Source organism: Homo sapiens, chromosome 22 (genome assembly GCF_000001405.40).
Source record: "Homo sapiens chromosome 22, GRCh38.p14 Primary Assembly".
Classification (NCBI taxonomy): Eukaryota; Metazoa; Chordata; class Mammalia; order Primates; family Hominidae; genus Homo; species Homo sapiens.
This window is the reverse complement of record NC_000022.11, coordinates 19,679,745-20,706,053: the sequence shown is the minus strand read 5'-3', so window position 1 is coordinate 20,706,053 and position 1,026,309 is coordinate 19,679,745. Positions and strand designations below refer to the sequence as shown.

The 1,026,309-nt window shown below is 53.9% G+C and overlaps 22 protein-coding genes, 16 long non-coding RNA genes, 7 other non-coding genes and 18 pseudogenes across 209 annotated transcripts, besides 214 other annotated features; 26 read left to right on the top strand and 37 right to left on the bottom strand.

The window, feature by feature from the left end:
* TMEM191A (transmembrane protein 191A (pseudogene)) lies at positions 1,451–4,940 on the bottom strand (annotated as a pseudogene). Its single transcript, NR_026815.1, has 8 exons — positions 3,748–4,940; positions 3,345–3,468; positions 2,932–3,048; positions 2,530–2,586; positions 2,362–2,421; positions 2,014–2,086; positions 1,826–1,866; positions 1,451–1,743 (listed from the first exon to the last, which is right to left on the bottom strand). The product of NR_026815.1 is annotated as a transmembrane protein 191A (pseudogene) (transcript).
* Positions 2,255–2,827: an enhancer, noted in NCBI's record as "H3K27ac-H3K4me1 hESC enhancer chr22:21057515-21058087 (GRCh37/hg19 assembly coordinates)". NCBI's record gives its function as "activates a minimal SCP1, AML or CMV promoter by ChIP-STARR-seq in primed H9 embryonic stem cells {active_cell/tissue: H9 hESC(primed)}" and the evidence as "EXISTENCE:reporter gene assay evidence [ECO:0000049][PMID:30033119]".
* Positions 2,386–2,535: a silencer, noted in NCBI's record as "silent region_13498". NCBI's record gives its function as "represses an Ori minimal core promoter by ATAC-STARR-seq in GM12878 lymphoblastoid cells {active_cell/tissue: GM12878}" and the evidence as "EXISTENCE:reporter gene assay evidence [ECO:0000049][PMID:35858748]".
* Positions 2,926–3,035: an enhancer, noted in NCBI's record as "active region_18683". NCBI's record gives its function as "activates an Ori minimal core promoter by ATAC-STARR-seq in GM12878 lymphoblastoid cells {active_cell/tissue: GM12878}" and the evidence as "EXISTENCE:reporter gene assay evidence [ECO:0000049][PMID:35858748]".
* Positions 3,266–3,335: a silencer, noted in NCBI's record as "silent region_13497". NCBI's record gives its function as "represses an Ori minimal core promoter by ATAC-STARR-seq in GM12878 lymphoblastoid cells {active_cell/tissue: GM12878}" and the evidence as "EXISTENCE:reporter gene assay evidence [ECO:0000049][PMID:35858748]".
* Positions 7,095–10,616, top strand: BCRP5 (BCR pseudogene 5; annotated as a pseudogene).
* Positions 8,706–9,322: an enhancer, noted in NCBI's record as "H3K4me1 hESC enhancer chr22:21051020-21051636 (GRCh37/hg19 assembly coordinates)". NCBI's record gives its function as "activates a minimal SCP1, AML or CMV promoter by ChIP-STARR-seq in primed H9 embryonic stem cells {active_cell/tissue: H9 hESC(primed)}" and the evidence as "EXISTENCE:reporter gene assay evidence [ECO:0000049][PMID:30033119]".
* Positions 9,125–10,518, bottom strand: LOC107985584 (uncharacterized). Its single transcript, XR_007068010.1, has 2 exons — positions 10,306–10,518; positions 9,125–9,249 (listed from the first exon to the last, which is right to left on the bottom strand). It is a non-coding gene; the product is annotated as an uncharacterized LOC107985584 (long non-coding RNA).
* On the bottom strand, positions 14,333–16,499 carry POM121L4P (POM121 transmembrane nucleoporin like 4, pseudogene; annotated as a pseudogene). Its single transcript, NR_024592.1, has one exon. The product of NR_024592.1 is annotated as a POM121 transmembrane nucleoporin like 4, pseudogene (transcript).
* Positions 18,892–19,112: a silencer, noted in NCBI's record as "fragment chr22:21041230-21041450 (GRCh37/hg19 assembly coordinates)". NCBI's record gives its function as "represses an EF-1alpha promoter that drives an FKBP-Casp9 reporter gene in an ReSE screen in K562 erythroleukemia cells {active_cell/tissue: K562}" and the evidence as "EXISTENCE:reporter gene assay evidence [ECO:0000049][PMID:32094911]".
* ABHD17AP4 (ABHD17A pseudogene 4) lies at positions 34,715–38,457 on the top strand (annotated as a pseudogene).
* Positions 50,660–51,288: an enhancer, noted in NCBI's record as "H3K27ac-H3K4me1 hESC enhancer chr22:21009053-21009681 (GRCh37/hg19 assembly coordinates)". NCBI's record gives its function as "activates a minimal SCP1, AML or CMV promoter by ChIP-STARR-seq in primed H9 embryonic stem cells {active_cell/tissue: H9 hESC(primed)}" and the evidence as "EXISTENCE:reporter gene assay evidence [ECO:0000049][PMID:30033119]".
* Positions 51,289–51,919: an enhancer, noted in NCBI's record as "H3K27ac-H3K4me1 hESC enhancer chr22:21008422-21009052 (GRCh37/hg19 assembly coordinates)". NCBI's record gives its function as "activates a minimal SCP1, AML or CMV promoter by ChIP-STARR-seq in primed H9 embryonic stem cells {active_cell/tissue: H9 hESC(primed)}" and the evidence as "EXISTENCE:reporter gene assay evidence [ECO:0000049][PMID:30033119]".
* On the bottom strand, positions 51,327–53,410 carry SLC9A3P2 (solute carrier family 9 member 3 pseudogene 2; annotated as a pseudogene).
* Positions 55,571–66,982, top strand: LOC100421121 (small G protein signaling modulator 1 pseudogene; annotated as a pseudogene).
* Positions 55,601–55,801: a silencer, noted in NCBI's record as "peak4458 fragment used in MPRA reporter construct". NCBI's record gives its function as "represses an SCP1 promoter by STARR-seq MPRAs in K562 erythroleukemia cells {active_cell/tissue: K562}" and the evidence as "EXISTENCE:reporter gene assay evidence [ECO:0000049][PMID:32103011]".
* Positions 56,592–57,098: an enhancer, noted in NCBI's record as "H3K27ac hESC enhancer chr22:21003243-21003749 (GRCh37/hg19 assembly coordinates)". NCBI's record gives its function as "activates a minimal SCP1, AML or CMV promoter by ChIP-STARR-seq in naive H9 embryonic stem cells {active_cell/tissue: H9 hESC(naive)}" and the evidence as "EXISTENCE:reporter gene assay evidence [ECO:0000049][PMID:30033119]".
* Positions 61,426–61,982: an enhancer, noted in NCBI's record as "NANOG hESC enhancer chr22:20998359-20998915 (GRCh37/hg19 assembly coordinates)". NCBI's record gives its function as "activates a minimal SCP1, AML or CMV promoter by ChIP-STARR-seq in naive H9 embryonic stem cells {active_cell/tissue: H9 hESC(naive)}" and the evidence as "EXISTENCE:reporter gene assay evidence [ECO:0000049][PMID:30033119]".
* Positions 71,413–72,155: an enhancer, noted in NCBI's record as "H3K27ac-H3K4me1 hESC enhancer chr22:20988186-20988928 (GRCh37/hg19 assembly coordinates)". NCBI's record gives its function as "activates a minimal SCP1, AML or CMV promoter by ChIP-STARR-seq in primed H9 embryonic stem cells {active_cell/tissue: H9 hESC(primed)}" and the evidence as "EXISTENCE:reporter gene assay evidence [ECO:0000049][PMID:30033119]".
* IGLL4P (immunoglobulin lambda like polypeptide 4, pseudogene) lies at positions 73,228–73,464 on the bottom strand (annotated as a pseudogene).
* Positions 73,343–73,868: an enhancer, noted in NCBI's record as "H3K27ac-H3K4me1 hESC enhancer chr22:20986473-20986998 (GRCh37/hg19 assembly coordinates)". NCBI's record gives its function as "activates a minimal SCP1, AML or CMV promoter by ChIP-STARR-seq in primed H9 embryonic stem cells {active_cell/tissue: H9 hESC(primed)}" and the evidence as "EXISTENCE:reporter gene assay evidence [ECO:0000049][PMID:30033119]".
* Positions 79,869–101,159, top strand: SMPD4P1 (sphingomyelin phosphodiesterase 4 pseudogene 1; annotated as a pseudogene).
* Positions 95,053–95,651: an enhancer, noted in NCBI's record as "H3K4me1 hESC enhancer chr22:20964690-20965288 (GRCh37/hg19 assembly coordinates)". NCBI's record gives its function as "activates a minimal SCP1, AML or CMV promoter by ChIP-STARR-seq in naive H9 embryonic stem cells {active_cell/tissue: H9 hESC(naive)}" and the evidence as "EXISTENCE:reporter gene assay evidence [ECO:0000049][PMID:30033119]".
* Positions 105,377–105,567: a silencer, noted in NCBI's record as "fragment chr22:20954774-20954964 (GRCh37/hg19 assembly coordinates)". NCBI's record gives its function as "represses an EF-1alpha promoter that drives an FKBP-Casp9 reporter gene in an ReSE screen in HepG2 liver carcinoma cells {active_cell/tissue: HepG2}" and the evidence as "EXISTENCE:reporter gene assay evidence [ECO:0000049][PMID:32094911]".
* On the top strand, positions 105,600–115,576 carry CCDC74BP1 (coiled-coil domain containing 74B pseudogene 1; annotated as a pseudogene).
* A 1,583-nt stretch (positions 115,577–117,159) lies between these two features.
* Positions 117,160–118,466, top strand: LOC124905084 (uncharacterized). Its single transcript, XR_007068013.1, has 3 exons — positions 117,160–117,247; positions 118,093–118,225; positions 118,308–118,466. It is a non-coding gene; the product is annotated as an uncharacterized LOC124905084 (long non-coding RNA).
* On the bottom strand, positions 118,435–198,444 carry MED15 (mediator complex subunit 15). Of its 18 annotated transcripts, XM_047441395.1 has the most exons (19): positions 198,308–198,444; positions 187,059–187,176; positions 168,850–168,937; positions 154,567–154,618; positions 152,880–152,909; positions 150,906–151,118; positions 141,366–141,604; positions 139,237–139,587; positions 137,423–137,533; positions 130,822–130,941; positions 123,307–123,443; positions 123,087–123,214; positions 122,807–122,941; positions 122,661–122,724; positions 121,629–121,695; positions 121,039–121,199; positions 120,787–120,953; positions 120,228–120,326; positions 118,435–119,486 (listed from the first exon to the last, which is right to left on the bottom strand). In XM_047441395.1, the coding sequence occupies exons 3-19, from the start codon at positions 168,925–168,927 to the stop codon at positions 119,350–119,352; spliced, it is 2,289 nt and encodes a 762-aa protein (XP_047297351.1). In that variant the 5' UTR covers positions 168,928–168,937; positions 187,059–187,176; positions 198,308–198,444; the 3' UTR covers positions 118,435–119,349. The 18 variants fall into 18 exon arrangements, with proteins under 18 accessions (XP_047297351.1, XP_047297354.1, XP_047297357.1 ...); XM_047441398.1 differs by lacking the exon at positions 130,822–130,941; XM_047441401.1 differs by lacking the exon at positions 150,906–151,118.
* Positions 133,444–133,613: an enhancer, noted in NCBI's record as "experimental_62844 CRE fragment used in MPRA reporter constructs". NCBI's record gives its function as "activates a minimal promoter by MPRAs in K562 erythroleukemia cells, with activity observed for both the introgressed and non-introgressed 22:20926813 variant alleles {active_cell/tissue: K562}" and the evidence as "EXISTENCE:reporter gene assay evidence [ECO:0000049][PMID:34662402]".
* Positions 134,497–134,666: an enhancer, noted in NCBI's record as "experimental_62834 CRE fragment used in MPRA reporter constructs". NCBI's record gives its function as "activates a minimal promoter by MPRAs in K562 erythroleukemia cells, with activity observed for both the introgressed and non-introgressed 22:20925760 variant alleles {active_cell/tissue: K562}" and the evidence as "EXISTENCE:reporter gene assay evidence [ECO:0000049][PMID:34662402]".
* Positions 141,427–141,476: an enhancer, noted in NCBI's record as "active region_18682". NCBI's record gives its function as "activates an Ori minimal core promoter by ATAC-STARR-seq in GM12878 lymphoblastoid cells {active_cell/tissue: GM12878}" and the evidence as "EXISTENCE:reporter gene assay evidence [ECO:0000049][PMID:35858748]".
* Positions 144,640–144,809: an enhancer, noted in NCBI's record as "experimental_62823 CRE fragment used in MPRA reporter constructs". NCBI's record gives its function as "activates a minimal promoter by MPRAs in K562 erythroleukemia cells, with activity observed for both the introgressed and non-introgressed 22:20915617 variant alleles {active_cell/tissue: K562}" and the evidence as "EXISTENCE:reporter gene assay evidence [ECO:0000049][PMID:34662402]".
* Positions 151,742–151,911: an enhancer, noted in NCBI's record as "experimental_62813 CRE fragment used in MPRA reporter constructs". NCBI's record gives its function as "activates a minimal promoter by MPRAs in K562 erythroleukemia cells, with activity observed for both the introgressed and non-introgressed 22:20908515 variant alleles {active_cell/tissue: K562}" and the evidence as "EXISTENCE:reporter gene assay evidence [ECO:0000049][PMID:34662402]".
* Positions 154,659–154,748: an enhancer, noted in NCBI's record as "active region_18681". NCBI's record gives its function as "activates an Ori minimal core promoter by ATAC-STARR-seq in GM12878 lymphoblastoid cells {active_cell/tissue: GM12878}" and the evidence as "EXISTENCE:reporter gene assay evidence [ECO:0000049][PMID:35858748]".
* Positions 155,831–156,821: an enhancer, noted in NCBI's record as "H3K4me1 hESC enhancer chr22:20903520-20904510 (GRCh37/hg19 assembly coordinates)". NCBI's record gives its function as "activates a minimal SCP1, AML or CMV promoter by ChIP-STARR-seq in naive H9 embryonic stem cells {active_cell/tissue: H9 hESC(naive)}" and the evidence as "EXISTENCE:reporter gene assay evidence [ECO:0000049][PMID:30033119]".
* Positions 158,561–158,730: an enhancer, noted in NCBI's record as "experimental_62800 CRE fragment used in MPRA reporter constructs". NCBI's record gives its function as "activates a minimal promoter by MPRAs in K562 erythroleukemia cells, with activity observed for both the introgressed and non-introgressed 22:20901696 variant alleles {active_cell/tissue: K562}" and the evidence as "EXISTENCE:reporter gene assay evidence [ECO:0000049][PMID:34662402]".
* Positions 168,329–168,498: an enhancer, noted in NCBI's record as "experimental_62783 CRE fragment used in MPRA reporter constructs". NCBI's record gives its function as "activates a minimal promoter by MPRAs in K562 erythroleukemia cells, with activity observed for the introgressed 22:20891928 variant allele {active_cell/tissue: K562}" and the evidence as "EXISTENCE:reporter gene assay evidence [ECO:0000049][PMID:34662402]".
* Positions 174,907–175,894: an enhancer, noted in NCBI's record as "H3K27ac-H3K4me1 hESC enhancer chr22:20884447-20885434 (GRCh37/hg19 assembly coordinates)". NCBI's record gives its function as "activates a minimal SCP1, AML or CMV promoter by ChIP-STARR-seq in primed H9 embryonic stem cells {active_cell/tissue: H9 hESC(primed)}" and the evidence as "EXISTENCE:reporter gene assay evidence [ECO:0000049][PMID:30033119]".
* Positions 179,146–179,315: an enhancer, noted in NCBI's record as "experimental_62777 CRE fragment used in MPRA reporter constructs". NCBI's record gives its function as "activates a minimal promoter by MPRAs in K562 erythroleukemia cells, with activity observed for both the introgressed and non-introgressed 22:20881111 variant alleles {active_cell/tissue: K562}" and the evidence as "EXISTENCE:reporter gene assay evidence [ECO:0000049][PMID:34662402]".
* Positions 188,286–188,335: an enhancer, noted in NCBI's record as "active region_18680". NCBI's record gives its function as "activates an Ori minimal core promoter by ATAC-STARR-seq in GM12878 lymphoblastoid cells {active_cell/tissue: GM12878}" and the evidence as "EXISTENCE:reporter gene assay evidence [ECO:0000049][PMID:35858748]".
* Positions 198,352–198,461: an enhancer, noted in NCBI's record as "active region_18679". NCBI's record gives its function as "activates an Ori minimal core promoter by ATAC-STARR-seq in GM12878 lymphoblastoid cells {active_cell/tissue: GM12878}" and the evidence as "EXISTENCE:reporter gene assay evidence [ECO:0000049][PMID:35858748]".
* Positions 200,341–200,840: an enhancer, noted in NCBI's record as "H3K4me1 hESC enhancer chr22:20859501-20860000 (GRCh37/hg19 assembly coordinates)". NCBI's record gives its function as "activates a minimal SCP1, AML or CMV promoter by ChIP-STARR-seq in naive H9 embryonic stem cells {active_cell/tissue: H9 hESC(naive)}" and the evidence as "EXISTENCE:reporter gene assay evidence [ECO:0000049][PMID:30033119]".
* Positions 204,798–210,141, bottom strand: LOC101928824 (uncharacterized). 4 transcript variants are annotated; one of them, XR_007068011.1, is made up of 4 exons: positions 209,367–210,141; positions 207,263–207,387; positions 206,688–206,813; positions 204,798–205,313 (listed from the first exon to the last, which is right to left on the bottom strand). It is a non-coding gene; the product is annotated as an uncharacterized LOC101928824 (long non-coding RNA). The 4 variants fall into 4 exon arrangements; XR_001755618.2 differs by having other exon boundaries at positions 210,018–210,141; XR_007068012.1 differs by lacking the exon at positions 206,688–206,813 and having other exon boundaries at positions 205,219–205,313.
* Positions 209,093–209,745: an enhancer, noted in NCBI's record as "H3K27ac-H3K4me1 hESC enhancer chr22:20850596-20851248 (GRCh37/hg19 assembly coordinates)". NCBI's record gives its function as "activates a minimal SCP1, AML or CMV promoter by ChIP-STARR-seq in naive H9 embryonic stem cells {active_cell/tissue: H9 hESC(naive)}" and the evidence as "EXISTENCE:reporter gene assay evidence [ECO:0000049][PMID:30033119]".
* Positions 209,940–210,599: a silencer, noted in NCBI's record as "silent region_13496". NCBI's record gives its function as "represses an Ori minimal core promoter by ATAC-STARR-seq in GM12878 lymphoblastoid cells {active_cell/tissue: GM12878}" and the evidence as "EXISTENCE:reporter gene assay evidence [ECO:0000049][PMID:35858748]".
* On the top strand, positions 210,259–264,535 carry KLHL22 (kelch like family member 22). Of its 11 annotated transcripts, XM_017029020.3 has the most exons (8): positions 212,913–214,920; positions 216,202–216,286; positions 216,810–217,069; positions 234,539–234,704; positions 240,478–241,196; positions 248,054–248,246; positions 259,378–259,611; positions 263,616–264,535. In XM_017029020.3, exons 2-8 carry the CDS (start codon positions 216,224–216,226, stop codon positions 263,979–263,981), a joined length of 2,001 nt encoding a protein of 666 aa, XP_016884509.1. In that variant the 5' UTR covers positions 212,913–214,920; positions 216,202–216,223; the 3' UTR covers positions 263,982–264,535. The 11 variants fall into 11 exon arrangements, 9 of the variants coding, with proteins under 9 accessions (XP_016884510.1, NP_116164.2, XP_016884514.1 ...); XR_001755341.3 differs by lacking the exons at positions 212,913–214,920; positions 216,202–216,286; positions 263,616–264,535 and adding exons at positions 210,259–210,294; positions 249,587–249,834 and having other exon boundaries at positions 259,378–259,463; XM_017029021.3 differs by lacking the exons at positions 212,913–214,920; positions 216,202–216,286 and adding an exon at positions 210,259–210,294 and having other exon boundaries at positions 216,842–217,069.
* KRT18P5 (keratin 18 pseudogene 5) lies at positions 221,899–223,298 on the top strand (annotated as a pseudogene).
* RN7SL812P (RNA, 7SL, cytoplasmic 812, pseudogene) lies at positions 223,841–224,119 on the top strand (annotated as a pseudogene).
* On the top strand, positions 230,743–230,860 carry RNY1P9 (RNY1 pseudogene 9; annotated as a pseudogene).
* Positions 230,770–245,079, bottom strand: LOC124905085 (uncharacterized). The gene is made up of 3 exons (XR_007068014.1): positions 244,948–245,079; positions 232,603–232,918; positions 230,770–230,846 (listed from the first exon to the last, which is right to left on the bottom strand). It is a non-coding gene; the product is annotated as an uncharacterized LOC124905085 (long non-coding RNA).
* Positions 241,639–241,828: an enhancer, noted in NCBI's record as "active region_18678". NCBI's record gives its function as "activates an Ori minimal core promoter by ATAC-STARR-seq in GM12878 lymphoblastoid cells {active_cell/tissue: GM12878}" and the evidence as "EXISTENCE:reporter gene assay evidence [ECO:0000049][PMID:35858748]".
* Positions 246,126–246,324: a silencer, noted in NCBI's record as "fragment chr22:20814017-20814215 (GRCh37/hg19 assembly coordinates)". NCBI's record gives its function as "represses an EF-1alpha promoter that drives an FKBP-Casp9 reporter gene in an ReSE screen in phorbol 12-myristate 13-acetate-treated (for megakaryocytic differentiation) K562 erythroleukemia cells {active_cell/tissue: K562(+PMA)}" and the evidence as "EXISTENCE:reporter gene assay evidence [ECO:0000049][PMID:32094911]".
* Positions 249,289–249,790: an enhancer, noted in NCBI's record as "H3K27ac hESC enhancer chr22:20810551-20811052 (GRCh37/hg19 assembly coordinates)". NCBI's record gives its function as "activates a minimal SCP1, AML or CMV promoter by ChIP-STARR-seq in naive H9 embryonic stem cells {active_cell/tissue: H9 hESC(naive)}" and the evidence as "EXISTENCE:reporter gene assay evidence [ECO:0000049][PMID:30033119]".
* Positions 250,539–250,708: an enhancer, noted in NCBI's record as "experimental_62743 CRE fragment used in MPRA reporter constructs". NCBI's record gives its function as "activates a minimal promoter by MPRAs in K562 erythroleukemia cells, with activity observed for both the introgressed and non-introgressed 22:20809718 variant alleles {active_cell/tissue: K562}" and the evidence as "EXISTENCE:reporter gene assay evidence [ECO:0000049][PMID:34662402]".
* KLHL12P1 (KLHL12 pseudogene 1) lies at positions 252,814–256,125 on the bottom strand (annotated as a pseudogene).
* Positions 254,571–254,740: an enhancer, noted in NCBI's record as "experimental_62734 CRE fragment used in MPRA reporter constructs". NCBI's record gives its function as "activates a minimal promoter by MPRAs in K562 erythroleukemia cells, with activity observed for both the introgressed and non-introgressed 22:20805686 variant alleles {active_cell/tissue: K562}" and the evidence as "EXISTENCE:reporter gene assay evidence [ECO:0000049][PMID:34662402]".
* Positions 254,888–255,057: an enhancer, noted in NCBI's record as "experimental_62725 CRE fragment used in MPRA reporter constructs". NCBI's record gives its function as "activates a minimal promoter by MPRAs in K562 erythroleukemia cells, with activity observed for the non-introgressed 22:20805369 variant allele {active_cell/tissue: K562}" and the evidence as "EXISTENCE:reporter gene assay evidence [ECO:0000049][PMID:34662402]".
* LOC107985588 (uncharacterized) lies at positions 262,851–268,058 on the bottom strand. The gene is made up of 2 exons (XR_001755623.2): positions 267,543–268,058; positions 262,851–263,230 (listed from the first exon to the last, which is right to left on the bottom strand). It is a non-coding gene; the product is annotated as an uncharacterized LOC107985588 (long non-coding RNA).
* Positions 263,357–263,856: an enhancer, noted in NCBI's record as "H3K4me1 hESC enhancer chr22:20796485-20796984 (GRCh37/hg19 assembly coordinates)". NCBI's record gives its function as "activates a minimal SCP1, AML or CMV promoter by ChIP-STARR-seq in naive H9 embryonic stem cells {active_cell/tissue: H9 hESC(naive)}" and the evidence as "EXISTENCE:reporter gene assay evidence [ECO:0000049][PMID:30033119]".
* Positions 263,857–264,358: an enhancer, noted in NCBI's record as "H3K4me1 hESC enhancer chr22:20795983-20796484 (GRCh37/hg19 assembly coordinates)". NCBI's record gives its function as "activates a minimal SCP1, AML or CMV promoter by ChIP-STARR-seq in naive and primed H9 embryonic stem cells {active_cell/tissue: H9 hESC(naive and primed)}" and the evidence as "EXISTENCE:reporter gene assay evidence [ECO:0000049][PMID:30033119]".
* Positions 268,229–281,470, top strand: SCARF2 (scavenger receptor class F member 2). 4 transcript variants are annotated; one of them, NM_182895.5, is made up of 11 exons: positions 268,229–268,472; positions 274,066–274,124; positions 274,208–274,309; positions 274,517–275,036; positions 275,146–275,364; positions 275,497–275,625; positions 276,221–276,324; positions 276,401–276,518; positions 276,714–276,829; positions 278,504–278,656; positions 279,772–281,470. In NM_182895.5, the coding sequence occupies exons 1-11, from the start codon at positions 268,300–268,302 to the stop codon at positions 280,677–280,679; spliced, it is 2,601 nt and encodes an 866-aa protein (NP_878315.2). In that variant the 5' UTR covers positions 268,229–268,299; the 3' UTR covers positions 280,680–281,470. The 4 variants fall into 4 exon arrangements, with proteins under 4 accessions (NP_878315.2, NP_699165.3, XP_016884554.1 ...); NM_153334.7 differs by having other exon boundaries at positions 276,699–276,829; XM_017029065.3 differs by having other exon boundaries at positions 276,699–276,829; positions 278,436–278,656.
* Positions 275,015–275,854: an enhancer, noted in NCBI's record as "H3K27ac-H3K4me1 hESC enhancer chr22:20784487-20785326 (GRCh37/hg19 assembly coordinates)". NCBI's record gives its function as "activates a minimal SCP1, AML or CMV promoter by ChIP-STARR-seq in primed H9 embryonic stem cells {active_cell/tissue: H9 hESC(primed)}" and the evidence as "EXISTENCE:reporter gene assay evidence [ECO:0000049][PMID:30033119]".
* Positions 276,911–277,077: a silencer, noted in NCBI's record as "fragment chr22:20783264-20783430 (GRCh37/hg19 assembly coordinates)". NCBI's record gives its function as "represses an EF-1alpha promoter that drives an FKBP-Casp9 reporter gene in an ReSE screen in phorbol 12-myristate 13-acetate-treated (for megakaryocytic differentiation) K562 erythroleukemia cells {active_cell/tissue: K562(+PMA)}" and the evidence as "EXISTENCE:reporter gene assay evidence [ECO:0000049][PMID:32094911]".
* Positions 281,337–285,283: an enhancer, noted in NCBI's record as "VISTA enhancer hs1620". NCBI's record gives its function as "enhancer in: hindbrain (rhombencephalon)[6/10] | dorsal root ganglion[7/10] | limb[8/10] | branchial arch[8/10]" and the evidence as "EXISTENCE:transgenic organism evidence [ECO:0001131][PMID:17130149]".
* Positions 282,641–283,152: an enhancer, noted in NCBI's record as "H3K27ac-H3K4me1 hESC enhancer chr22:20777192-20777703 (GRCh37/hg19 assembly coordinates)". NCBI's record gives its function as "activates a minimal SCP1, AML or CMV promoter by ChIP-STARR-seq in naive H9 embryonic stem cells {active_cell/tissue: H9 hESC(naive)}" and the evidence as "EXISTENCE:reporter gene assay evidence [ECO:0000049][PMID:30033119]".
* On the top strand, positions 289,155–289,256 carry RNU6-225P (RNA, U6 small nuclear 225, pseudogene; annotated as a pseudogene).
* Positions 293,157–293,326: an enhancer, noted in NCBI's record as "experimental_62670 CRE fragment used in MPRA reporter constructs". NCBI's record gives its function as "activates a minimal promoter by MPRAs in K562 erythroleukemia cells, with activity observed for both the introgressed and non-introgressed 22:20767103 variant alleles {active_cell/tissue: K562}" and the evidence as "EXISTENCE:reporter gene assay evidence [ECO:0000049][PMID:34662402]".
* Positions 295,432–295,654: a silencer, noted in NCBI's record as "fragment chr22:20764690-20764912 (GRCh37/hg19 assembly coordinates)". NCBI's record gives its function as "represses an EF-1alpha promoter that drives an FKBP-Casp9 reporter gene in an ReSE screen in K562 erythroleukemia cells {active_cell/tissue: K562}" and the evidence as "EXISTENCE:reporter gene assay evidence [ECO:0000049][PMID:32094911]".
* Positions 297,599–311,903, bottom strand: ZNF74 (zinc finger protein 74). 5 transcript variants are annotated; one of them, NR_046282.2, is made up of 6 exons: positions 311,392–311,903; positions 310,636–310,721; positions 306,364–306,459; positions 305,296–305,422; positions 304,682–304,777; positions 297,599–300,677 (listed from the first exon to the last, which is right to left on the bottom strand). NR_046282.2 is itself a non-coding variant. In NM_001256524.2 (6 exons), exons 2-6 carry the CDS (start codon positions 311,423–311,425, stop codon positions 299,086–299,088), a joined length of 1,935 nt encoding a protein of 644 aa, NP_001243453.1. In that variant the 5' UTR covers positions 311,426–311,491; positions 311,720–311,903; the 3' UTR covers positions 297,599–299,085. The 5 variants fall into 5 exon arrangements, 4 of the variants coding, with proteins under 4 accessions (NP_001243453.1, NP_003417.2, NP_001243454.1 ...); NM_001256524.2 differs by lacking the exon at positions 306,364–306,459 and having other exon boundaries at positions 311,392–311,491; positions 311,720–311,903; NM_003426.4 differs by lacking the exon at positions 306,364–306,459.
* Positions 300,588–300,757: an enhancer, noted in NCBI's record as "experimental_62657 CRE fragment used in MPRA reporter constructs". NCBI's record gives its function as "activates a minimal promoter by MPRAs in K562 erythroleukemia cells, with activity observed for the introgressed 22:20759672 or rs3747076 variant allele {active_cell/tissue: K562}" and the evidence as "EXISTENCE:reporter gene assay evidence [ECO:0000049][PMID:34662402]".
* Position 300,672: a transcriptional cis regulatory region, noted in NCBI's record as "Neanderthal adaptively introgressed variant 22:20759672 (GRCh37/hg19 assembly coordinates) or rs3747076 in the experimental_62657 CRE". NCBI's record gives its function as "modulates activity of the experimental_62657 enhancer by MPRAs in K562 erythroleukemia cells {active_cell/tissue: K562}" and the evidence as "EXISTENCE:reporter gene assay evidence [ECO:0000049][PMID:34662402]".
* Positions 300,855–301,024: an enhancer, noted in NCBI's record as "experimental_62654 CRE fragment used in MPRA reporter constructs". NCBI's record gives its function as "activates a minimal promoter by MPRAs in K562 erythroleukemia cells, with activity observed for both the introgressed and non-introgressed 22:20759405 or rs77462388 variant alleles {active_cell/tissue: K562}" and the evidence as "EXISTENCE:reporter gene assay evidence [ECO:0000049][PMID:34662402]".
* Position 300,939: a transcriptional cis regulatory region, noted in NCBI's record as "Neanderthal adaptively introgressed variant 22:20759405 (GRCh37/hg19 assembly coordinates) or rs77462388 in the experimental_62654 CRE". NCBI's record gives its function as "modulates activity of the experimental_62654 enhancer by MPRAs in K562 erythroleukemia cells {active_cell/tissue: K562}" and the evidence as "EXISTENCE:reporter gene assay evidence [ECO:0000049][PMID:34662402]".
* Positions 311,723–311,862: an enhancer, noted in NCBI's record as "active region_18677". NCBI's record gives its function as "activates an Ori minimal core promoter by ATAC-STARR-seq in GM12878 lymphoblastoid cells {active_cell/tissue: GM12878}" and the evidence as "EXISTENCE:reporter gene assay evidence [ECO:0000049][PMID:35858748]".
* Positions 311,723–312,793: a biological region, named in NCBI's record as "H3K27ac-H3K4me1 hESC enhancer GRCh37_chr22:20747551-20748540".
* Positions 311,804–312,793: an enhancer, noted in NCBI's record as "H3K27ac-H3K4me1 hESC enhancer chr22:20747551-20748540 (GRCh37/hg19 assembly coordinates)". NCBI's record gives its function as "activates a minimal SCP1, AML or CMV promoter by ChIP-STARR-seq in naive H9 embryonic stem cells {active_cell/tissue: H9 hESC(naive)}" and the evidence as "EXISTENCE:reporter gene assay evidence [ECO:0000049][PMID:30033119]".
* Positions 312,333–312,402: an enhancer, noted in NCBI's record as "active region_18676". NCBI's record gives its function as "activates an Ori minimal core promoter by ATAC-STARR-seq in GM12878 lymphoblastoid cells {active_cell/tissue: GM12878}" and the evidence as "EXISTENCE:reporter gene assay evidence [ECO:0000049][PMID:35858748]".
* On the top strand, positions 328,794–342,438 carry USP41P (ubiquitin specific peptidase 41, pseudogene; annotated as a pseudogene).
* Positions 332,585–332,754: an enhancer, noted in NCBI's record as "experimental_62637 CRE fragment used in MPRA reporter constructs". NCBI's record gives its function as "activates a minimal promoter by MPRAs in K562 erythroleukemia cells, with activity observed for the non-introgressed 22:20727675 or rs60469696 variant allele {active_cell/tissue: K562}" and the evidence as "EXISTENCE:reporter gene assay evidence [ECO:0000049][PMID:34662402]".
* Position 332,669: a transcriptional cis regulatory region, noted in NCBI's record as "Neanderthal adaptively introgressed variant 22:20727675 (GRCh37/hg19 assembly coordinates) or rs60469696 in the experimental_62637 CRE". NCBI's record gives its function as "modulates activity of the experimental_62637 enhancer by MPRAs in K562 erythroleukemia cells {active_cell/tissue: K562}" and the evidence as "EXISTENCE:reporter gene assay evidence [ECO:0000049][PMID:34662402]".
* Positions 344,306–344,805: an enhancer, noted in NCBI's record as "H3K27ac-H3K4me1 hESC enhancer chr22:20715539-20716038 (GRCh37/hg19 assembly coordinates)". NCBI's record gives its function as "activates a minimal SCP1, AML or CMV promoter by ChIP-STARR-seq in naive and primed H9 embryonic stem cells {active_cell/tissue: H9 hESC(naive and primed)}" and the evidence as "EXISTENCE:reporter gene assay evidence [ECO:0000049][PMID:30033119]".
* LOC124905153 (uncharacterized) lies at positions 344,723–352,660 on the bottom strand. Its single transcript, XM_047441699.1, has 4 exons — positions 352,624–352,660; positions 350,611–351,714; positions 347,071–350,485; positions 344,723–346,773 (listed from the first exon to the last, which is right to left on the bottom strand). The coding sequence occupies exons 1-4, from the start codon at positions 352,658–352,660 to the stop codon at positions 344,826–344,828; spliced, it is 6,504 nt and encodes a 2,167-aa protein (XP_047297655.1). The 3' UTR covers positions 344,723–344,825.
* Positions 344,806–345,307: an enhancer, noted in NCBI's record as "H3K27ac-H3K4me1 hESC enhancer chr22:20715037-20715538 (GRCh37/hg19 assembly coordinates)". NCBI's record gives its function as "activates a minimal SCP1, AML or CMV promoter by ChIP-STARR-seq in naive H9 embryonic stem cells {active_cell/tissue: H9 hESC(naive)}" and the evidence as "EXISTENCE:reporter gene assay evidence [ECO:0000049][PMID:30033119]".
* Positions 351,695–351,916: a silencer, noted in NCBI's record as "fragment chr22:20708428-20708649 (GRCh37/hg19 assembly coordinates)". NCBI's record gives its function as "represses an EF-1alpha promoter that drives an FKBP-Casp9 reporter gene in an ReSE screen in K562 erythroleukemia cells {active_cell/tissue: K562}" and the evidence as "EXISTENCE:reporter gene assay evidence [ECO:0000049][PMID:32094911]".
* An 897-nt stretch (positions 352,661–353,557) lies between the features above and the next one.
* FAM230G (family with sequence similarity 230 member G) lies at positions 353,558–368,024 on the bottom strand. 2 transcript variants are annotated; one of them, NR_165637.1, is made up of 7 exons: positions 367,884–368,024; positions 364,999–365,057; positions 364,398–364,530; positions 361,474–361,560; positions 356,503–356,568; positions 354,438–354,499; positions 353,558–353,972 (listed from the first exon to the last, which is right to left on the bottom strand). It is a non-coding gene; the product is annotated as a family with sequence similarity 230 member G (long non-coding RNA). The 2 variants fall into 2 exon arrangements; NR_136572.2 differs by lacking the exon at positions 367,884–368,024 and adding an exon at positions 367,038–367,141 and having other exon boundaries at positions 364,506–364,530.
* Positions 354,469–354,669: a silencer, noted in NCBI's record as "peak4456 fragment used in MPRA reporter construct". NCBI's record gives its function as "represses an SCP1 promoter by STARR-seq MPRAs in K562 erythroleukemia cells {active_cell/tissue: K562}" and the evidence as "EXISTENCE:reporter gene assay evidence [ECO:0000049][PMID:32103011]".
* Positions 384,921–385,708: an enhancer, noted in NCBI's record as "H3K27ac-H3K4me1 hESC enhancer chr22:20307869-20308656 (GRCh37/hg19 assembly coordinates)". NCBI's record gives its function as "activates a minimal SCP1, AML or CMV promoter by ChIP-STARR-seq in naive H9 embryonic stem cells {active_cell/tissue: H9 hESC(naive)}" and the evidence as "EXISTENCE:reporter gene assay evidence [ECO:0000049][PMID:30033119]".
* Positions 385,588–385,637: a silencer, noted in NCBI's record as "silent region_13495". NCBI's record gives its function as "represses an Ori minimal core promoter by ATAC-STARR-seq in GM12878 lymphoblastoid cells {active_cell/tissue: GM12878}" and the evidence as "EXISTENCE:reporter gene assay evidence [ECO:0000049][PMID:35858748]".
* Positions 385,828–385,957: a silencer, noted in NCBI's record as "silent region_13494". NCBI's record gives its function as "represses an Ori minimal core promoter by ATAC-STARR-seq in GM12878 lymphoblastoid cells {active_cell/tissue: GM12878}" and the evidence as "EXISTENCE:reporter gene assay evidence [ECO:0000049][PMID:35858748]".
* Positions 385,994–391,816, top strand: DGCR6L (DiGeorge syndrome critical region gene 6 like). The gene is made up of 5 exons (NM_033257.4): positions 385,994–386,175; positions 386,255–386,415; positions 389,835–389,935; positions 390,578–390,718; positions 391,230–391,816. The coding sequence occupies exons 1-5, from the start codon at positions 386,066–386,068 to the stop codon at positions 391,377–391,379; spliced, it is 663 nt and encodes a 220-aa protein (NP_150282.2). The 5' UTR covers positions 385,994–386,065; the 3' UTR covers positions 391,380–391,816.
* Positions 386,088–386,317: a silencer, noted in NCBI's record as "silent region_13493". NCBI's record gives its function as "represses an Ori minimal core promoter by ATAC-STARR-seq in GM12878 lymphoblastoid cells {active_cell/tissue: GM12878}" and the evidence as "EXISTENCE:reporter gene assay evidence [ECO:0000049][PMID:35858748]".
* Positions 386,354–386,648: a silencer, noted in NCBI's record as "tiled region #9836; HepG2 Repressive DNase matched - State 1:Tss". NCBI's record gives its function as "represses a minimal TATA promoter and a strong SV40 promoter by Sharpr-MPRA in HepG2 cells {active_cell/tissue: HepG2}" and the evidence as "EXISTENCE:reporter gene assay evidence [ECO:0000049][PMID:27701403]".
* Positions 391,527–392,080: an enhancer, noted in NCBI's record as "H3K4me1 hESC enhancer chr22:20301497-20302050 (GRCh37/hg19 assembly coordinates)". NCBI's record gives its function as "activates a minimal SCP1, AML or CMV promoter by ChIP-STARR-seq in naive H9 embryonic stem cells {active_cell/tissue: H9 hESC(naive)}" and the evidence as "EXISTENCE:reporter gene assay evidence [ECO:0000049][PMID:30033119]".
* Positions 392,081–392,636: an enhancer, noted in NCBI's record as "H3K4me1 hESC enhancer chr22:20300941-20301496 (GRCh37/hg19 assembly coordinates)". NCBI's record gives its function as "activates a minimal SCP1, AML or CMV promoter by ChIP-STARR-seq in naive H9 embryonic stem cells {active_cell/tissue: H9 hESC(naive)}" and the evidence as "EXISTENCE:reporter gene assay evidence [ECO:0000049][PMID:30033119]".
* PRODHLP (proline dehydrogenase like, pseudogene) lies at positions 392,471–406,300 on the bottom strand (annotated as a pseudogene).
* Positions 406,063–406,372: a silencer, noted in NCBI's record as "silent region_13492". NCBI's record gives its function as "represses an Ori minimal core promoter by ATAC-STARR-seq in GM12878 lymphoblastoid cells {active_cell/tissue: GM12878}" and the evidence as "EXISTENCE:reporter gene assay evidence [ECO:0000049][PMID:35858748]".
* Positions 406,443–406,582: a silencer, noted in NCBI's record as "silent region_13491". NCBI's record gives its function as "represses an Ori minimal core promoter by ATAC-STARR-seq in GM12878 lymphoblastoid cells {active_cell/tissue: GM12878}" and the evidence as "EXISTENCE:reporter gene assay evidence [ECO:0000049][PMID:35858748]".
* Positions 406,603–406,782: a silencer, noted in NCBI's record as "silent region_13490". NCBI's record gives its function as "represses an Ori minimal core promoter by ATAC-STARR-seq in GM12878 lymphoblastoid cells {active_cell/tissue: GM12878}" and the evidence as "EXISTENCE:reporter gene assay evidence [ECO:0000049][PMID:35858748]".
* Positions 406,823–407,092: a silencer, noted in NCBI's record as "silent region_13489". NCBI's record gives its function as "represses an Ori minimal core promoter by ATAC-STARR-seq in GM12878 lymphoblastoid cells {active_cell/tissue: GM12878}" and the evidence as "EXISTENCE:reporter gene assay evidence [ECO:0000049][PMID:35858748]".
* Positions 407,546–408,047: an enhancer, noted in NCBI's record as "H3K27ac-H3K4me1 hESC enhancer chr22:20285530-20286031 (GRCh37/hg19 assembly coordinates)". NCBI's record gives its function as "activates a minimal SCP1, AML or CMV promoter by ChIP-STARR-seq in naive H9 embryonic stem cells {active_cell/tissue: H9 hESC(naive)}" and the evidence as "EXISTENCE:reporter gene assay evidence [ECO:0000049][PMID:30033119]".
* Positions 413,029–413,530: an enhancer, noted in NCBI's record as "H3K4me1 hESC enhancer chr22:20280047-20280548 (GRCh37/hg19 assembly coordinates)". NCBI's record gives its function as "activates a minimal SCP1, AML or CMV promoter by ChIP-STARR-seq in naive H9 embryonic stem cells {active_cell/tissue: H9 hESC(naive)}" and the evidence as "EXISTENCE:reporter gene assay evidence [ECO:0000049][PMID:30033119]".
* Positions 420,164–420,233: a silencer, noted in NCBI's record as "silent region_13488". NCBI's record gives its function as "represses an Ori minimal core promoter by ATAC-STARR-seq in GM12878 lymphoblastoid cells {active_cell/tissue: GM12878}" and the evidence as "EXISTENCE:reporter gene assay evidence [ECO:0000049][PMID:35858748]".
* Positions 421,642–422,381: an enhancer, noted in NCBI's record as "H3K4me1 hESC enhancer chr22:20271196-20271935 (GRCh37/hg19 assembly coordinates)". NCBI's record gives its function as "activates a minimal SCP1, AML or CMV promoter by ChIP-STARR-seq in naive H9 embryonic stem cells {active_cell/tissue: H9 hESC(naive)}" and the evidence as "EXISTENCE:reporter gene assay evidence [ECO:0000049][PMID:30033119]".
* Positions 422,382–423,122: an enhancer, noted in NCBI's record as "H3K4me1 hESC enhancer chr22:20270455-20271195 (GRCh37/hg19 assembly coordinates)". NCBI's record gives its function as "activates a minimal SCP1, AML or CMV promoter by ChIP-STARR-seq in primed H9 embryonic stem cells {active_cell/tissue: H9 hESC(primed)}" and the evidence as "EXISTENCE:reporter gene assay evidence [ECO:0000049][PMID:30033119]".
* Positions 423,123–423,862: an enhancer, noted in NCBI's record as "H3K4me1 hESC enhancer chr22:20269715-20270454 (GRCh37/hg19 assembly coordinates)". NCBI's record gives its function as "activates a minimal SCP1, AML or CMV promoter by ChIP-STARR-seq in primed H9 embryonic stem cells {active_cell/tissue: H9 hESC(primed)}" and the evidence as "EXISTENCE:reporter gene assay evidence [ECO:0000049][PMID:30033119]".
* Positions 430,890–431,390: an enhancer, noted in NCBI's record as "H3K4me1 hESC enhancer chr22:20262187-20262687 (GRCh37/hg19 assembly coordinates)". NCBI's record gives its function as "activates a minimal SCP1, AML or CMV promoter by ChIP-STARR-seq in primed H9 embryonic stem cells {active_cell/tissue: H9 hESC(primed)}" and the evidence as "EXISTENCE:reporter gene assay evidence [ECO:0000049][PMID:30033119]".
* Positions 437,473–437,532: a silencer, noted in NCBI's record as "silent region_13487". NCBI's record gives its function as "represses an Ori minimal core promoter by ATAC-STARR-seq in GM12878 lymphoblastoid cells {active_cell/tissue: GM12878}" and the evidence as "EXISTENCE:reporter gene assay evidence [ECO:0000049][PMID:35858748]".
* Positions 437,583–437,742: a silencer, noted in NCBI's record as "silent region_13486". NCBI's record gives its function as "represses an Ori minimal core promoter by ATAC-STARR-seq in GM12878 lymphoblastoid cells {active_cell/tissue: GM12878}" and the evidence as "EXISTENCE:reporter gene assay evidence [ECO:0000049][PMID:35858748]".
* Positions 437,736–464,639, top strand: RTN4R (reticulon 4 receptor). The gene is made up of 2 exons (NM_023004.6): positions 437,736–437,983; positions 462,944–464,639. The coding sequence occupies exons 1-2, from the start codon at positions 437,962–437,964 to the stop codon at positions 464,341–464,343; spliced, it is 1,422 nt and encodes a 473-aa protein (NP_075380.1). The 5' UTR covers positions 437,736–437,961; the 3' UTR covers positions 464,344–464,639.
* Positions 437,833–437,992: a silencer, noted in NCBI's record as "silent region_13485". NCBI's record gives its function as "represses an Ori minimal core promoter by ATAC-STARR-seq in GM12878 lymphoblastoid cells {active_cell/tissue: GM12878}" and the evidence as "EXISTENCE:reporter gene assay evidence [ECO:0000049][PMID:35858748]".
* Positions 438,204–438,892: an enhancer, noted in NCBI's record as "H3K27ac-H3K4me1 hESC enhancer chr22:20254685-20255373 (GRCh37/hg19 assembly coordinates)". NCBI's record gives its function as "activates a minimal SCP1, AML or CMV promoter by ChIP-STARR-seq in primed H9 embryonic stem cells {active_cell/tissue: H9 hESC(primed)}" and the evidence as "EXISTENCE:reporter gene assay evidence [ECO:0000049][PMID:30033119]".
* Positions 449,307–449,851: an enhancer, noted in NCBI's record as "H3K4me1 hESC enhancer chr22:20243726-20244270 (GRCh37/hg19 assembly coordinates)". NCBI's record gives its function as "activates a minimal SCP1, AML or CMV promoter by ChIP-STARR-seq in primed H9 embryonic stem cells {active_cell/tissue: H9 hESC(primed)}" and the evidence as "EXISTENCE:reporter gene assay evidence [ECO:0000049][PMID:30033119]".
* MIR1286 (microRNA 1286) lies at positions 456,843–456,920 on the top strand. Its single transcript, NR_031618.1, has one exon. It is a non-coding gene; the product is annotated as a microRNA 1286 (primary transcript).
* Positions 457,283–457,884: an enhancer, noted in NCBI's record as "H3K4me1 hESC enhancer chr22:20235693-20236294 (GRCh37/hg19 assembly coordinates)". NCBI's record gives its function as "activates a minimal SCP1, AML or CMV promoter by ChIP-STARR-seq in naive and primed H9 embryonic stem cells {active_cell/tissue: H9 hESC(naive and primed)}" and the evidence as "EXISTENCE:reporter gene assay evidence [ECO:0000049][PMID:30033119]".
* Positions 458,596–458,705: an enhancer, noted in NCBI's record as "active region_18675". NCBI's record gives its function as "activates an Ori minimal core promoter by ATAC-STARR-seq in GM12878 lymphoblastoid cells {active_cell/tissue: GM12878}" and the evidence as "EXISTENCE:reporter gene assay evidence [ECO:0000049][PMID:35858748]".
* Positions 458,596–459,202: a biological region, named in NCBI's record as "H3K27ac-H3K4me1 hESC enhancer GRCh37_chr22:20234375-20234965".
* Positions 458,612–459,202: an enhancer, noted in NCBI's record as "H3K27ac-H3K4me1 hESC enhancer chr22:20234375-20234965 (GRCh37/hg19 assembly coordinates)". NCBI's record gives its function as "activates a minimal SCP1, AML or CMV promoter by ChIP-STARR-seq in naive H9 embryonic stem cells {active_cell/tissue: H9 hESC(naive)}" and the evidence as "EXISTENCE:reporter gene assay evidence [ECO:0000049][PMID:30033119]".
* Positions 458,716–458,765: an enhancer, noted in NCBI's record as "active region_18674". NCBI's record gives its function as "activates an Ori minimal core promoter by ATAC-STARR-seq in GM12878 lymphoblastoid cells {active_cell/tissue: GM12878}" and the evidence as "EXISTENCE:reporter gene assay evidence [ECO:0000049][PMID:35858748]".
* Positions 462,290–462,339: an enhancer, noted in NCBI's record as "active region_18673". NCBI's record gives its function as "activates an Ori minimal core promoter by ATAC-STARR-seq in GM12878 lymphoblastoid cells {active_cell/tissue: GM12878}" and the evidence as "EXISTENCE:reporter gene assay evidence [ECO:0000049][PMID:35858748]".
* Positions 462,755–463,347: an enhancer, noted in NCBI's record as "H3K4me1 hESC enhancer chr22:20230230-20230822 (GRCh37/hg19 assembly coordinates)". NCBI's record gives its function as "activates a minimal SCP1, AML or CMV promoter by ChIP-STARR-seq in naive H9 embryonic stem cells {active_cell/tissue: H9 hESC(naive)}" and the evidence as "EXISTENCE:reporter gene assay evidence [ECO:0000049][PMID:30033119]".
* Positions 466,943–467,002: a silencer, noted in NCBI's record as "silent region_13484". NCBI's record gives its function as "represses an Ori minimal core promoter by ATAC-STARR-seq in GM12878 lymphoblastoid cells {active_cell/tissue: GM12878}" and the evidence as "EXISTENCE:reporter gene assay evidence [ECO:0000049][PMID:35858748]".
* Positions 467,214–467,508: a silencer, noted in NCBI's record as "tiled region #11316; HepG2 Repressive DNase matched - State 12:CtcfO, and K562 Repressive DNase unmatched - State 25:Art". NCBI's record gives its function as "represses a minimal TATA promoter and a strong SV40 promoter by Sharpr-MPRA in HepG2 and K562 cells {active_cell/tissue: HepG2 | K562}" and the evidence as "EXISTENCE:reporter gene assay evidence [ECO:0000049][PMID:27701403]".
* Positions 467,492–468,084: an enhancer, noted in NCBI's record as "H3K4me1 hESC enhancer chr22:20225493-20226085 (GRCh37/hg19 assembly coordinates)". NCBI's record gives its function as "activates a minimal SCP1, AML or CMV promoter by ChIP-STARR-seq in primed H9 embryonic stem cells {active_cell/tissue: H9 hESC(primed)}" and the evidence as "EXISTENCE:reporter gene assay evidence [ECO:0000049][PMID:30033119]".
* Positions 467,693–467,842: a silencer, noted in NCBI's record as "silent region_13483". NCBI's record gives its function as "represses an Ori minimal core promoter by ATAC-STARR-seq in GM12878 lymphoblastoid cells {active_cell/tissue: GM12878}" and the evidence as "EXISTENCE:reporter gene assay evidence [ECO:0000049][PMID:35858748]".
* On the bottom strand, positions 470,075–479,109 carry LOC105372863 (uncharacterized). Of its 2 annotated transcripts, XR_001755430.2 has the most exons (3): positions 479,015–479,109; positions 477,469–477,639; positions 470,075–474,162 (listed from the first exon to the last, which is right to left on the bottom strand). It is a non-coding gene; the product is annotated as an uncharacterized LOC105372863 (long non-coding RNA). The 2 variants fall into 2 exon arrangements; XR_007068009.1 differs by having other exon boundaries at positions 470,075–477,639.
* Positions 474,272–475,065: an enhancer, noted in NCBI's record as "H3K4me1 hESC enhancer chr22:20218512-20219305 (GRCh37/hg19 assembly coordinates)". NCBI's record gives its function as "activates a minimal SCP1, AML or CMV promoter by ChIP-STARR-seq in naive H9 embryonic stem cells {active_cell/tissue: H9 hESC(naive)}" and the evidence as "EXISTENCE:reporter gene assay evidence [ECO:0000049][PMID:30033119]".
* Positions 474,272–475,096: a biological region, named in NCBI's record as "H3K4me1 hESC enhancer GRCh37_chr22:20218512-20219305".
* Positions 474,941–475,096: a silencer, noted in NCBI's record as "fragment chr22:20218481-20218636 (GRCh37/hg19 assembly coordinates)". NCBI's record gives its function as "represses an EF-1alpha promoter that drives an FKBP-Casp9 reporter gene in an ReSE screen in HepG2 liver carcinoma cells {active_cell/tissue: HepG2}" and the evidence as "EXISTENCE:reporter gene assay evidence [ECO:0000049][PMID:32094911]".
* Positions 482,403–483,070: an enhancer, noted in NCBI's record as "H3K4me1 hESC enhancer chr22:20210507-20211174 (GRCh37/hg19 assembly coordinates)". NCBI's record gives its function as "activates a minimal SCP1, AML or CMV promoter by ChIP-STARR-seq in naive H9 embryonic stem cells {active_cell/tissue: H9 hESC(naive)}" and the evidence as "EXISTENCE:reporter gene assay evidence [ECO:0000049][PMID:30033119]".
* LOC124905083 (uncharacterized) lies at positions 484,556–489,216 on the bottom strand. Its single transcript, XR_007068008.1, has 2 exons — positions 486,489–489,216; positions 484,556–485,874 (listed from the first exon to the last, which is right to left on the bottom strand). It is a non-coding gene; the product is annotated as an uncharacterized LOC124905083 (long non-coding RNA).
* Positions 489,217–493,891: 4,675 nt separating this feature from the next.
* LOC105372862 (uncharacterized) lies at positions 493,892–500,036 on the top strand. Its single transcript, XR_938009.3, has 3 exons — positions 493,892–496,909; positions 497,991–498,081; positions 499,809–500,036. It is a non-coding gene; the product is annotated as an uncharacterized LOC105372862 (long non-coding RNA).
* On the bottom strand, positions 497,517–499,722 carry LINC00896 (long intergenic non-protein coding RNA 896). The gene has a single exon (NR_026919.1). It is a non-coding gene; the product is annotated as a long intergenic non-protein coding RNA 896 (long non-coding RNA).
* Positions 497,627–498,157: an enhancer, noted in NCBI's record as "H3K4me1 hESC enhancer chr22:20195420-20195950 (GRCh37/hg19 assembly coordinates)". NCBI's record gives its function as "activates a minimal SCP1, AML or CMV promoter by ChIP-STARR-seq in naive H9 embryonic stem cells {active_cell/tissue: H9 hESC(naive)}" and the evidence as "EXISTENCE:reporter gene assay evidence [ECO:0000049][PMID:30033119]".
* Positions 499,366–499,605: an enhancer, noted in NCBI's record as "active region_18672". NCBI's record gives its function as "activates an Ori minimal core promoter by ATAC-STARR-seq in GM12878 lymphoblastoid cells {active_cell/tissue: GM12878}" and the evidence as "EXISTENCE:reporter gene assay evidence [ECO:0000049][PMID:35858748]".
* A 1,099-nt stretch (positions 500,037–501,135) lies between the features above and the next one.
* On the top strand, positions 501,136–507,325 carry LINC02891 (long intergenic non-protein coding RNA 2891). Its single transcript, NR_038460.2, has 4 exons — positions 501,136–501,401; positions 501,555–501,721; positions 504,728–505,999; positions 506,803–507,325. It is a non-coding gene; the product is annotated as a long intergenic non-protein coding RNA 2891 (long non-coding RNA).
* Positions 502,161–502,756: an enhancer, noted in NCBI's record as "H3K27ac-H3K4me1 hESC enhancer chr22:20190821-20191416 (GRCh37/hg19 assembly coordinates)". NCBI's record gives its function as "activates a minimal SCP1, AML or CMV promoter by ChIP-STARR-seq in primed H9 embryonic stem cells {active_cell/tissue: H9 hESC(primed)}" and the evidence as "EXISTENCE:reporter gene assay evidence [ECO:0000049][PMID:30033119]".
* Positions 517,374–518,077: a transcriptional cis regulatory region, noted in NCBI's record as "candidate enhancer chr22.431 targeted for multiplex CRISPR interference". NCBI's record gives its function as "positively regulates CLTCL1 gene expression with high confidence in K562 cells {active_cell/tissue: K562}" and the evidence as "EXISTENCE:mutant phenotype evidence [ECO:0000015][PMID:30612741]".
* Positions 518,871–519,408: an enhancer, noted in NCBI's record as "H3K4me1 hESC enhancer chr22:20174169-20174706 (GRCh37/hg19 assembly coordinates)". NCBI's record gives its function as "activates a minimal SCP1, AML or CMV promoter by ChIP-STARR-seq in naive H9 embryonic stem cells {active_cell/tissue: H9 hESC(naive)}" and the evidence as "EXISTENCE:reporter gene assay evidence [ECO:0000049][PMID:30033119]".
* Positions 526,677–526,841: a silencer, noted in NCBI's record as "fragment chr22:20166736-20166900 (GRCh37/hg19 assembly coordinates)". NCBI's record gives its function as "represses an EF-1alpha promoter that drives an FKBP-Casp9 reporter gene in an ReSE screen in HepG2 liver carcinoma cells {active_cell/tissue: HepG2}" and the evidence as "EXISTENCE:reporter gene assay evidence [ECO:0000049][PMID:32094911]".
* Positions 528,270–529,263: an enhancer, noted in NCBI's record as "H3K27ac-H3K4me1 hESC enhancer chr22:20164314-20165307 (GRCh37/hg19 assembly coordinates)". NCBI's record gives its function as "activates a minimal SCP1, AML or CMV promoter by ChIP-STARR-seq in naive H9 embryonic stem cells {active_cell/tissue: H9 hESC(naive)}" and the evidence as "EXISTENCE:reporter gene assay evidence [ECO:0000049][PMID:30033119]".
* Positions 548,777–549,014: an enhancer blocking element, noted in NCBI's record as "candidate insulator 22-3; strong CTCF association in K562 cells". NCBI's record gives its function as "blocks activity of the beta-globin HS2 enhancer when located between the enhancer and the Agamma-globin gene promoter in a lentiviral reporter assay in K562 erythroleukemia cells {active_cell/tissue: K562}" and the evidence as "EXISTENCE:reporter gene assay evidence [ECO:0000049][PMID:24098520]".
* Positions 548,777–549,014: an insulator, noted in NCBI's record as "candidate insulator 22-3; strong CTCF association in K562 cells". NCBI's record gives its function as "protects against retroviral vector genotoxicity in a mouse in vivo tumor formation model" and the evidence as "EXISTENCE:in vivo assay evidence [ECO:0000178][PMID:24098520]".
* Positions 550,374–550,668: a silencer, noted in NCBI's record as "tiled region #11686; HepG2 Repressive DNase matched - State 20:ReprD, and K562 Repressive non-DNase unmatched - State 25:Art". NCBI's record gives its function as "represses a minimal TATA promoter and a strong SV40 promoter by Sharpr-MPRA in HepG2 and K562 cells {active_cell/tissue: HepG2 | K562}" and the evidence as "EXISTENCE:reporter gene assay evidence [ECO:0000049][PMID:27701403]".
* On the top strand, positions 554,999–557,638 carry CCDC188 (coiled-coil domain containing 188). Of its 8 annotated transcripts, NM_001365892.2 has the most exons (9): positions 554,999–555,586; positions 555,804–555,911; positions 555,995–556,099; positions 556,274–556,330; positions 556,414–556,473; positions 556,578–556,642; positions 556,810–556,867; positions 557,130–557,179; positions 557,254–557,638. In NM_001365892.2, exons 1-9 carry the CDS (start codon positions 555,068–555,070, stop codon positions 557,438–557,440), a joined length of 1,209 nt encoding a protein of 402 aa, NP_001352821.1. In that variant the 5' UTR covers positions 554,999–555,067; the 3' UTR covers positions 557,441–557,638. The 8 variants fall into 8 exon arrangements, with proteins under 8 accessions (NP_001352821.1, XP_005261295.1, XP_047297314.1 ...); XM_005261238.4 differs by lacking the exon at positions 557,130–557,179; XM_047441358.1 differs by having other exon boundaries at positions 555,995–556,330.
* On the bottom strand, positions 558,047–574,250 carry ZDHHC8 (zDHHC palmitoyltransferase 8). 3 transcript variants are annotated; one of them, XM_006724239.3, is made up of 12 exons: positions 574,003–574,250; positions 566,739–566,860; positions 566,419–566,576; positions 566,162–566,334; positions 565,837–565,939; positions 565,346–565,437; positions 565,042–565,183; positions 564,717–564,837; positions 564,524–564,633; positions 562,298–563,298; positions 558,812–559,033; positions 558,047–558,410 (listed from the first exon to the last, which is right to left on the bottom strand). In XM_006724239.3, exons 1-11 carry the CDS (start codon positions 574,104–574,106, stop codon positions 558,823–558,825), a joined length of 2,337 nt encoding a protein of 778 aa, XP_006724302.1. In that variant the 5' UTR covers positions 574,107–574,250; the 3' UTR covers positions 558,047–558,410; positions 558,812–558,822. The 3 variants fall into 3 exon arrangements, with proteins under 3 accessions (XP_006724302.1, NP_037505.1, NP_001171953.1); NM_013373.4 differs by having other exon boundaries at positions 558,047–560,825; NM_001185024.2 differs by having other exon boundaries at positions 558,047–559,033.
* Positions 558,818–558,887: a silencer, noted in NCBI's record as "silent region_13482". NCBI's record gives its function as "represses an Ori minimal core promoter by ATAC-STARR-seq in GM12878 lymphoblastoid cells {active_cell/tissue: GM12878}" and the evidence as "EXISTENCE:reporter gene assay evidence [ECO:0000049][PMID:35858748]".
* Positions 558,928–559,047: a silencer, noted in NCBI's record as "silent region_13481". NCBI's record gives its function as "represses an Ori minimal core promoter by ATAC-STARR-seq in GM12878 lymphoblastoid cells {active_cell/tissue: GM12878}" and the evidence as "EXISTENCE:reporter gene assay evidence [ECO:0000049][PMID:35858748]".
* Positions 567,871–568,470: an enhancer, noted in NCBI's record as "H3K4me1 hESC enhancer chr22:20125107-20125706 (GRCh37/hg19 assembly coordinates)". NCBI's record gives its function as "activates a minimal SCP1, AML or CMV promoter by ChIP-STARR-seq in primed H9 embryonic stem cells {active_cell/tissue: H9 hESC(primed)}" and the evidence as "EXISTENCE:reporter gene assay evidence [ECO:0000049][PMID:30033119]".
* Positions 573,377–574,030: an enhancer, noted in NCBI's record as "H3K27ac-H3K4me1 hESC enhancer chr22:20119547-20120200 (GRCh37/hg19 assembly coordinates)". NCBI's record gives its function as "activates a minimal SCP1, AML or CMV promoter by ChIP-STARR-seq in naive H9 embryonic stem cells {active_cell/tissue: H9 hESC(naive)}" and the evidence as "EXISTENCE:reporter gene assay evidence [ECO:0000049][PMID:30033119]".
* Positions 573,738–573,787: a silencer, noted in NCBI's record as "silent region_13480". NCBI's record gives its function as "represses an Ori minimal core promoter by ATAC-STARR-seq in GM12878 lymphoblastoid cells {active_cell/tissue: GM12878}" and the evidence as "EXISTENCE:reporter gene assay evidence [ECO:0000049][PMID:35858748]".
* Positions 573,818–573,897: a silencer, noted in NCBI's record as "silent region_13479". NCBI's record gives its function as "represses an Ori minimal core promoter by ATAC-STARR-seq in GM12878 lymphoblastoid cells {active_cell/tissue: GM12878}" and the evidence as "EXISTENCE:reporter gene assay evidence [ECO:0000049][PMID:35858748]".
* Positions 574,378–574,447: a silencer, noted in NCBI's record as "silent region_13478". NCBI's record gives its function as "represses an Ori minimal core promoter by ATAC-STARR-seq in GM12878 lymphoblastoid cells {active_cell/tissue: GM12878}" and the evidence as "EXISTENCE:reporter gene assay evidence [ECO:0000049][PMID:35858748]".
* Positions 574,648–575,037: a silencer, noted in NCBI's record as "silent region_13477". NCBI's record gives its function as "represses an Ori minimal core promoter by ATAC-STARR-seq in GM12878 lymphoblastoid cells {active_cell/tissue: GM12878}" and the evidence as "EXISTENCE:reporter gene assay evidence [ECO:0000049][PMID:35858748]".
* Positions 577,098–577,147: an enhancer, noted in NCBI's record as "active region_18671". NCBI's record gives its function as "activates an Ori minimal core promoter by ATAC-STARR-seq in GM12878 lymphoblastoid cells {active_cell/tissue: GM12878}" and the evidence as "EXISTENCE:reporter gene assay evidence [ECO:0000049][PMID:35858748]".
* Positions 578,699–589,950, bottom strand: RANBP1 (RAN binding protein 1). Of its 9 annotated transcripts, none has more exons than NM_001278639.2 (6): positions 589,624–589,950; positions 586,905–587,041; positions 583,633–583,790; positions 580,618–580,746; positions 579,686–579,751; positions 578,699–579,102 (listed from the first exon to the last, which is right to left on the bottom strand). In NM_001278639.2, exons 1-6 carry the CDS (start codon positions 589,867–589,869, stop codon positions 579,002–579,004), a joined length of 837 nt encoding a protein of 278 aa, NP_001265568.1. In that variant the 5' UTR covers positions 589,870–589,950; the 3' UTR covers positions 578,699–579,001. The 9 variants fall into 9 exon arrangements, with proteins under 9 accessions (NP_001265568.1, NP_002873.1, NP_001265569.1 ...); NM_002882.4 differs by lacking the exon at positions 589,624–589,950 and adding an exon at positions 588,390–588,549; NM_001278640.2 differs by lacking the exon at positions 589,624–589,950 and adding an exon at positions 588,390–588,549 and having other exon boundaries at positions 578,699–579,099.
* SNORA77B (small nucleolar RNA, H/ACA box 77B) lies at positions 579,528–579,652 on the bottom strand. The gene has a single exon (NR_145765.1). It is a non-coding gene; the product is annotated as a small nucleolar RNA, H/ACA box 77B (small nucleolar RNA).
* Positions 587,948–588,007: a silencer, noted in NCBI's record as "silent region_13476". NCBI's record gives its function as "represses an Ori minimal core promoter by ATAC-STARR-seq in GM12878 lymphoblastoid cells {active_cell/tissue: GM12878}" and the evidence as "EXISTENCE:reporter gene assay evidence [ECO:0000049][PMID:35858748]".
* Positions 588,128–588,687: a silencer, noted in NCBI's record as "silent region_13475". NCBI's record gives its function as "represses an Ori minimal core promoter by ATAC-STARR-seq in GM12878 lymphoblastoid cells {active_cell/tissue: GM12878}" and the evidence as "EXISTENCE:reporter gene assay evidence [ECO:0000049][PMID:35858748]".
* Positions 588,828–594,179, top strand: TRMT2A (tRNA methyltransferase 2A). Of its 6 annotated transcripts, none has more exons than NM_182984.5 (13): positions 588,828–588,957; positions 589,082–589,171; positions 589,442–590,016; positions 590,274–590,382; positions 590,607–590,788; positions 590,975–591,089; positions 591,178–591,293; positions 591,369–591,480; positions 592,246–592,368; positions 592,547–592,622; positions 592,820–592,936; positions 593,047–593,143; positions 593,260–594,179. In NM_182984.5, the coding sequence occupies exons 2-13, from the start codon at positions 589,148–589,150 to the stop codon at positions 593,489–593,491; spliced, it is 1,878 nt and encodes a 625-aa protein (NP_892029.2). In that variant the 5' UTR covers positions 588,828–588,957; positions 589,082–589,147; the 3' UTR covers positions 593,492–594,179. The 6 variants fall into 6 exon arrangements, with proteins under 6 accessions (NP_892029.2, XP_011528441.1, NP_073564.3 ...); XM_011530139.4 differs by having other exon boundaries at positions 592,493–592,622; NM_022727.6 differs by having other exon boundaries at positions 588,828–589,171.
* Positions 588,928–589,007: a silencer, noted in NCBI's record as "silent region_13474". NCBI's record gives its function as "represses an Ori minimal core promoter by ATAC-STARR-seq in GM12878 lymphoblastoid cells {active_cell/tissue: GM12878}" and the evidence as "EXISTENCE:reporter gene assay evidence [ECO:0000049][PMID:35858748]".
* MIR6816 (microRNA 6816) lies at positions 591,303–591,368 on the top strand. The gene has a single exon (NR_106874.1). It is a non-coding gene; the product is annotated as a microRNA 6816 (primary transcript).
* Positions 593,577–594,076: an enhancer, noted in NCBI's record as "H3K4me1 hESC enhancer chr22:20099501-20100000 (GRCh37/hg19 assembly coordinates)". NCBI's record gives its function as "activates a minimal SCP1, AML or CMV promoter by ChIP-STARR-seq in naive H9 embryonic stem cells {active_cell/tissue: H9 hESC(naive)}" and the evidence as "EXISTENCE:reporter gene assay evidence [ECO:0000049][PMID:30033119]".
* Positions 594,182–625,813, bottom strand: DGCR8 (DGCR8 microprocessor complex subunit). 5 transcript variants are annotated; one of them, NM_022720.7, is made up of 14 exons: positions 625,671–625,813; positions 619,371–620,367; positions 618,733–618,892; positions 616,243–616,385; positions 615,796–616,078; positions 614,422–614,619; positions 614,084–614,185; positions 613,147–613,245; positions 611,259–611,341; positions 599,777–599,877; positions 599,356–599,462; positions 598,656–598,783; positions 597,051–597,164; positions 594,182–596,029 (listed from the first exon to the last, which is right to left on the bottom strand). In NM_022720.7, the coding sequence occupies exons 2-14, from the start codon at positions 620,088–620,090 to the stop codon at positions 595,946–595,948; spliced, it is 2,322 nt and encodes a 773-aa protein (NP_073557.3). In that variant the 5' UTR covers positions 620,091–620,367; positions 625,671–625,813; the 3' UTR covers positions 594,182–595,945. The 5 variants fall into 5 exon arrangements, with proteins under 5 accessions (NP_073557.3, XP_047297375.1, XP_047297374.1 ...); XM_047441419.1 differs by having other exon boundaries at positions 625,732–625,813; XM_047441418.1 differs by lacking the exon at positions 625,671–625,813 and adding an exon at positions 620,782–624,379.
* Positions 619,912–619,996, bottom strand: MIR1306 (microRNA 1306). The gene has a single exon (NR_031706.1). It is a non-coding gene; the product is annotated as a microRNA 1306 (primary transcript).
* Positions 620,221–620,308, bottom strand: MIR3618 (microRNA 3618). Its single transcript, NR_037412.1, has one exon. It is a non-coding gene; the product is annotated as a microRNA 3618 (primary transcript).
* Positions 622,272–622,890: an enhancer, noted in NCBI's record as "NANOG-H3K4me1 hESC enhancer chr22:20070687-20071305 (GRCh37/hg19 assembly coordinates)". NCBI's record gives its function as "activates a minimal SCP1, AML or CMV promoter by ChIP-STARR-seq in naive H9 embryonic stem cells {active_cell/tissue: H9 hESC(naive)}" and the evidence as "EXISTENCE:reporter gene assay evidence [ECO:0000049][PMID:30033119]".
* Positions 624,995–625,054: an enhancer, noted in NCBI's record as "active region_18670". NCBI's record gives its function as "activates an Ori minimal core promoter by ATAC-STARR-seq in GM12878 lymphoblastoid cells {active_cell/tissue: GM12878}" and the evidence as "EXISTENCE:reporter gene assay evidence [ECO:0000049][PMID:35858748]".
* Positions 625,315–625,934: a silencer, noted in NCBI's record as "silent region_13473". NCBI's record gives its function as "represses an Ori minimal core promoter by ATAC-STARR-seq in GM12878 lymphoblastoid cells {active_cell/tissue: GM12878}" and the evidence as "EXISTENCE:reporter gene assay evidence [ECO:0000049][PMID:35858748]".
* On the bottom strand, positions 638,890–689,031 carry TANGO2 (transport and golgi organization 2 homolog). Of its 59 annotated transcripts, none has more exons than XM_017028580.2 (10): positions 688,862–689,031; positions 686,755–686,873; positions 669,200–669,294; positions 662,611–662,699; positions 653,470–653,589; positions 652,503–652,617; positions 650,041–650,111; positions 644,371–644,524; positions 642,456–642,716; positions 638,890–641,512 (listed from the first exon to the last, which is right to left on the bottom strand). In XM_017028580.2, the coding sequence occupies exons 3-10, from the start codon at positions 669,253–669,255 to the stop codon at positions 641,392–641,394; spliced, it is 987 nt and encodes a 328-aa protein (XP_016884069.1). In that variant the 5' UTR covers positions 669,256–669,294; positions 686,755–686,873; positions 688,862–689,031; the 3' UTR covers positions 638,890–641,391. The 59 variants fall into 59 exon arrangements, 54 of the variants coding, with proteins under 54 accessions (XP_016884069.1, NP_001270035.1, XP_016884068.1 ...); NM_001283106.3 differs by having other exon boundaries at positions 642,612–642,716; NR_136211.2 differs by lacking the exons at positions 686,755–686,873; positions 688,862–689,031 and adding an exon at positions 684,808–684,944 and having other exon boundaries at positions 642,612–642,716; positions 644,348–644,524.
* Positions 639,446–639,946: an enhancer, noted in NCBI's record as "H3K4me1 hESC enhancer chr22:20053631-20054131 (GRCh37/hg19 assembly coordinates)". NCBI's record gives its function as "activates a minimal SCP1, AML or CMV promoter by ChIP-STARR-seq in naive H9 embryonic stem cells {active_cell/tissue: H9 hESC(naive)}" and the evidence as "EXISTENCE:reporter gene assay evidence [ECO:0000049][PMID:30033119]".
* Positions 647,996–648,496: an enhancer, noted in NCBI's record as "H3K4me1 hESC enhancer chr22:20045081-20045581 (GRCh37/hg19 assembly coordinates)". NCBI's record gives its function as "activates a minimal SCP1, AML or CMV promoter by ChIP-STARR-seq in naive H9 embryonic stem cells {active_cell/tissue: H9 hESC(naive)}" and the evidence as "EXISTENCE:reporter gene assay evidence [ECO:0000049][PMID:30033119]".
* Positions 667,347–667,508: a silencer, noted in NCBI's record as "fragment chr22:20026069-20026230 (GRCh37/hg19 assembly coordinates)". NCBI's record gives its function as "represses an EF-1alpha promoter that drives an FKBP-Casp9 reporter gene in an ReSE screen in K562 erythroleukemia cells {active_cell/tissue: K562}" and the evidence as "EXISTENCE:reporter gene assay evidence [ECO:0000049][PMID:32094911]".
* Positions 671,798–671,867: an enhancer, noted in NCBI's record as "active region_18669". NCBI's record gives its function as "activates an Ori minimal core promoter by ATAC-STARR-seq in GM12878 lymphoblastoid cells {active_cell/tissue: GM12878}" and the evidence as "EXISTENCE:reporter gene assay evidence [ECO:0000049][PMID:35858748]".
* MIR185 (microRNA 185) lies at positions 672,834–672,915 on the bottom strand. Its single transcript, NR_029706.1, has one exon. It is a non-coding gene; the product is annotated as a microRNA 185 (primary transcript).
* Positions 673,551–673,770: an enhancer, noted in NCBI's record as "active region_18668". NCBI's record gives its function as "activates an Ori minimal core promoter by ATAC-STARR-seq in GM12878 lymphoblastoid cells {active_cell/tissue: GM12878}" and the evidence as "EXISTENCE:reporter gene assay evidence [ECO:0000049][PMID:35858748]".
* Positions 674,205–674,901: an enhancer, noted in NCBI's record as "H3K4me1 hESC enhancer chr22:20018676-20019372 (GRCh37/hg19 assembly coordinates)". NCBI's record gives its function as "activates a minimal SCP1, AML or CMV promoter by ChIP-STARR-seq in primed H9 embryonic stem cells {active_cell/tissue: H9 hESC(primed)}" and the evidence as "EXISTENCE:reporter gene assay evidence [ECO:0000049][PMID:30033119]".
* Positions 682,684–682,823: an enhancer, noted in NCBI's record as "active region_18667". NCBI's record gives its function as "activates an Ori minimal core promoter by ATAC-STARR-seq in GM12878 lymphoblastoid cells {active_cell/tissue: GM12878}" and the evidence as "EXISTENCE:reporter gene assay evidence [ECO:0000049][PMID:35858748]".
* Positions 684,142–684,191: an enhancer, noted in NCBI's record as "active region_18666". NCBI's record gives its function as "activates an Ori minimal core promoter by ATAC-STARR-seq in GM12878 lymphoblastoid cells {active_cell/tissue: GM12878}" and the evidence as "EXISTENCE:reporter gene assay evidence [ECO:0000049][PMID:35858748]".
* Positions 684,792–685,181: a silencer, noted in NCBI's record as "silent region_13472". NCBI's record gives its function as "represses an Ori minimal core promoter by ATAC-STARR-seq in GM12878 lymphoblastoid cells {active_cell/tissue: GM12878}" and the evidence as "EXISTENCE:reporter gene assay evidence [ECO:0000049][PMID:35858748]".
* Positions 688,940–689,339: a silencer, noted in NCBI's record as "silent region_13471". NCBI's record gives its function as "represses an Ori minimal core promoter by ATAC-STARR-seq in GM12878 lymphoblastoid cells {active_cell/tissue: GM12878}" and the evidence as "EXISTENCE:reporter gene assay evidence [ECO:0000049][PMID:35858748]".
* ARVCF (ARVCF delta catenin family member) lies at positions 689,231–740,920 on the top strand. 20 transcript variants are annotated; one of them, NM_001670.3, is made up of 20 exons: positions 689,231–689,465; positions 695,546–695,599; positions 715,242–715,469; positions 723,963–724,121; positions 724,317–724,843; positions 725,812–726,311; positions 726,974–727,157; positions 727,979–728,096; positions 728,468–728,639; positions 729,331–729,348; positions 730,297–730,368; positions 731,815–731,942; positions 732,261–732,411; positions 732,737–732,935; positions 733,018–733,129; positions 733,227–733,317; positions 733,643–733,696; positions 734,083–734,168; positions 734,719–734,838; positions 735,311–736,158. In NM_001670.3, the coding sequence occupies exons 3-19, from the start codon at positions 715,260–715,262 to the stop codon at positions 734,824–734,826; spliced, it is 2,889 nt and encodes a 962-aa protein (NP_001661.1). In that variant the 5' UTR covers positions 689,231–689,465; positions 695,546–695,599; positions 715,242–715,259; the 3' UTR covers positions 734,827–734,838; positions 735,311–736,158. The 20 variants fall into 20 exon arrangements, 19 of the variants coding, with proteins under 19 accessions (NP_001661.1, XP_011528482.1, XP_006724306.1 ...); XM_011530180.2 differs by having other exon boundaries at positions 734,949–736,158; XM_006724243.4 differs by lacking the exons at positions 734,719–734,838; positions 735,311–736,158 and adding an exon at positions 738,845–740,920.
* Positions 694,552–695,376: an enhancer, noted in NCBI's record as "H3K27ac-H3K4me1 hESC enhancer chr22:19998201-19999025 (GRCh37/hg19 assembly coordinates)". NCBI's record gives its function as "activates a minimal SCP1, AML or CMV promoter by ChIP-STARR-seq in naive and primed H9 embryonic stem cells {active_cell/tissue: H9 hESC(naive and primed)}" and the evidence as "EXISTENCE:reporter gene assay evidence [ECO:0000049][PMID:30033119]".
* On the bottom strand, positions 704,462–707,643 carry LOC124905082 (uncharacterized). The gene is made up of 3 exons (XR_007068007.1): positions 707,585–707,643; positions 706,057–706,135; positions 704,462–704,613 (listed from the first exon to the last, which is right to left on the bottom strand). It is a non-coding gene; the product is annotated as an uncharacterized LOC124905082 (long non-coding RNA).
* Positions 718,714–719,153: a silencer, noted in NCBI's record as "silent region_13470". NCBI's record gives its function as "represses an Ori minimal core promoter by ATAC-STARR-seq in GM12878 lymphoblastoid cells {active_cell/tissue: GM12878}" and the evidence as "EXISTENCE:reporter gene assay evidence [ECO:0000049][PMID:35858748]".
* Positions 719,512–720,447: an enhancer, noted in NCBI's record as "H3K4me1 hESC enhancer chr22:19973130-19974065 (GRCh37/hg19 assembly coordinates)". NCBI's record gives its function as "activates a minimal SCP1, AML or CMV promoter by ChIP-STARR-seq in primed H9 embryonic stem cells {active_cell/tissue: H9 hESC(primed)}" and the evidence as "EXISTENCE:reporter gene assay evidence [ECO:0000049][PMID:30033119]".
* Positions 721,385–722,321: an enhancer, noted in NCBI's record as "H3K4me1 hESC enhancer chr22:19971256-19972192 (GRCh37/hg19 assembly coordinates)". NCBI's record gives its function as "activates a minimal SCP1, AML or CMV promoter by ChIP-STARR-seq in naive H9 embryonic stem cells {active_cell/tissue: H9 hESC(naive)}" and the evidence as "EXISTENCE:reporter gene assay evidence [ECO:0000049][PMID:30033119]".
* Positions 722,322–723,259: an enhancer, noted in NCBI's record as "H3K4me1 hESC enhancer chr22:19970318-19971255 (GRCh37/hg19 assembly coordinates)". NCBI's record gives its function as "activates a minimal SCP1, AML or CMV promoter by ChIP-STARR-seq in naive H9 embryonic stem cells {active_cell/tissue: H9 hESC(naive)}" and the evidence as "EXISTENCE:reporter gene assay evidence [ECO:0000049][PMID:30033119]".
* COMT (catechol-O-methyltransferase) lies at positions 736,079–764,282 on the bottom strand. Of its 5 annotated transcripts, none has more exons than NM_001362828.2 (6): positions 764,157–764,282; positions 744,765–744,855; positions 743,239–743,821; positions 742,295–742,488; positions 741,755–741,886; positions 736,079–737,518 (listed from the first exon to the last, which is right to left on the bottom strand). In NM_001362828.2, the coding sequence occupies exons 3-6, from the start codon at positions 743,525–743,527 to the stop codon at positions 737,318–737,320; spliced, it is 816 nt and encodes a 271-aa protein (NP_001349757.1). In that variant the 5' UTR covers positions 743,528–743,821; positions 744,765–744,855; positions 764,157–764,282; the 3' UTR covers positions 736,079–737,317. The 5 variants fall into 5 exon arrangements, with proteins under 5 accessions (NP_001349757.1, NP_000745.1, NP_001128633.1 ...); NM_000754.4 differs by having other exon boundaries at positions 743,239–743,527; NM_001135161.2 differs by lacking the exon at positions 764,157–764,282 and adding an exon at positions 755,002–755,152 and having other exon boundaries at positions 743,239–743,527.
* Positions 741,813–742,528: an enhancer, noted in NCBI's record as "H3K27ac-H3K4me1 hESC enhancer chr22:19951049-19951764 (GRCh37/hg19 assembly coordinates)". NCBI's record gives its function as "activates a minimal SCP1, AML or CMV promoter by ChIP-STARR-seq in naive H9 embryonic stem cells {active_cell/tissue: H9 hESC(naive)}" and the evidence as "EXISTENCE:reporter gene assay evidence [ECO:0000049][PMID:30033119]".
* Positions 742,220–742,301, bottom strand: MIR4761 (microRNA 4761). Its single transcript, NR_039918.1, has one exon. It is a non-coding gene; the product is annotated as a microRNA 4761 (primary transcript).
* Positions 742,529–743,244: an enhancer, noted in NCBI's record as "H3K27ac-H3K4me1 hESC enhancer chr22:19950333-19951048 (GRCh37/hg19 assembly coordinates)". NCBI's record gives its function as "activates a minimal SCP1, AML or CMV promoter by ChIP-STARR-seq in naive and primed H9 embryonic stem cells {active_cell/tissue: H9 hESC(naive and primed)}" and the evidence as "EXISTENCE:reporter gene assay evidence [ECO:0000049][PMID:30033119]".
* Positions 743,245–743,960: an enhancer, noted in NCBI's record as "H3K27ac-H3K4me1 hESC enhancer chr22:19949617-19950332 (GRCh37/hg19 assembly coordinates)". NCBI's record gives its function as "activates a minimal SCP1, AML or CMV promoter by ChIP-STARR-seq in naive and primed H9 embryonic stem cells {active_cell/tissue: H9 hESC(naive and primed)}" and the evidence as "EXISTENCE:reporter gene assay evidence [ECO:0000049][PMID:30033119]".
* Positions 750,159–750,326: a silencer, noted in NCBI's record as "fragment chr22:19943251-19943418 (GRCh37/hg19 assembly coordinates)". NCBI's record gives its function as "represses an EF-1alpha promoter that drives an FKBP-Casp9 reporter gene in an ReSE screen in HepG2 liver carcinoma cells {active_cell/tissue: HepG2}" and the evidence as "EXISTENCE:reporter gene assay evidence [ECO:0000049][PMID:32094911]".
* Positions 750,629–751,280: an enhancer, noted in NCBI's record as "H3K27ac-H3K4me1 hESC enhancer chr22:19942297-19942948 (GRCh37/hg19 assembly coordinates)". NCBI's record gives its function as "activates a minimal SCP1, AML or CMV promoter by ChIP-STARR-seq in naive H9 embryonic stem cells {active_cell/tissue: H9 hESC(naive)}" and the evidence as "EXISTENCE:reporter gene assay evidence [ECO:0000049][PMID:30033119]".
* Positions 751,545–752,166: an enhancer, noted in NCBI's record as "H3K4me1 hESC enhancer chr22:19941411-19942032 (GRCh37/hg19 assembly coordinates)". NCBI's record gives its function as "activates a minimal SCP1, AML or CMV promoter by ChIP-STARR-seq in naive H9 embryonic stem cells {active_cell/tissue: H9 hESC(naive)}" and the evidence as "EXISTENCE:reporter gene assay evidence [ECO:0000049][PMID:30033119]".
* Positions 752,167–752,790: an enhancer, noted in NCBI's record as "H3K4me1 hESC enhancer chr22:19940787-19941410 (GRCh37/hg19 assembly coordinates)". NCBI's record gives its function as "activates a minimal SCP1, AML or CMV promoter by ChIP-STARR-seq in naive H9 embryonic stem cells {active_cell/tissue: H9 hESC(naive)}" and the evidence as "EXISTENCE:reporter gene assay evidence [ECO:0000049][PMID:30033119]".
* Positions 754,114–754,408: an enhancer, noted in NCBI's record as "tiled region #2516; HepG2 Activating DNase matched - State 5:Enh". NCBI's record gives its function as "activates a minimal TATA promoter and a strong SV40 promoter by Sharpr-MPRA in HepG2 cells {active_cell/tissue: HepG2}" and the evidence as "EXISTENCE:reporter gene assay evidence [ECO:0000049][PMID:27701403]".
* Positions 758,014–758,308: an enhancer, noted in NCBI's record as "tiled region #10527; K562 Activating DNase unmatched - State 25:Art, and HepG2 Activating DNase matched - State 5:Enh". NCBI's record gives its function as "activates a minimal TATA promoter and a strong SV40 promoter by Sharpr-MPRA in K562 cells, with weak activation in HepG2 cells {active_cell/tissue: HepG2 | K562}" and the evidence as "EXISTENCE:reporter gene assay evidence [ECO:0000049][PMID:27701403]".
* Positions 761,098–761,666: an enhancer, noted in NCBI's record as "H3K27ac-H3K4me1 hESC enhancer chr22:19931911-19932479 (GRCh37/hg19 assembly coordinates)". NCBI's record gives its function as "activates a minimal SCP1, AML or CMV promoter by ChIP-STARR-seq in naive H9 embryonic stem cells {active_cell/tissue: H9 hESC(naive)}" and the evidence as "EXISTENCE:reporter gene assay evidence [ECO:0000049][PMID:30033119]".
* Positions 761,667–762,236: an enhancer, noted in NCBI's record as "H3K27ac-H3K4me1 hESC enhancer chr22:19931341-19931910 (GRCh37/hg19 assembly coordinates)". NCBI's record gives its function as "activates a minimal SCP1, AML or CMV promoter by ChIP-STARR-seq in naive H9 embryonic stem cells {active_cell/tissue: H9 hESC(naive)}" and the evidence as "EXISTENCE:reporter gene assay evidence [ECO:0000049][PMID:30033119]".
* Positions 762,815–762,934: an enhancer, noted in NCBI's record as "active region_18665". NCBI's record gives its function as "activates an Ori minimal core promoter by ATAC-STARR-seq in GM12878 lymphoblastoid cells {active_cell/tissue: GM12878}" and the evidence as "EXISTENCE:reporter gene assay evidence [ECO:0000049][PMID:35858748]".
* Positions 763,595–763,764: an enhancer, noted in NCBI's record as "active region_18664". NCBI's record gives its function as "activates an Ori minimal core promoter by ATAC-STARR-seq in GM12878 lymphoblastoid cells {active_cell/tissue: GM12878}" and the evidence as "EXISTENCE:reporter gene assay evidence [ECO:0000049][PMID:35858748]".
* Positions 764,035–764,084: a silencer, noted in NCBI's record as "silent region_13469". NCBI's record gives its function as "represses an Ori minimal core promoter by ATAC-STARR-seq in GM12878 lymphoblastoid cells {active_cell/tissue: GM12878}" and the evidence as "EXISTENCE:reporter gene assay evidence [ECO:0000049][PMID:35858748]".
* Positions 764,095–764,224: a silencer, noted in NCBI's record as "silent region_13468". NCBI's record gives its function as "represses an Ori minimal core promoter by ATAC-STARR-seq in GM12878 lymphoblastoid cells {active_cell/tissue: GM12878}" and the evidence as "EXISTENCE:reporter gene assay evidence [ECO:0000049][PMID:35858748]".
* On the top strand, positions 764,236–830,532 carry TXNRD2 (thioredoxin reductase 2). 7 transcript variants are annotated; one of them, NM_006440.5, is made up of 18 exons: positions 764,236–764,353; positions 774,956–775,024; positions 786,455–786,511; positions 787,050–787,194; positions 787,837–787,911; positions 790,211–790,289; positions 790,778–790,840; positions 794,607–794,677; positions 806,986–807,005; positions 807,924–808,015; positions 810,473–810,647; positions 822,593–822,729; positions 825,337–825,432; positions 825,783–825,875; positions 827,617–827,688; positions 827,867–827,964; positions 828,820–829,014; positions 830,247–830,532. In NM_006440.5, the coding sequence occupies exons 1-17, from the start codon at positions 764,251–764,253 to the stop codon at positions 828,947–828,949; spliced, it is 1,575 nt and encodes a 524-aa protein (NP_006431.2). In that variant the 5' UTR covers positions 764,236–764,250; the 3' UTR covers positions 828,950–829,014; positions 830,247–830,532. The 7 variants fall into 7 exon arrangements, 6 of the variants coding, with proteins under 6 accessions (NP_006431.2, NP_001339229.1, NP_001269441.1 ...); NM_001352302.2 differs by lacking the exon at positions 764,236–764,353 and adding an exon at positions 767,875–768,071; NM_001352301.2 differs by lacking the exon at positions 764,236–764,353 and adding an exon at positions 773,501–773,697.
* Positions 764,295–764,464: a silencer, noted in NCBI's record as "silent region_13467". NCBI's record gives its function as "represses an Ori minimal core promoter by ATAC-STARR-seq in GM12878 lymphoblastoid cells {active_cell/tissue: GM12878}" and the evidence as "EXISTENCE:reporter gene assay evidence [ECO:0000049][PMID:35858748]".
* Positions 764,518–765,087: an enhancer, noted in NCBI's record as "H3K27ac-H3K4me1 hESC enhancer chr22:19928490-19929059 (GRCh37/hg19 assembly coordinates)". NCBI's record gives its function as "activates a minimal SCP1, AML or CMV promoter by ChIP-STARR-seq in primed H9 embryonic stem cells {active_cell/tissue: H9 hESC(primed)}" and the evidence as "EXISTENCE:reporter gene assay evidence [ECO:0000049][PMID:30033119]".
* Positions 765,088–765,658: an enhancer, noted in NCBI's record as "H3K4me1 hESC enhancer chr22:19927919-19928489 (GRCh37/hg19 assembly coordinates)". NCBI's record gives its function as "activates a minimal SCP1, AML or CMV promoter by ChIP-STARR-seq in primed H9 embryonic stem cells {active_cell/tissue: H9 hESC(primed)}" and the evidence as "EXISTENCE:reporter gene assay evidence [ECO:0000049][PMID:30033119]".
* On the bottom strand, positions 768,065–772,387 carry LOC124905081 (endogenous retrovirus group K member 24 Gag polyprotein-like). The gene is made up of 2 exons (XM_047441689.1): positions 772,324–772,387; positions 768,065–770,215 (listed from the first exon to the last, which is right to left on the bottom strand). Exon 2 carries the CDS (start codon positions 769,191–769,193, stop codon positions 768,228–768,230), a length of 966 nt encoding a protein of 321 aa, XP_047297645.1. The 5' UTR covers positions 769,194–770,215; positions 772,324–772,387; the 3' UTR covers positions 768,065–768,227.
* Positions 788,629–789,239: an enhancer, noted in NCBI's record as "H3K27ac-H3K4me1 hESC enhancer chr22:19904338-19904948 (GRCh37/hg19 assembly coordinates)". NCBI's record gives its function as "activates a minimal SCP1, AML or CMV promoter by ChIP-STARR-seq in primed H9 embryonic stem cells {active_cell/tissue: H9 hESC(primed)}" and the evidence as "EXISTENCE:reporter gene assay evidence [ECO:0000049][PMID:30033119]".
* Positions 797,989–799,188: an enhancer, noted in NCBI's record as "BRD4-independent group 4 enhancer chr22:19894389-19895588 (GRCh37/hg19 assembly coordinates)". NCBI's record gives its function as "activates an origin of replication core promoter dependent on BRD2, P300/CBP, MED14 and CDK7 cofactors, and independent of BRD4, by STARR-seq in HCT116 cells {active_cell/tissue: HCT116}" and the evidence as "EXISTENCE:reporter gene assay evidence [ECO:0000049][PMID:35650434]".
* Positions 802,739–803,675: an enhancer, noted in NCBI's record as "H3K4me1 hESC enhancer chr22:19889902-19890838 (GRCh37/hg19 assembly coordinates)". NCBI's record gives its function as "activates a minimal SCP1, AML or CMV promoter by ChIP-STARR-seq in naive H9 embryonic stem cells {active_cell/tissue: H9 hESC(naive)}" and the evidence as "EXISTENCE:reporter gene assay evidence [ECO:0000049][PMID:30033119]".
* Positions 809,209–809,847: an enhancer, noted in NCBI's record as "H3K27ac-H3K4me1 hESC enhancer chr22:19883730-19884368 (GRCh37/hg19 assembly coordinates)". NCBI's record gives its function as "activates a minimal SCP1, AML or CMV promoter by ChIP-STARR-seq in primed H9 embryonic stem cells {active_cell/tissue: H9 hESC(primed)}" and the evidence as "EXISTENCE:reporter gene assay evidence [ECO:0000049][PMID:30033119]".
* Positions 812,959–813,163: a silencer, noted in NCBI's record as "fragment chr22:19880414-19880618 (GRCh37/hg19 assembly coordinates)". NCBI's record gives its function as "represses an EF-1alpha promoter that drives an FKBP-Casp9 reporter gene in an ReSE screen in HepG2 liver carcinoma cells {active_cell/tissue: HepG2}" and the evidence as "EXISTENCE:reporter gene assay evidence [ECO:0000049][PMID:32094911]".
* Positions 813,330–813,739: a silencer, noted in NCBI's record as "fragment chr22:19879838-19880247 (GRCh37/hg19 assembly coordinates)". NCBI's record gives its function as "represses an EF-1alpha promoter that drives an FKBP-Casp9 reporter gene in an ReSE screen in HepG2 liver carcinoma cells {active_cell/tissue: HepG2}" and the evidence as "EXISTENCE:reporter gene assay evidence [ECO:0000049][PMID:32094911]".
* Positions 813,330–813,972: a biological region, named in NCBI's record as "H3K27ac-H3K4me1 hESC enhancer GRCh37_chr22:19879605-19880113".
* Positions 813,464–813,972: an enhancer, noted in NCBI's record as "H3K27ac-H3K4me1 hESC enhancer chr22:19879605-19880113 (GRCh37/hg19 assembly coordinates)". NCBI's record gives its function as "activates a minimal SCP1, AML or CMV promoter by ChIP-STARR-seq in naive H9 embryonic stem cells {active_cell/tissue: H9 hESC(naive)}" and the evidence as "EXISTENCE:reporter gene assay evidence [ECO:0000049][PMID:30033119]".
* Positions 813,973–814,480: an enhancer, noted in NCBI's record as "OCT4-NANOG-H3K27ac-H3K4me1 hESC enhancer chr22:19879097-19879604 (GRCh37/hg19 assembly coordinates)". NCBI's record gives its function as "activates a minimal SCP1, AML or CMV promoter by ChIP-STARR-seq in naive H9 embryonic stem cells {active_cell/tissue: H9 hESC(naive)}" and the evidence as "EXISTENCE:reporter gene assay evidence [ECO:0000049][PMID:30033119]".
* Positions 814,481–814,989: an enhancer, noted in NCBI's record as "OCT4-NANOG-H3K27ac-H3K4me1 hESC enhancer chr22:19878588-19879096 (GRCh37/hg19 assembly coordinates)". NCBI's record gives its function as "activates a minimal SCP1, AML or CMV promoter by ChIP-STARR-seq in naive H9 embryonic stem cells {active_cell/tissue: H9 hESC(naive)}" and the evidence as "EXISTENCE:reporter gene assay evidence [ECO:0000049][PMID:30033119]".
* Positions 814,990–815,498: an enhancer, noted in NCBI's record as "H3K27ac-H3K4me1 hESC enhancer chr22:19878079-19878587 (GRCh37/hg19 assembly coordinates)". NCBI's record gives its function as "activates a minimal SCP1, AML or CMV promoter by ChIP-STARR-seq in naive H9 embryonic stem cells {active_cell/tissue: H9 hESC(naive)}" and the evidence as "EXISTENCE:reporter gene assay evidence [ECO:0000049][PMID:30033119]".
* RPL8P5 (ribosomal protein L8 pseudogene 5) lies at positions 818,084–818,765 on the bottom strand (annotated as a pseudogene).
* Positions 823,855–824,656: an enhancer, noted in NCBI's record as "OCT4-NANOG-H3K27ac-H3K4me1 hESC enhancer chr22:19868921-19869722 (GRCh37/hg19 assembly coordinates)". NCBI's record gives its function as "activates a minimal SCP1, AML or CMV promoter by ChIP-STARR-seq in naive and primed H9 embryonic stem cells {active_cell/tissue: H9 hESC(naive and primed)}" and the evidence as "EXISTENCE:reporter gene assay evidence [ECO:0000049][PMID:30033119]".
* Positions 824,657–825,458: an enhancer, noted in NCBI's record as "OCT4-NANOG-H3K27ac-H3K4me1 hESC enhancer chr22:19868119-19868920 (GRCh37/hg19 assembly coordinates)". NCBI's record gives its function as "activates a minimal SCP1, AML or CMV promoter by ChIP-STARR-seq in naive and primed H9 embryonic stem cells {active_cell/tissue: H9 hESC(naive and primed)}" and the evidence as "EXISTENCE:reporter gene assay evidence [ECO:0000049][PMID:30033119]".
* Positions 825,459–826,260: an enhancer, noted in NCBI's record as "H3K27ac-H3K4me1 hESC enhancer chr22:19867317-19868118 (GRCh37/hg19 assembly coordinates)". NCBI's record gives its function as "activates a minimal SCP1, AML or CMV promoter by ChIP-STARR-seq in naive H9 embryonic stem cells {active_cell/tissue: H9 hESC(naive)}" and the evidence as "EXISTENCE:reporter gene assay evidence [ECO:0000049][PMID:30033119]".
* Positions 826,261–827,062: an enhancer, noted in NCBI's record as "H3K27ac-H3K4me1 hESC enhancer chr22:19866515-19867316 (GRCh37/hg19 assembly coordinates)". NCBI's record gives its function as "activates a minimal SCP1, AML or CMV promoter by ChIP-STARR-seq in naive H9 embryonic stem cells {active_cell/tissue: H9 hESC(naive)}" and the evidence as "EXISTENCE:reporter gene assay evidence [ECO:0000049][PMID:30033119]".
* Positions 827,865–828,666: an enhancer, noted in NCBI's record as "H3K4me1 hESC enhancer chr22:19864911-19865712 (GRCh37/hg19 assembly coordinates)". NCBI's record gives its function as "activates a minimal SCP1, AML or CMV promoter by ChIP-STARR-seq in naive H9 embryonic stem cells {active_cell/tissue: H9 hESC(naive)}" and the evidence as "EXISTENCE:reporter gene assay evidence [ECO:0000049][PMID:30033119]".
* Positions 836,441–837,383: an enhancer, noted in NCBI's record as "H3K4me1 hESC enhancer chr22:19856194-19857136 (GRCh37/hg19 assembly coordinates)". NCBI's record gives its function as "activates a minimal SCP1, AML or CMV promoter by ChIP-STARR-seq in naive H9 embryonic stem cells {active_cell/tissue: H9 hESC(naive)}" and the evidence as "EXISTENCE:reporter gene assay evidence [ECO:0000049][PMID:30033119]".
* On the bottom strand, positions 838,635–851,082 carry LOC124905080 (uncharacterized). 2 transcript variants are annotated; one of them, XR_007068005.1, is made up of 2 exons: positions 850,342–851,082; positions 838,635–839,247 (listed from the first exon to the last, which is right to left on the bottom strand). It is a non-coding gene; the product is annotated as an uncharacterized LOC124905080 (long non-coding RNA). The 2 variants fall into 2 exon arrangements; XR_007068006.1 differs by lacking the exon at positions 850,342–851,082 and adding an exon at positions 845,741–845,842.
* Positions 850,170–850,649: an enhancer, noted in NCBI's record as "active region_18663". NCBI's record gives its function as "activates an Ori minimal core promoter by ATAC-STARR-seq in GM12878 lymphoblastoid cells {active_cell/tissue: GM12878}" and the evidence as "EXISTENCE:reporter gene assay evidence [ECO:0000049][PMID:35858748]".
* Positions 851,083–851,179: 97 nt separating the features above from the next.
* Positions 851,180–859,908, top strand: RTL10 (retrotransposon Gag like 10). Its single transcript, NM_024627.6, has 3 exons — positions 851,180–851,394; positions 851,515–851,611; positions 853,568–859,908. Exon 3 carries the CDS (start codon positions 853,793–853,795, stop codon positions 854,885–854,887), a length of 1,095 nt encoding a protein of 364 aa, NP_078903.3. The 5' UTR covers positions 851,180–851,394; positions 851,515–851,611; positions 853,568–853,792; the 3' UTR covers positions 854,888–859,908.
* Positions 851,180–922,831, top strand: GNB1L (G protein subunit beta 1 like). The gene is made up of 8 exons (NM_053004.3): positions 851,180–851,234; positions 851,515–851,611; positions 884,679–884,826; positions 885,331–885,456; positions 893,607–893,769; positions 899,297–899,395; positions 903,838–904,053; positions 917,094–922,831. The coding sequence occupies exons 3-8, from the start codon at positions 884,699–884,701 to the stop codon at positions 917,343–917,345; spliced, it is 984 nt and encodes a 327-aa protein (NP_443730.1). The 5' UTR covers positions 851,180–851,234; positions 851,515–851,611; positions 884,679–884,698; the 3' UTR covers positions 917,346–922,831.
* Positions 852,072–852,690: an enhancer, noted in NCBI's record as "H3K4me1 hESC enhancer chr22:19840887-19841505 (GRCh37/hg19 assembly coordinates)". NCBI's record gives its function as "activates a minimal SCP1, AML or CMV promoter by ChIP-STARR-seq in primed H9 embryonic stem cells {active_cell/tissue: H9 hESC(primed)}" and the evidence as "EXISTENCE:reporter gene assay evidence [ECO:0000049][PMID:30033119]".
* Positions 860,506–861,018: an enhancer, noted in NCBI's record as "H3K27ac-H3K4me1 hESC enhancer chr22:19832559-19833071 (GRCh37/hg19 assembly coordinates)". NCBI's record gives its function as "activates a minimal SCP1, AML or CMV promoter by ChIP-STARR-seq in primed H9 embryonic stem cells {active_cell/tissue: H9 hESC(primed)}" and the evidence as "EXISTENCE:reporter gene assay evidence [ECO:0000049][PMID:30033119]".
* Positions 861,019–861,531: an enhancer, noted in NCBI's record as "H3K27ac-H3K4me1 hESC enhancer chr22:19832046-19832558 (GRCh37/hg19 assembly coordinates)". NCBI's record gives its function as "activates a minimal SCP1, AML or CMV promoter by ChIP-STARR-seq in primed H9 embryonic stem cells {active_cell/tissue: H9 hESC(primed)}" and the evidence as "EXISTENCE:reporter gene assay evidence [ECO:0000049][PMID:30033119]".
* Positions 861,532–862,045: an enhancer, noted in NCBI's record as "H3K27ac-H3K4me1 hESC enhancer chr22:19831532-19832045 (GRCh37/hg19 assembly coordinates)". NCBI's record gives its function as "activates a minimal SCP1, AML or CMV promoter by ChIP-STARR-seq in naive H9 embryonic stem cells {active_cell/tissue: H9 hESC(naive)}" and the evidence as "EXISTENCE:reporter gene assay evidence [ECO:0000049][PMID:30033119]".
* Positions 882,118–882,632: an enhancer, noted in NCBI's record as "H3K27ac-H3K4me1 hESC enhancer chr22:19810945-19811459 (GRCh37/hg19 assembly coordinates)". NCBI's record gives its function as "activates a minimal SCP1, AML or CMV promoter by ChIP-STARR-seq in naive H9 embryonic stem cells {active_cell/tissue: H9 hESC(naive)}" and the evidence as "EXISTENCE:reporter gene assay evidence [ECO:0000049][PMID:30033119]".
* Positions 894,314–894,489: a silencer, noted in NCBI's record as "fragment chr22:19799088-19799263 (GRCh37/hg19 assembly coordinates)". NCBI's record gives its function as "represses an EF-1alpha promoter that drives an FKBP-Casp9 reporter gene in an ReSE screen in HepG2 liver carcinoma cells {active_cell/tissue: HepG2}" and the evidence as "EXISTENCE:reporter gene assay evidence [ECO:0000049][PMID:32094911]".
* Positions 899,323–899,567: a silencer, noted in NCBI's record as "fragment chr22:19794010-19794254 (GRCh37/hg19 assembly coordinates)". NCBI's record gives its function as "represses an EF-1alpha promoter that drives an FKBP-Casp9 reporter gene in an ReSE screen in phorbol 12-myristate 13-acetate-treated (for megakaryocytic differentiation) K562 erythroleukemia cells {active_cell/tissue: K562(+PMA)}" and the evidence as "EXISTENCE:reporter gene assay evidence [ECO:0000049][PMID:32094911]".
* Positions 906,262–906,843: an enhancer, noted in NCBI's record as "H3K4me1 hESC enhancer chr22:19786734-19787315 (GRCh37/hg19 assembly coordinates)". NCBI's record gives its function as "activates a minimal SCP1, AML or CMV promoter by ChIP-STARR-seq in naive H9 embryonic stem cells {active_cell/tissue: H9 hESC(naive)}" and the evidence as "EXISTENCE:reporter gene assay evidence [ECO:0000049][PMID:30033119]".
* Positions 908,110–908,815: an enhancer, noted in NCBI's record as "H3K4me1 hESC enhancer chr22:19784762-19785467 (GRCh37/hg19 assembly coordinates)". NCBI's record gives its function as "activates a minimal SCP1, AML or CMV promoter by ChIP-STARR-seq in primed H9 embryonic stem cells {active_cell/tissue: H9 hESC(primed)}" and the evidence as "EXISTENCE:reporter gene assay evidence [ECO:0000049][PMID:30033119]".
* Positions 912,900–913,779, bottom strand: RPL7AP70 (ribosomal protein L7a pseudogene 70; annotated as a pseudogene).
* Positions 921,540–922,040: an enhancer, noted in NCBI's record as "H3K4me1 hESC enhancer chr22:19771537-19772037 (GRCh37/hg19 assembly coordinates)". NCBI's record gives its function as "activates a minimal SCP1, AML or CMV promoter by ChIP-STARR-seq in naive H9 embryonic stem cells {active_cell/tissue: H9 hESC(naive)}" and the evidence as "EXISTENCE:reporter gene assay evidence [ECO:0000049][PMID:30033119]".
* Positions 922,041–922,541: an enhancer, noted in NCBI's record as "H3K4me1 hESC enhancer chr22:19771036-19771536 (GRCh37/hg19 assembly coordinates)". NCBI's record gives its function as "activates a minimal SCP1, AML or CMV promoter by ChIP-STARR-seq in naive H9 embryonic stem cells {active_cell/tissue: H9 hESC(naive)}" and the evidence as "EXISTENCE:reporter gene assay evidence [ECO:0000049][PMID:30033119]".
* TBX1 (T-box transcription factor 1) lies at positions 922,461–949,351 on the bottom strand. 7 transcript variants are annotated; one of them, NM_005992.1, is made up of 10 exons: positions 949,309–949,351; positions 946,377–946,496; positions 944,774–945,149; positions 942,712–942,813; positions 941,728–941,899; positions 940,941–941,096; positions 940,229–940,296; positions 940,052–940,152; positions 923,022–923,141; positions 922,461–922,740 (listed from the first exon to the last, which is right to left on the bottom strand). In NM_005992.1, the coding sequence occupies exons 2-9, from the start codon at positions 946,408–946,410 to the stop codon at positions 923,032–923,034; spliced, it is 1,119 nt and encodes a 372-aa protein (NP_005983.1). In that variant the 5' UTR covers positions 946,411–946,496; positions 949,309–949,351; the 3' UTR covers positions 922,461–922,740; positions 923,022–923,031. The 7 variants fall into 7 exon arrangements, with proteins under 7 accessions (NP_005983.1, NP_542377.1, XP_006724375.1 ...); NM_080646.2 differs by lacking the exons at positions 922,461–922,740; positions 923,022–923,141 and adding an exon at positions 926,508–926,834; XM_006724312.3 differs by lacking the exons at positions 922,461–922,740; positions 923,022–923,141; positions 949,309–949,351 and adding exons at positions 938,720–939,665; positions 947,066–947,286.
* Positions 929,014–929,515: a silencer, noted in NCBI's record as "fragment chr22:19764062-19764563 (GRCh37/hg19 assembly coordinates)". NCBI's record gives its function as "represses an EF-1alpha promoter that drives an FKBP-Casp9 reporter gene in an ReSE screen in phorbol 12-myristate 13-acetate-treated (for megakaryocytic differentiation) K562 erythroleukemia cells {active_cell/tissue: K562(+PMA)}" and the evidence as "EXISTENCE:reporter gene assay evidence [ECO:0000049][PMID:32094911]".
* Positions 934,987–935,158: a silencer, noted in NCBI's record as "fragment chr22:19758419-19758590 (GRCh37/hg19 assembly coordinates)". NCBI's record gives its function as "represses an EF-1alpha promoter that drives an FKBP-Casp9 reporter gene in an ReSE screen in phorbol 12-myristate 13-acetate-treated (for megakaryocytic differentiation) K562 erythroleukemia cells {active_cell/tissue: K562(+PMA)}" and the evidence as "EXISTENCE:reporter gene assay evidence [ECO:0000049][PMID:32094911]".
* Positions 942,420–943,362: an enhancer, noted in NCBI's record as "H3K27ac-H3K4me1 hESC enhancer chr22:19750215-19751157 (GRCh37/hg19 assembly coordinates)". NCBI's record gives its function as "activates a minimal SCP1, AML or CMV promoter by ChIP-STARR-seq in naive H9 embryonic stem cells {active_cell/tissue: H9 hESC(naive)}" and the evidence as "EXISTENCE:reporter gene assay evidence [ECO:0000049][PMID:30033119]".
* Positions 943,522–944,221: an enhancer, noted in NCBI's record as "VISTA enhancer hs515". NCBI's record gives its function as "enhancer in: limb[5/8]" and the evidence as "EXISTENCE:transgenic organism evidence [ECO:0001131][PMID:17130149]".
* Positions 947,289–947,798: an enhancer, noted in NCBI's record as "H3K27ac-H3K4me1 hESC enhancer chr22:19745779-19746288 (GRCh37/hg19 assembly coordinates)". NCBI's record gives its function as "activates a minimal SCP1, AML or CMV promoter by ChIP-STARR-seq in primed H9 embryonic stem cells {active_cell/tissue: H9 hESC(primed)}" and the evidence as "EXISTENCE:reporter gene assay evidence [ECO:0000049][PMID:30033119]".
* Positions 948,078–948,956: an enhancer, noted in NCBI's record as "H3K4me1 hESC enhancer chr22:19744621-19745499 (GRCh37/hg19 assembly coordinates)". NCBI's record gives its function as "activates a minimal SCP1, AML or CMV promoter by ChIP-STARR-seq in naive H9 embryonic stem cells {active_cell/tissue: H9 hESC(naive)}" and the evidence as "EXISTENCE:reporter gene assay evidence [ECO:0000049][PMID:30033119]".
* Positions 948,413–948,492: an enhancer, noted in NCBI's record as "active region_18662". NCBI's record gives its function as "activates an Ori minimal core promoter by ATAC-STARR-seq in GM12878 lymphoblastoid cells {active_cell/tissue: GM12878}" and the evidence as "EXISTENCE:reporter gene assay evidence [ECO:0000049][PMID:35858748]".
* Positions 948,793–948,852: an enhancer, noted in NCBI's record as "active region_18661". NCBI's record gives its function as "activates an Ori minimal core promoter by ATAC-STARR-seq in GM12878 lymphoblastoid cells {active_cell/tissue: GM12878}" and the evidence as "EXISTENCE:reporter gene assay evidence [ECO:0000049][PMID:35858748]".
* Positions 958,453–958,953: an enhancer, noted in NCBI's record as "H3K4me1 hESC enhancer chr22:19734624-19735124 (GRCh37/hg19 assembly coordinates)". NCBI's record gives its function as "activates a minimal SCP1, AML or CMV promoter by ChIP-STARR-seq in naive H9 embryonic stem cells {active_cell/tissue: H9 hESC(naive)}" and the evidence as "EXISTENCE:reporter gene assay evidence [ECO:0000049][PMID:30033119]".
* Positions 962,407–962,980: an enhancer, noted in NCBI's record as "H3K4me1 hESC enhancer chr22:19730597-19731170 (GRCh37/hg19 assembly coordinates)". NCBI's record gives its function as "activates a minimal SCP1, AML or CMV promoter by ChIP-STARR-seq in primed H9 embryonic stem cells {active_cell/tissue: H9 hESC(primed)}" and the evidence as "EXISTENCE:reporter gene assay evidence [ECO:0000049][PMID:30033119]".
* Positions 962,981–963,556: an enhancer, noted in NCBI's record as "H3K4me1 hESC enhancer chr22:19730021-19730596 (GRCh37/hg19 assembly coordinates)". NCBI's record gives its function as "activates a minimal SCP1, AML or CMV promoter by ChIP-STARR-seq in primed H9 embryonic stem cells {active_cell/tissue: H9 hESC(primed)}" and the evidence as "EXISTENCE:reporter gene assay evidence [ECO:0000049][PMID:30033119]".
* LOC105372861 (uncharacterized) lies at positions 967,283–978,333 on the bottom strand. Of its 2 annotated transcripts, none has more exons than XR_938005.3 (3): positions 977,354–978,333; positions 973,378–973,611; positions 967,283–971,367 (listed from the first exon to the last, which is right to left on the bottom strand). It is a non-coding gene; the product is annotated as an uncharacterized LOC105372861 (long non-coding RNA). The 2 variants fall into 2 exon arrangements; XR_007068004.1 differs by lacking the exon at positions 977,354–978,333 and adding an exon at positions 975,181–976,725.
* Positions 975,134–975,428: an enhancer, noted in NCBI's record as "tiled region #13949; K562 Activating DNase unmatched - State 25:Art". NCBI's record gives its function as "activates a minimal TATA promoter and a strong SV40 promoter by Sharpr-MPRA in K562 cells {active_cell/tissue: K562}" and the evidence as "EXISTENCE:reporter gene assay evidence [ECO:0000049][PMID:27701403]".
* Positions 979,463–980,038: an enhancer, noted in NCBI's record as "H3K27ac-H3K4me1 hESC enhancer chr22:19713539-19714114 (GRCh37/hg19 assembly coordinates)". NCBI's record gives its function as "activates a minimal SCP1, AML or CMV promoter by ChIP-STARR-seq in primed H9 embryonic stem cells {active_cell/tissue: H9 hESC(primed)}" and the evidence as "EXISTENCE:reporter gene assay evidence [ECO:0000049][PMID:30033119]".
* Positions 981,280–988,834, bottom strand: SEPT5-GP1BB (SEPT5-GP1BB readthrough). Of its 2 annotated transcripts, none has more exons than NR_037611.1 (12): positions 987,236–988,834; positions 986,356–986,452; positions 986,162–986,248; positions 985,816–985,939; positions 985,600–985,734; positions 985,388–985,505; positions 985,185–985,286; positions 984,318–984,414; positions 984,097–984,232; positions 983,715–983,817; positions 982,475–983,626; positions 981,280–982,200 (listed from the first exon to the last, which is right to left on the bottom strand). It is a non-coding gene; the product is annotated as an SEPT5-GP1BB readthrough (long non-coding RNA). The 2 variants fall into 2 exon arrangements; NR_037612.1 differs by having other exon boundaries at positions 987,483–987,585.
* On the bottom strand, positions 981,283–982,515 carry GP1BB (glycoprotein Ib platelet subunit beta). Its single transcript, NM_000407.5, has 2 exons — positions 982,475–982,515; positions 981,283–982,200 (listed from the first exon to the last, which is right to left on the bottom strand). Exons 1-2 carry the CDS (start codon positions 982,482–982,484, stop codon positions 981,590–981,592), a joined length of 621 nt encoding a protein of 206 aa, NP_000398.1. The 5' UTR covers positions 982,485–982,515; the 3' UTR covers positions 981,283–981,589.
* Positions 981,634–982,411: an enhancer, noted in NCBI's record as "H3K27ac-H3K4me1 hESC enhancer chr22:19711166-19711943 (GRCh37/hg19 assembly coordinates)". NCBI's record gives its function as "activates a minimal SCP1, AML or CMV promoter by ChIP-STARR-seq in primed H9 embryonic stem cells {active_cell/tissue: H9 hESC(primed)}" and the evidence as "EXISTENCE:reporter gene assay evidence [ECO:0000049][PMID:30033119]".
* Positions 982,412–983,190: an enhancer, noted in NCBI's record as "H3K27ac-H3K4me1 hESC enhancer chr22:19710387-19711165 (GRCh37/hg19 assembly coordinates)". NCBI's record gives its function as "activates a minimal SCP1, AML or CMV promoter by ChIP-STARR-seq in primed H9 embryonic stem cells {active_cell/tissue: H9 hESC(primed)}" and the evidence as "EXISTENCE:reporter gene assay evidence [ECO:0000049][PMID:30033119]".
* SEPTIN5 (septin 5) lies at positions 982,735–991,551 on the bottom strand. 2 transcript variants are annotated; one of them, NM_002688.6, is made up of 12 exons: positions 991,423–991,551; positions 991,263–991,273; positions 986,356–986,452; positions 986,162–986,248; positions 985,816–985,939; positions 985,600–985,734; positions 985,388–985,505; positions 985,185–985,286; positions 984,318–984,414; positions 984,097–984,232; positions 983,715–983,817; positions 982,735–983,626 (listed from the first exon to the last, which is right to left on the bottom strand). In NM_002688.6, the coding sequence occupies exons 1-12, from the start codon at positions 991,463–991,465 to the stop codon at positions 983,570–983,572; spliced, it is 1,110 nt and encodes a 369-aa protein (NP_002679.2). In that variant the 5' UTR covers positions 991,466–991,551; the 3' UTR covers positions 982,735–983,569. The 2 variants fall into 2 exon arrangements, with proteins under 2 accessions (NP_002679.2, NP_001009939.1); NM_001009939.3 differs by lacking the exons at positions 991,263–991,273; positions 991,423–991,551 and adding an exon at positions 987,236–987,611 and having other exon boundaries at positions 984,097–984,221.
* Positions 986,268–986,768: an enhancer, noted in NCBI's record as "H3K4me1 hESC enhancer chr22:19706809-19707309 (GRCh37/hg19 assembly coordinates)". NCBI's record gives its function as "activates a minimal SCP1, AML or CMV promoter by ChIP-STARR-seq in primed H9 embryonic stem cells {active_cell/tissue: H9 hESC(primed)}" and the evidence as "EXISTENCE:reporter gene assay evidence [ECO:0000049][PMID:30033119]".
* Positions 986,769–987,269: an enhancer, noted in NCBI's record as "H3K4me1 hESC enhancer chr22:19706308-19706808 (GRCh37/hg19 assembly coordinates)". NCBI's record gives its function as "activates a minimal SCP1, AML or CMV promoter by ChIP-STARR-seq in naive H9 embryonic stem cells {active_cell/tissue: H9 hESC(naive)}" and the evidence as "EXISTENCE:reporter gene assay evidence [ECO:0000049][PMID:30033119]".
* Positions 986,861–987,040: a silencer, noted in NCBI's record as "silent region_13466". NCBI's record gives its function as "represses an Ori minimal core promoter by ATAC-STARR-seq in GM12878 lymphoblastoid cells {active_cell/tissue: GM12878}" and the evidence as "EXISTENCE:reporter gene assay evidence [ECO:0000049][PMID:35858748]".
* Positions 987,445–987,615: a silencer, noted in NCBI's record as "fragment chr22:19705962-19706132 (GRCh37/hg19 assembly coordinates)". NCBI's record gives its function as "represses an EF-1alpha promoter that drives an FKBP-Casp9 reporter gene in an ReSE screen in K562 erythroleukemia cells {active_cell/tissue: K562}" and the evidence as "EXISTENCE:reporter gene assay evidence [ECO:0000049][PMID:32094911]".
* Positions 987,592–987,771: a silencer, noted in NCBI's record as "silent region_13465". NCBI's record gives its function as "represses an Ori minimal core promoter by ATAC-STARR-seq in GM12878 lymphoblastoid cells {active_cell/tissue: GM12878}" and the evidence as "EXISTENCE:reporter gene assay evidence [ECO:0000049][PMID:35858748]".
* Positions 987,592–988,257: a biological region, named in NCBI's record as "H3K27ac-H3K4me1 hESC enhancer GRCh37_chr22:19705320-19705960".
* Positions 987,617–988,257: an enhancer, noted in NCBI's record as "H3K27ac-H3K4me1 hESC enhancer chr22:19705320-19705960 (GRCh37/hg19 assembly coordinates)". NCBI's record gives its function as "activates a minimal SCP1, AML or CMV promoter by ChIP-STARR-seq in naive H9 embryonic stem cells {active_cell/tissue: H9 hESC(naive)}" and the evidence as "EXISTENCE:reporter gene assay evidence [ECO:0000049][PMID:30033119]".
* Positions 987,782–988,201: a silencer, noted in NCBI's record as "silent region_13464". NCBI's record gives its function as "represses an Ori minimal core promoter by ATAC-STARR-seq in GM12878 lymphoblastoid cells {active_cell/tissue: GM12878}" and the evidence as "EXISTENCE:reporter gene assay evidence [ECO:0000049][PMID:35858748]".
* Positions 988,258–988,899: an enhancer, noted in NCBI's record as "H3K27ac-H3K4me1 hESC enhancer chr22:19704678-19705319 (GRCh37/hg19 assembly coordinates)". NCBI's record gives its function as "activates a minimal SCP1, AML or CMV promoter by ChIP-STARR-seq in naive H9 embryonic stem cells {active_cell/tissue: H9 hESC(naive)}" and the evidence as "EXISTENCE:reporter gene assay evidence [ECO:0000049][PMID:30033119]".
* LOC124905079 (uncharacterized) lies at positions 991,259–997,064 on the top strand. Its single transcript, XR_007068003.1, has 2 exons — positions 991,259–991,357; positions 996,220–997,064. It is a non-coding gene; the product is annotated as an uncharacterized LOC124905079 (long non-coding RNA).
* Positions 996,902–997,409: an enhancer, noted in NCBI's record as "H3K4me1 hESC enhancer chr22:19696168-19696675 (GRCh37/hg19 assembly coordinates)". NCBI's record gives its function as "activates a minimal SCP1, AML or CMV promoter by ChIP-STARR-seq in naive H9 embryonic stem cells {active_cell/tissue: H9 hESC(naive)}" and the evidence as "EXISTENCE:reporter gene assay evidence [ECO:0000049][PMID:30033119]".
* Positions 999,515–1,000,251: an enhancer, noted in NCBI's record as "OCT4-NANOG-H3K27ac-H3K4me1 hESC enhancer chr22:19693326-19694062 (GRCh37/hg19 assembly coordinates)". NCBI's record gives its function as "activates a minimal SCP1, AML or CMV promoter by ChIP-STARR-seq in primed H9 embryonic stem cells {active_cell/tissue: H9 hESC(primed)}" and the evidence as "EXISTENCE:reporter gene assay evidence [ECO:0000049][PMID:30033119]".
* Positions 1,000,252–1,000,989: an enhancer, noted in NCBI's record as "OCT4-NANOG-H3K27ac-H3K4me1 hESC enhancer chr22:19692588-19693325 (GRCh37/hg19 assembly coordinates)". NCBI's record gives its function as "activates a minimal SCP1, AML or CMV promoter by ChIP-STARR-seq in naive and primed H9 embryonic stem cells {active_cell/tissue: H9 hESC(naive and primed)}" and the evidence as "EXISTENCE:reporter gene assay evidence [ECO:0000049][PMID:30033119]".
* Positions 1,013,526–1,014,085: an enhancer, noted in NCBI's record as "H3K27ac-H3K4me1 hESC enhancer chr22:19679492-19680051 (GRCh37/hg19 assembly coordinates)". NCBI's record gives its function as "activates a minimal SCP1, AML or CMV promoter by ChIP-STARR-seq in primed H9 embryonic stem cells {active_cell/tissue: H9 hESC(primed)}" and the evidence as "EXISTENCE:reporter gene assay evidence [ECO:0000049][PMID:30033119]".
* Positions 1,017,068–1,017,916: an enhancer, noted in NCBI's record as "H3K4me1 hESC enhancer chr22:19675661-19676509 (GRCh37/hg19 assembly coordinates)". NCBI's record gives its function as "activates a minimal SCP1, AML or CMV promoter by ChIP-STARR-seq in primed H9 embryonic stem cells {active_cell/tissue: H9 hESC(primed)}" and the evidence as "EXISTENCE:reporter gene assay evidence [ECO:0000049][PMID:30033119]".

Below are 1,026,309 nucleotides of genomic sequence, written 5' to 3'. Positions count from 1 at the left end.
CCCAGTTATGTGCTGATTATAACCAAAGCACTTTACATATGAAGACAGATCTAAGATGAAAATAACAGATGGAAAAAAGACGGGCCATCCATAATCAAAATGTGTATGGGTGTTTATGAAGGGGCATTTCACAATAAGCAATTGACGGCGCTACCAACAAGAAAGTAAACACAGGAGCCCTGAACAAGCCTGTCACTCACCTTGACCTGCTGGGTATTTAGAACACACTCTGTCGGCCTGACACGGTGGCTCATACCTGTAATCCCAGCACTTTGGGAGGCCAAGCCAGGCGGATCACAATGTCAAGAGATCAAGACCATCCTGGCCAACACAGTGAAACCCTGTCTCTGCTAAAAATACAAAAATTAGCTGGGCATGGTGGCATGCATCTGTAGTCCCAGCTACTCGGGAGGCTGAGGCAGGACAATCACTTGAACCCAGGAGGTGGAGGTTGGAGTGAGCCGAGATTGCACACCACTATACTCCAGCCTGGCGACAGAGCGAGACTCCGTCTCAAAAAAAAAATCACTCTGTCAACAGCAACAATACACTTTCTTCTCAATGTTCATTACAAGCTTTGTGCTGGGCCACAAAACAAGTCTCAGTAAATGAGATAGAATTAAAATCACGCAGAGTGTATTCTCTGTCCGCAGTGGAAATTAGGACTCGGTAAGATATCTGGAGAAAATGTTGGCCAGGCACGGTGGCTCATGCCTGTAATCCCAGCACTTTGGGGAGGCCAAGGTGGGCGGATCACGAGGTCAGGAGATCGAGACCATCCTGGCTAACACAGTGAAACTCTGTCTCTACTAAAAATACAAAAAATTAAACGGGCATGATGGCAGGCGCCTGAAGTCCCAGCTACTTGGGAGGCTGAGGCAGGAGAATCGCTGGAACCCGGGAGGCAGAGCTTGCAGTGAGCCGAGATCATGCCACTGCACTCCAGCCTGGGCGCAGAGCAAGACTCCATCTCAAAAGAAAAGAAAAAAAAAAAAAGTAGCACATGTGATCAGAGGGAAAAGACCTAAGATGCTTTAAGGCGGTTTAGGGGAAGATGACAGCAATGAGCTGAGCTCAAGTAGTAAGAATACCAGAATACAGAGTGTGACTTCCCAAATAATCAAACAGAAGGAAAGGGGAGCATTGAAAAATCAGGATCAACATGTTACAAATGGTAGAAATAAATTCAAATATAGTAGAAATAATTTCAAATCACAATACTTGAAAAAAGCAGCTTGTCAAATTGGCAAAGAAAAAAGTGTCAAATGCTATGTACAAGTTTCTGGCAATATGGCAAATTATGTATCCTGAAAAACTAAAAATGCTGTTTACAATACTGGGGAGTGGATCTAAATCCATGAGCTGTAAGAAAGGAAGGAATCTTTGGAGGCTGAAAAGCCAGTCAAGCTCCTACATGACATGGGAGACAGACGACGAACCCACGAGCTTCATCCCTTGAGGAGTTTATTAGGCGACCTTGGTCTACACTCTCAGGAGAGGAGTGCACCAGAAATAAAGCCGGTGCCCTGGAGTCCACCTGGAGCCAGGCGCGGGGCGCTGCACTTAGGTTGGCAGCAGCCCGTTAGCGCGCAGCTCCAGCAGCGGGGACAGCGTGTAGCGCAGGCGGCGCAGCGTCGTCTCCGAGGTGAGGCTCCAGAGCCACGCGGAGACGGCGCCGGGGTCCAACAGCACCGTCCAGAGCAGCGACAGCCCCAGGAAGAGGAGCGGCAGCGTCAGCAGCGCCTGCAGGGCGAAAGGCGGGCAGGTGGGCGGCGGCTCGGGCGGGCACGTGGGGGACCGCGGCCGCGCCCACCGCCCTGCTCACCTGATGGCCAGCGCGCGAGGACCGCCGAACAGCCGCGTCTCCTGCGGGGAGAGAGGGCCGCATCCAGCTACCTCCGCGCCCGCGGCGCCGGCCCGGTTTCCAGGAGGAGGGGGAGGCGGTACCGCGGGGGGGATGGGGAGGGGTGTCCCGCTCCAGCCCACCCCGCCCGGACCCGCGCAGGCGCTCACTCGGTCCGCCCTGGCCATCTCCTCCATGAGCGACTCGGTGCTGTACTGCACTCTGCGAAGCTGCCCGTCACACCTGCGGGGACAGGCATGCAGGTGGGAGCCCAGCCCGGCCCGGCCCCACAGTGCCCCGCCGCGCCCGCAAGCCCAACTCCCTTACAGTTCCCGGCCACTCTGCCAGGCGTCCAGCTCCTCCGCAGCCTCCATCACCTTCACCTGCACCTCCTGGAGCGGGTGAGAGTGCGGACTGAGGCCTCGGGGAGGCGTCCTGGCGGTGGGTTGGGAGACTTACCGCCCCAGGTCTGGGGGAGGAGAGGCGGGAGGCACCTTGGCGTCTGAGTGGGGCCGCACCTGCAGGACTACGGTCTGCTCCTGGAATATGGCCCAGGCCTCCGCTGTCTGCAGCGCGTCCTGGGTGTGGACACCCGGGTTAGACTCGGCGGGGGCGGGGCGACAGGCCCTTCCCCATCCACACTCGAAAGCCTACCCTCCTCCAACAGAACCCGCTTCTGCCCTCACCTGCTGCAGCTTCTCCTCCTGCAAGGCGCATTTGGTCTCCGCCAGCTCCAGTTCATTCTTGAGAAGGACCCAGGGAATGTCAGGAGGTCCGCAGGCCGGCAACCCGCTGCGCCTCCGGGCCCCGCCCCCGGCCCTCAGTGCCCGCCCCCAGGCGATCATGACCCCGCCCACGTCCTCAGGACCAGTCGTAAGCAACGCCCCAGCTGGTCATGGCCCCGCCCCCTCCGCGCTCCGCCCGTATCTAGCCCTCAGGGCCCCGCCCCCAGGCGATTATGCCCCGCCCACATCCCCGCCCCGCCCACGCCTTCAGGGCCTGCCTTAAGCCACACCCCCAGGTGGTCACGGCCCCGCTCACGCTGCTGCTCCGCCCCTACTAAAGACCTCAGGGTCCCGCTCAAGCACCTGCAGCGTCACCAATTGGGCTGCGAGTTGCTGCTCCGTGCTCTTCTGGCTCTGCAGTTCCCCTCCGTAGTAGAAGAGCTAGGGGCGGGGCTCGTAAGGACGGGGTTTACCGGGCTTCTGGAGGAACGAGTGTCAGGGGAGACAGGGACGGGGAGGCAATGAGAGCGAGGGCAAGGGCAGGACTTCCGAGAGGAACCAAGAGACAGGCCCTCCCATCTCCTGCACGTACCTGACTCGACAGCTCCTCCCACTGCCCTGCAGCTGCCTGCTGTGCTGCTCCTGCGGACAGGGTCCTGGGGCGGTGCCGGCCTCACCGCCGGTCCTACCTCACCCCACCCCCGGATCCTGCCCCCTTCCGCCCGCCCTGCCCCACCCCACCCTGGGTCCAGCCCCATTCCAGGACTCTTCCTCACCAAGTCCTCCTTGTGGCGCTCCGCCTCCTCCAGTCTTCTGCGCACCCGCTGCGCGCGCTCCCGCGCCGCCTCGCGCACCTCCCCTTGCAGAAGCAGCGCTTCCTGGCTTCGCCTCCGCAGCAGCCTGCAGAGGGAAACTGAGGTTGGCGCTACAAGGCGGACTGGGTCGCTCAGGATCCCGCAGTCGCCAGGAAGGACCAGCCGCAGGCTCATGATTGAGGACTGGGAAGTCCTGGCCGAGTCCCCCACCTGGGTCCGCTGGGTGGATCACCCGTTCCCAAGGGCCTAGAGCAGAGATGCGGGCCCGGGCGGATCAGCCTGGTACTCTGCGAAGCACCTCGCGGCGCTGCCTGCGGGACCGACCCTCGCGCGCCCGCCAGGTAGAGGGGCGTTCCCCGCGCACCTCCGCTCCCGCTCGCTCAGGTCCTGCAGGCGCTGGTTGAGGCAGGCTCTCGCTCTCGGCCTCGAGCCCGCGCATCAGCTTCTCTAGCTCCTGCTTCCGCTGGCGACCATCTCGGTTATCCTTCTGCAACTGCAGCAGCAGCTCCTGCGTCGCGGCCATGGCTGTGGAGACCGAGCCTAAATGCCGCCCGCCTCGGGGACCCAGCCTGCGGCTGGCAGGCGTCACAATGGGCGGCAGGGAGCGCCTAGCGGGCTGGATCACAATGGGCGGCAGGGGAAGCCCGAGGGTAGCCCGACACATGCCCCTTCTCACGCCGGCCGGAGGCGGGTCAGGCCGGATCACACTTAGTCCATCACTGATGAAAATTGTGTCAAAGAGCCGTAATTAGATCAATGAAAGGTTAATGAAATACTAATACCAAATGCAGGCAAGTTGAAGATTGGTTCCCCCACAGTGCAGATGGCACTTGCAAACTGATCGATCTCTTGTGGAAAAGAACCCATAAATATGTTCGTAACTTTTGACCCAATTATCCCTCTCCTGGGAAATTTATCCCAGGAAGGAGAAAAAATTTAAACCCACTACACACTAAATGGTTCGCTGAAGTGGTTACAGTAGCCACAAAAAAAGGAAACAATTTTAATGATTAAAATGTGCTTGGGTATTATGTGGTATGCCTAGAGCTATTATGATGTCTAGTGAAAAAGAATTTGATTTAGCATTTATGCTAAAGTAACTAAGATAAAATACATGAGCAAGATCCGTAAAGGAAACAGGAAGAAGATAAGCTCTTTCATTGCTTGGTGAGACTGTAGGTAAACTCGTCCTTTTAAGTATTATTATTTTAGAGGCAGGTCCTGCTGTCACCAGGCTGGAGTACAGTGGAACAATCGAAGCTAGCTGCAGCTTCAATCTCCCAGGCTCAAGTGATCCTTCCGCCTTAGCCTCCCAACTTGTCCTTTTAAAATCTGCCTTTATTTGTCCAGTTACAATTATGAACTTGGATGCAAAAATCCAAAATAAATTACTAACAAAATCTAAAGGGAAACAGAAATCCATGGAAACCAAACAGAGTTTATTCCAGGGATTGTTCAACATCAGAAAATCAGTGTTGTTCATCATATGGACAAACAGGGAAGAACTCCACGATCTCAGTGGCGCACTTCAATAGATGCAGAAAACGTGAAGATGAGGGTCACCATCTATTAATAATTTTTTTTTTTTTTCTGAGACAGAGTCTCACTCTGTTGCCCAGGCTGGAGTGCAGTGGCACAATCTTGGCTCACTGCAACCTCCGCCTACTGGGTTCAAGCAATTCTCTGCCCCAGCCTCCGGAGTAGCTGGCATTACAGGCACTCGCCACCACACCCAGCTAATTTTTTTGTATTTTTAGTAGAGACAGGGTTTCACCATCTTGGCCAAGCTGGTTTTGAACTCCTGACCTCGTGATCCACCCACCTCGGCCTCCCAAAGTGCTGGAATTACAGGCCTGAGCCACCTCACCTGACCATCTATTGATAATTCTAAAAGCTCTTTCTTACAAAAGGGAGAGATAAAAGCACTCTCTAGTCTGATAAAGGCCACGGTAAATATTATAGTAAGGAGGAAGTATTAATAGTATATGCTTTTTTTTCTTTTTCTTTTTTTAGAGTCAGGGTCCTGCTGTCACCCTGGCTGGAGTGCAGTGGTACGATCAAAGCCAACTGCAGCAGCCGCAAACTTCAGGGCTCAAGCGATCCTCCCGCCTCTCACCCTATAAGAAGTAGTAGACGGCCGGGCGCGCTTTTAGTCTGGGCGCGGTAGCTCACGCCTGTAATCCAGCACTTTGGGAGGCCGAGGTGGGTGGATCACGAGGTGAGGAGTTCAAGACCAGCTTGGCCAAGATGGTAAAATCCTGTCTCTACTAAAAATACCAAAAAAAAGTTAGCCGGGTATGGTGGTGCTTGCCTGTAGTCCCACCTACTTGGGAGGCTGAGGCAGGGGGAATCGCATGATCTTGGCTCACCACAACCTCCACCTCCCGGGTTCAAGTGATTCTCCTGTCTCAGCCTCATGAGCAGCTGGGATTACAAGCATGCGCCACCACGCCCAGCTAATTTTGTACTTTTAGTAGAGACGGGGTTTCTCCATGTTGGTCAGGCTGGTCTTGAACTCCCAACCTGAGGTGATCCACCTGCTTTGGCCTCCCAAAGTGCTGGGATTACAGGCGTGAGCCCCTGCGCCTGGCCCTACACCCGACTGATTTTTGTAGTTTTAGTAGAGACAGGGTTTCACCATGTTGTCCAGGCTGGTCTCAAATTCCTGGCCTCAAGTGATCTGCCTGCCCCGGCTTCCCAAAGTGCTGGGATTACAGGAGTGAGCCACCGTGCCCGGACTAAAAGGTACATTTTTAAAAAAGAGGTGACTTAAGATTTCATAGAAACCAACTTTTTGTAAAACTATGATAAGCCAAATACTTGGACCAGCCCTCACACTGAGAAGTACCAAAAATGCTGACAAAATAAAAGGATGTTTTCTTAAAGGCATCCAGGGGCTGACAAGACAGTGAGGAGCCGCCAGGCACCATCTGGGGAAACCAGAAACCAGAGAGGCGAGCCAAGCCGCTCTTGCCCTGAAAACATCTGCCCCCATCCAGCCACCCCGGGCTTCCGATGAGAACTCTAAGGCTGGTCCCCACCCCACAGAGCACCCCACAGAATTTGGGACTTATGGCCCAAATTCACACCAGTGAGAAGATTCCAAAACCTCACAGTTGATGGATTTAGTTTAAATTGGCTTTAGGCTGACAGCGCCCTGAGGTACCTGGCAGAAGGAAGCGTAAACCTAGTTTGGAGGAAGCATCTTTACCCTAGGTCTGAAAAATTCCCACAAAGTCATTTTTCCAGGACAATGAGTAATGCAGTCAAAAGTAACCACACATTCACGGAAACAATGCCCCATGAGCAAGGACAGAAAAGGCCAGCAGCAGGACCAGATCCAGAGACTCAACATCTCAAAGACCTGAGGCAGACCATGAGGCTCCTCCACTTACCTGTACTCACGGAGGGAACCGATGAGCTTGAAAGTATATGTGACGAACAGCAAACGAGAAAAAAAAATGACCTTGCAGAAAAACAGGTGTAGACATTCTAGAAATAAACAGCATTCAGCCCAATGGGTTTAACAGGAATAGGAGAATAAAAAGAGAATACCTACACTGAAGATACGTCAGAATAAATTATGCTGAATAAAGAAGAGTGAGAGGCCGGGCGCATTGGCTCATAGCCAGGGTCGAGGTCACTCTCTCCCTGAGGACTCTAGCACGGCACAGCCCCTCTGCCTCTCTCCTGGTGGTGGCGTTGAAACAGCACCTTCTGCTTTGGTCCTCTACAGGGTGGCAGAGAAGGAGGCAGTCAATAAGATGTCCCTGCACAACCTTGCCACTGTCTTTGGCCCCATGCTGCTCCGGCCCTCCGAGAAGGAGAGCAAGCTCCCTGCCAACCCCGGCCAGCCCATCACCATGACTGACAGCTGGTCCTTGGAGGTCATGTCCCAGGTGTGGGAAGACAGGCTCCAGCCCATGCAACCCCAGCCTGACAGAGGTGGCCTCTGCCTGCCCCACCCCCAGTCCTGCCCATCTTCCAACTTGCATTGTATGTGGTGGTGGCTGAGATTCAGAGACAGGGACTTGCCTAGGTTTGCATGGATGGGAGTGATAGGGGGAGCCTAGGCCACCTCCTGCTCCTGCTGGTGCACCTTGCTGGGGGCTTAAAACCACCCCAAGTGTTCAGGTGTGGTGGCTCATGCCTGTAATCCCAGCACTTTGGGAGGCCGAGGCAGGACAACTGAACCCAGGTGTTTGAGACCAGTCTGGGAAATGTAGCAAACCCCATCTCTAGAAAAAATACAAAGAAAAATTAGGCAGGCATTGTGGCACACATCTGTAATCCTAGGTATCTGGGAGGCTGACACAGGAGGATTGCTTGAGCCCAGGAGTTAGAGGCTGCAGTGATCCATGATGGAGCCACTGTACTCCAGCCTGGGGGACAGAGCAAGGCCCTGTGCATCTCTAAAATAAATAACCACCCCCCACCCAACAAGTCATGCCTTGTCAGGACCCCACCCCACCCCCGTCTCACTGTAAGGGGTTCATGACACCAGCAGGGGTTTCTAGCACCTGAGGTGGACTTGGGGACTTGGGCCCCAAAGACCTCCCCACCAGCAGCTGTGAGCCCCCCTCTGAGCCACTCTCCTCTTCCCCACTCCGCGAGGGCAGGTCGAGGTGCTGCTGTACTTCTTGCGGCTGGAGGCCGTCCCTGCCCCGGACAGCAAGGGACAGAGCATCCTGTTCTCCACCGATGTCTAAAGGTCCCAGTCCATCTCCTGGAGGCGGACAGATGGCCTGGAAACCTCTGGCTAATCAGGCTATCTGTAGAGTGGGAATCAAGATTTTCTGAGGCATCCTTGGGCCACCCCCAGGTGTCAGGCCATCTGCCAAGAGACAGCGGCCCAAAGCAGAAGGACAGGTGGCCTGGGCAGATCCCGCCCAGGTCTGAAAGCCCCAGGCTGGCCTCAGACTGTGGGTTTTCCATGCAGCCACCTGAGGGCGCCCCAAGCCAGTGCATCTCAGAGGCCAGGCCTGGCCCTGGGAGACAGAGTGAAACCAGTGGTTTTTATGAACTTAACTTAGAGTTTAAAAGATTTCTACTCGATCACTTGTCAAGATGCGCCCTCTCTGGGGAGAAGGGAACGTGACCGGATTCCCTCACTGTTGTATCTTGAATAAACGCTGCTGCTTCATCCTGTGGGGGCCGTGGCCCTGTCCCTGTGTGGGTGGGGCCTCTTCCATTTCCCTGACTTAGAAACCACAGTCCACTTAGAACAGGGTTTGAGAGGCTTAGTCAGCACTGGGTAGCGTTTTGACTCCATTCTCGGCTTGCTTCTTTTTCTTTCCAGGATTTTTGTGCAGAAATGGTTCTTTTGTTGCCGTGTTAGTCCTCCTTGGAAAGCAGCTCAGAAGGCCTGTGAAATGTCGGGGGACAGGACCTCCAGGGAGGGAATCCCAGGCTACGCACCTTAGGGTTCGTTCTCCAGGGAGAGCGACCTCGTCCCCCGATCCTGACCGCCCTTCCGGCCCACGCTCTCCTGTTTGGCTTCCACAGGCCTGGACTTCTCTGGCTTCTCTGCCCACACACTCCCTGCCCCCAGTGTCCCTGCCCCTGCCCCAGCACAGGTGACTTCATTTCTGTCCTCTCAGCTCAGTGGACTCGCTCAACTTTTGTATAAGTCTCCACTTGGTGGTAGCAGCTTGCTGATGACTTGTTTTAAAACTTTCATCCTAAATAACCTTTTGATACTTGAATATTTGTAAGTTTTATACATAGTTTCTAATTTTTTCCCCAACAGATCCAGATACCTAATAAGATGCTGGAATGTAATCCCTGGACAATCCGTGTCCTGGCAGCATTTGGTCTTCCTCTAAGCGCCTGGCTCCGCTGTTCTCAGGAGTGGGTTCTGAAGTCTCTGGAGAACAGGATACGTGGAGGGTTAGGAAGGGGCCAGGCCTAGAGACGGGAGACTCCCTCCCGGAGCAGGTGGAGGCACAGGACCATTCGCTACCCCATCTGCCGGCACCTGCGGGGGAGCCCAGGCATTGTTTGTAAACCCTCCTGACTACCTGACTCAAAGAAAACAGAAGCATGGAGGCCGCCAAGTATTTTCAAGAAATAATCCCATGAACGTGGCATCACTTTTTTAGAAAGAGGGGCTTGGGGCAGGCAGAGGAGAGAAGGGAGAGCAAACTGAGAGCCAAGTTTCCAGACGGTCCTGCAGGAGGAGAGGATGCAGCTGCGCAGAGGGAAGCAGGATCACATTTAAGGAAGTGTGTGGGGTCCCTGGATGACACCAGCACCCAGTACGGCTCTGTCTGGCAACCGCTCCCAAGGTGGCAGGAGTGGGTGTCCCCTGTGTGTCAGTGGGCAGCTCCTGCTGAGCCCGCAGCTTACTGGGGAGCCTGACAGCAGGGATATGTACCTGACACTCCTCTCTGCTTGTGGACCTGATGAGGCAGGGAGCAGAAAACAGAGCCACTTGAAGGCTTTCTGTCTGCGTCTTTGTGCAGTGTGGATTTAGTTGTGCTTTTTTCTTGCTGGGAGAGCACAGCCACCATTTACAAGCAGTGTCACCCTCATGGGTGGTGAGGACAGAACAGGAGCCTCTGCTCTCTGTACCTATCTGGGCCCAGTGGGCTCCCCTGTCCTGGCTTCCATCTCTGTCTCAGTGACCATTCAGCCCTGCGCAGGAACACATGTTGCTTAGAAAAGCCAAATCCAGCCCTTGTCTCTGCCTCCTCTGGTCTCATGATGTGCATCTGTTACCTTGAAACTGGAAACCAGTCTATCAATGTCTGTGCCAGTTTTTTATTCCCTCCCCAACCTCCTTCCCCATACGACTTTTTATTTATGTAGGATGTGTGCTGTCTAATGATGGGATGACCACACTTTTCCATGTTCTAAAAGTGCTTCTCTCCCGCAGGGTCCCAGGGCTGGTGGTTGCTTTGGGTCTACAGCTACGTCTTACCCGCCTCCTGCCTCAACAGCCTGTGTGGTGGCAAAGCCGGTGTGGGGCTGGGGAACGCAGCGTTCTCCAGGAGGGGGACCCGGCTCTCCTTCTGCAGTGCAGGCGAAGGCCTAGATGCCAGTGTGACCTCCCACAAGGCGTGGCTTCCAGACTCCCCGGCCGGAAGTGATGCTTTTTTGCCGCGGGCCCTGGGTTTGAAGCAGCCTGGCTTTCTCTTGGTAAGTGGCTGGTGTCTCAGCAGCTGCAATCTGAGCTCAGCCACCTACACACCACCGTGGCCAACACTTTCATTAAAAAGTTTCCTGAGACGACTTGCGTGCATGTTGACTTCATGATCAGCGCCGCTGGGAAGAACCCCTGAGCTTGTGGGGTGGGGCTGGAAGCAGCAGGTGCAGTGATGGGGCTGGGTGCCCAGGAGGCCTCAGTGCTCAATCAGGCCAAGGTGGCCAAGCCCAGGCTGCAGGGAAGGCCGGCCTGGGGGGTGCGGGTGAGCACAGGCAGGCACCAGCTGGGCAGTGTTAGGATGCTGGAGCAGCATCCGTAACTCCACTGAGTGGGGTAGTCTGGTTGGGGCAGGGACCGCTGTTGCTTTGGCAGAGAGAGATGATCCCCACTGGGGAGAGGCTGTTCTGACTCTGCAGGTGGGACAGGGACAGATGGCCACCAGGGTGACCCGGCTGGTCTTCCTTTGCTATGCTAAGCCCTGGGACATGGAGGATTCCTGCCACACAGCCTGGGCCCGGGTTCTTACCTGTGGCCACCGCTCTGGCACGAGCCCCTCAGTCTTGGGTGGTTTCTGCCTGGTCCGGGATTTGGTGTTGCTGCTGACTCCAGCCTTTCCACCACCTCTGCATGGGCCGTGGGTGTTGTCAGCTGCCTCCTGCCTTGGCTTCAGTAGCTCACCCAGCTTACAGGGGAGCTGCCCTGGGCTGGAGATGGGCACGCACCCTGGGTCCTACTTGAATGAATGCAGCTTGAGGAGACCCGGCCATATACACTGGGCCACAGGTTACCCTCGGCAATGCCCACATCAGCCGTCAGCCTGAGCCTCCCCAGGAGAGCAAGGCTCACACGACAAAGGCTGCCCGTGGCCAATGAGGTGGCTGAGCCCAGCCAGGACCTTTCTCGGACTCCCGGGATGTGGCTCTGCTCGTGAGCTGCCTGGTCAGCTCTCTCGGGGTGAGAGGGGCTTGTCACACGGGCCTCTGCCTGCAGTGTGACCCTTCTCAGCTTCTCTCAGCAGCCCTGCCTGCGGAGTGTCACCGCCACCATGATCATTTCCCTGACACAGCGAGGGTGGGGGGACGTCCTGGGTAGAGACAGGGCCCGTGGCAGCAGCAGGCTCAGGGGCGCCCTGCACTGGTGGGCTGGGGACCTGGTGGAGACCACGCCAAGGGCTGGACAAGGGGACGAGCCTCCACCCTGGCCTCTCCGCAGGCCTCAGCAGCCCCTCCCACAGGCAGAAGGGTTGACACTGGGTTCTGCCCTCACTGCAAGAGCTGCAAGTGCCACGTGCTGTTCTGCCCAATCTGGTGTCTGCAGGTGAGGGAAGGGCTGCCGCTGGCCCGTTTCTGAGTGTTCAGCACCTAAGGGTGACAGCACTGTCTGTCCCTACCCTCCAGGTCCTGTTTGAAGATCAAACCCATGCTCACAGGCCAATTTTTTTTTTCTTTTAGAGACAGGGTCTCACTTTGTCACCCAAGCTGGAGTGCAGTGGTGCGATTATAGCTCAATGCAGCCTCCAATTCCTGGACTCAAGGGACCCTCCTGCCTCAGCCTGCCAAGTAGCTTGGACTATAGCTGTGTGTTTTCTTATTATTTTGTAGACATGGGGTCTGGCTATGTTGTCCAGGCTATTCTCAAAATTCCCGGCCTCAAGCAATCCTCCTGCCTCGGCCTCTCAAAGGTTGGGATTACAAGTGTGAGGCAAGGCACCCAGCTCAGCCACAGAGCCCTGTTGCATCTCTCTTACTAGGAGCAAGAGCTGACTGCCCCCTCATCCCCATTCCAGAGTGTTGGGGCTGTGTTCAGCCGAGGCCGGGCCACTGGCATGGCCCAGGGAGCGGGATCCTTCACTGCTGCCCCAAATCTGAGATCATTCCACCTTGACAAGACTTCCTCATCCAATCCCTTTACTTGACAGCTGGGGAAACCAATGCGCACAGAGCACCCCCAGCTCACTCGGGGTCTCAGAGCTGATCCATGAGCAGAGGCTGAGATCCTGGGATCTTGTCCCCCAGCCTCCCTGCAAGCTTACTCCCTTTCTGCTGGAAGAGATGGGGCCGGACCTCGACCAGCAGCCCTGGCCTGGACATGACTGTGCTCATGCAGGTATTGAGGCCGAGATGCCCCGGCATCATATGTTTTTCTTTTCTTTTCTTTTCTTTTTTTGAGATGGTGTCTCACTCTGTCACCCAAGCTGGAGTGCAGTGGCATGATATTGGCTCACTGCAACCTCTGCCTCCCGGTTAAAGTGATTCTCCTGCCTCAGCCTTCCAAGTAGCTGGGCCTACAGGCTTGTACCACCATGCCTGACTAATTTTTGTGTTTTTACTAGAGACGGGGTTTCCCCATGTTGGCCAGGCTCGTGTCAAACTCCTGACCTCAGGTGATCCACCTGCCTTGGCCTCCCAAAGTGCTAGGATTACAGGCATGAGCCATGGCATCACTTAAATGTAGTGAGAGGCCGGGCTCGGTGGCTCATGCCTGTAATCCCAGTACTTTGAGAGGACGAAGCTGTCAGATCACCTAAGGTCAGGAGTTCGAGACCAGCCTGGCCAATATGGTGAAACTGTGTCTCTACAAAAAAATAGAAAAAAAAAATCCCTGCGTGGTGGTGAGTACCTGTAGTCCCAGTTACTCAGGAGTCTGAGGCATGAGAATCGCTTAAACCTTGGAGGCAGAGGCTGCAGTGAGCTGAGATGGCGCCACTGCACTCCAGCCTGGGTGACAGAGCAAGACTTTGTCTCTAAATAATTAAATAAATAAATATGGCCGAACATGGTGCCTTAGGCCTGTAATCCCAACACTTTGGGAGGCTGAGGCAGGTGGTTCATGAGGTCAGGAGCCTGAGACCAGCCTGGCCAAGACGGTGAAACACTGTCTCTACTAAAAATACAAAAATTAGCCAGCTGTGGTGGCAGGCACCTGTAATCCCAGCTACTTGGGACACTGAGGCAGGAGAATCGCTTGAAACTGGAAGTCAGAGGTTGCAGTGAGCCGAGATTGCACCACTGCACCCTAGCCTGGGCGATGGAGCAAGACTCCATCTCAAATAAATAAATTAATAAATACAGAGCAAGATTCCATCTTAAATAAATAAATAAACTTACACCTGTAATCCTAGCACTTCGGGAGGCTAAGACAGGTCAATCACCTGAGGTCAGGAGTTCGAGACCAGCCTGACCAATATGGCTAAACTCCATCTCTACTAAAAATACAAAAATTAGCCGGGCCTTTTGACGTGTGCCTGTAGTCTCAGCTACTTGGGAGGCTGAGACAGGAGAATTGCTTGAACCCAGGAGGTGGAGGTTGCAGTGAGCCGAGATCTCGGCTGCACTTCAGCCTGGGTGACAGAGTAAGACTGTCTCAAAAGGAATAAATAAAATACAAAATAAAAAAAATGTAGTAAGATTGCAGAGTCGTGCCGCGGAAGCGTGCTGGTCCTATCCATGTAGTGAAGGCTGATTTCATACAGAAATGTCACAAGAACTTTTTTTTTCTTTTTCTTTTTCTTTTTTTGAGACGGAGTCTCGCTCTGTCACCCAGGCTGGAGTGCAGTCGCGCGATCTCAGCTCACTGCAAGCTCTGCCTCCCGGGTTTATGCCGTTCTCCTGCCTCAGCCTCCCGAGTAGCTGGGACTACAGACCTGTGCAGCAGATGCTGGGGGATCCACTAGGCCCAGACAGTCTTAGGACTTGTGTCTCTCCTGCTGTGCATCCATACTGGGTGCTTTAGAAATGGCAGGCAGACCAGAAGCCCCTGTAGCAAGTGAGGACAAAGTGTGGGAAGGCCGTGAGGGTCTGCAGTCCGAGATGGCCTTGTCCTCAACCTGCAGTGCACTGTTGATGCGCTGGAATGCCGCCTCCTTCTCCCGGTCCAGGTCTTCAGCAGTGACCCAGTACCCCAGCTCTAAGGGAGGTGGCAGCATCAAAGGCTCCCCTCGCCTGCGTGGCAGCAGGGGAAACTTGTGTCTACGGGGCCTAGAGGACTGGGATCTGGGGGAGCCACCCCTGGGGCCGAGTGTCTGCCCTGGTGCTGTATCTGCCGTCTTTTCACACTGGGTGTGACCCGAAGAGACAGCCTCAGGTCCGTCCTCACTCACTGTGTTTGAGGAACTGAGGGTCAGCTGGCAGTGGGATGAGGCTGGCGCCTCTTCCGCTTTCGTCCCGGGAGGTCTCCCGTAGAGCTGCAGGAGCTCGAGATGGCATTTCGTTTGGGGCACGAGCTGGTCCGGGAGGTCTGGGATCTCTGGTTCTGACCTCTGGGCACCTGCTGCAGCTGTGGCTGAGGCCCAGAAATGTGAAGGGCCTCCATCCACTCCAATAGTGACCCCAATGTGCGGTTCAATGTGGAGGGGGGAGGGGCTGCTGCGGCAGCTGCAGGAGCAGAAGTGCCAGGCCTTGTTCTTCTCATGCCCGCATCCATGCTTGCAGCTGGGAAGGGGGCAGGAATCAGCGAGGTGACCTGGGCTGAGTCCTGGGAGTGGGAAGAGGTGGCAGGAAGGGGATCTGAGGAGGAGAACAGGGGGCCTGGTGGTCTGTGCTTCTCCCCAGACATGGGAGCTGTAGAGGGGACCTCTGTAGCAGATGCTAGGGGGGCCACTAGGCCCAGGCAGTCTTGGGACTTGTGTCTCTCCTGCTGTGCATCCATACTGGGTGCTTTAGAAACGGCAGGCAGACCAGAAGCCCCTGTTGCAAGTGAGGACAAAGTGTGGGAAGGCCGTGAGGGTCTGCAGTCTGAGATGGCCTTGTCCTCAACCTGCAGTGCACTCTTGATGCACTGGAATGCCGCCTCCTTCTCCCAGTCCAGGTCTTCAGCAGTGACCCGGTACCCCAGCTCTACGGGAGGTGGCAGCATCAAAGGCTCCCCTCGCCTGTGTGGCAGCAGGGGAAACTTGCGTGTACTGGGCCTAGAGGCCTCGGATCTGGAGGAGTCATTCCTGAGGGCGAGTGTCTGCCCTGGTGCTTTCTCTGCCACCTTTTCACACTGGGTGTGACCCGAAGAGACAGCCTGAGGCCTGTCCTCACTCACTGTCTTTGAGGAACTGAGGGTCAGCTGGCAGTGGGATGAGGCTGGCCCCCTCCTCCGCTTTAGCCCCGGCAAGCCTCCCGTGGAGCTGTAGGAGCTGGAGATGGCATTTCGGTTGGTGCACGAGCTCGTCCAGGAGGTCTGGGATGACTGGTCATATCTGATTTCTGACCTCTGGGCATGGAGGTCTGTCTGCAGAGGCCCGGGCCCGGGCACAAAGGGAGAGAGGCCTCCATTGTCCCGCAGGGGCCGAAATGCAGACGGTGCATCCCCGGTGACCTCGGGGACCCTTCTCTGATCACCAGGATTCTCTTGGACTCTAGGGTCCTTGTCCTGCTCAGGCATCCCTGCCCCGCTCTCCTTGAGGGCCCTCAACACTATCTTCCCTGGACACAAGTCTGGGGACAGCCGGCTGTTGTGGACCCCAAAGGGGTGACTCCCAGCTCCTGGGCCCCACAGAGAGTCCATGTTCTCAGTGCAGTGGCTGAGCTGGAGGACGCCCTGGAACTCGGAGCACACAGCACTGGCTTGCTGTGGTACCTGTGCAATCAAATTGAAGGCAGGATCCCAGAAAGGAAGGCAGGGCTTGCAGGATCACGGAAAACCTTCTTAGAGTTGTCTTGACACCACGGATGTCAAGTGTCCGGGTGCTTGTAGGATGGCCTGCCACTCAGTCCACGGGCAGGAGCAACGGGGAGATCCCACAGGCAAAGTGAACTGGGGGATGGGCTGAACGGGCTCCAGGCAACTGAGCCCTACTGGCAGGTCCTCGGCCTGGGCCCGAACAGGAAGGAGGGGCACAGAGTGCCCAGGTAACCGCTCCTGGGAGCAGTGGGGAACCGTCGGTTGCTTGAACTCTCGAGAGCTGGGCTCTGAGCGTCCTCGTCCAGCCGCCAACTCGGCCAACGGCTAAGCCAGCAGTTTCTTCTGTTGCCGGGCAACGCGCCTTTTAAACCTGAGGGAGCGGGCGCGTGAGCACATCACGGCGCCCGTGACAGAGCGAGCTTAACGGATTAATAAGCGCAGCCAGGTACCCGCGCGAGGCACTTGCTGGCAATGGCGGGAGGCGGACGTGGGGGGTCATGCAATAGGTACTGGAAGGAGAGAGGCGGGCACAAAGGTCGCGGGAGGAACAGGTGCCCACAATGGCGGCAGATCTGCCCGTGGATCACTGAAGATTCCTGCTCTCCTGCTGAGGTGGAGATTGCAGTGAGCTGAGATCGCACCATTGCACTCCAGCCTGGGCAACAAGTGCAAAACTCAGTCTTCAAATAAAAAAAAGAAAAAGAAAAACAAAAGGCCGGGCGTGGCGGCTTATGCCTATAATCCTAGCACTTTGGGAGGTCGGGGCGGACGGATCACGAGATCAGGAGTTGGAGACCAGCCTGGCCAACATAGTGAAACCCCCTTTCTAGTAAAAATACAAATTTAGTCAGACATGGTGGCACGCGCCTGTAGTCCCAGCTACTCCGGCGGCTGAGACTGGAGAATCACTTGAACCCGGGGGCTGGGAAGGGATTGCGATGCGCCGAGATCGCGCCACTGCACTCCAACCTGGGCAACAGAGTCAGAGTCTTTTTTTTTTTTCTTTTTTTTTTTTTGAGACGGAGTCTCCCTCTGTCGCCCAGGCTGGATTCCAGTGGCCTGATCTCTGGGCTCACCGCAAGCTCCGCCTACCGGGTTCACGCCATTCTCCTGCCTCAGCCTCGGGAGTAGCTCGGACTACAGGCGCCCGCCACCACACCCGGCTGCTTTTTTGTATTTTTAGTAGAGACGGGGTTTCACCGTGTTAGCCAGGATGGCCTCGACCTCCTGACCTCGTGATCCGCCCGCCTCGGCCTCCCAAAGTGCTGGGATTAAAGGCGTGAGCCACCGCGCCCGGCCGAGACTCTGTCTTAAAAAAAAAAAGGCCGGGGCTGTGGCACTTTGGGAGGCGGAGGCGGGTGGATCACGAGGTCAGGAGTTGGAGACCAGCCTGGCCAACATAGCGAAACCCCGTCTCTACTAAAACTACAAAAAATTAGCCGGGCGTGGTGGCGGGCGCCTGTAGTCCCAGCTACTCTGGAGGCTGAGGCAGGAGAATGGCGTGAACTCGGGAGGCGGAGCTTGCAGTCACCCGAGATCTCACCACTGCACTCCAGCCTGGGTGACAGTGCGAACCTCCGTCTCAAAAAAAAAAAAAAAAAAAGAGAGAGAGAGACACAGAGAAAAATGTTTATTGACTTAATGCACTTTTATGCCTGTGTTCTTCAATTTGCTTAGGAAAGACCTACACTTGAGAGCTGGGACTGTGGCCGATTGTGGACATGAAATATATGGTTTCTTGCAAAAACTAGACACTGAATAATTACGATTTAGTTGAGCTAGAAATCCATTTGGTTTCTTCCATATTTTTCCAAAATTTTCATCCTTTTTTTTTTAATTTTGAGACGGAGTTTCGCTGTTGTCTCCCAGGCTGGAGTGCAATGGCGCGATCTCAGCACCTGCTGGCAATGGCGGGAGGCTAGGGGACGCTGGCTTGATAGGTACTGGAAGGAGAGGCGCGCGCACAAAAGACTTGGGAAGACCTGGCGCGCACAATGGCTGCAGATCCGCCAGTGGATCACTGAAGATTCCTGCTCTCCTGCTGAGGCGGGGATTGCAGTGAACTGAGATCGCACCATTGCACTCTAGCCTGGGCAACAAGAGGGAAACTCCATCTCACACACACACACACCAAAAAAAAAAAAAAAAAAAAAAAAACACACAAAGAAAAGAAAAAGTAGTGGCCAGGCGTGGCGGCTCACACATCCCAGCACTTTGGGAGATTGGGGCGGGCGGATCACGAGATCAGGAGTTGGAGACCAGCCTGGCCAACATAGTGAAACCCTGTCTCTACTAAAATACAAAAATTAACCAGACATGGTGGCACGCGGCTGTAGTCCCAGCTACTGGTGTGGCTGAGGCAGGAGAATCACTTGAACCCGGGAGGCGGAGGTTGCGGTGTGCCGAGATCGCGCCACTGCACTCCAGCCTGGGCTACAAAGCGAGACTTCCTGTCAAAAATAAATAATTAATTTTTAAAAATTATGTAGAAGATAAAAACTTTATGTTCTTTTTAATGTTTGCTGTCCATAAAATCATCTGGGCCTGGTGCTTTTCTTTGGTTTTGTTTTTTTGTGAGATTTTTGAGGGGATGGGATACAGATTTTTTTTTTTTTTTGAGACGGAGTCTTGCTCTGTTGCCCAGGCTGGAGTGCAGTGGCACCACCTCGGCTCACTGCCACCTCCGCCTCCCGGGTTCACGCCGTTCTCCTGCCTCAGCCTCTGGAGTAGCTGGGACTACAGGCACCCGCCACCAGGGCCGGCTAATTTTTTGTATTTTTAGTAGAGATGGGGTTTCACCGTGTTAGCCAGGATGGTCTCGATCTCCTGACCTTGTGATCCGCCCACCTCGGCCTCCCAGAGTGCTGGGATTACAGGCGTGAGCCACCGCACCCGGCCGGGATACAGATTTTAAAATAAACATTCAATTCCTTTAATGGTTCTAGATCTAGACAAACTTTTCTGCTTCTCCCTACTTTGTTTTTATGAAGTTATATTTTTCTTTTGAGACAGAATTTCTCTGTTGCAGTCACGCGATCTCGGCTCACTGCAACCTCCGCCTCCCAGGTTCAAGTGATTCTCCCGCCTCAGCCTCCCAAGTAGCTGGGGTTACAAGCATGTTCTACCACACCCAGCTAATTTTTGTATTTTTAGTAGAGTTGGGGTTTTACTATGCTTGCCAGGCTGGTCTCGAACTCCTGAGGTCAGGTGATCTGCCAACCTCGGCCTCCCAAAGTGCTGGGATTACAAGCATTAGCCACCCCACCTGGCCTGAAGTTATATTTTTCTATAAAACTGCCTGTTTTGATATTTTAAAAAAATCACTGGCATAACTTGGTTTATGTAATGTCCTTATGAGTTTTGTCTTAATATTATTTATTTATTTTATATATTTATTTAGAGATTGAGTCTTGCTCTATTGCCCAGGCTGGAGTGCAGTGGCCTGATCTTGGCTCACTGCGACCTCCGCCTCTCAGGTTCAAGCAATTCTCGTGCCTCAGCCTCCTGAGTAGCTGGGATTATAGGCACCCACCACCACACCCAGCTAATTTTTGTGTGTGTTTGTGGTTGTTGTTGTTGTTTCTTTTTGTGAGACAAAGTTTCGCTGTTGTTGCCCAGGCTGGAGTACAATGGCGCAATCTCAGCTCAGCACAACCTCCACCTCCCGGGTTCAAGCAATTCTCCTGCCTCAGCCTCCTGAGTGGCTGGGATGACAGGCATGCGCCACTACACCAGGCTAATTTTATATTTTTAGTAGAGATGGGGTTTCTCCATGTTGGTCACGCTGTTCTTGAACTCCTGACCTCAGGTGATCCGCCCGCCTCAGCCTCCCAAAGTGCTGGGATTACAAGGGTGAGCCACCGCACCTGGCCATTTTCATATTTTTAGTAGAGACGGAGTTTCACCATGTTGGCAAGGCTGGTCTCAAACTCCTGACCTCAAGTGATCTGCCAGTCTCGGCCTCCCAAAGTGCCAGGATTACAGGCGAGAGCCACCGCACCCGGCCTAGCCACCACGCCCGGCCCATTTATTTCTAAGTAGAAAATACATTTGTATATTTCAAAATTCAGAAGGCATCATCTCAACCCTGTCCCTATTCCTGCAGTTTCTCAGATACAACCAAATAGATTCAATTTCTTGGTATCTTTCTAGAGATAGTTTATGAATATAAACAAATATCCAAATAAATAAATATGTTCTTTTGCTTTTTTTATACAAATATTACTTTATTGTACCTATTGATCTGTTCCTTTCTCTTTCTTTCTTTTTATTATTTTATTTTATTTTTTGAGACAAGGTCTTGCTCTGTGGCCTAAGCTGGAGTATAGTTGTGCAATCTGGGCTCACTGCAGCCTTGACCTCCGAGGCTCAAGCGATCCTCCCACCTCAGCCTCCCGAATAGCTGGGACTATAGGGCCATGCCACCAAGCCCGGCTAAACTTTTTGTATGTGTTGTAAAGGCAGAGTTTCACCGTGTTGTCCAGCCTGGTCTCAAACTCTTGGGCTCCCGCGATCTGCCCAGGTAGGCCTCCCAAAGTGCTGGGATTACAGGCATGAGCCACCATGCCCAGCCTCCAGCTCTTATAGTGGACCTGATATTATAATGCCCACTTCCTATGATGAAAAGGAACTGAATGAGTGTGGAATCTCTAGGACCACGCTGGCATATAATGGGCCCTTGGGGTTTAGTTTAGTAGCAAATTAAAAGGTGCCCATTCCTCAAAACCTTCTATAGACGTTTTTCACGAAACTGCCATGGATAAATATCTGCAAATCAAAGCAAAACTTTAGGGACAAACTACATCAGTCTTTGCCTGTGAATTTTGCATCTATGATGCAAATGACATCCCTCTAAGGTGTTACCCTTCTGCAGTGCACTACCTGTGCAACTGTCCTCAGCAAAGATAGAGTAATCTGCAGTAACTGAGTGGTGGCTGCCCCCTTTACAGAGGCATAAGTTCTCAACTTGCCACAGTCTGCACCATTCTGCTTTGTTACCACTTGTGTCTGCACTGAGTCCCCACGTCAGCCGTGTGCTAAGTCCTATGGAGCTGGCCTTCACGGTGCTCACACACCTGTACCCTCCTCTGTGCCCCACGGACCCTGCACTCATCTGGGCCTTCATGTGCTCTCACTCATTCCTGTCACACAAACCCCTACTAAGTACTGCACATTGAACTGGGCATGGTATCCAAGATGCCCAAGCAAGTCCCTGCCCTCCCCATGTTCATGTTCTGGTGACCTCAGGAAACTATTAAAATATAAGGAGGGGTGTACACTCTACTTTTGAGAATGCAAACGGGCACAGCCTTTTTGGAAGGCAATTTATCATCATGCACTGAGAGCCTCAAAACTGCCTGTGCCCTTTGATACAATCATTTGACTAATGTGCTCTAGAGAAATAACCAGAGATGCATAAAAGATTGATGCCTAAAGATGCTCATGGGGCTGGATGCAGTGGCTCACACCTGTAATCCCAGCCCTTTTGGAGGCCTAGGTGGCTGGATCCCTTGAGGTCAGGAGTTTGAGACCAGCCTGACGAACATGGTGAAACCCCAGCTGTACTAAAAATACAAAATTAGCCAGGCATGATGGCGCACACCTGTAATCCCCGCTACTCAGGAGGCTGAGGCAGGAGAATTACTTGAATCCTGGAGGTGGAGGCTGCAGTTCTCACCATTGCACTCTAGCCTGGGCAACAAGAGCAAAACTCTGTCTCAAAAAAAAAAAAAGATGCCCATGGAAATGCTGTTTATCATAATGAAAATTGGAAGTGTCCCCAATAACAGGGGATTGGCCAACTAAAATTTGGATATGTTAAATGTTAAAAGCAAATGTTAAAAGCCACATGCTCAAAGAACACTTAACCATTCATGAAAATACACATGATTAATGTTCAGTGAGAAAATTGGGAAGAAAAAAATCACATGGCAGCTGGGTGCAGTGGCACGTGCCTGTAGCCCCAGCCATTCAGAGGCTGAGGTAGGAGGATTGCTTGAGCTCAGGAGTTGGAGACCAGCTGGGGCAATACAATAAGACCCTGTCTTTAAAAATCAATCAATCAATCACATGGCTTGTCTGACAGTTCCTCAAAAGCTTAATCATAGAATTACCATATAACCCATTAATTCCATTCCTAGGTATATACTTGAAAGAAATGAAGACATATGTCCCCACAAGAACTCCAGACTGCTGGTTCCATGGGATCTCACCTGGGGCACCTGCCTGGGTTCTTCATTGGCTGAGAGAGGATAAGTGGAGGTCTGGGCATGATGCTCCCTATCCACTGAGGTTTCGATCTGCAGGCGCAGCACCTGCAAGGCTGCCCTCTGCCCCTCCCCTGACTGTCTGCAGGTGGACTGTGGTGCTGGAAGCTTCACTTGAGTGGCTGTGAGAGAGATTAGGATCCCTTTTCATTCAATTTTGCCACTTTTTTTTTGAGTCAGGGTCTCACTCTGTCACCCAGTTGCAGTGCAGTGGTGTGATCGTAGCTCACTGCAGTCTCAAATTCCTTGGCTCAAGTGGTTCTCCTGTCTAAGCTCCCCAAGCAGCTGGAAGTACAGGTACAGGTCACCATACCTGGCTAAAGTTTTTAGAGATGGGGGCTTGCTATGTTGCCCAGGCTGGTTGCAAACTTCTGACCTCAAGTGATCCTGTGCCATGGTCTCTCATGTCTTGGGTCAATTTTGATTTTTTTTTTTTTTTTTTTTTTTGAGACAGAGTCTCACTGTCGCCCAGGCTGGAGTGCAGTGGTGCTATCTTGGCTCTCTGCAACTTCCGGCTCCCAGATTCAGGCAATTCTTCTACCTCAGCCTCCTGAGTAGCCAGGATTACAGGTGTGTGCCACCACGCCCGGCTGATTTTTTTTTTTTTTTTGATATTTTTTTTTAGTAGAGATAGGGTTTCACCAGGTTGGCCAGGCTGGTCTCGAACTCCTGACCTCAGGTGATCCACCCACCTCGGCCTTCCAAGTGCTGGGATTACAGGCATGATCCATTGCGCCTGGTGAATTTTGATTTTTTAATGTAGAAAAAGTGCCAGGTGAGATGGCTCACACCTATAATCTTAGCATGTTGGGAGGCTGAGGTGGGAGGATCCCTTGAAGCCTACAGTTCAAGACCATCCTGGGCAACACAGCAAGATCCCCATCTCTACAAAAAGCTTTTTAAAAAATTAGCCAGGCATGTGGCACATACCCGTAGTTTCGGGTACTCAGAAGACTGAAGCAGGAGGATCACCTGATCCCAGGAGTTTGTGGCTTCAGTGAGCTATGATTGTGCCACTGCACTCCAACCTGGGGAACAGGGCCAGATTCTATCTCAAAAAAAAAGGGAAGGAAACAAAAAAATTGAGTTACAAATCAGTGCTGATTCTAACCCTGATTTTTTTCAACCCAGACTTGAGTGAAAGCCTTTCCAGAAATGTGTCTGTGTAGTTTCAATTCTTCAGGTTTGGGACAACCGATGTCAAACGTCCTTACCATTTCCTTCTAATGGCCTGTTCTTGCCTTAACCATGTGCCTGCTGCTCTGAGAATTCCTGTCAGCACTGGATCTGTCATTCTAAAAGAAATAGAATGTCATATGGCATTATCCTGCCCAAATATACACTTACTTGTCACAATGTATGGTCATTATCAGAAGCCCCTAGTCTCGTGGGAATGCCATGGGCTTTGGAATCAGTTCAGGGTTGGGACCAAATCCTGTGTCTATCAGTGTGAGATCCTGGACAAGATTCTGAGTCAAAGAATCATAAACGATCAATCAATAACTAGCCTGGGATGGGCATGATGGTTCACGCCTATAATCCCAGGACCTCGGGAGGCCAAGGCAGGTGGATCACCTGAGGTCAGGAGTTCAAGACCACCCTGGCCAACATGGCAAAACCTGTCTTTACTAATAATACAAAAATTTGGCCGGAGTTGGTGGCTCATGCCTGTAATCCCAGAACTTCGGGAGGCCGAGGCAGGCAGATCACCTGAGGTCAGGAGTTCGAGATCAGTCTGGCCAACATGGTGAAACCCTGTCTCTACTAAAAATACAAAAATTAGCCGGGCATAGTGGTATGCACTTGTAATCCCAGCTACTCAGGGGGCTGAGGCAGGAGAATCACCTCCAGGAGAACCCAGAGGCAGAGGTTGCAGTGAGCCGAGATCGTGCCATTGCACTCCAGCCTGAGCAACAAGAGTGAAACTCTGTGTTGTAAAAGATAGAAGAAAAATTAGCTGGATGTGGTGGTGCTCACCTGTAACCTCAGCTACTCGGGAGGCTGAGGCAGGAGAATTGCTTGAACCAGAAAGCGGAGGTTTCAGTGAGCCGAGACCATGCCAATGCATTCCAGCCTGGGTGACAGAGCGAGACTCTACCTCAAAAAAACCCAAAAAACAAAAAAACAAAGAAAAACAATTAGCCTGAATTGAATATTCTACCTTCTATTCCTTAACTGTTGTTATCTGTTATCACTAGTATAATCTGACTAGCCCAGATTTTATTCTGAGCTTTGAGGGAAATAGTTTTGAAGACTTATAGTTCAAGGAAAATCTTTCCCTGGGCTCAGACTTGTGTTTTTGTGAAATGGGGCTAACGTCTACCCCGCAAGGCCATCATGAACATAAGCTGAGATGACAGACCTAAGGGAAAGGCCTTGCACAGAGAAGGACTCCATCAGTGCCAGTTCTGTTCTTCACAACCCCTTGGTTTTTTGTTTTTAATTGAGGAACAACATCTATGCTGAAAAATGCACAAAGATTAAGCATAGAGCTTGGAGAATTTTCACAAACAGCATAGGTGTCTATGTAACCAGCCCCCAGATCTGGAAATACAGCATAGCCGGGCATGGTGGTGGGCACCTGTAGTCCCTGCTATTCTGGAGGCTTAAGCAAGAGGATAGATAGCTTGAGTCCAGGAGCTCAGGGATGAAGAGAGCTACGATTGAGCCACTGCACTCCAGCCTGGTGACACAGTACGATCCCATTTCTAAATAAATAAATACAGCAGGCCTCTAAACATCCCCCATTGTCCCCTTCTCTCCTGGATCTTACTAGTTTGCGGGTATGAGACTGTCATCCACAGGGGAGAAGCCGCCCGAAGGAGCTTCTCTGAGACCTTGCGTGTGTGAGTGAAAAATGGTGAAGTTCTCAGATAGTAACAAAGTTCATCCTTGTAATGGGTGTCTCCTTAGGATATCCAGGTGAACGCAGAGTTTGATGGCCTTGCTAGCTCAGTGAAGGGAATTCTTCCAGAACTCTGCATAAAGACTGGCGCTTGCAGAGTGGAGTATAAAAAGGAGTTGCTGCCAGTCTTCAGATCAGCCCTGCCAGCGTCTGTCCCTAAGTGACCTTGGAGTGTGGCTTCCTCATCTCCAATCAGCTGCTTCGACCTCCAGGTTGAGGAGCTCTTTGATTCACGAGGCCTTGTTACCACTTGTGTCTGCACTGAGTCCTCACGTCAGCCGTGTGCTAAGTCCACACGGTGCTCACACACCTGTACCCTCCTCTGTGCCCCACGGACCCTGCACTCATCTGGGCCTTCATGTGCTCTCACTCATTCCTGTCACACAAACCCCTACTAAGTACTGCACATTCAACTGGGCATGGTATCCAAGATGCCCAAGCAAGTCCCTGCCCTCCCCATGTTCATGTTCTGATGACCTCAGGAAACTATTAAAATATAAGGAGGGGTGCACACTCTACTTTTGAGAATGCAAACGGGCACAGCCTTTTTGGAAAGCAATATATCATCATGCACTGAGAGCCTCAAAACTGCCTGTGCCCTTTGATACAATCATTTGACTAATGTGCTCTAGAGAAATAACCAGAGATGCATAAAAGATTGATGCCTAAAGATGCTCATGGGGCCGGACGCAGTGGCTCACACCTGTAATCCCAGCCCTTTTGGAGGCCTAGGTGGCTGGATCCCTTGAGGTCAGGAGTTTGAGACCAGCCTGACGAACATGGTGAAACCCCAGCTGTACTAAAAATACAAAATTAGCCAGGCATGATGGCGCACACCTGTAATCCCCGCTACTCAAGAGGCTGAGGCAGGAGAATTACTTGAATCCTGGAGGTGGAGGCTGCAGTTCTCACCATTGCACTCTAGCCTGGGCAACAAGAGCAAAACTCTGTCTCAAAAAAAAAAAAAAAAAGATGCCCATGGAAATGCTGTTTATCATAATGAAAATTGGAAGTGTCCCCAATAACAGGGGATTGGCCAACTAAAATTTGGATATGTTAAATGTTAAAAGCAAATGTTAAAAGCCACATGCTCAAAGAACACTTAACCATTCATGAAAATACACATGATTAATGTTCAGTGAGAAAATTGGGAAGAAAAAAATCACATGGCAGCTGGGTGCAGTGGCACGTGCCTGTAGCCCCAGCCATTCAGAGGCTGAGGTAGGAGGATTGCTTGAGCTCAGGAGTTGGAGACCAGCTGGGGCAATACAATAAGACCCTGTCTTTAAAAATCAATCAATCAATCACATGGCTTGTCTGACAGTTCCTCAAAAGCTTAATCATAGAATTACCATATAACCCATTAATTCCATTCCTAGGTATATACTTGAAAGAAATGAAGACATATGTCCCCACAAGAACTCGTGCACGAATATCCATAGCAACATTATTTATAATATTCTAAGAGTGAAAATGCCCACCAGTGGATAAATGCAACGTGGTATATCCATACAGTGGAATATTATTTGGCAATAAAAAGGAATTTGAGGTGATACCAATGTTCTAAAATGTATTGTGGTGATGGCTACGTAACTGTGCATATTCTAAAGGCAATTGAATTACAGATGCTTTACATGAATGAACTGCATGGTATGTGAATGGCATCTCAATAAAACTGTTTTGAAAAGAAGGAAAAGGACGGACACATGCTGAAAACGGGTGAAACTAGAAAACATGGCGCTAAGTGAAAGAAGCCAGCCACAAGATCACGTGTCGCATGACTGCATTTACGTGAAACATCCGGAGTACCCAAATCTATACAGACAGAAAGTAGATTATACATTGCCTAGGTGCAGAGAAATGGAAGGATTGGAGGTTGACGGCTAAAGGATGTGGATTTCTTTGGGGGGTGATAAAAATGTTCTAAAATTGATTGTGGTGATGTGCGACTCTATGAATACGCTAAAAACCGCTCGGTTGTACATTTTAAATGGGCGATTTATGCGGTATGTGAATTACATCTCAAGAAAGCTGCTGCAAAAAATATCATACGGGTTGAGCCTAGTGGTATTAAAAAAGTATAAATATGGCCAGGCGCGGTGGCTCACGCCCATAATCCCAGCACTTTGGGAGGCCGAGGCGGGCGGATCACGAGGTCAGGAGATCGAGACCATCCTGGCTAACACGATGAAACCCCGTCTCTACCAAAAATACAAAAAAAAATTAGCCAGGTGTGGTGGCGGGTGCCTGTAGTCCCAGCTAGGTGGGAGGCTGAGGCAGGAGAATGGCGTGAACCTGGGAGGCGGATCTTGCAGTGAGCCAAGATTGCGCCACTGCACTCCAGCCTGGGCGACACAGCGAGACTCCATCTCAAAAAATAAATAAATAAATAAAATAATTGTTTGGGTACACTGTTGCTGTTACGAAGCCTACGATTTGACTGTCTTGCCTTCATTGATGATCTTTTTCTCCCCATGGTTGCTTTTAAAATCTTGTGTTTGGTATCTTGTCATTTACTACTACCTTGAGTCTAGGCCTGGATTTTATTTAAATATATGTTTGGTATATATTGTGTTTCCTGAATTTACGAATTCATGTTTTACCAACAAATTTGGAACATTGTGTTATCTCTTCAAGTATTGCCTCCTTCATTCTCTAGATTCTCTCCCTCTAGTACTTCCAGTCTTTAAAATTCTTCCCTCCAAATCTCAACTTTCTAATGTTTTCTAGCTCCTTGTTTCTCCTACTGTTGTTTGTATAAAATTATAACGAAAAGTGTTTATAAGAAATTGTAAACAAATGTAAAACTAAATAAACATTGTTATGCAACATTTAAAAAATTGTTTGAACTGAAGGATAATAGTGACAAAGCCTATTAAAACCTCTGGGATACAGCAAAATTAAGAGGAAGGTTCATAGCATTAAATGCCTACATCAAAGAGCATGAATAGACAATCTAAAGTCATACCTCACAGAACTGGAGAAACAAGAACCAACCAAACCCAAACCCAGAAGAAAAAAGAAATAATAAAGATCAGAATTAAATAAAATTGAAACAAAAATACAAAAGATATATGAAACAAAAAACTGATTCTTTTAAGAGATAAACAAAATCAATAGACCATTAGTGAGATTAACTAAGAAAAAAAGGGAGAAGATCCAAATAAGCTCAATTAGAAATGAAATGGGAAATATTACAACCAATACCACAGAAATATGAAATATATTCAAGGCTACTATGAACACCCTTATGTGCACAGACTAGAAAATTTAGAGAGAGTGATAAATTCCTGGAAATATACAACCCTCCTAGATTAAAACACAAATAAATAGAAACTGCACTGGGTATAGTGGCTCACACCTGTAATCCCAGCACTTTAGGAGACTGAGGTGGGCAGATCACTTGAGGCCAGGAGTTTGAGACCAGCCTGGCCAACAGAGTTAAAACCCTGTCTCTACTGAAAATAAAAAAAATTAGCTGGGTGTGGTGGTGCACACCTGTAATCCCATCTACTCAGGAGGCTGAGGCAAGAGAATCACTTGAGCCTGGGAGGCAGAGGTTGCAGTGAGCTCAGATTGTGCCACTGCACTCCAGCCTGGGCGACAGAGCGAGATCCTACGTGGAAAAAAAAAAGAGAAAGAAACTGAACAGACAAGTAACAAGCAGTGAGACTGAAACAATAGTAAAAAAAATTGCCAACAATAAAAATGTCCAGGACCAAATGGATTAACAGCTGAATTCTATCAGGCATTCGAAGAATTGGTACCAATCTTACTGAAATGATTTCAAAAGATAAAGAAAGAGGAAATCCTCCTTAAATCATTCTATGAGGCCAGTAACACCCTAATACCAAAACCAGGAAAGAACATAACAAAAAAAGAAAACTATAGACCAATAGTTCAGACTCTGTAGGTCTATAGTTCAGCCCCTGATGAACATAGATGCAAAAATCTTCAACAAAATACTAGCTGAGTCCAACATTATATCAAAAAGATAATACACCATGATCACGTGGGTTTCATATCAGGGATGAAGGGATGGTTTAACATATGCAAGTCAATAAATGTAATTAATCACATATAAATAATTAAAAATTTAAAAATATGATTTCAATTGATGCAAAAAAACCCATTTCACAAAATCCAGCATCCATTTATGATTAAAACCATCAGAAAAAGCATAGAAGGGACATACCTCAAGGTAATAAAAGCCATCTATGAAAAATCCATAGTCAACATTATACTAAACAGAGAAAAATCTACAGCATTTCGCCTAAGAACTGGAACAAGAAAAGGATATCCACTTTCACCTCTTCTATTCAACATTGTACTGGAAATTTTAGCCAGAGCAATCAGACAAGAGAAACAAAGGGCATTCAAATAGGTAAAGAGGAAGTCAAACTGCTGCTGTTCACTGATGATATGATTGTATACCTAGAAAACCCTAAGGACTCATCCAAAAAGTTCTTAGATCTAATACATGAATTCAGCCAAGTTTCAGGATACAAAATCAATGTACACAAATCAGAGGTAGCACTGTTATACACCTCCAATGACCAAGCTGAGAATCAAATCAAGAACTCAACCTCTTTTACAACAACTGCAAAAAATAAAATACTTAGGAATGTATACCTAACCAAGGAGATGAAAGATCTCTAAAAGGAAAACTAAGGGACACTGCTGAAAGAGATTATACACAACACAAACAAGTGCAAACACCTCCCATGCTCATCGATGAGTAGAATCAATATTGTGAAAATGACCATACTGACTAAAGCAACCTACAAATTTAATGCAATTCTCATCAAAATACCATCATTACTCTTCACAGAACTAGAAAAAACAACCCTAAAATTCATATGGAACCAAAAAAAAGCCCTCAAAGCCAAAGTAAAACTAAGCAAAAAAAAAAAAAAAAAAAATCTAGAGGCATTACATTACCCAACTTCAAACTATACTACAAGGCTAGAGTTACCAAAACAGCATGGTACTGGTATAAAAATAGGCACATAGACAAATGGAACAGAATAGAGAACCAGAAATAAAACCAAATACTTACAGTCAACTGACCTTTGACAGAGCAAATACAAAGTGGGGAAAGGACATTCTATTCAACAAATGGTGCTAGGATAATTTGCAAACCACATGTAGAAGAAAAAAGCTGGATCCTCATCTCTCACTTTTTACAAAAATCAACTCAAGATGGATGAAAGACTTAAATCTAAGCCCTGAAACCATAAAACTTCTAGAATATAACATTAGAAAAGCTCTTCTAGACATTGGCTTAGGCAAAGACTTCATGAATAAGAACTCAAAAGCAAATGGAACAAAAACAAAGATAAGTAGCTAGGACCAAATTAAGCTAGAAAGCCTCTTCACAGAAAAAGAAATAATCAGCAGAGTAAACAGACAACCCACAGATTAGGAGAAAATATTTTGCATACTATTCATCTGACAAAGGACTAATATCCAGAATCTACATGGAACTCAAACAAATCAGCAAGAATAAACAAATCCCATCAAAAAGTGGGCAAAGGGTATGACTAGGCAATTCTGAAAAGAAGATACACAAATGGCCAAGAAACAAATGAAAACATGCTCAACATTACTAATTATCAGGGAAATGCATATCAAAACCACAATGAGATGCCACCTTACTCCTGCAAGAATAGCCACAATTAAGAAAATAAAAAAACAACAGATGTTGGCATGAATATGGTGTAAAGGGAACATTTTTACACTGCTGGTGGGAATGTAAACTAGTACAACCACTATGGAAAACAGTATGGAGATTCCTTAAAGATCTATAAATAGATTTCATCCACAATCCCACCACTGGGTATATACCCAGAGAAAAAGAAGTCATTATATGAAAAAGACATTTGCACACTATATAATAATTTATACTTAAAATTGTTTAAATTTAATATTAACAAAAATAAATGTAATATGCCACACAAGTAGGTATTCAATAAAACTAAATACAATTACGTTTAACTTTTGAAACTATGTTATACTATGAAAAAAATCCTATTAACTTTTGAATATTTAGCCAAGGAAACCAAGTATATCTCTTCTTTAAAAAGTCTGATTCCAATTTTAACAAACAGGTGTTTTTGACAACCAGTTTATTTCCTTACTGAAATTTTCAAGGCACAGAAAGAACAAAAGAAGAAACATCCATTACACTGCCCAAAACAACAGTACCTGAAGGATTTAGAGGCAAAAATGAAGCCTGAGAATAGCAGGACATAGACATATTTCGTAACATAGACTCATAGCAGAATAATCGTTATGTTGGTTCACTAGGGAAGAAAACACTAAACAGCTCTTGCAAATACACTCAATATACAATAAGATAGCTTGTGATTTTAACGAGTTAGCAATGCAGAACAATGAAGCAAAAGCAAACAAAAAAACTAAAAATAACTAAATAAAACAAACACTAAATAAAAACAAAAATAAATCCATTTTCTAGAAAAATTTTTAAAGACTTTGCTTGATTTACCAAAGAATTCAGTATTGACTTATTCTGTCTCCATTTTATTTTATAATGGAACCCATCTAATTTTATGCTAAATGTATGCCGTAAGGACACCTTGCTACTCTGGAAAGAATAAGAGGAGAGTGGACAGAAGGCCATACTCTATTGAAAAAGAGTATCTCCAGCCTGGTAACAGAGACTCCATCTCAAAAAAAAAAAAAAAAAGAGTGTGTTTTCATATATGATTTTGTGACTCTACATTTTTAAGTAAGGATGAAGAACTTGGTAATTAAATGATTCCTCAGTTGCTCATCACTGTCATCAGACACCTTGAGTATACTGTGGGGACAGCATCTGGAAGAGGAGGAGACCTGAGTAATAATTTGGATGGAGCCGATTTCCACAATCCTACTTTCCCATTATCTGCAGTTCAGAATTTAACTAAGTATCTGTATTGTTAATCTGGGTGAACGACCTCAGTAGACACCAGACAGCTGGATGCCTGCACTTCTTTAGATTTCATATTAATGGTTCATATACTCTCCCCATCCCTGTCACTTTTATACTTCCCTGAAACTGGATTACATATGAGATAGAAACAAGGAATCCAGGTATTATATTGACTCTTTCTCAGGAGCCACTGCATTGGTGTTCATGATGCATTACTGAATGTACCAGCTGCCTCCCTCTTCTTGTGAAGGCCCTTCTTTATTCCCTCAGATGTGCTCATCACGAGATAGCTTCAAGCATATCATCTGCTTGCCTTGCCAGTTATAGCAACCATAAAAATAAATTTGCAGCATCATATATAGCTTGAATATTCTCAAAAGATGTTCCTAATAGCTCTTAAAATAAAATGTTTTCCACAGAGTAGCTATACATAACGTGCTCTCAGCTTATGTAAACTTATGTTTTTATTGGTCTTAAAGCAAAACTTCTCCTAAAATTGAGAAAAGAACTAAAGTCTTTTGTCATTAGATGAAGAAAGATACAGCATCTAATACTGTGAACTTCTCTATTTTAAGATGTTTTCAGACATCAAGACTGGATGATAAAATTATTTAACAATTTGGAATATAAATTAAGAAATAAAAAACCTTTATACTATACTATATTACTAACATTTTTGTTTGATCGTGGCTGCCTTATAACTTTTTGGTAGTTCATTGAAAATAATGGCTACTCGTGAGAAAACTGAAATAGCCTAGGACATAGAAGACAGAGACAGAAAAAAAAGGTAAATTAACTATTTGTGCCACGTGGTAAAGAAAGTTTACAGTATGTAGTCATTAAATGTACTTGCTTATAATTACATAATATAACCAATGATGAACAATTTTAAATGCAATTTAGAATTCAGAATATTTTATATTTAATATATGTTTCTCAAAGAAATATAAGATCTACTGAATGGGGAGATACTTTATATGTGTAATTACTTACAAATGGGAGAAAACTTTTACAATAGTTTGTACTCTTTAGCTATAAGCTGTAATTTAAGAGATTCAGTAAGAGTAGCTTTTTGTAACTTAAATATTCTATATTTTCCTTGCACACATTTTTGCCTTTAATCATGTATTTTATTCAACCTGCTAAGATGGTAGAGAATATACATACGTAAGATTACATTAATAATTACTAAAATAATGGTCTATGACAAATTTAAAGTGCAGTAGGAAAAAAGTTTAATAAAAACAACAGAGATATACAGAATGTGGCTTTCCACAGTTTGTCTCCCATATTATTCCTATCATTTACTCTGTTTCTAAGGTTAAGTAACATTAAGATGAGGCGTAAGTGTTGTAATATGCCTTTAATTATTAAATATAAATGTATCACATGGCAATTATATTCAACATACTCTTATTCCAAGCTATGTACAATTTTAATAATTTTATACAGGTAGCTTTGAAAATGAGCGAATTTGAATATAACCAATAATCACAGAAATATTTATAGTGCAAATATTCTCAGCAAGATTTGAATTGTTGGTAAATTCAAAACAAATAGAAATACAAAGAAAAATTTTGTATAATACTTTTCATCTAGTTTATGTTACAGTGTTTTAAATTCAGCTTAGTCACATATCATGATACAATGCTTTTGGTTTTGTTTTTTTGAAACAGAGTCTCACTCGCTCCGTTGCCCAGGCTGGAGTGCAGTGGCGTGATCTCGGCTCAGCTCACTGCATCCCCTGCCTCTCGTGTTCACATGATTCTTGTATCTCAGTCTCCTGAGTAGCTGGGATTATAGTAGTGTGCCACCATGGCTAGCTATTTTTATTTTTTTTGTAGTTTTAGTAAAGACAGGGTTTTGCCGTGTTGGCCAGGCTGGTCTGGAACTTGGCCTCAAGTGATCCACCCACCTCAACTTCCCAAAGTGCCAAGATTATGGGCATGAGCCATGGCACCTGGCCCTGATATGTTTGGAAATAGTGGGTGAATGCTGCATTTGAGATACTAGAGACCTGTTTGGAGCATTAAGCGAATGCATCTTATTAAGAATGTATTCTTTACCATTCTATGCAATGGCTTACATATCTGTGTATTTTCTTGGCTTGTCTACATGATATACAAATATTTGGATACATACAGAAATATAGGTCACTCATGTAAAAGCTTTTCAATCTGGCACATAAATTCAGGTTATTTGAAAACGGAATGGTAAAGTGTTACTGAAGAACTTTTACTATGGTTCATGTTTGGTAATATTTGCTAATATTCTAAAAACAAAACAAAAACCAAAAAATACCTTGATTTCATAATGTAAACATCTGATGTCTAAATTAATCAATAAAATAATTTTTGTGTTTTAACTAATTATATTTTATTTTGGTGCCGCGTAATTTCATGATAGATTAAATACTGAGACTCATTAGAGGTAAACTAGTGAATTATCATCCCGTTAAGAAAAATTTTGCTTCCGTTCGTGGGGGAGCTGCGGCGGTGGCGGTGCAGGAGGCCGGGCCGGGGCGCGGAGGGACCGACGGATGCACGGGCGGGCGGTCGGGAGCCATGGAGCGCGGCCCTGGGGCCCGGGGGCGCGGGCCGGGGTGGCCTTCCCACGGCACGACATGGAGACCTGTGGTTGCGAGGCTCCCTGGGGCGGCTTGGACCGCGATGGGGCTGGGCCCTGGCCTCCTAATGGGGCTGCCGTCTGGGGCTCTCACCCCTGCCCGCGACTCGGAGCACCCCCACCCCTCCCCTGCCCGGCCAGGCCGGGCGGCGTTGTTGGCGGGGGCCCCGGTGGAGGCCCGGCCCGGGAGGCGCCTGCCATGAACGGGCTGTCGCTGAGTGAGCTCTGCTGCCTTTTCTGCTACCCGCCCTGCCCCGGCCGCATCGCTGCCAAGCTCGCCTTCCTGCCGCCGGAGGCCACCTACTCCCTGGTGCCTGAGCCCGGGCCTGGTGGGGCCGGGGCCTGGTGGGGCCGGGGCCGCCCCCTTGGGGACCCTGCGGGCCTCCTCGGGCGCTGGAAGCTGCACCTGACGGAGCTCGCCGACTTCCAGTACAGCCAGCGCGAGCTGGACACCATCGAGGTCTTCCCCACTAAGAGCGCCCACGGCAACCGCGTCTCCTGCATGTATGTTCGCTGCGTGCCTGGTGCCAGGTACACGGTCTTCTTCTCGCACGGCAACGCGGTGGACCTGGGCCAGATGAGCAGCTTCTATACTGGGCTGAACTCCCGCCTCCACTGCAACATCATCTACGACTACTCCGGCTACGGTGCCAGCGCGGGCAGGCCTTCCGAGTGGAACCTCTATGCCGACATCGACGCCGCCTGGCAGGCCCTGCGCACCAGGTGAGGGCGACCCTGGGGGCAGCTCAGCCTGGGCACACCCAAGAGGGGACCAAGCCGGGGGCCGGGGGGCGGGCTTCCCTGGGAGGAAGTTGGGCGGCCCTGCAGGAGGGGAGCCACAGTGGATGCACAGGGCCAGAGAGCCGGACAGGCGAGCTTGGGTGTGCAGGTGCCGCCTCCACATGGCTGAGGTGTGGCCAGGCGGTCCTCCCACACCCTGGCCTGTGGAGCCAGGCTCCCTGGGAACCCCTGGCCTGAGGACGGGAAGGGGCTGAGCTTATCACAGGGGCGTGGATGCCACCCGGCAGTCGGGAGTGGGTGGTGGTCTGGGGGTCTGTGCACGTGTGGCTGGGAGCCCATCTGCGGAGGCAGCACTTGGGGCCAAGTGAGGCGAGGCTGCTGCATCCAGGTCCCGAGGCCTGGCCCATGAGGCCCTGTGGCTGCGGAGCTTGGCCATCCTGGGGCAGGGCCTGCAGGGTAAGGTGCAGACCCCCAGCACACACCCGAGGTCTGGGCCAGCCTCGATTCCAGATCCAGCCCTCCTAGTCATCCAGGTCCCCAGCCCTGCGCTTGCCTGGGCCCTTCACCGGTGTTTGAGCACCGCCCGGGCCAGTGCTGCTTTGGACGAGGAGACCCGGGTGGGCCTCTGGTGGCCTTTCCTGCTCGCCATCCACTGGGGCTGTCTCGTCCTGGCCCTCCCCAGCCCACTGGTCTGACCTGCTCCCGCAGGGGACCAGGCACAACTCTGAGAAGTCAGAGGCCCTGGGGAGGTGGGGTCCTCGTTGCCTTGGTGATATTGCAGGCGGTCCCTGCTGTGGGCCTGGGAGCTGGTCCCCTGGCACCACCCTGGCTCCGGGGGCCTCCCAGCAGTGTGGGGCGCTGACACCAATCACCACTTCATGCGACTTCCTCGGCCCCTCCTGTCTCTACTGCCTGGGCCTCTGGCAGAGTCACACCCGCCATGGCCAGCTCTGAGCTCTGTCTGCTCGGCCATCTGTCCTGCTGCCACTTTGTCCTGCAGGAACCTAGGCCCAGAGCTGTGAGGGGGAGGCCAGAGCATGCCCAGGGCCTCCACTGGGGATGTGTCCCGTTCCTTTGAGTGGTGACATCCAGGTGGCAGCTGGGGGCTCCTGACTGTAGCAGGTGGTAGGGCTGGGCTGGCTCAGCACACTACTGACCATGGCTGCCAGGGAGCAGGCCGGGGAGGCCGAGGCAGAGCTGGGGCCACAGGCACCAGCCAGGCAGCATCCTTTGGGGCATGGGTGAGTGGCGAGCTGTGGAGTGCTGCCAGGAGGCTGGGATTCCAGGCCAGGGACGGGGACAGCCCGCTGGTGGAGTCCGAATGCCAGGCAGAGGGGATGCACACCTGCCCATGCTCCTGCCTTGCAAGAGGGCGTCTGCCTGGGATCAGAGCCTGGAGCGTGTGGGAGGAGAGTTGTGGGGTCCCGGCATGGGCAGGGTGGCAGGTGGGTCCCGCGTGGTTGGGATTGGGCACGAGGAGGCCTTGTAACTGTTGCTGGATCAGCTGGGTCAGGGGCCGCACACCAGTGACCTGGGGGTGGGGGTGCCCCTGGGTGGGAGCTGGTGGTGCTGAGGTGGCCGAGGACTTGTCCACTCCCAAGGGAAGGTGCTGGTGGGAGGGGGTGCCACCTCCGCAGCCACCACCCTCGATGCTGACCTGGGTTGCACTGGCATCTCATTGGGCGTGGGGACTCCGAGACTCCAAAATCGGGTGGAGACATTTGGGGACACAGCTGCCTGAATTCCTCATGGCCAAGGGGGTGGGCAAAGGCTGCAGGGAGGAAGAGTGTCTGCTGTCCTGGCCAGTGCACCAGGAACGGCTTTCTAACCCGGGCAGGGAGGCGTGAAGCATTCAGAATGTAGGGGGCACACAGTTCCCAGTGTGCACCTAGGGGTGACCAGGAGGAGGAGAGGTGCCAGGGCCTCCCCTACCCCTGCCCCAGGGGCACTCTGTAGGCGGGATCCCTGCAGATCCTTGCTAGGAAACGCCAGTGAACGGCAGCGCCAGGGAATAGGGCGGGGCCGCTGGCTTCGCCCACCGCCGCGGTGTTGGGGGCTGGGGGTGGCCCTCGGGACTGGTGTGGAGCCTGGGTCTGACCCACTGACTTAGCTGAGTGGGGAGACTGGAGGGTCGCATCCGGAGCTGGGCCCGGGGACGCCCGCTGGTGGGAAGGGTGCGCCCGCGTCGGAGGCCGCGGCTGACCCTGCTCCGGCGCCGCCAGGTACGGCATCAGCCCGGACAGCATCATCCTGTACGGGCAGAGCATCGGCACGGTGCCCACCGTGGACCTGGCCTCGCGCTACGAGTGTGCCGCGGTGGTGCTGCACTCGCCGCTCACCTCGGGCATGCGCGTCGCCTTCCCCGACACCAAGACCTACTGCTTCGACGCCTTCCCTAACATCGAGAAGGTGTCCAAGATCACGTCGCCCGTGCTCATCATCCACGGCATGGAGGACGAGGTGATCGACTTCTCACACGGGCTGGCGCTCTACGAGCGCTGCCCCAAGGCGGTGGAGCCGCTGTGGGTGGAGGGCGCCGGGCACAACGACATCGAGCTCTACAGCCAGTACCTGGAGCGCCTGCGTCGCTTCATCTCCCAGGAGCTGCCCAGCCAGCGCGCCTAGCGGCGGGCCCCAACCGGCCGGACCTCAGCAATAAGGCGGCCCCCGGACCTCACCCCGCGCCGGCCCCCCAGGGGCTGCATGTGGACCCCCGGGCGGCCTAGGGGACCCTGCCCCGACCCAGGGGCTGTGGACGATGTACACAGTCAACAGAGCTACGCACTCCTTTCCTTTTGGAAGCAAAAAGAAAATATGTGAAAACAGAAATTAAAGATTTAAAATTTAAAAAAAAAAAAGAAAAAAAAATTTTGTTTCCGGGAAGTAACATCTTAATTTAAATGGAGGAATTTACCAAATCAAGTACAAGGATTTTATTTCTGCTACTAAATGGAAGATATATGTAAAATATAGACTCCATCACTCTATTCTTTACTATCATGAGAATTAATATAGACAGCATATTTTAGACAGAGCATACAAAGCCTTATGTTCACTGAATTACAAGTAAAATATATGTACGTATCTATAAATAATTATATATCTAATTTAGATAGTAAATGACAGAATTTACTTATTTACCTGTGCATGATGGAATTTGATTCTAGCAATTATTCCGGGTACGATAACTGGTTGAAAATGGGATATGAAGTAAACTGGTATGCTTAAAAGTAACTACATCAAGTGAATTCATTATAATGTCTCCAAGCAAGGCAAGACCACCCTCATGAGATAAGAAATGAGAGGCTACTTATTTTGACTAAGTTGACTCAATGACTTGGGGAACCAAGGACTATATGTACATGGATACTTGTTTTGTACCCCCCCAAAAAAATGTGTTTCCACTGCAGTATTTGGGAACCCATTATTTCTTGATTCATGCTCTTATTTTCATATAAGAGAAGCGTTGATACCCCAAAATCAACTTAAATTTTAATTAACCAAATATAAAATTTTTAAAGACAAAAAAAATTTCATAATAAGAGTTAAGCCAACAGAAAGGGAATATGAAACAACAGAGAAAATCAATAAACCAAAATTAAATGTTTGAAAAGATAACAAAATTGGCAAATGTTTACTTAGGTCAATCAAGAAAAAGAGAGAAGAGACTCAAATTACTAAAATCAGCAATAAAAGAAAACCCATCACTGCCAGTATTACAAAATAAAAATACAAGACAATGCAGTGAAAATCTTATGTTAAAAAAATCAGATAGCCTAGATAGAATGGATGAATTCCTAGAAAGACACAAACTAAAATAGATGAAAGGACTAAGGAGAAATAGAAAATCGAAATAGATCTACAGAAGGTAAAAAGATTGGATTGTAATTTTAAAAACTTACAATAAAAATCTCAAGTAGCTTCCCAGGCAAAATCTATCAAACACACTGAGAAATTAATATCAATTGTTCACCAACTCTTGCAGAAAATAAAAGGGGAGAGAACACTTCCCAATTCATTTTATAAAGCCAGGATTACTGACACCAAAACTGTATCACAAAACAATATAGAACAGTATCTTTCATTTTGTGTGTGTGTGACAGAGTCTCACTCTGTCATCCAGGCTGGAGTGTAGTGGTGCAATCTCAACCCACTGCGACCTCTACCTTCCAGGTTCAAGCGATTCTCCTGCCTCAGCCTCCCAAGTAGCTGGGATTACAGGCGTGCACCACCATGCATGGCTAATTTTTGTATTTTTAGTAGAGACAGGGTTTCACCATGTTGGCCAGGCTGGTCTCGAACTCCTGACCTCAGGTGATCTACCCACCTAGGCCTCCCAAAGTGCTGGGATTATACAGGCGTGAGCCGCCACGCCCAGCACATTGTTTTATAAAATCAAAAGTCTTCAACAAAATATTGCCAAACTGAATCCAGAAACATATAAAATAGATTATGCACTATACGCAGATGTGATTTACCCCAGGAATGCACCATTGATTTAATATTTGAAAATCATTGCATGCAAACACCATATTAACAGAATAAAAGACAAAAATATATAAGCATCTCAGACAGAAAGCATTTGAGAAAATATCACACATTCTAATAATAAAAACACTCCAGGCTGGGAGCGGTGGCTCACAACTGTAATCCCAGCACTTTGGGAGGCTGAGGCGGGCGCAATCACGAGGTCAAGAGACTGAGACCATCCTAGCCAACATGGTGAAACCCCGTCTCTACTAAAAATACAAAAACTCAGCCAGACATGGTGGCAGGCGCCTGTAATCCCAGCTACTTGGGAGGCTGAGGCAGGAGAATCGCTTGAACCTGGGAGGCGGAGGTTGCAGTGAGCCAAGACCTCGCCATTGTACCACTCCAGCCTGGGCAAAAAGAGTGAAACTCTGTCTCCAAAAAAAAAAAAAAACAACAAAAAAAAAACAAAACACTCCAAATTTACGAACAATAAGGTAACTTCCTGAAACTAGTGGTAGTTACCTATGAAACTTACAGCTATCATTATACTCAGCAATGAGAGGGTGAATGACTAATCAGTTACAAGAATGTCCACTCTTGCAAATTCTATTCAACATTATATTGTAGATTGTAGCGAGGTGTAGTAAAGAACGGAAAATTTAAAACATCCTTATTGAAAAGAAAATAATTTTTTTATATTTACACATGGCACGATCTCATATATAATTCTAAGAAATTCAGTAAAATACTATTAGAAATAAATTTGACGTAGTTTCAAGATATAAATGCAATACTAAAAATTTAATTTTATTTCTATATACTATCAATAAACTGCTTTAAAATGGTATTAAGGAAACAAACCCATGTATAATACCAACAAAACAAGTAATAAATTTAGAAATTAACAAGAGCAGTGCAAAATTCATACTTTGAAACCTGCAAAATATTGTTGAAATAAGTTGAAGAACAATTAAATAAATGAGAAGTGGTGGAGCGAGATGGCAGAATAGAACTCTACAAGATTGTCTCCCTGCAGGAACATCAAATTGAACCACCAACAATCTAAGCAAGAGAATACCTTCACAAGAGCCAAAGAAATCAGGTGACAGATCACAGAACCTGGTTTTAGCTTAAAAACAAGAAAAGACACATTAAACAGGGTGGAAAAGACAGTCTTGCAGTGCCTATACCATCCCTCCCTCAACCCCAGGCAGTGCAGAGAGACAATGTGTCCACTTCCAGGAGGGAGAAGAGAGTGTGCATTAAACTTTGCCTTGGAGCCCAGTACCAGCTCTGCTACAGTAAAACACAGCACTGGGCAGAACCCCATGGTCCTTGATTCCAGGCCGGTGCCCACAGACAGAGCATTTAGACATGACCTGGGCTAGAAGGGAATCCACTGCCCGGTGGGACAAACCTGAGTCCTGACTTCCTTCACCACCAGCTGTTTAAAGTGGCCTCAGGCTCTGAATAAATTTCAGTGGCAGGCAGGCCATAGCCACTGTGGTCCTTGGGTGAGCCCCAGCAACCAATGATGTGCTGGTCTGGGAGGCTGTGGGTTTCATATATGACATCCGCTACAGTGGCCACAGGGCTGCCTGTGTTACCCTAATCCCAACTCCAGGCAGTGCAGTGCCGGGAGAACTCCTTTCCTATGCAGGAAAGAGGAGAACCCAGTCCAGGCTCCACCACGGTGGACACAGCATCAGGCAGAACACAGTGGCCCTGATCCCAGGCAGGAGCTCCCAGACACCTCTAGACCTGCCTGGAGGTAGAAGAGAACCTGCTGCCCTGGCGGGATGGACCTAAACCCTGGCCAGCTTCACCACCAGCAGAGTAGCTCGGCCTCAAGACCTACATAAGTCAGCAGCAGTCAGGCAGTAGTGGCCACAGGACTCAGACAAGCCCCAGTGCTGCTCTGGTCCTAGAGGCTGTGGGCTTCGGGTATGTGGTGCCAGCTGCAGTGGCCATGGGAGTGCCCAAGCCACCCTTCTCCCAGATCCACAAAGCTTAGTACCCAGACTCCTTCCAATGGGAAGAAGAGGGAAGTGAATGAAGCACTTTGCCTGGGAACCCAGGGAACCCCTCCCTTATCTTCTCCAAGTCCATCAGGGCCCTCTGGGACCTCAGTCCTGCAAGAGTCACAGTGAACCTGAGCTTAGGGCACCCTGGTGCTGAAACAGCTTCAGTGACCCCAGCCTTAGGGAACTCAATAGTCAGTACCCTTGGAATTTCTGGAAGACCATCTAGAGGAGGACAGGTACAAACAAGACCAGACTACAAAGACTGGAATAAATACTGACTTATTCAATTCCCAGGCATGAACATAGGCCCAAATGCATTAAGAACATTCAGGGAAGTATGACCTCACCAAACAATAAACAAGTCACCAGTGACTAACCTAGGAGAGATAAAGATGTTAAACTATTCAGAGAGGGAGGTAAAAAATAGCTGTTTTGAGGAAAATCAATGCAATTTTAAAAATATAAGTAATTCGGAAATGTATCAAAGAAATTTAACAAAGAGATTGAAATAATTTTAAAAGACCACAAAAACCTCAAAGCTGAAAAATATAATGGATGCACTGAAAAATGCATGAGAGGGCCTCAACAGCAGAACTGATCCAACAGAGAAAGAATCAGTGAGCTCACACAGGCCATTTGAAATACACAATAGGAGAAAAAAGAAAAGAAAAAAAAGAATGAAGGCAGCTTAGGAAATCTATGGGATAGTATCAGAAGAGCAAATTTAAGAGTCATTGGTCTTCAAGAGAAAGCAGAGAAAGAGTAGAAAGCTTATTCAAAAAGATGGTAACAGAAAGCTTTCCAATTCAAGAGAAATATATAAATATCCAGGTACATGAAGACCAAAGATCATCAAGCAGATTCAAGCCAAATAAGACTACGCCAAAGTGGCCAGGTGCGGTGGCTCAGGCCTGTAATCCCAAGTACTTTGGGAGGCCGAGGCAGGTGAATCACTTGAGGTCAGGAGTTCGAGACCACCCTGGCCAACATGGTGCAACCCCATCTCTACTAAAAATACAAAAATTAGCCAAGTATGGTCGTGGGTGCCTATAATCCTAGCTACTTGGGAGGCTGAGCAAGAGGATTGCTTGAACCCAGGAGGCAGAGGTTGCAGTGAGCCAAGACTGTGCCACTGTACTCCAGCCTGGGCAACAAGAGCGAGACTCCATCTCAAGGAAAAAAAAAAAAAAACTATGCCAAGGCATATAATAATCCAACTCCAAATGTCAAGGACAAAGAGGATACTATAAACAGCAAGAGAAGTGAATCAAACAACATATTGAGGACCTTTGATATGTCAGGAAGCAGAGTTCTCAGCAAAAATTAAACAGGCTGAGGGCCTCCCTCCTATGGGAGAAGTGGGATGACATATTCAAAGTGCTTAAGAAAAACAATACCAATGAAAAAAACCACACCCAAAGAATAGATCCTTCAAAAATGAAGAAGAGATAAATACTTTTCCCAGACAAAAGCTGAGGAAATGCATCACTACCAAACCTGGTTTACAAGAAATGCTAAAGGGAGTTGTTCAGTCTGAAAGAAAATGATGCTAACATGTAACAAGAAACCATCTGAAGGTATAAATCTCATTACTAAAAGTACACAGATAAATTTAGAATACTATAGTTGTGATGTATAAGCAACCTATATCTTTCATGTGAAGGCTAAAATACAAAATTGTTAAAATAATAATATAACCCAACAATTTTTAAAGGGATAGGCAATATAGAAACATACTGAGCCTGTAATCCCAGCACTTTGGGAGGCCAAGGCGGGCGGATCACAAGGTCAGGAGATCGAGACCATCCTGGCTAACATGGTGAAACCCCATCTCTACTAAAAATACAAAAAATTAGCCAGGCGCGTTGGCTGGCGCCTGTAGTCCCAGCTACTCGGGAGGCTGAGAATGGTGTGAACCTGGGAGGCGGAGCGTGCGGTGAGCCAAGATAGCGCCACTGCACTCCGGCCTGGGCCAAAGAGCGAGACTCCGTCTCAAAAAAAAAAAAAAAAAAAAAAAAAAATACTGAAAGACATCTAAATACAAAATGTGTGTGTGTTGCGGGGGATAGAGTTACAGGGTAAATGTTTTTAGTTTTTTTTGTTTCTCTCTTTTTTGTTCTTTGCAATCAAGGTTAAGTTTTCTTCAGTTTAAAATAACTCGTTATAATTATGTTGTTTAGCCTCATGCTGACCAGAAAACAAAAATCAGTAATAGACACCCTAAAAATAAAAAAGCAAGAAATTAAAACACACTACCAGAGAAAATGACCTCACTACAAATAAAGACAGGAAGGAAGGGAAAGAGGAAGGAAAAGAAAGGAAGAAAGGAGAGAGAGAGGAGAGAAGAGAAAGGAAAGGAGAAAACAAAAAAAGAGAGTAGCAAAACAACTAGAAAACAAGTAAAAAATGGCAACAGTATGTTTTTACCTGTTAGTAATAATCTTGAATATAAATGAATTAAATTCTCCAATTAAGACAAAGTGGCTGAGTGGATTTAAAGACAAGACCCAACTATATACTGACTAAGACACTCACTTCACCTATAAAGACATACATAGACTGAAAATGAAAGGATGATAAAAGATATCCCATACAAATGGAAACAAAAAAGCAGGAGTAGCTACACTTATATCTGATAAAATAGACTTTAAGTCAAAAAAAGAAAAACTAGAAAGATAATTATATAAGGGTAAAGAAGTCAACACAGCAGTATAAAAGTAGAAAGATCTCAAATACCCAACCTGACAATACACCAAGTAATGAGAAAAACAAGAAAAATCAAATTAGTAGAAATAAAATAATAAAGATTAGAAAAAAATTAAAAATTGAAACTAAAAAAAATACAAAAAGTCAAACGGAACCAAAAGCTGGGGTTTTTTTGTTTTTGGAAAAAAGTCAAAATTGACAAGCTTTAACTAGACTAAGAAAAACTGAAAATGATAGACGAAAAAGGAGACATTACAGTTGATCACACAGAAATACAAAGTATTCTAAGAGATTACTAAAAACACTTATATACAAATTGAAAAATGTAGGAGAAATGAATAAATTTCTGGACATATAACAAATTCCCAAGATAGAATGATAAAGAAATAAAAAACCTGAAGAGACGAATAATGAGTAATGCAATTAAAGCAGTAATAAAAAGTCTCCTGTCAATTGAAGAAAAACACACGAATCATGGTTTTATTGCTGAATTCTGCCAAACATTTTTAAAACAACGAATACCGATTTTACTCAAAATATTCCCCAAAATATGAAGAGGAATACTTTCAAACTTGTTCTATAAGGCGAGCATTACCCTGGTACAAAAACTAGACCAGGACACAACACAAAAAGAAAACCACAGACAAATATCCCTGATGAACACAGATGCAAAAAAATCCTCAACAAAATACTTGAAAATTGCATTTGACAATACAATAAAAAGATAATCTGCCATGATCAAGCAAGATTCATCTGAGGAAAATGAGGATGATTCAATAAACAAATAAATGTGATACATCATATTCAGCAAATCAACAACAAAAACCATGTAATCGTTTCAGTAGATGCTGAAAAAAATAAAATTCAACATTCTTTCATGATAAAAACTCAACAAAATGAATACAAAAGAAACATTACTTAGCACAATAAAGGCCATATATGACAAACCCACTGCTAACATCATAATCAATGGGGAAAATTTAAAAGCTCTTCCTCTAAAATCTGGAACAAACGTGGCTACTTTTACCACTTTTGTTCATTATAGTACTGGAAGTCCTCACTACAGCAATTAGGCAAGAGAATGCAATTAGACAAATGAATAAAAGGCATCCAAACTGGAAAAAAAGGAGTCAAATTTTCTCTGTCTTCAGGTAACATGATCATATAATAGAGAACCCTAAAGATTCCACTAAAAATTTTACTAGAAATAATAAATTTAGTATAATTGCAAGACACAATATCAATATACAAAAATGAGTAGCGCACCAATGAGCCAATAGTGAAACACCTAAGAAAAATCAGGAAAGCTATTTCATTAACAGTACTCACCAAAAAAAGATACCTAGGGATAAACTTAACCAAAAAGGCAAAAGATCCCACAATGAAAACTATAAAACACATTGATGAAAGATATTAAAGCAAATGCAAGTAAATAGAAAGCTATCCTATGTCCATGCACTAGAAAGAATATTGTTAAAATATCTGTGTCACCCAATATATGACTTACAGAGTCAGTGCAATCCATGTTAAATTACAAAAGATGTTCTTCATAGAAATACAAAAAAAAACCAGCCTAAAATTCACATGGAAATGCAAAATATCTTCAGATAAACAAAAGAATGTTGAATAAAAAGAAAAAAGCTGGAGGCATCACACTGATTTCAAAATATACTACAAATCTATAGTAACCAAAACAGCATGGTACTGGCAAGAAAAGGGGGGGGGGCGGGGAGAGACAGAGAGACAGACATAGACAAATGACAGACAGACACACATAGACAAATGAAACAGAATAGAGAACTGAGAAATAAATTCACACATTTACAGTCAACTCAATTTTAACAAAGGCACCAAGAACACACATTCAGGAAGGACAATCTCTTCAATAAACTGTGCTAGGAAAACCCAACACCCACAGGTAGAAGAATAAATCTAGACTGTTATCTTACCATGTAAGAAAATCAACTCAAAATAAAGATTTAAATATAGGATCTGAAACTATGAAACTACTAGAGAAAAAAACATAGGAAAAATACTTTAGGAAATTGGTTAGGACAAGGAATTTTCAAATAGACATCAAAAGCACAAGCAGAAAAAGCAAAAATAGACAAATGGAATTACATTAAACTTCAAAACTTCTGCAAAGCAGAGGATGCAATCCATAGAATGAAGAAATAATCCAGAGAATGGAAGTATTTGCAAACTATGCATCAGGCGAGGGGTTAATACACAAAATATATAAAGAAGACAAGAACTACTCAAAAACAAAAATGCAAATAATCTGATTTAAAAATCAGAAAAAGATCTACCCAAAAGCTTTCTCCCCCATCATTATTTCCCTGCCTTCTTTTCCTGACCGCCTTCGGACCCCTCCCTCTCGCCATCCTTTTTCTTCCTCCATCTACCCCAAAACTTCTTCCCCATCATTTTTTCCCCACCGTCTTTTCACAACACCTTCTCTACTCTCCCACTCACCACTCTTTTCCCCATCTACCCAAAAACTTCCCCACAGTTTTTACCCACCCTCTTTTTCCCCCTTCCGCTCTCATTAGCCTTTTGCTCCTCCATCATCCCAAAAACATTTCCCTCCATCTTTTCCCAAAGCCTTTTTCCTACTCCTGCTACTCACCACCCTCTTTGCCCCCTCCATCTACCCAAAAACTGTTTCCCCATCGTCTTTTTTCCCCTCCTTGCTACGCTCTTTTCCATCTATCCAAAAACGTTTCCCCACTGTCTTTTCATAAAGCCTTCTCCCCACTTCGGCTCGCCACCCTCTTCCCCCCTCCATCTACCCCCCAAATTTTTCCCCACTGTCTTTTCACAAAGCCCTTCCTCCTTCCCGCTCGCCCTCTTCTTTCCCCTAGCCTGCTTGCCACCCTCTTTTTGCCCTCCATCTACCCCAAAACTATTTTCCCCATCATCTTTTTCCCAATCCTCTTCCCTACCTCCCTCTCGCCACCCTCTCTTCTCCTCCCACTTGCCACTTTTTCCCCTCCATCTGCCCAAAAGCTTTTTACCCACGTTTTTTGTTTCTGCACCATCTTTCTTTTCTGTCTTCCTTCTTTTCGCAGAACCTTCTCTCCCTCCCTCTCACCACCCCTTTTCCTTCTCCCGCTTGTCACCCTCTTTTCCCCCTCCATCTACCCAAAAACATTTTCCTCCATGGTCTTTTTGGAAAACCTTGTCTCCCTCGCTCACCACTCTTGCCCCCTCCTACTCACCACCCTCTTTTCCCCCTCCATCTACCCAAAAACCTTTTTCTTGTCTTTCCCCCCTCACCATCTTTTCACAAAGCCTTCTCCCCGCTCCTGCTCAACAACCTCTTTTCCCCACTCCCGCCCCTCTCCCACACGCCACCCTCTTTTCACCCTCCATCTGCCCCCCAAAACTATTTTTCCGTCGTTTTCCCAACCCTCCTTCCCCCCTCCTGCTTGTCACCCTCTTTTCCCCCTCCATCTACCCAAAAACTTTTCCCCCACTCTTTTCCCCACCATCTTTTATGGCTCCTGCTTGCCACCCTCTTTTCCCCTTCTATCTACCCAAAAACTTTTCTCCCCACTCTCTTTTCGCAAAACTTCCTCTCCCTCTTGCTCGCCCCCGTGTTTTCCCCCCTTTACTACTCTCTCTGTACTCCTTCCACCTGCCACTCTCTTTTCTCCCTCCATTTACCCAAAAACTATTTTCTCCTTCTTAATGCTCAGGCGGGGCTGCAGTCTTCATTACAGCCACCAATCGCAGAGAGGCCAGCCGAGGTGCCAAGAGCTCCAGCCTCCAGCTTGGGACAGGGGTCTTCCCCTTCTCTTCCTCCTTTAAGCCGGGCACTGAGCAGCTCCTGCACTGTGGGCCACCCTCCTACTACTCCGGTGGCTCTTCAGTCTCCGTGGCAGCAACCACCAACCACAGCAGTGAGGTGAGCCGTGGTGCCTTAGGCCAGAGTGAGGGAGGTGTCTTTCCTTTCGCCTCTTCCTCCTCTAAGCCGGGCAAGAGCCGCTGAGGAGGCAAACACTAAAGAATCTGCAATGGCCTGACGTCCCCTCAGCATACTTTATATAGGGAAGTTACACCACTGGGTCCTGAACTACATGTTCTGATTGGATGGGAGAAAAACCTCTAGGCCTACTCTGATTGGACTTTATTATCATGTTCTGATTGGATGAGAGCAATTCTTAAGGCAACCAATCAGAACATGACAATAAAGTCCAATCAGAGTAGGCCTAGACGTTTTCTCTCATCCAATCAGAATATGTAGTCCAGGCACTCAGTTGCAAAACCTCCCTATATAAAGCCGGCTGAGGGGGCAAGGAATCAGGCCATTACCGGGCTCTCCTGTGTCTGCATACCCTGATGTTCGGTGCCCAGCTTAGAGAAGGAGAAGGGTAAGACGCCTGCTGGATGCGGTAGGCTTGAGCGTGTGGCAACGTGTTTCGCTTAGCTGAGGTTGGTGGTGGCCATGGAGACTGCAGCGGGGAGAGCGGTAGGAGGGCAGCCCACAGTGGGAGTATGGCCAGAGTGGTAGAAAAGGAAGCAGGGTAGGTGTGGTATCTGGGTCTGCACTGCTCTCCACGGGGGCACGTTGGGCATGCTATCCCAGGTTGCATTGCCTGGGCGGGTTCCGTACAGTATGCATGGTGCCTCCATTTATCCATCTTTACAAGGGGAACAGTACTAAGGTTTTCTTTTTCTTCTCAGTTGACTGAATTATTTCCCTAGTCTGTCTTCTTGCCACTCTTGATGCTCATATGAGAGGACCTAAGGTAATTCCTGACAACCTGGGACTCCTTAGGAAAAACAGAAGGTGCCATAGACTCCATTTTAGGAGAAACGTCTGTTTTCCTTATGGAACTTCAAGAAGTGTAAGCAGACAGGTCCCTCTCAAAATCTAAGGCTCTACTCTGTTTTGCCTTGCTTTATCTGACCTTTTTGATTTGGGTGGGCATCAGAAATTAGTAGGGGAGAGAGATCTAAAAAAAGTTGTGGAAACTGGGCATGGTGGCTCATGCCTGTAATTCCAGCACTTTGGGAGGCCGAGGCAGGCGGATCACCTGAGGTCAGGAGTTCGAGACCAGCCTGTCCAACATGGAGAAACCCCGTCTCTACTAAAAATAGAAAATTAGCCAGGTGTTGTGGCACATGCCTGTAATCCCAGCTACTTGGGAGGCTGCGGCAGGAGAATTGCTTGAACCCGGGAGGCAGAGGTTGTGGTGAGCACAGATCACACCATTGCACTCCAGCCTGGGCAACAAGAGCAAAACCCCATCTCCAAAAAAAAAAAAAAAAAAAAGAAGAAAAGAAAAAGTTGTGGATATGAAGATATATTTATGTAAGATAGGTTATGAAGGAAAGAAATTTTATGTGAGAGAGCATCTTGTATGGCAAATTCTTGTCCTAAAGTAGAATGACTAGGAAAGAGCAAAATATAGGACAAGTCAGAAAGTCATAAGATGGGAAAGAAAAACTTACAACTGCTAGATCTTCTCCTGTCTAGAAGTGTTGTGTGTGTGATGCTTATATGAAGGTACTCTAATTAATTGGATTAAGAGAAAATGAAACCTCTTAAATATGTTGTCAGAAGAATAGACACTCTCATGCCTTTTATTTCACATGACTTCAGTAATCTTTGGGAAATACAGTTTTAAAATTATTGGTAAAAAAGTCTTTAAAATTTAGACATTTGTTCTAAATTAAGTCAGAGGTTAAATTGGCTAAGTGCTTTAATGTCATAAACTGCTTCTTTGACTTTGGAAAATTATCTAGTTTACCTGGTTTGGAGCCATTCATTAGATTTCTAGGTGAGGCCTGGGAACAGGTGGAGTGAGCCATGTCTCCTAGCTATGCTGGAAAGAGACTTTATCTGCAGTTCTGTCTTGTATCCTAGACTCTGCACCTGGTAGGTAATTAAAACTGCTTACACTGAAAAGAAACAGTACGTGGTTTTGATTTTTAAAAGGCATGGGAATATGGTTTTTTTTTAATTGTTTTGTCTAATTTAGAAAATTTAAATGACCTCAAGGTCACCTCAGGCCTCATCCCTCTATCCCCCCTTGCGATACCAGATCCAGAAGAGGCATTTGCATGGCAGCCACCCAGAGCTTCCACCTCCAAAGCTGGCAAGGGCAGGATGGTAACTGGGAGGGAAAGGGGGCAGGTGCTGGTTCAAGGAGTCTAAATCGCAAGTGCTGAGCAAACAGAAGACATTCCTGCAACTTTACCTGCAGCGCACGAGGTGACCCAGCAGTTCAACAAACTGCTAAGGACCTGAAAATAGCACTTGAGCCTGGGCCACTTGCTGGGCCTGCAGCCACTCCAGGGTCAGGCCCTGAGTCCTGGCACTCTGGATGCACCCCACCGTGCTGGGGAGAGATGCTGGGCTGGGAGGGGCCTGGAGCCTTGCCTGGGGTATCACTTTTGCAAATTCATTTTGTTCAGCAGTGTAGGATGGCCGCTCAGGCCCAGGCCCTGGCCTGGGTTGGCATTAGTGCAGCTGTGCTGGAGCGGGTACAGAGCTTTGGGAGTTCTCTGTTTCTGGGCACGCTTTGGCTTGTACAGCTTGGCCGCCTTCTTGTTCTGGGTGATCCTGAGCTTGGTCTACTTGAAGGATTCCAGGTGCTTCCTCATAGACCTGTGGAAGATATCTCGGTCCTGCTTCTTGTCCTCAGCTGGTGTGGCTGTAGCGATGCATATACTCCTTCCCCAGCTTGCACAGGTATTGCTGCAGCATGTGGTGCATGACCGTGTCCTCCCCGTACCGAATGCTCTGCCATGCTGCTCCAGGGACTGAATGTCTAGACAGACGGTGCTGATGTTCTCCCTCAGGTGGTAGGAGACAGAGGCCACCATGGTGGACGATCGTGGTGTGAAGTCCACGTTTACCACGTTATCAGTACTTGGGGAGCCGATGAAGGCCAGGGATCTCAGGCACTCTCCTTTGGTCACTTAGCTGATGGCATCCTTCAGGTTCAGTGCATGGAAGACATTGAGGATCCCTTCTGGAGACTTCTGGGCCAGCCTTCTCATGAGGACTCCACTGAGGAAATTCCTGTCAAAGTGGGACCACATGTCTTTGAGATCATTGTGCCTGATATGCCTCGATATGTCCTTGATGGCCAAGAGGATGTGGTCGAGAGGGTGGCATTGCAGCTTCTCATGGAACTTAGGCTCCCAGTGCTCACTCCTCTTCACCTTCAGCCACTGCACCAGGGACTAGATGGTCAGACCCCAGAAGATGACCTTGAAGATGTTGACGGTGGTGCTGACAAACAGGTTCTTCTCCTTGACCTTGTTTCCATTCAGAAGTATGACCAGGATGAAAGCCATGGCCCCATGCAGGCCTCCACAGGACATGACCACCTGGCCTATGATTTCCAGCCACACCATCCAATAGCAGTCCAGGAGCCAGGAGTGGATGACACTGATGGCCTCAGTACCTGAAGATGAAGGCCAGTGCAGGCGGATGAATGCCTTGTTCCACGTCCAGATGAGCAGGTTCATGGCTAAGGTGCCCAGGGACATGAAGATGGGATTGGTGCCACTGGTCAGCATCTTCATGGTGTAGCACATGGTGGGGGCCAACTGCTCTGAGATGTTGGCCTTCATGTACTTATGGCAGCAGATGCCACAGAAGATGATGGCCAGGATGGCCTACAGCAACAGCTTCTCAGACATCAGAATGGACAGGTAGGAGATGACCAACATGAAACCAGGCTCGATGATGTGCACATGCTTGGTGAGGTGGGTCACCAGTGACAACAGAAAGGCAAAGACCATTCCCACCAGCATGCCCCCCAGGCTCACCACAAGGAAGGAGACTACACCTTCCACAGAGTTCATGCTGGTCACGTTGTCACCACCCAGTGTCACAAAAGATTGAAACACATTGTACAGAACCATGATGACAGAGTCATTCAGTAGCAACTCCCTGAAGATGATGATGAACAGGACCTCATTGCCATGAACCTCCTCAAACACAACCAGGACAGCTGCTGGGTCCACAGTGGTGATCAGGCTGCCGAACAGGAGGAAGTCCAGCAGCCCTATCTGCAGGTAGCCCATGAGCCTACTAAGAGAGACGTCATAGAGGGACAGGATGGTGGTGGATGCATTCCACATGGTGCTGATGACCTTGTACAGCAGGATGGTGCCCAGGTTGCCGAAGAAGAGCCAGTTGGGGATGAAGTAGCTGGCATCTAGCATGATGAGGGACATCATCATGAAGGATGTTATGTGTTTGGCCACCCAGATGATGCTGCCCAGCACCAGGCCCAGGATGATGAGCAGGGTGCTCTCAGGGACTATGCTGGTGACCTTGTGGGACAGGTAGAACCAGTCTTGGCCAGGCTGGCTGCAAGGATGCAGAGCACAATCATGTACAGGTCTTGGACATTGGCCCATTCAAAGGCGACCACCTGGGGACCCTGGTTCACATCTACACACTACTGTGCTCTTCCTTGACGCCCCCTCACCCATAGCAGCCACCCCAGCACCAGCACCAGTGCCATCAGCAGCCCCCGGCAGCAACATCAGCGCTGTGTCTCAGTGCCAGCCTGGGACACGCATGTTGTGGGGAGTCCTAGCTGTGCTCGACTGATGCACCCTGCTGAGGCTGCTGAACTCACAACCCACCAAGGAGCCCAGTGGGCTTTGGGGCTGTTGCTGATGGCAGTCCCCTTGTTTGGTTTTTTAATCACACATCACTTTTGTAAGTACACACAGATAAAATATCATTGAAGTAAGATATTCTTAAAACTTTTTTTTTAGTTCAAAGTTCATCTTCTGTATCACTTTTGACTTAAAATCATCAGTGCCCTCATTTTTCCACATTGTTTTCTGTTCTATCAAGAGAAAGGGACAGCAAACTACCACCCATGAACCAAATGTGGTCCTCCACTTGTTTTTGCAAATAAAGTTTTGTTGGGGCTGGGCGCGGAGGCTCATGCCTGTAATCCCAGCACTTTGGGAGGCTGAGGCCGGCAGATCACGAGGTCAGGAGATCAAGACCAGCCTAGCTAACACAGTGAAACCCCGTCTCTACCAAAAATATTTTAAAAATTAACCTGGTGCGGTGGTGGGCACCTGTAGTCTCAGCTACTTGGGAGGCTGAGGCAGGAGAATGGCATGAACCTAGGAGGCGGAGGTTGCAGTGAGCCGAGATCGCACCACTGCACTCTAGCCTGGGTGACAAAGCGAGACTCCGTCTCAAAAAAAAAAAAAAAAAAAAGTTTTGTTGGAGCATAGTTACAACCCTATGACTGCTTTCAGGCCCTGATGGCAGAGTTGAGTGGTTGCAGCTGAGCCTGTGTAGCTTACAAACCAAAAATATTCCCTATCACCCTTTGCATGAAACATTTGGTGGCCCCTAATCGAGAAGCACAGGAAGTGAGGCATTTCTTGCAAGTGTGTCCACTCATCCCGGGGATGTTTTGTTTTGTTTTTGAGATGGGATCTCATTGGTGCTCAGGCTGGAATGCAATGGCACAATCGTAGCTTTCTGCAGCCTGGAACTCCCAGGCTCAAACGATCCTCCCACCGCAGCCTCCTGAGTAGCTGGGACTACAGACACATACAACCATGTCCAGGTAATTTTTAAGTTTTTTCTTTTTTTTCTTTTTTTTTTTTTTTTTTGTAGAGATGGGGGTCTCACCATGTTGTCCAGGCTGGTCTCCAACTCCTGGGCTTCAGTAATCCTGAAGGCCTCCCAAAGCTGTGGAATTACAGTTGTGAGCCACTGTGCCCAGCCTGGGATGGTTTTTAAGTCCCATTTTAAGTTTTTAAGTATTTGGTTGGTGCTTTGCAAGAAAATCTGGACTTGTGGGCCTGTCTGCAGGGATGAATATGTGTCTGCCTCGCCAGCATCGCACAGGCATTCTGCTGCTCTGTTCCCAGGCTTCCTGTGTGCACAATAGCTTTTCAATTCAAAGCTGAATCACAGTTGAATCTTTTTGAAGACATTTAAAATAGCACCTACACTCCACATTTGAAGTAACAACCATGCCCAAAACTTAATTAAAGTGACAATGCTATGAACTGCTGTGACTGAGTCTGTATGGGACCAGGCGGGACAGCCATGTCACAGTTGTAATTAGAAGACCTACCCAAATTTCAGGTGCATGAAAATATGAACAATTAAGATGTGTGTCTTTACATTGATAAAATATCGCAGTGATTCTCCCTTGGGTTATAAGCACGTGGGGTTAAATCAGGACAGTGCGTGGGAAGGCTGAGCCACGGTGGGGACACACTTGGTGCTCAGTAAATGTTGTTGAGGTGAATTTGGTGGAGGGATGGTGACATTGCTCCCCTGACAAACCCGCCTGAGATAAAGCCGGAGAGAAGTCTTGTAGGCAAATCCCGTGGAGAAAAGATCCAGCTGCTGGGAGGCTGGTGTGGGAATTGTGGGGAGAAGGTTTCTGGATATTGTCTGTGGGATGGGCCCTAGAGCTCAGCTATCATCTTTTTGTCTTTTAAGCCTGGCCAAGATAAATGCCTTCTGTTTGAAAAGGATGATTTTCAGAGGGACAAAACCTCCTTCCTGGTTCTAAAGGAACCTTGGGCCAGGGCCCCTTGAGCTCAGGAGGAAGGCATGAGTGTGAAGGGGATGGGGATGGGGGTGGGTGGTTTTCACAGCTGGGTGATGTAGAACGCATCGTGGAAGGGTGGCTGCAAGTGACTTTGCTTAGTATGGCCACCTGCAAGGAGGCTTAGGGTCTTCCAAGTGGCCAGGGTCTTGAGAGGATTCGCCAGCCTCTTGGTTCCAGTTATGTATGTGTTCTTGAGTCAAATGGGCCAGGGCCTATATCCACGGTGACTCCAGCATCATGGCCAGGCCTGAGTCCTCCTGTCTCTGCAGAGGGACAACATGGAGGCTGTGCCAGGGATTTCTGTCCCTGCATCAGACAGCCACTGTCGTGACCTTGGAGTGAACAGTAAGCCAGCTGATAAAGGGGTCTGTGGGGGACCTGGACTATAAAAAGAGGTAGGGCACTGGGTCTGCTGTGCATCTCCTGGGTCCCTTCATTCCCCTTGGCACAGGGAAGTTCCCCTCCTGAGGGGGAGGCTTGTACCCTGCCCCTGCTTCTTCCTGCTACTCTGCCTGGTTGTTATGGCCACTTGGCTCAGCCTCCCTACAGCTGTGGCCTCACGGGAAACTCAAAGGCTCGGGAGGATCCAGAAACCAAGACGTGGAATTTGGCAATATCCTGGTCAAAACCAGCCAGAGGGAGAAATCTTTACAAAGATCTCCTAAGACTGCAAATGGCAAAATGTTTCCCAGTCTCCAACCTCCCCTTTCCCAGCACTCAAGGGAAGACATAAGATGTTAGTATCTGATCCAGGGCCGCATCTCCTCTGAAATCCTGTGATTTATAAGATCCAGTGGCCGGGCACGGTGGCTCACGCCTGTAATCCCAGCACTTTGGGAGGCCAAGGTGGGCGGATCACGAGGTCAGGAGATTGAGACCATCCTGGCTAACACGGTAAAACCCCGTCTCTACTAAAAATACAAAAAAATTAGCCGGGCGTGGTGGCGGGCGCCTGTAGTCCCAGCTACTCAGGAGGCTGAGGCAGGAGAATGGCGAGAACCCAGGAGGCGGAGCTCGCAGTGAGCCGAGATGGCGCCACTGCACTCCAGCCTGGGCGACAAAGCGAGACTCCGCCTCAAAAAAAAAAAAATCCAGCAAAGGCTTTGGAACAGGGGATTCCCTGCTGCAATGCCTGCATTCCAGCACAATTAGGAAAGACTTCAGGAAGAACAAAGGAAGCTGTGGTGCAAAGGTGTGGCCGACCCCAGTATTTCAGCTTGAGGAGTCTTGGCTGCTGGTGGGGACAGGAAGCAATGGTGTTGGCTGCTCCAAGTCCACATGTAATCTATATATATATATTTTTACATTTTCTTGCTTTTTTCAGGAAACCTTTTATGATGAAAAAGTTTTAACCTAAAGATAGACAGAACTCGGGTACCTTCACCAGGCCCTAATGGCCTGAATCAGCCTATCCCTTCTCCCCTGTAATATTATTCTGAAGCAACGTGCAGACATTATATGATTTCATCTGTAAATATTTTAATGTGTATCTCTAAAAAAAAAAAAACTCTTTTCAAGAAACATAACCAGAACATTGTCATTGTGTTCTGTGTAATGTGAAGCCTCAGTGTGGTTAACATCAGGTCTTGGAGTGATGAAAAATGTTCCTTTGCAGGGTTTACCCTCTGTCCTCAGTGCTGGTCAGTGGGTGGGACAGTTGGTCCCAGGCTGAGCTCAATAATTCAGCTCCAGTCAGACTCTGCTGTTTCTCACAATCTCTCTCTCTCTCTTTTGAGACAGGGTCTTGCTCTGTCACCTAGACTTGGAGTGCAGTGGTACGATCCCTGCTCACTGCAACCTCTGCCTCACAGGCTCAAGTGACTCTCCCACCTCAGCCTCCCGAGTAGCTGGGACCACAGGTGCACACCACCACACCCAGCTAATTTTTGTATGTTTTGTAGAGACAGGGTTTCACCATGTTGCCTAGGCTGGTCTGTCCTCTCTCTCTCTCTCTCTCTCTCTCTCTGTCTCTCATTTTATTTTTAGTTATTTTTAATTTTTATTTTTTATAGAGATGAGGTCTTGCTTTGTTGTCCAGGCTGGTCTTGAACTCCTGGCTTCAAGTGTTCCTCCCACCTTGACCTCCTAGACTCTAGAGTTTCTAATCAAGAGACATTCATGGAAGAACAGGGTAGGCCTCCTGGGGATGCTCTGGGACTGGAGCCTTGCCTCAGCCTCTTTATCTTAAACTTTGGTCTGAAGCCTTCTCTGACCTTCTGGTTGAGTTCAGATTACATAAGCCCCAAATCCCTTTGTAGGGATGCTCAGTAAACAAAGCCAACACCAGCTCCCACCAGCTGTCAGCAAGGAGGAGCTCTGTGGCCATAGTCTGTAGTCACACAATTCTGTGCCTAGCTGTATAGCTACCATCTTGCCTTTGAGAACTCAGTGCCTTGAAGGCAAGGGTCCTGTCTTGCTCAGATCTTATCCCCAATACCTGCCACAGCTTGTAGACCTAATAGGTGCTCAGATCAGCTTTGTGAAATGAAGCAGAGAATTCAGGGGACCTGGGTTCATTCACCAGATATTTACTGAGCACCTAGCCTGTGCCAGCCACTGTGCTAGATACAAGGAAGACAGCAGTTGTAGGAAAGGAGAGGAAACTGCTTACCTTCTCAGAGCTTACATTCTGCTGGAAGACAACAAATGGACAAGGAGATGGGTGAATATATGCTATGGGACCAAGCCTTTGCTCCACCCTCCCCTTGCTAGATGACCATGGAGGCCGTGCCAGGGATGTCCCTGCATCAGACAGCCAATGTCTTGACCTTGAAGTGAACAGTAAGCCAGCTGATGAAGGGGAGAGGGTGAAGGAAGAAGGTTGGGCAGGAGGAGTCTGAGACACAACACACAGCTCTAGGAACATTTGGCCAGATCAGTTGGGAGTCTCTGGTGGACTGTTGACTATTAGAGGACTCTCTTGCCTGCAGGAACAGGTGGCACTAGTACCTAGCATGCTCGCTTCTGGCTGGGAGCAGCCTATGGGTAGTGTGGCCTCGGTGCCCAGGCTGGAGTGCAGTGGTGAGATCATGGCTCACTGCAGCCTTGACCTCCTGGGCTCAATCGATCCTCCCACCTCAGCATCCTGGGTACTTGGGACCACAGCATGTGTAACCATGCCCAGCTAATTTTTTGATTTCTTGTAGAAGGTCTTGTTGTGTTACTCAGGCTAAACTCAAACTCCTGGGCTCAAGCAATCCCCCTGCCTTGGCGTCCCAAAGTTCTGGGATTACAGATGTGAGCTACCGGGCCTTGACCACTTGATTGTATTTCTGTTGGATAGTGCTGGTCTAACATTGGTTTTCTCAGCCTCAGCACTGTTGACATTTGAGGCCAAATCATTCCTTGTGTTGAGGGCTGTCTGGTGTATTATAGAGTGTTTAGAAGCCTCCCTGACCTCCACCTACTAGACACCAGTAGCACCTAGTTAATCCACAAGGCATGGCAAACCAAAGTCTCTCCAGACATCGACAGAATCACCCCACTTGAGGACAGAGCAGATGTTGTGTAGCCACAAGAGCCTATGGGAACACAGCTGAGGGAGGAAGAGTAAGATCAGAGTCGCATCCCTGAGCCAGGCTCAGTGGCTCACGCTGTAATCCCAGTGCTTTGTGAGGTCAAAGCAGGAGGATCACTTCAGCCCAAGAGTTTGAGACCAGCTTGGGCAACACAGTGAAACCCTGTCTTTACAAAAAAATACAGAAAAAATAGCTGGGTGTGGTGATGCACACTTGTAGTCCCAGCTACTCAGGAGACTGGGGAGGGAGGATTGCTTGATCCTGGGAGGTCAAGGCTGCAGTGAGCCATGATTGCACCACTGCATTCCAGCCTGGACAACGGAGCAAGACTCAGTCTCAGAAGAAGAGTCAAATCCCCTGGGCTGGGATCTTGGCTCCACCACTTGTTAGTTGGGTGGCCTTGGGCGTGTTGTTTAAACTCTCCATGTCTCAGCTTCCTAATCTGGAAAAGGGTATAATGATGGTACCTGCACTCAGTACAAAGCGACAGCTATTGTCACTAATATGTTTGAGACCCACTTGGTGGAGCAGCTTTAGCCTCAGAACCATGGATAGTGCAAGTACCCTTTTCTTTCATTAGCAGCGGCTCCACTGGGTCTCTTGCCCATGGGTGCCCTGCCTCATCTGTTGAGTCAGGCTCCCTTTCATCGTACCCCATGAGGCCTGCCTCTTCTACAGAAGCACCCAGCAGGTGCCCCTTCCTTCCTGTAGCATCCTTTGAGCATGACTAAGTGACAACATGGTGAGGCTTGGCCTGCTCTGGGATAGGGCCTGTTTTCTTGGCTGTTGTCTCTCTCTGTTCTCTTCCTCTCTCTTCAGTTGTCATCAGTTCTGCCTATCTGTTGGAGCCCCCAGATTTTGGTGGTGGCTTTCATTGGGTCAGGTGGGCTCAATAGCCTGGGTCAGACTATAATTGGGGCTGCTGTTTTCTGCTGTCACCTCCAGGGTCTTTCCCTATCCCTGTGCTGGCCTGGGGATGAGCTGCTTGCTCTGGGATGAGGTTTCTGTGACCCACATAGGCTTGACCAGGGCTCTTGTTCTACTCACCACAGTCCCCCAGGATCTGATGGATGTCTCCATGAGTAACCTCTCATTCCTATGTCAGCCCAGCTCCTGGAAATCGTCCTTCTCATTCTGTTGACAGAGTGGTTCGGCTGAGATTTGTGGATGCCAGTATCTTTCCCTACATTGAATTGAGTGAACATAGACTATGGAGTCAACCAGATCTAGGTTAAATCCTGGCCTTGTGAAATTCTAGCTGTTGAAACTTATGTGTATTAGTCAGGCTATACAAGGTTATATGGTGCAGTAACAAACAGTCCTAAAACTCAGCTTTTTACAACAAATTTTATTTATCATGCATGCTGTGTGTCTCTCATAGGTCAAATGGTGAGGCTCTGTTTTTTCCACACCAAAGGGTCCAGCTGTTGGAGCAGCCATCATTTGAATGTTGCCAGTCACAGTGACAGGGAAAGGTAGCATTGGAGGGGCTTGAACCCACAATAAAAGGGCCCCACCCAAAATTAGCATGTCATACCCACCCACAGCTCATTGGCCCCATCCACAAGGAGCCAGGAAGTGCAGCCCTACCATGAGCCTAGAAGGCAGAATAATCTCAAATATTATTTAATGTCAACCACATTCATCTCAGTTTGCTCCTCCACACAGTGGAGATTCTGGTGCTTACTTTATATGGCTATGGTAAATGCCAGCTCAGATAATGGTTTAAAGTGGCCAGAATATGCCACCTGCACACAGTACTGTTCAGTAAATAACAGTTACCATTTTATCATGTAAACTTAAATCTCAGGCGCATCTCTCTCTTTGCCCATAGAGCTTTTGTCTCTTTGGAACTATTCAGCCAGTTCATGAGACTGGTTTTGTTTCCTCCTGGCCTTGCCTGGTAGAATGGAACCCTATTGTCCTTGCTGGTCTTCTGTACCAGTGTGTGGTCCAGTCTTCAGCCATAGGAGTGTACGGTGTGAGGGCTGGCATTACATTGTTGAAGTCATCATCTAAGCTCCTGGCTCCTCAGACTGTGGCCTGTGAACCAGCATCAGCACCGGGCAGATGGTCAGTCTCTTATACCAAACCTTCTGAATCAGAATTTGTGTTTAACGTAGTCCCAAGACCATGTGTGTACTTTTAAGATTGAGAAGTGCTAATGTTACCGGATATTCTCTTATTGTGCATCAGAATCCCCTGGGCTAGGTAGCAAAACATGCCAGCTCCTAGACTACTTCATAGAAGTTCTGATTAAGTCTGTGCAGGGCCCAGGAATACACATGTTGGAGCAACTGCAAGTAACTGTTAGGCTGATGGTCCATGGACCAGTGAGAAATGCTGCTGTAACCTACAAAATTAGCTGGGTGTGGTGGCGCATGCCTGTAATACCAGCTACTCGGGAGGCTGAGGCAGGAGAATCGCTTGAACCTGGGAGGCGGAGGTTGTGGTGAGCCAAGGTCACGCCATTGCACTTCAGCCTGGGCAACAACAGCAAAACTCCATCTCAAAAAGAAAAAAAAGAAAGAAAAGAAAAAAGAAAAAAAATGCTGCCATAACTTACTGCCCTCTCTCCTGTTACAGCGTCTGCTTACACACCTGGCATAATGGGGAACTCAGTACCTTGCAGAAAACCAAGCCCACAGTGGGACAGCTGTTTATGTGACCCTATTCTCATGTAACCTGAGCAACTGTAAGCCTCACCAACCTGAGGGCACAAAGTGGGACACTTCAGTATTCAATGCCTCCATGTGCCTGTAAAAGGAAAGTAAATCTCAGGGCCCCAAACCACTAAGCTAAAGGGAAAAGTCAAGCTGGGAACAGCTTAAGGCAAACCTGCCTCCCATTCTATTGAAAGTCTCCCCTCTGCTCACTGAGATAAATGCATATCTGATTGCCCCCTTTGGAGACGCTCATCAGAAACTCAAAAGAATGCAACTGTTTGTCTCTTATCTACCTATGACCTGGAAGCCTCCTCCCCACTTCAAGTTGTCTTGCCTTTCTGAACAGTACCAATGCTCATCTTACATACATTGATCGGTGATTGGTGTCTCATATCTCCCTAAAATGTATAAAACCAAACTGCTCTGACCACCGTGGGCACATGTCGTCAGAGCCTCCTGAGGCGGTACCGTGGGCGCACATCCTCAACCTTGGCAAAATAAACTTTCTAAATTAACTGAGACCTGTCTCTCATATTTGGAGTTCACATGTCTAACTAGAGGACTTCGGCTATGTTTCCCCCACCCCAGTCTCCCTGGATTTTTCTGGATGTCCTTTGGGATGTGCTGAGAATAAATATGCCGATATTCTTCCATTCTGTTCATTGCAAGAGCGTACAACACTCCCTTCAGCAGTCCTGGATTTATCCAGCAATGCTGGTACCTTACTCCTCTTGCCTCTTTCAGCCAAAAAAGTTGCCACAAATTCCCATGCAGGGAGAATCCTTGAGGCATCACCTACTTAGCAAACAGCCAGATACTGAATCCCAGTTTGGCTCTTGGTTCAGCTGGGTCACTTTAGAAATCAGAACTCTTTCGGCCGGGTGCAGTGGCTCATGCCTGTAATCCCAGCACTTTGGGAGGCCGAGGCAGGCAGATCATAAGGTCAGAGATCGAGACCATCCTGGCTAACACGGTGAAACCCCGTCTCTACTAAAAATACAAAACATTAGCCAGGCGTGGTGGCGGGCACCTGTAGTCCCAGCTACTCGGGAGGCTGAGGCAGGAGAATGGCGTGAACCTGGGAGGTGGAGCTTGCAGTGAGCCGAGATCGCGCCACTGCCCTTCAGCCTGGGCGACAGAGCGAGGCTCTGTGTAAAAAAAAAAAAAAAAAGAAATCAGAACTCTTTCTGCAAGTGATAGAAACCCACTTCAGACTGGTTCAGGTAAAAAAAATTGTTGGCATAACAGAAGCTTAGAGTCATAGTGGCTTCAGGCTCAGATGCTCGAGACGGGAATCTCTGTTTCTTCAGCTCTTGGCTCTGCTTCCCTCTGTGATGGTTCCATCCACAGGCAGGCCCTTTTTATGTTGTGGCAAAGATAGCTCCTAGGAGCTACTGTCCTGTATCCCACTGGTTTAGAAACTGAAGCAGAAAAAGACTTTTTCCTGGTAGTTACAATGAAAGTCCCAAGCCTAATTCTCATTGGCTCAGGTTGGGTCATATGACAATCTCCGCTTCCATTACTATGACTCCAGCTTTGGTCCTATAAATGGGTAGAGTCATCCCTTTAGAAACCGGAGACAGAAAGTTGTGGACGGAGTGATTTCTCAAGGGCAAACTGGGTCACTGGTAGTGGAAGAGGTGATGTTGTAAAGGTGGAGGTAATAGCACCCTCCCTGCACTCCTCATGACTGGCTGATTTCAGTTACCCTCTAGAGATAACAAGTTGTGCTCCTCTCCAAAAAACCTGGGCTGTGTTTGAATCTATTCTAAGCATCTCCCTCCTTCTCTGCCTGCAGGGCTCCCCAGAAACTTCTCTTGTGACAATATGAAGTACCAGATCCTCTGCAGAGCCTTCTATGGATGTACATAGGTCTTTGTTGCCGTGTAGTCTCCGAGGGGCAGTTATCAGTGCCTACTCTATGTCAGCGATACCAGGAGATACTGGCTTTGGAGCTTGAACCTCTCCTCCTCTATTACCTGAATGCCTGGTTTCAGTGAATTTACATGAACCGTTCTGAGCCTCAGTTTCATCATCTACAGATTGGGGATAAATTTTATGCCTGAGTCCTAAGAGAGGGCAGTGAACAATGGGGACCCCTGGGGACAGAGGTTTCATTAAATCACCATTGTACCCCCAGGTGCCACAGTGGAGGGTTTGTTTTCAGGATTAAGTGAGGAGCATGTAGAAAGCCCCTGGCAGCTAGTCTTGCATACTGTAGGTGCTCAGTAAATGTCAGTTTCCTTCTGTCATGGGCAGAAGCAGAAGAGTAAAGTGACGTTATGCCTCCCCCAAAACTTAAAAATTAAATTCCTAGTATCTGTATTCTGATTGTTCCCACTTAACAGATGAGGAAACTAAGGCACAGAGAGACAAAGTGACTTGCCCAAGGTCACACAGCTACCAAGCAGCAGAGCTGGGACTCAGACTCTGGCCTGACTCCAAGGCTTTGTTTTTTCTTCTCCGTATATTTATTCTTAGCAGGTTTTATTTCCGTAGCCTCACAGCCTTGATGGGAGAGAGAAAATGTGTGTGTGTTTTCCATCCCTGAATATACACATTTTATCTCTCCTCTTGAGGCTGTGAGGCTAGGGAAATAAAACCTGCAGCTATACACACACCTGCATGGGCCTGTGAAACCACAGTGCAGCTCACCTGAGTGCTGCAGAGGCGGGGAGAGCGTGACTCTACTAGGACAAAGGTTTTGCCTGTTCCGTTACAATCCACGTTTTTGCCTAATGCAGGGGCTGGCGTGGAGCAGGCATTGGGCAAGTATTTTTGGACCCAAATGAAATATCTTCCTGCAGGAAGGGTTGGGGGTTGATACGGGTCTGGAATAATGTCATCAGATGATGTGGCTCATGGCTGATGGTGGTTGAGAGCCCAGGTTTTGGAGCCAGGTGATCTGGTTTCAGATTCCAGTTATGTAACTTGTGCAAGTGACATAACCAGTCTGGGCCTCAACTTACCCCATCCATAAGATGGAAATAACAGTAGCGCCTGCTTTCTTGGGTTGTGGCGAGACTGAGTTATGCAAACTCTGCTAACAGCTCCCTGGCACATAGTGTGTACTGTGTAAGTATTAGCTATTAGATCATCGTGGTCATCATCATCATCATCATTGCTATGATTGACCCTCCTGTTAGAATTTAGTCCCCAGGCTGCAAAATGTCCAGGGTTCTCACTGGGAATTGAGGATGAAATGGCTGGGGAACGCCAGAAGGAAAGGGCACAGCCAGAGCAAACAGCACGGGCTGGCGTTTGCTGAGGCACTTTGCCTAACACCCTCCAGGTGACAGGGTGTGACAGATAAGGGGTGGCACATTGGTAGGTGTGCTTTTGAGGCAGGACCATCATTGAAAGCAAGCTGCCCCCTCAGTATCTCTCTCCCTGGTTCCTGACTTACTGGGGCCTTTTTAATCCAGCTGCAATTTTGTTTTATTTTTATCTGATTTTGTTTTATTTATTTATTTATTTATTTTGAGACAGAGTTTCATTCTGTCAATCAGGCTGGAGTGCAGTGGCGCGATCTCGGCTCACTGCAACCTCTGCCTCCCAGGCTCAAGCAATTCTCCTGCCTCAGCCTCCCAAGTAGCTGGGATTACAGGGGTGTGCCACCATGCCCGGCTAATTTTTGTGTTTTTGGTAGAGACGGGGTTTCACCATGTTGGCCAGGATGGCTGACCTCAGGCAATCCACCGGCCTCGGCCTCCCAAAGTGCTGGGATTACAGGCGTGAGCCACCACGCCCAGCCGATTTTATTTTTTAGAGACAAGATCTTGGCTCACTGCAGCCTTGACCTCCTAGGCTTAAGCAATCCTCCCACCTTAGCCTCCCAAGTAGCTGAGACTGCAGGCACACGCCACCACACCCAGCTAAGTTTGCTTATTTTTTGTAGAGTCTGGGTTTCACTGTGTTGCCCAGGCTAGTCCAGAACTCCTGGGTTCAAGCAATCCACCCACCTCAGCCTCTTAAAGCACTGGGATTACAGGCGTGAGCCACTGTGCCCGGCCGGCCCTCTTTTTAAAAAAATTTGTAATAGATATACTGTAGTTGTACATATTTTGGGGGTGCATGTAGTATTTTGATAGATCCACTGCGTATTGATCTATCACGTTTGAGGTGATTGGAACATCCATCACCTCAAACATTTATGTTTTCTTCATGTTGGGAACTTTACAGTTCTTCTAGCTATTTTGAGATATACAATAAATTACTGTTAATTATATTTTTCCTACTATAATATACAAGAACTTAATTCCATCTAACTGGATTTTTGTACCATTAACCAACTTCTCTTCATTCCCCTCCTACTCTTCCCTTCCCAGCCACTGGTAACCACCAGTCTACTCTCCGCATTCATGAGAAATACTTTTTTAGCTTCCATGTATGACTGAGAACATGTGATATTTGTCTTTCTGTGCCTCACTTTTTTTACTTAACATAATGATTTTCAGTTCCATTCATGTTACTGCACGTGACAGGATTTCATCCTTTTTCATGGCTGAGTAATATTCCATTGCATACATATACCACATTTCCTTTAACTGTCAATTCATTGATGGACACTTAGGTTGATTCTGTACTATTCCTCCACACATAGGTTGATTTTGTACTATCGTTAATGGTGCTGCAGTAAACATGGGCATGCAGATAACTGTTTGATGTACTGATTTCCTTTCTTTTGGATGAATACCTGTATTCAGCTGATATTTGAAAGAAAGTTGTCCACATCTCACAGTGTCTTTCTCTGTGTATGGATTGGAGGCAGACAAAGGCACAGCAAGGCCACAGAGTCATTGGCCACCTTCTTTCCTGTCCCTTCTCTGCCTCCAGCCTATCAATTAAATGTTTTGGCTTCCAGCAGAGGAGGATGGCATCACCCTGACTGTGGCTGAGCAAGGTGATAAGACTTCCCTAGGGTTGTAGAGCTATTAAGCCATTCAGCCAGCAAGTGACATCAAGCCTTGCCTTCCTTGTGAAGAAAAGGAGGGGTTAAAAAGTAGCTGAGCATGATGGCACATGCCTGTAGTCCCAGCTACTCAGGAGGCTGAGATGGGAGGATTGCTCGAGCACGGGAGGCTTAGGCTGAAGTGAGCCATGATCACGCCACTGCACTCCAGCCTGGGTGACAGCGAGACCGTCTCAGAAAAATAAAAAAATAAAGATGGGAGTGTGGGACAGCACTTTGGGGACTCCATAAGACAGGGCAAAGGGTATCAGGTGGTAGATGATGATGCTTTTCTTTCCTCTCCTGACAGGGCTTACCTACTGCAGACACCTGTCCACTGAGAGGACCCACTTGTCATCCCTGGTCAATTACATGATCATGTCTCTGGACTTGCCCTGTGATGCTGGACAGGAGCTGACAGCCGGGATCTGGGAGCAATACCTTCAGGATAGCACAGCAAGGTTTAGCTGGGCTTGATCTGCAGTGGTGTAGAGGCTGCAAAGGAGGGGCGATTTTGTTATGTGAGAAATAAGCCCACCTACTTGTGGGGACTCAAGATGACTTGTTTGGATTCTGCATATGCAAATTGAAGATCTCCTCCTCTTCTTGAGAGTTCCAAGACCCACAACTCACTTTTGCCCGTGAGTGTGGAGATTGAAGGGGATGGAAAACATGCTCACCTGGGATGAATAAAGAGAAAGTCAGTGAGTAAGTATTTATTATGAAGCATTAGTTTGTATCACTCCTGCACAAGGTGCTGAGACATGGCCCCAGCCAGAAGGAATTTACAGTCCAGTCAAAACTGCCTAGAAGTGTGACAGCAGCTGAGTTGGAGGGAGGCAGCTGAACCAAGAAAACCTTATCAGCACTATTTGAAACTTTTATCTCATCTGGCTTGGCGCCTGAGGTTCTCCCATTAGGTAAGTCACCTGGAATGCTTTCTAATATTTTCTTATAAGAATACAAATGTTCCTGGAAGGAAAATGTTTATGCTTGAAAAGAGTCTCATAATCAAATAGTTTGGGGAAGTTTAAGTTAAACAGGTATCCTGAAGGATATCTTAGAACCTTGGCTATTCTGGTATTCTTGTCACTCTCAGGAAATTGAAGGCGTGTGGGAGAGCATATGGAACATTCCTTCAAATGCATTTGGTCATAGAAGCCTTTACTGGAAAATACCTCCCATGGCTAGTAAAAAGCAAAAATGACTGAGAAGCACTGGTTTATCTCTGCCAAGAACAAAATCTAGGAGGAGGTACCTGTTTCCTCCACACTGGGTAAATCTAGTGGCCCAATCTGCTGTGCACCTTCCCACCCAGGTGCGTTCTGGGGAGGGTTGAGCTGGTTGAGTGTATCAAGAGTTGATTCCTTTGGATGGCTGAGTGCTATTCCATAAGATGGATGTAGCACAGTTTAACTGTTCACCTGCTGATGGATGGCTGAGTTATTTCTAGATTTTTGGCTATTGCTATTAAAGCTGTAATGAACATTCACGTACGGTTGTTTGTATGAGCACAGGTTGTCATTTCTCTGGGATAGATGAGTCAGAATGTAATTGCTAGGTCATACGGTAGTTCCATGTTCAGTCGTATAAGAAACTGCCAAACATCAACAGTAGCATGTGCCTTTAGTCCCAGCTACTCTGGAGGCTGAGGCGAGAGGATCACTTTAGCCCAGGAATTTGAGTCCAGCCTGGGCAATATAGGGAGACCCTGTCTCTAAAGAGAAAAAAGAGACTGCCACACTTTTGCAGTGGCTGTGGTATTTTATATGCCCACCAGCAATATATGAGTGATTCACACTTATATCTTCAGCAGAGTTTTGTCTTGTCACTATTTTTTATTTTAGCCACTCTGATGTGTGTAAATTATATTTCATTGTGGTTTTAATTTGCATTTCCCAAATGGCTAGTGAAGTTGAAGATCTTTTCATGGGCTTATTTGTCCATTGTGTATCATCTCTGGTGAAATGTCTGCTCGTGTCTTTTGCCCATCTTCTAATTGGATTGTTTGATTTTTTGTGTGGAGTTTGCAAGTTCCTTATATACTCAAGATAACAGTGCTTTGTTCATATATGTTGTTTGAAAATATTTTCTCCTAGTCTGTAACTTGTCATCTTTTTAACAAGGTGTTTTGCAGAACAAATTTTTAAATTTTGATGAAACTTAGCTTAGCAATTTTTCCTTTTGTAGACTATGTTTTTGGTGTCAAGTCTAAGAAAATTTTGCCTAGTCCTAGCTCCTGAAGATCTTCTCCTACATTTTATCCTACAGGGAGGCACCTGCAGCTGGGCTGGCTTTCCAGCTATTTTAAGCCTCAGGGAATCTTGGTTTCTCCAGGCCAGCTGTGCTGGGGATGAGGTGCCTGAGCTCATGGGGAGACCAACATGGGCAGGGGGCTGACCCGAGGCTAACTGGGGCTGGAACAGCCTGAGATGACAACAACCAAGGACAGAGACAAAATAGAATATCCATTTTCCATCTGAATGTCTCTCCAGCCACCCAGAAAGTCAATTTCCATTATTATGAACCTAGCTTCACAGAGGGGAAACTGAGGCTGAACCCGAGCCTCCAGCTCCAGCCACAGGCCTGGCCCAGTCAGGGCTCCTCAGCCCCTGGCCGCCTCCAGTCTTGGGACATCGCTCCTCCTGAGACCCCAGACAGGTGCTCTCTACTCCCCACTCTCTGCCTTATTTCTCCCCAGCACAAACCCCATCTCCTACACCACATCGCTCCCTTGTCTATTGGGTTGATTTACATCTCCCCCAAATACGAGTTCTCCGAGCCTGGCTGTGCCTACCTTGCCCCTTGCTGTGTTCCATGAGCAGGAGGTGCTCCCTTGTCTGACCAGGGTCCCCTGAGAAGTGGGCCCATCTGGCTGGTCTGGGGTCTCACCTTCTTCAACCACTCTGCCCAGGAGCCCCGGGACCCAGCACCCCTTCCTTTCAGAGCTGCTCCGTGCCCCCGGGCCCTCACAGCCTTCCTGTCTCCTGTGGGTGCCCTGGCCAGGCCTGGCTGGTGGGTCATCCTAACCATGGGCTACTCTGTCCTCAGAGTGGACATGGGGCATCTGATGGCCCCAGCTCTGTGACACAGGCCACAGAAGTCACCCAGTCCCTCACTGGCTCTTGTACTTGCCTCATCGAAACATTCTCCCTGAAGCCCGTGGTCTCCCCAGACTCATTTCTCATTGGTCCCCACATGTGCTGTGCTATCGCTGATCGGAAAATGGGGTCAGGGTCACCCCCGGCCTCTCATGAGCTGGAGTGAGCTTATCCCCAGGGGCTTTAAGCAGGGCCCACGTGAGACCACGAACCCCATGGTGACTGCCCAGGTGTGGCCCTTGGTAAGGCTGTCCTTGTTGATGTGTCAGGAAGGAGAGTCGAGGGAGAGCCCCCTCTGAGAGGTGTGACTGTCATTGTGCTGCGTCACTAACCGGTGGGCATTGCAAGTGGACAGTGACTTGTTTCCTCTACCTCCCGGGAAGTTCCCACATTCTAGTTGGCTGAAGCTTGGTTTTGGACCTTCGTGTTGGGGGGAGTGGGTGCTTGCTGGGATCCAGTGGCCTCTTTTTGGAGCATCTGGGTCTGGTTTGCTTGTTACCAGTGAGTGTCGGTGTCCTCAGGAGAATACTGGCCGGGGACCAGCCCCCTCTTCCCACCACTGGGCTCAGTGAGTATGAGGGGTCAAGGGCCCCTCCACAGGCCTGGCTGGGGATGCTCTCTTGGTGCTTTTGCAGGCCCCATGGGGGGCCAGGTCAGATAGGAGAGTCATCCGCTTAGCTCAGTAGGAGCTCCTAGCCCTCACCCAGAGCCCCAAGCAGCCACCTCCCCTCCCATTTCCTCCCCTCCCCCAAGGCCCCTCCATACCCACCGGGGCTATTTGGGGCTCTGGTTTTGGCTGTAGAGGAAGCCACAGATGCCCCTCCCCCATCTGATTTAGAGCAAATGCCTCAGCCCTGGTCACAGCGAGGCAGGACCAGGGCCGGGACAATCCCTCCTCCCTGGACTCCAGTGCTCTTCTCTGTACCTTTAGGGGCTCTCCCAGTGTGGACCTACCCTGCCCTGGTGCTGTGGGGCCATCACTCCTGAGGATATGACCAGGGTCTGAGCTGGGCAGGGCAGCAGGTGCAGGGCAGTGCAGGCACAGGGCCAGCTGGGCCACTCTCAGGCTGGCCGGAGCCTGGGTGGCCCTGGTTGGTGCCTCCCTCCTGGTCAGCATCCCCTCTATAAGGTGGGCAATGGCAGCTCTAGAGCTCAGGGTCGCTATGAGGCAACCGTGGTGCATTCCTCATGGTCGGCCTGCCCTATGTGAGGTGGACCATGGCTGCCCTGGGCCTCAGGGTCACTGTGAGGGTTGATGAGGGACTGTGATGTTCCCACTGTGGCCCAGGGATGACAGCTGGGGCTCCGTCAGATGGTTCTTTCAGTTAAATCTTCTGCTAAGTAGGGGGAGATGCCCCTGCTGCCCCAGGCGCTCCCTGGGCCAAGCTCCAACCTTGGGGACTTGAGGACAGGGGGGTGCAGTGGTGTCTCCCTGTTGTCCTCCAGCTCATGAGCTTCTCCAGGGCAGGTGGTCCTGGTCTTGCACCAGCACCTGGCCCACAGCTGTGCTCACTGAGGGTTTGCTGAATGAGTGTGTGAGTGAATGAATGAAGGACTGAGGAGCTGTGGAAAGAGGCTGGGGGTGGGTCAGGCAGCAGCTCACCATGTTGACCCGGGCAGGTCACTTCCCTTCCCGTGGAGCCTCAGTTCTCTCTTCGGTGAAATGGGCACACGAGCACCTGCCCCTGCTCTGCTTTGTGGACTCCGAGGACCCTCCTGCTTCTGCCTGTCTCCTACACCGGCTCGATGTAGACTGAGGAGTGTAGGTCCCCAACCCCACAGAGCCACAAGGGGATTGGTGTGTTCAGTACTGTCTCCTGGCCCTGCCTAGCACAGCCTCAAGAGGGAAGGGTGACCTTGGGTCAGGGGCCTGGGCACCCACTGTCTGTGCTGCCCTGAACACCTGCAGGACCTGGGCAGGCTCAGCCTCCTCAGTCTGGCCTCAGGGAAGGGGGTTAGCCCTGGGTAGACCCAGGGTCAGACTGGGCATCTACCATCTGTGCATCCTTCAGCAGGTGTGGAACCCAGCCAGGCCAAACCCTGTCTCTACCAGAGCAGGGACCATGCAGGAAAGACTAGGTGGGGCTGGGCCTTGCTCTCTCTCCTGGCACCTTCCTCTCGGAGAATGGCTGGAGCCCCAGACCCAGGGAGCCTCACAGAGAAAGTCCCGAGGCAGGACCTGGTTTTCCACCTGAGGCCCAGGATCCAATGGAGAGGTGTTTCCCAAAAAGAATGCCCCCCAAAGGCAGCCAGTGACTTTCTGTGCCACACACTTGAGAACATCTCCGTGTTCTGGGGCTGCCAGGCAGTCACCTGTGCAGGTGTCGGAGCCCAAATCCAATCAATACTAAGGGATTGGGTAAAACACATCCCCACTGCCTGGAGTGGTGGTTCACACCTGTAATCCCAGCACTTTGGGAGGCCAAGGTGGGCAGATCACGAGGTCAAGAGATCAAGACCATCCTGGCTAACACGGTGAAACCCCACCTCTACTAAAAAAAAATACAAAAAATTAGCCGGACATGGTGGTGGGCGCCTGTGGTCCCAGCTACTCGGGAGGCTGAGGCAGGAGAATGGCGTGAACCTGGGAGGCGGAGCTTGCAGTGAGCCGAGATTGCACCAGTGCACTCCAGCCTGGGCGACAGAGTGAGACTCCGTCTCAAAACAAAACGAAACAAAACAAACAGACAAAAAACACATCCCCACTGTTAGTTCTGAGGAGATGCCTGGCCTCAGCATTGAAAACACCAACTTCCCTCAAGCAAAGGCTTTGTTAAATCTCATAGAAATGATGGAGCTCCTGTTACCCTTCTTGCTCTGGTTCCTGGGGAGCTTAGAGCCTATCTTTGGCAAGTGTCCTGAGCCTCCTGCAAGCCTTTTGTGTGTGTTTCCTTCTTGCCTTCCTCCGATTTTTCTTACACCTGTGAACCTGCTGGCAGGTGAAGAATCGAGGTGGGCCCCAAATTTAACAGCTCATGAATTTGAAGGTGCTGGAGTATTCTGGACAGTCCAGCTCTCAGGGGTGGGGAGTTGGGCAGAGAGGGAGGAGGGGATTCCAGGGGCCAGGGCCACGGGCAGAGGAACTCCAGGCCCAGAGTGTTACTTCCAGGCTGAGGAAAAAGAGGTCGTAGGTGGGAAGAGTGTCTTTACTAGGGCAAGGACAGAGGGCATATCTGAAGGCCCAGCCAGGGACAGCTCCATCCAGAAAGGAGGCAGGGAGTGGCGGGGGGTTGGGGGAGGGAGTGCTGCAGCGGGGAATTGGAGGAGGGAGAGGGCAGAGGGACTGGTCTTCAGTGATCAGATTGCTCCTTGCCTGGCCTGTTTCTCCAGCAGATGCCCCTGGGAGCCTGGGAGCCTCTCCCACAAGCTATTTTCCCACTGAGTGTCAGGATTCCCCCATCCCCCACTGAGAACCTGGGGGAAGTGTCAAATTATATGAAAGGTAAGAAATGAAGACAGGGAGCAGAATTTCTGATTAACAATGAGGATATTTACTGAGGGTTTATTGGGTGCAAGGAGAAGGGCTGGATGCCTTGGGGTGGGAGGGGAGACCCCTGCCCTGGGATCCTGCAGCTCCTGGCTGCTGTGGGTGGGGTGAGGGGCCTAAGAACATAGCTGCTGGGGGACCTCCACTGGTCAGACGTCAGGTTCAGGTAGCTGCTAACCGTGTACTTGTGTTTCTCTGTTTGGAGGGTGTGGCAGTCTTCATGCCCAGGGTGATGGTGGTGCCCTCTGCCTTCCAGGCCACCATCACGGCATCAGGGTAGAAGTCACTAATGAGAGGCATCTTGTTGGCTTGGAGTTCCTCAGAGTGTCCAAAGGGGCGGCCTTGGGCAGACCTGTGTGGACAGAGGAGGGGGCAAGAGAGGCAGAGGGAGTACTGGGGTGTTGTAGAGCCCCCTCTCTGTCTAAAGTCTCTGTGAGGTTCACGGCATGGCTGTCCAGTCCACCCGGGGCTGCCTCTTCCCTCCTCATTCCCCTCCTTTTCACTCAAGACCTCTGCAGAGCAGCCAGCCCGCACCTTCCTAGGAGCTCTTCCCAAGTCACCTTTTCTAGGAGCCCTGGCCCAGCCCTCCTCTGCAGCCTCTGTTTCCCTGTGTGTACCCAGGGCAGGCTGTGCTCCCTCCTCTCTGGTCTCTGGAGTCTGAGTTTGGAATTTGCACGTCCCCGCCCAGCCCACAGGACTATCCTGGCAGAGTGTGGAAAGGCCCAAGCCTGGTGGGGCCTGGAGCTTCCTGTCCCCTGGGGCACCAGGCTTTGCCCCAGCCCATCCCATTCAGCTTTCCTGATGAAGGGTGGGCTGCACCCAGACAAGCCCCGGGGCTCCTCCACCGCTCTTCACCTCCCTTGTCCCCACCACCCCAACCATAGGACCCTTCACCTCCACTGTGGTGTTGGGGCTGCTCCCCTGGACCACGGGACACAGCAGCCCCCCATGCCTGCCTCCACGGACTCTGACAACTCTAGACTTCAGCTGGCTGCCGTAGAGTCCTCTGCACCCCCCATTCGCTCCCCTCTTGTCACCTCCTGAGTCTAACGTGCCCTTTGAGGAAGGTGGGAGACTGACCCATGGACAGTGAGACGCCAGGCCCCAGGGGTGAAGGGGCTCCAGGGACAAATATGTCTCTGCCCTAAGGGATCTGCTCCTCTCTGATGACTATTCTGGGAGGGCTGGGCTCTGGCCATCTTGCCCCATCTGACCCATCTTCTTTTTTTGTCCCTGTGTCCTCATGACCCAGCAGAGGCCAGAGAGCTGCAGCCTAGACCCAGAGCCCTCTCTGCACCTGCATTGATGTCACCTCATGGTGACCCCTTTGTCCCCAGGCCCCCGTGTGGCCTTCCCAGGCTGGATGGGCATCCAGCCATCAGCCTAGACCCTGGGGTCCGGGGGGTGTCTCTGATGCTACTGCAGTGTGCCAGTCAGAACTGGCCTCTGCCCCGCACCTCGGGTGCCTGCCCTGAAAGAGGTGAAGGAACTCTGACCTTGCCTAAACCCAGCCCAGGCCCCGGGACCAGGCTGCGTCTGGCTGTTGGAACCTGGGGCCCTTCTGCTGGTTACCTCAAGACTAACCCACCTCCCCCAGGACCCATAGAGAAAGGTAGGGGTCAGTGATTAAGGCTGGGAGGGCAGAGGAGAAGCCACCCCAGGGAGAGAAAACATATTTTCCAGAGACAACAGAGGGTGGAACTGGCTGGGGAAGGTTGTAAGAGCCACTTACCTAGAGTAATGAGCTGGTTCCCACTGCTGTTTACCCAGTGACTGAGGCTTGGGTCCAAATTCCTGGGGCCAGTACAGGGGCCAGGCTGAAGCGGAAACCTTCTGGGCATGATGGGCACAGGGCTGCAGTGGGCGTTGTTGGGACCTAGGCACAGTGCGTGGGGGTGCCAGACCCCGAGAGGTGTCCCTGTGCCTGTCCCCTGTTTGAGGCAGGTGCCACCCACAGTCTTGGAGTCACCCCAAGTGTGTGTCCCCCCTCTCTGAAGCTGTTGGTGCTGGTGGCAATGCTGGGCCCAGTAGGTCCCAGCAACTCCCTGAGTAATGTGTCCCCTAAGGCAGCTGTGCTGTGTGGCAGAGGAGTCCTGAGCTGGCTCGGATCAGCCCAACCTCACCTGGCCTCATTTTAAGGGCCTCTGAGTCCTCCCACAAATTTCCCAGTCAAGCCAGGCTGGCTTCCTCTCTGGATCAGGACACTGGGTCATTCTCGACTCAAGTGGAGAGTCCTCTGCTTTTATATCTATCCGTGGAGACACAGCTCAGTCCCACTTTTTTCATGAAGCTTTTCTGATTTCTCAGATTATTAGTTTCATCTGTCCATCTATCCAGTTGTCCATCTGTCTGTTCATCTATTCATCTGTCTGTCCACCTGTTTATTCATGTCTGTCCGTCTGTTCATCTGTTCGTCTGTCTATTCATCTGTCTGTCCATCCATCTATCACCCACTGGAGGATTCCACTCCATCTCACTCTCCTGTACTCCTCCTCTGGCCCTCATGCAGGATTTTTCTTTTTTAATGTTTCTGGTACCAGCAGTATTAACAGCTCCATTCTTAAAGAAGCAATACCTTGGCCGGGCGTGGTGGCTCACACCTGTAATCCCAGCACTTTGGGAGGCTGAGGCGGGTGGATCACAAGGTCAGGAGATCGAGACCATCCTGGCTAACACGGTGAAGCCCCGTCTCTACTAAAAATACAAAAAATTAGCCGGGCATGGTGGTGGGCACCTGTAGTCCCAGCTACTTGGGAGGCTGAGGCAGGAGAATGTCGTGAACCTGGGAGGCAGAGCTTGCAGTGAGCCGAGATCACACCACTGCACTCCAGCCTGGGCGACAGCGAGAGTCTGTCTCAAAAAAAAAAAAAAAAGCAATTTATTTTTTACCAACACTGATGTGGGTGGATGCTGTTGTTTGCAATTAAAAACCAAGGCCGCTACAGATATGGGCACAATATTGTGTGAAGCTGGAGACCCTCATGGAAGCGAAAACCTGGGATTGGCTAGCCAAGGCCAATTGTTTCCAAAGCCCTCTTAAGAGGATGTGATTACTATCAAAGGGTGAGATGCTGGCAGCAAAGATTATATTCACCTGAATGAAACCAGGTGTGGTGTACGCCTGTAGTCTCAGCTACTTTGGAGACAGAGGCAGTTGACTCCTCAACTTCAGGAATTGAGGCTGCAGTGACCTGTGTTCATCCCACTTCACTCCGTCTTGGGTGACAGGGTAAGACTATCTTTAAAATATGTATTTTTAATTTTTAAAAGGATCATATTCACTTAAATGTGAACAAAGTGTCCATTGAGGGCACAGCTTTAGGGGATCAAGTGGCCACTTCTGTAGAACAGTGTGATGGGTACGAGGGCTTAGGAACTAGAGGCAGGTCGGCTGCTTCTAACTGCACTGCTGGAGCTCAAATCTAGAATTCACACCTCAAACAGGGTCAATGTCTCTACTGTTCAATCCATGGGACATTCTTAGCCTGGCCCCCAGAACAAGGCTTGTGTCTACCTGCCATGACCTGCTCATAGGAGGGTGAGGTTTCTGGTTCCCAGGGCTGTTGGCTGTCTCAGTACCATGGACGTGTGTCCTCACAGCAACGGGCCAAGGCAGAACAGCTCCCCGAGAGTCAGGATGGTTCTCTTAGTTCCCTGCTTCTCACACCTGGGCCCTACCCTTAGACAGAGGAGGTGACACTGAGAAAGACAAAACTTTTGAAAGTGGGAAGTTTCAAATGCGGAAAGAATTGTGATGTTCCCTGAAAGAAGTAGTAACTCCAGCACTGGAGATAAGATAGTGGCATCAGAAATTCAGAGGGGCATGGCTTACATGCGAAGAGTGAAGCTGTGTGGGCCTGAGACCAAGAAAAGAGGTACTGGACTCCGATTAGCTGGGCCCAGATGGCCAGACAGGTGTGGAGACAGATGGAGGTGTGTGACCAGGACCCTCCTCAGAACACCACTCTCGCTTGGCCAAATGCCCTGTTCTTCTGGGTGGCTATGCTTAGGGCTAGCGTCACTGAGGTCACTGTGCTGCAATTAGGCATCTTCACTAGGGATTCAGTCACAGATGTAAATCAATCACAGTCGCGTTTGTGGAAGAAGACTCCAAACTAGACCAACCGAATCTCTAGGGGCTGCCCCAAGTGTGCCTGGGGTGTCCTGGTGCCAGTGCACAGCTCTGGGTAAGAACCACTGGATTAGATATGTAAGCCCCATGGGTAAGAAGAGGACCTTGCCTGAAAGGTGGATCCCAAGTATTGGTCACCTGGGAAGACTGTGGAATCCTAGAGAGGACAGGGGACAGAGAGAGAGAATTCTAGAAGTCCTCATGCTCATAATCATGAAGACGCCAAGATGACCAGGATGAGGTGAGTTGTCCTTTAAGAAGAGTCTAGATTTTCTTTGTCCTTTACATTTTTTTCTCCTTCCTTCCTCCCTCCCTCCCTCTCTCTTTCTTTCTCTCTTTCTCTTTCTCTTTCTTTCTTTTCTTTCTTTCTTTCTTTCTTTCTTTCTGTCTGTCTGTCTGTCTCTCTCTCTCTCTCTCTTTCTTCTTTTTCTTTTTTTTCTTTCCTTCTTTCTTTCTTTCGACAGAGTCACTCTATCACCCAGGCTGGAGTGCAGTATCATGATCTTGGCCCACTGCAACTTCCGCCTCCCGGCTTCAAGTGATTCTCCTGCCTGAGTCTCCCAAGTAGTTGAGATTACAGGTACAGCACACTCCACCATGCCCGGATAATTTTTGGTGTTTTCTTTTTTTTTTTAGCAGAGATGGGGTTTCACCATGTTAGCCAGGCTGGTCTCAAACTACTGACCTCAAGTGATCCACCTGCTTCAGCCTCCCAAAGTGCTGGGATTACAGGTGTGAGCCACTGCACCCGGCCTGCCCTTTACATTTTTGCTATAATTTTAGAATCAGCTTGTCAATTTTTACCAAACCTACTGGAATTTTGGATGCTAAATTGGCTCACAATGAAGTTAAAAACCAAATAAGAATGAATCCATTGCCAAATCCAAGATCTTGAAAATGTAATTCCATGTTTTTTGTTTAGAGTTTAACAGTTTTAGTGTTTATACTTAGGGCTTTGACCTATTGTGACTTAATTTTTGTATATGGTGTGATGTAGGGGTCCAGCTTCATCCTTTTGCATGTGGATATCCAGTTCTCCCAGCACCATTCTTCAAAGAAATGAGTGTTTTCCCCACTGAATGGTCTTGTACCTAAGTTTTTACTCAGCTCGGTGAAAACGTGCTCTCACTGATGAGGCTGATAAGGTTTTGTCTTGAATTGGGACCTGGGAATAGTGCTGGTAATTTGGAGATGACATGAACATTTATTTGGGGCTACCCCAGTGCTCTCTGCTGGTTGAGCAACTGCGCCATCCAGCCAGTTGGAAGGTTTGTAATGAGGGAGCTGAATGAGACAGAGACGAGAAGAAAGGGCGAAAGTGGAAGAACTGCATCAAGAATTCAGGAGTGAAGAGGGAGCAATTCTCCTGAACATTCCATGAAATAATCTAAATAAAACCACCTAGTACCAAGCCTGCCCTGTAGGAGATGCTTGGTGATGTTCTGGTTGTCTTTGAGTCAAGATGGAGTCCATCTGGGTCGGAAAGATAAAATGACAATCTTGCTGAAGTTTTTCTCCATCCGAGGTGGAAGTGAGATTTCCCACTCATGCTCTCCAGCGCTTGGACTTGCTTTTGGGACCAGCTCTGATGAACCTGTGTACACTGAGTTGCAAGTGATGGACAATAGCTCAGACCAACAGTCCACAGGTGAGTTGCAAGTAACCCCAAGGTGTTAATGGCTGTTCCTTGGCAGAAAGAGTTCAATGTGTTTATGAAGCATCACATACCACATTCCCCTCCTGGGGACTGACAGTGTGTGTGGTGTATAGAGCAAGTCCTGGCATACAGCAAGTGCTGTACAAGCATTACCAAGGATTCAGTACCACAGACTTGGCTCTGAAGCTGGCCACTGTGGGCTGCATGCGAATGGTGTTTCTGTAAAATGTGGGAATTGCTGGCCGGGCGTGGTGGCTCACGCCTGTAATCCCAGTACTTTGGGAGGCTGAGGCAAGTAGATCACTTGAGCCCTGGAGCTGAAGACCAGCCTGGGCAACATGATGTAACCACATCTCTACAACAAATATAAAAATTAGCAGGGCCTGGTGGTGTGTGCCTGTAGTCCCAGCTATTTGGGAGGCTGAAGCAGGAGGATCGCTTGAGCTTAGGAGTCTGAGGTTGCAGTGAGCTATGATCATACCACTGCACTCCAGCCTGAGTGGGAAAGCAAGACCCTGTCTCTACAAATAAATAAAGAAGACATGAGAATCGATAATGTAATGCATGTTGAGTTACACAAATGTTCTCCTGGGCATTGTGAAACTATGTAATATTTTGTTAGGGCCAGGTGCAGTGGTTTACACCTGTAATCCCAGCACTTAAGAGGCCAAGGCAGGAGGGCCAGTGGAGGCCAGGAATTTGAAACTAGCCTGGGCAACATAGCGAGACCCTGTCTCTACAAAAAAGAAAATAAGAAGAAAATTAGCCAGGCATGGTGGTGTGTGCCTGTAGTTCCAGCTACTCAGGAGGCTCAGGGGGAAGGATTGCTTGAACCCAGGAGTTTGAGGTTGCAGTGAGCTATGATCGTGCTATTGCATTCTCTCCTGGGCAACAGAATGAGACCCTGTCTCTAGAAAAATAAAAAGATTCTGCTGTGCTGCAGATGTTGAGATTTTGTCTCTGTTTTTCCACAGTGGTTTGCTAAGAAGGCCATTTTCAACTCTCCACTGGAGGCTTTTATGGCGTTCCCTCACCTGCAGCGGCCCAGCTTTCTACTGGTAAATATCAGCTGTCTGGATGAGTGTCAGTGTGGCCACAGCTCTGTAGCTGTGGGACTTGAATGTTCTTCCCATTGACTTGAAGAATTCTCTAGTGGTTGTCTTTTAGGAGCGTGTGATGGAAGCAATGCCAGACTCCTTAAGCTTGACTGTGCCCCCTTATTACTACAGGGCCTTGGGGTTACTCAACCGCTGGGCTCTGGGCTCTGGGTTTTCCCATACAAGACAAATTCATTCAAGTTCTATTTTCTCTACTTCCCAAGGGGGTATGAGGAGGAGGAGGGGGAGGAGCAAATGAGAATGATGTACATCAGAGTGTTCATGATCTGTAAGTTCTTAAACAGACATGAAACATTCTGATAATCATAATTGTCATTAGTGAAAAATGGAGACACTCTTATGTTCTGAGGGGGTGCTAGGTTAGCACTTTAACTATTAAACATGGTGCTGAGAACTGGGTGTAATGGTCCGTATCTGTAGTTCTAACTACTAAGGACACCGAGGAAGGAGGATTACTTGAGCCCAGGAGTTTTAAGACCAGCCTGAGCAACACAGTAAGACTCAAAAAAAAAAAAAAGAAAAAATGATACTGAGAAGCGAGAAGTTAGGTATGAGCAAGTATTGGTGATGAAAGTTCCTAATTTTAGTTCTTAGGAGGTATTTTTGTAAATATGTATGTGGAAGGACGTTCCTCCCCAGGGCACCCCACTAGAGCCACCAGGTCTGCCACATGGCCAGACAACTCAGGTCTCCATCTCTTGTCTCAAATCCTGTGAAATCCACCCTCATTTGGAGGTAGACAAGGCATTTGGAGGTAGACAGATTCTAGCAGTTTCTCCTGATGTGAGTCCATTTGCACAGACGCTATTTTTATCCTTGTAGTCAGGATGCTTTCCGTATATCCCACGACTGTGGGTAGATTTTATTAGTCCTTGTCCTGAGTCTTTTCTGGCCTCTCCATTGCCTTTATGTTTAGTGTTTACTTGGTGCAAGCCATCTATAATTTTTACCTGCCTTGTGTGTGTGTGTGTGTGTTTTGTTGTTGTTGTTTTGCTTTGTTTTATTTTTTTTTTTTTTGAGACGGAGTTTCTCTCTGTCGCCCAGGCTGGAGTGCAGTGGTGCGATCTCAGTTCACTGCAACCTCTGCCTCTCAGGTTCAAGCGATTCTCCTGCCTCAGCCTCCAGAGTAGCTGGAATTACAGGCATGCACCACCAAGCCCGGCTAATTTTTTTGTGTTTTTTTAATAGAGACAAGGTTTCACCATTTTGGCCAGGCTAGTCTTGAACTCCTGACCTTGTGATTTGCCCACTTTGGCCTCCCAAAGTGCTGGGATTACAGGCGTGAGCCACCACGCCCGGCCCTGCCCTGTGTTTTAAGGTCATTGGTTTAGTAGGTTCACTGTCTGCTGAATAAAAGACAGCTCAGTTAAGAGAGGATGCTGTAGCCCTGATTTTGTTGGGCATTCTTACTGATGATCACAACTGTGTAATCATGATGGTCCATCAGGTGGGAAATTTCCATTTGATGCGTACGAACTCAGTAGTACTCTGTGGTCTGTGAGAGGTGCCCTTACACAATCGAGATCCTCTTCTGGCTCTGGGGCTGACCCTGGGGCCAACCCCTACTTATGGATTGGTGGAAGTCAGTCCTGTTCTGATGATGAGCAGCACGCTGAGTTGGTACTGGGAAGCAAGCCTGAGAGTTCCTGGTCCAGAGTGCATAGAACCACAGCCTCTCCTAGTAGCATCCTTTGGGCCACTGACACACATGAGGGGCTGGGGAATCACGCCAGTGGTTATGTGTCTGACTCATAACCTATCACTTGGATTTCTGTTTGACTCAAGCCAGAGTATCACTAAAAGCTGCAGTGAATGTCCTCATGATTTTTTCACTTTGTTCTACCTTCTAGGCTACCCTGAAAGCTGACTCTGTAAATAAGCCCTTTGCACAGTGATGCCAAGACTTGGTTAAAGTCATTGAGGATTTTCCAGCAGAGGTATAGCTCTGCTGACATCTCTCTTTGGAGCATGTCTTACACATTCCTTTAAAAACTTTATTATAATTCCTAATTCCCCCCACCACCCCCACTCCAAGCACTGCCTGGCACAGAGTCCTGGCCCATTATCATGACCGTCATGTTTATGGACACATTTAAATATGTGAACTTGCAGATCAGGAGTTCTTAACCACAGGTGCTCTGTCCCTCAGGGGACACTTGGCAATATCAGAGACATTTTTGATTATCACAACTGGGGGTGATGGGGAGTGTGTGCTACTGGCATCTAGTAAGTAGGGGCCAGGGATGCTGGAAACATCCTGCAAAGCACAGGACAGCTCCCTGCAACAAAGAAGAATCCAGCCCAAAATGTCAATAGCATCAACGTTGAGGAACCCTGATGTAAATGCTAAAAATATGTATTTAAATCACACCTGGAATTGTCAAGCCCAGGAAGCTGGCCTAGACAAGGAGTTAATACCAAATGACAACAGGTCAGTTAGATTTTAAGGGCTTCACTCTGGGAAGGGTGTTGCTTTCCTTTCTAATAGAGCATCCTTCGCATCCATCAGAAGTTTCTGACATTAAAAAAAAAATCTTTTGGTGTGGTGGCTCATGCCTGTAATCTCAACACTTTGGGAGGCTGAGGTGGGAGGATCACTTAAGGCCAGGAGTTTGAGACCAGTCTGGGCAACATACTGGGACCCTATCTCTACAAGAAATCTAAAAATTAGCTGAGCGTGGTGGTGTGTGCCCACAGTCCCAGCTACTCAGGAGGCTAAGGCAGGAGGATTGCTTGAGGCCAGGAGGCCAAGGCTGCAGTGAGCTGTGCATTGCGCCAGTGTACTCCAGACAGGGCAACAGAATGAGACCCTGTCTCAAAAGAATAGGTATTTTGTTTATTTTATTTTATTTTTCATTTTTTCATTTTTTTGTTTTTTTTTTCCCTTAATTTAGGCTTTTATCACACACAAAAAATGTATTTTGATCAGAGGCTGACTTACTTAACTGGCCCACGTCTAAAGCAGCACTGCTTGGTAAGCCACGTACCCCAGTGAAAGAACCCAAAGCTGCTCTTCTCATTGGCATCACCGCACCAGGGTTCCTTTGAGCGCAGGGCTGATCCCATGGGTCTCAGCCAGGGAGTGGCCTCCTCAGAGGGAGCTGGGCAGCAGGTGGTGCAGGCCTGGAGCTGGGGCAGGAGTGGGTGCTGGTCCTGCCTGCAGCCTCACCGCACACTGTTTCAGGAGCTGCACGCCATCTCCCCATGGCTGGTAGCATTTTCGGCAGCCTGGATGGTGTCCTTGTGGGCTGGAACCTGCGCTGCTTACAGAGGCGCGTGAATCCTGTGAAGTACAGCATGGTGATGGAATTTCTCGACCCTGGGAAGGTAGGTTTGACACCCGAGAGAGGCAGGGTGCTTCCTCATGGTGATTCCACTTTTAAGTCACTCTCAATTTCTTAAGGTTAAGATACAATCAAAGCAAGATAATTTGCAGTTCATATACCCTGTTTTTGTTTGTTCAATTTCATGTTCAGCGGCCCAATGATGAAGTTGGTTTATAAGCTTCAAGCTGAAGACTTAAGTTTGACTTTCCCATCTCCTACCTGCCCATAAGTAAACCACAGTGGTGAGAGTGGTGCTCGGGCAGTGGACCTTGCACAGCCCAGTGGTGACGGGCAGTCTCCTCCGGTCCTCTGAGGGCAAATTAAGGAGTGATTTGCTCCGGGGGTATGAGAGGCAAAGGAGATGGGTATTGCATGGCTGCTACCCTTGCCATCTGCAGCTTTTTTTTTTTTTTAGGCAAAGTCTCACTCTGTTGCCAGGCTGGAGTGCAGTGGCACGATCTCGGCTCACCACAACCTCCGCCTCCTGGGTTCAAGCAATTCTTCAGCCTCAGCCTCCCAAGTAACTGGGACTACAGATGCATGCCACCATGCCCGGCTAATTTTTGTATTTTTTTTTTAGTAGAGATGGGGTTTCACTATATTGGCCAAGTTGGTCTGGAACTCCTGACCTTGTGATCTGCCCACCTCGGCCTCCCAAAGTGCTGGGATTACAGGCGTGAGCCACCATACCTGGCCTGTCTGCAGCTTTTTATGAGATGGTGGAAGTTCTGAGCAAAGACTCTTGTTGAGGCACTGCTCAGGAGCAGGGCACTGTCCCCACAGGTGAGTTCTGTGTGCGGGTCTCTTCCCCAGCAGCTTTCCCAAAGGGCTGCTGTGCATGTGGGGCACTGCGTACCGGGCACTACACGCCAGTGCCTGCCCACAAGCCTTGCTGCCTCTCTCTGCAGGGTCTCGTGAAGGCATCCATCCAGGAGTGCGTCCTTGACAGTCCTCTGTAACACAAGATCCAGTTCCGCCCAACTAAGGGCCTTGGCCTGAACCTGGCCTTGAGTATCCTTTGGTGGCCTTGAGGTAGGAAGGTTGTGGGTGGCTCAGCTCTCAACACTGGGGGTTTCCCAGCAACCCTGTGTATTTGCCCTTGACGCTGCCATCAGATCCGTTCGAGTATTACATATGCTTCTTTGCCTTGAGCCTCAACACACTAAAGGTAGGGAAGGGATGCCTCTTGCTGGGAGGGGTGGGGGCATGGCCCGGGGCTTCCCTGCACTTGCCAGTGCTCTGGGGCCAGGCAGTGCCCAGACCCCATGCTAAGAACTAGCTTGGTTTTCCAGCCACTCCCTGTGTCTCTCCATGTCCATATTTCAGACTGTACCTATTTCCTCCTGGTGGACAGGTACCTGTCATGGTTCCTGCCCACCAAAGGCAGCCTGCCACCACCCTCACTGTCCTCCAGCCCAGGATGGGCCAGTCCCTCACCTGCTCCCAGGTAAGGCTACCCTGATTGTGAAGACCTGGCCCTTCCATAAGGGAGTGGCCTGGTCAGTTGAATCACCCACCAGGACAATGGTGCCACCCTTTGTCCAGGGTTCCCAAATTTGTCTTATGCCTCATTCCCCACCTCCAGCTTTCTTAGCACAGACTGGAGGGTGGGGGTGAGGAGGGTGATCTGTCCTTTAGTTTTCGATGTCTGTGGCCATCACTGAAGCTATCAGGTCTCTGGAGGCCTCCACGGCCTGCATGGGAATGGGCTGTGTTCTGCATGAAGCAGCCCTCCCCACATGCAGTGTCTGAGGTGGTGAGCATGGCAGAAGGCTTGTTCTATGGGGGAAAAAAAAATGGAAATCTCTCTGGGCCCCAGGACCAGGTCTTGAAGGGGAGGCCCTGGGCCAAAGAGCCTGTGTGTCAGTCCAAACAAGCTGAGCCTGTTGGTGACTGCACAGGTGGGAAGTGTGAACCAGGGGCTCTTGTGCCTAGCTGTGCTGGGGTCTCAGTGGGCCCTAACCCAGGGCCTCTTGGCTGACTTCCCAGGAGACCCTCTGGGGACCTCCCAGGAGACCCTCTGCACAGGCAGCAGCTGCCTGTGCTCCTCTGACCCTCCTTAATCTTGCTGCCCCATCGCCTTCCCTGGGAGGCTGCGTGCAGGCCCCTTCCTGCAGATGCTGGCCCACCCCAGATCTGCTGGCATGTGCAAGCCAGGACAGGCCTCTACCTACAATTCACATGTGTGGACAGATGCCCCAGAGGGTGGAGGGGAGAAAGGGAGCAGCAAGGAGGAGAGGCTGCCTGGGTGGCGGCAGTGGTCAGTGACCCTGAAATGTTGCTGATGCTGTGGAGGACTTGGAGGTGAGGTGGATTCACACCCTCTCAGATGTACAATTCAGTTGCCAAGTGGTTTTTATGCCCAGCTTTTGAGTTTTTTTGTAATTTAATTTTTTCTTTTAGAAATTATATATATATAATGTGTGTATATATACACATTTATGTTATATATATGTGTGTGTATAATATATATATGTGTATATATACACACACATATATATATTGGAAACAGAGTCTTGCTCAATTGCCCAGGCTGGAGGGCAGTATTGTGATCACAGCTCACTGCAACCTCCACCTCCCAGGTTCAAGTGATGTTCCTGTCTCAGTCTCCTGAGTAGCTGGGATTACAGGTGTGCAACACCACATCCAGCTTGTATTTTTTGTAAGATGGGTCTCGCTATGTTGCCCAGGCTGGTCTAGAACTCCTGGGCTCAAATGATCCTCCTGCCTCAGCCTCCCAAGGTGCAGGGATTGCAGGCATGAGCCACCACATTCAGTCATTATGTCTTTTTAAAGACAGGGTCTTACTCTGTCACACAGGCTGGAGTGCAGCGGCACAGTCGTCACTCACTGCAGCCTTAAATTCCTGGGCTCAAGTCATCCTCTCACCTCAGTGACTACAGGCACGCATCACCACAGCCAGATAATTTTAAAACATTTTTTTTTTGTAGAGATATGACAGGGGAGGCTTGCTGTGTTGCCCTGGTGGGTCTTGAACTCCTAGCTTCCACAATCCTTTATTGGCCCCAGGAGCAGGTCTTGAGAGGGGGAGGCCCTGGGCCAAAGAGCCTGTTGTGCCAGACCAAACAGGCTGAGCCTGATGCCATACTGCACGGATTGGGAGGGTGAACCTGCCTCAGCTTCCCAAGTAGCTGGGATTACAGGCGCAGGCCACCACACCTAGCTAACTTTTTATTTTGAAATAACTTCAGACTTACAGAAAAGTTTCCACGCATAATAAAAAGAACTTGCAGACTGGGCATGGTGGCTTACTCCTGTAATCCCAACACTTAGGGAGGCCAAGGCAGAAAGATCACTTGAGGCCAGGAATTTGAGACCAGTGTGGGCAACATAGGGAGACCTCATTTCTACAAAAAATAAAATCAGCTGAGTATGGTGACGTGCAACTGTGGACCAAGCTACTCAGGAGACTGAGGTGGGAGGATCTCTTGTGCACTCTTCAAGGCTATAGTTAGCTATGATTGCGCCACTGCACTCTAGCCTGGGGTGACACAAGAAGACCCTGTTTCAGAAAAAAAAAAAAAGTTCATAGACCCTTCATCCAGATTTCCAAATTAACACTTTGCTGCATCTGCTTTATCCCCTTTCTATGATATGTTTTTTCTCCCCTAAGCCAATAAGAATAAACTACAGGTAGGACACCCCTTGGCCTCTTAATATGTCAGTGTATTTCCTAAAAGTGAATGCATTATCTTATATAGTCACAGTGCGTGTGCTCCTCTGACCCTCCTTAATCTTGCTGCCCCATTGCCTTCCCCAGGAGGCTGCATACAGGCCCGTTTCTGCAGATGCTGGCCCACCCCAGATCTGCTGGCATGTGCAAGCCAGCACATGCCACCACACCAGGAAGTTAGTATTGCCACCAGGCTACACCTAGTCATCAGACCTCGGGGTTCACCACCAGCTACCCCACTCATGCCCGTTACCTGGCTGGGTTTCAGCACAGGCTCACCCACTGCATGCAGTGATGTTTCTAGTCCCCTTCAGTCCGGAATGGTTCTGCAGCCTGTCTGTCTTTCCTGACCTTGACCCCTCCAAAGCATGTGGCCACCCCTTGGGCTGTCTTGTATTTGCTGGTGATTAGGCATAGCTTGGGCTTTGTTGGCAGGAGCACTGCAGCGGGGACACCTGGTCCTTGCCAGGTGTCTCATCAGGAGGCCTGCAGTGCCCCTTTGCCCCATCACTGGTGATGCTAGCTTTATCACTGGGTGGAAAGGGTGTCGGCCAGGTTTGTCCACTGTAAAATAAGTACTTCGTGCCCAGATTAAATAGTAATGAGGCTGAGTGCAGTGGTTCACGCCTGGAATCCCAGCACTTAGGGAGGCCAAGGTGGGTGGATCACCTGAGCTCAGGAGTTTGAGACCAGCCTGGGCAACATAGCAAAATCCTATCTCTACCAAAAATTTTAAAATTAGCCTGGCGTGGTGGCATGCGCCTGTAATCCCAGCTACTTAGAGGCTGAGGTGGGGGGATCACTCAAGCCCAGGAGGCAGAGGTTGCATTGAGCCAAGATCATGCTGTTGCACTCCAGCCTGGGCTACAGAGTGAGAGCCCATCTCAAAAAAAAAAAAATTAGTAATGAGTGCCTGGACAACATAGCAAGACCTTGTTTGTACTAAAAAGAAAAATATTGGCCAGGCACAATGGCTCATGCCTGTAATCCCAGCACTTTGGGAGGCCAAGGCAGGCATATCACGATGTCAGGAGATCGAGACCATCCTGGTCAACACGGTGAAACCCCATCTCTACTAAAAATACAAAAATTAGCTGGGTGTGGTGGTGCACGCCTGTAATCCCAGCACTTTAGGAGGCAGAGGCGGGCAGATCATGAGGTCAGGAGTTCAAGACCAGGCTGAGAAACATGGTGACACCCCGTCTCTACTAAAAATACAAAAAATTAGCCAGGCGTGGTGGTGCATGCCTGTAGTCCCAGCTACTAACGAGGCTGAGGCAGGAGAATCGCTTGAACTTGGGAGGCAGAGATTGCAGTAAGCCGAGATGGAGCCACTGCACTCCAGCCTGGTAACAGAGTGAGAGTCTGTCTCAAAAAAAAAACAAAAACAAAAAACAAAGAAAGAAAAACATTAGCCAGGCATGCAGGCATGGTGGTGTGCACTGTGGTCCCAGCTACTTGGGAGGCCCGGGTCTAGGAGGTTGAGGTTGCAGTGAGCTGTGATCACAGCACTGCACTCCAGCCCAGGCAACAGAATGAGACCCTGTCTCAAAAAAAAGAAAAATTGGTAATGATGATTTACCGGGAAGATGTATAGAGACTATGTATTATCACTAGTATTAACATCAACTGTTGATTCTTTTCTCTTTTTTTTTAAGTGAAAGCAAGTTTATTAAGAAAGTAAAGGAATAGAAGAAGGGCTACTCCATACACAGAGAAGTCGATTCTTTCCTTTTTTCAAATTGATTTTATTTTACTTTAAGACAGGATCTTGTTCTCTCACCCCAGGCTGAAGTACAGTGGCATGATCTAGGCTCACGGCAGCCTCAATCTCTTAGGCTCAAGTGATCCTCCTGCCTCAGCCTCCCAAGTATCTGGGACTACAGGCATGCATCACCACATCTGAATGCTTTTTTTTTTTTTTAATAGAGATGGGTTTTGCCCATGTTGCCCAAGCTGGACATCTTATTTTTTTTAGAAACAGAGTCTCGCTCTGTCACCCCAGGCTGGAGTGCAGTTGGTGCCATCATAGGTCACTGCAGCCTCAACTCCTAGGCCCAAGGAGGGAGCCATTTTCCCTTCTCAGCCTTCTAAGTAGTTAGGACTACAGGCACACCCCACCGTGCCCAGCTATTTCATGTTTTAATGTTTTTGTAGAGACGGGGTCTCACTGTGTTGCCCAGGCTGGTCTCAAGTGCCTGGCCTCAAGAGATCCTCCTGCCTTGGTTTCCCAAAGTGCTGAGATTTCAGGCGTCTCACGCAGGTCCCATGCCTGGCCTCACTTGATTCTTGACCAAATAAGCTATTAATAGGGCAGTTGCCAAGTGGTGGTTCCCTAACTTCATTCTTCCTGTATTGGGTCAGTGGTCGCTCTGCGGGAAGGAAGACTTTTCTCTTTGCTATTTGTTTATTCAGGTGTATCAGTGTGGATTTGGGGCAGGGGTGAGGTTTGTGCATTGTGCAATTGAACAAGTTGTAATACGTCCCTGCTGTCATTGATTTTGATGTCCAGATCGCCCCTGGCCTGGCCAGCAGGAGCTCCTACCTTGGGCCTGTTTCCGTGTCTCCCTCAGGACACCAGCCATGCCCTTTGCTTCCTGTAGCCTCCAGCACACTAGCCCCCTGAAGCGACACTTCTCTCATCAGATGTCTGTGAATGCAGACCCCGCCTCCCAGGAGATCTGGAGGTCAGAAACTCTGCTCCGGGTGAGAGCTGAGCTGGTCTCAACGTCTGTTTCAAAAGAAACTGGTCAGCCATCTTCCACTATATGGGTCAGAGTCCCAGAGGCGGCCGCTTAGCCCAGGGCTGATTCTAAATTGTTGGCATTTTCCTGGTATGACATTTAGAAAACATGAATATAAGTCTGCCCACCCACCTAACTTACTTGTCATTCATGGTGTTTTTCATCCCAGGATCCCCTGTCCATCGGAGTCGTTTCATTTGCCCATTGTGATATAATTGTTGCGGTCTCTTGGTGTCCGTCTCTCGTGTTGCTGGAGATGCTTCCTATGATTACCATCATGTGGATATTAAGCGTTGCCCCAGTAGCACTTTTGTGACACGGAATGGTGAGGGGTTTGTGCAGCCTCCACAGGCCTTCTGTTGATTCAGGGGATCCAAATAGTAGGTGACAGAGTCCCTTGTCTGTCCTGGGGGGCTCCAGCCTCTCACGATGGTGTGGACTGGCTCACTCCCTGAGTGCTATCCACCAGGTCCTGGCTGTGTCTTCTGAGCATAACTTGGAGAGATTTGGCAGGTGCTGCTCCTGACACTGGATCCTAGGACTGACTTGGTAGCCACAGCCTCGCCGTTGACACCTGGGAAGTAGATAAGATAGGATTCTGTCTCCGACCTTGTACATAACTCCTAATATGTGGGGTGCCGTGCTTTTTGAAGCCTCCACACCATTTCACAACAACCTCGGGTGCTAGAATGATAGGGACCATTGTCCCTGGGAGGGGCATGGTCCCCAGAGGGGACCATGATACCCAGATGGCTCTTGGCTGTGTGGACCATGGGATGTGCTGGCTGTGAAGAGGGCAGGAGACCATGACACAAGCTTACAACAGGACAGAACTGGAAGGTTCTGCTGTTTCCTGGACCAAAGCATTAATGCTTTTCGTTTTTTTAATTAAGAAAAAAACTGTAATTGTAAAATATACATAACATAAAATTTACTGTCTTAACCATTTCCAAGTGTACAGCCAGTAGTATTAAATACATTCACGTTGTTGTTATCTGTAGCACACAGTACTTCTTTGTGTGTGACTGGCATGCTTCAGTTAGCATAATGGATTCAAGATTAATCCGTGTTACAGCATGTGTCAGAATTTGCTTCCTTTCCAATCTCCAGAATCTTGCAAAACTGAAACTGAACCGACCAGGCATGAGAGCTCACTCCTGTAATCCTAGCACTTTGGGAGACCAAGGTGGGAAAGATTGCTTGAGGCCAGGAGTTTGAGACCAGCCTCGCCAACATAGTGACACCCCGTCTCTCTCTCTCTTTTTTTTTTTTTTTTTTTTTTTTTTTTGAGACAGAGTCTCACTCTGTCGCTTAGGCTGGAGTGCAGTGGTGCGATCTCAGCTCACTGCAATCCCTGCCTCCCGGGTTCAAGTGATTCTCCTGCCTCAGCCTCTTGAGTAGCTGGGATTACAGGCACCTGCCACGGTGCCTAGCTAATTTTTATATTTTTAGTAAAGACGGGGTTTCACCATCTTGGCCAGGCTGGTCTTGAATTTCTGACTTCATGATGCACCCGCCTCGGCCTCCCAAAGTGCTGGGATTACAGGCATGAGCCACCATGCCTGGCTCCCCATCTCTTTTAATAAAAAAAAAGAAACTGAACAATTAATTCCCCACGCAGCCCCTAGCAACCACTATTCTGCTTTCTGTTTCTATATGTTTGACTCCTAGATCTCATATCTAAAGCATTTTTCTGTAGCACACAGTACTTCTTTGTGTGTGACTGGCATGCTTCACTTAGCATAATGGATTCGAGATTAATCCATGTTACAGCATGTGTCAGAATTTGCTTCCTTTTTAAGGCTGCATAGTGTTCCCTTGTGCGGATGTACCATGTTGTGTTTATCTATTCATCTCTCAGTGAACACTGGAGTTGCTTCTATTTTTATTTTATTATTTATTTATTTATTTATTTTGAGACAGGGTCTCGCTCTGTTTCCCAGGCTGGAGTGCAGTGGCATGATCTTGGCTCACTACAGCTCAAATTCCTGGGCTCAGGCGATCCTCCCACCTCAGACTCCCAGTAGCTGGGACTATGGCTGTGCCCCACCACACCCAGCAAATTTTTGTGCTTTTTGTGGAGACAACTTTTTGCTATGTTGCCCAGGCTGGTCTTGAACTCCCGGCCTCAAGCCATCCACCTGCCTCGGCCTCCCAAAGCACTGGGATGACAGGCCTGAGCCATCATGCCCGCTGGTTCTTTTCACTCTATCAGTAGTATCTTTTGATGCTGTATTTTTTTGCTTGTTGCTTGTGATTTGGGCATCATATCTAATAAATCATTGCCAAATCCAGTGTTATGAAGCTTTCTCCCATGTTTTCTTCTGTAAGTTTATGGTCTTAGTTCTTATCCTCAGGCCGCTTACCCACTTTGAGTTAGTTTTTGTCGATGGTGTGAGGGCAGGGCCCAGCTTCACTGTTCTGCATGAGGGTGTTCTGTGTTCCCAGCTCTGCTTATGGGAGACACTGTCCTTTCCCCACTGAATGGTCTTGGCAGTTATCGAGAATGATTTGACTACGTAATGCTCTTTTGCAGGTTTTTGTCGAAATGTGGCTTCAACACTATTCTCTGGAGATGTACCAAAAAATGCAGTTCCCCTCATGCCAAGGTAGGTTTCCATAGTTTTTCTTCCCACCTCCTGCTTCTGACCATGCTCAGCCTGCTGCTTCTTATCCTGCATTTGAGTGAGTTTTCACAGACCGGATGGTGGGAAGCAGAAATCCACCACCCACCCTTCATTCAGAAGCTGAATAAGAAGTGGGCATAGTTCTCTAGTTCCCGATGAGGAGCAGGTGGCATTGCACCCTGATATGTGGACACTGAGGCCTGGAGGTCTGGCCTCTCCAGGGCCTTTCCTGTGCAGCTTCCGGAGCCCCCTCCCTGGCAACAGGAACAGATGAGGTTGTGGCACTTTTGCTGTGGGGGTGGGGGAGCTGCAATGCCTCTGGGAGCCGCGTTCTCGTCTGTCTCCTCCACCATCAGCAGTGCCTTTGTGCTTTCCCATGAAGTGATGGCCCAGGGCAGACCCATGCCCACCATAGTGGCACCATAGTTAGCCTCCTTTGTCTGCCCCCCACTCCCCCACCTCCTCCAGAGCATGAGCAAGCCGCCATACTCATGGTGTGTGGGGCCTGGCGCCCTCCTACAAGCAGCCTGGCCTGCTTCCTCCCCCTCCGCCTCGCCTCTCCCCACTCTCTCTCTAGGCAGCATGCCCTGGGCACACATCCTGTAGTCCGGTGCCCGTGGCGTCTATGCATGGGAGACTTTGCCTTTATTGCTGACAAAGTTCCAGAAGGCTTCATCCAGAATGAAGGATCTGTGGGTGATGGAGTTAAACTTCAGAAGAGCCTCCTGTCACTTTTCCTCCGGTTCTGGAGAAGAGCTGTGGGTCTGTTTCTGCCACAGCCTCTGCAGCCAGTTCTGTGGCCCCATGCTTTGCCATGTGAAGGCTCTCTCAGAGCATAGGTTCCCCCAAATCCTCACCCTCAGCATCACCTGGAAGGAGCACAAGGAAAAGTTGGGGACCCCATCTTGGGCCTCCTGAGTCACAAAGAGCCTGCAGTGCCCTTCCCGCTTCCAGAGCAGACTTACTGCATATGCCTGGCTGGTGCCTGGGGGGCTGGTTGGTTCCTAGGGCCCCGCTTCTCCCTGGCGCCCTAGAACACTTGCTCAGCGCTCTTGCATGTGGCTTGACCTGGCAGGGGCAGGGGCCGCTGCACTGTGTCACCTTCCTATCTGCTGGTTCTGCCTACTGAGTGAGTGGAAACACACCTACTTTCAAGGGCAAGCCAGAAAGGCTCTTCTGGGCTGTCACCTGTGAGGATTCTGTGTCCTCATGGGTCAGGGGAACTGGCAAGGCGTCGTCCCTGCAGAGGGCAGGAGGTGCCTTTCCCCTCTTCTCAATGTTCGCTTCCTCTTGGCCAGACCTTGGGTTGCGTGAGTCCTGCTCAGAATGACTTGCAGTGGTGGGACGAAGTGCCCAGAGATGCTCCACTTTTTGCCTCTTCCAGTTGAGGCAAAAAACAAAACGTGAGAAAACTGGGTGGGTGGGGGTCAGAGAAAGGCAGCTGTGGAGGTCGGGGCCCCCAAGGCCCCTGGCCCTTTGCCGCTTGCCCAGGCCTATGCTGCTCCTGCCATACAGAAATCCCTGCCTGTCTCTGCTAGCTCTTATTTTCAGATGCAGGAAGTGAGGCTCCCAGGGTTGCCCTCCACACCCTGGTTGAATCCGAGGTGCATGCTTGCTCCCTGGTGGCCCCGTGGGCCATAAAGATGGCCAATGGCCCCACAAGCCACCGTGTTCCTTAGGCAAGGGCAGAGACGCACTGGAGAACTGTGTGTCTGTTTCCTGCCTGAGCCCTAGGTCTGGCACAGAGGAAGGCTGTGAAGGGCAACATCTCTCTGCCCTGCTCCTTCCCGCCCTGCTCTGCGTGTTGTGACATCTAGCAGGTGTGTTCTGATGTCTCCTGTGTGGAGCCCAGTGGTCGTGCTACTTGGGCAGGAGGCATGGCGCTCACGGGGCAGGATATGCACCAGGCCAGCTCTGGCTATGCTGGGCCGAAGGGGTGCTTCGGAGGCTGCAGCGCTGCAGGGTGGTAGATTGGAGGGTCCTGGCTGGGGGCCAGCTTAGCCTCAGTTTCCTGTTGCCTCTGGGTGTGTGTGGCTGTGGCCAGGTCCTCGGGGGCTCCTGCCCTTGGGAGCCCTCCATATCTGGAGGGTGGGAGTTCCTGATGCGGTAGGAGAGGTTGCCTCCTGGAGTCAGAGCTGATGCACACACCACCTCGGCTGACCTCCAGGCTGGGGGAGTGCGGAGGGCAGGGCCTGGGGGCCTGAGCCTGTGCTACCCTTGGGGACCTGTCCTCATCCTCAGCTCTCAGAGAGATCCACTCATGGAGGGGACATTGATTGGGTTTTAGACATAGGAATTGATCATGTCATATACAAATTTGATAAATTTCTCAAAACAACCCAGGGAAATCCAGTCAATTACATATGTGTCTTCTCTAGGCAGAGTCCTCCTCCTAGAACATGCTTTGCCAGTTTATTTTCTGGGCCTCAGGATCTTGAGGCCTTGGTGGCTGACAGCATGTCCCAGAGAGAAGGCCCTGGGTACTTGAAGGGCTGTGGTGTGCACATGGCACACACGGTGTGGCCTCAGAGTCACTGGGGAGAGCGGGTCCCATCTGGAAGGGCAGTGAGTTGGGCCCTTCCAATGAGCTGGAGAGGCCTTTAGGCCCCAGCGACATTGAGAGGCCACCCAGGTGACCTGGAGGGTCTATCCGCCCCCAGCCTCCAAGGCTGAGGAGAGTGCTGTCACAGCTCTGGCCTGGCTGCCGAGGAGGGTGCTGCGCTGGTCACAGCTGCTGGGACTGCAGTTGTTTGGATGGTCACTGACCATGCTTTTGTTGTTTTTTTCTCCTCACTTCTGGGCTCGTTCTCATTGCTTTCTTTCTCCACTTCCCCCTCCCATGTCCGGTACCATGTCTCTCCTTCACCACCCTGTCCTCTCATGCTTTTCTCTTCTGCCTCTTCCGGCTTCTCTCTGTTCACTCTCTCAGCTGGAGGTGCTGCACTACCGACTCTGTGTCTCCAGTGCCCACCACAGCCCCCGGCAGCCCAACCTCCAGGCCCTCCACACCTACCAAGTACTGGCTGTGCTCGTTCATTCCCTTCCCCTGCCCGGAGTGCGTGTCTGCGCCTGGCAAAGCAAGGGGCTGGCTGGGCCCAGCTGCAGGTGACTCAGAGGCTAGTTTCAGGCAGAGTGAAGCCCCTGTGTTGAGGGAGGCAGAGATCAGCCTCCAGCCTGGCCTGGCCCCTGGCTTTGCAGACTAGCCTGGCTTGTGGGAGTGGGGTGTGGCTGTGTGTCAGAATGAGGCATGTGGCCTGGGCTGGCCAGACTCCCCACCAGTGGTGGAGGTGTCACAAGTTCTCTGGTGTTGGAGGCTCTGTGCTCGGCCCTGGTTTGAAGAGCTGGAGTCGTGAGGCCTCTGCAGTGGCCCGGTTCACCCCCACTCTGCAGGGCCCAGTGCTAAGGAAGGAGCTGAAGACACAGAGGCCTGGGACTTACGGTAATGTGGGTGCTGCCCTGTTCAGAACTGTCATCCAGCTTGGAGGTTCCATGACCCAGACTGTGTGTGAGGCAAGGGGGTTGGGGAGGACCTGGGGCTTGGCCCTATAGCTCACAGAGGCTGTCAGTCCTTCACCTAGGGAGCCCTGGCCACTCGTAGACACCTGTGGAGGTGGATGAGAATAGGTAGTGACCTCATAGAGGTTGTGGTCTGCCTAGGCACAAATGACAAGCGTATGGATGGATTTGAGGTCAGTGAAGCAGAGTTCAGGCCCATGGGGGATTTCGGGGACGACAGAGTTAGTGAGTCTGTGAGAGCCCGGGGAGACGAGCTGTGCCCACAGCCAGGGGTCTGTCCCGTTCACCCTGCGAAGGAGCACACGTGATTGAATGGGAATTTGAGCGCAAGATGAAAAAAACATGTGGGCCCCAAGTGCCGGTGGGTTGGGATGGCAACCACTGCATGTGATGGCGTCCCTGTTCCGCAGGAGCCACTGGAGAAGAGGGACATGAGGGCTTGGGCCAGGGCAGTGTCCAGGAAGCATCTAGCAACCCCCATGGCAGGACAGGTGACCAGGGAGACCCTGGAGGAGTGAGCTGAGGTGCTGTGAGGCTGGGCCCAGTGGGAAATGCGGGGCTTTGGGTACACATCTTTGAGAAGCAAGCAGGTGTGACTGTGGCCAGGGACTACACATGGGAATGTGGCCCAGGAGGGGTACAGAGCTGAGGGAAAAGTTTGGCTCAGCAAATCTGTGGGAAAATAGCCTGAGAGGCTTTCATGTGACTGCTGGGGGCAGGGGCAGACACTGGCCCCTCCAGACCCTCTGGAAGGACCAGGTGATGTTGGGTAAGTGAACCTGCAGGGGAAGGCAGGTTCCCAGTTCCTATGTGGATGCTGTCCCCTCCCGTGAGCTGCAGGGAGGATGTCATGGCTCAGGATCCCAGGCCAGGATCAGAGGGAGGGCCAGGGGTGAGACTGGAGGAGAAGGACCCTGGTCTAACTTCCCACCCCACTAGTACCATTCTAGTCGGGCCGTATAGGTACTGGTTTTCTCCTTCCTTCCAAAGCAATGCAAATTCATTGCCTAAATACTTAAAGATAGAGATAGAAGAAAATAGCCAGGTACGGTGGCTCAAACTTGGAATCCCAGAACTTTGGGAGGCCAAGGAAGGCAGATTGCTTGAGCTCAGGAGTTTGAGACCAGCCTGGGAAACATGATGAGACCCCTGCCTCTACAAAAAAATAGAAAAATTATCTGGGTATGTTGGTATGTGCCTCTGGTCTCCGCTACTCGGGAGGCTTTGGTGGGAGGATCCCTTGAGCCCAGGAGGCAGAGGTTACAGTGAACCGACATTGTGCTGCTGCACTCCAGCCTGGGTGACAGAGTGAGACCCTGTCTCAAAAAAAAAAAAAAAAAGAAAAAGAAGAAGAAGAAAATACCTCCATTCCCAGCCTCAGCCACTGATCTGTGGGGTGTGTCTCCTGGACCTGTGGGGACATTTTCCTGACGGGCAGACTTGAGTGGGCAGTGATGTGAGCAGTGGTCCATGTGGGTTCTGCAGCATCCCAGGATATACCCAGAGGCCGGGCCCTGCACCAGTCTCAGCATCACAGATGTGTTGAGGCCCAAAGGGCTGGGGGTAAGCATGGAGAGGCGAGCATGTCCACTCGGACTCAGGGGCCCACCCTCAGTGCCCCCTTCTCCTGCCCTCATCCACTCTTGATGCTCCCCCCTGCCCTCTCAATGCTGAGCAACCAGAGAAAGCCCACAGCCAGCAAAAAGGCTTTCCTCTTGGGTGTAGGTCTCCAGGATCCTGCTTGTACATTGTAAATCAAAAGCTTGGCCTGTTAGCTTGACTGTGCTCTTGTCTTGGGGTTTTCCTGACCACAGGTCTGTGGGCAACAGAGGAATTGATGCCCAGCGCTTCTCCCAGGGTGAGCCCTCATCCAGCTGTGTCCAGAATGAGGAGCAGATGGAAGGAATTGGGGAGAAAAGTGAAGGTTCTTATTTTTTGAACAGGGTCTTACTCTGTCACCCAGGCTGGAGTGCAGTGGCACGATCCTAGCTCACTGCACCAAGAACACCTGGGCTCAAGCGATCTTCCCACCCTAGCCTCCTGAGTCACTAGGACTACAGGTGCACACCACCATGCCCAGCTAACTTTTTAAAATTTTTGTAGAGACAGGGCCTCCCTATGTTGCCCAAGCGAATCTCGAATTCCTGGCCTTAGCCATCTTCCCTGGGAGACCCTGGATCCAGAGCTTGGGGGTGACATCGGCCTCCTCCTGCCATGAGGATCAAGATAGGCAGCAATGGCCAAGGGCACAGTCTGGCGGGCCATAGCCCTGTGCCACCCACCGCGGGTGTGCAGCGGTGCAGAAGCAGATGCGTCTGTCTCAGCGAGTTCTCCCCAGGTAGGCTGTGTGGGCGCTGGGCCAAGCACTTCCCTACCACGAGCTGGTCGCAGTTCAGACCAAGCAGTGCAAGGCACACCCGCTGGGTGTGAGGCACAGTGGTGGCCCCACTCTTTGCCTGGCTCGTGCCTCCTGTGTGGAGGCAGATCAGCTGTCCCAGGGCGGGCTGTGGTCAGACCTGGAGGCCACGTGCTGCAGCCCTTCCCAGGCCCTGACTCCTCTTCCTCCACCTAGGAGTCGTTCATGCCCACCAAGGGGCACATGCTGGTGGTGCGCCTGCCACTGAAGCACCTGCACGCCTTTGCCGACAGCCTGAAGCCAGAGCAGGTCTCACCTTTCGTCCACTCCCACACCACCAGCCCGCTGGGGGAGTTCAAACAGTGGGTGGCCCTTGCGGCTTCCAGCCGCTGCTGTCTCCTCCTCGTTCCCCTCCTCCGGTGTTGCCCACGGCGACCTCTCCCCGGGGCATGGGGGGCAGGGTGAGGGGAATCCCTTCCTGCTCACAGAGCACGTGAGGCCTCTGGAGGGCTACGCAAGTGCCTTCTCAGCTAGCCTGGTGGGGCTGCCGGCTGATCTCTGGCTCCCAGAGCCTCTCTCTCCAGACTGGCCAAAAAGGCCCCATCACGGTGCCGTCTCTTGCTCCTCCCCACCCGTCAGGAGAAGGGTTGGGGCGGGTCCTGACTCCCAGGCCCATCGGGGCTGGCAGAGTGGGCTGTTTTGTGTGGGGCTGAGGTGAGGTGTGTGCAGGAGATGCAATGGCTTGGCCGCCTGCATGCTGTGTCCTCGGGATGCTCCCTAACCTCGGTTTCTTCCTCTGAAGAATGGGGCTGAAACCAGCTCTTACCACTCAGAAGTGCCTAGTGCTCTCTCCCAGCAGAGCCAACCCTCACTAATGGGAACCCCGGGCTCATCTGTGAGCAGGGCCACCTTACTGTGCAAGCGGCTGGTGACCCTCCCCTCCTCTGCAGGCCGCTGTCCCGAGGTTAGTCCAGCAGAAACTCTACCTCTTCCTGCGGCATTGCTTTGGCCACTGGCCCTTGGACGCATTGTTCAGAGCTAGGAGTGTCGGCCCCATCACATGTGTGCCTGTGTCTTCTGTGTGCCCCAATGAGGGAGGTCCCCTGGGGTGGATGAAGGAGAACAAGTGTTGTCACAGAGACCTTGGAGAGGAGGGGGCCTTGGAGGGCCACGTTGTTCTTTCTGTTTCAGTTTCCAAAGGCAACCCTCAGGCACAGCAAAGCCCTGCCCCATCCCACCTGTCTGGTGCCAGACAGGTTTCTACTCTTACGCAACCAGGTAGCACTGGGTCCCGTGGGCCGGGAAGAGCCCGCCCATGACCCTGGCTTCTGAAGAGCAGTGAGAGAACCAAATCTCACAGGGCTGTGCGCGTCTCTCCTGCGCCCTCTGGGGGACGTGGGAAGAGCCAACTTAGCTGCCACCTGGGTACCTGGGTTCCAGGCCATCAGAGGATTTGGCCCCAGCCACTGGGCCTTCAGCACACACCTCCCCCACAGGTCCTGGAGGTGTGGCTGAGCTACCTGCAGCCATGGTGGTATGCAGCTGACAAGCAGGCTGCCAGCAGCAACTCCCAGCCCCAGTGTGTCTGAGAAATGGTGAGCCCTGGCCCCCTCTCCTCACATGCCACTGGCTCCCCTGGGCAAATGTTGCTCCAGTGGGTGGAGGCCAAGACAGCGGCCTGTGCTGGGGTCAGCCTGGCCCTGGCCCTCTCCCAGCTGCTGCTGAGTGGAGCACAGACCAGCCCTTCCTAGGCTCAACTTCGCCAGGCCCTAGAATGGGTTTCTCATGGAAGCAGTGGGTGACCTGTCCCCTCTCCCTTCTGGCCCAGACAAATTTTCATGGTGACCCCCAAACTGTTCCTTAACCCTTCCTTACCAGCACAGAGCAGACCAGTGGCCACCTTCCCCTCATCTCCTGCTTGATCCTCACAGCAGACCCCCCCAGGCTTCCATGGCACCTGGCGTGGCCACTGACCTCTCCTTTCCTTGCCCGAGGCCTTCCCCTTTGGACCCTCTGGGGGATCCTCCCTCAGCCCCCTCAGGCTCTGGGCTGGCCTCTGCCATGGTGGCTTCAGTCCTCTTGGAAAGGGGCCTCAGGCCTGCTAAGGATGCAGCAACCTCAGAGGGCCTGGGTCTCACCTGCCTGTGTCCTGCCCTCCCTGCCTGCCAACAGTCTCCTGAGCTGTCATCCATAACACTGCACAGTTAAGGCTGAGACCGGCTGGACCCTGCCTGCCCTGCAGCCACCAGGCACCAGGCACTGGGTGGAAGACCGCAGGTATACCCACAGAGGGGGTCTGCACAGACCAAGCTGCGGGCCCATGGCACCACAGTTTCTCCCTGGCAACTCGTGGCAGCATCCTTGGGAGGCGGTCTTGGTCTCTGGCATGCGTTTGTCTTGGCTGGGTTGGACATTGGCTTCTGTCACTCCTCCTGGTGTTTGCCCTCCTGCAGACACTGTCGGGGGCTCTGTGAGCCACCAGCTCCCTCATTTGCCCTCCCCATGTCGGCCACCTGCTACATGGGAGACACTGCTGGGCAGGACCTCAGGAGGACACCCCTGGGTCATGGCTCCCCAGATACCTCGGAGGCATCCTGAAAACCTGTGGGCAGCAACCAGGTTCTCTGTGCCCCCGGAAGTGGGCGCTAGGTTCGTCTCCTGCCTTCCAGTTCGAGCAGCTGTTCCCGGAGCCGGAGCTCGTCATCCCCCTACCGCCAGCACCGACTCTTCACAGCCTGCACATTCGCCAGCAGCATCCTGTCATAGTGGCCACCAGTGGTCACTGATGCCTCCTTCAATGTGAAGAGTCACATCTATGGCCTGGAGGGCCAGGACTGCAAGTACACCCGATGTTCGGGCCCGAGGCTTACACCCTGGTGAGTGGGTTGGCGGTGCCCCTTCACAGGACCCCTGGAGCCACAAGGCTGAGCAGAGGCAGGGAAGTGCTGTGTTCTGGCGGGAGGGAGGGAGGTTGGGCGGAGAGTTGACGCACATCTCCTTTCCCCGTTTCAGTAAAGTCTGATTTGTTTCTGATAACGAAGGCAGTGTTGGGAAATTTCACATTTAGAAGATCATTCTTTAGTCTTTAAAAGTCCTCCAGCAGAAGCTGCTCCTCCCGTCACTCAGTGATCTGGCTGTGCACCCATCTTAGGGCCCCCAGCCAGCCTGCCTGGGTGGCAGTACAGGCGTATCCTGCCGGTGACCTGCCCTCGCCTCCCTTGCAGGTCCTGCACCTTACTCAGCTCATCACGCAGGCCAAGCACACGGCCAGGTCCATCTCGGACCAGTGTGTGGAGACTCCAGCTGGCCACTCCTTCCTGTTGTGGCTGGGCTTTGGCCCCACAGACACCAACGGCTCCTATTCAGCCATGACCTGGGCGAGATGGGGCAGGACAGCGTCCAGAAGATGGACGAGTGCCTGGAGGAGGCCCTGGCGTACCTGCGCCAGATATTCCGAGTATGAGCAATGGGGCCTGTTCCACGGCCGTTAGGGTCCCCTTCCCCGAAGGATCCACTCCCCCTTTGCCCATGGTCAGCATGCATCCGTCCCAGGCCCCATGCAGATGAACCCGGTGTTGTGGGAGGCAGGCCCACACCCCGAGTGTCATGTCCGGGTGCTCTCGTTGCCACTGTTAGAGGCTGGTGGGGTGAAGACTGGTGTTCCTTTGCCTTGACACTGAGGGCAGAGGAGCTTCTCTCTCTCTGGTAGCTCAGTGAAGTGCAGCTCACGCAGAGTCTCTCACACTTGCCTTGGACACCATCCAGGATGAGAATGGAAAGAAGCAGCTCCGGACTGCATCGCGGGTGAGGACAGACTCATCCCCACGCCCCTGGGCCAGTACCAGGTGAGAGGCCCAAGTCCCAGAGGTGCATGGGTTGGGCCCTGACGTGTCCCCAGCTCCCTCCTCCCCTGTGAGCAGAGATGGCTTGGCTCTTCTGAGTTGTGTGCAGGGGCCATGTTTCCTTTTCTCTTCTTTCTTTTTTTTGAAACAAGGTTTCCCTCTCTTGCCCAGGCTGGAGTGCAGTGGCATGATCTTGGCTCACTGAAACTTCCACCTCCTGGGTTCAAGCGATTCTCCCACCTCAGCCTCCTGAATAGCTGGGATTACAGGCACATGCCACCATGCCTGGCTAACTTTTTTTTTTTTTTGAGACGGAGTCTTGCTCTGTAGCCCAGGCTGGAGTGCAGTGGCGCAATCTCGGCTCACTGCAAGCTCCACCTCCTGGGTTCACGCTATTCTCCTGCCTCAGCCTCCTGAGTAGCTGGAACTACAGGTGCCCGCCACCAAGCCCAGCTAATTTTTTTTTGTATTTTTTTTAGTAGAGACGGGGTTTCGCAGTGTTAGCCAGGATGGTCCTGATCTCCCGACCTCGTGATCCACCTGCCTCAGCCTCCCAGAGTGCTGGGATTACAGGTGTGAGCCACTGCACCTGGCCAATTTTTGTATTTTTAATAGAGACGGGGTTTCATCATATCGATCAGGCTGGTCTCTAACTCCCGACCTTGTGATCCGCCCGCCTCGGCCTCCCGGAGTGCTGGGATTACAGGCATGAGCCACTGCACCTGGCCAGGGCCATGTTTTCTGGCCCAACCCTATAGCCTGGGTTTCTAGATCATCAACAGGCTGCAAAGGTTTGAAATTGAGTACCAGGGGGACCCGGAGCTGCAGCCCCTCTGGAGTTATGAGATTACCAGCTTGGTCTGAGCATCCTTCCGGCTGTCATCTGCCATCAAACACAGAGTGAGTGGGCAGGAGGGCTGGCCTGGCCTCTTCAGAGAGGGTTCTGGGTGCTCCTGCCTGGGGTGCAGTCTCAGGGTGGCCTGTGGGGGTGGGGTGCAGCTGTCCTGAGGCCTGTGGTGCCACCACCCCATGCCCCCGTGCCACTGCCTGCGCTTCAGTTTGCAGACCAGATGGCGGCTCTGTGTTCCTGAGATGACTTCCTTGCCAGCTTCTGTTGCTACCACCTCACAGAGCCCACGCTGGCCAGCGGCCACAGGCTCAACCTGCACTTCCTAGGCAGCTACCTGACACTGCCCTGGCTACTGCTGGCTTTCTTCATGGCCTCTCTGTTCTGCATCAGGCCCCTCACCTGTGCACTGCTGTTCACCCTGGGCTACGCCCTCTACTCCTTGGCCATGATGTTGCTGACCAGGTGGGGAAGCTGCACCAGCCCTGATGGCATTGGAGGTGGGAGGCCACTCCAGGTGGGAACATGGTTATCTTTGGGCTCCTGGTGGGGGCAGGGGGGTTCCTGCAGTCGTGGATGCATCTAGGGGAAATGGGACTAAAAAGGGAAGAAGGTAGCTTCAATAAAATCTAGTGCTTAAAGACACAGCAACTGTTCGATGATATTGAAGTATTCAAAATATATGACAACTACAGATTCACTGACAGAAACCACCACGGGGTATCTCACACCTTCATTCACCCCACAGATGACACACCAGGGAGAACAGCGTCTCGGTGGTGATTTTTTTTTTTTTTTTTTTGAGACAGAGTCTTGCTCTGTAGCCCAGGCTGCAGTGCGGCGGTGCGATCATGGCTCACTGCAACCTCCGCCTCCCAGGTTCAAGTGATTCTCCTGCCTCAGCCTCCCGAATAGCTGGGATTACAGGCATGCGCCACCATGCCCAGCTAATTTTTGTATTTTTAGTAGAGATGGGGTTTCACCATGTTAGTCAGGCTGGTTTCAAATTCCTGACCTCATGTTAGCCACCCACCTCAGCCTCCCAAAGTGCTGGGCTTACAGGTGTGAGCCAGCGCGCCCGGCCAGTGCTTTGTATTTTTATGTAAACTCAGAATACAGGTATTTTAGGGCCTGTGACCAAAAACCAAACCAAGCTTGTAACTCCACCAGGGATCTGAATAAACCTGCCCTTGCTTTTGAGTTTTCCGCCGCCTAGGCTCAGTATCCAGGCGGTTCACCCATACAGGGTCCCTGACCACGTGGGGGCTGTGGAAACAACTGCTGGGCACCCTGTTGGCCCCTCACCCCAGTGTCCACGGGCCTGGCCCTCTGGTTTCCTTTGCTTTCCTTGCCCAGGGGCACAGTAGACTCGGCAGCAGCAAAACCAAGGCGCATATTAACACTGAAGTGCCTGAGACAGAAAGGGGCTGGGCCGGAGCCATGTGAATTTTGCCTTCTACTCAATATCAACGTTGAGTAGATTGGCCTGTAATCCCAGAAGTTTGAGAAACCAAGGCAGGGAGGATCACTTGAGTCCAGGAGTTTAAGCCCAGCCTGGGCAACACAGCAAGACCCCATCCCTACAAAAGATTCAAAAAGTTGGCTGGGCGCGTGGCCCACGCCTGTAATCCCAGCACTTTGGGAGGTCAAGACAGGCAGATCACCTGAGGTCAGGAGTTCAAGATCAGCCTGGCCAACATGGTGAAACTTTGTCTCTACTAAAGACATAAAAATTAGCTAGGTGTGGTGCCACCTACCTGTAATCCCAGCTACTCGGGAGAGGCAGGAGAATCACTTGAACCTGGGAGCTGGAGGTTGCAGTAAGCCAAGATTGTGCCACTGCACTCCAGCCTGGGTGACAGAGTGAGACTCCGTCTCAAAAAAAAAAAAAAAAAAGATTCAAAAAGCTAGGTGTGGTGGCTCACACATGTGGTCTCAGCTACTTGACAGGCTGAGGTGGGAGGATCACCCGGGCTCAGAAGGTCAAGGCTGCAGTGAATGATCACGTCACCGCACTCCAGCCTGGGCGACAGAGCGAGACTCTGTCTCCAAAAAAAAACAAGCTGACGACCTGAAACATATGCCACCATGTCTGTGGCTTCCAGAAGCTCTGAGGATCTCGGGAGTGGCTGGGGACTGTGCACTCAGCCCCAGGGCAGCGTCTGGCCAGGAATGGAGGCAGACACAACCTACTGAGTAGAGAACTAAGAACAGCAAAGCCAAGTGAGGAGGCAGGGTCTTGGTGGTTGGGGCCTGGACACTGGAGAGAAAAGGGGACTACTGGCACGAGAGCAGAAGCAAAATGCAGTTGGGGGTTCCCAGCCAGGAGGCACTGGGGGGGACTTCCAGGGAAGGTCTGGGGTTGGAGCAACCCAGGAACCAGTTCTGGGGCACAAGGAGGAGGAAGCTCTGGGGACTTCTAGGAGGGAGGCTGGTGGCCGGGGTCCTGAGGAGGCCAGGCTAGAGGCAGGAGTTCTTGCACATTCTCGTCTCTCCACCCCGGACGCCTCCAGAGTGGTTTACTCTAACCGCCACCACCTCCTCAACTCCTAGGATGCCCTCAACTTTTTGCCACTGGACCACACTTCCCTGCTGTGAACAGGCCAAATCTAGATGCTTCTCAGACCTCATGGCCTGGAGCCTCTGGCAGCACAGCTTCAGGCTCTCCAGACACCACCCCTGCTCCCTGCACCTCCACATCCCCCTCCTTGCACCAGGCAACGCTATTCCCCTGGAACCCATTTGTGGCCCACTCTCTTCCATGACCAACACATCCTATCTCTAGGATGTACCAGCACCCACATGATCCCAGGTGACTCAGATTCTGATCGCCTCATGCAGGCGACCCACAAGCAGAGGCCCTGTGTAATCAGGAGAACTCTATACCTTTCCTCTTGGACATCAAAGAGCAAGTTAGATCCCCTAAATGGCCAATAACTCTGACATTTCCAACATAGAGAGGACTCTTTGTATTTTTTTGAGACGAGGTCTTGCCATGTTGCCCAGGCTGGAGTGCAATGCACCATCATGGCTCGCTGCAACCTCCAAATCCTGGGCTCAAGCAATCCTCCCACATCAGCATCCCACCCAAGTAGCCAGGACTACAGGCACGCACCACCACACCCTGCTAATTTTTAAATTTTTTTGTAGAGATAGGGGTCTCACTACATTGCCAGGCTGGTCTTGAACTCCTGGGCTCAAGTGATTTGCCCGAAGCGCTGGGTTTATAGGTGTGAGCCACCACACTGGAGAGAGGACTCTTATGTAGCCTTCACTTTAAAAATTAAGCTAGCTTCCCTTGACTCTCAAAACCAGAATTCTTAGCAGAATTTTCCCAAGTGAGAAGGGGCCGAAATATATAAAATTATTTCCCAATCAAGAATTTCTACTTTTGGCCAGGCACAGTGGCTCACGCCTGTAATCCCAGCACTTTGGGAAGCCGAGGCAGGTGGATCGCCTGAGCTCAGGAGTTTGAGACCAGCCTGAGCAACATGGTGAAACCCCATCTCTACTAAAAATATAAAAAATTAGCCAGGCCATCATGGAGGCTCACACCTGTGGTCCCAGCTACTCAGAAGGCTGAGGTGGGAGGATCGCTTGAGCTTGGGAGAAAAAAAAAAAAAAAAGAATTCCTACTTTCTCCCAACGAGTATTCCAGCTATGAAAATCACCATTGACTTTAATATCCATGTGAATCTTTGTACGCCCTTAAGAGATCAGAAGAATGCAAAGAAGTGAGAAGAGGAGGAGGAGCAAATGCTTTCCAGCCACAGCAGGAGGCTGGCACTTTGGAGGGTGGAGGCCTTTTGACACCCAGCTCAGCCCAGGGGAGCACAGGGTCAAGCCGAGGGTCAGTCACCAGGCAACTTCTCTCTCCACTGTTGGGTCTTCCTGGCTTCAGCGCCTCTGCAGCCTCCTCCCTCCAGCTGCCTCCAGCTGTGCTGACCTCTGGGAGAGCAGCCAGGGAGCACCTGGCTGCATGTGCTGTCTCGGACTTCCCAAGGAGTGCTCAGAGCACTTTTTTCTCAAGATGCTCAGGGGAAAAGCTACTCGGGCCTTCTAGAGAACCAGACTTTGTCCTCTTAAGATTCAAAATGGTAAACCGGGCGCGGTAGCTCATGCCTGTAATCCCAGCACTTTGGGAGGCCGAGGCGGGTGGATCATCTGAGGTCGGGAGTTCGTGATCAGCTTGACCAACATGGGGAAACCCCATCTCTACTAAAAATACAAAATTAGCCAGGCATGGTGGCGCATGCCTGTAATCCCAGCTACTCAGGAAGGCTGAGGCAGGAGAATCGCTTGAACCCAGGAGGCGGACGGAGGTTGCGGTGAGCCGAGATCGCACCACTGTACTCCCGCCTGGGCAACAAGAGCAAAACACAGTCTCAAAAAAAAAAAAAGAAAAAAAAAAGATTCACAATGGAGACCGGGCCTGGCGGTTCACGCCTATCCTAGCATTTTGGGTGGGAGACCAAGATGGGAGGACTGCTTGAACCCAGGAGTTCAAGACCAGCCTTGGCAACATAGCAAGATCCTGTCTCTGTTAAACAAAACAAAACAAAACAAAAAACAGCCTAGGCAACATGGGGAGACCCTGTCTCTACAAACAATAAAAAATAAAACATTAGCGGCCGGGTGCGGTGGCTCACATCTGTAATCCCAGCACTTTGGGAGGCTGAGGCAGGTGGATCATGAGGTCAGGAGATCAAGACTATCCTGGGTAGCATGGTGAAAACCTGTATCTATTAAAAATACAAAAAATTAGCTGGGCGTAGTGGTGCATGCCTGTAATCTGAGCTACTCAGGAGGCTGAGGCAGCAGAATTGCTTGAACCCAGGAGGCGGAGGTTGCGGTGAGCCGAGATGGTGCCACTGCACTCCAGCCTGGGCAACAAGAGTGAAACTCAGTCTCAAAAAAAAAAAAAAAAGATTCACAGTGGAGACCGGGCCTGGTGGTTCATGCCTGTAATCCTAGCACTTTGGAAAACCAAGATGGGAGGACTGCTTGAGCCCAGGAGTTCAAGACCAGCCTGGGCAACATAGCAAGACCCTGTCTCTGTTTAAAAAAAAAAACAAAACAGCCTAGGCAACATAGGGAGACCCCCTCTCTACAAACAATAAAAAATAAAAAATTAGCGGCTGGGCACAGTGGCTCACGCCTGTAATCCCAGCACTTTGGGAGGCCAAGGCGGGCGGATCATGAGGTCAGATCGAGACCATCCTGGCTAACACAGTGAAATCCCGTCTCTACTAAAAATACAAAAAATTAGCTGGGCGTGGTGGTGGGCGCCTGTGGTCCCAGCTGCTCTGGAGGCTGAGGCAGGAGAATGGCGTGAACCCAGGAGGCGGAGCTTGCAGCGAGGCGAGATCATGCCACTGCACTACAGCCTGGGCCACAGAGCGAGACTCCGTCTCAAAAAAAAAAAAAAAAAAAAAAAAAGCCAGGGCTGGGCATGGTGTCTCATGCCTGTAATCCTAGCACTTTGTGAGGTCAAGGTGGGTGGGTCACTTGACATCAGGGGTTCGAGACCAGCCTGGCCAACATGGTGAAAGCCCATCTCTACTAAAAATACAAAAATTAGCCAGGCATGTTGGTGCATGCCTCTAATCCCAGCCACTCGGGAGGCTGAGGCAGGAGAATCACTTGAACCTGGGAGGCAGAGGTTACAGTGAGCCGAGATCATGCCACTGCTCTCCAGTCTGGGTGACAGAGTGAGACTCCTTCTAAAAAATAAATTAAAAATGAAAGTGATAAATTGGCAGCTGGCATCAGGGAGAGGCCAGTTCCTGATGGGTCACACCTGTTTCATTAAAGTGTTAATTGAATGCAGGCACCAGGGAGAAGCAATTTCCCCGGCCATGTGCATTAAGAGACAATGGCAGAGTATGACCTTCTGGGACGGAAGAAATCTTCAGATGGGCATGCGTACAGTTTCCTAAACACACTGCGTGTGCTCATCTCCCAAGGGTAAGGAGGACACTGTGCATGTAGGCAGCCCACCCTAGGGGAAGAATCTTGGGAAAGGGGTCAGTCTATAAAGTCCTAGAATCAAGGTTAAACACCGCACTTGACCTTTATGTGCCTGTTTAGGTCTCTTCCAAGAATACTTTCTTTCCTGTTGTAAAGCTTTTTTAAATAAACTTTCACTCCTCCTCCAAAACTTGCCTCGGTCTCTTTTTCTGCCTTATGCCCCTCAGTTGAATTCTTTTTTTTTTTGAGACGGAGTCTTGCTCTGTCGCCCAGGCTGGAGTGCAGTGGCGCGATCTCGGCTCACTGCAAGCTCCGCCTCCTGGGTTCCTGCCATTCTCCTGCCTCAGTCTCTCATGTAGCTGGGACAACAGGCACCCACCACCATGCCCGGCTAATTTTTGTATTTTTAGTAAAGACGAGGTTTCACCGTGTTAGCCAGGATGGTCTCGATCTCCTGACCTCGTGGTCTGCCCGCCTTGGCCTCCCAAAGTGCTGGGATTACAGGCGTGAGCCACCATGCCCGGCCAGTTGAATTCTTTTTTCTGAGGAGGCAAGAATTGAGGTTGCTGCAGACCCATACGGATTCGCTGCCACTAACTCAGACACCTTCCACTGCTAACACTGACTTTGTTATTGTGTTTATTTGGAGGTTAAGTATGGTTTAAGGAGATGTGTGTAGGTACCAGGTTGACAAGGGGTGGACTTGTGATGGTTAATTCTATATGTCAACTTGTCTGGGCCACTGGATGCACACATATCTGGTTACACATTATTTCTGGGCATGTGTGTGAGGGTGTTTTCAGAAGTAATTAGCATTTAAATTGGTGGTGCAAGCAGCCATGCCTATACTTCTGGGGTAGCTTCCCTATAGCTTGCAGGAGCCACAGCAGGCAATAAGAGCCCCATCCTCCAAATACTGGGGATCTGTGTTCCGATTGATGATGGCTGCTTCAGATTGTGGAAGTGCAGACGAAGAGGCAGGCAGCCACTCTTGCCATCTCCACTACCATGTTTGCAACATCCCTCCTCAACACTCACCCCCTCCCTAGAGACATACCTTCCAGAGGTTTTTATGGATCAGCACCTTTTCCTGCCTGCATTTTTCTTTTTCCCTTCTTGGAAGCCACTTATGTAGGACTAGGACATTCAAAAGCAACCATAAACCAGGCACAGTGGCTCACGCCTGTAATCTCAACACTTTGGGAGGCTAAGGCAGGAGGATTTCTTGAGCCCAGGAGTTTGAGACCAGCCTGGGCAACACAGCGAGACAAAAAATTTAAAAATTAGCCAGGCATGGTGGTGTGTGTCTGTAATCCCAGTTACCAGGGAGGCTGAAGCAGAAGGATGGCTTGAGCCCAGGAGTTGCAGGCTGCAAGTGGGCTATAATTGTGCCACTTCACTCCAGCCTGGGTGACTTTCTTTCCACTCAGGATATCCTCCTTCCCATCCCTTATAACATTGCTGCCATTCATTCCAGCTATCCATAAGCTATAATTACTGAATACATGTTGATATAATTATTTTGAATAACCTGCCATCTGTTCAACTAAAAATAAGAACAATACAAGATTCTGGCCAGGTGCAGTGGCTCATGCCTGTAATTCCAGCACTTTGGGAGGCCGAGGCAGGCAGATCGCCTGAGGTTAGGAGTTCAAGACCAGCCTGACCAACGTGGAGTAACCCCCGACTCTAATAAAAATACAAAATTAGCTGGACGTGGTGGCACATGCCTGTAATCCCAGCTACTCAGGAGGCTGAGGCAGGAGAATCGCCTGAACCCAGTAGGCGGATGTTGTGGTGAGCCAAGATCGTGCCATTGCACTCCAGCCTGGGCAACAAGAGTGAAACTCCGTTCCCCACCCCCACCAAAAAAAAGATTCTATTTTATCTTCATTTATTTCTTATCTAATGCACTTCCTTTTTTTTTTTTTTAGATCCAAATTTCCTATACCATTTTACCCCATTTTTGAGACAGGGTCTCTCTCTGTTACCCAGGCCAGAGTGCAGTAGTACAATCACAGCTCACTGCAGCCTTGGCCTCCTGAGTAGCAGGGACTGCAGATGTGCACCACCATGCTGGCAATTTTTTTAATTTTTTGTAGAGACAGGGTCTGGCTATATTGCCCAGGCTGGTCTCCAACTCCTGGGCTCAAACGATCCTTCTACTTTGGCCTCTCAAAGTGCTGGGATTACAGGCATGAGCCATGCACCTGACCTTTCTTTCTTTCTTTTTTGAGACAGAGTCTCCTTCTGTCACCCAGGCTGGAGTGCAGTGGCATGATCTCGGCTCACTACATCCTCCACCTCCCAGGTTCAAGCAATTCTCCTGCCTCATCCTTCTGTGTAGTTGGGATTACAGGCATGCGCCACCACACCCAGCTAATTTTTGTATTTTGAGTAGAGACGGGGTTTCTCCATGTTGGCCAGGCTGGTCTCCAACTCCTAACCTCAGGTGATCCACCCAACTTGGCCTCCCAAAGTGCTGGGATTATAGGCATGAGCCACTGCTGCCAGCCCTGATCTTTCATTCTGTTGTGTTTTTGACTTCTTATATTTTCTTTTTGTTTTTTGAGACGGAGTCTTACTGCCCAGGCTGGAGTGCAGTGGCATAATCTCAGCTTACTGCAACCTCCACCTCCCAGGTTCAAGCAATTCTCCTGCCTCAGCCTCCTGAGTAGCTGGGATTACAGGTGCATGACACCACATCCAGCTAATTTTTTTATTTTTAGTAGAGATGGGTTATCACCATGTTGCCCAGGCTGGTCTTGAACTGCTGACCTCAAGTGATCCACCCACCTCAGCCTCCCAAAGTGTTGGGATTACAGTCATGAGTCACTACCTGGCTGACTTCTCACATATTCTCCTTCTTTCTTTCTTTTTCTTTATTTTCTCTTTCTCTTTCTTTCTTTCTTTTCTTTCTTTCTTTCTTTCCTTTCTTTCCTCTCCTTGTTTCCTTTCTTTTCTTTTCTTTTTTTTGGTGGTGTCTCACTCTGTCACCCAGATTTGAGGGCAGTGGCACAATCTCAGCTCACTGCAACCTCCACCTCCTGGGTCCAAGCAGTCCTCCCACCTCAGCCTCCTGAATAGCTGGAATTACAGGTTCATGCCACCACACCTGGCTAATTTTTGTATTTTTTAGTAGAGATGGGGTTTTGCCATCTGGTCTCGAACTGGGCTGGTCTTCGAACTCCTGACTTCAAGTGATCCGCTGCCTCAGCCTCCCAAAGTGCTGGGATTACAGGCATAAGCCACTGTGCCCGGCCTTCACATATTCTTTAGATTCTTTCTCAGAGTGTCTATCCCTGTTTCCATTTTCTGTCTGTAATCTCATGTTGTCCACTTTTCCATTAGAGCCCTTAGCATATTAATCATAGTTGTATTCCATTTCTTGGTCTGATAATTCCGACATCTCTGCCATATTTGAGTCTGGCTCTGATGCTTGCTGTCTCTTCAAACTGCATTTTTTGGTTTTTATTATGCCTTGAAATTTTTTGTGGGGAGCTGGACATGCTGTACGGGGTACGTGATAAATGGGCTTTCTGTGTGAAGTTTTTGTTTGTTTGTTTTTGTTTTTTGAGACAGAGTCTCACTTTGTCACCCAGGCTGGAGTGCGGTGCCGCAATCTCCGCTCACTGCAAGCTCTACCTCCTGGCTTCAAGCAATTCTCTGCCTCACCCTCCCAAGTAGCTGGGATTACAGGTGCCTGCCACCACGCCCGCTAATTTTTGTATTTTTAGTAGATGGGGTTTCACCATCTTGGCCAGGGTGGTCTTGAACTCCTGACCTCGTGATCCACCCGCCTCGGCCTCCCAAAGTGCTGGGATTACAGGGGTGAGCCACAGCGCCCGGCCTGTGTGAGGTTTTATTTTGCTCTGGTTAGGGGTTGGGCCATGTGTGCTGTTTGTTCTAACTGTAAGTGTCAGAGGCATAAACTTCCTCTGGTGTCTTAGTTTTTGTCTCCCTGTTGTCTTTAGGGTTTCCTAGACATTTCTCAAATAAGTTCTGAGATGGGCTGTTCTTTCACTTGTATCCCCTGTTATTATACAGGAGCCCTATTGATGTGGCAGGAAGATGTGGGGAAGAGGAGCTAGAACAGGCTGGGATTGGGTATGTTCCCTTCCTCCCTTGGGTTGGGTATGTTGGCATCTGGTAAAATCACAGTTGGCCTGGCTCTGGCGAACATTTTTTTTTTTTTTTTTTTTTAGGGCAGGCCTTGTAAAGAAAGACATATTTCTTTTTTTTTTTTTCTTTTAGGCAGCATCTCACTGTGTCACCTAGCCTGGAGTTCAGTGGTGCCATCATAGCTCACTGCGGCCTTGACCTCCGGGATTCCAGCAGTCCTCCTGCCTCAGCCTCCCAAGTAGCTGGGACTACAGGAGCACAGCACCAAGCCCGGCTAATTTTTTTTCTTTTACTTTTTATAGAGACAGGGTCTCACTATGTTGCCCAGGCTGTAGAGAATGCCTGAATGCGTTTTATTATTTTATTTTTTCTTTTTTGAGACAGAGTCTCCCTCTGTCACCCAGGCTGGAGTGCAGTGGCGCGATCTCTGCTCACTGCAACCTCCGCCTCCCGGGTTCAAGCCATTCTCCGGCCTCAGCCTCCCAAGTAGCTTGGACTACAGGCACGTGCCACCACGTTCAGCTAATTTTTGTATTTTTAGTAGAGAAGGGGTTTCACCATGTTAGCCAGGCTGGTCTCAAACTCCTGACCTCAAGTAATCCGCCCACCTGGGCCTCCCAAAGTGCTGGGATTATAGGCATGAGCCACCGTGCCCAGCCCTGGGTGCCTTTTAAATCAGACTGTACTCACCCAGGAAGAGCCAGCCACAGGCCCTGCCCCAGCTGCCCACCCTGCTCCTCAGCCACGCCCCTTTCCATTGTGACGGGCAGCATGGCCACTGAGCCAGGGTGCAGTGGCAGCGGCTGTGTAGTTGGGGGTGGCGACATGAGCCGTGCGAGCTAGCCTCCCAGCTGGTCCCCGGGATCTCAGGTTACGTCGCACCCCCCGCAGTGCCGCCGGTCTGTGGGTGTCCAGATCGACCAGCAGAGGCAGATCCTGGACTTGGACCTGGGCCTGCAGTTCCTACAGCAGCAGTCCTTGGAGTTGCTGGCCAAGCTCCACTAGAAGATCGAGCATCTGAAGTGGGAGAACAAGGGTGAGCCCAGCCACAGGGCCCTAGGCCTGCCCTGCCTCCCCAAGCGCCTGAACACGGCGGCGGCCCGCAGAGCAGAAACGCAGCACATGAACTCCAGCACCTGCCTGGGCTCAGGGAGGACACAGGGCAGCAAGCCCACGCTAGGTCCTGCCATGCTGAGCTCTTCCCCTGCCCCAGGACGGAGACCCGCCTAGGCCCGGGGCGGTGCCCTCCTTGTCTGCCTGTCCCGCCGGGGGCAGCATCATTTCAAACGCTGACCCTGCCAGCCCTCCCCTCTCCAGGCAGGGTCAGGTACACATCTGTTAAAAACTTCGTAGAAGGAAAACATGCCCAGTGCCGGTGCACAACTGAGTGAATTTTCTCCAACTAAACATGCCGGATCAGGAGCAGGCATGCCCCCGGCTTCGCCTGTGCCCACACTGTCCTCGGGCTGGGCCTTCCTAACTGCACCCTTAGCAGCTCCTCACCCCCACTGCCCACCAGAGCAGAAAGAGGGCCCGCCAGGATGTGGCTCCGCTCCTCCCTCCCTGCTTCAGCAGAGGCTCCAGCGAGGGCACCAGTGCCTGCAGCCTCATCTCCCTCCCCGCTCCCTGGTGCTGCCTTACCTAGGTGCTAAGTATTCCATCACCAGGCATCTGTTATGTCAGGATCCCCCTTCCCCATGTCTTCTTGAGCCTCTCCCCAGTCCCTGATGCCCACAGGATCATGACACTGACCATGCTCATCCATGGCCAGGGGCTCCCAGAGTTCACCCCTGTACCCCTGGGGCCCAGGTCCTGCCTGGCACCATGGGCGTCTTGTAGTCAGATGGGAGGATGAGGCTGATGTGCTGGGTGGGCTCTGCCTAGGGAACAGGCAGGGTCATTCCTGCCCTCACATGCCCACAGCAAAGGTGTGGTGGAAAGCGGGACCTGTGGGGCAGGGCCCAGTCAGCCAGTGGCGAGCCAGGACTCTCGGGGTTCAGCAGGGGGTAGTGGACAGCCCAAGCTGCTTCTCTTAGAATGGCTGTGGCTTCACAAGTGATGAGAAGAGCATGCGCTTGATTTCAGATCCCCATTACAAGCTCATAATGAATGAGTCACAGGAGAAAGGTGAGACTTGGGCCCTTTCGTGCCTGATGGGAAGCTCCTGCCACCCCGGGGAGCCCCTCCAGACTGTCCTTGCCCACCTGGCTGCACTGGCCTCTGTATGCCAACCCAGTGAGGACAGGTTCTGAGGGACCTGGACAGATGCTGCTGCCCCTAGCCATGGCTGGACGATGTTATACAGCCAAGCACAGCACGTGCTGCTCTCAGGAAGCCCAAGGGCTGTGGTCAGTGCAGTGGTGATGGTGGGCACAGGGTGCTTCCCAGACCTTCCCTCCTCCAAGCAGAGCTCCTGAAATGGGAGGGGACTCTGGGACAGCCCCTACCCTGCTGGGTCTTTGCCTCAGATTGCTGCTGTGGCTGGGCCTAGGATCTCCAGCCTTGTGGCTCTGATTCCTGATACGCTGGGAGAAGGGCTCCGGGCACACCCCATCCAGGGATTCCTTCCTGCCATCTCAGCAACAACTGTGGGGATGGGGGTGGGGGGAGTAACCAGAGTCCTGCTTCCCTGCCACTTGTCCAAGGCACTTCCCCATCCCAATGGTGGCCCCCACCCAGCCCAGGATTCTGGTTGAGTTCTTGAGCTCACTCTATTACCTTTGGGGCCGGGGCTGACATCAGGAGGACATCTGACTGGTGAATGGGACCAGCCTGGGAACATCCCAGCTGGGGCATTGTCCAGGGCTCTCCCTTCTAGGGAGACACAGAGAATGGGATTGAGTGAAGGCCCTTCCCTAGCTGCGGTGGCAACTCCAGTGAGCTGTTCTGGGCAAAGTGTGGCCCTGCAGTGCTGGGGACCCTGACAGGACACGGGAAGAGGCCATGCTCTCCCTCCGGACCTGCTGCTCCATGGGTCCCAAGCCCTCCCGCTTTCTGGATGGCCCCTCAGGAAACAACCTTTCCGGGGCCTCTGCTCCCTTGGGCGCGCGGTGGGTCTGGGGCTGCCTCAGTGGAGTGTGGGTAGAGCAGGGAGGACACAGGCCTGCAGGCAGACGGAGGGCTTCTCCCTCAGGCAGGTGTGCGGGTGGCAACTTCCAGCCTGTCAACTCCACCTCGAATTAAATGGTGTCAGGTGAGCAGGCTGGTGTCCTCCATGTGCTCACAGGGGCAAGTGCCCCACAGGGACCCCAGCCTGGGTGGTCACTAGAGGTGCTGACCAGGGAGCTGAAAGTCCTCTGCTGGGCCAACCTCAAGGATTTGGGGGTGAACGGGCAGCTGAAGGGAGCCCTGTAAGCTGAAACCACCAGGAGGGGCCTAGGGTGGGGTGGGCAGGACTGGGGGCCAGTCACAGGGGCTGTCAACGCAGGGCAGCAAGGCCTCATGGCAGGCACCCCAAGCCAGCACAGCAAGCGGTCAGAAGGGGCCTCCTTGGGTGGCCTTCTAGGGGGAAGGACGTACACTGGCTGCCTGGCAGAGGCCCTGCTTGGCCCACGTCCCCCTCCACAAGCAGACAGGATACAGGAGGGATGGCACTGCCCACGGAGCCCTGGGCTCATGGCATCTTCTGCAGAGTGAGCGGGGAGTGGCTCGAGACCAGGCATCTTCCTTGGCCCCAACCCTGGCCCCTATTGTTCCTGTGATGAGCCCAGGCGTGCCATGGGCGTTGTCCTTGCAGAGGAAACCCATGCAGGCTTAGTCCCAGGCCTCGCATGCAGTTTTATTTTACCCAAAACAGAGCCAGCTTCCACTATATTGACTGTTCTAGAATGTTCACAGGCACCACCCATGGGCTTCATCCTCAGAACCTCATTTATTCCTCCTAGAACCCTCCAAGGCAGGCTTCCCTTTACAGAGGAGGCAACTGAGGCAGGGGCTTCTTGGGCACACACAGCTGATCCTGAAAGACTTGGGCAGCGGCTGTTGGTGCCTGCAGTGACTGGCCCTGTCGGGTCTGACCTGCAGCCAACTCTCAAGGAAAGGACAGGCCCCAGCCGGTTCCTTCAAGAAACAAGACTCTAAAGCACTGGGGTACTCTAAGGTACCCCAGAAGGCAGACCTTGAGGAGGAGCCACTGCTTCACAACAGCAAGCTGGACAAAGTTCCTGGGGTGCAAGGGCAGTCCAAGTAAGGTTTGCCTGCACCCTAAGGGCCCCAGGACCACATTTACTAGGCTCCCACACTGCAGTCAGCAAACTGCTGTGTCCCTTGCTCTAGGATCCTGTCTCCAGGGCTCATGAAAGCAGACAATGGCCACGCTCTGTCCACACTCTGTCCATTGGGTGGGCGCTGTCTTCCTCCCCTCCCCTGGAGTCCTGCAGATTACCTGTGCTGACCTGAGCCCACAAGAGGGGGCAGCAACAGCCCCTAAACCACTTTCTCAGAGAAAAGAAAACAAAGTAATCTTTTTACCAAGAAAAGTGAGTTGTGTTCCTGGGCCTGATTAGAATGGAGCTGGTCAGTGCCTGCTGCCCCTGGCCACAGCCTGCCTTTGGAGGGGACTAGGAGAGCAGGACCAGGCTCTGGTACTCCCCGAGTTGCCGGGCTGCCCTGAGACATTGCAGAGTGCACATTTTGAGCGGTGCAACCAGCAGGACAGGCTCCTGCATCTCTGCACGTCCCCTGAGACCAGCCCTGAAGCAAGAAGCCCCACTGGGTATAGGGTCCTGACTAAGGGCAGCCTGGCAGCTAGCTGGTCACCCACTGAAGCACATCTGACCCTCAGGGCACCTTCAGAGGGGAGGAAGGGACAGACCCCAGTCCGAGACCCCCATCTGGCACCCAGAGCACTCTGGTCAGTGGGAGAAGGGAGCCAGGCCCTGTTCCCCACACTGGCCTGGGCACTGCCTGGGGGAAGTATGCTGCCTGGATGCTCAGACCCACCTGGGCAGGTCATTTCTGGCTACTGTAATGACTTTCAGAGACAGGGAAGCAGAGGCCTCTAACGCCAGGGCTTTCTGTTGGGTGGGCAGCCAGCACAGGGACAGGCAGATGATGGCACTCCCCGATGATCCTGTCCCCACACCTGCGAAAGCCCACCACACTTCAGCAGTGTAAGTGGTCATCCACCAGCTGTGGAATACCAACCTTCTGCAGGCCCAAGAGGTGAGGCCCTGGGTGGTGGGGATGGCCCTGGGCAGCCTGGTGCCACCGCAGGCCCCACCACACCCCTGCCCCTGCCTTTCAGCTGCAGCACCTCAAGTCCCTCCTGGAAGGGAGGCAGAGGCCCCAGGCAGCCCCAAGGCTGACAGCATCCTGACAGGACAGCGAGCCCAGATTCATGGAGAAGGGGACACAGTGATGAACAACTGACAAACACAGGAATAATAAATTTATTATAATCACAGATGGTGGGGTAGTGCACATAAAAAGGGGGGACCTCTTCTCACCAGAGGGTGCTGGCCGGTGCCCAGAGTGGCAGGCAACATAGGGAGGCGCTCCCTGCATGGCCCGGCCCGCTGCCAGGCCCGCTGTCTCTGGGTGCTCAGTGTGTGGTGCTCTGAGGACACGGGTCCTGAGGGCCTTGCTCTTCATCCTTCACAGTGGGGACACGGCCCTCATGCCAGCGGCACAGGGGTGCCGGCAGCAGGATCCCTGACGCCCCTGCTCCCTGGGTGCCCCACGGTGCTCAGCAGGAATGCCGTGAGGGCTGAGGCCCAGCTGGTGGCGGGGAGCCAGCAGCACCTATGGGCCAGCCCTCCCTCCAAAAGGCAGCCTGTGCCCTGGACTTGCAGGCTTCCTCGGGGGGTGCTCCACCTGCCCAAAGCAGCATAGCCTGAACCCAAAACTGTGACCAGAGAATCCCATGTGTGTTTTAAGGGTTTCCTATGTCCTCTGTGTTCTATAGGAACGAGTAGGGGTGCGTCTAGCACACACGAGACGCTCTAACAACACCCTGAGTGCACCCTCACGCTGCTGAGATGGACCTGGACCGTGGACAGGCCACGGTGAGAGCAGCCTGAGGATCGCATCTGGCTCCTGGGAGGAAGTCACATGGAGGGCCTTCTCTAAGAAGTCGGCCAACGCCCCCCAAGCAACCCGCTCCACTGCGCCTATCCCAGTTCTGTACAGGTGTGGGATTTCGTTTGGCAGGTCCCCAAGGCAGAAGATAAAAGCAGGAAAGCTAACCTAACCCCAGGCTCTCTAAGGAAGCCAACACCTAGAAGTGTCTGACAGGAGGCGTGTGTCCTTGGCCCCGATGAGGCTGCGGGCCATCCCTGCAGTCTTGGCTAGGCGGCTGAGAGGCAGGCCTGGTGGACGCTCTGGGCCCAGGTGTTGAGCAAGGCGGTGACCGAGTGCTTGTCCGGGAGCTGCAGCAGCCTGGAGGTCATGCAGCGGTGCACCGACTGGAGGAAGGGGTTGGCGTCTGCAACAGAGCAGTGGGCGTGAACCTAAGGCGGCCGGCGCTGCGCTCGCTCCTGGCACACCCGGCAGTGCTCTGGGAAGGGGTAGCCCCAGGCGCGGGCCGAAGCACCAGGAGGTGATGTGTCCTGCACGCTGCCCGGCCTTTGGGCTCTCCTCCCAGAGCCTCATCGTCAGTGAGAACCAAATCTGAACAGGATCTAGGGCTCTGCCTCTAACAACCTTGGGGACCCAGCCTGGCTCTACTGTGTGCCAGCTCTGCTGTGTGCCAGCTCTGCTGTGTGCCAGCTCTGGGCTCAGAGACTGCCCCCTGCCACCGTGGTTCTCTCTGGAGCCACAGCACCCAGATTGGGCCCTGTGTGCCCAAGCTACCAGTGGAACCTGGCAGCCCTGCCAAGGTAGTGGCCTCTGGGAAGCTAGTGGCCTCTGGGAAGAGCGGGGACTGTCCCTGAGCCATGGGCTTACTCACCCCTCACCCACTGAACACAACCACCCTGGACAGCTGACGTGACACAAGTTGAAGGGGCGAAGGGACACAGTGGGAGCAGAGACCCTTTTCTCTCAGGCGACCACTGGAAAACCCGCTGCTGTCTGTGCAGGAGGAGCCAGAAGAGGGGAGGGAGGGGCCTGAGCTGGGGAGGGGCAGGAGCACACAGAGGCTGTCCCTGCTGCAGTGGAAGCCTGGTTTTCCACAATGACCCCTGCTTGCCCTGGGTCCCCAGACAGCTCCTCTGGGTCTACCTACCGTACTGCCACTGCCGGTCTATCCACAGCGGGCTTTGGGCAGGATAGTCAGCGGGCACACTGAGCTCCAGTGGTGGCACACTTGGGAGGTCCTTGTCATCTGCAACACAGAAGGCTCTATCTGTGACCTGGACAAGCCCCGGCCTGCCCTGCCTCACAGCCCTGCTCTGGAACAGGACTCCACACCCAGGGAGGTTCTGGTGAAGCTTGTGGCAAAGCCTGGAGGAGGTCTCTCTGACTCTCAGATTTCCAAACGTGAAGCCTGGAGTGCTCTGCATTGATGGGTGCCCAGAGGTCCTGCCTACCACCTCCCTAGGGCCCAGGCAAGCAAAGCCACATCTGTGTTGGGGAGGTGAGAGTGTGCGGGCTCTGGCAGTGGGGACTGAGGCATGGCCAGGCTGTCTGGAGCCCGGTGTGTGTGAGGATAGAGCAGACAGCCTGGCGGGGCGTGAACACAGGGTGGGTTCTGGGCGCTGTGCCATCTGGCTTGGATGGCAGAGTCCTGGGGCTGCGGTCAGGGCCTGCTTTCCCACACCAGTCCCGGCCCTCTGGACACTCACCCAGCTTGCAGATCAGGTGGACAGTGCCATTGTTGCTGCAGTGAGAAGGGTCCAGGTTTACCAGGAACTTGGGGTCCAGCCTGGCCACCTCACCCTGGAGCACACTGGGGATGCTCTGCCGCTCATCATCCTCAAGCCTGCGCTTCCGGGTGCACACCACTGGGGCCCTGGGGAGGCGGCATGGTGACCACACCTGGCACACGCGGCCCAGGGCTGGCCGCCCTCCGCAAAGCCCAGCCCAGCTGGACATACGTGATGGGTGGGCCGTGAATGGCGGTCATGGCTGGAACGAATGTGCGGTACAGGGAATGGTTGAAGACAGGTGAGCGGATGTTGGCCAGGACGGCATCCAGGAGCGGCTGGCATAGGTACTGCTGTTTGGTCGGTGGCACCGGGGGCGGTGGGGGAGTGGGCTGGAGACAGGATGGGCACGGTCAGCAGCCCGGGACCCGAGGGTTCCCCATTTAGGGGGCCTTCACACCCCAGGCCCATGGTCACTCACAGTCAGATTCCCGAGGCCTCTCTCACAGCCTCCACCCTTGTGCAGACAATGTTGGCTGATCCTGGGAATAATCCCCCACCCCCACAGCCTATCCTCCCTACAGTCCCTGCCTCCTCTGAAATGGGTGAAGGAGGCACCCACGGGGGCCGTAGACAGAGGGTGACTTCTCCCATGTTCCCACCCAGCACAGCAGACCTGGCCAGGAAGCCTCGTGGGCAGGGTCCAAGGTCAGGCCCGGCCCCCGCCCAGATGCCCTGACCTTGAAGGCCCTCTCAGCAGCACTCCCAGGAGCTCTTAGGAGAGCCCTGGTTCCCCTAGGGGTGTCTGGCATCCCACTCACCACCGCCATGTCATTCTTGAGTTTCTCCAGGGCGATCTCACACTTTTGCAAGGTCTTCAGGGGACACCTGCAGAGAGAGAGGACTTGGGCTGAAAGAGTGGAAGACATGGCAGTTCTCAGGCTCAGGATCCCAACTACTGCCACTGGGCCTCAGCCATCAGAAACCTCTGCAGGAGCTCCTACCAGTTGACCAGCTGTTCCCAGACCCAGAGTTGAAGGCAGGCAGCCCTCAACCCCAGGAGCTGCTTGTCCCTGGTTGGCAGAGTGAGGTGATGGGTCAAGAGAAGGGACAGTGGCCAGGCCCCTGATCAGGCTGTGAATGCCTCATTGTCATGTAGGCCAGTCCCTGCCCCACTCATCCCTATAACCCTAACAAAGGATCAACCCATGAAGACCTGGAGGACCACCCAATAGTGACTGGCATTCTATCCAGACAAGCAGAACAGAGAGACCCTTCTAGACAGGGGTTGGGGGATAGCCTGAGTTGAGGTGAAAGGGAGGTATATGCCAATGCCCATGCAGTTTGGAGGTACTGCCCGAGCTCTGATCCTCACAGCAGCCTGTGGCCAGCAGCCCTGCCTTCCACCTGCTTCTCACCAGCGCCACCTTGTTTCATTTTCATGACAACACACGTGGGCTACAAATGGGGTAACTGAGATGCAGTCGCCTGCCCATGGTCACCAGCAAGTCAGGGGCAGAACTCCAGGTCAGGCTCAGGCCCATCTGGGCCAGCTGATGGTCAGGCCACTGCAAGCTGGGCCCCTGGCTGCTGACTGGATGAGGTCTGGCTGTGATGGCCCAGCATGAGGGCCACAGCAGCAGCCAGGAATAGGGCAAAGGCTGGGCATGGGCCAAGATGAAGCCTGGGCTTGAAGCCCCAGCACACACCAGAGTGGAGCCTTGGAGGCCTCTGGCCAGGGTCCAAAGAGCTGCCTGGTGCCTTTGTTAAACCCACATCATCACCAAGTGCCCATCCATGGCTGGGCTATCTGTGCCCTTGTGGACCCTCCGTGGGCTGTGGGCAAAGCTCACCGCTTCGAGGGGTCTGTCAGAATGTCCAGAAGGCTCTTCATCTTACTCAGGTCCTTTTTTCTGTCTGGGACAGAAGAGGGTACACACTAAGACACAAGCCTGGTGGTGTCCCCAGGGTGCAGGCCCCTGCCCTGGCTGCAGCCTACCTTCGTTCTTGTCGATCTTGTTGATCATGCGGCGCAGGGGCTCGATGTACTTCGACAGCTGCTTCAGCTTGTCCAGGTACTGCTGCTCCTCAGCCTGGCTGGAGCCAGCTGGGCTCATGACAGAGCTGGGGTTCACTGCAGGACACAGGCGGGTGAGGCCACAGCCCTCGACCCTCGGGTGGGGAACTTGAGCTCTGAGGGCCCCAGAGCTCGCACACCCAGTATGAGCTGAGGCCTCATAAAGGTGAGGAGTGACCTTAGCACCTCAGGCCCAACTTACCAGGTGTGTTTAAAGGTCCAGGTGAGGGGACACTGAAGTTCTGTGGGGTCCGCGCCGTCACTGGGCTCTGGGAGGGCTGCGGTGAGGGGCTGGGCAGGAAGCTACTGGGAGATGGGGCAGGGCCAGAGCTGCAGCCAAGTGAGAGAAACATGTGAGCCGGGGTCCAGGCAGGGCCAGCCTCGAGGGCCAGGTGGGGAGGGGCACCCCAGGCCAGGCCTACCTGACGTTGGAGTTGGGCTGTGAGCTGGGCTGGCCGGGCTGCGGGGACGGCTGGGGGGGAGGGGGCATCGACTGCGGGGTCTGCACCTGCTGGCCCGGTGACGGCGAGGACAGCATGGGGAGGCTGCTCTGGCTGACCTGGAAGTGGAGGGGCTCAGCCGGCGCGCTGCCACACGCCCGCCCGCCTGCCTCCACACCACCTGCCCACCGCACGCATAGGCCCATCCTCCCGCACAGCCTCACCACACACCTGTGTCTTCATCCAAATGCCACCTGGACATACACACAGGCACACTCCCCCAGCCTGGCACACAGCATGAGGTGACCAAGGGGCTGGCGGGGGGGGCCCAGGCAGGGCAGCCCTTGCTCCTTGGCCAGGGACCCACAGGGGCACAGGCTTTGAGGGCTGTGTCGTGGGAGTGTGAGGAAAAGGGCAGTCTGGGAGGCAATGCCCTTGGCTGGCACTAGCCTGGCCTTCCCTGACACGCCTGCCTGTCCTGTGACATGCTCCTCTGTGGGTCGGTGAGGACCCTGCTCTGCTGACCAGTGGGACCGTCTTCCCACATGCTTCCACAAGCCCCCGCAGCCCCCAGGCTGACTGCACCAAGGACAAGCCTGGTGGCTACAGCCATCTGTTGTGGTTAACACATGCTGCTGCAGGGCTGGTCCCAGGCTGTCCCACCTGGACCTGCTTAATTGGAGTGAGGTGGCCCAGGGAGCCACACACACACCCATGGTGGCACTTGCATCGGCCCACACCAGCGCCCCTGGGAGAGGCGAGCTACTCAGTGTCAGACACCTGGGCCCAGAGCCTGGTTCTGCCATGCAGGTGTGCACCTGAGTCCTCTGAGGCCCTGTGTGTATGCAAAGCAAGGCTGTTGCTCTGCTCCCCAGGCCTTGCTGGCCACGACACAAATAAGATCAATCACCCCAGTGTCTGCACCAGGGACACCACTGTCTTCATCCGTAAACTCTAGGGATGAAACCACACCACCCAGGCATCAGGGATAAGCATATGTAAAACACCCACACCTTCCTGGGGTGGAGCACAGATGGCTGCTTTGATGGGGAGAACAGCTGCCTGCCAGCCCTGGGCGTCTGGCCTCCCCTAGAGGGACTCTCAGCAAAGAGGGATGCCTTGTCACACTGGGGGAACCCTGAAGGCCCTGCTACATTTCCCACACCCTAGTCAACCCCCTGCATGCCAAGCATCCCCTCACAGTCTGCCTAGGAGCCAGGCCCCTGGACCATCCATTTCTGTAGACCAACTCAGTGCTTCTCCTGGGGCACTCTGGCCATGAACGCCTGTCTCGGGCCACGGCTCACACCACCCCCCAAGCACTTCCACCACAGTGCTGTGAGTACTGGGATAGGACAGCTGCTTTCTAAGCTCCTTAAATTGGGGACCAGGCCCAGAGCCCACAAACAGAATGCTGCCCTCCTCACCACCCCACCAGGCAGCAGAGGGCAGGGTGGCACTGCCCTTTCAGCACCACGTGGACCAAGCTCCTGGAGCGAAATGCTCTTTCTGTCCTGCCTGTTCCATGGGCTGTGCCTGACAGTGCTGCAAGGGATGCTGGGTGCAGGCCGTTCCTGAACCACGTGTGCTGGGAGACCAGGGGGTGGGGGGCTAAGGCACAGAGCGTGACCACAACAGGGTACTTCCAGCACAGCTGGGTCAGAGGTCCCTATCCAAAGCCACTGGCCCAGTGGGACATCAACCGATGGAATGGACTGTTCCCACTGCTTTGTGGTCAAGACACCTCTGCCTGGGAGAGGAGGGACAGAGTGCAGGAGCCCCAGCCTCGGCCTGCCGGGCCTCATCACTCTACCTAATGGAGCAAAATGGCTCGCGGTGATTCTCGCAAAGGTTAGCAAGGTCAGAAACGGGGACTGATGTGACTTCATTTGCTAAATGCTGAGTTGAACAAGTACAGAGATTTCTCCCACCAAAGTCCTGTGCATTCACGGTGCTGGGGTGCACAGAGCCCTAGCTGAAGAGGAGTAAGGGCATGTCCCAGACACCGGAACACATGTTCTAGACTTATCCAGGTGTCAACAAAATCCCAAGGCCAGAAAATTCCATACAGAGAACCACAGACGGCACCGAGGAGTGGGAAGCAAAGACTCTGGGCCCCATGCTCAGCCCAACTCTGCCTTTTCTGACCCATGCTTGACTTGCTGCTACTCTCTACCTGCACCCCAGAAAGCTGTCTCACAAGCTCACCTCTCTTCCTGCTTGAAGGTCAGGGCCCCTCCCCTTGCCTCTACCTGACTGCCTCTTCCAGAGAGGCGCCTGTGCCTGAGCAGCTGTCCCTTCTAGAAGATGGTCAGCTCTTTTCTGTGGCCTAAAGCTCAGCGCTTCTCTGAGGAGCAAGGCAGCTGCAGGCTGGGCAGAGGCTGCCAAGCAGAGAAGGCCACCACACAGCCCTCATTGCCACTCAAGAGTTCTCATCTGCTCTCGAACCTCAGGAAGCCCGGCACCCACTTTGGCCCTGAAGCGGCAATCTCACCAGCCACGCCCGTGGGGCCTCCAAGCACCCACCCAGAACTTAGGTCTATCTCAGTTCTTCAGCTGCCCCAGGTCAGGGCAGCTGGTGGCCAGCAGAGCCTACAGGATGGGAGACAGGGAGATTTCTAGTGGGAAGAAAAACAAACGAGGGGCACCCTTTCATTTCCAAGAGCACAAGAGCAGAAAGCCAGGCCCTGTGCCCAGGTGTCAGTGGTGGACAGTCCAAGTCCAGCACCTGGGATGAGAAGCAGCCCCCCAAAGACTCATCTGAAGACACAACTGGCATTAGGGAGGCAGCCAGAGAGGTCGGGCGCCGGTGTGTCACAGCTAGCAAAGGCCCCAGGACAAGAATGTCACACATCCTAGGGAAGGAGTTTCTGAGTGCACACCACCTGTCACCTGTGTGTCACAGGTTGGGAACAGGGAGCTCAGAGGGAAGTGACTTGCTCAAGGTCATCCTAGTGATGAAGGGAGCTCAGGCACGCTAAACATCAACACCCCAGCAACACCACCACCCCAGCAACAATGGCCTGAACTGCATTTCTGGGAAAGGGACCCACACAGCAGCCTGGAGCTGAAGGCAGGTGGACACCGAGTGGGCCAGAGAGGAGGTGGGAGGGCAAAAAGGCTGGTCCAGGGAGCTCCATCTCACAGAGGAACCCTCAGGCAAGGCTGGCGGCACTGCGCGATCCCCACCCCCGCCCCCACATACTGGGAACCGTTCCTTGCTCCTGGCTCCGGCACTCAGTGTGTCCCCTGGAGGCACTCCCCAGGGTGCAGTGGAACACGGGTCTCACCCTGGCAGCTGGCAGCCAGCAGAGCCCAGAGGATGGGAGGCAGGGAGATTTCTAGTGGGAAGAAAAACAAATGAAGGGCACCCATTCATTTCCAAGAGCACGAGAGCAGGAAGCCAGGCCCTGTGCCCAGGTGTCAGTGGTGGGCAGTCCAAGTCCAGCACCTGGGATGAGAAGCAGCCCCTGCAAAGACTCATCCAAAGACAGGCTCTAGGCTCTGGGGAGGCAGCCAGAGAGGCGAGAAAGAAACCTCCCAGTCCTTGGTCTCATGTCAGGTCTGGGATTGGAGCAGGGAACAGGGAGGCAACAGTGCCTCTCTAGTCAAAGGACAAGCCCCTAGTGAGAAAGACACTGCCTGCTTACATCTGCCAAGGGAGGATTGTGGCATGGGCCATGCCACCCCCTGGGCCCCCGTGCTGAGCACTGTGTCCAGAATGCACCCAGCACAGAATCCTGCTTGACCTGGTAGCCTGAGTCCGTGAGGCATGCCCACCGTAACAGGAAGATGCAGCCATGAGCCGTCAAGACAGAGGGAGGGAGCCTGGGCCCTGCCCTCTGGAGAAGAGCCCATGGGGCACGTACATTCCCTCTTTCAGCTCCACCTGTTTTCTTGGACCTAATTTGTTGCCACAAGGAAAGAGCAAGAGCAAATGGGCAGTGTAGTCTCCAGACTGTGTCCTGCTGACTGCTGAGGGCAAGTGGCTGGAGGGACAGTGGCCACAGAGTGGCCATCTGGACACACTGGAGACAGCAGGTTCTGGCCCCTGAGAGCTCAGATGGGACACAGTGGGGCAATTCCTGGTGAGATCAACAGATACGTTCCTGAGATAAGCTCTCTTTTTCTCGGAAGGGACTGGATTGAAAGATACTGACACAAAAGCAGAGGCACACCTCTGGAGCCACCTGGTGTGGTCAGGTGAATGCCCTTGGTACACGGGGCCCAGCATGCCTCACGTCCCCAAGGCTGGCCCACAGCCAGGTGTGGGAGACTGTACCAAGAGCCTGGTACTGCAGCCGGACGTAGAGGGCTGAGCTGGGGAGGGCCCTCTGCGGGGAAGGCCAGGACCAGAGAGGGCTGCAGAGCAGCTGCCTGGGCAGTAGGGAGGCTTCCACTCCAGGGTGTCCCTCTATTCGCTTTTCTCCCTCCCTCAACTCCTTCCAGTTTCCTTTCTTGCAGCTAACAAGCATGAACAAACCTGCTTTAAAAACACAGTACAAGGCTGGGCGCAGTGGTTCACACCTGTAATCTCAACAGTTTTGGAGACCGAGGCGGGCGGATCACCTAAGGTTAGGAGTTCAAGACCAGCCTGGCCAACATGGTGAAACCCCATCTCTACTAAAAATACAAAAATTAGCCAGATGTGGTGGCAGGCGCCTGTAGTCCCAGCTACTCGAGAGGCTGAGGCAGGAGAATCGCTTGAAGCTGGGAGGTGGAGGTTGCAGTGAGCCAGGAGTGCGCCATTGCACTCCTGCCTGGGGGACAAGTGCGAGACTCTGTCTCAAAAAAAGAAAAACAAACAGTAACAATGACAACAAAATAACAGAACAAAACCAGAACCTTGCCCCAGTTCTGTGCCTTCCTTCCTCTTTCCATAAATCCTGTGGCTTTTGTCTACTGCCGGGACGAGGAATACTTTCTAAATGCTGCCGCGTTTGTCCTCAGTGAACAACCCCAAAGGTTCAGGGGTGTGCCTCTCACTGCCAGTGCGAATGGGCGGGGCCTGGTGATTAAATCTGTGTGCAGTTAGCCAGCATCTTCCCATGAGAGCGCTCTCACCCCACACAGTGCAATGAGGACAAACCAGAATTCTCCATGGCATTTATTCCAAGGCAATAACTTTTTCAGCTTCATCATATATTTCTCTATCCTTCCTCTGCTCCACCTTACCTCCTTGCCTTTGGGGGTTGGAAGCTTCTAGAGAGAGAGAGACCTATTAGCTGGCATAACTCAGGGCAGACTTAATCTAAGGGCCAGGGAAGGCTGGGGAGGGAAAGACTGAGTGGGTTTGGGAACTGGTGGGAAGGAGGGAGGGAGGGAGGGAGGGGCTGCCTGTGAGAAGTCTAGGTGGAAACACCAGCAGCTGGGTGTGGGGAGTGGCCAGCCCACAACAGAGTATGGGCAAGCCAAAGCCCAGGACAGAGCCTGGTCTTGTGGGGGCATGGAGGGAGCCCACCCAGGAGTGCCCAGTAAACAAGAAGGAGAAGCCAGGTCATCAGCCCAGCAGGAAGGGGAGTGAGGAGTTTCCAGAAGAATCCTGCTGAGAGGCCAAGGCATAAGGGTTTCACTTGAGCCCTCGATCCTGACTTGGTGGCTCCCTGGGGGCACTCTTAGTCTGTAAAAGGGGCTAAATGCTCAAACTATGACCTGCTACAACAAGAAACAGTGAGGCTCTGTACACAAAGAGCTTAGCTCAAGGCCTGGCACATATCGCACACTGAAAACATTGGGGACTTTTTGTGTTTATAAAAATCAGTCCTACATGCTGCTACTAAAGTCATTCCTCCACATACAGCAACCCAACCTGATTCTGTGAACCCAGTGGATACTGTGCCAGAGGCTATGGGAAAGGAGGAGAAGCAGTTTTAGCAGACAAGAGTGCAGAACCCAAAGGGGTCTAGTCAAGGAGACACCAGCAGCATGTGAGCAGGTCGTGGAACTCACAGCCTCCAGGCCATGGGGAACTGCACCCTGGCTTCTGCCCACACTGGCCTCCTTTCCACCACAGCCACACAACCTAATTCCTGACCCCCAACTTCCGCTCCTCTGGAGAGCTCTTTCACCAAAGCCTTTCTACCAGCAGATTCCAGGCACTTCCTCCCGCTGTAATTCAACAACTACTAAAAAGGAAGTCCCTGCCAAAGAAACTAAGTTCCAGTCAGTAACTATGTGAATGGCACATCTGGGGTAACCCAGGGGGTTAGTATGCAGGGAAGGCAAAAGCTAAACATGCCCCAGTGGGGGCCCAGGCCACTTTCTTGGCAGTGTGTGGTGTGTGGCACCAGGCTTGGGGCCACATGGACCAAGGGCCATCCTGGCTCAGCCTCCACTTCTTCCTGTGTAGAACAGAGCTGCAGAGACGCCACTGCACAAGCCAGGGTGGTGGCAGTGCCTGCACCTGGGCGTTCAGGGATGGACAGGGACCACTGTCTGCTAGGATTATAGAGGCATTTCCCCTAAAACAGAAACTGAATTGTAAAGTTCTTTTGGCAAATTTGATGTTTTCACGACAAACCCACTAAAATGGAAAGCCTGTATGATGAGAGAACTTCAGCATAATTTTATTCTCAGAATCTTAGCATAGTGCCTGGCACACAGAATGCATGTGGTAACTATTTGTTAAAAAAATGACTATGCCATGGAGTAATTCCAAATTTCATACAATAAAAGAAGCCGGGAATTCCTGTCTCTGAAAAGCATAATGTACACAGAAGTCTACCTCTACCTAGAAAGGGGATCTGTGTTACAAATTACACACTCTACACATCAAACTCTACAACAGCATGGCCCAATACCACTTTGGCCACATTGGCCACGTTCTGGAGTCTGTGCTGTCCACTGCAGCAGCCACTAGCTTCCCTGTGGGCAAATGAGGGCTTAAAATTTATTTGGTGCGACTGAAGAACTGCATTTTTTCATTTTATTTAATTTTAGTTGACTTTTAGGTTTTTTTTTTGTTTTTAAAATATATATACATTTATATATATATTTTCCATTAAAAAATGTATATAATTAATTGGAGATAGTATGTCGCTATGTGAACCAGGCTGGTCTCAAACTCCTGGCCTCAAGTGATCCTCCCATCTCGGCCTCCTGAGGTGTTGAGATTATAGCCATAAGCCCCTGTGCCCGGCCTAATTTTAGTCAATTTAAATGTAAACAGCCACACATGCTTAGTGGCTACACTATTAGATAGCACAGCTCTAGAAAGCAAAACTTTTGCTTAGCTGCTGTTTTATTTTTACCATGAAAATGCGTACAGTATAACTATTTTAAGCTGAAAAGACCCAGATATTTATTCATATCCTCTCAACAAGCACAAGCTGGGCTTGGCTTCATTTAAAAAAAAAAAAAAAGGGACTGTGGGTTTGGCACTCTGAAAGCCACCATAAAAGAAGTCACCGGCGATGATAATGACAGGTGCGCTTTACAAAGGCGCTCAGAGGACGCCCCGAGCTCCCAGCCGTGCCCTGGGCGCTGCCCCGTAAATACCTGTGCCATGGGCTGTCTGCCCAAAGGGATGGAGCTTGACGGGATGGCGGACACAGCGGTGGTAGGCGGGAACCGGGCTCTTATGTGCATCCCACCTTGGGCCAAGGCTTCCGTGATCATCTTTGAGGACAGAGGGACAACAGACAAGGTGATCGCAACAAAGAAACTCAGTGCCTGGGCAGGTGGAGAGGGCACGTGTAGCCTCTGCAAGAAGGAGCACCAGGGCAAGGAAAGCTTGGGCAGCTCGGGGCAGCCTGGGAGGGGAGGCCACCCACATGTTCAAGCCCACAGCACCTCCAGGTCTGTCTGGGCATTGGGAATCTAGAAGATTTGCCAAGAATGCTGCTTCCAGACCTTTCTGTTCTACTGGTTGCTCTCCTGCACTGGTGTCCTCAACACACTTCTGAACACACCTCGCTAACAGATCAGAATCCTATAGCCCACAGAACCATCAGAGCCAGACCTTGAGGGCCTGAGCTGGTGTTTCTGGAGACCAGGCTCCTGGGGACAGATGTCAAGAGTACATTCCACCAAAGCCTGTGATGAGAACACTCAACTCCCACTGAACCATGAGCTCAGTTAAGCCTGCTCACAGCATCCCTCCTTCTCAGTGGCACACCTCTTACAGCCCGAACCCAAATCATCCTCCTCTCCTCCTCCAGGCCTGAGGCTGATGGTCCTGGTATCTATCAAGGAACTGGTTTTCTTTCGTAATAAAAATGGGCAAAGGTGAGCAAGAGAAGCCTGGGGGGACTGCTTGGCAGGCCTCCGCCCTGACGAGGAAGTTCATCTCCACAGGGATGCGAGTCAGGAACTCCAGCATGAGCCAGGACCATTCCCCTCATCAATGGACACTTCTTGAACTACAAAGGCAGCAGGACAGCTGAGCACTGTTGTGGGCCCGGGCCCGACCACTCTTGCTCTGGGTTCTGAGTTGGGGGTAGAGCCCGAGTCTCGTCCCTGGAGAGCAGGGCCTACAGGCACTTAGGACGGTAACAAACTAGAACAAAACACGCCAGGCTCAGAAAGAAAGGAGGACTGATCCACAGAAAAACAACACATCTCATGGTGGGAGGCTGTGCTCTGGGTCCCAAGCTCCAGGAGGTGCTGCCAGCCTTCGGTGCAGGCAGCGACAGGTGCCAGTAACAGAGCTCCAGCAGGAGAGTGGCTGCAGGGAGACCCGTGGCCTCACACACACGGCCCACATTCACAATCCTGGGCACGCACAGGAGGTGCCAGAAGCCGGGGTGACACGGCATGGCAGACGCCGACCAGAAGCTCACTCGTTCCTCCTGCAGCCAGAGCAACAGATGAACCGACCGGGGGGAGACACGAAGGAGCGACCCCAGTGGGTGAGAGTCGATTTACCACCACCTGCGGCACTTCGGAGGAGCCCGTCTGAGAGTGCAGCAGGGCTCAACGGCACTCGTTCCACAAGGGAGAAAAGCCTGGAAGTAAGTCAGATGGTATGAGAGAAGCAAACTTTTTTCCAGGAAGAGAAAAACAAACAAAAAAACGCAAGGAATGCAAAGCTTAAGTCTAATGTACTGCTGACTGATGTTCTTATAACTGAGAACTGATAAGGAAAGCCCAATTTCTTTCAACCCAAACGCACCAGTTATGTTTACTGGATCAGATGAGCCAGGCAGCTATCAACATTTCACTACTTCCCAACACACATCTACCCAGAGAGGAATCCAAAAAACCTCTCCCCCACCCCCAGGTCTGACTCTCCCTACTGCAGTCACTGTGCAGAAGGGTCCAGCAAAAAGAGAGAGGGTCCTCCAGGGTGGCCAAGGCTTCAGTACAGTAGCTGTGAATCAGCAATGCCACATACATGTCCACAATGGGAGTCTGTCTTGGATAATTCTTTGTGACTTGTAAATTAGAGTTTGGTTTTCACATACTAAAAGAATAGAACGTTAAATGACAAAGGTATAGGGACTGTTTGAAAATGAGATGCATGGCCAGGCACAGTGGCTTACGCCTGTAATTCCAGCACTTTGGGAGGCCAAAGCGGGCACATCTCTTAAGGCGAGGAGTTCAAGACCAGCCTGGCCAACATGACAAAACCCCGTCTCTACTAAAAATACAAAATTAGCCAGGCATGGTGGCACATGCCTGTAATCCCAGGTACTTGGGAGGCTGAGGCAGGAGAATCCCTTGAACCCAGGAGGTGGAGACTGCAGTGAGCTGAGACTGTACCATTGCACTCCAGCCTGGGTGACAGAGCAAGAGACTCTGTCTTTAAAAAAAAAAAAAAAAAGAAAATGAGATGCATTCTGTCCTGTTTCTTGCTTTTTTAAAGAGACAAGAGTTTTGCTCTGTCTCCCAGGCTAGAGTGTAATGCTGTCATCACAGCTCACTGCAGCCTCAAACCCCTGGGCTTGCACGATCCTCCCAACTCGGCCTCCCGAGTAGCAGGGACTGCAGACACGCACCACTCCGCCCAGCTAACTTTTTATTTTTATTTTTTTGTAGAGACAGGGTCTCGCTGTGTTGCCCAGGATAGTTTTGAACTCCTGGTCTCAAGTGATCCTCTCACCTTGGCTTCCCAAAACGTTGGGATTACAGGCATGAGCCACTGTGCCTGCATGTCTTGGTTTTATAGGGGAGAAAAAGAAGTCTGCTGTGTCCTGCTAAATCCCCTTGTGGGTGACATTGCCCTTCTCAGCTACATAAATAACACTGGAAAGAGAACCAGGTGTGCACAGCACAAGGCTGAGCAATTTTTCTAGAATACTCAGTCCCAGGCTACCCTTTACCACATCCAACACCACAGTACTGCAAGGGCCTGACAGGGCGCCTCTCTTCGGCTCTAAGATGGGCTTGAGAGACAGGGCATGGAGGGCTGCCTGCATGGGGGCCCCCAATCCCAGAATTTCATTCATGAACTCAAGAGGCCTGTTTCCGCAGCACGCGGCAGCTCATACATACAAAGCTGCAACACGTGGTCACCACGTCCTGATGTCCACTGTGTGAACAACACAAGGGGAGCTCCAATCTGCATCTCTGACCTCCTGGTTAGAGGGTGGCTGATCAGATCTGAAGGCCCTCAAAGTGAACCATTCACTCACCTCCATCAGCTCCAGGAACAATCTAAGACATCAAGATATGTGTCACTGGTAATAGCAAAAAATCGGAAATTATTACAAGGTCCAAGAACAAGATGGTAACTGAGGATGGCAAGAGACATTCACAGAGGGGTATGACAAGAGTTCCTTCGTGCCGACCAGGGCTTTCTAATTAAAGGAGAACATTTCATCCCCTATTGATGTGGAAGATGCTGCACAAAAAACCCCAGGATAGCATGACCTTGACTATGGGAAACAACCAGAAAGGACACCAGACCTTCTCTCTCATGGAATGGTTCTCTTACTTCTGTTCCTCTCCACTTTCTGGGTTCTACAGTTACCACACATACTTTTAAAGTTTTTAGATCAGAGTACCGTAGCCTCAGCTGGTCACTGTGCCAATTCAAGTTTCAAAAGAAGATCATGAATCCAGATGGCCCCTCAGAGGGCTTGCTGTGCCCAACCCTCCCCATCCCCCAGCAGGGGGCGCTGCTATTGGTGGAACAAGGCAGTGAGGGTGCCCAATTAGCCCCCAAGAAACTGCACTGCTTGCAACAAGGCAAGACCAAGCTCTGAGAGAAAACCAGCAGAATGCGGGTTACAGAATTTCAAGGTGCCACATCTGGACTGAGAAGCACCTCATAGATACGCCCTACCCACTGCTGGACTTTGAGAAACTACAAGGCTCCTCTGCCACTAGCACTTGGGAATCCCCTGCATGGCAGCACATGGTGCCACAGGGCAGGTGGGCAATGATCCTTAAAACATCAAACTCACTCAGCAACGAACCACAGTGGTAACCACTCTCCATCCTCCTTCCTGTGCCAGTCGGGCGGGGACCTCCACCTGAAACAAGGGGTGGAGAAACCGACAGGAAGACCAGTGGCCCAAGGACAGGCTCAGCATGGGCCATGAGCACACACAGCTGGCATCCTGCTTCTGGACGGTGATGGGATGCCAGTGAGACTGCAGAGTGGACACTTCCTTGAGCTAGAAGCCTAACGAACATACCAGCTGGGCCTGCACCAGCTGAAAACACTGGCTGCTCCATGGCTATTCACTTTCCAAATACCAAGAAATGGAAAGAAAAGGAAAGTTCGGCTGGGCACAGTGGCTCACGCCTGTAATCCCAACACTTAGGGAGGCTGAGGCAGGTGGATCACTTGAAGTCAGGAGCTTAAGACCAGCCTGGCCCATCTCTACTAAAAATACAAGAGGAAAAAAAAATTAGCTGGATATAGTGGCGCATGCCTGTAGTCCCAGCTACTTGGGAGCAAAGGCAGGACAATCACTTGAACCTGGGAGACAGAGGTTGCAGTGAGCCAAGATTGCACCACTGCACTCCAGCCACTCTAGCCTAGGTGAGAGAGCAAGACTCTGTCAAAAAAAAAAAAAAAAAAAAAAAAAAAAAAGAAAGAAAGAAAGAAAGAAAAGAAAAGAGAAAAAAGAGAAGAGAAGAGAAGTTCTAGGCTGGGTGCGATGGCTCATGCCTATAATCCCAGCACTTTGGGAGGCTGAGGCGGGTGAATCACTTGAGGTCAGGAGTTCGAACCAGCCTGGCCAACATGGTGAAACCCTATCTCTACTAAAAATACAAAAATTAGCCAGGTGTGGTGGTGTGCAACTGTAGTCCCAGCTACTTGGGAGGCTGAGGCACAAGAATCGCCTGAACCCAGGAGGCAGAAGTTGCAGTGAGCCGAGATCGCAAAACTGCAATCCAGCCTGGATGACAGAGTCAGACTCTGTCTCAAAAAAAAAAAAAAAAGACAGAAAGAAATAAAGAAAAGAGCAGTTCTCACTTTCCTGCTGGGCTTGACCTGCGGTACAGAAGTTTCCAGCCGGGCGCATTGGCTCATGCCTGTAATCTCAGCACTTTGGGAGGCCAAGGCCGGCAGATCACGAGGTCAAGAGATGGAGACCATCCTGGCCAACATGATGAAACCATGTCTCTACTAAAAATACAAAAATTAGCCAGGTGTGATGGCACGCGCCTGTAGTTCCAGCTACTCGGGAACCTGAGGCAGGAGAATCACTTGAACCCAGGAGGCAGAGGTTGCAGTGAGCCAAGATCGTGCCACTGTACTCCAGCCTGGCAACAGAGCAAGACTCCATCTCAAAAAATAAAAAAAGTTTCCAGGAAGTGAGGTCCTGAACAGAGGATCGATGGTCCAAAGAGGCAAAGGTAGCAGCTTCCACTGGGTGGGCAGTCACTATGTGCCACCACTAAGCTGACTCTGAACACACCACGTCCTTCCTCTGCATGAGACCAGGACAAGGGAGCCCCCCCACGAGGCCTGAGGACATGCCGAGACACACAGGGAGGTGGCAGAGACCTCCAACCTCATCACACGAAGTGGTCAGCCTCCCCCAGCTGTAAGTAAATGTGAGTTCTGTGGTGTGTTTCATACAGGGCTCCATCTAAGTAAGAATGTGACATGGGGACCCTGGCCCCAAGTCATTTGGTGCCCTGCCAAGGTAGGATGCTAACCTCAGCTGCAGCCAAATACCTCAGATTCCCTCCTCAGGCAGCTTCCCAGGGACTTAAAAGAGGTAGCAGGCACCATGAAGGACATTACTGAGCACCCCCCAAGCGTGAGATGAAGCCTGCCACGAGGCACTGTGCACCCAGGCGCTGCGCCCAGCAGGCCTGCAGAAAACCACAAGGCCAGGTACCCTTAAGACGACAGCAAAGTGCAGGCGCACTGCCAGCTGTGGGCTGGGACCCAGCCACAGTCTTACCACATCAACTAGCACATTCTGACTCTTTCTAAAGCCAACGCCCCTTCCGAGTCAGGACCAACAGTGTTTCCACCATCATGTGAAAAGAGGAAAAACTGAAGCCCCAGACTGTACGTCTCCCCACAAGAAGGAGAGGAGGGGTTATAGGAAAAGGTACAGAAACCCTGGGCCTCCAATCCCAGGACACTAGGAGGCCAGACAAGGCCATCTGCATTCCACTAACACGTGACACACAGAGACACACACACATTCCACACATGTGACACACCAGCAAGCTCAGCAATGTGGGAGTGGCACGCTTCTCACCACACAGCGCCGGAGTCCCTGAGTGCAGGCGAGCACCAGGATGCCTTCTCCCACGCTCCTGCTGCATGTGGCTCCCATCTGCTTCCGAGTGTCTAGAAAGCTGCCCTCCACCCTGGTCAGCTCTGTACTCAGACTCTCAAATGGAAGATGAGAGGTGAGGAGAAAACTGCAGCCTTCTACTCTCTGATACATGTTCCCAGAGTCACTCAGAGTGGCAAGGAAGAGGGATAATGAAGGATGCCCGAGCAAAGCTGGAAACGACACGCACTATGCGGCTGGTGGGTCCTAGACATGACCAAGCACAGCTGCCCACCCCAAGGACTCCAGGGGTGTCTTGCAGAGTGCAAGGGGGAGAGAAGCCCCTGCTTTACCAACTTAGCCCCCAGCCCCTAATCCAACCAGAACCCTCACTGTAGCACTACATGCGCAGGTGAACATGCACCTGCTGATGACTATGGAGCCCTCCACCCCCAGGCCCTCACCTGGACTCCGGGAGCCACCATCTGGGCAGCCTGAGCTGTCTGTACTGCTGTCTGCTGCTGCTGCACCTGGGGCTGCACTGGGGGCTGCTGCACCACCATCGGAGCTCGGACCTTGAGGGAGAAAGAGAGAATGTGATTTGGAACCACCTGGGTCAGAGAGCAGAGCCTAGTCTTCCTGTGGAAGCTTAGGAAATGGAGCCTTTCTTGAGGTGAGGAATGGGACTTTCATGACCTCATGTGCTGTGATGTCACCTTACTGGCCATCTAGGATCCCATTAGCTCAAATCCAATTCTGGCAAGTGGCAATGTGGCCCTCCCACTGGGATGTCTCCACACATCCCTCAGCACCAGCTATCACAAGCACTGACGACTTCCAATGCAGAGCTTACAGCCTAGCCTGCTCATCCTCTGGGCCAAGCATGCTGATGGTCCACAAGAGCTTCACTCAGCCTGATTCCTTGAAGGAAAGCTGGGTTAGCCGGCCAGCAGAGGGCAGGGCGTAGTAGCTCCTGTCTGTATTCTCAGCATTCTGGGAGGCCAAGGCCAGTGGATCGCTTAAGCCCAGGAGATCAAGACTAGCCTGGGCAACACGGCCAAACCCCATATCTACAAAATATACAAAAATTTGGCTAGGTGTGGGGATGCACACCTGCAGCCCCAGCTACTTGGGAGGCTGAGGTGGGAGAATCGCTTGAGCAGGGAGGTCTGATCACATCAGTGCACTCCAGCCTGGAAAACAGAGACCCTGTCTTCAAAAGAAAAAAGTGGGGGTGGGGGGCAAACTTGGGCAAAAGGGGCAACTGTGGAGCCACTGCATGGAGGGGCCTCCAGAAGGACGAGACAGGCCCGCGCCACCATGCAGGGGGCTCTTCCTTAGACATCTCCAAGTCACCAGGGCAAACCCTGCCAGGGCACATTCCAACATGCAGCGGGCTCTTCCTTAGACATCTCCAAGCCACTAGGGCAAACCCTGCCAGGGCACATTCCACCATGCAGCACACAAGGGTTTCAGTCTGCACAGTCCCCGGGGTCAGGCAGTGTGTCGACTCCCAGGTGACAGATGAGTGAGCATATCTGCTCCTCACAACTCTCCTAGACTTCCAGTCTGCCTATGAGGCCTCTTGTTCACCCCCACACTTGCCTCAGGCCCCATTCCACTCATGAATCACAAACAGAAAAGGCCACAAAAACCAAGGGAGCCAAAGAGTTGTCCAAATGGCCCCTTGATGCAGCTACCTTCATCCTGGTGATCATACTCTGTCCTCTGTGCCTGTCACTGAGTAGACTGGCTTTGTGCAGAGATACAAAATGAAACTAGGAATAACAGTATTTTATATTAATACTCCTCTCAAAAATATAGTAATGAACTTTGTTCTCCTGAGACTTGGCAGAGTGTAAAGGAAAAAAAAAGATATTTGCTTAGAACATTAACTCTGAGTAGTTGGCAAACCACCAGACACTGACGGAGCTGGCACATCCTTTCATGTGGTGCTCATCAGTCGAAGTGCTCACACCCTGAAAGGGCCCACAGAACTGCTGCAATCAGCCACACTGCTTGGAATGCGACTTGGTGCCCCAGTAGCAGCAGCAGTACCCTGTGCGGGGTGCAGAAGCAGCTCTCAGAACACAAAATGCAAAACACATGCTTCCCTGCTGAGCCATGCTAGAGTCGGCAGGGCTGGCAAGGGGTGGGGGCTGCCTGAAGTCTCAGCACTTGAAGAATAGGATATGCTATCTCTAGCCAAAGAGCCTAGAAACTACTGCTGACAGAGCCACGGGCTGCATGTGCTCCACTGTGGGCCACAGGTACTCACAAATTTCAGTGGTGGTTGGGTATACAACATTTGTCCAGGGAGAGCTTGCGCCTGTGACACCAAAGGCTGGGTCTGCGACTGTGGCGGGAGTTGTGATGGTTGGTTCTGAGCAACTGGAGGCTGCTGGGGCTGTGGTGGCGGCTGGTGGTGCTGTGTGTGATGCATCTGCTGCAGCTGCTGGGGCAGAGCCTGGGAGGGCGGAGGCTGTGGCTGCTGCATCGGTGGCTGCTGAATTGGTGGCTGGGCCTGCAAAGCCTGCTGCTGCTGCTGCTGCTGCTGCTGCTGCTGCTGTTGCTGTTGTTGGAGCTGCAGCTGTGCTATTCGCTGCAGCTGCTGTTGCTGCTGCTGTATCTAGAGACAGAACAAGCAGCACTCGGTTATCACTCATCTGCCTCTGTGGCACCAGCTCCTCCCTGTGACAGTCTGGGCCTCAGGAAGCCCAGGTGGCCATCTGCAGAGCCATCAAGAAAGCCTTCCTGGCTGGGTGCAGTGGCTCACGCCTGTAATCCCAGCACTTTGGGAGGCCGAGGCGGGCAGATCACCTGAGGTCAGGAGTTCGAGACCAGCCTGGACAACCTGGCGAAACCCCGTCTCTACTAATAATACAAAAATTAGCCAGGCATGGTGGCTCACACCTGTAATCCCAGCTACTTGGGAGGCTGAGGCAGGAGAATCACTTAAACTGGTGGGGCAGAGGTTGCAGTGAGCCGAGATCACACCACTGCACTCCAGCCTGGGCAACAGAGTAAGAGGCAAAAAAAAGTCTCAAAAAAAAAAAAAAAAAAAAGGCCTTCCTGGGCTGACAGGCTGACCTCTCACTCACACGGGGAGGGGCACATCTCCCACAGAAAGGCTCTGGGCCCCCCGAGGCCAACACCAGCTGCCTTCCTGACACCGGGGAGGCACCAAGTGTGTGCCTGGGCTCTGGTCTACCATTCCACTAGGATGGTTCAAAGGGCATACCTAGAAACTTCAGCAAAAGATGACAAGGAATAGGTACAGCTCCATGGAAGCTAGGATAAAAGCTGGGGCAACTGCAGATTTCTGAAGCCTCTGCAACGATGCTTGCTTTGCCCCTATAGGTCAGTGGCATGAGCCTCACGGTGACGGTCAAGGTCTGCTTGTCAGCAGGAGAAGGAAAAGTGTGGCTGCAGATGCACTGTCAGCTCTGGGAGAGGGGTGCCAAGATCCAGAGAAGCCCAGCTAGCTGAGGCCTGAAGGGGTGGGAGGGTGGTGGGGCCCTTTGGGGCTTTCCTCTCCCAACCAAGACCTGCTGTGAGGGCAGATGTTTAACACGTCTAGACTCTCTATGGAAACCATGGGAAGCTGAACAACTTCTGAGAAGCAGTGCTGCTAACATGACATCACCATCACCTCATGCAACACCAGCTGGAGGTCGACTAACACTGAGCCCAGAACCCAAGACACAGAGGTAAACAGGAGGCACATGTGTCCTCAGCCAAAATGGCCCACAATGGCTCAAGTAGTCCCAAGCCTCAGAGTGTTCGTCTCACTTCTTGCTTCAGCTCACTCTTGTTTGAATCCCTCGCAGCCCCTGAACTACACAGGAGGCCCACCGCCAGATGCCCAAGCCCAAATGGAAGGGCTCGATCACAGAACCTTCCTAGTGAGTCAGGGCCTGTTTCTCCTGCCTGTCCCAGACTTTTGTTTTCCTTTTTTATTTTTATTTTTTTTGAGACGGAGTCTCACTGCTGCCCAGGCTGGAGCGCAGCGGCGCGATCTCGGCTCACTGCAACCTCCGCCTCCCAGGTTCTAGCGATTCTCCTGCCTCAGCCTCTCAAATAGCTGGGATTATAGGTGTACGCCACCATGTCCAGCTAATTTTTTGTATTTTTAGTAGAGATGGGGTTTCACCATGCTGGCCAGGCTGGTCTTGAACTCCTGATGATCCGCCTGCCTTGGCCTCCCAAAGTGCTGGGATTACAGGCATGAGCCACTGGGCCCGGCCTTGTCCCAGACTTTTTGAGAAGCCCATGGAAAAGGGCAGGCACACGTGTCAAGAGAACCCTCGGCTGGCTCCGGGCACTGCACCCAGCATTGTGGCTGATGCCAGCCCAGGGCTCACGCTGCAGGAGGGAGGCCAAGAGCAGGAACAGGGGACCTGGTACCTGTTGCTGATTTTGATGATGCAATTTAATTAGATGCTGCTGCTGCTGCTGCTGCTGCTGGAGCTGCTGCTGCTGCTGCACTACTGCTTGGAACTGCTGCTGCATGGCACTCTGCTGAGCCTGGAACTGCTGCTGTTGCTGCTGCTGCTGCTGCTGCTGTAGCGCCGCCTGCTGCTGCTGCTGGAACTGCTGCTGTTGCTGCTGCTGCTGCAGCGCCACCTGCTGGAGCTGCAGCTGGGCTGAGAAAAGACCAGAGTCGCCAGTCAGTCCACAGGGCAGATTCCCAGAAACGCTGCAGGGCTGCACAGCAAGGGACAAAACAGCCAGCAAAAGCCCCACTGCCACGGCTGCCGCTGGAATCTGAACGTTCCATTTACCACAGACAGAAAGATAGAATACGAAGTAGCATTTGTGTTGATTTTGGGATTTCCTATCATGAGTTACTCTATAATAACCAAAGACAAAAGAAAAGGGACAACTAAGTCTTTTGGATAAATAAGAAGCCTAGACTCTGGCAATCAGTAATCTCCTCTCTGTCTCTATGGATTGGCCACTTCCGGACTCTTTGTACGAATGGCATCGAACATGTGCTCTTTTGTGACTAGCTTCTTTAGCATAATATTTACGAGTTCGCCCATGTCGTGGCATGTTATCAGTTTTTCTGTGTTATTTTTATCGCCAAATAATATTCTACTACACCGATTTCCTGTGATGAACATTTGCGCTGCTTCTACTTTGTGGCTATTATGAAAACTGCTTATATGAACAGTCAATTACAAGATTTTCTGAGGTGAGGTTTCTTTTGGGGTGAACATAAAAATGTTCTAAAATTGTGCTGATGGCTGCACAACTCTGTGGATTACACTAAAACCTACCGAGTGGAGCACTTCAGATGGGTGAATTGTATGCTAATGAGAATTATGTCTCAATAAAGCTGTATTAAAGAAATATAGAGAGATCCTTTGTATACTTTGCCCAGTTTCCTCCAATGGTAACATTCTACAAACTTACAAGGTATCACAACCACGATGTGTGCTCACTTGTGTGGGTGTGTGTACTAAGTTCTGGACAATTTAACCACCTGGGTGGGTTCAGTCACCACCAGTCAATACACTACACAGTCCCCACACCACAAGGATCCCTCGTGTTGCCACCTCTCTCAGCAACCCTGACCCGCAAACTCTGGCAACCACTGCAGCATCCTCCATTTCTAAAATTTTGTCATTTCAAAATTATACATAATATTTCAAAAATGGAACCATACAGTATGAACCTTTTTGGGATCGGCTTTTTACATTCAGCATACAGGTTGTAGTTCTAGCAACAGTACTGCCAGGGTATTCCATGGTACAAGCACCTCACAGTGTGTTTAACCGTCTACATGAAGGACATTTGGGTAACTGTAGATTTGGGCTACCACAAATAAAGCTGCTGTTAAAATTCGTGCATGGGTTTTTATGCGAGGTTTTCATTTCTCTAGGAAAAATACCCAAGAGTGTAACTGCTGAGTTGCATATTTCATTTTGAAAGAAGGTAAAACCACTTTACATTCTCACCAGCAATATATGAGTGATTCAGTTTCTCTGTCACCAACACTTGAGGCTGTCACTATTCATTTTAGCAATTCTGATGGGTGTAAGATTTTTTTTTTTTGAGGTGGGGTCTCACTCTGTTGCCCAGTCTGGACTGAAGTGGTACCATCGTGGCTCACTGCACCCTTGACCTCCTGGGCTTAAGTGACCCTCCTGCCTCAGCCTCCCGAGTAGCTGGAACTACAGGTGCATGCCACCACACCCAACTAATTTGTAAAATTTTTATAGAGACAGTCTCACTTTGTTGCCCAGGCTGATCTCAAACTCCTGGGTTCAAGTGATCCTCCTGCCTCGACCTCACAAAGTGTTGAGATTATAGGCGTGGGTCACTGTGCCTGGCCAAGTGTAAAAAATTTTTAATTTATTTTGTGACAGATTTCTAACTTTATTTGACATTCATAAAACATGTATGACCGGCGGGTCGCGGTGGTTCTCACCTCTAATCCCAGCACTTCGGGAGGCTCAGGCAGGAGGATCACTTGAGGTCGAGTTTGAGACCAGCTTGGCCAACATGGCAAAAACCCATCTCTACTAAAAATACAAAAATTAGCGGGCATGGTGGCACGTGCCTGTAATCCCAGCTACTCAGGAGGCTGAGGCAGGAGAATTGCTTGAACCCGGGAGGCAGAGGTTGCAGTGAGCCGAGATCGCGCCACTGCACTCCAGCCTGGGTGACAGAGTGAGACTCTGTCTCAAAACAACAACAACAAAAAGTATGACAATACTTTTAAATTTTCTGAAATTGTTGAAGCTTGCTTTATGATTTATTTTTATAAACATATTGTTCCATCATATGCTTAAATTAAGTTGTTCATTACATTGTTCAAATTTTCTGTAAATGAATTTTTTGGTCTGTTTATCAATAACAAAGAGATGTAATTGAAGTAATTGCCCAATACATCTTTCTTCATCCTTTTTTTTGTTTGTTTCTTTTTTGAGACGGGATTTTGCTCTGTCACCCAGGCTGGAATGCAGTGTCTCCATCGTGGCTCATTGCAGACTCAGCGTTCCAGGCTCAAGCAAGCGATCCTCTCACCTCAGCCTCACAAGTAGATGGGACTACAGGTGTGTACCACCACACTCAGCTAATTTTATTGACTGATTGATTGAGATTGGGTCTCACTGCAGCCCAGGCTGGAATGCAATAGTGCAATCATGGCTCACTGCAGCCTTGACCTCCTGGGCTCAAGTGATCCTCTTACCTCAGCATCTCAAGTGTACCTACAGGTAATTTTTAAATTTTATGTAGAGATGGGGGTCTCCTATTTTGCCGAGGTTGGTCTTGAACTCCTGGGCTCAAGTGATCCTCCCACCTCAGCTTCTCCAAGTGCTGGGATTACAGACGTGAGCCACTGCACTTGGCCTTTCTTCATCTTTTATTTTTAAATCCTTCCGCATGTTTTATTGTAGGTGTGTGTTTCTTCTAACAATAAAACAACTGTGCTGTTTCATTTCCATTTGTTCTCACATTTCCTATCTTTCAGCAGAAAAGTTTAGTCCACTCACATTTATTATGATTACTTATATTTTTAAACTTATTTTCTATTAATATTTGTCTTTCCTTTCCTTTTTTTTTTTGAGATGGAATCTCACTCTGTCGCCAGACTGGAGTGCAGTGGCGTGATCTCGGTTCACTGCAACCTCCGCCTCCCGGGTTCTAGCGATTCTCCTGCCTCAGCCTCCCAAGTAGCTGGGATTACAGGCATGCGCCACCATGCCCAGCTAACTTTTTGTATTTTTAGGAGAGACGGCGTTTCACCATGTTGGCCAGGATCGCCTCAATCTCCTGACCTCGTGATCTGCCTGACTGAGCCTCCCAAAGTGCTGCGATTACAGGCCTGAGCCACCGCGCCCGGCCTTTGTCTTTCCTTTTCTAAGCTTCTTTGTCTTTTTTGATTGCATTTTTGTTGGATGATTGGATTGAACTTTGTATTATCTGGATTTCTGCCTTATCCTATTTTTTCTATTGATCTTAAATTTTATGAATTATTTCCATTGTTTTAGCAATAATTTTTCAATTTTATCATGCATATTTAACTTAAAGTATAAACCTCATCAATATTTTAGCATTTCCCAAATTTACTACTTTTTAAAGTAGGTTTTATATGTACCCGACAGAACCGATATTCACGCTCTATCTCCCTGCTGACTTGCATTTATTTCATATTTTGTTGATCTATTTTAACTCTTCACAGCAGACATTCTATTAAGAGGCTGGATGGATTTGAGGCTAGGGATACAGCCTCCAAGCTAGGCTGCCTGGACTCAAAACCTCAACTCTGTCACTGCTCATTGCCTTAGTTTTCCCTGTTAGAAAATGCAATAATAGTACCTACTCCACACACTGGACTAAGAATTAAATAATCTATTATGTAAGTAAAACACTCAAAATAGTCCCTGGGGTTGGGTGCTGTGGCTCATGCCCGTAATCTCACACTTTGGATAGCCAAGGCAGAGCAGATCGCCTGAGCCCAGCAATTCAAGACCAGCCTGGGCAACATAAGGAGACCCTAGCTCTATAAATAATAATAATAGGCCAGGCGCGGAGGCTCATGCCTGTAATCCCAGCACTTTGGGAGGCCAAGGAGGGCAGATCACAAGGTCTGGAGATCGAGAACATCCTGGCCAACATGGTGAAACCCCGTCTCTACTAAAGATACAAAAATTAGCTGGGCGTAGTGGCGCGCGCCTGTAGTCCCAGCTACTTGGGAGGCTGAGGCAGGAGAATCGCTTGAACCTGGGAGGTCGAGGTTGCAGTGGGCCGACATTGCACCACTGCACTCCAGCCTGTTGACAGAGCGAGATTCCATCTTAATAATAATAATAATAATAATAGAAAAGAAATGAAATAGTGCTTGGAATGTGGCAAGTCTGTATGGAGGTTAGCCTGACTGTTTTATTTTACAGAGGTAAATTTTTATTTACACCAGCGATTTTCAACCTTTTCACTACTGACACTTGACCCAGATGATTCTATGTTGTTGGGGGGACTGACCTGTATTTGTAAGATGGTTAGCAGCACCTCTGGTCTCCACCCATTACGCACCAGCAGCACCCCCACAGTAGTGACATCCCAAAATGTCTCCAGACATTGTCAAATATCCCCTGTGGTGGAATGTCACCCTGGGTGAGAATCACTGCTTTAGATTTATACACATTTACTATCACCTATGCTCAACGTTTCTTTTCCCATTTTACCTTGTATCACCTGAGAGGGAAGAGGAAAGGATAAACAAAAGAATATATCTAAGAGTGCAAAAGGCTTATTGGAAAAAGGATAAAAAAAGATATATCCTTTAGAAAATCTTTTAGTGATGGTCTCTAAGGCTAGGTTTATCTAAAAATGGCTTGCTTTCCACATCCTTGAGTCTTGCTGGCATACAAATGTGACTGGCAGCTCTATTCTCAATGCTTTAACAATATTCTATTACCTTTCTGACTCTACTGCTGAGTGTACTCATTGCTCCTTTGCAGGAACTGCCTATTTCTAAGACATTCCTCTGGCCTTTGGTGCTCTGCAGTCTCACAGCAGATGAGATGGCTAACTTGGTTGGGGCCAGATGGGCTTTTCTCAGTAGTTATCCCCTCACATATTGTTTTCTTCCATTCTCTCCATTTGATCCTTCCGGGGCTTTGCTTGGATGCCAATTAGAATTTCTGATCTTATCCTCATTTCTTACCCTTGCTTTCACATTTTCCATGTGCTCTTCTCTGTGCTACATTCTAGATAATTTCTTCAAATGTAGCTTCTATTACACAAATTCTTTCTTCAGCTGTATCTAATGCGCTGTTCATTCATCCACTTTCTTCGTTCAATAATTATATTGCTCATTTCTACAGCTTTCATTTGGTTCCGTTTCAAATCTGCTTCATTGCTCCTGATGATGCTTTTTCATTTGAATTTCTGCTCTTTCTTTTCCTTTTTGTTTTCTATTTTTTCAGAGATGGTGTCTCGTTCTATCCCCCAGGCTGGAGTGCAGTGGTGCAATGATAGTTCACCATAGCCTCAAACTCCTGGCCTCAAGCAATCCCCCTGCCTTAGCCTCCCGAGTAGCCAGGAGTGTAGTCGTGAGCCACTGTGCCCGGCTCTCCACTTTATTTCTTTATATACCCCATGGCCCATAACTAACAGTTCCTGTGTGTGTGGTCACTGGGCATGCCTACATGTGTCTATTTTTTCTGTTCACCTTCATGGTGTCTCTCCTTCCCTTCAAGGCTGGTGATCTTTGTATGCTGATTGCTTGACCTTAATGTGCAACTGTCACAGGTCTTACACTGGGGACATGTTCCTCCAATCCGCACCTGCTCCAATCTGCACCTGCTTCTGGGGGGTATGGGGGGTGACACAGGACCCAGCACAAATCCTGGCTGACTACAGGAATCCCAAGCTTTCTTCCCCCACCTTGCAGCAGCTGAGGCTCAGGAGGACAAAGCCTCCCCAACTGCTGCAGGCCAGCATTCCAAAGTGCATCCTAACCAGAACCTAGTTATCCAGGAGGAGAACATGTCCTCAGCACCCCAGTCCATCACACAACTGGCAGTAGAAATTATTTTTAAAGTCGGCTTTACATGCACGTCATATAAAACTCATGAGAAACAAAAATGCGCAGAGTGAAAAGCTTTGCTTCCAACTCTGTACTGCAGCCCCAGCCATAGGAACAACCAGCAGTTTCAGCCTTTTCCGACTAACCTGGGTCACCTGAAAACTATCACAATGTCCCCTGGCCTACCCTTTGAGAGTCCCTGGCAAAACCTCTGACCCAGGCTCTGTCCTCTTGGTGGCACTAGATGAAGATCTGAAAGGGCCTTAATCATGCAGTAGTCTTTGGGAAAGGTGTCAGGAAGGGGTATCAAATGCCCATCAGACAACACTACTAGTTTCAGGGAGACCAGGGAGGCAAGTGGTGAAGGGCAGGGAGAGTTGGCCTCTGACAAAGGTGGTAACAAGATCCTGAAGTAGAGAATCCACTGTAACTTTTTCTTTTTTCTTTTGAGACAGAGTCTCGCTCTGTTGCCCAGGCTGGAGTGCAGTGGCACGATCTCGCCCCCTGCAAGCTCCGCCTCCCAGGTTCATGCCATTCTCCTGCCTTAGTCTCCCGAGTAGCTGGGACTACAGGCACCCACCACTACGCCCGGCTAATTTTTTGTATTTTTAGTAGAGACGGGGTCTCACCGTGTTAGCCAGGATGGTCTCGATCTCCTGACCTCGTGATCCGCCCGCCTCAGCCTCCCAAAGTGCTGGGATTACAGGCGTGAGCCACCGTGCCCAGCCCCCACTGTAACTTTCAACTAGTGCCACACAGAAGACCAGTCCCCTTGGAAGCTAAAAACAGGATGTGGGGGCCAAGGCCAGACTGGGGAGGGCGTGGGCAGGATATCAAGCTTCACCACTGAACTTCTGACAAAGAACTGGTTTAAGACAAAGTCTCTGAAGTGGGATGACAAGGCAACTCATGTGAGCATTCTAAACTCATACATTTAAAAACAATTTATTATCAAGTATAAGCTCATGATTAAAAAAAAAATGCACCAAGTACACAAGAGTAGAACGTGACAAGGAACTTGAGCCGGCACTTCTGTGGGTCCTCCCTAAACCCAGCTGGTGTACTTATCTGATGTGCTAAAAATAGTGAGGTAATGAGAGCTTGGGACGAAGAACCAGGCAGATTGTTCTAGGATGAGGAAACCAGCACGTGCTGAGAGTTAGACAACAGGAAGTAAGAGGAGAATTAAGGTATGAGAAGGGAAGGTGGCTTGGGATGGAGGAAGATTCCAGAGCAGGAGTGGGTAGAAATGAGGATGCCTATGGCCCCAAAGAAGAGGAAACCTGACACAGGATAGGGTAGGAGTGTGAGGATGGGGTCAGGCAGCAGCTTCGATCCCAGCTCTTGGCCTGGGGTGTGACTCCAGTTCTCCTTAGCAGCTGCTACACTGACAAAGCAGAGGGGGCGATGCTGCCCTCTTCATAGGGTTATCATGAGGGATGTGTGACAAAAATATATTGAAGCACTGAAGCCTGTACACAGATATCCACAGCAGCTTTGTTTGCATAATAGTAAGCAAAAGCAGGAAACAACCCAAATGTCCTTCATGGGTGAATGAATAAGCAAACTGTGGAAAATCCGTTCCATGGAACACTACTTAGTGATGAAAAGGAATGAATTACTGATAAAACCTGGCTGGGTCTCAAGGGTATCAGATTGAATTTAAAAAGCCAATCTCAAAAAGTCACATATGGTATGATTCCATTTATACAACATTCACAAAGGGACAGAACTACAGAGACACACAACAGATCAGCAATTGTCACTGCTTAAGGCTGGAGGGAGGGCGCGATCTCTGAGAGGTAACACAAGAGAGTTGGTTGGTGGTAATGGAACGGCTCCGCATGCCAATTGTGGTGATGGCTACTTGATTTGACACGTGGTAAAATCTCACAGACCTACACATACCCATATATGTAGCCCAAGAATGAGTGTAAAAAAACTGATGAAGTCGGCTGGGCGTGATGGCTCACGTCTGTAATCCCAGCACTTTGGGAGGCTCAGGAGAGAAGATCACTTGAGGTCAGGAGTTTGAGACCAGCCTGGCCAACATGGTGAAACCCCATCTCCACTAAAAATATAAAATTAGCTGGGCATGGTGGCAGGCGCCTGTAGTCCCAGGTAGTCGGAGGCTGAGGCAAGAGAACTGCTTGAACTCGGAAGGCAGAAGTTGCAGTGAGCTGAGATCACACCACTGCACTCCAGCCTGGGCAACAAGAGTGAAACTCTGTCTCAAAAAAAAAAAAAAAACTGATGAAGTCCAAGCTAAGTCTCTAACTGAGGTGATTACACTGCCTCAACATTAATTTCTTGGTTTTGACAATGTTCTATGTAAGATACTATTATTGGGGAGAGCTGGGTAAAGGGCATGTGGGAACTCTCTATGCTATTCCACAACTTCCTGTGACTCCTATTTTAAAAATAAAAAGTTACATGAAAGGGGAAAAAAACACTAAAGCACTTTGCAGTGGGCACAGCACACTCTAAGAAATGTTGATGGGACTCAAGGATACATCAAGATAGGTCCTAAGGGCAGGCGCGTTGGCTCACGCCTGTAATCCCAACACTTTGGGAGGCCGAGGTGAGCAGATCGCTTGAGCCCAGGAGTTCAAGATAAGCCTGGGCAACATGGTGAAGTCCCATCTCTACAAAAAATACAAAATATTAGCCGGGCGCGGTGCTGTGAGCCTATAGTCCCAGCTACTTTGGAGGCTGTGGTGTGAGGATCACCTGAGCCCAGGATGTCCAGGCTGCAGTGAGCCGTGATTGTGCCACTGCACTCCAATGTGGCCCACAGAGCGAGACCCCGTCTCAAAAGACAGGTCCTGGAAAGAAGAGGGAGGTTCTTTGCCTCCCCTTTAGAGCAGCTTTGGTTCACCTATAACACCTGATCACAGCCCAGTTTCCCACCACAGCAGCCGTGTGGAGAGGACACAGAGTCTCCTTCACAGAAAGGAAGCCAGAAGATAATATGGCTGCAAGCCACACCCATGGTGACCAAGGGGCAAGGGCAGCACTAGAAGAGATGGTGCCCAGAGCTCGGGCAGACAGTGGAGTTGTGGTTGCTGGCACTCAGCCCTGCCTTGTAGCTGAGAACCCTCTGAAACACACTGTATCTATTTCAGCCACAAAACACAAACCTTTGGATGGAGTCTCAGGCCATCCCCACCCTCCTGCCCAGGGCTAGGAGGAGGAGGAGGGCCCAGCATCACTTAACCCTTCTGGGAGCTCAACGAAAATTGGAAGCCTTTTCTCTCCACATACAACAAAGATTTAAAAAACAAAAAAACCAGAGCGATTTGGAGCTTCTCCATGCTTTTCTTGATACCATCATAAGCACAGGAATAAAATGTGTTGTCGTTTGCAAGGAAAGCGGCAAATCCTCCAAGAAGTGTGGTACTCACTCTGTGGAGTTGCCGTAGACACGACAGCCATGCTGTGAGGGGCCATCCCCGAGGTCCCAGGAGGCGGCTGCCCTGAGAGAGACATTGGCTGTCCCATGGCACCAAGGCTACCCATCCCGCCCAGAGACTGTCCCGGGCCCCGAGGAGGCATGCCAATTCCAGCGGCTCCCGCAGCAGGTCCGCCAGTCAGGCTCTGGAGTGCATTCATAGGATCTGTGGGAACACAAGGGCAGAGCTTCTCAGGAAAGGGCCTACCAGACTGACCATGGCTCAAAGGGCGTAAGGCTCACAGAGCACAGATCTCGCCTACCTACAGGCTCAATCCCCTCACAGCCCCAAGCAGTAAGAGACTAGGCTCCTGGAGACTCCCAAATATGAATGGCTAGGACGCCAGGTGTGTTGGTCACTGCATGACCCATACCTCTAGCCTGGCCTGGACCAGAGTCCTAATGTTAAGGGACAAATGACCTCTCTGATGCCTGCAGATACACTAAAGATGGGCTGAGGCCTTGAGGGCAGGTGGCAACCCCTGCCTCTCCTGGCTGTCCAGCCCTCCTGCTGGGTGAGCGTACAAAGCACGATGGGCCCTTCTGAGCAAGCGGTAACACAGTGGCCAGGGGACGCTCTCCCAGGGAGGGCACAAGTCCACAGGCACACACAGCTCCACTCGTGCTGTTGCAGAGTCCAACTCAGCCTGGGCCCCTGTGTGCAGGGCCACCATGCCAGAACAGCTTAGGGGTGCAGAGGAGGGCTCCACAGAGCACTGAGGAGAAATGTCCCAAGCCCACCAGGTCAGCAGCTCAGTGAGCAATGCCACAACCAAGGACAAGGATGCCATTGTCACAACAGTGTGGACTTCACAGCAAACAGCTACCCACAGACAGGTATGTCCTGGCAGGACCGCCATGCCACACAACTGGGTGGTACCCAGGACCCCATGCTCCAATGCCAAGGGGCCCAGATGTTCTGGCCACATGCCCTTGCTGCCGCTCAGCCCCAGTTGGCCAAGAATCCCTGTCCTGGCTGAGAGGTGAGACCCACATGGGCAGAGACAGCTGGCATGTACAGCTCTACTGTCTAGGGCAGGGCAGACAGTGGCGTGCAGCCTGTGAGGTCAGTGCACTCCCTTCCCAATGGCAGAATGCAGTTGGCCAGCCTGGATCTGTTAAACCCCTTCCCTTGCAGCTTAGTCAGCAGAGACCAAGGCTGAATTGACAGAATTCCCCTCATGTGATAAACGCTGAAATTTAAAAATATGGATTTCTAAACTTTTTTTTTGAGATGGAGTCTCACTCAGTCATCCAGGTTGGAGTGCAGTGGCACGATCTCAACTCACTGCAACCTCAGCCTCCCAGGTTCAAGCGATTCTCATGCCTCAGCCTCCTGAGTAGTTGGGACTACAACGCATGCCACCACACCCGGCTATTTTTGTATTTTTAGTAGAGATGGGGTTTTACCATGTTGGCCAGGCTGGTCTTGAACTCCTGACCTCAACTGATCTGCCTGCCTCAGCCTCCCACAGTGTTGGGATTACAGGCATGAGCCACAGCACCCAGCCAGATTTCTAAATTTACAAAGAAACTTTGTAACTTAAAAAAGTGAATTCACAGCATTTTCTCAGAAATGCTACTACATATTATTACACTGAAAACAGCATAATAATTCTCTACCAGAGAGCTCAACACTTTTGGATAATGTCTTAATAGCTTTGTGAGTGTTTATCTTTTTGCTGGGCAAAGGCAGCATTTGTGTGAAACGGGATGGGGAGGATCATGCGACTTCACAGTCTGCAGGAAGACGAAGGCTGGAGAGGTCAGGGCACAGCTGGTCAGCCTCCTCCCTCCAGAGTTCTCTCCGCAAGCATTCTCCTCTAGTGACAGGTTAACCCAGGCACATGAGGCATGCACTATGTCATTCTTGCCACCTCAAATCCAAAGTTGGGAGAAACTTTAACTCAAAAGGGAAAACTCTTACCACTGACGGAAGCTTGAGATTTCTTGTTATCTATATGAAAACACAAACAAAAAAACGAAAGTAAACATAGTTTTATATAACCACATATTTCCATGGGTAGGTCAGTTCTGTAGGCATTTGCCCAAGCCTTAATCCCCACGGAGCTCCTAGTACTCCCCACTACTGGGGGAAGTGTTTCTACTCTTGGCAGCGCTGACCCCACAAGAGACCTGGGGGCAGAGGGTGCAGAGTAGCTCCAGGGTCAACCTGGGGCCTTAGGGAGCTGCCCCCAAGGCTGAAGCACTCTGGGGTTGGGGACCCTGGGCCTACTCTGGCTTTCCTTTTTCCCAGGTCCAGAGTCTCAGCTCAGCCCTGAGCAAACAAATAATAGAACACTACAGGAACCCACGGCGGGGCTGGAGTGGTGCCAAGACTTGACACTGCCTCCCTTTGCAGCCCACTCTGGTGAGGCAGTGTCTCTGTTACCTAGATGAGGAAACTGAGGCTGTCCACGGCCAGCTGGAAGCCAGTCCAGCTGACCCCAGTGCCCAGCGGAGAACTTCTGTAGCAGTCATGGGGCCCTGAGCCTCCTGCTCGGCTGCTTCCCATGACCTCATGAGCCCCACAGGACTGTGTGCACCAGCCAGGCCACTGTCCCTGAAAGCAGAACATGCGGAGTCTGCCAGCGCATCTGGGCCAGATCATCTGGGCTGCTCCTTCTCCTCTTACACATCCCAGTGACTTTCCAACACCACAGAGAGTGAGATCAGTGAAGTTCACTTTGCTGGCCATTCTGGTGAAAAGTTAGTGTGGAAAGAAGCAAAACCTACCAGGCTCTGGAGTGCTCAATGTCTCCCTTTGACCCAGCAACACACTGAAGGTACAGCTGCCTGTCCCTAACCCACAGGGGAATAGAAATAGGACTCGCCAGGCACATGCTCCAACGACAGGCCTGTGTCAAGAGAAGCCTGCCTCTGGTGGTTATGCAGCGGCAGTGGGCAGGAGCCATTGTTGGCTGAAAACACAGAGCAGCTGCTGGCCCCAGTTTCCTTCGCAGGCTGTGGCCATCCAGGAACACTTGGTGTCCACATACTTCCACGTAACACACACAAGCACGAAGACCCTGGCCCTAGGATGCAATGACAACTCATTTCTGTAGAGCTGGGGCCACTGCCTGGCTGACAGAACCACACTGGGCCCTCTGAATCAGAGGAGGCACAACGTGAGGTTAACACGGGGGCCCTCAGCACAGCAGGGAGCCAGGGTGCAGACTCAGGAGGTCCTCCTCAGAAGCTTCTAGTCTGGAGGGAAAATATGCCTAAGTGTCTCTGGCCTCCATGGGTCAATAAAATCAACTTTTAGGGAAGAGAGTTTCTGTTCCAGGGTAAACAGAACTTCCCAGAAGTAAAAACAACAGCCCTATGAAAAGGGAGATTAAGTGAGCAAGTGAAGCAGCAACCCGTTTAGACCACTTTGAGGACAGCATTTCCATGATGCTAGAATCAGCATTTTTGAGGCCAAGGCTCTGGGAGGATGGAGGGATCTGGAGTCAAATGCAAGGCAGTGAAGAACTTCCCAGAAGCAAGTGAGGTGACACAGACCTTCTGACTCAGGCACCACGGCCTGCCCAGAAAGCTCTGCCGAGGCAGCGTCAGGGCTGGCCTCTCACAGAGATCTCAACAACCCAGAAATGCAAAATCTTACTTACGAATGTCTCGAAAATGGATAATGAGCCTGGCCACGAGAGAAAGGTATTCGTCCTAAAAGTAAAAACAGGAAGCAGTTTAATACCAGATGAAGAAGCGCAGTCATCGGACTCCCCCTTCCCGCCCCCTCGCCTGCTGGCACCGAGCTGAAGCCCATCCTGCAAGGCAGATTCAGACGCTTGCTCGGCCTCCTCTGGAATCCGCCTCTCGGAAGAGAGCCGTCAGTGCTCAGCTAGGCTGGCCAATAACAGGCACAAAGAAACAAGAAGGGGACAGAGAGCCTCCAACGGCCACTCCTCTCCCCTGATGGAAAGGCACTCAGCTGAGAGAGCTGGGAGCCATCTTGAGTGCCCTCTCTTCATCACAAAGGGGACAGGCAGGTTGGGGGTGATGAGGCGCTGGCCTGAGGGCACAAGGCCTGTCAGAGGCAGCCGTGGGTGGGCCGCTGTGTCTTTGCACTATCTGTAAAGAAGGGCTTTCATTTCTCAGCCCAGCCTGTTGCTGCCTTTTCACTGATGACGCAGTATCTGCTGAAAATCTGGGCGGCCCTCCCCTGGCTGCGCTTTCCGGGAGAATCTGTGTTCATCTCCATTTACGCACAGGCAAGGCAGAGGGTGAAGCCCACTCTCAGGTGAGGTGAAGGCCACTGGCTGCCAAGGCCCGCTATATGCAAGCTGCTGTGTTTCTGAGATTGTCTGGCAGGGGCTGCCTCCCACCCATTGTCCTCTTTGGCCCCAAGGACACTCACTCCCAAGTGTTTCAGGGAAATCACTACTGTGAGTTGGTCTTGTGGTCAATACACGGATGTCTGAGGTAAAGTCTTATTTCAGAGAAGCATCCTTGTCTTCTGCTGAAGTGCCCATCCTTCTGGCAGGGCAGCCTGGAAGGGGCAAAGCCCCGGCTCCGTGCCCTGCTCACCCAACCTTCCTCCTGAGTCACTGTGACACTCAGAGTCCATCCACTACACTCATAAGATGGCAGGGCAGAGGGAAGGATGATGAAAAGTGGTCTCAGATGAGTGTAAAAATACAAAGACACTTTTGAAATCTTTATCATCCCACATCTATCTCCAAACTCTACCCCACTTCTTTTTTTCAGCTCGGGGAATTAGCACAGGACAACATGAAGAAGAAAGGCCCAGGGGAGAGGAAAAGCTGGGATAAGCAGCGAGGCCTGGCCAGAACAAGGGGACACCAAGGCAGTTCTGTCAACACGCCCAGCTTCCGGCTATCCCCATCAATTACTGATAGGAAAGCTGATGTGCGTGTGAAGGGGGCCCACAGGCAGCCTGTCCCTGAAGGACAGTGGTATGAGAATGGGGGCAATGGAGGTGTGGGAACCTGAGGACACTCAGGAACAGAAGCAAGGTGGCCATGTATGAGGGGAGAAGGGCCTGGGGGCCAGCCAGGTCAACACCTCACAGCTCCTAAGGCCCTGGACCATTTTTTAGGTCTGCGATACTTTAAATGAATTTGTTTTCTCCACATCCATAAAAGGTAAAACAAGGGGAAGTAGGTTTCAAAAGCAACAAGATACTTTTACTTAGACATAAGACACTCAAACAAGGCTCAGGACCATGTCACCAAAGCCCTTCTGCATAACACCAGGGCTGAGCAAGACCCACTGCCAGCCCAGCACCTGGAATGCAGTGGGCAGGCATCATCATCCTGCAGTGCCCAGCACCACTCCTGACCCACAGTAGGCGCAGCCACTGCCATCTGCTCCAGCTCTGCTACCAGACCAGCGTGAGGAGGCTTAGTGGGGAGCGGGGAGGGAGGGGACGCCTGATGTGAGAAACAAGCACAGGAAGCTGTCATGCTGCCAGCCAAGGAGCTTTCTTGTGGGCGATGATACTTCCTACATTCCCCCAAAGGCAGGTTTATCTAGGAACATCTAGGGGCTGAACGCAATGGGTCAACCACAACAACTCCTTTCCAGGGGAGAAAGCCCTGGATCTGAAACTGCGCCTCTGATCCCCCTGGCTGGGCTCTTTCACTCCTGACTCCTCACCATCCACCCCCACCCCCATCCAGATGGACAGATTATTATGCCCCTTTCTGCTCCAAAGCACACCAACTCCCCTAGAACTGCTGCAGAAAAAAGGGCTAAAGAGTCAGGAAACTCCCTATCTTCACTTGGTCTGCTCCAGCTCCCCTGCTGGCTATCAAAATATAAGTGTCCAGCTGTACCTGAGGCTGAGTATTACAAACCATAAACAATGAACATCATGACAGTAACAGCTAGCACTTGGCACTTTACAGTGCCAGACACAGGAGTCATCAATTCACATGCATTATCGCCTTGATTTCTCCCAACCACCCAGAGGCAGGTACTACTAACACATCCAGTTTACAGATAAGAAAACAGAAACCTTAAAAAACTCCATAGAGGCCAATCGTGGAGGCTCACATCTATTATTCCAACATTTTGGGAAGCCAAGGCAGGAGGGTCCCTTGAGGCCAGGAGTTTAAGACCAGCCTGGGCAACATAGTAAGACACCATCTCTACAAAACAAACAAACAAACAAACATTACCCTGGTGTGGTAGCACACGCCAGTGGCCTCAAAGTGGGAGGCTGAGGCTTGAGCCTGGGAGATCAATGCTGCAATGAGCTGTGACCACTCCACTGCACTCCAGCTTGGGCGACAGAGTGAGACCCCACCTCAAAAAGTTAAAAGCTTCATAGAATTTCCACACTTGCTTGACATGTGGAAATCTTGCACAAGTGCCTCACAACATATTGTGGAGTGAACACAAGGAAGGAGAAAGGATAGAAACACGTGCTCCGTGCCACATACACTGCATGACATACACCTTTTATATAAGACCTGTGGAACGTAAACACACATATTTGCTTAAATCTGCCATGAGAAACACTGGAAAGATACACCAAAATTGAAAATCGACAACCCAGCAAGTATCAGGAACTGGGCTGGAAATGTGCCCTCTCTAAATCCACAGTGTTATGGGTTTTCACTTCAGAAGCACATAAATCTTTTACTATTGAGAAGATAAAGCCAAATCAAGTCGGGCACCTTGGCTCACACCTGTAATCCCAGCACTTTGGGAGGCCAAGACAGGAGGATCACCTGAGGACAGGAATTCAAGACCAGCCTGGCCAACATGGTGAAACTCCATCTCTACTAAAAATACAAAAAAAATTAGCCAGGCCTGGTGGCGCATGCCGGTAATCCCAGCTACTTGGGAGGCTGAGGCAGGAGAATTGCTTGAACCCAGGAGGCAGAGGTTGCAGTGAGCCGCGATCACGCCACTGCACTCCAGCCTGGGCAACAAGAGTGAAAACTCTGTCTCAAAACAAAAAACAAAAAACAAAAAAAACAAATCAAAGCTAGGCACAGTGGCACAGTCTTGTAATCCCAGCTACTTGGAAGGATAAAGTAGGAGTATTGCTTACACCCAGGAGTTCAGCCTGGGCAACTCAGGGGCAACTCAGTGAATTTTATTTCTCTAAAAAATATATATATTTTTTGAGATGGGGTCTCACTCTGTCGCCCTGGCTGGAGTGCAGTGACGCGATCATCGCTCACTGCAGTTTCAACTTCCTGGGCTCAAGTGAGCCTCCCCACCTCAGCCTCCTGAGCAGCTGGGACTACATGCATGCAGTACCATGTCCAGCTAATTTATTTATTTATTTATTTTTATTTTTTAGATGGAGTCTCACTCTGTGGCCCAAGCTGGAGTGCAGTGGTGCAATCTCAGTTCACTGCAAGCTCCGCCTCCCGGGTGGTGCAAGCTATTCTCCTGCCTCAGCCTCCCAAGTAGCTGGCACTACAGGCGCCTGCCACCACGTCTGGCTAATTTTTTGTATTTTTTAGTGGAGACGGGGTTTCACTGTGTTAGCCAGGATGGTCTCGATCTCCTGACCTTCTGATCCGCCCACCTCAGCCTCCCAAAGTGCTGACATTACAAGCGTGAGCCACCACGCCTGGCCAATTTTTTGTATTTTTTGGAGAGACACGGTTTTGCCATGTTGGCCGGCTTGTCTTTTGCTCAGTCCCCAACCTCCAAAAGTGTTGGGATTACAGGTGTGAGTCACTGTAGCCAGCCTAAAATATTTTTCTAAAATGAAAAGTATAGCAAATCTAAAGAAAAAGGTCCAATTCCTAAACATTCCAAATAAACTAAAACAAATGAGCTGAATATTAAGTTGGTGGCAGAATCATATAGAGAAAAGAAATCTTTTGAGAGGCTTTTTAAAAAAATGAAACAAAAAGCAAAATGTTCTCAATAAAAGGGATACATTTTAAGGACAATTAGAACTTCAAGGTAATCTTAAATGTTTAGTCTACCTTTTGTTATCAGTGGTAATATAAACTGTTTATTCTGAAATGATTTTAAAGTAAAGCAACCAAGTATGCTAATAATATTAGAAACCAAGATATTCATAGTAACAGAAAAGACACATGTTTAAAATGAAAGAAGTAAAAACCCTATATATAAGTTTAAATTTGAATTAGAAATATTAGTGTAAAATTATGGGTTTTTGTTGTTGCTGTTATTTCAAAAACATGTTTTTTCTTAGTTCTGTTCACTGAAAGGCCCAAAGCAATGAACAGACCAGCGCCCACGTAGCATGCTCCAAATGCCACTTTACCGGCAGAAGTCCCCAGGGTTCACTCCCTAGAGGAGCAGCCAATCTGGGTCTAAATGCCAGCAGACTAAGAAAAACTAAAGAGGTTGTGTGAGGGCCCCAAGAGACACAGGAGCTCCTGCTAGATGAGGATGGGACCATCTAAGCATCAAAATGAATGACAGCAATGGACCAGAACACCCCAGATACACAGCCCTGAGCTCAAAATGTCACTCAAAGAGAACCCATCTGTGGCCCTTGGGGGGACTCCTTAGACTGGAAAGATCAGAAAAACAGCATTCCTGGAGGTCCTGAACACACAGGGTTTCAAACAATCATCTAGCCCTGGCTGACGAAAGAAAACCTTTCTTGACAAAAAAAAAAAAACAAAAAAAACTCCATGTAACGAATGTGGGAGAAAAGCCAGAATTAGTCTACAAGCCCTAATTAAATGATGAAACCATCGGAAAGATAATAGGAGCTTTACAAGGGTCAGGCTGTTGTTGCTCTCCAAACCTCCAAATTGTGGTCTTATGGGAATATCAAGATGCCCAGAAATACAAATTAAGGCAATACTTCGGATATATTTTTGCTAAAAGACCACGGCACCCTCTCTGCTCTCCGATTTAGCACCCAGTTCATAAGAAGGAGGGGGCAGGCAGGATGAATCAGCAGCTTGGGAGACATCAGAGCCCATGGGGAGGGCTGCAGGACAGCTGGGCTGCTCCTTCACCAGGCTGGGAGGGGCCAGAGGGGAGAAAAGACCCTCGTTTGGATCCTGATTCAAAGAAGCCAACTATTAGGAAAAAAGCGTTGAAACTTGAAAGAGGCCTTCCCATTGATGACAATAGTGACTCCATGTGATTGTCAGGTGGGGCCCTAGCACAGGCCAGTGTGGAGATGCTCAGCAGAGATACAACCCTGAGGGTGGGGATGTGCCCTCGACACTTCAGGAGGGACACAGAGACAGCCAAGGGAAAAGTCACCAAACCACAGCAACTGCTGACTCCAGATTAGAGGAATATGACGCCTCTGTGCTTTCATGTCTCAGAGTTTTCCTAATAGATTTTGAAATACCATCAAATTCCAGAAAGAGTGGTTCCATGATAGTATCCATAGCCCCATGGGACCTTGGCCCCAGCCCACAGGACACACCATCAGAAACCAAGTAGGGACAAGGCAGCCCCAGCAGTGCCCCCCACCCAAGGAAACCACACGGCCCTGACCTGGCCACCAAGGGAAAACAGACCTGTTATTCATCATTTTCACTCGTTCCATTAAAAATATATGTAATAGGCTGGCTGAGATACAATTCACCCATTTAAAACATGCCATTCAATGGTTTTTGGTACTACATTCAGAGTTCTGCAGCATTACCAAAATCAATTTTAAAGCATTTTGTTTCTTTTTTTTTTTTTTTTTTTTGAGGTGGAGTCTCGCTCTGTCACACAGGCTGAAGTGGCACCATCTCAGCTCACTGCAACCTCCACTTCCTGGGTTCAAGTGATTCTCCTGCCTCACCCTCCCAAGTAGCTGGGACTACAGGTATGCGCTGTCACCCCCTACTGATTTTTGTATTTTTAGTAGAGGCAGGATTTCACCATGTTGGCCAGGCTGGTCTCAAACTCTTGGCCTCAAGTGATCCACTGGCCTTGGCCTCCAAAGTGTTGGGATTACAGGCATGGGCCACCGTGCCTGGCCTAATTTTAGAACATCATCTTCACTCCAAATGAAAACTCCATTTCCCTACAGCACCCTTGGCAATCAATAATCAACTTTCTGTCTGTGGCAGGCTAAATAACAGTCCTTAAATCAGGTCCTATTCCCTGGAACCTGTAAATGTTACCTTATTTGAGAAAAAGGTCTTTGCAGATATGATGAAGTTAAACATCTTGAGATGGAGGGCTATCCTGGGTTATGCGGGTGGACCCCAAGTGCAATTGCATGTATCCTCCTAAGAGGGAGGCAGAAGGAAAGTTCACACACACAGAGAAGGCGACGTGAAGATGGAATACAGAGAATGTATTTACCTCGTGATGCTGGACTTGAAGACTGGAGTGATACAGCCACAAGCCAAGGAGTACCAGCAGTGACCAAAAGCTAAAAGATGCAAGAAACAGGTTCCTCTCCTATAGCCTCCCTGCTGCCACTGCGATTTTTACCCATGGTACTGACTTTGAACATCTGGCCTTGAAAACTGTGAGATTAAATTTGTTTGTTTGTTTGTTTTTTTGAGACAGAGTCTCACTCTGTCACCCAGGCTGGTGTGCAGTGCCGCGATCTCGGCTCACTGCAAGCTCCACCTCCCGGGTTCAGCCATTCTCCTGCCTCAGCCTCCCGAGTAGCTGGGACTCCAGGCGCCCGCCACCACGCCTGGCTAGTTGTTTTGTATTTTTAGTAGAGACGGGGGTTTCACCATGTTAGCCAGGATGGTTGCGATCTCCTGATCTTGTGATCTGCCCGCCTCAGCCTCCCAAAGTGCTGGGATTACAGGCGTGAGCCACCGCACCCGGCCTAAATTTCTGTTCTTTTAAGCCACCAAGCTTGTAGTAACGTGTTATAGCAGCCACAGGAAACATACGAATTTTGTTACCAGGAGTAGGGTGCCTAAAAATATGGCAGTGGCTTTGTAACTCAATAACAAAGGAGGGCTAGTAGAATTGTGAGAAGCATGATAGAAAAGGCCTAGGTTTCCTTGAACAGGCTGTGGGTAGAAATGCGGATGTTAAAGACTGTCACCCAGACTCTGCCTTAAAGGAAATGACGAACTTGATACAGAAAGTCTGTATTATCTTCAAGAATACATATACTATCAAAAACAGAATGTTGTTAGAAACATGAAAATTAAAGGTGATTCTAAAGAAACAAAGGAAACAAGGAACATGTTACTGGAAACTAGAGCAAAGGTGATCTTTGTAATATAATGGCAAAAAGTTTAGCTGGATTGTGTCCTGTAGCTGTGTGGAAGGCAGAATCATAAGCAATAAGTTTGCACATTTAGCTGAGCAGACTTCCAATCAAAGCATTCAAGACTCAGCTTGGGCCGGGCACAGTGACTCATGCCTATAATCCCAGCACTTTGGGAGGCTGAGGCAGGCAGATCACCTGAGGTCAGGAGTTCAAGACCAGCCTGGCCAACATGGTGAAATCCCATCTTTACTAAAAATACAAAAATTAGCCGGGCGTGGTGGTGGGCACCTGTAATCCCAGCTACTTGGGAGGCTGAGGCAGGAGAATCACTTGAACCTGGGAGGTGGGGGTTGCAATGAGCCGAGATCGCGCTACTGCACTCCAGCCTGGGCGACAGAGTGAGACTCAGTCTCAAAAAAATAAAAAAAAGGACTCAGCTTGGTTTCTTCTTTCTGCTTGTAGTAAAATGCAAGAGGAGGCCGGGCATGGTGGCTCACGTCTATAATCCCAGCACTTTGGGAGGCCAAGGCAGGCAGATCACTTGAGGTCAGGAGCTCAAGACCAGCCTGGCCAACATGGTGAAACCCTGTCTCTACTAAAAATACAAAAATTAGCTGGGTGTGGTGGTGGGCACCTATAATCCCAGCCACTTGGGAGGCTGAGGCAGGATAATCACCTGAACCCAGGAGGCGGAGGTTGCAATGACCTGAGATCACGCCACTGCACTCCAGCCTGGGCGAGAGAGTGAGACTCCGTCTCCAAAAAAAAAAAAAAAAAAAAAAAAAAGCAACATGAAAGAGATAAATTAAGGGTACAATAAAAAGAATTTTAAAAATACACACACACACACACACACACACACACACACACACACACAAAGAAGAGAGAGAAATTGAGGGAAGAACTGTTAAGCAGAAAGGAATCTAGACTTAATGATTTGGGAAATTCTCAGGCTATTTAGATTGGAAAAAACCAAAATGCTAAAACTAGGAGATTTACTGTTAGGAAAGTGTGTTCTGTAGAGAATGCCAAGGGTGTGGCATATCTTCCAAATTTTTCTAGTGCCAAAGAGATTAAACATGGGACTCATGAATCCCCTCAATCATCTCACAGAAGTGAGGAAGAGAGATGAAATTATCTAGGAAAGATCTGTGGAGAAACCTCATCTAATACTATGAATTCCATCATATATGTAGAAGTTCCACAAGGATTTTGAGAATGTTCTACCAGCAGAAACACTGCCAGCTTGGAGTAGAAAGTTTATAGACTAGGCAAAATCAAAGAAGAACTCCCAAAATTTTAGAAGCAGGAATAGGCTGATAAAACTACGCAGCCTCAAACATGTGCTACCCTTTAAGAAAGTGAGGGCAGAGACATGGGCTCAGAAGTCAGAGCCATGGACCCAGAGATAGGAGCCTCCAACTTTATGGTAACTTGTTATGGCAGCCATGGGAAACTAATACACTATCTCTATAGATCTTCGTATTCTCTGGACATTTTATAAAAATGCAACATGTCATCCTTTGTGACTGCTTCATTTATGTAATGTTTTTAGCTTCATCCATGTTGTAGCATGTATCAGCCCTTCATTGCTTCGTGTGGCCACATGATATTCATTGTATGGATATTCTACATTCTGTTTATCCATTCATCAGCTGGTAGACATTTGGGTTGTTTCCATTTTTGGCTATTTATGATGTTATAATGATGCTATAAACATTTGTGTATATATTTTTGTGTGGACATGTTTTCTTTTCTCTTGGATATATACCTGGGAGTGAAACTTCTGGGTCGTATGGTAACTCTACATTCAATTTTTTGATGAACTGTCATACTGTTTTCCACAGCACCATTTCACATTCTCTCCAGCAATGTATGAGAATTCTAATTTCTCTGCCAGGCACGGTGGCTCACCCCTGTAATCCCAGCACTTTGGGGAGGCCAAGATGGGTAGACCACCTGAGGTCAGGAGTTCAAGACCAGCATGGCCAACATGATGAGACCCTGTCTCTACTAAAAATACAAAAGTTAGCCGGGCATTGGCTGGGTGCAGCGGCTCACACCTGTAATCCCAGCACTTTGGGAGGCCTAGGTGGGTGGATCACAAAGTCAAGAGATCGAGACCATCCTGGCCAACATGGTGAAACCCTGTCTCTACTAAAAATACAAAAATTAGCTGGGCATGGTGGCACATGCCTGTAGTCCCAGCTACTTGGGAGGCTGAGGCAGGGTAATTGTTTGAACCTGGGAGGCGGAGGTTGCGTTGAGCCGAGATCCCGCCACTGCACTCTAGCCTGGCGACAGAGCGAGACTCCATCTCAAAAAAAAAAAAAAAAAATTAGCTGGGTGTGATGGTGTGTGCCTATAGTCCCAGCTACCCAGGAGGCTGAGGCAGGAAAATCACCGGAATTTGGGAGGCGAAGGCTGTAGTGAGACGAGATTGTGCCACTGCACTCTAGCCTGGGCGACAGAGCGAGACTGTCTCAAAAAGAAAGAGAATTCCAATTTCTCTACATCTTTGCCAACGCTTATTATTGTCTTTTTTAAAAATCATAGCCATTATAATGGAAATGAAGTGGCATCTCATTGTGGTTTTTATTTGCAATCCCCTAATGACTAGTGATGTTGAGCATCTTTTCACATGGTTGTTGGCCATTTGTATCTCTTCTTTGGAGATAGGTTTATTCAAGTATTTTGCCTATTTTTTATTTCATTTATTTTTATTTATTTTATTTATGTATTTATTTTTTGAGACGGAGTCTCACTCTGTCACCCAGTCTGGAGTGCAGTGGCATGATCTTGGCTCACTGCAAGCTCCACCTCCCGGGTTCACGCCATTCTCCTGCCTCAGCCTCCTGAGTAGCTGGGACTACAGGCGCCCACCACCACGCCTGGCTAATTTTTTTTCCTTTTTTTGTATTTTAAGTAGAGACAGGGTTTCACCATGTTAGCCAGGATGGTCTCAATCTCCTGACCTCGTGATCTGCCCACCTCGGCCTCCCAAAGTGCTGGGATTACAGGTGTGAGCCACCGCGCCTGGCTGTATTTTGCCTATTTTTTAGTTGCTTTTTGTTGTTGTTGTTGTTGTTGTTGTTGAGTTGTAGGAGTTCTTTATGTATTCTGGATATTAAACCCTTACCTGATATGTGATTTGCAAATATTTTCTCCCATCCCATGGGTTGTTTTTCCCTCTTATGACAGTGTCCTATGATGTACAAGTTTTTAATTTTGATGAAGTCAAATTTATCTACGTTTTTTGTAGCTTGTGCTTTTTTGGCATCATATCTAAGAAACTACTGCCTAATCCAAGGTCATGAAGATGTACGCCTCTGCTTTCTTCTAAGATATTTATAGTTTTAGCTTGTAAATTTAGGTTTTTGACCCATTTTGAGTTAATTTTTTAAAAAGTTTTTTAGAGACAGAGTCTCACTCTGTCACCCAGGCTGGAACATGTTGGTACAATCATAGCTTACTGTAATCTCAAACTCCTGGGATCAAGTGACCCTCCAGCCTCAGCCTGTCGATTAGGCAGGACTACAGGCACGCGCCACCATGCCTGGCTGGTGTTTTTTATTTTGAGTTAAGTTTTGTATAGGGTATGAAGTTGGGGCTCAACCTCAATATTTTGTATGTAGTTACCCAGTTGTCCTAGAAACTACTGTGATTTATGTATTTAAAATTTTATTTTTGGCACAAAATGGAAAGGCTGCCTACACTGTCATCTTCAGAAAGAGTGGCACAGCCTTTTCCCTAATCTGTCAAAAACCTTATGTGGCTTTCCACGTCCTCCAGGAGCAATTTCTAGCCCTTTCCACAGCCCCCCTTGGGTAAACCTCTTATGAGAGGTGTCCTGCTCTCCGGGATGATTACAATGCATCACTAACACCCCCTGCATCCCTCCACTTCCACTGCACTCCAGCCTGGCCGACAGAGCGAGACTGTCTCAAAAAAACAAAAATAAAAATAAATAAATAAAATCCCCCCTATATATTTGCAAATTATATATTTAATAACAGACTTATATCCAAATGCATAAAGAACTATTACAACCCAACAATAAAAAGACTAACAACCCAATTTAAAAATGGACAGAGGATCTGAATAGACATTACTCCAAAGAAAATATACAAATGGCCAAAAAGCACATGAAAAAGATGCTCAACATCATTAGTCACTAGGCAAATGCAGATCAAAACAATGCAAATCACACCCATTATAATGGCTACAATTAAAATAGACAATAACAAGTATTGGAGAGGATGAGGAGAAATTGAAACCTCATTTAAGCTGCTGGTGAGAATTTAAAATAGTACAGTTGCTTTGGGAAACATCTGGCAATTCCTCAAAAGGTCAAATACAGAGGTAGGGTATGACCCAGCAACTCTACCCCTAGGTATATACCCAAGAGAAATGAAAACACAGCCCACACAAAAATTTATACATTAACTATTGTTCTGCTTACTCATAATAACCAAAAAGTAGAAACTATGTAAATGTCCACCAACTAACGAATGGCTATAAAATATGTGATATGGCCATCCAGAAATGGAATATTTGACAATAAAAAGGAATAAAGTTGGCCAGGCACGGTGGCTCACGTCTGTAATCCCAGTACTTTGGGAGGCCAAGGCAGGTGGATCACCTGAGGTCAGGAGTTTGAGACCAGCCTGGCCAACATAGCCCCAGACCAATGCAAAACCCATCTCTACTAAAAATACGAAAATTAGCCAGGCATGGTGGCACACACCTGTAATCCCAGCTACTAAGGAGGCTGAGACAGGAGACTTGCTTGAACCCAGTGGGTGGAGGTTGCAGTGAGCCGAGATCGTGCCATTGCACTCCAGCCTGGGTGACAGAGCGAGACTCCATCTAAAAAAAACAAAAGAGGAATAAAGTATATACCAAACATGGTTCATGGACCTTGAACCTTGAAAATATTATGCTAAGTGAAATAAGCCAGCTGCAAAATAAAAACATATATTGTACGTGGCTGGGTGCGGTGGCTCATGCCTGTAATCCCTGCACTTTGGGAGGCTGAGGCGGGCGGATCACCTGAGCTCAGGAGTTTGAGACCAGCCTGGCCAACATGATGAAACCCAGTCTCTACTAAAAATACAAAAAATTAGTCGGGTGTGGTGGTGCGCACCTGTAATCCTGGCTACTTGGGAGGCTGAGGCGGAAGAATCGCTTGAACCTGGTAGGCGGAGGTTGCAGTGAGCTGAGATTGTGCCACTGCACTCCAACCTGGGCACAAGAGGAAAACTGTCACACACACACACGCACAAACAAAAAAAACCCATATGTTGTACAATTATATTTATATGGAAAATTCCGAATAGGCAAATCTACAGCAGTAGAAAGTATAAGTGGTAGCTGAGGGTTGAAGGAAAAGGGAGTGTGACTGCTAACAGGTATAAAGTTTCTTTAAAAAATGTTGAAGGCTGGGCATGGTGGCTCACACTTGTAATCCCAGCATTTAGGGAGGGCAAGGCGTGGGGATAGCTTGAGATCAGGAGTTCAAGACTAGCCTGGGCAACATAGTGGGACCTCGTCTCCACAAAAAATAAAAAACTTAGCCGGGTGTGGTGGCACATGCCTGTAGTCCCAGCTACTCAGAAGACTGAGAAAGGAGGATCGCCTAAGCCCGGGAGATTGAGGCTGCAGCAGGCTGAGATCACGCCACTGCACTCCAGCCTGGGTACAGAGTGAGACCCTGTCTCAAAAAAAAAAGTTCTAAAATTAGGCCAGGCTTGGTGGCTCGCACCTGTGACCCCAGCACTTTGGGAGGCCTAGGCAAGAGGATGGCGTAGGGCCAAAAGTTTGAAACCAGCCTGGGCAACACAGGGAAGCTGCACCTCTTTTTATTTATTAATGAATGTTCCAAAATTAGATTTTGGTGATGGCCACACAACTCTGTGAATATCCTAAAGACCACTGAAATGTAAACTTTAAAGGGTGAACCGTATAAAGCTCTTAAAGAAAAAGAAAAAGCTTATCAAACGTATCCGTAGTACAGAGCCCACTCTACCCCACCTCAGTGACACGTATCCATAATACAGAGCCCACTCTATCCCACTTCAGTCACACGTGTCCATAGTACAGAGCCCACTCTACCCCACCTCAGTCCCTGTGCTCTTGCAGCTCTGCCTTGCACACACACGTGCACACAAGTGAATATGTGTTTTGTTCATTTCTAGTAAAACGGTTCTGTCCCAGGGAGCACACACAGATTAAAGGAGGTGGTCACATAAAGCCCTCAGTGTGGTGCCCCACCCAGGGAGAAAGCCCACATATAGTGGAAATCCTTCTTCTCCACTCCACCTGTGGCGAGTTCTAGATAAGCATCACCTTCTTCACTTAGCAAAAGGGGACAGGAATGCTTCTGGGCCCATGCCTCAGGGCCCTGTAGGGCTTAGGTAAGGACCCCTAGGAGGGGCTGAGGACAAACCAGGTTCTTGCTCACGGCATTGATCCCTTCCACAGGACCAGCTAGGGGCCTGAGCAAGCTTCCTGTAGGATTCACAGGGGCTGACCACAGATGGAAGGTGACGGCAGTGAGGTCTGGGGCCAGAGGCTGGGCCTGCAACCCAAGTGCCCTCCCTGTACCATGGACACACAGGAGGACCCAGACTGCTGCAGGCAAAACCAACTGTGCCTGTGATCAATCGATGAGCAACCACCCCACCCCTACACCCTAGGACACCCAACAGAGGGGTTCCAGAGTCTGTGATGCTCTCCTCTCCAAGTCTCTCTGCCAGAGTGGCTCCACTTACTAGGGCCTTACCCGGGTCTTGGCCTTCAGGAAAACATGGCTCTCCATATCCTTGCTGGATTTACTGTGTGCCACACCAGCTTTCCTCATGGCATCCTCGCTGAAACACAAAAGGAGAAGAGACGTTTGCACACACCAGTGACTCCACCGCTGCAGGGCCCTGGCCAACAGGCCCTGCATAGCAGCTGCCCCTGGTGACAAGGTGCTATCGCCAGCACACCAGCCTGGCTGAGGTCCAGGAGAGGCATATGGGAAGGGGCACTCAACAGAGAGCAATGACAGGCCACTGAGCAGGGTGATCAGAAAAAAGGGACAGGAAAGGTGGTCGCCATGAAGCAAAGAGAGAGCCCTGGCATGAAGGGACGGGGCGGGGGAGGGGTTGCCCCTAGGGATGGCTCACAACCAGTTCAGGATCAAGGAAGTACGCATTAGACTACTGGGTGGCCAGCTGGCCTCTATTTCCTGCTCTCTGAGTGGCCTGCGTTCCCCATGAACTCTGCCAGATGGTAGCACCCTGGTTCTAGACTCGATTACTCCTATAAAATGAAGGGGCCACATGAAGTCATCTCTCAGTCCCTCCCAAGGCAAGGGTCTGTCCCTATGTGGGACAATGCAGGTCCTATATGTGGGATCAAAGAGACAAGCTCCAACTTCACTTCTAGCTAGAGACAAGAAGAGAAAGACCACATAAATGTGAAAAATATCTTTAAAAACCCATTTACCAACAATTTTGTACTAAGAGATAGAATCCTATGAAGAGTTTTTCATCACACTGCTGCTCCACGGGGATAAAGAGCCATGTACATCAGTTAAGGTGGAGACCCCTCGAATGCAGCACATGCTGCCCCACCCACCCCCACCCCCACCTCCCACACTCACACACAGAAAGACAAAAACAAGTGTGAATCTGTTAGAAAGGCCTGGCCTGTGGCTCCCAGGGGTGGACTGCTCTGGTGTGCTCACTGCCTGCCTTCTTGCCAGTGGGATGGGTCTCTTCCTTGCCTGGCCTCCCACCCTGGGCTTGCTGATAAAGAAACAAGTGGCCAGGTGCAGTGCCACACGCCTGTAATCCCAACACTTTGGGAGGCCGAGGCGGGTGGATCATCTGAGGTCAGGAGTTCAAGACCAACCTGACCAACATGGTGAAACCCTGTCTCTACTAAAAATACAAAATTAGCAGGGTGTGGTTGCGCATGCCTGTAATCTCAGCTACAAAGGAGGCTGAGGCAGGAGAATCGCTTGAACCGGGAGGTGGAGGTTGCAGTGAGCCGAGATTGCGCCACTGCACTCCAGCCTGGGTGACAGAGCGAAACTCCATCTCAAAAAAAAAAAAAAAAAAAAAAAGAAAGAAAGAAGCAGGCTGAGCACGGTGGCTCACGCCTGTAGTCCCAGCACTTTGGGAGGCCAAGGCGGGCAGATCACGAGGTCAGGCGAGCACGACCATCCTGGCTAACACAGTGAAACCCTGTCTCTACTAAAAATACAAAAAATTAGCTGGGCATGGTGGCAGGCGCCTGTAGTCCCAGCTACTCGGGAGGCTGAGGCAGGAGAATGGCATGAACCCGGGAGGCGGAGCTGGCAGTGAGCGGAGATTGCGCCACTGCACTTCAGCCTGGGCAACAGTGCGAGACTCCGTCTCAAAAAAAAAAAAAAGAAAGAAAGCAAAAGAAAAAAGAAACAAGCAAACATGTCAGGGCTCTGGGGCCTTGCCTCTGAGTGAATTGAATAGGCCCAGTCCAGCTCGTGCTAGAAAGCATTCTGACCACTCCAAACAGCAACCAGCCAACCTCAGGAAACTGAAGGAATGTACAGACGGGGCTACAGCAATATGACTGTGATTCTTAAAGACATCACAGAAAGGAGGTTTAATGCTGAGAGGTGCATACATCTGTCTTAATGTAAAAAGAAAAACAAAATGACATTGACCTACCACCCTGCTAGATTCAAAAAGCACTCTTGGGCTGGGCACGATGGCTCAGGTCTGTAATCCCAGCACTTTGGGAGGCCGAGGCAGGTGGATCACCTGAGGTCAGGAGTTTGAGACCAGCCTGGCTAACGTGGTGAAACCCTGTCTCCACTAAAAATACAAAAATTAGTCGGGTGTGGTGGCAGGCACCTGTGGTCCCAGCTACTCGGGAGGCTGAGGCAGGAGAATCGCTTGAACCCTGGAGGCAGAGGTTGCAGTGAGCCAAGATGGCACTACTGCACTCCAGCCTGGGCGACAGAATGAGACTCCTGCACTCTTGGAGTTCCTACCTCCCTGTCTGCTTCCTGAAGCCTGAAGGGAGGCGAGGAGGCAGCAAGGGGTTTCTGCTCACAAGGCATCCAGGTGTGGAACAGACAAGTAAGAAAGGTCACCAGGGCCACAAAAGATGAGAGAGTTAACAATCCAGGAGGATAATGACAACCAACTCACGCGCGGCACTGGGTCAGAGTCCTGGGGAAGCGAGGCATGGGTGGGCTGGGAGGACCCTGTACTCATGCTCTCAGGTTAGCATGGGGCAGGGTCTCCACACCCAGAGGCTGAGACGATAGCTGCTAGGCCCCAAGAAGTCAGTGAGCATTTCTGATAGAAGTGGCTGCACAGGCCTGTTTTCTGAAGGTTGCCTCATCTGTGCCCCTCAAGGCAGGTATGCCCTTCAAAGGCATACTTGTTCTTCCCACCTTCCTTTTTTCTTTTTCTTCTTTTGTTTTTTGAGACAATGTCTCACTCTCTCACAGGTGCAGCGCAGTGGGGCAAACACAGCTCACTGCAGCTTCAAACTCCTGGGCTCAAGTATCCTCTCACCTCAGCCTCCCAAATAGCTGGGACTACAGGCATGCGCCACCACGCCTGGCTAATTTTTTTATTTTTTACTTTTTTTGTAGAGACAGGGTCTTGCTTTGTTGCCCAGGCTGGTCTCAAACTCCTGGCCTTAAGTGATCCTCCACCTTGGCCTCCCAAAGCACTGGGACCAATAGGGAGACTCAGGGAAGAGCAGTAGAAACAGCAGGGGAGCATTTGCAGGCCAAGCAGGACGGCCTGGAGGCTGGCTGTGTAAGGAGTGGGGAGGCTGTGGGTGGCAGATGTGGCCAGGAGTCAGAGAGGAAGAAGGGTGCAGAAGAGTCTGGGGAGTGACAACCAGTTACACAGATGGGCTCTGTGCCCACCAGCAGCGATCAGAGAGCAAAGCCAGGCTTTGATACAAAAGCAGTCCTTTTGAGCTGCTACTGGCCGTTTTTGAGAGTGTCAGCAGACTGGCAGGCCCCAGACAGACACTGTCTTGGTGCAGCAGAGACACCTGGCACAGTCAGAGAGACAAGATCTAGAAACACAGCTTAGTGCAATAGCTCTGAGGTGGTGGGATGACCAGGTTGAAGAAATATGCTTGGTGAGCTGAAGGCAAGGTGGCACCATACACCAGGGGATGTACTGGCAGACGGGCCCTGTCCTGTCCTGGGTAATGTCACAGATGACATGGACACTGTGGGCACCGTCAGCTACTCAGAGCCTGAGGAGCATGGACCAAGCTGGAGGCCAGAAACAGGCAAGTCTTGACAGGCCAACACCAGGAAACCGAGTTGGGGTAAATGTCCAGTTCCACATGAGCTTCGGAGGGTCAGAGTGGGGCCAAGGAGCAAGGTGCTCCTCCGGCAAGGCGCTCCTCCAGCAAGGCTACCGCTCAGAACAGCAGCACTGTGCCATGTCACTCCCACATCTCTCCCACAGCATCCACCCAGGGAGGCCCAGCAGGTTTGGTGGCCAGTAACAGACCCTGTGTGGTTTTGCAGTTCTGACAACTGTATTTTTGAAAATGTCTTTGCTCCTGTTTCTAGTTTGAAGATCAAGTGTCACAAAATAGAGACAAAGCGAAAAAGAACCCAGGAACTCTGCAGCTAATCCCCCACACTTCCCTGCAGATGCCTGCCCTTTCCTCTCCAGCTGGCCTGGCGCTTTTCAGAGGCATCCCCTGCCTGGACATTGACTCCAGGAGGGTACCCATTTCACACTCCTGCTGAGGTCAAGTCCCCTTCCTTCCTCCCTTAGACCTAACACACCCGCTGCGGGAGGCTGCAGGCAGGACCCAGGCCCACCTTCAGAACAGCACTGGCTGCTCCCAAAGCCCCCTTCTGATCTCCCTGAGCTGGGCTCTGCTGCCATCCCCAGCATGCCTTCCTGAGCAGCCAGACCCGAATGGCTACTCCTCAGTCTCTGTCTCCTGAAAACAAAACCCTTCGAGCCACTGTCACGAAATGAAAGGAAACTATCACACAAGGAGACAGCCCCCAACATGGAGTAAGGAGCACAGCCTGAGACAAAGAACAGAGAACCCACATGTCACAGTGAGCTCTTCCCCCACACAAGCAAGCCGGGAAGACGAGGGCCTGTCCAGCCAGAGGAGGACAAAGAGCAGACTGGTGTCAGCTCACAAGGGAAGACCCTTGATGGCTGTCCTGCCACAGTCCTGTCCAACATAAGCAACAGGTTCACAAACAGTACAGGCCTATGAGGCGGCCACCAAAGAACCCAAGGCTGCCTGGGTGGTGCTCGCTCTAGCTGAGGAAGGGGGCTGGGGGCCACTCCCTGGTTGCGACCAGCCAGACCTCTGAACACAAGGACTGTTACCGGCTCAGAGCACACAGTCCCTTGCTGTGAACTGGGCTCCAATGCTCTGCCTTTGGCCATGGTCTAGCTGGTTGCCATAGCTATGTCTGTGTACTCAGTCAGGGTTCAACTGGTATCTAGCTTAGACTGAAGCCTCCCAGGGGACCGATTCATCATTACAGGCCCTTGGAGCTCCCCCACTAAGGGGTCTGAGGATGTCCTTACTGTCCAGAACTGTTCCCAGAACACAGTGTGTCTTAATGGCATTGCCCGACCCTGCCTGAGCAGCCAGCAGGGATACATCAAGAAAAGCTCTTCGTGTCTTCATCTCCCAGCACCAAGTGCCCATCCCAGAAACTTGGGAACTCCCTTCACTTTCTGACTGCCACCTTTAATTCTCCAAAGTTCAAATCTTTGCCCCAACTCCCACTGCATCTGTGGCAATTCCTCCCAAAGGGCCTCTGTCTCCCGTTCCCATTCCTACCCCCACGCCCTCGCCAGCTCCCCAGGTCACATGACTGCCAGTGAGCAACTGCCACTGAGTGTGGGAAGCAACCCAGGCCCCTGCTTGCTTTGAGCCTCGCTCCTCACCAGCAGAGCAGGCAGCCTGTCCAGGAGCCCACTGAGGAGCCTGCTCCTGCGCCTGCCCCACACACTCTCCCCAGGGCCCCAGGGATGATGACCTACTACCTGGCACATTGCCTGACTATCCCATCAGGCCTGTTAGGGCCTCCCACCCTGCTTCCACCCAGGCACCCCTGCTGTCGGCTGCACAGAAACCCTGTAGCCACCTCACCCATGTCTGTGGCACTTCCTGGAGGAATCTCTGGTTTCTGTGTGCCAGCCCCACTATACTAAGAACACCCTGAGAGCAGAGACAACGGCGTCCACTTTTGTGTGCAGTGGGCAGTCATCACTGCCAGGCACAATAACTGGCTCTTTTTAACACAAGGAGTGGTACTGTCATGCATTTTGATGGGACACGACGTGCAGAACGGAGAATCAGCGTGGCAGCCATGGGGGAATCCAGGCCTCAAACAGGCACGTCCTGGCAGTGGAGGCCAGGGTGCCTGGGAGAAGGCGTGTGCTGGGGCAGGCAGCTGGGCCTGGCAGGAAGCAGACAGGGGAGGAGGGACCTGGGCTCAAATTCCAACCTAGCCACTCACCAGCTCTGGGTCTTGGGAGAGGCACTCCCTCCCCTAAAGCGTAACCTCTTCATAAAGGAGGGGCTCTGAGAGGCTGTGGCCAGGACGAAGGTGCACAGACAGGGCCAGGCAGTGAGGAGAGGCCCACTGTTGGCCTGGTCTGCAGGGCTTCTGCCCAGCATGGGCCTGTTGTTCCTCACCTCCTTCCTATTCCAAATTGAGAAACTGGCAACAGGAGTCCAGTCCCAGTCCTTGTAATCTGAATGAGACTAAGATAAAGCAAAAAACTGGCAAACTGAGCTTCCTAGGGAAGGAGCACAGGGCATCAAACTTAAAGCCTGCTAAGGCCAGGGAGGCCTGAGGCAAGCTGCCCCGGTCTGCCCTCAACCCATCTGGCAGCGCCTCCCTATCCTTCCTTTGCACAAAGGGTGGGGACAGTGCCGACCTCACGGGTAGCCCTGAGGATGATAGTAGTTAATATTATAAGGCACTGGACATACAGGAAGTGCTAGGTATGCGTTAAAGAAATAAGTCAGGCAACAACCTGCCCAAATGTGCAATAGGATGCATCCCAAAACACCTCCGCCATGTGTTGAGGTTATTGTTGCCCCCTCCTCAGCAGACGATGGCCCAATGAGCATGTGCAGCTCCCTCAGGCAGAGCCACCCTCCCATTGGAGCTCTGAGTCACCTGCAGTGTACCCTGAGGCCAGCTCCACCGCCCGCAAGAAGGACACTCACACAGGCATGTTGATGAGGCATGAACTGGCCTCCCCACCCCAACTCCCGCTCTGCTCTGCTCCACGCCCTGACTCTTCCTTCCACAACCGCCCTGGTTCCCACCAAGGACCCTCTCCCCTCTCAGTGAGGCCTCTCCCCTGACCCCACCCTCTTTACCACTGCTCCCCCTGCCACACTGCCAGGCCCCCTTCCCTGGTCCAACTGCTTTCCCATTGCTGAATGAGGGCATGAATTCCCAGGACAGCCAGCTTCTCTGTCCTCTGCTGGTGTCTAAAGCAGGAAGGTGCGTTCCTCCCTGGGGCACAGATTCACCCTCCTGACCTCAGGGGGGCAGGATGATTCCTCTCAGCCGATTTATGTTCTGCTCGAAGGAAACTTCTGTGAGTTTCTTCTAATTTTCTAATTTTGAGAAACACAACATCTATCAATCAAGTGAACTCTCATAGGGCAGAATAAATTTTTGGCAGCTCCACTTCACCCCACCCAAGAAGCCTCCCAGTAAATTGCTGCCTGTGTGTGCAGCCTGCTTGCCCACCTGGGACAGGAGCCCACAGCTTGTATGTGGGACCCTTTACCCTATGTGTTTAAAAACCTAAATCACAGAGGACCACAAGACAACAGAAGGAGAGTTATACAATATCAGGATGATGGTTTCCTAAGCATGTCACCAGAAGCAGACACTATAAAGGAAAAAAGATTTTCCCATATTAAAAAAAAGATTTGGACTAGGTGTGGTGGTTCACGCCTGTAATCCCAGCACTCTGGGAGGCGGAGGTAGGTGGATCACTTGAGGTCAGGAGTTCGAGACCAGCCTGGCCAACATGGTGAAACGTCTCTACTAAAAATACAAAAATTAGCTGAGCACAGTGGCTCACGCCTGTAATCCCAGCACTTTGGGAGGCCAAGGCAGGTGGATCACCTGAGGTCCGGAGTTCGAGACCAGACTGGCCAACATGGTGAAACCCCATCCCTACTAAAAATACAAAAGGGCAAGGTGGTGGGCGCTGCAATCCCAGCTACTCGGGAGGCTGAGGTAGGAGGATGGCTTGAACCCGGGAGGCAAAGGTTGCAATGAGCCAAGATCCCACCACTGCACTCCAGCCTGAGCAACAAGAGTGAAACTCTGTCTCAAAAATAAAAAATAAAAATACAAAAATTAGCCAGGCATGGTGGCGTGCATTATAATCCCAGTTACTCGGGAGGCCGAGGCAGGAGAATCACTTGAACCTGGGAGGTGAAGGTTGCAGTGAGCCAAGATCAAGCCATTGCACTCCAGCCTGGGTGACAAGAGTAAAACTCTGTCTCAAAAAAATATATACGTAAATATAAAAATTAGCTGGGCATGGTGGTGTGCGGCCATAATCCCAGCTACTTGGGAAGCTGAGGCAAGAGAATCGCTTGAACCAGGGAGGTGGAGGTTGCAGTGAGCCAAGGTAGCACCACTGCACTCCAGCCTGGGTAACAGAGTGAGACTCTGTCTCTAAATAAATAAATAAATAACAGATATGAACCTCCAAGTTGAAATGAGGAACAAAGCCTGCACATTTAATTCCCTTCCATCTTAAAACCTGACTAAAACCACAGAAAAAAAAACCAGGAAGAATGGAAATGGTGGCCTCAACAGCCTTTTAGAAGCTGGAAAGCTGATGGCCCAGTGGTAACGTACACAGCAAGAGGACCAAGAAACCAGAGTCCTAAGTAACAGTGAGGAGGGGGTGCGCCCACCCAGTGACAGCCCTAGGTCTTTGCCAGGTTGAGGCCAGGCTGCACCAAGTGCTCTGGGACAGAGGGTGAAAGATATCCCTGCATCCCTCACTCCCCAACTTTACACTGTGGGTAGCTACTCCAGCACCAGGTGACCACAGGAGGTTTACTCTCTGGAAAAGCATGAAACGGATAGTCACTGGACTAGGGGGCCAACCCACCCAGTTGAAAAGGCACAGGTAGGACACTGAGAGAGGTGGGTTGTGTGGTCATCTGTGCTCTGGTCTAAGTGACTAGATCGATGCACGCTAACTGCCGAGACCCACTGGCCCATCAGCCTCCTCCATCGCAGTGAGCAGCATGCTGGCAGCCAGGTCTTCACCCACAGCCCAGTGTCTGGAAGACCATGCTCTAGGGCAGGGTCCCCAAGCCCTGGGCCACAGACCAGTACAGGTCTGTGGGCTGTTAGGAACCAGGCCTCACAGCAGTAGGTGAGCAGAGGGTGTGCAAGCATTACTGCCTGAGCTCTGCCTCCTGTCAGATAAGTGGTGGCATCAGATTCTCATAGGAGCACGAACCCCACTGTAAACTGTGCATGTGAGGGATCCAGGTCGCATGCTCCTTATGAGAATCTAATGCCTGATGATCTGAGGTGGAACAATTTCATCCTGAAACCATCCTCATCTGCCGGTCTGTAGAAAAATTGTCTTCTGTGAAACCGGTCCCTGGTGCTAAAAAGGTTGGGGACCATTGTTCTGGAGGAAGGACTCAGAATCTGCAGCCAGATGAGCCTTCAATGAAGTTCCCAGTCGACAAGCTCCACGTGCTGGAAGAGACTCCTAGGCTTTGGAGGGTCCCTCTCAGAGTGAGCAACCAGCCAAGGGCAGCCAGACGCCATAACATGGCCAATAAAGACCCCACAAGAAAAGAGTAATTTAGCGGTAACAGAAATTCAGCAAGAAGAAGGAAATGTAGAATTTATTAGGCCAGGTGCAGTGGTTCGCACCTGTAATCTCAGTACTTTCAGAGGCTGAGGCGAGAGGATGACTTGAGGTCAGGAGTTTGATTTTTTTTTTTTTTTTTTTTGAGACGGAGTCTAGCTCTGTCGCCCAGGCTGGAGTCCAGTGGCACGATCTCGGCTCACTGCAACCTCTGCCTCCCACGTTCAAGTGATTCTTCTGCCTCAGCCTCCCGAGTAGCTGGGACTACAGGCGCGCGCCACCATGCCCAGCTAATTTTTGATTTTTAGTAGAGATGGGGTTTCACCATATTGACCAGGCTAGTCTCGAACTCCTGACCTTGTGATCCGCCTGCCCTCGGCCTCCCAAAAGTGCTAGGATTACAGGTGTGAGCCACTGCGTCCAGCTGAAGTCAGGAGTTTGAGACCAGCCTGGGCAACATCACAAGATCCCATCTCTACGAAAAACAAAAATATTTGCCAGGAGTGGTGGTGCATGCCTGCAGTCCCAGCTACTTGGGAGGCTGAGGTGGGAGGATCACTTGAGCCCAGGAGTTCGAGGCCATAGTGAGCCATGAACACATCACTGCATTCCAGCCTGGGCAATAAAGTGAAAATTTATCAAAAAAAACGGTAGAATTTATTATAATATATATAAATATTATACTACATTGTATCCATTTAACAGGAATGGGTGCTATAAAAAGGGAAAAGTCAGATTACAAAAAAGGAAAAAGAAGGAGTTCTTGGAAATAAAAGCATGTTAGCAGTGAAAGGTCAAAGAAAAAATTGAGGAAATCACTTAGAGAGGAGAGCTAAAAGTAAAAGAGATAGAAAACAGGAGATAAAAGATAAAACTAGAGGCCCAAAGAGTGAACATTAAACACTCCAGCACAGGAAGTGTAGGGAGTGAGATTCCCCTGAAATGACTCAAAGGAACTTCCCAAGTAGAGCAGGACTTGGGTTTAGGGATCAAGACAAGTCATATGAGGCTGAGAGCTAGCACCTCAGGAGACAGAAGCACAAGCCAGCACAAGGGCAGCGCAGTGTAACATCATTTTAAATTCCCCAGTTAGCATGTCCCACCAGGGGGCCTAGATGCACTCAAACTGGCATGGTCTCCAGAAAGTTAATTCCCAGGAGTCCCTTCTCAGGAAGCTGGCAGAATGAGGGAATAAATCACAAAGGATGAGACACAGGATATAGAAAACAAGGGACCCAACAAAGGAAGACAACAGTCCCAGTCTGGGCAGACAAGCACGCTGAGGGCTGTCACACCACACCTGCGGCCACTGCCTAGAGGGTTCCAGAAGGGAGGTCCAAGAGGGTCACCGCCCACCTCCTTTGGGAGGCCGAGGTGGATGGATCACTTGAGGCCAGGGGTTTGAACTGAAACTGACAGCTCACTAGCACTGAGCCTGAAGATAACTGTACTGAGAGGCAACCGGAAAATAAAGGAAGAATAAGAATAGATACACAGAAAACTGGGCATAGTGTTGAAAAGGCAATTCTTTCCTAGGAAAAAAATAACAAGCAATTGCAGTACACCACTATGCTCAGCTGTGAATATCATTTGTGTAGGCAGAAAATGTAAACATTCATTACCGATTTATGCAGAAAGTAGAATACTGGAAGAATGAGGGAGGAGAAGCAGAGATAATGGCGATGGAAGGGAGCTACAGAGCAAGCCAACATAATTTGTAAAACGCCAAGTTGCAAAAGCAGCATGTGCCTATTACCTAGAATCAGAGGTATATGCCGGAAGAAAGCTCAGATGTAAAGGCAGTTGCTACCTCTGGGGAGAACTGGCAGAATGGGAACCACAGTAGTTTCTTGTCTTTTTACAGTTTATGTGATATATTATGTTGATAAAATTTAAAGTAATTAAAAATTAAATGAGGCCGAGTGTGGTGGCTCATGCTTGAGCCCAGGAATTCAAGATTCAAGATTGGCCTGGGCAATATAGTGAAACCCCATCTCTACAAAAAATACAAAAACTTAGCCAGTCATAGTGGTGCATGCCTGTAGTCCCAGAAACTCGGGGGCTGAGGTGGGAGGATTTCTTGAGCCCAGGAGGCGGAAGCTGCAGCGAGCCAAAATCGTGCCACTACACTACAGCCTGGGTGAAAGAGTAAGACCCTGTCTCAAAAAAAAAAAGAAAATTAAAATTAAAATTAAATGACAAAATGCACATAAAGAGTGTCGTAGAGAAATACTCAGCGAACAATAGCTATTAAGAAGGGTCACGTGGCCGGGTGCAGGGGCTCACACCTGTAATCCCAACACTTCGGGAGGCTGAGATAGGTGGATCACCTGAGGTGGGGAGTTTGAGACCACCCTGACCAACATGGAGAAACCCCGTCTCTACTAAAAATACAAAATTAGCCAGGCGTGGTGGTGCATGCCTGTAATCTCTGCTACTCAGGAGGCTGAGGCAGGAGAATCACTTGAACCCGGGAGGTGGAGTTTGCAGTGAGCTGAGATCGTGCCACTGTACTCCAGCCTGGGCAACAAGAGTGAAACTCCGTCTCAAAAAAAAAAAAAAAAAAAAAAAGAGAAAGGTCATGTTTGGCCAGGCTCAATGGCTCATGTCTGTAATCCCAAAACTTTGGGAGACCGAGGTGGGTGGATCACTTGAGAGGCCAGGAGTTCAAGACCAGCCTGGCCAACATGGCGAAACCCCATCTCCACTAAAAATACAAAAATTAGCTGGGCGTGGTGGCCCACGCCTGTGGGACAGGGCAAAACTATGTCAAAAAAAAAACAAAAAAACTCATGTTCACCTTTCTTTTGTTTTTGAGACAGGCTCTCTGTGTTGCCCAGGGTGGAGTATGGTGGCGCAATCAGCTCACTGCAGCCTCCGACTCCTAGGCTCAAGCAATCCTCCCTCCTCAGTCTCCCGAGTAGCTGGGACTACAGGCCTAGCTAATTTTTTAAAATTATTTTTTATAGAGACAGGATCTCACTATGTTGCCCAAGCTAGTCTTGAACTCCTGGCATCAAGCGATTCTCCCACCTTGGCCTCCCAAAGTGCTGGATTATAGGTGTGAGCAACTGCGCCCAGACCACTTTCACCTATCTAAACCTTCCTGTCTCAGTCAACACAGGGACAGTAAGTTTCTCCTCTATTAGCAATTTGGACCCCCAGGAGCGTCTCAAAAAATTGCCACAGGCCAGGGAACAGTGGCTCACACTTATAATCCCAGGACTTTGGGAGGCCAAGGCAGGCGGATCACGAGGTCAGGAGTTCGAAATCCCGTCTCTACTAAATCCCGTCTCTACTAAAATTACAAAAGTTAGCTGGGCATGGTGGCAGGCGCCTGTAAGCCCAGCGACTCCAAAAGCTGAGGCAGGAGAATCGCCTGAACCCGGGAGGCGGAGGTTGCAGTCAGCCGAGATCGTGCCACTGCACTCCAGCCTGGGTGACAGAGCTAGACTCCGTCTCAAAACAAAAAACAAAACAAAACAAAAAAAACCTGCCACATATTCCTTCTGCAAGTGGCCCCACAGTCAGAGTATGGATGGAGTTTGAAGGGACCTCAGGATGAGTGAGGCCAACGGCACAGGCAAAGCAGTTCCTCCCACCCCCACCCCAAGCCCCACCAATCTGAGAGGTGCCTTCTGGCTGCAGCTCAAATGCCTCACCACACTCCCAGCCAGAAAAGCCCCTTCCCTGTCCTCCATCAGTGCAGGGCTTGTTCTCACCCAGCCTTCTGACCTTCACTAGGTCTCTAGACAGCTACAGGGTGGCATCCCACACTGTCCTTGGACTTCTTCCAATCCTGCAACCAATTTACTGCCCCAGTGCCCAGGTGCTTTCATCTCTAAGGCAGGAAATGATGAGATACCGATTGTTCAGTCATCAATGTAACCAAAGCAAACATCTGGCCTCTCTATCTCTCAGGCAGCTGGGAGCACATTTGTCAAACTGTATCCCAAACAAACTGTAACTTTTTCCTTTACTGAAACTTCTACATTCTGGTTCTTTTACTTTTTAAAGAAACATAAAAGTGTTTTTTTAACAAGATAAAAATATATACTTCAGAATTTAACTCTCCACCCACATGTAGGAATGGGTATTTTGGTCCTGCAGAATGAAAATCTCGAATCATACCAATACAGGAGACTTCAAACACTGTACACCCCTCTGGGCTGCTTGATGACGCTTTCTTGCCTCTATCCTCAAGGTCTCTCAACTCCCAGTAAACAAGATCATTGAAAGAACTAACCTGCAGAAAAGGCTGCTGCCCTTCAAACTGTGTACTGTTGTCTAAGCTAGTTCAGAAGAATACACGAGCTTCCTTCACATACTCCAATCTGTTGGTTTGACTTCTGAAGAACCAGCAGAGTTGGAAAGGCCTCGAGATCTCTGTCCTGGTGCTGGCCTGGGGCTCCCCTAGGTCTCGCCTGAAAGTGTCCCATTCACCACCAGGCAAGCATGTGGCAAGGAGGAGATCTGCCAACCCAAATGCTGATCTCACATGGCTCTGTGGTATTTGGTGGGGGTGGGGAAGCTCGATCTTTTAGAGATCTGCACTCAAGTACTCACAGTTGAAATCATCTGGTGTCTGGGATGTGATTTAAAATAGTCCAGGAGGTGATGAGGAAGGGTGGGTGAAGCAACACTGGCCATATGTTGCTAACTCTCAAAGTAGTTGGGAGACCACTTTTCTATTATCTCTACTTCTGGGAACACTTGAAAAAGTCCATAATGAACTTTTTTTTTAAAAAAAAAGGAAGTCAAATGCTTATCTCAAGCCCGTGGGATGATTGTGCATGATCCACACCTCATGTGAACCTGGGCTGTGAGCATGCAGGTCCCAGCCAGACTCCATCCAGGGAGAGAACACAACCTAAGCCATGGGAAACCTATAACTCAAAACTGAACTCACAGTCTCAGCCTAGTTTCACTTTAAAAATACATGTGTATATATATTTACATATTTAAAATGCATACATATCAAGCTATAAGCACACACAAGACTGGTGGAAATATATCAATATGTCAGTAACAGCCAGCTCTGGAGAGAGTATGGAAAACACCTTCCTGTTTTTCAGTCTTCTACAATGTTATCCGGAATGGAACGAAGTACTACACCCACAAGTCCTGAAGGTACTGACCAAAACAGGAGGGAGAGACGGGACCGGGGCTGCTGTGACTGGAGGCTGATGGGGCTCCACCGTGCCCCATCCTCTCATCCCACAGTCTTCCTTCACATCTGCTCTGCCCACCACAGCCCTGCTCTGGAGTTCTCTGCTCTGCCACTTCTGCCATCCCCACCTAGGCAGACAGGTTTCATCCAGCCTCCAGGACGGCCCACCCACTTGCTCCTGCAGCAGGCTGCTCTTCCCAGGTTTGCTTCCCCCATCTCCCACTGACTGTTGGAAATTTCACCCACACCCACTCCCCACATCATCACCTTACACCCAGCCCTCAGATCAGTAGAGAGGCTGTGGCAGGAGAACTGGTGGAGTGCATACCAGTGCCTCCCTCCTCCCTTTCTCCTGCAAGCTCATATACGCATGCACACGGAATACGAGCATTCACACATGGAATCACCAAATCCTACCACTTATTTCCTTATGAGCTTCCTCCCTCCTAGATCAGCCTTTCCATTCCTTTTTTCTTTTTTTAATCATCCTTTCCCTTCCTACTGTCACTGCACCCAGTAAATTTCAGCGTGCATTCAAAATCAACGAGAGTGCCTGTTACAGACAGGTTCCTTGACAATACCAGGTGTTGGCAAGGATGTCCAGCAAGTGGAACTCCCTCACATTTTGCTGGTGGGAACGTAAACTGGTACCACTTGGGAACACTGTTCAGCAGAACATGCTAAGAGACACATCCTCTGACCCAGTCCTTTATTTAACTTCTAGGTGCACAGCCCAGAGAATTAAGTGCATATATTTACCAGAAGACATGACCAAAGCCATTCCTGGGGTTGCCTTCATGTAGCCAACATCTGGAACTAACACCAAAGTTCATTAGGCACAAAATAAAAGAGTTATCTGGAACAGAGTCCTCCATGGAATAACACGTCATAAACAAGAACAGGCTGGTCACGGTGGCTCACGCCTATAATCCCAGTATTTTGGGAGGCCAAGGCGGGTGGATCACCTGAGGTCAGGTCAGGAGTTCAACACCAGCCTGCCCAACATGGCGAAACCCCATCTCTACTAAAAATACAAAAATTAGCCAGGCATGGTGGTGCACGCCTGTAGTCCCAGCTACTCTGGAGGCCGAGGTGGGAGAATCATGTGAACCCTGGAGGCAGAGGCTGCAGTGAGGTGAGATTGAGCCACCACACTCCAGCCTAGGCAACAGAGAAAGACTCTGTCTCAGAAATACATAAATAAATAAATAAATAAATAAATAAATAAATAAATAAGGCCAGGCGCAGTGGCTCACGCCTGTAATCCCAGCATTTTGGGAGGCCGAGGTAGGGGGATCACGGGGTCAGGAGATGGAGACCATCCTGGCTAACATGGTGAAACCCCATCTCTACTAAAAAAAATACAAAAAAAAAAAAAAAATTAGCCGGGTGTGGTGATGGGCGCCTGTAGTCCCAGCTACTCAGGAGAATGGTGTGAACCCGGGAGGCAGAGCTTGCAGTGAGCCAAGATCACGCCACTGTACTCCAGCCTAGGCGACAGAGTGAGACTCAGTCTCAAAAAAAACAAAAACACAGGCTGGGCATGGTGGCTCATGCCTGTAATCCCAGCACTTTGGGAGGCCGAGGTGGGTGGATCCCCTGAGGTCAGGAGTTCGAGACCAGCCTGGCCAACATGGCAAAACCCAGTCTCTACTAAAAATATAAAAATTAGCTAGGCATGGTGGTACGTGCCTGTAATCCCAGCTAATCGGGAGGCTGAGGCAGGAGAACTGCCGGAACCTAGGAGGCAGAGGTTGCAGGGAGCCAAGATTGTGCTACTGCACTCCAGCCTGGGTAACAGAGTGAGACTCCATCTCAAAAAAAAAAAAAAAAAAAAAAAAAATAGAACAACTGCTGCCTGTGAGGATAAATGAGGATAAATTTCACACATGATGCACACAATTGCACAGAGGACTGTAATCCCAGCACTCTGGGAGGCTGAAGCAGGTGGATTGCTTGAGCCCAGGAGTTCGAGACCAGCCTGGGAAACATGGCAAAACCCCATCTCTACAAAAAACACAAAAATTAGCAGGGCATGGTGGTGAGCACCTGTAGTACCAGCTACTTGGGAGGCTGAGGTGGGAAGATTGCTTGAGCCCACAGGAGGTCGAGACTGCAGTTAGCCGAGATTGTACCACTGCACTCTACCCTGGGCAACAGGGCGAGACCCTGTCTCGAAAAAAAGATGGCACAGAGTGTGATTGCACAGAGATTCCAAATGTCTCGGCTGGCCATGGAAGTCAGAAGAGTGGTGCACAGTTTGCCCTGGCTGGGTGCAGATCTGGGGAGTATCAACAGTTCTCTGGTGGCACACTCAAGATTGGAAGTATGCGTGTCGTTCACTGTGATAGGGATTATACCTCAATTTAAACACCCCATGAAATAAGCAAGAGCTCTGAGCCTGTGCCTCAGGACCCTGCCCTGTTCTTTGGTTGGCCTGAATGCCTACTACAGAGCACTTGGCAGGGACTTCTCCCTCACACGAATCAAAGCAGACTGACAGCACTTGCAGGACGTATGGTGACCCACCGAGGCTTCTGAGGACGAACCCTGAGTTCTACTTCACAACAGGGGCTCTGTCTCACACATAGCAGACTCATCACTTCCTCAAAGGTCATGTCTGATGAGGAGGACTGAAAGGAAGCTTGGAAAGAGCAAAGAACAGAAGAGAAGGGCAGCGGGCACGTGGGATGAGTCACTTCTTAACCTACAAGCACTGCTTTCACCCAGCCCCCAGAGCCCACCAACATAAGAAGAAGCAAGGGGTACGTAGGCTGGGAAGAACAGAAGTTCCAGGGGTGGGGGCCTTGCTGGTCCCCTGCCTTTGGCCCAGATGTCCCTCATTCCCCTTCAGCCCTCCAGCTCACACTTCACTCTTGTGTGAGCCCCTATCTCTCCCCCAGATTCATAGGCAGAGCTCAGAGAAGCTGCTGGGGCCAAGGATTAAAAGTGAACAAATCCTGCCAAAGAGAAGGGCTAGTTAAAAAAAAATTAAAATTAAAAAGACAGAAACAAATAAAAGGAAACGAAGCCCAGAAGGAGGAGGCCCCCAGGGAGTATGGGAAGATGGTAAAAGTGAGAATGAGCTGGTGAATCCCAGGGAAGAGGATGCCTGAGTGCTTTTACTGTCCTTGCAACTCTCTGTACATTTGAAATATTCTCAAAATAAAAACCTCAGGCCGGATGCAATGGCTCACGCCTGTAATCCCAGCACTGTGGGAGGATGCGGCAGGCAGATCACCTGAGGTCAGAAGTTTGAGACCAGCTTGGCCAATATGGTGAAGCCCCATCTCTAATAAAAATACAAAAATTAGCCAGGTGTGGTGGTGCAGGCCTGTAATCCCAGCCACTCAGAAGGCTGAGGCACAAGAATCACTTGAACTCGGAAGGCGGAGGTTGCAGTGAGCCAAGGTCAGGCCAGTGAGCCGAGGTCAGGCCACTGCACTCCAGCCTGGGCAACAGAGCAAGACTGTCTCAAGAAAAAAAAAAAAAAACACCCTCAAAATAAGGAGACATGGGGCTTGGAAAGAAGGTAAAGCATCTTCTCCAAGGACTCACTGCCCTAAATAACAGAGTTATTGTACCTCAAGCCCTTAACCCAATCACAGGGCCTCTATTAACAGCCCTGCACCTAGACTAGAAAGAGAGTCATTACTAAAGTTGAGGCGAACATCTCCCTTATGGGGTGATGGTTTAGAGGTAATTATGCCTTGGCTGCTATTCTATTCCCCTCTGTTCTCTAGCCTGTACTCCCCTTTGTCTTTAAATAAATGTCTCAGGGCCAGGCACAGTGGCTCACACCTGTAATCCCAGCACTTTGGGAGGCGGAGGCAGCAGATCGCTTGAGCCCAGGAGTTGGAGACCAGCCTGGACAACATGGCAAAACCCTTACTCTACAAAAAATTACACAAATTAGCCGGGCATGGAGGCACACACCTGTGGTCCCAGCTACTTGGGAGGCTGACGTGGGAGGATCGCTTGAGCCCAGGAGGTGGAGGTTGCAGTGAGCCACAATCACGCCACTGCACTTCAGCCTGAGTGACAGAGTGAGACCCTGCCAAATAAACAAACAAATAAATGAATGTCTCAAAAAGAAAATCAACCATCACAAGCTGTGAGGGAAAAAAGTTCAAAATGAGAAGTTCAGAACGGTTTAGGCAGCACTGATGGACAAAACCATGGCAGGCTTTAATTAAAGCCAGCACTGCTTTCCACAACCCTACATATAATTATTATGTACTTCATCTAGGCCAAGATATTGTGCTAAGAACTATAAGAGACATAGAGCTATGAGTCCAGGTCCCACACTCAAGGAATTTCCAATGCTGTTGGCAAGGCAAAAAATAGTTAATCTGTTCAGTTCGTGTCAGGATGCACTCAATGAGGGCTCTGGAGCCACCACAGGCTGAGCTAACCATCAGGGGTCATCTGGAGGGGATGAAGCCAAGGTCAAAGCTTCACCAGGGAAGAGGGTCACAGAGACAGAGGAAGAGCCAGACACTACAGCATCCAGAAAGGGCATGGTGTGGCACAAAGCTCTCGTGCCAACATGAAGAAAGGTAACTTGGAAGGACAGTATCAAACTGAAAGGGAAAGGGCCTCAAGCTCCCTTGCAGGGATGGAAAGGATGGAATCATCCTGGGAAGGCTGGTCTGGCATTGAGGGCCCAGGTGAGAGAAGTCACCAGGCACGCAAGCCTGGGCGACAGGGCGAGACTCCATCTCAAACAAAGAAAAAATTAAAATCATTCATACCAGTTAAAGACATCTGTTTAATAAAACTCAGCCTGTACCACGCATCCTGCTTGGTAACAAGCGCTTGTCGATGTTGACGCATTATGGCAGTCCCTCACGTCAATGTCAACAGCAGCACAGAGCCCATCACCTGCAGCTACAACTCTAACCAAGCTCCCACTGTTGGTCTGTTTCACAAATCCCACTCCTGAGACAATGATGCGGCAATGAGCACCCTCATCACCATCAGGCTTTGAATACTTTCCTGATTGCGCCCTTGGAGGAAATCGACATTTTTAAGGTACTGGGATAAACAGTATTGCCAAAAGGCCTTCCAGAAAAAAAATGGATCTAATTTAAGTGCCCCCAGCTGAGCTGACTGGTTGCATCTTCCTGTGGTGTTTCTGCCATCTCTACCTGAGGTGAATGTCCCCTCAGGACAGCCCCCATCACCATAGCAGCTGAAATGGGCCTGCAGCAGTACTCAGGAAACTGGCACTGGACAGATCTAGGAATCCCCCTGCTACAGCAGTCCTGAGAGGCAGGAAATGATTGATTCAAGCTCCTGCCCTGACGAGTTCAGACTAGGAGGAGATAAGCCTTCAAACAAACCAAGTGCAACCTGGAAACTCCTCACCAAGCCTGTGAAAAGAGCAGCGGGGTGGGGGCAGTGAAAAGAGCAGGGTGGTGGGGGCAGCAGAAGGCCCAGTCTCCTTGGAGAACGGCTGCACTGCTCAGCCACGAAAAGGAAGGATCTTTTAGGTAGGCAAACAAACTGGACACAGAGCAGGGAGTAAGAACTGAGATTGTCTGAGGATCCACTGCCAGCTTGGTATGATGGAGCACAGGTCAAGGAACTGGCAGGCAGGTGCAGACACTGCACGAAGGATCAAGACTAAGAACAGAATCCACAGACAGTGGGCAGCCACTAAAACAGTCTGGGCATCAAAATAACTGGGGATGGCCAGGCGTAGTGGCTCATGCCTGTAATCCAACACTTTGGGAGGCAAAGGCAGGAGGCTCACTTGAGGCCAAGAGTTCAAGACCAGCCTGGGCAACAAACCAAGACCTGGTCTCTACCAAAAAAAAAAAAAATAAGAAAATTAGCCAGCATGGTGGCGCCTACCCTTAGTCCCAGCTACTTGGGAAGCTAAGGCAGGAAGATCACTTAAGCCCAGGAGTTGGCTGCAGTGAGCTATGATTGTACTGCTGCACTCCAGCCTGGGCAACATAACAAGACCCTTTCTCAAAAAATAGTAATAATAATTGTGTGGAGGTCAAGTACATGAGACAAGAGTTGATAATCACTGAAGCAGAGTGGTGCGTATATGGACATAGGGGTCTTTCTTCTATTTGGTTTTATGATTTAAATTTTTCATTTTGAATTTTTAAAAATTCATTAAAATTCCTTAAAATGTTTGCCCTCCAGATATTTAACAGAAATTACTGTCCTAAGGAATGCTTTAAAGGAGGCTAGTACCCCACAGCCCTGCCATGATAGTGGCAGGGAGATAATCACGTGGTCATGGTCCTTCCTACCTCGGGATGCCCAGCATGGGTCCTTGACTGGCCACAGCCACAGCATCACAAACACCAGTAATAGCTGGAAGACCTCTGGTCAGGGTGGATGTCAGGGCCTGCAACTGTGGTAGGCATGTGGGGTCACTTACAAAAGGGACCTGGTAGGGCTGGGGGTTAAGGTCTGGGGGGTACTGGTTGGCAGAGGCCAAAGATCAAAAGGGGCTTGCTGGCTGGCTCTTCCTCTGCTGTTAGGGTCCAAAAAACAAAAACAAATAAAAGGGGTTTGTCTGTCTTGTCCTGCTGTGGTTCAGCAACCATTCATTTATTTACTTATTTATTATTATTATTATTATTATTATTTATTGAGACGGAGTTTCGCTCTTGTTGCCCAGGCTGGAGTGCAATGGCGTGATCTCGGCTCACTGCAACCTCCGCCTCCCAGGTTCAAGCAATTCTCCTGCCTCAGCCTCCTGAGTAGCTGGGATTACAGGCATGTACCACCATGCCCAGCTAATTTTGTATTTTTAGTAGAGACAGGGTTTCTCCATGTTGAGGCTGGTCTAGAACTCCTGACCTCAGGTGATCCGCCCGCCTCAGCCTCCCAAAGTGCTGGGATTACAGGTGTGAGCCACCGCGCCCAACCTACTTATTTATTTTTAATTTTTTTTGTTTGTTTTGAGACAGAGTCTTGCTCTGTCACCGGCTAGAGTGAAGTGGCGTGATCTTGACTCACTGCAACCTCCGCCTCTCAGGTTCAAGCGATTCTCCTACCTCAGCCTCCCAAGTAGCTGGGACTACAGGTGTGCACCACTATGCCTGGCTAATTTTTGTATTTTTAGTAGAGACGAGGTTTTATTATCTTGGCCAGGTTGGTCTATATATTTTTTTTTTTTGAGACTGAGTCTCACTCTGTCGCCAGGCTGGAGTGCAGTGGCGCGACCTTGGCTCATTGCAACCTCTGCCTCCCGGGTTTAAGCGATTCTCCTGCCTCAGCCTCCCCACCGGGACTACAGGTGCCCGCCACCATGCCCAGCTAATTTTTGTATTTTTAGTAGAAATGGGGTTTCACCATGTTGCCCAGACTGGTCTCAAACTCCTGACCTCAAGCAATCCACCCACCTTAGCCTCCCAAAGTGCTAGGATTATAGGCGTGAGCCACTACGCCCAGCCTTCGTAAACTTTATTATGAGATTTTTTGGCAATTTTTTTTTTTTAGCTCGTCAGCTATCATTAGTGTTAGTGTATCTTATGTGTGGCCCAAAACAATTCTTCTTCCTACATGGCCCAGGGAAGCCAAAAGACTGGACACCCCTGATTTACAACATGTAGAGTAACTCTAAGCAGCAGTGGCCTCTCCTCTAGGTCTCATTTTCCTCATCTTATAAATGTGAGTAACATGTACATCTACTGACAAAGAAAGCATGAAGAGGGGATGAGTCAACATCTGTCAACTCCTGCAACAGGGCTTGGCATAGCATGCCTGCCGCACGTCAGCTGCTGTTGAGAAAGCCCTGAACTCCTGAGCAGATGACTGAGGGCTCAAGTCCCCTCAGGTCACTGTCACGACTGGCCTAGAGGCTCAACAACCACTTCCTATTTGCCCATCAGGAGCAGCCCTATGGGGCACTGGGGCTATGAAAGTGAAGAGAGGGACAGACAGGGCCCCTAGCCTCAAGGAATGGACATTCTAGCAATAGGTTATACACAGACACCTGTAAGCCAGTGCAGCCATTTATGTGACAACCAGGCTATGAAGCTGGAAAACAAGGGCTGGAGCTGCACCAGAAGGGCACAGAGCTGTGAGTGGGAAAAGCCACAGAAAAAGCTCCGCCAAGGCTGACTCACTGGCTTCTGCCTATGGCACGACCATGACCCACAGGCAGAATCTGGGCTTGCAAGTTTAAGGGCACTCCCTATCCTTCTGAAGACCTCTCCAGACCCTTGGAAGTTGCTGTTCAGTTGTATGTTTTGTTCCTTGTGTTGTCTTACTTGGAGCTCACGTCTCTCTGGAGGCTTCACTAGAAGAGGTGGCTGACCTGGCAGTTCCAGCTCCATTCCATGCTCCCCCTAAGCCCCTTCTGGCACTTCATCAGATACTGGACTGTCCTTCCCCAGCTGTGTCACCTCCTCTCTGTATTGTTTTGCCCAATGGACATCTATTTATTTCATCTTTATATGTGCAATCTGCTGTACAGAGGGGTGGGAGGGATAAAAGTCTCAAGAATAGGATCACAGAAAAACCAAAAAGAATTGAAAGAAAATAGCTGATAAGGTCCTTTTGTTCATTCACAGCTTAAATATTTTCTACAAACCTGTATGACAGGTGCAGCACTAGTCATTGCAGATGCACTCTTGTTCTCTGAGAGCCTATAGCCCAGAGACAGGCTCAACATTAACCCAGCAATCCCATGAGGAAGGTCCAAGCCCCAAAAAGGCCAGTTAAATTGGTTCTAAGGGTGGCTTATCCTGCAGTTTCTGCAGGGAGAGTAGATGTTCAATAAAGAGTCAACAAAGGCAAGCACGGTGGCTCACACCTGTAATCCTAGCCCTTTGGGAGGCTGAGGCAGGTGGATCACTTGAGCCCAGGAGATCAAGACCAGCCTGGGAGACATGGTGAAACCCTGTCTCTTACACAAAATACAAAAATTAGCTGGGCCTGGTGGCATGCGTCTGTAGTACCAGCTACTTGGGAATGCTGAGGTGGGAGGATCGCTTAAGCCTGGGAGCCAGAGGTTGCAGTGGGCCAAGATCATGCCACTGCACTCCAACCTGGAGGAGAGAGCAAGATTCTGTTTCAAAAAAGAAAATGCCAACATGAAGCTACTAACAATTTCCCAACTACCTCCCCACAGGCTCCAATAAGGGTCATCAATTTCCCTAACCAGGCTTGGGGTATTGGGGTATCACCCTTATTCTCCAAGACTATAGATCTCCTACTCCTGCAAGGGCACAGGAGGTGGTGGCAGGGAGCTCACCACTGAGTCCCAAGACCTCTGCAAAGGCTTGTACAGAGGTCTCTTCATTTTTCCCTTCTACCACACCTGTAAAACAGATTGGCTTTCTACCATTTCATTGATGAGGGACACGATTAAGAAAGGCTAGGCCAGGTGCAGTGGCTCACGCCTGTAATCCCAACACTTTGGGAGGCCGAGGCAGGTGGGTCATGAGGTTGGGAGTTCAAGACCAGCCTGACCAAGATGGTGAAACCCCGTCTCTACTAAAAATACAAAAATTAGCCAGGAGTGGTGGCGGGTGCCTGTAATCCCAGCTACTCTGGAGGCTGAGGCAGAGAACTGCTTGAACCCGGGAGGCAGAGGTTGCAGTGAGCTGAGATCGCACCAATGCACTCCAGCCTGGGCCACAGGGCGAGACTCCGTCTCAAAAAAAAAAAAAAAGAAAGAAAAAGAAAGGCTAACAAGTGTAACAAGTGGAGAAAGCAGGGGCTCCAGAGCTTCACAATGTACACTGGTTCAGGTAAAGAATACCACTGCACTGGAGAATCACTTGAGTCCAGGAGTTTGAGGCTGCAGTGAGCTATGATCATACCAACTGCACTCCAGCCCAAGTGACAAAGCAAGACCCTGTCTCTTAAAAAAATAAAAAAATAAAGAATACCACTGTAATACAAGAGGTGACCCGGCCGGGCGTGGTGGCTCATGTCTGTAATCTCAGCACTTTGGGAGGCCGAGGCGGGTGGATCACGAGGTCAGGAGTTCGAGACCAGCCTGACCAACATGGTGAAACCCCGTCTCTACTAAAAATACAAAAATTAGCTGGGCCTGGTGGCGCATGCCTGTAACCCCAGCTATTCGGGAGGCTGAGGCAGGAGAATCGCTTGAACCCGGGAGGCAGAGGTTGAAGGAACCGAGATCACACCATTGCACTCCAGAGTGAGACTCTGTCTCAAAAAAAAAAAAAATTAGCTGGGCGTGGTGGCGGGCGCCTGTAGTCCCAGCTACTCAGGAGGCTGAGGCAGGAGAATGGCGTGAACCTGGGAGGCGGAGCTTGCAGTGAGCTGAGATTGTGACACTGCACTCCAGCCTGGGCAACAGAGCGAGACTCCACCTCAAAAAAAAAAAAAAAAAAAAAAGAGGTGACTCACACAGCCCCCAAGAAAATACTATTCCACTCCTCAACAAGTGTTTTGTATACCAGGTACCAAGCTTCATAGGTATGAGGTCCTATGGGAAACTAAAAAGGGCTGAGATAAAACATATCAGAGGCGGTGACCAACTTTAGATCAAGCAGGGAAGGATCCTCTGAGTATCTGATACTGAGCAGACACCTAAAAGAAGGAGCTAGTCATGAATACAGTGGTGGGGAGGAGTCTACTCATTTTTCAATACCTTAAACACTTGATAATAAATTGGTTAAAAAGAAAGAGCTCAGGGGCCAGGCATAGTAGCTCACATCTGTAATCCCAGTGCTTTGGAAGGCTAGTAGGGAGGATCATCTGAACCCAGGAGTTCAAGACCAGTCTGGGCAACATGGTGAAACCTCATCTCTACAAAAAATATAAAAATCAGTCAGGCGTGGTGGTGTGTGCCTGTAGTCCCAGCTACTCAGAAGGCTACAGTGGGAGGATCGTTTGACCCTGGGAGGTCAAGGCTGCAGTGAGCTATCATCGTACCACTGCACTCTAACCTGGGCCACAGAGCAAGATCTTGTCTCCAAAAAAAAAAAAAAAAAGCTTAGAATGTTCAAGAAGCTGAAAGACCAGAGAGGTCAGAACACGGTGGGGGTAGGAGAAGAGATGACTATACCAGGTCAGGGTGAGGGGCTGGGAGGGTGGGACATCTGGAGTTTTATTCTAATGCTAAGAAAAGTCACTGATTGTTCTGCAGCAGGGCAGTGGCTACACTTTAGGCCTCACCCTCACTTGTGCTGTTGGGGGAAGAAGGATGGGACTGGGAAGAGAGCAGGAGACCACAGCCCAGAATGGGCCCAGATGAGGTGGAGGCAGTGGAGGGCTAAGAGGCTGAACTGGAGAGTCCCTGCAATGGCTGTCTAGTCATAGCCAGCCTCAACTCAAAATCCCTTTTTCTCAGTGGGAGCCAGGAGACTAGACTATATACCAGCTCATGCTCTGGGGCATTGTTCCCTAGGCTCTTGGTAGAGACAGATAAGTAACCATCAAATGTTTTCTTCTCTGTCAAAACTCAGAATGCTTTTTTTTTTTCTTTTTTTGAGAAGGGTCTTGCTCTGTGGCCCAGGTTGGAGTGCAGTGGTGTGAACGTAGCTCACTGCAGCCTCGACCTCCCAGGCTCAAGCGATCCCCCCACCTCAGCCTCCAGAGTAGCTGGGACTACGAGTGCACGCCACCACACCCAGCTGATTGTTGTATTTGTTTATGTTACCTAGGCTGGTCTCAAACTCCTGGACTCAAGTAGTCCCAGATCTCAGCCTCCCAGGGTGCTGGGATTACAGGTGTGAGTCACGGTGCCACAAGCAAGACACTTTCTCTATCCCTTCATCAACTATAAATTACTTGGGTATAAAGCATTTCCCAAAATGGCCAAATTTAAACAACAGTGTAAAAACATGGGAGGAAGTTAAGAGTTAAAGGTATGTCTAGAATTCTAATGCAAATCTTTTTTTAACCCTATGAGCACAATAAATCAAGGCACCAAGAATCACGACTTTCAACGTGAACCCTAGAGAGAAAGTGAACCCTAGAGAGAAAACAGACAAATTTGAGAACTGAGAACACCCACATCACCTAGGGAAGGCAACCTCTGAAACTGCTCTTCCCGGCTGTGGTAGGAGAATGCCCATCTCGTGCCTAATCCCTAGAACTTGTGAATATGCTACATTACATGTCAAAAGGAATTCTGCAGATGTAATTAAAATTACAAACTTTAAAATAAAGAGATTATCCTGGCTTCTCTGTGTGCACTAAATCTAATCTGAGCCCTGAAAAGCAGGATATTTTCTCTAGCTGAAATCAGAGAGATGTGGCAGAAGAACTGGCCCTCGCTGGAGGGAGACACATAAAAAGCATGAGAAGGAATTCGGGCAGCTTCTGGGAACAAAGACTGACTCCTGGCTAACAGCCAGTAAGGAAAGAGGGCACCTCAGTCCTACAAGCTCAAGGAACTGAATATGGCCAACAGCATAAATGGGCTTGCAAGCAAGTTCCACCCCAAGGCATTCAGTAAGAAATGCACCCTGCCAACGTCTTGATTTCAGCCTTGATAGGCCTTGATAGCAGGAGACCTAGTGGAACCTACTTGGACCTCTGACCTACAGAAACTACCAAATGATAAATGTGTGTTTTTTGTTTGTTTGTTTTTGAGATGGAGTCTCGCTCTGTCACTAGGCGGGATAGCAGTGGTGCGATCTCGGCTCACTGCAACCTCCGCCTCCCGGGTTCAAGCAATTCTCCTGCCTCAGACTCTTGAGTAGCTGGGACTACAGGTGTGCGCCATCACACCCAGCTAATTTTTGGATTTTTAGTAGAGATAGGGTTTCACCGTGTTGGCCAGGATGGGTCTCAGTCTCTTGACCTCGTGATCCGCCTGCCTCAGTCTCCCAAAGTGCTGGGATTACAGGCGTGAGCCACCACACCTGGCTAAAGGTGTGTTGTTTTAAGATGCTAAACTTGTGGTAATTTGTTAGAGCGGCAACAGAAAAACACACAAACAGCAATATCGAAAAAAATAAAGAACTCAATTCTCCCGGAAGCAAAATAAAGCTGAGTTATGAAGTATCCAGTCACTCAACACCCATAAACTCTTCAATCACCCTCCCAGCCCTCTTAACACTTCCCCTACCCCCATTTTCTTTGATGACAACTCACCCTTCCAGTTCTTAATTCTGGGCTTTCCCAGAGAAGAACCCTTGCCCTGGGGACTTTTCTTGCAGGAACCCTGAAGTGGGATATCTCTCAAGTTTTCACCTACAGATAACTATATTTTATCAGTAAAACACTGTTCACTGATTGTGCAATATCCCCAGAAATATCCCAAGGCTATTCTTCCCAAAGCCCATAGCTACTAACTCTACAGTCCCTACTCTTTCCACTGTACTGAAAGGTTTCCCAGCATTCAGCCCGGCTTCCTTCCTTCCACAATGCTTCACCCCACACCCCACCCCCCTCCATCCAGTTAGTCATCAAGAATTGTCTACGTTCCCCCTCCTCTGGAATCTGTCTTCCTCTTTCAGTTTCTACCACTGTCTAATGCAGGCCTTTATAATCTCCCGCCCGACTAGGTCATGCCACAATCATTTTACGGAGCAATGTGGCAGGCAGTGAGCTAGCAGTGAGAATATAAGGATGAAAAAGGACAGGTTCCCTACTCCCTCCAAATGTTCAAACTCTCTTAATAGCTTAACTGGTCTCTCTTCTCTGCCCTGCATCCATCTCCAGGGACAGGGACTCTAGGCATATTCCCAACACTGGCATTTCACTACTCCAAAGAATGCCACATGCCAAACACAGGCTCAATTCCTTGGCACAACACCCCCACTAAAGTGCTAGTACCTGCTCACCCTCATTCCATCATCTCCTGGGCTCTCTTACTCCTCGAGCCCCAGAACTCTCAGCCTACAAGATCCTCCCTCCACGCAGTAAATGCTCATGTTTCCTAACTCCTCAGCTTGGAATGGTGGCTATTCACACTCCTACTTGTCTTTCTAGGACTCAATTTATTCGTCACCTACTCACTAGACTGCCCCTGGTCTGCTCAAGTTAACCGCCGCTTCGCAAGAAACCCCTGCAGTATACACATTACAGACTGACAAGACTGCGCTGTGACGGTTCCTTTACCATCCCTCAGGAAAGGGGCTGTGTCTCAGGCAAATCTGTGGCGAGCACAACACGCCAATAAGCTCAGTTAAAAACTGTCAGGCCTCTGAGCCCAGGCCAGGCCATCGCATCCCCTGTGACTTGCACGTATACATCCAGATGGCCTGAAGTAACTGAAGATCCACAAAAGAAGTAAAAACAGCCGTAACTGATGACATTCCACCATTGTGATTTGTTCCTGCCCCACCCTAACTGATCAATGTACTTTGTAATCTCCCCCACCCTTAAGAAGGTTCTTTGTAATTCTCCCCACCCTTGAGAATGTACTTTGTGAGATCCATCCCTGCCCACCAGAGAACAATTGACTAATTTTCCATTACCTTCCCAAATCCTATAAAACGACCCCACCCCTATCTCCCTTCGCTGACTCTCTTTTCGGACTCAGCCCACCTGCACCCAGGTGAAATAAACAGCTTTATTGCTCACACAAAGCCTGTTTGGTGGTCTCTTCACACGGACGCGCATGAAAAAAACTGCTAACAGAAACAAGCAGTCGGTGGTGAGGGGCTAGAGTTCCTCTGAGCGGGGCCACTGACCCCAGCTCTTCACGCTCTCCTCCAGAAACGACGATCGCTTCCTGACAGCGGCTTCCTGCCATCCTTCGGCAAAGTCCACATTCCTTCGGGGGGTCACCCTCAGATCCTCCGTCCCACCGCCCACACCCCAAACAACTACCTTCCCAATCTCATCTTACATCCACCCTCCTCCCATCACTTTCTTTCACCGTTGATGCGCTTTTCTGGAAGAGAAACCATGAAGCACCCAGCCCTGCTAAACCCACTACAGCCGGCTGCTTCTCTCCCTTTCCCTATTCAGTGTGGTTCAAAAAGCGGGGGAAAGTCTGCACCCAAAGCACACAAATGACGAATGAGAAAGCTCAAGACGATGATTCATAAGCCAGGGCTCGTTGGTTTGCAGAGCTCGGCCCCAGGAAAGCAAACGAGCAGTCCATGTCGGGAACGGAGGGGACAGACGGGGGGGCCCGAGCCCTGGGACCCACGCAAGTCCCCGGCGCCTTCTGTCTCCCGGCGCCGTAGGTTTCTCACGGGTCCGGCCCTGGCCTCGCCCGCCACGCTAAGGAGGAAGGTCCCACAATCCAGCCCCCTGCCCCGACCACTACTCACATTTGACTGACCAGCTTCTGCCGGAAGGCGGTGCTCCGCCAGTCGGTCTCTTGCCCGGAAACGTCCATGCCTGTTCCCCAGCTCCCGCCGCCCGTATCCCGCTTGGCCGCCACCGCCGCCGCCTCAGTCACAGAGCCAGGCCCAAACCCGGAAGCCGTCCGCAGTGCCTCGGCCGAGCCGGAAGTGAAGGAGGGCTTGTGGGAAATGGAGTCTCGCGCACAGGCTTGTGGGAAATGAAGTTCCCCGCCGGGGACGAAGCGGTCTCGGTTCCGCCCGGCTGGGAGACACACGCCCCTCTTCCAGTGCAGCTGTCGGACACGGCAGGTGCTCCCGCAGCAGACCTGCGCCTGACCGCCTGCATTTTCTGCAACTCTTCAGTGTGCTGGCCTTATCTAGTCCCTGAGATCCAGACCCCTCCGGGATGCCAGGCCAAGCTGCCAGCTATCTATAGTAATGCTAGGGAGAGAGTGTTTATTTATCAAATATGTGTGGGTACCTACTGTGTGCCAGTGCAACGTGATCTGGGATCTGCTTTCATGCAACTGCCTGCTAGCGCCGCATCCGAAGAGCGACCAGATGGACTCTCATCACCGCTTCACTCTTCGATTTTTTGAATCTCACATCTCACAATGGCTGTATTTGGGGGTTGGGAATGTGAGGCCCCTAAACCACGTTAATTAATTTTTAGACATGGGCTTTCCCTTTTGACCAGCAGCCACGTCCCCTTCATGGAGAACTCAGCCTAGCTAGTTGCTGGAGGCCAGATGTCAAACGAATTTGATAGGTGAAGGTGAGCGAGCTGAAGGTGGGATGAGGGGTTATGGGGGCCTGAGAATGCTTTTAGGAATGTAAAAGTTCTGCCTCCTTGGAACTATGGGGCCTTTATCTGCTACCCTGGGGAGGGAGGTGACGTGAGGAAAATCTGGAGCCCAAGTGGTCAATAAGCACCAGGTGGACACCAACCAACATGGGCCTCAGGAGACTGTGGACTGGCACCTACTGAAGCCTAAGTGCCAGGCCCCTGCTAGGCACTGTACACCCCTTACACCCCTTGTTACTGTGCCCCAGACAGGAGGTTGAAGGTGGTAGAGAGTGGGTGGGAGAGGAGTGAGCACTCTCCCCAAAGAGGCCTCTCTTGCCAACAGAGTTTCATGTCTTGTGTTGATGTGAGAGCTGTTCATGTTTTCAAACGTTTTCTGCTCTAATACTCCCAAAATCGTTATTGTTTTTTTTGAGGGGGGGGGGATAGAATTTAGCCCTTGTTGGCCAGGCTGGAGTGCAGTGGTGCCATCTCGGCTCACTGCAACCTCTGTCTCCCGGGTTCACGCAATTCTCCCACCTCAGCTTCCCCAGTAGCTGGGATTACAAGCGTACCCCACCATGCCTGGCTAATTTTTGTATTTTTAGTAGAGACAGGGTTTCACCACGTTGGCCAGGCTGGTCTCGAACTCCTGACCTCAGGTGATCCACCTACCTCGGCCTCCCAAAGTGCTGGGATTACAGGCATGAGCCACCGTGCCCGGTGGCAAAACTAATTTTTTTTTTTTGAGATGGAGTCTCGCCCTGTTGCCCAGACTGGAGTGCTGTGGTGACATCTCGGCTCACTGCAACCTCTGCCTCCCGGGTTCAAGTGATTCTCCTGCCTCAGCCTCCCAAGTAGCTGGGATTACAGGTGCCTGCTACGAAGCCCAGCTAATTTTTTGTATCCTTAGTAGAGACAGGGTTTCACCATCTTGGCCAGGCTGAAAACTAATTTTTAAAAACTCTATCTAGAGTGATCATCTTGACCGGGGTTGCCCAGGACATCCAAGGTTTTAGTGTTTTTTTCCTTGTTTTATTTTGTTGTTGTTGTTTGTTTGTTTGTTTTTTGAGATGGAGTCTTGCTCTGTTGCCCAGGCTGGAGTGCAGTGGCACAATCTTGGCTCACTGCAAGCTCCGCCTCCCGGGTTCACGCCATTCTCCTGCCTCAGCCTCCCAAGTAGCTGGGACTACAGGCGCCCGCCACCACGCCCAGCTAATTTTTTTGTATTTTTAGTAGAGACAGGGTTTCACCGTGTTAGCCAGGATGGTCTCGATCTCCTGACCTCATGATCCGCCTGCCTCGGCCTCCCAAATTGCTGGGATTACAGGCGTGAGCCACCGCGCCCGGCCCTTGGTTTTTTTTTTTTTTTTTTTTTTTTTTTTTTTGAGACAGAGTCTCACTCTGTCGCCCAAGCTGGAGTGCAGTGGCGCAATCTCAGCTCACTGCATCCTCCGCCTCTCAGGTTCAAGTGATTCTCCTGCCTCAGCCTCCTGAGTAGCTGGGACTACAAGCACCTGGCACCACATCTGGCTAATTTTTGTATTTTTGGTGGAGACAGGGTTTCACCATGTTGGCCAGGATGTTCTCAATCTCCTGACCTGGCGATCCACCCGCCTTGGCCTCCCAAAGTGTTGGGATTACAGGCGTGAGCCACCACGCCCAGCCTTGTTTTCTTTTTTTTTGAGACAGAGTCTCGCTAGGTCTGCCAGGCTTGAGTGCAGTGGCGTGATCGCTTACTGCAGTCCCCGCCATCCGGGGTTCAAGTGATTCTCGTGCCTCAGCCTCCCCAGTAGCTGGGACTACAGTGCGCCACCACGCCCGACTCATTTTTGTATTTTATTTTATTTTATTTTTAGTAAAGATGGGGTTTCACCATGTTGCCCAGGCTGGTCTTGAACTCCTGACAGGTGATCCGCCTGCCTCGGCCTCCCAAAGTGCTGGGATTACAGGTGTGAGCCACCGTGCCCAGCCCCAGGTTTAAGTTTTGAAAGTCCTGTGTTCTGGCTGGGCATGGTGGCTCACGCCTATAATCCCAGCACTTTGGGAAGCTGAGGCAGGTGGATCACCTGAGGTCAGGAGTTCGAGACCAGCTTGGCCAACATAGTGAAACCCCGTCTCTACTAAAAATACAAAAGTAGCCAGGCATGGTGGTGTGTGCCTGTAATCCCAGCTACTCAGGAGGCTGAGGCACGAGAATCACTTGAACCCAGGAGGTGGAGGTTGCAGTGAGCTGAGATTATGCCATTGCACTGCAGCCTGGGCAACAAGAGCGAAACTCTGTCTCAAACAAACAAACAAACAAACATGTTAATAGGATACTTAGGACAACCCTCCCCCTTCTGCACTATGGTTGATGGAGACACAGACACATAATTCACAGACACAGACAGAGAGAGGCCTGGAACTTTGCCAGGAGTTTATCATCACAGTAAAATTGAGTGACTATTCCCTTTGGTATTTTCCCCAGAGCTCTTTTTCTACTTGTCCCCGCATTGGGTTGGTGCCCAGGGCAGTGATCCCTGGTGACAGTCTGGATGGGTGACCTGGAAAGGTGGACCAAGGAAAGTAAGGGGCCACAGGAAGGTTGATCCTGAAGTGGACTTGCCCTCTCTTGACACTGTAGACCCTCCTGGGATCCCCAGTCTGGATGTTAGTGGTTTAGATGTCTGAGAATAAGTGATGGAGGAAGCCGAGGGTATGCAGAGGCCAGACCTGCATCCCACACTATGTTCTGGGGATCCTCATCTCGGGGGAGATCCTCACTGCTCATGTGGCCATGTCTCTAGCCTGCGGGTTCCTGCAGGCTACCATGCCAAGGCTGGTTCCACTCAATGGCCACATATTTCCTGGACACCATTCTGGGCTCTGCAGGAGGTAGGAGCTGGAAGCTTCCCAGGCAGATCAAGCTTCCCCCTAGAGAGCTCAGCACAAGCTCTGTGAGCCTGTGGCTGTCTCCATACAGCCTCACCTCCAATCTTCCTCCTTGCTTTGGCACTCAGTCCCTGGGAGGTGGTGACCTGCCCCACCTTCCATCCTAGCACCAGCCAGATGTAACTCCTCTGTGTGTTTGGCCTGGAGCCTGTAATCACTTATGTATGTGGAGGTAGGGAGGGAGTGGTTATTGTTTCTTTTTTTTTTTTTTTTGAGATGGAGTCTCACTCTGTTGCCCAGGCTGGAGTGCAGTGGTGCAATCTTGGCTCATTGCAACCTCCAGCTCCTGGGTTCAAGCAATTCTGCCTCAGCCTCCCAGGTAACTGGGATTACAGGCGCACGCCACCATACTTGGCTAATTTTTTGTATTTTTAGTAGAGATGGGGTTTCACCATGTTGGCTAGGCTGGTCTCGAACTCCTGACCTCAAATATCCACCTGCCTCAGTCTCCCAAAGTGCTGGATTACAGGCATGGGCCACCGCGCCAAGCCATGCAATTCATTTTTTTTTTGAGACAAAGTCTCACTCTGTTGCCTGGGCTGGAGTGCAGCAGCACGATCTTGGCTCATTGCAACCTCCGCCTCCCAGGTTGAAGCAATTCTCCTGCCTCAGACTCCCAAGTAGCTGGGATTACAGGCTTGTACCACCGTGCCCAATTTTTTTTTTTTTTTTTGAGATGGAGTCTCGCACTGTCTCCCAGGCTGGAGTGCAGTGGCACGATCTCGGCTCACTGCAACCTCCACCTCCCAGGTTCAAGCGATTCTCCTGCCCCAGCCTCCCAAGTAGCTGGGATTACAGGTAGGTCCCGCCACCACACCTGGCCTTACTTTTTATTTTTAGTAGAGACCAGGTTTCACCATATTGGCCAGGCTGGTCTTAAACTCCTGACCTCAGGTGATCCGCCCGCCTCGGCCTCCCAAACTGCTGGGACTACAGGGGTGAGCCCAGCCGCAATTCATTTTTATTGCACATTTTGCTCTTAGGTTGGATTGATAGTTTTATTATCTTTACCATTCAGTAGTGATAACATAAAACTTGTTTGACTAGTCCATCAATTTTCTTTTTTGAAACGGAGTCTTGCTTTGTTGCCCAGGCTGGAGTACAGTGGCGTGATCTCAGCTCACTGCAAGCTCCGCCTCCTGGGTTCACGCCATTCTCCTGCCTCAGCCTCCCAAGTAGCTGGGGACTACAGGCCCATGCTGCCACACCTGGCTAATTTTTTGTATTTTTAGTAGAGACAGGGTTTCACCGTGTTAGTCAGGATGGTCTTGATCTCCTGACCTCGTGATCCGCCCGCCTTGGCCTCCCAAAGTGCTGGGACTACAGGCCTGAGCCACTGCACCCGGCGTAGTCCATCAATTTTCAAACTAGCTTTATTTACTAAAGAATATTCCAGATCATGTAAACTAAAAAGCAGTTGGATTAGTTTCTATTTTTCTTAAATTTTTGGTAATATTTAGCTTGTATGAATGCTTATTTACCTCCCTCTAAGACCAATAATCCTTTTAAGACACCACAGACAAAAGAGACATCTTCAAAGGAGGGTACAATTTGAATATAACTCCTTTAAGGGATTTAAAAAATTTAGGCTGGGCGTGGTGACTCATGCCTGTAATCCCAGGACTTTGGGAGGCCGAGGTGGGTGGATCACTAGGTCAAGAGATAGAGGCCATGCTGGCCAACATGGTGAAACCTCGTCTCTACTAAAAATACAAAAATTAGCTGGGCATGGTGGCTCGCACCTGTAGTCCCAGCTACTCAGGAGACTGAGGCAGGAGAATTGTTTGAACCTGGGAGGCGGAGGTTGCAGTGAGCCGAGATCATGCCACTGCACTCCAGCCTGGTGACAGAGTGAGACTCCATCTCAAAAAAAAAAAAAAATTCAGTTAGTAATACTGAATATGGAGATAGAAAAAATATTATATATAATATTCAAACATACATACATAGATATACACAAATATAAACACATAAACGTAAAAACACAAAGATCTTATAGCTTTCATTCCAAAATGGTAGTCGTGAGTCAGTAAAACACAGTAATACAAACTCACTGGTTTCTCTCTCTCTCTATATATATATATATGTATGCATACATATATACACGTAAATACGTATATATACATACATATATATTTTTCGAGATGGAGTCTTCTTGCTCTGTCGCCAGGCTGGTGCAGTGGTGCAATCTTGGCTCACTGCAACCTCCGCCTCCCGGGTTCAAGCGATTCTCCTTCCTCAGCCTCCCAAGTAGCTGGGACTACAGGCGAATGCCACCACACCTGGCTAATTTTTTTTGTATCATTAGGAGAGACGGGGTTTCACCATATTGGCCAGGCTGGTCTTGAACTCCTGACCTTGTGATCTGCCCGCCTCGGCCTCCCAAAGTGCTGGGATTACAGGCGTGAGCCACCACACCTGGCCCCCAGAAAAAGACTTTTAAAAGAGTATTCATTTGCCCAGTTTCCAAACAGTTTCATTTTTTCTCTTTTTATCCTTAGGTGGTTGTTTTTGCAGGATTTTGAGTCCCTTTAGGGCAGGGAGCCCTAATGTTTAAGTGACTGAAGTGCTGAAGTGGAAAAAGTTCTGGCAGGTTGGATGGAGGGCCAGAGTGGCCTGAATGGGGACGTATCAAAGGAATCAAGGAAACTGGAGAAAATATCGAAGGTGGCAAAAGGAGGAAGGGGGAGCAGAAGCAAATGGAAAGGAGAAATCTCAGAGGGGCCTGTTTGGGGAGATTGCAAGTTTCCCAAAGAAGCCAATGAAGTTGTCCTTTATCCTTAGCAAAAATCATGGCAATACAGAAAAGAAGCAGGAGGCAGAGCCGATAGAGGGCAGGGACTCCGGAAGAGGGGCTTCAGGGAACCAAGAAGACCCCAGGGGAGAAGCAGGATCCAATAGACAGAATATCAACTTCTGATTACGCCATCTTCTTTTTTGTTTTTTAGAGACGGAGTCTCACTCTGTCGCCCAGGCTGGAGTGCAGTGGCGCAACCTTGGCTCACTGCAACCTCCGCCCTCTGAGTTCAAGCTATTCTCCTGCCTCAGCCTCCCGAGTAGCTGGGATTACAGGCACCTGCCACCGCGCCCGGCTAATTTTTTGTATTTTTAGTAGAGACGGGGTTTCTCCATGTTGGCCAGGCTGGTCTTCAACTCCTGACCTCGTGATCCACTCACCTTGGCCTCCCAAAGTGCTGGTATTACAGGCGTAATCCCAGCTGGGCACTGAGCCACTGTGCCCAGCCCCACTTATGCCATCTTCTGATCATAGAGCTGTAAAAAAAAAAAAAATCCTTTCAAATATCTCATTGTCAGTTTTCAGCCAGAACAGATAGTACATATTCCTGGCAGTACTGAACACTCTTCCCTACTACCACCCTGCCCACCCACCACTTTTCTTCTTGTAAACCAAAGGTACCTACCAAGCAACTCAGAACCAAGACCAATAAGCATTTTATGACTTAACCATGGACAAAAGAGACATCCTCAAGGCTGGGCACAATGGCTCATGCCTGTAATCTCAGCACTCTGGGAAGTCAAGGTGGGAGGACCACCTGAGGCCAGGAGTTCCTGATCAGTCTGGGTGAGACTCTGTCTCTTAAAAAAGAGAGAGAGAGAGAGAGAAAGACACACTCCAAAGAGGGTGCACAAAGATTCAGCACTCTCAAATCCAGACCCCTTGCAAAGACAGTCAAAAGAAAGAAGGCACCTTTGGGTTTTTTTTTTTTTTTTGAGACGGAGTCTCGCTCTGTCACCCAGGCTAGAGTACAGTGGCGCGATCTTGGCTCACTGCAACCTCTGCCTCCTAGATTCAACCCATTCTCCTGCCTCAGCCTCCCGAATAGCTAGGATTACAGGCATGCGCCACCACACCTGGCTAATTTTTTTGTATTTTTAGTAGAGACAGGGTTTCACCATGTTGGTCAGGCTGGTCTCTAACTCCTGACCTCGTGATTTGCCTGGCTCAGCCTCCTAAAGTGCTAGGATTATAGGCGTGAGCCACCGTGCCTAGCCAGAAGGCACCTTTGTTGACACAGGTGACTAAGGATGTCATCTTGTACAGAACACTGTCACGTCTCCAGTCATGGACTGGCTCATCTATCACACCAATGAATACTGAGACAACAAAAACCCCTTATAGACTTGGCCCACTTACAAACTCCTCTGTCATGGTCAGAAAAAGAGAAGGTTCAGAACCTTCTCTTTGGCCGGGCGTGGTCCCTCATGCCTGTAATCCTAGCACTTTGGGAGGCTGAGACAGGTGGACTGAGGCCAGGAGTTCCTGACCAGCTTGGGTGAGACCCTGTATCTTAAAAATAAAAGAGGCCAGCCACGGTGGCTCATGCCTGTAATCCCAGCACTTTGGGAGGCCGAGGTGGGCAGATCACCCGAGGTCAGGAGTTCGAGACCAGCCTGACTAACATGGTGAAACCCTGTCTCTACTAAAAATACAGAAATTAGCTGGCGTAGTGGCAGGTGCCTGTAATCCCAGCTACTCAGGAGGCTGAGCCGAGATCCCGCCATTGCACTCCAGCCTGGGTGACAGAGCAAGACTCCGTCTCAGAAAAGAATTAAAAAAAAAAAAAAAAAATCACCCTGCGCAACATGATGAATCCCCCTCTTTACTAAAAATACAAAAAAAATTACCTGGACGTGGTAGTGTGTGCCTGTAGTCCCAGCTACTCAGGAGGCTGAGGCAGAAGAATCAGTTGAGCCCAGGATGCAGCAGTTGCAGTGAGCCAAGATCATGCCACCATGCCACTGCACTCCAGCCTGGGCGAAAGAGCAAGACTATTAAAACAAAACAAAAAACAAACAAACAAACAAAAACCAAACTTTCTCTTTTTCTGACCGGGACAGAGGAGTTTGTAATAATGCAAGCTGTTACTTGCAACCCTAACGCAAGCTGTCCTAAAGCAAGCTGTCACTTGCACCCACTGGCTATTCAGAGATCAGGGAGAATATTCTCACTGGTCATAAAGCCAAGCTCTCAGGACACAAATAAAACAAACAGGAAAGAGGTAGCTGTGCCTGGGAGGAAAGGATCAATAACAAACAGTTACCCCTCAACCAAATTTAAGCAAGAGTCACAATCCAGACACAATGTTTTCTTCTGCTAATTTGAATTTGGAAAGGAAGGGACAAGAAGTTTTTACCTTCCACTCTCAGCTGAGTACTACAGGCAGTGATATGGGACAGTTAACCTTGGTAAGAATGCTTACCTTTTGCCAGTTGTCCCAAGTGGGGTGTCTTTGCCACCCCACTTGTTTGTTGGGTGCCAGAAAGAGTAGGGGGAAAAGGTAATATTTTTTCCTCACGCATCACAAGGTTCCTGGTTGACACCCCTCTAACAAAGGACAGATTAACAAGAGAAAAGCATATCAATTTATTTAATATAAATTTTATATGACACAGTAGCCTTCAGAAAAAAGCCCCAGTGTCTAGTGAGGGGTCCGTTCTCTGCTTTTTTTTTTTGAGACGGAGTCTTGCTCTGTCACCCAGGCTGGAGTGCAGTGGCGCGATCTCAGCTCACTGCAAGCTCTGCCTCCCGGGTTCACGCCATTCTCCTGCCTCAGCCTCCCAAGTAGCTGGGACTACAGGCGCCCACCACCATGCCTGGCTAATTTTTTGTATTTTTAGTAGAGATGGGGTTTCACCATGTTAGCCAGGATGGTCTTGATCTCCTGACCTCATGATCCTCCCACCTCGGCTTCCCAAAGTGCTGGGATTACAGGCGTGAGCCACTGCGCCCAGCCGATTCTCTGCCTTGAAGATGGTGCTTATTACAGTGTCCTCACCTGGCAAAAGTGGGGGATGAGCTCCTTCGAACCTCTTTTATACACTGATCCCATGGTGAGGACTTCACCCTCATGACCTAAACCCCTCCCAAAGGCCCTACTTTATAATAGTATCGCACTGAGGATTCAGTTCCAACATATGAATTTTGGGGGTACCGACATTCAGACCACAGTGGCCTTCTTGTTGCTGCCCCAGGATTCCTTTTCCTCTCCTCTCTGGGTCCACCCGTACACCTGGTCCCATTGGGCCTTGGAGGTCAGTCTTCCCCTACCTGGAGCCAAGGGGGGCCTCATCTTCCCCCAGACCTGCTCTTGCTCTGGCTCCCCTGTAGGCAGGGTGGGCCTACTTCCCCACCCATCTCCTGGGCTCATTCTTCACACATCACTGGGCTTATACTGGGGAACCTGCTTCCTTCCCAGGTTTCTAGCCTGCTCCACTCTGGTCTTCACTCCCTGCCTGAGACCACAGCACTGTGGCTGGCTCCCTACTCAGTCTTCGTCTCTACCATATTGGCATCTGCCCACCCTGGCTACAGGGTGCCCTCAGGGCTAAGTCAAGCCTCCAAAGGGCAGGGTCTGCTCTCCAACCTTCCCTTCAGGCTCAGAAAATTCTGGAAACCTCCACACCACTCACTTTGAAGGATCTCACCTCCACGTTTGCTGACACTGTCGGCTTCCTGGAATGCTTTTCTTAATCCCAAAGTCCTCCTCTGTTACACAGTAGGGGGGTCTCCTCCAGAAAGTCTTTCTAGGAGGAAGCCCACTCCCATTTGGAACCTCTGCCTCTGGAGGCCAATCCCGTTCTCTTGATCCTTGTCTGGGACCCTCAGTTATCTCTCTGGACTCAGCCAGGACAGCAATTCTCTTCCGTGTATTTTCCTCCTTTTACATTCCCCTTCCACCAATTTTTTTTTTTTTTTTTTTTTTTTTTTTTGAGACGGAGTCTCGCTCTGTCACCAGGCTGGAGTGCAGTGGCGCGTGATCTCGGCTCACTGCAACCTCTGCCTCCCGGGTTCAAGCGATTCTCCTGCCTCAGGCTCCCGAGTAGCTGGGACTACAGGTGCGCGCCACCACGACCGGCTAGTTTTTTTGTGTGTGTTTTGGTAGAGATGGGGTTTCACCATGTTGGCCAGGATGGTTTCCATCTCCTGACCTCGTGATCCGCCCGTCTCGGCCTCCCAAAGTGTTGGGATTACAGGCGCCAGCCACCAAGCCCGGCCCCACCTTTCTTTTTAACCATGAGCCATCTCCAGCCACATCCTCCCCCTACCACTCTCTCCACCCTTCACAGTCCCTCTCAAAACCACAGTGTGGGACACTCCAACCTTATCCCATCAGGAGGCTCTGTGGCTCCAAGCTCTGGGCGCAGCCATTACGGATACGCCTCGGAGGATGGGACCTGCTCGAAGGTGAGGTGGAGAACAATGAATGCCAAGACCCGCGCACGGACCTCTGGGACCAGGCTTTAAGACTGGGAATTAGATTTACTGCAAAATCTCAGTAAAGGAACGGGCACACAAACTAGCACCTGTTCACTCTGGCGGTGTTAAGCGATTCTCCCCGATATCCCGCAGGGGGCGCGCTACGGTCAGCGGCACCGACCGCGGAGGGAGCGGGGAAGGAGCAGGCCGCGGGAGGGAGGGAATGAGCGCGTGACGAAGGGAACAAGTGGAGGAGAGGAGGAAAGAAGGGAATCAAAGAGGGAGGGAGGCAATGGGAGAAGAGGAGAGGGAGGGAGGGAAAGAAGGGGGGAAATGAGACAGGGAGGGAAGGAATGAGAGAGGGAGGAGAGAACGAGAGTTAAGGAGGGAGGGAAAGGGAATGAGAGAGGGAGGGGATGAGAGGGGGAGACAGGGAGGGAGTGAATGAGTGAGGGAGGAAGGGAATGGTGGGTAAGATAGGAAGGGAAGGAATGAGAGAGTGAAGGAGGGAGGGAATGAGAGGGGGGGAGTAAGAGAGGAGAGAAGAGAGTGAAGAAGGGAATGAGGAAAGGAGAGGGAGGATATGAGCGGGGAGGGAGATAGTGAGGAAGGGCAGGAGGAAGTGAGTCGAGGAATGAGGGTAGGACCGAGGCAAGGAAAGAGTCAATGGATTCAGACGGGGCGACTCTCGGCAAATTCGCTCATTCGTTGGTTCGGCCCCGCCAAGTGCCAGGTGCCGCGCTAGTGCGGGGACTCACTGAGCCTTGGCGATCGCTGCTGTCCTCCGCAGAGCGCCGGAGTGGAGCCGCCCCCTGTCTCCCCGCCCCAGGGCCGCCCCCGCGCTGCTACCCGGCCAGGCCGGGAACCCCCGGGCCTACGTCTGGCCCGCCCGGCGCCTGCGCGGCGCACCCACGTGACGGCCCAGGCCCCCGCCCCGCCGGCTCCTCTCGCCCAGCCTCCCGCCTCGCGCCTCCCGCCTCCCGCCTCCCGCCTCCCTCCAGCTGCGAGTGCGGCCTCGGCTGGCGGCGGCACCAGGTCAGCTGCGAGGCGTGAGCCGAACGGGCCGGGCGGCAGCGAACGCGGGGGTCGGGCGGCAAGCAGGCATCGCTGGGCCGGGGACAAGCTAGCGGCGCGGAGTCCGAGGGGCGCGGGGGCGGGCGCGGGCCGGAGGCTCGGGGGCGGCGACCTGAGGAGAGCCCGCGGCCTGACGTGGCGGGGACGCGGCCGGCGGGATCCCCGGGCGCGGGCGCGTAGGGGCCGGGATCTGGCGCTCGGCCAGGGGCCAGGGTGCGAGGCCTCCTCAGCGCGGCTGCTGGCGCGCCGGCCTCCTGGCACCCGGGCGGGCCCTGTTGCCTGCGGCAGGTCCGAATGCGGCCTTCCTGGCCGCGACCCTCCGCGCTGGAGCGGGCGGCCTTGCAACAGGCGGGCGATTTGGGGCCGGCCTGACGAGCCTCAGTTCCCTCGATCGGGCCCGGGGACTGCAGCCGTAGGAGCCCAGCCTTGCCAGCTCTCCCGGTTTCCTGAGAGGAGCCGGAGATCGCGCTGTCAGTGCAAAATCACCAGAGCGCGAAGCGTCGGCTGCCAGTTCTGACCATTTTAGATCCGGTGCGGGCCGAGCCGAGTGGATCTGGGGCGGGCAGCGGGGCACCGCCACCTTCCGCCTGGGCTCCTCACTGGGCGCCCTCGCTCCGGCCCTCCGCGGGGCCGAGTGCCTCCAAGACGGCTCCCTGGGAGATTCTTCCAGAGCGCACCCTTTGGAAGGCTGCCCCGCTGGGAATCAGCACCCACTCCCTCTCCTCTACCGCAGCCGCCCCCTTTGCCTTTGTGGCCGACCTTGCTTCATGCTGCCAAGGATTGAGTTTCTTTGAGGGGATACTGCTCGTTCGGGGGCCCTACAGAAGGCTGAGGGTATCTACTCAGTAAAATCGTACCGAACTGAAAGTTCCTCTGAAATGATTTTGACTCTGCCATCCATCACTTCATAAAAATTCATCTTGTATCCTTCAGTTTGTAGCTATGTGGCACATTAAGCTTCCTTTCTTCTCCCCACTGAAACTTCGAACAGTACAAAACGGGGAACTTGGCTTGTGATGACTAAAATTGGGGATATGAGACTGGGGGCGGGCGCGGTGGCTCATGCCTGTAATCCCAGCACTTTGGGAGGCCAAGGCTGGCAGATCACCTGAGGTCAGGAGAGACTAGCCTGGCCAACATGGTGAAACCCCGTCTCTACTAAAAATACAAAAATTAGCTGGGTGTGGTGACACGTGCTTGTAATCCCAGCTACTCGGGAGGCTGAGGTAGGAGAATCGCTTGAACCCAGGAGATGAAGGCTGCAGTGAGCCAAGACCCTACCACTGCACTCTAGCCTACACCATATAGTGAAACCTCTTCTCTACAAAGAAAATTTGAAAAATTAGCCGGGCGCAGTGGTGAGCTCCTGTTGTTCCAGCTTCTGAGGAAGCTGAGGTGGGAGGATCACTTGAACCTGGGAGCTTGAGACTGCAGTGAACCCCAAGCTGTCTCACCCCAGATAGCCAGGACTACAGGTGTACACCACCATGCCTAGTTAATTTTTAAATTTTTTGTAGAGAAAGGGTCGCGCTATATTGCCCAAGGTGGTCTTGAACTCCACCTACCTGGACCTCCCAAGGCACTGGGATTACAGGCATGAGCCACCATGCCCAGCCTACTTTGCACTTTTTTTTTTGGGGGGGGGGCAAAGTCTGGCTCTGTCGCCCAGGCTGGAGTGCAATGGCACAATCTTGGCTCACTGCAACCTCCACCTCCTGGGTTCAATCGATTCTCCTGCCTCAGCTTCCCCCTTCCTCAGCCTTCCCAGTAGCTGGGATAACAGGCATGCGCCACCACGCCCCACTAATTTTTGTATTTTTAGTAGAGATGGGGCTTCCTCATGTTGGCCAGGCTGGTCTTGAACTCCTGACCTCAGGTGATCCTCCCACGTTGGCCTCCCAAAGTGCTGGGATTACAGGCATGAGCCACTGTGCCCAGCCTACTTTGCACATTGTTTTTTTGTTTGTTTTTTTGTTTTTGAGACGGAGTCTCGCACTGTCATGCAGGCTGGAATGCAGTGGCGTGATTCTCCTGCCTCAGCCTCCCAAGTAGCTGGGATTATAGGCACCTACCACCATGCCCGGCTAATTTTTTTGTATTTTTAGTAGAGATGGGGTTTCACTATGTTGGCCAGGCTGGTCTTGAACTCCTGACCTCGTGATTCATCCGCCTCAGCCTCCCGAAGTGTTGGGATTACAGGCGTGAGCCACTGCGCCCGGCCACTTTGCGCATTTTGACTGTTGCCTAATGTTCTGTCAGATCACTGTGCCATGACATCTGTTCTCCTGAGGGTGGACGTTTTGGTGATTTAAAACCGTATAGATGTGGTTTTAAATGTTTTAAATGTTGCACCCTGTGCTGTGCTCCTTCCCAGCAGAGAATTGATTCATTTTTCAGCATATCCCCCTTAGCCCCTAGCTAAGTTTCTTAAATTGGACTTGGTAAATGTGCTTTGCCTGCCCATGGAAGATGTCTTTCTGTTTTACCGTACTTGTTTTTGCAGTATGGGTTTAGGGAGTAGCTGCCATTTATCCCTTCCCAAGAGAGCAGAGGCACTACTATGCTCACGGAAGGTGAGGATCCACCTGGGGGCTTGATGTCTATTGGGGTAGTTGTGGAGGTCACCCTCAGAGAAGGAGGCCCTCTTGACTCTGCGGTGGTCATGGTGGTGATGAGAAAGCTGAGGCGTGGGTATATGAGACAAGTGCCCAGAGTCTGTCATTAGCAAGTGGTACAGCCAGCCATGGGGGCTTTTGAGATGTTTGTGAGATAAAACCTCACCCCTCAAGAAGCCGGAATCTCCTTGTCGTGGGTAAATAGGCAGGTTTGGGCCGGGCGCGGTGGCTCATGCCTGTAATCCCAGCACTTTGGGAGGTCAAGGCAGATGGATCACCTGAGGTCAGGAATGCGAGACCAGCCTGACCAACATGGTGAAACCCCATTTCTGCTAAAAATGCAAGAAAATTAGCTGGGTGTGGTGGTGCACGCCTGTAATCCCAGCTACTGGGGAGGCTGAGGCAGGAGAATCACTTGAACCTGAGAGGCAGAGGTTGCAGTGAGCCAAGATCACACCACTGCACTCTAGCCTGGGTGACAGAGCGAGACTCCGTCTAAAAAAAAAAAAAAGGGCAGGTTTGAATGGTGGGGCATATTTGTCATGTTCTCTGTACAATGATAGAGGGAGAAGTAATCGAGCTAGACCTTGACCAATATGGGACTATGAGAGACAGAATGGCCTAGATGGGTGACTAAAGGTGTTCAGGGGATGACAGGTATCCCTTTTGGACTAAGGACTGCTGATGGGGCTGAGTAGGTAAGGCTTGAAGGAGAGCAGCCTGGGGAGGATGAGACAAGAGGTAGGGAAACTGGTAGGGGCATCACTGCTGTGGTCTGACCCAGAGTGGTGGCCCTGGAGGAGTGGAGGGTGGCTGTCTGAGATGGAGGAGAGGTGAAGGAATCAGAACTAGTAGGTTCATAGGGCACATGGGTTAGAAAGGAAAAATATTAAAACAGTGAGGTTTCCAAGATGGAAATGGTAGCTTTGATAGTAAAATTAGACAAGTTGGAGGGCTACTAGCTAGATTAGGCACTGAGCTGTAGGTGAAACTGGGAATGTGAACCACTGGGAAAGAAGGATGGGCTCGAGCAGGGTGTGTGGGATGAAAGAGAGAGGTCAGAAAAGGGAGAATTATCATAGAGCAGAGTTTCCAGGCAAGAGAATCCTAAGTGAGAGGTGGTCATGGGGTATACACCTTGGCTGTGGCCATCTCTGGGGCCTTGGTGAGAAAGATGAGCCAGCCCAGGAGGGGGAAAGGAATGGGTGGGTGGCTGGATAGAGGTCCCAGGTCCTGGAGGCAGACTCAGGGGCAGGCACAGATAACTGAGTGTGTTTGATGGGAAGCAGTAGAGCATCCAGGGGATGGGGTTGGGGGTGGCCCTGAGCCTCAGTAGTGAAGAGAGAGACCTCTTCTTTTTGGCAAGTTTTATATCAGCATATATTTTTCATTTTTTCTTTTAAAGATATATAATCATGTGCCACACAGTGATGTTTCCGTCAATGACAGACCAGACCACATGAAGGATGGTGGTCCCATATTTTTACTGTACCTTGTCTGTGTTTAGATACACAAATTCCATTGTGTTACAGTTGCCTATAGTATTCAGTACTGTGATATTGTGAAATATATATTTGGTCTTGTCTCATTTCTTGGCATACAACTTCTAAAATCTTTGGACTTTCCAGAGTGATGCCTTTTTGTATGCTGGCCAGCAGCCCCTAGGTAGCTTCAGGATGGGGGCTGGTGACAGGAAAGGCCAAGGCAGGCATAAGAGGGTTGGGACTTTCAGCCTCACCTCTCAACCTCCGGAGAGGGGAGACAGGCTGAAGATTAAGTTCATCACCAATGGCCAGTGATTTAATCAGTCATGCCTACATAATGAAGCTTCCATAAAAATTCTGAATGACTGGGTTTGGAAAACTTCTGGATAGTTGAACACATGGAGGCTCCTAAAGAGTGATGTTCCTGGAGAGGGCCTGGAAGCTCTGCACCACTTCCCACATGTCTGGCCCCATGCATCTCTTCATCTGTATCCTTTGCAATACCCTTTATAACAAACCAGTAGACATGAGTATTTTCCTGAGTTCTGTGAGTCGCTCTAACAAATTAGTTGAACCCAAGAAGGGGATCTTGGGAACCCAATTTATAGCCTATTGGTCAGAAGCACAGGTGAAACAACCTGGGAGACTCAGCCCTCAACCTGTGGGATCAGACACTGTCTCCAGGTAGTGTTAGAGTTGAATTAGAGCAGGGGTCCGCAACCCCCAGGCCTCAGACCTGTATCAGTCTGTGGCTGGTTAGGAACCAGGTGGCACAACAGGAGGTGAGTGGAGGGTGATCCAGCATTACCACCTGAGCTCCACCTCCTGTCAGATCAGAGGTGGCATCAGATTCTCATAGGAGCACAAACCCTGTTGTGAACCATGCATGTGAGGGGTCCAGATTGTGTGCTCCGAAAGAGAATCTAGCTAATGCCTGATAATCTGAGGTGGAACAGTTTGATCCCGAAACCATTCCCCGACCCCGTGGAAAAATTGTCTTCCAAGAAAGTGGTCCCTAGTGCCAAAAAGATTGGGGACTGCTGAATTAGAAGACACCCAGCTGGTATCTGTGGCAGAATTGATTGCTTGCTTGTTAATGGGGAAAAACCCTCACACATTTGGTCACAGAAGTCTCCTGTGTTTGTTGTTGTGGTATAAGAGGAGAGGAAAAACAGTGTGTTTTTTTCATTCAGAACTACAGTAACATGCTGTACAAGTATGTAGCTTAGGAGCAATTGGCTGTACCTTATGGCCTAGATGTGTAGTAGTCTCTACCACCTAGGTTTGTGTAGGTGTACCCTTTGATGTTCACACACTGAGGAAATTGCCTCCAGCGATATAAGTCTCAGAATGTATCCCCAACATTAAGTGATGCATGACTGGAGGTAATTGGAGAATAAACATATTTTGGGGAGAGGAAAGTAGGATGAAGTGAGGTGGAGAAGACAGATGTTCACATCTTGTAGCTGACTGTGCTGTGCCTACAGAGCCTGCAGCTTGGCCATGCCTCACAGTGTGGGACTGGCCACTCCCTGACCTGAACAGCTGGCTATCCACAGTCACTTTTGGTTGCTCCATGGCAAAAGTGCATTTGCAGTAGGTTCATTTTACTGATTAGGTTTTAGAGGCTCCAATTCAAATCAGTTTGCGGTTTTTGAACGTACTGACTCAATTATTAGAAGATAATCTTTAATTTAAAAGGCAATGCAGATGAATTTAAATGCATCAGGTTCAATCACAGTTACTGTGCTTGACTCTCAGAATTTCAGTAAAGGAAAGTAGGCCCTGGAAATGCCACCCCCTTGGCACCCACCTCCCAGACTCCTGGCTGTGTGTCTCCTGACCACTACTCAGGTCTTGCCATTTTTATGCATCCATTACTATGAGGAAGAACCCAATTTTGTTCATTCAATGGGAGGGAGGAAGAGCTCTTGAGAACCTGGTGTGTGCTTATGCTTCATGTTCATTGTTTTACCAATTTTAGAATACCCCAATGGGGTAGGTACTTTTATCTCTCTTTTTAAAATTGGGGAGCTCGAGGCTCAGTTTGGTCATGTTGTAAGTCCCTGTGGAGTTGGGCTCCAACCCAGGTCAGTCTGTTTCCCAAAACCCTTCTGTTTGACTTTGCCGCTGAAGAAGATACAATGAGATGAAGAGTCTTGGGCATGATGGCACACAGGTCATCAGGAAGAAGGCCATCAGGAAGTTGGACTAGAGGTGGGAGGGGAGAAGGAATTAGGGGATTTGGAAATAGAGGGAAAACAGGTGAGCCTGAGGGAGGCACAGGAGCAAGGGGAGCAACAGAGCTGGCCAGTCTGTGTGTGGTGGGGCTGATGCCTGCCTGCTCACCCCTGTCCCCTGTTTTGCCAACTGTCAGGCCACAGTTGTAAGGGATCTTGTGGCTGTCAGGATGGCAGAGGAGCAGGAGTTCACCCAGCTCTGCAAGTTGCCTGCACAGCCCTCACACCCACACTGCGTGAACAACACCTACCGCAGCGCACAGCACTCCCAGGCTCTGCTCCGAGGGCTGCTGGCTCTCCGGGACAGCGGAATCCTCTTCGATGTTGTGCTGGTGGTGGAGGGCAGACACATCGAGGCCCATCGCATCCTGCTGGCTGCGTCCTGCGATTACTTCAGGTGAGTTCACTAGAGCTGTTTGTAAGAAGAATAACAAAGGTAATCCTGGCTCTGCTAGTAAAGGTACTGGCGGTGACAGTGGCTGGTCTCCTGCTCACCTCAGAGCCTCCCCTACTCCTTGTGGCTATGACTTAGTCAACAAGTGTGAGAGACAGAAGGGGGTCTTAGAGTTCATTTTTCATTCAGTGATCCTGTTTCTTGGGCTTTGCCTCCTCTTCTCTTCCCTCTCTTCTCTTCCTTTTCTTTTCCTTTTCTCTCTCTTTTCTTTTCTCTTTTCTTTCCTCCTTTCTCTCCTCCCCTCCCTTACCATTCCTCCCCTCCGTCAGTAATTATTGCTGTGTATGCATCACCTTCTGGCTCACACCTCTCATCCCTCAGGTGTTAGCCTCTGGCCCTCCCAGTGAGCTCTGTGGCCCCTCTGGGGTTTCTTATGGCCTCCTTCGTGACCCCATCCCAGCACTTGGCACAGTGTGAGGAACCACTGGCTTATCTGTCTTTTCCACTGGGTTGGAATCTGTCTCTTATCCCTAGCACCTGACATGGTTTTCACATATTCAAACAATACCCATGGCTTAAATGAATAAATTTATGTACACAGATAGCAGATCAATACACCATTTGCCCTGTTGTCTGCACTGCTCTGCACTCAAGGAGGTGGGTGTCACCACCCTTATTTCACATAGGTGGCATGAGCCTGAGAAGGACTGAGGGCCACTCGTGGTCCCCAGCAAGGTTGTCATGGGACTCCAAGCCTGAGGTGTTCCATTCTAGCTCTGATTCTGTTCAATCATTTTGTCTTCAAGGCTTAGTTGTAGTTCTCTCTCTCTCTCTTTCTCTTTATCTCTCTCTATTTTTTTAATTAGGAACTATCAAGCAAAATATGTATGGTTTAAGTGCCTTCTGTCTCCAAAAGGAGTTTTGGAGAATGTGACCCAGTGGTGGCTTGGTGCAGATGTGTCCAGGAGCAGCAGAATTCTTTCAGTTCACCAGGGAAATTCAGCTGAGGCCTTTAATAAGCATTAAGATAACATACAGGACAGTGGGTAGGGTAGAGGAGCTGAGGGCCCCCTGCAGGGGACTTAGGACCTGTATAGGAGAGGATGGCCAGAGGCTGTGGAGCCTATGGGATCCCCTGGGCTCACCCTCTCAGCCCTTCTTGATTTAGTGTCATACCACTCTTTCTGAAGATGACAGTGTAGGCAGCCTTTCGCTAATCTGTCAAAAACCTTATGTGGCTTTCCACGTCCTCCAGGAGCAATTTCTAGCCCTTTCCACAGCCCCCCTTGGGTAAACCTCTTATGAGAGGTGTCCTGCTCTCCGGGATGATTACAATGCATCACTAACACCCCCTGCATCCCTCCACTTCCATTGGGAAGGGGAGCGGGAGAGTGGCAACATTATTGGAAGAGCCCAGAGTCATTTCACAGGGGGGTGTGTGTGTGTATGTATAAATAAGAAATAGAGGCCAGTCACGGTGGCTCACACCTGTAATCCCAGCACTTTGGGAGGCCAAGGCAGGTGGATCACTTGAGGCCAGGAGTTTGAGACTAGCCTGGCCAACATGGTGAAACCCTGTCTCTACTAAAAAAAAAAAAAAAAATTAGCTGGGTGTAGTGGTGGGCGCCTGTAATCCCAGCTACTTGGGAGGCTGAGGCAGGAGAGTTGCTTGAACACAGGATGCGGAGGTTGCAGTGAGCCGAGATTGTGCCACTGCATTCCAGCCTGGGTGACAGAGCAAGACCCTGTTTCAAAAAAACAAAAAAGAGGCTGGATGTAGTGGCTCACGCCTGTAATCCTAGAACTTTGGGAGGCCGAGGCGGGTGGATCACCTGAGATTAGTAGTTCGAGACCAGCCTGGCCAACATAGTGAAACTCCGTCTCTGCTAAAAATACAAAAACTAGCGGGGCGTGGTGGCACATGCCTGTAATCCCAGTTACTTGGGAGGCTGAGGCAGGAGAATCACTTGAACCCAGGAGGCGGAGGTTGCAGTGAGCCTAGAAAGAGGCCAGGCTTGGTGGCTCACTCCTATAATTCCAGCACTTCGGGAGGCCAAGGAGGGCGGATAACTTGAGGTCAGGAGTTGGAGACCAGCCTGACCCACATGGCAATACCCTGTCTCTACTAAAAATACAAAATTAGCTGGGCGTGGTAGCACATGCCTGTAATCCCAGCTACTCAGGAGGCTGAAGCAGGAGAATTGCTTGAACCCGGGAGGCGGAGGTTGCAGTGAGCCGAGATTGCGCCACTGCATTCCAGCCTGGGCAACAAGAATGAAACTCCGTCTCAAAAAAAAAAAAAAAGAAAAGAAATAGACCATTCCCAAGTGTTAGCATGTTTATTATTTGTTTTAGTTACTTGTGAAATGTTAAAATGATAAAGGACTATTTTTTTCCCAGTATGACTGGTAAATATGTGTGAGAGGCTTGTAATATTTGATATGGGCAAGGGTAGAGAGAAGGGCATTTAGGGGTGGGCTGGCCCATAGTTTAGGGCCCTGCAGTTGTATGTTGGGTGTCTAGGTGTCATTCCTGTGGGACGATGCACCCAGTGCTGAGACATGGTGCAGGACAGAGCCTTTCTGTGTTATCCAATGGAGCTACTTGCAAACTGGGCAGTGTGGTGTGTCTACTGATAGGGAGTGAAAAACCTCAGGACCTGGTGGAAGATGATCCCAACCATGAAGATCTGGAAGGATCTTGCTGCACCGTGGGGACTCAGCAAAGGGCAAAGGGAGAGGGAGGCTGAATTTCTTCTGTTTACTGCATTGTCTGAATTATTTTACAAAGAACATAAATTTCTTTTTTTTTTTTTTTTTTTGAGACGGAATCTCACTCTGTCACCCAGGCTGGAGTGCAGTGGTGTGATCTCGGCTCACTGCAACCTCTGCCTCCGGGTTCAAGCAATTCTCCTGCCTCAGCCTCTCGAGTAGCTGGGACTACAGGTGTGCGCCACCACGCCCGGCTAATTTTTTGTATTTTTAGTAGAGACAGGGTTTCACCATGTTGGCCAGGCTGATCTCGAACTCCTGACCTTGTGATTTGCCCTCCTTGGCCTCCCAAAGTGCTGGGATGACAGGTGTGAGCCACACCACGCCCAGCCTTTTGTTTGTTTGTTTTGAGATGGAGTCTCGCCCTGTCCCCCAGGCTGAAGTGCAGTGGGGCAATCTCGGCTCACTGCAACCTCTGCCTCCCGGGTTCAAGTGATTCTCCTGCCTCAGCCTCCTGAGTAGCTGGGATTACAGACGTGTGCCACCAAACCCGGCTAATTTTTGTATTTTTAGTAGAGGCGGGGTTTTGCCATGTTGGCCAGGCTGGTCTCCAACTCCTGACCTCAGGTGATCCGCCTGCCTTGGCCTCCCAAAGTGTTCGGATTACAGACGTGAGCCACCATGCCTGGCCTCTTCTCTGCCTTTTCTGTCCTGTGGAAATTTTTCTTCTTTGGCCCACCTGAGATGCCTCCTCCTCTGGAGAGCTTTCCCTAATTGTCCCTTGCTGTTTCCCAGGTGGAGGAATCTCAGTTTTCCTGAAGGGCAGAGAGCTGTACTGCCCTGCTGCAGGAAGCCTCCTGTGCTCTTTCTGTGTACTCTGTACATGGTTTAGGAATTGGATGGCCAGACTGCATTTTCTTTTTTTGACTTTTGTTAATAACTTTTCATTGCACACTTACTTTGGCTCCCCTGACCCTACACCCACCTTGTATGCTTTAACCTTGTATGCTTCTGAGGTGGTTTCTCCTCTCCTCCTGGACCCTTATAGTCTGAAGAGCCCAAAGGCTCTGTCCTTTTTATACAACCTCCATGGGTCACCTCGTCCCTCCCTTAGTTTTCATTCCATCTGTGAATTATAAAAGACTGCTTAGCTGAACTCAATGTCTGTTACTTTAAAAGTTTGGATACAATTGATGATTTTATTTTTAAAAAATTAATAGCACTTTATCCCCAAAAGAGAGAGAAAGTTGTATTCCCCACAAAACACAAAGCCCAGATGTTTTCCAGGGTAGGTGTGCCTTTTATGAAAAGACTCCAATGCCATTTAAATTTTTTCAGAGCAGTTTCAGAAAAAGAAAAAAAAATTTTTTTTAATTAGCTGGGCATGGTGGCGTGGCCTATAGTCCCAGCTACTTGGGAGGCTGAGGAGGGAGGATAGCTTGAGCTTGAGAGGTTGAGGCTGCAGTGAGCCATGATCATGCCACTGCACTCTCGCTTGGATGACAAAGTAAGAGACCTCTTTTCTCGTAAAAAAAAAAAAAAAAAGGCTGAGCACAGTGGCTCACACCTATAATCCCAGCGTTTTGCAAGGCCAAGGTGGGCAGATTGTTTGAGCCCAAGAGTTCGAGACCAGCCTGGGCAACGTGACGAAACCCCATGTTTACAAAAAATACAAAAATTAGAGCTGGTCACAGTGGCTCATGCATGTAATCCCAGCACAATGGGTGCCCAAGGCCGGCAGATCACTTGAGGCCAGGAGTTCAAGACCAGTGTGGCCAACATGGCAAAAACCCATCTCTACTAAAAATACAAAAATTAGCTGGGCGTAGTGGTGCACACCTGTAATTCTAGCTACTCAGGAGGGTGAGGCTCAAGAATCGCTTGAGCCTGGGAGGTGGAGGTTGTAGTGAGCTGAGATCGCGTCACTGCACTCCAGACTGGATGAGAGAGTGAGATTCTGCCTCAAAAAGCAAAAAACAAACAAAGCTGGGCACGGTGGCTCATGCCTGTAATCCTAGCACTTTGGGAGGCTGAGGCGGGTGGATCACCTGAGGTCCAGAGTTGGAGACCAGCCTGGCCAACATGGCGAAACCCCGTCTCTACTAAAAATACAAAAATTAGGTCATCAGCAAAGCCTGAGTCCTGTCCTCTTGCTCTCCTCCCCGGACAGCATGAGCTTCACCACTCGCTCTACCTTCTCCACCAACTACTGGTCCCTGGGCTCTGTCCAGGCTCCCAGCTATGGCGCCTGGCTGGTCAGCAGCGTGGCCAGCGTCTATGCAGGCACCGAGGGCTCTGGTTCCTGGATCTTCGTGTCCCGCTCCACCAGCTTCCAGGGCTGCATGGGGTCTGGGGGCCTGGCCGCGGGGATGGCTGGGGATCTGGCAGGAATGGGAAGCATCCAGAATGAGAAGGAGACCATACAAAGCCTGAATGACCGCCTGGCCTCCTACCTGGACAGAGCGAGGAGCCTGGAGACCGAGAACCGGAAGCTGGAGAGCAAAATCCAGAAGCACTTGGAGAAGAAGGGACCCAGATCAGAGACTGGAGGCATTACTTCAAGACCATCGAGGACCTGAGGGCTCAGATCTTTGCAAATACTGTGGACAACGCCCGTATCTTTCTGTAGATCGACAATGCCCGTCTTGCTGCTGATGACTTTAGAGTCAAGTATGAGACAGAACTGCCCATGCACTAGTCTGTGGAGAGCGACATACATGGGCTTCGCAAAGTGATTGATGACACCAATGTCCCTCAGCTGTAGCTGGAGACAGAGATCGAAGCTCTCAAGGAGGAGCTGCTCTTCATGAAGAAGAACCATGAAGAGGAAGTAAAAGGCCTACAAGACCAGATTGCCAGCTCTGGGTTGACTGTGGAGGTAGATGCCCCCAAATCTCAGGACCTTGCCAAGATCGTGGCAGACATCCAGGCTCAATATGATGAGCTGGCTCGGAAGAAACGACAGGAGCTGGACAAGTACTGGTCTCAGCAGATTGAGGAGAGCACCACAGTGGTCACCATGCAGTCCACTGAGGTTGGAACTGCTGAGATGACAATCACGGAGTTGAGACGTACGTCCAGTCCTTGGAGATCAACCTGGACTCCTTGAGAAATCTGAAGGCCAGCTTGTAGAACAGCCTCAGGGAGGTGGAGGCCTTCTATGCCCTGTAGATGGAGCAGCTCAATGGGATCCTGCTGCACCTGGAGTCAGAGGTGGCACAAATCCGGGCAGAGGGACAGTGCCAGGCCTAGGAGTAGGACGCCCTGGTGAACGTTAAGGTCAAGCTGGAGGCTAAGATCACCACCTACTGCCGCCTGCTGGAAGATGGCGAGGACTTCAGTCTTGGTGATGCCCTGGACAGCAGCAACTCCATGCAAACCATCCAAAAGACCACCACCTGCCAGATAATGGATGGCAAAGTGGTGTCTGAGACCAATGACACCAAAGTTCTGAGACATTAAGCCACCAGAAGCAGGGTATCCTTTGGGGAGCAGGAGGCCAATAAAAAGTTCAGAGGTCAAAAAAAAATACAAAAATTAGCCAGGTGTTGTGGTGCATGCCTGTAATCCCAGCTACTTGGGAGGCTGAGGCAGAAGTACCGCTTGAACCTGGGAGGCGGAGGTTGCAGTGAGCCGAGATCGCACCACTGCACACCAGCCTGGGCGACAGAGTGAGACTCCGTCTCAAAAAAAAAAAGAAAAACAAACAAACAAAACAAAACATAAATTAGCCAGGCATGCCTGTAGTCTCAGCTTCTGGGGAGGCCGAGGTGGGAGGATCACTTAAACCTGGGGAGGTCAAGGCTACAGTGAGCCATGAGTTGTGAGTGTGCCACTGCACTCCAGCCTGGGTGACACAGCAAGACCTTGTCTCAAAAAAAAAAAATTGGTTTCATGCTAGGGAATCTGTCTTACTAGTTACATGCCAGGGAATCATGGCATTCCATCAATTCATGACAACCCAACATATCTGCATACGTGTCTATATAGCATATCTGCAGACATGGTGAGCAGGCATGTGATAACATTCAGCATCCATTCTCACAGTTAAAAAGTTTTTTGAGCAGGGCGTGGTGGCTCAAACCTATAGTCTCAGCTACTTGGGAGAATAGGCCGGAGGATTGCTTGAGCCCAGAAGTTCTGGGTTGCAGTGTGCCATGCCAACAGGGTATCCACACTAAATTTGGCATCAATATGGTGACCTTCCTGGAGCAGGGTTGCCTAAAAAGAGGTGTGAACCGGCCCAGGATGGAAATGGACCAGGTCAAAACTCCCATGCTGTTGAGTAGTGGGATCATGTCACTGCACTGCAGCCTGGACACCATAGCAAGGGTCCATCTCTCAAAAACAAACAAAAACCAAAAAACTTTTGGGGCTGGGCAGGGTGGCTCACACCTATAACCCTAGCACCTTGGGAGACTGGGGTGGGCAGATCAGTTCAGTCCTGGAGTTTGAGATTAGCCTAGGCAACATGGCAAAACCCTATCTCTACAAAAAATACAAATATTAGCTGGGCACAGTGGCACACACCTGTAGTCCCCACTACTTGGGAGGCTGAGGTGAGAGGATTGCTTGAGCCTGGAGGTTGAAGCTGCAGTGAGCCGAGCCAAGCCAAGATGGTCCCACTACAGTCCAGCTTGCGCGACAGAGCAAGACTCCGTTTACAAAAGAAAAAAAAATTTTTTTTTAATTTTTTTTTATTTTGAGATGGAGTCTCTCTCTGTCGCCCGGGCGGGAGTGCAGTGGCATGATCCCTGCTCACTGCAACCTCCGCCTACCAGGTTCAAGTGATTCTCCCACCTCAGCTTCCTGAGTAGCTGTGAGTACAGGTGCATGCCACCACACCCGGCTAATTTTTGTATTTTTTGAAAGAGACAGGGTTTCACCATGTCGGCCAGGCTGGTCTTGAACTCCTGACCACAGGTGATCCACCCACCTTGGCCTCCCAAAGTGCTGGGATTATAGGCGTGAGCCACCGTGCCCGGCCTATTTTTATCTATTATTATTTTTTAGACTAGTTAAGTGCAGTAGTGAGAAGGGGGGACAGAGACGAATGAGTTTGATCTGTTACTGACTATGAACAATCAACTGAAATAACTCAGCTAACTTTGGCCCAGCCAAACGTCTTAAAGAAATGTTTGGCGTAGGCCGGGCGCGGTGGCCAACGCGTGTAATCCCAGTACTTTGGGAGGCCGAGGCAGGCGGATCACGAGGTCAGGAGATCGAGACCATCCTGGCTAACATGGTGAAACCCCGTCTCTACTAAAAATACAAAAAATTAGCCGGGCATGGTGGCGGGTGCCTGTAGTCCCAGCTACTCGGGAGGTTGAGGCAGGAGAATGGCGTGAACCCAGGAGGCGGAGCTCGCAGTGAGCCGAGATCGCGCCACTGCATTCCAGCCTGGGCGACAGAGCAAGACTCCGTCTCAAAAAAAAAAAAAAAAAAAAAAGTTTGGCGTAAACTCATTAAGCCACGGAACCCACCCAAAACTCAAAATTATTTTCGAGGCTAATTATATTTTTTATCCTAGTGTGAGTCTTTATACTTTTTTGGGGGGCATATTAAGGTGTTTGAAGAGGAGGCACCGACCCAGATCCCGTGGGATATAAGATCCTATGTGGCATGTGTACAGTATTTCTCACGTTGGAACCTTCTGAATTCTAAAATACACTTGATTTAAAGAGTTTGGACAAGGGATCGAGGACCTGAACAAGCTGACCCAAGAAATATTTTTCTCCCCCATCTCACACCAGAGGCAGCATACTGGTTTGCCATTCTGTACCTGTGACATCCTGGAGGTCCCAGGCACCAGCAGTAGAGATGGCCCTCACTCTCTGTGCTGTGGAGTGTTCCGTGCTGTCGATGTCCTCTATTTATTTGGTCATTCCCCTGCTACTGGGTACTTGGTGAACAATTTTTTAAAATTGTGGTTCTAAAATAATAAACACAAATAACACTTACCATCTAGTTCAGTAATATTACGATTATTCACATTATTACGAAACAGATCTCCAGAACTTTTTTATCTTACAAATCTGAAACTCTATACCCACTAAACCACAACTCCCTTTTCTCCTTTACCCCCAGGCCCTGGCAGCTACCATTCTACTTTCTGTCTCTATGAATTAAACTATTCTAAGTACCTCATAAGTAGAATCATACAGCATTAGCCCTTTATCACTTGCTTATTTCATTTGGCATCGTGTCCTTAAGGTTCATGTGTGTTATAACATGTGACCTGATTTCCTTCATTTTGAAGGCTGAATAGTGTGCCATTTTATGGATATACCACATTTTGTTTGTCTATTCACCTATCAAGGGATACTTGGTTTGCTTCCATCTCTTGTCTATTGTGTATAATGCTGCTATGAACATGGGTGTGCAAATGTCTGAGACTCTGCTTTCAGTTCTTTGGCTATATTCCCAGAAGTGGAATTGCTAGATCATTCTATTGACAATTTTCTGAGGAACATAGCAGTTGCACCACTTTTCATTCCCACCAACAGTGCACAAGGGTTATAGTTTCTCCACATCCTTGCTAAAGCTTGTTATTTTCTGGTTTTTTGTTTGTTTTGTTTTTTGAGACAGGATTTTGCTCTGTCACCTAGGCTGGAGTTCAGGGGCACCATCATGGCTCCACCTCCTGGGCTCAAGCAATGCTTCTGCCTCAGCCTCCCAAGTAGCTGGGACTATAGGCATGCACCACCATGCCTGGCCAGTTTTTTAAAAAAATTATTTGTAGAGACAGAATCTTACTATGTTTCCCAGGCTGGTCTCAAACTCCTGGGCTCAAGCAATCCTCCCACCTCAGCCTCCCAAAGTGCTGGGATTATGGACATGAGATTATAGATGTGAACCACCATATCCGGCCTACTTTTTGTTTGTTTGTTTTGTTGTTTTTTTATAGTGGTCATCCTAATGGATATGAGGTGTGAACAACTTTTTAAAACTTTTAAGTCTTTATTTTGACATAATTCCTGACTTACAGAAAAGTAGTAATAATTTTTTTTTAATATATTTTTTTAAAAATTGGCCAGGCATGATGGTGCATGCCTATAGTCCCAACTACTTGGGAGGTTGAGGCAGAAGCATCACTTGAGCCCAGGAGGTTGAGGCTGCCGTGAGCCAAAAATGAATTTTTTTTTTTTGAGACAGAATCTCACTCTGTCGCCCAGGCTGGAGTGCAGTGGCATCATCTCGGCTCACTGCAACCTCCACCTCCCAGGTTCAAGCAATTCTTGTTCCTCAGCCTCCCAAGTAGCTGGAATTACAGGCGCCTGCCACCACACCCAGCTAATTTTTGTATTTTTACTAGAGACGGGGTTTCACCATGTTGGCCAAGTTGGTCTCGAACTCCTGACCTCAGGTGATCCGCCCACCTCGGCCTCCCAAAGTGCTGGGATACAGGCATGAGCCACCGCGCCCAGCCCCAAAAATGAATGTTTAAAGAATTAAGTTTGGGAGGCTGGGCATGGTGGCTCACGCCTGTAATCCCAGCACTTTGGGAGGCCGAGGCGGGAGGATCACGAGGTCAGGAGATCGAGACCATCCTGGCTAACACTGTGAAACCCCGTCTCTACTAAAAATACAAAAAATTAGCTAGGCGTGGTGGCGGGCGCCTATAGTCCCAGCTACTCGGGAGGCTGAGACAGGAGAAAGGCGTGAACCTGGGAGGCGGAGCTTGCAGTGAACCGAGATCATGCCACTGCACTCCAGCCTGGGTGACAAAGCAAGACTCCATCTCAAAAAAAAAAAAAAAAAAAAAAAAGAATTAAGTTTGGGGCGGGCTTGGTGGCTCAATCCCAGCACTTTGGGAGGCTGAAGAGGGTGGATCACCTGAGGTCGGGAGTTCAAGACCAGCCTGGCCAACATGGAGAAACCCCATCTCTTCTAAAAATACAAAATTAGCCGGGTGTGGTGGCGCATGCCTGTAATCCCAGCTACTCGGGAGACTGAGGTAGGATAATTGCTTGAACCTGGGAGCTGGAGGTTGTGGTGAGCCGAGATTGCGCCATTGCACTCCAGCCTGGGCAACAAGAGTGAAACTCTGCCTCAGAAAAAAAAAAAAAAATTAAATTTGGTAAAATTTTTGGTGAAAAAGAAAAACAATAAAAAGGAGTGACTATATATTTTATTTTTCTTTTGGGCTCTTTTTTCTCTCTGATTTTTATTTTGAAATATTTAAATCCTACAGAAAAGTTGAAAGTTAAGTATAGTGAACAACTGTGCTCTTGGCTTAAATTCATCAGTTAACATTTTGCATATTCACTTCAGAGTAAGTTATAGATATCATGACAATTTATCTCTAACAACTTCAGTTCGCCTCTCTAAGGATGAGGAGATTCTTTGACATACCTGTAATACTATCATGATATAAGAAAATTTATGATTGAGCCATGTTCCATGGCGAGTGCTTTTAGTCCCAGCTATTTGGGAGGCTGAGGTGGGAGGATCACTTGAGCACAGGAGTTTAAGTCCAACTTGAGCAACGTAGCAACCCTGTCTCTAAAAACATAAAAATGAAAAAGAAATGTGTAATCATTCTATAATTTCATCTGACATTGAGTCCACGTTCAGATTTTCCTAATTGCACCCACAATGTCTCATATCTTCTTTCTCCTCCCTCCATTCATGATCCATGCAGTGAACTTTTTTGTGTTGTTTTGTTTTTTAAGAGACAGAGTCTCACTTTTTTGCCCAGGCTGGGCAATGGTGTCATCATAGCTCACTGCAGCCTCAAAATACTGGGCTCAAGCAACACTCCCACCTCAGCATTTCAAATTGATGGAATTATGGATGCGTGCCACCATGCCCAGCTAATTTTTTTTAAGAGATGGGGTCTTTCTGTGTTGCCCCATCTGGTCTTTTTTTTTCCCTTCTTTTTCTTTTTCTTTTGAGGCACAGTGTTGCTCTGTCACAGAGTAGTGGTGCGATATCAGCTCACTGCAACCTCCGCCTCCCAGGTTCAAGTGATTCTCATGCCTCAACCACCCAAGTAGCTGAGATTACAGGTGTGCACCACCATGCAGCTAATTTTTGTACTTTTAGTAGAGATGAGGTTTCACCATGTTGGCCAGACTGGTCTCGAACTCTTGGCCTCAAGTGATCTGCCCACCTCGGCCTCCCAAAGTGCTGGGATTACAGGTGTGAGCCATGGTGCCTGGCTGCCCAGTCTAATCTTAAAGTCCTGGCCTCAAGCAGTCTTCCTGCCTTGGCCCCCGAAAGGATTATAAGATTTTTTTTTTTCTTAAAATGGTAAAAGTTTGTGTCCGGCCAGACGTGGTGGCTCACACCTGTAATCCAGCACTATGGGAGGCCGAGGTGGGTGGATCACATCAGGTCAGGAGTTCGAGACCAGTCTGACCAACATGGTGAAACCCTGTCTCTACTAAAAATACAAAATAGCCAGGCGTGGTGGCACATGCCTATAATTCCAGCTACTTGGGAGGCTGAGGCAGGAGAATCGCTTGAACGTGGTAGGCGGAGGTTGCAGTGAGCCGAGATTGCGCCATTGCACTCCAGCCTGGGCAACAAGAGCGAGACTCTGTCACAAAAAAAAAAAAAGGCCGGGCGTGGTGGCTCACGCCTGTAATACCAGCACTTTGGGAGGCCGAGGCGGGCGGATCATGAGGTCAGGAGATCGAGACCATCCTGGCTAACATGGTGAAACCCCGTCTCTACTAAAAATACAAAAAATTAGCCGGGCGACGTGGCGGGCACCTGTAGTCCCAGCTACTCGGGAGGCTGAGGCAGGAGAATGGTGTGAACCCCGGGGGGCGGAACCTGCAGTGAGCCGAGATCGCGCCACTGCACTCCAGCCTGGGCAACAGCAAGACTTCGTCTCAAAAAAAAAAAAAAAAAAAAAAAAAAATCTGTGTCAATCCAAGCACCCACACCCTGCTCAGGGCGGGCAGTGCTTGAAATGTTGCCATCTCCACTGCTGCCAATATAGTCCCAGAGGTGCCAGCAGAAGAATCAGACAGAAGTACATGCACGAGCACAGTCCTGGAAAGTCCAGGAGAGCCAGACAGACCACTGTAAAGAGCATGGGAAAGTGCCCCGAGGGCTTGGCCATGCATGGAGTGAAATGTCTGGGAATAAATGTAACAAATATGTGCCAGATCTGTAGGAAGATGACTTATAAGACTTCCAAATGGACCCAGAGGATGGCTGGACAGTTAAAAAGATCCACTGTGTCCATTATAAAAATGCTATTTATCTCTACATTAACCTAGATGTTTAACATAACCCCCTAAAATACCAAGAGGGTTTATTTGGGGCAATTACAGAAACTTGATTCTAAAATTCAAATGTAAAAAGCTAGCAGTGGCCAGGAAATTGTCGAAAACAAAAGTAACGAAAGGAGACTATTCCTGTCCTATGTGATAAAGATAGCCTCAAAAATTAGAGGAAGGGGCTGGGTGCGGTGACTCACGCCTGTAATCCCAGCACTTTGGGAGCCCAAGGCAGGCGGATTACAAGGTCAGGAGTTCAAGACCAGCCTGGCCAACATAGTGATAACCCCATCTCTACTGAAAATACAAAATTAGCCGGGTGTGGTGGTACATGCCTGTAATCCCAGCCACTCGGGAGGCTGGGAGGCAGGAGAATCTCCTGAACCCGGGAAGTGGAGGTTGTGGTGAGCCGAGATCGCGCTGCTGCACTCCAGCTTGGGCAACAGAGTGAGACTTCGTCTTAAAAAAAAAAAAAAATTAGAGGAAGGAGGGAAGACGACAGAGTTGCCATCTAGAAAAACAAAGTTGGACCCTTGCTTCATACCTTATACCAAAATAAATTACAGGTGGATCAACAGTTTTAAATGTGAAAGATTCAATAATAAAAACACTAGAGGAAAATATCGGAAATGTTTTCTGAATAATCTCAGAAAGAAAAAGCCTTTCTAAGTTTGACACAAAACTCAGAGGCAAGTAAATGGTAAATTTGACAACATTGAAAACGAAGATAGGTTGGTCCGAAGGTAGTGTGAGTTACCTCAGTTGATTGTTCACAGTCACAGATCCAACTCCAGGTTCTACTTTTTCACCTTCTCACTACTGCAGTTGACTAGACTTGTTTAAAAAAAAAAAAAAAAAAGACAAATTTCTGCATGGCAAAAAAGCAATACAAAATCAAAAGATCGGGGAAACTCCTCATCAAAGAAAGGGCAGATTTCTTCAAATTGATAAGACAGTCTAACAGAAAACTGACTAAGAATCTGAACTGTTCAGAAAAGAAAATGGAAATGGCTCTTTAACATATAAGGAGATTTTCTGTACCTTATGTGATAAGGTTTTTCCCTTTTGTGGTGGTGAGTTAGAGCTGGTGTCTTCCTGGGTTGGGGGTAGAGGGTGCAGGCACCAGGCCCTGCTATCAGGAATGATATAAAAACAGCAACTTGACAATACTATCAAAGTATAAATGTATGTAAACCCTTCGACCCAGCAACTGTATTTGTGGGACTTAATCCTGGCATATGCATACTCAGCATGTTGTAAGGGTGAGGATGTTCATCATGTGAAATAACTGGAAATTACAAGTAACCTAAATATACCCCTGTAGAAATGGGTTAAAGAAGTGAGACAGCTGGCTGGGCGCGGTGGCTCATGCCTGTAATCCCAGCACTGTGGGAGGCTGAGGCGGGTGGATCACCTGAGGTCAGGAGTTTGAGACCAGCCTGGCCAACGTGGTGAAACCCCATCTCTACTAAAAATACAAAAATTAGCCGGGCATGGTGGCGCAGGACTGTAATCCCAGCTACCCGGGAGGCTGAGTTTGGAGAATTGCTTGAACCCGGGAGGCGGAGGTTGCAGTGAGCCGAGATTGCACCATTGCTCTCCAGCCTGGGCGACAAGAGCGAAACTCCATCTTAAAAAAATAAAATAAAATAAAAAAAGTGAGACAGCCTTTGCAAAGAGTGAGGCAGTCTTGCGTACATGGGCATGGATCAGTCTCCAAGCTATATTGTTAAGTAAAAACCGGGCTGGGTGCAGTGGCTCACGCCTGTAATCCCAGCCCTTTGGGAGGCCGAGGCAGGCAGATCACGAGGTCAGGAGATCAAGACCATTCTGGCTAACACGGTGAAACCCGGTCTCTACTAAAAATACAAAAAATTAGCTGGGCGTGGTGGGGGGCACCTGTAGTCCCAGCTACTTGGGAGGCCAAGGCAGGAGAATCAGTTGAACTCAGGAGGCGGAGGTTGCACTGAGCCAAGATCGCACCACTGCACTCCAGCCCAGGCAACAGAGTGAGACTTCGTCTCAAAAAAAAGAAAAAAGCCAAGTGAGATGTGGAATATGACTGCCCTGAGGATAGTGTGGCCCTGGGAGGGGAACTGACTGATGGTCTGGGAGCAGAGGCAAGGGGACTTTCACCACAACCTATACTGTATTTTTTTTGTGTGTGTGACAGAGTTTCACTCTTGTTGCCCAGGCTGGAGTGCAATGGCACGATCTTGGCCCACTGCAACCTCCGCCTCTTGGGTTCAAGCAATTCTCCTGCCTCAGCCTCCTGAGTAGCTGGGATTACAGGCATGTGCCACCATGACCAGCTAATTTTGTATTTTTGGTAGAGATGGGGTTTCTCCATGTTGGTCAGGCTGGTGTCGAACTCCCAACCTCAGATGATCGGCCTGCCTCGGCCTCCCAAAGTCCTGGGATTACAGGCGTGAGCCACTGTGCCCGGCCTAACCTATACTGTATTTTAAATCTGGTAGCATGTATATGTATTACCTAGTCAAAAAAATAAATAAAATGTAAAAATAGCTTCTCTTATAATCTTCATGTTGCTGTCATATTTAAACTTCAGCCCCAGTTGCCAGCCTCTTACCTCCAAACACCTAATCAGTGTCTACACTTGGAGGTTTCACAGGTATCTCACACTGATCACACAATCACGGGACTCCCAGCTGTCCAGATTTTCTTCCATCAGTAAAGGGTCCTCTTCGGCCCAGCAGAGGGCCTTGAGTCCTCCCAGGTCCTCCTAGATTCAGTCTGTCAGTAGGTTCTCTGTGCCGTGTCCCAGGGTAGTCTCAGCTACTGCTTTCTAGCTGCAATGCCCTCCCCAGGGCCAGGGTCACCCTTGGCCTCCAGGCCCACAGGAATCTCAGGCCTAATTGGTCTTCCAGGGGCTCCTCCTCCAGCACCTGAGTCGGAAAGCCAGTCAGTTCACATCACTCTGTGGGTAAATTCCTCAAGAGCATCCCATAATGCTCAGATTTCAATCTGGACTGTACCTACCCTAGAGGTAGGGGGACCTGGCTCCAAGGCCTGCCTGCCCATCCCACTTTCTGCTCACTTCGTCATCATCTTGGCTGCCTTGCATGCCAAGCTCTGCCTTGCCCCAGAACTTGTACACCTGTCTCCTTCACCTGGAACTCCCTCCCCGGCTGCCTACACCCTCTCAGCCTTATCCTTAGGTCTCAGTTCCTCAGATGGGGCTTTCCCTGCTCCTTCTCATCATTCCACCTACCCCTCTTCTAACCAGTGACTCTCAGGTCAGATGCCCTGCTGGGTTCCTTCTTAGCATTTATTTATATATGTATATATGTTTTTTGAGACAGAGTCTTGCTGTGTCACCCAGGCTGGATCGCAGTGGTGTGATCTCGGCTCACTGCAACCTCCGCCTCCCGGGTTCAAGCGATTCTCCTGCCTCAGCCTCCTGAGTAGCTGGGATGATAGGCGCCCGCCACCACACCCAGCTAATTTTTGTATTTTTAGTAGAGACGGGGTTTCACCATGTTGGCCAGGCTGGTCTTGAACTCCTGACCTCAGGTGATCTGCCCGCCTTGCCCTCCCAAAGTGCTGAGATTATAGGCGTGAGCCACCACGCCCGGCCAATTTTTGTAATTTTTGTAGAGACAGGATTTCACCGTGTTGCCTAGGCTGGTCTTGAACTCCTAGGCTCAAGGGATCTGCCTGCCTTGGCCTCCCAGAGGGTTGGGATTAGAGGCGTGAGCCACCGCGCCCAGCTATTTTACCAGTTTACTTCACTATAACTCCTTTTGCTCTTTGTTTTTTGTTTTGTTTTGCTTTTTGAGACAGTCTTGCTTTGTTGCCCAGGCTGGAGTGCAGTGGTGCAATCTTGGCTCATGGCACCCTCCGTCTCCCAGGTTCAATCAATTCTTGTGCCGCAGCCACCAAAGTAGCTGGGACTACAGATGCACAACATCATGCCCGGCTAATATTTGTATTTTTAGTAGAGACGCGGTTTCACCATGTGGGCCAGGCTGGTCTCGAATTCCTGACCTGAAGTGATTTGCCTGCCTTGGCCTCCCAAAGTGCTGGGATTACAGGTGTGAGTCACCGTGCCTGGCCTCCTTCTGCTCTTTGAATGATACTTGGCATTTGGTAGGAACTCCATAAATATACATTGAATGAAATGACTTTTATTAGTTTCCCATTAATTAATTCATTGCTTTGAAATGTGCTCTGGAGTTGCTACTGCTCCGATCCAGGAACTGCACTGATGAACACAGCAGAAGCAAGCTGCTTGTGGCCTCACCTCCCGAAGCTCACATGGGACTCCTTGGGCCCATGAAAAGGGAAACAGGACAATTTCCAGGATGGCTGCCCAGACTTCGTCAGGATCCTTTTGTGGGATGGCTCATGCATGCACACAGTTCACTCAGAGCACAGAGTGGGTCAGCCCACTACCAGGGCCCTGCCACCAGCGCCAGGTTCTTCTCTGAATGCTGTCACTCTTGGCAACATGGGCTTAAGTCCCTGTTGGTATAACTCCATTTTCTTGTGTCTTCACTTTGCAGAGGAATGTTTGCTGGGGGATTGAAGGAGATGGAACAGGAAGAGGTCCTGATCCACGGTGTGTCCTACAATGCTATGTGCCAAATCCTACATTTCATATACACCTCCGAGCTGGAGCTCAGCCTGAGCAATGTACAAGAGACACTGGTGGCTGCCTGCCAGCTTCAGGTGAGGCATGTCTCATCTAGCAAGGCAGACCCACACCCAGGTGGGGTTCCCTGAGATGCCCATGATGCCTGCCGGGCACTAGCATTGGCTTGAAGATGGGTCAGGAATGTGAGGAGACCAAGCAGTGACGAAGGCCATGAAGTGGGGAAGACTCTGGAGTTGTTCCTGGAGCTCAAGCAGAGCCGCTCTAGACACCCCAGGCCTCTGCCTTTGCCCTCTTCTCTATTGCTGGTTGTTTCCCCACTGTCTGAGTCTCCCTGTCATTGAAAGCATCCTGCACATAAGCAGGTAGGCTGACCCGAGGCTGCATGTGGACGTCCTGTGTGCTCTGGGGTCTGGCAATGGGGAGCATCCACCAGCATTGCTGCCAGGGCCCTTCCTGCCTGTCCCCTCACTGGGCCACTTCAGTCTCTTGAAAACTTATGTGTTTTGTTACTGAACTTTATCTATCTATTTGTCTGTCCATCCATCCATCCATCCATGCATGCACGCATCCATCCATCCATCCATGCATGCATGCATCCATCCATCCATCCATCCATCCATCCATCCATCCATCCATCTATCCATCCATCCATGCATGCATCCATCCATGGTGGCAGGCATCCATCCATCCATCCATCCATCCATGCATGCATCCATCCATCCATCCATCCATCCATCCATCCACCCATCCATCCATCCACTCATTCAATTTATTGGAGACAAGCTCTCTCTCTCTTGCCCAGGCTGGAGTGCAGTGGCACGATCACAGCTCACTGCAGCCTCAACCTCCTGGGCTCCAGCAATCCTTCTGCCTCAGCCTCCCAAATAGCTAGGACCTATAGGCATGTGCCACTACACCTGGCTAATTTTTAAATTATTTTTATAGAGATAGAGGCTTGCTTTGTTGCTTAGGCTAGTCTTGAACCCCTGGCCTCAAGTGATCCACCTCAGCCTTCCAAAGTGTTGCGATTACAGGTGTGAGCCACTGCGCCTGGCCTATTTTTTTTTTTTTTTTAAAGACAGGGTCTCACTCTGTTACCCAGGCTGTAATGCAATGGCATGATCATAGTTCACTGTAGCCTCCACCTCCTAGGCTCAAGTGGTCCTCCCGCCTCAGCCTTCTGAGTAGCTGGGACTAAAGATGCGTGCCATTGTGCCTAGCTGATATTATATATATATATATTTTTTTATAGGAATGGGGCCTTGTTATGTTGCCCAGGCTGGTCTCAAGCTCCTGGCCTCAGGTGATACTCCCACCTTGGCTTCCCAAAGTTCTGGGATTACAGGTGTGAGCCTCTGTACCCAACCTGTTATTGAACTTTAAGTACTTGTTTTCCTGCAGAATTCAAAAAGTTTTCTGAGGCTTTGACAGTGTGACTTATGTTTTGGATGATTATTCTCAGTGGTGTGGGTGCAGTTACACGGGACTGGGCCTGCAGGTGCCTTTGAGCTATCAGGCAGAGGCCTGATAGGAGTTGACAGTCACCTCTTCCCACATTTCTTAAAAGTGAAACAAAATGCTATGCTAAGTTCATCATTCTGACCTTTCTTCCCATGAGAGCAGGTTTGACGCAATTAAAAAAAAACAACTCAAGTCACAGGAAAACCAACCTGTTCGGGGGCATGTGGAGGTGCCACCCCATGTGACAGGGCCCTGGCAGCCTCCCTGTGCCCTGTTCTCAGATTGGTGGATAGGACCTGGATGCTGGGTGGGTTGATCTGAGATGACTGACTTGTCTCACCATACCTGCATGGTGAGTAGATGGAGTTGGCTTTTACAACAAAAGAATTTCCCCCTGTTCTTTTATTTAGAGATCTCTTCTGTCCCCACATCCCTGTCATTGTTGCTTTGGGAACCCTCATCCAATTCTCCACCCTGGCAGCAGTTAACTCCTGATTCAGCTGCCTCTGAAACATCTCCCCCAGCATGGCTCAGGTCCAGCTGTCCTATCTCCTCCTCCACACCTGCCACTCTCCCGGAGCTCCCCTGTCAGTCCCCCTGCTCTGTGTGTCCTGTGACCATCCTGCCAGTTCCCTGGGCTCAACCTCAGTGGCTCCTTGAGCCCGTCCACCTTCTTAATTCCCTGCGTCCATGTGAGGACAGGTCATCCTTCTCGGTATTGCTTGTAGCCATCTCTGTTCTGTGTTTCCATTTCCTTCCCTTTTGCCTGGCCTCCATCTGTATGTTTCTGCCATTTCTTTCTTCTCCCTGCAGTGATCACACACACTGAAACCAGATCATCTTTCTAACATCACTTTCCCTCTCTCACCAGTCAGCTTGGAGGCCTGCAGTCTCTCTCTGTTGGTTTGGCCAGTGCTCCCGACAGCCCTGGGTCATCTCCCCCAGTGCCTCAGAGGTCATCTCAGAGGCAGCAGCCTATCTTAGTTTTTTAACATATCAGGCTTCTGGGCCAGGCTTGGAGGTTCATGCCTGTAATCCCAGCACTTTTGGAGGCCAAGGTGAGAGGATTGCTTGAGGCCAGGAGTTTGAGATCAGCCTGGGCAACAAAGCGAGACCTCTACAGAAGCACTTTAAAAATAGCCGGGCATGGTGGCATGCACCTGTAGTTCCAGCTACTCGGGAGGCTGAGGTGGGAGAATCACTTGAGCCCAGGAGGTGGAGGCTTCAGTAAGCTGTGATCACCACACCACTACATGCCAGCTTATCTCAAAACAAAAAACAAACAAACAAAAAAAAACAGGCTTCTTCACAATATTGTTTTATAGCAGGTTTTACTTGGCATAACCATGTCAAGTCCATAGGCCTGTAGAATCATGTATGTTCACATAGCTAGTGACTTTTGGAGGCTTCCCCCATGTGTTGTGCCCTGCAGTAGGCCTGGGACCAGATTCTTCACGGTGTCCCCAGAGGCCTGAGTCTGATTCCCAGTAACACTGTCCTATTGGGTTACCCCAAGCAAATGCAGTCCCTTCTGTGAGCCTCGTATGGGGCTTTTGCACATCCTGAGCCCAGGCTGGTTCCTCTGTGAGATTTCACTGAACAGAAGGCCCACTGCTCTAAAAATAGGACTGAAAGGAGAGTCAGCAGGGTCCTCTCAAGGAGCTGCTGCTGCCCAGGCTTCTTCAGGGCTGTTTGTGCTCACATTCTGCCCAAAACTTGGTCTTCAGGACCCTGGCCCATGACAAACCAGAATTTTAGGAAAACCTAGTAGTTTGGGAAGAAGTGGCAAAGCAGAAGACTGGCAAAAAGGGAAAAAAGAAGGTCAAGTGAAGCTGGTCAGGGCCTAGCAAAGCACCATGGGGATACCTCATGTAGGGCACATACCTGCCTGACATTTGGTAGGTCTCATCCAGCTCTTAGCATGTCACCTTGCAAGCAATATTAGATGTCTTTTGAATTTTAAAAAAGTTATAGTTAGTGTTTATTGATAAGCTTTAAATACCTTGGCCGGGCGCCGTGGCTCACGCCTGTAATCCCAGCACTTTGGGAGGCCTAGGCGGGCAGATCACGAGGTCAGGAGATCGAGACCATCCTGGCTAACACGATGAAACCCCGTCTCTACTAAAAATACAAAAAATTAGCCGGGCGTGGTGGCGGGCGTCTGTTGTCCCAGCTACTTGGGAGGCTGAGGTGGGAGAATGGCGTGAACCCGGGAGGCGGAGCTTGCAGTGAGCCGAGATCGTGCCACTGCACTCCAGCCTGGGCAACAGAGTGAGACCCCATCTCAAAATAATAAATAAATAAATACATAAATACCAGCAGAATTATTCCATGTGTAATGGTTAATTTATTGATGATCCTGGATAAGCCAGGTATTCCCATTTTTAGAGAAACTGATTTATTGCATTGAACACATGGCTGGAGTTGGTAGCAAGGGGGTTCCCACAAGAGGGGACCCCACAGCATCCTGAAATGGAGCCGTTTTGGGATTCCAAAGAAAGAAGCATCAAACACCAGGGTGATCTGGCCAGAGCGTTTATTAGGGGAACTTATGTATAGAGTGATGTAGCATGTCCTCAAGACAGACAAGGGAAAAGAGAGGCTTTACCCAGGCTTGCCCACAGAGTGGGTTAGTGTATGGAGTTTCTATGAGGGTTTAAGGAATTTGTCTCAGGGCCAGAACCAGTTTTTCCTTCAGTGTTTTGGGTAACAACCTTGATGCCTTTATCAGTGCCTGGGAATGTTCAAGGGCCTGGTTTGGGTTCAAGCCTGCTGGGAGAACCTGCAGCTGTCTGGGTCACAGAGAGGTCAAGGTACTCGTCATTTTCAATCTGAACATGGAAAGAAAGGAGGTGGGCACTGGGGGGCCCCACTGAAACTCTAAAATCCTGCTTTCCTAAATAATTTATCAACACCTGGTTTGTTCTCCCAGGCAGTTTTCCCTAGGGCCCTTCCCTTTGTCTCCTATTCTCCCAAGATTTGGTTGTCTGTTCACAGGGTGGCCTTTAACAGCCTGCTGGTTGTGGCCTTGTTCCCACCTCCCTCCAGTGTCATTCTCTCTCTTGCCGTCCTTTCAAACCACTAGTGCTTCCCCATGGCTGGGAAGGGTTGATATGGCCACCTGGGAGCCCCTGCACTTACTGGAGTCAAGTGGGTCTTGACCCAGCTGGGAACCTCAAGAACCCTGAGTCAGGGATCACTTGAGCCCAGAAGCTTGAGACTTCGGTGAGCTATGATCTTGCCATGGCACTGCAGCCTGGGCAACAGAGCAAGACCCTGTCTCAAATTTTAAAAAGAAAAAAGAAAAATAATTCTAAATCAGGTTCCTGGGTGGGTATTGGTTAGGTGTCTGAGAGGCTCTGAGCACTTCTAGGGAACCAGGGTGGATGTTCTGGCGGGGGAAAAAGCCAGGTTTGTTTCTGGTCCCAGCGCTTTTGGAGAGGCAGGCTCTTCCAGAGAATCCTAGGGTAGGGATGGGGATGGTCTTAGGTCCTTTCCAAACCACAGATATATGACACAGTGACCATTTGTGCTGCTTCCTGCTTTTCTGGAGAGCCAGTACTTCTTTTTTTTTTTTTTTTTTTTTTTTTAGACGGAGTCTCGCTCTGTCACCCAGGTTGGAGTGCAATGGCGCGATCTCGGCTCACTGCAACCTCCGCCTCCTGGGTTCCAGCGATTCTCCTGCCTCAGCCTCCTGAGTAGCTGGGATTACAGGCGCGCGCCACCACGCCCAGCTAATTTTTGTATTTCTAGTAGAGACGGTGTTTCACCATGTTGGTCAGGCTGGTCTCAAACTCCTGACCTCGTGATACACCCACCTTGTCCTCCCAAAGTGCTGGGATTATAGGCATGAGCCACCGCACCCGGCCGAGCCAGTACTTTTGATCTAAGAGGGAACTGACATATATCAAGGGTCCACTCCTATGTGCTCTCTCATTTTCATCATGTTCCTCTTCACTTTAATGATCCCCGTTTTATAGATGAGGAGACTGAGGCTTAGAGAGGTTAAAAACATTCTGTACGGGAGGCTGAGGCAGGAGAATCATTTCAACCCGGGAGGGGGAGGTGTTAGTGAGCCGAGATTCTGCCACTGCACTCCATTCTGGGCAACAAGAGCGAAACTTTGTCTCAAAGAAAAGCAAAACAAAACCAAAAAAAAACATGCTGTATATCCTGTCACCCAGTATGTTTCCAAACCAGGACTTAAACCTAGTCTGCAGTAAGCCCCAGTCTCCAGTGTGTCAGAAAAGGTCGGGGACAATTAAGGAGGACTTCCCTTCTGCTTTGCCTGGCCCACAACAGCCCGTATTTCTGCCATCATTCTCTCTCCCACCCCCAGATGCTGTTCACCAGCCCAGGCTTGAATGGGTGTCATTCTCTCTGCAGATCCCAGAAATTATCCATTTCTGCTGTGATTTCCTCATGTCCTGGGTGGACGAAGAGAACATTCTCGATGTCTACCGGCTGGCAGAGCTGTTTGACTTGAGCCGCCTGACTGAGCAACTGGACACCTATATCCTCAAAAACTTTGTGGCCTTCTCTCGGACTGACAAGTACCGCCAGCTTCCATTGGAGAAGGTCTACTCCCTCCTCAGCAGCAATCGCCTGGAGGTCTCCTGCGAGACCGAGGTATATGAGGGGGCCCTTCTCTACCATTATAGCCTGGAGCAGGTGCAGGCTGACCAGATCTCGCTGCACGAGCCCCCAAAGCTCCTTGAGACAGTGCGGTTTCCGCTGATGGAAGCTGAGGTCCTGCAGCGGCTGCATGACAAGCTGGACCCCAGCCCTTTGAGGGACACAGTGGCCAGCGCCCTCATGTACCACCGGAACGAGAGCCTACAGCCCAGCCTGCAGAGCCCGCAAACGGAGCTGCGGTCGGACTTCCAGTGCGTTGTGGGCTTCGGGGGCATTCACTCCACGCCGTCCACTGTCCTCAGCGACCAGGCCAAGTATCTAAACCCCTTACTGGGAGAGTGGAAGCACTTCACTGCCTCCCTGGCCCCCCGCATGTCCAACCAGGGCATCGCGGTGCTCAACAACTTCGTATACTTGATTGGAGGGGACAACAATGTCCAAGGATTTCGAGCAGAGTCCCGATGCTGGAGGTAGGACAGGGTGCTAGCTGGTCCCTTTGTCTTCAGGTGATGAGAGGGTGTGGAAGTCATGGGCTGAGAGAGCTGGTCAGGTTCCCCCCAGCCTTTCACATGAGCATCACTTGCCATTGTGGAATGAAGTCTAGGTGAATTCAGAGAAGGTGGACAGCAGTGAGATAAGAGAAGGGGACATGTGGATCGCCTTCTTTCCTGCATGTCCCCTACTCCTCAGAAACCCACTTACCCTGGACCCTTGCTCAGCCTCTTTGGGGTAGGCTAGGTTGCGAGTGCATTGTGCAGGAGGAGACGGGAGGGGAGAGGAGCCCACAGCAGGAAAGGCAGTCGGACTGGGATGGAGAGGACCTAGGAGCAGTGCCAGCTGAGCAGCCTCGCCCTCCATCATGCTCTCTCTGAGCTTTGATGCATGTTGTTTCAGTTTCCCTTCACCAGTCAGCTTTGCTCTTCTCTCTTACCTGCTTGCTAATGGTGGAACAGGCTTCCTGCTGCTGTGCCTGAGCAGCATGCGGTCTTCAGCCCAGGGGCGTGGTAAAGGCCAACAAGCATCACCGAGCCTCATGCTACATTTCCGCTCTGCCCTGCAGTCTGCCACGCACTTGGCACAATTTCCCCTGGGAAGAGGCAGTTTTCCCAAGAGAGAGTTTTGTGGACTGCTGTGGTCCGTAGGATGCGCCTGGCTCCATCAGTCACTTAGGCTGTGATCTCACAAATCCATTTCTGGGCAGAGCAAGGGACAGTGGTTCAGGCCCACAAGACTCAGCTACCATTAGATTTCCAGGGACCCCTCCACCTTACCTTGGTGCATGTGAGAAATCTCCCTACCCTTCATGCTGAAAGATGGAGCTGTGTTGGAGAGAGAGAGATTGCCAACTATTTCCAGCAGCCATGAGCTAGATGCTGACTGAGTTCATGTTCATGTTTCTATTTTCTGGGGTCAGGGTGGGGTAGGGCCTGGCCTGGCCATGCCACTTGGAATCAAGCATAGTGATCCTGGCCAAGGAGGAGAAGGCCATTTCTCAGCGACCTCTCTACTGCTGGCCCCAGGAAGTGATCTCCTTTGTTAAGCTGATGAGACTCAGAGGTTGGCAATAACACATTGTGGTTAAATATGAGGAAGGGCAGGTTTCAGAAAAAAGGAAACAGCTACCTTCATTTCCTCTCTAAACAAAGTTGTGCCCCCAGTGGGTGTGGCCACACTAGGTTTAGACTTCCCTTTGGCCAAACCTTAAACCTTCTTTTTTAGGGGGCTCGGTTTCCCAGTTGGGGGGCCAAGGCCAGACCACCCTGCTGAGAGTAACCTACAGACCTGCAAAGCCAATCTCTCCAGAGTGTTTTGGCTTCTGGCCCTTAGCAGAAGGTAGAGACAGCTGTGTGCTTGGCAGTAATGCTGGATGTTTCCACAGAGCTGTCCCTAGGGGGGTGACAGCTTGGGATTCTGCCTGCCCCTGTCCTCTGTCCACCTGCTATGGGCCATTGATCTCACTTTCACTTAAAGTAGGAGTCTGAATTTCCCCTTGTGAAGGGGTGTGAGACCAAAGCTGAACTCTGGGTAATGCTAATATTAGACCCTGTAACCAATAACCAGTCCCAAACTCCTGTCTGAGAGTAGGATCACAATGGCAAGTGGGGTCGGCAAGACCTGCCTTGAGAGAGTAGGTATCCACAGAGTGGAGGTGGCAGGAAGGACCACAGCCCTACTGGTTAACCCAGGGATGTATCATCTCTCCAGAATGAAGGCATCATTAACCTTCCAGTGGACTCAAAACTTCCAGATGAATCCTTAATTTGAATATTCTAAGATTTGGTTCTTTCTCTGCTTTCTCATTTCATCAGCCTTAGAACTGGTGAATTCTAAAAGCTATAGGCTTTTAGAATATAAGGAAACAAGATTTTGCAGTAAATTAGGCTTTGCATTTTGAGGAGTTATTACTTACCAGGTTATATCTTAAAGCATTGGTGCAGAAACCGCATATTTAAAAACCTTTCCTCTCTTGGAGCAAATGGTGTTTGTCTCCAATATACTACTTTTTCTCTTTCATTCCTTCTTTCTTTGCATCTATATTATCTGCATCATTCCTTGTACCTTTCCCATAGCCATAGCCCTGTGGATTACTGAACACCAACTACATGGTATACCTAGTAGTAGCTGGTTACATGTTGCTATGTGCCCTGACCCTACTTAAAATAATAATTTAGGCTATGTGCAGATCATGTCAATAATCCCAGCACTTTGGGATGCTGAGGCAGCAGGATCTTTTGAGCCCAGGAGTTCAAGATCAGCCTGGGCAACAAAGCGAGACCTCGTCTCTACCAAAAAAAAAAAAAAAAAATTAGCTGGGCCTGATGGTACGTGCTTGCAGCCCTGGCTACTTGGAAGGCTGAGGCAGGAGGATCGCTTGAGTCCAGGAGTTTTAGACTTCGGTGAACTATGATCATGCCCCTGTACTGTAGCCTGGGCAACAGAGTGAGACCCTGTCTCTAAAAAAAATTTTTTAAATAATAATGTAATTTTTCCTTCGGCATTTCATGGCTGCTAATATTTTAAAGTAAATTTAATTTTTTTTTTTTTTTTTTTGAGACAGAGTCTCGTTCTGTCGCCCAGGCTGGAGTGCAGTGGCACGATCTCGGCTCACTGCAACCTCTGCCTCCCGGGTTCAAGCCATTCTCCTGCCTCAGCCTCCTGAATAGCTGGGATTACAGGCGCCGACCACCACGCCCAGCTAATTTTTTTGTTTTTTTGTTTTTTTGTTTTGAGATGGAGTCTCGCTGTTTTCTGCCCAGGCTGGAGTGCAATGGTGCAATCTTGGCTCACCACAACCTCCGCCTCTGAGGTTCAAGCAATTCTCCTGCCTCAGCCTCCCGAGTGGCTGAGATTACCGGTGTACGCCACCATGCCTGGCTAATTTTGTATTTTTAGTAGAGATAGGGTTTCACCATGTTGGCCAAGCTGGTCTTGAACTCCTGACCTCAGGTGATCTGCCCACCTGGGCCTCCCAAAGTGCTGGGATTACAGGTGTGAGCCACCACGCCCGGCCATTTTTTTGTATTTTTAGTAGAGATGGAGTTTCACCATGTTGACCAAGTTGGTCTTGAACTCCTGACTTCAGGTGATCCGCCTGCCTCAGCCTCCCAAAGTGCTGGGATTACAGGCATGAGCCACCCACCGTGCCCGGTCAGTACATTTAATTTATTTAAAAAATTTAATAGACATTAAAACATTAATAGTCATGAAAATACTTAAGTCATGGAAATATAGAAGAAAAACAGTCTACTGAATTTTTTTTTTTTTTTTTTTTTTTTTGAGTTGGAGTCTCTCTGTCACCCAGGCTGGAGTGCAGTGGCGTGATCTCAGCTCACTGCAAGCTCCACCTCCTGGGTTCACACCATTCTCCTGCCTCAGCCTCCCGAGTAGGTGGGACTACAAGCGCCCACCACCACGCCTGGCTAATTTTTTGTATTTTTAGTAGAGACGGGGTTTCACCGTGTTAGCCAGGATGGTCTTGATCTCCTGACCTCATGATCCTCCCGCCTTAGCCTCCCAAAGTGCTGGGATTACAGGCGTGAGCCACCGTGCCTGGCCACAGTCTAATGAATTTAACAAGAATTCCAGAATATTTTTGTACCAACTCTAGGGTTCATGTCTGAGTTTACAATAGGATGATACAAATCTGAGTTAAAGTGACTCTCCTAGTCAGTTTCAGCTGCTATAACAAATACTATAGATGGAGTGACTTAAACAACATACCTCTATTTCTCACTGTCTGGATACTGGGAAGTCCAAGATCATGGTATTGGCCAGTTTAGTCCCGGTAAGGTCCTTTCCGTCTGTGTTCTCACATGGTGGAGAGAAAGAGCTGTAGCCTCGGGCACTAAGCCCATCATGGGGCTCCACCCTCATGACCTGATCACCTCCCAAAGGCCATGCCTCCCACTACCATCACAATGGGGGTTAGGCCTTCAACATAGGGGTTTTGGGGGAATCCAAACATCTAGTCCATAGCAATAAGTAAAATTGTTTATATCTTTATATGCAAAAATAAAGCTTATTTTTATTAGAAAAATATTACTTGAGGACTTATTCTCATAAAGTAGAAAATTAATTCAATAAAGAAGAAGAGGGATACAGGACACAACAGGGAAATAAGAAATCAGTGTAACTTTGGCTATGTCTAAATTATTGACATATGGTATCACTGTTGGTGTCTTTTTTTTTTTTTTTTTTTTTTTTTTTTTTTTTTTTTGGGGGATGGAGTTTCACTCTGTCGCCCAGGCTGGAGTGCAATGGCATGATCTCAGCTCACTGCAACTTCTGCCTCCCGGGTTCAAGTGATTCTCCTGCCTCAGCCTCCCGAGTAGCTGGAACTACAGCCACACACCACCATGCCTGGCTAATTTTTTTATATTTTTAGTGGAGACGGGGTTTCACCATATTGGACAGTCTGGTCTTGAACTCCTGACCTCGTGATCCACCCGCCTCAGCCTCCCAAAGTTCTGGGATTACAGGCGTGAGCCACCACGCCCGGCCCTGTGTGTGTCTTTAAATTTGAAGCCACAAATCCACATGAACTCAGCTTAAAAAGCTGTGAGGACAATAGACTCGAAGGAGCAAACAGGAGCACATGGAGGGTCCTATCTCACTCTGGTTGCAGACACTTGGGGTGCAGATGGTGATTGAGCCAGACTGAACACAAGAGAGGAGAGACTTGTATATAAAGGAGGAAGGCGCACAGGAAAGGCAGTGAACAGCACCATCCCAGCCAGTTGACGGGGCCCCTGTGAGTGCTGTGCCCCAATCCTGGACTGCTGGTCCCCTGCCAGACCTTCTTCTGGCTTGTGCCCCAGGTCATGCAGGTCTCAGACCCTGCCTTCTCAGGAGGCCTTTCCTGATCACTGCAAGGGAGCTCTGCCCTCCCCAGGCCCCGCTGACCAGCAGGTCACTCATCTTCTTACCTCCCTTTCTTTCTTTCACAGTGTCTGTCATTATATTAAGCACTCATTTGCTCTGGTTAGCCTGTTTCCATTCTGCAGGGGAAGGCAGGGCCCTGACCTCTTGAGGCTCCCTCTGGATGTAGTGCTGAGCACTGTGCCCCATCCACAGTGGGAGACCTGGGAATGTTGGTAGAGTGAATGAATGATTCATTGCTGGTAATCTTACTCCTTTGTTTAATTCATTCAGCAGACAGAACATAATCTGTCCTGAGCCAGAGGCTACACTGAGGTCTAGGAATATAGAAATGAACCATGATCCATCAGAACCCCCAAGTTAACAAGGACACTTTTCATGCTCGTCTTTTATGATTCTTCTTGATAGCTTTTCTAGGCAGGTGATATCACCTCATTGGACAGGTGCAGAACTGAGCGAATCCCAAGAGATTAAAACTGATGCCCAGGCACACCCAGCTAGACAGGGAAGAGCCCAGGATTCACACCAGGTCAGGGAGACCCAGGTGTGTGTTCCCTCTCTTGTTGGCCCTGCCTTCTGAGGCTCCTGTTTGCTGCATTCCTGGTAGGCGGCGGGGAGGGGCTGGCCACACTGCAGGGGCTGCAGGAAGCAAAGGATGAAACTGATCTTTTCACTAACCAGCATAGGGCACAGGCCAAAGAAAACTTTGGTTACTCTCTTGTGAGCCAGTTGAAGTTAGACTTGTTCTCTTTGGAATAGGTCTTCCTCTGCAGAAATAAAAACACTTGTCTGAAAGAGGCTGTAACTATCTGTGGGCTGTTGGGCAAGGACACTTCAGATACTGGCTTTGAGCTCACTGGGTCCTGGCCCCTCATGGCTCTGTGATCATCTCTGCTCCACATTGCAGGCCATGCTCCCTGTTGGTGCTCAGCCCAGGAGCCCTCCTTGGGTCCTGGCCAGACTCCTCCACCCTCGTGGGCCTGCCGCAACCAGTCTAGTGCCTTTTCTCCCATGGGGGTCCCTGGAATCTCACACACCCTGCCCTTACAGAGCCTGCAGTCCAGGGTGGGAGTTAACCCTTTCCACTTTCCCAGAGAGGGAGACCTTGAGTGGAGGGGAGGTCAGGAAACGCGGGGCTGGCAGCATGGTGGGAGGAGGTGAAAGTACGATGACCAGAGCCTTGTGTGTGCGGCTGTTGACAAAGCTGAGGGTATGATGGGTGCTGTGTGCAGGGCGTGCCTGAGAAGACCACTCCTGATGGAGTGCTGGGGGAAGTTCAAGGCTTGGAGGCCAATGAGGGGGCTGATGGCACCCATCCAGTGGAGAGGCTGTATTTGGAGGCCCTCCTGAGTGGGAGCAAGGCTATGTGGATGATGAGATGAGGTAAGTGAGATGGAAGTGGCTGTACGAACAGCCATTGAGGCTGAGGCAGGAGGATTGCCTAAGTCCATATCCCAGGTGTCAAGACCTTGTCTCTATCAAAAAAAAAAAAAAAAAAAAAAATAGCGGGCGTTGTGGTGCGCACCTGTAGTCCCAGCTACTTAGGAGACTGAGGTGGTAGGATCACTTAAGCCCAGGAGGTCGAGGCTACAGTGAGCCATGATTGTGCCACTGCACTTCAGCCTAGGGGACAGAGAGACCTCTCTCCACAAAAAAAAAAAAAAAAAAAAAAAAAGAGCCATTGGACAGCCCAGGTGGACAGTTAGGTGGAAACACAGGAGGCTCCTGGCCATTCCTTCCATGCTGTGTGGTGGGGAGCACCTGTGCTCAGGTGTGTAACAGCCTGTGGGCCTGGCTGTAGATCGGTGTGCACTGGTATGTGGGGTAGTTGGGGAGGGTTCAGGCTGGGCTGAGGCAAAGCAGAAATGGGACCAGAACAAGAGGTGCAAGCCTGCGGAGCAGCCTCCCTGCCTAGTCAGTGCTGTGCTTTCCTCATGTCTCGGCACAGGTATGACCCACGGCACAACCGCTGGTTCCAGATCCAGTCCCTGCAGCAGGAGCACGCCGACCTGTCCGTGTGTGTTGTAGGCAGGTACATCTACGCTGTGGCGGGCCGTGACTACCACAATGACCTGAATGCTGTGGAGCGCTACGACCCTGCCACCAACTCCTGGGCATACGTGGCCCCACTCAAGAGGGAGGTAAGGAAGCCCTCGAAGAGGGGCCTTCTCCTGCCTAATTTCCTTCCCCAGGATGTGCAAAGAGTGAGAGGCCTAGGTGTCAAGGCCTGTCCCAGGTCAGAGAAACAGGCTCAGTGAGCAGAATCCATGCTTCTCCAGAGACCCTGCATTGAATGCATTGATGAGGCCCCATGAGGTTCAGCCAGTCCACCTGGGGAGGCTCATCAAGGATCCAGACCCCATTGCTCAGAATTGTGCCCCACTTGTGAGTCTTACATGCTGAGACCTTGTCACACCACCTTGGCCCTGGCAAGCTGCTTAAACCTTGTAGTTCAAATGTGGATAGAACATTTGCTCTTTGTGCAGCTGAGACGAGCTGGGACACTTCCAGAGATGTTAAACAGGAAGGGACCCTGAGAGCTCACTGGCCTATCCTCAGACCTCTTCCCTCTAGGTCCCCTGAAGGGTGGCGCCTTCCAGAGCCAAGAAACACTCTAAGGTTTTATTTTTTATATTAAATCCTATGTTTGAATATTGGGACAACTTGAAAAAAAAATCACGTGCATCCTATATAATACCTTGGTTTATTCCAATTTGAAGATGTTTAAAATTATGTTCATTATGGAAAAATGATGTTTTAGGGAGGTGCCTCTCTTTTATCTTACGACTTTGGGGTACTCAGGCCTGGTGTAACAACCAGACATGGGATCCCAGGGAAGGAACAGGCCTTGCTGGCCCCCTACTTCCTGGGTCTCAGCCTCCGAGAACAGGGCATACCCTAGCAGTACTAGGGGTACCCTAGCAGGGCACCCCGCTAGTACTGGCATAGCATTTGTGGAGCACCTGCTATGGGCCAGGTACACCTTTGGGGATAACCGAGCACCTGAGAGGCAGAGGATGGTATGGGGGGCAGGTTCTACCTGCACTGCCTCAGGGAGTTTAGCAAGAGCTCTGGCCTTTGTAAGCCTCTTTCCAGTATCTCTCATGACCCCCAATTCCCCCAGGGACTTAGACTTTGACTTCAGGGGTCAGGGCTAGTGTCTCCTCAATGGATCCAGCTCTTCTTTATCCAGGTCATTCACACAGCCCACACAGATTTCTGTCTCTTGGGCAGCTGTGAGCTGCAAGCTGTGGCCTGCTCCTTGCTCTCAGCTTCTTTGGGGAGAAGGAAGCCTCTTTGGAAGGACACTCCGTACCCCCATCCTGGGGAAAGGAGCAGATTTTGCATGGAGAAGATCAGGAGGTCCTTGAGACCAAGTGGACAAGGAGGGCTCTTGGGTTCTGTTCCAGGAAGGGTGTTGGGGGAAGCCTCCTAGGTGGGTGTTGTGGGAGGGGCTTAGCAGTTTCTTTGTCTGCGGCAGCTGGGGAAGCAGCAGTTCTCCAGCTTGGCCACAGAGGGGCAGCCTTGGCTTTCAACCAGCTGCATCGTGGCTGCCGGTGTTCCTTCATGCACGCATTCATTCCGCAACTACTAAGCACCATGTACCAAGTCCTGGGAATCCAGTGGTGACAAGAAATGAGAAAGACTCCCCACTCCATGGTGTTTACAGCCTTGTAGGAGAAACCACTCTTAACCAGAAAACAGATCAGTAAAGTGGTTACAATTATGGTAAGTGAAATGAAGAGGGGGCTGAACTGGAGGATTTCCAGGGAGGGGGCTCTGGTAGGATGAATCTAGAGGGACTTTTTGGGGAATGTCCATCTGAGGAGATGTCAATTAGACCTGCCATTTACAGAGGGAGGAAATGTTACTGGGAATGTGTCCTCGGTTCTTGTCTTCTTGGTTAAGACTTTAAGCAAGAGACATGCATTAACGAAGATAAGTGTAAGGCAGTTTATTGCAAAAGTGAAGGTACATTCTGAAGGCCGAGTCAGAGCAGGCTGCTCCAGAATAAGATCGCCCCAACTGGCATGGGAAACCTCCCTTACAGGAGGCTTACATGATTATTCATAAATGGGCGGGAAGAGGTGTTACTCATAAGCATGTTTTGTTTGGGTGGTCTTCTAGCAGCGCATGCACTGTGGCTCTACGTGCTAGTGTATTTATCGCATGTCTCATTAGCATCTTAAATCTTCACCCAGGAGGTGTGTTTTTTACCACTGCAGTGAACAAAAGGTTACTTTCGAAGCAAGCAAAACTGGGGCAAACTATACAACACAGGCTCCCGGGGGTGGAAAGTTCCTTGTGGGGTTAGTTCCTACTTGAGCTGGATAAGCTTAACTGAAAGAGGGGTTGGGACTTTTGAAACCCCAGGTGTGGTTAACATGTCTCAGAGGTCATAGTCCCTCTGGCCATGCTAGGGGCTGAGGCCAACCTGGAGTCCACTTCCCTGCTCATATCTAACCATCTGCCTAGTCTAGCAGAAGGACCTTCCAGGGCAGGAGAGGGGCTCACAGCTTTTCCTGAGCAGGAGAGGAAGCATGGGGCATGCTTGTAGAAGAAGGAAGCCCAAGGATCAAGAGCAGAGCAAGCGAGGCTGGCCCTGGGTCATTGCGTGGTCTGGGCTGAAGACAGCAGTAGCCTGTGCTGGCACACAGCTGTGGAGCTGGAGGGAGATGGGAGGGTTCAGAGTGTAGCGTGGAGGTAAACTGATCAGGCTTGCTGATGGATCAGATGTTGGGGAATGAAAAAGGATAGGTCATGTTGGCAGGGCGCGGTGGCTCACGTCTGTAATCCCAGCACTTTGGGAGGCCCAGGCGGGGGGGATCACCTGAGGTCAGGAGTTCAAGACCAGCCTGGCCAACATGGTAAAACCCCATCTCTACTAAAAATACAAAAATTAGCTGAGCATGGTGGCAGGCGCCTATAGTCCCAGCTACTCAGGAGGCTGAGGCAGGAGAATGGCGTGAACCCGGGAGGCAGAGGTTGTAGTGAGCTGAGATCACACCACTGCATTCCAGCCTGGGCAACAGAGCAAGACTCTGCCAAGACTCCGTCTCAAAACAAACAAACAAAAAACCTCACAGGATTGGTACACTGAATATTACAAAAAGCCGATGAAAGAAATAAAAGAAGATGTGAATAGATGGAGAGACATACCAAGTCCATGGATTGGAAGAGTAAGAATAGTAAGAATGTCAGTTCTTTCCCAACCCAATTAATAATACATATATTAATACAGAATTCCTCATATTGATATAGTATTAATACAGGAATACTAGTATTCCTATCAAAATTTCAGGAAGGTTTTTTGTACTATTAAGGGAAAATGAAAATTGAAGCTGAGGTTTGGATATACCCCTAGGCCAACTGCCTGTAGCCATGTAACTGAAACTTAAGCTTTCCTCCCTCAGTGTGATAGCTTTACAAAGAAAGCTTATGCAGCTCCACATGCACAGTAGGGAACAATATTCTTCCTCATTCATGCTTTATAAACTGTGTTGTAACTGCTGTGAATTGGGGCTTCATACCACTTCCAGTTTGGGGTTTCCTGGTTCATGAACTCTTCTTTTACATGCACAATAAGCTTTTTAAAAATTTTTTTATTTTTATTTTTTTTGAGACAGAGTCTCGCTCTGTCACCCAGGCTGGAGTGCAGTGGCATGACCCCGGCTCACTGCAACCTCTGCCTCCCTGGTTCAAGTGATCCTCCTGCCTCAGCCTCCCAAGTAGCTGGGATTACAGGTGAGCACCACCATGCCCAGCTAATATTTATATTTTTAGTATCATGAAGGTTTCACCATATTGCCCAGGCTGTTCTTGAACCCCTGGTCTCAAGGGATCTGTCTGCCTCGGCCAAAGTGCAGGGATTAGAGAAGTGAGCCATCACATCCAGCCTAAAATTTTTTTTTATTGCTGGTCGCAGTGGCTCACGTCTGTAATCCCAGCACTTTGGGAGGCCGAGGATGGTGTATCGCTTGAGGTCAGGAGTTCAAGACCAGCCTGGCCAACATGGTGAAACCCCATCTCTACTAAAAATACAAATATTAGCTGGGTGTGGTGGCACACACCTGTAATCCCAGCTACTGGGGAGGCTGAGGCACAAGAATGGATTGAACCCAGGAGGCAGAGGTTGCAATGAGCCGAGATTGCGCCACTGCACTCCAGCCTGGGCGACAGAGTGAGACTGTCTCAAAAAATAATAATAAAATAAATTTCAAAATAAATAAAATAAATTTTTTAATTTTGATTTGATTTTACTTGTGACATTAGATGTAAATGAGATTATTCTGAAATGTATATATAAAGGCAAAGGAACTAGAATAGCTCAAATAATTTTGAAAAAGAACGATAAGATGGGAGGAGTCTGCCCAATTTCAAGATTACTACATAGCTACAGTAATCAAGGCTGTGGTATGGATACAGTGATAGACACATAGATCAGTGAAACAGAATGGAAAACCCACAGACCTGAGTAAATATGCCCAGTCATGTTACACATGATTTTGGACAAAGGTGCAGAAACAATTGAGTGGAGGAAAGATATCTTTCAGCAAATAGTACTGGAGCAATTAGACATGCGTCGGCAAAAAAATGGATATCAACCCAAGTCTCATACCATATACCAAAATGAATTCAAAATGGTTTATGGAGTTAAATGTAAAACCATAAAACTTCTAGAAAAAAAGAAGAAGAAAATCTTTTTTTTTTGAGACCATTGATTTTTAATATTTTCTTAAAAAAATACAAAAGAAATTAACTCTGTAGTACAGGTCAGTACACTTCAGGGAAAGAGGGAAAAATGGAATTTCAGAGCAAAGGTTGTTTAGGTTATCACATTCCCACACTCCCAATACCCATAAAACAAGAATTTCACTCCATGACACAGAGGAACATTGAATGATAGCTCAGAAATGTTGATAGCTGAGGTACTGAAACTAACAAAAGGATTTTGGTTGTCCTTGATTATTCTGTCCTGTAATGAATAAAATCTACACTAAAGGACAGGTAAGGAAAACTTATAGCAGAAAAAAGACTAAATGTACCAATCACAGCAGTACAAACCACTCCTTGGCAGAAGTGTGCTTCTAAAAGAATGGGGCAGTAATCAGGTAGCTGAACTACTAGGCTACTGTCACTCCCAGTCCATCCCCAAATAAATAGTGTGGAAGTGTAATAGTGTAGTAGTATTTGATTCAACAAAGAAAGGCTTTCACCCCCATTCAAGGTTAACACTGCCATGGCTAGATGACCCCTGGCAGGCAATAAGATGACTGTAAAATCACAGGTACTTCTAGTTTATCCCCAGTTATACTGAACTCCCACATTTATGTCATCTTCTCTCATCCCAACATTGGTTCACTCTTTTATGCTGTCTCCAGTGTGAAAGACCTTGGGGAAATAAAAAGATCATTCAAAGAATATACCCTTCTCAGTCTTCCAGGTTATGTAATACTTCAGTGCTGTTCTAGGTTCACTCACATTCCATCAAATTCAGTTTAATTCACTGATTCTAACTTCAATTCTGATATACAAACCCTGACCTCCAAAAGAAGTGTCAGATGAGTATCTCTCCCTTGCCCCCAAAGTTTTGTGGGGCTCTCCCTTTTGTTTCCCTTTAGAATGGAACTGTGTTGCCCCTAGCTACCTGTAGATTAGAAAATGTATTTGTTCCTGGAAAAAAAAAAGACTTGGATTTTACCAAGTTTACTTAAATTGGTATCTTTCCAATCATCTAGGCTGGATATTGCTCACATCTAGTAGGCTATACTCACCTTAGTTCTTTGCAACATATGAGGCACAACATACATATAGTACACCAAGCACGTGGTAAGTTAGAAATGACAGGAAAGTGCTCCCCAAAGTAGTGGGAGAGGTAATGTGGTCTCTCACATCCATTCAATGTGCATTCTTTTCCCTGGAGTATCTGTTACCCACCCTTCTCAGGAACAACAACCAGGACGAGGGGGAGTATGTGTCAAATAAGTACAATCATCACTGCACTGGTGCCTGTAATCACCCTGTGCACATAGTGAGAAACAGACATTCTAGAAAGGATTCTTGATTCTCCCACTAACTGTCCACTGGACTGGTCACTAGCTCTGGATGGTGCTCCAACAATGGTCACTTCTTGTGGAGAACACACACACCAGCATCACAGCGCTGGGTTCCCATGGATGTCACGACTTCCCAGCTGTTGATGATAGGGTTGTAACATTCAATGCTACTTAGCAGGGACTTACCTTCATATCCTGCAATTGCATAGAGTCTCCCCCGAAGCACTGTGGCCCCTACATAGCATCGTGGAGTGGTCATACTGGTGGCAGTTGTCCGGGAATCAGTGCGAATGTTGTATGCTTCAACGGAAGAAAGGTGGGCTGTACCATCAAATCTCCCCACCACATAAATACGGTCATTCAGCAGGGCTACTCCTGCACCAGAACGCTTGGTGGCCATTGGTGTAACATTAGTCCAGTGTCCTGTATGAGGGTCATATTTCTCAACTGAATTTAAGATATTCAAGCCGTCATATCCTCCTAGACAGTGGATCACTCCACTGGCCACTACGAGTCCGGCACCTTCCCGGGCTGTCTGCATATCTCCCAGCATGCTCCTCTGGTCAATGTTTGGATCATACCGCTCCATACTGGTGTGACGCCTGCTTCCATCAAAGCCTCCAGAGACATAGATCAAATCTCCCAGGGTGGTGGCTCCAGCAAGACCTCATCAGACATTCATAGGGGCCACAGAATACCAGACCCCATCCTCATCTGCTGTGTAGTCTAGACATTCCACTGAACTAAGGCTGGAACGACCATCACAGCCACCAATGACGTAGATCTGGTCATGTAGGGACACTGAGGCCACATAACATCTCTTACAAGTGATGCTTGGCAAAAAGCTCCACTCCTGAGTCTTGGGGTCATATTTCTCTACTGCATCGATGGGAGACTGCTGGCTTCCGAAGCCCCCAGCCACCAAAAGCACTTCATTGGCTCCTAGGCGAGCCCTTGTCCTGGGTCCCTGCATCTGACTCTGAAGTTCAGGCCTCAGATGAAACTTCTTTGCTTCATCAACCAGATCCCTGCATTGTAAACCATAGTGGATGAAAGGCTCAGCATCTATTACATCTGTGATATACCTGAGGGTTAGCAGGGGCATCTGCATATACTGTAGCAGGCTGGGCAAGGAGTCTTTCTGCTCTTTCTTGGCATGCTTCACCCAACTGATGACAGCCTCAAAGACTGGTTCTTCAGGATCCACCTGAATTTCATCGCACTTGATTAGCTTTTCCACCTCTCCTTGCCTCAGAAGAATGAACTCTTCATGCTGTACCACTTCAGGAAAATTCTTCTGGCTAAAAACCTCAGCTGCTTGTGTCAGGTCAACACAATTGTGGGTTTCAGCAAAATCCCTAATACCCAGGCAATTAGAAGGGTCCAACTGACTTTCTAAGAACTCACAGCAGGCTTGTTTCACACCTTTCAACTGAAGCAGACAGGCTGCAGGAAGCAGTTCCTGTACATTCTCCATGTCACATGTACTGTTTCCGTGTACACAAAGTCCAATAAAATTTCCATGGTAGAGGCAGTCAAACCTTGGATGTCAACATAGGGTTTCCCCTTCTATAAAGGTCACTAGTGAACATGGCACAGAAGTAATCACTACAGGCAGCCAGCACAATCTCATGGGCAGGAAAGTCTTTCTGCTCTACTCAATGTCACATCACAGAAGGTATTGCTCTTCCCAACGGAGTTCATTGAACTGAGGATTGATTTAGCATGAGTATTTGTCATTATGTCTTTGGGGGCCATAATGCCTCCCATAAAGCAGTGCGGAGAAAGAACAAAAATAGGTCCTTGGATTCTGCAACTCTGCTTCTGATCCCACACAGCCGCGCCAGGGCCTGTCCCCAGCCTGTGGGGATGGAGTGGGGTGCGGGTCCAGCAGGTGGCTCAGGAGGAGCCGAAGCGTCGCCGCCGCCGCCCCGGCCCGGAGGCTCTGGAGCTGTCCGGGTCTGCTCCCTGCGGCCACGCGACGTGATGACCAGAAGAAAATCTTGAGGATCTAGCTAGGGCTAGGCAAGGAATTCTTAGACTTGACCCCAAAAGCATGAGCCATAAAAAGAAAAATTGATAAGCTGGACTTCATCAAAATTAAAAAATATTTGCAAACCACCTATCTGACAAAGGACTAGTATTAAATAAATACATATATAAACAACTCTTAAAACTCAATAAACGGCCAGGTGTGGTGGCTCACACCTGTAATCCCAGCACTTTGAAAGGCTGAAGTGAGCGGATCACGAGGTCAGGAGTTCGAGACCAGAGACCAGCCTGGCCAACATGGTGAAACCCCATCTCTACTAAAACTACAAAAATTAGTTGGGCGCGGTGGCACACGCCTGTAATCCCAGCTACTTGGGAGGCTGAGGCAGGAGAATTGCTTGAACCTGGGAGGCAGAGGTTGCAGTGAGCCGAGACCGTGCCTTTGCACTCCAGCCTGGGCGACAGAGTGAGACTCCATCTCAAAAACAAAAAACCTTGGCAAAATACTGCAAATAACCCCATTAAAAAGAGGGCAAAAGAAGCCGGGCACGGTGGCTCACACCTGTAATCCCAGCACTTTGGGAGGCCAAGGTGGGTGGATCACGAGGTCAGGAGATTGAGACCATCCTGGCTAACACGGTGAAACCCCATCTCTACTAAAAATACAAAAAATTAGCTGGATGTGGTGGCGGACGTCTATAGTCCCAGCTACTTGGGAGGCTGAGGCAGGAGAATGGTGTGAACCCAGGAGGCAGAGGGTGCAGTGAGCTGAGATTGTGCCACTGCACTCCAGCCTGGGCGACACGGCAAGACTCTGTCTCAAAAAAAAACAAACAAAACAAAACAAAACAAAACAAAAAACAGAAGGCAAAAGAGTTGAAGAAACATTTCACTGAAGAGGATGTATAGATGGCAAATAAGCATATAAGGAGATATGTAACATTATTAGCTATCAGGGAAATGCAAATTAAAGCCACAGTGAGAGAACTACCTCAGGATGACTAAAATAAAAAGTAGTGAAAATACGAAATACTGGTGACTGTGCAGGGAAACTATGCTCATGGATTGCTGATAGGAATGTGAAATGGTACAGCCACTCTGGAAAACAGATCTGGCAGTTACCATCCTGGGTATTTATCCCAGAGAAATGAAAACTACTCTGTATACGTTAGCCAGGCATGGTGATGCGTGCCTGTAATCCCAGCTACTCCGGAGGCTGAGGCACAAGAATTGCTTGAACCCGGGAGGCAGAGGTTGCAGTGAGCCAAGATTGTGCCACTATATTCCAGCATGGGCAATAGACCAAGACCCTGTCTCAAAAAAATAAAAAATAACTTATCTGTACATGAATGTTAATAGTAGCTTTATTGGTAATAGCCAGAAACTGGAAACAAATCAGGTGTTTTCAACAGTGAATGGTTAAACAAGCTGTGGTAGATACCCATGGAATACTACTGAGCAATAGAAAAGGAACCAACTATTGGTACATGTTGAGTACCCTTTATCTGAAATGCTGGGGACCAGAAGTGTTTTGGATTTCAGATTTTTTCAGATTTTGGAATCTTTGCATTATAGTTACTGGTTCAGCATTTCTTATCCAAAAGTCTGAAATGCATTTCCTTTGAGTGCCGTGTTTGTGCTCAAAAAGTCTCAGATTTTGGAGGTACTCAACCTGTACATGCAACAACCTGGTAGAACCTGGGTTGGGGTAGAAAGCCAATGTCAAAAGGTTGTATACTGATTTAATTCAGACAACACTCTTGAAGTTACAAAACTGTAGAAATAGAGAAGAGATTGGTGGTTTCCAGGGCTTAAGGAAGGGATTAGGGTAAGGGAGGTGAGTGGATGTCACCCTAAAGGGCAGCCCCTCGGGATCCTGGTGGTGATAGGACAGTTCTGTGGCTGTGTCCACGTCAGCATCCTGGTGACCCTGTGATATAGTGACACAGGCTCCTACCATGGGGGAAAGAAGGCACGTGAGACCTCTGTATTTTTACTTCCAACTACACGTGACTACACTTATCTCAAAATGAAAAGTTTAATTAAAAAGAAAAACCTCGGCTGGGCGTGGTGGCTCATGCCTATAATCCTAGCACTTTGGAAGGCCGAGGCAGGTGGGTCACGAGGTCAGGAGATCGAGACCATCCTGGCCAACATGGTGAAACCCTGTCTCTATTAAAAATACAAAAGTTAGCTGGGTATGGTGGCGGGCGCCTATAATCCCAGCTACTCGGGAAGCTGAGGCAGGAGAATCATTCGAACCCGGGAGGCGGAGATTGCAGTGAGCCGAGATCGTGCCACTGCACTCCGGCCTGGTGACAGAGCGAGACTCCGTCTCAAAAAAAAAAAAAAAAAGAAAAACCTCCCCAGACCCCTACTGGTGATAGGAGAAGACCCAAACCAAACCCTTGGTGTGTGTTCTTCCTCCCCACTGCTCCGTCCACCTCTCTAGACTCTTGTGTTTTTGCCACCCGCATGGCCTCAGTGTTAGTGACTTGCCCAGTAACATAGCTCTGGAGCCTCCACACCCTGAGGGGCTCCTCTACCCTCAAAACACCCAGGGCCTTGCCTTGGGGCCTTCTGTTGGCCTGCTGGGTGTGAGTGGGTGGGTTCCGGAAGTGGTAGGGCCAGGGTAAGAGGTGCCCATGATGGGGGCAGGCTGGGCCCTATGGAGATAGCCCAACAGAGGGAGGGTAAAAAGCCCACAGAAGGTTCAGGACCAGAATCAAGAACCATGTGTATTTTTCTCCCCACATCATGAGTTTAGTGTCAGATATTATTTACAAACATTTTAAAAGCAGGGTCAGCAGGCCCGGAGGATTGCATGTCCAGTGGGAGTGGGGGAGGGGTGGAGGCCACTGAGGGTGGGTCAGCGGTCCCCAGGGTTCTGTGGCTTCTTCCAGACTGGCTTGGAAAAAATGCTTTTATTTTCTTGGAGTTCCCCCATGCAGATGTTAACTTTAGGAGCAAAGGAAAGACAAAGGCTACATTTCATTTCTGAGTCTATAGATGTATCCGCTATTGGGAAGAGGTTAGAGGTCAATGACTAGGACAGTATGTCCCATGAGAATCGAGGGAGGATTCTTGTCTGTATGTGAGTGGGAAGTGGTGAAGCCTCACAGCGTTGTCAGGCAGGTGTGGGGTGGTGATTGGCCTTGACAGAGTACCCAGCCACCCTTCCTCACTGCCCTCTCACGCCATTTCTCCTGGTGGCTCCACACAGGTGTATGCCCACGCAGGCGCGACGCTGGAGGGGAAGATGTATATCACCTGCGGCCGCAGAGGGGAGGATTACCTGAAAGAGACACACTGCTACGATCCAGGCAGCAACACTTGGCACACACTGGCTGATGGGCCTGTGCGGCGCGCCTGGCACGGCATGGCAACCCTCCTCAACAAGCTGTATGTGATCGGGGGCAGCAACAACGATGCCGGATACAGGAGGGACGTGCACCAGGTGAGTGGGGCCCGGGGCAGTCCACACCCGTCATCATTCCCAAGCCTCTCAGTTGTTATTGATGGAAAATGTAATTGAATCATGTGCCTTTTAAAAATAGACTATTTTTTAGAGCAGTTTTAGGTTCACAGCAAAATTAAGTGGAAGGTACAGTTTCCATACACCCCCTTTTCCCCCCATACACATATAGCCTCCCCACTGCAGACCTCTCGCTCCAGAGGGGTGGATGTGTCACAGTTGTTGAAACTGCATTGATGCATCACCATCAACCAGAGTCCACAGTGTTCACTCTTGGCACATTCTATAGGTTTGGACAAATGTCACCATGACAGTATCACACACATACACATCTACCTTTGCTTATTACTCTTAAAAACTTTTAGGCCGGATGTGGTGGCACATGCCTGTAATCCAAGCAGTTTGGGAAGCCAAGGCGAGAGGATCACTTGAGCTCAGGAGCTTGAGACCAGCCTGGGCATCATGGCAAAACCCCATCTCTACAAAAATACAAAAATTAGCCAGGTGTGGTTGCATGCCTGTACTCTCAGCTACTTGGGAGGCTGAGGTTGGGGGATGGCTTGAGCCCAGGAGGCAGAGGTTTCAGTAAGCTGAGATCACGCCACTGCACTCCAGCCTGGGCGACAGAGCCAGGCCTTGTCTCAAAAAAAACAAAAAAAAACAACAACAAAACTTTTAGATCCAGGCTGGCAGCACATACCTGTAGTCCCAGCTACTCAGGAGGCTGAAGTGGGAGGATTGTTTCAGCCCAGAGTTGGAGGCTTCACTGAGCTATGATCACACCGCTGTTCCCCAGCCTAGGTGACAGAATGAGACCCTGTCTCTATTCAAAACAAAATAAAACAAAACAACAGAACAAAACTTTTATTATAAAGTTAATATAACCACATTGCCGGAACTTTAAAAAATAGAGATGGGTGGCCGGGCGCGGTGGCTCACGCCTGTAATCCCAGCACTTTGGGAGGTTGAGGCAGGTGGATCACGAGGTCAGGAGTTCAAGACCAGCTTGGCCAAGATGGTGAAACTCCATCTCTACTAAAAATACAAAAATTAGCCAGGTGCGGTGATGGGCGCCTGTAATCCCAGTTACTTGGGAAGACTGAGGCAGGAGAATCGCTGGAACCCGGGAGGCAGAGGTTGCAGTGAGCTGAGATCACACGACTGCACTCCAGCCTGGGCAACAGAGCAAGACTCCATCTCAAAAAAAAAAAAAAAATAGAGAAGGGTGAGGAAAAGCATTCATAATCAGGCCCCTGCAGTACTGTTTTTCAGTATGACCATTTTCAGCATTGACCGTGTATGTTTTCTGCCTGATTGTAGTCAAAGAGCATCCCATTCTGAGCTGGGCACAGTGGCTCACACCCGTAATCCCTGCATTTTGGGAAGCCAAGGCAGGTGGATGGCTTGAGTCCAGGAACTGATACCAGCCTGGGCAACATGGTGAAACTCCATCTCTACTAAAAATACAAAAAAAAATTAGCCAGGCATGGTGGCTTGCACCTGTGGTCCCAGCTACTTGGGAGGCTGAGGGAGAATCAACTGAGCCCAGGAGGTTGAGGCTGCAGTGAACCGTGATGGTGCCACTGCACTCCAGCCTGGGCAACAGAGCGAGACCTTGTCTCAAACAAACAAACAAACAAACAAAAAAGAGCATCCCATATCCCATTCTGCTTCTCTCAGTGACTTTTGTCCTGGGCATTTTCCAGATTAACACTCAATCTTCATCATCCCCTCTTGTGTCTAAGTTTTAACTATTCCAAATAACATGACAAGTAATAGTTGCTTTGTTGAGCTTTTCAGGTATTTTGGATTATTTCCTTAGGTTCATGCAACAGTTCTCAAAGTGTGATTCTCAGACTAACAGAGTCTGCATCACCTGGGAACGCTGTGTTACGAGGCACCTCAGACCCACTGATTCGGAAGCCCTGAGGGTGGGTCTTGGCGATCTGGCTTTTAACAGGTCCTCTGCTTGTGAGATCCTCTGGGCCAGCACATTAGTTTTCTATTGCTTCAGTAACCTATCACCACAAACATAGCAACTTAAGATAAATTTATTCTGCATTCATAAGTCCTCTGACATGGGCCTTGCCAGGCTAAAACCAGGGTGCGGTCAGGGCATCTTTCCTTTGTGGAGACCCTAGTGGGGATCTGCCTCCCTGCTCACTCTGGTTAGAAGAATTCAGTCCCTGGCAGTTGCAGTCCCATTTCCTTGCTAGCTGTCAGTTGAGGGCCTTCTTGGCTTCTAGAGGTCCCCACTTTTCCTGGCTTGGGGACACTTCGTCTTCAAAGCCAGCAATGGCAGGTTGAGTCCTCCTCACTTCTCAGCTCTCTTGTCTGGCTTTACCCTTCCTTTTTTTCTTTTTTTTTTTTTTATGAGATGGAGTCTTGCTTTGTCACCCAGGCTGGGGGGCACTGGTGCAGTCTCAGCTCACTGCAACCTCTGCCTCCTGGGTTTAAGCGATTCTCCTGCTTCAGCCTCCGGAGTAGCTAGGAGGACTACAGGTGTTCGCCACCACACCTAGCTAATTTTTCTATTTTTAGTAGAGACGGGGTTTTGCCATGTCGGCCAGGCTGGTCTCAAACTCCTGACCTCAGGTGATCCACGCACCTCAGCCTCCCAAAGTGCTAGGATTACAGGCGTGAGCCACCACCCCCGGCCTCCCCTTCCACTTTTTTTGTTTGTTTGTTTGAGACAGAGTCTCGCTCTGTCGCCAGGCTGGAGTGCAGTGGTGCTCTTGGCTCACTGCACCCTTTGCCTCCTGGGTTCAAGTGATTCTCCTGCCTCAGCCTCCCGAGTAGCTGGGGTTACAGGCATGTGCCACCATGCCCAGCTGATTTTTGTATTTTTAGTAGAGACGAGGTTTCACCATGTTGGCCAGGATGGTCTTGATCTCTTGACCTTGTGATCAGCCCGCCTTGGCCTCCCAAAGTGCTGGGATTACAGGCGTGAGCCACCACGCCCGGCCTCTCCCCTTCCACTTTTAAGGGCTCATGCAATTGGATGGATCACCTGGAAAATCCAGGAAAACTGCCCCATCTCAGGGTCTGCACCCTTAATCCTTTTTTTTTTTGTATTCTTGTACCCTTGATCCTATCTGCAAAGCCCCTTTGGCTGCTTAAGGTAGCATATTCTGGAGATTAGGAACTAGACATCTTTGGGGGCCACTATTCTGCCCACCATAGCTAGAGAACCAAAAACGGCTAATCAGTCAAGAAGGTAAGATTTTTATGGCTCTTAATACTTATTGCCAAATTCCTTTTCTGGCATGTCAGACAGATACATAGTAGTATGGCTTTACCACACCCTCAACAGCATTGGGTTTTGTGATTTTCCTTCTCTGCAGTGGTTGCTAGTTGAAAAATTTGTCTCTGATGTTTTGATTTTGCGTTTCTTGAATTACTAGTAGGTTGAACATTTTTCCATGTCTTTGTTTACTGTTTGGACAATTTTGAAGACAAGAGAATATTGATGTTGACTACTCCGCAAGGAATTACTTCCACTTTCTGTCTCCTCCCCCTGTCCTACTGCCTGTGTTGAGTGCTGCAGAAGGAGGTTGAAGACATTTCAGTGGAGTCCATGTCTCTCAGGCAGCTTCGTTTCCTGGAGGGGAGAGAAGCAGTGCCCTCAGACATGGGGAATGACCACATGCTGATGGGGGCACAGCCACACACTCGGGGGCAGAGACTGGCTTAGGGCCGGGTGGCCTAGAGGAAGGGCTGGGCTGGAGCAAAGCCAGAGAGAATAGGATCATTCTAGGGGAGGGCCCAAAAGACAGCCTCCTGCAGACTCGGCCATCCCTGGGTGAGAAAGCAGCAGCCTGGCCCATGGACAGGATGTTTCAACACTGGCCCTGTGCCATCCTTCCAGGGGGCCTGACCTGTCAGAATGGTGGGTAACTGTTGCCACCTTGGTCAGTGGGCTTGTGGGGGAGCTGGCAGCCTCGTCCCAGTGGGTGCTGGGCTTTATTCTAGCCTTGGCTTTGCAGGTGGCCTGCTACAGCTGCACGTCTGGACAGTGGTCATCTGTCTGCCCACTCCCTGCTGGGCACGGTGAGCCTGGCATTGCTGTGCTGGACAACAGGATCTATGTGTTAGGTGGCCGCTCACACAACCGCGGCAGCCGCACAGGCTACGTGCACATTTACGATGTGGAGAAGGACTGCTGGGAGGAAGGGCCCCAGCTGGACAACTCCATCTCAGGCCTGGCGGCCTGTGTGCTCACCCTGCCCCGCTCCCTGCTCCTTGAGCCGCCCCGCGGGACCCCTGACCGCAGCCAGGCCGACCCGGACTTTGCCTCTGAGGTGATGAGTGTGTCTGACTGGGAGGAGTTTGACAACTCCAGTGAGGACTAGGCTCCCTGTGCCTGGCATCAGAGGGAAGGGAGGCTGGGGCTGCAGGGCAGTGAAACCCACGCAGCCTAGGCCAGAGCACTTTACTCCAGGCAGGGCCCCTGCCCCTGTTGGCCACAGCTTATGGGCCCTGCCCTCTTTCTTCACACCAGCCCCTTGGCCAGCCTGCCGCAGGCATCTCAGGGCCATGCAGATCCCAGGCTGTGGATTACGTCACTGCAGGAACTGCTTCTGAAAGGCTTTGGCCTTCCTCAGTGAGCCCTGGAGGGGTTGGCCTTCTCTCCTCCCTGCCTAGATCAGTCCTTCTCCAAAAGGACCTGGGAGCTGGCAGCCTGGGCAGGGGGGCTGAGGCACGTGGTAGCCCTCTTTCTGTGAATGGGGTGGGGCTGTGGGGGCAGCTGGGGTTGGAGGATGAGAGCTCCTGAGGGGCAGAGGAGCAGAGATGCATCAGCTCGCCTGGGACTGGCTCTGTGATAAAAAGACCCCTCCCGCTGGGTTTTCAGACCCCATGTTGTTGGTCAATGAAATAAAGCATCTTACAGAAGGTGTTAACTGTTTTTCTGTAGCCACAGCCTCAGTTCCTTTCCACAGTGCACCCAAGCTGCGTCCCCAGGAAGCGTGGCTTCTGGGGTCAGAGCTGCCATCTGGGAGAGGCTGTGGAAGCCCAGGCCAGAAGCCAAGTGGCACTGGGAAGACCCTGCCTGAGAGGGAAGCACAGTAAACTCCACAAGCTAACAGGGCACTCAGTGGGAAAGCTGGAACTCGCCCTGGTCTGGTGACAGGTGGTTGTGCAGCCACTTGAGTGTCTTCTCTGGTGTGGAACTTGTCTCCCAACCAGGGCAGCACGCAGAGTTTCAGCCCAGCTCGTTAGGAGTCTCTCAGCCTGAGGGTCAGGGAACCAGAGCTTCAGCACCTGGGAGCGGGGCAGCATCAGGGGGTCGGTGGGGGGGGCCCCTCTGGCCTGTGCCCGGCTCCTCCCAACCTCCTGAAGCTGAGTGTGCTGGGGAGGGGAGCTGCATGTGCTACAGGTTTGCCAGGTAACCCTTAGGCACCCAGTCTCAAGGACCACACTGGCACAGCAGCTGGGACCCTCCCCTGTTCACCTGTCCCCATGCTTTTCTTGCCCTCTTGAGACTGCCAGGCTTAGCCTGCACCCTGCATGGATGGGCTGTGAGCCCACACCAGCCTCACTGCAGGGCTGCACCACACGAAGCTTTCTTCCATCCTGATGCCCTCATAGGGTCTGCACCTGCAGACTCCTACTATGAGCCTTGTGCCCAGAGCCATCCCGCAGACAGGGCTGTAACTTGCCAAGGCCCCATCCTTTCCCAGTTGACTGGGCAGAGCATGGGGACAGCCATGTGTTCCTGCTGGCATCCTGTCCCGGAAGAGAAGGGGGCAGTGTGTGCTCCTTGATGGGAGGAGAGGGGATGGGGACGGGGGACTATCAGTCACTCTGGGCTCTCCTAAATGGATACCCCAAGGATTCTTGAGGGTAGAGACAAAGCCCTCAGAGTTGGCCTGTGCCCCCAGGGCTGTGGTATGTGGGTGTGTGTGTAACCTGAAGACCTTCCTCACTGTCCTGGGCCCTGAGTACCCCTGAGGAAACATGACATTGCCTTGGGGTGGCAGACCCAGTGTTGAGCCCTAGTGGGGCGGGATGGCTATACACTCCAGTGTCATCTCCCTTTCTCCTGAGGGTGAGGCGCAAGAGCATGGGTTCAGAGTAGGAACCCCACTCTGTGGGTCTCAGACCCAGCACTTCCTGTGTCTCTGCTACCACCTGGCAGGCCAGGGCAATAGCTCCTGCAGACCTCAGAGGTTTCTGGAAAGGAGGAGCACCAGACATGCCCCACCACTCTCCAGTGCGTCCTGACAACATGCTGGCTGGCAACATCTCACCTGAGCCACCAGCCACAGCCACAGGTTTGCAGGAGGCCTCTGGTCTGCAGGGGCAGGAAGGGCTCACTGAGGTCCTGCACAGCCTGGGGAGGGGTGGAGAGTGCCTTGGAGTTGGGCGCAGCCTGGCCCTGCCACTGTCAGCCTTGGGGCTAAGCTGGGTTTCTAAGGGTTACACCTGATACCCCGGAGCTGAGGCAGCCCAACTTGTGCTCTCCAGTGTGGCTAGGCTCTTGGTCCCTGCTTTCATGCAAAACCCTCCTCAGCCTTCAAAGTCCACTTCCTTCTGGCAGCCATCCTGGCCAAAACCAGCAGGCCAGGGCTCCGGGCTCCAGCAGTTTGCCTGCGTGGTGGTCAATTGTCTGTGGGTTCCTTCTACATCCTAGTGCCATGTGGATGATCCTTCATTCCTCCCATACTTCTCAGTCTTCCCCTAGGGGTGCAGTGGTGGTTGGGAGAAATGAGGGCTCTGCCCATGACACCCAAAGTTGCCATCTACTGCAAGGGATGTATGTACCGGGTCGTGAGGTGAGACTGGGGATGGTCCTCATCCTGAGAGCAGTGGTGGATAGCCACATGTGAGATTAAAAAGACTACTCTGGGTGGCAGACAGGGGTGGGCAGAGATCTAAGACATTTAGGAGGTCCTGGGGGATTGGGGGGCACCATCCAGGTGGTGCCCTCCCTGGACAGGTCTGGGGGAAGGAGAAAGGTGATGGAATTTGATATGCCTATTCATGACCTCCATCCAGCTGAGGTGAGTGTCCCCTCCAGCCCAGGGGGTCAGTGCCTCTAAAGCCAGGAGCTGGGCTGGGACAGACCTTGCAGCCACTGGGACCTCTGCTGGCCTCTATTGGGAGCCGCAATCCGGATCCTCCGTGGGAGGGGCCCCAGCACTGGGAGGGCATTGCTGAGGTCAGGGCTGTGCCCAGGCTGAGCTGCCCAGAAGTGGTTGGCCTGTTTATTTGTCCCCAGGTAGTTGCATTCGTGTCCACACTAGTTCCACTTCTCTTTCAGCCCACCCCACCTCCCTCCTGCACCAGCATGGCTGAGTGAGGGGCCTGCTCCTCCCCATCCCACTCTCTGCCTGTGCCAGCCTGGTGATGCCCATGGCCTTGGGCCTTTCAGTGGCTCCTCCTCCAAGCCCCCTCCTCCAGCCCCACCCTTCGGGGCTATCTGGCCACACCTGGACAGAGTCTGCCTGCCCTCCCTCAGTGAGCCTGTGGGCCGCATGTGGCCTGCTCCCCAAAGAACGGAGGTGCCCGCTCCCTGCTTAGGCCTTCTGCCAGCTCTCAAGTCCCCAAAAGACAAACATCCTCACTAGGACCTGGCTACACACGGGACATTTGTGCTCCCTGCCCAACTTCCAGAGTCGGTCTGCCCCAGTTGCCCCCCGGGGACCCGCACCCTGCTGCCTCCCAGTCCAAGTCCAGCTTCCCCGCTGGCTCCCTAGGGCCTGTCCCTCTGTCTTGCTCCCTTCCCACACCTTCCTTCTGCTCTGTGCTGTTACCCACCTTACCTGATGCAGGAGTTCCCACTCTCTAGCCCCAGCCTCTCCTGGAAATCCGACAGCCAGCAGAATCCACCGCCCAGGCTCCCCCAGCCCCCTTCACTCCTCAACTAGGACTGCAGGGTTTCCATCCCGGGGGTCTCCTTCTGTCTTTACCTCTACTTCCTACCGCAGTCCACAGCCTGGCCATTCTACTTCCTCTGTATCTCTCCCATCCGTCCCTACGGAGACCCCTTCCCCCAGGCCTCTGGTCCGGACCGAGTCTACCACAGGCCTCAAGCATCCTGCTCGGTCCGCCCCTTGCGAGCTCTGAGTGCGCAGGAGTGCGCAGGGGGAGCTGACCGCACACCCCAGCACTACAAGGACTTCGCGGTGGGGTGCTGTGGAGTTGGCTTTCGGCCTCGACCTGGGCTGTCTGCGGGCCCCACTCCCTTGGCCGGTTCCGAGGCGCTGGGAGCGGGGGTGGGCTTGCGGAGTCGCGTCCGTGTCCCCGATCCGCCTTCCCGTCCCGGGCCTGGCCTACGCAGTGGGCGCGCAGGGGCGGCTGCTTCGGTAGATGTCTAGGGAGCGGAGGGAAAGGCGCGGGAACCGGGGATTCCTCGGGCGGACCCTCCCTCCACCAGCGCTCGGCGGGCCTCCTCCAAGTTCGCCCCCAAGTTTGCGAGCGGCCAAATGGGGGCGGGGGCTGCGCGGAGGGGCGGTGGCTAGGCCGGAGGGTGGGGTCTGGAGCGCGGGGCGGGCGCTGCCGCCTGGCCGGCCGCGGCTGGCCCGGGATCAGGGAGCCGATGTGGAATTTCCTGCCCGGCTCGGCGCCCCTCCTGCCGCCCCCCGCCCGGCCTCGCACTCCGCTTCCGGCCGCTCTCGCTGCGGCCGCACCCGCGCCCGTGCCCGCCCCGCGCCTGCCCCGCGCCTCATGGAGGGCGCAGGGCCCCGGGGGGCCGGGCCGGCGCGGCGCCGGGGAGCCGGGGGGCCGCCGTCACCGCTGCTGCCGTCGCTGCTGCTGCTGCTGCTGCTCTGGATGCTGCCGGACACCGTGGCGCCTCAGGAACTGAACCCTCGCGGCCGCAACGTGTGCCGTGCTCCCGGGTAGGAGCCGGCCTGGCTGGGGGAGGGGGCGAGAGGGACGCTCTGGGCAGTGGTGTGGCGGCGCCGGGCATTGGGAGGGGGCTACCGGAACCTTCCTACGCCAAGTGTGGGCCCCTTCGGCTCCCTAGCCAGCGCGGCTCCGTTCCAGGCCCAGCCTCGGCCATGGGCCACGACAGTGCATCCCAGGGAACCCTGGACGAGAAGTCACCTGAGGGGAGGATGGAGTGCCGTGGGCACCCAGGGGATGACACGCGTTGTCCGGGATATCAGGAAAGACCTGGAAAAAGGGACCCTTGACCGAGTTGTGAAGTCCACGGGGAAAAGCTGGGGAAGGGCATTCAAGCCAAAGGAACTGCATGTGCTAAAGCCCCGCACTAGTCCGACTGGAGCCGGGAGTGGGAGTGAGGAGGAAGGTCAGGGGAGGAGGAGCGGTGCTAGCCGGGGAGGTCCTGGAGCAAGCCAGACTTGGAAAGACAGATTCGCGTCTTAGAGCGGGCGCGGGTGGGAGGGTGGTGACCCAGGCGAGCGTCGAGGAGCCGGCGCTCGAAGTGGACCAGAAGCGGGAGGCGGAAGGACTATGACAGGCACAGGGGACCGGAGGATGTGGGAACCCTGGCGACAACCAGGTGGGGATTCTGGGTGCAAGAAGGGGCCGCGCAAATGTGGGGCGCCGGCTGGGGAAGCCAGTGTGGGACAGGCAGGCGACAGGCCCGGCCGGTGGGGGGGCGAGTCCGGGAGTTTGCACGGAGGGCAGAGAGGTGAGCCCCGGACGCCAGGAGTTAGGAGCTGGGGTCGGGGGAGCCGGTGGGCTGGCCAAAGGCCACAAGGTCAAGGGCATCTCCACGCAGGGGTGAGGAGCGGGCGTGTGGGGGCGCCTTGGCGCGGATTGGAGACGCCGCACGGGCTGGCAGCCGCAGAGGCGGCCGCCGGGCTCCGAGCTGGGTCGCGTCGGGGCGCCTGAGCCACGGACCCGGGGCAAGCCGAGTCCAGGGGCTCGGCGCCAGAGACAAGGGGCTGCGAGGGGGCAGCGCGGGGTTTCCGAACTCTGGTCCGGAGGCGCGCAGACCCCTCCCCGCTGCGAGCCCCGCCTCCGGGGCGGGGGCCGGCCTGGCCCGCCATCTGCTTCGCATCGATGCCGCCGCCGCGGACTCCCGGGCCTCCCCGGCCCCAGGAATGCAGCGGCGGCGGCGGGCGGGGCGGTGCCTGGAGAGGGGGAGGGCGCGATCGCCGTGGTCTCTGTCTACTCACTCCAGCCCTCTTTCCCAGACAGGCCCGGGACCAGGAATGGGGGTCCGGTGCCAGGCTCTAGCTGTCCGGAGCCTGAGAGCCCTTTGCTCCCGCTCCCCTGGTCTGCAGACCTCCCAGGAGGCGCCTGCTCCAGGAACCGAGCCTGGGTTTGGGTTCCCATCCTGGTGCCACCCTACCCAGCTGTGTGGACCTGGGCAAGTCATTTGACCTCTCTGGGCCTGTCTCCACCTCTGTAAAATGGGATAGTGATCACAACCCCCTCATGGGGCTAAGTGGAGATCGCTGTGGTCATGAGTGGCAAGGGTCGATGGGAAGGACAGCCACTCTGGGCACTGCCCACCTGGGGTCTGGGTCATGTCTTTGTTGTCCTCCCACATCTTGCAAGGCTTCCATCAGCCCTTCCCTTTCCTGGGAGGCAGGAGGATGGGGAGAGGAGAGTGCAAAGCCAGTAAAATCCTATGCACCTACACTGTGCCAGGCCTGTATTGGTGTAGGGAAGCTGCAGTGGAGACCCTGACCCTGTGGCAGAGGAGACACAGTCCAGAAAAGCAAGTGTGTCTAGACATCTAGCAAGAGCTGGGAGGTGTTGGGTTGGGGAGTGCTGTTTCCTTTAGGGTGTTCTGAGGAGAACGGCTGAGAAGGTGGTGAGTGAGCACAGGCCTGCAGAAGAGCACGGAGGCCCTGTGGGTGTCTGGGGCAAGGTTCCCAAGGCAGAGGGCCTGTGGAAGTACAGGAAGGATCCAGGAGGCTGGGCAGAGTCCAGGAGGGGCTGGCGGAGGAGCTGCCAGAGAGTGAGGGTGGGCAGGCCACCGTGGGCTGCCACTGCTCAGAAGACTTGGGCTTTTCTTCTGAGGGCCATGGGACCCCCTGGGGGCTTTGTACAGAGAAAGGGTGGGATCTGACCAGGATTGGCTGCCAGGTGGCAAACACTTCGCACCCTGGGGGGCAGGGGGTGGAAGCTGGGGCCAGTTACAAAAAGCCAGGGAGATGGAGGGTGGCTCTCACAAGGCTGGGATAGGGAAGGAGGAAGTGATCCCATTTTAGATATCGTTTAGAAGCTAGAGCTCAGCGTCTTTTTTCTCAATGGATCTGGTGTAGACAAGAAAGAAGAGTCAGAGATGCTTCTCCAGGTCTCAGCTTCCCAGCCTGAAAGGACAGGCAGGGTTATCTGAGGCAGGGAAGACTCAGGGTGCAAGGAGGTCAAGAGTTCAGGTTTGGGCTGGTTGGGCATGAGGCCCATGAGGTCTCCTTCTGGTGACATCATCTATTGGGCAGTTGGATTTGCAAGTCTAGCATTGATGGGGAGAGCCCTGCTGGAGGGTCCAAGGTGTTGTCAGTGTTCAGTGAGCTTCCCGAGGGAGCTAGTGTGGACACAAGAGAGATCTGAGGATGGGGACAGAAACCAGAGGAGAGGTGTCCAGGCGGGGCAGCAGGAGGGTCGGGCTGGTGTGGGGTCTGAAGGGTGTGGCAGGCAGAGAAGCTTTTCTGCCTGGATTTGGGGGAGAACATGGACAGGTATGGACCCCATGAGCCAACTTGAAGATGTAAGAACTCACAGTGGGTTTGAATCACAGAACTAATGCTCTACGAGGGAGAAGCCTACGGCATGTCTTGCTTGCTGAGGGGCCTGGGCCCAGCCTATGGCCTGGCTTCTGAGGGTCTTGCCGACTTACAGGGCAAGCGTGGGAGCAGCCCTGCAGCAGGCCATCTTTCCCCACCCGTCTTTGTAAGATCTTCAGAGAGTGGGCTTGCCACCACCACCCGGCCTTTTCTGCCAGCCCTTCCAAGAAGGAAAGCATCTTGTTCTCAGTGAACCCAAATGGACTCTGTCCTGCTGGTGGGCATTAGCTCTGCTGGGGTTAGGCCTGGGTGCCCGCTAAACCAGAGATGACCGAGTGCACTCAGAGGCACTGCAGCCTGTGCTCAGGATCCTTTGTGCTTAGTATGTGCCAAACCACTTCATAGGTCTTGGCGCGCGCTCTCTTTCTCTCTGTCGTCTTTCTCTGTCTCTCTCTCTCTCCTATCTCTATCTCTCTTTTTGAGACAGGGTTTCACTCTGTTGCCCAGGCTGGAGAGCAGTGGTGCCATCACAGCTCACTGCAGCCTCAAACTCCTTGGGCTCAAGCAATCCTCTTGCCTCAGCTTCCTGAGTAGCTGGGATTATAGGTACATGCCAGCACGCCCGGCAAAAAAACATCTTGGCTCTCTTAATCTTTCTACAGTAGAGCCCTACTATATAGCTAAGGAGCCTGAAGCTCAAAGAGCTTAAGCTGCATGCCTGAGGTCACACAGCAAGTGGCAAACCCAGACATCAAACCCAGCTGAGTGTGGCCCTAAAACGAGGGTCCTAGCCACAGAGCCTTATGTCCAGGGCAGAAGGGGGTTAGTGCTTCCGGGGCAATTCCAGCAGGCCACCTGGCAAAGCTCCCCACAGGAGGGACACCTGCAGAGGCTCTCCATCCAGTGAACATGGTTCAGAAGCAGACACAAGTGGGTGGGTGATGGCCAGCAGACCTGGGTCTCCCTGCAGATGGGCACCTTGGTGCCCCCTGGGTCAGGGCTGGGTGGGTGGAGACAGTGGGGGCAGGGGCCAGGAAAAGCCAGGCCTTTGTATTCCTGTCTCTGGTTTCCAGTTTTATTGTGGAAAATACACTGGACCAATTCCCCAAAGTTTGAGATTTTATGGTCCTGTTCGCCAGGTCCCATCTTTGGCCTGAAGGAGAACCAAGCCTTGTTCAGGAGGAGGGGCCTCGAGGCCTAGGTGCTCTGTACAAGGGGTGGTATTCTGTCTAGCTGGGGAATGGCTGGGGCATCCTCGGAAGCCTGGGCAGGAGCATGCCAGGCATGTACTATCCTGAAATGCATGGTGTAGGGCCAGTCTATCCCATCCCGCTAGGGTCTTCAGGCTTCCTCCCAAACTCCGCCCCCCACCACCTTCCGGTTCTAGATTCAGATACTGAATCCAAGCCTGCTTGTGAAGAAGCGTGCTCCTTTTCTCTAAAGTGCGAATGGCTGTTACATGCCTTTAGGATCGAGGCGAAGTTCTGGGTCGGCTGGGAACCTAGGATCCCGCAGCCTTGGTGGCTCTTCCTTCTCAGCCTCCTCTGCCCCTGAATGTGGGCTAACCCCAGCTCATCCCCTACGAACCCTCTCTAGCCATCATGGCTTCACTCAGGCAGGGCCTCCAAACCTTTGTGCTCACACACCCCATCCACCCAGGGTTTTAGAGGTTGTGCTCTCCTGAAGTGCTGCGGTAGCATTGTGTACTCTGTAAAGCCAAATCAAATGGAACAAGTGGAAGACAATCAGCATAAACAGGCCGGGCACGCTGGCTCATGCCTGTAATCCCAGCACTTTGGGAGGCCGAGGCGGGCGGATCACCTGAGGTCAGAGTTCAAGACCAGCCTGGCCAACATGGCGAAACCCTGTCTCTAGTAAAAATACAAAAATTAGCCATGTGTGGTGGCACGTGCCTGTAATTCCAGCTACTTGAGAGGTTTGAGGCAGGAGAATTGCTTGAACCTGGGAGGTGGAAGTTGCAGTGAGCCGAGATCGTGCCACTGCACTCCAGCCTGGGCAACAGAGCGAGACTGTTTCAAAACCAACAACAAAGGCATAAACAGATGCTCTAATAGCTCCTTCCTCCACCCTGGTCCCTGAGCCCTTTTGCCACAGTTTGACTTTCCTCCTGCACGTGGAGGACTCCCCATGTGCCTGCTCCTTCCCTAGTGGCTGGGTGGGCCTCACCCCACCTCCCTCCAGAAGCCCCTCTGCCAAGTGGTCACCTCACTGTGTCTACATGCCACCCCCCGTCCCCCTGTCCAGAGGCTGCCCCTCCCCACTGGAGCTCAACCCCAACTGGGCATCTAGGTGTGTCCCTGTGGCCCAGCTAGTCCTAGTGCCGTCCTCATCATGTCACATCACATGACATCTGGATCCATGACACCCATTAGGCTGGGCCCTCCACTTGGAGGGATGCCCTAGACCCTCACATTTGGGCAGGTCCTGAGGCCCATGGTCTTCTCCCTGGCTGCTGCCTCACTGCTGTCCTTCCTGGGACTCCAAGGCCACTTTTCTCAGGCCTAATGGCTGTGGGAGGAGGACACAAAGGAGTTAGGTGAGATGGGGTGGGTGGTTCTGGGCTGGAAAGTTCTTGGCGGTGAGGTCTGTTTGTGGCAATCCTCCACCGCCAGACGACTGCCTGGCAGGACCTCATTAACCACCCCCCTAGGACAGGAGCGCAACTGCAGAGGCAGGGAGGCTGTGCGGAGGCTGCGGAGGAGCCCGGAGCAGATGGGGGCTGGGGGAGGGGCATCGGGCTTAGATGTCCTCCCTCTGCTCGCAGCTCCCAGGTGCCCACGTGCTGCGCTGGCTGGAGGCAGCAAGGGGACGAGTGTGGGATTGGTGAGTGGGTCATCCCGGGGACCTGGGGCGGGGGAGGGGGCGGGGCTAGGACGCGCAGCAGCTCTGGCCTGTCTCGTCCACAGCGGTGTGCGAAGGCAACTCCACGTGCTCAGAGAACGAGGTGTGCGTGAGGCCTGGCGAGTGCCGCTGCCGCCACGGCTACTTCGGTGCCAACTGCGACACCAGTGAGCGTGGGGTCGGGCCGGTATTGGTCGGTGGGGCGGAATCCTGGAGAGATGGGGCGGGGTCCAAGGTGGGGCGGGGTCGGATCCGCCTTCGGGGCGGGTCCCCAGAGGTGGCGGCTGGAGTGCGGGACGCGGGCAGGTTCCGGCTGGCTGGGGGCACCTACTCAAGCACCGGGGCCTTCCACCCCCTCCGCTCCTCCCCTGCAGAGTGCCCGCGCCAGTTCTGGGGCCCCGACTGCAAGGAGCTGTGTAGCTGCCACCCACACGGGCAGTGCGAGGACGTGACAGGCCAGTGTACTTGTCACGCGCGGCGCTGGGGCGCGCGCTGCGAGCATGCGTGCCAGTGCCAGCACGGCACGTGCCACCCGCGGAGCGGCGCGTGCCGCTGTGAGCCCGGCTGGTGGGGCGCGCAGTGCGCCAGCGCGTGCTACTGCAGCGCCACGTCGCGCTGCGACCCACAGACCGGCGCCTGCCTGTGCCACGCAGGCTGGTGGGGCCGCAGCTGCAACAACCAGTGCGCCTGCAACTCGTCTCCCTGCGAGCAGCAGAGCGGCCGCTGTCAGTGCCGCGAGCGTACGTTCGGCGCGCGCTGCGATCGCTACTGCCAGTGCTTCCGCGGCCGCTGCCACCCTGTGGACGGCACGTGTGCCTGCGAGCCGGGCTACCGCGGCAAGTACTGTCGCGAGCCGTGCCCCGCCGGCTTCTACGGCTTGGGCTGTCGCCGCCGGTAAGCGCGGTCTCTCGGCCAGGGAGGGAGGAGGTGGAAGGGCGGGCCGCCGATGGGGACAGGGGTGAGGCGGGTCCCAGCCTTCCCTAGCCTCCGACCCCTCCCCCAGGTGTGGCCAGTGCAAGGGCCAGCAGCCGTGCACGGTGGCCGAGGGCCGCTGCTTGACGTGCGAGCCCGGCTGGAACGGAACCAAGTGCGACCAGCCTTGCGCCACCGGTTTCTATGGCGAGGGCTGCAGCCACCGCTGTCCGCCATGCCGCGACGGGCATGCCTGTAACCATGTCACCGGCAAGTGTACGCGCTGCAACGCGGGCTGGATCGGCGACCGGTGAGCAGCCCTGCCTGCGTCGGCCCAGACACGCAGTCCCCCGCCCTGCCTCCCTAACAAAGGCCCCAATGTCGAGGGCGCTGTGGTCCGTTTGCCTCCATTTCTGCTGACGCCTCCTCCCCTCTTTCCAAGGTGCGAGACCAAGTGTAGCAATGGCACTTACGGCGAGGACTGCGCCTTCGTGTGCGCCGACTGCGGCAGCGGACACTGCGACTTCCAGTCGGGGCGCTGCCTGTGCAGCCCTGGCGTCCACGGGCCCCAGTGAGTGCCCCGGGACCGGGAGGGGGTTGGGGGCTTGTACCTGCCACAGAGGGGGGTCCAGCCGACGAGGTGGCCTCTCCACCCTGAGCTGGGTTATCACCTCAGCCTTGGTCCCTTACCCCAGCTAGGGAGTGACAGTAGGCTCTTTGGGGGCAGTTTCCTGCCTGGATGTCGGGGAGCTCACGTTCAGCGCAGGATCTGGTGACCAGTCCAGCCTGTGTCAGTGGGCTCTTAAGGTGACCCCGAGTTGGTACAGAAGGACCAGGGACCTCCACTTACAGCCAAGGGTCTGGTTCAGCAGCCCCTCTTCCCACCTAGCCGAGTCAGCCCCAGCAGTGGGCGCTGCGGCGCGGCCACCACGGGTCCTATCCCCCAGGCCCCCCCACTAGTGTTGTGCAACATTCGTTTCCAAAACATCCACTACCCAATATGTGCCACGGGCGGGGCGGGGCTTCAATCCCTAGACGACGAATGCAGCGAGAGAGAGCCCGGTTCTGGGACCCTGGACCCTGGGCCCTGGCCGCGGGTGAGGGGTGAGGGTAGGGGGCATCCTAGGGGGGCGGCTGTGGCATGCCTTGACCCTATGTCCCGGCAGCTGTAACGTGACGTGCCCGCCCGGACTCCACGGCGCGGACTGTGCTCAGGCCTGCAGCTGCCACGAGGACACGTGCGACCCGGTCACTGGTGCCTGCCACCTAGGTAAGTGGATGAGGGGCGTCCCGTTAAGGAATGCAGGGGGTGCCAGAAACCGCGCTGACCCCATAACCCCCTACAGAAACCAACCAGCGCAAGGGCGTGATGGGCGCGGGCGCGCTGCTCGTCCTGCTCGTCTGCCTGCTGCTCTCGCTGCTCGGCTGCTGCTGCGCTTGCCGCGGCAAGGACCCTACGCGCCGGTGAGCCCAGATACTGCCCCGCTTTCGCCTGGGTTCAGGCCGCACCCTCTGGGTGCCACCGGACCCAGATCCAACCCTTCCGCGCCCCTGCCCCGGACGTGGCCCCGCCCCTTCTGTGCTTGGCTCCGGCCGAGATCTAATCGCCCCTGGGCCCCGCCCCGGCCCCGCCCCTCCGCTCAGACCCCGCCCCCGCAGGGAGCTTTCGCTTGGGAGGAAGAAGGCGCCGCACCGACTATGCGGGCGCTTCAGTCGCATCAGCATGAAGCTGCCCCGGATCCCGCTCCGGAGGCAGAAACTACCCAAAGTCGTAGGTAAGGATGACAGCGCGGGGTATCTGGGAGAAACACCTCTCGACGCAGGAAGCTGCTGGGAAATGGGTGTGAGGGGGTCCAGATCTCAGTGAGGAAATGGGGGACCTTGAGTGTTGATGTGCGTGGGCGCGAGGAGGTGCGACCAGAGGGAAGGTAAGAGGTGTGGCAGCTGCTGAGGGCGAGGCAAGGTAGGAAGGCAGGAGTCCTAGGTGCGCCGGCTGATGTGGGCATATGTCAGAAACGTTGGCCCTGAGAGTGATCGCATCAGGGGTGTGTGGACATCTGGGTCCCGCAGGCTCCCCCAGTCTGTAGGAGAATGCTGTATATCCCGGCCAGAGCTGCTGGGGGAATGCGTGGCCACGGGAGTGCCCTGCCCCACGGAGAGGACCCACCCTCCTGCCTACATCCCCAGCAGTACCCAGAGATCCTCCTGGAAAGTGGGCAGGCTGGTCCCCACCCACCAACAGGATAGGGGGGTGGGGTGTGCCGCTTCTCTCCATGCTGACTTGCACCTGGGTGGACCCTCTCTTCCTCTCTTTCCCACTTATTTCTAAAGATGGAGGGGAAGGGGGCTCAGACTCTTGGGAGATGAAGGAAACAGCTGAGAAAACCCCTTAGCCAAGCCGGGCATGGTGGCTCATGCCTGTAATCTCAGCACTTTGGGAGGCCGAGGCAGGTGGATCACCTGAGGCCTGGAGTTCAAGACCAGCCTGACCAACATGGAGAAACCCGGTCTCTACTAAAAATACGAAAGTAGCCGGGTGTGGTGGCGCATGCCTATAATCCCAGCTACTCTGGAGGCTGAGGCAAGAGAATCACTTGAACCTGGGAGGCAGAGGTTGCAGGGAGGCAGAGGTTGCAGTGAGCCGAGATCGCACCATTGCACTCCAGCCTGGGCAACAAGAGCAAAACTGTCAAGAAAAAAGAGAAGAGAAGAGAGGAGAGGAGAGGAGAAGAGAAGAGAAGAGAAAAGAAGAAAGAGAAGGAAGGGAGGGAGGGAGGGAGGGAGGGAGGAGAAACCCCAAAACTGTCGAAAGAAAAGAAAAAGCAAGCAAGCAAGAGAGAGAAAACCCCTTGGCCCACCTAGCAGCATGGCATCTGGGGACATAGGTGTGGGGAGTGGACCCCACATCCCTCTGTGGAATGGAGGCCAGGCTAGCCAGCTTCTGGGGCCCCCTGTTGTGGGGTCTGCATCTCTGGAGGCCAGGCCTAGGGTGCAGCTTGCTGAGATGGGCTGAGCCAAAGGGCAGCCCTGCCACTGCGCATTTGGGCTCAGAAGTGCTCCAAGGCTTCCTTATTCGCACAAGGCAGGGCCTAAAACAGAGCTTGGAGGCCTTGGTGGCCTGTCCCAGCCAGGTGTCTTCTTCAGCCCCGTCTCCCACCTTTCTGGCCTTTTCTCAACACGTCAGCCCAACCTTTTCCAGCTCCCTGGATGCACACACTTGCCTTGCACCTTAACACATGTTGTGCCCATGTTTCTTTTCTGGGTTCACCTCTACCCATTCTCCAGTCCTGGCCCAGTGTCACTGTACCTGTTGAGTTGCCTGTGCCCCCTGCAGTCCAAGAATAGGGCTGGTCTTGGTCACCCCATCAACATTTGTCACAGCAGGGGCTAATGAGGGCACCGGCTGGGGCAGAGTGGACCCCTGGCAGCTCTGCCTCATCCTTCCCCAGTGGCCCACCACGACCTGGATAACACACTCAACTGCAGCTTCCTGGAGCCACCCTCAGGGCTGGAGCAGCCCTCACCATCCTGGTCCTCTCGGGCCTCCTTCTCCTCGTTTGACACCACTGATGAAGGCCCTGTGTACTGTGTACCCCATGAGGGTAAGTAAGGCCCTACCTGGGCATCACTCCAGCCCAGTGAAATGTTCCCATGGAAAAGCTGTGTTCTGGGTGGGACACAGGAGAAGGGCAGGCAGCATGGAGAGGAAGGCCTTGGCCATGCTGGTACCTGAGGGTTGCCCACAGAGCTGAGGCCATAGAGCTGGACTCTGCTGCTCAGTACCGGAGACAGGTGTGGGGAGATGGGTAGGCCACAGCCCAGGGTTGCTCCTGGGGGAAAGTAGGCAGAGAGAAGTTTCTGGGCTTAGGTAGGGGGTGGCAGAGGAGACAGGAGGAAGGGATCCACAGAGTATGGGAGTTGGATCCACACACAGCCTTTGATCCACAGATAGCAGAAAGGAGCCTGATGGTCTGGGATTCTGCCCTGTCTCCTCCCTTGACTGTGCCCCCAGATGCCACGGGCAGGTGACCAACTCAGAGCCTCAGAAGCCTTATCGCTCTTTTTTTTTTTTTGAGACGGAGTCTGCCTCTGTCACCCAGGCTGGAGTGCAGTGGCATGATCTCCAGTCACTGCAACCTCTGCCTCCTGGGTTCAAGCAATTCTCCTGCCTCAGCCTCCCGAGTAGCTGGGATTACAGGCGCCCACGACCACGCCCAGCTAATTTTTGTATTTTTAGTAGAGACAGGGTTTCACCATATTGGCCAGGCTGGTCTCAAACTCCTGACCTCAGGTGACCGCAGCCTCCCAAAGTGCTGGGATTACAGGCGTGAGCCACCACGCCCAGCTAGAAGCCTTCTCTCTTAAAGAAGGATAATGGAACCCCTGTGGGGATGTTCCAGCCTCAAATTCGATGATGCAGGCGCCCAAGGCTGGAGGGGTGTTGGGGCAGGGCTGCCAGGCCAGGCCAAGGTTGGGCTTCAGTCGCGGGAATGCGCCCATCACTCCTTGCACAGCCTGAGTTCAGAGTCAGCCGCATAGCCTGAGGCTCTGAAGTACACATGTGTGGTTGGTGCTCTGTGCCAGGCACGTCTAGATGCCAGGGTGACACAGTGCCAAGGGCGTGGGTAGAGGAGGAAAGGTGAAGGTTTGCGCCTGGAGGTTGGAGCCCCTAAAGGTATTCCTGAAGGCTGTGACCGCCCTGCTCTTCCCTTGCCAGAGGCACCAGCGGAGAGCCGGGACCCCGAAGTCCCCACTGTCCCTGCCGAGGCGCCGGCGCCGTCCCCTGTGCCCTTGACCACGCCAGCCTCCGCCGAGGAGGCGATACCCCTCCCCGCGTCCTCCGACAGCGAGCGGTCGGCGTCCAGCGTGGAGGGGCCCGGAGGGGCTCTGTACGCGCGCGTGGCCCGACGCGAGGCCCGGCCGGCCCGGGCCCGGGGCGAGATTGGGGGCCTGTCGCTGTCGCCATCGCCCGAGCGCAGGAAACCGCCGCCACCTGACCCCGCCACCAAGCCTAAGGTGTCCTGGATCCACGGCAAGCACAGCGCCGCTGCAGCTGGCCGTGCGCCCTCACCACCGCCGCCAGGCTCCGAGGCCGCGCCCAGCCCCAGCAAGAGGAAACGGACGCCCAGCGACAAATCGGCGCATACGGTCGAACACGGCAGCCCCCGGACCCGCGACCCAACGCCGCGGCCCCCCGGGCTGCCCGAGGAGGCGACAGCCCTCGCTGCGCCCTCGCCGCCCAGGGCCCGAGCGCGGGGCCGCGGCCCCGGCCTCTTGGAGCCCACGGACGCCGGCGGTCCCCCGCGAAGCGCGCCCGAGGCTGCCTCCATGTTGGCCGCTGAGCTGCGCGGCAAGACTCGCAGCCTGGGCCGCGCCGAGGTGGCCCTGGGCGCGCAGGGCCCCAGGGAAAAGCCGGCGCCCCCACAGAAAGCCAAGCGCTCCGTGCCGCCAGCCTCGCCCGCCCGCGCGCCCCCAGCGACCGAAACCCCGGGGCCTGAGAAGGCGGCGACCGACTTGCCCGCGCCTGAGACCCCCCGGAAGAAGACCCCCATCCAGAAGCCGCCGCGCAAGAAGAGCCGGGAGGCGGCGGGCGAGCTGGGCAGGGCGGGCGCACCCACCCTGTAGCAGGCTGTGGCTCGTCCGCGCGCAGCTCCCTCAGCTTCGCAGCGCCGCCCGCCACCCCACACCTCCCACGCTACCGGGCACGGGCGGCCTCCTATTGGCCGGGCACCGCGCGGCTAGCGGAGGTTGCGTCTCATTGGCTCAGGTCCTGCAGCCGCTCCTGGATTGGAGCAGTGTGCTCTGGCGGGAAGGGCCCATCCCGTTGGTCGAGGCCTGACAGGCGCTTAGCGGGCGACTCCCTCCCCATTGGCCGAGTTATGGAGCGCTCCGACCAGACAGCGTCTCATTGGCCAAAGATGGGAGGGTTCCGCTTAAAGACCGCCTCTTACTGGCCAGGAGTGGACTTGGTTAGGGCTACCTTCTCATTGGTTGCAGCCAGAGGCACTTCTGCCCGGGCTGCCTCTCCCCCGCTAGGGCCTGGTGCCTCTGGCTGGAGGCTCCCTCCCTTGGCCGTCCCAATAGAGCCCGGGGCTACTTCCACTGGCCAGGCTCCCGGGCATCTGGTTGACCCCAGCCTGGGGAGGAGGGCTGGTCTCCGCTCCTCAGGGGCTTAGTCCGTCCCACCCCTTCCCTTCCCTGGCGCCCCGGGCCCAGGCCCCTCAGCTGTCAGCTGGTTTTGATGGCCTCCCACTGCCCCACACGCCGCGGGACCTCCAGGGGCGACTCTAGTGGCCTGAGGAGATGTATTTATAGGCCCCCAGCAGGGCTGCTCCCCCCTCGGCCGGTGCCCCAGGATGGGCTCCTCCCGGCGGGGGCTTGGCCAAAGCTTTCTTAATAAAATGCCTTTCCCCTCATGCTCTGATCACTTCCTGTTTGCAGGCTTCGGCCAAAGATGCCCCCCAGAAGTAACTTTATGTGACGACCTGTCCTGCACTCTCCCCCACCCCTTATCTCAGCGGGGAGCCCTGGAGCCCAGGCGTGGGTCTCCCGGGACCATGGTGGAAGTGGGCTGTGTCAACCCACAGGCTTCGTTTGTTTATCAAGTTTATGCGGCCCCGATCTGGCCTGCCCCATTCTGGACTGGTCACGGGGAGGAAGGTTGGGTGGGGGCAGATCAGGCAGAGTCCCTGACTGAAAGGGACAGGCGATGGGCCTGCCTCGGATCCCGGCCTTTTCCCCTGGCCGCTGCTGTTAAACTTGGGCCTCAGAGCTGTTGGTGGCAGCTTGCGGGGGGTGCAGAGGCTGCGGCCAGGGGGCCGCGGGCGCTTACTCCAGCCGGGCCTCCTCCAGCACAAACAAGCCGGTCTCCTGCTGCACAGAGCCCTGCTGTCTGCCTCAACGGGTTCCTTGTCCTCAGCCGGAAACTCTCCTGCCTGCCAGCCCCGCCTGCTACTGCGGAAGGTTGAGGGAGACGGAGGGAGCGCCCGGGGCAGATCCCCTGCCCCCAAGCCAGACCCGGCTGCCTGGCTATCTGTGACCATCTGTGCCCTACGGCCTCGCTGCTCCTGACCCGCCTACCCTCCCGGGCAGGCCTCCTAAGTGACCCTCCTAAGCCGCAGACCCTCACCTTCCATGGCCCCTGCTGTCCCCACACTAAGTTCCCCCAGCTCCTGCCTGTCTGTTCTCCTCCCACCTCCTGCCTCTGCCCGGCAGGCCTCTTCTTGTTCTCCTGCATCTCATCTTTTGATGCCCAGCTCAAAGTCTTCCCCTGCTGCCAGGATCTTCTGATCACCCTGCAGCCGCCACACAGCACTCATTGGTCTCACGCTGGCAACTTGGGGCTCTCGTCCTGGGCACACTCTCATCCTCTGACCAGATGCCCCACGGAGGTCAACTTTGGTCACCCATCTTAGAGGGGTCACCCATCTCAGAAGGCCCAGCCATCTGAGTGGAGACTGCGTCCTGCCCTGGGTCGGCCGTCCAGAGCAGCTGGCAGGACACAAACAGGCAGCACGTGGAATGTGGGATCCCTGCCTCTGGGCCATACTGCTTCCCTGGAGCCAGCTGGGCACCCTCCCAGCCATGGCCCTGTGGCTGGAAAGCCTCTGCTCTGTTTGGGCACTGCGCCATGCGGGCTGCTGGGGTTAAGGCCAAGAGGGCAGATGCCCAGCCGGGCTCCGCGAGGGCAGGGCAGTGCCTGCGTGTGGGTGAGGGGTGGGCAGTGCAGGGGCTCAGACCACATTCTTGTCTAGGCGGTGCCCACCCCCCAGAACGATGAGGATGCCACACTGCTGTTCCCTGAACCCCCAAGCCCTCAGCTCTTGCTATTTCTCCTCCCCCAGCCTGGACCAGCACGATTTGGAGAGAACAGGGATGTCCCAGTGACCAGGCCTTTCTGGGGACCTCTCCTTGCCCTTCTCTGGGAAGCCCCCTAGGTGTCGAAGACTCTACCTGTGGGTGCCTCACAAAACAGGGGACCCCCCCCAACCTACCACCAGCCTTCCCTTCCCCCCAGGAGGGTTCCAGTGGCTGCTGGGAAGGGAGCTGCTGGGACCCCTCCAGCCTCCTGCCTCCCACCACCCGCTTCTCCCCACCCCCTCGGGGCTCACAGCAGTGCCAGCTCCCAGGGCAGGCGCCACAAAAGGGAACCGCGGCTGCTGGAACCTCCGTTGCCATGGGGATGGGGACCACAGGACCCACATCTGGTAGCGATTGAGGAGGAAAAATTATGAGTGGTGGAAAACGCAAATATTTTTTGTAGCACAGAGCACAATGGAGTGGGAGGAATGTGGGGACCAGGCCCAGCCTGGTGGTTACAAGCAGACGCAGGCCACAGCACACAGAGGCCTGCAGACACTAACCCTACGCCGCATGCACGCTCCTCTAGACTCAGAAACACCAACACAGACACACAGCCCGAAACGCAGACATGCACACACAAAGCCAGCAGAATCTCAGAAACACAGAGACGGCACACACACTGCAACAGACGCCCACACAGCACTGGGCCCAGAGGAACACAGCCACTCACCTGCCAACACACACACACACACGACACTCCATCAGACAGAAACACTCACTCTCCAACACACACACACAACCCACCGCTCACAGAGACAGACGCGCTGTGACACACACACAGCCAGCCCACTACTATGGAGGACACTCAACCCACACCACGCACATAAAAATGGAAAAAAAGACTCACTCTGCAACATACAACATGTATCACCAGACACAGAAACACCAAGACAGAGACTCATTGCAGCACACACACCATAGGCCACATAGAAACCACAAGATAGACACAACCCTGCGACACACACACTTCACCAAAGTCAGAAGCAGATATATATCATACAAAATACACGTGCGGCCGGGTACGGTGGCTCACGCCTGTAATTCTAGCACTTTGGGAGGACGAGGCAGGCGGTTCACTTGAGATCAGGAGTTCAAGACTAGCCTGGCCAACATGGTGAAACCCTGTCTCCACTAAAAATACAAAAAATTAGCTGGGTGTGGTGGCAGACGCCTGTAATCCCAGCCACTCAGGAGGCTGAGGCAGAAGAATCGATTGAACCCGGGAGGCGGAGGTTGCAGGTGAGCTGAGATCACACCACTGCACTCCAGCCTGGCGACAGAGTGAGACTCTGTTTCAAACAAACAAACACACAAAAAAACACACACCTGCACACGACCCGACACACTCAGATACTGAGACAAACACATTCCCTGCAACACACACAAACACACAATCCATGATACACCGACAAAAGAGACACTCATCCTGCAGACACACATCTTCCACCAGATACACGGAAACATGAGAGAAACACATTAAACACACTACCTGCAGCACATAGCTCACCACCAGACAGAAATGCAGACAGGCTGGGTGCAGTGACTCACGCCTGTTAATCCCAGCACTTTGGGAGGCCGAGGCAGGCAGATCACTTGAGATCAGGAGTTTAAGACCAGCCTGGCCAACATGGTGAGACCGCATCTCTACTAAAAATACAAAAAATTAGCCGGGCGTGGTGGCATGCGCCTGTAATCTCAGCTACTTGGGAGGCTGAGCTGGGAGAATTGCTTAAACCTGGGAGGCAGTGTTTGCAGTGAGTGGAGATCGCATCACTGCGCTCCAGCCTGGGCGACAGAGCGAGACTCTGTCTCAAAAAAAAGAAGAAGAAGAAAAAAAAGAAATGTAGACACAGATATGCACCCTGCACCCCCCACATCACACTCACAGAACACACCTCATCCTGCAAAACACACACACACACACACACACACACCCTCTGACACACAGAAACACCAAGAGACCCTCACTCTGCAACCATAGACACCTTCCACCAGACACAGAGAAACAGCAACTTATACAACCTGCAACACACACATGTGCCACCAGAGCCGACTAAATACTGAGACACACACATCAGCCAACACACAGAAGTGTAACCATCCTACCGACAGATGGCATACACAGCATCCATGCCCTACTAAGCATGGAGGCGGGCACCCACCCTAAGATGCACTCACTGCACTAGAAACAGATCATGAGGCCCAGCGTGGTGGCTCACGCCTGTCATCCCCACACTCAGGAAAGCCAAGGCAGGAGGCGCACTTGAGCACGGGAATTCGGATAGTATCTGTGGTCTTTCACCCTGCAGATACACACACAGACATGCCACCAGGCACACAGAAACACCAAGACACAGTGGGAACACGCACACTGGAACACACAAACTCCTACACACACAGGAGAACGCGGAGGCCGCTGGCAGTACTGAAATTCATCTCAGCCCTGGGTTCCAGGGAAATGGTGCTCACTGAGAAATTGCCTCTTCCTTTGCGTTCTGAGAAATAGTGAGACCAGAAGGAGCACTTTGCCCTTGTCCATTCTAAGACCCCGCCTCCAGCCTTCCACATGAGTCTCTTATTTACCAGGCCCCTCCTTCCTCATTAGTGAGTTTTCTTCCCATAGCAGTAGCCTGAATAAAGTCATCTCTTTATGTGTCTGGTGCATTCCCCCCACAGTCTTTGTGCCTTGACCTGGCATGGGTTGGACTTACCTTCCCATCCCCAATGACTGCAAGCAGGTGGTGAGCCCTCTCTGAGACCCGCAAGCCGCCCCTGACTGGCCATCAGGGTGGGGGACCTTCAGTGAGTATGACCCCTGGTTGTGTGCTCCTGGCTTTTGTCCGTTGGTGGCATAGTGACAACTTTATTTTGATTCTTTCAGTTTCATGGTCTGAACATTTGGTGGTCTCTTTAAACAGATTGGTGGTTTATAGACGTCTTGTCTCTGTTGGGTGAGAGACGACAGTGTGTGGTTTGAGAGTCTTTTCTGTTTGTTCATTTGTTTAATTGAGTTTAGTTAAAAATTTGGGCTAAGATTGGTGGCTCACATCTATAATCCCAGTGCTTTGGGAGGCTGAGGTGGGAGGATCACTTGAGGATAGGAGTTCAAAACCAGCCTGGAAAACATAGCAACCCCCATCTCTAAAAAAAAAAAAAAAAAAAAAAAAATTAAAAATTTAGCCAGGCACGGTGGTGGTGTGCACCTGTAGTCCCAGCTACTCCAGAGGTTGAGGTGGGAGGATCCCTTGAGCCCAGGAGTCTGAGGCTCACCACTGTACTCCAGCCTGGGTGACAGAGTGAGAACCTGTCTCTAAAAAATCCAAGAATTTGTCCCCAGTGGGAAGATGGTTTGGAGATGTGATCAGCCACATCCATGGATGGAGCTGTGCTGTCATTTAGGTAGGTTGGATTGGCTGTCATATGCATAGGTAAGCGACACACCCAACAGTTAGTATGCTTGAAAATAGGCCTGTTCCTTGGGTGGGGCTAACATGCAGAGGATTGGTAAAGCCTCCTGAGAGGGCGGTGGGGTCAGGGCTGGGGTTAGGAGGGCAGAGGTCAGGGCTAGGGTTAGGAGGGCAGCCTGTAAGAGTTGAAAACAAGTTAGTGAATTTGTGGTGGTTGGGCTGCCAGGGAGGAAGAGGAGTGGGAAGGGTGGGAGGAAGGCCTTTGACAGGGGTACAGTAGGAAGCAGGGTGTAGAGGAGTCAACCTGGGGCCAGTTCAGTTGTTGTGTGGACGGTGGACAGGGGTCATCTATCTTCGGGTGAGGTCATTGTCTCCATGAGTCCAGCTGCAGGGCTGAGGTCACTCACCTGGTAAAGAAGCTGGTTGGGGTGAGCTCCTGGGCCTCCCTGAGTCTGCAGTGACCTTCGCCCAATAATGGACCTCGAGACATAACCACAGCACTGTGGTTGGACAGTGCCAGTGAAGAAGCCATTGTCCTGCTGTCACATTGGGGATACCGTAATTCCAAAGCTGCCTGCTGCACACACCCCACCAGAGGTATTCCAGCGGCTGCTTCCTATTAATAGTCTGACGTGCATTGTGAGGGGCAAAATGTGCACACATGACACTCATTCGAGAGCCTCAGCAGTGGGCATTCCAATTACACTGCTGCTTCCCGTGTGTGTGTGTGTGTGTGTGTGTGTGTGTGTGTGTGTGTGTGTGTCGGGGGGGCTCCTTTATGAGTTAATTTTTTTTCTGAAACAAAAAAAATTGCTTAAATTACTTATTTGGCCAGGCGCAATGGCTCACGCCTGTAATCCCAGCACTTTGGGAGGCCAAGGAGGGTGGATCACTTGAGGTCAGGAGTTCAAGACCTGCCTGGTCAACATGGTGGAACCCCGTCTCTACTAATAACACAAAAATTACCCGGGCGTGGTGGCGCCTGCCTGTAATCCCAGCTACTCACTGCAACCTCCGCCTCCCGGGCTCCAGCGGTCCTCGTCCCTCAGCCTCCCGGTATTTGCTGGTTTTAGAGGCGGAGTCTCGGCAGGTCGACCCGGCTGGAGCGCAGAGGCTATTCCCAGGCGCGATGCCACTACTGACGCGCTCCGTTTCCAACTGGGGCTGCCTCGCCCCTCCCTAGGCGGCCTGGTGGCAGAGGCCACCATACTGATGCCGGCTTCAGTGAGGACCTGGATCGGCACAGCGCACTGCAGCGCAGAACTCCCGGTCACGCGATTCTCCTGCCTGGGCCTCCCGAGCAGCTGGGACCGCAGGCACGCGCGGCGCCGGCCCTTGGAGCTCAGAACCGCCTTTCGGACTGCATCCGGCACCAGGCAGCCAGCGGCTAGTGGGGGCCATGGAATCGTGCTGCCATCTGGCGGCTGGATGGGTAGCTGCTGCTTTTTTTTTTTTTTTTTTTCTTCTTTTTGAGGCACGGCCTCACTCTGAGGCCCAGGCTGGACGCAGTCACTCAATAACCGCTCACTGCAGCCTCCATCCCCCGGGCCCAAGACATCCTTCCATCTCAGCCTCCGAAAGTGCTGAGATTACAGGTGTGAGCCACCGCACCGGGCCGGTGCCACCTTTTTTTTTTCTTTTGAAACAGAGTATCCACTTTATCGCCCAGGCTGGAGTGCAGTGGCGCAATCTTGGCTCACTGCAACCTCTGCCTCCCAGGTTCAAGCGATTCTCCTGCCTTAGCCTACAGAGTAGCTGGGATTACAAGCGCGTACCACCAAGCCCGACTAATTTTTGTATTTTTAGTAGAGACGGGGTTTCACCATGTTGGCCAGGCTGGTCTCGATCTCCTGACCTCAAGTGATCTGACCACCTCGGCCCACCGAAGTGCTGGGATTACAGGCATGAGCCACCACGCCCGGCCGGTAGCATCTTTGAAGAGCCTAAACAAGTGGGGGTAACAGCCTGGGGGAACTTCGGCGCAGTTCTGTTTGTGCGGCCCGGTGGGGCCTGCTACGGGGATGTGGTGTCCCAGGCCCAGATTATCCCCCAAAGTAGGCATAGCCAGGTGAGGACAGCCAGAAGTCAGCGACAAATACTGTGCAGTTCCATGTATGTGGAGTATCTAGAGGAGTCAAATTCGTAGAGACAGGCGGGGCGAGGTGCCTCACGCCTGTAATCCCAGCACTTTGGGAGGCGGAGGTGAGTGAACCACCTGAGGTCAGGAGTTTGACACCAGCCTGGCAAAAATACCAAAAATACAAAATTTACCAAAAATACAAAAATTAGCCGTATGTGGTCGTGTGTGCCTGTAATCCTAGCTACTTGGGAGGCTGAGGGAAGAGAATCACTTGGACCCGGGAGACAGAGTAGCGGTGAACCAAGATTGCGCCACTGCCACGGCACTGCACTCCAGCCTGGGTGACGAGCAAAACTTTGCCTCAAAGAAAACAAATGAACAAAAACAAAACAAAACAAAAAAATTAGCAGGGCATGGTGATGTGTGCCTGTAGTCCCAGCTACTTGGGAGGCTGAGGCAGGAGAATCGTTTGAACCCGGGAGGCAGAGGTTGCAGTGAGCCGAGATCACGCCACTGCACTCCAGCCTGGGCGACAGAGCAAGACTCCATCTCAAAAAAAAAAAAAAAAAAGAAAAAAAATTCTGTAGAAACAGAAGGTGGAACCGTGGTTACCACGGGCTGGGAGGTATGGGAATTAGTGTTTAATAGGAATGCAGAGTTTCAGTTTCGGGTGATGAAAAGATTCTAGAAATAGATGGCAGTGAATGTACTTAATGTCACTAAACCGTGCACTTAAAAATGATTAAAATAGTGCTCGCTTCGGCAGCACATATACTAAAATCAGAACGATAGAAGTTTCTCATGGCCTCTGCCCAAGGGTGACACGCAAATGTGTGAAGCGTTCCATATTTTTATTTTTATTTTTTATTATTTATTTATTTATTTATTTTGAGACGGAGTCTCGCTCTGTCACCCAGGCTGGAGTGCAGTAGCACAATCTCGGCTCACTGCAAGCTCTGCCTCCGAGGGTCATGCCATTCTCCTGCCTCAGCCTCCCGAGTAGCTGGGACTACAGGCGCCCGCCACCACGCCCGGCTAATTTTTTGTATTTTTAGTAGAGACGGGGTTTCACCATGGTCTTGATCTCCTGACCTCATGATCCACCCGCCTCGGCCTCCCAAAGTGCTGGGATTACAGGTGTGAGCCACCGCACCCAGCCAAAGTGTTCCATATTTTTAAACAGATATATAGACCAATGGAACAGAACAGGGACCTCAGAAATAACACCACATATCTACAACCATCTGATCTTTGACAAACCTGACAAAAACAAGAAATGGAAAAAGGATTCCCTGTTTAATAATGGTGCTGGGAAAACCGGCTAGCCACAAGCAGAAAACAGAAACTGGACCCCTTCCTTATACCTTATACAAAAATTAACTCAAAATAGATTAAAGACTTAAATGTAAAACCCAAAAACCGTAAAAACCCTAGAAGAAAACCTAGGCAATACCATTCAGAACATAAGCATGGGCAAAGACTTCATGACTAAAACACCAAAAGCAATGGCAACAAAAGCCAAAATTGACGCATGGAATCTAATCAAACTAAAGAGCTTCTGCACAGCAAATGAAACTATCATCAGAGTGAACAGGCAACCTACAGAATGGGAGAAAACTTTTGCAAGCTACCCATCTGACAAAGGTCTAATATCCAGAATCTACAAGGAACTTAAACAAATTTACAAGAAAAAAACAACCCCATCAAAAAGTGGGCAAAGGATATGAACAGACACTTCTCAAAAGAAGATATTTATGTAGCCAACAAACATATGAAGAAACGCTCATCATCACTGGTCATTAGAGACATGCAAATCAAAACCACAATGAGATACCATCTCACACCAGTTAGAATGGCGATTATTAAAAAGTCAGAAAACAACAGATGCTGGCAAGGCTGTGGAGAAATAGGAACGCTTTTACACTGTTGGTGGGAGTGTAAATTAGTTCAGCCATTGTGGAAGACATTGTGGCGATTCCTCAAGGATCTAGAACCAGAAATACCATTTGACCCAGTGATCCCATTACTGGGTACATACCCAAAGGATTATAAATCATTCTACTGTAAAGACACCTGTACACATATGTTTATTGCAGCACTATTTACAATAGCAAAGACTTGGAACCAACCCAAATGCCCATCAGTGATAGACTGGATAAAGAAAATGTGGCATATATACACCATGGAATACTATGCAGCCATAAAAAATAATGAACTCATGTCTTTTGCAGGGACACGGATGAAGCTGGAAGCCATCATTTTCAGCAAACTAACACAGGAACAGAAAACCAAACACTGCATGTTCTCACTTATAAGTGGCAGTTGAGCAATGAGAACACATGGACACAGGGAGGGGAGTATCACACACCGGGGCCTGTCTGAGGATGGGGGGCTGCGGGAGGGGCAGCATTAGGAGAAATACCTAAGGCATGCAGGGCTTAAAACCTAGATGACGGGTTGACAGCTGCGGCAAACCACTATGACATGTGTATACCTATGTAACAAACCTGCACGTTCTGCACATGAATCTCAGAACTTAAAGTAAAATTTAAAAAAATAAATAAAATTAAAATTAAAAAATGATTAAAGTAGGCTGGGCATGGTGGCTTAAGCCTGTAATCCTAATTACTCAGGAGGCTGAGGTGGGAGGATCACTTGAACCCAGGAGGTTGAGGCTGCAGTGATCTGCAATGGCACCACTGTACTCCAGCCTGGGTGACAGAGTGAGACCCTGTTTCAAAAAAAAAAAAAAAGAAAGAAAAAGGTTAAAACGGTAAATTTTGTTATATATTTTACCACAATAAATAGAATGGGAGTAGAGGCTGAGAGCCTGTTGAATTAGGTACTGTGGAACACTGCAAGGAAGCAAAAATAGCAAAATATCGGCCAGCAAAAGACTGAATGGGCTCCATCCTTTCAGTCTGCAGGGGCTGGGGCCCCCATGGCCCCCTGGGTTAAGGTTTCAGCATCGACTGTGAGATGTCATTTGTTCTTTTCCATTTGAAGAACACGTCAAATTGGGCTGTTAAATGGAGAAACAGAGGGGATGGTCACCCCTTCTCTCAATCCTTGAAGTCCCTGTTTTAATTTATTTTGGGTCATATTAATGATTTTAATGGCTTGGGCAGGTCCTCAGGGTCTCATCTGCCAAGACCAACAGTAAGGGACAAAGTGTGGGTTTTATTCCAATTGGAGCATCTGTCCCAGTGATAGAAATTCAAGAGCAGAAAGAACTGAGACCACTGGAATATTCTGCAAAGCTATTGCACCAGTGATCAGGCTAAGGCGGACTTGTTTGCCTTCAATCTTATGTCCCAGGGAACAGAGAGGGTTCCTCCCTTACATTTAGTGGGGTCTCTGGGGAAACAGTGTCAATTAAGGCCATAAAAGTTTGCTTAGTGCGTGGGAACCAGTGGATCCCCGTGTTTGTGAGAGCAATTGTCCTTTGGTGAGGGTCAAGGAGTATGCTGTGTCCCTAGCAAGGCTGGAGTGGTCACGGATGCTCTATTTTGGGGGATGTGATGTGGGCTCACATCTTGAGGATTTGGGTTTGGATTCTCTGTCTAACTTGTTTTAGAAGCGCCTGGACCTCTTTGGGGTCTTACCGTAAATCTGATTATCGGAGAAGCCCAGGTTGCAAAGTTGCCAATCCCAGGGTTGGGGGGTGGCCATGGAAGTTCTGAAATGGGGGCTCTTTCCTTGTCAGTAGGGTTTGGTGCTTTGGGATGAGAAGACAGGGTCCTGGAATCAATCATTCCAGGCCATCGAGGGCCTCTGTAGGAGTAGTCACATGAGGCCGGGCATGGTGGTTCATACCTATAATCCCAGCACTTTGGGAGGCCAAGGTGGGAGGATTGCTTGAGGCGAGGAGTTCAAGACCATTCTGGGCAACACAAGGAGACCTCATCTCTACAAAACTAGAAACAATTACCCAGGCATGGTGGAGTGTGTCTGTAGTCCCAGCTACTCAGGAGGCTGAGGCAGGATCACTTGAGCCCACAAGTTCGAGGCTGCAGTGAGCTGTGACTGCGGCACCACACTCCAGCCTGGGTGACAGAGGGAGATCCTGTCTCTAAAAAAAAATAAAAGAAAACAAAAGTGTAATCACTTGACTAGTAAGGGGAGCTGCACAGCCTTATAATTTGTAGGTTCTCCCCTGAAAAATAACTGCCAGATGCTTGTGTCAAGAGCCTTTCTTCTAGAACACCACGGGGTTCGGCCTCACTCCAGTTCTTCTGCCATACTTCTCCATCTCTTCCTTAAACTCTAATCCATGAATCCAGAGGAGGAGTTGGCAAGCTACAGCCTCCAGGCCAAATCTAACTCACTGTGCATTTTCTTTTCTTTTCTTTTTTTCTTTTTCTTTTCTTTTCTCTTTTCTTTCTTTTATTTTCTTCCTTTCTTTCCCTCCCTCCTCCCCTTCCCCTTCCCCTTCCCCTTCCCTTGCCCCTTCCCCTTTCTCTTCTCTTCCCTTTTCCTATCCTTTCCTTTCCTTTTTGACAGGGTCTCACTCTGTTGCCCAGGCTGGAGTGCAGTGGTGCACTGAACCACGACAGATCAATGTAATGATTGGTGTCAGCAGTAAAGGGTCTGTCTGCGGCAGGAGGGGGCCATTTTCCAAGCCACAAATGCCCAACAGAGCAAGGGAAAGTGAAACTGAAGGGTTAATTTGGCCAGGTCTGCCTGCTCTGCTTGCTTTTGGGTCATTTGGTTTTTAATTTTTTTTTCTCCTTTTTCTGTGAAGCTTAAGGGCCACAGTAGCTGAAAGCCTTGCCGCTGAATGCTGAAACTTAACCTTCCCTGGCTACTGTATAGATAACATGCATAAGTCACCATGGTGCCGGCTTCTTCAGTTGTTTTTCAGGAACTTGGGCCAGCTCCTGTCCAGTTCAAACTGGTTGAGACCACCAACCCTTCAATTGGGCCTGCACAAGTGCCCGAAAGGTGGCCTTTTGACACTGGAGGGCCAAAAACTCCGCCTTTGGAAAATGCTAATGCTACCCTCTTCTGTACACGTGTCTTGTGAAATGCCATGAACTCCAGCCATGCTCACACAGAAGGAAGCTGTTACTTATCTTCGGGGGACGAAAGACTTAAGGACTTAAAAAGGATCCACCTCCCCGATCAGTGCCCTTGTGAATAAATCTTTTCTTTTTTGCAAAACCATGTCATAGTGGTTGATTTACTGCACCAGCAGAATGAACACGAACCTGGATGGCAACAAAAGGCTGCAGGTCATGCCCAAGTATGCCGTGGGGGTGGGGAGAGGGCAGCATGTGGCCACTTCCACCGGGGAAGTGGATCCCATCTTATAAATTATTAGTTTGAGGGTCACCATGTGCTAGCATTGTGTTTGGCAGTGTTTGAAGTTAACTCAGAGCCAAAGTGAAGCAGGCACAAAAGCCAACCAGTGCTTTTCTCATGGTGTAAATCCATAATTCTTCAACACATTTTGAAATTCGGATCCAGGCACATTGCAGATACCTGTTTCAGTTTCTGTTCCCTCCCCTTGTAGAGTTGCATTTTGTGTGTGTGTGGCCTCCTCCAGGGAGTCCCAAATCCATGTCATCGTATCACCCTAGGACAATGGCTGCCTCGCTGACTTTAGGGGCCCAGGACCTAAGCTGAGAGCAGAGATGTTCTTCTTCTTTTTTAGTTTTTCGAGACGGAGTCTTGCTCTGTTGCCCAGGCTGGAGTGCGGTGGCATGATCTCGGCTCACTGCAAGCTCCACCTCCTGGGTTCAAGCGATTCTCCTGCCTCAGCCTCCCAAGTAGCTGGGACTACAGGCACCCACCACCATGCCCAGCTAATTTTTGTACTTTTAGTAGAGGAAGTGTTTCACCATGTTGGCCAGAATGGTCTTGAACTCCTGACCTCAAGTGATCCACCCACCTTGGCCTCCCAAAGTGCTGGGATTACAGGCGTGAGCCACCGCGCCTGGCCAGAGATGTTCTTCAGTGCGGCAACACTTACTAGAACCCACACTTACTAAAAAGTCCATCCGCTTTCTAGCTATGCAATCGGGTGATGGCATCCCTGGACCCTTTGGGAAGACCTACGGTAAAATATTCAGGTCCATTTATTAAAAAATAGAATTTTTTTTTTGAGACAAGGTCTTGCTCTGTCGCCCAGGCTAAAGTGCAGTGGCACAATCATAGCTCACTAGACTTGAACTCCTGGGCTCAAGCAATCCTCCTGCCTAAGTCTCCAAGCAGCTGGGATTACAGGTGCATATTACCATGCCCAACTAATTTTTTTTGTTTTTTTGGTAGAGATGGAGTCTTGCTATGTTGTCCATGTTGGTCTCGAGCTCCTGGCCTCAAGTGATCTTCCCACCTCAGCCTCCCAAAATGCTGTGTTTATAGGCATGAGCCACTGTGCCCAGCTGAGACTTTTATTGTTTTTTAAATTATTCTATGGCCCATGACACAGCCATCTGTGTCATGAACGGCTGTGCCCAGCCGTTCATGTTCTTATTGTTGAGTTTTAAGAGTCCTTTTTGGCCGGGCACGGTGGCTCACGCCTGTAATCCCAGCACTTTGGCAGGCCGAGGCAGGCGGATCACAAGGTCAGGAGATCGAGACCATCCTGGCTAACACGGTGAAACCCCGCCTCTACTAAAAATACAAAAAATTAGCTGGGCGTGGTGGCAGGTGCCTGTAGTCCCAGCTACTTGGGAGGCTGAGGCAGGAGAATGGCGTGAACCCGGGAGGCGGAGCTTGCAGTGAGCCGAGATCACACCACTGCACTCCAGCCTGGGCAACAGAGGGAGACTCCATCTCATAAAAAAAAAAAAAAAAAGAAAAGAAAAGAAAAAAGAAAAAGAAAACCTCTGGGCATTAAAAATGCTGTAACAAAGACAGAAAATGTACATGCCAAGGGGATATATATGTGTGTGTGTGTGTCTGTGCTTATGCATCTGTTTATGTGTGTATGTGTATGTCATTTATGCATCTGTGTGTCTCTCTGTGTATGTGTGTGTGTGAAATAAACCAAAGAGAATAGTGGACAAAAGACAAGAACAGACCACACATATGAAGAGAAAAACAAACGGCCAACAAGCAGGGACAAATAACATTCTTAAAGCCTCAAAATGGCAGATATAAAAATCAAGGCCGGAACGACCCCATGCTGGCCAGGGAGTGGTGACAGCGTCATGGGAGGAACATGTTCGTCCAGGGAGGAACAGCTCACAGCGTCATGTCAGAGCCGATGGGAACAGCTCACAGCAGGTCCACCAGATCAGATTCCACCCAGGAACACCAACGAGCTTCAGTGTTCATAACCTTCACCAGTTAACTGCATTTCTCAGAACGTACTCAGAGGAAATGATCAAAGATGGGAACAGAGGCCTATGTTAAATAATTATTTATAGGCACAAACAATCTTGATGTTCAATAGTAAGGGAATAGATAAATTAAGATACAACTGTAAGACAGAAAATGATGTGGCCAATTATGTCTGAAAATATTTTATAACATAGAAAATGCTTATCATAAAATGTTAAATGGAAAATGATAAAAATAATATGTAGAATATGAATCTAATTTTTTTTTTTTCTGAGACAGGGTTTCGCTCTTGTTTGTTGACCAGGCTGGAGTGCAATGGCACAATCTGGCCTCACTGCAACCTCCACCTCCCAGGTTCAAGCGATTCTCCCGCCTCAGGCTCCTGACTAGCTGTGATTACAGGCACCGGCCACCATACCCGGCTAATTTTTGTATTTTTAGTAGAGACAGGGGTTTCACCATGTTGGCCAGGCTGGTCTCAAACTCCTGACCTCAGGTGATCTGCCCACCTCGGCTTCCCAAAGTGCTGGGATTACAGGCGTGAGCCACCGCACCCAGCCTAATTTTCTTTTAAAAGAAAAAAGATATGTATACATGCATAGAAAACAACTGCAAGAAAACGCATCTAAATGTTAATAATGGTAATGATCCATGAACTGATTCTGAAGGTGTTTGTTTTGAGACAGTCTTGCTCTGTCACCCAGGCTGGAGTGCAGTGGTGCCATTATGACTCACTACAGCCTTGACCTCCTGGGCTCAAGTGATCCTCCCACCATAGCCTCCAGAGTAGCTGTGACTACAGGCACGCACCGCCATGCCCAGCTAATTTTTTTTTTTTTTTTGTATTTTTTGTAGAGATGGGATCTCCCTATGTTGCCCAGGCTGGTCTTGAACTCCTGGGCTCAAGCAATCTTGCCTTGGCCTCTCAAAGTACAGGCATGAGCCACTGAGCTGGAACCTGAGGGTCATTTTTATTATGATTTTGTGATTTTTAAAAATTTTCTGCAGTATACATATAATATTCATAATCAGGGAAAAGTTTTTACATACATAAAAGAAAAACATCAAGACTCCAATATAAAGAGGGACAAAGGGCATATTCAAATATTTTTCAAAAAGAAAGATCAATAGACTGGGTGCAGTGGCTCATGCCTGTAACCCCAACACTTTGAGAGGCTGAGGTGGGAGGATCGCTTGAGACCAGGAGTTCAATACCAGCCTGAGCAACACAGCGAGACCCCCTGCCCCCCCCAAAAATTTAGCTGGGCGTGGTGGCGCACACCTGTAGTCCCAAAGTCCCAACCACTCAGGAGGTTGAGGTGGGAGGATCACCTGAGCCAGGGAGGTTGAGGTTTCAGTGAGCTGTGATCACACCACTGCACCATGGAAATAACTTCAACATCCAACAAAAGAGTATCTAAGAGACCAGAGAGAACACTGTGCCTCTGTTTAGAAGTATAACAAGGACATGGATGAAGCTGGAAACCATCATTCTCAGCACACTATCGCAAGGACAAAAAACCAAATATCGCATGTTCTCACTCATAGGTTGGAATTGAACAATGGACACAGGAAGGGGAACATCACACACCAGGGCCTGTTGTGGGGTGGGGGGAGGCGGGAGGGATAGCATTTGGAGATATACCTAATGTTAAATGACGAGTTACTGGGTGCAGCACACCAACATGACACATGTATACATATGTAACTAACCTGCACGTTGTGCATACGTACCCTAGAACTTACAGTATAATTTAAAAAAAAAAGAAGTATAACGAGGACAGTTTAGATGCTTGAAAAAAAAATCTGCTACAAAGCTAAAGAGGGAAAAAAGATAAAAACTATAGATACACTGTGTTGAAAATAATGCAAAGTTCTACATGAACAAAGCAGAGGGTAATGTATCAAAGTGCAAAAGGCAGTTTTATTAAGAATTATGGGGATTTTATTTTTCAGAAGTCCACATTTTCTGAAGTGTGGTTATTTTGCCTGCATAATTTAAAAAGCATACTGAAAGCATTTCATAAACGATAGCACTCCGTATAAAGTATGATCACCAAGAGGGCAGCTTATTCTTGCTTAGGACTAAGTAGAAATAACATTCATTCAAGATTAACTCTGTCTTCCTGTCTCTGAAGAGTGTTGGGACAGGGAGAGCCGCCTTTTCCAGGGTTTGCAAAACAGCTCCATGTGGGACCACCATGGAGCCCGTCTCCCTGGGCTTCAGCTTCCCCTCTCCAGTGGGTGCTGGGAGGGGCTTCTTCTGTGACCTGGGCTGGTGACTGGTGCTACATAGTGAGAAGCCCTGCAGGGCAGCCTCACCAGCCCAGGGTGGCCCTGCCCAGCCCTGGTCAGTGAAGAGGAGCTTCCAGACACACCCATCCTGATGTTGTGCCCATCTTCCCTGAATGCACTGGGCACCTGCCTGGTAGCTCCCAATTTCTCACTAGGGGCTAAATGGCAAGAGGTGATGTTGGCATGTTAGGATCTGGCTACAATGATGCTGGGCCGTGCTGTGACAGCTGTGGGAATGCCCCTGACTGCACTGTCACTAAACACACAGCTCTGCAGTAGAGCTATTTACATGAGTTAAGTCCAGGAAATTCACTTTTTCCAAATGCCCACCACCCAAGATTATTCTCCTCTCTAGCAATATAATAATGTTCACTGGAAAGTGATGCTAGTCATAATTCTTGTTTTATTATTATTCTGAAAATAATAGTTTATGGAGGAAACTCCTGATTAAAGCCGTGTCAGGAGCCCGTCCGAGGATACAACAGTTGATATACCTCCTTTTAATTTCACACAGGGTCTTGCTTTGTCACCCAGGCTGCAGTGCAGTGCTGTGAATCATGGCTCACTGCAGCCTTGACCTCCTAGGCTCAAATGATCCTCCCACCTCAGCCTCCTGAGTAGCTGGGACCACAGGGACATGCCGCCACATCTGGCTAATTTTTGCATTTTTTGTAGAGACGAGGTCTCACCATGTTGTCCAGGCTGGTCCTAGACTCCTGGGCTCAAGTGATCCCCTTGCCTTGGCCTCCCACAGTGTTAAGATTACAGGTGTGAGCCATGGCACCCAACGATATCCCTTCTTTTTATTGGCAAGAAAGATCTTTCCCCTTGTCAACAACTTCCAGGCCCATCAAGGAAAACAGGTGGCAAGACTACCTCAAATGACTCTCAACACTCCTCCTGGAGTGTGGCCCTTCTGGGGAGGTGACTGACTTTAACTAGAGGAGGCACCCTGGCATGCAGACCTGATGGGGGTGATAAGGCAAGGCTCCCACACCTGGAGGAAGGTGGTCTGGATCTAGGAGCCAGGGAGGACCAGGGTGCTTTCCTTGTTGAGTAGCTCAGAAAGCAGCTACTGACACCAAAGCACATCATGTTAGTTTCGAGGTTTGCTCCCCAGGGAGAAATTCCTGCCAGCTCTGGGGGGAACCACGCACAAGAGCTTTGCCACATCCAGCGCGTCGATGGGATCCACGTCCCTCAGTCCAGCATCCCCTGCACCCAGCAGGCTGCCAGGCACGTAGTATGTGCTGAGCAGGTGTTTGTTGAACTGGATGGCCAAGGGCTTCCCCTCGCTGTGCAGCCTCTGGTGCTCAGTGAGGTGCGAGCTCCAGTTGAACATCTCCCCACATTTCTCACACTTAAACGACTTCTCCCCGGAGTGGATTTTCTGATGTTTAATGAGACAGTGGTTCTGGCTGAAGGCTCTGCCGCACTCGCTGCACTTGTAGGGCTTCTCACCGGTGTGGATGCGCTGGTGCACGATGAGGGACGAGTGGCAGCTGAAGGCCTTCCAACACTGGCTGCAGTCGAAGGGCTTCTCGCCTGTGTGGATGCGCCGGTGCACGATGAGGTAGGCGTGGGAGCTGAAGGCTTTGCCGCACTCGTTGCACTTGAAGGGCTTCTCGCCGCTGTGGATGCGCCGGTGCACGAGCAGGTACGCGTGGCAGCTGAAGCCCTTCCCGCAGTCGGCGCACTTGAAGGGCTTCTCGCCCGTGTGCGTCCTCTGGTGGAGGGTGAGGCGCGAGCGGCTGTTGAAGGCCTTCTCGCAGTCGCTGCACTTGAACGGCTTGTCCCCGCTGTGGATCTTCTCATGCACGGTGAGGGATGAGTGGCAGGTGAAGGCCTTGCCGCAGGAGCCGCACTGGTAGGGCTTCTCGCCCGTGTGGATGCGGTGGTGGCGTGTGAGGTGTGTACGCTGGTTGAAGGCCTTGCCGCACTCGCCGCACCGGTAGGGCTTCTCGCCGGTGTGCACCCGCAGGTGCATGCTGAGCAGCGAGCTGCAGCTGAAGGCCTTCTCGCAGGCGCTGCACTTGTAGGGCCGCTCGCCCGTGTGGATGCGCTGGTGCACGTTGAGGGACGAGTGGCAGCTGAAGGCCTTCCCGCACTCGCCGCAGAAGAAGGGCTTCTCGCCGGTGTGGATGCGCCGGTGCTCCAGAAGGTTGGTGCTCCAGGTGAAGGCCTTGCCGCATTCATCGCACTTGTAAGCCTTCTCCCGGCTGTGCCAGCGCCGGTGCAGCGTGAGGGAGGAGCTCTGGCGGAACGCCTTCCCGCACTCGCCGCACACGAACTCGCCCTCCCCGGCGCCCGCCCCGCGCTGCCGGCGCACCTGGGGGAACTTTTCTGGCTCACTTGGCGTGGAGGCGTTTTCCCCTGCACACAGTCTCGCGGGGGCCTTGGTTCTGCCCTCAGTGGCCTGGACGTTCTTGCGTGTGTCCAGCAAGGGTCCCCCCTCGGGAACGCGTTGCTGGGCGAAGAGGGGACACCTGAGGGGGAATTCCTCTACAGGGACGTCCCAGACCATGGCAGGTGCGGGCGCCCAGGGCGCAGCCTGACTCCTCTGCAGAGCACCTGCCTGGCGCCCCCACGCCTGCGCCCCGCCGAGGGGCCGCTCCATGATGGGCTCCTGGGCCGGTTCTTCTTTGCAAATGCCCTGCTGTTGAGAGGGCACCGCCTTCAGCTCCCATTCTGTAAGATATTGAAAATGATTTTCTGTGAGCAAGCGGAAACCTGGCCTAGAATTCAGATTTGAGAATTGGCCTGGAGATGCAGATAAGCCCAGAAAAGAGAGGAGAGGCCACCAGGGCCAAGGCTGGAAGGTGCAGGCAGAGAGAAGGGAGCGCCCAGGATGAGATGGGCAAGCAAGAGCGGGAAGAAGGGAGAGGAAGAACACGGAAGGAGCTACCAGAGAGCAAAGACCGGGAGAGGCGGAGAAGCCAAAGGAATCCCGGAAGGAACAGCTACAAGCACCAAGGGGGCTGAGAAAGGGGCAAGCTTGGGAGCTGTTGATGAGGATTACACTCATTCACGGACACGTCGGCTGACCGACTGCTCTGTATCAATACCATGGCAGGTGCTCGCAATACACAGGACAAATACATGTTTTTTGTTTGTTTGTTTGTTTTGAGACCGAGTCTCGCTCTGTCGCCCAGGCCGGAGTGCAGTGGCGCGATCTCGGCTCACTGCAAGCTCCGCCTCCCAGGTTCACGCCATTCTCCGGCCTCAGCCTCCCGAGTAGCTAGGACTAACAAATGAATTAAAAATTGTCTGTGGTGCCAAAAGGAAAAAAGGGCTCCCCACACCCCAGCGCTTCCCTTTAGAACACTGGGAATTGCAAATGCTTTCTCTGTCTCGAGACGCATGCAAACCTTTTCAGAAGCAAAATGAGCCTAGTCCAAGAGTCGAGTCCAAGATGTAACTTCCTGCTTGTCAAAAAGCTACAAGAGGCTGGGCGCGGTGGCTCATACCTGTAATCCCAGCACTTTGGGAGGTCAAGGTGGCGGATCACTTGAGCCCAGATCAAGACCAGCCTGGGTAACACAGTGAGACCCCTCTACAAAAAATACAAAATTAGCCAGGAATGATGGTACCTGTCTATAGTCCCAGCTACTCAGGAGGCTGAGGTGGGAGGATCACCTGAGCCTAGGGAGGTTGAGGCTTCGAGCTATGATCATGCAACCGCACCCCAGCCTGGGCAATAGAGGGATACCCTGTCTCAAAAAACAAACAAACAAACAAAACCCAAAAAGCTGTACTCTTCCTTTAGGTGAAGACAGTTGCCCTGTGTGCTGGGTTGGATGTGTCTCCTCTGTCAAAGGGGGAGGTTTCTTTCTCTCCTGTACACCACATCTGGTTAAACACTTATTCAATAAGAAGGCTTTCTTTCTTTTCTATCTCTATAGCAAGGTTTTCTGAGCTGGCAGGAGATTTTATTTCTAATTCTGTCCTCCCCAGGCTTAAAAGGGAGCAGTCTAGTGCAGCGGGCAGAGCTGCATGGTGGTGCTGCCTGTGGCCCCAACACATGCAGAAGAGCAGGGCAAGTGGAACTGGCCATGGCACACATGGCAGGTAGCCAGGTGGAGAGTGAACAGCATGTGCAGAAGCTCAGAGGTGAGACAGTAAGATGAAGACAAGACACGCAGAGGCAGGAAGGCTGAGAGGTGACCCTGGCAAGGTGGATGGGTTCGAGGTGACCAGATGCCTGACTCAGAGGGCAGCCGGGGAAGAAAGGCCTTTTGCACAGAGGGTGATGTGATCATATGGTGTCTTGACGGGGGGCGGGGGAAGCAGAGGGCGGGGACACAGTCTCGCTCTGTTGTCCAGGCTGCAGTGCAGGGGTGCAATCACAGCTCGCTGCAGCCTCCAACTCCTGGGCTCAAGTGGTCCTCCTGCCTTGGCCTCCCAAAGTGCTGGGATTAGATGTGTGAGTCCCTGTGCCTGGCATAATGGTTTGTCTTGAAGGTGGCTTTGGTGGTGTGTAAGGTGGTTGGAGCCAGCAGTTAGGGAGGCCAGTTAGGGAGGCCATCTGAATAATTCAGGTGAAAAATGGCAACTTCAGACTGGAACCAAGGCTGTGAAAATGAACAGGAAGCAGCAGATCTAAGAGCCATTTAGGTGCTAAAACTGATGGCCCTAGCTGTTGACTGAAGGTGGCAAGAGAGGAAATGGGGGAGAGGATGAGACCTCAGCAAACACCCAAGCCTGGGTGGATGGTGGAAGCTTTTATAAAGGAGGAGGAAGGGCCAGTTCCAAGTCTGGTTTTAGACATGCAAGCAGAGGCCCACGAGATGGTCAGTGACACAGGGCTGCAGCTCAGCTGGTGTTGCTATAGTGTAGACCACATCCACACCAAGTGAGAGGTAAGAGTCTAGGGAAGTTGCACAGAGCAGAGAGAAGAGGCCCAGGCCAGAAAAAAGTTGTTTTGGCAGCAATAGGGCCAACAACACAGCAGGGCACATTCATCTAAGGGATACTGTGCAATCAGTAAACATCACGTGAGGACGCTCACTATGCCATGGCCAGTGTGGTAGCCAGACTCCGGCGTGAGTGCTGTGCTTCCGAGGGTGCATAAGGCTTTATTTATTTATTTGTTTGAGATGGAGTTTAGCTCTGTCACACAGGCTGGAGTGCAATGGTGCGATCATGGCTCACTGCAACCTCTGCCTCCCGGGTTCAAGCAATTCTCCTGCCTAAGCCTCCAGAGTAGCTGGGATTACAGGTGCTCACCACCACGCCCAGCTAATTTTTTTTTTTTTTTTTTTTTGAGATGGAATTTCACTCTTGTTACCCAGACTGGAGTGCAATGGCACGATCTCAGCTCACCGCAACCTCTGCCTCCTGGGTTCAAGCGATTCTCCTGCCTCAGCCTCCCAAGTAGCTGGGATTACAGGCATGCACCACCATGCCCAGCTAATTTTGTAATTTTAGTAGAGACAGGGTTTCTCTATGTTGGTCAGGCTGGTCTCGAACTCCTGACCTCAGGTGATCTGCCTGCCTCGGCCTCCCAAAGTGTTGGGATTACAGGTGTGAGCCATCACGCCTGGCCACATGTAGCTTTAGAAGTCTATCCGCACACAGAGGAAGGGCCCAGAGGAATCAGTGACATGGTCAGTTATTAGAGAACCGTCATCTCTGGGTGGAAAGATTATGCAGGATTTCAGTAACCTTTCAGCCTCATTTTCAGTATATTCATATATGAATCAAACAAAAATATGAATTTTTTGAAACCTGTAATCTTGTTAAAGAGGACAAAGCAAGCATCAGAGGCTGGGGTGAGAAATAAAGACCAGAAAGCTGGGGCTGCAGCCACTGTTGCAGGTTGGGGCTGGGTGGTATGTGGCAGTGGAGGGGGATGGAGGAGGGGCTGCCTTCCCCGACCCCCGTGTTCTGTGCTCCACAGCTTATCGGCTGCCTTTCCCACAGAAAGGTGTTTCTCGAGCTTTCTAGACACCTAACATGCTCAGCAGTCACTGTCCAATAAATTAAGCCGAATTTACCACTTATTTATCAACCAACTCAGAAGAGAAGTCTACAAAAAGAATGTTGGAGAAGAAAAGCAGACTACCTTCTGCTCAACACCCACCCCAGTCCCCTTTCCCTTACGGAGGGCTGCCATCTTGGCCACAGCCTGGAAGCCCTCGCTGACGTTGACCCTGACCCTGACGCTGATGCTGACCCTAATGCTGATGCTGACTCTGACCCTGACGCTGATGATGGCCCTGACACTGATGCTCACACTGGCCCTGATGCTGATGCTCACGCTGGCCCTGACACTGATGCTGGCTCTGACCCTGACGCTGACGCTGGCCCTGATGCTGATGCTCATGCTGACCCTGACACTGACCAACGCCAGCTGCCCCTTCCCTGGTGGCCCCCTGCCCCCAATCCCACACCCCCGGCTGCCCAGCCAACACCAATGGCTCAATATTTCTATTCCTGCCTCCCCATCCCCATCAGCAGGTGACCATTTGGTCCCAGTGGCCAGGTTTGTTCCCTGTTGTATCCCAGAACAGGTCTCAGCACACAGGCAGTGCTCAGTACGTGCTGAAGGGAGGCAGGCAGGAGGGTCTGGCGGGGGACCTGAAAAGGGGAGATGGAGCCGGGGCAAACTGAGGGAGGAAAATAGGGGCCATAGGAGGAGGTGCCACCAGGGGTGCTGGGGCTGGCACCCTTCCACCTGTGCCTCTGCTCACCTGGACAGGGCCCTCTGGGGACTTCCCTCTGCATGCTCCATGGCTCCTCGCCTCGTTCCAGATGAGAGATCACATCTGGCTTGTGCAGTGGAGGTCCTGCTCGTGGAGAGAAAGTGGGCTGGGCATGCTGCAGCTCTCCAGGCCCAGTCGACCTTACAGGCCGCCCCCTAACAAGGACAATGCCTGTGAAGTGGACACCCTCTCTGGGAACAGGAGGTCCTCTGGGCCAAAAGCAGTGAGGGTCTCAGACTGGAACCCAAATCCCAGTGTATACTCTGAAGACCCCACGTGTGCTGACGTCCTTACTTCATTGCTTGAGGACTGTTCCAGAGCCAGCTGGGCTCCAGGGTCCCACCTTCTTCTCTTCTCTCCCTGCCCCTATCCCAGGACCAGGGGAAACACCAAGCAAGGATGCTACCAGCTCCCACGCTGTCCCTTGGGGACTTCTGGCGTGGCCGAGGCCCCTGGCCATGAGTGCCCCAAGGCACAGGCCTTGCTTCCCACCCCATGATATATCTGGCACCAGGGCCGGCACTGAAGGGATTCTCCTTAATATCTACCATGTAGAAGAAGGCTGACAGCCGACGCCCAGCCTGGGGCTGGGGGGATTTTACCTAGGGCAAGAAGGTTCTGGTAGTTCTCCAACATCACATCCCGGTACAAGGCCCTCTGAGGGGAGTCTAGTTGACCCCACTCCTCCTGGGTGAAGTCCACAGCCACATCCTTGAAACTCACCGATTCCTGAAATGACATATAGGTTCTCACCCAGGACTGATTCTGTGTCCATGGTTCCAAAGGAGCCAGAGATTGATTAAGGACCCTACAAGTAAAGGGTTAACCTCAGGTGACCTTCTCCCATGCCAGAAGGTTGTGCTGTAGACACTGACCATGACTGAATTCGGGGACCAGGGGCAGGGAGGGGGGCTGGGAATTGGCATGCATTCCCACACCACCTTCTAGATTGGGAAAGCAGGTCTGAATAGACACCACAGGGCCCTGGCAACTTGCGGTGGGACCCAGGGGCTGTACATGGCTGTTGTATCAGGCTCTAAGTCCTGGGTGAGATGCTATGCTTCCTGGAGTCAAGAATTTCAAACTTAAAAATTTGAGAGAATATTAATAGTACAAAAATCCCAGCAACTCTATTCAAAGCTCAGTAACGCAAAAGGATCCGATCCCAGACTAGAAACTGTTATTACACTCTAAGGAAGGAAACCTTGTATATATCAGCAAGTTCTGTGCCCCAAGGGACTAAGAGAGGCTACCTGCAGTCCTCACCTGACTGCCTTCCAATCCTTCCTGCCTGCTCCCCCTGGGCCTGGGCATCCTGGCCACCACCCAACTCCAGACTTGCTTTGATCCTTGAAAGGATCAAATAGATGCCAAGTAATTTCACTGCATCCCAGAACAAATCCCAGAAACAAGGAATTCCAAAAACCTACTCAACAAAGTAAAATTCACAATGTCCAGCATCCAATCAAATAACTAAAAGGTGAAAAATATTAATGAAATCAGAGGAATTAAGAGTATATTAGAACAGTATGTGTTTACCTCAAAAGAAGTCATTAAGGGAGGAAATGAGAAACAAAAAAGACATAAGACATAGAAAACTAATAGCAAGGCCGGGTGGGGTGGCTCACGCCTATAATCCCAGCACTTGGGAGGCCAAGGTGGCAGATCACCTGAGGTCAGGAGAATTGCTTGAACCCAAGAGGTGGAGGTTGCAGTGAGCCAAGATTGCGCCACTGCACTCCAGCCTGGGTGACAAGAGCCAAACTCTGTCAAAAGAAAAAAAAAAAAAGGACATGTAAATCCAACCATATTAATAATTACACTAAATGCGAATAGTTTAAACACTCCAATTAAAAGGTGGAGATTGTCAAACTGAATTCAAAAAGCAAGCTACAGAAACCCACTTTACATACAAAGATAGGTTAAAAGTGATAGGATAGAAAAAGATAAACCCTGCAAATACTAATTTAAAAAAAAAAAGCTCAAGTGCCTATAGTAATAGCAAAGTAGATTTCAGAGAGAGGACTATCAGAGACAAAGAGAATATTACATAATGATAAAACAGTTAATTCATTAAGAACTCATAGCAATCCTAAATATAAATGTATCTACTAAAAGAGCTTCAAAATACATAATGCAAAAACTGACAGAACAATTAAAAAACACCATCATTCAACTTGACTTAACTGATATTTACATAACACTCTAACCAACAAAGGCATAATACATATTTTTTCAAGGGCATGTGGAACATTTACCAAGATAAACCACACTCTGGGAAATAAAATAAATCTTGGTAGACTTGAAAGACTTTAAATCACACAAAGTTCATTCTTTGATGACAATAGAATTAAATCAGAAATCCATAATAGAAAGTTATCTGGAAAATGCCCTAAATATTAGGAAATGAAACAACACATTCTGAAATAACATATGGCTGAAGAATACATCACTAGGGAAATTAGAAGCTATTTTGAGCTGAATAAAAGTGAAAATGTGACATAACAAAAGTTGTAGGATATAGTTGAGGCAGTGCTTAGAAATTTACAACGCTGAATGCTATATGAGGAAAAAAGGTATCAAATCAATATCTATGTTTCAATCTTAAGACACTAAAGTAAGTAAAGTAAGTTTCAATCTTAAGACACCAAGGAGATAATAAGGATCAGAAATCTCTGAAATGGAAAACAGAAAATAGAGAAAAATCAATAAAACAAAAAAATTGTTTTTTGAAAAGATCAATAAAATTGACAAACATATATTTACTATATGGCTCAGCAATTTCACACCTAGGTATTTATGCAAGAGAAATTAAAATGCACAGCCATACGTGTACTCAAATATTTATAGCGGGTTTATTTGTAATAGCAAAAGCCTATGAGTAACCTAAATGTCCATCGGCTGGTGAATGGATAAGCAAACTGCGGAGCAGTTTGCTCCATCCAATGGAGCAATGGGATGAAATGTATACCCCTCACCTCAAATTCTTATGTCTCAATGCTTGGTAACTCCGAGAGAGGTTTTTTTTTTTTTTTTTTTTTTTTGAGACATGGTCTCACTCTGTCACCCAGGCTGGAGTACAGTGGTGCAATCTCAGCTCACTGCAACCTCTGCCTCCTGGGTTCAAGAGATTCTCCTGCCTCAGCCTCCTGAGTAGCTAGGACTACAGGCGAGAACTAACGCCCAGCTAAATTTTTGTATTTTTAGTAGAGACAGGGTTTCACCATGTTGGCCGGCTGGTCTTGAACTCCTGACCTCAAGTGTTCCACCCACCTCAGCCTCCCAAAATGCTGGGGTTACAGGCGTGAGCCACTGCACCCGGCCTGGAGAGAGGTTCTTTAAAGAAGTAATTCAGTTAAAATGAATTCAATGCAGTGGGCCTTGATCCAATATAACTGGTGTCCTCATAAGAAGAGGAAATTTGGACACAGACATAGAAGAGGTAAGACCATGTGAAGATGCGGGGAAAAGGTGGCCATCTACAAGCCAAGGAGAAGCCTCAGAAGAAATCAACCCTGCTGACACCTTGATTTCAGATTTCTTGCCTCTGGAACTGTGAGGAAATACATTTCTGTCATTTAAGCCCTCCTGCCATACTTTGTATGGCAACCCTAGCAGACTAATACAAATGGAATATTACTCACCAATAAAAAGGAACAAACTACTGATTCACACAACAATATGGATAAACTCAAAAGCATATGCTAAGCGAAATAAAGCAGAGACAAAAGACCACATAATATAAATTCCATATGAAATCCTTAAAGAGGAAAATCTACAGCAAAACTATAGTGGTTACCAAGGGGAGAGGGGAGACCACTGAATGCACAGGGGCATGAGGACATTTTTGGGTCATGGAAACGTCCCATATCATGATTGTGGTGCTGGTTACACAACTGTATACGTTTGCTCAACCTCATCAAATTGTATACTTAAAATTGTACAACTGTGCTGTATATAAATTACACCTCAATAAAACCTTACCCCCCAAAACACTGGATTTCAGATGAGGAGGTAGAGATGAGGACAAATGCTGAGAACACACCCCTAACTGAGGCATGCAGGCATGAAGGATGACGATAGCCGAGGGAAGGAGAAAATGGGCTGAAACAAGGCTCCAAGCCAGGTGTGGGGGCACACACGTTGGTCCCAACTACTTAGGAGGCCGAGGTGGGGGATTTGCTTGAGCCCAGGAGTTGAAGGCTGCAGTGAGCTATGATTGTGCCACTGCACTCCAGCCTGGGCGACAGAGCAAGACTCTGTCTCAAAAAAAAAAAAAGAAAAAGAAAGAAAAACAAAAAAATAGCTCCACAGGTATCAGAATATGGTGTTGGCCAGTGAGGCTGTCAGAGGCTACATGGCTTCAGTGTGGGGAGCAAAACCAGCAAGAGTAGGGTAGGGTCTGAGGCCCGCACAGGCCTTTTTGATGGGTATTTCTGGCCACTGGGAGAAGTCCATGTCTAATGTGTCATCATTCTGCAGGGAAAGGAATAAAAAACCCAGACAGTATGCATTGGAATCAGATGCTGATGTGGTAATGACACTAGCAGAGAAGTCAGAACAGACCACACAAGATGTCCCAGGAGACAGAACAACTTGAACTGTGAGTGAGAATGAGACTGTCAAGAGAAAATGCCAAAGCTGATGTGTACTCAGGAGAGTCAACTGGTTATTCAAAGATCTAACAAGCTAATATTTTAGGAATAGGAATAACACATGCATGAGGGCCCTACCACCTAGACGGAGCTGCACAGACACATACAGACATACATACATGCACACACATTTTTTTTTGCTGAACCATTTGAAGGTAAGTTGCAGACATCATGATGTCTCACTCTACAGTCTTCAGCTTGTATCTCCTGTGGATATTCTCTTACATAATCACAGTACTATTATCACATGCAATAAATTTCATATTGATACAATATGACCTAAGATACAGCCCATTTTCAAATTTCCTCTTGTCCCAAACTGCCCTTTATCAATTTTTTTGGATCTATCCCCTAAGCAAGGAACATGCATTGCATTTGACTGTCAAGTTTCTTGAGGACTATAAAGCATTGTGACACACTACAGAAGTGAGGCACAGCTCACAATACACGTTTTGCAGCTGTTTCTAGCTGGCTATAATCTGCCATCACCTCTTTTGAGTGGCAGACTGACAAAATCACAAAATGCTAAAAAAAAAACAAAAACCCAAAGACCCCTTATTCCTCCACATCTTTCACTCTACTGTGCTCTCTTTGTCAACTGCACCCTTCTAAATACAACCATGGGGTGAGGTGGTTGCGGTAGAAAAACAAAATGAGGAACAGAGTTCACAGTCTGTAAAAGGAGGGATCTGGGTCCCATTTGGCTGCAGAAGTTCCCAGGGCCAATTCCTTGCTGAGCCCCCAGATTCTCTAAATCTCCAGGACTCTCCATGAAGGCCCCATGCCAGGGGCTGGGTACAGAGGAAAGCACACAGGGATGTGTCCCCTACCGCCACTCTTAACCAAGTGCTGCAATCCAGCCCTTCCTGAGCTGCTCCACGTGCCCCTGTCTGATTCCAGTCCCAGTAAACCAACCGTGCAAACATCCTGCACCAACCCCTGGCCAGCACGTGGATAGGCAAAGCGACCCCATGTGAGCCGTCAACTACTTTCTCAGATTCCACTAAAACCACTCCTCAGAGCTCCCAGCACAGCGCTGGGCAGAGAGATCCCCAGCAACTGACCCACTGAATTGGACTGGGCGAGACATTCAATAGAGCACATCTCGAGGGCACACCTCGGGCAACATCTGGACTCTTCACTTGGAGCTGTTCCCACTGCCCAGAGCTTCCTGAGGACTGGCCAGCAGGTACCCGGGTGAAGGTCTGTGGAAGGCTGACGATCCAGGGCTGGGGAGGGAATGTGCCAACCCTCTTCATAAAGAAGGAAGAACACACAGCCACTCACCTTGGACCTGGCTTCGGGAAGACCCCAACCCGATATATCCTCGAGATTCTCTTTCAGGGAAAGAGCAGGATCCTGAGAGGAAAGAGCTGGCGAAGGAGAAATGAGTCAAGGTCACGGCTACCAGGCTCACGGCTGAGCTTAAAGCCCACCTGTCGTGGCACAAGTGAGAATCAGAGAGGAGGCAGAACCTGCCAGCAAGGCCAGGTGGGGAACGAGCCCCAGTAGCTAGCACCAACAGAAACAGCATCGAGGAATAATCTGCCTGTGTCTCAGACACTCCAATTCATGACGAAAAGAGCTGCTACCCCCAATCAAGCACGTCTGAGTGGGAACAAATGATTGGGCGCGGGGAAGAAAGAAGCAGGAGGCCAGGAGCGATGGCTCACGCCTGTAATCCCAGCACTTTGGGAGGCCGAGGCGGGCGGATCGCTTGAGCTTAAGACCAGCCTGGGAAACATGGCAAAACCCCGTCTCTACTAAAAATACAAACATTAGCCGGGCGTGGTGGCGCGCGCCTGCAATCCCAACTACTTGGGAGGTTGAGGCGGGAGAATAGTTTGAACCCGGGAAGCAGAGGTTGCAGTGAGCGGAGATCAAGCCATTGCACCACTCCCGCCTGGGTGACAGAGTGAGATTCCATTTAAAAAAAAAAAAAAAGATGCTGGATGCTTCTGGGAAACTGGCCTGATCTCTCTGAGTGTCAATATCCTCAAGTGCAAATCCACAGACATACTGACTACAAGAGTGAAGCTGTACCTGTCTTCTCGGGCTCCGGGGCAGGGATCTCCATGGCCTCCACGGCAGCCTCCCCAGGAGGAGTGGGCAGCTGTGTAGCCTCCAGGATCCAGGGCAGGCCCTGAAGAGCGAGTACTGCTCCTGGGGCTGAGGGGCCTGCAGCGGAGCCCCGCGGGGCGGCCACGCGCTCACAGCTGCACGATCACACGCACGGAGCCCCCTCCCCGCGCCCGGCTGAGGTGGGGTTCAGGCCGGCTCCGCAGATACCCACTCCCCACACCAGGCTCAGCCCCATGCTCGGCGCACTCACGCCCCGGCACACCCCCGCCACACGCTCCTCCCGGCGAACCCGCGCTCGGAGACCAGGGCCAGGCCTAAGGTTCCGCGGCCAGGAGCCATCGGACGCGGAGCGACCAGCGGACAGGTCCCGAAGCGGACAGAGACCGCCGACGGTCTGAGGGACCGGCAAGTGGACAGACCGGACTCCCACAAAAGGACTGCGACTGCCACAAAGAGCAGCAGGCGGCCGCTGCGGGAAAGCGCGCCTGCGCGAAATAGGCGCAAACTACACCTCCCGGGAGCGTTTGCGCCGCGCAGGCGTCAGACTCCATTTCCTAGAGCGAGTTCGGGCCGGTGCTTGCGTCCCGACGCGAACGAGTATCTAGCACATCCTTCTAGGAAATGTAGTTCCTGGGCCCACAGCCGGGAGCTCCGGCACCCACCATGCTCTTGCGGGCGGATGTCGCTGTGTATCTCCGTGTGCGGATCAGTGTAGTGCCGCTGCATGGGTGTCTAATTGCGAGGATACTGGGAGGGCGGTGTCCAGGAACTAGAATTTGTCCTGTTAGTTCGTCCACGTCCCCACGTAGCTGGGAGTCGGGTGGGTTCCTGCCCACATCTGTCTGCAGGAAAGACTCAAGCCCCTGGTCTTACGGATATTGGGAGTGGTGGGTCTGGCCTCGAGGGGTTTTCCAGGGGCCCTGCCCCCACTCCCCCTTCTCGAGCCACATATCTGAGGCCCATGGGCGCGGGTCCCCAGAGGTGGGAGAGCCTTGGCCTAGTCCCCCCAGAGGGTCCTGTCCACAGTTCACCCCTGGGGCGGGAAAGGAAGGTCTGGGTGGCGGCCCAGTCCTGGCGGCACAGAGCTCTGCCATGAACACAGTGATGACGCCAGCGACAGAAACATTGAATATGTACTGAGCACCAACCAAACGCCAGGCCTACTTCAAGAGCTTGGAGTACATTTTTCTGGCAGAATGCTCACAGCAGTCCAGGGAGGTTTGCTAACTACTGTCATCCCATTTGGGAGATGAGGAAGTTGTGGTACAGGTGCGTGGGGTAACGTGTCGCAAATCACACAGCCAGAAGTAGGAATCCAGCACCGAAGTGCATTGCCACATTCCTACTGAGAGGTGGTCCGGGGTGGTGCACACTCCAAACCCTTCAGCCTCCCACCTTAACCGCAGCTTAGGCTTGGCCACAGGCTCTCACGTGACACCTGTCCACTGCCCACATCAGCACAGCTGTGCCCAGACCTCCCCTGCCCAGGGCAGCGCCCGTGTTTGATTTTGTTTTGAGACTGGGTCTCACTCTGTCGCCCAGGCTGGAGTGCAGTTGCACAATCACGGCTCACCGTAGCCTCAGTCTCTCGGGCTCAAACTATTCTCCCACCTCAGCCTCCGGAGTAGCTGGGACTTACAGACATGCACCACCACGCCCGGTTAATTTTTATATTCAGCGCCCATTTTTAATAGCAACCCAGTGAGAGGGGACAGCGTGCTGGCAGTCCTCACAGCCCTTGCTCGCTCTCGGCGCCTAGTCGGCCTTGGCGCCCACTCTGGCCGCGCTTGAGGAGCCCTTCAGCCCACCGCTGCACTGTGGGAGCCCCTTCCTGGGCTGGCTGCGGCCGGAGCCGGCTCCCTCAGCTTGCCGAGAGGTGTGGAGGGAGAGGCGCGGGCGGGAACCGGGACTGCGCGCAGCGCTTGCGGGCCAGCACGAGTTCCGGGTGGGCGTGGGCTCAGCGGGCCCCGCACTCGGAGCTGCCAGCCGGACCCGGGCAGTGAGGGGCTTAGCACCTGGGCCAGCAGCTGCTGTGCTCGACTTCTCGCCGGGCCTTCGTTGCCTCCCCGCGGGGCAGGGCTCGGGACCTGCAGCCCGCCATGCCTGAGCCTACCCACCGCCGTGGGCTCCTGCGCGGCCCAAGCCTCCCCGACAAGCGCCGCCCCCTGCTCCACGGCGCCCAGTCCCATCGACCACCCAAGGGCTGAGGAGTGCGGGCGCACGGCGCGGGACTGGAAGGCAGCTCCACCTGCGGCCCCGGTGCGGGATCCACTGGGTGAAGCCAGCTGGGCTTCTGAGTCTGGTGGGGACTTGGAGAACCTTTATGTCTAGCTAAGGGATTGTAAATACACCAGTGGGCACTCTGTGTCTAGCTTAAGGTTTGTAAACACACCAATCAGCACCCTGTGTCTAGCTCAGGGTTTGTGAATGCATCAATCGACACTGTATCTAGCTACTCTGCTGGGGACTTGGAGAACCTTTATGTCTAGCTAAGGGGTTGAAAATACACCAATCGGCACTCTGTATCTAGCTCAAGGTTTGTAAACACACCAATCAGCACTCTGTGTCTAGCTCAGGGTTTGTGAATGCATCAATCAACACTGTATCTAGCTACTCTGGTGGGGACTTGGAGAACCTTTATGTCTAGCTAAGGGATTGTAAATACACCAATTGGCACTCTGTATCTAGCCCAAGGTTTGTAAATGCACCAATCAGCACTCTGTGTCTAGCTCAGGGTTTGTGAATGCACCAGTGGACACTCTGTATCTAGCTAATCTAGTGGGGACGTGGAGAACTTTTGTGTCTAGCTCTTTGGGTCCACGCTGCCTTTATGAGCTGTTAACACTGCGAAGGTCTGTAGCTTCACTTCTGAAGCTAGCGAGACCACGAACGCACCAGAAGGAAGAAACTCCGCGCACGCTGCGTTTAAGAACTGTGACACTCACCACGAGGGTCTGTGGCTTCATTCTTGAAGTCAGTGAAACCAAGAACCCACCAATTCTGGACACACCAGGACAAGAGCCTTGGTGGGGTATAGAACTGTTGATTACACAGTGCATGAGTCTATGTGTAAGTTTGTGTATGTGTTTGTTTCTCTGTGTATCTTACAGGTGTAGGTGTGGGTCCGCTTTTGCCTCACATTTCTTATGTGTTTCTGTCCTGGTGTGCCTCTGTGAAACAATGTGTACGTGCACCTGTGCACAGGTGACTCTATGAGTGTGTATGTGGGCACTGTCTCAACAGTTCTGGAGTCTGGATACGTGTTTGTGTGCAGGCTTGTGTACATGGGACAGGAACCTGTACATGGGAGTGGAACTTGTGTGCACGGTGTGCTTGCTGATGAGTCTAATGTGATTATCTGTTGGCATCTGGCTGTTGACTAACAGGTCAGGTCTGAGTCTTTCTTTTTTTGTTTTTGAGATGGAGTCGCGCTCTGTTGTCCAGGCTGGAGTGCAGTGGCGCAATCTCAGCTCACTGCAATCTCTGCCTTCTGAGTAGCTGGGACTACAGGTGCCCGCCATCACACCCGGCTAATTTTTTTGTAATTTTAGTAGAGATGGGGTTTCACCATGTTAGCCAGGATGGTCTCAATCTCTTGACCTCGTGATCCACCCGCCTCGACCTCCCAAAGTGCTAGGATTACAGGCCTGAGCCACCATGCCTGGCTGGGTCTGAGTCTTTCTGTATAAGTGCACATGTGTATGTGTGTGTGTGCCTCACTGTTTACACAGATCTGAATGTATGACTGGCATATCTGTGCATGTAACTCTGCAGTTCATCTCTGTAGATTGTGGATGTATCATCTATGTCTGCTTGCCTGAGTGTGTTCTGTGTGATAGTGAGTAGATGCCTTACGCCAGTGACTATGGACGGCGTCTTGTTCAGGTGAATTTGTAGACCTGTGTGTGTGTGTGGTTCTCTCAAAGTTCTAGTTTGTTGTGAGATGGTATGCACCTCTTTTCATTTGTGGGGCTGTAGACCTCGCAGGTCCAGTTGTGGCTGTGTGTGTGCCTGCATGTGTTCTTCTGTATGCCACTCTGTGTTGACTTCCAGGGCTCATCAGTGTCAGTACGTGCATCCTTGTGTACATGTGTATGTCACTGTGGGCCTCATGGATCCCCTGTGTCTGTAGGAAAGCCAGTGTGAGCCCAGGGATTCTATATTGAGTGCTCTGTCACCTGTGTCTCTGCAAAGGCTGTAGGGACAGGGATGTGTTCAGCCTGAAGGGAAGAGTGGAAGGGAGGATGCTGTTACTGCTTTCTGCTCACTATAGACTTCTGAGGATGGGAAAGGCATTTACCGCAAGACAATTTAGCCTAAGATTCTCACTTACATAAGAAGTCCCAGGTCATGTTCTTGTTCCTAAGTTCTCTGATTCCTCAATTCTCGAGGGTTGACTAGCAGGGCTGTGTGAAGGCCCAGTGAAATAATGGATATATATGCCCTTTTTTTTTTTTCCTGAGATGGAGTCTCACTCTGTTGCCCAGGCTGGAGTGCAGTGGTACCATCTCGGCTCACTGCAATCTCCGTCTCCCGGGTTCAAGCAATTCTCCTGCCTCAGCCTCCCTAGTAGCTGGAACTACAGGCACCTGCCACCACGCCTGGCTAATTTTTGTATTTTTGGTAGAGATGGGTTTCACTATGTTGGCCAAGCTGGTCTCGAACTCCTGACTTCAGGTGATCTGCCTACCTTGGCCTCCCAAAGTGCTGGGATTACAGGCATGAACCACCATGCCTGGCCTAAAGGCTTTTAAAATTCACTTATATAAGCTGACTTAGTTTTCTTTAACTTTGTAGAAAAATACAAAAATGGCAATCTCTTTTATCACACAAATGTCTTTTTAATAGAGTTTTTTTCTAATTGATGTATTATGTATTTTTCATTCACTAATTATTAATTGCTTACATTTGAAGTGTTTGATGAATTAATATTTAATTGCATAGATGAAGATGACTAGTCATAGGCATTTTACTAACCAATACTCATTGGATTCATGTGATGTTGCAGGCCGAAAGAGGGAGGGTCATGATCAACTCGGTGTACCACTGGAGGTTATATGAGTAAACAGTAAACTGTTCTCATGAATGCAGAATGTTGGCAAACTGCGTCTGCCACCCAGAGGGAATGCTGAGGGCAGTCATGCCCCAGGCGCGGCGTTTCTTGAGATTAGGCACATCTGAAACCTGTTAGCAATAATGTGAACCTGTGATCAATTGAGAAGCTGACCAATCATTACCTCCTGCTCCCTGCTCTTTCTACTCAATAAATATGAAGGGCTGTAGAAGCTCAGGGCTGCTGCCCTTGCTCACTAGAAGCTGGGAGCCCTCTTCTTCTTCCCTGGACCCTTCTTTAAACAGCTCCTTTTTTCCTTGGTTTTCATTTCTTCATTCGTCCTCCTTCGTTCAGTCCCGCAGTAACTGCGGCAAACCATGGGGACTGCCACAATGTGATGTCAGGGAGCTTTTTTATTGGTAAAAGGGAAAAGATACCACAAGAATGAATGCAAGAACTGAAACAGTGGAGACACCTAGAATGACTTGTCTAAGATTTAAATCATTTTGTTGTCTTCCCAGCGTACTTATTATCCTGATCATTGTCATCAGCATTGTTTGGGTCCTTTTAGCACAGATTTCTCAAAATGGGTAACTCCATAACAGTTGGAAGCTTACGAATTCATATAATTTGTAAGACGGCAATTTGGGAGTACCTATCTATTTTAAAATTCCAATAACCTGGGAATTTCATCCCATGTCTAGAGTCTTTTATGTAAAATATTTCCACAATTAGGAGAAATATGTGCATGGGGATTTTCTATGTAGCAGTGTTTTGATAGAATAGAAAGTTGGGGCAAACCAAATTTCCATCATGAAGGAAATAGTAATACACTGAATAATAACACAGTGAATATTATGCAGGCTTTAAACATCAAAAATGAGCTCAACTTCTGACTTCCGATGATCACATTGAAGTAGGTCACTGCTGGTTTACATTTGATTTTCATATGGGAACTCCAGGTGTCTGCCTTAGTGATTTTACATGTGGCTAAATTTAGCTAATGAAAAGCTATTCAAAGTATGGCAAAATGAAACTTTAAAACAGCATCTTGTCAACAACCAAGTGGACTTGTTTCACATAAAACCCTCACATTCATCTGCCTGTCCATCATTCTGTCTGTCCACACAGGCATCATTTGTGGCTTCATCTACATCTGGGGGCATCATCCACAGCTGGGGGCTTCATCCATGTCTGGGGGCATCATCCACAGCTGGGAGCTTCATCCACAGCTGGTTTGCCTGATCTGTATCTGAGTCACAGATACAGATTATTAAACCTAGTAATTTTATTGAGTTCCACTTTAATAGTTTTTGTTTCAAAAGTTGTTTGTTGATAATTTAATGAAATAAACTAAACCAGAATTACCCCCTTTTAATTATTTCCTTGTGTCAATATAGAAAGAGTGAAGTTAAGGAAACACTGAGATGCCCCTGTCCATGTTTGTGAATGGGAGTGTTGGGTCTAAAGCCTTTCTCTGGTAGGTCTCCAGAAGATTGCCCTGCCTTACGCTTGCCGTCTGTGGGTTCCAGAGGCTTCCATTTGAAAGGAGCCTCTCTCCCCACTCTGCCTCAACCCACACCAGCTCTCCCGTAACCCACTGACTTTGTAAACGCTTTCTTCCACCTGCACCTCATTGAATTCAATACTTTGGAAAATAGTCAAAAATTCTAAAAAGGTGGGAGTGAGTGTGATCTGGAAATCCCTGCTGTAATATTTTTAAGGGACTCTGCTGGAAACTATTAGTTTATGTTTTAAATAAAACCATCCCTTAGCACTAGAATATCAAGCCATTCATTTTTTAACAGAACTTTGAGATATAATTCAAATACAATAAATTTCACCCACACACAGTGTACACACAATTCAATGGTTTCTAATATATTCACAGAGGTCTGCAAAAATTACCACAGTTTAATTTTAGACAATATCATTTACTGAGATCCTTACATGCATATAGATGTAGATATATATAATTTTAATATCATCTTGAATATTGTAGTATTTAATATTGTACTATATCTATTTGTGTCTTTATATTGCTTTTTATTTTGTTATTCTGAATGACGATCTCCATGTACCTTTATATAGGTTTAAAATACACCTTTTACAACTGAAGAAATTAAATTGTTTCTAGTAAATCACATAAGAAACACATATGCTATTGTTATAAAAATTCAAATACTGCTTAGGTCTGTAGAATGAAATGTGTCACCGCCAGCTCCCAGCCCACTCAGTCGTCTACATCCACTTACACACAGATAGACATGCCCATGTTTTTACATAACGTAATCCTGCTTTGTGTGTTGTTCCCTAACTGGCTTTTCCATATAAAATAGAATGTGGTGATCATTGCTTATGAGTGCATATAGGTCTCTCTCATTCTTATTTATAGTTGCATCATTATTCAACAGGGTATCTGACCATAATTTGGTCACTTTTTCACTGTGGAATTTTTATGTTGGATTCAGTTATTTGTTACCGTTACCTACACTATCCTGGGCATACCTGTATATTCATCTTTTTGGTACCTTAGTTAGGTGGGTTTTTTCTTTTATGATTGATTTCTAAAAATAAAATACTGAGGCAAAGTATAAATTTTTAATATTATTATTATTTTTTTGAGACAGAGTCTCGTTCTGTTGCCCAGGCTGGAGTGCAGTGGTGTGATCTTGGCTCACTGCAAGCTCAGCCTCCCAGGTTCATGCCATTCTCCTGCCTTAGCCTCTCAAGTAGCTGGGACTACAGGTGCCCACCACCACACCCAGCTAATTTTGTTTTTGTATTTTTACAAATAACACGGGGTTTCACCATGTTAGCCAGGATGGTCTCGATCTCCTGACCTCATGATCTGCCTGCCTTGGCCTCCCACAGTGCTGGGATTGCAGGCGTGAGCCACTGCACCTGGCCATATTTTGATAAAAAATTAAAAATCTGTGTTTCAAAAAAATTTAATGATATTATACTCCCACCATCAGTATATGAGAGTTCCTATTTCCACACACCCTTAGTTACAGAGGAAATGACCAATGCTAACCTTGGCCAATTTTATGATTAAGAAATATTTCCATTTTTAATTTGGATTTCTCCACTTATTAGAGAGATTGTGCATTTTTGCATATGTTTACTGGCCAATTGTATTTCTCGCTGAGAATTTCATTATGATTTACTAGTTTTCTAATTCATGTAATGATATTCTTTATATATTCTGCACATTTATTAATTCCATATAATTAGCAAGTTTGTTTCTTAAGGTCTGTATCATAACTTTTATTTTGTTTATATTATCTTTGTTTTGAAGAAACTTTCATTTTTACATAGTCAAATTGTTGAACATTTTCCCTGCCATTTCTGGATTTTGTGACTTGCTTTCAATAGTATGTCCTTTTAGGGCTTTATTGATTTGTTTTGTTTAAAGAACGTGCTCAAATCTTACATTATTTAGTAATTTTCTTTCTCCCATTAGAGTACATGGACATTACTAATTCCAGCTAATGTAGATCAAATGTATCATTTGAATTTCTGTGTAGTAATGCGCATTGTAGATAAGTTCTGATTTCTTTATTCCCTATTAGATGGATATTAAGGTTGTTTTTAAAAATTCCCACCACTGATGACTACAATAATCATCAATATACATGGATCCCACTGATGTTTTTGTTTTATATTTCTTCTTTTCTGTAGTATAGGATTCTCAAAGTGGTGTAACTGACCTATGATACATTTTAATTATAATTTTAATTATACTGGCAGATTATTTTCCAAAAAGTTGATCAATTCACACTCTTATCAACTACATAAGTAAGCCTCTTCCTATGTAGGCTAAATAACACTAAAAGATTTTTTTAAATAAAAATGCTAATTTGGCTGGAGAAAAATCCCATAGGTGCTTTAATTAATCAATTTTTTTCTGTTTCAATTAGTTGTCTATTCATAGCCTCTGTGTATGTGTGTGTGTGTATTTCTATTTGGCAGTTTATGGTTGGAAAGACTCCTAAAAAAGGAAATCTAAAAAACACACAAAATACTAAAATATATTTGATGAATAAGAATTAAATTTCTGCATATCCAAAAAATTGCTAAAAATATTAAAACTGTAGTCAAAATAGCAGCTCATGAAACAAAGCAAACAAAAATACTAAACAAAAGAAACAGACCAGGAGCAGTGGCTCACGCCTGTAATCCCAGCACTTTGGGAGGCCAAGGCAGGAGGACTGCTTGAGTCCAGGAGTTCGAGACCAACCTAGGCAACACAGCAAGAACCCATGTCTACAAAACAATTAAAAATTAGCCGGGCATGCTGATGCATGCCTGTAGCCCTAGCTTTTCAGGAGACTCAGGTGGGAGGATCACTTGAGCTCAAGAGATCAATGAAGCCATGTTAATGCCACTGCACTGCAGCGTGGATGACAGAGTGAGATGCTGTCTCAAAAAAAAAGGAAAAGAATACTCTAGCTCCACTTCCCCACCACAGAAATCTAACTGGCAACTATCCACAGATGGGAATACCCTCAAGAATATATATCCCAGAACACAGAAGGAATGTTGCCCAGGCTGGACGGAGTGCAGTGGAGTGATCTCGGCTCACTACAACCTCTGCCTCCTGGGTTCATGCGATTGTCCTGCCTTAGCCTCCCGAGTAGCTGAGATTACAGGTGCCTGCCACCACACCCGGCTAATTTTTTGTATTTTTATTAGAGATGGGGTTTCACCATGTTGGCCAGGCTGGTCTTGAACTCCTGACCTCAGGTGATCCACCTGCCTTGGCCTCCCAAAGTGCGGGATTACAGGCGTGAGCCACCGTGCCCAGCTGACTGTCTATTGACTTTTGACAAAGGCACAAAGAACACGCCAAGGGGTAAGAACACTCTATTCAATAAATGGTGCTGGGAAAAGTGGCTATTCATATGCAGAAAATAAAATTAGACCCTTATCTTACACCATGCCCCAAAATCAACCCAAAATGGATCAAAGACTTTAACATTATGCCGGAAACTGTAAAATTACTATAAGAAAACACAGAGGAAAAGCTCCATGACACTGATCTGGGCAATGATTTTTTGGGTATGTCCCCAAAAGCACAGGCAATAAAAGCAAAAATAGAAACAGGATGGCATCAAACTGAAAAGCTTCTGCACAGCAAAAGGAACAAGTAACAAAGAGATAACCCACGTCGTGAGAAAAAATATCTGCTAACCATACATTAGAAAAGGGGCTAATATCCAAAATATATGAGGAACTCAATCAACTCAACAGCAAAAGAACCAATAAGCCAATGTAAGAATGAATAAAGGAACCAAACACATTTTTCAAAAGTAGACATACAAACAGCCAATAGGTTCATGAAAAAATGCTACCTCAAAGGCAGGTCCTGGGACCAGTAACATCAGTATTATCTGGGAGTTTGTTCAAAAGGCAAAATATCAGGCCCCACTGCAGACCCACTTACCTGGAAGCTGCATTTGACAAGATTCCCAGGTGATCCACATGCACGTTAAAGTTTGAGATGCTTACTATAGACAGCAAGTACTTCTTCAGTTGAAGAAGCTCTGGGGCCTGGAGCTGACCAGTGGCAACCTAAATCTTTAGGAAAATGCAAATTAAAACCACCGTGACATAACATCTCCCTCTCATCAGAACAAGTTTTATGAAAAAGATGGAAGGTAAGTTTTGGCCAGGATGTGGAGAAAGGGGAATCCTAGTATACTGCCGGTGTGTAGTACAGCCGCGATGGAAAATGGCATGGAGGTTCCTCAAAACACTAAACATAGAACTATCATGTGAGCCAGCAATCCCACTTCTGGGAATATATCCAAGGGAATTGAAATCAGTGTGTTCAGGGATGTCTGCACTCCCATGTTCACTGCGGCCCCATTTACAGTAGCCAAGATGTGGAATCTGCCTAAGTCAATCAGCCTAAGATGAATGCGTACAGAAAAGGCGGTGCACGCATACAACGAAGTACTATTCAGCCTTAAAAAGAACAAAACTCAGCCGGGAGCAGTGGCTCATGCCTGTAATCCCAGCACTTTGGGAGGCCCAGGTGGGCAGATCACCTGAGGTCGGCAGTTCAAGACCAGCCTGACCAACATGGTGAAGCCCCATCTCTATTAAAAAAAAATACAAAATTAGCCAGGTGTGGTGGCACATTCCTGTAATTCCAGCTACTTGGGAGGCTGAAGCAGGAGAATCACTTGAACCCGGGAGGTGGAGGTTGTGGTGAGCCGAGATCATGCCATTACACTCTAGCCTGGGCAACAAGAATGAAACTCCATCTCCAAAAAAATAAAAAAGAACAAAACTCTGTCATTGGGAATGACACGAATAAATCTAGAGGACATACTGCTAAGTGAAATACAAATACCACAGAAAGACAAATACCACATAATCTCACATGCCCGTGGAATCTTTTAAAAGTTGAATTTGGGAGCTACCCACTCGGGTCCCCTTCCACACTGTGGGAGCTTTGTTCTTTCGCTCTTCGCAATAAATCTTGCTGCTGCTCACTCATAAAAAAAAAAAAAAAGTTGAATTTGGGCCAGGCGCCCTGGCTCATGCTGGTAATCCCAGCATTTTGGGAAGCTGAGGCAGGTGGATCACTTGAGGTCAGCAGTTTGAGACCAGCCTGGCGAACATGGTGAAACCCTGTCTCTACTAAAAATACAAACATTAGCTGGGCATGGTGGCAGGCGCCTGTAATCCCAGCTACTTGGGAGGCTGAGGCAGGAGAATCGCTTAAACCTGGGAGACGGAGGTTGCAGTGAGCTGAGATTGTGCCACTGCACTCCAGCCTGGGTGACAGAGTGAGACATCTCAAAAAAAAAAAAAAAAAGTTGAATTCATTCAGTAGAAGAATAATGGTTACCAGAGCTGGCGAGGTGGCAGAACAAGGGAATGGAGACTTCCTCTTCAAAAGGTACAAAGTTTCAGCCAAGCAGGAGAAAAAAGTTTTGAGGTCTATTGCACAGCAGGAGACTATAGTCAATAATAATGAATATTTCAAAATAACTAAGGAAATTTTTTTTTTTTTGAGACGGAGTCTCTGTCTTTCAGGCTGGAGTGCAGTGGTGTGATCTCGGCTCACTGCAAGCTCTGCCTCCTGGGTTCATGCCATTCTCCTGCCTCAGCCTCCCAAGTAGCTGGGACTACAGGCGCCTGCCACCACGCCCAGCTAATTTTTTGTATTTTTAGTAGAGGCGGGGTCTCACTGTGTTAGCCAGGATGGTGTCGATCTCCTGATCTCATGATCCCCCCGCCTCGGCCTCCCAAAGTGCTGGGATTACAGGTGTGAGCCACTGTGCCCGGTCTAAGAGAGAAAATTTCTAGTGCATCAACTTAAAAGAATGCCAAGTAAGTGAGGTAACAGGTATGTTCATTAGCTTGACTTAATCTTTTCATATTGTATTGTTAAGTTAAATTTGGTCTAAAACTGCCTCCACAATTCATATTAGCGCCAAACTGGAAAGTCCAGCCACAGAAGAGTAGATGAGCAAATTATGGTACTGAGTAGAACGGAATACTACTCAGCAATAGAAAACAATGCAGTAACACCAAGGAACCTCAAAAACATTAGCTACAAGAGAGTACATACTGCATGACTCCCTCTATATGAGATTCTAGAAAAGGCAAAACTAGTCTACAGTGACAGAGGGCAGATCAGGGGTTGCCTGGGGCTGGGTGGGGAAACTGCCAGCAAAGGGCCACAGGGATTTCCAGGTTATGGGAATGTTCTGTATCATGATTGAGGAAGTGGTCATGAGGGTACACACATTTCTGAAAATTCATCCAGCTGGACACTTAAAATGGGCGTATTTTCTTGAATGTAAATTTTTCTCCGTAAAGTTGATTTTATTTAATTAATTAATTTATTTATTTATTTATTTTTGAGTTGGAGTCTCACTCTATCACCCAGGCTGGAGTGCAATCGTGCAATCTCAGCTCACTGCAACCTCTGCCTCCTGGGTTCAAGTGATTCTCCTGCCTCAGCTTCCTGAGTAGCTGGAATTTCAGGTGTGCATCACCGTGACCAGCTAATCTTCATATATTTTAGTAGGCACAGAGTTTTGCCAAGTTGGCCATGCTGGTCTTGAACTTCTGACCTCAAGTGATCCACCCGCCTCGGCCTCCCAAAGTGCAGGGATTACAGATATGAGCCACCATGCCCAGCCTATAATGTTGATTTTAAAACAAGAGAAATCAACATCACCAACAAATAAATTAATTAATTAATTAAAATAAAATAAAGCTGCCTCCATATATAGCACACTGTAATCTAACTTAATAGATGTGAAAGGACAATAAATCTTGGGGCCCCAAGAAGCTAAAGGGAAAAGTCAAGCTGGGAACTGCTTTGGGCAAACCTGCCTCCCATTCTATTGAAAGTCTCCCCTCTGCTCACTGAGATAAATGCATATCTGATTGCCTCCTTTGGAGAGGCTCATCAGAAACTCAAAAGAATGCAACCATTTGTCTCTTATCTATCTAAGACTTGGAAGCCCCCTCCCCACCTCGAGTTGTCCCACCTTTGCTTCGAGCTGTCCTGCCTTTCTGGACCGAACCAATGTTCATCTTACATATGTTGATTGATGTCTCATGTCTCCTTAAAATGTATAAAACCAAACTGTGCTCTGACCACCTTGGGCACATGTCAGGACCTCCTGAGGCTGTGTTATGGGTGCATGTCACCAACCTTGGCAAATAAACCTTCTAAATTAACTGAGACCTGTCTCAGCTATTGGGGGTTCACATAGGTAAACAAAACAAACTGCAACCTAACCTGAGAATATGCCCTTGGAATAAGTAGCCCAGTCTCAGCCAATCACAGCAGCTGAGCTCTCAGCCCTTCACAGGCTGCAAGCTGCCAAAAACATGTTCAAACAAGGCAACTGCAGAGCTGTAACCAACAGGCTATTTCTCAATGAAACTTACGTTTTCTGGCTATAAATATTCCCTGCCCACCTGTGGAGCAGAGATCTCTGAACCACTTTTGGTTCTCAGTGCTACCTGGTTCATGAATCTTTTTTCTGTTCAACTAAACTCTGTCAAATTTAGTCAAAGGCTTTTCTCTTTAACAGTATACATACATCACACATCACATTGTACTATATAAATGTAATTCAATTGTCATTTATAAATTTAAAATAGTATATTTTTTTGAGACAGAGTCTCGCTCTGTCACCCAGGCTGGAGTGCAGTGGCATCATCATAGCTCCCTGTAACCTCAAACTTCTGGGCTCAAGCAATCCTCTCACCTCAGCCTCCTAAGTAGCTGGGACTGCAAGTGCATGCCATCATGCCCAGCTAATTTTTTTTTTAATTACTGTAGAGATGGGGGTCTCACTATGTTGCCCAGGCTGGTCTCAAACTCCTGGTCTCAGTGGATCCTCTTGTGTGATCCTCCCACCTCAACCTCTGAAAGAACTGGGATTACAGGTGTGAGCCACCACGCTTGGCCCAAAAATAATACATAATTTGTTTTAAAACACTAGATGATTTTTTTTCAACTTTTATTTTAGAATCGGGGGTACCATGCAGGTTAGTTACAAAGGTATACTGTGTGATACTGAGGCATGGGGTATGCTGGAACCCATCAAGGGGATATTTTGGTTGTCAACTACCTGAAAAAAGTATCTTTTCAAATCAACAGCTGCAGCACTATTTTAAAAAATGGAAATGTAACAATAAGGGTTAAATAAATTTTGACAAATTTATAAAATGGAATACTATGGTGACATTAAAACCATTTTAGACTGTTTAATCAAGATAGAGAAAACTACAATATTTTACTGAATAAAAAAAGAAATTATAGAGAAATCTTTTTTGGGTTTTTTGAGACAGGGTCTCACTCTGTCACCCAGGCTGGAGTGCAGTGGCACAATCTAGGCTCACTGCAGACTCCTCCTCCGTTCAAGTGATCCTCTGGTCTCAGCCTCCCAAGTAGCTGGGACTACAGGCAAGTGCCACCATATCCACCACCTAATTTTTTACTTTTTGTAAAGATGGGGTCTCACTGTGTTGCCTAGGCTGGTCTGGAACTCCTGGGCTCAAGCAATATGCCTGCCTCAGCCTCCCAAAGTGCTAGAATTACAGGCATGAGCCACCACACCAGCCAAGAAATCATATTGTATGAACCCAGCTTTATAAAACATAAACTACTCACACATACTGGTGGTGGAGGGGGAAAGAACTGAGAGGAAATATACCAAAAATGGCATTAAAGGGTAACTCTCAGAGGGATTACAAATCATTTTTACCTTTTTTTCTTCATATGTCTCTTACTTTCCAAATTTCCTGTAATTAATTAATATGCAATTTTAAAATAAGCAATAATTCATTTAGAGAATAGATTTAACATCTATATTCTCTAATTACTTTTGTTGGCAGTAGTGTTCCTATTCCAAGTTCAAAAACATGAATAAATTAGGGATAAAAAGAAGTGTTCAAATATTTTTTCTTAATTCTTTTTTTTTTTTTTTTGAGATGGAGTTTTGTTCTTTTCACCCAGTCTGGACTGCAATGGCATGATCTTGGTTCACCACAACCTCTGCCTCCTGGGTTCAAGCTATTCTCCTGCCTCAGCCTCCCAAGTAGTTGGGATTACAGGCATGCACCACCACACTCAGCTTATCTTGTATTTTTAGTAGAGACAGGGTTTCTCCATGTTGGTCAGGTTGGTCTTGAACTCCCGGCCTCAGGTGATCTGCCCACCTCGGCCTCCCAAAGTGTTGGGAATACATACCCTAGGCCATGTGCTTTCCTATGCGTCACCTCCATCCATCCTCAATAGCTCTGTGGCTTCGGCATTGCTACACCCATTGTGCATTTTTATGCGGGAAGTGGGGATTTGAAGTCATTTTTTTCTCCCAAGAAAACCCATGCTCTTGTCATGACCCCACATCAGACAGACTTGGGTTCAGATTCTGACTGTGACACTCATTAGCTGTGCGACCTTGGGCACATCTTTTAACTTCTCTGAAGCTCAGCTACTTGTACTAAAACAGGGGTAATGACAGAAAAATGAGGTTATTAAGAGAATTGGAGAGTACACCTCTGGGGCTTTTTGATTGTAAACAACAGCAATATACTCTAGGGCTAACTTTGGAGAAGGATGAAAGGCATTTATTAGAAGCATATGAATTAGCTCATATAACTAAATGCAAAGCAAACAGCCAGGTCTTGGAAAGGATGAGAGCCAGGCCAGCTGAAGAGATCTGGAGAATAGGGAGGTAACTGCCTTCCTTCTTCAGGGGATTCTTGACTGCATGAAGCAGCTCCAGTTGTTTTCGGTGCCTAAGATGTAGGCACTGTTACCTGGCCCTCCCTTACCCCTCCAAAAGCTTGAAAGAGGGTCCCTTCCCATGAGCGCTGAGGCCCGAGGCCCAGTAGAGTCAGCAGTGGTATCTCTGCCTTTGCCCCACCAATGACTGCCAGCTGCCAGCTGTCTTCTGCCACTCGCTCCTTAGGACTTTCATTGTCAGGAAGTCAAGCTTTTCAGGAAATAAAAAGTAACCTTTTTTTTTTTGAGACAGAGTCTTGCTCTGTCATCCAGGATTGAGTGCAGTGGCATGATTTTGTCATGACACCATATTCCAAGTTCAAAAAAATCAATAAATTAGGTCCAATGATTCTTCTGCCTTAGCCTCCCAAGAAGCTGGGATTATAGACACCTGCCACCATGCCTGGCTAGCTTTTGTATTTTTAGTAGAGACAGGGTTTTGCCCTGTTGCCCAGGCTGGTCTTGAACTCCTGACCTCAGGTGATCTGCCCACCTTGGCCTTTCAAAGTGCTAGGATTACAGGTGTGAAACGCCACACCCTGCTGTAAGTTCTCTTCTTCTTTTTTTTTTTGATGGAGTTTCACTATTGTTGCCCAGAAAGGAGTGCAATGGTGTGATCTCGGCTCACCACAACCTTCACCTCCTGGTTTCAAATGATTCTCCTACCTCAGCCTCCCGAGTAGCTGGGATTACAGGCATGTGCCACCATGCCCAGCTAGTTTTGTATTTTTTAGTAGAGACGGGGTTTCACCATGTTGATCAGGCTGGTCTCGAACTCCCGACCTCAGGTGATCCACCTGCCTTGGCCTCCCAAAGTGCTGGGATTACAGGCGTGAGCCACCGCACCCGGCTGATTTTTGGATTTTTTTGTAGAGACACGTTTTACCATGTTGGCCAGGCTGGTCTCGAACTCCCGACCTCAGGTGATCCGCCCACCTCGGCCTCCCAAAGTACTGGAATTGCAGGCGTGAGCCACCATGCCCAGCCTTGTCAACTTCTTTACCTAGGCCTTGCCCTCAGCATTTTTTTCTCTTCCCCTTATAGGCCTGGTTGGTTTACACAACATTGGACAGACCTGCTGCCTTAACTCCTTGATTCAGGTGTTTGTAATGAATGTGGACTTCGCCAGGATATTGAAGAGGTAAGACTGTTCTTCAGGCTGATAAGCGTTTGTATTATTTCTTTTTCTTTTTTTTTGAGATGGAGTCTTGCTCTGTTGCCCAGGCTGGAGGGCAGTGGCGCGATCTTGGCTCACTGCAAGCTCTGCCCCCCGGGTTCAAGCGATTCTCCTGCTTCAGCCTCCCGAGTAGCTGGGACTAGCCCGCCACCATGCCTGGCTAATTTTTTTTGTATTTTTAGTAGAGACGGGGTTTCACCGTGTTAGCCAGGATGGTCTTGATCTCCTGACCTCGTGATCCACCCACCTCAGCCTCCCAAAGTGCTGGAATTACAGGCGTGAGCCACTGCACCCGGCCTGTATTATTTCATTTTTAATATATTCAGTTATTCACAGTGACTTGGACTTTTTGAGATCTTCTCTCAAAAGCTGGCAGAGGAAAGATCGGCTTCTGCATATTCTGGCCTACACATTATTTCTAAAACTTCTTAGGTTGGTCTGGGGTGCGGCCCAGGTATTGGTACTTTTTTTTTTTTTTTTTTGAGCTAAAGCCTCACTCTGTCCCCAGGCTGGAGAGGGATGGTGCAATCTCGGCTCAGTGGAACCTCCGCCTCCCAGGTTCAAGGGATTCTCCTGCCTCAGCCTCTCAAGTAGCTGGGATTACAGGCGCCCGCCACCACACCTGGATAATTTTTGTATGTTTAGTAGATACGAGTTTTCACCATGTTGGCCAGGCTGGTCTCAATCTCCTGACCTCAGGTGATCTGCCCGCCTCAGCTTCCCAAAGTTCTGTGATTACAGGCATGAGCCACTGGGCCCGGCCAGGTATTGGTACTTTTTAAAAGCCCTCTTTGGGTGATTTTAAATGCAGCCAGGATTGACAGCCACTGACTTGGTTAAAAGACAGAGTTGGGACTAGACCAAAGTCGGAGAAGGAGTAAGTCAGTGGGGAGTACACACCCCTCCTTCCACCAACACTCACACAATGCACTCTCTCCCTCTGTCTCTCTCTATCACTCCTTTTCTGCCCTGTGCTCTCTCCTTTTTCCCATCCGAAAAATGCCTGTGATTAAATGAATCATTGCCAAACCACACGGACAGCCTTTCATGTTGCCTTTCTTCCCAGGACCTAACCCAGCATGTGCCTCTGCAGTCTGGAGAGCTTTAGGCTGGACATTTTGCTGCTTGCCCGAGATGTGGAGCCAGGACCTCGTGCATCTGCCGTCTGCTCTAGCACGATTGCTGGGCAGGGTGCAGAGGGGCCAAGGCAGCAGTCATGCTGATCCCCCTCTCTAGAGGGTCCCCTGTAGAGCAGATTCACTCACATGGTGCTTCTCAACCTTGACCACACATTGAAATAATCTGAGGAACTGAAAAATTCTGATAACTGCCCGCGCCCCGCCCCCCGGACCCAGAATTCTGGTTTAATTTGTATGGGAGTGGCCTGGATATGAAGATTTAAAATTTCTCCCAGGTGATTCCAGTGTGCACCTAGCTTTGAGAACTACATGTAAGGAGGTTTCTGGCTGTTCTTGTGTGGCAGGATCACGGTGCCCAGGGGAGCTGACGAGCAGAGGAGAAGCGTCCCTTTCCAGATGCTTCTGCTGCTGGAGAAGATGCAGGACAGCCGGCAGAAAGCAGTGTGGCCCCTGGAGCTGGCCTACTGCCTGCAGAAGTACAACGTGCCCCGTAAGATACCCTCCCACTGGGTTCCTGGCTGCTGATCCAAAGGGGATGGGAAGCTTAGAGAGTGAAGAGAGGAACTAATGGGCAGTGAAGCAACAAGAAGCAAGTTAGGTAGCCTGGACCCCTCAGATTATAGAGACATTTGTGTAAGAGGCACACATCTTTGGAGGTGCAGAATTGATATTATTTATGGACATTTTACTTCCATACCTAACCTTTCTCTGCCTCTCAGTAGAGTAGGTGAAGGCATCTCCTCCAAGCTTATTCCACCACAGTTAGGGAACTGCAGGAAAACAGAATAAAGGAATAAAAAAGAGAAAACATGTTCTACAAAATAATTCACAAATAGGTCAGGTTTTTTTTTTAGATAGCTATATTGGGATGTGCATCACATACTGTAAAATTCATCCATTTAAAAACATACAATTCAAAGGTTTGTAGTGTATTCACAGAGTTGTGCCTCCATCATCACAATCTAATTTCATAACATTTTCATCACCCCCAGAAGAAATCCTACACTTACGGGTTTTCCCTTGTGTATAATACATTGCTTTTCTCTTGCTGCTTTCAGAATTCTTTGTCTTTAACTTTTGAAATTGATTATGATGTGTCTTGATGTGGGTTGCTTTAGATCAGTCTTATTGGTGTCCTTTGGGCTTCCTGGATGTGGATTTGTATTTCCTTCCCTGGGTTGGGAAGTTTTCAGTCATTATAGGTATGCGTTGCTTACCAACAGGGATACGTTCTGAAAATGCATCAGAAGGTGAATTTGTCATTGTGTGGACATCATGGAGTGCACTTACACAAACTTAGATGGGACAGCCTACTACACAGCTAGGCTGCATGCTATGGCCACTGTGCTCATGCGGTCTGCCATTGACTGAAATGTTGATCTGCAACTCGTGACTGTTATTTCTTTGGATAAGCTTTCCATCTCTTCTCACTCTCCTCCTTCTGGGACTCTGATAATGCCTATTTTGGTCGGCTTGATGTCCCCTAACTCTCTTAAGATATCTTCACTCTTTTTCATTCTTTTTCATTTTTGCTCCTCTGAATGATTTCCAGTGACCTATCTTCTAGTTTGCTAATCCTTTCTTCTGCTTGATTTAGTCTGTTGAGCTTCTCTTTTGAGCTCTTATTTCAGTTATTGTATTCTTCAGCTCTATTATTTCTTTTGAACTTTTTTCTGTCTCTTTGCTGAAATTCTTACTTTGTTCATGCATTGCTGTCCTAGACATGGTAAGCATCTTCATGATCATTATTTTGAATTGTCTGTAAGGTAAGTCACTTATCTTCATTTCACCGGGGGCATTTTCTGGAGATTTATCTTGTTCTTTTGCTTGGAACAGATTTCTCTGTTTCTTCATTGTTCTTGATTCTCTGTTATTTTCTGTACTTTAGTTAAGAAAAATACCTCTCCCAGGCTGGGCATCATGGCTCACACCTGTAATCCCAGCACTTTGGGAGGCTGAGGCGGGTAGATCATGAGGTCAGGAGATGGAGACCATCCTGGCTAACACGGTGAAACCCTGTCTCTACTAAAAATACAAAAAATTAGCTGGGCGTGGTGGCGGGTGCCTGTAGTCCCAGCTACTTGGGAGGCTGAGGCAGGAGAATGGCGTGAACCTGGGAGGTGGAGTTTGCAGTGAGCCGAGATCGAACCACTGCACTCCAGCCTGGGCCACAGAGCGAGACTCCGTCTCAAAAAAAAAAAAGAAAAATACCTCTCCCAGTCTTGTCCCACGGGCCTTGTATAAGAGACGAACTTACCAATTAGCCCTGCCAGACACTCGGAGCACCTCTTGACCTTTTGTGTTGTCCAAACTGTCATCTATGTTCTTAGCGGCCCTCAGGAGATTAGAATGTGTCATGTCCTGTCAGTGCCCCAGACAGGGGAGATAGAAACCAGCCCCTTGAGGTGCAGCTGGAGACGTTGGGGCATTAAATGTGTGTTCCAGTTTATTCTATCCTCAGGGAAAAGCTGGGAGCATGAGTTTATCTGCCACTCGCTCTGCAAAATGCTGGAGAGAGGATCTGTGGCAAGTGCCTGCACTCAAGTTTAAACTGCACACTCCTTCATGCATTGTTTTACTCTTTGTCACCCCCAGGGGCCTAGCAAATGCTGGCTGTTCTCTGCTTAGAGACGGACAGGTTAGTTGGAAGCTTGACGCTATCTGTTGAGCAAACCAGTGGGAGCAGCTGTGGAGGTGCTCACCTGCCTGTTCAGGGTCTCAGAGGAGCACTGGTTTCCTGCTCTGTCAGCTCCCAGATGCATAGAAACCCCAGGGCAGCAGCTGCACTGTGCAGACAAACTCCTTCTAGGGAGAAAGTAGGAGCCGGGCCTTTTTGCCTGTTCACGCTGCACTGGGCCTGGGGGGATGTTCTTTGGTCTCTGTGCCCCTGTGGGACTTACAAATACAGAGCCTTGTCAGCTCCCAAAGCTCGGTGGTTGAGGAGCTAGACCTTCATTTGAGAGGGGTAAATGTGTACTCAATGTGTGAAGTTAGAGACCTGATTTTACCATACAGCAGGGGGTGGGAGAAGGCATGGGACTTGCCCACAGGCCTGTCCAGACTCCTGGAAATCTATTGTTTACCTGCCTCATTGGCTCCAGGTGCAGGCCAGTTATTAATAGAAGCCCATCCCTCGGGCAACAGCTAGGAGAGCCCGCAGACATATCCTTCCAGGGAGGAACTGGGAGCCTGGCATTTCTGCCTGTTTGCTCTGTGCTGAGCACAGCTGCTGGAAGTGCTCACGTGCCCGTTTAAAACTGCCTCTTTGTCCTCTGTGGTCGCAGAGGATTCATAACTGCTAACCCATGTCTGCTCCCAGAGCTAGGTGACCCAGCAGCCAAGCCCTTGAGTGGGAACTGCAAAAGCTGGGGCTGCCTATGTGTGGTCCAAACCCTCCCCTCTCCAGGAGAAAGCTGGGAGTAGGGATTCCTTCCTCACAGTAAGGTACTGTGTCTGGGGTGGGGCTTGTGGTTCGAGTGTGTCTCAGCTTTTCCAACCGGTTGCGATGTGGGTGTTCTCCCCATTGCCCCCTGTGCAGGCCTCTCTCAGCTGGTTTCTGGGTTTCTTTCAGAGGGAGTTGATCTGTGTGTAGATGAGAGTTTTACCGTGTGTCCATGGGAGAAGGGGAGCACCAGGAGCCTCCTTCTCTACCATCTCGCTTGTGTCACCCTCTGTGATTCTTTTTATACATAGTTGAATTTGATTCACTAATATTTTGTTGAGGAATTTTGCATTTATGTTCACGGGAGATACTGGTTTTTAGGTTTTTTTCTTACAATGTCTGTCTGGTTTTGGTGTTAGGATAATGCTGGCCTCAGAGAATGAGTTAGGAAGTGTTCTCTCTGCTTTTGTCCTCTGGAAGAGGTTGTAGGGAATTGGTATAATTTTTCCCATAAATGTTTGGTAGAACCCATCGTTCACTAGTGAACCCATCTGGGTGTAACTGAGTACTCCCATTTTCTAAGAGATAGTTATATTAGTTTTCTTATTACTTTCTTTTCACTTCTCCTCTTCCCATCCCTCACCCCTCACCGCGGCCGTGTTTCCTGTTTCCTGTTAGCCCTTTAGAAATGCAAATATCACCTTTCGCCTACCCCTCTCCAGACATTCCCTGCTGGGCAAAAGGAAGAATCTGTAAATGGAGGTAGGCTGATGGAGGTTTGATTGAGAACAGGGCAAGATCTTCCAGCTGATCTTTCCTGAGACTTGGCAGTAGATTTGCAGCCCAAAGCATACCCACCAGGGAACTCTCCCTGCCAGGGGGTGGCTTCGAAACTTCCACCCTCTAGGGGTTTGTCTTTCACCCACTAGGAAGGCATGGAGAAAGCATGCCCACTCGGCCACTTTTCTGCCCGGAAAGGCGCCAACTCAGCTGCTGGGAACTTGATAACTGCCCGGTAGAAAACCGCCATTGCTCACTCCCCCCACCCCCACAACACACCTTATGAAAATGCCCCTCTCTCCTCCAAAGGAGAAATGGCACATTAAAAGGCAGGATGTGTCTTGCTCCTTGCCCCAGGCTGGCTTCAGAATAAGTTCACGTTTGTGTATAAAACCTTTTGTATCACATTTTTTTTTGTATCAGAGTTAGTTGAGCTCTACACGCAGTGAGCAGCTCCTCAGCTTTTCGCTGCATAGGTACTGTGTTCAGCTTTCCTTCCGTCCTCAGTCTGGAGAACCTCAACCAACCTAGCTCCAGGTTTATGGATTCTTTCTTTTGCCAGCTCTAATCTGCTATTGACCTCCTCTAGTACATTTTTCATTTCAGTTATGGTTCTCCTCAACTCAAGAATTTCTGCTTGGTTCTTCTTTTATAGTTTTTTCTTTATTGATACTTTTTATTTGGTGAGGCAGCATTTTCACACTTTCTTTTACATCTTTTGACATGGTTTTCTTTAGTTCTTTGAACATATTATAACGGCTAAAGTCTTTGTTTAGTAACGCCAACATCTAGGGCTTCTCAGTGGAAGGTTCTACGATTGCTGTTTTCCTGGGTGGCCATGCTTTTCTGTTTCATTGTAGGTCTTGTCTCTTTTGTTGGAAAATGAACATTTTAGATAATGTAAGGTGGCAACACTGGACATCAGAGATCCCCACAGCAGGGTTTGTTGTTGTTGCTGTTTTATCGTTTCTGGGCAGTTCATGATTCTGTATTCGCCTTCATTGCTTTCTTGCATGTGGCCTTGTGGTCAGCCAGAGGGGAGGGATCGGAGCCCTCTCAGGTCTTACTTGGGCATGCGCCTGGCCTTCTAGATCCTCAGGAATGTATCAGTGCTTTTCAAAGTCCCTGTGGACATCTCATTCCCCAGGCTGAGTGCAGTGGTGACATCACAGCTCACTGTAGCCTCAACATCCTGGGCTCCAGTGATCCTCCTGCTTCAGCCTCCCAAGTAGCTCTGACTACAGGCGTGCACCGCTACTCTCAAGTACTTTTTTAAATTTTTTATCGAGACGGAGTCTTGCTATGTTGCCCAGGCTGGTCTCAAACTCCTGAGTTCAAGCGATCCTCCCACCTTGGCCTCCCGAAGTGTTAAGATTATAGGCATGAGCCACTACATCTGGCACTGGAGCTTAAGTATTAAGAGGCGTTCTCAAAAATCAATACCAAACTTACTGTTTGTTTATTGATCACTTCTTCTGTCGTGCCGACTTAGCCTTGCAGTGGGGTGGAGGGCTAGGAAGAGACAAAGTGATCAGTGTTCATGTGTGTCTAAGTACCAGGGCATGAGAAGTGACTCTGAAGACCTCACTAATTGGCTGTTCCTTTTCTCTGTGGCCAGTGTTTGTCCAACATGATGCTGCCCAACTGTACCTCAAACTCTGGAACCTGATTAAGGACCAGATCGCTGATGTGCACTTGGTAAGAACCTAGAACCAGAGCACTCGGAAGCTTAAGATGCTGCTCATTTCATTCATTCAGCTGTTGTTCCCGTAGTGTGTAGAGGAATAAAAGAGTTAATCCCCTGTAATCCCAGCACTTTGGGAGGCTGAGGCAGGCAGATCACGAGGTCAGGAGATCGAGACCATCCTGGCTAACACGGTGAAACCCTGTCTCTACTAAAAATACCAAAAAATTAGCCGGGCGTGGTGGCGGGCGCCTGTAGTCCCAGCTACTCGGGAGGCTGAGGTGGGAGAATGGCGTGAACCCGGGAAGTGGAGCTTGCAGTGAGCCGAGATCGCGCCACTGCACTCCAGCCTGGGTGACAGAGCGAGACTCTGTCTCAAAAAAAAAAAAAAAAGAGTTAATCCACATAAAACACTTATCACAGTTTCATAATATTGTTACTGGTATTATTTTGCACCTTTGTGAGGAGCTTCTGTCTCTTGGCTCCACCTTCTGGCAGTTGGCCTGACCTGGCTTATGGTGGTGTTCCCATCTCACCTCTCCGCTCTCCCTCTTGCAGGTGGAGAGACTGCAGGCCCTGTATATGATCCGGATGAAGGACTCCTTGATTTGCCTTGACTGTGCCATGGAGAGTAGCAGAAACAGCAGCATGCTCACCCTCCGACTTTCTTTTTTTGATGTGGACTCAAAGCCCCTGAAGACACTGGTAAGGGGATTCTCTTGGTATTTGCTGCACCTGTATGTGTTAGTCCATTTTCTGTTGTTATAACTCAATATCTGAGACTAGGTAATTTATTTCTTACAGTTCTGGAGGCTGGGAAGTCAAGGTTGAGGGGCTGCACCTGGTGAGGACCTGCTTGCTGGTGGGGACTCTCAGAGTCCTGAGGCGAGGCAGTGCAGGGCATCACATGGCGAGGGGGCTGAGCATGCTAATGTGCCGGCTCAAGTCTCTCTTCCTCTTCATATGAAGCCACCAGTCCCACTCCCAGGATAACCGATTAACCCATTAATCCATGAGTGGATTAATTCATTTATGAGGGCTGTGCCCTCATGACGCAATAACCCCCCTACCTTTTATTTTGGAGACAGATTCTTCCTCTGTCACCCAGACTGAAGTGCAGTGGCACAATCTCAGCTCACTGCAACCTCCGCCTCCGGTGTTAAGCGATTCTCCTGCCTCAGCCTCCCAAGTAGCTGAGATTACAGGTGCCCACCACCATGCCCGGCTAATTTCTGTATTTTTAGTAGAGATGGGGTTTCACCATGTTGGCCAGGCTGATCTGAAACTCCTGACTTCAAGTGATCCCCCTGCCTCAGCCTCCTTGGGATTACAGGCATGAGACACCTTGCCCTCCCCAATTATCTCTCAAAGTCCCCACCTTTCCATACAGCCACACTGGGGATTCAGTTTCAACCTGGGTTTTGGGGAGGACAAACCCTCAAACCATCACACCACACAGCACAGTGTGGCCAATTCCCCCTTGCCTCTTTGATCTATCTCTGGCTTCTGGAAAGTCACTTATTTCATTTTCACGGCGCTGGCCAATTTCTCCTTTGTTTTGGCAAAAATGTTTTTCCCTCCTACCTCCACTTCCCTCATACTGCTCCCTTAATAGGAGCCCCCTCCTGTTTTGTTCCTCCAGTCAGTAGGTGCCCTTTGAGATCCTGCCAAGTGGACCACACCAGGCCAGGCATTAAGGGGGATATGAGGAGAACCAGAAGAAAAGCTGAAACCCTCAGCTGCAAAGTGTGGGGAGGCTGTACCTGATACAGTTTGGGTCTGTGACCCTGCCCAAAAATCTCCTGTTCAATTGTAATCCCCAGTGTTGGAGGTAAAGCCTGGTGGAAGGAGATTGGATCATGGGGGAGTGTTTCTCGTGAATGGTTTGGCACCATCCCCCGTGGTACTGTCTTTGTGACAGTGAGTTCTCATGAGATCTGGTTGTTTAAAAGTGTGGAGCCAGGCTGGGTGTGGTAACTCACGCCCATAATCCCAGCACTTTGGGAGGCTGAGGTGGGTGGATCACCTGAGGTCAGGAATTTGAGACCAGCCTGGCCAACATGGTAAAACCCTGTCTCTACTAAAAACATAAAAAATTAGCTGGGCGTGGTGGTGCAGCCTGTAGTCCCAGCTACTTAGGAGGCTGAGGCAGGAGAATCGCTTGAACCCGGGAGGTGGAGGTTGCGGTGAGCTGAGATCGCGCTCCTGCACTCCAGCTCCCCACTTGGTCTCTTGCACCTGCTCCTCCCAGGTAAGACGCCTGCTCCTGCTTGGCCTTCCGCCATGATTGGGAGCTTCCTGCGGCCTCCCTAGAAGCAGATGCTGCCATGCTTCCGGTCGGCCTGCAGAACCATGGGCCAATCAAACTTCTTTTCTTATAAATTACCCAGTCTCAGCTATTGTCTCACAGCAGTGTGAGAACAGACGAATATAGTATTCTAGGTGGGAAATACCAACGCTGCTTTTTCCCTGTTCTCTTGGGTGGGACAGGAGGACGCCCTGCACTGCTTCTTCCAGCCCAGGGAGTTATCAAGCAAAAGCAAATGCTTCTGTGAGAACTGTGGGAAGAAGACCCGTGGGAAACAGGTACTCATTCCCTAAATCAGACTCAGCTGTCCCTCGGTGCATATGGGGGATTTGTTCCAGGACCCCTGCTTTTACCAAAATCCACACACACTCAAGTCACACCCAGTCGGCCCTGTGGAACCCACGTATAGGAAAAGTCAGTCCCTCATCTATGCGGTTGTGCATCTGGGATACTTTATTTTTGATGAGCATTTGGTTGCAGATGTGGAACTCGTGCCTATGGGGGAGGGCAGACTGTATTTATTTACAACAATTTGTGTATAAGCGGACCCATACAGTCCAAACCTGTGCTGTTCAGGGGTCATCTGTCCTTCACTAGTCTGGGGTTGCCCCCCGTGGATTTCCTGATAGAATCATCAGAGGCCCCGAGGACATCCCATGATGGGTGAGAAAGGGAATCTGGGTCTGGCTAGTATCTGGGACGCTGTGGTTCTGATATCTGGAGCCGTGGATGTGGCTTCTCATGTCGCATCACTGAGAGGGACTGCAGGAGGGGGCCTGAGAGCAGCGGGCAGGGCATTTCCCTCGGGGCGAGACCAGCTCCCTGGAGCAGACGTGGTGGCTCCCTGGGTCCTGGTACCTGTGCAGAGCCCTGTGCCCTTGTGCCTCTTGTGGGGGGCCACATGGTGGTAGAATAGCCAAGTTTTGCATTATTCTCAGAGGAGCTCAGCAGATTCAGTGAACAGGAGCCTTGAACTCCATGATGTCGCCCTGCTCCCCTCTTTTTGGGAAGAACGCGTTGCTAGCCCTGACATTTCTCTGACTCTCTCATTCCAAGTGGACTTCATCTCCAGAGTGATTTTGATTTTTCAGGTCTTGAAGCTGACCCATTTGCCCCAGACCCTGACAATCCACCTCATGCGATTCTCCATCAGGAATTCACAGACGAGAAAGATCTGCCACTCCCTGTACTTCCCCCAGAGCTTGGATTTCAGCCAGATCCTTCCAATGAAGCGAGAGTCTTGTGATGCTGAGGAGCAGGTGGGATGATCCCGACCTCCTTGCCATCCTGCCTCTCCCCAGATGCCATGTCCTTTCTGTTTTCCCTTCCTTCACCCCCAGTCTGCTAGGAGCCACCTGTTCCTCAGAGACTGTCCCCAGCCTCAAAAGCCTTTCTTCTTTCTAAATATTGGATTTGTGTTCATATGCCTCACAGCACTGAGGGACAGAATCCAGAATTCAGTAGGCTTCTTTGGAAATAATGTGGAATACATAGAAATGCATAGGCAAACATGTCATTGTGGGTTCATAGTACCAACCAAACTTTCTTCCTCAGATGGCCTGTGCCCACTTTGAGGATAATCATAAAGTAGCCAGTTGACTGGACCACATTTAATCAGAGTAAAGTTTAATTCACTTGTCCTGAGATAATAACTTATCAAGAGATTCTGAGAAAAAAAGAGACACAAGGCCAGGTGATGTGGCTCATGCCTGTGATCCCACACCTCAAAAGGCTGAGGCAGGAGGATTGCTTGAGCCCAGGAGTTCGAGACCAGCTTCAGCAACATAATGAGACCCCCGTCTCTCAAAAAAAAAAAAAAAATTAGCTGGGTGTGGTAGCACAAACCTTTAGTCCCAGCTACTTGGGAGGCTGAGTTGGAGGATCACTTGAGCCCAGGAGTTTGAGGCTGCAGTGAGCTATGATCTATCATTGTACTCCAGCCTGGGTGACAGCGCAAGACCCCGTCTCTAAAAACAAAACAAGAAAAACTTAAAAAAAAAAAAAAAAAAAAAAAAAAAGGACCCAAATATCTTTTTTTCCATAGATTTGAAATGCTACATAACAAATTTTGTATTTCTATATGTACGGGTCTATTTTTGGAGTGTCTCTTCTGTTTTATTGGTCTGTTTGGCTATTTATGCTCTAGAACCATGACATTTAGAAAATTAAGACCTGATAATACGTTACAATAGCTCCTATTATAACATGATTTCTTTCCCTACTTAGGCCGTATACATTTCATAGGATTCTCTTTTTCTTTCCTTCTAGTTCTTTTTATTTCTACCTGCAGATTCTACCCGATGAAGTACATTTAAAATTGTTTTTCACTTAAAAAAGACTTTTTTGGCTGGATGCAGTGGGTCACACCTGTAATCCCAGCTCTTTGCGGGGCCAAGAGGATTGCTGGAGTCCAGGAGTCGAGCCCAGCTGGACAACAAAGCAAGACTCCATCTTTGCAACAACAACAAAAAAGACTTTGTTATGGAACATTACAAATAGATACCAAAGTGTGTAGTGAAGGAAGAGTTAGACAGTGAATCCTTGGCTGTAACAGTTACCAAAACGCATGGCAGGTCTTGCTTTTCCTATAACCCACCCTCTTGTTTCACCCAACCCTGTACTGGATTTTTTTGAAGCAAATCCCAGACATCATACTATTTCATTTATAAACACTTCATTATGTATCACTAAAGAATAAGCACTTAAAAGATAATCATCTCCATCTTGCAATTCCTTAATAGCATCAAATATCTGGTTAACGTTCAGACTTCCTGACTGTTGTGTAATCTATGTGGTTTGTTTGACTCTAGATCCAAACAACGCCTACACTTGCATTTGGTTAAGTTTCTTTCTTTTCTTAAGTTCCTTTTAGATTTCCGCTCCTTTTCTTTTCCTTGCAGTTGATTTGGTTGAATATTTTTTTCATATGCCAGCACTGGCTGGTTGATATCTTTTAACATCATCTATAACCCTTTTATTTCTTGTAAACTAATATTTAGATACAGATATTGCCCTGCATTTTGTAAAGTTCTGCACAAAGTCTGCAAATGGAAATAGGGATAATTTCAGCCTCCACTGTGGGTGACTCAGCTTTGCGTGTGCCGCCCTTGCCCTCTGTCTCCCCTCCCCCTACAAAAGACTTTTTTGGCTGGGTACGGTGGCTCAGGTTAGGGTCATTCCTGGGCTTGTGGAGAAGCAGAACTGTGTTCTGATGATCCCCACCCCTCCCAGGGGAAAGTTCTAATCTTGCCTTGGCTTTGGGGGCCTCTCTCATGACCTCATGCCTTCCATCTCTTGTGTGCTCTGCCCTGCCAAGCTGCTGAGCCTTCACAGTTCAGGATCCACACTCAGGAAAGCCCCTCCTGGAGGGTGCCCACTGGCCGTGGGTCAGGACTGTTTTCTAATATTCTAAAGTCCCAGAGTCGGGCCTCGGGTGGACAGGTATAAATGTGTGAGGCAGTCGTGTTTGTGGTGGTGGGTGAACTGTCTCGTGCCTGTCTCTTTCCAGTCTGGAGGGCAGTATGAGCTTTTTGCTGTGATTGCGCACGTGGGAATGGCAGACTCCGGTCATTACTGTGTCTACATCCGGAATGCTGTGGATGGAAAATGGTTCTGCTTCAATGACTCCAATATTTGCTTGGTAAGAAACATCATCCACAATTGCCTCCTGCCCTGGATTGGCCACCTCTAGCAAATGCTGGGCTCAGGGCTGCCTGGGTCTCTGAGATCAAGACACACTGTGATCCTGCTGTCTGGGTGTGGGGCCTTTGATGAGGGTTCAAGCCTTTTTCGGTCTGAAGTCCCCATGTGGTTTGCACCTCTGCAAGGGTTCAATTCACTTCACTTCTAAGTTTTTGGTGCTCTAGGCTCATGCTCTGCAGCTTCCTGCTTTGTGGGAAATGTCTAGAGAGCAAGGAGAGTTAGAAATATGTAAGTTAGGCCTCTGGGAAAAGCATGACCAAGTTTAAACACAGGGACAAGGGCGCTAAACATACTTCACTGCACAAGACATCCTGCTGCTGTTGCTCCAGGCTCTTGGGAGTTGCTAGGGGTGGGCTTGTCTGGAGGATGAGGGGCACATTATAGTGTCCTGTCCTCTGTGGGTGCTTGTGTCAGCTGGCTGCTTGACCCCATTTGTTTCTGGCTTCCAGGTGTCCTGGGAAGACATCCAGTGTACCTACGGAAATCCTAACTACCACTGGTAAGAAACAGATTTGGGTAATTGGAGTCTGATGAGCTCACATAGGGTCCTTGGAGCTGCATGAAACGCCCATGGATTCCCCTGTTACTAACATGCTGATGGCTCACTGTCTGCCTCATCTCCAGCACTCACCCCACCACCCCATGTTTGCCTCACACGTCACACTCCAGGAATATTAAAGTACAGGTAGCTGCCAATCAGCCGTGCCCTCCATCTCCCGTCTGCTGTGCACATGCACTTCCTGGCCGTATTGTCCTCTCCTCGTTTACCATCTAGGCCAACCCCCCACTCATGTTTTCATACTCATGGCCTTTTCCTATCCTGTGAAGCCTTTGCTGATTCACCCAGATTCGTAGGGGCTTCTTGTATGGTTTTCTTTTTTTCTTTTTTTTGACGGAGTCTCGCTCTGTTGCCGGGCTGGAGTGCAGTGGCACAATCTTGGCTCACTGCAACCTCCGCCTCCCAGGTTCAAGCGATTCTCCTGCCTCAGCCTCCTGAATAGCTGGGACTACAGGTGTGTGCCACCACGCCCAGCTGATTGTTTTTTGTATTTTTAGTAGAGACGGTGTTTCACGATGTTGGCCAGGATGGTCTCAGTCTCTTGACCTCATGATCCACCTGCCTCAGCCTCCCAAAGTGCTGGGATTACAGGCATGAGCCACCACACCCGGCCTTCTTATATGATTTTATTGCATTTGAGCATACCTCTTTTACATCGAAGATCTTTTTTTTTAATTTAATTTTATTTTTAGAGATGGAGTCTTGCTTTGTTGCCCAGGCTGGAGCATTGTGGTGTGATCATAGCTCACTGCAGCCTTGAACTCCTGGGCACAGGTGATCCTCCCACCTCAGCCTCCTGAATAGCCAGGACTACAGGCATGCGCCACAATGCTTGGCATATTTTTAAAAAATGTTTGTAGAGATGAGGTCTCGCTGTGTTGCCAGGCTTGTCTCAAACTACTGGGCTCAAGCCATCTGTATGGTGTCCTCATTAGTGATGTCGTGTACAACGTCCTCATCAGCGATGTCATATATAGCATCCTCATTAGCGATGTCGTATACAGTGTGCTCACTAGCAATGTCTTTTTTTTTTTATTATACTTTAAGTTTTAGGGTACATGTGCACATTGTGCAGGCTAGTTACATATGTATACATGTGCCATGCTGGTGTGCTGCACGCACTAACTCGTCATCTAGCATTAGGTATATCTCCCGATGCTATCCCTCCCCCCCCCACCCCACAACAGTCCCCAGAGTGTGATATTCCCCTTCCTGTGTCCATGTGATCTCATTGTTCAATTCCCACCTATGAGTGAGAATATGCAGTGTTTGGTTTTTTGTTCTTGCGATAGTTACTAGCGATGTCTTATACGGTGTCCTCATTAGCGATGTCGTGTACAGTGTCCGCGTTAGCGTGCCTTGTCGGTATCATTAGCAATGTCGTATAAAGCGCCCTCATTGGTGATGTCTTGTATGGTGCCCTCATTAGCGATGTTGTGTACAGTGTCCTTGTTAGCGACGGCTTGTAGGGTGTCCTCGTTAGCGATGTCGTATACAGCGTCCTCATTACCGATGCCTTGTATGGTGTCCTCATTAGCGATGTCCTGTACAGTGTCCTCGTTAGCGTGCCTTGTACGGTGTCATTAGCGATGTCATATACGGCATCCTCATTAGCGATGCCGTATACGGAGTCCTCGTTAGCGATGCCGTGTACGGCGTCCTCGTTAGCGATGCCGTGGGCGGCGTCCTCGTTAGCGATGTCCTGGGCGGCGTCCTCCTTAGCCATGTGCCGGGCGGCGTCCTCGTTAGCGACGCCGTGGACGGCGACCTCGTTAGCGACGCCCTGGGCGGCGTCCTCGTTAGCGACGCCCTGGGCGGCGACCTCGTTAGCGACGCCGTGGGCGGCATCCTCGTTAGCGACGCCGTGGGCGGCGACCTCGTTAGCGACGCCCTGGGCGGCGTCCTCGTTAGCGACGCCCTGGGCGGCGTCCTCGTTAGCGATGCCCTGGATGGCGTCCTTGTGTGCGATGCCCTGGACTTCGACCTCGTTAGCGACGCCCTGGACGGCGTCCTCGTTAGCGACGCCGTGGACGGCGTCCTCGTTAGCGACGCCCTGGGCGGCGACCTCGTTAGCGACGCCCTGGGCGGCGTCCTCGTTAGCGACGCCGTGGGCGGCGACCTCGTTAGCGACGCCGTGGGCGGCGTCCTCGTTAGCGACGCCCTGGGCGGCGACCTCGTTAGTGACGCCCTGGGCGGCGTCCTCGTTAGTGATGCCGTGGGCGGCGTCCTGCTTAGCGATGGCCTGGGCGGCCTCCTCGTTAGTGATGCCCTGGACGGCGTCCTCAGCGATGCCGTCGGCGACATCCTCGGTAGCAATGCCCTGGGCAGCGACTTCGTTAGCCACGCCCTGGACGGTGTGGTGTCCTCGATAGCGATGCTGTGGACGGCGACCTCGTTAGCGATGCCCTGGGCGGCGACCTCATTAGCGATGCCATGGGCGGCGTCCGGCTTAGCGATCGCTTGGGCGGCATCCTCGTTAGCGACGCCGTGGGCGGCGTCCTCGTTAGCGATGCCGTCGGCGACATCCTCGGTAGCGATGCCCTGGGCGGCGACCTCGTTAGCGATGCCGCGGGCGGCGTCCGGCTTAGCGATCGCGTGGGCGGCATCCTCGTTAGCGACGCCGTGGGCGGCGACCTCTTTAGCGACGCCGTGGACGGCGTCCTCGTTAGCGATGCCCTGGACGGCGTCCTCGTGTGCAATGCCCTGGGCGGCGTCCTCGTTCGCGATGCCCTGGGCGGCGTCCTCGTTCGCGATGCCGTGGGCGGCGACCTCGTTAGCGATGCCGTGGGCGGCGTCCTCGTTAGCGATGCCCTGGACGGCGTCCTCGTGTGCGACGCCCTGGACTTCAACCTCGTTAGCGACGCCCTGGACGGCGTCCTCGTTAGCGACGCCCTGGACGGGGTCCTCGTTAGCGACGCCCTGGACGGGGTCCTCCTTAGCGATGCCCTGGGCGGCGTCCTCGTTTGCGATGTCCTGGGCGGCGTCCTCGTTCGCGATGCCCTGGGCAGCGTCCTCGTTGGCGATGCCGTGGGCGGCGTCCTCGTTAGCGATGCCCTGGACGGCGTCCTCGTGTGCGACGCCCTGGACTTCAACCTCGTTAGCGACGCCCTGGATGGGGTCCTCCTTAGCGATGCCCTGGGCGGCGTCCTCGTTCGCGATGCCCTGGACGGCGTCCTCCTTAGAGATGCCGTGGGCGGCGACCTCGTTAGCGACGCCGTGGGCGGCGTCCTCGTTAGCGATGCCGTCGGCGACATCCTCGGTAGCGATGCCCTGGGCGGCAACCTCGTTAGCGATGCCGCGGGCGGCGTCCGGCTTAGCGATCGCGTGGGCGGCATCCTCGTTAGCGACGCCATGGGCGGCGACCTCTTTAGCGACGCTGTGGACGGCGTCCTCGTTAGCGATGCCCTGGACGGCGTCCTCGTGTGCGATGCCCTGGGCGGCGTCCTCGTTCGCGATGCCCTGGGCGGCGTCCTCGTTCGCGATGCCGTGGGCGGCGACCTCGTTAGTGATGCCGTGGGCGGCGTCCTCGTTAGCGATGCCCTGGACGGCGTCCTCGTGTGCGACGCCCTGGACTTCAACCTCGTTAGCGACGCCCTGGACGGCGTCCTCGTTAGCGACGCCCTGGACGGGGTCCTCGTTAGCGACGCCGTGGGCGGCGACCTCTTTAGCGACGCCGTGGACGGCGTCCTCGTTAGCAATGCCCTGGACGGCGTCCTCGTGTGCGATGCCCTGGGCGGCGTCCTCGTTCGCGATGCCCTGGGCGGCGTCCTCGTTCGCGATGCCCTGGACGGCGTCCTCCTTAGAGATGCCGTGGGCGGCGACCTCGTTAGCGATGCCCTGGGCGGCGTCCTCGTTCGCGATGCCCTGGGCAGCGTCCTCGTTCGCGATGCTGTGGGCGGCGACCTCGTTAGCGATGCCATGGGCGGCGTCCGGCTTAGCGATTGCTTGGGCGGCATCCTCGTTAGCGACGACGCTGTGGAGGGCGTACTCGTTAACGACGCCCTGGACGGCGTCCTCGTTAGCGACGCCGTGGGCGGTGACCTCTTTAGCGACGCCCTGGGCGGCGTCCTCGATAGCGACGCAGTGGACGGCGACCTCGTTAGCGATGCCGTGGGCGGCGACCTCGTTAGCGACGCCGTGGGCGGCGTCCTCGTTAGCGATGCCGTCGGCGACATCCTGGGTAGCGATGCCCTGGGTGGCGACCTCGTTAGCGATGCCGCGGGCGGCGTCCGGCTTAGCGATCGCGTGGGCGGCATCCTCGTTAGCGACGCCGTGGGCGGCGACCTCTTTAGCGATGCCGTGGACGGCGTCCTCGTTAGCGATGCCCTGGACGGCGTCCTCGTGTGCGATGCCCTGGGCGGCGTCCTCGTTCGCGATGCCCTGGGCGGCATCCTCGTTCGCGATGCCATGGGCAGCGACCTCGTTAGCGATGCCGTGGGCGGCGTCCTCGTTAGCGATGCCCTGGACGGCGTCCTCGTGTGCGACACCCTGGACTTCAACCTCGTTAGCGACGCCCTGGACGGCGTCCTCGTTAGCGACGCCCTGGACGGGGTCCTCGTTAGCGACGCCGTGGGCGGCAACCTCTTTAGCGACGCCGTGGACGGCGTCCTCGTTAGCAATGCCCTGGACGGCGTCCTCGTGTGCGATGCCCTGGGCGGCGTCCTCGTTCGCGATGCCCTGGGCGGCGTCCTCGTTCGCGATGCCCTGGACGGCGTCCTCCTTAGAGATGCCATGGGTGGCGACCTCGTTAGCGATGCCCTGGGCGGCGTCCTCGTTAGCGACGCCGTGGGCGGCGTCCTCGTTAGCGACGCCCTGGACGGCATCCTCGTTAGTGATGCTGTGGGCGGCATCCTGCTTAGCGATGGCCTGGGCGGCCTCCTCGTTAGTGATGCCATGGGCGGCGTCCTCAGCGATGCCGTCGGCGACATCCTCGGTAGCGATGCCCTGGGCAGCGACCTCGTTAGCCACGCCCTGGACGGTGTGGTGTCCTCGATAGCGATGCTGTGGACGGCGACCTCGTTAGCGATGCCCTGGGCGGCGACCTCGTTAGCGATGCCATGGGCGCTGTCCGGCTTAGCGATCGCTTGGGCGGCATCCTCGTTAGCGACGACGCCATGGAGGGCCTCCTGGTTAACGACGCCCTGGACGGCGTCCTCGTTAGTGACGCCGTGGGCGGTGACCTCTTTAGCGACGCCCTGGGCGGCGTCCTCGTTAGCGACGCCGTGGACGGCGTCCTCGTTAGCGACGCCCTGGGCGGCGTCCTCGTTAGCGACGCCCTGGGCGGCGTCCTCGTTCGCGACGCCGTGGGCGGCGACCTCGTTAGCGATGCCGTGGGCGGCGTCCTCGTTAGCGATGCCCTGGACGGCGTCCTCGTGTGCGATGCCCTGGACTTCAACCTCGTTAGCGACGCCCTGGACGACGTCCTCGTTAGCGACGCCCTGGACAGGGTCCTCGTTAGCGACGCCGTGGGCGGCGACCTCTTTAGCGACGCCGTGGACGGCGTCCTCGTTAGCAATGCCCTGGACGGCGTCCTCGTGTGCGATGCCCTGGGCGGCGTCCTCGTTCGCGATGCCCTGGGCGGCGTCCTCGTTCGCGATGCCCTGGACGGCGTCCTCCTTAGAGATGCCGTGGGCGGCGACCTCGTTAGCGATGCCCTGGGCGGCGTCCTCGTTCGCGATGCCCTGGGCAGCGTCCTCGTTCCCGATGCCGTGGGCGGCGACCTCGTTAGCGATGCCATGGGCGGCGTCCGGCTTAGCGATCGCTTGGGCGGCATCCTCGTTAGCGAAGACGCTGTGGAGGGCGTCCTCATTAACGACGCCCTGGACGGCGTCCTCGTTAGCGACGCCGTGGGCGGTGACCTCTTTAGCGACGCCCTGGGCGGCGTCCTCGTTAGCGACGCCGTGGACGGCGTCCTCGTTAGCGACGCCCTGGACGGCGTCCTCGATAGCGACGCCGTGGGCGGCGACCTCGTTAGCGACGCCGTGGGCGGCGTCCTCGTTAGCGATGCCGTCGGCGACATCCTCGGTAGCGATGCCCTGGGTGGCGACCTCGTTAGCGATGCCGTGGGCGGCATCCGGCTTAGCGATCGCGTGGGCGGCATCCTCGTTAGCGACGCCGTGGGCGGCGACCTCGTTAGCGACGCCGTGGACGGCGTCCTTGTTAGCGATGCCGTCGGCGACATCCTCGGTAGCGATGCCCTGGGCGGCAACCTCGTTAGCGATGCCGCGGGCGGCGTCCGGCTTAGCGATCGCGTGGGCGGCATCCTTGTTAGCGACGCCGTGGGCGGCGACCTCTTTAGCGACGCCGTGGACGGCGTCCTCGTTAGCGATGCCCTGGACGGCGTCCTCGTGTGCGATGCCCTGGGCGGCGTCCTCGTTCGCGATGCCCTGGGCGGCGTCCTCGTTCGCGATGCCCTGGACAGCGTCCTCCTTAGAGATGCCGTGGGCGGCGACCTCGTTAGCGATGCCCTGGGCGGCGTCCTCGTTCGCGATGCCGTGGGCGGCGACCTCGTTAGCGATGCCATGGGCGGCGTCCGGCTTAGCGATCGCTTGGGCGGCATCCTCGTTAGCGACGACGCCGTGGAGGGCGTCCTCGTTAACGACGCCCTGGACGGCGTCCTCGTTAGCGACGCCGTGGGCGGTGACCTCTTTAGCGACGCCGTGGGCGGCGTCCTCATTAGCGATGCCGTCGGCGACATCCTCGGTAGCGATGCCCTGGGTGGCGACCTCGTTAGCGATGCCGTGGGCGGCATCCGGCTTAGCGATCGCGTGGGCGGCATCCTCGTTAGCGACGCCGTGGGCGGCGACCTCTTTAGCGACGCCGTGGACGGCGTCCTCGTTAGCGATGCCCTGGACGGCATCCTCATGTGCTATGCCCTGGGCGGCGTCCTCGTTCGCGATGCCGTGGGCGGCGACCTCGTTAGTGATGCCGTGGGCGGCGTCCTCGTTAGCGATGCCCTGGACGGCGTCCTCGTGTGCGACGCCCTGGACTTCAACCTCGTTAGCGACGCCCTGGACGGCGTCCTCGTTAGCGACGCCCTGGACGGGGTCCTCCTTAGCGATGCCCTGGGCGGCGTCCTCGTTCGCGATGCCCTGGACGGCGTCCTCCTTAGAGATGCCCTGGGCGGCGTCCTCGTTTGCGATGTCCTGGGCGGCATCCTCCTTTGCGATGTCCTGGGCGGCGTCCTCGTTCGCGATGCCCTGGGCAGCGACCTCGTTCGCGATGCCGTGGGCGGCGTCCTCGTTAGCGATGCCCTGGACGGCGTCCTCGTGTGCGACGCCCTGGACTTCAACCTCGTTAGCGACGCCCTGGACAGGGTCCTCGTTAGCGACGCCCTGGACGGGGTTCTCTTTAGCGATGCCCTGGGCGGCGTCCTCGTTCGCGATGCCCTGGACGGTGTCCTCCTTAGAGATGCCGTGGGCGGCGACCTCGTTAGCGATGCCCTGGGCGGCGTCCTCGTTCGCGATGCCCTGGGCAGCGTCCTCGTTTGCGATGCCGTGGGCGGCGACCTCGTTAGCGATGCCGTGGGCGGCATCCTCGTTAGCGATGCCCTGGATGGCGTCCTTGTGTGCGATGCCCTGGACTTCGACCTCGTTAGCGACGCCCTGGACGGCGTCCTCGTTAGCGACGCCCTGGGCGGCGTCCTCGTTAGCGACGCCCTGGGCGGCGACCTCGTTAGCGACGCCCTGGGCGGCGTCCTCGTTAGCGACGCCGTGGGCGGCGACCTCGTTAGCGACGCCGTGGGCGGCGTCCTCGTTAGCGACGCCCTGGGCGGCGACCTCGTTAGCGACGCCCTGGACGGCGTCCTCGTTAGTGATGCCGTGGGCGGCATCCTGCTTAGCGATGGCCTGGGCGGCCTCCTTGTTAGTGATGCCATGGGCGGCGTCCTCAGCGATGCCGTCGGCGACATCCTCGGTAGCGATGCCCTGGGCAGCGACCTCGTTAGCCACGCCCTGGACGGTGTGGTGTCCTCGATAGCGATGCTGTGGATGGCGACCTCGTTAGCGATGCCCTGCGCGGTGACCTCGTTAGCGATGCCATGGGCGGCGTCCGGCTTAGCGATCGCTTGGGCGGCATCCTCGTTAGCGACGACGCCGTGGAGGGCGTCCTCGTTAACGACACCCTGGACGGCGTCCTCGTTAGCGACGCCGTGGGCGGTGACCTCTTTAGCGACGCCCTGGGCGGCGTCCTCGTTAGCGACGCCCTCGACGGCGTCCTCGTTAGCGACGCCCTGGGCGGCGACCTCGTTAGCGACGCCGTGGGCGGCGTCCTCGTTAGCGATGCCGTCGGCGACGTCCTCGGTAGCGATGCCCTGGGCGGCAACCTCGTTAGCGATGCCGCGGGCGGCGTCCGGCTTAGCGATCGCGTGGGCGGCATCCTCGTTAGCGACGCCGTGGGCGGCGACCTCTTTAGCGACGCCGTGGACGGCGTCCTCGTTAGCGATGCCCTGGACGGCGTCCTCGTTAGCGACGCCCTGGACGGGGTCCTCGTTAGCGACGCCCTGGACGGGGTCCTCCTTAGCGATGCCCTGGACGGCGTCCTCGTTATTGACGCCCTGGACGGGGTCCTCGTTAGCGACGCCCTGGACGGGGTCCTCCTTAGCGATGCCCTGGGCGGCATCCTCGTTCGCGATGCCCTGGACGGCGTCCTCCTTAGAGATGCCCTGGGCGGCGTCCTCGTTTGCGATGTCCTGGGCGGCGTCCTCGTTTGCGATGTCCTGGGCTGCGTCCTCGTTTGCGATGCCGTGGGCGGCGTCCTCGTTAGCGATGCCCTGGGCGGCGTCCTCGTTTGCGATGTCCTGGGCGGCGTCCTCTTTAAGGACGCCCTGGGCGGCGACCTCGTTAGCGATGCAGTGGACGGCGTCCTCGTTAGCGACGCCCTGGGCGGCGACCTCGTTAGCGACGCCGTGGGCGGCGTCCTCATTAGCGATATTGTGGGCGGCGTCCTCATTAACGATGCCCTGGGTGGCATCCTCGTTAGCGATGTCGTGGACCGCGTCCTCGTTAGCGATGCTCTGGGCGGCGTCCTCGTTAGCGATTACGTGGGCGGCATCCTCGTTAGCGATGTCGTGGACGGCTTCCTCGTTAGCGATGCCCTGGGCGGCGTCCTCCTTTGCGATGCCCTGGACGGCGTCCTCGTTAGCGATGTCATATATGGCGTCCTCAGTAGCAATGTCATATACAGCGTCCTCATTAGCGATGTCGTGTACAGTGTCCTCATAGGGAGCTAGAAGAACACAGAGTTAAGGTCAGTGCCCTGGTGCTGGAGACTGTGAATCACCCAGGGGCTTGCTTGGTGTGATGCATGGAGGTGGCTGATTACAGCATGGGTCAAGCTGATGGTGGGACATACTCCCAGGTGGACCTGCACTAGTGAAGCTAAGGGATGTGGCTCAGAACACTTTCTGCTGTGGGAATCATTTTCCAGGTTCAGGTATGTATTATCCGGTGAAATGGGGAAATATAAAAAAATAGAAATTGACAAATTCATGAAAAGCCTTCCATGAGTGCAAGTGTGATTTTTTTTATCCACTTTACATTCAGTATGCATTCACACATACAAAATATTTTTACAAGAAATCAGAAATTTTAATTTTTGTCAGTTATGTTAAATCTAACTTAGCTGCCAACATAAAGATTCTATCTCATTTACTTGGTCTCGAGAAAATCTAGCACATAGTAAGTAGACCAAAATGTTTATTAAATGAAAACACAGAGCAGAGATAGGGGGGCTGCTAGGCAGACTGGGTTGCACCTGATTACCTGGATGATAATTAACTGCACAAAACCTCGGTCAAATTAATATTGAAACTGTCTTTTGCTTGGGCTCGTTTCCCTTGCGGAAGAAGGATGACGAAGAAGATGAACAGGAAAGAAATGAGAAACAGAGGCCTTTGCTTAGTAGCTAAAGGCCACCTTCTATAACATGAAATAGTCTGCAAGTGGCCTTGAACTCTGCCGTGATTCAGTGACAGAGTTCCCTCATGTCTTCTACCCAGGTTGAAGTCCAGCAAAATTGCGACTGTCCTCTTTACAACTTGCGAGACCACACTGCTTCTGCATTTGCCTGTTGTATGTATGAGATTTACACGTGTTTTAAAGCAACATTTTGTTTCAGTTGGGCTGGTGGCCATACCCGGCACTAGCCGGTCAATAGTGAGATGGCTCCTCATGGAGGAGGCTTGGCTTGAGGCTGAGGGTCTTTAACCCACATATACAAGAGAGTTGCCACTAAGGGATGGAAGCCAGGCTAATAACCAAGTGCCACACAGAGTTCCTATCTGTCCCTCCTCACCATTTTTGGCTGGCAGGATTTGAGCATTTTAGGGCTTGGGAAGATAGTATTACTAAATCTACTAAAATACATCACCCATCCTTATAGACTTTGGCCAGTTGCTGAGCAAATTAACTTCACAACTGAAGTGGGCCACACTGGCCTTTGTGGTCCCCCACTCCTCTTAGAATTTGTGAGCGTGGGGCCTACTGGAGGGTGGGAGGTGGGAGGAGGGGGAGGATCAGGAAAAATAACTGATATTAGGCTCAATATATGGGTGATGCAATAATCTGTACAACAAACTCTCATGACACACATTTATATATGTAGCAAACCTGCACATCCTGCCCATGTACCCCTGAACTTAAAAGTTAAAAAAAAAAAAAAAAAAGGATTGGTGAGCTGAGCCAAACACCTGGGGATCTTTGTGCTTTTGACACACTGATGACTATGCCTGTCTGTGGGGAGATGAGCCTATAACTGCCTTGGGTTGTGTGACCACGGAGCCCACTTTATGATGATGGGCAGTGTCTGGGGCCTTTTGGGCTCGGTGCTTTAGGGCTTATACATGAATGTTGGACTCCCTGTGTGGTGGTGAACACCCCATGACTAAGTGCCATGTCAGCGTCAGCACTGGCCCACACTCCTGGGTTCGTGTTTTCACTTTTTCATTCAGGAACTCGGGAGCTGGGGCCACTCCCTTGGCCCTTCAGTTTCTCCACCTGAGCAGTGGGGATAATAAGGCAGACCCGGGGATGGCTCTGGTGAGGGTGGAGGAGTCACTGTACAGAGAGAGTAGAGCGGGGGTGGATTTTATTGTTAGAAGTGGACACTGGTGATTGGGTTGTATAAGTGGGAAATCTCTCCTGAGAAAACACACAGCCTCACCTGTACAGAAACACACACATTCACACCACACGATGCAGCCTCACACAAGACACCACCAATCCTCAAGCACCCAACTCAGCACCACCCAAAAGGGAGCACAGCTGCTTCCTCAAAATTTGGCCATAATTTTTCCCTGGGGAATTCAGGTTTTAAAAAAACACTTCCCCTATACTTATTCCTATCACAATCCCAGGATCAGGGTGGCTCTTCACATTGAAACCAGGCAAGGATGCCACACCTTTCTTGGCATCCAGATTGTTTTCTTGGCAAGTGATTCCAGAATACTTACTAGATTCATGCCTCAGAGGGGCCACCTGCACCACCTGCAATACAGAAACAAAGCTTTTTGAGGGGTATGTCACGTTGTGGATTGTTTGCACAAGGCTGTGTTTCTCTCAATGAATATTGAAAACTTGATCAGAAAGTGTAGTCAACTTCAAGGCCTCCAAAACAAGGGTAGGATACACACTGGAAAAGGCATCAGCTTCTGGACGGTGTATCTCTCAGGTCCACGTAGGTTGGCAAGTGCAAAATACTGAATCCAAGGAGAAGACATTGCTTCCAAGGACAAGGACCCCAAGGATACAGTCCACAACCTGAAGCCGTCATAGCTAAATGCCATTTTGGATTACATATCAGTTGCTAAGAGTCACTTCTTCCTCCCCCTCAGAAAACTGCATTTAATACCTGTCATGGACATTGTCATTTTTTCACATGTAAAGTCAGTTGAAAAAGAAAGACACCAAGAAAGGAACATTTCTATTTCAGAGAAAGCAAGGCAACCTTACCCTCACGTTGACTGGCCTCTCTCCATCTCCTCTGTCCTTGTGAACTAGAGACTCCTCAGAGGCTAAGAGGACACAGAGCAACAGTTAGTCATAGATGCTTTTGTTCATGAGTTATTCAGGGAGCTCTGCTCAATGTGGACAACAGGACAGTGTGTGTGGATGTGTTTCATTAAAAGCACAGCTTGAGCTCCTGCTAGAAAATCTTCCCTGGTGGAAAGACAGGCAAGAACGAGGAGCTAAGGAGCAAGAAATAGAGTCCCTGGCATTTTGCTGATGGCAACTTAAGGCAATGGGAATGAGTCAGTCTACAAATGGTACTGAAGCACATGCTATAGTTTGATGAGAGTCCCACTGCTCACACTGTGAGGTTTGAAACCCAGCTAAATGGTTTTCTAAACCCTGTAAAAACGATATTAGCTTGCAGGATTTATGTCCCAAGACTACTTTTACCTCTGAGGATCCACAGTGGCTGTCACTGCAGTTATTATGTGTTTTAGCATTTTGCACTTGAATAAAAGCAAAGTTTAATAGACAGATTGGATTCGATTCTAGGCAAAACAGTCTATGGTATTTATTCACTAATCCTTTGTTATAACTGCTGATGGGAGAATTAGAAGTACTGAAATTATATCTTTTAAAATTAATTAAAGCATAATTATTAATCACACAATATTTTTTCATCCAGGCCTCCTTTTCTTTGTCATGCATGCATATTAATTGAGGATGGAGAATATCTACGCTTGTTCAGGCCAGCCAACATACGACAGTTTACTTCAAGAGAGGAGACATGGGTTGAATGCTGGTGTGTTTTAACTCTGCAGCGCAAACAGTTGCAACAAGTGTGGTGAACTAAACACCAGATGGCCCTTTGCTGCCTTATTTGTCATTGTGCCTTACATGTAGCTTGCAGGATTTGATTACGCTTATGTTTTGTGGTGATCATACTTTCAACTATTCCTAAAATACTGCTTCAGTCTTATCTGTTTGGGGTCAACTGCCGAGGATTTCATACAAATTAATGAAGTTTGTGAATCTAAAGTTCTACACAAAGGTGGAAATATTTGCAAATCATTTATCTTGTAAGAGACTAAAATTTAGAATATATTTTAAATATATTTAAGATATATTCAAAAATCTACAACAACAAACTAACTAAATAAAAATCAGACAACTCTTTAAAAATGGGCAAAAGACTTCAACATATATTTCCCTAAAGAAGATACAGCCACAGATAGTAGCACAGGAAAAGCTGCTCAGGATCATTAGTCATTAGGGAAATGCAAATGAAAAACACAAGCAGCCACCAATATACACCTACTAGGATGATTTAAAGGAAAATAAGTGTGAAGAAGGACGTAAAGAAATTGTAACCCTGATACATTGATGGTAGAAATGGATAAAGTTGCAGCCACTGTGAAAAACAGTCTGCAGTGGCTCAGAAGGTTAAATATAGAACCCCTGTTGGACCCAGGAACTCTACTCTTAGGCACCCCAAAGAATAGAGAACGGAAATCAAACAGATGTTTGTATACTAATGTTTGTAGCATCACTTTTCACAGGAGCCAAAAGGTGGAAATAATCCAACCATCAGTGAACAAATGAATGTAATAAAAGCAAAGTGGTCTGCATGCAATGCTACATCATCCATCTGTAAAAAACGAACATCATTTTGATAGATGCTACAACATGGGTGGACATTGAGAACATTATGCTTAGTGAAATAAGCCAGACACAAAAGGAATATATTGTATAATTGTAATTACATGAAGTGCCTAGAATAGTCAAATTCATACAAGAGAAAGTGGGATAGGAATCACCATGGGCTGGAAATAGGGGGAAGGTGCTATATTGCTTATTGTGGACAAGGTTTCGTAAGAAATCATCAAAATTGTGGGTGTAGATAGTGGTGCTGGTTATGCAACCCTGTGAATATATTGAATGCCATGGAGTGCACACTTTGGTTAAAAGGTTCAAATGATAAATATTGTGTTATATATATTTCCCCACGATAGAAAACACGCACAGCCAAGCCCAGATGCCAGTCTTGTTAGCTGCCTTCCTTTACCTTCAAGAGTGGGCTGAAGCTTGTCCAATCTTTCAAGATTGCTGAAGACTGTATGATGGAAGTCATCTGTATTGGGAAAGAAATTAATGGAGAGAGGAGAAAATTTGAGAATCCACAGTACTCACCCTGCAGGGCCAAGAACTCTGTCTCCCATGCATTGCTGTCCTGTCTCAGTATTTCCTGTGACCACCTCCTTTTTCAACTGAAGACTTTGTACCTGAAGGGGTTCCCAGGTTTTTCACCTCAGCCCTTGTCAGGACTGATCCTCTCAACTATTGACCATTTCACCTCCATTCATGTCCATGCCACATCAGGCTGTGTTGTCTAGATGGAATGAATCCACCCAAAATGTCCCTTTCTGGAGGAAGCCACCATTATGCTGTACCTCCAAGCATAATGGTACATCCACACACACCAAGGCACCTCGCTCATGCAAGGTGTGTGTCCTCTAACAAAGTTTCACACTCTAAACCCAGATAACTTTTCAAACCCAAGTTCTGTTGATTCCCCTACTTTGAGTGCTCCATAGATGCTCATTTGTCTACTAAACACTGCCCCAGGCAATTAAATATTCCAAAGTGACCAGCAGAATTTTTATGTTAATTCTGACATTGCGTTGTTAGTACAAGTGTTTTTCCCCCTTCAAATTTATGTCTTTGTTACTGATAAATGTAACTGATAATGCGTTTTTCAGCTGTGTTGCCAAGCATATTTATATAAAAATATACTCAGATTGTTTTCAGAATTTGACAAAGATGATAGCAATAATGATAATCTTATTTGTTTTATACCAATCTTTATGTGTTACTTTCATCATTTCTTACATATTGGGGCCTACCATACATTGTACGGTGAAATTAGTGCTATGCATCATGGTAGAAATATAAATTGGCAAAAGTAATTTAGAAAATAGTTCCCTTGTTTCTTAAAAAAATTAGGCTGGGTGTGGTGGTTCATGCCTATAATCCCAGCACTTTGGGAGGCAGAGATGGGTGGATCACCTGAGGCTAGGAGTTTGAGACTAGCCTGACCAACACAGCAAAATCCTGTCTCTACTGAAAATACAAAAATTATCCAGGCATGGTGGCGTGTGCCAGTTGTCCCAGCTACTCGGGAGGTTGAGGCACGAGAATTGCTTAAACCTGGGAGGTGGAGGTTCCAGTGAGCCGAGATTGTGCCACTGCACTCCAGCCTGGGTCTCAGAAAAAAAAAATTTTTTTTGACCAAAATGTCATTATGCATTACATGACTGTATATGAATGCTCAAAGCTACATTACTCATCAAAGAAAATAACAAAACAATTAAATGTCCATTAACTGATAAATGAATAAACACTATCTGTATGAGTAAACACAGCAGACTATGAAGGAAAACACATGACCAGCACGTGCTAACACGTCAATTAACTTCAAACATAGTATGCTAAATGAAGGAAGTCAGATTCCAAATATATGTATACGTCCATTTCTATTAAGCAAATGGGAAATTTATGGAGATGGAATGTCACAGCAGTATTGCTTAGGGCTGGAGATGGGAGTGGGGATTAACTGCCAGTGCGCAAGAGAGAATTTGGGTGAGGGAAACATATTTAAATTAGATCGTGGTGATGGGTGCACACAGTATCAATTTAATAAAGCATCAAATTGTAGACCTTTTCAGTGGGCAAACTTTATGGTGGGTTCACACCCAATATAGGTGTTAAGAATAAATTAATGTTACGGAAATTCTTGTCGGGTTTTTAACAAGCCAAGAGATATGCTGTGAAAGCAGCATTAATTCAAATGGTTGTCACAGGTCACTTAAAGTTAGATAGTTGTCCTACAAATATAGGGTGAATGTTATTCATGAATTTCCTGAATCTATTGCAATAATCACATTTTTTTCCATTAAACTCTTGAGGTAGCTAATTTTATTTATTGCATTTTCAATGTTAATCTACTATTTCATATATTGAGATTAACTCACATTAGTCAGAATTTACAGTATTTTAAAATATCACAGAATTTAATTTACCTTATCTGGTTTTGGTTTCAAGACTATACTAGCCATTTCATTTAATTGTACATGTAGGATATTCTAATTTATGGAAAACTATTACATCTTCCTTGATTTTTTTTTTTTTTTTAGAAATTACTTCTAGGGATCTATATGGTAGAGTCCATGGAGAATTGTTTTAATTCTTCATTCATGTCTTCAGTGGGTATAGGATTGGTCATATTGGTCATAGTTTTCTGCTCGGATTTCAATAAGAAACTTGTGGAAGAACCTGAAGGGTGGGATCTTTGAGGGAGCCTAAGACAGAGCAAGACAAGCTAAGAAGGAGGGCAGTGCCACAGCAGAACTGCCATTGATGCCCCCTCGCCTAGATTGCGGAAGAGACATCCAGCTGTAGACACTGAGGTGCAGGAAAACAATGGAGCACCATCAGAGAAAGCAGTGCCCAGGAACAAGGAGGCACTGATGGTGGCAAGGGGCAAAGACAGCTGCCACGAGGCTGTTCACATGAGGGTCTCAGGCTGCATAGACACCCACACCAGCTGAGGGGTCCTGGTTTTCATAAAGTGTGTGGCTCAGCCAGGCCACCAACAAGCAGTTCACAAACAGTAGTAATACGACACTTTCCAAAGACCTTACTTGAGTAACACGGTGATCCTCACAAATTTCCAATCAGGATGGTCGCACAGTTCCTCCTGCTTTAGGACTCAGAGCCTGCCCGTGGTCACAGTGGGTAGGTGCAGACTCTGAAGATGCACTTTGGTCAGAGACCCCGCTGAACTCTGTCTAATGAGGACCTCTGTCCTGTCTGCTGACCACCCGTCAGAGGTGCAGGCTGCAGTGGGGAGTAAGAATGCCACCTTCTCAATGTTGGGAAAACTCCCTGCCAGAACTGAGAATGGCCCTTTCTAAGCAGAAGGCAAGCTCAGACTAAAGAAGGAGGCCGAACACATCAGGTTGGCAGATTGCCAAAGATTCACTCAGGGAGAGCCCACATCCTGGGCCATCTTGGGTGGTGGCAAGATGAGGTAGACGACTGCTTTTGCAACACACACCTGACAACAAAAAATCAACAACTGTAAAAGAGCCACAAAATCCCCAAATATTTGCAAATTAGCAATGCACTTTTAAATAACTCATGGGTTAAAGAAGAAGTCTCAATAGAAAATTAAAAATACTTTTAACTACATTAAAAGAAAATGTGACTTGGCAAGATTTCTGGATGTAGCAAAAGCAGTCCTTAGAGGGAAATCTATAGCATTGGATGCAATATACTAAAAATCACAAGACCTAAAATCAGTAATATCATGTTTCAATTAGGGAACTATAGAAAATAGAGGAATGCAATGGAAAGCAAGTAAAAGTAATAAACAACATCACAGAAATCAATAAAATTAAAACACTGAGATCATCAGAAAATCAATAAAACCAAAAGCTGGTTCTTTGATATGCTCATTACAATGAATGAATTGATATGCAGGCTAACCAAGAAAAAGAAGATAACACAAATGACCAATTTCAGAAATAAAAGAGGAGCCATCTCTACTGAACTGTTAGGCATTAAAAGGAATATCATGAACAGTTCTATGACCGCAGTTTGATAACCTCAGTGAAATGTATCAATTCCTTGAAAGGCAATCTTCCCAAGGTCATGCTAGGATCCTAATTTGAATAAACTTATGTCTATTAAATAAGTTGAATTCACATTAAGAGCATTCCGAAAAAGAAAGCACCAGGCCCAGATGGTTTCTCTCATGAAATCTACCGAATTCTTCAACAGGTGAATAAAAAGACAAAAATTCATTGAATGCAATATTATTTGGTGATTTAATGTGCCATTTTTTGCCATTAAGGCATAAAAAAGACATGAAAGCAGCTAAAGCGTACATCAATTTAGTGCAATAAATTCATCTGAAAAAACTACATAATATATGATTCCAACTATATGACATTCTGGAAAAGGCAAAGCTGAAGCGATAGTAAAAATATTAATAGTTGCCAAGGTTTCTGGAGAAAGAGGACAGAGATTAATGAGAAGAGAGGATTTTTAGGGAAGTGAACATTTTCTTTATGAGACCATAAGGGTGAACATAATGTTTTAAATATTTCAAAATTCATATATATGTATAACAGAAAGAATGAACATTATGCAAATGTAGACTTCAGATAATAATGTGTCAATATTTTCTCATTATTCTAGCAAATGTACCACAGTAATGTAAGATGTTACTAATAGGTGAAATTAGGAAGTGAGGGTGAGGAGACAGAATAATATGGGAACTTCCTGTATTATATACTCAATTTTTATTTATTTATTTATTTATTTATTTATTTATTTTGAGATGGAGTTTCACTCTTGTCACCCAGGCTGGAGTGCAATGGCATGATCTTGGCTCACTGCAACCTCTGCCTCCTGGGTTCAAGCGATTCTCCTGCCTCCGCCTCCTGAGTAGCTGGGATTACAGGCGCCTGCCACCACACCCGGCTAATTTTTTTGGATTTTTAGTAGAGATGGGGTTTCACCATGTTGGCCAAGCTGGTCTCCAACTCCTGACCTCAGATGATCTGCCTGCCTTGGCCTCCTAAAGTGCTGGGATTATAAGTGTGAGCCACCACGCCCGGCCATATGCTCAGTTTTTATGTCAATTTAAAACTCTCTAAAGAAATATATTAATTGAAAAATAATAATATAGCACCACTCTTTCAGGGAGATCTATGCTTATGTTTAACAACCAGGTAAGTTCTAGACATTAGCTTGAAACATTGTCTATCATTAAACATGAACCAAAATTGACTTTTAAGTAGATATTTACTTTTGTGGTGGTAGCAATATTTACTGACCAGGCAAATTAGAATCCTGACACATTAAAAAATATGGCTTAGTCTCTTCATAGTTTCCTCTTACATATGGGACACTGAATACTCCCCGCAACTGCAATTCTTGAATCAACTTAATTAATGAACTTCCACAGTACCTTCTTGTGGGTACCTCTTCTTCTTTACCCGGGAGCCATGAGGTCTCCTACACTGGTTGGTGTGCACAGCATATCTTCTTGTATTCTCTATCAGAGAAGATGCTGGTTAATGCATTGACAATAGATAGGGCTGTTGACATCTTGCTGACAGAAGACCAGAGGGAAAATAGTGATAATCTGTTCTAAGTTTAAACTTATGATCCTTTTCTTTACAGGCTTCCAAGCAGAGCCCACTGAATCAAAGTTGGGTTTCAGGAAGATCACGGAGTTCAGTGAGCACTCAACACCTCTATCAGACAGACTGCGTGGGCAGTGCCTTCCTGGAGAGGGGAACACAGCAGGATGACTGTGAGTGCAGGGCTGGTGCAGAGTGGGGGCCCGGATTCAAATTCCACTAAGCCATGTGGACCTGGCAAGCTCATGTCCTCCCTCTGCCCTCAGTTCTCTGCACTGTCATAATGTAATTTTAGCAATACTTTTTAGGCCCTATTTAAGCCCTACTTCTTAGTATCACAGTACAGGGCTAAAAAATCACTAAATACAGGAAAACCTTAGAGAGGACTGGTACTTCAGTAATGTTCTCTAAGTGTTTACTACATGCCAGGAGGAATAAGCTGGACACTTAGCAGTGGCGGAATATGGAGGGGGAACTTGGATGGCTCCGGGGCAGTGGAGCATGCTTTCCTGTTCGGCTTTTCCGTGGGCATGACGCCTTATGGTTTATAGAGAACATCAGCCCTGCAGGGGGTGCAGAGGAGGGGCTGTGGCTGAGATTTTACACTTGAGGGTGCTGACATTCAGAGATGATAAGTGACGAGCAGAACCTCAACCCCGCTGAGTGAAGGACCTGAGATGGGAAATGTATTTGGTTCCCTAGAGAGAGAGATTCCTGAAAAACTGCCACCTCTTCATCACGCCCTGTGCCAGAGACCCAAGAGACCCCTCACTGTCTTTCTCCAGTCCTCCTAGCCCAAGGTGTGTGGGTGGACAAAGGTGGTGCTCTGGAGGAAATGCCTGAGATAAGGACAGGTCCTTAATGATAAAGAATTCTCCTTCCTCTTTCAGATCCTTGACCTCCCAGTATGACAGCTTAAAGGCTGTCATCTCTGTGGCCTGCCTCCCCTTTCCCTTCACCCTGCCAGCTGCCTCTCAGTGACTGTCTCCTCCAGTGACTACACTGAGGGACCAGGGACTGCTTGCCTCCCGAGGCTGCTCAGACCTTCCGACACCGCAAAATGATTGTCAAAAATGGGTCTGCAAAGAGTAACTTCCCTTCCACTGATCAAACCTGAATGTGCAAGCTACTGTCAATTAACTGGAAAAGTGGCCGTGTGGGCTGGTGCTTTGGTGATTTAATGAGTAAAGTCTACAACCCCCACTGCCTCCTTGACTATTGATCAGAGCTGCCTGCAATAAGGTCTGGCTAAGAATGGGCAGTGGCTGCACCAGCTCTGGGTAAAATTTGACCTAAAATGACCAATCTCATTCACTAACCTCACCATAGTCTTATGGGTTCAATGGACCTGTCCAATCCTTTGCTCTGTTCTCTCCATCACCTTCCTGTGTAATTTTCCTCCACCACGCACATAAGAGAAACATGGCACAGGGGAGCTAATCGCCTCTTTTATCCCCCACTTCAGGCTCACACGTAAGTTTATAGTAAAAGCCTTTTCAAATGACTGCTTTAACTGCTGCTACAGCATGTGCCATCAGTTGAATGGAATCTGTCACGTGACTTTAAGCAACCCTTTGCTGAGAGACAAGATTCAATACTAGGGACAGTATTCTAGTGTACTACATCATTGATTTTATGTTATGAAGATCATCATTTATTGAAAATGTATAAATAATGAAGCCCAGCCTTACTCTTCAACGCTGTGTGTGTAAATCCACTGAGTGTGCTGACCCCCACGCTTGTACCCACCTGCTAACACAGAAAGGGTCCACTCAGAAGGCAGGCACAGCTCCAGCACTGAGGCTGTCCACACCAGCTTCACAAGAGGGTTGCCACAAGGACGACGGATACCCGGATAACAACCAAATGGTAATTTGAGTACTTAATGGTCATGATCCCTAAAGTGTGTAGCTCAGAGGGCTTGTGGTGATAACTCCATCAAGACTCTAAAGCATCTCCCCAATTCTTACTGGACTTGATCCATGTCTTGAGGAGACCCAGCTATGACACGCAGGCACCACATTGTCCTACTTAGTGCCTCCCTTAGTGTTTCAGAACCTGTGATTTGATCAGAAACATGGGCTTTCTATGTTGGTTTCACACTAAGGACTATGTGACACCTGCAGGAAGATGTCTACATAGCTACCTGGATTATGAGATCATGACGTTCTCTTATGTGAGGGATGGCGTTTGGGATCTCTGCAGGTGTGGGTAATTCCAGGCATAGAGGGTGCTGGAACTCCCTTGCATGGTGAATAGTGATCTCTTCACTGGCTGATAAATAGAGGTTGTAGTTCAGGCCTTCAACATTAGCACCGTATGAGTAAACATTTTGACTCTTCACTATGCAGCAAGTGAACCAGGGCACATTTATTTATGTGGCTTAGTTTCTCCATCTGGCATGTGGGCTCAGTAAACAAGCTCACAACATATGGGCATGATGATGATGAGGTGTGAACTAATGTAAGTAAAGTATGTGGTCTGATTTGTTAAATTAAGAAACATGGCACTGAGAGTTGTGCTGGGTAAACACAACATTTTTTTCGTAGGGGAAACACACATAGACACACATTCACAAGCAAATCATGCAGACTTGCACACAGACCACCTCACCCCACCCCCGCCCTAATACACACATACCCACACACAACCTAATGTGAACATGTTCCCAGAAACTATACATAGATAAAAAGAGTATGTCACCAGGAAAACCAGTTTCTTTTACTATACCCTACATCCTCATTCCCACCAGATGTCTTGGATCATGGAGGCTCTCCAGACAAAAGCCAGCAGTTAAGCTCCAGATTTCCTGTAGAATCCTTTTCTAACAACCAGTGAGTGATTCCAGAATACGTACCATTGAATGTGCTCCCTGAAGTCACCTGTAATTAGAGAAGGAAAACACTCTGAGAATCAGGCTATGCTATGGATGGCTCACACAGGTCTTTTGTTCACTTGGAAACTCTGGGTAACCAAGACTGGAAATAAGGTTCAAGTCAAAAGCCCCAACTCTAGAGTAGAGTTCCCTTAGGAAAGCACAGGAGCTTTTCTTGAAGAATGTTTCTGTCTAGGTAATTTTTGAGTAGAAATTGCAGAATTCTTATCTAAAGTGGAAAGCTTGTTCCTGAAGAAAACATCCCTTAGCACCCAGTGTACTATCTGACACTGCCAATTTTGCACGTCCTCTGGAATCAGGTGTCAGTTGGTAAAATACACCTCCTCCACCCCCAAGGAAATATTATCTAACACCTATAATGTAGTGGATAATTTTCCCATAGCTGATATCAACTGAAAAATAAAGGATCCAAGAAAACAACATTTGCATCTTAGGCAAAGACAGGCTACTTTACCTTGGTAGTAGAGTAGGGCTTCCTTTTCACACGCTTTTTGGAAGGCTTCTTCGAGTCACCTAGGGGATGTGGAGGGACACAGCATTGCTGTCAGTTCATTGGCAGTGCTACTCATGAATGACTCAGGGACTGGAACTTAGGGGCGTGCCTGGTTAACAAGCATGGAATGAGCTTCTCCTGGACCATCTTCTTCACGGACCAAGGAAGGCAAAGAAAGAGCAGCAAGGAAATGAGAGTAGAGCCCTTGGCTTTCCAGGTAATGGCAAATGAAAGCAACGTGAAATAATCAACTCCAAATGAACAAATGCTAAAATACATGCTAGGATTCAACCACAGCATCCTGTCACTTCTTCAGACCCTTTAAAAGCCCAGCAGGACTGCCACTACCTTCTTGACATCTACCAAGTCCCTTTCAACCTCCACAGACCCACATACACTGCTACTGCATTTATCATGGAGGGTATAGGGTTCTGCCTTGTTTATGTGTGAATGTTTTAAAAACTAGATTTAATACCATGCACCAGCATTAATTGTATTTATTTCTTTTCTTGGTTATGAAAATAATCAGTCAGGCATAGTGGCTCACACCTGTAATCCCAGCAGTTTGGAAGGTGGAGGTGGGTGGATCATTTGAGGTCAGGAGTTCGAGACCAGCCTGACCAACATGGTAAAACCCCATCATTGAAGATAAATGTTTTATATCCATGGTTAACAGATGAGATGACCATGAAATGAACACCAGTGTACTGGGTGGAGCAGCTTATCTATTCAGTCTTCTGCACTAAAACCTGTGAAACAATATCATCTTGCCTTATTTACTAACAAATACAAGTGCCTCTAAACTTAGACAGTTTCCAAATCATGGAACTGATGAGCACTTAGCTCCTGCAGAGAGCTCTGGATGATGGGTCGGGAGAACAAAGACACAATACATCAAAACAGCATTAACAAGTAAACAGGTTTTCAAAGCTCTCTACATGCAAATTTACACAATTATCCTTTTAATTTTTATCTTCATATATATGTACATAATCTACTTGCTTCTGAGTATAAATAAAACTGTATGTTCTTAGTTAATAGTCTCTATAAATTCACTCTATTTATCTTTCTGAGTTGAAATACTGCATCTCATTGGATAACAAAAAAAAAATTTGACTAAGATTACACTGGAAAGGTGAGTAGGTTGGGTGATTGACTGTGATTGACAATTCCATGATTCTGGATAACTTCCAAGGCATAAAAATAAATGTGTGTTTTCTTTCACACGTAGACAATACACATACTTATTACTTTAAAAAATTAATATGTGCATGGAAGTGACTTACTACAAATATATTAAAGTAAATACACATTTCACAAAAAAAGAAGAGAGGAAGGGAAAAACATGTTAAAAACAAAGAGATGTACATTTTATTGTGTGAAAAGCCTCCAACGGATCCATACTACTGTGGCTTTGTTCCAAAGTTTTGGAAAGTAATGATTTCATAGGTTCTTAATTGGGTTAAAAACTGCATTAAAATAGACTTTGCCATATTCTCCCCTGGGGAATAACTTAATCTGTGGGGTGGGGGATGGAACGTTGAAGGATGCAGGATGTAAAAGGAAATTATATATATATATATATATAATTTGGGAATTTGGGAATAAACTGAATAAACTGAATCCCAATTCACACTGGGACTACACCAGCTGCCACCATGCCTGGCTAATTTTTTGTATTTCTAGTAGAGACAGGGTTTCACTGTAATGGCCAGGATGGTCTTGATCTCCTCACCTTGTGATCCTCTTGCCTTGGCCTCCCAAAGTGCTGGGATTACAGGCCTGAGTCAAGATACATATTTTTTAAATGAAGAAAAATTTCAAAGATACTCTGCTTGGTACAATAATCAAATATATAAATTGAGGAATAAAACATAATCATGAAACATATTTATAACTGCATATGGAAAATACAGAGGCTAATTTTTTAAATAACATATTTTGAAAGCATTAACTAGTAATTTGAAAAGATCGCATTTGACAGGCCAGTATGAACATACCTTGAATGCAGCAAGACAGGTTCCCCATAAGAAAAATCAAAATCAGGGAAAATGAAACCACAATGGTTCAATCTGCTCTGACCTTTGAAAAACTCAGCACAGATAGTGGCACTTAGGACCAAGGGCAGGAGATCCCTAATCCCATCACCATGGCGATAGGGCATAAACATTCCAGGGTGAAGGCACAATCCACACTGTGAGGTCCAACTGCTGCCATGCAGACAGGTGGGCTTTTACAAGTACAGGAAGGTCATCAAAGGCTCAGTGTTTTGTTTCAAAAACTGAATCCCAAGCCCACACATTATTATGCTGGCTTCTTAAAATAAGTTATGAGATGGGAAATAGGGCACCGACAAATATATATATATAAAATTATATATAATATAATATATATTATATATAAAATTATATATAATATAATATATATTATATATATATATATATTTTGGGAATTTGGGAATAAACTGAATCCCAATTCACACTGGGACTACACCAGCTGCCATCATGCCTGGCTAATTTTTTGTATTTTTAGTAGAGACAGGGTTTCACCGTATTGGCCAGGATGGTCTTGATCTCCTCACCTTGTGATCCTCTTGCCTTGGCCTCCCAAAGTGCTGGGATTACAGGCTTGAGCCAAGATACATATTTTTTAAATGAAGAAAAATTTCAAAGGTACTCTGCTTGGTATAAGAATCAAATATATAAATTGAGGAATAAAACCTAACCATGAAACATATTTATAACTGCATATGGAAAATACAGAGGCTAATTTTTTAAATAACATATTTTGAAAGCATTAACTAGTAATTTGAAAAGATCGCATTTGACAGGCCAGTATGAACATACCTTGAATGCAGCCACACAGGTTCCCCATAAGAAAAATCAAAATCAGGGAAAATGGAACCACAAAGGTTCAATCTGCTCTGACCTTTGAAAAACTCAGCACAGATAGTGGCACTTAGGACCAAGGGCAGCAGATCCCTAATCACATCACCATGGCGATAGGGCATAAACATTCCAGGGTGAAGGCACAATCCACACTGTGAGGTCCAAATGCTGCCATGCAGACAGGTGTGCTTTCACATGTACAGGAAGGTCATGGAAGGCTCAGTGTGTCGTTTCAAAAACTGAATCCCAAGTCCACACATTATTATGCTGTGCTTCTTAAAATAAGTTATGAGATAGGAAATAGGGCACCCCCAAATATATATATAATTATATATAATATAATATATATAATATATAACATATATATAATTTCCTTTTACATCCTGCATCCTTATATATAATATTATATTTAATATAATATATAATATTATATTTAATATAATATATAATATTATATTTAATATAATATATAATATTATATTTAATAATATATTATACATAATATTATATAATATAATATATAATTATATATAATTATAAATTATATATGAAATATAATGTATAATTATATATGTAATATAATAAAGTATAATATATAATATATATTATATATTATATAAAATATTATCTAATGTAATATGTAATATATAGTATATCATAATATAATATATTTTATAATATAATATATTATATATTATATATGATTACATTATATTATATTATATTATATTATATATTATATAATATATGATATATTATGCTATATTATATATAATATAGCATAATATATATGATATATGATTTATAATATATAATATATATCATAAATTATATATAATACATTATATATATCATAAATTATATATAATATATAATATAATATAATATAATTATATATAATATAATATAAAATATATATAATATAATATAATATAATATAATTATATATAATATAATATATAATATATCAAATATAATATATATCAGATAAAATATATAATATATAATATATAATATATATCAGATATAATATATAATATATATCATATATTTTACATAATATATATCATTTATTATGTAATATATAGCTTTTATTATATATAATATATATCATTTATTATATAATATATGATATATCATATATGATATATATCATCTATATCATATATGATATATATCATCTATATCATATATGATTTATCATCTATATCATATATGATATATCACCTATATCAGGTATGATATATCATCTATATCTTATAGATGATATATCATCTATATCTTATAGATGATATATCATCTATATCTTATAGATGATATATCATCTATATCTTATAGATGATATATCATCTATATCATATATACGATATATTGTATATATCATATATGATATACCATTTATATCATATATGATATACCATTTATATCATATATAGTATATAATCTATATCATATATAGTATATAGTCTATATCATATATATTGTATATAATCTATATCATATATTGTATATAATCTATATCATATATAGTATCTAATCTATCATATATATTGTATATAATCTGTATCATATATATTGTATATAATCTGTATCATATATATTGTATATAATCTGTATCATATATATTGTATATAATCTCTATCATATATATTGTATATAATCTCTATCATATAGTATATTATATATCATATGTTGTATATAATATATATCATACATATTGTATATAATATATATCATACTTATTGTATATAATATATATCATACATATTGTGTATAATATATATCATACATATTGTGTATAATATATATCATACATATTGTGTATAATATATATCATACATATTGTGTATAATATATATCATACATATTATATATAATATATATCATATATAATATATATGATATATATCATATGTAATATATATCATATATATTATATATGATATATATCATATATTAAGTTAAGTTTGGGGATATCCCAGAATTATATATGGATTTTCAACTGCAGAGGAGCTGGTCCCCTAACCCTTGCACTGTTCAAGGATCAACAGTATGTATAATACTATAGATTTTATTCATATTTTTAGAGTGTAGTACTGCTACTCATTAAAAAAAATTAACTATAAAACAGCTTCAGGAAGGTCTTCCACGAGTTCTTCCAGAAGAAAGCCTTGTTATCATAGAAAATGACAGCTGCATGTATGTTATTGCCACTGAAGACCCTGAAGACCTTTCACTTGGACAAGATTTCGAGATGGAAGACAGTGATATTGATTATCCTGACCCTTACAGGGCTAAGCTAGTGTGTGTGTTTGTATCTTAGTTTTTAACAAAAATGTTTAAAACATAAAAAATCAAAATAAATGAAGCTTATCAAATAAGGATATAAAGTATTTCTGTACAGCTGTTCAATGTGTTTTTGTTTTAAGATGTGTTATTACCAAAGAATCAAAAAATTAAAAAAATTAAAAGTTTATAAAGTCATGATAAGCTAAGATGAACTTGTTAAAGAAAGAAAAAATTTAAATACATTTAGTGTAGCCTAAGTGTACAGTGCATATAAAGTCTATAGTTATGTACAGTAATATCCTAGGCCTTCGCATTCACTCACCAAGTACTCACTGACTCATCAGAGCAACTGCCAGTCCTGCAACTTCTGTTCATGCTAAGTGTCCTTTACTGGTGTACCACTCTCTTTAAATTTTGTAATATATATATATTTTTTTCTTTGTTTTTTTTTGAGAAGGAGTTTTATTTTGTTGCCCAGGCTGGAGTTCAATGATACGATCTTGGCTCACTGCAACCTCTGCCTCCGGGGTTCAAGTGATTCTCCTGCCTCAGCCTCACGAGTAGCAGGGATTACAGCCCCACGCCAGCATGCCCAGCTAATTTTGTATTTTTAGTACAGACGGAGTTTCTCCATGTTGGTCAGGCTGGTCTCGAACTTCTGACCTCAGGTGATCCGCCCCCCTCGGTCTCCCAATGTACTATGTTTTTACTGTATCTTTTCCATGTTTAGATATTACTACTGTGATATAACTGCCTACAGCAGTGGGCCCCAAAGTTTTGACACCAGGGACTGGTTTTGTGAAAGATAATTTTTCCACGGAGTGGGGATGGCTTTGGGCTGAAACTCTTCCACCTCAGATCATCAGGCATTAGTTAGATTCTTTTTTTTCTTTTTTTTCTTTTTTAGACTGAGTCTCCCACTGTTGCCAGGCTGGAGTGCAGTGGCACAATCTCGGCTCACTGCAACCTCTGCCTCCCGGGTTCAAGTGATTCTCCTGTCTCAGTCCCCCGAGTAGCTGGGACTACAGGCATGCGCCACCACACCCAGCTAATTTTTGTATTTTTAGTAGAGACGGGGTTTCCATGTTGGCCAGGATTGTCTTGACCTTGTGATCCACCTGCCTCGACCTCCCAGAGTGTTGGGATTACAGGCGTGAGCCACAGCACCCAGCCTAGTTAGATTCTCATAAGGAGAACATAACCTAGATCCCTTCTATGGGCAGTTCACAATAGGGTTTGCGCTCCTGTGAGGGTCTAATGCTGCTGCTGATCTGACAGGAGGCGGAGCTCAGGCAGTAATGCTCGGCTGGCCAGCCACTCATCTACTGCTTTGTGCCCAGTTCCTAACAGGACACGAACCGGTGCTGGTCCATGGCTTGGGTGTTGCGGACCATTGGCCTACTGTATTCAGCACAGTGACATGCTGCACAGGTGTGTAGCCCAGGAGCAATAGGCTGTACGATATAGCCTAGGTATGTAGTAGGCTACGCTGTCTAGGTTTGTATAAAGTACACTCTTTGGTGTCTGCACAGCCACAAAATCACCTAATGATGCATTTCTTGGAATATATTACCATTAAATGAGATTTACCTGTATTAGTGTCATCTCAGGTTTATTGTCTAGTAATTTTAAAAGTATTTGTATATTCTTTCCCAGACACATCATCATACTCTGGTGCATATCTCTATTTTATTCCCTAGACCCACTCTTAATTTTTCTGCATTCTGCTTTGTTCCTTAGGAGGCTCACCTGAATTGGATACTTCAGAGATCTCCCTTACCCTCATGCTTTTATTGGGGTTCAGCTAATGGAGGGGGTGGCAGAAGATAGGTGAGAGAAGAGTGTGTTTATCCCCCACCTCTGCCCCTGCAGGGTCAGCACAGGCAGACTGTGTCCCTTTGCTGAAGATCACAGCTTCTGTCTGGTGCCTTCTTTGGCAAGCTGGCACTGTCTCTAGTCAGATGACTGCTTGGCCCCTTACTACTTACACTCTTCTGTCTGGTTTCTTTGTGACTTTCCTGCTGTGCTGTAAGTAGTCCCTTTATTAGAATCCATCCACACTACCCAGTTATATAAAGACAAATAGTTGGTCACTGATCTAGTTCACTCCCTGAGAATCAGCCTTCATCAAAGATCCCTAACAGTCAGATATTCTGTTGGCCGCTCCATTCCTGCTCCCCATTATTCTAGTTGTGTCTTCCTTGTCTCTAGTGCAGTCACAAAGCATAAGCGCCTCCACTGTCACTTGTTCTTTGCAACTCTAGGATCACATCATTCCCCTTGAAATCAGAGAACCTGCAATCTCCCCAAGCCCACAAAATTCAGCCGTCACAGTACTTTTCAAGCATGCCAGCAGCCCTCCCCAACAAACGAATCCTAATTTCTTGGAGAAACATCTTCTGGGGCTTCCTGTGGGACACAGTGGGGGTCGGCTTGGCATGTGGATCACACCTGATATTTTTACCCCCACCTCCTACTATTCCTATTCCTTTGTATGCACCTCTCTTTATTATGCTAGGAAAGCTCTGGCAACGCAACCTCAAAATAAGCAGGCCAGTGTGGATTCACAGTTTCTGTCAGACAAACAAACTTGAGCACCACTTCTAACTTCTTGGGCTAAGACTTTAACTTTAGAATCTCTATGTATCTATGTTGATAAACTTAGCCTATGTCAAGATTATATTCTGCATGCCTTAGTCAAACACCACGTAAATCTATGCCTCATATATTCTCTAGTCTTTAGCTGATAGGGATTAGCAAAGTAGTGTGGTTGTTTTGGTCTTTAAACAATGTCCATTTTCTACCAGCTTTCCATTGCACTCTTTTTTTTTTTTTTTTTTTTTTTTTTTGAGATGGAGTCTTGCTCTGTCGCCCAGGCTGGAATGCAGTGGCGCGATCTCGGCTCACTGCAAGCTCTGCCTCCCGGGTTCACGCCATTCTCCTGCCTCAGCCTCCCAAGTAGCTGGGACTACAGGCGTGTGCCGCCACACACGGCTAATTTTTTGTATTTTTAGTAGAGATGGGGTCTCACTGTGTTAGCCAGGATGGTCTGGATCTCCTGACCTCGTGATCGGCCCACCTTGGCCTCCCAAAGTATTGGGATTACAGGCGTGAGCCACCGCACCGGGCCGACGCCATTGCACTCTTACAGACCATGTTGACAAAATTATAACTGCAACAGTCAACTACAATAGCAATTTTACCTCTCATGTACCACTTTAAAAAACACATCATTCCCAATAACCACATTTGATGATTTAAGTAATCATGATACCACCGTACACTACAGATGATCAGGTTTCTGTCTCCTCCCGACAAGAAGGTCAGGAATTCATTCAGACTGAAACAGGTCAGCAAACCACTTCCAGATTCTCATCTATAAAGATCTATTTCTAGAACCATTTCTAGTACCTATACAATATTAGAATCAAGTCAGGAAGCAGAAAACATTCTAGATATTTTAAACAGAAAACAATTCATGGAGAGATCAATTACAAGAGTATGTGTAGCAAAAGATGAAAGGGTCAGGTTAAGTAACTTGATAAATCTCTGCTTCTTTTGTGTTGGGTGATAAAAATGTTGACCAGAGATCAGTGGCAGATGATCCAAGGCGTCAGCTGTCCAAGCTCAGCATCTGGAGCCGGTGCTGAGGAAATGTGCATTTCTAGGTCTGGGCGCCATTGGACCATCACTACTGTCCTTGAAGCTGCCACCGTGAGAACTCACATCTCAGCTGCTATAGCCACAGCTGATATTGTCATTGCTTCCAGAATTATTTCCCTTGCTCCATCGTGGGGATCCCGCAATACTGCTGCTGCTGAAATCACTGTTGTTGCTCCTTCCAGAACTGTCGGCACCGCAGCATTATTATCACTGCAGCTACCACTGGAGATGGCTACAGACACCAGAAACGGAAGAGCACCTCTCCCCTCCTCCGGCAGTGTGACTTTCAGTCGGCTCCTCTCGTAGCCAGATGGTATAGAAATGACACACCAATGTCCTTCAGAACATACATGCAAAATATTTTAAATATATTAGAAATTCTATTCCCCTTAGAAAACTAAGTCCACCTACATATTTTTCAAAAATCCATCAGCAATACAGAATAAAGGCATTGGTTCTATACAGCGTTGCAAGAATATTTTAACAATAGAAGGTATTTTAATGTCATTCACCACATTAGGAGATTGAAAAAGGGAAAACACAGGATTATCTTAGCAGATGTAGGAAAAAAATAAGATGGTAAAATACAACATTCATTTATATTAAAATCTTTATACCAAACTAGGAAAAGCAGACAAATTTCTTAACCTGATAAGCTTATCTATAACAAAACCATCGACACCACCATATGTAATGTTGAAGCATAATCGTTATTTTTTATAAAAGCTAGGAAAGGGAATGAGATGTCTGTTGACACTGCTCGTATTTATCATTGTCCTGGGGTTTCTGGCCAGTTCAGTTAAGATAGGACAAAGAAATATTACAGAAAGAGGAAGAAAAAAAGAAAACACATACGTTGTCATTGTGTGGAGTTTCTGTTTGTTTGTTTATGTGTTTTTGTGAGATGGTGTCTCACTCTGTCGCCCAGGCTGGAGTACAGTGGTGTGATCTTGGCTCACTGCAACCTCATTGTGTGGAGATTTGTAATTACCCATAGAAAATCCAAGAAAATTTGTGGATGCACTAATCAAATCAGCAAGGTTTTCAGATATGAAGGCAAAGTAAACAGAAAATGAAATTCTTATAAACAGTAGCAACCAATTAAAAATATTATATTATAATATCACATTCATGGTAACATAAAACATTAATGTATCTAAGAATTAATTCAGAAAACAAATACATGATCTTTCATTTAATTTTATTAAAGTTATTTCAATAAATATACCACCAGTATTTTTTTAGAACTTGATTGGAAAAGTCATATTAAAGTAATCAACGGAAAGGAAGAACCAAAGTTATTTTGAACAATAATAGCCTATCAATATTTAAATGTGTTTTAATTATAATAATTAAAATGGTTTGCTTTGGCTCAGTGATACACCGTTAAACAATGGGAAAAAATGGAAGCACCAAGAAATAGATCCATAGGTATGCTGAATACATTGGACTTGTAATAAAAGATATGATACTAAAAGTCAGTAGAAAAATTATACTATCCAATAAATGCTGTCAGAAAAAACATATAAATTTTTATCCATATATAAATAAAAATCTGTATATTACAGCATATCACAAAATCCTGTATCTATTTAGGTTACAGACTCAAATCTTAAACTACTTGTGAAATTACTTATGAATATTACATGTTTAAGATATTTAAAAGTATATACAGAGAACTAATGACGTTGGGCAACAAATGGCTTATTAATCAAATGCCAGAATGCATGAAGAAGAAAAGAAAAATAAATTAGACTGTATTAAAATGAAAAATCCTAGGCATCCTAAATAAAGGTTAAATGCAAGCCAGAAAATTGGGTAAAATATTTACAAAATATATAATTGAAAAGTATAATATCCATTATATAAAGAGGATTTCTACAAATTAATGATATAAAATAGTTTAGTAGAAAAAATGATTAAGAACTACTCCACAATATTCACAACAGATGATAAATAGTGAATTATTGTGAAAAGACAATTGAAAAGAGCAAGGTACAATTCAACAGCAATAAGACTTTATGCCCTTTTCTATAAAAACACAAAACTATGCCAAGGGCTTTAGGAACCGTGAATTTATATACGGCGAAGGGGAGTTTAAATCTGCCACTTTGAAGAGTTTTTTGGAAATATATAGTAAAGTTGAAAATATATACATATGTGTATATATATATACCCACACACATACACATACACACTAGAAATTCCACAAGGTAAACCTTCTCCAAGAGAATACACACACATTTGCAGAAGAGATGTCCAAAGGTGTTTGTTGAAACATTATTAGTAATAGCTAAAAATTGGAAATAATCTTAAAGCTCATTACTAGGAAAATGGAAAAGTAAATCGTGGTATGTGCATATAATGTGAAACTATACATCAGTTAAAATTAATTGTCTGAATTTATATGGATCAATTTTTATATATTGAAACATCGTTGCATTCCAGGAATAAATCCCACTTGGTCATGGTGTATAATCCTTTTAATATGATGCTGAATTCAGTATGATAGTTTTTTTTTAGACAAAGTTTTGCTCTTGTTGCCTAGGCTGAAGTGCAATGGCATGATCTCGGCTCACCACAACCTCCACCTCCCGGGTTCAAGCGATTCTCTTGTCTCAGCCTCCCGAGTAGCTGAGGTTACAGGCATGCACCACCACACATGGCTAATTTTGTATTTTTAGTAGAGACAAGAGTTTCTCCATGTTGGTCAGGCTGGTCTTGAACTCCTGACCTCAGGTGATCCACCCACCTCAGCCTCCCAAAGTGCTGGGATTACAGGCATGAGCCACCATGCCCCACCCAGTATGCTAGTATTTTTAGAGTTTTTGCATCAATGATCAGAGGCATATTGATCTGTTGTTTTATTTTCTTATAGTGTTTTTGGCTTTGGTATCAGGGTAATGCTGGCCTCATAGAAAGAGTTAAGAGGTATTCACTCCTCTTCCACTCTTTGGAAATGCTTGAAAAGAATCAGTGTTAGTTCTTCTTTAAACGTTTGGCAGAACTCACCAGTAAAGCTATCAGGTCCAGGACTTTTCTTTGTCATGAGATTGTCTTATTACTGACTCAATTCCCTTACTAGGTTAGGTCTATTCTGACTTTCTGTTTCTTTATAATTGAGTCTTGGTAGGTTTTGTGTGTCTAGGAATTCATCTATTTCATCTGGGTTATCCAATTTATGAGCACACAATTATTTATAGTAATCTTTTATAATCCTTTCTAGGCTGGGAATGGTGGGTCATGCCTGTAATTCCAACAATTTGGGAGGCCGAGGTGGGAAAATTCCTTGAGGCCAGGAGTTCAAGATCAGCCTGGATAACATGGCAAGATCCTGTCTCTTAAAAAAAAAAAAAAAAAAAAGAGCTGGCATAGTGGCGAGCCCAGGAATTCGAGGCTGCAGTGAGCCGATTGTGCCACTGATTGTGGTTGCATCTGATTGTTGCCAGGGCGATGGAGCTAGACCTTGTCTCTAAAACATAGACAGACACTTGTTTCTAAAACATAGACAGGCAGACAGACAGACAGACAGAAATATATAAAGATATTCTCAAATACATTTCTGTTTTAAGTAATTTAGATTGTTTCCCTTTTCCTTAGTCTTGTCAGTTTTTTTTTTTTTTTTTTGAGACGGAGTCTCGCTCTGTCGCCCAGGCTGGAGTGCAGTGGCGGGATCTCGGCTCACTGCAAGCTCCGCCTCCCGGGTTCACGCCATTCTCCTGCCTCAGCCTCCCAAGTAGCTGGGACTACAGGCGCCCGCCACTATGCCCGGCTAATTTTTTGTATTTTTAGTAGAGACGGGGTTTCACCGTTTTAGCTGGGATGGTCTCGATCTCCTGACCTCGTGATCCGCCCGCCTCGGCCTCCCAAAGTGTAGTCTTGTCAGTTTTATTAATCTTTTTGAAGAACCAACTTTTGGTTTTGTTTTTTATTGTTTTTCTATTCTCTTTTCCATTTATCTCTGCCCTGATCTCTATTGTTTCCTTCCTTCTGCTAACTTTGGGTTTAGTTTCATTCTTCTTTTTCTAGTTTCTTAATGTGTAAACTTATGTTGTTGAATTGAGGTGTTTCTTTTTTTAATGTGTTTATAGCTATAAATTTCCTCCCTAGCACTCCTTTCACCACAACTCATAAGTTGTGGTTTTTTGTTGTTTCTTTGTTTTTTGAGACAGAGTCTCATTCTGTCACCCAGGCTGGAGTGCAGTGGTGTTAGCTCAGTGGTGCAACCTCTGCCTCCTGGGTTCAAGAAATTCTCATGCCTCAGCCTCCTGGGTAGCTGGGACTACAGGCACGTACCACCACTCCCAGCTAATTTTTGTGTTTTTAGTAGAGACGGGGTTTCACCATGTTGGCCTGGCTGATCTTGAACTCCTGACCTCTAGCTATCCACCTCCCTCAGTCTCCCAAAGTGCTGGGATTACAGGTGTGAGCCACCACAACTGGCCACAACCCATAAGTTTGGATATAGTGTGCTTTCATTTTCATTTGTCTTTAAGAATTTTATAATTTCTTTGTGATTTCTTTGATCCATTGGTTGTTTGAGAGTGTGTTGTTTAAATTCTACTAATTTGTGAACTTTTTAAAATCTTCTGTTATTGATTTCTAACTTTATCCTGTTGTGGTCAGAGAAGACACTTTGTATGATGTCTATCGTTTTAAATCTACTGAGCTTTTTTCCTTTTTTGGGACAGGGTCTCGTTCTGTCAGTGGTACAATGGTACATTTTCTTTGTCATGAAGTACAGGCTGGAGTACAGTGGTACAATCTCTGCTCACTGCAGCTTCAACCTCCTGGGCTCCTAAGCAATTCTCACGCTTCAGCCTCCCAAGAAGCTGGGATCACAGGCACGCACCACCATGCCCAGCTAATTTTTGTATTTTTAGTAGAGATGGGGTTTCACCGTGTTGGCCAGGCTGATGTCAAGCTCCTGGCTTCAAGCAATCCACCCGCCTCAGCCTCCCAAATTACTCTGGGATTACAGACGTGAGCCACTGCACCCAGCCCCTATTGAGAATTAATTTGTGATGTGTTATATGGTCTATCCTGAAAATGTCCCATGTATACTTGAGAAGTATGTGTATTATGTTGTTGGGTAGAATATCCTGTGTATGTCTGTTAGGTCTAGTTGTTTTTTCAGGTGTTGTTCAAGTGCTGTATTCCTTTACTTATGTCTGGTCTGGTTGTTTTATTCATTTGTGAAATGAAGACAAGGGACAAAATCCTAAGACATCCCCCTTAAAAGGGAAGGACCACCCACAGAAAAGGACTGAGAGACCCCCAGAATCTATAGCTTAGCTAATTGATGGTCTTTCTCTCCTGAAGTTAGTAAAGAGTGGAAAAGATGACTCCTTCTTCAAACATGAAGAAAGCAATCTAAGTCTTCAAAGAACAGGAAGCATGAGAAAATATGACACCACCAAAGAAACAAAATGAAACTCCAGTGGCTGACTCCAAAGACATGAAGATCTACAAATTGCCTGACAAAGAATTCAAATAATCATCTTAGGGTGACATCAGCAAGATGGCAGAACAGGAGGCCCTCCACTCACCTCTCCCCACACAAACAATGATCTGGAGCCATTCATGGACAAAACTGCCTTTGCAAGAGTTTTAATATCCAGGCAGGAGGTGGCAAAACTCTAGCAAAGCCCAAAACCAAGGAGAGCTGCTTTGAGAAGGCAGGTCCACACACCAGTGACAGGTTCCCAGTTGCAGACTGAAAGCAGCTTTGTCCTCCTATGGACTTGGGTCCAGCTCCACTAGATCATGTTCTTGCAACTAGCCCCATCCACTAAGCACCTAGGAGGAACCATGACCATTTATGCCCCCAGTAACAGGCCTTCTAACCATGGTCCTGACTGCAGAAACTAAAGCAGCCCTGACCTGGCTTCAGCCCCACTCTACCACAGTCAGTCTTGCCTGCCCAGGAATTCAGTGATGCCTTTACATGCCCTTGGTAACAGGCCTGCTGATCTCAGTGTCAGCTATGGACACTAAAGTAGCCCTGTGACTCCATTCCAGTCTTGCTTTGCCCGTCTGGGCACAGTCCAGCCCATCCTGGGACCTGGTGAAAGACATACCATCCATTCTCCTAATAAGAGGACCACCAATCTTGAACCCAAATGTGGTCACCAAAGCTGTCCTGTGACTTGGCTCTAGCCCTGCTCTACTGTGGTCTGGAGGCAGTCCTGTCTTCCCATGGACCTACCTAGTAAACCAGCAGGAGCTCAATCTGGGACCCACAGGGAGCTATACCAGTCCATGCCCTTGGTAATAGGCCTGATATCTGAAGACTTGACTGTAGAACTAGAAGTGGCCCCATGACCTGGCTCCAGTCCTGTTCAATCAGGGTATCAGAGGCAGTCCAGTTCTCCTGAGGATCCAGCAGAAACTGCATCACTAACCTATGCCTTGATAGCAGGCCTGCCAATCAGAGATTCAGCTGCAGACCAGGCAGCAGCCATGTGATATGGCTCCAGGCCCACTTGACTGTGATCCAGTCAAGGGATCCAGCAGGAAAAGGTTTGTACCTGCTGAAACCAATCTATAAAGACAGAAAGAGATTGGGCATGGTGGCTCACACCTGTAATCCCAGCACTTTGGGAGGCCAAGGCGGGCAGACCACTTGAGGCCAGGAGTTTGAGACCAGCCTGGACAACACGGTGAAACTCTGTCTCTACAAAAAATACAAAAAAATTAGCCAGGCGTGGTGGCACATGCCTGTGATCCCAGCTGCTTGGGAGGCTGAGGCAGGAGAATCATTTGAACCTGGGAGGTGGAGGTTACAGTGAGCTGAGATCACGCCACTGCACTCCAGCTGAGTGACAGAGCAAGACTCTGTCTCAAAAAAAAAAAAAAAAAAAAAAGAAGAGGTATTTGCTTCTTCATAGACATTAATGAAAGTCTGTAGATCATGAAGAATCAGCAAATATGACACTACCAAAATAAACTCATAAATCTCCTGTAATCAACCCCCCAAAAATAGAGATCTACAAATTGTCTGACAATTCAAAATAATTGATTTAAGACAGCTCAGTGAAATTTACTAGAATGTATATATCAACTCAATAATATCAAGAAAATAGTAGATGAACAAAACTAAAAGTTCAATAAAGATACAGAAATAATAAGAACCAAACAGAAATTCTAGAACTGAAGAATACAATGAATAAAATGAAAATGCAAGCTGGGTGCCGTGGCGGACTCCTGTAATCCCAGCACTTTGGGAGGCCGAGGCAGGCGGATCACTTGAGGTCAAGAGTTCAAGACCAGCCTGGCCAACATGCCAAAACCCCATCTGTATTAAAAATACAAAAATTAGCCAGGCATGGTGGCATATGCCTGTAATCCTAGCTACTAGGGAGGCTGAGGCAGGAGAATCGCTTGAACCGGGAGGTGGAAGTTGGAGTGAGCCAAGATGGCACCACTGCATTCAAGCCTGGGTGACACAGACTCTGTCTCAAAAATATATAAAAATAAATAAATGAATGAAATGAAAATGCAATAGAGAATTTCAATTGCAGACTTGATCAAACAGAAGAAACAGAAGAAAGAATCTGTGAAATTAAAGCCAGGACATTTGAACCCGGAAGGCAGAGGTTGCAGCGAGCCGAGATTGCACCACTGCACTCCAGCCTGGGCAACAGAGCGAGCCTCCATCTCAAAAAAAAAAAAAAAAAAAAAAAAGACAGAGGTTGCTCTCTGAATGCCTGAGGGATTCAGGGCTGAGTCCACCAACATTGTTTCATGAAACTCTACTCAGCCAGCCAGTGGAGGCATCATGTATACAGTCAGCACTCCACATATCCTCACTTCCTGAGCATCTACAGTGCAAACCGACACACTCATCACACTCAAACAGCACATGCCGCACGTCAACCCGAGCCTCCCTCACAGGTTGCTTTCATCTCTTTTTCTCTCTTCACTGCAAGTTTTTTGCCCAAATGCAATTAGACACTTTTTTTTACAGAGACAGAAACCAAAGAGTTTTAACTAGGCACCACTACAGCAGTGGCTGTTGACCATCGTCTCCTGGCTGGAACCAGGGAATCCTGTGGGTGAGGGAGGAGCAATGCAGCAGCCCCAGCTGACTCACTCTGGGGTGGATGGATGGATTTACTCACTTACTTACTTATTTATTATTTGATTCTTGTTCTGTTGCCCAGGCTGCAGTACAGTGGTGTGATCTCAGCTCACTGCAGCCTGGACCTCCTGGGCTCAAGTGATCCCACCTCAGTCTCCCAAGTGGCAAGTAGCTGGGACTTCAGGCACATGCCACTATGCCAGCGAATTTTTTAAACTTTTTGTAGAGACAGGCTCTCACCCTGTTGCCCAGGCTGGTCTTGAACTCCTGGCCTCAAGCCATCTGCCCATCTTGGCCTCCCAAAGTGCTGGGATTACAGGTGTGAGTCACCACACTCAGCCCACTCAGTTTTGAGTGGCCATTTGCTTTGACTCAGCAAACACTTCTGATGGTAACAAAGCACCAACTGGGTGGCTGGTTTCAATCCTACTCTTGCCACCCAACACCGCAACATTTTATCAACCTGGAGCAAATGCTCTCGGGTCCTGAGGAGCTGGCCACACAGCCCATTTTGCTGGTGGGACAGTGGGAAGCCCCGCCCTCCTCCCATCCCACACCACTTAGGCAAGAGCTGTGCCTAGGAAATGTCACCCGTAACTGGTCCGCACAGACCCTGTCTTCTAAAAGGGTGCTGTGCCTCCACCAGACCCCATGAGCAATACATTTGTCAAGCACACGCAAGACATGCCAAGGCCAAGGCCTGACTGATTTGACAGTAAAGACACAATGAGCCCCTCTCATTCAGACCTTATTACTCACAGAGTGAAAATAAGAGAAGCCTGAGGTGGCAGCTCCCTGCTGTCCTGGTGCCACACACTAAAAAGGACAACACTGAAACAAAAGGGGTCAGAGAGCATGCGTTGCGGGACACCCACTGTGGAGGAGCCCCTTGACACTGCAGCTGGGTGGCGTCCTCATCTGCAGCTCTGTTTTGAGGGCCGGGGGCAGGGAGCCTCACCCTCACCAGGGCCAGTGAGGCAGGAAGTGAGGAACAGTCTCGGGAGACAGACGGAGTGAGCGGTGGCCTGGGTGCAGCCTGATGTTCTGGGAGGAGCAGGCTTAGGTCAGGTGCTGTGTGCACCTCTGCATGGCCTATGGGGATCCTGCAATGGCTCAGGGCCCCACAGCAGAGCTGTTTCTCCGCCCACACAACAGACATACAACCTGACACATGAAAACTCACAGAGAAACACAGAAAGGCACATGTGACAAAGAGCCACACAAAAGGCATGCAGCAAAGCCTTTTGACACACGTGCGCGCACACACACACACACACACACACACACACACACAGGCACCCACTCCTTCAAACCTTGGTGTTTGCCCAGACACAGCTGTGTCAGAGACAGGGGACCTGCAGCTCCCCAACACACACCAGTCACCCCACACTAACCCAAGGTGTCACCAGCCAGCCTGGTGGACTCGGGAGGCCAAGTGGAGGTGGACAGTGGCCGCAGAGCAAAGGCCTTCGGTGGATACCACCCGACGGGAAGAGCCATGGGGCCCATCGTGTCCACACACACAGGGGAAACGCACGTCTGCGAACCAGCTCCCCCATTCCTACACATATATCACCCATCCCTGGGGCTCTGGAGGATGAGACCCCTCCTTCCAGACCAGGCCCTCCCTGAAGACCCAGAGGTGGCCCAGGAGTCCCCATGCCTGAGTGACATACTGCTCATGTCCATGAAAAAGAAAAGGAACTTTGTGTGTGTGTGTGTGTGTGTGTGTGTGTGCGCGCGCGCACAATGGAAGTTTATATATATATGTATAAAGTATATATATATATTCATATATATATTCTTTTAAGTTCTGGGGTACATGTGCAGAACGTGCAGGTTTGTTACATAGGTATACACGTGCCATGGTGGTTTGCTGTGCCCATGAACCTATCATCTACATTACGTATTTCTCCTAATGCGAAAGGAACTTTTTTATCTGAGGAATGTGAGCTCCCTTTAATTATCTGGCCCAGAGAGGCACTGGAATGAAACAGCAGTCACATCCCACTCCTACTTGAGCTAACGACCTCTTGAAGCCAATTGCTCTGTGGGTTCCAGACTGACACCAAGTAGGCATAAAAAGCCATACGCTGGACACCATAACTCTTACCCAGTAGTCCAACACCTTATAGCCAGTCACTAAGGGTTCTCTCTGGAAAGCAGTCAGAATTCCTGCTGACTTCATATCAGCCCACTCCTTGTCCCCTTCAGTCTTTAAAAACTTGCTTGTAATAAGGCTGAATGAAGCACTCCCAGGGCAACTTGGTGTGTCCTGGGCAGCTCTCTCAGCCTTGGCCCAGACAAACTCTCTATATGAACTGTGGTTCAGTTTGTTTCTTTAGGTTGACATCCACATTAGGGGAGCAGTGTTGCTGGGCTGGGGAAGCTGGTTCAGGTCAGACGTTGCACCAAGGGTTGGAGAAGGGGCCTTCCTGCATCAGCACCCGGACAAGGCAGAGGAGCAGGTGTCCAAACCCAGGCCTGGCCTGCTCCTGCTGTGGCTCACAGCCCCCACCCCACCTGGCAGACCCCGGAGCTGGCGACAGTGTTGCCCAGCTGGCCACAGACATATCATCACGTGGGGCTGCCCTATATCCTCCCAGTCTCCACACAGACACTCTTCATGGACTGGGGGACTGAGGGCAGGGACACTGGTGAAACAGGCAGGCGTCTTCACCCAGCTAATCATCCCACTCACCACCTCCGGGGGAGGTGACAGTGACCAAGCCCAGCCCCAGCTGGCTCCTGGTCACTCACTACAGACTCAGCTCCCACAATCTCGAGTCCCACCTCCAGCTCCTGCCATTCTGAGGGACCTGGAGGCCAGGGTGCCCGGCGCATGACCAGCTCTGGGTTGTGGACCGCCCTCCACGGCAGTGGCCTGAGCGCTTGTCATTATTCACTTTATTCATGCCTGGTTTCTGTCTGGAAGGGACCACAAGGACATGGCGTGCAGGGGAGCCAATCCTGCCAGGGACTGAGGAAACAGATCCTGGAGAAAACCAGACACTTTGCTGGCACTTCAGGGGGACCCCAGTTGGTTGGCTCAACGCCCCCTCTTCCCCATAGCCAATTACTAACCAATGTTCTCTCTGGAAACCAGTCATAATTCCTAACCTGGTCAAAGCAGGGTCATCTCACACAGCCCAGCCACCCAGCAGGCAGCTAAAGAGTGCCTGATGAAATGCAAGTCTGATCGTGTCTGCGTCCCCAAGCCCTTCCGTGCCCCCTGCTGCTCTATGGACAAGCCCCCAGCAGCCTCTGTAATGCACAGCACCCGCCCTTGTCTCCTGTGCTGGCTTCCGCAGCCTGGCCACACTGGTCCTCTCGCCCACCCACCTGACCTGACTCTGGCAGGGCCTTTGCAGGAGCCATTCCTCCACCCGAGCCCCTCCTATTAAAGCCTGTTCCTAGACGGTTCAGCCCCAGCCACCAGAAGCCCCCCAGCCCCGGCCCAGCAGCTGGCCTGTGGAGCGGGGAGAGCGCAGTCTGGGCTCACGGGCTGGGGGCCACGGAGGCCCAGATGGGGACTCTGGCTCCGACTGTCCTGACCCAGAGGCTCTAGGGCGGTCCTGTCTGTCTCACCCCGGGGGCGGGGAGGACGCAGACAGACCCCAGCGCCACTGCTCGGCCGCGGATGGTGCCTTAGACCCAGGTCCTGTGGGCTCTGGCCCGAGACCCCTGCCTCTGGGGAGGCCGGTGACCGGGACAGTCCACCTCGCAGGCGCGCCGGCGCGGAGCCCGGACCTCGGCCCGCAATGACTCAGCAAGGGCCGGTGGGATTCTCCGTGGTCCTGCGATATCCAGACGGCGGAGTCTCGCCTTTAATGTCGCGCGGGGAGCAGGCAGGTGCGAGCCTGGGCTGAGCAAAACCCTCCTTGGAGTCTCCGCAGAGGAGCGGGGCGCGCCTCCTGAATAAGCAGGCGGCGGGGCGCGGGGCAGGGCGGGGCAGGCGGCCAGGCCCTCTCGGGACTGTCGTAAAAGGGGGCGGAGCGCGCCGCGCGTGGGACAATCGTAAAAGGGGCGGGACGCGCCGCGCTCGGGATGTCGTGAAGCTGGGGGAGCTCGTCGCCGCCGCCGGCGGCTAGCGGGCGTCCGCGCCATGGAGCGCTACGCGGCCGCCTTGGAGGAGGTGGCGGACGGTGCCCGGCAGCAGGAGCGACACTACCAGTTGCTGTCGGCGCTACAGAGCCTGGTGAAGGAGTTGCCCAGGTACGCAGGCGGGGCGGGCGGAGGCCTGCGGAGGCGGCTTCGTTTCCCGCCGGGGCTCACCGCGCCCCCCTACCCGCAGCTCTTTCCAGCAGCGCCTGTCCTACACCACGCTCAGCGACCTGGCCCTGGCGCTTCTCGACGGCACCGTGTTCGAAATCGTGCAGGGGCTACTGGAGATCCAGCACCTCACCGAAAAGAGCCTGTACAACCAGCGCCTGCGCCTACAGAACGAGCACCGAGGTGCGCGGGGGCAGCGGGATGAGGTGCCGCCTCCTCCGGGTCGGCGCCTCCGGGCAGCTCTTGGTATCTGTGCAGATCAGCTCCTTCCTTGGAAGTGTTCGGAAGAGGTCTCTAAGATTGACAAAATCAACGGGCGCAGAGACTGAGACAGCGCCTTTTTGGTGATCAGTGGGTCCAACCAGTTTTGTTTTCAGTTGCGCAGCACCCACCTTCTTAGCAGAAACTCCCTGTTCGGGCTTCCCTGTGCCCCACGCGCTTCCAGACAGGATGGCCCTAGGCCTCGGTGCCTGATTGGCCTGCAGGCAGACTCTGGTGGTGGCGCTGACTGCAGCAGCATTGCCCCTCAGTAGTTGGAAGTCTGTTGACAGTTGTGCAGCAAGCGTCTTTCAGGGTCAGTTCCCTCTCAGGCCTCGCAGGGCCTCATTCCAGTTGCACATCAAATTCCTAAGCACTGTCTCCTGTGGCGCCCTCCCAAACCCGAAGAGCTTCCCACTTGAGCCAGGCCTGCTTGGTGGGCTTGGGAGCCCTTTCCTGCAAATTATATAGGGCAGGTCCCCCTGCACCATCAGTTTCCACCTTTGTTATTTTTCCCAAACTTCTTATTTTAGAAGTTAAAACATTTAGAAAAGCTGAAAAGATAGTATAGTGCATACGCTTGTGCTCTTCACTAAAGTTCAATAGTTAACGTTTTGCTCTAGTTCTTGACATCCCAAAATATATACATGTGACAGCATAGCATTCACCAAGAGTCTTCAGCATTCCTGGAGACCAGGATTTTCAACCCAGCCATGCTGACATTTGTGGCTGGGTAAGTCTTTTTGGTGAGATGCTGTCTTGCGCATTGCAGGATGGCAGGGGTACCCTCCCTAGTCCTGAAAACCAAGAATGCCTCCAGACAACCTGGGTGGTGGGGTCAACCTTGGCCTTGGATTGGGAGCAAGTGCTCTAGAACAAAACTGGTCTCCTACACAGCTGCAGAAGGTAGCCCCCTGAGAAATTAACTGTTCCGGGTGTCTCCTGACTTTCAGTGCACGGCCACATCATGGTACCTAACTTGTGGCAAATTGTTGCTTTATAAGTAAGGATCCAGTCCAAGTTCATGTACTACAATTGGTTACTTTGGTCTCTTTGCTTCTGAAACAGTCCCCAACATTTATTGTGGCATTGACTTTTTTGTAGAGTCCAGGGCATTCTAATTTTATAGAATGCCCTGCTCTTGATCTATCAGACGAAATGCTTCCTCTTGCATTTAACCTGCTTCTCCACTCTCTGGGTTTCCTGTACACTGGACTGCTGGTAGAAGCCTGATTAGAAGCAGGTTTAATGTGGCAAAAATTTCTCCTAGCAGTGCAAGGCCCCCTTCCCCAGAAGGCAGGCAGTGTCCATCTGCTCCAGGATTGGTGTGTTTTTATCAAGAATGGATGTTGGATTTTGGCAGTTCCCTTTTCGGCAGCTCTTGAGATGATCACGTGGTGAATCATTTTCTATTACTACAGTGAATTACAGTCACTTGAATTCCATCCTACTGGGTCGTGCTGTAGTATCCTTTTTATGTATGCTGGATTTGATTTGCTAAAATCTTAAGAATTTTTTGGTCTATGTTCATGATAAACTGTGGTCTATAGTTTTCATGTAATATCTGGTTTGGGTATCAGGGTTTTTGCCAGCCTTATAGGATGAGTTTCGAAGTGTTCTCTCCTCTTCAGTTTTCCAGAAGAGTTTGTGTAGAATTGGCATTACTTCTTCCCCTAAATGTCTGGGCGATTGTCTTTTTAAAATTTTTTATTGAGCTGTAAGATGTATGTAGTTTACTAATCCCAAGCGCATGGCTCATTATTCCTTAATGCCCAGACTGTGCCATGTGTGGCCAGTTGGGGGCGCTCCAGGCACCTTTAGATGCCGCCCCATCATTCTGTGAGCACTTTCTTGCTTTCTGGTTCAGGTATGTGTTCAGGCTCATCTTTTCTTGTTTTCTCCGTGTCTCAGTCCTGGAATCGGCCATTTTTCCACAGAGCTATAGTTCCTTATAGCAGGATGGGGAGTTTTAGTAACTGCCTGGGCCCAATGCTGTTTGTGCTTCAGAAGGTTTGGGCCAGGCCCTGGTTCCACCAGCAGCAGGCATGCCTGCATTGACTTTCTGCTTCTCCTGCTGATTTGGCAGGGGCGACTGGCTGCTCCTGCCTCCTTTGTGTTCCCTGGTCATGTCTAAGGCCAGGCCCCTTCTGCCCAGGCAGCCAGCGTGGCTCTCTTCTTGCCTTTTGGTTGTCTATCTAGTGGAATCTGGTAGTGGACCTGGCACTTGTAGCAATGTTTGATCAGTAGAGTGAAGGAGATGACATTTCCCTGCTTCCCTGTGTTATGGAGCTGTCTTGAGGGGGGCTTTTGGTAAATACCATCGTCGAGGTGTGTACAGAATGTGAAGAGACAGGAGATCGGGGAAGGCTGTAGGCACAGCGGGAGCCAGGCTACCTGCAGGGGAGCCTCAGGGGCCCTGGAGTTCCCTGGGGACTGGCCACCAGAGAAGAGCTGCAACATCAGGGCTCTTCCCAGGAACAGAGTGTTGGGTTTCACCTTTTCTTTTGGCCAGGGACCCCTCCCTCCTGGGGAGCTGTAGCCATTTGGCACTTACTGGTCACTGGCGCCAGCTGTGGGGTGCTGCATGTTCTGTTTCATGGTGGTTTATGTCCCATGATCGCTTCCTCTGTACATTCCCTTCAGACCAGACAGTTTGCACACATCTGTGTTTGTGCACAGTTTAGCAAGGACCGTGGAGCTTTACTTGATGGCTGAGGGTGAGCCCCTCAGAGCCACACAGGCTTATGGCACCCCAAGCTCATCCCAAACTTGGGCCTCCCAGGTCTGCCCACCCTTCTCCCTCTGGCGCTGTGCGGGGGCTGGGAGCTGCAAATGAGGGAGGGGCTGTCTACCCTGAAGGGCAGCACTGAGGGTGGAGGGCCCGACCACACCCCTGGTAGGCAGAGGCCCCACGCTCAGGGTCAGCGACCCCGCTCCTCCTGCTCCTTTCCCATGCCTTTGCCTGAGGTGGTCTCTGACACTTGAGTAGATGTCTCATGGCCTGTGGCCATGGGGGCCCTGAAGCCCTCAGACTGCAGCCTCCCTCCCGCCTGCCTCCTCCAGCTGCCCTGGGTCTGGGGCTGCAGCTTTGGCCCCACCTGGCCAGTCTTCCCCACCCCACTCTTTCAGTGCCCCGCACCTTCTGGAGTCCCCTGGAGACTTGCCACCAGATAAGGGCCCGGCCCTGGGTGACAGTGGGGTGGGAGGATGGAGGAGGCTGGCATCCTCCCCACTGCAGACACCCCTTTGGCCTGGCTGCTCTGCTGGGCTGGCAAGGCAGGTGCCCATGGGTGAGGGCTGCTGCCGAGTCCCACCGCCTGCTGACGGGCTCTCATCCCTCCCAGTGCTCAGGCAGGCGCTGCGGCAGAAGCACCAGGAAGCCCAGCAGGCCTGCCGGCCCCACAACCTGCCTGTGGTTCAGGCGGCTCAGCAGCGAGAACTAGAGGTACTGGGGGCGCAGGCAGGGTGGCCGGCCCAGCTCTCCTGTGGGCACCACCTGGCTCTGCTGACTGGGCTGAGCTGAAGGGGTGTGGGGGCTCAGGCATGGGTGGCTGTCCTGGGCCTGAGTGGGACACTGGAGGCCTAGTGAGTCCCACCAGGTGGCTCCTCTTTGCGGATACCAAGTGTGCTGGGGCTGGGTGGAGGTTGAGAACCCACCAGTGCTCCCCTGGATAGCAGCTCCTCGTGGGTTTGGGCCTCCACAGAGCAGGTGGCCTCAGGGGGGTACAAAGGCAATGGTAGGGTGTTGGGGCCAGGAAGGGGCCCATCCTTCTCCCAGGGAGCACAGGGACAACCAGAGACTGGCATGTAACCAACAAGCCGTGGGGCAGGGTGTGCCTGTGGAGATGTGTGTGTGGTCCTAAGGCAGTCCCAAGCCAGGGCATTCGTGGAAGCCCCTTGGGGCCCCCTTCAGGGGTTCACATGGCCGAGGAGAGGCCTGGGTGTGGTGAGGATGCACCGGTGGTGTCAGAGCTGCTGCCACTGGGGACGGCAGCAGGAGCATGTGTTTGAGCTGCCCTCACCTCCCCGCCCCCTGATGGCAGAGCTGCCCTCACCTCTCCCCCTCCGCGCCCTGGCCCCATGGCAGGCCGTGGAACACCGGATCCGTGAGGAGCAGCGGGCGATGGACCAGAAGATCATCCTGGAGCTGGACCGGAAGGTGGCTGACCAGCAGAGCACACTGGAGAAGGCGGGGGTGGCTGGCTTCTACGTGACCACCAACCCACAGGTCAGTGCCTGGGCCTGCTCTGCCCTAGCCCGAGTGCCCCGGGGCCCCATTCCATCTGGGGTTTTACTGCTGGTCCCTGGGGAGCCAGGCTCAGGGTATGGGGGTGAAGTGGAAGGATTGAGGCTCTGGAAAGGATTTCTGTGCCATTCCCAGCACGGAGGCCAGGCCCATTCCCTACAGGAGGGTGAGCCAGCCAGCCATGGGCACTGCCCACCCTCTCCAGGCCTGCTGTGCCACACAGGGCCCTCTTCTGCTCCCCTCCCGCATGCCATTCCGAGTGGCCCTGCTGGGGGCAGAGGCTCAGATTCCGAGTGGCCCTGCTGGGGGCAGAGGCTCAGATTCCGAGTGGCCCTGTTGGGGGCAGAAGCTCAGATTCCACCCTGTCCTGGCAGGCCATGACCAGGCTTCACAGGATGGTCGCCCCCGTGGGCTCACTGCCTGGCACCCTTGGGCCGGGATGAAAGGGGCCTGGGGGTCACTCTGGCCTTCATGGGGCCCCTCTGTATCCCAGGAGCTGATGCTGCAGATGAACCTGCTGGAACTCATCCGAAAGCTGCAGCAGAGGGGCTGCCGGGCAGGGAATGCAGCCCTGGGACTGGGAGGTCCCTGGCAGTCGCCTGCTGCCCAGTGTGACCAGAAAGGCAGCCCTGTCCCACCATAGCCACAGGCAGCAGAAGTCTGGGCAGAGTTCATCTTCTTGACCTTTGGCCACTGCCTTCCCAGCTGCCCGCAGGGGGTTCCCCCTGCTGAGGAGAGACCAGGTGGACCCCAGCTGCCTGTCACCCTTCATCTGGGACTTGCTGTCAAACCCTAGGATAGTCTCATAAAGGGGAGGCTGGGCCAGCCTGCTGCTGTCTGCTTCAGGACCAGGCAGAGAGTGAGGCTGGGGGTTCTCACACCTTACTCCACCGGGCACATCCCAACCTGCACTGGGGCCCACCCGAGCGCTTGTTCTGGTCTCAGCCGCTCCCTTGGCAGCTGCAGCCCCCATGCAGAAGAGGCTCCCAGGCCCAAGCTCTGTGTGACCCAGAGAAATAAAGATGCCTCAGTGTGGCCCAAATGTGGCTTGTGTGATAGCTGCAGGTTCTGCCATAACCGGGGCCCTGGTAGGGCCCCCACCTCTGTTGCAGCAGAGGCCTCTACCTGGGGGCCCCTTCCTGGGCTGTGTGCCCAGCCCACCACCCCTCCCCCTGCCTGGAGACTGGGACCCTCCAGCCTTTCCTGCCCCAGCCCTGGTCCCAGGATGCTGTCACTGCCATCTGTACAGGGGCCCCCATCCAAGCCCCAGGGCATGAGGACCACATCCAGCCTGCTTTGTGGGGCTGGGGGCTGGAGAGCATGGGAGAAGGCCCGGAGTGCAAGTATGCGCCTGCCGCAGCCTGGTCAGTGTCCTGTGGGAACCACTAGGAGGAGCCTGATGCAGGTCACTGGGATAGAGGACTCAGGGTGGCAGGAATGGCCTGAGGAGGAGCCCTGCGGGGAGGCATGCCAGGGCCACCTGGGGAGCTTGGCTTCTGCATCTGCATGAGTCCCCTCCGTGCTGGCCTGGGCCCATGGGCCCTGCTGGGTCCTTGTGGAGTCAGGGTTGGGGGTGTCCAGCACCCTGGGTGGCCAGGTCTGCGCAGGGCCTGGCCTCCAGGAACAGATGATGCTGGAAGCCAGAGTTTGGGATGAGACTTCTCTGACCCTGTCTGAGCCACTCCCTCTTTGTTGCCCAGAGCTGACCCTGTGTGAGGGCAAAGGGCTCTCAGCTGCAGGAACAGTGGTTTATTGACCAGGCAGGCCTCCCCAGCCCGGCCACTGCTCCCCGAGGGGCTCGGGCTATGTGGGCTGGCCTTGGGAGAAGGTGGACAATCCTCTAGGTCCAAGGACATGGGGGTCACAGAGGTGGGGGCCTTGGGCCCACACATCCGAGGAAAGTTCCTAACAGTTACCAGCGGCTATCCCAGGCAGGTATCAGGGTCAGCCCACACCTGAGTGCCCCCACCATTGGCAGGGCTGGGAGGCACCTGACTCCACCTCCAGCAGCTCTGCAAGTGTGGGGTGAAAAAAGGTGAATCTGTGTGAGGATGGGGTTGGCTGCAGCTGTGGTGATGGCCTGGGCGGGGGCGGGGGGGTGCTAGGTGGGGCAATGGAAGAGGTTGCCAGTTCGGAGCCACCTCAAGAGCTCCAGCCACAGCAGCTGCCGCTCCCGACGGGCACCCTTCACGAGGCTGCTGTTCTCCAGGGCGTGGCAGGACACGTATGACAGCACCTACAGCCCTATACTTGTACACAGGGTAGCCAGCCTGGCCTGCATGGGGGCAGATAATGCCATGAGGCCCAGGCCCAGCACCACACTCCATCGCACCAGGGAGGGCCCCATTCACCCAGCGGGAAGCTGATCTGGTCACACATGCCTAGCAGCTGTCCAAAGTACAGTAGGATGCAAGCGCAGCTCCTCCATCCTGTGCAGGTAAAGCCAGGAGCTGAGGGCTAATTCCAGGACACTGTCCCCGGTGCAGGGGTACAGGGCCCCTGTCCCAGCTCTGACCCTGTCCTGCCACCCCAGGTCCCCCATCTACACTCTCCAGACTTTATCCCCTTTGAAGTGGGGTTGGGATATAGGCTCTGTCCGGCCCTCTCCCAGTGAGGCCTCTTCCCAGCAGGACTCTGCTGGGCTGCCCTACTCTTCTCCCTGGGGAGGCCTCAGCCCTTAGCCAACAAGGCCCCCCTCCTGCCTTCCCTACCCTCCTCTCTCCCACCTCTCCTCTACCTCCCTTCTTGGAGGTGCAGCCCTTCTGGGGCTTTGACCCACCCAGCAGCCTGCCCCACAGGGCAGAGAAGCTCCTCAGCTCTCCTGCCATCCCTTCCTCAAGCCCCTCCAGGGTTCTGTGGTATGACTGGTCTCCGGCCCCTGCCCTCGCCCTCTGTGGGCTGCTGCTCTGCCCCATCCCCACAGCTGCTGTGTCCCACACAGCTGCCACCAGCCCCCGAGTCCTCGGAAGGCGGCTGCTCTGAATCGAGATGTGTTGCAAATGTCAAATACACACGGGATTTAGGAGACTTTCTAGAAAAATGCACGATGCCGCATTGCTTTTCTAAAATCAACTTGAATACAATTTGAAGTAATATTTTGTATATTTTGGGTTAATTAAAATGTATTCTTGAAATTCATTTTATCTTTTAACGTAGCTACCAAAAAACTTTAAATTACAGATGTGGCTTGCATTATACATCTATTAGCACTGCTCAGATACTGGGGTGGGGCCTCCACTCTGTCCTGTCTTCACACCACCCCGTATAGGGTCTTACAAAGATTCTCAGGGTTTGAAATATCCACGCAGTGACAGTTCTCAAGTTTCATCTCCAGCTTACTATATCCAGGTATCCCGACTTCGCTGGTCTGCACAGCACTGGGTCCCCCAGCCTGGGGCGAGTTCCGCCTGCTGCTCACGCATCACCCGGGTGACTGGCAGTGCCTGTGCTGTGCTTCCCACTCCCTCCCCGAGGGCCTCACCTCCCCTGTTCTCCATCTGCCCCAGCCCTGGCTCCCAGAGTACCCATCGGCCAGAGGCCCTTTCCCTCCATCCCTGGGCTGGGCTCCAGTGTCGGGACCACCCAGTCTAAAGCAGGCACCCATCTCTGCCACATCGCCCTGGCTTCCATCTTGTGTCTTCCTCAACCCCAGGACATGAACCCGAGAGCCGGGTGCCACTGCTGGCTGCCCCCTCCCCTGCTGGTGTGCACAGCCTCTGCCATGTGACTGCGGCTCCTCCCAGCACAGGACAGTGGCTCACTCCACCTGGCATCTGGGCTTGGCCTCGTGAGGCACTTTGGCCAACAGGGAGGTACCAAAGGTGACACAAGCAGAGGCTTGCCCTCTCCAGGCCTTCTGGAAGCCTGAGCCCACCACGTGCCCAAGCCTGGGCTGGCCTGTGGGACGCTGGACCCAGGATGTAGTCTCCTTTACTACACCAGCCATGAATGAGCTCATTAGGCCCCACCGGCCCCAGATCACAGACGCAGGAGGGACACAGGCACAGCCAGCAGCAGAAGCATCAGCTGAGCCAGCCCACCCCTGGCCTACAGAACATGCCACTGTTCCAGCCTCTAAGTTTGGGGCTGGTTTGTTCCTTGGCCAAAGCCAACTCGGGTTGTTTGAGGGTGGGTGGTGTGGCAGTCTGGGCCCAGCACAGGACAGAGCAGCTGCCATAGTCTAGAACCACTTACCCATGGGAGGGGACCCCAGCTCCCCAGAGCTCCCCAGCCACCCACAGCAGGGGCAGAGCTGAAGCCTGCAGGGGTCCAGCCTCTCAGGCAGGGATGTGAGCATGGTACTGGGGGAGCCCGGCACAGGGCCCTTGGGGCCAAGAGGAGAGAGCCCGGCTGCCACTCGGGAGGGGGAAGCTGTGTCCACTGGGGAAGCCACTGCCACAGCAAGATAGTAGGGACAGACAGGTGCCGGGGCTAAGCTGGAGAGAGGAAGCCCTGCTGAGGGCGGGCTGTCCTTTCGGAGTTGGATGGTGATGTGTCTAGTCAGGCTGTGAGTCCACCAGCATTGAGAGTCCACCCAGAGGCTGGGAGTCCTGATTACAAGCTGAGAGGAACCCCCACCAGCTCCCGAGTGCTGGGCAGTGCTGGCCACCAGGCCTGTGCGTGTGGAGAAAGTGAGTCTGTCCCATCACCGACACATCTATGACAATTAGCAGAGGATCAGGGCACAAAAATGGGTGTGCTGCAATTTCAGGCCATGAAAAAGTAGCAGCATCGTAAACAAAGGCTGAATGTGGACATCACTGAATGATTTCAGAGCCGTGAGTCAGCTCCCGAGCAGCACCAGGATGTGTCCTGTTGGCTGCAGCCCTGGCCCCAAGCCTGGCCCTGTGGCTTCACAGCTTCTTGGGGAGCCCCTTCGTGCCACAAGTCATGGATCTGGGGCACCCTGCCCTGCTGAGAGTGGAGCTCCTGCTCAGCTCCTAGGAAGGCGAGAGCCAGCGAGGCCACTGCCCAGGCCTCCGAGGGTTCTAGGGGGTCCCATCCCTGGGAAGGCGGAATCTGGGAGGGGAGGGGGACCTAGGACCCCATTGTGTGCATAGCTTGGGCTAAGGCATGAGATAAGACCAGGGTGACAGTACAGGAGTATCCAAGAACTGACTTCACCTAACTTCTGCATTTGACTTGTTAGAATTCTACCGAAGTTGTGCTCCATGGGACAAATGTTTAAAGAGAAAACAAACCGTTACATTCCAGATGTAGTTAAAATGTTAAGGGAACTGCTTATAAATGAGGCAGCGCTGTGGAGGCCTCCTGAGGGACTGGGCTCCAACACTACATTTGTACCTTTCAGGAGCCATCCGAATACCCTGATGAAATTTAGTTTTTTAATTGTGAAGTTTAATAAGTCAAATGTTAATTTTTAAAAGGCTGGGTACAGTGGCTGATGCTTGTAATCCCAGCACTTTGGGAGGCCAAGAAGGGAGGATCACTTGAGGCCAGGAGTTTGAGACCAGCCTGGCCAACATGGTGAAACCCTGTCTCTGCTAAAAATACAAAACATTAGCCAGGCGTGGTGGCACATGCCTGTAATCCCAGCTACTTGGGAGGCTGAGGCATGAAGAATTGCTTGAACTTGGGAAGCGGAGGTTGCAGTGAGCTGAGACCACGCCACTGCACTCCAGCATAGGTGACAGCGAGATTCTATCTAAAAAAAAAAGTTAATTTTAAAAACCAACGTAACTGCAAAGAGCCATTGTGCTCTCACAGTCCGATGTCCAGAATGCCAGCGGGCCTGGGCCTGCCCACTGAAGCCACCCTCCAGCTCATTTCACCAGCCTTTCCCCACAAATGCCCGACCACCCAGCAGGTCACTCTGCCCACCCTGAGCTCTGCACTGCTGCCACCTCTCCCCAGCTGGAGGAGACAACGGCTCAGGTTGGGGTTTCGGTGCAGGGTGGGGCACACCTACCTGCGCAGTGCGAAGCGCACTGTGTCCTCATTGTGGGAGGCCACCATCACCTTGGCCTTGGCGTTGTGCTTCAGCTCCTCCAGCACGTAGTCCAGGCACCTGTGAAGAGTGCCATGTGAGCCCAGTTCCAGGCCTGTGGTCGCCTGCACCTCTCATTACCAGCTGCACAGAGAGGAGGCCGAAGGCAGACCCAGATCCATCCAGTGAGCTGGCTCTTTCCAAGGGTATCCACAGGATCAGGAGGAACAGGAGCAGCATCTGCCCCTCCCAGCACCTCATGAAAAAGAAAGACCAGCAACCAAGCAAAAGCGATGTCTGGGACCAGACAATTCACACAGAACCAGCTGGGGCACAGCGTCCCTGCATCAAACATGCCGTGACTCTGGGGACCAGCCCAAACATGCCCATAAGCCTCATGACAGACACAGCTTTGCGTCTGGGGAGGGATCGTACAGTGCACCCCTGGCCCTGAAAGGAAATAAAAGGGAAGCAGGTCCCTGTAGGGCACAGTGGGGGTGGGCATCCCGGTGCACCAGGAAGCCCGAGCAGTACGGCCCTCCTGCAGCGAGGACACTCAGCAGGCTTGACCACGCGCACGTTCTCTCTGACCCAGCAATTCCATTTCCAGCAACCTAGGACAGCTGCATCCTCAGACACAAAACCCCTGACGGCCCGTGTGTACCACAGAGGGTGACGGTATGTCCAGCGAGTCCCTGTTACAATAACCAGACTGAAAACCAGTAAGATCAAAGATGCTGGACACATAGCCCCGGGCACTCCATGCTGGCTGTTGACAGCACCACTCTGCAAGCCCACACAAGAGGACCCAGATGGAACGCGAAATGAAAAACACATCGGGCAGAGGACACGCTACAGCGCAAACAACAATGGCGGAGATGTGTGCGCTGTGGCACGACATGCACAGCGGCTGCAGGAGGGGAGCTGGAGCCAACCAGGAGGCACTTGGGGTCTCTCTGAATTTGCAGCATGCACACACGCCTCTAAGAGGAAAAGCCCATGGTTGGCCAGCCTGTGCTACATGAAAAGATCACCAAGAAACTAGAGCAGTAAAAGCAGGTGCAGAACAGCTGATGGGCGATCCCACTGTGTGAACTGAAAAGCAAACAGGCTGAGCCTGCAGGGTGGGGAGGACCGAGTGTTCATGCACATCTCTGGATCTAAGTGTCTGCAGGAGCAGGCTCAGGGAACTGTGGCCAATTTTACTTTGTTCAATAGGCTTTTCTATATTTATAAAAGAATAACCTTAATGCTTTTGAAAAAGTAACACATGACATAAAAGCTGAGGAAATACCAGTTCTGACCTGGGGACACATGTGGCTGACAAGTTCAGTCTCCAAGCCTCTCCCTCAGGCCTGGTTTCTTGGCGCCCTGCCCTGAGAAGACAGAGGGGTGGGAGAGCTGCGCACCTGTGGTACATGGTGTTGGTGGCCTCGTACATGGGGTTGATGGGGTCCTCATATCCGATCTCTGCTGCACAGGCTCGCTCCTGGGCCAGGTATGCGCCCCGCACCGGCTTGGCCCCAAAACACCAGCCCTCACGGTGAGCCAGCTCCATGTCCAGGGTCACATTGTCATAGGCATCCTGTGGGGCCAGGGCCAAAAGTCACAGGGAGCCTGGGCAAGCCCAAGTGACAGCAGGATGGGGCCTTCCTGGGCCCAGGTGCAGTCACCAGGGCTGGGCAGCAGCTGCCTGGGGAGGTGCAGCTCAAGGCACCTGGACCAGGTGTGGGTGAGGATGGTTCTCCAACCTCTGTCTCCAGGGAGCAATGGCAGTGGGGACATCTGCAGCTTCCTCTGTGGCCTGTGGACAGCCCTATGGGGGCAGCCCAGGCGCCAGCAGCCATCATGTGCTCCAGACTCCCAGGCCGACCAGGAGGGGTGCATACTGCATGCTCCTGCCTGGACCCCCTCCCCATGCCACCCTGTGTCCTCTGGGCACCCGGCTCACCCCTGAGAGCTCTGGACCTGCTAACATCCCTGAGCAGTTTGGGGCCCACAGGCTAGGATGGGCTCCCTGAATACATGTGACATCCTGGGTGAGTCTTTCCGGGGAGGGCCCAAAGCTTTCATGAGGTTCTTAGGGGCGCTGAACTGAAAACACGCTGGAGGAAATGGTCATGTGACACCTTCCAAGTTTGGGGTGTCGGGTACATCTAGTGGACCCTCATAAAGATCGTTGTCTTCCTCTTGCTCCTTAGACACTCTTGGCTGGTTCTGAGAACCAGGGGAGAGGCTGCGGGCAGCGGGCCTTTCTTGCTACTCTGAGGCAGTCACCCTGGCCTCGGCCTCCTCTGCAGGCCTGGCTGTGGCCACCACCTAAGGGGCTCTTTCCTGGACCCTGGGGCCCGCTGGGTGAGCTGTGCTGCAGAAGACCCCAACAACCCCTTGGGGGCACGGCCCACTCCCTCCTCCATCCCGTGAGCTCCCTGGTGGGTGCTGAGTATAAAACCAGGCAAATGCCAGGGAGCTCAGATGAGAGGAGCCCCTCCTGTGGGGTCTCCAAGCCCCAAGGCAGGCAGGGAGGGGCTGAGCGGGGGCTTGCCTTGAGGTAGCACTGGTATGTGTTGAAGATGAGCAGCTTCTCCACATTGAACTTCCGCTGCATCTCCAGCGTCAGGCGACTGATGGCCGGCTGGAAGTAGGTCTGCTCGGCATCCACCATCAGCCGCACGCCCATCTCTGTGGCTTTCTGAGAGGCGCAGGGGGTGGGAGAGTGGGAGCAACTATTGCTCAAGTGAGGCAGGTGCCCTCTTCTGCATGAGTCCCGGGTCCCCAAGGCCCCAGCCCTCTGCCCGAGCGGGACAGCTCGCCTTGGGCAGGACATCCATCCGCTGTAGCATCCTCGTCATCTGTAGCTCCTCCTCCTCAGCAAACCGGGACAGCAGGGGCTCCAGCTGTCCTGTCTGGGGGTACAGCACATGGTCAGGCCACAGCAAGGGCCAGGAAGTGCCACCCTGAGGCCCAGGCTAAACCTCTCTTAGTGTTCCCAGCCCACGGGAACCCTCTCATGCAGGGCCGGGAGGGAGGGCCACCTGGACAAGCAGCACAGAGCCCCGGAACCTCCAACGCAGCCAGTGCACTGCCCTACGCGGGCCCTGGGGGTACCAGGAGGGAGCTCAGTGCCCATGTCAGTGGGCCCCAGGCTCAGTCCAGGCCTGCACTCCGAAGTGTGTACTCTAACAGCCTCCCCAGTTCTCACAGAGGCCCCACCATTGTGGGAGGGCCCCCTGCAGCTCCCATGTGACACTGAGGAAGTGAACACTGACCACCCAATCGTCAAACAGAAGGGCTCCACCCAGAGCAGGAAGAGGGCCCAGGAGGAAGACCCCTGGCTACAGGCAGACAGGGCAGTTGTGCAGCACGTGCTGACACGTAGCCAGGGACCAGGGCAACCGCCAGGATGAGGCCTTCAAGGAGCTGGTGCTCAGAGGCCGTGGGGACCCATCCCGCAGGGCCTCCCGCTCACCCCTTTGCTGGCCCCAGCAGCCTTGCCTCACTGGGCACAAGCAGTACCACTCTATCCCTTGCTACACCATGCTAAAGTCTCCAACAGCTGGTGGCCTTGGTGCACAGCCACACTGTACGCACTGCGCCCCGAGGCTCTGGGTCGGGGGCTCTGAGTTTGAGGCTGGGCCCTTAGTGGACTGGGGCTAGATGTGTCATGGAAAGCTGCCTCTGCAGGATGTTTTCTGAAGGTGCTTCTGTTCTTTCTTCGAATTCCAGTTTAGGTTGTGGTTTCAAGCAGTCAGCCAGGTCCTGGGCCCCCCTCCCACAGGCAGATGAGTCTCATTCCTCTCCCCGCAGTATACAGGCTGGCCTGGTGACATGCTTCTAACAAACAGAACTTGCCAGAAAAGACACCGTGTGACTTCTGAGGTGAGGCAGGAAAAGGTCACCCAGCTTCTGCCTGGCTCTCACGTCTCAGGGGACACTGGCCCTTAGAGCCCAGCTGCCATGTTGGGAAAAAGCCCAAGCCACAGCCAGCACCAACTCCCAGACATGTGAGTGGGCGCCTCCCCCAGGTCCCAGCGCCACCACTCTGTGAGTACAGCTACCCAGGAGACCCCAAGCGAGGACTGCCCAGCTGAGCCCTGTCAACCCCAGAACCATGAGGCAGAAGCAGAGTGGCTGCTGCCGTTTTAGGCCTCTGAAGTTTGGGGTGACCTGATGCACAAGACAGATGACTTGGGGAAGGCCCCCAGACCCCCTCTCCTTGTGGTGTTTTAAGGCTCCGCGTGGGTCTCTGTCCCACCAAGCACTCTGTGGACACTAGTGGGTTTGTCTTCTTTTCCCCCTGGACCATAGGGGGTCTGTGGGGCCATAGTGTGCAGTGATCTTGGTCATGTTAAGTTCCCAGGGTAGGCAACAAGAGAAACATGTGGCAGGCTGAATTCCCTTCTTAGCGCAGCGCCCTGCTGAGCTGGGCCTCACTGAGGAGCGGAGGTGTTACCTGTCCATTGGGGACTACCAGGTGCTTGGACAGCTTGGTCCTGCTGTCGATGAGGCTGCTCCAGTCCAGCAGGTCCACAGTGCTGAGGGAGGAGGCACATCAGCAGAGTTGGCGACCCCACCTGTGGGTGCTAGGGTCGGGTGGGGGATCCAGGCCCAAACCTGTCCGTTCACCAACCACCACAAAACCCACCTCAGTGTTCAGTTTTAAAAGACGAGAAGGCTGAGGCAGGAGAATGGCATGAACCCAGGAGGCGGAGCTTGCAGTGAGCAGAGATCGCGCCACTGTACTCCAGCCTGGGTGACAGAGCGAGACTCCGTCTCAAAAAAAAAAAAAAAAAAAAAGACAGAGGAAATGTAAATATTGTTTTCTGTTTAAAAATTTAAAACCAGTGGCGTGCAGTAGCTCAAACCTGTAATCCCAGCACTTTGGGAGGCTGCGGCGGGCAGGTCACTTGAGCCCAGGGGTTTGAAACCAGCCTGGGCAACATGGTGAGACCTGGTCTCTATAAAAAATAAATTAATTAAAAAAATTTAAAACCAAAACACAAACAGTCCTGCATCTAGGCGGCTCTGAAAACACTGAGTACCCTAGGGCTGTTTTGGGCTTGTGGAGGGGCCGAGCACAGGCAGCCAGGCAGGAGGCGGACACAGCTCCGGGCGGCCAGGGAGGACACAGTGGGCAAGGCTGGCAGTGTGTGAGGGGATGGCTCACTACTGCACCACCCCAGTCACCTCCCCACTTCAACTGGAGGCTCCTGGTGACCTGGGTCCCAGCCCCTGGCCCCAAGGATGGGGCATGGGGCTCTGATCCTTCACCTGCCGGCGTGGACTCCAGGGAGGGCTGAGAGTGCCACCTTTGCTCTGGACCCAGATAATTCTATAAAGAGCCCTCTATGGGGTCTGTGCTGGCCCTGTGTCTCCCCTGCCCAGCCCAGCCCCAGCCTCAGGGACTCCTGAGGCCATCAAGTCCTGCTGTGTGAAAAGCAGTTCCTTCAGCACTGTCATCCCAAGGCCCACCCTCTCAGGCAGGGCAGCCAGGACTGGGAGACGTCACTGGGGCTTGGCTGGAACCATGGCTGATGCTCGTGTCCTCTCAGCCTGGGGGCTGCTCTCACCCAGACACTCCCAGGGTCTCTGCCGTGAACCAGTCCTCAATCTCAGCCCTGGATGCGATGCCCATCTTTGCGACACTTTCCTTGAGAAGTGAGAAGGCCTGGATCAGCCCCATTCGCTCACATTTTATTCTTCCCCCCACCCATTGGCCTCTGGTGCTGTTTCTGGCTTTATTACATCGTTAGTAAGAACAGGATCCATGTCTGGTTTGTTTCTACTGCATAGACAGGTCTATTCCCACCCCGCTGCTGATGCACGCCCACGCCCTGCAGGGCTGGGTCTCCAGCCCTCCTGCCAGCATCTCCCCTCTCTGTTCAGAGTCCCTCCGACCTCCTCCTCCCCACCAGGCCAACCCCAGCAGCTGCAGAGTGAGCCACGTGCCCTGGGTGAGTTCCCAAAACCACCTCCGACCACTGCCCACCATGCCCCCTGTGCGCCCCCACGGTGCCCACCCCCTCACAAGCCACAGGAGTGGGGAAGGGGAAGGCTGCCCCACCTGCAGCACCGCCACCTCCAGCTTGGTGTTCATGCCTGGCCAGCCCACAGCAGGCTCCTGACCCCACCCCACCCCGCCCATGAAGTTCTTGCACATGGCGCTCTGGAGGCCCTGTAGAGATGAGAGGGGGCTCCGTGGTGGGGTTTGTGTTTCCATGCAGGTGTGGGACAGCAGTGGGCACAGGAGCTGCCTGTCCCCTGCCGAGCAGCCCCCACAGGCTCCCTGCCTCGGTTTCCTCCCCTGTGCCACCAGCACCACAGGCTGCTCACACATGGGTCACAGGACCCAGAAACACCGAGTGTGGCTAAGACAGAGACACCCCAGCGAGGCCCCCTTGCTCAGGCCTCTGCCCCAGAGCCCAAGTCTCTCAGGAACCTCTGACGCAAGCGCAGGCTCCTGCCCCCGTGCAGCCAGCCTGCAGTCCCACCCTGCCCTCCAGGCCAGCCCTCCTGCAGCATTCTTGCCCCTGACACTTCTTTCCAAGCAACAACCAGAAATGTTCCTTTAAAGTGAAAGCAGATCTTACCATCTCATCTTGTTTAACACCACCCCAGTGCAGGGCCTTCCCCTTACATCTGCCCCAGGAGAACAGGCAATGGATGAGGAGAAAACGCCCCTCACCCTGATGGCCCAGCATTCAGCTGGCCACTCTGACCCCCAGCCCCCGTCAGGAGGTGGCTTCCAAGCACTGCTCAGAAGGGCCAGATGCAGTGGTATGCCCTGTCATCCCAGCACTTTGGGAGGCCAAAGTGGAAGGTTCACTTGAGGCCACGAGTTTGATACCAGCCTGGGCAACATGGTGAAATACCATCTCTACAAAAAATATGAAAATTAGCTGGGTGTGGTAGTGTGCGCCTGTAATTCCAGCACTTTGGGAGGCCAAGGTGGGGGGATCACTTGAGCCCAGGAGTTCCAGGCCAACCAGGGTAACATAGTGACACCTCATCTTTTTTCTTTTTTTTTTTTTTTTTTGAGACGGAGTCTCACTCTGTCACCCAGGCTGGAGTGCAGTGGAGTGATCTCGGCTCACTGCAACCTCTGCCTCCCGGGTTCAAGCAATTCTGTCTCAGCCTCCCGAGTGGCTGGGATTACAGGCACCTGCCGCCATGCCTGGCTAATGTTTTGTATTTTATTAGAGACAGGATTTCACCCTGTTGCCCGGGCTGGTCTTGAACTCCTGAGTTCAGACAATCCACCAGCCTCACCTCCCAAAGTGCTGGAATTACAGGCATGAGCCACCACGCCCAACTGTGAGACCTCCTCTTTACAAAAATTAAAAAAAAAAAAACTTGGCCATGTGTGGCGGCATGCACCTGTAGACCCAGCTACTCAAGTGGCTGAGGTGGGAGGATGGCTTGAGCTCAGGAGGTCTAGGCTGCAGTGAGCTATGATCACACCACTGCACTCCAGCATGGGCAACAGAGCAAGACCCAGTCTCATTTGAAACAAACAAACAAAAACATAAACAGGCCTGGGACCCGCTGCCCCTGACGGAGGGCTGCTGGGGCCAGCATGGGGCTGTGCAGGGTCGGGTGTTTCTAACACGGAAGGACACTGGGCCTTAGTGACCTCTGGCTTCTCTACCCCTGGAGCCCTGCTCCCCCCATCTCTGGCCCCCAGAGGCTGTGTCAGGAAGGGATTCCCAGGCAGAAGATGCGGCACCAGCTCCCTGGGCACAGTGGCTCATGCCTGTAATCCCAGCACTTTGGGAGGCCAAGGTGAGCAGATCATGAGGTCAGGAGATTGAGACCATCCTGGCCAACATGATGAAACCCTGTCTCTACTGAAAATACAAAAATTAGCTGGGTGTGGTGGCGCGTGCCTGTAATCCCAGCCACTCGGGAGACTGAGGCAGGTGAATCGCTTGAACCAGGGAGGTGGAGGTCACAGTGAGCAGAGATCGCGCCACTGCACTCCAGCCTGGTGACAGAGCGAATTCCATAAAAAAAAAAAAAAAGAAAAGAAAAGGAAGGAAGGAAAAGAAAAGAAAAGAAAAAGAAAAAAAAGAAAAAAGAAACCTGACCTGGTGCCTTCCTAGCCCCCACTACATCCTGGCCACAAGGTGGGCATGGCTTCTGCATGGCTAGTCTCTGTCCCACTCAGCTGCCACCTAGAATGCCCGTCCTTGCCCTGTGGCTGGCCACTCCCTCCCCTGGCATTCCTGCCCTGCTGCCTCCTCCTCCTATTGCAGCACCACCAGCACTGGCTCCTCTTTTGGGATGCCCCTTAGATGTGGGCACTCCCCAAAGCCTCCACATCGCCGTCCCTCACCTTGCCAGTTCCTCTACCTGGGATGTCCCTTCTCGCCCTCCTGTCTCCTTGGCCGGGGCTCTCTATGGCCAAAACTTGACCTTAAGACATCCTTGTGTGCACAAGCACAGCAGTGCCCTCCCAGAGCCCTCCATCTGTCCAGTTCAGCTCCTTCTTCCTCCACCATCCTCCGCACTCCCGCCACCACGGGTCCTAGGCTGACCTTGGCGCTCCCCATGGGATTCGGGCCAACAGCATCTGACTCTGAGTTCGTGGATCCCTGCCCTCACCTCGCACCCGCCGAGGCCTCACCTAAGCTCAAGTGTGGCTCGGTGCTTCTCATCTCACACCGTCCCCCGCCTTCCCCCGCCTCCTGTTGAGGCCAGGGGTGCAGCCCCCGACCTCTGTACAGTCTCACCTGAGAAATCAACACCACCAGATACCCTGGCGCCAAAAAGCGGAACCTTGCAAACTCTTCCCAGGGTCACCTGGAGATAACCGTCATCTCTAGTACCCCTAGGCTGATGCGGCTAAAACAGTGTTCTGCTTGTTGCCCCCCACCACCGCCACCAAAAGCCCTGACACTTTTTAAAGTTACCATGGGTGAGTTCAAAGCTGGGCGTTTGAGGGGCTTCCCATTTTTCCCCAACAGTGTTCTCAGAGTGGCCGTGTCTGGGAAGCGGCTGGGTCCCGGGGATTGAACTCTGGGGTTCCAGGCTATGAGCCCTACACCAGGCTTCTCTTGTGTCAACATGAAGAATACTCCATTTTAAATTCCAAGTGATAACTCTGTATTCCCACAAGTGGTATATATCGTAAATATTAAAACGACCATTGTTTTTAGTTGGTAGACATCGAGAAGTAGGAAAATTCGCGATATCAGAAAGGGACTGCAGGAAACGCCTCCCTTCCTGGCTTCCCTTGCTCCAGGAGATGCTTGGGAGGCACCCGTTTCACGCCAGGAAACTCCGTAAAGGCTCCCGGGACGGGCAGAAGCCCCGCGCCCCGGCTGCACCCCGCGCACCTGCTCGTGGCGCGCCAGCAGCGCGGGCCAGGCGCAGAAGCGCAGCACCAGCAGGCTGCGCGCCAGCTCCCAGGTTCGCCAGCTGCAGTACGCCTCCTACGCGTTGCCGAAGTCCACGGCGGGCACCAGCGGCCGCACTGCCCTGGCCGACCCACGTCCTGGCACGGCCCCTGGGCCCGCGGCGGGCTGCTCGCTGGCGGCCGGCGCCGTGGACAGCGGCGCGAAGCGGGGAATGTAGGGGCGCAGCGCGGGCAAGACGCGCCGCAGAGCCATGGCGGGACGCCGGTACCCGCCCGGGCCGCTTAAGTATGCGCTATTGGTCCCGCCCCGCCCCTCCCCGCCCCGCATGCCCCCTAGCCGCGCTCTCTCCTTAGAAGTCCCACGCTCCGAGCCGCGCCCACTCCTCGGGAGACACCGCCCCATCCCAGGGGCCCCGCCCCTCCCTAGCATCTGCACCCGCTCCTCTTGAGGCCCCGCCCCGCCCGCCGTAGGGCCCACGCCTTCTCCACGTGAGTCCCTCGCCCCGCGCTCCAAGCAGCTCCCTTTCCTCAGCAGACGCCGGTCCACCCTACGACCCCAGCTCTCACCTCTGGAGAACCCATCCCGAAGTCCCAACCCCACCCCTGAGGCCCCGCCCCAACCCGAGGCCCGGCCGGCTCCGGTGGTCATACTCCAGAACACCAGCGCTTCTTCCTCAAGGGTTCTGGCACGCCCCAGGACCCACCGCCCCTTCTCCTCTTGAGGCCGCGCCCCGCGCTCCCAGCCGCGCCCGCTCCTCGAGAGGACCCGACCCGCCTTCCCAGCCGCGCCCGCTCCTCGGGAGGACCGGCTCCGCGCCCCCATTCCGTGGGAAGCCCTGCCTCACACTCCCAGTCTCGCCCTCTCCTCGGAAGGCCCCGCCCCGCGCTCCCAGCCGCGCCCTCTCCTCGGGAGGTTCCGCCCCGCGCGCTGCAGACCTCTGTGCGTCCACAGCAGGCCCCGCCCACCGGGCCGTGGCCACACCCCCGCGAGAGACCCGGTCCCCGGGGCTACCCGCCCTGAGCTCCGCCTTCCTCACAGGAGACCCGCCCCATTGGGAGCGGGACCCCTGACCAGGCTTGCGGTCTCCCCACCACACCGGGTTTCCCAGGTCCCCAGGCCAGCCAGGTGGGTCCGGAGCCCGCCGATCAGCGCAGCCGCACACCTGGGTTCCTCCCTGGTCCTTGAGCCGCGTGGACCCACAGCTGAGGCCGGATCGGCTGAGAATCCAGCCCTCAAAGTGGGTCCGCTTCTCCTCTGGTCTAAATGGGCGTATGGGAAGCCGTCCTCTCCCTCCCACCCCTCAGGCCTCTTAGGGGCTTGCCCCGCGCTCCTCTCCTGTCCTCCCAGTCCCACCGCCCACCCAAGGGCAAATGCGGACCACTAGGCCCCCTCGGAACCTGTGCAGCCCTGTGGTTCTTCCCTTCCCTTGCCACCCAACAAGAGTCCGCTGGCCACACCGCCTCCCCTGCAGGCCCGGCCTCAGTGCCGCCCGCCCGTGGGCCACCTCTAGAGCACCTACCCTCTCGCGGCCCCTTTGCCTCAATGCCCCTCCCAGATGTCACTTTCTTGGTGGAACCGCCCCTGGCGGCCTGCCGTAGTGCACCCCTCCCCATCACTCACCGCTGGGCCCCTCGTCACCTCACGATATTCCTGCACCCCACAGACGCTGGGTCTGGCTCCAGCCTCCTCCCACCTCACCCACCTGCTTCTCCCTGTGCACCTTGCACCTGCTGGAAAGAGCAGGAGGTACCTTGCACTCCCTGACCTGTTCTGCAATGTTGAAATTTGAGGCTGAATAATTTCCTTGTGGGAGCTGCCCTGTGCATTGCAGGTTGTGTATCAGCATCCCTGGCCTCCAGGAACCAGAGGCCTGTAGTACACACACACACAGACATACACAGTCGGGACAGCCGTAAATGTCTCCAGACATTGCCAGGTGCCCCTGGGGGACACCATCACCACCACTCGAGAGAGAGAGAGGCTTCCTGATGAATGGAGCAACAGTTTTTCTGCTCCTCTTCCTCCTGCCGGCACCACAGAGCAAAGGGGAGAGACAAAAGGAGTGGATGAATCCAGGCTCATTTTGCTGGAGAGAGGCTAGCCTCGGCAGCCGGCCATAGCCACCAGTCTCCCCTTCCTGAGGACCATCCCTCCTCCTGTGGCCCCTGTCCACACCTATCACGCCTTTCTCCCCAGCACCTGTCATGCCATCGGCTCTTCCTGAGCCCAGGCTGTTTGCATGCTGCTCTCAGGCACCTTTCCCTCCCCTGCATCCCACACCCTCCTTCCTCTCCTCATCAGGGTCAGCATGGTGGGTGCTACCCCTGGCAGGCCCTCTCTGACCCCCAGGGCCCACCTGGGCACCTATGTGGCTGCAACTCCCTCTTCTCTTCTTGCACTTGTTGCTGGTGACTTTGACAGCTGTGCCCCATCCATACTGCTGCCTTGATGTGTCGTTATTTAGTGAATGAAATTTCCACATGTGGGAACCCATGTGGGAAGTGTGACCCCAGTTTCTAGGCTGGTGACTGTGGATTTGAGATGCATCCCCCAGGCCTTGCCCTGAGTCACCCTGGACCACACCCAGTCCTCACAAGCACCCTGGCACTTCAGCTACATGGTGGGGACCCTCTGCCAGCAGGGCTGAGGCCAAGGCCCCCTGGCTTCCCAAAGTCTCTGTTCCTGCTCTCCATGAAGACAGCCCTTTGATGCCACGTCCTCTCCTCTGGAGGGCACACCACGCTTGTCTGGGCTGCATTCTTCTCCTGAGCATCTGCACCTGGTTACCAGAATTGGAGCCTGGGTTCCTAGCACTCAGCCTCCACCCAGGCCCTGTATGTTGGGAGTAACTTGTCGACGCTGGTGACTCGCTCAGGAAGGTGAGAAGAGCCGACCCTGACCCTAACCCTCCCCATCTGGAGCCAATACTCGCCATGACTGCCATTTTCTGGATAATCCTGTTGATCTGATCTGCTCCTGGCCCAAGACCTCCCCTCTAACGCACTCATATCCATGAGAGAGAGGGGGTCCCACCAGCTGTGCCACCTCTCACTGCACTGGTAATGGAGAAGGCTGTCAGCCCTCCACATCACACACACTTTGGGCAAAATGACTGAGTGTATGACAGTCAGCTCACCGATTTACCGCCATGAGAAAACATTTTAAATGGCCCATTTTCAAGGCATGATAAATCTAAGTACTGGCAGCCAGCCTGAGAATGTAACAAACCGCACGGCTCATGCACGTAGAAGATCACAATAAGCAGACAGAATGTAGAAAAAGGGTCAGCCCATAAAAGGGAAGAAAGTTTCGTTATTGGAAAATTGAAACTTAAGCGGGGAAGGCGACGGGGTATAACCTTATAAGGTGGATAATGAAACTTAGGCAATGTCCTGGAAGATTGTAACCCCATAGTACTCGACCAATGAGGAGGAGGGACTTGTGTGCTAGGGCATAAGTTACTTGCTGTGACTGCCCTGAGTGCGCCTATCCACCAGACACCAATCTCGCAAGACCACTATTAAAAGTCTCACTTTCCCGGGCATGGTGGCTCACGCCTGTAATCCCAGCACTTTGGGAGGCGGAGGCGGGCGGATCACCAGGTCAGGAGATCCAGACCATCCTGGCTAACACGGTGAAACCCCGTCTCTACTAAAAATACAAAAAATTAGCCAGGTGTGGTGGTGGGCACCTGTAGTCCCAGCTACTCGGGAGGCTGAGGCAGGAGAATGGCGTGAACCCGGGAGGCGGAGCTTGCAGTGAGCCGAGATGGCGCCTCTGCACTCCAGCCTGGGCGACAGAGCGAGACTCCGTCTCAAAAAAAAAAAAAAAAAAGTCTCACTTTCACTGCTCGTGCCTCTGAGTCCATTCTTCAGGTTTGGATGGGTGAGCTTGTTTCTCACACTGCCACATTGCCTCTCCCAATATTCCTGACAAATGCCAGACAAGGGCTTAGACGTCATCCCTGTTCTTACACGGGAAACCCCAGAGCAGAATCTAAGCTGAAACACACCTGAAAATGTCACGGCAAGGCCAAGGCAAAGCTCAGAGACAGGGTGGTCCTTGTCATGCATGGCCTGTGGAGGGGCCAAGCCTGGCTTCAGCACCCCAGCCACCCGGGCAGTCCTCAGGGTGTTCTCAGTCCTGCCTCATGTGGGTGCCGGGTCAAGGAAGGTCCCTCACCTCACATCCTACCATCAGACTTTTACTCTGTAGCCTGGGGCTCAAAAGCAGAGGGTCTGAGGGTGACATCAGAGAAGGTGGCAGATCAGGAAGCTCCGGGAACCCATCCCTCCCCTGGACAACAGTGGTACTGAAAGGAACCGTCTTAAGCAGTGATCCTGGAAACCAACAGAATGCTTTTGCAACATTCAGAGGCCAGCTTAATGAAGAGCCTGGTCCATTTCAGCCAGTATCAGTCAATTTCCCCCTTTATGGGAGCACCTACCATCCCCCAACCCTCAACCCAGTGGCACACAGAGGAATACAACCCTGGTGCACAGTAGCACTATTCACAACAGCAAAACGGTGCAAACAAAACGTGATCCATCCATACAGTGGAATACTATTAAGCTATAAAAAGGAATGAAGTACTAATGCATGCCATGACATGGATGAACTTTGAAAGTATGCAAAATCGAAGAAGCCAGTCACATGCATGGAACTGGAGAAACTTATGTTAAGTGAAATGAGACAGAACAGAAAGTTAAACACCGCATGTTCTTGCTCATATGCGGAAGCTAAAAAAAGCTGGCCTCATAGAAGTCAAAAGTAGAACAGAGGATAGTAGAGGCTGGGAAGGGTGGAAAGAAGGGAGGGAGAGGGAGGGAGAGATGTGTTGAAGGATACAAAATTATAGCTACATGGCAGGAATAAGTTCTAGTGTTCTACACCAATGTAGGATGACTCTAGTTAACAACAACATATTATGGGTCAGGTGTCACGGCTCACGCCTGTAATCCCAGCACTTTGGGAGGCCTAGAGGGGTAGAATTGCTTGAGCCCAGCAGTTCACAACCAGCCTAGGCAACATGGTCAAATCCCATCACTACAGAACATACAAAAGTTAGCCAGGTGTGGTGGTACATGCCTGTAGTCCCAGCTACTCGGGTTGCTGAGGCAGGAGGATCACCTGAGCCTTGGGAGGTAGAGGCTACAGTGAGTCGTGATGGTGCTACTGCACTCCAGCCTGGGCAACAGAGTGAGGCCCTGTCTCAAAAACAAAAAACAAAAACCAAAATCCAAACCAAAACAAAAATTATGTATTTTCAGCTAGCTAGAAAGAGAATATTGAGTGTTCGTAATGCAAAGAAATGATAAATGTTTGAGATGATAGGTGTGCTAATTACCCTCATCTGATCACCATACATTGCATGTATAGAAACATCACTACGTACCCCACGAATATGTACAATTATTATGTGTCAATTAAAAAATAAAAATAGCCAGGTGTGGTGGCTCACACCTGTAATCCCAGCAATTTGGGAGGCCAAGGCAGGAGGATCACTTGAGCCCAAGAGTTCTAGACCAGTCTGGGCAACATAATAAGACCTCATCTCTATAAAAAAATACAAAATTAACCAGGCATGGTGGTCTATGTCTGTTATCCCAGCTACTCAGGAGGCTGAGGTGAGGGGATTGCTTGAGCCCAGGAGGTTGAGGCTGCAGTGAGCTATGATCGTGCCACTGCACTCCAGCCTGGGCAATGGAAGGAGACCCTGTCTCTAAAATAAAAGTGAAATTTTTTTAAGAAAAGAAAGAAAGATGCCAGACACAGACGGCCACAAGTTTTATGGTTCAGTTTATATGAAGAGTTCAGAATAGGCAAACCCATAGAGACAGAAGTCACACGAAGACAAGCCCATAATGTAGCCTGGTGACTGTGGCACTGGTAAGGGCCTGGAGGTGGAGGACAGGGGGAGTGGGAGGGGCTGCCAAGGCCCACGGAGTTTCTTTGGGGTCTGGAAATACTCTGGGGCTACAGAGTGTTGATGTCTGCTCAACCTTGTGTATAGACTAAAAAACCATTCGATTGTGCCATTGAAATGGAAAAAATTGCATGGTATAATGCAAAAGGTAATAAATGAATAGTATAATGAATTATATCTCAATAAAGCTGTTATCTTTTTTTAAAAAGCAAAGAGCTCAAAGTTCTAGCATTTGCTTCAAGGAAGCCTGTGGCCCTGCACAGAGGCGAAGGTGGGCAGGGGCTGCCAGGGGCAGGGCTGCAGAGAGGGCAGGGGGAGAAGCGAGGGGTACAGGGATCACAGAGATCTCTGCTCACATCCAGACCATAGCAGGGCAGGCCTAGCGCTGGGTGCCCAGGCCCACGGGAGAGCCCACCTGTGGGAACAAGGCTGGCCTGAAAGTCACTGGCTCCATGTGACAATCAATGAAACAACCGAGTTTCACAGGAGCTCTGTAAATCCTAGGAAGCAGGTCTTACGCTCAGCTGGGGACCCTTGGCAGGTGGCTACCCTGAGCCAGCTGATGGCTTTTTTTTTTTTTTTTTTTTTAAGAGACAAGGTCTCTGTTGCCCAGGCTGGAGTGCAGTGATGTGATCACAGCTCACTGTAGCCTTGAACTCCTGGGCTTGTGATCCCCCTGCCTCAGCCTCCCAAGTAGCTGGGACTATAGGCTGGACTGCACCCAGCTAATTTTTAAAAAATAGTTTTTTGTGGAGACAGGGTCTGGCTGTGTTACCCCAGGCTGATCTGAAACTCCTGGGCTCAAGCAATCCTCCCACCTTGGCCTTTCAAAGTGCTGGGATTCAGGCGTGAGCCACTGAACACAGTCATGGATTATTTTGAAAGAATGATGCCCCACCAGGGCCAGGGGATCCAGGTGGGAGTTGTCGGTGGGGGGGTCCTCAGGGAGATCAACTGGATGGGAGATGAGTGTCGGGGATGGAGGGGTGGGCTCCGTTCTCCAGCTCAGGAGACAGGCAGATCTGAGAGGGCCAGACTTGGGCATGTGGTGGGGACCCAGCTGCTGGGCGCCCCCGAGGTTGGGCCAGTTACCAGGGCCTGCCACTCTCAAGGAGGAAGCAGACAAGAAACAGACCTTCGAGGGTAGAGAGGCCGCTGTGCTGCCTGTCCGGGCCCCTGGGCACATGCAGTCAACCGTGCTCAGGACTCCTTCCGTTCTCTCACTTGCACTCATTCCCAGCGAGATAATTGTTTCTCCTCAGCCGTGAGCATGACATTGGAGCTCTGGCAAAGTCAGGTTGTTGTTTTTTTTGCCATGTGCCTCTTACCTGTACTCTGAAATATTTGTTTCTCTGCCAGAAACATGGTTCCCTGCGTTCATTCTAATTTGTTGCATTTTTCTGCTTGCCCTGTAGCCACTTTTACCGATATTTTTGGTCTGTCCGCAGGCAAAGGAATTCATTCACATTCATTTAATTTGGAGTTTGTCTTTCCGTTATCAGCCTGCACCAAACCTGGGCTGCTGGGTATATAAATTCCCTCATCGGTACGTTATCCCCTTATCCACTCCATGCTGCCGTTCACAGATCCTACTTGAGTTCTATTTAGCTATGACATTTTATTCACTTTTCTCAAAGCTAGTAAAATATGATTGCATTTCCTGAAGTTAAGATTGTCTGCTAGATCCCAGAACATGCCACTGTTTATGTGAATGCAATCACACTTCACCACTTTATATAATCATTTTCAATGCGTGTATAAGGAAAGGTATTTAGATCCCCCCCACCCCTGCCATATTGTTTCCTTGCAAAATTAGGGTATATTCTGCTGACAAGCATGGTGTTCACAACCTTCCCATGCAGGAGCTACGATCACTGCTCCATTTTATGCGGGGGAAACTGAAGCTCAGAGAGGAGGAGGGACTTGCCCGAGAGCCCACAGCAATATTTGAAGCTGGGATCGCTGTCCTCAGAGACATTTACATTTTCCAAGAATCATACGTGTGCTAGGTCCACGGAGCCTACTGCCCCCAACCCCCACCCCAGGGAGATGCAGGTGTCTGGCACCAGGTGAGCCCGGGCTGGCATAGTCTTGAGGGCCTGCAGGCCAGGGGTCAGGAATGTGGGAGCCCAGCTGAAGGGGCCCGAGCCCTCCGGCAACTGGAAGGGGAGGGGCCGATGGGGTTGAGGCTGGGTAAACCCATGCATCTTTGTGGTTGACGAAGTGGGATTGTGTGTGTGAAGAGGGAGGCAGGCTTGGGGTGCAAGACCCCTTTGCTGGATGGAGCAGATGTGAGCCTTGGGAAAGCTGAATGCCACAGTGACAACAGCAGCCGCATTGACCCCAGATGTTGTGATGTCCCAGGCATGCCCCACGTGGGAGCACATGGACTGCAGAGGGAGACTCGGGGCGCTGGCTTTGTGCCAGACGGGGTTTGGGACTTCTTCCTCGGGGAAGTGAGAATAGTAATAATAATGCCCCCTCAGATTATTGTCAAGATTCAGGGGGCACCCAAGTTGTTTAGCACGAGCTCCAGCACCCACTAAGCACACAATAACCCAGAGCCATGATCTCTCTGCCTGAGCAGGTAGCAGGGTGGGGGACTGAGAGGCTGCAGAAAAGCCTCAGAGCCTCAGACCCCCTGCAGGCTGGGAGGGGCCCTGGGGAAGGTCGGCTGCTGACTTGGAGAGGTCGAGGCAGGGCTTGAGCTGGGCGGTTTACAGGTAGGGGTGCTCCCTGTGAGATGCCCCAGCTGGCATCAGTCTTGGGGCCCCAGGCAAGGCTGAGCCTCCCAGAGCCTCTCTGTAGGGTGGCTGGGTGCCTGTGATGGCCGGGAACCAGAGACCTTGTCAGGAGGGCTGACAGGTTCCAGGCAGAATCTCAGAGGGCCGCCCCTTTCAGAAGTGAACAGGAGGTCAGAGGACATGCCACATGGGCTCCTGTGGAGTCGAGATGCTTAATAGAGCCACATGTCTGGTGATGCCAGGACAACCGCCCAGAATGGTTCATCCCATGGCCCGGCCACACCCTCTCTCCAGCCCGTCTGAGGCAGTGCATGTGTCTGGAGTGGGCCTGGTGACACTCTTGCTCAGGTGGAGCTCTCCTCAGGGAGGGGTGCCCGGCCATCCCCTGACGTCTCCCCAGCCTGACCTAGCTCTCTCCCCCAGGTGGGCAGTCCCCAGTGTGCAGGGATAAGCTTGTCTACTGTCCCCAGAGCCTGACCTGGCCTTGTGTTCCCTGCCGGGTGCCGGCAGGGCTTGTAGCCTCAGCACTGACCATGCCTGCTGGGCACCCACTCAAGGGCTTGGGGGCTTCCCGGAGGAGGTGACAGCTGAGCTGAGACAAGAAGGACCCAGGCTGGTGAGGGAGAACCAGGGTCTCAGGGAGCACAGGGAGACAGTCCATAAAGTCACGGGGAGACTTTGGCCCAGGAGGGTGAAATCAGCACCCCAGACTCACCCCCAAGCCTGCCCCACTCTAGCCAGGGAAGGGTCGGGGCGGGGGGCTGGCGGCCTCTACTTCTCACTTCTTTGCTGTGGACACCCCCATGCCCCCATCTTCCTCCAGCAGCACGGGAATCCCCAAGGGCCCCATCAGTCCCAGCTCCTGAACCAGAGGTCTCAAACTGCAGGCTCTGCTGGAGGTCCGAATGTCAGGGGTCAGAATGTCAGCAACCTGTGCCTTCCAGCAGGGTCACCAAGGTGAGTTCCCTTGGGTGGAGGACAGACGGTGCTGTGCACATCACAGCTGAAGGCTTGGGCTCTCCTCCTGTCCCAGAGCCCTTCAGGGGCTTCAGGCCTCATGCAGAGCCTGTTTCCTTGGCTGATGTGGGATGTGTTTCAGCCCCAGGTCTCAGCCAGCGGTCGCCCAGCGGCACGGTCAGAGCCGGGCCTGCCTGGTTCCCTGGGCCGGCACTCTGAGTCCAAGGTGGCACGGTTGGGCAGTGACCTCTCCCTGGGCCCCCAACCTCTGACCTCCTAGGCACTGGCCCGAGCCATGGCTCCTGAAAAGGAAAACCTGGGAACTCCTTCAACGTCCACCATAGGTGATGATGGGCTCAGAGCACCATGGGGTGTGCCCAAGATGATGAGCCCCTCCCTGCATGTCAGTAACAGGGACACACATCTCTGATGCGTGGGGAGGGAAGAGTCTGAGTGTGTGAAGCTGTCTGTCCATGCAGGCCACACATGGATGGGGTGCAAGGACACGGAATGGAGGAAGACAGGACTCGGAGGACTCCCGTCTTACATGGCAATGTTTTTGTTTTTGCATCCACCGCTCTTGTATAAAGAGCAGTCTTTACAAAGTAATACCGCCTTGAGTTAACCCCACAGTTTATCTTGTAATGTGGAACAGTCAGGGTCAATTGAAGATGAGCATCCCCCTGAGGCTGACCCATAGCAGGGGCCGCTGGAGCCAGGCCCTTCGGGGTATTTGAGATTTCTTTAGCCAGGCCTGGGGGGCACTGGCAGGGAGGGCCTCCAGAGCTGTTCACAGCCTTTGTCTCCCCTCTGGGAAGGGCACTGAGTGGAGTCAGGTGAGGGGCCCGTGCTCGCCCACCAGGGTTGTTCCAAACACAGGCAGCCAAGCTCGCTGGCAAGCTCCCGGTGCCCTGTGAGCAGCTCTGACGTCGGTGGACAGTGTTCCCAGTGAGTCTGCCGTCAGTCCTTGCGCCCAGCATTGATTTTCCTTCCGCGGTCAAGCTAGGCTGTGTTGTTGGTACTCGCTGTACCTCCAGGTGCTGAGCAAGCTGACCTTGGCCTCCCTGGCCCCACGGCTGCATGAGGCTAATCTCCCCCTACACACCCCACCCCTCTGCCCCCGCCAACACCAGGGCACAGAGGGGCTGGCCCATGGCTTTCTTGAAACGGTGCATTTCATTTCTGATTATAAAACTAAAGCGTGCTTTGGTAGACAGCGTGGTGGATATGGGGAAGGATAAAAGGACATCGACCTGTTCTGACATCCCAGCACCCAGGGCAGGGACCCAGAGGGGAGATTTGGGCATATTTCTCTCCACTGTCTTCTCTGCAGGCATGACACAGGTGTGCACACACACATCCAGCCCACTGACATGTGCGCAAGCATGAACACATGTGGGACACTTGCCCTGCGCCACAGTGTGTGTGAGGCATGTGCACGTCCACTGCCCTCTGTGGAAGGCGTGTTCACACCTGTGCACATACCTGAGGCCACTCTATCACTGCAGGCCCCTGTGCATTTCGTGGGAGGCATGTTCCCATTTCATTAAGAATTCTCAGCTGGGCACCGTGGCTCACACCTGTAATCCCAGCACTTTGGGAGGCTGAGGCAGGTGGATCACGAGGTCAGGAGATCGAAACCGTCCTGGCCAACATGGTGAAACCCCATCTCTACTAAAAATACAAAAATTAGCTGGGCATAGGGACATGTGCCTTTAATCCCAGCTACTCAGGAGGCTGAGGCAGGAGAATTGCTTGAACCAGGGAGTCGGAGGTTGCAGTGAGCCGAGATCGCACACTCCAGCCTGGTGACAGAGCGAGACTCCATCTCAAAAAAAAAAAAAAAAAAAAGAACTATTCGTGATGGATCTACTCCAGGCCCTGCCTTGCCATCACTAGCCACAGAGCAACTCACAGCCAGTGCTCTCCTCACAGGGGTCTGAATGGCAAGGAGTGAGCCCCAGGATGACCCAGGACAAGCGGCAGCAACAGGGTGAGTTCCCAGGATGGTGGACAGGCTGTGTGCAGCTCCCGGCTCTCAGCGGGTACAGAGATCCCAGGGAAAGCCATGAGATGACTCCTGCACTTGTCCTGCCAGCAACCTGCAGGGGTGGGTGGGTGGGATCAAGAGTGACAGCAACCGCAGACACCCAGACATCCCCCAAAAGAGCAAGGGGGGCTCTGGGTGATGTTCCAGAGGGGCAGGAGCGAGGAGGGAGGCCAGGGGCACCGAGGGCATCTCATCACATGGGCTCTGTCCCAGCCACAGTGCTGTCTCTCCCAGAGCCCTGTGTAGCCTCCTGCCCATAGGTGAAGACCCAGCCTCAGCTCCCTGCACGCAGCAGGCCCACGCATCCATCCATCTGTTCACACCAGGAAGCCCAGAGGCAGGTGGACGGCCTCTGTCTTGGCAGTGCAACGTTGCTGGAAGCATCCTCCAAGAGTCACCTAGCCCCACAGACACTGATGGAGGACAGCAATGATGCTTCCTGACAGCAACCACCATTCACTGAGCATTCAGCAGGGGTGGGTGTCAGGGTCAGCCTCCACCACGTCACTGTGGGAACAGCCCCCAGGACCCGCTAACTCATTTTATACATCAGGAGGAAAGCCAGGGAGCGCGACACACTCTCCAGCTACCGTGGGGCCAGCACACTGTCCAGCCACCTTGGGCCAGTGAAACGGAAAAAGTTCCCTTGTTGCCCTAGCAGGGTGTGTGAGAAGGGGAGTGGCTCGCTTCTTCAGTGCTCTGCTGCCCAAACCTCTAGGGGAGCTTACAGACGGGCAGGCTGTGGAGCTCCGACCCCACAGCAGTGTCTAGGGGTGAAGGTTTACAGCTGAAGCCCCAGTGGGCGTGTGTCACGGGGGCTTTTTTAGTTTGTCGTCTGTAGGGTGGCTTGTGTTAGTCAGAGGGCTTTCTGGATCCTGGGGTTCTTGCCTTTGTGTACCAGAAGAGTCAGATCACACGTGGACTTGGAGAATGAGTGCAAGGTTTTATTGAGGGGAGGTGGCTCCCAGCAGATAGGGGAAGCTAGAAGGGGGTGGAGTGGGAAGGTTTTCCCCTGGAGTGGGGCCGCTGTGCACCCGGGCTGTCCTCCAACTGCCCCAGCCAAACTCCGTGTGGTTCTGCCAGTCAGTGGCCTGCCAGCATGCCGGTGCCTATCAGTGCGTTCATCTCGACATCCAGCCGCCCGTGTGTGTCTCCGCTGATGTGTTCCTCTCCACGTCCAGCTGCCTGTGTCTGCCTGCTAAGGTCTCGGGGGATTTTATAAGCACAGGATGGGGGCGTGGCAGGCTAGGGTGGTCGTGAGAAATGCAACATTTGGGTAGGAAGTGCCTGTTCTCACCTAGGTCCGTGGGGTTGGAGCCCTAGTCTGGGACCATGCCCTCCTCTACCCAGCACTTCCCTCCCCTGCTTCCGTATCATTTAAATGGACCACACTTTTCCCTTCCCAGCACTTGCCTTCCCTACCAACAGCACATTCTCTAGCCACCATGGGGTCAGCACACTCTCCAGCTACGTGGGGCCAGCAGCGGCTGGGCTCCAACTCAGGTCTGCACCAGACCCTCATTCTTAAACCCCTGCGTCTCGGCCTGCCCATGTTCCAGCTTCCCCAAGTCTTGACTCCCAATGTCCCAGCCTCCTTGAGGTCTCAGTCTCCCTGTTCCAGGCCTCAGCCTCCCCTGAGTCCCTGCCTAGCCCAGTTCCTACCTCCCACATCCCCTCCCCAGGTCTCTGCTACCATGGCCCACCCAGCTGCACCCCCACCCCACAGGTCTCCTGGGACCCAGGAGGCCACTCATGGGCTAAGCCTGGTGGCATCCGCGTGTAAACCTTGCCCTGAGCACACGCCCGTGGCTGTGGCTGCTGACTTTCACTGTGCATATTAAATGCCATTAAGATGGATGGGATTGGCTTTCAGTGTCCAGAGGACTGCAGCACACGGAGGAACAGCCGCCCTGCAGGGCCTCTCCCCGAGCTCTGGCGGGTGAGCCCTTGTGGGAGGGGCTGGGGAGCTGGGACCCATTTAGGGTGTGGTTGGGGGAGAAGGCAGGAGGCAGGTGGGACCTCCCCCGGAACCTCTCCTGAGACACCCTAAGGGCTGGGAATGGGAGCTACTTGGTGGGGGAACCCAGCAGGGGTTTCCTGTCCCTGGGCTGTGGCCATGACGAGGACCCTCCTGCTGTTGCCTCTCCCAAGGCCACTCGGCCCCTGCTCACTGTGCAACCTTACAGAGCAGCTCAGCCTCTCTGAGCCCCTCTGTCATCTTTAGCCACTGCCCACCAGAGTCCCCTGGGAGCCACTGGCCGAGGCAAGGCTGGGCAGGGGATTGACATAGGCTCTCACTCCTTCAGATGCCCTCAAATGGGATTCAACCCTGTCTTGACTCCTGAGACCTCCCAGCCTAGGCTCTGAGGGTCTGTCCAGACCTGCAGGTAGATGGCTGGGCCTGCAGGGACAGAGGCGGCCGGCAGAGGGCAGCAGAGGGCCACAGAACTGAGTGGCCGGCACTCACCAGGCCGGGATGTGGCCACCCTGCATGCAAGCAGCCCTGCCTCTGCCCTGGGCCTTGTCCCACCCCAAGACACCCCAGGCCCTGGCTAAGCTGTGGCAGGGAGGCCAGGCCTCACCCCTCTCCCTCCTGACACCTGCCCAGCCACTGGCTTGGGCCGCCGCCCTCCAGGCCTCTCCTGCCACCCACCCCAGCACCAGGCCCCCTGATGCCCCTGCTTCCCTCCCAAGGGTCCCTCCTAGACACCATCCTGGCCCAGCCAAGATGCCAGCACAGGATCTCCCCAAAACACTCTGGAGGACGGGTGAGGCTCCAGCACCTTCCAGGTGGCACTCATGATGAACAATCCCAGGGGCCACGCACCCTGGACCCACCTCCCCCAACACAGAGACCCCCAAACAGGCCCTCAGCCATGAGTATGGACACACAAGGCTCCCGGTGTATGGGCAAAGGGTTGACACTGGCTCATAGTGTGGGCACCATGTCACAGGGCGAGACGGAGACTCAGCCCCCAGGGTAGTGGCCAGTGCTGACCTTGGGCTAGGCCAGGGCCTGGCCATGCTGAACCAGGTCTGAGCATCCTCAGAGGCCAGCATCTCCTTGTGGGGTCCCCACAAAGGCAGCCATGGGCTGGGCCCACCTTGAGCTCAGCACCTTGAGGGCCACAGAGCCTCATGGCCCAGGCCACTAGTGGTCCCTTTATGTTCTCTGGTGACAGGAAGCCCCCCTTCCCGTCAGCCCAGTCTGTCAGCCCCCTCTGCCCTGAGGTGAGGCTTCTATGACTGGTGAGGCCCATGGTCCTGGCTCCAACCTAGCATTCCTCGGGACCCACTCCCATGCCCGGCTCCCTGCCAGACCCACACACCCAACCCAGCTAACACCAGCCCCACCCCATCCTTCCCCCAGGGGGGCAGTACCCTCCACTCTCCTTCACTGGTCCCCTCTCTGTCCCCTCTTCCTGCCTCCCCGCCCTATCCACTGGGCCCTCGTTGTCTATCCTCCTTCCACCACTCTTGAGAAACTTCCCGCACATGAGCACCCATCCTTCCCCACACCTGCTCACCAGGCCTGGCTGGGCCTGACCCTCTCCTGAAGTGAGGGCTGCAGCCTGGTCGGCTCAGCTCATCAGCACAGACTTGTTTCTGTCACAACAGCTGGTGAGGACTGAGCAGACCATGGGCTAGCCAGGTCTCCACGGCCTGCCCTGGGCACCGTGATGCTCCAGGGTGGTGCAATGAGGGAGGAGCTGCAGGTGGCTGACAGCTGGCCGAGGCAGAACACGCCGATCGGGGCTGCCCAGAGGGGAGGTGGGCCCTTGGGCTGAGGGAGCCCCAAGGAACAGAGCTGAGCCCTGGACAAGCAGCACCTGAAACCCACCCCACCGGGCTCTCACCAGCCCCATGAGCCCACCACACCCCACCCCACTGCATCCCGGCCAGGCTGGGAGCTGAGTGCTGGTCACTCAGGGTTTAACCCTAATGTCCACCTTGCATTGGGGGTGGTCAGCTTGTCTTTTGATGTTGATGGAGGGAGATGGTGGGGGCGTCCAGCGGGTTCTACCTGATCACAGCCTTTGCCTTCCTCTGGATGCCTCCCCTTGGGAAGCCCTGTAAGAAAGAGGCCTGAGTGCCCCGGGGAGAACCCCACACTTCCCAGAGGAAGTTGGGCTGGGGGCGGCACTGACCCCTAATCTGGAGCCCTGGGCTAGACATTGGAGGTTTTCATGTGTAAGGAGAGGAGGCCCCTAGGAGGCAGAGGAGAAGGGCTGGGAGGTCCCCAGGCGAGGCGTCCCGTGGGCCACACCTCAGCACCTGGCTTCCCCCCTCAGTTGCCAAGAAAATGCCACCTCCCCTGGTAGATGGCAGCACATGGGGCTCCCAATCAGGCGTGGGGTTTGGCAGACCTCTGGATCCTCAAGTCCCAAGTCCTGGTGTGGCGAGTGCGCCCCAGAGCTTGGCTGCTGGTGAAAAGCCTGTCTTCCCAATTATCTGCAGCCAGCTTGCCTCAGGGATAATTGGCTCCCTGCAGCTCCTGCCAAGCCCCTTGCCTCCAGAGGAAGCTGTTGGGGAAGAGGCTGGGCAGCACAGGCCCCGGAACAATCTCACTCATGTCAGAGCCCCAGATACACCAAGCAGCCTCTGCAGTCCCAGAGACAGCCCCCCAGGGAGGCCCCTCCTGAAAGGCGGATGGTGGAAGGAGGAGGTGCTTCCTGGAGGCTATGGTGCCCTGGGAGAATGGTTTATTCTCAACCTGGATATTCAGGTCTATAAGCTGGGAAGATGGGAGCTGCAGACCCTGCTGACGCCCAGCCCCGCCCCCAGCCCCAGCCCCGATCTCCCCCAGCCTGGCAGCTCCTCCAGGCTCACACACAAGAGCTCCAGCAGGTCCCAGCCTGGCCATGGCCCCACCTGGCTGCACACCTCTGTCCTCGGGGCCCGTCGCCCTTTGGTGCCCTCTGTCCAGCCTCCAGGAGCCTGCACCGAATGTCTGGAGGTCCCTTGGCAGGGTCTCAGGTGACTTTTGAGAAGCTGGCGAAACCACACGCTCCCTCCTAGGACCCAGCATCAACTCCAAAGCTTGCCTTCCTCTCCAGGACTCAGGACTGACACCTGCCCAGGGCATCCATGCACAAAAGGGCCCCTTCGCCAAGCGCCTGTCTAGCAAATGACAGCCCAACTCAGCAAATGCCCACACCTCCCCAAGGGTCCCCAGGACATGGGCTGCCTGGTCCTGCTGACTGAAGGCCCCAGCACCTGCATGACGGTGGGACTGTCTGATTCTGGCACGTGCCCCAGGAGCAGCCCCTGCGGATGAGGGCTGCTGGCCAGGTAGGCACCCCACTGAACTGGCTTTGTCTCACGCTTCCCTGAAGCAGTGTTTTCAAGGACAGGGGCAATTTGAAACAAAGAGTTGGCTGATTAAAGGAGCACCCTCCTACCACTAACAAAAGATGGGCCAGGGCCAGAGCCAACACCGTATGCCACAGCACGCAGAACAAAGGCCTCATGCCCTGTCCCAGGCTGGCCGTGTGTCCCCTCCAGTCCTGTCCCTGGGCTTCCTGACTGCCTCATCTCCACTGTCTCTGGTAGCCACCCTCATTGCACCTTCCTCCATGCTGCCCTCTGAATGAGGCCACCATGTCCAAGGGGACATGGATGACTCCAGCTGGCATGGCCTTGCCCATCCCTTGGGGCTGCAGCACAGTGGCCACCCTCTTCTCACTGCTGGGAATGTTCTGGAGCTGAGTTGGTGCAGGGAGGGTGAAGAGGCCCCGAGCCCTCCACACTCCCACCTCTGGCAGCAGTTAGCAGCAGCTGGGGAGAGAAGGGTGTGAGCTCTTGCAGACATGGCACCCCAGGGTATCCTGTGCCAGGGAACACTTTGGCCATGAAGGGACTGTCGGGGCATGGCAAGCTCTGGGGGGCATCGAGGGTGCACTGACAGCACTTGTAGGGGAGCATGGTCCCAGTCTCTGCACTGTCCAGTCAGACAGGCCTGGCCTGAGTTCCAACTGCCTCTCCCAGCTGTTTGACCCCAAACATCATGGTTTTCTGGCCTCTGGAATGGTGCTGGAGAGGGATGAAAGCATCACCGGGGGTGCAGGAGGAACCACAAAGTCCTGTGGAAGTGCATGGCAGCCGTGAGCCTTTCTTTCTGACTATCTGAGACCCCAGGAGGGGCTGGGCGCTCGTCTGGGCTGAAGTCTCACAGTGAGGGGCGGCGGCCCCAGCCAGGATGCACCATTCATTGCCATTGATGAAGTCTGGGAAGAGAGGTGGTTTGGGGGACATCATCCCGGGTCCCCGGGGACCGGAGGGTCCCATCTTTGGAACGGAGGGGCCAGGGGCCATTCCAGAACAGTGTCCAGGAGAGAATGGGCTCTAAGCCGGCCATCCAGCCCCCTGCTGCCATGTGGGGCTCTATGCTGAGTGCATGGCCTCCCAGCCCCCGGCCTGTTTGATGGCTTCTCTCCTCCCCTCTCTGCTGCCTGGTCCCCTGGAGCTCTCCCTTCCCCAGCATGGGGCTCAGTTAAAGAAAAAACTGATGCCAGCAGATGAGGGGAGGAACAGCCCTGCTGGAGGCAAGGTGGGCGTGGGGGGAGCTTGTCTCCCCCGATGCGCAGGCAGTGGCTGGGGGAGCGTCTTCGGGGGTGGGGGATGAAAGCTCAGACTCTGGCCTGTGGGTTCCAGCTCTAGGCTTCCCAACCCCCAGGATCCCCAAAAGGTCTGTAGTGTCCTGGGCACCCAGGCCCTGATCTCGGGGGCAGGGGGCACAGTGCCTCCCACAAGCGGCTCTCGGCCCAGCCTCAGGGCTCCTCATGCACACCCAGGGCCTCTGGAGTGGGCAACTCCTGCACCCTCCGCTTCCCTCAGCTCAAAACCAGGGCAGGTTCAAAACGCGCGTGCAGCTCATCGTACACACGGGTTTGGAATTTCCAACGTGGTGCCTCCAATTTCACAAAATATTGCCCCACTTTAGACTTTCTCAAGGAAAGGAAATGGGGGCTGGGAGGGCCCAGGGCCTGTGGAGGGTGGGGCTGGGGGAAGCAGCCATGGGACCCTTTCCCCGCTGCTTTCAATCTGGCTCAGATATTTTTTAGATGAAATAAAATCTGATACAGTGGTGGTTTCTGCACTGGCCCCAGGGTCTGGGGTCAGAATTCCCCCGCTGGGGCACAACAGGTGCCATTTCCCATGTTTGGGGGCTCAGGGAACAGGGTGTGAGCCATGAGGGGAGGGGCTTGGGAAGGTGGGGACGGGCCGCTGGAGGCCGTGGGCCGGCGTCCTGGTATGGCAGCCTCCACCGCGGCAAGCAGGTCATTTGATGCCCAAGGCCCAGGGCCCCCTGTCCAAGGTGAGGAGCCGTGGCTGGGTCTCTGGGGAGGCCAGGCTGCCTGCAGTGGACCGGCTGTACCCTGGAGCCCCACGCTAATGCCCATCCTCAGATGCTCCCAGCTCTGGCTTGCCTCAGGGCCTTGGCACTGGTGACCCCTCCCGGTCTCCTGCGCTGTCTTCAGAGCCTATGGCAGCAGCCCCACCTGAGTTCCAGCTCTGCAGTCTGCTTTGGGCTACGTTTCCTCACTGCAGGCCCAGCTGGCTCTCAGCATGGTATCTGCCCGGGTGCCCGCATCACAGAGACTGGGGTATGGAGGATGGCAGGCTCCCAGGGACCCTCTGGGCCGATCTCCAGGTTGGGTGCATGCTGGACACTCACTCCATTCTGCCCTCCATTTGCCCATGCTCCGTCCACCCAGCCAGGCACGGAGGGTCAGGGGTGTGTGGGCAGGTGCTGCTCAGAGGCCCTGGCTATGGGGCAGGGGGCCCAGCCTCAAGACTGCGGCCTGGCCCTGAGCGTGGGCGCAGCCTGGCTCCCCGACTCTCCCTCCCCATAAATAAAAGATTCCCTTCCTCCTTCCAGCTTGCGCAGCCGCCGCCTGCTCGCCGGCCCGGCCCTTTGTGCCCACGCGTTGCCATGGAGATGGGCGATTCAAAGGCCTGGCACTTCAAGGCTTCCCTCCTCTCCTGGCGGGCCGGGGCGGGGGTAGCCGGGATGGTTGCCCGAGCCCCAGTGGGTGCTGCCTCCTCTCTCCGTCCAGCAAAATGCCAGATCCTGCCAGGGCTAGGGCACCCACCAATTCTCACTCTGGTGTGGGTGGCTGACTCTGGCCCCTACCCTGGAAACAGATGCGCTTTTACGGGACCTTCTTCAAAGTTTGATAGAATAAGGGAAACTGAGGCACAGCTGGTCCCTTGGCCACCGTGGGGAACACAGAGCCAACTCCCTGTCTCATGCACCATTTGCACAGTGTGCTGGCCAGGTTATCAGGCTCCAGGACGTGGCCCTGCGGAGAGGCTGCCCTTCCTCCATCCCAGCATGGACGGCCCAGGGCTGGAAGCCGGGATTTGGGGTGAGCTGCACCGGGATGACTAATCCAGCCACAAAGCCGTCCCCTCCGCACTCTGCCCGCCATGCGGGTTGGAGCTATCTCTGAGTCACCATCGAGACGTTGAGAATGTCGCAGGGTCTTTGAGGCTCTTCTGCTCCCCCCAATCCTGTTCCCCACTCATACTTTTTATCTCCCCACAATCTGCCCTTTGATGATCTCCTAAGACTCATGCAACCAGCAGAATCGACAGCAGCACTTTCTGGTTCAGCCACTGCCTCCCACCTACCCCATTGCGGCAGCCACTTGGTATTTGTTGCCTGCTCACTGTGGCAGCCAGGCAAGTCTGGGACCCCTTAGAGCCTCGGTTTCCTCTCCTGTGTAATGGAAGCAGTTGTCCACTCTTAACAAATGTCCAGAGATGTCTGGGGGCCAGGTCTCTGTGCTGGGCCTGGGAACAAGACACCTGATTTTGGGGGAGATTCTTCCCCCTTGCTCCACCCCATGAACTCTGGTGAGGGTGACCACCACACACCACAGTTACTTCCCGGCCCCAAGTGGCTGGCCCATCAGGGACTTCCCAGGAGTCACAGGTTGGAGGGAAGGAAGCCAGGGAGAGGTGGCAGAGCCGGCTGCACCCCAAGGCTGTCTCCAAGGGGCCCATCCTTGGCCTCCATCCACCCCTCCCTGGCCCGGACCCCTGTCCTGCCTCAGCAGCCCAGCCCACGGCAGCTGTCCCTTCACCGGCTGCAAAGATGGTGGCCCTGGTCCTGGCCGTGGAGCAGGCAAGGCGCGTGGAACATAAAGAAATATGGTTGTGAAGTGGCCAGGCCATGGAGGAAGCTCGGGGGACCTCGATGTCTACATTAAGACCTCCCAGGAGTGGGTTGTCCCTTCTGGAAGGGTGCTGGGGACAGCCGTGTGGCCCTTTTCAGTGGAAGGATCCCACATCCTCAGGCAGTGCCATCACATCCCCCGAGAAGCCCTGAAACCCAGGCATGAGGATGCAGCTGGCCCGGTCCTGGCAGGGAAGGGAGCGCAGCAGCTGGGCTCCGGCTCGCCTACCCACTGATCGCCAGTGTCCTGGGTGAGAAAGCAGGGGGCTTTTGTGCACACATGGGCCTCGGGACTGGGTCAGGGCTCAGGCTCCCCAGACGGGAGAAAGTGCATGCAGGGCCACTGGCTCCCCAGCTGAGGCTGAGGGAGGCGTCCTTGCCTTCCGTGCTCAGAGCCCTGTCTCAGGTGCTTGGCGCTCTTCTCTGCATCTTGGGTTTCCAGCAGGCCTGCCCCGCCCCAGGACTTGTGGGGAGGCTGGGACTGACCGCGATCCCCCAGGAACAAGGCAGATGATTGATAGAACTGGGCCCCGCCTGCTCTCTCAGCCCCCAGAGCCCCCAGAGGTGAGCTCCAGATGTCACCAGGGCTAATTTGGGAGCCCCTGCCCCATAGAGGAAACCCCCTGCACCAGGCAGAGCCCCGCTTGGCCCCCGCTTCAGCCGAGGGCTGCGGCCCACACTGCCACCTCCCCTACCCTGCGGCGGAGCTAGATGATGGCTGTTCTGTCAAGGGGGCCCTCGGCCTAGAGCATCAGCGCCACTCGGCCAGGACTAGTTCAGGTGGTAGTTCGGGGCTTTGACCCCGGCCTGTCTGATCTGCAGGCCGAGCATCCCCCACCACACTGTTTTCTACAGGTTGGAATGGAAAGGAGGCCAGAGACCAGGAGACCCAACCACAACCACGCAGGAGAGGGCTGGTCAGGGCTGAGGCTGCTGCCCCTGACCTGAGAGCAACAGCACCATGCCCCTCCATCTGCCATCTGCACACAGGGTCGCCTCCAGCCCACAGGGCAAGGGGGCCGGGGCTGGGTCCTGAGTGCAGGGGTGTCCTTGGCAGGGTAAGAGTCAGCCTAACTCAGACTCCACTGCCACACTTTGCAGTGAGACTGACAGGTGGAATAAACCCACCAGGCCCCCCAGCACCAGGAAGAGCTCTTCGGAGTGGCCCAGGCCTGGCCATGTCCCTGAGAGAGGGGTACTGCTGGTGCGCCCTGAGCGGGGGGTGGGCTGGGCCCTACTGCTTGGTTCTATCTCAGATTTTTGCTAATAAGCCCGTCTTTTTTCTTTTTTTTTTTTTAATAAACTTTTCAACTTTAGAACAGTTTTATCTTTGCTGAAAAATTGAGAAGACAGTACAGAGAGATCGCATCTACCACACACCAGTTTCACCGTTGTGAGCATCTGGCATTGGTAGGTTAGAGTTGCTGAGCCAATAGCGGCACACTATTATCAGCCATCGTCCATGCAGTGTTCACATTTCCTTCGTCCTTACCGATGTCTTTTTCTCCATACCAGGATCTGATTTTGGTCATTGAAATTGCCAAAAACAAGGGGACACAGGAGTGTGTTTGGCCAGGTGGGCCACCTGCTGCTGCCGCCCCCAGATGTTCATCCCAGCCCCCCACACACTCGGGGGATTTTCAAAGGGTCTCACGTGTTGGGTGCCAGAGACACCCTCCTGGGCCTCGGATTCCTCCTCTGTGATGAAGGCGGGGGCTGCTGGCTCCTCCATACCACGCTCGGCCCCCAGCAGACAGGCAACAGGGGCCTTGTCCCACTGTAGCTGTGGTCAGGTGGTCCAGGGCTAGACGGTCCTACGGGGAGCTGAGGCCCCCACCTCGAGATCTCCCTGCCCAAGACACCAGTGGGGTTGGGGTGGGTCAAAGGCCTGTTCCTCCAGGGCCCATAGGAGGGGCTTCTTAATCTGAGGGTGAGAGGGTTTGGGAGGTGACACCCCAACTCCCACCCCAATTCTCACCCTCCACTTCTCACCCCACAAGCTATCACCATGACTGCCCACCTCCACTTCTCACCCCCACCTCTCATCCCTACCTCTCACCTGCCGCTCTCACCTACCACATCTCACCCCCAATTCACACCCCTACCTCTCACTCACACCTCTCACCTTCCAGTTCTCACTCCATTTCTCCCCTCTCAACCTCTTCCTGCCCTGAGCTCAGCCTCCACTGAAAAGGTGGCCTTTTCCCCAGATAGCTGGGCAGGGGCTGGACCGGACAGATTGCTGGCAGGGGAGGCACACTTGCTGTTCTTTGGTGAGAGTGGCTCTTGCCTCCTATGATCCTGGAGCTCAGGCCTGTCCAGCACCCCTCCTGGAGGCAGCAGGGTGGGTGTGTTCCTGCAGACATGGACAGACCACCTTGGCACTCAGGGACCAGCGACCCAGCCCCTCATCCGGGCAGCCATCCTGGATCACTCCCCGCTGCTCTAGCTGACCGGCATCTTAGCACCTCCCCAGGGAATGTCCCCAGGCCCTGCAAACTCAGTCCTGTCAGCCCCAGCCCGCTCTGGGACCCCTCAGGAATGCTCCTTTCCTCAAGTCCTCTTCCTCCCACGGCCTCCATTCCCCCGGATTCTCTGCTAGGAAGTAGATCTCACCCTGTTTCACCATCAGGGAAACTGAGGCTGGGAAGGTAAAGATACTGCCCAGAGCCATGCCTGTGGGAGGCCTGGGACTTGCTGGTGGCCTGTGAAGGTTGGGCAGGGGGGGACAGCTTGAGTCCGCAGGACCACCAGGACCACATCTGGCAGTGGAGGCCTAGGGTGAGGGACTGGGGCTGAGCAGGGCCTCTGTGCTGCCACTGTTGAATGTGACACGGCTCCTGAGAAGCAAGACCAGAGACAAGTTAAGCAGGCCTCTGCTAACGGGGCGCTAACAAAGACAAGAAGGGTGAGCAGGCATCAGGAGCGCTTGGGGACTCGCGGTGGGATGGCCATGAGAACTCGGCCCACGGCCATGTCAGTGGTGGCAAGGAGAGGATGGATGTCAGCTGGTTTTTATTTTATTTTATATTTATTTTTATTTTTTTTTAATTATTTTTCTAGAGGGTCTTGCTCTGTTGCCCAGGCTGAAGTGCAGTGGCACAATCATGGCTCACTGCAGCCTCGAACTCCTGGGCTAACGTGATCCTCCCGCCTCAGCTCCCAAGTAGCGGAGACTACAGGCGTGCATCGTAACAGCCAGATAATTTTATTTTTTAATTTTTATAGAGACTGGGACTCACTATGTTCCCCAGGCTAGTCCCGAACTTCTAGCCTCAAGGGATTCTCCCCGCTCTGCTGGGATCACAGGTGTGAGTCACTGCACTTAGCCTGTTTTACTTTAAAATATATATATTTCCTGTTTTGAATGGGTATCCTCTCCTTCCACCCCATCCCCAGCGACCTGACACCCCCAGCTGTACCTGCAGGCGGTCCCCCTCCTCACCCCCACTAGACATATCTGTGAGTGCCTCACCCCGGCCCCACCAGACCCGCAGGCCTCTCCCTGCCCTCCAACAGCCAGACCTGTGGGAGCCCCTAAGCAGCCCCCCTAGGGAACCCCCAGCCTGATGCGGCTGCCATCCCTGTGGGTGAGGGGCAGCATCTCACTGCAGCTTAGATCCGCATGTTTCTCACTCTGAGTGAAGGTCAGCAGGGGGTGATGGGAGGTTCCTTTCATGCCTTTGCCCATTTTTCTCTTGGGCTGTTGCTCTTTTTCTTACTGATTTGTATTGAGAACCAAAAACGGCCCTTTGTGAACTGAGTTGCCGATGTTTTTACCCTTTGTTGGTTATCATTTTATGGTGGTTTTTTTCTCTCCATGCATCTGCCTTTTATTTTCACGAGGTTGAATATACCCATCTTTTACTTCATGGCTTCTGGGTTTTGTATAATTCTTAGAGTGACTCAAGATTGGTTTTTTGCCATCCATGCTTTCTTCTAGGAGTTTTATGGTTTCATTTTTACTTTTTAAATCTTAGTTCCACTTGGAACTTGTTTTAGCGTCAAGGAGTGAGGTAGGAATCCAAATGTTTCCTCCATATGTCAATTCCGTTGTCTTAAGGCCAAGTGTTGATTGTATATGTGGGATTATTTGTTGAATATTCCATCTCTCCTCTTGGATTTGACCTGCCTCTTCTCATATTTGCATTTGAGCCTCTTTCTGGACTCTTTCCCATCGTGTGACTGTCCAGGGTCTGTGTTAATTATCATGGTCTTAGAATATAAGGCGTTTCAGGATGCGACATGGCCCATCTCTCTCCGTACGTTCATTCTTTCATGTGAACTTCACAATTGCTCTGGATGGGCCTCCTGATTCATTCAAGGAACAAGCCATCAGGCTTCAGCCAGGCCAGAGAATGGGCCGTGGGTCCCAGCACTGGGCTTTCATCTGGGTTCCATCCGATTGGCCTGTGCCCCAGGGCCTGGCTCCTCGGGACTCAGCCAGTCCTGCCGGTGGAGTGCATAGGCATGACGCTGAGTGCTGGACTCTGTTTCCACGAGAGGCCTTGGGGTGGAGGGGTGTCCCAAGGGAGTGGCCGAGGCAGAGGACCCTCTTTCTGGATGTCCTCACTTGCCCATGGGAAGGGAGGTGGTCCTGGCTGAGCCACAAGGCCCTGCAAGCCCAGGCCCTGCACACATGCACCTTGGTAGAGCCAGCCAGAGAGGCCTGATGACCAGAGCACCTAAGCGGCAAGGGCAGGCAGGAGTGCCCAGGAGGGAGCCAAGCTGTGGCCGCTCTGCTGAGCCATCCGTTCCAGCAGGCAGCAGGCAGCGGACTGAGAATGCTCAGTTCAGAACTCGAGCCTGGGCATGAACCGGAGCCTCCAGAAACCTGCCCCTTAAGCGGGTCGGCTAAGAGTGGCAGCTGGGAGCTGGAGACCCAGGACACAGGCAGCCCCCAGCAGCCCATGTGGCCTCTTCTCAGCCACACCCCGAGGGCCCCAGGCTCTGCTCCCACCATGGCCGGCCTCCTGGGAGCCCCTCGCCTGGCTGGATGGGCCAGTGGGGCGGGGGCATTGAGCAGAGGGTGGGTGGGGCCAGCAGACCCCAGATGTCCGGACACAGACTAGGAGAAGCGCCTCTAAGGCTGGCAGCAAACCCCGGCCAGCCTGGACCGTCAGCAGGAATCCTGGCTAAAAATATCCCAGTCTCAGAGGCCTGCCGGCTGCTGCAGCCTCCTCAGAGCCCCCTCCTCACGCTGGGCACCGCCCCTGTGCCCCTCCACCTCCCTTGCAGGCAATAAGGCCTGCGGACACAGGAGGAAACTTAGGCCCTGTGCCAGTGAGTCCCAGCCCCAGGGCCTGGCCTCCAGGACTGCCCACAGAGGCCCCCATCTCACTGTAAGGCCCCGCCCTGCTCCGCACCCATGAGCCTGGGAAGGGGTCAGGGCAGGCCCCATCACGACTAGCTCAGGCAGGGGCACAGGCTCTGCTGGCCCCACCCTGCACAGCTCCCTGTCCCATGGCTCTCAGAGGCAGAGCCACTGGCTGGGGGGCAGAGCCCCAAGGACTTGGTCTGAGTCACCCTAGCAGAATGTGGGGTGCTAGGTGGGCTCTTCCCAGTCACCCCTGTGGGCTTCAAGTGACCAAATGGCATGGCTATGCCCTTTATCCTGGAATCACTGACTGGGGGACTCAGGCCAAGGCCCGCCTCCCAGGCACTCAGTTTCCCCACCTGTAACCAGTGGGGATATGTGGAATGGGGGTCCAGCAGAGGTATGCAGGGTGTTACAGTCTGCCTCCCAGAGTGTTTGTTGAGTGACTGAGGAAGTGAGCAGATGAAGGCGGCAAGGGAGGCTGTGGAGGGTGGGGCTACTGAGCTCAGAGTCAGGCTGGCCCTTTTGCGTCCTTGACGGAACCCTGTGGTAAGCCCTCAGCCTCTCCATCTGGGAAACGGAACAAACCTGCATGCTGCATGGATTGTGGTGGCCCAGAGTGGGGAACCCAGGGGCCCAGGGAGCTCCTACAAGAGCAAGGCTGGGCACTGGCCAGCCGAAGCATCCCAGGGGCCATCTCACTATGGCCCCAAGATGGGTTTGGCGGTCTACCCTGCCTTCCACTCCCCACCCACTCCTGCTGACAGCTATCACCATGCCTTCCCTGCCTTCCCTGCCCCACTGGGAGCTTGTGGGTGTTTTCAGCGGGTGCCCCTCCCCCCCGACCCGGTTTTGACTGCCCGCTGGGCTCCTGGTGTGAACAGCGGCTCCCAATTTAGCTGTCACTGCCAGGTGGGTGGCTCTAGAAGGATCCACACTCCCTGCAGGGGCGGGGGAGGGGCGTGAAGCCACAGCGGATGCCTTGGGCACAGCCCAGGGACCCCCGCCTTCCGGAGCTCTGCCCCTGCACCAGATTTGGGCCTTCAGGGACCAGAAGCCGCCTACTCCCCAGCCCCCACCAGCCGGCCTCCCCAGAGAGAGGCCACCAACTCGGTTGTGCCCACTGAGAGAAGACCCTGAGCCCATCTGCTGGCAAACACAAGTGGCCCGAGGCTCATCTCAAGGTCCAGGAGCCCTGGGGACTCACCCCTTCCTCTAGGCACCAGGAAGAGTGGCGGACCAGGGTCCAGGTGCCAGCCTGGCATGTCCCACTTGGCCGAGTGTCCTTTCATCTCCGTTCAGGCTCCCATCCTGGAGATGGGCCACAAGGGATCCAGTCCAGGGCTGGGGGACGCAGAGGTAAGGGCCATCACTGTGCAATGCATACGTCCCATTGACGGTCCCCAGCAGCCTCCAGGTGGTGGGAGGTGCGCATGGTCCGTCAGGGGGCCTGCCTAGTGTGGCACAATCCAGGATGCCATTCTGTGGGAGGAGGCCCTCGCTAGTGAAGGGTCAGAGGCATTTGGAGATGGGCAGGCCCAGTGGGATTCTTGGGGCCACTGCCAGGGTTTGGTTGTCGGTCCCTTCCTTGTGCCAGCCCCCTTTGCTGCTGCTGTGGCTTTGATGAATAAGAGATGAGGAAGCAGATTAATTATGGCTTAACATGCACCAAAGTTGGGCAGAGGGACTCCTAGGGATGGGAGTCCTCAGGGGTGCAGAGCTGATAGGGGAAGGCCAGGACACCCTCTGCAGCCCCGGGGATGGGGGATGGTGAGAGGCTTCTGGAGGAGGCGGAGGCTGTGGACAAAGAGAGGGCAGAAAGGGGCTGCCAAGATGTGGGTCCACCTAAGCTCCCCAGACCTCCTTCTCTGGTCTGGAAAATGGGTAGTGGTAGTAGTGTCTACACTGTAGGATTGAATGGGATGACTCACTCAGCAGGCCTGGCACAGAGTCCTCTTAGGCCTTGGGCATGCAGCCGCCCTCCATGGTGAGAGCAGATGGCAGGCCAACACCCCCCAGCTCCCTGGCACTGGGACCACATCCCCAGCCGCCCACTCAGAGTGCAGGGAAGGTCAGTCACATTGACACACTTGGGCAGCAGGCATGTGCTTGCCACATGACCTTCTAGCTTCCTTCTTGGTCTCTCCTTGCATTGGCCTGGAGTGGCCCAGAATGTGTGGAGCAAAGACCCAGTTTCCTTGCTGCCCCATCCCTCCCCAGGAGACACTGAGGGCCTGGATGTCCGTGAGTACCGCACAGGCATGCCAAGGAAAGCCATGGCACGCCTATCTCTCCAGGCAGGAGATGAGTCTTCCCAAGCCCTGGGAAGCAGTGACCTTCCAAGGAGGCTGAACCGTGTCCCTGTCAGCCCAAGACAGGCCACCGCGAAAGTTCCCCTCATCTCAAGCTGGCTTCTATGGGCAGTCCTGGAGTTTTGAGTGAAAACCCTGCATGATCCTCTCAGGGGACAGGCGAGGTGAACAAAGGAGGGATGGTGACCAGCTGACCAGGACCTGAGGCATTAGCGTCTGCCTCGTCCACATGCTGTGCAAGCTCAGCGAGGCCAAGGGACTGGGCTGAGGTCACACAGCTGGGCAGGGCCCTCATGACCGGCATGCTGGTCGTGGAGGCTGAGCCCCACATTTTGGGTGTGGGTGTGGGTGGGAGGTGAGACAGCCCCTGGCCTCACTGTAGAGGGGTGGTGGGCTGGGGAAGCTGGCAAAGAATGTGCCCCACATGGTGGGTGTGAGGTGGGGAACGATTCGGGCAGATGCCCGTGTGGCCCTGCTGACCCAGTCCAGGCAGGGTGTGACAGGTCTGTGTGGCCCTGAGGGCACAGCTGTCTGCAGTCTCCAGCTCACTCCTGATCCCCAGGGCCACGTGTCCAGAAAGCCTGGGAGCTTGCATCAGCTGGGCACAGATGGCCTGTCCTCCCAGCACCCCTGATGGGGCTTCCTAGGAACTGACTGGTGTAGACTCCGGGCAGCAGACGGCCAGGCTCTGCCCACAGGGTCCCTGGCTCCTCCCACAAGGTGACCCGATAGAACTGGTTGTGCCCCTTGACCAGGGGCTCCAGCCCTTGTCAAGCCCTCCCTGCTAGCCCCTCACCAGCCGTCAGCTGCTCCCCTTCTTGCCCGTTGGGCCCTGGGGGGTGATGGCTCCGTGGTCGCCTGCCCAAAGAGTACACCACTCCCCATGCTACCCCTCACCCGGCTACACCCTGAAAAATGTGGCTTACCAAACCCTCCCACATGCGCAGCCTGAGAAGTGGGCTGTGCCTTGCTGGTAGCAGACCCACCGGCTGCCTAGCCCTGCTCAACTCTGCCTCTGCACCCCCATAACTCCCTATCAGCGCTGGCCGACGCCTAACCATCCCAGCTAGCACCCAGGAGTGGGCCCAGCTTCCAGTGGGGAGGGTGCTGGCCAACGTGCTGACCGAGGTGGCGGACACAGGAAACCAGCCCATCCCCCAGCGCTCCCTCTGCAGGCCTCAGCCCTGCTCCCATGCAGAGACCTGTGGGGAGGTGGAGGCCCAGGTCCCAGCGCAGAGCAACCGGGAACAGCCAGGTTGGTGGCTGGAGAGGGTGCTGGTGCCAGAAGCCTCCAGGGCCACCCCTGCTCCCCATTTCACCCCATGCCCATCCCATGCCCCAGAATGGTCACTTCGGCTGCGGCAGGAGGGGTGGGAGGGGCTTTAAACCTATGAGATAGGGTGTGGGGTCACAATCTTCAGCTATAGTGGGCTGCTCTGGGTCACTGGTAATTGAAGAGACGCCTGCGGAGTAAGCAAGCAAGTGTCCTCTCAAGGCCTTTCTGCAAGCACAGAGCAGCCCGAGACTGGAGCCTGGTCCACCCCAGCGCTGTCCTCAGACTGATGGTCAGTGCCACGTGACTCATCTAGGGTCTGATACATCCCTGTGGAGAGAGCTCAGTTCCTAGCCTGGGGGCTGCTGTGTGCAGGGACCCTGGAGAAGAATGCTTGTCTGGGGGTCAGGCCTCAGCCTCCCACTGGCTCTGTGAGCTTCGCCTGAGGTTCCCTATCTGTGCAATGGGTGATGACGTCTTGGTGTGGCTCTGGGAGGACCTGTTGAGCCACCTCAGGGGCTGAGCTGGTGGCACTCGGCAGCCAGCACCCTCTGGGGAGGTGGCAGTGTGTGCACAGCCCACCCCTTCAGGAGGCCAGGGGACAGAGTGGCTGGGGGTGTCTGGGCCCCACCTCACCTTCTGTGTGGCTGGGAATGGCATGCACTCCACAATGCCCTCATAAGCCTAGGCTGGGACAAGGGTGATAGGGATAAAGCAGGCCAAAGTGATGAGGGCCACAGAGCGGCAGCCAGAGGCATGTGGGCAGTGCAGCCTCCACACCAGGCAGAGGGCCCACCCAGCATGGCTCCACCCTGCGAAGCTGCCTGCCACTGGGATCAGATGGGAGCACCAGGGCTCTGGGAGGTCCTCACTTCCTCTGCACAAGGCAGGCAGGTCACCGGCCCTGCGCCCTGCTCATCTCCCTCAGGGCCACCTCCATGGCCAGGGGCAGGCAGAGGGCACAGGGGTGCCCAGTCACCAGGTCTCTCTGCTTCATATCAGTGGACCTGGGCTCTGAGGGGGGCCATCAAGGCATCAGGCTGGCCCACTCCGTCCTTGAGTCAGGGTCCTACAGACTGACACCAGGTGGGCCTGCAAGACCCTCATCTGCATGGTCCTCTCATGCAGGGTGGGCCTGGGGAGGACCCAGCCCGGCTGAGCTGACTCCCAGCACTTCTCCAGGTGCAGGGGCAGCCTGGCAGTTGTCTGAAGACCCCGGGATGCACTTAGGAGCTCATCGGTGAGGCCCGGTAGGTGCCCCGAGCAGAAGATTGAGAAGGGACACCTGCACCCCTGTGTGGTGTGTGCAGGGGCGTCACTGGATTCTCTGGCCCCATGCCTCACACCGCCCGTGGGGGGCTGGCTTGGTAGAGTGGGGGGATACTAAGCAGGTGACCTCGGAGAGCGTCTTCTGGGTTTGGAGCCCCCATTCCGCAGAAGGGAAGAGGTGGGGGACCCCTGCAGGGTTACGGGTAACATCAGGCCTAGGTCCCTTCTCTAGGATGGTGCAGAGAGGGCCACAAAGGCCCAGGAGGGCCCCCAGAACTCTCTTAAGCCCTGAGCCTGTTTCTTACTGAAAAATGGGGGCGATCGTGCTGCAGCAAGGGGCTTCTGTGCAGGGGGCGGGGGATTCATGGGTTTCGTGAGGCCAGGAAGGGAGTGGGTCAGGCAGAGGCCATTCCTAGGCCTCGGGACAAAGCCCTTGCCCGCTTGGGGACCGGGCCAGCCTAGGCCGCCACACCCTCGGGCCCGCGTCCCCGGCCGGCTCCGGCCCGGGCCGCCATCCCCTCCGCCGCCTGCAGGGGCCGCCGCCTCTTCAGGAATGCGCCGCCTTTGTCTGGGACCGCGCGGCGCCGGTGCACCGGGCGGGCTGAGCGCCTCCTGCGGCCCGGCCTGCGCGCCCCGGCCCGCCGCGCCGCCCACGCCCCAACCCCCGCGCCGCCGCCGCCCTCGCCCTGTGCGCCCTGCGCGCCCTGCGCACCCGCGGCCCGAGCCCAGCCAGAGCCGGGCGGAGCGGAGCGCGCCGAGCCTCGTCCCGCGGCCGGGCCGGGGCCGGGCCGTAGCGGCGGCGCCTGGATGCGGACCCGGCCGCGGGGAGACGGGCGCCCGCCCCGAAACGACTTTCAGTCCCCGACGCGCCCCGCCCAACCCCTACGATGAAGAGGGCGTCCGCTGGAGGTGAGTGTCCGCGCTGCACCCGAGCCCGGCCGGCGGCGGGGCGCGGAGGGGGGCGGCTCGCCCCCTCCCCGGAGCCGCAGGGCCCGTCCCGGGCTGCCGAGGCGAGGGAAGCGTAGCCGGGCGGCAGGGAAAGCCACCGCAGTGCCGCGCCAGGCTGGGGCCGCTGGCGCCCCGGCCCCGGGAGGGCGGAGCCGGAGGCGGCAGGAAAAGTTGCCGCTTCCCGGGAAAGTTGACGGCTTCGGCAGGGCCGAGGGTGGCGGTCCGAGGGTCCCCGATGCTGGGCCAAGTCGAGGGCGGGGGCCGTGGGCTGGAAGGGCGGGGCCCGGCCTCGGAGCGCCCCGGCCACCAAGGGGTTAACGAGCGGGTTTTTGCAGAAACGTGGGTACCGAGGGTGGGTGGGGGTGTCGGGCCGCCTCCACCCCAGCCTCACGGTCTGGGCTCAGAACCTCCCGTTTCTCCGAGGTCAGTCCACAGTGGGATGAATGGGGGCGTTGGCGGCAGTAGAGGGCGTGGGGGACAGGGTTGTCCCAGCGCTGCCTCCAGGGCGGGCGGTGAGAGGAGGCAGCAACGCCCGCCATCTGCAGCCCGAGGGACATTGAGAGGCTTGGCTGGGGGAATCAGGGGCGGTGGGGCAATCAGCAACCCCTCCCTAGCAGCCCTCGTGGGACTCCCCCGCCCCACCGGCTGTGAGGTCCCGCGGTGCGGGCAAGGGAGGGTGGGCTCCATGTGAGTTGGGCATGCCCCGCCTGGAGGGTGCTCCCCAGGTGCCCACCCAGGCTGCCCTGCTGATGTCCATGGTGCCGCAGGCTGCACACACGTTTCCTTGCACGTGCACTTGTCTACACGGACTGCACACTTGCACACCTCTGGTGCACATGCAAGCCAACGCCGCCCCAGTGTGCACATGCACAAACACTGGGTGCACACACGGACTCTGAGGGTGCATATCTGTGTCCTCGCCCCCGCCTGCACACCCACGGCCACACATGCATGCACGCGGCATGCCTGCTGTGGTCTCCACGGGTGGCACATGCTGGGGCCCCTTTCGCAATAACCACTCCCGCACCCACATGCTCGTCTGTTGAGTGGGGAGGCCAGGCCCACAGACAGGGGCAAGACATCCTGGGCCCCACCTCTGCCTGCCTGCCTCCGTGTCCTGGGGGTCCCCGCCTCGGGCTTGTGTGCGTGTGTGTAACTTGGTATGCATCTGCACGTGTGTCTGTGCGCGTGATCATGTGTGCCTGCGGGCACATAGGCATGTCTCTTTGCCTCCAGGGTGTGGGTGCCCCTTGTGTGCCTAGACAGGCTGTGGCCTAATCTGGAGCAGAGGCCCTGGAATGTGTGTTGGGGGCTCGTTGAATACCGCAAAGCCCAGGGTGTGAGGGGCAGGGTCTCCCAGCCACTCCCTACCCACCAGGGCTGAGGCAGATAGATGATGGTGGGCTGGAACCTGTCTGGGCAGGGAAGACCCATTTCAGGCCATGAGGTCAACACTGTGACCAACAGGCCAGACCCTGGGCACCCTTGGTGGCCGCTGCAGCTTGGCTGACTGGAGCACGTGACCCAGCGTGACTGCAGAGGCCCCGCCTCCAGTGCCTCAGTTTCTCCATGGTGAGGACCTTCTTGGTGAGGGGTTCTGTGGTGGGCTCCCCTACCTCCGGTGTTGTGTAGGGTGCTGAGCAGATGGATGCCATGCTGCATGATGGGCAAGGGTGGCCCACTAGCACTGTGGCAAGGGCCCTGGGCTGGGGCTTGGATTGGCAGGCCACACCTCCTGCTCCCCTGGCCACCACCAGAGGCTCATCTATAGAGTGGGGACCAGCAGGTTATCCTTGTAGGTTGTGTGAGGGTGAAACATACTAGCAGAGGGGCAGCTGAAGCAGTGGGGCTGGCCAGTCTCTTTTTCTAAGCCTCAGTCTTCCCATCTATAAAGGGGGTACTGTTCCCTGTTCTTCTCTACTGAGGTGAGGAGGAAGTGAGCTCCCATGCCGGGGGTGGGAATGGGTGGCCATCAGCACCTAGACGCCACCTGGCAGAGGGGCACGTGCAGGGCCTGCCGTGGCAGAACCGTGACCTGGATTTGGGTCCTGGCTCAGCCACCTGCTGGCGGTGTGACCTTGGGTGTGACAGGTCGCCTCTCTGCCTCAGTCTTCCTCACCTGCACCATGGGCCAGTGGTCAGGGATTATCGGGGCACTTCCAGGCTGAGGCTGGGCGGAATTGGCCCGGCTTTCCCTGTGGAGTTCTGACTCTGGTGCTTCTGCCTCAGAATGCCCACAACACCTCCCCACACCCCCACTCAGCAGAGTCCTCCTGGGACCTTTGCACTGCCAGCTGGCCCCTCACCCCATCCATGTGCAGAAGGGACAATAAAAGCCCCTAGTCAGGCAACTCGGGCCACAGGTGAGTGGAGAGGGGACAGGGCAGGGATGCTGCCCAGCTTGGGAGACCCTCCCATAGTACCTTCACTCCCTCCCTGCCCTCCCCCTGTTCCTCACCTGGGGGTCTGTGGAACCCCTGAGCCTCAGTTTCCCCGTGCCAGGGTCCTTCTGCTGGGACTGGCAGAAACGTAGGTTTGCATGGAGTGAGAAGCAGGGGAGAGGCTGAGGGAGGGCCTGGCCCAGCACGTCTCTGAAAGCCAGAGGGCTTGTGGAGGGTCCATGGAGGACACCCCTACAGGGGCTGGGGCCCTGGAAGGTGGGGGAAGGTCCTGCTGTCCTGGGAGGCTGGGAACTGGCCCACAGCCTGTGGAGGGGCCAGGGTTTGTTTGCTGTTGCTGTGAGTGACAGGCAGGCTGTGAGGGCCAGGGTGTGTGGGACCGTGCTCTCCCCCTCCCTCTGCCCAGGAACAGTGCAGCCTTGTAGCATTGCCCTCTCCTCGTCCCTGCCCCAGCCTTGAATTCATGCTTTGTGGCACGGACGGCCCTGTGCAGCCGGTGCAACACCAGGAGGGTCCAGCTGGTGAGGACAGGACGGGCGGGAGGCAGAGGAGCCCTCCTGCTGTCCTGGGCCTGTGGCCCGGAACCTCTCACCGGGAGCCTTGGTCTGTGCACCTGGGAAAGGGGTCAAGAGCAGGAAGCACACGGGGAGTTTCAGGATGACCTGGAAATGAACAAATGCGTGTGTGAGCCAGGCGCCCCGCCCGGCCCTGGCACAGGGTTAGTGAGGGCTCCTGACACTTGGCTACTATCTGATCAATGAGGTTCATGCCGTCCCGCCCCCATTCTGGTGAGCCTGACCTCTGACCCCCAGGCTGGTCTGCCTGACCCTCTGCAGCCACCCAGGGCCTGGGCCTCAGGGTCTGCGGGAGCTGGCTTGGCCGCCTGCTGCCTCTGCAGCTGTGCAGATGCCCTCTCGGGTCCCTCTCTGCACCCCTCAGTGTCCCTGCTCTGCGGTCTGGCTGCACCCAGGCCAAGGTCACAGGCACCCTCCTCAAAGCCAGATCCCAGATGCTGCATTTGCCCCAACCATCCATTCACTTTCTCATTTGTTCATTCATTCACTCGTTCGTTCCTAGCCTGTCAGATTCTCTTCTGAGCCAGGCAAATCAAGGGGTGTGATCCTTGGCATCGGGCATCTCTAGGATTAAATGCTTTAAAGGATAGGAGGTCACAGAGTGGCCCAGGGAAGCCCGATCGGAGCGGCGGGCATGCTGCCCCACCCCACAAATCTCCCTGCACTGTCCCTGGGGCCCAGCTGGGCTCCCCCACACCAGGTGTTCTGTGCTGCCGTTTCTTCTTTTATCGCTGTATTTTAAACATTTTGCACATCGGGAACTATTCTTGTGCATCATGGGTTTTCTGGTGTGTGTGGAATCCCTTCCTGAGAATGCACCATCATTTATTTATCCAAACCTGCACCGGCCTCCTGCACTGCCTGCAGCCGTGGAGCTGGACACTGGGAGATGCAGCTCTGCACACCCACCCCACCATGTCCTCAGCTGGCACCCACCAGGTCTGGGGTCTGGTCACGTGCCTCTCCCCCGATGCTTGGGCTGATTTCAGGGGACTCGGCAGCAGGGCCAGATCCTGCCCCTCCTAGCCCACTGAGGCTTTGACAACCGTGGGCTGGCCGGGTAGGTGATGGTGAGTGAGTAGAGTCTGGGCAGCCATTTGTGCAGTGGGTGCCTTGGGGCCACCTCTCCCCTGCCTCTTTCATACAGCCTCTGGTCTTGCCTGCTATGGCCTGCGGGGCCTCTTCTGCGGGGCAGCAGGGCAGCGGGGCATGGGGTGATGCTGACACTGTTCCGCAGCTGTGTCCTGTCCGATGGAGGCAACCCACAGCAGCCAGACCAGGAGGTGGAGAAGAAAGGCAGGGCAGTTGGCACACCTCGAGAGTGGCCTTAGGAGGGGCTGAGTGGGCACAGGCCAGGGTCCCCATGTAGGTCTACACAGGCCTGGCAGGTGGAAAGCCCCATTCAGGGCCCTGGCACATGGAGCTGGGCTGATCTGGGAGTGAGGTGTCGGGTGCTGACCCAGCCTCACTCAGAGCAGCCTGCCCTGGGCCCCCGGGTGCCTCTTGGCTCTCCAGTCAGCACCCTGGCATTCTTAGCTGGCTGTCACGGGTCACGGTCCATGGAGTTGAAATTCTTTGGAATGTTGGGGGTATCACATAAGGGCTTTGTGGTCAAATGTGGGACCTGCTGGAATAAATGGTGCTGATGGTGCTCCTTTCCCGCAGGGCGTCTTGGGCCCTGTTTTGGAGAGGGGTGGGCAGCACCTTCTCTGAGAGGCACCCCTATGCGATGTACCTCAGGGCCTGGTGTGCCCAGGAACCTGTTTTGGGAAACAGTGGTTGAAGTGCCCCGGAGGACCAGAGGAGGAGACCTGTGGGCCTCCAGCAAGGGCCCTGGGATGGGTAGACCCTGCCACACAAACCCCGCACCCACGGGGCGCCCAGTGGGTGGAGGGACCACTGCTTCTCCCAGCAATTTGAGGCGATGTGCAAATTTAACCTTTGGATTTATGACTCTATTTCTTTGCAGCAAATGTCACGGGAAATGTCAGGCCAAGGCTGAGGCTGGGTGAGGGGCCCGTCAAGGAAGGGGGCAGGGCTAGGCAGGCTGGAGTGCCAAGGAGGGGCTCAGGCCAGGGTGGGCTCCAGGCCCCTCACCTCCTCCTGGGAGCCTTCCTGGATTGTCCCTTGCTTGCCTGGATCCCCGGCTATCACAACCTTGTTGAGATGTTGCCTTTATTTGCCTTCTGCCAGGGCCCAGCTCGGGGACATGCCAGAAGTCCCCCATTCCCCAAGGCTGGGCAGCCATGGGTAAGCTTGTGCAGTGCTGGCTTGCTGTGTGACCTTGGGCAGCTCCACCCTTCCTGGTCACCGTAGGCCTCTCTGCAGTCCACGGCTGGTAGCCAGAGGTGGTGTTCCCAGCTCAGTGTCTTCAAGAGTGGGAAAATGCCTAGAGTCCTCAGTGTGTGGGGTGTGGGGCTCTGGAGGAAGTGGGTGGGGGCTGAGTGCAGGTCTGGGGTTGTGGAGGGCTGGCCCTTGGTGGTCCCAGGGGCTAGAGCAGCCCCTGCACACAGCAGGTGCTCAGTAAAGACCAAAATGCAGTGCGTGGATGTGGAAGGTGGAGGTGGATTCCAGCTGGGAGTCCACAGTCCCCAGTTACATGTCCCCCCTCCGCTGCCACATGCCAGATGTCATTCCAAGGCCCCAGCCTGGCCCATCACCCACTCTGCCCTGCCTCCCAGGTCCCGGCAAGTGAGGGAATGGTGACTGCCTCCTCCCTGCCGTGTGCCCGGCCTGTGCACTGGAGCAGGGGTTCAGGCTCCCTAGTGCCCTGCATCTCTCCTGCACACACAGCTCCCCACACTACACACCTTGGGCCTCCAGATCCAGCCTGTCTGCTAGTGTCACATCCTCCGTACCCAACGTCCAAGCCCAGAGTCTCAGCCTCTTCCCTCGACCCATCCCCAAAGGCAAAATCAGTGTCAAACCTGCACCCTGTCTCCCGGTCCATCCCCTTTACTCCTCACTGAGGGCCATCCTCAGACCTGGCCTCTGTCCCCGGCCTGTGGCCACAGCCGGCCCCGGCTCCCTGCCTACCATCTTGTTCCCCACCCCGGGATTCAAGTGCTTCCCTAAGACATGTTTCCAGCCAGGCACTGCCTGCCTAAACTCCCCCATGGCTGCCCCTAGGTGAAGCTTTGGCCCCTTCGTTCTCAGGGCCTGGGCTAGAGGGTCTCATGTAGGAACCTTCTTTTCCATCCTCACCAGGGAAGCCCCCGTCCCTAGTTCCCAGTGCCTGGCACCTGTGTCTGCCTACCCCTCTCCACTTGAAGAGCCCAGGCCTAGCTTGAGGATGCAGAAAGCCATGAAGGGTGGGACAGCCACACTGGCAGGGAGGGAGGGCCCAGGCGCCGGTGAGGAGGATCAGTTGCACCTTTGTGGGCAGTGCCTGGTGCCCTTCTGTCCCTGGGTCAGCTCCGGGAGACCCCAGGGTTGGTGGCCTTCAAGACTGGCTGTTAGGTGCAGATCAGTTGGCCCAGCCGGCTGCACAAGGGTTGCTCTGTTTCCCCCGGGGAGCCACCTACCCTCTGAGCCTCCCTGTCCGCACGTGGCTATCGTGAAGCTGGAGCGGTGGTGAGTGAGCACTGCCCACAGGACCCGGCCATAGTGGCAGCTTGATTTGGGCAAGCTGGAGGCTCCTGGTGCACCTGGCTCCAGGGACCCCTTCTTCCAGGCCAGGCCCCTTGCACGCCCTTTCCTGGCCTGGACTAAACTAGCTGTGGAAATCGAGACTAGTGATTGGGGCCTTAGGGCCTTGTGGGAAGGGGTGGCAGGTCCCTCACCTCCTGGAGGCCTCCCAGGTTTTCAGCCCTTCTTACCTGTCCTGTCCTGCCCTGGGGGGATCCAGGCTGGACTCTGACCAGCCCATGTGGCCAGTGAGGATGGGCATGTGGGCCCCACTGTACTGCCTGGAGCAGGAGCCTCTGCTGAACCCTGGTGGGTACAGAGAAGGAACTGCTCTCTGGGGCCACTCCTCCCCATCGGTCCTTCTGCCGTGAGGGTCCTCGTAGGACATCCTGAGAGACACGTTAGTTCATGCCAGGGGAGCCCAAATGACAGTGGGGCTGAGAGGCTATGACGGGGTGGGAGTGGGGTGCACAGGGTCCGGGCAGGGCTAGCAGCTGTGGAGTCCGGAGGGGAGGCTGGGTGCATGTGGAGAAGTCCCTAGTTCTCAGTGAGGAGCCTACGGCGCAGTTTGGGTTCCAGCAGGAGCTCTGCCGCAGGACCTCTGCACTGACTCAGAGAGAAGTATGGGGTCCTCTGCCTTTGTTGTGTGGAGGCTTCTGTCCCGCCCTTCACTTGTGCTGGCCTTGCAGTGCAGTTGGAGAGGATGCCTCGTCCCTGACTGGTCCTTGGGCAGAGTCCTCAGTTGTGGTAGGGCGGGGTGGGACTGGGTATTGGGAGGGTGGGCCACCTGCCCCCGGGCGTGGCCCCTACCCCAGAAGCCCCTTCCACCTACCTGGGGAACTCACTCACCCGGGCCTGGCCAGCTACCAGCACGGCTGTCGAGGGAGGGCTGAGGAGCTGGCCCAAGGTCACGCAGGATGTGCTGCGCTGGTGCTCCTGGCCCCACCTGCCTCCACGCATGCCACCAGGAACCTGGGAGTCAGCCCTGGTGCCCCCTCCTTTGTGGAGCCCAGCAACGTTCCCTCCCACACACTCTCCACTTGAGTCTCCGCTTCCCTCCTGGCTCTCCCTGGACATCCAGGCCCCCTTGTCAGGAAGCATGGAGCTGGCCGGTCACGCCCTGCCCAGCCCCAGGGTCTCCTCAGGGCCTCCCGAGGGATGGGGCTGTATGAGGTGGTAGCCCATGAGCCCAGCAGGGATTGGCTTCTTGGGGCTCCCGTGGGGGCTACAGATGAGCCCCCTAGGGCCACGTGAGACAACAGCAGGACTGCCACAGTTCCCTCAGCTGGGTGCGTCCCCTGCCCCACCCGCTGGGGCCATGGGGGACTGTGGACTTGAGTGTGGCCTGCCAGGTGAACCCCAAGTGTCCCCTGGGGAGGGTCCTCCCCTCCTCATCCTTGGTGCAGTTTCAGGCACCAAGATGCACTCCCAGTGGGCCCTGGTCCAGTCCCCGATGCAGGGGAGGCCCACAGGGGTCACTTGCTTCTCCCTTCATTCTCTTAGCAAATTCTTCCTGGCATCAGTTCTAAGATAGTCCCATGCTGGGCGGCAGGGACCTTGAGGTTCTTGACATGCTCTACCCCCAAGTCCCCCAGATTCCAGGGAAACATGCTGAAGCCCACAAGGTCCCTAGGAGTGGCAGCGGGGGTGAGGTTGAGGACTCTGAGCCTCCCACATTGACCGCTCATGAAAGCCACACTGGCCCCAGGTCTGGAAGAGGAGCTGGAGCTGCTGGCCTGGGGGCTGAGGAGGCTCCAGTGTCCCCTAACAGAAGCCCAGTGGCTGCAGGACAGGCCACTGCCCGGGTGAGATGCTTGGAGGGCTCTGGGTTGGGGGAGGGCAGGTGAAGAACTTGTGGGTCCAGAGGGGAGTGGAGGGAGGGGCAGAGGCTGCGGAGGTGGACTGCGGGGCGAGCTCTCCTTGGCCCCAGCAGGAGGCTGCCTGCAGCTCTGGTGCTCCCTCGGCCTGACACATGGGCCCTGCGCACCCGGCTGCCTCCAGGCTGTCTTTCATCTCCCTGCCTCGGCCCCAATTTATGTCAGGCAGAGGCTGACACAGGGACAGGTGTGACAAGTGTCTGGCTTCCTATTTGAAAACTGGCAAAAGAAAAACTCTCCCCATAAAGATATTCCATCTACATACCTCCCGGATGTCACCGCGAGGACCCGTCATGGCTGAGACAGATGGCGGCCCTAATGGAGTCCATTCTTCACCCGCTGCCGGAGCGGAGGCCGGTCCCCTGGGGTGGCCTGAGGCGGATGATGGGTGATGGGTGGGGCACCAACCTCCCTTTGTGCCCTCCCCTATGCCTTGGCCTGTCCCCAACCCCGAGCTGCCCACCAGGGCCTCTGTCATAGCCAGGGACTCCAGGGACAAGTGACCTGGACACCTGAGGCCCCAGTGGTCCAGTGCCTCTACCCTCCTGGCTGAGAGACGGTGCACACTTGACCCCCAGCCTTGGTCCAGCGCCTCCACCCTCCTGGCTGAGAGACAGTGCACACTTGACCCCCAGCCTTGGTACATGTCAGGACCACCCCCACGCCCCACTCCTAGCTGAGTTATCACTTCCTCCGGGAAGCCACCCCAACCACCCCACCTGAAGGTGCTGCTACTGCCCCCTGCAGGCAGAGCACTCCAGGAGGCAGGGTACTCAGGATCCCCTGGCCCCCAGATCACAGGGAGCTTGATGTTGCAGGACGGTCTCCATCACTGCTTCTGGGTCTCGAGGTGATGAGGGCCCTGCCCTGGGAGCCAGGGGAGTAGCAGGCTACTCACCAGTGAATTGAGGGGAGGGGAGGGCTGCAGTCCTGCATAGCCCCCCGTGGCTCACTTTCTGCCTGGGGGTCCACCGTGTTCAACATCCTCACTTGCAAGGGGCTACCCCAGGCCCAGGGTGAGGTTGAGACCCACCCAGCCTGTCACTCATGCTCAGCCAAGCTTGTGCCCCTCCCTGCCTGAGTACTCCATGGGCAGGAGCTTATGGGCCATTACCCAGCCGGGCTCCCATGGTGGCCCCATTGGGTCTGAGGATGGACACCTTGGGCAAGGCAGTGGTGCAGACGAGGAAGGGATTGGGAAGGGGCCAGCCTCCTTAGGGGTGGCAGGGGTGGGGCTGGGGGAGAAGAGCCCCCCAGAGGAAGTGTGTCTGGGAATAGGGCAGGGCATTCTGGAGGGGGAGCTCCTTGAGCAAACGCCAGCAGGGGCAATGGCCTTGGAGCAACAGAGCCCCGGGTGGTGCTGGCTTCAGGCCTGGCGTCAGGGCCAGGTAGGATGCCAGCAGAGCACTTCCTGGCTGCAACTTGGCCTTGGAGCTGGGCTTTCTCCTCTGTGGGGTGGGGATGGTGGTCCCTCCGGGGGTGATGTGAGAAGGTCCTCCAGGGAGAGGCCAGGTGCAGGCTGCCCCATTCTTTGTGGGTGCCATGAGGTGGGCCTTATTATCTCCATTTCCAACTGAGGGAAGCAGTTCTGAGACGTTGGGGGGCCTGCCTGAGACCTCCCTAGGCAGAGCCAGGGCCCCAAGCCCTGAACTGGTTCCAGGACTGCCCTGCAGGGCCGATCACGTTGGGCAGGGACCCTGGGGTGTGGGGGCTCATGGAGGGGGCTCCTGCCACCTGCAAGACGGACTCACCCACCCTTCCACCTGGCCCAGTGTCAGCATAAGACCAAACAGAACAAACGAAAAACACTCTTGATTTTATGAGGTCATGTTCATTGTAGAAAATCTGGAAAAATACACCAAAGTTTTAAGAAAGAAGTTGTATTAGTCTGATCAAGCTGCCATGACAAAATACGATAGACAAGGTGTCCTAAACAACGGAAGCACATTTCCTGACAGTTCTGGAGGCTGGAAGTCTGAGATCAGGGTGCCAGCATGGGCTGGTTCTGGTGGAAGTTCCCTTCCTGGCTTGCAGGTAGCCACCTCCTTACCGTGCCCTCACGTGGTAGGGGATGGAAGGGTGGAGAGAGAGGAGGGCATGTACTCTCTGAGGTCTCTTTCTCTTCCAGGCCACTAATGCCATGGTGAGGGCCCCAGCCTTGTGACCTTATCTAACCGTAATCACCTCCCAAAGGCCCCGCCTCCAAATACCATCACACTGGGGGTTAGGGCTTCGACACGTGAATCTGGGGGAGACGCAGACATGGAGCTGTAACAGAAGTAAAGCTATCCATGTTGCTACTTAGAGACCGTGCCCTTGGCACTGGGGTGCTGGAGCCATGCCCCCAACCCAGGAACATCCGTTGCCTCATGGGCTGTGGGCCAAGGCTCTCTCCCAGGGCTGGACATCCTGGGGAATGCTGTCTCTATAGCTGCACAAAGCCTGCCACTTGCCCTTAGTGGTGAGCATTTAGTGCATTCACATGACTAACATTTATGGAGCACCTCCTGTATGCGGGTCACCAGCCCCTGTGGAGCCCAAAGCCCAGGGTGCCTCAACCGACAGAAACAAGCTACACAGAAGCCTGCTAAGTGGGCCAGCGAGGTGTGGAGTGGAATGGGCACCCTGGCAGTGGGCAGAAGGTGGAGGGGTGTCAAGGAGACCGTGGGAGTGGGCCCACAGAAGTGCCTCACCCAGACCCAGCCTTCCCATTTCTCAGATGAGAAACCCAGCCAAGAAGCACAGGTGGTGCCTGAGTAGGGCCATGTGACTGGGCCTGGGGGTGACCGGGCCTCCAGGCCTGCTGCAGCCATGATCGGGGTCGGAGAAGCAGCCAGTGGAGGAGTGAGCGGGACGGGGCATGGCTTCCTGCAGGCCTGGCCTGGGAGGGAGGCACCGGCTGGCTGGCTGCCCGGTGGGTTGCAAGGTTTTAAATATGCATTAACAGAAGAGGTGCTGAGGCCTGGCCCAGGGGCTGCCCTGAACAGGCTGAGTCCCTGAACCCTCCTCTGTGAGGCTGGGGGAGGAAGAAAAGGGGATGGGGCCAGGGCTGTTGTAAAATCATCAGGACAATTTTAGGAGAATGGCTTATGCCTTTGCAGGTTTGAGAAGCCACCGTGGGGTGGCCCGGGCAGGCCAGGAGACCAGCTGGGTGCTGGAGTGTCCTCTGTGGGATGAAAGGTCAGGCTGCCCAGTCTTTGGGGCTTACATGGGGGGATGAATGCAGTATGGCCTGTGCATGGCCCCCTGACCCCTGATGACCCTGTGGTGACGCCCAGTGTGGCCTTGGACTTGAGGGACCCCTCTGTGCCCTGGGCTCAGTGGCGTGGGTCCCAGACAGAGATGCTGAGGAAATAAGGCCGGACTGCCCCGCCTCCCGGAGGGCAGCTGACCCCCTTCCACTGGCCCTGCGCAGTGGGGCGGCGCATCAGCCTCAGGAAGTAGCTGAAATACACTGACCTCGTTTTCCAAGAGGCAGCGGCACCTGGGCCTCCCACCCTCGTGGATGAGAAGCCGACAACAGTTTCCATCCCAAATTGATTTCAAATAAGGAAGAGTTATCACACACAATCATATAGGAATAATTTATCACTTGTTAATAAAAGAGCAATTACTTATTCACGTCGCCGCTGCGTGCGTGCCTCGGTTTGGTTGTGGAGACGCATTGGGGGCTCTCATAGCAGCTGAGAGAAGCCCGTGTGCACGGTCAGAAAGGAGGCTGGGGGCTGCACACCCACCCCAGTGCTAGGCGACCCCTGCTGGGTGTTGACCGCACACCCCTACCCCCGGCTCCTGAGGGGCCCCAGCCTGGAGTGGGGGGCTCAGATCTGTGACAAGGAGGGGACAGGAGCGGGCAGGGGTAAGGGGAATCCAGGGGTGGGGCTTCATCACAGTGTGAGGGCTGGGCTGGGTGGGCAGGCAGGAACTCTGAGGCTGGTTCAGGGAAGCAGCTGCCTGGCCTGCAGGGAAGGCCCAAGCACAGAGTTGGGCTTTTAGGCCAGAAGCTGCCCCTTCGGGTGTCTGGATTGCAGAGTCTCTGGGGCCAAGAGCCCATAGTGTCCTGGGAGACCCAGATGTATCCTCAGCCACCCTTGGCCGAGCAGGGGACCAAAAAGCAGCATGTGGATCCTCCCTGGCCAGATGCCAGCTGCCCTGGGGCTGTATGTCCAGGTGCTCTTGAGCTCTCACTGTCCCTCGCTCTCCTCCTGCACCTTGGAGACACCTGCTTCTAACCTACATTTGTCTCCACCTTCTGGAAGATACACTTTCTTTTTTTTCTTTTTATTTATCTGTTTTCTGAGATTTTAGTGCCACATATGCAGTTGTTTTAAAAAATAATAACATTCGGTCAACAACATATTGCAGAGTTAACACCTGCACCCAGCCTCGGAGGCTGGTCTGGAGAATGGGCTCAATCTGCCCCTGCCCCGCGTCCTCCTGGGAGGCAGCCACTGTCGCCTCTGTTCCCTGGCTTTGCCAGTGGTTGCCGCCACATTTCCTCAGCTTCTACTCCAGCTCTGTCTCCTCCAGCACACTCCCCAGCATGGCTGTCTCGCTGCCATCAGTTAAATTCACAGCCAGTGTTTCCCAACCCAGGTCCCATAAATGTTCTTCTCAATCCTGCCGTGGGATGGGTGACCTTCCTTCTCTTTCATGGCCTTTTGTTTTCCTTGGGGCTTACAGTTGATGTTTTTTACCCATCCACCACCCTCATGGGCTTACTCTTCCCCACATCAGGGCTTCTATTGGGGTCTCATTTTTTTCCCTGGATAAAGATTCACCCCAAGCACTTGTCCTGCTGCCCCATAACTTCCCTTTACCACCTGTTGAAATTTCAGTTAATGCTTCCTGGGCCCCACGTTTTCCTCTTTCTGGGTTTGCACCTCATTTTGGCTGAAACATAAGCCTGACTCACTCTCTAAAGAAGATATGGTGAAGAATCATTCCGGAAGTCTTCCTGTATTTACAAGTATGTTCAAGCTGGATTGTTTCGGTCTAGAATTCCATGTTGAAATTAGTTTCCCCTCAGAGCTATGAAGCTGTTGCAGTGTTGTTGTTTCCTGGCATCTAGTGTGCTATGAAGGAGGCCAATACCATAGTGCATCTTCTTTGTTGTGTGTTTTTTTGGAGAAAGTCTCACTCTGTCACCCAGGCTGGAGTGCAGTGGCATGATCATGGCTCACTGCAGCCTCAAACTTCTGGGCTCAAGCAATCCTTCCACCTCAACCTCCCAAGTAGCTGGGATTACAGGCATGCATCACCACACCCGGCTAACTTTTTAATTTTTTGTAGAGACAGGGTCTTACTGTGTTACCCAGGCTGGTCTCAAACTCCTGGCCTCAAGCAGTCCTCCCACCTCAGTCTCCCAAAGTGCTGGGATTACCGGCGTGCACTGCTGCTCATGGCTTCGTGTTGCCTCTTTGTGACCAGCTTCTCCTCCTGGAGCTTCAGACTTCCCTTGACCCCTGGGGGCCTGAAAGTGCACTGTGAATGCCCAGTGGAGGACTGGGTACTCAGCTTTGGGAAGTTTTCTGGTATTGTTTCTTTGCTAGCTTTTCTCAGTTTTTTTGTTTTCTCTTCTGGAACTCCCCTTGGATGTTCAACCTATATTTGTCTCCCAAATCTCATTCATTTGTCTTTCTCCTTTGTTTTTCTTTCTGGAAGATTTCTTTGACCTTGTTTTCTAACACTTGTATTGATTTTTTTTTTAATTTTAGTGATTCTATTTTTAATTTCCAGGCACTCTTTCTTTTTGTCTGATGCCTCCTTGTTCATAGCAGCCTGTTCTTGTTTTAAATCCCCATCTATGCCTAGGAAGACACAAATTAGATGTTTCTCCTAATTTTTGTCTTTTTCCCACACTGTCGGCTTCCTCTAGCATCATTCTCCCTCTTTTTCTGCATTGATATGTTTTCCGGATGCCTGGTGGTCACTGGTTTTCTGGTCACTTTTATGAGGGAAGCTGGTTGGCTGCTCTGCTGAGATGGAGCTTTTCTTCTGCCCATCGGCCCTGGGTGCTCCTGGATACCAGTGGTGGAACCCCTTTCTCTGGGTGTTTCTCCAGGGGAGCAGCCTGCCACTGTGCTCCCCACTCCTCACTCTGCATCACCCTCATTTCGGTGGGTCTCTGGAAGGGGAGGAACACGTGTCTTTCATGCAGATCCCCGTGTCTAACACATGGTGGGTGAGCAGGGGAGGGGGACCATCAGTGTTGCATGAGAAGCCACAGCAACTCGACTCTGAGCACAGGCCGGGTCTCTCATGAGATGAGTCAGGCTGCACCAGGCCTGTCCTCAAGCCTTCTTTCTCTGCTGAGGCTGAGATGGGCAGAAGCAGCGAGGAAGTGGCTCCAGGTGGGTTTGTAGCACAGCCTGGCTGCTGCCCCCTCTTCCAGCCCAGATGCAGCCAGGATCCTGCCTGCCATATCTCCTCAATAAAGCAGGGCTACTGCCAGGCCAGGCCAGAGTGGCCTTGCAAGACCGCTGGAGCAGAGGGGTCCGTGTGGCTCTGGGACGCTGTGAGCTGTACCTTGCCTCCCTGGACTCCTCACCTGAGACGAGGCTGACCCAGGTCACATTGGCAGGCCTCTGGGGAGGCAGGATGCTGGGTGGGGGCCTGGGTGGGGTTTCTTTGGGGTCCTGGGGGGAGGTAGGTGCTGGCCTCTCATTGTCCTCACATCACTGGTGTGGGGACAGATTTGGAGGGGGCTGGCAGATTCTCTGCCTACTCTGTGAGGGGGTGCAGAGGCTACATCTGAGCCCAGGGCTGCAAGACCCCAGGGCCCACTTTCAGCCATCCCTGGGAGGGCAGCCTCCTGGGCTGAGGTTGAGGTGCCATGGGGGACTGGGGAGCCCAGAGTGGCTGCCCCTCCCTGCTGTGTCATCCCTGGGGCTCAGGGTCTGCTCTGGTCGCCTGGGGATGATGATGGTGATAAGGATAGTGGTGATGAAGATGGGGGTGGGCAGAGATCTTGGAGTCCAGATTGTGTGCACTGTCTCCTGGCCTTGCAAGGTGGCCAGCAAGGCACTTGCCTCAGTCAGTGCCTCATCTGAGGAGTGGGTTGGCAGTCACCCCCTCACCGTACAATGGGAGGATGCAGCACAGGGATATCCTGAAACCTCCAGGAATGAGGAAAGGCTGCACCTTGGGCTGTCCCAGGGAGGCGAGGGGCCCTCATTTCTTACTCCCCATCCCTTGTCCTCTTCCCTTCCCCATCCTTGGGCCAGGGCCTCTGCCCAGGGATATCTGGTGTCGACCCAGTACTGACCCATTGCTCACCTGGGGCTTCCTATCCTTGTGTGAGGTCAGCCCCAGGCTGCCCTTTATCTAAGGGCCTTGCACAGAGCTGGTGTGATGATAGTGATGATGACGGTGATGATGATGAAGACGATGATGGTGACAGGGATGAGGATGGTGATGATGATAGTGATGAGGATGCTGATGGCGGTGATGGTGATGAGGACGATGGTGATGATGAGGATGGTGATGGTGATGATAGTGATTGTGATGAGGATGGTGATGATAGTGATGGGATGATGGTGATGAGGATGAGGATGGTGATGATGGTGATGGTGATGGTGATAGTGATGAGGATAAGGATGGTGCTGCTCTGGTCGCCTGGGGATGATGATGGTGATAAGGATAGTGGTGATGATGATGGTGGTGATAGTGATAGTGATGATGGTGATGAGGATGGTGAGGGTGATGAGGATGGTGATGATGATAATGATGGTGATAGTGTTGGTGATGATGGTGTTGAGGCTGGTGATGGTGATGAGGATGGTGATGAGGATGATAGTGGTGGTGATAGTGATGGTGATGATGGTGTTGAGGATGGTGATGGTGATGATGATAGTGATGGTGATGATGGTGTTGAGGATGGTGTTGAGGATGGTGATGGTGATGAGGATGGTGATGAAGATGATGGTGGTGATAGTGATGGTAATGAGGATGGTAATGATGATAGTGGTGGTGATGATGGTGATGATGCTGCTGCTGATGATTATGGTGGTGATAGTGGTGGTGATGGTGATGAGGATGGTGATGGTGATGATGAGTATGTTTACAATGATGATAACAAGGACAGAAAATGCCTCCACAGCCTACTTTTCCTTCACAATCTTGGCTATGGGTCTGCAGGAGCATCCAGGCCTGAGGCCGTGGAGGGTGGTCCAGGGCATCCTGTTTGCAAGGAGGGACCGCACTCCCTTTCCTCTCTTGTTTCCTGCACCAAGTGTTCTCATCTTTAATATTTCTTTGTTATTAACTGTGAAGATCCCTTTAGCAGAGGCTGGAATCCTGATGTCCTGGGAAGTACATCGACACGGATCTGCCCAGGTCACCTCTTTCCAGGCCCTGTCCAGCCCAGGGAGGCAGCTTGATGTTAATGGGTCATAAGCCACCTTGGTGTGACCTGGCCAGAGTCCCTGATACAAGGTGCAGGGAGAGGCCTCGGCCCAGCCTCTGCAGGGTTCCAAGGTGGGTGGACTGGCATGGAGGGGCCCTGTCCCCAGAGACCCCCTACCTCAGTTAAACGGCTGCCCTCTTCAAAACTACCTGCACTGGATTTGTCTCCTCTGAAGTGCCACCCAAGTCCTTTCCTCCGAAGCCGGACTGTGTCATTCAGCACTTCCTCTGCTGTCCCCCTCTCCTTACAACCATTTTGTTCTCTTTGTGTGTATGTGTGTGTGTGTGTGTGCATGCATGTGTGTGTGTGTAATCCCAGCTACTCAGGAGGCTGAGGTGTGAGCCACCCCTCCCAACTTATTTGTGTTAGGTTGTCCTATTTTATGCATATTTGACTGTGAGACTCCTGACAGCCTCTTTAGAAAAATGATCATTTCTGTTTTGACCTGCAGAGTATTTCAGTATTTCTGAGTCTCTTTCTTGCCTAGAACCCCTCACCCTAGGCCTCCGTGAGATGCTGACCTTGCCCAGGTCTCCACAGAGCTGAGCCTGCACTGAGGTTGCTGGGCTCTGTTCACCTGGCTATGTGACTTCAGCAGGACCGTGGTCTTCTCTGACCCTTGGTTTCCTTTTCATTAGTGGGGGTCTGAGTGAACTGCTGGGGCCATTGTGAGGGTGAAGGTGGCAGCACCCACACTCGGCTTGCTCACAAACCAGGTCGGCAAACTGTTTGTGTGAATGGTGTGATACTAAATAATTCCAGCTTTGTGGGCCACACAGTGTGTCATAACAACTCAGCTCTGCTGTTGTTGCGGGAAAGCAGCCATGGACAATGCGTGAACACATAGGTGTGGCTGGCTGCCAATAGCACATCCTTTACAGAAGCAGCAGCCAGCCCTTGGGCCAGTTTGCCAGGTGCCAGTAGAATAGGAGGCCAAGGCCTGTCGGCTCTGACAAGGGTTCCACTCTGGCCCCCGGACACGGAGCTCTGGCCTTGGCTGGGGGAATTCCAATGGGAACATCCCAGGCTGAGGAGGATCCTCTCCTGCCTCTTAGATTCCTCATCCCCTGGGGAGTGCTGGATCCCACTGGCCCTGCCTGGCTGAGCTTCTCTGTGGTCTTAGCAGGCACTGCTTATGTGCCGTGGGCCAGCTGCTGCCCCCAGCTCAGTTTCTAATGTGAAGGGCTGGGCAGTCCCTGGGATGGCTCCAATGGGAGCCTGTCCAGCTGCTGTTCTGCTGACTGAGGCTGATCCAAGGCTGCTGAGAACAAGCCGGCAAGAGCCTCAGGACCCACACGTGTCTTTTCACAGCAGAATAAATTCTGCTCGGACAGAGGCCGCTCGCCTGCCTGGTTGATCATGTTTTACAAATGCTGAGGGCAAGAGAACACATGGGGATGTGCCTACACATCTTCCTCTGCCGCAGCGGCATGCAGACCCTCCAGCCGGGCCCTGGCTCCTGGGAGGGGCTCGCATCCCAGCAACCCTCTACTGCTCAGTGGACTCTGCCTGAGCCCTGACCAGCCCTGGGGGCTCTTATTGTGTGTTTCCGGTATGCACGCCTATCGTGTGCACCCCCAGGGGTCCCATTGCATGCACTGAGTCTGTGCTCCTGGCTCGTGCACCCTGAGCATGTGCTCTTGTACTTCCTCCTGCCCTGTCAAGGCCGACACTCTGGGCTCACAGGCAGTGGTCAGCCTTGTGCATGCAGCAGATCCAGGGTCCTGGGGGAGTGTGGGAGGGCTGGGGCTTAGGTCTGGATGCTAGCCCATGGGAGTGGATGTGGGCCCTGCAGGGCTAGGCACCAGGTAGCGGGCAGGGTCAGGCAGGCAGATGGGCATGGGAGGCAGGTGTATGGCAGTGCTGGGCCCAGACCTGGCTCAGAGTGCGTCCCCAGGGTGGGAGCAGGCCGGCCACCGGTCACTTGCTCATTAGTGTCCTCTGGGGACTCAGCTTGCTCTGGCTGCTGGATTGAATTAGCTGCAGGACCAAGATGAGCCCTTGGTGGAGACAGGATTCTCCAGATAATTAGGCAGCAGGTGTTTGTTGGCTCCTGGTGGAGCATGGAGGAGCAGGTGGGCTCAAGCCTCCTGTGGGGCAAGGGGGCACTGGCTGTGCCCTGGGCTGGGCGAGGCCTCCACTGGGCAGAGCCTCCAGGGGCCCCCAGTGTGGGGCTCACTGGGGTGGGAGCCGAGGAGGGTGCACCTCCAGTGAGGGGTGTATGGGCTGGATGGGGCAAGGTTCTGGAGCCCTCCACGCAGGCAGCCCAGCATTGACCAAAGATGAATCCTCGAGGCCTAGGTGCTAGGCCAAGGATCCTGCCCACTTGGGGCTCTGCCAAGACCCTTTGGCTGGTAGTGGGCTCCTGGGCTCCTGCCAACATCCTCATGCTGCCTGGGGCTGGCTCAGGCCTCTGTGGCTCCTAACTCTCCCATAGGGCACCTGCCATGCAGCAGGGTGGCTGCCCGTGGTCAGCTGGCCCTGGACCGTGAGTGCCTGGGACCCGGCTCCTCGGCCTGGTCTTGTATGGGCGGCACTCAGCACAGCACCTGGGACAGGGGCCACTTCACACCTTGCCAAGGTACGGAGGGAGGGCCAAGCGAGTGGATGATCCTGCACGGTGTGGCCCACGTTGATGTGTCCTTGGGGTGAGGGTGCCATCCAGGGCTGCCAGCTCTCACCTGGGCCAGGCCATCCTCTGCTAGCTTCAGTGTCTGTGACTTGAAAGGTGTACCCTCTCAGGTGCCCTGCTGGCTGGAAACAGGACTGTGGAGCTCAGGTTAGGAGCGGGGGTGGCTGAGCCTTTACTGCCCAGCAAGACCTTTTCGCACCCCTGGGGCCATGAGACTGGGAAGCCCGCTAGCCCTGGGGCTGTGGCTTCTCCTGCTTTACTTGTTATTATTTTTCTGATAATATCTTTAATTGCAAGATTTTGTGTACTTTTAGGCATGTTTCTTGTAAGTAGCATATGGTTGGATTTGACCTTGGATTGTGTTTGCTATTGATTATACCCACACCAGTTCTTATGTTCCTCATTTGTAAAATGGGTCAATAAACTTGACACCCCCTCCAAGAGAATTTGCTGGATTGAAGGGCCCAGCCTCTGGCCTGGCCTGCTGGCCCTGGACCTACCTACATCTCGTTGTCTCTGGTGAGCCCAGCATCACGGGGCAGGGACGAGCCCTGCCGGCCAGGGCAAAGAGTGGAGCCGAGGGGGCTGAGGAAGCACTAGGCACACTCAGGAGGCCAGTCCTGAAGGCTCTGCCCACACTGGGCCTCAGTTTCCCCCACAGCATGTAGCTAGCTAGGCCTGGAGCTGCTTCAGTCTGGGTCCAGTGACCTCTCACCATGGCAGGTGTCCTTGCCTGTTATTGACCTGGTCTGCCTACCCTGCCCCTGCAGCCAAGATCAACAAGGAGCAGGGGCCAGGGCCAGGGCATCAGGGGCTGGTACTCACTTCCCTAGGAGACTCAGGACCCCTCAAGGGCAGACTGCCCCCACCAGAAGCTGCTGCCAATCTCCTGCCGCAGCACCTGGAGCCCTGGAAGGGCACAGGAAACACCATGGGAATTCTGGCTGCCCCTGCACGTGTCTGTGGGCCTGAGGATGGATGGCGGGTGGGTGTACATGTGAGAAGCAAGCGAGGATCGGGGGACAGATGGGTGGGGGGCGGGGGGAGTGAGTCAGTGGTGGAGGGCCAGGAGTGGGGAGCAGGCGTGGGAGGGGTGCCCTGACCCTCTGTGGTGTGGGGATGACATAGGCCCGCCACCCCCGCCTGGAGCTATTTCTGGCCTTGGTGCACTGAGCTGTGGCCTCCTGTTCTGCCTCATAACTGTGGTCTGTGACGTGACCGCCTGACGGGGACATGGCTGGTGTCCGAGAGGATCCTGAGCTGACTGATGTCCCGGCTGTGCTACAGCTGGTCCCACCCCCAGCCCCAGCCCTCTGCAGCCTCTTACCCCAGCCCTGGGAAGCAGCAGCTCAGAGCCTCCCTGGAGATTCCCCTCCCGGCCACCCATGACACAGGAGGGCGCTGCCTGCCCCTCTGCACGTGGCCTGCAGCCCAGCCCCTCCACACCCTCCCCCATTACTAGCCAGGCCGCCAGCCTTCCTGCTTGGGCAGGACATGCCTCGTGGCCCCTCCGGGCAGCACTGTGAGTGTCTCCCTTGGCCGCCTCTCCACCTGGGTAGTCTGGAGTGGGAGCAGGGCAGGGCTTAACCACTCACTGCCTCAGTTTCCTAATCTGTAAATGTATTGCTGTCTCACTTTTTATAGCAGGTGATGGGACCCTCCGGTGATCCCAGCCCAGGGGCGGCATTGGGGCCCGAGGGCACCAAGCTGTGCGTGGATGAAAGCCGGTGCTCGGCGCCTCCACAGCTGCCTGCCCTGTGCTGCCTCCTGGCATCGCTGGGCAGAGGCAAAGGCATCCCTGTGGAACTTCAGCCCAAGCTTGGGAGGGCACGGAGGTGGGCGGGGCCCCAGGAACAGTGGGGGCCAGGGACCACATGAAGAAGGCCATCCCTGCTCGGCTCGGCTCAGCTCCCTGGGCTGCTGGGGTGAGCTGCTGACCTCAGCAGCCGCCTGCCTGCCCAATGGCTGGGCATATCCCCAGAGCCTCCCACCGCCACCTCCCCATCCCCCTTCTCCACCCCTCCCCTCTGCTCCTGCCCTCCTCGCTCTCCTCCCACCTCCTCCTCCCCCCGCCACACTCCCTCCTGCAGTGAACGTGAACAGCCCTCCACTCACCAGAACTGATGGTGCAGGTGCCCACCTGGGCTGCCTGTTGCTCCCGTCAGGGGGATGCGTCCTGGACTGTTTGCTGCCCAGCCTCCTGGGCCTTCAGCCTGGTGATCCTGGGTCCTACCCTGCCCAGTCTGGCTGCCGCAGGGAGAGGCTCTGGGTCAGTATCCGGTCACTGTCCCCGCTGGGAAAGCTCAGAGCCTTCCAGGCAGGAGAGCCAGCCCTCCCCTGACTGTGGCTCCTGAGCCAGGCCTGGGCTGAGACAGGAGCTCCTAGCTATGACCCAGCCCTGACAGCCAGCAGGGCCATCCTCCGGGGAGGTCCCAGGAGGAGACCCTGGAGGAAAGAAGAGATGTTAATTGGCCTGGGAGGGTGGGAGAGGCACAGATGTACCAGTTTGTGTGCAGCTTGGAGGCTGAGGAGAGCCCTCTGGGGCCCTCGCAGGCTCAGGTGGCCGCAGGGCCAACCTGGGTGGGGACGGTGGACAGGCACGCTATCCATGGTTTCTCTGTGAGAGCTGGGGCCATGGCAGGGCTGGTTGCTCACCCCGTGTGCAAGGGGCAGGAAGGACAGAGCTCATACTGGAGGCTCCGTGAGAACTGGGGCCAGGGTGAGACTGGGTGAGAGTGGAAAGTGGGGTGATGGCAGGCAGGGAGGCCATGCTATCTCCAGAAGGACAGTAGAGCATCCTATTAGAGTTGGCCAGGCAGATAGAGGAGAGAGAAAGGTGGGCGAGAGGGCCAGAGAGGCCTTGTGGCCTTGAGGCTGCAGAGCCCAGGGGACAGGTCAGGGGCCACGGGCCAGGGAGGTCTTTTGGGGTGGGGAGGGGCTGCAGTCCACCATGGGGCCAGGGAGGAGGCTGGTGAGTCACCAGTCTGGCCCCTGGGATGGGGTCAGAGGACACCCTCCCCCCACCTGGCTGCGTCTCCCTCATCCCAGGGCCCCGGCTGTGAAGACAAACCCATGCTGCAAAGTTGGGTTTGATTATCTCATAAAAAGATGCCCCCTCCTGCTCGCTCAGCAGAGGGGTTGCCATGGAGACCAGCGGGCAGGCCCCAAGGGGGGCCAGGCTGGAGCCAATTACCATGGCTGCAGCGAGGAGAGAGCCCACCTCACCCGACTCTCAGAAGTTGGTTTACGAAAAGCAGTTGTCTCGGCAGGAACCGAGCCGTGTCTTTGCGCCCAATACCCACTTCCTGGCAGAACTGAGCGCCACGTGGCCACTCCCCCATGTCCTCCCCTGTCTCCCCCGACCCCGCACCACCGTGTGGCTCAGTTCTGGCACCTCACTGGGGGCATGTTTAGAGTGGACACACAGCTGCTTCGGGAGGGAGATCCATGAGCACAGGGCTCGGTTCAAGGCGAGTGAGCTGAGCCCTGACCACAGCCAGACTCACAGCCCACAGCTTCGGGCCTGGAGCCACAGGACAGTGGTGGGATGGTGGCATGGCTCAGTGGTAATGTGGCGGGCGTGGCCACCATGGGTGGCTAGTCTTGGTGGGTGCAGTCAGCCGCATGGTATGGTTGGTGACAAGGCTCAGTTGGTGACCCCCACAGTCAGTGGTGTGGTGTGGTCGATAATGTGGCAGTGAGTCCTGACCCTGCCCCATGAGCATGTGGGGCCTCCACCCCACCTGGCCCCAGGACAGGAAGTGCCATTTACATAGCACAGTTTTCCCTCTGGTGACAGCAGGTGAGACAGCAGTGGGGAGCTGACATGGTCAGGCCCCACCTTCCTAGGAAGAGTGTGTAGAAAGAGAGCAGAGAGGGTGTCCGCAGTTTAAACAGAACACGAGGCCAGGTGCTTTCCTCACCCAGCCCACCCAGGGAGGGGCCTCCGGACCCCCATCCCTGGGCTGCCATCTCCCTGGTAGCCAACAAATGGCCCTGGGGCAGGGGGTTTGGCAGAGGAGGCCCCCAGGCTGTGGGGAGGGGGTCTGAGGACCTATGAACCTGAGTCTGGGAGGACGCACATGCCCAGCGGTCACTGCGCGTGCTGGGCTTGCTGGGCTCTGCGTTTAGGGCGACTGCACTGTCTGCCCAAGTAGAGAGGACCCAGTGGGGCAGGGGCCCCATGTGGGTAGGAGGGCCCCAGGGTCACAGTTCTAGGTTGGGGAAGCTGGCCTGTGGTCCACTCCTTCCTCCTGCCCGGCTCCAACCCCAGCACTTAGCCGGCCTCATGTCTGCAGAATCCTGCTCTTAGCCAGCTGCCGTGGAAGGTGTTAGCTGTCAACGCAGGTGTTAGCTGATAACTCAAGTGTTAGCTGATAAGCCATAACCTTCCCAGGGGGATTCACATTTTAATAGACTCACTGCTGAAGGCAGAAAGAATCTTCAGCATTCCAAAGGGGTGGGGGCTCAATGGTGGAATGAGAGGCAGGAAAGCTTACTCCGGAGTGGGTGACCCCGCTGGTGAGACCAGCTCTGGATGCGGCACCCCGGGAGGGACTACTGCCCATGTAGGGCCTTGGTGAAGCCCCAGGTGTATCTGGCCCTGTAATGGAGGAGGGGTTGCAGGCACCTGGGGCTGGGGGAGAACCCACTGGGAGGCTATCCCTGCTGATGGCGTCTGGGTGGGAGGGGTGCAGGCAGCTGGCACTGCAGGGGTTGGCTGGGGAGGAGTGAACTCCTCCCAGGGAGGAGATGGAGCAGAGAATGAGGCCAGGGGGCGGAGGCTTCAGGAGGGTTCCTGCCAAGTCAGGAAGTGCTTGAAAGGAGGATGTGTGGAGGAGGGAGCAGGCTGCCTGGGTGGTTGTGGGACGCGACTCCTCCTAAGCCCTGGACACACTTGCCCTCCACCCCCGCCCTCGGGCATCCAGGCGCCCGTTTTTGAGATAGACGTGCCCAGAGGGACCCCAGCCCCATTGCAGTGTTTCCTAGGCCCTGTGGGTGGAACCCCCACTGGGACCCCCCGGGGACTCCTGCAATGCGGGCTCTGTGTTCACTGGAGTCCTGAGGAGGTACCTGCAGTCACCAGTGTCCATTCCAGGAGGCCTTCAAGTGAGTGCCCCTGGTGACCCAGTGGGCTGCTCCTGGGTGTGGTATGGGGAGTCTGCAGATGTGGCTTCCAGGGTGGAGTGCATGGCTCCAAGGCATGTTCTAGCCCAGCATCGTCCATGAGGCCTGTGAAGCAGGGATCCCAACACTGCGATTCCCGGGGGTGGTGGCCACATCTTGGACCCAGCCCCAGGTCCTCCTGAGACCCAATCTCCGGGGCCCACCTGGCTCTAGCAAAACCTCCAGCTTCTCCAGTACCCCTGCCCTTCCTGCTAACCACTCTGTCTTCTGCCCACAGGGAGCCGGCTGCTGGCATGGGTGCTGTGGCTGCAGGCCTGGCAGGTGGCAGCCCCATGCCCAGGTGCCTGCGTATGCTACAATGAGCCCAAGGTGACGACAAGCTGCCCCCAGCAGGGCCTGCAGGCTGTGCCCGTGGGCATCCCTGCTGCCAGCCAGCGCATCTTCCTGCACGGCAACCGCATCTCGCATGTGCCAGCTGCCAGCTTCCGTGCCTGCCGCAACCTCACCATCCTGTGGCTGCACTCGAATGTGCTGGCCCGAATTGATGCGGCTGCCTTCACTGGCCTGGCCCTCCTGGAGCAGCTGGACCTCAGCGATAATGCACAGCTCCGGTCTGTGGACCCTGCCACATTCCACGGCCTGGGCCGCCTACACACGCTGCACCTGGACCGCTGCGGCCTGCAGGAGCTGGGCCCGGGGCTGTTCCGCGGCCTGGCTGCCCTGCAGTACCTCTACCTGCAGGACAACGCGCTGCAGGCACTGCCTGATGACACCTTCCGCGACCTGGGCAACCTCACACACCTCTTCCTGCACGGCAACCGCATCTCCAGCGTGCCCGAGCGCGCCTTCCGTGGGCTGCACAGCCTCGACCGTCTCCTACTGCACCAGAACCGCGTGGCCCATGTGCACCCGCATGCCTTCCGTGACCTTGGCCGCCTCATGACACTCTATCTGTTTGCCAACAATCTATCAGCGCTGCCCACTGAGGCCCTGGCCCCCCTGCGTGCCCTGCAGTACCTGAGGCTCAACGACAACCCCTGGGTGTGTGACTGCCGGGCACGCCCACTCTGGGCCTGGCTGCAGAAGTTCCGCGGCTCCTCCTCCGAGGTGCCCTGCAGCCTCCCGCAACGCCTGGCTGGCCGTGACCTCAAACGCCTAGCTGCCAATGACCTGCAGGGCTGCGCTGTGGCCACCGGCCCTTACCATCCCATCTGGACCGGCAGGGCCACCGATGAGGAGCCGCTGGGGCTTCCCAAGTGCTGCCAGCCAGATGCCGCTGACAAGGCCTCAGTACTGGAGCCTGGAAGACCAGCTTCGGCAGGCAATGCGCTGAAGGGACGCGTGCCGCCCGGTGACAGCCCGCCGGGCAACGGCTCTGGCCCACGGCACATCAATGACTCACCCTTTGGGACTCTGCCTGGCTCTGCTGAGCCCCCGCTCACTGCAGTGCGGCCCGAGGGCTCCGAGCCACCAGGGTTCCCCACCTCGGGCCCTCGCCGGAGGCCAGGCTGTTCACGCAAGAACCGCACCCGCAGCCACTGCCGTCTGGGCCAGGCAGGCAGCGGGGGTGGCGGGACTGGTGACTCAGAAGGCTCAGGTGCCCTACCCAGCCTCACCTGCAGCCTCACCCCCCTGGGCCTGGCGCTGGTGCTGTGGACAGTGCTTGGGCCCTGCTGACCCCCAGCGGACACAAGAGCGTGCTCAGCAGCCAGGTGTGTGTACATACGGGGTCTCTCTCCACGCCGCCAAGCCAGCCGGGCGGCCGACCCGTGGGGCAGGCCAGGCCAGGTCCTCCCTGATGGACGCCTGCCGCCCGCCACCCCCATCTCCACCCCATCATGTTTACAGGGTTCGGCGGCAGCGTTTGTTCCAGAACGCCGCCTCCCACCCAGATCGCGGTATATAGAGATATGCATTTTATTTTACTTGTGTAAAAATATCGGACGACGTGGAATAAAGAGCTCTTTTCTTAAGCTGTGGCCTCTCAGGCTAGGGTGCTGTGGGCGGTGAGAAGCAGGGGTGGGTGCTGGACGGGCAGCCTCTCCCCCATCACAAGGCCCCCAGAGGAAGGGAGTTGCCTGGCACCACAGGTGGGACAGCCTTGGCCAAGGGCAGCTCCAATGTCAGGTGCCCCTGGCCCCCCAGCCGCACAGATGGAGCATGCTTGGTGGCTGACGTCGTTGAGCCTGGCTGATGGAGCACATGCCAGGTCCATGGGTCTGGACATAGCAGCCCCTGTGGGGACAGTTGCTCTCGGGCCCCCCACCCCAATCAGGCTGCCCGGGCAGCCCCCAGGAGGAGGCTGAGGATGAGGGACCCTGTTCCTACCCCTGGTGGGTGGCAGGAGAGGAAGGCCCTGAAGGAGAGTTGGGCGGGTCAGGCCTGGCCTCAAGGCCCAGTGGGGGCTGTATGCACCCTCACACCGCTGCTGGTGGTCACACTAGACCCCACATGCGTGTCTGGGGCACCCCCACTTACAGCATGCCCACACCCCAAACATAGGCCGTGGTGGGTCTGCATGTCCCTGCACCCATGTATGCATACACGCATGCACACACAGCAGGGCAGGGAACACATGTCCACACACATGCAGGCACCGGGGGCTCGAGAGCAGCACACGCATCCAGGCAAAAATATGCACAGGCAGAAATATGCACAGGCACGCTTTCCCACGGCCTGGGCCGAAGAGGACTCAGAAACAAAAGGGAAGGGCCACGTGGCCAGGAAGCCTTCCCAGGAAAGGGCCCCCTCCCCGCCAGGGCAGTGGCTGGGGAGGGGGAGAGGGAGAAAAACAGTGACGTGGGGGAGGGTGTGGGGGAGCGTTGCTGGTGAAGCCAGATGGTCGTGGGGGCGGCCGGGGCTCCAGAAGCCTGGGGGGAGGAGAAGGAGGGAGAAGAAGCGGGGAGGACGCGCTTAGCAGCCAAGGCCCCAGCTCCTCCGCCCGCTTCTCTGTGCGTGTGCTGCGGCCCAAGGCTCAGACCCCTCCCATCAAGCACAGGGCAGAGCCAGGATGCAGTGGTCCTGTCTGGCCTGTACCCTCCTCAGGGTCCTCCCACATGTCCTGTCTCTCCTGAGAGACCCTGTGCCTGTGCCCACAGGTGCTGAGGCCCCCCGTGTGGCTGCGCACACCTCCACCTGCAGTTTGCCCCTCTGCTCACCTGAGATCCAGGGCCGGCAGCCTTGCCCCAAGGCTGGGGGCAGCTCAGGCAGGGCAGCCCTGCCGGGGTGGGGTGCTGTTTGCCCAGGGCTCCCTCTGCAGCCCCTCTGGGCCCAGGAGACCCTTGGCAGCCCCAGCAGAGGCCTCTCCATGGATGGCCTGATGTCAAAATGTTGTGCAGTCTCTGTCCTGTGCCTGGAGCTCTACCATCAGCACCCCTGGCACCCCCAGTCTCTGTGACCCCACAGCCAGGCCCAGGATTCTGCCAGGCTGTGCCTGGGCACTGGCATAGGCAGGGTTTTATTCAGTTTTTCTCCCAAGTGGCCCCTGTCATGCCTGAGAAGAGGCAGCTAAACTGCTGGATCTGGGCTAGTGCTCTCAGCTGAGGCTGGGGGCTCCTTGCAGTCAGAGCCAGGAAACCGAAGCCACCCATTTCCAAAGAGCCTTGAGCCCCACCTGAGTGACCCAACTGCAGTGGATGCTGGCGCCCTCAATGGCTTGTGGAAGGACAGCAGATCCTGCCTCAGCTTGCACACCTCCCAGGACAAGGAGTTCATTACCTCTGCTGGGCCCACTCCTAACTAAGAAGCAGGCACCTGTCGCCCTCAGGCCAGCTTCGGGGCTGACTGTCACCACCAGCTGCCCTCAGGGCTCTGCACCCTCCCCTCCAGGCCACAGTGGGGGCCTGTGCAGTGGCAGGGGTGGGGAGTTGGGCACAGTCCAACCAGACCTGAGGACGGGGTGAGAGGATCCGGAAGGAAGTGGACGAGTTTTAAGTTGGACTCAGCAGGATGCATGGACGCTCCCATGGGGTGGAGGCGGCAGGCAGGGCTCCCAGGCCTGAGCAGCCGGCACGGGGCGCCCGTCCCTGAGGTGGGGGCGCCGAGAGGAGCGGCCGCTTTGTCGAGGCCCAGGAGACATCTGGGCGGGGGTGTCGCGTGGGCTGTGCAGGCTGAGCTCAGCAGAGGGGCCCGGCTGGAGGACACATTTGGGAGTCGTGAGCACTTGGGTGATATTTACAGCCCAGGAAGAGATGAGCTCACCGGCCGGCCGCTGCTGACGAGGGGCCCGGAGTGGGCGGGGCGTTGGGCCAGGGCCCAGGGACTCAGCTCCTTCCTGCGCCGACCCCGGCACTCCCCAGCTCTGCCTGACCAGCCCCGGCCGGCTGGGCCCCTGAGGTCAGGTGCTGGACCAGGCAGGGGTTGGGGGTGGCAGCTGGTGTCCAGCCTTGATCACCCAGACCCCAGAGCAGGTGCAGAAAGCTAATTAAAGCTGCGTGAATCAGCCTTGAGGGTATCAAATCCTGGCCCCCACCCCATGCGGGCTGCTGGTCTACCACAGACTCTCCTGGCCCCGTCCAAAGATGCCTGGCCAGCCCCAGGGGGCCCTGTGGACCGAATCCTTCACAGCTCATGGGCCTGTCCCTGTGTTGCAGGCCTAGCCAGGGCAGCACCACCCAGCACAATTGGTGGAGGTGACAGCTGGGGCTGGGCTCACCACTAGGTGGCTGTAGCCGACCTGGGTGGGGGATAGGGGCAAGCAACCCTCAGATGTCGGGCCCAGGCTGGGCTGCTCCTGGGGATTCCTCTCAACCACCCCGACTCCACCCCTGCGGCCCTGGGGGCTGAGCTGCACCAGAGCTGCCCTGCACACCTGTCTGCCCAGGGCTGCAGGAGCAGCCCTGTCCTTGGATGGGAGCGCCTGCCCCCTGTTTATCTGGCTGCCCAGGGCTTTGCCTAGTAATTGGGAGAATTACTTTTTAATCCTTAAATTAGTTCTGAAATAATAGAAGCTGCCGAATGTTCAGCAGCCGATGGTAAACTAACATCCAGCGAGACTGAGAACATGCCGGAAACAAGTTGAGAGGGAGGCAAGTGTTTGTGGTGTGAGCTGGGGCCCGGGGCGGGCCACTGCGGCGGCGGCAGGGGTGGGGGCTCCTCACTGCCGGGCTGCCTGCAGCTCACAGCCTCCCTGGGGTGGTAGGGCACCTCACACTCACATCCCCGCAGGAAGACACTGCTAATGTCCCCAGGGCACAGATGAGGAAACGGAGGCCCAGAGACATGAAGCAACATGTCAGGCAGGATTGGGCCCGAGGCCACGCGGGAGCAGACCCTTCGCTGCCAACTGTGTTTGTGCTCCAGAGTGCTGCTCTGCTTCTCCATCCCAGTGCCCGGGGACATCACAAGACCCTGGGTGTCAATTCCCTCCACTGTGTCAGTCAGCCTAGGGATGTCACTCGGGGTGGCACCCTGAGCTGTGGCACCTCTGTGACTGAGGCAGCTCTGTGTCTGGTCAGCTGGCCTTTGGGCCGCCTCCAGCCACAGTGAGGAGGCCCAGCCCTCAACTCAATTTCCCCCACGTTGCCGGCCTGGTGGCCACCCTCATGCCCAGATTTCTCACTGGTGGCCTTGGCCTCTGTTCTGCCTGGACCCCAGCTGGCTCCTTTCCCACCCTGCTCTGGGCTAGGCCGCTCCGGAGCCCTGCCCTGCAGCCCAGCCCCTGTGTACACCACAGCCTGGGCTTGGCAGGGCTCCCCACATGAGGCCTGGGTGGGAAAAGTGCAATGGCCACTGTCAGCAAAGGGTGTATCTCAGCCCATCCCCCCCCACCCCGCCGGGCACAGCAGCTCAAGGATCCCATTATGCCAAGGCCTTGGAGAGTGGCTGCGATGGGCATGAGCCCAGTGGCCCCCGGAGCCCCACTCCTGTTGGGAGGGTGCATGTGTCGGGGCCCAGGGCTCCCCAGCAGCTGGCCTGACCCCAAAGTGCCAATCCCAGGTCTAGAGGAGGAGCCCCAAACTCCATGGAGGAGGCCGTGGGACTTCTCTGGTTGGTCAGGCTTCTCCAGGGCTGGGGCCTGGTGCTACTGTCTTTTCCTGGGGGAGGTGGGGCTCTGCCAGGGCACACCTCTCCGGAAGCCCCTTCCAGGTGCGTCGCACTCCCCACCTGCCTCTGTCTGCTGCAGGGGAGTCCTGCTCCCAGGGGCAGGGGACCCTTGCTGGGCCATGCCTGGAGTCCTGAGCCAGTGGGTGGAGGAACAGGCACCTGTCCAGCCTCATCTCTCCTTTTGCTCCCAATCCCCAGCCCCCAGCCCCAGAACTCCTTAGGATCTTCTTCTTGGTCCTTCCTCTTTGCTCAGTATTCAGTTCTGACACCACTCCCTTCTCCAAGAAGCTCTTCCTGATCCTCCAGGCTGGTCCTCACCCAGCCAGGTGGCCATGGAGTGGATCCACAGTGCCCAGACCCGCATGGCCAGAGCCAGGGGCAGGTCACTACCCCTCAACAGCCCTCTGCTTTTGTGCCTGTTTTGAGGAATGAGTAAACCCTCATGGAAGAAGAGGTCCCTGCTTGGGCCCAGCCCTGGAGGAGCTCATAGAGGGCCAGACAGGGTGCTTCTGCCACACGGTCCCAAAGCTGAGGCCGAGGCTGTCCCTCCCTCCAAATGTCCCCACCCACAACCTGTCTTCTTGGATTCAGACCACAGGACCAAGCTCGCGCCTGGTTCCCCAGGCCCCAGAAAGCCAAGGGAGCCCCCCAAGGCCACACAGTAAGCAGTGGAACCAGGCTGGGCCGGGCTGGCTGCCTGGACCCCCCTCACGCCCTGTGGGCCCCCCAGAGCTGGCCTAGGGTCTCTTGACCCTGACCTCAGTGGAGGAGCACCCAGCCTGACATTCTGAGAGCTGCACAGGTAGCACTTCCTTGGCACCAACAGCAGATTGCATGTGGGGTCAGCACAGGCCTGCTGACCGGGGCAGGGCCAGGCTCACAGCCACCTGGGTGCAGGAAAGGGTGCCAAGCTCGGCAGGAGTCCTGCCCTCCCAGCCTGTGCAGTGGCTGGGCTCGGTGGAGGGTCCCTCTCTCTCTGACCAGTTCGCTGTGCGTTTATTAGGCACCTGCTGTGTGCTGGTGAAACAGGAAAAGTCCCCTTGTTCCCCTCACAGTACATGCAATGGGGTTGTGGCTTGCTTCAGTGCCCTGCTGCTCAAATCTCTAGGGGAACATACAGACGGGCAGGCTGTGGAGCTCCAACCCCACGGCAGTGTCTAGGGGTGAATGTTTATAGCTGAAGCCCCAGTGAGCGTGTTACAGGGTGCTCTTTTAGTTTTGCTGTTTTAGTTTAACTCTATCGGTGGCTTCTGTTACTCAGCTCAATTAAACCCCAGTTAGAGCCCTGCCTTATCGCAAGGACAGATGGCTTTCTGCATCCCAAGGTTCTTGCCTTGGTGTAAGAATTGGACCACACGTGGGCTCGGAGAATGAGTGCAAGGTTTTATTGAGTGGAGGTAGCAGATGGGGGAAGGCAGAAGAAGATGGAGTGGGACGGTTTTCCCCTGGAGTCGGGCCCGGGCTCTCCTCTGGCTGCCCCAGCCAAACTCCAGGTCATTCTGCTGCCGGTTGGTAGCCTGCCGGGGTGCCGGCGCCCGTCAGTGCGTTCCTCTCGACGTCCAGCCGCCTGAGTGCTCCTCTGCCAATCCGCTCCTCTCCACGTCCAGCAGCTTGTGCGTGCCTGCCAGGGTCTCGCGAGTTTTTATAGTCATAGGATGGGGGTGTGGCAGGCCAGGGTGGTCTTGGGAAATGCAAAAATGCCTGTCCTCACCTAGGTCTGTGGGATGGAGCCCCAGCCAGGGATCACACCCTCCTCTACGCAGCACTTCCCCTTTTCCCTATCATTCATTTCAAGGGACCAAGCTCTTCCACTCCTGTATCACCTCAACGAACCCATGCGCCTCCTTCCTGGAGGTTGCTGTTGAAGCTGCAGGCATCACCCCCTGGGTGAGAGAGGGCCCTGCCTGGGCCTGGGCTGCTGCCAGGCCACGTGAATGCGGGGAGGCCATGTTTTGGAAGCCCGAGGGAGGATCCACACTTTGTCCCTGCACATGGCCCAGCCTCAGACGCTAGACAAAATGAGGGGCAGAGAATGGCCCCTTCTGCAGACGCAGTGCATCTGGCCCAGCCCACAACGAGCCTCTCCTGCAGGGGCAGCCTCCACGGGAAGGGCCAATTAAACCCACCACCGATCGGCCCAACCAACACCGGGGAACAGGAGGCCTCCAATTTGTCTTTACAAAGGGCTGTGCAGAGATTTATGGGCAATAAATGAACATCCATCCCGAGGCGGGCAGAGGAGAAGCGGCAGGGCCGGCAGGGTGGGGGCAGCCCCCTCTGATCGTGGCGCGGAAGCTGCATTAATGACGCTCACCAAGGAGAGACAAGGCTGAGGCTGGCAGGGCCACTCACCAAGGAAGGAGAAAAATAAATGCGAGCAATTGGGGAATGATGAAGACCTTGCAGGGAGAACACCTCGATACACACGGTGAGGCCAGCCTGGCAGAGTCTGGGGACGCCGAGCCAGGGACCTGGTGGGGTAGGGCAACCTACAGGAGGGGCACAGAGACAGCCTGGTGCTGCTGCACAATTATTTTTGAAAAATGACAGAGCAGAGAGAAAGAGTGGAGGCGGGGCGGGGGACTGCAGCCTCCAGGGATGCCAGGGGTTTCTGAGAGGCGGTCACTGCTACCTTCAGGGGGAGCAGGAGGGTCTTGAGGCCTTGGGAGCCAGGGCCCCAGCCTCTGAAGCCCTCCCTGAGGTCCCTTAGCCAACAGTGGTGGAGCCACAGCCCTACCCCTCTAGGCTCCCCCGCGGCCATTCCAGCCTCCAACCCCACCCCTCCACCTCAGACTGTAGGGTCTGAGCACCCGCCCTGTCCATATCCATCCCTGCATGCCTCTCCGTTCACCGACTCCTTCAACAGACCATCCCCTGCTCCTCTCAACAGGCCCCGCTCTGCTGGGGAACCACGGACAGAGGCCTTCCCATCCCCAGGTCAGGATCATCTGGGCCCCCTGCTGCAGCCGAGGACCCCTCCAGATCCGCAGAGGGACAAACTGGCCATGAGGCCACGACCAAGCCTCACTTGGGTGGGGACCCAGCCTGGGGCAGTCCTGCTGTTGCCCCCCACCCCCCGACATCCTGTCATGGTTGGGAAATCTGGTGGCACCAACTCCCCAGATCTCTCCTGGCCCCACCTCTGGGCCTGGTCGGGGGATCTGGAGGATGGCATCAGTCCTGCCTGCCTGCTGTGGGCCTGTGGGTAGCTGTGCCCAGGGGCATGGGGGAGTGAGACTGCACCCCAGGCTCACTCTCCACTTTCAGGTTACCCTAAACACCAAGGCTGTGCAGATTTTCCCACCCCAAGAGGCTCATTCTGTAAAAGCTGGTCTCAATTAACACAGCCAAACAGAAGCATCCAGCACTACACTCTGGAAATAGGACACCTATGCCAGGGTGAAGGGGTGACTGACACTGTCCCTGAGGCAGCCACAGGCCTCAGCAGGCACTGGGGAATTGGTGCAGACCCTGCCCAGAGCCCTCCCTTCCTCAAGGGATGGGACAGTGGGGCCCTCACCCACCGACTCCCCACATAAAAGACATTTCTAGGCACTTCTAGGCCAGCCAAGGGGGACACAGCAGTTCCCCAGAGGGGCAGGCGTGGCCTGCCGACAGTAGGGCTAGGGGTCAGCACTCCAGGTCCCCATGCCCATCAGTGCCCACCCAGCTCAGCAGGGATAGCAGCGTTCCTTGCCCAGCCACTCCCACAACACCACCCAGGTTGGGGGCAGGCTCCCTGTGCCTGGTGACAGCAGTGCCACCAGGCCTGCAGGTGGGGGTCACTGTGTCATCACTACAGATGAAGAGAGGGCGGCCAAGGAGTGGCACATGGACGCAGCCTGTCCATGGGGGTGCCCGCTGTGCACTCGGAGCAGCCTTCTGCCCAGGACGCCCTGGACAGGGCCCCGTCATGGTGCTGAGTCACAGATACCAGCAGAGGACTGGACAGAAGCGACTTGGGAGCCTGAGGATGGGGAACACAGCCTGCCATGTTTCCCGAGGTTTCCCGGGAGCAGTGAGAGGGCCAGGCCAGGCCCTAAGAACTAGGACCCTTATGCCCAGAACCAAGCAAGACGTGGGGGAAGTGGGATCCACTGTAAGTCCAGGGCCCCAGCTGACCCCAGTCCCTCCCTGGGCCCACCGGGGTGTCCCTGCAGAGACTGGCTGGGCCAGCAGCCTGAATCTCTCCTGGTGAAGGCCTGAAGGCCAGAGTAGGTGGGACCATCCTCGCCGAAGCCGGCCTCAATTCTCAAGGCCATGCCGTGGAGCCAGTGCCATCTGGACCCTCTGGGTCAAGCAAAGGGTGTGTGCTAATCAAAGGCAGGCCCTCGAGGATGCCAAAGGCCCGCGAATGCCCAGTGGACCGTGAAAACCTTCTGCTGACAAACCCTGCAGGTGTTGGGGCCACAGGGAGGGAGGGTGACTTTGCCTTTCGGCAGCCAAAGGATTTCACTGGAAGCCACTCTTTTGGCAAAAGCAGCCAAGTGATAACCAGGCCTTCACCTGTGTCTTAGGCTGAACCACAGTGGACCAGGAAACTGCAGGGAAGGCCACAGGGAGCCACCTTCCAGGGTCGGTGAAGGGCCCAGCCCCTCAGTCCCATCCTTCCACTGACCCGTGCCCACCTCCAGGGCAAGGGAGGAGCGAGGGCTGCCCTGGAGGCTGCCCGTTGGATGGAGCCTCAGTGACCTCGCCATCCACTGGGGGTGTTCCAGGAGGAGAGGTACAGGGTCCTACACCCAACGTTCTTCACCCAAGACCTGGCCTGAGACCAGGAACAGTGTCTGCCATCTTGAGTTCACAGGACCAGCCAGAGCCAGAGCTGGGCCACTAAGGACAGCCAGCTTAGCTGAGGGGCCGTACCTCCTAGGACGTCCTGGTGGCCGAGACTGGGCCACCTGCCATGCTGGCCATTGTCTGTCTCAGTTGGGGCATGTCTGTCTCCTGCGGCCCCTAGGGCTGGGCCCTGCTGTCCCACTGGGTATAAGGAAGGAACTGGGGCTGCCAAAGAAGGAAAAGCTGGGCAGACAGTGGGGGGCCTGGGAAGGCCAGCGCCTGCAGCCCTTCACCTTCCACCCTGCAAGCCACAGAATACCCAGGCAGAGCTGAGCAGGGCACCCTCCAGTCCAGGGGCTCTCCTCTCCTCAGAGAGAGGCTGAGACACACTTGCCCCACAGAGAGCTAGGCTGTGGCGTCTGAGGTCTTCTCCTGCCACGTGCATCACAGCTGCATACCCTGATAGCCACTCGGTTCCTGAGAATCCCTGAAAGGAGGGACTCGCTTCTCCCCACCCACTGGCTGGACAGGAAGGCAGGGATAGCCTGTGTGCAGAGGGAACAGCCTGTGCGGGGGCCCTGAGGATCACTCACCCGGAGCCTGGCCCTTTGGTGGGGGTGTGGGGCTGAGCCAGCAGGAGGCCAAGGGTGGGGTGGGAGTGACCCTGGACACCTGTGGAAAGACAGGGCCTCGGGGTCCACCCCACCTGGCTCTGGGCCCTGGGGCCCCTGGCCAGCACGGGTTGCCGCCTCATTGCAGTGCCTTCTCTGCTCCAGCTGCTCTCCAGCTCTCCATGCATCAAGGTGGAAACAGAGCAGGAGCGCAGTAATGCGGAATTTGACTTGCAAAGTCGGGGTGAAGCAGCACTAATAAGGCCGGGCTTACAAGGAGGCTGGGGGTGGGGCTGAATCCAGGCCCTGAGGGCAGGAGAATGACTGGGGTCTGGCGGGCGAGGGTGTAAGTGGAGGAGGGAGGGCTTAGGGGACCGTGGGTCTGTCATCCTGCCCCTGCCACGCTCAGGGCTGGGGAACTCCATGCCTGCCAATCCCAGAGCCTTAGGTAGGCAAAGCCAGGATGGGGGCACCAGCCCATGGTGTGTGGCACCCCCACCCTTCCCTAAGGCCTTGTGGGGAGGGGACTGGGCAGGAGGGGACTGGGCAGGAGGGGACTGTCCCCTCCCACACACGATGTGATCTCTCTCCCACAGCCCTCCTGCCCCAGCCGGACACCCTCTGCAGTGGCCAGAGTGCGAGAGGTCCTCAGCCCTGAGCCAAGTGGCTCACCCCTGCTCCTCTGCCCTTCCCCTCCCCAGCTGACCGGCCTCCAGCCTCCAAACCCTCCATGGGGACTCAGGGCCTGACGGGGTGGCCCAGTAGGGCCCGGGTGCTGAGCTGGGCTCTGAGATGGGTGGCCGAGATGACATGGAGGGAAAGGGTGCTGAGGGGTGGGGATGGTGCCTTCATGGACTCACTCTCCTGCCGATCCTCCAACCCCAAGCTCAGGCCTGGGGAAGCTGGGCCCAGGAGAGGCTGTTGATCCCAGGGCCAGGGAGGTCCACACTGTCTGGTCTCTTTTCACCAGGCTCTGCTGCCTCCTCCTGGGAACCACCCCCAAGACAGGGTTTAGACCGTGGGAGCCGCTCAGGCAGGGCAGTGGGTGGGGAGGTCTCCCTTTCCTACCTCACCTACCCGACTCAGGATTTCCAGACAGCTCTAACAGAGGGAGGGACCCAGGACCCTGGCACCCCCTCTAAACAGAGCAGGCCCTCAGGGTGGGGGCTGCAGCTCCTCACCCCGTACACTTGGACTAAAAGGAAAACAGCATGTCCCTGTGCCTGGGGTCTGTGAGTCAGGGGACCCTGGCCTGGCCTGGGGTGTCATGTGCAGTGTCCAGCTGGAGAGGTGCCCAGGCCCATGCCCCACCAGCGTTGTGTGCCCTCCACCCGCTCCCCACCCGTGTGCTGCTCCCTGAGACTCCGTGGTGGGTCCTGGCCGCTGGCAGTCACCTCTGGTGGGCTCTGATGCCCAGGCTAGTTCTGCAGGGCCAGGTCCTGTACCCAGACATGCCGGCTCAGAAGTCTGGTAGACTTGGCCCCATGCGGGCCCCTGGGGAGAAAGGCACCCTCCCCAGGCTCACAGCACCATCTCCGCAGTTCTGCACAGTCCAAGTGCTGGGCTGCTGTCGAAGGCCCTGTCATCACAGTGGGCTGGCTAGGTTCCGGGGCTCCCTCTGCACTCCCGCCCTGCCCCCACAAGCCCCTCCTAATTGGGCTTTCTCCCTGACAGAGCGCCATAGCCTCTCTTTTCTGTTCTGTTGACTTTGGCACAATCTTAGCTCACTGAAGCCTGGCAGGAGTGGAGAGGCCAGTGCAGCCGAAATAGCTCTCAGCCCCCGGAGCCCACAGCCGGAGCAGACAGTGTCCCCGAGGGTGGGGACCGCCTCCCCTGCTCGGGCCACCACTTGCTTCAGGACCCAGACAGCTCCCACGAGACTCAGGGAGCCCAGTGCCCAGCTCAGGGCCCGACAGCATGGAGCCAAGACAAAATGTGCCGGTGCCAGCCTGGGCAGCAAGACTCAGAGGGACCCAAGAGCCACCATCATCTCACCCGCCATGCAGCCACTGGCAGAGCTGGGGAGCCACGGGGGACTTGAGACTCAAGGGTGTTTTTCCCCCTGTGGACTACCTCCTCCACGGGATCTCTTGGTTCTTGTTAAAAATGCGAGTCCAGGCCCCTTTGCTAGAGGGCGGGTTGGCAAGGTTTTCTTTCCCCCATGTGTGTGTGTCCACATGGGGGAAGGTGTTGTCTTGGGCTGAGCCAGTGCCCTGGGTGACTCCTGTGATTGGGTCCATTTAGGACACAGACCCCAAAATGCTGCTCCTCAAATGGAGAGAATTCAGCAAGAACAACCAGGAATGACTGTTGTGATTTTGTTAACTGGGGAAACTACAGATAGGGGCCCAGATGGGAGCACAAGGCCGGCGGGGGACTGGGCAGGGCTGCTGGGCTGGCCACCTCCTGCGGGTGGCCCTGGGGGTCCCATCACCTCCCCATGCCTCAGTTGTCTCTTCTGTAACAGGGCGCAATGGTGAGAATCACAGCAATGCTAGCAAGGGCAAGAGCCCTGGAGCTGAGGGAAGCCCAGACCGCCCCAGTGGCACCCAGACCCACTCCTCCTCAGCCTAGCTGGCGGCTCATGGCATGAACTTGCTAAGAAACCGAGCTCCATGCACAGCGCAGCACCACAAGCTGGGCCGAGGAGAGGAGGGGGCAAGCCAGGAGCAACGCATGGACTCCCATGCACCCACACATGTGCACAGGACAGAGGAGGGTGATCTGAGCACAGCCCCCACCTGTCACCCAGCTGGTTATCTGTCAGGGTTGGGATGTCAGCAGACATTCTCTTTTGGGTTCATGTCTCTGTAGCCCCCTCCCCCAGCCTGTGTCCCCTGGCCTGGGGTCTTCGGTGTGCCAGCTGGATCCTTACCTAAGGCTCCTCACACATGGGCCCCCCTCGTTACCAGGCAGCCCATGCCAGCCAGACACATCGCCAGCCAACGACCCTCACTGGGGTATAGCTCCTGGGGCAGCACCGTGGGACTTGAGCTTCCATCATGGGCACTGAGCCGCCCCAGTGGGCTTCCCCTGACATGCCAGCCCAAGGAAGCCCCCTGGTGCCCACACTGGCATTTTCTGGCACCTCCAGGGGCTCGCTGGTGCTCACCTCACAGCCCTCCCATCTGCGGGGAGCCGGCCTGGCTGATCCCAAGCAGCAAATGGTGCTGTTGTCAGGAAGGCTGCCCCCAGGCTTGGCGGGGTCTGCAGTCTTGGCCCTCTCCCTGGGCAGCAGCTGACCTGGCTCTGGACCCCTGCACCCAGTGCAGCAACCGGGGATGTAGGGGAGAGTGGCCTGGAGGGTCTGTTCTGAGAAAGGCCCAGAAGCCAGAGATCCCATAGCCCAGCCCCACTTAGGACTCACCTGGGCTCTCGAGTGCTGTGTGCTGTGTTATTCGCCAGCCGCTCGGGATTACAATTCAAGGCTGCTGCTGAAACTCGGGCAGATCCCAGCTGCAAAGGGCAGTTCCTTCCTCGAGCTGCAGAACGTGTCTGGAGGGGTTGGCTCAGCCCGAGGTGAGCATTCACACTGAGGCTGAGTCCAGAGATGAGTAGGTGTGAGGGTGCAGGAAGGCCCCCAAGGGCCCCCAAAGGCCCCAGAGTCCCATGGGGGAGAGGCTGGAGACAAGGCCCTGGTCCAGCACTGGGCCCTGCAGGGCTGTTGGGAGACAGCGCCAGGGACAGCTGGGTTTTGCCTGAGTCCTGGCAGGGGCAACCGTGACGTGGTCGGGCAGTGGCCCAACAGTGGTCATTGGGAACATTCCCCGGGTGTCTCGGGGGGTGTCACAGAGACCAGATGTGCCCTGAGGCTCTTGTACCATCGCACAGGAGGACACCAGATCAGGTAAGGAGCTTCGGCCCAGCCTGGCTCGGCTTCTGCATCCTCCCCAGAGGGGATCCCCTGCCTGTGCCCCCAGCTTTTGCTTGGCTGCATGTTGGGCCTTGAGGCCGCAAGCATCCAGGGGCTCTGGGTCTCTTGCCCCAAAGTCCAGGCTCAGTGTCCTTCCAGAGAACCCTCCTCCCCAAGACCCCACAACGACTCAGGCCAGGACTGTGCGGTGCCTTGGCGGCCTGCGAGGGAACAACTGGCTTCTCACAGTACCAGGAGCTGGACCTGGGGGTCTCCACAGGGCACCTCTGACTGATGTCCCTGTCCCACCTAGATTGCTGTGGCCTTGAAGCGCCCCTCAGGAAGTCTTTGTGTGCCCCCATCCTAGATAGAATCAGCCCGTCTGTCCCTGCCCTGCCACAGGGGCCGTCTCTCCAGCCCCGGAACCTCCCCCAGGGATCCTGGACCTCTGAGGGTACAGGTTCCAGGGAGACAAGGAGCTGCCCTATCTGGCCACCCCCACCGACACAGGGTCCTGTGCCAGGCAGGTGGGAACCAGCAGGTGGCTTTGAACCTCAGCGCTGTCCCGAGGCAGCAGGTGCCCTGCCCCTGCACTGGCCTCCAGGCTTTGGCATGTGTGGGTTCCACCCTTGACAGCCCCTCCCTCTGCACTCAGAAACCAGCTCAGGGCTGCCAGGGGCTTGCAGGAGCCCAGAATGTGTGCAGCCCAGGCCTCAGTCCTCCGTCCAGGGCTATTGTCAAATCCAGCAAGTGTCTGTTGAGCGCCTACTGTACATGCATACAGTTGAGGGGGACTGTTGCTCGGCTCCGACATAGCACACTAGTCTGGTCTAGAGAGCCGAACCAGTTTAGGGGCATCGGGGCCCATCCCCCAGGGCATCGCCACACCCACTGGGCTTTGCCCTTGCCGGCTGCCCCCACCCTGCCCCCAGCTATGCACGCTCTCCAGGCCCTGGGCAGCCCTCCCTGCTGGCCTTCTCAGAAGGTCTCCCTGACCTTTCCACTGCACCTCACGCCTCCCACAGTGGTCCTCCCTCCTGACCCCCTCACATCACCGTACCATTTCGTATCAGCCTCAGGGGGCCACCCTTCCTTGCACTCTCCCAGGGCAGCACACAGGACGGCAGCCGAGGGGACGTGGAGTGGCCAGGAACATCATGGCCTGGCCCCCAGTGGTCTGCTCTGCCCATCCTGACCCGAAGCCTGGGATGACCCCTCCTCGCCGGAAGGCAAGGGAGGGCTGGATTGGCAGAATCCATCACCCAGGGGGCAGCTCCCACATGCTGACTGTAAACAGCTGTTAGCTTTTTGAAGAGCAAAATAAATTGTTTTAACAGCAGAGCAGTCACCCTTCTCTGCGCTGCAAGCTGAGGGCCTGGGAGTTCCTGCACCCTGCTGGCTGCCCCTCAGCCTGGGCCTGGCCCCAGACAGCTGCAGATGCCCATATGCCTGAGGCCCAGTCAGCCTGGGGACCTGGGACCAGCCTGTCCGGCATCCCTGGACTCAGATGCCTCCTCCAGGGAGTGATGGATCCGACCCAGGCCTGGCCTGGGGTCCCCAACACCCTCACAGGGCCCAACCAGACCTGGAGTGCTCCTACCCCCACTCCAACAAGAACACAGGGCGGCCCTGCACCTCCAACCTCCTTCTTCCCCATCTTCACGTCTCCACTCCCCATCTTCACGTCTCCACTCCCTGCACTGCTGCTGTGCTGGGGGACCTGGGGATGTGCACGGTTTGCAGGGGCCAAGGCACGTCCGGCCAGGCCCAGCCTCAGGGATCACATGGCAGAGTCCCGCACCCCACGGGCCGTGCTTGGGATGCTCCCTGCAGGTCCCAGGAACCACTGCAAGGTGGGGGCGGGCCCTCAGAGCCCTTTCCCAGAGCTGGGGGCTGGTAGCCACCCTTTGGCTTTGGAGAAGGTGAGCCAGGCCTGTCTACCAGTGACTAATTATTTCTGCAGCAGCCGCCTTGCCTGCCTGGTGTCCTCACCGCAGGCCCCACAGCTTGTTCTGAGTGTGCTTGTGTGTGTGCACGTGTGTCTGTGAGCATGCTGCCTCGTGTATGTGTGCTGCACATGCATGTGTAAATATGCTGTCCAGGTGTGCGTGTGTGTGCTGCCCACATGAGTGTGTGTGTGTGTGAGCATACTGCCTAGGTATGCACATATGTACACATGTGAATGTGCTGCCCATGTGTGCATGCATGTGTGTGAGTATACTTCCCATGTGCATAAATGTGTGCATGTGTGTGTATGTGTGGCCCACATGTGCATGTGTATCTGTGTGCTGTCCATGTGCACACATGTGCATGTGAGTGTGCTGCTCATGTATGCATGTGTGTATGAACGTGCTGCTCCTATGTGCGTGTGTGTGAGCATGCTGCCCATGTGTGCATATGTGTGAGCATGCTGCTCACGTGTGCGTGTGTGAGCATGCTGCTCACGTGTGCATGTGTGTGTCAGCGTGCTGCCCATGTGTTCATATGTGTGAGCATGCTGCTTGTGTGCATGTGTGTGCTGCCCATGTTGTGCATGTGTGTGTGTTGCTCTTGTGTGCTTGTGTGTGTGCTGCCTGTTTACATGTGTGAGCGTGCTGCTCATGTGTGCATATGTGTGCGCATGCTGCTCATATGCATGTGTGTGTGCTGCCCATGTTGTGCCTGTGTGCGTGTCTGTTGCTCATGTGTGCATGTGTGTGAGCTTGTTGCTCATAGTGTGTGAGCGTGCCGCTCATCTGTGCATGTATGAGCATGCTGTCCACGTGTGCATGTGTGTGATGTCCGTGTGTGATGTCCATGTGTGCATGTGTGTGTGTGCTGCCCATCTGTGCATGTGTGAGCATGCTGCCCATGTGTGCATGTGTGTGAGCGTGCTGCCCATGTGTACACGTGTGAGTGTGCTGTCCATGTGTGCATGTGTGTGCTGCCCATGTGTGCATGTGTGTGCTGCCCATGTGTGCATTGTGTGTGCTGCTTATGTGTACATGTGTGTGCTGCCCATGTTGTGTGTGTGAGCGTGTTGCTCGCGTGTGTGTGTGCTGCCCATGTGTGCAAGTGTGTGAGCGTGCTGCCCATGTGTGCATGTGTGAGCATGCTGCTTATGTGTACGTGTGTGCTGCCCATGTTCATGTGTGCATGTATCTGAGAGCATGCTGCCCATGTGTGCATGTGTGTGTGTGAGCATGCTGCCCATGTGTGCGTGTGTGAGAGCCTGCTGTCCATGTGTGCGTGTGTGTGTGCTGCCTATGTGTGCGTGTGTGTGTGAGCGTGCTGCCCATGTGTGCGTGTGTATGTGAGCGTGCCGTCCATATGCACGTGTGTGTGAGTGTGCTGCCCATGTGAGCATGTGTGTGTGTGAGAGATCATGCTGCCATATGGGCATTATGTCTATGTCTGTCTGCCTGCCGTGCCATGGTGTGTGCCCTCCTGGGCTCGCCTGTCCTTTCATCTCCATGATGCCCTCTGGTCCCTGGCTCTCCCCCTGTGCCCAGTTCCTTCCTCTCCCCCACCCAGGGTCCCCACTCCACTCCTCAGTCCACCCAGTGCCGATGGGGGAATCAGGGACCAGGATGTGTACCTCTCCAGGCCTGGCTGTGTGACTGGGAGCTGAAGAGCCCTCTCTAGGCCCACTGCAGTTGCACTGTCTCCCAAGTGAGGTCACTTGTGCACCTGACACAGGCTGAGCTCAGCAATTGTGTCCCTGTTGCTCCAGCCCTGGAAGGGGCCCTGAGGATAGGACCAGGGTCAGAGGCAGGCTCTAGGCTGGACAGCTGCCCACACCGCAGGGTGGGCCCAGCACCCATGCCAGACAAAGAGCCACCAAAGGGAGCCACGGAGTGACAGGTGAGAAGAAAACCCCCCAGCTCTGGAAGGTTTGGGTCCCCTCAGCCCCTGCCCCCACAAACAAAAAACCATCCCCGGGCCTGACCACCGCTCGGCTCCTGCGCCCGGCTGGCCCTGCGGCCTCGGTGAAGACAGGAAATCCATACCAGGCTGAGGGATGCTTCCAGCAAGGTCAGGCCCACCGGCGGGAGAGGCAAGTGGGGGCAGCGGGGCGTCGGTTCGGCGGCAGGCCCAACTGCCTCCCCTTACGCGGCTCCCAGGCTTAAATCAGGCCAAGGTGTCCAGGCTAGCTCCCATCAGGCCTTCTGAGTACACCAAGCTGGGCCATCGCAGAGCCAGGTCCCGCCAGGCTCTGTCCAGCTTTGCTGGGTCTCCAGCACACAAACCCTGAGCCTGGGGCCCAGCTGGAGCCCTGGCAGCCCGGGTCCTCACACATGGGCAGCAGGGATGCGGGTTCCACTCCACGTCCCAGGAGCCAGCACAGGGGCCAGGACGCGAGAGACCTTGCTAACCAGGACGGAGCCACCCAGCAGAGATGGAGCCTCACTCTCCTGCCGCCCCCTGCAGCCTCTTCCCCATCCCTGACCTGCCCCAGGGGCTGGCGGAGCTTCAAAGGCCCCTGCTGGGGTTCCACTTGACCACCTCAGGGCACAGCTCATCTCCTGCCCAGGAGCTGTCGCCCTGGATACCACCTGCACCCACAGCAGCTCAGAGAGGCTTCCTCTCAGCCTCCCAGACCCCCTGCTCAGGCAGGTGACTGATGGGATCAGCATCCCTTCTCCCCAGGAGACCAGGCAGCCAGCTCGGGGGCATTTATGGATAAATAAACGAATGAATGAACAAAAGAACAAATGCTCCAGGCCTCCCCACAGAGATAGGGCTGCCCCAGGTGACTGCAGGAGGAGGGGCTCCCGGGCCCTGAGGATGGGGAGCTCAGTCCACAGGGCCCTGGACCGAGCTTTGTTCACAGTTCCTATCAGTGCCCAGGATCAGTGACAGGACAGCGATGCCCAGTGTGGGCTCAGGTGCCCGAGGCCTGGCACAAATTTCCCTGCTGCACACAGCTGGGCAGGGTGTGCCATATAGTCTGCTGGAGAGGTGGAGGCAGAGGGAGTGGAGGCTCCTGCTGCTGTTTCCCAAGTTGCTCCCATCTGCCCCTGACTGCCTGGCAGGCCGGCCCTTTCTGGTGTGGCACCACCACATGGCTGGTTCTGGCTGCTGGGGCATGCATGGCACGCCTAGGTTCCGGCAAGGCCTGCAGCCTCCCTCTCTCCCTCTGTCTGGGATCCAGCAGCATCTGAGAGGGTGGCTGGGTCATCAAATGACTTAGAACAGGGCCTCACCCACCCACCCTGTGGGGGTTTGCCAGGCCCCTGGCCTGGGTGCCCAGACATGTAGCCACTGTCCTCTGGTGCTGGCCAGAGTGGCCTCTGTCCCCATTTCTTTCCTCCAAGAGGTGGCTCTGCTGCCCAGCCAGCCCCTCCTGCTGCTCCCTCCCTCCTCCAGGTCAGACCCCAAGCCATTCCCCAGGCTGACTAAGGAGGGGTGCAGACTGCCCCCTGTGCCTGCCTGGTGACCAGTGCCCACTGTGCACTCCCCCAGGCCAGCCGAGCCTGGCACACACTGGGTGCTCCCTAAATACCCATGGAGGATATCACAGCCACCCCCATTTTATTCAGGGGTCACCAGCTCCCTGCCCTTAAGGCCAGGCTTTCCCTGAGCCCGAGTCTTATTTGGAGGGAGGTGGGGGCCACGCCTGCAAAGCCATGTTTTCATTAGCAAGCGATGAATAATTAATGCCACAGCGCCTTTGAGAACTGTTTTGGTTTTTATTTTAAACATTTTTTTCTATGTATAGAAACAGCACTTCCGTTAGGCACCAAATTTATTTTTTAATAAACGTGGCAGTTATTTATTCAATCCCTGGTGCTCCCTGGAGTGGCTGGCACGAGGGCGAAGAGAACTTGCCAGGGCACCATTGGCAGCCTCCACCATGTGCCCGCCTAGCCCCCGCTGTGCATGGCCAAGGTGGAGGACACACGGCAGAGGGCAGAGGTCGGTAAGCAAGGCCCGGCCAGAGGCCAGAGCTGCAGTGCAGTTGCACAGTGGCCAAGCCCTGTGGCACACTGGGGCCCTGCCTGGGTCCTCAAGCTTCCCTGCCTGGGTCCTCAAGCTTCCCAGCCTGGAATGGGGTGATGGTGCAGGGGGCCCCAGGTCTGAACACGCTGCCCAGGTATTCTAGGCAGAGGCTGGGAGCTCCCCTCAGAGAGATGCCAGGAGGCACACAGAACCCGGCAGAGCCACTTGTCCCAGGAGGGCAGGCTGAGCCAGCCACGAAGTACAAGGCCAAGCTCCGCACCACCCACCAGGCCCACCTCTCTTTGTGCACAGAGCCTGGGACCAGAGCTGAGGCCCAGAGAATTCATGGGCTCCGTAATTCTCCAGGTCGAGAGGCAGTCAGTGTTGATTTCTTGGCTCTTCAAGTCCATCCACAAATCCCATTACTTGGTGCTTTCTCAGAAATTAAGTCGGAAACACTTTTAGTTTTAAATTACAAGTCGAGGAGAGTTTGCACAGCAGAAGACAAACAGTATGTTGACACTCTCCAAATGCACCTTCCCTGGCCAACTGCCACAGCACATGAGCCCTCTGACCCATCCACAGCCAGGGGCCAGGGAGTGGACATCCCAGCTCCATGGCCACCTGCCCACTGCCCGGCTGCGTCTGCCTGGCTTGGACACAATGCTAAACAAAAGAATTAGGATGTAGACATTTATTTTTGCAAAGAGTCATCATTAATTTTTTAAAGTGTGCAATATTGTTCTCAACAAAACACATGAAAAATGAGTTGTCTGTTCCTAATAAATATTTTCTAGATTAAGTATTTGTAATGCTATCAATTATTTATCTCCATATATGGAGTATGCATAATTTGTAATAAAATGTAGAAAGGGTTTTAATTTTTCCACACAATATATGAAATTGAGTTTTTGACTAATACAGGAATAAATTGACTCTAATCCCTTCCTGTCACAGCATAGGGTATTGTTTTAGGTATAAATCTCTTATTTTATAGATGTTTTCCAAAAATTAATCTACGATGTTTAAGGATCAGTGTAAATCTCCGTAACGGGGCGTTCTGGTGGGTTCACATTTATAAGGCGTGTCGTTTGCACATGACCCCCCTGAATCATCAGCTGCACACGCCAAATCACACCAGGGCTCCAAAAACACGTACACATGCTCATCATTCACAAAATCGATGCTGCTTTGGCTCTAATGAGCTGGTGTACGACCCACGGGCGGGCAGGAGGAGCCATGTCTAGCCCCACCCTGCAGGCTGTGGGTTCCGTGCGGCTCTGGATGGCTCCAGGCTCAGGGCTTGGCCACTGACAGGCAGAGGCACAGCCAGGCCCTGGTGCGGCTGAAGAACAGGTCTGGCCCTGGTTGCACAGCCCAGGGTCTTGGGGACGGAGGCAGAGCAGGGTCGTTGTGCCGAAACATGAGTAGGGCCTGGGCGAGCCAGCATGTGTCTAGCCAGGGCCATCGAGAGAATGGAAGGTAAGCAAGAGAGCTGAGGCCCAGCCAGCCCTTCCTGCTGTCCCTCCCTCCTCCAGGTCAGTACCCAACCCATTCCCCAGGCCCGACTGCGGAAGGGTGTGGACTGGCCCCCTGTGTCTCCTGGTGACCAGTGTCCACTGTGCACTCTCCCAGGCCAGCCGAACCTGGCACACACTGGGTGTTCCCTAAATAGCCATGGAGGGTATTGTGGCATGGAGAGCTGTCGATTCCAGAAACCTCCTGGACATAGGGCTGGGAGCTCATCTGCAGAAGCTGCCTGAATCCAGTAGCTATGTCCTGGACACTGGGGATAGGTGCCTGGTGGCGGGGGAGGGGGGGGGCTTTGTCTCAAGGGGATGTGACATCAGGTGGTGACCACCCCAGGCCTGGCTTGACCAAGCCAGGAAGGCTTCCTGGAGGAGGTGGTACAGTGTAGACCGGAGCACCCATTCATGCCACCAACTCACCATGTGACCCCAGTGAGTCTGCCCCTGCTTGGGGCCTCAATTTCTCCACCTGGAATAAAAGAACCCATGTTTGAGTCCCCATGAAGTTGTGGATCAATCACAGGGCTAGGCAGAGCACTTTCTTCTCAGAGCCAGCTCAACTGCAAAGTAGGACTGACAGCTCTTCAGGCGGCAGCGCCATTGGAATGGCTGAACCCTACTCCTCTCTCCTGGAGACAGACCCTGCTCCAGGCAGCAGGGGAAGGCTCTGACCCAGGCTGGGCCAATCACAATAGCGCATTCTCTTGGCCACAGTGATTGGACAGAGGGAGTGTCATGTGACCTGAGCCAGGCCAATCAGGTGCTTCCCTGGACTTTTTTAAGCCAAAGCAGGAAGTGGAGCGCCTTCCTCCCTGGAAGGGCTTTGGAAGTACAAGCCTGGCCATAATCCCTGTGGCCCCAAGGCCATCCTGGGAGCCCATGGGATGGTCCCCAGCCTCTGCCACTCCTGGGCTTAGGGGTCCTCAGTTGACCCCTTGTGCAGCCCACAGCACTGAGCAGGGCTCCAGTCCTGAAACACTTCCCTGGGCTGTGGGGGGCTTGCACCAGAGCCTGGGTGCTCTCAGGCCCATAAGAGGGCATGCTCATGGAACTAATGTGAATGTTCTAATACCTCAGCGTTACCTTTTTTATTGGGTGATGAGGTGGAGGAGGTGCGGATTCCTGGGGTTTGACTTAATCCAAATGCTGGCTGAGATGTCTCTTACACAGTCTGCAGTGCTGGGGAGCAGCAAGTATCATTTCATGGCAAATGCTTGATAATTGGAGAATCAGAGATTAAAGTGTGTTTTTGAAAACTGAGAAGCGAGCCCTCAGAATTAAAAGCAGGACATCCACTTTACCACCCACCGCCGCAGAACATAGAAAGCCAAAGCGCCACGCAGCAGAAAGGTATAAAACAGAGGGGTGAAATAGGCCAGTCACAAAAGGACAAATGCTGAATGATCCCACTTAGACACACTGTAGTCAAATCCATGGAGACAGAAAGTAGACAGTGGTTGCCAGGGGCGGGGAAGGGTGGGGATTTGTTATTTAATGGATACAGAGTTTCAGTTTGGGAAGATGAAAAAGTTCTGTGGATGGATGGGGGTGATGGCTGCACAACAATGTAAGTATGCCAAATGCCACTGAACTGCTCACTTAGAAATGATTCGAGTGGTCAGTTTTATATTATGGATATTTTACCATAATTAAAGAAAAAAAGAATATCCCCCCCCCCAAAATATTAGAAGTCTATATGCCACTAAATTTTTAAAAATATATAAAAATAGTTGTCTTTGTTTCACCCGAGGTTTACTATGCAGGATCACATACTGAGTGAACGTCTTGAATATACAATCTTTTAACTCAATAAATGGATCGTTTTAGTTAAAAGAAAAAAACAAAACATGAGGGGAAGAAAATGAGTATAAAATGGGACACATAAAACTGGATGACCAAAGCAAGACCGGGCATATGTCGTGCTGTGATGAAAAGGTTTCAAGTCGCCCTTCTAGAAGGAAGGTGCCCTGGGACAGGTCAAAGCAATGAAATGCTGCCTGCAGCTTCACCGGAGCCGGGAAGGAGCTCCAGGCAGAGCTCCCGGGGAGGGAGGCACGAGGACAAGCATTCACTTACAATGCTGAGTGGCCTCTCCACTGTGGAGCTTGCACTGGGCTCAGGGACAGGGCTGCTAATGGGAAAGATGGGACAGATGGGACATTCTCAGGAGGACAGAGATAGGAGGCAGGAAGCTAGAGCCACAGAGGAAAATGCTGATGTCAGAGAGGTCCTGATAGATGGCCCCGCCGGGAGGGGATGGCTTCTCTCCCAGGGCGAGCAGCCCCCAGACCCACCCGAGAGTCAGGGGCTGTGGACGTGGTGGGGGTGGACTACACCCCCCCTGCTGTCTGGGCACACCCAGGGGTCATGGGCAGCTGGGGGGCCCAAGGAGCCTGGGAGGAACAGCCCCCCCAGTGTTGCATGTCTGGTGGGAATGGGTTAACATATTTTTGGCCCACATTCTTTTACTTTTAAAGTTTCTCCAAACAAAAATTATAATGAAAAGATGAAAGAACCAGAAACCATGTGAAGGCAGGTGAGACAGCAGCCAGGAGAGACCGGGGTCCAGCTGGTGACAGGCAGTAAGGGTTGAGGGGGCATGGGGTTTCCCTGCAGATGGGGAGACTGGGCTGTCACACCTGCTGGGTGCACTACCATCCGCCCTGCTGTGGGCCTTCCCAGCAGGAGCAGTATTAACTATGCTTTTTTTTCTCTGTATTTCTGATGCTGTGACATCTTGGGGCCTAGTTACCTAGAGGGAGGTGGGGGGACAAGCAGAGAGGTCGGCTTGACCCAGGCCTGGAGTCACAGAGCAGCATCTGAGGGGCCATGTGGGTCCACTCCTGGAGCAGCACCAAGACCCAAGACCCAGAGCCTGACGCTGGCCTCACTGTGGTCATCAGTGCCTCGGGGGCTCTGCCCCTGGGCATTGGCTGAGCCCTGTCCTGCTCATCACAGCCAAGCCCACCCACAGATACTTGTGGCATCTGGTCCCTGGCCTCTGCCCCTCCTGGGCTTAGGGGGTCCTCAATTGGCCCCTCATGCAGCCTGCAGCACTGAGCAGGACGCCAGGCAGTTCCCTATAGGCTGACAAGCCTCCTCAAACGCTCCTGCAGCCTGGGCAGCAGGCACCCACTGCACTAGGAGGGAGACTTAGCATGCCCAGGGCACAAGATGGGATTCAAATCCCTGACTCAGATTCCAAATCCCATGCCCTGTGGGCTCCCTGCTTTCTTAGGAGACTCTCTGTTTGAATGCTGGAAGGGCCTGAGCCCCAGCGCACCACAGCACCTGACTCCCCTGGGCCCCATCCAGCCTTCCTGCCCCGCCCCACTGTGTATGTGCCCGGGAATGAGCATGTGCCCGGGAGTGAGTGGTACGCGCATACGTGTGCATCCATGTGCATGTGAGCATGTGTGTGCTCATGTGCATGTGCCCAAATGTATTAATGTCCAAACTATGGTGGCTGTCCCCAAAATGGGCATCCAAGAATTCTGCCCGTGTCCTCTCATGCCATTACATGATGGGGCTATGTTCTGAGAAATGCATTGTTTGGTGATTTCGTCATTGTGCAAACATCATAGAGTAACTTAAGCAAGCATAGATGGCAGAGCCCACTACACACCTGGGCTATTTGGTTTGGCCTTTTGCTCCTAGGCTACACACCTGTGCAGCGTGTTACTCTATTGGACACTGTAGGGGATCGTAACACAGTGGTATTGTGTATCTAAACATAGAAAAGGTATAGTAAAAATACAGTATTCTCATCTTATGGAACCACCGCTATATACACGGCCCATGGTTGACTGAAATGTCATTATGGTATATGACTGTATTTGGAATATCATGGGAACAATTTTTTTTTTTTTGAGACGGAGTCTTGCTCTATTGTCCAGGATGGAGTGCAGCGGCGCAATCTCCGCTCACTGCAACCTCCGCCTCCCAGGTTCAAGTGATTCTCTTGCCTAAGCTTCCTGAGTAGCTGGGATTACAGGCGCCTGCCATCACGCCCGGCTAATTTTTGTATTTTTAGTAGAGACGGGGTTTCACCATGTTGGTTAGGCTGGTCTCAAACACCTGACCTCAGACGATCCACCTGCCTCAGCCTCCCAAAGTGCTGGGATCACAGGCGTGAGCCACTGCGCCCGGCCAGGAACAAATTTTTTAGTGGGCACGGGCTGAGGCAGCCTGCTGGCACTGGGTAAGTCACCCATGCCTAGGCCAGGCTGCAGGAGGATAGGGGCCAGGCAAGGGCCCTGCCACGGCCATCTACAACCTCCAAGTCCAAGTTTGGGGCATGCAGGCAGAGGAAGCAGTTCCCAGAGGTATGGGTTCTGTCACTAGAGGGAGTGGCCTCCAGGGCTGCAAGCCTCCCCCAGGGCTGCAAGCTGATGGAGGAGCTCCCGGCCCAGAGGCCCAGACCCTGGCCTTCGAGGATGGCAGCCCTGTCCCCCAGTGAAGCAAGGTCTCAGGCCACCAGACCAGCTACTCATCTGCTGGGACGGTGACACAGGATGGGCAGAAGCCTAGAGGAGTGGAAAGGCATCATGTCCCACTTACTGCAGGAAACTGAGGCTCAGGGGTTGCAGGCTTAGGCCAAGGAGCAAGGACTTGCTGTGTCTGGCCTCAGTGGGGCCTGTGTGACCTCAAAGGGAACCCCTGAATTCTGAGAGCCCCCAGGGCAGGCGTTTTGGAAATGCTGCTCCCCCTAGCGTGGGGATGTGACTGAAGATGGATCTAAGGATGGGACATTGCATTGGGCCCTGGCAGGGCCCTTAGATGGACCACTCTCCTCCCCTCCCTCCCCCGCCGTGACCCCCCCATACAGTCACCCTGTGCAGGGGGAGCATGCCATCTTTGGCTTCACCTCCTTTCCTGCCTTTTCTCACCCACTTGTGGATGAAGAGTGAGGCCCACCCACATCACCTGGGTCCACCAAGTGGCAGGGTAGCTGCCAGCTAATGGGACCCTCGGTGACAGGAGGAGCATCTGCCCAGGCAGGGGAGGGTCATAAGAGATCAGGAGCTCTCGCAGGAGTTATCACAGGCAGAGACCACAACATTAGCAAAGGCCTGGAGGCTGGACCCAGTGCAGCACCAGGTTCTGGACCTGGAGCAGCCTCCTGAGCCTGAAGGGTCAGGTCGGGGCCCAGGGAGGAGCGGCTGCCAGAGAGAAACTGAGGCAGAGAGGGCAAAACAGCCTCGGGTCACACGGCTGCTCTGTGGAGGGGTGGGATTTGCACCCAGCTCCCCTGAGGCCTGGTTCCACAGCTGTCAGTGGACTCTCAGGGAGACCTAGACCCAGCACTGCACCCTCAGGCCCCAGCCCCGTGTAGTGCTTCTGCAACCACCTCACCTGTGTAAGATCTCAGGGATCCTGCTGGGGCCACCGCCACACTCCTCCTGTCTCAAGAATCAAAGATCGAGGCAATCCTGATTCCAGCTGATGGGATGCCACCTCAGGCCTCCAGCCTTGCGCCCAGGGCCTGGGCCCCACATGCCTCAGTTTACTCTCTCCTTCTTGTCTGGAGTCTGTGGACACGCCCTGGTGGCCAGCCTGCTGGGTAGGGTGGAGGCAGGTCCACCATCCACCTGCCTCATCAGGGGCCAGGACCCACCACCCGCCTTGCCCTTGAATCCCACCCTCCCACTTCCTATGGGCTGCCATGCTGGCAGTGACCTCCCCCAGGACTGCGATGCCCTCCAGCACTAATAATGTGATGCACCAGACAGCACCTATTCCCTGAAGACGCGGGGCCATGACTGTAGGTGAAATGGAATCCTTCCCCTGCCTCCTATGAGTTGTGCCCTTTTCTTTGAAAATTGCCTTGCGTGTGACTTGCCGCCCTTTCTGCCTTTCCTCCAAGTCTCGGGAGCAGGGCCGAGTCCACACTGGTTTACGAGACCTCGAGGAGCTGTTCTGTGCCCTGGGTAGCAAATGTTTCTTTCTAAGAAAATCTTTCTAACAGTCCTCGAGGCACTTCAATGCTTCAGCATCCTGGGAGACCAGCCCCAAGCAAGGTGGGGAAGTGACAGAGGACACCGTGCCCCTGTGCCCAATGCCACCCAAGTCTGCAGGTGACACAAATCCACAGCACAGAGTCAGAGCACGGGGGGTGACGGCAGAGCCGCCAGGCAGCTGTGCCCCATGCTGGCGTGGGGCTATGGGCAGTCACCTTGGTCGGTCCTCAGCAGCCCCGTGACAGGGACCTGCAGGCGGGAATCTGAGCGGTGGAAGGAGCAGTGTGGGGCTCAAACCCACCTGGGCTAAGAGAGGACACCCCGCCCCCATGGGAGGGTCCCACAGGCAAAGCTCCTGTTCCAGAACCACAGGCCCATCCCACCCAAAGTCGGGAGGTGCTCCAGGTCTCTGGGGAGGGGGTGCCAGGAGAACCAGGCAGAGGTTCGGATTCCGCCAGGGACCAGTGCCTGCCCCGAAGACCCCCCTCATGGTTCCTGCCTGCCCCAGGCTAGAGCTGGCTCCCTGAGTGACAGCAATTAGGACCACGGCTGGCAGAGCAGCCCACACCCCCAAAGCACCTGACGTGGCAGCAGCTCCCTGGGGGCCGTCGCGCTCCGGCTGTGGCTGAGGCGCTTGGAATCGGTTTCTTTCTGCTGTAAAAATGGAAACATCCCCTATGTGAGAAACAAGCTGGCGAGGAGAACGCTGCTGCCAAATCACACCCGCGGTGGGGCGCATGGCGGCCGGGGGCCCCCAGGCCTGCCAGGCAAGAAGGGCTTCGTGCACGGGGGTGGGGAGCCAGGAACCTGGGGGTGCAGGGGCGAGGTGCAGACCCCCCCAGCCAGACAACCCTGCTGGAACATAGGCTGGGCCCTCCCTGCCTTGAACCTCTCTTTTCCAAAAACAGCAACGGTACTGGCTGCATCCGGCTTCCCGCACCCGCCCAGAGATGCTGGAATAGCTGTGAGGGAGGTGGGCGAGCTGCACAGTGCAGGGGGGCTATCCGAGTTGGAAAAAGCAGCTCCCCTCACTTGGGGGAAAAACAGCAAGGTTGGGTGTGGGGTCTGTGGCAGTGTCTAGGCAGCAGAGAGGGTCCCCAAACACTGCATGTGCCAGGCCTCCCCAGGGGCCTTCAGAACTACACGTGCCAGCCAAGTGCATGCAGGACCTCTGCTGTGGGTCCCCCAGGCGCACCAGGCTGGCACGGCCCTGATCATCCCAGCTGGACACCGCAGCCACTGATGAGAGTCACCCTACTTTCCTGGCTGGGACCTTCCTCCCCAGCCCTCCCTGGGCACTGCTCAGCTGCAGGCTCTGCACTTTGGGTCTGAAATCCTCACGTAACTGTAAACCAGCCCGCCACACACCCACAGGCGTGAGGGCATGTGTCGAATGTGTGAAACGCCCCCGCCCACTGAGCTGTCCTCATCTTCAGATTTTCAAGGACACAGCACAGCACCCACATCCTGTGGCCAATGGTGGACTTTGGCGGGCGGAGGCCAGGATCCAGGATTGGCAAAGCAGGGGTGAGGGCTGGGGGTGCGGCACCACCTCCGCGTGCCTTTCCCCATGAGGCTGCAGGTTATCACGGGGCGAGAGGAGGGCCGGGCTCGCCAGGGCCAGGGATGGAAAGGGGTGTCCTCCAGCCCCGGAGCCCATGCCCAGCTCCCAGGCTGGTAATGACGGATCCATCAACCAGGCATGTCCAAAGACTGCACTCTGAGGGCCCCGGCCTCCTGGGCTGTCACCGCATATGAGGAGCCAGGGACTGCTGGCCTGAAAACTGCCTCAGGGCCTGGCCAGCCCTTCCAGCCCACTCTGCTATTAAAACGGATTCCTGGGGAGGCAAAGCCGTGTGGGTGTAAAACCTGGACTGCCAGTACACTCACACACACATTTCCACACTCAGCCAGGTGCACGTCCATGGCAGTCAGCACACGCTGACACACACACGTGTGCCCACACATACATGCTCATCAAACATGCACTCACACACTCATATGCACACATGCACATCCACATAACATGCACGTCCACACACACGTGCTCACTCACTTATGTATACACACTTGCATGCTCACCCACATGCCCACGCCCACACGTGTATGCTGACAGGCTTGTGCTCACACATCTTTCCACACTCACCTGCACACAATTCACACACCCGGCCACACAAGCACATTTGGTCCATTTTGTCTTTTGTTTCTCACTCAGGCCCTTTGCACATACCCCTAGCTGATGGTCGAAGGTGGTGTCCTGCCCATGGCTGCCAAATGCCCCTCTCACATGTTGGGTGGGGGTCGTGGGCCCTTCCTGCACACCAGCAACACAAAGTCTGCCCCACCACCCAGGGAAGCCTGGGGCCGGAAGCGTGCCAGGAGCAACTTCAGCAGGACGGGTGCTGGGCTGGCAGCCGGCCAGCACCTCTGCTCAGCTGGCCGCCTACTCGATGGCTGCGGAGACTGCGCACTGCGGGGCTGGGCCCTCACTGGGACCCTGGGAGGACACGGGGTGGAGCATGCGCCAGGCAGCCACGTGGCAGTGGGAGCCAGGCTGGAGTCCGCTGGTGGAAGACAGGACACAGGCTGGAAAGGCAGGTGCTGGGGGCAGGAGCTCGGGCTGCGGGGAATCGGCACAAAAATAAGACAGCAGGCTGGGGAGAAGGCCCCTCCCCATACGAAATCATCCCTAAGATTCCAAAGGCCTGGAAAACACCTCGCTAGGAGAAGCTTCATGGATCAGGCCAGGTCCAGCACCCAGACAGGCAGGGGCCGAGCAGGGCAGGGCTGGGCAGGCTGGGCCAGCACCAGCCTAGGAAGCCCCCTCTCCAAAGCCCTGTCCTGTGCCCCTCTGGCCCTGGGCTAGCAAGTCTGAGCATCTGGGGTCAAGGCGGATCGCTGGGGACCAGGCACCTGGAATGAGACAGAGGGGCAGTGCTGTGTGGGCCTCCCCAGGGACAGAACATGGAGTGGGAGCTGCGCATGGAGCCCCCGCTTGGGCAGCTCTGCAGGCCTCCAGGCCACCAAGGCAGCCAGCACAGTGGTCCTGGCAGGAGGGTGAGAGGGCGGCACATTCCAGCCACAGCCCACCTCTCCTCCCAGGATGCCTGGGGAAGTGCAGGAAGAGCCCTGTGGGGGCGGGGATGGGAGCTCGGGCCATCTTTGGAAAGAGGCTGTTAAGAGAAGGGAACAAGATGGGGCTGCAGGCCATTCCCTCCCCATGACAATGAGAGAGCTGCAGCCACAGTCCATGCGGCCCCCTGTGCCTTCAGCATCCAGCCTGCTGCGACTTTGAGGATGATGGCAGCTGAGGGTTCATCGGGGCCAGGCTGTGTCCCAGGAGGCATGGACTTGCTGGAGCTCAGCTGGTCAACTTCCAGGAGGCTCTGACCACCACCAAGTTCCAGCCATGAGGGTCTCCTCCTCAGCCAGGGGCACCCAACCCCTTGGGAAAGGAAGGGCTAGGCAGCTCCCACACCCTCCTCACCCCAGGACGAGCCTGTAGAGAAGAGCAGCTGTGTTTTCAGCTAGAGCCATGGGCATGAGGGGTCCAGGGAAAGGGCTGTCCGGACAAGCCACCTGCAGTGCCCACGGCCCAGCCTGAGGCAGCTCACTCCCACCCCAGCCCCCGCCCAGGCCTGAGCCCACCGGCTGTTGGCCAGGCCCGAATGGCCAAGATCGATGAGTGCCCAGCACACGAGCCTTGTTTACCAGGCTGTACTGTGTCTGCTCAGCATCAGGGCCTCCCACTGAAGCCCTCCCACACCCTCACACCCTTGCCTGCACCCTGTGCCCTGAACCTGCCATGCACAGCCCTGGCCACCCCAGCACATGGGGTCCAGTCTGAAGCAGTTGCCCATGAGGGCTGCCCCAGGCTGAAGCCCAGGCCCACGCCACAGCTGAGGTGAGCGGGATCTTCCACCAGGAAGCCCCAGCCTTCCAGAAGGGAGGTCTTGGAGCTCCAGGACAGCAACCCAGGACTGCCAGCACTCACAAAGCAGCAAGGGGGAGGAGCTCACTGGGTTCCCAAGGGCTGCGGGAGGGTGAAGAGGTGACCCAGTTGTGGGGCAGGGGGAGTTTGGCTGGCATGGCCACCTCAGGCCCTGCAGGCCACCCTGATCACCTGGGGAACCCAGGTCCCCGAGTATGGGCCAAGGGGCAAGGTGGGTGGTGCTCACCATGATGGTCCCAGGTGCTCACTGCTGCAGGGACAGAGGAAGTGAGCCTGGACATGGGACTCAGCCAGCTGGGGTCCTCATGGCAGTGTGGGGCAGCCTGGGGGCCAGGCCTGTCCAACTCCTGGTTGTCAGGGGACGTCAGGGCCTAACGGGCTGTGGGGAGAGCCTGGCCTGGGGCTGGGGATGGCAGAGCTCTGAGTGTAGGAGCTGCTGCCCCATCCAGCAAGCTGGACCATGGACAACAGGCGGAGGTCCCTGCAGGGAGCGTGGCAGGACGGGGTGTGCAGACAGGTGCTGCCCTGCAGCTAAGCCTGACTTCCCTGCTTGCCCTGGAGCCTGGCAGGGTTCTGGAGACCAGGAGCCACCACACAGTCCTAGGCCACTTCTACTTTGGGGGAGTAAGTGAAATTTAGAGCTCTTCACACCAGTCCGTGGCCCAGTCAGGGCAAGGTGGGGCCCACCCTGCCAACCGTGGCTGCAGACACCCAGAGCTCAGAGCCGTGGCTGGGGCCTGGGGTCTTGAATGTGAAGATGCGGCTGGCCTGGCAGGGCCTCAGCTGGTGCCTGGCACCGTCCCGGGCCCTGGCCTAGGTGCTCGGTGGACTGCTCCTTCCTAGTGCCAGGTCCACTTGCAGCTCCTGGGAGCTGCCCCGGGAGCTCAGCCCTGGGTGCCCCTGGCTCTCCCAGCTCAGTGTTTCACTATGATCAATCAGGGTATCGCCAGGAAGGGTCAGGGCTGCCACCTCCCTGGGCCACCTGGACCGAAAGCTGGGAGAGGCTGCCACAGACCACCTGGGTAGGTGGTCCACAGGGGCCCTTCTCACCCTGGGCCAGGTCTACAGCCTGTGTTTAGTCTGGGGTGGGGTGGGGTGGGGGGCTTTGCTGCTTCACTGCACCCCACATGAGCCCTGTTGGGAGGGCTGCCAGATGCAGGGAGACGCAGAGGCGCGGGTACACATTGCTCCACCAGCCAGACCCAGAGCTTCCTAGTGGGGACCAGTCTGGAGCTTGAAATCCCAGCCATCACTCAAGGGGTTTCACTTGTGCCAACACCTTTCTTTTGGAGGGGGTGTGTTGGGGGTGTCCAGTGACAGGGTTAATCCCCACAGTCCATGAGGCCAGTGATGTCATGGGCTCCTGGGGCCCATGGCACTGAGACCAGGTCCAGCACGAATTCACCTGCCCTTCCTTCAGTGCCTTCCAACACCACCCAGCCACCACGGCCAGGCTGGAAGGACAGCACACCCCAGCCACTCAGGAGTCACTTCGGACAGCCCACCTAGGGGCTTAAGTCCCAGTGGGACATGCCCACCCAGGCTGCCTCAGCTGCCCACGGGGCCTCCAACCACAGCCACAGGCTCCACAGGTATGACCACCCTGCCCAACTCAGTCCGCTTGGGCCATCCAGTTGGCCGCAGAGCAGAAGGATGGCGATCAAACCACAGAACAGAGTATGTGGACAGGTGGGCGGGGCACTGCAGAGTGGAGGGTGGACCTGGAGGGTGCCTGGGAATCCACACACACCAAGGCTGGACCTCACAAGAGGAGGGGCGGGCACGCTACACTCTGAAGTCTGAATCGTCCCTGGCCAGCCTGTGGCTGCTCTCACCTTTCCTTTGCTGCAGTGTGTGTCAAACACATGAATGAATGAGCAAATGAGTGAATCAGTCCCTGCCACCAGACCCCACAGGGTTACATCAAGGCCACCGAGGCTCAGCCGGGACAGGACTGGCCGGTATCACACAATCGGTGGGGGGAGGGCATCACACCCGGACTTCTGCACACAGGGCCTCTTTGCCAGAGGCTGGGCTGGAGCTCGACCCCAGGGCCACCTGGCTCACCTCATCTGTCCCCATAGCCACCTTTCAGTCCCCACCATGGCCACCATCCCCTTGTCCCCCACCTCCGTCCCCACAGCCACCCTGCCCACGGAGTTGATCGCTTGATTAAGCGCAGCATTTCAGTGCCCAGGGAGAAAAATCAATTCGCTTGGTTCCACTTTAATCCATCAGTTCCATTTCTGATAAATGTCCCCGTGCTGGAGTCACCATGTAGCCGCAGTGCCCCGCAGAGATTAGCTGCTAGGTCAGGGCAGCCAGGGCGAGCATCTGGCGAGCTGGGGCAAGCCTGGACCCTCAACTTGCCGTGACTCCCCACCCCTCTTCCCAGCACTTTACATGGTGGTAAGTGTGGGTACAGAGGTCAGAGCCCAGCTCTGGCCCCACCTGCCAGGGCCTGGATGAGCCCAGCTCCCAAGCTGCGAGCTGGTGACATTGTGGGGCTGGGATTAAATGGGATCTGCGGCTGCCAGGCTGGGCTTCTCAGGAATGAGCTGGCACTGGAGGACGAGTGGATTAGACGCGAGGTCAATATTTGTGGAATTGAATTGAATCTGTCACTTGGGGCGTGTATGTTCCAGGTAATTTTGTGGTTTCTGCCTCTGGCAGGAAAACCCAACACGATGACTGCCCCTCGCAGGCCACAGTCAGCCCGGCCCCAGGAGAGAGACCCGTGGAGCCCTATGTCTCAGCAGGCAAGGTAGGGGGACGGGGCAGGGGCAGGGAGGTCCCCGAGTGCTGGCCAGGGGAGGAATCTGCAGTGGTTGCCGGCTAAGGAGGGTCTGCCCTGGCCCCTGGGGCATGGAGGCCCCACAGCCAGGCCCCACCCCCAGCTCCTGGGACCTGCTGGCCTTTTAGGAGACGGGGGAGGCTGGGCCTGACCTCTCTGCAGGTGGTGTCACTGCAGGGCCACACTGCACTGTGCTGGTTGTTGTCCAGGGTGGGCAGATAGAGGGATGTGGACGGTGGGAGCCAGGGGAAGGGCAGAAGGGGACACTGGGCCACCCTGGAGAAGCCAGGTCAGGGCTGGCCCAGCAGGATGGGGGCTCTCTGCCTCTATGGCCAGCATTCCCAGCTGAGTCCCCAACTCTGCAGCCAGGAAGCCCCGTAGTGTGAAGGATGGGGACATCGCGATGCCCTGGCCCTGAGCCCACCAGGTGGCCCCAGGGCCCCACCCTGCCTGGCTCTTCCTGCATGGGTCTGGGGTGATGGGGGCTCATCTGAGGCCCAGTGCTGCCCACCTCGAATCCCCAAATCCCAAATTGGATTAGTTGTGTTTAGAAAGCAGCAAAGCTGCTATATTTGAGCAAAGGCTCAGCAGATTACCCTGGGCCAAGAGGGTGTCTGCCTGTGTGAGGGGGATTTGAGGAGGAAAAACTGCACTAAACAAGTGTTCATTGAAAAGAAACTTGGGGGATCATCTGAGTCAGCCGGGCCCTCCACCTGCCCCATAACACCTTCTCCAGCATGGGCTCCTGCTGCTGCTGGGACAACCAAGCAGGAGTGGACGGGGTCAGGCCACAGGCCACTGGGCCCAAGGCCAGGAAGGGGCGCCCAGGACTGCCCATGGGAGAAGGGCGTGGTGCCGACACGAGGTCACCTGGAGTCCCTGGGACTGGCCCTCCACCTCGTGACTCAGTCGCCACCCGGTGGCCCTCTCAGAAGCCCAGGGCCCAGCATACAGGAAGCTCCATGAGTGCTCATCATCACACACACTCCAGAGGCTGAGAACATCTTGGAGGCCTGGGGCCTGCTGGCCAGACCCTGTCCTGGGCCCTGAACACAGGCTGGGCCTGGAAGGGACAGTGAGGGGGGCCAGAGCCCATGCCTGCTCAGTGCAGCAAGCCCAGGCACCTGGTGGGTGGGCCCTGCAGCCAGGGAGGCCCCTGCACCCCACCCTTCCCAGCCCTGCCCTGGGTACCGTGTGCCACATCTCAGAGCCCACCCATGGGGCCCTCCCAACTCCAGCCAGGAGGGAGGATAGAGAACTTTTATTTCAGAAGAGTGCAAATAAACAAATCCTTCCTTCCCCCACCATAAAGAGCCCGGCTGGCTTTAGGAGAGAAGGCAGAATTTTTAGCCTCTCCTTTCCTCAAGGCACAGCAGGCCGAGCCTGTGTCACTCATGGCCCCTTTTACAAGTAAAGAATCCAGCTCTGGGCAGTCAGGTCTGCCCAGTGGAGGTGTTTGCCCTGGGGGGCCGGCTCACCTATCCGTAGGACCTGGCTCCTAGGGGTCCAGCCAGTCCCTGGCCTCCTGTTGATACGGAAAGGAAGTGCTGAGAAGGGAAAAGCGTGGTCCCTTTAAATGATACAGAGGAGGGACGGGAAGTGCTCCGTAGAGAAGGGCGTGGTCCCTGCCTAGGGCTCCACCCCCACGAACCTAGGTGAGGACAGGCATTTCCTGCCCAAATGTTGCATTTCCCAAGACCACCCTGGCCTGCCATGCCTCCATCCTATGCCTATAAAAACCCAAGACCCTAGCAAGGCAGAGACAGAAGCCTCTGTGTGGGGAGAGGAACACACTGGTGGAAGAAGACAAGCTGCTGGACATCCCGAGAATGTTGCCTGACTCCAGGGGAAAACCATCTCCCCTCTGGCTCCCCCATCTGCTGAGAGCTACTTCCACTCAATAAAACCTTGCACTCATTCTCCAAGCCCACGTGTGATCCAATTTTTTGGTACACCAAGGCAAGAAACCCTGGGATACAGAAATTCCTCTGTCCTTGTTATAAGGCAGGGGTCTAATTGAGCTCACTCTCACCAGCCACCTACAGACCGCTAGACTAAAAGACCACCCGGTAACGCACTCCCACTGGGGTTTCAAGAGCTGTAAACATTCACCCCCAGACACTGCCATGGGGTCAGAGCCCCACAGCCTGCCCGTCTGTATGCTCCCCTAGAGGTGTGAGCGGTGGGGCACTGAAGAAGCGAGCCACTCCCCCGCTGCATGCCCTGCGCCCTGCGCGGGGTAACCAGGGAACCCTTCCTGTTTCACTGTTTCACTGGGTAGAGATCTCCCGGCTGGAGACAGAATGGTGGGGAGAGGCCAGATGTGCCCAGCAGGTAGGGGATTCTCCAGGGGGGAGGCTGAGGCTGTTAGGAAAGGAGGGGCTGAGGGGGCGCCACAGCCCTCCCCGCTCCGCACCACACCCCACGTTAAACCCCTGTCCTCCACTCCTCTCCTGGGGCTAAGGAGGCTGAGAGTAGAGCTCAGAGGCCCACGCCCAGCACACAGGAGGCAGTGGGGGCTGTGGACGGGGCCAACGAGCCATGGGGTTGCTGGGCTGAAGCACCGGTGATGGCAGGCGTGTGAGAGGGAAGTGGGGGTGAGCCAGCCCTGTGGGCCTCTAGGCCCAGCTTCTGGGTATCCTGGCCCCCTGGAATGACCCAGGGCAGGAGCCTCTGACACCCGCCCCAAATGCCTGTGACCCCGTCCTGAGTGGGGGTCCTCCTTCTGGCCGTGACCGCCCTGGAGTGGCTTCTCAGCATTTTGTGGTCAGCACTCTCAGCCCCTCTGCCTTGCACCGTGTCATTTTCAGCAGATCCTGAGCCAGAGAAGGCCATCAATTATTCAGCTCCTGCCTCTCAGCCTCCTCCGTTAGTACCTCTTAAAGCCGGGAAGATAAATCTCTCCGCTTGCTCCGTGGCGCCGACAGGAAGCAGGGCGGCACCAGGACCGTGACAGGCCCCGGCTGGGCCCCGGTTTCCCGAGCCAGCACAGGCGGCCTGCAAGGCTTCTCTGCTATTAAATCCATAATTCAGCGGCAACGCAGCTGGGGCCTGGCACACAGGGTCCCTGTGATGAGGAGGGGCTGCCCCTGCCGGAATGCACCAGAGGCTGCCACCAGGGAGAGAGTTACAAGGACCACTTCCGTGGACCTGGCAGGTCCTAGGGCCCCCTTTAAAATTGTGCCTGGGGAGAGTCCCTGGCGCTGCTCCGGAGGATCATGGAGCCCGACTCTACTCACAGGGGAGACCACACAGCTTCTGCGGGGCAAGACAGCTGAGGAGCATGTCAGGCAAGCGACGGGCATGGGGGGTGGGGGGGAGCACAGCGTGGTCTGCATGCCCTCAGCCACGCCCAGGGTGACCCTGGAGGCCTGCATGGAAGACCCTGGAAGCGTCCTTGGCCACCCCTGGTGGAAGAGACAGCTCCAGCCTCACCTTTCTAGGACAGTGCCATCTGCCACCAAGGCAGCTCCAGAGAGTGGGACAGCTGTGAGAGGCGGGACCTGTCCAGGCTCCCTGATGGGCACTCACAGCCCCCTTCACCCTCAGCGAGGCACTTGCCCCAATGAAAACTGAGCAGTTGGACAATCTGATGTCTTGGAGGGTCCAGGTCAGCCCCCCACCCCAATGCCCAGCCCTGCATAACCAAGGAAGCGTTTGTTGAATGGCTGAGTCCCACCCCTGCTCCAACCTTGGCAGGCCTTGGAGTGTCCCCGGCAGGAAGTGGAGGGTGAACACAGGGGGACAAAGTAACAGGGCAGCAGAGCTGGGGTGGGGCCAGGCTGGGCAGACTGGGGAATGAGACCTACTCAGAACACCGCCCTCGGCAGAGCCACCCACCCCTATCCTTGCAAACCCTCTGCCCCAGGGCCCACTCTAAACCCATGAGAGCTGTGGCAGGACAGGGTGACTCCAGGCCTGGCCAGGAGGCTCCGGCTGACTCCGCCCCCTTCTCCTTCCCCTCCCCACTTCCCATTCCACAGGCCTCCACAGGGCAGGGGCCGTGACAGGGGTGACAGAAGTTCGGAGAGGTCACTGAGTCCCTGCAATTAGCAGTAATGAGTTGACACATGCCACAGGTCAAGTGCTAATGCAGGCTGATAATTAACTCAACCTGCTAGGAAGCGGTGCAGCCCCTCCTCCCTCTGATCAATTATCCTCAGGATGTTGAACAGCCCCGCCCCAGGGCTAATGGGGTCACATTCCAACCATAATGACGTGGCTGCTGCACCAGAAACACTGGGCTGGTGCCGGGAACACCCCCATCCCAGACTGGAGACCTCCCCCAGCCCCTCCAGATGAGGGTCCTGCCCTGCTCACTGGCTCCTGCCCCAACCCTGCTCCTGGGGCCTTCCTGACTCGCCACCTTGCACTTCCCAGGGACAGTACACCCAGCAGCCTGTCCCAGCCTATGTCTCAGCAGACCAGGCTCTGCGAGACACCCCCTCCAGCCTCCACCTCCCAGCACTGCCTCCAGAACAGGGGCCATTCAGACTCGTGGCTTGCTGTCCTCTGCCCTGCATCTCAGGCTGCTCCCAGCCCATGTCCAGTTTTGGGTGCTAGCCACAGTGCTACACTGACCATCTGGTACCTGCTTCTGCCACAGCTTCGGGGCCCTCCTGGGGCCAGCCAGCCCTGGACAAAGCAGACCCGACCCCTCCCTCCCTCTGGGCCTTGACCTCTGTTTCTGTTGCCAGCTGTGGTACCTGAGCCAGCAGCAACCCAAACAGGGAAGCAAGAAACTCTGTAGCTGCTTCTGTGCCTCTTTCTTCTTGGGGACAAGCCAAGCCTGTGTCTCCATCTCACTCAATCGTCGGGTCTGTGCCCAAGGTCAGGGCCATCGTGCTCCATCCATGGGCCGGCCTTGTCTTAGAGGCCGAGGGGCCTGGCCCCATCTGTGCCTGGCTTGGTAACAGTTCTGCAGTGTCCCAGGAATATTCCCTTGCCCATCTCAGGACAGGAGCTCACTCTGAGGGCCTGCCCCTCTTTGGGAACTACCCCCTCTGGCAGCTGGGGGTGAGCATGCTAGGTCTCAGTGAGCACATCTCTCAGGTCCCTGACCCCTGGGCACCCCCGTAGGCTTCTTGTATTGCCGGGGGGCAGGAATGGGCCCCTCCTGCATGCTGCCCCCACATGGTAGGGCCCAGACCTCCGTCTCCCCTGCAGTCCCACAGCCCCTGCCAAGGGCATCTGCGACTGGAAACTCCACCGCGGTGATCCTGAGCTGCTGGGAAGATGGGTTTTGATGGTACCGCTGCTCAGAGGGCAAGGGGCACCAGTGCCAGCCACCACATCAGGCACCATCTGCTGGTGCAGGAGGCCGGTGAGGGAGCCGAGGGGACACTCAGTTCAGAACGTCCTCTGCCCTGTGGCAGCGAGATTGTTGCGGCTTCACAGCAAGCAAATGCACGTTCCATGGGCTTAATTCTATCAATCCCCAAAGACCTGATGGCCCCTGCGTGCGGGGTGTCGCGCTTCAGTGCACACGGGGGGCCTTAAGCAGCGAGGTCCACACAGACCCCAGGAGTGGCCAGGAACCCTCTAGGGTCTGTGGCACTCAGGCCAGAGGCTGGGAATTCAGAGCCTTATGACCAAGGGGCCCAGGAAGTCCTTGAGAAGAATCACCTCTGAAACATTCTGGGAGCGCCTCCCAGGCAGCCGGCACTACACGGGGCACCTACACGCGTTTCCTTGCTAACTGACCATCCCATTGTATGGGTGACAAAACTGAGGTTCTAAGATGAGCAGAGGCTCAGCCCTCATCTCACATGAGGCAGAGCTGGGATTCCCACCCAGGACCATCCAGGTTAGAGCCCACCCAGCTGTCTCCAGTAGGTGCAGACGCAGGTGGGGCTCAGAAGCTGGCAGACAGGCTGGGGCACCCAGCCCCCTCCCTGGTGGTTGCTGTCCTCTCCACACGGGCCATGGCGAAGCTCTCAAAAGCAAACGCTGGGCCGTGCCCCAGCCCCTGGGTCTTCAGCAGTTGCTCCCGTCTCTCAAAAACTAGTTCTCACCTCCAGTGATCAGAAGCTGGGACCACAAAGGTTTCATCCCATGCGGGCCACCGAGCAGGCTGTGGCTCTCTGGGCACAGGAGGGAGGTCAGCTGTCAGCCAGTCCCATCCAGCCCCTGCCCAGGTGTATGGCCTCCTCCCCTCCGTCTGCTACCTCACCCCTGCTCCTGGTGCTGAAGCACATAACCCAGTGCCAAAATGTGCCTCCCCCGAAAAGCCACCCCTTACACCTGCCCACCATCATCAGTCACAGCTGCAAGAGTTTTCCAATGTCCCCAGCTCACCCTGCCACTCTCTCCCCCAGCCCCCCAGCAGGCCCCCATCCACCCCCAGTCCTCAGCCCTGACTTGAATTTCTGCGTTCTGTGCTTTGCACGTCTGTGCCACCAAGTCACTGAGGCCAGGGGCAGGTCTTATTTGCAGCCTTGAGGCTATTGAGAAAAGTTTAGGCAGAAAGGGAGGAAGGAAGGGAGGGAGGGAGGGAGGGAAGAGGGAAGGAAGGAAGGAAGGAAGGAAGGAAGGAAGGAAGGAAGGGTAGGGAGGGAGAGAGGGAGGGACACAGGGTGTCCTCTTATTTTTTACTTTTTTTTTTTTTTTGAGACAGAGTCTCACTCTGTTGCCCAGGCTGGAGTGCGATGGCATGATCTCGGCTCCCTGCAATCTCCACCTCCCAGGTTCAAGCAATTCTCCTACCTCAGCCTCCTGAGTAGCTGGGATCACAGGCACACACCACCATGCCCGGCTAATTTTTGTATTTTTAGTAGAGACGGGGTTTCACCATGTTGGCCAGGCTGGTCTCCAACTCCTGACCTCAAGTGATCAGCCTGCCTCGGGCTCCTAAAGTGCTGGGATTACAGGCGTGAGCCACCGCGCCCGGCCATAGGGCATCCTCTTAATTAGAGTGTGAGGCCTGCGGATATGGGCTGGGGAATAAGTTGATGCTGACAGAAAATAACTTAAACCATTGAAAGGAACAGGAAGTAAACAGAAGCAAATATTTACCGAATCCCTGGTGAGAAGGAACTTTCCAAGAATAAAGGGAAGGATGAGTTCACTTTGACTGTGTGGAAGCTAAATTCTCAGGTGGCTCAAAGGAAAACATCAAGCTAAAAGACAAGAAATGAGGCGGGTAAATTTTTGACACTAACATGACAAAAAATTAATAGCATTAACACGGCAGGAACTTATCTGAAGCAGCAACACCAAGGGCAATGTGAGTGAACTGCAGACAAGGCAACCCGGACGCCATGGGACACGCCACAGAGCAGGCTGCCTTGTCCCCACTCTGCCTACATGTGAGACCCACCAGACTCACAGTGAACACATCCCAGCCCCTCCGGCCGGGCACCACGGAAGGCCCTCCCTCCTCCACTGAGGGCAGGGATCACAGGGCCAGGTTTTTGTCATCGGACAAGGGGTGTCCCAAGTCATGAGATGCTTAACCCATGAATGCCCCCTCTTGGAGTCTATGCTAATTAAACACGTAGAGGGGCGGACTTCACTCTGCCAGCTCAGATAATGACCACAGCATATTTATAACCACAAAGAGGTGGAAACAGCTACACTATCCAACAGTGGGGAAATGTTTAAGTCAATGCTGGGAGAGTAACACCATGGACCAGCCCCGAAGAGACATCTGTGGTGAGTGAAATGCACGCCATACAAGCCCAGAGAGACTGTGAACTTGGAAGAAAGAATAGGTGCACACAATAAGACTGGGAGGAAATGAACAAACTATCATCGGCCATGAGGTTCTCCTTTACTTACAATAAGTATATGCAGCACAGACATGAGAAAGGCATTCCTGGAGTGTGAAGCCCAGGGCAAGAGGATGCGGGTGTCCTGAGCAAGCAATAATGCCAGCACCTTCTGCAAGGTGAGATAAGTCACCTTGGCTCTCTCAGGCTCCAATCATCTCTGCGACTATAAGGACAGCCCTGTCCCTGGACAAGGGGCAGCTTTGAGGGAAAGGATAGAAGGCCAGATGGGCAGATGGATGGAGGGTGAATGAATGAGTGAACAGACATACAAGTATATGGGCAGATGAATGGAGGGTGAATGAATGAGTGAACAGACACACAAGTATATGGGCAGATAGGTGGGTGAATGGACAGGTGGGTGGATGGACAGTGAGTAGGTGAAAATGGATGGGTGAGTAGATGGGGGATGAACAGATGGGTGCATAGAGAGATGGCTATGTGGATGAATGGTAGGTGGACAGGTGGACAAATAGAGGAATGAATGGTGGGAGGGATGGATGAATGGATAGATGAGTGGATGGACGGATGAGCAGATGGACTAGCAGATGGGTGGATAGATGCATGGATGAGTGAGTGGATGAATAGAGAGATGGACAGGTGAGTAAATGGATGGATAGATGGATGGACACATGAATGGATGGGTGAGCAGGTGGATGGGCAGGTGGATGGATGAATGAAAGGATGGATGGATGGATGGATGGATGGATAGGTATATGGGTGGAGGGATGGATGGATAAATCAGTGGCAGGTGGATGGGTGAAAGGATCAATGGGTAGAAGGATGGATGGTTAGATAGATGGGTGTTTAGATGAATGGATGGTGGACAGTGGATGAATGGGAGCTGGGTGAGGGGCTCTGGTGGATAAGGCTTAGCCATTTGACCGCTGCTCTGGCCTGTGTGTTTGCCCCTTCCTTCCAGGAGCTCTGCTGGGCCACCTCTTGGGCAACAAACCATCCTGGGACATCTTGCAGACAAGGAAACAGGCTTCAGGAGGCAATGGTGCCTCTTGAAGGGCAGGGCACACAGCCACAGGGCCACCTTCTGCATGGCTCCCACCGCAGCTGAGTCTCCAAGGAAGCTGGGTTTTTACAGGGGCAGGTCCTCAAGGTGGATACCCCTTTGCTAAAGGCTCTGCCCCAGCAACCCACAAGCAGCCACTTGCCCTGGGCTCCAGGCGGCTGCCCTCCCCTTGCTGTCCTCTGGACTGTTTAGTATGCAGAAGGACCAGCCCTGCAAGGCCACCATAAATCCTGCCCCTGTCCTACAGCAGATCAATTGCCAATCGGCTCCAAATCCCCTAGATGTCTCAGCAGCTTGGCCCAGCTGTAGGAGCCACGGCCATGGTTGGCTCTAGATGCTGCTGGCTATATATATTGAACTTGAAGCATCGGATTACATGTTTGTTCAATAGCAATAAACTCCCAAAGTTTTATGGGGTCATAAAACCGCTGTCTCGGCTCCCACTTAGGTGGTATGTAATGTACACAGGCTGGTTTCCCCGCTAATGGGGCGGTGCAAGTGATTTGGGGCTATTAGCTGGAAACATCACATCTGCATTTCCCAAATTCTCATAAATAAGGTGGCCCCACCAGAGTGCACCAGACCCAGCCTTGTAGTTCGAGGAGAGGAAGAAAGGCAGAGTGGGTTGGAGCCATGAGAAATGATTAGAGAGGGAGGGAGACCAGGCGGGGTGGGGGGAGGCAAGGGATGTCAGGAGAAAAGAGGGTGCAGGGCTCAGCCCAGATGCCCACCGCCCTTGAGCGCATCCCTGCCCAGCCTCTGGCTTAGGAGGACTCAGAGGACAGGCACCTCCTCCCAGGGTCCTGGGCCCCAGCCTTGCCCTCTAGAGAGGGCAGTTCAGGCACTTGGGGGGCTTGGATGAAGGGCTGAACTGTGGACGGTGGACAGAGCAGAGGGAGCCACGTGCGAAACAGCACCCAGGTGGGGCCGCAGTGGTCAGGTCTCCACAGACCCCACGGGGAGTCAGAGAAGACAGCAGAAACACAGAGGCTGAGGCCAGAGCGGGGAGATGGCCAGGTGACCTTAAGCAGGCCAAGGCTGGTGTGTGCATTTGGGGAGATGTCCCCTCTGTGGCCCAGGGTCAGGGTGAGGCACTGCTGCGGGTGGAGATGGAAGAGGCAGCTTAGGAAGCAATGAGTTCCCATCTAGGGGCAGGGGCCACTGTGAGAGCCCGAGGGAGGCGTCGCATGAGGGCCCTCAGCTCTACCCTGGACCCGTGGTTACCATGTGCAGAACTGCTCAGATCCCAGTGCCAAGCGCCCCATAAGAGTGTCTGGGATCCAGGCGGGAAGACACCCAGACAGGACGGGGAGAGGCAGCCATGCAGCCAGGAGCTGGGCAGGGGGCAGACACGGGGAGACGCAGAGACAGGCAGCCGGACTCTGACGGTCAACCCCAGCTTGGCTGTGGCCAGGTGAGAGTGAGGGGCCACACTGCCCATCCCTTGGGGTAGCCCAGCTGGTGGCACTGGCACCCGGGACATGGCCAGTCACCTTTTAGCTCTAGCCAGGCTCTTCTCAGAGCTGGAGTTGGGCACGTGAATGACTTTGCCCGGATCCTTGTAACTTTGCTATCGACCCAGGCCCTCGGAAATGCATCGATTTGCCCAAATCAATATTTATTGTGGCTTCAAAGACTGGGGGTTGGAGAGGGGGGTCTGCAGGCTGATGAATGGAGTCAAGGCAGCCAGAGAGCGGTCACCCCCACCTCCCACCCAGCAGGCCTCACCAGCCTCTGCACCTGCTCTGCCCCCACCCAGCCCCCGCCTCTACCCTGAGAGCCCGCCAGGGACAGCCCACCCAGGTGTGGACAAAGGATGAGCTGGTGGAGGTCACCGGTGCCCAGGAGACCCTGCTCACTCCTGTGCCTCGGACACCGAGTGTCCTGCCCTCTGGGGCTGTTTGTTTCCTGGAGGCTCGAAGTGAGTTCCTGGGAACCAAGCTCGTCCGGGGTTAATTTCCCTGTGGAAGTCCCTCCCTCAGGGGAGTCTGGAAGTCAGGGGTGTTGCAGGAGAGCTCCCCTGGCATCCCCACCTTCCAGGCCACACAGGGCCTATAGGTGGGCTCCTGTCTCGACTCCATAGGGCCCCTCGCGGGGGGCCTGGGGCCGGCAGCAAGCGCACTGGATGAGGATGAGGGGCATCCACCCAGGGGTCCCCGTGCCCCAGGGCTCAGGGGAAGGACAGGAAACCCCCCCACACACCCCAGGGGCCCGAGGCCGCAGGACAAAAGGACAGGCCACTATGGGCCCTGGGGGTCTGGAGAGGCGGGTGGCCCCTGGCCCACACAGGACCGGGAAACTCATTTCAGGAGTCTCTGATGAGGCTAAGGAGGCCTGTAGAAGGCAAAACATGTTCACAGAGAGAAACACGCATTCCCAGAGAGGAATTCTCAAGGCCAAGGACCGACAGCAGCAGCAGAGCCCGCATGCAGTGAGCGAGACCCCGTGGGGGAGCAGCAGCTGGCGGCTGCATTGAGTGAGCACACACAGAGCCTGAGCCAAGGCGAGAGATGGGGCAGACCTGTCCATTCCCTCGGAAGGCCACTGGGGCCGTGACCCCCAGCGCTGGCCACAGGCTGCCCTGGGCAAGCCCAACCCTGTGGAGGCTTCTTCATGTCTACTCCTGTCCCGTGGCTCCTGCTCTCCTCTGAGGGTCGGGAAGGGCCCAGCCACATGCCCAAGAGTTGAGGACCTACTCCTGGAAAATCCCAGCTCCCCTGGAGACGCAGGTGCAGGTGGGAGCTGTGCAGAAGGCGGCTCTGTGGCTTTGTGCCCTGTGCAGACACTGTTTCCTCTCTTAAGCCTCAGTTTCCTTCTCTGCAAGATGTCCCGGGATGTCAGGGAGGTGGTGTGCAGTGGGCTTCCCCCGCCCCGAGGCTGGTGGTTCAGCCCCTCAGGCAGAACTCAGGGACAGAGGAGCCCCGGCAGAGTGGACGGGGGTGAGGATGAGATGGACTGCCCTGGCTACAGGGGGAGCCTGTGAGGACCAGGGCCTCCTCATGCAAACACAAACCCATCCAGGCCTGGCTGGGGGCTCAGAGGGGTTAGTGATCTGCCAGGAGTCTGAGGCAAGCGTGGGGCAGATGAGCATGGAGGAAGCGGGCCTGGTGGTCTGGAGCTGCCTCTGGGAGCCTTCCTGGAGGAGGCTGTGTCTCCAGCAGCCTCAGAGAACAGCTAGTGTTTCTCGGTGGCATGGCCACTGCCTTCACTTCTCCCATCTCAGATCAATTTTTAATGTAGAATGAAAGCCGGGAGATCAGACTTTGGCAGACTGGCTGCTCAGTAACTGAGTTCAATCTCAAGCAGGGCCCGAGTGCCCTCCCCTCCAGCCCCCTGCGCCCTCGTCCTGGGAGGGCCTTCTCTGGCTCCACTGCCAGCCCACCCAACATCATTACCCCACCCGCACCTGCCCCCACATCTCAGCCTTCCAGAGTGAACACAGCTGTGTTTAGGGAGCTCCTCCAAAACTCAGTGAATGCTGAGGGCTCCTGGCAGGGGTCAGGAGAAAGGGGTCCTGAGGGCAAAATAGCAGGCACCAGGCTGACCCCATGGCCAAGAGGGCCTGAGGGACAGAGCCTGCTCCAGGGCGGGCTGGAGGCTGGGGCAGGGTGAGGACGGGTGAGGAAGTGCAAGCAGGGCTCACGGGCAGGGGGAGCTCCCCCGCGTGGTGGGAGGGCATGTGCCTGCAGTGGGGCCCAGGGAAGCGCCCCAGGACCACGGCCCCCAGATTTTGGCCCCAGGTTCTCTGCCCCCAGCTGAGGTTCACCTGGCAGGTGCCTAACCAAGCATCCAACCTAAAAGCCTCCCCAACCCAGGGCCACTCTACCTGGCTGGGACACCCTTGTGGGGTGTCTCTGTCGGGGTCACCACGTGACCTGGCTCCTGGGGCTCTCCGGTTTTTCAATGCCCTCAGTGAGTGGGTGTCAGTTTGTAGTTAGAATGAATGTGTCACATGCCCACAACGAGTGGGTGAAGGGGAAGCCTGGGAGGCCATACAGGGCCTGGCCAGGGCCACCCCACCCTAGGCCCACAGACAGCAGAGAAAGGGCCATCCTGGGGGTCCCCACCCAGCCTGGAATGAACAGGGAAGCAGCTGCTCCCAGGGGAGGGCCTGCAGGGGGAGGGGGGTCCTGCCAGGAGCTGAGGGCTTCTGGGGCGGTGCACCAGCCCAGGGCCCCACCCACCCTCCTTCCTGGGGTCCATGACAGAAGAGGGAGGAATCTACAGTGTTGACCTGGGGTCTGCAAGGAGATACCGGCATTTCCAAGCTGTGGGGCCCCCTGCCAGGCCACACAGATGGGCTGTGGGCAGCATCAGGCTGTGGTGAGCCCACAAGGATGCCGGGTGCCCATGTGGGGCCAGGAAGTCTCGGAACAGGTGAGGGAGGGGCCTGGGCAGGCTGCTGGGAGATGGCAGCACCCCCACCTGACCAGGGGCTGGGGTGGGGCAGGCTGTGGCTCTAATCTCAGTCCTGCTGTGTGTGCAACAAGGAGACATCCCCTCACTGATTTTTACAGACGAGGAAACCGAGGCTCAGAGAGGTAAAAACCCTTGCCTGGCGTGGACCTGGCTCACAGACCCACATGCTGAGGACCCAGCCAGGCCAGGAGCTCTCAGAGGTCCCGTTTCCTACCCGTGAGACGCTTGTCCACAAGCAGCCATAGCCCTAGAAAGGGAAGGCGGGACCCGGGAAAGGCAGGGCAGAGGGGCGGCTGGTGGACCCAGGGCCGACTTTGCGGGCCAGAGGCTGCCTGACCTACCACCTCCTCCAATAGAGGCACCAACCCCATGTCCAGGGGGATGGGTTGAGGGATACCAAGGTGGGGGTGGGGGAGGCCAAGAGCCTTGCCCAAGCTCCCCAGCCCGGAAGCTGCAGGCAGGACACGAGCCCAGGACATAGCAGAAGACAGCTGTCCCAGCAAGTACTGGGCACCTCCTGGGTGCAGTGCCCAGCAGGCCAGGGGCGGGTGCTTGCTGCCCATGGAGCCTGGCAAGAAGGTGCACACCCAGCGCTGGGGTTTCAGAAGGTCATGAGATGGTGGTGGGAGCCCCTCCTGGCTGGGAGCCTGAGATCCAAGGGACGTGGTAGGACCCAGAGATCAAGAATGCTACATGGATGGGGAAACAGGCCCTGGACCAGCACCTTGAGAGAAGGGTGGGGCTGTCCTGGCCCTCAGGCTGCCCGGCCTGCAGGGCTGTGGGCTCCCACGGGGTGAGCTGCATCCAGAGGCCCGTGAACCTGTGCCCAGGCAGGCCCAGCGCCCATTCTCTCCACCTGCACACGCATTCCCCAGCTGGTTTTTTGGCTAGTTCATTCGCTCACTGACCCCTCAACTATTATTTATGAGTCTCTCGGGTGGTAAATAAAGTCAGGGGAATGTGGCAGGAGCCAGGGTTGGGGGTCATGTCCAGGCCCTGCTTCCCTTTTGCAGGGGAGGGTGCTGAGGGATGACGGGTGCCCCCCGAGGCCAGGTCCCTGAGAACCCACTGTTCTGACCCCCAACGTGCTGCCGAGTCCAGGTCGCCAGGTGAGGGCCGCATGGGACGTGTCTAAGGTCGAGAGCTCTGTTCTCCTGCCTGCCTGTCCTGTCGTAATCACTGCCTGGGGACCCAACACCACACTGCTCCTCGAGGGCCAGCCTCCCTGTTCTGTGAGCATTGATTTCTGTGTTTCCAACAGAGACCGGAATTAGTAGCTGGCATTTGTTTGGGCAGAAACAGCATCAATATTGTCTCTGGGGTGTCCCGGGCCTGTTCCTGCCTGCAAGCCTGGAACAGGCCCCAAGCCCGACTCCTGGCTCAGCCCACCAGCCCACCAAGGAGGAGGACACAGAAGGCAGAGTGACCTGCCTGAGCCACCCGGTGTCTGGGCAAAGCCATTCGCATGGCACGGGAGCTCCTCCTGCCTGAGGCTGCTGCCTGAAAGCCCCCTTAGCACCTCGTTTCTGAGGCCTGAGAGCAGGAGCTCCCTCCACTCTTAGAAAGGACACTTCCTCCTGCCCAGTGCTGGGCAGGCAGTGGCTGCAATGTTCCCTGACTAGGGCTGGCCAAATGCATGGGTCTGAATCCATCAACTGAGCTGGGCCCGCCACATGCCTCCTCCCACAGAGGCCTGACACAGCCCCAGATGGGACAGCCTTTACCGATCCACTGTGTATATGCCTTGAGGGGGAGGCGCTGACCAGCCCAAGGCCCCCAGCCATAAGTGGTGTCCAGGCCTGGTCTCTTGTACCCTGGTCCTGGTAGTGGTCTGACTTTGGTTTTCTTCATTCCTGCCTCTAATCCTCGTGTGAGCAGCCCGGAGGCCAGCATGGAGGAGGCGAGCTGAAGGAGCAACAGCAGGGCCCTGAGAAGGGCAGGTCCTCCTCCTGAGGCTGGGGTGGCCCCTCAGGACCATCAGCGGGGCTCCTGACTTTCCCACAGACCCTGCTGCCTGCTGCCCTGGTGGGGTTGGGGCATTTTCAGGAACAGAGACATGTGCAGCAAAGTGCTTGCAGGAGCCCTGCCTCTGAGGTCCCCGGGGTCCGCCCTCCCCCAGCTAAGGGCTGATAGCATCGGGGCCAGGTTGGGGGGATGAGCATGGGGTGTGGAAGATGAGGGAGCTCAGGATGCATGTGGGCTCTGACCTCCCCTCCCCCTGCACCTCCAGCAAGCCCCTTCAATCCAACCAAGGCTCCCCATCTGGGTAAGGCCGTCCTGGGGTTTAAGCAAAAGGTGGGCACACAGCAGGTGCTCACAGGCCTCGGCAGAGGATGGGGTGTCTGGGGAGGGGAGAGGAAGGCTGCTCTGGGGACCAGCACAGGAGACCAGCCATGGCAGCCCAGGAACACCTGCCGCCCAGTGTCCATCTGAAGGCTGGTCACCAGGAAGGCCAGTCTTGACCCAGATCTGTCACCTCCAAAGCATCTGTGGGGTATGAAACATGGCCTAGCTGAGAGGCAGGATAGGGCTTCTCATGCCCAACCCTGCCCCTGGGAAACGTGATAGGTTCCTGCCAGCGCTCAGCCCCTCAGAGGATGGCTCAGCTCACAGATACACAGCAAGGCCCCCTGATCCCCCACAGCCACCAGAAAAGCCAGCACTTCCGGGACCCCCATTCCCTGACTCCCACCCAGGATGGCCGCAGCCTGCTTCACAAACGCCAGGCCCTTGCACACAGTAGGTGCTCAAGGGCTGCGTGGCCTCATGCCCCCTAACAGCCCCCTCCAGGACCCAGGAAGGAAGAGGGGGCCCAAGGGTTGAGGGTGGGTCTCCAGGAGCTCTGTGCAGTAAGATTCCAGAGCCCAGCGTGGCCTCCAGCAGAGCACCAGGGAGGGGTCCAGGGGTGTGCCTGCCCAGGAGGCTACGTGCAGGCTAGGCCCTGTGACAGCGATCAGAGGGGAAGGTCACAGCAGCTTCGTGCTCTGTATTGCAATGCATGCCCTGTTAATCCTCATGCAGGGCTCACACTAGCCCCTATGTGCCCCCATGGGTGGCCTTCCCCTCCTGTGACGCTGACCCCCAACCCCACCTGCCCGCCTGCAGCATCTCCAAGGCCTCCGGAGCAGAATTGAGAATTACAGCAGCTTGTCGGGCATCACTCCCAGCCAGGGTTGGGACCCGATCCATCCCGCAGCAGCATCTGTGACCTTCTAGAAAGGTCTCTGCCTGCTGGGGGTGGGCAAGCAGGTGGGGTCCAAGGCCGGCGCCCTGAGATCCACTGCCAGGAATTGACCTCATTTAGCTGGCAATACCTGCTTGAGCTTGGTGTTTAAGGAGCTGTCCTGGAGTCATCTATGCCCATGAAATCCCAGACACACCTGCACAGCCAGCTCCTGGGCTTCATCCAGCACAGGAAAAAGCAGCCGAGTGAGTGACGGAGCCTCAGGCTCCCAGTAAAAGCTGTGGACAGAGCCCAAGCTGTGCTGTCCTCACAACTCAGGGCAGAAAATCTGGAGGAGGCAGTGAGGACCATTCCCCTGAAACAGGAAAAGTTCCTTTGTCCCCTTCGCAGGGCATGCAATGGGGGTGTGGCTCACTTCTTCGGTGCCCTGCTGCTCAAACCTCTGGGGGAGCATACAGACGGGCAAGTTGTGGGGTGTTGACCCCACGGCAGTGTCTAGGGGTGGATGTTGACAGCTCGTGAAGCCCCACTGGGCGTGTTACAGGGTGCTTTTAGTTTAGCCATCTATAGGCAGCTTGTGTTAACCAGCTCAACTAGACCCCTGCCTTATCACAAGGACAGAGGGCTTTCTGGATCCTGGGGTTCTTGCCTTGTGTAAATCTGACCACACGTGGGCTTGGAGAATGAGTGCAAGGTTTTATTGAATGGAAGTAGCTCTCAGCAGATGGGGGAGCCAGAAGGGAGATGATTTTCCCCTGGGCGGCCTGAGCTCTCCTACGACTGCCCCAGCCAAACTCCACATCATTCTGCCGCAGCCGGCTTCACAAATGCCAGGCCTGCCAGTGCCTGTCTGTGGATTCCGCTTGACGTCCAGCCACTTGTGCGTTCTTCCACTGATCCACTCCTCTCAATGTCCAGCCGCTAGAGTATCTGCCTACTAGGGTCTCAGGGGTTTTTATAGGCACAAGATGGAGCATGGCAGGCCCGGGTAGTCTTGGGAAATGCCACAACATGTGGGCAGGAAATGCCTGTCCTCACCTAGGTCCATGGGGGTGGAACCCTAGCCAGGGACCATGCCTTCCTCTACCCAGCACTTTCCTTCCCCTCTTTTGAGATGGAGACTTGCCCTGTTGCCCAGGCTGGAGTGCAATGGCCTGATCTCGGCTCACTGCAACTTCTGCCTCCCAGGTTCAAGCAATTCTCCTGCCTCAGCCTCCCAAGTAGCTGGGATTACAGGAGTCCACCACCACGCCCGGCTAATTTTCATATTTTTATTAGAGACAGGGTTTCACCATGTTGGCCAGGCTGGTCTCGAACTCCTGACGTCAGGTGATCCGCCCGCCTCAGGCTCCCAAAGTGCTGGGATTGCAGGCGTGAGCCACCGCGCCCAGCCCCCTTCCTCTCTTTCGTATCATTTAAAGGGACCACACTGTTCCCTTTCAGCACTTCTGAAACACCCCCAGGTTGGATTCTGGGGGCTTCTGTCTTCCTTAGCATGTGGGCGTTTCACACCTTTTGTGTCAATAGCCAGTACTGTCTTTGCCGTGGGGTGGTGGGAGAACAGGAAAACACATGCTTTTTTGTGTTTTGTTTTTGTTTTTTGTTTGTTTTTTAGAGAAATAGTCTTGCTCTGTCACCCATGGTGTAACCATACCTCACTGTGGCCTCAAACTCCTGGACTTAAACAATCCTGCCTCAGCCTCCCAAGTAGCTGGGACTATAGGTGCAGACCACAATACCTGGCTAAGTTTTTTTGTTTTGTTTGTTTTTGGTAGAGATGGGGGTCTCGCTATGTTGTCCAGGCTGGTTTTGAACTCCTGGCCTCAAGTGATCCTCCTGCCTCGGCCTCCCAAACCAGTGCTGGGATTATAGGTGTGAGCCATTGGGCCTGGCCCCAATACATGCCTTTTCTGTGGGACCATAGTAGGTGGGTATATCTATGGGGTACATGAGATACGGGGTACATGAGATATGTTGATACAGGCATACAATGGTTAGTGTCACATCAGGGGAAATGGGGTGTCCATTATCTCAAGCATTCATCATTTCTTTGTGTTACAAACACCCCAATTATACTCTTTTAGTTTTCTGTCTGTTTGTTTTTTGTTGTTTTTTTGAGATGGAGTCTTGCTCTGTCGCCCAGACTGGAGTGCAGTGGCTCCATCTTGGCTCACTGCAAGCTCTATCTCCCAGGTTCACACCATTCTCCTGCCTCAGCCTCTGGAGTAGCTGGGACTACAGGTGCCTGCCACCAAGCCTAGCTAATTTTTTTTTTTTTTTTTTTTTTTTTTTTTTTTTTTTTTAGTAGAGACAGGGTTTCACTGTGTTAGCCAGGTTGGTCTCGTTCTCATGACCTCATGATCCGCCCACCTCGGCCTCCCAAAGCGCTGGGATTACAGGCGTGAGCCACTGTGCCCAGCCTCTTTTAGTTATTTTTAAATGCACAATAAATTATCATTGACTGTAGTCCCAATACGTGCTTTTTTGTTTGTTTGTTTGTTTGTTTGTTTGAGACAGAGTCTCACTTTGTCGCCCAGGCTGGAGTGCAATGGCGCAGTCTCGGCTCACTGCAACCTCCACCTCCCAGGTTCAAGCGATTCTCCTGCCTCAACCTCCCAAGTAGCTGGACTACAGGTGGGAGGCACCAGGCCCAGCTAATTTTTGTATTTTTAGTAAAGACGGGGTTTCTTCCTATTGGCCAGGCTGGTCTCAAATTCCTGAACTCAAATGATCTGCCTGCCTCGGCCTCCCAAAATGCTGGGATTACAGGTGTGAGCCACCGCGCCCAGCCCCAACACATGCTTTTTAATGGTCAAGACCAGTAGGCCCATGGGGCCAGAAGCAGGCATGCCCCTGGCATGGCCCAGGCTGGCCCAGGTGTGGAGGGAGGCGGTGGCGGTAGCTTCACTCTCAAGTCAGCAGTAGGAGTCATGCCCCCAGATGGCAGGAAGAGGGTGGGCACCTGGGGATCCCTTCAGGGGGGTGGACAAGCCTGGGGTGGCTCCAGCTGTCACCTGCTCTCTGTGAGGCCTGGGCAGGGGACCCAAGGGCCCTCCTCAGTTTCCTCGTCTGCACGGTGGAGGCAGTGGGCCTGCTCCCAGGCTGAGTGATATCAGGGGCTGTGGGCTCTGGGCTCCCATCCCACTTTCTGGGAGCATCCCCTGGGCTCTGACAGCCCCTGCCCAGTTGCTGAGGCTGCCCACACCACAGGGCCAATGCTGTTCCCATGGAGCAGCAGAGTGTCCCGAGTTCCCACTGCTTCCCTGACACTCTGACTCCCATCCCTCCTGGGCCTGCTGCCAGCCCCATGCCAAACCCAGGGTGGAGGTGACAGCTGGGCACATGCTGGACACCAGTGTCCTCAGCCTGTGGCTGTCCTCACCACAGGGTGCCTAGGTCAGGATTCAAACCCAGGCCTGAGCTGCCCCTGTCTGTGCAAGGCTCTATGCCCCCTCCTTCCAGCCCATCTCAAGTGTCCGACCCCAGAGTGCTCGTGCCGGACACTGGCCGTGTGGAAGACACCTCCAGCCACAGGGAGGCCCTGCAGCCAGGGCCTGGGGTCCTTGCTCACCAGGGTGCGCACCACTCACCTGGAAAGGAGACAGGGCCACCTCCACCCAGCCCCAACACACGGGCCTCAGGGGCAGGGACCGTGAGATGGAAGGAGGGCCTGGCGCCCTGGGGCATCAGTCGACTCAACATCCAAACACCTGCCCTGGGCAGGTGAAGAAGCAAAGAGGTCAGGGCCTGGCTCCACCCAGCCATGCAGCCTCAGGCAAGAGGCAACATCCTGGGCCTCAGTTTACCCTCTGGGAAGAGGGCGTGTGTGAGGAGCTGGCTCAATATAGCAGGTCCTTACCACTGCTCATGTGGGTCTGTGGATGGAAGGCCCCCAGCTGCATTGGGTTTGGCTGTAGAGTCCTGGGACACAGACACCACCCAGAGTGGCCTCAGACAGGAGTCCCACTTTTCCACCAGCCCCTTGCTGGTGAAGGACACTTCAGACTTTCGCCCCATTCCCTGTCACTGTTATCATGAATAAGTATGCTGGGAGGTTAACAGGTAAATAAAAAGCATAGCTGGACACAGTGTGAGGCCACAGTGGCCGGAGGACTATGGAACCTCAGGGCAGGACAGCATCTGGGCAGCCAATGCCAGCCTTGGCAGACCCCATGGCACCTGCCCAGAGGCTACGTGCAGGCGTGGCCCTGCAAGGGGGGCGGTCAGAGGCAAAGGTCACAGCAGCTTCGTGCTCTTTACTGCAATGCATCCCCTCTGTTAATCCTCACGTGGGGCTCAGACAAGCCTCTGTGTGCCCTTCCTTCTCCTGTGACAGGTGGCCTTCCTCCTCCTGTGACGCTGTCCCCCAGCCCCTGCTGTGTGCAGACCCCATGGCATGTGGGCAGCCAACGCCAGTGTTGGCCACCAGACAGCAGCCCAGGGAGCTCAGCAGGGCCAGGCAGTAACAGAGGCCAGGGCGGGCTGGGAGTTTCCCAGGGAGGGTCCCCACACCCCCTGCTCCCCTTTCCTTCCCACGTTGTCCCTTCCCACTTGCCCCCAGCCCACACACCGGCCAAGGGCCAGCTCCACCTGCCCACCTGCTCCACTATTGTTTACTCGAGGGCTTTCTTCGAATGGGCTTTTTTAACTTAAGTGATTATATTTTGAAAGGAAGTCTTACAGCACCACTGGAAATGGAAAATAAGCATCGCAGGTGGCAAGCAGAAGGTATTGGAGCAAACAGAATAAAAGCAGAGTGCCATGAGATCCCACACAGCTAGGCCTGCGGGAGGCGCAAGCCCCTGCTCCACTCAGCCCCAGGAGGGGATTACGTCCCAGTCACACCGCGGAGGACAGGGCTCTGCCTCCCAGCCCCACTCACCAGGAGAGCGCCCCCACCTGATGGTCAGAAAGCTCTTCCTTTAATCAATGCAGCTGATACTGGGCAACATCTGTAAGCACTGCCTAGTGGGGACATGAAATGACTGAATCTTGGCCCCAGTTCAGAGACAGTGTCTGGGGACAGAGACTCCTACTTTCCACAGTTTCCCCAGGCCCACCCTCAAGTCCCTCCCTGCACAGGAGCGTGAGCAGAGGAGACAGACAGCAGCCCTAGCCTGGTGATATCCACACCTAGGCTACCTGGCCATCTCTTAGACTCACCTACACCCGCCATGCTAAAGGCACTGAGAAGTCCTGCAGAGGATACATCAGCCTTGTTTAACTCAGTATTTCCCCAGGACTCCTTCTCCCCAGCTCTACCCTGGGTGTGGAGGGCCCTCTGTGAAAGACAGACAACAGGCAGCCTCCTGGTCAGACCTCATCCATCCACACTGGTGAGCACACTAACAAATCCAACTTCGCTCAAACAGCAAAATGATTCCCACACAAATGACATCTGGCAGTTCTTGTTGTGTCCAGCAAAGCCATGGGACAGGCAGGACTGCCCAGGGCTCCATATATCCAGGCCAGGAGTGGCAGCTTCACCCAGCCCACCCCAACCCCCAACACCAGCCCGAGCAGGAGAGGTAGCCCCCACTCCACGCTCAGCCCTTTACAGTATATTCCCCCCGCAGACCTTATCAGTGCCTTGGCTGATAACTCTCTATCCAGACATCTCAAACTCAGCCATAAAAGGAAAGTGAACATGGCTCTCTCCTGCATGTGGCAAGTGCTCGTGCTCCAAAGAGGCTCTTGGACAGAACAAAGATGCTCACCCCTCCCCGCTGGTCCTTGCTGGTGCTGCTGAGAGAGACGCACCCACCCCTCAGGGATTCCTGGGGAGGGCACCATGTGACTACAGCCCAGCACCCGGCATAGGGACTTTAGAAGGGTCTCTGTCGCCTCCCAGTTCAACCTACCCAGGAGGGTCCCGTGACCCGTGCATGGTGCAGCTCCCAGGAAGCTGCCCAGGGAGGCCCAGTCCATAACTCTGCAGCTGCAGAGCCCATGCCCAGCTACCTTCTGGGAGGGGCAGCATCTGCAGTGGGGACTTCAGGATGGGGCAGAGCTTTGGGGAGGGAGATGCCAGGTGGAGGGAAGAGCAGAGAGTGTTTGGGAACCTGGCTCCCATAATCCCAGGGCTTTGGGAGGCCAAGAAGGGAGGATTGCCTGAGGCCAGGAGTTTGAGACCAGCCTGAGGAACAAAGTGAGACCGCCATCTCTACAAAAAATAATTTTAAAAAAATTATCTGAGCATGGTGGCACACACCTGTTGTCCCAGCTACTCGGAGGCTTAAGCAAGAGGATCGCTTGAGCCCAGGAGTTGGAGGCTGCAGTGAGCTCTGATTGTGTCACTGCACTCCAGCCTGGGTGACAGAGCGAGACCCTGTCTTTTTAAAAGGTGGGGAGGGGTAGGGGCTAAACAGAACAGTGGTCGCCAGAGCCTTGGAGAGGGAGGGGTGGCCGCTGTGACCACTGCTCAGCCTGAGTGGCCCCAGTATGCCTCTTCCCCTTGGCCTTCAGCCCACAAGGCAGCATCCTCACCTGCCTCACAGAAGGGGGTTGGTCCCCAGGTCACTCTGCCAAGAGGGGCCCCACGGAGGCCCAGGGCGCTGCAAGGAGCTGCTTCCTGGGTGTCAGGCTCCATCCTTGGGCAGGTGTGGTCTGAGCCAACGCCCTAGGCCGGGCCACGGCGGGGACCCTGTCCAGGTGGCCGGGAGGGTACAGGAATCCCTCAGCCCCAAGTCCATGGCTGGGGAGAAATCCTCGGGTGGGGGCAGCAGCGTCAGGGCTGACCATCCACCCCCCAGCCATGAGCCCGGGGGCTCTGCTACCTGGGAGTCTCTGCTAATTGGCCCCAGCGCCTCCCAGGCTGAACGTTGCTCAAACATGTCAACCTTGCTGCTTGATTGACAACCTGTCACTGTTTCGTGAGGTTTCTGAGGTGTTCCCGGGACTCAGCAACCTTGAAAGTTGGATAAAGAACTCCAGGAAACTGGCAAGTCAGTCAGCGGCCAGAAGTGAGGCCCTTTCCCCGCATGGGGGCTGTGAGGGACTGTGGGGTTCATGGGGGCCTGTGCGGTGCATGGGGGCCTGTGGGGTAGGTACATAGGGGACTGTGGGGTACATGGGGGCCTGTGGGGTACATAGGGGACTGTGGGGTGCACGGGGGCCTGTGGGGTTCATGGGGGCCTGTGGGGTGCATGTGGGACTGTGGGGTGCACAGGGGCCTGTGGGGTTCATGGGAGCCTGTGGGGTGCATGTGGGACTGTGGGGTGCATGGGGGCCTGTGGGGTACATAAGGGCCTGTGGGATGCATGGGGGCTTGTGGGGTACATAGGGGACTGTGGGGTGCATCGGGGACTATAGGGTACATGGGAGCTTGTGGGGTACATAGGGGACTATGTGGTTCATGGGGGACTGTGGGGTGCATGAGAGTCTGTAGGGTTCATGGAGGACTCTGGAGTTCACGGGGTACTGTGGGGTTCATGGAGGACTGTGGGGTTCTTTTGAACATGCTTCTTTTGTAATGAGAAGAAACAACAAAAAGTTAAGGCTGGGTCAGGCAGGAGGGGCCCCTGAACCCCTGGGACCCCAAAGCCGTATGGGGAAAGTGACAGGGTGGGTAGGCCCAGCCCCACCATAGGCCTGGAGCCCTGACACAGGGCAAGAGACTGCGCGGTGCCCTGGCCCTTCCCACCCTGGCCTCTGTGTCTGCTGGGGGCCCTGCTCCGTGCCCAACCCAAGGCATCTGGCCCCGAAGGATGGGGGCATGTGTTCTGCCGGGAGCCATCTTTCTCCACTGTGCCCAGGTGCCCCAGGCAGGAAGCCCGCTGGGGGCTTGAAATAGCCACCTGTCCCTACCTCACTAGCCCTGAGCCGTCTTGGGTCCTGGGGACTTCCCAGAGGTCCTACACAGGGGGGTCAGTCTCCAGCTCTGGACCTTGGGCCGTGCCTGGCTGCCAGGGACGCAGTCAGCTAGACTCTGAACTGGAGTCACTGCCCTGGGGGATCCTCCAGTCTGAGTTTGAGCAGAGCTGGGACCAGATTGGGAGGTGAGTGGACGTCGCCCGAGACTCTTCAGGCACTGCCAGCCCGGTGGGCGCTCGTCTGCAGACCAGGCTTATGGAAGGGGTTAATGTGCCCAGGGCCACACAGGGCAGACGGGGGGCACAGCCATGTCCTTCACAGTGGCCAGACCTGAGGAAGCCAAAATGGCTCGGCGGTCACTGGGCCAGCCTGACCGCCACACACAAGGCAGATGCCCTCAGCCCTGTGTGGCAGATGGGTAAACTGAGGTACAGATGGGACCAGGGTGCACAGGAAGCATCATGAGCCAGGGCTGAGCCAGGTCAGCGTGGGTACAGCAGCCATGTGTTTCCATGATCTCATGTGGCCAAAGAGCCTGGAAAGGCAGGTCCCACACTAAGTTGGAGACATGAGGCCAGGGAAAGTGGACATTGTCACACGGGCTGGTGACTCCGTGAAGCAAGGCCCAGAGGAATGAGAGATGGAGACAAGGAGCAGAGAGAAAGAGGCCAGGAAAGGAAGCCAGTGGGAGAGGTGTGGGGCCAGGGGAGGCCAGGAGGAGGAGCAGGGCTCAGGACGAGACCTGGGGAGGAAAAGCCACTCGCTGTCCACAGGGCCATGCCATCTGTGAGGCCCACCCCATCCACCCCAGCCCAGGGCCCTCCCACCCCTGCCTCCCCTTGTCCTCCAGCCCAGTGTGGCCCGAGGAGCCAACATCCCACTCAGAGCAGAGGAGCCTCCTTCTGTGGCCATGCTTCTCTGTGTGGCAGCCGGCAGTGGACCCTCGCCTCTTCAGGGAGCACGGATAGAGAAGGGCATGACAGCCCATGCAATAATGACCACTGGATTAGCCACTGCTCCTGTCATTAAACTGGCACCATCATGAGACCTATTTCAGAGCCACAGGTTGAGAAGGGCCCTTCCTCATCGAGGGCCAAGGCCTGGGGATGGCAGTCACGTGGCCCTTGAAGGTGTCCGTGTCAGGGGAGCAGCTGGGAGCAAACCCGCTGTGCAGGAGCCCAGAGGAGGCCACAGAGCTCTGAGCTTTGCTGCGTGGGCAGGAGGCGCCTCCCAGGGCTCAGCTGCAAGGGCTGGTGCTCACACTGGGGACAAGAAAGACAGACCAGGTCCAGAGTCCCAGGCCTCTCCCAATGCCCCAGAACCAGGCCCCTCCGTCCCACCCCCTGGGGCCCTAGGTTGGCGTCACGTGCCCTCTGCCCCATGCCTGTGCCCACCCTGGGATGGTGTCTCCCCTCTCTCAGGTCTACCTCCCAGCACAGACCCTCTCAGAGGCCTCTTTGGGCTCCCCCAGGGACCCCACGGCACTCTTGTCACGGCCCAGTGTGCCCATCTCGGGGCTCCATCCAGGCCCAGCCAGCCGACAGCCGGAGTCCATCCATCACACTGCCCACCACCCTTCCGGCCTGATACGGTTAGCTCTCGGGGAGCATGGTGGCTGCTGCCAGCAAGGGGCCCCCAGGGAAATCAGCCGACATCAATAAACCTCCCTCCGACACCCCACGGCCCCACGTGCACCATCACTCTTCCGCATCGACCGGCCCACCAAGGCCGCAGCTGCGGTGGCAAGGAGAGGCCCCTTGTCCATCAGCCTCGGATCCCCTGCCGCCCAGGAGCCCTCAGCCAGCTATCCCTGCTCAGCAGCATCTCCTGGCTCCCGGCCTGGCTCCATCACCGGGGCCCCAGCCCGTGTCCAGCCTCTTGGGGTGGGAGCGGGGGTGGGGTGCTGGGCAGTGCCACCACCCATCAGCCTGACATTTCCAAACAGCCTGGCACCGCCTCCTTCGCGGGCAGGACCAGCACTGTCAGCAGCTCCCCAGGCTCCAAATGCCAGCGTTGCCACCCAAGCTTGGGAGGGAGAAGCCCAGAGGCCCTGCCGGGCATCAGAGAGCCCAAGGTGGGCATGGGCAGTGGGGGTGCAGGGGCCCTGGGGCTGCTCTGCCAGCCTGACCTGGAGAGAGCGAACTCCTGGCTGAGAGCCCAAGGCGCCACCCCAGGCCTCCCCCAGCCTCCCCCATGGCAGGTGTCCCACTGCAGCTGGGGACAGGGATGGAAACCGTGCAGCCCTGGGCAGGCTGGGCCAGCCGGGCCAGCCGGGGCCCTCTCCCTGCCCTGCCCTGCCCCTCCCCACTGCTGTGCAGCTCTGCCACTGCTGGACTCTGGCCCCACGGCGACCCACGTGCCCTCACAATCCAAGCCATGTTGGCCCCAGGAGGTCTTCCCACTCGCAATGCTGAGCCCCAGCTGGAAAGTCACCCCCAGCACAGGCACTGGGGACAGACACTGGTCTGCCCTGTATGTTCAGTTGTTGTTTCTGTTTAAAGGGTGAAGAGGCTGGGTGCAGTGGCTCACACCTGTAATCCCAGCACTTTGGGAGGCCAAGGTGGGAGGATCGCTTGAGCACAGGAATTTGAGACCAGCCTGGGCAACATAGAGAGAACCCCTCTCTACAAAAAAAAAATTCACCGGGTGTGGCGGCACATGCCTGTAGTCCCAGCTATTCAGAAGGCTGAGGCAGGAGGATTCCTTGAGTCCAGGAGTTTGAGGCAGCAGTGAGCTGGAAGTGAGGCGCTGGAGCCACATCCCGCAGGTAATATGCCCAGAGGGTCTCGCCCACCAGTGCTGCATTTGGGGTGGGACAGCAATGAGCAAGTGGCATCGTGTGAATGACTCATGGGTGTCAGAGCCATGCACGGCCCACTGGGTTTCACTTCATGCTTGATTTTCAAGCACTGCACCCAGCCCGTTCACACTTTAAACAGAAATAACTGAGCTACAGGGCTGGCCACTGTCTTTCCCTAGAATACACTTAGGACAGTACTGGTCTATATATAGGGCTCAGAAAACGTGGGGCTTTTCCTATTCAATTTGAAAGATTTCAATGCCACATGTGGAAGGTTCTGCCCACGATGACACTGAGGCGTAGTGACTCGCCCCAAGTTCCAGAGGACACGACCCTGGGAGGACCCGACCCTGACCTAGGAGTTCAGTTTCACTCTGACCCGGGTGGGCCACCACACCTTCAGGCCCTGCGGTCACCCAGACACACTGGGCCCGGCCACCGCCCTCTATCTGACTACTGCCCCTGGTGGTCACCCTGGCAGCAGCCAGGCCGGGCTCGGGGGCACTTGGGGCACTGCTGCAGGGCCAGGCTGGGTGGGCCAGGGTCTCTCTAGGGTGGGGTCTCAGAGCCTTGGCAGAGCCAAGGGCCTGAGGACCATGCCTGGCCCATGAGGGCCAGGGCCTTAGGCAGAAGGCCAGGGCAGGGCGTGACTGGAAAGCCCCCTTTTAGCCGCCCGTGAGCAGGGAGCCGCAGGCCGGCCTCAGGGGTCCACATGTGACTGCACAGACTCTGGATGAGGGAGTGTGCCCGGGGGTGGCAGGGCAGGCCTGTAGCAGGGTCGCGGGGCGAGACTGCCATAGGGAGGGTCCAGGGACGTGGGATCCCAGCAGGGCAGGAGCAGAGCGTCGAATTGCAGGGGCAGAGGGGGTCCCGGAGACCGAGGTACAGTGTCTGCATTGGCGGGGGCTGCACTGCACCAACGGGCAGCAGGTCTGGGCGTGAGATGCCCCAGCTGGGGACCAGTTTGGCTGTCAGAGCAGCTGGGGGAGCAGGACACTGCTGGGCAGTGAGGAGAGTCCTCCGCCTGCTCACCTGGACACCACCCTGACCCGGTGAGGCGCCATGCCCACGTGCAGATCACCCAGGATGAATGCTGGGCAGGGCTGGGACACAAGTCCCAGGGCAGCTGGGCAGAGGGGCAGGGAAGGGCGATCTCTGCAGGGAGAGAAGCCAATCCCTGGCCTGGAGGGTCACTGGGGCTGGGGGAGCCCACCTCTTCTCGCTGTCCCATCCTGCCCCTGTCCCCATGAGCAGCCAGCCGGGCATCCAGGAGACAACTTGAGACGGGGAGGCGCTCAGTCAAGGCTGTGTGCTGGCCTGGCAGTGCCTGGCCTGGCACAGGCTCTCCCTGGGTGAAGGACCACGGGGCCTGGCTTAGCCGCCGACTCAACCATACCAGGGTCAAGGTGGGACAGGATCCGCTCTGTGGCCCAGGTTCCCCGACCCCCACTCCTGAGCTGACAGCCAGCCCACTCCACCTCCCCTGCCCACCTCCCCTCCCCTGCCCCACCCTACCCACATCTACGTTTGCACAGATCCAGGTGGGCCTCAAGCCCAGGCCGGGAGGTCCTCCCAGTGAGAGACGCAGTGTCCCCTCTGACAGCCAAGGCTTCCCTCCCTGTGAAGTGGGTCACACCTGGTCCCTCCCTCCTGGGGATGGGGTGCTCAGGAGGCAGGTGACCCTGCCCCTCCCACTGAGTGACCATGGCTGGCCAAGGCTCCCCAGGCCCCAGCATATGGGACCCATGGTCCCCCCACCTTGATGCTGCAGCGTCTTCCGGCGGGTCACCCTCAGCCCACCTAGGGTCACACCATCATATGGGAGGCCGAGGGCTGCAGCACTGGAGCCAGTTGGGTGTGAATGTGGACCCTGGGGTCCTTCCCTGAGCGGCCGCCTCCCCAGAGAGCTGCGCCCTGCCACAGCACAGGGCCAACCTGGGGCGAGACTTCACCCAGACTGCCTTGCCCTCGAAGGCAGTCCTGTCCCTCAAGGGGTCTTGCTGGGCCATGGCTGCCCACGCCCGCTAATGGGGCTGCCAGCCCCAGCACAAGCCGGTTGGTGGCTGATTGATGGGTAATTGTTTTACCTCTGAACAGCCCGAGCCCCATAATTTGGAAGCATAAATCCCAGCCTGTCGGGCTTGGCTGACATGGAATGACACCCAGAATTAAATGAAAGCATAACAATTAACAGCCCATAAAAATGTTCTGAGCGAAGCCCCGACACAGGGAAGCGCGTCTCCATCTCCGAGTGGAGCTCCCGAGGGCTCTGCGGGGCCTGCCTTGGGGTGGCGTGATACCAGGTCTGGCAGGACAGGCTGCCTTCTCCTAGAGAGACAAAGCTCCTCTCCAGGCCCGTGTTGCCTGCTCAGGTCCCCTCTCCGCTCACCCCTGGGCCACCCAGAGGTCACTTATGAGCTGGTGTGGTCACAGGCAGGCACTGAGCTTGGGGCAAACACCGGCCCTCACGCCCCGCAGAGCCCACAGCAACCACCTCCCGGTCCCCATCCTGCTCCACGCACCACCTCCCCAACAAGCTGCCACACCAAGCCCCATGTCAGGGGCCAGTGTGGGGAACCATCACTGAGACAGCGCTCAGCAGGCTCTCCCCACGTGCCTGTGGGCGCGCATGTCCCCAAGCCTCCAAGGGCCCACCCCTCACAGGCAGAGTGCTGTGGCCCCAGGCCCTCAGTGGGGAGCGTGGGCGCCCGAGGGATCTGAGGTTCACTGGGAAGAGACGTGCCCCACCCCAGGGCGTCTCTGGCCCCAGCCTCCTCCCTTGGGGCTGCAGGGAGGCTCCACCAGCCTTGGCACCCTGAGTCGTGGACAGACAGGGCAGAGGAGCAACATCCTGCCCACAGCTGGAAAACAGGACCCCTGAAGGGCTGGGAGGGCACCTGAGGATGAGGACATGAGGAAGCGGAGGGTACAAGTCCCCAGACCCAGTTTCCCACCAGTCCCAGTGGACATGACGGTGGCCCACAGGAGCCACAGTGGCCTTGGGGACAAAGAACCCCCGACCCCTCCAGATGCACGCAGTGGATGCCTTCAGGCTCCAGCTGCAGCTGGGCAAGGTTCTGTCCGCAGTGGAGGACTGGCTTGGGGCCCCAATGCCTGGCCACAGGCTGAACACCTCCTCTGACCCGCTGCGCAGCCCACATTAGGACTCAGTTCCTAAAGAGCCACTTTACCGGCATTGGGCACTGGCAGGGGGCTGCCTAACTCAATTGCCTCTGAGCTGTTTCGTGACTTGGTGATTGTGATTTTGTTTTCTTATTGTCATTGTTTTAAGCCTCCTCCGCGATGCTCTCTGGGTTCCTCAGACGGAGTGAGGCCTCAGGGTGCACAGCAGGGCTGGGGCTCCCAGAGGCCTTCTCCAAAGAGGTGCACGGATCCGAGGAGAGATTGGCTTGCCTAGATGGGCCACCCACCCACTGCACTCGCCCACCGCACTCGCTGAGGGGGTCCTGGAGGGCAGAGGTGCTCTGGGCAGGCAAGGCAGGGAAGACAGCGTGATGCTCAGTGGGCCTGGGAGGTGGAGCCCTCAGGGTCAGCACTGTAGCTGGCAGCAGGGCGTGACCTTGACCTTGGATGTGCCACAGATAATTTCAAGAGTGTCCTATGGTCCGAGCAGGAGGACTTCAGCCAAAGGGTGCGGAGGGGGAATCTAGGGGGAACCTGACATGGCCGGCGCATTCCTGAGACAGCCCAGCCCGCCACATAAAGGTGGAGGGCTGCCTTGGAGAAAACAAACTTGGGGCGGCCACATGCAGCCCCCCAGGCTCCAGGCCTGGCTCCCTCCCCAGGCGCTCAGCAGGAGCCACACCCGCATTGGGAATTCGGGGCAGGTCCGGCCTGCATGCTGTGTCGAAGAAATGCAACACAATTAATTAGCCCCTAAAAAAAGCGTTTGAAGTGTTTATTGCAGGACGGCGCTCCTGGTTTTATAAACAGATGGGGAAATAAAGTGGTGGGGATGACAAGCCGGGAACAGCTGCACAGGGACCCGGAACCTAATTCATAATTCAGCAGACTAATCAGAGAACATCTTCTGCAGGCGCCATAACGAAGGGACGTGAGGCCGCAACTGATGAGCCAATCCCCATGCGCCTGCCACGCCAGCCACGCCCCTGCACTGCTGACCCCAGTGTGAGCCCCTGCCTCCAGCCCTGGCCTGACCGAAGCACCCAGCCCCATCCCTGGTCACAATGACCTCCTGCCAAGCTTTCAGCAGGCGTTTTCTCAGCAGCTCCCTGCAACATTTAGTCACAAGCCCATTTTTCAGGAGAGGAAACTGAGGCGCAGGGAGAGTGAGCCTGAGGGACCTGCCCTGGTGGGTGCATACCCCCACAAGCCCTGGATCCCCAATCCACTGCCCAGGGGTGCACCCAAAGAGGTGGGTTTGGCCCTCCTGGACCACCCTGGATCCTCTTGTGCAGGAGGGACTCCAAGTAGACTGAGGAGCTCTTCCCTTCCAGCAGTTGAGATGTGGAGGGAGAAGGAAGAAGGGGGAGAGTGTTTACCAGCCAAGAGGACGTGGGATGGGTGTGAGGCTGGCCTTTGAGGAGCATGGACTGGGCGGGGACCTACCGGTGGGTTGTACATGGGGAAGCCCATGGGCCCCGAGCAGGGAACCTGGAATAATTGAACATAAAAATTCACATGCATTTGGCCAGGCGCAGTGGCTCACACCTGTGATCCCAGCATTTTGGGAGGCCGAGGTGGGAGGATCACTTGAGGTCAGGAGTTTGAGACCAGTCTGGCTAACATGGCGAAACCCCGTCTCTACTAAAAATACAAAAAAATTAGCCAGGCGTGGTGGCGCACGCCTATAGTCCCAGCTACTTGGGAGGCTGAGGCAGGAGAATTGCTTGAACCCAGGAGGTGGAGGTTACAGTGAGCCAAGATCGCGCCACTGCACTCCAGCCTGGGTGACAGAGTGAGACTCCATCTCAAAACAATAAAATAAAATAAAATAATTCACATGCATTTTATGAATCTTCTAGCTCCGACAGGAGCCCCAGTGTTCACAGCAGTCGTGGACTGTAAAATGCACAAGATGAAATGTTTGTGACAGCCGTAAAGTCCTCGTTTTCTCCTCGGCTGCAGTGGAAACATGGGGCAGCGGGGCCGTGGGCGCCAAGCCTCCCCATCCCCCGCTGGCCCCTGCCCCTGCCGCACGTGCTCGTGTGTGCCCTGTGAGTACCCAGCAAGACATGGGGACTGAGGAAAGAGCCCAGCTCACACCTGCCCTCTGCAGCTCACGGCCTCCTCAGGCAGACATATGGGGTCAATTAAACTCTGCAACAAGCCTTTTACTTAAACACATCAAACCACAAATACCATCAGAGTGGTTGATGTCGTAGCAGAGGAAGGCAAGGGGGCTGCGGTGCCTACAGGGGTAGTTCAGGGGCCTTGTGGAGTTGGGCTCCAAAGTCTAGGTAGGAGCTTGCCAGTGTGAGCAGCACCAGTCACCCGCCACTGTGGCACTGGCGCCGGATGGGACTCAGACGTGGGTTAGAAAGCCCCCAGTCAGACCCTCACCCCAACCCCCACTGGACCTCACATGCTTTCTCCCCACAGGATTTCAGAGGATGGCAGGGGAATGGGGAAACATGTGTCCGGCTACCTGCTGCTGCATGACAAAGCAGCCCAGTCTCTTGTGTGCTTGGTCTGTGGGTCTGGAGCCCGGGCAGGGCCCAGCAGGGCGGTGTGGGCAGCTCTTCTGCTGTGCATGGCATCGAGGGGGCATTCAGTGTACTCAGCCCCAGCTGTGCCCCCAGGCCTGGCCTCGGCAGACCGGCTGCAGGGCTGAGCCCCACAGGCCCTCCCGCTCCGTGGGCTCTCCCTGCTGGTCAGATTCCTTCAAGGCAGCTCAGGACCAAAAGCAGAAAGCAGAACAGCTGGGCTCTGAGGGCCTGGGGTGCAGCGCAGCGCCATGTCCACCCAACACCAATGGTCAAAGCTGTCCAGGCCTTCCTAGGTCCAGGGAGGGATGAAGACTGACAGACTCACAGAAGGTCAAGGAATGTGCGTTTGGCCCCGTTGAGTCTCTGCAGGATGGGCTCAGTACAAAGCGCTGGGCAGGGCAGAGGAGCAGAGCCCACCTGGACCCCAGCCAGGAGCCCACAAGTGCCAACAGCTCCCTGGGAAACAGGACCAGGGCCCCCAGCTCCTGGGTGGGCGAGGTATGCAGTAACTGGCCCCTCAGGGGGTGGAGCCAAGCTTGGAGACCCCTGCCGAGGCAGGGTCTCAGTGCTGAAGCAGGATTTGGACCCACTTTTTCTGTACTCTGACCCCTTTCCCAAAGTCAACCTCCCTTTGAGGTCCTCTCCCCAAAACACCCCCTGACCAGCACAGCCCTCCTCTGCGTGCTGCAGGCAGACTCCTCCCTGTTCCTACACCACCTGCCCGAGGTCCCCCAGCTCTTGAATGGCAGAGTGAGGACATGAAGCCGGTGTCCCTGACTCCAGGGCTGTGTTCTTGGCCCCAGCCCGGACCCCCGCATGCATCTACATCTGCTGTCTGCACTTGGTACCTGCCGCTCTTCCCCGGCCCCCACTGTCCCACAGTGAGACAGAACCCTGATCAGACTCCCTGCACAGAAGGAAGGGCGCTGCTCCTCCCACCCTCTGCCCAGGTGAGGTGCCACCACAGGCTGCTCAGAGCCCCAGGAAGTTGACTGGAGGGCAGGACGGCACCTTGTGTGGTGGGGCCACCGTGCAGGTAGAAGCAACATGCGACCCGGGTGGACACAGCCCCACAGGCTGCAGGGCTTAAGCAGGGCAGCCAGGATCCTCCCTCAGCGCCCCCTCGCAACCCCACCGCTGGTGTGTGTGTTGTTTGTGAGGGCATGGTGCCCAATTGGACTGCCCCAGCCCTCCAGGCCCGCAGTGCCGTCACTTCCAGAGTGGTCCGGCTGTAGACAGAGCCACTCTCGGGGGGGTGTTCAGTATGCACAGAGCCCCCACCCCTCTGTGCCTGGCCTGTCCCTTGGGCCAGGCCCCAGCAGAGGTAATCTTACTAAACAAACATGCCCCGGATTTGCTGTCTGTGCAAACAGCAGCAACTGCTGCTCTGCGGATGAGGGGCTCAGAGACTCCACAGTGAGGGTTTCCAGGGCTGCGTCCTTCTAAGCAGCAACATGGGAGGCAGCACCTCACGCCCCACTCCACAGACACTGGGCTGCGGGGAGTCCTTGAAGAATGCAACAGGGTAGTGCTAGGACCTGCTGCGATCTCCTGAGATACCCAGCCCCTCACAGGCACCAAGCTAATGTCGCAGAGGTGCGTGTGGCCCTGGCCCCAAAGAGGAGGACCCAAACAGCAAACAAGCTTGAGAGAGAGCCAGGCCCAGCAACCTACGCACCAGAGACCTGCCCTCGGCTCCGCAGACCCGGGGCAGACCGGGCCTCTGCCACCTGAGCTGGCCTCCAGGGGGAGGCTGCTCCTGCCTCAGACCCACCCAGCCCAGCCTGGGAGCCCAATGCAGAGGCCGCTCAGTACCCTCGGGTAGGGGGACAGGGAGACCTGTCCAGGGCGGCCCCCTTGCTGCCCACTTTGCCACCTCCTTGCCCCACTCAAGCCCTCTAGGGGATTGAACCAAGAGTCTGGGCTGGCCGGGTGTGGTGGCCCAGGCCTGTGATCCCAGCACTTTGAGAAGCCAAGGTGGGAGGATCGCTTGAGGCCAGGAATTCGAGACCAGTCTAGGCAACATAGTGAAAGCCCCTCGCTACAAAAAACTTTAAAAACTAGCCAGGTGTGGTGGCCTGCACCTATAGTCCCAGCTACTTGGGAGGTTGATGCTGGAGGATCACTTGAGCCCAAGAGTTCAAGGTTGCAGTGAGCTGTGATGACACAATTGCACTCCAGTCTGGGTGACAGAGCAAGACCCCATCTAAAAACAAATAAATAAATAAATAAATAAATAAGTGTTTAAATATTAGCCGGGAGTGGTGGTGCACACCTGCAGTCCCAGTTACTTGGGAGGCTGAGGTGGGAAGATCACTTGAGCGTGGGCGTTCAAGCCTGCAGTGAACTGTGATGGTGCCACTGCTCTTCAGCCTAGGTGACAGATCGAGACCCTATCTCTAAAATTAATTATAATTTAATTTAATTTAATTTAATTTTAAAAGACTCTGGGGTGATGGACCAACCAGGCACAATGCCTTTGGCCACTGGCAGAGGGCACCGTGAGGCTGCCTTGGACACGGGGCCATCAGGGTGAGAGGCTGGCACTGGAGATTGGTGGGTGCAAGGTATCACCCCAGCATCCCCAGCCTGCCTCACCCCCGCTGGCTCCCAGCCCTGCCCCCCATCCTAGAACTTCCGGCTCCTGAAGAACCAATGGCTCCTCACAATGTGGCCTCTGCCCCCACGCCTTCCCAGAGCTCCTGCCCCGGCCCCCACTGCAGGCCCCAGAGAGCACCTTGTAGCCCCTACGGAGCCCAAAACGCAGGCCCATGGGAGGATGGCACCTTTCTGGGGTGGGGAGTCCCTACTTTCCTTTCTCTAATTTTTCTGCATTTTCCAAATGTTGATACACTAGCATGAGTTTCTCATGGAGCTGGAACAGCAAACCTCAGCAGGAAGCAAGCAGGCTGCCCTCGGGCGTGCAGAGGAGCTGGAGGCCAGGGCCCCCATGGGGAGTCCTCCTCGAGGGGCCTGGGAAGGGTCTTGTGGAAGTACTGGGTGGGCTGAGGGCTGGCTGTCCAGTACGGGCTCAGTTTGGCCCTGTGTGCAGCTGCCCGGTCAGGCCATGCTGTCCTCCAAGATGCATTCTGCATCCCTCCCTGGGGGACGCACCAGCCTCATTTCATGGCCACTGCGACAGTTGCATTAACTTGTATCTAATGGGATGCTTGGCTATTGGACATGGAGCAATTCCAGTTTAATTAAGCGTCAGGAAGCTGGGCATTAATTAAAGTAACAAAAGACTCAGCACAACGCAAGCTGGGCCCTGCTCAGAGAGGCTGTGGTCTAGGCGTGAAGGGTTGACGAAGTGCATGACCCAGGCCCGGCACTGTCCACATGTCCACACCCCCTGGCTCACCGCCCACCTGGAGGCCACCAAGGCCTCACACCCTGACCTCCCTGGCTACCATGGCCCAGGCCCCAGGCTGGGCTTTGTGTGCTGAGCCCCCAGGGGCAGGGGATGGGGACCCCTGGAACACCCAGGGCCCTTGTTAAGGTGAAAGCCATGTCCCAGGAATGGCCACAAGGTCCCAGCAACCGTGGAGATCCGTCACACCCCAGCACCTGGCTTTGGCCAAAGGCCCCTCCCCACTCCCCTCCAGCCCTCCCTCCACTAGAATTTGGACACCCCTCGATGGACACAGACCCTGGCCACCCTCAGCTTCCTCCTCCTACCCCACCCCAGCCAGGAGCCCACAGGAGGTACCTGGGGACATGCCAAGGGCAGAGGTCACAGGAGATGAAATGAGGACACCAAAGCCAGCAGTGCCACCTGCAGTGGACTCAGGCCACCATGCTGGCCCCTCCCGGCCTCTACCCTTGGCCCTTGCACCCCTCCCCTCCCTCCTCCTCTCACTTCTGTTGGGCCTTTGGCCCCTCCAAGTCCATGAACACAAATCACATGAGGTTTGCCTCTATTGTATTTATGAAGACATTTTATGTGACTTTGGTTTTTGGTGGTTTTTTTTGTTTTGTTTTGTTTTTTGAGACAGGGTCTCACTCTGTCACCCGGGCTAGAGTGCAATGGTGCAATCCCAGCTCGCTGAAGCCTCCACCTCCAGAGCTCAAAGGATCCTCCCACTTCAGGCCCCCAGGTAGCTGGGACTACAGGCATGCGACACCATGCCTGGCTAATTTTTCTATTTTTTTGTAGGGAGGGGGTTTCCCTCTCTATGTTTCCCAGGCTGGTCTTCGACTCCTGGGCTCAAGCAATCCACTTGCCTCAGCCTCCCAAAGTGTTGGGATTCCAGGCATGAGGCAATGCACCCAGCCTGTGACTTTTTATTTTAAGGGCAGGTGAGTTGGGGACTTTGTCTTTCTTTTTCCAAGGAAAAACAGAAAACTAGATTACGATCCCCAGTCAACTCTCCCCCACATTAGCTGCCTCCAGGTCTCCTCTGCCTGGGCCTGCACTTGGGGCCTCACAGCTGCGACACCTCCTAGCCCCAGACCAGGCTCCAGGCTGCAAGGCCAGAAGAGAACCTCAGGTGCTCTGGTTGAAGGCACTTCTCCCCAGCCCCCGAACAGCATCACCTCCTTCCGCCTTGATGTTCTACCTGCTCTCCGCCCTTGCTTCTCTGCTGAGGCTGGATGGAGAAGTCTGGCCTCAGCTGCCCTCTACAGAGGTGCTGACATCTGCTGCCCAATGGGCCTCGGGCTGGGTCCAAGCCTCAAAGCCCACGCAAGTAAAAGGTGCAGCACTGGCCAAAGGGCCTTCCCTCTTGCACTCACTCACTGGGGGCTGATAGGCAGGAGCCCTGGATCCCCAGTTAGACTTAGTCCTGCCAGCCCAGGGTCCCCGGTGCAACATCAAGAGGACCCCAGCCACGTGACGAGGGTAGACGGTCTCCACAGAGCGCTGGCTGCTGCCGGCCCCAAGACACGCACCCTTGAGCCTCCCATCAGCCCTGCAGGATCCCGGTTCTGTGAGGCCCCTGGGTTCAGCCAGGGGGTGAGAATTCAGGGACACCCAGGCAGCAAGTGGCAGACCCTTCCGGAAGGGCCTGGACAAGGGTTCTGCATGAGGGCCCCGTGGTCGGGCCCAGAGCAGGGGCTCCGTGACTGTGTTGGCTCCAGATCGGCCCTGTGCCCAGGTACTCAGCGCCTTCCTATCGATGTTTCCCATGATGATGATCATATTTTCCCCATCAGTCGAGATCCAAATCAATGGCATTTGAGTAACTGGAGATTGACTTTAATTAAGTCTGAGAAGTTTTGTAACCATGCCTGATGGAGGACTTCTCCCTGGTCCACCAGATGAGGCGTGGGCAGGGCTGCCCCCGGGTGGCCTTGGGCCCTGGCCTGGGACTCCCCCGACCTGCCCGCAGGACCGACCATGTCCTCCACCCGGGCTAAGTCTGATGCTCTGCCCATGGGGCTGAAACCCACAGGCAGGGCTGACAGGGCGGGGCCCTGAGGAGGGGGCAGGGGCAAGGGAAAGACCCTGGCTGGTGGGGGTGGGGGCAGTGCCTTTTCCAGGCCACACGCCCCAGCTGGGCCCTCTGACCATGATTTCCAGGACGTTGCCACACTGCTCCCTTCCTTCACCTCCAAGAGGGATCACCCCACACCGGCCTCCAAGCCTGGTTTTACGCAAACCTTGTCCTGTAACCATCCCTGGGCTGCTGCCCCCCAGGGCTGTGGGCCACTAGCACTGCCCTGCCCTCATTCCCATTCCCATAGCCCAGTGACCACAGGACGAGGAGGGCAGCCCCCAGCCTGGCCCCTGTAGGCTGTTTTCTGCCCTGCCGCCCCCGACCCCACAAGCGTCTCATGATGCTGCCCAGAGCTGGAGCCCCTGTACCTATTCTCAGGTGGTGCACCAGCCCTGTCCCCTCCTACCCCCCAGCCTCCCAGGGTTCCCTCTCTCCTGGGGGCCCGGGCCTCCCCAGCCACCACCGGCTGCTCCACTACCCACCAGCAGGAGGATGTGTTTAATGACACACAGGAAAGAAGGTTATTAGCAAGAATGCATTATTAAGGGGGAGGCCCAGCGAGGCAGGCCACTGAATCACCCAAATCCTTGAGGACTCATGGTGGGTGCTGAGCCCTGGGGAGGGACTGCCAGGTGGCAGGTGCATTGGGGAATCCTGGGTGCTGGGGCAGCACCAATCCCAACTCATCCAAGCCCTGGACAGGAGCTCAGAGACTTTTGATGTTTTGCCCCGGAGGGCCCCAGCTCTACCTCAGCCGCTGGCTGAGCCCAGTGCCTCTGAGAGCACAAACCACCCTCATCCCACAAAGCCTCTGCCACTGCCTTTGGGGCAGATGTAGGCAGTGCCCTCCCCAGTCCGCAGATCACTCGTGGGGGAGGCATGTAGGGTCTGGGAACAGCCGCTCCCCAGGGCAAATGTCTCCAAGTAGGGAAGGCTCACAGCCTTGGCCTTCTGCCCTCATGGCCTTGGGGTAGGATTCGGTGTCCTCACGATACATGAAATAGCAGCCGGGACCATCTCCTGAGCCAGGCCAACCCCACGCAGGGGGCCCCACGGGGACTTCCTGCTGCAGTGGCCCCGCTCCAAGGACCCTCAATAACAAACCTTGCCATGGCAGTGCATCACCTTTACCGCAAACCCATGCTACGCACAGGGAAACTGAGGCCAACATGGGGAGGGGCAGCCCTAATGGCTGAGCAGGGACTGGGACCAGCCTCCTAGCCTCCCTGGAGGCCTGGACTTCCATCACTGTCCCAGGCCCGGCAGTTGTCGCAGGATCCTCCCCCAAGATCATCAGCCCCTCCCAGGCTGATGCCAGGTGCCAGGAGCAAGCTGGGGCTTAGGGAAGTGGTGGGCTCGGGGTAGCAGCTCAGCTGGGCTGGTGGCGAGCCATGATGGGGTAGGCAGGGCGGGGGGTCAGGGCTGTGGCACTGGTGCTCGCATGGGAAGGACATCTGCAGGCACACAAGGTGGGTGGCAGGGCCCCTGGAGGAGCCTCAGTGAGCAGCCAGGCCCAGAGGACAACAGCCCCAGAGCTCCAACCCCAGAACACAGAGCTGGGACTCGGCTAATGAGGGAGTGTCGTTCGGGGCACACTCTCAGAACAGTGGCCCCAGGCTGGAGGGCAAGAGGTTCTGGACCTGAGGGCCTGGGCTGGGGGTAGCGGCGTGGGGGCCGCAGGGGCCAAGTGCCCGGAGGCTCCAACACTGGCCTTCAGGACCTTGGACAACCCCAGCCACTGGGGCCTCAGTTTGCCCATCCAGAAATGACCTTGAAACAGAGGCCACAAGGGAGGCAGAGCTCCCAGAAGTGGGAGACAGGAACCTGAGGCCAGGACCACACCTGCCCGGCCCATAGCCCACAGTGCCCATCTGTGCCGAGCATCGGGAAGGCCCCCAACGGCCCTCCCCACGAGGCTGTCACCCTTGGCCTTCATGTCTCCAGGTGCCTCCTTTTTAAAGTCTTGTGCCTTGAAACATTTAACTCTCAAAGAAGCAGCAAGAGCAGTTTAAGCGCCCCATCTGCCCTGCCCGGGCCCGCACCTGTCTGGCCCATCGCCTACTGGGCTCTCCCCTGCCCCGTGGTCACTGCCATCTTTGCCATCACTGTGGGATGACGACCTCTGAACAAGGGAAGCAATGCAGTGGCCGCAGACAGTGGTCTGCATTTCCTGGTGACTTGGGGAGCGGCAGCCGCAGCAGGGGCACCACATGTCCCTCCTTCATGGGCTGAGCTCCGAGGGCTCTCCACCAGGAGGACGCCTTCTTCTTTCTGGAAGCAGGATCTTGTGGGGAAGCTGAGCTCAGCCACAGGCCCATCTGCATCAGCCTTTCACCCGGTGATTTCTGTGCCATCAGTGGTCCTGCCCGAAGCCATCATTACCACTGTGGTTAGAATAGAGTTGTGGCCTCCAGAGCCCACCCATCCCTGCGCGGCCCCAGGGTGATCCAGGAGTCCTTCTTTTTTTTTATTTTTTATTTTTTTATTTTGAGACTGGCTCTCACTCTGTCACCTAGACTGGAGTGCAGTGGCACAATCATGACTTTTACTGCAGCCTCCAATTCCTGGGCTCACCTCCTGAGTAGCTGGGATTACAGGCACTTGCTGCCACACCCAGCTAATTATTTTTCATACAGACAGGGCCTTCTATGCCTGTTGCACAGGCAGGCTTTCAGCAGTCCTCCCATCTCAGCCTCCCAAACTGCTAGGGTTACAAGTATGGCCACCGTGCCTGGCCCCATCAGGACCCCAGGGTGGTCACGAGCCCTTCAGACTTTTTCTCCCCTTCTCTCCTCTGGGTCTTTGCGGGTGAGCACCCGGCATCCCTGAGATGCGAAGTGCCAGGGTCCCTCATCCTTGGTGTCCAGGCCAGCATATCCACTCAGGGCCTCGTGGCAGGCCATGTCTGGACAGCCTCAGCCTGATAGGGGACCAGGTGGCTTCGGGGGGTCTGGAAGCTGTGACAACTCAGGATGGTCCTGTTCAGAGGATGAGGTGAGGGAGCCGCACGGTGGTGTCAGCTGGGAGGCATGGCAGACAGGGCAAGGAACCAGGATTGGAGAAACTGGCTTATGTGAGGGGCAGTAGGTCCCCAGGTCCTGCCCCAACCTGGGCTCCTGGTAGCTCCCAGCCACTGTCCAGGACTGCAGAGTCAGTAGCCTAAGGGTGGAGGGAGCAGGCCTGCTCTGCCTGGAATCACCTTCTTCATCCCCCTGCAGCTGAAGGCTTCACACCAATAAACACATGAGGCGGCAAAGATTAGGGTAGTGCCAAGCAACCACTCACACTTTAGTGAGAATTGGTGGATGGAGTAGCCCTGGGCTAGATCTCAGGAACATGGCAGGTCAAGTTGAATGGTAGAGGGGGTTCACCAAAGGCCTGGAGTGGCTGGGGCAATAGAAGAACCAGAGACTGGTCCATGGGTCAGATAATACCCCCCAACACTAGCCCAGATATCCAGAACATCTGCAGGCACAGGGCAGACTCCTGAGCCAACCCCATGGTCATCCACAATCCCAGTGAGGCAGGAAGAGAGACAGGTTCTGCCCACCTGCCCCAATACTAAGAGAGACCCCTGCCTTTGCATGTGCGTGCAGGGTCCTCACCCCGTGTGTGTTGGGGAGGTGGTCCTCACACTCCATACGTGCCACCAGGACACAGTGGGCCCGGGGGGCCAGTCTCAGCCCAGTCGACATGGCCACCCCCAGCACTAAGGTGCCCTCGCTGTGCAGGGCATCAGCAACTTTGATGGGTTTTCATTTAACATTCTCTTTATCACAATTACTTTGAAAACTATTCAGTGCAGTTATTAATCATTGAGTAATTATTATCTGCTCTTATATTAATTATCTGGCCATCGGGAATGTTACCAAGATTTAAAATTTTTAATTGTTAATAATATTTCCTGGACGTGGCAGAGGTTTCCTGCATCTCCACACATTCCCTCCCTGCTCTCGGTGAGGCTGGCTGTGGCTCCCCTGTTGTGGGGAGCGCCCACTCTCGCTGGCACCGCCTGCAGGTTGCCCCCATCAGTTCATCCTGGGCCCTGAGCAGGGCTCTGGGCAGGCCTAGGTGACTGAACCCTCCCTCTAGCTGCCCCCACTGAGCCCTGGGGTGCCCATGCTCACGAGCCCTGTGGCCGATGCAGGTCCTCAGTGGCCCCCAGGATGGGGCCGCCCTGGCACCGAGGCCTGCCGGGATTGCAGTGGGAGGCTGTGAAGCCCCTGCCACTTGAGAGGTGGCATCAGTGGCCTGCTGTGCTAGGTCAGCCCCAGCTGCAGATCCCAGGCTGCTGCGCTCCCACAGGGCCCCCGCCCAGCCCCGCAGCGGTCTCTAGTGTCCTCATCAGCTCTGTGACCAGCAGCCTCAGGGAGCCACAGGAGACAGGAGACCCTCCACTGGGTGCACACAGACAGGCCTGGAGAGGACAGGATGGGCCACATGGACGGCTGGCTGGGGCTGCGGAGCCCAGGGGTGGTGCCGCAGGCACTGGGAGGTGGCGTTATGTGACCACGGCAGCCTAAGACCACCACTGTGGGCCCAAGCTCGCAGCTCGCTTCCCACTATTCTCAGCAAGAGGACACAGGCTACCCCTTGAGGCCAGCCCACAGCTCTCTTACCAGGCAGCACCTTACCGCCCCTCACTGTGTCCTGTCGCTCTGCTCTTGTGGCCTGCTGTGCAGCAGGCACCACGTCACCCGTTCATAGATGAGCAAGCCAAGGCTCGGGGCAGGAGACCAGTGCAGCAGGCTCTCACCACCTCATGGGAGCAGGCTCTGCACACGGCATGCTCTCCAGCCCCTTTGGCTGAGTGCCCAGCCCCGACCCCAAGCTGCCCCGCTGGCTATCCAAGCACTGGGTGGAGTCCGGAGGGGAGAATGGTTAGGTGCCTCCTCTGGGTGGCCCTTCACTTTAGGGAGGCCAGGAGGCTGTGCTCCAACCTAAGTGGAGGTGGTTGTGGCTGCCCCTGCCCCTTCTCCTGCCCCTGCCCCTCCTCCCACCCCTGCCTGCTTCCTCTGCTCCAGCTCAGTCAAGAAGCGTGGGGAGCTGCTGAGACAGAAGGGGGCCGGGGAGAATGCCCACGGCATGAAGTCCTCGAGACCTCCCTGAGCCTCCCCCTCCCCACTCCACAATGCACACCCCATAAAGACCTTTGTCAGGCATCCCCTCCAATGCAATCAGACCAGCGTGGAGCCTCCTGTGCCTGAGGAACTAGTCCCAAGCAATGGCAGCCCTCAAACCCACTGTGGGCTTGTCAGCATGGTGCTGTGACAGTGCTGATGACAGTAGTGAGGATGGGCTCAGTCACAGCGACCATAGTGATGGAGGTGTGGTGATGGTGATGGTGATGGTGATGGTGATGGTGATGGTAACGATGGTGATGGTGGTGGTGATAGTGATGGTGATGGTGGTGGTGGTGGTGATGGTGATGGTGATGGTAACGATGGTGATGGTGGTGGTGATAGTGATGGTGATGGTGGTGGTGGTGATGGTGGTGGTGGTGGTAGTGATGGTGATGGTGGTGGTTCTGATGATGGTGGTGGTGATGGTGGTTGTGGTGGTGATGGTGGTAGTGATGGTGGTGGTGCTGGTGGTGGTGGTGGTAGTGATGGTGGTGGTGGTGGTGATGGTGGTGGTGGTGGTAGTGGTGGTAGTGATGGTGGTGGTGGTGGTAGTGATGGTGGTGGTGGTGGCAGTGGTAGTGATGGTGGGGATAGTGATGGTGGTGATGGTGGTAGTGATGGTGGTGGTGGTAGTGATGGTGGTGGTGGTGGTAGTGATGGTGGTGGTGGTGGTGGTGGTAGTGATGGTGATGGTGGTGGTGGTGGTGGTAGTGATGGTGATGGTGGTGGTGGTGGTAGTGATGGCAGTGGTGGTGGTGGAAGTGATGGTGATGGTGGTGGTGGTAGTGATGGTGGTGGTGGTGGTGGTAGTGATGGTGGTGGTGGTGGTGATGGTGGTAGTGGTGGGGTGGTGGTAGTGATGGTGATGGTGGTGGTGGTGGTAGTGATGGCAGTGGTGGTGGTGGAAGTGATGGTGATGGTGGTGGTGGTAGTGATGGTGGTGGTGGTGGTGGTAGTGATGGTGGTGGTGGTGGTGATGGTGATGGTGGTGGTGGTGGTAGTGATGGTGGTGGTGGTGGTGGTGGTGATGGTGATGGTGGTGGTGGTAGTGATGGTGGTGGTGGTGGTGGTAGTGATGGTGGTGGTGGTGGTGGTGATGGTGGTAGTGATGGTGGTGGTGGTGGTGGTAGTGATGGTGGTCCTGGTGGTAGTGGTGGTAGTGATGGTGGTGGTGGTGGTGGTGGAAGTGATGGTGATGGTGGTGGTGGTGGTGGTAGTGATGGTGGTGGTGGTGGTGGTGGAAGTGATGGTGATGGTGGTGGTGGTGGTGGTAGTGATGGTGGTGGTGGTGGTGGTGGAAGTGATGGTGATGGTGGTGGTGGTGGTGGTAGTGATGGTGGTAGTGGTGATGGTGGTAGTGATGGTGGTTGTAGTGATGGTGGTGGTGATGGTGGTGATGGTGGTAGTGATGGTGGTGGTGGTGGTGGTAGTGATGGTGATGGTGGTGGTGGTGATGGTGGTGGTGGTGGTGATGGTGGTAGTGATGGTGATGGTGGTGGTGGTGGTAGTGATGGTGGTGGTGGTGGTGGTAGTGATGGTGGTGGTGGTGGTAGTGATGGTGGTGGTGGTGGTGGTAGTGATGGTGGTGGTGGTGGTGGTGGTGGTAGTGATGGTGGTGGTGGTGGTGATGGTGGTGGTGGTAGTGATGGTGATGGTGGTGGTGGTGATGGTGGTGGTGGTGGTGATGGTGGTAGTGATGGTGATGGTGGTGGTGGTGGTAGTGATGGTGGTGGTGGTGGTGGTGGTAGTGATGGTGGTGGTGGTGGTAGTGATGGTGGTGGTGGTGGTGGTAGTGATGGTGGTGGTGGTGGTGGTGGTAGTGATGGTGGTGGTGGTGGTGATGGTGGTGGTGGTAGTGATGGTGGTGGTGGTGGTGGTAGTGATGGTGGTGGTGGTGGTGGTAGTGATGGTGGTGGTGGTGGTGATGGTGGTGGTGGTAGTGATGGTGGTGGTGGTGGTGGTGGCAGTGATGGTGGTGGTGGTGGTAGTGATGGTGGTGGTGGTGGTGGTGGCAGTGATGGTGGTGGTAGTGGTAGTGATGGTGGTGGTGGTGGTAGTGATGGTGGTGGTGGTGGTGGTGGTGGTGATGATGGTGGTGGTGGTGGTGGTAGTGATGGTGGTGGTGGTGGTGGTGGTAGTGATGGTGATGGTGGTAGTGATGGTGGTGGTGGTAGTGATGGTGGTGGTGGTGGTGGTGGTAGTGATGGTGATGGTGGTGGTGATGGTGATGGTGGTGGTGGTGATGGTGGTAGTGATGGTTATGGTGGTGGTCGTAGTGATGGTGGTGGTGGTGGTAGTGGTTGTAGTGATGGTGGTGGTGGTGGTGGTGGTGGTAGTGATGGTGGTGGTAGTGATGGTGATGGTGGTGGTGGTGGTGGTGGTAGTGATGGTGGTGGTGATGGTGATGGTGGTGGTGGTGGTAGTGATGGTGATGGTGGTGGTGGTGGTAGTGATCGTGGTGGTGGTGGTGGTAGTGATGGTGGTGGTGGTAGTGATGGTGGTGGTGGTGGTGATGGTGGTGGTAGTCATGGTGGCGGTGGTGGTGGCAGTGATGGTGATGGTGGTGGTGGTGGTGGTGATGCTGGTGGAGCTGACCATGATGGTGGTTATGGCCATGCTCATGGTGACAGTGGTGATGATGTAAGTGGATTATCCACCCAGAGTTTCCTGGAAAAACAATTTCTGTGCTTCTCCAGGGCTGCCTGGTCCCTCCCTGCCTGGGGTTGGTCCCCAGAGGCAGGAAGAGCAGAGCGTGGACTGAGCCTGACAGGGCAGTCAGTATCTTGAGCTCGCAGAGAACATTTAATCTTAGTTAAAAGTAAATAAGTTCAATTACTGGGAGGGGAAGAAGGGCCCAGTATTTACCGCGAGCATGTGGAGTGATTACTCCAGGAGGTTCCCTCGGGATGCCAGGCTCCATCCCCACTCCTGTCAGGTTCACCCGTGGCAGGTGGGAGGGAACAGCATGGGCCCACCCTGCCCTTGGGCCCCCGGAGGGGCATCTCCCTCCTACCCCCCAGGGCAGGGGCTGCAGCATTGGCAATGCCCCCTTCCCTCCCCCAGCCCCCAACTCTTGGCAGTGTCCTGGCCCACGGACCCCTGGATTCCTGCATGTGGGCACACCTCAGCCCGTGGCAGGACACCCCCAGGCCCTCACTGGCTCTGTTGCTCACCTGCTGTGTTACCTCAGAGGAACCCTGCCCCTCTTTGAGCCCCTGTCCTCACCTGGGAAATGGGTGATAAAGGCAGGTGCCGGGGGATGGAGGTTGGTGCTGGTGGTCAGTGTCCCTGTGACAATGACCTATTGGCTATGCAGAAGGTGGGCCTCATCTTCTGAACTCAAGGAGTCCTCCATGAGCACAGCCCTCAGCCACCAAGATCCCCCAAACTCCCATAGTTCCTGAATCTCCACGGCCCAGTTCTGAGACAAGAGCCCTGGGGCTTGAGGCCCCTCAGGCAGGGCGCGGTGACAGCCCGTCGGAAGAAGGGCTTCCTCCTGCCCATCCTGGCTGGGCGCTGTGCTAGGCTGCAGGAGCCTGCATTGGGGTGGAACAGCTTTCAGGGGAGACAGAGTCAGATCCAAGGTCAACTGCCCAGCTCAGCCCAGGACTCTAGCCCTTTGCAACAAGATGGGCCAGGCCCCTCGCTGGAGTCTGCTCAGCAAGGGGCCTGTGGGTCCCTGGGCAAGCACTAGCCGGGTCCTACCCTCAGCCTGGGGCCTCCTTCCAGCCTCCTCCCTGGTGCAGCCCAGCTAGAGCTCGTTCATCCCCTGGGGGCTCCTGCCTCCCCCTTCCCTGGCCCTGCACTGGGTGAGGGCGCATCTCCTAGAACCAGCCCCCCAGAGTCTGCTGAGATTAGGAGACCTGGAGGTTACCCCAGGGACACCCTGCCCCTGTGCCCCAGACGGGTGTCCCCCCAACTATAGGTGATGAATGTCGAGGAGCTGCCATTATCATTAGCGTGAAATGTGCCGCCTCTGCCAGGGAGGAAAATCCCATCTTGGAAATACACCTCAGATGCAAGTTCAATTTCACCCACGGGGCCATAAAACCCTTTTTCCAATCACCTGGTGCTGTTGGGGGCCGGCATCATTAATCCTGGAGATGTTATTTAGAGCCAAGACATCACTTGGGGAAAAAATCAGGTCCACACTCCACCAGGAACCCCTCTCTATTCCCTGCAGAGCCCTCAGGAGATGGACGAGACTGCTCGGGCACCAGGAAGGGAGGGGCAGGGACGCAGCCACCCTCACGGCCCAGGAGTCACGCCTCACTTCATCAGCCCTCATGCCAAAACGCAGACCCTCCCTACCAGAGATGGGCCCGTCGGCAGATGGGAAGACTGAGGCCAGAGAGGGCTGAAGGAGCTGGAGGGCTGGAGGAACTGGTGGGCCAGAGAAGCTGAAGGGCTAGAGGAGCTGGTGGGCTGGAGGAGCTGGAGGGCCGGAGGAGCTGGAGGGCTGGAGGAACTGGTGGGCTGGAGGAGCTGGAGAGCTAGAGGAACTGGAGGGCTGGAGGAGCTGGAGGAACTGGTGGGCTGCAGGAGCTGGTGGGCCGGCCGGCCCAGCTCCACTTGCCCTGCCTGCCCCCAGCAGACACTGCCCTCCTCTTCGTCCCCAAAGCCCCCACCCGGCCCAGATCCTCTCCTGAGATCAGTATCATCCCACAGCCTTTTATAAAAAATCGTTTCCTTGATTATCGAGGGTAACAATGAAAACATGTAATTGAATCTCCAAGAAATTACCATTTTTATAACTTGCGCCCAGTTCCCGAGATAAATTAAACGCCTCCCCTGTATGGTGAGCCGCTCACTGCGCATCAGAGAGGGGCTGATACTGCCCTTTATCATCGATGCGGGACTTACTAAGAAGAATGCCTCACACTGCCTCCCGGGAGGCTCCTGGCACCTCCAGCTCACGGCCCTGAGTGGGCAGAGTTGGCCGGCTGGAGACGCCGGGTGGGTGGTCGGTTGGGCCCCCTCCTGATCACTCCTGGCCTAGCTGCTGGCTAGCTGGGTGGTGGTGTGGGTGGTGGGTGGGAGGACTGGTCAGGGTCTTAGTCCAGGCTCCCAGGAAAATCAGGCCTGCGTGCTGGCCAGGCAGCAACAGCTTTCTGAGCAGTGCAACCCTGGAGCCAGAGTAGGAAAAAGGCAGGGAAGCCGGGCAGGAGGAAGGAAGCGGAGATGGCAGAGAGGGAGGATTTACCCACCTGCCCCCCACCTGCTGGCCAAAGCTGATCCCACCCAACTGCGCCAGTGCCCAGAGGACCCATGACATTGCAAGGTCAGGCAGCAGAGCGGCTCTGGGGGAGGCAAGGCCCCGCTGAGGCGAAGCACCTCCTGGCACAGGGTCCGGGAGCAGGTTGGGGCAGCAGGGTGGCCACACCCACCCAAGGAGCTGCTGGGTTGGTCAGCAGAGGGGCGGGGAGGTGGGGCCAGCTCCTGGGATGGGCTGTCCATCTGTGAGCGGCTGGTAGTGGGTTTCCTGCTGGCAGTTGCTAGCAGCTGGGTTCTCGTGGCTGTTTGGCTGGCTGGGGGCCGTTTGGGTTGTGGGGAAGCAGAAGGCTCCAGCCTGTGGATTCAGTTTCCTGAAAATGTCTGCAGGCTGCACTCAGCAGAGCCAACTTCAAGCAAAGGACCCAAGAGTGACACTATTCTCGTGCAAACCACCATCCACAGTAGCCGGTTGCCTGAGAGCCCAGAGCCACCCCCTGGGGAACATCCACAGATCAGAACCCTGGCAGTGGTGGTGGCACAGCGAGGAGGGGTGCTGTCAGGGGACAGAGGACCTACTCCCTGAGGATGGGAGAACTGAGGCCCAAAGAGCGGCCTCCCACTTGATCTAGGTGAACTCAGGGTCAAGGGTAACAGGCTGAGGTCACCCAGGAGCCTCAAAGGCTGGCTCTGAAGGTGAGACCTTCTTTTGGGGACGCAGGTGGCCTCGGGTATCCCCTGGCAGCCGGCACAGAGGACTAGAGTCAGGTGGGCCGGGAGGAACACAGTTCAGGAAGGGGCGGGTACCCACACCCACAACTGTGCTCCCACCTTCTCTCCCTCCCCCGCCTGGTCCCTGACTTCCCAGGGTCCCCTCCTCCCGCCACAAGGCCCTGCTGCCCAAGGGCCCACCTGGAGGCTCCAGCGGGGTTTGAAACCCCCACAGTTGGGCAGCAGCACGTAACTTCTCAGCTGTGCTGGGCAGAGGCAAGGGAGGCCCCAGCACCTCTCATCGCAACTCCAACCAACATGGCAATGCGGGGCTGCAGGGGCAGACTGCCTGAGGACAGGGCTGGGCTCAGACCCCAAAGCCCAGGGTTGAGAGAGCCTCTCCTCCACTTTGCAGCCATCCCAGGCCCATTCCTCAGAGCCTGAGGCACCAACTTCCACCTGCTCCCAGCCCCACTCCCACCCAAGCCCCAGATCCCTCATCCCACCAGGATACAGCCCAGCCCACAGCCTGGCTCTAAGAAGTAGGCTTGTCAAGCCTGAGGGCCTCCAAAAGGGCTCTGTCTCCAGGCCCCGGGGAGGGCAGAGGCCCCAGCCCAGGTCAGAAAGGGGCGGAGTGGACGCAGGGCCCCAGAAGGCCAGCACTGAGATCCCTCCCCTGCCATGTCCCCAGTAAACCTCTGGTGTGTCCCCTTGAGGCCCTCATGAGAAGAATAAGGCAAGCAGGGTGGAAATGGTTCGGTCACTCCAGAGCAGTAGCCGTACCCAGCCTCCTGGCCAGCCCTCCTCCCCAGACCAAGGCCCAGGTGGCATCTCCCAGGGCAGTGCCAGTGCCAGCCTCCCGCCCTCCCCTGCTGTGGGGGCCGAGGCAGCAGTTGGAGGTGGGGGCTCCACCTCCCCAGCCTCCATCATTCCCTCTCAGGTGACTCTCCATGTGGTTTGCCTCTTGGAGTCCCTGCAGGGGGACCCTACTGAACTTAAGCTGGCCTCCTGCACGCTGGGAACCCGGCCATCCCTCTGGTTCCTGGTTCTTCCTCCAGATGGGCTCTCTCTTAGCTGAGAGCAGTGCCTACACCCAGGCCACCCTCCGTCCACGGCCTCACTGACCCAGGCCACAGCAGCTGCCACACCCTGGTCAGGGGCAATGGTGACCTTGGACAGGAGCTGGGACCCCTCCCCCAGCCCCAGCTGCCCACTGACAAGTGGGACAACCTGGGGCCAGGCCGGGGCTGCCCGAAGGCTACTATGCTTGGGAAGGCCCCAAGACAGGAGCCCTGCCCCTTGGGAGGGGTGGCAAACGGCCCCGGGACAGTGCCGGGGTGTCTGGGATGATTCGTCTCCATGTGAAATGTGGGATAGACACCCTAGACTCAGCAAGGGAACTTCTGGCTACCTGGCAAGCCCCTGCCCTAGGCCCCATGGGAACTTCGGATCCAAGTGGGGAGGGGGCTCCCCCTAGCACTGCCCCTTCCCTGCCAGAGCTTCGGCTGGGTGGATTCCTCCACCGCAGCCCCCGAGAACCACCTGGCCTGCTCTGGGCACTGCTTCTGCAGGGGCATGGTGCCATCTGGTGGTGAGACTGGGAACTGCACCACAGCTCCAAACGGTACCTGCACATAAGTCCTGGAGACTGAGGGGCAGGCATGGAGGGATTCTGGGGGCCCTGCCTTTCCTCACCTGCCCCTGGTCTCTCCCTCCACCCAGGAGCCTGGTCCTGGGGCACAGAGACAGGCTTCAGGAGCTCACAGCCCAGCACTGTGTTTCCTTCTCCAATGGGCAGCCTAGTCCCCAGCAGGTGCTGGGCGGGCACAGGGCAGTGACGGGGACGGGCAAGGAGTCCTGGCTCTTGGCCCCAGCAAGGACTTTGGAGATGACTTTGTCACCGACCATCAGGCACTCTGCCACGCTGTCCCCCCAGGCTCCACTGTCCGACTAGAAGGTAAGTGGTGGTCAGGGAGTGCCAAGAAGATGGACTGGCCAAGCCGGTGGGCTCCTCAGGGGCAGGGTGTCTCCGGGCCTGGGCAGACAGTTCAGCCCCAGTGACCCTGGAGCCAGAGGCCTGGCAGCCCCAGCATGGCCACTTCCTGGGGCCTTGAAGCCCTGGACACGCCGGCTGACAGTCATTTACTGGGGCTGCATTGTCCATGAGAGGATTTTTCCTTGACATTCTTATATCTCTCTGATTCTTAAATAAAAAATGTGAGAATCCATGTCCAGAGACTCACCCAGGAGGGAGACAAATGGCCTGCCATCGCCTGCACCCTGGGAGCGACTTGGCCATGCTGGGGAGGGGGCAGACAAAGGGTGCGCCCTTACCTCTCTGAGCCTCACCTCTGACATGGGGAAGCCCCAGGGACAGGGAGGTCGTGGGCCCAGCATCCCCAGCACTCTGCCCTTCCCCCCGACCCTGTTTCCAGGACCCGTTTCTCCCAGGTTTTCTGGGACCCCCAACCCTCCACATAGGGCAGCTCTGAGGGCTGGAGAGGGAGCAGATCCTGACAGGCAGCCTGGGTGGGTGTGGGCCAGGAGCCCAGGTTAGAGGGCACAGAGATGGGGTCCTCTGAGGGCTGTGGCTGGCCCAGTGACCCCGAGCTCCATCCATTCAGGGCCTGTTTCCTGGCTTCTGAGATATGCTCGGGAGCAGCCAAGCACAGGCGAGGTGTCTCACACCTGTAATCCTAGCATTTTGAGAGGCTGAGGCGGGCAGATCACTTGAGCCAGGAGTTCAAGACCAGCCTGGGCAACATAGCGAGACCCAGTCTCTACAAAAATAAAACAATAAAGAATTATCTGGGCATGGTGGCACATACCTGTGGTCCCCAATACACGGGAGGCTGAGGTGGGAGGATCCCTTGAGCCCAACTGGAGGCTTCAGTGAGCTGTGATCGCGCCACTGCACTCCAGCCTGGGCAACAGAGTGAGACTCTTTCTTAATAAAAATAGAAAATAAATAAAATGAGCTTGGGGTATGAACATCAAGTCCGCGGTGCAGACAGCAGAACAGCCCCATCTGGCCCCTGCCCTGGGCCGCAGCCTGGCTCCAGCAGGAAGGACTCGGATCTCCATGCTGGGAGTCCCAGCCTCTCCTCCTCTTTGTCCTCCCAGCCCATCCCTGGGCAGCGGAGGAGGGGCAAGGGCATAGGGCGGCCCCTCTGAACCAGGCTCCTCGAGGCCATCTGGACGCCCTGGCAACATGGGCAGGAAGCGGCTTCCATGGCAACTGGCGTCCAGGGAGGCGCTGCCTGGCAACGGGGCCATGGCCCCCCCAGCACGCTGCGCTGGCCACACTTTCCGCCCTCGAGGCCGGGAGTTCCGGCTTCCAGCCAGTGCCCCCGCCGCAACCGCGCCCTGTCCTGCACGACATCCCGGAGCCTGGACCTGAGGCGAACCCCCACGCCCACCCCAATCCAGGACACCGCTTGGCAGGGCGCTTGGCCTTTGTTAGCGTATCTGACCCCGTGAGTGGGGGACCCCAGGGATGGGGATCCAGGGCCGGGGATCCAGGGCCCCATCTCTCCAAGAATCTCCCACCTTTTCGGGCTCAGGGCGATTGGCAAGGACCACAGGGAGGGGTGAGAGGGGCTGGGGGAGGAGGGGCTCTATGGCTGACTGACGGAGCAGCAGTATCCTTCCCCGGCACAGGCCCGGGGAGAGGGGCGGGGGCGTCAGGGAGCTTGGGGTTTCCAGGCCAAGGAGGATGGTGCCCAGGGGCGAGGGTGACGGGAGGACACTGGGCCATCCAGGGTGTCCCGGGCGCCCCCTCAGGGCCACTGGGGAATCTCATCCGGGCCTGGGCACCTACAGTGGGACCTAAGGACCCCGCCCTGCTGTTCGCCCAGGAAGCCAGTGTTGTCTTCCTTATTACAGGAGCCACCTGTCTCTGTGAAGACCTCTCACTCCTCAGCATCCTGGCCCCTGTGGGGCACTTAGCAGGCTGGGGACACACAGAGCAGGTGCAGCCCCCACCCCACTCATTCAGGGACACAGAGAGCAGGGTGCAGCTCCCACCCCACTCACTCAAGGACACAGAGAGCAGAGGGCAGCCCCCACCCCACTCAGGGACACAGAGAGCAGGGGGCAGCCCCCGCCCCACTCACTCAGGGACGCAGAGAGCAGGGGGCAGCCCCCATCCCACTCAGAGATGCAGAGAGCAGGGGGCAGCCCCTGCCCCACTCACTCAGGGACACACAGAGCAGGGTGCAGCCCCCGCCCCACTCACTCAGAGACGCAGAGAGCAGGGTGCAGCCCCTGCCCCATTCACTCAGGGACACAGAGAGCAGGGTGCAACCCCCTCCCCTGCTGCTCAGGGCCTCCTCCACCCCACCCCAGGGCCACCTCGCCTCAGGGCTCCTCCAAGAGGCCTTCCTTAGCCCCCATCCCAAGTTGCCCCATGGGGTTTCGGAGCTCAGCACATCCTGAAACCCATGACATTCCGGCAAAGGATGAACAGGGCAGAGGCCAGGGGAGGGTCCTGGAGGCTACCGCCACCCTCTGGCAGCTAAACAACCTCCAGCAGCCAGGGCCAGGTGTCCAGCCGCCTCTGCTGGGGAGGCCCCACGTGGCACTGAGAACAGGAGAGAGGTCATCTGCAGAGAAGATATTTCGAGACACTTCTTGAGGTGGAGAGCGGAGGCTGACGTAGCAGGACAGCCTGGCGGGAAGAAGGCAAGCGGCTGGCAAGCAGTGGCCTCGTCACTGGTGTGAGGAGACGAGTACTGCGAACAAGCATGGCAGGACAGCAGTGGGAGCTGGTACTGTCCGCACTCCAGACCACAGCCCTGCAGCCCGAGATGCCGCCTGGAGGCAGGAGGCCTCCCTTCCAAGACCTGGCTGTCCGGCTTCCTCAAGTTAACAAGGAAAGAGGAGTGCCCGGCAGCTCTGCCTGTCTCCCCTATAAACAGGGATTGAAAAGAAAGAAAAGCCAGACATTTGAGCACTGAGTCTCATGTGAAGCTCCAAGACTAAACAAACAAAAAAGAACCGCAAGAGAGAAAATGCAGAAAGCAAAAGATTCGCCTCCCCCCAAAGCCACTTTATCCCTAAGAGCAGAACAGAATTCTCTGGAACAAGAAGAGGGGAGCTCAGGGAACAATGGAAATGTCTTGGAAATGAAAAACAGGACTGCTAAAATCCAAAACCAATTTTTTATTTTTATTTATTTATTTATTTTAAAACAGAGTCTGGCTCTGTCACCCAGGCTGGAGGGCAGTGGCTTGATCTCGGCTCACTGCAACCTCCGCCTTCCAGGTTCAAGCCAGTCTCCTGCCTCAGCCTCCCGAGTAGCTGGGATTACATCCGCACACCACCACGTCCAGCAAATTTTTGTACTTTTAGTAGAGACGGGGTTTCACCATGTTGGCTAGGCTGGTCTAGAACTCCTGACCTCAAGTGATCTGCCTGCCTTGGCCTCCCAAAGTGCTGCGACTACAGGCGTGAGCCACTACGTCCGGCCCCAAAACCAATTTTTTAAAAAGCAGAGAGAAAGTGTTTGTGTTTGGGTTCAGGGAAGTCTATCTACAAGCAAAGGTAGAAAGAAGGACTCACAGGATCAATTCAAAAGGCCCAACATTTGACTGACAGGAGTTCCAGAACAAGCAGGAAATGAGAAGAAATGTTATCAAAGAAATGCCCCGTCTCAAGGCAGAATGTGCTCACCAAGTGCCCAGCGTGGTGAGGAAGGAAAGACCCACAGTTGGTGTGACCCCCAGAGGCGCAGGGATCAGAGGGGACCCTGCAGGCTTCCGGGGAGAAGGCTGGCAGCCTGGCCAGCTCTCACCACCAAGGACCACGACCGGCCTTCCAGTCCTGTGGGAAAACGCCCTCGGCCCCAGTTCTCTTCCCAGCCCGAAGTCCAGCAGGTGTGAGGTCAGGGTAAGACGCTTCTAGGCTTGTGAGGCCTCTCAATGTCTCCTCCCACGTCACAGCACACTCCAAAACTCAGTGGCAAAACCACCATGACAGCCCGGGGCTCGATGGTACATGGCCGGCAACTTGGCTAACGTATGGGCCGGTTCTCTGGGGGCCTCGCTGGGCTTGTCCACCCATCTTTAGGCAGCTGGGGACCGGCTGGGACGACAGAAGCCTCTCCTGACCCATGGCCTCTCATCCTGCAGCCCAGCCCAGGCCTCCTGCAGGGAGGACAGTCCCCAGAGCCAAGCAAGAGAGGTCCAGGCCCAGCGCACAAGTGTCGTGCCAACCTCTGCCCACAGCAGCTTAGGAGCAGCCCATTGGCCAAGTGCATCCGAGGCCGGCCCAGAGCCCAGAGGTGGAGACCAGTACCCGCCTCTTGATGTAGGAGGTGAAGTCACCTTGCAGGGGGGCCAGGACACCGGGAGAGGAGGGAACGGGGCTCTTCCTACCATATGAGGACTTCTCCGAGCCAGCTTTCTGAGGGTTAACTGACGGCTGATGGGTTCAAGAAGGAGGACACGGGCACAGGGACTCAGGGGCAGTGAGGGGCAGCAGGGCCGATGGTGTGAGGAGCACCAGGGAGCAGGAGGGAACGGGCCTGGGGCGTGAATCTGGCCCTACTGTCGGATGAGTTCTCTTCCGCCACCCAAATCTGGTCCGACCGTTAACAGCGTGGCCTTCGGCAAGTGACTAAAGGGCTTCCTGCCTCAGCTTTCCCACCCATAAACAGAGGATAACAGGCCAGGCGCGGTGGCTCACGCCTGTAATCCCAGCACTTTGGGAGGTGGAGATGGGTGGATCATGAGGTCAGGAGATCGAGACCATCCTGGCTAACACGGTGAAACCCCGTCTCTACTAAAAATACAAAAAAATTAGCCGGGCGCGGTGACAGGCGCCTGTAGTCCCAGCTACTCGGGAGGCTGAGGCAGGAGAATGGCGTGAACCTGGGAGGCGGAGCTTGCAGTGAGCCGAGATTGCGCCACTGCACTCCAGCCTGGGCGACAGAGCAAGACTCCGTCTCAAAAAAAAAAAAAAAAACAGAGGATAACAATGGCATGTACTGGATCTGGCATAATGTAAATATTCAATACATAGCTAGAAAAGAATGTTTTAAAACCTCAGAGATATATTAGGTGAAAAGCAAAGCTGGGCTACAGGATGACCTCTTCTGTGTGAACCAGGGGCAGGGGACGGCAGCCCACCTCTAGGAGCTTAAAGAGGAAGCTCCTGTCTGCAGGGACAGGAGATAAAGGTGGGAAAAGCTTGGACACCATTTTTATTGTTTGATACTTTTTGAATCCACACTGTGAGTGTGTGTATTATCTGTTTTATAACTAGGCTGGGTGCAGTGGCTCACATCCGTAATCCCAACACTTTCAGATATTGAGGTAAGAGGATCGCTTGAGGCCAGGAGTTTGTGACCAGCCTGGGCAACATAGCGAGACCCTTATCTCTACAAAAAACTTAAAAATTAGCCGGGCATGGTTGCACACATCTGTAGTCCTAGCTACTTGGGAGGCTGAGGTGGGAGGATTGCCTGAGCCCAGGAGTTGGAGGCTGCAATGAGACACCTTGTGCCACTGCACTCCAGCCTGGGTGACAGAGCAAGTCCCCTTCCCATAAAAGAAAGAAAGAAAGAAAACTCGCATGGTGGGTCAGTGGGTCAGAGGCAGTGAGGTCATCAGGCGGGGCAGCTTCAGGACCAGGTGGGAGGGGCCCATTGTGACCGCCCTGGCTGCACCCAGGCCTTTGTGACTGTTGCCTGGGGCAGCCCCCTCAGTAAGAGGGTGGCAGGTTGGGCCAGGCCAGAGCCTGGACCTGGGATCAGGAAGGGGTTGCAGGGAGGGATGGAGGGGCTGAAAACCCTGGGCCCCTGCGGCCACCCCCACCCCCAGTGTCCCCCAACCCCAGCCTCCAGCAGCCATGGAGGAGGCCTGGACCAGCCCTGCCAGGGATTTGTAGGGTGGCCCTGCCTGGGCCCCATCTCCTCTGCTCACTCAGTGCAGTCCCAGAGACCTTTCCCAGTCCCAGGGGCAGGGGGCAGTGGGCCCACAGTGGAGGGCGAGGCTCCCGGGCTCTTTCTGTCCAGCCAGGAGCAGAGAGCGAGAGACACTGAGGGGCCGAGACAAGGAGACCTGGAGGCAGGGCTTGGGTGGGGCTGGCCCCTGCACCCAGGGTCGAACCAGGGGGCTCCCAGGCAGGGGGGATCCATTGGCTCAGGGACCAGACCCTGCCCATGCCCACCCCTGTCACGGGAGGGAGGGGCCCTGGCCTCGCCCAGGGTAGCCCTGTCCCAGCTTCAGTGCGGGCTGCTGGGCTCTGCAGAACAGTCCTTCCTGCAGCTGGAGCAGGAGAACCACAGCCTGGTGAGCACCCCACCCACCGCCCCAGCCCCAGCCCCAGCCCCACCCACCGCCTGGTACCCCTGCCCCAGCCCCAGCCCCACCCACCACCTGGCGCCCCTGCCCCTGCCCCTGCCCCAGCCCCAGCCCCACCCACCACCTGGCGCCCCTGCCCCTGCCCCAGCCCCAGCCGCAGGAGCGGCCATGACAGGCAGCCCCCTCTCTCTGCCCCCCACCCCAGAAAAGGCAGAATCAGGAACTTCGGGAGCAGCTGGGGGCCCTCCTGGGGCCGGGGCAGCAGTTCCTGCCCCTGTGTCCCGAACACTCAAGCTGCACTGCTCTGGCCTGGGTAAATACAGGGCCCAGGGACCCCATGCAGCCAACGCCCCTCTAGCCCGCAGTCTTAGGGCTGATCTGGGGGCTCTCCCACAGCCCCCCGACCCGGCTGGCACGCAGCCCTTGGGGAACAGGGCACCTCTGCAGCTGCTGCGGCGGGAGCTGTGCCAGGGGCAAGAGGCTTTCGTGCAACAGTCCCAGGTGGGCCTGGGGGAGGGGCTGTGGGGGGGGAGGAAGCTTCGTAACAGCACTCCAGGTGGGCCTGAGGGATTCATTAGGGAGGGAGGTCTTCGTGCAGTAGGCCAGTGGGCCCAGCGGGGAGGTACTGGCCACCCTGCTGATGCTGCCCAAGCCCATCCTGGGCCCCACCCTCAGAACGAGCTGCAGCAGATCCGCCTGTGCTTTGAGAGGAAGAAGATGGTCATCACAGAGGTGCCCGCCTGGCTGAGGGGGAGGGGTGCTGGGGGCCCACCCAGTGGGTCCTGCTCCTCAGGCGTGACCCCACCTCCCCCTAGGTGTGGGACAACGTGGCTGAGATGCACATGGCCCTGAACAACCAGGCCACCGGGCTCCTGGTAGGTCCCCACAGGGCAGCACCCAGAAGGACGGGGCCCGGCGGGCGAGAGGCCACGGAGGGCGGGGCGAGGGGCCTGCTGTGCTTACCTCCTCTGGCCCCCAGAACCTCAAGAAGGACATCCGGGGCGTGCTGGACCAGATGGAGGACATCCAGCTGGAGATTCTCAGGTAACACGGGGGCAGGGGCCGGGCCAGCTGAGCAGGGTCTCAGAAGGTGTCCTGGTCAGGACAGGGCAGACCCATCCTTGACCCCCCACCTCCACAGCACCGAGCCAGGGGGTGGGTGCCAGGCTGGGGGTGGAGGGTGTGGGGTCCTGACAGTGAGGCCCCCGCAGGGAGCGGGCCCAGTGCCGCACTCGAGCCAGGAAGGAGAAGCAGATGGCAAGCATGTCGGTGAGCCCCCCACGCCCCACTCTGGGTCTGGAGACCAGCCCCCCACCCAGGGCCCTGCTTGGGCGAGAGGGAGAAATGGGCTCCAGGAGGGCAGGTCCAGGGCAGGGGGCATCGGAAAAGTGGCTGCAGGAGCCTGTCCAGGAGGAAGGGGCCAGGGCTGCGGTGCGGGGAGCCCTGTCTGAGGAGGGTTTCCCAAAGCCAGGGATCCCTGCCCTCAGCCTGGACACTCGGGGTGGGCTCTGATCCAGCCCCTCCCCGACAGAAAGGGAGGCCAAAGCTGGGAAGCTCCAAGGGCCTGGCAGGCCAGCTCTGGTAGGTGACTGCACGGCAGAGCCCAGCCCCCAGGCCCCCCGCGCGCCCCTGCCCCTGACCACCGCCGCCCGCAGGCTGCTGACCCTGAGGCTGCTGCTGGGCGCCCTGCTGGTCTGGACCGCTGCCTACGTGTACGTGGTGAACCCCACACCTTTCGAGGGGCTGGTGCCACCCCTGCTGAGCCGTGCCACCGTCTGGAAGCTCCGGGCCCTGCTGGACCCCTTCCTGCGCCTCAAAGTGGACGGCTTCCTGCCCTTCTAGGCCAGAGGCCCAGCGGCCCCAGCAAGGAGGCCAGGCGACCAGCACTGCCCCGGATGCCCAGTGGCCGTGCCAGCCCCCTGCACATGGCACCACTGTGCACCATCCTTGCCAGAAGCTGCAGAGAAGGGTGGAGGTGGGGTCTGTCCTGAGGGCTGGGCCTGTGGCTGGACATAGAATCATGACATAAGTGGCCGGTGAGCACGTCTCTGTGGAAATTGGGGGAGGGATGCCCAGGCGATCCTGCAGCGAGGGTCCCTCAGGGTGGAGACCCCAGCTCAGGGCCGGCTTCCCACCCCACATCCTACCTGCCCTCCAGAAGGCAGCCCCTCTGCACGGGGCTCTGACCCCCCAAGGCGTCTTAGGAGGGTCTCCACTGAAAGGCAACAGCAGTAAGGACTGGGGGGTCCTCAGGTCTTGCCCCCTGGGCCAGGCCCTCCCAGGGACCTCAGAGGTCAGGTTTTCAGCGCTGAACCTGCTGATCCACTGACCTCATGCCCCTCATGCAACTCCCCTCCCTTCCTGGCCACCACCCTCCCTGCCCAGGTCCTGTCACCTCCCCAACCCAGGGCCCTGTCCGGTCCAGGGGACCACATTGGTAGACAGAGCTGATCAACACCAAAAATTTTATTTGGGGAATTAATTAGCAGGGGTACCCTTAAGAACAATAGAGAATGGTTTTGTGGCTTTCTCGTCCCCAAATGGGAGATGTAGAGCCACAGCCCAGGGTGGACCCAGGGACAGGGACCCTGTGACGGAGAAGGGCTGGCCGGAGTGCCACCCTGCCGCAGGCCGTACCACTGCTGGAGGACACAGGGCTTGGGCCTCAGGCCCTCTGAGATCCCGCCGGCATCGTCTCTGGGTGCAGGCAGCCCCAGTGGGGCCCAGGCGGAGCTGGCCAAGACCACAGGACCTTGGTGGCAGGCAGAGGCCAATGGCTCACCAGGCTGGTGGCTCCAGGAAGTTAAGGCATCTGTTCATGTGTCAGGGGAAGGGCAGGAGGAGTGCAGAGACCTTCAGGGGCAACCTGAGACCCCCCCCCCACCCAGCCCAACCCACGGAGGCCTGGGCTCCCCGAGGAGGAAGTGGCTTAGTCTAAAGTGCTTGGTTGGGTAGGGAGGCTGGGCAAAGGTCGTGCCGGTCCCCACAGCTCTGGGACTGCCCCCCTGTGGGGTGCTGGACCCCCTGCAGCAGGTGGGGGACTCCCTGAGGTCATGTGGACACAGGGTCTCAGGCCCTGGCAGGCTGGGAATCTGTCAAGCTGTGGCTGGTGGAGCAGAGAGCCCAGCCCACCCCCAGCCCTGCCCCAGGGTCCACTGCAGTCTGACCTCCTGGGTCCCCAGCTGGGCTGTCCTGGGCCCCAGAGCCGCCTACTTGTCATCCTGCTAGGGCCCCGAGAGGCTGGGGAAAAGACTGGAGGCAGCCAAGTGCAGGCGGCACATGGCCCCGCGTGGGGGTGCCCCGGCGGCCTGGCTCCAGGGGGCCCGCAGTGGTGGGCGGTCCTCCGGGCGGCCAAGGTGGCACAGGTGCAGCCCAGGAGGCACCCAAGGCTGGCCACGCCGCCCCCATCCACGGGTGCAGGTGCCAATCCGCCCCCTGCGGGCCGCGGCGTCCGTGAGAGAGAAGCAGAAAGGTGGAGGTCAGCTTCGGGGCCCTACAGCCCGCACGCCTCCCACGCTGGGACAGCCCCAGCCCAGAATGTCTCAGCCCTGAACAGCTGTGCATCCCTCACACTCCCTCAGCCCTGCCCCTGGCATGTGGCAGGCAGGAGAGTTCCAGCAGGTTCAGCGGCCCCCACAGGGCCCTGAGCCAACAGGTGGCCCCTATGCACCCCCATTTCATCTCCCCAAGCTCTCGGGTTCCTGAGAGTCCCCTGTGGGTAGCGGCAGACCCAAGTCTTTCCCCCAAACACCCTGTCACTGCCAGAACTGACACAGACCCAAGGCGAGAGACCCTCACACTTCCCAGCCACAGACCATCGGCCGCCCCCTCTTCCCAAGCCTCTGACTCAGCCCAAGTCGGCAGAAATGCCCCTGAGGAACCCACCGACCCCTGCACACCAGACAGCAGCCACTCCCTCTTCTGGGGCCCGGCCCCTGCCCTCCCCTAACTCGGGATCCTGCAGCAATAGCCCTGGCCTTGCCCAAGGAAAGAATCAAAATAACTCTTTTTCTTTTTTTTAATAAAATTATAGATATATAGATGTAGATATAAAAACATAAAACAGACACAACGCAAGCAGACGCTGTCATGTGCTTACTCTCAGGTCCCTGACACCAAGGGAAGCACTGACCCCTCCCCAGTGTGCTTTCCCACGGCGCGAGCACCGCAGCCAGGCCGGGGCTGCGGACGTGGCATGCCTTGGGGTGGGGTTCTCCAGTTTGGCAGGGAGGGCCTGAGGGCTGGGGAGGGGGCTCTGGGTGTCACCAGCCCCCTGTGGCAGCATCACCCCCGTGCCTGCTCCCGCCTGCCCCCCCGTCGCCTCCCACAAGAGCATAAAGCAAAGGTTAAGGCTTTGATGAAAGGGACAGCGGCGGCCGGAGCACTGACACATCAGACACGGCGCGGCAGCACAGCACACAGACACGGGACACATGGAGCCGGGCCCCCGGCCACAGCTGGCTGGCTGGCCGTCTGTCCACCTATCCACCACCACCCAGAGCAGGCCAGGGCAGAAGCATCAGCCTTGCCAAGCTACAAGCTTCCAGCGGGGTCCGTGAAAGGCAACGCGTTAGTTAGGAGTAGCCTGGCGGGGGACACTCGGTCCGGGAGCCCACAGGCTGTGTCAGAAGGACGGTGGGGGCCCTGGGTGCCTCTGTCCATCTCTGGGACCTGTCCGTAAGGGGACCATTGGGGGCTGGCCTGGCGGTGATCTGGGGTGCTGGGTGATGGCAGTGGGCCAAGCCTGGCTGAGAGAGGGTGCCCCAAAGAGGCTGACTGGGCCCCCTCACTGCCCCAGCCATGGGACAGGCCCAGACACAGACCAGCCCAGTGGCCCTTGTCCCAGTGAGCCGACTTCCCCATGGGCAGATGAGTGGACGGGCAGGCAGAGCGCTTGGGGCAAGCTGTGGAGGCGTGGCACTCTCTCCCGCCGATGGGTCCACACCAGGCTGGGGTGGCCTCGGGTCCCTGGGGCAGAGAAGTTGGTGGGGAGGGGGGGTGCGCTGTGGGGTCCTGGTCCCCGTGGCACCATGGCGGATGTGTGGCAGTCAGTCCTCACACCGAGATCTCGTAGGTGGTCCCACCCACGCCGGACACCTTCTTAACCAGCGTGTGCCGTGTAGGGCTGGCAGAGGGCCCTGGGGGGCCGGTGGCAGGTCCCAGCCGGGCCAGGCCCGGGGACTGCCCATTAAGCTTACTTGGGGGAGTCTTCAGCTGAGGGTGGTCCCTGCATCAAAACAAGCACATACACACATGCACACGGTGAACACACGAACACGGGGACAGAGGACGGAGGAGGCAGCAAGACAGAGACGACGCGGACGTGGACTAGTGCAGCCGAGTTGTGGGGCCCCGTGCAGTCCCTGCCCTCTGGGCTTGGAGGGTTCACCTGGAAAGCAGGTGAGGGATGCAGAGCCTGCCTGGGGAGCAGCTGTGCTGTCACAGGACAGACAGATGTTGTCAGAACTGCCACCACCCTCCCGAGTCCCTGGGTCCCTCCTAGCCAGCACTGGCCACAGAGAGCATGGGGCAGCCAGGTGGGCACTGAATGGAGCCCCTGCCGTGCCCTGCACTGGGAGCCCAGCCACTCTGCCTGGCCTCATTCCTGCTCTCTCTCAGGAAAACGAGGGGCTGCCCTCCTGCCCACCAGCGCTGACCAACAGCAGCTGTATCTTTGCTACTTAAACCTTCTTGAGGCGAGAGCCCTTTGTCCCCGGGCTGCGATCCCTGCCTGGCTGCAATGCTGCCCACTTCTAGGTCTCGGGCTCCCCACTCATCACTCCCAGTGGCAGCCTCCTCCCCAACTCCACAAAAGCTGAACAGGTCCCACCCTGTGGGGTAGAGGAGACCCGCTCAGGGCTGGACTGCTGTGCCCTCAGCCCCTTTGTGGCCAAGTGGCCTGGGCTGGGCTGGGCTGGGCTCTCCCTCTGGGGCTGCATCTGCCGACGGGAAACAACTGCGCCTGTGCTTGAGGTTTCCAGGCCCGGACAGGGCGACAGATGCCGTGAGGACACCATGCGTCTGTGGCGTGGGTCCTGGCCCCAGCAGGTGTGCAGCTCTCCTACCTGGACCTGGGCCTGTGAGCCAGCTGACCCCGCCTTCTCAGTCACCAACCTGCCGGGTGCCTGGAGCCAGCCTGCTTTCTCCAGTCCTCAGCTTCCCCACCTACGAGCAGGGAAGCCCCTGCTTCCTAGAACTATGTCCTACAGGGAGGGCCAGGGCCCGGCCACTCAGGGTGGCACATTCTGCTGCTAGGTAATATCCTCAGCCCCAGCCTCCTAGAGATGCAGCCAAGCAGGCCCAGGGAGAGCCCTGGGTGGACAGGGCCACTGTGACCCAGGAAGCCAGAGCCACAGCCTAAAGGAGGCCCAGGCTGCCACATGATACTGGCCCCAAAGAGAAAGCCCCATGGCCTCCCACATGCTGGGTCTGTGCCAGCTCTAGAAGAACGAGTCGTCGGGCTCAGGACACAAATTCTCATACCCTGTCCCCAGAGCGTGCCCAGGACATCCTCAGAGCTGGGCCACACGGGCTAGCCAAGGCCTTCAAGGCAGGGTGAGGCGCATCCTCCCTGTCCCGTCCCCAGAGAAAAACTCAGGCCCCTGGGATGACCTATGAGTGCCCAGCCAAGAGGGGCCCTGGAGACGGCTGGACAGCTGCCCTGTGCCAGGAAGCCCACCCGCACCTCCCGGCACCCACCTCTGCACGGTCAGCGAGGGCGGTGGCTCTGGGAGGTCCGTGTGGATGAAGGCGACAGCTTTGGGGCCCGCGTAGGATGGTGAGTGGGGAGTGCCGGGCGGGGAGGGCAGGCCCTGGCGTGCAGGTGACCTGTGTGAGCCACTGCTGGGCCGGGGCCCCGGGGCGTTGCTGCTGGCCTGATCAGCCTGCAGGGAGGAGGACGACGTCCGCGGTGCACGGCTCACGGAGCTGGACAGCGAGGACAGTGACGTCTGCAGGGCAGGGTTGCGGGCGCCACCGAAGCCGGGCCCAGCCACAAGGTCGTCTCTGGAGCCATAGCGCAGCGCGGGACCTCGGGGGCCCTCGGACAGCACACTGGCCTGCTGCAGGCTGTAGGAGCTGGGAGCGTCATAGACGCCTGAGTCGCCGAAGAGTGAGTCGGCCTGGGAGCGCAGCAGGCGCTCACGCTCCTCCCTGTCCTTGCGCTCCTGGATGGATGCCATGATGGTCCTGGACAGGTTGTCGTAGCGCACAGGCGAGGGCTCCCGGGGGCGGGGGCCCAGCACGGGGCTGAAGCTGCGGGGTAGGGGCCGTGGCGGGTCGCCCGTTGCCCCAGGATGCAGGTAGGGTGAGTGGTATCCGGCCACGCCAACTGCTGGGTGGGCAGGGCAGGCGTGGCCACCAGGCGAGCCAGGATTGAGCAGGCTGTCATAGGACAGGCTGCCGTTGCGGTTGGGCAGTGCATGGGGGGCAAAAATGCTACGGTGGGGCGTGGGGGGCCCCCCCTCAGAGCGCAGGGGCTGCAGGGCCACATGATCCCCGCCCCGCCGGCTCGAGGCCTTGAGGCTCAGGGAGCGCAAAGCGCCCGAGAAGGCATCAGAGGCGCTGAGCGGTGGGGATGGCGGGTAGGCTGCATGCAGGCCCCCTGGCCCATAGTCAGGGAGGTCCAGGCTCGGCTCGGACACAAAGTCCAGGCTACGGATGCTGTCGTCCCCCAGGGTCAGGGAATCAGGGCCTGGAACCTGTAGGGAGAAGGCATTCTCACCACTGCCCACCTGCCACCCCGCCTGCAGCCGCCAGTCAGCACCCACGGGGGCCACACATGGCACCGTGGCCTCAGGAACTGGGCCTCAAGGAGCCATAAGAGCCACATAGTGACCCATGGCCCTGTCCCTGAGCATCCACGGCTGAGGGGCAGGGGCTCTGCAACAGGAGGGAGGCCACAGCTGGCTACTGCAGACACCTGGGGTTCTGCCCTTGGAGCCATGCAGCCCCAGGGGCCCACCACTCAGGGCAGCCAGAGGGAGGAGGAGCCTCGTCTAGCCCCTGTGACGGGCACATAGGCATGGGCTTGGGCTTGGGCTTGGGACAAGAGCCTCAGGAACCACAAAGCCAGAAGTGGATCAGGGCAAATGTGGGCTCAATGCACTTGGCCAACCAGACCCAATCCCCCACTGGACCCAGGAGTCCCAGGAAGATGACATACCCAGAGCCCTCATCTCCAAACAGGGATGCCTCCTCCTGCGAGGCACGGCCCCTACATGCCTGCAGACTCAGACCCTTGGCCAAGGAGGCTCAGACTCACTGCTTCACCCAGTGACTCTCTCCAGGAAAGACATCAGTCCTGAGGGGAGAGGTCCCTGGGGATGGGGCTGGTCTAGGTGCACAGGGCCCAGTCACAGGCCTGCCTCTCGGGGTGGCCCAGAAGGAAGGATGGCACCCTGGGACTGTTTGGTGTTCCTGATCACTGCACAGACCGCCCCGCACTGCCCACCATTCCAGTGACCACAGAGCACTCATGCAACTCAGGGAAGAGAAATGTGCTTTCTCAAGCACGTCTCAAATTCTTCCAAAGTCTTCCCGTGGGCCTTACAGAGTGACTAATGGTGGAATTCCAGGCATCCTGGTACACAGTGCTCCTGGGGGCAGCCGCCCACCTGGCCTAGGGCAATGCTGGCCAAGGGACAGACGCCAAGCCTGGATGGCCCACGCCAGCCCCTCCCAGGACACCCTGCTCCCCTCTGTGGGTCCCAGCTCTGGGTGCACACAGACAGGGTCCTACCAGTCACACAAGGCCCTTGGTGACCCAGGCAGAGCCCTGAGGGGCATGGCCTCAGGGGATGTGGCCTCTGCTGGAGAGATGGGGCTCTGGAGGTGGGGCCTTCACGGGGTGAAGGCTGTGGGGCGAGCTCCTAGAGGCGGGCCTGGGGGACGAGGCCTGCCAGGGGGCAGGCTAGGCCTCCTTACCTGCTCGCCTGGTCCACAGAAGGGCACCTTGGGACCCGTGGGGAAAGCCGGCCTAAACTTGTACATGGCAGGTGTCGGGGGGCTGGTCCTCTGCACCGACAGGGCACTCTCTGGGGATGCAGACCACTGTCAGACTGAGGTCAGAGGAGGGTCAACCCATATCCCTCCCTAGTCGTGGCTGCCCCAACCTCACCAGCACTGCCTGGGCGCGGGGTCTGCAGGTCACTGCTGAACGTGCCAGCCTCTATCTTGGGGGGCAGTGGTGGCCCCAAGTCCAGTGGCTTCTCATCCAGCCGGTCCAGGCTGCCCTTGGACTGGGAGGGAGCGGGGTCAGTGGTGTGTGGGGCTTGGATGAGGGGCAGGGCTTCACTAGGGATTCAGCCTGGGACCTAGCCCCCTCCCAAGAATCTGTCTACGGCTCTGTCTGCCCCATCCACCTCTTCTAGGCCCCCACCAACCTGCCTGTTTCCCCATCCAAGGGCCTGACTGCCAGCCCATCCCTAAGCCCAGGCGCCCACCTTGCTACGGCCCAGGCCAGCCTTCAGCCCGTTGTCACTAAGCTTGACCTTGAGCGGTGCAGCTCGGTCCAGGAGTTCAGGCCTAAGGAAAGGCGGCTTCAAACTCACCGCGAGCGGCAGCCGGGGTGGCTCCACCACGTACCTGCACCAGGGCACAGGGGTCAGTAGCCAGCCCACCTGCCACAAACACACAAGGGCAGGGCTGGCCATACCTGGCAAGAGCCAAACGGACCAAGAGGGTCTAAGGCTGCCCGCCCCACACCCAGCAGAGGCCCCCCTCCACCCTGCCCAGGCCGGGCCTCACCGGGGCGCCAGGGGGCTACACAGCACGTGCTCCACATTCCCACAGCAGCCTCGGGTGAAAGGGTTCACACCCCCGCGGAACTTCCCAGTCACCTGTGGATGCAGGACCCTCAGCCAGCCTGGCCTCCCAAGGTCCAGGCCAGGGTGGGCAGGGGGCTGGGCAAGGGAGCTGGGGTTCCTTAGAAGCTGATACTTGCGGGAAGTGGCTTAGGTGGGATCAGCCCAGGGCTGCCCCTCACATAGGTTACCCAGCCTGAACTTGCAGGGAGCTGTGGGATTTCTGGGTCACTGGTGGCCACAGTGTCCACAGGCAGGATGTGCGCAGGGGACGGGGCAGGCGTAGCCCCACGTGGGGGTCTCAGAGTTGGAGCCTCGTCTCAACACAGCTGCACAAGCTACCTCAGGCAAGGGTGCCCCAGCCCCCACCCTGTCCCCATGCAGCCCCAACTCTCTCGGCCCTTTGGGGCCACCCATCCCCCATGGGGTCTGCACCTGCTCGTTGGTGGTGCGCCCCCGAGTGACCAGCACCACATGGAAGCCAGTGAGGCCAATGACAGGGATGAAGAAGAGGCCGGCCACACACATGACAGCCATGCTAGCCCGTTAAGGCCAACGGTGCAGGCCAGGACACCGCAGACCCCATCGCAGCAGCACAGAGCAGGTGCCTGTGGACAAACCTCCTCCCAACCTAGGGACGGCCACCTGCCCACTGGGGATCCCTGGGCAGGAACCAAGCCTTCTGAGGCTCAATCTCCCTGGTGAACGTGTCCCCGGTCCACATCGCCTCTGCAATGAGGCCCACAGGAACCAAGGATACGTGATGGTGGTGTGCGCGGCTCCCAGCCCCTCAGCGTGGTTCAGCACGTAGACCAGGCCGAAGGCCACGACGCCCACCATGTGTGCACTGAGTGACAGCAGGAACAGGAAGAAGTAGCGATAGTTTCGACGCCCGATGCAGTTGTTGACCCAGGGGCAGTGGTGGTCAAAGTCCTGGGCGGGAGCAGTGCATCAGGGCACATGGCAGGCAGGGATGTGGCACAGGGCTGGGGGAGCGCGGGGCAGCAGGGCGGTCACCTCTACACAGTTGTCACAGACGCTGCAGTGGGAGCAGCGCGGCGGGCGGTAGAAGTGGCACGTGGCACACCACTTCATGCGGACCTGGATACCTCGCACATCCACGTTCTTGTACAGCGGAGCCCGGAAGTCGTCCTCCTTGTCCTCATCCTCATCCGCTACAGACCAGGAGCCAGGCAGTGAGCAGGAAGTTGACTTTCCTGGCAGGTGAATCCCTCCCCCAAGTCCAGCCCACCCACCAGGAATCCCTAAGGCTGTCTCAAGTTAGCCACTCACACTCTAGTGAAAGTGAGAGGAGCTGCCGCAGCACAGGGCCCTACCTCGGGGGAAAACACCAGGGTCCATGAAAGTGGCCATGCTGAAGTTGGCCAGGACAAAGAGGAAGATGATGCCATTGTAGACGGGAACAGCTGGGGACACAGCTCGTGTCAACCACGGGCACCTGCAGTAGACAGTGGGGGCAGAGAGTGGAGTCTGGGGGTGCAGAGCGGATGCAGGCGCAGAGCTATGTGGTGCGGCAGGCTGGGCCTGCAAGGTCACCCTCAGAGCTCAGAGGCAGTGGGGAGGCTGCCACAGCCCTGCCAAGAAACCTCAGCCACATCGCTCCTTCGAGTAACGGCCAGAGGCTGTGCGTATCAGTACAGCATGTGGGCTACCCGTGCCCTGACCCGGCAACCTCTCAGGGCAGCCGTCTCAGAGAGGCCCACAGACCTAAGGTCACCCCATTCCAGCGACCTAGGCTCCATGACTGGGGCGGGGTAGGGGGCGGGGGCGGTACACAGGCTGGAGGTGGGAGCCCCAGATGGAAAATGCGCCACGATGCCTCATCCAGGCCTGTCCCTGGCCCAGTGGGGCCTCTCACCAGGCAGATTCTGGGGTGTGGGGAGCCCCAGTCCTTGGTCAGTAAGTGCATGGGGCATGTCTCCCCTACTCTTCCCAGTCAGGCACATCCCCATCCAGACAGCCCCTTCTTTTTAGTTTGTCACCTCCCTCCCCAGATGACAAAGTAGAACACTTAGGGACTCTAGAATGCACAACACCCCCCACCACTTCCCATCTTCCCAGCCATCAGCACTTGGCTCCAAGGCCACCCCCTCTTCCGGGAAGCTTTCCAGGACTCCAGGCTGCCCTCTGCAGCTTCCCTATAAGGTGTGCCCTCACACACCTTCCTGAAAGGCGCCTTCCTCAGCCCTTAACGGGCCTGGCCCGAGTCCCCTCTGAAGAGACTTGCCGGTCCTCGGGCCACACGGCCTGCAGCGGGTTCCTAAATCCACCCACTCAGCTTCCAAGAAGCCCCTCTGGCCTCAGGCTCCTTGTCTCTCCCCTGCGCACCCTGAGACAGCTGCTGTGACAAGCAGCAGGGACAGGAACACAGGGGTTTGCGTCCCTCCCTGCACCCAGGCCCTCTGCATAGTCGGGGGGCTAGTGGGGATCCCCCACAGCAGCCCTGACCTCTATGGCCACTAGCAGTGGATGGGGCCCACGCGCTGCCTACCACTCCAGCGCACGTGGCCACGCTGCTGCACCCACGCCCGCCTGGCCAAGAGCCAGCCCCGCCGCCCCGGCAACCACCTCCACGGCAGCAGAGCTTCACTATTTTTAGTGGAAAGCAAGAGGCTATTTAAAGACTCCGCTTCCCACGACAGCCATCCTCGGCGGGGCTGGGAGCCCAAGTTACCCTTCCTCTTGTCCAGGGCCCAGCCCGTGGAGGTAGACACCAGGGTGAGGACACAGCTGCGGCCACACCTCCCTCTGCTGGGAGGGCTCTCCCTGTCCCTGCCCAGTGGCTCAGCCCCCAGGCTTCCTTCCACCCTCCCCAGCCCTGCCTGGCACACAGGCAGCACTCAAACATGTGCCTGGCCTCCAATGCAACGCCATTCAGCCAGGACCACAGGCCCCTAAGGCAGGGTCGGCCCAACAAGATGGGCACAGGCAGGTGAGCAGCTCCCCCAGGGAGAGGCAGGGCCTGTGGAGCTCTCCACGAGCCTTCTGGGGAAGGCTGGCTACATAGTCTGTGCAAAATGAAACTGCGGGCCCCTTATTTAAAAATTACAGAGAATTTCAAGATGTTGACAGCGGAGCATTAAACCAAACGCAGGCCCTCATGATGCCCGTGGGGCTGGCCTGCTCTGGGAAGGGATGCGGCGAGTGCCATTGGTCAACCCTCGGGCTGCAAGGAGGCAGCCTCTGTCCTCCCAGTGCTGACCTCAGGATGGAAGCCTCGGGGCCCCTCTGCACCTGCGCTGGCTGCCAGCCTGCCTCCTGGCCCTAACGGGGGCCTTGGGGGTGTGTTCGCCCATCAGGCAGGCGGGGCCTGAACCCCATGCTGACTTGAGCTCCCTGCCAGCCCAAGCAGGCGGTACTGCTGTGTCCTCCCTGAGCCTGGACTCCCCCACACCAGGCGGGCTGGACAGCAGCCTTGCAGCCGTGGGGCTACTTTGGGAAATCTGCAGTGTGACCGGGTCCCTCCTGCCCAGTGCGGGTACCTGCCACATGCCTGTGAGGGCCCATATGGGCCCTAATCCAGGGGTTGGGGAGGCTTGTTGTGGGTTCTCTGACTGGGACCTGAGCTGCTGCCCACTCCTCCAGTCCTCCAGAGTGAGGCAACTGTCCTCTCTGTAGTCCCCAAGGTCAGATCCTGCCTAACAGGGACCAGCTCACAGGCCAACCCACCAGGGCCCAGAGCTCTCAGGGCTCAGTGGGAGAGAAGATGAGGAGCACACGCAGGCACCTACAGACACGTGTGAAGACATGGACACACACACAAACATGCTCCAGGGCACATGTGCATGGGTATGTGTGCACACACACAAATATACAGGCATGTACACACATAAACACACAGACAACCTGTTCTGGTGCACAGAAGGCACACATGCACACATGCAATCATGTCTGCATACAAAACACATATACATGCATGAACACTTGCATGCAGACATGCACACGTGCACACACTGGTGCACATGCATGAACGCAGACACGCCTGCACATCACTCACCCACCAAGACCTATGTGTGAACACGCGTGAACACAGGCATGCATAGACACATGCCTCCTCACACTGCACCCAGCCCTATCCAGCCTCGGCTCGGCTGCCCCTCACTCTGGGCCTCAGACACGGCCCTCCCACTCTCTGGGCTTCCCTTTGCCCCTCTGTGGATAGGGCAAGTGTGAGGACACACAAGCACTCTCAGGGTGCGCAAGAACACGGGAGGACACACAAGGACATGCAAGGATGCATGAGGACACATGGGGACAGGGGAGGCCATGTGTGGATGCTCAGGGACACTCAAAGACACGCATTCCCACAGGCAGGGCCTAGCAGGCAGTAGTCTGGGTCCAGGCTCGGGGAGGCTCCACTCCCACCCAGACCTGATGGTGCACACCAGGCTCGCCTGCCGGAGGGCCAGGCAAAGACAGGCTCTGGGCCTGGGCTGGAGGTGGAGTGTCTGGCCCGCCATGTCCCTCTGAGCCCCTCCTGGCTGGCTCCAGCCAAGCTACGGGTGGAGGGCAGGTCCAGGGGGCCCAGCCCCGAGGTTCCAATCCCTCCTCCAGGGCCACAGGCAGGGACATGCACCACCACCATAGGCCCCACCCGGGCTGAGGCCCCAAGTCCCGCCTGGGCTGGCAGGGAGATACCGCCGAGCAAGAGGGGTGGCTTAGGGGCAGAATGTCCGCCACAGCTAAATGTGGAATGGAAAATTTTAACTCAGACGTTTTCATTTAAATCAGGTTCTTCATTAGCACTGTTTGTGTATGAGTGGCACTCGCCCGTGGGGCGCTCGGGACCGGCGGGGCAGAAGCTGCTGCGCCCTTGTCAGGCCAGGCCTTTGGGCCTCGAAGTACCTGCACCTACCTGTCCAATCCCTATAGACACCTGGACAGATGGGGAAACTGAGGCTCGGGGGCCAGGAATACCCCAGGCCACATGCGGTGGGTCCCAGCAGGGGGGCTCACACTGAGTTTTCACTCCCAGGTTCCCCAGACTCATGAGGTCCCAGTCAGCAGTTCAGTCCCTCCTGGCCCACCAAGGCTAGTCTGGCCCAGGGCCTGTTCTGACTGCTGTCCTGAGCTGGGCCTCCAGGCAAGGAGAGGGCTCAGGACGATCTAGGGACCAGCCACACCATCCCAGATGCCCCAGACAGAGATAAGCCAGCCTGGCTCAGCCCCAGGCACTGGCAGCCTGCCAGGCAGCCCCAGCCCTCGGACATTCACAGGGTCCCTGTCATTCTGCAATGTGGCTCTGGAGTGAAGTCAGGGCAGGGTCGGGAGCCTGGCCTAGGGGTCTTCGAACCCTCTGCCAGCAGCTGACCCAGCCTAGCATTATACCATGGTATAAAGGGCTTCTGAAGCCCAGGGGGATACAAAACCCCCAGAAACATAGGAAGGGGCCGGGAGCAGTGATCACACATGTAATCCCAGCACTTTGGGAGGCTAAGGCTGGCAGATCACCTGAGCTCAGGAGAATAGCCTGGGCAACATAGCGAGACCCCATCTCTACTAAAAAAAAACAAAAAAACAAAAAATAAATAAATTAGCCAGGTGTGAGGGTGCCCACCTGTCATCCCAGGTACTCAGGAGGCTGAGGTGGGATGATCACTTGCGCCCAGGAGGTCGAGACTGCAGTGAGCCGAGGTAGCACCACTGCACTCTGGCCTGGGTGACAGAGTGAGACCCTGTCTCAAACAAACAAACAACAACAAAATCCTAGGAAGGCTTCCTGAAGGAAGAGGGCCTCTGAGAAACTGCCCTGCTGTATGTGCCCCATCCTGAGAGGGTGCTCTTCACAACTGGGCATCCTTCCATGCCCAGACCCTCCTAGAGAGATGTGTGAATGTCCTGCTGGTCCCAAGACCCTTGGCGATCTGGCTGAGGGAGGGGTCCCTGGTTCTCAGGCCTCCAGCTCCCCACACCACATGACACCCAGAACTCCTGCCCACCTGGTGCATGGGTGAAGCCACCCCACCGGCAGCAACTCATGTTTACTGAGTGCAGAGAGGGGGCTGGGGCCACTCACTGTCTGGTAACGTCCGAGGAGCAAACAGTGAAGTCGGGAACCCTGTATAGGCACTAAGGGCAGGGATTCGGGGCACAAGAGCAACCTGCTCCCCTTCCTGTGTGCCTGGACCAGATACAGGGCAGGAGGTGGGGCAACGGGTAGACAAGTGGCCTGCCCCAAGAAGGGGGCCGCCTGGACCCCTGCCTACCCAGAATCAGCACAGCTGCTATGGGTGGCATCAATGGGCCAGCCGACCCAACAGAACCCCTTCTCAGGAACTGAGCAGTCTCGGAGGAGTTCAGCAGAGGCGGGGCGGGTCGGGGAAGAGGCCAGGATCACTGACAGCCATTCAGCCCAGGGGTGTGGCCTCACCTGCCCTGAGGGGGCAAGCAGGGCTTCTTAGCCTTGCTAGGTGGCCACTGCACATCAAACCCAGGTGAGCACCCAGGCCACCATCCTGCTACAGGGACACATGGCATCTTCTCCCAGGAGCAGGGCCGGCAGAGGTCAGCATAGGCCAGGTGTAGGGTTGGGTGCAGGCATGGCCTGCACTGCCCCAGGAGGGAACCCCATACCTCAAGACTGCTGGTGTCGCCGAAACCAGAACCCCAGAACAGAGGAGGGGAAACTGGTGCTCAGCAGAGTGGGAGCCACCCAAGCACTCCATGCCTAGGGCTGGGTCAGGTTCACAGTCAGAGTCACGTAAAGGGCCCTCTGACATCACGCGTGAGGGAACCAGCAGCTGCAGCCACCACACAGCCAGGCTGCAGACGCGGCGCCAGGAACAGAGGAGCCCTCCAAGGAGGACAGGAGATGGGGGGTGTGTGGGGTTGATTTTAATTTCTTAGCATTTTTTTTTTCTGTATTTCACAAGTTCCCCATAAAGAACATACTTTTTTTTTTTTTTTTTTTGAGACAGAGTCTTGCTCTGTCACCCAGGCTGGAGTGCAGTGGTGCGATTTCGGCTCACTCCGCCTTACGGGTTCAAGTGATTTTCCTGCTTCAGTCTCCTGTGTAGCTGGGATTACAGGTGCCCACCACCACGCCTGGCTAGTTTTTGTACTTTTAGTAGAGACGGGGTTTCGCCATGTTGGCCAGGCTGGTCTCAAACTCCTGACCTCAGGTGATCTGCCCACCTTGGCCTCCCAAAGTGCTGGGATTACAGGCATGAGCCACCGCGCCCGGCCCACACATTACTTTTAAAGTCATGAGAAAGGACACTGAATTGCATGGACAGAGTAAGGAACCAAGCCAGACCCCCCGCCCAAGGACAGAGGCCCTGGGGACCAGCACTGGGCTGGGCCCACCCCTCCAGAAGCCTTGGTGGGATGTGTCCCCCCAGGCCAGGCTCCCCAGGCTGCCCCCCACCCACCTCTCTCTGCCCCACACCAGCAGCAACTAAGTGACAAGAACACACTGGCTTGCCCGAGCCAGAAATAAGCCCGTCCACACAGGCCTTTTTTAAACATGCTCTTGGCAGCCTGCGGTGCCCACCCAGCCCCAGCCTGCAGGTAACTCTCTCGCCTCCACGGGCACCCGATTCAGCCTTGCGATGCACGTGGGGGCCCCCCAAACTCTTGCAAAGGTGACGAGCGCCAGGCAGCCCCTACCTGCCCCTCTCCAGGCTCACATGCTCAGGGGTGGCCCCACCTTGGAACAGGTGGCCATCGTTCGTGCCACCTGGGCTATGTCTCAACCCCAGATTGGTGGAAGGGGGGTGGGTGGTTGAAGATCTGTGCAACCGAAGCCTGGAGCCCCCAACCCTCCTTGTGCCTGAAGGAGCCCTGGGGTGACCCCACAGCCACAGAGGGAGGCTGTGCTGTCCGCATGCCTCTCTGGTCCTAAGCCAGCCTGTATCTTGGGTGAAGAAGTTGAGGCTGGAGGGGCCCAGTGTCCTGCAGGCGCGGGCTCTCACTCCCAGAAACAGGACCTCAAGGGTCCTGGTGTGCACCATGGCCAGCCCACGGAGGTGATGTGCTAACATCGGGCCCTGGGTGTGGCCTGGCCTGGGCCCTCCAGCTGTGATGACCACTGGGTCTTCCTGAGAAGGAGGCCAAGGGCCAGGCCCGGGTCACCAGTGGCTGTGGGGCAGGCACGTGGCAACGAGGCCAGGCCACACCTACGTGGGAACAACTTGACTCTGGCCCGGGGCGGGCAGCCAGGAGGAGACCCGAGAGGCACCCACGGCCACCTGCAGAGAAGACTCATGGTTGTGGGTGGCCCACGTCCCCTCGGGGGTCCCATGGGGAGGGAAGGGCTGCAGCCACACCCAGGGCAGCCCGGCCTCCTCCCCTGCCAGGGCCCAGCGCTCCCCGCCAGGGCCTGCCTGGACACTCCCGAGGTGCCCAGCCCGCACTGGTGTCCCCACACAAGGGACTCACCCCGGTGCCCGGGACGCCGGCACACCGCTTCAACTCCCCCAGCCCCAGCGGGTGGAGAGGGACTGCCATCGCCTGCAGCCGGCGCCCCGCCCGCCCACTGCCCGGGGCCCCGCCAGCCCCCGCGACCGCTGCCCCCGTGCCCGGGCTGTGCGGGCCCTGCCCATCGCTGCCCGCGTGCCCCCAGACGCGGCGCCGACTCACGTGAACACGAAGAAGAGGGTGCTGGAGCCGACCAGCAGCGCGGCGGCCGTGGCCACCGGGATGTACTTGGCGGGTTTGAGGCGCGTCCCGGGGCTGCGGGGCATCCTGGGCGCCGCGCCGCCGCATCCCTCCCCGGGGCCGGGCGGGCAGGGCCGGCCGGGGTCGGGCCGGGGTCGGGCGGGCGGGCTGGACGCGGCGCAGGACCCGCGGCGGCGGCGGCGGCGGCGGCGGAGGAAATCCCACCCCACGGGCGGCGGCGGCTGCTGCGCTCTTATGTCAGCGCGCCCCTTAAGGTGGACCGGGCGCTGGGGGCCGCGGCGGGGCGGGACCGGGCGGGGCGAGTTGATGGGGCCCGGGGACCGCCACCGGTTCGCGGGACCTTCGGAGGGGGCAGGACCCCGCGGCCTCGGGGACCCCAGCCCGGCGGGCGCCCGCGGCTCTCGGGGGCCGGGCACCCACGCACCCCTGCGGCCCGGGTGGTGGGCACCACGGCGAAGGCCAGGCCCCCCTGGTCCCGGGCCGCGGAGCCGTGCAGGTGGCCTCGGGGGCGTCTGTGGGCGCAGCCCTTTCCCTAACGACCCCTCTGGTCTGAAGCCCCTTGGAATTCACGAGGGGGCGCGGGTGTGACACCGCAGCGGCGTCGTGGCTGTTTGCCTTCTGACCGCCTCGCAGCCCTCCCTCGGGCCACTGGGCTGGAGGAGCCCGGCCAGCGGGCGCCGGGCCCTCCACGTCCTGGCCCGAGCTGCAGGCTTGAGAGACGGTCGGCTGGAGCCCCCATCCTCCCCGAGGCGGGGCCCTTTGGGAAGCCCGGCGCCCCGGCCCTGCCCGATAGGCCCGGCGCGTCTCCTCCCGCAGGAAATCCCACCCGCCCCGCCGCCGCTTAAGGTGGACCGGGCCGGGGCCGACGGCGCTGTGGGCGGGGTGGGGCGGGGCCTCGTGTGGGTCCCCCCCCCAGACACACACACGCCGGCAGAGGAGGCGGTGCCAGCGGGAGACCCTCAGTCAAGCTCCGGAGCGTCCCCAGTGAGGGTCATTGTCCTCGGCCACGCCAACATGCCCCGAGCGTCCCCTGTTCTGAAGCCCAGACCCATTAGACCCCTCCCTAGGTGGAGATCTGTGGGGGGACCTCACCCATCGCCCCCAGCCCTGAGTGTCTGCTCCTCTGCAACCAGAACCCCGAGCGGCCCTACCCTGCGGCACAGGCATGAGGCTCCTTGGCCTGCAGGCCCCTGCTCCCCTGGGGAAGCACCCGGCCGCAGCTCCTCAGGGTGGGCAGGCCAGGGTTGTGGCTATTGGAAGGAGGAACCCAGGACTGGGGCCGGGACCCAGCCCTTAATGCAACTAACTACTGCACAGCAGAAATGGTGATGGGCTTTCTCCCAGGCAGCCGTAGTGGTAAGCTCTGTTCTCAGGGTGCCCTGCTCCAGGAGGTGCAGCCTGGAGCGCTCCCAAGCACTGATGGTAGCTCTGAGGCAGTGGAGGGGTCTCAGGGCACAATGGTGAGCCTAGAGCAGACACCACTGGAGCAGATGGCTCGTTACCTGGGCTCTGCAGTGGCCACAAGTGAGCCTCTCAGTTGGCAACACACCTGCCACCTGGTGCCCATCTCCAGCCTTGCCCTTGCTCCTACCTTCCCCCATGAAGTGCCTCCTCTAGTGGCACATGCCACAGAGCCCCTCAGGATCCAGGTCTGACTCCATGCCCATGCTCTGTGCAGGGTGCCAGGACTGTCACCTTCCTCCACCAGCTGAACCCTGGAGTAAACTGCCAAATGCTGACAGTGGGAAGAAGCGGAATCAGGCCTACTTGGTGAGATCCCTTTTCCCTTGAGTTTTTAACACAGGGTTTCACTCTGCCACCCAGGCTGGAGTGCAGTGGTGCAATCATGGCTCACTGAAGCCTCAACCTCCAGGGTTCAAGTGATCCTCCTGCCTCAGCTTCCCAAGTAGCTGGGACCACAGACGTGCACCACCATGCCAGGCTATTTTTTTTATATTTTTTTGTAGAGATAGGGTCTCTCACTATGTTGCCCAAGCTGGCCTTGAACTCCTGGCCTGAAGTGATCCTCCCACGTTTGCCTCCCAAAGTGCTGGGGTGACAGGTGTCAACCATTGCATCTGGCCTTGGGATCCCTTTTCCTTAACACAGAGGCCTGGGCAGAGGGGTCCCAAGTAGTGCAGACCCACTACTGGAGACAGAGAACCAAGCGAGGTTGGCACCGGCCTCCCCACCCAACATGGCTGCCAAGCCCATGGCCTAGTTTCCTCCTCAAGAAGAGCTAAGATCCCAGGGAAAAGGAAAATGAAGCAGAAAGCAGGAGGCTCCCCAGCCTGCAGCCCGGCAGACAGACATGGGATGGAAGGCTGAAGCACACTGCATTCTCACACAGTCCCCAGCACCGGCAGGACCCCATTCTGCTCACCATTGTCTGCCAAAGGGAAGCCAATGGAAACACACTGGGCTGGACGGCTGGCCCGAGTGCCCACATGGGCGTCCTTGTATAGCCTACCCTGTGGTCCCGTGGGGCCAGCACGCGGACGCATTCTGTCTCCCAGCACAGCTCCCTTCCCGCAGCACCATCGCATCCTGCAGTGTCAACAAGCTGCATCCTCAAATGCACCCTGCAACACAGCCCCACCACAGGATGGCACTGTCTCCCAGCCATTCCGAGGGGCCTTCTCACTGCTGGGGACTCTCCCTTGGAGACATTTCTCCCATCCCCAGATGAAGGAAGTCAGCCTGGAATTTTATTGGAACCCCAAATCAAATACAGAATGCTAAACATCCTTTCTGTGCTGGGGGGTGCCTGTCCTAGCCAAGGGCTTCTCTCCTGGAAGCTCCAGCCAGTGCAAGGGGCCCTCCCTTTCACAGACATCAAAGCCTCCAACTGACACCTGTACCCGACCTGGGGCCCCGGGTGTCACCAAGAGTGCAGCACAGCAAGGCACCATCTGCAGTGGACGGCGTCACCCTCCCAACACGAGGACCTCACTCGGCACAGGGCATAGGGCACAGGCTTCACCTCTTCTTGGGTGCAAAGTGCACCACTGTCCCCCTGCCAACCTGCTGGAGGCAAGCAGTCCATGAGCATGAGGGCCACAGCTCACAGAACACAGTCAAGATGCCAGTGAGGAGTCATCAGTTGGGCTTTTTCTAGAGCAAAGACCATACCTTCAGGGACCATTTCCATAGTTCATTACCAAAGACGTTTCTCTGAACATGTAGGGCACTGGAAACCATGAGGAGTCGGCACAGCCTTCTCTCCTGAGCTGGCCTTTTCCTCTGCAGGGGCCACTCTGCCACAGGGACCCACCAAAGTCAGCCTTGGCTGATGCTAGAGACCATAAAGTGGTTCCCATTTATGTAAAAATAAACAAACCTGAGAGTAGTTGACTTTGGAAGTACATCCCCCAGAGCAGCAGTCCCCAACCCTTTTGGCACCAAGGATCAGTTTGGTGGAAAACAATTTTTCCATGGACCAGGGGTGGGGGAGTGGTTTCAGGATGAAACTGTCCACCCCAGATCATCAGGCACTAGGTTCTCATAAGGAGTGCACAACACGGATTCCTCACATGCGTAGTTCACGTTAGCGTTCGCACTCCTATAGGAATCTAATGCCCTGCTTATCTGAGGGGAGGCGCTCAGGTGGTAAAGCTCGCTCGCCCACCACTCACCTCCTGCTGTGTTGCCCAGTTCTTAACAGGCCAGACTTGTACCGGTCGGCAGGCCAGGGATTGGGGACCCCTGCCCCAGAGAGACAAAGGACTGGTGTTTAAACCAGCAGGCAGTCACCAGACAGGACACAGCACACGGAGGTCAGAGAGAACAGGGCCCAGGCCCAGGTGGAGGGCACGAAAGAGCAAGTGATGGCAGCAGGCAGCCAGCCTCACAGTAAGCACGTCTGGTAGGTGTTCATGACAAACGGTGACAGGGCACGTTATGGCAGTTGGGACCACACACTTAAGATGGTATTTGCAGAGACAATCCATTACACATGACAACCCCCAATGGCGTACTGGAAAATATCTCCTTATTTAAAGTTACTGCAGATGCCCATAACTCCAACACTGCCAAGTGTGGACTTCAAGTCCAGGAGGCCAAGACCCCAGTTTTCTCCAAGGCCAGGGTACAATAGGCTTTCCAAAAGAAGAGCTACAGGGCCGAGCCCCCACCCCCAGCACACCAGACTGGCCTTTCCCTCCACAGGGGCCACTCTGCCACAGGGGCCAAAGTCAGCCTTGGCCGATGCTAGAGACTCTGCTCAGTTGGCTACTGCCTCCCTGCTCCAAAGCCAAGGTACTCCAGTGGTCTTCCTTTCTCTCCTCAAAACACAGAAAGCCCACCCCTCCTCACCATAGAAAAAAAGCAGTAGCTGTTCAGGCCATAAGGCACAGTGGAGCCTGCCTCGGCAGAGCCCACGCTGCCCAGCCCACAGTCGTGCATCAGTACCACACCCGGCACCAGACACCCCTGGCCAGGCTCCCTCACCAGCGCCAGCTCAGACACCTCAGCTTCAAGGCCCACAGCAAGATACATGCACGACCTCAGACACCAGGGCGTCTCTCCCAGGAACCCAGGCTACCGTGAGGTGCAGCACCCACCTGTGCTGCGGACAGGCCTGGACATACACCCGGGAGGCTTAGGCGAGCGGCGCTCACAGCGCAGGGGCCTGTACACACACAGTCCTGCCATCTGGCCCAGGTTCCAAATGTGTTTTTTATTCACTATTTTTGATGACTATAAATAAGTGTTTCCACTATGGAAAAGAAAGTTAGCACAGTACATTTTCATGACTGGGGAATGGATTTTCTGAAGTCATCTTCAATAGGGCAAAAACTTAGAAACAAAAAAAAAAAACAACCTGAATGTTGAGTTCAGTTCTTTATATAACGTCCCTTGTAAAAATGAAAGAATAAAAACAAACCGAAAAAGAGGGGCAGGGTAAAATTTTTTAAAAAAAGGAAAGGAAAGAGAGGAAAAGAAAATAAAATAAGACGATTTATTGCTTCTCCTCAGCATCCTCCTTGGTCTCCTCCTTCACCGAGAGAGCTTCTAGCTTTTCCGCCACTTTTTCGGCATGATCATTTTTGCCTGATCCTGCTAAAAACACAAGCAGCACAGTGAGAAAACAGAAGCACGGTGCATTCAAGCACATGGCCCTCGCCAGGCTGGTCCCAAGTGCCGTCACCCACCCACAGCGGCTTGCCCGCCCTCGGGACAGACTCCTGCCTGGCCAAGCCGCCTCCTGGAGTCTGTCTTCTTGAAATTCAGTGACGAAAGGAAGCCAGGTGGATGCACTCAAGCACTGCCTAGACCATGGTCAGGCTGCTCAGTGACATCTGGTCACTTGCCACCACAGCTGCAGTCCAGCCTCATGGCAGAGGTGACCAAGCCCTCTGAGAGACAAACCGAGGACCATCATAAAGCACCTTCTGGTGAGCTCCAGGCAGTGCCCGGACTCCAATGCCTGCCCAATTGGACTGAGGCCAGCAACACTGACAAGTGCTCAGGGCTCCCCAGGAAGCACCTGTGTCCCCAGGGAGCTGCATCACTCTGGATACGTGAGGCGGCCACAGCACCCTGGAATGTTTATCTGGCAGACAGAAAAAGCACCCGCCTGGAAGTATAGTCAGATGCAGAGTGAGTCTGCAAAGAAGCCCCCCAACCCATGGCACCACGTCACCTTTCTTTTCTCTCTCTTCGATCTCTTTCCTGCATTCTTCAAACTTTGTTTTGAATTTCTGTGCATCTGTGGAAGGGAGAGCGAAGACTTCCTAAGAGCTGTGAGCAGTGGAAGAGACATGCCCTGCCGGGTCTGAAGAGTCAGGATTCACAGAAGACCCATTTCATGGTAATTGCTGACCTAAGAAAGGACTGGTCCACCTGACATCGGCCCTGGCCTTCTGTCTCCTTCATCTGACTGCACCCATTTGGGCAGAGCGGTAGAGCACGGACCCTCAGGCAACCAAGGGGCATGGGCCTCTTTGCCACAGGCTCGGCTCCCAACCGTGTTGGAAAGGCTGCTGGGGCAGCCACGCCCACAGCAAGGACAAGGTCACTTGGCACCAAACGGCCAGCTACCAGGCGCCAGGCCACAGTACCCACTGACTCCTCCAGGAGCCACTGGACGCAGCTTGGACGATCTGGACTGGAAAGACCTCTGAGCAGGGAAGAGATCAGCCTGGGCCTGTGGATCTCTCTGCCCAGCCCCTGCTGGCACCCAGGCAACCATGAGGGGCCCCTGGCCCCAGTGAACCAGAAGCCTGGCACGAGGATCAGCACTGGGAGGAAGCCCTGGGTTGGGCCTCAGGCTCCGCAACAACTAATGGGAACCGGAGCTTGGAGAGCAAACCAAAGTGCCAGCCACAAGGCGGCTGAGCGGGCACTGCTGTTCACCAGCTACTTGGCACAGCTTTGAGTTTAAGGGGGAAGGCGCTGCTCATGGCTTCAGTCTGGGCATGGCCCCCAAACAGCAGGGCAGGGCAGCCCACACGACACACTTCCCAGTTACTGCCCCCTCTCCCCAAAAGGCAACAGCATTTGTTGCACATAACCCGCCACGCTGCCACGCAGGTGAGCCCCAAGTCAGGCAGGTCCCCAGGGCCCTTGGCTCACTCTCAGCATTCAGGAAGCGGATGGCCAGCAGCTCTGGCTTGGGGCACTCGTCGGCGAAGTCAGCGTGGGTGTTCCAGACCCAGGCACGGTCGCTACCTGCGTTGGGCTTCAGCTCCATCATCGGCGTGACTGAAGAGAGAGAAGCTCGTGAAGATGGTGAGATGACTGCAAAGGCCAGCCCACCCAGCCCTCGGCCACAGAGCACCCTGCTCACCAACCTGAGGGGTCTGCTTCAGACAACACGGGGACAGTCTGGGGTTGGAGAACCAGGCTTAGACAAAGTACCACGGCGCCTGAGTTTTATTCAAACCTCTTTGAAAATCCTCCATATTCACTTAAAACCAGGACCATCCTAAATAGGAATGGGCACCTGTTCCCTGACCGTAAGGCCATCTCCACGAGGAGCTCCTGAGCTGTGTTCAAGATCACTTGGCACACAGACCCCCACCTCCAGAAATGCAGAGAAGCAGAGCTGGCAAAGCAGGCCCCAGCTGTATCCCAGGGCTGCACTCAAGCCCAACCCTGATCCCCTTGATTCTGACCCTGGCCGTGAAGTCAGAAGCCCAGGGTCAGATATCAGGGCACAAGGCCCAGGGGGCCCAGTCTTTCCTAAGGGAACCCAACACATAGAGCCAGCCTATCTGAAAGTGGGGGGCAGCAGAAGGCTAGAAAGTGGGGCAGTTGCCAGAAGGGAGCCCACTGGGGGCCGTGGCCATGCATCCCCATGATTGATGCAGGAGTGCCCACCTGCATCCCCATGACTGAAGCCTGGAGGGCACAGGAGACAGAGCCACGGCCTGCAATGGACGCCTCCACCCCAACTCCCCAGGCACAGGCAGCCCCAAGGGGAGATGGCCCTGCAGGTGACCACTCTTCAGAACAGCTCCCTGAGAACCCAGACCATCCCAGGTGCCCATGCCCAGTCCAGGCCACATGCACCCCCAGGATACCCCTACACGTCACTATCTGAACTGGGAGCTGGGGGGGGGTCTCGTCTACTGCAGCCTGCCACAGCGGATGCCAAGCCCCCTGCATGCCCCCTTCACACCCCGCCCCGACCCAGCCCACAGCCTCTTCGACACCTTACCCAGAAGCCAGCCTCTACCCACTGCCACTTTCCCTGTCTACCAAGGGCCCATGATGGGCACAAGACACTGCTGGCTACACAGATGGCTCTGCCCAGATGCCCAGGAGCCCAGAACCAACTTATGATGCACACACAACAACCCACAACCTGACCCAGGCTCTGGGAGCAGCACAGGGCATCAGGGAAGACCCCCAAGGAAATGATTCAAACGGCTCGAGGAGGAGGACCAGCCAGAGTGCAAGCTTCCCCAGGACTAGACATGCTGAGCAGGGAGGGAGGGGAACCCAGGAGCCAGTTCCCAAGGAAGTCTGGCAGGCCAGGCCGTGCAGTGAGGTGCCCATGGCATAGGCAGACCACCACCCACCCCTCTGCATCGCCCTCAAGGGCTGAGCCACTCAGGCTCCTGCCAGCAGTCATCCTGCACCTGGGATGAGGGACCCTGCCCCGCCGGACACGCATGACACTCAGCAAACGACACTAGGAAGCTTACCAAGGGACACCCCAGGACAAGTGTACTTCCAAACATGCCAACAAGCTGGGCAGTGCAGGTTCAATCTAAAGACAGCTGGCAGCCAGCCATACTCAGGACAACCTACTGCCACTTCTTTGCAGGCCAGGCTGGACCCCTCACAGGGTGGCTGGAGCTCTTGGCTGAACCTGCCCAAGGGCCTCTACTTATGTAGCTTCAGAGGCGCCCAGGACCTGGCCACCTTCTCAGCCCCGTTCCCCTCCCGTTTCCTCCCCAGGAAGATCCTGGTGAGGGTAGAACACACCATAACTGGGGAGGCTGGTGCCTGGGCACCTCACACATCTGCTCTTACACTGCCCGAACACCCCCAATCTCTCTCACACACACCCCCACCGCGATACCGCACCCCCTCAGACACCAAACCCCCCCAGACACCACACACCCCCCCCAACACCACACACCCCAACACCCCCAGACAACACACACCCCAACACCCCCAGACACCACACACCCCAACACCCCCAGACACCACACACCCCAACACCCCCAGACACCACACACACCCAACCACACCCCTTAGACACCACAAACCCCCCTAGACACCAAACACCAGATGACCCCTACACACACCCCGGATACCACACCCGCCCCCCAGACACCACACACTGTACACCTCCCCAGACACCACACACCTTCAGACACCACACATGCCCCGACACACCTTCAGACACCACACAGCCCCCCAGACCACACACCTTCAGACACTACACACACCCCCAGACACCACATACACACCCCAAACACCAAACACCCAGACACCAGACCCCCAACCACACACCCCCAACCACCCCCGCCAGACACCACACCCAACCACATACCCCACCACACCCCCCAGACACCAGACCAACTACACACCCCCAAACACCACACCCAACCACACAACCCCCGCCCCAGACACCACACACCTTCAGACACCACACAGCCCCCTGCCCCAGACACCACACACACCGAACCACACACCCCTATACACCACCACCAGTAGACACCACAGCCCCCTAGATACTACACATACCCCCCATTAACCCCCCCCAGACACCAACCCCCACCCCCCAGACACCACACACACACACACACACACACACACACACACACACACAGCACCCCCTCGCCCTGCAGCACTCACTCCTCGTCCCGAGCCCAGCCTGGGCGCTGCGTCCTCCCATCAGGGCCCGTCTGGCTGACTCCACACCCCCGTGTGCTCTAAGCTTCGCTGCGGGCCTGCTCTGAGTTCAGAGGCACGTCTGAAAAACGTATTTCTGGTTTTAAATTCAACAAACACACCACAAACTTGCACTCCATGAAATAACACGCTCCCCAGTTCCCAATCAGCCCTGAATCTTCCCAAAGGTCCCAGGCCAAGCTGCTGGGGACTGTCGAGGTGGTCGTTCATGCCACCTACTGTAGTGGTTGGCACAGATCTTCAGGGTCTTGTCCCTCCGCATGAGGAGGCGGATGGCCCCTTTCTCCTTGTGCTTCAGGAGCTTGACGTCACCAGTGCCTCGCTCCTTCCATTCTGGGAGATCGTTCTCAGAGGCAAATCGGAACAGTTTTGCCCGCCTGCAAGAAAAGCCGTGAGGTTAAGAGTGCAGACCTGCAGCCCACATGCAGGGCCTGCGCAGGAGGACACAGGACAACTCTGCACTGCAGGACCCCATGCCTCCACGAACGCCCCAGCCCTTCTTCAGGCTCCAAGAACTGCCCGTCACAACACCACCAGAAAGCGCAGCAGCCCAACAAACTCCAGGTCATCTTGAATTCCGGTTCCACAACCAAGAGAATTAGACGACCGGGCGCGGTGGCTCATTTGTAATCCCAGCATTCGGGGAGGCCGAGGCGGGCAGGTCATCTGAGGTTAGGAGTTCAAAACCAGCCTGGCCAACATGGTGAAACCCCATCTCTACTACAAATACAAAAATCATCTGAGTGTGGTGATGCACGCCTGTAATCCCAGCTACTCAGGAGGCTGAGGCACGACAATCACTTGAGCCCAGGAGGCAGAGGATACAGTGAGTGGAGATTGCCCCACTGCTCCTACAGTCACAATATTTCCCTCAGTGGGGACCAGCCTGGGCAACATAGCAAGACACTATCTCTACAAAAAGATAAAAATTAGCTGGACATGATGGCTAACACCCGTAGTCTCAGCTACTCAAGAGGCAGAGGGAGGAGGATCCCTTGAGCGCAGGAGTTCAAGGCTGCAGTGAGCCATGATACCACTGCTGCACTCCAGCCTGGGTGAGAGTGAGACCCTATTTTAAAAAAAAACAAAACAAAACAGGGCACAGTGGCCCACGCCTGTAATCCCACACTTTGGGAGGCTGAGGTGGGTGGATCACCTGACGTCGGGAGTTCGAGACCAGCCTGACCAACGTGGAGAAACCCCCTCTCTACTAAAAATACAAAATTAGCCGGGTGTGGTGGCACATGCCTGTAATCCCAGCTACTCGGGAGGCTGAGGCAGGAGAATCCCTTGAAGCCGGGAGGCAGAGGTTGCGGCGAGCTGAGATCACACCATTGCGCACCAGCCTGGGCAGCAAGAGCGAAATTCCATCTCAAAAAAAAAAGAGAGAGCAGGCGCGGGGGCTCACGCCTGTAATTCCAGCACTTTGGGAGGCCAAGGCAGGTGGATCATGAGGTCAGGAGATCCAGACCATCCTGACTAACTCGGTGAAACCCCATCTCTACTAAAAATACAAAAAATCAGCCAGGCATGGAGGCATGCGCCTATAGCCCCAGCTATTCAAGAAGCTGAGGCAGGAAAATTGCTTGAACCTGGGAGGCAGAGGTTGCAGTGAGCCAAGATCGCGCCACTGCACTCCAGCCTGGGCAACAGAGCAAGACTCCGTCCCATGGTCACTGTGCAAGAGCACCCCAGCCCCAGAGATCTGCAGGGACAACATGGATCAGGTGCAGGCCAAGGACCTCTGTCACGACACCACCAGGAAGCACAGCAGCCCAAAAAACTCCAGGTCATCTTGAATTCCACTTCCACAACCAAGAGAATTAGATGACCGGACGCGGTGGCTCACACCTGTAATCCCAGCATTTTGGGAGGCTGAGGCGGGCGGGTCATCTGAGGTCAGATGACCCAGAGAAGAGGCCCAGGCCTCTAATCAGGCAACAGGCCCTGGCCAACACCTGGCCCTCCTGCCCAGGAGCAGCCCCTCCCGCTGGGGACCAGGGCACCCAGAATCCAGCAGTGCACTCAGGGCTCAGGCTGGCGCCCTCCCTCTGTGCACAGCTCTGCCTGCCTCTCTCAGACGACTCTGCTCTCTGCCCCAACATGATTCTGGCAAGAGACTGTCTCACAGGGTTCCCCAACAGGATGCCCCTGGAGCTTTACTGCAAAGACCCGGGCCCACCCTGCTGGCCTCACCTCCCTCAGGAAGGGCCTGGGCCCAGGCCACCAGGAGCACCTCCCACCCGACATGGGCAGTGAGGGAACAGAGGCAAGCACTTCACCACAGCAAAGAGCTACTCCCAAACAGGGGCTACGGCAATGCATCAGCAGAGTGGAGCCATGGCCACCCAGTGGTTTCAGGGAGATGTCCATCACCCTCTGTGACCAAAGGGTGACACACAGCTCTCCTTTCCCAGGTATCCCTCCTGGCCCCCTTCCTTGGATAGGAAACTCACAGTAGGAATGACTCTCTCTGCTTCCCTCTCCCACCCCAGAGCAACAAAACCTTAACCTGGACTCTTAAAGCAACTTCAAGGATGGGGGGATTCCATGAACTTGAACAGGGAAAAACTACAACCTCATTTTCACTGAGGTGTGTAACTAAACATGATGTTTGTTGCAATCCTGAGTGTAGGCGACAGGCCACAGTCTCTGTGGTGCTGTGACACTGTCACAAGACACAAGGCTGGTACCCACCACTGTAGCCAGCTCTTAACTGAAAGCGTCAAGAAGCACATGTACAGAATTTTTTTAAGTGGTTTTAATAACTAAACCATCACCTATTTTCATGTGTTATCGCAAGCATCATGTTGTATATTAAGGGTGGGCCGGGCGCGGTAGCTGACGCCTGTAATCCCAGCACTTTGGGAGGCTGGGGTGGGCAGATCATGAGGTCAGGAGATCGAGACCATCCTGGCTAATACGGTGAAACTCCGTCTCTACTAAAAATACAAAAAATTAGCTGGGCGTGGTGGCGGGTGCCTGTAGTTCCAGCTGAGGCAGGAGAATGGCGTGAACCTGGGAGGCGGAGCTTGCAATGAGCCAAGATCGCACCACTGCACTCCAGCCTGGGCGACAGAGCGAGACTCCATCTCAAAACAACAACAACAACAGACACCGGGTGGGGGATTTATAAGCTTCACGATGCCAAAGAAGTCTATGCTGCAAAAACTTAAAACCCCCTGCTCAACCAAGGGACTCCCTGGATCCTCAGAAGCCAGTGGCAAAAAAGGGCAGTGGGGCCGCCATGCCAGTGGACAGAGCAGCAAGATGGGATGCCCTTCATGCAACTGGCTGCAGGGCAGCAAGGGCATCTGGTGAAGATTCATGAAAGGAACGGGTTAAATTTCCACATGGGATTAGTCACCAACTTTAGGCCCTTTCTTTAAGCAGCCTCAGTCTGATTAAAAGTCAGGCCAAAACCTGGACACCCATAAAAGTTGTAACCTCAACCTTAAAGAGTCCTATTTCTGGGACATCAGCCTACTTACATTTTAAAAAGTTCCTCTTCATCTTCTTCCAGTGTTTTAATTTCTTGCTCAGGAAGAGAAACTATTGGCTCAAACTGAGGGTCATGGTTGGACTCGTCTGTATTCTCAGTGGAAGTATCATGGTCCTCATGAGTGTCCTGTGGAGATACAAAGAGGTTACACTGCTGGCCTATGGATCTGGCTCACAACCAGAGCCCAACCAGTGCCTGCAGTGGTCAGCCCTCCGACAATGAAGGGACTTCAGATACAAGGATGGGCCCAACCCCAAAGCAAGAAATTAGGCCCACTCTTCCACACTAGGAAAGCTCTGCGTTTATGCCCAGCTCCATGTGAGCACAGAGTGAGACACCAGAACTTGGGGCCCCTCCCCCAGATTCACAGACATCAATCAGATCTGTGCACAGACTGATGGGGGACCCTACAAGCCGCCAACACTTGCAGAGAGTGGCCTGGCAGAAACTGCCTCATCTCTTTGAGCATCAGTTTCTTCCTCATCCATAAAATGCAGATGATACCTGCTGTGTGAAGATCAAAGGACACAATGATGGGTCGAAATAGATTTTGAAATATTACTTTAAAGCAAAATGTAACTCTTTCAGTTTTGACTAATTAGGAAATAGTTGTGCTCTTGCTTAGTAAAACGAAAAAAGTCGCTACAGGACTGCTAGTATTTACACTGGATTCACAGCTCTGCCAGCAATTTTTTCACAGTTCAGAAAACTAAGTTAATAACTAGATAAATTGTACCGGTGAAAGTCATGAAATCCTGGCCCAATTTAGAGGATAAGAGAGCACCAATAATCATATTTTAGGTTCGAGTCTTCCAGAACACATGCCTTGGTCACCCAGAAGTCCGTAAGAGACCCAAGACTTCACCACTAGACTCAAACTGGAAAAGAAAACATAAGCTTTTCGCTGCTCTTCACTGTTCCCCACAGCACTGCGGCTCTGCAGCGGCCCGCACTCAACCAGACACCGCAGCCAACAAAGCCGCCGCCTGGGTCGGCGCATCTAGGACCTGTGCCCCACGCTGGAACGCGAGCTTCTGCCACAGAGGCCAGTGGCGGTTCCAGACGTAAGAACCGAATGAATGAAGTGCTGCGTGGGCGACGGAAAGAATAAATGCACCGTACTAGTGGGGAGCCCCAAGTGGGCCGAGCCGGAGGAAACCCGCCGCCCGCACCAGTTCCTGGAGGCTGGGGCCGTCCCGCGTGGCGACGGCCGCTCCCCAACCCACCCCAAGGTCACGCGGGGGCCCTGCAGCCCCCAGGCCTCTGCAGAGCCTGCACCCCCAAACGCCCCAACTCCGCAGGCCTCGAGCCCCCAAACCCCACGCGCCCCGACTCCGCGCCACCGAGGCCCAGCAGACGGCCGAGCCTGCAGGCCGGCGGAGGTTGGTGGCGGCGGCGCGGGCCGCCCACGTGGCCGCTGATAACGGCCCCGGCCCCGCCCGCCCACCCTGTCCCCGCTTGGGCCCGGCGGCACCTTGGCGGCCGCCATGGGGGCGCGGCGGCGGCGGCGGCTCGGCTGGGTCGGTCGTCGCTGGCTCCGCGGCCTCTCGGCGGCTACTCGTAGCTCCTTCCCTCCGCGTCTGGCGCCGGCGCCTCCCGCCCGCCCGCTCTTCCCTCCGCCCCACGACCCGAACCTCGACCCCTGACCCCAGCGGCGGGAAACGCGCCGCGATTCAAAACCAGTACAGCTTTATTGGCTCAGGAGGCGGACACTCTCATTGTCCGGCCCGCCCCGCGCTTCCCGCCAAAACGCCCGCGGCGCATGCCCGGCCCGCCCGTCAGCCAGAGGAGCGCGCACTCCCGGCGACACCCGCGCGCACTTCCGTCCCGGCCACGCGCGCCTCTAGAGCTGGCTAAAGTGGTTGGGGGTTGGATCCGGCGCGTGACGATGACGTTGCCAGAAGCCAGGATCATAGAGACGCTCGGCCTCCGCCGCACGCGCTGGCGGACTAAGAGTGGCTGGCGAAGCGAGCGGCCGGCGCGGGCCCCTGGCGGGCGGGCGGTACAGCCCCAAGCCTGAGACCCGGACCTGAGCATCGCAGGTTCGAGTCCCGCCCCGCCTGGGGCGAAGCCGGGGGTGGCGGCGACCTCGCGGCGTTGCACCGGCTCTGTGAGCACCTCCCCTCTGAGCACTTCCCTTGTGACAGGCCACTTCCCTTGTGACAGGCCCAGGACGAGGTGGCCAGGCGGCCCCCATGGCGTCCCTGGTCTAGGCGGAGAACCGCCTGGGCGATGAGTGAGAACCTCGACAACGAGGTAGAGTGCGGGGAGACGCTGGGTAGAGACGGGGATGGGGTGGGAGGAGGCGGGGTGGGTCAGGAAACCTGCCAGAGAATAGGTGGGGACGAGGCAGGTGCGATAGGGGAGGAAAGGAGACGGGAATGGGGTCGGGAGGGTAGACTGGGGGAGGGGCAGGGCTGAGTGCAGAGTGCACCGACGGAGGTCTGGGTGTCCCATAAGGAAGCTTGGGGGGCCAGGCCCCCAGGGCCTAGTCCTCACCCTAGCACCCCATCTGTCCCCACACAGGGCCCGAAGCCCATGGAGAGCTGTGGCCAGGAGAGCAGCAGTGCCCTGAGCTGCCCTACCGTCTCGGTGCCCCCTGCAGCCCCGGCAGCCCTGGAGGAGGTGGAGAAAGAGGGCGCTGGGGCGGCTACAGGGCCGGGGCCTCAGCCCGGGCTCTACAGCTACATCAGGGATGACTTGTTTACCTCTGAGATCTTTAAACTGGAGCTGCAGAACGTGCCTCGCCACGCCAGCTTCAGCGACGTCCGGCGCTTCCTGGGCCGCTTTGGTCTGCAGCCCCACAAAACCAAACTCTTTGGGCAACCACCCTGCGCCTTTGTGACATTCCGCAGCGCTGCAGAGAGGGACAAGGCCCTGCGCGTTTTGCATGGTGCCCTCTGGAAAGGCCGCCCACTCAGTGTGCGCCTGGCCCGGCCCAAGGCCGACCCCATGGCCAGGAGGAGGCGACAGGAGGGTGAGAGTGAGCCACCAGTAACACGAGTGGCCGACGTGGTGACCCCTCTATGGACAGTGCCCTATGCTGAGCAGCTTGAGCGGAAGCAGCTGGAGTGCGAGCAGGTGCTGCAGAAACTTGCCAAGTGAGTGTGGGCGCAAGACGCCCCTCTTGGCCAGGGCTCTGCCCGGCCTGTGCTTCCTCAGCCTGTCCATGCACCAGTTGGGAGGCCCAGCACAGGATCTGGCGGCCCCTTTGGGAGCTAGCCAGCAAGACACCCACGTCACAGTGGGCACAATGACATCCCAAAGGAGGGGTCAGGAGCCTGGACATTTGGGGAGTGGCCTGGCATGGGTCGGGGGCAGTAGGTGGAGTCCAACCACCGATCTGCTCCTCTTACAGGGAAATCGGGAGCACCAACCGTGCCTTGCTGCCCTGGCTGCTCGAGCAGAGGCACAAGCACAACAAGGCCTGCTGCCCGCTGGAGGGGGTCAGGCCATCACCCCAGCAGGTCAGACTAGACTTCGGTGGCCACAAACCCCTATCCTGGGTTTTGAAAAACTTTGCTTTTGCTCACCCTTCCTGTTGATCTCCCTGCTTTGTGTTTTCTTCTGGTAACATCACATAGTTGTCAGCTGTTCCTCTTGTTTGACTGCCAGCCCCTGTGGGGAAATCAGGGTTTCCAGGCCCAAGCGCTGGGCAGCCAGGGTAAGGTGCAGCTCTCTCTCCCTGCAGACTGAGTATCGTAATAAGTGTGAGTTTCTGGTTGGCGTCGGGGTGGATGGGGAGGATAACACCGTGGGCTGTCGGCTCGGCAAGTACAAGGGCGGGACGTGTGCTGTGGCAGCCCCGTTTGACACCGTGCACATCCCCGAAGCCACCAAGCAGGTGGTGAAGGCCTTCCAGGAGTTCATCCGGTGAGGACCTGTGACGGGGCTCCCGGGAAGTCCTATGCGGTGTGGGAGCAGAGGGTGGTGATCCTGCCCCGGGAATTCTGGAGTGCCTGCCATTTCAGCCAGATGAAGGAAGGTGTGGCCAGAGGAGAGAGCAGGGGGACTGCTTGCCCAGTTGTGGGCACTTGGGCCAGCTCGTGATTCCCACAGGTCCACTCCATACTCGGCATACGACCCAGAGACGTACACAGGCCACTGGAAGCAGCTGACTGTGCGCACCAGCCGCCGCCACCAGGCCATGGCCATTGCCTACTTCCACCCCCAGGTCTCAACGGGGGCCCTGCTGGGGGAGGGTGCCTAGCCTAGGTGGGCCTCAGCACAGCCTGATGGGAACTTTTCACCACTTACTCCAGAAGCTGAGCCCTGAGGAGCTGGCAGAGCTGAAGACCTCCCTAGCGCAGCACTTCACAGCAGGGCCAGGCAGGGCCAGTGGAGTGACCTGCCTCTACTTCGTGGAGGAGGGACAGCGGTAAGGAGCCCGAGTGGGGCGGGGCAGGTCCCTGCAGGGACTGTGACACTGAAGGACCTGCACCTTCGCCCACAGAAAGACTCCTAGCCAGGAGGGCCTGCCCCTGGAGCATGTGGCTGGGGACCGGTGCATCCACGAGGACCTGCTAGGGCTGACCTTCCGGATCTCTCCACACGCCTTCTTCCAGGTAGCCATGAGTCCCTGGTGGGCATGGGGACATGTTGAGGGAGGCCTGACGCACCATCAGGACGTGATGGGAACAGTGGGCTCAGGCGGTGAGATTTGGGGGAGTATCCAGGCAGGTGAGCCACAGGGGAGGGTGAAGTAAGAAAGAGGTTGGTCATCACTGATTTGACTCGGGATAACCTAGAGGTACACACGGCAGTGGCCCTTGTCACAGGGAGGATGAGGAGTGGCCCTCAGTGCATTACCACAGGGCACTGCTCTGGGCTCGGCAGGAGGGAGGCCATGGTGGCCTCTGGGCTGGGAAATACTGTTTCACTGTTTGCTCACTGCTGCAGGAAGGCTGTGGGGACCTGGAGCGGCCGTTTTTGGAGACAGGCCTGGCAGGACCTCCTGGAGGGCTAGGTGTGGGGGTGGGAGCTGCAGTTGGGTGATTCCAGGGGCCCCGGTGTGAGTTGTGGGAGGCAAAGCCCCCTTGCTGGGGCAGGGAAGGTACAGCCTATTGGCCTGCGGGGCCTCATGAGCCCTCAACCAAGTGGGGCAAGGAGGAGGCTGTGCTTAGCACGGGCTTGGCTTTTAAAGCCAGGGGCTGGATGAGGGCATCAGCAAGGCTGGTCCAAGGTGGGGTCAGGGAAGACGTTGGGCACCAAGGTGGGGAGTGGGCGCCGGAGGTCCCGGCAGGATGGAGGGACCAGGAATGTGGGCGTCGGGGCACCAGTGGCACCACAGGAGAGGAGCCACTGACATCCTGGGCACCGCCTGCCCCCAGGTGAACACACCCGCAGCCGAGGTGCTCTACACAGTCATCCAGGACTGGGCCCAATTGGATGCGGGGAGCATGGTGCTGGACGTGTGCTGTGGCACCGGCACCATTGGCCTGGCCCTGGCCCGGGTGAGCCCTCCTGCCCTGCTGAGGGCACCCTCTCCCCACCCCAAGACCCCCATTGACCCCAGCTCAAAGTCACCACAGCTGACTCCATCATGCCCCAGGCCCAGCTCCTCTTTGCTGCCCACAGGGCCCCATGTACTCCCCTCCCTGGGTGGGGCGACACCACGCTTTCCTGTTTCAGAAGGTAAAGAGGGTCATTGGGGTCGAGCTATGCCCAGAGGCTGTGGAGGACGCCCGGGTGAACGCCCAGGACAATGGTGAGTGGCAAGGCCGTGGGTGGGGGTGGGGATGGGGGCAGCCGCCACCCCTGCTGCAAGCCTCAGCCACAGCCAGGGCTTGGGGGCTGCCCGACAGGTAGAGCAAGTGAGCAAGCTCTTTGGCTAGGGGTTCCCCAGGGCTGGCCCTGCTGGGAGGGCATGTGGCCCTCTGACAGGCCACGGTGCCATCTCTTCAGAGTTGAGTAATGTGGAGTTCCACTGCGGGAGGGCCGAGGACCTGGTGCCCACCCTGGTGAGCAGACTGGCCTCCCAGCACCTCGTGGCCATCCTGGACCCACCCCGTGCTGGCTTGCGTGAGTGGCTTTTGCTTAAGGAGGTGGCACGGGAACGAGGACACATGGGGTGGCTCACCATGTTATGCACTCTCTGGCTGTGGGGACCCAGCTGGTGTTTGCCTCCTCAGATTCCAAGGTGATCCTGGCCATCCGGAGAGCTAAGAACCTCAGGCGGCTGCTGTACGTCTCATGCAACCCCCGGGCAGCCATGGGCAACTTTGTGGAGTGAGTGTCTGCAGGGGCCTGGGTGGGGGCTAGGCCTGCTACCAAGCCCCCAGCTCCCACAGGAGCCCCTGATTAGCCTATCGGCTGACCTTAGCGCCCCCCTTTTCCCCCCACAGCCTCTGCAGAGCCCCATCTAACCGGGTGAAGGGCATTCCCTTCCGGCCGGTCAAGGCTGTGGCAGTGGACCTGTTCCCGCAGACCCCGCACTGTGAGATGCTCATCCTGTTTGAGAGGGTGGAGCACCCCAATGGCACAGGGGTCTTGGGGCCCCACAGCCCTCCAGCTCAACCCACACCAGGACCCCCAGATAACACCCTACAAGAAACTGGGACCTTCCCCTCATCCTAGGCCCAGGACCCATTATGGGGACAGGAGCTGAAGGGCTCCCAGGGCCCCAGGGGCGGGGAAGGCATGGCTTGCTGGCCAGGATATTCAGAGGTAGGCAGCCAAAGGGCACAGAACCCTGTGCCCCACCAGGATTGGCCTGCTGCTAGGGGCCAGGGGCCCTGACCAGGAAGACAGGTGGGTTCCTGTAGCCTGTTGCCCATCCCCAGGGCCTTTGTGGACTAGCCAAGGCTGTGAGGGCCAGAATAAACAACTGCTCAACAAAGGGTGTTTCTGTGATGAGAGCCAGGGGTCTGAACACAGGGCCTGGGTGCCAGGGAAAGGGCCAAACTAGGCCTAGGCAGCTCTGCAAGCCTCTCTGCATGGCTGGGGGAGTCAGGGCAGAGCTTACTTTAAAAAAGAATGTTCGATTTGATACTTAAACTTGAGGAGAGGCAGAGAGAGGTCTGGGAACTGCACCAGCTGGGGGCATGGGGTGGAGAACACTGGGCAGAGTTGGCCCCTCTGTGGCCAGCCTGGCCCTCAGCCCAGCAGAGAGGGCATCAACCAAGGAAGGGGCCATGCTGGGGTGCTGCTCAGCTGTTACAAAGGCAGGGTCCAGCCTGCAGGGAGGCCCCAGGAGGGGATCTGGCCAGTCAAGGGTCCACAGGGTGCCAGCCTCTCACCCTCAGAATAAAGACATCAGCCATTCCCTTCTGGACAGTTTGCTTTATGTGTTCAGACAATCAAGGCTCGCCTTCCAGGCACAGCCCAGTGCCCTGGATGGCATCAGCACAGGCTCCCCTGCCCCGGCCTTGAAGCATGGCTGTGTGCACGATTCATACCCATGCTTGGCAGACGGGTGGGGGGGGGGGGGGGGCGCACAGAGACCACAAGAGTATGGCAGCACCTGCTGTGGTGGTGCCTGGGAACAGCAAGACACAGCGAGGCTCCCCAACCTTTAGGGGAACACATGTGCACGAAGCTTTGGTTCACAGGCGCATCTGGCTGGCTAAGGGCAACAGTCACAGTCAAATGACTATTCACAGCTGCAGACAGGAGGCAAGACAGAAGCAAGTGTCTAATTATAGCAATTTGAGTTGAGGGTTTCTTTTTTAAAGGTCAACAGAAGCCAACCTTGGTCACACAGGTAGTGAGGGAAGGATATGTTGTGGGCGGCCCACAGGCCAACATTGTTTTCCTGACAGAAAAAAAAAAAAAAGCGCCATCAGTACCGCCTGTAGGGGGCATGGTGGGGGACAGACACGGCAGAACGCTGGACTCTTGCTTCAGATGGCGCACCACAAGCACACGGCACTCTGCACAGGTGCCAGTCCACCACCAGGGCCAGCCTTTGAGCACACCCTGGTGCCTCAGACTCCGGCAGGAACACATTTCCATCGCACACCCACCCATAGGGGCCACCAGTCGAGAAGCAAGCTGGGCACCAGGCAGCTGCCTTTGACATCCAGAGAAACCGCTGTCACAGGCAACAGCTCTGGATCAAGAATGGGCTACACTGAAGGCCCTTGCTTCCTGTTTCAACAAGTCCACTTGCTAAAATGCATGATTCCAAATCTACCTTCTACTCTCACTGTGAAAGTCTTTCAAAATGCTAAAATATCACAAAAGCTTTAAAAATCAATGGGTGGACATATGGACTCGACTGCAAAAAATCTTTGTAAAAAACTGTTGCCGGAGGCCAGGAAAGGCAGAGAGGGCCTCAGTGTCCAAAGAGGCGCTTTTAGGGAATTAAGACTTCATCAGAAAAAGGGACCCTAGGAGGCCAGGGTAACTCCAGGAGGTGGCAGGACGTCATCCTTGCTGGCATCGTGTCCAGACTGGAGAGGGACCACCTTGATGGTTTGCCTCCAATCCCAGAAAGCTAGTTCTGATGCTAAAATTCTGTTTAAGCCAAAAAGGTTTAAAATATTCCTTTCTCTTCTACCTTTTCAAAGAAGGGGAAACACAGAGGGTGGGTGAGGGCAGGGCACCATGTGCACCTCCTGACCAGGTCCCTGTAGCAGCCCTGCAGGCGCCCTGGGCACATGGGCCACCTGGCATCACGGGCCAGCCACAGGACTCAGCCATCCCCTCTCATCTGTCATCCAAGCATCATGTGTCGTCAGTGCGTATTACATACTAAAATTCATGAAAGCCTTCATAAAAAGAGCCTGCAGCAGGTGCACAGAAGCAGGGTCCACCACTGTCCACAGTCACCAGCTGCCACTGGTGCAGTCGCTGAGTCCATCCATTCAGGCCTGGAGCTTTCCAGGGAGAGCCGCTGCTCCACATGTGTGCTGTGTGGCCATGGCTGTCCCTGTACACTAAAGCCTCCACCCTAAGGCCGGGCCCACAGGTTGGCCACAGGGAAGGAGCGTGGGTTGGAGGCCTGACACTGTGGTGCACGATGCATGACTGCTGGTCTCCTCAGAAGTGCGGCTGGCGGCCCCCGCGCCCTGGCCCGTGCCACCTCCCTCACACGTCCACGGTGCACAGGGGCTCACCGCCAGGCTGGGCGGACGCCACAATGGACATCTTGGGCTTCTTTCGAGTCTCCTCCTGAAAGAACAACAAAGGTCAGGGGTACCAGTGAGGTGGGCTTGGCAGAGGCTCGGGAAGACACAAGGTGGAGGGAGAGCCCAGCAGATCATGCCAGGAGGCCCTGGAGCCCCAACGGCACCAGTGCTTGTGATGCCAGGCTAGGAGGAGCAGGGAAGGCCTGGGGCAGGCCAGCCTGAGATTGCAGAGGCCCCCTGCATTGCCATCAGAGTACAACATGTGCAGCCTCCCTGGCAATCAGGACATGTACCAAGAAGTGAAGAATTTTGGGTGCAGTTACAGGGACAGGCCAGGCCTCCCCATTGGGTGTTCCTCCCTTGCCCAGCTTTTGCTTGCCCCAGGCCCAGCCAGGAGCACTATGTCCTGCACCTGCTGCCCTTGAGCCCCACAGCCCCTCTTCCGACCAGGGGCAAACCAGGCAGTCCCACTGGCTCCAGGAGGCCAAGCCCCACCCCAGGGAGCAGCAAGGGACCTGCTGGCCTGGGCGGCAGCAGATACCTCCTGGGGCTCTCACCCAGGCCAGGGGACTGCCACACTTAAGAAAGCTCCCACCCAGAAGGCCCAGGTGGGCAGGTCACGCCGTGGCCAGGCAGACGATGCCTGAAGACAGAAGACACCACTGCCAGCCTGACAGGCCCCTCTTTGAGTGGGGTTCCCAAGGTGGCTTTAGGAGGCTTCATCAGGACCAAGCCCTACAGATTCAACCCTGGCAGGTGCACTGACCTACCTCCAAACACCCAGGGAGGACATGGGACTCAGGTGGCCCACCAAGACTGTGACCTTCATGGTCCACCAACAGGCTGGCCTGCCAGCTCTCTAACAACAGAACCAAAACTGAAGTGATTTATAAAACTATCACACATGTCGAAGCTCAAAGAAAAGCCTGTATCTGATTTTGGAAGGAGGATCCAAGCATTTCCAAGGTGTCAGCTCAGGCACGGGTCCTGGGGTCTGCTGTCCCTCCACAGGTGCCACAGGAATGGCCGTGGCCCGGCAGCCCTCCCGCTAGGGTGGCACTCACCCTTTCCTCAGCTAGCCTCTTCATCTCCTCTTGGAGCTTGCTGAGGATGTGCAGGTTGGGCTTGTTCTTCTTGGCATACTGCTGCAGCTCAATCACACTCTTGTCCGATGTCTCCTGGGAAGTATAGCACCTCACGCTCAGGACTGCAGGCTGTAGCTCTACGGCCTGCCCGCTGCCCAGCAGCTGTGTGCCTGGGACCCTGAAGGCAGGCGCGCCCAGGGTCTGGCAGACACGAAACAGCCAGGAGCTGTGGCAACATAACTGCATGCTGACTGGCCCGCCTCAGTGATGCCAGGCCCACTGACAGCAGCAGAGAGCGAGGGGCAGTCCATAGCTGCCAGGCCTTTCTGCCCACACCACGCCACTTATATGGCCTCCTGCCATGGGCAGAGTAGGGAGGTGAGGTGCTCGTGGTGCCCAGAGTCCTCATCAAGGAGTGAAACCAGAGTGTGGCCATAGCCAGTAAGAACAGCACGCTGCAGCCCAGCCCATCAGCCTCAGGCACTGAGCTCTCTGCACACTCCATGAATGCAGAGCAGCATCAGGCTGGCCTCAGCCCCTTCCCGTCTTAGGCCAGCCCCAAGGGTGCTGTGGTTCCTCGGGATGCCAGAGCTCCCCCAAGCTGTGGCTGTGCCTGGCTGGGACCTTTCCCCCTCCTGCTCAGGGAAGTTTCCCACCCCCGGGCCAGAGTGGGGCTTGCCTTCTCTCCCTCCGTCACAGCCAAGGACCATGCACAGCAAGGGCAGAAGCAAGTGCTACCTACATTTCAACTTGCTTCCCAAAAATCTCTCTCAAGTTCCTTAACATGCCCTGGTGGCCCGTGTGAGCCCCCTCACCCTCCCTTATCATGTCCAGAGTAAAGGCCTCTTCGGGGACAGTGCCGAGGCCTCGGTCTCAGGGACCTAAAGGCAGGCCCTGCTCTTGGCAGCTGGCTTGGGCAGAGGGCCCACCCACCACACAGTCCTAGGGCTGCCCCACCTGCAGGCCTAACCCCTCCACAACTACTTCCCCTTCCAATGACCAGGAGGGCAAGAACCCAGAGAGTTTCTGTAATCATTTGAGGAAAATGATTACACTCACCTCCCCATGTTACCCTCCACCCCTCAGGAGTGGGCACTGGCTTACACTGCAGGATGTTGGCCACAACAGCAGAAACAAGACAGATGGTACACATATGCTCTTCTGTTAGAGATGGACCGGCACTGGTACCAGGGAGAGCTACCCTGACACACTCGCTCTCCTTCAAGCAGGGAGAGCTGGCCCTGGCTCCTGAGCCTTTGCACACCTCCGAGCCGGGCGCACCTTCAGCATCTCCTGCCTGGCCCTGCCTTGCACTTTGGCCATCTCCCTACAAGCCACATAGCTGGGCCCAGCCTGCGTTCCCAATCACCCACACTTCACTGACCATGCCCAGCAGGCTGGGATAGGAGATGTAGCTGGGACGACCCCACCCCTGCCCACAAAGCCACACAAGTGGCCCAGGAGAGAGGCAGCTGTGAGCAACAGCAGAGCTGCCCAGCTCTGCCCCCTCTGAGCACAGAGCCTCAGGAATACGCTCCAGGGTGGCAGCACAGGCTGCCCTGGGACCTGCTGATGGCCAGTTACCTGCTTGACCATCTTGCTGCTCTCACGGCCATACATGCGCAGTAAAGACCCCCAGTTCTTGACATGTGGGTGCAGCAGCTGAAGGATCTTCTGTGAGGCTAACTGCTTTCCAACTCTCTTGTTCTTACCTACACAGAGAAAGAGCAAGCATGGAGAGGGGGTCACAAACACCCAGTGCTCATGGGGCCCCCTGCCGCTCCCAGCCCTCCTGACCCACACCCCGAGGGCCAGCCAGGGCACATTCTACAGGAATAGGCAGCACTCTGCCACTGCTCTGGGCACCTGAGTCTCACAGTACCCAGCTGCCACCTTGAGAGAGTGGCCCTCAGAGTCTAGGAGCTGAGGACACTACCACTCAAAGCCACGCAGCCGAGAGCCTCCCTCCCGCCAAGACGCACACCTCCAGAAACAGGGAGCAGCAGGATTCTGCTGGCTGTTCGAGGAGGAGGGCCTTTCCTCCTGCCACAGGGACAAGGGCTGGACGGAGACAGGGGTGACAGCGGGGGAAAGGGAAAAGACAGGGAAAGTGCAGGCAGGACGGCTGCCAGTCCGCCTTAGGCTGAACGTGTGGTGGCCAGCACACACAGCTGGGCTCAGGGACAATGCCAGGGCAACAGCTGAGACCAAGCCACAGAGGCGCAGGGCCACACCAGGGGCCGCCCGCCCAGCGGCCACCAGGCAGCAGAGAAGGAGTCCTTACACCACCCGCGCACTGTGTGCTTGCCACACGCCATGACGTATTCACTCTTCTGGTTTTTCCCAGGAACCACTTCAAACTTGATAGACGTGTCACCCATCCCATGGTTTCTTTAAGAGAAAACAGACAACAGATGGCGTCCCCTGAGCAGAGCAGCCAGCTGCCTCTGAGGAGGCCTGCTCTGGGAAGCCCTTAGGAAATGACCAAGCCTCTCCCCAGACTGCATCTCAGCCAGAGGAGGGAATTCTCCACACGCCCGATTCAGGCCTGTGGGACTGACTGGTGGCCAGGGCCAAGGGGCTGCTGTGTACCCAGGGAAACCTGGCCATGCCTCTGCCTTGGGACAAACAGCCACAAGAATATGAGACGCCAGAGAGGAGCTCCCCCGACCTGACTCATGGGGGGAGGCACCCCCCTACCCTACCTTTTAAGGCACTCGTGGAGGATCTGATATGGAGACAACAGCCCAGCCTTGCTGGTCAGCTCGTAGACCCGCGAGTCCTCGATGCTGATGTGGTTAAAATACTACAACACAAAGCAGAGGCTTGTGAGTCCCCACCAGGCCCACCGGCCTCTTCATGGCTGGGCCTGCGGTTGGCTTTCCCCAGATGCTTAATGTCTGTTCTTGTGAGCTCGCCTAGCACTTCATACCTCAACTCTGCAAGGAACCCACCGGGTACAAGACATGCTCCGTACCTCACCGTCCAGTTGCCCATCTCCAGAGCCCACAGCACCCTTCCACCCTGAGCACTGTGGGATGGAGTCTGGTATCCTAAGAGGGCCCCAGGTACATGGCTGGCTGGCCAGGCCCACCTTATTTGGATCTGATTCTGATCCATAAGGCACCCTTCTCAGAACTCTATAAAGATAAAGCACCTTTGCAGAGAGGCTTTACTATTGCCACAACTGAGACTACAGGAGAGGGAAAGTCAGCCAGACCCAAAAGCTGGCCTTAAAAGGCCCAGCTCCCCAAAGGCCAAAGCCCCACACAGCTACACAGAGCCCAGCCCCAGGTGGCCAGCAGAGGCCCAGCCCAGCAAGGCTTCCAACAGTGTCATCACCCTGGCTCTGCAGCCAACCCAAGAACACACAGGAAGGACAAGAGAGGCAGACAGGGAAACAAGAGGTGATGGGGAGATTCCACACAGTGAGGCATAGGGAAGCTGCAGCAGGCTGAGGTGCAGAGACATTGCCCACTGTGCCTTCCCAGACTAGGACTTTGGCTGAAGCTGAGAGTGCCTCCTGGGTGAAAGGAAGATGCTATCCAGCCCACTCTGGAGCATGGACAACCTCCCTGGTGGAGCTCCTGTGACAACATACCACAAAGTCAGTGGCTTAGAACAAGAGGTTTATTCTCTCACCATTCTGAAGTCTGAAATCAAGGCCTCAGCAGGGCCATCCTCTTTCAGAAGCCTCTAGGGAGCCTCTGCCAGCTCCTGGTGGCCCCGGCATCCCTTGGCTATGGCAGCATTGCTCCGATTTTCATATGGACTACTAGCCCTGCCCCTCCTCCCTCTTCTTAGAGAAACACCAGACACACTGGATCACACCACTGCTCTGCTTCAGTGTGATCTCATGTTAACCTAATTCTATCTGCAATCATCCTCTTTCCAAAAAAGACCACACTTTGAAGCACTGGAGATTACCCATCAGCCACACCCTCACAGTGCTTCCCCCACTGGCCCTGTTCTGGAGGGGTCTGCAGGGACCTGGAGCCTGCCTGGCCCATGGGCAGCGAGGAAACCTAGAATCAAATGATTCACACGCCTCGCTGTGCAGGCTCCACAGTGTGCCAAGCCCGCTCCACAGGGACACTGGCCCTACAGACAGGGCAGTGGGCAGCTCCTCTGCCCTCGCCGCTCCAGCAAGCAGCAAGGCCAACTCGCTGCAACTGCATAGAAGAGGAAGGCACTAGCCCTGAGGTTGGCAAGCGAAAAATCCTCGAGGTATGGCTTGGCTACTGTCTTCAAATAGGTCCCCAGAAGACACTGCTCCTCTCAAGTGCACAAATCAACATGGGTCTTTTTCCAGGGAAGGTCACTCACCAAGACATCAGGCCCTGGAACCTCAAGGGTTTGTCAACCAGCCAACCAATTAGCAACGTCCAGTGCTGTCGGCCCACAAGAACCCACATACCCCACGGCTTCGGGACTGGCCCTGGAGAAGCTGAGGCAGTGGCTGACACACACACAGCTAGAGAGCACGCTCAGAAGTTTCTGGCAAAAGACCGACGCCAGCCGGGCGCGGTGGCTCACGCCTGTAATCCCAGCACTTTGGGAGGCCGAGGCGGGTGGATCACGAGGTCAGGAGATCGAGACCATCCTGGCTAACAAGGTGAAACCCCGTCTCTACTAAAAATACAAAAAAAAATTAGCCGGGCGCGGTGGCAGGCGCCTGTAGTCCCAGCTACTCGGGAGGCTGAGGCAGGAGAATGGCGTGAACCCGGGAAGCAGAGCTTGCAGTGAGCCAAGATTGCGCCACTGCAGTCCGCAGTCCGGCCTGGGCGACAGAGCGAGACTCCGTCTCAAAAAAAAAAAAAAAAAAGACCGACACCAGGATGCCCTGCACCAAGCTGCCTGAGGCCACATGTGCTACTGAGGGTTAACCCGCCAGGGACAGGTGGAGGCTCCAGCTCATGAGAGCAGACAGATGGCAGAAGTGACCTGCAGACAAATCCCTGTTGCTTCTGACAAACAGCACAGGAGAAACCTAAGCAATCAGTGCCTGGCAGATGCCAAAGGACCGTGTGGGAGCACCACAGACGCCCGACACCTCTACATTCCACTATCTATATGAGATGGACCAATGCCTGGCAAGACACAAACTATCTCAGTAGCCTCAACAGCCCTACACCTGTTCAAGAAACTCAACAGTAGTTCAGAGTAGTCATAGTTATAGTTAGTAGTTCATACAGTAGTAGTTTAAAACTTTCCCATTAGGAAAACTCCAGGCCCAAATTTTAAGGAAGAAATGATACCAATCCTATATCTGTCCTGCCCTTCTGAAAAACTCAGGAGGAGGGCTACTTCCCACTTCGCTTGATGACACTACCCGTACCATGACCTTAACACCAAGAACACAGATGCAGCAGGGAACTAGCAAATTAAAGCCATTAACACATGAAAAGGAACATATACCATGCCCAAGTAGGACTTATCCCAGGAACACATTTTTAAAAAAACAACGTAATTAACTACATTAACAAATTAGAGAAGAAAACTGGATAAGGAATCTACAGAAAAACTACTAGAATAAATCAGTGCAAATAAAACAAATTCTAGCTCTGTAAGCTAGCAATAAACAATCAATTGGAACTAAGGTACTATTCATCACAGTGCCATACATAAAATATTTAACTATAAATCTAGTAGAATATACACAGGGCCTGTGTGATGAAAACTGCCGACCACCCATGAAAGATATCAAAGAAGACCTAAATAAATGAACAGATGAACTATGTTTATGATTTGGAAAATCCAATATTGTTAGGATGTCCATTCTCCCCAGATTGATCTACAGGATCAATTCCAATCAAAATGCAGGCAGATTTTTTTTTTTTTTTTAAGATGGGGTTTCGCTCTTGTTGCCCAGGCTGGAGTGCAATGGCACAATCTCGGCTCACTGCCACCTCACCTTCCGCCTCCTGGGTTCAAGCGATTCTCCTGCCTCAGCCTCCTGAGTAGCTGGGATTACATGTGCCCGCCACCACGCCCACCTAATTTTTGTATTTAAGTAGAGATGGGGTTTCACCATGTTGGCCAGGCAGGTCTCGAACTCCTAACCTCAGGTAATCCACCCACCTCGGCCTCCCAAAGTGCTGGGATTACAGGCGTGAGCCACTGCACCCAGCCCAGAATTTTTTATAGAAACTGACATATTGTTTCTAAAGTCTACATGGAACAGCAAAGGAGCTAGAATAGCCAAAACAATTTTTTGAGAAAGAATAACGAAGTTGGAGGACTCCCAGTATCAAGACTTCAAGTCATCAGGAAAGTGTGGCATCAGGAAAAGGACACACAGCTCGAAAGACAGTAGACAGCCCCAAAACAGACACACTTCCACGGTCACCTAGTGACTGAGAAAGGTGTGAGGGCAATGCTAACATAAGCGTGCACCTGCCACACAGCCCAGCAACCCCATCCCAAGGGTTTACCTGAAGGAAACGAATCCGCCCATCACACACAGACCTGGACGACCTTACAGCAGCCTTACTGCCCATCACCAAAACCCAGAAACCTGTCAGTGTCCCTCAAGGAAGAATGGAGAGACGCACTGAGGGGCACAGCCACCTGGTGGCCAGCACTCAGGAGTACAAATGACCACACGACGGATGCGTCACACCACACCAAGCCAGAGGCCAGGTTCAAAGGCTACGTACCAGGTGACTCCACTAAGAGGACATTCAGGATCTGGCAAAACTACAGGGGCAGTTCAGTGCCCACCAGAGGATACAGGTGGGAGAGTTTGACCAACAAAGAAGAATGTTGGAATGTACAGAAATGTTCTGCATCTTGATTGCAGTGTTGGTTACATGACTGTGTATTTGTCAAAACTCACAGTACTGTACCAAAAAGTGAATTTAACTCTATGTAAATTTTAAAATAAGATGAAAAAAAAAAAAGAAAACACTTGGTCACTAATACCTAAATTTAATAGCCATGAACCACCAACCCACAGCTAGCAACAAAATACCAAGAGATCACCACAAGCTTTGTGAAAAGGAAATGATGCCAGTTGTTCCTTTTTTCCCTTTTTAATCAAGTAGCATACACGCGTGGCCACCACACCTCACAGGCATCAACCCGCCCCTCCTGACATGTCAACCCCACCTCCGGAGTCCACACAAGGAGGGGATACTACCCCACGCCCCAGGCTGTCCAGGGGACAGTCCAAGGACAGGTGTTGGCACCTCTGCACAGGCAGCTGGGAGGAGCAGGGGGCGGGGACACAACCTGAGAGCCTCGCTAGGGAGGACCAGCAAATAGAAACTTCCCAGGAACAGGAGATGGCCACCCCTGTCTAAACACCCCCACCACCCTACAACGGAGGGAAAAGCTACTTTCCCCTCTGACAGATTTTTAAATGGGGACATCACAGATGACATATATACATTTTTTTTTTTTTGAGACATATTCTCGCTCCGTCGCCCAGGCTGGAGTGCAGTGGCGCAATCTCAGCTCGCTGCAAGCTCCGCCTCCTGGGTTCACGCCATTCTCCTGCCTCAGCCTCCCGAGTAGCTGGGACTGCAGGCGCCCACCACCATGCCCGGCTAATTTTTTGTATGTTTTTAGTAGAGACGGGGTTTCACCGTGTTAGCCAGGATGGTCTCGATGTCCTTACCTCGTAATCTGCCCGCCTCGGCCTCCCAAAGTGCTGGGATTACAGGCGTGAGCCACCGCGCCCAGCCCACAGATGACATATATACAAATAAGAGGGTCAAAGAGCTTCTCAGGAGGGGCACATACAAAAGGCACCCTAAACCAAGGCATGGCATCATAAAAACACACGGTCTTCTCTCAGGTTCCCAGAACAGAGTTCTTAAAACCCTGAGGATTTCCTGAGTGCTAGGTTTGTCTTTTGTGATTCAAAACGACCCCACCACAGAGCTTATGCTGAGGAGGTGGCCAGGGTGGGCTCCCCGGAGAAATCAAATGTGTCAGTAGAGGGGAGGAACTTTCAGCCCTTCATGAAAAATAAGTTTCATAAGTAAAATTTTTCCTGAGTTCCTGAGTCCTAGCAAATTTCCAAGCACGAGGAGGGGTCCTGTGCCGGGTGGCAGGGGCCCCCATTTGCGGCTGGCACAGGAAGTGGGGGCAGTCCCACGAAACTGAGCTCCTTACCTGGGGAGATATGACGCTAGCTCCAGACAGGCTGCAGTGTGGGAGGATCGGAGTAGGGGTGTGGAAAAAGCCCCAGGCAGGGGAGTCTACAGCGGAAGCCACCACATGCCCCACCCCCATGTCCTTCTCCACCTGGGGAAACCTCTTCTTTCTCAGACTACTTTGCAATGTGGTTTCTGCAAAGCCTCTCCACTTCACAGAAGAACCCCAGAGTGGAGGCTGAGAACCTGACTCCCCGCTGGGCCCTCTCCTGGCACCAGAAACCACAGTGGTTCATGGACATTTCCACCACCCCATAGCAAAGAACAGGCAGGGCTTTTACTCAGACAGGAAGGCAGCGTGAGACCTACACAACTCAGGCACCATCGTCTGCAGCAACCCATACTAAGAGTTTTGGTGGGCCAGGGTCTACGCAAGCACTTCCCCAGAGGGCCTTGGAAGCCTCCCTGGGAGCCATATTTCCCACGGTTGGGTCACTCAGAAATAAAATCAAATGTGGCCAGGTGCAGTGGCTCACGCCTATAATCCCAGCACTTTGGGAGGCCAAGACGGACGGATCACGAGGTCAAGAGATAGAGACCATCCTGGCCAACACGGTGAAACCCCATCTCTACTAAAAATACAAAAATTAGCCGGGCGTGGTGGCGTGCACCTGTAGTCCCAACTACTCAGGAGGCTGAGGCAGAAGAATCGCTTGAACCCAGGAGGCGGAGGTTGCAGTAAGCAGAGATCGAACCACTGCACTCCAGCCTGGCAACAGAGCGAGACTCCATCTCAAAAAAAAAGGGACAAATGTGACTCTTCCTGGAACAGCTAGTACTTGGAGACTGTGCTTGATCCACATGTGGTCTGCAATCTGTCTGTAGCCTGTCCACGATGAAGCAGTTACATAAAGCACAGAAAACATGTAGAAACTTGAGAGCAAGAGACTAGGTGTGGTGGCTCACGCCTGTAATCCCATCATCCTGGGAGGCTGAGGCAGGAGGACTGCTTGAAGCCAGGAGTTCAAGAAACTTAAGAGCAAGTTAGTACTACCATAGACACTTAACCATATTTTATAACAGCACCAGTCCACAAAGATGAGAAAACTTTACAAAACCCATCCTAAAGTAGTTCTGGAATGGCCGAATAAGGACCTCCAAAATCTGCTCTCCTCCATTAAAGCAACAAGAACACTAGCAAAAATGGTCAGAATTAATTCTTTCAGAACCCTGGAAACTAAAGAAAGGCTTTCAACAATCTGAGGAGTGTTGATTCAAGAAAGACAACGAGTCTTGCTAAGAACAAGGAGTTGCTGGCATCTTAACTCGCCCCATTCCCAGCCCTTCTCCCCAGCTCAGTGGTAGCCACTCAATGGAGAACGGGTCCTCAAGGCCCCAGGCCCAGAGAACTGTCACTGTTGGGTTTACCTGGCCACCCTCTGGAAAAGCCTCATGGCAGGATTTGTCTTTATTTGATCTCACTCAGTGAAAACAGCCCAGTTCCTGAGGGCTTTTGTCAAAAGGAACCAGTGGCAACTGTTTCACCCTGCAGCTGCCAGAGGCTGGGGCACTAGTTGGGCAAACAAGAGGCTGGCCAAGAACCCAAGAAGGAAAAGCTGGAGATGTCCATGGGGCTCTGAAAGGCTCTAGCGTATGTCTGGAGATGACTGCGCACAGGCCCAGGAAAACCTCCCAGCTGACTGACCTGGAGACTCTGTGCAGGTGGCACACAAAGGCTAAGACAGTTGGCAGCCACCGGAGCACACCAGGTGAGCCCCACAGACCCACAGCTCTCATCACAGGCCGGGAGACTTACTGGCTCAGGGAATTTACGAAAATCCCTGTCCAAGCATCAGGAGACCACTCAGCTAAAGGGCCCGTGTATTCAGTGGCCACAAATCATAAAGAATACACACTTCACAGAATCAATCTAGGAAAGTCACTATTATGAGGTAAACTGTCACCCCCAAATTTACATGTTGAAGTCCCTCAGAATGCAACAGTATTTGGAGACAAGGTCTTTACAGAGGTCATCACATTACAATGAGGTCATTAGGGTAGGGCCTAATCCAGTGAGACAGGTGTCTCTATCAAATGGGCAATGTGGAGACCAGCATGCACACAGAGAGAAAGGCATGGACATGGAGATCGCTATCCTCCACCCACGGAGAAAGGCCTTCTCTTAGCCTTCTGACACCTTCATTTTGGACTTCTGGCTTCCAGAACTTTGAGACTATACATCTCTGTCATTTAAGCCTCCCAGTCTGTGACACTTTGTTACAGTATCCCTAGCAAACTGATACAGTCACAAATAGAGAGCAAGGACATATGACAAAAACTATAAACTTAAGGGAGGTGAGGTAATGTGATTTCCAGAGTTGCCATATATTTTAAATGTCCAATTCTTGACAATAACAAAAAATTCTGAGATATGCAAAGAAATAGGAAAGTAGAGACAGCCCATACATGAAGGGAAAGGCAGTTTAATATACACGCTCTCTGAGAACTGGACTTACCAGAAACAGATTTTACATCACCTACAGAAAACATACTCAAAGGACTAAGAAACCATGTCTAAAGAACTGAAGTATAATGCCAGCACAGTGGCACGTCTGTCATCTCAACAATTTGGGAGGCTGAGGTGGGCAGATTGCTTGAGCCTAGGAGTTCGAGACCAGCCTGAGCAATATGGTGAAACCCCATCTCTACCCCATATATATATATATTTTTTTTCTTTTTCCTTTTTTTTTTTTTGAGACAGGAGTCTCGCTCTGTCACCAGGCTGGAGCACAGTGGCGCAGTATCAGCTCACTGCAACCTCCACCTCCTGGGTTCAAGTGGTTCTTCTGCCTCAGCCTCCCGGGTAGCTGCAATTACAGGTGCCCACCACCACACCCAGCTAATTTTTGTATTTTTAGTAGAGACGGGGTTTCACCATGTTGGCCAGGATGGTCTCGATCTCTTGACCTTGTGATCTGCCCGCCTTGGCCTCCCAAAGTGCTGGGATTACAGGTGTGAGCCACCATGCCTGACCCTATATATATAATTAAAAAAAAAAAAAAAAAGAATTAAAGTATAAAAACAATGCATTACCCAATAAAGAATTTTTTTAAAAAAGACAGAAATTATGAAACAGTCACTAGAGGGGTTTACCAGCAGAATGTGAGCCAACAGAAGATAAAGGAGCAAACTTGAAGACAGGGCAATTGAAATAATCCACACTGAGGAACAGAAAGAAAAAAGTACAGAGAAGAAACAACAGAGCCTCAGAGACCTGTGATGTATCATCAAGTGTAACAATTTACTGATCAAGAAAAAGAAGAAAGCCTCAAATTACTGAAATCAGGAATGACAGCAAGGGACCATCACAACCATATAGAAATAAAAAAGGGTCATATGGGGATACTAGGAACAAATATATGCTAATCAATTAGATAATCTACATCAAATGGGAAAAAAATTCCAAAAAAGACACAAACTATCAACACTGGCTCAAGAAGAAATAGATAATCTCAATAGACCTATAACATGTAAGATTGAATTAGCAATTAAGTAGCTCTGGACAAAGAAAAGCCTGGGACCAGAAGGTTTCACTGAACGCAGTCTACAAAACATTTAAAAAATGAACACCAATCCTTCACAAACTATTCCACACAACAGAAGAAAATGGAACATGTTCCAACCATTTTATGAGGCCAGTATTATCCTGATACCTGTACCTGCTGTTACACTGGACAAAGATATCACAAGAAAACTACAGATCAATATTGCTTATAACTACAAATGCAAAAATCCTTAACAAAATACCAGCAAAATGAATCCAGCAACATATTAAAAAAATCATTATATGTCATGACCAAGTGGGATATATCCCAGGAATGCAAGGTTGGCTCACCATTCAAAAACCAATATAATACACTATATTACTAAAATAAAAGACAAAAAAAAACATGATCATCTGAATAGAAGCAGAAAAACATTTGACAAAATCTAACATCATTCCTACAAAAACTCTCAGCAAACCAGGAACAAAAGGAAATTTCCTTATTCTGATAAAAACCTACAGCTGACATAGCACACTAAGTGAAGGAAGCCAGTCACAAAAGACCACATATTGTATGATTCCGCTAATATGAAATGTCCAGAGTTGGCAGATATATAGAGACAGAAAGCAGATTAGTGGCTTTTGGTGGTTGGAGAGAACTAAGAGGGAATGCTAATGGGTATGGAGTTTCTTTTGGGGGTGTTGAGATACTCTAAAATTAGGTAGTTATGATGGTTATACAACTCTGAATATATAAAAATCCACTTATATAGTTTAAAAGGCCAAATTTATAGTATGTAAACTATCTCAATAAAGCTATTATATAAATAAGAATGCACCCTTCAAAATTCCACAAGCCCTTGCTACAAATAACCATTTACCCAAAAAGGTTTACAGCTAGTTTTAAATGGTTCTTCACATGGCTGACCCTTGAACAACATGGATTTGAACTCCATGGGCCCACTTATACAAAAATTTTCTTCTGCCTCTGCCACCCCTGAGATACCAAGGCCAACTCTTCTTCTTCCCCCTCCTCCTCAGCTATTCGACATGAAGATGTGGAGGATGAAGACCTTCATGATGATGTTTCCATTTCAAGAACAGTAAATAAATTTTCTCTTCCTTATGATTTTCTTAATAACATTCTTTTTGTAACTTACTTTAATGTAAGAATACAGTATATATCAGGGGTCCCCAACCCCCAGGCCATGGACTGGTACCAATCCATGGCCTGTTAGGAACCGGGCTGCATAGCAGGACATGAGTGGTGGGGGCAGGGGGAGTAAGTGAGCAAGTGAAGCTTAATCTGTATTTACAGCTGCTCCCCATCACTCATTTTACACCTGAGCTCTGTCTCCTGTCAGATCAGCAGTAGCATTAGATTCTCATAGGAGTGTGAACCCTATTGTGAACAGTGCATTCAAGGGATCTAGGTTGTGTACTCCTTATGCAAATCTAATGCCTGATGATCTGTCACTGTCTCCCATCGTCATCAGAGGGAACCATCTAGTTGCAAGAAAACAAGCTCAGGGCTCCCACTGGTTTTATATTATGGTGAGTTGTATAGTGATTACATTACATATTACAGTGTAGTGATAATAGAAATAAAAAGTGCACAATAAATGTGATGTGCTTGAGTCATCCTGAAACCATCCCCGCCCCCCAACACCGTCTGTGGAAAAATTGTCTTCCCTGAAACTGATCTCTGGTGCCAAAACTAGGTTGGGGACAGATGTAGTAATATGTACATAACAAAATATGTATTAATCAATTGTTTGTTACTGGTACGGCTTCTGGTCAAGAGTAGGTTACCAGTAAGTAGTTAAGGTTTGGGAGGACTGAAAGTGATGCGTGAATTTTCGACCACGTGAGAGGCTGGTGCCCCTAACTTCCACGTTACTCAAGGGTCAAGTATATAAAGAACAATCTAGGGCCGGGCGCAGTGGCTAATGCCTGTAATCCCAGCACTTTAGGAGGCGGAAGCGAGTGGATCACCCGAGGTCAGGAGTTCGAGACCAGCCTGGCCAACATGGTGAAACCCCATCTCTACTAAAAATACAAAAATTAGCCAGAAATGGTGGCACACACCTGTAATCCCAGCTACTCAGGAAGCTGAGGTGGGAGAATCACTTGAATCCGGGAGGTGAAAGTTGCAGTGGGTCAAGATCAAACTCTGTCACTGCCTGGGTGACAGAGCAAGACTTTGTCTCAAAAAAAAGAACAATCTAAATCTTGTAGACTGCCTCAAAGATTCATTCCCATCACAAACCTATGTGTACCCGACATTTACGGTGCACACTCAATGCTGCAAAAGAGGACAAAAATCTCTAACAAAAAGGACATTTTTTCCCTGCCTATACAAAGACAGGCAAGTTTCCTCTTTATGAAATACAAACAGAAGAACCTGGAGGCTGGATGAGACTAACCTACAGGGCATGGAAGGCATGAGCACAGCCCACGGACACCCCCAGCTCACACTAACAGGGCAGGGTAGCCGCACTGCACACACAGCTCCCAGCAGGGCAGGACCACAACACTCACCTCGAGTTCTTCACTGTCTTTGGGCTTCTCTTCAGAGGTCTGTTTAACAAAGTCAGGGATGAGGATTTCCAGTGTAGCTCGGGCTATGAAAAAAAAGAGCCCGAGGGTGAGGCTTGGGCACTGCCCTCTTCTCACCACCCTGCAGAGTGAACTGTGCACTGCTGCCTCCCATCCCCACAGCTCAGAGGCTGAGCGAGGGCCCTGAGGAGAGACAGCACTTCAGTGACAGGGTCAGGAGAGGACAGAAGGAAAAGCCCAGACGTGTGGCAGGCTACCAGAAAGCCTCACGGGCCACACTGGGTGTGTGCGCTCTCACCCTGGGGTCCTGGGAGCAGGCAGGGAGGAGCTCGGAGCTGTATGTTAGGGAACCACTTCGGTGGCACGTGAGAAAACAGCTTTGCGGGCCCTGGACCATGCAGGGAGGCCTGAGAGCAGGCTACTGCAGGTACCTAGACCAGGTGGCAGCAGCAGTGGCTGGCGTGGGTGGAGAGATGCAGCCAGGTCTGAGAGACGCTAGAGGGAGCTGCTAGAGGGCAGGGCACGGATATGCCCACTGGGGTCGGAGTTGCCATAGCCAAGGGCTGATGGCTCCATAGACCCCACAGAGCTATCAGTGCTGGCAAGACATGGAGCCAAGCTGTCTATAGGGCAGCCAAGAGTCTGGGCAAGGGAAGTGGGTTCCAGCACATAGGGAGGAAAGCGGGTGATCCCGCAGAGGGAAGAGCACACAGCCACGCCCAAGGCATCTCCACCCCCACAAAAGGCCCCACTGCAAGTTATCTGTCAAAACCTCCACCACACCCCCTTTGTTGAGCTGCAAAAGTCTCTTAGGCAGAATCTAAGATGGGCAGCAGGCCTTCTGGAAAACACACGGCAATGACAGATACCTCGAGAATCAACCTGTGGGTGCGAGGGCCTGGGGTACACCCAACACCACCCTACAAGAAGCCAACTAACCCTGGACGCTGAGGCAAATGGCTTTTTGTGAAAGAATGTCAACTACCACGAATGCAGGGCATGAATGCAAACGGCAAGGGCATGGTCCAAAAGGGCAGTGGGTCTTCGCCAGGACACACAGCCTTCCCAGAGCTGCGCTGTGCCAGGTGTTCTGTGTGGCTAGGCCCAAACATGGAGTGGGAGGACTCAGGAAATAGTGCCGGTAAGAGCCAGCACCACTGGGGGAGGATGCCAACAGCATGCTGGCCCGCTTCTCCTCCCTCCTGGCATGCCCACATGCTGCTCAGTTTAAAAACAAACAAGCACTACAGCATGTGCCCAGCACAGCCCAGTTGGCTCTAGGCACACCCCTGAATATGTGCAGGGCCAGGACTAGGGAGGGACATACTGGCCCAGCTGTCACTCAGTAGAGAGGCCTTCTACTTTTTTTTTTTTAGACAGAGTCTTGCACTGTCGCCCAGGCTGGAGTGCAGTGGCACGATCTCAGCTCACTGCAAGCTCTGCCTCGCTTGTTCACGCCATTCTCCTGCCTCAGCCTCCCGAGTAGCTGAGACTACAGGTGCCCGCCACCACACCCGGCTAATTTTTTGTATTTTTAGTAGAGAGAGGGTTTCACCGTGTTAGCCAGGATGGTCTCGATCTCCTGACCTCGTGATCTGCCCACTTCAGCCTCCCAAAGTGCTGGGATTACAGGCATGAGACACCACGCCCGGCCGAGGCCTTCTACTTTTAAGTCTCACATTTTGCTCTATTTGAGTCTTTTCCAATGAGCATGTAATTTTAAAAATCAAAGTAGATGATTACATAAATAAAATAAACATGCCCCACCCACATCCCCCACTTGTCACCACTGCTCAGCCCCTCCCTAACCAAGCAGCGAGGCAGACACAGCAGGCAGCACGTATCTTTGACACCCAAGCAAGCACGTTACCAGCTTTATTCTTCGCAAGTTTTTTGCTGCTTGCAGTTCCAGATCCGTAAGTCACACCATCAATGGTCACCGAGGCACCAAAAGGCTCACTTGGGTTCTCTTAAAATTAAAATTACTTGTTTTAAAACATACGAGTCAAGACATCAAAAGCGTGTGCACAGTCTGCCCACACCGACAGACAAGGCGCAGTCAGGGGCTGTCCCTGCAGAGAGTGGGCCTGTGCTTGACTGCAGAGACCTGGGGCTCCCTGGGACTGGAGACGGGCAGCAGACAAGCAGCAGCAAAGGGCACAGCTGGGAAAGTGGAGGGAAATGAGGCACGTGGGAGATGGTGAGCCAGAGGGGCAGCAGGAGGCTGGGGGCAGAGCCTCCTACGACAGGGACCAAGGTCTACGAAAGACGGACACAGGACTGCCGGAATGGGAAAGCACAAGATGTGGCTTGCCAAAGAAACACCACCTCAAAGGATGAGTGACCCCCAGGCTCCAGCTTCCAAGGGGAAGACAGACTGGTCTTCACAAAGGTGTGATGAGGGCACCCAAGGAAGACAGAGCTGGTGGGAAATGCATGCCCAAGAACCCTTCAGACACCCAGGGGCACCAGGAGACCAGGGAAAGGACCCAGTGCACAGTGGGGAGGCCTTGCTCGCAATAAGGCTGTCCATGACAACGCAGGATCAGAAACCAGCAAGGCAGATGGGGCAGGACAAGAGGAAGGTGGGGAGAGGGGACAGACTGGAAGGGAAAAGCAGAGCCACCCACTCAGATGGGGCGCGGCTCCAGGAAACAAGCCACCCATCTGCAGCACGCTGCTCTCTACCCTTCCCTTTCCTCCCGTTCCAGTAGAGTAGGGCTAGCGGTCAGCGCCTGCCTCCCCAGCCCTGACCAAAGTTACACCTTGTGATTCTTTAGGACTGAAATGGGGAAGGTTAGACTTACCACATTCAAAGAAATTATAGACAGGGCGGACCTTGAGGACACGCTGCATGTACTCGTGCAGGATGCAGACCTCGGATTTCCCGTTGGGGTTAATAACAAACTCTGTGACAAAAAGAACCATCTCAGCAAGTGTGAAGCAGTGCCACAAGCTAGCACACAGCTTCCTGTTACCATGTCAGTAACTAGGGGCTCACGACCGTGAATGTGGCAGACCCCTGCATTCATGGGATAAACATAAACTTTGAACGAAATGCAACTCATAAAACATGCCCTCAACACATCACATTAGAAATAACAGCATAACCAGTCTGCTGATGTTAAAATGCAGAGGCTTATACCTTTCTTTGTGGGTGCATCTTGCACTGATAAAGTAATGAGCTTCTGATTGGCTGGCAAGATGGGCCTCTCGGACTCCGCCTGCTTCCGCTTCATTTCCCGATTGAATTGCCGCCGCTCAGCCCAAGTCCTGAATTTTTTCACAGTAACTTGCTCAAAGTCAAAACGCTTCTCCAGGTAGCTTCGAAATTCCTCGAGATCTGTCCCAGATTTACCAGAGAAACAAATTACTTAACTTCCAACATAGGAGTCAGGTTCTCACAGCCCAGTGCATGGGGCAGGCCCAGGCCACATGACACTATTTCCTTTCCCCGTCCCTTTCAAAGGGGAGGGAAGCAAAGAATGAAGGCCTCCCTACACCAGCTCAGATTATTCTGGCAGGTCCCTTCTGGATGAATTTCTGAGATGTTCTTTTACTTTATTTGGGGCAGGAAGAATACAAAAATGAAAAGGAAAAAAGACAGCTTAAAAAAGTCAGATGGCCTTCGGGACTTCCTCCCTGTATCAAAACAGGTGCCCGAATGCCAGCAGCACCCGGGCTCCATGCGCCCGCCACCTCTCTGACCACCTCACTCTTTTCCTTCTGGCCATCCTGGCCACCTCTGTAGTCAGCAACACACCCAGGCAGCTCCCTGCACAGGGCCTCGCATTTGTCACATTTCCTCCCGGGCCACTTCCCCATCCTCAGCAACAGCCCCCATCACAGGCTCTTCTAGGGCACCCCACACTCCACGGAGTTATGAGACAGGCTGGGTAGTGATGTACAGACAAATAGAAACCTAGAAAATGGAAAGTGCTCTTTGAAAGTAATCCAGCAGGTGGGTTCACAGAGACCTGCCACACCTGAAGAGAGAACTAAGACTTAAATGGCGGGACTAGGCTAAAAGACATGGAAGAGAGAATGGGAAACACCAGTACACATCCAGCAAGCAATTGCAGGATTGAAGAGGGAACTATCCACAGAATGGTGACAGTTTCCCAACACTGAGTCATGGATTAAAGAGGCTCACTGAGCTCATCAAGACAAATCAAAACAATGCCACATGAGCACATCCTACTGAAAAAGCAAGACTTAGGGAAAGATCATACAAACAACCAGAGAGAAAACGGCCCACTGCCAGTGCCAGCAGCCATCTCCCCAGCAGCCTCAGCCATGCAGACACCACAGAGCCCACAGACAGGAGCCTAGGGTGCTGCACCCAGGCAGGTTCTTGCAAGGACAGGAAGACAAGCCTTTCAGCCACACCAACAGTGGAGGTGCACAGCCCCTTGCTCACAAGTACAACTAGGAACTATGAACAATTATGGCCTTCATTAGAAAAACAAAGCTCATGGGTCCCAGGAGGCAAGAAGGGAAGAGTCCTTCAAAAACTCACCAACGGATTCATCTTTGCACACCTCGACTTTGGCCTTCACCTGCCCCAGGGCCCCAGGGGCTGCCTCAGCCCCTAGTGGGTCTTTCTCGTCCGGGGGCCCCGGGTCAGCACCCATAGAGTCAGGCTCATCCAGGGGAAACTCCAGCTCTGCAGATCGGCTCAGGGGCTTGACGGGGGACACATCCCCACTAGGGGTGAGGTCACTGCTTTGCTCCCGTTCCTCGTTGTCCTTCATTTTCTTATAATGCAGACAAGGGATGCTACTCAGAGGAGGGTCGTGTTTCTGTGGATAGTGAAATTGCAATATGGATTACAAGGACAACCCGAGAGTCTGAAACTCTGATGCCTTTCACCGGCCTCTGCTTGGCTGCGGTGCCATGTGTGTGGATGTGCACGTTTTGGTCTGAGAACTTACAAGCCTAAAGTCACGACTGATGCCTCCCCTACCCGTATGCTTCCCGTTCCCAAGAAGTATGGCCTGGACCAGGTGACCACCCGAGACTCTCTGTGTAGGTACACCGGGACTCCAGAGTTATGGAATGTCATGATCCACCCGTCGGGCAGCGGCTCTGTAGGTGGGCGGCCACGACCTGCACAGGAAGACAAGAACATCCTATAATCACTGTAAAAACACTTGGAATTGTTGCCACAGCACCTCCTGCACAAGAAATTGTTGGGTACTAGCATGTGTTTAACTGGGTCTTCACAGATAATCGAAATTCCTCTCTGCCTTGCTCACTGCTATGCCTCCAGGCCTAGGACAGATAGCATGTGGCCTGAGGTGGGAATTTACACGTGTCAAACCAGCACATGAAGGAGCACAGAACAGGTCTGTGCAAGATATAAGTCCCAGCCTCAGCTCCTGCCTCCACATCTGGTAAGCACTGTGGACACTGGACTCCTTTGCTGCCTGTCTGGTTGTGGCCAGAGGCGCCTTGGGGCTGGATGAGCTTTGCTAATAAACTGCATGGCTGTCAGCCACTGCTCCCAGTGACCAGGTGACAAGTCTTTATTGTAACTGAGCTGCACTCTCAGCAGCATACAAAACACTGCTTCAAATGATTCCGTTTCTAAGTTGGTTTAATACACTACTCCCAACCCCTTCTTTGCTTTATAGGCAGTTGTGAGGAAGAGGTTTACGACTTATCAACTTGACACCTGCCACCAGGCCTGACTGCTGGGAAGAGCGTAAGGCAAAGATGTAACTAAAACTTAATTTTCTCACAGGTATTGGGAACAAGTTAAAAACTTAGAAAGACCAGCCTAGGCAACACAGCAAGACCCTGACTCTACAAAAAACTTTTTAAAATTATCCAGGCATGGTGGCATACACCTATAGTCCTGGCTACTTGGGAAGCTGAGGTGGGAGGATCACTTGAGCCTGGGAGGCTGAGGCTGTAGTGAGCTACTCCAACCTGGGTAACAGCAAGACCCCGCCTCAAAAAAAAAATTAAAAAACAGAAGAAAGCAAATGAAACCTTAAAAAATATACATAAGGGGAAAAAGGGCCAGTGACTCTCAGGGCTAGGTACCCACCAAGTGGCCCTGACCCTGGACCTGACACCTGTACCCAGGCCACCATCAGGTGATGATTCAGGGAGGGAGTGTTAAAGGTCAGGGGTGCATGCACACTGCGTGGGCTCTCTCCCCACAGAGTCAGGCCAAGATGGAGCTGCCTCCTGCCAGCTTTAGGTTAAGTCAGGAAAAGAAGCAAAGGGAATACGGAGCCAAGCAAGAGACGGGCCACGGGTCCGCTGGGGCTGCTCCTCTGTGACAGTGAGTGGTCACAAAGTTGGCCCAGCCACCTGAGGTGGGGGTCACATGCAGCTGTCCGTCTGTGAACATCCAGGCATCCAGGCCAGAATGGCTGCTGACCAGTGAGCTGTGCAGGACGAATGTGGGTTTACCTTCTGAATGAGCCTGTTGAAAATGCAGCACCAAACCAGCCTCCTAGAGGCCCCGAGGTCAAGACTCCTGCCCCCAGCCCCAGAAGCTGAAGCCCCAGGTTTACCCTGCCTGCAACCGTCTAGACCAAAAGCCCTCCTGCTTAACTGCTACCAACACGACATAGGCAGCAACATGTGGCACCTGGCATAGCTAACTTGTCCCCTCAATGGCCCAAGGAGGATGGCCATGTGCCACCCGCCCCTTGCTTTGCTCCCAGTCGCACCCTGCCACCTTGTGCACCCCAGCCCTCAGCCTGGGGTCTCACCTGTGAGCCTGAGTCCCCGTGCATCTCTTCAGTCCCTCTACCGAGCCCCACATCTCCACCAGGACCCTCATAGGTGCCTCCAAGCCACCAACTCCGACTCCCCCAACACCTGCACCACATCGATGACAGAGCCTCACAGTGCAACTCTGGGCGCCTCTCAAGTGCTCTCCCCACTACCCTCAACTCAAAGTTGAGGAAGTGCCACGTCGACCAGGGCACTTCCACCCTGCCCAGCTGAAGTGCACACACCATGCTGTGGCCCAGAAGCCATGTTGTTAAACAAAAATCAGGTAACACCACTTGCTTCTGGTGGCTTCCTGTGACACTTGGTCCAGGACTAGAACCTGGATCACAACTATCACCTGCCATCTCACTGTGTACCCACCTTGCCCTTGGTCTCCACACCCTCCAGCTGATGGTCATGCTGGCTCCTGGCATATACCAACATCCCCTCCTGACCCCCTCAGAAGTCCCCTCCCATTCCTCTGCACAGTGCCTGCTGCTCTGTGGTTTCCATAGCACACACCAGGATCCGCATCTGGGTCATGCATCAGGACGTCCTCCCATCCTGTGTTTCCCTCCTCAGATATTTCTGTCCTGTCCTCAAACATGCCTCCACCCAGCCCACTACCTGGCACCAGAGCTCTCTCAAAGCATTTCTGCTAAGGAAGCAACCACCCCTCCACTGCCCTGGAACACCCACTGCTTCTGACCCACACACGTACTTTTGAGCACTGTTTTAATCTTGGTCATCATCGGCTGCACACTTGTCTCTCCATCGGACGGATGGTCGCTGTCTCCGCCATATTTTTCCTCTGTTCGCCTCTTTTTGGGGGCACAAAGGCCTTCTTCCAGCAGAGCATCCACATCGTTGTCAAAGTCATCCTGCAAAACACGCTGTTCAGACACCAGAGCCCCTGGCGCTCATGCTCCTGCAACAGGAGAGCTCAACAGCATTCCTGAGAACAGACACAGAAAGGAGGTGCTCTCAGGGGGCCTAGATGTGCCCTTAGGGTGCATGATCATCTGAAAAACAAACAGGATGAAGCTACCAGCTGACACCAACACACCTGGTCCAGGGGCACACACTGCCAAGGAGCGTAACTCAGCAGCACCTGCTGCCCCACGCGCTAGATCAGGGATGCAGGGCCTACCCATGGGCCAAACTTTTCATTAGGAAACTTTAAAAATCTGGACTCCTTACATCTTTCTCTTCTCCACATTAACATTATTCCACCTCAGAGGGGATTTTGGTTTTTGTTTTTTTTTTTTTTAATTTCCCTGCTTTCAAAAGATGCTGCAATTCCCAAATCTCTCTTTGGGTTTTGCTAAGAGCCCTCTAGAGGAGGGGCTGCCAACATACCTCGTAGGGGAAATTCAAGGCCTCTTCATCCACTCTGTCTCTCTGAACGATTGCTTTAGCCGTGAACCCGCCTGCTCCTTCTTCATCTAGCTCCAAATTGTCAGTAAAATCTTCTAACTCATCGAGCACTGCATACTCCACTCTCTTTTCCTGATCCAGCTCATTCTCCTCATCCTTCTTATCAGCACTCTCACCCCCTATGCCTACCCCGTCACCAACACTCCCGCCAAAGGGACAAGCATGCACGTCCCCACTGACAGGGCTAAGGAGCAGACCGCACTCCGCCCGCACGTCGCGCTCTGCTCCTGTGTACAGCACCTTCCTGTCCTTACTCCTGCAGCTCTCGGTAAAGCTCACGCTAATCTTTACATCCTTAAGCAACTTAAGGTCAGGGGAGAACTTCCGGACCGCAGGTGCGTGCCGGGCGGTGCGCGGGCTGTGGCCACTACAGTTCGGGTCTATGAGGAGGCGGCCCTTAGAGAAGGATCCTTTGGAGAGAAGAGAAGCTCCGTAGAAGTTGAAGGGGTCCTCAGCAGGGAGTTCGGACTGTCCATCACCACCAGAGCCAACGTCCATTACCTCTGCACCACTGGACGTTTGCAGGGGAGGTGGTGGAGACTGCTCACGGGGCAGCGCTTGGAAGGGGCGAGCTCGGCTCTCCATCACCGCTTCTCCTGCGGGCCCACACGGGAGCGGAGAGGGGCTCTCATCTGTCTCCATATTAAAAGCGCTTAAGACTAGTTTACAAGACCAGAGTTTTACAAGCCCTCACATAAATCTACACAGCTAACATGCACAAGTCCGCTGAGACCCGGGCGCGTCCTGCCGCGCTGTGCGCTGGCGGCTTAGTCAAGCTGGCCACATTGCTCTTTTCATTAATGTAGACAGCTTTTAGAACCACTGCCTCAATTATTGGAAATCACAATGCACTCAGCTTAAGTGACTGGCGACTAAGCGAGTCTGTCTTCATGCCGGAGTGGCACCTTTCTTCTTCTACCTGCAAAGAAATTTAAAAATATCGTCACAAAATGACAGAAACCTTCCAATTCCCTGGTACCAAGTTAAAAGCCAAGCACTATTAACAGCATAGTAAAGGGCTTCAAAATAATATTCCCTAAGAGGACTTTTTAGGCATCAAAACAAACTAACCTTACTTTTATTCTTCAGAACCTGAATTATAACTTAAGTCCAAAGTTAAATATTTTGTTAATGCCCACTTTAATTCCTACTTCAGAAACACAAAAACTATATAATCATAAGGCTCAAAAAATATTTTAAAAATTTACACTAAACTCCACCACAGCATTCTTCTAACTCAGATAAGCAAGCATGCAGTGGGAGGCACCCTTTCTGGAACACACAGAAGGCGCGTGGCCTCCCTCAGGCCACCAGAGCACAGCAATCCACTCACCTGCAAGGGCTGGGTCAGTCAGAGGGCGAGCGCGAGACCCTCAGCTCAACTCTGCGGCACTAGGGGCCTCAGAGGCATGGCCAGGCGCTCTGCTACCCAGGGACCCCAGGGCTCTCCTGGGCCCACAGGGTAGCACGTGGACGGGGACAGTGATGCAGCGTGCTGAGGTCACCAGAGGTGGCAGCATAGTTCTGTTCCCGATGGAGGAGAGGGGTGGGTGGCTGTGGGGAAGGGACCTGCCAGGATTTGGGGTGGGGAGCCACAAGAGACAGCTGGAGCCGAGGCACAGAGAGGCCTGGGTGCCACCTGCAGCCCGTTCCGCCCTGGGGACAATAAGGAGCCACTGAAGGTGAAGCGACTCTCATGCCACAAGTAGGTTCCTACTTGAGAGGGGAGACCCACAGCTGTGCCAGGCAGAAGCAACTGCATCCAAGGCACGGGGACAGTCCTCCAGGCCAGAGGACAAAGGTGTGAAAGAGGCCCTGGCAATGGGCCAAGAACAGTGTCACAGAACTGACCGCACTTGTTGACCCAACGGAGGTGGATAGCAGAGAAAAGAGGGAACTAAAGACAAGGAAGGACACCCAAATTCCAGCATGCAGGCAGGAGCCTGGCGAGGAGAACAGAGGGGACCTCCAGGCAGGCTCTGAAGGTGCCGAGGCCACAACTCTGGAGCCATGACTGGTCCAGATACGGAAGGCCAGGACGCACTGAGGAGGTAGTCGCCAAACCCACAGGAGGAAGGCCACCCAGAGATGAGGGTTAAGGATGCAACTCTAGGAAGCCTTACTACAGAGGAAGCATGAAGAAAGGGACAACATGAAGCAGGGAAGATGGGTCTGAGGGGGCAGCCAGAAAACCCTGCATCAGAGCAGAAGGAACACATGCAGACACACGCACATGCACACTCCCACAACGTGCACAGGAACACGCATGCATGCACATGCGTGCATACCAGTAAAGATGCACACATGCAAACCGCACTGCATGACCTAACATCCTCCCAAGATTCCCGGAAAGAACAGGAGATGCAGACATCACACATTTAACAAGGGACAAGGCATGGTGGATGTACTTCGAAGGGGACACAACATGAAAACCAGAGACTAGTTTAGGTTTAATCAATACATTTAACAACTATCCACTGGCCATCTACTCCGAGGAACGCACTATATGGACAAGAGACAAGGTCACAGGGCCTGGACACACTGGCAGGTCAATGACCACTGCACTGTCACCCCATTTCCTGGATTCTAAGATGTCCTAACATTTCTGAATCTAATGGGAATTTCACACCGTATGTTCCCAAAGATGTGTCCATCAAAGGTGCTGAGGATCCAGGAAACACAGCACAGAGCTAACAACTGACTATAAAGTGCTGAAGACGCTCAAGAGGCTGTGGGCAGCAACCAGGCAGGCATGAGGAACACTAAGTGGGGTGAGGTCAGTCTCCTGGCAACCAAGAAAGACCATTAGAGAAAACAGACCGAGGGGTCAATGCGCCCAGTGCCACAGATTACAAGGAAGACCAGGGCCACACACCTCAGAACCTGGCAGTCCCATAGAGACCCTGGTGAGTCAATCCATGATTCTGGGACACAAAAAGCTACATGAAGAAGCCACAAGGAGCAGGGGATTAGAGACCAACAGTGGGACGGAATGGGGAAGCCTGCTACCACAGAAGGCGAAGAAGCAGCTAGAGTAGACGTTCCAAGCAAAGGTGCTAATGGGGCCAAGCGGCGGCACTGAAGAAATGCACAGCAGGAAAGCCTGGTGCCTTACAAGTGAGTGAGCTCCTTAGGAAAGCAGGAAACCTGCCCAGCCCCAGACCTCAGTGGTGGGCAGTCCTGGGCAAGTTCCTTCCTCCCCTCTATAAGCTTTCTCCATTCATCACACACACACACACCATCCTAGATGCTACAGACACAAGGTGGACAAAACCCTGCCCTACAGAGCTCACATTTTAGTGGGGGAGATGGACCGCTAACAACTAAGAAAAGCATGCACCCTGTCACATGCCAAGAAGTATTCAAGCAAAAACAAAACAAGGAAAGCGCCTGAAGAAGGGGAGGCAGTTTTAGGAAGGGGGATCCAAGAAGGCCTCATGGCCTGCATCCACGTGAAGGCAGGAGTGAGCCAGGTGGGTTACAGGGCTGGGAGGAGGGGATGTTCCAGGTGACACTGAGAGGAAAAGCAGAGGGCTGGGGTCAGGAATGTGGTGTGGCCAGCTGGGGCAGTGTGCTGAGGGGACGTGACAGTGGGCCAAGTCCATGAGGGCAGATGGATCAGGGCTGGTCCTCCCAGGCTGCTGCCAGGACTTTGGCTCTTAGTGAGAGAGATGGGCCACCGGATAGGAAGGCCCACACAGTGGCATCAGCTGATTCCAGGATAGCAGTGGCAACCAAACCTCAGCCAGGCCCTGTTCTAAGCACTTTAAGCATTTTAACTCACCCAGGTCTCACATAGCATTATGGAAGAAAGGTTCACCCACATGCTCAAGGTCATACAGCCAGGAAGTGATGGAGCTGCTTTACAAGCAGGCAAGCTGGCTTGCATCTACACCGCCTCTGTTTTATACCATCTTATGGTTTAAAAGAACCACTCTGGGCCGGGCGCGGTGGTGCACGACTGTAATCCCAGCACTTTGGGAGGCTGAGGCAGGCGGACCACAAGGTCAGGAGATCGACACCACCCTGGCTAACACATTGAAACCCCGTCTCTATTAAAAATACAAAAAATTAGCCGAGTGTGGTGGTGGGCGCCTATAGTCCCAGCTACTCGGGAGGCTGAGGCAGGAGAATGGCTTGAACCCAGGAGGCGAAGCTTACAGTGAGCGGGAGATCGCACCACTGCACTCCAGCCTGAGCAACAAAGCGAGACTCTGTCTCAAAAAAATAAAAAGAATCACTCTGTGGCCAGGCACAGTGGCTCACGCCTGTAATCCCAGCGCTCTGGAAGGCTGAGGCAGGCAGATCATTTGAGGCCAGGAGTTCGAGACCAGCCTGGCCAACATGGTGAAACCCCGTCTCTACTAAAAATACAAAAATCAGCCGGGCGTGGTGGTGGTGGACGCCTGCAGTCCCAGCTACTTGGGAGGCTGAGGCAGGAGAATCGCTTGAACCCGGGAGGCAGAAGTTGCAGTGAGCTGAGATCACGCCACTGCACTCCAGTCTGGGCGACAGAGCGAGATTCTGTCTCAAAAAAACAAAAAAAAAAAAAAAGAAAGAAAGAAGAATCACTCTGTGTCCAGAAAAACTATAGATGGTGGATGGGGAGTGAGGACCTAAGGTGACAGTAAAGAGAATTAGAGGCTCACCAGGTAGGCTGGGCCAGGATGTTAACTTGAAGGTGGTGAGAAATGGTCTGTGCTTAGAAATAGGTGAGCTGACGGGGCCTCCTTAGGACTGCATGAAGGTGTAAGAAAGAGAGGAATCAAAGGGACTTTAGATAGGCCAAGGAATGTTTTGGCATGGGTGAAGATTTGAGTTTGGTTTGGATATGGCTACTTGGCGCCAAAGTAACACATGGAGATATGGAAGAGGTGGCCAGAAACACCAGGCTGGAAATCAGAAGAGAGGCCAGGGCTGGAGCTGTGAAGATGTCAAGGAAAGCTGGCATTAAAGTCAGGAGGCTGGGTGACATCACAAAGGAGAGGGCTACAACAAGAGAGTCTAAGACTGGGCAAGCCAGCCAGAAGCACATTTCCTACCCCAAGGTCACGGTGAGACTACAAAACAACCCCTGGGAAGTGCTCCACACAGCGCCTGGCCGCAAAGGGCTCAAAGGGGAGCTCTCTGCCCGTAGGCCTCCCCACTGCTCCAGCTGACCAAACACCGCATGCAAACCCTGCCTTGCCAACAGGACTATCGGACAGGAACGGGCTCACGGCAAGCTCCCCTGGACCCTTGGCACGGGGAGAAAACCCGTACACTTGGACAGCACCCTTCCTCCTAGCCCACTTGCTGTGTTGGCTAACAGAGGCACTGGCTGTGACGGGCCAGCACCAGTGCCAGCGCCATGGAGGCTGCCTTTTGGTCAAGTCTCTCCCGCTGCAGCCTCCCGCCCAACCCAGCGGCAGTATGACCTCATCCGTTCCTTTTGTCATCCTCCAACAGGCCTCATATCCCGCACTTAGAGGCAACACTGGGTACCCCGGGCTGGCCATTCACTCCCTTTTGTGAGTGAAGGCCTGCAGCAGGGTTTGGGCCACTCCCACAGCTGGGAGTCTAGTCTGGCCAGGAAACAGTGGATCCTCGCCTGGTGGTTGGCCTCGAACAGTCGACAGCCAAAGACAGGACTGCCGTGCAGGAACAAGGTACATGCAAGCATGCAAAAAGGCAAATCAGACTCCTGCCACAAGAAACCCAAGTCCATCGGTTGACACCAGACAGGCATCACTGTCAACAGGTTGCCACCTTCCATTTATTTCCGCCATGCTCATTGTTACAATAAAACCGTATCCCAATTATCTACGTGACACTCAACCCGTGAGCATTCTGTGGACAAAAAGACTTAGGCGACTTCTTGGATTTCCCAAACTGTGTTAAAGCCGGCAGGGTCCCAGGCGAGCACTGGCCCTGTCCACACCTTTCCCGCCTGAAGGCGATGCTAGGCTTCGGGCCCTCCGGGAGAGGAGCCTCTTTACCCGGGCGGACAGCGACGAGAGTCGGCAACGCCTGGGCCCGGGGCCCGCCCCCCAGCCCCGGAGGCGTCCCCACCCCGCGCTCTCCACCGCCCGCGGCCATGTTGCCTCACAAAGGCCGGGCTCCGCGCCCCCGCCCCGCCCGCGGCCTCGGTCCCGGAGGGAGGCGGGAGGGAAGGGCGCGCCCTCGCGCAGGCCGCGGCGCCCGCCCAACCGCCCGCGGGCGCCCCTCGCGCCCCGCACCTACCTGAGGCGCCCGCGGGCTGCCCAAGCCGCCCGCAGCCAAACCACAGCCGGGAAAGCCTCACCGACCGACCGCCGCAGCCATCTGGAAAGCCTGTCCAGGCTCTCCGGTCGCCGGCACCCGCCTGCCGCGCCGGGCGAGCGGAGGGCGGGCCTTCGCGGCGTGCGGCCAATCCCCGCGCGCGGCCGCCCCGCATTGGGGGAGCCGCAGAGCGCGCTGCGGAGGCCGCCAATCGGCGGCGCGTAGCGCGTGTGTCCGCCGCGCGCGGCCCAATAGCGCGGCCGCGCGGGAGGGACCAGGCGCCCAGGCCGCGGTCGCGCTAACAGTCGCTGCCCAGGCGGGGCTCGCTGGACTGAGGGCGGCGGCCGCGAGGAGCGCCGGGAACGGGAAGCACCGGGAATGCCGGGAGCAGGGGAGCGCGGGAAGCTCGGGGAGCGCGGGGAATGCCGGGAACAGGGAGCGCGGAGTACGCCGGGAGCGGACACGCAGACGGGCCACCTTCGGTGGACACTGCAGAAGAGACCGTGCACACACAGGCGTTACACAACCCTGTTAAAAGCATCACTGTATCAGACATCATCATTTATAAAGAACGCGTGTGCTCAACTGTCTGGCGCTGTCCCCTTTGCTAATACAGGATTTCCAAAACAGGGAGGGTTCGGCCGGGCACGGTGGTTCGGCCGGGCACGGTGGCTTGCGCCTGTAATCCCAGAGTTTTGGGAGGTCGAGTCAGGAGGATTACTTGAGCCCAGGAGTTCGAGACCAGCCTGGCTAACATAGTGAGAGCCCAGTATCTACAAATTTTCTTTCTTTTTTTTTTTTTTTTTGAGGCGGTGTCTCGCTTTGTCTCCCAGGCTGGGGTGCAGTGGCGCGATCTCAGCTCACTGCAACCTTTGCCTCCCGGATTCAAGCGATTCTCCTGGCTCACCCACCCGAGTAACTGGGATTACAGGCGCCCACCACCACGCCCGGCTAATTTTTATATTTTTGGTAGAGACGGGGTTTCACCATGTTGGCCAGGCTGGTATCAAACTCCTGGCCTCAATTGATCTGCCCGCCTCGGCCTCCCAAAGTGCTGGGATTACAGGCATGAGCCACCGCGCCGGGCCCAAAATTATTTTTAATTAGCCGCGTGGTGGCGGGCGCCTGTGGTCCGAGCTACTCGGGAGGCTGAGGTGGAAGGATCACCTGAGTCCAGGAGTTCCAGGCTGCAGTGATCCGAGATAGCACCACTTTCACTCTAGCCTGGGCGGCAGAGTGAGACTCCGTCTCAAAAAAAAAAAAAAAAAAAAGGAAAACGAGGGTCTGAGTAAGTGAGGGTACAGCTCTTCCTTAGACTAGCTTTCCTGTCAATAAATGTGGAAGGAATAGTGGAAATAGAAAAATTTTCCACTGGGTAGCCACCCCAATAATAGCTGCTGTAGACGAAAATCTTGAGTGATAAAAATAGTGGGCCGGGCCCTGTGGCTCACGCCTGTAACCCCAGTACTTTGGGAGGCCGAAGCAGGCGGATCACCTGAGCTCAAGAGTTCCACACCAGCTTGGGCAACGTGGCGAAACCTTATCTCTACTGAAAATACAAAAAGTAGCCAGGCGTGGTAGCAGGCACCTGTAATCCCAGCTACTCGGGAGGCTGAGGCAGGAGAATCGCTTGAACCCGGGAGGTGGAGGTTGCAATGATCTGAGATCGGGCCACTGCACTCCAACCTGGGTGACAGAACGAGACCGTCTCCAGAAAAAATAGTGAGCAAGGCCAGGCACAGTGGCTCATGCGTGTAATCCCAGCACTTTGGGAGGCCGAGGCGGGCGGATCACTTGAGGTTAGGAGTTCGAGACCAGCCTGACCAACATGGTGAAACCCTGTCTCTACTATAAATACAAAAAAAAATAGCAGGGCTTGGTGGCAGGTGCCTGTTGTCCCAGCTACGGAGGCTGAAGCTGGAGAATTGCTTGAACCTGGGAGGCAGGAGTTGCAGTGAGCCAAGATCCAGCCACTGCACTCCAGCATGGGCAACAGAACGAGACTCGGTCCCCGGCCCCCAACCCCCTACAAAAAAATTAGGCCAGGCACAGTGGCTTACGCCTGTAATCCCAGCACTTTGGGAGGCCGAGGCGGGTGGGTCACGAGGTCAAGAGATCAAGACCATCCTGGCCAAGATGGTGAAACCTCGTCTCTACTAAAACTACAAAAAAAATTAGCTGGGCATGGTGGCACGTGCCTGTAGTCCCAGCTACTCGGGAGGCCAAGGCAGGAGAATCACTTGAACCTGGGAGGCAGAGGTTGTGGTGAGCCGGGATCACGCCACTGCACTCCAGCCTGGGTGACAGAGTGAGACTCCATCTCAAAAAAAAAAAAAAATAGTGGGCAAAAACATGACAAACAGGTTTTGTTTTGTTTTCAGTGTTGCAAAGTTTCTCCCCCAGGATACTAATTGCCTAGGGAAAATAGTAGTTTTAGAGTGGAAGAAAACTTGGGCGACACCACCTTTAACCAAGCCATCAAGGTCACCAGCAAACTTAGCAAATTGTACCATTTAAACATGTGTATTGCATTGTATATAAATTCTGCCTCAATAGAAATGAAAAAAGTTAGTTCCAGTAAGAGGACATACTGTGGACCTCCTGAGAAGAACACAAGTTCACTTGTGGGTATTTTTGCCCAAAAGGCAGAATCTGAATGAAGAGCAGACAAACCCCAAATTAGGGGCATTCTGCAAAATTACCAGCCAGTGCTTTTCAAGTATCGAGATCATTCAAGTCAAAGATGGACTGAGGAGCCATCTTCAATTAAAAGAGATAACAAAATGCAGTGTGGAATCCAGACGATAGATGGGATCCTGGCTCAGAAAAGGGACATTAATGGGACAATTGATATAATTCAAACAAGGTCTGTAGATTAGTTAATACTATTGTATTGGCCTGGCGCGGTGGCTCACGCCTGTAATCCCAGCACTTTGGGAGGCTGAGGCAGGCAGATCACGAGGTCAGGAGATCGAGACCATCCTGGCTAACAGGGTGAAACCCCGTCTCTACTAAAAATACAAAAACATTAGCCGGGCATGGTGGCACGCACCTGTAGTTGCAGCTACTTGGGAGGCTGAGGCAGGAGAATTGCTTGAACCCGGGATGCAAAGGTTGCAGTGAGCTGAGATCGCGCCACTGCACTCCAGCCTGGGAGACAGCAGGAGACTCTGTCTCAAAAAAAAAAAAAAAAAAAAAAAAAAAAAAAACAAACAGTAAAAAGTATCGTGTTGTTGTATTGACAAAAGATTATTTGCTTGGCCAAACTTTAGTCAGGCTCCTAAATCTTCTAGGCCCGTCTGAGAATTCCAGTTTAGCAAGAACCACCCTGCTTTTGATATCTGATCGCCCTCAATACTGATGAAATTCCTCATCCCTCCACCATCCTCTAGGTGATGTCTGATCACCCCAGCCTGTCTTCAGCAAGAATCCTCTTAGGTCAGCTTAGCCAGTATCCCCCTTATCACTTATGTTTCTTCTTAGTAATTTTTCATCCACTGACCCCCGCCCTGCTCCTTGGCTATCAGTTCACACTTGTCCATGCTGTATTCAGAGTTCAGCCCAATCTCTCCCCTGCAGCAAAACCCCATTGCCTGTGGTCCATATGCCAGTGGCAATGCTCCTGAATAAGGCCTTCCCGACCGTGCTTTGACAAGGGCTGAATAATTTTTTTCTTTAATGGTTGTGGTGCCACAGGCCTCTGACCCAGGACTCTCAATGTGCAACTTTGCAGCCTTTGTCTTCTGACTGGCTGATTGGGGATCTACTGGTGAGTCAAACTCCTGAGCCATGACTGTAGAAAAACTTTTATTTTAGCTGGTAAGGACAGATTTTGATTTTTAAGGTCCCAGCCTTCTTTTGAAAGGTATAATACTTCCTGGGTTGGAAGGTCTTCCTTGTGGCTCTTCATTCTGAATGGGGATTCACTCCCTGACTCCTGGGCTGGCAGTCTTTTCTTCCCACTGTGAGGCCTCTCTGTTCTCTCTATTGGATCCTACTTCTCCCATCGGAACTTCTCAGTCACCTGAATCCCCTTTCCTCAAACCCCTTCAGACTATATACTCTGCCAACTTTATTTATTTGTTTGTTTATTTATTTATGTATTTATTTAAGACAGAGACTCACTGGGTCACCCAGGCTGGAGTGCAGTGGCGCAGTCTCGGCTCACTGCAGCCTCCACCTCCTGGGTTCAAGCTATTCTCCTGCCTCAGTCTCCAAGGTAGCTGGGACTATAAGCGCACGCCACTACGCCCAGCTGATTTTTTTGTATTTTTGTAGAGACCAGGTTTCACCATGTTGGCAAGACTGGTCTCAAACTCCTGGCCTTAAGTGATCTGCCTGCCTTGGCCTCCCAAAGTGCTGGGATTACAGGCGTGAGCCACTGGGTCTGGCCTCTGCCAACTTCAGTTGCAGAGCAACTACATATGTATGTTTGTATGTTATATATACATGATATTTTTCTACCTCCAGATAGTAGCACCAAATTAATTTATAAAATCCCTTAAAGGAATAACTGACTCTGTGCTAATATATATAGCAACTGGTTGTTCCAGAATGAGAAAGAAAAAAAATGTAGGGGAAAAAAAGTACTGATAGATTTTTTTTTTTTGAGATGGCATCTCTCTGTGTCACCCAGGCTGGAGTGCAGTGGCAAGATCTCGACTCACTGAAACCTCTGCCTCCCGGGTTCACGCCATGCTCCTGCCTCAGCCTCCCGAGTAGCTGGAACTACAGCTGCCCGCCACCATACCTGGCTAATTTTTTATATTTTTAGTAGAGACAGGGTTTCACCGTGTTAGCCAGGCTGGTCTCGATCTCCTCACCTCATGATCCACCCGCCTCGGCCTCCCAAAGTGCTGGGATTACAGGCATGAGCCACCGTGCCCGGCCAGATATTTTTTTTAAGTTGTAAAAGATCTATAGAAAAGAAATCTTGGAAAAGAAATATTATCTTGCATGAGATTGGATGGATTCATTTATAAGGTTTTGTTAAAATTAGCTTTATTAGTAGTGCTATGATGCAGAACTTTAACTTGATCTTCTCTGTTGAAATGACAAAGTTTTCTTACAGTATTTGAGATTATGAAGATTTCTGTTTACCTTTTATTATTATTATTATTATTTTACTTTTTATTTTTGAGACGGAGTCTCACTCTGTCGCCCAGGATGGAGTGCAATGGCACGATCTCGGCTCACTGCAAGCTCCGCCTCCTGGGTTCACGCCATTCTCCTGCCTCAGCCTCCCGAGTAGCTGGGACTACAGGCGCCCACCACCATGCCCGGCTAATTTTTTGTATTTTTTTAGTAGAGACGGGATTTCACTGTGTTAGCCAGGATGGTCTCGATCTCCTGACCTCGTAATCCGCCCGCCTCGGCCTCCCAAAGTGCTGGCATTACAGGCGTGAGCCACCTCGCCTGGCCTCTGTTTACCTTTTAAATAATTGACCTTGGAAACAAAGATTTTTGTGTTATATCAAGATAGTTCCTTGTTCTTCATATTGTCTTTTATTAGGTTTTTGATTACTTAAGAAATGTGGCTGGGGCCAGGCGCAGTGGCTCACACCTATAATCCCAGCACTTTGGGAGGCCGAGGCGGGCGGATCACGAGGTCAAGAGATTGAGACCATCCTGGCCAATATGGTGAAACCCCATCTCTACTAAAAACACAAAAATTAGCTGGGTGTGGTGGTGTGTGCCTTTAGTCCCAGCTACTCTGGAGGCTGAGACAGGAGAATTACTTGAACTCAGGAGGCGAAGCTTGCAGTAAGCCAAGATCGTGCCATTGCACTCCAGCCTGGGTGACTGACACTCCGTCTCAAAAAAAAAAAAAAAAAATTTCCAGAACTCTTTTTTTTTTTTTTTTTTTGAGACATAGTCTTACTCTGTCACCCAGGCCAGCATGCAGTGGTGCAATCTTGGCTCCCTGCAACCTCTGCCTGCCGGGTTCCAGCGATTCTCCTGCCTCAGCCACCCAAGTAACTGGGATTACAGGCGCCCACCACCACGCCCTGTTAATTTTTATATTTTTAGTAGAGACAGGGTTTCACCATATTGGCCAGGCTGGTCTCAAATTCCTGGCCTCAACTGATCTGCCTGCCTTGGCCTCCCAAAGTGCTGGGATTACAGGCGTGAGCCACCACACCTGGCCAGAATTTCCAGAACTTGAATGAAGACACTGAGGGGTTCGTGAAACTGCTGATCAAGATCAAACAGAACAAGAATAAATTACATGGCAATGAATAAACCAATTACAATTATTTATTTATTTAATTTTATTGTAGAGATAGGGTCTCACTATGTTGACCAGGCTGGTTTCAAACTCTTGGCCTCAAATGATCCTCCCATCTCAGCCTCCCTAAGCATTACAGGTGTGAGCCACTGTACCCAGCCAGGATAATTTTTTTATGTTTTGTTTGAAACATTGCTGGTTCTTTAATGTTTTGTTTTCCAGATTTAAGGAAACTTTTTTTTCTCTTTTAAGTTATCCATAGCTTACAGCAGTTTGGTAAAGTATGCCTTTGTAAACAAAAGTGAAACAATTACTTTTTCTCTGTACCTTATCCTTCCATAATTCGGAAACTATTCATGAGTATTTTTATTTTAATGGCAATATGGTTATTTACATAAGTTCAGTAAGAACCTGTTCTCTTTGTAACAGGACACAATTGGAAATGCTGTTTATATTACCAAAGCTTTGACTAGAATGCCATATTTTTAGCTATGGCCAGACAACTTTAAGTAACTAAGATGACTTTATGGAACCAATAAAGCCCTTGGGGAAAAATGGGTTTTAAACCTTGAATACATGGGTCATGTGGTTGCCTTGTAGGTGAGTAAGGAAAGTCACTTCCTGACAGGCCCAAGGATGTCAGGATATTTTGGGGGACCTCAAAAAGAGAGGAATTCACCCAAACCTATAATGATTGCAAATGAAGTATGATGGTGAAGCTTCGGCTTGGCTTCCTAGCCTGGCAAGGCTTTTAAAAGCCCAATCTGAGATGCCTTATTAAAAGTCCTAGCAGGCTGGGCACGGTGGCTCACGCCTGTAATGCCAGCACTTTGGGAGGCCGAGGCGGGCGGATCACGAAGTCAGGAGATCAAGACCATCCTGGCTAACACGGTGAAACCCCATCTCTATTAAAAAAAATACAAAAAAAAATTAGCCGGGCATAGTGACGGGTGCCTGTAGTCCCAGCTACTTGGGAGGCTGAGGCAGGGGAATGGAGTGAACCTGGGAGGCGGAGCTTGCAGTGAGCGGAGATCACGCCACTGCACTCCAGCCTGGGCGACAGAGCGAGACTCCGTGACAAAAAAAAAAAAAAAAAAAAAAAAGTCCTAGCAAAGGAAACTTAAAGAAAGCCTATGTGTTCAATCACTATTGTTGCGGCACTTATGTAAGTAATTAGGCCAAGTTTAATCAACCTAAACTTAGCTACAAACAAATTAGTCTTACTTCAACATCTTTGATAGAAGTGGGGTGACTATATAGAGAAAAATTAGTTTCAGAAGAAAACTATAGTGCACCCATTATCAGATTCTAGCCCTGTTCATTGTTTTTGAGGTTTTGATATTTACCTACAAACTGGATTGGATCCTGAATTCTTCTAGTTTCCTCCAATATTTGATTTTCTCTAAACTGATGTTTCCAGTTTTTTTCCCACCCTTCTGGCCTGGAACCGCTAAAAATTAAAACTTCCCATTTCCTGAAGCCCTTTAAGCTGAACCCGGACAACTTGATAGAAACTTTAGGCCAGGCACGGTGGCTCACGCCTGTAATCCCAACACTTTGGGAGGCCAACGTGGGCAGGTCACGAGGTCAAGAGATTGAGATCATCCTGGCCAACATGGTGAAACTCCGTCTCTACAAAAATTACAAAAATTAGCTGGGCATGGTGGTGTGTGCCTGTAGTCCCAGCTACTCTGGAGGCTGAGGCAAGAGAATCGCTTGAACCTGGGAGGCAGAGGTTGCAGTGAGCTGAGATTGCGCCACTGCACTCCAGCCTGGGCAACAACAGCAAGACTCTGTCTAAAAAAAAAAAGAAAGAAACTTTAAGATGGCACCACAACAGATAATTTGTGGGCAGACTTCATGACACGCAAACTGCCGTCCATGATAGTCTGTTAGCCCCTACTCCATCTGAAGATGCTTCAAGCACAGCACCTGGAAATCTTGAGTAGCTGCCCTCTGAACTCAGAAACTGAGTTTATAGTTGGTTCCAACTAATATCTTTTTCTTTTATCTTCAACATGCAACGCCTGATGGCTCACACCATGGAGGATATCTCCTCTACTGCCGGTCCCAGCAGATGATTCAGCTGGCCTTTAATGAACAAAAGGCAGCCCAGCAAGGAAATGGACTCGTACTATTCAAGGAAAGATAACCTCTTCTTTCCTTGAACAAGAGGAGGGACCGACAAAGATTCTTTGCTTGGCCAAACCAGGCTTCTGAACCTTCTTCTAGGCCCATCTGTGCACTTCCTTGTAAATTTCACTTAGAGCAAGAACCCTGCAAAGTCACTTTAGCAAGAAGCATCCCCTGACCCTCGACATCTGATCACCCTCCTTATCTAATCCGTTCCTACACTGTCCCCCAGGTGAAGATGTCCGGTCACTGTGGCCTGTCTTCAGCAAAAATCCTGTTAATTGGTGTAGCCAGAATCTCCCTCACCCGGGGTGTTTCTTCTTAGTCATTTTCCATGTGCTGACCCAGCTCCCACCGCCCTGCTCCTCAGCTATCATCAGTTCCCACTTGCCCATTCGGACTTGAGCTTAATCTCTCTCCCCCACTGCAGAATCTCATTCCTGTGGTCCCTAGACCTAGCAAGACGGTCCTGAATAAAGTCTTCCCTACAGTGCTTTAGCAAATGTCATTCAGTAATTCTTTCTTTAACATTATCAGTGTTAATTTCCTGGTTGTAATCATTTTTCTGTGATTGGGTGCGGCATTCACATTTGGGGTAACTGGGTGAAAGACACTAGAATTTTTTGTTCTACTTTTTAAATCCTTTAGTAAATTGAAAAAAAAATTTTTTTTTTTGAGATGGAGTCTTGCCGTGTCACCAGGCTAGAGTGCAGTGGTGCCATCTTGGCTCACCGCAACCTCTGCCTCCTGGGTTCAAGCGAGTCTCCTGCCTTAGCCTCCCAAGTAGCTGGGATTACAGGCACCTGCCACCATGCCCAGCTAATTTTTGTATATTTTGTAGAGACGAGGTTTCATTTTTTTTTTTTTTTTTTTGAGACGGAGTCTCACTCTCGTCACCCAGGCTGGAGGACAATGGCATGATCTCGGCTCACTGCAACCTCTGCCTCCCGGGTTCAAGTGATTCTCCTGCCTCGGCCTCCCAAGTCGCTGGGATTACAGGCAGGTGCCACCATGCTCAGCTAATTTTGTATTTTTTGTAGAGACAAGGTTTCTCCATTTTGGTCAGGCTGGTCGCGAACTCCTGACCTCAGGTTATCTACCTGCCTCAGCCTCCCAAAGTGCTGGGATTACATGCATGTGCCACCATGCCCAGCTAATTTTGTATTTTTCGTAGAGACAAGGTTTCTCCATTTTGGTCAGGCTGGTCGCGAACTCCTGACCTCAGGTTATCCACCCGCCTCAGCCTCCCAAAGTGCTGGGATTACAGGCATGAGCCACCACGCCTGGCCATTGAAATCATTTCTAAATGAAAAAGTTTAAAGAAAGTGGGGAGAGGAATGTTGCAGATGACAAAGCTGTAGGCCTGCACGGGCCTCCCCCACCACTTCAGCACCAGACACCTCACAATGGGCTCCATGCCCTGGAGGGTCTGGGTCCAGGACTCAGCTAGGGGATGCCAGCCTCCCTGTGGCTGGGCCAGTCAGACCCCAGCACATGGCCATTCAACCAAAGCAACCTCTCACACTTGGTTGATTGGTGAGTTGGAGGCTCCAGTGGCCCCTGTCAGACTTGAGACCTCAGACCTGCCCACCACAGCCAGTTTCCCACACAGCCTGGGACTGACTGGGTGACGGAGAAGGATCCTTACCATGGAACTAGCCAGGTCCAGCCCCAGGGTTGCAAAGATTGATGATTGGAAGTTGGGACTCCAGCCCAAGCTGGGGGAGGATCCTTTCCCCTCTGGGCTCCTGTGTTTCCACCTAAGCCCGGCTCACCCATGAGCCAGGCATCTGCTGGCAGATGAGAACAAGACGTGGTCTCAGGAAGTCTGCAGGCAGACCAGGAGCCCAGGCCTTCAAGGATGAGACCTGAGGCCATGCCGCATTCCTGGCCTGGCCATGTCTGTTCATAGAATTGCCTCCACGTTAGCCAGCCCCATGCCTCCAGACTCTATGTCTACACAGCTCACCTTGGCCATCTCGGGGCCAGAGGGCAGAAGCAGCTTATGTTGGGAAGGGGCATCTGAGAAGAAGGTGAGTTCCCCATCTGCCTGGGAGAAAGAGACCCATGCTGGGGACTCAGGGATCAGGTGCATCTGGCAACAAGCACAGAGGACTGGCTGGGCAGTGCCAGGAAGGCCATTGTCCAGGCCCAGCCATTCCTGGTGTCACGTCCAAAGCTCTTCTAGAAGGCACTGGCTTTGGACCCCTATACCCTCTATTAGCACAAGGGCCTTGCATCAAGGGGTTGGCCCAAATAGATGGGGGCTTGGGAAGCACCAGCACTGTCATTCTTGGCTCAAATGCCTGCCTGGCCTGGGCATCAGAGTACAGTAGTGGGCAAGAGAAGGAAGGTCCCTGCCTTCCTGAAGCTCCCATTCTGATGGAGACAGGCAAGAACCAATCCTAGCACACAGCATGCCAGATGGTACGTGCTCATTGCCATAGAGAAAAAGAGAGTTCCTTCCTTCCTTCTTCCTCCCTCCTTCTTTCCTTCCTCCTTCCTTCCTTTTTTTTTTTTTTTTTTTTTTTTTGAGATACAATCTAGCTCTGTTACCCAGGCTGGGGTGCAGTGGTACGATCTCAGCTCACTGCAACCTCCGCATCCCAGGTTCAAGCAATTCTCCTGCCTTAGCCTCCCGAATAGCTGGGATTACAGGCATCCGCCACCATGTCCAGCTAATTTTTGTATATTTAGTAGAGATGGGGTTTCACCATGCTGGTCAGGCTGGTCTCGAACTCAAGTGATCTGCCCACCTTGGCCTCTCAAAGTGCTGGGATTACAGGTGTGAGCCAAAGTGCCCAGCCTCCTTTTTAATTTCTTTTTTCTTTCTTTCAAGATGGGGGCTCGCTGTGTCGCACACGCTGGAGTGCAGTCGTGCAATCATGGCTTACTACAGCCTCAAACTCCTGGGCTCAAGCGACGCTCACACCTCAGCCTCCTAAGTAGCTGGGATTACAGGTGTGTGCCACCGTGCTGGGCTAAACTGAAACTTTAAATGAGTTGCCTGCCCGAGACTTCAGTAAAGACCTGCAGGAACTGGGGGAAGAGTGTGGTTTGGGTATCTGCAGGGGAACTGTGAGCACAAAGACCCTGGGGTGGGAGCTGTGCAGAGTGTGTAGCTGTGAGCTGAGGGTATGGGGGTAGGCCTGGGCAAGTAAGGTGAAGCGGGGAGCAGTGCCAGACATTGTGGGGACACCAGCATGGGAAGACCATGGATCTGTGGGGCAGGCACCCCCAGAGATGCCACCTTGTACTCATCCTATTCTGTCCTGGCCCATGGTTCTGCCTCTCCACCTGTCTCGGAACCGGGGGGCCGTTATGGTATCTCCCCAAGCCGCAGTTCCTTCATCTGTAAAGTGAAGATCACTACTGTGTTAGTCTGTTAGGGCCGCCTTAAAAAAGCACCACAGTCGGCCGGGAGCGGTGGCTCACGCCTGTAATCCCAGCACTTTGGGAGGCCGAGGCGGGCGGATCACAAGGTCAGGAGATCAAGACCATCCTGGCTAACACAGTGAAACCCCGTCTCTACTAAAAATACAAAAAATTAGCTGGACGTGGTGGCAGGTGCCTGTAGTCCCAGCTACTCAGGAGGCTGAGGCAGGAGAATTGCTTGAACCCGGGAGGTGGAGGTTGCAGTGAGCCAAGACTGTGCCACCATACTCCAGCCTGGGTGACAGAGTGAGACTCCGTCTCAAAAAAAAAAAAAAAAAAAAAAAGCACCACAGTCTGGGCTCAGTAGCTCACACCTGTAATCCCAGCACTATGGGAGGCCAAGGTGGGAGGATCATGTGAGCCCAGGAGTTTGGGACCAGTTCAGGCAACATGGTAAAACCCCGTCTCTACAAAAAATACAAAAAATTAGCTGGACGTGGTCGTATGCACCTGTAGTCCTATCTACTCAGGGGACTAGGTGGGAAGATTGCCTGACCTCAGGAGGTGGAGGCTGCAGTGAGCTGTGATCTTGCCACTGCACTCCAGTCTGGGCAATGGAGTGAGACCCTGTCTCCAAAAAAAAAAAAAAAAAAGCATCACAAATTGAACCACTTAAGATAACAGACATTTATTGTCACACAGCTCTGGATGCTGGAAGTCCATGATCAGAGTGACAGCAGGTCTGCTCCCTCTGAAGGCTCTAAGAGAGGCTCTGAAGCAGGCCCCTCTCCCAGCTTCTGGTGATGCCTTGGCTCGTGGAGCAGAATTCCAGTCTTTACACGGTGTTCTTCCTGTGCGCGTATCCGTCCGTGTCCAAATCTTTCTTTTTCCTTTTTTTTTTTTTTTAAGAGACAGGGTTTTTCTCCATCATCCAGGCTGAAGTGCAGTGGTGCAATCACGGCTCACTGCAGCCTCCACCTCCTGAGCTCAAGTGATCCTCCTACCTCAGCCTCCCAAGTAGCTGGGACTACAGGTGTGTACCACCATGCCCTGCTAATTTTTTAATTTTCATTTTTCTTTAGAGATGGGGTCTTGCTATGTTGCCCAGGCTAATCTGGGCTCAAGCAGTCCTCCAGCTTTGGCCTCCCAAAGGGCTGGGATTACAATGTGAGCCGCTGCGCCCAGCCCAAATCTTCCTTTTTTGTTTTTTTGAGACAGAGTCTCCCTCTGTTGCCCAGGCAGAGTGCAGTAGTGCAATCTTGGCTCACTGCAACCTCTGCCTCCTGGGTTCAAGCGATTCTCCCACCTCAGCCTCGCACTACAGGTGTGAGTCACAATGGCCAGCTAATTTTTGTATTTTTTTTTTTTTTTTTTGGTAGACACAGCGTTTCGACATGTTGCCCCAGGCTGGTCTTGAACTCCTGAGCTCAAGCAGTCCTCCTGCCTCAGCCTCCCAAGGTGCTGGGATTATAGGCATGAGCCACTGTATCCAGCCTAAATGTTCCTCTTTTTATAAGGATAGCCGTCATATTGGATTAGGGCCCACACTAACGACCTCATTCTACCTTGGTTACCCCTGGAAGAACCCTATCTCCAAATGCAGTCACATTCTGAGGTACTGTGGGTCAGGACACTGATATATCTCTTTGGGGACACAACTCATAACACCAATAGAATCACCATTGAGGGCTGTTCTTCCTTAGGGGCCTCAGGCTGCTGGGGAGCCCTGGGCAGGGTGGGGGCAGAGGGACCCACACAAGAGCAGAGACTGCTCTTCCTGGGCAGGCCGGGTCTCTGGGCAGAGGTGAACATCCGGGGGGCTCTTCATGAGGGCAGGGCACCATCCAGGTTGGGGACTGGCACTGGTCACCGGCACAGGACATGGTAGCCACTGGGGCAGGTGAATGTGTTGGCAGCAAGGGCAGTGCCCCCAGCCGGGAGCCTGTTGTCCTGACTCAGAGGACACGTATGGGATGTGGGGCCTCAGTTTCTCCTCAGGCCTGGGGGTGCAGCCTGGGTCGCAGCTGGGAAACTCTTCTGAGTTCAAAGTGAGCCATGGAAGGCTCTGAGCCCAGCAAAGTGGTCTGGGCAAGAAGGGGAAGAGACGGGGAGGCCCCTGCTCCTCCCTAGGTGGACTCACATCATGTCACAATCAGGCTGGGAAGCCCTGGCGCAGGTCCACACCCACCCTGCACTCTCATGGGTCTGAAAAGGCCAAGTTAGGGGTTGGGTGCAGAGGCTTAGAAAAGTCTAGGTCTCAGCATTGGATATCCGGGACCCCCTTATACTCGGCCAGGCTCAGGGATGAAGCTCCTTAGAGCTGGCCCCAAACCAGGAGCTCCTGGGGCTGAGACAGATGCAGACCTGCTCTCCTGCCCCTCCTACCATCCCCTGGCCCCCATCATCCAACAGAAGTCCAGGCCAGCCTGCCTCCCGCTCCAGTGGGGCCTCCATTGCGACCTGATAGACCTGTATGGGTGGCTGGCCCCATAATCAGCATCTACCACATCCCACGCGCATGGGGTCTCTCACAGCGGCCCCTGCCCATGGACAGATGGACTGACCCACAGGCATCCACATGTGGTGCTGAAGAAGCCGTGAGGAAAGGGGGAGGTGGGAAGGGCCTCGTCCAGGGTGTCTGGCTGCACAGGAGACATAGCAGCTCCCACTGGCACCCTGCATACAAGGGAAAGGCCTCGAAATGCGCTCACCAAAGCCTCAGAGTTTTATTATCAGGAGCTCACATTCAGGTACAGATTCCTATGAAGTTTGCCTCACCTGGAGGGAAGAGGGAGAGAGCAGGGCTGGCTGAGATGGGGCTGCCAGAGGCATGGTCTCCAGCTGGGTAAGCGGGATTCTGAGAGCCCCTGGTGCACACGGAGCCTCCTGGCACACACAGGATTGTCTCAAACACAGAGGACCTCTGGCACACTCAAGGGCACTGAATCTAGCAATGAGTCTGCACTTCTGTTATGAGAGTGGGTTTTTCGGCCAGGCGTGGTGGCTCACGCCTGTAATCCCAGCACTTTGGGAGGCCGAGGCAGGTGGATCACCACGTCAGGAGTTCAAGACCAGCCTGACCAACATGGTGAAACCCCGTCTCTACTAAAAACACAAAAATTAGCTGGGCATGGTGGCACACGCCTGTAATCCCAGCTAATCAGGAGGCTGGGGCAGGAGAATTGCTTGAACTTGGGAGGCGGAGGTTGCAGTGAGCCGAGATCGTGCCACTGCACTCCAGCCTGGGTGACAGAGCAAGACTCCGTCTCAAAAAAAAAAAAAAGAGAGAGTGGGTTTTTCTCAGGTCTTCTCGGTGCCCAATTCCAAATGTGGCTGTCTCCTCTGCAGGAGCAGGTCTGCTTGTCAAGAGTCCAAGCACGCCTGTGTTCTGTGGCCACAGGAGAGGAGGGGCCGCTTTTAAATACAAGCCTACTCCTGTCGTTGGACCAGAACAAAGACCTACTGGCCAGAAGCACATGAGAGGTGAGAGTCGCCCTTCTGCCTTGTTCGGCATCGTGTGTGTGCACCTGTGTGTGTGTGTCTGTGCAACTGTGCATGTGTGCACATGTGTAGCACACCTGTGCACGTACATGTGCCTGTGTCGGTGTCCATGTATATGGCTTGCATGTGTGTGCTTGTGCACACGCAGGAGTGTATGTGTGTGCCATGTGAGTGCCTGTGTACATGTGCAAGAGTGGGCTCAGGTGTATCCACATGTTCATGGTATACCTCGGCCGGTCCTAGACCTAGTATCAGACTCTGCTGCTCCTCACTGGCATAAAGGCAGACCCTGAACTGGGCATGGGGACACAGATGGGTAACACGCAAACCACAGGGCCCTGATCCGGGGGATGCTGGCCAAGCCACGGGCAGTGCAATGCAGTATGGCAAAGGAAGGTTTCCTGTCCACAGTGCCCCTCAAGGCAGGGCCCCCCAGGAGCCCACTGGCCAGGCCCAGAGGTGGGGTTAGCTCTGCAGTGTGAACTCATAGGTTCTGGTCTCCCAGTGGGAGAGGTCCTTGTCCATCATGCTACGCTCAGTGAAGGTCACGTGGCCGTCCGCATCTACCAGGATGATAGTGTTGGTTCTGAAAGAGAGCAGGGGCCCTCGTTCACCTGGTGTCCCTCAGCCCTGCCCTGCCTGTCACAGCCACAAATAGGGCAAGAATGCAGGCAGGTAGAGTTAGGAACCCCATGCCTGGAGGCTGTGCCAAGTCACAGAGAGCAGCAGCCTCAGTCTTGGGGATGATGAGGGGCCATCAGTGGCGTGTGAGCTCTTGGCTGGCTCCACAGGCCCACACTTGCTGAGTCCTGCCACCTTCACTGGGAACCACCCCACCCTGCCCTGCTCTCCCCGTGTAGCATGAGCCAAGGCATAGGGCAGCCTGCGGGCTGACCACACACTTCCCCTTTGGAGGCCCAGGTTCCCAGACACAGCCATGCTTGGTTCTTCCAAGAGGTCAAGCTGTTGACCACTTGGGGCCCAGGCCTCCTCTGTCTGGAAGGCTTCCCTCCTGTGCCCTCTCTTCCACTGCCCAGGCCATGCCAGCCCACCTGAAGCAAACATTCAGCACACTCTCCTCTCCTCCAACCCTCTCTGCCGTGGGCTTTGCAGACGGAGGGTGGCCCTGGATCCCCCAACAGCCCCAGCACAGGCTGGTTCCCAGGGCAGACACATACGCAGTGCACCCCGTGGGGTGGGACCCAGCGGCTATGCGGCCTGCCAGGGAGTGGAGTTGGCACTTGCCTTCCCCTCACACACAGGAAGATGAGCCTATGACAGAGGAGGGGCTGAAGGAAATGACACCCTGCACCTGCCAATGGGCCAGCCAGCCCCAGGCAGGAAAGGCTGGCCAGCAGCCACCACCCAAGGGTACAGCCTGCAGGCCTAGTGCCATGGTGCCGGGGCGTTTGCCCGCAGGGATCCACCAATGTGCAGGCAGCCCTGAAGCCATCCTGGCCCTGTGTGGCTGTGTACTGGCTCCTTAAGCCCAGCCTGTGGGGCCCCGGGAGCCTGTGGTATCTGCTCACCCTGCAGCTGCGTCTGGACAGGGCAGAAGCTCTGGAATCCACTCAGGCGAGGAAGAAGCCTGGCTCTGGCTATGGGCACTTGGCTTCTTTGCCGGCCCTCTAGCGTGGGAGGTGGGACATGGGATAGGAGGTGGCGCACCCACGGTGCTGCAATACCTGGTGCCGTAGCCAGGGCAGCGCACGCACACAGCCGCGTACTTGCTCAGCATGGGCTGCACGTACTCCCCACCCTGGTCCTCGATGGCCGGGTCTGGCAGCTGCCTGCAGGATGGAGAGAAGTGGTGGCCATTAGTCCCTCTGTGGCCCGCCCGCAGCCGGGTCTAGCCCCAGCCCACCTGGTGGCCTAACTGGCTCTGGGGAGTGGCCGGGGAACTGCAAGGGTTGTTTCTTTTCTTCTTTTCTTTTTCCTCTTCTCTTCTCTTTTCTCTTATTTTCTTTTTTTGAGGAGGAGTTTCACTCTTGTCGCCCAGACTAGAGCGCAATGGTACGATCTTGGCTCACTGCAACTTCCACCTCCCGAGTTCAAGCAATTCTCCTGACAGAAGTCCACTCAAGCCAGCCATTGTAGCTAGCATCGGGGCTCCAGCCGTCAGCTGGGATTACAGGCGTGCACCACCCAGCCATCTAATTTTGTGTTTTTAGTAGAGACAGAGTTTCACCATGTTGACCAAGTTGGTTTTGACCTCCTGACCTCAGGTGATCCGCCCACCTCGGCTTCCCAAAGTGCTGGGATTACAGGCGTGAGTCACACACCAGGCGTGTTTCCTCCACGTTTCTGCTCAAGGCGGAAAATCTCCATCTACCCTTAACTTATGACTCAATCGTGGAGCTTTGGCCCCAGATGGCACATACAAGCTCCCTGCCTGCCCCAAGAGGTGCCCTGTGGGCATTTGCCTCTGTGACAGAAGTCCACTCAAGCCAGCCATTGTAGCTAGCATCGGGGCTCCAGCCATCAGTGAGGGCAGCCAGGGCCGGTCCTCGGCCTGCCCCAGATGGCACATTGATGGGGGCTGTGTGGACTTACAGCTGGGAGGGGCTGCTGGGCATGCCCAGGTGGGGCTCTTCCAGTGAGGCAGCGATGCTGAGGCTGAAGGACGAGGCCGCCTATCAGAGGCCCAGAGGAGAAGGAGGGTAGGCAGGGGGCAGAAAGGGGCCCCAGGGGGAGGAGTGGGAGATGGTCCATGGGTGCTTCTCTGAAGGGGGCAAGCTGGACAGGGTGGGAGTGGACGCTGGATCACCTGGGCAGGGCAGTGGTCTGACCTGGGTGGGGAGCGAGGGATGGGTGGGGCATCTCGCCCAGTGGGAGAAAGGCTGGCATGGCAAGCACCAGGACCCCCGGCTGGGGCAACGAAGACCCCAGTGCCTGGCCCCTGAGGGGCCTTGAGGCCTACGGGCAAGGAAGTGGGTGGGAGCTCCTACACCCAGGCAGTTCCCGGAACTGCAAGTCCCTGCCCAGCACTCAGCCCAGGGTCGCTGGGGACAGACCGCTTGCGGGAAGCCCATCAACCCTGAGCGTGCTGACCCTAGCCACTCATTTCCATGATGTGTCTCTTCCGCCTGGGTTTGCTGAGTGTCTAGAATCTTCTGGAACTTCCCACAAGCTCTCGGCATGCAGAGGGGAGCATCCATCTGCTCTGGGCCCCACGTGGCTGCATCAAGCCTCTGGGTGCACTGAGCCTCCCCTGGGCCTGGGCCTGGGCCTGGGCCCATCTTCTGTCATCAAAAGTCCCTGGTGTTGGAAACCTCAGCTGGCTCAAGGGGACAGGCAGGGAGGACAGGATATCCATCAGCTTCCCTGCAGCTGGGGACCCAGCCTGGCCACTTCCATGGGCCTCCCGGGGCAGCAGGGCCTGCCTTTCCCTCTGCCCTGGTGGCGGGACACTGGGGCTCACCCCAGCAGGACCCGCCCACTCACGCCTCTTCATTGTTGAGCACATCCAGGAGGCTGGCGATGAGCACATCCTTGGGCAGCGCCTGGCTCCGTTCCACAGCCTCCAGGAAGAGCTGCTTCCCAAAGCACAGCTTCCTCCAGGGAGTCTCCAGCAGCGCGTTGCTCAGCCCGTAGGTGCCTGTGAGGAGCAATCAGCGGGCCATGCAGAGGCCCTGCTGTGCCATGTCAGGGCAAATTGCCACCTGCCACCCACCTAACACGGGGTACAGCTGGGGACCATGAAATCAGGCCAGACTGAGGCCAAGCCGCTCCATGCTCCAGCTCCTTCCCCATGCTCATTCCTGACCTGATGGCATGGCAAGGAGAGGAGAACTCAGCAGTAGGCGGAAGCGGGCACCCACAGGAGACCACAAGGCACAGATGCCCAGCAGCCTCGATGGATGGATGAATAAGAAATGAGCAACCTGAGATCTCACAGGCAAAGGGGACAGCCAAGAGGGAACCTCTTCACCTCACGCCAGGTTGGGGGGCCACCTGAGAAGTTCAAGAGTGGGAGAATTAGCCACCAGAGGCCAGGAGGCACCCACCACAATCATGTCCCTGTTTGGGGAACCCCCAACAGCGCCACACAGTGGGCACAGGTGTAGGCTGGGCCTCAGCAGAGCATGGCCCACCTCTGCGTACCAGCCAGGCCCCAGGTTAGGAGAGCCGGGGGGCTCTGCACAGACTCTGAACAAGCTCCCAGAGTGTTGGCAGAAGGCATGGCCAACAGGAAAAGGGTTTCTCATGTCACAGAAAGTGAAGGGCAGGGACTTGAGGTGGAGAAGCACCTCACCTCAGAGGCTCTTCTCTAGAGGCCAGGGCAGCAGGGGTGGGCTTGATGGGAGCCAAGCACCCCAAATGATGCACCAGGGAGACCAAGACACCACCCTCTCCCTGTCAGACTTCCAGGAGAATATCTTGGCCGAGGCATTTCCCAGGGAGACAGCCTGGCTCTGCTGGGGCCCCCAGAGCCAAGCCGCCAGCCCCAGGTGTCACAGTGCTTTTTCCATCATGAACAACATGGAAGACCATTGAACTGCATAGTCATGGGCAAAGAAGGGAGTTGGACTCTACCTGACACCATACACAAAAGTTAACTCAGGTCAAGAGAGGTGGCTCACTCCTATAATCCCAGCACATCGGGAGGCTGGGGCAGGAGGATCACTGGAGCCCAGGAGTTCAAGACCAGCCTCGGCAAAATAGCAAAATAGTGAGGCCTTATCTCTACAAAACATAAAAGTTAGCTGAACATGGTGGCACACATCTGCAGTCCCAGCTACTTGGGAGGGAGGATCTCTTTTTTTTTTTTTTTTTTTTGAGACGGAGTCTTACTCTGTCGCCCAGGCTGGAGTGCGGTGGCGCAATCTCGGCTCACTGCAAGCTCCACCTCCCGGGTTCACGCCATTCTCCTGTCTCAGCCTCCCACGTAGCTGGGACTACAGGCACCCGCCACCACGCCTGGATAATTTTTTGTATTTTTAGTAGAGACGGGGTTTCACCGGTTTAGCCAGGATGGTCTCGATCTCCTGACCTTGTGATCCACCCGCCTTGGCCTCCCAAAGTGCTGGGATTACAGGCGTGAGCCACCGCGCCCGGCTGGGAGGATCTCTTAAGCCCAGGAGGTTGACAGTGCAGTGGGCCATGACTGCACCACTGCACTCCAGCCTGGGTGACAGAGCCAGACCCTGTCTCAAAAAAAAAAAAATAGTTAACTTAAGTCAAACCAAAGACCTAAGTGAAAGAGCAAAAGCTATAAAACTCTAAGAAGAAAGTATTGGGGAAAGCTTCATGACCTTAGATTAGGCAATGGTTTCTTAGATAAGAAACCAAAAGCATGAGCAACAAAAGAAAAAAAAAGAGAGAGACATAGGACTTAAAAATTTTAAGCTTTGTGCTTTAAATAAGAGACTTGTAGCTAGAATGAATGTATAAGTCACTCCTATAACTCAAAAAGACAACCCAGTCTGAATAACCATTTCTCCAAAGAAGACATACAAATGGCCAACGAGCATGAGAATAGCTGCTCAACATCATAGCCATCAGAGAAACGCAAACCAAACCACGAGTCCACACAACTTCACACCCACTATCGTGGCTATCATCAAAAACACAGAACATAGCAAGTTTTGGTGAGGATTCAGAGAAGCTGCAACCCGCATACACTGCTGGTGGGAATGTATAATGCTGCGGCTGCTTTGGCAAACAGTTTGGATGTTCCTCAAAAGGTTAAACAGGGTTACCATACGACTTAACAACTCCATTCCTACGTATTCACATGAGAGCCATAAAAACATATGACCACACAAATGCTGTGAGGTCACACTGTGAGCAGCACTGTTTCCAACAGCCAAAAGGTGGAAAAAACTCAAGTGTCCATTAATGGATAAAGGGAAGAAACAAAAAGTACCAACTGGCTCGAGGGTTCAGGGCAGCTGTCTCAGCAACTCCCTAAATTCCTACAGCTACAAGAAAAACCACAGTCTTGATAAACTCCCTCACAACAGTAGAGATCACACACGTTATCAGACCCTCCTAACTCTTGACAGCCCAGACCACCACAACCCTGACTGGACAGAGAACCAGCCTTCAAACACTCTTTTCTGATAAGCAACTACAGACCATAAGCCAGTTTCAGCAGTTCATAGAGGCTGCACTCCAACTGTGTCCTAGAGCTCACCTTCTGATGGAAAGATCCAGATTCTACCTCATTTTAATGCTAAAACCCTGCCCCAAAGTGAACATGGGATGTATGTTACATGTATGTTTATCTATTGCATATGTTCTCGGGTCCCCTCATAAATATGTATGGCTTTTCCCCAAACCTGCTGAATATGTATGACTCTATTGTGTGATATGGACCTTGGGAGGCATAAAACTCAAACTGCCCTTCCCCTCTTCAAAGAGAGCACCTCAGTCCATGCTAGAGACTCTCTCTTCCGGGTCTGCAAACTGATATGGCAAATAAAACTCTCCTTTCTATCATTTAGCCATGCTGGTGAGTTTTTCTTTGTTTTTTTTTTTTTTGAGATGCAATCTCACTCTGTCGCCCAGGCTGGAGTACAGTGGCGCGATCTCAGCTCACTGCAAGCTCCGCCTCCTGTGTTCACGCCATTCTCCCGCCTCAGCCTCCCAAGTAGCTGGGACTATAGGCACCTGCCAACACGCCCGGCTAATTTTTTGTATTTTTAGTAGAGATGGGGTCTCACCGTGTTAGCCAGGATGGTCTCGATCTCCTGACCTCGTGATCTGCCCGCCTTGGCCTCCTAAAGTGCTAGGATTACAGGCGTCAGCCACCGTGCCTCGCCACTGGTGAGTTTTTAGACGACAACACTAAGTGAAAAAAGTCAGTCCCCTAAACTACATATTATAGGATTCCCTTTATACAAAGTGTCCAGAATAGGCAAATCCAGAGACAGAAAGCAGATTAAAGGTTGCAGGCGCTGAAGAGACGGGGAATGGGGAGTGGCTGCTGACAGGTATGGCTTTCTTTGGGGATCAAGAAATGTCCTGGAATTAGGTAGTGATGACAGTTGCTCAACTCTGTGAATGAAACGAAACCTACTGAATGATACACTTTAAATGGGTGAACTGTGCCGCTAGTCAGTCATATCTCAATAAAACTTTATCAAAAAAAAAAAGGCAATGTGGACCAGGTGGGGCAGGCTCAGGGATGAGGCAGGATGTAGACAGAAATAAGTTCTACAGAACAACAACTGAGCAGAAAATAAGCATCTCCAGCCACGGAGGTCTCAGCCTCTGAGAACCGAGGATGCCACGTGGATGGTTACAGCGACTGCCCCAGAGGCCGCTGGGCCAATGTTCACAGTGAGGGGGTGGTAGGGAGTCTCTGACTGCTTTTGCACCTTTTAGTTTCCAATTCTCTCCTGGGCAGTCACAGGCTCAGCATGGCCCAACTCCACTGCCACAGACCTACTTCGCCACACATTCCAACCCCACGACCCTCAACTGATGCGGAGGTTCTGGGGCAGGTGGAACAGCAAGAGCTGGCTGAGACAGCCAGAACAATCCTTTGCAAGCTCAGGACCTTCTGGGGCCACATCCCTGCCTCGCTGGTAGTCTCTGTGTCTGTGCCACTGCCCAGCTCTTGGGAGCTCAGGTGGGCTGCCCACAGTTGTATCCAAGGTAGGGAGGGGAAGACCAGGGTCACAGAGGGTGGCCGGAAGGATAAGCCCCAGGTGGAGGAGAGGGCACCAGCTGGTAGGCGTGGGGGCAGTGGGTGGGACACACTGGAAGCCACCCTCCAGGCAGATGCCTCCTCTGGAGATCCCAACTAGCCCAGGGGTTCGGGTCTGGGCACCACCCTAGCAAATGGGGGCTGGGCCTATCTGTGGATGAAACATCACTGGGCAGACGTGGGAAGCTGGAAGCCAGCTCCAGTGTGGGCCAGGCAAGGACCACAGGACTCATGATGAGCCCGTCAGCACCACCAGCCCCCTAAGATGCAGGTGGGATGGGGCCACTCAGCTGTCCTGGGGACTGCTTATCATCTCCCTCGGGCCCCTCCAGGGACGCCTGGGGCTTCAGTTCCACCGTGTACACCCAGTGGGAAGGTGTGCACCTGTGACCTGCAACCTCACTTGGTGATTTGTGCCAAATGCAAAAGAAAGTCTGTGTGACGTGGGCATGGAGCTTCAGAGGAGCCAGGGGTGTGAGGGAGCCCCCTCACAGAGGGGTGTGGGTGGCGCTAAGGGCACTGACACACTCCCCAGGCGCCGGAACACCCTGTGTGAGCCAGCAGCTTGAGTAGAGGGACCAGAGCGGGCGTTTAAGGCACAGAGTTCCACGATGCCACCAGCGAGGAGTGTCTGTGGGCAGCGAGTGTGGGAGTGAGTGAGCCAGCAGTCCCCGGAACCTAGGCTATGGTCCCTACAGTTTTGTGCACCCAGGGGAAATGCCATTTCCCAGGAGTGCTGCTTTGTCCTGGCACCAGACCTGGGACAAGATGCAGACCTCCCTCCCAGAACATGGCTGCAGAGGGGGGCAATGTGACACATTCTCTCCAGGTTGGGGCACTGGCAGAGGAAGCTTCCAGGAAATCGCAGCACCCGAGGAGGGGGAAAGGAAGGGCATGTAGCAGGAGGCACAGCCTGGGCAGTGGTGCAGAGCCAGGGCAGGAAGGGCCCAGCCGTGGAGTGTGACCTGGCGCAGAGGGGCTCGAGGCCCTGAGGATGGGGACCGGGGATCAGACTGGGGACTGGGTGCAGGAGGCGTGCATCTGTGTGGGGCTTGAGTGGGGTGTGTACTTGTGCGTCAGGGAGCAGACCAGGCAAGAACCCCAGGTGGTGATGGCTCCAGAGGTTCTGAGAAGGAACAGGCACAGGGCACACTGGGACGGCACAGGAAGTGAGGCTGGGGGTGGCCGGCTGGGCTGCAGGGCTGCGGTGGGAAGCCCAGAACAGGGGCGCACCTTGCTCAGCAGGAAAAGCCCATGGGGAGGGGGTGAGCAGGGAGCCAGGGCTCTCTGAAGTGTCCAGGTGCAGGGCAAGGTGCCCACAGACCATAAGGCACTTAAATGGCCACAAAGTCATCTCAGAAGAGTAATATGACAAGTGCCTGGTCTCTAAAAAGCACAAGGGTGACCTCTGCATAGAAACAGTCCCCCACCCCATCAGGCTGCCAGGGCAGGCTCACCTGGCGTCAAAACGATAGGATCAGGCTCCCCTCGGTTCCCATAGTAGCAAATGACGTCTCCCTTTGCTGTGCTGCAGGCCAAGGGGAGAGAATGTCAGACTACAGCCATAGGGCGTCCTCCCCGACACTGCCCGGTGATCTCACAGCCCTGTTTCTGGAGGCTAGCGATGTGCGCAGTAGCCCGCTGCGGCCAGGTCAGGAGCTTGCAGGACCCAGCCCCTCAGGTGCCTGGCAGGCGGGGTCATGGAGGCCCCAGCTCTTGTCCAGCATCACGGGTATGTTCCCAGCTCACCTCGGGGCCCACCAGCCCAGGAGGCACAGGATCTAAAATGCCCTCCTGCCATGCCGAATGCCCCATGGCATGGACACACAGAGGCTGCCCATGGGGACAACTGCAGGGCTGAGCCCCATCCCCACATCACCAACCTCTCCATCAGGCCCCTTACCACAGCTCATCTATGAGGGTTTCTGGACAGGTGGCCCCAGTGTGGCCCCAGGGTGATCGAGGCTTCCAAAGAAAGCGCCAAAGACCACATTTTCCTACTCTCAAGTGTTAAGTGTACACTTTAAAATAGTTAAGGGACAGTAGAGCTGGGCATAGTGACTCATGCCTATAGTCCCAGCTAATCTGGAGACTAAGGAGGGAGGACTGCTTGAGGCCAGGAGTTTGAAACCAGACTGGGCAACATAGCAAGACCCCATCTCTACAAAATAAATAAATCATTTTTTAAAAAGAAAATAGTTCAAAATGCTCCCCAGCTGAAAATATTCCAATCCTCAATACCACAGTAAGTCTTCTAGAACTTGGAGTGCCTTTTTTGCAAAGTGAAGAGGATCTCTTTGTGGCCTGTGAGATGCCCTCCCAGGCCAGATGCTGGGCATGGAGCCCTGGGCCTTCAAGATGGAACAGATGCAGAGAAAGAGCCAGGCATGGTGCCTTCCTCCCCGAAGTGCTGCCCCCAGGTGGGACCCACCTTCCCCACCCCTGGTAGGCTTCAAGGGCCCCCCCGTCTATGTTCACATTCCACTCCCGTTCTTCCTCACCATGGTCTTTGGCAACTTTCCTAAGATACTTGGTTCATAATTTCAGAGACTGTTTGCAGGCAAAAATCTCCTCTGGGCTTTCTGTGTAAGGACCTACAGAACTGGACACCCATGCTGCCAGCACTATACCACAGGCCAGGCGGAGGGCAGGCCTCACCCAGGGATAGCTGTGGCCATGACAAGCCTCTCTCCCTTCCAGGCCTTGGCTTCCTCATCTGCACCTACCAGCAGGGCTGCTCACTGACCTCCGATGCCCCCGCCCTCCAGCCTCGGCCCTGGCACCAGCTTTTGCCTGACCTGTGGTATGCTCTCCTGGCCACTGCCTGTATCCTCAGGCTAGGTCCAGGAGGCTGACCCTCACTCTGCAGCCTTTGGAGCCGGGAGAGTTGCACAGGCTCTGAGGAGCCCAAACCCCCAACCCCCAACCACAGGAGCCCGTGTATCTGCTCAAGGCATGGCACCCTTGGCACCCCACCTCCACACAGCTGCTGAGTGCCAAGTCCTGCTGGTGCCACGGCCGCAGAGGAACTCTCCTGAGACTAATCAGACCCACATGGAACTACTGACCGGGAAAAGTGGTTCCTGAGCATGGGGGCATGCAGAGAGCACAGGGGCTCTGCCACCTGGAGTCACGAAGGCATGGGCAGGAAGAACGGCTCCGGACAGCAAGTGCCCCGCACCAGCCCTCGGCCTTCCACCTAGGGGACACTGCAACTCTCCCAGCCTCCATAGCAAGTGTGCAGACCCATGTGGGGCAGGGCTGGGCATGCCACACACAAGGGATGCTCAACGAACAGCAGGCCTGGAGCTCGGGAGCCAGGAGAGAGGCCCATGGACCTGCCCTTGTGGAAGGAGGCAGCTTCAGGGCCCGCCACAATGTGCCGACCACTTCCCGTTTGCCTGTCCTGGCAGAAGGCCCCGGACTAACAGCATTGGCCAAGTTCTGGGGCTTTGGAGGGGGAGGAGGGCAGGAGGGAGGAATGCTCACTTCACGGAAGGGCAAAACACCAAAACCTCCGCAGTTCCTGCGGCCTCATCTCCAACAGGAGCTTCCCTGGGAGCACAGCATCCCAGTCACTCCAAGCCAGGGCTGCGGAGGGCTGCTCTGCACAGCCTGCCCGTGGGAGGGAGGACACCCGGCCAGAGCCACTCTATGTGACTGTTCTTCACAGCCTCAGCTTTCTCCAGGGATCCGGCAGCCCTCATGCCATCACAGGAAGCCTTGGGCTTCACCCCCAAATACCCGAGTTGGTACATCTGTGACAGGCTCAGTCCTCAGAATGTTTGCCAAGTCACGAGGAGCAACGTCCCTGGAGAGGCTGCCACAGCCCCCAGTGGAACCCCACTTCCTGATGAGCCTGAGGCCTGCCCCCGAGGCAGTGCTGGGCAGAGCCGCCATCCCCCTCTGGCAGACCCACCTCAGGTCGGCTGCTATGAGGTTGAAGCCATTGTACAGATGGCCCTCCATAGAGACCTTCTTCAGGTAGGACAAGCTGTCCACGTCAGTGGTCAGAAAGTGGGTGACAAGTTCACCTGTAGGCAGGGGACAGATGCTGTGTCCACAGCTGCAGGCATGTGCTCTTCTCCCAGGAACACTGATATGGGGCCCCCTGGGGAGGATGCAGGAAGATGAGGGGTCCCACTGGAGCCCTGGCCTGTCATGACTGCCGCAAGAGTCAGCCACACCTCATTAGCCTGGCTGCCACTCAGGTCGGCACTGAAAACTGCTCATTTTATTAAAAAAAAAATTTCCCCACTATGTCTTCCTATGGAAATCCAGCATGAAGTAAACAACACCTTTCAGTGGGGACAATGTGTGTCCACAGAGCTGTCGTCTCGGGGAAGGCATCTACTCTACAAACATTCCAGGCAGGGGACAGTGACACAGCAGTCAGGAGTGCCATGCATGAGGACAAGGGGAGAGTGCGCCCTGAGAGGAGTAAACAGTGCTGCGTGGGTCAGGTGGGAGTGGGCTCCTGGCTGCGACGCCAGAGGGCCAGGGTGTGGGAAATGGGATGCTCCCCTCCTCACTCTTCCTGTCTCTGCCGCATACCCCTGCAGCACACCTCAGTGGCGGCAGTGATATGCCCACGGAAGCCACCCACCTGCCACGGGGCCCAGCTTCCCCCTTCTTGTCCCCACCCTTACCTGGGCCCTGCCCTGCCACGCTTTGTCACCGCCCACTCTGTAACCTGGCCCTGCCCCACGGTACCTCAGCCCTGCCCCATCCCACTCCCAAGCACAAGCACCTTGGCACTTCCTACCTTGGCCCGCCCCACTCCACCATACATTGGCCAGTCCTGTAGTCCCTTGGCCCCACCTTGTCTCACCTAGGCCTGCCCCACCCCACCCTGTCTCACCTTGGCCCCACCCCACTCGCCTTACCTCGCCCTCGGGCCTGCCAGTCCAGCTGCGGCTGCAGGTAGTTGGTGAGTGCTGCCAGCTTGCCACGTGTGCTGATGCCCAGCCATGTGCCTCCTTCCTTGCCTTCCTCCATGTCCAGCCCTGTGGCAGATGACAGTGTTACCACCATTGATGCCACCCATTCCAGTCCCCCACCTGGTTCCCAGCCCTGGGAGACGCATACTCGGCCCAGCTCCTGCCTCAAGCTCCTCGAGGACGTTCGACATGCGGCTTGGCCCAGCAGCCCCAGCTATGGAATCGTGGCTGGAACTCTTCAAGGCCAGGCAGCCCCTGGGGTTCATGGGTCGTGCAAGTGAGATCCCTGTCCTGCAGGACAACTATGACACCAACCACACCTATCCCAACAGATGCCCTGCAGAACACATCCTTCCACTTGGGCCAGCGTCAAGGCTGAGGGGCAGCACTAGGCTCCAATCGCATGAATGGGGTGCAGGGACGCTGGCTGTCCTCACCCAGCAGGATGCACCAGGCCCAAAGGGCAGGCCCTTCACTAGGAGCCCAGCACACAACCAGGACCTTCACCCCCGCCAAATCTGCAGGGCATGGGCCACTGCTAATGCCACAAGGTTGGAGGGCTCTGAAAGCCACAGGAGGGCTCCTTCTTAGACCAGGGGGTCATTTTACCCAAAGATTGGGGCAAAAAAGGCTGTCATTAAGATGTTATTTTTATTATTTTATTTCATTTTTTATTTTTTTGAGACAGAGTCTCACTCTGTCACCCAAGCTGGAGTTCAGTGGCAATCACACAGTTCACTGCAACCTCCACCTCCCAGGCTCAAGCGATCCTCCCACCTCAGCCCAAGTAGCTGGGACCACAGGCAGGTACCATCACACTCGGCTGATTTTTGCATTTTTTTGTACAGACAAAGTTTTGCTGTGTTGCCCAGGCTTGTCTCGAACTCCTGGGCTCAAGCGATCCTCCCGACTCAGCCTCCCAAAGTGCTGGGATTACAGGAGTGAGCCACTGCACTGGCTAGGATGTTATTTTATTTATTATTGTTATTATTACTTTTTGAGACAGAGTTTCGCTCTTGTTGCCCAGGCTGGAGTGCAATGGTGTGCTCTCGGCTCACTGCAACCTCTCCCTCCTGGGTTCAAGCGATTCTCCTGCCTCAGCCTCCTGAGTAGCTGGAATTACAGGCATGTGCCATCACACCTGGCTAATTTTGTATTTTTAGTAGAAACGGAGTTTCTCCATGTTGGCCAGGCTGGTCTCGAATTCCCAACCTCAGGTGATCCGTCCGCCTTGGCGTCCCAAAGTGCTGGGATTACAGGTGTGAGCCACCGTGCCTGGCCCTAAGATATTATTTTTATAACAATAATTAATTATAACAGAAAAAGAAAAGATGTAAAGATCAAAAATAAAGAAATAAAACTGTATTTGTGGCCCCGTGCGGTGACTCACACCTGTAATCCCAGCCCTTTGGGAGGCCGAGGCGGGCAGATCACCTGAGGTTGGGAGTTCAAGACCAGCCTGACCAACATGGAGAAACACCATTTCTATTAAAGATACAAAATTAGCCAGGCGTGGTGGTGCATGCCTGTAATCCCAACTACTTAGGAGGCTGAGGCAGCCTATAATCCCAGCTACTCGGGGGGCTGAGGCAGGGGAATTGCTTGAACCCGGGAGGTGGAGGTTGCAGTGAGCCGAGATCACACCATTGCACTCTCAGCGAAACTCTGTCTCAAAAAAAAAAAAAAAACCCAACAAAACTGTATTTGCAACCAGCAGGATCATATATGAAGAAAACCCAAAAGGAATACCAAAACCGATGTATTAGAACTAATAAGTAAATGCTAGCAAGAACTGGAAAGTGAGCATTTAAATATACCATTTATAACAGCATTTTTAAAATCCTTAGTGTGATTAAAAAAAAAAAAAAAAGCCGGGTGCAGTGGCTCACGCCTGTAATCCCAGCACTTTGGGAGGCCAAGGCGGGCGGATCACGAGGTCAGGAGTTCGAGACCAGCCTGGCCAATATGATGAAACCCCATCTCTACTAAAAATACAAAAATTAGCTGGGCATGGTGGCAGGCACCTGTAGTTCCAGCTACTCGGGAGGCTGAGACAGGAGAATTGCTGGAACCCGGGAGGTGGAGGTTGCAATGAGCAGAGATGGCGCCATTGCACTCTAGCCTGGGCAACAGACCAAGACTCCGTCTCAAAAAAAAAAAAAAAAAAAAAAACCACCAGGAAAATATTTAATGAAAAATGAGTGACAAAGACTGAAAACTCCAGGGCACTGTTGAGGGTCTCAAGTTGAGCTGACCTGATTTAAGGAGAGACATGCATATTCACTGAAAGATTCAATAGTGTTTTTTTGTTTGTTTTTGTTTTTTAGAGTCTTGCTCTGTCGCCTAGGCTGGAGTGCAGTGGTGTGATCTCAGTTCACTGCAAGCTCCGCCTCCCGGGTTCAGGCCATTCTCCTGCCTCAGCCTCCCAAGTAGCTGGGACTACAGGTGCCCACCACCACACCTAGCTAATTTTTTCATATTTTTTTAGTAGAGACAGGGTTTCACCGTGTTAGCCAAGATGGTCTCGGTCTCCTGATCTCATGATCGGCCCGCCTCGGCCTTCCAAAGTGCTGGAATTACAGGCGTGAGCCACCGTGCCCAGCCTCAACAGTGTTTCTTCTTGTTATTATTTGTTTCACTGGGTACTTCTTAGACAACTCAGTATTGTTAAGGTGACACTTCTCCCCACATGACCCATAGATTCAAAACCTGCCCAGTCAAAATCCCAGGGGGCTTTTCGTTTTATAGCAATTAACAGACTGGCTGAAATATCTATGCATATGCAAAGGAACTGGGATGGCCAAAATAGTCCCGAAAAAGAAGGCAGACCCACATTGCCTGATTTCTTTTTTCTTTTTTTTTTTTTTTTTGAGACAGAGTTTCGCTCTTGTTACCCAGGCTGGAGTGCAATGGCGTGATCTCAGCTCACCGCAACCTCCGCCTCCCGGGTTCAAGTGATTCTCCTGCCTCAGCCTCCCGAGTAGCTGGGATTACAGGCATGGACCACCACACCCAGCTAATTTTGTATTTTTAGTAGAGACGGGGTTTCTCCATGTTGGTCAGGCTGGTCTTGAACTCCCAACCTCAGGTGATCTGCCCACCTCGGTCTCCCAAAGTGCTGGGATTACAGGTGTGAGCCACAGTGCTCAGCCTGATTTCAAGACTTACTAAAAAGCAGCAGCACTCATAGACTGCATGGTGTTGGCATCAAGACAGATACATAGATCAATGGGATACAACAGAGTCAGGAATAGACCCACACATATATGTTCAACTGATGTACAACCAAGTTGCCATAGTAATGAACTAGGCAAAAGATAATCCATTTAATAAATGATGCTGGAACAACTAGAGAGATTTGGGGGTTGGAGGCAGTAAATCTCAACCCCTACCTCACACCATGTACAAAACCTTGAGATAAATCATAGACCAAACATAAAAACAAAAATTAGGCTTCTAGAAGCAAATGGAGGAAAATATTGTTATATATTTTCCTCTGGGTAGGCAAAGACTTTTTGGATAAGGCACAAAAAGAACAACTCATAAAAGATAAGATAAACTGTACTTTGTTAAAATGAAATATTCTGGCCGGGCGCAGTGGCTCACGCCTGTAATCCTACCACTTTGGGAGGCCAAGGCAGGCAGATCAAGAGGTCAAGAGATTGAGCCCATCCTGGCCAACATGGTGAAACCCCATCTCTACTAAAAATACAAAAATTAGCTGGGCATGGTGGTGCATGCTTGTAGTCCCAGCTACTCAGGAGGCTGAGGCAGAAGAATCACTTGAACCTGGGAGGCGGAGGTTGCAGTGAGCTGAGATCGCACCACTGTACTCCAGCCTGGCAACAGAGTAAGACTCCACCCACTCAAAAGAAAAAAAAAAAATTCTGCTCACCATAAGCTATCATTAAGGAAATGAGTAGGCACAAAGGACTCATATCCAGAATGGGTAAATAACTCTTACAAATCAATAATTAAAACAAGAACAAAACTTCCAAATTGCCCAAGCAACAAGGACCAGATTTACCCTCCTGCATAAAACAACCAAAAAATAAATAAATAAATAAAACTCAAGAAACAATGGTGTATTTATTAGTCCATTCTCATGCTGCTACAAGGACATACCCGAGACTGGGTAATTTATAAAGGAAAGATATGTGACTCATAGTTCAGCATGGCTGGGGAGGCCTCAGGAAACTTACAATCATGGCAGAAGGGGAAGCAAACATGTCCTTCTTCACATGGTGGCAGGAAGGAGAAGTTCCAAGCAAAGCAGGAAAAGCCCCTTATAAAACCATCAGATCTTGGCTGGGAGCGGCAGCTCATGCCTGTAATGTCAGCACTTCGGAAGGCCGAGGCAGGCGGATCACCTGAGGTCAGGAGTTCGAGACCAGCCTGGCCAACATGGTGAAACCCCATCTCTACTAAAAATACAAAAATTAGCTGGGCGTGGTGGCAAGCGGCTGTAATTCCAGCTACTCAGGAGGCTGAGGCAGGAGAATTGCTTGAACCTGGGAGGTGGAGGTTGCAGTGAGCCGAGATCGCACCATTGCACTCCAGCCTGGGTAACAAGAGCGAAACTCAGTCTCAAAAAAAAAAAAACAAAACACTATCAGATCTCATGAGAACTCACTATCATGAGAATAGCAGCATGGGGGTAATGCCCCATGATTCAATTACCTCCCACTGGGTCTCTCCCAGGACATGTGGGGATTTGGGGAACTATAATTCAAGATGAGATTTGGGTGGAGACACAGCCAAACCATATCAAATGGGTTTTACAAAAAAGGATATGACAGACAGGAAACAAAGTGAGCCCATGATTAGAGAGGCTCCAGGACCCAGCCCAGGGAGTGGGGGGACCAGGCCGAATTCAGCAGACTCCCTGAGCTGAGAAGAGGGGCTTAGTGTTTGGGGAAACTAAGACAACCAGAGTTCATGGCTGCCATAGTTTGGATGTTTGTCCCCCAGACCTCATGTTAAAATCTGATCCCCGGGCTGGGTGAGGTGGCTCACGCCTCTAATCTCAGCATTTTGGGAGGCTGAGGCGGGTGGATTGCCTGAGGTCAAGAGTTCGAGACCAGCCTGACCAACATGGTGAAACCCCGTCTCTACTAAAAACACAAAAAATTAGCTGGGCATGGTGGCAGGCGCCTGTAATCCCAGCTACTCAGGAGGCTGAGGCAGGAGAATTGCTTGAACCTTGGAGGCGGAGCTTGTGGTGAGCCGAGATCGTGCCATTGCACTCCAGCCTGGGCAACAAGAGTGAAACTCTGTCTCAAAAAAAAAAAAAAAAAACAAACAAACCAAAAAACTGATCCCCAGTGTTGGAGGTGGGGTCTAATGGGAGACAGATCTACCTAATGGCAGATCCTTCATGAACGGCTTGGTGTTGTCCTCACAGTGATGAGTTCTAGCTCTATTAGTTCCTTTGAGAACTGGTTGTTTAAAAGAGCGTGGCGCCTCCTCCCTCTCTCTGGCTTCCTCCCTCCGTGTGTGATCTGCACATACCACCTCCCCTTCCCCTTCCACCATCAGTAGAAGCTTCCTGAGGCCTGCATCAGAAGCAGATGCTGACACTGTGCTTCAGGTCCCCTGTAGAACTCTAAGCCAAATAAACCTCTTTTCTTTATAAATTACCCAGCCTTGTGGATCACTTGAGGTCAGGAGTTTGAGACCAGCCCAGCCAACCTGGTGAAACCCCATCTCTACTAAAAATACAAAAATTGGGCTGGGGGAAGGATAGCGTTAGGAGAAATACCCAATGTAAATGATGAGTTGATGGGTGCAGCAAACCAACATGGCACATGTATGTATACCTATGTAACAAACCTGCACGTTCTGCACATGTACCCTAGAACTTAAAGAATAATAATAAAAAAATACAAAAATACAAAAATTAGCAGGGTGTGGTGGCAGGTGCCTGTAATCCCAGCTACTCAGGAGGCTGAGGCAGGAGAATCACTTGAACCTGGGAGGTGGAGGTTGCAGTGAGCCAAGGTCGCACCATTGCACTCCAGCCTAAGCGACAGAGCAAGACTCTGTCTCAAAAAAAAAAAAAAAAAAAAAATTACCCAGCCTTGGCTGGGCACCATGGCTTATTATCTGTAATCCCAGCACTTTCGGAGGCCAAGAAAGGAGGGTCACTTCAGGCCAGGACTTTGAAACCAGCTTGTGCAACACAGCAAGGCTTTGTCGCTACAAATTATTTTTAAAAATTAGCTGGGCATGGTGATGTGCACTTGTAGTCCCAGCTACTAGGGAGGCTGAGGTGGGAGGATCACTTGAGGCCAGGAGTTAGAGGCTGCAGTGAGACAGGATTGTGCCACTGCACTCCAGCCTGGGCAACAGAGTGAGACCCTATCTCAAAAAAAAAGAAAAAAATTACCCAGACTCAGCTTTTTCCTTTAGAGCAACACAAACGAACTAAGACAGTGGCACAAAAGTCCAGAGAGGAAGGAGCTACACAGAGAATGTCTGATCAGCATCTCAGGGAGGAGACTATATGACACTGGGGCAAGAACCACCAGTGCTCACACAGGGCAGGGAGTAGGGCTGGCTCCCAGACACCAGGCTGGAAAACCTCAAGATCTAGGGGCACCGAGAAAAGTACGCAGAGAGCATCGCAGAGGTGTGGGACAAGGGCAAGTGAACTAATATATGTGTGTAACTGGAGAGAAGGAGAGAGTGAGAGAGAAGACAGAAAAACTACTTGAAAAAGTAATGGCCGCTGGGTGCAATGGCTCATGCTTCTAATCCCAGCACTTTGGGAGGACAAGGCGGGCGGATCACCTGAGGTCGGGAGTTCAAGGCCAGCCTGACCAACATGGAGAAACCCCATCTCTACTAAAAATACAAAATTAGCCTGGTGTGGTGGTGCATGCCTGTAATCCCAGCTATTAGGAAGGCTGAAGCAGGAGAACAGCTTGAACCCGGGAGATGGAGGTTGCGGTGAGCTGAGATGGCACCATTGCACTCCAGCCTGGGCAACAAGAGCAAAATTCCATCTCAAAAAAAAAAAAAAAAAAAAAGAAGTGATGGCCAAATTTTTATGAATTTAATGATTTTGATTTGCATTTCTTTTCTTTTTTTTCAGACAGGGTCTCACTCTGTTGCCTAGGCTAACTGCAGTGGCTCAGTCTCGGTTCACTGCAGCTTCTACCTTCCAGGCTCAGGCGATCCTCCCACCTCAGCCTCCTGAGTAACTGGGACAACAGGCATATGCCACCACAGCTGGCTAATTTTTTTTTTTTTTTTTGTAAAGACAGGGACTCACTACGTTGCCCAGGCCGGTCTCAAGCTCCTGGCCTCAAGGGATCCTCCTGCCTTGGACTCCCAAAGTGCTGAGATTACAGGTGTGAGCCACCGGCCCAGGGTGATTTCATTTCTAACAAGTTCTCAAGTAAAGCTGGTGCTACAGGCCCAAGGACCACACCTGGAGAACCACTGTCCTAAACTTTTGCATACAATCCGGTGACGCCAGAGAGTGAGAGGATGTGGGCCTTAGTGATATGGTCACCCCGACACTTGGCAGAAGCCCGTGTACATCCATGCACCAGCTGCCACCATCAAAACACCACAGGGGTGAACAATTCCACAAGACTGGAGCTGCTGGGGTTGGCACTAGTTCAGAGGCAGCTGACAGACCTGGGTGCCAGGGTGGGATGGAGCCCAGGAGGGCACAATAGTCAAGGAACCAGAAGAGGGTAACCCTCTGAGCCGCCACATCTTCATCTATGAAAACCTTCCACCTTCCAAGGACATCAGTCTTGTGCCTTCACCCACCCGTCCTGACCAGCCCTGCACCCACTGCATCCTCCTATACCAGCAGGCCTAGGACCACCCTGCCTCAGTCTCCATGCACCCGTCCTCCTCCCACACGGTGCCGGGACCACCCAGCCTCAGCAGCATTCTCACACTACTGCCAGGCCACAGGCCTACACAGGAGTCCTCACAAAACCCCACAGCTGAGCTTTTATTTGATTGATTGATTGACTGATTGAATGAGACAGGGTCTCGCTCTGTCACCCATGCTGGAGTGCAGTGGCACAATCTCAGCTCACTGAAACCTCTGCTTTCCGGGCTCAGGCAATTCTCTAGCCTCAGCCTCCTGAGTAGCTGGGGCCACAGGCACATGCCACCACGCCTGGCTAATTTTTGTATTTTTTTTTGTAGAGACAGGGTTTTACCATGTTGCCCAGACTGGTCTTGAACTCCTGGGCTCAAGTAATCCTCCTGCCTCAGCCTCCTTAAGTGTTGGGTTCACACCTATAATCCCAACACCTGCCCTCCCGGCCTGGGAGGCAGCACAGGGCACACACAGCCTCCATGGGCCCACGAGGTCACACATCTGGCCTGAGTGGGCACCCTGGAGCATGCCAGGATGCCTCGGGCCCACTTGGCGCCTGGTACGCAGGCAGAGTAACCCGTGGCCTCACCAGCCATCTATGCGCACCTTCCAGGTAGACTCCCACCACCCCATGGGCAGGAACTGGTTCCTGTCCAACAGGACTTCAATGAGGCTGGTATCTTTGGTGGGGAGGACCTGGTTCTCACCCCTACTTCTGCCCTATAAGTACACCTAATGCAACACAGGCATGGTGCAGGTGACGGGGCTTCAGCACCACCAGCTTCCCAAACTCAGCCCCACCATCCCTGAAGCAAGGGTGCTCATATACAAACAGAAACACAAACACAGGCACACACACGCACGCATACACACGCATGCACACACTCATATGACTGGGTTGCTTCACAAAGTGACTGAGTGTGGATCTGTACATCACACAAATCCACCCACATGCCCTCAGCAAAAAGGAGGGATCCATATAAAACCAACTGATGCTTTCACATGATGGGGCCCCCATGCAGACGCATGGCACAGGAAGCCACGCAGACAGTGCTGGGTGGGCAGCTCTGGCAATGCCCGGTGCTGGGGCTGGCCCCGACCACGAGCCCCATCAGTTCCACCTCTACACCCCGCCATCACACTTGGAAGCAGCACCACTCAGTTAGGGTCACTCGGGCCACGCAGGGGCTAGGGAAGCAACAAGGCGCAGCCACCGCTGAGCACGCAGGAAGACTCACCACTGAGGATCTCGTTGTTGTTCCCCCAGAAGTCAGCTAACTTGGAGGGTCGGCTGTAGAATTCATCCCTGTTGGCTGCCAAGATGAGCCTGCAAGAGGAAAGCATCACTGATGGCTTCAGATGGAAACGAGCGAGCCAAGTCTTTTTCTCTTTTCACACACAAAACTGGCCTCAGTGGCAACAAGGGCCAGTCTCAGAGAGGGCAGGAAGCCGGCAGTCCTGCTGCACCCACACTGGAGGAAGGAGCACCGTGGCTCCAGGTGAGCTCTCGGGAGCCTGCAGCTGGGACCGCACGGGAAACAGGAGGATGCTAGGCAGGGACACACATCCACACCATTCAATGGCGGGAGACGGGTCTGCCAGGCCCTTAGGGGCACCATGGAGCCTGGGCTCCATGCCGGGAGCCCAGGCTGGAGGGTGGGGGGCTGTTCCTCCTTCTGTCCATCTGTCCCCAGCCCTGGGAACACCCACAACAAACCCGTGGGCTCTTGGAAGCGTGAGCTCAAGGATACAGATTGAATGGCACAGCATGTGGGCCTCTGAGGGCTGCTCCATTCTGTGTGTTTTGGAGTTAATTTCTCGGGTTGGTTGGGAGTGGATGGGAACTTCACTGTTTTACTAGTTTTTTTGCATTATGAATCAAACAAATATTTCCATTTTTATTTATTTTTATTTTTTGAGATGGAGTCTCTCTGTGTCACCCAGGCTAGAGTGCAGTGGCGTGACATCGGCTCACTGCAACTCCCGCCTCCCGGGTTCAAGCTATTCTCCCGCCTCAGCCTCCTGAGTAGCTGGGATTACAGGCACCCGCCACCACACCCAGCTAATTTTTTGTATTTTTAGTAGAGATGGGGTTTCACCATGTTGGCCAAGCTGGTCTTGAACTCCTGACCTCAAATGATCTACCCGCCTCGGCCTCCGAGGCGGAGGATTACAGGTGTGAGCCACCACATCCAGCCTAATCAAACAAATATTTCTTTTGGAATTAGGAGAGACATCTAAACTTTAAGAGCCCTGGTCTTGAGGAAAGAAAACTGACTTTCAAGTCCCAGCTTGGACATTAGAAGAAAACAAATAAGGACACAGCAGTGACTGAGTGGAAGGGGTCAGTTCCTGCAATGTCCATTAGACCTGAGGGTCTAAGAAGCGATGGCTGGGCCAGGCACAGTGGATGACACCTGTAATCCCAGCAGTTTGGGAGGCCAAAGTGGGAGGATCACTTGAGGCTAGGAGTTTTGAGACCAGCTTGGGCAAGAAAGTAAGACCCCATATCTACAAAAAAAAAATACAAAAATTAGTCAGGTGTGGTGGTGCATGCCTGTATTCCCAACTACTGGGGAGGCTGAGGCAGCAGGATCATTTGAGCCCAGGAGTTTGAGGCTGCAGTGAACTGTGACTGCACCATTGCACTCCAACCTGGGGAACAGAGAAGCCCTGTCTCTAAAAAAAAAAAAAAAGTGATGGCTGAAGACCCCCTGAGCACTTGTGCCGGAGAGGCAGCTCCAAGGAGCAGAGCTCAGCTGTCCTGCCATCACAATCTGAGTCTGAAACCAAGTTGCAGTGGTGAGAGCCCGACAAGTGTTTAAAAATAATTTCCATATTGATCATTGCACATCAATTTCATAAAACAACATTTGCTCCTGATTAAATGTGAAATAACAGACATTCATAAAATTGGGAGTGAAAGTGGTGCTCACAGCTGGGTACGGTGGCTCATGCCTGTAATCCCAGCATTTTGCGAGGCCGAGGTGGGTGGATCATGAGGTCAGGAGTTCAAGACCAGCCTGGCCAAGATGGTGAAACCCCATCTCTATTAAAAATACAAAAATTAGGCCGGGCCCGGTGGCTCACGCCTGTAATCCCAGCACTTTGAGAGGCCAAGGTGGGAGGATCACGAGGTCAAGAGATCGAGACCATCCTGGCTAACACGGTAAAACCCCGTCTCTACTAAAAATACAAAAAATTAGCCAGGTGTGGTGGCGGGCGCCTGTAGTCCCAGCTACTCGGGAGGCTGAGGCAGGACAATGGTGTGAACCCGGGAGGCAGAGTTTGCAGTGAGCCGAGATCATGCTACTGTACTCCAGCCTGAGTGACAGAGCAAGACTCCGTCTCAAAAAAAAAAAAAAAAAATTAGCCGGGTGTGGTGGCGGGCGCCTGTAATCCCAGCTGCTCGAGAGGTTGAGGCAGAGAATTGCTTGAACCCGGGAGGCGGAGGTTGCAGGGAGCTGAGATCGTGCCACTGCACTCTAGCCTGGGCGACAGAACGAAACTCCATTTCAAACAAAAAAGTACATGGTGCTAGCACCCACCATTCATGCCCTTGGAGGCATTCACACCTGTGTGCACATGTGTGCCCCCCACTCAGTGCCTGCCCCTGAAGCTTCTTGCCAGCAGAACTGGGGAAATGCTTTTGGTCATTGCCAGGGACTGTGCCATGCCCTAGAGCCCTTGGGGTCTGCTATGGAAGCCTTACCACCTCCAGGGTGCCCCATTCAGCCTGGTCTGACACCCAGCTGGCCCCAGGGCTGCACCAGGTCTCAGGGATGTGCTGCCTGGGGTAGGGGGAGGTGGTCTCTGTCCCTGATGAGCCTCAGCCTTTGTACCTCTAACTGCCATGTTTCAACCCAGACCCAGCCCAAGTCTCCATGTCCCTTCTGGGCAGAAGTGCCCCCCAACCTCTGCAGCAGGGATGGCAGGAGAGCCCACCTTCCCTGGGCTGGACAGTGCTAGTAGAAGGCAGTGCACTTGCCCCAGACCTGGATGGGCCAGTCCTGTAGGTGCCCATTGGTTGTGTCCTGGCCAGCGGGCAGGAGAAGGGGGAACACCGCAGTCCCTGAGTGCTATGGTGGGGATGTGCCAGGGTCTGGGATGACAGCTCCTCCACCCTATGGGTGGGGTCAAGCTCCATGTGGTTCTGCTCAGCATTCTCTCTTAAATACCTTCCTCCTCTGCTTCCACGTCCCACAGCCCTGCAGGTGAACAGGGGTCGGGGGAGCCAGGGACACCTCATCCCAGTCCAGCCCCAAACCAGGCTGGGGCTGTTGGCTTCGGGTGCTGATTCTGACATAATGCTCTTACAAAGGGAAAATAAAGGGGAGAAAAGTAGGAAGAAAAGCTGACTGAGCATGGACTTTTGTCCTAAGATGTTCAGCTGTCTGTTTTTAAACAAGGAGCAATTATATATGTTTGCCTAATAACTCAGGAACATTAATTGCCAGGTTATTTTTGTTCCAGCAGTCATGTTTAGCTGAATTGCTGGTGGTTTGCCAGGGATTTCATTGAATACATAATTCAGGGACAAGCCAGCATGCTGAGCACCCAGATCAAGCCCCAAAGGGAGGAGGAAGTAGCTCTCTCAGTCATCACTGGTGGGGCTGCACATGGGTAGAAGCCTATCTGCGCCCCACGTCCAGAGAGACAGGGATGCACCCACCACGGTGAGGTCCCTGAGGATGGCAAGTCACCTCGGCTTTATTTTGTTCCAATAACTGAAACCACTAATTATCCATCACCACCTGACACCCACGCTGCTAGGCAGGGTGAGTGCGTGTACTGTCCGGGGGGTATGTGCATCATCTCGGGGGGTGAGTGTGTTCTGCCGGGGGGTGAGTGTGTGCACTGTCTGGGGGACAGTTTGGTGACAGATAGGAGGTACTCTGGCCTGAGATCCAGTGATCAAACCCTCAGTGGTGACCCCATGGAAGCTGTCCCATGGAGTAACAGCTTGTCCTGCAGCCACTCTAGGCTGAAGCCAGCAAGTGGCATCACGTGGGGCTGTAAACAGGCAGGTTTTTTTTCGTTTTTTCTTTTTTTTAAGATGGAGTCTCACTCTGTCATCCAGGCTGGAGTGCAGTGGCGCTATCTCAGTTCCCTGTAACCTCTGCCTCCCAGGCTCAAGCAATTCTCCTGCCTTAGCCTCCCTAATAGCTGGGATTACAGGTGTGCGCCACCATGCCAGGCTAATTTTTGTATTTTTAGTAGAGATGGGGTTTCACCATGTTGGCCAGGCTGGTCTCGAACTCCTGACCTCAAGTGATCCACCCACCTCAGCCTCCCAAAGTGCTGGGATTACAGGCGTGAGCCACCGCACCCGGCTGTAAACAGGCAGTTTTGAAAGAGATAGGGTGACATCATGAAGTGATTGTGTTATCTTGCTGCAGGGTCTTGGTTTTCCGTGATGGGTATCAAATTACCAAATACAGTGGCCGAGGCCGGGCATGGTGGCTCACGCATGTAATCCCAGCATTTTGGGAGGCTGAGGCAGGAGGATCACTTGGGCCCAGGAGTTCGAGACCACCCTGGACAACATAGTGAGAACTTGTCTCTACCAAAAAAAAAAAAATTAGCCGGGCATGGTGTTGTAGTCCCAGTTACTTAGGCATGCTGAAGTGGGAGGATCGCTTGAGCCGGCGAGTTTGAGGCTGCAGTAAGCTATGATCATACCACTGTACTCCAGCCTGGGCAACAGAGCAAGATCCTGTCTCTAAAATAATAATAATAATAATAAAAAAAAAAAACATAGTGGCCTAAAGCACCCTACTTTTTACTCCAGTCCACAGGTGAGGAGTCCAGCCCAGCCTAGCTGGGTACCTGTACGAGGCCTCCCAAAGTGCTGCAGAGGTGCTGTCAGGGGCTCCATAGAAGTGTCTGTGCTCCCAGCCTGCAGCGTGCCCTTCCCCTGGCTGGACACCCCACAGGCAGAGCAGAAGCAGCCACCAGAAGTGTCTCACACCCTCCCATGAAGTCAGGAAAACACAGCGCACATTTGCTCAGTCACCCAGAGGTGGCACATTTCGTCTTTGGCTTAGGGCTTCGGAAAATAGTCCAGAGAAATCCCGAGGCCAACTGGAATGGCAGGACCCGCAGGACAGGTCCTGGCAGCAACACACGGGTTCTGAGTGAAAGCAAGAGGGGCCCATGTCAACCCTCCTCCTCTCCACCCAAGGGGCTGGGTGGCACTGACCAGCACCCGCAGGCCAGCCATCAAGCTTCCTTTCCAGAGATGGGAGCACTCGGGGTGGGTTGAGTCTCTTCAGCAGCCTGCAGGAGGCAGCCCTGAAACGCATACAGAGCTGGCTGGCTCTCCTCAGCGTGCTAGTTTCCTGGGGCTGCCGTAACTAAGCACCACAGACCAGGCGGCTGCAACAACAGACACTATTGTCTCGCAGCATTGGATGCTGGAGATCCAAGATCAAGGCGTCAGCAGGGCTGGCTCCTTTTGAGGGTCTTCTCGGTATGCAGACGACTGCTTCTATCTCTGTATACACACCAGCTTCCCCTGTGCGTATCTGAGTCACCCATCACATTGATTAGGGCCTACCCACATGACCTTATTTTACCTTCATCTTTTTTTTGAGATGCAGTCTCGCTCTGTTGCCCATGCTGGAGTGCAGTGGCGCAATCTCGGCTCACTGCAAGCTCTGCCTCCCAGGTTCACGCCATTCTCTTGTCTCAGCCTCCCAAGTGGCTGGGACTACAGGCGCCCACCCCCATGCCCAGCTAATTTTTTTGTGTGTTTTTAGTAGAGATGTGTTATCCAGGATGGTCTGGATCTCCTGACCTTGTGATCCGCCCACCTTGGCCTCCCAAAGTGCTGGGATTACAGGCGTGAGCCACCGTGCTCGGCCAGCCCCTACATTCTTTAGAGTTCTGTTCACTCACTAGCCAGCCCAACACTACTCCAGTCCCTGTAGCAGTCAATAGTTCTTTCCTAACATTTCTTCCACCTTCCCTGCAGCATGCTGTCTGCTGCTGGGACCTGCCACTCACCCAACTGCAAAAAGGGAAAACACCAGACACCCTTCCTTCCTGATTCCTTGGCCTGAAATGACTTCACTCAGCCTTGAAGTCAAGCAGCATGGTGTCTATGCAACTTTGCAGTGACTCAAATCTGAGACCCTCTTGAAATGGTTCAAATCATTTCTGGTACAGATTTTAAAATGATGAAAACTTCCCGAGCAGTTGCATTAGAGAGTGGTTACACGTTTCATTTTAGATGTGGGTTATATCTCTGCCTCGTTCTCTGTGTGGATAAATGCTGGGGTGTCCTGGGGAATGGAGGTGTGGCCGTCCTGAGTCCAGGGTCAGGGGTGGCTTCTGGCCTCGATTTCCTGACTCCTCTGGCTGGTCCTCAGCGTCCCCTCTTCCCCAGGTTCTTTTTCCTCAGCTCAGGACCCACCCACAGACCCCTAGCCTGGCCGCCACTTTGACTTCTCACCAGCAGCTGTGACCCGCCAGCCCAAGCTGGCTCTCACTCACTGACGCCGTTGTCCCAGTTCTGCCGCCCGACCCTCCTCAAAGCCCATAGAACTGCAGCCCACCTGGACCCATGTCACTCCTCTGTCCTACCTGTGGCTGCCTTCTGTGGCTGAGTCTTCACGTCTTTGTACATTGACTGGAGTCCCCGCCCCGAGAGGCATTCTGACAGCATCCCACACTGAGTGACCCTGTCCTGGAGGGCAGTGCCAGGCCTGTGCAGCCCCGTCCTGGCCCACACACCTTCCTGCACACAGCAGCTTGGGTGGCATGAGAACTGGCTGGGCACCCAGGACCCTGCAGGGCGCAGCAGATGCAGAGCGAGGGGGTTACCTGTACGCGTTTTTGGAAACAGGGCGAGGATCAAACTTAAAGAAGATGATGCACATGGTGGTGCAGGGCGGCTCTGCTGACACAGGTCGCGAGGTCTGCGGGAAAAGGAAAACACTGAGTTGAGCGGATGGCAGACACTCAGGGCTGCCCTCCGAACCTGCAACAGGCCAGAACAGAGAGAACCACCTCTGTGGTGTCTGTACTACTTGCTGGGTGTGGGGGAACTGGACACCACACTCTTGGCCGGTGCCACACAAACAACTCCCAAACCCATGCACTCATTGGCACTGGCCAGACTGTCTCTCCACCACCTGCAACACCAGCCCTGAACAGAAGCATCCCATCAGCACCATGGTAGTCTTAAGGCCTGGACACACCGAGCTGGGGTGCCGAGGGGGTCCCCGGGGGGCAGCAGAAGTGAGGGCAGGAGCCACACTGTGAGAAACAAACTTACCCATCCAAATCTAAAGAATGAACTCAGACCCAGAGAACAGCGAAAGTGAGACTTTTAATGACAGTCTTGCAAGATCAGGTGTCAGACAGGCACACCCAGCACAGTTTCGACAAGCAATTTATCCCCTAGTACGCAGGTCCCTCCCCCAGTTCCTCATAGGCCGAGTACTGTGGGGTCACAATTTTCCCGGACGTCGCCTATTAATTGTTGGGTAGGGGCTTCAGGTGTTTTTTTGGGGGCTTGTCTTGCTGTATTTTGTTGCAGCCCACAATGCATTGCAGTCCTAGTTAGCTCAGGGACTTTTTAAGTATTTAACTTACGACCTAAGTAGCAGGCAGGCTGATAAGAACAGACAAAATGAGCTATTTTGCAGGCTAGTAAACTTTCAGCTTAGACTGAACTTCTTTGGTTCGGGTGAAGGCAACTAAGTGCGGGGAAAGTGGAGGCCGACAAGCACACATCAGCTATCCAAGCAGGGTGGCCTAGTATATCCTGTTTCTTCTGTAGTTTGCTGAGCTAAGCCAATTTAAGACACTTTGTCTTGGAAATAGACCACTGTATACATTCTTCCTTCAAGACTGTCCCCCACATGCACATCTCCTCCCCTGCAACAGCACCAAACCCACCCCACACGCCACCAGTGGGGGCAGCCCTGCCTCCGCCTCCAACAGCATGGCCCACTCACCTGGGATGCAGGCCCTACAGGTCCTGCTCAGCACACACACTCGCCATCCCACAGGACCCGAAGGCCCCACACACCCACAGCAGCTGGCATGGACACGTGCCGGGGACACGCTGGGTGACTGCACACTTAGCATACACCTCGTCCCCACCCAGGGACCTCTGGGGCCCAGAGCAGGCAGTTTTCCACAATGCAAACGAGTGCAGAACGGAGATTAGATTCCGAGGCCACCCAAGGGTGACACCCAAGTTCCCTGAAATGTGCACATGTGCAATGATTTAGTGACACGGCTCCAGGGCAGAGCCAGTGCTCACAGCTGGGACATGGGACAGCCAAGAAGCTGTTCAAATACTGAAGAGACCCAAAAAGATTCCTCTGAGAAAAGTCTAATGAGTGGGGACGGAGGTGAAGAGGGCTCAGTGTATGTGCCTCCATAGGCACGGGCATTAGGGATGGCCATTGGGGACCATCTGCTCCAGTGAGGAGCTGGTGGCTGTGCAGTTGAAGTATTGGGATAGCAATAAGCGCCACGTGCAGACGCACTGGGTCAGGGGGATGGGCAGCCATTTGAGATGGTCTGCTGGCCACCACTCTGCATAGGATGGGAAGCTAAAGGGTGTGTTGTTGCAAGGGGGCCCTGTGGGAAGCAGACTGTGGGGCTGGAAGTGGGTTGGGTCCCCTTGCCGGGTGCCCTGGAAGCGCCCACAGGGGGCCATCATCCGAGGGTGGGCAGGCTACTAGGGGCAATCCTTTTGGTAAAAACAACTCAAGATGCTGGATGAAATATGAAAACATCTTAAAAATTGCCAGGAGCTGATGAGCTCATGCAGCATTTGGCCAACAGTTCGGAGAGCGTGGCCCACAGAGGACAGCAGAACACAGTGGCCAATCCTGCCTGAGAGCGTTTGCCCACTGAACACACTGGGGCTCATACTCTGGTGGCCTCGGGGGCGAAGGAGACAGAAGACAAGGTCCAGTCACCCCCACAGGATGAAGAACCTAACAGAAGACTCTCCTCTAAGTTAGGCTGGGACTCCAAAGAGCGATGCTTAGGGAGAGATGAACTACAGCCGCAGCCACCCCCAGGGGTTATGGGGACATTGCACATAAGTGAAGGGAAGTTTCTGAGAAGCTGTGGCACAGCCAGCCGTCCAGGTCCACACTGGGGGTACAAGGACCCACAAGCCAAGCACAGTTTTAAGGGGTTCCAGCACTCGTAGTGCCCCTGTGCCTGAAGTTCTCTCTGGAGAAAGATACCTTCATCCTATACTTCAAAGAAGTCTCAAAATCATTTTTCAAAGACCAGAAGCAGTACATAGTCAGAAAGAACCACATAATGAAAGAAGCACCATGAGCAAGAACCAGCAGAAAGATAACCGTACATGCATCATCAACCAACCATGCTCTGATGGCAGAAAGAAAACAGACAGCTCAGAAACATCTGCAGGGCAAAGGAAGTGATGAAGAGCAAACTGGGTTTACAAAGCAGCAAAAGGAACTCGGTTTTTTTTTGTTGTTGTTGTTTTGTTTTTGCTCCTGTTGCCCAGGCTGGCTGGCATAATCTCGGCTCACCGCAACCTCCGCCCCCCGAGTTCAAGCAATTCTCCTGCCTCAGCCTCCCGAGTAGCTGGGATTACAGGCATGCGCCACCACGCCCAGCTAATTTTGTATTTTTAGTGGAGACGGGGTTTCTCCATGTTGGTCAGGCTGGTCTCCAACTCCTGACCTCAGGTGATCCACCCACCTCGGCCTCCCAAAGTGTTAGGATTACAGGCATGAGCCACCATGCCTGGCCAAAAGAACTCTTAGGAAGCTATTTTAGAAATGAAAGCTTCAGTGACTGCACATTAAAGCTCAGCTGTGGGTTTAAGAGCAATCAGGTGCAGCTGATGATGCAGAACCATCCCGAATGCAGTGCAGGAAGATGGGGAACACGCTGGGCTTTGGGAGTGCACCCAAGGTGCCACTGATGGGGTGGGCCCAGCACTCACCATGTGGCCAGAAGACACAAGTCCCTTTACTCTGGAGGAGCTGGTCTTTCCTGCACATGAGAACCCCTGGCTGCAGTCACTGGAGAAGCCCTGCCAGCTGGTCTCTACTGGAATCCCACTGGCCTGGAGCCCAGGGCTGCCCAAGGCCTGCTCACCAGGGACATGCTCCTCTGGGGTGTTAGAGAAGGCCGTTGGTCTCAATCAACTTCAGCCGACCTCAGCCCTCCCTGGGCTGCACGCCCAGCTGCTGGCAAGGCCATGGATGAGGGCAGTTCTGGCCACTGATACACGTAGGACAGACAGGCAGAAAGGCACCCCCAGTTCAGCTGCAGGACCCCACCATCCTAGCTGGCCAGGGTGCAGGGGCAGCAGACCAGCCCTCCAGGCACCAGTGGCAGGGAGGGCTCCATGGTCCAAGGGAAGGCCATAAACAGATCTCCGGACAGCCTGGCACTGGAGGTGTGGGCGCAGAGCCAAGGGCTGTGGCCTCGACGAAGACGCGGTCATTGGGAGGGAAGGACCAGAGGAAAGCCAGCCCCTGGGGAGGGGACCATCAGGAACTGCCTTTCTCTCCAATCCCTCGCCCCCTGCTCGAGCCAGGCCCACTGCCCACCGGCCCCCAACCCAGCTCTAGCCAGCAGGTCTCCCCCTCCCCCTGCCAGCTTCACCTCCCCCGACCTGTGACCTTGCCTTTGCCTGGGCCCCTGTGTGCTCCCTAAGCCAAGCCCTGCAGGTTCCCTAGGTCCTACAAGGTCCCCACACAGGCCCACCACAGCATTCCAACACCCTCTCATGCCTGCTGACTTGCCAGGCTCTGGGAGGGAGCCATGGATATAGTCCTTGTCCTTTTGGTCACCATATCTTGATCTGGGCGCAGGGCATGTGGGCACACGGGTGGCCAGGACCACTTCCCACAACTTCCACAGGTCCCATCACACCAGGTGAGGCTGGGCTCCTCAGGGCATCTCTTGTGCCACACAGAGCTCGCCCTCAAGGTTGCCCGAATTGGCCAACTCTACAGGAGGGTTGGTGTCCCAGGGAGAATCGTGCCTGGCTTTCCAGGTGAGGCTCCGCCCTGCCTGTCCCCACCCCTGCCCTGGGCTCAGCACTTGGGCCAAGCCCAACCAACTCTCAGCATGTCCTTGGCAGTCCAAGAAGGCCAGAGTGGTCAAAGCCATGCAGGGTTGGCCCTGAGGCCCAGGCGGCCAGAACCAGACCACAAAGAGCAGCTGGAGGAAGAGGCAGGCAGGAGGGTCTGGGGTCCAGTCAGCAGCCTTGCCCTGGGTCTCAGAGGCCACAGCCCAGAAGCATCTGAACATCTGCAGGAAGCCACGCCCAGTCTCTGCATCCTGCACAGGACCCCGCCTGCCCCAAGGGGCTAAGACCACCAGGGCAGCCTGCACACAACCACCAGGCTTGCAGAAGCAGTCAGATGGCCACACGCCCATCCTCTCCAGGCGGAAAATGCTTACCCCTCTCCATTCTGTCAACTGGCCTCACGGCCACCGGGATAGCAGTTGGGCAAGTAGGTTACAGGGCGGGTGGGGCAGGTGACGCAAAACCTGGCTGCCAGGGCGGGTCCAACCCCAACCGGAAGGAGGCTGGGCCAGGGCACCACAGGTGGGAAGATGCTGATGAGCTCCTCCCTGTGCTGTGTGCTCTGCAGCTGTGATCTCATCTCAAGAGTCCCAGGTCACATGGCAGGGATGGGCAAGGTGAGCCTGGAGGGGCTCATGGTGGGGCACCTGCTGGTTGGGCTAGAGGTGAAGAAGCAGTGAGCTGGCCACCCCGAGCAGGCACACGTGGGATGCTGGGATCAAGTGGGCCTGCTGGACCCTGCACCCACGGCCTGGCAGCCCCTGAGAGAGTCAGGATGGCCTCGGCACTGGATCTGTTCATTTGTAGCTCTGCTCTGCCCAGCCACGCTGTGGACACTCCTGGAAGTCAGCATGCTGCCTTCTGCTCTCTCATAGCAGGATCTGCTGATCCCCGCCAGGGTGCAAGAGGTCCCTGGGCAAGCTGGTGATGGGCAGCCAGCTTCCTCCTGGCCATGGTGGTCACTGTGTTCACATGTGGTCCTACTAGAAACATCATCTTGAAAGCAACTGGCATGACACAGGCACATGGCCAGGCCTCACCAGGCCCACAGGGATGGAAGAGCCCAGATATGTAGCCCAGGCTGACAACAGGAGGCCGTGTGGGCAGCAGTCGAGAGGAGCCATACTTCAAGACTGAAAGCAGAGCCTGTGAGGTGGGCAAATGTCCTGCCACCGACCTACGACACCAGCACAGCGCAGCAGGGCAACGTGGCATGGTGGTGAGGTTCCTGAGCCAGGACAAGAAAAGAAGCGTTGTTCTCATGGCTATTTGAGGAAGCACATCACCTCCACTCTGTCGCCCAGGTGCAGTCGTGTGATCATAGCTCACTGCAGCCTCGAACTCCTGGGCTCAAGCCATCCTCCCACCTCAGCCTCCCAAGTAGCTAAGATTACAGCTGCATACCACCACACCCGGCTAATTTTTTTTTTTTGAGACAGAGTCTCGATCTGTCACCTAGGCTGGAGTGCAGCGGCGCGATCTCAGCTCACTGCAGCCTCCTCCTCCCTGGTTCAAGCGATTCTCCTGCCTCAGCCTCTCAAATAGCTGGGACTAGAGGTGCGTGCCATCACACCCAGCTAATTTTTGTATTTTTAGTAGAGATGGGGTTTCACCATGTTGGCCAGGATGGTCTCGATCTCCTGACCTTGTGACCCACCCACCTTGGCCTCCCAAAGTGCTGGTATTACAGACATGAGCCACCACGCCTGGCCCTAATTTTTAAATTTTTTTGGAGAGGTGGGGTCTCATTATGTTGCCCAGGCTATTCTCAAACTCATGGGCTGAAGTGATCTTTCCACCTCAGGAAGTCTTAATGACTGGGTAGTATAAGTGACATCCTTTTAAAAAATTTTACAGCAACTGCTGGTTGGGCGAGGTGGCTCACGCCTGTAATCCCAACACTTTGGGAAGCCAAGGCGGGTGGATCACCTGAGGTCAGGAGTTTGAGGCCAGCCTGGCCAACATGGTGAAACCCCATCTTTACTAAAAATACAAAAATTATCACGCCTGTAATTCCAGCACTTTGGGAGGCCAAGGTGGGTGGATCACGAGGTCAAGAGTTCGAGACCAGCCTGGCCAATATGGTGAAACCCTGTCTCTACTAAAAATACAAAAATTAGCCGGGCGTGGTGGCGGGCGCCTGTAGTCCCAGCTACTTGGGAGGCTGAGACAGAAGACTTGCTTGAACCCAGGAGGCAGAGGTTGTAGTGAGCCAAGATCGTACCACTGTCCTCCAGCCTGGGCAACAGAGCAAGACTCCATCTCAAAAAACAAACAAACAAACAAACAAACAAATTAGCCAGGTGTGGTGGTGCGTGCCTATAATCCTAGCTACTGAGGAGGCTGAGGCAGGAGAATCACTTGAACCCACGAGGTGGAGGTTGCAGTGAACCGAGATCGTGCCATTGCACTCCAGCCTAAGAGACAAGAGGGAAACTCCATCTCAAAAAAATAAAAATTAAAAAAAAAAAAAAAAAAAGCAACTGCTTACACGAGAATGCCCTCTTTACAAGAGTCCTGGTGCACCCTGGGAAGGAAATGCGCTGGAGTGTGAGGCACTGGTTCTCTGGTCATACGGAGCGGCTGGCCTGTACCACTGCCTCCTGGAGCACATAGGGACTTGGTAGACAAGCAAGGGACGAAAGGATGTGCGTCGTGAGGCTCATCCATATCTGAGAAAGTCCAGCTCCTCTCACACAGATGTGACAAAAGAGGTCGCCTTTGTGATGGTCAACACTTAACCACCCCCAGTAGAGTGCCATCTCCAGTTGGGCCAGGCACCCTGCCTCCCTGCAGCCCAGACAGCTAGAGTGAATGCCCAGGGGACATGCACAGCCTCTGTGCAGGGAGGCCGGGGAACTAATCACTTGGGACTTTGGTGTGGTCTTTGCCAACCCTGCCAGGGAGGTAAGAGGGGGACAGTCACTGTGAGCTCACCATGTGACTGCAAATGCCACCAGCCTCAGCAGGGACAGAGCACAGGCCTCTTCCAGGGAGGAAGTTCCCCCCACACTCCTGGAGTCCCTCAACACCCCCAAGCCTGGCCAGAGGATCTATGAGATATGAATGGAAAGAGAGAGCCCTCTTCACACCGCAGCCAAGGGCTTCCCGTCCTCTAAGAATACCAGTGCGGGTGGAATTCTTCCCAGAATCCCAGCATACGTTCCCCTAGCCTAACAACCTGGTAATTCTGCAAAACAGGAAGAAAGCCTGGACTTGGCATGGGTTATTCTTAGAGCATGGCGCTGTCTGTGAAGGACGGAAGCTTTCCAGGCACTCTGGGCCCATCTGCTGATGCTTTCGAGAACTCTCCCAGCGTGCACCGTCCTCTCTGCCCACCTTCTGCTTCTGAGAGCCACCCCGCTCTAGAATCCCCTCTCCAGCCTAGGGCTCCTCCCCTGGCTTCTCAGAGAAACCAACAGGGCCTTCTGTCCTAAGGCCAAATGGAAACGGGCTAAACTCCCTCTCTAAGAAGAATGAGACTCCAGTTGAGGCAAGCCCCAAACCTCACTCCATGCGGTGTCTAAAAAAGGCACGACAAGAAAACCATTCAGACAGAACGCCTGGGCAAAGATGGGCCAGAGCCACAGGCAGAGAGCAGCAGCAGCAGTGACCCCAGCCAGGGCTGCGTGGGGACAAGGTCTGGCACCCTGATGGATGCGCACATGGCCTGCTGCCTGGCAGTGAGGATCTGCTTCCCTGGCTCTCAGTGCCCACCACAGGCAGGTAGGTGGGGTGGAGGGTGGGCAGTAACCTTGCAGAGGCCCATGGGGAAAAGAAGCAAGGGGGACGAGGGCCATGCTGACAGGGCCTCAAATGGAGGACCCAGTGGGGAACAGGCAGACCTCAGTGCTGCAGGGCAAATCCAGGCCACCCTCCTGCATGTCCCAGAACCCACTACTGCCAGCCTCCCCTTCTGAGGAGGCCAACAGGCATCAGGCATCTGACCGTGCCAGTCGCCCACCCCACACCAACCAGCACCACCTCCACTAGCTTTTGTATAATACCAAGAAACGCTGGTCCCTCCCATACGCTGCCTGTTCATTCACCCTCTATTCAGCCTCTCTGTGCCCCAGCCTAAGGCTGAGTCTCCTGTAGCCACGACTGGCAGCTCTGGAGGCTGGTGGGACCCATAGTTGTTAATACCATCGCTCAGGTCACCCAGGAGCACATTCTGGAGGGAAACATTTCCAGTGACATTTAACGGGCCAAAGCCCCATCCCTTCAGGGCTCATGTCTGTCATCCCAGCACTTTGGGAGGCTAAAGCAGGAGGATTGTTTGAGGCCAGGAGTTTAAGTCCAGCCTGTGAAACACAGCAAGTCCCTGTCTACAAAAAGCAAATAAAAACAATTAGCCAGGTGCAGTGGCATATGCCTGTGGTCCCAACTACTTGGGAGGCTGAGGTAGGAGGATGGCTTGAGCCTAGAAGATCAAGGCTGCAGTGAATTATGATCATGTCACTGCACTTCCGCAACACAGCAACAGAGGGAGACTCTGTCTCAATATAATACTAATAATATAATAAAATAAGGTAGGGTGCAGTGGCTCATGGCTGTAATCCCTGCACTTTGGGAGGCTGAGGCGGGCAGATCATTTGAGGTCAGGAATTCAAGACCAGCCTGGCCAACACGGTGAAACCCGGTCTCTACTAAAAATACAAAAATTAGCCAGGCATGGTAGTGCAGGCCTGTAATCCCAGCTACTCAGGAGGCTGAGGCAGGAGGATCACTTGAACCCAGGAGCCGGAGGGCGCCGTGAACCGAGATTGTGCCACTTCACTCCAGCCTGGGTGACAGCGCGAGACTCCGTTTCAAAAAAGTAAAGTAAAATAAAATAAATAATAATAAAATAAAATTAGCCGAGCATGGTGACATGCATCTGTAGTCCCAGCTACTCAGGAGGCTGAGGCAGAAGGATTGCTCGAGCCCAGGAGTTTGAGGCTGCAGTGAGCTATGATAGCACCACTGCACTCCAGCCTGGGTGACAAGGCAAGACTCTGAGTCTCAAAAAAAAAAGGAAAAAAAGCCTCAGCCAAGGGCTGCCTGTGGCGCCAGAGTGTTCTTAACCTGCTTGCACACACATGTGAGCAGACACATGTATGCTGTGGGGTTAACACGCTAGGGTCCCATTGCTCCGTTCTCCCTGATTGGCCATGAGGTCTGTCTCCACCAGAGCCATGTCCCCACTGGTTCACCACTGCCCAGCTTTCCCGCTGCTCTGCCTCTCAGCTGTGGCTGGTGTCTTCGTCCCATCAAGCGACCATCCCTAGCACATGCTCTGCACATGGGCTGATTTGGCTTGGATCTGTGTCCCCACCAAATCTCACGTTGAATTTAATTCCCAGTGTTGGAGGCAGGACCTGGTGGGAGGCGATTGGATCATGGGGGCAGAATTCTCATGAAAGTTTAACACCATCCCCCCCGGTGCTGTACAGTGATAGAGTTCTCACGAGATCTGGTTTTAAGTGTGTGGCACCTCCCCCATCTCTCTCTTCCTCCTGCTCCAGCCGTGTGAAGTGCTGGCTCCTGCTTTTCCTTCTGCCATGATTGTAAGTTTCCTGAGGCCTCCCCAGAAGCTGAGCAAATGCCAGGATCATGCTTCCTGTGCACCTTGCAGAACCGAGAGCCAATTAAACCTCTTTTTTTAATAAATGACCCAGTCCCAGGTATTTCTTTACAACAGTGGGAGAGCAGCTGAGGACATTCCTAGGATAGACGCAAGAGGTGGAATTGCTCCATCCATGGGTGACGCTTTCAGATAAACAGACTTGGCCAAGTCCCCGCTAACGTCTAGCACCAGAACCTGTTGCCACTCACCTGCCTCCAGGGTGTATGCAGTGTGGGAAATGTTCCCGCCAGGGTTTTATGGGCATCCCCCACTGGCTGGGCAACTTGTGACCTCCTGTATGTTCTTGCCAACAATTCACCAACATGGGTACTGACTGCTAGGCCTTTGTCTCACTGACCCGTAGTGCAGCTGGTGTGATGTGGGCAACCATGTGCCTGTCCCAGGCCTGCAACTGTTTTCTCCCTAGCCATCCCCTGCCTTTCAGCTCTGCCTGTGATGCTGTCTAGTAGAAATAGCCTTATATTACATGGGATTTTCCCATCATTACTGTACAGCAGTCATGTCCCGTCCTGCTAAAGGCCCTCCCTGTCCCAAAATGAGAACTCCTTTTTCTTATCTACCTTGTATGGTTGCACAGTGGTGAAGCTCTTTTTTTTTTTTTTTGAGACGAAGTCTCGCTATGTCGCCCAGGCTGGAGTTCAACGGCGCGATCTCAGCTCACTACAACCTCCACCTGCTGGGTTCAAGCAATTCTCCTGCCTCAGCCTCCCAAGTAACTGTCATTACAGGTGCGTGCCACCATGCCTGGCTAATTTTTGTATTTTTAGTAAAGACAGGTTTTCACCATGTTGGTCAGGCTGGTCTTGAACTCCTGACCTCATGATCCCCCCGCCTCAGCCTCCCAAAATGCTGGGATTATAGGCGTGAGCCACCCCGCCCAGCCTTGGTGAAGCTCTTGGATCTGCCCACTGTCTGCCTGTGCGACTGCTGTGAGGTGGGGACCACCCATGCTTCCCAAACGCACAGCCAATTGTCCTTAGGTGGCCGCTGGCCATCCAGTCTGGCCCACCTCAGCCACATCCTGGACTTCTAGTCACATGGGCCCCTTGAGGCCTTAAATGTGTCACCAGGCCTCTGATGCTGCAGTAGTCACCCTAGCTTCAATGCATTCTCAGGTGTCTGGAGGGCACCCTCCAGACTGTCCCCCTTGGCTATTCAAAGAACCTTCCAAACCCTGCCTAGATCACGCCATGCCCCAACTCCTGCTCACCATGCCAGGCACTCTGCAGGTGCCCAAGTCCACAAAGTGACACAGTAAGAAAGTCCATAACCTGGAAAAGAAGCCAGCCTGTGCCTTTCCATGGTGATGAGGCAGCAGGGAGGTCTCAGCCAGAAGATAGCACTCTGCTTGGTCTTTCATGCAGAGGCCAGAGATAAGCAACATCTGCCCATGGGGACAGGAGGCAGGGCAGGGCCACCTGGTCTAGGCAGCCACTGGGGGACACGAGGGAGATATCTGGGTGCTGGTGGTGGTGTGATATGGACGGTAGCTGTGTGGCTGGGTTCACTTTGTACAATCTGTCACGCCAGACACTGAAAGCGTGCACACCCAGTAAGCATGCTTCCCGGCGGGGAACAGTAATGTCTACCCTCAAAAGAAAGTGCACTGGCCAGGCACAGTGGCTCACACCTGTAATCCCAACACTTTGGGAGGCCGAGGTGGGTGGATCACCTGAGGTCAGGAGTTCAAGACCAGCCTGGCTAAAATGGTGAAACCCCGTCTCTACTAAAAACACAAAAATTAGCAGGGCGTGGTGATGCACGCCTGTAATCCCAGCTACTCAGGAGGCTGAGGCAGGAGAATCGCATTGAACCTGAGAGGCAGAGGTTGCAGTGGCACGATCTCAGGTCACTGCAACCTCTGCCTCCGGTATTCAAGCGATTCTCCTGCCTCAGCCTTTTGAGGTGACAAAGCAAGACTCTGTCTCAAAACGCAAAAAAAAAGAAAATGTACAGATCCTGCCCTCCTTCCCTGCCAGGGCTGGGACATTTCTATGGGCAGGGAAGAGAGGGAAGGAAGGGCAAGAACCCAAGAGTCACTTGTTCACAGAAAGCAAGAGAAGACCCAATCAGCCCTGGTGCAAGACAGCTCTGCATAGGACGGGGTGTAGCTGGGCTGTCGCAGCAACACCACACCTGGAGACCCTGGGGGCCAGAGGGGATGGGACACACGCTTTTGGCGGAACCACTTCCCTTTGGCAAGCGAAAAGGCAAGCATAGCACATGGGCAGAGGGGATGTGTGCTAAGCAGAAAGCAGTGGTGACAGAGGAATGGCAAGCTATTAGTACCACAGGGTCAAGGGGACCTAGACACTTGGGAGGGTAGCCATCAAGTCGGGCTCCTATTGGGGCTGCACATGGTGAGTCCCTGAACAGAGGGTGACTAAGCCCTACAGTCTGCTGCCCCCATTTAATGGCCTCAATGGCCACAAGGGCTGGTGCTGCAGGGCTGAGCAGCCGGGCGCCCAATCCCCATCCCTTGTAATCCCCACTCCATCAGCGGTGGCAGCCCCCAGGGGCAGAGCTTGAAAGCACGAGTTGCTCTTTTCAAAGGCAGACACAGACATGTGACGCGGGCTCCCGGTGGCTGTCAGCAGAGGAGGTAAACACACGTGGGAACACAGTGTCGCTGTTCACGGGGCCTGGGCGAAGAAAGTCCTGACGTCAGGAAACCCTCTGAGTCTCCAGTCCACTGCAATGCCCTGCTCCCTCCTATCTCCGCAGCAAGAGCTCACCAGTTTACACTCTCTGGCTATTAAATGGCATTTTTTATTTTTATTTTTAGATGGAGTTTTGCTCTTGTCGCCCAGGCTGGAGTGCAATGGTCCTGTTGGGTGGGCTGGGGGCAGCTGGAGAGGGTGACCTCTCTCACTGCAACGTTCGCCTCCTGGGTTCAAGCAATTCTCCTGCCTCAGCCTTTCGAGTAGTTGGGATTACAGGCACCTGCCACCATGCCCAGCAAATTTTTGTATTTTGTTTTTAGTAGGGACGGGGTTTCACTATGTTGGCCAGGCTGATCTCGAACTCCTGACCTCAGGTGATCCACCTGTCTCGGCCTCCCAAAGTGCTGGGATTATAGGTGTGAGCCACCGTGCCGGGCCTAAATGGCATTTTATTATGACACATTTTCTTTTTTTTTTTTTGAGATGGAGTTTCGCTCTGTTGCCCAGGCTGGAGTGCAGTGGCACGATCCCGGCTCACTGCAAGCTCTGCCTCCTGGGTTCACGCCATTCTCCTGCCTCAGCCTCCCGAGTAGCTGGGACTACAGGTGCCTGCCACCACCACGTCCGGCTAATTTTTTTGTATTTTTAGTAGAGACGGGGTTTCACCGTGTTAGCCAGGATGGTCTCGATCTCCTGGCCTCGTGATCCACCCGCCTCGGCCTCCCAAACTGCTGGGATTACAGGCGTGAGCCACCGTGCTTGGCCTATCATGACACATTTTCTACAGTGGTACTCTCTCCTCAGATCTTCACAATGCTTCCGGGGCATTTCTTCAGCCTCACACCAGAGGATCACTGTCTCTTCCCAGTTCCAAGGAATAGCACAAACAAGAGGCATCGTGAGCAGACAGCAAGCTCTGGACACAGGGTGGCCCCATCCTCAGGCCCTCCTGGGAGGAACACTCAGCTTCCTCACAAGCCAGGGACAGGCCAGCCTCGCAGCGGCCCCTGCGGCCTGAGTGGTTAGTAAAAACAAAAAAAAAGGGGGGCACTCCTACCATGCCCGCAAAGAGGATGAAGGCAAGCACTTCAAGTTTCAAGTTAGCATGGCACTGAAGATCTCAATGGATGTACCCCCAAATGTCAGCAAGTGCACCAGGGGAGCAGCCGCTGGGAGAAGGAGGCCAGCCTTTTTTATCTTTAAGCATGCATAAACTATTTTTGCAGTCTAAAAGGGAAGTTGAGAGAAAAAGGGGAAAAAGCTGTGATAACCTCAAAAAGCAGCTCAGTCTTTCTGGGGTGACCTTGTTTTCACGGAGCCCATCCTCATGGTAGGGATAGGCTTGTTTTCAAGACAGCCCAAGCCCTATGGTAGGGGCCAACAAAGGCCAGGCTCTGCCATGCTGCTGCCATGTGCTGACTGACACGTCACCAAAGGATGGGCCCTGCTTCTCATGCATCTGGAGTGTCAATGACAAGCATGGCCCTACTTCGAGAAGTCTTCCCAGCCTCCCTATCCCGGGCCATTTCTCTCCAGACCCCTTCTGGGGTCCCTGAGAAGCCCCTCATATCCCTGTGGGTGTTTTCAGAAGCAGCACCCTTGGGTGGGCACCGGGGTGCCCTCCAAGTTCGCCGTCTGGCGCAGAAGCCGGGCACAGGATCAAGTTCCCAGGACACTGCACGTGATTCCACACACTGCAAAACGTAATCAGAATGACAGCCCACAAGTGAAGACCAAGGAAGCACAAGAGGCTGGGCAGCCCAGGAAGAGCTGACAGCTGGTCACCTTAGCTCAGGGAAGGGCTATGGCCACCACACATCACAGCAGGCAGGGGCTTGGTCTGAGGGGCCTGCAGTCTGAGGACATGCAAGTAACACAAAGCTGTGTAGGGGTCAAAGGGGGTGGGGGCACCAGGGCACCCTACCCTGGACCACCAGAGCACTAGGATCCTGTGGGAACAGAGGCTCTGCTGTGTCCATCTAACAACATGGTCACCCTCTCCAGCTGCTCCCAGCCCACCCAACACAGACGCAGGACACAGACACAGGGACACTCCTAAGAGAGTGGCCCAGGAGTAGTAGAGGCACTGGGAGCAGGCCCTGGCTCTGAATGACCTTGGGAACACGATCTGCCACCTTAGCCTGAGTTTTCCTTGTATGAGCAGGACTGGATCAATGAATGCTTGCCCCAAAAGGCTGCCCAGAGGCAAATGAGCTAGCGTGAGAAAGCCTTCCAAAGAGCTACTCAGCTACCCCCTTATAGCTGCCGTCACATCTGCCTCATGGAAGAGGGCACTGTGCCCAGAGTGGCAGCAAAACAGTGGTCAGCAGGTCTAGAGCCACACGACAGTGCAAACAGGCCTGGCCAGGGCAGGGCATGTGACATTCCTGAAGAGGAAGGGGGCCTGAGGCCCAGGGACTTGTCCAAGGGCAGACGGTTCACTCTAAAGCTTGTGGTCCAGCAGGAAGCCAAGGGAGCACAGGAGAGGTGCTAGGGGCAGGGAAGGTGGGGGTCTCAGCAAACAGCCCTCTGTGCCCACTTCCTAGAGGAAAACGGGCAAAGCCCAGGCTGCTACAAAGCCCAGCGGTGGGGCAAGGACTGCCCTGAGTGCAGCCCTGCCAGCCCCTACCTCTGACGCTCTGGAGTTGGGGGTGGGGGATCTAACTACCCAAACCTCCCCAGGAAGGCCGCATCCAGGCGCAGGGATGACCCAGCACTTACTATCTACTCACACCCACATTAGCTGTCACCCTGCTGGCCCGCAGCAGGCCGCGGGTAGGGGGCAGAGTGACCGGGCGCCAGAGCTGTCCCTGATGCTGGCCAAGGCCGAGCAGCCCACACACCCTGCAGGGACCACGCAGCTCCCAACCCTGCCGATCTCAGCCTCCCCGCAGCGAGTCTGGTCCCACCTGCCAGAGTCCCTCGCATCCCGTGCCAGCGGGGATTATCAAAAACACCTTCCAGTAACGCGCGGGGCATTTTCGTCGGCCGGGATCGACGTGGTTGCCCCTGACCCAGCCGCCTGATTCTATACCATACCTCAGAAAGGGGAAACTGAGGCAGGGTGAGGAAGTGCGGCCAGCCCACCCACCTTCAAGCAGCCTGGCCCGGTCCGCGCACCCAGAGCCCAGAGCCCGGAGCCCCCGAGCCCAGGCCGGCCGGGCCACTAGCGGAGTCGGCCAGCCCCGGAGCCGCGCACTCACCGCCTCCGCCACCGCCGCCGACTTCCGGGTGCCGCGCCCGCGCGCCACCGCAGCCAGCCCAGTACCGCCCAGCCCGAAGCCGGCGCGTTCACCATTGGGCCGCGCAGCGAGGGGCGGGGCGGCGCGCCGCATGCCGGCGTCCCGTTGGCTGGGCGCGCTGTCGCTCGGAGGCTGCCACCTCCTGGCGCCCCGCCCCCGGGGCTGCGCCAAAGCTTCGGGCTGCGCGGGCGTCTGAGCGCTTCCTGATCCAGCGGCCTTCGGGGACTCCGCGGCTCCCTGCCTGCAGGGACGCCATGGGAGGTCGCAGCCGCCCCTGAGTCCATGCCCTCATGGACACCATCTGTCACCTGCTCACCCTGCGGCCTCTCTCGGAAGAGGTACAGGAATGCTCACTTCCGGACTGGCCCCCTCAGACTGCGTCCTGGTCTCCCCATCCTGTTCACTCAACCCCACCTCTGGACCTGGCCATCTTCCTCTTGGTCATCCCTTCCTTCACTTTATGGCCTCCAGGTCGGCTCTTTCCTCCCTGATGTCCCTGCCATTCCCAGTATGTACCCCCAGACCCTGGACTAGGCATTTGAGCACTATACCCTGCACACCCACCACCTCCCCCACTTCCACCCCCCAGTGTAGCCTTTGAGCTCACATCCAGGTCCAGGCCCCAGCGACGAGGGGCTGGCCCAGCTTGACTTGTGCAGGGTGAGCAGGTGGGCACTGACTGGGGCCCTCCCAACAGGACAGAGGCATTAGCTGGGACCGCTGCTCCTGTAGCCTCTGGGCTGTGCCTGGGCCTATGTGGCAGAAAGGTGGAGAGTCAAAGCCCAGAGGCTCAGGCCCTGCCTCAAAGTGAGCATTCAAAAAACTATGACATGGATGACAAAGACATTAGGGATAATGATAATGTGTAAAGCACTCTAAACCCAATGTCTGGGTCAGCAGTTCTTTCATCCCACTTTATAGATGTAAACACTGAGACTTGGAGCAGTTATGTCATTCAGTTGAAGTTGAAAAAGGTGGCAAGCAAGAGAGGCCACATTAGCTTCAACCTGTGTTGAAGACCTAGGTGCCCTGATGCCCTGCAGAAAACTGGGGCTCAGGGATGGGAAGAGCCTGGCTGGTAATCAGCAACGGCAAGAGTCTAACCTGGACCTACATGCGGGCCCGTTGTGCTCCACACTTTTGCTATCTTATCTGTGTTTCCCCTGGAACCCAACAGAACCTTTTACAAGGACTCCAGATGCCCAGGGACTCATGGCCAGCGGGCCGCAGACCCAGCCAGACATGGTTGTCTCTCCCACCATCCAGCAGTGGGATCATGTGGGGCTGGTACCAGTGATTTCCCTCTGAGCAGCCAAACCTATGCAATCTATAGGGCCAAGAGGTGGTGGTGGTGGACAAGTGGGATCTGGGGCTTGGGGGTGATGGACTGTGCCCTGGGGTTCATGGCAGCACCTGGAGAATGGGCTTCCCCAAAGCACCAGGCCATGCACCTCAAAGCTGGACATGAGTTGACCAAGGTTTCCCTTTGCCCACAAAGAGGGATGCAGTAACATGTCAGATGGTGGTTTGCATCCTGTTCTGTCATACCTTGTGGCCTTGGGCCATCCCCACCCCCAGCCATACTTTTCCCAGCTAGACAGAGCCAGAGCAGACACTCTGATCTTCTTTGTCACCACTGACACTCCAGTCTGGATGACATGCGATGCCAGGAAGCAGGTGACGGCAGATGAAATGGGTCTAGGATGGGCACCTAAGCCCTGGGATCTTGGGGCTGCAACAGGCTCACTGGCATCCAACCTCTAATTGCACACAAACTCAGATAGGAAGCTCACTACCTTCTGTGGCCACTCTTTTGATTTCAACAGCTGCCACTCTTGAAAAGTTCTTGACACCCAGCTGAAAGCATTTTCTCTCTGTGGCTTTCTCCGGGGGCCTCACAGCTGTCCGCATGGAGCTAGGTGAGAGGATGAGAGAGGGAGAACACTGGGCTACTGGTCCCTGTGGTCTCCCTTGCTGTGTTTTTCTTATCTTTTTCTTTTTTCCTTTTTTTTGAGATGGAGTCTCGCTCTGTCTCCTAGGCTGCCGTGCGGTGGTGCAATTTCAGCTCACTGCAACCTCCGCCTCCCAGGTTCAAGCGATCTCCTGCCTCAGCCTCCCAAGTAGCTGGGACTATGGGCGTCTACCACCATGCCCCGCTACTTTTTTTTGTATTCTTTTAGTAGAGATGGGGTTTTGCTATGTTGGCCAGGCTGGTCTCGAACTCCTGACCTCTGGTGATTTGCCTGCCTTGGCCTCCCAAAGTGCTGGGATTACAGGCATGAGCCACTGCGCCCAGCCTCCCTTGTTGTGTTTCTGACCCCTGGCTGCAGCCTAATGGGCCGACTGCTGGACAGCGGTCCTGAGTCCTGTTTGAATTGGTGCTGCCCCGACATCCTCTGACCTCAGCTAATGATCCTGCCTGCCGAGGGCAGACAGGTCTCTGCAACCCTATGGGTGGTAGGGGTGGTGATGAGAGGAGAGGTAGTCTCACTTGCACAGATTTTGGTGTATGGTTCTGTCTTTTGCACTCTTTCAACAGAGGTCTGTCCAGTCCCTCTTGCAAGTGTGGGGAGGGGGTGGTGCAGGACTATGAGGTAACTGTGAGAAGAGGGGCTCCAGCAGAACCAGGGTCCAATGGCCTTGAAGAGATGGCTGGGGACAGCTGGACTCATTACGTCTACTCCTAAATGGAGGAAACGACCCCTCAGCTACACAGCACCTGAGCCAGAATGTCACCATGGTGCTGCTCCACAGGATGACAGCTACCTGGTTTGTGAGGGCCCCTATTCTAGGGACAGCTACTTCATTCTGCCCTCCCAGAGCAGCAAGCAACAACCCTATGCCAGGAGGCCAATTGGCACGTCAAGTGCCAGCTCCAATCGATTGATAGTAGCTGCCTGGCTCTGAAAGGCAGCTGGGATCGATTCACCATGCTGCCAGCACACAGATGGACCCAGCGGTGGTCCCAGCAGTGAGTTCTTGCCTTGGGCCATTTCATTTTCTTTGTCCTGGCCAAGGAATGATTGGATGAACACACTGGACTCCCAATATGGGTGGATAAGACAAGAGTGTCTGGTCACACCCCTCCACCACTCATAAGCATGGTTGTGGGCAGTTTGGTTCCCCAGGCGGCCTTGGAGAATGCAATGAGCCGAGGAACTGGTCATCTCCAGGTGCATCCAGGGCAGGAAAGGATGACAGCATGCGTGAGCCAGGGTCACTGGCTAAGAAGTCATCTCAGGACCTCCCCCTAGAAAAGCCCACTGGGCAGCATCCCTGCTGGTTCCCCCCTACACCACAAGGTTACGCAGAGCTGGCGGAGGGTCATGGTCCCACTCATGTCAGGTGCTCTTAATCTGGCAAGGAAATGTAACCTACGTGAATCTCAACAGGCAGTGAAGCACCGTTTCTTCCTGACTCCAGGTAGGGTGAAGAAAATGGGACAGTAGTACGGGGTGCGGGCATAAACGCACAACTCTGCCTCCCCAGACGCAGAGCTGTGGGGCTGTGAGAATGCCAGGAGGAGGTAAGAAAGGGCGGCCCCATGGGGGGCCTGCAGGGTGGGACAAGCCCAAGAGGTCTCTACATCCAGGCCTGGTGGGGGAGGTGAGCCCCTGGTTTACCGAGGGGGTCCCTTCCTGCCCTCGGAAATACTGCAGCTCCTACCTCCATCGTCTCCCCGCTGCGGGGACCCAGGGGCGTGAGGATGAGAGAGCCCCCAGGCCCCAGGGTCAGACGACTGTGTTCAAGCAAGTGAGAACCTCTCTGAGGCTGTTTCCCAACTGTAAAATGGGGATAGCAGCAGAACTCTCTCTCGCGGCTTGCGTGAAGAATACAATTCGATGTCGACAGGAGGGAGCGGCGCGCAGCGCGCAGCGAGTAGCAGGCGCTGAAGAAGGATACCTGTGAACTGGGAGTGGTGGCGGAGGCTACGCGGCCAGAGTCCGGGGAAGGGGCGCCGGCTCTGCCAGTCCCTGCTCGGGGCTGGATGGTCGGGGGATGTTCTCGTAAGTCGGCTGGGAGGGAGCGGTCCCGCGTACCCTGCCACCGCCGCCGCAGAGGTTCGGGCAGGTGCGGGGCCGCGGCCCCTCCGCGAGGGGGCCGGTCATCCGCCGGGACTGACATCCCGGAGGCCCAATGGCAAGCCGTCATCTCCGCGCATCCGCCCAATCGGCGCCGGTTGCCGTGCCGCGCCGGGTCTCTCGACCAATGGGAAAATTTGCTGTCAGATGGGGCGGGGCGGAGATTCGCGTCGCCGGCCCGGTCCGCTTTGCGCACGGGCCGCGTGAGGGCGGGAGGGCTGGCCCGGGGTCTCGGGTTGCGCGCTGGGCCTGGAGGGAGGGGGCGGCCCCCGCACCGGTCCGAGTTGCGGCCGCGTGGACTGCGACCCGCGCCGCGCCGCACCGCGCCGCGCCCTGGGAACGCCGCTCCCCGCGCGCCAACGGACCCGGGGAAGCCCTTCTGGGGTCCGAGGCCGCGCTGCGGGGCCGCCCACGCTGCGCTCCAGGTAAGCCTGAGCCAGTGGGCGGGGTGTGGGACCCGGGGCTGGGGCCTCGGGTCGGAGCCGGGACTGGGGGCGGGGCTGCAGATATGGGACGCATTCCGGGCAGCGGTCCGGACAGGGTCCTATCCCTGGAGTCGAGATCCGGGCGAGGGTCTGGGCCGGACGTCGGAGCCAATCTCCGCCCCACCCGCGTCTTGTCCGCGCGCTCTGCGGCGTCCGAGACCCCGGGCCGGCGGGGGCGGGTCTCTTTGTGCGTGGCCTTGGGGCCCTACCCTACCCGTCCGGGCGTCTTGCACTGAGCACTCCAGCCGAGCGCGGCCCGACCCCGCAGCCGTGCCCGCCCCGCGCGACGCTTGGCGCCTAGCTGCCAGGGCCCTGCAGCCGCCGAAACTTTCCAACAGCCCGAGGGGCGGCAGGCCGGGAACTTTCCTGGGGCAGCGCGCCGCCGGGAAGCTCAGGGGCACCGACGGCCCGGAGGTGTCCTCGCGCCGCGCTGCTCCTGCCGCCTCGGGGGTGAGAGAGGGCGCGCCACCCGGACCCCCGGCCTGGGTCCCCCTCCCCACGCCGCCCTGCGCCCCCTCGGTGCCGGTGCGGAGACATGTCATCTCCACTCTGAGGGAGACTGCTCGGTTTGCTGGGGAGTCGCCCTGGGCAGGTGGCCTGAGAGCTCCAGCCTATTTTAATTTTTAAATAATTAAATATTGGCTGCTTACAATATTTCACCGTTTCTTAGCTATGTGTAATGTAACATACTTAAAATGGAACTAAAGGACTTCAGCTCCCTTTCCCTACATCCAGGCATATTTAGAAATAAGGAAAAGAAAGGTGCCCCGTGGGTATTTTTTAGAGTAGGCTCTTAATGCTGCTGTCTAATAACCTCAGGTGAGTACCCAGGCTGCTGTGGGGGAAACCTCCCCTATGGTATGGGCCAGGGGGGTGCAGTGGGAGCCTCCACCTCTCCCGACCTTAGCTTCTCTGGGGTAGCTGCCTTTACTTCTTCCTACTTCTTAACTACTGCCTTATCTGCCTTTACTCTGGGATCTGGGCGGTGTTTAGAGGTCTGGTCCAAACAAGGCAGGTGTTACCTATCTTGTACTCACTCTATTGGAGCTGGGATGGTGCTGAATGCAGGGGGGCAGTCAGCGCTCTCTTGCCCGGTGTGCCATGCCAGTGGCCGGTCAGCTCCTAAGCAGGTGATCCAGGCCTTAGATCAGGCGACAGTGTGAGCCGCAGCGTGTCTGGGAAGGCATTTCCCCCAGTCTTGCCCCATCCTATCCGCAATGTCTGCTCCCAGCTGTCCCCTGTCCCCACCCTACCCCCATTCTGGGGTCCACCAGCGCCCAGCAGAGGACTGGGCACAGAACATTCGCTAAGGGACTCAAGTCCCAGCTGAGAGGGTAGTTGAGCACAGCCAAGCCAGCCCCTGCCCAGCTCTTGGCTGAGCTGCCCTGTCAGGCTTTTCAGCATAAACACAAGGACCTTCTGACCAAGGTTCCTCCTGGGAGAACAAGTTCTGACCCTCAATCCTGCTAAATTTGAGTCTCCCCACCCACCACATCTGGGCTGCTTGGCTCCCATGTTTGCTCTGGCACTCCCTCCAGAGGTGGCCCTGTAGTCTCCCCCCAGTCCCGGGGCCCTCTGCATCTCTGTGGCTCTGTGAGGGTAGGGTAGCACCCCTCCTTCTGTTTGTGCTACACAGGGATTCAGGGTGAGTTCCCTGTGCTCCTTCACCCCAGGAGTCTGGCCTGGGGGAGCATGAGGCTGTCCTGAGTAAGGACAGAAGGTGCAGGAGCAGCAGGATCCCCGGTCTCTGGGTGGAGCAGGGAGCTCTGCACACGGATGCCAGGCACCACCCTCTGTCCAGCCCATCTGTCGTGCTCCCCGCCTGGCCCTGGCAGAGGGAGTGACAGGGTAGAGCTGGGATAGGGAGTCAGGGCCCATTCTGTAGACAGGGCCAGGAATGGAGGGTGGGGGTCCAGGGACAGCACTGCAGAGCACCAGCTGGGCCTTGGGGGTCCTGGGGACTTCCCTGATGGTGGCTTAGTCATGGGGAGGTGTCTGTTCTTTTGTCAGCAGCTTCAATTAAGACCAGAATGAGGCCGGGCGCAGTGGCTCATGCCTGTAATCCCAACACTTTGGGAGGCCAAGGCAGGTGGATCACCTGAGGTCAGGAGTTTGACACTAGCCTGGCCAACATGGTGAAACCCTGTCTCTACTAAAAATACAAAAATTAGTCGGGCATGGTGGCATGCGCCTGTAGTCCCAGCTACTCAAGAGGCTGAGGCAGGAGAATCGCTTGAACCGGGGAGGTGAGGGTTGCAGTGAGCCAAGATCACACCACTGCACTCCAGCCTGGGTGATAGAGCGAGACTCTATCTCCAAAAAACAAAAACAAACAAAACAACCAGGATGGGCTGGTCACGGTGGCTCGTACCTGTAATCCCAGCACTTTGGGAGGCCGAGGCAGGCAGACAGATCACCTGAGGTCAGGAGTTTGAGACCAGCCTGGCCAACATGGTGAAACCCTGTTTCTACTAAAAATACAAAACAAATTAGCTGGACCTGGTGGCATATGCCTGTAATCCCAGCTGCTGGGGAGACTGAGGCAGGAGGGTTGCCTGAACCTGGGAGGCAGAGGTTGCAGTGAGCCAAGATTGTGCCATCGCACTCCAGCCTGGGTGACAGGGTGAGACTCCGTCTCAAAAAAAGAAAAAAAAATACCCACAAAAAAACAAACAGAAAAACCCAAGATGAAGTCTTGGGTCACTCTGAGGGGACTTGGGATCAGGGATCCCTTAGTAGGTTTTCCTGGCTCAGGGCCTTCATATCTTGGCCTGTTTCAGGTCGGGAAGATGACCCAGAGCTGGTGGGTGCCTGGGGCCACAGAGTTCCCCCCACTCCATAACCAGTTATGCACAGGCCCTTCCCACTGCCCCTGCTGATTGAGGGGCTGCCGCCTCTGGCAGAGCAACGGGGAGCTGAGCATGGCCACCAGAGGGCAGCTGGGACCGCCACAGCAGGCAAGACCGGCTCCACCCAGCTTCCTGCGGCAGACCAGGACCCTTCCCCAGACACCTGGCTTGGATGACCGGAGCTCGGCCTCCAAGCCGCCTATTGAGGGCGTGGAGTTGGAAAGGAGCCAAGCAAGGCCCCTCGGTACCCCCAACATGCTTGGTGCAGGCAGAAGGAAGCCTGAAGGCCAGCTGGTGGGTGACCACACACAGGCTCAGCAGGGACAGTGAAGGACTAGCCCTGTGCCTGCGTAGCCCCAAAAGTGCAGTGTCCTTCAAGTGTGTGCCCAGGGGCCTCCCAAGCCTTCCCAGGTGTGGTCTGTGCCTCAATGTCCACAGCAGAAGTGGGCGTGTTCTCACTATGTGCCCAGGGTGGCAGCAGGCCTAGGAGAACACTCGGTTTTGCTGTAGTGGACAGCATTGTCATTGAGCAGCATGGACCTTCCCTGTCCACTGGCCACGGGGCACTCCATTCACCTGCCTGCATTGGCTGTTGCCAGGGCATGTTCTCAGCTACCTACAGTCAGTGTCACCTCGCGCTCATAGAGCAGGAAGCGAGGAGACTTGGGGAGGGGGTGGCCTGCTGAGGCCACACTGCAGGGAGTGCAGAGCGAGCTCACCTGGGCCCCTCATTGCCTACCCAGCCCAGGCTGCATCCTCCATCCCAGTTCTGGGCCCAGTGTGTACCCATGGGAGCTGCCCTGTGCCGTCAGCTATCCAAAGGACTGTAGCTTGCCAATCTGGCTGTGTGGCCTGGGCCAGGCTTATGCCCCAGTGTGAGACCTCTCAGCCCTCTGGTTGGACCATGGATACCGTGCCAGAACCACAGGGCTTACTAGGGCATCAGTGGGGTGTAGCCAGGGGCTGACAGAGCCCCATGGCCAGCCATCGGGTCTGGACAGTTTGGTGGGGAGACCCAGTGTGGGGGTCCCATGGCATGGGTAGGCCCAGGCCATCCTCACTGGGAAAAGGGCCCAATAAAGGGCGTGGTCATTCCCCCGCTTTGAGGCGGCTGGTACTGGGTCCTTGGCCAGGCAGGTGACCCCAGAGCTTGCAGAGCACTCAGGGGGGCTCCCCAAGGTGAGCACCTCCCCACCTTCCCATATGATCCTATCACTAGTTCTGCCTTCACATCACTGTCCTGTCTGTCGTCCCTCTGTCCGTCCACTGCCCAGAGCTCCCTTAGGTTGTCCACAGATGCTCTGCTCTGCCCCTGCCTGTACGATGCTGATGTGCCTAGTGCACCCTTAGGAAGGATACCCACAGCTCTGGCTGCTCCTACCACTCAGCCTCCTGTGGTGCTGCTATCCTCTGCTCCCACCCATCTCCTGGGGGAAGCCCTCTCCAATGCCTCACTTGGACCCCTTCCCAGGGTCTGCTATTGGCTCTACCATATGGTTGCAGGTTCTTGGCCTGGCTGGACCCCATGAGGTAGGAGGCCCATGAGGAAGGACCCATGTTCTCCTTTGGTCACACTTCCCCAACTGGGTGGGGGGGGGGGACTTTGGGAGGCCTGGAGGCAGGAAGACCTGAGTTAAATCCTGGCCCAGCCCTTGTCTGGCTGGGACCCAGTTTCTCCATGTGTAAAATGGGGTATATAGCCAACCTGAGACACCTGGTAGAGTCAGTGAGATGACGGCTCACAGCCAGTGTGTCTCGGTTCTGTGGCACATGGTGACTCCGGGGGAGAGGCTGGTGCTTATCAGGGATAAAAAAAAAAAGTCACATGGTTCTCTGTGGTACAAAACCTATGTGAACACTTAAGCTAAAACCAGAGGTTTCCTAGAAATGTCACACTCAGAGCAAAAGCTGGTTCCTAAGCCTCAGACCTTGGAGTAGGAGCAGCATCTCCTCTTCCTCGGGGCGCAGTGCTGGTGGATGGGCTCCCAACCGGGCCTGCCCATCTCAGGTGCACACACACACTCATATTCACATGCACGCACATGCATATGCACATGTGCCTGGCTTGGTCCCCAGTTCTTCCCTGCCTCAGGCCCTGCATCCCACCCCCCATGATCCCACCCTGAGGCGTAGCCAGTCGCCCACCCTCACTTGGACCCCTTCCCATGATGAAGAGGCTGTCGTGAGACGGGGAAACACACCGTTGGGGCACCAGAATGGACCATGACCACAAAGGACTATTGGGCGGGGCCTCAGAACAATCTAGAAAACACCGTAGAGGCGGGGGAGAGAGCTCTCATTACCGATGTCCCCCAGAGACAGCCTCCCATCCGAGGCCCAGCCCTTCCCTGTCTGTCTGCAGTGTCCTGTTTTTCATTTTTATGACATGAACACTCTGGCAATATCCCCGGGCCTAGATATAAGGAGAGGGAATGTGTCCCCGGGGCCATTAGCTGAGACAGGAAGCCGCAGGGTCCTCCCCTGAGGAAGGCTGAAAGCTGTGTGAGTACAGGCACCCCCTTGTCTCCTGCTCCAGCCCATAAGCCTCAGCTCCCCAGGCTTGAGTGCCAGGTCCCCCATCCCAGACAAATGGTTATTCACACCTGGCCACAGCTCCAGGGCCAGGAACCTGCCTGCTTCCCCGCCCTCCCTGTACTGGAGACTGTTGGGGGCAGCTGCCTGCCTGGGAGGGCCCAGGATCTATGTTGGCCTCAGGGAACCTCAGGAGAGGCACGTGGCCTCGCCCACAAGGCGGGAGCGGACTCTAGGGAGGTGGAGCAGATGTCTTATGGGGCTGTGAGCACCTGCGTGGGGCAACAGGACCCTGAGCCTGGCTACCCTGGGGTGGGAATACTGCTGTGCTGTGTGTGATGGGGAAGACGTCATTATCAGTCCACATCTCTGAAGGATCACGTTTCTGAAGGATGGTCAACAGCATTAGACATGCTGACAAGGAACCGTGGCAGCCCAGTGTCACCTACAGTCCTGGACATGTGGGGGCAAGAAGGTACACATGAGTGTGTGGTTATGAGTCAGGAGCACCACGGGATGACCTTCAGATCAGGCATGACAAGGTCCTGCTTAGAGGACGGTCTGGGCTTGTGTACCTTTATCCGGCAGGGACCTACCCAGCTGGATTGACCTCACTCATGCCCTCTGGTTTCCCTGCAGGAGCCAGAGCCTGCAGGGTGGGTGTCGGGACATGCTGATCTTCCCTCAAGACAGGTGAGTGGCCTGGGTTTAGCTTGGGGACATCCTCTCCCACATAGGACAGCAGAGTGTTCTGGTGGGCCTGGCGGGTGGGGGTGACAGGGATGGACTGGCCCTGGACACTGTGTGCTCCTGGTCCTTCTCACCCTGGGTAGGCACAGCCCCTGGGCTGGACAGGGTGGATGTGAGGGCCTCCTGCCACCAGCTTGGGTTTGTTACTGGCCTGAATATGGGCAGCAGCCACTGGTTTGATGTCTGGCTTTAGGGACAAGCCTGTTTGGGGCTGGCTGACGAGGTTGCTGGTCAGTGTTGGTTTGGACATTCACTGGGTCTGCTCTTCACCTGCCTGAGCTAGGATGCCAGCCGCAGTGGCATCCAGTATTGGCACAGCCTGCTGGGCCAGGCCATTCGCTTGCCCCCCAGAGACTGGAGCCACAGGGACAGAGGATAGTCCTGGAGGCCAGGCACACAAAACTTTGTTTGAAAAGGTCTGATAGTAAGTAATTCAATTTTGCAGGCCTTATGGTCTCTGTCACAGCTGCAGTTCTCTGCCATTGTAGGATGAAAATGGCTGCAGACAGCCCATAACTGAATAGTCTGAATGTACTCTGATCACAGCCGTAGGCCATGTGTACTGGCCCGTGGCCTCAGGTGTTATCTGTGTTTGGGGTTCCTCTGCTTATCATGGCTGCTAGCTCCAGTGGGACTGAGGCATAGCGCCTGGGAAGCATGGCAGGGTTGGAGGCTGAGTGGTCCATGTCCCCCAGGACCCTCTGAAGGATGGTAAGGCATACCCTGCTCACATCCACGCTGCCAGAGTTTTGCCACGATGGGTGCTGTTCAGCAGAGTGGGTGATGGCTTAAGAGAATGGCTCCTGGCCATTCTTGTTCCTCCAGTCCCCACCCTGGCCATCTGCCTGTCCCCCCAAAAAGCAGTCTCTGTGGGAGGCATGGCTGACAGCCCTGTGGTTTCTCAGTGACAATTAGTGCCCATTGTGGAGGCATGGCCCAGCCAGTGCTGTGCCTAAGTGGTAGGGAGAAGGCCATGGCCTCCGGATGCCTGAGTGACCTAGGCTGAGGGATCTAGGGCAGATGGGAGGGACAGGATGACTGACTCCTTGCCTGTTCCCAAGTCCTTGGGCATGGAAAGCTGCCGGCCGGGCCAGCCTAGTGGGAGCTGGGTCTGCTGCCGCCTGGCTGTGTGGGAGGACCAGCGTCTGGCCGAGAATGTCACTGCTCAGGCCATTTGGCCATGCAGGGTCTTCTGGGTTGGGACAAAGAAGCTCAGGCAGGGTACTTGGCTTGCTTGTGGCACAGGTGACAGGGCATCTCAGGGTGGCAGGAGGGGCTGTCCCACTGCCCTTAACTCCTCGTAGGTCACCACACTTCAGGGAGGCCAGGTCAGCCAGACACCAAACGACAGCCCTGGTAACAGGGTCCGCAGGAGGGTGGTTGGCTGGGCAGGTCCGAGGCTGCCCAGGCACACTTGCTCACTCTCCCTCCTGTTGCTTGCTCCTTTCTTGTCCCTTCTTTTCCCTCCCCCCTCCAGTTCTTGGTCTTCTCTATGTTTCTCTGTGGCCCTCTCTGTGCCTCTTTCTCTGCCTTTCCCCATCTCCTATCCTGCCCATCTGGAATGTGGTGATTGCTTATTCCTGTCTGCTGTGGTGATTGGTTTTTCATGTCTGCCCTGGGCACTGGTGCGATGGGTGATGGCATTTGTGCCATCTCTGCTCTGGCTTGGGCAACCTGGGCTCTGGCTTGCGGCTGCCTGCTCTGCTGGGCCCTGGGGTGTGGTCCTGTCCACAGCGGGAGGCAGCTGGGGAGGGAGCCTCAGGGCTCAGCTGGGACAGGGGCTGATGTAAACACCCATGTGTCACCACACTCAGCACCCACTCACCCAGCCTCATGCTGGGTCCTGGGCATCACAGGCACATCAGGCCCAGCCCTGCCCCTGAGGAGCTCCCAGCCTGGTTGAGGAGATCCACAACACACAGAGGAACCAGTGGCCAACTGTGGGGTTACAAGATGGTGATGAGTAGCATGGCTCCCTTAGGAGGGGGAGCTGGGAGGGTGTGATGGGGTGGTGCGTGCTGAGACCAGGCCTGAGTGAGAAGGGCTGGCGGGGACACAGATGCCCTGCCGTTTCCCATAGCTGGCCAGCAGTGGTGTCCTCTCAGAGACCAGCACCAGCCTGGCCTCCTCCATCAGCCGCCGTGTGCCTGCAGGGGGTTGCGGCTTCGTCTCCTGCGGCCGCCTGGCCCCTATGACAGGCCTTCTCTTGGGTTTTGATGTGTTTCTCAGCCATTGTATGAGTCTTTGTATATTAAAGATATTAATTCTTCACTCCTCTTTCTGCCTACTGCACATTTTTCTCACCCTTTTAGTTTTTGTTTATGATCATTTTGATGTCAAAAATGTTTCATATTTTGTGGTGAAGTGTGTTGGATTTTTCCCCATTTTTAGATATTCCGTCTCTCTGTGTAGTCAACTCTCCCTAGCATGCAGCCAGATAAAGATGCACCTGTCTTTTCTTCTAGAAGGTATTTTTACTTTAGTTTTGTACACAGCATTTAATCTGTCTGTCTTAGTCCATTTTGGGCTGCTGTATCAGAATACCTGAGACTGGCTAATTCCTGAAAAACAAAGACTTATTTCTAACAATTTTGGAGATGGGGAAGTCCAGGATTGAGGGGCCACATCTGGCGAGGGCCTTCTTTGTCGCTACATCCCCCAGGAGGTGGCAGAAGGGCAGGAGCACACGTGAGAGAGCGCTGAAGGAGGCGGAACCCATCCTTTTATCAGTAACCTGCTCCCGAGATAACAAATCCACTCCCACTGTAACGGAATTAATCCATTCATGTAGCAGAGCCCTTGTGACCTAAACACCTCTTAGAGGTCCTACCTTCAACACTGTTGCGTTGGGAATTAAGTTTCCAACACGTGAACTTTGGGGGACACGTTCAGCCCATAGCACAAACTAGTATTTATTCTGATGTAAATGGACGGCAAGGATTTAACTTTGTTTTTACAGCTGCATCTGAACTGTTTCCTTTTTGTTTGTTTGTTTTGAGACGGAGTCTCGCTCTGTCACCCAGACTGGGGTGCAGTGGCGCATTCTTGGCTCACTGCAACCTTCACCTCCCACGTTCAAGCAATTCTCCTGCCTCAACCTCCCGAGTAGCTGGGATTACAGGTGCCTGCCACCATCACCAGCTAATTTTTAAATTTTTTTTTTTAATAGAGATGGGATTTCACCATGTCCAGGCTGGTGTCGAACTCCTGACCTCAGGTGATCCTCCCGCCTCGGCCTCCCAAAGTGCTGGGATTACAGGTGTGAGCCACCGCTCCCGGCCATGCCTGGCTAATTTTTGTATTTTTTGTACAGACAGGGTTGTGCCATGTTGCCCAGGTTGGTCTCGAACTTCTGGGCCCCAGCAATCCACTTGCCTTGGCCTCCCAAAGTGCTGGGATTACAGGTGTGAGCCACTGCACCCAGCCTTAAATTTTTACCTTTGATATACTATTTATTTCAAAAGGGTAGGCCAGGCGCGGTGGCTCATGCTTGTAATCCCAGCACTTTGGGAGGCTGAGGCAGGCAGATCACGAGGTCAAGAGATCAAGACCATCCTGGTCAACATGGTGAAACCCCGTCTCTACTAAAAATACAAAAATTAGCTAGGCATGGTGGCACGCGCCTGTAGTCCCAGCTACTCGGGAGGCTGAGGCAGGAGAATCACTTGAACCCAGGAGGCGGAAGTTGCAGTGAGCCGAGATCGCGCCACTGCACTCTAGCCTGGCGACAGGGCAAGACTCCGTCTCAAAAAATAAATAAATAAAAGGGTATTATGCAATTTCTTACTTATTATGTGAGGGAGCCTCTTTTTTTTTTTTGAGACAGAGTCACGCTCTACCGCCCAGGCTGGAGTGCAGTGGCGCGATCTCGGCTCACTGCAAGCTCCGCCTCCTGGGTTCACACCATTCTCCTGCCTCAGCCTCCCAAGTAGCTGGAACTACAGGCGCTCACCGCCACACCCGGCTAATTTTTTTTGTACTTTTAGTAGAGACGGGGTTTCACCATGTTAGCCAGGATGGTCTCGATCTCCTGACCTCGTGATCCGCCCGCCTTGGCCTCCCAAAGTGCTGAGATTACAGGCGTGAGCCACCACGCCTGGCCAGGGAGCCTCTTTTTTAATTTTAATTTTTAATTATGGTAGAATACACATAACAAAATTTACTATCTTAACCATTTTCAAGTGTACAATTCAGTAGTGTTGTTTGTTCACATTGCTGTGCAACCAATTTCAGAACTTTTTTTTATTCTTGCAAAATAGAAACTCTGTACCCATTAGAAAACTCCCCGTTTGCCCCTTTCTTGAAGTGCTTCTACTTTTCCTATTGTTTGACTACTTTAGATGCCTTACATAAATAGAATCTCACAGTATCTGTCTTTTTGTGACTGGCTTATTTCACTTAGTATCATGAGAATATCATATGTCAGAATTTGATGCCTGATATTCCATTGTATATCTATACCACATTTTGTTTATCCATTTTTCCACTGGTGGACACTTGGGTTGCTTCCCCTTTTTGGCTATTGTGAATAATGCTGCTGTGAATATGATTGTGCACATATCTCTTGGAGACTCTGCTTTCAATTCTTTTTTTTTTTTTTTTTAGACGGAGTCTCGCTCTGCCGCCCAGGCTGGAGTGCAGTGGCACGATCTTGGCTCACTGCAAGCTCCGCCTCCCAAGTTCACAAGTAGCTGGGACTACAGGCGCCTGTCACCACGCCCGGCTAATTTTTTTGTGTTTTTAGTAGAGACGGGGTTTCACCGTGCTAGCCAGGATGGTCTCGATCTCCTGACCTTGTGATCCACCCGCCTCGGCCTCCCAAAGTGTTGGGATTACAGGCGTGAGCCACCACGCCTGGCCTCAATTCTTTTAGATACATAATGCAGAATTTTCTGATTGCTGGACCATATGGTAATTCTATTTTTAATTTTTTGAGGAATTGCCATACTGATCTTACATTCCCACCAGCAGTGCACAAGGGTCTTAATTTGTCTGTATCTCTGCCAAAACTTTTTTTTTTTTTTTAGACTAGCCATCCTAATAGGTGTAAGGTGATATTTCATTGCAGCCTTGATTTGCTCTTCCCTAATGATAGAAATGTTGAGCAAATTTTTTAACGTGCTTGTTGGCCGTTTATATATCTTCTTTGGAGAAATGTCAGTTCAACTCCACTCATTTTTAAATTGGGTTATTTGTGTTTTTTTGCTGTTGTTAAGTTTTGGGAGTTCTTTACATATTCTGGATATGAATTCCTTTTCAGATATATGATTTACAAATCTTTTCTCCCATTCTGTTGGTTGCTTTTTCACTATATTGATTGTGTCCTTTGATGAACATACATTTTAAATTTGGATGTAGTACAATTTATTTTTCCTTCTGTTGCCTGTGTTTTTGGTATCTTATCTAAGATATCATTGCCAAATCCAGTGTCATGAAGACTTTCCCCTATATTTTCTTCTAAGAGTTTTATAGTTTGAGGTCTTATGTTTAGATCTTTCATCTATTTTGAGTTAATTTTTGTGTATGTAATAAGGTAAGGGTGTGAGTTCATTCATTTACGTGTGTGTATCCAGTTCCATCATTTGTTGAAAATACCATCATTTCCCTAATGAATGGTCTTGGCACCTTTATTGAAGGTCATTTGACCGTATTCATGAGGGTTTGTTTCTGGGCTCTGTATTCTATTCCATTGGTCTTTGTGTCTGTCCTTATGCTAATACCACACTGTTTTGATTACTGTAGCTTTGTAGTAAGTTTTGAAATCAGGAAGTGTGAGTCCTTAAATGTTGTTCTTTTTCCAGATTGTTTTGGCTCTTTGGGCTCCTTAAAGATCGATATAAATCTTATGATAGATTTCTCTGTTTCTGCAAACAATGTCATTGGGATTTTTTTTTTCTTTTCTTTTTTTTTTTTGACAGGTCTTGTTCTGTCATCTAGGCTGGAATGCAATGGTGTGATCCTAGCTTACTGCGGCCTTGAACCCCTGGGTTCAAGCAGTTCTTTAGCCTCAGCCTCTGACTAGCTAGGATTACAGATACATGCTACTATGCCTGGCTGTCATTGGGATTTTAATAGGAATTGCACTGAATCTGTAGATCCCTTTCAGTAGTATCGTCATTGTGACAGTGGTAAATCTTCCCAGCCATGAACATGGGATATCTTTCCACTGATTTAGGTCTTTTTAAATTTTTCTTGGTAATGTTTTATAGTTTTCAGTGTACAGATCTTAAGTTTCTTAAGTTTAGTATTATGTATTCTATTCTTTTTAATGGTATTGTAAATGGAATAGTTTTTTTAAATTTCCCTTTCAGGTTGTTCATTGTTCATATATAGAAATGCAACTGATTTCTGGGTATTCATTTTTTATCCTGCACCTTTGCTGATTTCATTTTTTACATCTAATAGAGTTTTTAAAAAATGCATGTAGAATCTTTACGGTTTTATATAAGGTTATGTCGTCTATGAACAGAGATGGTTTTTCTTTCTTTCTAATTTGGATGTCTTTTATTTCTTTTTCTTGCCTAATTACTCTGTCTAAAACTTCTAGTACTATGTTGAATGGAAGTGGTCAAAACAGCCATCTTTGTCTTGTTTATGATCTTAGGAGAAAAGCTTTCAGTCTTTCACCATTGAGTATGATGTTATGGGCTTTTCACATATAGCTTTCATCATGTTGAGAAAGTTTCCTTCTTTTCCTAGTTTGAGTGTTTTTATCATGACAGACTATTGAATTTTGTTAAATGTTTTTCCTGCATCATTTGACATGATTGTGATTTTTGTCCTTTATTCTATTACTGTGGCGTATTACATTGATTGATTTTTGTACATGGAACCATCCTTGCATTCCAGGAGTAAAATCCCACTTGGTTAGGTTTATAATTCTTGTAAAATGCAGCTGAATTTGGTTTGCTAGTGTTTTTTTGTTTGTTTGTTTGTTTTGAGAATTTTTGTTTCAGTATTCATAAGGGTTATTGGCCTGTGGTTTTCTTTTCTTGTAGTGTCTTTTCCTGGCTTTGGTATTAGGGTAAGGCTGACCTCATAAAATGAATTAGGAAGTGTTCCTTCCTCTTTATTTTTGGGAAAAGTTTGAGGACGATTGGTGTTAAAATTACTTGAATGTTTGGTAGAATACACCAGTGAAACCATCTTTGCTGGAGGTTTTTGATTACTGATTCAGTTTTGTTGCTAGTTGTAAATCTAATCAATGTTTTCTATTTCTTCATGATTCAGTCTTGGTAGGTTGTGTGTTTCTAGGAAATTTTTCCATTTCATCTGGGTTATCTAATTTGTTGGTGTATAATTCTTTATGGTAGTCTGTTACCATCTTTTTATTTTAATGTTATACAAAGAAAAGGAAAACAAATTGAGGTTTTTTTTTGTTCTGTTTTATTGTTTGATTGTTGTTTGGCTTGGTTAGATTTTGTTTTGTGGTTCTTGGATTTGTACCTAATCTGTTGGAGTCATCAGTCCACAAACCCATGAATTTCCTGAGCCAGTAAAAATGCTTCCAATGGGCAGCTGACAGAGGACTGCTACAGACAACTGGAGCTGCCTTAATGCATTCAGAATCGCAGGCCCTTGCTGAAAAAATCAATTCCACACATCAGCAGCTGCTATTCCCTTGACACAATCTTCATGCGCAGGCTGTGGGCTTCTCACAAACTTGTGGTGGTGGCAGCCCCCAAATTTGAATCCCAGCAGTGCAAGCACAGGATCCCTTGGGTTATCCAGGCCTCATTTACTCCTGAATTCTTCTCTTCTTTTGGTTCTTAAAACTACTTCTCTGGGTAGTCCAGGGCTCTAGGTAAGATGAGTTTGCTGCCTCTGAAAATCCAGAAACCTCACCATAATTTTTCCTTATGGGGTTTCAGAGCGATGTTAACTTTGTAAAAGATCTCAAGTAGAGAGGAGAGGCGTTTGTTTGTTTTAACAAAGCTGTCAGCTCTTTTTTATCATAAAACAGCTTCTGAGCTGTGAGAGACGGGAGCCAGGCAGCAGGCAGCAGCGTGTTGAGGCTGACATTTACAGAGGGACAGTATGCAGCCCCTGCAGGCCTGCAGACGGCCTGGTATAGAGAGAGGCCCAGGCTTCAGCACAGCCCGCAGGTCAGAGCTGGGCACCCTCCTCCCTACACCTCGAAGTGGACACAGCGCATTTAGGAGCCAGAGGAAATGAGACTGAATTGTAAAAGCCAGAGGTAGACACATCCGTGACTTCCTGGGCTTCTTTTCTGGACAGAAGGCTCACACCCTAACTCAGATTCCAGCCCTGACGCTGATAGCCCCGTTGGACGTACTCCTGTTGAGGTGGTTTCTGGCCGTTTTTCTGTGGTTGGAAGAGCACTGTCTGTCGTTCTCGCTCTGGAAACTCCTATCATGTGGAAGTTTGGCCCTGGGCTCTGTCTTCTGTGGCTCCTACCATCCTCTTGTCATCTCTCCTGTTTGCTGTTGGGGTTGGGAGGACCGTCTTAGTGTACTTTCTCCAGCCTCACACTGCGTGTTTTCTACAGTCTGCTGTTTACTGCCTCTGCTGGGATTTCCTTTAAATCTCCATGGGATCCTCATTATTTATAGCGGCTCCTTTTCTTTCTTTCTTTTCTTTTTTTGAGATGAAGTTTTGCTTTTGTTGCCCAGGCTGGAGTACAGTGAGGTGATCCTGGCTCACCACAACCTCTGCCTCCTGCCTCAGCCTCAGTCCTGAGTAGCTGGGATTACAGGCATGCACCACCACACCCAGCTAATTTTGTTTGTATCTTTAGTAGAGATGGGGTTTCTCCATGTTGGTCAGGCAGGTCTCGAACTCCCAACCTCAGGTGATCCTCCCACCTTGGCCTTCCAAAGTGCTGGGATTATAGGTATGAGCCATCGTGCCCAGCCAGCAGCTCCTTTTCATTGTGGTCTGTGGCCAGCGGAGTTGAACACCGTCTTTAACCTTCTAGGGCACATACCAGCTGTTTCCTAAGAAATGCGCTAAATGTGACTCAGCGGGAAGCGGCTTCCTGAGTCCTCCCATGGTGGAAGGGTCTTCCCTGGGCACTAGGCTGCTGTAAGTTGTGCTTGTCCCTGCAGGTGGGTCTGTGCAAGCTCGGGGTCTGCAGGCCCAGCCACTCCCACCTGTCTCAGAGGAACCTCATGTGGGATCAGAGGCAGGGGGTCCTGCAGATCTTGGTGTCAGGGGCAGGCTTGACCCGGCCTCAGGGGTCTCAGAGGGGGTCTGCCTTGCCCGGTGTCCAAGACAGGAATGGAGTCTGCCTAGCATGCTGATCTTCACCAGGAGCCAAGATGTCCCCCACCCCCCAAAGGGCCTGTCGGGACTTCTAGGTGGGATAAGCAGCAGCCATATGGGTGTGGACGAGTGTGCCTGCTGGTGCGTGTGCCTGTGGGGCAGCTGTGGGTCCCTGTGCCTGGGTGTGCTTGTGTGTGTGTCTGTGTGTGTCTTAGTTCATTCACGCTCTGCCACCAAATACCTTAGATGGAGTCCTTTATAAACAACAGAAACATACTGTTCACAGTGCTGGAGGCTGGGAAGTCCAAGATCGAGGCGCCAGCAGATTCCGTGTCTGGTGAGGGCTATTGATAGATGGCGCTGTGTGTCCTCTCATGGTGGAAGGGGTAAACCAGCCCTCAAGAGCCGCTTTGATAAGGACACTGATCATATAAGGGCACTAATCACCTCCTAAAGGCCCTACCTCTTAATACTGTCACATTGGAGATTAGGTTTTAATGTGAATTTGGGGAACACTAGCATTCACACCGTAGCAGTGTGGGTGGCTGCACACATGTGCCAGTAGGTGCCTTTGAGGAGGGCCCCAAACTGTCAGCACTTCTCCCACCTCTTTGTAGTGGGGACTGGACACACAGTCAAGTCCCGAGGCTCTCCTGGTATGTGGCGGTGGGAGCCAGATGGGAGGCTGCAGGGCCTGGAATCTGCCCTGGATGGGGTGGTGCAGCCCCCTGCCTGGCCCTCTGTGTTGCTTGCATATGAAAGGCAGGACTTTGTGCACTTGCTGGAGGTTGGTGTCTAGGCCTGTTGCCATGGGCACTCCGGAGTGGAGCTGGCTCCCAGCAGAGGAGGGGGTTGGGAGCGGCAAGGCCAGCATCCAGCTCAGGCTCTGGAAGGGATGAGCGGTGCCCCAGGCACCCTGGGAGCAGCCAGCTCTGGCCAGAGGCCACACAGGACCCTGGGGCAAGGGCAGACCAAAGGGGACATGGAACCTCCCTGCATATGACAGGGTGGGCTCTACTTCATGCTGGGTCAAGATCTCACACCACTGGCTCCTCTGATGTGCTGGGTGGGAGAAGGGTACAGTGAGGAGCACCTTTCCCAAGGGTTTTGGGACTTTCAGGGGACAGGCTGTTGTCCCCAAGGGCTGGCAGCACTGCCTCCTTCCTGAGGCTCACCTCTCAGTGCTGGGTCCTCGTTCTGCCCCTTCCAGTGCAGGGAAGATGATGGCTGGGAAAGTGACTTTGTCCCCTTGTTCTAGAAGGTCAGGGGAGGGTCCTTTGGAGGAGGCAGTGGGGCTTGCACCTGTCTTATCTCTCGGCTTCACAGGCTGAAGGTGCCGGTGGTTCTGTCTCCAGCCTGAACCCCTTTCTTCCAGAACTTCATGCATCTAGTGGTCCCTCAGCCTCTCCAGCCTCAGAGACTCCCTTTGCACCCTCCCACTCAGGGTCCCGGCCCCTCCCTCCAGCCACCCAGGCCTGATCCCTTGCGGTCAGCCCAGACTTAATTCTCCCACCCACACCATCCTCTGATCCATTCTGAACCATATGGCCTACGTCCACCACAGCAACCACCCTATGGCCACTCCCTGCCACGGCAGCTGGAGGGTCCCAACCCCCACCCCTGTGCCTGCAGGTGTCAGCAGAGAGTGGGGTGCCAGTGGGGAAGGCAGGTTGGGAGGGGTGTGGTGAGGGCCTCCATTGGGGGTGCAGCAAGTGCTTGCTGACCCAGGCACTGCCCTGTGGGGGCAGCCCTTGGCCCCACTCCCTAGTAGTCAGGTAGATTTGCCTACAAAAGGATGGATCTCTCCCTGGGCCAGTGCCTCCTCGTGCTGCCGCAGGGGGCCAGTGATCCCCACCCCAACCCCACCCCAGGGGCTTAGTTAGCAAAGCTGCTGTGGGTCAGAGTGAGGTCAACTCGGGAGGGCCTCTAGGCAGGGCGCCCACATGCAGGGAGCTGCCAGGTGCCTGGTCAGCAGCAGTCAGTGGGTGGGGGCAGGGACTCTCAGGCCAGTACAGGAGGGGCTCCAGGGCTGGGAGTCTGGGGAAATGTGGCCTGGCCTCCTCTGCCTCCCTGGCTGTGGGGCTGTAGCATGGATGGGACAGCCATGCTGTCACTGTGCCAGGGACCCACATCATCCTCAGGGTTCCATTTCCCCAGCCCTGGAATAAGCCAAGCCATGGTGAGGTTCCGTTTTATCCAACTCTGGCCTGTCCCAGAGTTGTGGCTGCAGCAAGGCCAGTGACATTTCCCCCTGGGCGGATAGGTGAAGACGGAGGCTGAGGCTTGAGAAGTGAGAGGACAGTAAACTGAGTGGGGCCCAGATGCCAGGGCCAGTCCTCTCGGCACACCTGGTGCCAGACCTCCCACTGTCTGACCTGCCGTCTCACGGCCCCTGCCTGCCCTCCCACGGAGGACTTCCTGTCCCCATCTCCCACCAGGCACTGTTCCTGCAGCCATCCTGGGCATTTCCTGACTGGCGGGAGCTCCCCTGCCAGTGCTGTTTTCCACTTATCTAAGCAGAGTGTGTTCTTTGTCAAAACAACAGAGGGGAAAGCAGGAACCCCCCAGCTCCTGCAGAGAGGCTTCTCGGTGCTGTCTCTGCCCAGCCTCAGCCTGGCCTCCTGGGCTGTCCGGCTCATCCATCCGGAGACCCTTCTGGGTGGGCAGCTGGGGCGGGCTGGCCTAACCTGAAGGCTCTCCTACCTCAGCTTCCTTGGCTCCGAAACCTGGGAGGGGGGCTGGGCCGGCGGGCCCTGCTTTACCCCCCAGGGGCCCTTTGGCCACAGGCTCCCAGGGGCTGCACCCCACCTCCCCTCAAAGGGGCTTTGTGTCACCACAAAGAGGCTCTGTCCCTCAGGAGAAGCCTGGGTGTTTCCATGGTGATAGAGGGGCTGGGAAGAAGGGGTCTAACCCCGTCTTCCAATGAGGGGGGAAAGGGCGTTGCAGGCGGACGGCCCTGTGCACTCAGGCTGGTGGCCAGCGTGGTGACTGCTGCACCTGCCCGCTGAGGCCCCTCAGCCTGGTGGACAGCTGTCTCCTACAGTGCCTCAGTGGGGCCGTAGGGCATGGTAGGGCAGGGCTCCCAGGCCCTGTGGCTGTCTGCCTCTGATCCCAGCCTAGCTGTGAACCCTGTCAGTTCGCTCCTCAGGGATGCTTTGGTCCCTGTGCCCACCCCAGAGTACAGAGGACGGGGCTCAGCTCCATGTCTGGGCCTTTTACACCCCGCCTCCGCCTCCACTGCGCCTGCCCTCCCTAAGGCAGGGCATGGGCCACACGGCACCTTGCGGGGTGGGTGCCCGTCCCGGTAAGCCGTGGAGGCAATGGGCCAGCCACCGCCACCAATGTCCGGCCCACTTAGTAGGGCACTACACCTCTCCACACTCCTACAAACTTCATGCTCATCATTGGGGGCGGAGTGGGTGGGCTGAGTGTGCAGGGGAGAAGACACTGCACTGGCAGCCTCTGCAGCCCTCTCCCTGGAGCTCCCCAGCCTTTGAGCCCTTGGTGGTGCCCTGGGCAGGATGCAGCAGGGAGCCCAGAGAATGTGGCCCCTCACTGCCACTACTCCACGGCTTGGAGTCTGCAGGACCACCCACTGCTGCAGCTGTAGCTAGAGTCTGGGTCAGGCACAGGAAGGGCATTGGGGGCTGTTTTGAATCGGGACCTGGAGGACTCCTTTCCACCCCATCTCATGTCTCCTCATGGAGAGGCAGGTCTCAGGAGACCAAGGAGACTTAAAGGATGCTGCTGTTGGCACAGGGAGCAGGTGTCTGTGACCTGCTGGATTGAGAATCTTAAGCCCAGACCCTTTAGGGACCTCCAGCAGTGGCTCCCTGTGGCTCATGCCTCCCACAGAGGAGGGACAGTTGCTGGGACACTCGCCTGCCCTGCCTGCTCACCTGTCACGTCCTGCCTGCAGTCACTGGGCTCGTTCGGCCACTAGAGCCAGCCCTTGCCCTAACCTTAGGCTTCCCAGCTCCCTGGCCCCCAGCAGTGACCCTGCCTTGACCGGACCCCAGCTTCCGTATCAGCCCCACACAGCCCCTAGTCCCCCTGGACCTCCCATCCAGCATGCCCCCTGGGGCTGGCCAGTGTAGCTTTGGTCTTGGCCACCTTTGGCCTTGGGCACTGCATTAGTGCAGGGCAGGAGCAGCGTGGGAAGAGGCCCTTTCTGAGTATTCTCCCTGGACATGGGAGTGGTCCCTCACATGATCAGCGGGTGCCACTGAGTGAGCATGTGGACAGCCTGGGGAGCTATCTCTGTCCCTCTACCCAACCCCCGATGGCGTCTCATCCAGCCTGGCTCATTGCCTCTGCTGGGGAAATCAAATTTCCAGGCTGAATCTGATTATGGCTCTCTGACAGTGGGCACCGCCCTGGCCCCTGGGGAGATTGGTCCCTGGCCTCTGCTTTCACTCGCCTGCCTGGTGGGGAGGGTATCTGGTTTGTCTATTTCCTACTGAGGTTCTGATTATGCCAGCGGCGCGTGCTTCGAGGAGTGGTAGACTGGCAGGGGCAGGACTGTGGGGCTCTGGAGCAGCCTATGAGAGCACCTAATGGGCTGAGGATGCCACTTTGTTGTTGTATGTTACAAATACTTGATCCCAACATGTCGATTGTCTTTTCATTTTCTTTGTGGCTGCTTCTTCCATTATGGAAAATTACAAAAGCACAGAAGTGGAGAGCCTAGTGTGATGGGTCCTGCACACCCCACACCAGCCTCACCATGCTGGAGTCATGGTCTGCGAGTAACGCCAGCACCCGTCATTTCATCAAAACGCTCACTGCATGTGTTGCTCTAAATGGTGTCAGTTCTTTAAAAAACATGACCACACTGTGTGGCCCTTTTTTTTTTTTTTGGATATACAGAAAGTTTCATTCTCACAAAGTCACGCTTGTGCGTCTTTCCTCGGGGGTTCTTTCTGCTGCTTGGAGGCTGAGAACAGTCATCCCCAGCCCAGGCACCCCGGATCCAACACAGTCTGCAAGGGACTGTGGTCCTGGCCTTGGCACAGATGGATGTGGACTCCGCCCTGTGAACCCCAGGCCCCCGGCTCTGGCCCTGTCCCAGCTTGAGTACAGTGCCCGGCCAGTGGGCTTGGCCAGAAGCTACCCACAAGGCTTTGGGCACCATCTGACCACAGTAGGGGCAACAGGGTAAACATGGGGCCCCCACAAGGCCTGGCCAGCTAGGGGGACGAGGAAGTCTCTGTGCTGGCAGCTCCCAGGATGTCCTCCCAGGCAGAAGGTGGGTGCTGGGCCTGGGTCCAACTCCTGCCAGGGCACTTCTGGCATCATTTCCTCCTTGTAGGGAAGGGTGGAGGGGAAAGGGGGTATGGGAGGAGGCTCGATGGTCATCCGTCCCGTCTCTCCCCTCGAGGGGGGGGCCAGCGCAGCCCTGGCTGTGTTCTGGTAGACAGCTGGCAAGGGGTCAGGATGGGAGCCAGGCCCCGCCTGCCACCCTTCACTGGCCTGACCCTTCGGAAATTCCTCTAATTCCTCAACCCACACTGGACTCGGGCCCCATAATTTCATTTTCCGGACAAGGCTCTGGCCGCACTCCCGAGGAGGAATGTCTGGGTTGGCAAGATGTCGTCAAATGTCAGCTTTGGTTTCAGGGAAAGGATTTAGCTTCTACCCTCAGGTTCCTCACCATGCCTTCGTGTTCCTGACAGTGTGTGCTGACCATGGTTTGCCCCAGAGGGTTTGCGGGCCGGGGCTTTCCCCACTTAGTGAGGTTCCAGCATTTCCTTCCTGCCCACCGGCCCTTACACAGCCCACCCCCCCTTCCATTCATGCATCGCACTCTGTTTTCTCCTTCATCCACTCCTCCATCCACCCAGCCTTCAGCATCCCATCTGCCCACCCTCCTACACATTCTTCCATCATCATTTTATCCCTCTACCACCACCCGTATCCATCCAGCCACCTTCCCATCCAACTAGCCACCATTCACCCATCCTCTCATCTCCCCTCATTTTCTTATATAACCACCTATTAGTCTCCTGTCCACACACTTGTTCACTCACTCAGTTACACCCCCTTCTATCTGGCCTCCTCTTCTCCCATCCCTCCAGCCACCCACCCACAAATCTATTACTCATCCATCCATTCATCTGTAAACCCATCCAATCATCCATCTAGCTGTCTACCCTTCTATGACTTCATCCACCTCCCTATCCATTCACCCGTCTGTCTGTCCATACCCCTCATTCCCCAATCTGTCCATCCGTCTGTCCATCCTCCACCATCCCCCCCCATCCATCCATACGTTCATCCATCCATCCCCCACCATCCCATCTATGCGTCTGTTTTTCTCTCTGTCCATCGCCTACCATCCTCCTACCCACCCATCCATCCATTCATCTATATCTTCATCTCCCACCATCCCCCGACCCACCCATCCATCCATTCATCTATATGTCCATCTCCCATCATTCCCCCCCACCTACCCACCCATCCATCCATTCATCCATATGTTCATCCTCCACCATCCCCCACCCACCCATCCATCCATTCATCCATATGTTCATCCTCCACCATCCCCCCACCCACCCATCCATCCATTCATCCATATGTTCATCCTCCACCATCCCCCCACCCACCCATCCATCCATTCATCTGTTTGTTCATCCTCCACCATCCCCCCACCCACCCATCCATCCATTCATCTATATGTTCATCCTCCACCATCCCCCCACCCACCCATCCATCCATTCATCTATATGTTCTTCCTCCACTATCCCCCGACCCACCCATCCATCCATTCATTTATTTGTTCATCCTCCACCATCCCCCCACCCACCCATCCATCCATTCATCTGTATGTCTATCTCCCACCATCCCTCCACCCACCCATCCATTCATTCATCTATAAGTTCATCCTTCAGCATCCCCCCGACCCATTCATTCATCCATCTGTCCATTCCCCACCATCCCCCATCCATCCATTCATCTCTGTCCATCTCCCACGATCCTCCGACCTGTCCATCAATCTGTCCGTCCCTCTGTCCATCCTCCACCACTGCCCCAGCCACCCTCCATTCATTCATCCATCCCCCATCCACCCCTGTATCCATCTGTCTGTCCATCCTTCGCTGTCTCTCCTTTGCTTGCCCTCCCTCTAGTCTTCCATGGGCTGTGTGCCTGGGGCCACCCTCTTCTCCTGCCATGCTTCTCTCCTCGGGCCACCTGCTTGCCCAGCAGTTTGTCCTGTGAGAGCACCTGGAGGCTCACGTCCTGGTCCTGGATTCCCTTGGGTACGTGGCCAATGTCCATTGTGGCTGGGGCTGGGTGGGGGCTGGGTCGTCACTTTTGTTTTGCAGTTTATTTTTCAGAGTTTCAGTTTAGCCCCGACCTTTCCAGCCCCCCTTCAGTTCCTGATGTTTTCTGGTTGGAACATGGTGTTGTCCACATGGTCCTGAAGTCTGGTCACTCGTGGGCTGTGCAATGTCATTCCTGCCTTGCGGCTAAGTAAACTTCTGGGGCCAGCATGTTTGGCAAGAAGTGGCCTCCTCAGAGTTGGGCATGAAGCTGGTTGCTGTGTTTTGGGTGGGGGGTCATGAGGGGTCCACCCGACAAGGCAATGCTGGGCCCTTACCAGGTTAGGGGAGGCCAAGGTGGCATTGGCTGGACAGCCAAGGTCCCTGCAGTGTCCCCCTTCCTAGCCTTCCCCCAGGGCCCTCCTGGGCTCTAGCAAAAGCAAATCCGGTGCCCACTCTGCCCAGCATCCACTCAGGCCCCATCGATCTTAAGAATCCATGCACATTTTGCTTTCCTTGACATCATATATTTATTACTTGAATATAAAAACAGCATTTTGAGTTACCATCTGAAAAGCAGCCCTCTTTGGTTCTGGGCCAGGATCCCTTGTATCCAGACTGGCTCCTGTCATAGGCCAGAGTCCACCATGTCAGGGGAGTGGGCCTGGGCCTTCTGTGCTCTGCCTGGAGCATATCCCGGGTTGCTCTTGAGACACCTGAGATGCCGAGGCCATGACCTGCGGGCCTAGGGCACTTCCCCCCAGGGCAAATGCAGGGTGCACCCTGCGGCTGGGGCAGATGGCACAGGCCCAGCACCAAGGTCTCTGCTCTCCTGAGCATGGCTGCCAGACTCTCCCCACAACACTGGCCAGTGTTTCTGGATGTTTCCAGGGAGATACATGATTGTTTTGCACCAATCAAGCCAAGTTCGGCAATGAGAAGGTCATCGTGGGGTTTGGTCACCTTCCCACTGTGGCCTTGGAGTACTGAGCCCTCAGCCAGAGCCAGTGGGCCCCCTTTAGGGTGGGCATCTTTAGTCCCCAGAGCCAGGGTGTGCTGGAGGGGCTTAGGTCAGGGAAGCTGTCCGCAGGGTCTGCAGCCCAAGCCTGGTCCTGCTAGATGGGGGATGGGGTGTGTGGTGTAGACGAGGGTCCATGTCTCTGCACAGGGAGGGAAGTAAGCCACCCCAGGTCCATGAGGCCAGTGGCTATCCTGTGGTCCTGATTGTTGCCATCCAAGGCAGCGTCCCATTTCCTTCTGTCCCTTGCTTCTGAGGTTCGGCTGAGATGGGCTGGTGCTGCAGCCAGGACTGGGCTGAGGGCTGGAGTGATATGGGCCCTGCCATCCGCCCTGGCCGTCCCAGGGGGAATACCCTACCATTCCCACCTCGGGCCTAGCACTAGGTTCAGTCCATTAGTGCACAAGGCTCCCCTGTGTTGGGTCTGGGGCCTGTGGGTAGACAGCATCAGGTGTGTAGAGAAGAGCTGTGTGACCATGCTTGGGGAGTGCAGTGCTGTTTATCCCTTTGCTGGAGCGCCCAGTCTGCACCTCAGTCTCGGGCGGCGGCCCCCAGCTCTCCCTGCATTCTTCCATTCTGTGGCTGGCTTAAAACAGCTCCTCCACTCATGCTGGCTTCCCCGAAAGGTTGTGTTGACAGTTTCATTTGTGGGACAGGTGCTGGGGAAATGGAGAGCAGCTTTGGGGGCCTGCACTGGTCTCTCGCTCTTGCTGGGCCTGTTTTCCCAGCTGTCGGTGGGGCTGGGCTCCACAGTGTCTCTTCACCTATGAGGTGCACCCATGTCCCCGCACCGTGTTGCTGGCGCAGCTGAGCCCAGCGCTGCTTTTCCTCTTGGGGGCTCTCTGTCCTTGCAGCTGGCTCCATCCAGACCAGTGAGCAGCAGTGCTGACGCTCTGGGGATGTCACCCGCAGTGCGTGTCCTCCCCGTGGAGGGCCCTATATTGGTGCAAGGGCAAGGGATCCAGCGGAGTTGGCCTCAGTGGGCTGGCGGGACTGGGCAGGAGGATGCCTGAGCAGCCCTGGGCACCCGGCCATGCTCACTGTGCTCCGGGCAGTGTGGCCTCGTGGCTATGCCCTGCCCACTGTGGTGAGCCTGGATTGGAGCTCCGCATACTTGTCCTGCTTCTTTTTACCCATGAAAAACAAACATTCTGGGCAGCCAGGGGGCAAGCTGGGAGGGAAAGTGCTGGTTTGTCTCTGCGGCTGCCAAGCCCTCATGGCCCCCGCCTGCTCCCCTGGGGCTCTGGGGCCCTGAGGGGCAACACTGGGCTGGGCCCAGCAGGCCCAATCCCACCCTGTGCTTGGCCTCAGATGCCTGGCCCCTGCCCTTTTCTGGATGAGGCATCACACACACCAGCCACTTCAGGCTTATGGTCTCTTAACTTCATGCAGTCCCAGCCAGAACCTCAACCAGGCTTGTCCTCAGTTTTTACTCTGTCATGTGTAGCAGCACCACTCTTGTTTCTGGCCAATGTGGATATGAGTGGAGGCTGGACTGCTGGTCTGCAGACCAGTGTTGCCAGGAGCTCTCAGGCTATGGTCACCTGCGCCTGCCTCGGGGTCTTGGGCACCCATCAGTGGAGCAGCTTCTCACTCCCTGCTTGCTGGCCACACTGGCCATGCCACACCAGCTGTGTGGCTACAAATGGTCCCCCACCCTTTCTTGGCCCTGGCATCTGCCTCTGTGAGATGGGAGTGGGGTGGCCCTGTGAAATGGAGGGTGGGCTGGCATGTGGTATGAGTGGCAGAGGGCCTGGGAGGTAAGAAGCTCTAATGAGCTCTTCCTGCCCTTCCCAGCGGGCTCCAAGCCGCCCACGGCCCATGTTTCTGCTAGGTCTAGCAGGAAGCAGAGGAGCCAGGTTAGAGTCCCAAAACCCATGGGGAGTGAGCCGGCTGCTTCCGGCCAGCCTCGGATTAATGGCTTTTAATTTAGAATTTAATCAGTGTGCTTCCCTCTAGAGGGCTGGATGCTCTGGTCTGGGAGTGAGTTGTATGGTCTGTGAGTGGGGCGGGCAGGGGCCCATGATGGCCTTGCCAGGCTGTGCCCCACCCCACTGAGCTTACTCTGCTTTGCCTGCAGCTGGCGGGCGCTCTGGTCATGGAGGACTGCAATGTGCACTCGGCCGCCAGCATCCTGGCCTCGGTGAAGGAGCAGGAGGCCCGCTTCGAGAGGCTGACACGGGCACTGGAGCAGGAGCGGCGCCATGTTGCCCTACAGCTGGAGCGTGCCCAGCAGCCTGGCATGGTCAGTGGTGGCATGGGCAGTGGGCAGCCCCTGCCAATGGCCTGGCAACAGCTGGTCCTCCAGGTAACAGCCTAGTGACTTGGGAAGGGTGAAAATTGCCAAGTGGGAAAACAATCAGTGGGTCCTGGTGGACCACAAGCCAGCATGCGCTCGCTTATTGCAAGATTTGCTGGGGCTCCTGGGGAGGAAAGGAAAATGGGATCCCAGGTTGGGCTGGAAGTCCCACTTGGGTGTACTAGGCACCATGTGAAGAGTGGGCAGGACACAGCCCAACACTCAGAACAGCACCCTCCACTGAGCCCTCAGGGCCCAGGCAGCTGGATGGGGTCTGTTCTGGGCAGCTCTTTGGTCTGCCTAGAGACACTTTAGGGGTTTGCCTGCACCATGCCTAACCCTGCCACAGTGTTCATTGCATGCACTGGTGGGTCAGCCCCAGGAGGAGGCCCAGAGCTCTGCCTGCAGCTTAGAGGCTGACCTGGGAGCCTCATTTTCTCTGCTGGCCATTATCCTCAGACTGGGCTCCGGCCCCTACTCAGCCTCAGGAGGTATAGAGCCTTCTGTGTTCCATGGCCAGGCCCTAAGAACTCTAAAGTTGGGGTATGCAGTGAGCAGTTAGACCACTGGGACACCCCATTCCCAGCACCCCAGTGCTCTAACCTGTAGATGAAACAGCAAGAGCCCCTGGCTTGGGGTTAGGAGGCCGGAACAAGTACATGCAGGGAGACTTGGGATGTGGTGTGATTATCATGGTTCCTGTTACTGACTGAGGGCTAGCACAGTGGGGAGTCAGGGTGGAGCTGTCCCAGCAGCCACGGGGAAGGGGGCTCTCCTCACCACCCAGCTTAGAGGCTGGGGGGGTTGCCTCCTGCTGCGGCCTCTGGGTTCTTCACAGAGTGACCCTAGAGGGCTCTCCCTGCAGAGTCCTGTCTCCCTGGCTCAGCTCCCTGCCCCGCTAAACCCAGCAGCCAGACCTCCCCCCAGCATACTCCCAGCACCTGCACCTCCACCCGCCCTTCTTTGGTCCTGCTGGGCCCTGACTCTGGGGACCTGCGCCTGGCACACACATGCCAGGAGCTTGGGGCAGCCTGGCCCTTCTCATCTAGAGAGAAAGGGAGCAAACGCTGGTCTCTGTTGAGGCAGCCCCATGGGCTCTCCTCACCTGGCTGGGGCATGTGGGGCTCAGAACCAGCAGCCTGTGTCAGGCCGAGGGACCTGGGGTTGGTGACTACTCCTTGAGTCTTGGTGTCCAGACTTGGTGTCGGCCAGCAGGCGTCATGCTTCCTACGTCTGCTCATGAGACCCACATAGAAGGCCCAGCCCAGCACCAGTGCATGGTGAGAGTCAAATTAATGTCCCCAGAGGGTCCGAGACTCACTAGGGGGCCCTTTTTCATGGCCCCTGGTGCTCAGAGGCCTCTGGTGGGTCTCGGTGCTGGGGCCACTCTCACAGCCCTCAGACTTGAGATACTCCAAAATGTGAGGCCTCTACCCTCAAACTTGAGGCGGGGAAGCAGAACGCTGGGCCCAGCTGGGCCATATAGGGACAGTGGAAGCCAGTGACCCCGAGGCCGCCTCTCAGGCGCCAGTGTGCTCAGTCCAACCCTCCCAGACCGGAACTGTCCTCGGACAGGCAGTGTGGGAGGACCCAAGGCACCCCGGAGGGTTGATGCCCTGGTGGGAAGATGTTCCCACAGCCTGGAGCTACCCTGACCTCCTCAGGCAAAAGACTTCAAGACCTCAGGCTACTGCCCCTCCACCTACCACCCCTGCCCCTGAACTCTCCCCCCGACCCCCTACCCTTGATTTTCTCAGGCTGGGATTGAAGAGAGCATGTGTTGCCAGGGCTGCAGCTCAACTGGCTGGGCTGATGAGGATACTAGGGGAGGCAGGGCCTCCTTGGGCTGGCCAGGTTTCCCAGATTGGTTTCAGTAGGAAGTGCCTAGCGATCTACCTGCTGAGCCACAGGGTCAGAGCCCGGGCTTTGGGAAGCCAGGGCAATGGCAAGGCAGGTAGCTGGGGGCTGAGGCTGGGGAACCAGGCTAGGGGGAGTGCTGCTGCACTCACTGGGCTGCTCCAGGGTCCTGGCTACCTGCCCTTCATCTTCCAGCAGGAAGGGGCCCCTCCTCTAGACAGCCAGCTGAAACAGGGCTGACGCCCACCCAGTGGGGAGGGGTGCCATCAGGGAACTTGCCTTGGGCTCGTCTTAGGTGGATAGGTGGCTGGGGCACTAGCTGCTGGTGCAGTTGAGAAGATGGAGCCAGCTTAAAGATAAGATGCGGGCGCGTTTTTGGCGCAGTGTCTGGTCTTCTGCGCTCTGCTCCAGGGGTTCCAGGCAGGTTGGCCCTAGATGCAAGATACAGGGGTCCAGCCAGTGGTAGGGTAGCTCACCCCTCTGCAGGTGGGGGAACTGAGGCTCAGAGGGGCACATGGTGGGTACCTAGAATCTTGAGCATGCTAGCCGAGTGGCCTCTGTATATGGCGCTCAGGGCAGCAGGGAGTGGTCCCTGCGGAGGCTGTTTTCTGAGGGGTCTGCGGAGAAGCCAGTGGGAGGCCTGGGCCCGAGCCCTTTCTCTTGCCAGACCCACTGAGTCTCCCTGGGTTGGTCTCAGCTCATTTAATCTCAGAACCTGTTTCCCTGTTCGTGATGCTGGAGCCATTGGCTTGGCCTTTGTGGGGTTTGACATAAGAAGGTGGCTCCAGCCTGGCCCTTCCCCTCCCATTTTTCACTGCAGCAGAACTAGATTCCCTAGGGTGTGGCCCACATTGAGGCTGGCCTGGGGGAGCAGTGGGGGTGCATTCGGGGCTTCTGTGCCTCGATGGGGAGAACCCAAGATACAAAGTGGGGGTCCCCTGCAGGGCCCTTTTCCAGGTCCCCATCGAACTCTGTGGGGACAGTTCTTCGCAGGCCCATTCAGAGTGGCGGCTGGGCAGGAGGGTGAGGGGGGATCTGGGAGACTGGAGAGATCTCACAGAGCCGTGACTACTGTCTCATCGGCCCCCATTTCATGGCAGGTGAAACTGAGTCGCAGCCAGGTTTGTGCCAGTGAGGGAGGCCTTGTGCTCTGTGCATCGCAGCACGGGCACCTGCCCTGCCGGAACTGTTTCCCCCTTTGCAGGCGGACTGAAGTGTGGTCATAAACCGAGGCCAAACCGAGGCCTGGGAAGGACTTGGCCAAAGTCTTTCGGCGGGAAAGTGACACCCCTGCCGCAGGGAGGGGGAGGGAGCAGAAGTCCAGGCCGGCAGTGGGTGGGGGGAGGTGGTGGGAAGTGGGGGGACAGGGGGCGACCCGGGGCTGCAGGGCCCCGCCCCCTGTCTCTGGGGGGCGGGACCTCACATTGCCCGCCCCCCGCCCGCCACGCCCACCCCGGCCCCCGCCACGCCCCACCTGGGCGCGGCCCCGCCCGATTGGCTGCTCGCCGTGACCGCCGCCAGATCCGCCCCCGCGGGGAGCGAGTCCGCCGAGCCTGAGCCCGAGCGGCCGAGGCGCCGGAGCCGAGCCTGGTCCAGCCACCGCCTCCCCCGCTGCTGGCCAGCGCCCCCCGAGTCCCGGCCCGATGCCGGCCGAACTCAGACAGGTTGGAGGGAAGTTGGCTTGGGGGGACCCTGGCCCGGGGTCGGAGGCAGAGGGCGGGGCGTCGGCCTGCCCGGGAGGACCCGCTTTTGTTCCGCGGAGCCGCTGGCCCGAGGCAGCTATTGTCTTGCGCCCCTGGCTGGGCTGCGTCAGGCTGGGGCCAGGGCCGGGCGGGTGGCGGTGTGAGCGCGGTGCCCCCGGGTATGCAGGGCGGGCCGCAGGGTCTCTGGAGCCCATCCGCGGGGCCTGGGGGGGTCGGGACCCCTGGCAGTTTGACCCTCCTCTTGGCACCGGCCCGGACCGGATGGACGCTTCTTGGCCAGCGCCCAGGACAGGTGCCTGGGGACACGGGTGGAGAGCCAGGGCCTTCCTGAGCGGCTTCTGTCTGTGCAGGAAGGAGGCTGAAGTCTGAAGAGGGAAGCCCGGGTAGGCCTTCTGCTCCCTGAGAGGGTTCCTCCTCTCCCCTCCACACCCCCTACGCCGGCTCTGACTCCCGGGACCTGCAAAGGAGCTTCCGGAGCTTTAATGGAAGTCTTCTCTGCCTCCGAGGCGCACGTGATGGGAGGGATAGAGACAGGCCCTGCCCACTAATGGATGCTGGAGGAGATCTCTAAGGAAAACGGGATCCTCCCCCTCTCAGCATTGAGGTGGGGGGAGGCATAGGCAGTTTGTCCTCTGCTCAGAGCAGTGCTGGGTTCAGTAACAGGCAGGGAAACTGAGCAGAGGAGAGACCAGCCAAGACCCTCTGTGGTGGGAGGCAGGTCTCCCACACACCTGCTACCTGGGCAACTAGGCCCCTGCCTGTCCTACGGCCCTGGTGTGGCCCCCAGGGTCTGGCCCTCAGAGGTGGAGGGACCAGTTTTTGGGAAATCCATGGTCACAGTGTGTCTGATGACCCCAAGCTGAGCTTGGGGAAGCTGAGGTGGATGACAGTCAGCCCTGCTCTCCCACCCCAAGTTTGCTCCCCCAGCTTGGCTTTTTGGCATCTCTGCCTGGGGCCACGCCCTGGCAGGTGCACTGCTGTGTGGAGAAGTAAGCTCCAGGTCTTGGAGACTGGTCAGAGGCTGTGGCACCAAGGGAAAGGGCATTTTGTGGTGGCCAAGGGCTTGCTGCCTGGTGAGAGATGCCAGCCTGGCTTGTCCTGGACTCTACCTGGGAGGGCCATAATGGGGATGGAGAAGATTCATTCATTCATCCATCGGACAGCAGCCACCTCCTGCCCTCTGGGAGCCTGGCCTGCAGGTGTGGGATCCAGGTGTGCAATCTCACCTTAACTCATTCTCTGTGTGTGCTAGCCAGGCCTTGGACAGGGGAGGGGCCTGCCCCTGCAGTCTGTTCTTCAGGACACAGACCGTGGTGCATCTGTGAAGTCCGGTGGTTTGGGTAGATAAGTAATATGGGACCAGGGCCCAGCCACCTGTGCCCCAGCATCCCTCTGTGTGTTGGTCCAATCTTGCTTTTCTGCTCCCTGTGTTCCTTGCATTTTGCCACAAAAGTGAGACTGATGCTACCCAGCACGTCCCACGACCCCAGCCCCCTCTGTCCTTCTCACCTCCTTGTGAAGAAGCTGAGCCGAAGGTGCGTGATGGGGCCCAGAGCCCCTATGCTGGGCTCAGCCCTGTGTTCCCGGGACCCTCTTGTGAGCAGGGGTAGGTGGTCTACCTCCCTGGTCACTCTGGCCCCTCCCACAAGCCCAAGGGAGCTCATGGGAAACCCCAGGCCTGGGCAGCAGCCTGTTTCTGGGCCAGTCCTGGGGGCCCCAGACCTGGTGCACCAGAGATTGAAGAGCCAAGGGAGGGATGAGTGCTGGGAGGCCGGGCGGGGTGCAAGAGGAGCAAGGATGGGGCCCCAGCTGGGGAGGGGGTGATGAGAGACGACTGACAGGATGCAGCATGTGGGATTGGGCTGGAGGTGGGGTGTTCAGGGTAGAGCCCATGTCTAGGGTACAGAGGGGAGCAGCCCAGAGTTGGGTCTGAGGCAGAGGCTGTGTGGGGCTGCAGGGCCAGGGTCCCTGAGAGTGGGCCAGCCTGGGCAGGTGCACGTCAGACATGGACACTGGGGCCAGACAGGGATCCAGGGACTGCAGCCAACTCCTGTTGAGAGTCAGCCCACCATTCCACAGCCCCACCCTAAAGATGTTGCAGAGAGCTGAGCCACCAGCTGGCTATGGGCCTCTCACTACTCTACACCTCAGTTTCTCCATCTGCCAGCCAGCTCTGAGACTCCCAGAGTGGATGCTGGGCAGATGATTGGCAGAGTTGGTGGCCCCTGTCCCTGTGTGTTGAGACTCTGTGAGGCCCTGCATGGATAAGGGTCTCCGATACACGGTGGAGGACGGGAGGATGTGTGCTCACGAGTGTGCCTCTGGGAACAGTGGGCGCCGTGCCCTTGGGGTGCTGTTAGAGCACACGGGTTGATGTGCTCGGCCTGTGCCGGGCTGGGTACTTGCACACGTGTATGTACATGCATGTGTCCCTGTCTGAGGGGTCATGTATATGCATGTGTGTGTGCCTGGGCATGTGTAGCAGGGGCCGGGCTTTCCTGTGATCACTGGCTGACTCATGCACCTGCCACCCGGGTGAAGTCATCCCTCGTTTTTAGCTCCCTGAGGTCATTTGCCAGCAGGGACTCTTGGGGCCTCTGGATCCTACTGCGGGGCTGCTAGGCCGGGGCTGATGGGTGGTGCCGCAGGGTTGCCAGGTCTTGCTGCGGGGGCGTGGCTCTCCTGGACCACCCCAGCTCTGCCTGTCAGACCCTCACCACAGCCTTGGTGGGAGGGATAAGCTGGGCCACAGAGTGGCATCGGGGTCCTGAGATGTCCTCCCCTTTTCCTCTCCCGCTTACCCCCACTGCCTAGCTAGGGAAGAGGGGGTTTTTCTCTGAGTTTTTAATAGATGTAAATATATACATATATGAGGGGCTACATCCCACTGGCAGAGTCCTGGGTAACGTTTCCTCAGTCTTGCTTTATACCCTCCTCACTCTGTCGCCAGAACTGCAGCCCCTCAGTGCCTGGGCCCCTGCTTGAACTCAGATGAGCCCCGCCCAGGGCCCAGCAGAGAGAGCTCAGGGCCTGACACACATTTGCCAGATACAGATGGGGCAGCCCAGCCCCAGCAGTGATGGGCCACACAAGCCTTCTCCTGCTTCAGAGCAGTCCCAGCTCCCCAGTGCCTTTGGAGAAGAGCCCAGCCTGCCCTGCCTGGCAGCGTGCCAGTTGTCCCCACTCTAGGCCTCAGTCTATTTCTTTTTCCCAGGGAACAGGTCCCCTTTTCCTAGCCAGGTCCACAGCAGGCATTCCACCTACATCTCAAGACTGAGGGCGAGATGAGGCCCAAAGCCTTCCTTGCCAGATTGCCTTCTCTGGGGGTGCTTGAAATCCCACTTGGACTGTGAAGTTCTAGGTAAATCCTCTTCCCCCTGCCAGGCCTCAGTTTCCCCATCTATAAAGTTATCTGTCATCCTCCAAGACCCTGCCTGTGGGAGAGGGGGAGGTGCCTTCTGTGGCCACTTCTTTCCTCTGTCAGCCTGAGGGATACACCTGTCCTAACATGTTGGTGCAGGCCCCTTCCTGGACACCTGCACTGCATGCATTTGGGGGTCAAGTATTCCCCCAGGATAGGACCCTGACCTGGGGAGGCTTCCCAGCCCACGAGCCTTGGCAGGCAGGTCCTGAGGGCAGCGCTGAGCATCTAACCTGGCTCACCTCCCAGGCCCAAGAATGGGCAGAGTCTGCCTCTGGAGCCTGGCAGAGCTTAGTGTCTGTGCAGGCCCCAGGGGGCCCAGGCAAGGGACCCATTGTGCAGGGACCAGGGGCCTGGGCCACAAAGCAGGACCTGTCCTCCTGCTGACCCTGCCCTGGCTGCCTGGGAATGTGCTCCGCCTGACCCACCCACCAGGGCTTGGGTTTCAGCTCCTGCCCATCCTGGCTAGATGCCGATCCCCGGATGTTGGTGCCATGTGGCCCTGGGGCCAGGCACCTGTGCAGTCAGAGGCCCGGGGCAGGCTGTGAGTCTTAGGTCCTCAAGCCACTCAGCGCGGCAGGGGTTGGGCCTGGCTCTGATGTGGGCCAGCCTATCCTCTTTGAGCCTCAGTTTCCCCACTGGCAAGTCCAGTCAGTAGGCATGTGGATAGAAAAGTCTCAGTCCAGAGTTGTCTTGCCTAGAATTCCAGTGTCGTCACCCCATGCAGAATGGTGGCAAGGGCACCCATAGGCTCAAATCTACTGTGTCTGGTCTCTGATATGATGCCCAGAGTCTCAGTCACTGGGGGCGCCAGCCACTGGCCCGAGGTAGGGCAAACCTGTGCCTACACAACACTCAAGAATGTCTGGGCTGGAAGGAATAAGGACATACTGGTGCTGCAGGTGCATGGGGTGTTCTGGGAACTGCGTATTTCTGTCCCTTGAGGGCGTCTGGCTGGCGTTGGTGGCGGGAACCTTAGTGTGGCCACAGGAGTCAGTAGGCAGTGCTGAAACAGCCCCCACAAGGCTTCTATACTCAAGGTGTCTGGGGCAGGTGAGGGAGGAGGCCCCAGGACACCATGATGTCCCAGCTAGGGGTGGTGGTTGACATCAGGAAGGCATGCTGCAGGTCTCACTGGCACCTCCTGGGGCCTGGAGGAGCCTGTGGCAGCCAGGCCATGCAGCTTGGGGAGGGCCCTGAAGACTTCACCCCCCAGGGTCTATGTCCTTATCTGCCAACTCAGCCTGAGGAGACCTGAGATGGGGGTCCAGCCCCAGGGTCCCCCCAGGATGGGGTGCCGGGGCAGGGTTAGCACCTCGATGTTCAGAGGGCAAGAACTTATTGCTGTCCTTGTCAGCTTGGGCCGAAACAGGCCTTGGGGTGGGTGGGTTCAGGACCAGGAGGAAGGCACCCTGGTGTGCTGGCCAGCATGAGCTGAGGCAGAGCTGCTGTGTGTGGAGACCTGCACTCCAGGGGTGACTGAGCAGCAGGCCTGCCCACCAATGTCCCTCCTTGCCCCAGGAGCAGAGCCCAGGCAGCCAGGCCTCACTGGCCACGATGCCGGAGGCACCTGATGTGCTGGAGGAGACCGTGACGGTGGAGGAGGACCCCGGCACACCCACTTCCCATGTGTCTATTGTCACATCCGAAGATGGCACAACCCGGCGCACCGAGACCAAGGTATGGCCAGGCCCAGGCAGTGGGTGGGTGAGCAGGGCCAGGCTGCTGCAGCTGTCCCACCTGCAGAGTGGACATGGAAGCTTGCCACGTGGGGCCTCTCATTGCTCGAGTGGGAAATTAAGGCCAGCCAGACCCCAGCAAAGCAGTTTCTAGGCCTCTCGTGCTACCCCACCTACCTGCCTATCCATCCACCAGGTCACCAAGACTGTCAAGACGGTGACCACTCGGACAGTACGCCAGGTGCCCGTGGGCCCAGATGGACTCCCCCTGCTGGATGGCGGCCCCCCACTAGGCCCTTTTGCAGATGGTGCCCTGGACCGGCATTTCCTGCTGCGTGGTGGTGGCCCAGTGGCCACACTCTCTCGAGCCTACCTCAGCAGTGGGGGTGGCTTTCCCGAAGGCCCCGAGCCCCGGGACAGCCCCAGCTATGGCAGCCTGTCCCGAGGGCTGGGCATGCGGCCCCCACGTGCTGGCCCCCTTGGCCCAGGCCCTGGTGATGGCTGCTTCACACTGCCTGGCCACCGGGAAGCCTTCCCGGTGGGTCCTGAGCCTGGGCCACCAGGTGGCCGCTCCCTGCCCGAGCGCTTCCAGGCAGAGCCGTATGGCTTGGAGGATGACACGCGCAGCCTGGCCGCTGATGACGAGGGTGGCCCTGAGCTGGAGCCTGACTATGGCACGGCCACAAGGAGGAGGCCTGAGTGTGGGCGGGGCCTTCATACCAGGTGAGCTGCACCCCGTCCCCTGTGGCTACCTCCTCTGGGAAGTCTGCCCTCCACCCCCCAACTACAGAGTGCCCCACTTGTCAAGTGGCGCAGTTGAGTTAGTCATGCATGTTAGTTTGAATTGGCCTTGGCTCTCGTCAGGGACAGAAGAAAGGTGGACCCTGGGGTGGTAGGAGTTCGGCTGGGCACTGTCCTGCAGGCCCAGGGCCCAGGAAAGCTGGGAAGAGTGCCGGCCACTGGCCTTGCTCCAGCCACACTCTGGGTAACCAGAACCCAGAGCCCTGGCCCTTGTCACAGCCCCTGGTTCTGTCCCCATTGCCCTCAGTTTCTGCATCTCTGGAGTGGGGATGTGACCACAGCCCGGGTCAGGATTTTGTTGTGTGACCCTGGCCAAGTCACCTGACCGTCACTCCTAGCCTCAGGGCAGGCGGTTTGATGACAGCAACCCACAGGGCTACTGAGAGCTAAGGAGATCTTGTGCCCCAAGGGGCTGGTGGCCTGAATACTCCTCAGGTGGTCCTACTGGGATGGCTTCATGCGGAGAGGGCCATTTACTCCCCCTACATCCTGGCACAGCCAGAGATGGGCCTCATGGAAGATGGGGTGGTTTTGTGGAAGGGAGGTGAGACGGTCTCTCCAGCAGCCATAGCAGATGTCTCACAGAAACTTGTTTTGCTCGGGATTGGGAAACTGCCCGGTGACAGCAGTGAGTGAGTTTGCTGTCCTGGGAGGGTTGCCTGGGTCCTGGTAGCCGCTGGCTGGGGTTTGGCATTTGGCTCTGAATTGGTTCTCACTGGGCTGGTGCATGACTCTCTGTGTCCCCACCATGCTCCGGGCCAAGATACAGGTGCTCTCAGCCCAGCGCTGCTGGGTGAGTTTGCAGTCCTGAAGAAGGTGTGATGGGGCAGCTCAGAGGCAGGGCTGGCGGCTGCTGTGACGATGTCCACGCGCCCCACTTGCCTGTGCAGGGCCTACGAGGACACAGCAGATGATGGCGGCGAGCTGGCGGACGAGCGGCCTGCGTTCCCAATGGTGACGGCGCCCCTGGCCCAGCCTGAACGGGGCAGCATGGGCAGCCTGGACCGGCTGGTGCGGCGCTCGCCCTCAGTGGATAGCGCCCGCAAGGAGCCGCGCTGGCGGGACCCTGAGCTGCCTGAGGTGCTGGCCATGCTGCGGCACCCCGTGGACCCCGTGAAGGCCAATGCGGCCGCCTACCTGCAGCATCTGTGCTTTGAGAACGAGGGTGTCAAGCGGCGTGTACGGCAGTTGCGGGGGCTGCCGCTGCTTGTGGCACTGCTGGACCACCCGCGGGCTGAGGTGCGGCGCCGGGCCTGTGGGGCACTGCGCAACCTCTCCTATGGCCGCGACACTGACAACAAGGCCGCCATCCGGGACTGCGGTGGTGTGCCTGCCCTGGTGCGCCTGCTGAGGGCTGCCCGGGACAACGAGGTCCGTGAGCTTGTCACTGGTGAGTGGGACCTGGCCATGCTCACATCCCCTGGGAAGAGAAGAGTGTGAGGCTCAACCCGGGAGGAACGAGGCCACTCGGCCTGCGACCGCCTGGGAAAGCACCCGGTAGGCAGGAGTGCAGCTGCTGAGACGCTTGCCCCAGGAGCCAGGCATCAGGCCCAGACACTGTGACAGGTTCCCCAGTCTCTACCATAGCAGGGAGGCTGACGCTGCGCCCCTCGGGCATGTCCCCTCACCTCCTGCCTTCACACCTCCTGCCCCCACAGAAACTCTCCTGGGACCCACCTCCTTGGTTCCCACCCCAACCGTGCAGTGGTGGGGCTTGTGCCTTGTGAGAGCTGAGGGACAGGTAGGGTCACCGTGTCTCTGTGAGGCCCTGTGGCCTCAGGAGTGTTAGTGCCACCTGCCACATGGCAGGGAATGGGTGGGACGGGACAGCACTGCCACACCCTCCTCTGCACCTCCTCCCCTTTGGGGCTCCTTCCTAGCTGGAAACCAGTACTGGGTGTCCCCCGGAACCACTCACGGCTTTTGTTACTTCCTACTGTTCTGCATGAGCTGGGACATGAGGAGAGTGGGACAGGTCCTGAGCGTGGCCACCTGGGGAGGTAGGCAGGCGGTGCATATGGTCAGCACAGATTGGCCAATCGCACCCCACAGGCACCCTGTGGAACCTGTCATCCTATGAGCCCCTGAAGATGGTCATCATTGACCATGGCCTGCAGACGCTGACCCACGAGGTGATCGTGCCCCACTCAGGATGGGAGCGTGAGCCCAACGAGGACTCCAAGCCACGGGACGCCGAGTGGACAACTGTCTTCAAGAACACGTCGGGCTGCCTGAGGTGTGGACCAGACCTGGTGCTAAAGCCCACATGCACACCAGGCCCCGTCCTCGTGGTCCCAGATAGTGTGGAAGATGGCGGCGAGCTTAGGAGCGCCAGAGCTTAGGAGCTTCAGAGCTGTGGCACAAGTCCTGTGGATGAGAAGTGGGGCCTGATGGAGCTGTCCTCACCCCCAAGTGGTGTCCCAGTCTTCCCAGGGGCACCCTCTGGAGGGGTCTCTGTGGTACCGTAGCCCTGCCCAGCTCTCACCTACCTTCCCATCACTTGACAGCCAGAGGGGGAGCTGGGACCTTCCTGTTCATCTGCCTGGGAGGCTCATCCCAGCCACCTGTGACCTCTGCCCTTCCCCTCCTACCCCTGGGAGGCCCTGCTGACCCCACAGAGTCCTGGGTCCCCACAGTCCTGCTTGTCCATCAGGGTGTTCCCGCGCAGCCCTGCAGGCTCTTGACCTTGGGGTAAGGTGGGGCCCAGAGCTGCCATTGGGGTGGCGAGGGACCCAGAATTGCCCTTGCACAGGTTCAGGTCTCTCTGAGAGTGCACCTGTCCCTTTCCAGGTCAGCTGGGAGGCAGGGAAACCCTGTCTTTCCCTGCCCAGCTATCCCCAGCCAAGATAGTTGTCTGCCAGGGCTCCCCTCCTGAGGCCTGGGGGCAGTTAGCTTCTCCCCCTTCACTGAGCTCCAGACTGTGGGGTCCTTTCCCATTAGTGCTAGGAGGGCAGCAGCAGGGCCTATTTTGCAGATGAAGACAAGCCCACAAGGCCAGGGTGGAGCCAGGGAGTTTCTGGTAGCCAGGGGTCACCTGGCCTGCTCTTGGCCACACAGGAATGTGAGCTCCGATGGTGCTGAGGCCCGGCGGCGACTCCGGGAGTGTGAAGGGCTGGTGGACGCGCTCCTGCATGCCCTGCAGTCGGCTGTGGGCCGGAAGGACACTGACAACAAGGTGGGCAGGGACGGTCACAGCCTCATACCAAGGGCTGGAGAGACGATCATGCAGGTCCCAGGAGGCTGGAACTGTGGGAGCAGCACAGGGGAATGGGCTTGTGGGTCTGGGGTGGCGTTCTGGGTGTGGCCCGCCTCGCAGTGACCACACTGAAGTGGGCACCGTCCTGCAGGCAGAAGGTGTGCCGTGAGGGCAGAGGCTTCCTCCCATGGACCCTTCCTGGCGGTTACCGCCCTTTTGCTCCCCTCCACTGAGGACTCCCTGTTCCTTTGCTCCCGGTGCCCTCATGCACACCAGCTGTGGCCAGTCTTTCCTGAGGGCCAGCCCTGTGCCTAGGGTGCCCTGCCCCACCCACTCACCTCTCCCTGCAGTCGGTGGAGAACTGCGTGTGCATCATGCGGAACCTGTCCTACCACGTGCACAAGGAGGTGCCCGGGGCCGACAGGTACCAGGAGGCCGAGCCCGGGCCCCTGGGCAGTGCTGTAGGCTCCCAGCGCCGGAGGCGGGATGATGCCAGCTGCTTTGGAGGCAAGAAGGCCAAAGGTGGGTGGGGCGGACTGGGGTATCATCTCTACCATCTCAACTCCTGCCCCAGCGGAAGGCTCTCTGTACACCCACAGCAGCCCATCATGGAGGCTAGAGGACACCTGGTCAGCCCCCAACAGGCAGGCAGGGAAGCCAGGAGTCAAGGAGGCTGGACTGCCCTGGGTCACATGGTTGATGGGACCCAGGTCCAACCTTCCCCATCTACACTGTGGGACCCCCAGGGAGTACACAAGGGAAACCAACCAATGCCCAGACCCAGTCTTTCTACTCCGGGGAGAGTTCCACTTGCCCATGAGTTGGGAAGGAGCCATGGCTGCTGCCTGCTCACTGTTCACAGAATAGCTGTAGACTGCCACCAACCTGTGGGGCAGCCCCCCATCTGCCTGGGCAAGATGCCCTGCACACCTTCTCTACTGCACTAGCAGGGTGTAGGTTCCCAGGACCTCCCCAGCAGCTGTGGGGGACCTGTACGCCACCTGCCCCTGCCCCACTGACCCCAGGCCTCCCTCTTCTTGTACCCCTGGTGGGTGCTCAGTGCCCAGAAGTGATGGGATGAGGTTCCACATGCTGCCTGCTTGATCCAGGGTGTGCAGTGGGAACCTGAGGCTTCCGGGAGGGCATGGGGGGGTGATGAGTGCTGCCTGTTCAGGCTCCTCTCCTCTCTCCTCTGCTTCCTCCGGCCTCCCAGAGGAGTGGTTCCACCAAGGTGAGTCCCTTTTTATCCTGCTCTCCAGGCCTGGCGTGTGCAGTGGGTACCTGGGAAGAGGCGAGCACGTTCCAGCCCCAGGGCCCTGCCCCACCCCTGGCTTCATCACTCGGGCTGCCATCTTTATGACAGTGGCAGGTGGGAAGGCCACGGGGCTCATTCTGTAACCTCAGACTTGCCTACCTGGGCAGAGTTGGGCAGAGCCAAGAGTGGGCAGGGCCCGGGGGTACTTATCTCTAGGGGCACCAAGGAGCAGTCTGTTTCTCTGATAGAATGGGGCATCATGTGGCTCGGAGGGATACAAGGGTCCCATGAGGGTGAGCAGGGCAGGGACCCCAGGTCATCTGGCTCCACTCTGCTGCCTTCTGAAGGGGTAGAAGCATCATCTGACATGGGGAGAGTGGTTGACAGTGGGCTCACTGTCACAGACGTGTGCAAGCCAGGGCTACACAAATGTTAGGTGGGCTGCTGTGGGGTTTCTCCTGGCTAGTAGATCCTGGGACAATGTCCTGACCCCAGCTGGGGGAGTTTCCCCCTAGTTCTGCCTTACTGTGTGACCCAAGTGAGTCTTGTCCTGGTCAGCCTTCAGTTTCTTGGCTTGTATCCACCTACCATCCAGCCAGGGCTCCTGGCTTCCCTCAGTCTACATACCTGGCAGTTGCAAGGGAGCCACCGGGAGGGTCTGTGGTACAGCTCCCAGCACCTGGTGGGAGATGAGTCCTAGGGGCAGGGCTGGGACATCCCCAGGCCCCACTGCCACCAACTCCTACCCCTAGGCTAAACTGTCTGCCCAAACTCTGACAACGGTGCTCCACTCCCACAGGTGCCCAGGCCTGGACATGGGGGTGCCTTTTGGGGCCTGGGTAGGAGAGAACTGTGCCCAACTCTCCTGATACACCCATTCCCCATATGGGGTCTGCCTCACCTCCCACCACCTTTCCCTTCCAGGAAAGAAGGATGGTGAGATGGACCGGAACTTTGACACGCTAGACCTGCCCAAGCGAACTGAGGCCGCCAAAGGTGAGTGGGCTGAGATGAAGCCAGCTCCACTGGGGGATGTCTGGGCTCAGGATTGCCCTGGTAGTGAAGCTTTGAGCCATCAAGCAGGCCTGGAGGGCCTCAGGGAACAGATGGGGAAACAGGCCCCTAGGTGCAGGATTTCCTGGAGGGTGATTCAGCACCAGGACACCTGCTGAGGGTTTAGAATGGGAGGAAGTGCCATGGGTCATGTCAGGCAAGGTTGGGGGAGACAGGCACAGAGAGGCCGAGGGCTTGCTCGGCCTCACGGTGCGTAAGAGGTGGGAAGGTTTGGAGGGACGCCTCCAGTGGAGGCAGGGCCTCCTGTGTTAGCCACAAAGCTGAGTTATCTGAGGGGGCTGGGAGCCAGGCGGGCATGCTCACATCCAGGTTCAGAGGCTGGGCCAGACGAACACCTGCAGGGACAGGGCAGTGCCTATTGGGCTGTATGCTGGGATCTGGCTTGAGAGAGAGGTCTGTCCTGGTGGGGCCTAGCCAGTTGGAAGAGCCTGCATGTCACCAGGGTGGAGGGCTCCAGCCGCAGGAGGGCTGTGGGGGAGTATTACAGGCAGAGCAGGGCTGATGCAGATACCCCAGCGGGGAGTGTGCTTGGAGTGTGTTGGAGCAGAAAGCCCAGCAGGGCAGGAGTAGAGGGAGCATGGGGCATGAGGACTGGCGAGGGTGTGATGAAATGTCACTGGGTGGGTACAGGGGAGATCGAGGTAGTACCCAAGCCAGGCTGAAGCCCCAGTTTGGAGACAGGCAAGCTTGGAAGGCTGTTTTGACCCCTCATTTCTGGAGCACTGGGCAGAGCAGCAGGACGGCGCCTCAGTTGCCCGGGAACTTGGAGTGGTTGCCAGGAAGAGTGCCTCCTGTTGCTAGGGCAGCTGCCCTGGTTGCACTGCATCAGTTGACTTACAGAGGGTGGGCTCTATTGTCAGTGGGGGAGGGTGGGCCCTGTTGCTAGGGGGCGTAGCTCTCTGCACAGCTTCAGTTACTGGTGAAAGCAGGTCCTCTTGCTAGGGGTGTGGCCTTGGTTATACAACTCTCAGTTACTGGCCAATGCTGGTCTTGTTGCCAGGGAGGGTGGGCCCTATTACCAGGGGCGTGGCCAGGATGCATAGCTTCAGGGACCTACCGGGAAATGCGGGTCTTGTTGCTAGGAGAGCGTTCCTGGTTGACACCTCCCTCCCCACCCCAGGCCTCCTGGATGCTCCTGCTGCCAGGCAGGTCCAACTGATTTGAGCCTCAGTTTGTTCCTCTGTGAAATGGGAACGCTTTTCCCCTTGGGTGACTATATGTTGATAGTAAATATTACGTGACTCATCCACACCCATCCCTGGCCCCAGCTCACCCACGCCCTGGGAGCTCTGAAGCGGGAAGCGGGAGGGGTATGATGGATGAGAGCAGATTCTGGGTGACCGTGGGTGGCGGTTGCCCTGCACCTAGGCTTTGAGCTGCTGTACCAGCCCGAGGTGGTACGTCTCTACCTCTCCCTCCTCACGGAGAGCCGGAACTTCAACACCCTGGAGGCTGCCGCCGGCGCTCTGCAGAACCTCAGTGCCGGCAACTGGATGGTGAGGGACCAGGTCGGGCAGGGTGGGCAAGTCCTGAGAGAGGGAATCCCAGGCACCTCACTGGTGCAGCTCCTGCCTCGGCTGGCGGGGAAAGGAGGGGCCACACCACCACCCCAGGATCCAAGAGGTGTATGGGCTGCGGGCAATGCGTGCACCCTGGACGGTGGGAAAACCTCGGTGGAGGTGCCGTTGAGCTTTTGGGGTAGGGCTTTGTCGGGCACGGGAGCAGGAAGGTCCAGCTGGAGAGAGCGGTCAGCGTCTGGAGGTGGGAGAGTGCCTGGCATGTATGTCTGAGCAACCCTCTCCCCGCCTCCGCAGTGGGCCACGTACATCCGCGCCACAGTGCGCAAAGAGCGCGGGCTGCCGGTGCTTGTGGAACTGCTGCAGTCTGAGACCGACAAGGTGGTGCGCGCCGTCGCCATCGCTCTGCGCAACCTCTCGCTGGACCGGCGCAACAAAGACCTCATCGGTGAGGACGCCTGCAAAGCCCACGCCTGGGCACCGAACTGTGCCTGCAGCTTTGGGGTCCCATCGGAGGGGCTTGGAGGATGAGTGGTTTGGGAGTCCAGGCCCCGGCCCTCTCGCTTGGGCGCTGTCCCAACTGGAGGTAGCTCCAGTCCCCCCGGCCCTGTCTCTGAAGCTCAGCGCCCTGCTCACAGGGGCTCCTGTGACCGCCTGCACACAGGCGGTCTCCAGGGGCTCTCCTGGCAGTGCCCCTCGCCCTCGCGGGATCCCTGCTCCTTCCTGGAGAGGTGGGGCAGAGGTGTGTTCTGACACCTAGTCCTGCCCCTCAGGGAGCTACGCCATGGCTGAGCTTGTGCGGAATGTGCGCAATGCACAGGCTCCGCCGCGACCGGGGGCCTGCCTGGAGGAAGACACCGTGGTGGCGGTGCTCAACACCATCCACGAAATCGTGTCCGACAGCCTGGATAACGCGCGCTCGCTCCTGCAGGCACGCGGGGTGCCAGCGTTGGTGGCTCTCGTGGCCTCCAGGTGTGGAGGGGCGGGGTCGGTGGCTTGGGGAGCCGCGGAGGTGGGGGAGGGGCCACCACTGACCCCGCCCCCGGCCCCACAGCCAATCGGTACGCGAAGCGAAGGCGGCGTCACACGTGCTGCAGACAGTGTGGAGCTACAAGGAGCTGCGTGGTACCTTGCAGAAAGATGGTTGGACCAAGGCGCGCTTCCAGGTGCGGCTTCCCTGGCCTTCCTTCCATTCCCTGCTCACTTTGCCTTATTCCCACTCCATGTGCTTCACCCACCCTGTGTCTGTGTTTTATGTCTCAGTCAGCTGCTGCTACTGCCAAGGGGCCTAAGGGAGCACTGAGTCCTGGGGGCTTCGATGACAGCACGCTGCCACTGGTGGACAAGAGCCTTGGTGAGTGGTGGAGCTTAGGGAGCCTAGAGGGTGGCGACCCCAGCTGCCCCAGTTGCCTGACCCTTGGGTGAAGGTGAAGGAGGAGTCAGGCCTCCCACTGAGACGGCTTCCATAGGCCACTTTCCCTGCCCTCTGCCTCTTGGCTACTCCCTTCCCACAGCATCCGCGCTGTTGTCAAGCTGGGGTGAGGCTGCCAGCTGGCAGAGGTTGGGCACCTTAGTGACAGAGAGCCTCTAGGGCTACCTGGGCCAGCCCTGTGTGGGCTTCTCTGCCCCGATCCCCCCTGGCTGCCACATGCAGCCCGTCTCCTCCTCCTGCCTTGCAGAGGGCGAGAAAACTGGCAGCCGGGATGTGATCCCCATGGATGCGCTGGGCCCAGGTGAGTGCAGATGCAGTGTGGTTGGTTTTCTGTGCCGGGAGGGGACCAAGGCCTGAAGTGGGCCTGCTGGTTTTATGGGGTGTAGATGGTGCTGGGTGGAGGAGAGATATTTGGTTTAGGGGTGCTTAGAGGGTGAGGTACAGGGCAGCTAGAGAGGGATTAGTGCTCAGCCAGGGGCTCTGACCCACAAGTGGAGGGGAGTCTGGAGAGTTGGCAGGGTGTTGGTGAGAGCTGGCACCAGCCTGGATCTCCAGGACAGGGTGGGTGGGGGCTGTCTCCCAAAGCCCCTGTCCCACGAGTCCCCTGTGTCTGGGCTGAGAGGGAGATCTGCTCCTACAGGGCCTCCCTCAGAGCGCCCCTCATGCCCCACCTTACCCCATCTACAGACGGATACTCCACGGTGGACCGGAGGGAGCGGAGGCCACGGGGCGCCAGCTCTGCAGGAGAGGCCTCTGAGAAGGAACCCTTGAAAGTAAGTGGTCATGTGGCTGTGGGCAGGTCCCCGGTGAGGCCCCGTGTCTAGGGGTTGCTGGAGAGCAGCCTAGGCCATGCTGGGTCTGGTCTGGGCCCTGGGGTACAGCTGGGTTGTGGGGCCAAGCCCAGGAAGCAGCCCCTTCACGCCAGTCAGTCTGTGGGTACTGACAAGTTTGCAGCTCCCACCCACTGGGGACAACACTGCCCGGCCACACCCTGCATGGGCCAGAGCCTGTGAGCTAGTGTGTGTGCACCCTTCTGTGCATGTGCGTGTGAGAGCCCACCAGGGTCCACCAGCGATGGCAGGACCTGCTGCCTGCTGTGTGCCAATCCCCTGGCTTCCTGTGCAGGCCTGTGTGTGTGCACGTGCCCGCCCTGGGCCCGTGTGAGCCACACGTTTCCGGCTCCCTGCGCCCTTGGTGCTACCTGTGCTGTCCTGGCAGGCCAACCCTTACATCGCCAGCCTCGGCCCTGCCCCTGCCCTGTCCCCCCAGGAGCTCTAACTAACCTGCTCTATTGTGCCTCTAATGCCCACCCGTGCGCTGCAGCTCGACCCCAGCAGGAAGGCCCCTCCCCCCGGGCCCAGCAGGCCCGCGGTCAGGCTGGTGGACGCCGTAGGGGACGCTAAGCCTCAGCCCGTTGATTCCTGGGTCTAGCTTGCATGCCTGGTACGTTCTCTCATCTGGTTGTTCGTCCACCTGTTCCTGCCCTCTGGGCCAGGGCTTCTTGTTAGTCTCCGCTGCCTGCACGCTCTGCTCTTCCCGCACGTTCCCCGCAGGACTTTGGCCTCCAGTCCAGCAGCCCAGTGGCCCATTCCCGGAAAGACCAGGCAGAGGTCAGAGAGGGAGGGTGCTCCCTGGGCCCACAGCCCTGTCCCAGGCACTGTGGGATCAGGGGCCTGAGGAAATGGGACCAGAGTAGGGATGGGCACCATACCCTCCAACGCCCTTCGGGGACCAGCAAGTCAGGATCAGCCCTGGTGCCAAGACCCTTGGGGTCAGCCCACACCACCCAGGGCAGATGCTTCTATCCACATCTCCATCCATGTAGCCTGTGGAGTTGGCTGCCCTGCCCTGAGGTTACACGTGGTCCTGTGCCACTCAGTGGCTGCAGCGTCCACCATCCCCTTTCCCTCTGCAGGGCCCAGGCCCAGCCTCTTGTTCTTAGGGCTTGGATCGTGGAAGAAGGGCCACCCTGAGCAGATCGTGCCGTGGAGCTTGGAGCCCCCTGGCGGCAGGGGTTGGCAGCGCCTCGCCCCAGCCAAGCCTGACTTTGGGGACACCCTCCTGCCCCCCCACCCCACTCCCCCCATCCTACCTAACTCCCTAGGCCTGAGTTAGCTGTTTACTGACATGGTGCTGTGTGTGAGCGAGTGACAGAAGGCCCGAGGAGGCCGACTGGGCTGCTGGGGCAGGGCCCAGGGAGGTGGCAGGGAAGGGTGCCTGGCTGGGCTTTGGGGCTGGTGGGATAGGAGGGTGCCCCTGGGAACACAGTGCCCCAGTGGTGCGGGCCAGGTCTGGCGCCAGGGGCAGGCAGCTAGGCAGGGAGGGGGCTGGGAAAGAACTTGGACTTCTAAAGGCGGAGGGTCTCCCTGGGCACCCTGCAGGCAGGCAGACCACGGTGTGGGGGGTGCCCCACAAGGCCCAGCCCTGGGCAAGGAAGCTTTGGAAGCAGCAAGGTGGGGGTCAGGCTACAGGTGCCCCACCTCCCCAGAGCCCTGCAGTCACGTGAGGCCCCTGTGCAGTAGAGAGCCTTTCTCCAGCCCATGCTGGCTGGGGCCGGGGCTGCCGCATCTGCCTGGAGCCTGGGCAGCACCTCCGGGACTGACCTTCGGCAGTGGCTGGGGGACTGCTTTCAGTGCCTGCTGTTCGTGACTCAGAAACAGAAGAAAAACACTGAGAAAAAGCATTAAAAATAAGCCAAAATAAGACTATTGGTAAACACCTAAATTTTTGTAAGAAAATTTAAAAATTAAAGCAGCAAAGGAACTTTTTGCTTTCTGCCACTCAGGTCTGGCACAAGTGGCTGGCTTCTCCCTTGTGTCGGGCCTCTGCGCGTCTGGGGCAGGGCCCTGGGTGGAGGTGGTCCCAGGTGCCCATCTGCTGTGTCCTGCAGAGGCTCTGTTTCTGGTCCCTGGGTGGCCCCAAACTTGTCCACTTGGGCTCACTGGTCTGTCTATCCATAGGAGTGGGCTGGCTGGGGGCTAGCCAGGCCTTGAGCCCAGGAGTAGAATCTTGGCTAGGGGCTGGTCTCGGTGCAGGTGAACTCAGCTAGCACAGGGTTGATTCCTGTCCTGGGCCTGGGAACTGGGCCCTTGGAGCCTCTGAGGTGGCTAGCAGTCTGACCCCTTGGAGGAGATGGGGACAGCTCTAGGTGTAGGTGGGCAGAAACCAGCACTGCATCCTCACTCATGGGCCAGGGAGGCAACTACAGGGATGCGGGAGCTGGTCTGAGCCATTGCCTCTTCTGTAAGCAAGGCCCAGTGGGGAGTAGGGAAGGAGATGCTTCCACTCTGTGCCACATGGGGCCCAGAGGGGCTGGTGCTGCTGCGGGGTCCACCTGTCCCCAGCGCCTGCTTGGTCAGAAAGGTGTGAATGCTGGCTGACTCCTCTTCGTTTCCCAGGCCGGCAGTCGTCCCCATGGGGCTAACAGGTGCCCCTGGCCTAGCTGCAGGAGGGCTGACCTCTGCACCACTGTGGCTGGGAGGCCAGTGGGCCAGGCGTGCCACCCAGAACCCAGCCAGCTAGGGGCCCCGCCCTTAGCGTTAGCGTCCGTCAAGGGGAGCTTTGAATGTTTGGTGCCCAAGTCAAGGGCAGCAGGGGAATGGCAGTTGAGAAGGATGTACTAAGTCGAGTTATATCTAAATATTTAGATTCTTAATTTCTATTTTATATTTTTAAAACATGATATTAGTATATAAGATAATATAGCTAGCCAGTGTTAGTAAAGAAGTCATGATTGAGTCTTAAAAAAGAACAATCCAGTGTTGCAGTTCAGAGAGGTTAGCATGTCAGGGCGCAGGCCTCGGCCGAGGTGTGCTTTGCATTTAGGACACAGCCCGGAGCCGCAGAAGGTCAGCAGGAGCACGTCTGGCACCTTCAGTACCAGGCTGGGTGAGAGAGCCCGAGAGGGGGGCCGGGGGGGCAGTCAGGGCCCTGCTTCGCTGCCTGGGCCCTTGTAGATGGCCTTCTCCAGGCCGTCCACCACCTCCCTGTATTCCAGGAACGATTGGTAGTGTGTGCACTCAAAGCAGCTGCTCCCGCGCACGTGTGCTAGGAAGTCTGGCGCACCTGGGCAGATCACGTTGTCAGCCAGTAGCACTGTCCCCTTCCGCAGCAGGCCACATTCCTGCAAACAGACCGGGGGGTGGGGGAGGTGAGGGTCAGAGGTGCCCAGAGAACCTGCCCCAAACCAGGATGGGTGCTCCTCACTAGGCCACGGCACCACGCCTGTGCCTAGCCCCTGGGGCCAGGTTTCCACTTTCTGCCCAGCGTGACTCCTGCAGGAAAGGACTGTACAAGACTTGGGTGCCACCTTCAGAACATGGGCCCCGTGAGGACAGGGACCTTTCTCTCATCAACTCCTGTATCCATCTCAGGAGTATCCATCCCTTAGAACAGCATGTGGCACACAGTAGGTGCTCAATAAATGCTAGCTGGGTGAGTGGAAACAATGGGGCCCTCAACACCCAGTGCCAGGAACTCAGGCCTATGAGGGAGAGGCACCCAAGGAGAGGGGTTGCTGGTATGGTCCCTGGAGACAATATTGGCCTGACCAGGGTGACCCTGCAGGGCTGAGGTGGGGCAGACCTCCCATCAACAAGCCTGCCCCTTGGGGTCAGTTCTGGACATCCCCAAGCTCCTGCATTTGCAGACCCCCCATCTTCACCAGTGCCTGGGCCCTGGGAGGACACAGAGTTCCTCTGCCTGGGTTCTGTGCAGAAGGAAGGAGTTGTTACTGGACACGCAGCCATAGGGCATGGCCCGTGGGGTCCACTATCGGGAGAAACCTCATAGGATGCTTGCCTATCTATGCTATCAGAAAAGGGTTTGCTTACATCACATAAACAAGAAACCTTGAGAGGAAGTGTTTGCCTATGGGGAGGAAGGACCTACCAGGGCAAGGGACACCCCAGTCACCTTGTCTTGGAAATTTGACTTAGTCACCAAACAAAAGTTAACAAGCAATCTCAAACATCTAAAGTATAATAAAATCAATTTGCAGGCAGGTGCCTTGAAACACTGGTATCCGACCCCACATGCCTCTGGGATGGGCCTGGAGAGTCCCACAGGGCTTGCAGCTGTCCTGGTGGTGGGTGGCGGTCGTTTCCAGCCTGTATGCTGCAGAGAAAGCAGGGGGCTTTCATGTGACAGTATGGACACCACACGGCTGCAAGGTCAGTGAGGTCAGGGGACAGCCCCAAGGTCCGGAGTTGAGCAGGAAGTACCACCATGAATCATGATGTGTTTTCATTTAGAAAAAAAAAAAAATGTCCTAGCAATGTCAGCTGAAAAGACGTAGAACAAAGCGCCACCCGGGAGGAGGACAATGGCCTAGGCCTTGAGCAGGGCGGCTGCCTTCCAGTCTGGGCCAGGGAATGCATGAGTGAGGGGCCTGGGCTCCTGGACTTCTCGGGTTGCGCCAGGGGACTCAGGAGCCCAATCTGGTCATCAGGGATACAGAAGACGTCAGCGGACTGAAAGACACCAGACCACTGCACCTGCACGAGTTAAACAGGAAAGAAGGAGGGAAGGGCAGAAAGGAGCATGGGTCACCTTTGGAGGCTGCCAGGGGCCCACTCCTTTACGAAACTGGTCAAGAGGGGAAAGAAGGCAGCACCTGTCCTGCCTGTCGCCCGACACTGCAAGCCTCCTACCAGCTACTCAGACCACCTGGAGAACTGGCTAAACATGCATCAGCGTCTGAGCAGGACTGAAAATCTAATGCCGTGGAGAAGCGACAGTGTCAGAGGAGCAGGTGACACTATGCTGAGGTGGTTTTCATCTGGCCCACCCTCCTTAGACTCTCCTCCCTTCAAGAGTTGGAGCCTCACAGAGGTTGCAGGGAGCCAAGATCGCGCCACTGCACTCCAGCCTGGGCGACAGAGCGAGAGACTGTCTCGAGAAACAACAACAAAAAGTTGGAGCCTCAGACCAAGCACACACCTGTACTCCCAGCACTTTGGGAGGTTGAGGCAAGAGGATCGCTTGAGGCCAGGAGTTTGAGACCAGTCTGGGCAACATAGGGAGACCCCATTTCTACAAAAAATTTTTAAATTAGCCAGGTGTAGTGGTGCATGCCTTTAGTCCTAGCTACTCAGGAGGCTGAGGTGGGAGGATCACTGGAGCTCAGGAGTTTGAGGCTACAGTGAGCTATGATGTCATCACTGCACTCCAGCCTGGGCACAGAGCAAGACTCTGTCTTTTTCTTTTTTTTTTTTTTTTTTTAAGGGGGAACTCATTCCTCTTCCTTTGGGCATGGGCTGGACTTGGTGACTACAGCAGCCCGGTGGAGAGGCCTCCTCAAAGCAGCCCTTGATTTTGAATTGCAACCTGCTCCTGAGCCCCTCACCCCTCGTGCCTCCGATGCTCACAGAACCCACTGAGGGGATGGCTAGACCCTCACAAGAGCCAGGTTGTCCCCTAACCCTCCACAAGGGGGCACAGGGCCCCAGCCCTGAGTGTGCAGATGTGCGTTTAACAAGGACACCCATTCCCAATTCATGACTTCCCACTTCATGACTTTGCTTCTTTTGAGATAATTACCAGCTTTGCGCAAGCAGCACTGAGAAAACTATTAGTTTCCTAGTTACTAAACTGCAATGTTTGCTACTTTTCTATGAAGGCAGGCCCCTGTAATTAGCACCCACATCACAGCTGCTGAAACTCGGCCGCAGTAACGCAGGCCCAGCTGTGGGTGTCTTTCCTGCCCAAGTGAAGCCCATCTGGCTGAGTGCCAGCTCTCTGCCATCAATACCCAATTGCCAGCATCATGCTCCTTTGTCAGGGGTGAGCCCCCCTCCAGCTACCCTGTCTTGGCCTGTAGGTCTCCCTCCCACCCTCCCAATGCCCACCCCCTTGGCCACTACAGGTCCTCCCTCTCCACGGCCAGGGTTCAGTGCCTCCTCGTGAGTTCAGGGCATCTGAAATGCCCTCCCCACAGCCCTCTCCACACTCCACAAGGCTGACAGGGATCTTTCCAGAAAAGTTTTTGTTGTTTTTTGTTGTTTTGAAAGCTGGAATACGGCCGGACGCAGTGGCTCACGCCTGTAATCCCAGCACTTTGGGAGGCCGAGGCGGGCGGATCACGAAGTCAGGATATTGAGACCATCCTGGCCAATGTGGTGAAACCCCATCTCTACTAAACTACAAAAAACTAGCCGGGTGTGGCAGCGCGCGCCTGTAGTCCCAGCTACTCAGGAGGCTAAGGCAGGGTAATCGCTTGAACCCAAGAGGTGGAGGTTGCAGTGAGCCGTGATCGTGCCACTGCACTCCAGCCTGGTGACAGAGCAAGACTCCATCTAAAATATATATATATATTTTTTCTTTTGCCATGTTGCCCAGGCTGGTCTCGAACTCTCCTGGCCTCAAGCGCTCCTCCTGCCGTAGCCTCCCAAAGTGCAAGGGTTACAGGCATGAGCCCCTGAGCCCAGCTCCAGAAGACAGGTCTAACCTCATCCTCACCTGCCCAAAGTCCTGTGTGCCCTGACTCCCATTGTTCCTGGAACATTCTCTGCCCTTTCACACCTCAGGCTTCTGCTAGTGCTGGTTCCTTCCAATCCGTGTCCAGGGTCCAGCGGCCCTACCTAGCCAGGCATGGGGGCTGTGCCCCTCGTGCTCCTAGTCCGGCTGCTAACAGCAGTGTCCAGTTTCTGGGAGAGCTGCAGGTGAGCGAGCACCAGGTGGGGAGGCCGTGAGGGTGGGTGTCCCAAGCCCAGTGGAGGATCACAGAGCCACTCAGTGTCGCTGACCACCAGGGAGGGATGGGGCAGTGTGTCACTGATGTGAGGCTCCTTAAGCATCAGTCTGTGAAGGGCCACCAGTGCCCCACGCCCCCCAGGGAAGCGAGGACAGCCCCACCCGCTGTCTAGCCTCACTCGGGGCACTCAGGGTCCTCGCCAGTGGGGCTGGGTTGGGGGAATGCACAAGATGGGGCCTCAGGAGGAAGATCTGCAGGAGACACATGCTTTCTTTGCACGAGCAGTGGCTTGCTTGGGGGAGAGCAGGCTGGGCCCAGAGCGGCCCTTCCCCACCCCATCTCCTTGGTCCTGTGCCGTTTCTGCCCTGGTGTCTGGTCTGGGGTGTGCACCCCACTTCTGCCACCCATTTTGCACCTGCACAGGCAGCTGGCTCCCCAGTTCCCAACAGGCCACCCAGCCAGGCCCCTGGCCCAGCTCCCCACCCATCTCCACCCACCACAGGGCCTCCTCAGTCCCCCACACTCCCAGACCTCAGGTGGTGCCTCCAGAGCGAGCTGTGTCCACACAGGGCTCTACTGGAATGCCTGGCTCTTTGGAGAGGCTGAGGCTGACTGAATGGGCTCTGGGCAGCAGCTGGCACGGATGCCATCCTGGTTGGGGCTCACCTCCAAGAGAAGCGTGTCCGGCAGGTACCGGTCCTTCCAGTGGTCGAGGAAGACCATGTCCAGTGTGTCCACATCATACTTCTTCTTCAGCTGGGGGATGATGTCCTGGGACGCTCCAACCACAAGGGTGACCTGGAACAGCGCCTGTCAGTGCCCACGTCCTCACAGACAGGAGGCCATCCCTACACACCTATACAACAGCGCCTGTCAGTGCCCACGCCCACACAGACAGGAGGCCATCTTTACACACCCATACAAGCATTCATCAGTTTTCTTTAGGGTTCTGGGATGACAAGGCCCCACTCTGTCCCTGCCCCTCCTGGTGCCACCTTGGCAGTTTACCCAGAGCTGTGAGACCCTCACTGAGCTGCTGGGGGGGTCTTTCCTCAGCCCCAGGCTGGGAAGCACTGAGGGGCCTGGTGATAGTGGGTTTTCAGTGAACGTGGTGTGAACACCTGGTGGGGAGGACAAAGTGCGCATGCCCTCCCTGCCCACAGCCGGCCCTTTTTCCAGGTCTGACAACGGGTCAGGCATGCACACCTTGTCCTTCACGCCAGCGAAATCCACCATCCGCTGGGTGATGGCGGCACAGTCGGGGTTGATCTCGATGGTGATGAGCCTCGCCCCTGGTGACAGCAGGCGGGCCATGCGCACAGCTGAGTAGCCACAGTAGGCCCCCAGCTCCAGCAGCACGGAGGGCTGGTGCTCCTGAATCACGGCGTCCACGATCTTGCCTGTGCAGGGTTGGGGACGGAGGAGAGGTGAGCACAGGTGGAGAGAGGGGAACTTGGATCCCCAGGCACGGCCCCCCACCTCTCCCAAAGAGCAGGAGCCCCTCCCAAATGCCTGGCCGCTGGCCCTCCTCTGCCCACCCTCCCTACCCGCTGGAGGGGTATTTCACCTCCCTGGTGTCCCCAGCCCCCAGGACCTGGTCCCCACTGTGAGCGCGCTTGGAGCTCCCATGGTCCCTTAGCCTCTATGCTCACGCTGGTCCCTATCTTTTCCACCCTTCCTGGCTGGCCCCAGTGTGTCCTAACACAGAGCTGCCCTCTCTGAATCACCGAACCGCCCACCTTGGGGCCCTGGGGCGGCACTAGTTCCCTGAGTCACTCCGTGAGCCCGGTAACACATCCTGTGCCCCAGGCTGAAGTTCAAGCGGGAGGCGGGCCCAGGAGAACCTGTCTGACTGGTCCCCAGGCAGGTCCCATGGTGGCCAGAACAGAGTTCAAGGGGAACTGCACCACCGTCAGACCCTGTGAGTGTGGGGGCCTGTTGTCCTGGGGCAGCAGGCAGCAGGGCCTGCAGGGGTCATCAGGGACCCTGGCACCCTGGGACTCCAGAGGAGCCCCCCAGCCCTATCTGGGCATATCCCAGGGTTCCCAGCCCCCTGGAAATGGGGTGATAACAGCTTCTCCTGTAAGGGCTTTGATGCCTGGTCCTGGGTCCCTGTCCCAGAGCTGAGCACCTGCTGGCCCGGACCCCACCTTTCTTGTCGCCCACGTTCATGGCCCACTCCTTCTGCTCGCAGTAGGTGTCAATGGCCTCCAGCACGCTCTGTGCGTTCCCGGGCTCCGCATGCTGCAGCACGTGGTTCAGGATGCGCTGCTCCTTGGTGTCACCCATGAGCAGGTTGTGGATGGGCTGCAGGATGAACTCGTTCCAGCCGATAAGGCACAGGCCCCAGCCCCAGTGCCTCAGAAGCAGCAGCAGCACCACCAGCAGCACCAGGCCCAGCAACACAGCTGCCAACAGCAGAGGCGGGGCCTCCGGCATCTGCAGGGCGGGAGGGGAGGGGCGCCAGTGCTCTGTGCTCCTCCTGCAGCACCCACACGCCCCTTTGCTTGGAGTGCCACCATCGCCCCCTTGTGTTTGCAGAGGGGCAAGGTTCAGAAATGCCAGCCTTGTGCCTCAGTTGCCTGACGTGTCAGCGCCAGGGAGCCAGCCTTCTCGTGCCCTCTGGTGCCCTCGGGTAGACAGAGCAGGTGTGTGCCTCTGGCAGTCCTGTGTGGAGCCTGCAGGGTCACACTCCCTGGCCCTGGGTGCTTCCCCAGGCAGCCCAGGGATCCTCTAAAACCACACAAAATACAGAAGCAGACACGGACTCAGGCTGTTGTCTCCCAGCTGGCTTAGAGGACACCCAGGGGTAGGGAAGCCCCATGGCCCGGAGTTGGGGGTAGTCACGGGTGGCCAAAGGAGAGGCTGTATGGTGCAGCCCCTTGGCCTCATGTGGTGAGCCCGTGCTGGTCACCCATGCTCTGGACGCCCCAGGGATTCATGTGGCCTTTTCATTGAGTGTCCAAGTAAGGACACTGGCAGTCCCCAGGCCAGGCACACCAGGACAGACCCACTCACCACTCCCCTTGGGAACAGCAACGTGGCATGTCCCAGATGAGAAAGGCCAGCCCTGCCGCCCACAACAGTGTACCTCGTGGGGCACAGTGATGGCAAGTGACCCCACTTGAAACCTGTTTGAAATCCTCCTGGTGTGACCCTCCAGGCAGGTAGCCTGGGAACCAGACAGAAGCCTGGTGAGGGGACCCAGCAGGCAGAGAGCAGAGCACAGGAGGCCTGAGGCAGAAGCCCAGGGGTTCAGGTCACAGACCCTAAAACGGGAAGGACACAAGGAAACTTCTTCTAGGGCCCCTGTGCTCACTCAGAGGTCTTTCTGGGATGGGGCCCTGGGCTCCCAGTGGCATAGGAGATCCCACTCTCTGCTGGACGCTCCATTTTAGAAAGGCACACCCAGGCAAGGAGGCAGGCCTAGGGCCACAGAGGGGACACCCCTGGAGGCCAGCCTCAGGGCACCAGAGGACAGAGCAGAAGAGAACAGGGAAGCAGAGGCTCCGCCCTAGGGGGAGGTCATGCGGACACCAGGCTTCTAGGGGATTTCAGGCCATGTGGCCTATTTACACAGGCAGAGTGGACATGTGCTCAGCAGACCTGTGCCCATGCACCGGGCCGGAATCTGTACCCACCCTGGCACTGCCCCGGCTTCCGTTGGCCAACTCACCTTCAAAGCACCTCTGAGCAGGCTCCAGCCCTCTGGCTGCGGGAGGGGTCTGGGGTCTCCTCTGAGCTCGGCAGCAAAGCAGATGTTATTTCTGTGGAAATCAATTTTGCCTTTGGATAATCATCAACATAAACCCTAACCTGGCGATGACCAAGGTCCAGATACCTGAGCCCCTTCCCCGGATAGGGCCAGCCTGGCCTGAGCCTTCCCTAGCAGGGCGAGGGCAGTGCTTCGCCTTTCCGGCCTCAGAAGAGACAGCAGAAGGCCTCAGAGAGGCCAAGGGACATCCCTACTAGTGTCCCCCAGCCAGGGACCCCAGGGGCAGTCTCCTGGTCCCTGTCCACACTGCCCTGTGGGCTATGTGTGTGTGCACCTGCACCTTGTGAACCACAAGAGGAGGGAACCACTCTGCTCAAGTTGTATTTCCCCTGAAGAGTCCTTAGTACCTTGGAAATGATGTGTAAGACCAAGGGCTAGTTTACCAAGAACATACACAAACCAGTAAGAAAAAGATGATGAGACAGATAGGTCACAGTGGCCAACATGCAGCTCACAGGAAAAGGCCAAAGGCCAGAGCCCCGAGCAGGTGATGGAACCCGGTGCAGGGCTCAGTGACAGTGGGGGTGCCCCTGTCCACAGCTGCAGGAGTGGGAATCGTGCTGCCTTCTGCTGCTACCCTTGGGAAGGGTCCCAGGCCTGCAGGGAAACCCGTGGCCCACTGTGTTTCCCAGCGGGGCAGGACGTGCCATGACCCACAGGGCTCGTGGGGAAAAAACAAGAGATGGTGCTTCCCTAAGGACAGTGTCCTTATTCTGGCAGGAAGATGACAGGGGGAACCATGGTGGAGAGGGACCATGCAGACCTGAAGCAGCCAGAACTTTCCACCTTGCTCCTTTCTTCATGGTGGGGATTTCCTATGACACAGCCTGTTGCTTTGTTTACTATTATTTATCTGCTATGGTTTATCTATAATGACTACTAGTATTTGTGTGGTCAGATAATGGGCCATTTTGTTTACTCTCCATATTTAAAAAACAGTGTTAGAAATATATACCCCAAATTAAAAGGGCTATTCTGAAACAGCAAATTACTTGGTAGACCTTGGAGTCCCAAATTATAAATCCAAATCTGCGTTAATACTTGAATTGTGTAAGAATTTGGCTTTTGAATCTCTAATCTCTAGGTCTGTCTGTTCATAAATCTGCAGGCAGTGTCTCCCAGGGCCTAGTGGGAGGCAGCAGAGGGGAGGAGGCCACAGCAGGGAGGGGCCCGAAGCCCCCTTCCTTTGCCTGGCAGGAGGGACCGGCCCACTCCACTCTGCAGGCTGGGCCTGGCTGGTGCAAGGAGGCACCCAGTGCCCGCCTGTCCCACCTGCCCGCGGCTCTGTGGCCAACTGGGGTCCAATGGCCAAGAGCCATGGGGGCTGGGGAAGTGCTCAAGGCCAAAGGCTCTGCGGCCAACTGGGCCCCAACGGCCAAGAGCCATGGGGGATGGGGAAGTGCTCAAGGCCAAAGGCTCAAAGGCCAACACGCCCAGGCCACAATGCAGTGCCTGGGGGCTACAGTGCCCACGGCCACCTCACAAGGCCCTCCAGCAACCGCCAGAGGAGAAGAGCGCTGGGATTCCCTTGTGAGTGTGAACTGAAGCCCTGAGCAGAGGGACTGGCTGCCCCGGGCCACCAACAGAGCCCTGGCCCCTGCCCACCCCACCTCCCGACAGCTAACCACCTCCGCTCCGCCCCGCCCCAGCCCCGTAGGGCCTCCCCGCCCACCCTCCTCTCTGCTCGCTGGTGTGGGATGGGAGGCCCCAGAAGGGGAGGCCCCGCCCACTGGGCCGGGAGGGACGCGGGACCACATCCAATTGACTTTGGGACCACGCCCACCCAGCCACGGAGGAGGGTGGGATCACGCCCACCTGGCCATCCGAGGGCTGACCCTGCGCTGTCACCGGCCACTGCCCAGTTTCGCAGGACGAAAGAGCAGGCAAGTGAGAAAATGGAGGGCGGGTCCTGAAAAGCCGAGAATCAGGCCTCCCTTTAAAGAAAGCCACGTAGAAACCCACCTGTGCTACTCAAAGCTGCTCGGATGTTCCCAGCCCTGGGATTTTGCCCCGTCAGCCCTCCATGGGGAAAAGGAACAGCTCCTTTAGTTTGGGGTCCCAGGACTCGAGAGTGGGCACGCCAGCTCAGTGTCCGACTCGGGACCCCCTATGATCCGATCGCCCTACTTTGGCTGTGTGGTCTGGGGAGCGTCAAGAGTCCCCCCTTACCTTACAGAGAGGCAAAAAGACAGTTTTGAATGCCCCTGTGGTGGGGGGCGGTGGGGTGCAGGCCGGAGGACCGAGGGGAATTCTCTCTGCTTTTGTGTATGTTTGAAATGTGCTTTTTTTTTGTTTTTTTGAAACAGGGTCTCACTCTGTCGCTCAGCCTGGAGTGCAGTGGCGCGGTCGCAGCTCACTGCAGTCTCGACCTCCTGGGCTCAAGGGATCCTCCTGCCTCAGCCCCCCCAAGTAGCTGGGACGACAGATGTGCACCACCGCACACCCAGCTTTTTTTTTTTTTTTTTTTTGGTAGAGATGGAGTGGAGGTGGGGTCTCGATATTTTGCCCAGGCTAGTCTCCTGAGCTCAAGTGCTCCACCCCCTTGGCCTTCCAAAGTGCTGGGATTACATGCATGAGCCACCGTGCCCAGCTGGCTTTTTTTTTTTTTTTTTTTTAAGGAAAATAACAAGTGTTAGCAAGGATGTGATGAAATGGGAACCCTCTTGCATTGCTGGTGTGAATGCCGTGGAAAACAGTTTGGTAGTTCTTCAAAAAGTTAAACATGTGGTCAGACCTGGTGGCTCATGACTGTAATTCCAGCACTTTGGGAGGTTGGGATGGGAGGATTGCTTGAGCCCAGGAGTCCCATACCAGTCTGGGAAACATGGCAAGACCCCATCTCTACAAAAAACTTAAAAATTAGCCAGGCGTGGTGGTCCGCACGTGTAGTCCCAGATACTTGGGAGGCTGAGGCGGGAGGATCACCTGAGCCCAGGAGGTTGAGGCTGCACAGGGCTGTGATCCTGCCACTGCACTCCAGCCTGGGCAACAGAGCAAGACCCCGTCTCAAAAAAAAAAAAAAAATTAAACATGCTATGCACCCACAAATATTAAAAAATTCTTAAAAACCCACAAAAATTAAAAATAAAAAAAAGTTAAAATAGAACTACCATATGACCCAGCAATTCTACTCCTAGGTGTATACCAAGAATTGAAAACAGGGACTAAACCAGATACTCGTACCCCAATATGCATAGCAACATCATCCACAATGGCCAACAGGTAGAAACAACCCTTCCATCCGTTAGCACCTGAATGGATAATAAAACATGGTAGAGCCATACAATGAGGTATGATTCAGTTATTAAAATGAATAAAGTACAGATGAATTCACGGTTCATCAAAATGGATGAACCTTCTGCACCGGCTGCCTGGCCATCGGCTCGCAAGCTCATGAGACCCCCGTGAGGTCCACATTCCCTCCTCTGTGAAACGGCTGATGGTCTTACCTCTCCAGCACAGTAGAGGGCAGGCATGATCGTGCCCACACAGCACCTGCACATGCTTGCCACATGCACGCCACATGCAGATGCACGTGTGAGGGCATCCTCAGTGCCTCACAGTGCGGCCAGGACACAGGCAGCTGGGCTTGACACCTCTGGCTCTAAAGAGCATGAAGCTTCTGGGCCTCAGTGCCAGGCCTGCCCAAGCTTCTCTGCCCAGCAGTCTGCTGCAGAGCTAGAGAGTCCATCACCTCTGTCACCTGGTCAGTATTCTCTCTCACATTGGACACACCCTAGATGACATTCATCTGCCTTTATTTTATTTCTTTAGAGACAGGGTCCTGTTCAATTGCCCAGGCTGGAGTGCAGTGGCGTGATCAAGGCTCACTGCAGCTGCAGCCTTGAACTCCCAGGCTCAAGGCATCCTCCTGAGTAGCTGGGACCACAGGTGCACACCACTGCATCTGGTCTCATCTTTCTTTAAAAGACAGGAATGCTGGCCGGGCGCGGTGGCTCATGCCTGTAATCCCAGCACTTTGGGAGGCCGGGGCGGGCAGATCACGAGGTCAGGAGATCGAGACCATCCTGGCTAACACAGTGAAACCCTGTCTCTACTAAAAATACAAAAAATTGGCCGGGTGTGGTGGCAGGCACCTGTAGTCCCAGCTACTCGGGAGGCTGAGGCAGGAGAATGGCGTGAACCCCAGAGGCGGAGCTTGCAGTGAGCCGAGATCACGCCACTGCACTCCAGCCTGGGTAACAGAGTGAGACTCCGTCTCAAAAAAAAAAAAAAGACAGGAATGTTTTCCATAAATATACTGCAAGTAACATCAGTGAAATGAGACTCTTAAAAATCCTTTAAAATATGAACTATGGCTGGAACAGTGGCCACACCTGTAATCCCAATACTTTGGGAGGCTGAGGCAGGAGGATCACTTGAGCCCAGGCGTTCAGGACCACTCTGGGCAACATAGTAAGACCCTGTCTCTATAAGAAATTAAAAAATAAACTAATTATATGACCTGGTTTCTAGGCTCATTTTAAAAAATCCGTAAAAGATAACTAGAAAATGGGCCTGGTGTGGTGGCTTACGCCTGTAATCCCAGCACTTTGGGAGGCCAAGGCGGGCAGACCACAAGGTCAGGATTTCGAGATCAGCCTGGCCAATATGGTGAAACCCTGTCTCTACTAAAAATACAAAAATTAGCCAGGCTTGGTGGCAAGCACCTGTTAGTCCCAGCTACTCAGGAGGCTGAGGCAGGAGAATAGCCTGAACCTGGGAGGCAGAGGTTGCAGGGAGCTAAGATCACTCCATTGCACTCCAGCCTGGGTGACAGAGCGAGACTCCGTCTCAAAAAAAAAAAAAAAAAAAAAAAAGAGAGCTCAAGACCATCCTGGCCAACATGGTGAAACCCTGTCTCTGCTAAAAATAACAAAAATTAGCTGGGCGTGGTGGTGTGTGCCTGTAGTCCTGGTTACTCAGGAGGCTGAGGCAGGAGAATCACTTGAACCCGGGAGGCGGTTGCAGTGAGCTGAGATCACACCACTGCACTCCAGCCTGGGCAGCAGAGCGAGACTCCATCTCAAAAAAAAAAAAAAAAAAAAAAAAAGAAAAAAAGAAAAAAAAGAAAGAAAGATAACTAGAAACTGACTTTGTTCTCTTTGCAAAGATCTGGGGTCCATCAGTTTTTCATTCTGCTATCACCTCTGTCAGAAGAGTGATTGACACTTTGGTCTCTATTCACCCACATCCTCCTGCTCAGGAAGGTGTCTTTCTCCTCCTCCTGGGAGAAAGACAGCTACCAGGGGCCACGGAGAGAAAGACTGGGCTGCACAGCAAGCTCAGGAGACCTCAGGTTGTGCTCTGAAATGGCTGTGCATCCTCCGTTCTCCACAGAGGGCCAACATGCGGCTGCAGTGACCCTCGGAAAGGCCACTGGCCATTTGGGGCACACTGTTCTCACTATTCCAGAACACAGAACCAATGCTAACAGCACCCTGCACACTGAGAGCCACTGTGGCTTGGACGTGCCTCATCCTGCCCTCACAGGGCTGGTGGCCCAGTCGGGGAGACAAGCATAGAGCCACAGGCGTGATGACAAACAGGACACAGATGGCAGGAAGGAGGCCAGTTCTAAGCGTTTACACACGGGGCAGCTCTGCTCGGCACACAGGTCCCCCACGGGGGCTGCAGAGGGCCCTACCTGGGGCTTGCTCAACAGGGCTGGAAACCCCCAGCAAAGGCTGGAACTGCTGCAAGAAGCCCTGCCCTTTGGGGCTGATCCGGTGTGATAAAGGGGGACCAGGATTCTGGCAGGGGATTCGACTGCGATCCAGTAATCCAGGGAGAGCCAGTACAGGTGCGTAGAGACAGGCCAGGCAGCACCAGGTAGGCCACACGCTTGGGCAGCGCCTGTGGACAGGCTGAGAGGACACCTGGAGGCCAGCCTGGGAGACCCCACAGGCTGCAGCCAGGCCCCGCGCTCATCTCTGGACCCAGGGGCTGGCCACTCACCTCCATCCAGCCTCTGGGAATCTAAAGGAATGACCAGAAGTTTAATGGCCACAAAATACCCATTGAGCCAGGCATGGTGGTGTGCCTATAGCTGCAGCTACTCAGGAGGCTGAAGTGGGAGGATTGCTTGGGCCCAGGAGTTGGAGGCTGGAGTGAGCCATGATTGCACCATGTCGTCCATCCTGGGCGACAGACACTGTCTCTAAAACAACACCACAATAAAAATGCCATCAAATCCAGATGGGGCCTCGCCTCTTTCTGGCAGCACTCTGGGAGTGTCCCCCTCCTGCCACTGTCTCATAACCCCCAGTACAAGAAGCTGTCATTTCTCCAACCTGCAGAGAGGAAGGAGGAGGCAGAGGACTAGCCTCTCACCCCGGTGACACCTGAGAAGAGGTGAGACAGTGCACCTGCTCTGGGCACCCTGCGAGGGGCCTACCTGCTATTTCTGTAAATGAAGCTTTATCAGAACGCACAATCAACCAGGCACGGTGGCTCACGTCTGTAATCCCAGCATTTTGGGAGGCTGAGGCGGGTGGATCACCTGAGGTCAGGAGTTCAAGAACAGCCTGACCAACATGGTGAAACCCCAGTCTCTATTAAAAATACACAATTAGCCAGACATGGTGATGCATGCCTGTAATCCCAGCTACTTGGGAGGCTGAGGCAGGAGAATCGCTAGAACTCGGGAGGTGGAGGTTGCAGTGAGCCGAGATGGTGCCATTACACTCCAGCCTGGGCAACAAGAGTGGGACTCCATCTCAAAACAAAACAAAACAAAAAACGCACAATTGCACAGACATTGTCCGTGGCTGCTCTCATCCGACCATGGCAGAGGTGAGCAGTTGCAACAAAGACTGCACCCTACATAGGGAAAGGGGCTGGTGTGGAAGGGAAGGGGTCAGAATGGAAGGTCAGATGGCCAGGCAGAGGGCAGCCTCCTGTAGCCTCCCCCGCCTGGTATCCTCAGTGGGGCCAGGCCCCCAGGCTCAGGGGAAGGCTTTTTTTTTTTTTGACTCAATACCTAATAGCTAAAGGGAAGGCTTTCACACGGACTGCACACCTGCTTCAAGCCAGGTGCTGCAGGGACCACGGTGACTTTGTCTTCACAGACACACCAAGAGGCAGATGCAAGGGCTGGGCTGAGAGAGGCAAGAGGCTGCACTGCACCTGCAGATTCACAGCCCCAGGGGGCCAGCTGGGCCATCCCTGCCTGTGGGGCCCCTCCACTCCTTTACTGTGGCCCCGTCGGGGCCCCCTCCCCTCCCTTCCATGGGCCAGACCTGCATGGTGGTCGCACATTCGCTTTATCCTTCAAGGGTGTTCTCCTGGTCACATCCGATTCTGCCTTGGCACCTGCTTGGAGGCCCCCTGCAGGTCAACCTGCTCATGTGGCAGGAGCTCAGTGTCCCGGCTCCCAGCAGAGGGCAGGCCTGGGGCAAGAGTGGAGGCTGGCTTGGCTCAGTGTGGAGGGGACAGAAAGGACAGGGGTGCCTTTAGGGAGGGGCAGAAAGGGCCTGGACATGCCTAGTGGGGTGACGTGCAGGCTGGCCATCTGCCCCGCTGGACTGAGCCCGGGAGCCTGCCCTGCCTGGGAATGGGGACTATTTTGGCAGCTGCTGAGTACTGTAAACAAAGCCGGCTGGGTGCAGTGGCTCACGCCTGTAATCCCAGCACTTTGGGAGGCTGAGGCAGGCAGATCACAAGGTCTGGAGTTGGAGACCATCCTGGCCAACATGGTGAAACTCTGTTTCCACTAAAAATGCAAAAAATGAGCCGGGCATGGTGGCGGGTGCCTGTAGTCCCAGCTACTCGGGAGGCTGAGGCAGGAGAATCGCTTGAACCGTGGAGGTGGAGGTTGTTGCAGTGAGTGGAGATAGTGCCACTGCACTCCAGCCTGGGCAACAGAGCGAGACTCTGTCTCAAAAAAACAACAACAAAAAAACAAAGCCCCAGCATCTGGACCAGGCTCTGGGCCAGGCCTGCATCCAGACCGCACTGGATGTGAGTGGAATCTGACCTCCTCATTGCTCTCCTCAAGGCTGAGTGGCAGCCCCACCCCCAGCGCCCAGGCCATGAGTCCTGAGGCCCACCGTGGCAGCAGCCTGGACAAAGACTCCCCCATCACACTCCGGCCAGGCTCCTCTGAGCACGTTTCTCGGCTGAGCCTCACCTTGGCCTATCAGGCCTTGAACAAACACTAACAAAGCTGCTGCTGCTTCATTTTATTTATTTATTTATTTATTTATTTATTTATTTATTTATTTATTTATTTATTTTTTGAGACGGGCTGTCACTCTGTCACACAGACTGGAGTGCAGTGGCGCGATCTCGGCTCACTGCAACCTCCGCCTCCTGGGTTCAAGCGATTCTCCTGCCTCAGCCTCCTGAGTAGCTGGGATTATAGGCTCACACCACCACGCCTAGCTAATTTTTGTATTTTTAGTAGAGACAAGGTTTCACCATGTTGGTCAGGCTGGTCTTGAACTCCTGACCTTGTGATCTGCCCACCTCGGCCTCCCAAAGTGCTGGGATTACAGGCGTGAGCCACTGCGCTCGGCTGTTTTTTTTTTGTTGTTGTTTTGTTTTGTTTTGAGACGGAGTCTTGCTCTGTCTCCCAGGCTAGAGTGCAGTGGCGCAATCTCGGCTCACTGCAAGCTCCATCCCCCGGGTTCATGGCATTCTCCTGCCTCAGCCTCCCAGTAGCTGGGACTACAGGCGCCCGCCACCACGCCCGGCTAACTTTTTTGTGTTTTTGGTAGAGACGGGGTTTCACCATGTTAGCCAGGATGGTCTCGATCTCCTGACCTCATGATCCGCCCGCCTTGGCCTCCCAAAGTGCTGGGATTACAGGCATGAGCCACCGCACCTGCCTGGCCTTTTTGTTTTTAAAGACAGGGTCTTGCTCTGTCGCCCAGGCGGGAGTGCAGTGGCGTGATCACCTCTGCCGCCCAGGCTGGAGTGCAGTGGTGCAATCAGCTTGCTGCAACCTTGAACTCTTGGGCTCCAGCAGTCCTCCTGCTTCAGCCTCCTGAGTAACTGGGACTACACAGGGGCATGCCGCAGTGCCTGGCTAATTTTTTAAAAATTATTTTTGTAGAGACAGCGTCTTGCTATGTTGCCCAGGCTGGTCTTAAACTCCTGGCCTCAAGTGATTCTCCAGCCTCAGCCTCCCAAAGTGCTGGGATTACAGGTGTAAGCCATACTGCACATGGCTTCTAACAGCTCAAGGCCACATTCCTAAAATGATCCCAGCCCCCTTCAAAGCGCCTGCCTGAGAAAGTCATGGCTACCAAGAGAATTTCCTGTGTTCTGGCCAACACCTGAAGATGGGGCCCCTGTCTCCCAGCCTCTGTGGGACTGGGGGCCTGACTTCAGTAAGCCCCCGTGGCAAACCCAGATTGGTTTCCCAAGGCTAACCCTCCCTTCCTGCTTTTGGTAATTTTCCACTTTCCTCACTCCACTGAGTCCCCACTGTTCTTCCTCCCCACTCCCCACTTCTTTGCACAACTCGGAGCGGAGCTCGGCTCTCTCCCCTCCTGTCACTGGTCACCAAATATTATAATTTCCGTCCTCACCACTTTAATGTCCAGCTGTGTTTCTCTGTGATCAGGGGCCAGGACTTGGATCTGGATGGGAACCACCATCCGATCAACCCTCGGATGCAACAACCGGAGCACACAGTGTACACAGCGATCCGTGTTATCTCCACTCTGCCTGCTCATGCGGGAGTCACATGGTTTGATTTGTGATCCAGTGGTCCGGAAGAATATCGGATGCAGCAGTGAGGACAGACATTGCTTCTAATGATTTTATGATTCTGAGTAAGGCTCTGAGGCGCTAAGAGTCCCAGGCTTTTTTTTTTTTTTTTTTTGGGACAGAGTCTTGCTCTGTCGCCCAGGCTGGAGTGCAGTGGCATAATCTCGGCTCATTGCAAGCTCCGTCCCCCGGGTTCATGCCATTCTCCTGCCTCAGCCTCCCAAGTAGCTGGGACTATAGGTGCCCACCACAACGCCCGGCTAATTTTTTGTATTTTTAGTAGAGATGGGGTTTCACCGTGTTAGCCAGGATGGTCTTGATCTCCTGACCTCGTGATTCGCCCGCCTCGGCCTCCCAAAGTGCTGGGATTACAGGCGTGCGCCACCGCGCCCGCCCCAGGCTTCTTCTGAACGCTACCTACCTCCTGGGCTGGAAGTTCTTCTTCCTAGTGCCTCGTTCCCAGAGGGGATTCACTCCTGACTCCTGGTGGAGCTGTCTTGCCCCCTCTGTTCTGTGTTCTTGCTCCTCCCGTGGGAGCGTCTTACTGGAGCCCTGCTGATCATGCCCTCTGCGCTACTTTAATCAGCACATCAAAACAAAACTGCAAGGAACAAGTGCGCCTCTGTCTGCTTCCTTCCTTGTTGATGTGACTTTACCAAGGATAATTTGGAACATCAGTGGCTCCTTTGGGATACTTGAGATCTCCCCAAACTAGCTCCTCTCAGGCCTCTCCCTTCCTATCACCTCCATACTTCCCTACTTTCTCTTGAAGGAGACACCCCCTTCAAGTCTGGCCTCCTCCACCTGTGGATCCCCGCTGCAGGCCTCTCTCTTCCCCCTCCAGCCCCTCAACTCCCCACGGTCCCTGGAACTTTAGGCTTCCTGCCCCATCAGGGGCTCGCAGTGCCTCAGGGACCCACAAAAGCAACCAGCTGAGCTCACTGGAAACATGTAGTCATCCATCAGGGCAAAACAAGTCGTAAAGGTCTTATCCACAAATACAGGTAGAAAGCCTTCCCCTCACATGGAGCAAGTGACCCTTAACTTGTCCAATTTGCCAGAAACACAGTTCAGATAAAAATATAAAATAGGGCTGGGTGGTGGCTCACACCTGTAATCCCAGCACTTTGGGAGGCCAAGGTAAGTGGATCACTTGAGGCTAGGAGTTCAAGACCAGCCTGGGCAACACAGCAAGACCTTGTCTCTACAGAAAAAAAAAAAAAAAAAAAAAAGAAAAGAAAAGAAAAGAAAAAATATATAAAATAGAGTAAAAAAAAAAGTGAGAACTAGCTCTTATATAAACTAGTGAGTTGTGTTTTGTTAATTGCGTTTGATAATATATTGGCCTAAAAAAGCTTACAAGATGTTTTCAGTAACTTTCAACCTCAGAGTCATACTAAGTGAAGTTAAATAATAGACATTCATTGAATATCTAAATAATACCTGAAGAGAAGAAAGTGCTGAAACATTCATTATTAAGCGTAACTTTTTGTACTTTTTGGCTTCTTATTTTTATATGGTACAGACTGGCTAAAGGTATTCTGGTCTGTTAATAAACATGTACTTGGCACTTAAAAACATTGTACTATAAAAAGGATATACCTCTAGAGATTATAAGATGGTATATTCATAAAATTTGCCAACAAACTGGTAAATGACAGACAATTTCCAATTGTCTTCTTCCCAGTTTTACTTGTAAAATACAAGTTATGGCCGGGCGTGGTGACTCATGCCTGTAATCTCAGTGCTTTAGGGGGCTGAGGTTGGAGAATTACTTGAGCCCGGGAGTTCAAGGGTGCAGTGAGTCCTGATTGTGCCACTGCACTCCAGCCTGGGCAAAAGAGCAAGACGCTGTCTCTTTAAAAAAAAAATACCGGTTACTAATGGTTAAAAATTATAATCAATATATGAAAACAAAACTCCTAGAAACAATAAGAATGAGGGAAACAATTTCCTATACAAAGTATGGGAGGAAGATAGGATGTGTTTTTATATGAAAAGTATGCAAAGAATGTAGAGTGTTTTTGTTAAAGAAAGGGATGTAATTTTGTCCTGAAGTAAAATTACAAAAAGAGGAAAAATATGGGACAAAGCCTGAATGGCCCAGGAATTCGAGACAAGCCTGGGAAACATGATGAAACCCTGTTTCTATAAAAAAACTCAAAAATTATTAGCCTGGCATGGTGGTACATGCCTGTAGTCCCAGCTACTTGGGAGGGTGAGGCAGGAGGATCGCTTGAGCCCAGGAGGTCAAGGCTGCAGTAAGCTGAGATCTCACCACTGCACTCCATCCTGGGTGACAGACTGAGATTCTGTCTCAAAACAAAAGCAACTGTGAATGGATACAGAAAGTTATCCCTATGTTTCCCAGGCTGGTCTTGAACTCCTGGCCTCAAGAAAGTCTGCAGAAAAGAAATTTTATGTTATGAGGTCAAAGCTGGCTAGAATTGACCTCATAATCATTGAATGGATTTATGTATAAAGTTTCTTTAAATTTTTTTTTTTTTTTTTTTTTTTTTGAGACAGAGTCTCGCTCTGTTACCCAGGCTGGAGTGCCATGGTGTGATCTGGGCTCACTGTAACCTCTGCCTCCCAGGCTTAAGCAATTCTGCTGTCTCAGCCTCCCAAGTAGCTGGGACCACAGGCACATGGCACCACGCCCAGCTAATTTTTGTATTTTTAGTACAGGTGGGGTTTTGCCATGTTGGCCAGCCTGGTCTTGAACTCCTGATCTCAGGTGATCTGTCCACCTTGACCTCCCAAAATGCTGGGATTATAGGCGTGAGCCGCTGCACCCAGCCTAAATTTTTTTTAGTGACAGAGTCTCACTCTGTTACTGAGGCTGGAGTGCAGTGGTGCAATTACAGCTCACTGCAACCTTGAACTCCTGGGCTCAAGTGATCCTCCCGCCTCAGTCTTCAGAGTACATGGGACTACAGACATGTACCACCATGCCCAGCTAATTTTTCAACTTTTTGTTTTGTAGAGACAGGGCCTCAGCATGTTTCTCAGGCTGGTCTCAAACTCCTGGGCTCAAGGAGTCCTCCCTCCTCGGACTCCCAAAGTGTTGGGATTATAGGCGTGAACCACTGCATGTGGCCTGTGACATTGTCTTGATCTCAGACTGACTTGAGATTTCCTGGAGGGCCCCTGGAAGACCTCAAAGGATCTGTCCTGTGACCTTATAAGAGAGATGTTAAACTAATTAGGTTTATTTCAATGGTGAATTTTGTGGGCAGCAAGTCGCCCAGGTGCCGAGGCAAGAGACCGAGGGCACGAGCTGTTCCAGTATAATAAAGAAAATATATAAAATAAGAATAGTTACATTAGATATAGATCATAGATATGATTATATATGAATATTGTTAATCATTAGTTTGTAGCAATTACTCTTTATTCCAATATTATAATAATCTTCGCTCTACAATTATAACCTAGGAGAAACCAGGCCATACAGTGATAAGAGCTGAAGGGACACGGTGAGAAGTGACCAGAAGACAAGCGTGTGAGCCTTCTGTTATGCCCGGACAGGGCCACTAGAGGGCTCCTTGGTCTAGTGGTAACGTCAGCGCCTGGGAAGACGCCTGTTACTTAGCGGACCTTGGTCTAGCAGTTGCGTCAGTGCCTAGAAAAAGCACCCGTTACTTAGCAGACCGGGAAAGGAAGTCTCCCTTTCCCTGTGGGAGTTAGAGAAGACTCTGCTCAACCACCTCTTGTGGAGTGTCAGGTTTGCCCACAGTTATCCGGAGGCCTAACCGTCTCCCTGTGATGCTGTGCTTAAGCAGTCACGCTCCTGGTCCGCTTTCATGTTCCACCCTGTACCTGGCTATGCCTTCTAACTAGCAGTAACAAAATTAGTGAAAGTACTAAAGGTCTCTGAAATACAGAAATAATGACATAAGCTGTCTCCTCTCGCTGTCCGCCTCGGCTGCCAAACAGGGAAGGGCCCCCGTCCAGTGGACACGTGACCCATGTGACCTTACCTGTCACTGGAGATAGCTCACACTCCTTACCCTGCCCCCTTGTCTTGTATCCAATAAATAACAGCGCAGCCTGGCATTCGGGGCCACTACTGGTCTCCGCATCTTGGTGGTAGTGGTCCCCGGGCCCAGCTGTCTTTTCTTCTATCTCTTTGTCTTGTGTCTTTATTTCTACGATCTCTCATCTCTGCACACGGGGAGAAAAACCCACAGACCCTGTAGGGCTGGACCCTACAGAATTTCATGCAAGGTGCTGTCAAATAAAAAATGTTATTTAGGGCCGGACGCGGTGACTCACGCCTGTAATCCCAACACTTTGGAAGGCCAAGGTGGGCAGGTCACCTGGGGTCAGGAGTTCAAGACCAGCCTGGCCAGTGTGGCGAAACCCCATCTCTACTAAAAATACAAAAATTAGCTGGGTGTGATGGTGCACACCTGTAATCCCAGCTACTTGGGGGGCTGAGGCAGGAGAATCGCTTGAGCCCAGGAGGCGGAGGTTGCAGTGAGCCGAGATCGTGCCACTGCACTCCAGCCTGAGCAACACAGTGGGACTCTGTCTCAAAAAAAAAAAAAAAAAAAAAAACTAAAAAAAAATTTTTTTTAATGCTATTTAAACTTCCTTGAGTTACATGCATATTGGTAAATGTTAATATAAGGATTCCAGATATTGTATAAAGTTCCCACAAACTGGTGAATACCCTTCTGCCAATGACATGTCCTCATATAACAGCAATCATCATTCTGGTTATTATTTAAAATGCTATGTGTCATAAACAACCAACATTCCTTGTAAATCGTTTGATTTTGTAATGATCTCTCATTAGATATTTAACTACACTATTTTAAGTCTTTTGTCATTAGAGTTTTACTCTGATGCTTTCCTGAAATCTCTTGCAATCAGCTACAGGGCAAAGTGCTTCATCTTCAACAAAAAGGGACCAATGAAAAGGCCCATGACAGGTACCATGGGGTAGGCTTCTGACAGCATTTCTTTATTTCTTTTTTTGAGATGGAGTCTCACTGTGTTGCCCAGGCTGGAGTGCAGTGGCGTGATCTTGGCTCACTGCAACCTCCATGTCCCGGGTTCAAGCGATTCTCCCACTTCAGCCTCCCGAGTAGTTGGGATTACAGGCGTCTGCTACCACAACTGGCTAATTTTTGTATTTTTTGGTAGAGACAGGGTTTCACCATGTTGGCCAAGCTGGTCTCGAACTCCTGACTTCAAGTGATATAGCCACGTTGGCCTCCCAAAGTGTTGGGATTACAGGCCTGAGCCACTGCACCTGGGCGTGACAGCATTTCTTAACTTTGAGATCACATGACTGCACTGAGCCAGGATCTCCACTGGTTGAGAAAAGATGGGTTCATGTACCTGCTAGCCCAAGATCAAGCAGAACAAGAATTCAGTACCTGCATGCAACTGAGTAAACTGCTGAAGGATGATTACAGTCTTTTTATGACTTTTGTTCAGAATATTGTTGGCTCTTTATGTTTTATTTTCTGAATATTAAAAAAAGAAACCTTTCCCCGGCTGGGCACGGTGGCTCACGCCTGTAATCCCAGTACTTTGGGAGGCCGAGGCGGGTGGATCACGAGGTCTGGAGAGCGAGACCATCCTTGCTAACACAGTGAAACCCCATCTCTACTAAAAACACAAAAAATTAGCCGGGCGTGGTGGCAGGCACCTGTAGTCCCAGCTACTCGGGAGGCTGAGGCAGGAGAATGGTGTAAACCCAGGAGGCGGAGCTTGCAGTGAGCTGAGATCACGCCACTGCACTCCAGCCTGGGGAACAGAGTGAGACTCTGCCTCAAAAAAGAAAAAAAGAAAGAAACCTTTCCCTTTTCTCTTAACCTATCAATGACTCGTAATATTATAGTAAATGATACTTCTCTAAACAAAATTGAAGCAATTATCTTTTTCTTCCGGCCTGACCCCTCCAAAAATCAGAAACTATTATTGAGTATTCTATTTTCATGGCAATATAGTTATTGAATAACTTCAATAAGAATCTGTTCTCCTTGTAACAGGACACAATTGGAAACACTGGTTCTATTACCAAGGTTTGGACTGGAATGTCCTGTTTGAGGATGATGCACATAGAATCAGCTATGACCAGATGGCTTTCAGGTTGACTTTGTGGAGCCATTGCTTACAAAGAGCTCTTGAAAAATTTGGCCTGGTATGTGGCTTACGGGGTTCTTGGTCTTACATGTGAGTAAGGAAAGTCACTTCCAAATATCCCAAGGTTCTAAGGCCCAGGAACCTTGGGATATTTCAGGGACCTCGAGAAGAGAGGAATTCACCCAAATCTATAGACACTGCAGGTGAAGTCTGGTTGGAAGTTCTTGGCTTGGCTTCCTAACCTCGAAAGGCTTTAAAAAGCTCAATCTAAGATTCCCTATTAAAAGTTTCAGCAAACTTAAAAAGGCCTGTGTGGTCAATTACTGTTCGTGCTGCATTTATGTAAATAATCAGGCCAAATTTAATGAGACCAGAATTATTTGGTAAATAAGAATAATCTCACTTTGATTATCTTCAATCAAAAGGGAAGGGTTTGTAAAGAGAAATGCTATGCTTCAGTGGAGAAATATAACACCCCCTTGGGAGTTATCAGATCCTAGTCTAGTTCACTGTCTTTTGTAGGTGTTTTGTTTTGTTTTGTTTTGTTTTTGAGACGCAGTCTTGCTGTGTCGCCCAGGCTGGAGTGCAGTGGTGTGATCTCGGCTCATTGCAAGCTCCACCTCCCGGGTTCACACCATTCTCCTGCCTCAGCCTCCCAAGTAGCTGGGACTACAGGTGCCCGCCACCACGCCTGGCTAATTTTGTATTTTTAGTAGAGATGGGGTTTCACCGTGTTAGCCAGGATGGTCTCGATCTCCTGACCTCGTGATCCACCCGCCTCGGCCTCCCAAAGTGCTGGGATTACAGGCGTGAGCCACCGCTCCCGGCCTAATTCTTTTTTGAGATGGAGTTTCGCTCTTGTTGCCCAGGCTGGAGTGCAGTGGTGCGATCTCGGCTTACTGCAGCCCCCCACCTCCCAGTTCAAGCGATTATCCCGCCTCAGCCTCCTGAGTGCACCACCACGCCCGGCTAATGTTTTGTATTTTTAGTAGAGACAGGGTTTTGCCATGTTAGCCAGGCTGGTCTCGAACTTCTGGACTCGGGTGATTTGCCCACCTCGGCCTCCCGAAGTGCTTGGGATTACAGGCATGAGCCACCGGGCCCGGCCTATCCTTGAGGTTTTATGATCTGCCTGTCACTTGGACTGTCACTGCCTTCCTACACGTCAGCCCTTACCAAATCCTCCCATCTACTTTCCTTCAGTATCTGGCTACCTACCACTCTCTTCAGACTGACATTTCTAATTTGTCTCCTCCCTGACTTGGTGTCACCAAGAACTCAAATCCCTATTGGGACTCAGGTGGTCTTGTAGCTGCCCTTTGCCCCCAGGATCTGAAAAAAACAGCCCTGCAGACTGAAGCCGGAAAACTTGATATAAACTTGAAAGAACTCAGAACCACAACAGATTCTCCAGGGGCAGCCTTTGTGCCTGGAGCTGCTGCTACACAGGCCGCCCAGGAAGACCCCCCCTCCAGCTCCTGCATGCCACATGCTCTCTCCAGAAAGTAACCACAACTGGGATACCAATGCCTATGCCATCATCACAGACTTCACACCACACACCAGGAAGTCCCTGAGTGCCCCTGCTGGCCTTGTTAGGGCCCAACGGCCAGAAACCTCAACTGCTGCCCTGTAGGCTCAAAAACTGGGTTTATCAACAGCTCCATTCATCTTTGTTTTTATTTCTTTCTTTCTTTTTATTTTTTTATTTTATTATTATTTTTTTTTTTTAAAGATAGGGGCTCTCTGTTGCTCAGGCTGGAGTATAGAGGCAAGATCATGGCTCATGGCAGCCTCCGCCTCCCAGGCTCAAACGATCTTTTCACCTCAGCCTCCCAAGTAGCTGGAACTATAGGCCCATGCCACCACGCCGGGCTAATTTTTAAATTTTTTGTAGAGATGGGGTCTTTATGTTGCCCAGGCTTGTTTCAAACTCCTGGCCTCAAGTGATCCTCCTCGGCCTCCAAAAGTGCTGGGATTACAGACATGAGCCACTGTGCCTGGCCTGTTATTTTTGTTTCCTCATTAAATGCTTGACTGCTTGCATCATCCAGCAAAAATCCTTTGCTACCAAGTCTCAACAGATGGTCCCGCTGGTAGTTTATGAACACAACACAGAACAGAAAATGGACGGGGACTGTTGAGAGGAAAGAAGCAGGTCTCTGCTCTTCTTGCACAGGGGGAGTGCTGACAAAGACCCTCCCTCCCCACACTCCAGCCAGGCTCCTTAGAGTCCCCTTCTCCACTGGGCCTCACCCTGGCCTATCTAGGCTGGAACGAACACTAACATAGCTCCTAACAGCTCAAGGCCACATTCCCAGAACGATCCTAGCCCCCTCTAAAGTGCCTGCCTGAGAAGTTCAAGGCTGCCACAAGAATTTCCTGTGTGTTCCAGCCAACACCTGAGGATGGGGCCCCTGTCTCCCAGTCTCTGTGGGAGGTTGGGGGCCTGACTTCGGTAAGCCCCAGTGGCAAACCCAGATCAGTTGGTTTCACAGGGGCCAACCCTCCCTTCCCAGTTTTGGTGATTTTCTGTTTCCCTAACTCTACTGAGTCCCCACCCCTTCCCACTCCCTCACTCTCCCTTTAAACTCCAGGCACATCTAGACAAATCAGCATGGAGCCAGCTTTTTCTCATGTTGTCAGTAGTTACCAAGTAAAATCTGTTTTTTCTGCATTAACTAGTGTCTCACTGGGCTCTGCAGGGCAGCTCCTACGGTCCCTCAGGCTTGGAGGGTCACTTTAAACAATAAAAAGCAACAGGACACAAAAATCCCTGGCTGGAAAAATCCAAAAAGCAGGTCTGTTAGCAGGGCAGGCCCGGAGTGACTTCCCCTTTCTCTAACATTCCCACGTGGTCCTGCACACCACACATCCCCCCGACCCTGGGGAGTCCTGGGCCCCTTCCTGGTGGAGCAGCCTCTCTCTTGCAGGGAAAGGCCCTGGGGTACCCCAAGGCCTCCAACAGGGAGCCTGTTGGAGAAGTCACCAAGGCCCTCTGAGTCTGGGGCTCCACAGACCCTCCCCCAGGCCTCCTGCAACTCTCCAGCTCTGAGAGTCTGATCCCAGCCCAAGGACCAAGTGGGACCCTCCCCTGTGACTCTACCACACCCTCACCAGGTCAAGCCCTACTCCAGGGAGAGGCTTATCCTCCTGGTCTGGACCCCCAACCCAGTCTTGAAGCGGGATCTCTCACCGCTATCTGGAGCCCCTCATCACAGCACAGATCTTCAACCTCAGCTTTCCACAAGGAGTCTGGGGACCCCACCCCGGTCCAAAGATCCCCACCCAAGGTCCGAATTCCCCAGTTCCCATCCAGATTCCCCACCCCAAGTCCGGAGACTCCCACCCAACGTCAGATCACTTCACAGCGGTCCGAATTCCCCACACCCTATCCCAGTGTTCCACCCTAGGTCTGAAGGCCCCCGCCCCGAATCCGGCCGCATTCGGCCCCGGTCTAGCCAGCGCTCTCACCTCTCCCGCGACGGCCCGCCCGGGACTGGACCCGCCCCGGTCCGGCGCAGGCAGCGCGGCGGGCAGCCCTAGCTGCCCCAGAAGCCCCACGACGATGGCGGCAATGGCGGTGGCGCTGCGGGGATTAGGAGGGCGCTTCCGGTGGCGGACGCAGGCCGTGGCGGGCGGGGTGCGGGGCGCGGCGCGGGGCGCAGCAGGTAGGATGGGGTCGGGGCGTCCCCGCGGTAGGTGTCCGCGCGGCCGGGGTGTCCTCGTGAGGGTGTCCGCGCGGCGGTGGCCAGGGTGTCCCCGTGGGGGTGCCCACGCGGGGGTGTCCACATACCGGCCTCTTGGTCTAGTCTTGCTCAGGAGTCCGGGCTGCTTCTAGCCACAAGTAGCCCCCTTCCCAGGTGGGGAAACTGGGGCTGGGTGCCTTGTCTAAGGTCCTGCTGTGCTGACTGCACCTGTGGTCTCCCAGAGCTGGTATCCCAGTAACAACTACAGTTCTGAAGATGATGATATCCCACCTCCCGAGGTCACCAGGCACCGGCCCCACTGGCCAGACTTCCCAACTTCTCCCCAGACCCCTAGACTCTAGAGGTTAGAGGCTGCACAGAGCAATGGGAGGATACACACTCGTCCTCCTGGAGCCCCTGAAGAACAGTTAACTAAATCAGGACAATAATCATAACTGAGCACTCGAAGCAGAGGCTGGGTGTCTGGTCACTCAGGACAGTTCAAGCCTCATCCTGTAGGACAGACTCCCCTAGATCCGACCAGAGCGCCACCATATCTGTTATGTGTGGCCAGTTTCATTCCATGCACGACAACATGGTCCCCCACCATGCAGGGGGCCCCTCGACCCAGCCCCCTGGATGCTTGTGACAGCGAGCAGCTCTCCCCACAGGCAGTGAGTGTAGAGGGGTGTAAGGACGGGGTCAGGGCTCCTTCCCAGGGATGGCGGCTATGGGAGGCATGGTGGCTGGCCCTCTGCCCGCGGTGGACTCGGGAGGGAGGGCTGACTGTGTGTGTGAATGGGCAGAGTTGGTGCTATGGAGGTTTTGGGGGTCTCCAGGACGGAGGGTGGCCCAACAGAGTTCTGGGAGGCAGTCACCACCTCGTGGCCTTGCTGAGACCTGGAACCCTCAGCCAGGGCACTCCATCTTTCAAAGCTTCTTGGCTGCATGCGTCAGGTGGGCAAGCTCAGGAAGGTTAAATGCACCCGTGCTGGCGGAGTCCCATAAAAGGGGATTCGGCATCAAAAGGAGGAAAAAGGTTCAAAGGGCATTTATCATGGGGTTCAGAATCACGGATGTGAGGGGCGGTAGTGGGGACAACAGACAGAAAAGCTTCCCCTTCCCATACTCACAGTCCAGACACGGCAATAGCCAAATTCCAAATTTCTAGGTATTCTGGACTCAGAATGGGGAATATCATACGAGACTTAGGGGGATAATGCCCTTATCTTCCTATTTTAAGGGAAAGAACAAACTGAACCTTCTATGCAAAATAGGATGATGATCCTGGTCCTCCCAGTAAGAAATAAAATAAGTAGTCTCCAGGCATTCCTTTCCGCCAGAGGAGCAACTGTTTTTTAAATAGCCCTTTCGTGCCCAGTCTGTTACTAAACCATATGAGTTGTTTTTTTGGGGTTTTTTTTTTTTTTTTTTTTTTGAGACAGTGTCTTGCTCTGTCGCCCAAGCTGGAGTACAGTGGTGCGATCTCAGCTCACTGCAAGCTCCGCCTCCCGGGTTCACGCCATTCTCCTGCCTCAGCCTCCCGAGTAGCTGGGACTACAGGCATCTGCCACCACGCCTGGCTAATTTTTTTTGTATTTTTAGTAGAGACGGGATTTCACTGTATTAGCCAGGATGGTCTCAATCTCCTGACCTCATGATCCACCTGCCTTGGCCTCCCAAAGTGCTGGGATTACAGGCATGAGCCACTGCGCCCAGCCGAGTCATTTTTTAATACTACTGCATGTGAGTTAACACAATCATTCCCAAATTGAAGTTTTAGATGGGCCCTCAAAATTTTTAGGATATGGTTTTCCTACAGGTTTATATTGAAAGTATGGGGTATCTCCTATTACTCCTCTTTTTATTTGTCTTAAAGGAGAAAGGGAGAGGCCAGAGACCAAATGTCCCCATTTCCCTATAGCTAATCTCTCTGGAAGACAAGCAGCCCAGACTTGAGCTTCTAGATGGATACAACCAGGTGCATGTCCAAGGCACAGAGGAGGGTATTTATAACCCATAGTAACATTAAATGCAGTGCCTTCTCCTGGCTGAGCGGTGCAACGGTCATCTGTAGTTCCAGGCATCCACACACTATCGTTAGTATAGATTTCTGCAGGAGCATCCATCCAGGTGAGAGGTCGAATAAGTGGAGGAAAAGGCACATAAGCCCAATAAGAATAATTTTGTGTAGCAGGTAAATCAGTTTAAGGGGAAACTGGTGAGACAGAAAGTGTAAGGAAGATAATTATTAAATAAAACCTATTGTAAGTGAGATCCAGTGCTGAAGGAGGAAGAGAAGAACAGAGGGATGTTATTTTCAGGCTAATAGAAATGGTGAGATTTTTAGGTTCGTAAGGAGAAAAAGATAATTAGGAGAAGTGGGATTAGTTAGAGGGGTTTACATTGCCATTAGGGAGGATTGAACCAGACCCATTTTGATTTGGCATGCCAGTTTCTGAGGAGTCGGTACAGATCTCATCAGGTATGAGGGCAGTCTCTGACGCGAACGTCTCTTCCTCGTGGTTTTTATTGTCAGTATTCACACGAAGTTTAAGTCTCCTAGTGGGCACCCAGACGGGATTGACGATCTCCTGGTAAAACACAAGCATACCCTCTTCCCCACGTTATAATTGTTCCAGGTTCCCAGGTATTGGTTTGGGAGTTTTTCCATGACACTGGCTTGCCTTCGTTTAGGGAGAATTTTTTGCCTGTATAATGGCATTTAGCTGCAGTCAGAGTATTGTTTTTAGGAACATTTAGAAAGCTTAAACAATGCTAAATATAATTGGGAGTGGGGAGTAGTTAAATTATGCTTTTAAACCAGCCTTGTCTTCTTTTACAGTAACTTGAAGAGGTTTAGTAATTTTTTCACGTTTTGGACCGAGACCGAGTCTGGAAACAAACCCCATGTTTTCCATTATATGTTGACTGGGAGCACTGTAAAAGTTATGTGGAATATTAATTTCAGCCCCAATTTGTGCCAGCAAATCTCTGCCCCGAAGATTAATGGGGATGGGCATGATATAAGGCTGAATTGTTCCCTTTTGACCATCAGGGCCAGTGCAAGCCAAGATAAATGTGCTCTGGTGAACTTCTTCAGCTTTTCTAACACCTTCTAGTTTCATGTTAGTGGGATGTTTAAGCCAGGAGGAAGGCCATAAATTAGAGGAAATAATAGAAACATCAGCCCCAGTATCAACTAGGCCCTCAACCTTTTTTCCTTGAATGTGTATGGTGCAGGTAGGCCATTGTTTAGAAATTACATTAATCCAATAAGCGGCTTTTTCACCGCTGGAGCCCATCCCAGGGCCCCATGTCTTATCTCCTTTGTTTAAAACAATGTTAGGTAGTAAAAGTAATTGAGCAATTGACTCACTGGCCGGAATGGAAACAGGAACTTTGGCAGACACCATAAGTTTACATAAGTTTAATCTCATCAGAGGAATCAGAATTAATGAGACTAGTATGAACTATGATACCTTTAGTATCATGAGGTGGATGCCCTGCCTAACACCAGGCCCACCGAACCTTGAGGTAAAGGGCCAGTGACCCCCATGGGGACAATTAAAGGCAAAGAATTAGGTAGTAAATTTAGAGGAATGGTACTACAGAGATCGACCGCCCTGCTGCCTACTGTGGAGGTAGACAAGCATTGTACTGAGACAGAAGAAGAGGCTGGGACCCATCTGGATTGGCTGTAGGTAAATTTGTTTGTGCTGGGGGCTGCGTTGGGACTGCTTGACGCAAAAACACAACATTGGTCTGAGTCCGAGGTGTCCCATTTGATATTGGGGCCTGGGACTGGCCTTGCTTCCTGTTTCCCTGGTTCTGTGGCAAGGGATTTTCATCTATATCAGACTGAGTGGCAAGTACTTGCCCAATGTTTACCCTTACGACAACGCAGGCAAACAGTAGCAGGAGCATTTGGCCGTGTTTGTTGAGCCGGCTTGGCCGCTTTTAAGTTTTTAACAGTGTAGTTTTTTTGGGTATGACCAAGTTGGCCACAATTATAGCAGGCTCCAAGAAAAGAATCAGTCGAGCCAGTTTGGTTGCCGTGCTTCATGGCCGGTGCCCACAGAATAGCTCTGTGGGTCTCCGATCCAACGCCTTCACAAGCTTTAATATATGCAGGCAACACCTCATGATCAGGTAAATTTTGACGTAGGATGGAATGCACGGCCATTTTACACTCATGGTTCGCATTTTGAAAAGCTAACATATGAAGAAGAATACCTTGAGTGTGCTCATCAGAGACAGATTTTTCAACAGCATCTTGTAATTTAGCTAAAAAATCAAGATATAATTCATTGTGACCCTGTTTAACAATAGTAAAAGAAACAGAAGCTTGGCCTGGGGTGCGTAATTTATCCCAAGCTCTCATACACACCTTTGTTACTTGTTCCGTGGTGAGAGCATCAAAGCCTAAATGAGCAGTAGTATCAGAGTAATTATCGGAGCCTGTGAGCTGAGCCTGAGTAATTGGAATGCCATCAGCCCGATTTAGCTGAGCCTGCAGGCGGGCCTCCTCTGACCACCAGGTATGGAATTGTAAATGCTGAGATGGAGTTAGAACAGCTTTTGCCAAAAGGTCGCAGTCTATAGGAAGCAAAATGACCTCGGTACAAAGAGTCTGTAATACCGTTTTAACATATGGAGAAGTAGGAACATACTGAGTACAAGCATCCTTGAATTCTTTTAAAAAGGTAAGATTGAGCGGCGTATATCGACACACTTGTACCCCTTGAGCATTAGGAGGTTCCAGCATGACCGAATAAGCCCACGCCTCTAATCTACTTGTTTGTTTTGGCGTAATAAGCATTGCATGAAAGTTTCAAGAGCAGGCACATGAGATAGAGTCGGCATAGAAGTGACAGGAAAAGTATGTATAGATAAGAGAAACTGAGATTGACGGGGTCGGACTGGTATAAGAGTGTGAGAAAGGGGCATTGGGGGAGCAGAAGAGGCAGAAGCATACTGGTGATTACTGGCCCAGTCCTGCACAACCAGAGTGGCAGGGGTGTCCCTGCATGAAGAAGGGTACAGAGAAGCAGGTTGAGTGGATGGCAAAGTGACCGGTTGAGGGACCAAAATGATAGGAGGGTGAGGGGCTGTGGTGGATGGGGGAGGGCCTGCAGAATTACAGGTAAATTGTAGTTTGGATGGCTCCGGAGGCAAAGACTGTAAAGGTTTGGAGAGGGAAGAGTTAGCATAGATATGGTCCTGGGCTGTCTGAGTTGGGGCCGCAGGAGCTACAAGTGTCGGCTCTTCGTGAAAAGAAATAAGATCATCAGGGGGTGATGTTAAGCCAAAGTCACTGGAGTTAGATATTGAATCCTCAGTATCGTCAGGTGGGGGAGGAGTAGGCAAAGGGAGGGGCTGAGCAGATAATGAAGGCCGAGTGGGAGAGGAAAGCTGAGGAAGAGGTAGAGGGTGGCCAGATTCAGAAAACTGTGGTAACTGCAGGGTGTCACGGGATTGGTATGTCATTAGGATGGCACGTACCAAGGCCCAATCACCCCAAACAGTGACAGGAACATAATTTCCTGTTGGGACCAGTTCTCGGAATTTTGCACCAACATGATCCCATAGTTCCACATCTAACGTTCCCTTTTCAGGAAACCAAGGACAGTGTTCTTCCACTGCCCTGAATAGGGTGACCATATTTTCCATGGGAACCCGAACTCCCCCATTTTAACAGGAATTTAATATAGCAGAGATAAGCATAATGTTTAGACTCTGCGTGACCCATAGTTACCCCGGAGAATACACAGACAACTCACCAATCGTTGGGGAGCCAAACAAGCATTTCTGTGGACTGGACCGATGAACATTTCTCCGCACCTACCAAAGGGAATCGGGTTCCCACATGCACTTAGGAAAAAGAAAACCACGTTGGGCGCCAGATATTGGGGGAACCTGCCCCTAATATTTCAACGTACGTTCTTTCTATTTTCTGTAAGTGTCAGCCGGCTGAGAAATGAAGAGAAAGAGTACAAAGAGGAATTTTACAGCTGGGCTGCTGGGGGTGACATCACGTATCGGTAGGACCATGATGCCCACCTGAGCCGCAAAACCAGCAAGTTTTTATTAAGGATTTTAAAAGGGGAGGGGTTGTGCCAATAGGGAGTAGGTCACAAAGATCACATGCTTCAAAGGGCAAAAGGCAGAGCAAAGATCACATGCTTCTGAGGAAACAGGACAAGGGCAAAATCAGAACTCCTGATAAGGGTCTATGTTCAGCTGTGCACATATTGTCTTGATAAACATCTTAAACAACGGAAAACATGGTTTAAGAGCAGAGAACCAGTCTGACCACAAATTTACCAGGACGGAGTTTTTTCCCCACCCTAATAAGCCTGAGGGTACTGCAGGAGACCAGGGCGTATTTCAGTCCTTATCTCAACCGCATAAGACAGACACTCCCAGAGTGGCCGTTTACAGACCTCCCCCCAGGAATGCATTCCTTTTCCAGGGTCTTAATAGTAATATTCCTTGCTAGGAAAAGAATTTAGCGATATCTCTCCTACTTGCACGTCCATTTATAAGCTCTCTGCAAGAAGAAAAATATGGCTCTTTTTGCCTGACCCCACAGGCAGTCAGACCTTATGGTTGTCTTCGTTCCCTAAAAATCACTGTTATTCTGTTCTTTTTCAAGGTGCGCTGATTTCATATTGTTCAAACACACGTTTTACAATCAATTTCTACAGTTAACACAATTATCACAGTGGTCCTGAGGTGATGTATATTATCAGCTTATGAAGATAACAGGATTAAGAGATAAAGACAGGCATAAGAAATTATAAAAGTATTACTTGGGGGCCCAGGCGCGGTGGCTCATGCCTGTAATCCTAGCACTTTGAGAGGCCGAGGCAGCCATATCACAAGGTGAGGAGATCAAGACCATCCTGGCTAACATGGTGAAACCCTGTCTCTCCTGAAAGTACAAAAAATTAGCCAGGTGTGGTGGCGGGTGCCTGTAGTCCCAGCTACTCAGGAGGCTGAGACAGGAGAATGGTGTGAACCCAGGAGGCGGAGCTTGCAGTGAGCTGAGATTGTGCCACTGCACCCCAGCCTGGGCGACAGAGAGAGAATCTGCCTCAAAAAAAAAAAAAAGAAAAAAGTATAAAAGTATTACTTGGGAATTGATAAATGTTCATATTGAAATGAAATCTTCACTATTTATGTTCCTCTGCCACGGCTCCAGCCAGTCCCTCCATTCGGGGTTCCTGACTTCCTGCAACACAGGTGTGAGCCACTGTACCCAGACTAGGGGTGCAGTTTTTTTTTTTTTTTTTTTCTGAGACAGAGTCTCACTCTGTTAACCAGGCTGGAGTGCAGTGGTGCTATCATAGCTCACTGCAGCCTTGAACTCCTGGGTTCAACTCACCCTCCAGCCTCAGCCTCCCTAGTAGCTGGGACTGTGGGCCCTGCAGTTTCTCCTTTTAGAGTAGGAAGACCTGAACTGTCCCAGGCTTGGAGTGGGTGGGCGATGCAGCCCCTGAACAGGAGCCAGAATGACAACACCTGCTGCCAGGAAAGAGCTCTAGATAGAGCAGCCATACAGGAGGGCCCCTGAGGTGGCACCCTGAGGTGGCCAGCCTGCCTGTGGGTGCACATTTTGGGGGACCCTTCCACTTGCCCTCACTGGTGCAGTGCTGCATTCTCTTGGGCCTTGCTATGAGCTCTGGGCTCCTGCTCTTTGCTGGCCTGTACCAGGCAGTGGGTTCAAAGAGGAGCAGAAAATTAATGGACAATATGTCAGAAGGCAGAGGCAAGACAGACACTTGCTGGGGCCAAGCCCTGCAGGTGGAGAGGGTATGCCTGGCTAAAGTGGGTGAAAGGCAAGGTTATGAGGTTCTCCAGGACACTGGAGTGCACAGGTGGTGTGTCCCCAGGTAACGCCTGCCACCCAGCCCTTCCTCCCACAGAACAGCATCTGCCCTACCCACCTTTGAGGTACTTTGGGGTCCTTCCTTCCCAGCAGGCTACCCAAGCCCTTCCAAGTGCTTAAAGGCAGATTTCCTATGCTTGCAAACGACTGCCCTATGCCAGTGTTTATCAGCCCGAGAGGGCTCCTGGGTGTGCACAGGGGGCGAGCAAGCTGCCCAAGATAAGCACATCCATACAGACAGCTGCTCACCCTGCCTGATAGCAGACAGAGGGGGCACAGTGCGAGGCTGCAGGGCAGGATGACCTAACAAGGGCCCTGCTATGGCAACAAGAAGGACAGGCACCTGCCATGGAAGGTAGGGACGTTCTGAGCAAAGCTTCCGGCTACCAGGCAGCTGGAGGAGAGAGATGCTTCTCCATCAGCAGGTTCATGCTCCCCGGGGGACCTGGTGGCATTTTCTCCCTGACCAGCAGTCCTTGGTTCTCTAGACTTATATTAAAGCCATTAGAATAATTTACAACAATTTAGGCCTTTCCAGAGCCCTTGAGTTGAATTAGGAATTGAGTGTGCTTTGGACTGGCTGTTGGAACCGAGTTGTGGCTCTGTCAGTTCCCGCAGGTGCGCACACATCTCACGTGCACTCAGAGGCTGGCTGCCAGGTGAAAGAGTGGGTGGGTTTGGTTGTGGGGCAGGCTCGCTGCAGGCCATGGCCTGAGTGCCTGGATGCAGCTTCCCAAGCTTTCTCAGCTGTGAGCCAGGGCTCCTCTAGGCTCCAGCTCTTGTATCCTTTAGGAGTGCATGTTCTAGACCTGTCTGTGGGGCATCTGCAGGGCCAGGGTGTGGAGAGACATGACACTCCAAGTACACTCTCTGCAGCCTTGCCTGCCTAGGAAGGTGGAGGTGGCTGCAAAGATAAGTGCAGCCTTCTCATGGCAGACGCTAGGCTCTGATGGAGGTGTTGGGCAGGTTGCCCAGCCTTGTATGACAGACCCTGCTCTGATCATGGAACCTCTTGGCCTTGTCTGAAGCAGCGACCGGCTCCAGATGCTCTGGGAGGGTGGTGCTTCTCATCTGGGCAGGCTCGTGTCTGCAGAGGGGCTGAGGGCACTACTTGTTTTATACCCTAGAGTCTTGTCATCAGTCCCCACCCTGCCCTCACCCCAGCAGACTGATGACTTGCTATTATTTCTTCCTTCCTTCAGCAGGGAGTTGGCTGGTGCCTGGTGCTGGGTGTCCCGGACCTCAGGCCCAGTTCAGTGTACTTCCCCTCTCTACTTCCTCCCTCCAGTCCCTTCTCCATCCCTCCCTTTTTTGGCTGCCCCTTGCCTGCCTTCCTCGCCAGTAGCTTGCAGAGTAGACACGATGACACCTTTTGCAGGCTAAAAAGGCTGAGAGTGGCACTATGTGCAGTGAGCCACCATGGAGGACCAAGGTGAGGCGACACCACAACCAGCCCAAAAGGAATTCCAGGGATGAAACCTGAGCCCAGGCAGCTCTCCCTGTGCCCAGGGTGGCTTCCCTCCTAGCTGACTGCAGCTGGGCACACCAAGACCCTGGCTGTGTGCACTGGCCAGCTGTGAGGGACAGGGGCTGCTTGTGCTTTTATTCTTTTTTTTTTTTTTTTTTTTGAGACGGAGTCTCACTCTGTCTCCCAGGCTGGAGTGCAGTGGCGTGGTATCCGCTCACTGCAAGCTCCGCCTCCCGGGTTCACGCCATTCTCCTGCCTCAGCCTCCCGAGTAGCTGGGACTACAGGCGCCCACCACCATGCCCGGCTAATTTTTTTGTATTTTTAGTAGAGACGGGGTTTCACTGTGTTAGCCAGGATGGTCTCGATCTCCTAACCTTGTGATCCACCCGCCTTGGCCTCCAAAAGTGCTGGGATTACAGGCGTGAGCTACCGCCCCTAGCCTGTGCTTTTATTCTTGCTCACTTGTGACGGAGGGCAGCCTTCACAACTGAAAGGCACGTGGACTTGAGAATGTTTTAGTCCACCTTGGTGGCTCATGCTTGTAATTCTAGCACCTTGGGAGGCCAAGGTGGAAGGATTGCTTGAGGCCAGGTGTTTGAGACCAGCCTGGGCAACATAGCCAGACCCCATCTCTACAAAACAAAAAAATTTAGCTGGACGTGGTGATCGGTGCTTGTAGTCCCAGCTATTCTGGAGGCTGAGGCTAGAGGATCACTTGAGCCCAAGAGGTAGAGGCTGCAGTGAGCTGTGATTGTGCCACTGTGCCCCTGTCGTGGGGGCCCTTCCGGGTCTATGTCCCAGCCCTGTGCTGACCGTGTTCCTTCTCACCTTTCATCCCTCCCCCAAGCAGGGCAGTGGACTACAATCTTCTGGGTGACAGAGTGAGATCCTGTCTCAAAAATAAATAGAATAAAAAAGAAAATATCTTAGTTCTGTGTCTGGCTGAGAACACTGGGTGAGGTTTGAGTTCAGAGTGGTTGGTATGGTGTGCGTGTGATTTGCAAAGATGATCACACACGCCCACGGCCAACCTCACCACCATATGGCTTGGTCTCTGGATTTGCACAGACTATGTGTATCGAGTCACTCTTTCTGCTCTGTTGTGTGGTGTCTTGTCACCCCTGACCATCACAGAATGGAGTGTCCAATCCTGATAAAATTGATCCTGTACCACGTTTAACCAGACAGACAGTCCGTCCCACCTCTCATCCCTTCTCTCAGCAGGTCAGCGGGACTATGATCTCCTGGTGGTCGGCGGGGGATCTGGTGGCCTGGCTTGTGCCAAGGAGGGTATGTATTCTGTATACTTCGTGGCAAGGCCTCGAAGCTTTTAGGGCCCCTAGAGAGGGTGGTGCTGTCCAGAAAACGTCCATGAGCAAAATGCGTTGCCTCCCTGCTGGGGTCACCCCAGTGGCCTCTGTGTTGTGGCTTGTTCCCTGCCACTCTCCAGCTGTCTGCTGTACCCAGCGGCCGCCGTGGCACTTCATGGCTGAACTGCCTTCCTCAGCTCCAGCCCTCCAGCTCTTCTGCTTTACTCACAGTGACAGCCCCAATCCGACTAGTCTCAGCTCCCACCACTCACACCCTCCGTGGGCTCCCCACTTTCCTTCACGTGCTTCTGGACAGTCCTCTCCTTCACCTTACTGTGGCTGTCACCCTGCCTGCCTGCTCTCTGCCCCTGCCCGGCTAGCTGCGAGGCTGGAGCTGCACCCTCCTGCTTGTCCCTGTCCTTGTTCTTAGTGCTGGTGCCTTCCCCCAGGGTCCATGGTCAGTTCTGCTGGGTGAGTCTTGTACTTGGCCTGGCACCCATTGAGTAAAGATGTTGGGCGAACGGGCTGGACCCAGAGGTGTCCAGAGATGACACTTTGCAGTTCTCTGCTAACCCACGTGATGCACAGGCCACCAGCACTTTGCCAGACTCTGTGCCCTGCTGTAGGAGTTCCTGGTCTGCTCTGGCCATGTCTACACAATGATAAGAGGGCAGTTGTGGTGAATGGGGAGGGAAGGGGATGAGAGGGAGGTGGGGCTGAAATGAGAGGGAGTTAACTGGGCACTTTGGCCCTGAAGCTGTGCTTCTCTGATGTCCAGTATTGGGCTCTAGAAGCATACATGGTGTAAAAGAAATCCACTACTCTTGCTCTGTGGGGGCCGGGGAGTGTGTAGGAACCTGGGAAGTCTCCTGGCCTATTGGGGATCCGCAGAGGCACCCAGGATCAGTGCCACACTGTACTCTCAGAACCACTCCCAGAAACGATGGCGCAGGCAGCCACGAGGCCTAGTGCTGTTCCTTTTAGCAGACCGGGCACCTGGGCTGTGCGTTCACTCCCATGCTGGGAGTGACCAGCTGCAGAGACCTGAGTCCCCTTTAATCCGGAATGTGGACAGCTCCTGGGTATGTCTCCGCCTTTCATGAGAGTGGCATTTCCCTGCAGAGGATGACGTGGTTTTGTGGCTTTTTTGAGATGAACTGTACCTATCAAAATGGGCAACCTGATCATTCTTATGTGTGCATGTGTCCATGCAGCCAGTACCGCAGTCAAGATTGGCGAGTGTGTCCTCCACCCCGTTAGTCTGCCAGGGCTGCCGTAATAAACAGACTGCCATAACAGACTGGGCGGCTGAAACAACACATGCTTATTGTCTCTCAGTTCTGGAGGCTAGAAATCATCCAGGTGCGGGCAGGGCTGATTTCTTCTGAGGCCTCTCCGTTGGGCTGTAGATGGCAGTTGTCGTCCCTCTGTGCATGTCTATGTCCTAATCTCTACCTGTACCTGTCCTAATGGATCAGGTGGATGCCCTCTTATTTTGTTGGCTTTTTATTGGAGACAGGGTCTTGTTCTGCCTCCCAGGCTGGAGTGCAGTGGCGTGATCTCAGCTCACTGCAACCTCAAACTCCTGGGTTCAAGCCATCCTCCTGCCTTAGCCTCCCAAAATGCTATTACAAGTGTGGCCACTGTACCTGTATATGGCCTAATTTTTTTTTTTTTTTTTTTGAGATGGAGTCTCGCTCTGTTGCCCAGGCTGGAGTGCAGTGGTGTGATCTCAGCTCACTGCAACCTCTGCCTCCCGGGTTCACGCCATTCTCCTGTCTCAGCCTCCCGAGTAGCTGGGACTACAGGCGCCCACCACCACGCCCGGCTAATTTTTTTTATTTTTAGTAGAGACGGGGTTTCACTGTGTTAACCAGGATGGTCTCAATCTCCTGACCTCATGATCCACCCACCTCGGCCTCCCAAAGTGCTGGGATTACAGGCGTGAGCCACCGCGCCCGGCCTATGGCCTCATTTTAACTTAACTACCTCTTTTTTTTTTTTGCAAGCGAGTCTTGCTTTGTCACCCAGGCTGGAGTGCAGTGGTGAGATCTTGGCTCACTGCAACCTGTGCCTTCTGGGTTCAAGCGATTCTCCTGCCACAGCCTCCTGAGTAGCTAGGATTACAGGCGCCTGCCACCACACCTGGCTAATTTTTGTATTTTAGTAGAGACGGGGTTTCACCATGTTTGTCAAGCTGGTCTCGAACTTCTGGCCTCAAGGGATCCGCCTGCCTCGGCCTCCCAAAGTTCTGGGATTACAGGCATGAGTCACCGTGTCCAGCCAACTTAATTACCTTTTTGAAGACCCTATCTCTAAATACAGTCACATTCTGAAGTGCTAGGGTTTAGGGCTTCCACATAGGGATTTTGAGGGGATATGGCTCAGCCCATAACACCCCAACATTTTCTGAAACCTTGGCAGTTCCTTCCGGCTTCCCCCACTTCTGCATCCTAGGCAACCAGGCATGTGCTGTCTGTCACTATAGTTTGCATTTTCTATAATTGCGTATAAACGGAATGCTGCTGTATGTCATCTTCCTCTTCTGGCTTCTTTCACTCAGGGTAATGACCTTGAGACTCATCTTCGTTGGCGCGAGTGTCGATGGTTTCTTGCTTTTCATTGCTGAGTAGTGTTCTGTTTATGGCTGTGCCGTTTCGTGTACGTGTTCCCCTGTAGCTGGACACTTGAATTGTTTCCACCTTTTGGCCATTGTGGACAGTATTGCTGTGAACGTCTGTCTGTGTGTTTGTGTGGATATATGTTTTAAATTATTTTGGGTAAGTGCCTAAAAATGGACCAACTGGATCGTGTGGTATATCTCTTATTTAGGTATTTTTTCATTTCTTTTAGCAGCATTTTGTAGTTTCTTTTTTACTCAAGTTTTTTTTTTTTATTAAAAAAAAGAAAGATGAGGGTCTCTCTGTGTTGCCCAGGCTGGTCTCAAAATCCTGGGCTCAAATGATCCTCCCACCTTGGCCTCCCAAAACGTTGGGATTACAGGAATGAGCCACGGTGCCTGGCCTGTGGTTTTCAATGTCTACGTCTTTCACATATTTTATCAGATACATCCCTAAGTGTTTCATATTTTTAGAATAGTTTTATTGAGATATACCTCACATTACGTATGCATTTGTCCCTTGGTACCCGAGGACGACTGGGTTCAGGAACTCCCGCTGTTAGCAGAATCCATGGACACTGAAATTTGTGCATACTGGAGTCAGGCAGTTGGCCCTGAAGCACCCACAGATACAGAGTCAGCCCTCTGTATATATAGTTTTGCATCCTATGAATACTGTTTTTTTCTTTTTCTTTCTTTTCTTTCTTTCTTTCTTTTCTTTTTTTTTTTTTTTTTTTTGAGACAAGGTCTCATGTGTTGCCCAGGCTGCAGTAAATGGTGCAATCTCGGCTCACTGCAACCTCCACCTCCCGGGTTCAAGCGATTTTCCCACCTCAGCCTCCCGAGTGGCTGGGACCACAGGCGCCACCATGCCCAGCTACTTTTTGTATTTTTTTGGTGGAGAAGGTGGGTTTCGCTATGTTGCCCAGGCTGGTGTTGAATTCCTGAGCTCAAGTGATCCGTCTGCCTCAGCCTCCCAAAGTGCTGGATTACAGGCATGAGCCACCATGTCCAGTGGAGTACTGTATTTCCAATCCGAGTTTGGTTACAGATTTGGAACTTGCTGATATGGAGAGATAATATATATATTTTTTTGAGACCGAGTTTCGCTCTTGTCACCCAGGCTGGAGTGCAATGGCACAATCTCAGCTCACTGCACTCTCCACCTCCTGGATTCAAGCAGTTCTCTTGCCTCAGCCTCCCGAGTAGCTGGGATTACAGGTGCCTGCCACCACGCCCAGCTAATTTTTGTATTTTTAGTAGAGACGGGGTTTCACCATGTTGGCCAGGCTGGTCTCGAACTCCTGACCTCAGGTGATCCGCCCACCTTGGCCTTCCAAAGTGTTGGGATTACAGGTGGGAGCCACTGTGCCCGGTCAAGGGATTATATTTATTGAAAAAAAATCCATGTATGAGTGGACCTGTGCAGTTCAAACCTGTGTTATTCAAGAACATTTTAGTTTCTCCCCAAAATACCCTGTACCCATTGGCAGTCAGTCTCTTCCCCCCTCTCCCCAGCCCCTGGCAACCACTAATCTACTTCCTATATCCGTGGATGTGTCTGTTCTGGACATTTCAGCTGTTTTTTGGTTGGTTGGTTGTTTGTTTTCAGACAGGGTCTGACTCTGTTGCCCAGGCTGGGGTGCAGTGGCACCATCTCGGCTCACTGCAACCTCGGCCTCTCGGGCTCAAGCAATTCTCCCACCTCAGCCTCCCGAGTAGCTGGGATTACAGGTGTGCACCACCACATCCAGCTAATTTTTTGTATTTTTAGTAGAGACGGGGTTTCACCATACTGGCCAGGCTGGTCTTGAACTCTTGACCTCTCAAGTGTTCCACCCACCTTGGCCTCCCAAAGGGTTGGGATTAACAGGTGTGAGCCGCCGTTGTTTTGTTTTTTGAGATGGAGTCTCGCTCTGTCACCCTGACTGGAGTGCAGTGGTGTGATCTTGGCTCACTGCAACCTGTGCCTCCTGGGCTCAAATGATTCTCCTGCCTCAGCCTCCCAAGTAGCTGGGACCACAGGCACACACCACTATACCCGACTAATTTTTGTACTTTTAGTAGAGATGGGGTTTCACCATGTTGGCCAGGCTGGTCTTGAACTCTTGACCTCAGGTGATCCGCCCACCTCGGCCTCCCAGAGTGCCGGTATTACAGGCATGAGCCACCGTGCCTGGCCTCTTCGCATTTTCTTTTTCTTTTTCTTTCTTTTTTTTTTTTTTTGAGACGGAGTTTCGCTCTTGTTGCCCAGGCTGGAGTACCATGGCACAATCTCGGCTCACCGCAACCTCCGCCTCCCAGGTTCAAGCAATTCTCCTGCCTCAGCCTCCTGAGTAGCTGGGATTACAGGCATGCACCACCACGCCTGGCTAATTTTGTATTTTTAGTAGAGAAAGGGTTTCTCCATGTTGAGGCTGGTCTTGAACTCCTGACCTCAGGTGATCCACCCGCCTCGGCCTCCCAAAGTGCTGGGATTACAGGCGTGAGCCACCATGCCCGGCCCTGCACTTTCTTGATGGTATCCTTTGTGCCACAAAAGTTTTAAATTTTGGTGAAGTCCTAATTTATCTATTTTTTTCCTTTGTTGCTTATGATTTTGGTATCATAGCTAAGAAATCCAAGATCACAAAGATTTACACCTGTGTTTTCTTCTAAGCATTTTATAGTTCAAGCTCTTACAGTTAGGTCTTTGATTTATTTTGAGTTGCTTTAGGGTTTATGGCATGTACCTTAACTTGCCAGTCTACCCTTAAAAAAGCATACATCTATTCCACCCCTCCTAACCTTCATTCTATGTTATTATATCATGTGTTTACTGTTACATGTTATAAATCCATGATACATCATTATTATTTTTGTTTAAAATATACTTAAATCGTGTGAGAAAATCTCACATACTCACCCATTGTATTTCTGTGCTCTTCATTCCTTTGTGAGGATCCACATTTCCATCTGGTATTTTTCTTCTACCTTAAGGGCATCCTTTAGCATTTCTTGTAATATGGCTCTGGGGGTAATGAATTCTCTCAGCTTTTGTATGTCTGAAAACGTCTTTATTTTGCCTTCTTTTTTGTTGTTGTTGTTTTGTTTTGTTTTGTTTTTTGAGATGGAGTCTTGCTCTGTCGCCCAGGCTGGAGTGCAGTGGTGCGATCTCAGCTCACTGCAAGCTCTGCCTCCCGGGTTTGCGCCATTCTCCTGCCTCAGCCTCCTGAGTAGCTGGGACTACAGGCGCATGCCACCATGCCCGTCTAATTTTTTGTGATTTTAGTAGAAACGGGGCTTCGCCGTGTTAGCCAGGATGGTCTCGATCTCCTGACCTTGTGATCCGCCCCCCTTGGCCTCCCAAAGTGCTGGGATTACAGGCGTGAGCCACCATGCCTGGCCCCCCGCTTTTTTTTTTTTTTTCAGTACTTTAAAAATTTTGCCCCTCTGACTTCTGGCTTGCATTGTTTCCAGTGAGAAATCTGCTACTATTTTTATCTTAGTGTCTCTGTAGTGTGTCTTGGTTGCTTTTAGGATTTTCTCTTTTCATTGGCCTTGAGTCCCTCCTTCTTCCCCTCACATGTGGGGACTTTTAATTCCATGTATATTAGGCTGCATGAAGCTTCCCCACAACCTACTGATGCTCTTTTCATTAGAAACATTTCTTACTCTGCGTTTCATTTTGGATAGTTTCTATTCCTATGTTTTCAAACCCACCAATAAAAGATTCTGCAACATCTGACCTGCCATTAATCCCGTCCAGTGTATTTTTCATCTCCTGTATTGTAGTTTTCATCTCTACAATCCAGCTTGAGCCTTTGGTTATATCTTCCATGTTGCTCCTGCACTGTTTGAACATGCAGAATGGCTAGTGGGGCAGTGAGCTGAGGAGAAGGGACAGAGGGGAAGCTCAGCTGTTGGGTCTACGGGTATGATGGAGACCATGCAGCTGAAAGTAAACCGTCACCCCTTCTGCTTCAGTGTGAAAGGCCAGGTGAAGATGCTGCAGCTGATGAGGCTGGGCCTTAGGGTGCGGGGGGTGGTGGAATCTGCTTGTGGGCGGGAGATGTGGCTATGTGGCTATAAAGGATGAAGATGAACGCCCTGTTTGCTTTTCAGCCTCGCTTGGATCAAGGTTAAAAGGCCGGTTGTGGCCTTCTTGGTGGAAGAAAGAGAGAGATAAGGCACTGTCCTCCCCTTCGGAGGGTCTGGGGATACACTAATCCATCAAAACCACTGAGGGCTGGGCGTTGGTGTGTGCCTGTGGTCCCAGCACTTTGGGAGGCTGAGCTGGGAGGATTGCTTGAGCCCAGGAGGTCAAGGCGTAAGCAAGCTGTGATCGCACCGCTGCACACCAGTGCCTGGGCAACAAAGTGAGACTCTGTCTCTTTAAAAGAAAAAAGAAAAAAAAGCCTTTTTTTAAATTAAAAAAAAAATCAAGTCTACCTGAATGGCCTGCAGTTGGACCCACAAACCAGGTACCCAAGTTACCAGGCAAGGCAGCTGCAGTTGTACCAGTCAGAAGTCCACAAGATTTGAAAAAAAAAAAAAAAAAAAAAAGCCTCAGGGGTTTCAGTGAATGCTGTGTTAACTTTTTTTTTTGAGACATAGTTTCACTCTTGTTGCCCAGGCTTGAGTGCAGTGGTGCCATCTCGGCTCACTGCAACCTCTGCCTCCCGGGTTCAAGCAGTTCTTCTGCCTCAGCCTCCCGAGTAGCTGGGATTACAGGCGCCCACCACCACACCTGGCTAATTTTGTATTTTTAGTAGAGACGAGCTTTCACTACTGGTCGTGAAACTACAGTTGGTCAGGCTGGTCTCGAACTCCTGACCTCAGGTGATCTGCCCGCCTCGGCCTCCCAAAATGCTGGGATTACAGGCGTCAGTTACCACGCCCAGTCTGCTTGTTAACTTCTATAAGTCAGATGTTTGATGTGACCGAGTTCAAGGCTGATACAGCCCAGAGCCAGGACAGGTCGAGAGCTGCCCATTTTTAGGGCCTCAGACTTCCTACTGGGAGCATCGCAGCCCCTTCTGAACAGAGGTTTGGAGAAGGTGGGTCATTTGGAGAGAAGTGACCTAAACTATCCTAGTTGAAGGAATCTATCCTTGAAAGTCATCATTGAAGGAATTCAAAAAGAGAAAACTTAAGGGAAAGGAAAAAAATAGTTTTAAATTTTAAAGAGTGGGCATGTGGGAGAGGGGGTGGAGATAGTTAAGAGTTATAGGAAAACATTTCCAATTAATATGAGGAGAAATTTTATATTGGGAGAGTTCCCAAAATTAAATGGCCACTTGGGAAGGCAATACATTCCCAGACAAAGGCACCAGGCATAGGTGAACACTTGGTGAGGATGTTATGAAGGAGACTCAAACTTCAGGTAAGCAGGTAGAACAAATTGCATATAATATCCTTCCTGGCCGGGCATGGTGGCTCACGCCTGTAATCCCAGCACTTTGGGAGGCCGAGGTGGGCGGATCATGAGATCAGGAGTTTAAGACCAGCCTGACCAACATGGTGAAACCCCATCTCTACTAAAAATACAAAAAAATTGGCCGGGCATGGTGGTGCGCACCTGTAATCCCAGCTATTCAGGAGGCTTAGGCAGGAGAATCGCTTGAACCCAGGAGGTGGAGGTTGCAGTGAGCCAAGATCACGCCACTGCACTCCAGCCTGGGTGACAGAGCTAGACTCCATCTCAAAAAAAGAGAAAAAAAGATCCTTCCCACACCAAAAGTCTGTAGCTGTGAAAAGTAGCTACCATATAGTGCAAGTTGAGATGCATAAGAGGTTTATAAAACCACCCTGGAGTCGAAGGAGAGAGAACTTTTGGTAGGGAGTAAGTAGGTAAAAAGGGACCCAAAGGTCTGGGATCTTGAACACTGAAGGAGGAACAGTGTTCTGTGAGAAAGGTTTGTTTTTAACATGTTAATTTCTTCAACAAACCATTTGAATACTTAATGTGGTCCAAGCTCTGGGCCAGGACCCGGAACAACAAAGACAAACCAGGACCAAAGCCCCTGACTGACGGAGTTCTGCAGTTTAGTTACCGAGACAGACACATGAACAGATAGTTCATCATATGTGATAAGGTGGAGTTAGGGCACACAAGTGAGGCATCTAAGCAAGGAAATAAAAATAAAAAAGTATGGAATAGTTAGAATACCTGTTTTATTGATCTTTTCTGCTAATTCTGACATCTGTGTCTGTTCCAAGTCAGTCTCCATTGACTGATTTTTTTTTGTCCCCTTTATAGGTGTATTTTCCTGCTTCTTTGTGTGACTGGTAATTTTTGGTTGAATGCCAGACACTTGAATTTACCTTGTTGGGTTCTGGGCATTTTTGTATTTCTAGAAATACTATTATTGAGCTCTGTTCTGGGATGCAGTTATTAAGAGTCAGTTTGATCCTTTTGGGTCTTCTGCAAAAGATTTGTTAGGTGGGTATGGAGCAGTGCCCAGTCTAGGGCTAATGATTCTCAACTACTGGGGCATGACCCAACGCCCCAGGAATTATATGCTTTTCCCAGTCCAGATTCTGGGAACAGGCACTGTCCCCTGCCCTGTGTGGGCTCTGTCCCCTCCAGTCCTTCCAGGTGGTTCTGTCTGGTCTCAGGTAGTTTCCCAAGACACATGCGCCGATCAGATCTCTCAGATTCTCTGGGCAGCCCCCTCCTCACTGTCTTCTGTGCATGACCTCTGGCTGCCTCAGTCTCCCCCAGTTCTCAGCCCTCTCCTGTGCTGGATTCTCCCCATCTTCCCCAGCCTGCAGTGCTGGGTCCTGGAGACTCCCCAGGGCTCACCATGTTTGTTTCCTCTCTCTCAGGTCCTTTGTTACCTGACATGGAGTACCTGAAAGCCCGTTGTTTCATGCATTTTACCTGGGTTTTGGGTTGCTTCAGGGGGAGGGTAAATCTGGGCCCTGCTGCTCCATCGTGGTCAGATGTGGGAGTTACACACTGGCACACTGGCTTTTTTTTTTTTTTTTTTTGAGACAGGGTCTTGCTCTGTCACCTAGGCTGGAGTGCAGTGGCACAATCTTGACTCACTGCATCCTCCACCTGCTAAGCTCAAGCCATCCCCCCACCTTAGCCTCCCGAGCAGCTGGGACCACAGGCGCATGCCACCACACCCAGCTAATTTTTGTATTTTTTGTAGAGACAGGGTTTTGCTATATTGCCCAGGCTGGTCTCAAACTCCTGGGCTCAAGCAATCTGCCTGCTGCGGCCTCCCAAAGTGTTGAGATTATAGGCGTGAGCCACTGTGCCTTGTGGACATTAGCTTTTTTTTTTTTTTTTTGAGACAGAGTCTCGCTCTGTCACCCAGTCTGGAGTACAGTGGCACAATCTCGGCTCACTGCAAGCTCCGCTTCCTGGGTTCACACCGTTCTCCCGCCTCAGCCTCCCGAGTAACTGGGACTATAGGCACCTGCCACCACGCCCAACTAATTTTGTTTTTGTATTTTTTAGTAGAGACAGGGTTTCACCGTGTTAGCCAGGATGTTCTCGATCTCCTGCCCTCGTGATCTGCCCACCTTGGCCTCCCAAAGTGCTGGGATTACAGGCATGAGCCGCTGCACCCAGCCAAGCAAAATGGATTTTAAAAATGAACTCTTACAAAACTTTGTTCTAATCTTGCTTTCTAATAGCCACGAATCAAACACTTTCCTTGGCATTTTAGGGTTCATGAGATTTGTGTGTGCCTTGGGAGGCAGTCAAGTCCAAGGCCTGAAGTTTGCTGATGCAGTGCCCAAGCCCGGGCAAATGGAAGCTTGAAATTAGCCCTAGCTAATGTTTTTTTTTTTTTTTCTTTCTTTCTTTTTTGAGACAGAGTCTTGCTCTGTCGCCCAGGCTGGAGTACAGTGGTGTGATCTCTGCTCACTGCAGCCTCTGCCTCTTGGGCTCAAACGATTCTCTTGCCTCAGCCTCCCGGGTAGCTGGGGCTACAGGCTTGCACCACCACACCTGGCCAATTTTTTAATTTTTATTTTTAGTGGAGACACGTTTTACCATGTTGGCCAGGCTGGTCTTGAACTCCTGACCACAAGTGATACACCTTCCTCAGCCTCCCAAAGTGCTGGGATAACAGGTGTGAGCCACCATGCCCGGTCCTGGCTAATGGTTTCTGAGTTGGCCCCAGAACCTGTGGCCCTGGGTGGCCACACTGCTGGCTGGGAGGGCAACTGGGTGGCTCTGCAGCGGGAAGTGTGGTTTGGAGTCAGGTCTCGGCTCCTGCTCTGGGGCTGGTCCACCCTGGGGCTGCTGCGTCACTTCTCCTGAGCTTTGGTGTCCTGGTCCTGAGAGTGAGGCAGCGAATGCCCACCTAGGGGGCTCTGGCTGGGATGGGAAGGGGCAAGGGAGAGCCTCTGAGTCAGGAGCCATTCCCGGTGAGTGGCTACCTGGGGGATGCCACCCAGGGATGCTTGGGTGGGCACTGGGCTTATGGTGAACGTGAACATGCAGGGGCAGGTGGGGCTGATGCCAGCACTGTGAGGGGTGGATGGTACAAAGGCTGCGGGCCCTGAGAGGTCTGAGGGCTCCTGCCTGTGGGCAGCGCAGCTGGGTGGGCAGTGCCAGAAAGAGACTGGAAGACTCAATGCAGAGCCAGCAGGCAGCGCAGCTCAGCAGGCCAGAGCGCAGAGGCAGATCAGGGGTCCCTAGCATTGCGCAGCTCAGCCACTGTGTGGGCAGCCGCAGGCCCAGGCCCTGCCCACACTCTTCTGGACCTCACAAGCCCTGAGGAGTGCCTGTTCTTGAGTCCTGAGCCAGCTCCCCATGCTCACCTGCTGCTCTCCTTATCCTTCCAGCCGCCCAGCTGGGAAGGAAGGTGGCCGTGGTGGACTACGTGGAACCTTCTCCCCAAGGTAGGCAGCACCCTATGGGAGCCGGGTGTCCTGGGGAAGGAGGTGGGAGGTGGGCCCAGTTCCTGTACAGAGGGCAGCTGACACCAAAGTCCTTCAGCCCTGCTGTCCATGGTTTCTGGACAGTGTCCTGTTTCACTCATCATTACTTTAAAGTTCTTGACCATTATCGAAAACAACTCTGGCCAGGTGCAGTTGCTCACGCCTGTACTCACAGCACTTTGGGAAGCCAAGGCAGGCCTTGATCACTTGAGCCCAGGAGTTCGAGGCTATAGTGAGCTATGATTGCACTACTGCACTCCAGCCTGGGTAACAAGAGCAAAACTCCATCTCAAATAAATAAATTAATAAATATTAAAAAGTAAAAACAACTGTTTTTATTTTCGAGTACAGTTATAGAGAGCAGATTCGTGTGGCATGTCAGCTGGTCTGTGTTAGAGTTACAAAGCAACTTTAAGGAATTCCAAACACTCTAGAAGAACAGGGAAGCCTCCAGCAGTCACCTGAACATAAATTCAAATGTGCTCTTCCCACGTCCCAGGCACCCGGTGGGGCCTCGGCGGCACCTGCGTCAACGTGGGCTGCATCCCCAAGAAGCTGATGCACCAGGCGGCACTGCTGGGAGGCCTGATCCAAGATGCCCCCAACTATGGCTGGGAGGTGGCCCAGCCCGTGCCGCATGACTGGTAAGGATCTGGCGCCGTGGCATTCCAGTGCTTTTCTTCTACTCTTGGGTGGAAGAGGAAGAGGAGGCTTATCCTCGATGAGCCCTCATGGGGAGTGGGCCGTAGGATGGGTTTCTCAGCCAGGGGCGACTCTGCGCTGTCTGCCTCAGACATTTGGGAATGTCTGGAGACAGTTTTGGTTGTCACTGGGGAAGGGTTTGCTCCCCTTTGCGGGGAGCCCAGGGATGCTACAGCCATGCACAGCACAGCCCCACCAAGAACAGTGCATCTCCAAGGCCAGGAGTGCGGGTGGGAGGCCGCTTCAGCTGAGCTCTTCTGGGAAGGGGACCACGTGGCCCAGCCACACCCACATTGGCTCAGATAGGCCTCTGCCTGCAGTGGGTAGCCTTTGGGGCACAGAGCAGCTGCATCTGGAGAGCCGTGGGTCAGAGCCCCTGTTTTCTGTGAGTCCAAAGGTCTGCAGCCCTGAGCCTGGGACAGGCGGTTGCACGTAGGGATGGATGTCACGTTTTGCCACCTTTAAAAGCACTCTTGTTTTTTGATATTTCTATGAATGTACCATTTGAATCTAATAGTCCATCGTGAGGCCCTGCAGCTAACACCTGTGTTGTGGATTTTACATTTTGTTTCGTATCTTCACAGGAGGAAGATGGCAGAAGCTGTTCAAAATCACGTGAAATCCTTGAACTGGGGCCACCGTGTCCAGCTTCAGGACAGGTACTGAAGCTCTCTCCGGGAATGGGCCGCCCTCTGGGCCTTCTCTTGGGCGTTCTGTGCCTGGACACACACTTACTTACTGTGCAGAGCATGCTCTGGCAGGCTCTGGGGGTTCATGTCCTGCTCATGGGTGGGGATGAGGACAAGGAGCAGATGGGAGTGACTGTAGGGGAAGGGGAGACTGCCCTTTGCTGCTGAGCAGAGCCTGGAGGTGCTGCCAAGGAATGAGTGAGGCCACATTGGCAGAATGGCCAGAGCCCAGGGCTGCACAGGGAGGAGGCGCTTGGGGCTGGAAGGCCTCAGGCCAGAGAGCGTGGACATAGCTAGGCCTGGGGCTAATATGTGGTGAGGGTCATCCCAGTGGCAAGCCCCCACCCCGTGAACCCCCTTCTTACTGCACACCTCCAGCTCCTTGGGTGTGGGTGCAGGAGCTTGGTGCTTTCCGCTGGAGCAAATGTCCCTACTTGGTCACCGTTCCTGTCAGCCCCTGGGGATCTCCAGCACAGAGGCCTATGCTCCCCTGGCCTACAACCTTCTCCTGGGGCTCAGCTGCCAGCACAGCAGATGCCTGAAACTGGTACCGCCTCTGGCCCAGCCTTTCTCCCGGGGCTGTGGAGGGGACAGTGGTCCCGCAGAGGTCTGGTGGCTCTCCTCATGCACCATTTGCTTGGCCCCAGGGCGGGTCTTCCTGGGGCTTCACAGCAGGCAGCAGTTTTGTGCTCACTAAATCCAGGAAAGTGGAGCCAGGAAGCCAACTGCTTGCCCTCCACCTGGACCTCACAAGCTCTCCCCTATCCAGGGAGCTAAGCCACATTGTGCTGTGGCATTTCTGTGTTTCTCTGTGGGGCTCTGTATCCCCTGGTACAGTTTCCTGGGGACAGCAGGCTCTGCCCTCCCTCCTCCCTGCCCTGGGCAGCTCCTGGACGGGCACCAAACAGGCCCAGCCCACTGCCTGCTCCGGAGCCACCTGCAGAAGGAGGCTGGGGCGCACCTGGGCTGTTTCTGCTTTTTCACTCTTCTGAAAAGTGCTGCCATGAGCATTGCCCGGCTGTGTCCCGTGGCAGCTTCCTGGCTGTCGAGGTGATTGAAGGGCTCTTGCTGTAGGAACTTCACGCAGCTCAGACAGCCCATAGAGGCACAGGCTTGCCAGTGGGGAGAAGGCAGGCTCAAGCAGGAGGCAGAGCCTTCCCAGAACCCTTGCTGCAGCACGGTCCTTTTGTCATTAGAAAGTGTTGGTCGGGTGCAGTGGCTCATGCCTGTAATCCTAGCACTTTGGGAGGCTGAGGTGGGAGGATCACTTGAGCCCAGGAGTTGGAGACCAGCCTGAGCAACATAGTTTTATTGCTACATCCCTACAAAAAATAAAATGAACTAGCCAGGTATGGTTGCCCATGCCTATAGTTCCAGTTACTTGAAACAAGGCTTCCGTGAGCTATGATCATGCCACTGCACTCCAGCCTGGGTGACAGAGTGAGAAGATGTCTTTAAAAAAAAAAAAAAGGGTGGGGCGCGGTGGCTCATGCCTGTAATCCTAGCACTTTGGGAGGCTGAGGTGGGTGGATCACTTGAGGTCAGGAGTTCAAGACCAGCCTGGCCAACATGGCGAAACCCCGTCTCTACTAAAAATACAAAAATTAGCCAGGCGTGGTGGCGCAAGCCTGTAATCCCAGCTTCTCAGGAGGCTGAGGCAAGAGCTGAGGCAAGAGAATGGCTTGAACCTGGGAGGTGGAGATTGCAGTGAGCCAAGATCGTGCCACTGAACTCCAGCCTGGGCGACAGAGTGAGACTTTGACTCAGAAAAAAAAAAAAGAAAAGAAAGCGTGGGTCATTTGTTTCTGTGCACTATGCTCCCAGCCACTGTTTTGCCAGCCTTGTCATGCCCGTTCTCTTGGTGTTACCACACCCCTGAAATCAGAAGGTGACACCATCTGGTGGGCACCACAGCTCCCTGCTGGAACATGTCCGGGTGATGAGGACTGTCCCCAAGAGAGGTCCAGCCACCTCTTGCTGCACACCAGGGCTGTACGTGGCCTCTTAGGACCGTGCTGAGCTGGCTTCCGTCCCTGCTTTGACACCTGTGGTTAACATGTCCCTGGGATCCCTGGGGGACAGGCGAGGTGCCCCCACATCCCCTCCATGCTTCTCAGCATGGTTGCCGCTTACCTCTTGGTCCATCTGAGCCACAGCACCAGGCCCTGCTGGGGGCTGGAGCTCCCTTTTACCAGTGTTCCCTATTGATCCAGTTGGTGAGGTTTAATTTGCAGAGGAAGTGTTTGAAAATCTTATCTTTATCTTTCAGAAAAGTCAAGTACTTTAACATCAAAGCCAGCTTTGTTGACGAGCACACGGTTTGCGGCGTTGCCAAAGGTGGGAAAGAGGTGAGCATCTGACTTACTCGCGTGGCTCCTTGTGGACCCTTCTGCAGACCTTGGGCACCAACTGCAGCTGTGTTTGGCCTGGGTGCTGTTCTTAGTAACACGTGCTGCTGGAATCAAAAAGGTGGCTTCTTTTGAGGCTGGGCACTTGTCTTTAACGTGATCAAATAATTTGCTGCCCTGCTGCTCGGAGTGGCATGGCAACAGGGTTGGTGACCACACCCTTTTTGCAGGATTTTTTGGGGATTTGAGGGTGCCTTGAAGTGCTTGGAGTTAGAACATCTCCCTGTGCTTTCTGCCTGTCCCCCTCCTGCCAGGCTGATGGTTGATGGGATTCCAGCTCCATAGGGCCTCTGAACTGCTGGCCAAGGGTCCACGCTACAGGGCAGGGGCCGTGGGAACTGCTGGCCAAGGTCTGTGGTGCTCAGGCCCTCCGGTGGGGTGATCACCATGCACCTGTCTGACCCACGGCTTTCTCTTTTTCTCCTCAGATTCTGCTGTCAGCCGATCACATCATCATTGCTACTGGAGGGCGGCCGAGATACCCCACGCACGTGAGTGTCCCCAGAGCATAGCGTCCCTGCTGCCGTGGCCCATTCCCGGCCTCTTTGAGGGATACGTTTTTACACACGTGCTTCCCACAGCAGCAGCTTGCACACCCTTTCCCCCTATACTCACTATCATCACTTTCTGCTTTCCAATTCTCTTGAATCCACACTGCTGAAATGTGGGGTCCCCAGTGGCCTCCACGCTGCCAGATCCTCAGGACAGCTCTCGTTCTGCTCTCCCCCTGCCCCGCTGGATCTGTCCCCTTCCACACCAGGATCCTGCTTCCTAAGTCTCCATTGCTGATTCCCCCTTTTCCCTTCAGCCTCAGAATGTTGGAACATTCAGGATATAAGCCTCATTCTTCATCTTCCTCCTTCACGTCCCCCAGTTTAAAAAAAGTTTGAAATAAAATTCACACGCTATAAAATTTAGCCTTTTTTAGGGTACAATTCAGTGGTTTTTAGTACATTCACAGAGCTGTGCGGCCATCAGTCACCACCATCCATTGCCAGAACTCCTTCCATCATCCCTGAACTGAAACTATTCCCATTAAACCCTACTCCCCAGCGCCTCCTCCCCCAGCCCCTAGAAACCACCACCTACTTTCTGTCTCTATGAATGTGACAACACTAGGCACCTCGTGTAAGTGAAATCGTACATGTAAGTCCTTCTCATGTAACTGGTACGTGTGTGTCCCTTAGTGACTCGTATGTGTGTGTCCCTTAGTGACTGGCTTACTTCACTGAGCATAACATCCTCCAGGTTCACCTACATTGTAGTGTGTGTCAGTATCATTCCTTTTTATGGCTAGATACTATTCCATTGTATGGATAGACCACACTTTGTTTATCTACTTGCTTGGATAAACACATGTGTTATTTCCACTTTTTAGCTATTATGAATAGTGCCGCTGTGAACATCTGCAAAGAAGTTTTTTGGTGGACTTCAGTTTTCACTTCTCTTGGGTTACACTTAGGAGCAGAACTGCTGGGTCATGTGGTAACTTTATGTTGAATCTTTCAAGGAACGTTTCAAGGAACCTCAGACTGTTTTCCACAATGACTGTGTTTTACATTCCTTCCAGTGGGGTGTAAGGGTCATGGTTTCTTGTTTCTTCACGTATCTTGTAATTTTTTTATTGAAAGCTGAACATTTCAAATAATTTAATGCGATAACTTTGGAAACCAGATTCTCCCTCTGCCCCAGGATTCTGTTGTTACAGCTGCTTATTTGGTGACTTTTCGGAACTGACTTTGTAGACTCTTATTCTTTGATGTATGTGGCCACTGAAGTCTTTACTTGGTTAGCTTAGTGGTCAGCTAAGAACTGCATGGAGATTTCCCTAAACTAAGAACTCTCCCGGTCTTTGCTGAGGGCTCTGTGTGCGTTTGGAGGGGATGCCTTCCACACTCAACAGGCAGCAGACAGCTCTGCCCTAGCCTTCACTTCCTGCTTCTGCAGAGATCAAGGTCAGCTGGAGGTGAGGGTTCAGGGCCTCGTTGGTCCTTCCTGATGTGTGCACAGTGCTGTGCATGCGCCTGGCCTAGGTTCCCAGGAATATGCTGGAACCTTTCAAAGCTCCAGCAGACATCTCATACTTTGGCTTTTCCTTTGAAGCTTTTTGGGCAGTCTGTTGTTGGCTCTAACTGTTACCTATCCCCTCAGGCAGCTGTGAGAAGAAAACCTCAGACAAATGCCCCCAGAGAAAGGCTTTTAGCCCTGGCTGAGCTCCGGTGAAGTTGGATGAAGATGACCCTATAGTTGCTGACTCTGACTCTTCTTTGTGGGGGGGCTTTGAAAGACCCCAGCTGAGTTCTGCTCTCTCTGACACATCACTGTTCAGGGCTGCCGCTGAGGTGGGAGTGGGACCAGAGTGAGTTAAAACACCCTGGAGTTCCCATTCTCACTCAGCTTCAGCTGTTTTTCCTGACTTTAAATGTTCCCTGTGTTGCTGCAAGCCTGTGGTTAATTTCCATAATTCTGAATCTCCCAGTTCTTGCCAGTTTTATCGCTGTTTTTAACAGAGAGGTGAATAACTCCTGGCCCAGTCTTGTGGGTTGTGGGGGCAGAGTTGAGGAAGGGGCCCCGGGGTGAGGGGTTGGGGGGCAGCTGCAGCAGGGAAAGCAAATGGGCTGGGGGTGAGCAGAGAGGTTTGGCTGAGACCAGTCCCCACGGGTCTCCCAGGGAACCGTGTGCCGCCTGCTCCAAGCCTCTAAGTAGGCTGCAGCCAAGCTCTTGAAGACCACGGCTCTCTCGGCCTGGAGGCCACACCACCTCTGACTTAGACCCAGGGGCAGTCCGGTGGAGGCAGAGCAAGGGGAGGTTCTGCCACTTCTTGGATGTGACCCCAGCCTCCACTTCGTCCTGTGCTTACTGTGGAAACAGGGAAAGGAGCGGCCCCGAGGAGCACAAGCACCCCCAGTCCTTAGAGGCCGTGGGACTTGTCTGGCCGCCAGGCAGCCACAGCAGCCTCTAGAGGGGGCAGGTTGCTTATGCACAGAGGTGGGGCTCAGGGCTGCGTGACTTTGTAGGATGACACTGTGCAGTTGTTCAAGGCAGCTGCTGCAGACAGGGTCCCAGTGATCCCCTCTCCTGGCAGCTGGGCTCATGGTGGTTCTGCTTAAAGAAGGCCACAGCCAGCTTCCAGCAGCCCAGCGGTCATTGGGTTTCTCTGAGGCCCCAGGCAGAGCTGCACGTGCATCCGCACCAGGGAGCACTGCACAGGGGCCCTGGCCTGGCCCGGCCCTGCTCTGCACCTCACGGGCAGCTGCTGACGGCTCTTTGGGCTCACAGGGGATCCAGCAGGCGCTCCTGGTCCTTAGGAGGCAGGCAGCTCAGGGCTGCTTCGCTCTCCCTGCCACGCCCTCCCAGGGTGTCTGCCAAGGCTTGCTTGCGTTTTAGTCCCTTTGATTGCCAGACCTTTCGGTTTTCCTTGAGTAAACCTGAGAAATTCCTGACTTTATTTTTTTTTGCCAGTTGGAAGCATAAACTGTTTGAGATCCGCTTCCTCCACCAGCACATCTTGTTCTCATGGCCGCTAAGGGGACGTTCACCCTGGGCCTCCCACCTGCTTGGCCGCCCCTCTTCAGGTGACCTGTATGATTTCTGGGCTCAGAGCCCACCCGGGCCAGCCCTCGAGAGTGTGAAGTCCGTCCTGGCTTCAGCCAGGTGCCCTCAGAGCTGCCCCTCAGTCCCTGCCCACCTCAGCCTGTGGCACTTACCCCCTGTGCCTCCTCTCCTCTGGCTGGCCTTGTAGGCCACCCCTGCCGCGCAGACACACCTGAGCTCTGCTGGCCCTGATTTGCTGACCTGTTCTCTCCCCACTTCCTCTCTCTGAGTTTGGATCCCCCAGAACCCAGGTGTTGCTCCCTGGGGCTGCATGCCCCTGTCTGTTTGATGTGTCTGTCCAGAACCCGGGCAGACTTGAGGGGTCCCAGCTGTCTGCCTGTATGGCCCCTGCAGTTGCTGTACCCACCTCAGGCCCTGTATCCTGCTCTGAACCAGGGTCAAGGGGAGGGTCCTGGGGAACAGAGGGGAAAGGTACCCTGCGAGGGCACCGGGACCTGGAGTGCAGCAGCTTAGATGCAGACAGGCCACCTGCAGCCCCAAAGAGGCCACAGCCTGCAGACAAGGACTGGCAGCAGGGAAGCCCTGTGCATGTGTGCCCTGGGAAAGCTCTGCTTGATTCTGCAAAGCTGGCATCCTCTTTAAGGAAGCCCTAGGACAGGCCAAATGGAGCTCTTGTCCAAGGGGTCATTTCTGTCTTGACAGATCGAAGGTGCCTTGGAATATGGAATCACAAGTGATGACATCTTCTGGCTGAAGGAATCCCCTGGAAAAACGTAAGGCCTGCGCGTGCTTGGTGGGGTCCTCTTTTTGTTCACCAGAGTGAGCACTGGACCCTTAGAGCCTGTGCTGGTGCTGGGCTCCTGGGGCTTTCTTTCCGGTTTACCCAAAAGAAGGAAAAAAGGCCTGTTATTTGTGGCCAGGTGTGGTGGCTCATGCTTGTTAGCCTAGCACTTTGGGAGACTGAGCGGGAGGATTGCTTGAGGCCAGGAGTTCGAGATCAGCATCAGCCTGGGCAATATAGTGAGACCTCTACTCTACAAAAATCTGTTTTGGTTTTTTTTTTGGCTTTTTTTTTTAGGTGAATTCTCACTCTGTCCCCCAAACTGAATTGCAATGGCCCAATCTTGGCTCACTGCAATCCCTGCCTCCCAGGTTCAAGTGATTCTCCTGCTTCAGCCTCCAAAGTAGCTGAAATTACAGGCGCCCACCACCACATCTGGCTAATTTTTGTATTTTTAGTAGAAATGGGGTTTCACCATCTTGGTCAGGCTGGTCTTGAACTCCTGACCTCAGGTGATCCGCCCACCTCGTCCTCCTAAAGTGCTGGGATTACAAGCGTGAGCCACCACACCCAGCCTACAAAAATCTGAAAATATTAACCGAGCATAGTACTGTGCACCTGTAGTCCCAGCTACTTGGGAGGCTTTAGGTGGGAGGATTGCTTGAGCCCAGGAGGTTGAGGCTGCAGTGAGCTGTGATTGCACCACTGCGCTCAGCCTGGGAGAGTGAGACCTTGTCTCAAAACTAAACAATAAACCTGTGACTTGTGCCCCTCTGCAGGGCTGTTGATTTACTCTGTCCTGTGGCTGCCTTGGAGGTAATAACAATAACAGGACTGCCATATAAATGGAGTCAGCTGTTTGTTATCTAGGTCAGTGGTTGTCAAATGGGGTTCCCAGGAGCCCTGGGGTTCCAGTGGGTCCCCTCAAGGACATCAGGGAGAACATTAAGGAGGGGAGAGCCAGCAATCCCTATCCCAGCCCTCATCTAACACCCTCACTGTCTTCTGATTTGTACATTGGGTTTCCCTGAAATCTAGCAAAGACTCCAAAGGCCTCAGAAACAACATCTTGATTGTGGAAGGGAGGCTAGCAGCGTGCAAGTGGCTCTCACTCCCCATGGGAGCAGGTGCAGAGTCACTAAGTGCATTCCGATGCCCACAGAGTGGGCCATCCCGAGGTCCCAGGTCCAGGCAGCTCCTGCCTGTGGGGTGTGGAGACTTCATGTTGGCAGGGAGCAGAGAGACCACCAGAGGGCGGCAGAGGCTTGGTCAATAGCAGTCTCGAGCCTTCCCCAGGAGAAAATATCAGTGGAAAAGGGTCCCACTTCTGTGTGTGCCCGAATGTGCATGGTGTGCGTGCAGATGTGTGTGGTGTGTGTGTGTGAATGGTGTGTGTGGTGTGTGTGTGAGTGGTGTGTGTGTGTGGTGTGTGAGTGGTGTGTGTGTGTGAAGGGTGTGGGTGTGTGGTGTGTGTGTGTGTGAGTGGTGTGTGTGAGTGGTGTGTGTGTGGTGTGTGTGTGAAGGGTGTGGGTGTGTGTGGTGTGTGGTGTGTGTGTGAGTGGTGTGTGTGAGTGGTGTGTGTGTGGTGTGTGTGGTGTGTGTGTGTGAAGGGTGTGGGTGTGTGTGGTGTGTGTGTGAGTGGTGTGTGTGCGTGGTGTGTGTGGTGTGTGTGAGCAGTGTGTGTGAGTAGTGTGTGTGAGTGGTGTGTGTGTGAATGGTGTGTGTATGTGAGTGGTGTGTGAGTGGTGTGTGTGGTGTGTGTGTGTGAGTGGTGTGTGTGGTGTGTGTGTGTGGTGTGTGTATGTGAGTAGTGTGTGAGTGGTTATGTGTGTGTGTGGTGTGTGTGTGTGAGTGGTGTGTGTGTGTGTGAGTGGTGTGTCACATGCTCTGCTTGTCATTGTTTCACACTTCACGGGGCATCTTTGTGTGGGGTCAGGACTGGATTCCCTTGAATGGATGTGGTATAGTTCCTTTGACCTTTCTCTTGTTAATGAGCATCTCAGTAGTTTCTCTTCTTCATCATTATCAATGCTGCAGTGAAAACCTTGGAGGTGCATCTGTTTACCATCAGAAGTGCTTCTGACACATTTTCCCAATTATTCATTGTGATAAAACAGACATAGTATAAAATTTACCACTTTAACCTTTTTTTTTTTTTTTTTTGAAACAGAGTCTCACTCTGTTGCCCAGGCTGGAGTGCAGTGGTGCGATCTCGGCTCACTGCAACCTCTGCCTCCCGGGTTCAAGCGATTCTCCTGTCTCAGCCCTCTGAGTAGCCGGGACTACAGGTGTCTGCCACCACACCCCGCTAATTTTTTGTGTTTTTAGTGGAGATGGGGTTTCACCATGTTGGCCAGGCTGGTCTCAAACTCCTGACCTCAGGTGATCCACCTGCCTTGGCCTTCCAAAGTGCTGGGATTACAGGGGTGAGCCACCACGCCCAGCCCACGTTAACCATTTTTAAGTATACAGTTCAATGGTATTAAATGTATTAATAATGTCGTGAAACCATCACCACTATCCATGTCTGGAACTCTTTTCATCCATGTTGTATCTGCATTTCCTTCTTTTTAAGACTGAGTAATATTCCATTGTACAGGCACACCACATTTTGTTTATCCATTCATCTGTCAGTGGACACCCAAGTTGCCTCTGCTTCTTGGCTGTTGTGAGCAGTGCTGCCGTGAACATAGGTGTGCAAATACCTCTTGAAGACCTTTCAGTTCTTTTGGATGCAAACCCAGAAGTGGGATTGCTGGATCTTATGGTCTTGAGGAACCTCCATCCTGTTCCCAACAGCGCCCACACCATCTTACATTCTCACCAGCAGTTCAGGAGGACTCTGGGCTCCCCACATCCTCGCCAGTGCATGTTGTTTTCTGTTTTTCTTTCTTTAATTTTTATTTTTTCCTTTAAACTGTTTTCTTGATGTTTTCTGTTTTTTTGACAGTGGCCATCCTAGTGGCTGTGAGGTGGTCTTATACGCTTTACAAGGGGAGCTGCCCTTCCGTCTTAACACTTTGTGCTGACAGGCCAATTCCATGTGTACTCTGCCTGCTTCCCTGTCCTTGGTAACTCAGGCATCAGCTTTTTGATAAGACACAAAACAGAAAGGAGCCTCTCCTCCCATACCCCTGGCCTGGGCAGTGGTCACTGCTACCCATGGCGCCCACACTCTCCTGAGAGCAGTCACTGCTACCCACGGCGCCCACACTCTCCTGAGAGCGGTCACTGCTACCCACGGTGCACCCACACTCTCCTGAGAGCAGTCACTGCTACCCACGGCGCCCACACTCTCCTGAGAGCGGTCACTGCTACCCACGGCGCCCACACTCTCCTGAGAACGGTCACTGCTCCCCACGGCGCCCACACTCTCCTGAGAGCTGTCACTGCTACCCACGGCGCCCACACTCTCCTGAGAGCTGTCACTGCTACCCATGGTGTGCCCACACTCTCCTGAGAGCGGTCACTGCTACCCACGGCGCCCACACTCTCCTGAGAGCGGTCACTGCTACCCATGGCGCCCACACTCTCCTGAGAGCGGTCACTGCTACCCACGGTGCCCACACTCTCCTGAGAGCGGTCACTGCTACCCACGGCGCCCACACTCTCCTGAGAGCGGTCGCTGCTACCCATGGTGCGCCCACACTCTCCTGAGAGCGGTCACTGCTACCCACGGCGCCCACACTCTCCTGAGAGCGGTCACTGCTACTCATGGTGCGCCCACACTCTCCTGAGAGCGGTCACTGCTATCCACGGCGCCCACACTCCTGAGAGCGGTCACTGCTACCCACGGCGCCCACACTCTCCTGAGAGCGGTCACTGCTACCCACGGCGCCCACACTCTCCTGAGAGCGGTCACTGCTACCCACGGTGCACCCACACTCTCCTGAGAGCGGTCACTGCTACTCACAGCGCCCACACTCTCCTGAGAGCGGTCACTGCTACTTACGGTGCGCCCACACTCTCCTGAGAGCGGTCACTGCTACCCACGGTGCCCACACTCTCCTGAGAGCGGTCACTGCTACTTACGGTGCCCACACTCTCCTGAGAGCGGTCACTGCTATCCACGGCGCCCACACCCTCCTGAGAGCGGTCACTGCTACCCACGGCGCCCACACTCTCCTGAGAGCGGTCACTGCTACTCACGGCGCCCACACTCTCCTGAGAGCGGTCACTGCTACTCATGGTGCGCCCACACTCTCCTGAGAGCGGTCAGTGCTACCCATGGTGCCCACACTCTCCTGAGAGCCGTCACTGCTACCCATGGCGCCCACACTCTCCTGAGAGCCGTCACTGCTATCCACGGCGCCCACACTCTCCTGAGAGCGGTCACTGCTACTTACGGTGCGCCCACACTCTCCTGAGAGCGGTCACTGCTACCCACGGTGCCCACACTCTCCTGAGAGCGGTCACTGCTACTTACGGTGCCCACACTCTCCTGAGAGCCGTCACTGCTATCCACGGCGCCCACACCCTCCTGAGAGCGGTCACTGCTACCCACGGCGCCCACACTCTCCTGAGAGTGGTCACTGCTACCCACGGCGCCCACACTCTCCTGAGACTGTGCTGAGCTTGTGCTGGTTTCCATCGACTGCCTGCTGCCTTCCATTGGACCCACTGATCGTGGTTTGTCTTTGGACTTGGTGATAGTATTTCATGCAGAAATTTTAAGTTTTTCTGTTGTCACACCAATCACTTTTTCCTGTTATGCCATAATTTCTGGGTTATCTGTTTTTTTATCTTTGAGACAGGGTCTTGCTCTGTCGCCCAGGCTGGAGTGCAGTGGTGCGATCATGGCTCGCTGCAGCCTTGATCTCCTGGATTCAAGCAATTCTCCTGCCTCAGCCTCCTGAGTAGCTGGGATTACAGGCGCTCGCCACCACGCCCAGCTAATGATTATTTTTTTTAGGGCAAGGACTCGCTATGTGGCCCAGGCTAGTCTTGAACTCCTGGGCTCAAGTGATCACCCTGGCCCCTCAAAGTGCTGGGATTACAGGTGTGAGCTACGGCACCCAGACTGTTTTTTTAATCTTTGACTATCTGCTGAGTTACACATGATCTGACTCTGTTTGCATTTGCTGTGATCAGTGGTCTTTTCACACATTTACCTGAAAAGCCTCGTGTCACAGCCTCATTTGAGATGAGCGTGTCTGTGAGCATGCCCATGTGTGCTGCACAAATCGCCAGCATGGTCCTTGTCCACTTTCACGTCTGGCTTTTCTCTTCTCTTATCTCTTCTTACCCTCCAGCTGGTTTGTGTATTAGGGATGTGATCCTCTGTCGCTTGTGGTGCAGATTTTCTCAGCTTCTAGTGTCTTTTAACTTGTGTGATGTACAAATGGTTTAAGTTTTTTTTAATGTAACTTAAATCTTTTACACTTAGTGGCTTTTTGATTTATTGCATGTTCAGAAAGGCCTGCCCCACCCCCAAGATTTTTTTTTTTTTTTTTTAAGCCCTGTATTTTCCTTATGGGCGTCCACAAGTCGGATTTTCTTTTACTTCCTTGGGCTGGCTGCACTTCTTCTGCGGTGTGGTGGAGATGGGTTGCCCGGGCCCCAGTGCCCATCTCGAGGCACTGTTCTCACTCGGCGTCCTGAGTTCTGCCTGTGCCTCTGGTTGTCTTTCACGTAGGCTTCTCTGGGTGGAGTCTGGATGCCCCTCCAGCCCCTGCAGGATGCTTTGTCTGCTGGACCTTCAGGGAAATGGCCTTGGATGTCTGGCAGCCCCAGGATGTCTGCTGGGCCCCTCGATGTACTGGGGTCTTCGGTGACGGTCACTGCAGCCCAGCACTTTCACCACCCTCGTTGTGCCTGTTCCCCTCAGAGGCTGCCCGCTTGGGCCTGGGGAGGGGGCCCGGTGCTCTGGGTGCCCTGGCCTTGCTGTCTCCCTAGCAAGGTGGCTGGGGCTTGGGGAGCGCTCCTCTGCAACCCTGTGCTGGGGGCAGCTGGCTCGGCCGGGAAGACACAGCTCCAGATATTTTGTTCAGAAAAGAAACTGCAGTGTTTATTTTCTTCAGAAAAAAAACATTTAGAAGATTTTTTTTAAAGCTCTTTCGTTTAGAAGGAATCTAGGTATGTTATTGTTTAAGAAAAAAAGTGTTTGCAATGTATCAGTCACCCGTTTCATTCTGAGCATGATTTATGTGAGGAAATGGTTTTTTTAAAAATTAAGCTGGAGATATATCCCTGTACGATGCTTCTGTGAAAATGCGGCTTTTGTCCGGCGCTGTTAATGCAAGTTGTAACAGTGTAATATGGGAGTCAGTGTTTACATGTTACATTCCTCTGCTGCAGTCAAAATAAGCCCGGAGGGTCTACAGTAGCATTTCTGTATTTTATCAGCTTGGGCTGGGGCTGAGGGGAGGCCTCCACTCACACTTGGAGGGGCTGTTTCTGCCAGATTTATTTGCCTTATAAATATTCCCCATGTTTATTTTAACTCGCCTTTAAAATGGAGCTGAAATTAATATGGACCCCGGGGCTGCTCCCCTGGCCCCTGAGTGCCTCCCGTAGTCGGGTGGGACATTTCTACCTGGTCCCATCCTGGAGGCCAGGTGCGCAACTCACGGTGCCTGGCATCACAGTGCCCCTCCTGCAGTGGGCACTCTGTCCCCTGGTTGGCTCCTCCACCAAGGAGGCTCCCTGTCCCCCTGGCCCCAGGCCCTCGGTGGGCTCTGCGGCGTGCACGAGGCCTCCCTCGTCCCTCTCTACTACAGGCACAGGCTGCCACCAGGAACTCCTTTCAGCGCACGTCTGTGTGGGGCCCACTGCCGGGAGCTCCAGATCTGGCGAGTGGTGCCCACAGTGGGGCCTGGGACCCAGCCTGCAAGGTCGTACCATGCCACTTTTGCCCCAGAGAGGCCACTCAGGCATCACAGTGCACCTCGGGCCCCAAGTTGGGAGCCCCCTTCCTCCTTTGTTTGCATCCAGGTCTTAGGGAGCCCAGGGCTGGACAGATGGCAGAGGCAGGGGGATCGTGTCCAAGCTCAGTCAAGGGGAGACAGAATTAAACAGTGCACTTCACTAAACAGCCATATGCTGGCAAAATGGGGCCATACCTGTTGACCAGAGTGGGCTGAGCACCTGGTTTGTAACCTAGGAGGGTGAGGAAGACGTGCAGAAAACTCAGAAAACTCCTGAAAAAGCAGTGTGAGCTTGTGGGTGGGTGAGCAGGACCCTTGAGTGCACTGGGGTGGGGCGGGGGACGTTCTGGCTGCCCCACTCCCATAGCCACGCCCTGGCGCAAGGGACTGTCCTCCCAGTCTTGGTGGGGACCCTGGGAAGGACTCCAGGTCGGCTCCTGCTCCGCCTCTGCCATGCAGATGCCCGCCTTGTGCCAGCCCGTTTGCCTTTTCTGCTGTGTTGTGTCTTTCCTTCTCTGGAACTGCAAGACAGGTTGAAGAAGAGAGGAGGTTTCTGGGGAGGTACAGTGACCCTGGGCAGGCAGTGGAGCCCCTCTGGGAACAATGGCCACTGCAGGGAGGCAGGGGTGCGGAGGGGCACGTGACCCCAAATGACTAGGCTCAGAGGGGGCATGCAGCCTTGCAAACCAAACCTTCCATTCCACAGAGCAAGCCCCCGGCAGGTGGAGGAATGTGGAAGGCGAGGATGGTGAGCCCACACCGGGGAGCTCCTTTACAGAGGCAGGCACTGGGGGTCGGGATCCAAGTGCAGCCAAGAGGAGCCCGAGGCCCAGAGGGGCCTGGCAATTAAGGGGGGCCAAGGAGCTGAGCTCCAACTCCAGTCCCACAGCCGCACAATCTTCCTGCCACTTCCTGACCTGGAGGGCTGCCTCCACCGGGAAGCCTCCGCACCCGGCAGGGACTTGGGCCCCGCCAGTGTGCCTTGTCTCTGCCTCTTGCACACCCACGGCCCTGGGCTTCGTCTTCTCCCTCAGTGCCAGGTTTTGGAGCTCAGGTGCCCTAACCCCAATATAGGGAATTGTGGTCCCTCTATTCTAGTCCTCCCTCTTGCTGTGTCTGTAGGTCCGCTTTCTGCAAAGCAGGGCTCTGAGCTGGCAACACTGGGATGGGGCCGAGGGCGTGAATGAGACCGCAGCCTCCTCTCAGGTCCGATAACGGAGGTACTGCTTCCCGGAAACAACCAGGGTCTGCCTGTTCCTGCTGCCAGCTCTGTAGCCCCTGCCCAGGTCCCCGTGGGGGTTTACAGAGCATGGGGCCAGCCTCTCCTGCAGCTGCCAGGCTGGCTCAGGGGCTGACCAGCCCACACACTGGGCCCTGGGGGAGGGGCTGCAGCCAGCCAGGCCTGTCCACCCTCTGAGGCTGCTCCACCAGCCTGCTGCTGTCTGTCCTCGCACTCCTGGGGCTCCAAGAGGCAGAGTGTTTTTATAACTTGGGCTGGTTTAAGGCTGCCTGTCAGTGTGTCATGGAAAGAGCTTTTATTTGACCCTTAGGAAGTCCGGAAGCCAGCCAGGTACTGCGATCATTTTTCTCTCTTCCTAAGCACAAGAGGGAAGAAGATAAATTTTATCTTGGGAAGAACCACAGCCATTTGGGAGAAAATTTAATTTAAGTGGCACATTCCGCTGGTGTGATGGGATGTCCTTGTGTTCAGCAATAGGGAGACCAGCTGTCCTCCTGGGGCTTGTTACCAGACTGCAAAGCCCCCGCCACCTCTCTGTGTGCGTCCCTGTGGCTAAGACATGACAAGGTAGGGCTTTCAGTGGCATTTGTTACAGGGCCAGCACACAGAGGCTCCGGCCCAGCATCTGCCCCTGAGGGGTTGGGTGGGGCGGCGGGGTTCCAGCCAAGCCGGGGAAGGAGGCCTTCGTAGCACCCCCAGCCCTGTGCTGCCTCCCTGGGGCATCTGCAGCTTGGCGGCCCATCTGGTATTTCCTGGGCTGGCAGGACCTCCAAGGGGCCAGGTGCCTCCCATGAGACTCACTTTGTGTGAGTATTCCCTCTGGAGAGCAGGCCTTCAAGCTCAAGAGGCAGATGGATTGCTCTTTAAGCCTAGGCTTCGTGGGCCTGAATTAATGCTTTTGTTTCTGCTTCCTCCCCCCATTCCAATTTTGAACAAGAAAGCCTGCCCTGTGATTAGGCTCATCCTGCAGTAGTTATTATGCCTCTTTGGAAAATGTTTGCACACCAAAAAGCACAGAGAGCTGAGCTGCTGGGATCACATGGAAAACTGATTTTTATTTGTTTTGTTTTGTTTGTTTTAGAGACAGGGTCTCACTCTGTTTCCCGGGCTGGAGTGCAGCTTACTGCAGCCTCAAACTCCTAGGCTCAAGTGATCCTCCTTCCTCAGCCTCCCGAGTAGCCGGGACTACAGGTGCATACCACCATGCCCCAGTAATTTTTTTAGTTTGTAGAGATGGGGACAAGCTGTATTGCTCAGGCTGGTCTTGAACTCCCGGGCTCAAGCAGTCTGTCCACCTTGGCCTCCCAGAGTGCTGGGATTGCACACATGACCCACCGCACCCAACCTCTGGGTCTTTTAATGCAGCGGTAAGTTGAGTGGTTCCAGCCCCCTACCCCCAGGTCCTGTGAGCTGGTCCCCTGACTTCTGTGGCCAGCACCTCTGACTTCCTGTGGCCAGTCATGGCTTGAGTTGGTTGCTGCACCACGTTCCTGTCTGTCCCTACCCCTGCTGGGCCGTGAATGGCCTGAAGAAGGTGTCTGTAGGTCCCTGTCTTTGGGTACTCTCTATCCCTGTGATCTGGAGGCTTTGGTGTCTGTCTTATTTTGCTCGGGCATTTTTTTACTTTAGCTGGTCTGAACGGAGTTCTCTGTTGGAATTCTCGTATCCTGCATTCTTCAAAGGGTAAACATTCACATAATTTGATCAATGCGGGGAGGCGTACAGTGAAAACCAATGCTGTCAATAATCCTTGCTCATGACAACAAGAAGAGGCCCAAAATGACCCTCCACACGAGCGAGACGTGAGCTTTTGTTGAGAGATTTCAGCCGAACACATAGGGTCAAGGATGCCCACTCGGGAATATGCCCACTGCACCCACCTCCTCCTAGCTGTACCCTCAGTTGCTGATTCAGAGCTGGCAGCTGAGGGATGGGGGCACCTGTGACTTTGAAGGTGGCCCTTGAGGCGGGAGCTTCTCCTGTGCCCCGTGGGTGCCAGGACAGGAGGCCCGGGCACTGGGGGACTCCGAGGGAGGGCCTGGAGAGTCACCTGCCCCCGCTCCAATCCAGGCCTGGTGGGTCAGCATCGTGTAGGAGGTGGGGATGTACACGTCGGTGGCAGAGACAGCAAACATTTGTGGCAAAATCAGGAGGGTGTGTTGCTGTATCCCTAGCAATGAGCTAGGAGGCCCGGAGAGCAGCCTGGCCCCCATCCTGCAGCTGCAGGGCCCATTCCTGGAGAAGGGTTGGCCTTCAGGGCCAGGAAGGCCCTGACGTGCAGGGGCCCAGCTGCCCACAGAGGGGATGCATTGGCCTCACTCTGCCAGTGCCTGCACAGCCCAGCAGGAAGCATCTAGCCCATGCACAGCCACCTCTGGGAGCAGGGGGCAAAGGGCACCACACAATGGGCTCTCGCCCAGTTACACCCTTGCATTTAGGGCAGGATATGCAAAGCAGCAGAGTTCTGTTTATATTTGCAGTAACTCATAACTTCATATCTTTTTTTTTTTTTTGTGATGGAGTCTTGCTCTGTTGCCCAGGCTGGAGTGCAGTGACACGATCTTGGCTCACTGCAAGCTCCACCTCCTGGGTTTACACCATTCTCCTGTCTCGGCCTCCCCAGCAGCTGGGACTACAGGCGCACATCGCCATGCTCAGCTAATTTTTTGTATTTTTAGTAGAGATGGGGTTTCACCATGTTAGCCAGGATGGTCTCGATCTCCTGACCTCGTGATCTGCCTGCTTCGGCCTCCCAAAGTGCTGGGATTACAGGCGTGAGCCACCGCACCTGGCCATAACTTCATATCTTAAACAAAAGCTTGTACCTTTCACTGCATATAGCAAGTCCAAAAAGAGTTTGGTTTCGCCATTTTGGAAGTGCACTTCCGTGTAGAGATGTGTATGTGGTGCCTATGTGTGTGTGCATGTGTGGAAGTGCGTGCATACCGTGGTGCCTGTTTCCCAAGTGTTGCCGGCCCTGAGCGGGGCTGGGAATGCATCTCTGCAATCCTGCTTGGCTGGGGGTCCCAGGGTCCCCCTTCGCTGTCCTCACATGCTGAGTGAGGCATGTAACCACCTTGTGCTCAGCCGGCCAACAGAGCTCTGTCTGCTCACCCTAATCCTGACAGTGGTGCGGTTCTGTCCCCAGCCACAGTGAGGAAGCTGCATGCCAGATGCTTCCCGCAGGGCACCTGCAGAATGATTCCAAGGGATACACCGTGTTTTGAAATGGAATTATATCATTAGTACCTGCTGGGATTAGCAATGACATTGGGCTTATCCGTCCTTACATCACCTCCTCTTGTTCAAAGACTGAAGGGTAATGTGGGAGCCCACCCACGTGCAGCTGCCCCGCTGGGAGTTCTTGTTCGTGTTAGGTTCTGTGCCCGTTTGCATGTGTGTGCATGCATGTGTCTACATGAGTGTGTGCATATGTATATATGAATGAATGTACCCATGCGAGTATGTGCGTGTGTGTGTACATTTGTGCCCGTGTAAGAGTATGTGCATGCAGGTGTGTGGCATGTGTGCACATACAAGTGTGCGTGAGTACATGTGCATGCAAAACACATGTGGAGTGTGGGGTTGAACAATAGAGGGTTTTCACTACAAGAGCAAATATTTCCAATGACTGCTGGTCGCAGTGTCCTGTGCTGCCTCCCTTGTCCCTGGGGTCCTTCAGTCCCCTCTCTGGGGAGCTGGCCCTCCTGGCCCTGCGCCTAGCTGTGATAGGGTTGGATGTGCCTCTGGCACATGGAAGGGCCCAGCCTTCTGTGGTCTTGAGAGTGCTTTGCTCAGATGATGTCTTCCCTTGCGGTCTGGTGGCCTCCCCATCCTGCCAAGCATCTCCCAGCTTCCACCCTAGCCCAGGAGGCCCCGGGGGGAGAGAAGGAAAGCCATGTGCTGCTCTGGTGGATGTTTCTCCATGCCTCCGGGTGCCTTCCAGGGGACAGGTACCACTTGTCACTGACACACACGCCCTTCACCACCAGGCGATTTGCTGATTCACAACATGCTTGACAGTGTAGCCTTGGAAAGTGGGCTTTGTCCCCTGGGGCAAGCTGTTTGAACAGTAACCTTGGAGCCCACGAGCTGACCAAGGGCCTGGGCAAAGGCTGCGGGGTTCTGCTCTGACTGCACTTGGTCAATAAGGGCCTCAGCTTTACATGTGCTCTCTCTCTGTTTCTCTAACAGGTTGGTGGTCGGGGCCAGCTGTATCCTTTGCAAGCGTGCAGGTGGCCGTCCTGGGAACTGGACACTCCTTCCCTTGAGTCCCTCCCTGCCACCCGCCCTTCCGGCAGGCTCTTTGCTGCCTCAGATCGGCACTTACTGGGCCTCTCGGCGTGGAGGATCTACTGTGCCTGGGGACAGTTTGAGGCTGACCTCTGGCCAGGGATTCCTGGAGGCTCTTCCTGAGCTGGGACAGCTGGACATGGCCATGAGGCAGCTGGGCTGTCCTCCCTCAAGAGCAGCCCCAGCCTGGACCCATTGCTTCAGAAGGGACAATTAGACAGGGAGGGTCAGGAGAGGAGCTGCAGGAGGGCCTGGGGTCAAGGGGACATCTGAGGGAGATGAAAGTCCCTGGCCGGGCGCGGTGGCTCATGCCTGTAGTCCCAGCTACTTGGGAGGCTGAGGCAGGGGAACCGCTTGAACCTGGGAGGCAGACGTTGCTGTGAGCTGAGATCATGCCACTGCACTCCAGCCTAGGCAACAGAATGAGACTCCATCTCAAAAAAAAAAAAAAAAAAAAAAGCCCCAAGCCGCTGGCTGAGAGCACAGGTGGAAGAAAGCAGCTGCCTGGCATCTCCCGTGGCTGAGGTCCTCCCTGAACCAGCCACTCCTCTCCATCCCAACTGGAATCCACCAGGATGCAGGCCTCGCCCTGGAGCCGGGATGGACAGCACATGGGAGCAGAGGCCAGAGGCCGGCCTAGTCCGTGGGTGCTGCTTGGCGGCTCCTTGCTAACCCCAGCCTGTGCACTTGAGATGTGGAGGTGGGGGTCTTGAGTTGGGAGCCTCCTCCAGGGCCAGCCATGGATGGGTGGGGTGTGGGCTGTGGCACAGGGCCCTGGGGTGTTGTCCCATCATTTCCAAAATTGGGATCTACAGTGCTCCTTAGCTGGCACCCCACAGATGTGGCCCTGGAGTGTGCTGGCTTCCTCACCGGGATTGGGCTGGACACCACCATCATGATGCGCAGCATCCCCCTCCGCGGCTTCGACCAGGTAGTGCTGGAGGCCCCAGCTCCCGCCCCTGTGGCTCTGAGGCCTTCCTCCCACAGCCCCCTCCCAGGCAGGTGCAGTGCAGTCATGGGCCACGAGTGATGCCTGAATCTTTAGAGATAACCCTTGAATTGGATGAGGAGGTTGTCCAGGAAATATGCAGACACTCGGCCGGAGCGAGGGAGGAGGGTGGCAGTGGGGCGCACAGCTGCACAGAGGCCTCCAGCCGACCACAGGCACAGTGAAGGGAGGCTCAGCCCAGCCTTGTGCCGGCAGAGCAGGTCACCCTCCGGGTCGTCCCATTAGTAAGAGGCCGGTGTGTGCTGCAGAAGTGTTAGCCCCACCTCAGAGACCCCCAACTCCCTGCTCTCCCCTTGCCTGTCCCCTCTGAGGGAGTGGGGGTGAAATAAGCTGTAATGTGTGAGCTGGGGTGAGGGACACAGGGCAGCGCTGGCTCCGAGACAGCCCGTGGGATCTTGGCTTCTGGACAGGTGCGCTGTGTACAGTGGCCTTCATCTGTGTCTGGGGTACACACACTCATGTGGCCAGCAGGACGAGCTCCTAGATTGGAGCAATAGAGATTTTCTTTTTTTAGCTAAAAACTCTTCAAGGGAAAGTCTCCTGTTAAAATAGAAGTCTGGAGTTGTCATTGTGGAGATGTCAAACACTCCATGACTGCCACGAAGGAGGCCCCTTGCAGGGTGAGCTGTGCAGATCTGCAGGCCCTGCTACAGGTCCTCGGCCGACCCTCAGCTCACAGAGCCTGAGGAGGTCACCTGAGGTGGGAGGAGCCAGGCCTGTCATCTCCAGACTCCCAGTGCCACCCCCAGGCTGACTCAGAGACGTGTCCCTCCACCCGTGTGGCCATGTGTTGTTCCATCCTAAAGCTATGGCACACTCCCATCATGTCCCTCAGTGCAAACCCACCGAGCCCTGTGGTAGGGACGCAGTGTCTAGGAAGGCCTCAGAGCCTTCAGATGTGGGGAGGGTGAGCTGGCAGTGGACGGAGGAGGAAAGGGGCCTGCAGAATGGGGGCCGTGCCCAGGCAAGGAGGATGCACAGTCTAGGCAGCCAGGCTGAGGGGCGAGGGACCCTGTGTCCTGGACAGGCTCCATGGTTCTCCCTCAGAGCCTGGGATGGCCATGCCCTCCAGGCCTCTGGAGGGGTGCAGGAGTGATGAACAGCCTGTGCGGCAGCCCCTCTGCAGCACAGCCAGCCCTGCCCGGCGGGCCAGACTCCCACACACGCCATCTAGAGCCAGCTGGCACACCCGCACAGGTGTCAGAGGATGTTAGCAGTGACTGTTTTTCTCCTCTTGAAACCAGAAGCTGTGGCCAGCTTCACTGCTGGTCCGTGCAAGTCCCCATTGTCCTGGGAACAGGGCCCCCATCTGTAGCTGGACTTGGGGCGCACAGGCCTCCTGGGCCGGGAGGGAGAAGCAGGACTCTCTCTGTCCCTGATCTGGACCTGAGCCTGCTGTGCCTACATTTCTAGGCGGGAGCAGAGTCTCCTACCTACCCTCCTGGCTCCTGGATGGCAGAGGGGCATGTTGGCCACATGTGGAGGGGTGGGCCAGGAGCAGGGGCCATCTTGTTGGACCAGGGCACAGCTCCTGGGGGAAGGCACGCTTCTCTGCCATTGGTTTTAGTGAAGACTAAGTTTTTTGTTTTTGTTTTTTAAAGAAATGTGTAGATGTACCAGGATTTGGTTGTTTTTCTTTTTTTTCTTTCTTTTTTTTTGGTTTGAGACAGAGTCTCACTCTGTCACCCAGGCTGGAGTGCAGTGGCACAATCTCGGCTCACTGCAAGCTCCACCTCCCGGGTTCACGCCATTCTCCTGCCTCAGCCTCCCAGTTAGCTGGAACTACAGGTACCTGCCACCACGCCTGGCTAATTTTTTGTGTTTTTTAGTAGAGACAGTGTTTCACCGTGTTAGCCAGGATGATCTCTATCTCCTGACCTCGTGATCCGCCCGCCTCAGCTTCTCAAAGTGCTGGGATCACAGGTGTGAGCCATCGCACCCGGCCTTGCTTATTTTTTCTTTTAGAGATAGAGTCTCACTCTGTCGCCCAGGCTGGAGTGCAGTGGTGTGATCACAGTTCATTGCAGCCTCAAACTCCTGGGCTTGAGGGATTCTCCCACTTCAGCCTCCCAAAAGGTTGGGATTACAGGTGTGACCGTATCTGGCTGATGAAGACTTAGTTAATTAGCATCTAGAGAGGAGCCCACAGGCTGAGTGAATCCTGACCATAGGGCCCAGGGTTGAGGACTTGGAGCCAGGACAGGGGCTAGACACTCCACAGAGAGCAAGAGGACGTAGAGCAGGGGGCAGGGTGTCTCACCCCGTCTTCCGCACAGACCCCTCTCCGCCCTTCATTGAGGCCTTCGAGAGCAGGGCAGGGCCAGAGCCTCTCTCCCACGGCCACCTGGTCTTCATGGCCTGTCTTCTTGTGCTTTGCAGCAAATGTCCTCCATGGTCATAGAGCACATGGCATCTCATGGCACCCGGTTCCTGAGGGGCTGTGCCCCCTCGCGGGTCAGGAGGCTCCCTGATGGCCAGCTGCAGGTCACCTGGGAGGACAGCACCACCGGCAAGGAGGACACGGGCACCTTTGACACCGTCCTGTGGGCCATAGGTAAGGGCACGTCGAGCCACACGCTCTGTCTCTGGTCTCCCCGAGGTGCATGGAGAATCTTTGCCCCACTTCCTGTCACCTCCCAGGGCTCCCCCATCCTGCTGGCTGCCAGGCGGGTTGGCCGCTCCCCAGTGCACCTCGAGAGCAACCGTGAAGGCCTGTGGGGCGGCACTCACACTAGGCTGTGCCCATCTTGCCATCCCCAGCACCTTGCATCTCTGCGTGTCTCCCCACCACCGTGGGACATGCTGGAAAAAACCAGAGAAGAGACTGAGACGGCATCAGCCAGGTGTCCTCATCGAGGATCAACTAGGCAATCATCCTCGCCTTCCCTGGCCCTTGAGCAATTGCTTATTAAGGTTTCAGCACATAAATCCTACTTGTCACCTTCCAGGTTTAAGTCTTGGTATGTTTCTTTTCTTTTTTTTTTTTTTTTTGAGATGGAGTCTCGCTCTGTCGCCCAGGCTGGAGTGCAGTGGCAACCTCCGCCTCCCGGGTTCAAGCGATTCTCCTGCCTCAGCCTCCTGGGTAGCTGGGGCTACAGGCGCCCACCACTACACCTGACTAATTTTTGTATTTTTAGTAGAGACGGGGTTTCACCATGTAGGCCAGGATGGTCTCAATCTCCTGACCTTGTGATCCACCTGCCTTGGCCTCCCAAAGTACTGAGATTACAGGTGTGAGCCACCGCACCTGGCCAGTATGTATTTTTTCTTTAGCATATTAAATGTTTTGCTGCTTCAGGCTTTCCAGCTAGGTTTTTTTCTTTTTTTGCGTGTGAAACAGGGTCTCTCTCTGTTGCCTAGGAGGAGTGTGGTGGTGTGATCATAGCTCACTGCAGCCTCCACCTCCCAGGCTCAATCAATCTTCCCATCTCAGCCTTCTAAGTGCTGGGATTACAGGTTTGAGCTACTGTGCCCAGCCAAGCTAGTTTGTTGTTTTTAACATAAAAATGATATGGATTTGAAAGTTTTAAAAATTATGGTGACATACACATAACATCAAATTCATCATCTTAAGCATTTTAAAGTATATAGTTCAGTGGTGTTAAGTACGTTCATATTGTACAAGCAGCATGACCATCCATCTCTAGAACTTTTCCATTATCTCCAAACTGAGCTCTGTCCCCATTAAACACTCACTCCCTGCTGCCCGGGCACTCACCCTTCACTGTGTGTCTCTATGGATCTGACTCCTCGAGGGACTTCATGTAAGTAGAATCATGCAGTGTTTGTCCTTTTGTGACTGGCTCATTTCTCTTAGCACAATGTTTTCAGGGTGCATCCATGTTGCAGCATTTGTTAGAGTTAGCATTTGTGTAGCATGTGCCAGCATTTCCTTCCTGTTGAAGGCTGAGTTGTATGTGTGTCCATTATCTGTCAGTGGACACTTAGGTTGCTTCCGTCTTTTGGCTGTTGTGGATCATGCTGCTGTGAACATGGGTGTGCACAAGCCGCCTGTTTTCAGCACATAAAAATGACACAGAGTTTTTAAAGTTCTGTCCAGCCTTCTCGTGGCTTTCAGTGTTTCCCAGTGGGTCCCTTTGGGCCTGGCAGGTCATCACATGCCAGGAGTGGCATTTTGCAGGCCTTTCCAGAAGTCACATTTCGAAGGCTTCCAAAGACATCACCCTTCCAGTGCTGGGCAGAGGCCTGGGCGTTTCCCGGCCAGGCGTGGGCTGGCTACAACTTGCTGGGCACAGTCTGGTCTCACCTTCTTGCTCTCTGTCAGGTGTAGGTCCGGTTTTGCATGGGGCAGTGGCCGAGCAGGTGTGGGGAGTGTGGACACAGCCAGGGGATACCTGTGCCCAGGCCTGGGCCGGGGCTGTCTGACGGGACTGGCAAGGGGCAGCTGGAGCCAACAGGGATCGCCCAGACACTGCTCTGTCCCAGGCCTGCTGCAGAGGAGGCCATTGCAGATGGGCCGCCGCAAGGAGGGCTGCGGGTCCTCGTCAGGGTGGGTGGCGGCACACACAGCATGCCTGCTCAGATGTCCTACCCACCTCGGTGCCTGGCCGTCTAGTTTAGGCTCCTAGTTTTCCCAATCACCCTGTCAACTTGCATGTTGAAGGCGGGAGCAACCTAGTCAGTGTTGTTAGTTCTCCGAGGCCTTTCTGTGCTGAGCCTGGTCCGTTGTCCCCTGCGAGAGCCCAAGATCAGAGCCAGGGTCCCTCTCAGATCACCTGCCTCCACCTCCATCAGCTAACCGGGCTTGCGTGGGGCTGGCCAGGGGTCAGTGTCTCCTGGGGGAGGGCTCCCAGAGGCACAAGCTGTGTCATAGGGTGATGCACTTCTGAAGCAGTCACTCGGAATGGGAAATCAGAAAGGAAACCAGCCTGGAGCGGCTGAGGCTTCACTTTTGTGCAGTGGACACAAGCGCAGAGGTGATGACCGGGGAGGACCTGAGATGCCTGAGCGCACGCAGGGCTCTTGGCCCGGAGGTGATCAGTCAGCAAGAGCAATGTTCTCAGCCACGTTGTAAAAGTAGATTTTAAGTAAGTTTATTATGATAAACACTACGAAGGATTAGGTAACATTTTGGACTCTGGAGTGTACTGATGGTTCTCATCCTAAACTCCACTTTATTTTTCTTTCAAAATTTATCCTCCTACTGTCATTCCCAAATAAACTCCACTCTAAAGGGGAGGTGGCGAGTTTCTCCCTCCCACCGCGCCCTAGCCCTCCTCCTCTGTCTGCTGACACCTCCGTTCACCCACAGCATAAGGGAGCTGTTGCCATTGAACCGAGGGGCAGCCCTCGACCAAGCCCATAGGGATGTAGCAGACCAATGGGCCGGGGGCTGTGTCCCCGGAAAGCCGGGGCGTCAGCCTGGCAGGCAACAAGCGAGGCCCCTCCCTACTCAGCAGAGCTGCCGTGGCCTGCACGCCCATCCTCCCTTGCTAGGAGTCTGTTTTATTTTTTTGTACTTTCAAAATGAGCATCCCCCAGACAGTCTGCCTGGCATGATTGATGCTGGGGGTGGAAGCTTTTCACAGTCCTTGGCCTCTGACCCTGCTTCCCGAGGGCGGCGCGGCTTCTGCGCGCCTGCTGGGGGCCGCTCGGGCATGTGCTGACTTCGCTGCTGCTCAGAGCCAGGTTTTGTAAACATTCAGGAGCCACTTCCCAGGTCAGCAACTGCGAGCGTTTTCTGCTGGTTTGTACGATAAGCCTTTAACCAAGCTTTATTTCTACTTGCAATAAAGGATGATCCACTCTGGGAGGTTAAAATAAAGCGCCCTAGGGGCGGCACAGCTGGCAATGCCAACATCTCCGACTCTGCTTCCTGTACCGGGTGTGCACTACGTCCGCACAAGCTGGGCTCCGACAGGAAGGGGGGATGCCTCCGTGCCCGGTGCACACACACACAGAAGGGGCCCAGGTGCTGCACAGAGCTCCCGTGTGGGGCCGAGTGCTGGCCCTGCCCGTTGCCCGTGTGCCTGGCGCCTGGCCGCAGCTGGCGAGGACCATGGACATTGGCATTGCGAAGTGGGCCCTGCAGTCTGGAAGCAGAGGAGGACCAGAGCCCCTTCCTCGACGCAGCCTTGATCTCCACGTGGTGGATTAAACATATTAGCAGTTAAAGCAGTTAATTGCTGTGCAGGGGGCCCCCGCTCATTGTTTGTCTCTGAATCACCCGCCCACACCAGGTGTCTCAGATAATAGACTGGGAACTTCAGTGAGGAGGATTTCCTGTCTGCAGATGTGCCGATTACAGCGCTGAGTGAAGACAGTCAGCCAGCACTGCTGCGGGCTCGAATTCGCCCGCTGAGTTAACCAGTTGTGGCCTGAATCCCTGGCTGTCTAGGGGAGCAGGGCCAGGCTGGGGCATCCTGAGCAAACGCCTCCCAGTGCAGGGGCTTCTAAGTGCAGTTAAGTTTAGATTTGGTTTTAAAGAAGGGACAGACTGCCTCTGGACTGCAGCCCTGAAAAACTGGAAGTTGAGATCTTCATGTGCCCCTTTGGCGTCCCCAGCCCCTCTGGATGGTTCTCTGTCCCTCTCTTGAGGGTGAGATGCTGAAGGCTCTGGCGTATCCCTCCCTGCACCACAGGAGTCCTGCCCATGGCCAGAAGAGCCAGCAGACACAGGAGGGGACTCGCTAAACCTGGGGGTCCCACAGCCAGGCAGCTGTTGTGCCTGAGTGCCAGGGAGGGTGGCCACAGGTCTGCCTGGGGCCTTGTGATATGGCAGGTGAGACGAGACCCAGGGAAGGAATCCGTCTGGATCTTACCCCAGCCACTGAAGCTATTTCCTCTTTGGGCTTTATCTTAGATAACTCAGAGATGTCCACCTGTGTGTAAACCAGCATCAGAGCCTGAAACACAACATGCATGGAGCATGGGAGCTTGGCTTCCCGGCTTCCTCTTGGCACCACACAGAGGCCACCCCCACAGCCTGCCCCTGTATAGTCTCCCCCACGTGGCACGTGTGCCTGGACCACAGCCAGAGAGACTGGGGTGCCCAGGAGATGATGATGGGGGCTGGCGGTGCCCAGGAGGGGAGCTGTTGCCAGGGTGGGCTGCAGCCCTGGGCTCCTCTCTCCACCCAGGCACTGTTTGCTGGCATGTACACGGCAGGCAACTGTCTTTGCTCAGCTGTGCTCGGCTGATGGCTCCCGTACACCGCAGACTCAGCTACACAAGTCCCTGCGGATTGTCCCTCTGTTGAGTGCCAGGCAGCAGGAAAGGGCAGAAAGCAAGAACCAAGCTGGGGATGGGTGGGAGCATCCTAAGCCTGGTGAGAGGGAAGGGGCGGCTCCTCCTGGATGCCCTCTGTGCTGGTGTGGGTGCAGCTGGGGCTTAGGGGCCGCGGTGGGTGTGGATGCTGCCCGGGCGAGGGGGCTGCGGTGGGCCCATCAGGACTGCTCTCAGGGATGCGCCTTGCTGCAGCTGCGTGAAACCAAGTTTGTGGCTATGCTCTTCCCGGTGGGGATGGGCCCAGCAGTGACCCTGGCATCCACATGCCTCCATGCTCTCAGGGTGGAGTGGCCATCCCTGAGCAGGTGACACGGATCGGAGGCCCCTCTTTGATAGTCTAACACCTTTTTATTTTAGTGCAAATTTAGTTTGTAATTAATGACATCAAGAGAGACCCAAATCTGCCTCCATTGTGAGTTTGATATTTTTTGAAGTGGGGCCAAGATGAACATTCATGGAGCTCTTCCTATGAGCGGTGGCTGCGGCCTTCCCCTCCACACCACGTGGCCCCGGGCGTGCGCTGCTGCTCCTGAGACAGCACTGTTGGCTCAGCCCTAGCTCATGGTGGTGCTAACACCTCACAGAGGCCAGGCCAGAGTAGCAGGAGGCAGCGCCCTGTGCTTACCCACCAGCCTGGTGCCCCACGCTTGGCTTGAGGGCTAGTTCACACTTATGTCCAGAGCCCACAGCTATCTGACAGGCCAGCCGGCACCTGCATACATGGTTGTCCAACTGGGTCTTGTTACCATGACAAATTCAGTACTTAATGATTAGAACTGAGTGGAAACCAATTAAAAAAAAAAGAACAACATGGTGAAAAGTCTTCTAGAGATAGGTCAGCACCATTTATGCATATTACCATGCACCCTCTAATGTCTGCAGGTGCCCTGGGGCAGCCAACCTGTTACAATTGCAATTATGTTAACAATTGTTAAAGGGCCGGGTGAGGTGGCTCATGCCTGTAATCCCAACACTTTGGAATGCCAAGGTGGGAGGATCATTTGAGCCCAGGAGTTCAAGACCAGCCTGAGCAACAGAGTGAAACCTCTTTTCAAATAATTAATAATAATAATAATAATAATAATTGTTTTTTGTTTGTTTTTGAGACGGTGTCTAGCTCTGTTGCCCAGGTTGGAGTGCAGGAGCGCGATCTGGCTCACCGCAACCTCCACCTCCCGAATTCAAGCGATTCTCCTGCCTCAGCCTTCCAAGTAGCTGGGATTACAGGCACCCGCCACCGCGCCCAGCTAATTTTTGTATTTTTAGTAGAGACAGGGTTTCACTGTGTTAGCCAGGCTGGTCTCGAACTCCTGACGTCATGATCCGCCCGCCTCAGCCTCCCAAAGTGTTGGGATTACAGGCGTGAGCCACTGCACCCGGTCTAATAATAACTGTTAAAGCAATAATGACCACTCGCCACAGAGCACGCTCCTTCCTGGGGGTCCTCTGGGCCTGAGCTGGGGGCTGCGCCGTACTCCAAGGCTGACTGTGGGGTCTTACACATCATAATGCACATAGGCAGCTTGAGTAGGAAAGGCCCTTATGCTGCCTGAGGGGAAGCTCACCCCCACCCCCCAAGGAGCCGCCCTGGGTATGAGACATCCCTGGAACGGCCTAGGGGTCCCTGGTGGCTGCTGGCAGTCACAGCAAGTGGCCAATCAGGTCCCATTGAGGCCCAGGGGCTCACTCATTTATTCAACTAACATGGCGTCTCGATGGGACCTGAGGCCAGCAGGGCAGGTGCGTCCCCTTCCCCCTGGTGGGCTCATAGCTGCGGGTAGGGGCCCGGGGCTCATTGAGAAGGTGCGATTCCAGAAAAAAAAAAAAAAAGAAGATAAATATTTTAAAATAATAAGCTTCAAGAATCTAAGTCCAGTTCCAAAGGCATACGCTCCTCTGTGCCTGGTCCAAGGTGCCTCACTGGGGCAAGTGGCAGGCCAGGCCCCGTGAGGGTGGCTGGCTCTGGGGGCCACATGCCTCATGAGACAGTCGCCAGGTGGCCCACAGGGCCTGTGTGTGAAGCCGTGCCCGCCTCGCATCGCCCACCGGCCCTGGAGCCTCCCACTCCCACACCCTCGTCCTCAGGCGCAGTGCTTGGCCCTGGCTGCCTCTGTCTGGATCACAGCCACTGGCTCACCCTGCTGTACTCCTGCTGGCACTTACCTCTCACCTGGGGCGCTGCCTCCTTGCTCTTCTCTTGGGAAAATGTGTCCCAGGCGGGCGTGAAATCAGAGGGCATGCCTGTTCTTCCCATCATGGATGAGAGAGGCGCATGATACTGCATGCGGCTGGCCGTCCCCGTGTCCCTGTGTCCATCAGAATAGATGGGAGTGACCCATGGTGACTGTGTGGGTGGTTTTTGGGCTTCAGCCTTCTCTGGTCCCTCCTTGGGGCCAGGCTGGCTGGACAAGCATGGTGGCTGCCCTCCATCTCCTGGGCCATTGACAGCAGCTGGTGGGGCTCTCATTGTGATCAGAGGAGGGCTGCCCTGCACGGCTGTTCCTAGCACTGGCCACACATGGAGATGGGCTGTCCTGCGTCAGGGGTGCTGCACTGCTGGGCCTGGGGCTGGAGGCAGCTCCGGGCTGCAGAGATGCTCAGCCCAGTGCTTCCTGAGTGTCAGTGTTGTGGGCCAGCCACACATATACATAGGAAGTGAGCACGTCCATTTGTACCTGGAATTACTATTTTTTTGGCAGAAGGACAAACTTTGTTGGGCCCATCAGCCCCAATTCTGAACCAAGTCCAGTGGGCAGCAATGAGACCCACTTTGCTACCAGCAGAGACATCTCTGCAGTGGCAGGTTCGCCAACGTGCCAGTGGTTGCCATCTCTGAAGGGACGTTCCTTGGGGCTTGCGGCCATACTCTGCACCATGGTCAGCAGCTCTTCTTTGCCTTATATGTAGTGGGCATGGCCTGCCTTCAGGATGGCTGGTCAGTTCGGCCACCTCTGGCTCCCACATTGACCACAGCTCTGTTGGCTGAGATGATCCTCTTGGAGGGCAGCTTCATGTAAGTCTTCCTGGTTTCCGGGCTAGGGGAGGTGACTGCGGTGTAGTTCTCAAAGGCCCAGGCTAACAAGTTCCAGTCTCAGCCTCTCCTCCAGGCAGCGCTTGATGGTACAGGTGTGGTGCCTGCAGGGAGGACGCTGCCGACGTCCAGCTGGGCCCTCTTGCTACAGTACACAAACAGAAATTGGCCCGTGTGGAGGCCCTTGGTGGTGATGGACAGCTCTGTCTGCTGCTTAAACTGGTGTGGATCCTGGAGACCATCTCAGCAGGGGCATGTCCTTCAAGGTGCCCTTGATGTAGCTGTGCCGCTCAGCTAAGTCCACAGCATGCAGGCCTATGAGCCCTCCTGCTTCATGTGCACAAGGAACACAGAGCTGGTGCCCTTCCTCTGCCCACGAATCCCGTGGCCCACGACTGCTCATGAATACAGCCTGAAGAGCTGTACCTGGAATTTTAATGCCCTTGTCGTTTGCAGAAAATATGCCAGAGTGTCATGTATCCATTACGTAATAAGCTCTTACAAAGAAGGAACATGGTGAAGATGCCTATAAATGGATGAGAAAAGGCAGGAACTGGTAATTTACAAAAGAGGAAATACAGTTCATAAACACGTGGCCAAAAATTACTTCATCTTACTAGTCATCAAAGAAGTGCAAATTAAAGCAGCATGACAGAGAGTGCTGTGCGCCGCCTGCCCCAGGAAGGAACAGAGTCTAAGGACTGCCCTGCGCCCAGAAGCCCCCACTCAGCTGGCCGCCCTTCCTTTGAGGGTCTGCCCCAGGAACTCAACTGACACATGGCAAGCTGGTGCCCCAGGTCTCCATCCTGGTGGTGTCTAGGAAGCAGAGCCTTGAGAGTGCCTGTCCTACCCCAGGAGGGGCCATTCAGCAGCACTTGGCAAATGCTGCACTGGGCACTCCAGAGCCAAGGCTTCGAGGACGGAGCTGCAGGGAGCACAGAGCCGCCCCATGGGGAGGCCTGCAGTGGGCCACAGGCACAGCTGGGAAAGCTCTGAGCACAACATGCAGGGCGAAAGACACCGGTGCAGGCACCCTTCTTTCCCTAAATGGCCTGAATAGTGCACATTTATCCTGGCATAGGAGGGAAATGGTCGGGAGCTGACCAGGCACAACTGCTTTATCCTGGCATAGGAGGGAAATGGTGGGGAGCTGACTGGGCACAGCCACCTGCATCCTGCTGCTCACAGCATTCGGGCCCCAGTGGGTCCCCACCTTGGCACAAGTCGTCCAACCTCCTGCAGGGCTCCAGGCCTGAGCCAGTAGGGCCTAGGACGCCTGATTGGCTGTCCAGCACCAGCAGGGAGATCTGGCCCTTCTCTGGCCACTGCCCAGTCCTTTGCTCAGCAAGACCCATAGTGGGGCTCAGGGCCTGGTGTCCTGCCATCAGGGCTGGCCACGGCTAGGGACGTGGCCCCACCCAAGTGGAGCTGGCCTCTTCCCTGCACCCACTCCCAGCCACGTCCCACCAGCCCAGCTTCTAACCCCACTGTGCCCTCGGCTGCCCTCCTCAGGGCTGAGCCTGCTGCCTGCCACAGGCCACTCACTCTTCTTTTGCTGTTCATTCCCGAAGGGCTGTGGAGTCCCTGCAGGGCCAGGCGTGTCTGTGCCGCGCAGCCCACTCTCCCCTGGCCATCCAGCCTGTCCAGCTGTCATGCCTTTCACATTAGTGGCTCCATTACATTCCCACCGACTTCCCAGAGTGATCCACAGAGCATGTGCGGAAGAGTCCTGGCTTTGGATGGGCCACCTATTTCCATGCCTCTTTTATCTCTTGTGACTACTTTTAAATTTATCTTTATTTCCTTCGGGACCTGGGGACAGGGTTTGGTCAGCACCTGCAAGGTCTGTAGTTGCCATAGTGCCATAGTTACCATGAGGAACATGATGAGTGCTCTTGGCTTCCCAGGACCAGCCAGGCAAGCGTGCAGAGGAGAGTGTGGGTGCAGCGTCAGATGTTCTGTTCCGGCACGGAGCAGGCACCAGGAAGTGCTGGGCCTGGTGGGCTGGACACCAGGTTGGAGAGGGACCAGACGGCTGAGCGTGAGCCCCCGGCCTGCAGGGACCACAGCCCCTCCTTCGTGCCCCAGCCCTGCCCATGGGGCCCAGCTCCTTCCTCTGATGTGGGCTGGCATCCCCTGTGTCTGGGCTGATCCCCGACCGGTGCCAGCCCTCCCGGCACCCAATTCCTGCGGCTGAGCAGAGCACAGAGGCTGGAGCCGGCCTCCCGCAAGCTGGCTTAGCCAAGTTGGTATGTTTTGACTCCTGCCCCGGGACAGCAGCTGGAGACTTAAGGGTTCCCTCTCACGGGAGCTTCAGCTTCCAGATGCTTAGGTGGGCGCCACCCGCATACCGGCCAGCAGCTGGTTTGTCCCAGCCACGATGAGCAGGGGAGCTATGCTTTTGAGGCAAAATTGCCTTCGCCATTGGTGGATCATCCTGAGCCCCTGGGAGCCGAGAGCACCTGGGGTTGGGAGGGAAAAGCTGCTGTGGCCATCCGCTGGCCTGGCAAAATCACACCCATCTGAGTTAGGGGAGAAAGGGACCTCTGCTGGCTGTTCGGCTATGAAGAGGCCCATGCGGTGCCCTCTCTCCGGGCCCCAGGCTGTGTGGAGACTGGCAGGGGGCAGCTGTGCTGACCCCCTGGACTGGCCATCCCCTGCCCCTCTTGGCCTTTGCACCCAAGAGCAGGATCAGCTGAGCCAGCTGCCCCCTAGAATGGGCACGGTGTAGTTTGGACACTGCCCCTTAGCTCAGCTCCCCTTGGCCCTGAGGTCTCTAGGCTGGGACTGTGTGCCAGGCAGCCACGAGGGGCTGCAGCACAGAGCAGGTGGGAGACCCGGCTGCTAGCTCTGCTCACCTGGCCCTCTACTAGCGGGTTACGGGGGCTTGCTTTCTCCTAATGGGGAGAGACCTTCAAGCCCTACCTGGGCAGAGGGCCAGATCCCAGGACTTGAGCATTGTTGGGGTACAGTCCAGGGTGTGGCTGGCTCCTCTTCAGCTTGTCCAGATAGGGAGGAGGCCATTGGGAGCCAGCAGGTGTCCCTTGAAGGAGGCCCCTCTGGACTCTTGAGGCCTGGGAGCTGATGGATCTCACTGCCTAATGGTATCAGGCTGTGGTGCTGCAGACAGATGCAGGGAGGCCAGGCAGGCCAGGTGCCAACAGCTCCCCATGAAGGGCTGGTTTCTCCGGATGAAGTCAGTACCAGAGCCACTGGCACTGTGCTGGTGGCCCTGCAGCAGGGCCTGAGGCCTGGGCATGCGGAAGATTCTGGAGTCCCGCGCTTAGCACTCTTTGATGTCAGGGAGCCCCAGCATTGGCAAGTGCCTCTTCCTTTCCCGCGTGCCAGGAACCAGTCTAAGGCCGACTCCAGTTTCCACCGGTGGCACCCCTGCCTTGTCTCCTGTGCCGGCTGTCATCTGACCAGTGTCCGTTTCAGACCTGCCTGCCACCTCCTGCAGAGGCCAGGAGCCCCTCTACGCTGCTGGTGCTTCACATTTGGCCAGTTCTAAGTGGACATTCTTTTTTCTTGAGACAGTCTCACTCTGTCGCCCAGGCTGAAGTGCAGTGGTGTGATCTTGGCTCACTGCAACCGACACCTCCCGGGTTCAAGCAATTCTCATGCCTCACCCTCCCAAGTAGCTGGGATTACGGGTGCATGCCACCACACCCAGCTATTTTTGTATTTTTAATAGAGACAGGGTTTCTTTCTTTTCTTTTCTTTCTTTTTTTTTTTTTGAGACAGAGTTTTGCTCTTGTTGCGCAGGCTGGAGCGCAATGGTGCAATCTTAGCTCACTGCAGCCTCCACCTCCTGGGTTCAAGCGATTCAACCTCCCGAGTAGCTGGGACTATAGGTGTGCACCACTACGCCTAGGTAATTTTGTATTTTTAGTAGAGATGGGGTTTCACCATGTTGGCCAGGCTGGTTTTGAACTCCAGACCTCAGGTGATCCACTTGCCTCGGCCTCCCAAAGTGTTGGGATTATAGGCATGAGCCATCACGCCTGGCTGAGACAGGGTTTCATCATGTTGGCCAGCCTGGTCTCGAACTCATGACCTCAGGTGATTTGCCCACCTCGTCCTCCTACAGTGCTGGGATTACAGGCAGGAGCCACTGCACCCGGTCTCTAAGTGGACATTCTGAGAAACAGTTTAAACACAACCGCTCTAGGTCAAAGCCACTGAAGATAACCTTTCAGCCCCCTCTCTGTTTCCTTCAGGTCGAGTCCCAGACACCAGAAGTCTGAATTTGGAGAAGGCTGGGGTAGATACTAGCCCCGACACTCAGAAGATCCTGGTGGACTCCCGGGAAGCCACCTCTGTGCCCCACATCTACGCCATTGGTGACGTGGTGGAGGTACGGCATGCGTCCCGGGACCAGGGCCCCTGCCCCTGCCTGCTCCACCACCCCTGCTCGCTGGGCTCCGGCTGCTGCCGTCCTGTAGGAGAGAAACGACACTTTCTCTGATGACAGAGGCTCTGGGCCAAACCCCAGGGCCAGCCTGTCTGGAGTTCTGGGGCAACCTGGACATGGGCCTCGGCTCTCTGCCTTTCCTTTCCTTTCTGTGGTGGGAGTGTGGATGGTCTAAAGACAGCTGCAAGCACCAGCAGCAGACGCCTGCTGGGAATGGGGCATGGGTCAGCTCTGCACGCAGGCCTCAACCCCTGGCAGGTAGGCTAGAGGCATAGGCTTAGAAATGCCACCATGGCCTTGGGGCCGTCCTGTCCCCACAGGGTTGAGAGGCAGGTCTAGTTCGGGCCCACCTGGCCCCGCCCTCCCCGCCTCAGTATCCTCTGGCTTGCCTCTCTGGGCATCACACCGGGGCAGGTCCTTTGCTCTCAGCTGCTGCTGCTGCTGTGAAGTGGAGACCGGTGCCAGTCTTTCCTGGGTGGGGGCTCTGGAGCCCTCCTTACACATGGCCCCAGTAAGGGACTGTGGTGGTCAGTCTTGGGATACTGCACCCTGGCAGCCTCAGGAGTGCTCGGCCTGTCCTGCATGTGTCCAGCACCTGCTGCTGAAAGTGGCTCTGGAGGGTCGCTGAGAGCTTCTTTGTAGCGAGACCTGTCAGTGTCTGCGTCCTGGGGCTGTGGTACCAAATCACCACACACGGGTGGCCCAGAACAACAGACATGGATTATCTCACGTTTGGGGGGCAGTAGTCTGAAATGAAAGTGTCAGCTGGGGCTGGGTGCAGTGTCTCATGCTTGTAATCCCAGCACTTTGGGACTCCGAGGCAGGCAGATTACTTGAGGTCAGGAGTTCAAGACCAGCCTAGCCAACATGGTGAAACCGTCTCTACTAAAAAAATACAAAAATTAGCCAGGCGTGGTGGCACGTATCTGTAATCCCAGCTACCCGGGAGGCTGAGGCAGGAGAATCATTTGAACTCGGGAGGAGGAAGGCGGAGGTTACCGTGAGCCAAGATTGTGCCACTGCACTCCAGCCTGGGTGACAGAGCGAGACTCCATGTCAGAAAGTGTCAGCTGGGCCAGGCTCCCTCGGAAGCCTCTGGGGTAGGATGCCCCAGGCGTCCCTCGGGTTGTGGCTATATCACTCCTCTCTCTGCCTCATCGTCATGTGACAGTCTCCTGGGTGTGTCTCTGGGCCCTGATTTGCCTCTTACAGTTTCTCTGCAATTGGACTTAGGGTCCACCCTAATCCAGGATGACTTCATTTCCATCCTTACCTTAATTGTATCTGCAAAGATCTTATTTCCAAATAAGGTCACACTCTGAGGCTCCAGGCAGACCCTGCAGGGTCCTGTAGGGCCCATCTAGCCGACCCGATTGTGTGGACAGAGCATGTGGCTCCATGTGCCTCAGCCACCCTGCAGCCCCAGCTTGCTTAGCTGGATGGTTCAGCTGCTCAGTGATTTCTGCAAGCGCAGCCTCTGCCTGTGGACCATGTAGGTGCAGTGGTCTCTGGTTGCAGGGTCTGTTGAATCCTGTGGGCGCTGCACCCTGAGACAGTGCCATGTGCATCTCTGTGCACAGCGGGAAGCCTCCCTTCTGTCTGGGAATCTGAGTTTTCCCTCTGCAAGTGTGTAGCTCCCAGGCTCCTGTGTTGGAAACTGGAACATTTCAAACCGTTTTGCCAGAAATGCATGGCGCACACAAAGGCATTCTTTATTTAAACATTAAATCCACTCTGTCAGAAAGGTCGTTCTGAATAGTCCAAAGAGTTAACACCCAACCAGTGGTCCCTTGAGCGGCTGGGAAGAGCCTGTGGGCGGGGCGGGGGCTATTGTTTAATGAGATGTTGTGTGCTGTGCGCCGCCCGCCGGGATGTTTCCGTAGTTAGTCAGGCCTGCTGGAATGCGCAGGCTGCGCTCTGAGTTTATCTCCACGGATCTCTATGCATTTCTGGAATGCCAAACAACATCTGCATTTCCTGCTGCCATGGTGATTGGCAGCCCATCCCAGAGGACGGTGCTGGAACCCCCAAGGCTGGGCACACCCTGGGACGGAGGGATCTCCAGCACAGCGACATTCTGATTTGGAATTTGTTATGGACTGTGACGTGCAGATCAAGCTGCACGTCAGGAGCACATGGAACGCTTTGGGGTCCCTTTTTAGCCGGGGATTCCAGTGAATGAAAACGGTAGCAGGGGCTCTTTTGAGCTTGGTCATGGGGCAGCCCTCCGAGGTCAGCAATGTGCAGAAGGGGTTTGGAGAGAAGGCTTGAGCATGTGAGGGTGGCACGGCCAGCCTCATCAGCAGCGGACTCCTTTCCCAGGGCAGAGTGGAGGGCAGCAAACAGGAGAATGAGCAACCTACCTAGGTCCTTGGGATGCCCCTCAGGAGGACGAGCTCTAGGGGGAATGCTGTACGTCACCATGCTCGGTGCCAGTGTTGGGGATTTTCTAAAGGGAGATGCCCACTCGGAGGGCAAAGGGTGATGGCATAGGGGCTGCATATAACCCCGGACATGGTGCTGACGTGGCCCCCCTGTGCCTTCCCCAAGGGGCGGCCTGAGCTGACACCCATAGCGATCATGGCCGGGAGGCTCCTGGTGCAGCGGCTCTTCGGCGGGTCCTCAGATCTGATGGACTACGACAATGTGAGTTCTCTAGCAGGACGCCACGTGCAGCCTAGGACAGGCTGAGTTCGAGGCTAGCTCTTCTGGGGTGAGGGGCCTTTGTGCGCTGTGTGTCTGCATGTAGATGTGGGCATGCGTGTGTGTGCGCTTATGTGGGTGTGTTGTACACACGTGTGTGTGCATGCATGGGTGTGTGGCTCAGTTCTGAGAGTGTGGCGCAGGCGTGGGCAGGTGGGTCGCCTACTGTGCTTGCAGCCTGCTCTGGGCGCATCTGGTCCTGGTCTGTGATCGCTGCTCTTTGTGTCACATGCAGTGGGGAACTTCGGTTTTCGGGGCCCAAGGGCCCTCCCTGACTCCAGACCTGCTTTCAGGTTCCCACGACCGTCTTCACCCCGCTGGAGTATGGCTGTGTGGGGCTGTCCGAGGAGGAGGCAGTGGCTCGCCACGGGCAGGAGCATGTTGAGGTGAGGCCTGGGAGCAGCACAGCTGAGGACAGTGGCGACTCCACGACCTCACCCCATGCTCTGGGCGGAGGCCTTGTGAGCAGGGTGCCAAGGTCTCTCCTTTCCAGGGGCCCTGAGCAGTGGCTGTGTGTAGCGGGAAGGGACACGTTGGGGGCAGCCTCAGAAGTGGGGGTGCCTGGGCTTTGGCAGCCTTGGGGTGACTGGGCTTAGGTGCCTCTGGTCTCTGCCACCATGTGTCACAGCAGTGAGGGGAAGGCCCTTGGCTGCCTTGTTCTGAGGGCAAGGAGAAGCCCTGTGGCCCAGAAGCCCCCAGCCCCACCCCAGCCATGCTGCAGGGGTGCCCAGCACCAGCAGGGTCACCACCACGGTGCCACCCGCTCCCCTGCTGAGGTCAGCTGAGCACTGGCCCCACTCCAGCACACAGCAGCTTGTCCCTGAAAGCACCAGGGCCCCGAAGATGCCTCTGTGCTGTCCCCACCTTGCAGGGCCATGAATCTCACTCTACCCAGAAAAGTTTCTCCCAGGGGCCTCCGACCTCTGCTTCCACCCCCACCCCCCCCACCACCCTGCACCTCGTCTTCCTGGACTGCCCAGGGTTTCTCCCAGGCGAGAGCCCCCCGCCCCCCGCCCCCCACCACATCCTGATACCCATCCTCTTCCAGCTTCTTCCAGGCTCAGGCACTCACCCTTGAGGAAAGGGGTTTTCATCGAGCAAGCCTGCTTTGGGGGTCTGCTCTGGCAGGTGGCTGTGGCTCCGGGGTGGCCTGGAGGGATGCGGGGGCTCTGAAGCCTGCCGGGCCGTGGTAGCTGGAAGCCTTCGGTGCGGTTTCATCTTGCTGCCGCTGCAGCTTGCAGGCACCCAGAGAAACCGGAGCCTGCAGCCTGGGCGGTGGGGCCTGCGGCCTTTGGGGATGAGACACTGGGCTCCAGGGCTGGCCCCTTCCCCCTGCACCCCAGAACTCTCCATCAACAGGACGGGCCTGACAGGCCAGCCTTCCCCGAGGCACTTTATTTGCTATTTTTGTTTGATTCATCACAAGTGTGCTGGGACATATGTTCCTGGCATTTTATAATGTTGTTTTATGTTTCACAATGTTGAATGGCCAAATACTCTGTTTGTTTTCTTTTCAATTCTGTCTTAGTTAGAACAATATTCTCTGAAGTTCCATTAATTAATAATGGCTGTACAGCACATGTGAGGGCCCCACTCATTTTTTACTTGGCCGCAGCCCCGGACACGCTGTCGAGCCCTTCAGGGGTGCTGAAAGCCTTTGTCCAACAGCTCCGGCTCCGGTGTGGCCACAGCGGCCTTGCTCCAGTGAGGGCCAAGCAAACACCAGGGTGCCTGAGGGAGCCCAGGTGGCCTCCTGCTCACCCATTCTTGCCTCCACCATTTGTTGTGGGTGAGCTACGTCCACCCAGGTTTGCTGTGCCTGGCCTGGCTGCTTGGATTGCCTGATGCCTGCTCTGCTGCTGTGGTTTACGGGGGTCCCAGGCCTGGGTGGGACAGGGTCTGTCCTGCAGAGCATGGCTCCAGCCACTGGCTGCCTGCACGTGAGAGGGCCTGCACACACCCCGTGGCCAGCCAAGCCCTCATCCCCATCCCAGACCAGACCTTCAGGCCAGATGGATGGTTCCTGCCCGCCATGACCCTGCCTTGCCCATGCAGCCTGTGGGAGCTGCAGGTGCCACGAGGTTTGTTTGTCGCAGCACTGATCCAGGGTTGGTATCCTGTCCTCAGGTCTATCACGCCCATTATAAACCACTGGAGTTCACGGTGGCTGGACGAGATGCATCCCAGTGTTATGTAAAGGTGAGCATCCCTGTGGCCCAGGGTGCTGAGGATGAGAGGGAGGGTGGCAAAGAGCCTGGCAGGGTGAACACCCGAGGACTGGCCCCACCCATGCCTCCCAGGCAGGGTGCAGGGTGGATGCAGGGTGGACGCAACCCAGCCCCCTCCTGGGCTGGTGGCTGAGATGTGCGGCTTTCAGATGGTGTGCCTGAGGGAGCCCCCACAGCTGGTGCTGGGCCTGCATTTCCTTGGCCCCAACGCAGGCGAAGTTACTCAAGGATTTGCTCTGGGGATCAAGTAAGTCCCGAGGAATGCAGGCTGCGATGCGATGTGCAGCTGGGTATCCCTCGAGTGCCGGCAGTCCTACAGTGGAGAGCTGCTGCCACTCTTGCGGCATTTATGTGGCCTTCGTGGGTTTGCAGCAGAGATTCCTCAGGCCCCTCAGACAGGGCGGGTTTTAGGGGGACAAGAGGCGGTTCTGCCCCAGCCAGACGCTGTTGAGCCAGCCAGAGCCAGGTGAGGTGTCCCCTGTGGCCCCGGGTCGCTGCTAGGGCCCTTGCCCACCTGGCCAAGCACCACGCCACCATGAGCAGAGTGCCAGTACCTGGAGAGCCACCCCAGGGCTGCTGTGTGTCTTCTGGAGCTGGGGCCATTGCCTGGGTCTTGGGCTCAGGCTGTGTGTTTTCGGGGTCCCGGGGTCAAAGGAAGCCATGGCAAAGGCTCTGGGTGGGTTGACAGGGGTAGTTGGAGGTTGGGACATTGTGCATGGCCTGAGAGAGGTGGCTGGCTGGATGTGGGGCCTGGGAGGTGGTGGTGTGGTGAGGCCAGGATGCGCTGTCTGTGGGTAAAGCAGAGAGCAGAGGCCTAAGGCAGGACTGTGCCTAGCAGGGGAGGATGGAACAGCAGGAAGCCAGGCCAGGGCAAGCCAGGGCGTGGCTGGGTGGGAGGTGGGCTGGACGAGCACTAGGCATCTGCTGGGAGGGAGGTGGATGGCACCCACGGGTGTGGGCAGGGGTCCTGGCTGCTGGCTGGGGGTCAGGGGACAGTGAGGAGACCAGCAGCCTCTGAGGCCCTCCTCTTCCCGGGGGTGGGATGCTGTGGACCCCCCTCCCTGTGCTGACCCCGCCTGCCTCCCCCATCCCCCATGTGCAGGTGTGGGGCTTCCTATGCGCAGGTGATGCGGACCGTGGGTATCCATCCCACATGCTCTGAGGAGGTAGTCAAGCTGCGCATCTCCAAGCGCTCAGGCCTGGACCCCACGGTGACAGGCTGCTGAGGGTAAGCGCCATCCCTGCAGGCCAGGGCACACGGTGCGCCCGCCGCCAGCTCCTCGGAGGCCAGACCCAGGTATGCAGGTGGGGCTGGCTCTGTTTGAGGACAGGGCATGTGGCAGGGGTGCAGGAGCCCTGGCCATGGGCTCCCTCCAGGTGTACAGCAAGGCTACACCTGCCACGCCACCCAGAATGGGTGCTCCATCCTGTAACCAGGCCACAGCGGTGACAGGCAGAAGGGGAAGTTCCCAGGGGCCCAAACCTCCCCGGGGGACCCCAGACCCCGGCCTGGCCACAGCTGCTCCCCACACACAGGAGGTATCAAGAAACGGGGCTCATCCTTAGCAGCCTATCCCAGGTGGATGTTGGCGTGGAAGGTGTCCCGGGTGGGCTAAAGTCGGGCATCTCAAGTTGCTGCCCCACAGGGGGCTGCAGTCGGGAAGCTGGCCTCCCACCGAGGCCTCCCACCAAGGCCTGGCTCCTGCAGAGTTCAGCGCCCGCTCATTTCCCTATCTCCCAGAAGGTGGAGACGCTGCCCTGTGATGGCCGGCCCTGCCCAGCCTGCCCTGCACATCTGGTTCTGTTCCAGCTCTGCAGAGCCAGGCTGACCGGGGGGCATGTTGTTCATCGTGACCTCTTCTGGGGAGGAAGAAACTGGCAAGGGCTCCTGGCCTCTGCCCCAGGGATGCCTGTGCCAGAGCCCCCTCGCCTCGTGGTCTAATAGTGCATCCTCCGGCCTGGGCTGCAGGGCAGGGGCCGGGGCAGGGTGGGCCCTCAGCCCGTGCCATCCAGCCCACCTGGGGCACCCCCATGGCTGTCAGCCCCTCCCAGGGTTGGGGTGTTTGGGCTCCATCTCTCCCCCGGGGCTGAGGTGGAGACCAGGCAGAGCAGTGGGCTCCCCCCAAGATGCCTGTGGACAGGCTCTAGGGTCTGCATGGCGCCGAGGGGCTCTGGGGAGGCCTCTCTGGGGGTACTCAGGGCCCCCTGCTTCACCGTGGCCGCCTCCCCCCGGCGGGGCCGCGCTCGATAGGGATAAACAAAGGGCATCCTGAGGAAACTCTTATCAGAACATTACACCTCCCAGAGCTGTTTTGTTAGGAGCCTGCTATAAATTTTTATCATTTCAAAATATTTTTGTAGCACCGCGTCGCTCCCTGTGACGCATCGCCCTGGGGTGGGGCCATTCTCTGCTGGGTTTATTTCTCACCCATCTCCCTTGGGGGTCCCTGGGTGTGGCAGTGGGAGACATAGCTAGGCTGATGTGAGGGGTGGGTGGCTGACCTGTGCTGACCTTCCTGTTGTTGGCAGGATGGCTGCAGGCCAGGTTTGGGGGGCCTCAACCCTCTCCTGGAGCGCCTGTGAGATGGTCAGCGTGGAGCGCAAGTGCTGGACAGGTGGCCCGTGTGCCCCACAGGGATGGCTCAGGGGACTGTCCACCTCACCCCTGCACCTCTCAGCCTCTGCCGCCGGGCACCCCCCCCCAGGCTCCTGGTGCCAGATGATGACGACCTGGGTGGAAACCTACCCTGTGGGCACCCATGTCCGAGCCCCCTGGCATTTCTGCAATGCAAATAAAGAGGGTACTTTTTCTGAAGTGTGCTCTGCCTGCGGTGTCCCTGATGGTCCCCCAGGATCGCCCAGGTGGGTGGGGTCTGGCCAGGCCACCAGGCCCCTCTTCAATCGTGAGTAGCTTCCATCCAGGGCAGCCCAGAGTCCGCTGGGGCCCCTTGAACCCCCGAGCACAATTCCAAGCAGCCCTGGGCAGAGGGGAGCAGACTTGCAGTGCTAGGGACCCCACTTAGGCAGGAGGCGGAGCCGCCCCACCTGCCCCACAGCTGCCTGGCCTCTGGCCTGAAGACGCCCACTGAGGGTTTTTCCTGGGACCCTCTGCCTAGGTCTCTGCACCTTGAAGCAAGAAGGGCAGCCCAGTGCCAGGGAGGCTCTTGGGAGGGGCGGCAACACCGGCTTTGTTCTGGAACAGCCCGCCAGCAGGCAGGCCCATGACAGGAGGTAGCAGGGCTGTGTGAGGCTCTCTGTCCCCGGATGTCAGTCACTTTGCCGGTTTTCCACCGTGGCCCTCCAAGTCAGCTTGTCGGCTGCGTCAGGCTAATCCTGTGCATTGAGGCTTGATGGGCTGGGGAGTGCCTGTCAGTCACTGCCGAGAGACAGCGCTGACAGCCATGGCCGGGCCCTGCATTGTGCTGGGGCTTTAGCTGTGGCTAATCGCGTGTCTTCCTTAAGAAAACATCACTTAGTCTGCCGGCCCGGAGCCGTGGATGGGACCCTGCTTGTCAGCACACAGAGGAATGCCTTTGCACCTTAATGGGCCTGCAGGAGCCCGACTTGCTGTGTGAAACGTGCGCGTGAGCTCTCAGACGCCCACTTAAGATGCCAAGTGCTGGGCCAGGCCCTCCCACAAGTGCAGCTCTAGATCAGCCGTGTCCCATTTAACACACGGCTGGTGGCATGCCTGGGCCGGATCCTGTGGGTGGGGCTCGCCTCTAGGCCTGCAAGTTTTTTTTGCCGTGGAGGCACCGCCAGGCTGGGAGGTCAGCCTACACCTGCTGCCTGGGCTCTGGGGGGTGGCTCTGGGCAGCAGCCAGGAAGGGGGCAGAGGGCCTGTGGATTCCTTGGCCCTGGGATCAGCCCCTGCCAGGGAGCATGGGGAAAGCTTGAAATGGCCTTGGTGCTTTTGTGGTGATGGAGAGGATGCAGCTGTGTGGAGCCCGCACTACACACTGGGCCGCATTCTGCCGGGAGGGCCTCTTGCCTCCCTGTCTGCCCAGCCGACCAGGAGTACCTGTTGCTGGTGGCCTGAGAGCCACCCACACGTCCATGTCCCCACTGGCCCCTCCAGGTGGTTTTCTCTGCGTGCCCCTTCTTCCCAGAACACACCGTGTACCACACACCTGCTCTCTGTGACCTCGGCTCTCCCACGCTGTGTGGCCCATTCAGCCGGCCTGCACATCCCCTAGGAGGGACCAAAACATCCACCACACACATCCCAGGCAGCCGTGGGTCCTTGGGCTCCTGCTGCACAGGGGCTCATACCCTCCTGGTAAGTGGTAGGCAGGGGTCCAGCCCAGTTTACAAGCAATGGGTGCTGCAGGTGAAGAGTGGCCACAAAGAGGCCAGCACTGCTGCCCCAGGCCCTCTCAGGGCCGGTGCTGAACTGGCAGGCACCTGGCTGCAGACCAGGCCCAGGGGACCCCGCAGGCACAGGCCATCCCCACACCTCACTACTCTGGTGGGACACTGGCCCAGAGCCCCCACCCAGGCAGCTGCACAGCCAGGGCAGGAACCAGGGCCCAGCAGGGCAATGTGGGCAAAGCGGCCGCTCTCCCGGTCTCCCTTGCCCAGCGTGGGACCGGTGTGCTGGGCCAACAGTGGTTTCGATCCTGCGTCTCCCTGGAGACGGCCCAGGGAGTGCAGGGTGGGGCCAGAGCCGGGTGCTCTCCGCCTGGCCCCGCGGCCGCCGTCCTGCCGCCTTCACATGTTTTTATGGTGCAATAAAAATATGACTTTAATTCCTCAGATTGTTCTGTGTAACCTGCAATTACCCCCGGCGACATCCTCCACACTTCTGCTGTGGCACCGGATCTCGCAAAGACGTGGGAGCAGGAGAAGTGGGCGGGGGGTGCTGCCCAGCGAGGCTGAGTGGCCCCTCTCTGCCACACCCTGCATGGGGCAGTGTCACCCTCTCCTGCCCCCAACACCCCTGAGTGACATTGGGCAGTTCCCCAGGCCCCCTGGGTGGTCCACATGCAGGGGAGGGGACACACAGTTATGGAGGGCTTCGAGGGCCACAGCGGGGCAGCAGGGGAGGGCAGGGCCTGGCAGGGCTCTGAGGAGTGGACAGGGGGTACAGCAGGGGTCATCAGCTCAAGGGGAGGGGTAACTGAGATGCTCAGACTGCAGCCCCCTCCCTGAGCATGCTGCACCCTTGCTTGGCCCTAGCCTCACTTGGCAGCCATCGGGCACCTCGGCCCTGCTCTCCTGGCCGTGAGGTGACCTTAGTGCTGGCTAGGCCCTCAGGCAGGGCTGCCCCTGTGAGAGCAGCAGCGTCAGGTGGGGCTGCAGTTTGGTGGGGCTGCAGTTGAGAGCACCTGTTTCCTGGCCTCGGGTTTGGGCTCCTCCCACAGGGTCTTGGCACATGAGCTCACCTCGGCTGACACCTGCTTGCCTTACCTGGCCCACGGCCACTCCAGCCCCAGTGCAGCAGCTTGGAGGTGCCGCCAGTGCCTGGGCACTGGGCCCTGGTCCCCTCCCCAGGTTGAAGCAGGACCCAGAGGCAGGCCTGAGGCCCCCACCTACCCCTCACACACTGGGCAAGAACTGGAGGTGACCCAAGACCTTTAATGAGGGATGCCCTGAGGTGGCTGGGCAGTGTGCTCATCGGGGCAGGGCCATGAGGCCACACTAACCCCTCCAGGCCCTATTGAGGCTCCAGGTGCCTGGGCCACCTCGGGTTGAGGCTCCATCCTAGTGGCGTCACCGCCCCATGCTCACATCCCTCCCCAAGAGAGCACAGGTTGGCACCTGGCTTCAGTGGGTGGCATGAGAAGCGTGTTGGTGTCTGCGTTGGGCTGGTGGGTGGGGGCCACTCCTGCCTCCCAGAGCTCAGAGCCACCTGAGCCTCCTGGTCTCGGTCCCAGGCTGCTGCCCCACCCCGTGTCCCTCTGGGAGCCACTTCTCCTCCCCAGGGTCCCTGAGTGCCCCTGTCCTGGGCAAGAGATCCTCCCGCCCAGCCTGATGAGACCTGCTGGCCTCTGCCCACCTGCCCTCACTCATCGCCACTTCCCACCCTTGGGCCTAGTCAGGGTCCAGGAGGGTTGGTGTGGGTCATTCATTGCCAGACACGGGGATCCCCACCCTCTGGAGCAGGAAGCAGCAGGGGGTCTACACCCAAGGCCAGCGGGCCAGCATCAGTGGCCAGGGCAGGTGGTGCAGCCCCTACAGGTATTAAGGCCCAGGCACAGGGCGCCCCATCAGGAAGCATCTCCCTCTGAACTGCCTCTCCATCCAGATGGGCCTGGGCCAGGTCTTACTCTTGGGCAGTAGAGGAAGATGCCCTCTCCTGGCCCCAAATGCACAGGCTGTGGACCTCCCAGCCCATGTGGGGGCCTCAGCCCAACTCACATGGGGCGAAGACTAGAATGGGAGTGTGCTGGGGTGGTGTCCCTCTCCACAACCCAGCTACCCCCCACCTGGGACTGCTCTAGCAGGGCCTGGACGTGGGCCCCCATGCCACCAGGGACCCCGCAGCCCATCCACCCAGCACCTTGGCCCCTACTTTTGCCTGCTTGGCCAGGCCAGAGAGCCAGCCAGCTGCTGAGAGAGACTTCCAGATCCCACTCCCTGGGCTTCCATGGAGCCCTAGGCAGCAGCCCCACGCCCGTCCTGGTAGGGCCACTGGCCCACAAGACCCCTCCCATGGGCCCCCAGGCTGCGTCCTTGGGCTAGCCCACCTCTGTCTCCCTGGCCCTCCCCTCCCCAGCCCTCCCAGCGGAAGCCCAGAGCTCAACAGAGCCTGGCACGGGAGCATCCTATGCCCAGCCTGGTCTCCTTCCTCTACCACCATCTTCGAGCTGGGCTCTCTGGCTGGGCACTGCATGGCCCTGCAAGCTGCCTGAGGTTCTTCCTGGACCAGGCAGGGGCATAAAGAGGTACACGCTGGCGTCCTGGCTGCCACCCCGAGCAGAAGGCAGGCAGGGAGGAACTGGCTCCGTGTGCTCCCATGTCCCTCTGCGCCCGGGCTGAGGGGCCTCCCCCCTGTGCTTGGGGCTTCTGGGCTGTGCTCTTCCAGGCAGGATCCAGTGCTCCAGTGCTGTGCAGATCCCAGCTCTGCTGTGCCCCTGCCCAGACCAGGTCCCACGGGGCCGGCTGCAGGGAGCCGAGCTGCTGGTGGGCTAGTGAAGGAAGGAGCTCAGGGTTGGGGGCAGGCGGGCAAGGGCCTGTCCAGCCACAACCTGGAATGTTCAGCTTGGGAAATAGCTGGACAGAAGATTCTTCAACAGGCAAGAGCTGCCACGAGACTGATAACCCAGGAAATGGATGTGATGCAGCCCCGACGGGGTTCTGGGAGGCAGAGTGTGGGAGGGATGGGACCCCGGACACCTGGGCGCTCCTTGGGCCTCACCTGCAGCAGCCCCCTGAGCGTCAGCCACAGGGCCCACCTCCAAGCCCGGCAGGCGTGGCTGGCATCATCGATTTCTGTTCCCAGAATCCACCATGCAGGGTGAAGTTTGGCCAAGAGTTGAGGACTTGCCACAGACACCCTGCGCTCCGTCAGGCGGTGACAGCATCCAGCTCGGGCTGGCACTACGGGTCGTCAGGGAATACAGGCGACAGCAGCCGAGACTGCCTGCACTGGCCAGGAGTGGAGGACGACAACCCACACGGTGCCTACGCCCTGCGGCCAAGTCCATGCACTAAATGCCAGTGATTGCTGCTGTCAACACCCTGGATGGGTCTTCTGGGCAACCCTGGGAGAGAGAGGCAAGACTGTGGGCCCATTTTCCAGATACTGCTCCTTAATCCCTGCACACTTGATCATGGGAACCGTCAGGGCTGCAGCTTCAGACCTGGGCCTGGTGCCCGTGGGCCCTTGGTGCTGTCCTGCAGATGCAGCCGAGCCTCACTCCTGCCGCACCCTGACCACCCTTCTGTCCCTCATCTTCCCCTATGCCTGCTCTCGAGGCGTGGCCTAACTCCCTCAAATCTCCCTGACCTCTGGTCCTGCCGCCAGAGGGTTCTGGAGCCCTGCTTGTCCTGGCCCCCAGCCAATCCTGTGTGCCTATGAGGACAGCGAGGGGGCCGTCTGTGGGGCCCAGCAAAGCATCTTAGGCCCGAGCCTGCCTGATCCCAGCCCTGACATGGTGTACGGTGCTCAGGTTACCCTAATCCCAAAACCCAAGCTGGCGTTCCCAGAGCCTTCCCTTACTTCCCAGTGAGGGGGACAAGCAGAGACTCTTTGGAGACAGAAGAGAACTTCCCCCGCTGTGCCTTTTGGTTGGTAGCTGACTCTCACAGGGGCAGGGCAGAGGGCTGGGCACCCACAGGAGTGAAAATCCAGGCCCAACAAACCCAAGTGTGTTCAGGACATGGAGATGCAAAGCCAGCGGTGCCGGTGAAGCAGGACCGAAGGGCAGGGCAGACCTGGCTCAAGCCTGGCGAGGTCCTGGCCTCTAGGGTTTCGTGGGACAATCATGGGGCCTTGCGGTTCCACAGAATGGAACTTTTCCCCCCTAATTAAAACTGGAATCTTTTTGGCTTATAACTGGTGATCAAATAACACCAAATGCTTGAGAATAAAGTGGAGCCACCGGCAGGAGGTGGTGTGGCCTTGTAACTCAGCAGCTGGGGGTGCAGCCAACTGTGCCCAGCCCTCTACCCTGGCTGCTGGCCTCTGACCCAGCTGGGACTCCCAGGGCCACCCCTATACTAGGCACCCCAGCTTGGGGCGGGAACACCCCACAGGCTCCCTTTTTGTGATTATATAGGCGAGGCCATGCATGCTGAGGACTGCGAAGGACGCTGGTGTCTTCTGCATCATGGTCTCCCTGAAGCAGAGTTAGTTCCTGACCTACAAGGGTCACAATGTGGGACAGAATGTCAGGAGAGTGCAGCACCATCCGGATGTGTTCTCTTCAGGCCTCCTGCTCGATGAGTGAGGAGACCGAAGCCCAGACCCCCCACGGGCCCCCGGGCTGTGCAGTAGCGCACAGGCCTGCCACCACCCTCCCTGCCAAGGCCTCAGCACCGGGTCCCTGCCCATGGGAGAGGCGAGACCTCTGCAAGGATTCAATGGCTCATTGTTCTGCCCGCGGTGGCTGGAATTGGGCCGAGTGATTATAATAATAAAGTCCTAACAGTCCGCCTGTGGTTGGGTTTCCATAGCTTGGGGAGTATTTGATTTTCAAAGCCTCGGTGGGGCGGAGATGCCATATCAATGCAGCAGGCGCTTCCCATCAGCCAGTTCTTTACAGATCAGAGTCTCCCATCCAGTGCCTTACATCTCTGGAAAGGTGCTGTACCTGTCAGCTCCCAGGTGCCCAGGCATGTCAGGGCGGAAGACCGCACCAGGAGGCCCAGACACAGCAGGGATGAGTCCCGCCTTCACCAGCTCAGACAAGCTCTGATCCCACCCCACCCGCGGAGGGCCGCCGTGAGGACCAGACAGCCACCACGGTGGGGGCCCCCAGTGGGTGGGGACACTGCCTTTACTCCTGCCTGGGACTTTCTTCTGCACCCGCCTTGTCTGGCCTCTGTGCCTTTGCCCATGCTGTTCCCTCAGCCCAAAGCTGTGCCTTCCTCTTTCTGCCCTGGCTAATGCCCCCTCATTGGTTAAGATTCAACACACAGGCTCCCCTCCAGGAGTCCTCCCTGTCAGCTGGCAAGATGAGGCACCCGCTTAGGGCTCCCACAGAATGCTGTTTCTTGATTACTCTAAAGCCTGTCTTTCTCTCTTGCCCTGCAGGGGCCTCCCTTCTTCACATTTTTGTCCCCAGCATGGTACCTGCCACATAGTAGGTGCTCAAAGCATGGCTGTAAAGCATGGCATGAAGGCTTTATGCTATGTTTTCTGTTTTTAAGTGTCCATGGTTGACAGGGCGCAGTGGCTCACTCTTGAAAGCTACTCAGGAGGCTGAGGTGGGAGGAACACTTGAACCCAGGAGTTCGAGGCTGCAGTGAGCTATGATCACACCACTGCATGCATGACCTCCAGCCTGGGCAACACAGGGAGACCCCATCTCAAAGAAAAAAGAAAGGAAAATTCTAGGACAAAAAGTAAAGGTAAAAATAACAAGTGAAAATTGGACATTTAACTGGATGGACTGTATTCTTAAGAAGAGATTGGAGATGGCAGAAGTAAGGGTCAATGAACTTGAAGAGAGATTTTTAAAAAGTTCTCCAATCAAAAGTATAGAGAGTAACAAGATTAAAAAGAACAATGAAAAAACAGCCTTAGGGACCTGAGCGACAATATTAAAACAACTCACATCCTGATGTCTCAGGAGAGGAGAGAGAATGAGGCAGGAAAAAAAAACTGAAGAAACAATGACCTAAAGTTTCATGAATTTGTTGACAAACATCAAAGAATCACAGCAAACTCCAAGCAATATAAGGATAAAGAAACACAGCCAGGCCTATCACAGTCAAACTCTTGGACACCCCAAGATTAAGAGAAAACCTTGAAAGCAGCCGGGACATGTTGTACACGCCTGGCAACTTCCCATCAGAAAAAAGTGTATGGGCAGAAAGAAGAAAAAGCCAACTCCGGGCCAGGCACAGTGGCTCACACCTGTAATCCCAGCCCTCTGGGAGGCCGAGGTGGGCGGATCGCTTGAGGTCAGGAGTTTGAGACCAGCCTGGCCAACATGGTGAAACCCCGTCTTAAAAAAAAAAAAAAAAAAAAAAAAGAAGGCAACTCCAAGATCTATGTGCAGTGAACTACTTTTCAAACCCTAAACAGACATAAAGGCATTTCAGATAAAGTCAGCCAAGATCACTCCTTACCAGCAGACCTGCACTACAAAAACTGCAGTAAAAAGTTCTGCAGGCAGAAGGGAAATTTTCCCAGATGGAAACTTAGATGGACAGACCGAAATGAAGGGTACAGGAAGTGGGAATATACAGGTAAAGAAAAATACCGTATTTTTCCTTCTCTTATTTTCTTTAAACAATACTGATTACTTAAGAATTATAACAATGTATATTTGGGTTTATATTAATGAAAAACATATGACAGCAATAGCAAAAACATGGTTGCCAATGGAATTAATTATACAGATGCAAGGTTCTTACACTTAATGGGAAGTAGTACATATAAGGTGTAGGTAGTAAGTAGGTTATAATAAAGATATACAGTAAGTAGGTTATAATAAAGATGTACAATGTAAACTTCTAGAGCAACCACTAAAATACAAAGAGGTACATCTAAAAAGCCAGTATCAGGAGCTGTTTTTTTTTTCTTTTTTGTTTTTTTTGGTAAGTGGTGGTCCATTGTATAGATACGCCAATTTTGTTTATCCACTCACCTACTGGTGGGTTGTTTTTGGCTATTACAAATGAAGCTACAATGAATGTTAATGTAAAACTTTCTGTGTAGACATACATTTTCAGTTCTCTTGGATGAACATCTACGAGTGAAATGGCTAGGTCATAGGTAGGTATATGTTTAACACAAGAATGACAAATACTTTTTCCAAGATGATTATACCAGAGTCCCACCATCATTCTTCACATACGTTTCACACTTCATATTCTTTTCAGTTGCACATGGAACTTTCACCAAGTAGACCATACACTAGGACATAACAACAATAATAAATATCAATCATAAAAAGATAGCTTGGCAATGCTCCCAACTGGGAAATTATACAACACATTCTAAATAACTTAAGAATCAAAGACGAACTCATAAGAGAAATTGGAAAATATTTTGAATTAAATGACAATGAAAAAATAACACATCAATATTTCTAGAACGTAGCTAAGGCAGTGGTTGGAGGGAAATTTATAGCTTTAAATACTTATGTTAAAAAAGAAGAAAGGTTTACAATCTATGCCCTAAGCAACCTCCTTAAGAAACCAGAAAAAGGGCCGGGCGCAGTGGCTCATGCCTATAATTCCAGGACTTTGGGAGGCCGAGGCAGGCAGATCACAAGGTCAGGAGATCGAGACCATCCTGACTAACACGGTGAAACCCCATCTCTACTAAAAATACAGAAAAAATTAGCTGGGCGTGGTGGTGGTGCCTGTAGTCCCAGCTACTTGGGAGGCTGAGGCAGGAGAATGGCATGAACCCCGGAGGCAGAGCTTGCAGTGAGCCGAGAATGCGCCACTGCACTCCAGCCGGGGCGACAGAGTGAGACTCTGTCTCAAAAAAAAAAAAAAAAAAAAACACAAAACACAAAAAACAGAAAAAGAAGTTCAAATTAAAACCAAAGTAAATAGAAGGATGGAAATAAACATAAAAGTGGAAATCAATAAAATAGGAAACAAATAATGGAGAAAACCAGTAAGGTAAAATGTTGGTTATTTGAAAATAAAAAGCCATAAAATTACCTATATCAAAGATGAAAGAGGAAATACTGCTACAGAGACTACTGGCATTAAAAGGAGAATAAATCAATATGAACAAATTTAGTTCACTAAATTTGAAAATTTAGATGAACTAGACAGATTCCTTAATTTACACAAGAAGCAGCAGAAAATATGAGTAGCTCTATATCTATTAAAATAATTAAATTCTATCCCATAAAGAAAACTCCAGGCCCAGATGGTTTCATTGGTTAATTTGATCAAACATTTAAGGAAGAGATAATGCCAATATTACACCAATTATTTAGGAAAATAGAGAAGGGAGAAGCACCTCCAAACTCATTTTATGAGGCCAGCATCATCCCTCAAGAATACAGACGCAAAAGTCCTTAACAAAATGTGAACAAATTGTACTTAGCAACACGTACAAAGCATTCATTATGACCACATGGAATTTATCCCAGGAATGCAAGACAATTTCACAGCCAACATTTAATCAACGTAATTTATCACATTAACAGAATGACAAAGAATAATACCGTGATCATATCAACAGAGAAAGAGCATTTGACCGAATTCAACACCCATTTACGAAAAAATAAAACTCTCTAGGAACTAAAATGAAAAGGAAACTCACTCAACCTGATAAAAAGGCATTTAGGAGAAACATCTACAGCTTACGCTGTACTTAATTGTGAAAGACCAAACGCTTTCTTAAAATCAGGAACACGTCAAGGACGCCCACTCACACCACTTTCACTGAACATTGTCACTGACGGACCTGGCCACTGACATAGGCAAAAAAATCCTGTATAGATATGTATGCATATGTGTACACATCATATGTACATTATAGGTAAATCAATATGCAAATGTCATATACAAATGAACATATATATATGAAAGAAAAGCGCAATTGTTTTTAATTGTAGATGACACGATCATGGACATGGAAACTCCTAAGGAATCTATAAGACAACTACTAGACCTAATACGTGAATTTAGCAGGAACTCAAGGGAAAATGTCAAATCTACTTTTATATATTAGCTATGAACAACCAGAAAGTGAAATTTAAAACAATTTAAATGGACAAATAATGACACATACCCATGGGGTACATAGTGATGTTTCAATACATACAATGTGTGGTGATTAGATGCCGGTCAACTAGCTTATCCATCATCTCTAGCGCTTATCATTTCTTTGCGTTAGGGAACATTTGCTATCCTCCTCCTAGCTATTTGAAACTATACATTTTTGTTAACTGCAGTCATCCTACAGTGGTGTAGAACACTAGAATGTATTCCTCCCATCTAGCTGGAATTTTGTATCCTTCAACACGTCTCTCTCTCTCCCTCCCTTCCCCCAGCTCTAATAGCCTCTGTTTTACTTTTGACTAATGTGAGATCATTTTTTTTACCTTCCACATATGAGTGAGGACATGTGGTGGTTAAAAGTACCATTTACAGTAGCATCAAAAAACATAAAATGTGTAGGGATAAATTTAATAAAACATGCCCAAACCTATGCACTGCAAACTATAAACATTCCTGAAAGAAATTAATGAAGACCTAAGGTCGGGCACGGTGGCTCATGCCTGTAATCCCAGCACTTCGGGAGGCCGAGACAAGCAGATCACTTGAGTCCAGGAGTTCAAGACCAGCCTGGACAACATGGTAAGACCCATCTCTATTAAAAATACAAAAATTAGCCAGGCATGGTGACACATGCCTGTAGTCCCAGCTACTTGGGAGGCTGAGGCAGGAGGATCGTTTGAGCCTGTGAAGTGGAGGTTGCAGTAAGCCGAGATTGTGCTACTGCACTCCGGCCTGGGCAACAGAGTGAGACCCTGTCTCAAAAAAAAAAAAAAAGAAAAAAGAAAAGAAATTAATGAAGACCTAAATCAATGAAGAGATGTAATCTGTTCAAGGATTGAAAGATGAGATATTTTTAAGATGTTCTATGTCCCCAAATTTATAGATTCAACAAAATCTTAATCAAAATCCCATGAGCAATTGTCAGGCTGATTATTTTTATAGAAATTCACAGATTGATTACAAAGTTTACATGTATGTGCAGAAGAACTAGAATGGCCAAAACAATTTTGAAAAAGGAAAACAGAGTTGGAGGACTTACACTATCTAATTTCAAGTGTTACTATAAAGCTATCATTTTGTTTATAGAGACAGAGTCTTGCTATGTTGCCCAGGATGGTCTCAAATTCCTGGCCTTAAGTGATTCTCCCACCTTGGCCTCCCAAAGATTACAGTCGTGAGCATTGTGCCTGGCCAGCTACAATAATGAATACGGTATGCTTTGGGCCTGAGGACAAAAATCAGTGGAACACAATAGGGGTCCGGAAGTAGATCCGCACAAATGTAGTACCTGGATTTTAACAAGAGTGCCAAGGTGATTCAATGGAGAAGACGACAGTCCTTTTAATTAATGGTGCTAAAACAATGGGATGTCCATAAGGAGAAAACAAACTTTGACTCACATCACACATGAAAATCAATGCAAAATACACCACAGACCTGCATGTAGAAGTGAAAATAATAGAACTTCCAAAACTAAACAGAAGAAAACCTTCATAACGTTCAGGTAGCAAAGCTTCTTAGGGCACAAAAAGCACAGGCATCCAAATGTAAAAGTTTTGCTCTTCAAAAGGGCACATCAAGAAAGCGAGTAGGCAAGTGACAGATTAGGAAAGAGTGTTTGCAATATTTATATCTGACAAAGACTTTTATTCAGAATATATGCAAAAACTCTTGGCCGGGCACAGTGGCCTACACCTGTAATCCCAGCACTTTGGGGAGGCTGAGATGGGTGGATCACTTGAAGTCAGGAGTTCGAGAGCAACCTGGCCAACATGGTGAAACCCCGTCTTTACTAAAAAATTAGCCGGGTGTGGTGGCGCACACTTGTAATCCAAGCTACTCAGGAGACTGAGGCAGGAGAATCACCTGAACCTGGGAGGCGGAGGTTGCAGTGACTGGAGATTGCGCCCCTGCACTCCAGCCTGGGAGACACAGCGAGACACAACAAACAAAACAAAACAAAACAAAACAAAACAAAACACCCCCCAAGGCTCTTGCAAATTAATAGAAGGTGAAAAACAACCACATAAAATCATGGACATCATTAGTTACCAGGAAAATGCAAATCAAAACTACAATGAGATACCACTCCATTCCCGCCAGAATGATTAAAATGTAAAAGATTGACAATAGCAAGTGTGGTGAGGATGTGGAACAACTGACAACTGGAATGCACATACAATGCTGCAGGAAAGATGAGTTTCAGCTACTGTGAAACGCTCTTGGCAGTTTCTTCTTTTTTTTTTTTTTGAGATGGAGTTTCACTCTCTCACCCAGGTTGGAGTGCAGTGGTGCGATCTCGGCTCACTGCAACCTCCACCTCCCGGGTTCAAGCGATTCTCCTGCCTCAGCCTCCCGAGTAGCTGGGACTACAGGCGTGTGCCACGATGCCCAGCTAATTTTTATATTTTTAAATAGAGACAGGGTTTCACCATGTTCGCCAGGATGGTCTCGATCTCTTGACCTCGTGAACTGCCCGGCCTTGGCCTCCCAAAGTGCTGGGATTACAGGCATGAGCCACTGCGCCTAGAGGGCAGTTTCATATAAAGTTGAGTTAAATGTATTGGCCAGGCGTGGTGGTTCATGCCTGTAATCCCAGCACTTAGGGAGGCCAAGGTGGGTGGATCACCTGAGGTCAGGAGTTCGAGACCAGCCTGGCCAACATGGTGAAACCCCCAGCTCTACTAAAAATACAAAAAGTAGCCGGTCATGGTGGCAGATGCCTGTAATCCCAGCTACTCAAGAGGCTGGGGCAGGAGAATTGCTTGAACCCAGAAGGCAGAGGTTGCAGTGGGCTGAGATTGTGCCACTGCACTTCAGCTTGGGCTACAGACTCTGTCTCAAAATAAAATAAACAAATAAATAAAGTTAAATATATGCACCTACCCTATGATCCAGCAAGTCCACTCTTAGATATTTACCCAGAAGTAATGAAACCTTAGGTGAACAAAAAGAACTTGTTCAAGAATGCTGAGAGCAGCTTTATTCATAATGGTTCCAAACCAGAAATCACAAGAATGTCCATCAATAAGAGAACAGGGGCCTGGCACAGTGGATCACACTTGTAGTCCCAGCACTTTGGGAGGCCGAGGCGCGCAAATCACTTGAGACCAGGAGTTCGAGACTGGCCTTGGCAACAAGCAAGACCCCATCTCTACAAAAAATTAAAGAGACAGAGAGAATGGACAGACAAACTGTAGTCATGCAATGAGATGCTACACAGCACTCAGAACAAATGAGATTTACTATCACACTGTGCTTAAGAAAAACAAAAACAAAAAAACAAATGAGACACATGTGACCGCAACATTGATGAATCTTGCAAATGCTGTATTGACTGGAAAAGGCCAGACTCAAGAGTCTATACTGTAGCATTCCATTTGTGAGAAGTTCCAGAGTGAGCAAAATAAAGGGATGGAGTAGAAATCAGAACGGTGCCTGTGAGGAACGGGCCTGTGGGTGCTTTCAGGGAAAGGAGTGTTCCGTAGCTTACTCGTATGTGGCAGTGGTCTGCACATACAAAAGTCATGAAACCCTGCTGTTAAGATCTGTGCATTCTGGGAGTCTCTCCAAACCTATTCTGGTTTGGGAGGCTGCCTGATAACATTTTTTAAAAATATAAAAGATCCGTGCCTTCCATTGTAGTAAATCTTACCTCAATTTTGTTGTTGTTCGTACCTGAGACTTAAGTCTTACCTCAATTAAAAAAAATAAAAAAGAATGGAGTGAGTTCCACCTCTACAAAAATTTAAAAAGTTAGCCAGACATGGTGGTACACACCTGTGGTCCCCACTACTCAGGAGGCTGAGGCAGGAGAATCACTTGAGCCCAGGAGTTTGGGGCTGCAGTGAGCTATGATCGTGCCACTGTACTCAGCCTGGGCAACAGAGACCCTGCCTTTAAAAAAATTGTTTTTTAATTAAAACAAAACTAAAGAATGGAAGGAAACCCACAAAGAGAACACTGGTTTCTAAGGGGTGAAGCGCAAACAGCCCCAGGGTCACCAGGCTTGGGTGCCCAGCCACCTCCCTGCCCTGGCTAAGATGGAAGGGTGTCTGAAGTATCCAAAGGAGTCAAGTAGGGTGCAGCCCCACCAGCAGGGCAGGAAGGAGACTCCTTTCTGGGAATGAAACTGGGGCCTCTGATGGATACGAAAGGATTCAGTTCCACATTTTTTTTTTTTTAATTTGAGACAGGGTCTCACTCTTGCACAGGCTGGAGTGCAGTGGCACAATCATAGCTCACTGAAGCCCCAAACCTCCCGGACTCAAGCAATCCTTCTGCCTCAGCGTCCTGAGTAGCTGGGGCCACAGGTGCACAACACCATGCCCAGCTAATTTTAAAATTTGTTTTGTTTTAGAGATGGGCTCTCCCTATGTTGTCCAGTCTAGTCTCGAATTCCTGGGTTCAATCAATCCTCCCACCCTAGCCTCCCAAAGTGCTGGGATTACATGCATAAGCCACCACACATGGCCTAAAATCATTTAAAAATATATACATTGAAGCCGGGTGTGGTGGCTCACACCTATAATCCCAGTACTTTGGGAGGCCAAGGTGGGAGGATTGCTTGAGCCCAGGGGTTTGGGACCAGCCTGGGCAACATAGGGAGACCCTGTCTCTACAGAAAAAGAAAAAAGTGCCAATGTGGTGGCACACACCTGTTGTCCCAGCTGCTCGGGAGGCCGAGGGGGTAGGATCACTTGAGCCCAGGAATTGAGGCTGCAGCGAGCTGTGTCCAGGCTGAGTGATGGAGCGAGACCCTATCTCAATAAAAAAAGAAAAAAGAAAAAATGTATACATTGAAATCAATGTAATACACCACATTAGAAAGAAGGGGAAAAAACACATGATCATCTCAATTGATACAGAAAAAGCACTTGACAAAATTCAACACCTTTTCATGATAAAAATACTAAATAAACGAGGAACAGAAAGACACTTCCTCAATATGATAAAGCCCATACATGAAAAACCCACAGCCAACATCACACTCAATGGTGAACGACTGAAAGCTTTTCCCCAAAGATCAGCAACAGGGCAAAGATACCCGCTTTTGCCACTTCTATTCAAGATAGTACTGAAAGTCCTAGCCAGAGCAATTAGACAAGAAAATAAAAGGCATCCACATTGGATAGGGAGTAAAATTATATTTTTTCACCAATGACATGATCTTATAGCGATTCTATAAAAACAGAATAATTAACAAATTCAGCAAAGTTGTCAAATACAAAATCAACACACAGAAATCAGTTGCATTTCTATATAGTACTAGCAGTGAACACTTCATGAAGGAAATTAGCAGTTTCATTTAAATAGCATCAAAAAGAATAAAATACATAGGAATTAACCAAGGAGGTGAAAGACTTGTACACAGAAAACTACAAAATATTGTTGAAAGAAATTAAAGAAGACATAATTAAATGGAAAGACATCCTGTGTTCAATTATATCCATTTAAAGACACAATTAAATGGAAAGACATCCTGTGTTGGAAAGTTTAATATTGTTCACATGTCAGTACTACCCAAAGTGGTCATCAGAGGCAATGCAATCCTATTAACATCCCAACAGTGTTTTTTTAGAAATATAAAAACCTATCACAGGCCAGGTTCGGTTGTTCATGCCTGTAATCCCAATATTTTGCCAAGCCTAGGAGTTCAAGACCAGCCTGGGCAATATAACGAGACCCTAGCTTTAACAACAACAACAACAAAAAGCCAGGTGTGGTAGCACATGTCTGTAGTCATAGGTACTTTAGAGGTTGAGGCAGGAGGATCACTTGAGCCCAAGAATTTGAGGCAGCAGTGAGCTATTATCAGGCTACTAAACTCTAGTCTGGGTGACAGGGGAGACCCTGTGTCTAGTTTAAAAAAAAAAAAAAAAAGGCCGGGCACGGTGGCTCACGCCTGTAATCCCAGCACTTTGGGAGGCCGAGATGGGTGGATCACGAGGTCAAGAGATCAAGACCATCCTGGCTAACACGGTGAAACCCTGTCTCTACTAAAAATAAAAAAAATTAGCCAGGCGTGGTGGCGGGTGCCTGTAGTCCCAGCTACTCAGGAGGCTGAGGCAGGAGAATGGCGTGAACCTGGGAGGCAGAGGTTGCAGTGAGCCGAGATTGCACCACTGCACTCCAGCCTAGGCGACAGAGCAAGATTCTGTCTCAAAAAAAAAAATAAAAAAAATAAAAAAGAAAGGAAGATAAAACCCATCCTAAAATTCATATGGAATCTGTAGGAACTCCTAATAGCCAAAACCATCTTGAAAAAGAACAAACTTAGAGGCTTCTCACTTCCTGATTTCAAAATTTAAAACAAAGCCACAGTAATCAAGACTGTGTAGTTTGAACACTGTACTTTCCTGAAAAAAGAAAGACAGACATACAGACCAATGGAACAGACTAGAGAGCCTGGAAATAAACCCTTGCATATATGGTCAAATGATTTTCAACAAGGGTACTAAGATAGGGAAAGGATAGTCTTCAACAAATCATGCTGGGACATCTGGATATTCAAATGCAAAAGAATGAAGCTGGATCCCTACCTAACACCGTATGTAAAAATGAACTCAAAATGGGTCAAAGTCCTAAATATAAAGACCTAAACCTATAAAACTTAGCAGAAAACATAGGGCAAAACTTCATAGCACTGGATTTGGCAATGATTTAGATATAACACCACCACTACCACCAACATATAGACAAATTAGACTTGGAAATTAATGAAATTAATTTAGTGAAATTAAGTTAATGACATTTTAATGAAAATGAAAAACTTCTGTGTATCAAAAGACACTATCAACAGAGTGAAAAGGCAGCCTATGGAGAAATACTTGCAAATGATATATCTGACAAGGGATTAATATCCAGAATATCTAGAAAAATCTTACAACTCAACAATAAAAACAAAAATCCAGTGAAAAATGGGCATAGGACTTGAATAGCCATTTCTCCAGTGAAGATATACAAATGGCCAATAACAGGAAAAGATGCTCAATCTCACTAGTCATTAGAGAAATGCAAATTAAAATCACAATGGGACACCACTTCATACCGTTAGGATGGCTATTGGAAAAAAACAAAAGAGAAGGTAACCAAGTGTTGGTGAGGATGTGGAGAAGTTGGAACTCCTGTGCACTGTTGGTGGGAATGTAAAATGGTTCACTTGCTATGGAAAAGTTTGGCAATCTCTCAAAAAGTCAAACAAAATATTACCGTATCATTCAGCAATTTCACTCTTATGTACTGAAAGCAGGGACTCAAACATATACTTGTACACTAATGTTCATAGCAGCATTATTCACAATAGCCAAAAGGTGAAAACAACCCAAGTGTCAATCAACAAATGAATAAACAAAATCTGGTCAATGTGTACAAAGGAATATTACACAGCCTTAAAAATGAAGGAAGTTCTGACACATGCTACGATGTGGATGAACCTTGAAAACATGTTGAGTGAAATAATCCAGTCACAAAATGATAAATACTGTATGATTCCACTTATATGAGGTACCTAGAGTAATTAAATTCACAGAGACAGAATATAGAATGATGGTTACCAGGGGTTGCGAGTGGGAGGGGAAGAGGAGTTAATGTTCTGGAGTGAAGAAAAAGTTCTAGAAATAAATAGTGATCACTGGATATACAACAGCATGAATGTACTTAATGCTCCTGAACTGTATACCTAAAAATGGCTAAAATGGTAAATGTTACTATATTTTACCACAATAAAAAAACAGTCATATGTCACTTAACTGTGGGGATACACTCTGAGAAATGTGTCACTAGGCGATTTTGTCATGGAGGGATCCTCATAGAGTAACTTACACAAACTAAGATGGTAGAGCCTACTACACACCTAGGCTGTATGGTAAGGCCTGTTGCTCCTGGGCTACAAACTTGCACAGTGACTCTACTGAACAATGTAGGCAATTGTGACACAGTGGTATTAGTGCACCTAATCATAGCAAAGGTACAGTAAAAGTACAGTGCAAAAAATAAAAAATAGAACTGGTTAGGGCACTTGCCATGAACAGAGGTGCAGGACTGGAAGTTGCTGTGGGTGTGAGTGGTGAGTGAATGTGAAGGCCTAAGACATTATTGTACACTACTTTAGACTTTATAAACACTGTACACTTAGGCTGCAACACACTTATATTAAACATTTTCCTTTTTTTTTGAGATGGAGTCTCACTCTATTGCCCAGGCTGGAGTGCAGTAGCACAATCTCAGCTCACTGCAACCTCCGCCTCCTGGGTTCAAGCGATTCTCCTGCCTCAGCCTCCCAAGTAGCTGGGATTACAGGCACATACCACCACGCCCGGCTAATTTTTTGTATTTTTGGTAGAGACAGGGTTTCACCATGTTGACCAGGCTGGTCTCAAACTCCTGACCTCAAATGAGCTGCCCGCCTTGGGCTCCCAAAATGCTGGGATTACAAGCATGAGCCTCCACAGCGCCTGGCCTAAAAATTTTCTTTCTTCAATAATAAAATAACTATAGCTTACTGGATGACCAGTTACATATGTGGTCCCTAGTTGACCAAAACGTTGTTATGCGGTGCATGACAGTTATACACAGGAGAGGGCCTGAAAGAAAAAAAAAATTTGGACCAAAAAAGGCCTTTTCTGGCTCAGTTGGATTCATTTCTTCCACAGGCCCACTGCCCACTCTGCTGATGGGCGCTGAGCTGTAGACTGAGCTGCCTTGAGGCTGAGGTAAGCTGAATTTGTGGGAACCCCCACCTTTCCCTTGAGGGAGGAAGTTTAAATTATCAGGTCAATTAGGAAAGATACAACCGAAAAAAATCCAAATTTCATTCCCACTTCAAGGAGGCGTTTCCTGGCTCGGTGCCACTTTTATTATTTTTGGCCCAGGCTGCTGAAAGCCCCACAGACCCAGGGAAGGTACAATGTGACCTTTGATTCGCGTTTCAGGGATCAAAGTGAGTGAGTTTGGGTGTAAATGCAGATAACATTTCAGAGAGCTTTCATGAAAGGAGTCACTGGACCAGGGCAGAAAGGGAGCTGGTGTGTTACGTGTGTGTTCCCCTTGAGAAGCGTCACTTTCCGGTGAATCCGGCTGCCTGCCCGTGGCCCCAAGGACTCCTGGCTTGCATCCAGGTCCTTGGCCCACAGGCATCAGATCCTGAGCTGGGGCGCCTGCACCCTCTCCCACCTCTTCTCTAGGCACCGTGAAGCCGAGGAGAGGTGGCGTGGGACGGCTTGTGCAAGTGAGAAGAGCACCACCACTTCATCCTCACCTATCTTGTCCCAGGATCTGGGTGCTGACTCGGCAGGCTTGGGCTGGGCACGGCCCTGTGGGGAGGGCTTGGTAGCCTGCCCTCGCTGTCGTCTCCGGGTCCAGCCTCGGCCTGAGTCGGGAAGCACACAATTATATCCACAACAAGGAGGCCCAGAGGCCCTGCCTGCAGCCCCCAGGTATGCAGGTAGAGGGTCCTCTCGGACTGCCTGCCCCCTGCCTCTGGCGCCCAGCCTGCAGCTACGTCGAACCGGGCCCTAACAAGGTTCCCCGCACTGGCAATGAGTGATGAGAGGCACTCCGCGGGCACGCCGTTCCAGGGCGCTCACGAGGCCCAGCAGCCCCGCTATGCCCACATCCACCCCGACACCTGCAGCCCCCCAGGCTTAGCCCGGCCCCGCAGCAGCCCTCTCGACGCCCAGCAGCACCCCAGTGTCTGGCTGACGCCAGGGCAGTAACGGCGGGCTGAAGCAGCATCGGCCCCTCGGTCTACGCCACAGCCGGGTGCAGATTTCCCGGATCTGAGGGACCGCCGGGCACCGTCCGCTGGGGATCATGAGGGGCAGCTTTGGCCCGACCGTCTCGCGCCTGTACACGCGGCCCCACCTGATCCCGTGGCACTTGGCGCGGCGTGGGAATGGGCGCGCTCTCCCATCACCCACCGCGCGGCACTGCCGCGCCAGCAGGGACCGGGAGAGCCTGCGAGGTAGCGGCCACACGGCATACAGCGCAGGCGCGGCCTGGATGGGAGGAGCGCGTGGAGCGTGCCGGGAGCATGCGCCGGGTCGTACACGGCGGCCGCGCGCACGCTGGGGGCGTGGCTGCGCGATGTAATCGGTCTCTGGACGCTGCGCGGCGCTCCTAGGAGCAGGCGTTCCCGACTCCGGCAAGAGGGTCAGTGTGGAGGCGGGAGCCCGGGCGGCCGGCTTGAACTCCGTGCACGCGGGCCTGGAGCTGCGCCCCTGCGTCTTTTCCCGACTTCTGATCCGCAGAGGGGCACTCGGAGCCCCAGCCTGGGTCGCAGTGCCTTCGGTCTGCGGGCCTCAGTTTCTCGGTCCGCGCCGGGGGTTTGTGGGGGCACCTGGAGACATTTGGGCCGTTCTCGCAGTCTCGGGAAGCCGCGCCCGCTCCTTGCCTGGCCTCACGGCGGCCGATCTCGTTCTCCACTTTCTAGGTGGCGCCTGGACTCTCGCCCTCAGAGGGAGGCCCGTCCCACGGTCTGTGGCTACGGATCCCAGGACCCTCTTCGCGGGCGATTCGCGTAGCCTCAGGTGGGTGGGCTTCTTGTTGCCGTGGGCCTTGTGAGCTCGTATTTCCTGCATGGCGGTTGCTGGGGGGCGGGCGGTGCAGTCGTCTGCACTCAGCTTGCTTTAAGGCTTTGGGCAGGTTTTGTTCTTGGGGCTCCTGGGTCTCCCCAGAGCAGAGAACGGCTCCAGCGTTCCAGGTGCTGCCTTTGGCCTTGTGGGGGCAAACACACATGCGCCGTGGTACCTGCCCCTTTAGGATAGTGCTGTCCAGTCTAGAAGGGCCGAAAGTCTTCTATGCCAGGCAGTGTGGGGAGAAAAGTAGGGGGACCAACAGACTGATAGGCGTGGGAGGGCTAAGGTTCTCAAAATGGTGAGAGTGCGGCCCAGGGTTAGGAAGGCTCAGGCCCAAAGCAGGCCTGGCTGGCTGGTGCAGGGAAGCCTTCTCCCAGACTGCAGGGGACACAGGTGCGCAGGTGAGTGGGCAGGGTAGGGGACTGGGAAGAAGGGAAGGCAGAGATCTGGGTAGCACACTGTGGCTCCCGGGCATGGGGTGTGGTCATTGTGGGCAACCTGGATACCTAACCTTGGCTGGTGGTGGGAGCTGGGCCCTGGATCGGGGTCACTGCTTTTTTAGAGCTCAGTGAGGGACTGGACTGGACTCGACTCACGTCCAGGCCTTAGTATAATCCTGCAGTAAGGTGGGAAGCCAGGGTCATGGGCTGGGCTTTCAGGTGAAGACCCCCCCCCCAGAGGGGGGTCAGACCTGAGGGATTCCAGAGTGTTTGGGTGGTGGAGGTAGGGCCAGTGGCCCTGGCAGGTTCTAGTGCTGCAGGCCACCCTGGGAGGTACCTGGAGGAACTCACCCTGAGGGGGGATGGCCAGCAGATAGGAGATGTGGGATGAAGGTGTGTGCAGGCCTTGTGCTCCCAGTGAGCCGGTGGCGTTTGTGTGTGGGGTGAAGCAGAGAGTTTCCTGGAGGTCGTGAGTGGGCCTCCGTTTGCAGAGAGACTGGGGAGGGGGCTAGATAGAGTTAGGCTGCAGAGTGTAAGAGCCCTACAGGAGGGCTCCTTGCACTGGAATAGAACTGGCTACTGGCTCTGGAGCCTCCTAGGTGACTGCTGCGTGGAGAAGGAGGGGCGGGTCCAGCCATCAGACTGGGACTCCCCAGACCCTGGGCACAAGTGACTGGAGTGGCGGGAGCAGACAGCAAGTGGGGTTCCAGGATTTTACAATGGTGGGGGCTGGGATGCTCTGCTGTGGCTGGGATGGGGACTGTGGAAAGGTGGTGTTTGTGGGTGGGGGTGGCATTGCCTGCAGGTGGCACTCAGTTGTGAGAGGTGAATTTGGAAAGCATGTGGGGTCAGGAGGGAGCAGAGAATAGCAGGCTCACTGCTCTGTCGGGGAAGCAGGTAGGACCTGCTGTGTGCCTGGTGCTGGGATGTAAAAGAGCCTAATGACGACGCGGTCTGTGCGTTGTTCAGAGTTTTTGGGGCGGCTAGAGCCTACTCAGCAGACAAATGTAGTTTATAATCGCGTGCTGTATAGTAGTTAAGCCTCTGGTCTCTCCAGCCAGTTTTTGCTGCTTCCACCACTTATGGGTTAGTGTGTGGCTGCAGACAAGTTACTTCACCACTGTGTGCCTCAAAGACAATGCTAGTACCAACCTCCTGTGGGGGAGGTGGCACAAATGGGGCACTCAGTGAAAGGTTACTACTATTGCTATCCTGAAATTCCTGACAGTTCTGATCTGGCCCCTTTTCTTCTGAAATTGACAGCATCTGTCATTCTGCCTTGCCCTTGCAATGTCATAGGCAGCATTTGCCCACCTCAGACCTCCCAGGCCAGCCCCCTGGGCCCCTCCTTCCATTCAAAGCTCCTAGTTGGGTACCAGAGGGTTGCCCGCTTGTAGCCTCTTCCCACCAGTCCAGTGGGTGATGGTTAGGCCTAGTTCCTGCTCTTCCCCACCTTGTCTTTGGACAGATTGCCTCGGATGATGGCCTGCGACTGACAGTCTCTCAGCTCTTCTCAGCTCTCCTGAGGCTGCAGCTGTCAGCTCCCTGATCCTCAGCACTTGCCTGGACCAGTGCGGGTCTGCCACGCCCTGTTCAGCCATCCCTGTCCTGTTGTGTCGTGCAAGCCACATCTGTCCACACCCCCACCACCCACCAGTGCTGGCTCTCCTCTCTTCTCCCCTGTGCTCCCAGCATGCCTCGTGGCCGGTGCCGTCAGCAGGGCCCTCGCATTCCCATCTGGGCAGCCGCCAATTATGCCAACGCACATCCATGGCAGCAGATGGACAAGGCGTCTCCTGGGGTGGCATACACCCCCCTTGTGGATCCCTGGATTGAGCGGCCCTGCTGTGGGGACACCGTGTGTGTGCGAACGACCATGGAGCAGAAGAGCACAGCTAGTGGCACTTGTGGCGGTAAACCTGCAGAAAGGGGTCCCCTAGCTGGGCACATGCCCAGCTCCCGACCCCACAGGGTGGACTTCTGCTGGGTACCAGGCTCAGACCCAGGCACCTTTGATGGCTCCCCGTGGCTACTGGACCGCTTCTTGGCCCAGCTGGGCGATTACATGTCCTTCCACTTTGAGCACTATCAGGACAACATCAGCCGTGTCTGCGAGATCCTCAGGCGCCTAACAGGCCGAGCCCAGGCCTGGGCAGCCCCCTACCTTGATGGGGACCTGCCCCTGCCTGACGATTACGAGCTCTTCTGCCAGGATCTCAAGGAAGTTGTTCAAGACCCGAACAGTTTTGCTGAGTACCATGCTGTGGTTACCTGTCCCCTGCCCCTGGCCTCCAGCCAGCTGCCAGTGGCCCCTCAGCTGCCTGTGGTGAGGCAATACTTAGCTAGGTTCTTAGAGGGCCTGGCACTCGACATGGGTACTGCCCCCAGGTCTTTACCAGCCGCCATGGCCACCCCTGCTGTGTCTGGGTCCAACTCTGTATCTAGAAGTGCTCTGTTCGAGCAGCAGCTGACCAAGGAGAGCACCCCTGGGCCCAAGGAGCCCCCAGTCCTGCCCAGTTCTACATGTAGCTCCAAGCCTGGTCCTGTGGAACCAGCCTCTTCCCAGCCAGAGGAGGCAGCCCCCACACCTGTCCCTAGACTGTCGGAGTCAGCTAATCCTCCTGCCCAGAGACCAGACCCAGCTCATCCAGGAGGTCCAAAACCCCAGAAAACAGAGGAGGAGGTTTTGGAGACAGAGGGAGACCAGGAGGTGTCCTTAGGTACCCCACAGGAGGTGGTGGAGGCCCCGGAGACCCCAGGAGAGCCACCACTTTCTCCTGGGTTCTGAACACAGCCCAGGTGGGAACAATGCTGCCCCTCATGATGAAGTGGCCTGTGTGGCTTGAGCGCCCCATAGTCCCCAGTCAGAGCAGAGTGGTGTCCCCAGATGACTTCAGACCCCATAGCTGGGCAAGATGCGCTTGTTTTGGACTCTGCGCTGAGCAGAACCAGCTCCCCCAACTCCAGCAGAGCTTGACCTCCGCCCTGTGCCCTTTCCCTGCTGCTGGCTCTCTGCTGCATCCCTGCCCGTCTTCTGGGAGTGCCGTCTCACCCAGGCCTGCTCCCACGAGGGGGTCGTTTTGTAGATCAACTCTCAGCAGATAGTTGCATCATCTTTGTCACCTCCACCCCCATAAAACACCCCCCTTGGTGTCTTCCACACTGGCTGGGACTGAACTGGGTCTGCCACGTCTGCCCTGTTGGGACCTCGTTCCTGTATGGGGTTTCTGTGTCTGTCCCCCTAGCCCCACCCTCTCTGCTCCCTGTGACTTCTGTCCCAGCTGGAATGTGAGGAAGGCTGCCTGGAGGAAGTGGCCACTTTGATTCTGGGGGATGAGTGGGATAGCATCTTGGCAAAGAATGATGTTTCCTGTGGGATTACCAGCAGTTCTGGGCAGCTGGAAGGTTTGGATGCAGGAAGGTGGGATGCAAGCCCCTTGCCAGGCTCAGCTGCAGGCATTCGCCCTTTGTGTGTTAACACTGTAGCTCTAATCGTGCCTGGTGTTCTGAAGCAGGCTCCTCTTCCCTGCTGCTGTGCTGCCATCCCCTGCTCACTCCGCACTCGCATGCATTGCGGATTCAGCACTTAAGCCCTAGTGTGTAAATGACTTGGATCTCCCTCCTGGCAGACTGTGACCCTCAGCACAGGGGCTCTGTCTTAGTCAGCTCTGTGGCCTGGTACACAATTGGTGCTCATTAAACACGTGTTGGATTACTGGCTGAGGTGGTGCAGTGGCTGCCTACCAGCAAGTCTTTGTTTCCCATTCTGTCAGGAGCAGAGGCCTGGCCATGAGCATTCCAGGTCAGCATTGCAGCTGTGGTTTCTGGCAGGGGCTTTGAGGGTCCAAGGGTCTGATCAAAGAAGCTGGGTGGGGCTGAGTAGGGGGTGGGTGGCTCTGCAGGTAGAGAACTGACTTCCGAGAGCTGTAGGTGAAGTGAGGACCAGGCAGCAGTCCAGAGCTGTGAGGCCCCAGGCCCAGAGGAATGGAATGAAGAAAGACCTGTTCCACACAAGGAGGGGTTTTCTAGTGGAAGCTGAGCTTGGAAGCTCCTGGAGCCAAGTTTACCACAGGATAGGCAGGTACAGCCGCCCAGTGTGTGCAGTGTGTGCCCACTCTGGTGCTTGGACAAGAAGTTCAAGTCCCTTTCAGGTTTACAATTGTGAAAACAACAAAACAACACCTTCCTGGAAAGTAGGAAGAAAAAGCAGAAATGTGAATTGGAAATACAGCCAACTATTTTAGGAAAAACTAATTAGCAAGCATCTGATTAAACTTATTCAGAAACTGGCCGGGAGCAGTGTCTCACACCTGTAATCCCAGCACTCTGGGAGGCCAAGGTGGGTGGATCACCTGAGGTCAGGAGTTCAAGACCAGCCTGACCAGCATGGAGAAATCCATCTCTCCTAAAAATACAAAATTAGCCAAGTGTGGTGGTGCATGCCTGTAATCTCAGCTACTTGGGAGGCTGAGGCAGAAGAATTGCTTGAACCCAGGAGGCAGAGGGTGTGGTGAGCCGAGATCACGCCATTGCACTCCAGCCTGGACAACAAGAGTGAAACTCCATCCCAAAAAAAAAAAAACAACAAAAAACAAAAACCTTATTTAGAAAAATATAAATTGTTGGGATTATTTTATGGTAACTATCACTAGAAAAGGCTCTGGGTTCAGATGGTTTTATGTGTGAGTTATTTCAGGGCACAGATACCTTGTAGGTAAAACAACTGGAAACCTTGGAAATAGGTGGGAAGCTATTTTTAGAAAGCAGGTATAGCCCTGGTAGCAAAGCAAGTGAGCTGGCAGAAGAAACCCATTTTCAGTCTTGATTCTGGTCAGATGTGAGAAGTCCCTGGATGTCCTGGCCCAGCCCCATGCTTCTGTGCCAGGTCACAGCTGCCCTCCGTCCGATGACTCAGGCCCCATCCCCCCTTTTGTGGGTTGGGTCAGACTGCTCCCTGATGCCTACCTCCAGTGCACTGTGGCCTGGCTCACCTGTGGGTCTGGCAGTAGAACCCAGAGTTGCTCTCTAGGATGGACAGCCTAGTCACCCAGCTGACCTTTACCCTGTCCCACAGGCTTCTGGACAGGCCACCTTCCCCATCTCCCTTTAGTGGACCTGAAGTGGATACTCCAGCCTGGGATTGCTGCCTTCTCTTTTGAACCCTGTCCTATTGGGGCTTTGGGGCTTTTGTGCCCTTGGGACCCAGGCAGCTCCTGGGGGTGTGTGAGTTATGGTCTGCCGTGTGTCTGAGGGCCAGTCATGCAGCATCCACCTAGGCAGGCTTGAGAGTCCTTGGGAGAGTCCAGGTGACCTGGTTTTTAATTAAAACGCGTCCTGTTTATTGTGGTTGGGCTCTGCCCAGAAAGGAAGGTAGGGCCTTGAAGTGGTGATGTCCAGGTTTCCTGCACAGGTAGGGTGGAGGCAACGATGGACTCTGGCATGGCCTTCCAGACAGGCAGTGCACACAGCTCCTTTCAGAGTGGCTTTGTTGCCAGCTGCTGCAGCACCTGCTTTCAGACAGATGATGACCAAGCTGCTTTCCTGCTGGGGGAAGGAGGCATTCCCCCTGGGTTGTTTTTCTCTTCTGGCCCCCACACACTGGCAGACCCGAAGGCAGGGTGCTCAGGAGCTGCAGAGCCTGGCAGGGTTTGCTGGACATGCTCAGGGACGGGCCATGGTGCTGGCTCTGCTTTCTAATCATGGTGTCAGTCCTTCACTTCCCTTGGAAATACCCAGAGATTTTATTTCCTGAAGATAGGACATGATGGGTGCTGTGAGATGGTATTTAAAGTACCTGTCTGCAAGGAAAACTTTAAAATAGGAAGTACTAAGGATAAGGTCCTATGGGATATTGGAATATTTTATAAAGCCACAATAGTTAAAGCACTTAGATGTGGACAGATGAGCAGAGAATAGAGGACTTTGAAACGGGCCAAATAAATATGGAAATTTAGTACAGGCTAGAGGTGTTTCCAATTAACGAGTAAAATGGATTATTCAGTAAAAGCAGTTGGCCCTCTGGAAAATAGTAAAGCCATGTATGTGCCTCACTCTTTATGCCAGTACATATTCCAGATTAAAGATTTCAATGTTACAATTATGAAAGTACTAGAGGAAAATATGGGTGAATTTTTTTTTTTTTTTTTTTTTGCCTATGATTCCAGGATTTTAAAAGTTTTAGATGCCCAGAGTTGTGGAGGTATGGAGAAGTGGACCTTCTCATACTGTTGGTGGGAATACACAATAATATAATTTGACCACGTAACAATTCTAGGCACATGCATGCTGTGACTACTTGCTAGGTGCATGAAGGCTCTTGCCAGGGGTGGTCATGGTTCGGTACCACTACATGGGGGTTTAGAGCAGGGACTGGAGGTTGGCCTTGCCTCCTCCCCTCCCCGCATGAGCTGAGGGTCCTTACCTGACCTTTTTGAGCTGTGACCAGAGTTTTTCCTCATGGGGTGGTTAGAAGGGTTGAATGAGAATGATGCCCATGCAGTGCCTTGGCTGGGGTCTGGGCCCTCTAACACCCACCTCATGGGTGTCACTGTTTTTTGAACAGCAGAACTGGAAAAGCCCAAAGATCCAGCAATAAAGGAGCAAGGCAAATAAAGCTGTTACCCTGCAGGATCAGTCAGCATGAGCCAGATTGTGCTGCAGTAACAAAGATCTCCAACAGCGCAGCGGCTACAGTTGGCACTGCTTATTTCTTGCTTGCACCTGTGGGCCACCGTGGCTGGGGCCTGTCAGACCTGTGCTGACGACAGCCTACCTGGACATATTTCTCCATGCTCACTGAGGCAGGGGAAAGGCCACAGCAGGCCACAAGTAATGTGTGTCACCCCACTTCCATTTCTGTGGCCAAAGGAAGCCACAGAGCCACACCTGAGTTCCATAGGACGGCAGCAGCTGATCATCCTATGGGCTGGGGTGCTCAGTATGGAGAAGTACAAGCAGCCACCCAGCGTGGGGCTGGTTGGTGCTGCTGAGGATGGGAGGATGGGAGGGGCCTGCATCCATCCCAGGGCAACATACCTGTTTGTCTGCTGGGGCTGCCTGACAAAGGACCGCAGGCTAGGGGACTTAAACAACAGACATTTCCTCATGATTCTGGAGCTAGAAGCCTGAGATCAAGGTGTGGGCAGGGTTGGTTTCTCCTGAGGCCTCGCTCCTTGGCCTGCAGATAGCCATCTTCTTGCCGTGTCCCTGTCTGTGTCTGTGTCCTAATCTCTCATAAGCTCACTAGTCTATTGGATCAGGGCCCACCCTCATGACCTCATTTAACCCTGAATTACCTCTTTAAAGACCCTGTCTTCAAATGTAAGTACTAGGGGTTAGGACTTGAACATAAAAATATTGAAGGGACATAGTTCTGCCCACAGCGGTGCCCGCGATAGGCTTCTCTGGTTTTGTCTTTGCTGTTCCTGGCAGCGCTATATTGGGCAGGCTTCTGTGGTCTCCACATGCCTGTGTGCAGAGTCCCCCAGGCCCTGGGTTCTGGGGCCCATACTGAGGAGTGGGGATGGCCAAGCCTTGGCTGTTGAGTAGGCAGTGCCCAGTTGTGCTGTATGGGATGCTGTTTCTCACTTAAGAAATCTTTCCCTACCTGGGGGGTACAAAGGCATTATCCTGTATTCCCAGGTTGTAACTTTCTGCCTTTGACATTCAACCTTGAGTCCACCTGTAAGTGTAACTGCGGCAGAAGGGAGGGGTCTGCTGTCATCCTTGATAGCCTGTGATGAGCAGAGCCCCTCTGCCGACCGCGATGCACATGTAATATGAGCAAGAAATAAATTTTTGATGTGCGAAGCCACTGAGTTTGGGGCTTGTGTTTTCCACAGCATAACCTATTATGTCCTGACCAACAGGGGATCCCATTTCACCTTTTTCCATAGGGCCTACCTCAGCATCAGCTGCTGGCTGCAGCAACTCACAGTCTGGCTGCAGCCACCCGTGAGCCATGCCTGGCCTACCCGCCTGCTCTCTGGTCTGATCTGTCCCTTACTAGTTATTCTAGCTTTTAAGTCTTGCTTATGTCATAGGGAAACCATCCATGTCCCCATTTTTCAAGTTGTCTTTGCAAGTTTTAAAACACATTGGATCACAAATGCAGAGGCAGCGAGGATGGTGTCATGGCCCTTGCCCAGCCCCAGCAGTGTTCACACTCTCCTGGTGCAGGCCTCGGGGGTGCCTTGTCGCTGGACAGCCTGGCCAAGCCTGCTCTCCAGGACAGCAGGGCCCGTTGCTCCCTTAGTTTTTCTTTGGGCTACATCATCTCTATTACAGGGACACGGTGGGTAGGGGCTGGCCAAGGAAGAGCCCAGGCCTGTGGGGTGTTCTCATTGGCCGGCTCCTTTCCTCCTGGCCTCAGGAACCACCCCCAGCACAGGGCTGGGGCCTGTGGATGATGGGTGCTCATGCACTTGCCACATTCTTCTGTGTCCCCATTGGTGGGGCTGCCAGCTGGGTGCACAGGACATCTGACTCCCCTGCCCCCTGCTGTGCCTGCGCTGCCCACCTCACCTCTGTGTCTGAGCACTGCAGGGGACTGGGGAGTGTTTGTGGGTTGTGGAGCCAGGGCTCTTTATTCACAGGCTGTGCATAGGGGGGGCCCTCAGTGAGGGGTCCACCTGCAGCACCCACAGGGCAGAGCGAGTGGGAGGCTGGCCTCTGTCCTCATTCGCATGTCTGTGGATGTGGGCAAGCACATTGCTGGCATGCATATGTAAGCATGTGCACAGCTGACTGCATGCAGCTGGGTGGTCGGGAGTTGATGAGACATACACCTGGCCACACCACCACCTGTGTGTGATAGGGGACCTCCCCTTTCCACCCAAGGTTGCCTCCGCCACAGGAGGAGCCACACAGGCAAGTCCCTGTCAGAAAGTGTCAGCCCCAGCTTGCTTAGGGACCCCTCCTCCAGCTCCGACCAAGTTTCCAGGGCACATCCCCATCCCCGAGGCCAGGGGCACCAGCCCCAGGGGATTGGTCCCCATCCTGCACCCTCTGTGAGTGTTGTCTCTCCCTGATGGGATCGGCAGCTGGCCTACATGAACCAGGCCTCTGAGCAGAGGCTGAACTGGTGCACGGGGATGTCACGCTTCCTGTAAAGCAGTGAGCTTTTCCGTGTGTTCACCCGGGTCAAAAAGGCCGGTCCCTCTGCTGGCTGGGTTCCTGCCTCTGCCCGTAAGTGCCTGGGGCAGGCTGGCTAACAATGTCCAAGTCAGGCTTCCTTCCTGCCATCTTGCCAGGCTCCTGGGACCCGCTCCTGGGGCGACGGACATCCCCAGCCACAGCGTGAGATGCCTGCTCACAGAGAGACCCCGCCTGCCCATCCTGCCTGCCTCTGCAGCCTGGTGGCTCCTCACGCTGGCATTTCCTCTTGGCTCAGCTGAGGCAGCCCGTGTCCCAGTGCAAAGGAGAAGTCTGACTTGCAGCCTCAGCGCCTGCCTGGCGCCCCTGCTGACTGTGGAGCTGGCCAGCAGGTCACTCCTCATGCCCCAGCCATGAGGCTTCCAGGCATCCCCAAGGAAGAAAACTAATCCATGTCCTTGTCTCCATGAGACCCACTCCCCCTGCCAGCGTGGTGGGTGGTTGGTGGCCACGAGGACCCAAAGTGCTGGCAGAGCACCCAGCAGGGACTGGCAGTGCCTCGGGGGAGAACAGGCTGCAGTGGGCTGTCTAGAGGAACTTGCTTGTCTCTGCTCGGGAACGAATCACGCCATTTGGGCGTGTCCCCAGCAAAAGTGACTGATCTCTGGGACCCTCCCTCACACGCAGCAGGGCCTATCTGGAAGGGGGCGGCACAGACCTGGTGGGGTTCAGCATGTAGGCACCGTGCTGGGCCCCACCTGGCTCACTGCAGGCCAGGAGTCCTGGGTGGGGCACTGTGGGTCTCAGTCTCTGGAGAAGTGCTGGTGGCCAGCCCTGGGGCACCTGGGCCACTGCCCCAGGTGAGGTGAGGTCAGTGCCGGCCCCTGGCCTGAGGCAGTGAATCTTGCTGGGGGGCAGCTATACCCTAGGGGAGCAGGGTGGAGGTGCTTTGCCAGAGCAGAAGGCCCCTGTGGCAGAGCAAATGACCATTTCTCTAGGATGGAGAACAGACTCAGACCCAGAAGGGAGATGGGTGGCTGTCCTTCGTCGGGGCCTACAGGACTGTAGCACTCTCATCTCCACTATGGAAATCGTGTCTATGGCTGGAATCTGAGTTCTGCTTTGCAGATTTGCCAGCTTACCAGTGCTCTGGGCAGCCGGGGCTCGGGTTCCCCTCCCTGCACTGAGCTGGTTCAGGGCTTTGTGGGCCTCAGGCCAAGTTGTCAGTCAGGGCCACTCCCTGAGACGGATATGCCTGATGCAGGCCTGGAGGTGCTTTCTTCTCCAAGGGAAGGAGTTCTTGGGGGGCATACCTTATTCCCCGCCACAGAGAGACTGACATCGGTCAGCCCTGGGAGGTGGGAAATTGCTGGGGTTGGGCTGTGCACTTGCTGCCCGGGGGGCGGTGCCTGGCTCCCCCTCGCCATCGGGCTGCTGGGCACCGGCCCTCCCTGCCTCCCTGCCTCACCGGAATTCTTCCTGGGATCTGCATCTTTGAAGCCGCTGCCTCCCTGCCCGCCTGGGCGCTTCCAAAGGCGGATACTGACAGAGGATTCAATGAATCGAAGGTCGCCAGTCGGGGCGTTGACAGATGCCCAGCCGTGATACTATTTCTGATTTAATAACCGAATGGGAGGCTGGCCCTCTGTAATAATTAGGGCTAATTACTGAGGAGGTGTTGACAGACGGGCTGAGAGGAAACAAACTACCTTTATCCCGTGGCTTAGAGTCAGATTACCAGCCCGGTGCTATCTGCCCCTCAGAAAGTAGACGCTTCAATCACTCAGCGAGGCTTCAAAGGGGAACAGGGCCTGACAATGCACGGGATTTGGAAAGGAGCTATGAAGTGCGCCTTTGACTCCGAATCGCCAAACGGAGCCCCATTCCAGAAATGGTTTCTTTGTGAAGTTTGAGTTAGTGCTGGTAGACCTGTTTCCCGTGCTCAGGACAGGGAGCTGGCTGCAGTGGGAGTGGGCAGGTGGGGGCCATGGCCAGGGCTGTGGCTGCTGTGTGGCCAGCTTGAGCTGCTTAGGTCCTTCCCAGGCCAGGTGACACTAGCAGAGTCCTGGTATCTCCAGTAGCTGGCCCTGGTAGCCGTGGGTCCAAACAGGGAGGTGCAGCATGTTTTCCTTGCCCAGGGAGGGTTTCTGGTCCTTTGTGGCCGTGAGTGGCAGGTAACAGGATAGGGACCTCACCATCTGAGCAGGCTCATCCCTTCCTGTTTGCAGCTAGAGTGCAGCTTTTCTGCAGCCCTCCCTGGCAGGTCTGGCCTCCCTTGAAGGGGGATGTGTCCTTGGCATTATTTATGGCAGGACCACCTCTTGGGGGCCTGGGCATTACTCACCAGGCTGCTCCCACCCCCGTCCTGGGCTGAGAGCCAAGGCCATGGAAGCAATCCTGGCCCCCGAGGCCTTGGTGGGCAGACATCAGTGACTGAGAAGGGTTGTTGGGGGCTAGTCTCTGACTGCCCCCACTGACTCCCCGCTGATCTCCCTGCATTTCAGAGATGGGGAAGGGTGTATCTAGACCTCAGTTTCCTGGTTTGAAGCAGCAGCACTGAGATGTGTGCCAGTGAACTGACTGGGATAGCCCAGGGCTCTGTGTCTGATGCAGCTTCTTGGAGTGGTGTGTGTGAGGCTTTTTGGGAGATCAGGGTCGCTGGCTGAGGCTGCAATGCAGCGGACAGTTCTGAGATTCTGGGCCTTACTGCTGCTGTCTTCCTCACCAGGAAGGCAGGGGATGACACTGAGGTCTCTGCTCAGGACAGGCCTGTCCAGGGAGTGCCTTTCTGGTTCCAGGTGTAGCCTGGGAGGTGCCTGATGAGCAGGAGGTGGGAGGGAGCCCATTCACCAGCCACCTGTGTGCCTGCCTCAGGCCTCATGGCCTTGGCTTCATGTTCTTGCTGGCCTGGAGGACCAGCCAATTCAACATCTTCATGCTAGAACGGCTGTGCTACTTCATAGAGAAATTAGGTGGGCTGGGCTGGTGAAGCGCAACAGTGGTTAGATCAGTGCTCTTTCTGTCCCCAGCTGGCTGGGGACACCTTCTGGAAGTAACGATGGTCATAAAAGTCATCAGCTCATTTGCTTAACCGAATAACTACTAGCTTGTACCAGGGGGCACTGTTGATGAATTTATATTAGGGCAAAAATAAGATAGTAAATTATTTGGAATGGGAAAAGCGTGTAAAAGTTGACATTAAGTCTGTTTTGTTTGTTTATTTTAGAGGCAGGTCTCTTTAGGCTAGGCTGCAGTGCAGTAGTGTGATCATAGCTCACTGCAGCCTTAACCTCCTGGGCTCAAGTGATCCTCTCCTCCTGCTTCAGCCACCAACATAGCTGGGACTATCATGGCGGGCACCACCATAACTGGCCGATTTTTTTAAATTATTTGTTTGTAGAGATGGGGGTCTTGCTATGTTGCCCAGGCTCATTAAGTCTGTTTAAGTCACCTTGAGTAGAGATAGAAATTGACTCCAAAGCCAGAAACAGGAATTGAAGTTTCATAATACATTAGTGTAAATTAAATACCATTAACTGTAACACAAGAAAAAATAGCACAAGAATCTTGTACAATATATTTTATTTGAAACATAACCTGTGAGACTGTGGCCAAGAGCAGTGGTTGAGTGTGAACCTTGTGCACGGACGCATTTCTGAGCCCTTTTTCCTGTCAGCATCTTGCTCTGCGCATGACTAATGGACTAGGATTGATGCATTGTTAGTGACCAAAGTCCAGGCTTCATCCAGGGTTCCTGAATTTGCCCTAATGTCCTTTTCTGTTGCAGAATCCCATCCAGAACCCCACACTGCGTTTGCTCTCCTGTCTCCCCAGGCTCCTCTGGCCAGGACAACTTCTTAGACTTTTCTTGTTGTTGATAACCTTAAGTTTTGAGGAGCACTGGTCAGGCTCTTGTAAAATGTTCCTCCACCGGGATTTGTTGTGTTCTTCTCACGATTAGACTGAGCTTAAGGGTTTTGGGAAGAAAAGCACAAAGGTTGAATGCCATTCCTGGATGGATTTTCTTTTTCTTTCTTTCTTTTTTTTTTTTTGAGACGGAGTTTCGCTTCTTCGCCTAGGCTGGAGTGCAATGGCACGATCTCGGCTCACTGCAATCTCTGCCTGTCGGGTTCAAGCGATTCTCCTGCCTCAGCCTCCCCAGTAGCTGGGATTACAGGCACGTGCCACCATGCCTGGCTAATTTTTGTATTTTTAGTAGGGTCGGCATTTCACCATGTTGGCCAGGCTGGCCTCGAACTCCTGACCTCAAGTGATCCACCCGCCTCGACCTCCCAAAGTGCTGGGATTACAGGTGTGAGCCATGCACCTGGCCCATTCCTGGATTTTCTATCATGTCAGTGGGACGTGTGGTCAGCATGACCTAGCCCTGCTGATGCTGAGCGTCATCACCTGGCGGAGGTGGTATCTGTCAGGTGTTTCTGCTGTAAAGTGGCTGTTTTTCTCTCCTTTCCGTACTCTCCTCTTAGGAAGGGAGTCACTGCATAACCCATATTTAAACGGTTGGGAGTTATCTACTCCTCCTTGATGGTAGAGTGTCTGCATAAAGTGGAATTCTTCTGTTTGGGAGATTTGTTTATTTAGTCATTTCTTTACCTCAGTGTGGACTCATGGGCATTTTATTACGACACTAGCTCCCCTCTCATCTACACTTTTGCTGAGGTTTCAGTTACCCATGGTCAATTGCAGTCTGAAAATAGGTGAGTACAATACAACAGGATATTGTAAGAGAGAGACCACATTCACATAACTTTTATCATAGTATACTTTTTTTTTTTTTGAGGCAAGATCTTGCTGTGTTGCCTAGGCTGAAGTGCAGTGGTGTGAGCATAGCTCACTGCAGTCTCAAACTCCACGGGCTCAAGTGATCCTACCACCTCAACCTCTTGAGTAGCTGGGACTACAGACATGTGCCAACACACCTGGCTTATTATTATTATTATTATTATTGTTATTATTATTATTATTGAGACGGAGTCTCTGTTGCCCAGGCTGGAGTGCAGTGGTACGATCTTGGCTCACTGCAACCTCCACCTCCTGGGTTCAGGTGATTCTCCTGTCTCAGCCTCCTGAGCAGGTGGGATTACAGGCACCTGCCACCACGCCTGGGCTAATTTTTGTAATTTTAGTAGAGACAGAGTTTCACCATGTTAGCCAGGCTGGTCTTGAACTCCTGACCTCAGGTGATCCGCTTGCCTCAGCCTCCCAAAGTGCTGGGATTACAGGTGTGAGCCATTGTGCCCTGCCCCAGCTAATTATTTTTTGTAGAGACAGGGTCTCCCTGTGTTGCCCAGGCTGGTCTTGAACTCCTGGGCTCAGTGATCCTCCTGCCTTGGCCTCCCAAAGTACTGGGATTAGAGGCATGAACCACTGTGCCTGTCTCTAATTTTTAAATTAAACTTTCCCGTAGGTATATATGTACACTGTAGGGAAAAACATGGTGTATATAGGGTTCAGAACTATTCATGGTTTTAGGCATCCACTGGGGGTCTTGAAAAGTATCCCTAGATACTTTTCATCATCATCATTCATCATCCCCCCTAGATAAGGTGGAACTACTGTATTATTGTTATTATCTTTATTATTGTGTGCGCTTACAGTGAGTCCTAACCCATGTCTGTGTCAACACCACCTCAATCAGGACACAGAAAACTTCTCATTCTCTCAAAACCCTGCCTTTTGCTGCCCTTTGGCAGTGATCCCCTCCCCCTCCTTCTGATCCATGACAGTCACTGGTCTGTCCTCTGTACCTATACTTTTGCCTTTTCCAGGATGCCATATAAATAGTGTGTAGCCTTTTACTCAGTTCTTTGGAGATTCACCCACGTTGTTGCATTTATCAATAGTTTGTTCCTTTCTGTTGCAGAATAGTATTCCATTCATCCATAGATGGTCATTTGGGTTATTTTCTGTTTTAGGAGATTATAGTTTTCACATTTCTGTTTTGGGTGGTTAGTTATAACTACTATAAACATTCATGTACAGGTTTTTGTTTGCATATAAGTTTTCACTTCTCTAGAATACATATCTAGGAGTAGAATTGTTGGGCAACATGTTAATGCATATTTAATTTTATAAGAAACTGGGCTGGGCACAGTGGTTCATGCCTGTAATCCCAGCACTTTGGGAGGCCAAGGCGGGTGGATCATGAGGTCAGGAGATCAAGACCATCCTGGCCAACATGGTGAAACCCTGTCTCTACAAAAATTAGCCGGGCGCGGTGGCAGGCGTCTGTAATCCAGCTACCCAGGAGGCTGAGACAGGAGAATCGCTTGAACCTGGGAGGCGGAGGTTGCAGTGAGCTGAGATTGTGCCACTGCACTCCATCCTGGCAACAGAGCGAGACTCTGTCTCAAAAAAAAAATAAAAATAAAAATAAAAAAATAAATAAATAAGAAACTGCCATACTCTTTTCCAGAGTGTGGGCACCATTTTGCATTTCACCAACAAGGTTCCAGTTGCCCCACAGTATTGCCAGCACTTGGTTTTGTTGGTTTTGACAGTTTTTTTCTGAATTTTAGCCACTCTAGTAGGTATGTAGTGGTATTTCATTATGGGCATAAGTTGCATTTCCCTAATGGCTATGATGTTGAGTTGCCTTTTGTGCTTATTTGCACATCTTTTTAGGTGGAGTGTTTGGCCAAATCTTTTATGCCTTTTTAATTGGATTGTTTAGTTGCTCTTGCATTTCCTTTAATGAGCACAAAAATAGATTGTGCAATTAAATTGCGTATGCAATAAACTGCACATATTTCAAGTGGACAGTTTGACAAGTGCGGCGTCTGTGACGCCATCCCCACGCTCAAGACAACCAACATACCCACTGTGCCTAAAGTATCTTCCTGCGTCTCTGCATGCCCCTCCCTTCTTCCTCCCTGCACCTCTCTTCTCCAGGTTCCCTTTAATCTGCTTTCTGTCACTGTAGGTCAGTTTGTATCTCCTAGAATTTTGCATAAATAGAATCACAGAATTTACTCTCTTTTTCTGGCTTCTTTCACCTGACATGATTATTTTGAGATTTATTCACATTAAAGCATGTATCAGTACTTCCTACTTTGTCATTGTCAAGGATGGATATATCCAGGTGTGGATATAGCTCTGTTTCTTCTGCTGTTGATGGGCATTTGGGTTGTCTCCAGTATGTGACTGGTTTTTAAAGAAATAGCCAAACTTTGTTCCCAAGGGGTTGTACCATTTTATAATCCCATCAGCAGCGTATGAGAGTTTCAATTACTTCATAAGCTTTCCAGCAACTGGAATGGTCAGTCTTTTCTGTTTTAGCCATTCTGATAAGTAGGTAATGGCATTTTATTGTGGTTTTAATTTACATTTTCCTAGCGACTAAAGATGTTGAGTATGTTTTCATGTCCTTATTTGCCATTTGCATATCTTCTTTGGTGAAGTGTTTGTTCAAATCTATTGCCCATTCTTAGTGGTTTTATTTTGTGAGTGTGTTTTCCTTGTGGATTTTGAAAATTATATATTTGGTATATAAATTATCTGCCATATACATCATTTGAAAATATTTTTCCCCATCTGTATAGATTGTCTTTTCATTTTCTTAATAATCTCTTTTCAGGCCGGGCGTGGTGGCTCACGCCTGTAATCCCAGCACTTTGGGAGGCCGAGGCGGGTGGATCACGAGGTCAGGAGATCAACACCATCCTGGCTAACACGGTGAGACCCCGTCTCTACTAAAAATACAAAAAATTAGCCGGGTGTGGTGGTGGGCGCCTGTAGTCCCAGCTACTCAGGAGGCTGAGGTGGGAGAATGGCGTGAACCCAGGAGGCAGAGCTTGCAGTGAGCCGAGATCGCGCCACTGCACTCCAGTCTGGGCAACAGAGCGAGACTCCATCTCAAAAAAAAAAAAAAAATCTCTTTTCAAGAGCAAAGGTTTCTAATTTTGTGGAAGGTGAATTTGTGTTTTTTATCTTATGGATTATGCTTTCTGAGGGTTTTTTTAAAAATCATGAATGGATGTTGAATTCTGCCCAGTGCCTTTTCTATATTAACTTATATGATCCTGTGGTTTTTCTTTAGTGTTAACATGAGAGTTTACATTGAATGATTTTTGAATATTGAATCAGCTTTGCATTCCTGAGATAAATGCCAGTTGGCTCCAGTGTATTCTTTTTCTACACTGTTGGATTAGATTTGCTGTTTTTCCCTCCCCAACTTGAGACTTAAGCAGCAAGATATTATTTTGTTTGAGGATTTGTATGTCTATATTCATGAAATATGTTTGTTTGTGGTTTTCTTCTCTTTCTACTAACTTTGTCTGGTTTTGGTATTGGGTTAGTGCTAGCCTCATCAAATTAGTTGGGAAATGTTCTCTCTTTTTCTGTTTTCTGGGAAAATAATTTGTAGAATAGTGTTATTTCTTCTTTAAATGTTTGGTAGAATTTGCCAGTAAAGTCATGTGGGCTGGAATTTTGATTTTTTTTTTTCCCCAAGGATTTAAACTAAAAATGTGATTCCTTTAATTGATACAGGACTATTCAGGTCTTCTCTTTCTTCACATAGTCTGTGTCTTCCAACTTTCATTTCAGCTAGGTTTATTTAGCTTGAATTTATTTGAGTTGTTCATAGTATCTCCTTATCCTTTTAATGTTTCTGGTGTCTGTAGTGATAACCCTTCTTTAATTATTATAATTTGTCTCTTCTCTTTTTATTGTTGTCAGTTCAGCTAGAGATTTATCAGTTTTATTGATCTTTTTAAAGAACCGACCTCTTGCTTTATTTTCTCATTTGTTTTACTATTCTTTAAAAATATTTATTTCTGCTCTAATCTTATTTCCTTCCTTGTGCTTGTTTTGGGCTTACTTTGTCCTCTTTTTCTGTTATCTTAAGGCATAAACCAGGTCATTGATTTGGAGACCTTTCTTCTTGTCGATGTAAGTATTTAATGCTGTAAATTTCCCTCTAAGCACTGTTTTAGCTGCATCCTACACGTTTTGATATGTGGTGTTTTCATTTGTATTTAGTTTAGATATTTTCTAATTTCCCTTGGGACTTCCTCTTGAACCCATTGATTATATAAAACAGTGTTGTTTAATTTCCAAATAGTTGGAGATTTTCATTATCTTGCTGTTATTGATTTCCAGTTTAATTCCATATGATCAGAGAGCATACTTTGTATACTTTGTTTTTTTACATTTTTTTTTTTATCGAGACAGAGTCTCGCTCTGTCGCCCAGGCTGGAGTGCAGTGGCGCGATCTTGACTCACTGCAACCTCCGCCAGCTGGGTTCAAGCAATTCTTCTGCCTCAGCCTCCTGGATAGCTGGGACTACAGGCGTGCGCTACTATGCCTGGCTAATTTTTTGTATTTTTAGGTGGGGTTTCACCATGCTGGCCAGGCTGGTCTTGAACCCCTGACCTCGTGATCTGCCTGCCTCGACCTCCCAAAGTGCTGGGATTACAGGCGTGAGGTTTTTTTTTTGTTTGTTTGTTTGTTTTTTTTTTTTTTTACATTTTTAAGGTTTCTTTTATGACCCAGGATATGGCCTATCTTGATGAGTGCTCCATGTGCATTTGAGAGGAATGTGTTTCTTCTACTGAGCGGCATGTTCTATAAATGTCAACTAGGTCAAGTAGGTAGATAGTATTAGTCAGGTCTTCTGTATGACTTCCTGACCACTTGTTCAGTCAGTTACTAAGGAGGAGTTTAAGTCTCCACCTATAATTATGTAGTTATCTATTTCTACTTTCAGTTCCATCAGTTTTTTCTTCATGCATTTTGAAGTTCTCTTATTAGCTCAGTATTTACAACTTTTGTGTCTTCTTTCTGAATCGATGCCATTTATCATTGTATCTTCTTCTTGTCCGTGATAATATTCCTCACTCTGAGGTCTACTTTGCCTGATATTAATATATCCACTGCAATTTATTATTTGTATAGCATATCTTTTTCACCTTTTTATTTTTTATAGCTTATAGTTGGGTCTTATAATTAGCATGTTGGGAGCATTTATGTTTATTGTAGTGATTGGTATGGTTATATTTAGGTCTACTATTTTGTTGTTTTCTCTTTTTCTTCTCTTCTTTTTTTTTCTTCTATCCCCTCTTTCCTGTCCTCTCTTGAATTATTTAGGTATTTTAAAACATTGTTTTGATTTTTTGTTGGAACTTTGGCAGTATCTCTTTGTGTTATGTTTTTAATGGTTGCTGCAGGGATGACAGTGTACATACTTAATTAACCCTTCACAGTCTTCTTAGAGTTAATATTTTTCCATTTCAAATAAAATATAGAAGGCTTACAACCACATAGGTCCCTTACCCTCCTCCATTATGTTATAACTGCCATATTGAAAACCTCAACAGATAATACAATTTTAACAATCATACATGTTTACTGAAGTGATAAAACCGCATTTTACCATTGCTCCTCCTACCTTCTTGAAGTTCCACATGTCTTTCTGGTATCATGTCTTTTGAACCTGAAGAACTTTAGCATTTCTTTTAGTGCAGATCTGTAGGCAAGAAATTCTCATTTGCCCTCATCTGGGAATCTTTATTTTGCCTTCATCCCCAAAGAATATTTTGCTAGATATAGAGTTGTTTTCTTTCAGTTCTTTAACAAAGATGTTCCACCCTTCTGGCCTCCATGGTTTCATTATTATTTTTCAGCAGTTTATGATGTTTCAATATTGTTTTCTTTGAATTTATCCTATGGTTCGTTTATGGTTCATCATGTTCTTAAACATATGTGCTTTTGTCTTTCTCTAAGTTTGTGAAATTTCAGGCATTATTTATTCAATTAATTTTTGGGTCCAAATCTGTTTCTCTCTTCTACTTCTCAGACTCCACTGCCCTTAATGTTAGACCTTTTACTATTATTCCACAAGTCCCTGCTATGCTAACCACTTATTTCAATCTTTTTTCTTTCTGATCTTATATTGAATAATTTCACTTACTCAATCTTTTATTTTATATTTATATTTATATTTATATTATTATTATTATTGTTTTTCTCTTTGAGACGGAGTCTCACTTTGTCGCCCCGGCTGGAGTGCCGTGGTATGATATCGGCTCACGGCAACCTCCGCCTCCCAGTTTCAAGCAATTCTCCTGCCTCAGCCTCCCAAGTAACTGGGATTACAGGCGCCCGCCACCATGCCTGGCTAATTTTTGTATTTTTTTAGTAGAGTCAGGGTTTCACCATGTTGGCCAGGCTAGTCTCGAACTCCTGACCTCAAGTGATCCACCTGCCTCAGCCTCCCAAAGTGTTGGGATTACAGGTGTGAACTACCGCGTCCGGCCTATTTTATTTTATTTTAGAGACAGGGTCTTGCTCTGTTGCCTAGGCTGGAGTACGGTGGCACGATCATAGCTCACTGCAGCCTTGAACTCCTCAAGCCATCCTCCGTCTTGGCCTCCCAAAGTGCAGAGATTACAGATGTAAGCCACCACGCCTGGCCCACTTTATGTCACTCTGTCATCTCCCATTCCATTATTGATTTTTTTCAGATATTATTCAGTTCTGAAATTCGTATTTGTTTGGTTTTTTAAAAAATAATTTCTATTTCTCTGCTGAGAGGTCTTTTCCCTCCATTCAGTTCAAGGATGTTTATTTTTGCCTCATGCAGCATAATCATAAAGCTGCTTTAAAATTTTTACCAGATATTTCCAACATCTGAATCTTCTCAAGGTTGGCATCTGTAAATTGGCTTTTTCCTTGAGAGTTGGTCTCATTTTCCGGGTTCTTTGTATGCTGAATAATTTTGGATGATATCCTAGACATATCCTGGGTTGAATAGTGTGTGAGGTCCTCCAGAGAGAGCTGAGTTTGGCGCTAGCAGGCAGTCAACCCAGTTAGATTTGCACAAGCTCCATCTCGCCCTCCGTGGGCTGTGGTTTTAATCTCATTTTTATTTTCAGAGCTTTTGACATGCTGCTTTGGTTCTGTCTCGCACATCAGCCACCCAGGGCTCAGCCTGAGACTTGAGTGTTGGTTTACTTCCCTTCTTACAGCTGGTGCTGCTTTGGGTCTGCCCTGTGTATACACAGCTCAGGGGTGAGCTTGAGGCTTCTGTGTATTTATTCACAGAATTGGGGAACTTTTTTTAGCTCTCCCCACTCTGTAGTTTCCCCCCTTGCCATCTTGCAGGGTTCCCTTTCCTTGGTTCCCCTGATCAGAAAGACAAGCTTCTCTCTCAGTCACTTTCCCCTGGGCTCTGTGTGCAGGGCCATCCCTGGGGCAGCACCGTGAGAGAGGGGGACAGTAAACCTTCAGGGTTTCCCCTCACATTCTTGGGGCCGTAGCGCACCTTTTTCTCTGTATCTCTATCTAGAAATTTGGAGTTTTATCCAAGTTTTAGCCACTGCTGCCTGGTAGCTCTGCAACCAGGGCCAACTGTAGGGCAGCACCCCAAAACACACATACGAATAACCTAGGAAACATGTCTCTGTGTAGGTCACTGTCCTAAGCTTTGCTTTCCTCCAAAACCCGGCTGGCTGCTGTTGCCCACTTTTCTGTTTTCAGAGAATTGTTTTTTGGGATTTTTTGGGGGGTGGGATAGAATCTTGCTCTGTTGCCCAGAGAGGAGTGCAGTGGCACAATCACAGCTCGCTGCAGCCTTGAACTCCTGGGCTTAAGTGATCCTCCCACCTCAGCCTCCCAAGTAACTAGGCCTGCAAGCACACGCTATCAGCCCAGCTAATATTTTTTATTTTTCGTAAAGACAGGGTCTGACTATGTTGCCCAGGCTGGTCTTGAACTCCTGGCCTCAAGTGATCCTCCCACCTCAGCCTCCCAAAGTGCTGGGATTAATGATGTTAGCCACTGTGCCCAGCCTTAGGTAGTTGCTTTTTATATTTTGTCCAGAGTTTTGAGTTGCAGTCAGCCTGAGAGAGAGGCTGTAATGAGCTTACTTCATCCTGCCAGAACAAGAAGCTTTTCTGTAGTTTTAATTTACATTTTTCTATGAGTAAGCTTTTGGTTGAACATCTTTTCATGTGTTTAATGGGCATTTTCATAGCTTTTTCTGAATTGTCTATTCATCTCTTTTTCCCATTTTTCTATTGAGTTTTTAGGCTTTCCTTAATATTGAAAAGTTTATTTATATTTTAAAGATATTAATTTTTAAATTTCTTTTGACATGCAAATGCTAAAATTTTTGTCTTTCTTTTTATTTCTTTTATTTTTTTTTTTGAGGCAGAGTCTCACTCTGTCGCCCAGGCTGGAGTGCAGTGGTGTGATCTTGGCTCACTACAAGCTCCGCCTCCCGGGTTCACGCCATTCTCCTACCTCAGCCTCCCAAGTAACTGGGACTACAGGCACCTGCCACCACACCCAGCTAATTTTTTGTATTTTTAGTAGAGATGGGGTTTCACCGTGTTAGTCAGGGTGATCTCGATCTCCTGACCTTGTGATCCTCCCGCCTCAGCCTCCCAAAGTGCTGGGATTACAGGCATGAAAAATTTTTATTTTTCTATAGTCAGAATTATCCATTTTATTTTATTGTTTTTTTTTTTTTTTAGATAGAGTCTTACTTTCTCACCCAGACTGGAGTGCAATGGCATGATCTGGGCCCACTGCAACTTTCGCCTCCTGGGTTAAAGCATTTCTCCTGCCTCAGCCTCCCGAGTAGCTGTACAAAGATTACAGGTGCTTGCCACCGCGCCCAGATAATTTTGTATTTTTAGTAGAGATGGGGTTTTACCATGTTGGCCAGGCTGGTTTTGAACTCCTGACCTCAAGTCTCGGCCTCCCAAAGTGCTGGGATTACAGGCGTTGTATCTAAATTTTGAGTCATGACAAACCTTTTCCACAACCATGTTAATAATGCAGTTCTTCCATGTTTTCTTCTAGTGCTTGGTTTATTTTTTACATATGGATCCCAGATCCACTTGGAGTTTATGCTCGTGTATTTCACTGTAAGATATGGATCTGATTTTATATGGTTAACCATTTTTGTTCCAGTGATGTGAGATACCACCTCTTTTATGTATTAAACTTCCACACGTACTTGGGTTTATTTCTAGGCTTTCTATTTCACTGATCCATCTGTCTATACAGGAGTACTATACTTTTAATCCTAAAGACTTGAGTACCTGTTAGTATCTGATAGGGCTAGCTCCTTTGCAGCTAATTTTTCCCCATGTTTTTCTGTGCATGCTACATTTTTGTTTATCCAAGTGAGTGTTAATATCAACTTCTCTAACTCCATAAAGAAGCTTGCTGGTGTTTCCGTTGGGGTTGTGTTAAATTTATAAATTAATTTGGGGAGAAGAGACATCTTTATGTTGATGTTGAATTGTCTTAACCAAGAACAAAGGATCCTTTTTCCTTTGTTCAAATCTACTTTTGTGTCTTCCAAGAGAATTTTAACATTTTCTTCATGTAGGTTTTTCATATTTATTTATTAAAGTTATTCTTAAGTATTTTATCTTCTTTGGTATAAATGGAATTTTCTCTAACTGGTTATTATTTTTGTACAAGTAATATGTGCTCTTTATTGTTATTGTATACAAATAACATAGAGACTATTGAATTCTCTATGTTAGTTTTACATCCTGCTACCAGTTGAAGTTTTTTTTTTATTATTTGAATCTGTTTTATCATTGATTTTCTATGGCTTTCCATGTATACCATCGTATAATCTGGAATATGGTTTTGTTTTCTTTTTCTAGAGATGGGGTCTTGCTGTGTTGCCGAGGCTGGAGTGCAATGGCTAGTCACAGGTGTGATCATAGTACACTGTAGCCTCAAACTCCTGAGCTCAAGCAATCCTCCTGCCTCAGCCTCCCAAGTAGCTGGGACTACAGGCGTGTACCACTATACTCAACAGGAAGATAGTTTAATGTCTTCTTTTCCAATTATAAACCTCTACTTAATTTTTCTTGACTAATTGCCTTGGCTTATACTGCCACTACAATGTCGAATGGTAGTAGAGATAGCAGGCATTCTGATCTTAGTGGGAATGTCCCCAATATTTCTTCATAAAATAATATGTTGGATTTAGGACCAAGGGGGATGTATATATATATATATATTTAACCTCTAAGAAATGCATCAATGTCTGTTTGTTTACGTATTTTAATAAAAAATGGGCATTGAATATTGTCAAAGGCTTTTTCAGCATCTGTGGAGATAATTACATGCTTTTTCTCATTATATCTATTAATACAGTATATGGCTTTCATAAATTCCCTATTTGAACCAACCTTGCATTTCTAGGATAAATTCCACTTGATCACTGTATATTAATGTGATATTGGGTCTTGTTTACTAATATTTTACTTACTATTTTTGTGTGATAGTCATAACTGGTATTGGTCTATACTTTTCTTCTGATCAGAGCTTTAAATATATCTCATAAATTGGTACGTAGTATTTTTCATTTTAAAAAAATTTTTGTGGTTTCAGTTATCCCATTTCACCTAAAAGTTGTTTTTAAATTTCTATTTGATAAGACCTTTTTGTTTTTTATTTTATTAATTTCTAATTTAATTGCACTGTGGTCATGGAATTTTATTTATAAATATTTCTTCTTTATGAAACTTACTGATATTTCTTTGTGACCCAATATACAGTCAATTTTTATACATGTCCCATGTACCCTTGAGAAGAAGAGGTAGGCTCTGTTATGAGAGTGTAAAGTTCCATTATAGATCTGTAGTATCTACCTTGTTGGTTGTATTTTTTGGATCTTCTATCTGCCTACTTATTGTCCACGTGATCTGACTTGTACTAAGAGTAGTATGTTATGGCCGGGCACGGTGGCTCATGCCTGTAATCCCAGCACTTTGGGAGGCCAAGATGGGCAGATCACCTGAGGTCAGGAGTTCAAGACCAGCCTGGCCAATGGGGTGAAACCCCATCTCTATTAAAAATACAGAAATTAGCCGGGCACTGTGGCGTGTGCCTGTAGTCCCAGCTACTCGGGAGGCTGAGGCACAAGAACTGCTTGAACCCCAGAGGCAGATGTTGCAGTGAGCCGAAACCACGTCACTGCACTCCAGCCTGGGTGACAGAGCAAGATTCTGTCTCAAAAAAAAAAAAAAGAAAAAGAGTAGTATGTCATATTCTCCAATCACTAGTAGGCTTCTTTCTGTGACTCTGCATCTCCTGTCGTTTCTGCTCTATAGAGGTGGTATCTCTGTTATATAGTGCATAGATATTAAAAACTGTTACATAGATTAATTATATATTATATATAGATATTAAAAACTGTTATATATATAGTTTTTTTTTTAGATAGGGTCTCACTCTGTCACCCAGGCTTTAATGCAGTGGTGTGATCATGGCTCACTGCAGCCTCAAACTCCTGGGCTCAAGCAGTTCTCCTTCTTCAGCATCCCAAATAGCTGGGACTATACAACTGTGCCCAGCGAATTTTTATTTGTTTTGAGAGATGGAATCTGACTATGTTGCTCAGGCTGGTCTCAAACTCCTGGCCTCAAGTAATCCTTCCACCTCAGCCTCCCAAAGTGTTGGGACTACAGGTGTGAGCCCACCACACCTGGCAATAAACTGTTATATTTTGTAAACTGCAATGAAGAATTAAAAACTATCTGTCTTTGTCAAGTCTAATGCTTTTTGGCTGGAATTCAACTTTGTCTGCTATTAGTATTTCAACCCCTACTTTCTTATTGTTTCTGTTTGCCCCATATACCTTTTTGCCCATCTCTAATTTTAGCGTTTTGGAATTACTTTGTGTTACACTCTTTTTCTTATTGAGTGACATATTCTGAGTCAAGGAGTAAATTCTGAGAATGAATCCTTGAACAGATACGTGTTGTGAACATTTTATTTCTGTCTGTGTCTTCAGTTTTGACTCCCTTCATGTCTCTTGATGAGAATTATGACTTTGAGCTTCATCCATGTAAGACTGGAGTTGATTCATTTTCAGTTCTGTGGAGTATTCTATCGTACGAATTTACCCAATGTGTTCCTTTCTGCAGTTGCTAGCCATTTGGGTTGTTTTTGGTTTTTGTTATTATACCCAATACTACTAGGAACATTCTTGTGTGAGTTTCTTTGTACACACTTGTGAGAATTTCTTCAGGGTGTTTATCTAAGAGTAGGGTTGCCGAGTCATACGGTGTGCAAGATGGAGTCAGATTGTTTTCCAAAGTGGTCGTTTCCGTGTGCGCTCCTTCTAGCATGGTAGAAGGTTCCAGTTGTCCTCTGTCTTCATCAACATTTGACAGACTGTTTAATTTTTTGCTAATCTGCTGAGAGTGTAATTATATCACATTGTAGTTTTGACAGGCATTCCCAGGATTATTAATTAGGTTAAACATCTTTGCATATATTTATTGGACATTTACGTTGCTTGTGAAATATCTGTCCAAGCCTTTTGCTTATTTTTCTTTCGGTGTTTGCTTTTGTATTCTGTTGACCTCTGTGTTCTTTAGATATTCTGGATACGAGTCCAGTGTGGACTTGTCTTTCTCCACCCCTCTGGCATGCTTTTATGGTTTTAAATCTACAGAAAAGCTGCAAGTGTAGTAAAATAAATACCTGTACACCTTCACCTGTGGTCACCAGTTGTTAGCATTTTGCCACATTTGTACTACTTCTCTGCCTATATATTCATACATAGATAGGTAGAGATTAAGAGAGAATTTTTTTTGAAACATTTGAAAGCAGATTGTAGACATTATAGCATTTCACCCCTAAATACTTTCGGATGTATCTCGTAGGAATAAAGACATTCTTCTACATAAAATACTGTTATCCTTCCAAGGAAATTAATAACACCCCATTATCTGTAGTCCATATTCAGATTACCCACAAAGATCCCCCAGATGTCCCTTATAGCCCCCTTTTTTTTGATCCAGGATCTGATCTAAGAGCCAGGATCTAAGGTTTATATGTCATGTTTGGTCATCATGCCCCTTTGGTCTCTTAATGTGGAAGTTACCCAGCGTTTTCCTTTGGTTGTTTCTCTTGATGCTGACCTTTTTGATGAGTCCAAGCTAGTAGTCTTGCCCAGTGTCTCGTAACCTGGATGTGTCTGATTGTTTCCTTTATGGCTGGATTGAGGTTGAGCATTGTTGGCAGGGACACACAAGGTTGGTGCCATGTCTGTGGCATCACATCAGGAGATAAGCAATGCCAGTTTGTTCATTATTGGCAGTGCTAGCTTTTCTCAGTGGTGAAAGTGGTGACAGCCAGATGTCTCCATTGAAGATACACATTTTCCTTTTGTGATCAGTAAACAGTTTGGAGAGTAATACCTTGGCGCAACACACATCTCCTGTTTCCCAACCACCTCTCACCAAGTTGGATCCTTTTTTGGATCTGTGTGATGATGTTTCATCTCCCTTGCTCTCTACTTGTAGTTGCAGTTCCCTCTCTGTTTCTTTAAGAGCGTTAAGCACCCTTGCCTTATATACCCGAGTGCTCTGCTCTGTGGGTCTAGTTCTGTTTTTTGTTGCCTCTCATGACTCTCGATTACAGTGCCTTGTTGACTTTTGTGATTTTTGACTACAACCTTGCACTTCTTAGGACTTATTCTAAAGTGAATTCCTTGAGGCCTGGGTTGCAGGTGGGTTCCTTCTGAGAAGACAGACTGAAGTGTGGGGGATCTCTCAAGGTGGTGTGAGTTAGGGCTGAAACCTGAGGACTGGTGTTTTTCTGGCATCCGTGGGTGTAGGTTTAGTGCTGGCTCAGCCTAACACTGAGCATCTAGCTACTGGGGTTCTCCTAGGAGGTTAGCCACCATAGGATGGCCCTAAGCTTTGCCTTTTGTCACCCCAGAGGCCATCAGAGCTGGAAATCCAGGTCACTAGTGCAGCAAATGCCCTCAAGGCAGGCTTGGCAGGTCTCCCGAGGCTGCACTTTTACTTAGTGTTTGGCCTCTGGCAGCTCAGACTTTTTTTTGTCAACTTAGTGATGCGTTTAATATTTTGATTTTGATTTTGATTTTTTTCAGAGACAGGGTCTTGTTCTGCTGTCCAGGCTGGAGTGCCGTGGTGTGATTGTGGCTCACTGTAGCCTGGAACTCTTGGGCTCAAATGATTCTCCCACCTCAGCCTCCTGAGTAGCTGGACTTACAGGCACCCACCACCATGCCCAGCTAATTTATTTATTTTTTTTGTAGAGATGGGGGTCTGACTATGTTGCCCTGGCTGGTCTTGAACTTCTGGACTCCAGCAATCCTCCTGCCTTGGCCTCCCAAAGTGCAGGGATTACAGGCCTGAGCCACTGTGCCTGGCTGTGTTTAAAAAAATTTTTTAAAGATAGTTATTTATTTTATTTAATTTATTTGAGATGCGGTCTTGCTCTGTCCCCCAGGCTGGAGTGCAGTGGCGCGATCATGGCTCACTGCAGCCTTGACCTCCTGGGCTCAAGCTATCCTCCCACCTCAGCCTCCTGAGTAGCTGGGACCACAGGCATACACCACCACACCTGGCTAATTTATTTTTATTTTTTGTAAAGGCAAGGTCTCCCTATGTTGCCCAGGCTGGTCTTGAACTCCTGGGCTCAAGCAATCCTCCCACCTCGGCCTCCCAAAGTGCTGAGATTATAGGCATGAGCCACCATGCCTGGCCTTCTAAGAAACTTTTATCAACATCTTTAGTTGTTTTTTGGGAGAGGGCCACCCAGGGTGTCCGTCCTGGTGTAAAGGGGTGCTGACCTAGTCTTCAGTCTTGCTGATTATGGGCTGGAGCTTCCTCGGGGGATGCTGGAGCTAGTTCCATGCCCTTGTGTGAGATATGCAGTGGGGCAGAGGGTCCTGTTTGAGGCACTCCCAGCGGCCTGTGCGGCCTGTCCTTGTGCTGTCACATGCCCAATGGGACAGGGAGGACCTGGTGGGCTGGGGTGGGCAGGGGTGGTGCCAGTGGCCTCTCTGGGTGGTGGCTCCCCACGTTGGCTCACTTCGTGGTACTCTTTGCTGATTTCCACAAAAGGGCTAGGGGACTGAGCACAGGGCTGTGCAGCCCGAGGGCAGGGCGGGGGCCCAGGCTGAGCTGAGGCCTGTCTGGCATGAACCCCCAGGAGCCCAAGAATGTCTTGGGTAGGGACCTGTGGTGTTTGGGCTCCAGCCACTGCCGCAGCCCTGCTTCATCTGTAGGGAGGAAGGCCCTGCAGGTGTGGGTGGGTTTGCGCCAGCAGGACATTTGCAGGCCTGCCCCTGCCTCCCTTGAGTGGGGTGTCTGTGGACCTCTCTGCCAGTTGCACCTACCCGCTGGTCCCCACACCCAGAGGAGCGCTCTGGACCCCTCTTGGGAGAGCCCTGGGGCCTGCCGAGCTGCCTCCGCGGTGGTGCATTGCAGGCAGATGCTGTTGTCGTCCATTTGTTCCCTGGGGCTTTCAGGGGTGTTTGTGGCTTCTCTGGAAGGGCTGTTAGAGTTGCACAAATTGTGTCAGACTGCCTTTCATTTTTCAAAGAATGTGGCTCACTTTGACACCTGGAAGAGCAGGCAGAAGCCAAAGTTGTGCTCTGTGGATTAAGTTTCCTGTTCCTTTGCCTCCGGGAGGACAGGGCCGGGGCTGGGCCGGGGCCACCGCAAGGACAGCTGGGCGCACACGGGCCTTGCGCAAGGGCGGCCTTTGCTCCACAGCCTGGGGCCAGGCAAGATAGGGGAATGTGATGATTCTCAATTAGATTAATAAAGAATAATTAGATGTCATAAATCAAGCAATCCTAGGATATTGTCATGGGAAAAATATGTAGCTAGAATTAATTAGTTTTCAAATAAAGCATTTATTTTAATTACTTGAAATGATGGAGCCCTTAATTGCCGATGCATCATTTTGGCCTGTGCATTTTGGTTGTTGTAACAACGTGACGGGTTTGTTCCCTGCAGTTCTGGGGAAACAATAGAGGAGAACTTGATTTCATCACCTGAGAATGAGCCTTCTGCTGGTGAGGTTCTGGAAACTCCCGCCAGGCCCCAGGCAGGTGGCATGTGGGGGCCGGGCTTCGGCTGGCACCGCCCAAGGCCGCCGTGCTGTCTGTGTGTGTGCTTCTCTGTGCTGTGTGTGCACATACGTGAGTGCCTGTGCCTGAGTGTCTGAGTCTGCGTGTGTGTATGTGTATGTAGGTATGAGTGTGTGCCTGTGTGTGTGCATGTGTGTGTGTGCACATATGGGTGTGTGAACATGTATGTGTAGGCATGTGTCCTATGTGTGGGTTTTGCATGTGTCTGTGTGCACCATGTGCATGTGTGTGTATGTGTGAGCATAGCGTGTGTCTAATGTGTGTTCGTGCCTGGACTGCACAGGGGAGCCTGTGTAGAGGTGACCTGTCAGGCTCTGCTTCCTGGACTGGAGTCATGGGAGGGACCCTCCATCCTGGACTCGGTGCTTTCCTGCTAGGTGGAGGTGCTTTTGCCGGGTCTGCATTCTTTGGCTCCTCTTGGAGCTGGGCCCTGCCTTCCTGTCCCCCTGGCTAGCTTGCCTTTCTTACCTGGCAGGCATAGCACAAACAGGCAGTGGCTTCTGAGAACTGTCCTCCAAGCCAGCCCGCTGAGGGCAGCTGTTCCAGCCCCCGGCCTGGCTGCGTCTTCAGGAGTCTTGGAGTCTTCCCCATCACAGGCTGGAGCAGGGGCCGTGGGTCTTGGGAGCAGTGTGGGGTCTGGTCCCTCTGCCTCCCCTGGAAGCCACCCTTAAGTTTGGGCATGATCAGTTGGCTTTCAGCCAAAGGTGAGAGAGGACGAAACCTCTCTCATCCCCCTCAAAAAAGAAAAGGAAAAATGGGACTTGGCAGTTAGTAAAGGATATCCCAGGGAACTCCGCATTGTCTTCGGAACCCCTTGAGAGAGGCAGGGTTGGGAGGTAGAGTGGCTGCCCGAGGTCTCTCGCCAGGCAGGGTGGACCTGCGCCCTGGAGTCACTGCCCGGCCCCTCCCAGGCCTCCTGCCCTCCCCCATGCCGCCCGCTTGGGCACTGGCTGCTGTCCACCCTCCACTCTGCAGGACACCTTGGCAGGGGCATTTCTCAGGTGTTTTGAACCTTTGCCCCAGCTCTGAATAGAGTAAGGAGAGGGCTGGCGTGTATTCAGAAGGGGAGAGGCAGGGCTTGGCGGTGGCAGTGCTGCTGAAGGGGCACCCTGGACAGCTGCCTCCAGACATCCACAGCACTCCTGCCTCTGAACCTGCACCCCCATCCGCCTACCACCCAGCCCCTTCTGAAGAGTCCTTCCCATCTCCCCTGCCCTGGTCCTTTACTGGCCCCAGTCCCTCTGCTGGCTGTGGCTGCCGTGGGCCATCCTCCCTGCCTTGTGTGCAGGCTGCAGGTGGCTGGGCCGGGGCCTGCCCCACTGTCCCAGAGCCCAGTGGGAAAGGCCCCCTGTGACAGGCTGCCCCAGCCACCCAGTGGTCTGCTCCTGGCCTTTCCCTCTGAGCCCTTAGCCCAGCTCAGGGTCTGCAGGCAGACAGACATGGAGCTGGTCGCTTCTGGCTCCAGGGCCACCCCACAGAGCAGCCAGCTGTGGGGCTGAGGTGGAGTGCGAGGCCCTGTGGGTCTGAGTGGTTGGAAGGGCTCGGCACGGACCCGGGAAGCCTCTCTGGGTGGGTGGTGGCCCGGCAGTCTTCCCCCACAGGCCCAGTGGTCTGGGGAACAGCTGCTCATCTGTGACCGCAGCTCTCCTAAGGAGCCGCACGGCGACTCTGCCCCAGCCACTCTGCCCTTCAGTGGTGCCATGAGGCCCTAGAGTACTTCAGGCCTCAGCGCCAGGGGCCTGGTGCAGCTCAGTGACTATTCTCTGCCTCGGTTTCCCCAAGAGTGAAAAGGGTGCTGCCGCCTTATAGGGTGGTGATAGCGGTTAGAAATTGTGGCGGGGCAGGCCTGGGGCCCAGCAGATGTGAGAGGAAGGCTCCTCCTAGCAGCCCCCCGGGACCCTGTGTGCCTCTTTTCCCCTGATCCCTGAGCTGGCCATGGGCAGAGGTGGCAGCAGGGAGGAGAGAAGAAGGGAGACTGGATTTGCCAGCAGGGAGGGAGGGTGGCTCCCAAGAGAGACACTGGAGTGAGCCCTGGACAGAGGGCGGGACTCAGCCAAGCCCAGTGGCAGGACCGGCAGTCCCGGCATGCAGATGGCCAGAGTGGGAAAGCACTGGTGTGGCCCCTGGGATCTGGGGAGCCAGAGGGCACAGCCAGTGGTGGACAGGAAGCCCTGGAGGCCAGAGTGGCCGAGGAAGTGTTGGATGCCGCTGTGCCCACTCAGGGATGGCTCAGGTGGGGCCCAAGCGGGTGCACCAGTCAGGTGCAGAGGCCAACAGGCACGGTGCGAGGAGGGCTGGCATCCATGGGGCTCCCAGTTCCCCCAGCAGTGGGGGAAGGGTGAGCTCTGTGCTCTCTGCTGGGCTCACCGCCGTGCAGGGAACTGGTGCCTCTGTAGCCACAGGCCGTTCATCAGTGTCTGGGGAGCAGTGGCACCTCTCTCCCAGGAGGGGCACAGGGCCAGAGACAATGAGCAGGGGCAACATCTCAAGCACCCCTGTGCCTGAGCAGCCTTCCTAGAGGGTGAGAATAGGGACGCAGTCACTCACACGCCCTCCCTTGGTGCCCAGGTAACTGCATCCTGCCCAGCATGACGGCCCCCTGCCCGCCGCCACCTCCAGACCCCCAGTTTGTCCTCCGAGGCACCCAGTCACCGGTGCATGCGCTGCACTTCTGCGAAGGAGCCCAGGCTCAGGGGCGCCCGCTCCTCTTCTCAGGGTGAGTAGCTGTGGCCCCAGCCCCAGGCCACCCAGGGCCAAGTCAGGAGGTCGTGAGCTAGCAAGGAGCCCAGCGCTTGTTTGAGGGTGCTGGCCAAGGGGCATGGACTGCTCGCCACCCAGGCTTGCTGAGCTTTCAGCACCCACCAGCAGACACACTGTCCCTTGGGGGAGGCAGGGACACACACACACACTCTTTGTTACAGACGCAGGAGCAGGCACGACCACCCAGCGTGCATTACTGTGGCATGGCTCCCCCTACCTCCAGAGAAGCAGATCTGCCTGAGTTACCCCTAGAGGCTCCTGAGGGTCCCCCGGTCCCCTCTCTGGAAGAGGAGCAAGGAGTGCTTTGCCAGTTTGGCCCTTAGTTCATATTTAGAGCTGTTGGCTTTTCAGCTCAACCAGCCTAGATGCCCGCATCCCACAATGTGGCCTCCAGGCTGGCCCCAGAGCATTCAGCACACCCTTCTGCCCCCTGACACCCTGCTCGGCTTGTCTGAAACAGGTCTCAGAGTGGCCTGGTACACATCTGGAGCCTGCAGACGCGGAGAGCGGTTACCACCCTGGATGGCCACGGCGGCCAGTGTGTGACCTGGCTGCAGACGCTGCCCCAGGGGCGCCAGCTCCTCAGGTGGGTCTCCAAGGTGCAGGAGCCAGGTATGGCCTTCGGGGGAGTCAGGAACTCTCTGATGGAGGCTCTGGTGTCCCCCACTGAGGGGCAGAATGGGGTGGGGGAACCAGAAGGGGCCAGCAAAGGGTCCGCAGCAAGGGCAGGGTGTGCAGGTCCAGCCCCTTGTCACAGGGAGGCAGGCAGGTCTGCCTCTGCATCTCCACCATCTCCACTGGACCCTTCATGCTCCAAGCTGGAGCCAGGAGGTGCCAGGTGAGGAGGCCAGAGCTCCAGGGCTGGTGACATCTGAGGTGAGCCCAGGCGCAAGTTGGTGGGAGGGCCTTCACAAGGGCACTGGGTCGTGGCTTGGGAAACTGGGCAGGGGTGAGGGCATTTGCTGAGAGGAGGGGAATGGGATGAAGTACAGGCTCAGGGATGCAGGCAGTGGTCCCAAGGAGGGCCTCCCTGCCCACTGCCCATCCTGCCTGGGCCGTGTGCCATGAGCATGGCAGGTCACACACGGTGCCGGTGGAGGCCCTAGGAGCTGGGTGTTCCGGCAGCTGAGCCCTGGCCGTGTGTGTCCCTTCACTAGGTTATGACAATGCACCTGACTCTTCCCAAGAGGACCCAGCCCCTGATGTTGTGCCACATACGGCTATGTGGCTGGCAAGATGGTGGCTGAGTGGCCAGGGGCGGGGCGCAGGGCTTGGGTGTATAGTGCTGTCCCACAGCAGTGTGCTTCTGCGTTTCTGAAGTGGGCGTGGTAGTGAGGGCCATCTCCCCACCTGGTCCCCCCTGCAGTGTCTCCTGTGGTTTCTACCCCTGCAGTCTCCTCCCTCAGGGCCCCGAGCTCACGTGTGTGTTCTGTACCCTACGCATCACTTGGGGATTACTTGTCCAGACTGTACCCCAGCAGGAAGGGTCCACAGAGGTGGCCTGTCCCCATTGGTATTCAGACCCCACTGTTCTAGCCTGTGCTTAGCACAAGGGCAGGTTTCTGGGTGCCCCCATGGTTCATGAGGCCTTAGCCCATCCCGAGACAGTGTGACCCTACCCTCCGTGACTGCTGTGCTGTCTGGCCAGGTGCCTGCTGGGAAGAGCCTAGTGAACGTATGGCGATGGCTGTGTCCCCATTGCAGTGTCAGCCTGTGCCTTCAGCAGAGCTCGCCCTGGCCAGGGGTCCGCATTGAGCCCAGGCCCCTCCTCAGATGAGCTTCTGCCTCTATCCCATGGGCCCAGGTCCCAGTCACCACAGCCCCTCTACAACTTGGCCTCCTGTGGCTGTCGCACCATCCTCCTGCATGGGTGGCAGAGCCTCATCCTGAGGTTACCCAGCTCACAGGGCCCTGCTTCACACGCTGGTGCAGCTGCTGGGTAAGCAGGAGGTGGCGGAGGAATAAGAGGGCCTGGCAGTCCTGGTGGGGGAGACCCCACGTGCTGCGGCCCTGGAGGGCCTGCCTCTGAGTGTGGTGAAGGACAGTGGGGCTGGGTGCTGGGCAGCTGGCAGCAGAGCAGGGAGGGGCAGCCCCCGAGGGTTAGCCCAGGGCTGGGTTCTGACATCGCCCCCGTGGTCTTGTGGAGGTGATGGGGCTGAGACACCAGGCCGGAGGTAGGCCAGGAAGCAGCAGACAGGGGCAGGTGCGTGAGGGGCTTCTCTGTTTCCCATGGGGAGTGGGAGGGACAGGGCATGGTGGGACAGGGAAGGCCTGCAGGGGGCTGACAACAAGTCCTCCTTTGGGCTGCCTGGATGCTGGAGCAGGCTATTGTCCTTGATCAGAGTGACATCTGCCCCTGTGTGGGGATCGCTGCCACCAGCCCAGGAATCCTGAGCACGGGCCTGCTGCTGTCCTGGGATTTGCCTTGCGTCATATTCAGGGAACTCCGTGCCATCACCATCACAGCCCAGAACTCCAGAAGGACAGGCCTGTTCTCCTGCTCTGGACTCGGTGCCTGGTTCATGGCACTGTGGAGTATAGTCCCTGGAGAATGAGGCCTGTCTGGCCCCCACCAGTCTGCAAAACATGTCTGTGCTAGACTCACGCGGTGCCTACCACCTGGGAGATGGCTGCAGGTGACGAAGGCACCAGGGTTGTCCTGAAGAGCAGAGGCCCTGAGCCTGTGTGCTTGCAGAGCCCCGTGTGGTCATGCCTGCATCCTGGCCAAGCCGACCCAGATCCCTCACCACTGGTGCAGGGGGCCTCAGAGTGGGTTTGGTCTTTGATTGTCAGAGTAGACTTCATTTCTAGAACCCCACCAGGCCATGTGCATCAGGAGCTGCTGTTTGTAAGTGTCCTCCTGAGTTTTCAGCCACAATGTAGCCCTTGGTGGTCCCTTGCGTAGGTGCCTTGTGGTATCAGGCTGTCCTGCAGACAGGAGCTGTGCCAGGCCTGGTGGGCGGTCTGGGAGCTGACGTTCGAGGGCACCTCCCCTTCCTGCTGGGATGGTGCTGTAGTGGCTGCTTCCCAGGCAGAGCCAGCCACGGGTCAGGGGGTCTGTGGACAGAAACTGCAGGTGTGGAGTGCCAGGTGCGTCTGCACTGTACTAGAGCCTGTGGGCCGCCACCCGGCCTGTGCTCAGCTGTGTTTGGAAGCCAAGTCTCTCCAAGTGGCCCTTGAAGGAAGTGATGGCTTTCATGTTGATGGGAGGTGGGAGGACGCCCTCAGCCTCCCGCATGCCAAGGACACACCTGTGCCTTCGACAGCCACCTCGGCAGGGTGTTTTTTAATCTTTTTTCTTGTGAAGTATAATGTACTCACAGAAGAGTGCAAGACAAGTGTTCAGAGCATTGTATTACGGCTGAGTGAGCACCTGAGCAACCACCTTCCAGTCAAGAAGTAGAGCGCAGGGCCCCCGAGCCTCTGAATCCCTGAGCTGCTGCCACCTGCTCTCCCTGGAGATAGCCCCTCATGCCCCAGGAGGTAGCCCCTCACGCCTCATTTTTGCTATATTTATGAATGTATGTCTCTGAAAAGCATAGACTATTTTGTCTGCTTTTTTCTTTGGAAGCGTGGAGACATAAGGAGCAGCATCTGTGTGTGACTTCTCTCACTCAACTTTATCTCCGTGAGCTCCGTGTGTTGCATGTAGCTGCAGTCAGCTGTCGCTGTTTTCTTTTTCTTACGTTTTTTTTTCTTTTTTTGAGACAAAGTCTTGCTCTGTTGCCAGGCTGGAGTGCAGTGGCATGATCTTGGCTCACTGCAACCTCCGACTCCCTGGTTCAAGTGATTCTCCTGCCTCAGCCTCCCGAGTAGCTGGGATAAGAGGCATGTGCCGTTACGTCCAGCCAATTTTTGTATTTTTACTAGAGATGGGGTTTCACCATGTTGGCCAGGATGATCTCCTGACTTCATAATCTGCCCACCTTGGCGTCCCAAAGTGCTGGGATTACAGGCATGAGCCACTGTGCCTGGCCCCTAATGGTGTCTTTAATGAACAAAGTTACTCATTTTAATGGAGTTGATTCAAGTCTGCCAGGCTTTCCCCTTATGGAGAGTGCCTTTGTGTCTTGCCGGGAGTTCCTGCACCGAGGTCCGAGAGACCTCTCTCCATGTCTCCCAGGAACTTTACTGTTGTCCCTTGTAGATCCATGGTTCAGCTGGAATTCACTACGGTGTGCAGTGAAGGCCCTGGGTTTCCATGTGGGTACCCAGCGGTCCCGCCTTCCCCCACCTCAGTGCCCCTTGGATGGGGTGGGAAGGGGGTGCCAGGCAGTCAAAGAAGCAGGGTTGGGGGGGTGGTGTGGCAGCGGCAGCCTGGGAGGCCAGGAGGTTGGTGAGGGCAGGTGGCAGGCTCGCTTGTTGGGCATGTCAGTGAACATCTCCAGGATAACAGAGGCCAGGGTTGTCCCTGCCCAGAGAGGAGAGTTACAGACACGAGAAGGGGGAAGGTGAGAAAGAACCTGTGTGTTGTGTGTGTGAGGTTTGTGTATGTAAGTTGTGTATGTGTGAGGTGCCTGTGTGGTGTGTATGTATGTGAGGTGTGTATGAGGTGTGTGGTGTGTGTGATTGTGTGTTGTGTGCATGCATGTGAGGCATGTGTGTGTTCCCTAGCCCGTGTGCGGAGGGGCCTGGTGGCTGGGGCACACTCTGGCAGTGAGCAGGTGGACACCCAGGTCCTGGCTTCTAAATGCCTGTGTGTCCTAAGCTGAGTGAGGGTTCCCCGGGAGATGGCAGATTCTAGGTCTGGACATCTCGCAGATGGCCACGTCAGAGGATTCTGAGCCAGCCTGCAGGGACTCCCATTAGCCTGGGCCAATTTGAGCACTAAAATAAATGATCAGAATTAGGGATGATGAGCCTTTGAAAACTATGGGTCCTGACCAGGCGATCAGGGTTGACACCCCTGATGGTGGGCAGGTCACATCGTGTGCCTCGCAGCGTGACGACTGGTGTCATCTGAGGAATATGGGCCTGGGCCTCGTCCCCAGGGAAGGAAGGAGTGCAAAGACATGAGAGAGAGGCAGAGACAGGGAGAGAGAAGGGGCCATGCAGGGGGCAGAGGCAGCCGGGGCCCCGCGAGGCCCCACACAGGCCACGACGCCCCAGGATGGCTGTGGGCTGTCGGGGCTCACCCTTGGTCAGGATGCGGTGTTGACAAGGTGGAGTTCTTGGTGAGAGGCTCACCTGTGTGCACAGGGCTAGGAGGGGCCGGGAGAAGCAGGCCACTGCAGCAGGAGGCATACGGGGTCTTCGTGCCGTTCTCACAACTGTCCTGTGAGTTCAAAACTGATTCAAAATAAAAAGTTAAGCTGGGCACAGTGGCTCACTCCTGTAATCCCAGCACTTAGGGAGGCTGAGGTGTGCTTGGGCCCAGAGTTCGAGACCAACCTGGGAAACATGGTGAAATCTCGTCTCTACAAAAAATACAAAAATTAGCTGGGTGTGGTGGCACATGCTGGTAGTCCCAGCTACTTGGGAGGCTGAAGTGGGAGGATCATCTGAGGGAGGAGTTTGAGGCTGCAGTGAGCTGTGATCACCCCACTGCACTCCACCCTGGGCAACAAATCAAGATATTGTCTCAAAGAAAAAAAATGTTAAAGTTCCTGGAAAAACAAGTCAGTCCTCCACTCCCCGCAGGGCTTACATGGGTGCCCTCCATATGAGCGTGGTGTGCAGCCACACCTCCCCTCCCTTGGCCCTGGCCCCTCCCCATGCTGAGGACACCCCCATCTCGGCCTCCCTGCAGTGTCATGTTGAGCCTTGCCGCCTAGCAGAGCCACGGGGGCTGTGCACGTCTTTGTGCTCCAAATGTCCAGGTACATTTTGACATCAGTTTGGCAGGTTCTCCAAAACCCCAGTGGAGATTTGGACGGGACCGAGTTGCCCAGATCGGCCTTTGTGGTGCTGAATTCTCTGTGGCGTGGGCACCACAACCGCAACTGCACACCGCACACCGCACGGCCCTCCTGGCAGAGCATGGTGCATGATAATAACTGGCACCCAGACTTTGTTTCAATTTCTTCTGTTTGTCCACCAGTGACATTTCTGCTCCGGGATCCTCTGAGCTGTCACGTCTCCTTAGTCCCTTTTGGTGTGTGATCACTTATTTTCGTGACCTCAACATTTTGGTCTTTTTTTTTTTTTTGAGGCAGGGTCTTGCTTTGTCACCAAGGCTGGAGTGCAGTGGTGTGATCACAGCTCACAGCAGCCTCAATCTCCCAGGCTCAAGCAATTCTCCTACCTCAGCCCCCTGAGTAGCTGGAACTGCAGGTGCACGCCACCAAGCTTGACTAATTTAAAAAACATTTTTTGTAGAGATGGAGTCTCACTATGTTACCCAGACTGGTCTTGAACTCCTGGGCTCGAGCAGTCCTCCCACCTCCACCTTCTAGGTATGATCCACTGCACCTAGCTGACACTTTTGAAGAGTTACCGCCCAGATGTTTTGTAGAACGCCCCTCAGGTTGGGTTTGTCTGATATTTTCTCAGGTTAAGACTGGGGTGATGGGTTTTGGGAAGAAACCCACAGAAGTGAGGTTTCTCATCCTGTCATCCCGGAGTCCATGCTGAACACATGGGTCCCTGATGGCCCATGGCTTGCCGGGGACAACCCTGGTCACTGGGGCAGGAAGTGTCTGCCTGACTCCACTGTCAAGGTATAGCTTTTGCTTACTAGCTGCAGTCCACATGCAAAGAGAAAAGGAAGCTTCACCTCCTGGGGAGAGGAGAGCCAAGGATGTGTGGCCCTGTGTTAAAACCACTGCAGTAATTACTAACATCTGGGGAGTGTAGTCACAGCTACTCAGGAGGCCGAGACGGGAGGATCGTTTAAGCCGAGGAGTTTGAGACCAGCCTGGGCAACATGTTGAGACCCTTACCCTTTTGCCGCTGATTTTAGCATCCATCTGTGGACTCTGCCTGCACCTGTTATTACTGGGGTATTCTCGTTTCCCTCATCCCTCCCAGCCATGGCAGATTTCTACTTTAATTGGAATATAGGAAGCTGGAAGGAAGGTTTATTCCTTCTTTCTGATACATAATACACATTCACTCATGAGGATGGGCTCATGCAGATTTACTTCTTTCTTTGGGCTAAAATCTAATACCACCATGATTTATTTGATTTCTCAGATTGTTCCAGCTTCAGAGTCCGTGTCCTTCTGACATCCCCGATCCTTTTTTATTTTTATTTTATTTTTTGAGACAGGGTCTCCTGGAGCACAGTCACTCGATCATGGCTCACTGCAGCTTCCACCTCCCAGGCTCAAGCAATCCTCCCACCTAAGCCTCCTGAGTAGCCGGGACTACAGGCACGCACCACCATGCCTGGCCAATTTTTGTGTCTTTTGTAGAAACAGGGGTCTCACTATTTTGCCCAGGCTGATCTGGAATTCCTGGGCTCAAGCAATCCTCCTGCCTTGGCCTCCCAAAGTGCTGGGATTATAGGTGTGAGCCACCGCACCCAGTCTTTATTTTATTTTTATTTATTTATTGAGACAGAGTCTTGCTTTGTCACCCAGGCTGGAGTGCAGTGGTGCAATCTTGGCTCACCACAACCTCTGCCTCCCGGGTTCAAACAATTCTCATGCCTCAGCCTCCCAAGTAGCTGGGATTACAGGCACGTGCCACCACACCCAGCTGATTTTTTTGTGTTTTTAGTAGAGACGGGGTTTCACCATGTTGGCCAGGCTGGTCTTGAACTCCTGACCTCTCAGGTTATCCACCTGCCTCGGCCTCCCACAGTGCTGAGTACAGGCGTTGAGCCACTGCACCCAGCCTTATTTTATTTTTGAAGCATTTCTCACTGCCTGGCACTACAGGATGCTTGAGACTCCTCTTGGTTTTCCTCCACTCCACCCTAGACTCAGCCATTTCTCCAGAGCCCTGGTTCCTGTTTTTGGAGAACAGCATAAGAAACCAAGACTTGGGTTAGGTGTGGTCATTGCTTCTAGGTGTTCTCAGTGGACAGCACCGGGAGACGCCTGGGTGCCCGCTGACCTGTGCTTACACACCCGTCTGTACTCATTTCTGTCTGTGCATCTGCCCAAACACTCGTTGTTCATATTGACTTTACAATTCTAATTCGACTCCGCCAGCCCATGTCTCCCCTGTGCCTCTTCGTCACATCTCCCTGTGGTGAGACCCCGGGCCCATGAGCCACCACTGGTTTCCTCATCTGTTCTACCAGGTGTACGCGTGGAGAGGATTCAGAACTGTAACCTGCACCCCTCTGAGAAACTAATTCACCCACTGGAACAGTTTCTGCACAGTTATTTTTGTCTTTAACCTCATAAGCATCTAGTCATGAGCACTACCCCAAAATGCCTCAGGTTGGCTCCCCTCTGTTCTCCCCCTTGTCACAGTCTGCAGTCCTTCCTGGGATCCTGGCACCCTGGGAGTTTGCTGGTTTTAGGGTGCACACAGTGAAGTTTGCTCTCTGTGCTGTGCAGCACTGCAGGGTTGGTGTCCCCCACCCCGGGGCCACGCTGGACAGCCATCAGTCCACAGCCTTGATCCACTGCATGTCCTGGCCTCGGGCACTTTGGTGCTGGCTCAAGTGTCAATGCCAGAGCGGTGAGGCCCTTCCTCAGCTGAGGCTCCCGACCTGCGATGATCCAAGCTCACGGCACCCACTCTCTGGAAACATGGCCTTGCCTTCCTTCCGCTGCAGGGGCCATGGGAGCTGACACTTGTCAAGGGGAGTCTCAGGCCTGTCTCCTCTTTGTCTGGCAGTCAGGGCCGGGACCTGAAGCTGTGCCTGTGGGACCTCGCGGAGGGCAGGAGCGCTGTCGTGGACTCCGTGTGCTTGGAGAGTGTGGGCTTCTGCCGGAGCAGCATCCTGGCCGGGGGCCAGCCACGCTGGACGCTTGCCGTGCCAGGGAGGGGCAGCGACGAGGTGAGAGCCAGCCTGCCTGAGGCCCCATGTTCTCCAAACAGTTGTGCTCATCCTCTGCATTTGATTAGGAGGCGCCTGCGCCTACCCACAGGACTCCATGGAGCCGCCCACCTGCCGGCAGCTTCAGCAGCCGGGGCTGATGCACAGCCGGCTAGGCCTGGGCCTGTCCCCTTGGGGTGGCCTTGCTGATGAGCCATCCTCCCAGGGCAGTGGGAGAATCAGGAGGCGTTGGGGGAGGGGCCGGTGTTTTGGAGGCCTGGGCACCCAGCATAGTTCTGCACATGGAGGACAGTGGCGTGGGATGGCCAAGCATGGAGGCCCGAGGCCGGCAGGAACGGCAGGGGAGAGACTGCTCAGGCCCTGAGGACCTTAGACCCAAGTGGGAGGAACGCTCCGGGGCAGCTGGCAGGAGGCGGTGGGAGAGAGACCAAGTCCCTGGTGAAGTTGGAGGCCTGGGGAGGGCTGACCCAGGGCAGCAGGGAGGGTGGTATCTCAGGGCACACAACCAGGGCTGGGATGGGTGGGTGCAGGCACAAGGTGGTGATCACAGTCCTCAGGGGAAAGGTGAGCTAGGGAACACCCAGGGGGTGGGGGGATCACCAAGCAGGGAGGCCACTGTTAGGTGGAGCTTAGGCCAGAATGACCAGAGGTGTTGGTAACACAGGACTGGCCCAGCTGGACAGTGGTATCCACACCCCCAGTGGCACAGGAGGCAGGGTCTGCCAAGGGAGGGGTGCCCAAGATGTGCGGGGAGGGTGTCATAGTGGAGGAGGGTGTGGCTGGAGGCTCAGCTCTTGGGGGAGCTGAAGGGAAATCAGAGAAGAGCCTTTGAGTGGCGACTGTCCCACCTGGTGAGTGGGGCATGGTGGCCCGAGGGCGGGGCATGGGGAGGACATACCATGGAATAGGGGGCGCACACGTGGGGGCTACTGTCCATGCCCACTGCCGAGTCCTCCCCATTCGCTGTGCCCGGGCAGTCTTTGGGGCTGGTACTGGGCAGGACGGCCCCCACGCACAGTTGGGCTTGGCCCCTGCCCAAGGAGAGTCGTTCTGTCTTCAGGCAGATCCAGTACAGAAATAATGAGATAGGAACAGGCATTTATTTGTTCATTGCATTTAAATAACCAATTAGGAGCTACATACACTTTTCTTGCCAATCTGCCAAAAACCTGTTACAAGTTGTATTTATGTGAGAAAGAGGGGCGTGCTTCCTCCCCCGGGACCCAAGGTCTACAGACCCACAGGAATGCTGCAGGAGTTTGAGTCAGCTCTTCCCTTGGCCTGCTGTGCTCCATGCGCTGGTCTCGGCCACCCCCAGGCCGCCAGCCAGCACTCGGTCAGCCTGCGCTGCCCCCTGCCACACGTCCCCTGTGCTCAAGGCTGTCTAACCCTCCTCCTAGCTTTCAGCTCTCCCTGTGGGGCAGCATCTGTCTTTTCCCGGGGCAGCCTGTCTGGGGACCTCTCACATCCTGGGAAAACAGTTGCTTTCCACATTCCCACCTGGAATCTGTCAGACTGGGCGGGAGAAAGCCTCACTGGCCTGCACCCAGACAACGCCCAGGGAGCCGCACTCCCACCCCACTCGGCCGGCTGGGTGGCCACACTTGCCCAAACCTAACATTTTTCCTTCTGGAAACAAAAGTTGCAGTCAGGTGCCAGGCGGAAAGCTCATGGGTGTCTGTAGGAGGCTCCAAGTACAGGCGCAGGCAGGGGCAGCCCCGGGCTGAGGACCCAGCCCAGGTAGACGTGGTGTGTACCTCTGGTGCTCAGGCCCAGGGCTCACCACTCCCCTGCACCCAGGATGTGGTTCAAGGCGCCGCCACCCCCGCTCCCTCCTGCAGCGCCCAGAGTGGGGCATCAGGGCTGCCCTGGGTTCTGCCCTCACCGCACCCCTCCTCCCCCCATCTTTTGCCCCTGCCCTCACTGGCCTGCTCAAGTCCTTTGCCCTTGATGTCCCCTCACTGTCCCCAGAGGGGTCTTTTGGAGCCCAAATTGAGACAGGCCTTCCTTGGTTGGGGACTGTGTATGGCCGTGTAGGCTGTGTAGCCAGTGCCTGCCTCCTCCGCAGCCCTCCCCACCCCACAGAGGCACAGGTGTGCTCAGGGCGGCTCCTCCTGCCCCTGGCTTAAGTCCCCTACCTCCCCACCCCATTAACTGCTGGAACTAGCCCATCTTCCTGATATAGCGACAAGAAGAACAGATCTTATTTTAAGAAATCTGGCACAGAGGAGTGCAAAAAGTAGGAAATCATAGTCCCAGCTACTCAGGAGGCCAAAGCAGGAGGAACCCAGGAGTTCGAGACCAGCCTGGGCAACACAGTGAGACTCCATCTCTGCAAAAAGTTAGCTGGGCCTGGTGGCCGCACACCTGTAGTCCCAGCTACTGGGGAGGCTGAGGTGGGAGGGTTACTTGAGCTCAGGAGTTCAAGGCTGCAGTGAGCTGTGATGGCACCAGCCTGGGTGACAGAGTGAGACTCTGACTTTAAAACAAAACAAAACTTCTCAATTTAATATGGGGAAAACAGGTTGTGAAATGGGAAAAGTTCCCTTATCCCCTCCCGGGGCGTGCAATGGAGGTGTGTTTCGCTTCCTCGGTGTCCCACTGCTCAAACTTCTAGGGGAGCATACAGACAGGCAGGCTGTGAGGCTTTGACCCCACAGCAGTGTCTAGGGGTGAATGTTTACAGCTGAAGCCCCAGTGAGTGTGTGTTACAGGGTGCTCTTTTAGTTTAGCTGTCCATAGGTGGCTTGTATTAGTCAGCTCAATTAGACCCTTGCCTTATTGCAAGGACAGAAGGCTTTCAGTATCCTGGGGTTCTTGCCTTGGTGTACTGGAAGAATTGGATCACACATGGGCTTGGAGAATGAGTGCAAGGTTTTATTGAGTGGAAGTAGCTCTCAGCAGATGAGGGAGCCAGAAGGGAGATGGTTTTCCCCTGGAGTTGGGCTGCTGGGTGGCCTGGGCTCTCCTCCAACTGCCCGGCCAGATTCCACCTCATTCCGCTCGCTGGTTGATGGCCTGCCAGCATGCCAGCCTCTGTCGGTGTGCTCTTCCACCACCGTGCTCCCCTCAACGTCCTCTCAACGTCCAGCCACTTGTGTCTCTGCTTGCTATGGTCTTGGGGGTTTTTAAAGGCACAGAATGGGGGTGTGGTGAGCCAGGGTGGTCTTGGGAAATGCAGCATTTGGGTGCGAAGGCAGGAGTGCCTGTCCTCACCTAGGTCTATAGGGACAGGCCCGGGGGTGGAGCCCTTGCCAGGTGACTTCCCTTCCTAGCACTTCCCTGCCCCTCTCCCGTATCATTTGGAAATGTGGGGAGTGAGCCAGGCAGTGTGGTCTACACCCTCCCAGACCCTCCCCACAGCCCTGACGGTGGCTCTCACAGACCCTTCCTGAAAACAGCAAAGGGACAATGGTGGCAACACCCAATGACAGCTTGCCACTGCTCCCTTAGCTGGGATCACAGAGGTGGCACATGGGCTATAACTCTGGTCCTTGCAGGCCGCCCTGGTGCCTCTAGCTCTTCACTCAGTGGCCATGCTGATCCTAAGAGGAGGAACCCTGTCCCGGAGTTGCTGTTACTTGCAGAAGACAAAGAACGGCTAAGCCCGCCCCAGCTTCTCCTGGGTTCTCCACGTTCTTCTGTGCCAGGCTCAGTGGCACCTCGTCTTGGTTTTTGGACATCAATGTTCCTATATTTCCATGTGGCTAGAGCTTCTCCTTGAGCGGTTTTTCCGCAAGGAATCCTTGGTGTCCACAGAGACCTCTGTTTTACCCTCCTGCTTACCATTTTGGCCGGCTTTGGAGTTCAGGCTTGACAACCTTCCCCAGAGCTCGCAGGCCTGGTCTCACCATCACTGAGCCTCTTGGTTCCTGACTGTAATCACCTCTCCCATTACTGAGTTCTTTTTTGCCCTCTTCATTATGTTGCTCTGTTTGTTCCCCGGGGGCCCCTTTCGTCAGATGGTTGGCTCCCCCTGAGGCCCCTGGTTTCTGGGCTTGATGGGCAGGAGGCTCTATTTGTGTGTGCAGGTGTGTACATGTTACCCATGCATGTGTGTGTGCATGCGTTTGTGTGGGGCCTAGATCTGTGAGCCATCCCTGGGGCTGAGTGGGGCTGAAGCCCTGTGTTGGAGGCTGAGCTCCTGGTGCTGAGTGGAGCAGAAGCCCTGCTGTCAGAGGCTAAGCTCCTGGTGCTGAGTGGAGCAGAAGCCCTGCTGGCAGAGGCTGAGCTGCTGTGGGGGCCCCTGGCAAGAGCAGCCTGCACAAGAAGCGCCGTGGCCCTGGTCCGCGTACTGGAGGTGGGCGCCTCAGCAGGTCTCTGTAGCTGGAAGGACCGGGCTGTGGGCCCAGCTCTCTGCCCTGCCCGGAGGTGACCTCAGCACACCCATAGCATGCCTGTGGCAGATCTGGGATTCAGACTTGGGGTCCCGGGCCTATTCTGTGTGGGTTAGTGAGGGCAGCAAGCTTCTCACCCACAGAGGCACAGGCCCCTAAGACACGATCCCTCTGCCTGGCTCAGGAGAATAGAGGGGCCAGAGACCGCTGGACCAACTGGTATGAGTTCTGCCTACTCAGAGCCCCCAGCCTCAGGGGCTTGGACTCCTTGTGTGTAAAGTGGGTGATGCCCCATGTATGCCAGGCTCTGTCCAAGGTGGCTGTGCATTGATATTATTGCTGTGTTATCGGTAGCTCATTCCAAGTGGTTCCTATGTAAAACATGCACCAGGAAGGAGAAGCAGACAGAGGAGATAGAATCAGTGGGCTCTGTCAGGGGCCAGTGAGCTGCTCTCGCTTGTACCTGGGGAAGTTCAGTGCTGGCTGAGCCTCCCCAGTTCCCAGAGCGAGGGCAGAGGGTGCAGGCGGACCTGGATTCCAGCAGAACCACCTGGCAGTCTGCTGCTTGTGGCCTCGGCCATCCCCTGACCTGGCTGTTCAGGAGATGTGTGACCAGCGAGCCTACACCCCACAAGCCGGCATGGCACATCTCCCAGCCCAGGTGTAGGGGGGCCCTGGCCTGTGTTCAGGGGACCTGGAATGCAGCCTCGATGCACAGGGGACACCGGGGCGTCCAGGTGGGGGAGCCAGGTTTCCCGGAGCTGCCCTCAGAGGACGCACATCACATTCATTTCTCAAGTGGGTGGCAAATCCCTAGGTGCTCCTGGGCGAGTCTTAGAACCATGGCTATGCCTGAGATCACTCACACTGGTTCGTATGTAAAGCCTACACCAGGAAGGAGAGAGAATCGGTGGGCTCTGTCAGGGGCCAGTGAACCAGCCTCCTGCTCAGCCTGCACGGTAACGTCGGGAGAGGCTGGGGCAGCTGCCAGGCGGTGACCTGGGAACAGTGAGAGCGTTTTGCAAGGGCCCATGCAGCCTAATTAGGAGCCTGGGCTCCCAGGTGCCCACGGGGAGGGGAGCAGACAGAAACTCACAGCAGCCCGGGCTAATCGCCTTAAGAGTCTCTTGTTTGTATAGCGCAGACTCGACTTGGCGACGGCCCAAATCAACTTGTTTTCTTACTGTCAGGTTCAGATTCTGGAGATGCCCTCCAAGACGTCAGTGTGCGCCCTGAAGCCGAAGGCAGATGCCAAGCTGGGCATGCCCATGTGCCTGCGGCTGTGGCAGGTAAGGCCCCGCGTGCACCAGCCACGCCCTGCCGGCCACACCCACGGCCATGAGTCATGCTCCATTCAGGATCTGATTTATCGTCGAGCCACTCAGGCAACACCCCACCCCCCTGCCGCAGGGAACCTGTGCAGCTGCCTCAGTGTCCCCACGGCCCTCTGCTTCCTGCTGCTGCAAGGGGCCTCCTGTCAGTGCCCCAGGAGAGGCCTGGCTTCAGCCAGCAGCAGTGGCAGCAGGTCCTCGTCCTTTGCAAGCTCCGGTGGGCTCACCCCGCAGCTCGTGGTGCCCTCCAGTGAGCGGTGAGGAGGGGACAGTGGGGTCTGCCAGCGCCTCAGTACTTGGGCCGTGCTTAGGGCAGGGCAGGCCACGCTGACTAACTGCAGCAAGCCTGCACGGCCCCCGCTTTGCTTAGGATTGATTTTTATTACTTCTTTGCCTCTTAGAGGCAGGAGTGGACTTAACACAATGACATTCCCTGAGGCCACATTTGGAATTTCTGATCCATGAACATTTCCTTCCTTCTCAACTGTTCTTTGTGGTTAGACAGGGTTGGAAGGCATCAGCCGGGGCACAGGTCGGGGTTGCTGGGAGGGACTCTTCTGGGCCAGCTGCCTCCATGCAGCACAGCTTCCTCGAGGCCAGTCTCCTCCCTCATCACCCTTCAGGCCAGCACTGGCTCAAGGTGTAGCTGCCCTCCTCGGGGCCGCTCATGTCCAGGGCTGCAGAGCAAGTGATCCCGTGCATTCACTTGCAAAGAGCCCCTCAGCCCTGAGCTGCCTCGGAAGCCCACGGTAAGGGGTCACCAGCAGCACTCTTCCCAGGCCCTAAGTCATGCCAGGCACCCTCCTTTTCTATTTTATTTATTTATTTTTTTTTTGTGATGGAGTCTCGCTCTGTCACCCAGGCTGGAGTGCAGTGGCGCGATCTCTGCTCACTGCAAGCTCCGCTTCCTGGGTTCACGCCATTCTCCTGCCTCAGCCTCCTGAGTAGCTGGGACTACAGGCGCCCGCCACCACGCCCGGCTAATTTTTTGTATTTTTAGTAGAGCCGGGGTTTCACCATCTCAGCCAGGATGGTCTCCATCTCCTGACCTCGTGATCCGCCCGCTTCGGCCTCCCAAAGTGCTGGGATTACAGGCGTGAGCCACCGCGCCCGGCCCAGGCACCCTCCTTTTCTGTTTGGCTCTGAGAACTGCCCTGGGCTGGGCCTTTACCGGGAGGTGACTCTGGCTCGCTGCCTCTTTGACCTCCTCATGAGAGCGAGACCGGATGGGCCTGTGCAGTTTGTGGGCATCTGCATGCCCTGCAAGGCCCACCGGGATGGGTACCCCCAGAGTCCCTGCCCCCAGCTTTTCTCTCTCTCCACGTGACCAGAAAGTGGGCGCCCCTTACTGCAGTCAGCTTCCCCCTGTGGTTTCTTGACTGAGAAGGTTCACTTGGAATTTGGGGTCTCCCGTGGACTGATCCTGTAGTGCTGCTTCTGTGGCTGTGGCCATTTGGGGAGAAGCCCTCACAGGAGGCAGGGTGGCTTCCGGGAGGCTCACCTGAGATGATGAAACTCGGTGCCAGCAGGCTCACAGCCGGGCCACAGGGACTGCAGCAGAGCCTGGGTCACTGGGCTCCATGTGCCCACACAAGGCTCCTCCAAGGGCTTGACATGGGCTCCGCTGGGAGGAAAAACGCCCCCCAAGGCTGCAACCCCGCAGGCAGTGGGCAGGGCATCCAGGTCCTGGGGAAGGGTGTCCGAGTCTGCACGGCTCCTGTTCCACCCCTTGGGAAACGTGGGTCATTGCACAATCATGTAAAATTCCAACAGAAAAATGCGTAGAAAGGGATGTACAAACTTGTTAAGGTAATTAATGTAGTTGACAGAGGACAAATCGTGTTTCTGTTGGTGATGGAGATCCAGCGTGAAGCATTCCGCTAAGAAAAGCCGACATTAACTCCACATGTTCCCTTTTCCATCCCCAAGCCTGAGGGTCAGGTTATAATTTATCAATCCAATTGTGGCACAGTGGCCTGACTTGCTTTTTTTTTTTCTGAAACATTGAGGGTTTTCTTTTTTTGGGGGGCAATCACATTTTTATTTATTTAAAAAATTTTTTAATTTTTAATTTTTAGTATATTCTTATTTTGCTCCTCTAAGCAGCTGACCTGCAACATAAGAATAATTGCTATTAATATATAAAAGGTCAGGACCTACGTCAAGCCTGAGGCAGTCACTGGCATAGCCCTCAGGGCAGGGGCCACTCCAGCCAGCCCTGCCCTGCTTCTTGGGGTATGGTGCATGGAGGGCTTCCCACAGCCCCTGACCTGCTGTGTCCCTCTGGGGGTGCCAGTCAATGGGAGGGGTGCAGAATGAGGCCTGGCCTCCAGGTCTCATCTGCGGGCAGGGAGGGGGCAGAGAAGAACAGGTCCAGGAGACTTCAGATCCTCTCCCCTGCAGAGGTCAGGCAGCATCAAGGCTGTGGGCACCGAAGTGCTCCAGCCACAAGAGGACTGCCCGGCCTGTGGTATCTGTCACTAGGGGGCTGCAGGGACCAGGGGCATAGCAGGGGCTGGCAACCACAGGGCAAGCCCCTCCAGGCCAGGTTGGCTTCTGCTCCAGCCACCCTGTGGCACCACGACAGGCGGGTCAGTCACACACACAGTCCCTGCGTTGGCCATGGCATCTGAATTCAGAGGCAGTGGCTTCACACAGGCTCTAGGCTCTGAGACTGCCAGAAGGACATCGGTGATGGGAGCAGCCCCAGGCAGTCTCAGCTCCTGCAGTGGAGGAAAGTGCCGGGGAGGAGGGTGGCACAGGCTGGGAACAGGTGCCACCACAGAGCGCTGCCTGAGGGGAGTGGGTCCAATGAGGAGAGTCTTTGGAGTCAGCTTCTGGGGTTGGCCTGCATTCCTGGTTGGGATGCAGAGTGTTCCCCGCTGCTCTCGCCTGGCCCTCACCCACTGTGAGTTCAGACGCACCACTTACCAGGGGGAGGCCCTTCTAGGGAGCCAGGGCTGCCTGCAAGGAGCTTCTGTGCAGAAGGCATGGTGCCCATGTTGGGAAGGAAAGTACTGTGGGTCCCTGCACGCCTCATTTCCCAGCAGGTGATCTGAAAGGTGCCAACATGGAACTCCTCCCAGGGATAAAACAGCACACGCAGGAGCGTGGCCAGGACTTCTGCAGGGAGGGGCAGGGGGCTGAGTACACTCGGGGCCCTGGGGCAGCCCTGCCTCCCAGGGACAATGTGGACTCTGGCAGCGGGGCATGACTTGGGATGAGGCCTGGGAGGAGGTGCCCCGGGAGAAGACACACTGACCGCCACTCGCCTCCTCCTGGAGCCTCACTCTTCTCAGTTTTGTCTGTGTGAACTCTGTTATTAGAACCCAGTGGTTTTACAAGTCTTTTTCAGGGACATGTATGAGGACCACTGGACCAGCTCTGGCCTCGGGTTCACATGCCCACATCCTGCAGGGCACAGTGAGTGTCCTTCTGTCCCTGGCATGGCCATCCCCTCCAGGTCAGGGCAGTTGGCCTCGGGCTCCGGGCCTGGCTACCCCGGTTCCCATCACCAGCCTTCTGATGCAGCGAGCCCTGGTCCTTGTGGTGTCTGAGGACTCAGCATCCCTTTGTTAGGCACACGCCCTGGTGCCTTCTGGCTCCCTCAGGTCTCCTTGCTCAGCCATGCCAGGTTTCTCTGGGCTGTCATTCTTGGTGCCGGGGACTGACGGCTGTGTCCCCAGGGTGATGCGGAATCCTGCAGTGCTCTCCTCCTGCAATTATTCCAGAGGCTTAACAAACGAGGTGTCTGCCCAGGGCTTGGAGCCCTCTGACCCGCGCCCTCATTCATCACAAGAGCTCGGGCGGCTCACGCCAGGCTTCAGGGGCAGGGGCTTCGGCAGCCACTTTGACAAAGCACAGAGAGTTCATTTTTCATGGAGATGGAGCTCACGGTTTCTTCTGGCTGGCGGCTCTAGACAGGTGACCAGCCCCAGTAAGTGGTGGCCACACATCTTAGGCCTGGGGAAAGGAGGCAGGAGGACAGGTCCCTGTGCATGGGAGAAGTGGAGAGGGTCGGCAGCACTCACAGTGGCTGGTGGGTGCCCAGCATCACCCCTTTGGGCAGAACCCAGGGTGGGCACATGCAGGTTGCAGGGCTGGTGAGAAGTGGTACAGCAGTGGGAGGCCTTGGGCTTGGCTCTCTGCCCTCCACCCCTATGTCCTTGGGGTGCCCTAAGGGCAGCCGTGCCAGTCCCATGCTGACAGCATCAGCCATCCAGGGGCTGTGTGGGAGGGCACTGGCGGTGCAGAGCTTCTGAGCTGTGGCAGCCACGTGGAAGACATGGGAAACAGCCCCAGCCAGCAGGAGGGGCAGGAATTTCCAGAGCCCCTTCTCCCCCGAAACTCACTGGAGTCAGGGTCCTTCCAGGAGCTGACTGCTCTGCTGTTCCCCGCAGGCCGACTGCAGCTCCCGCCCACTCCTTCTGGCCGGCTATGAGGATGGATCGGTGGTCCTGTGGGACGTCTCTGAGCAGAAGGTGTGCAGCCGCATCGCCTGCCATGAGGAGCCCGTCATGGACCTTGACTTTGACTCCCAGAAGGCCAGGGGCATCTCAGGCTCCGCGGGGAAGGCGCTGGCTGTCTGGAGCCTGGACTGGCAGCAGGCCCTGCAGGTCAGTGCGCCAGGCCCCGGGTCTCATTTATCCTGCTCTGCACTAACAGTCTGATAGGCTGAAACAATATTTAGGCATGAAGAGGAGTTGTTGCAGATCCCTGGCTAATTAATCACTTGGAGGCGGGTGCAGGGGGGCTGTCCATGGCTGGCGCAGGAAGAAGGGGGCGTGGGCGCTGGCAGACCATTCACATGGTTTGGGTTTCGCCCAGACCTCGGGTTCATGCCGTCACATCTTGTCCATCTAGAGAAAGGCACGCAGAGTCCAGGAATACTCAAACCCCTTTGTGAAAACTCAGAGGAATTTGGTCAGTAAGGAACTGATTAATCAAAAAAAAAAAAAAAAAACCAGTGTGGAAAACTGCGAGGAGCTGCAGCCCCCGTGGTGGTCTGGAGCTGGCCCGAGGGAGGCCATTGCTCACGGGCAGCAGGAAAGCCCAGCAGGAAGGCTGGGAAGCCTCAGGGCCACCTGGCGGTTGCTGAAGATCTTCCCATGGTGTCTCCTGGGCTCTCCTAGCTGGCATGGCTCGAGGGGCACCGTGGTGTCCCTGTCTGGGCCTGTGGCTCCAGGGTGGCCTGGCCTACACGTGGCCCTGTTTGGGATGGGAGGGATCAGGTCAGGCTGGTGGGGGCAAGGGGAGTCTCCTGTCCAGGTCTCACTCTGGTGCAAGTCTCAGGGGCTGCAGAGACCATGGGAGATGAGGTGCTGGGTGTGGCCTGGGTACATCCTGGCTTCTGGGGGGTGGACAAGGAGCCCCCATTCACCAGAAGTCTTGGAAGCCTGAGACCCATAGCCAGCGAGTGGTCAGATTGCCCAGTCTAGTGGGTGAAGGGCCTCCAGGGGGAGCTGCATGTCCCGTGAGGTGACTACTGGCAGAAGCAGCAACAGCTCCCAGCCTCACCAAGGACAGGGCCCGGGGCTGCCCTTCTCTGTAGGGCTGTGGTCCAGGCTGTCTGTACGACAGGAGGCCACAGAGAGGGCATTCCTCGGGCCCCCCAGGCAGGGCAGACTTGCCCGCAGCCCCAGCAAGCCTGCTGCGCCTCACGCTTGCCCAGCCCTGGCCCCTGTGGGGCGGGGAGGGTTCACCTCGGGTCCGTCAGGCCCACCCCTGAGTGGGCACCACCAGAGTCTTTGAAGCACATGGTGGAGCTGCGGAAGGACATGCCCTGGTGAGACTAGGATACACAGAGGGGCAGGGTTCTGTGAGCGGCCCCAGTGCCCTGTGGGCATCACCAACCTGTGCAGGCACATGGTAGACTTGCAGGAGAGCTGTGTCCATCCCTCACCCATCCGTCAGCTGTCCTGGGGATGGGGGCACAAGGCCCTGATGTAAGCGGCAGAGCTTCTCATGTCTCCCCGGGAGGAAGGGTCTCCTAAGGCTTAGCAGGCCTGGGTGGTCGGTGGATGTGTCATCATCATGATGCCCGTTCTGAGCAGCTAGAAGCTGAGCTGCTCTGGGCGCTGGGAGGCAGAGCCACTCTGGGTGCTGGGTCTGCATGTCTGGAAGGGGCGTCTCCCTTGCACTCCCTCCCTCCTCCTCAAGCCTGGCAGGGATCCTGCAGGGCTGCCCCCATGGGGTCCAGTGTTCACTTGGCACTGGCTTGTCCTTCACCAGCCTGACAGCAAAGCGCTGAAGACCCAGACAGCTTCCCTGAGAGCCCCCGGAGGGCTCTTCTCTGCAGTTTCCACCTCTGTGCCCAGGACCCCAGGAAGGGGCCCTCCTGCCGTCCTGGCCCAGATCTGCCTCGTCTCTCCTGGTGTGTTTGGGAAACAGCTGCTGGAACTTAGGACTGTAATTTATGGGGCATGTTCCAGTCCAGAGATGAACTTGACCGGATTGATGAATTGAAAAGTTAAAGCAAAAGGGGGACCAGGTATTAATGAATTGGAAAGTGAGAGCAGAAGGGAGAACCAGGAACAGGGAGTGGTTGGCGTGGCTGTGGCGTGCTGGGCAGGGCATCGGCCCATGGTGCACATCGAAGGAGAGGCGTTTCCCCTGCTGAGCCCTGTGTTGCATGGGCCAGGAGGAGGCCTGGGAGGGGACAGGCGACTCCAGGAACAGGGGACAGGGAGCCGGAGAGGCTGATGCGCCACCCTCTGCCCAATGTCACATCTTAACGTTGATCCTAGAGGCCCTGGAGATTGCAGGTTCTGTAAAGCCCCAGCCTCAGGGAAAGCCTGTGGGGGCGCTTTCGGAGGTGAGCTGCCTGAGAGCGTTCTTGCCACCCGGGAGCAAGCAAGGTGACCGAAGGTCCTCAGCACCCACAGGTGTCCTCACCCACCGCCTGCACTGTGACTCCTTGGCTGAGAGCCACGTGGGCACGGCTGTGTCCCCCTCACACCCTCCTGCCGAAGCCTCTGATGAGCCCAGATCAGTCTCCCCCCGGCGGGTGCTGGGAGTAGAGACGCGAATGAGGTTCCTGGAGCAGAGCATGGGTAATCGGAACCAGATGGTGGCTTCGCCGCACCACGCATTCCTGGCACCTGAGGTCATGCGCTACGAGAGCCACTGGTGGCCAGAGATCCTTCCTGGAAGGCCCAGGTCCAGGCTGGGGCTTGGCCAGGGGCCGCGGTGGTGACGAGGAGGCTGCCCACATCAGGATACCACCTGAGGGTGCCTCGGGGTCAAGTGGTGACTGGAGCCCTGAGCCTGCCTTGCTGAGGCGGCTTTCCCGTGAGCTGTCACAGTTAGAGCCTGTGTTGTCATCAGATACAGGTGGTACGCAGGCCCTCTCCCTCCCACATTTTGGGGTAGTGCCCACAGCCTTGAAGTGGGGACTGATTTACAGCCAGCCATATTCTTAGGGCTTTAAGTAATAATGAGGCTCCCCCACCCCAGGCAGCCCTGGTCTGGGAAGTGGACCAACCGTGGCTCTCCCACAAGACATGGCCAGGTGTCCCAGCTGCGCTCCCATCTGCACAGCAGTGGTGGCTGCTGCGCTGTCTGCCAGAGGCTTCCCTTTAGAGGGCAGTAGCAGAGCTGCTGGGCAGCCAGGAGGGAGGCCAAAGGGCCCCGGGTCAGCTCCCCGTGCATCGCATCAGGAGGAGAGGCTTGTGCAGGGCGTGGACATGTTTCCATCTGCCATCAGGAGCACGGTAGTGCAGGGCCCTGGCTGCTGTCACTGCAGGGCCAGGACCAGTCCTCCTCTTCTTCAGGAACACAGGGCTGGAGCAGGCCCTAGTCTTTCTCCAGGAGGCCCCACCAGGCTTCCCGCATCATCCTCATTTCCTGCGGGAAGCTGGTCCTTGAACCTGGTTTTCTTTACCTTGATGCTGTCACTGCTTTCTGAGAATGGCTGAGGTGGGTGTGGGGTCGCTCCTGTCCCTGCAGGCAGTGGCCGCCTGGCTGGTGGGTAGGCACAGCCAGGCTGCTGGGCAGGAGCTGGGCAGGAGGAACTGGGCATCTCAGCCTCCACAGGTGAAGATCCCTGGTCAGGACTTCTACGGAAACCTCCCCACACGCCTGTGGCTCCAGGCATTTGGCAGCTCTTTTCTCCCTGGGAAGGACCTGCCAGCAAATTCCTGTCAAGAGGGCCCTGAGCAGGCCCCAGTGGCTTCCAGTGAGGCCCATGGCGTGTGGCCTGTTGTTCCCTCTCTACCACTGACTTAGGGCAGAGGTCACAGGAGAGAAATGGGTGACGATGGCATCAAATCAGCCTCCTGTTCTTCCCAGCCGCCAGTTCCTTCCCTGGGCCACTGTGTTCTGGTCCCTGAGAGCTGGGGAGGGGCTCCTGGGTCTGCAAGCACAGGCGGCGAACCCCACACGCATGACAGGTACATGCCAGCATCCCCTCACGGCCCTGCGCAGCAGGTGCTGGACTTGACGGCCCCGCGCAGCAGGTGCTGGCCTTGACAGCCCCTCAGCCGGGTCACAGGGAGCCAAGTGGGGAGGTAGGGGCTGGTGTGGAGGGAGGGGAGGCAGCGCCAAGGCCGGGTGCTCTGGACACTGAGGCCAGCCTGGGCTTGCGGTTGCCAACCAATGGCTGTGTGTCGTGCTGCAGCACATTCAGCTGCTTGTGTGTGCACAGGCAGGATACCGCCGAGACCCCCAGAGCCAAGGTCTGCCAGGCAAGAGAGGTAGAGGACAGGCAGAGCGTCTGGGATGTGCTGGGACTGTGCTGGTTACAGTGCGCGGTGGGAGGGGAGGGGCCATGAGAGGGGTCAGGGCTGCAGGCCTTGGTAAGTCCGTGAACCAGGGGGCCCCGGGCCCTGGAGAGGCCTTGAAAGGGCAGGATGATGGGCTTGCAGGGGCTTGGCCTTGAGAGACAAGCTGGTGTTGAGGTAGGACGGCGAGGTGGCTGAGGGCATGGCAAGGCGCCTACCTCACTGGCCAGGAGCCTAGAGCAGTGTTGGGGGCGCAGGCGGTGGTATCCCAGGCCAGGGTGAGGGCTGCGCTGGCTGTGGGTTGTTTGGTGGCATCTCCTCGCCAGGCGAGGCTCCTCCCACCCCTCCTGGGGAAAGAATCTGGGTCTTGAATGGGTGCCTGATGTCACTAAATGATCTCACTGCATCTCTCCAACTCATACAGGTTTTCTTCTTGAATCTGTTCATTGCATTGTTGGAGTTTTCTTAAACATTAAAACAACTAAAATCCTCAGTCTGTCCCTGAATCTCAGGGAAAAGTCTTGAAATCACCGCCTGCACCCCCACCCCCCCTCCCGTGTGTGACATGTGCTCCGCCCACTCTGCTGGGCTGGGCCAGAACTGCCCAGGGCCACAGACGGACCTGGGCCTCCCTCTCCCACCACCTGCCTAGTGACAGGAGCCCCAGGCTCAGGGAGCTGGTGGGGAGCGTTCCCTCTTCTCCCGATGGATGGACACATTTGGGCGGTGGAGGTGGGGGGTCGTGAGTGACTGTAGGTTGGTCTTCGCCTGCACCATTACTGGGCAGTTATTTTCTCTGCCCAGGTTGTTTTCTTTGTGGACTAATTTAGGTTTCCTGATTTGGGGAATTTTTCTAGGAATTTGTCTGTGGGCATACAAATCCTGAAGGTTGTATTCCTAGTGACCTTTTTTGGACTGCTTGTGATGATTGTTTAAATTTCTGCCGCATTCAAAGCTCCGTCCCTGCTTTATTCCTGATCAGTCTTGTATGCGTTTGTCCTTGAGCATTTCTATCTTTCTGTTCATTGTTTCTGTCCTTGCCATGCTCTCCCTCCATCCCATGTCCCCTGGGTTGCATCTGCTGCCCTGCCTGGGGTCAGGTGCACAGCCCATCGGCACTCAGCCTTCCCTTGCCAGCCCCACATGGAGCCTGTTTCCAGAGGTGACTGTCCAGCTGGGCTCCCTGGTGCAAGAAGACATTGTCTTCCTCCCCCCACTTCCAGGCAGACCCCATTTTTATTATTTTTTCCCCATATTCCTCATTTGACACAAAGACCCCATTTTTATTTGTTCTCTGGCTGCTGAGTTAATTAGAATGTTTTTATGGTTCTGAATGTTTGATTTTTTTCCCCAGTTATTTTTTAGTTTTCAATTTCTAACTTAATTAACATTGTGGTCTGGGAACAAGGTCTGAATGATATTAGTTCTTTGAAATGCGGGGCCGTCCAGTTTTCATAAGCATTGCACATGTGCCAGGGAGGCAGTGCTGGTTGTCAGATGCCCCGCTGCACACGTGGGCGCCAGGCCCGTGTGTCCACTGATTCTTAGCCCTTTAAGTCATCCTGCAGGTCACCATGGTCCCCAGCAGGCGCAGAGAGGCCTGTCCTGTTCCCTTTTGCTGGGGGCCTGTCTGTATTTGCTTTATGCACTTTGAAGCTGGCCTGGGAACATGCCAGTTTAAAATGGTGATTTCCTGGTGAATGAGGTCTTTTCTTCATTCCCCCTCATCATCTCTAGAAAGGACATTTGCCCCAAAGCCTATTTTTCCAACTATTAATATGGCTCAGTCCAGGTTTCTTTTGGTCACTACTTCCCTTTATAGCCTTTACATTTTAATCATTTTACCTCCAACCTTCCTGGCCCTCCAGGCGTAGACACATCTCTTATGGAGCCAGTTCTCACATCGATGATTGCATGTCGTGTGTGAGCGTTGCCCTGGGTGTTCTTACATCTCAAGACCTCCTTCTGGAAGCCAAAAAGCGCATCCTTTAGGGATTCCTCAGGCAGGGGCCTCTTGGTGGCTGTGCTGGTGGCCTCTGATGCACGGGCCTGGATGCTGAGGGGCCGTTCTCTGAGCAGCAGCAGCTGCTGGGCCATGGGTCTAGGTCCTGCCACCTCCCTGGGCTGCTGAGAATTCAGCTCCCAGCCTGGCCACCTTCCATGTGACTCAGTCTCATTGGCTTTGACTTACTGTGTCTTCATTTTAATTCAGTTCAGAATATTGTGATTTTCTCTTTGATCTGTAGGTTCCTTGGTGGGGGTGTGTTATTTAATTTCCAAATATTCGTTGATTTTGTAGCTATATCTTTAATCTAGCTTAATTCTGTTGTCAGTGAATGCACGCAGTGCAATTGCAGTGTTTAGAAATTTATGGAGGCTTGCTTTTGGCCCAGCACATGGCGTGTCTCGGGGAGTGCACCACATGGACTTGAAAGGAGCGTGTGTTCCGCAGTTGTGGGGTGGAGCCTTCCGTCAGCCTGACCCAGGTCAGTGGACGTGGTTCCAGTCTTTAATATCCTTACCGATCTTTTGGTCTAGTTTTGTTTTTTTTTTACCAGTTACGCAGAGAAGGCTCTTAAAATCTTTAACTGTGATTGCAAACGTGCCTGTTTCTTTGTCTCTGCCAGTTTTGCTTCATGAGCTTTGAAGCTCTGGGGCTCAGTGTGGGTGTATAGGCGCTGAGATGTCACCTCATCTTGGTGCAGAGCCTTTTTCTCAGCACAAAGTGTCCCTTGTCTCTTGTTAATGCTCTTTGTCTTGAAGTTGGCTTTGTCTGATACTAAACAGTAGCATCGACTTTCTTAGGTTTGCCCTTTGCATTTTCCTCCTTGCTTCTACTTTCAACCTGTCCTGACCTCTTGATATTTAAAAAGCATCTTTTATTTTATTTTATTTTATTATTTTATTTTATTGTTTTGAGACGGAGTCTCACTCTGTCACCAGGCTGGAGTGCAATGGCGTGATCTCGGCTCACTGCAACCTCCGCCTCCCAGGTTCAAGTGATTCTCCTGCCTCAGCCTCTCGAGTAGCTGGGATTACAGGCACACGCCACCACACCCGGCTAATTTTTGTATTTTTAGTAGAGACAGGGTTTCACCATGTTGTCCAGGATGGTCTCGATCTCTTGACCTCGTGATCCGTCTGCCTCGGCCTCCCAATGAAAAGCATCTTTAGCAGACAGATGTGTCTTGCTTTGTGATGCTTTCTGACAATCTCTGCCTTTTAACTGGTGCATTTAGTCTGTTTGCATTCACTGTAATTATTGACATGCCTGGGATTAAGTCTAACACCTCTATACTTATTTTCTACTTGTCACTTCCATTTTTGACCACTTTTCCTCCTTTCCTACCTTCTTTTGTGGTAATCAAATATTTATTTTTTAGTATTCGGTTTTGTTTCCTCTCTTGGCTTCTTAGCTAGACCTCTTGCCACTTTTGTTCCTAAGTGGTTGCACTCCAAGAGTGTGCAACCTTCTCAAAGTCTCCTTAGAATCAGTGTTGTTTACATCCCGCCTCACAAACATGATGACCTTGTGCTGGTGCAATCCCTTCTACTCACCTTTTTAGTCTTTCTGTGACTGTTGTGATCTACTTGACGTCTACACACATTCAAAACTGCACCTTACAATATTAGTTTCCCTTTTCTTTGAGGCAAGGTCTTGCTCTGTCACCCAGGCTGGGGTGCAGTGGTGCAATCACAGCTCACTGCACCCTCAAACCCCTGCCTCAGCCTCCCAAGTAGTTGGGACTACAGGCACCTATCACCATGCCTGGATAAGTTTTTGTAGAGATAGGGTCTCACTATGTTGCCCAGGCTGGCCTTGAACTCCTAGGTTCAAGCAATCCCACATGCTGGGATTAAAGGCATGAGCCACTGCATCTGGCCAGTTTTCCTTTAAATCATCAGTTTAAAAAAAAACTTACAAGAAATAAAAAACATAACATGTTACATTTACTCACCCCTTTGCCATTTCTGGTGCTCATCCTATAGACCCAAGTATCCTCTTAACATTTTTTTGTAGTGCAATTCTGCTGGCAAAAAATTCTCTAGCTTTTGTTTATCTAAAAAATGTCTTTATCACCCTCATTTTTACAGAATCCTGGCTATGGAATTTAGGAATGATAGTTTTATTTTTCTTCATGCCCTGTAAAGATGTTGTTACATTGTTTCTGATGAGAACTCATGATATCCTATCATTCCCATGCATGTAATATGTCTTGCTCCGTGGCTGCTTTCAAGATTTTTTTTTATCTGTGGTTTTCAGTAGTTTGACTATCATGTGCCTAGATAGATTTTTCTTCTTGTCCTGATTGGGTTCTGCTGAGCTTTTCATCTATATATTCGTGTTTCCCATTAAAATTGGGAAATATCCAGCCACTGTTTCTTCTTGACCATTTTCACTTTCTCCTCCTTCTGGGGCTTCTATGAGTTACACAGTTTGATAGCATCCCATGGCCCCCTGAGGCTCTGTTTGTTTTGGTTCAGTCGTTTTTTCTCTCTTCAGATTGGGCAATGTCTGTTGATCTGTCTTCCAGTTCACTGACTTTAAAAAATATATATTTCCAATCTACTGTTAAGCCTATTCAATACATTTTTCATTTCAGTATTGAGCTTTCCAGTTCTATATTTTCTATTATGACTCTTTTTTATAATTTCCATTTCTCTGCTAAGAGTTCCTATTTGCTCACTCAAGACAATTTTTTGGGTAATTATTTGAATACACTTTCCTTTCATTTTTTTTTTGAAGGAAAATTTGTATTATTTTAATTATTTTAATGTACAGAAAACTCAACAGTGTACATTTAACCCAGTTTAGTGGCAAGTTCTTTAGCCTTTGCCTTTTCGAGCTTGGCGATACGAGCCACAGACTTAGGACCCAGGATGTTGCCGCCCCAGTGACGGCGGATCTCATCGTATCTGTCATTGTAATTGGTCCTGATAGCTTCCATCAGCTTAGCCAAAGTGCCTTTGTCTTCCGAGTTCACCTATGTGAAGGTGACAGTGGTGCAGGTCTTCCTGTGGACTAGACGTCCCAGTCTTGCCTTCCCCTTGATAATGCAGTAAGGGACCCCCATTTTACGACACAAGGCAGGCAAGAAGACAACCAGCTCGATGGGATCCACGTCGTCTGCAATCACCACCAGCTGAGCTTTCTTGTTCTCCACCAAGGTGGTGACGATGTTAACTCCTGCTCGAAGGACAGGTGGTCTCTTGGTGGGGACGTCCCGTTTGCCAGCAGCTTTCTTCTCAGCCCAGGCCAACAGTCTCTGCTTCTTCTCTTGCTTTGTCTCTGGTCTGTACTTGTGGGCCAGCTTAAGCAGCTGAGTAGCTGTTTGGCAGTCCAGGGCCTAGGTGAACTGGTTAATTGCAGGAGGCACTTTCAGCCGCTTATAGAGGATGGCTCTCTGCCGCTGCAACCTGATATAGCGGGGCCATTTCACAAAGTGGGTGAGGTCTCTTTTGGGCTGGATGTCCTGTCCGATGCCAAAATTCTTAGGCCTTTTCTCAAACAGGGGATTCACCACTTTCTTAGCCTCCTGCTTCTTCATGACAGCAGGGGCCAGAGCCACCTTCTTTCCCTTGGCCTTCTTTCCTTTTGGCATCTTGGGTGGTGGGAGAGAGCTCCTTTCATTTTTTGAACATAGTTAAGGAGTTTCTTTAAAGTCTTTATCTGATATGTTCAACATCTCTGCCATTTTGGGGTCAGTTTCTATTAACTGCTTTTTCCCCTTGACTATGGGTCATATATTCCTGCTTCTTAGCATGTCTACTAATTTGCTGTTTGTGTGCCAGACATGGTAAATGATACATGCTGAATCTCTGGGTTCTGTTATTTTGCTCTGAAGAGTGTTTGCTTTCATTCTGGTATGGAGTTCAGTTACTGACTGTTCACCTTGAGCTTGTGCAGGCTTGGCTTTTGGCTTTGTTAGGGCAGGTCTGTGGAAAGTTCATTCCCAGGCTTGTTTAGTGGGGTGGACCTCAACTTCCAAACTCTGCCTCTCCTGCAGACCTTTTCAGGGCTTGGTTTCTAGTTTTGTTCTGGTAGATCTAGGGTAGGCCATACTCTAAGATAGAATCCTATTCCTGAAGTGAAGCCGTTCTGGTAGCTCAGCTGGTCTCAGGCTGTCACACAGTCTTCACATTCAGGCTGACTGGACCCCCGGCACTGTTGACCTCTTGAACTTGTTCTGTTTAACTGTGCAGCTCTGGTAAGCCCTGTGGAGTCCACCGTGAGCATGCGCAGTCCAGCCCTCACACAAGACTCATAGGGACCCCCTCAGACAATCTTCAGCTCCCTCTGTTCCTTTGCCTTGCCCCATGGATTTCAGCCCTCTGGCTACTGCAGATTATGATCTCTGCCTCCTCAGCTTAATGTGACCACTATGTTCTGCCTGGACTTCATGCTCATGGCATTGTCTCCAGGCAGAGAGCTGTGGGGGCATTTGGGAGGCCCACCTCATCAGCTGCCCTTCTCTGCCTAGTGCTCCCTGCCTGTAAACAGTTGCCTTGTGTATTTTGTCCACTTTTTATGGTTGTTTACAGCAAGAAGACTAGTCTGGTACCAGTTTCTCAATTATAGACACTTTCCTATTGTTCTTGCTTTATGGATGATATGTCAGTTTACTGGCTAAACAGATATTTACAGTTATTTTGGGGGGTGGGGAGCACAAGGTCTTGCTCTGTCACCCAGGCTGGAGTACAATGGTGTGATCACAGCTCACTGCAGCCTCAAACTCCTGGGCTTAAGCAATCCTTCCACCTCAGCCTCCCAGTAAGCTGGGACTACAGGTGCATGCCAGCATGCATGGCTAATTAAAAAATTTTTTTTGTAAAGACAGTATCTCTATATGTTGCCCAGGCTGGTCTTGAACTCCTGGGCTCAGGCAGTCCTCCTGCCTTGGCCTCCCAAAGTGCTGGGATTATATGGCTCTTCATTGGGAATTGTACTCTTTATCATTGTTAAGTCTTTTATATAATCTTACCTAATGCTTTGGCCCTGAATTCAAATGTTCCTATTATTCAGATTACCCTGTTCTTATTTGCATTTTCCCAGTATATCTTTGCCAAGAGTTCCTTTGGCATCCTCCTTGTACCTAGCATAGATTTAGATTTCACTTTGAAATTCAATCATAAACCTAGACTCAAATGATCTTCCAACCTCAACCTCCCAAGTAGCTGGGACTACACGACCACACCTGGCTAATCTGTAATGTTTTTTAAAGACAGGGTCTCACTCTGTTGCCCAGGCTGGAGTGCAGTGGTGTGATCTTAGCTTACTACAGCCTCAAACTCCCAGCCTCAAGCAATCCTCCTGTCTTTGCCTCCCAAGCAGCTGGGATTACAAGCATGAGCCACCACACTCAGCCTGTTGAGTATATTTAGATCTTTTTTTTACTTTATGCAGCTATACAAGGAAACATAGGCACCTACAGTGAGGTGGGAGAGGAGAAGGAAATAATGCTATTTTTGTCATTACTTATGGTGGGGGGTTCTCAGATAATCTCTCGGGGATGAGGTTGACTATTATATCTTTGGCCCCAAAGGACAAAAGCTGAGCTAAATCAGTGAACTTAACAACCATCCCATCTCTCTCAGTGCCTCCCATATTTCTGTGAGTTATAATAACCGGTTCCATAGCCGTAATCCCCATATTGTCTTAGAGCTGATCCTATAGGCAAGTGGGTCCAGTGCTCCCTGCCAGACCATTTGCTGCAGTTCTCCAGTTATCTCTTACGAGACTGGAGTTAATCTTCTAGTCTTTCAAGAACAGCTTATGGGTGCAGGATTCTCTGAGTTCTTACATGTTCAGAAATGTTGGTCTGTTGTTTTTATAATTGAGCGACAGTTTGGCTGGATATAAAATACTTGGACCTCGCCTTCCTCCTCAGCCTTGCAGGCATCACCCCGTCATCCCTTGGCACCCTGTGGCTGTGGAGCATTCTGAGGACGGCCTAAACAGCACCCTCATCAACATGGTCTTTTTGTCTGGCCACCAAAGGTTTTTTAGCTATGAAGTCTAATAATTTTATTAGAGCGTATCTTTTTTTTTTTTTTTTTTTGAGACAGGGTCTCACTCTGTCGCCCAGGCAGGAGTGCGGTGGCAGTGATCTCAGCTCACTGCAGCCTCCATCCACTGGGCTCAGGTGATCCTCCTCCCGAGTAGTTGGGATTACAGGCACATGCCACCACCCCCTGGCCCCAACGCTCGGCCCAGGAAGAGGCCAGCACCCCGACGGCCCCGTGCACGTAGGACCTGTCTGTGTGGCTCCGGGTCTCGTGCAGTGCCCTACCCCCTCTCAGAACCCAGCCGGGGACGTTGCCCCCACCAGGCAAGGTACACTGTGTGGCTCCTGCCGCCTCCAGGGCGTCTCCCCCTTGTCCCCCCCTCATCCTGCCAACCCCCCACTGGGTCTTGCTCTTGGCAGCGCTCCCAGCCCTGTCGAGCTTGGGGGTTCACATACCTCATGGTTTTGCTGAAAATGGAGTTTGTATTTCTCACCCTCGTCAGCTTTGGGGTGGTTGTGAGGTTCTTCTGGGAGGAGTGCCAGCATTCTGCTGCCATCAAGCCCGGGACGTGGCCTCTCGCTAGGCACTAGGGTGCAGTGGCTTCCCTGGGGTGAGGGGTCCCGGGACCCAGCCCCTCTCCTGCAGCTGGGACCTCCCTGTCTCTGCTGCTCTCTGACTGGGGAAGGAGTCGGTCAGAGCTGGTGCGAGGAGCAGCAGGGCAGGGCCGAAGACCACTCTGAGGGGAGGGCTGGAGTCCCCCATCGTGGCCTTAGGAAGAGTGGGAGGTCAGCTGGGTAGGAGCGTGTGGCCCTCACATCCCGGGCCTGTGGGCCTGCGTCTCTCCTGGTTCCAGCTGCAGGTGGGGCACCAGGGGCAGCACTGCCTTGTGGGCTTAAGGAGTGGCCTAACACCTCTCCCAACTCTCACAGGTGCGTGGGACTCATGAACTCACCAATCCCGGGATCGCCGAGGTCACGATCCGGCCAGATCGCAAGATCCTGGCCACCGCAGGCTGGGACCACCGCATCCGCGTGTTCCACTGGCGGACGATGCAGCCACTGGCCGTGCTGGCCTTCCACAGCGCCGCTGTCCAGTGCGTGGCCTTCACCGCCGATGGCTTGCTGGCCGCGGGCTCCAAGGATCAGCGGATCAGCCTCTGGTCACTCTACCCACGCGCATGACTCACCCACTCCCTTCCCGGGAGACGAGGAGGGCGGGCAGGGAGGTGGGCATCAGGCCCCAGCCTTGGCCTGAAACCTCAAGGGCCTCTGAGGACCAGCAAGTCATGGCCCAAGGACCATGGAGTCCCCGCTGTCTTCATGAGGTTGGTATTTCCTTTTGTGGAGTGCCTCATCACAGGACGGTGACTCTGGGGGCCAGCCAGAGCCCTGGCCGTCCGAGGCCTGCAGGAGACGTTGGCTTGGGCCTGCTGTGTTGCCAGCTGAGGGTATTTTATAATAAATTTCCATTGCCAAGTTGCAGGCTTGAGGTGGGAGCTCCCTGAGGAGGCCCTGGTCCCCCACTTAGCATCAGTGCCCTCAGACCCCCACCAGGCAGGATGCTCAGCCCCACCCTCACACCTGCTGTTGAATGGGCCACCCCGAGTGTGGGTTTCCTGGGCCAGGCCTCAGGAGATGATAGGCCCCAACCATAGCTGCGTCGATGTCCACATGACCCCTCACCCCGAGGAGGCCAGGAGCTCCCAACACACAGGTTGAGGCCAGGATCAGGATCAGGAAGTAACTGAACTCCCTAAAGAGTGAAGCAGAGAAAGGTGCCTGTGAGGGACGGCAAGGGGGGCTTGCAGCGCACAGGGCCAGGCCAGATGTGGGATCCGGGAGGGCACGCCTGCCCGCAGAGGGTGCAGTGGGGAAGGCGCACAGGGTGCACCTCCAGGTGAGTGCTGGGCAGAAGGCACGAGAGCAGCAAGGGAGTGTGACAAGCACCGCCTCACAGTGGCCAAGGCCACAGTCACAGCTGCGGCTGCACACAGGGTGGCCCCCAGGGCACAACACAGCAAGAGCAGGACTTAGCAGCCAGAGCCTCACACTGCATGCAGCCGGGCCCAGCCTGGCCGGTCGTCTCCTCCTAAAAGCGGGTGTTGATTGGGAAAGAACCATGACCCTGAATATTGGAGTGGGGCCCATGGGCAGATCCAGAGAAGCTGGGACCACACACGCCTGTGTCTGCCCGGATTGCCGGAAGAGCCCCTCTAGCTGAAGGCCCGGGGTGGCCTCCCTTGAGGCAGTTGCCCTGCAAGGCCCTGCCGATGCTCCTTGGGACCCCCACCTGGGCTTCTAGTCCTAGAACTAGACTCGAGTCCAGCAGACCCCCAGGATGAGATACAGAGGGTGACCCTGAGAGTGGCACCAGCCTCCTGCAGGACCACATGGCATTTCCAGGTTTCCAGGCAGAAATCTGAACATGTGTGGGACGGATCGGAAGGGTGTGGGATCCAGGTGGCCGGAGCAGGGGTGGATCAGGGGAGTTCCCGGAACAGACCTGCCAAACGGAGGGCTGGACTGGGCGCTGCAGCTTGGGGCCAGGAAGGCTCCAGTGCCGGGCTGGGGGTGGGGGCTGGATTACAGCCTGAGGGTGGCTGCACTGAGTGAAGTGGACATGGCCAGCCGCCGTGGGGTACAGCCGAGGAGGGCTTCCAAGGCCTGGGGATGGGGGTGTTGGATTTGTCAGTGAGACCTGTGCACCCACTGCAGGGGGTCCCAAGGCCGTGCCTCCCCAACCCCACTGTGAGGAACATGGTTGCTGGGGGGCCCGGAGTCCTTGAGGAGTCCTGTGACCACACTTCTCTGTTGGTCAGAGGTACCATGGGGACCGTTCCATCAAACGGGAATGTCAGTGCTGGCCGGGAAAGCGGCCCCTGGCCCAAGCTTGGAGACCACCTGGCTCGGGTACTGGCCTGGCTCCGTTGGACAAGGGTGGCCACCAGGTGCCCAGGACCTTTGGAGAGGGGGGCCCTGCTGCTTTTCCTCGAGTGTCCTATAGCCGCCAGGATGCGTAGGGCACTCCGGGAGGTATTTTCATATCACTGAGGTGTCAGGGAGGGGAAGGGTCCTGGGTTTAGGCTGCAGTGACTGCAGGTGCTGAGGGAGCTGTGCCCTGGGTGCTCATCACAGGCTGTCACAGTGAGGGAAGGTGTCAGGTTCTGACATCCCCATGACAGCGGCAGGGTAGGTGGAGTGGGAATTGGCTTTGCAGTTTCCCTGCATGCCCTTGACAGCCTTGCCAAAGGCACATCTGCCCCGCCTCAGCTCCCACCCTGAGGGTTCTGGGCCTCTACCCCTTCCCCTGTTTATGTCCCTGTCATCTTTGGCATCATCACTGTAGTTACAAAACTCCCTACGTCCCACAGCCACGAGGTGGGTATCCCACATGAGGGCCCAGGTGTGCATGCCAGCATGAGGTTGGCGAGTGGCACTGCCTGCTGATGTCTTACATAGAGGCCATGAAGAGCTGTGGGCAGGGTGTACAGACCCTGAGTTGGCCCCTGGCCCTCGTGCTTTCAGTCAAAGGCACAAGCAGGGTGGATGGCAGGCGGCTGCCCCCTAGCCTGGCCTTGAGCTCCCTGCCCCAGGCCATGTGGCGTTGAGCAGTGTCCAGGCACATCTTGTTCTGAATCTCAGTGTGCAGGGATGGAGTCGGGACAGCGTGAGTCCTGCATGCCTAACACAGCCCTCACCCCTCCAGTGCACAACGGGGCCACGTGCCCGCATCTGGGTGGCTAGGCAGATAGGGCCCCCCTTGCCAGGCAGATCCAGCTTCTGAGGCCTTATAGACGTCCTGTGGAGGGCAGGCCCAGGACTTTCATTCACCTGGCTGAGCTGCCTGGGAGAGCAGCAGAACCGGTGCTGGGGTCCAAGCCGGCCAAGAGCAGTGCAGCCCTCCTGGTCCTGTTCCTCTCTTGAGCTGCTCCGTGGTGTCCACAGCAGAGCCATGTGGCTCTGGACAGGTCGGCCTTTGTGTCAACAGAACCTGGGTCGTGATGAATCACCATGCGTCTGACCAGCCTTGAAACCCCCACAACAGAAGAAGAAACGGTCTCAGCTCCAGACATCCAGCTTGGAAAAGATGCACCTGAACATTGGCATTCTCTTCCTAGCAAACAGCCACTTCCTGTAGGCTGGCAGGAACGCCAACAGAGCCAGCAGTGAAGGCATTAAGTGGGGAGGAGGGGTGGCCCGGAGGCAGCACGCGAAGGTCAGCATGCAGCTCCTGGGATGAACCTGAGAGGCGACTCCTGGCAGCATGGCTGGTCGCTGCCATCACGCCCCTGGCCAACCCACCAACTGGGAGAGGCAGCCCTTCCACATCTTCCTCCATAATGCTCTTGGGTAGCAGTGAGGCCTCTCAAGCCAGAGAGAACTTGGTGTTTGGAAACAACGGCGGACATTTCTTGCCATTTTCAGTGCCAACTCAGGTAGGTGTGTTCTACCATCCTGTGTTTTTGGGGTGTTTTTTTTTTTGAGTCAGAGTCTCACTCTGTCCCCCAGGCTGGAGTGCAATGGAGCAGTCTCGGCTCACTGCAACCTCTGATTCCCAGGTTCAAGCGATTCTCCTGCCTCAGCCTCCCGAGAAGCTCAGGACCACCCACATAGGTGCAGGCCATCATGCCCAGCTAATTTTTTATTTTTTTTTATAGAGAAGGAGTCTCGCTATGTTGCCCAGGCTGGTTTCGAACTCCTGGGCTCAAGCGATCGATCCTCCCGCCTCTAGCCTCCCAAAGCACTAGAATTATAGGCCTGAGCCACTGCGCCCGGCCCACCATCCTGTTCTTATTGGAAGAATTTCCATGTGTCGAGGCACGGGCACAACGTAGCTGGTCCTCTGCTCAGGGCCCCACAAGGCTGCGTCAGGGTGGCAGCGCGGCTGGGGGCTTTTTCTGTTCAAATCCAGATTCTCGTGGCTGTGAGCCCCAGCCCTGGGCACTGTCCGCCTGGTGGTGTCTTCACAGCCAGCAGGGGTGGCCTTGGGGTGTTCTGTGGAGTAACTTTCACGGCCCAGAGTGGGATCCTGAGTGGCTGGAGCCGTATGCTCCAGCATCCCCAGCCGCTGCCTCCGGTGCAGGTGGAGTGGGCCCCTCTGATTACCAGGAGCTGTCAGAGGGGCAGCAGGTCCCACTCCACTGGCCGGTGGGCAGCTGTGTGCAGGGACGCGGGTCCTGGCACGTCTGCCTGGTGAGGCCCTGCCTCCAGTGCCAAGGGGCCTCCCCTCTCGACGGTGGGCGCCACCATGTGCTGACCTCTGTGCAGCCCCACTTTACAAGGTAGGTTCGGCCAGCACCCCATCCGCGGGCGGGCAGCACTCACCCAGCGTTGCGCCGCCAACAGGGTCCCTCTTAGACAAGCAGCTGTGCCTAGAGCCTTTTCCTTCCTCCCTGCGTGTTACCTGCAGGCCAACAGACGGCCCTGGGTCTGGGACCAGGAGAACCTGCCTCCGCCTCTGGCAGTGGGTGTCCCTGCAGGCAGATTGGGCTTGGCACGTAGACACCGAGGGGTCAGCCGATGCCGGGAGATGATCCCGGGAAGGGCTCCGGAGCACAGCCCAGGACCCGCCGCCGCTGCTGGGCGCTCCATGTTGACGTGCTGTGCGTGTCTCCACTCCCCAGGCAATGATGTTCAATCAGGTGTTTCCCACCTGTGTCTCTGCCAAGAAGCCACAGAACACCCTCTGCACAAAAGGAGTGTTTGCACAAAGAAAAACAACCCTCCGGGGGTTCTTTAGAAATGCTTATACTCAATTAGCTAGAACTTCATGTGAAATCCCAGCGTGGAAGACAACAAGCCGGCACCGGTGAAAACTTTGCTGTGCACCTGCCCTCTACCAAGCTGCCAGCCCCACCAGCCCTGTGGTCCTAGGTGGGCACAGCTGCTGCACGGTCCCCCAGGCCTGCCTCTCCTCGGGGTCTCAACCTTCATACCAGATTTGCCAGCATCCCCATTCCCGCCTTGTGGGTGGAGAGTCCTTGAGACCCTCTGTCACTCTGTCAGCTTCCCCAGGTCAGCGAGCTGTGGCTTGGCTCCCACGCATCAGCTTTTATGGGAGGCCCATTAGGAGCTGGGCAGGAGGGACAGAGGGGAGGCCAGGCAGCCACTGCTGAGTGGGACGGGTAGCCCAGCCCATGAGGCTGGCCAGCCCTACAGGGGAGGTCCCACAGCACTGGCCGGGAAGTCCACATAGGAAAGCATCAGTTGAGGGATGAAGCCACGGACGATGGGGACAACGGCCACAGGGTGTGCTAAGCTGAGGAAATTAGTAGGAGGTGCTCATAAGCTGTTTTGTTTTTTGGTTTGTTTGTTTGTTTTTTCTTTTAAGAGACCAGGGACAGTGGGGGTCTCACTCTGTCACCCAGGCTGGAGTGCAGTGGCATGATCATAGCTTACTGCAGCCTCCAACTAATAGGCTCAAGTGATCCTCCTGCCTCAGCCTCCCGAGTAACTCATGGCCTTTAAGTGAACTGCTTCCACCATCCAGCTGTGCAGGTGGCCTGGGAACAGCAGCACATCTGTCCCCTGCCACCTCTTGCATGCACACTTGACCTCCTGACTTGGGCTCTGAAACCTGTAAAATGTGGGGTGTAGAGAAATCGAGTCATTTGGCCTCATCCTGGTGCCATTATCTCTTGCTACATTAATAAACCACCTCAAACAGAGCAGCATAACAGCCATTCTGGGCACGTGGGCTCCGTGGGTCGGGAATTTAGGAGAGGCTGGGCTGAGCAGTTTGTCTACTCCACGGGGTGATGGCCAGGGCTGGAGGATTCGCTTCCATCACAGCCTCTTCACTCAGGTGCTTGGAGCCTTGGCTTCATTCAGGGGCTGGGCACAGCGGGGACCACCAACCTGAGTACCTTCAAGTGTCCTTGCAGTGTGGTGGTCTCAGGGACTCAGACTTCTTACTTGGGGGCTTCAAGAGCACGTCCAGCAAGCCAGGTTGGAGCCCAGAGCCTTCTGTGACCAGCCCTGGAGTCCAGGAGAGGGGAAACAGATCCCTACACTGGGTGGAGGAAGGTCAAAGTGTTTGTGGCCTTTATCAAATAAGGCTTGTCCTTGTTTCTCTTTGTGTAGCAAGAAAGAGTGAACACAGACAGCTGAGGCCCCAGAAACAGGGAAGGAGCTAGAATCCATGCACATCAGCCTCACACACCATCAGTAGGTGGGAAGAGTCCAGTGTGCACCCACTCAGCTTGCACAGCCACAGGCAGCCTGCCCAGGACCACCCTGTCACTCAGCCCTGCGGGTGTGATAAGACACTGACAAGGAAGGTTAGTCCTTCCTTGTCCCAACACACCAGGCAATATCTCCAAATGAAAGGATAATGCAATGGGCTCTCCCATCCATGAAACCCAAAGAATCGCTCATCTCAGGAAGAGATGCTAAAGTGTCACAAACTGAAAGCAAATACAAAAGATGGGCTAAAGAGTTCCTCAACATAACAAGAGGTTTTGTTATCAAAAGAGACTCAGCATTAAAAATAATAAAATACTTAAGAATTAGCTTAACTAGGGAGGTGAAAGACTTGTACACTGAAATCTATAAAACACTGCTGAAAGAAATTAAAACATAAATAAATGGAAATACATCCCATGTTCATGGATTGGAAAACTTAACATTGTTAAGATATCCATACTACCCAAAGCAGTCTACAGATTCAATGCATTCCCTTCAAAAATCCCAATGACATTTTTTGTAGAAATAGAAAAAGCCATTTTGAAATTCATATGGAGTCTCAAGGACCCCTTAATAGCTAAAACAATCTTAAAATGAATAAACTTGGAGGATTCATACTTCCTGGTTTCAAAATTTACTATAAAGCTATAGTAATCAAAACAGTGTGGTACTGGCATAAAGGCAGATGTAAAGACCAATGTAATAGAATAGACAGCCTAGAAATAAACCAGTGATATTTTTCTCAATTAGAAACAGGGTCTCACTGCGTTGCCCAGTCTGGTCTTGAACTCCTGGCCTCAAGCAATTCTCCTACCTCTGCCTCCCAAGTAGCTGGGACTATAGGTACATGCCACTGCACCTGGCTGGCCAAATGATTTTTAATGTGGTGACCATTCAATGGGGGAAAAGACTGTCTTTTTAACAAATGATGTTGGGAAAACTGGATTTACAAATGCAAAAGAATGCAGTTTGATCCCCCACCTCATACCCTATAAACTCAAAATAGAGCAAAGACCTAAATTAAGACCTAAAACCATAAAACCCTTAGAAGAAAACATAGGCCAAAAGCTTCATGACATTGAATTTAGCAATAAATTCTTGGATATGACACGAAAGGCACATTTCACAAAAGAAAAAAATAGACAAACTGGACTTCATGAAAATTTAAAAGTTGTATGCATCAAAAGACACCATCAACAGAGTAAAAAAGCAGCCCACAGACTGAGAGAAAATCTTTACAAACCATATATCTGATAAGGGATTAATATCCACAATATATAGAGAACTCCTAAAACTCAACAACAACAAAAAAGCCGATTCAAAAATGGGCCATCCTGGGTGCCGTGGTATGTACCCAGTTATTCAAGAGGCTGAGGCAAGAGGATCACTTAATCCAGGAGCTGGAGTCCAGCCTGGGCAACATAGTGAGACCCTGTCTCTAAAAATTAAAAATTAAAAAAAAATAGACAAATGACTTAAGTAGACATATCTCCAAAGAAGATGTATGAGTAGCCAGCAGGCACAGCATCACTATCCTCTGGGGAAATGCAAGTCAGAACTATAATGAGACAGATACTGCCTTACACCCATGAGGATGGGTACACCAAAAATAAAAACAAAACAGGGCCGGGTGCAGTGGCTCACGCCTGTAATCCCAGCACTTTGGGAGGCTGAGGCGGGTGGATCACGAGGTCAGGAGATCGAGACCATCCTGGCTAACATGGTAAAACCCCGTCTCTACTAAAACTACAAAAAATTAGCTGGGCGTGGTGGCGGGCACCTGTAGTCCTAGCTACTCGGGAGGCTGAGGCAGGAGAATGGCATGAACCCAGGAGGCAGAGCTTGCAGTGAGCCGAGATCGCGCCACTGCACTCCAGCCTGGGCGACGGAGCGAGACTCCATCTCAAAAAAAAAAAACAAAAAAAAAAACAGAAAACAAGTGTGTGGAGAAATCTGAACCCTTGTGCGCTATTGGTGGGAATGTAAAAATGGAGTAGCAGCTATGGAAAACAGTGTGGTCATTTCTCAAAATCCTGGACATAGAATTACCATATGAGCCAGCAGTTCCTCTTGTGGCAGAATACCCAAGAGAACTGAAAGCAGGGCTGCAAAGATATTTCTATACCCACGTTCATAGCGGCATTACTCACAGCAGCCAACAGGTGGGAGCAACCCAAGTGTCCATTGACAGAAGAATGAATCAACAAAACGTGGTACAGACATACAACAGAATAGTGTTCAGCCTTATAAAGGCAGGGAGTTCCGACACAGGCTAGAACACGGATGAACCTTGAGGTCCTTACACTCAGTGAACTAAGCCAGCCACAAAAAGACAAATGCTGTGTGATTCCACTTACATGAGGCGCCTAGAGTAGTCAGATTCACAGAGACAGAGAGTAGAATGCTGGCTGCCAGGGGAGGGGAATGAGGAGTTCTTGTTTAATGGGGACAGAGTTTCAGTTTTCTGAGATGAAGAGTTCTGAGATGGCTGGTGGTGATGGCTGCACAGTCATGTGGATGGACTTCATGCCACTGAAATGTACACTTACAAAGGGCTACGATGGTAAATTTGATTTACGTGTATTTTCCCTCAATGTTAAAAACTGAAAACTAAAGGCCTGCTTAAGTCTAGCTAACTAGCAAATACATCACCTGACATAGTTCTCATTTTTGTGGTAAGAAGTTTACACAATAAATACGTCAATTTTATATGTCGATTTAAAAAATAAATAAGTAAATGTGAAGGGAAAGAGCCTGAGGGGGCAGTCAGGCTTACTGGACAGCAGCACTTGGCCTCACCGTGGTGCCTCCGCCTGGGAGCCGCCAGCCAGGGCTTTTCCCGAGTGATGTGGGTCGGATGCTAATCCCCAGGAGGGTGCTAAGAGCACGTCGGAGAAAGAATAAGAACGCGATAGAGAAAAGCACAGCTACTGCTTTCAGAACCAGTTTGAGGGAATCATCCTCATAGTGTGTGGGTGTCTGTACTGAGGTGTTTAAGGCATTTTTGGATCAGATATGTTAAGCTTGTAGTTTCCATTAAATATTTAGAAGTGTTTATAATGAGTTTACAGTCAATGTTTAAATGTCAGGAGAAATTTACTTTGTTTTATCCAACAAGTTTTGATTTATCAACTGGGAGTGTGACTCTATGGAGAAGTATTTATTACAAAACATGCACTTTATTCATATTGGAATTTACTGAACAAGTCACTGTTTTTTTAATTTTGGAAATTTCAAACATGAACCAAAGTGAAGGGAAACACGACAACTCCATGTGCCCATGGCCCGGCCTCAGCATTCAACAAAGACGGTCACCTGCGGTCCTCCCAGCCACCAGGCCCTGGGTATTGAAGGGTTGGCACTCTGCGGGGCAGGGGAGCCCCAGGTTCACACAGCCACCTGCATCCCTCAGAAGCTCCACTTCTCTCTCTGGTGTGTTCCTAGACGTCTCAGCTTTCACTTCCTTGTCCTTCAGGACATGTCCACCTGGGTGACAACCCCATCCAATGAGAGTGGATGAAGTACCATGTCAGAGGTGCCTCTCTTTTCTTGCAGATCAGACTGCACAAATGTCCAGTGTCTGAACCGCATGGAAGGGCAGGACAGGACTGCATCTCCCAACGAGCCGAGCCGCCCACAGGACACAGACACAGACACGGCCTCCACAGCCACACCAGGTCCCACCTCAGCCCAGCACAGGCCTTTCCCACAGTCAGTGACCCCAAGGAAAGACGTCGGATCAGGGAACCAGATCTCCCCCTTACCTACTTTTATTTATTTTATTTGTTTGAGACGGAGTCTTATTGTTGCCTAGGCTGGAGTGCAGTGGTGCAATCTCAGCTCACTGCAACCTCCACCTCCCAAGTTCAAGCAGTTATCCTGCCTCAGCCTCCCAAGTAGCTGGGATTACAGGCACCTGCCGCCACGTCCAGCTAACTTTTATATTTTTAGTAGAGATGGGGTTTCAAAGGGGCTGGACACGGTGGCTCATGCCTACAATCCCAGAACTTTGGGAGGCTGAGGCAGGCGGATCATTTGAGCCCAGGAGTTTGAGATCAGCCTGCCCAACATGGTGAAGCCCCGTCTCTACTGAAAATACAAAAATTAGCCAGGCATGGTGGCGCATGCCTGTAATCCCAGCTATTTGGGAGGCTGAGGCAGGAGGATTGCTTGAGCCCAGGAGGTGGAGTTTGCAGTGAGCTGAGACTACGCCATTGCACTCCAGCCTGGGCAACCAGAACGAAACTCCGTCTCAAAAAAAAAAAAGAAGAAGAAAAGAAAGAAAGAAAAGAAATAAGGAGCAATGGCCAGGTGCAGTGGCTCACACCTATAATCCCAGTGCTTTGGAGGGCAAAAGCGGGAGGATCACTTGAGCTCAGGAGTTTGTGACCAGCCTGGGCAACATAGTGAGACCCCCATCTCTAACAACAACAACAACATCAAAAAAGCCAGGTGTGGTGGCACACACCTGTAGTCCTAGCTGTTCGGGAGACTGAGGAGGAAGGTTTGCTTGAGACTGGGAGGTTGAGGCTGCAGTGAGCCTTGATCACGATGCCACTGCACTCCAGCCTGGGTGACAGAGCAAGATCCTGTCTCTTGAAATGAGCAGGAATGTGCTGTTTTACTAGTTAAGAGTAATAAATCCTGGTTGGGTGTGGTGGCTCACGCCTGTAATCCCAGCACTTTGAGAGGCCAAGGCAAGAGGATCACTTGAGCTCAGGAGTTCGAGACCAGCCTGAGCAACATGGCAAAATCCCATCTCCACAAAAAACTTAAAAATTAGCCGGGCATGGTGGTGCGTGCCTGTGTTCCCAGCTACATGGGAGGTTGAGGTAAGAGGATCACTTGAGCCTAGGAGGTCAAGGCTGCCGTGAGCCATGATCATACCACTGCACTCCAGGCTGGGGGGCAGAGGGAGACCCTGTCTCAAAAAAAAAAAAAAAAAAATTAAGAGTAACAACACACCCTGAACCTGTGCCCAGCACACTGAAACCCAGTGAAAGGGGCTGAGAGAGGATGGAGAGGGGGAGACGAAAAGGACCGATACCCAGAATGGGTCAAAACAGACGAGAAGGCATGGGAAAGGCCAGCACGCTCTTTATAAGAGTAGAACTCAGCCACCCCATTACTGGGTATATACCCAAAGGATTATAAATCATGCTGCTATAAAGACACATGCACACGTATGTTTATTGCAGCACTATTCACAATAGCAAAGACTTGGAACCAACCCAAATGTCCAACAACGATAGACTGGATTAAGAAAATGTGGCACATATACACCATGGAATACTATGCAGCCATAAAAAATGAAGAGCTCATGTCCTTCATAGGGACATGGATGAAACTGGAAACCATCATTCTCAGCAAACTATCGCAAGGACAAAAAACCAAACACCGCATGTTCTCACTCATAGGTGGGAATTGAACAATGAGAACACACGGACACAGGAAGGGGAACATCACACTCCGGGGACTGTTGTGGGGTAGGGGGAGGGGGAGGGATAGCATTAGGAGACATACCTAATGCTAAATGACGAGTTAATAGGTGCAGCACACCAACATGGCACATGTATACATATGTAACAAACCTGCATGTTGTGCACATGTACCCTAAAACAGTATAATAATAATTAAATTATATTAAATTAAAATTTTTTAAAAAAACCTTAATGTTCAATAACATGCGCCCTCTGTAGCGTATGGGATTGAGCGTTACCCAGGAAGCTCCTCCCACCCCGTGTGCTGGCCCTTCCTGCCTGCACTGGCTGATCTGTGTTCTGTACTGTGGTTTTGCCTTTTCCCAGACAGCTTATAAACAGAGCCACGCGGCACGGCACCTCCCGAGCCTGCTTCCTTCCCTCCGTGAGATAAAGTCAAGACTCATCCAGGTTGCCTGCATCTGTAGGTCGCTGCTTTTCATCCACTCATTGGCAGAGGCACATGCGGGTAGTGTGCTGGCTCTGAGTTGGTGGCTGGCATGGACGTCGGCTACCAGCCTCTGCTTCCATCCCTTGAGGGTAGGCGTGCTCTCTTGAAGTCTTGCCCACCCAGACTGATCACATGCGGTTCTGCTTTTCAGGCCCAGTGGCTGCCCTTGAGACATGACCCCTCCCTCCCTGAGTGGGAGACCCAGCTCCTAAGCAGGGCAAGCAGGCCTGGCCCTGGGGTGGCCCGAGGTCCCCTGCACCCATCTCCGAGGTGATCCTGCCTCTGAAGAGCCCTCCACCCCGTGCAGGCCCCTGGGTGTTAGCTGTCCCTGCTGGAACATGAGCTCTTCTAGAGCAGGCACTGTGTGTCTTGCATTCATGGGATGGACACTTTGGCACTTTTGCCTTACCCTCCCACCCCCAGTGAGGGAGGACTGGGCCTTCCTGGAGCAAGGGGCCACACGTCTTCCTCCTGAGGAGCTAGGATCCTAAGGAAAGCTATAGAGCACCATATTGGGTAGGGACAGAGAAACCACCCCTGAGAGAGAGGGAGACCACGGGCAGACACGGAGCCACGAGCACAGGCCCCAGAGCTGGGGTGGACACGGGCCACAGCACTGCCTGTCCCTGGGGAAGCCGCTGGGACTTCCAGGTGGTTTCAGGGGCACTAGCAGCCATGGGTGGTGAGAACTCCCTCCCACCTGTGCCCACGTGGCTTACACCTTCCACTCGGGAGCCGGTGGGACTTGCCTGGGGCCCGAGCACTTGGAGGGGCCACCTCCAGGGATGGCTCCGGTAACCCTCCGTCTCCCTGCAAGGCTGTCACCAGCCTTCTGATGCCCAGCCCTCTCCAGCACAGCCTGGCAGCCACCCTCGAAGCCCACCTCACAGCAGCCAGACCCCTCAGGCTCCAGGCGAGCACTCCAGGCCATGCGGCCTCACTGGGGAGTCTGGGCCCACTTGGGCAGGGGGAGGAGTGCGGAGAGGGCCCTGGGGCACCGCTTCATGCCAGGTGGGACTTGGGAGCTCCTGGCCTCAGAATATTCGGGGCCCCACCACTAGCTCCTTCAGACAGGGTGCGGCCATGTGGGAAGACCTCGCCACAGCAGCCCCATGGCTCCGGACCTGTGGTTCCGAGCGTGCATTGCAGGAGGTGAAAAGCATACCCCACCTCCACCCACCAGATGCCAGAAGCACCCCCACCCAGTGTCCCAGGCACTGTCAAACACCCCAGGGGGCAAGACTGCTCCTGTTAAAAAACCACCGCTTTAGAGGCAGGTAGGGAATTGGTCAATCCAAGATGGATAGCAGTGGCTTTTGCAAACTGTGGATGATCTAGGATTTTTAAATTGTTAAACATACATTTAAAAACACAAATTTTGGCTGGGCGCAGCGCCTCACTCCTGTAATCCCAGCACTTTGGGAGGCTGAGGTGGGCGGATCACCTGAGGTCAGGAGTTCGAGACCAGCCTGGCCAACATGGTGAAACCCCGTCTCTACTAAAAATAGAAAAAATTAGCTGGGTGTGTTGGCAGGTGCCTGTAATCCCAGCTACTTGGGAGGCTGAGGCAGGAGAATCGCTTGAACCCAGGAGGTAAAGGTTGCAGTGAGCCAAGATCGCGCCACTGTACTCCAGCCTAGGTGACAAGGGAGAAACTCTGTTTCAAAAACATAAAAACCAAAAAACCCACAAATTTGGCCAGGTGTGGTGGCTCACACCTATAATCCCAGCACTTTGGGAGGCCGAGGTGGAAGGAGAGCCTGAACCCGAGTTCGAGGCTAGCCTGGGCAACACAGTGACACCCTGTCTCTACAAAAAATAAAGAATGTGCCATTGTGACCATGTTGAAGTACACAATTCAGTGGCATTGTGTATTCCCGATGCTGTGCGTCCACCTCCAGATGAACGCAAAATGGAACCTCTGTCCCCACTAGACGCCAACTCCCCATTCCTCTCCCCCAGTCCCTAACAATCCCCATTCTCCTGTCTGTTTCTTGAATCTGACTACTTGAGGTGCCTCATGCAAGTGGAATTGTACAGTACAAAATGTGTCCTTTGTGACCGGCTCAATTCACGGAGCATAAGGACCTCAGGGTTCATCCCTGTTGTAGCATGTAACAGAATTCCCTTCCTCTTTAAGGCTGGATAATACTCCACGGTACACACACACCACATTTTGTTGATCCGTTCACTTATCGGTGGACGCTCGGCTCGCCTCCACCTTTTGCTATTTGAGTAATGCTGCTATGAACATGGGTGGAGAAATATCTCTTTGAGACTCTGCTTTCAATTCTCTTGGGTATTTTCCCAGAAGTGGAATTCCTGGAACATACGGTTCTATGTAGAATTTTAATTGATTTTAGAGACAAGATATTGCTCTGTCACTCAGGCTGGCGTGGAGTGGTGTGATCGTAGCTCACTGCAGCCTGGAACTCCTGGGCTCAAGCGATCCTCCTGCCTCAGCCTCCTGAGTAGCTGGGACTACAGGTGCCTAGGCCCGCCCAGGCGGGTCTTGAACTCCTGGCTTCAAGCAGTCCTCCTGCTTCACTCTCCCTAACAACTGTATAATTTTTCAAGGACCCATGACACTGTTCCCCACAGAAGCTGCACTATCTTACAGTCCCACCAGCAGTGTAGACGGCTTCCAGGGGCTCCATGTCCTCACCAACACGTGTTGTTTTCTGTTTTTGTTTTTTAAAATCATCATCATCCTAATGGATATCCAAGTCTTTAATATTCACCTTGAATCACCTTCTGGGTATATATGTGATAGGATCTCTGTCCTGCAGCTCAAATTCTTTCTGGGGAAGAGACCTGTGCATGAGAAACAGCTACTACTGGAATAGCCACTGCTTCCCTCCAGTCGTGGGAAACCTCCCACTGCAGGAGGGAAACTCGGCGGCTGAGGGCCGAGGGGCCAGGTGGGCTTTGCCAGGCAAATCTCCCTCGGCAGCTCAGGAAGGAGACCACGCTGGTGTCCAGGGGTCTGGCCCACCCTGAGACCACTCCCCTCCTGGCAGTGACCGCATCAGGATGCCGAGATGCCTGGGGCTCCATCCTGCAGTCACCTGTTAGAAGGACAGGACTGTGTGAGGCCTGAGGACCCAGGAGAGCAGGTGGAGGTCAGGAGGTGACAGTGGCAGGTGGGGGCCAGCCCTGCAGTAAGCTTCCCAGGCAGTGACTGGGCATGGGCTCTCCTGAAGGGGGTGCCTGCCTGGAGATGGCCCCTTCTGGCTGGCCGCCTGGAGGGAGGGTCCTCCAAGGAAGCCCACACAGCCAAGCTGGAGGGGCCACCTGGAAATGCCTCCGTGGGGTGCTAGGGTGCCCCCAGTTGCAAGTCTCTCTCATAACTAGGCTGTTTCTTTCCAGCACCCACCACACAGGGTGATGGGTGTCTTGGGATGTGCTCCTATGTGTTGGTGTCCACCTCCTGGCGGCCCATTTCCCACCTAGACCTTCCTCTGGGGCCTGAGCAGCAGCTCTTGTCCCCAGAGCTCGGGCCCTGCAGGCTCTCCCAGGAGGTGGCGGAGCAGGCAGGCTTTCAGATCGGTCAGCTGCATCTTAATAAAGCTGCTTGTTTTTCTTAGTCCCTTGAGACTTGACTTATTGTTATCAGAAGGGTGATTATTTGCATGGAAGTGGCTGTTTCCGTATTTTGCCTCAGCTCAACGCCCGTGCTCGTAAGCTCTGAATCCGTGGAGGAACAATGCCACCAGCTAGCGGCCACTCTGCGGTGCCCGGGCTTCCTGTGTAGCCCAGGCCTCGCCTGCAGCCCCAGCAGCACTCGGGTGCAGGAATCCCACCAGCCTGAGGCGACAGGGAAGGGGACCTGTGTCCTGCCAGTGACCCCGATTCTGTCCCTTATCACAAAGGCGGGCTGGAGAAGGGCGCCCGGCAGCTCCTGAGACCCAGCCCCGCGGTGAAGGTCCCTACCCTGCCCTGGGAAGACGTACTGCCTCATGGCTGAAGGTCCAAACCACAGCCATGAGCAACTGGGTAGACTGGGGACTGTTTTGTGGCCCTGCTGCTGTCACCATCTTCGTTCTGTGATGATGTCACAAGAAAAAAAGCTTGTCTTGGGGGAGTAATCCGGAAAACATATTCTGAGATAAAGGATGAATTCAGAAACGGAGGGGAAAAAAAAACTATTTGAGAAGAGGGCTGGGCACGGTGGCTCACGCTTGTAATGCCAGCAATTTGGGAGGCTGAGGCCAAAGGATCACTTGAGGCCAAGAGTTCAAGAGGCAGGAGTTCAAGACCAGCCTGGGCAACATAGCAAGACTCATATGTCTCTACAAAATATTAGCAGGGTGTGGTGGCACACGCCTGTAGTCCCAGCTAATCAGGAGGCTGAGTCTGGAGGATGGCTTGAGCCCCGGAGTTCGAGGCTACAGTGAGCCATGATCACACCACTGCACTCCAGCCTGGGCAACAGAGCAAGACCCTGTCTCAAAAAGAAAAAAAGGCCAACATGGTGAAACCCATGTCTACTAAAAAGACAAAAATTAGCCGGGCGTGGTGGCGGACATCTGTAATCCCGGTTACTTGGGAGGCTGAGGCAGGAGAATCGCTTGAACCCAGGAGGCGGAAGTTGCAGTGAACTGAGATTGTGCCACTGCACTCCAGCCTGGGCGACAGAGCAAGACTCTATCTCAAAAAACAAACAAAAAAACTGTTGAGAGGAACTGAAGCTAGAATGACAGAGGAATGAAGAGGAGATGGGGAAGACTAGGGATGTGCAGGGAGGAGTGTCCTGAGAAATGATGTGAATGAAGAGTAAGGTCCTGGAAGGACAGGGCCACTGTAAGGGCTGGAGACAGAAGCCGGAGTCACCACCTGCAAGAAAGTCACCCAGAGCAACATGCTGGCACCCAGCGTTGCCCGAGGCCACAGTGGGCGCACCGACATGGGCCTCAACTGCAGCACCCTGGCAACTGCCACTGCACCATGGTTTCATGTGCAGCCAAGATCCTTCAGTTAGGCTGAGACCCCCCACTTTGAATAAGAGAACACCAACTTCAGAGGTGTTGAAATGCAGGCAAAAAACCCTGTGCACCTCAGAACTGGTGAAATGGGGAGATGCACCCCAAAGCTTCTGGGGGTCTGCACTGCAGGAAGGGGGCCTGGGCTGGCCACAGAGCAGAGGATGCCAGTGGGGCCGGGAGGAGAGGATTACGTGCTTACTTTGTGCAATTGAAAGCTGATAGATAAAGCATGTTGACAATGCCATCACCCTTTATAATTAAGAAGATAATTTAATTACTGCTATTAAAAGCTAAGCCTCTCCCCCACATGGGCTGGTTTTAGCAAAATATTTCTGGTTCTGCTGTTTCCCACACACAGACCTGGCAGCGGTTAAAGAGAGACACTGAGTCTCCGGAGTTTCATCTGAGGAGCCCATCTGGTTTGAAGTAGTACAACAAGCAGGAAAGGGAATTGAATCAAAGGCACCAGTTGTGTTTTTTGAAATCCAGAAAATGTGTGAGGTAGCACCAAGGAAAAAGGTCTCATCCTGCCCTCCCTAGGCTTGGGTGCCACTATGCCAGGCTGGGGGGCCGTGCCCCCACCTGCTCCTTGGCCAGGCTCTGCAGGATGCTCCTTCAGGGCGGGGGGTGAAGGAGCTTGGCAAGGAGGAGAGGCAGGATGGTGCAGATGCTTGTGGACCCTGCCCGAGCACACCGCCTCATTGGAACCCACAGGGAGGAGAGAAGCAGGAATGAACGTCCCCGTGCCCATGGCTGACACAGGCCTCCACTGTTGACAGAGAGCTTCTCCACACAGGGCGGAGGTCAGCACCACAGCTGAAGGGAAAACTGAGTCTCTGGAACACAGAGTCTCTGGAACACGGGCCACATGCTCTCCCCTGGTGCCCAGCTCCTGGTTGGGTTGCACTGCCTGACACACTGGAGCCATCCCTTTCGTCCTAGAAGCAGCTCCTCACCCATCACTCTCCCTCCACCAGTGAGAGGTGAGGCTGCCTCTGCCCTTGGCAACTGTGGCTACGTGGAATTCTCTGGTATGCGGGTGCTTTGATCTGCGGCACACCTGGAGATCAGGGCCTCAGCCTCATACAACTGTCATCGCATGGATCCCACACACCCCATGGACTTCCCCAGCTGGAGGGTGCGCCGCAGGGTGGGGCCTGAAGCCCACCAGGCCAGGGTCTCATCTCCACCGGGCCAGGGTCTTGTCTTCCTCCGCAGCTCAAGGTGCCACCAAACAGACTCGCCTTGTCCCGCAGCCAAGCCCCCGCGTGCTCCTGCCTCTGCACCTCCAGTGCTTTCCTGGGTGAGAAGCCTCTCTGGGCAATGGAGTGCCCATTGTCCCTTCGACAAAGGGGCACATGCTGCAGAGGGCAGCCGTGGGGGGGTCTTCTGAAAACAGGGAGCGGGGCTACTGCAGGATCGTCCAGCTGCACCCCCAGGCCCTGGGGTCCTAGAACCCTTCCGTGGGATGCAGTGGTGTGAAGGGGGTGTGGATGGTCCCCACCCCCGCTTAGTCAAGAATCTATCTATTTCCTGCGTTGTGCATCTGTTGTTTTTGGAGAGTTTTTGGGAGTGAGGAGTCTGGGGGCCCTTCTGGTCTCTCGTCCTCCTGAGTCCTGGCAGCTGGACGTCTGCAGCCAGGCTAGGGGAGGGCAACGGGGCCTCTGGACCAGCTAGGGAACCTGGAGGAGGATGTTTGGGGGAAGTCCAACAGCTGAGGGGGAGCCTGTGGGGGAACAGCGGTGGGACGAGCCCCCTATCCCCTACACCATACTGCCCATCACAGCAGCTTACAGAAGGGGCAGGGCAGGTGTGCTCAACGGGGAACCTAAAACAGGGAACAAGAAGGAGATGGAAGAACGGCCACTGTCAGTCCAGTAGTGCAGCTAGGACAAATGACCATAGGCCCGGTGGCTTATCAACAATGGACAGTTATTTCTCCCAGTTCTGGAGGCTGGAGGTCTGTGAGCAGCATAGCACTCAACTAATCCCACTCATGAGGACTCCACGCTCGTGACCTAATCACCGCCTAAAGGCTCCATCTCCTGCCACCATCACCTTGGGGGTGAACGTTCAGATCACAGCTGTCACAGAGGAAGCTGCTGGAAGCCAGGCCTTAGGGCAGCTGCCCATGGGAACGTCACCTCCACAGGAACGGTAGTGGCTGGGGCATCAGCCAGACAGCCCCCGCAGCGGGCAGGCAATCACTGGGCACTGGTTGAGGACTGAGCACATGAGGGACGGTGAGCAGCGGCGTGCGCCAGTCTTGCAGACACACAGCCAGCGGAAGCTGCCACCCAGACGCCGGCCTGCGAGCTCTCATTTACAAGAAGTTCTCAGATGCACAAACTCATCTACAAAGGTGGAGGGGAGGAAACCCACACTTCTGGGGGCCACTGCCCAGCGTGGGAGTGCCCTCAGCAGCAACAGCAGCAGTGTGGTGACCCGCGGCCTGTGAGCCACGGAGCACCTGGAATGGGGCCAGTGAGGACCTGAATGTTTAATGAATCCTAGTTCATTAGGACGTGTGGCCGAGTGTGATGGCTCATGCCTGAAAGCCCAGCATTTTGGAAGACCAAGGCAGGCGGGTCACCTGAGGTCAGGAGTTCGAGACCAGCCTGGCCAACATGGTGAAACCCCGTCTCTACTAAAAATACAAAAATTAGCCGGGCATGGTGGTACATTCCTGTAGTCCCAGCTACTCTGAGGCTGAAGCAAAAGAAATCACTTGAACCCAGGAGGCGGAGGTTGCAGTGAGCCGAGATCGCACCACGGCATTCCGGCCTGGGCGACAGAGCGCGACTCAGTCTCAAAAAAAAAAAAAAAAAAAAAAAAAGAATGCGAACAGCCCCGGATGGCCAGCGGCGGCCCTGCTGGACGGCTGGGTGCTCCATCTTGCATGGCCATCCCAACAGGAGGGGCACGGTAACAGGCCAGTTTGCTGCACACTCAGGGTCCTTGCACATTGCTGTGTGTCCCACCCTCATTTACAAACACTGTGTTTGCTCTTTGTTCAGGGGAGGGCTTTTCCTCCCTTTAGCTCTGAACAAAACCAAGGCGGAGGTCTCGAATGGCAGCCCCTCCGCACATCCTGGATGTGGAGTACGGAATGGCTGCCTTCTGACAGCAAGAGAGGGAGGCCCTCTGCAGTGCAAAGCCCCACCCACCGTGGGGCACATGGGTAATGGCTGCCCCAAGTTCACGCAGGTGGGGATCAGGACTTGGGAATGGGCATCCACAGCCGTCCCCCCAAATGCATCTCCAAAGCCGTGCTCACGGAGCCTGGGCAGATGCTGCAGAGGTCCTCACTCTCTGGTGCTAGATGCCCTTTGAGGCTTTGGATGGCCCCTGGAGACCCCCTCCCACCCTAGACTGGCCTCTGGGAATGGTTCCTGCCATTCAATTACTAAGACCCCACTCACTTCACGCCGCCAGAGCAAACATGTATACGAAAAACAGGTCCGCGAGGGTGGACATCTGGAAACTCCTGGCTGTGCCCTCGGAGAGGTGGCACTCAGGCTGCCGCTACCACGTGGGGTGATGAGCCGAGTGGCCTAGAAGGCAGCAGTTGCCACAAACACACTGGGACAGGCACGGGAGGTGGGGGACAGAGCCTCGGCCACGTGCACTTCCCGTTCATCTTGTGTCCAAGTCAGCAGCCTTGGCGCTGACCGGCTGTCAGCCCTTCCTGCTTGCGCTCAGGAAGGGAGGGATCAAAGAGTTCCTCTCGCCCCATCCCTGGTGTTGAGTTAACGGGGAGAGGTCCCTTAGCCACCTGGCCTGGGAAAAATGCTTCATACACAGGTCTCAAGATGACTCATGGCTACTGTCATTGTGCCCCCTGGCCAGGTCACTCCGTAGGGACACTCACAGCAAATAAAGTCACTAAGGAGGGAACATGCGGGCCTGGGCTAGGCCGGCAGGGGAAATGCTAGCAGAACAGTGCTGCCTGTTTTTGTCTTTCCATGACCCCATCCCGGTCAGGGGCTTCTCCCCCTCCCAGCACCGACCGGCAGTGTCTGTCATGACCCTTCTTCCCAGCTTCCATGGAAAAGCACAAGCATCTGTCCCGAAAACAGGCCAGGGCGCAGGCCCAAGTCCCAGAATAGGGACAACTGCAGGTGGGAGGAATTTAAGTAAAAAGGCAGGATGCACACCTGGGCGGTACCACCAGCCCTGGGGAGGTTGGGATGAGACGGGACGGTGGGAAGGTGGGGGGAGTGCACAGGCCTGGCAGGAGGGGCCTCGGAGAGGGGAGGGGCAGTGGGAGCCCCTATGGGGCGGGCAGAGGGCAGGAGGCGTGGCGGACAGGGCGCTGTGGGACCGGGACCGACCTACAGTCGGCAGGGATTGGGGCTGGGGAGGCCCTGAGGGCCCTGAGCTACCCCGGGCTCGCTGTCCCGAAGATTCCCAACGCGATCTAACTGGGCACAAATAAATGGACACGCAGGCGGCTTCCAAAAGAGGCGAAACCGTTTATCAAGTCGGCGCCGGGGCGGTATCTACAGTATCTACAGTATCTACATGTATCTACACCGCCTGCAGGCGGGGCTCTCGGGCTGTCTACACTGCAACTGCCGGCCGGGCCGCGGGCGACGCGGTCTCGGGGAGAACAATAAATATCACTTCCTTCCGCCTCCGACCGGGCGCTTTGGCACTGGCGGGCGGGGACCCCCTTGGCCCTCGGGGCCGGGGAAGGACCCGCGGTGGCTCCAGGGACTGGGGAACCGGATACTTCGATAGCCCAAGGGGCTGGGGGTGGCGAGGGGGCCCCCATGGCTTCGAGGCTGGGGAAGGGGAGAGCCGCGGTGGCCCCTGGGGCTGGGGGAACGTATTCCTTGCTTGCCCTTGGGGCAGGGTGGCCGGGCCCGGCGAACTTCGGGGCTGTGCAGGACCGGGGCGGGAGCGCGACAGGGCCCGTGTTATCTGGGGCAATAGTCGTAGGAGCCGGGCGGCGCGGCTCCGGCCGACGAGTACATGTTGGCGGCCGCGGCAGCTGCGGCAGCGGCGGCGGCGGCCGCGGCGGCTGGACTCACGGGGTGGTGGTGGTGGTGCGGATGCGCGTGCGGGTGGTAGCCGTGGCCACGCAGGCCGGGCAGCGGGTAGGGCGCCGGCCGGCTCTTGGCCCCGAGATAGTGGTCGTAGGCGGCGGCCGGATATTTGTAGGGGTGGTGGTGCAGCGGCTCCGATGCGCCGGGCGCCTCCAGGCGCAGCTCGGGGTTCGGGGGACTGGGCCGGCCTCCGGGCGCGCCGGGCAGCGGGACTAAGCCGCCGGCGCCGCCGGCCCCGGGCAGCGAGGGGCTTAGCACCCGGGCCAGCAGCTGCGGAGGATGCGCCGGGTCCCCGAGCACTGCTGGCCCGCCCGCGTCGCGCTGGAATTCTCGCCGGGCCTCAGCCGCGTCTGCGGAGAGGGCCGAGGAGTGAGCGCGGCCGGCCGGGGCCGCCGAGGAGCTCCGACGCCCCATGCGAGGCCCTGGCGGAGAGAAGGCTCTTGGCCGCCCTCGGTGTTCCCCGACCAGTCGGTGCCAGCGTGCCCGAGACCCCAAGTCGCCGGCGCCCCGAGCCCTCCCCGGGGCCCGCGCCCCTCTGCGGGCGGCGGCGGCGGCGGGCGGGGCGCAGCCGTCGGGCCGGGCGGGCGAGTGCGCGCTTGCCCGCCGCCGCGGCCGTTGTGCAACCGGCGCGAAAGCCTGGAGCGCCCCGGGGGCGCAGGCGAGGTCGGGCGAGGCCGCCGGCCCGGGGTAGAGCGCGCACAGGGCCGGAACCCGGATCCCACGACCCCGGCCCTACCTTTCTCCGTGCCGCTGGGCTGCGTCGGGGAAGCCACGGGGTTCCGCGAGCGCGCGAAGGCGCTCATGAGCGGCAGTGCGCCGGGCCGGTGGTTCCGGGGCCTGCGGGCGGGAGGCGGATCAGGGCGGCGCCTGCGCCAGGCGCCCGGCGCTCACTCTCTCGGGGGAGGACACTCACCAGTCCTCAGGGTCACAGTCCCGGAAGCCTTTCGCGAAGGGATTGCTGGCAATCTTGAGCTGCGTGATCTGCAGGGAGGTGGGTGTGAGCAAGCCGCTGGAGCCCTGCAGCCTGGGCCACCCGACCTCGGCGGAGGATAGGGGAGTGTTAGGAGAAGCGCACCAAGGGCCTTTCTGCTGCCCTGACAAGAACCAGTCCACGTCTGCCCCTCCTCTACGGAGCTGGTGCTCCCTCCTGCAGGGGGGCGGGGGTCTGAGGAACCTCCTCTCTCACTAGGGAACCCCTCTCTGGTGTCCCCCAGGTGGGTGGGGATGGAGGCCCTGTGCTCCTCGCTGGGACAGGAATGTGGTCACCACCCCCCACGTGCAGTGGGGTGGGGGGTGGGGAACAGAGCGGGTTCCCTAGTAATCTGGGTAAACCTCAGATCAGGCCCCTGATGGGGAGTTTCCGGAATGGTTCGGAAAACAAACTTTCAGGACGAAGTGACAGTTGCCGCTGGAGAGGTCAAGCTGATAGGAGGCTGGGCCGGCCAGCCTCGAGAGGGAGGGGGCTGCCTGAGGCCCTTGGGAGTGGGGCTCCAGTTGGGTTGGGCTCCACTGGGACCACAGCCTGCAGGTCTAAGCGGACCCACTGTCCCCAAACGGCAACTGAAAATTACACCCGCTTTTCCAGAGGCGTTGAATCCGCTCAGGTCCTCCCCACAGGCCCTCACCCGATGGTTCTGGTAGGCAGTGACCGCGGTGAATCGTGTCTCCTCGAACACAAAGGTTTTGAAGTTCTCCTCGGCATATTTCTCGCTATCTTTGCGTGGGTCCACATAGACCACGTGGAAGCGGGGCTGGTATCTGTGCATGGAATTCAGAATAATCTGGAAGACAAGGTGGGGAATCAGCTCCAGCGGTGGGGCTGGGCTGAGGATCTGGGGTGGGAGCCAGGAAATGGGCTGAGGTCTGAGTTGGCAATGAGTTTCCTGGATGAGTTGGGCAAAACCCTTAATTCCAAGATGAGGCTGGGTCACTGGGCCAAGAGGAGGCTGTGACCCATTGGCAACTGCCAGGAATGAGCTCCAAGTGGCAAAAGATCTGGGTTTAGGTTCTCTTTCCTTAGGTGCCTGCCCAGCGACCTCACTGGCCTGGACTCCATAAAGCCTCTTTCTCCAGCCCCCTTGCAGGGCCCCATCTTTTCCATTAAAAAAGCTTCCTGCATAAAATCAGGAGTGGGGTGAGAGAAGGAGGGCGACCCCTCTCCCAGGGCCCAGGCCCACTAGGCTGTGCGACCCCTGACCAGAGGCCGCTCTCCTCATCGGCACACCAGCACTGCCCAAGCTCCGCCTCAGCCTCTAGCCTCGCAGGGACTCTAAAGGGCCTCCTCGGGGACAGCCCAGAGCCGCCTGGGGACAGCCGGGGGCCTGGGGATTCTACAGGCCTCTTAGGGACAGGCGGGTGCCTCGGGACTCGAGGCCTTGGGGGACACCGGAGCCTGGGGAGGCAGTCGCTCACGTGGCCGTTGTCGTCCAGTAGGTTGTTGGTCAGCTTGAGCTTGTCGAAGGACACGATTTGCTTCATCCACTGCGCGCCCTTGGCAGGCGAGTCCGGGTGGTAGTGCACGCGGCCTGGCGTGGCAGGGTCGGCCTTCCCCGCCACCAGCCAGGAGGAGCTGTGGAAGGCGTACCTGGAGCGGCACGGGGTGGGGTCGTGCATGTGGAGGTGAACCCAGAGGGCCTTGACCCGTGTGCTGGGCGAACCCTAAAAGTGCCTTTGAGAAGTTTCCCCACCTGTGAGATTGAACCCTCTGCTGCCGCATGTGCTGGGAGCTTTTCCAAGGGGGACTATGGACTAAACAGAGAACTCCCACCCACCCCAACACTCAAAACAATCAAGGAACTGGACACCCTGTGGGGCACCGAGAGGGGGAGGCTGGGCTCCTGCCATCTCATTTCGCTGGATGCGGGTCCTCCCGCCCCGGTGCCGCTGCGGTGGGAGCCCACACTTGGCCTTGCCGGGCCTCAGGCACAGGGCAGTGCGCGTTCTCTTTATTAATTGCTGTTAATTGTCCGGGCAGCTGAGGCCCGCCCTGCATAATCTCTCCTGGCCACCCCACCTTTCCGGCCCAGCTCCAGGATCCAGAGTTCCCTGGGGATGGGGGAAGGGGACTAGGCGCTCAGGCCGGCCTCCTGGGAGAGGGAGACTTGAAGAAGTCCGGGGCTGAGTACTTGGCTGACCACCCTAGGGCCACACCAGCCCAGGGGAGCAAGAGCTGTCTGCAGCCTGCGGCTCCAGAGGCGGGTTCTGAGAGGGCATGGAGTAGGGTTGTGGGTCTGGGGTCAGATGGGAGTGGAGGAGGGAGCGGGTTGATCGGGCAGCATCGCAGGTGCCTAAAGAGTTTCATGGTGCAGACGACCCTTGGAGTTGGGTCACCAGGCGGAGACCCGCCACTTTCCAGGGTGCCCTCCCGGTCCCTCACGCTTACAACCACTCGCTCACCGGTAGCGCTTATCGTCCACCGGCACGAAGTCCATGAGCAGCATATAGTCGGCCATGGGATCCATGCCGAAGAGCTTCACTTGGAAGGTGGGAAACATCCGCCTGGGGGTGATGAGGCCTTGGGTCACCCTAGCTGGTGGAAGGCAGCCCCCCTTGACCTGCCTGGGGCTGGCGGCCCCTCTGCTCGGCCCCTCCCTCCAGCCTCTGGGGGCTGCTGTGTCGTCCCAGCCCTTGGGCTCCATCTTTCCTGGCTTAGCTGCTCTAATCTGGGCAGGCCCCTACTCAACTGGGAGCTTGGCGCAGCAGGGGAGCCTCCTGGGCCGTTCCTGGACACAGAAATGGCCAGCCCAGCGCTGGAGCCCCCACCTTCGGCAACCTTGGCCTACATAAACTCGGCCTCGCCCTTGCTGACTTTTTGGCCTCTTGGTCCCAGCTTCGGCCGGCAGCAGGGTGCCTAACGTGCGCCCTTAGCAGAGCCTCCCCAGCTTGATCGAAGCAGCTCCCGGCTCCAACAAAGTGAAACCGGGTAGTCCTGTGTGAGTTCAAGGCGTCCCCGCTGCCCTTTTAGCTGGGTCTTCGGCTGTTACCCAATCCCCTCAGTGAGGCCAAGGCTCAGAGCCCTCCCTCCCCTGACTCTCAGGGCCCCTCTCTATCATGGCCCCATGATAAGAGTCTCCCCACCTTCCTCAGGGCACAGGGCAAGCTTCCACTCCCCTTAAGACACATAACCCCAAGACGCAGCTACCCAGAGTGTACTCAGTTTGTGTCTTTCCTGTTCCTCAAATCTCCCCCGCTTTGGACCCTGGCTCAGTGACCAGTCAGGGCTCTTGAAAGGACATTCTGCAGTGCCTGGACGGGTGTAGGCCATGGGCTACCCCCACATGATGGCACAGCAGTAGTGGCCGTGGGGCCCTTCAGGACAACACAAGGATTGGCCCTCACTTGCCGTCCCCTCTGCCTCCCCTCACAAGCAACTCCCTGCAGGCGGTGGGCAGAAGACAGATGCCAGGAGCCAGCCTCTAGGACAGGCCCGCTCCCTCCCCCACCCGAAGCCTCTGCAGGCTGGAGGGTGCTGCGGGACGTGGGCTCCCGGGTGAAGCCCAGCGCCGACAAGGCCCTTGCCGGGCTGGCCTGAGCCAGCGGCTGGGCTGCCGCTGTCCTCAGGAGGGCCTGTGTGCCTGGGGACAGCAAGGAGGGCCTGGAAAAAAACCACAGAGCTGGAGCAGAGCACAGGCCCAGGTTCCTCAGAAAGGACGCCGGCAGCAGGGAAACAGAAACCACGAGAAGGCTTTGCAAACAGGCCCTGAGCTCCCCTTGGCTGTTCGGACTCCGAGCTGGTGTGTACATTAGACACAGCGCGGCACCCGCCTTTGTCTACCGGTCAAATCGGGTGCATCTGCAAAACTTGTTCCCCTTGTCTCTTGGTCTTTAAAACAAATACAGGCCGGTTGGGAGGTGACGGGCCGCTGGATACAGAGCCAGGCCCCACAACTATAGGGATCTAGGTTGAAGGAAACTGGGTAGCAACTTCCACGCAACAGTGCACGCTGTTTTTAAGGGTAATCCTCTCCTGAAAGTGTCCAGAGAGTTGCCCGGCTGCCGCTCTTTATCTTGCCCGCATAGACTGAACTCCAGAACTGAACCAGAGTTTTCTTGAGGTGGGATTTACTAGGAGTCGGCCGGGCGGTGAGGCCCCCTGGACGCCGCTGCCTGCCCCCAGCCGGGTGCGCCCCAAGCCGGGCCGGTTTCTGGGCCGCGCGGCGTCCTGGGGCTGCGGGGCGGGCGGGCGAGTCCCGCGGGGCTCCTCGCCGTTCCCGTGCGGCCCGCGCCGTCTCCTCCCGCCCCGGCGGAGGATAGGTGTTAGGAGGGGAGCGCCGGGCGGCTGTCGCCGGAGCCGGGACGGCGAACAGCGAAGGAGGCAGCGGGGCCCAGAGGGGCCCGCAGGTGGCCAGGCCGCGCCCCCGACCCGGCTTTCGGCCCCGCTCGCGCGGATCAGGCGGAGGCCCGCAGCCCTGGCGGCAGCACGTGGGGAGGGTCGCGGCGTGGGGAGGGGCGCCCTGACCTGCCGGCCTTGGTGACGATCATCTCGGTGCCCAGCTGGTTGAACTCGTCCCACAGCGCCTTCATCTCTAGCTGCACGCTCACACCGGCCACCTTCGCGTTCTTCTTCACCGGCGCCTTGGCTGCGGCCGCGCAGCTGGCCCCGGGGCCCTCGGGCTCGGCGGCGGCGCTGGTGGCGGCCCCGGCGGCCGGCGCAAACGGGTAGGCGTGCGGCGGCGGCGGCGGGCCCGGGGCGCCGGGGGCGGCGGCGGCGCACGGGTCGTAGCGCGGCGGCGGCGGCGGGGGCTCGCGCGGGCCGTACGGGTCGGCGCCGGGCGACGCGGCGCCCGGGAAGCCCCCCGCGGCCCCCAGGCTGCTCAGGCTGCTGGCCGTGAAGGCTGCAACGTCGCAGAAATGCGAGAGCTGCGTGAGCCACGGGCTGGACACGGCGGAGATCATGACCCGCGGGCCGCCGCCGCCGCCCCCGCCACCAAGCTGAGCGCTGCCCCGCGCCGCGGGCCGAGTGGCGGGCGCCGCGCTGCGTGCGCCCCGGGCCGTGCAGCCCCACACCGCAGGCCGGCCCCGAGGAGGCGCCCCGCCCCGCCCCGCCCGGGGCCCCCCCACCCCCGCGCGGAGACAATGGACTAGATCCCTCCCCCGGCCCTCGCCCCTCCCCCGCCCCTTCCCCCTCCCCGGCCCCCAGCCCGCCCGCCGCGGCTCGCTCGGCCCGGGGCCCCCCGACCGCCCGGACCGGCTCACCGGTGCGCCGGGCCCGTCGGCCGGCCCTCGCTCTGCCGCCCGCCCGCGTGCGTTTCTCCTCTCTCTCTCCCAGACGTTCTTTTCCTAATTTGTTATTTTACCTTTGTCGTCCTCATTTAAATTTTCCCTCCCGATCATCTTTTTTCTTCCCCTATCTCTGTAGTTTCTCTTTATTTCTGTTTTACTTTCCGCCTCTTCCCCTTTTCCTCCATCCTCGCCTTCCTTTTCACTTTATTTTTAATCATTCTTTGTCTTTCTTTTAGTCGGTGCCTTTCCTCTTATTTTTGTATGTCCTTTGTTTTTTATGTTTTTCTTTTTAAAAAAAAAAAAACTAAAGTCTTTCCTTTTTTTCTTTTTTATGACTTCGCTTTCTGTCTTAAATTTTCCCTTCGTTTTCTCTCTTCTCTTTCGCTCTTGCTTTTTATTGCCTTTTCGTGTCCTTCTGTTTCTCCCCTACCTTCTTCTTTGGGTTTTTTGTGTTTTCTCCCCTTTGCTCAATTTCGTCTCCACGGCTTCCTCGAGGCTTTCTCTCCTTCTGTGAAACTCTCCCGCTCTCTCCTCTCTTATTAACTTTCCTCCCCCCTCTCCAGGCTCACGGCCACCTCTGCTCTCCTTCCCAGCCTCACTCGCCCTCTTCCGGGCCTGTGTATACCTGAGTGCCCATCTCCAAGCTGGGCCCCCAGGCTGGTGAGGGGACAGGCTGTGGGCGGGATGCCGGCTCTTCCTCTCTGCCCCAGAATCGCAGCCAGAAGCCTGGAGCCCACGCTACCAAGAGCTGCCTCCACCTACTTTGCACCCGGGCCCCACAGCAGCTGAGGCAGGGGGTCTGGCGGGCGGGCCAGTGTAGACACGGCCTGGAGGCTCACCTTCCATGTCCCTGGTGACGGTGCTGAAGTGCATCCCTGCCGGGGATCCTGGCAGCCAGCGAAGCTTCACCCGGTCGGAGGACCCTGAGCCCTGGTGGGCGGTGCGCTCCGCCGCCTCCGCTGCAACCAGAGAGGCGATGCTGAACGCACTGGCTCGGGGAGACAGCGGGCTCCGCGCGTCCATAGGCGCCCGGCGGCCTGGCCGGCGCCGCCTCCGACTGCGTGTGCCCAGCCGCACCGCGCCCAGCCCAGCCCAGCCCACGGAGTCCGGGGGCGGGGGCCTGTGGTGCCACTCACTGCCAGGGGCCCCTGGCCCAGAGGATTATGGCGTCATGGGCCCCCCACTTGGGGCTGGTAGCAGCCGAGGGGCCCAGACGGGTGGAGCACCCTGGAAGTGCAGGGCCCTCTTGCTTTCCAAGCTCCCTGCCCCCTTCCTCCATTCCCAGGGACCTCCATGACCAACGCCCCTTGAACATCCCGTTGCTCCTGCCAAGGCACGGCCTTTCTCTGTGCAGCGAAGCCACCGTCAGCTTCTACAGCCCCCCGAGGAGAGGTGTCTATGCCAGCAGCACCCAGCCCTAGCCCGAGGTGGCAGGGCACCCATGAAGCAGCGAGTGGCTGCCGGAGCCCAGCCCTGCCCCTGCCCTTGGCCCCTCCCGCCTCCACCTCCTCCCTGGCTGCCCCTGCACCTGGGTGAGGAGAGGGCAGCTTGGGCTCTCGCACCGGCCACTGACAGGAGCCCCAGGGCCGCAGCGTCCTCTGTTCCTTGGCGCAGCAGGACAGGACCCAGCCCAGTAAATGCCCAACAGCCCCCTGAAGTTGGCTCACTATCGTCGCTGGAGACCCCAGCAGAGGGACGCTGCCCAGGCTGCGCAGCCCGCGAGCCCGAGCGTCACGCGCACTTGCGCGCACCGCCCGCCTCTGGCCAGGACGCTTATACATCCGGAGGGTGGGCAGTGCCCGCTCCTCCGACCTCCCTGCGCACCGGCCGGGCGCAGGGAGGGCCGGGGGCGGAGCCTGGCCAGCCGAGGGAGCCGAGGACACGAGGACATGTTGGAGAACTTCAGGCCACTGGGTCGTATGCTGCCCCCCGGCACCCAGCAGCCAGCCTGCCTGCCGGGAGAAGCTCTATGGCCCGACCAGGCTGGGCAGAGTGAGGCCGAGGCCCGCCGCTCTGCCTGGTTTCTAGGCCCAGGCATCCCAGACGCCAAGGCCTGACTTGGCCTGTGCGTTTCCCCACCTACTGTCTCCAGGGTCTCCTCTAACCAGTTCAGCGCACCCATGGCTTTCCTGTACAGGGCCTCTCCAGCTGGGTGTCAACCTCAGCTCTGTGCCTCTGTGCCTTGCTGGAGCCTCTGTGCCTTGCTGGAGCCTCCCTGGTGCTGGTGGTCAGGGCCACTGTTTGCAAGGCCTCTCTGTATACAACCTCATTGCAGCCTTCGCTTGTGCATGCTCAGGATGGGAGTGGGAGGCAGGCAACCTCTCCCAGGGTTTTTAGGATCTCAGGACCTCAGACCCTGGGCTGGAGAGGATGCTGGCTGGGAACTGGGAAGGCCCAGTAACGGGCTGGGGGGCTGGGCGCCAGTGGGGAGGCTGGCCCTGGGCCTGAGGTTCAGGAACGCATGTGAGTCCAGGGCCGCAGTGGGTGAGTATACGAATAGTGCTGCCTGTCTGGGATGTGGTGTGTGTTGCTGCCTGTATGGGGTGCCTCATGTCCTGCCCCCCACAACCCCTGCCGCCTGCAGCTGGAGCTTTGTGGGCCATGTCAGAAAAGGGAAGCTGTCCTTAGTGCATTTTTCTTGCCCTGAGTAGTCATTCTGGGCCATGACAGTGACAATGACTTATGTCTCTCAGTGTCACTGAGGGGACCCAGGGACAAGTCCAGTGAGGAGTGCTGTGTGGGGATGGACCAGCTGGTTCCAGGCCCCTTTCCTTCCTCTCTGAGCAGGACCAGCCATTGTCCCCAGGAGCTGCTCCTGCAGGAAGGACAGTCCCGTGGAGGCGGGTGGTAGGGATGCTGGTGGCCGCAGATTTGGTAGTGTTGCAGGAGACGTGCCTGTGTTGGCAGTCTGCACCCAGAGAGGCCTGGGCCAGTCGGTGGGGGCATGGGGGTGGGGCTCCTGCATGTGCCCCAGCCTGAGGGTATGCCCAAGCTTGTGTCCTGTGTACATCTGCACACACCTCAGGGCACTGGCCAGATGTGGGGCCTGTGGGTGAGGCCAACATTGAGGAGGGAGAAGTGAAAGTGAAAAACCCTGGGGCCTCCTGGAGACTCTGGGTCAGCCGCTCAAGGATCGGTCCAGAGGTCCCCAGACCTCTGTGCCTGAGGTTTGTAGGGAGGAGCAGAGCCCTTCCAGCCCCCATTAACCCCTTCGTGCCTGAGCAGGACCTGCAGGCAGGCAGGGGCGGCCAGCTTGCCACAGCAGAGAAGAGGCCGTCAGGGTGGAGGAAACCCTGGTCAACCAGAAGGGCGACGGGAAGAGGTGAGGGGCCCCACCCAGCCGGCTCTGTTGGCCGACCCTACCCCACCGGCTGCCTATACTCACTCGCTTGATTTCGGACCCCCGGACCCCGTTGCTCAACGCTGGGACCCTCCAGGAGCCCTCGGCTAAAGGGGCCCGGAAGCCCTCGAAGCGCGAGGCCGTCCCAGCCTCCAGCCGGAGCCGCCGCCTCCACCGCCTCCATCGCGCAGCAGGATAGGGCTCCTCCGACCCTCCCTCCCGCCTAGGGCACCGCCCCGCCGCGCTCCGCCGCCCCGCCACCCCGCCACCCGCCCACACTCCTCTTCACCTGCCGCCACCCCACCCGTCGTGCCCTCCCGCAGCCCGGAGGGAGCGCGCCCGTCGGATGGCCCTAGCCCGGCACACGCGGGTTCCGCACGCGAACGCAGCGCCTCAGCACGGCCCGCGGCAAGTGTTCCTCCCTCCCTCACCTGGCCCGGCCGCGGTTCCCTTCCTCCTCGCTCCCCCTGCCGGCCGCACCTCCACACCCGCGCGATAGGAGGCCTGACTGGGAGCTCCCTTGCGTGGATCAGGAAGGTGAGGCGCGGCTAGGGGTCGCAGGGTCTGATTCCTCAGGGCTCGATGCAAGGCTAGGGCCTGGGCTGAGACATCTGCTCCTCCGCATGCAATGCGCAGCGAAGACAAGACGCCCATTTCTCCCAGCGCAGGGGGCGAGATGGGAGCTATGATACCATTTTACAGGCCGGAAAACCGAAGCTTGGCTTCCACTCGGGTAGGTAAGGGGTGGGGAGCAGAGGCTTGGCTGAGTGCAGGAGGCTGAAGGGAGGGATGCGACCGAGGACCCGCGGCGGCCTTTGCTGTCTGGGCTGCACCTCAGCCCTGCCCCAAGGGAGTCCAGTGTGCTGAGACTCGCCCCCCACCCCAGTCTTCGTAGTTGTGGGTGAAGCAAACCCTAATTCCAGAAGTTTTTTTCCCTAGCGCAGGTAGGCTGCCGCTGGAGAATTGTGGCCGCCCATCTGTCTGCCCAGTTCCGCCTCCCCTGCACACACGTGGCTCCCTCAGGGGAGCCTTCAGACAGGCACCCTCACGCCCACCCAGCAGGACCCCCTTCCCCTCCTATCCATAAAGGCACAGCACCTCCCCACTGCTCAGAATTCTGAGCACCGCTGGGTTGCCGCGCACCCTCCTTTACCTCCCGTGCGTCCCTGGTGGGCAGACAGTATACCAGGATCTTTGGGCTGGGCTGTGTTTCCCAGGCAAGTTGCGCCCCCAGCATTGGTCCCAGGCTACTTGGGGCAAATATACACACAGAAGGGACCGGCCGGAGGTTCGAGGTGCACGGGGGACTCCTCCTCTAGGCCTCAGAGTATGGAGAGAGCAGAATCGGGCTCCGCCGCGCACCGTGCAAAGGGAAGCACTGAGGAGCCGGGCTTTACTTGACCCTGCTAATTCGTTTTAGGATGGACCGCCTGGAGTTGCTTACAGCGCCCTATTTGGACGCGGCCTCGGGGTCTCGGGGAAGGCCCGCCGCCAGGAGCTGCCCTCACCGTCCTCCCTCCCGCCATCAGCAGCTCAGCCCCGGGCCCCAGAGAAGGGCGGGCGGCTGGGGGCCCAAACCTCGCCGGAACCCGGACAGGACCGCGCGCCCAGGAGCTCTGCCCTCTCCTCCCCTCTCCACTCCCACCTCTTGACTCCCAGCCCTCGGGGGCGGGCGCCAACACAGCAGCCTCGGGCGCTCCCCAATCGTCCCTCCATCCCACGAAAGTGCTTGGCCCACAGCACCGGCGAACGCGACATTCCGGGCGACCCTCGTGGCCGTGGACGAGCCGAGACCCCGAGCCTGGGAGGCGGGCGGGTGGGGCCGCGTGCCGGGGCTGCCCGCGGGGCCGCTGAGTTGTGGCCTCTGCCCCTTCGTCGGACCCCAGCCGCCAAGCCGAGAGAAGAACCGCGGGCGGGGGTGGCGGGGGAGGAGCGGGAGCGGGAGCCGGCACGGGAGCGAGCTGGGATCTGCATCAAAGCCGGGTCGGACATTAGGTCCTGCATGCGGAGGCGTTGACGGGAGTGCTGTCTCCCTCTGTGCATAGGCAGTGGGTTTGCAGCCTCTGGGGCGGGTGCTGAGTTAGAACTGGGGGCTGGGGACTCCTGGAGTGGAGGGACCCAAGCCAGAGCCAGAACAGGGGCCAGGTCCGCCTCCAGGGAGGGCTGGAGACAGAAGCGGTCTACTTCCCTGCCTGCCAGGGCAGGGCGCATTTGGGTCCACCGCCGGATCTCCTGTGCCACCGCAAACACTGCCTGCGATGAAGAAGGAGGCCGTTCCTGTTACCCAGCCTGGGGTCTCAATGGGAGTCCTCCCCAACCTGTGGCTCAGGTGGTCCCACTGCTCCTTGACCTTGCCCTCCCTGGACCTCTCTCCTCCCTGGCGCCCGCCTCCTGACACGGAAGTCCTCACCAAGCCCACCCCCACGTGTTCTCCTTGGTGTTGGGCCTTTACTCAAACTGCTGGGGTCGTGGGTACTCTGGCTGGTTCCAAGCTCTGGGGGGTGTGTCAGACAGCAGGCAGGAACCCTGCCCAGGAGCTCCAGGCCCACAGCCACGTTCCCAGGAAGGGGCCCAGGGCTTGGAGGAGGTGTCCCTGTGAGTCTGGTCAGGACCAGGCTGACCACATAGCTGGCAAAGGCCTGGGAGTTAGACACAGCCTGGTGTGCACACCTTGTGGCTGGGAGGACACTGGACAGGATGACAGGAGGTGTGGCCCCCTCACCCGGCCCAGAGCATCCCCTGGGACTCTTCCTAGGCCCCAGCACCATCTGCTCCCTGGTCCCAGGGCAGGGTCTGACCCGCCTGAGAGTCCTAGTGCCTGGACCCTGGGGGACAAAAGACTGCAGGATTGACAAAGAGAACAGCGAGACCCTGAGAGAGGCAGACATGGGATGGGGTAATGGGTGGAGAGAAGACTGGACAGGGAAGCACACAGCCGTGTGACACCAGCCTCCTCCCAGCCGGGAGGGGGCCGGCCAGGGTCTGCACAGCCAGCCGCATACAGCTGGTCCCCAACCTCCTGTCACCCGGCCTAGCTGTCCCCCGCAACTATGGGTGCGATGTTCTGGGCCAAGTTCCCAGGAGGACAGATGTGGGGAGATGATGAGAGGGATGGCTGGCCGGATGGGTAATGGCACCCTCTGCCCCCCGACCTCGCCAGGCACCAGGACTCCCTGCAGACTGGAAGTTCCCACAACTCCAGAACAAACAAACAAACAGACAGACTGATGGACAGCCCAGCCCTGGACCCCTCTCCAATTTCTGAGGCTGTTGATTTAGCTGCCCACTTGGTGGGAGGACCCAGCCACATGGGGAGCTGGCTGTCCATCTGTCTGTCCATCTCCTGGCCACACTAGCCCCTCCACCCCAGGTGCAGCCAGGCAGAGGTGAGGCTCTGAGACCCTGGAAGACCTATGTGCAGGCTGGTGAGGTGGCTGGATCTCAGCCTGGCGGGCCAGCTGAGGAACCAGTCCCTGCTAGCCCCCTTCCCTTCTGTGGCCCCAGCAGGGGGAGCCACACTTGCCAGGGGAAGGGACTTGTCCCAAAAGACCCTGGAGGAGTGTTGGCTGAGGGTGAGTGGCCAGAAGATGGACACGTGCAGACAGGCCCCTCCAGTTCCTCTGGGCAGCAGGGAACCCTGACTGGACAGTAGCTCCCATTTGCCCATGTTCAAGCACCCACACCACCACGTGCACACATACTCATGAGCATGAGCATGAGTGTATGTGTGTGTTCACACCATGTTCATACTCAGGCACACATACATGGGAGTGTGGGCACATATGCCTACACATGTGAGCATACCAATATTGTGACCATGGGCACATGTGTCCACATGCACATATCAGACACACAGACGTGAGCATGGGCACACACAGGCACACTGCATGCAGACACACGGACTGGGCCCAGACGCACACATGCACACTGTATGCCTGCAGACACGCAAGCATGGGCACTCTACATGTACACAGACGTGAGCACGGGCATGCATGCACCTCTGTACATAGACACACGTGAGCATGGGCACACACATGCACATAGCAGACACCAACACAGACACCAGTGTGAGAGAGTGTGCACACACAGCACATGTAGCAGATATACATACAGGCGCACACATGTGCAGGCTTATCACTCACAGTGGCCACTGTAACCCTTCTACAATAATGACGATGCTCACATGTGCCTTGGATTGACTTGACTTGGGCGAAGCACTGTGGAAGCTTGCTGCTGTGTGAGGAAGGAAGAATGCAATATTTCAGTCCTCTCCTGCTGGGTCATTTCTGAAGGGGATGCACTCGGATGATGGCATCCGACTGGCCAGCCTGCTTCCTTGGACATTGGTACTGGAAGAGACTCTCAAGACAAGATCGGTCTACAGAGAACCTTCTGGGTGGAACTCCTTGGGAGGCCACTTTCCATGCTCAGACCCCAACCCTGAATCTTGCTTGGTGGCGAATGAGCCCTGGGAAGCTCTGAGAAGGAAGGCTCTGGGGACAGGGCCAGAGGCAATGAGGAATGACAACTAAGCCAGTGACCTCAGCACCTTTGTTAATGGGTCCTAACGAGGCCATGCCCCCGTAAACATTGGATATGTTGTATCTCTCTTTAAAGATGCTTAAAGCATTTAAAGTAGTCAAATATATCACACTTGCAGTTTTCATTAAATGCTCAATTGATTCAAGTAGTCCATACTGTCACTGTGACAGCCCAGTGTGACTGCTGGGAGAGACTGTGTGGAAATCCTGTCTCAGTGGAGGGGAGGACTGGCCCCACACCCTGTGCCTCTCGGTCCACTCTGCTCCCTGGCCAAGCCCCCAAGGCTGCTGGATTGTCCCTCCTAGGCCAGGACTGTGCCCAGGTGCCCAGGCTGGCATTTGAGCCTCCCTGCCCACTGCTCTGGGCAGACCCTGCTCATATCTCCCCCTGTGCTTGTGGGGGCTGACCTGAGGCGCCCTCACTGACCTGGGGCCAAAGGCAGGTGGGCTGCCCAGGCTGGGGCAGGTTTTGGGGAGTGTCCCTGATGGGCAAGGCTCTAGCACGGGAACCCCTTTGCTGAGACCTGTGGAGGATCCCCAAGCCCGTGGGCAGAGGGGGACCGGGGCCTGGAGAGATTAGTTGCACAGGCAGCTTTCCCTGGTCGGGGTGGCGATGCAGGGCTGGGGGCTGCCAACTCTGTCTGGTCTCCCGCCTTCCCAGGGGAAGGAGCTGGTGAGAAGGCTGGCAATATTTCATTTCAAAGGAGAACAGGACTGCTTCGGCAGGACCCCTGTACTCTGGGCCCTTCTGCACAGGGAGGAACCAGCGTGGTGATGTCGCCCAGTCTCAGGAGCTGGGTCCAGGAGCGAGCTTCACCCTTCAGGGCTCTGTGTCTGGGAACACGCCCTGGCCTCTGCAAGCCTCAGTGATGCTATCTGAGAAGTGGGGAGAATGCTGCAGGCCCCATGGGTGGATGGAGCCAGCACATGTGGGCCCTCAATTGCAGCTCCCCAGCTGATGTCACTATTGTTGCTGCAGGGCCTCCTTGGGCCCCTCCCAGCCCCGCAGGTCCTCCCAGCACTGTGAGTAGGGTGGCTGTTGCCTCCATAGCCCCTGTGGAGCCTCCAGGCCTGGCGTGAGGTTTGGGGAGGGGGAATCACAGCTGGACCCCCCAGGAGGCCCAGTTAGGCACCCTCTCCCGGCTTCCCCACTGGGTCCCTGTGCCCAGATTCAGCCTTGGTTTCCCCACATCCACAAGCCTGCCCCAGCCCCACCCCAGACCTGACAAATCCCTTCCCTCCTCCAAGGCTCTGCTGAACCAGGTTGGAATTTCTCAAAAGCAAACAAACAGGCAAGCTCGGAGCTGCGGTTTTCAGAGCTCAGATTCCTCATGAGTCTGTCTGAGCCAGCATCAGGCCAGGCCGGCTGCCCCACGGCAGGCTGGATGGAGTGGGGGTCCTCAGCTGAGCACCCCTGGCCCACTGGCTGCTGGAACTGAGCAGGGACCAGGCTCAGAGCCTACAGTCCCAGACAGCACCTGGCTGGCCCGGTTCCCTCCTGAGACCCAGCAAGAATGGCAGGAGGCTGAAGCCAGTGCTGAATTTGGGTCTGGAGTGGCCGGGTGGGAGGTGGACGGGATCCATTGCCGTGGCTGGTGACGATGCCTGTATCTATGCAGGGCTGGGGGACATAAAGGGTGAGGATTGGAGGGACTGGAGGCTCAGGGTGGGGGTTAGGCCAGGGTATGGGCTGAGGAGAAGTGACCCGAGGTGGCCATCAGAGCGGGTGGGGACATCCTCAGGCCCATGGCAGGGCAGGGCAGGGCAGGGCGTGGAGGCTGCCGTGGAGGAACGTGGGGATGGGAGAGGAGGGCCGGGGCCGGGAGGGCACCTCAAGGGGCCGACAGGGTTAGGAGGGAGGGCTGGGGAGAGGGGAGGGGTGGGAGGGGTTCTCGCCAGGTGGTCTTAATCTCCTCAGTGAAATAGGAGTCCTGGGGGGTGGGCGGGGGAGGTGGGAGCTGGAGACAGCTGCGGGAGGGGGCCGGGCCTGACAGCCTGAGGCCACCAGGAACCCCTGCCTACCGGGCCGACGAGTGTCCGAGTGTCTGTGGGCTGAGACTCAGAGCCGGTTCTTCCACCCACCCCTTTTCGCTTGGCCTCATCTGCCTTTACTGAGATGATTTTGGTCACCCGGAGGGGCTGGCATATGTCTGTGGGGGTGTCGTCTGGGCCCTTCCTGCTCTCTTAGCTGCCTGAGTGACTGGGCAGGGCAGGGCCTGGGCCACTGACACCCCCTCACTTGGGTCCCCACTAAGCTGTTGTCTGCTCTGAGGTAATGCCAATGGGGCTAGGGGGTGCAGGGGGGAGGGAGGAGGCCTTGGCCATCCCTGTACACCTCAGCTTCCCCTGCCAGCCCAGCTCAGGGAACAGAGGGACAGAGCGGGGGGTGGCGTGGGTCCAGGACACATGTGGCTCCTGTGTGGACGTCCTGGGAGACGGGAGGGGGCATGGGCAGTGTGGAGGCGCGGGCTGCCCTGTCCTGCTAAGTGGGTGCTTGGCACCAGCTGTTCTGGGTGGACAGATGGATGTGAGCTTTTACCAGTGCCCTAAAGTCAATCCAGCCCCTCCCTCCAGCGTGTTTGCCAGGACCGAGTGACCCAGCAGCCACCCCATCCTGGGCGGGGGTGTGGACGGGTGTCGGGCTGTCTCAGTCTTCACCAGGAACTGCCAGGCCCTGGGGCTGGTCTGAGTGTCCAATGTACCCACTGCAGTGGAGGTCCCAGCCTGGAGAAACGGAGGCAGTACCCCTGACACAGCTGGCCTGGAACAGGTGGGGCAGGAGCACCTGGGCCATCCCTGGATCCTCTAGGCTGGCTTGGCTCTCCTGTGGACCCCATGACCAGGGCCCCTCTCTGCAGTGCCCACCCACACCCCCATGTGGCTCCCATGTAGACAGAGCCCCTGGCCACCTGTCCCCTCCCTCCCGGCCCTGTGCCCTGTCCCCACCACCACATAAGCCAGCCTTCTCCCCTTGCACCTGCTGAGCCCTGCACCCTGCTGATTCTCTCTGTTCCTTGGGGCTGTCAGGGTGGCACTCGCCCCAGGGCATTTGCTGTTGTGTCATTGTTCCCCCTGGGTCAGGCTCAGGGTCACCAGGGCTTCGGGGGCCAGGGAAGATAACCCCCGAGGCGACCAGCCGGCCTGTCTCCCTGTGTAGAGCAGCAGAGAGCAACAAGGCACAACCAAGACGTGCATGGTCTCAGATGTCACCGAGGGGGTGGCACATGAATCCCGCTAAGCCAGCCCTCGTGAGCTGGAGGCTGGGCAGAGGCACGGCAGCCCTGGCTCAAGGAACAGGCTGGGCTTGGGGGTCTCTGGACACAGGGCCGTCAGCCCTGCACTGGTGGGACTGGTTCACTAGCCTCCCAACTCCAGAACCCTTCAACTGAGTGTTCACGAGAGTTCCCTCATGTGGCCTCAATGTCACTAACCCCCGAGCTCCTCCTATCCATCTCTGCACATTCAAGACACAATGAGTCTTAGTCACGCCCACACTTAGAGTGAATTTTTGCAATTAAGTTCTTTCCTTAAAGTCTGCTACAACCAGCCAGAGTCTTAACTCAGGACAGAGTATGTTTCAGTCTAGGGAGATAAAATAGGGCGATACCCTGCAAACATCTGCAGGGCTGTGCAGGGTCAGAGGAAGCAGCCCAGGTCTAAGGGAAGAAATTTCGGGAAGGAAGTCACTGCTCCTAAATGAAAAAGAGCTATGCAACATCAGAGCTGCCTGGGAGGTAAGCAAACACAGTGCCCCAGGGAGAGCAAAGCGACCCTTCTCCCCTGAGGGTGGTGGGACACTGGGCTGCAGGGATGGAAATTGAAGGGCTTTTTTCTGACTCCAGAATTGGGTGTCTGGCTTTGCTTCCTAGGGATGGAGGTGCCTTCGGACTCTCAGTGTCTCCGCCCCAGCCTCAGTGCTGCACTTTGGAGCTTGCTTGCCTCCTCCACAGCCCTCCTTGCTAGCCCAGGACCAGGGGAGTGTGGGGTGACTGTGTTCTGGATCAGGGACCAGGGCAGAGGTCTGAGGCTGCAGTGGTAAAAGAAATATCCCAGTTTGACTCCCCGGAGCCTTGTAGGTGTTGTGAGAAGTGATAAAATGATTGTAGAGTCCCTAGCATGGTGTCAGCAAATTATACCTGCCATGTATCCCTTTACACACATATACGCACACCTCTACATCATATCTGCAAATTCTACCATGAGGATGCAGTGAGGGTCATTGTGCAGGTGCTGAGGACACAGTCCCGGGGTCTGGACACCAGCCTCTTGGTACAGGATGTCTCCCCCTTCATTCTACACGTGCTACCTTTTTTAATGTGGCCCCAACTGTCCCCTGCTCTGATCTTAAGGCTGGAAGTCTCCAAATCGGTGCCCAGGCCCTTTCAGACCTCCTGACAGCCCCCACCCCAACCCCAATCAACAGTTGGCCTATGGCCTGGACCTAGCTCCAGAGCCTCCCCCCATGGTTTATAAGAACAGCCAGCATCAAGCATCTTGGATTTCAGATAGGGGGACCCCCCACCTGGTGGCAGCTGACACCTGAGCCCACCCTACCCAGTGGCAAGGGGCAGGGGTGAGTGACCCAGCTGGAGAGAGCTGCCATGGGAACAGTCAGAAAATCCCAGTGTCACTCACCCTGATGCCAGAGGGGAGACTGAGGCACAGAACAGGGCAAGGCTGTGGGCATCTATGCAGGGCCGGGATGAGCCAGGGTCCTGCCACATCCCTGTCCCCGGTGCCCTGCCCACCCCTGCTGTCCACCCGCCCGCCCAGGCAGAAAATGGCCATTTCCTCCAGCCCCCGCCCCAGGGAGTGACACGGAGCTGGCAAAACAAACAGGCCATTCCTCCTGTGGCCGCTGGCTGGTGATGGATGGCCAGAGGGGCTGGCTGTGCTGATGGACGACCGCCCATCATGTGTGGGCCGGGGGTGGGGCCTGTCCAGGCCTCGGCCCAGGCACGGACACAGACTCCTCATCCCACTCTGAGACACTCCCACAGTGGGGACCCATAGGGACTGAGGCCCAGCACATCAATGCCTGGAGCCTCCAGCTCCCACTGGTTCCATGAGTTGTCCAGGTCCCCACTGCAGGTAGGGATGTGCCAGGATGACAGCATCTGTGAGGATGGGGTCTCCCGGGCACCTCCTCAGCTCCTGCCAGTTGCCAAGGGCAAGAGCCCCCTCCTCACACCTCTGCAGCCTGGGTTGACTGGGCTGCGGTCCCCTGAAGCATGGGGCTGGGGACCTCCATGGCCCAGGCCCCCCAGCAGGGCTCACGCAGGCTGGGTTGGGTCTGGGCTTCTTCTGTGGAGAGGTGTACCGGCAGGACTGATGGGGCACCAGATCTGGGGGCCTGGTCCTGGCTGTGGAGAAAAGGCCTTGGAGGGGCAGGGTCTCTGAGCTCCAGTGGGGTTGGGTGGGCATGCAGGAGGGCCAGGGCATGAACAGAAATGGGTCAGGGGCTGAGGGCTGGGGGTGTCTGACAGGACCCGGCCCACATGGCAGTGGCCTTAGAAGGCCCCAGGGTTCTCTGTCCTGGTCAGCCTGTCTGGTCAGGCCCGGGATTGTCACCTCACTGGAGAGATGGGCAAGCCGAGGCTGGAGAGAGGTCTGACTGAAGGGAACACAGGCCCAGGCTGAGATGGCCCCTGCTGTGCGCCCTGAGCTCTGCTACACCTGTCCACCGGCCCCCACAGCTGCCCATACCTCCAGACCAGGCTGATTCAGAGCCTTCCGGTCCTGATGCTGGCCACCTGCGGGGGCTGAAGGACAACCAGCTCCCCAACCTGAGGCCTGCTGCAGCACGGGCCACCCAGCAGCTGGCTGGCCGAAGAGGAAGGGGCAGCTGCGGCCAGGCCTCTGACCCTCCGGCTCGTCTGGCCGAGAGGAAGCTTCCGAGACCCCCACTTCCTGGACCTCTGAGTGGGCTGAGGCCCCACTTCCGCCGAGAGCCCTGAGCCCTGCTGTCAGCCTCTCCAATCCCAGTCCTGAAGCCCCACAACCCCCCAGCTACGTGTTTCCTGCTGCATGGGGTGGTGGTCGAGGGGGCGGTGACCAGGACACTCACCCAGATCTGGGGTCGGCAGGAAGCCCCATTGAATAGGGTGGGTGAGGACTGAGCTGATTGACCTCCCCTGGGGATGGGGCTGCCCACGGAGCCGGGTGATGACCTCTGCTAGGAGGGCCCATCAGATCCAGGCTAACCCGCTGGTCCAAGGCCAGCCCTGCAGGATTGTAGCCAAAAGGGAGCTTCGATGCAGCCATTCAGCTTCCTGGGGTGGGCTGGGGATGGCCCAGGCCCGCGGGCCCCATGGAGATGGGCGGTGGAGCAGCAGCTGGTACCCAAGCGGAACCTATATGAAGGAGGCTCTGTGGCGCTGGGGAAGGCTGGGCATGGGGGCAGGGCAGGTCGTGCCTCCCTCTGACCAGGGTTGTGGGGCAAGGGAAGTGGGGCTCCAGGGGGAGGTTCTCAGGTCCTGGGGTCCAGGAGGTTGCGACTGTGCCTCCCAGGCTGGTTGAGGCCGAGACACCTCTGCCTCTCCATGCTGTAGGGACAGGAAATCTGGGATCTGGCCCAGGCTGGCAGACTGGGGGCAGAACCAAGGCCCATGCGGGGCAGGAAGTGGCCCTAGACTCCAGCGGGGGTGGGGTGGCCTCCCAGGAGCCATTTCCTCCCTGGAAACATCCTGCCTGGGCAGCAGGAGGGAAAAGAGGGATCCAGCCCCGGCTGGGCAGGAAGGGCCTGGGGCTCAGCATCCCCTCGGGCAGGGCTCTGGGAGCTCCCAGGAGGGAATGACCTCATGGCACGTCTGAGCCTCCGGAGCTGAAAGGCTGGGCTGGGCCTCCCGCCAGCCCCCCACCCAACCTGAGCTCCCGGGCCTGTCCCCTTGTGCTGGCCTCCCTAGAGTTTCTGGTGCCATCAGCCCCCATCGTCCCGAGGCCAGGAGCTCAAAGCCAGACTAGCTTGTTTCCCATATGAAGCATGGCCGGCCCGCGCCTCCCAGCCTGCACATGGCCGATGGATGAGAGGACAAGGCCTGGAGGGAGGGGCCCTGCAGGCAGTGAGCAACCCACGGCGTCAGCCCAGCTGCCCCTGCTTGGGCATGGTGGGGGTCAGAGGCCCAGCTCCCACCCCTGTGGCCTAAATATAACCTGAGCAGGCGCCTGGCTGGGAATAGAGACCTCTGTCAGCTCCCAGCAGGTGCTAGTGGGAAGAAGGTCAGCATGATTGGCAGGGGTGCCAGTGAGCAAGCGGCCAGACTTGGGTCATGTGAGTGTCCAGTGGCACGGTCTGAGGGTGGGGTGGTGTGTCCTCACAGGACAGCTGGGTGCCCAGCCTCCCCTGCTCGAGGCAGCCCTGGCCCCTGCCGTTGCCTGTGCCCATAACTGAATGTGCTGCCACGCCCCAGGAAGGGGGGCCAGTCTGGCACTGGCAGCGTGGCTGAGCCCTTGTGCATGGGTCCAAACCTAACCGATGTCCCTGTGTCCCTTGTCCCGGCAGGGCTCTTCTGTCCCCTCCACCCTCAGGCCTCATCTTGCCCTGCATGCTGGTCCTTGTTCCACCCCTCCCGCAAAAACAAACAAACAAACAAACAAACAAAAACCCTCACAAAACTCTTCAACTAGCCCAGCTGATGGCACTTGATCCAGTGTTCTCCGGAGTCCCCTCTGGCCCTCAGCTCCTGTCCCGGCCTCTAGCTCCCCAACTGACCTCCAGGTGAGGCCCCCTTGAGCCCCACATCACTGGGCCCAGGGCTGCGAGAACAGCAGGTGGGCTGGCCCCGGGGGGAGTCCCTGCCCCCTCCCTCCTTCAGCTGCCCTCCCCAGCCTCTCAGGTGGCATCCTGGGCCTCAGGTCCCCTGGCCTGTTTGGGAGCCCATGTCACATCCCTCTGCCAGCCACCCTTGTGCATGGTTCTCACCAGCTGGCCCTGCTGCCGTCGCCCTAAAGCACAGCCTTCTCTCCCTGTCCTTTCTGCCGAGTGGAAGTGTCATGCTAAGAATCTGCGAATACACTGGAAAATACCAAGCAGACCCGGGAGAGATGGACCCTCCCCGGTTTCCAGTGGTGACCCTGTGCAAGGGTCCTGGGGCAAGAACAGCGACTCCTGGGGAGGAGAGACCTGTGTGAGGCACTGCAGGCTGCAGTGGTCGGCCTGACCCTTAGAGAGGGAATGGGGAGGGCTGGTGGAGGGGAAGGTGAAGGGCAATGAGCCTGAGGCACCCAGCCACCCCTGGACCCCACTGAGGTGTGTGCTGATTGAATAAGCAGGTGTTTGTCCGGCCCCTATGACGTGCGCACCACTGTGCCCACTGTGAAACATGTCACCATCTCAGGGGACAGAATTCCAGAGCCTTAGGCTCTGGAGTCTTGGGTCCAGGGACTCTGAACAGAACCTTGGGGAATCAGTCCTACCCGGCCAGCCTGCCGTGGCTGCTGGCACCATTTGCACACCCCTAGTGATGAGAAGCCCACTCCCCAGAAGCAGCCTGTGGCATCTGGGGCAGCTGGCATGGCAGTGCTCACTTTGCAGGCTGGTGGGTGGAAATCCCCCTCCACTGAGGGATGCACAGGGCCAACGTGGGGTGCCTGGTAGGACAGGCCTTGAACTCAGGGTTGGATGGGCCTATCACTCCTGCCCTGGCTCTCAGGGCTCTGCCGGGGCAGAACCCCAGCTCCAAGGCCCTGCCCACACTGGTCCACTAGACATGGGAGTCTGCACCGTGGGCTTGTTTGCTCTCCGTCTAGTTTTTCTGGTTTGGAGCCTGGGTGCCCAAGCTGGGCCAGGGGGCTGGGGATGGGCAGAGGGGGGCTGTGGGTAGGGGCTGGGCCTAGTGCCAGGTCATCCCTGGGCCTGGCCTCACTGCCACCTCCTGCCCTCGCCTGCCTTTGCTTGTGGACAGGTGGGTGAGCTCCACCCTGGGGTGCTGGGGGACATCTCATGGGCTTCCACAGGCTTTGAGGAGGGGGCCTGGTTTTGAGCCTGTCTGCCTCCAGCCTCTGGCCGGGTCACAGGCCTGGGAGGGGACCCAGGGTACAGCCCCACAGGAGATTCTGCGGTCAGAGGGTCTGGGGGCGAGGATGGGACAGGTTTCCGGTGATCCCTAGCCTTAGTTCTCGGCCGTTGACCTTCCTCAAAGAGGCCTGGGAAGCAAGCTGTGTGTGCCTGGGATGCTGCCTGAGGCTGGGAGGGGGCAGGGACTCCACCCAGACCGCCCCAGTGCCGTGGGCTCAAAAGGACCTCACCTGACAGGTGGGGAACCAGAGCCTGGGACAGGGGTTGAGGGCCAGTGTGGATTGGAGAGGACGCCAGACAGCAGGTGGTGGCCAGCACTCAGGCCCCAGGCACAGGGAGCCTCCACCCACATGGCGGCATCCTGCCCCCCATTCAAATCCTGGCTCCTCCACTTGGTCTGGTGAGGCCCTAACCTCACTCTGCCTCTGGAGGGGACAGATGGGGATCTTGCGGCCTTCCTCCCCACCCTGGCGCCCCATGTTCCACTGACCACCTCTTCTTTCCACCTCAATCCTAACAAAGTGCCTGGATACCCTCTCCTCTCCTCGCCCCCAAATCTGCCATCTGTCATTTCCCGAGACACATGTGGGGAAACTGAGGCCCAAAGGATGAAAGAAAATGCTGAGGGAAAGCAATGGGAGCTTGGGTGGAGCTGTGGACAGGGGTGTTATGGGGCCTTGGAGGCAGCAGTAGGCCCCCTGGGGAGCACTGGTTCCCCAGGCAACCTGGCTTCAGCCACCGCTGGGCACATTTCCCCAGCCCCCACAGCCTGGCAGGAGTCTACCCACAGCGGCAGCCTGGCTTCCAGGCCTAGTGAGAGGCTGGACCAAGGATCTGCGGATGGCATCTGGGCCCCTAAAGTGGGAAGTGGTGCTGCAGAGGCCCAGGGTGGGCACCACCCCTAGCTCTCCTGCCAGCTGCCCTTCCTCTGGGCAGCTCAGGACACCCGGCCTTAACACCCACCCAACATTTACCATCTCCATTTCAGAGCTGGGGAAACTAAGGCGGCGTGACGTCATGTGTCTGTCCTCACAGCGTGAGTCCAAGACTGTCCAGTGAGGTAAGTGGCGGGGCCAAGCCTGGGACTGCCCGAGGCGGGGGCTGGTGGGTTTCCTGGGGGCAATGGACAAGGAATTCCCCGTCAGGGGAGGGTTGCTGAGTGCTTGCGCTGGAGCTAGGAAGTGGGGGGCATTCCTGGGCTCACGATTTAGGCAGGATTCCAGTGGGTTTCAAGGGTGCACAGGAGTCCACCAGGGCAGTAGGACCAGCGAGGAGCAGACCAAAGTCAGGTGGTGACACCCTCCAAGGCCCCATGAGACAGCCAGAGCTTCAGGTGAGCAGACAGTGCCTGGAGGCGGGACATGGCCGAGGTGGACTCACGCTCAGGTCTGCACGAACCCAAACAGCTGGCCAGAGCTCCGTCCCTCCTCCAGACTGAGGCAGGAGGACCTCAGGGGTGGTGAGGAAGGGTCCACACAGCCAGGCCAGCTGTAGGCTCTCTGGAAGCACTGTTCCCACCCTGGCCCTTGGTTTCCCCATCTGTAAAATGTGGACATGGTCCAGAGGAGGCTTGTCAGCTAGTGGGTAGGAGCTTGGCCCAGCCCCACCAGCTGAGAGCAGACAAGGAAGGGCCTTGGTGCCAAGTGCTTGGAGGGCTGGGCTGGATACTGGGCTGGCTGGGTCCTTAGGATGGCCTGTTCTGGGAGAACCTGGAGAACGTCTCTCCCCTACACCCCCACATTCCCAGCTGGGCCCGGATGGCCCTGCCTCCGAAACATTTTTTGGAGATACAGCCTTCATTATTAGGCCTTAATTCCTCACTGCCCAACACGGCCCCTGCCTCCCTGCTCTGCTGTCCCTGACCCAGTCACCCCTCCACTTGTGATGCTCCTGCTCTCAAAGGCCCCCAAGGAGGCTCCCAGAAGGAGGTGGCACCAGTGTGGGGCCTGGAGCCTGGAACTCATGCCCCTGAGCCCAGGCCAGCTTCACTCAGCCTCAGCCGAGTGTCAGACTGCCCTATGGTCCAAGCGATGGGGAGTCCCTTCTATATATAGAGAAAAAAACCCTATCATGGCCAGGTGCCATGGCTCACGCCTATAATCCCAGCACTTTGGGAGGCTGAGGAGGGAGGATCACCTGAGGTCAGGAGTTCGAGACCAACCTGGGTAACATCGCAAGATCCCACCTACAAAATATAAAAAAATAAATTAGCCAGGCACGGTGGTGTGTGTCTGTGGTCCCAGTTACTCAGGAGGCTGAGGTGGGAGGATCCATTGAGCCCAGTGGTTCAAGACTGCAGTGAGCTGTGATTGTGCCACTGCTCTCCAGCCTGGGCGACAGAGCAAGATCCCATCTGCTGCGGTTCCAAGCGCAGGAATCCTGCAACACCCCAGGCAGACATCGCCAGTCAGTCCCAGATCTCCTGTCCTCTCAGATAGGAAGCTTCAGGTGTCAGCTCTGAGCTCCAAGTGGCTCCTGCCAGTGGCTCAAAAGCAGCACCTGTACACGCCCACCCTGCTAGTGGTAAGAAAGGGAGTATCCCTGGGCTCTGGGTCAGGCAAAGCCAGCCCTAGAGGGGTTCAGGGCTCTCAGTGAGCCTCATCTGATGCTGGCAGCCGAGAGAGGGACCAGCAGAGCGGAGAGCCGACAACGGGGCCCCCACCCTCAGGTTTCGGGGAACCTTAAGGTGCCCAAGGGGTTCCAGCCTTGCCCCTGCCTGTCACCAGAAACTGCAGTCCAGGGAGGGGCAGGATTGGTTCAGGGGAGGGGTCCTCTCCTCCTCGCTGGCCCTGCCCCCACAAGGCCCGGGCGGGCGCCGAGGCCCAGCTCGGGCTCCAGAAACATTTGCTTTAAGTCTTAAAATATCAGGTTCCCGCATCATGGGGCTTCCCTCGGGGCCCGCTGGGCAGGCGGGAGGGATTTTAGGAGTAAGAAGAATCCCGCTCTGGCCCCCACCCTGCCAGCAGCTCTGCCTTCCCTTGGCCTCAGCTGAAGCCAGCCAAATGTTTGTGGGGTGGCTGGCTGGGCACCCACTCTCCTGCTTTGGAGGAGCCCCCAGTTGGCCTGTCCTCTTCAGGGTCCCTCCACCCTGCTTAGAACACTGGCCTTGGTTCCTGCCCAGAGTTCACACTTGCTCCCATAGGACCATGGATACTGTCAGCCAAGGACAGTTCAGATGGGGAAACTGAGGCATTGGGAAGGAGGCCTCCTTGAGGAGTCAGCCTTTTTTGCTCCTGGAGGTGGAAATGTGCACCCCCCACTCTGGTGTCCAGCCTTGTGCCAGATGAGGGGCATCAGGAGTCTTGTAAAGAGAATGACACCAGCTGGGTGCAGGGCCCAGTATTCGGGGTGGGGTCCTGGGGCAGGAACACTTGCATGGGGTCTTGAAGGTTAAGTAGGAGTTTTAGGATGGCCCTGGTGCAAAGGCTCCCTCGACAGGAGGAGCAGCCACAGCAGAGGCCTGGAGGGCTTGGGCTGGCGCCAGGCTCATGGTGTATAATGGAGGCCCTGGTCCGCCAACACAGGCCCAGGGAGGAGGTGGGCTTGGGTGCTGGGTGAGGGGATGGGGCCTCAGGGTGATTCCATGCTCGGAGCAGGCTTTGGGACCTGCTGCAGTTGGGCTTGGGGAGACAGGAGAGCACCCCCTGCTTGTGGGCTCTGCCACTCAGCTCGAAGGCGGTTCTCTCCTACCTCTACTGCCCAGGGACCACTGACTGGAGGAAGATATGGCCCCCACACCCCCTCACTCCCTCCCAGGCAGACCACCAGCCTTGGCCCCAGGGACAGGCCTTGGTGCAGAGTGGGAATTGGAGCCAGGCAGCAACAGCTGGGCCCACTGGTGCATCCCCCGCCAGGGGCCCCTGCCTTCGTTCCCAGGCCCCCGAACCAGCCCGTTCCCAGGCTGCACCCCACCCCCGAAAACACACTGCCTGGGATGTGAGCAGAGGAGGCTTCCAGGGGACCACCGGCTGGGAGGTCTCGCCTGTCCCCTGGCTACCGGGACGCAGGACCAGCCACCCGCAGGCCCTGAGGAGGCCCCACCTCCATCCCTTGTGCTTCTGTCCGTGGGCACTCCCTCTGTAGGAATACACACTCCAGAGTGGGGGCGTGGGAACTCGGCAGTGCTCACGCCCCCTGTCCAGCAGGGACCATGGCGGGGGGGCGGGACCCCAGCAATTCTCAGAGCAGTTTTGCGCGGATCTGTCTGTGTGGAATCGTGTCGTTTGAGGGCTGCCGTCCCTTCTTGGCAGCACGCGTGGGCTCTCTGCTTGCTTCCTTGGGAGCAAGTGCCCACGCCCTGCTGGCAGACAGTCGGGGGTGCCAACTTCTTTCTGTGGCCAGCGAGGCTGTGCTGAGGCCAGGAGTGCCTGTGTGGCCACCTGGTGCCCTCTGGAGAGACCTGGGTGGGTCTGTCCCTACCCGTGCCCGCCCCAGGTTTCTGGGGTGTCTGAGCATCCGGCTGCCTGTCTGTGCCCAGGGCCCCCCACACCCTGTGCTGGGGTGAAGCTCCCATTTTACATGTGGGGAAACTAAGGCCGTGGCTGACCCCTGAGGAGCGGGAGGGGCATCTTGTGGCTCAACAGCCATGGCTGCAAGTGACACGGAGACATGGGGGAGGGGCACAGATGGATGCCTAAGACCCACACTGTCTGGGCCGTCCTCCTTCGTGTCCGGGGCTGTAGAAGGCAGGACTGGGGTGGCTCCCTCAACCCGGAGGAACCAGGCACCGTGTCCCAAGGATCTGAGGTCGCTGGAGTCCCCGAAACCCGAGCCAGCGGCTGGCCCTGGGAATGGGCGTCTGACCCCTCTGCGGCCTCCAGGATCCCAGAGAAAATCCTTGAGGCCGAGTTAATACCACGACCAATTTTTATTTCAACAAAGTTAATTCTCAACAATGTGATACTAACGGAGAGGGATTTTCCTGCTTTGGAGGAGGGGGTGGGGGTCCTGACACGGCGCTGCCCCTCCCCTCCCCCTACAGCTGTCCTCGCCACAGGGCAGGGAGTGGGCCTGGAGGGTGCAGTGGGGAATGGAGCAGTGCCTCTCCTGGAGGCGACCCCAGACCCCCAGGGAGGGCTGCCTCCTCTATCCTGCCCGAATGCCCTCCCTCTACACAAGCCCCTCCCCAACCCCTGAGATGGGCCAGGGGAGCTCTAAGCACCTCCACCTCTCCTTATCTCCTCTCTGAGGGCCAGGTCTGACTCCGTCTGTGACCTGGGCACGCAGGGGTTGATTGGGAAGTTGTGCTAAGGAATGCATGAGCTCCAGTCCCTAGTGGACCCCTGACCACTCCCTGTGGTAGCTGGCCAGGATTCAAACTGGGCAGGAGCAACCTTCCAGGCACCTCTGCCCAACTGGGGAGCCCCAAGGGAGTAGAAGGGGAGACTGGAGGAGGAGGGGCACTCGGGCTTGACCTCAGTGACCTCCCAGCTGAGCCCACAGCCGGACCCGGAAGCCACTCCTCCTGCTTGGATAATCGATGGTCAGGAGGGTCCCGAGCCCTGTCAGAAATTCCTCCTGACAATGACCACATGGGCTGTCTCACAGGGCTAGGCCCTGCCCTGGCCGCCGGGCCACCTCTCTCGGTCCTGGCCCACTCCGTCACCTTAGCCTCGGCCCCTCTGGCCTTAGGTGGGCACTCACTATTCCCTCCTAGACAGAGGGGATGCAGGGCCCAGGCAAGGCATGCCCCCTCCCTGCTGGGCCTGTGCCCTCCCCCACCCTGCAAACCCCAGCACTGCCCAGGACCTGCCACCCCGAGTGTTGCATGGGTGGCTCCTATGGGCATAGCCAGGGGAGCCCATGATGGGGGGACAGATGGGTGGAGAGGAGGGGCATTTCCAGCAAAGGAACCAGAGTGTGCAAAGGTTGAGGGGTGCCTCACTCGGAGGGCACTGCCAGAGGGCAGGAGTGAGGCCCAAGGGCACTGCCGACAGGCCAAAGTCAAACCAGATGGGCTGAGGGCCCTGGGGGGCAGGCGGGCCATTCGTCACCGTTATCTGCCTCGCTGCCGAAATCACAAACACATTTTTAAGTGAAGGACTGGCTGCCACTGGCCTGCGGGCCCTGATGCCGCCCAGCTGTGGCCATATTGGGGGCGGGGGTGGTGCAGGAGGGAGGGGTGCCTGCTGCCTCAGGACCCACCCCCCAGGCTGTGTACTGGGGCTGCCTGAGGGGACAGAGGGGCTCCAGGTGAGGGATGTACTTTCTGAATGGGCTGCTGGCTCAGTGGTCATTCCACAGGATGGGGCTAGGGGCAGAGACCAAGGAGAGAGACAAAGACAGAAATAGGGGCAGTGATAAAGAGAGACAGAGATAGGTGCAGTGGGCCAGGTACTTGTCATCAGAGACCCTCCCAGTGTGTGCAGCACCAAGCCATCCAAGCTGCGAGGCACGGCCCAGTCTCACGGCGGCTGTGTCTGGCCTGTGTGATGTGGGCAGGGCCATGGGAGACTCAGGGTGGCCCGTGGCTCCCCGTCTCTTGGGGTGCAGGTGAGGGTGGGGCCGGCACTCCATGTGGCCATTGCTCCGGGAGCATAATGCAGGTCCTGCCTGGCACCCGGCAGTCCCCTCGACCCGGCACCCTGGACCCCTGGGCAGGTCCTCAGGGGTGGGGGGCGCCGGGAGAAATGGCCTGTGACGGGGTGGGCGTCCATGGCGGGAAAGCAAACAGTGTCAGTGGCTAATGAGCGGGAACCGGGCCTGGGGCCGAGGGCCGGGGAGGGGCACGGCCATCGCTCATCCTGACAGCGGGCGGTGAGGGGGGGCTGGGGCCGAGATGGGAGGGAGCTTGAGAGCCGACAGAGGGTCCCCTGGAGACCCGACCCTGCACACAGACAGACCGACGGACGGAGGGGAGGCAGCCAGGTCCCAGGCCCCAGCTGTGGCCCTGATGGGACCAGCTTGCCAATTTGCTCCATCAGCTCCCTGTTGAGGCTTCAGCCGGAGGCCCCACCTCCAGACTTTGCAGGACAAAGGTGGCTCCGTGGGGAGGGGTGTGCCTAGGACCCCCTTTATTGCATACTAGGGAGCAGGAATCCAGGATCTTGAGGCTCTGTTATCCTACCCATGTGACCTGGGACCTCTGCTCTCCCTGGGCCTCAGTTTCCCCATCTTTACAAGGCAGAGGAGGGCAGGTGAGCTCTGAGGGGCTCTCTGCTCTGATTCGACAGTATCTCCGCTCCTCTTCCCTGTGTGCAGCCCCAGCTGCCCTCGAGGCCCCCACCCTTTCTGACAGTCCTCCCCAGATCTCAGTACTCCCAGTGGGCCTAGTGGCAGTGGGTGGCTGACTCAGCACCTGAGGGGAGCCACCCCCACACCTGCTGTCCCTGGGGCATCCAAGTTGTCCCCTCTTTCTTAGGTGGGAAGATGAGAAGCCGACTGGAAGGGGGCATGGAGGCTGGGACATTAGGCTGGGCTCTGGGCCTCCATGCCTCTGGCACGTGGGCAGCCACTGTGCCCCCAGCCCTCACCCAGGCAGAGTGGCCTCGCCTCTCATTGCCCCAAGCACCCTGAAGTTGCAGGGTTTCTGTGCAAGACCAGACCTTGGGAGCACTCCTAAGCCCTCCCGGCCCAGCCCGCCCCCATGGCCCCACAACAGCCCAGTGGAGTGGACTGGAGGTTCCTGCCTGAGAGGTATCCCGGCCCCTGTCCTGCCTCAGCCAGGAAGGGGGTGCAGCCATAAATTCACACCGCCAGCCGCCCGCGGGATAAATGTGTCGTCGACTGCACAATTTACGAGCACGCCCCTGGCCCGAAAGGCAGAGAAAATAAGCCTCTGTGTACACATGGTGCAGCGGGCAGGGCCAAGCTGCTACGAGGGGCACACAGCAGGGAGGCGGGGCAAGAGGTGTGAGGACACACTCATGGGGGCATGGGACACAGATGGAAGTGTGACTGCACATCTCTGGCACATCCACACACACACACAGGGTGGGACTGGCACACTTAGAAGGTGGCCCGGCATGCCTGGGGCCACTCTGCAGGCTTGCCACCCGGAAGCTGAGTGGTTAGCCTTGAGGGTGACCCACTGTGGGGCGGTGATGTCTCCCAGGGAAGGAGACCCTCCGATGCTTGCTGTGCATGTACCTGTGTGAGCAGGTTCTTGCCCGCCCCAGGAGGCCCAGGAGGACACTGACAAGGGGTGGCCTTAGGGCCACTGCATGGGGAGTCAGAGGCAGAGCTGGTACCGCATGACACAGGGGAGTGCTTCGGGAGATGGGGCACACGGGAACAAGGGCTGGGGCTGGTGATGCCTTGGCTCTGCTTGGGGTCCTACCTGTTTTTGAGACTCAACCGGCCTTGTCCCAGAGGCCTGGGGACCCAGGGGGCCTCTGAGCACATCCAGACACCAGTGCAAAGGGAGCAAGGCCATGCAGCCCCGAACCCTCACAGGCCTGCCATCACACCTGTGCACAGCAGGCTTGTGGCTCCACTGGTGTCAACCAAACTCCAGCCCGAGTCACCTGCTAGGGCCAATCCAGGTACAGCAGCCCACGCCTGAGAGAACATGGGGAGGACTGCAGGAAGATTCTGGGAGCACTCAGGGAGGATGTGGAGAGGATCCAGGAAAGACTGGGAGGACTCCAGGAGACAACCTGGGGAGGGTTCAGGGAGCTTTTGGGAAGATTCAGGGAGGGCTCTGGGAGGATTCAGGGAGGACCCAGGGAGACTTATAACAGCAGGATTGAGTCTAGCCAGGACTTGGGAGGTCTGTGGAGTCTTCTGGCTGGCCTTAGCAGGAAACACCCTTCTGCCTATGATCTGGGGATGCTCTCCGTGCTCCAGATGGTCCTCCTGTTGACCTTGCCACAAGAGACTCAAGAGTGTGACCCTCTGGGACAACTCCTGTTAGCAGTGGCTCCTTGGCCAACAGAGAAGGGGCTGACTGATATCCCAGAGACATCCATGGCAGCACACGGCACCTGGCACCCCTGGGGAGAAAAGGCCAGATCACTGACCCCTAGACTATGGACCCTGAGCAGACACCTGTCAGAGACCTGCTGACCTGAGACACCCAGAGCAGGACTCTTCAGGCTCAGAACCCCAGACCAGGGACTCATAGACTAACATTCCATAGACCTGGGATTCCCATACCAGAGAGTCCCATGCCAAGGACCCCAGGGCAGAGGGTGGCCAAGAGAGGCATTTAGTGCCAAGAGAGGCCCTGAGCTCACACAAACAGGTCCATCCCCACTTTTGCCACAAAGAAAGTCAGTGGTCTCCCACTCCCCTCAGCATAGATGCCTGGAACCTGCTTGGTCTCAGAGTGACCAGGTCCTTGGCCTCACGTACTGCTCTGCGTACTGGTGCCTCTCTGGCCCTAGCCCCCAGGCTACCCTCCTGGAGGAAGCCAGTGCAGTTGGTGCCGCGCGAGCACCTTCAGTGGGCAATAAGGGCACGGGGTGGGCATGCTGGGACAGGCGGCTGTCAGGGGCTCCTACCCTCCCCAGCCCTGCTCAGACAGCAGCCCGTTCCTCGGCATTTACAAAGTTTGGCTGGAACTCTTCAATAGCATCTTTAAATAAACAAAGCATAGAGAAAAGCAACTCCCCAAATACAAAGCACATCAAAATAGATTTTGAAGCAGACACCCGGGCAGAGCTCGGCCCTGGATCTGCCCGTAGGCACCTCCTTGAAGCCCCACCCCAGCTTGGGATCCCCTGACTGGCAGGTACAGCTGCCACATGGTGCAATGCAGTTGGCAGAAGCCTTGGTCTGCTCTGTGGGCTGATGCTGCCCTGGGACCCTCACCCCTGGCTCACTGGACCTCCAGCCATAGACTGAGGCTTTCCTCCCAGGAGTGGGCACCCTAATTCTGTCAACATGGTCCAGCCAAATGGGGACCTGCTGGTGCCCAGCTGGGGTCTGTGCCCCCACATCCCATGGGTCCATCAGGCAAAGTTCAATGGCTTCCCTTCCAGATCCTCCCATCTTTGAGGGTTCCTGTACCCCACCAGGAGTGCAGTGACCTTGCAGGGCTGGCCCTAAGGTCCTGCGTGGCTGGGACAAAGAGAGTGGAGAGAGTCACACCTGGGCGGCCTGGGAAGGGCAGGGCAGACTGGTCCCTGTGGTTGAGTGAGCCCTCGCCTTCCCGGCCCATTTCCAGTCTGTTAGGCCTGGAGTCCCTCAATTTGTCAGACATGCTTAAATACACCTAGGTGAGCCCCAGAGGACTTCGTACTAGGGGGAATCCCAGTGCGGGGAGGAGGGAGCTGGCCCTCTCAGGAGGGATGGAAGAGGAGTGAAGTGCCTCTGCCAGGTGGGGGTCTGGGGCCAAGGGATCTGCACCCCCCCAGCCCTTGACCCTGGCAGCCGGCAGGCTCCAGACAGGTCTGCACACTGGTATGAATGATTGAACGTGAATGGATGACGGGAGATGGGCTCCCCTGCACACCCCAGCACCCTACTCCCCTTGCGCTCTTCTCCCTGGGACATTCTGGAAAAGCCAGACCCTCCTACAGGCTGAGCTGAGCACACTTCCAGCTGCTGCACACTCTGAACCCTCCCCTGAGACATCGCTAGTGCTAGACTCAAGGGTTTGCTCTGAGGATGAAGGCGACAGTCCAGGTAACCAGGCCCAGGCCAGCCCAGTGACAGTCAGTGCCTGTCTCAGGCACAGAATTCCAACATCTCTGAAGGTCTTTCTAGACAAGAAGCAGCCCTCATCCCCAACCCCACGGCTCTTTGAGACAAGCTGGGGTGATGTCACGGTGGACATCTGTGTTTCCTTGTGTACAATGCCCTTATGCCCACCACGGGAACCCTGGGAATGTCTGTAGGCTAGACCCTGGACAGGGGTTGCTGAGGCCGGCCCGGCTAGAACTAGGCTGCTGAGCACACCCCACAGCTCCAGGGAGCACTCCCCCAGGCCCTCTCAAGCCTCTCCCACTGGGTACTGACTCTGCACCTGCCCTGTGTGTATGTGTGTGGGGTGCGCTCACCTGCGGGGGATCCACCTGGCCCATCTCTCACCACCTTTTGTCCAGCTGGCCCTCAGTACCCTGGGGGGTGGTGGTGACAGGAAGACAGGATAGAAGGAGGCATTTCCTATGGGCAGAGAAGACCCCCAGGAGGGCTTCACTGGGTAGGACATGCTGATCCCTAGTTCCTGAGGGGCCAGCAACAGGGGGTCTCCTGATGAGGACACAGAGTTGCTCCCTGCAGACGTTTCCTGTCTGGAGAGAGAAAGTGAGGATGTGAGTGTGTACATCCAGTGTAGACAGTGCTCAGTCAGTTCGACTGTGCTGGGTGTGGGGGCCACTGGGGTTCCCCTCAGGGCTGTTTATTTTTATTTTATTTTTTTGAGACAGAGTTTAGCTCTGTCACCCAGGTTGGCGTGCAGTGGCGTGATCTGGGGTCACTGCAACCTCTGCCTCCTGGGCTCAAGCCATCCTCCCCCTGCAGCCTCCAGAGTAGCTGGGATTACAGGTGCCCAACACCACCACGCCCGGCTAATTTTTGTATTTTTAGTAGAGGCAGGGTTTCACCATGATGGCCAGGCTGGTCTTGAACTCCTGGCCTCAAGTGATATGCCTGCCTCAGCCTGAGGGCTGTTTAAAGAGGGACAGACACAGCCAAGGACAGGCCTAGTCCCTAAGACCAGTGGCCCTGAAGCCCTCCCTTCAGCCTGTGGAGGTAGTGCTTTGAGAGCCCCTGCTGATTTATGGTCCTCCTGGGGGCGGGCAGGCGGGGGACGGAGTTATGGCTGCAAAGGTCTCCCTCCCTCCTCTACCTCCCTGTTGGGGGTCAGCCGGGGTGGGGGTACGGTGGCTCTCAGCTGGTTTCCAGATGGGCTTTGTGGAAGGGGCGCCCAGAGCGGGGAGGCCAGACACCCAAGCAAGGGTCCTGGCCCGTGTCAACGGGGCCACCACAGTGCCACTGTCTCTGGTCTCTCCTCTAGACCTGGCTCCCATCTCTGTCTCGGTCCCCATCTCTGTCACATGCAGCCCCCCTTCCCCACCCGTTGGCAGGGTGGGTGGGGGTGGGACCTGGTGATTTATCACCTTCAGCCTGTCTTCCATCGGAAACACAGGGGGTGGGCGCAGACGCTGCGCTGAGCTATGGGCCCCCAGGGCCCCGCCACCCACCCCAATGTTGTTGCTCCGTCTGGGCAGGGGGTGCAGTCCCCCCCACGTGGCCAGGACTTCAGCTCCCCAGACCTTCCCAGGACCTCCTCCACGGGGCCCCATTAATGCCTCGGCTAGTCGGGGGTCAGCCCAGCTCTGAAGCTGAGGCTAGGGCCACCCCAGGCTGGAGGGGGCCCACGAAGGACCCCACAGGCAACTCTCTCCAGGCGGGGCCAGAGGTGACAGAGCCTCTTTTCCTGCATCATTGATGGCCCATGGACCCGGCATCCCTGGCAGAGGCCATGGAGTCCAGGCCTTCAGGTCGCCCGCCCCTCCCCCGCGGCGGTGTGCACAGCCCGGGGCCCAATAAGTGTTTACCGAGCAAACACCAGCGGGAGGGGGACAGCGCACCTGGGTTGACCCCCACCCCACGCCCAGCGGAAGAAGTCCCTTATCTTCCCGGCTGACAGGCTGTCAGTGCACCAGGGCAGGGGCGGGGGCTACGCTCATCCCGCCCCGTCTGTCAGCCGCCACGCGGCGACACCCTCCCCGCCCTCACTAGGGGCAGCCTGCCCGTCCCACTCGGTGCAGCTCGCCGCCAGCCTGGACAACCCAGCGCCCCCGCTCCAGGCCTTCGTTTCTCCGCGGACCCCAGCTGTCTGCACCCACAGTGCCCACCTCTTTCCGCGCTCCCCCCTTAGCCAGCGTTTTCTGCAGACCGCGAGCGCCCTCTGGTGCCTGCCTAGGGTTGCTCGCCCATGGGGAGGACACGACTAGGCCCTCGCCCTGGGAGCTTCCTGGCCGGTCTGTGAAACCGGCGGGTGCGGCCTGAGCTGTGAGCCTCGCGGCCCAGCCCTCACTGACCACCACTGGCCATCACAGACTGGGTTGGAGAGGCTGCCGCTGACACGGCGTTTGTCTTGGCCTTTGCGGGACAAGACAGATGACCATCTTGCAGGGCCTCACTCACTCGCTCGCTCACTCACTAGCTGGCTGTGTATAGGCCCAAGATGTGGCTTGAACCCCAGATGGGTCTTGGGGACACAGGCCTGGACACTGTCCTGCACTATGTGTCAGGCCAGGGCAGGCCTAGGAAGCTCTGTGAGAATGGGCTTGGGAGGGGCCTCTAAGATTGAGGAGTAGCCACAGCGGGAAGGGCGTGCCCCGTGGAGGGACTGGCGCGGGCAAAGGCATGGAGGGCCTGGCCCATGGGGGAGGGTGCACCAGGGCTGGGCCTTGACCTAAGGCTGAGATCCCAGGAGCCCAGGGAGGTGGGGTGGGCAATGGTGGTGAGAGGGCCCTTGGGCTGCAGGGCAAGGAGCCCTGAATCAGCTAGCCTGGGACTGGAGGTGCGGGGTCCAGGCAGGGCTTGGAGACGGGACCCCCAACCTGTTCCTGCCTAGAAGGAAGAGTCTGAGGTCACAGAGGGGCCCAGCTCATCAGTGGGGAGGGGGTCCTGGGGCAGGTGTGTTGTCTGTGAAATGAAGGACAATGCTGGGATCAAGGTGGTGCCCAGATCTGCAGGGAGGGTGTGCCTTTCTCCCGTCCCCACAGGGCCATTCAGGTATACTGAACTGGGACTACTCACTTCCCCACACCCCTTGGAGGCTGAGGCCCCAGGGTCAGTGTGTGGAGGGTCAGCTCAGAGTCAGGCATGGGGACTGGGGGCTCCCAGGCAGCCAAGGAAGGTCAGCCAGCGAGGGAAGCCCTGTGCCTTCCACAGTCAGTACCTTGGCACGAACCAGTCTAAACCACGGAGAGCCGGCAAGAGGAGGGATTGTGGAGGAATCATAGGGTTCGGCTGCCCCGCCGACCAGCAGGCAGGAAGTTCTTCCTTAGGTCTAACCACACAGTGATTCCAGTAGCTTTCCTCAACAGGAGTCCCTCTGCCTCTGCAGCTCCTGCCCTTCAGGGCCCCCCCTGCCACCCCCTGAGCGACACACTGGCCCAGGAGACCTCAAGCCTTGCAAGCAGTGGGCTGCCCACTCCCCCTATCTCCTGCTGGGGCCTTTTCCCACAGACCAGAGGAGCGTCCTTCTCTTGGCTGGGGGCCACCTAAGACCCTGGGCCACTTTCTCCTGGGCTGTACATTTGCACCCCAAAGACCTCAGTGAGGCAGAGAAGGGATGCAAGAGGCCTGCCTCAGCCCTGTTTCCAGTTCACACAAAAAATGCTCTGGGGCCCAGCAGAGAGCCCCCTTCTGGGATCTGGTTTCTTAGAGAAAGTGGGGAGCACACCCCCTCCCCTGCCCTGCTTGGACTGAGTTTAGAGTGTTGCACATGCACGGTGTTATGACGATGGTTACCTCTGACCTACACTAGGACCTCTGGAGGTGCCAGGCCACCGCTGGGGAGGGCAAGCTGGGCAGTTCATTTGTATAAAGGGGGCCACTGTCCTCGATGTGGTGATAAGGCCGGATGGACAACCACAGTCGGCTGCAGCCCACAATGGGCCGGATGCCCTGCACCTGCTCACAAAGGCAGGGGTGGTTCCTGCCTCACGTCTGACTGGCAGCCTCGAGATAGCATCAGCCCCACAGGAGGGCCATCTGTCTTGTCCCACAAAGGCCAGGACAAAGGCCATGTCAGTGGCAGCCTCCCCGACCCGGTCAGTGGTGGTCAGTGATGGCCATTGGGGGCTGAGGGCCTTCCTGGGCCGGGCAGCCAGGACCTGAGGCTCCTCATCTGGGGCCTCTCTGGGATGCATGGAGAATAGTTTCCATTGTTCATAAGGCCAGACAGGTGGGGGCCACATGGACGGTGGCAGAGGAACCCTGTCCCTGGCACCCCAGGCCAGCCCAAATAGTGAGGAAGGCGTCAGTCACCTCCTAAGTTGGGCACCATGTGCTGACCTGTTTGCTCAGCTCCAGAATCCGGGCAGGGCAGTGGGAGGCCAGAGACTGGAGAACTCTGAGAAGCCCCTTGCTGGTCTGGGCAGTCGGAGAGGCCTTCCTGAGGGAAGTGGTGGCCCGGTGGGGGACTCGCCAGAGGCACAGGAGATGAGCAAGGAGCAGTGGCATGGAGAGTACCTTGTGCCAGTCAGAAGGAACATGCAGGCCCCGTGTGGTGCAGCCTGGGAGCCTGGGGAAGGCAGCAGCTGTGGGCAGGGACAGGAACGGCTCTTGGCTGGCAGGAGCAGGCTGCCAGCCCTGAGCCCTGGCAGAAGGGGTCTGGGGCCAGGGCCGCTGCTGTGGGATGGGGAGGGATGGCAGGAAGAGGGTTTGGGGGTGTTGGTGGAGCCTGTGGGGGGGCAAGTTCACTCCAGAACACAATGATTCCAGAGACCCTGCAACCCCTGAGGTCCACTCATCGCTGTGGGGCCCTCCAAGAACCCCCACCGCATGTGACTCTGTCACATAGAGGCCATCTTCTCATTCGGATGGTCCAGGGATCCCGGATGGAGCAACAGACCTGAACCAGCCCTGGTCACCTGCCCCAACGCTCCCCTAGTGAACTGAATGCTGCCAACGCCGCAGTCCCTGCATCAGGAAACCCAACCCTTGAAATGCTCTTGGTGTCCTCAAGGCCGGCACTGTCCACAAGAACCAGCCCCTGAACATGCTCAGAGGACGAGACACACTGCTGGGACTGTCCTCACTGCCTAGAGTGTTCTCACCACCCCCAAAGCATCCTCACTGCCCCCACAGCGTCCTCACTGTCTACCGTGTCCTCACTGCCCCCACAGCACCCTCACTGTCCGCGCAGCGCCCTCACTGCCCCCCAGAGCATCCTCACTGTCCCCACAGCACCCTCACTGTCCACAGCGTACTCACCGCGTCCACGGAGCCCTCGCCACCCCCACAGCATCCACAGCGTCAACATCTGCAGCGTCCTCACCGCCCCCACAGCGTCCTCACCGCGTCCAAAGAGCCCTCGCCACCCCCACAGCATCCACAGCGTCAACATCTGCAGCGTCCTCACCGCCCCCACAGCGCCCTCACCGCGTCCACAGCATCTTCACCGCCCCCACAGCGTCCTCACCGCCCCCACAGCGTCCTCACCGCGTCCACAGCGTCCTCACGGCGTCCACAGCCTCCTCATCGCCCCTACAGCGCCCTCACCGCGTCCACAGCGTCCTCACCGCCCCCACAGCGCCCTCATCGGGTCCACAGCGCCCTCACCGCCCCGAGAGCGTCCTCACCGCCCCGACAGCGTCCTCACCGCCCCCACAGCGTCCTCACCGCCCCCACAGCGTCCTCACAGCCCCGACAGCGTCCTCACCGCGTCCACAGCGTCCTCACCACCCCGACAGTGTCCTCACGGCGTCCACAGCGTCCTCACTGTCCCCACAGTGTCCTCACCGCGTCCACAGCGTCCTCAACGTCCGCAGCGCCCTCACCGCCCCCACAGCGTCCTCACCGCCCCCACAGCGTCCTCACCTCCCCGACAGCGTCCTCACCGCCCCGACAGCGTCCTCACGGCGTCCACAGCGTCCTCACCGTCCCCACAGTGTCGTCACCGCGTCCACAGCGTCCTTAATGTCCGCAGCGTCCTCACCGCCCCCACAGCGTCCTCACCGCGTCCACAGCGCCCTCACCGCGTCCACAGCGCCCTCACAGCCCCGACAGCGTCCTCACCGCCCCCACAGCGTCCTCACCACCCCGACAGCGTCCTCACGGCGTCCACAGCGTCCTCACTGTCCCCACAGTGTCCTCACTGCGTCCACAGCGTCCTCAACGTCCGCAGCGCCCTCACCGCCCCGACAGCGTCCTCACCGCCCCCACAGCGCCCTCACCGCCCCGACAGCGTCCTCACCGCCCCGACAGCGTCCTCACCGCCCCCACAGCGTCCTCACGGCGTCCACAGCGTCCTCACCGCCCCGACAGCGCCCTCGCCGCGTCCACAGCGCCCTCACCGCCCCCACAGCGTCCTCACCGCCCCGACAGCGTCCTCACCGCCCCCACAGCGTCCTCACGGCGTCCACAGCGTCCTCACCGCGTCCACAGCGTCCTCACCGTCCCCACAGTGTCCTCACCGCGTCCACAGCGTCCTCACCGCCCCGACAGCTCCCTCGCCGCGTCCACAGCGTCCTCACCGCGTCCACAGCGTCCTCACCGCCCTGACAGCTCCCTCGCCGCGTCCACAGCGTCCTCACCGCGTCCACAGCGTCCTCACCGTCCCCACAGCGTCCTCACGGCGTCCACAGCGTCCTCACCGCGTCCACAGCGTCCTCACCGCCCCCACAGCGTCCTCACAGCGTCCACAGCGTCCTCATCGCGTCCACAGCGTCCTCACCGCCCCCACAGCGCCCTCACCGCGTCCACAGCGCCCTCACCGTCCCGACAGCGTCCTCACCGCCCCGACAGCGTCCTCACGGCCCCGACAGCGTCCTCACGGTCCCCACAGCGTCCTCACCGTCCCCACAGCGTCCTCACCGCGTCCACAGCGTCCTCACCGCCCCGACAGCGTCCTCACCGCCCCGACAGCGTCCTCATCGCCCCCACAGCGTCCTCAACGTCCGCAGCGTCCTCACTGCCCCGACAGCGTCCACAGCGTCCTCACCGTCCCCACAGCGCCCTCACCGCGTCCACAGCGTCCTCACCGCCCCGACAGCTCCCTCGCCGCGTCCACAGCGTCCTCACCGCGTCCACAGCGTCCTCACCGCCCTGACAGCTCCCTCGCCGCGTCCACAGCGTCCTCACGGCCCCGACAGCGTCCTCACGGTCCCCACAGCGTCCTCACCGTCCCCACAGCGTCCTCACCGCGTCCACAGCGTCCTCACCGCCCCGACAGCGTCCTCACGGTCCCCACAGCGTCCTCACCGCCCCCACAGCGTCCTCACCGCGTCCACAGCGCCCTCACCGCCCCCACAGCGTCCTCAGTGTCCACAGCGTTCTCACCGCCCCCACAGTGTACTCATTGTCCCCAATGTCCTCATTGTTACCTCCAGCGTCGTCAGTGTCCACAGCGTCCTCACCGCCCCCACAGCGCCCTCACCGCCTCCACAGCGTCCTGTCTACAGCGTCCCCATTGTCTCCACAGCCTCCTCACTGTCCACAGCGTCCTCACCGCCCCCACAGCGTCCTCACCGCGTCCACAGAGTCCTCACCGCCCCCACAGAGTCCTCACGGTCCACAGCGTCCTCACTGCCCCAACAGCGTCCTCACCGTCCACAGAGTCCTCACCGCCCCCACAGAGTCTTCGCCATCCCCACAGCGTCCTCACGGTCCACAGCGTCCTCACTGCCCCCACAGCGTCCTCACAGCATCCTCAGTGTCCCCACAGCGTTCTCACCGTCCACAGCGTCCTCACCGCCCCGGATAGCGTCCTCACCATCCCCACAGCGCCTTCACCGCCCCCACAGCGTCCTCACCGCCCCTACAGCGTCCTCACCGCCCCCACAGCGCCCTCACTGTCCACAGCGTCCTCACTGCCCCCAGTGTCCTCACTCCACAGTGTCCTCACCGCCCCCACAGCGTCCTCACTGTCCACAGCGTCATTGTCCCCACAGCGTCCGCAGTGTCCACAGCGTCCTCACTGCCCCCAGTGTCCTTACTGTCCCCACAGCATCCCCACAGCATCCTCACTGCCCCCACAGGGTCCTCAGTGTCCCCACAACGTCCTCACTGGCCCCCACGTTATCACTTAGCATCTCTCTCATGCCTTCCCATGTGGCCTTTTGGGAGTGTGTCTGGAAGGGGAGAGGTCACCCACTGACTCCTGTCTGCCCCTGAGGTTAGGGTGGGCATGTGAGGATGTGTTTGTGTCCCCTTGAACCGCCTCCTGGGGCCTTTTCCTGAGTTTGGCGAGGGGAATTTCCAGGTCAGTCGTGCAGAGAAGACCAGATCAGAAGGGTTTATTCAGCACCAGAGTTTGGAAGGGAGACGCAGCAGGGTCTGGACCGCATTGTGCCCCATGGTCCTCCCAAGCCTGGAAGTGCGGGTTCGCCTCCCTCGGGGTAGGGTGGGCAGGAGTTCTGTCCCACGTGGTCTGGGCCTGCAGGTGGGGTGGGTCTGAGAGATTGGGCAGCGGAGGAGGCGGGGACCGGTCCAGGTTGGCGCGAGGGCCCCTCGGGCAGGGTCCTGTCGAGTTTGCAGGCCCGTGTTGCCCAGCGCCGGTTCTCTCCTCAGGACGCACCGGTTCTCTCCTCAGGACTCGTCGGTTCCGGCTCGCTCGGCCACCAGCGGGTCGGTCAGCGACAGCCGGGCTGCGGCGCGAGCGCGGGCCCGGGCCCGCAGCCTCCGCAGGCGGCACAGCAGCAGCACCAGCAGCAACGCGTGCAGCAGCCCAAGGCCCAGCAGCGCAAGCTGCGCCGCCAGCGCCCCCCAGCAGAGCGGGCCGGGAGCGCAAGCGGCGCGCAGCTCGTCCTCGGCCAGATAGGGCAGCAGGCGGCCGCGCAGCGCTGGGGGCGCCACGCAACGCAGGTCGCGGTAGGGCGCACGCTCGGGGCGGCCGGCCAGCCAGGCGCGCAGCGGCACAAGGCGGCAGTCGCAGCGCCAGGGGTTGGCGCCCAGGTGTGCGGTGCGCAGCGCGGGCAGCGCGTCCAGCAGCCCCGGCGGCAGCGCCGTCAGGTTGTTGCCGGTCAGCACCAGCTCGGTTGTGTCGACAGGGAAGGCGGTCGGCAGCGAGGCCCAAGTCAGCCCGCGGCGCCCGCAGTCCACGAGCGTCCCCGCGCAGCTACAGGGCGCCGGGCAACCTGCGGCCGGGCGGCTCGGCGGGGCCAGCAGCAGGAGCAGTAAGCTCAGCGCCCCGCGCGGCCCTGCAAGGGAAGCGCCGCAGTAAGCCGAGCGGTCGGCGGGCACCTGGGCGACATCTCTGAGTACCCAGACTGCCGGCCCGGCTCCATCCAGCCCCTGATGCCCGGCGTCCCGGTAGCCCGCCAGCCTCTCCACCCTGACCACCCCGCACGCCGGCTGGAAGTCCCCTCTAAGTCTGACCCAAGTCTCTCCCAGCTGCAGCCAAACGACCAGAGCTCCTCTCAACCCGGGTCGGCCTAGGGAGCAGCCGGGGGCCCGACCGGACTCCAGACTCACCGGAGCCCATGGCGAGAAGACGGCAGCCCGGCTTACTCTGCAGCGGGAGGCGTAGGCGGGAGAGCCGAGCGATAAGGCCGCCCCGCCCCTGCCACGCCCGCACCGACCACAGTGCTGCGGCCTGGCCAGAAATAGCCCAGAGGCCGCGCGGACGCGCGCTGCAGCGGCAGATAGCACACTATCGCCGGAGGCCGCAGGCCGCTCAGGCTTCCGCTCCCACCCGCTCTCAGGGGCACACGGAGCACTCGGACACCCGCTGCGACGTTCACCAACATTGTTCTCCTGTCACCAGGACAGGACGCGGCATTCACAACGGAAGAAAACGGAGCATCGTGTGGCGGGAAGGGATCATGCGGGTGGGAACATCGGGAGGCCTAGGCTCAGGATCCCGGCACACCACAGCGGTGCTGGGGAGAAGAGGCCTCGAGCGAGGGCAGGGGACGGCACCGAGAGTTGCCAGGAGGTGGCTCACCGCCCAGTGCCCCGGGGGCCCTCCAGGTCGGGCCGGGCTGTGGAGAAGGGGTGTAAGCGGTCACGACCCCGCTCCTTGCAGCCTCTGGCCTCCTTATGTCTGGAGGGCTCCCATTTGATTCAGCCCAACCCTGCCCGCTAGGCGTCTGGGGATAAGGGAAGACTCGGCCCGCCTCGACAGAAAATGGGGTCTCAGCACTCGCTGGGTGACCCGCGGGAGCAGGCAAAGGAGGGCTCCCAAGTCCGTTCTGCAGCACTGGGGCAGGGAACAGACCCAGGATCCTGGGAATCCTCTTCTGCCTAGCTTTGCCTGCCTGCCAGAGCAGGGCCTGCGGTTTGGGTGCTGTGACCGTCCGGGGGCGGGGGAAGGGCAAGGGAGGCGGATCTCTGAAGTCCCGCCCAACTTCGCTCCTGATCCCCCAAGGTCAGAGAGGGCCAGCTGGGCGGGGGCTACGGTCCAGGCCCCTCGGAAACAGACACAATGACCTGGGAGGGGGTGGTGCTGAGAATAAATTAGGGTCAGCTGGGGGCTGTGGCCCCGCGTCTCCGGGTCGGGAACAGTCCGGTCTGGTGTCCAGGGGTGCGAGGGCGTCCCGGAGACGGACGGTGTGTCCGCGGCGAGCGTCACTGGTCCTGCATCTGCTGCTTCATCCTCTGCAGCATCTCCTGCATGCGCCTCAGCTGCGGGCGGAGACAACCCGGCGGGTGAGCAGCACCGCGGAGGAGCATCCCTGACGCCCGCCTCCGCCGCCCCCGCCGCCCCACATACTTCCTCATCCTTCATCCTGATAAGCTTCTCAGTCTCGGCGTCCGGGGTGGGCAGCGGCAGGATCGGGATGGGGCTCTCCATGCGGCTGTCCTGGGTCAGTTTGCTGCGCGGGGCGGGGGGGAGGATGGGCGGGGCGGCGCCACCGGGAGGCTCAGCGTGGGCTGGCGATGCCTGGCCCATCCCCGCCACTGCTGAGGCCCTGCCCTCCGGAGCCCTCACAGCCCTGGACTTGGTTCTAGGGAGACCAGGCTCTGGGGGAGGGGGGGGGCTTAGGGAATGGTGCAAAGTTCAAGTCTGGGTGGGCTGACAGGACCGGCCCTCAGTTATGGAGACGTGGGCGGGGCCAGAGGGGCGAGGTCTGGCTCGCGGCTGGGGCGCGCACCTGGTCATCTGCTGGATGCAGTGCGCGCGGTAGTTCTCGTAGTGCACGTCGCACGTCACGTCCTTGAGGTCGTGCATATGCGTGCGGATGAGCATGTTGCGCAGCTTCACGAAGTCGCAATGCGCCTGGTTCTCCACTGCGGGGTGGGGGTGGGTAGTGGGCTGGCGCCGGCCCAGGACAGCCTTCCCCCACCAGACCTGGTACCCCAAGACTCTACTCACCCTCCACGATCCCCCAGGGGTACAGTCGGCCCCGGACCCGCTGCCCCTTGGCCTCCACCACCGTGTTGCTGCCTATAACGGCGAAGGGCGCGCTCTCCTGGGGGAAGGAGGGAGAAAGGCTCACACCCGGTGAGCGTAATTGCACGGTTACTGATGGGAAACGGGCATGTAACTCCCGGGGCACCCCTCCAGCATCACCATCAACTATCTCTCCTCAAAGAGATCCTGGCGTTGCCCCTTTCTGGCCTCTCTGCCCCTGGCTGGAGCCAGAGCCCATGTGGCTCACATTCCAGGGCCTTTCCAGGCTATGCCCAACCAGGCATGCTCCCTCCTCATCTCCTCCCTCATCAAGAACCACCCCCTCCAGCTGCCCCTTCCCTCCCCAGGGCTGAGCCTATGTCTCCCCATGCTGATGCCCCTGCCCTGGTGGCCACCTGCCCCTGGCATGGTCTCCATCATCACTCTAGCTGCCGGGGCACCCAAAGCCACCAACCCTGGAGCTCAGAAATCTGGGAGCCAGGGTGTGCCACTGGGGCAGCCCCTTCCTCTGGTGACCCATGGGAAGAGGGTTGGGGTTGGGGGCCTGGCCCACTGCTGCACCTCTGGATCTGGGCAAGTGCTCCATACCTGCCAAGCACCACACGGGGCCCACATGACCCACCCCAGCCAGGCAAAGACATGGTGACCTTTACCTTCTAGCCCTGGATGAAGGGGGTACAGGTCCTCTACTCCTAGAACAAATGACTCTTGCACCCAACTGGGCTGACCTGGCCCTCCTCCAGCAGGCTCAATGTGAAGGAGACAAAGCCCTCTGGTTCTGCCCCTCACCAGCTCCATCCCCCCTGCCCCACCAGTCTGCATGTTCACCTTCAGTTCCCGGTCCTGCTGCTTGAAGTCCTCATCCTCGTCCGAGTCACACTCAGGGAACTGGTATACATGGATCCCAAACTTGTCAATCTCCTCCCGGATCTGTGGTGGGGCAAGGACCATCAGATTTGAGGCCAGACAAGTCCCCCTGGTACTCTCAGCCCCAGGGCCCTGGCCAGGCCCCTGTGCGACGGCAGGCTCACCCGCTCCTTCAGCTTCCGGATCTCACTGGGGACAAGACAGTCAGCTTTGGCGATGAGAGGCACGATGTTGACCTTCTCATGCAATGCCTTCATGAAACCCACATCCACTGGCCGCAGCCTGCCGAGAGCAGCCAAGGGTGGGCATAGGCACAGCCAGGGGGCCATATTGTAGGGGCTGCACTCCCGAGCCTGGCCCCAGGACAGCCACACACCCATGCCCGAAGGGGGAGATGAAGTATAGGCAGCAGTGCACTCGGTTGTCTTGGATGTTCTTTCGGTTGAGGCCGCTCTCATCACGGAAGTACTGCTCAAACTGCTGGTCCACATAGTCGGTGATGGGCTTCCAGCTGTGGGCAGGAGGGAGGTGAGGCCAGGCCTCGAGTGCTGTGGCCGCCTAGGCAAGGCCTTTCTCAGCAGGCCTCACTCACCACTCGGTGTTGTTGACAGCGTCCCCGAATCCCGGCGTGTCCACGATGGTGAGCTTCAGCTTGACTCCCTTCTCCTCAATGTCCACCGTGTGTTTTAGAATCTCTACCGTCTGGCTGATGCGCTCTACGGGGAAGGGGCCACTGGAAGGGCCTCTCCAACCCTCAGCCCCTCACCCTTGGCAGCCAGGACCCTCGTCCTCATCCATCTTGGTGCCTTGGCCCTACCCCCAGGGGACCCACACCGCGAGAACAGAACAGTGGGAGCTGGACCTGAAAGGGAGTCCTTGGAGAGGTCCCATGGAAGGGGACTGGGGATCAGTGCCAGGGCCTCCTGGGGGCCACTCACCCTCAGCACTGAGCAGCTTCCGGTCCTTGTACAAGTCTGTCAGGAAGAGGCTGTGGACCAGTGTGGACTTCCCCAGGCCTGACTCACCTGCACACAGGTACAGAGAAGGAGCTGCGTTAGGTCTGGGGCTCCAACGACAGAGCTTGGCTGGCCAGTGACCCCAGCCACTCCCCCGAGGAGCCTGGCCCACTCACCAGCCACCATGAGTGTGAAGTCAAAGCCTTTCTTCACCGACTTGCGGTGCACCTGGTTGGGCAGTGTGGCGAAGCCCACGTACTGCTTGTCAATGTCCTGGGGACAGGATGGAACAGGGTAGGGACACAAAGGTTTCTCCAGAAGCCCAATACCCTGTCTCTTACCAAATGCGGTATGAGGAGACAGCAGAGGGTACGGTTCCCAGGGTGGGGCATTTCGTTGGCAAAAATAAGGGGAGGGCCCGTGGGCAAAAGCCTGGAGATAAGAAGGCAGGCGAGGTGGTGGCAGGAGAAGGCACCCCTGGCCCCAATCCCAGGGAGGGCTCTGCAGGGACCGACACTGTATTTATTCCGTGGGGAGATGTCAGGCCGCAGCAGGCACAGGCGATGTCCTCCCTCCTCGGGCAGAGGGCAGCAGGATTGGGACCCCTGGGACACACTCAAGGCCCTCCATAAGCCGGAGAAGCTGGGGGCCTCGACACTCACCCCTCCGGAGAGTGCCAGGGGGCGGGAGGCCCCACCTGGCCCGGATCCAGCCGCGGGGGCGGCGGCAGCGGCGGTGGCGGAGCAGCGCCTATTTATAGACCGCGGCGCCGAGCCTCCCCCGCCCGCGCGCCCAGGCGCCCAGCCCCCGCAGACCCTTGGGGCCCCTGGAGGGGTCCCACGGCCGCATTCTCCGCCGCGTTTTGGAGTCGCGTGAGGTGAGGCCTGGACAGGGCACGTCGCCCCACCGTGGGGCCGCGGACCTGCGAGGCCGCTGCGGAGGGAAGGGCTGAGCCTAGGCGCTGGCGGGCCGTGGCGCGCGGGGACGGGGACCCCATGCCGAGTCCCGGAGCCCGCGGGGTCACAGACCCACGTTCCGCCCTCTCCACACACGCACCTTGAGCCGCCTCTGGGCCTGGGTCCGCGGCGACAGCAGCTGCTCCACCAGGCGGTCCTGGGGCGCTGCCAGCGAGTCCATCGCGGCGACCCCCCCAGGCCCGGGGGCACGCTCGGACCCCAGGCCCGGTCAGGCCGCCAGAGCCCGGCGACAGCGAGGGACCTTGGCGCGGCTCTGCCTTAGGCTGCGTTGTCCACCCCGTTTTGCGGACGCGGGAAGTGAGGCCTGGACAGGGCACGTCGCCTACCCGGGGGATCGTCGACCCCCGAGGCCGACCGAGCCATCCCCCTGACTGGGCGAACTGGCCCCAAGCTGTGGCGGCGTCGCAGTCCGGGCAGGCCCCGCTCCCGCACCCGAGCCAGAGGCGGGGCGTCGCAGGCGCCCGCGGAGCGCGCGGCGGGGGGCGGCAGAGACGGCCCCGCCCGCCGTCGCCGGGAAACGGTCGCCTGGAAATTGGGCCGCGGGCGGAGCCACCCGAAAGCGGCTGCGGAGGGCAGGGCTGAGCCGAGGCGCGGTCGGGCCATGGCTCGCGTGGACCGGGAGCCCTGCCGCGCCCCCGGGGCCTCAGTCCGGGCTCCAGGACAGCAGGAGGGGACGACCGGGTCCTGCACGCGGGCCGGGGCGGGCCGGGAGTCGGTAGCCACCGCGCGTCCCGCCCCCAAGAGGTGCTGCGCGGCTTCCGCCCGCCAGAGGGCGCCGGAGGCCGCTCCCGGGACCCACGCGCAACAGCGCGGGTACCCGCCCAGTTCAGGGCCCGCCGTCTTCTCGCAGACTTGCCCGAAAACCTCCCGGCGGCGTCTCGACGCCCCAAGTGCCCACAGACACGCCGCGCCCTGCACCCCTCCCCAGCCCTGCTTGGGGCTGACCTCCCCCGTGCGTGCGTGCGTGCGTGCGCGCGTTTGTGTGTGCGCGTCCGTGCGGGTGTGTGTGTGTAATGTGTGTGTGTGTAATGCCTGCGTGTGTGCGCGTGTATACATGCGTGTATGCGTGTGTGTGTACGTGTGTGCATGCATTGGGTATGTGCGTGTGCGCGGGTGTGTGCATGTGTGTTTGGTGGACTCTTTCCCAAGACATTCGGGGGACCGGAGGAGGGCAGAGCCCACCTTTTCTGAAGTCCAGCCTGCCTGTCCCCTAGGAGGCTTAGGGTGGACAGAAGGGAAGGGAAGGGAAAGGAAGGGTGCAGGCTGCCGGAGTACTGGAGGTCCCTGCAAAACTTGGAAGCCCCCGCCAGCCTGCTGAATAAACGCCGGCCACCCATGCGCTGCCCTGCAGCCCTCAGGTGGCCCTGCCCTCAGAGACAGGGGTGGGGGTGGGATGGGACCCATCTCCCACGTGCTTCTGTGGACATTCCCTTGCCCTCTGAGCATCCTCACCAGCTCTGACCCACAGGATTGGAGGGACTGGGAGCTCCTGCCAGCCGGGCCTCCCTCCCATGTGGCTACTCCAGGGACTGCGGGGGTCTCCCGAGCTCCGCTCTGTGGGCCACCCACCTCCATGACCCCAGTAGAATCCCAACAGGCAAGCCCAGCGGAGCAGGACATGGGGCCTGGAAAGGTTCCAGGGTAGGACTGGTCAGGCCAAGCCCCTGCACATTAGAACATTAGAAGCTGGAGGCCCCAACCCCACCCCACCCCACCCGCCACCAGCCCTCCCTTAGGCTCTCCTGGCTGAGAGACCTCCTCCACTTCCTGTCCAGGCCCTGGTCCTGTTGTGGGGCCTGGACCACTGGCACCTGGGGAGGAGGGGCAGGCCCACAGCTGGGAACAGGAGAGCCTTTCATCCCAGGGAAAGGGGGCAGCTCCAGGCCCCCCAGCTCTACCAGTGCATCCCTCAGTCCTTGCTGCCAGAAAGCCTCCTCACTGGCCCCAGCCTTCCATGGCCCTGACCTGCAGGAAGCCTCTAGGCTGAGTCCCACCCAGTTTCCAACTGAGGGTCCACACCTCGAAGCCCAGCACCCACCCAGACAGGCTGGCATCTCAGGCCCAGGGCATCTCCAGGAAGACAGACAGCCCTGGGCCTAGGCCTCAGGCTAGGAGGTGTCTAACAGAGTGTGTGGCTCTCAGACTGCCTGCCTCAGTTTCCCCATTGGTAAGGCACAGCCTCTGGGGAGGCCCAGGTCAGGAGGGCAAGAATCTCACTCTCAGCGTTCAACCCACCTGCCCTGCCACCCACTGGGGCCCAGTCAGGGCCTGTGGATTCCCTGGGGGAGCCTCAAGGAAGGGGCCGTACCTGCCACCCCCTTTCTCTGGTCCCCAAGTGACAAAAGATACTCCCAGGGCTTCCTGAGCCATATGACACAGCTGCGCCCATCTCCTCCCAATGCCTGAGCCTCTCTGGCACTTCCATTCTTAGAATCACCCGAGTCAGCTCTGGGAGCAGCAGCCAGGGCCAAGAGATCACCGGTGCTGCCTGTGAGGAGGTGGGGGCACAGAGCGTAGTGACGGAACTCCCCCAATGCCTCTACAGCCCCCTTTCAAAGAGCAAAAAGAATGCTTGGACAGGCTGAGGCTCAGCAACGGTGGTAGCAGGGAAGCTGCCATGTGCTTCCAGCTCCCCCAGACCCACTGGTCACCCAGACACCTGGCCTGGCTCCTGCTCCGGGGCTCCCTTCCTTGGCCACACAGTGCCTTCTTCCTCTGGGCTTGGAGGCCTGGGAGGCCTGGGATGGGGTGAGGTGGACTCCCGGTTGACCTCAAACGATGGGCACCTCAGCAGGAGGGGGTCCCCACCCTGCAGTAATGGGCAAGAGAACCTGGCTGCACCCAACAGCAGTGGCTGGAGCCCAGGGTCTCAGAGTGCCCTTGGGTCAAGCTGGGGACACCTGCAGGCACAGGAGAAGCCTCAGGGGCCTGGCCTCCTGGCTTTCCCAGCCTCAGTTCCTTCCATTTCCCTCAAACAGTAGCCTGACGCATGTGTCCCTGCATCTCAGGCTTTGTCTGACCTGCTGTGATGGGGAGGCAGCTCCCAGCCTGGCTCCCCAAGGGGCCCCTCCCAGAGAGCCTCATCCACCTCTGGGTGGGGTGTGTCCCTTCCAGGAGAATGGCACTGGTCAGCCAGTGACTCCCCCAGCTCCTGGCCCCCCTGCCCGCCCTCCTGCCCTGCCTGCTGCACCCTGGGCCAGGACTCTGGAGTTCCACTCAGCATCCATGGCTCCTGAGAAACTCCATCCCTGATGGGGGCTGCCAGTGCCACCCTGGTGCCAGAATTGGGCTCTTCTTTTTTCCTCCAAAGATGGCTGAGCTCAAGCCAGAGAGGACACCAGCAGGCTTTCCCCAGCCCCCCCAGCCCACCTGGTTGTCAGCCCCCGCCCCACCCCAGGGGCCTCACAGCATTGTTTAACCCTGAGCTCGGCTGGGTTTCACCCAGGTGCCTAGACCAGCCTCCTGTCCAGTCTTGCTTTCCTGGAGGGTGGGGCCAACCCTTTTGAGAAGCCACAAGCCTATTTGTACCCACAGGGTCCCAGGACCCATCTGGGCACCCAGAATGACTCAGACCAGACCCTGGGGGTTCCCAATCTGGGGAAGAGTCCCTGTTGCAGACCTGAACACTCAAATTTGTGTATGGGGAGGGAAAGGGGCATGAAGGTGCAGGGGAGGTGGGTGGTGACCACAGGCCCTCTGCTGTAGGGCTGTTCAGGGACTGTGCTGGCTGATGGAGCCTGACTCCCCTCCCCCAGCGTGGCCTGCCACGACCATGGCCTCACCCAGGACCCCCAGCTCATGGCCTACAGGCCAGGTCAGCAGGAGATGCTGGCACTGGCCCTGTGGGAGGGGGACACTCTGCCCATCCCCCCATCCTGGGGAGGGGCGCAGGGTCCCTGCTGTGCGGGTCCGGGGACCAGGGCCCCCACTCCTCTCCTCTGAAGCCCCAGGCGCGGCGGCACTGCCCGGCTGACAATCGGTGATCGCGACAGGGCTGGGTGAGGGCCGGCGGGGGCGGGGTCGCGCCTGGGCGCCCAAGGCGCTAGTGTCACAATGGGTGACAGCCGGCCGGGTCTCCCGGCGGGGGAGCGGCGCTGCGCACGTACCTGCTTGTCCTCTGCGGGGTCGGGGTCGGGGTCGAGTCCGGGTCCGGTTCCGAGCGGGTCCGGGCCGGCGGGCGGGGGAGAGACGGAGAGACACGGTGAGAGGCGCGCGGGCGGCGGGGACAAAGGCGCGCGCGGGCACGCGGGCAGGCGCTGGGCTCACCTGGGGTCGCCAGCTTGCTCTTGTACCGCAGGCCTGTGCTCATGGTGGCCGCCGGCGGGGGACGTGCGGGGCGGGCTCGCGGGCGGGGCGCGACGACAAGCGGCGGAGGCCGAGGCCGGGCTGCGGGGTGAGCGGCCCCTCCGCGCCGCCGCCGCCGCCGCCCGCTCCGCCCGCGCGCCCGGCAGCCAATCGGCGCCCGCCGCGCCCACGCGCGACCCAGGGCGGCCCGGGGGGGCGGGGACCCAGGTCCCCCACCATGGACCCGAGACCACGGCCTCGGGGCGACGCCCTCGCCTCCTACAGCCCTGGCCGCGCCCGGGGTCACCCGACCAGACCCGCGCCGCCCCCGCCCTGCACGGCTGTTCCTGCCGGCCTCCTCCCCGCCACCTCCCCGGTGCCGCAGCCCAGGCCCAGCCTTACGCTCCCCCCGCCCTCGCTGGGACCCGGGTCCATGCCGGTCCTCGGACCATCCGTCCGGTGGCCCTTCTCTAAAGCCTGCCCTGGCTTTCCGGGCCAGACCCTGCACGCTCCGCCCCACCCCGCCGAGGTCAGCAGGGATGGTCCTGGCGCGGCTGGCCAGTGCCCAGCATTGCCCCTGCTGACCGCTCGGTGCTGCGCAGACCTGCTCTGCGAGCAGACGCACCTGGCAGGCTGTAGGCCACAGGCTTTTGGGCAGTGGTCCGGCCTCTCTCTTCCTGGGCTGTAAAATGGGATTATTTGTGAAGAGGAGTGATCTGAGGTGTCTGGCAGGACCGGCCCTGACCGTCTCACCCCAGCTCTGCGCCTGCTTCTCTGCTGACCCATAGGCTGTGGGGATGCTCCAGGCAGACCCGATCCCACCCTGCGGAGAAGGCTTGTAGGGGACCGAGGGGCACTGTGAAGGCAGGGCCAGGGCCTGCACCCCATTTACAGAGGGGGAAGTTCAGGCCCTAATCTTCAGTGAGTCAGCCAGACTCAGTGACTGAGAGCAAGTCTCTCCGGTCATTTGTGTCACTATCACATTCCCAGGTGTCCTCCGCCTGGACTTTCCCAAAGTGTCCCCAGGCGGCATCTCTGAAGGCTTTGGGGCTGTCAGGCTTGCGGTCACCACCTCCCCAGGTGAGGGCCCCCTTGTATGGAGATGTCTCCTGCACCCCGTATAGACAGTACCTCCACAGCCAGGGAATCCGCCTCTGCTCCCCACCCGTCCTGTGCCCCTTGGTCCCTCTGCTGGCCCGTGGGCTCCCTGGGTGGAGGGGGGTGTCGCTAGGGCCTTTCCATCTCTGAATCACCAGCACCCAGCACGGTAAGTGAAAAATTCATGTAAGCCGCGTCTTTGTTCCACAGTCCTTGCTCTGCTGCATTCTGTGGCCAGAGCGCCGTTGACCATAACCCTGCTCTGGGTCTAGAACTCTAACCAGTGTAGGGATCCCCCACAGTCCCAACCTCTCATCCAAGATGTGTTTGGAACTCAGGCTTTTTTGTATACATCATACATTATGTGGCACCTCTTTGGAACCTGGGGCTGCTCCTCATAATCAGACCCATTTATATTTTCGGGGCAAAACATATGTATTCAGGTGAACTGGAAGAAATAAAGACAGTAAGTGATGGCGCATCGTTCAGGTCCAGCTTTGCCACTGAGTTTTGAAAAACCTTTATGTTTCTGAGCTTTGGAGAATTTGGAATTTCGATAAAGAAATGTGTGTTGAGGTCAGGAGATCAAGACCATCCTGGCTAACACGGTGAAACCCCGTCTATTAAAAATACAAAAAATTAGCTAGGCATGGTGGCACATGCCTGTAGTCCCAGCTATTCAGGAGACTGAGGCAGGAGAATCACTTGAACTCAGAAGGCGGAGGTTGCAGTGAGCCGAGATCGCACCACTGCACTCCACTCCAGCCTGAGCCAAAGAGCCAGACTCCGTCTCAAAAAAAAAAAAAAAAAAAAAAAAAAAAGAATGTGTGTGTGGGGGTAGGGGCACTCAAAGGGCCAGGCAGGACTTCTGAGCATAGACAGGACTTTTTGGAAAGAATTGGAAAATGATGGTTGGCTGTTCACCACGTGCTGACCCATGCAAGCCTGTGCTTGTGGAGACAAAGGAGGAGAGACAGGAGCCCTGCCCAGGGGGAGGCAGGCAGCCTGTGAAAGGCACCAGCTCAGCGCCCCTCCCCATGGCTCAGGTGGCAGGGCAGCTCTGGACAGCCTTGGGTTAGGGGGTTTGAACTTGGCCTTGAGACAAGTGCATAGCAGGTCAAGGGCATAGCTCAAAGGGTGGGAGGCACATGTATACAGGAGTAATAGGTTTTAAAACAAATCTGGAGATAGAAGACAAGAAAGATGAGGAATACGGCATAAACATGATCTTTTTTAAAAAAGTCTGTCCCAAAAGATTACTTACAGAAATGCAGTTAGATTGGAGACCAGTGTTTAAGGGACAGCCAGCCTGGAGGCTGATGGAATATATAGGACTGGGAGCCACTCCTTGGAAGAGTGAAGTCAAGGGTGGTCCTGGGTCAGCGCCTCATGTAAAATGCCTGGGCTGGAAGGGGGAAGCGGCATCTGCTCCCTTACTCTGGGACTTTGGTCACCATGACTGTGAGTGCAGGGACAGCCCGAGTCCCTCCACAGACACATCGAGGCTGCACCCTGTCTAGCTGGGAGGCCTGCTGGATGGCATAGTGTCTGCATGGGACATTTCTGAAGTCAGGAAAATGGGTCATGAGGGCATCGGTCAGCAGACGCGTCTCCAGTTCTGCCAGGTGAGGCTTTGAGATACTGGCCACCACAATGGAGGCTGACAGCCCAGTGAAACCCTTATTATGCTCCTGTTCACCAAAAAGCCAACCAGGCAGGCCTGGTGGCTCACGCCTATCATTGTAGCACTTTCGGTGGCCAAGGTGGGAGGATGACTTGAGGCCAAGAGTTTGAGACCAGTCTGGGCAAGAATGTGAGACCCCGTTTCTATAAAAATTAAAAATTAAAAAAAAAAAACTGGCTGTGGTGGCATGAGTCTGTAGTCTCAGCTACTCAGGAGGCTGAGGCCAGAGGCTCACTTGAGCCTGGGAGTTTGAGGCTGCATGCAGTGAGCCGTGATGGTGCCACTGCACTCCAGCCTGGGCAACAGAGTGAGACCTTGTCTCAAAAAAAATGAAAAAACAAACAAACAACACCCAAGCCTTGGGGCTGTGGCTGATATCAGGGGGGCTGGAGCCACAGGGCAGTGGTCTGAACACACACACTTACCTCTCCAAGATGCCATGGCTTGAAAGAAAACTGCCTGCCAAAGTGGGTGTGTGCATCCACTTTCCCCAGCAGGCAGAGGAAGCGCTGGCTGTGGTACAAAAAGAAGTAAATAAAGCACTCCTTTGTGGAAAAAAAAATGCTATTTTTTAATTCATAAGGAAAAGAAGTTAATGAATAAAAAAATAAGCTACACCAAGAAAAATCTGTTCAACCAACTTGGGCTACAAATAGCTTGACTCTTTTCAGAAAAAGCCTCTTAGTGAAGAAATTCTCCAGAGGCTGCATTTGAACCATGCTGGGCCTCCCTCAGCACACAGGGGAGTGAGCGCCCCAGGGCTGGGACCCGGAGAAGGATGGAGCTGGTGGGGAGGTGGCAACGGTGATGGCGACGAAAGAATAAGGCACCTGCCATTGGCCCTTGGGAGCAGGTCTTGTGGGTGACAGGCTTCAGAGGGGGAGCAGTTTGCTCCAGGTGACACATGTCGCCACACTCCCAAGCCTGTCATCTGCAGTTAGGGCTGAGGCCACCACTGACAGGTTCCAGATGGCTCAGTCCATCTGAGGCTGAGGATGAGGGAAGAGGCCAAGATGCATGCAGGGTGTCAGGCACCTGAGAGCCCCACAGGCCTACCTGCATGATCAACTCGGGCAACCCTGACCTGTGCTGGGAATGGGGTGTTTTTTCACCCTGAGTAGACGCAGGAAGTGGAGGTCAGGGCGCGGTGGAGATCTGCTTGAGACTAAACAGCCGAGACTAGAACCCACGACCGTGGAGCCCAGGCCTGACTCCTGCAAAGTGCTGTGACCTGGTCGCGGCCCAGCCAGGGGCTGTCCCAATCAGGCAGCTGCTCGAGGCCTGAGCTCACATCCCTTCTATCCCCTGAATTCACCAGCAACCTGGTGGGTCCCAGATGATCCTCCTGACCCCTGCATTTTTCTACTGCTCTCATGCTCCTGTCCCTGCTGTTCCTGAAGCCCTCGCCCGCCAACCCTGTGAGATTTGAACCCACCCCCAGTACCTGGGGGCTCCGAGGGAGGCCGTGTGACCTGCAGCTTCATGCCCCTGCACCTTGGCACTAGTGTGCCCCCTGCCTGGGCTGCCCTTCTCTAGCTCTGCCGACCCAGCAGCACTGTCTCCAGCCCCTCCAGGCCCACCGTGCCCTATGCTGGCCTCTCTTCTGCAGGACATGGCCTGCCAGGCAGCAGACTCCCGACTGGCTCCCTGGCCCCCACACTCAGCCCCTGTCTGGCACCTGGGAAGCTCAGCAGCATCAGCTCCTGCTGGGTGGGGGCACAGGCTCCTAGGCGTGGATTCACAGGGCGGGCAAGGAGGGCCTGACTAAAGAGCCAGGCTCTGGGGAGCTTCAGACTGCATATTCTGAATCCCAAAACCTCTACTGTCTGCAGAGGGGTGCTTGTGTGCTCAGCCCAGCTCAGGGGGGTGTGCGGAGACCAGGAGGTTCTGGGGCGTCCTCCCTGCTCCCAAAGGCAGTGGCTGTCACCGAGCACAAGGGGAAGTGTGTGCACAGTGAGGATTCTACTGAAGAATGTTTTCCTTGATCTCCTTTTCAGAAAAATGTAAGGGGGTCACTGCACAAATCAGTCCTCATCACCGATGGGAAGACATGCCCATTAGAAGAGCACAGAACCCACAGCAGCTGTCTCTGCCTGGAGGGTGCGGCCTGGTCCTGCTTAAAGCCGCCTATGTCTTGCAGCGGTGGACAGAATAGGGCTTCAAGGGGGCTGAGTCTCAGTCCACACCAAGTCCCCGATTCCCTGGGCAGCTGGAGTGAGTGCTACAAAGGGCGCCTGTGCTCCACGGCAGGGAGCCAGCCTGGATCCAGAGCTGAGGGTCTGAGGGAGGTGGGTCTGCAGCCACATCTGATGGGCCTTCAGAGTCCCCTGAAGGATCTGGGACGGCGCCTGCAAGATAACACAGAGAGCAGCCCAGGGTAGGGACCAGGCGTGCAGTGTGACTCAGCTGGGAAGAGCTCCCCACGGTAGGGGGCGGAGGGGAACCCTCCACAGGGATGCTGCCTGAGGGGGCTGCACGGGACCATCCCCAGGCTGTCCCGGCAGGCAGAGGTCCTCACTGCAGTTCTGTGATTTTATGAGAAGCTGAAGGTGGAAGAATAGCAGATGAATGAAGAGATGTGAAATGGCACCAATGTTGATATTCTCCTGTGTCATGCATGGAAGCATGACAAACATCCCACGGGAGCAAGCGCTTGCGAAAGGCAGAGAGCAGGGCCAGAGCACGGTGACCTAGATCCTGCGGCTCACCCCACCCCTCCATCACAAAGAGCTCAGCGCTGGGCTCCAGGGACTGGCTCCAGCTCCCCACTGCATCTACCTCCCAGTCAGGCAAGAGAGATCTGAAAATCACTCTGGAATAAACAGGACCCTACTGTCCCGTCTTCAGGACCTCTGTTCCCTGGACCCTGGTGCTGCGTGCAAATGCACTGCCTGTTGCACACCCAGGCTCCCACGGGGAAGGTGGTTGCCAGAGCCCTCAACTTGGCGGCCCATCACCTGGTTTCGAGGCCTCAGGTGATGGCCATACCTGGGTGAGGATGAGGACCCCAGTCTCAGCTCATTCCCTGCCATTGTGTCCTCTCCAGCCCCCCGGACTGAACGCCACAGAGGCCGCCTCTCCCATGGAGGACAGCCAGAGCTCTGCCTGCCCCAGAATGCACAGCACACATTGCTGCGGGGGCGGATGGTGTGGGTCAGGAGGGTGAGGAGCTGCCATCCCCGGGTGCCATGGCCAGGGCCATTGGCAGAGCGGGGCCAGCCTGCGTGAGGGCTCCTGCTCCCACTTGCAGGGCGTGGTGGCAGCTCTGCCCTGCTCCTCATTTGCCCCAGGTTGGACCCCATTTCCCATCAAGCATGTGTTGCACCCATTGTAGGCTGGAGCCATGATCAGCCCTGAGCAGGGGATTCCCCGTTGGTGGAGACAGACACACCCTGTACCAGGATGCCGCCAAAGTCCTTCCACTTGACTGGGGAAAGCATGTCGCTGGACCTCCGTGGCCAGTGGCCAGCCGGCTGTCACGTCCTGGACTGAAGTGGATTCCTGCCCCTCCTTGTTCCAAAGGCTGCCTTTAAAGTGGTGGAGGCTTTTAGGGTCCCCTAGAGATGGGGGAGCAGCAGGAGACAGAGCCCCTAAGACAGGGGCTGCTTTTGCAGGAAAGGAGGGGCCCCTTGTCCTCACCGGAAAAGCAGGCAGGAGGTACGAGGCTCAGCCCTCAACCCTGCATGCTTTGACCAGCATCCCCTCAGAGGTGGCCGAGCAGGTTTCAGCCAAAGAAGGAAGCATGATCAGGTGCACCTGGGAGCTGAACCTGGGGAGACCCAAGCGGGGCCTTGCAGGGCAAAGGAGTTACTCTGTCCCCTCCCCGGGGCTCTTGCCGAAGGGCTCGTTCTGCAGCCAGGGATCTTCACAGCCATTCAGCTGCAGGCCCGTCTTGAGTGAGTCCTGCCCCCTCTCGCCTGGTGAGCAGCTGCGTGTGGCCCTCTTGGCAGGACAGTGCCAGCGTGCCACCCAGTCCTCCCTCTAGGACTTCCCAACCAGCAAGGGGTGCAGGCGGAGGGCACTGGTGAGGGCAGGACTCGTACCTCTGGTCTGCACTGCAGCTGCCAGCCGCAAATCTCACAGCGGCACAGATCAGAAGACCCCATACACCCGGAGTGGTGGCAGAGACCCTCTTTCCTTGGGGCTTCACGTTGGGGGATCAACATGCCACAAGCCTGCATAGCCAGGAAAGCGGGGCTGGGCCTCGAGTGCTGGCTTAGAGTTCGGGGGAGTACCTGGAGCCCAGCAGAGGGGCCCTGGGCAGGTGCTGGCCACGGCAGGTGGGGTGAGGGAGGCAGGGCTGATGCACAGGGGCTCGGCCTGGGTGAGGGCCTTGTTGGGCAGGTCTCCTTCTTCTGGTGCAGGGCCAGCATGCAATTGGCCAGGTTTGGGCCTTGCTACCAAAACAGCCTGCAAAGCCTTGCCCGACCTCTGGCCCAGGGTCTGGGCCCGTGACTCCCAGACAGACACTGTGACAGACACTGGTCAAACCAAGGGTCCAACTACAGACCCCTGCATCCTCAGAAGCCCCTGTCCCATGCCAGGGCCCAGTCATCTTGCAGCATGGGGCAGGGGCCCATGCCCCACTTGTGCCTCAGGGGACTGTCTTGGCTGCCCTGATCCTCGAGGTTATTTTTGAGAATCACAAAGAGAGCCTACTATCATCATCAACAAGACAGTCTGATTCAAAAATGGGCAAAGAACTTGATTTGGCCAGAGATATGTGTGTGTGTGTGGGTGAAATTCCTGAGATCCACCTCCTTCCAGGCTCCAGGGCCTCCAGCCATCTGCAAAGACCTTTCTGAGTGCAGGCTGAACGCCCTCCATCATTACCGCCTCATTTAAGCAACCCAGTTGGTGGGACCTTGTTGCAGCAACCTCAGCAAACGAATACAGGGTGTCATAGTCTGTTTGGGCTGCTATGACACAACTCCTTAGACTGCAGGGCTTAAGCAATAAACATTTATTTCTCACGGCTCTGGAGGCTGGAAGTCCAAGATCGAGGCACCAGCAGATTTGGCGTCTGGAGAGAGTGGAGCCCACTTCATAGATGATCATATTTTCTCTATAATTTCACATGGTGGAAGGGGTGAAGGGTATCTCTCGGACCCTCTTTTATTATTATTGTTATTATTTATTTTTATTTTTGTAGTGGCAGAGTCTCACTTTGTTGCCCAGGCTGGAGTGCAGTGGCCCAATCACAGCTCACTACAGCCTCAATCTCCCTGGCTCAAGGAATCTTCCCATCTCAACTTCCGGAGTAGCTGGGACTACAGACACACACCACCACATCTGGCTAATTTTTAAAATATTTTTTGTAGAGACGAGATCTCTCTTTGTAGCCCATGCTGGTCTTGAACTCCTGGGCTCAAGTGATCCTCCCACCTGGGCCTCCCAAAGTGCTGGGATTATAGGCTTGAGCCACTGTGTCTGACCCCAGGCTTCTTCTTTTATTGATTGATTGATTGATTGATTAAGACAGAGTCTTGCTTTGTCTCCCAGGCTGGAGTGCAGTGGCACGATCTCAGCTCACTGTAACCTCTGCCTCCCAGGTTCAAGTGATTCTCCTGCCTCAGCCTCCCGAGTAGCTGGGACTACAGGTGCCTGCCACCATGCCCAGCTAATTTTTGTATTTTTAGTAGAGATGGGGTTTCACCATGTTGGCCAGGCTGGTCTCGAACTCCTGACCTCAAATGATCCACCCACCTCAGCCTCCGAAAGTGTTGGGATTACAGGCATGAGCCACTGCGCCCGGCCTCCAGTCTTCTTTTATAAGGGCACCAATCCTTTTCATGCGGCTCCACCCTCGTGACCTAATCACCTCCCAAAGGCCCCACCTTCTAGTACGATCACCTGGAGGGTAGGGTTTCACCATATGAATTTGTGGAGACAAACATTCAAACCACAATACAGGGGCACCCCAAGACTTGGACAGAGGGTACACAGGCAGGGTCCCCGGCTACACCACCAGTGCCAGGCAGACAGGGTCCCTGGGTTACACTGCCAGTGCCAAGCAGGCAGGGTCCCTGGCTACACCACCGGTGCCAGGCAGGCAGGGTCCCAGGCTGTACCACCAGTGCCAGGCAGGCAGGGTCTCTGGGTTATACCACCAGTCCCAGGCCTCTGCTTTGTCGTCTGACTTCAGAGAGGGAAGCCTTCCATCCAGAGGAGGAATCAAACACAATCAGGACTTGTATGTATCTGAAGTGCTTCTTGGAATTCCAGCGTTTGCATTTCAATGGGTAGGAAGTTCCCTCCTGGGAGCCCCTGGGAGCCAGGCCTGGGTGGGGTCTGCATGACCCCCTTGAGCTCCATCTGCTGGCGATCCCAGGACTGCCCCAAAAGCCGGTGCCTGGGACCATGTTGGGCATGGGGCTTTATCCAAGAAGAGCTGGAGAGAGGGCTCGTGGGGTGAACAGGACCCCAGAAGCAGGGAAGAGGGGCTGGGCCAGTCCAGGCTGGGCCAGCACGTTGGCTGAGAGGGGAGGATATGACCCGTGCAGCGGCAAAGGTGAATGGTCTGCCTCACGCCAGTGCTAGCAGCCCGTGGGACCCTGGGCTGAGTCTCTGCCCCTACAAAACAGTAGACACTCACCTGTCCACGGCGGGACTTGGCCCAGGTGATGGCTGGGGACCCTTCTAGCTCTCAAGGCTGCTATGCCTCCTACTCAACAAAGTACAGTGAGACCAAAAGCAGCTCCTGCAGGATGAAGGAGACTAGGAAACAGCTGGGAGGAGGGCAAGGCCTGGATAGAGAACCTGCATGAACTGTAAGCAGATTAGGTCCAAGCAGGCCCAGGGCCTGGAGACTCTCGTGGGGTTGGCACCTTCTCTACCCACAGGCTGGGAGTCGGGAACAACATCTCTTTCAGAGGAGCCACCCGAGTGCTGGGGTCTGAGACCACCCAGGTGTTTTCTTACGGCAGCCCCCAGAGAGGCGATCAGAGCTCTGCGGGGTGCAGTCCGGTCACTGCAGCAGTGATGGTGCATGGCTCGTTCTTGCTGCTGGCTGACTCTGGAGGCAGAGCTGCATCCACCATGTTCCTTGGCATCACCTCACCATTATCCCTGGTTCAGGCAAGAAGAGGCTAATGAAGCCACGAGGAGGGGTGTGGTGGGCCCCCCACTGCTCCACAGAAAACAAAACAGAGGCACAACTGGGTGACTCTGCTCCAGTCCGAAATCAAGGCTGGTACCAGACCCAGTCCCACTGGCTACCCAAACTGGGAGCTGTGCTCGGCACTGCCCTGCCCAGGTGCGCAGCCCTCCTGCCGCCGGAGTTTCAGCCTGGCTCCATGTTTCTGTCAACAACAGATGCCGTCTGTCATGGCAACTGGCCTGGACTTTATCCTGGGACTTTCATTGTTCTGTCAATGCCACGCTTTTTGAAAATTCACTCAGTTCAAATGCTCTTCAAAGAAACCAACCACTTTCTGTTGCCATTTGAGAGGCTTCCCTAGTGCACAGAGGACAGGAAGCACAGGGAAAAACAAAACACCCAAAATAGGTGCGAACAGTAATGAGGAAAGAGAGAAACAATCAATTTCATACCACCCCTCCCAAAACCCCTCTTTAAAAACAGTCAGCAACATAGAAAGGCAGCAGTCTGTGCTGTATGGCAATCAAGCTTCCACGCGGCTGGCAGCAGAGCAGGCATGGGTTGTGCCGAATGCGCAACAACTCCTTCCTCCTTCCTGCCCCACCCCGGTCCCTGAGGGAGAGCCACCCGGTCTGAGGACACCTGGCCACCCCACCTGCAGGGAAGCACCTGTGAAGGGAAGGGCTCCTTGGCTCCTTGTCACTTGCTCACACCTGGACCAGAGCTTGGGCTCCTCATCCGTACAGTGGGACAACAGTGGAAGGTGGCTCCCCAGTGCAGCGAGGTCCAGATGGGACCACGGGGCCTCAGAGAAGGGGCTCCACAAATACTAGCTACCCACTGTGATTTTTAAAAATTAATCAGTCGGGCGCAGTGGCTCACACCTATAATCCCAACACTTTTGGAGGCCGAGGCAGGTGGATCACTTGAGGTCAGGAGTTTGAGATCAGCCTGGCCATCATGGTGAAACCCCATCTCTACTAAAAATACAAAAATTAGCTAGGCGTTGTGGCGCACACCTGTAATCCCAGCCACTGGGGAGGCTGAGGCAGGAGAATCACTTGAACCCAGGAGGTGGAGGTTGCAGTGAGCCGAGATTGCGCCATTGCACTCCAGCCTGGGGGACAGAGCAAGACTCTGTCTCAAAAAATAATAATAATAATAATTAATCATAAAATATCGTTTTATCTATGATATTATCAGTCTATCCATATCTTTATATAGAGAGACATTGGTGTCTAGATATTTATTACAGGGCCAACATCATGCTGAAGACTATTAAAATACAGAGGGAAGCCGGGCGCTGGTGGCTCACGCCTGTAATCCCAGCACTTCGGGAGGCCGAGGCAGGCAGATCACTTGAGCTCAGGAGTTTGAGACAGCCTAGGCAACATGGCGATACCCTGTCTCTATAAAAAATACAAAAAATTAGCCCAGCACTGTGGTGTGTGCCTGTAATCCCAGCTGCTTGGGAGGCTGAGGTCAGGGGACTGCTTAGCCCAGGAGGAGATAGGGGCTGCAGTGAACCAGGATCATGCTGAACTCCAGTCTGGGTGGCAAAGAGAGACCCTGTCTCAAAACAAAACAAAACAAAACAGAAGCGTATGAACACTTTCACGGTGGGAGACATTTCCATGGCAAATAGTTTTAGCACTGTGTGTTGACTTACCATTCCAGAGGATGAGGATTTAACTCTTCAACTCCTCGTCTCGACCACACACAATTCAAGTCCTAGTCTTACCTGCCTCCCTGTCTGCAATCTGGTCACTGCTGAAGTGACAGCGCAAACACCTCCTCCTTGCTCCTCGCTGACTTTGGAGTAAGAGCTGCACCCACCACGTTCCTTGGCACCACCTCACCATCATCCCTGGTCTAAGTGAGAAGAGGCTAATGGAGCCACAAGGAGGGGTGTGGTAGGCTCCCCACGGCTCCCCAGAAAAGTATCTCTAGTAGGATACGTCGATTAAATTAGTCACAAGGGTTTGTATATTTTTAAAATGAAACCTGTTATTTTGAGATACAGCATAAGAAACAATGCAAAGAGAGTCCAGGTGCCCTTCACCCAGTTTTCCCCAATGATGCCATCTTGAAACACTGTATTATAATATCATAATACTACAAGCTAGATGTTGTCGTTGATCAAGGTGAGGCACAGAACATTCCCATCACCCTTTGACAGCCATGCCCGGTTTCCACTCTCCTCCCCTCCTGAGTCTCTCAATCACCGCTTCCATGATTTTGGCATTTTTTGAATGTCACGTTGATGGAATCATGCAGTGTGGGAAGTTTTAGAATTGGCTTTTTTCACTTGGCATAATTCTCTGGAGATTAATCCAGGTTACTGTGTGTTGATAGCTTTCTCTTTTATTGCCAAGTAGTTCTGTACTAAAAATACAAAAATTAGCCAGGTGTGCTGGCATGCATCTGTAGTCCCAGCTACTTGGGAGGCTGAGGCAGGAGAATTGCTTGAACCCGGGAGGCAGAGGTTGCAGTGAGCCGAGATGGCGCCATTGTACTCCAGCCTGGGTGACAGAGCGAGACTCTGACTCAAAAAAAAAGGAAACTGCCAAACTGCTTTTTAGAGAAGCTGTACCATTTTACATTCCCACTAGCAGTATATGAGTGCTCTAGTTTCCCCAAATTCTTACCAGCATTTAACAGTATCACCTTTTTTGGCCATTTTTTTTTAATTAAAAAAATTATATATATATTTTAGACAGGGTCTCACTCTGTCACCCAGGCTAGAGTGCAGTGGTGAAATCGCAGCTCACCAAAGCTCCACTTCCTCGACTCAAGCGATCCTTCTGCCTCGGCCTCCCGAATTGTTGGGATTACAGGCATGAGCCACTGTGTCCAGGCTTTTTTTGCCACTCTAATAGATGTATAGTGATATCACTGTGGTTTTAATTTGCATTTCCTTAATGATTAATGATGTATTTTTCATGTGCTTATTTGTTACCTGTGTATCCTCTTTGGTGAAATGTCTATTCATGTCTCATGTCCATGTTCTAATTGGATTTTTATTATTGTTGAGTTTGAGAGGGTTTTTTTGTTGTTGTTTTTGTTGAGACGGAGTCTTGCTCTGACGCCCAGGCTGGAGTGCAGTGGCATGATCTCGACTCACTGCAACTTCCACCTCTTGGGTTCAAGTGATTCTTGTGCTTCAGCCACCTGAGTAGCTGGAACTACAGATGGGTGCCACCACGCCTGGCTAATTTTTTTTTTCTTTTGTATTTTTAGTAGGGATGGGTTTTGCCATGTTGGCCATGCTGGTCTCGAACTCCTGGCCTCAAGTAATCTGCCTGCCTTGGCCTCCCAAATTGGTGGGATTACAGGCATGCGCCACTGCGCCCAGCCTGAGTTCTTTATATATTCTAGTACTAGCCCTTTCTTGGATATATCTTTTGCAACTGTTTTCTCCTAGTCTGTAGCTTGATTTTTCATTCTTGTAACAGAACCACTTTTAACAGAGAAATTTTCACAGAGCAAAAGTTTTAATTTTAATGGAGTCCAGTTTATCAATTTTTCTTTTTATGGCTCCTGCTTTTCGAGTCAAGTCTAATAACTCATTCCCTAGCTCTAGATCCTAGAGATTATTCTCCTGTATTTTTTTCCCTGAAAGTTTTATAGTTTTACATTCTAAACTTCAGTTTATTATTCCTTTTTTTTTTTTGAGATGGCATCTCTTTTCTTTTCTTTTCTTTTCTCCTTCCTTCCTTCTTTCCTTCTTTTTCCTTCCTTCCTTCCTTCTTTCCTTCCTTCCTTCCTTCCTCTCTCTCTCTCTTTCTTTCTTTCTTTCTTGAGTCTTGCTCTGTCACCCAGCCTGGAGTGCGGTGGCACGACCTCGGCTCACTGCAACTTCTGCCTCCTGGGTTCCAGAGATTCTCCTGCCTCAGCCAGGCACCCACCACCACTCTCAGCTACTTTTTGTATTTTTAGTAGAGACGGGGTTTCGCCATGTTGCCCAGGCTGGTCTCGAACTCCTGACCTCAGGTGATTGGCCCACCTCGGCCTTCCAAAGTGCTGGGATTACAGGCATGAGCCACTGTGCCCGGCCTGTCATTCTATTTTGAGTCGATTTTTAAATAAGATGTGAGATTGAGGTTTCTGGTTTTGTTTTTGTTTGCCTATTGATATGGTTTGGCTCTGTGTCCCCACAAAATCTCATGTTGAAATGTAATCCCCAGTGTTTGAGGTGATGGTTGGATCATGGGGGTGGATTTCTCATGATTGGTTTACCACCATCCCCTTGGTGGTGTTCTTGTGATTGCGAGTGAGTTCCCATGAGATCTACTCATTTAGAAGTGTTGGCACCTCCCCTAGCTCTTGCTCCTGCTCTGCCACGTGAAATGCCTGACCCCCTTCACCGTCAGCCATGGTTGAAAGCTTCCTGAGGCCTCCCAAGAAGCTGAACAGATGCCACCACCATGCTTTCTGTGAAGCCTGCAGAACTGTGAGCCAATTAAACCTCATTCCTTTATATATTGCCCAGTCTCAGATATTCCTTTATAGCAATACAAGAATGGCCTAACACATCTATATATGTCCGGTTGCTTCAGCACCATTTGTTGTATCCTTTCTTCATTGAGTTGCTTTTGAACTTCTGTCAAAAATCACTAGGGACACGCCCGTTCTCCCAGCACTTTAGGAGGCTGAGGTGGGAGAATTGCTTGAGCCCAGAAGTTCAAGACCAGCCTGGGTGACATGGTGAAATCCCATCTCTACAAAAAAAAAAAAAAAAAAAAAAAATATATATATATATATATATATATATGAAAAATTAGCTGGGCGTGGTGGTGCACACCTGTAGCCCCAACTGTCTGGGAGGCTGAGGGAGAGGATCACTTGAGCCTGGAAGGTCGAGGCTACAGTGAGCTGTGATTGCACCACTGCACTCCAGCCTGGACAACAGAGTGAGACCCTGTTTCAAAAAAAAACCCCAAAAACCCCAAACCAAAAAAACCTATCATGTTGTAAACCTCAAATATACACAATAAAATTTATTTTTAAAACATCACTAGGGCATGTTTATATGGATCTATTTCTGAGTTCTCTACTGTTTCACTGATCTATGTGTCCACCCTTCTGCTAATCCCATATAGTTTTAAATACCATAATTATGGAATAGGCCTTGAGATCAGGCAGATTGTTTCTTCTCACTTGAGCAAGTTGAAGAATATAAGATTGACATACAAAAACCAACTGTGGCTCGATGCCTCATGCCTGTAATCCCAGACCTTTGGGAGGCTCAGGCAGGAGGGTCATTTGAGGCCGGGACATTGAGACCAGCTTGGTCAACATAACGAGATCTTTTCTCTACAAAAAATAAAAATAAAAAAATTTTAAAAATCAATTGTATTTCTTTAAAAATGTAGTATCATTGGGCTGGGTGCAGTGGCTCATGCCTGTAATCCCAGCACTTTGGGAGGCCAAGGTGGGCGGATCACGAGGTCAGGAGATCAAGACCATCCTGGCTAACATGGTGAAACACCGTCTCTACTAAAAATATTTAAAAAATTAGCCAGGCATGGTGGTGGGCACCTGTAGTCCCAGATACTTGGGAGGCTGAGGCAGGAGAATGGTATGAACCCAGGAGATGGAGCTTGCAGTGAGCCGACATCACACCACTGCACTCCAGCCTGGGTGACAGATAGAGACTCCATCTCAAAAAAAAAGAAAAAAAGAAAAAAAGAAAAAAGCAGTATCATTTATAATCTCTCAAAAAGTAAAGTGCTCAGGTGTTAAATCTAACAAAACATGGGTAGGATTTTTATGCTGAAAGCAACAAAATGTGGATGAAATAAACCAAAGAATATCTAAATAAAGAAAGAGATACACCATATTCATGGATTAGAAGACTCAGTATTGTAAAGATGTCAGTTATGCCCAAATACATTCCTATACATCAAAATATAAAAATATAAGCCAGGTTTTTTAGTGGATATTCAAATAGTCATAAGACTATTCTAAAATTTATATGGAAAGGCAAAGGAACTGAAATAGCTATCGTTGTTATTTTAACCTACTTGCTGCAGATTGGATACCCATTTCCCTTTTTGTTTATTTTAAATTATTTTATTGAGGTGAAATTTACATGCAGAGAAATACACACATCTTAAGTTCTCAATTCAATGAATTTTGACAAATATATAAACCCATGTAACCAAAACCCCAATCAAGATCCTATTTTCATTACCCTTGGAAAGTGTTCCGTGTCCCTTCCCAGTCAATTCCCACCCTCCCACCCCCACCCCAGTCCAGGCCACTACTGACCTGTGTTCTATAATCACAGATTAATTCTGCCTATTTTATAACTTTGAATATATAAAGAACTTCTGCAAATCAATAATAAAAAATATGAGTACCAGTTCAGTGTCAGATATGCCCCTTGCAAATATTTTCTTGAGACAATGGCTTTTGGTCGTTGTTTTTCTTTTCTTTTCTTTCTTTTTTTTTTTTTCTTTTTTGAGACAGGATCTTACTCGGTCACCCAGGCTGGAGTGCAGTGGCTCAATCATCACTCACTGTAGCCTCAAACTCCCAGGCTCAGGCAATCCTCCCACCTCAGCCTCCCCAGTAGCTAGGACCACAAGTGTCCACCACCATGCTCAGCTAATTTTTAAATTTTTTGTAGAGACAGGGTCTTGCTATGTTGCCCAGGCTGCTCTCAAACTCCTGGGCTCAAGCAATCTGCCCACCTTGGCTTCCCAAAATGCTGTGATTACAGGAGTGAGTCACCACACCAGAATTATTTTCATTTTAATGTTATCTTTTGAGAAACAGATGTTTATAATTTTGATAATCCAATGTATCAATTTAAAAATTTTATATTTCATGCTTTTTGTGTCCTTTCCAAGAAATCTTTGCCTACTGACTCCAAGCTTATACATATATTCTCCTCTGTTTCTTCTAGAAGCTTTGCAGTTTTATTGTTATGTTTAGGACTATAATTTTATCTTGAATTAGTTTTTGTTTTGTTTTGTTTTTTTGAGATAGGATCTCACTTTGTCACCCAGGCTGGAGTGCAGTGGTGCGATCTCTGCTCACTGCCACCTCTGCCTTCCAGGTTCAAGTGATTCTCATGCCTCAGCCTCCTGAGTAGCTGGGATCACAGGCATGTGCCACCACCCCCGGCTAATTTTTTGTATTTTAGTAGAGACGGGGTTTCACCCTGTTGGCCAGGCCGGTCTCGAACTCCTGGCCTCAAGTGATCCACCTGCCTTGGCCTTCCAAAGTGCTGGGATTACAGGCTTGAGCCACTGCGCCCCACCTTGAATTAGTTTTTGCGTACGGTGTTAGGTAGAAGTCAAAGTTCATCCTCCCAATTTATCCAATAGTTTGAGTGCTATTTGTTTAAAATATTTGACTTTCCCCATTGAATTGCCAATTTCATCTTTGATGAAAATCAATTGGCTACATGTTGTGGGTCTCTCTGTGCACTTTATTCTGTTATGAAATGCTGCATAACATTATCTATTGCTGCATAACAACTCAAAACTTAGTGACTTAAAATAGCAATTTAGTCTTACTATCTATCATGGTTTCTGGGGGTCAGGAATTCAGGATATCTTAGCTGGGTAGTTCATGCCATTCCAGGCAGACAGTGGCTGGAGCTGGAGCAACTGGCTGGACATGTTTCTTTCCATGAAGTCTTATATCATCTCTGCAGGTAGACTAGCCTGGCAACTATCTCTGCAGGTGGACTAGCTTGGCAACCACCTCTGTGCAGGTGGACTAGCCTGGCAACCACCTCTGTGCAGGTGGGCTAGCCTGGCAACCACCTCTGTGCAGGTGGGCTAGCCTGGCAACCACCTCTGTGCAGGTGGGCTAGCCTGGCAACCACCTCTGTGCAGGTGGGCTAGCCTGGCAACTACCTCTGTGCAGGTGGGCTAGCCTGGCAACGTTGAAAGCATGGTGGCCCCAAGTCTCTGTGCATAGTGCTCTGGCACCCAAGGCAGATGCTGCATTATCTCTTGCGCCCCAGCCTCAGGAGCTCTGTAGCATCAGTTCTGTGGCATTCTATGGTTTATAAGGGAATGAGATCACTGAGATTCACAGATAGTATCAGGGTTCTGGAAGAGCATGTGGGATAGAAGGAAGTGTTGTGGCCATCTTTGAAAAATACAATCTGCAGAATCTCATCCTTTTAAACAATTTTAGTGAATCTTTTATCTCTCTGTCACAGACTGGATAATGTATATTTGTCTGTCTCTGGACAGCAGAGTGGGCAGTGGGAGGACTCCCCAAAGGCACAGCAGAGGCCTGGGGCCAGGGCACTGACAGTGGAGAGGGGATGGGGGCCATCCCTGTGTACAGTCACACCTGGTCACAGCTGTGTGGCACCAGATGTGGTGCGGGAGGTGGGGGAGGCATCGGCGTGACCAGCTGGATGATGGGCAGGGCCATCGGTTGTCTCTGTGACAGCCTCTGAGACACGGGCGCAGGGGTCTGGTGGGGGCTGTGTAGGTGAGGCTAGAGCCCACTGGGGAAGTGTTCCTGGGGGGCTGGGGGCTGCGGGGGGTGTGGGGGAGGAGATTCCCGAACAGAGCAGGGAAGCCAGGCCGGTGGTGTGTGCTGCTGGGGAGCTGCTGAGGCTCCTTCCCGCCCTGCTGCCCTGTATCCTGACTGGGAAACAGAGCCCCGCACAAACAAGGCTGTTTGGGTTGGCTGGGGTTCGCTGGGAGGATTGCAGTGCTGAATGGAGCCATCTCAGGCTCCAGGAGAGGCGCTGAGTGAGAGAGCACATTCCGTGGTGACTGTAGGCCTGGCGCTGTCCCGCCCAGTTTGGGGAGCAGGCTCTGTGTTGTGCTTGGCCAGCTCACTCCAAAGGAGCAGTGCCTCGTGGGGGCAGCAGCGAGTCTCCAACGGCCGGGGCGTGTTTCCTGTGCAGACGACCCCTCCTCGCTGAAACTCATGATCCAAGGAGATACCTAAGAAAGCAACTCCTGGCCGGGCGCGGTGGCTCACGCCTGTAATCCCAGCACTTTGGGAGGCCGAGGCGGGTGGATCACGAGGTCAGGCGATGGAGACCATCCTGGCCAACACGGTGAAACCCCGTCTCTACTAAAAATACAAAAAATCAGCCGGGCGTGGTGGCGGGCAACTGTAGTCCCAGCTACTCGGGAGGCTGAGGCAGGAGAATCGCGTGAACCCGGGAGGCGGAGCTTGCAGTGAGCCGAGATGGAGCCACTGCACTACAGCCTGGGTGACAGAGCGAGACTCCGTCTCAAAAAAAAAAAAAAAAAAAAAAGAAAGCAACTCCTGACAGAGGGCAAGCGGCTGGGACCCTGGCCCAAGGTGGCTGCACTGCCCTCGGCAAACTACCCAGTGCCTTGGGTCCAATCGGGGGTGGGGAGACGCTCTGGGGACCTCCCTCGCCTCTCCTTGCCTGGCCACCTCCTGGCAATATTTCCCGCCTCTTCTGCACTGCTCGCTGACCTTTGCTGGTGTCAGGCCTTTGTTCAGGCTTGTCCCCACTTTTTAGCACGGTTTAAGCAAAGTTTAGAGGAAATTTTTCTAAATTTCGGTAAAAATTTGAAAAACATTAAAAAATTTCTCAAAGTTATTTTAGCAAATGTGCTTTTGTCTGGAGGCCGGCTCCTCCTGGCTGTGCTCTGAGCCTGCTGGCATCCCCGACAGGGCCTGCTGCCCCAGCACTGCTGCTTGACCAGTGGCTCTCCTGCACATTTCATTTTTCACTTACACATTAGGCTCTCCCTCAAGGGAATCAGCCCAAGAGCAGGGCCCTGCGGGCCTTGTCCACACTGCTTCCCCGAGGCGCATAGAAATGACTTCTCCCCACCCTGCGCAGTGACTCGTAATCCCAGATCGCTTGTGCTCAGGAGTTTGAGACCAGCCTGGGCAACACGGCGAAACCCCGTCTCTACCAAAACAAACAAACAAACAGCTAGGTGTGGTGGCGCATGCCTGTGGTTCCAGCTTCAGGAGGCTGAGGTGGGAGCATCACTTGAGCCTGGGAGGCAGAAGTTGCAGTGAGCTGAGATCGCGCCACGGCACTCCAGCCTGGGTGTCAGAGTGAGACCCCATCTTGAAAAAAAAAAAAAGAAAAGAAAGAAATGACTTCTCCCGTGCAAAACTGATCCAAGGGTCTCTCATGATTTTTGTTGTTCATTTGCTTTAGTGTAGGCAGTGTGAAGACCTCACCTGGGTGTGCCACCAATGGAGGCTGCAGGCCCCGGCTCCAGTGAAGGCTGGTGCTGCTGCTGCCCTGTCCAGGACGGCTCTGCATCTTCCTCCCAGAAGCCCAGACTCCCCTGTGGGCTGCCCACCTGGCTGCAGCTCCTGAATGTCTGGTAGGCATCACACCCTTCATGGATGCACCTGCAAAGAAACTGCACTGTGCTTGCCCGGGGGTCCCCCGTCTGACTGGTGACTGCACCATTTGCTCAAATAAAATCCTCAGGGTCACCTACTTGTCCTGCATTGGATCCATCAGCAAGTCCTGCCGATTCTATCCCTAGATGCATTCAAAATGTTCTCGCCTGGCTTCATCACCACCTGTGTCTGTGTCCTGAGGCACTGCAGACCGGTGGCTTAACCACAGGCATTTATTGTCTTGTCTCGGAGGCTGGGAGTCCAAGATCAAGGTGTGGGCAGGGCTGGTTCCGATTGAGGCCTCTCTCCTTGCCTTGCGGGTGGCACCTTCTCCCTGAGTCCTCCCGGAGTTGTCCCTCTGTACATGTCTGTGTCCCAATTTCTTCTTAGAAGGACACCAGTCATATGGGATCAGGACCTACCCCCTCATGAATTTATTTTAACTTAACTACCTCCTTAAGGACCCTACCTCCAAATACACATTCGGAGGTCCTGGGGGTGAGGGCTTTGGTGTGGAGTTTTGGAAGGGAGAACATAAATCAGTGCATAACAACACCCATGCCACCCTCATCCCTGCTGCCTCCGCTCAGGCCTTCCATCTGGGGCCACACTCGTCCTCACGTAGCAGTGCCGACTGTTCAGGTCGCCACTCCACCTGAGCCATGCGCACAAGACCCACGTAAGGAGACCTAAGGCCTGGAACTTAGACTCTTGGGACGCCTGCCCGGGACGAGGTCAGCAGGCCCCTCACTCTCCTAGACACAGGGGCCTGCGCACTGCCCGGAGTCTCCCAGTCCTTCTCTGTGCCAGCACGGATTGGTATTTTATTTTAAATGACAGCTTTATTGACACAATTCAAAGACCATACAATCACCCACTCAAAGTGTACCAGTCAGAAGTTGTTGGCATATTCAGAGTTGTGTATCCATCACCACTGGGTAACTCTAGAACATTTTAAACTGAGACGTCATTCACACACCATAAAATCCCGACACGTGCCCCAACACCGATGAACCTTGAGGACGTTATGCTAAGAGACGCCAGCGACGAAAGGGCAGATACCATGTGGTTCCACGTATGTGAGGTGCATAGAGTAGTGAGGTTCATAGGCACGGACAGTAGAATAGGGGTTGCCAGGGGTTGGGGGCAGGGGATGAGGGGGGCTGCTGTTTAATGGGGGCAGGTTTTAGTTTTGCAAGATGCATAAAGTTCTGAAGATGGATGGTGGTGACGATTATACAACACTGTGAATGTATGTAATACCACTGAACTGTGCACTTAAAAATGGTCTGGGTGCTGTGGCTCACACCTGTAATCCCAACACTTTGGGAGGGCGAGGAGGGCAGATCACCTGAGGTCAAGAGTTTGAGACCAGCCTAGCCAACATGGTGAAATCCTGTCTCTACAGAAATACAAAAATTAGGCCGGGCACAGTGGCTCATGCCTTTAATCCCAGCACTTTGGGAGGCCGAGGCAGGCTGATCACGAGGTCAGGAGATCGAGACCATCCTGGCTAACACGGTGAAACCCTGTCTCTACTAAAAATACAAAAAATTAGCCGGTGTGGTGGCGGGCACCTGTAGTCGCAGCTATTCGGGAGGCTGAGGCAGGAGAATGGCGTGAACCTGGGAGGCGGAGCTTGCAGTGAGCTGAGATTGCACCACTGCACTCCAGCCTGGGTGACAGAGCAAGACTCCGTCTCAAAAGAAAAAAAAATTATCCAGGCATGGTGGCAGGCGCCTGTAATCCCAACTACTCGGGAGGCTGAGGCAGGAGAATCCCTTGAACCCAGGATCAGGCTGTGGAGGTTGCAGTGAGCCGAGATCACACCACTGCACTCCAGCCTGGGAGATAGAGCAAGACTCCATCTCAAAAAAAAAAAAAAGACTCAAATGGTAAATATATGTCATGTATATTTAACTACAATTTTTTAAAAAAGTAAATAATTAAAAATCAATCAAATGAAAAGTTGCAGGCCAATGGGCCTAGAGTGCTGCCGGGTGTATTAATATGTCGGCAAAAGAAAAAAATGCTCATGCATCCATGCATCCATGTGCCTGTACTTGTACACACCACCCTGGAAGGATACCAAAGAGCTGCCCCGTGAGCCGGTGACAAGGATGGCATTCCTTAGGTGGGTGGGAGCCCCAGGCAGGAATCTCCACAAGTGAGTCCTTTCATGCTCCTGGAACTTGGAATCTTGGGACTCTGTTACCTATTAGAAAAAGTTAAAAAATTAGTTGCCAAAGGAGGCCAAGCTGAGGGAAAAGAGCTAAAGCTTCCAGCAGCGATGGTGGCCCCACCCCACCAGGCCCCACCTTGGGCGGGGGCTCCCGGGAAGAAGCCAGCCTGTCCGGTGAAAGCTTGAAGCTCCTGTTCTGTAAGGAGCTGAGTAATGGTGACATACCAAGGCAGGTCAGCAGGGAAGAAGGCGACTTTGTTTATTCCTTCCCTCCTAACCTCACACATCTTCCGCTCAGAGGTCCAGCAGTGTGCGGTCGGCCCCGTCCCAGTGGCTAGACTGAACGATCTGCTGAGACCACGGAATTCTGAGCAGAAGGCGTTCCCAACAGCCACGCTCACACCCAGAGCACAAGCTCCCGGCCAAAAGCCGCCTCCCTCGGCTGCACAGGAATCTTAACATGCGGGATTATCCACTGAGGAAAGAGTGGAATGGAACAAACAGAAAAAGTGAAGGTTCCTGTAAAGGCGATTAAAATCGACTTAGTTGGCAGCCGAATGTTAACACTGCTGCAAAGCCTTAAAAAGAAAGCCAGCCATTTTATGCAGAATTTACATCCCAGCAGCCCAAGAAATGAGGCTCTTACCTAATTAAGGAGCAGTAACAAGGCATATTACTTGCTTCTGTTTTTATTTTTACCTTTCGGATAATTTCCAAATAAATTATTACCAAGCTGTTTTGAGGTTTGAGAATAAGAAGAAAATCTGATATTCAAAATAAGGAGTCGTTTCATGGTCTCTGACTGATAAACAGACATCCATTAGCAAAATGAGAGAGACACATTTTCCTAGATCAAATTTCCAAAGAAATGAAGTTTGTTGTGTTTTCTTGTCAAAATGCTGGCTGCCTCTGGTGTTTTGATGAAACATTTTCCTCTGGAGAATAAGAAGATTCTGGAAGTGTCTTGTGTGTTTGGAGGGCTAAATAGATGATAGACATAGTGATGCTGTTAGAAGTTAGGGCTCTCTTGTAGAAGGAGGTACAGATACGGAATGACGGACACAAGGAGGAGCCTGCAGGGCCGGGCAGGACTAGGAGTGACTGTGAATTCATGGTATGAGTTATTATGGATGCATTATAACTAATTACACGATAATTAAAATTAATAGTACAATCACATATTAATAATACAACTATATTAATAATATAATCACAATTCAATGATGTTTAATAGTATTATTAATTGTATATTTATTTATACATATTATAATAATCTCACAAATAATTTTTTTCTAGGATCTAAATGATACCATGGTAAAGTGAGCACAACTCATGCCTGGACCCCAGTGTGGAAGAAATACTCTGTTCTAAGAAAGCTGGCCTTGGTCGGGCGTGGTGGCTCACGCCTATAATCCCAGCACTTTGGGAGGCCAGGGCAGGAGGATCACTTAAGCCCAGGAGTTTGAGACCAGCCTGGGCAACATAATGAGACCCCATCTCTATAAACAATTTTAAAAATGTAATCAAGTATGATGTTGGGGACCTGTAGTCCCAGCTACTTGGGAGGCTGAGCCAAAGAGCCATGATCCTGCCAGGGCGCTCCAGCCTGGGCAACAGAATGAGGCTCCGTCTCAAAGCAAAGAAACAAAAACAAACAAACAAAAGGAAGCAGGGCTCCTCAGGGAAGTGGCTGCCTCCAGCGCTGCAGCAGTTAAAGTGCAGGCTGAGCCGGGTGCAGCGGTGGTGCCAGGAAGCAAGGGCGTGCTCCACCATGACAGGGACACGGGGCCGGTCAGCCAGCATCCAAACAAGCCCCACAGCCACTGAATATAACTCACCGAATCAAAGAAAACCCCACAAGCCTTCACTGGTAGCCAGAGGGGAGACTGGGCAGTTTTCCTTACGGTGGAAAGCCAACTACTAAATGGAGAAGAAATGAAGGAGTTAGAAAATCACTATGTTGAGTGGGCATAGTGGCTCACGCCTGTAATCCCAGCACTTTGGGAGGCCGAGACAGGAGGATCGCTTGAGCCCAGGAGTTTGAGACCAGCCTGGCCAACATGGTAAGACCTCATCTCTACCAAAAAAATTTTCAAAAAATTAGCTGGATGCTGTGGGATATACCTGTAGTCCCAGCTACTTGGGAGGCTGAGGCTGGAGGATCCTTTGAGCCCAGGAGTTTGAGGCTACAGTGAGTCATGATCACAGCACTGCACTCTAGCCTGGGTGGCAGAGTGACACCTTGCCAAAAAAAAAAAAAAATGGTAGCACAATGTAGATTTTTACAGAAGGAGCAAGAAAGGCCACGAAGCAAAATGTTTAAAAGCAACAACTTGAAGTGAAAGGTTTAAGGAGCTCATTGAGCTTTCCTTTTCTCCGGAAGACCCCAGAGAGAGCCCTGAGTGGGTCTGTGGCCATTGGGAGTCTCTGGCCACCACAACGGGAGCTTGTGGTCCTGTAGGAGCTGATGGATGGGTCAGCATCGCCTGGGCCGAGTGCCCATGTCTGCCATGTGACTCGTGGTCTTCCACAGCAGACACTCAGCTCTCTACATACAGGCGTGGCTGGTACGAAAGCCACAGGGGCTCCCCCAGGGCCCCAGCTCAGGGTCGGACGTGGGATGTGGCCGGCCCCAGACTCTCTGCTCGAGCTCATCTGTGCAGCCTCACAGGGGCTGGCCCTGCCACGGGTGCCCCTCCCGGGCCGTGCACCAGGAGGTTTCCACCCTGACCTGTGAAGATGCAGCGCTCTTCGGATCTGAGCAACACACTTCATTCAGGATGGGCCTTTCCCAGGACAGCACTGATGGGAGCTTCCTGTGCACACCTGTTGGGCTGTGCTTCTCCTCGGAACATCCGGTTAAGCAGGAATGGGGCCTGTGTTGGGGTAAGGGGCTGCTCCACTCCCTCCATGCCCCACCTGCAACTGTGCAACCACCTCCTGCATCCAGCCAAGCTGAGGGGTCCACATGGATGGTCAGCAGGGTTTCACCTGGCAGTGAGATCTGCCCCCTGCACTGGGGGGACGAGGGCTGGTCTGTCCTCATGTCCTGCCCCAGTGGCCACCCCAAGCCCCAAGGGAAAAGCAGCACAAGTGTGTCTGCTCCCCACTGCGTAAGGGCACCTGCTCCTCTTTCCACCGGCCAGCTCCTGGATGCCCCACACCCGCAGCCTGTGAGCAGAGGGTGGCAGGAGGGAGAGGAGGTGACAGAGAGCCCAGAGATAAAAGCCAATGTGTGGGCCACTCCTGAAGGCTGCAGGCACAGAGACAGGGGGCACCTATCAGGGCTTGGGGCTGAGAGGACGCCCAGAGCTGCAGGCGGAGAGCAGGGGTCACTGCCAAGGGCTCTGGCCAGAAAACCAGGCATGGGGCTCTGGGGAGCCTTCAAGGAAACAGGCCCGGGGCTGTGGGCTGAGGCGGGGCTCTGGTGAGACAGCTCCTAAACCCCAAGCCAGCATGGCCATGCTGGGTCCCTGACCTCCAAGGCCATTGCTCTGGGGGATAAGACACGCCCAGTAAGCAGGATCCCAACATCTACTCATCCCGGCAGCCTCTGGGCCTCTGCAAACCCTGCTCGGGGGGAAGAGGAGGCTGAGGGGGAGGCTGCACCAGGCAGAGCTGTTGGGGAAGGGCCCCTGGATGCCACATGTGAACCTCAGAGAGGGCAGGTGTGTGGGCAGGCACGGCCGGGCCACGGGAGCACGTGTCCGGGCAGGGAGAGGGCAGTGGGCCTGGGCTGAGCAGGTTGGGGGCCCTGCGAGAGAGACTAGGGAGGTCTCCAGAGGGGTGGCATGCCCAGGGTGTTAGGGAGATTGATGTGGCGGCAGCAGACCCCCGAGGAGGCAGGGGTGAAGGTGTCACCCAGGAGGCTGCAGACAGCTGGCCAGCCGGGGTCCGAGGGGCCAGTTAATGAGGAGAGAGCCAAGGGCCAACGTACCCAGGAGGAAGGAAGGAAGCCAGGCCAGGCAGGGATGGGTGGCGAAACACAGCGTGAGACCACAGTCATGAAGTAACTCCCGCAGCCGCTCCACTCAAGCCGGTCCTGAGGCGGTTTCCACACTTGTTGGCTGTGACTACAAATTAAAAAGCCAAGTGCAGACATCAAGGCTGCCCTGCAGCTGTGACACCCCTCCCCGCCCCACCCACCACGCCTCTGACTCCCAGCCGAGGGCCGAGAGCCCCTCCTGAGCACACCCCATCCACCCAGCTCCACAGTGTGCACAGGGTGTGGCAGCCTTGGATGCAGAGAAGCACCTTGCAGCCTCCCCAACAGGTTCCCGCTGGCCCAGTGCCAGCCCTTGCCCCAGTTGTGCAGGGACCTGCGGAGCTGTGCTGCAATTCATTTCTTTGGCAACAATGACCTGAGAGAGCCTGGCCTTAAGAGCGAAGATAAACGGGCTCTTCGACTAGGATGTCCTTGTCACAGCGGGAGGGAGATCTGCAGCTGGCCCTGCTCCCTTACCCCTTTGCACAACGTGAGGAGCCCCTGAGAAGAGCCCATGGACCACGCCGAAATGCAGGGTGCTGTGGGGTTCTCCAAGGAGGAGGCCAGGCCCTTGTCCTCAGCTCAGCCCCGGGGGAGGAACCCAGGGAAGGGGAGACAAATTTTGCAGGGATGTGGAGTCCCAGAGAGCAGGGCCCCTGTTCAGAGCCGAGAGGGGCCGCAGGGCGTGGGGGCAGAAAGAAGTGCAAGGGCTGTGCACCAAGGACACAGATCAATAGCCGGTTCCTCAGAGTGCAGCTGAAAAGCTTAAAAGCTTTGAAAATGCAATGTCTGGGTTCTGCCGGTGAGCACCTAATAGTGCTCTCTGAGAGTGGCCCCCGACTCTGCCTTTTTTTTTTTTTTTAAATGCAGATACCGGTTTAAAGCTAGACACACTCTCAGTTAAGTGTACACCAGCCTCACAGACTTCATGATCCAGACTTGTTCTACGTGACCCAAATTACACATGACTGCCTGTTATGTGCTTTAAAATATTTTTTAATTGAATTTTTTCTGTGGAGATCATTGTAGATTCACAGGCAGCTGTAAGAAATAACACAGAGAGGTCCCTTGTACCCAATGGTACCATCTTGCAACGGTAGGACATCATAGCCTGGATGCTGACACTGGTACGGTCAAGATACGGGATATTTCTGTCACCAGAGACTCCCTCCTGCTGCCCTTTTACGGTCACACGCACCTCCCTCCCACCGAAGCCCTTTCCTAACCTCCAGCAATGGCTGATGTGTCTTCCATTTCTAGAATGTTGATTTCAACAGTGTTATGTAAGTGGACATGGAATCATATAGTATATCATCCTTCAGGCCTGGCTTTTTCCACTTAGCATAATTCTTTGAAGATTTATGCCAGTTGTTGCAGGGATCAATAAAAACTTCAATTCTTTTTTTTCCTATCAGTATTGTATAGTTTTCAGTGTTCAAATTCTGCATTTTTAAACTTAATTTAATTTTTTAAATCTTTTTAGAGATGAGGTCTCACTTTGTCACCCAGGCTGGAGTCCAGTGGCATAGATCATAGCTCACTGCAGCCTTGAACACCTGTGCTCAAGTGATCCTCCCCTCTCAGCCTCCTGAGTAGCTGAGGCTACCAGTGCACAGCACATACCTATGTTCTATATATGTTAGATTTATACCTAAGTGTTTCATTTTTTGAGGGATTTTAAATGGTATTGTATTTTTAATGTCAGTGCCCATGTGTTTGTTGCTAGCATGTAGAAATAGAATTGACTTTTGATCGTTTATCTTATGTCTTGCGACCTTGTTAAACTCACTTATTAGTTCTAGGAGGGCTTTTTTGAGGGTAGATTCCTTGGAATTTTCTATGCAGAGACAATCATGTTATCTGTAAATGAGGGCAGTTTTGTTTCTTCCTTTCCTGTCTGTGTGCCTTTTATTTCCTTTTCTTGCCTTATTGTACTGGCTAGAACTCCCAGCTCTGTGCTGAGTAAGAGTGGTGAGAGCAGGCATCTTCTCTTTGGATCCTGGAAGGAAAGAACTTAGTTTTCACCATCAAGTATCACATTAGCTGGCCAGGCGCGGTGGCTCAAGCCTGTAATCCCAGCACTTTGGGAGGCCGAGGCGGATGGATCACAAGGTCAGGAGATCGAGACCATCCTGGCTAACATGGTGAAACCATGTCTCTACTAAAAATACAAAACATTAGCCAGGTGTGGTGGTGGGCACCTGTAGTCCCAGCTACTTGGGAGGCTGAGGCAAGAGAATGGCGTGAACCCAGGAGGTGGAGCTTGCAGTGAGCTGAGATCACGCCACTGCACTCCATCCAGCCTGGGTGACAGAGTGAGACTCCATCTCAAAAAAAAAAAGAGTATCACATTAGCTATAGGTATTTTATAGGTGCCCTTTACAAAGTTGACAAAGTTCCCCCTTTATTCCTAGTTTTAGAATTTCTGTTATGAATGAGTGTTGAATTTTGTCAAATGCTTTTTTTTTTTTTGAGACGGAGTCTTGCTCTGTCGCCCAGGCTGGAGTGCAGTGGCATGATCTCGGCTCACTGCAAGCTCCGCCTCCCGGGTTCACACCATTCTTCTGCCTCAGCCTCCCAAGTAGCTGGGACTGCAGGCACCCGCCACCACGCCTGGCTAATTTTTTGTATTTTTAGTAGAGATGGGGTTTCACCATGTTAGCCAGGATGGTCTCGATCTCCTGACCTCGTGATCCACCCTCCTCAGCCTCCCAAAGTGCTGGAATTACAGGCGTGAGCCACCATGCCCAGCCGATTTTTGTCAAATGCTTTTTGTGCATCAATTGATATGATTTTTCTTTGTTAGCCTGTGAATTCAGTGGATTACATTGTTTGCTTTTTGAATGTTTAACCAGTCATCCATTCCAGGAGTAAACTCCACTTGGTAATGGTGTACAATTATTTGTATGTAGTGCTGAATTCTATTTGCTAATATTTTATTAAATATTTTCTTGGTCTATATTCATGAGGGATATTTTTCTGAGATTTTCTTTTTTTCTACTATCTTTGTCTGGTTTTGGTATCACTGTAATTCCAGCTGCATAAAACAAATTGGAAAGTCTTCTTTCCTCACCTATTTTCTGGAACAGTGGTGATAAATTTTTCTTTAAAGATTTGATAGAATTATCTATTTAAACGATAGGAGTCCGGAGATTTCTTTTTTTAGGAGTTCTAAAATTATTAATTAAATTCCCTATTCAAATTATCTTTTTCATATTGGGTAAGTTGTGGTAGTTTGTATTTTTCAAGAAATTGGTTCATTTCATCCAAGTTGTCAAATTTATATGTATAGAGTAGAGTTATCATTCCTGATATTGGTAATCTATGTCTTTTTTTTTCTTTGGTCAGTATTGATAGAGTTTTGTCAGTTTTATTGACCTTTCAAAGAATCAGCTTTTGGCTGGGTGTAGTGGCTCATACCTGTAATCCCAGCACTTTGGGAGGCTGAGGCAGGAGGATTACGAGGTCAGGAGTTCAAGACCAGCCTGGCCGATATGGTGAAACCTCGTCTCTACTGAAATACAAAAGTTAGCTGGGCGTGGTGGTGCGTGCCTGTAGTCCCAGCTACTCGGGAGGCTGAGGCAGGAGACTCGCTTGAACCTGGGAGGTGGAGTTTGCGGTGAGCCGAGATTGCGCCACTGCACTCCAGCCTGGGCAACAGAGCAAGACTCCGTCCCCCTCCCCCCACAAAAAAAGACAATCAGCTCTTTCTTTCATTGATTTTCTCTATTATTTTTATAAGGATTTTATTAATTTTTGCCCTTATCTTTTATTATTTTCATCCTTCTGCTTGCCTTGGGTTTATTTTGCTCTTCTTTTCCTAGTTTCTTGAGGTTTTTGAGCTTATCGATTTGAGACTTTTCCTCTTTTCTAATATATGTGTTTAATGCTATAAATTTTCCCCATCCACAATGCTTTTTCTGTGTTTTGACATTTGTACTCCATTTTCATTCAGCTCAATGTATTTTTTAAAATATCTCTTGAAACTCCTTTTTCCCATGGATTACTTATAAATGAGTGGTTTAGTTTTCAAGTATTTGGAGGTTTTTCTGTTATCTTTCTGTTGATTTGTAGTTTGAATTCATTGTGTTTGGAGAACCCACACCATGTGATTTCAATTTTTAGAAAATTGTTAAGGTTTGTTTTGTGCCCCAGAATATGGTCTATATTGGTATATGTTTCGTGGGCACTTGGAAAGAAAGGATAATCTGCTGTTGGAATAAAGTGTTCAATAAATGTCAATTAGATCCTGTTGGTTGACGATATCATTGCGTGCTTCTATTTTCTTGCTGATTTTCTGTCTAGTTGATCTATCAATTGTTGAGAGAGGAGTGTTGACGTATCCAACCACAATAGTGGATTTGTCTATTTCTCCTTTCAGTTCTATCCCTTTTTGTTGTATATATTTTGCAGTTCTGTTGTTTGTTAGATAAATGTTTAGGATTACTATGCATTCTTGTTGCATTGACCCTTTTATTATTGCATGTCAGTCTTATCCCTGGTAAGTTTCTTTGCCCTGAAGTCTGCCTCATTTGATACTAATATAGCCACTCCTGCTTTCCTTTGATTAATATCTGTGTGAAACATCTTGAAGTGAATTTCTTGTAGATAGTATATAGTTGATACATGTTTTAAAATCCATCTTACCAATCTCTTTTAATTGGTGAGTTAAGACATTTACATTTAATGTAATTATTGATATGTTAGGATATAATTGTGCCATTTTATTTATTTATTTATTTATTTATTTTTGAGACGGAGTCTTGCTCTGTCGCCCAGGCTGGAGTGCAGTGGTGCGATCTCGGCTTACTGCAAGCTCCACCTCCCGAGTTCACGCCGTTTTCCTGCCTCAGCCTCCCATGTAGCTGGGACTGCAGGTGCCCGCCACCACGCCCGGCTAATTTTTTGTATTTTTAGTAGAGACAGGATTTCACCGTGTTAGCCAGGATGGTCTTGATCTTCTGACCTCATGATCCTCCCACCTCAGCCTCCCAAAGTGCTGGGATTACAGGCTTGAGCCACTGCACCCAGCAATTGTACCATTTTATTCTGATCTGTTTTCTGTTTGCTCCCTGTTTTTTGTTTCTGTTTCCTTTGTCCTGACTTCTTATCAGTTAAACATTTTTTAGAATTCCATTTTGATTGATCAATAGTGTGGGTTGTTTTTGTTTTTTGTTTGCATTTTTTTTTTTTTTTTTTTGGAGACAGAGTCTTACTTTGTTCCCCAGGCTGGAGTGACATGACTCACTGTAACCTTAAACTCCTGGGCTTAAATAATCCTCCCACCTCAGCCTTCTGGGTAGCTAGGACACAGCCATGTGCCTCCATGCCCGGCTAATTTTTTAATGTTTTGTGGAGTAAGGGTCTCGCTATGTTGCCCAGGCTGGTCTCGAACCCCTGTCCTCAAGCAATCCTTCTGCCTCAGCCTCCCAAAGTGCTGAGATTATAGGTGTGAGCCACTGTGCCTGGCCCTCCATCGTGTTTTTGAATGTAGCTCCTTGTACAGCCTTTTAGTGGATGTTCCACATTATATACAACTTATCACAATCTACTGATGGTGTCATTTTTTCAGTCTGAGTGAAGGGTAGGAAACTTACCTCTCTTTGTATCCCATTATCCTGCCCCATTTATAATGTAATTGTCTTAAATCTTTCCTATACATACACTTAGAATCACATTAGGCAGTGCAATAAATTTTGCTTCAGCCATCAGACATAACTTACAAAATTGAAGAGGAGAAGAAAAGCCTATTGTATTTACTCACATTTTTACTTATTAGGTTTTTTTCCTTCCTTCCTTATTTAATTATTTCCTTCCCATTTAAATAACTTCCTTCAGCTGGTGTTTTTGGGTAAGTCTTTGGCAACAAATTCTCTTAGTTTTCCTTCATTTGAGAATGTCTTGATTTCCCTTTCATTCCTGAAGGATATTTTCACTGCATATAAGATTCTGGGCTGATGGTTCCTTTCCTTCAGCACTTGAAAAATATCGTGCCACTTCATTCCGGCCTCCATCAGTCCCGAAGGGAAATCTGCAGTAATGCAAATGGTTTTTCCCTATAGAGTATTGGTACTGGTATTGGTATTGCTTTCTCTGGCTATTTTCAAGATTTTTGCTTTGTCCTTAGTTTTTAGAAATTTCACTGTGATGCGCCTTGGCATGGATTGCTTTGGGTTTTCCTTGTTTGGGATTCATTCTGAATCTGTAGGTTTGTGTCTCTTGCCAAATATGGGGAGTTTTAGCCGTTGTTGAGTACTTTATCAGCCTTGCACGCTTTCTCCTCTCTTTCTTAACCACCAATGACACAAATATTAGGTCTTTTGTTGCAGTCCCACATATACCTGAGACTGTTCTTTTTTTTCTTTTTCAGTCTATTTTCTCTGTTGTTCAGACTGGGTACTTTCTATTGTTCTGTCTTCCAGTTCACTGGTTCTTTCCTCTGTCCCCTTCATCCTGTTCTTGAGCCCATCCACTGAGTTTATACTTCAGTTATTGTATTTTTCACTTCTAAAATTTCCATTCCAATTTCTTTATATCTTCAATTTCTTTCCTAAGATATTCTCTCTCTTTCTTTGCTGAGGCTATTTTTTCATTTGTTTCAAGCACGTTCTTAGTTGTTTGCTGAAGCATCTTTATGATGGCTGCTTTACAATCTTTGTGAGCTAATTCTAACGTCTTTGCCACCTACTGTTGGCATCTACTGATTGTCCCTTTTCACTTAGTTGCATTCAACAGTTTCAGTCCGTTGCATCATACTGAGAACCATCTTCCTGGTAATGAGCGGTTTTCTATTGAAACCTGGACATTTTTTGTGTTATGAGACTCTGGATCTGATTTAAATTTTCTGTTTTTCAAACAGCTTTATCGAGGTATAATTGATACCCAAGAAACTACATATTTAAAATAGGCAGTTTGATGAGTTTTGACATATGTCTATACAGACCCATGAAACCATCACCACAATCAAGGTAATAAACACACCCATCAGTCTTCTCTATTTTTTTTTTTTTTCTTGAGACAGAGTCTTGCTCTGTCACCCAGGCTGGAGTGCAGTGGCACAACCTCGGCTCACTGCAACCTCCGCCTCCCAGGTTCAAGCAATTCTCCTGCCTCAGCCTCCTGAGTAGCTGGGATTACAGGCGTGCGCCACCACGCCCAGCTAATTTTTAGAGTTTTAGTAGAGACAGGGTTTCACCATATTGGCCAGGCTGGCCTCAAACTCCTGGCCTCAAGTAATCCAGCCGCCTTGGCCTCCCAAAGTGCTAGGATTACAGACATGAGCCACCATGCCTGGCCCCAAAGTCTTCTATTGCTGCTTTTGTAAACATTGTGGTGTTGTGCTGTTGTTGTTTTTTTGACGCTGCTCTGGCCCCTTGTTACTGCAGGGTGGAAAAAAGTCCAGGTTCCCCACTCAATCTCCGTTTATACCCAAGGGAGCTCTTTTTCTCTTTACTCTGGGCAGGGTCTGGCTCCCCATGTGGTTTCTGCTGACAGCCCATTGGGGTGGCCTCGTTACCACTGAGTAGTAGTGAAGAGCCAGGCTCCTCGCTTTGCCTCCTCTGACACCAACCCCCACCCCCAGCAGGGAGGGGGAGAGGGCGGCATTACTGGCAGATGGGGTGGAAGCTCAGGCTGTTCCACAATGGGGTATGGGTCAGGGGTGGGTGCGGCGGTCTCGGCTCCCTCCTTGGCCTCTCTGACACCACAGGGGGAGATGTTGGGGTTCCTTGCCACGGCTTCCCAAAGTGGGGAGCCTAGGCTCCCGCTCAGCCTTTGCTGGAGTGGCCGAGGGTGTTTCGGTGGTGATGGCTGGAGTAGACAGGTTATCGCCTAAACGTTTTGACCTTGCGAGGCTGCTGCCTCCTGGTCCTTTGGCTAGACACAGCAGCTTTCATTGGAGTAATTTTGTCTGTGTCTGTTGGCGTTTCCAGGTTGCTGGCTTCTTCAGCTCCAGGAGTGAGATATATGAGGCCAAAAGAAACCACATGGAGCTGCCCGCCCCGTCATCCTTGGGTCCTGAGGTCCCTGACGGATCTCTGCTCTTCTCTTCACCTTTCAGAATCCGCTTATGTTTGCTTTCTGTGTGGTGTCCAGGCTTTTAGCCGTACATAGTGGGAGGAACAGGGAAAAGTACTTCTACTCAATTTTCCTGGAAGTGGAAGTCCCTGTATTTTTAGAAACCATTTCCCCTGGGTGACCCTTGTGCAGTCAGTTCTGCAAGGCTGAGCGGTGGGCTTGGGAATTGCCTTGGCTGGCTCTGGCTGCCTTTCCATCAGCAGACACCTGAGAGGTCCCCAGCATTTTAGGCGACTGGGACAATAGAGAACCACTTCTATTAACGGGTCCGAGCTTACAGAATCCACCAGGGCCTTGGAGACGCCCACCCAGTGGGGTGGGGTCCTGGTCTGGAACTGGGAAGCTCCAGGGACAGCAGCCTCCTGCAGCCCACACCGCCCCCTGGTGGCCGAGCCTGACCAGAACCGGGC

What these genes read in the sequence shown, in the direction of transcription:
- KLHL22 (XM_017029019.3), top strand. Translation starts at nt 212,796, where the DNA reads ATGGAAGATGTCTTTCTGTTTTACCGTACTTGTTTTTGCAGTATGGGT. An exon ending in TGGCTGCCTGCCAGCTTCAG is followed by an intron (nt 234,705 to 240,477) that starts GTGAGGCATGTC and finishes TTCTCTCTGCAG; the next exon opens with ATCCCAGAAATTATCCATTT. An exon ending in TGGCCCCACTCAAGAGGGAG is followed by an intron (nt 248,247 to 259,377) that starts GTAAGGAAGCCC and finishes GGCTCCACACAG; the next exon opens with GTGTATGCCCACGCAGGCGC.
- SEPTIN5 (NM_002688.6), bottom strand. Translation starts at nt 991,465, where the DNA reads ATGAGCACAGGCCTGCGGTACAAGAGCAAGCTGGCGACCCCAG. An exon ending in AGCAGGACCGGGAACTGAAG is followed by an intron (nt 984,415 to 985,184) that starts GTGAACATGCAG and finishes TCCTTCCCCCAG; the next exon opens with GAGAGCGCGCCCTTCGCCGT. An exon ending in TCAGGATGAAGGATGAGGAA is followed by an intron (nt 983,627 to 983,714) that starts GTATGTGGGGCG and finishes CTCCGCCCGCAG; the next exon opens with CTGAGGCGCATGCAGGAGAT.
- RTN4R (NM_023004.6), top strand. Translation starts at nt 437,962, where the DNA reads ATGAAGAGGGCGTCCGCTGGAG. An exon ending in GAAGAGGGCGTCCGCTGGAG is followed by an intron (nt 437,984 to 462,943) that starts GTGAGTGTCCGC and finishes TTCTGCCCACAG; the next exon opens with GGAGCCGGCTGCTGGCATGG.
- TANGO2 (XM_047441118.1), bottom strand. Translation starts at nt 669,138, where the DNA reads ATGCCACCCAAGCTGCTGTGTGCAGGAAGGTGTGTGGGCCAGGACGGG. An exon ending in CTCATAGCAGCCGACCTGAG is followed by an intron (nt 650,112 to 652,502) that starts GTGGGTCTGCCA and finishes CTTGGCCTGCAG; the next exon opens with CACAGCAAAGGGAGACGTCA. An exon ending in GTGCTCAACAATGAAGAGGC is followed by an intron (nt 642,717 to 644,370) that starts GTGAGTGGGCGG and finishes TCCATCCTGCAG; the next exon opens with GCAGCTGCCAGACCCGGCCA.
- LOC124905153 (XM_047441699.1), bottom strand. Translation starts at nt 352,660, where the DNA reads ATGAGGAGCCATCTCACTATTGACCGGCTAGTGCCGG. An exon ending in TATTGACCGGCTAGTGCCGG is followed by an intron (nt 351,715 to 352,623) that starts GTATGGCCACCA and finishes GTGTTCTTCTAG; the next exon opens with CTCCCTATGAGGACACTGTA. An exon ending in TCCACGGCGTCGCTAAAGAG is followed by an intron (nt 346,774 to 347,070) that starts GTTGCCGCCCAC and finishes ATCGCTAAAGAG; the next exon opens with GTCGCCGCCCACGGCGTCGC.
- LOC124905081 (XM_047441689.1), bottom strand. Translation starts at nt 769,193, where the DNA reads ATGCTTATTACGCCAAAACAAACAAGTAGATTAGAGGCGTGGGCTTAT.
- SCARF2 (XM_047441585.1), top strand. Translation starts at nt 268,300, where the DNA reads ATGGAGGGCGCAGGGCCCCGGGGGGCCGGGCCGGCGCGGCGCCGGGGA. An exon ending in GCGGGCTGGATCGGCGACCG is followed by an intron (nt 275,365 to 275,496) that starts GTGAGCAGCCCT and finishes CCTCTTTCCAAG; the next exon opens with GTGCGAGACCAAGTGTAGCA. An exon ending in GGCAAGGACCCTACGCGCCG is followed by an intron (nt 276,519 to 276,713) that starts GTGAGCCCAGAT and finishes CCGCCCCCGCAG; the next exon opens with GGAGCTTTCGCTTGGGAGGA.
- TRMT2A (XM_011530139.4), top strand. Translation starts at nt 589,148, where the DNA reads ATGAGTGAGAACCTCGACAACGAG. An exon ending in GCCTTCCAGGAGTTCATCCG is followed by an intron (nt 590,789 to 590,974) that starts GTGAGGACCTGT and finishes TGATTCCCACAG; the next exon opens with GTCCACTCCATACTCGGCAT. An exon ending in GGTGAACGCCCAGGACAATG is followed by an intron (nt 592,623 to 592,819) that starts GTGAGTGGCAAG and finishes CCATCTCTTCAG; the next exon opens with AGTTGAGTAATGTGGAGTTC.
- RTL10 (NM_024627.6), top strand. Translation starts at nt 853,793, where the DNA reads ATGCCTCGTGGCCGGTGCCGTCAGCAGGGCCCTCGCATTCCCATCTGG.
- ARVCF (XM_006724243.4), top strand. Translation starts at nt 715,260, where the DNA reads ATGGAGGACTGCAATGTGCACTCGGCCGCCAGCATCCTGGCCTCGGTG. An exon ending in GCGCAACAAAGACCTCATCG is followed by an intron (nt 732,412 to 732,736) that starts GTGAGGACGCCT and finishes CCTGCCCCTCAG; the next exon opens with GGAGCTACGCCATGGCTGAG. An exon ending in GTGGCTCTCGTGGCCTCCAG is followed by an intron (nt 732,936 to 733,017) that starts GTGTGGAGGGGC and finishes CCGGCCCCACAG; the next exon opens with CCAATCGGTACGCGAAGCGA.
- RANBP1 (NM_001278639.2), bottom strand. Translation starts at nt 589,869, where the DNA reads ATGGGGTCGGCCTTGGGCCGGGCCAGGCGCACACTGAGTGGGCGGCCT. An exon ending in CCAGTTTAAAGATCTCAGAG is followed by an intron (nt 587,042 to 589,623) that starts GTAAACAAGTCA and finishes GTATCTCCACAG; the next exon opens with GACACTCATGAGGACCATGA. An exon ending in CCGCTTCCTGAATGCTGAGA is followed by an intron (nt 579,752 to 580,617) that starts GTGAGCCAAGGG and finishes TCCCTTCCACAG; the next exon opens with ATGCACAGAAATTCAAAACA.
- CCDC188 (XM_047441357.1), top strand. Translation starts at nt 555,068, where the DNA reads ATGGAGGGGCTGAAAACCCTGGGCCCCTGCGGCCACCCCCACCCCCAG. An exon ending in AGCAGGAGAACCACAGCCTG is followed by an intron (nt 555,587 to 555,803) that starts GTGAGCACCCCA and finishes CCCCCACCCCAG; the next exon opens with AAAAGGCAGAATCAGGAACT. An exon ending in ACCAGGCCACCGGGCTCCTG is followed by an intron (nt 556,474 to 556,577) that starts GTAGGTCCCCAC and finishes TCTGGCCCCCAG; the next exon opens with AACCTCAAGAAGGACATCCG.
- MED15 (NM_001003891.3), bottom strand. Translation starts at nt 198,375, where the DNA reads ATGGACGTTTCCGGGCAAGAGACCGACTGGCGGAGCACCGCCTTCCGG. An exon ending in GTCTACGGCAACTCCACAGA is followed by an intron (nt 141,605 to 150,905) that starts GTGAGTACCACA and finishes GTCTTTTCTCAG; the next exon opens with CCCAGCTGCAGCTCCAGCAG. An exon ending in CAGCCCAACTCCAACGTCAG is followed by an intron (nt 123,215 to 123,306) that starts GTAGGCCTGGCC and finishes ACTTGGCTGCAG; the next exon opens with CTCTGGCCCTGCCCCATCTC.
- DGCR8 (NM_022720.7), bottom strand. Translation starts at nt 620,090, where the DNA reads ATGGAGACAGATGAGAGCCCCTCTCCGCTCCCGTGTGGGCCCGCAGGA. An exon ending in AGATGCACCCACAAAGAAAG is followed by an intron (nt 614,186 to 614,421) that starts GTATAAGCCTCT and finishes TTTTTGTCACAG; the next exon opens with AGTTTGTTATTAACCCCAAC. An exon ending in ACTTGCGAAGAATAAAGCTG is followed by an intron (nt 611,342 to 613,146) that starts GTAACGTGCTTG and finishes TTTTTTTCATAG; the next exon opens with CCCGAGCTACACTGGAAATC.
- GNB1L (NM_053004.3), top strand. Translation starts at nt 884,699, where the DNA reads ATGACGGCCCCCTGCCCGCCGCCACCTCCAGACCCCCAGTTTGTCCTC. An exon ending in CGCCCGCTCCTCTTCTCAGG is followed by an intron (nt 884,827 to 885,330) that starts GTGAGTAGCTGT and finishes TGTCTGAAACAG; the next exon opens with GTCTCAGAGTGGCCTGGTAC. An exon ending in CAGGGAGGGGCAGCGACGAG is followed by an intron (nt 893,770 to 899,296) that starts GTGAGAGCCAGC and finishes TCTTACTGTCAG; the next exon opens with GTTCAGATTCTGGAGATGCC.
- TBX1 (XM_017028927.2), bottom strand. Translation starts at nt 945,210, where the DNA reads ATGATCTCCGCCGTGTCCAGCCCGTGGCTCACGCAGCTCTCGCATTTC. An exon ending in ACGCCTCTGGAAAAGCGGGT is followed by an intron (nt 940,297 to 940,886) that starts GTAATTTTCAGT and finishes ACCTCCCTGCAG; the next exon opens with ATCACGCAGCTCAAGATTGC. An exon ending in GCCCAGCGGCACGGAGAAAG is followed by an intron (nt 939,666 to 940,051) that starts GTAGGGCCGGGG and finishes CCCTCTCCGCAG; the next exon opens with ACGCGGCTGAGGCCCGGCGA.
- ZNF74 (NM_003426.4), bottom strand. Translation starts at nt 311,425, where the DNA reads ATGGAGATCCCTGCCCCGGAGCCCGAGAAGACAG. An exon ending in CCCGGAGCCCGAGAAGACAG is followed by an intron (nt 310,722 to 311,391) that starts GTACAGCTTCAC and finishes CTCCTTCGCCAG; the next exon opens with CTCTTTCCTCTCAGGATCCT. An exon ending in TTCCCGAAGCCAGGTCCAAG is followed by an intron (nt 305,423 to 310,635) that starts GTGAGTGGCTGT and finishes ATGTCATTTCAG; the next exon opens with GAATCGGTGAGTTTCAAGGA.
- COMT (NM_001362828.2), bottom strand. Translation starts at nt 743,527, where the DNA reads ATGCCGGAGGCCCCGCCTCTGCTGTTGGCAGCTGTGTTGCTGGGCCTG. An exon ending in GAACGTGGGCGACAAGAAAG is followed by an intron (nt 742,489 to 743,238) that starts GTGGGGTCCGGG and finishes AACCCTGCACAG; the next exon opens with GCAAGATCGTGGACGCCGTG. An exon ending in TCGCTGGCGTGAAGGACAAG is followed by an intron (nt 741,887 to 742,294) that starts GTGTGCATGCCT and finishes GCGCTGTTCCAG; the next exon opens with GTCACCCTTGTGGTTGGAGC.
- DGCR6L (NM_033257.4), top strand. Translation starts at nt 386,066, where the DNA reads ATGGAGCGCTACGCGGCCGCCTTGGAGGAGGTGGCGGACGGTGCCCGG. An exon ending in CTGGTGAAGGAGTTGCCCAG is followed by an intron (nt 386,176 to 386,254) that starts GTACGCAGGCGG and finishes CCCTACCCGCAG; the next exon opens with CTCTTTCCAGCAGCGCCTGT. An exon ending in ACGTGACCACCAACCCACAG is followed by an intron (nt 390,719 to 391,229) that starts GTCAGTGCCTGG and finishes TCTGTATCCCAG; the next exon opens with GAGCTGATGCTGCAGATGAA.
- TXNRD2 (NM_001282512.3), top strand. Translation starts at nt 764,251, where the DNA reads ATGGCGGCAATGGCGGTGGCGCTGCGGGGATTAGGAGGGCGCTTCCGG. An exon ending in CGCGGCGCGGGGCGCAGCAG is followed by an intron (nt 764,354 to 774,955) that starts GTAGGATGGGGT and finishes CCCTTCTCTCAG; the next exon opens with CAGGTCAGCGGGACTATGAT. An exon ending in CGTGGAACCTTCTCCCCAAG is followed by an intron (nt 786,512 to 787,049) that starts GTAGGCAGCACC and finishes CCCACGTCCCAG; the next exon opens with GCACCCGGTGGGGCCTCGGC.
- ZDHHC8 (NM_001185024.2), bottom strand. Translation starts at nt 574,106, where the DNA reads ATGCCCCGCAGCCCCGGGACGCGCCTCAAACCCGCCAAGTACATCCCG. An exon ending in TGTAGCCCCCTGGCGCCCCG is followed by an intron (nt 565,184 to 565,345) that starts GTGAGGCCCGGC and finishes GCCCTGGTGCAG; the next exon opens with GTACGTGGTGGAGCCACCCC. An exon ending in TCTGTGGACCAGGCGAGCAG is followed by an intron (nt 563,299 to 564,523) that starts GTAAGGAGGCCT and finishes TTCTCCCTACAG; the next exon opens with GTTCCAGGCCCTGATTCCCT.